Raw genomic sequence first — 976,512 nt, 5'->3', positions numbered from 1 at the left:
AGGCCATTGTTGCTATGGAAAAAGTGACAACTTCACCTTTAGATCAAGCAGACTTTGCAAAGAATGGTTAGCTTGTCTTCTTTTAGTTTGCTGTTTGAACAGAATAAACACGCAGGCGGTGATAAGGGCTTTCCAATGTGTCAGACCTGAGGGGAGAAGAGGTGGAGCTGGGCAGATAGCTCTCAGACAAGGGGCTGCTGGCAGCCAACACAACTTGTGTGATTTGCAGGGGAAGATAAAGAAATGAGGGAACATTCAGGGAGGTCTCAGCTCCCAGTGACTATTTACACTCAGACAATGTGCGTGCTGGACTATGGATACCACCTCTGTTTGTCATGATGGTGTCCAAAGGTCTTACGGCTCCTGGCTTCTTCTGTAGCTTCAGTGAGCTGGAATTAGAGAGACTGGAGAACGTAGGAATTGTGATGAAAGGCCTTATAGAATCATTAAGGTTGGAAAGATCAGCTAGTTCAGCCACCGACCTATGGCTGTGACCTCTCTAGCCCATGTCACACACTACCACATCTCCATAGTTCTTGAACACCCCCAGGACAGTGACTTGCACACCTCCCTGGGCAGCCTGTACCAGTGCATCACCTTATAGCACCTCTTAAAAAATACCATCCCATCAGTTAATACATTCTGTCACTTACAATTATTACATTTTTGCAAGGAGATAATTACAGGAGAATAGAATGTTGTGGAGCCACCTGTCCTTTGGGATCAGCTACAGCTAATTCACTCTGAATACCATAACCACCTCTCCCAAGTGCACTGTAGTTCTCGTAGCACACCTGGCTCTGCAGCCAGCCTGCCTTTCTCTGCTCTCATGTGTCAGTGGTTGATGCCCTGTTGGGGCAGCATTTGGACAATACTCTCAGAAACCTGGTTTGAATTTTGGGTGGTCCTGTGTGGAGCCAGGAGTTGAACTCTATGATCCTTGTGGGCTCCTTCCTATTTGGGATGTCCTGTGATTCTGCAGAGCTGTCCCTTCATTCTCCAAGCCCTGCACATGTCTCAGCAGGGATTCTGGGATGCCAGTGGAGTTTGCTTGGTTGCTTTTAATGGGCACCGGGACTGTTCCCTGCCACGTACAATTTATTCATGTTCCGGATCACAGAGCTTGAATGGGGTCTTTCATATTTCCAGTTCCTCATCCGCCGCCTCATTTGCAGGGTGATTCACAGGGTGAGAATCAGGTTGATCTGGGGTGAGAGACCCAGAATGTCCTGATCTAACCAGCACTAAAAGAAACCACAGAACTGCCACTGTCATAATGGGCACGTGCAGCGTTGGGTCCTGCTCCCATCACCCCACATTCTGTAATGTCACTTCCCATCACCCTGCTGCTGGCTGTGGGGCAGACTTCGTGCTGGCTGCACCACTACTCTTAAGGACAAAATCTGGGAGGGGAAACAGTCACTGGGTGAGCAATTAGTACTCTCAGAAGGCTGAAGAAGGCTCACAGGAGCCTCGTATTGGCTGCCTGCTTTGAGCAGATTCTGCTTTGGTCAGGGAGTGCAGGAGCTGGCTCTGTGCTCGCTACGCTGGCACCCTGCAGAGTAGATCCTAACACCACCCTGTCACCCTAATCCTGTCACCGTAACCCCAAACCCTGACCCTGTGTCGTGTCCAGTTACAGCCATCAGCAAGTGCCCAGAAAACACTGAGCAAGGATGAGTAACGTCTCCTTCTTATCTCGTTTTCTCTGCAGATACATACCTGTTGCACAGGATGAGCAACAATCCAAACTTGCCCCAAATGTTCACTCAGCCTCCAGCAACTGATACTTCAGACGCGTTTAATTTTTGGACTTAAATCTTTGAAATGGACACCACGTTCACCTGCACCGTGCCACTCCTCCTGCCCTGATTCCCACTAGATCGGATGGAGAGAAGAGCTCCGTGACCCCAGCTCAGCCCTGCAGCATCCCGCCTTTTCCTTGTTTGTTTTTCTCCCCTTTGGAGCTATTCTTTACCTCCCATATGCTGTAATAATTACAAGTGATAACTCAACAGCTGCTCTGCTATTCCAGGCTCTGCAGAGCCACGCGCCTCCGCCTTCCCTCCCTCCCACGGTGCCGGGTCAGCGTCTTGGCTCCAGCATTCAGGGATTCCTGTAATTTCTTCGACTCCGAAGAATCTGGGCCTGATTCCCCTCCATCGCCATCTGTCTCCCGCCCGCCCCGGCAGCGCCAAGGGGGCTGGGACTGCAGCATCCATCTGTTACCATGGAGAGGGACGAAGCGGGCAGGATGCAGCCCTGCAGTGCCTCCAGATGGGCACCTCTGAGTTAGAGCCCTGCAAGCTTCCTAGGGGACAAGGAGGTGTCCGGTGGTGGCACAAACCCTGAGCTGTCCAAACCTGAAGCAGCAGATGGGTGCCATGCTTGGCACCCTCCAGCCCTTTTGGTGCCTCAAGAATGCATGGCAGATGCCACCATCACAGCTGGGCTTTCTCCACCTCTCAGAGCCGGCACTGAGGGTGAATTCATGCAGCAGCACCAGTGCTAAAGGGGTTGCACTGGAAAAGCTCCTTGGTTTCAGCTTTTTCATAGCTGAGCAGAGCAGGGCTGGGAAGCATGTGTGCTGCTTGGTGGTGAGCACCACAGCTGCAAAGCAGGCTGGTGATTGTGTCTTGTGCTAGCCTGGGCTGAGCCTGGCAGGCTTTGCTAAGGAGATTGGCAGTAGTGAGCTCAGGATCCAGAGAGCACCAGCCCCTCCTGAAGCAACCATAGAAGGGATAGTGGGGTTGGAGGGAGTCCATTGTTGATGGTTGGAGGGGAAGAAGGTGCAAGGTCTTATGTTAGCCCACCTGAGGACACCCTGCACCAGCTCAGCCACTCAGGTGCATAAGGGTTCTTCACCATATGGTGTGCTTCCTCACAGCTCTGCTCACTTTCACAGGTCTCACACTTTGCTTTGACTCTCCATGAAGCCAGAGCTCTCCCAGCAGAGGTGTCACTGAGGCAGGGCAGACAGAGCACTTGCTGCCTTGCAAGCAGATGGGATGGCTCCTGGTCCCTTGCTGAGCTGAACCCCAGGTAACGTGCAGCAAAATTGCAGCGCTAGTCTGCAGCTGAGCTTTGTAGCAGGCTGACTGCAGTGAGCTGCTTGTTGGTTTCCTAGTTTCAATCTTTTTGATCGTGTGCCACAATTAATCTGATCCCTCAGAGGCGGGATAAGTAGGAGTCAGAAATGAAACTGTAATCGTCTGCGCCTTTGGCATGAAGGGAAGGAAGAATTTTGCAGTCTCATCTCCAGACTGGGTGCTCCAGGAAAAGCCTCCACGGATGTCAAAGGGCTGGAAGAATTACCCTGATGCTGACAACAGCAGAAACAAGGCTAAGGGACAAATGGAAGCAGTGGGACCTGGGCCACATCACGGTACCAGCAGCCAGTCCATCTGCTTCCTCGCCTAGGTGAAGGAGGTGAAGTTTTATGGGCCAGTAGGAGGAGGTGAGCAGAGGGGACATGGAGAGGAGTCATCTTGGGGGTTACACCTGAAAGTAAGCCTTCTGACTTGGTCCACTGTGATCAAAAGCACCTTTTCTATAGGATTTCTTTGCTCAACAGCTGTTCTCCATACTCTGTGCGTTCAACCTTCTCTTCCAGTAAAAGAGTCACGTCTCACCTTCAGTTCTTCTGAATTCTGTTCTGGGTGGTTTGGCAAATTATTTCCCCACTTTCTCAAGGATGTTTTGAATGGTAACCCTTTCTCAGGTTGGATATCAGGAAAAATTTCTTCTCCTTAAGAGTGGTGATGCACTGGCACAGGCTACCTGGGGAGGTGATGGTGTCAGTGCCTGGAGATGTTCAAGAACTGTGGAGATGTGGCACCGAGTGACGTAAACAGTGCAGCATCAGGTACAATAAAAGCAACCACGAGCCACACCAGTGTTCTCATTTGGAATACAATGCTCCCTTCCATTTAATTAAGGATTGTTCTTTTTTATGAATTATAAATTAACCTGAATTAAAGGAGCATTTATTCCTAATGAGAGTGCGTATGAGAAGATTTCATGTGGTTCCACTAATCTAATCTAAATTTTCCCTCTTAATTATTTTGGATTCATTTTTCAAGAGCACACACAGCGCTTTCATTAGTGCAAACATCAGCCAGGCGTGCAACAGGTGCTTTGAAAGGGAAATATTTTTATTCTACAGGATGCATGCTTGATATAAACACATCCTTTAGGCACCCTGTATGCGTTATTCTCTTCCTCATAGGAGAATAAGCTATGCCAATGCAAAGGGCACTGCTTTCATTTTCCAGGGGCGTTGTTCCACTTTAATTACTCTGACAGATTTAAATCAGTGTAATGCTGAGTGCTAACAAGGCTTGAGCTGCAAGGACGACCTTTCCTGGATCTCAGCTGTGACATGGGGTGCATCTCAGCTGGGCTTCAAGAGCATCATGGCTGTGAGATGCTGTTAAACCACAAGCAATTCCTGGGCAGAGGCTGTCCCAGCAGTGATGTGGGTTTATCCCACTTTCTGTGTGGGTTTGTGCATTGAGACAGGGCTCTCTAAAGCTATTGTCAGCTAGCAAGATGCAAGCCAGGGGTACTGGAGGTTTTTGGCTTTGAGTACCTGAAAAGATCTCCACATTAGGCTTGCTCTTGGCCAAGAGTAGGTGGTTCCCAACAGACACAAACTGCAGACTACACATGGGTTTAACAGCTCCGTGGCTCTAAGCAGAGACCTGCAACTCTTGTTGGAGTCTGAGGTCCCAAAAGGCCCAAAAAGCCCACACCTGGCTTGCTACCCCTCTGTTGAAATTACAGCATGATTTTTTTGGTGTAGATGAGTGGCTGAAGATGTGCATTGCAGGGAGAAATCCCTCGGTGTCTTGTTGTGTAGGACAGATCCTGGAGGACATAATGGGAATAGACTGGCATCCTAGCTGTGTACAGAGAAACTCCAGCACTGGGTCAGAGCATGGGGCTGGCCAACCAGTGTCCTGGAGAGCATTCAGAGAACAGCAGGTGCTTCCAAGGGCATGTTGCTTGGCAGCCCATAATTTCCCACACACTTGTCCATGGAACTTGCCTCCTCCGTACTTCACATTTCTTATCTCTCCCAGGAATGAGGTCCACCTGGGCAGAGTGTGCCCCAAGTGCCCCCACCACTCCTCACTAATACAAGCCTTTAGGAATACGGGATGCCTGCAGAGCACATCTACCTGACAGCTCCTTTACTTTGCTTTGATCCTGGGCAAAATGCTCTGACAAGATAACATAGAATAGCAAGCAAACAAATCTTGCTGAGATCAGCTCTCTCACAGCACAATGCATGGGATTAAGCGAGTGATGGGCTCAAACTTCTTTGAGGACATTCAGCCTGCTATAATAGCAAGGACTGATGGCACAGTTTGGGTCCTGAGATGAACTTTGCTGCAGGTAAGGCTGTAATGTGACTCTGCTTTGACAAGTAATTCTAAATTCAAAAGCCAATCATTTTGCAACAACTTTTCCTTCCTCTTGGCCCTGCCACAAATCTGCTCTCCCCACTCCATTCTCATCTTTCCTTTGGCAGCTAAACCTATTATCTTTATTGTTTCTGGGCTTGGCTTCTTCCTGTTAGATCTCCTAATTGGATTTTTGTTCTCCAATCACTTTAGTCTCTTCTGTGCTTCTATAAATCCCTTTAACCCTTCAGCATCCCTCTTGCCTTGTTAATCCATTGCCCCTGAATGCTTCCGTTTCACTCCCTCTAGGCAGCATCTCACATTCCCTACTGTAAATAACTGAGCTGATGTCTGACAACCCTTCAGCAAGCCCAAAGCCTATTCTGCTCCCCTCCAGGAGATGTGGGGCCACCTGATTTCCCTCTTCTTTCCTTCTCTAAACCTGACCAGGTCTGGACCAACATTTCCAGCAGAATGTACTGACTTGAGGTATCACAGATGAAGACATCCTGAAGTTGGAGGTTTTCTACCCAAAATCAAGCCTGGTGGTGGCAGAGGTGGTGGAACAGGATCTCTTCTTAGCAGGATGCTGAGGCATGAGCACAGAAGGAGAAAAAGATGGAGATCTGGTACCAAGGTCCCCACCATCCGGACTTTCAACCCAGGCCCAGGTATCTGAAGAATAAATATTATGAGAAAGAAAAGTATGTGGAAGAAGGGATTATACAGACCAGAGACCTAGGGTGGGAGGTAATGGCCTTACGTCGCACCAGGGGAGGTTCAGGTTGGATAGTAAGAAAAATTTATTCCCCAAAGGAGTGGTGATGCATTGAAACAAACGGCCTGGGGAGGTGGTGGAGTCACCTTCCCTGGAGGTGTTCAAGAAAAGGGTAGATGTGGCACTGTAAGGTATGCGGTCAGTGGACGTGGTGGGGGTTGGTTGAGGGGTGGACTTGCTGATCTTAGTGGTATTTTCCAGCCTTAATGGTTCTGTGATTTTATGATTGTTTTGGACAGGAGTGGATGATATGGGGAGTGTACAGAGATGGACATGAGTTTGTTGGAGGTGTTAAACATGACAGCAACAATTTCTGCCCTTGGACTCATGGCACATCAGGCCAGGGTGATTTTATTGCTGCTCCTTAGAAGCTGACTCAGAATAATGGATCTCCTAGGAAGGATTGAGCGAGTTCCTGCATTTTGTGGCTGATGTTACTACACAAGTTTGAATGGATGGAGCGGTTCTGAATTGCTCCACATAAACATGCATTAAATGAGGAATTGAATCAATACATGCTGGGCCTTTTTCCAAACCCAGAGGGAGACCAGGCCCTCCTGGAATGGCTGATTTATTTCTGACTCCCTGCTTTGGTAATGGCTGGCTGGGGACCTGGGGCTGCTCTCAAAGAAGAAACCAATTCAAGACAAATCACTCATCCAGACACAGCTCTGTCAGTGTGGGGGGTGTCGCATGGCTGAGGATGAGACATCAGCACTGACAAAAACAGGCAGAGTAGACCTGAAAAAGCAAGAAGGGATGAAAGCCAGCTGCTTCCCCCCATGCTCCTGTAGTGCCGTGGTTCTGCCCCATCGCTGACCCCAGCCCTGTAATTGGGATGATGCACCTAATGGAGGCCTGAATGATTTCTTTCTGGAAACAAAAAACACCCTGCAGCCTTTCATGAATGTCATGTCCCTTCTCCCACTCCATTCACTCGATGGAGAAATCTGTGTCCAAGATTCACAGTCAGGTCCTACCAGCAGCATTTGGGGCTCCTTTAAAACTGTTGTCAGTGGAGAGCAGAGGAGCACTGGAGCATCTGAGCAACATCTCATTAATTAGCTACGCTGGCACAGCTAATTAATGGAGTGAAATGAGTGTTTGGAGATGGTATAATGGAGGGGTGAGTCAGGCACAGCCCTACACATTGCTGATCCCATGGTTCCTCCCTCCACTGCACTCAGCCCATATCTCAGCTCCTCTCCTGGGAGCTGGAAAAGTTCCCCTGGCTTCTGTGGGAGAGGACATGTGAGCAGCACCTCATCTTGTGGCCATCCGTCTGATGCCAAGAGCTCAAGGCATCTGCTCCATCTCTGGTCCATGCCTTGATCATAGAACCGTTTGAGTTGGAAGCAACATTTAGAGGTCATCTAGTCCAAATCCCCTGGAATGAGCAGAGACACCTACCCTCAATCAGGTGCTAAGAGCCAAACCCAGCCTGACCCTGGGTGTCTCCAGGAACAGGACACCCACTGATAATGACACTGATTATTGTCACTCCCTTTGTGACAAGGATTTCTCACCCAGAGACCACAGATCAACGTCACAAACATCAAGCAGCCTCATGATGGGAAACAAAGTTAGTTCCGGTTAGTTCTGACCTTGGGCTGAAGAGATGACTTGGATGTGAAGAGATGACCTGGAGGTGTAGGATTATCATAGCAGCCCTCTGACCTGGTGATTCTTCCATAGGCTGAATGTTAGAGAGAGGGGAAGGGTCACGCCTGTTACACTGATCATTTTTTACTCTTTAAATGGGAATGTGTAGCACAGGTTGTCTATTAAAAAAGGAAACAAACATCAAAGTCCCACACTGTACAGTGTTGCTGAAGTTTATGGTTCCATAAGGCACTTTACAGCATTACAGGTTTTGCCTGTAAGACTCTGCTACAAGCAGGAATAAGCACAGCTCTCCACATCTCCCAGCACTGCTGGTGAACCAGCAAATGGCCTGAAGCTCTACCTCAGCAAGTCAGGACTTCACCTTTAAACAACTTGACCTTCCTCATGTCATATGGAATAAGCACTGCCTGCTGCTCACTAACAGCATGGGATTTCATTTGACTGGGATCGTGTTTTATAACAGCCCTGCTCAGTTTGCATATTTGCAGCAAGTAATCACTCCGGGGCTAATAGCGAATTCACTCCCAGGTGCTTAATGATGGTATTTACTGGTGACTGCAGAAAGTAGCTGTTTTAGGTCTGCAGTGATGATGTGGTGATTAGGGTGAGTTAATTGGACACAGGACAACTGGGTAATTGCTAGAGATGAGGCAGTGAACTCCCAGGTAATTGCACCTTCCCCAGAGGTGTGCTGCCATTAGCAGCGTTACAAAGGCAAAGCTGGGAGGTGATGACAGGGGAGTCATTGTTTCTACGTGGCAGTGCTGAATCAGGGCCAGGAAATTACCCCTTCTCCTTACTAAGAAAAATAATGCTTAATCTGTTTGTTTTCCTCTTGCTTTCTTACAGGAGAGATGCACTCGTGGTAAGAGCTGTGTGTCTGTCAGCCCGTGCCTTTTCTTCACAGTCTTCTTTTCCTTCTTTTCAAACTCTTAAAAAAGATATATTCTGCCCCAGGGCACTTACAAGCATCCTGAGAAGAGTTCCTGAGGGGAGGAAGGGGAAGCAGAGCCTGAGGTTGTACCCTCCAGGCAGCACGACTCAAGCTCTGCCGGACACTAGTGGGGCCCAGGGGAAGTGATTTGAGCTCATTCAGCAGAAGCTCCTACCTTCTTCAAGGGCACCAGCAGTACCCGTCCTGCTTCCTACAAGAGCAGACATCATTAATGAGGTAATTAAAAGCAGGCATTCATTTTCCTTTTAATGAATGTGGGATCTGAGGGAGTTTGTGTGGTCACTTATTGGAGCCCTGGTGGCCCTTCGGCAAGATTTGCAGGTGCCAGCCATCTCCACACGTGTTTGGGCTCTGTGGGACATTGCTCATTGAATAGACTTGGAGTTGGGAGGGAGGCTTCACCCAGCCCTGGTCCTCCTTGTTGGGGCTGGGAATGCCCTGCTTAAGTGGCTCATTATCCATCTGCTAGGGCCTTTTCGTTTGGCTTCGTTATTAAGAGACAAAGATGTGCAGTGTGTCCTTCTCTCCTTTTTAATGAGCTCTCCTCTCCCTGTTTAGTGAGAGAGAAAAACAGCAGCAAAAAATAGCACAGCAATCTTTAGCGCAAGGTTGTCCTGGCAATGGGGAGAACTTGTGGCCCAACGATGAGATAGGGCCTTTGGCAAGCTGGGAGTGCCAACCGTAGTGTTATACAAATTTTATGCAACAGATTTTACTGAGTTTAAATCAATACAAACAGAAGTGCTGGCACGGGTTGATGTGGCTCCATTAATAAGCCCAGAGCTGCTCCATGACAGTGTTTATATAGGTGGGATGAGCAGTTTAAGCTGTTTGAGCCCCCAGCCTGATCCATGTGCTCATCCCCATACCCTTCCTGTGTTGGCACAGGATGGCTCCCAGTTCATGGATGGACTCCTTCCTCTCTTCTATATGATGCTGTTAAGGTGAATGTGTGCTACTTTCTACATTAATGAAAAATAAAATGGTGTATGTATTTGCATGCTAATACTTCAGGCTGGTTAACTAGTGCCATGCTGCAGCAAGGTTCTTGAAATGACAGGGCAAAGCTCCTCTGTGCTATTTTCAAGCCTTGGAGGCAGCAAGTTGCAGGTCAGTGCCTGAGCACAGGTCTGAAAAGCTGGGCATCCAAAACTATTTAGCTTCTCTTCAACCCTTTCCATTCTCTTTACAGTACAGGGGTATAATACCTTTGTCATGTGAGGGAATGGGAGAAACTTGCAAAACACCTGCTGAAGTGCTTTGAAGATGAAAAGCCATGCGTGCAATGATAGTTTAGATTGTATGGGCAATCTAAACAGACTTGGCTATAAATCTTGTGTGCTAAATGAGGGACGAGGTGGTGGGTGGCACCCTCCCCTAATTACAAGGCTCATCGCCCACTCCTGTCCCAGCACAGCATCCTCTTGGCTGGAGAATGGCTGACACTGACACCTGGGCAGAGGACAAACTTGTTGTGCAAGTCAGCTGGAGAGTCAGGAAATATCCTCTGGGAGGAAGTGGGTGCCCACAGTGGGTCAGAAGTGATCCCCTCCATGCCACATGCTTTGTCCCCAGGCCTGGGTGATGCAGCACAGTGCTCAGGCCATGGGAGAGATTTGCAAAGGGAGAAGCCGGTAGGTAGATCCTCTTTAGATACACCTCTGTTTTGATACAGTTGTTCTCAACGATCACCAGCAGAGCTTTCTATGCATCCTGTCCCCAAGCTCCCATCCTAGCTCTGAACCCACCAGTCCTGCCATGTCTCCTCCCTATTCTTGTGTGGTGAGTTTCTCCAAGAGATTTCTTCATGAGCTTAGGGGTCCCATGCAACAGAATCATAGAATGATTCAGGTTGGAAGGAACCTTACAGCCCATCTAGTTCCGTGGGCAGAGCTGCCACACACCAGCTCAGGCTGCCCAGGGCCCCATCCAGCCTGGTCTTGAGCACCTTCAGGAATGGGGCACCCACAGCTCTGTGGGCATCTGTACCTCACCATTCTCTGAGCAAAGGATTTTCCCCTAACATCCAGCCAAGCTGGGAGGAAGTGGTGATCTGCCTGAGGGTAGAAAGGCCCTACAGAAGGATCCAGACAGGCTGCACTGATGCTCTCTGGTAATTGATTCTGGGGGGTAGAAGCTCTGGCATGTGCTACCTTGGTGGCCTCACTCCCACTTGTCAGCCAGGATGGACCTCTAAAAGCCATACCAAGAGGGAGGGAACCAACCATACCATTCAAAAGAAGCACAGCCCCAAAGAGCAGTGCAAGATTTAAGAAGTAAATAGCAGGTGCTCTGCTTTTGCAGTGTTTCTAGGTCACACTTCTGATGTGCCTTCACAACAGTGGGAGGTGAAACCTGCCGGTGCATATACGTGCCAGGAGAAGCGAGATGCCCATGGAGCTGTGCTTGTGGGGCGATTGGACTCTCCTGGGAACAGCCCTGCTTGGTGCCTTCAGCCTCTTGCTCAGTGCACATGGCCGTCTGTTCTCTGCTGCTCTGTTTTGCATGCACTTATGACCTTGTCCTAAATATAAGTTTTTGCACGCACAGCACACTCTGAAGAGCACCTGAAGTAGGTTTGCTTGGCCTGGCACCTGTTTTGGCACCGGCAAAACTTTTTTTCTATTGAAAATGTTATTTTTCCCACTGAGACTCAAAATACATTTCCAAGCTTCCAACACCCTTTTTTCCCCCAAAACAATCTTCAGTTTTCCCTTGCAGCCAGGATGCAGCATCAGCCTCTTGAAAACCCGGCCTCTTCAAGTTGTCTGGGGCTGCTTTGAATCACTAATTGCTTCTGAATACATAGGCCAAGCGTTTTATCACTTTAAACTCCCGTAGCAATGCAAATGTATACAGCTGAGAAGCCTCTTTCCATGCATGGTGGGGATTGGTATAGATAAGGATTAAAATGGAAACAAATTCAGCCCTGGGGGTCCTCTTTGTTCCTTCCTGCACTCGCTGGGGTTGCCAGGGCTACATTTGTTCCCTCATCTTTTTGGAGGGGCTCCAGAGCCCCTTGAATGCAAACGAAAGACCCAGAGTGGCTGCAGAGGGCTGGATTAGGCCCTAGGTACGGGCATATTTCATCACCCGTGGTGCTGGCTGAGAGTCCCTCATTGTGGGCAGCACACTCCCAGCTTCATCCTGGCTGAAGTTTGGGTTATTTTCAGCTTTCTCTGAATGCCAGCTATGTTTCCCAGGCGTCTGGCTGCCTGTGGGATAAGGGGAGGTGAGCAGGAGCCATCAGGGAGCTGCTGGGAGGTGCCAATGTCAAGGGGAGATGCTGCCACAGCATGTCCTGCTCACGTCCTTGAATGTGTCTTGGGGCTCGTGAGTTTATGGACACCTTGCAAAGTCTCATCTGCAATCACTTGCCACTTCTTTAGACAACCCCCAGCCTAAAGGTGAATCGGGGTGGAAAATCAAGGTGAGCACAGGCAGCCGAAAGCCTCCTTTTCTCTGAAGTTGCCTGTTGTTAGGTCTGCCTGCTGTACAGCCACGTGCCGGGGGTGGCTGTGCTCAAACACTGCCAAGAGCTCAGTATTAGGGAAGTGAAAGCCAACTTACTCACTTTCCAATAGAGGGGAAGATACATGCTGAATGTGCATCTGTTGGATGGTATTTCTATTTCAGGAATTCTGGTAACATACAAAATGGAAAAGTAACTTTGTTTGCTTGATTTATGTAGTTCACAGAAAACCTTGGGTTAAGAAGATAGGGGTGCTCTGTAGCCATCAAGTGCCATTTATTCTCAGCATAGTAGGTGATAAAATCTATTATATCCCTGGCTTTCCACATGAATTCCTGTTGACTGAGACACATTACCTGACCTACTCGAGTACTGTGGACATGGAGAGCCAATAAAGTATCCTGACAAATATCTTCATGTAAAATCAATAGCAAATAGAAATCAGTCCTGTGAGGGTGATAGCCATTTATCTTTAAAATTAAAAGAAAAACCACAAATTTTTGTCGGTGAATGGGGAAAAAATCTCTCTGCTCCTCTCTAACTACTAATGTATTAGGATTTCCGTATTTCCATTGCATATGAGGCAGCTAAAGGTAGTTATTATCTTCATTGCACTTACACAAGAGACAGACCTTCCAGTATAAACAAGCCACTGGCCAAAGGAGGTGAATGGAAACACTCTGCTTCCCACATCATGGATGGGAGAGTTAAAAACTCATTGCCCAGGACTGAATTAAAAGATGAGTCCAAACTCATGCATGATTGTCCTGTTGAACTGAAGTTTCTATGCATGCTCTGGTTGCTTGCAACAGTGTGGCATGGTGGCGATGGGTCAGTGACTGGGCTTGATGGTTTTAGAGGTCTTTTCCAACCTGAATGATTCTATGCTTCTACTCCCAGCATTGGAAGGACATGGAGGGGCTGTTGATGTGGATCTGGCTGTGGCTCTTTACAAGGATTTATGTCAGTACAAGCTGACAGGTGGCCACTGAAGTGCAGCAAATGGGCTGGGAAAAAGCAGGAAAAGGTGGCCAAAAGGGTGGAAGTCGTGCTCCTCCCCAGCTGCTCCTGCAGGCTTGGGTGCCCTCTCTGTGCAAACAGAGGCAGGGAAGCCAGAACAGGAAAAACCTGCTGGTGCAAGGCCGGGTTCACATTACCCAAGCTGTTCTAAATCAGGTCACATTCGCTTTGGTTTCAAAGCAGCTGGGCTGGGGAAGGCAGAGATGGCCAAACAACTTAAAGACAGCTTTCAGACCAAGTCTGACCTGGGCAGAAAGCATGGGAAAGCAGGCATACGTTCGAGTTCCTGCATGCCTCTATCTGCCTCCCTGCACCTTAACCTATTTCCAGTGCAAGGTCTGGTCGGTGATTTCAGCCTTTCTGAGCAAATGCTTTTTGTCTCACGTTATCCAGGGGCACACACACAGGTATTTATCCCAGCCCAGCTGTGAGGTGAGACTTACAAAGGTCAGGATAACCTCTGTACACTCACACTTCCTTAACTGAAAAAGGCATTCAAGAAGATGGTGGAGCCAGTTTGTGGTGTGCTTGCACCAGGCAGGAGGCCTGCTCCTGGGAATAGTTCAGTGCAAAGGAATGGCCTCTTGCCTGCCCTAGCTGCTGCATAGGGAAGCTGTGCAGGTAGGAGCTGCCCCTCTGCAGCAGCCGATAGCCGGCTGCAGCACGCTTCTCCTCACCAGAAGGTGGGCCAGATGGTTCATCCTCATCTGATTTATTTATGGGGTTATTATAGCCTTTCTGAAGGCAGCGCTCAGCCTTCCACTGGTCGAGGTCCTGCATCACAGAGAGACTGCGTGGTTGCTGCAGCAATGCTGTGCAGGCTCTGCTCTTGGGAAGAAGGAGGAAAAAAAAGATAACAGAGCTGGAGATCAGGTTGTCCAGGACTGATGGCTGTATCTGCTTGTGATGCAGTAATAACAATAATTTATCTTTTAATCACAATAATTCATCACAATTCCTTGCAGCTGCCTCATGAATCCTTGCTGCCTATCTCGCTCTTCTCATTCTGAGATCTGAAAGCACTTGATAAACATTAATTAATAATTCTTCCACACCCCTGCAAGCAAAGTAAACACTATGCCCATTTTGCAGCTAGGGAAGCTGAGCTCACGTAAGGAGATAATGACCAAGCAGGGACACAGCACAGTGGGTCAGGCCCTCGTCCGTGAACACTTGCAAACTGCGAGTGGTTTTCCAGCAGCAGGAAAAGAGCAGGGAGGGTGAGGGCTTACCCTGCGCTGGAGATGTCTGCACTTCAGTGGCCATTGCTACCTCTGGGCTTCCAGTCACTGGGGCAAGCACCTGACAGCGTGAAGCACCTGTCACTGTTCCCGGTGGGACTCTCCCTTTTTTAATGACTATGTTAATGACCCTAATCTGCTAGTGTGGATGTGGTTAATCCCACAGACAGGCAGGAGAAGTTCACAAACTGTTCCTGTTCTGCCTCCTCATGTGTCATTTTGCCTCCTATCCTAACCTAACTGTCCCCTGCCCAGCCCTGTGACCATCTGATTGCACTGTGCAAAGGACAGGCAGCAGGCTCCAGCCCTTTTGGCACAGCAGTACCCAAGACAGGGCAGTAACAAGCCAGGCCAGGGCCCACCAGCCCTTGGGGGAGTGACACAGGAGCTGCCATCCTGAAACAAGACACACACTTAGGGTGAAACCTCTGCTGTGTGGGAGGGGGGCCCAAAGCAGCCTGGTGGGAGTTTTTTTTTCCAGGAGCAGACTGTTGACTTTCAGAAGCCAAAGAGATCCCAGCATCAGAGCAGGAGGAGGGTTGCGTTTCATAGACGAGTCACGGTGTATTAAATGTAAATGAATCTGCGGCTTGATGGACAAATCAGATCAGCGCTGAGAAACCCAGCTCACGGCAGGGGATGGATTTGTAATGGGTAATAGTGCACCGGTGCACCAATGGGGATGAATGGCCAGAGAGGGAGGCAGCCAGGGCTGTGCTGCCTGCAGCACTGCAAGAAAGAGACATCGTGGGCTCTGAGAAGGGAGGTCAGGCTGGATAAACAGAGGCCCCGTCCCCATCAGAGAATCACTGAGGCATGAAGAAAAACTTTAACAGCTGCAATGCTGCTTTTGAACCTCCTAGTAAAAGGGGGGTCGGAAGGTCAAAACTTTCAATGCCTCTGGGAAGGAGGGAACGTTTCCCGGCAAGGCTTTGAAAGCCCCTCACTAAATTAGCATGACCACACTGCTAAATGCTTGGGAAACCCGGACTGCTCGGGTCGCAGGCTCCCCCAGAAGCGGGGAGGCAAAGAGCTGCTGCATTCCCATGCTCAATGACATAATTAATGGGGCTATTTCCTAGGCAAAGGCAGATATTGAGAATCTTATCCAGCACCTGGACGGGAAATGAAAGCCCATTGGATGCACTCTGTGCATCCTTTCTCCCCCACCTTACCTCCTGACAACACTGCCCTTTCTCCTTTCTGTTTCTACCTTCTGTTTTCTGTCTCTTCCTTTCTACTCACCATCTTCTTGGCCTTCTCCTCTGCTGTTCCCAGTGTCACGCAGCTCAGCTCACTGTTGAAGCAAGGAGCTCTGGTATGTGTGGACAGGGGTAAGAGATGCTGGCACAAGCCAGAGCACTGCTCACCCTCAGCTGTACATAGGGACCATAGCCCTCACCTGGATGGGAAATCAGGAGCTGCAGCCCACCAGCCTCACTTCTTTCTACTTTTATTGCTTCTTTTGTGAGAGCACTGATCCACATTCTGAGCTATTTGCCTCCACTTTGAATGTAGATTTCACCAGTAGATTTTCCAAGAGCTAGACAGCAGACAACGCGTGTTTCTGCTGGATGGTGCTAGGAGGGACCCTGAGATTTCTGGCTCTTATCCCACCGCCTCCTTTTTCCCAGCACTGCCTCTGCACTCAGCACCCATTCACCTGTGCTGTGAGTTTCCTGGGCGCAGCTTTTTGTCAGAACTTTGCACATCATCCCCTTCACCACTCCCACGGCTGCAGGTGCAGAAAGCAGATAGGCACATAGACACAGCAGCTGCTGTTATTGCTTTTGGAAAAGGGTTGTACATCTACGAGGCACAATCCAAGTATGTTAGAAAATCAGCATAGCCCTGCAGCCATCAGTGCTGCTGTTTGGAGCTGCAGTCCTGCAGGCTGCTGTTGAGCATCCCTTTTCCTATTGCAGTTGCAGAAGACAAGGGCTCAGCAGATTTCCAGAATGGCTGCAAAAGCAGAATGAGTACTTCATTGAATGAAGCAGGCTGGGAGATGTCTAACATTACAGAAGGCTTGTTCTTAAAGGAGAAAGGCCAGAATTCTGGAGGGAACCAGGTGCTGTCCTGGCAGTCCTGACCCAAGCCAAGCAGGGGCTAAAGTGGGAAGAGTGGGATCTGGTTCTTGGTGCACTGCAAAGCTCTGCAGCTCCAAGCCCTGTTTCAGCTCCACTGTGATGCTGCGGTATCTTTACTTTTCATTCCTCTTGTTGTCCTAGAAACAGAGCAAAAAATTCTCCCAGGCAGGCCCTTTTGTTACACTCAAGGCAGCATCTTGTCTCTCAGCAAGAAAAAATAAAAATGCACTATTACATAATAAAATCCTTGGGAGAAAAATAACAGCGGGTTCAAAGCCTTCTAAAGAAACCTGAGGAAACTTCACACACTCCAAACATTCCTGAAGTCCATCCTGTGCTCCATATCTGAAGGGGCCGGTGGGCAATTCACAGGGTGAGCAACACGGGGGGAAATGGGAAGTGGTCGGGGGGATTTGTGTTCAGTCCTGGCCCTGTAAATCCTGCTTTTCATTCATCCTTTACTCCTTAACGCAGGAAGCAGAAAAGGAGTTGTTTTTCTTTTGCACTGAGACATCACTGGGTTTTCAGTCAGGTCTTATGAGCTCAGAGCCTTTCAGGCTGGTAAGAATTCCACAAACATCTGCAGAAATTTCCATAGGAGGGCACATCCTGGCCCAAAGTAAAGTCAACCCCAAAGCACAAGGTACCTGAGCTGCATTTCCCAGGTGTGCCCTACCTGCCTTTAGGATAACCTGTCACACAATTACAGGCCATGCTTTATTTATGGCCACATCCATGGTCACTGTCCTCCCTTCGGTTTTAAGTTACAGCTTTCAAAGGGAGGGGGCTCTGCTGAAAGAGCAAGTCAGTGTACCGTATGGCACTGACACCCTGGGAAAGCTGTTCCCTTACATGGCTCTCCTGGAATCACTGGGATTTTAGGGGAGGCATATTATCTGAGAAGGAAGACCTCTTGCTGGAAAAATGCGCCCTTCTGCAGGCTGAGCCAGGTGCATCTGTATTTATGGGTTTGGTTTTGTGCAAGCATATTCTGTTTGTTAGGAAGCCTTCATGCAAGGAAACTTCAGTCTGCACTCCTGAGCACATCAGCCCTCCAGCATCATTTTCTTTGGGGAATCTCAGATAGAGTTACCACCTCTTCCACAGCAGGAAAGCTGTCAGAGAGACCAAAAGACTGCTCCATTACAATTCATCTGCTCGGGATGCTGAGATAGCTCTGCGCTTCTGAAGGCAGCGTGGCTGCTAGGCGTACAGTGAGCATGCAACTTTCCAAAACCCTAAGGTGCATCTATTCTACTTATCCTGCTGTGTGTCTCAGCAGCGTTTTGCAAGGCAGTGGCTTCTGGTGCCATAAAGACCCATGAGATTTGGGCTTCCAATGGGGTTAAGTAGCTCAGAGAAGCCATTTTCTCAGCTGTACAGAGAAATCTCACTGCAGGTCTCTAATCATACTTGCTCAGAGCAATGAAAGAGGTGAGTACAAATCCAATACTGTTATTTCTGGGTCCATCCCTGCTGATGGCCCCAATGCCACCAGTGTCTCAGCTTCAGAATAGAGCAGCACAGGGTTACTGTCAGGGGTTCTGGGTCTCTCTAATCCACAAGGAGCTGAAAGAACAGAGCAGCATGGAACTGAGCCTGGATGCCTTTATCTGTGCCCTCTGGATGCCTTGAGGAGCAGAGAGCAAATATGGATGGGGGATTTCAGTGTCATTTCAGCTTGGATGTGCAGTATGAGGTTTGTTTGTTTTTCACAGCCACAGCTTTAACTTCCCAGAGATTTTCAATCTCTTCGCAAGGTTGTGAAGGTAAAATGATTTCAAACTGTGAATCTTTATATTACAAGACAGGGAAAGGCAAGTGTATGGGAAATTGGTAATCACAGCCTGAACCTCTGATTAATCAGCTGAGGCAAGTGTTGGGTCAGATATGGGAGCACAGGTGAGAGTAATTTATCTGTGCTTTCAGCTTGACTCCACCTCCTCTAGACCTCATTTAAGGGCTGACCACCACTAAGGCAGCATCTCTTGGAGATTGTTCTCTGGTGAAGGTTGCTGCAGTATTTCTCTGTGAGGGCATCCATATTGGTGAGTTTTCCTTATAAATAACCTTTTGAATATGTTATTATCTGTGTTACCATCTTTGTATCCTTCCATCTTATAGCAACCATCCTAACTCATGGTAAAGGAACCTCTGCTCAGCTTGTGTCTGATAAGGATCTGGGAAGAGTATCCAAGCTAATAAGTAAGATATGTATCTCCTGAGAGTAGCTTTTGCTGCTTTCCTATATGAGTCCTTGCTCCTTCTGCACTGTGAGCTCTCCAGGGCATGGCCCCTGTTACAGAGTGCCAGCTGCATTATCTGATTGTAGGAGATAATAATTATGAGAAATATGTCAGAACAACAGAAAAGTTCATTTAAAAAAGAAGAAAAACAATTAAAGCTGCCGAGTGACAACCGCATACTTATGTATTGCATCACATACTAGCCCCAGCAGCTTCAGTGCAAACAGCTGAGTAGTTAAGGATGTCCTAAGCCTGGTGAGCTCCATGTGAGGTGTGGATTAGCTCAGCAAGTGTAGGGCACTGTGTTACCGCAGCAGGATGGGAGGTGATGGCCTTAAGCTGCACAAGGGGAGGTTCAGGTTGAATATCTTGAAAAATTTCTGCTGCGAAATAGGGGTGAGGCAGTGGCACAGGATGCCCAGGGAGATGGTGGAGTCACCATCCCTGGAGGTGTTGAAATGTGACACTGAGGGACACAGCTCAGTGGGCATGGTGGGGTTGGGCTGACAAACTAGATGACCTCAGTGGTCTTTTCCAACTCTAATGGTTCTGTGATGCTATGAAACAGATTCTTGCATGGCCCCGCAGGCCCTGAGAGGCAGTGGGAGGCCACCCAAAGGCACCCATCTGCATGCTGCAGGTCACCTCCCACCCCTTCTCCCCCAGCTGCCCGCAGCTCATGGTGAGGCAAGGTGCTTGCAGGTGAGTGGCCTCAGTGGGGCCCTGTGTGTTTCCAAAGCCTCCAGGGTGTCAGCAGGCACCTTGCTTTCCCCAAACCTGTCCAACCCGTCTCTCTCCCAGCATGCTTCCTCCTTAGTGTGTGCATAAAGCTCCTGAGCAGCCAAAATGCAGCAGCCTGTAGTGCTCTCAACCCAGCTCTTGCAGGCTCCCTCCTTGGGTCCCAACAGCGATGGCAGCCCCATGGAAGAACCTAATCCTCACAAGAGGGTTTAGTTGCCTTGATGAAGAGCTCCATAGGAACACAAGGAACATCTTCATTGTGAGGGTGACTGTGAGAGCCCTGGAACAGGCTGCCCATAGAGGTTGTGGGGTCTCCTACACCAGAGATATTCAACACCTGCTTGGATGCTTTCCTTTGCAGCCTGCTGTAGGGAAGCTGCTTTAGCGGGGCTCTGAACTGGGGGATGCACAGGGGTCCCTTCCAGCCAAGGTGTCCAATGCGATTTTATTGTGATTGAAAACACAGAGATAGGCAGATAGATAAGTAATTGATCCAGAATTGGAGACCCGGAGGCAGAAGGTGCGTGGGGGGAGAGGCGGGGCTCACCTGGGAGAAGGGCGGAGCCGGGGGGAGGGATCTCCCGAGAGGCGGGGCCGGGGCGCGGCGGGGCTGCGGCGGCTCTGCGCTGCGGAGCGGGGCCGCGGGAGGAGCGGTGGCAGGTGAGTGTGCGTTGGGGTCCGTTCCCTTCCATTGCGGCCGGTGGAGCTCACGGGGAGCCGCTGGCTGCCCCGTGGCACCGGGCAGTGGTGCGGCCCGTGTCCGCAGCCGGCCGAGCCCCGGGGAGGGCAGCGTGGGCCCTTCTGCTGCAGCTACGGCTGCAACTGCGCCGGGGCCGCCGGCAGCCCCGTGGGGTTTGCGGTACCGCGGGGATGGAGCTGGGAAACGGGGCCGTGCTGCCTCACCTCTGTCTCCCCGCTGCCTCCCCGGCCCAGCGGAGCAGGTGGTGCTGGCCGTGGTCTGCTCCGAAATAAGTTGGGAGCAGTTTCCAAAGCAACTGCAGCTATTTTGGTTGATTTTTCAGCTTGAAGGGGCTGGCTCGGGAAGGCTCTAATCCCATTATTTTGGGGCTGTGGAGTGAAATAAGCGCTCGGCGAGGTCAGCCTCGCGGCGCAGGGAGGCGGGGAGGCCGCGATCTGCTGCTGGGGCCGTGGAAACCGGCGTCTGGGAAAGAGCTGGGGACCTGTGCTCGTAGTGGCAGCGTGTGCTGAACAGCTGGAGCTTCGGGACGGGAGGGTCGGAGTGTGCTTGCTGTCCCCAGCCACCGTGCCACAAGCACAACACGCCAAAAGCCCGCTCCGAGGGGCAGCATTGCAGAGGAACGGCGTCGGGTAAAGCAGCCACTGTGGCTTCGAGGTCTCAGCTGTGCACGTTTGGGGTGTCAGTGCATCCACCGAGAGAAGCAGTGTGTGCGTCTCCCTCTCCTCTAAGGGAAGGAAAGGCAGAGATGGCTCCAGATCCCCCAGCAGGGCGTGGAGAGGGGTTACATTCCTCAGACACGGGGCTAGATAAGCGCTGGGCTCCTCGCTGCATACTTCTGATGCCTTCTGTGAACTCCAGTGGCACTCACAGGTTGTTTTGTAACTTTACTTGGAGCATGCTGCAAGCAGGCAGACCAGCTCTGCCCTGTCACAACGCTTTGCATTGATCACTAAAAGCCCCAAAGGGAGCTTGGGGATGGCACTGCTGGAACAGAACAGGTGCATCGTGATGGCATCATTTGTTGGGATTCCTCATGGATGGGACCCATGTTCAAATCACTGAGTGGCTTAGCAGAAGGGGTGCAAAGAGGAGGGAGGGAGCTTTGTCTGCTGTTCGCTCTGAGCCAGGTCAGGCTCCAGGAGATGCTTGGGCAGGCTCACTGGGCAGGCAGCCGGCCCTGCAAATGCAAAGCAGCGGTGTTAAAGGCATCCTCCAGCTCTCCTTCTTCAAACGTAGTGCTGCAGGATCATGCTCCTTGTATGACAAAAAAAAATGCAGTTTTTTATTTAGTTAGTTAGTTTTAATCTTGGGGAGAGGTTGTGTGCCTTTTATCAGGAGTGGCTGAGTGCAAAGCATCCCCAAGCACTTCTCACCCTGCTTATCTGGTTATGCTGAGGAGGGGGCTGCTGGCTTTTTCCAGTGCAGGAATTTCATCCCACTGGTGCTGACTGGAATGCCAAGAATCCCCCCCACCTCCCTGGCACCGTTATCTGCTGGGAGAGCCTCAGCATTGCGCCTGACCCCTTTGGTATATCTCCCTGCTGCTACCCTGTGCCCCTGAAATAGGTGACATGGTAAGTGAGAAGTTCCCACCAGCAGAAATCTGCTTAAAGCCTTTTTGCAACTTTCTCATTAAAAACATCCCAGAGGATGTTCAGAGCTGAGTCAGAGGAGCATCTTCCCCCCACAAAGTGAGGATGAAGGGCTGGGACAGAATGGGCTGTGCTCCAAAACCCACATCTCCTGGCCAGGGGGTTCGAATCCAATTTTCATCGTTATTTCTTCTCTTTGAGAAGTGTGTTACAGCTATGCTTGGTTGCTTTGGATACCTGCAAGCCCAAGTGAACGTGCTGGGGAATTTGCCAGCCTTGCCCGAGCCTTTTGGCAGCAGGTTGGGGCTAGTGAAAGCAGCTGGAGTGAATCATCTGAGTGTGCTTCTTTTGCTGCTCTTTGAGAGGTAACGTGACCAAAAGAGGTAGTGGTGTAATTACTGAAGATACCAGGGTTACTGCTTGCAGGAGTGTCTGTGCCAAAATGTTTTGGGGACTGGATGTAGAACATCCATGTAGAACATGCCTTCTACCCATTTAGTGGAGACTGGGGTTGTAGTTGCCTTCACTCTTATTGTGCTGCAGAGAGTTGCTGTAAGAACATCTGCCAGAGACCCCACTACCTCACTTCATCCAGGCTTTCATCCTGCCTCCCTGTCCTTTTCTTCCTCTGTGCTGTGGGAGGTGACCCATGTATCCTGCTGTCCCTATCCCCACCGTGCCCACCAGCCATGTCTCTCAGTGCCACATCTGCATGCAAGCTAAGCTAGAAGGAATCCCTCTTAAGGACAGGTTGTTCTGCATCTCAGTTTAAAGGTGTGAGGGACGCCTTCAGTATTAGCCCTTCGTGTGGTTTGTTGGTTTTTTGTTGTGTTTTTTTGTTTTTTTTTTAAGAGCATCTTTTTAAGGGATGTTCCTCTATCTGTTCTGACTTGTTTATGCCCTTGTAAACCTGTGCAGTCAAATTAAGTCATAAGTGTGTCTACATGCAGGGTTTTAAAGAAAGCCCCATTATTGTAGACGACAGCTAACAATTTCACGTCCTTCCATTTTTCGGGTGCCAAGCTCATGAGCTTCTAAAAGCAGCTGATTATCTTGCTTGTTGTTGGTTGGAGTCAGCACTTTCTTGAGGGCTGGGGTGCTTCCAGCTGCCTCAGGGTAGTCATCTAGAATAACTTGTTGCTTCAAAAAAAAAAGAAACCTCTTACCTGAAGACATGGGTGGGTCAGCCCTGAGCTGGAAATGCTGGAGCAGGCAAACGCTGCCTGAATTTGGGATGGTTTCCTCTGCTGCTTCTTAACCTGCACTGAAGCACAGAACCTGCCGGAGCTCTTGATGTTAAGAACCTCATCCCCAAACCTCCTTGTGGCCCTAAGGTGCCTCCTGTGCCTGGGAGGACTGAGGACAGGAAGGGCTCTGGGAGCAGTTCACAAGTTGGAGCGGGTCAGGTGTCTTTGGTGCCTTGGAGTGCATGATAGCACTTCAGGATCAGATTCCCCTATCGTGTACCTACGTGGCTGATGGGTGGAGGAAAGCCCTGGAAGAGCACTTATAGGGTCGCTGGTGGTTTAAAAGATGCCTGCCAGGAATTGCTTCCCCAGCAGGTGAGAGCATGTGTTGGGGAGCTCATTGCTGCTTCTGGATGCTTGCCCGAGGTTTCTGGTGGTGTGCAGGAGTTGGATGAACACCAGAGGTATTTCTAAATAGGAATAAAGACGAGGTGGTTTTGGAGGCTTTGTGGTTACTGTTTTTGCTTTATTGGTTGTTTTTTTGTTTGTTGTTTTTTTTTTTTTTCTCCAGATTCTGACAATGTTTGGAGATGGCAGCATTCTTTTCTGTGAAGAGTCTGATGTGTTTGTGGTGTGAAGGCTGGGATGGATGAGGAGGTGACCTTGTACCTCTCAGTACATTCCCAAGGGAATGGCTTGGAGCTGCATCGAGGGGCTGAGTGTTAGGACAAGGTTCTTCCCCAGAGGGTGGCAGACATGGATTGAAGCTGATAGAGTTCATGGAGCATCTGGACAGTGCTCTCAGACATAGGGTTGGGACTTTAGGTGGTCCTGGCTCCAGCCAGGGGTTGAACTCAATGACCCTGTGGACCCTTCCAGCTTGGGTTGTTCTGTGTTTCTGTGAGACCTGCAGAAAACCAGGCTCAGTTAGTTCCACCCAGCAGCAACGTTTTCTCCTGGAATACACAGTTCAGTCCTTGGTGTTTAGGTTTTTAATGACCTGAGAACATACAGAATTTAGGGTAAAACATTCAGAAGGTTCAGCTTTCAGCAGCAGCCTGAGTCTGTACTGCATGCAGTTTGAACATCCAAACACTTCTGAAAACCCAAGGTTTTTGTTGCAGTTTGCTGCTCAGGACATTGAAGTAGGCCCAGCAACCTTAATTCTCACTGCTTCCATTTGACTTTACAGCACCGTCTTGTTTAAAGAGACTGATTTGTACCTCCTGATGGTTGCCTCCATGCCCAGGCCCTTGCCAACATTTATTTTTGCAGAGCTGTTAACCAAAATATGAATGTGGTTTTGTGGATAGCCCCCTGCGTTTTTGTGCCAGATAAGGGATGGAGTTGCCTGTGAAGATGTGCCTCTATTTTAGTGCTCTGAACAGCTTGTTATCTCTGGGTGGGTTCAGGTTGGGACCGATGGCACCTCTGTCTAATTAATCACATGTTGAGGTGCTGTGAAAGCAGACTTCTAAAATACACAAGTGTCTTATCAAAGGTTTCAACCTGGATTAATTCTGGGCCTTTTGTTTGTTTGACACAGTGTCTGTGAGGGAGAGAGAAAGAAAGGAGTAATTTCAGCTCTCTACAAACGGTCATTAAAGGCCCTTTTTAATCCTACAAAGTTATAAATAAACATCTATGGCAGCGTGCACCTGCATATTCATTACAGCATCCTCGGTGCTCCCTCTGGGGGCCCTGCTGTGTGTCCTTGGCGAGCGGCTGTGCTCCAAAGAGGGAAGGAAACTGCAAGTTACTCTGGAAATGGAAAATAATCTGGAAGGTTATCTATGGTTTTTCATTTGGCAGCTTAATTGCCTTTTCCCCTGTAAAGAGAGTTGGAGTGACAAGAGGATCATTGCTGGCAGCTCTTCTGTTGTGAAGCAGGCTGGGGAGGAAGAAGAGAATAGAGCAATGTTTTGGGGTCATCTGGCTGCTTTGTGTGCCTGCTGGGCAATGTGACCAGCCTGAGCTTTCCTATAACTCTATGGAAATGAAATTCTCTGTTTTCTTTGAGGTGAGATGCAGAGAGCCGCAGGGCAGTCTGTGAATGCTGTCCTTGCAGCTGGTCTGGCTGCATCTCCTCATCTCTGCGCAGGACCATGGCCGTGTTTTAGAGAGAAACCAAAGCTGTAACCTCAGGAGTTTGGTGATGCTGCTCTCAAAATCTCAGGTTTCTCTGACAAAACAAGAAGTGCCCTTGATGGATGTCTCTGCCATGGCTGCCTCTCCCTAATGCTGTCCAGACATGCTGTCGGCGTGCTTGCTCGGTTATCTCCTTCCTCTCTTCACTTTGCACGTGCGGTCACTTCAAACAACACAGGACACCAGGTCACAGGATGGATGCACCACCCACACAGAGAAGTAATCCATTTTAGTGGAGTTAATACGGCAAAATGTTTGGAGCAGACAGTAGAACTGGTCTATTGCCTATCAGAGCTCTGCTGCCTAATAAGGCCTTTTAAATCATACAGCTATTTCTAGAAAGCAGCAGTAGTAGTCTAAGGGGAGCAGCAATAATATCCCCTTAAAAGTTTTTATAGGGTCTGATTCCCACAATCCCTATGTCAGCCCATGGCAAGGAGATAGTTGAGGTAATTCTGAGTGTTTCCAAGGCCAAAGCAGGCTCCTCTGTCTCCAGATTTGCTGCATTCCTCCTGCATCCCATGTCATGATAGATAGAAGCTGTTTTCTGTCTTGAAGAATGGCCTGCATGTAATAACAGGGGTTACATTGTGCTCCTCATCTCACCTGCTGTGGGAAGCAAGCATGATGGAGATGCTGAAGTGCCTGGCAGGTGCATGCTGCAGCTGTGTTGTCTGATAGCCTTCAGGGCCTGGTGTGTACCAGCTGTGCTGAGTGCTCACCAGAATCCTGCTCCTAAGGAAGAATGGAGGTCCATGCTGGATATTAGGAAGGATTTCTTCTCAAAAAGTGGTGGGCACTGGGACAGAGTACCTAGGAGTGTAATTGCCATCTCTGGAGGTGTTTAAGAAGAGGCTGGTGCGATACTTAGGGACATGGTTTAGTGGGCAATATTGGTGGGAGGTGGACAGTTGGATGGGCAGTACCTGCAGGATGAGCATTGCTCATGACAGCTGGAAAGCATGCACCAGATTTTTATATTAAAAGTCAAAGCCCTGGGGGGAGTTCAGCACTGAAAGTTGTTGAAGTCCAGTCATCCAGGCTGATCCAGGTCAGCCTGGATCCAAAAGGTTCCAGACTCATCCTGTGCTGGGAGGTGGATGCCTAAGTGCTTTCCCAGCCTCTCCTCTGAAGGGCTGAGCATCTTGGCAGGCTCATTGCACAACTGAAGATGAGTGTGGAAGTACAAGGTTTGACTTATAGATAAGAGCCTTTCCTCTCTCCTCTCATCTAGATGCTGCTGCTAATTTTTCTTCACTGCCTTAGGAAAAAAACTGCCATGGATTCACTCTTGTCTGCTTTCTCATAGTTGTTCTTCACTCATGTGTCTGAGGTTGATCATAATGATTACAGCAATAGCAGGTGCTGCTCATGTTTCCCTCGGAAACCTTAATCTTTATGGCTGACTTTAACAGCCAGCCTTGCTCTCCTCCCCTCTGAATAGCTACTGTTAGTGCTGTTTAGGAGAAATACGGTGCATTGAGGACAGTCCTTCTTCTAGGCTGCGTGCATGCACATACTCATCCATTGCGCATCCATCTGGCCAGCTTTCAGAGTTTGCAGCAGTTGCGTTGGGTTGTTTTTTTTTCCTCTGTTTGTCTTTTTAAGTTTTAATTTATGAGTTTCCTGTTGGTGCTATGGTCTGTGCTTTGCTCATCAGTAAGGTACTCTGGGGAGCTACGTGACATGTCTTCAGTCTTATCACTGCCCGTGATTATTGACATTGTGACACCGCTCTGCTGGCATCAGGGCAGGATGTGGTTAGCCATTAATTCATCTGCAACTCTAGGATGGGACACCGTGGGACCCAGCCCAGGTGCCCCTGTCACATCCTGCATCAGTGAACTCCATAAGAGGTAGCTGCTTGGATGCTGGTCTTGGCTTGTTTGTTTCTTTTTTTTTCCCCCCTATAAAATCCCAAGCTGCTCTTGAATGCTGTTTGCAAAGCATTTGAGTGGGTTTCGAAGCTCAAAGGCTACAAAGGTGGAGCTGGGATGGGGTGAGGCTCCTTCTGCAGTTTTGGGCACATTGCCAGCCTGCCAGGGCTTGAGCCTCCCTCACTCAAATCACTACCTGAGTATGTGACCCTGGGGACATTTCCCCATCATAAGCAGCCCTTGGGCTTGAGGGTATGCCCCAGTTTTGCTGGTGTGGGCTTGCATATCCCTGTAATTTGCTGGGGGAAAGTGGAGCAGAGCATCCCAGAGCTTCTGTTTTGTTCCTAATGGAAGGTTGCTTGCATGGGGCAGGCAGGATGTTGCTTGTGGCTTTCCGTAAGTGTGCCTTCTTTAAGATCCTAGTGCTGGCACAGGTCTGGTTTGGGGTTCCAGGGCACTTGTGTGGTACTCGGTCTGTGGCTTTGGTCTCAAATGATGTTTTAGCTCTTGAATGCTACAAGTGCCAGATGATTGGGTCTTCCTGGTTAGGGCTCTTCAAGCTTCTTTGCATGCAAAAAGCTCTGGAAATGTGACCATATCTTGTGCAGAAGCTGAGTGCTGGTTCCGTTTTTCACACAGAAAAAGCCACCTGCTATGGGAGCACAACAGAGCTGGGCAGTGTCTGGGGTTTTTCCTGGAGCAGTGTGGGTGCTTTGTGTAATGTGTTTCTCATAGCTTTGGCACACAGGGGACGATGTGGCTGCAGAATGACAAAGGAAGGACAGGATGGAAGTGGCTTTTGGGCTGCCATCATCAGTGACACAGCGAATGCTCTGGTAGGACCTGTTTGTCCCTCCTTGAGCTCCTATGACCTCCACCAGCAGCTCATGGAGTCACAGAGCTAGGGCAGGGCTTTGCTTCATGCTGTCTGTGGCAGTGGGAGCGTTACCAGGGTCCATTGCAGTACCTTTTCCTTCTATTTGTCCTTCTCCGGTGCTGCTCACTTCTACCTTTGTGCAGGTTGCCTTTGTTCAAAGAACTGCCCTGTTCCTGGGGCTCGCCCAGGCCAGACATTTTGTTCAGGGACCTGGCTGATGTTGTTCCCCCTGACCTGCTGACCAGACAAAGAACTGCATTTAGCACTGAACCATATCCGCCACTGTAACTGTCACTTGGACTGTGATAGACATAGCAAGGAAAGCCCAAGAAGAGCTGTGCCATTCCTGCAGTGCTGTATGAAGAGCTGATGATGCTCCTCAAAAAGGACCTGAGGCAGGAGAAAGCTGTCAGTGTCCTGAAGGGGAGCCCAGTTCACAACCCTTCCCTACCCTTTGAGTTTGGGCTGCAGGATGGGCACCATCGCAAGGCTTTGGTCCTCTGTCGACCTCCTGCTTTGGCTTGTGAGCCGCTGTGCTTTCCCTGGTGCCGGTCCTTTCTGCACTTTTGTAATAGGAGGCTTCAGTTCTGCAGGAGGGTTTTAGCAAGTGGTGGCAGTGCTCAAGCAGGCGTTTCTGTCCCAACAGCTCACAGCGGATTTGCACATGGACAAGTATGATCTCTTCAGTGTTCAGGAGCTGGGCTGGTACCTCGGGCAGGGAGGGACCTGGGAAGTGTTACATAGCTACTAGATGTGTCACTGCAGCAGCTGATCACAGTTGGTGAGTCACTGCCAGCACTCAGACATGCAGGATGGCAGCACGTGGCTGCTCCTGTCGCCACTTGCTGTTTACTTGTGTGGTTTTTTTCCTTCTTCTCCTGCTGCTTGAATAGTTTCCTGTGGTGTGGGATCACACACGTGGGTTGCTTCCTACGTGCCTGCCTTTCCCAGCTCTGCACGTTTCCTCCCATCTCAGTCTTCTGGGGCTGGGCTTTGTCCCCAGCCATGGTCACCCCAAAACCACCTGATCACAGCATGGTGTCCTGCCCTATCCGCAGCACAGTACCTGGGTCTCTGAAACGTCCTCTTTGGATTCCCAGTCGTCTGGAAGCTCCCAGCAGTGGTGCAGGATGGCAGCATTTCTGGCTTTTCCTTGTTTGTTTTTTTTTTTCCATTTTTCGTGGCCAGCCCCAGTTCCCTGTTCATCCCAGGGTGCTGAGGACATTCCTGCCTGTCTGCAGACCCTTTGTGGGGGGGGTTGCTTTGAAGCACAGCCTGTCCCCAGGAGCATCCCACCATCCATGCATCATGTGATGCTCAGCAAGTGAAATTGCCAACCAGGCAAAACCCTGCCAGCCTTGTGGGCAGGAGCTGGGCACAGGGCTGCTGTTGGGGTCAACAAGGGAAGAGAAACCCAGGAGGATTTCTTCCATGTTTATCAAGCACAGCAGCCTTAATTACAGGCTGAAAATTACTTGTGCGTGTTTGAATTTAGATCCAGAGGCACTCCTGTGGTGCAAGCACAGATTTCAAAGCCTGTCTGTGCACTTGCCCTGGCACAACTTGCTAGCAGGGCTTCTCCCTGCTGCCAGTGCTTCAGCTCTCCAGTCAGTAAAGCAAACAGAAAACCTGACCCCCAAACAGAAGCTCTGCTAGCAAACACGTTTGCTGCTGCTTTCAAAGGTGATGTTTTCCATGCTGTGTTTAGCACTGCCTGTGTGAGGTCCAGATCTTGATGGCACAGGTCAGCATGCCCTCAGATGCTCTTGTGCTGGATCTTCTCCTGGTCCTTCCCTTCTCACCAATGTGAGGAGCTGTGTCTGTCCCCAGGAACCTGGTAGAACGGTAGCAGCGCTTGTGAAATCTGCTCAATTCCACCTGCTGCTGAGATGTGTTCAGCTCACATCATAAAACACCTCGATTAGCAGGAGGACCAATTGCTTTCCCTTTTTAATTAAGGTAATCCAACTGGACAAGAGGGAATGGCCTTCAGTTGTGACAGGGGAGGTTCAGCTTGGATATTAGGAAGAATAACTGATATGGAAGAGTGGTGAGGCAGTTACACAGGCTGCTCAGGGAGGTAGATGAGTCACTGTCCCTAGAGGTGTTCAGAAGCTGTGGAGATGTGACACTGAGGAACATGGTCAGTGGGCATGGTGGGGGTGGAGTGGGTTTGGACTTGGTGATCTTGGAGGTCTTTTACCAACCTTAATGATTCTCCAATAATCTGAAGCTGGCTTCAAAGTCCAAGCTTTAAAAGCAGCCTCAATCCACGTGAGGGTGAAGCTTTGTTTAAATCTGGACTGAACATTTTCTGAGCTTGGTTTTTTCCAACTTAGATGCAGCAAAAAATAAAGCTGTAGGATCTCGGAGTGTTAATTTAATTATTTTCTTTTTTCATGTCAGCATTTGAAATTCCAACTCCCAGTTAGGAAATTTGTTGAAGAAGTTGTATGAATCATCCATACCATCAATTTAGGACCAAGCACATGGGAAGGGAGCAGAAAATTAGTCACTTTGTTAATCTGCTTCCAATAAAAGTTATTTAGAAATCCATGGAGGGGGGGTGGGGGGAGAGAATAAATAAAAAGGAGAGAAGCTTTTGGGAGTGCTATCACGCATCCATGGCACCACAGCCACCCGCTTGCTTCTCTGCGCTGTTTTGGAGCTCTTCTCTGCTCCTTGGTTTGTGGTCAAATGGGCTATCAGAAAAGGTGTTTCTCACCTACAAATATAGAGGGTGGGAAGCTGTCAGGCCAGACTGGGCCATGGAAGCTTTTATAGCAGCTGTGATAATGCTGCTCTGGAAGAGCAGATTATGTCAGGTGAGTCCTACCTCTATGAAAACAAACCCTTCTGCCTCTGGGTTCTTTCCAAGTCTGGAGAGAACATTCAGGAGGAGTAGAGATTGAGGGACTGGGCCAGGCTGCAGGACATTGGGAAGCTCATTAATAGGGCTTGGAGAAGCAGGGAAGGATGCGGAGCTAACAAAGGGTGAGTGTGGTCAGGGAGAGCTGAGGAACTGTTGTCCTGGATCCAAGGACAAGCTTTGCATTCTTTGTAGCTATAACCTGCTCTCTGTGTTACCACTGTGGGAAATCCAAAGGGTCGCTTTCCCACCACCACAGTCAGGTTGAAGCTGAAACTCCTCCGCAAGAGGCAGAAGGCTGCGTCATGCCGCTCCCTGCTTTTCGGTGCTGTGGGCCAAATGCTGGTAAATGATTGCTGGAGGCTCTTGACCGAGGCGGAGCCAGAGCTCCATTTGCACCCAAACAGGTGCCTCTGCCCCCACAGCACCCCCAGTTGTCCCACAACTGGACCCAGCACTGTTCGTCACCCCTCGCCTCACCAACTGCTGGTATTTTGTGTGGGGAAAGGTGAGTCTATTTCCTTTCACATGATTCAGTCCTCAGCTGGCTGGTTTTGCTTATTTATTTTCAAACTAGCCACTCCTGGCCTATGTTGGGGCTCTGCCACGGGATGGATTTTGCTGGGGAGAAGCCTAGCCATGGGCAGTTCAGTACTTGTGATCAGTGCGTGGCTTTCCAGGACATACCAGCACCCACACTGGTGTTGGTGTGCTGTCCCCCAGCACGGTGGTGACCTTGTGGTGGGTTTTAGGGTGGTGCCCAAGCTCAGTAGCATGGCTGAACTTTGTTCCGTGGCGGGAGTGGGTGCTGGGTTAGCTGGCTGCTCACTGCCAGCCAGGAGCACACAGCAGGTCAAAACCCTGCCTGAAACCAGGCTGGGCTCCACCTGGCAAACACTGTGCTGGGTAGACCTGCTGTGTGCAGGACCCAAAGTCCTTTTGTCACTGCCGGTTTCCCTGTTGGCACTGCCAAGTCAAACATAGGTGAGCTCAGCAGGAAGGTGTGCACGCCCAGGTGACAGTTACGTTCCCATGGGCATTCTGTGACTGCTGGCAATGCAAACGGGGCCAGCTCGTTCTGCAGCAAGTCCCAAAACACCATGAGTAAAATCTGAAAATTAGGGATTGATTACTCTGCCGTGGTTGGTGGGAAGATCTGTGTTGGATCAGCTAAGTGCTCCCTGGGGCATGGATTTGGCTTTTGGGCTTGTTCTTCAATAAGTTGTTCTGTCTTGGCACTGTCAGGTCTCCCATTAGAATAGCATTGTGAAACCATCTTTCTCCAGGCTTCTCCTGGCCTTTGTTGTGTGACAGCTATAATTTCTTGTTACTGAAGGTGGGAGCCTTTCAGCCCTTGCTTTGATTTCTCAAGTATGGGGGGAAAAAAAACACACCAAAAAAGAACAACAAGACCTGTTTTAACCCAAGTTAAAGCTTTCTCCCCTGCTCTGGTATCTGCTCCATCTCCAAACTGACAGCTGTCACAGTGTGTTCACAAACCTTGGGAATGGAAGGAGAGTGACTGATGAGTTGAGTTAGGTTTAAAAGCAGCTAGGGACCCCTTGGAAGGAGCACATGGAAATTACATGTACACCTTCCTCTGCCTAATGTCCTCAGGTCTGGCTCTTCAAGGGTTTACAAAAAAAGCCCCTTAGGGGGAAAAAGGTCATTGAATCATAGAATTACTCAGGTTGGAAAAGACCTTAAAGATCATCAAGTCCAACCGCAGCCTAACCATAGTACCCTAACTCTAACAACCCTCTGCTAAATGCTATCTCTGAGCACCACATCCAAACTTGGCCACCTTCCTGGGGAGCCTATTCCAGTGCTTAACAACCCTTTCTGTAAAGAAGTGTTTCCTAACATCCAACCTGAACTTACCTTGGTGTGACTTGAGGCCATTTCCCCTCGTCCTGTCATCTGTCACCAGTGAGAAGAGACTTGCCCTGCTCTTGGCTGTAAGCACCTTTCAGATACTGGAAGAGAGCAATAAGGTTTCCCCTCAGCCTTCTTTTCCCCAGACTAAACAGCCCCTTCTCCCTCAGCGTCTCTTCATAGGGCTGATTTTCCAAGCCCTTCACAAGCCTTGTTGCCCTTCTCTGGACCTGCTCCAGCACCTCCATGTCCTTTTTGTACTGAGGTACCCAAAACTGAGCACAGTACTCGAGATGAGGCCTCACCAATGCCAAGTACAGGGGCAGGATGACTTCCCTAGTCCTGCTCACCACACCATTCCTGATACAAGCCAGGATGCCATTGGCCTTCTTGGCCACCTGGTCATTTCAAGAGTGTTTAAAATGAGGGTAAACTTTGAGTTCTTTGAATTTGTTTGTTTGTTTATTTATTTATTTACAGAATCATTGAGGGTGGAAAAGACCTCTAAGATCATCTAGGCAACCCATCAATCCATAACTACCATGTCTGGCAAGTCATTCCTTAGGAGCTGCAGTTCTTCCACTGCTGGAAGTTGCAGGAGCTGTCTGTGCCTGTGATAACAGGTGTCAGCACCAGGTGGGTGCTGTGTCAAAAGAGGCGGCCAAGCTCACCATTTAGCAATGCTAAACACGGTCTTGCTGCTCTTAATTTGTGATCATCAATATAATGACATCCTAATGACATTACCAAAGGCTCATTTTCAGTAAAATAGCATTTCTCATGTGCTTCCTCATCCCAACCTGGCTTTGCACAGGGTTTTGCAAACCAAGAGGCTCACTCAGGAAAGACTCAATCCTGCTGGGCATGGAGCTTTGGGTAAGGTAGGTTGGAGGGTTGTTTTGCTTTCAGCAGGTGAACATCAGTATTGTTAACAATAACAACAAAACCCTATGTGTACAGGAGCATGAGCCCTTGTGTCTTCTCTCCTGCAGGGACCCCGTCCTGCAATGCCCCAGGGTGCCTGAGGCCCAGCAGTCACGGGGATGGAGCTGAAGGTCTGGGTGGATGGGATCCAGAGGGTAGTCTGCGGCGTCTCGGAACAAACCACCTGCCAGGAGGTGGTCATCGCCCTGGCACGGGCCATAGGTAAGCAGTAGGCTAATGCAGAGCCATCTCAGCTCCCAGGATCACACTAGACTCCTTGACCTCTGTCACTGCCATGGGTTTATGTCTCCCCACCCCACATCAGAGACTTGCCAAAACAAATAGCTTTACTTTAGATAGATGCAGGTAGTGTGTGGCCAGGGTGCCTGGTTGCTGGTGCTTGCTGCACTCTCACTGTGGTCAATCCTGCCTTCTAGTGGCTCAATTTTTAAGTGCTCTGATCCTAATAGCTTGCAGACTTTGAGCAGAGATGCTCTCCTTCAGATTTAAACCTATGAATCAAAGCCATTCCTCTTGTCCACCTTCATAAAAAACAGCACAGTGCTTTCTCCTCCACCTCCACTCTTGAGGTTGTGTTTTCTTCCAGAAGCAACAAGGCAACACTGGTTGATATCCTCAGCTATTTCTGTGCAGAAGTGCCACTGTGGAGGTACTGAACTTTGCAAACAGACATATCCATCCTGTGGACAGGGGTCGTGCAGATTGGAAAAGAGCACTAAGGTCACGTAGTCCATTTGCCCCTCAGTATTTTTCCTTAGTTTGGTGTCCAGCTTTTGCAGGTGGAGACATCTCTGTGTGCTTCCTGGGAAGAGGGATCACCTGGTGACAGGACTCAGCCCTGGGGAAGTGGGGATATCACCATGGGCTGTGGCTTTCCCTGAGTGCTGTGCTTGTTTTCCACCTGCAGGTCAGACAGGACGCTATGTCTTGGTGCAGAAGCTCCGGGAGAAGGAAAGGCAGCTCCTCCCACTCGAATGCCCCTTGGAGTCGCTGGCCAAGTGTGGGCAGTATGCCAATGATGTGCAGTTCATCTTGAGGCGGACGGGCCCCAGTGTAGCTGAGAGACCATCCTCAGAGGGTGCTCCCCAGGCTCCTGAGAGGACGTTCATCCGGGCCAGCCTGCCCATCAAGCCCCGGGCCCTGAGCACAGACATACCTCGGCCCCGGGAGCCGAGGAAATCAATGACCTTCAACTTGGGCCCTATGGGCTCTGTTGACCCATATGCAAAGAGCCGCTGGAGGCAGCATGCCTGCGAGGGGATGGTCTTGAAGGATGGTGGGCCCAACCAGCTCTCTAAGGAGGAGCTGTTTAAGACAGTGCTGCGGCAGCAGGAGCAGCTGCACTCCTTGGAGGCCCATGGGGACACACTGGAGACAGACCTGCGGCTCTGGGAGCATGGCTTGGCCTCCAGCCAGGAGGATGAGATCCTCTATTTGGAGCACCTGGTGCGGAGGAATGATACGGAGCTGGGCGAGGAGGAGTTTTGGCAGAGCGAGCTACGGCTGGAGAAGGAGTGTGAACGGGAGAGGCAGGAACGGGTGAGGAGCCTGCGGGCCAGCTTGGAAGAGTACACACATAGGATCTATGAGCTAAGTGCCCGCACTGAGGCCCTGCAGAAAGAGATCCAATGGGAAATGGCCGAGAGGGCCAAGAGGGGCAAGGAGGTCCCTGTGCCAAGCCACACGGACCTGGAGGACATGGCTGCCAAAATGAAAAGGGATCTGGAGGCCAAGGTCAAGCAGGGTACGCAGCTGGAGAGCAACCTGGCCAGTGTGGAGAAGGCCCTGGAAGAAGCTGAAAGGAGCCTGCAGGTAGGTACAGTCAGGCTGCCCTACCCTATTGGGTGATGGACTTCCAGGGGGAGGTGGAGAGGGTCTGTACCTAGGAGAAAACAGGCACGGGTCCATCATTTAGCTCTGGGTCCATCTTGGTACCTGTTTAATGACATTATGACCTTCACTCAAAAGGGAACTGGCAGGAGAGCTGCATCCTGCCTGATGAGCATGGGGTTGGCTGTGCAGCAGTCTCCTGGACACTGCTCCCAGGGTGCTTGTAACCTTCCACACACTGTGCAAGCTTGGGGTTGCTGTGTGGCTCCTGTTGTCTTGCAATAAGGAGCAAAGTGCTATGTATGAGGCAGGGCTAGAGCAAGCAGTCCTCAAGCATCTGCTGTATGAGATCGGTGCAGCAAGGCGAACAGCAGAGGTTGGTGGTTGGTCTCTTCACCAGTGGCATTGTCTCTGTGTTTTTGCCTGGAAAAAGGACCGGGATGTTGAGGCATGAGGATTTTGGTGATGCTCCAGGCTTAGCCCCCAGATTGGAGTGGCAGTGGCAGCAGTGTTGGGCTGAAGCCACGGAGATCTGTGGCTTACCCATCCCCAGCCCCACTGGGGCTCTGGTGCTCTGTTGACACCTGCCCTCTTCCCATCCCTTTCAGTGGAGCAAAACAGAAAGCTTCTCCTGTGGTGTTTCCTCAATGCCACAGTGCTTCAAACGACTCATTTTGGGGTGGCTTGTGCCTGCTATCTCCTGCCACCACTATGCTCACACCCTCTTGCAGAGATGTGGGCCTGTCCTCTAATTGCTTACCTTGTCCTTGTTGCCCAAGCATCCCCATGTGGGGTGCAACCCAGGGGTGCATCCCACACGATGTAGAATGATAGAATCACAGAATAATTTGAGTTGGAAGTGATCTTTAGAGATGATCTAGTGCAACTCGCCTGCAATGAACAGGGACACCTACACTAGATTAGGGGCTCAGAGCTCCATCCAGCCTGAACTTGAATATCTCCAGGGATGGGGTATCCACCACCTACCTCTCTGTGCAACCTGTACTGGGGCCTTATTGTAAAGAAATGTTTCCTTTATATCCAACCTAAATGTCCCCTCTTTTAATTTGAAACCATTTCCCCTTGTCCTATCACAACAGACCCTGCTGAAGAGTCTATCCCGAGGCATGGCAGGCTCCAGAGCTGTTTTGGGGGAGGTTGTTTGCAGCAGGTTGCTCAGCACTGTGTGGTTGTTGTTGGCTTGGCTGGCTAAGGTCCCTGTGGTCAGTGGCATGACCTGTGATGGCCTTATCCATGTGGGTTTCTCCATGTCATCCTCAGAACTGGGGAGCAAGACCGAGGTCTCAGGAAGAAGAGCAGAGCAGCATGGGGAGAGTGTGGCTTATCCTGTCCCTGTGTTTTGCAGGCCCAGAACCAAGAGCTGGAGGAGTTAAATAAGGAGCTGAGGCAGTGTAATTTGCAGCAGTTTATTCAGCAGACGGGAGCCACGGTGACTGTCGGGCAGGCCAGGTCTGAGGAGGACGCCCAGCCGGAGCTGAGCCCATGCGAGCTGCCAGCCTGCCGGCGAAACGGAGGTCAGCACGCCGCCTGGGCCACGGCCTGCCCTGTGCCCCCAAACCACTCCTTGTTGGCCTGGCTCCTTCCTCCTCCCTATCGGGGCTGCTTGCAGCAGGATTTGTGGCTGTGTGTGACATAGGCCTTGGGACAGGGCTGGTGACCCTTCTTCTGTAGGCTGGCTCAGGAGTGGGTGTGTAGGGATGGGGAAGAGAGCTCTCTGTGAGCAGAGGAAAAGGGGATCCAGTCTCTTCTCCCAGTGAAGGTGTGCACCCAGAGAGGACAGAGTCCTGGGTGCTCTGGCACGGCACCCTGCCTGAGCCAGGTGTTTTTCCTGTCCCATAGGGTTTTCTCCCACCGGTGCAGATTCGCCACCCAGTACCAGCACCAAGCAGCTCCTCAGCCATCCCCGGACCCTGCCAGAGCCCCTGGTGCCCAGCCTGAACCCCGAGGGTGCGTATGTCCCAGCAGGTCCTCATGCACCGGGGAGGGACTGCAGGGGGGGGAAAGGGTTTTGCTGTGCAAAATGGGGCCGCAGAGAGTGAGCGAGCGTGTGCTGGAAGTGGGAGGCCGGAGCTATTTATAGATGCCATTAGGAGAGCAGCGCTCATACCCTGCCATCCCCCGTGGCCTCCACTCCGCTGTGAGGGAGCGCTGGAGGGAGTGAGGCCATTGGTGTGGCATCCAAAGCAGTCTCCAGTGTTGTTTGGGGCCATCTGCAGCCCTTCGGCCTGTTTTCCTTTCAGCTGCTTTTAAGGCCGCTCACTGCCTCTATCTGTCCCCGTCTCATGGATCCTGTGAACACGATGTCTGTGTGTCTGTCTGCACCGCTCGAGTCCAGGGCTGGGTTTCGTGCTGCAGATGCATGGTGCTTGCCTACGTCACATCTTCTGTGCTGTTTTTCTCTTTGTGAATGCTCACCCGCTGCGATGGGGTCACTTAGTTTATTTTTGTCTGTCTTGCAGTCGTATCAACCAGGCAGAGCATCTGGAGGTAGAAGGGCCCAGCCAGTGGACGATTGGTTGCCTTGCAAGTGTAGCTGTATAAGTAAAACCATATTCTCTCTATATATATTACATTTTTTACTGCTTTATATCACGAATGGATACGGATGGCCAGACAGAGTATTTTTACAGACTGTAAGATAAAACAACAGCCGACCAAACAAAACAACCCTACTTACTCCCATGTGGATGAAATGAACTCTATTTTTTTAAAGTGCTTTCTATATTTAACACAAAGTGGCAGCACCCATGTGCCATGTGGCCTTCTGAGAAGACCTGCTGCATGTTCCGAGAGGTCCTCGCTCCCTTGGCTAGCAGAACAAAGCCGTGGTGGGATGGCTGGTGACATCTCCTGCTTTGGGCTGCTCACAAGGCTCACTCAGGTGAAGCAGGCTTCACAGGAAAACAGCGGGTTTTACAGCACCGTGCTGTGAAGAGGAGCTTGCGCTGGCAAGCGGGGATATGATGTCCTGTGCTAGTAGTGAGGGGAAGACTCGCTCGTCTTGCTCACCCACATCTGATGCTCTCAAGCCACACTGACAGCCAGGAAGTGTACCCCTGAGTGATCGAGTGCCAGTGACCGCCAGCACCCTGCCATCCTCCTTGCACAAGTGCAGTGTGGATCTTCCAGTCGGCAGTCCTGCCCTCCTTGGGCTTGACCCCAGCCAGCTGCTCCCGATGGGCTCTCCCAAAACCCCACAAACCCGTGTTGAGGCAGCAGAGGGATGCCCCAGGTACAGCTGTTCTGCCCATATGTCCGTCCTTGCCATACCCACAAGGGCAGTGTGCCTGCTCTGGAGTGGCTGTCTCAGGAGCATGGAGATGTGCCAGGACTATCAGATGAGTTGGTGGGTTTTAAAAACAGCCATGAGGCACACAGCCTTTTTATGCAACTTTCTGGCCCCCTTTTTTTATGATAAGACCTGCAGTAGAAACCCTGTTCCTATGGTGCTGAGAGGGAGAGAAACAATCACCTGTTCCCTGGGGGGAACAACCTGGAGGGGACAAGCAGGCTTCGAGGGAGCACAGCTGGAGACTGGTTTTTCTGAAGCCCACTTGGTGTTTAAACTTGATTTTAAATCAGCAACATGCCAGCAGGATGAGCCCTTCCCTGAGTGCCTGTGGCTGCAGCATGCAGGACAGAAACACTTTTGGTGACATTTCACTGAATGTTCTGTTTTATTTGTCTGTTTTGGGGGTTTTGGTTGTGTTTTTTTTGTTGTTTTGTTTTTGTTTTTTAACTTGATGGCCAGTAGTTCCTCTGTTTCTGTCCATCTGTCTCCACAGGTCATGTTGTATTTTAATTGTAGCTGGGGAGGGGGCAGTTTGTCCAGGAGGTCCCAGAGCCCTGGCCTCTTTGTTTTCTACATGTCTGCTCCGCTGTATGCAAAAAGAAAATGCGACTTGGATGCTGTGTTCTCTGTAAAACACACTTTCCATGTATGAATGTATCCTGCATACTACGGCATTGTCTGGTTTCAATTTTAAATAAATCTTTTGGAAAGGATTTGTGCAAAGCGAGCATGTGCATGCTGCTGTCTTGGGGCCATCCCTGCTCCAGGTATGTGCTGAGGTCTACGGGCACAGCAGGTGCTCTGTGTGTCCTGTGAAGGCCTCTTTGCTTTGTTCAGTGTCTCACAGGGATTTAAAGCTGTAAGTATTTCATAACCAGATGCTTCTTATGCACATGCTGCTCTTCTTTTTTTCTTTGTTTTTTTGGTTTGGTTTTTTTTTTCTTAACTTTTCTTCCTCCCCTCCCCCCCCTTATATTGCAAAGTGCTTTACAAACAGTGGATGAAGCTCATCTCCACTGAGAAGACAGCCGTCTCTGGGATGAAACATGGCAGCTTTTTAATAATGCACAGCAGCAGCACAGAGCATTTTAGGACAGGAAGAGAAGGAGATGGCACTTGGCTGCAGATATGAGCAGGTAAGGGGGGGGAAACCTCTGGTTCATTTCTCAGCCTCCCCATCCGTTTCAGCATCATGCCTGGCTGGGCATAAGCAGTAATGCCGGCTCTCTCCCCACCAGCATCTCCCTGAGGAAAGCCAGGAGCTGAGCAAAGACTGCTGCTCTCTGGACCTTTTGGATGCACTCGCTCACAGCCCATTCTGGAGGTGCACGGCCTGTTTTGGAGGTGCCCAGCATGTCCGTACCACCACAGTTGGTGTGAGACAGCAGTTGCTGGTGTCCTGTGGGATTTTCCCTGTCCCATGGCAAGGGGCAGTTGTGGGCAAATGAAATATTAACGCTGGAGAGAAAGCTGTTAAGGGCAATGCAGCAAGTGCCTGCTGCTGTCCAGCACTTTGGTTGAGTTATACTTAAGGATTAAGAGTTTGCTTCATTCGGAGACTGCTAGGAGCTGAGTCTCTGGTACTATTGAAGAACAGCAGGGAGATGTGATTTCAGACTTGTCTTCATGGAACCAAGATTTTTTTCTCTCTTCTTATTTTTTTTCTCTTCTTTTTTTTTTCCATGAATCTTTGGAGGTTGGAAATGTATGTTGGGAAAAAATGTATTTAACAATACGTTTGCTTCGTGCAACTGCATGAAGAAGTTTGTTCCCTGTGGTGTGAGAGCAGTGGTTGCTTGCTTCTTGAACTTTTTGCTCCTGTTTTCTGGACTCTTGCTTTTAAAATGAGACTCCGAGAAGAGAATCAGGATGTGCTGGAAGTTGTAAAGAGCATTTCAGTGTGACCTGGGGTAAAACTCGAAACCCTCGATTCAGTTAAACCGCTTGCTTTTGGCACAGCCAAGGGACTGTTCTCCCCACTGGGCAGCCAATGCTCAGGTCATTGGCCTCATGCTCTCCCTGAACTATCCCTTAGATTTTGAGATGTAAGCTGAAGTCCTCAACGCACCCTGAAGCACTGATATCTGTGAGTTTAACAAGTGGCGTCTTTCATTTTTGGGCCCCGTTTGTGGTTTTGCTTTGTGCCAAATAAAGAGAAAAGGTTCAGCGCCGAGGGCACTTCCCACAGCAAAGCGGGGAAAAGACAAAGCCACAGAACAATAATTCAATGGCAGTGGAATCTCTCATTTTCGTCCTGTGTTACCACTTAGCTGTGTTGGGGTTGGTGGTCTCTTATATTTCTAGAGAGCTGACTTTTCGTGGTTTTTGGGTATCCCTGGGGAGAGCACTGTGCCTGTGTGCTATCTCTTGCGTGCTAACACCCATGTGCTAACACCTGTGTTTCAGCCACCACTGAACACACAACCTCGGCCCCTAGAAATGTGCCATGTTGCAGATTTCTTCCTGTTTTTTCCCACAACCTATCACCCAACAGCCACAGAACAGCGAGATTTCACAAGGTAACAAATGGCTAATGGACGAGTTCCACCCTGGACCCCCCCACCTCCCGTCCCTGCTGCGTGGCTCAGCAGCATGACCTAAATTCATCCTGGCACGAGGGGCCCCACATGGCAGGGATGTGGTGATATGCCGTGGCATCTTCTTGGTCCTTGGTCTGGCTGTGGTTTGTCCCACCCTGATGCCACTGGCCTCCACTTAAGGCCGCACGTGTTATTTAACCGATGCCCGTTGCAGCGCTCTGCCTTTCTGCTTTTATCTGTTCTAAAGGCTGTGTCAATAATACATTTCTGCCATTGAATATTTTATTGATGATTTGACTTTTCACTGCTTGCAATTCCCATTTCAAGGCTGCATGATTGTTCCTAATTAAAATTTTATGCCCTGGGAGAAGCCTTCTTGCTACAGTGGAGATGATGCTGTCCTTTTCTAGGCCACTACAGAGCGGTAGGAAGGAATTACTCATTGTCATGAGATTAAAACAAAGCAAATAAATTATTTTTCTTTTAAAAAAATAATCTGAAAGCCCAGCATACGGCTCTTAGCGGAGAGCAAAGATGTGGCCAGCAGGCAAGGCAGCACTCCAGCACACAGTGGAGCTGGAGGATGCTGTGCCGGGGCCAGCAGGGAGCTGTGTCCCCACAGCCCTGGGGCACCATGCATGGCAGGACAGTGGGAAGGACTCCTTCCTTCCCCAGGTGGGATGGTCCTCCCTGCCAGCTCTTCAGCACCTAAAAATTGTGAGGCAGAGAGTGTTTGTGTAGTGCGCAGTGGCAGTGTCCTTCTTTTTGTGTTTGCTGAGAGATGCAAGGTACCTGCAGGCTCTGTCAGCACAAGGCACTGTGCGGGAGAGGAATTCAGCCACAGGCTGAATGTCAGTTGTGTCCTTGTGCTCCCGTGCCTCTTCTGAAGCTGCTCAGTTGAGGTGCTGGGCACCGTGTGTCTGGCAAACCTTGGTTATTTATTTTTTCTATTGCATGACAAAAGACACTCCCATCCACCTCAGGGTGTCTGCTTGCAACACCAGCCATCCTCCTCCTAGGCAGGGTTTGGGTTAGTAGCCACACTAGGGTGGCTTTTCAGGCACAGGGTTTGAATTCAGGGTGCCCAGGGGCATCCTTGAGGGTCCTCTCTGACTCAGGACATCTTGTGATTCTCAAGGGCACTGCCAGTGTGGGGACCTGAACCACCCCTACTAGCAATTGGTGCCTGTACGTGTTCCCCAGGGTTTGTTTTGAAATTCAGCTCGAATACTAGAAGTATTTGTGTTTCCTCCCAGCCCTTGGATTTGACAAGCAGCTTTCAAAGCATGCATTTTGGAACCAGTTACGTAAGGAAAGGTGTGAATGACTGGAGGATAAAACACACGTTAGTTTTGCTCTGACTGATGCACAGATGCTCTGCTTACTGCTTCTGGGTGCAGAGATCCTACAATACCAGTCTCCAGCAGCCAGAGAAGAATGCTTAGAGCTGGCACATGTGCACGTCCCTGTGTCTGTGTACTGAGTGGTGTCTGCTCTCACAATTTTCCTCTTTATGTCTCTAAGTGAAGACAGAGGACATTCTACCTTGTGCTGGAAAAAGAAGAAGAAGCACAAGAGGAGGTCGGGAGATGTTCTTGTTTATGGATGAGCTACTTTCTTTCCCAACGGAAGCTCCTGCCAGCAGATTTTTTTTTTTTAAGATGTCTTATATAAGTCTCTGCTTACATTTAACTGACTGACTTCCTCTTACTCTTAAACAATTTATGTACTCCTTCTCCTTCTGTTCCTGACAGGCCCACTTGCTCCTCGCTGAGACTTGCTTGCAGCTTTAGGATTTGCCACTGGCACGCTACTGACAGAACATGATATGCTCTTCCCAGTGCGGTGCACGACAGGTTCCACCTGCTCCCTCTGCAAAGCGTTAAAATAGAAGAATAATATCTCTGAGGTGCACAGAGAGTCAACACAGAGACCCACCTTTCAGCATCCCCCCCCTGTAAGGCACACCTCTGCCTCTCCCCAGAATCTTACAGCATCCATCCTCAGCGAGAGCATTAAAGCTTTGAGCTCCTGGATGCTCTTGTTACCAGGCTAAGTATCACCTTACAAATCTGGTTATCAGCTACTGAAAAAAACTGAATGCTTAATTGAAGGGGCGATCTTAGACCTAGTGTATTTTCTCATTATCCAGGAGCTCTCATTGGATCAGCCCCAGCTGCACAGGTTTTGTATTTAGAAAGGGCTTCTGTGCTAGGGCAGGCGGTGAAGGCATTGCTATGGGAGTGGTGGGGAGTTGGGCTCGAGGGACAGCCAGGTCCCCATGACAGACACCTCCCACTCTCTTTTTCAAGTCCACCTTCTCTTGCTCTAGAGGCAAAATGAGACATGGGAAGCACTCAGCATGCAGTACGCATCAGCCATGCCTGAGCAGGCACAGCTTCCTCTTTACCAAAGGCCACCTTAAGGACCTGCTTCACAATGTGCCAAGCCCCAGGTTAGAGTAATGAGCATCCAGACACTGGTTTTGCACCGTTTATTGAACACTTCAGGTGACAGCACAGTACTTTAGTTTTGAATCATGCCAAAAGAATGTTAAAAACAGGAATTCAGTGATACGTTTCCCCCACTTACTGGGAGGGAAGCACAAAAAAAAAGAAAGGAAACGCAAACAAACTTCATTCAATCCCTTGCCTTTGCTTACTGGAGCCGAACAGGATGGTCGGTGGAGGGAAGGTAGAGGGAAGTCACAAGTTTTCATACCGAGTGCTGCTTGATGGGAAGCAGGACCAACTTTATCAGAGTGACCGGCAGAGCCATTTCTGCCAGTGGGATCCCCAGCAGCTGGGCACCGAGCTACAGAACAAGTGTAAAAGCAGCTTTGGTAAATTCAGGCAGCTTTCTGGTGTGCAGGAGCAACCTTGACTCGCTTGCTCTGCACAAGGCATGCAAAGCATGCCTCCTTCCTGCATTTTCCTTCCTGATGAGCAGATAGCTCCTCCAGGACCTGGCAAGAGAAATGTCAGAGGAGTACAGGCAGGGGAAATGGGGGCAGGTAGCACTTCTGTGTGGGAGACTTGGGTCTGCAAGAAGGATGTTGTGCTGCCTTTCTGTACGGTTAAGCGCTTACTGACAGCACTGCTGCAACAGACCAGGGTTACATGCAAGCAACACAGCCACAACAGAGACTACCCAGGCCCTTCTGGAAAGCTCAGAGGGCACTGCCTGCTTGCAATTAGTTTAAGCGGGAGATGAAGCCATGCCATAACCTAACAGGACACTTTCCAACCACCCGGCTTCTTTATGGGTTCAAAATCGAAAGAGAACTTTGCTCGAGCAGCAATTTGCCTCGTCACTTCCTCCACTCCCAGCGACAGCTGTGCTGCCTGGTGAGCAGCCCCTGTGCTGTGCTCCTCAGCTGTGTGGCACCACGGTGACAGAGGGACAGGCAGCCCCGCGGGTGGGAGCAGGAAAGAGCGAGCAAAGGTGCGGGGTGCGATGGGAAGCAAACAGCAAAGAAGGAAAGCAAAGCTCGTTGCTGCTTCTCATTTAACAGATTACAGAGTCTCTCTTTAAAGGTGACTCATCCAGGGCAATACCAGGCATGGTTTCTTCTATTAACACACCCTTGGCAATAGCAGTTCAGTTAGTCACTCACTGGGTATCAAGACGTCACCAGCTGGGATAAAGCATCCCTTTAACTTGGTACGGTGTCCGTAAGCATTTACTGACTTCGGAAGCGGACTGGGCCAGAAAGAGGAGATCCATCCCTCCTTGGCCCGCTGCCGCCCACGCCATGCGGCTCTGCCCTACCAGCATCCCACCTCTCGCTCACGGGGCGATGGCAAGCCAGCAGACGGACAGACGGACGGACAGACGGACGGGTGGGAATTCCTCGGCGTGTCTCTGCACCTCGTGTCCCGCTCGGGGCGAGAGGCGTCATGCGGACGAGGCGACGTGAGGCGGCCGCACAGCGATGTCCGAGGAGCAGGTTAGCCGCTGTCACACGCACAGTGGAGTCGCCGAGAGCACAATGTGCGTTAGTCAGTGGCTCACCTGCTCCTGGAGGGTGACGGGGCGGCGGGGCCCACCTGCGGCACGGAGACACCGCTCAGCGCGGAGCGCGGGGCGAGACGCGACGCCGCCCGGGATCGGCGGCGGGTCACCCCCCCCGGGGTCGGCCCGCTTCTCGCGGGGGGCGGCTCTCCTCGCGCCCTCCCCACCGGCCCGGCCTCGTCCCGTCCCGTCGCTCACCTGCGCCCCGCGGCCGCGCAGCTCCACGCTCCCCACGGCCGCCGCCGCCGCCGCCAACTTCTCCTTCTGCCCCGGCCCGGCCCACGCCGCGCGCCGCGGCCCCTCACCCCGCCCCTCTCCGCGTCCGCCAATCGCCGCTCCGCCCGCCCGCCCGCCGGCCACGCCCCCAAACCGCACCGCCCAATGGCGAGTCAGGCCCCGCCCCCCGGAGCCGTCCCCCCCCGTCGCCCCCCTCTCGGCGGTGACAGCGGCGGGCGCGGCGCGTTCGCTTCTGCACGTCCGTGCTGCGGGGAGGAACCATTTGTACCTGTTGAACCGCCCGCCCCGCTCACCCCGCCCCGCCGGGCCCCGCTTCCCCTTTCCCTCCCCGCCTCGCCTCACGCCGGCCCCGCGAGCAGCCCCTCCTCAGCCCGCGGGGAGCCCCCTTCTCCCCCTCCCCGATCGCCCCCCCCCCCCCTCCCTGCCCCTCCGGCCCCCGCCCGGCCATGGTACGCTCCGCGGGGCCGGGCCATCAGGGCAGTGTCGGGGCGCACGTAGGCGGTGCGCGGGGGGGTGGGGGGGAACCGTTGGCCACGCGTTCTGCCCGCCCCCCCCCCCCCCCCCCCCCCCCTTTCTCCCCAAGGTAAAAGCTCTCAGTGCCATCCTGCACCCAACAACGCTTGAAGCTACTCCTGTGCCCACTGCACATCTTCACTCCAGGGTTCATCAGTCACTTGCAAGATGTAAAAGCAAAGCCTCACTCTCCGGTAGCTGCTGACAGAGGATCGCTGGCTGCAGTCCTGTACCCGGCCTCCCTGTGTTTTTTACTGGAGCATCACTAGTTACTCTGCTCTCCAGTCCATTGCTGGTGGGGGAGGACAAGGGGACAGCCCCTCTCCTGTGTGACAGCTTGCAGAATGACAGCCTCTGTTGTGCTGCGTGTGCGTTACGTGGGGGTTTTGTTTCCACCCAGCAGCTGGAGGGAATAAGTCACGTACTTGACGTCTCTCCGGAACAGGGCTTGCACCCAGGCACGAGCAGTGCTGCTCCCCAGGAGCGTTAGCAGCGATGCTCACACAGCTGTCTGCAGTCCAGCCCTGTGCACTGCTCAGACCTCCCAGTGCTGCATCAAATCACCCCGTGTGGAGCAAGGCCTGGAGCTGTGCCAGCGGCTGCAGCCGGCTTCAGCGTAGCCCTTTAGAAAGCAGGATGGGCACTGGCTGGAGTGCTGCCATGCTTTGTATATGTGTGACCCACGAGGCAGCCTGGACTCAGAGCACGATCTGCTGCTGACATCGCCCCCTGCGAGACTCCAGGCCCGAGGGCTCTCCAGAATTGGTGGCAGTGCTGCTTGCCCCAAGCCCAACTCCCCCCTCCTGCTTCAAACAACACCATTCAGCCGGTGGCTCAGTTCTTAATCTCTGGGATGAAATTTCCTGCTGACATCAATGGTGCTGCTGAGCAGGCTGCTGGAAGAGCCCCCACTTATCCTGTCTGGGAAGCTCTTCCCTTTGTTCACAGCCGGCTTCTAGCTCCAGCTAACGCACGGCAGCACCAAAAAGAGGATGCCAGCTGCACTGGGCTATATGCGCACTTATAATGGGGCAAAGTGTCCCTTCCTCCCCTGCTGCAGGGTGCCTGGGGGGGGGGGGGGTAGTGGAGAAATTGAGTCCTGAGCAAGCTGCGTTGGCACAAGTTTTGCTCTGGAAAACAAGGAAAATAAGGGAAAGGCCCTCATTTTCTGCCCCAACACCCCGTCTGCTCCCTGACAGTGCCCCAAGTGTTCTTGAAGCACGCACAGCCCTCGGTCCACACTCCCCGCAGACAGCTGAGACTGGAGCAAAGCACGGTGCCTGGTGGAACAGCGACTGCACGAAGGGAAACCCGTCCTGTACGTGCGTGCAATCACCCGGAGGAATGGGAACATTTGGGCTGGGATCAGCCAGTTACAAGAAGACAGAAAGGGGAAAAAAAAAAAAAAGCAAGCAGTCTTTAAAAGGTCTTTAACACGCCGTGTCCTCGCATGCCACGCAAGGCACGTGCCTGCCTTTAGGCTCGGCTCTGCCTCCTGCCCTCGGAGACACACGCGCTCCGCACCGCCCCCCGCAGCTCCGCATGGGCGCAGCCGCCGCCCCGCAGCGGTTCCTCCTCCCCCCGCCCCGCGCGTGGTTCGCCCCGCCGCCGCCTCCCTCGTTCCCCCCTCGGCGCCCCGCAGTGGTTCAGTCCCACGGCCGGCCCCGCTGGCGGCGTGACCCGGAGGTGCTACAGCGGCTCTTCCGGCGTACCGTCCGCTGCGCGGCCCGGCCTGGTGATGTGAGCGCGGCTCGGCGCCGGAGCCTTCTCCTTGCGTGAGTGCCGGGGCTGCGGCCCGTCAGCGGCGGGCGGCCGGGGCGGCAATCCCTGCGGGTCCGGGGTCGGCCGTGGGACGGGGGGCGGCCGTCGCGTTCGCCGGGAGCGCGGAATCGAGCCGAGCAGCCGCGGTGCGGCCCGGCCCGGCCCTCCTTTCTCAGCGGGCGTCGGCGCGTCGCTGGAGTGCCTATAGGCTGGGAAACTCGGAGCCGTGCGAACCGTGTCCTTTGGCGGCCGGTCGTCTAGCGGGAGCCGGGAGTCTCCGCTGTGACCTCCTGCAGGTGGGGTTGTGCCTCGGAGCCCGGCAGCTCTTTGTTAGGGCTGCACGAAAAGCTCGTAGGTACGCGTTGCTTTTCTTTCCCGTGCTCCCCAACGGCTGTGGAAGCTGTTGTTACGCTTCCTAGGAACGCTGTGAGAAACACCGGAGGAGAGCTCTTGTTGTAATAGATGTGCAGTACCAGGCAGGGTGGGTTCCCAGCTGGAAACGAAGCCGTTGAGCTCAGCGTTGGGACAGGAATGGCACTGAGCGTGCTGCTCCCGCTCTGAGCTCCTGCACACCCGATGTGCCAGAAGTGCCTCTGCAAAGACCGTGTGTTGCTTTGCTTGTGTTACAATAGAGCACCGCGGCAGTGAGCTGCAGGGCTTTGAGGGACAGTACTGCTGTGGGATGTGGGCTTTCTCCATCTGGAACAGGGCTGGCAAAGAGCTCCTCATTTCCCCACCTGTCCTGGGGTTGATTTGTTTTCTGTGCCTCATCCGTAGTGCTTTTGGGGGCTTAAACGACTCAAACCATTGCATGGGTAGTTCTGATAACAGGATTTAAGTGTTATTCTTTTTGCAACTTAAGCAGGGGGATGTCCCATCTAAATTTAGGTGTAGAGAGCTTTTCTAAAGCTCCACGTGCATGTTAGATTGGCTCCGTGCAACGGGAGAGTCCCTTAATGTGAATTATTCCCCACATAGTTCCTCTGGCTTCTACATTTAGAGTACCAGCTGCACCACGGACAGATGTTTTATATGTAACATAACATGTGAAATGGAAAGCCCTTAGCTTTAATTCCAAATACGCGATGGTCAGTTTGAGGAAGAAAAGGATGTTTGCCATCGTGAGGCTCCTGGTGGCTGGGAAAGTGCATTTATCACCCGGTTGGATTAATATCCCAATTTGTAGCCATGAATAAGGAAGGATCTCAGTTCAGTAAACATCTTGAAGTGCTTGTTGGGTAAATGTGCGTTCATGTCTATATGGGAAATTGGTCATCACAGCCTGAACCTCTGATTAATCAGCTGAGGCAAGTGTCGGGTCAGCTGTGGGAGCACAGGTGAGAGTAATGTAGCTGTGCTCCTGGAGGGTGTGGAGCTTGATTCCACCTCCTCTAAACCTCATTGAAGGGCTGACCACCACTAAGGCAGCATCTCTTGGAGATTGCTCCCTGATGGAGACTGCCTCAGCATTTCCCAGCGAAGGCATCCATATCGGTGAGTTTTCCTTATAAATAACCTTTTGAATATCTTATCATCATCTTTGTTACCATCTCTGTGTCATTCCACCTTAGAATGTCCATGTTTCAGTGTTTTATTAAGGTATTGCAAGGCTCTGTTAAACGGGTCTTTAAGAACAGGGAGTGCTAGGAGGGTGTATGGCATCTGCCTTTAGCAGCAGCTTTCCCTGGTGTGTAACCTGCAGTTTAAGGTCCGCATTTGCTGCTTGCAGCCTGCAGATGTGCGCACAGTGTCCCTGTCTATGGGACTGCAGTAAGCTTTACTGGAAGCAGTGATGCTGGGCATTTGTGGTACTGAAGCCTGGGACAAGAGATTTTCAGCTAGATTACCTCGTGCCTGATGTTCACAATCTGTGTGCTGGCAGCACATCCCACCTCACTCCTGTTTGCAAGGGAGCCTTCAGAAAGGAGATGCAGAAGAGAGGATCCATGCATGTGAGGAGCTCTACTGCCTCAGGGCTTTTGACAGAGTAAGGTGTGCTGAGGGCTTGGCCAGCCAGCAGCGGGGCTGAGCACGGGGTGGTGAGAGGTACACAGGGTGGTGAGGGCATCTGGTACTCCAAAGCTGGGGGCAGATGTTGTTGCTTCAGTTAAATGATTTTAGGGATAGCTGCTTGATTTGCTCAGTCTGTGTTACCCACTAGCATGGCATTTGGGAGGTTGTTACATAATGAACTTTCTATTTGAATTATTCATATGCACATGCTGCTGAAACATAAAATTCTTGGTGGAGACCGGTGGTTCTATTGGTTTTGTGTGTGTGTGTGTGTTACATCACGGAGGGACTGGGTTTTGATGAATCTGCAAGTTTTCAGCCAGCATAAATCATTCTGCAACACTTATGTTAACAGCCACAAATTTAGCTAGAAGTTCAGACGTCTCTTAAGCCAATAATTTCATTGAAGTTAGGATATATCCTGACCAAGAACCTGGTTGTCTTGAAGCTTGATCTTTTTAGTTCCCTGAGCATTAAAGACTCAATTGTAACTCAGTCTGGTTCAGTGAAGGCTGCGTTTCTGAAGGCTCTGGAAAGCAATTGTGCTACGTGGCTGAAAAAAGGGAGTAAAAGATTGAAGATCGGCATCAAGAGCACTTGAATAAAACATATCGTTTTGTTCCAAAAACAATTTCAGTATGCATGCTATGCAATGCAGAGTGGAGAGAGTGGGAGAAGAATAACCAACTGGATTCTTGTACAAATGGAGTGAAGTTTCAGCCTCTTTTTCTTATTATGATATGACAGCTAGCTTTGTAAGTGTCATTTAATTGCATTAATCCATGATTGGTTTATAGAACAAACAGTCCTTACGGTGATCTTCCTTAATGCTTTGTAGCATTGTATATTAAAAGCTGTGCTTTGATCATCATTATGAATTTGGATCATGAGGCGTCTCTCAGTATCTCTCAGCTTTATTGCTGGTCTCTCCTAATGCACAGCAACTGATTTGATTGCATTAATATGCACCCAGTGAAGTCTCCTCCTTCCTGTAGTTGCGTGCTCTGAGACTTTCTTACTCCTTGACAGAGCAGAGAAAAGGCCTCTTTAGAAGAACTAAAATGCATCATCTCTATTCTTGTTTGAGTGGAGCATTTTGGTTGGAAACACATCCCTGTGGTTATGTTAGGCCTCACTCAGAGGGCTAGTTAACCTCTGGTGCCTTTCAGTACTGCTCTTTACAAGTAGTACACAGGATGATTTTACTGTTTGTAGGCTTTCTTTTCCTACTTTCATTGGGTTATTCTATTTTCAGTCATCTTCAATCAATTTCACCTGAATTGAGTTGTACAGGGATCTGGCCTCGGCTAGCACTGAAACATTGCACTTACTGTAGGCACCTCTAATTTGAAACCGGGAGCTCTAATCAGTGGCTTTCTTCCTCCTACTCTGGGTAAGGACTGCCAAAAGCAGTCTTTGCTATAGCACCGTGTCCTTTTTACCGTTCACAGTTCTGCAAGCGCATTTGCAAGCTGCTCTTTGCTGCACTGTTGCTTGCTGTGCTTATTCAGTGGTGCATGGCCTCACTGACGTCTGCTTTCTTACAGGGAGTGGATCACCAATGTCCTGCCATGGATGATGATAGCCAGGATGAACTGATAAATAAGAACGCCGCACTCGGCAAGGGCAAAAGGCAGAGTCTAGCACTCCTCAGTGAAACAGGTAAGTGCAGCCTCTCTGTTCATGTGTTTCTAGTTCTAAGGCTGAGAACCCCTTTCTTAACCTTCAAAAAGAAGTAGAGGTGTATTTCCCAAGAAGTTTTGTTTTACTTTCTAAGTGCTGTGTCTCAGACTGCTATCATGCTTCCTTTGAGTTGCTCAGATCTGCTTGCTTTGACACTGCTGAGAAGGTCACTGAGGAAATCAGGGTTTTCATTTGTTTGTATAACATCCCAAGCAGGGATTCTGGCCTGTCCTTCACTGTTCTGCCCGTCCACTGGGTTCTCACATATCAAATAGGTACTTCCCCTTTTTTTTTCTCCTTTAGAAAGCAATGGTGGAAACAGTTGTGAGTCAGAAGGTGATACTGGAAGCGAGGAGGAAGATGATACTGAGGAAGAGGGAGGTGAGGAGGACAAGGAAGAAAGTGAAGATGAAGAATTAGAAGGTAGGTCTGTTAATGTGCATAACGATCTTTTTTTCTCAGTAATTGGAGGAAGAGTGGGGTGAAAGATTTTCTTCCTGTGACTGTGAAATCTAAATCTGCAGGAGTTGCTGTGTTAGGGTAGTGGCCAACGCCTCCAGTAATAAATAGGTGTTATTCCCCAATATCTAGGTTTCTAAAGTGTCTGTATGTTTGAGAACGACCCACTAGCCTATATGATGTAATTACAGCCAGTAGGATTGACTAACAGTGAGGGGTTCCCAGAGTGAGTCAAAAGATTTGAAGTTACAGCAACGGCTCTTACTATTTTTTCCACTCATCCAAAGTATGCTTGTTTCAGTTTGCTTTGGAGCTTTAAAATGAATATTGTGATAAGGAGTTTTGGAAATAAGTGATGATTGCTCTTAAGGCTTAGCAGGAGAGAAGAAGGTGACTTAATCTTAAGTAATATCCCCACTCACTTATTAGATTTATTAATTTGACTGAAAACCTAGTGTGTGGATGCACATGCTTCTGAAACTGCTTCACTCAAATTAGCACTTGGATAGATAGAAAATGTTTGTCATTGCATCTTGAAGCTGACTTGGGTACAGTTTTCTAAGTTACTGATTTAACAGATTAGTTATGAATCTTTTAGAATAATCTCTCCTGTTCTCAACCAGGAAAAATCCATAGAAAACACAAGGACCATATTTTTTGTTGTTTTTTCTTTTTTAAGCTTTTTTACGTAACTTCTTGTTCCTGAAAATGGCTACTTCTCAGGTTATAGGGAAAGACAGGTCTGTGTTTTGTACTAAAAATGAAAATACCTCTCAGTAATGTGTGAGCATGTAAAATGAATTCAACTCAAACTCGGGTTTATTTAAGTAGTCTCCAGCTAGAGATCCTAATTCCCTCAATGATTATTTATTTGTGAAATCTTTACCTGTCCCACAAGTAAGTATAAATTGCTGCTTCTTTTTCTCTGGAGTGTCTGTTAACCAGGAGAAAAGTTGGACACGTGATAATTGTGTTTTTAACTTCCATGCTATCCTGAAGATTCTCTTCTCTTGGTGTTGTGTTCATCTCTTGTTTTTCTGCTGTCTGTCCTTCTGACCTCTTTCAAGACACATAAGGGTTTAGGTTGGTTTGGAAAAAAAGAATAGAAAATAGCAAAAACCATTACCTTGAACTGGAGAGGCTGTACTTTGTCCTTGACTTATTTGGAATTCTCTAGAGTAATATTCCCCACACGTGCCCCCTGCCCTTGCTGAAGCCCCACAGTGTGTGAAAGCTGGGTTTTGTCTTGCTTTTTAAGACTGTGAAGATGATGAAGAGGAAGAGGAGGAAGAAGCTGAGGCTGCTGTGGAGGCAATGGCCAATCCTCTCAAATTAAAGCCACACATGAATGGAATTAACGTCTCCTCTGATGAGGATGGTGAAAACTGCCCTATTTGCCTCAACACATTTAGGGATCAGGCTGTTGGGACTCCTGAGAACTGCTCCCATTACTTCTGCTTGGACTGCATAGTGGAGTGGTCAAAGGTGAGCTGTTCTGTACTTGATTTCCTGTGTCTTTCTGACATGTTCTGATCTTTCTGGTTATATTTTCTGCTTCATTGAGAACAGATCATGTAAGATTTATATGTGCTTTCTTGAGCTTTTTCCACCTAGGAAACAACTGTTTTTCCATGGAGATTACTGCTTATTTGTAAGGATTCAGAGTTGTGAAGCTGGATATATTTCTTGCACCCATCCTGATACGTTCTGTTCTCTGAAAGCTGTGATACCACAAGAAAGTGCATTTCTAGGCATCTGAAATTCTTGGTCAAGGCACCAGTAGTATTTGCTTTCTGTTGTTGCAACAATGAACACTTAAAGGGAAGACATAAAGGATGGCTAAAAGAGCAGCTTGCTATGAATTCAGTCTTTTTCAGTCAAAGTTACATGTCACCTGTTGTAGTTTCTGTAATCAAAGTCCAATGATTTTCATAAATCAGACTTATTTAAATGGGTTTGCAAGTAAATTTGAGTTGCTCATTCTTCTGAAAGAAATAGTGTCCTAAAATGTGAGTCATGTTTCAAGGCTGTGTTTGGAAGAACTGCGATGTTCCTTTAGCAATTGAATGCTAATTGAATGACTTCAATATATATATATTATATATATAATATATATGTATAACTTCAATATATATATATATAATATAAGCTTTGCTGAAAGTTCATATTTTCTCTGTTACAACAGTTTGTTTGTAAACCAGGTAGGTTAGATTTAAGTGCTTAAAAGTGCTTACTGCATTCACTTAATGCTTATTACGTGAATAATTGAAAACTTGCTTTCTAGGAATTGATTTCAAGATTAGTTTATTAATTGTATGGTAATAATGTTTTTTGGTGTGTTTTTTCCTGTCTAGAATGCAAACTCTTGTCCAGTGGATCGAATCCTCTTTAAGTACATCAGCATTCGGGCGCATTTTGGTGGTAAAGTCTTAAAGAAGGTGAGCTTTCTATTATAGTAAACAAAAAAAGGGCATATTGCCACAAAACAGCTATTCAAAGACTTACCATTTCAGCATGTTGATCTGATAGTTGTCAGTTAGATGAGTTATTTCTTTCTTATTTTGAGATTGCCTTTTAAGGAGCTGTTAAAATTCTTTTTTTCCTGTTTAATCTCATTTCCTACATTATTATGTGTGGAAACATGGTATTGGCTTTGGAGGGAAAACAGGATTTTTTAGGTAACTACGTTTTTTGTATAACGGATGTTTTAAGGTGTTCTGAATTGATAAACCACTTTGCATAGGGAAGATGCCCAGCATAATGCAAGTACTGTTGTAATACAGCTAAGATCAGTGCAAGCTAAACATGATTGATCTGTTCTTTATGTCTTCCTACCAGCTCTATTGTGTAGCAGTTGGCTTTGTTAGGGGAGAGAGGAGCCTGCAGCCAAACTCTTAAAGGCACAGGTTGAGTCTGGTGATGGTCACTCACAAAAACAAAGAACTGAGGAGTTGTCATTGCCTTATTATTAATCAGTATCTGAAACATACTGGTGTTTAGAGGACATCTGTGAGTTTGTTCTGTTTTCATGTTATTTTTCATGTTTTAACAAAAGCACAAGTTGCCATTTATTTAAATCTCAGTAATTTAGGGGCAAAAAAGGTAACCTTGCTCTCATTTGTTTTCTCTTTATATTCTTTTGTTTGTTTGAGTACTTTTGATCTTATTCAACAATTTTGACTTCTTAAAATAATGTTGTGTGATTGTCAGTGTCTGACAACGGACAGTTGAAGAGATCTCTTCTACTATTTGATGTGTTCAGTGATCTTGATTGAAGGTTCAAGTCTGCAGCAGCCATTTTGATTAATTCAGTTGTGGGTTTTTTTTGCTGGTGCTACTGCTAATGTGGCAAACAGGTATTAAAAGTGGCATGTTCTGCATTTCATGCGAATTTCTTTTTTATTTAGATTCCCGTTGAGAACACAAAAACTCAGGGTAGTGAAGGAGAGGATGATCCAACCTTTTGTGAAGTATGTGGCAGGAGTGACCGAGAGGATCGCCTACTGCTGTGTGATGGCTGTGATGCTGGGTAAGATATACTGAAAGGAATACAGCGCCTGTGTGACTGCAGAAAGTACTGCAGGGCTAGCCAGTGTTTGGTCACTAGGCCCTATCTGCTCTTTGGATTGCCCCTTGCTGCTCTCCTCAGCCGTGTTCTGTGCCCAGACTTACATCTGTACGTTTATAGTACAGAAGTCCCCATGATGTGATGAATCCTTCTCCGTTCATCTAGTTGTGGAGGGAGTAGGTTGTCCTGCATGGATGATGTAGGTGTGGTCTCCTGTTTTGATGTCTGCGGTTGTTGATCTGGTCTGCCGACGTCATTTATGCCTCCTTGAGAGGTTACCTGACCAGTTCCTGTTGACTAAGCTGTAGTGCTGTGAGAGCTCAAGATAAGGAGCTTTCATTACATTTTCATTACGTTTTGAGGTCCTTTCTTTGTAGCCACAGCTATTAAATTATGTGTTTTTTTGCCATCTACCTAACAGAGGCTTGAACGTGATTTTGAGTCTATGATCTTCTGCTAGACTTTAAACTTGTTACACTGTTACCTGTTACAATCAGTCTTGCAGTATTGTCCCTTTGATGTCAGAAGTCAGTGGTTGAACGAGATACTTGCTTGAATGAATAGGTAAAAATAAGCTCTTAAAAATCTTTTTTTGCCAAGCTTACTAGATAACCTGTGGGAGGTAAATGAACAGCTGTATTCTCTCTGCGGGTTTTTTTGTGTTGCTACAGGATGTGATTAGAGCATCAGGTGAATTTCCCTTCCCTTTTCTTTGTCTTGTGGCCAAGAATTGCAGTGTGTTATCAGACAGTGGATTTTGGCATGGGATGTGAAGCAGAGAACTTCACTCTTCATACTTTGAGATTTGGCATCATACTAGTTCAGAAGTAATATGATGTTTTCCTGTTCTAGAAAAAATGCTTAGAAATGTTTCTGATTGAAGCTGAAGCTCTTAATTAAAAGCCTATGGTCTTGCAATGTTCCTTGGCTAGGGATCTTGGTCTAAGCACTTAGTTTTCATGGGAAGCATTTCATTTATTGGGTAATCTTTTCAGCAGCATAATTTGAACATGAGTTGCTTCAGATCTTCTGTGCTATTGACATGTGTTGCCTTGTGTGCTTTTTACTGCCTGAAAACAGAATTGAACACATTAAGGAATCAAAGCTGGTAATACTAAGTGGCTGTCCTGGACACCTTCCCTATAAGTGGTTGACAAGGCTAGTTGCTCAGCCTGTTGGGTAGGGAACGCTTCAAAATGCCTGAGGGAGCATCACGCTCTCTTATTTCCCTTTGAGACTTGTTGAGGACGAACACAATCCTCTGTAGGACAGTATTTCAGACTCCAGTGGCTAGCCTCCAGTCTGCAAGTGGCAGTATGGAGCCATGCAACTGAACTACTTTTTCATTTGGTTATGCAGAAACACTTATCTCTAGTTGTTTCCTTAATCAGCCAAGATGTATGTGGTATTGAATGCATTTTTTTAGCCTAAGGCATTGCAGATGACCTATGGCTGGTCATGCAAAGTATAATGTTCAAGAATGTCAGTGGTAATACCATACTGGTTCTCAGGAAAATAGATGCTGTTTCCAGATTGTCTGTCTTGTCACTGCTTCAATGACTTCTTTCCTTTCTCTTCACCGTGTCCAATTTTGCCTTTGATTGCATGTTTGTTGCAGCCTGTGTTCAAATGGCAGCTAATATTCTGCATGGTGAGGGAAAAACTTTTTTCTGAATGTTTTTGAGCCTGAAGTGCTGGGAATACCATCTAGAATTAAAGCCATCATGCAACTAGCGGGTAACATAGTTTCTCTGGAGATTGATAGAAGCAGATATGTAGACCACAGTATCAAGCTTGGGAAATTGTTTCTGTGCTTAAGATTGTTGCCTTGTCTGGGATGTGAATGGACATAAAAAGCTCTTGTCTGTTGGTAAGGAGCACGTTGTTTGATTTCTTTCATTCTTTATTTTCTTTTTCAAGGTATCATATGGAATGCCTTAATCCACCTCTGAGTGAAGTCCCTGTAGATGAATGGTTCTGTCCGGCCTGTGTTCCCATGGGTGTCAATGCTTCTGCAGGTAAAGATTTAGCTTTGTTCAGTGCAAGTAAATGTTTTCCTCCTGATTTAAATGCTGTGAGGCATGTGGCCTTTTGAAGTCACGTTTAACTCCTGGGTTGATGTAGTCAAAAGTAATTGTTATGCATTTTGTTCTTGAAACTGTTGATTGAATCATAGAATGGCCTGGGTTGAAAAGGACCGCAGTGCTCATCTAGTTTCAACCCCCCGTTACATGCAGGGCTGCCAACCATCAGACCAGGCTGCCCAGAGCTACATCCAGCCTGGCTTTGAATGCCTCCAGGGATTGAGAAGGGGCTCTTGTAACTGTAGATCAAAATCTTAAGAAACTCCACATATTGTATATTATAATCAGTCTTCAATCTTCCTGAGGCTAGTCCAGGGTTTCGATACAATTGTATTGCATTACACTGAAAGTAATTTATTAGCACCCTGACCTGAGATTGCTGAAGTAACAGTGTTTTCTGTCACCTAGAATATCTTGTTTCTTTGTAACGACTTGCAGCAGTGTTAGCGTTGTCTGTGTTCATTTCTCTTTGGAAGGATCACATGTATGTTTGAAGGCAATAGATTTAGTTCTGGACATGGTTTCACCTATAGGAAGAGAAGTAACCTGGTCATCTTTTCTTTCAAGATACAGACCATGTGAGTGAAGAAGAGGTTGCTGCACTTACGGCTGATGTTACTCCTACCACTAGCAGGCTACGTCCTCATGTCCGAACCCGAGCTATAGCCAGGACTCGGCAGAGTGAACGAGTTAGGGCAACAGTGAATAGAAACAGAATAACAACTGCACAGCAAATTCAGGTACTTAGAAGTATTTACTCATGAGTTTCTGGAATGATTTCATAGAAGAGCTGAAATAAACCCCACATTAAGTAGCTAATCTGTCTAAGTTTTGACTGTCCATAGCAAAATAGTTAGGAGGTGTGGAGTATTGGGAGGGGGTGGGTTTTTTATTTATTTGTTTCAGATTTGTCATCAAAATCATCACAATAGAAGGAGAGAAATTTTGTAGCAAAACACAAATTATTTGAATTGGAGCTCTAAACACAGTGTAAAGTAGGTGCCTTTAGGTTTTTATCATATCCATCCCATCACTGTAGCTGAGAGGAGCACATTTTAGGGATATGGTTAGCATGAGTATGGCCAGTGTAATGTAGCTATTCAGAAAAACCTGCTGGTAAACTCTGTCCAACCAAAGAAAATAACTGATGCTGTAGAATGCATACACTTCAGATGCATGTGAGTGTTTGACTGTTAGTCTGGAGAAGAAGAGGAATCTGAAATCTTGTAGGAACAGCCCTTGCTTACCACAAGGAAGTGGTGCTCTGAAGATGGACTCACACCTACCATTTCAGTGAGTTCTCTGAGGAGGGAATTTGAAATGCTGCTGCTAGCCATACTGCCTCTGAGTGCACTCACCAGAGTGTTAAAGAAAGGGGACTTTAAGACAGGGGACCCATACTGCATTGACTATCAGCATTTGCTCATCATGCTTTGTTGTGTGATGAACCAGAGGTCAGTTCAGTGGACTTGGAAGTTCTTCTGTGTGGCTGTATGCTCTTTACAAAGTTGGTGTTAGGATAGTAAAGACCTGTAGTGATGAAGGAGTCGGGAGGGCAAGGTCAGCTTCTCCTTCGTACAACAATCAGTCGGTGAGAAAGGTGACAGAAGTGCTTTACTGGCGGTTTAGTTTTTTGTGTTTCTCACTTGAATCTCAAATTGCTTTTGTAACCAACTTGCTTCTGATCTTAAGCTGTCTGTATCATGTAACTTCTAATCTCATACGCAGCACGTGCCGAGGTACCTCATGTCCTCTCTTCTGGATGAAACAATCGAGGCAGTTGTAGCAGGCCTAAACACAGCCATCTACCAGCGTCCTCTTACCCTGCGGGCTCCAGCAAGACAGAAGAGAAAAACAGGTGAGAGCATCAGGAGGTTTCTATGGCTTCCATCTGCAAGAATAAAATTTGAGGGGAAATAGAGCTTGAGTCATACAAAATACTTCAGAGCAGCTGTATGCTGTCACACCAGTGCACATATATACATGGCTTTCTATTTAAAAGTATCCTTTAAAATCTAATGATGTCAGTTCTTCTGTTTTATACTGTTGGATCACTTTGAGCTGCTTTGTATACTATGAGAATATGAGAAGGGGAGTACAGGGAAGAGTGCAGCCCCAGCACTTAGCCAGATACTTGGTTGTTTTGTGTCCCATCAGGTAGGAGGAGGAAAGCAACAGGCAGGAAAAGAACTCAGACAAAATCTTCTGCTGGGAAGAAAACGTCAGGGACACAGGTGAAGAGACGCAAGCGTATAATGAAGAAGAGAAGAGGGAAAAAGATAAGAGTAAGATCACGTGTGAGTCTCTGCCAGTCTCAGAATCTGCTGGCTTTCTGCCACTTGATTTATAAAAGTGTTATAATGTGCTATTAAGTGGAAAAATACCATCTTGTTATAGTAGTGAATAGATTTTTCTTTTTATTCTGGTGGAATTATCTGTAGAATGTGTACTTCGGAGAAGGGGTTTGACCTAGAGCTGAATGGCAACTTCGAAGCAGGCCTGCTGGATTTGCTGAGCAGCCCTGGTACCTGAACTGTAGGGATCACGCTGAAAGATATCCCACAGGCTTTGTGTTGTGCTCTTGCCGTAAAGCTCTGGTGTTTTATTAATATTTATGGAATCTTAGTTAAATTTGCTCCACCCACTCTTTTTAACAGGCTATGGATACTTGTCTATTTTGTTGCAAATCCAATTAATCAGATGCAAGGGTGCTCAAAGTCCCTTTCTGTTGTGGTTGGCATCTTGATAGAAACTACACTGAGTACTCTGCAACAACTTGACTTTTGTTTTTAGCCATCTTACTGGAATTTTACATCCTACATGCAGAGCTGACAGTTTTCAGCAACAGTCTTGTAGAAATTTCAGTTGTCTGGTCAGTGAAGTTAATATGTGCAGTCTGTGTATGAAGTGATATCTAGGCCATGATTAGAAGGTGCATACATTTTTTTGAAAGCAAATAGATGCTTTCAAATAGATTTCTACTGACAGTAGTAACCTGGTTACTGTACTGTTTCTGCTGACAGTAGTAACCTGGTCACTGTACTTTGGCTAAGTGAAGAATTTGTACCTGCCTCTAATGTACCAGTAACCTGTCTTTGCATCTGTGCAGGTAAAAAATGAGGTCACTGCTCGCTCCCGCATTGCAAGAACGCTTGGTCTTAGTAAACCTGTGCGTGGGGCCTCACTTCCTTCCATGTACAAAACAACAGAGCCCTCGCTTGGTTTGATGAGAGCAGATATTGGTGCAGCTTCTCTGTCTGTGTTTGGAGACCCATATGAGTTGGATCCTTATGAAGGGTAAGACATCATGAGTGTACAAATCTGTAATCCAGAGATAGTTATACAAGTCTTGAGTTGTTTGTACATATGCATGGATGTATTTGTATCTCCATGAATATTTGAAACCTGGGTTATTTTGAGACTTTAACAGTTGGAGTACTGGCTTATATTTCGGAAAAGAGCTTGTGGCTTTGTGCAAAGAGTGTAAATCTCACATCTGAAAATAGCTTTGGATACACAGTTTACAATAATGTAATGCTGTACTTGTTCTTCCCTCCTTGGCCAAATTGCTGAGCTCTTAAAGAATCAGCCTTCTTTAAACAGGTTTGCTGAAATGGTAAGCCTCATGAAAATCTTTCTTAAGATCTTCAGATTCCAGCCTTTGAGTAATATCATAGGAGTTAGGTGCTAATAATTCTTTGTTTATTCAAAGATAGCAGCATTTTTGTTATATAGTGGACAGTAATTCCATATAGAATTAGGTGGACCTGTGAATTTTTTTGATGCTTCTTCTTTCTGTTCTTTTCTCCAGATGCTTTAAATTCTGGAGAAATCTTACTATGCCATAGTTTGTATCAGACTTAAGTTCTGGTTTTGGATGTTATCTAATTTCCTACTGAGCAAACTTTCCTGACAGTCTTTTGGAAGAAAACTACATATCTAATACTTTAAAAACAAAAACCTACATTTGAATCTTTCTTGTGTTATGCAGTTCTGCTTAGCCACAGAAAATAGATATCTGGCATAAATTTTCATCTATCATAACAAAACAGCTAATACTCTCTAGCCATCTATGTTCTAATGGTGTTATCTAGTTCATCCATTTGGCAGTAATTTGGGGGTCTGTATGTTTGATCTACCCACAGTAATGAGGAGGTTCCAGCAAATCCAGATTCACCACTGAGTGCCAAAAGGAGAGTTCTCTCCCAGTCAGCACTGAGGTCTCACCGTCCTGTAGCTAGACCAGTTTCTGTCGGACTTCCCAGGTAAAATTCCATCAAGTGTTTCTTTTGTTTTGTTCTTATTAATTGTGCGTTGACCCTGTCAACAAATGATCACTCTGATCTAACATTTTTCTTACTATGTGTATTTTGGAAGCGTGTACACATGCACACAGGGATAACGGAATAACCACAGCATTTTACACAAGAATTACTGTTCATACGTTGAAGGCCCAACATGTATTTTTGTATAATAGCACTTACGGCTCTTAACTTTTCCACTGAAATTTCAAATTGATATTTTCACTCTGGTCTGTCTCTTATTTTGAAGTTTAGGTGTAAGATAATCCCTCCCTTATTTAAGAGGGCTGAGAAAATTAGTTGCATGTTTGCAGGAGAGAATAGGAGAGAATGAGGAATGTACTTACATCACCCATTTCCTATGCTGTTTGTTGGAACTCAGAAAAACTGGAAGAACCTGTTTGACCCTTCAATTTGACAGGTTCTATTAAATTGTTTCACTCTGCTTTGCTGTCTGACTGATGTTTTATTTCCTGTACATGTGTACGTGCATGCACACATGTGCACAAGTCTCCCACTACTAGACCCACTGAGGTTTCAAGACTGGGGCACAGAATGCAGTGTAAAAGGGTAGGGCAAAAGGAGCAGGAGCATGATGAGAAGAAAAGGGATGAGGAAAACATCTGGTACAGATATCAGCTGAGTCACAGAAAACTGCAAATATGAGGGAGTTGGAGATTAGGAGAAAAGGAAGCTCAACCTAAATGCTTAAATATTATAGGAGGTTTATGTGGCTGTTTTCTAACGCATCTGACTTAAGGCAAAGATCTGTTCCTTGGGATTAAGATAGTATATTTCTATGATAGCTTGAAGTACCTCTCTTTCCCATCTCTGTCCTGAAGAAAGCCTTTTGGGAAGCTTTGCGTGTCCTCTGAGATAGTTTAATTAGCACATTGTGTAGGAGGTAAAAATGTTTAGCTGAAATCCAGTTTTTGCAAAAGTTTGGTTTGCCTGAACTACAGTGAGTTTTGTTTTTGTCTTTTTTCTTCTTTTTAATCTTAAATAATAAACAGCAAAACCAAACATACAAGCAGACCACTATAAGCACTCAAACCTTTTAAGTCCTTAAAGACAGGCTTAAATAAGCTAAAATGAATCCAACAGAAATTAGTAAAATCGTGTTTCAAATCCAGAGGAGTTACAGTTAAAACTATTTTTGTAAGATGCTGTAGTGCACAACGATTAGTGTTATCCTGTGTGCAGGAGCAGTGCTGGTTGCCAGTGCAACTCTTTGCTATGCTCCTAGCCACTCTACCAGCAGGCACCTGTGTGTATTCTAACAACTGATGGTAGACATGAATTTAAGCTGCAAAAAGTTTTTTTTATGTAGTAGTGTAGGTTTGAGGAGTTTGAGAAGCCACTGGTCCTGTTTTGGTGGGAAGAGAGACAGCTGGGATGGAAGTATCTCTGTGAAGTGCTCTACAGTGGATTATGCTTCACAAATACATCTTAAATGCTCTAAAAGTTAGATCATGGTGCGTAACATGTAAAAAAAGCATTATCCTTAAATAAGATTAGAAGTATTTGCTTACCAGAGGTCTGTGCTACAATTACATGCTTCCTATCTGGTGGTATTCCTGTGGGGGTACTCCTCTTTGTCATAGAGATGGGAGCTGAATTACTCTAGTGAAGCCAAAGATAGAAGTGAACTTCTCTGGCTGACCTCTGTTTATGCCCTTGATTTTGGTTTCTTTTTAATGTAATGTGTGTGTATAGAACAAGTGCTGTAAGAGTAAAGGAAATGTAACCCCTCTGAAACATGCAGAAGCAGTGTGCCTGCCTTGAGTCCTGATCAAGAAGCAGAAGCTGCTCCTGTACCTGATCTGTTGGGTAGTATCCTGTCTGGACAGAGCATCCTCATGATGAGTAGTTCTGATGTGGTTATCAACAGAGATGGTTCTCTGACTGCAAAGAAAGCAGGTAAGGGTTTGACACTTGGTATGTAATTAACCTGTTAGTTTTATCCATGTCTGCTCTGATCTTGTTTCAGAAGTACACGCTCTGTAGTCTAATGCTTTATAATGAAAAGTAGAGGATTGGGGTAGAGTAGAGTGGTCTTAGTACCCTGATCTTCTGTCGTTGGTGATGCATTGCTGCCATGCCTGTGAACTGTCCTTCAGTTTGAAGAGCATGATGAGGGCATTGGCAAGAAGTTTATTTTCAGAAGTACAGAATACATGCCCTGCAGTTGTGTTTTTCATTGGCATGCTGTTCTTTAGAAATATTATTCAAACTGAATCTGAGAGCATTATTCTTAAAATTACTACTGATAAAATCCTCTTCTACAGTCGTTTTTATCAATCGTCAATTACAGGATGATAAACACAGATCTAGTGACATCTGCAGAACTGAATAATTTATTTCCTAAATAGTAAATGTTAACTCAAGTGATGCCATTGTCTGACATTAAACCTTGATCATCTGACCTAATCAGACTGCCTTCTTCCTATGTGATATGTCTACACACTGAAGTGGAACTTAGAATAATTAGCTCAATATTTATTTTCATGTCTGGGAAAAACTGTGAAATGTGTCCTGAAAAACTTAATTGTTTGCTTGTATGCCATAGTTCCGCTTCATAGAAAATCAATAAAAGACTCACGAGTGGATGATGGTTCAGGACGTAACCCCCAGCTGAGTACGGTGCACTCAGGGACCATGACAGGCAGCTCCATTACTGGACCTTCTGTTTCTTCGGGGCTGAATACACACAATAGACCCACCTCATCAAGCTTATTTTCATTACCTTCACCGAGCAGGACCGAGCCTGCAGCAAACCCTTCACAGACAACATCAGAAAAAGCAACTGTAAAATCGGAGTACTCGGTGACACCCAAGGCTGTTCAGACTCACAGTGTAGTTAGTCTGAACAGGCATGGCTCCAAGTCAGATGAAATGCCCAGATTTAATGGAAACTCGAAAAACTTTGCACGTACTGATTCATCTTCAAAGCCCCTGTGCTGTAACTTGAATTCCGGTTCAAAAACTGTAACTGTAAGGCAACCCTTGAAACCACCTCCCAGAAGAATTGACATATTTGAGCTTCCCAGGATACCAAAGATTAAAAAGGAAACCAGCAGCAAGCAGGTGGATTCAGAACCCACAGGAAGCCAAAGCTGTGACATTCCCAGCTCCTGTATAACCCAGCTGACTGGCAAAGAGAGCACTAATCAGCTGGGAAAGGGTAGCAAGATGGAAAGTCAGAAGTCAAATGCCAGGGAAACTCAGCAACAAACACATACAAGCGGGGTATCTTTTTCTACCAACGCAGGCATGTATAGCAGTTCTTCACTACTGGGCACTTCAAGAAGCAAAGGCTCAAGTTCTTTTGAGAGTTTTAAAATAAATATTCCTGGGAACACAGGACATCCCAGCAGACTGTCTAACCCAGGTTTCTGTAACACCTTCCGCCCTGTGGATGACAAGGTGCAACAGAAAGAGAGCCCTTCATCTCTTTTCTCAGTTAAGAAGAAACAAGTCAAAAGTGAAATATACGATCCCTTTGAGCCAACAGGATCAGACTCAAGTTCAGCAAACAGCAGTCCAGAAAGGCTTGGCTCGGGGATCCCATTAACAAATATTACCAGGACTATTTCCATTGAAAATCCAAAAGTTCAAACATTTCAAACTGTTCGTCGTTTCACCCCTTACACAGTAGAAAATATATTTGGATCCGGGGCTGAATCTGATGTACCATCTAGTAATACAGAGTCTCATGATGATGTGCCAGTAGAAAGTAGGATTGTAGAACAGATTTCTGATACAGAGGAACGAGACAATATGGATGAGGAAGACTTTCTAAGCAGTCCTTGCACTTCATCTGTTGTTAAGCAAGTTTCTAATGCAGAGCACTTAAAGGAGGAAGGTAGAGAGGGACCCAGTGTGTTCTTCAATGCTGAAGAATTAATTAGACCTAATATTAATGTGACACTAGACCCAGATAGTTCGTCAAAGAATGATGGGCAACAGAAAGTCCAGAAGACAGAGCAAACAGAGCGACGATCACGTTCCAGATCCTGTTCCAACTCCAGTTCCCGAAGCAGGAAGAAGGCTAAAAGGAAAAAGGCGCTTGTCAAAGAGCGGAAGAGATCCCGATCCAGGGACCAAAGCTCCAGATCTACCTCTTGGTCAGGTGGAGAAGAGAGCAGTAAAATACACACACTGAAATCCAAGAGCAAGAGGTCTTCTACTGACCGTTCCAGCAGTCATGAGCGGTCTAAAAAAAAGAAAACAAAGGATAAAAGTAAGGATAAGAAGGCAAAATCTTCTTGGTCCAGGGAGAGAAGGAAATCCAGGTCACGTTCAGGTAGTCCTGGAAGTACTTCTGAGTTTTATGAAAACAGAAAAAAGAAAAGACGGTCTCGATCAAGGTCAAGACGGAGGGGTCGTTCCCGATCAAATAGTATTGAGAGGACAAAGAGGCGGAAACACAGGAGGGACAAAAGCTACGAGAGGTATGATAAAGATAGTAGCTTGAGGTCAAGAGACAGAAAGAGATCCAGATCCAGGTCTCGGGAGAAGAGAAAGTGGAGGTCTCGATCTCGATCGCAGGAGCACAAAAGCAGCAAATCTAAAGAAAAAAGGCCACGATCGAGATCACGTTCTAAAGAAAGAAAACGTAAATCAAAGGAAACCTCGTTTCCTCCTCCAGCAGAAAAAGAGCAAAAGCCTTCAGCTGAAAATGTACCCAGCTGTCCAGAGCAATCCCGTTCCTTCAAACAAGAACCGAAGGATGAGCTGGTGCTAGAACAGCTTTCCATAACCATCCAACCAAATGTCAAACTTGAAGAAATGCAGACTGAGACCCCAGTTCAACAGAGGGAGGCCCAAGAAACTGCAAAGGCAGAGGTCGCCTGTGAGGAGATGGCAAGTGAAACTGCGTTCCCTGTGCCAGAGATCACAAATGTTTGTGTTCCTGTTGGTAATGTGGATTCTTTTGCTGAAACAGAACTGATGAATAGGAGTGATCCAGGACTGCTTGGTAGCTGTAGTAATACAAACCTTGAGATTACGGTTAAAATAGAAAATACTGCGTTGTGTCCACCTCTGATGGATCCGTCTCCAAAGAAAGAGGTGGTGATGCATGCTCAGACGGAGGGCGGTACCAGTTCAAAGCTCCTCAAACAGCAGATTGTGTGAGAGAACTTAAAGATGAGTGCCTTGTGTCAATTAGTATTTTTTTTTTTTATAAGACTATAATTAGAAGAAGCAGCCAGTAATTTCAGTCAGCCTGAACTGGAGGTGGTATCTCAGGGGTCCTGTGTTGAAATCTAAAGCACCTGTGAAGAGAGTTACCTGGAATCTTCAAGAAGAAGGAAGTGGTGTGTTGTCTGCTGAAAGAGCTCCAAGTAAGTCTCTTTGAGAAAGCAAACAGCAGTCGAAGCAGGCTGTGTAAGGCTTAGGGTGTGGGTGCCTGAACTGGGACGATCCTGTGGTTCTCAGTCCTGAAAGCCTTGGATTTTATACTTGTTAAAATCATCAAGTGAATCATGTTAATGAATCGGAGAGGACGTGCTGTCACTTCCAGAGCTCGTCTAGCCAGTGGCAGCCAGGTTGGCTTTGAAGCACGTATTACAACCTGATCTCTGAACTGATGGTCTGCATTCTATGCTTTTTGTAGTTAACTGGAATGTTTTCCCTTCAGAATTTGTTAAGACTTTTCAGAACAGAGCAGTGTTGCATGTCTCTAGCTCGCTCCTGTGAGCTGTGATAAGCCAAAGCTGCTAAGAACAGTCTGACTTGGCTGCGCATGCTGAGTGTATTGACAGAGCTGTGTGGTTCTCATGGAAACCCACTAAAAAGTAATTGCACAAGTGGATGATAAGTCCTCTATTATCAGAAGCTTTAAAATGTTAATGATTGCTAAACAAAGTCCTGTATGGACAGCCTTGTTGTTAGATCCTTCATTGGTTTTGGTGGGGTTTTGGGGTGTTTTTTCTTTAATGTACAATTGCTTTGAATCTTTGACCCACTAAGTGTATTTTATTCTCTCTTTATTTTTATTTTCCCCTTCTCTTGGGGATCCTAGGGATGCCGTTTTACAAACTTCAGCGAGCAAAAGAAGGGGCCTGGAAAGCAGAGGACTTGAACCAAACATTAAATCAGGTGCAGTTAAATGAGCCTCCTCCAACCAATTATATGATTCCTGAGCCTATGTTTCCTGATCTAGATTCCTCTCAGGTTGGTTTCTATTCTGACAGCCAAGTGTCATGGAAGGCATCCCACCTCATCTGTGCCCTCGTTGTGCAACACCCTCCACTCATGGCAGAGTTGGCCTTCCTCTGTGCATAGCGCATTTCATATAGCCCATATTCCTCAGCGGTCTTCTAATCGCTTTATCTTTTAGGTGGCTCTTACAGTTGAAGAAGCAAGTTTTTCTTTCATTCCGCACTATATGTGCAACTTGTGTTTTCAGCACTTACTTGATCAACAGTTACGTTGTTTGAGAAGCTGTCAGCATCTCACTGATAGTAATCAGGCTGTAGAAATGGCCTGTTGGCATTAGTCTGTGCCATCAGTCTTTGCCTTTACACTCTCCCTCTCCATCAGTGACATGCTGAGTGGGGCTGTTGCTAGTTCCTGGTGCACAGAGGGGTGGAGTGTGGCTTTCCTCATTTAAATTAATATTTTCCTGCCTATTTCAGTGGATAAAAGGTACTCTGAAAATCCTCATCTGATACTCCCTCTTGTGAGTACAGGTATTAATGAAATTCTCTCTGGTTCACAGGTGTACTGTCAAAATATACCTTTGACACCACCTCTGCCCTCAAGCCTTCCCCCCTACGCACCTGTCAGCCAACCCACGGTTCAGTTCATCATGCAGGGCAGTCTTCCTGCACTGGGCTGTGTGGCAGGCCAGAGCCTGACTCCAGAACCGGGCAGCCTGGCTACTGCGTCTGAACCAGGAATTCAAGCTGCTTCTGTTGGAAGTGAAGAAGAAAAAATCAAAGCACCGAAACCTGAAGTGGATAAAACAAAGAATGAGGAAGTGAGTGAATGCTATCAAGTAGCGAATGCATAACTAGAATTGCACATGCAACCTGCAGTCCTGTTATTTGAAGCATTAGCCATTATTTAGAAATTAGAAGCAGTGCAGTAATGAGCTGTTTATTTGAAGTTATGAAATAAGTCTTATAGAAGCTTGATTTTAAAGTATCTCATACATTCTCGTGGTGCTAAAACTTTCTTGTGAATGTTTGGAAGTCCCTCTGAGAAAACCAGAATGTCCAGGCCTTTCCAAACACCTGTTTGGTTGGGTTTTTTCCTTTTCTCCCTCAGTTTTGAAGTGAACATCAATATGGAGAGGTAGGGCTGTGTCCTGCTGCTGATCAGCACTAGAAATGCAGATAGTAAAATACCCTGCAGATTTTGCAAGTGCTAGTCCTTTGCTGCAGAGATTTGGATTTGCCATACAGACCATCTGCTCTAAGCTCTCAGTGGATGTTAACATAAAGACAGTTACTTTGCTAGGTGTTTTATTTTGTACTGTAAAGTTAAACTGGTGCAGAGGTGTATCCCACCGAACCTCCTTTTTAAGATGGTGGTTTGCAGTAAAGAAAGAGGCTGATTGTTACGTGGTTTTTTGAAAGGTGAAATGAGCATTTTCGTTGTTCGTGCGCTTCTGAGAAAAACTGATTCAGAAAACGTTTGCATGCTAACACAGGGTAACAAACATTTCTTTGCTGTGCAGTACATGAAGAAGCTTCACATGCAGGAACGGGCTGTAGAAGAAGTGAAACTTGCTATCAAACCCTTTTACCAGAAGAGGGAGATTACAAAGGAGGAATACAAGAACATTCTTCGAAAAGCCGTGCAGAAGGTAAGGTGACAACCAAGAGGAGGAGCTGTGCAGTTGATGAAGCAGGTGGCAGGACTATCAATTGCGCTTGCGAGCTTTAGTGATCGTGCTTATTTAATGCACGTGATTTAAAACAGCAGATCTTTGGACTCTGACGTGGTCTCTCCACAGTCTTGTGGTAACACATCTGTTGCTTTAAGAAAGGCTGAGCAGTGCCATTGAGAGTTATCAGGCTGTCCCTTTTGTAAGTTGTTTTCAGTGGTGTGGATCAGGTAGCTTAAGTGGCCTCAGCTGAAATGTTACATGACTCATGTCTTGAGTGGAAAAGGCTAAATCTCCTTTGTTAATAACTTCATCCAGGTTTGTCAAGCTGCTCCTCCTTAAAGTTAAGAAACAGTTTGTTGATTCCTTGGGCATCTGTGATGTCCCTGAACTTTAGAAGAGGGCTTTGCTATTTGGCTGGCGTTGACTTTTGCCTCAAAATGTAGTGCTGACCAGATTGTGGCTGAAAAAAATAGTATCTTTATCTCTAGAAAAACGCATGTTGTCTTGTGAAGGCAGTTAATGGTGAGGTAGTTAAACGATACCCTGGAGAACTCTATTCTCTATCTGCCCTGCCTTCCTGATACTGCTGGAAAATTCTGTTGTAAATCAAAATTCCTGAGATAATGACTGCGGTTGTGCGTGTCCTGCGTGAGCTGTATGAGACACAGGTCCAGTCTGCAGAAGAACTGAGCAAATCCGGTTGCTGGCAATTTCACTGAATGCTTCTCTAACAATGATTATGTATTTAGTTCTCTCGGAGAGAAAGGGAACAAGACACTACATGGCTCAGAACAGGTCCTTGAAAATGACACATTCTTTCAGTCTGAGCGTTGGTCCCTCTAAATTATGACACCCCCAAAAAAGGGGAAATTAACACTTATTTACTGTGTATTGTGTGGAATTTGCTGGACAATGACAATGCAGTTTGGTATGTTAAATAGAAACCGCAGGAAAGCTCTGCATCGGAAATGACTAATTCTACCTGCAGAGACGCTTCTGCATTCAGTTAGTGCTCAGTAGATAAGTGCTGGGGCAATTTCTGAGGTGCTTAAAGTAAACCATTGCCAGTGAGCACTGCTTCACTTATTGCAGTGGCAGAGGTGTGAAACAACAGCAAATATTATTTTTGCAGCTAAATATTATTTGTGCAGGAAGAGGCAAGCTGGGGTTACAGGGCAGCTCTGATTTTGAAGGCTTCTTACCTAGTCTTTGACCAAGCATAACGACTGTGCTGGTGTTCTCATACAGTTCTTGTGGGCACAGTGATACCTGTCTCTGTGGAAGTCATTAGCCTAGGCTGTTGTGCCAGCTTGTTCTGACACTTGGATAAATCTGTTTGGTAAGTTTCATTGTAATAGAGCAGAGGCAGATCGTGAATAGCAGCAGTTATCGTGGATAGGAGTTTGATATGAAGTGTTCGAGTGCATTTGGACCAAGATATATTGGATATTTTACAAATAACCATAGAGGATAGACCTACCTTGATGCTGGCTGAGAGCTTTATTCTCCTTGTTGAATTGTCTGCTTTACATGCCCAGATATGAGGCTCTGAAGCCTTTGCAGGAGTTGCTTCTTCTGGGAAGCTTAGGGTTTCCTGATCACTTGTTGTCTTCCTGAACTGCTGTGATACCTTTCACTGACTGAATGCCTTTTCTAATCCCTTGTAGATCTGCCACAGCAAAAGTGGAGAGATCAACCCTGTGAAGGTAGCTAACCTGGTGAAGGCATATGTGGAGAAATACAAACATATGAGGAAGCATAAGAAGCCCGATGTTGAAGATGTTCGTGAAATGGAAAACTGAGAGCGAACTTACAGCCAATGTGACTTGACCTGAACTCTTTTTGGCTGAGAACATTGTTCCAGAAGGAGAAACAGATCTGCAGGAACATCTCATCAAAAACCAACTGCAGAGAAGCAAGATGATAACGGGATTTATCTGCTGAACCTGCTTTTGAATTGTTTCCATACGGGGAATGAGCTTGGAGTTCTGTTTTGTTTTTTGATTACCTGTAGATGTAGAACTCAATAACAATCAAATGCCTCAGACCAGCAGAGTAATTCCAGGAGAAACAAAGAAGAGGTTTGCGTTTAGGACTCCCAGATTGCTACAGTTTTCAGTTACTTTGATCACATTTTTGGGGCCGTGCACCTGTCTTGCTAAAAGTTTGAAACTGGACACCACTTTTCATATACAGTATATTGAGAGCTATATACTGTTTCCCTTGTGTTTATTTATCGGAATATGGATTATCTGTAGGAATTTCTGATTTAATACTTGAAATGTGGTCATTTTTAGCCTGCTCGGTGGTGAGCGAAGCTTTACTCGCTCTGTCGTCTGGGGATTGCCGAAATGAGCTTACCTTTATAAATCGACTCCAGAAGCACTGCTTGAGATGTGGCGTTTATTGGCATTGTCGGAAGTATCTCGTTAGCGACAAGTTCAGTTTATGGGGAGGGAGATTGCGTTGCACTTGTGTAAATAATGCACTGACGGCTGGTTTTGTGTCTGCCTTTCAGGAGAAAACAAAAAAATGAAACAAAAAGCAAACGTTGTGAATTTTCAGTAACAGGCTCGAGGACGAAGATTGAACCGATGTACAAAGCGGAAATGTGACAGAATTTATAAAGTTATTTTGGAACGGTTTCAGTCCTATAGCAGGTGTCATTTGTTTGCCTCTTTCTGTGGCCATTCTGTATCTATGTGCACACGTGGGGAATGCTCTGTTACTGGAGGATTGGAGTTGGATACGTGATTGTTCCTCCTAGAAAGGAGGGCTGTTTTTCTTCTCAAGAAGCGGGGAGTCTTGCATGTGTAATGGCTTCATCTTGCTTTCTTTAAAAGCACCCCTTGTTCAGTTGCACTGCAGAGCGACCAATGCTTTAAGCGATCGTTTGAAATACTTAGAAATGTGTTCAGCACCTTTGAAGCTGACAGAAACACCTTTCTGCTCTTACCTGTGTTAGGAAGAGGGAAGGCGTTTAATGAGGAAGCTGAAGAACTGCCTGTTTCCTTCAATGGGAGCTGAATATAGCTGGTCTGTTGGAGCAGTTAGCAGTGAATCTGAGTGCACATGGAAGCTGCCTCCTTTGAGGGTAGTCCTGCTGCTCTTACAGAGAAAACAGTGAGGCTCTCTGGGATGATTCTTTCATCAATTTTTCATCCTGTATTTTTCCTGCCTAGCGTGGGGTTATCCCACAGAAAAATAGCAAGACCTCTCATCTGTTGGCAAAGAACAACTGGATGTTGTGTTGAGGGACACAGTTTAGTGGGAGCTATTGGTAATAGGTGAACGGTTGGACTGGATGATCTTTTAGGTCTTTTCCAACCTTGGTGATTCTATGATTCTGTTGCTGATATACCTGACGTTTCATTGAGCTCTGATTGTCTGACCTGTGTCATGGGCTTTCTGAGAAGTTTCTATCTGCATACTTGCATCCTATCATTTTGACTGTGGCTGGGTTTGGGCCTTTTGTTTTTTCCCCCCAACCTGGCCTAGCAAAACACCTCACTGCCACGATTCACCGTCCTAGGGATGTGCTGTTGATAAGATCAGAGCATTTTGGAGTTGGTTTTCCCTGCTCTGTTCCTCGGATGAAAGTATAAATGGAATATGAGCGAGGAATTGGTAAGTTCTGGGTTCCTTTGAAAACTGGAACAAATCCTTTTAGGCATACTATTCTTTTTAGTACCTCAAGAGAATACCTAGAAGAGAAGTCTTAGGTTGAAGCTTAACTTTTTGCTCCAATATATACCTAACTGGTAGGTATGGGATTGTAAATAGAAATGCTGCTTATAGAATTCTTGACAAAATAAAGCTCAGAAACCTTTGTGGCATTGTTGATACAGGAGGGGAGCGTGATCTACATTGCAAATACACTGAAGCTGGAAATGGAACACCTTTGGGTTGTCGCAGGAATGAGCCTGGAGTAAACCACGTACATGAAGAAGGGTAGCTAGTCTGAAAAATAAATGATTTAATGATAGAAACAACTCTGCTGCTGACCAGGAAGATGTTAGCAAACAGTCTGGGTTCTCCACAGACTGATTTTCTGCATTAAGTGTTTGGTTGATCCTAACGGTAAAGATTACAGAGGAGCACTCAAGCTGAAAAACCCATATTGCAAGCGCTTACCCCTTAAGTTACACAAGGAGGAAGGCTGGTTCTTTCATTCTACCTTCTGTTAAATATAAACTCATGAAATTGCCTCTCCCAGGGGCTGGCGTATGCTGAGAAACACACCTGAGAATGTCTTTTGCAACGTTACACTAATTGCTTTTCCAGTACGCTGGATGTTCTGTTGGCATTGTTTTTGTTTTCTGGTTGACTTCTTGGACTGGCTGCTTGCACCTACTTAGTGGAAGAAGTCGAGTTATTGACTGAATGCCAGAGTTGGGTAGTAATGTAACCTGTTACTGACCTTTCCCTGCTTGTCAACTGTAGTGACACCAATGGAGGTGTTACTTCTTCATCACATAGGTGCCCCCTAGGGTGGCTTTGGAGGAGATCTTGGTAGGAATAAGCTCTCTGGGTTTTTGTGTGGTACTGTTGGAACAATTAAGTTGCTGTGCAGTTTTGCTGTTTTTCTGTCTGATAAGTGTAGGAAAAGAGAATCCAAATAGCAGAGGGCCTGAGAAGAGCTCAGCTCCCAAGTCCTCCTAATTCCAGGCAGTTGGAAACAGGAGATGAGGACCCCTTCCTCTTGCTACTTGAGCATGGTGAACCAGGGCTTGGTTTCCTGCCAGGGGTGCTTGGGTTATTAGGAGCTGCCCTGGAGATGGATGGAGAAAGAGAGGGTGGGGTTCCCAGGCAGAGCACGGGGGGAGGCGGGGAGCCAGGCAAGAGGAGGAAATGAAAGGGGGAGGCTGAGCAAACGGAGGATCCAGCCGGTGCCACGCTACAGGGCCATGGCCCAGTCCAGAGCCTGTGAGTAGCTGCCCAGAGCTTTGTGCTGCTCACAGGGCCTGGGTCAGGTGGTGGGGATCCTTGGGCTTATCTTTTTGGAGGAAAGGGAGGAGAGGTTCTTGGGAGTGGGTCAGAGCTTATATTCCAGGCAGGCTGGGTCGCACCCTCCAGGTTTAGCTGCTGGTGATGAAAGCTGACGAGTCATTCCAGAGCAGGGCATCTTGCACAAGGGAGTTCTGTGCTTGGCATCATATAGCAAGGAAGTGAAACAAGGGAGAGGAGAGCGAGTTCAATTGCTTTTTATTCTGGTGTTGTGCCGTCCTCATCCCCTCACCCAAACTCTCTTCCCAGGTGCAAATCCTTTTACTCTAGGTAGCCCCCAGCTCCCTTCCCTGTTCCCTATTCTCTGAAAGACCCTCACTGTCCCTGCGTTATTCCCCAGCATCAGGCTGGTAGCAGCAGCAATTAGGGGAATTGCAGCACCCATCTGGAGGGTGAGGATGTGAGAGAGGAAGTGTCTGCGCTCACCAGCCCTGGCCTCAGCACATCACCCAGCTGCAGGCTGGACCTGGGGCTGAGCAGCAGCGCGAGGGCGAGTTATTTGGAAAGCAGCAATCCTCCACGTGGCAGCTCCATCCCGCTGGCCCACGGCTGAGATTAAGATAGATGAATCTGCTGCAGAAGTTCTCGTAGTGGGAGCAAAGCTGTTAGTGTGGCTCTTGCGTTTCCGGTCAAAGCCTGGTGGGCACTGCACCTTTTCTTCTACCACTGTGTGTGTTTTCAGGCCCAGACAAGATCCTCTTACTGCGGTCTTGCTGTGCAGACAGCTCTTGTCTTTTACTTCTGCTTTTCTGTCTCAGAGTTTTGCCAAGCTCAAGGTCTCGAGGGACTGGATGACCTGCAGCCATAGAAGTGAAAGTCTCTCTTCCAACCAGTCCTTACCCACCCTTCCTGTCCCACATGCCAGGTCTGGAGCAGGACTGTTTGCGGGAGGTGACGCTCTCCACCCAAAGGCTGCGGGTGCTGCCTCCAGCAGTCCTCAGTAACCCCGCTCTGGAAAGCCTTGACCTCGACAGGAACAAACTCAGGAGCATCACTGGCATTTCTAAACTTGGCAACCTGAAGAAGCTCATCGTATCCAAGAACGAGATTGTGGACTTTCCCAATGAAATCCAGAGCCTGATCTATTTAGAGAAGCTTGAACTGAATCAGAACCAAATCCGGGTCATCCCAGAGGGCATCTTCTGCCATCTCCCCAGGCTTAAACACTTGCGGCTGAACAACAACCGTCTTGGTGCTCTTCCCAGGGACCTGTCAGCTTGTGGAGGCAGCCTCCAGTACCTCAACATCTCCAACAACCTGTTCCGAACCTTCCCCCAGCCTGTCCTGCAGCTGACAAACCTCCAGGAGCTCCACGTGCAGAACAACGCCCTTCGCCAGCTCCCCAGGGAACTCTTCCAGGGGCAGGCACTGAAAATATTCAAGGCCAATGGGAACCCGCTCAGGGAGCCACCCAGCGAGGTCTGTGCTGGTGGCATCCAGCAGATCCTGAATTATTTCAACCAGCTTCAACAAAGTTCAGGGCAGGAAGACAAGAGGATCAAGACCATGTTCCTGGGGGCCTCTCTGGCTGGGAAATCTACCATCTGCAAAAGCCTGAAGCAGAGGCAAGCCAAACTGGTGCCCAAGGAAGAACGAACAGTTGGGATAGAGATCAGCAAGTTCCGGATCGAAGACTTCACCTTTCTCTTCTGGGATTTTGCTGGTCAACTGGAGTATTACATGACACACCACGTGTTCATCACACCACAGGCACTCGTCATCCTTGTCATCAACCTCCACATGTAAGAGCTGAATTCAGGGGAGAACGGGAGAAGGAAAACATATCTGAAGTGGGTAACCTTTCCCCTTTGTTTCCACTGTTGATGCCATTTCCACTGCACTTATCTAAGTGCTCTTAAAAGCTCTGACTGGCTCCCTGTCTCCTCCTTTTCGTAGGCACATTTTATTAAGCCACCTTACCAAATTCCTCCATTTTGAGTCATTAGATGTATCTTAACTTGTGACAAGCTAATCTATGTGGTTGTCAGCTTTGCTTTCTGCCTTGGCAATACCTCTACATGGCTTCTGGTGCACCCTGAAAGAGCATCAGGGTTGGGCGTTTTGGTACAGAGGAATCCTGCTCCCATCCACAACAGGGAAGGGCTCTGCTACAGCCCCCAGCTTTAAGTGGCTTAGGCTAAGGATGGGCAATTTAAGGATGGGCCTGGCTATGGTCTATGTCAACTTAGGACATCTGAGTTCTTTTCCAGCAGGTCCCTGGGGCAGTGCGTGGTTAGGCCTGCGCTTATGGAAAGCCATTAGATGTGAACCTGGGATTTTCTTTCTCTTCCTCTCCAGGTACCAAACTAATGATGATGCTTTCAAGGACCTCGTTGGTTTCTGGATTAACAACCTGTTCATGCGAGTCCCAAACTCTGTGGTGCTTCCTGTGGGAACCCACGTAGACTGCTGTCAGAAGCAAGAGGTGGAGGAGAAGAGGTCCAACATCATGGCTAAGATCACAGCCATGCTGGCAGAGAGGAAGAGCAACCTCACTCATTTCATCAACAATCTGGAGGACAGTGAGGAACCTGAGGTTTATGTGGACCAGTGGGAGAGGCTGAAGGAGATGGAGAGATGCACATTAACCGTAGGGCTGAGATTATTGTGGATTTACTGCAGCTGAAAGGGGAAGTAGGCAAGCTTGCAGGATTTGGGCTTGCTCACATGGGCAGGTTTAGTAGGGTATCTGATGAGGTGATACCTCATGGTTTGCCTTCACCTCACAGTGTGCTAATGGTGATGGTTACCCACTGCTGACAAATCAGGCACCTAGTTAACTGCAGCAGCTCCATGGCACTGGGATGGAGGTGGCAACATTGCACACTGCTGTAACAGCTGGCTGTGACCTGCTGGTTCCTTCCCACTGCTCTCTGATGGATATTTCTGCTAATGGCCTGGGGAAGAGCGTGAGGCAACCGCAAGTTACACAAAGACATATCCACTTCCTTTTTTTCAGCCTTGTCCCTCACTCCTTCAATAGGGAGAAACAGTAGAAAGAAATTTATTTTTCAGATTTCTTGGTGCAGGTGGATGTTTTTTTTTTGGGACCACTGCAAAACAGAAGCAGAGCTATAACCATGGCATCACAGAATGGACTGGGTAGCAGAAGATCTTAAAGACCACTTGGTTCTGACCCCCTGCCACAGGCAGGGCTGCCACCCATCAGCTCAGGCTGCCCAGGGGGCATCCGCAGCTGCTCCAGGCAGCCTGTGCCAGGGCCCCACTGCCCTCATGGTGAAGGTGATAGAGGTACCCTCTCCATGGAAGGGACACTGTGCCCCGCTGTCCTGTCCTTGTTGTAGAGTGGCAGGGGAGGCCAGGTTGGAAGGGGCTTCAGGTTGTGTCTGAAACCATACTCTTACTGAAGCTGAGCCAAATGATTGCTCAGCATGATGTCTATATACTGTAGCAGCCATCCAAAGATACTCAGTATCACTGGTCTAACAGTGCTAAAGCTGCTTGGCTTTCCTTAGCTGGGTATCCAGCATTCTGCTTAATACCTGATGGCATACACCTTGCTCCACCTCCTCAGTGGCTTCTGAAGCATGAGATTCCCCTGTCACCTCACTGGCCACCACCATGGTGGTCCCTGCTGCCTTTGTTTTTGGCAGACATGTGCTTTCTCTCTTTCAGATCTTAGACTTGGTTGCTGTCAACTGCACGGATCACCGTGATATCAAAAAGCTCGAAGCCACAATTCTGGAACATGTGAAGAACGAGGAGCTATTCCCTGAGGTTGTCCGTGTGCTGCCGCCCATCTACCAGGAGGTGGAAGCTGCCATTGTGGATATCACCCAGAGCGAGGAGATGGCAGACCATGGTGAGCTCTTCGTCAACCCTCACCTTACTGCCTTTCTGAGAGGGACAAGGCCCTCTGAGGTCCTTCTTTGTGTGGTGGTGGGATTGCTGCTGAAGGTCTTGAAGGAGCAGTTGTTGTCACTGCCTGGCTTTGTCTGAGGTAGAAAGGTTTGTGATGGGAGGGACCTCAAAGATCACCCTAGTTCCAACCCCCCGCCATAGGCAGAGACACTTCCAACAGGCCAGATCAACCTGGCCATGAACACTTCCGGGGATGGAACATCTGCAGCTGCTGTGGTCAGCCTGTTCCACTGCCCTGAATCCCCAAAGAAAGAAGGAATTCTTATTATCTGGTGTATTGCAAGCATCTGACTCAGAGGCCTGGATGAAAGCAAGGAAAAAGGGCAAGTTCTTCTTCACATGAAGGCTCTGCCAGCATCTGCCAGCCAGTAGATGGAGGAACTTTCAGCTGGCAGCGTAGTCTGTAATGTCATTCTTTCTCCCCTTTGCCCTGTATAAACTCTTTAAATTAATGGTATCTTGCAGGAGGGAGACAGACAGCTTTAATGTTTTTATTTGGCTTCCAAACCCATGTCTTGCAAATTTTATTTAATGCATATCTCTGATCTCAGCTGCCACCTAGGGACAGTGTGACATTGGGCCCTGCTGATGCTTGTTGGCCCTGTAAAGCAGCCTGTGACTGCTGGCTCGGCAGCTGCCCTCCAAGATAGATGTGCTGAGTACCTACATCTCCCACTAGGCATGATGAACCTCCAGTACCTGCTCAGTGAACTCTCCCAGCGAGAGCACCTGGCCAACCTGGACAGAGAGCTTCTCCAGGATATCTTGCGCTACCTCCACCGCATTGGTCTTCTCGTGTGGTACGAAGAAATCAAGCACCTGGAAAGCACTGTCTTTCTGCAGCCCACCTTCCTAATAACTACGTTCAAGGTGAGCGTGGGGAACAGGACTTTGCAGGGCCTGAGCTTTGCCATGATCCTCTCATCGCTGCCTCTCATTTCCCCTTCTTCCTGCCAAGCTCCTTGTGAGGGACCGCCTGGTCCAGCAGCTGGAGAGCATCTCTGCGGACACGCTGATTGCGGAACGTGCCACCATCAGGGACAGGTCCAACTGGGTGTGGGCTTTCAAGTCAAAGGCAATGCTGTGCCATCAGGCAGTGCGTGCTTTGGTGAAGTACCAGCTCTGTTCGGAAGGGATGCAGGACATCTTTGAGGAGATGATGGGGGACAAGACCCACAGGGGAAAAGGGAAGCTCTTCAGCCTCCTGGAGCACTTTGAGCTCTGCCTGGAGGTGAGGCAAGCCAAAGCACTCAATCCTCAGGCCAGTGAGTTTGTGCCCGGGAAGACATGGGAGACAACACAGGACAAAGGCGAGTCCTGGTACTTGTTCCCAACCTACCTAAACCAGACTGAAGAGGTCGCTGAAGTGTGGGGAGGAGATCACCGTGAGGACCTCCACATCCGTATCTACTTCTCACCTGAGATACCTGAGGGCTTCTTCCACAGGTGCGTAGTGTTGTCCAGCCCCCTGACGAGGCTGTTGGCAGACCACTGGCTGGGGCTGGTTGGGTACAGAGCAGGTATGACCTCTAGCAAGCCCTTAGCTGTTGAGAACATAACAGCTGAGGCATGAAGCCAGGACTTGGGAGACCAGGGTATGGTTTTAGCCCTGCCCTGGACTTGTGGAGTCCTGGATGAATCACTGTGATGTCCCTTGTCCAGATGCAAGCAAAAATAATGCTCCTTCTGCTTCACCTGCCATGGGGGTGGGGGGTGGGGTGGGGTGGGGGGTTTGGCAGTCCATAGAGCTAGTTTGTGCCTATCCAGGTGTTATAGAATGACAGAATGGATTGGGTAGGAGGGGACCTTAAAGCCCACCCAGTTCCAACCCCTTATCATGGGTAGTACTGCCACCCACCAGATCCAACCTGGCTCTGAATGCCTCCGTGTCTCACAGTCCCACCACAACAGAGTGTGGAGGAAGGCCTGTTTTCCTCTGGGACTGGACCACTTAACCACTGGGACCCTTCTGGTTTCTGGAAGGCCTCCTGTCATTGTAGGGTTCTTGACTTGTATCTGGGGTTTTATCAGACAACCAAACCTGGAAGCAGCTCTTGCCTTAACAGGCTGCTCCTGCTGCTTGAGCCATGCCCCTCATTCAGCTTCTAGCACTATTTTGACTGAAACTGGTTTCATATTTTTCAGGTCACCCCATTGCCACATTTTCTCCCACTGTGGGATATAAGCGGGGAGGAGGGTGGTTAAAGCCACAGGCAATCTCTTTGCAGGTTCCTTGTGAAAGCTTGCTCCTTCTACTCCACACATTGGGTGGCCAAGGCGACCTGTCTGCTTGTATGCAATGGCAAACCTCTACTGATTAAAGAGAACAACCAGCGGGCATACAGCTACCTGGAGATGAGGTGCAGGAAGCCAGCAGGAGCGAGAGGTGAGGAGCACCAAAGAATAGACAAAGGGCTGTCTAAGGGAAGTAACTCTCTCAGTACCTCTTCATGTTGCCCTTGAAGGCTGTCATGCTTTGGTTAAGACTACAAACTGTGCTGCTACGCCTGCTCTGGTGGTGGTTGGCCACAACGAGGCTGAAAGCAAGATGTGTGGGCTCTCAGGCCCCTGTATTGCTGCTGTGGGTAACACTGCCTCTCTCCTTTTGTCTGAAAGCATTCCAGTTTGCTTGGGACTTCCTCATGGCGGTTGTGTTTATCATCCAGAAGCTCTCTGAAGAGTGGCCAGGGCTGCACATGTGTGTGAAGACCCCTTGCCGCACGGCCGGCTGTCCCGCAGAGCTCATCTGGCCAGACATGGATGGCAAAACCCCCATGTATGTATGTGCTCGCTCAGCGCAGAGGGCTGGAGCCTGATGGGTGCTGCTGCAATGCCAACTGGGCCTTTTTCCTTCACAGGACAAAGGAAGATGTTAAGACCTGTGGAACATGTGGGCATCGGTTTGCTGCAGAGCTGCTCTTACCCAAAGGTGCGGCTGGTGGTGAAGCAGAGCTCTGGCAGGAGGGAGGCGTGTGATGGTGGTGTCCTGTCTCAGGCTACATGGGAAGGCAGAGCCCCAGAAGCAGGGAGTTAAATGGGCTGCAGAGAGATGAAGGGGCCTTTCTAGTGTCTCTAAGCGGTGAGGAGTTTGTGTCCGGTGGGAAATACTGGCTCCCCTTCTGGAAACAGGTACTCCAAGCAGTTCCTCTCCACAGGCCAAAATGGTTAACACTGGCTGTCCTGTCAGCAGCCGGGCTTTCTGCTTATTCTCAGGGGAAAACAGCTCAACTGCTGGGTATACTGGAGCAGAGTTGCTTAAGAGCTGACAGTCCCTTTCTTTGTCCACACAGTGCCCAGGCAGCCAGAAGCATCCCCAGCACAGCCCCCCATCCACTACTATGTGACCAGCTACGGTACCACCACCTTTGGGCCCAGCAGCATCCATGTCACCCGCCAGGTAGGCCGTCCCCTCCCCTTCCCTCTTCCCACACCTCCATGCCACCCTCCTCTGGCAGCCCCACGCTGCAGACCGTCACCTGGATGCTCTCTGTCATGTAAGCACTCTGTTTTTCCAGAACATCACCAGTGAGTGACTGCAGATCAGTGGGGAGGGAGGCTCACGTAGAAGACAGAAGAATTGTTTTAAGCTGAATTCAAGCCCTCTTCAGCACGCCAAGCTTACAAGTACTGCTTGCATCCTTACTGAAGGGCAATAAATCCATAAATCGACGTGCTGACTTGCGATGCATAAAGGATACATGAAGGGGGCTGTGCGACATGAGCGAGTGGGAAGCAGCTTTATATACACATACATTTAAACTTACAAAACTTCAGAGAAGTAAATCTGAAAAGAACCGCGATCCCCAAAAACTCCAGTCAGCTGTTGAAAAAGCCACACGCCAGCTCCACCTCCACAGGAACTGTGCTGGGGGCGAAAGAGGAAGGACCCCCACTGTACACCAAGCTGGTGCTGTGGGGTTGAAGCGCCATGTGGTCAGAGAAAAGGCTTTCCCAACCACCAAGCTTTTTGCAGCAGCTTTTGGAGGATGGGAGAGAACCTGGGCTGGTTGGCATGGCCCTGCTGCAGGTTGCTCCTGTGCTGTGTGTTGACCCTCAGCCAGCACTCATGGCCAGAGCAGGGTTGCAAGATGTGCCCAGGGAGTGGATGCAAACACTGTTCTTTTCTCCTCTGTAACAGCGAAACCTGCCCAGTCCTGGCCCAGTGGAGCCAGAAAGCTTGTTGCAGAACAGCAGAGGCCGTAGGAGGAACACGGGAGGAGTGTCAGAATGCCTGCAGGTGGTATTGCTCGATGAGCTCAAAGAGGTTGAAGGAGTCAGAGAGCTGCAGGCTGACATTGCCACTGTTGAGGGAGGAGGCTCCTTCCCGCTGCACCTGCTCGTACCAGAACTCGCAGAACTTGGGTACCAGCTGCAACAACACACAGGCACAGCTTTAGGTGGGATTTGGGGCAGTTGTCATGCTTCCCCATGCAGCCCTGTCCCTCCACGAGGAAATTAAGGGGGTGCACAGGACAATCCATCTCCCCCAGTCCTGAGAGTCCCAGTCCTCTCCCTCCGCCTCTGAGGCAACCTCAGGGCCACTCACCTTCACCAGGATGAGCTTGGACTCCTTGGGCTTCGTCCTGGAGAAGCACTGCCCAAAGCAGAGGAAGATGGTGAAGTCTGGGGAGCGCTCCCTGCGTCTGTCACGGAAGTCCCGGAGCTCTGCAAGGAGAGGCAGGGCTTAGGCTTTGAGGCAGGCCCCAGTGAGGGCGACAGGTACTTTGGTTGGGTGCTCCCCAGCACCTCAAACCCAAACCAGGGTGGGAAGGGGCCCTACGCACCTGTGCAAAAGACGTTGAAGTCGAAGATGGTGGTCTCTTGGTCCCGCTGGAGCAGGTTGAGAGGGGGTTCCCCACCCTCAAGCTGCTGCGACAAGGCCCAGAAGACCTTGCACTTCTTCAGACGAGTGGCCAGCAGCTGGCCGGCACGCAGCTCCAGCCGCAGCCCTGCCACCCCCAGCAAGTTTTCAGTGTAGTGCCTCTGCCTGGAGTCAACCAGACTAGCAGGGCTGGGGAACAGCACCAGCCGCTGCTCGGCCACGGCTGGGTCCAGGGGCTGGTAGGCCAGCACACACCGGCTGTCGCCCACCTGCTCCCGGTAGACCATCTTTCCTCGGTAGTAGATAGTGATGTCTAGCACGAGGGGCTGCTCTCCTGCAGGAAGCAGCTGTTAGTGGGGGTGACCCCCAAAACCCCTTGTCCCCACAGAGGGACCCTCACCTGTGTCATCTGCCGGTGGCGGAGGTGCAGGGTTGGCAGGCTGGAAAAGTAGCTCCTCACCAGGGGATGGTACCGGGATGGCACATTCCTCACTCACAGAGAAGCCTCCGGGCCCATCCTGCCTGCAGCCCCCACCTGGAAGGGGCTGCTCCTCCATCAGCAGAGGCTCTGGGGGGTTGCAGGTGCCCTGCTCCTCCAGGTGCCTCCAATTCTGGAATGGTGGCACAGGGAGGCAGACACCTGGGCCAGGAAGCAGCACAGCGTCCTTGGGCAAGGCATCCCCTACAGAGGTATTATAGGTGGTTGGGGGGGTTACCTCACTCTGCACGCACCAAAACAAGTGGGCCTGGTCTCACCTGTGTGTGCCCAGTGGGCTGGCTGGGAGCTGAGGGCAGAGATGTTGCAGTGCTGCAGTATGGACTGCAGTGTGTCCAAATCCACCTGCATCAGGGCTGGTGCAGCAGCACCTTCAGCATTGCCTGTGAGGCACAGCAGGGGGGTCACCAGACATCAGCAACCCCAAACCCAACCACCAGGGTGGCTCGGTCCTGGGACAAATCCACCACGATCCCACTGCCAGGCTGAGCCCTGAGGTGCCCCCACACACAAACAGGGGATTGGGGTCTACCTGTAGCAGTGTTGTCCGAGGCCAAATCATGGTTGTTGAGCAACAGCTGCAGAGAAAAGCAGGACAGGGCTGCAGCACTGGGGCTGTGGGTCCAGGCTAAGGATGAGGGCTGCAATGCTCCAGCAGCAGCACCACATCCCCTCCCCTTCTGCTACGCTCATCCCATTACCTGCGGCTGCAGCTGCTGCAGCGGGGTGCCCGCCACAGGGCCCCCAAAACCTCCATCATTGGGGATGGCTGGAAGAAGAGCAGGGTGAGCAGAGTGCCCCAAGCTCAGCTCCCATCTTGTTGCTTCCTCCAGGTCTGGGCTCACCTGAGGCTACTGCATAGACCTTGTGCGGGTCGTTGTTGCACTTGGAGCGGTCCTCCAGCAGCGTGAACATGTGGGTGCTTCTCAGAGCGCAGCGGAAGTTGGTCTTCCATTTGGCTGGATCCTCTGCGTTCCCCTCATACCTTCCGCTGGCCTCCGCCCAGGCCTGGTGGGCATGGAGAGGTGAGTACAGGGACCCCAGAAATGTGGGCCCTGATTATCCCATCTTATTCCTATGGAAGGCCTTGAGGTCATTGCTGGTCACCCCTTGTTCCACCCTCCCTTGAAAACTGTGGGATCACTGCTAGTCACCCCCCTGCAGAACTGCAGAGTGGCAGGATGGTTGAGGAGGCGGGTCCCTCTCGGTCCATCTGGCCCAGCCCTTGCACAAGCAGGAACATCCAGCATTGGGTGCTGACATTCTCACCTGCCTTGAAGACCACAGTCCTCCAGTCACACCTATCCTACTTCAAAGACCTTGCAGTCACCACCGGTGATCACCCCATTCCCATCCACCTCGATGACCACAGTTTTAGAACCACAGAACCATTAAAGGAAGGATCACTAAGATCACCACGTCCCACCACCAACCCATCCCCACTATGCCCACTGACCACATCCCTCACTGCCATATCCACGCAGTTCTTACACACCTCCAGGGCCAGCGACCTCACCACCAACCCGGGCAGCCTGTGCCAGCACCTCATCCAGCCATCTTGAACACCACAGACCTCTCATACCACCTCGAAGACCTCAGAGTCACCACTGCTGACCTCCTCATTCCCAACCACCTTGAAGACGTCGGGCTGCTGCTGTTTGACCCCCCCTAATCTCACCCACCCTGAAGAGCCCTGAATCACCACTGCCGTCCTTCGAGACAGACTGCCAGGCTGCTTCCGGTCTCTGACCTCAACACCCCCCACCCTGAAGACCACCCATCTCTAAGGTCCCCCACCTTGAAGATCTCCACGTCGCTGCTGGTGACATCCTTCCTGGCGTTGTGCTTCCAAGGGATGCGGAAGATACGTCGGTCCCGGTCGATCCAGCAGAGGCCGTGGTACAGCCCGCTGCTGACGGCGTTCAGCAGCCAAGGTCCGAAGCGCAGCCTCTGGGCGTCCCTGCGGGGCGACACGCTCAGCTCCCGGCTGGGCGGACACCCGGCGGGCACACGGCCCTACCGCTTACCCCTCGGTGTCCATGGCTCCGCGGCGACCGCAAGTCAGCGCGCACGGACGGGACGGGACGGGAAAGGAAGGGATCGGGGCGTGCCACCCCGGGGCCGGGCTCTTATAGAGCGGCGACGGCTTTCCTGGAAATCACGTGGGGAAACGAAACAGAAACCGCTGCTGCAGGAGGGAGCGGCGGGGAGGCTGCGGGTCCGCAGCTGCGGGGTGCGGGGACACCTCTTAGGCACTGCGCCTCTCGATCCGCCGCGACCCGCACGGGTCCGCCGTGGGCAGTGGGGATATAAGCGCTACGCAACCCGGAACGCTGCCAGCGGGGCTTTCCGCCTCGGTCCCGACGTGGAGCCTCGGGGCTGGAAAGTCCAGCAGGCTTTCAAAAGTTTTTAATATGATTGATTTTAACTCTTCTTCTTCCGTGCCTGGGAGCCACTTCTCTGCTTCTCTTTTGCGGAGAGCCAGGCCAGAGGGCAGCGCTGCTCCTGGGGTTCGTGCACAAAAAGAAATCACGCCTGGGGGCTGCTGTCAGCCTTGGGGGTGAGCACCTCCCTTCCTTCCCGCCCCCCCCTCCCAATCCTCTCCTTCCTTGCCACCCCATCCCCCTGTTGCATCATAGGAAATTCCCCCCATCACGCTCCAGCACATCCAACTACACCTGTTCAGGATTTCCCTATCGTTTAACTGCATTTTCCTATTTTGCTTGGTAGGAATTTCCCCGTGATGCTTTAGGACACTTCCTTACCACTTCCTGGTATGCTTTTCTCTTTTCCTCCAAGGAAGAAAGTGAAATACCATGGTTACAGAGGGGCATTAAGCACCCGGAGCCACTAGAGCCAAAGCCTGGGCAGGGGCCAAGGTGACACCACACAGGGCATAAGGGAGAAGAGCCCAGCGAAGGACCCAAGGCAGAAATCACGGGGTAGGACACGCCAGGTGCCAACTCCACACTCCAGTCATCATCCCCTGCTCCCACAATACATGGCACCTGCAGTAGGAAAGTAGACCCTGGCTGGGGCCAGCAGGGGTGTGTCTGTTTGCCTCTACTTCATAATGCTGGAATCCACACTTGGAGGTTTCTGCTCACTGGTGATGGATTGGAATTCCCCTCGTTGAAACTCATCTTTGTTTTGGTGGCAGCCTGCAGGGCCAGGTCATGGCCAACTCCTGACACCCTCCAGCCTCAGGTCCAGGCAGCTAAACCCAGCCCCAGTAAGGTCACATTGTCCAGAAGCACCTGGAGATAAGGAAAAGTGACCCCACACACACACCCCAAAGCCCACCCTCCCACTCCCACAGTTGGGTGCTCCCAACTCCACCTTCTCCAAAACACTGGGATGAGGAAATCAGGGAGGGAGGCTGCTCTTAACTCCTACAAACCAGCACCTGGACTTAGAAAACCATATATAGAAGCCTCCCCACAGTTCAGATTCGGGGTGTTTTGTTGAATTGAACGAGAGCAGCTGAAGGTTTCGAGAGGAAGAGGGAGCACCTTAGAAAAACCACACATCTTTCTCTTTTAATCCACTCAAGAGCAGCATCACAGCACTACACACATCACAGACATCTGCCGGACTCGGAGACCATCTCTGCACAGATCCCTTCCCAGATACAAGGAAAAAATCATTAAAAAAAAGAGAAGAAAAGGCAAATGATTGACAGAAGCAAGGTGACAAGGAACACAGCAGCCACACGACGACGTCTTCGAAGAGGAAAAGGACACATGGAGGAAGAAAGCCCTCAACATGCGGGTTTGGAGAACTGCCCTAACCCGAGAATGCTGAAACAGAGATGGTTTTCTTTCAAACATTAAAAACATGGAGATATATATATATATCTATTTAATTAACTTAAATATACAACCGAAACACAAACACCAAGCAAGCGCCTGGAGAAACAAACAGAAAGAAGGAATGGAAGGTGAATTTGACTCGTTTAATTTAAACATCGAGGTCGGGTGGATTGCACCACATGGAATAAATAATGGAGAAGATCACGGTGAGGTTGTTGATCTTGCACTTAAGAAAAGTTACCAAGGATTAACAGCACAGCCCAAGAGAGTACTTAATGAGAAGCCCTCTGACAAGTGGTTGCAGCTGGGCAGCATCCCTTTGGCAGAGCAGGTTGTGGAGCAGGGAAATGCTCCCACCACCCAACCACCACCGCTACCCCAAGGGCAAAAGTGATGAGGAGTTTCTGGGATTGCAGTCCTGCAGTCCCACCTGCACAATGGCTCCTTGCTCAAGGCTTGGAACCTCCTTGACAGCAGCTGGCTGCAGGCACGCCCAGTCAAAACAACAACACAAAACCAGACCTTGTGCTTTCACCTTGCAAGGTAAGAGCAAACACAGCAGGCTATGTAGCACAGCTGCTGTACCTTGGACCCTATGGAAACCGACCAGGCTCCTCCTTTCATGCCCTGGGGCCAAGCCAGGAAACAAAGAGCTGTGTACACAGCTAACCGTACACCCCCTGCAGGCATCACCTCGGGATGGGCAGGCTGAAGGAATGTAAGTGGTTTCTTTTTGTTTGGTTGCTTTTCCCTCCCCACAGTCCCTGCATTAAAAAATAAAATAAAATTAAGTTGATCCCAAGTTTCTTTCCTTCCCCTGCCTGCAGCCAAGCAGGGAAGGACCTTCGACATTCACCTGATCCCACAGACATGTTCCCTACAGAGCAGCCACTTTGCCTCTGCACCTCGCCCGGATGCTTCTGGATGCTCCTGTGATACTTCATTAGGAGGGAAGTCCCTTTGCTTTAGAACAAAAATAATTACCAAAAAAACAAACCAAAACAAAACAAAGCACTGATCCCCTTTCCCTTCCCCTGATCTCTATGAAATTCATCCCAGTCCAACTCATTTTTGTGCAAGGGAAAGAGGCAAAGGCTTCCAAGCCAAGGAACTTGGCAGACCCAGCGTCCCTTTCGCACCCCTCTGCAGGACACCTGCTGTCCTCCTGGGACCCGGAAGGGTGGCTCAGGGACACAGCTGTCCCTGCAGCCCCTCTGCAGGCAGCCAGGAGTCCTGGGAAGGGCAGAGGCGAGTGAAGGCTCAGGTTATTTTTTTCCCCTTCCCTCTACCTTCTTAATGCTGGGAGGAAACTCCTGGGTGCTCAGGCCCAGTCTGTGCTTACCAGTGTCCTTAAGAATTAGGATTAAAAAGAAAAAGGAAACAAAAAAAAAAAGGAAAAAAAAAAAAGATATGCATAATTGGGTATTGTCCGTGGAAGGAGAGGGAGGGAACAGGCTCCAGATCAAGACAGAAAAGAGATTCTCCCCTCCCTGTGTTTGCTCATCTGGAGACCAAGTCCCCCCATGTTCCCATGTGAACCCTCTGTGCTGTTGCTCTGACACCACTCGACATGGACGACGAACACAGGGATGAATCCAGCGTGGCAGAGGACGGGCGGGCACAGGCAGGCATGCCGGGGCTAGGCCCGGTGCTTGGGGAGTACGTCCAGGAGGAACTCCGCAATGCCAATGAAGTAGACGACTTGTGCGATGCCGAAGAGAGGAGCGATGACCAGGGCTCGGCAGTACGCCCCTTTCAGGAAGGCCATGGGTCCTTCCTTCTGCCAGATCTTCCTGGGAAAAGACAGCATAGGTTGGTCAATGTCCATCCCATCCCTCCACCGTGCCAGGAGAACCTGTGGCTATGCCCTAGCTTTCTGCCTTTCCCTAGTACTAAACCCAGGAGTCTTACTTGGTGCAGTCCAGGATTCCTGAGTACGTGTCTTCGTTGACTCCTCTCTGCAAGGACTGCAGCCGTGTTTTGATCACTGGGGAGAAAGAGGAAAGACAGCGGTGAGCAGAGGGCTGGCCTCCCCCCAGAGCCCCTGGCTGTGCAGCAGGCAAGAGCCAGAGCTGAGGCTGCCAAAACAAGCTGCTGGGGACTCACCATCACAAGGATTGACAGCCACTGCAGCTGTACTACCAGCCACACATCCAGAGAGAAAGGACACATAGAACGGGGCCTTGACATTGGGGTCCTTCTGGCCCAGCTTGTTCAGGTTTGCAAACAGCGGGAAGTAAACGATGGAGAATGGGACATCCCTGTGGATGAGGTAGGGGAAGAAAGAAAGAGGACAACGATGAGCAAAGGCATGGTGGGACACCAACAAGCTGAGTGTCAAAGGAAGGGCTGCACACACGGTGTGCTTGGCAGTGCAGCCACAAGTGCAGAGCAGACATCATCCCAACTCTGTGACTGCACAAAGACAAGAGCTGAAACTCCCGTGTCACTCTCTGGAGGCTCAGGCTGACAGTTCTGCTCTGTGTCCTACCTTAGCAGCGTGGCTCCCAGGCCCTTGTAAAGCCCCGCAATGCCTTTGCTGCGCAGCAGCTCCCTGGTTATCTGCGTTGCTGTGGTGCGCGCTTCCACCACCGGCTCTGCAGCCCCGGCTGCAGAGGAAGGGGAGAGCTGGGCCTGTGCTGCCATCAGCTTCTTCTGTGCCGCTGTGGAGAAGCAGAGAGAGTGTGAGACTGCAAGATGCTCAACAGCAGTCTCTTGCTGCTTGGTGCCGTGGGACAGGAGTTCTCAGTAGGGCAAGCCAGAGGTACAGCAATCATTAACTCTGAGCAGGTAGATCACATTTACACATGCAACATGGTTCCTTCCAGGAGCCTTTTCGAACTCTGATGCATTTCTGCTCTTTGGCTAGAAGAATGGGGAGCACACCAACCAGTAGGCAACGCTGTGGCTGCCACTGGCACACCACAGGTGCGTGCTGCACAGAGAACCAGCTGTTTGCAGAAGCACTACCTCTTCTGAGCCTTTCAACTACCAAATCCTTCCAACGCTTTAAAATACTGCACACAAAGAAGATAAGGTCTGCATTAAAAGCAGCAAACAGATGACAGGAAAAATAAATCCGTGATTATTCAGAAATGCCACATCAAAGGAGAGATTAGAGGACAAATTGGCCCATTTTCCAGGCAGTTTCAGAAGGTATCTAGCGGGCGTCACCAGGCATTCTCAGGAACAGGGCTGTATGCTGGGCTGACTTCTGAAAGAGGTTAATAGCGACAGCTCTTCCTTCAGATTCACTGAGCCACTTCTGGTCTCAGTTCTGACCAGGAAAGGATGTCTGGAAGCTGTTAGGGTGGTGCTAACGTGGGGACTGGGGAAGAGAGAAAGAACACCAGGAAACAAGGGGACAGAGGAAGTACCACAGCAAAAGCACTGCAGGATGATAACCCCTTCCTAACTGTAGAGAACTAGCAAGTTGTAATGCTCAACCCAGCCCTCTCTCCTATCCCTCTCCATCCATCAGCAGCATTTGCTGTTTCACCTGCCAAGCTCTGAGCAAAAACACTTTTTCTAAGCAATAGGGACTTTGCAAGGCCAGGTGAGCAAAGGCTGGGAGGAAATAAGTTGGGAAGAGGAGAAACTTCTGCTACCAACTGAGGTACCTCTGACTCAAGGAGGTGGGAAGAAGGAAAAGGGTTCTTATGGCTCATTCCCTCTCCCTGCCTGGTGCACAGGGAGATGCACACGTACCAATCCGTCCTGCATCCTGCAGCTGGATTTTGAGCATCTCCATGGGAGTGGTGACAATCACCTGGCAGGTACCTGCGCCGCAGCCTGCCAGCATCTCCCTCAGCAGCGTCAGCTTCTTCCTGCCCAAAGGAAGAGAGAGATGGTCAGAGGAGATGGCCAACATTCAGAAGAAGCCGCAGTCCCACCCAGCACCGTCCCAGACCCCTACACAGGAAGGCTGGCTGCTCGCTGTCATACCATGCAGTTCCAAAGGGTGACCCATGTCATACCACCAGGTGCCCCAACAGACACACTAACCCAATTCTGTTTCAGAGGTCCTACATGCCTCAATTCAGCAGTGGGCAAGAGGGGAACATATAGCTATATATGGACCAAGAGCCGCAGCAGTTTCCCTCCTGCCTGCTTAGTCTTTTAAACACTGACGACCTGATGGGGTGAATCCACAGGTGCTGAGGGAGCTGGCAGATGTGACTGCTGAACCTCTATGATCTTTGAGAGGTCTTGGAGAATGGGGGAGGTGCCTGAAGACTTGAGGATAGCCAGTGTCACTCGGTAGTGGTGGCGCAGAGTCTGGTTGAAGATCTGTAACTAGGACTAGGGGTCGGTGCTGGGTCCGGTCTTGTCCAACATCTTTATCAATGACCCATGCGACCAAGTGTAGGGAACCTGCTTTGGCAGGGGGGTTGGACTCAATGATCTCTGGAGGTCCCTTCCAACCCCTACGATTCTGTGGTTCCACAGTTCTGTGACATCCCCAGCAGAGATGAGGAGCAGGAGGAAACGGTTCTAGTTGCTGCTTTCAACTTCTCCCACAAAAACAACAATATGTAAAAAGTGAATGTGAGAGTCAAGAAGCAGCTCCCTTATGATTAGGAACTTCTTCAACTCATCAGCCTTTTCAAGCCTACTTCCTGAAGGCAGAAAAAGCAGCTTTTACACCCAGCTGACCCTGCTGAGAAACAAAGGGTGTATCAGACCCCCAGTGCTGCAGCTCTGTGCATTTTCTTCGCCAGGGGGCCTGGAGTCATTGAGGGCAGCTCTTGTCTTACAAAACACAGCTTCCTCCCTCCCAAAGCCACAAAACCACCCAGTTAAGGCTGAGAAGAGGAACTGATGCAGAAAGGCTCAATTTTCAACAACTGATGAGTTCTTGCCCTGTAAAAATCTCACACCCCGGTGGCACCAGAAATGATTGGGAAAAGAAAAGTAACGGTGCTTATGAGCTGATCCTTTCTCAGAAGGGGGGAGGGGGGGGAAAGTGGAAAAAAAAAAAAGCAGAGAGAGATCATACAGCCAAGGAGAAACAGCCCTTTTAAACACAAGGAGTACTTTCACCTCCCCACAGCCCTGCTCCTGCAGCAATAGGCAATTGTGGGGTCTGAGTGCAATGAACGGAGCATTAATTGCTGCTGGGAGCCACTGCAGCATGTGCTGAGCAGCAGGAAGTGCTGGGGATTTGCGCAGCCTCCCATTTGCTGGGCATCCCTCAGCTGGTCACGTCACTCTGCCCGCTCCCCACCTGCTCAGCTCTGCTCACTGGCCGCAGGGCACCCCGGGTCACGGTGGGACTGCCCTAATCCTGCTTGCCTGCCACGTCAGTGTGCCCATTTCTCCACCTCTCATCTTCTCCAGGCTGGGCATCAGAGCAAGGGATTAGAGGCACAAAGCCACAACAGAGATTACGATGGCTAAATATAGCGCTCTCCATTGGGACTGGAGGAAGAAACACTGCATAGTATTACATTTCCAATTCACCCTGTGGATGAAACGTGGGCAGAAGCATGGCTGCACAGCCCTTAGGCCAGCCGTGGGAGGACACAGACATGCACAGAAACCAGCTACAGTCCCCCCCACACCCTGGCAGAGCTTCTCCTGCCTCAGCAAGGGCCCTGTGGCAACCCTGAAGCACACACATGGCTTTTACCCAGGGAGATTGCTTTGATGCCCATTTCAAAAGCTCAGAAGGATGTCCTGTGTGTTCCTCTGTGGGCCGTTATCCCAGCACACACAAATCAGCCCGCCTTGATTGAGCTCCACTGAGCCCCATCAGCACAACCCCGTGAAAGCTTATGTGCATGGGTGTATTTTAGAGAGATGTTAAACAGGTACATCAAAAGCATGTTGAATGAGGGCTTTTGGTTTGCACCTCTTGGGAACCTGAGGGGAGCCCAGGAAATAAAAGCACACCAAGACAAGCGAATCTTTTGTCAGAAGGCTGAAAATTTACTGTGCAAAGGTCAAACTTCCATCACAAAACTTTGCTAGTCTGCACATAAAATGAGTTGGAAAAAGGATCATCTCTAGATGACAACAGGGGTTTCAACTTCAAGGCACCACAGGCCTTATCCTCAGTGGTCCGATCACTGCAACATCCCAACTAGCTTCAAAAGCCACAATCCCTACAAGGATTTGGTCCAACAAGCATTTAGTCTGAGGAAGAGGAGGCTGAGGGGAGACCTTATTGCTGTCTTCCAGTACCTGAAAGGTTCTTACAGTGAGAGTGGGGCAGGTCTCTTCTCACTACTGACTTGTGACAGGACGAGGGGAAATGGCCTCAAGTTGCGCCAGGGCAAGTTTAGGTTGGATATTAGAAAGAACTTCTTTACAGAAAGGGTGGTTAGGTACTGGAATGGGCTCCCCAAGGAGGTGGTTGAATCGCCATCCCTGGATGTGTTTAAGAGCCGCTTGGATGTGGTACTCAGGGATATGATTTAGCAGAGGTTTGTTGTTGTGGTATTGTTTTGTGGTTGTTTTTTAAGAGATAGGCTACTGGTTAGGCTGCGGTTGGACTTGATGATCTTCAAGGTCTTTTCCAACCTGAGTAATTCTATGATTCTATGATTCTATGATTCTATGAAGAACAATCTTTCATCACAGCAAGAATGTGTGAAATGCAAAAAATATCCCAAATTCTGCAACAATGGAAATCAGTCATTCCTTTTTTTTTCTTCCTTTCTTTTTTAGTAACTGATGTACAAATAATTAGTGACAAATCAATGATGTTAAAAGGGAGTAGGGAAGAAGTTTCACGTTCTGTATGGAGTTTCAAAGTAGGGCTGAAAAATAAAGCAAAGCAAAAAAGCAAGAACCTCAGATTCACAAAGGGCTTTTTTAGAGGCTCATATTTACAGCCGCTGAAAGCACTGGTAGACTGATGGCAAACTGAAAATCTTGGCTGTGTAGGAGATGCCAGTGCAAGGGGAAGGACCCAACCATTCCACAATAGATGTGACAAGATTCCTAAAGGCATGTATGGGAAATTGGTATTGACAGCCTGAACCTCTGATTAATCAGCTGAGGCAAGTGTTGGGTCAGCTGTGGGAGCACAGATGAGAGCAATTTAGCTGTGCTCCCAGAAGGGGTGGAACTTGATTCCACCTCCTCTACACCTCATTTAAGGGCTGACCACCACTAAGGCAGCATCTCTTGGAGATTGCTCCCTGATGGAGACTGCATCAGCATTTCCCAGTGAAGGCATCCATATCGGTGAGTTTTCCTTATAAATAACCTTTTGAATATTTGTCATCGTCTTTGTTACCATCTCTGTGTCATTCCACCTTAGAATGTCCATGTGGGGATGGGTTGTGGTTGGACTTGGTGATCTTGGTTGGAAATGACCTCCCTAATAATTCTATGATTGTATGCGTGCGTGCAAGGTGACACAGAAGCTCCGCAGCATGACTAATGGCAGTATCCCTCTTTCCTAAACCAAAAGCCTCTCTTCACAGTCTATGTGCATCTTGCAGCTTAAGGATCACCCAAGCCATACAACTGCTGCTTATCCAGGTGCTACAGAAGACATAGTCTAAGTATTTTAGGTCAGCCTGAAAGAGGAGAGGATGAAGGGAAGAGCCCATGCAGCGAGGCAATGGAGAAGCTCCAGTCTCCACATCCATGTGGGAGAGCAGGTAAAGTGCCATGCTTGTCTCTGCTATTTCTCTTCTCTAAGCAAAGCTAGGAAAGAAGGGGGGCGGAAGGGAAGAACATTTTCTGGCATCAGCAATGGAACAATTAGTGCAATCACACTGGTTGAAGTAGAAGCCTGAGCTGCTCAGTCAGTACATCACCAGCTTTTGTTCCAGAACAGCAAATAGAATGCAGGTAAAGATGATGGGAGTAGTACAAGAATAACAGGCTTTGAGGAGGAAGAACAGCAAGAAACTCATTCAGGGACACTGCAAAGTTCTTATGATTAAGAAATACCAATCAGCAATCTGGCACTAAATGCTCTGGAGATAAACATGAAGACACTTCACAGGGACCAGCTTTTAGGATGTGCTTATCACCCAAATTCAAGGAGGACAAAAAGAGTTATGGGCAACACTTGCACCTATAAAAGAGGCCTCACATACTGAGCACCTAAGAAGCATTCTACTTGAAATGCCTGCAGGTGTACTACCAAGTTACACTGCTTTCTTAGCTTTATGCCAGTGTGCTTCTTACCCAAGTGCTTCACTTAGCTCTAGAGACTCTTGCTCTCACATTCTTTTTTGGATGATATGGCTGCGTTTATTAAGGTCTGAGTTTATGGGTTTCTTAATCCATCCAACTTCAGAAATTCAGTTAAAATCTCATCAGTTCCCTGTAGTCTAAAGGGAAGAAATTTCCCCTCTCACATCCTGCTTTCCCAGAGTCACAGCAAGAACCTGCAAGAAGATGCTTCTGCAGATCCCCACTTCTGCTTGTTGGCCTGGAAACTGCAGAGACTCTAAAGCAAAATAATCACAGGACAATGCCACGATTTTAAGGGGGTTTCCAGTACTCACAGGCCTCCTTGTTCCTAAATGAGGATGCATGTGAAGACCAGCACAGTAAGTTTTGTTTCCTCTGGAAACAAGAAGTGTTATCAGCAGGCTGCTACACTGGTGTCAGTGTGAAAATAGAAACAGGAAAGGAAGCAGAAATGAAGCCCTCTATCCTGTGAGCACATTTCTCTTGTAACAAAAGGGAGTGGGAAAGTACTGTAGGAGGGGGAGCGCCCACCTGAGTTGGCCCCAGGGTGGAGAGACCTGCAGGAGCAATATTCTCCAGGCTCAGGGGAAGAAGAGCATCTATAGAGGCATGAAGTCCCACCTGAACTCCCACGGTCACCTCCTGAAGCATCCATGAGCACAGCCAGGAAGAAGAGGGGGGGATAAAAAGAGTCTAGCACAAACCTGCAGTGATACAGCCCCAGAATAGTCTTCAAGCAATTTGCAGCCAGGAGCTTCCTACATCATCTGTGTTGTTTTCCCATCTGGCTTTTTGGTAACAGGCTTTACGCCACATTCTTTTTTTGAGCAGTTTAAAAGCAGGTTCAACATCAAGTTTTTTAAAGACAAAAACAAACAAACAAAAAAAAACCACCACAAAAAAAAAAGCAGCTCACTAGAAGTTGCTGAGTATCTTGAAGCTATTTTGGGCTATTTGCCACATTTTTCTCCTGTCCATAAATGCTTCTTCGAAGCTCAAGTGGAAGACAGACTCAGCAATTTTTGTCAACAAATACTGATTAAAATATGCATGTTTTGTAAAATGAGGAACTGAGAAACAACACATTTCAAGCAAGATAAGTGCCAGAAGCTTAGCAATGAAGGCATTCAAAGTTAAATCGATCTAGAAGATTCCAGCCCTGTCTTCCATCAAAAATAGCCAGGGAGAAGGAGACAGAAGCATCTCAAGGGAGAAACCTGCAAACAGCTTGGCAAGTGGGACCAAGAGCAAGGCAGCTCCCTGGCACACACCCGGCTCCATCACCCAGTGAAATTTTGTCACGTGTGCTGCACGTGGGAAGAGATCCTGGGAACTGCCAGCAGGAAGGTGGCACACAGCCACCAGAGCACGGCTGAGCACAACCTCTCCAACAGGTTACTTTCACCATTCCCACGCCTGCAATTTCCTTGCAAGCAGAAGAAGGATCTCAAAATAAACACCAGAGCTGACCACATTTCATCCATTCAAGTCCCCCAAGGTGACTGACCTCAGCACCATGTGATGTCTAGTTCACTTGTCACCTACCCAAGGCTCAACCTTTCTTTTCCTCTAGAGGGGGAAAGAAAATGCTTTGTATTGAGACTCAACCTATTAAGTCTTCACTTCATAGATGGTGGCAAAAAGCTAAGCTACAGCAGTACATCAGGGCTCGCCATGCTGTCTGCCTGCACAGATGAGACCCACCACTTGGAAAAAGCAATGATGACATCATCAGCTCCCACCTTCTGTGCAGAGTACAGAGAGACACTATTTGAAGAGACAGACGATCACAAACAGCTGCGAGCCGGTGAGTCACACAGACGTACGTTAAGTGCTACTTAAAAAGATTCCAGAACAAAAAAACTAGGTGCAGGAAAGGCTCAGATCCACAACCTGTGTAAATCTGAAGATTCTACTGATATTGTTGAGCCACTGTGTTCCATTACAGCTGAGACTGGCACGGCATGTTACAGGAAGCTGTTAAACCAAGTCATTGTGGCAGAACTTTGTATTTGCAGCAAGGTGAACTGCCGGGGTAAGAGTTAAGAACTGGGATTTTATTGCAGGCAGGTTGCTTTCTAGCTACTGTCACTGAAAACAGTGTCCTTGCTGGACCCTTCACTGTCTGTCTCTGGAGAGATGTTTTGATCTTGAAGGGAGATACAAGTGTGCCCTGAATTGCAAGGGGAACATCCTGGTGAAAACAGCATTAAATATTCAAGTTCCAGCTCCATACAATTGCCATACCAGAGCTTTTTACTGGCATTGAGTCCATGTTAACCCACGCTCTCAAACTAAACAGATAATCTTCTTCATTTGGCATTCACATTGCCAGTGCCCTTTGTCAAACACAGGTTCATTCATCACCTCTTCTCAGCTCTCTGAATTTATTTTCAAGCTACAAAAGGACAAGAGAGTGCTAAGTTTGGGGTCTACCCAACTTGAGTCACCACCTCTTCAAGCTACAGTCACTGAAAAGCCAGAAAGAAGAGAGCAGCATCCAATGGGATGCTGAGGACAAGGGTCCTCCCAGCTGCTGTCTGAGCAGCCATCAGTGCTGCTGGGTTCCTCTCCAATACGCTGCTTGCAAAGTCTGGATCTGTTAACCTTGGTAAGAGCTAGGACTATTTTTAGAAGCCTGAATAAAAACCAGTCATCCAGTGAAGAGCTTTTCACTTCCAGTTTTAGACATTACTTCTTTAGCTCAAATGTAATCACTGGCTGAGCTGTTCAAGGTCAACTAATGTTTCAGTCATCGGATCACCACATTCCACCTTTACCCAGTCACCCCAGCAGCCTCAACCCAAGAACTAGTGTCTTTTAAGTTAAATGCTTAAGATCTGCATCCTCTACTCACCCATCTTTGGAGAGGTGATGCCGGAAGAAGTCATTGGCTGCCAGTTTGATAGCCTTTTCTGGTGTCACTAGAGTCAGGTTCACTGCAGCTCCTAGAAAGGAAGAGAGGAAAAACCCACTGGAGAATGAAAGCAGAAGCCGTGAACTGAATTATTTAGAAATGCATTGCAGCACAAAACCGAGGACAGAAGAGCTGGAGGTTGGCTCACAGCAATTGGTACCTCTGCAGGAACTCCAGCCAGCGCTGCACAAACTCCTGGGATTAGATGGTTGTTCTCGTACATCACCACTGGGTGTCACCCTCAGAGCAGTTGCTCAATGGGACAGTTGAGCCAGCTTTTTGTCCATTGCAAACCATGGCATGGCTACTCTGGCCTGCTTACCATGGTCCAGAGCTGTAAACAACCCTCGCTCCCACCAGCCATTGAACTTTCTTTTGTCAGGAGCAACAAGCAGCAAATCCCTGCATTGTGCCTGTCACAATGAGCAGCCTGCAGGGCCTTGGGACCAGCATTAGCACAACAGATGGCAGGCAGCTTACAAGCCACCCTGGGGCTAACAGGCTGAAGGGATGGCTGGTCCCATCTGAACCGTTGGGTTGGGCACTATGAGATCAGTGTTCCAGAATGTTCTCTTCACTTTCAATGTTACAGCTCAAAAAGTCCTTCAGTAGATGGCCATAAGATTTCCGAGCCTCTACATGGAGCTCCAAGCCTTCTGGGGGAGCTTAACCTGATACTTGCAAATAGTCTAAAAACATTTGCAAGACTAAATACACATCTGCCTTTGCCAGGGTACACTTTTGCATTTAGTCCTGCTGTGGAGATTAAAACAATTGTCCCAAAACTCAGGTTTTCAAAGAGAAGACGAGCCTGCGCTCACGCTAACCTTTGAAGATCTGGGGGCTTTGTTTTCAGGAGGGATGAACTCAAATCAACGCAAAGCATAAGGGCTCAACAGACCTAAGGTAAGTCAATTCAACTCTCTGTTCCTGAGGATGGGCTCGTACCTCCCTTCTTCCAAACATGATGGTGCACTGATGGACAGTTGGCTGAATATGAGCCAGCAGTGTGCCCAGGTGGCCAAGAAGGCCAATGGCATCCTGGCTTGTATCAGGAATGGTGTGGTGAGCAGGACTAGGGAAGTCATCCTGCCCCTGTACTTAGCATTGGTGAGGCCTCACATCGAGTACTGTGTTCAGTTTTGGGCACCTCAGTACAAAAAGGACATGGAGGTACTGGAGCAGGTCCAGAGAAGGGCAATGAGGCTTGTGAAGGGCTTGGAAAATCAGCCCTATGAGGGTAGGCTGAGGGGAGCTGGGGCTTTTTAGTTTGGAGAAAAGGAGGCTGAGGGGAAACTTTATTGCTCTCTTCCAGTATCTGAAGGGTGCTTACAGTGAAAGTGGAGCAAGTCTCTTCTCACTGGTGACAGGACCAGGGGAAATGGCCTCAAGTCACACCAAGGTAAGCTGAAGCACTTCTTTACAGAAAGGGTTGTTAAGCACTGGAATGGGCTCCCCAGGGAGGTTGTTGAGTCACCATCCCTGAGCCCTTTAGATGTGGTGCTCAGAGATAGGATTTAGCAGAGGTTTGTTAGAGTTAGGGTACTATGGTTAGGCTGCAGTTGGACTTGATGATCTTTAAGGTCTTTTCCTGAATAATTCTATGATTCTATGATTACAGAACTCATAAATCAGATGTGGAAAAACACAGGCTTGGGGGGATGTTCTGCAGATCAGGAAGTGGAGGGGAATCACAGCTGGGAGCAGGACATGAGAATCCTTGAATCTGCTTTCCCTCCTCAAGGATGCATCTCCATCACTCGAGAAGTCTCCATTGGAAATAGACAACCCTGGCAGGACAGCCTGACTCATTTTTCTCTGTCAGCAATACTGATGTTTTCTGAATCCACGCAGCCTGATTGTCAAGTGAAGTGGCTACTTGCAAAATGTTTCATCAAGTGCCAAGTTGAAGACAACCTCAGCCTTGCTCCTAACAGTAAGGAAGTAATTACCTGTAGAGTACTGAGACAGCATAAATCACATTTTCCTTGGGGGAAAATAAAACAAAACAAAAACAAGAAAAGAAGAATGTATTTGCTATTCTAATAGATGCACAAAGGGTCCCTCAAAAGAAAGAAATATAAACCCAAAACATCAACATTTAAGCGTTGGCATGTCCTGACATTCTCTGGGAACCATGGAGGCTTTCTCATCAATTTCTCCCCCTGCTACAAATAAAATGGAGGGAAATATAGCATGCAAAAGGTAAGGGAAAGTTAACCAGTCTGTTTTTTTTTTTTCCTACAACTTTGATATTTTCAGCAAAGCTGCTTAGCAGAGAATGGATAATCCCTGTCCTCAATAATCCATAACGGCTTCAAATCACCGGAGGAGGAGAAATGAGATACTTCAGCTGCTGGCTGGATGCTTTCCATGGTGTTTTCTACCTTGTTACAAAAACCTTACAGCTCTTCAGTTCTAGTTATGCCAATGACAGTATTTCCCTAATTAAAGCTAATCACGCCCTATAGGCAATGCTGCATGTACCTGAAGCAATGGTAGGCAACTAGAATGCAAAATAAATTGTAATCATTAAATTAAAAAAAAAAAAAAAAGTATTTGGAAATGTAGGAAGAACCACAAAGATTGAAATCAAGTTGTTAGAGGCAGAACCAGTTAGTTGTTTGCCAGCTGAAATTGTTAAGTGCCTTTTCTCATTGAGCCCTAGGTTTTGTTATTAAACACATTTTTCATAGAAGCTCTTCTATACCAGCAACAGCCTACATAACAGAAGACTGAGTCACTCTACTTCTGACCCCACTGCAGCATTAGCACTCTTGCTTATGAACCCTAAGTAACCAAGCTGATTTACAAAAAGGGAAGGAGGGCATATCCCACCTTGTTGGGTCATCTCATGGAAAAATAAACTGGTCTTTTCTCATGCAGAAAACGGAGACAGCTCCTCACCGAAGACATCAGAAACAAACCAGAGCTGAAGAAGCTGGGCAGCGAATAGGTAGAACCAGGGCAACATAAATGTAAGTATCCCAAACATTAATAGGGTACACTGAAGTCCGGAAGACTTGGCGTGGCCCTTGCAGTCTGGGGTAATTTTGGCAGGCAGCGTGTGAATGAGGGGTGACGTGGGAGGTATTATTAGCAGTGAACAGGGAAGGCTGACACACTACTGTAACACCGTGCTAAGAATATACTTCAAACAAGGTGCAGCTAAACTTCAAACATCATCAACAGCAAAGGGCATTTCTCCAGCCTGGTCCAGGCCTGTGGCTCTTGCCAGCTGGGTTAAATGTCTGCTCTACAAATAGCAGTGGGACTTTCCAGGACACGTGCTTGGATCTGTAGGTGACTTCTGGATGGCTTGTACCAGGGACTGGAGACAGTTTCTGCCCAGAGCCTCCTTACATTGGTGTCCAGAAGCCCAGGGCACTATGAATTATGAATTCACTTGCATGACATTACACCTGAAGGCAGCACACAGACATCCCTTAGCACAGGCAGGGAGACACAGCATCACCCAAATCTCAGGCACTGCTGCTACCTAGATATTACAAAGAAAGAACTTGAGAAAATCCTCTTATTTCTCAGCCAAACAAGGCCAAGAACACCTGTAGGTTTCAGGGAAGAATTTAAAAGAAATGTTGAGATTGTCACATGTACCAGGCTTTTCACTGTGGGCTACCCATACGGAACTGGCAGCGTGTCATGCGCTGCCCATAAGATCTAACAAGATGACTTGCAGAAAAGTAGCCTGCAGGCTCGAGCCTCTCTTCTGTATGCACCAGTGAGCTTTGGTTCACACATGAGAAAAGCCCGAAGTCACACAGTGGGAAAGGCTGGGACCAAGAGGACCCTTTCTGTCCTCTGACAGAGGACAAGCGTCCTGCAGGGATGATCGATGTGCTTGTGACCACCATGGGACACAGCAGCTGCCACTCTAGCCTCTTAACAAACAATCCCCCTAATTTCAGCTTAATATCTGAGAATAAGAGCTTGTGAGTCATTGAACAACCTCTGCTGAGGAATTGGGATAGATGGAAGGGGCAAGAACCTGCCCTACCATCTGATTTCCATCTCCCACTGGCTGCAACTCTGAGCCGTGTCTTTACCTTCTTCACAGAAAGGTCCCGGAAGATTGGAGGCTTGCTGATGTGTTTCCCATCTACAAGAAGGGCTGTAAGGAGGAACCAGGAACTACAGGCCTGTCAGCCTGACCTCGGTACCAGGGAAAGTTATGGAACAAATCATCATGGATGAGATCACACAGCATGTGTGTGGCGTCCAGGGGATCAGGCCCAGACAGTATGGGTTCATGAAAGGTAGGTCATGCTTGACCAACCTTATTTCCTTCTACAGCTGGGTGACCAGACTGGTAGAAGAGGGAAAGGCTGTTGATGTAGTCTACCTAGACTTCAGCAAAGCCTTTGACACATTCTCTCACAGTATTCTCCTGGGGAAGCCAGCTGCCTGTGGACTGGACAGATATACCCTCCTTTAGGTAAGGAGCTAGATGGAGAGCTGTGCCCAGTGGGTAGTGGTTAATGGAGTTAGACCCTCTGTCTTCTTTGAGATTTTTGCTTGGGAATGAAATGTGGCCTGGAGGTGTATATCCTTGCCCTTTCCAGGATTGGGGAGTCTCTCTCAAATGCCCTGACGACCCTACAATCTCCTGTGTAAGTTCCTAGGAAAAACTTCTTCCCTCTGCTCCCCAGGAAGCTGCCTGCCAATGGGTATTTATGGCCAAAGTTAAGGCAGGCTTCATTCCTGGCTAGGAACACAAGAGCAGCTCCTGGGAAAAGGCAAGGGGAACGCGTTGCTGCTAGCACTGAGCATGGAGCTTGCCAGGATTCCTCGGGGTTATTTGCTTTGTTGCCTGCTCCCAGAAGAGCTGCAATAAAGCAGCCAATCCATCCCCAGCATCCACCTCACTCCCCCAAAACGCCCACCAGCAAGTTGGGCAAGAGATGCTGCCTTGGCAGCCAGCTGTTGTTCCAACAGTGGATGGCCACAGCAACTGCGCTTCCTTAGGAACTATGGAGGGATTAGTAGGAGCTGCTGCCTCTGCCAACAGCGAGGAGCCAGCATCTCCAGTCTCTTGTTTGAGAAAGAAGCAAGGACTCATTTAAACAATGCTGTCCTTTAAGCAGGCTTTATCAAAGGATGAGCTTCACAAAGAACGCTATCTGAACATCTCAGAGAGAAAATCCGCACTTTCAGGCAATTGATTACCAGTATATAACATGAATCACGGTTCAGCATCAACTATGCCAGCTGGACCGTGTTGACAGCCAAGGCTATAATTCCATGTTTTCCTCTACTATGATTGAAATCAGAATTTGACATGCAATTCTCCCTCCAAAATGTTTAAAAACTTTCCAGAATTCTGTATTTAAACTAGAGAAAGTATCAACTGAAGTTGATACTAAAGTATCAACTCACTGCTACAATGGACAGCCCAAACCACAGAGCCAGGAGACTTCTAGCAGGTTAGCACACAGTGTCAGAACAGCTGGAGTTCCATCATGAACCATCCTGGCTTTTTTACAGCTCCAAACAGGCTTGATCACAAACAGGTAGGGGGCTCTGACATAAATTCAATTAGCAGCAACAAAATAAGACACTTTGAGGCCTTTGCAACTACCCCTCTGATGAAAGTTATGGTGCCCAAGGTGGGAAGCGCACACCTACTGTCCTGGGACAGCAGCTCCATGTAAACTGCAAGTAAAGGTGACCTTTAACACCAGAATAGCTGAGGAGTCAAGTCCCAGATGATGAATTGCTAAGCAGACACCTGGCATGAAGCAGTTGACTTTCACACACAGCTGCAGCTGTCAACATCTGTGGGTATTGTACTACAAGCCAGAGAATACAGGCTTCTCTTCCCACATATACACACCAATGCTTGCAGAGCAAAGCCATATAGAGCTGGAGGAGCCTGACTCAGCCCTTCTTACCTCTGTACATGCCAAAGTAGCCTTCCGAACGAATTGTTTTAATGAGGCAGTCAGACCTGCAAACAAAACAGAGATAAACCAAAATAGCTCAAAGGTGGGTGGGAGCAGAGGAAACAAAGCTAATCTCTTGGAGTGGTTTTCATTTACAACATCAGCAAAACCCTGAGCCGGGAGGGGAACCACGTCAGCCACTGAATGCGCCATTGTTCGGGCTGAGTCCGAGTTCAGCCCCTAATTCACAGGGGCTTTGAAACCCCAGGCTCGCCCCACACATGCTGTCTGCTTTCTAGAAACACAAAAGGGAAAAATGTCACTGCAAGGGCTGTTTATCCAGGGTCCCCTGTGGAGAATGCGCATGCAATGCTCCAACAATCAGCTCCCCATGCACATGCTTTTAAATCCAGCTCTGGAAAGGGAAGCAAGGAAGTGGGTCTAACCCGCCCAACTCTTGCCTTATTCCATGAAATCTGACACAAGGCACACAAACACGAGGTGACCTGAGCACTCAGTCATCTGTGGCCTCCCACTCAGCTCCCAGCGCTGACTTTTAACACTCTGCCTCCCCCAGCAGCAGCAGCAGAGCTTGGGCTCATGCCTGGGGAGGGAGCATTGGGTGCCACAGAGGTCAGCTCCTGAGGGAAAGCTGTCACCTCCTTTGTTTTTGCTGCATTTCCTTTAGATCTAAAAGCTCTGCAGAGTGCTGGAATTGCTTGGAGTCCTTTGAACACAAGCACGCACAGTCCAGGAAGCCTCGCAGCACAAAGCTCAGCTGCTGGCTGAAGGTTGCCCTGGAGTCTCTGGGAAGGGGCAGGTGCTCGCTGTGGCTGTACTGGAAGGGAGAAGTGTGCGTGCATGTGTACATCATTAAGGAGCAAAAGACACTTTAAAGTAGTTATAAGGGAAATGTAGCTGAAAATGGGAATATATTGCTGAGAGACTAGGCAACATAAGGAGGAAGTTTCACGTCTGCTCTGCAGTACTGCTGAGGTGGGAGAGAAGGAAATGCAGGATTCTCTTGAGGTCTTTTTGCCTACTTTGAACAAAGTGGTTTCTAGGGTAATACATTTGCAAAGAGCCCACCCGCAGTGCAGCCAGCCAGGGCAGTGAGCCTCTCTATTCTACTATGCCTCTGTGCCAGGACTCCCCCACCCCTTTGAACGCTGTCTTTCTCCATATCCTCATCATGCTCTTCCAGTGTGATGCTGGAAGCAAGGCACCTTCCCCAACCCATAAGTGCTGCTTTGAACAAGCCACTGCAGCAGGGAGTGGGAAGAGCTGCCTCCACACCACGCTCACACAGCTCTGCTGCATTACTGTGAGCCCTGCACCTCGCTCCCCACCCCTCGAGCTGTTGCAAAGGGCAATGGAGCCAAAGCCATGCCTGCCTCTCTTCCTCTGCCATGGAAAAGGGTGACAGGAGCCACAGCTAAAATTATACAGAACAACACATAGGGCACACAGTCAAAAGCCCAGCTCTCTCCATACTCCAGGCCTGCTCCAAAGCATCTTTGGCTCTCTCAAGGGAAGACTTATATATTTTTCCAGTCAAACCATCCTACACTCCCCTGACTCTAAAGGTCTCTTGAGCTGAGCAGATGCAAAACATACTGTCTTAAAATAAAAAAAAAGCTGAAGTTTTACATTAATTTCCTGGCTTCCTGGGGGCTCAGCAGACACCTCTGAAATCTGATAGCAAGCGGCACACGGTATTTCCTGAAAAACAAGCCCCTACAGCTGGGGAGCATAGATAAGACCTCCCAGTACCCACCTATCTTAAGGGTGATGTTGAGGACATGCTACATGCTTGGGAACAGCATCCTCTCAGTGCCATCCCTTTGCTTGTCAAGGCAGTACAGTGGACATCCTGATGTTATCTGGATGTGTTATCCTTGTTAGTTCCTTGTCCCTGCTGGCCTCTGGGCCCCCAGAAGACTCTTATCCCCGCTTGTTCAAGCTCACTTTTCACATGTCAGAGCAATATCTTCCACATTACTCATTCACATTCAGGCTTTGTCTTGAAAGGAGTCAGCTCAGATACACGAGGTAAATCCACTGTATTCCCTAACAGTGTCTCATCCCACAGCCAACTGTGGTTACACAGCAGATTTGCAGTTGGCTGCTGGGTCACAAAAGGAACGAGAGGCAAGGAGAGACACGAGGCTGCATCCTGACAGCACAGGGAGCAGAGAGCGCTGTAACTGTCAAGGGGAACACCAGTCTGGTGCTTGCTGCAAGGCAATGTCTACAACCAAATTCATGCATAATTACACATCAGCAGCTAGAGCAGGGAGGCACAGAGACTGAAAGCATAGGTGGGCTGGATACATTTGTGCCTTCCTTTCCTAAAGCCTGCAGCACAATTTTTTGGACAAAGGACTGATGGGAAACTCCAGCGTGTGTCAACCTGTGATGTTTCAGAAGGGCTGCATTGCAGCATTCAAGAGCAGGAATAGGTGACTGTGCCCTTTTTAAAGCACACAGCAAAGGAAGGGGTTGTTAATTCCAACATGACAGTGAGGGAAATGGAAGAGCCGGTGATTACCCAAGCGCTGGGTTGTGGCCTAGCAGAGAAACAAACCAGGCTCTCTATACTGAGCCCTCCCTGCCCTTTTGACCAGCGTTGATGAGCAGAGAACACACTGCTCCCAAGAAAGGGACACAAACAGATGCGCCTTCAGCACATCTCACCTGCTGGGCTCAGCAGCCAGAACAGAAGTTTTGCTTGTTTTAGCACAGCTTGCTCTGAGATTGTCCCCTGGCTTTCTTGGGGACAATCCAGTTCCTAGAAATGCTGAGCTCACCTGAAAGAGGTAACAATGTGGAAGGATGCCCCAATGAAAACCCAGCAGCAAGCTGCCCGTGCACACAGTACTCACATGCTGGTGTACATCCGCTGGCCATTCTGCTGGTTCTGCAGGCGAGTTTTTGCCAAGTCAATGGGAAATACACAGGTGACCCCAATCAGCCCAGCTATTCCTCCATTGATCAGCTTGGCAGGTAAACTGTAAGAAGACAAGAAGTAGACGTCTTAGTCCTGGGATAACTCCAGGGAAGGGAAAGAGGAAAGAATGTGCTCATCAGTGCAACTAGGCAATTAGCATGTCACTGTGTGATAAGGCTGTTTACCCCAAGCATGCAGAGAGCTCTGCCGCAAGGCAAAGCTCAGCCCATGCTGTACCTATGGGTAGGAGGGAAGGGCAGCACACAGCACTAGGACAAACTGCTGCTGGCAAGGACCTGCTTAGCATTGTGTGCTCCATGCAGACAGACTTTGGTCAGGGCCGGTTGGCATTCAAGGCAGCAGGTTTGCTGGCAAGTGGTTCCCAGTGCTGTAATCAGATACACACCCAATGAGAGGTTCGTGGCATGTCACCTGCTCCTGTTACATGGGACAGAGCATGGCAGAAGCGCGGCCAGCTACAGATCCACAAAGCCATTTCCAGACCCACTGCTGGGGGTGAAGACACGTGAGCCCAGCAGAACACTGGCAGCCACGTGGCTCAGTGGGCTGGCAGAGCAACACGCATCACAGAGACGTGAGCTCGTACTCCTTAGTGACACCAAAACCTGCTGGCTGAGCGTGCTTCAAAACTGTGGGGCTTTTTCCACTCACCCTTCTGTTCCCAGAGGGAATTCCTGGAATCTGGAAGCAGTACTGATTGAACACCAGAGCAGCTAAACACGAGTTCCCAGCAAATTCAATTACTCAAAATGCCCAGCACTTACATGCTCAATAAACCACTACACACTGAGACAAAGGAAGCCTGTTGGAGTCAGCTCTCTCCAATAAAGCACGGGACACGGCTCCCTGAACACAGAATGTGTTAGATATTAAAGTGATGACAGTCAGCAGCCGTGCATGAGCATACAGCTGAGCCAGACTGCAAGACCTTGAGGCTCTGCTGTCTCAGGGATCCTAGCATCACAGTCAGAGGAGGGAATAGCAGTGCTTGCGAACTCCTTCACTCATGTCTCAGGACAAAGGGAAGCTTCAGATGGTAAATACGCTTCATGGTGAGCTCCTCACCTAACCCACTGTTACACTGAATGCTGAGGGTAGAGCAAAATGTGTGTCAAGATGGAGGTTCCACTGTATTTCAAGGCTGGACCATACCAGCCTCCCCACATTCAGCTCTAAAGTCACTGCTGGCAGGCTGCAAATGCCAGCCATGCCTTGTGCAGCCTCAGCTCTGTCACCACTTCTCTAAGTGTCTCTGAGACACCCAGGGCAGGCAGACACTCACTTCTCACAAGCTGTTCCAACAGTGAAATCACCTCAGGGTTTACATCAGGTGGGGGCGAGGCAGGGGCACGTGGCACGCATCTTGCCCATGAATCACCAATTTCAGCATAGACCCCAGGGAACAGCCTGATGAGCCTGGGCAAGCCAAGAACTTGGAGCAGTGTGGGCTGCAGAGGACTTCTCTCCTTATCTGCAGGTGAAAAATCCTTGCTCAACACTCCCATTGCATCTGAACGCAGGTATTCAGGGAACACTGAGCACTGCAGAAGGAAACTAGTACAGGCAGTGCAGTGGTATCTGATGGAACATTCGGATAAAGTTACATGTGTACAATTGCAGAAATGCAGTGCCCTTGATCTCACCTTGCAGCAGACTGCTGCTGTGGATTTTAGTCTTTTGGTATCAGTCTCATTTTACTAAGGGTTGACAGACCTGAGTCACAAGGAAAGAGGTATACAGTGTATCCTTCAAACTTCAACAGATCTCCTTGCTTGGCTAGCGACCACTGCATTTTCATGGTTGCAGAGATGGGAAGAATGACCTAAGTAGGATATGGTGAAGGAATTGGGGCACAGGGAGGAACCTGAAAGCAAGGAACAGATGGAGCTGGGCACTGCACCTGAAGCAAAAGCTTTTTCTTTATGACTAAGTCACCCCATGTCTTAGCTCGGTACTTTCTGTTCTCTCACAGGATGAGAATGCACCGTGCTCTCTCCTATTCTGCACAGCACCTGCTGCTCACTGCCCACAGTACAGTGCTTAGTGAAATGGGGCCAATACAGACTGGCATACAAATAAAGCCACTTGCTTAGTTTTACACTAGAATGGGTAGAAAGACTCTCCAGTTCTACTAATGCTCTTCCCCAGACCTTTTAGCAGCTCCTGTTCACACTGCTAAGAGGGCTTAGAAAGGGCTGGAAGAGGTCTCAGGGAAACATCTTACCTTTCTTGAATGCCAGGCTTCAAAGGGCCACAGACATCTGCTCCCTACACTCTGCTAAGACAACCGGGGACACACACCCGCCAGGCTTCACAAAGGTGAATCTCAGCACGCCTTTCCTTAATGTAAGAGAAGAATGCCAAGTGCTCTCCAAATTAGGTAACTGACGACAGGCCAATCTGAGCACACAGACACTCTGCAATGCTGTCTTGTTATCAGTGCAGCTCAGGACTCTTTCACTTGCAGAAGAAAGGAGGGCAGGAAGATATCATGATCATGGCAAATGCTAAGGGGAAGCCCTCACTCCTGTGGCATTCAGACACTGCCAAATCCTGGTCTATGTTTCATTCACCTGCTGATCCAGGCTAATTGCTTACCTCCTGTCTTGAGCTGGCAACCTGGAAAGGCAAATGTCAGAAAAGGGCCGTGCAAATAAACAGAAACAGGAATCCCACAGCACATACAAGTCATTCATCTCAGGCAACATTACAAGCAGCAAAAAGTTAAACCTAGATGTAGCACTGGACAGACCCATTTGGCATAGATCTTAGGAAGCCAAGAGGACAATGGTGTCTTCTGAGAAAACACATCCCAAGCCATTTCCAGAGAGGACTCAAATTAGCCCCTGCATAAGCCAAGGCCAGCACTTTTCAGTTCCCACTGTGCACTTAAGAGTTACAAATTATTGTTGGCACTTCATGTTCCTGCAATCAGTCAAGCATTGAAGAGATACAGAAGAAGGGCACAGGTTTGCATCTGCACACTTTGTAATTACAAGCAACGGACTCCTGGTTGGCCAAGGAGCTGACTTTGTTCCCTTGCAGCTATCAAGCTGAAGTCAGCAGGTCAAGGTGACCTTTGAAAGAGGAAGCAAAAAGCAATGGACTCATGTAGGGTCAACAACAGAGGACAGACAGAAGAAGTGAGAAAAAATAACAAAGCAGAGACTGCGAGAACATGATAAAGACACAAAATGAGAAAAGGCTTAATAAAATAGGTAAGACAGGAGCAGCAAAAGAATCAAAGCTGTTTATGGCCAGAAGAAATGATCAGGTGATTTTCTCCAACCCGCCTTAGCACAGAAGGGATTGAGTTGGAAAGACTTAAGAGAAAGATTCAAAGCACAACTTAATGAATGTTTTTATTTATTTTTTTTAAGTTACCTGATCTGTTTATCAGCCATTTAATTCCAACTTGATCTTGTTAAGGAATGGATTTGATCCTTCAGACAGCTCCTTAACTACTTCTTCAGTCACTCCTTTTCCAGTTTAGCTTCTTCCTGGGAAAGGATAGAAAGACACCAAGGAGATAAAGTTAAGAACCGGACACTTGCACTCTTGCTGGGCAGGCTGCAGGGTGAGACAGGCAAAGGAAGAAGTTACTTAAGAGAGCACCCGGTCTCCTTTGATAGAGGAGGTTGAGCTGCTGACTGAGCTCCCAAGGGAGACTTATAAATATACATCTGCGTATATACAAATATAGATGCACAAATGGAAGGAAGAGCTGCCAGAGCTGTCATGCTCCAGTAGCACGTGAGCAACCTTGGGTACCGCTGTTCTGGATGCCAGTTCACGAGCTCTGCCAGGCACCCAGGATAGCGGTACCCAACACTGCCCTCCTAAACCACCATCAGCATCTCCAGACCCAGCCTCCCACAGGTCTGCACTCCAAGACAAACAAATGCTATTGCAAGATGCCATGCATCTCAGCATCACTCAGCCACTCTTCTCCCTTTCCCCTTCCAGTTGCTACCCGGGTGGCGAGACCAAAGCAGAGGCAATTTCCTTCTCCTTTGCATCAGGAATGGAAATTTGCCCCTTGATTGCAAATATGATTTCTAAGCTTCATAGGATTTCACTTTCAACACAACTCACATCCAAAAGAGTAGTTCGTTTTGGCTTTGTTTAATCTATTTCCCTATTGATTTATCCAGAACAAGACCAAAATATAAAAACAAAGTAGAGAGGCCGGCTACTGCTGACAGCCTGTTATCCCAGGATGGACAAGCCCTGTACAAGGAAAGCTCTCATGATAATACATACACCCTCAACAGGATATTTGTGTTCCTTGAAGCAGCAGCTCTGACAAAACACATACACTGCATGGTCCTGATGCCCCATTTCAAGCTCAGGCACACTTCCTGTGTTGCCCTTGCTGCAGGCTAGCCCCCTGCTGCACTGCTCCCCAGGAGTCCATGGTGCAAAGGGCACCCCAAGAGCAGACAGCAAGGCTGCTAATACATACCCCTGTGAGACTGATTGAGCTTCTTACCTGCTGTCTAATCCCTTCCTTCTGTGTAACCTCTTGGTGTCAGCCCTCTGTCTGCAAAGCGACTGCAAAGCCTCCACCTCCCGTCCCACCAGTGGGGCTCCTGCTGGGTTAAAAGCAACCCTCCTGGTTTCAGAACAGGACGAAGGTACTGCAGTCCCTGGTGAACAGAGATCCACACAGGCTGTACAGCCACCCAACGCCTCTACTGCATCCTCTGCCCTAACAAAAGCTACTCAACCAGCGGATGTGATCATTTAGCACTTGATAACTGTTTGTACAGCACCTGGCACAGCAGAGGCCCCAGTGCTCATGGCCAGGGGATTTTAATGCATTACGGGATTTTAATGCACTGAGGTGGAAAGCTTGTTTGAGCTCTGTTTGTTTAAACAGAGCTCCAGCAAACGACCATTTGCAAAACAAGCCCAGTATCACTGCAAAATCTACCTGAGCACTCCAGAATTCCCTGAGGCCTTTAAAAGGGGATGTGGGATGAAGCCCCCAGTGCCCCATTGAAGACTGCGGGGAGAGGCAAAGCCCAGTTCCTCCCATGGCAGGAAAACAACTGCCGCAGTTAGAAGCTGGAAAGAGAATGCTCAAAATCTTATAGAGTACTTTTAAAAGAAATCCAAAACAACATTATACTTGTGTACATTAGTAGTGGAGGTCTAAGCTTTACCGCTCCAGGAACGCAATGTTCTTTGGAACCAAATAATACAAACCAAAGCAGTGAAGCAAAGCTTCTCCAGCCAAGCAAGTGTATGGCTCCAGGGTCGGAGAGCAGGGGTTGTACCGACCACTGCCCTTACAGCAGGGCAGGGGAAGCCAGCACCCCAGGGTTGCTCTCATCTTGGAAGGTCTCAGCTGAGCTCAGTATCATGGCTGTGAGGACAATAGCACCTCCAGGTCTGGGAACCTCCATGAGTAACATGGGAAACTGGTGGCAATGGGGACACAGTCATGAGAGAGAGCCTTCAAGTGGAAGGGGGTTCCTAAATTGCACATGCCATAATTAAGAGAGTGAGAGCTGCACAGGCAATGAATTATGTGGCGTTAATTCCTTCTTGGAGTGCTGTTAACACAGCTAGGCATGGATTAATGCCCCATTACTCGCACACCAGGACATCCCTTCTGCATTTATTAAAATGATCGAGCAATTAGGTTTAGAGTGACACGCACACTGCAGCACAAGGAGGCACCTCTGTGCTCAGCACAGAAGCACCACAGCCCACACTGCCCCACATAGGCAGCCCAGGAGCCTCCCTCCATCCAGCTTCTCCCTTCTCCCATCTTCCAAAAGCCAGATCCAGAGTGATGGAGCAGCCAAGTTAGGGTGGTTCCCCACAAACTTAGCTTGGTATGCATCTGATCCTCATAGCTTCTGGCCCTGGAAAAATGATACCATTCTCCTCCCTTCTTTGCTACATACCCCACACTCACCTGTAAGCTTTCCTGTAATGTTTTCTCCAGGATAGCTAACTCCGAACACCTCAGACCTGCTGCACAGGGCTAGACTTCTAACCTTTGCTTCTCTCCTTATCATCCGAAGGAAAAGTGCTTACTCTGGAGAACACTGAATAATTATATAGTAATCGTAGGAATCCCAGGGCAACCTCAGGCACAAAGGGATGCCTGCAGCCCCACAGCGTGTACTATGTGCTGCAGCAAAGCAAGGCTGTGGGGCAGTGTGTTAGGCTCTCTGCTTTATCCCAAACCAGTGATGTGTGACCCAGGAGATCTTACCACTCTACACACTCCATCCTGCCCTGTTTTCCCTCTGCCAGGCTGAGAAGTGCTGATTTATCTGAGTACACACAGCCGCTGCCTTGACAGAAGACCTTTAGCCAACATTGCTGGCACTGTTGCCATAGGAAGAAACCCTGTCCTCTCCCCATGCCACACGTGTTCCCACCCCCACTTTCATGCCAGCACTAACATTTGTGTAGGATGGTCATGCGGGGATGACAGAACTCAAGGCCAGCACATGCTGGAGCTGTCACTGAAAGCAAACATTCAAACTGCAACCTTGACTTGAAAACAAACAGCAGAAGGGGAAAGCAGGACTCCCTTCCACACATTTCCATTTGTCTTGAGAGTAGACAGAGCTCCAGCCAGAAACCAAGAAACAGGCTCTGAGGGTAAGAGAAAGTCGTGCCAGCACCCACCATGTAGAGGATCAGGAAGTGTCCCCACTGTCTTGTGAGCCACCCATACTCCTCTGGCAGCACAGAGGAACAGAGCATCCCCTTAGTGTCGCAGTGCCAGCAGGCAAGCAAAAGCCCCAGCACTGCAGCTGCACACTGACACACTCACCCACCTTGCAGCCAGGAGGGAGCCCACAGCCAGCCTTGTGCGTCCACGCTGAGCCTTGGAAGCAGCCTGGGACAGGACCCTGCAGCTCAGGTGAAATCAGGCCAAAGTCCCCATGGGGAGGTGCCAGGCTGCCTGCCTGCCTCATTGGCCCCAGAACTCTACTGAGGACAGGCCTGGTGACATGGTGCCTGATGCATCGCAAGGTGGTAGGGACACTCACTCCTCCTCTACCACAGCACGAAGCTCCACCACCCATCAGAACACATTCCACAAGACAGCAGGGCCTGAAGAGAGCAGCAAAGCAATCACACAGTGCCAGGACATCTGCATTCAAGTCAGACAGACCTGAGGAGCAGGCCTGAGCCAACCTGGAACAAAAGCCAGATACGCCCTTTAGCTTTGCATGCCTTGGGAAACCGCCCCAGATCGAGAGACTGAAAGCTGACACTCAGCTTAGAGCAGGGCTTAATGCAATGCAGGGCTGAGCTGCAGCACTGCAGCACACCAAGAGGTCCCAGCACTGAGCTGGGACTCAGTATCGTAGAAGTTGTGCAAACCTTTAGACAAGGACAGTCACTGTCCTGGAGGCTTTGTGGCTGAACTGTAAGATGGGATGAACAAGGACACGGAGGAGCGGTGACTCAGCCAGTGCTCACACAGCAAGTCCTACTGTCCAAGGTATTGGAGCTGCCAAGCTGATGGAATGGCAGGGCAGGCTTCCGCAGGGCAAACGAGCTGGCAGCCATCTCACTGAGAATGGCAGGAGGGCAAGACATTAAAATGTGCTTATAAGGAAGTAACTAAGGCAAACATGGTGATATCTCTCCATGTCTTCTACAGAAACACGGACAAAGGCAGCCCAGACATGACCGTGCTGGTAAGTTCACAGCTTGGATGACACAAGTGACTTGCGGAATCAAACTCTATAATCCAGAGACTGGTTATAAGACAGGTATGTTTATTTCAGTATTGCACAGTGCCGGGTGCAAGGGGGATAGCTCCACCAAACTTGCACACTTGTAAAATTGTGACACAAATATAGGTAAAACTAATACATAGGCAATGATTTCCTGGAATTCGGATACACATTCAATAGTTCTTTAGCACTCCGATCCTTGTTTGTATGGGAAATTGGTAATGACAGCCTGAACCTCTGATTAATCAGCAGAGGCAAGTGTTGGGGCAGCTGTAGGAGCACAGGTGAGAGTAATTTAGCTGTGCTCCCAGCAGGGGTGGAGCTTGATTCCACCTCCTCTAGACCTCATTTAAGGGCTGACCACCACTAAGGCAGCATCTCTTGGAGATTGTTTCCTGGTGGAGATTGCCTCAGCATTTCCCAGTGAAGGCATCCATATCGGTGAGTTTTCCCTCATAAATAACCTTTTGAATATCTGTTACCATCTTTGTTACCATCTTTGTATGTTACCATCTCTGTATCATTCCACCTTACACTTGTTATTCTAACTCCTACATTCCTTTTCCAATCTACAAACTACCTTTAACTATCCCCCTTCATCCCCTCTTTATTCTAAATTCCAGCAGAGCCTCTGTCTCTTACTTCACCATTTACAAGTATCTGCTTATTGCCAGCAGTCCTCCTTCCAAATGCTGCTGAGAAATGATGTAGTCACACACTGAACTGGTGTGACTCAATTTTAAAACCATCTTTACTCTGGATCAGTTTTCCAGGCTCATTTTTATGGAATTACAGCTCCAGAGAGATGCAGCATTAGCTGGAGGAAGAGGACAAATCAGCTGAAGAATCAGACTGTGGAAGATTGGAGACACAGATGGGAAAACAAGTAAGGATTTGTATAAAATCTGTCTTTTTCTCTACTCTGCAGTGGCCTTGTCCTAAAGAAAAGGCAGAATGAAAGCCTGATGGTGACAGATAGACCAATCCTTCGATCTGGAAGGACTCGCTGCTAGCTGGGAAATGAAATGGTGTGAAGCCCTCACTTGGGTGCTCTGCCAAAGGTTTGAAAGAGTAGAAAAAAGGTTTCTCCCTTCCCTCCCCCCCTACTTTAGAATAACCACCATATGCAAAGCAGTAGCTACAAGCTACCAAGAAGCCCTGGGGAAAATGAGGGTTGGATCCATGCTTGTTTGATAGGAACAAGGCACGCAGGGCTGAGCTGAGGTCCATGAGTGTGAAAGAGCTCATTCATTCTCCATCAGCAACAAAGCCAGGGTCTTGGCTTGCAGCACATTTATCTCCTCTGAAGAACTAGGGCTTCAGCAGCCCTGCTGGGAAGAACAAGCATCATTTCCGGCCAAATCACGGCACCTAAACACCCACTGAGCTGTTCCTGTCTGATGCCTTGAAGTGAGTCCTCCTGGGGTGGTGCCAGCTCACTGTAGCCAGACCCAAGGTTTTTCCTTTACATGAAGGAAAACAGACAAATTCTTATTCTTTTGACAAAGAAAACTAAAACACAAATCCAAGTTTAAGTTTCCTCTATGCTGTGTAGGCATTGAACAGAGTGTGTACCAGAAGGAGGGAGCATTAATGCAAGCACACACATTTCTTCTCAATTTCATGGGGTCTCCTTACCCTCCTAGCAGTAACAGCATGATTACCTCAGCAATGCTGCTGCACTCACTCGTGGTGACAGGGAAAAGTTCAGGCCTTGACAGTCCAAGCTTACTGACCTGTGGCAAAGTGAAGCTCCAAATGAGGAAAGCAACAAGGGGGAGGAAGAGTAGGCAGGATACCCACACCTCTGCTCCAAGAGCTGCTGTCACATCGTGCTGATTCATTCTATTGGTGTTTCCTGACATACAGCATAGGAAATAGCGCTGGCTGTTTAGCAAACCTGCACCAAAACCTTCCCTCCAACTACCTCGCCTGCTGTTAATTCCCTTCACAGCTCTGCTCATTAATAAAAATACAATTCAATAAAAGAGAACCGCACGCACCAACATCTTGCCCAGATTCCCTCAATGCTGCCTGATCCTGAGTCACTGCCAGCGATTAACTGTTGCCATTCAGCGAGGAGGACACGGTTATTAAATTAATAGGGGCTGCTTAACCTGGCTACAAATATACATGAGTTCTTTGTGCCTTAGTGAGCTAATAAGGCATGTGCAAATTACATTAATTCAAACAAGCCCAGTGTGCCCTGAGGGCAAAGGGAGAGAAGGGTGCAGCAAACCCAAGCTCTTTCATAATAGCTGTGCAAGAGGGGAAGGTACTTGCCTTGACAAGGCTTTAGGAGGAGCAGCATCCAAGCACTGCAGCTCCTATCCCACGTTGCTAGTGAGCAAAAAGCCCTGTGTGCAAAGACAGAAACACGATCCTCTCTCCAAAGGGACACCTGGCTTGGCCCTCCCTACCTCCTTCACTGCAGTGCTGAGCACACGGTGAGCTGCAGGCTGCCAGCCACTGCTCTGGGACAGCCAGCTGTGGCAGGAAGAGAAACTGGGTTAGGCTCAGAAAGGCTCCTGCCCCCCAGTCCAGAGGAACCAGATCCTCACCTCTGCCATCACCAGAGAGGAGCCTTCCTCGGCACTCAGTGTCTGCCTGCCAGCACACCAGGCTGGGAGAGGAAGAGGAAGGGCAGAGGAAGTCGGTGTCATTTCTTTGCATCTCTAAGGACACGTGCTCACTGAGTCCTTTGCAACATGTGCTTGTGCTCCCGTGGACACTAGGGGACTCTGATGGAGCAAAAAGTCTTTCCCTCTGTTCTCACTTCCTCCCATACCACGTGCATCAGGCAGCACAAAGCACTGCCCCAGGAAGGCATGTGAATCCCAGTGTTTTACAGACATGATGCTTGTTGCTCTCCCCAAAACCAGCATCCCCCAGTAGGCACACGAAGAGATGCAGGGCTGCAGCATGGTGCGGTTCATCCTGTACAGAGGGACTAGTTCTGGCTTCATGTAGCCCTGACCCTGGGCTGACAGAGAAGACACAAATATTTTCACAAAGGAAACCATAATGAGGATTTTCATCCCATGGAAAGTGCATCTCTTTCAAGCCACGTCATTCCCTTTCCCAGCAGAGGCTGTGGTTACCCAGTGACTAGCTCTACATAAATGCAGGCCACTGCCAACAAGGAGGCAGCTTCTTTCCCAGCAGAGACCAGGCTTCAAGCTCAGCCTGGACTATTGCAGGTGTCTTTTGTACAAAAGATCAGGTATGGAGATGTATGGGAAATTGGTAATGACAGCCTGAACCTCTGATTAATCAGCTGAGGCAAGTGTCAGGTCAGCATGGGAGCACAGGTGAGAGTGAGCTGTGCTCCTGGAAGGGGTGGAGTTTGACTCCACCTCCTCTAAACCTCATTTAAGGGCTGACCACCACTAAGGCAGCAACTCTTGGAGATCATTCCTTGGTGGAGATTGTCTCAGCATTTCCCAGTGAAGGAATCCATATTGGTGAGTTTTTCCTTATAAATAACCTTTTGAATGTCTGTTACCATCTTTGTATCATTCCATCTTACAGGAGACTACACAGAATATCTTCCTAGCATCCCAAATGCTTTGCTACAGTGGGTAGAGATTTTTCTGAGGAAGGTATATCATCACCTCCCACTATCGAAGACAGAATGTGATTAATACTCCTAATGCACTGAAAGTGCCAGCTAAATGTCACGTTAAGCAACACTCCTTGCCTCCCAGACACAGGAACGGTGCTCCAGGATAGCTCTCAGAGGACACTGCTGCTGCCATCCCTTTGCTGGTGCTCCAGGATAGCTCTCAGAGGACACATGAATGTACCTGCTTTGCTCCTGCATCACAAAGCACATATTTCTTCTCCCATCTCAGCTGCTTGCTTATGCCAAAGCTCTTTGGAACATGACAAAATGGTTCCTTACTAACCACACGTCAGCAGTCCCACATGGGTCACGTTGCTCCTTAAAGAGGTTAGCAGCTCTGCAGGGGAAACTTAGACGTGTTCCGTGACAAGCAGGGAATTGCCAAGGGGACTGTGACCGCTGCCTGGCAGCTCTGTAGGCTGCAGCGTGATCCATCCGTCAGCTCCCTCCTCACCCAGAGAGCTGTGAATCAGCAGAGCCTTCAGCAGGCTGCATGCAGGCAGGAACTCCCAGCAGGGGGAAAATGCATTTAGGAGGCTACAAGCAAAGAACACACACAGTCCTGCTCATCTATATGGAACAGAAGGAGATGGGTAACATGAAAAAGGAAAACAAGGGAGAGGAAGAAAAGGAGAAATAAGATGAAACTTGGCAAGTTGTTCTCTAGATACTAACTCCTTACCTGGCTGCTCCACGTGCACAGTGCAGTGCTGCCAGATGTATATTCACGTATAACAGGCACACCTGGCATCCTCAGTGAAGGGATTCGTCTTGCATTGTTTAGGAATGAGATTTGTTCTCAGAGTGTCCAAAAAACCCACCCCAAGGCGCATGATGCACACAGCACTGCTTGCTCCAACCACCAACCAACACCACTTCACTGAAGAGCACGTGGCAGGAGCTGGCAAGAACGTCAGACATTCCAAACTGGTCTGCCAGAGAGCTGAGCAACGGGCATGCTGCTCTGGGAGAATACTGATGGTTCTGCAATGCATGAAGCAGATACACTGCTCCAATCCTAGGACAGAGGCTTCTTGACTGGGCTTCAATTCACAACCCCAAGTGGAGCCAGCTGGGACTGCCACCATGGGAAACTGCCCATCCCCTATGTCCCACGCTCACCAGGCACGCAGCATGCATCACCAGCACTACCCCAGCAGCACACAGGTGCCCTCCCTAGCATGGAGGGGCTGCAAATGGGGCTGGCACGCAGCATGGCGCCCATCGCACTTGGACATGTGCCCACACGGAGCTCAGCAGCAGCCTGGCATCTCTTCCTACCCCTTCTATAGCTAAACCCAGACCATCTGTTGAAGTATTTCTCCAGACCGTTCCTCTCTTGGGAAGGGCTGGGGGCTGAGTTTAGTTATTTATACTGCGTCTGGCATTTCTGCAGCGCTCCGCACTTCTGTGTCCAAGCAATCTCCTCTGGCAGTTCTGGAGAATCAGAGTGGGATATCACTCCATTTTCATTTTTAGTTTTCTTTAAAAAAAAAGCATTATCAAAAAGACAACAGCTGCCCACGCCGTGCACGCATTTAGCTGCTGCAAAAGCAAGTGGGACGCAGTTCAGGGAAAGAGGGTCAGGCGAACACAGCGTGTTTTATGTCCCTTAGAAGAATTACCACCCTTGCAAGATAGCCATCATAAACAACAGCTGTTCCCCAGGGATGAGATGAACCAACAAGTGTTCCTGTTGCCTCACAGCACAGAGAAGAGCTCAGCTTACCCAGAATGTGGATGAGGAAGCTGTCCCCAATCTTAGGAAGACAGAGCAGGAAACAATGCAAAGCTGTGCGTTCATCCTGCCTTGGGCACTACAAATAAGCCTACCTGGCAAAAGAAGGAAAACAAAGACAGCAGCACAATGGCTTCACCAAAGGGCCTTGCCAAAGGGGTCATGGCCAAGAGCATGGGCTGCAGACTGCTTTCATGTGTGGAGTAAGAGCAGGAAGGCTACGCATCCCAGTGATGAAATTGAGCACTGAGGAATTTGAGCCCTGTATACGTGATATGCACGTGGGAGATCTGCCCGTACTACTTGTAGCGCTCAGAACCCAGCCCTGAAGCAGTTGAGCACTTAATTTGAAGACGGCCGTTAATCATACCTCTGCTTCCAGGGCTGAGCAGCTGCAGCATGGCCAAGAGAAGGGCTGCTGGTAACCTGGGCACACTGCCTCGCTTCAGCACAGGCTTCTCAGAGTCCTCTGTGTCAGGATGACTTTCCCAATACACAACACACCACATCGGTGAAAGGAGGGAGCTCAGCAAGGGGAGGCCAACAAGGTGGAGCCACCCACCCACAGCAGCACCAGAGAAGTGAGAACAGGAACTGATTGTGGAAAGTTTAACAAAATAAACAGAAAACTGCATGCCTGCGAGTGGCTCACCATGGGCTGCGTTAAATCAAGGTAAGCAAAGAGCTCACAAATTAAATAAACAGCATCCCATCACGTTTCCTCTGACACCAAGAACAAGCATTCCTGCCTGGGTGCCTTTCCAAGCAAATAACCCCAGTGTGGGCAACAAATATGCCATACTTTTCTATTTGCAGATGTGTAAGAGGAAACTGCCATGTAGAAATCCAAACCACCCAGGGCGGCAGGGTCTTTGCAGGGGGTTTATTTGGGTGTATTTTACCCCTCATGGAAAAGCTTTTCTTAAGGGATCTGTAAAATTGGTCCTTTAACCAAGGATGTCAGGTCAGGTAGGTATTTCCCCCATCTCATACACTAACCTAAGTGCATCTGGAGAAGGAGAACAAATGACCCTAGCATGCTGCCAGTGACTCCTACCTCTGTGTAACTCAATACTGCATGCTATCCCTTCTTAAAATGGCAGTGGGACAATCTTCTAGGGCCCTGGCATCTTACTAAGACATTAACAAGATTGCCAGGTGTCAAACAAGGCCATGAATGTTCCCTCACAGCAGGGCCATGCTCCAAGTTATGATCCAACCATGCTCCATGTCCCAGCACAGCCATCCACCCCTGCCCGGAGTGCTGACCTCAGAATGCAGCACATCTCCTTGTGACCATCATGCCGCAAACAAACAAGCCCAGGAGCTCAGCACCAAAGAATCACAAAATCATTAAGGTTAGAAAAGACCGCTAGGATCATCTAGCCCAACCACCAACCCATCACCACCACACCCCAACAGTCTCCATGTTTTCTGAACACCTCCAGGGATGGTGACTTCACCTGCTTGGGCAGCCTGTGCCAGTGCATTGCTGCTCTTTCAGAGATGTTTCCTAATAGCCAACTTCACCTGGTACAACTTGGGGCCATTCCCTCTCATTCTATCACTGTTACCTAAGAGAAGAGGCCAAGACCCACCTCTCTGCAACCTTCTTTCAGGTCATTACAGAAAGGAAATGCTGCATCTGCATGAATGACGATATGGAGTACTGCACAGTTCAAAATTCTACAAGGAAGAAATTCAAAAGGGGTAAGCACTTCTGAAGTTATGGTGTTTGTTTACTGGTGAAGGGCTTAGAATAACTCAATTTGGGCCTTCTCTGTACCTTTGCTGACAACAGAAAGCAAAACAGCCTACGACTGAGAGCACAACTGCCAGCCAACCCCACACGATGCGCTGTTATCAGCCCAGCAGCACTCTGGTTTGATTGCCTTTTGCTTGCCACTGCCAAGAAGAGCACTTAGGAGGCGTAAACCAACAGCACGCAGAGGATCAGAATCACTGCGGCTTCCAACCCGGCAGTCACAGTGTGACAGGTCAGGTCCTCAAGGCAAAGCCAGCCTAGAAGTGCCAGCAAGCAGCTCAGTCTTTGCCAGAGTGCTGAGATTTCTGAGGAGTTAAAAGAAACTGAGATTTTAGGCCAAACGAGTAGAGCTGGCATCCTGCTCCGATGCTTGTTGGACTGACAGCGTGGCAGCAGGAAACACATGTCGAACCCCCCGCAGCAGAGAGGCCTGGGGCACTGGAAAATCCAATTCCCACGAGCCAAGCAGATCTGCAGGGTGCAGAGGATGAGAGGATGCTCGGGGTCTCCCCTTCCAGGGGTGACCTTGAGGAAACCCCAGAAGCTATCCACACTTGCACGCTCCCATCCGCGGTAATAACCTTGACCTACCTCCAAGAGCCGGCTTAGGAAGGAGCCCAGCGTCGCGCGGAGGCCGACCCGCCCGTCCCAGCCCGGCGACGAGACGGTAAGGCGCAGCGTACAGCCCGGGAGCGGCACGGGAACGGCTCCCCACGGAGCAGCGGCCGCCCCGCCGCGCTCCGGGCGCCGCACACGTGTCCCCGCGACGGGGAGGCGCGGGCGGAAAGAGCGCGGGGCGCGTCGCCGGCGCCCCCAGCGCCGCGGGGAGGCCGAGCCGGGAGGGGGGACCCGAAGCGATCCCCCCCTCCCCGAGTCGGGTTTCGCCCCACACGCGCTTCTGGCCCCACCTCCGGGCAGGAGTAGCGGGCTGGGGCAGCGCGGGAGGCGAGCCGCAGCCCCGGGCCCGCTGAAGACGAGCGGCGGACACCATGCGGGGAGGGCGGCGGTGGCGCTCGTCGGACGGGGGGATCGCACTTACCGTGCTGACAGCGGCGGACTCCCGCCGGGGCCCGAGGCCGGTGTGCAGCGGGGTACGGAGCTCCTCTCCCGCCGGCTCGGCTCGGTGCGGCTCGGAACGGCTCAGCTCTGCCCTCTCTGGTCGCGCTCAGCGCAGGAAGAGCGAAGCGGCCTCCCCGCCCGTCGCCACTGGGCCCTCCCCGCCCGCCGCCTCGACCGAGTCGCCATGACAACGAGGAGCGGGGCCGGGGCCTGCACTGCGCTCCCGGACTGCGAGGCCCTGGGGAGAGGAGCTCCGGGTGCTCAGATCTGCGGGAAAAACGCTGCACTCCCCTCCTCCCTCTTCCTTACATTCCCTGCAGCGTTTGACATAATAACGACCAGCCTGAGGATGCGAGAAAGCTGTGCATGGAGGTGCTGTGCAAGCCCGTGACATCAGGTCCTTGCTTCCAGGACATCACTGAGGGCTCTGGACCCGACAGTGTCCATAGGCTGAACCCATGCTCTGTAACACGAGCGGGATGTGCAAAGCCTCCTGGCAGTCTTCACCCTGATAATGGGTCTCCAACCCAGCCCTCCCATCAGCCAGCTCCCTGGTGAGCTCCCTTACAGCACAGGTAAAATTACAGAACAAACAAACGGGTTAAAAAAATAACACAAAACAACACCTCAAAATGTTATCGACAAAATGAAGACAAAGCTGGTTTTCATGAGTGGACCCTGACTGCAGCTGCCTGGCTTTACCATCTCCAGGCCACAGCAGCAGCTCCCCAAGCACCATCTCTGACAGAACAACGGTACTTTCTGTTGTTTTTGCCCAATTCTGTACTGAAACAGATGGATTCTGTTTTTCTCACTTCTGCTGCAGATTGAGAACAACACCCCTGATGAGCACGGAGGAGGCAGAAAGGACTGCGGCACCATCATGCAGACACACACGTGCAACGGGATGAGGAGCCCATACCTTGATCAGACCTCCTGATGTGGGTCTGCAGCTGGCCAGCTGAAAATAAGGAGTCTGTGAAGGACGAGCAAAGGGAACTGCTTTTTAAAACAGTTTAAAGGGTAGCAAAATAGAAGAAGAACACAGCTGGCTTTTAGCGTGGTGTCTGATAGCAAGATCTCTGTGCTAGACTGCTCTGTGCTATTCCAAGAATTTCAGCGAACACTCCCTGATTTATATCAAGGACCCAAAAGTGAGAATCAGGTTCTGGATTCCCTCAGAATCAGTTCCAGCCTCACACACGTACAGCCAGGGATGTGGACCAGCCGGTATGCAAGGAGCAAGGAGACTTGTATGCTTCAAGGTCAGGCTGGGTGTGATAGCAGTGGGTCTGTGGTCTTCGGGGGGATGGATAAATACTAGATGGGGCCCACAGACCTGATTCCTTTTACCAGAAGATCCACTGAGGCCATTTCAGCAAGCTTTGGAAACTAACAGACATGAGGTTGACAGCAGCAGCCAGTCAGACCTGTGTAGTTCTTGGAATAATGGTCATTGACATCACACTGCTGAGGAAAGGACAATAGAGCACAAGGCTAACAAGCACACCGTGTACACAGAAATGGCAATGAAATGGAGTTGGGATAAAATGCCCAGACATGTCTGAGGTGTGCACGTGCCTGAAAATGAGAGGAGCTTGTTATCAGTCAGACCTGTTACCTAAAGTGAGAAGAAGATGCCAACCAGAGGTCAGTAAAATATGAGATGCTAGTGCTAATGAGATGGATGTAGAAGTAAAAAGGGAGAAGCCTGCACTACTTTTGACCTGGAAATTCAGCAAAGAACATGGAGACAAAGCTCTCTCCAGAAAGCTGGTTCCTGATCATTCAGCAGCTATTCTGGAAGGAGACTCTGTGCTTTGTGGGATTTTTTTGGCTGAGCATCATGCCAGGACCAACATCCCCATGTGCGGACGTGCTGGGACAAAGGGACACAGCCACTAACAGTGCAACTAGAGGGGACTCATCTGATGGAAGGACATGGATTGGAAGCAATGCCAGCCACTGCAGATGAAGATTTTCTGCCTTCCTGGAAATCTCAGGTACAACCCTCCTTGTTCTTCTTTCCTTTCCCCTCTTGACTCCCCCTAGGTCTCATCAAACCTTTCAGCTCAGGAAGCACAGCTGCTACCAGTGTCCCCCACAAAGAGGCTGCAGAGCCAGGCAGAGAAGATCCAGGCATTTGCCACTGTAGGGACTTCTTTGGGTCCCCGCTCCACCAGCATGATTTGCAAAGGCATCAGTGGGTTTCATTTGGCTGTACACAGTGGGACTAAAGCTGAGCTGAACTCTTTGTGGGTAGAGGGGAACAATTATGCTATTTATCATAACTTGCTGTCCCCTAGATGGGCTGGCTGGGCAGTGCTGTCCCCTGGCAAGGAAGAGGTTAACATTGCCCTGCTTTAATCTGAGTTTCAATAGGACTGCAGAATCACCCACTTTTATTTTTGGTTCTGCTGCATAACAACAACTGCTCTTTGTAACCTGCACAGAGCAAAGGACCTGTTTCCTCTGGCAGCCTTTAAGAGAGGGGATTAAAAAAGAGCAGAGGAACAGAATTCACATTCAGCAAGTGCCAGGTTGTCAAGGTTTCCTGTGCTCTCAGACATGGTTTATTTCTCTTGCCACACACAAAATACATTTAATACTGTCCTGACCAAAGAGGAGCTTCAAAAGCAGCAGCGACCTGTGAGGTTTGATCTGACATCCTGTCCAGGCAGGACCCCTGCCGTGGCTCACACCCCTGCCCTTCTGTGCATGGCAGGGAGCAGAGCTCAGACCCTGCTACACAGAGATACTGCCTGCACAATGTGATTCCAACACCCAGAGAGGCTCAGCAAGTGTTTTGTGTTTCTCTGCTCCATGCTTTTCCCCATGCAGAACTGAAATCTCAAAATCCCACATCTCTTGACAGAGAAAACAGTGGGGAAAACATCAGCTTGGCTGACAAAGAGAATATGGGTTGTTTTTACACTGCCGAGGAAGTGCATCAAATTCAGTCTGCCTACAGGAGGAAGCTTTCCAGAGGTTTCATTTTTCAGCTTCCTTCCCCATTTGCATTGCTTTCTATTTCAGTAAGTTATGGAGTGCTGACAAAGTTTCCAGTGCATGATGAGTGTGGGTATTAAACAGAGGCTTAAAAAAGACAAACCTGATGAGCTCTGTTGCTGATATCTTGGCCTAGTGGCCATACCGGACAAGAGAATGGTTCTGGTAGACAATTTAACTGACAAAGATTGAAGAGTTGTTAACAGACTATTAGCACAAAGTCAACATCATTTCCAAGAAAAATCAATCTCAAATAAGCCCAGTCTTCATTGAGACTACAGGACTGATTGCCAAAGGTAAGGGCACAGAGGGGATATGGGAGGCATCCAGCATCCAATTGCTGAAAGTACAGCAAAAGAGCTTTAATTGATTCAAAGACTCATTAACTGATTCACAGATTCAAACCTGGCCATCACCCCCAAGGGTCCAAGACCACAGAAGCATGCAGGTGAGCCAACATAGATGGTCTGTCTACCCCCTCTGGCCATCAGTCCTGAGGGAGCTGTGTTTTTAGAAGCTACCTGATTCAAATGCTTAATAAACAACAGGAGGAAAGCCCTTGATGCTTGAGTCATACAAGCATTCTTCACTAGCTGGCCAGCAAGCCCTCCTGCCACTTTTTCTCAGTGAAAACAGTAAAATCAGGGCTCAGAATTGTTAGTCTCTGAGTAAATAAACAGATCAATAAATGCACGTTTCCATCGCTGCTCACTAAAAAGGGTTACAGGTGCAATTTGTAACATTTGTGACATTTAGAGACAGTAACGTCTTGCAACTCTGTTATGCAAAGGCCCAGGAAGAGCTACCCAGACACGTGCAGTCTCTCTCTGTGCCTGGCATAGTCCTGGCTTGCCTGACACTACAGACCCCACTCCCACACTTTTCTCCATTGGGTTTCCTGCAGCAGTGGTGCCTCGACACCTCCAGCCCAGCTCGGCAGCCAGCTCTGACTCCTACACTCAGCACTGAGAGCACAAAGGAAAGCAGCTTTCTGCACTGCATGCTTATCTCCCTCATAAAGAAGCAGGGCACTTTTGTTTATTGAGCGCCAATGAATGGCACAGTCTTGGCTGTGAGATCAACCTCCAGGTCCTGCTCTGGGCACGGCTGCTGACAGGGAGCTGGAGGCTGCATCCACTTATTGCCATGAGATGATAAGATGTTGGAGCTGTCTTCAGCTCTTTCAGGGCAATATTATTGAGGGACCCTGAGCTCTTACCTGAAAAAGCTGATGGTTCAACCTCTGCCTTCCAACCGCTGTCCTTGCACAGCAGTTTACACAGAATATCTTCTTTAAAGAGCACAATCTTATTTTTCTGCCTGAACTGTGACCAAATCAGACGTTGTAAGGGATTTTTCAGGGTGTTTTCTTGCTGCTCTCAGTGCAGCAGGATTAAAGCCTTGTCAAGATCTTCTGCCCAACAGTAGTTATGCTGAAAGACATGAAGGACATACTGGGCCCCAGAAGCCAGCAACCTGTGTGGGAAGTGGTGTTGGAAAGGACCAGCTCCAACCAGCAGCACATCACCTGCTCAATCTCATCTCTGTCCTCAGGTGAATTCAGAAAGCACAAAGATTTCCTTTTTCTCCATCTTGGAGGGAAGAAAACCCAAAGCATTTGTCCTTATTCTGGAAAGACATTGCTTTTTCCAGAGGGAATGTGAGTCTACAGAGGCTGTGCTGAAGAAGAAGCAAGAGGAAGATTCATACCTAAGCTCACATCCTCCTCCAGCTGTCTAGTTACCGAGTCCCTTGGCCAACTCTCCTGTCCTATTTCTCAATGCATTCTAAAGCTTCTCTTTATCAGCACAATAAAGCATAATGAGAGTCTGGGGTTACCCAGAGCACTTGTATCCTCATCCCATGCTTATGCCCAAATCTTGAAACTCTTATTGCTGCTTTGGAGCTAAGTCTGTCCTATGGGTGGACCTGCAGTATCCATCCTGGTACCTTTTTCTAACATCTGCTTTGTGGATTATGAAGTCATAGAGCTCAACCATTTCTCAAGCTATTTGTGTTTTCATTAAAAATAGCTATAAATACCAATGTTGTTTCTGACCCACGCAAGCACGGTCTCCCCACATCCACATGGCAGCAGGAGAAGGACTTGCAACACCACCTTGACTTTCTAGAGGAAACTATTAAATAGAGATGTCTTATCTGCTTCCTCTGCCTGCTTCAATTTTTCCACCTACTCCATTGTTGCCATCTTACTCATCTCCTGCCTGAGAAAGGCAGCTCGAGCCTTTCAGTCCCTCCACATGGGAACGCATTCGGCTCTGTGTATTCATTTGGCTTTTAACAGATCATTTTCCCACCAATTTATCCAATTACTTTCTGAACACAACATTTATATTTTGGCCTCGAACATTTCACAGCAATGAGTCAGCGTTAGAACGACGCACGGTGGGGGAAAAGTACCTTCTTTTGCTTTTTGCAGGTGCTGTTGGATCATTTCATTTGGTGCCACCTAGTTGAGAAACAGCGGATAGCAACCGCCTACACAACCTTCATTCCTTCCCAGGAGATGTAACAGTCTGCTGTGAACAGAATAAAAATTGCTCTATAATACTCTTTTTTGAGCATCCTTCCTGCGCCTTGTGCACTTTACAGTTCTGCTGTCTCCCAGCTGGAAAAGGCATTAGCTGCTCTGGTGTTCAGTGAACGAACTGTGCAGAAGGATCCCAGTCTCACTCTCCCAAAGCAACCATCAGTAAGGGTTAAACCTTCAGACCTAGGGCAAGGAAGGAAGACAGAGGCAACATTCTACATCTTCATGATGCCTACCTGACTTCTTCATTTCCAGAGCTGCTTCAAGGAAGCTGAGAACCGGAACAAGTATCAACCAGAAAGGAAACCAGATTCCTTTCCCTTTTGAAAGAAAGAGCAGAGTAACACTGACTAACATGGACACAAAACTGTAGGGTACCAATCAGCAGGACATTTTATCAAATGGTGGGAGCTGAAAGTGGAATCTGGGAAGCAAAAGAGGATATTCTTGTTTGTAATGAATTAAGAGTCCATAAATAACTAAATAAGAAGAGAAACAAACAAACAAACAAACCACAATAGGCATCAAAAGACAAAAGCCACTTCATTTAATTTTTTTGCTGCTTCAACCATGTACTGCAACTGTAACCAGCATTTCCCACACATAGCAACCAACTTCAGGCTTAAGAAGGAGTTACTGTGTCTCCAAGAGTCTACGGATACAGATAACACACCTGGAAAGAACAAGTTTCTTGTTGACTTTCATCCAGTGCAAATATTTGATGCCAAGTCAGCTGAAGAAAAGAGCAGTTGGGGGTTTGCTCTGATTTCCCAGCAGCTCCATATCCTTAGCTGAGTGCTTCGCTCAGTGCTGCTGCAAGGAGAAAACCAACCAGCAGCAAGGCCACCCAGCCCAGCAGCTGCTATGCAGCAGCAGACTGGAGATGATACATCTCTGAGGTAGTTACTTAATATCCATCTCATGTTACAAGCATAAGTTCGGATGATACTGCCTAGGCTTTGGCATATCTGTCTCCTGTCCTATCTCCTACATCTGCCCACTAACCCCCCCAGCAGCACTTGTGCTGCCTAGATCTGGTCCCCATGAGCTCCAGTCATACTTTCAGCCTTTCAAGCTTATACCCTAAACGTGTTTCCTGGTTAGCTCCTCTTTAGCACAACGAAGCTGACTACGATGACACCATTAAGTCAGCTGGAGTCTGTCCTGCAGCCAGGGGTACTCAGAGCTCCTCTCCTCACTTCCATGAAGCACTGCCCAGCACAGCAGTGTATTTATTTCTCATACTTCAAACGGAATAGCAGACCATGCAAGGACATGAAACAATTAAGTGCTTATTTTATTTCTAATGAGAGCAATATGCCCGAATGCATCTTCTCCAGAACTGGAGTTAGAAACAAATACCTTGCTGGTATACATCAGAATTCCAGGCAAGAATTTATGATGCGCTACCAGAGATTACATGCACCCTAAAGACAACTGCTGACATAAACCCAGCACAAAACCTGAGGGGAAGCATGGCCTAAGAGATCAGCTCTAAGTAACTCCCCAGGCCCAAGGCTACAGCTCAAGTCTAAAAGTCCTTGTCCAGTGCTATAGCATTCACTCCATGCCCTCCATGGTGTCAGATGATAGAATGCCTTAAGAAAAAGGAATAACTTTATGCCCCTCTTTCAATAGTATTGTTTGCACGTCTGAAGTACAGCATTCGATCACTGATGATTATTCACTGGGGGAAAAGGGGAAGAAAGCACCGTGACTTCTCAAACCTAAAGCTGCAGATTGACTTTGGATGTTATAAGCTGACATTTTTATACAAGCTTTCAGACTGAGAATATCCCTTTAAATACTGCTCGGAGGGTGGGATATGCTGAATTCAAACCTAATCTGACTGAGCTGAACATATGTAGATTACAGTAGACATCCAAACAGCCTGTGTGCAACATCCCACTGCCATTAGTGGGCCATTAGTTGAGGCATATTATGAGATGTGTAACAGGAAGAGAAGGGCACATCAGTAGTCAGTCACTGCACAGTTAAAAAGCAATAAATGCTTACAGCCATTTACAAGGTATTCAAATCACAAAACTGGGAGGTTTGCTCAGCACAGTTGATGCTGGTCCCACAACAGTGCTAATGTTACAGCTGGCCAGACCAGTTTTTAAAATGCAAATGGATATCATGCTTTTCACAAAGCTCTGCAAACTTCTCTACTAGTACACTGGCACATTTCACAAAGAGGATGTGAGGAATCTCTCTTGGAAACTGCAAGGGAAAATTTACTCTCAGGCAAGTTAAGGTCTCTTCAGGATTATGGATCTGCACATCTTTGTAAAACAAGACTGTAAGTCTGTCAAAGACACAAGTGCACGAGTGACATCTAACAAGCCTGGCAGGTGCTGGAGCAAAAATCCTTAGGTTAGAACTTGAGATTCCCCTATAATAAAAACCTGTTCCCTTCTGCCAGGTGCTATGTCATGGCTATGGCAGAGTCTTCAGTGCTGCTCTCCTGCTCCAAGCCCACACGGCGGATGGACTCTCTGTATTTCTGCCGTCCCAGCTCAATGATGGTTTCGATCTCATCAGCAATGTCCTGGCGGCCGCTCTCTTTCATGGCTGTGATCAGCTTGCTCACACACTCGGGATCCTCTGAGTTTTGCTGGGCCCATGAGAAAAGCATGTCCAGGATTTGCTTATCAAGGTCCTCTCTGAAAAAAAGGAAAAGCAGGGAAGCAGGGACATAACCAAGACACTCTCTCCTGACTGGCAACCCAAAGAGGCTTTACCTGAGTCCAAGCCAATGGCTGAAGCCCCACAATAAAGTAATCCAGACACAGGGTCCTCCGTGGACTGTCTTTTCCCCAGCCATCACACAGGAGTTGTAGCTCCTGCACTAAAATCTCTCCAGAATATTTCTCTAACAGAAATTCCAAATTAAAGCATTCTGATTTGGAATGTAATCCCCCCCATAGCAGGTCAGTCATAACATGCCACACTTCTACTTTCTTGACTTTTTGGCCAAGATCTTTTGAATTACCTGTTATTGTATCCTATGCGCTCTATCTGCCGATAGGTCAAGCCCAGGTTCAGGCCAATGGTCTGCCAGTCTGCTCCCACACGCCTGGCAATGCTCAGCAGGTTTGCCTGGGTCAGGTAGCCAGTCTCAGCATTGCCCAGGTTCAAGGGAAGGAAGGAGAAACCATTTGATGAACTGGAGGTCTCGCCCCAACGAGGTTTCAATCTCTGTGTCGTAAGAGAAGAGAGAAAGAGAACCTGCTAAAAAAATTATTGTCACAGAACACGGTGCTCATTCAGCCTCCACACTGAAATTTTCCGTCCTGTACTGGGATGGTGGAAGATTTTAACTTAGGGCTGAAGGGACAGCTGTAAGAAGCAATGAGCACTCACACTGGCAGTGACCTGCAGCGCTCAGTGCCATGGAAAAGTATCAGATCACAACGTTCGTACTCACAGCTCATACTGGCAAATTTCTTTCTTGCTTTACAGAGCATTTTTTAAAGAATCATTTAAGTTCTTTGACTAGACTCCCAACTCAGGTTGCATATGTCAGAAAAGGATCATTGCACATCATCCGAAGTGAAGCATTCAGACTACACAAGTATTTATTGCTTTCAGTTTCTTGAAAAATGGTTAAGCTTCATAAAATAAAGTGCCTTTCTTACCCTCTAGGAGCCAGTGGCTCACACCAGAACACTTAGGACCAGCCCTTGTAACTACCTCATCCTAAGCCATTCCTTTCCTCACCAGCATGAGCTGAGTGACTAAGAACTGCATAAACAAAACAGACACTTCCTCCTCCTCCACATTCTTCATACATTCAAAGGATCCACCCTCCCTGACCGTGCATCCTTCCAAGTGCCCTGACTGGCGAGATGGGCACGAGTTGAAGACTACTCCCAGTTACTCATATTTCTCCATTGAGAAGTGGTAATGGAGAGCAGAATAGCACTACCACAGCAAAGAAAAAGCACATGGGAGATTTCTCTGCACATCTGATAGAACTTTGATGTAAGAAGATTCAAGGAACCGTCTGGCTATGTTTCAGTGATCCACCACCACAACTCAACCCTTCATTTTACTTACAGAAAACTTCCTTTGCACGCAAAAATACCTGAAAAAGAAGACACTTTCTTTCATTTAGATGGGCAATGAATGATTTATTGCAATCAATCCTTGCATCCATTGTCATAATGGAAGACAAAACTGGCTGAGCAGGAAGGCCCCACTCTTTCCTCATATAGATTAGGAGACAAACTAACTCACAGGCAGTTTGATCGGCAGAGTAGCGAGCCAGAGGGAGTCTGGTCCTCTCCTCCTCCTGCTGGCGTCTTCAGGGATGCTCTCAGGAACTGCCCCTCGGTAGAAAGACACCTTTGCAAACAGAAAGCATGCAGTGAGACTCAGATTCAAGTGCAATGGGCAAATCTGTTTGCAGCATAATGTTTCTGCCTGAGAAAGAGTGAATTCTGTAGGTATGGCAAAGGGAGGATAGTTGGTCTAGATGATCTTGTAGGTCCTTTCCAACCTTGTGATTCCATGATTCTATGATAGGTGAGAAATTCATCTATCCTGAGTCCATAAACATGGCCTCACAATTAAGCGTGACTGGGAGGGGCACTGAAGTTTCTGCTATAAAGGCTGGGCTCTGCCAACACCCCAAGAGTTAATGGCAGGAATGTAAAATCAGTGAGCTATCCTGATGAGTGATCCTTCCAGGTATAGTCAATGAAGTGAATAGCCATAGGAAAGAGCAGAAGAGTTATGCCCAGAGCTCAGAGATCATCATGTGGAGCATCATAAAAGCGATGATGATGATGGTGAAGAAGAAGGAAACAAAATGTCAGTGTCAATTGTTGCTCACCTGGCCTTTTACAGCTTGGCCTTTTCTGTCTACAGGGGAAGTCACATAGATTTCCTTCATGTTCTTCAAGTGGGAGTAAAAAATAAATGAGAGACGTCCGTCCACGCAGTCAGGGCGATCTGTGTCAGAGAAGCAAACAACACTCAACCTGTGCAGAAAAGTGTGCACGTTTCCAAGCCTAAGCAACAACCCATCATCCACCAGCAGCTCTTTTGCTACCGTCCACTCCTACTGAGATCTGAAAGAATACTAATCCCTGTATCATTTCTGGGTGCAAACAGAAAACTGGCTGCGGAGAAAGCAGGTCCTGTGGGTGTAAGAGGAGAATGGCCACAAGGTGGAGACCAAGTTCAATAATGAAAGGCAAGGCTATGGAATGTTTGTGATGGGGTCCTCAGCTCGCAGCTGTATAAGACATCTAGTCACAGTGGGGCATGAAAAGGAGTCATTGTGAGTTTTGGTCTTGTTCCCTCTTTTCCTTCTCTCCTAATGGAGAGGAAGCAAGAGAGAGATATGCATTGCATTTGGTGATAGGAATTCTTTGATCTGGATTCATTTCAGAAATACCTTCTCAGAGAAGGCTTCTTTCTATATGTTCACCTAGAAACAAACAATATGAGTTAGATCACCATAGGCATTCCAGTGCACCATCTGAGATGCCAGGAAAAGGGCATTACTATCTGCAGAAACAGATCAGTCATAAAATTAAAGGGATATTGCCCTTTGAAGGCTACAGCAGTGTAAGAGGAATCATAAGCCTGTAAAAACTGCCTTTATGGGGAAAAATAGACTCCAGGCCTGGAGCTAGGAAAGTCAGAGAGGCAGGAACAGCAAGGAGCCCAGCACTACCATACCCATATCGATGCTGATGCCTCTCTCAAACGCTGCAAAGAACTGCTCTCCTTCAAACATTTCCACCATGTCAGATGGCTCAGGTCCTCGGTAGCGGTCCTGCAGCTTCTTCAGCACTGGGTCAACCTGGCAAAGATGACAACACAAGACTCCACCTTCGGTCTGAAGCAAATATCTGTCCCCAGACATGCGTCCCTATACCTACTATGTTCCCCTCGCTCACCTTCAATTTAGGAAAATGATTTTCCACAGAAAGGACGTAAACAAATGAACAAACCCCCACATCCTCTGTACCAGATACATTTAGTACAGAATAAAAAGGTATCATCAGCAACACCTCTGTCTTTTTTAGCAGGTCATAAGCCTTCAAAGAATGGGATTTACTTGCTACCATTCTCCTCTTGTAGTATGTCACTAAAAACATCTTCTCTGCAGAAAGCCACATGGTACAAGAGCATGTAGCTGAGGACATCAGAGAACTCATTTAGGTAGTGCAGCCTGGAACAACACTGCAACATCTGGGGTCTCAAGGCAGTGCAAGTGTGTCTATTTTTCTTTATATCTGTATCAGCAAACCACCTCTTTTACCCCGTGAACATCCCTGGCAACAAAGCAGACCCCCAACATCCTGATCTCACTGTGAGTGCCATTGCTGCCTTCTTGTGAAACAGAATTGTAGCCCAATATCCAAGATATCAGGAACCCTTACAGTTGTTTATGCCCACAGGTCTTCTCAGTACAGGAGAACAAATAAATTAAATGGAAGCAACTAAATCAGAGGATTATACAGAAGCCTGGAACATGCAGGCCAGGCCAGTGCTAGTTGTCTGATTAAATAACCCTCGCCTCACTGACCTGCACTGTCTGTTAAGGTATAAGTTCTCCAAAAACAGCTATGTGCAGAGAGATAATAGCATACCTTAGTCTTGACACTGGGGCGGAGAGCAGGACCATTTGGCACATTGTTGCCCTTACAAACTACAAAAAGAGGCCCAGGGAGCTTAGGAGAAAGGCAACTCAACTCATACTAGACCTTGTGCTTGGGGAGACACTGTAGCAGGACTTGCTCAGGATCTTTCTTCCTCTGTAGAGCAATGAAGTTCACCTGATACATACGTAACCGCTCATAAACTTTCTTGGCAATGCCTCCTATGTAGGTCTTGGTGGTGTACCACAGCCAGTACCTGTCAGACAAGGAATTAAGAAAAAGGATGGATCCTGCCTAGGAAGAGAAGTTGGTATCATATCCACGAGACTGTCAATAGTTTGGGTCTTCAGTGATCATTTCTTCACAGGAGAAAAAATCAAATCAGGATTTGAGAGAAGATGGGTTTCTCAAGCAATGCTTCAGCAGCTATCTTATCTGCTGATTCTGGCTGATGGAATGTAAGTACTCAGACTGAGGGGGAAGGAAGTATTTAAACTGAAGAAGACCAAGGGCAGCGAGGAAGAAATGGTGAACTTGGGAGATGAGAGGAATGTGGTCTGGAAACCTGTAGCTGAAGGATTACAGATTCAGAGTGGGAAGCACTAAATTGAGTGCATTTGCTCAAAAGACACTGTGCTTGCAAATCTGGACTTCTCTGCATTGCCAGACAAGAAGGACTGAAAGCATTCCAAGGGGAGCAGAAGCTTTTCTCCAGTGAAAATACACAACAGGCAAAGGGATTGGGATTATTATCAGCAGGTAAAAAATGATGGGTAGAGACAAAGTGCTGAGCTGGATCTGACTTGCAAAGGGAAAGAGAAATAGATAGAACTAGTGGCATAACTCCCTGGGGTTTGGGAAAAGCAAGACAGGGAAACACCCCATAATTTCCTCAGGATTAATCCTGCACTTACCAGGAGAAGTGGGTGACTTCAAATATTGCATAGAGATGAGTGAGTTCCAGCACCACTTGACCGGTGATGTCATCCCAAGTTTGGCCCTCCACATCCCCACGAAGAAGATGCAGCCTTGAACAATCCAACTTTAACCCTAAAGACAGCAATGATCAAAAGTTGTTGCATACAGCAGAATTCTTTAACGTGAGATGAATATATGTATATGCCTTGCTACCTTTATTCAGGGCTTTTCAAACCCAGCCACAGTTATGGGTGATTTACCTTATAAAAGTGCCTGGTTAAGTCTCAGGCTTTTCTCTACAGCATCAAGAAGTAAAACTCAGTTAAAGAGCAGTAATAAAAGGATAAGGCAATCTGAATGCCACAATATTCTCCAACAACAGAGACCCACTGGACGATTCTCATCATCAATGCTTAGGGCTATCAAGATTTATCTCTCTCTAAACTTGCGGACTGGAGGCTTTTCAATCCCAATGCACTTCTGACATACAAATACCAGGTAGTCAGGTGACAAAGGCCAAGTCAATACCCAAGAATCTTTTACTTCTTCACAAGAAATAAAAGATATGTGGCTCCGAGCTTGGTGTGCCTGGCAGGGGTTTGGGTTTTTTGACCTTGGCTCTTTGCACGAGACTGGATCGGTTGACAACTTATAGGAGTGGCTTCTCCCACCAGTCAAAAGGGGTCTTAATAAGAGAATTGGGTAGGTTCATCCAGAGGGCTTTAAACTAGGTACGAAGAGGGGTGGGGTTATAGTTGGGCCACCAAGATGGAGACTATACTCAGTGTCTCTGTGCTTGCAGGAGAGGGGTGTGCTTCTAAACACCTGAGGTCTTGGCCCTTGGTGAAGGAGGAGGGCGACTCGCCTTGCACCCTTGTAGGAAAAACACAAGGGCTGGTGTCAAGCTGGTGGTTGTGGAAATGCCTGATAGTGGTCACGAGGGTATTAGGGCTGCTGCTGATCGCAAGGAGGCCAAGCTCAGGTGCCTTTATGCTAATGCACGCAGCATGGGTAATAAACAAGAGGAGCTGGAGGCCATTGTGTGTTCAGAACGTTTTGATATAGTTGCCATCATGGAAACCTGGTGGAATGACTCCCACACCTGGAGTGCTGTGATTGAGGGCTACCAACTTTGCAAAAACATAGGCTAGGTATGAAAGGCGGTGATGTAGCTCTTGATGTTAAAAAAGACTGTGACTGCATGGAAATCGATAATGGTGATGATAGGGTTGAAAGCTTATGGATCAGAATAAAAATTAAGGCCAACAGTACTGATGTTATTGTGGGAGTTTGCTACAGGCCACCTACCCAGGATGATGAGGTGGACGGGATGCTTTATAAACAATTGGGGGAGGTCTCGAGGTCACTCCCCCTCGTTCTGGTGGGGGATTTCACCTTCCCAGACATCTGCTGGAATTACAATACAGCAGACAGGGAACGGTCTCGGAGGTTCCTAGAGTGTGTGGGAGATAACTTCCTGACACAGTTGGTGAAGGAGCTGATGAGGGGAAGCAAAACTCTGGACCTGCTGTTTGTTAACAGAGAAGGTCTGGTGAGGGATGTAAAGGTTGGAGGCCGTCTGGGACAAAGTGATCATGAAATGCTGGATTTCTCGATCCTTGTCGAACCGCAGAGGGGAGTCAGCAGAAATGCACCTTGGACTTCCAGAGGGCGGACTTAACCTCCTTAGGACCGTGATTGAGAGGGTCCCCTGGGGGGTATCTTTGGAGAGAGTGGGAGCCCAGGAAGGCTGGGAATACTTTAAGGAAACTGTCCTAAAGGCGCAGGAGCTGACTGTCCCAAAATCACAAAAGACGAGCTGACGGGCGAGGAGGCCAGGCTGGCTGAACAGAGATCTTTGGCTTGATCTCAAGAACAAAAAGAGAGTTCATGGTCTCTGGAAGAGTTGGTGAGCTACTTATGAGGATTACAGGTATGCAGTGAGGCTGTGCAGGGAGAAAATTAGAAAAGCCAAGGCACAGCTAGAACTGAGCTTGGCTGCTAAGGTTAAGGAGAATAGTAAATATTTTTATAAACACATCAACAACAAGAGGTTTTTAATGACCTGAGAGCATACAGAATTGTATAGGAAATTGGTAATCACAGCCTGAACCTCTGATTAATCAGCTGAGGCAAGTGTCCAGTCAGCTGTGGGAGCACAGGTGAGAGTAATTTAGCTGTGCTCCTGGAAGGGGTGGAGCTTGAATCCACCTACTTTGACCTCATTTAAGGGCTGACCACCACTAAGGTAACATCTCTTGGAGACTGCTTCCTGGTGAAGGTTGCTGCAGTATTTCTCTGTGGGGGCATCCATATTGGTGAGTTTTCCTTTTAAATAACCTTTTGAATACTTATCGTCATCTTTGTTACCATGTTTGTATCATTCCACCTTACATGCAAGCAAAGCTAAAAACTCTGTTATTAAAACTCTGTTATTAACAGTAGAGTCAAAGAAAATGCCCAGCTTGCTGCTTGCTGTTTTGCTCACAGCCTTTCTGCTTTCCAGTTTTGAGAATAAACTGACCTGTGACCCCAGGTGGGAGTGGGAGCTGAATTCTCACAGGCCTGAGGAAATCTACCAGGGAATCCTGGGAGAGGCAGAGCAGAGGACTGGCTTTGCATCCTGCATCACCTGTGAGTTCCACTATCTCTTCTGCAGAGACTGGCAGAACCTGAGCATAGAATGCAACACAGATAAAGGAGCAATCAGACACCCAAATCCTCTCATTTCCCACACAATACTCCCAAGCACTCAGCAGGCAAATACAGCTCTTGGCTCAGGGCACAGTGGGAAGTGGAAACGTAATGAACTTCATCTGAGTTTTGCTTTAATATTGGCATCAACTGGGCAAGTTGGGACAGGCCAATGCATTATAATAGCACTTAGCAGCATCCACCAACTATAAAGAACAACTAATTTTAGTGGGTCTGCTCTAGAGTTAGATGTGCTTAAGTAATCCCCACAAACCTCACTTGCTGAGCTGTTCTGACAGACTCAGTGTGTTTTGAAATGGAACAAGAAGAAAATGATGCTTCTCTTCATGGTATCTTCGTGCTGATCTGCAGGAGGGAGCAACACAAGAAAACCCACTTTCCCACAGGGGGCAGCTTGAAGAACAGCCCATTTTGCAGGCAGGAAAACTAAGGCAGAAAGTGCTAGGAGATGAGGCACCCGTGTCAGACACTACTTCCTGTAGGGCAGACATTTCACTTTGTGTTTTGCTTTCTGACACAGGTTAGCAGCTGCAAGAGGCTTTTTTAGGCATACGTACCTGCAGCTTAACACTGCGAGTCTCTTCAGTGACTCCAGGAGGGAAGGTCACTTTGATGTTTGGATCCACACTGGAAAAGAGCAATGTCCCCTCTGCTGGCACTTTGCATTCATTTTGCACAAGTCGAGACACAACAAGGAACCAGGAGAAGTGAAGAACACTACAGTGAGCCATGTGCTTCTGTAACAGAAGACAGGGAAGAAGAGAAAACATGGGCATGCCACGCAACACTATAATGGCAGGAAAAAGAAAAGCAATAATACCTAAACAGATAAGAGCACCAGGATGGAAAGAACATAAAGTCATCACCTCCAGCAGACACAGTTCCATGAGAAAGGAATCCTACAGCTGAAATCCACTCAATTTCATAGCAGCCAGTCAAAACTCAGCTAGTGAGATATTTCAAGTGGACTCTCCCATAGCTGGGCAAAAACAAAGAGAGTGGCAGGAAAGATATGTGTCACCGGTCACTCTAGCCTGCTTACCTTTGACTTTCTCTTCTTCTCCACTCGTGTTCTCAGGTCACTCCAGCTCTGCCCACTAAAGGTCCGAATGACCACCTCACGCTGGTGAAGAGTGTCTGGGGAGGTATATGGCATCCAGATCTCTACCTCCTGGCACAAAAGCAGTCCCGTAAGATACCAGCATAAAGCCTCAAATCAAGCCTAGCTCTGCTTAGTGGCATCCTGGGCAAACAAGAAGAGGAAGAGCATGGTCTGTATGCAGGAAGTAGGGCAGGAGATGGGAATCTGCTCTGTCATGCAGCCTCAGGGGAGGTGACAAGAGACATCTGATGTGCTGTATATTGTGACTGCAGGAAATGGCGAAGTAACCTTTCAGTGGGCAGAAATGGTAAAATAACCTTTCAGTGAGTTGCTGTCAGCCATGACCAGCATGAATGAAAATGACATGATCAGACTTTTGGGGAACCACGTGAACCACTTTCCCTGCAGATTAAGGGCAAATGCTAAAAATCATGGAGAAAGGGTTGTGAGCGAGGAAGGTTATAGCTCAGCTCAAGCAGAAGTACTTGGGATGAAAAAGGAGCCGGAACAGCACAGTACCAAGGAAGCTGGCTGTGTTCTTTGAGTCTTTGCAGTGCAACTTCTTTGACAGTAAGTCCTGCAGCTACTTGCAAATAGCAGTGAGGGGGTTAGCTCGCTCTAAAGTCCTAAGAGAATCTCCCAAAAAGACTCTGCTGAGCTACTGCATAGGCAGATTGTTCAGCAGCAGCCTGTGTCTGCCCTCACCTGCTGGAATTTGACCCCATGAGGCTGCAGCTCCAGGACTCTGCTCAGCAGGACATCATGGTGTCTCAGCTTCACCCACCAAGGGTCTGGTGCCAGGGTTCGGAAGTAGATCCTCACAGGGTCAGTGGCAGCCTCTGGTGGAAAGCAGAAACGGATGCCACAGGCCAGGACCACTTCACAACCTTCAGAGGTCACTGTGAAACTTCCAGAAGAAATACATGAATGTGTGATGCAGCGATGACTCCAACCCTTCAAAAAATCAGCAGAGAAATCTCCTACTTTGTGTATTTCCTTAGCCTGGGGAAAAGGAGGCTGAAGGGGGACCTTAATGGCCTCTTTCAGTACATGAAAGGTGCTTAAAGTGAGAGTGGGCCAAGTTTCTTTTCACTGGTGACAAGTGACAGGACGAGAGGAAATGGGCTCAAGTTGCGCCAGGGCAAGTTTAGGTTGCATATTAGGAAACACTTCTTTACAGAAAGGGTAGTTAAGTACTGGAATAGGCTCCCCAGGGTGGTGGTTGAATCGCCATCCCTGGATGTGTTTAAGAGCTGTTTGGATGCGCTGCTCAGGGATAGGATTTAGCAGAGGGTTGTTAGGTTTAGGGTACTATTGTTAGGCTGCAGTTGGACTTGATGATCTTCAAGGTATTTTCCAACCTGGGTGATTCTATGATTCTATGACTGGCCTAGTGAGGCAGTAAACTGCTTGTGCACATACAGAATGTCTGCCATGTACAATCTTGTCTGGGGCGTTGTTGTATCTACTGTAATTAAGTTCTTAGTAAAAAACCATACCTATCCTCTTGTGATGCAAGGAACAGTCTTCGTAGCTCTGTGGCACTGGATTCATCTGCAGCATCCAGGTTTCAGTAGGAAGAGGAGGCAGAGATTATTTAGATCAAGTTAGATTGCATTTACCTTCAAATTTTGGCTTAATCTTAATCTGACACAAGTTGCTAAAGGAACCCTGCCTGCACAGTAGTGGGCTTCATATCAAGCAGCAGCAGGAGGATAAGAAGAAGCAAAGGGGTCCCTGGGCACACTGGAAATGCTGATTCTCTCCCCCAGGTATAACTTAGGAGTTAGAAAATCTTCCACTTTAAGAGACCTGCAGCTCTCAGGGCCACAACTGATCACCTATGGCCACCTGTTGTGAATGTAAGCACTATTGTGGAACTCTGCGCAGATTCCTGCTCATACATCATCTTTGTGTCAGGGAAAGGGCTGCTGCCCTGCAGCCTGGGAAGAAGGGCAAAGCAGGAGACAATTGTACAGTTGAATCATCTCTGATTGTTCCTGTGCAACCATGGCCTGAAGGTCATGCACCAAGTCCAAGAACCAGTATTCTCCCTTAATGCACCCTTCTGACCTGTGTATGGGAAATTGGTAATCACAGCCTGAACCTCTGATTAATCAGCTGAGGTGGGTCAGCTGTGGGAGCACAGGTGAGAGTGATTTAGCTGTGCTCCTGGAATGGGTGGAGCTTGACTCCACGTTCTCTAGACCTCATTGAGGGGCTGACCACCACTAAGGCAGCATCTCTTGGAGATTGTTCCCTGGTGGAGATTGCCTCAGCATTTCCCAGCAGACTGAAGGCTTCCATGTAGGTGAGTTTTTCCTGTAAATAACCTTTTGGATATTTACTACCATCTTTATGTTATTGTGACCATACAGGTTTGTTTCATATAATCCAATTTTCAGTTTCATTGTAAAATCTTTCCAAAGAGCAGGACTAGCAAGCCAGTTTCTGGGACCACCAAGACCTTCAGAACGGGCTTAGGTTCATTAAAAAAACCAAAAACCTGCCTGAATCATTACATCTACTAATTACATCAGGCAAATAAACACTATTCTGATTGCCCCCTGCTTCTTTTCTTTAATCCAAATCCATTCATGCCATGCTGGGCTCAGCAAGAGACTAGCTGGGCAAAACCCACAGAAGCAGAAGCCTTGCAATTACCAGCCTGCAGGGACAGCTCAGTTTCTCCCAGTGGGTTGCCTCGGAGGTGCACAAATGGTGCAGTCTGTATCTCGGGGGGAACAGAACGGAGGAAGTTGTTTTGCAGATCAAGCCTGGACAAGTTGGGCAGGTTGGCGAGCGATGCAGGGACTGTCACCAGAAGATTGCTGTGAAGATGCAGCTGCCGCAGAGACTTCAAATTGGCTGCAGGTTAGAACAAGCAGTGACTCCCCATCCATGCTGTTAATTGTATTGCACGTCAGCTCTCTCCACACACACACACACACACACACACACACACACACACACACTTGATTTTTGGCACTAGATTTCCATTCCTCTCACACATACGTGTACAATAAGGCAAAGGCACAATAGCTCTACCTATCTTTAGTTCCCAAAATAAACAAGGCTGCTGAACTAGCAGAGAAGCAGTGTAGCCATCTCTGTTCTGTATTTTATAGTATCAGTGACAACCCCTGGGCAGTAAGAGAGGAGTCAAGAGCCAGTAAAGCTATGGGAATCTGGGCACTGGAATTAAGAACCTGGCCCACTGGATTGCTCCATGTATGGTAACTGAGTCATGGCCTGAACCACTGATGGAGCACCTGGGGAAAGGACCCAGTCAGCCCTGTGAGCACAGGTGATGGCAATTCAGCTGTGTGACTAAAAGGGGTGAAGCCTGGCTGCACTCCTCTTAGATCTCATTTAAGGGCTGACTACCACTCTGGAGTGATTTCTGATTGGAGATCTTTCCCTTATGGATTTTTCCCTACAAGCCTAGATCTTCAGAGGTGGGTGAGCACTCTTCCTTTGTAATGCCTTTCTATCACAGTAGTCCCTTTGATTATTACACCTCCTGTATCGCCATTCCACCATGCTGATCTTTCTGATTATTACACTCCATAACACAGAGCCTGATTTCAAGCTGGTTTGCTTCCTCTTAAGCCCCAGCTCTTATGTTCCAAGTCATGGATGCTCCCAAAAAACAGCCAGGCTAGACTCAACTATTTTAGGTTGCATGAAAACCTTAGGAGCCTTTTGATTCACAGAAGCATGCCCTACTAATGCCCACAGGGACTGACTCAACCAAGCATGTTTTTTTTTGGACATCCCTCCCATTTTGGCCTTAATGTAGCAGACACTTTGTCCTAGCAACTCTGGGAACAGAGGCAAAGGGCTCAGGGATCCTAGCCTGTATCAAAAACTGAGCAGACTCTTTCTTATCACCTAACAGGTACCTAAAGAATCTGGGATGCTTGATAGCTGATTCCCAGAGAGATCCAGTTCTGTGCAGCTGTGCAGATTTCCAACCTCTTCAGGGAGAAGTTCCAACACATTTTCAGAGAGATCCAGTTCCTCAAGTGCTGTCAGCTCCCCAATGCTCCGAGGTAAGTCCTTCAGCTGATTTTTCATAGCAGAGAAGAAGGTCAGCTTGCTCAGTGAGCCAAAGTTCTCAGGAAGTGTCACTAAGTTGTTGTGGCTCACCAAGAGCACGCGGAGGCTGGTGAGGCAAGGGATGCAGCTGGGCAAGGTGGAGAGGCTATTGAAGCTGAGATCTAAGTGAGTGAGACACCTCAGGGTCCCAAAATCTGTTGGCAAGCTTGTCAGGGAGCCATGCTGACATGAACCAAATTCATCTGTGACAAGGCCACCTAGGTACAAAAGGAAGTAGGGGAAGAAGTCAGTATAGTACTAGGATACCTCACCTGCCTTGTATAACACTCCTTTCTGAAGCTATAATGTGGAGACTCAGATGATGTTTAACTTCTGATCACAATGAGAGGCACTGACTACAAAGTTAAGTTTTCTGCACCTTGCTTCCCTTTCCTGATCTGTGAAAAGGGTAAAATCACAAAGAGTTGCTGGGAAGATATTAGAGATATTACAGTGAACTCCTAGAACCCTTTTACACGTGGGGGAGAGTTCAGAAAGAACCAGGCCACTCCACACACATACCATCACTCAGTGTAGTGGCCCACACACTTGCAAGCCTCTTAATGTTCTTCCCCTATGAATGGTGAATGGTTGAGCCTCGGAAAAAGAAGTCAAGCATACAAAAGCTTACAGAATTCTCCTTTGCCTCCTATTCTCCTTGTGAAGGCATATAGGAGAGGGCAACTGTTGTTACGCTACACAATGGCGAAGAATGTAAACAGTCTAAGAGAAACTTTGTACCTGGGGCATCACAAACTGTAGTCCAACTATTTTATTGCACTTCAGGACGTTCAGAGTACGTGTCCATCTGGCAAAACAAGTATCATAAAAGGCATTGCCATTAACCTCACCTTACCGCAGGAGAAAAGACAAATGAAATGATCTGTATGAGATTTTATAAGCCAGCTGGAGTAGGTATAGAAATGAATCTCAGGCGTGAGAGCCTTCAGCTGGAACCCTGAATTCTTTTCTCTCCTGTGATATTAAGATTTTACCTCCCAAAGATCAAATGACTGAATCTAACATAAAAATGGTATCGTTCATATTGGGATCCTCCTACAATTCAGAGATAAGGAAATCAAGAAATGTTATAATTCTGACATGTAACAGTTCAGAGTGACACACACCCCGAGTCATTCCTTTGATAAAATACTGAACAGCCGCTCCTGGTGTGTGCTGAACCCTGCCAGACCTGCGCTCATTAACACAATGCGAGGATTACATTAGGACTCAGAACAGACCACAACAAGGGCGGCTCATTATACTGACACAGATGAAAGAGGAGCTGAGCGTTTATCAAAAATCAAGCACCTTTCAATTTCCCTCTCCTTAAATAGCAGTGCAAAACAAAAAAAATGCTCTTCTTCTAGAGGATGGATAAAGAAAGTGTTGCAGCATCGACCTAACCAGGCTCCAAAAACTGGTCCCCTCGCAGCTATAGAGGCAAAGGAAGGATATAAATGTCTAGATGCTGATTCTTGTTGAAATCTGCACGCAGCTCTGAGCAAGGCTAAGAGCCGATGCCCTAGCATAGGGCAAAAGCGCTTTAAGGAAGCTTATTTTGCAGGTGATGGGGTCCAGGAACTCACCTTTGAGCACCAGGGACTTCAGGCGCTTCAGATGCGGAAGGATGCTCAGTGCGACGTCAAGCAAGTGATTGTTAGTGCTGAGCCGGAGGAACTCCACCTGCACCACGTCTGCCTGTTGCCTCTCGAACAGCTGGAGCAGCTGACAGCAGCCATCCGGATAAAGATCCAGAGTGAGCCTGTTGTCTGCCAAGCAGGAGTCCGTAAGTGAAGGAGCCCCCGGAGCCTCCTCCCCATCCTTGTCCCCGAGCTTCAGCAGTTCTGCCATCTTCTGCATCTTGTCCATAGGGACCAGACATGCTCTGACTTGCTAGGCGGGCAGGCACCGGCAGGCTGCTGGGATGGGGAAGAGGAGAAAGGATGGCTCTGAAAGAGAGCAGATGTGCACTGTGAAGGCCTCCTGCCCCAGCCCAGGGCGGCTGGAAACTGCTTAAAGCTGTAACAAGAAGGCAGGCAGGAGGCGTGTTGTCAAAAGCTTTGTGGGCAGTAGGGACAGAAATGCAGGGGCTCTGCAGGGGCTTCTCCTTCCTTCCTAAAGGAAAACATCTCAATTTTCCTAGCTGATATCTGCAAACTCAGGGAATGGAGAAAGTATCTGTTACTCCGGTTATCCATCATAATAAACAACGATAGGAACTTTAAAAGGTATAAATGTGCCTATGCTTTGTGCAGAATACAAAGTGCCTCGGTGAGAAGTTTTACATGCAAACACGGAAAGCGGGGCAGGGAATGCAGAGACAGGAGCAGCAGCTCTCCCAGGCCAGCACGCTGCTCACGGGCTGCCACCAACCCTCATCCAACCCAGTTGTGAAATGGGGTAAGAGTGGCTGGAAAACAGAGATGAAAACAGGCAAAGGGCAGTGGAGCAAATGCAGCGGGGATGGGGAAAGGGTATATATGGCAGGGCTACTGCACAGGGAACGGGGCTGCTGCCTTCACCAGCAAACGGGGCAGTAGTTCTCTGCGGTAGTTCTCTACCCCTGGCACCCCCAAATAGAGGGAGAAATGAGAAAAGCACGTGGCGTGCTAAAGAGGGTCTCACGCTTAAGGAGCAAAGGTACAAAACTCGAACTAGTTTATGAGTCCTCTGCCTTCTCGCTATCAGGAAGCCTTCATAACCCAACCCACCCTTCGGGCTTCCAAAAGCGGCCGCTGCCGCTTCCCGGTCACCGAGAGGCATCGCACGCGGCTTCGGGAAGGAGCAGAAACTCTCCGTAAGCCACAAGCGGCGGCTCAGTGATGCTGCAGGAAAGCAGTAGCAGTGCAGCCCTCGAGGCTCCCGGCCGCCCCGCCCCGCACAGCGCACCCGCCTCGCTCCGCACACACACACGCTGCGTCCCGCACCCGGCTGTGCAAAAGGAAACATCTGCTCCTACAGCCCCGAACGCGCACGCGCGGCCCCTCGCTGCACAGAGCAGCGGCTGCAAGCATCCGGCAGCTCCCCATTGGCCGCCCCCCCTCTCCCAATAGCAGCGCGCGTTGTTGAAAGGTGACGGGAAGAAGGCGTTGCCGAAGCCCCGCCCTTTCCTTTTCGCCGCCGGGCTGCCGTACTGACCGCACGTCCCGGGCCCGTCTCGCCCCGCCGCCTCGCCAAGTGAGCGCGGGGCGGCTGTGTGCGCCCTACCGACACCCCTAGTGCGGGAATGAGCGCTGCTGGGCTGACTGCAGCACTCAGCGGGGCTTGGGCGGGGCAGGGGGGGGGGTAATGGCGGCCATGTGCTCCGCCGGCCTGGGCCTTGTGAGGGCGGACGGGACGGGGCGGCAGCGCCAGGCGGGGCGCACGTCGCGGGCGAGGAGCGATTACAGAGCGGGAGGCGGCGGGCCCGGCGGGGTTACTGGGGTTAGCGGCCGCCGTGCTGGGCCTGCAATGGCGGGAGGCGGGAATGCGGCCTACTCCATCTACGGGTCTTATTTATTAAATAGAACAAGGGAAATTTATTAAATAGGACAAGGGGAAAAAGAAAACAAGGATTACGAATGTGTGGCATTAAAGATTTGGGCTTTGTTTTCCAGGATGCGTTACGTTGCAGCATACCTTCTCGCGGTCCTCGGCGGCAATGAGTCCCCTTCGTCAAAGGACTTGAAAAAGATCCTTGACAGCGTCGGCATCGAGACAGACGATGAACGCCTGAACAAGGTGGTGTTGCCCTCCGGTTTCAGGGCTTACCTCCCTCTTGGTGTTCAATGTTGGAGCTGTTCTCTTGTCTTCAGTGTTTATTTCCCTTGCTGTTGGTTTGCTGTTATTTCTCCCCGGTAACTTACATATACACGATTTCTAAAATGCTGCCGAGGCCATTAGATCTATTTGGTCCAGCATCTTTATAGAAGCCTGGCTTTACCTCTGCCAGTTGTTGCAGCCTTGTGACTTAAATCCAAAGAATTCAAGCTATAATGGGATGATATTTATAGATAATACTCCCTGGAAGTGAATTCTGTTCAGGTATAATCTGTAGTTTAGTTTGCACTCGAATGCTTAACTTTGGTTTTTGGTCAGTTGTAAGTAAGAGCAAACATTTCTGAAGATCTGATATCCAGCATTAAATTCTTACATAGTGGACTGTAAAGAAGCCTTTGGACCTTCAGTAGGAAACACGGGTAAATTAGAACGTGGCCAGCAAAGGCTATAGTTTAGAAATAATTGCTGAAATGGTTGTATTGAGAAGCAGGCTTTTGAAGAGAATCCTAATGAGATATTTCTTGTGAGACAGCAGACCTTCCTTTTGGGCTTTAAGATACATGGTCATGGGAGTAGGAGGGAAAGTCTTGCCATCTGCATCCATCCATGTATGCAGAGTGCTTCTGGAGAGGAGGAGAAAGCTCTAGACTGTTGCCATCAGCACAGTCCAGTAATGTATGGACCTGGCTGAGAGCATCCTTACGTAGTATGGGATCTTGACTTGAATTTATAGTGCTCCTGTTTAAACGTGAGGTCCTTCTGCCATGGCTTCCTTACGTTTCTTTAGCACCCTCATACTTGAGTTGTTTTCTCTGATCCTCCAGTATCCTGAAATCATGCTCAAGATGAATTCATCCTTTTCTGTTTGCACTGGCTGCGTTATTTGCCAACGTAAATCTAGCGGGCTCCCAAAAGCATCTTCTAGTTTTAGCAGGCACACGAGATTTCACAGGTGGTGCACAGTGAGCAAGCAGGAGGTGCATGCTGGTAGTATACCAAAAGTTGTTCAGTGACTGCAGTGTTCACCTTAGCAGGAGTTCACTATAACATCTGTGAGGTAATTCATTGTATTTATAAAACGCTTGCTTGCTTTGGCATTTTTGTTTCTGTGTGTTGCTGTCCTCACCCCTGCTGATAGTAGTAAAACTGAAGTTAGGACTCTCTGTTCCAGTGCAGGGGTGTAATCAGCTTGGCTGTAACATTTGGTAATGTTAGGAACGGGGCCCTGTTGTGGCTGTTGGTCTGATGCCCAGCACTTTAGAACCTCCCAGTGGGTATTGAGCAAGATATGCAAACAGTCCCACAGCGACTAACAGACCATTAGTGGGGTTTCCCAGTTGGCTCGGTGACATCTGTGTATTTTGCCTTTTGTAAAGTTCATGGATTCATTATGAATTTATTGGAATGGATTTCACGAAGAAGCTTTTGCAGAGGAGAAAAAAAAATCTATATGCAGTTCTTAATGCAGTGTCCTGTTCCTTTCACTGAGAAATAAGGAATGCTGGGACTGTGCGAGCAGCAGGATGGAGGCATTGCACACAGTAATGAGTCCTTGTTTAAAACGTGGCTTATACTCGTGTTGTTTTGAAGCTATTAACGTTGTAAATGTAATTTACGCAGGTTATTAGTGAGCTGAATGGAAAAAACATCGAGGACGTCATTGCTCAGGGTAAGTACAGTCTTGAGTGTCACAGATAATTGCCTCTGCTATTTTGGTAACTTCAACTTGAGAGTACAGCACTGCTGGCAACTTCCTGGTTATTCATCATTTTCCTCTTGCAGTTGAGGGCTTTCATGCTGTATTTCTGCTGAAATGCTTGAAATCCAGCAGGTCCATTCTAATTCCTAACAGGTTGGTGCCAGTACCTGTGGGGTTTCGCTTGTGGACCATATTATACTGGAAGACTTAAATGTGTATGAGCTTACTGGTAGTTTGCTCATGACATAGTTTTCTGGACATATTGAATGAAGAAAGAATTAACAGTTCTTTCTTTATTTTTCCATTTACTCATTTGTGCACACCTCTTATTTAAGATATTTACTTATTTGCTGTTAAGTGTAATTAAGTGTCAAGCCATTTAAAGGCACAGTTACACCCCCGGTGATAGATACAAGCGTCTCCAGCACTTATCTCCTGTGGGGCTCTTCACATCCGGTACTTCCATTTCTCAAGGAGAGAATTCTTAAGTGCTGAAGGATGTTTGAAATCTTGCACTCTTAACCTGCTGGCTCCTATCGAGTCTGGGACTCATCACGTTACTTGACTGGGTTATAGGGCTGAAACAACACAGAGCTGAGGTAGTGCAAAGATCTAGACGGGGTTATTTTCTAGTTTTGAAAGTACTTAGGCAAAAGGGAACTTTTAAGCACGTTTGTTCAATATTGCCAGGGCTTTGCCTGGTATTGCTGTTCTGTGAGGTAACTGGGCATTCTCTTGGTGTGGTCCAAAGGCTTAAGAGAGCAATTATGCATGCGCTTACAATGCGTTGTTTCTTTATGTAATACTTCTTCCTAAAACAAATTGTTTCTTAGAACATATTGCCATGCATATGGAACATGTTTGTTTACTTGGCTGGTTCATTAGAGCTTGAAGTAACAAGGAAATATTTGGAAACAGATTCCCAGAAACTGGAATATAAGCAAGCATACAGTGTACGTGACCTCTGGATGCCAAGGGAGCCTTGGTATGTGAAAGGTAGATGCCAGAGAGCTAACTAACTTTTCCAAAGGCGAGCATAAATCAGGAGTGAGTTTGCTAAAGGTTTCATAGGGTGTTGGAAAATGTGGTTAAGATACTGCACTCTTTGCCATAAATATCTTTGTTCTTTTCCTCCCCCACATGCACTCAGTTTTCTGTACCCTTGAAAAAAAAACAAGGCAAAACCACCCATCTTTTTTGGAGCTATCTTGAGATCATCCATTTCTGGGCTGTTCTGCTTTATTCAGAAAACATAATATGTGTGTATGTGTCAAATTGCATGTGTTTGCCAGTGTTTTTATGGCAGTTTTTGAACCAAACGGGAGGCTTTGTGTGCAGAAGAAATAAGTTTATTCATTTGCATCAGTGTTCTCAGGAGAAATTTTCAACGTTGGGTTTAAGATTTTTTTGTTGGCTGTTTTGTTATGAGGTTTCATACTTAGAGGTGCAGCTTCTTGTTCCTTGCAGTGGTGGTGAGGGAGTGACGGTTCAGTTTGTGTGACATGGAATCTGGTTTTTCTTGATTCCTGTTCCTCCCTGACTTTGCTGGCCATGTTGCAGTTGAATAAACTCTCTTGGTTCTTTCCCATTCAGGTAATGGAAAGCTTGCCAGCATGCCAGCTGGGGGAGCTGTGGCAGTCTCTACTGGAGGGGTCTCTGCAGCTCCTGCTGCAGGTGCTGCCCCTGCTGCCGGTGAGTGTGACTGGAGAGGCATTGTTACAGAGCAGCTCCATTTTCTCCTTAGAAATCTTCATGCTTAAGTCCCAGTTTCAAGGTCTTTCCGCTATAACAGTTCACTACATGGTTGAAAAATGTACTAAACTGTCACTTTTGCTGTGGGCAATGAGAGAGATTTGCTTTTTTTTGTCCACTATGAAGTTTGGTTTGGCTTGGAACTGAAAATCAGGTTTCACTGTTTAAAGGATGTCCCTTCAATAGTATCTGTGTCCCATCAGTGCTTATATAGACTACTGAAAGGGAACAAAAGGCCTCATTGAAGATCAACCGCGGAGGTCGAAACACTAATAATGTGGAAGCTGAGTACACTAACACATGTTTCCTGACAATCTGTGTGCAAAAAGATAAATACTAACCATTGGCTTGTCTTGTTTTCTTCAGCTGAGGAGAAGAAAGAAGAGAAGAAGGAAGAATCTGAAGAATCTGATGATGACATGGGATTTGGCCTATTTGATTAATTGTTTGCTATAAAGAAATTATTAAAGACGTTTGTTTAAATTTGTTTCTGAGTTTGTGGTCCTAATGGCGTAACCGCTGTTGAATTCTTAAGCTCTTTAAATAGCTCTGGCAAAGCTGGAACTTCAGCTCTGTGTGGAATAAAGAGGAGCCGTGGGACTTTGCTTTTGAAGATGTCATGAAAGGGCTAAGAGTTCGTAAAGCTGGATGCTTAGTTTTGAGGCTCCTGTTTATTAAATATTATAAATATCTTACCTGATATTAAGAGTCCTGTTCAGCAATAAGGAAGTTTATTTGGGGCATCTGTTTAATTGTTATAAAACACGTGAAACCATTTGAATTGAGAGCAAGCCTGAATTAGTCTAGAAGCATTACCATTTCAGAGCTAGTTATAATAATTAGTTCTCTATAAACATCTACAATCACTGGTTTCGTGGCTGCTTCACACTTCCAGGATCTAGGGGACATCACCAATCAGATGCTTGACTGCACTCAGATTTCATGTAGCATCCATAGGATTAACAGAGATCCTTTAACAAAAAGCACTTAGTGGAACCCTGAGATCAATGTAAAGATGCTCTTTTTGTACTCTTATATCTATTCTAGCAGTAGCTGAAATACCAGGATATTAACCTCCTTCATTAGAACAACAACAACAAAAAGCTTTCTGAGGAAAATAATATGTATTGGAAAACTGAATGTGCTTGGGAGAATGCATCGATGTGGGAGGAAAGCAAGTGTTGCTTTTGTATGTTAGGAAACAGTTCCAGCAGACAATTGCAAATGACTTTATAGAGGCTGTTACAAGTAGTGTGCAGGTAGCACGTGTGATGATCTCCCTGTGCCAAGTCTCCACAGGTTGTTTCAAGAGAGAGAGGGGTCCTGGAGCACTGCAATGTAATTCTTTGCCAATGTAAGTTGTAGGAAAAAAAAAAAGGCAAAGGCTGATAATGTTGGCTATGAGTCACTAGATAAAGCATGGCAAGTACTTCTGAGAGGACAGATGGATGAAATCCAAGTAGGAAAAATGATTTTATCTTGTACTGAGAGAAAACGCCCTTCCCAGAAGCCGGGGCAGAGGGCAGCTGAAAATTTGATCCTCAGATCACAGGTTGGCCATTATTCTAGTGGTTAACCCTTGGTGCCCTGCTATGAAGTCACAGGAGGCAGTGCCAACTGCTTCTTTCCTCCCTGATTTCCCTATTTCAGATTGCTCTGGAAAACAGTTGTTTCTCGAATGTGGTTTTATTGAGAACCTCCCCAGCCTGCACTATTGCTCTTCTTAGCTGCTACAAGAGCCAAATCAATGTTTTCAACTGTGCTTTCAAAGGTACTGAAGGGAATGGACAACTCTCTGCTTGGTGATGCTGCTGCTAACTGATCGTTACTAGATTGATGATAGGAGAGAGTGACTTAGTCATAGGCTTGACATTGAAACGCGCGAGCTTTCGTCACTGATAGATAAACGCTCCATCTCTAAACAGCTCTGACTGAAAACTAGTCCTTATGAACGGTACTGCTCAGTGCTGTCAAACCTTCGCTACTCGGAAAGCAGGCTGAAAAGCACTAATGCTGAGGGCGGCCTGGGCCTGCGGAGGGGCCGAGCTGAGGGGCGGCGACGTCGCCGCCCCTCAGCTCGGCCCCTCCGCAGGCCGGAGGCGGGGCGCTGTGCCGGGCCGCCCCATATAAGCGCGGCCGCGGAGTGGCTGCCGGTAGCTTCCTCTCCTCCGGTAGTCGCAGTTCCTCTCGTTCTCTCAGCCCGCCCGCTGACGGGCGGTGGGATGTGAGCGGGGCCTTTCGGCGTCCCCCGCTTCTACGTAGGCCATGTTCCCTTTGGACTCCGCTTGGAACATCTCGTTCGCCGGCTGCGGCTTCCTAGGGGTCTACCACATCGGCGTGGCCAGCTGCCTCCAGGAACATGCCCCTTTCCTCGTTGCCAACGCCCGGAAGGTGTACGGGGCCTCGGCCGGCGCCCTCACCGCCACTGCCCTCGTCAGCGGTGCCTGCCTCGGTAAGCGCCTGTGGTAGCGTTGGGGGGGGGGGGTAGGTGTAAAAGCTCAATAGGGTTTGCTGCACATGAGGCTTTTCCTGTTTATTTTGAGAATAGAAATCGCAGGAAAGCATCTTGAACGTGATGCGAGGGAAGCAGATGCGACTGTTTATTCTTATGCTTGTCGGTAGAGAAACAACTGAAACAAGTGTGAGCTAAGTGAAACCGGAGCTGTTGGCTGCTTGAAGTCATCTGTGATCTCTCCAGGGCACTCCCTGTTCTCTGGGGACAGATAGAGTTCTGAAATGTCACCTTCGTGCAACTAAAAGTCGTCAGTTTCTGCGTGGTGAGACTTGAACTTTTCCCCCTTAATGTGATGTTTACAGCTGCGACCAATGGAGTGTGGCTGTTGCTCCTGGAGCATACTGGGAGCTTGAAGCCCAGCCTGGGATTTCTAAGGCTGTTGTGCTGCGATGTCTGGCTTTCTCAGGGGGGAGGAAGTAGGTATCTTCTAATCCCATCTGTCGGGGTCCCGTTGCTGATAGCTGCTGGGATTTGGTTGTTCTGCTGGCTGCTGCTTGTGGTGCTGTGGTGACTGCACAGCTGGCTCCTGAGCTGGGAGGGCCTCTGTTAAACTGGCAGAGGTGTGGCACACACATGAGACAGGCTGAAGGCTCTACCCGAACCCTTTTGCTCAGCTGTCATTACAGGGCTGAGCAAGTCTCTTACCTTGTCTACCTTGTTTTTGCTATTTATATATCTAGAGCATCCACAACTTCCCAGAAGGCAACACCCAATTACTTGTCTCATTCCCTTTGAGGTGTAAGGATAGGCATGAGAACAGGGACTGAATAAGGGGCCGTTTTTAGGTCACGTTTGCTCCTCTCTCTGCAGATTTGTTGTTTGAAGCCGGCAAAGGCTTGCATCTTGGCTACTCAAGTTATGTCTCAAGTTTGAATGCTCTTGGCCATTTATATCTCTTTTTTCTTTTTTGCTCTGCTTGTGGCTGGCGTGTGTGTTACATAAAGAACCAGTGACTTCTGAAAGTAAAAGCAGATGATGGAATGCCCAGCTGGGGCCTGGTATTGCTGCACTTTGTCCCTTTTATAAGCCATTCTGACAGTACAGATTGCAAGCTGAGGTCCAGAGGTTGGGGTTGAGCTCATAGGGAAGAAGGGGGCAGAGGGGGAAAAGAAGGTGCAAAGTGTTCTAGGAGAGCAGTTTTTCCTCTGTTGGAGGGTCCTGAGTATGTGTTGTGCAACTGGCTTCTCCCTGAGAGAAACCACAGTAGCCTGTGGGCTTTTTAAAGCTCATGGCATAGCCTGCCTTGCGCTGTCTAATGTGCTGTCAGTTGAATTGGAGCACTAAGTAGCATCCCTGGATGGATGGCAAGCAGGAGTCTTGCTTATTTGGCTGCATGTAGATAAAGGTTAGTGCTTTGCTGTGTCTGTACTTGGTTGTGAACTTAATGCAAATAAATACTTTCAGAGGAAGAGTGGAAAAAAACTTTTCCTTTAGCATTTTTTTTTCAAGTTTCCATCAATTGAGACCCTGTCCAGAGAGAACAGAAACTGTCCTGGCCTTCAGGGTCTATGATCCCACTTTGTTTTTTAGCTGGCCTTTCTCTTCTGGTCTCTGTGCCAATCCAGCTTGCCTCTGAGCTGAGTCTGCCTTCTCCCTGAACTGGGAGCACTCCGCTGTCATTTGCATGTGGCAGTAAGGCTCTGCTGTGGGCAAACACTGAAGTGAATGCCCTTGCCAAATACTCTGCGACCTTGATCGCTCAGCATAGACTTTGAAGGCACATTTGAGCACAGCATGTAAAGGAATGTTGGACATGAGTATTAGCAAGGCAGAGGACCTTATTTTGAAATAAGAGTAGGAGATATTAATAGTCTGCTGTGACCTCACCTAGCTCATGTTAAGCACTTTACTATTAGTTGTGGGGGACTTGTAATTCTTCAGGGCTGTGCCCATGGCATTGATCTGTGTTTGAAGTGTTCTCTCTAGCTTTGACATTATTGTTTTCACTGGCAGGAAAATGCATTGTTTTCTCCACTAGAATAACCTGTGTGGATGTTGCAGTTTATTGGGCGGTCTCCCATGTTTGTAAGCATGTTTGTTTTACAGTCCAGAGGCTTTTCTGGGAAATGGGCTTCTGTCAGACCCGCTGCTTCTTCTGGGGCTGTCGGAACCCAACTTGCTAAGAAGTGCACCTCGATGTGCCACGCAAGGAAGAATCCCTTTCCTGTTGGCTTTGTGGTCTCCTTCTTATGTCTGTGTCATATCCTGCAACTTTTCACAAACTCTGTGCCTGGAGCTTATGTTGATGATAAAACTTGAAGTTGGGGGGCCTGGATGAGTAGAATTGGCTCATGAGATGCAACAGGACAGTACTTTTCCAGTCACTAGTAATGCTAAAATACAGTTAATATTAGGTTCCAAAATCTTTCTTGTGAGGGTAGGGAGATATATTTTTGTTAAGGGCCTGGAATGATCTCACTTCATTGAGCTGCGTAGGATTTGGTGTGCCTGCTTTGGAGGCATAATGCCTGGTATGAATTATGGGATGCAAACCTGTAATCACCGAAAAGCTGTTTTTGAGCTGATGCTTAGGCCCTGGACTGTGCTTGTGATGCTTGTGACTCATAGTTAACCAACAGCATCTCTACCAACAGCATCTCTACTGTGCAGCACGTGAGTGCTGTCCTGTACTGCTCTCTTCTGAGTTGGGGGGGGGGAGCTGCTGAATTGTGCCTCTGTTGTGGCAGAAGAGGTAGATTCTGCTGTCAGAGGCAAAGCTGTCAAGCCCCCATCTGTGGGAGTTAGTCGTGAAATGTGAATGAGCCATCAGTGCCAGCAAAAATAGTAAAGCAAGCCGAGGGGATGCTTTTGCTACAGAGAATGCAGAAAGGAGCGTGCATCTGCTAGATAGAGCAGCATTGTTTGAGATGCTCTTGAGTTTTGTTATGAAAAGTTTTTCCTGTTTGTTTGGGTTTTGTTTTGTTTTGTTTTTTCCCTTAGTATCTCAGTCAGGACTCTGTCCCAACCTTGTCCCATGGTGAAGTAACAGTTGTTTGATGGTCAGGCTTGCTTGTCACTTGTCATCATATGACCACCAGGAAGCTACGCTGCTGAACTGTAGGAACTTTTTCTATTGAGTAATGGAAGAAGGATGAGGAGGTTAACCCGTTCTGTTACCTTTCAGATTTGAATTGTGCTGCTATCAGTGAACACTGACAGCATCTTTCATTCTGAAATTAGTTCTTCTGCTTGCAAAGGCTTAAAGGCTGATCACAGGGGTTATTTTGTGTGTGTGGAATCTAACATCAAATCCCAGATTGAGGAAAATAAATCAGCTTAGTTTCTAATGAGTCCTCAGAGCAGTGCCAGTTCATGCTGGCCAGAGCGTGAATCATGAAGTTTATTTTGGGGGAAGTGTGTTTGATGCTTCTTAGTGTGGCTGTTGGATGGGATCTGGAGGTTCCCTAGGTACGTGAGGGAGACCTCCATAGCGTGTGGGAGTCAAAACCCAAGTCCCTTTCTGTATCTGTAGTGCTGCACGAACCTAGTGTTTTGTGCTGCTTTTGGTGCTTGCCTAGACCTGAAGTCTTGATGCTTTCTGATGCAAATAAGCGGCTTCTGTCTCCCACATCCTCTGAGGCTCTTTTCCAGTCTTTTGTCTATGCTGCACTTAAATTTGTTCTCGGAAGAAATAATCCTTTTCCTCCTGATACCTGCGTGTTCTTTGGGTGGACCTGTAGGTTTGGGAAGCCTTAGCACTTAAAGGATTTAGTACCACTTTCACACCGAAGGCTCTCGCAATGTCTCTGTACTTCTCCTGTGGATTATCTAGTTTGCAGTCCTGAGGCAGAGGTGGCAGCTGGTAGAAATGGATCAAGGATCACTTAGCATATGTTAATTATAAGACTTGTTCTTGATGGCTTATTTGAATGCTAGTGATTCAGGGCTGGGTCCGGTGAGAAAGTTATTTTGGCGTATAATTCAGCAGGGTGTGTGTGAATTCATCCTGTCCAATTTATGTCATGCGTGGAGAAAGTTAGAGCCCTCTTGCAGAGTACGGGGGAGTTGTATCACTTCACCTAGCCCAGTGGTGTTATACAGTGGGACTGGTTAAAAACTTATTGGTGTGTGTGAGCTTCAGGTGGATGTTGCTGTGTCTGTCTTGCTGCCTTCCTTGCTTCTGCACTCTGAGCCTTGCAGGAAGGTTTGTGCAGGGGCCCATCTCTCAGAAGGGTCAGTGCAACCCGCTGCAGGTGATTCCTATCCTGCTCACAACCCGAGTCATCTGGATGCTGTTGGGGGGGACTGCTTCTGACATCTGTGGAAGAAAGGTATGTAAATCCCCAGACGTTCTTGTCATGGAATGCAGACTGCCTTGTGATCTGCCTGACTGTTGCTTCCTCAGTAACCTTCATCAGAACGACATACCTTCTGAAGACTGCTTTGGAGCAAGGTCTCTTGTTGCCACTGTCTTGCTTGTAACCTGCTCCGCTCGTCACTACGGAGAAAAATTAGGGATGTAAAGTGACACCAAACGTGTCAGTGTGAGATGGAAGGGCAAAGCGGGCACGGTGAGCAGCCTGCATGGAGGTGTGTGGGGAGGTACTTGGCATGGGGTGGAGCAGTTGGCTTACGGTGCAAACATGTGGGAGCTGGTCACGCTGCAGGCTCAGAGCCAGGAGTGGACTTCAGAGCCATTTCTCTCATTTTCTGCCAGGGCTCAACGTGCTCTAGCAGCCACGCAAGTGTACAGTGAGAAAGGACAGGGAGAAGGGAGTAAGGCTGCCCTTTGAGTGGCAGAGCCTGCCCACAGGAGAGCACTCAGCAGGGCTTAGACTGAAAACCTCCAAAAGCTGTGTATAGGCCTGGATGGTGATCTGCATTGCTTTGGTGTTGGTGAACCAGCTCGTGCATGGTAATGTAAAGCATAGCTGGAGTGGAAGCTATTTCTTCAGGCTCTAGAAATAAAAACCCAAACTGTTCCTTCTGCTTTTGATCTTCATGGATCTGTGGTGCAGATATTTAGCAAGGCAAGTTGGCTGAACCTTGCTGGCATGAAGTAGCAGGAAAATCCAAGAAGTTTCTCTACTGTCATGTAGCACTGCTCTCTCCCCTTCCAGAGCATCTTATTTCTAGTGCCTCTTCCACTGTCAAGTGGAAATAGTATGCTAGATCCTGAGGTCTGTGTTGCTGATCTGCTGACAGACTCTGGAAAGTGAGTGTGGTGTATAATGTTGTGCTTGTGAGTGATACTTGCTCCTTCTGCAGTAATTCCTGTTCAGAATAACAACCACTAGAGGCTTTGTGGTAGTAGATTTCATGAGGATATCTAAAGCAAGATGTTCCACTTCTGCTTCTGTGCAGGGCAGAGGGTGGGTGCTGTGTGAGTATGAAATGGCCTGGGTTCGGGTCCATATTTTTTCCCCCCCTTCACATCCTCTCCTTCACTAGCTTTTTCTGGCTGAGTACTTTTCCGAAAGCAAGTAACCCAAAGCCCAGTGTTGCTCTGGCTCATAGCAAATAGAGGGAACCTCCTGTCACCACATGCAGATTAAGTTGTACTCGAACACTCGCAAGGACTGAAGTACGGAGAAGGACAGGACTTAGAGTTCAGCTTGCCTATGGTCCTGAGCAGCTTTTCTCTTTCATGTGCTCTTACACCCTTTATTTTCTTTCTAAAGCACTGATCAGAAATGCATTGTGAACCCTTGTATTAGAGAATTACAGTGGAATATAATAGGCTGGTGGTGCTCACTGTTGTGATTGTGCCACTCGATAATCCTGGCTGTCTGCCTGACCTGAGCTGCCTCTGGGCTTTCCTATTGATTGTTTCCCCATAGAAGCTCCAGTGTTTTTTGCTTCTCATTGCCAAGTCAAATGCTCCAGTCCTGTGTCTGCAGGAACCAAATGGACTTTGGTTTGCAGGATGTTTGCTAGTTGGTGAGACTTTGCTGTGTCAACATTAGTGTCAGCGCAGTGGGGCAACGCACATGCAAAGTTTCTTGTCATCTGCACCCCATATCCAGGGTGTGACAGTAGTGCTGGTTTATTTATCAGCTGGTGCACAAAAAAATAGCTGTTTCTTTTAAGGGAAGAAATGGACTCCTTCTGTTTGGGGCTTATTTTGATAAATACAGAACACCCCTCTGCTTTTTCCCCCTGAGTTTCACCTGAAGTGAACAGACATGTTGATGAGAGGCTTGTACATCTGAAGCAGCTGCAGTTGACCTGGATTTACGTAGCGATCCTGCTGCAGGCTATACCTCGGCACTGTTTGTAGGCTTAGCAATGCTTAGCTCTGAATATCTGGGCCAGAAACTGTGGGATAAGCCCTTCCTTCAGCATCTACCTCTGGCTGCAAGAGCTGGCTCTACTTGAAAAGCTGCCTTTGTGTCTCCGCTTGCCCTTTCTGTAAGGTGAGAATGTTCCTTCCGTAGTCTCAGAGGGATCCCTAGGAGTTACTCGAGTGTGGCATGAATCGGTGCCTCTTACTCTTGAGCAAAGGAAGGGAGACCATTATTTGTGGCCAGGTTTTCTAAGGAATTTCCCTTGCAAAAGAATTTACTTATTGGGGCTTTACCTACAAAACTCAACAGGGAGGGTTACCTGCCACTGGGAACAGCCAGTTGTGTGACTGGGTTTATCGCAGACTGGTTAAGGATGTGTTGTGGGGGCAGTTGTCTGCTGCCTCTGCCTTGTTAAAAACAAAATCTCCTTCTCAGGTCTCTTATCTGGATCTAATTCATCAGAGCTGCTTCTTATCTGATGGCAAAATAGAAGATAGAGAAATGAGTGAGAACCTTGAATATAAGTAACAAATATAACTAGGATCAACACAAATTAGGGAAGTCACAGGAGAACAGCTTGTGCTGGTACATGATGTTTCACAATATTATTATCAGCTTATTGGAAGATGTGCACAGATGTGACAAGAACTGCTGCCTTTAAAGGTTACGGTGCTAGCTGCCTTCTCCCAGCCTGAAGTATTTAATAAAGGACAGTTTTACTTTGTGTTAATGAGTGGGATAGATACAACTTCTGGCAAGTAAGGGATAGTTCCCACCACCACAAATGCTTTTAGGCATTTTTCTAGGATTTCAGCCTGAAATTGAGGATCTGTCTCCAGTTGTAGGATGCAAACCACCTGAAAATATCTTATAAGGGCAGACCGTAAGATAGCATTCTTATTTTCTGCTGGCATTAATTTATCTTTTTCATCCTCCCCTGACCCTCTTTGACATCTTCCATGTATTGCTGATGTGCAGAATGAGAACCTGACTACCCAAGTTGGCCTTCTTTCAGCCCATATGAAGGTCTGCCTGGTTCTTGTTTTCTTGGGGCAATGGGTGGAAACCAGTTTGCTTCAGCGTGAAGCATGAAGCTCAGCCACGCAGTGGGGATCTTTCACAAACTGAGATCACTGCCCACAAGAACTGGAGTTGTCCTTAGATCACCACCGTGTTGCTATTTGCTCTTCCTTTTGCTGAGCAAATGGGCATTCGGAGGAAACATCTGATAAAATTATCTCGGTTAATGATTTCCTAGTGGTCAGTTTGCAGACTTCTGCTTCAACATCCCTTGCTTACAGCTTAATGTCTTTAGGCTGGCCATTTGTGTTATAGTTGGGACTGTATCATCTCCTGGGAGAGGCCAGGCAGGAAAAGCACGTGTTGCTCACTTAGGATTCAGCAGAGGCAGGAGCTGCACAGACTGAGCTGGAGCAGCTCGGGGATTTGTACTCAGGATGAACATAGGGCAGTTCTCCTGAATTCTGTACTCATGGCTATAGGCTGGCTGTTAGCACTTCCAAGGATGAGTTGCTGGAACAGCTGAAGTAGTAGCAACAAACGTGCAACCAAACTAAATTAGCTTTGCAGGTGATAATGCTGGTAAATTCCTTCTGACTCTTGCTCCTAAACTCAGGGCCAAGCAAGGATCTGTCCGTGTGAACATCAAGAGCTCCAGTCGTGTGAAGTTGCTGCCCAAGTTGAGAGCAAAATGCCAAGGTGATGGTTTGAGGCTCTCCTACAAAACATCTGGGTCAAGCACCACACAAACCTCACTCTCAATGGATAGCTAAACATGGACTCTGTGCAACACCACCTTACAAGCAGCAATGAAGTGAGGTCCCTTGTTATGGTACAAGGCAGCTTGCTCTTGTCCTGGAAATCTTCTGGCCAAATTACCTTGGTCAGGGCATTGGGCTCTCCAGGTGCTGGAGAAGTACCATAAGCACCTGCACTTTCTACTAATTCCTTTCAGAACTTTAAGTGTCTGTCCACATTGGAGCCTCTGCTGAGAAATAGGACAGAGGAGAGAGGAGTGGTGCCTTGCTGATGTGTAGGAAGACATCTAAGTTCTTGTTGTTGCTGGATACAGCACAGGTTTAGCAAGAATCTTTTGGTGCTGCACAATTCCCTGCCTGCTCTGTAACTCCAAGCAAGGTATGGCATCTGCAGTGTGGGCTGTGACTTCCCTGTGTGTGCTCCCTAGAAGCAGGAATAGGGATGTGTTCCCTGTATCCTTGCTGCACCTGGCCACGCTGTCTTCTCCATCCCTATTTGAAAGACTTTCCGCTTGTATCCTGTTTACCACTGGTCTAGCCAGGGAGCAGGAATGTCCCTGGCACGGGGGCTGAACTTTGTACTGATGTGGAGCTCTTCCAGAAGGAGCTTCTCATCAGAATGCCCCTCTGCCTCTTCAGCCTGTTCTGTTCCTATTTTCGTTTCTTTCTTAAGCTCTTTTTTTTCCACATGAAATACTTCATGGGTCATCTGCCCTTTTGGTGACTGGAAAATAGATATCAGTGTGATCTGATGTCAGCAGGCAAGCGTCACTGTGCCCTTGGTGCTAAAGCTCTGCTGCTGAAGAGGTCAGAAGAGGCTCTTCTCTGCTCTCCTCCCATAGCAACTGACACCCCACACTGCATCCCACGGGAGGTGCCGCAGGGTGTTTATCTGTTGCAATAGCCTTCATCTCCATGTGTCCCACAGAGCTGAAGTAGCCTTTGCCTCAGATTTCATAGCTCCAGTTAGTGGTGTTTCCTGCAACATCGCCTTTATTTTGTGATTGCTCTTCAGCTCTTCTCTCCCTGTGGGGCGAGGTAGTAGCAGACTCTCCTTTGATTGGTGGTTTCTATATACAGTGATAAACAGTACATTCTGCTGAATGCTTCTGAGGTTAGAGAAGGGTGGAAGGTGAACAAGAAGGCAAGGTAGCAGAGGCTTTGAACCTGGGTCATTTTGGAGTTGTGTGTCTGGGAATGATAGCCAGTTCTTTGAGAGAACTACTCTTGCCAGGTCAATAAGCTAGTGTGAGACTCTTGAAAAATGAAATGTGAACTAGCAGCTGCCTATTAGTCTTTTTGCTTGGGTAGCTGTAACTTGCCCTTTCTAGCTACTGCAGCAGGGTTGCAGGCTGAGCCTACAGATGCTCTGGCCTTCCTCACCCAGCTGATGTTTAAGGACTCAGCTGTCTGATGCTTCCGTGCAGTATTCAGGTTTGTGGTTAGCCATGCACACTGGGATGGCAGTGCAGGAAGGGAGGAGTATGAGGGGGTGTGTCTTTTCTGCTGAAAAGATTCCTTGTATAGATTTTCTTAAAGAGGAATAATGGTTTAGTAAATCTGCATGAGGATAAATGTTGGGTAAATGGTTAAATGGGAGAAGGATGTTTTCCCTGCAATCAATACAAACTATTAGAGATTGTCAGTGTTCCTTTACAACATACCCCAAAAGGGGGAAAAAAAATCATTTAGGTTTTCCACATGGCCCTGTATCCTGAGTCACCAGATTCATCAAAACCTGTGAAAGACTTTTCTTTGGACTGGAATCGGCACTGGGCGGTAAGAGCAGTTAGTTTGTGGCTGACCCGTGCAGGGTTTCTTTCTCTGCTACCTCTCATTCAGCTGTTTTTCCCTCTGGCAGCCTATTTTAATCCCATCCCTACCACAAAAGGTGTTCCAGGAAAACCAGCTCAAATTCTGCTCACACTCTCACCTCTTCTTTCTCCTCCCATACTAGTTTCCAAGCGGGCTTGTCATCTGTTATAGATTTAGCTACATAAACCTGACCCCTTGGCTGAACCCTCAGCTGGCCTCATTTCCAGGAAAACTGGTGGTGCTGCAGATCACACTGTGCCTCTCTCAGCCTTCTGAGCTATTCTGCATTCAGTCATTCAGTTTTGCTGTTAGGGAGCTAACAAGTCCAACGGGATCACAACTGCCCGTAAGCTGAAATACCCGAGAAGCTGCTTGTTGCAACCTGTTTATATGCGTGTGTTAAAAACACCCAAAAGTACCCAAGAAATTAAAGAAATGAAATTGGTGACTGGTGGTTAATTCTTATTCTGTCCTGTTTTCCAAGTCCCTCCATCTCACTTGGCTGCGTGATGATGGTTGAGCAGGTATCTGCAACTGAAGTTGTTCTTCAGATATTGAGACAGGCTGTTTCCTGGCACGTTTAGGATTTCACAGTTTTCTTCAGCAACTTCCAGCTGAGACTTTTGCTCAGATATGAGTCGTAAGCTCCATTTTTATTGTGGTTGTTTTCAGTACCGCTGTCAAATCTATTCAGGTGAGATTCCAGGTCTGAAGACGTGTTTCTTTAAGCACCAGCTCCTGGGTGGCTCAGTGCAGCTGAGTTTCCTAGGCCAAGGTGCCAGACTGGAATTCTTTCATTCTTTTTGCCTCTGTTGCACATCCTCTCTTCACCCTGTCAGACGCGAAAGAGTGGTTGGGATCGAGTGCTAATGACATGGTGCTCATGAACCAGCCCCACAGAAACCAGTTTACTTTGTGTTGGGAAGGGACCTGAACCATGCAGCTACTATCTGGAACAGGCTGTGCTCAGTGGCTTACTGCTAATTGATAAGTAAGATCAGAATTAGGCTGCTAAACGTTACTTTAGGAAAGAGCAGAAGATTGGGATTATAGTGCTAAAAATTGCTTCAAAGAAGGGAACTTGGATTTTCTGTTAAGTTGCTACCTCACATTACCTAAATCCTGACCCCGGAGTTTCTGGTCATGGTCAAGGGTCTCGTTCAGAGCTTGCTTGAGCTACTGGTGTCGCTGGCTTTCCTACGCACAAAATCACGTTCCCAGGCTGTGTTTAGGGAGAACATATTGCTGGCACACGTGTATTGCAAAAGAATGGGATGTGTCAATATAGTGTTGACAGTGTTGTTTCCCTTATCTCTATTTATTAACCTGGGTCTAACTTGGTTATGGTTTCAGGGTTGGGGAGGGAAGACAGCAAAACAGAGAGGTCTCAAGCCAATAAAGTTGGCTTGAACTGATAGCAGCTTCCATCTTTGTCCAATAACCACATCTCTGATGGTAGAGAAGAGCTGTGAAATCATGGCTGTTTTCCTTCTGTTGCTGTGATTCTTCCCTTTGTACTCTTCTCATATAAATAATCACTATATCTCTGGGAGTGCAGTGATTTGCCTTGTACTCAGCGGAATGCTTTGTATCTCTTTGTGACTAGGAGATGCACGGGGAGGCGTCTGAGTGTGTGCAGAGGGCAGCATGCTGGGTGGGGACGGTTTGGCTTGGGTTGGTGGTTTTGTGTTGTCCTTTCCCTTCTTTCCTACTGCAGAGCTGTGATGCTTGTGCCAGATGGGGCTCCCAGTGACCATGAGATAATGGGTTTAGCAGCTGCCTTTGCTTCTCTGCAGATGAGCTGCTTTCTCTTCTGTAAACCCAGCTGGGTCACTGAGGGAAAGTGTAAAGCATGCATGCCTTTGTGAATCCTGCTTCCCCACAGGGCCTGTTTCTAGTGCTGTGAAGTAGGACACAGAAGAGACGGGGCTCCATATCCACTTCAGGTAGCTCTAAATAGCTGGTTGCCTAAAGAAGCATAGTGTACATTTTGCTTACCTGAAACAGCATTGCCAGCAGAGCTGTAATGATGGATCAATTGAAAAGAAGTGATATTCCAGTTTGCCTATAAGCAAAAATGCCAGTAGATCGTGTTTTTCATGTCAGGAAAAAAGGATGTTTTGGAGTGAATTCAACCGTAAGCAATAAGGAAGCCCCAAAATAACCTCATTTTCTGTGTTGGTCTGTTGCTTTTTTCACCATCCCTCACTGTTTGTTTAAATAGGACCTCCTGAAAAAACATGAGGCCTTATCCAGATGCGTGTCATCATCCTTGACTTGATAGAACGTATGTGAGGTGATGGTAGCTGTTTGCAGTGCAGATGTGTGAGTGCCAACACAGCTAGCTTCTGAGGCTCTGTAACTGTGCCTGTAGTAGCCACTTATCTTGAGCTATATTAGCAAGTAGGGAGAAACTTCAGAGCAAAGCTGTGAATGAAGGATTTCTATATCTTATTTTTTGAAAAAGGCTGATTTCTTGCTACCATTTCATGGTGCGTGTTTCTCATTACAGGTGAGGCTGGCGCCAGCATTATTCGAGTGTCTAAAGAAGCAAGAAAGAGGTTCCTGGGTCCGCTTCACCCCTCTTTCAACTTGGTGAAGATCATTCGGCTCTGCCTGTCCAAGACTGTGCCAGAGAATGGGCACGAGGTGGCAGCAGGACGTTTGGGTATTTCCCTCACACGAGTGTCTGATGGAGAAAATGTCATACTGTCAGACTTCCATTCCAAAGAGGAGCTGATCCAGGTGACTTGAGGCTTATTGTGGGGGGCTGGGCAAGAACTGCAGACTCTTTTGCTTCGTGTTTGTCTCCAAATGTCTTTTATAATGTAGTATAATTCTCAGAGTGCGCCCATGTGGTACTCTAATAATTCAGTAGGCTTTGATATCATTTTTATGTGCTGGATCTCTTTCTTCCTCAGGCCTGTGTCTGCAGCACCTTTATCCCTGTCTACTGCGGGCTGATACCTCCAACCTTGCGTGGAGTGGTAAGACTCTTAAAATATTTCTTCGTTAAATTACGTACTAATGAATAAGACAACAAATTCTGATACTCAGTTTGGGCAATCCAACTGCCTGTTACCTGGAAGCAATTATCCTGAAGAAGCACGAGGAATTCCCAAAGAAACAATGTTAGCAATGGATATGCCTTGTTTTCAGGTCCTGCAGTTGGCTAAATTGTCTGGCTGATGTAACTTAAGCGCTGGCTGATTTCGTAGGTTTAGTATATAGTTATCCAGGCTCCTTGGTGGAACTCTCCAGCACTGAGGCTCTAACCCACTGTTCATGTGGAAAGAACTTTGTTCCAAGGTAGAAAACTATGTGTTCTTTTCCTACAAGCCTGACCTCCTTTGAAGAATTTTAACAGCTAGTGCTGTTAGCAGGCCTCTTTTCCAAGGCATTCTTCATGTCCTTCTTCTGAGAATGTTTTATCGGCAAGTGCTCTTTTTAGTTTCCTATCCAAGAAAGCGTCCAAAGCAGTTTCTCCCCTTTGTATGTTCATGTTAGAAATGCAAATGCTTGAAAGCTGCACAGGGCTGGAGAATCTTTGTATATAGCAGCCATGCGTAAGGGTCTCAGCTGAGCTTGGACTTCCGTTGTGCTGTATGAGGTACTGCACATGAAATGGCTGCCTGTTTACAATCTAACCAGTTGAAAGGAAGAGTTGCCGTTCACATCTGCATGTCTTGCCTTCCCTCAAATGAGCTGATCAGGATGCCTTAGTGTGACAGGGCATCAAATCTGTTAAGCCTCCTACAAGTGAGGTCGGTTTCGTTCCTGCATAATATGCAACTAGACTGTTTTTGTATTGTGCAAGTATGTTAAGCAGAGCAATGATCTAGAAATGTTTGATGTCTAGCCCTTCAAAGAAGTGACAGATCGGGCTGGTTTGACATTTGCTCAACAGCTACAGTCTGGGTTTTTATCCCCCAACTGGTGGGAATGTAGCAGTGGCTCTTGCATAAGACCTCTTTGGTGTTAACTGGGGTGAACCTGGCTCAAGCAAAAATCACAGAATTCCAAAACAATGTACAGCAATCGGGTTATGAAATTAGCAGCTGCCCTGCTGTACCAGGGAGTCAATTCTCTTGTGAAGTTTCCACGTGGGGGAAAACAAGGGGCTGGGGGAGGGTGAGCATGGGTGTGGGATGAGATGAGGAAACTAATTTTTACCTCTTCCCCAGAAAGTAATGGCTCTTTCTGTCTCTGAAAGCCAGTATGGTGAGGTGAAAGGCTAAATCAGATTGGGTATGAACTTGGGAAAAGGCTTTGAAACGGGACTGCATGATTCCTAGCACAACTAATGACTGTATTTACCACAAAATAGAATGGCACACCAACTCAACTTACAGGTACCTGTTTTCAAGGCAGTATGCCTGTGAAAGTTACAGTGTCCTTATTCTTTATCCAAATTCTTTCTTTTCCCTCCTGTCTTTTCAGTGTTCGATTTTTGTAACTCTAGCTTTCTTATGGGGAGGGAGGGGGATGATGAAGGTAGGTGAGAGGGAAAGAGAAATGAGTTCTTAAGTACTGAGAAACTAAAGGGCCAGTTGCTGACCTGAAAACGTGCTCTCTAGCTGTGACCTTTCAGTGGCATGAGGGTGAGGTTAAAACCTTAAAAAGCGTAAAAGAGAGCTAGCTGTTAATCTGGCTGAGTGCAGATCCCAGGGATGCGGAGGACTCAGTAAGAGAGGGGAGCCGGGGACCTCAGGAATGATCTCAGCCTGTGTTCTGTCCCCAAGAGTTCTTGTATACACCTGCAGGTAGGCTGAGGCTGCAGCCTATGGCACTGATGCTGCTTTTGGCTTTGTAAAAGAGTGGTCAGCCTTGGATTGGCTGGAGGTTCAGGTAAATCCAAATAAGTACTGGCTGATTTGTGTAAGAAACACTTGCTTGCAGAATGGTGGACCAGAAGGTGGGGTCTTAATGTGTGTTCCTTGATTTCAAAGCAGGTGCTAGCTTTATTGTAGATGTCTTTCTAATAACATCTGTTAGCTTCTGCTGCCACCCTCTGGAAAACTTACGTTTCCGCATCCTTACCACAAGCTAGCCTTGTCTCAGCTAATTGGCAAAAACACTCGTCTCTTCTTCTTTAGGCAGAGTGAATGTTCGTGTTTCCAACAGGGTGCACGTGTCTTTGAGTTATATCTATCTCCTCCTTCTGCCCTCTTCACTCTCCACACCCAGGCAATGCAGGAGCCACTAACCATGTCTGTCTCGATACCATGTTTGGTGAACAGGGCCTGATGGATGAAATGCTCCGTGCTGTGAGTTAGCTGTGGTCTGTACGGACTACAACTGAAATTACAAGCTGCTTCTCTTGAACCCGTACACAGATGTAGCCCCAGAATTTGTTTTTGCCCTCCAGAAACCCCCTGCTCAGTCCGCTCTGATCCTGTTGCTTGGTTGGGAGCTGAGTTCCTCTAGCTGCATTTGCATGCTTGAAGTCCAGAAGCCTATGAATTGTTCTTCAGGCTCTTACAACTTGGAGAGATCTCAACACGTGCGCTCTCCAGAGAAAGTGGCAAGCACCCCTTAGGCAAAGCAGACAGTGTTTTCCTGTTTTCCCATACTGTTCCATGATTCTGTGGCTGTGCAGTGAAAGACTAATATCTGCGGTCAGCCTGCCTGAGAGGTGAGGCAAAGCAGGGTGTGGAATTAAAGCACCTCCTTTTCTGGTCAGCGTTTCCCTACTTTGGTGGGAATCAGCATCTGCCAGCTTTGCCTTTTGCCTGTTTTGCTGCCCACCCAGCAGAGGAATGGAAAGGTGTTACAGCTGCTGCTTCAGGGGCTTTGTAGCTCTAGTACATGCTGATTTACTTCTGAACTCACACCAAAAAAAGGTTTTTAGGCAGCAAACAGATCAACTCTCCTATAAAACTAATCATTTTTATCAGAGGTACACAAGAGTTCAAGTCTTGTTTCTGCAGGGATCTTAAGATTGCTGCTCTCTCAACTTGACCATTATCTCCATCTTCTGCATATTGCTTGCTCTGCCAGAGACCTCTGATAGGGATTCTCTTGCTCAGCTCCTTGTGCAATTATGATACATTAAAGAATACTTGAAGTACATATTGCTGGGTTTGTCCTTCCAACAAGGGGAATGCAGCTGTTTATAGTATGTATGTAGAGAATGTTCTCTGATAAGAACTCCTGTTAGGAGCAAAACTTAAGTCCCTTGTACTCTGTTATCACACCAAAGCTAGCAGGTTATAAATGTGTACCCGTGTGTTGGAACTGCTGCTTGATTAGCCTCCTAGCAACAAATCAACTGCTTTCCTTCTTAGTTAACAAACTGTGACGGTGGTGACCTGTGTTTGCGCTGTTTGTGTTGAGCACAAGTAAAAATGTCTCACTGTCACTGTGTGACAGCTTAGATCAGTTTGCGCTGCAGGTGGTTGTTGGTGTGTCATACTGTCAAACTGAACAGGACTCAAACCCTGTAGCAGATGTAACTCAGTAGTCACACAAGTGAGTTATGCTTTTGTCATTGAATGCTTGTGGTCAAAACACTCTTTCCTATGAGGAAAGGCACATAGCAAAAGGAGATGATAATCAGCACAGGTATGCTGTCACTACTTCCAGTTCTTCCAGCTCTAGTGGATGTTGTTCGTTCTCTCCCAAAGTTTTTGGTACAGATGTGAACAGGGACATGTGAAGCATTCTTTATTCTTGTAACTGATCATTTGCCTTTATTTCAGAGATATGTTGATGGAGGAATTTCTGACAACTTGCCACGATATGAGCTGAAGAACACAATCACGGTGTCTCCGTTCTCAGGGGAGAGTGATATCTGCCCACGAGACAGTTCCACAAACATGCATGAGCTGAGAGTCACCAATACAAGCATCCAATTCAACCTTCGCAACCTCTACCGCCTCTCGAAGGCCCTCTTTCCTCCGGAGCCACAGGTGAGATTCTTGGCAGTCTCAAAGCTTGGGGAAAAGGCTAGACATTAACTATTGCACATACTTCAGAAGAAGAAGGTTGCAGGCATTTAGTTTTCAGTTTCTTTTTTATCTATTTTTTCACCTTGACAGTTGGCAAACCTTGAATATCTGTGCTAAGCCATATAAGTGGCTGGTTTAAATTTTGCTACTGTAATGCGTGTGTTTGAGAAGATTCCCACATGACTGTCTATAAAGTGGCATTTGCCAGAAAGCCAGGCTCGCTTCTAAATAATCTATCAGCTCTCAGAACTAATGTGCTCGTGAGGGTTTTTTTTTTAAGGTCATGCTAGAAGTACCAACTGAAAGCCAGTGGCTGTCTCTCCTAAGAAGTGCAAGTAGAGCAGGTGACACTGTAAACAGTTTTACATGCTTCTGAGCAAATGCAGTGTTAAATCTGGCATTTGGGCACAATAAGCGTACATCTGCATCCTGAATCACTTTGTCTAAGTTTTCTTTGCTCCTTCTTCACTAGTCTTAGCTGGCTTTGTCTGTGAACACAGTGGCACTTCCTGGCATCTGCAGGGAAATATTCTGGGCTGCTTGTTGGAGTAACTTCCAGACAGCTGCCCTTAGCAGTGTCAGCTCTAGATGGAGAAATGAAGTAGCTGCAGCTCTAAGCTTGTATTTGTTAGTATTCCAACATGAATTATCAAGTGATTCTAATATCCAAAGCCTTCATGTTACGTCTCTTATTGCTGCTCAAAGCAGGACAATTCCTCTCAAGTCAGCATTGAGCTGAGTGCTTGTTCTGTTCAGCTGAACAGCCTCCAAATGGATTGCTTTTGCTTACTTCTGCCACAGGTGCTGCGGGATATGTGCAAGCAGGGCTATCGGGATGCACTGCACTTCCTGAAGAAGAATGGTAAGGCACTGAGTATTTGTGGGGTGTGCTGAATTGCCTCTCTGGTGCCAGGTTTCGTGATCTAGCCCTGAGGTTAGTTAGTGATGGGTGTAAAAGGTGGAAGGACAAAACTGGTCAAGGAGAGTGCTTCAGATATCTGATTAAGGAATTTCCACCAATAAGGATATTTTAGCTCTTTAGGAAGCAGAGATGGAGTAGATACCTTTTCATTGCAATATGGAAGGGCTGACTATTTTGAGGCAAGAGCAGTGGTGTTGGCACAACTGAGTGTTGAACTTATGTAGCGTGTGCTTAGTGTTATGTCAGCAGAGATTTACTGCCATTTGGAGTGTCAGCCGATAAGCCAGTGCCCTTCTACTTGCAGAGAGGGTAAGCCTAAGGGGGCAGAGCAGTGCAGAGCGTTGGCATGCCCTCAGCAGCCCCCGGGGCCTGGCAGTTTTATAGGCTTTGCCGGATCTGATGTTCCAGCCCTGGGCTTCCCTGCCTCCCTGAAATGCTGTTTCAGGCTGAGGACGTTTGATGCCACCTAGTGTCAGTTTAGCAGACCAAACACATTTGTTTGCTTTGTGGTCTCTACTAGACTGGGACAGTAGCAGTCATGCAGCTCCGTGGATTAAGCTGTGGGAGGGGAATGTGAATTGGTTGCTGGTGAAGTATATAGCAACAAAACCCTATGAAATGGCCCCCTGTAACGTGTGGAGGGGAAACCTAAGAATTTCTGAGGGGGAAAAATGATGATGATGTTAAAGCAGTCAGTTTTCTTACATACTGCAGTAAGCATTACCAGAAATAAGAGACAGGGTATTATGTCCATCTGTCTGGGAGGTGGGTGAAGAGTAATATTTTAAGTGCCAGGCAAGAAAGAGTAGCTAACTTGTATGATCTTTATCACTTCTCAGGTCTCCTTCACCTTTATCGCCCAAGTCCCGCTGGTCCTCTCCTTGCAATAGAAGCCCCTCCAGGTGAGAAGAAAGAGGAAGAAGAAGAAGCTGAGGACCAGATGGAGGAAAACACTGCCCTTGCTGTTGTTGAAGACCACATCTTTGAACACTTGCCTCCCAAACTGAACCAAGGTATGATCCAAAGGAAGAGAGCCCTGGCCATTTTTGTGTGCTGCCTGGTCTGTATCAGAGGACTGCTGGGATGTGGGTCTTGCTTGTTGGTAGCTGGGGACTGAACACCTGCTGGTGCTTAGATAAAATAAGGGCTTGGATATAAAGGTGTGGAGACTGAACTGGGGGGGGGTGCCTCATTTGACACTTCTACACTGTAAGGCAAGGATAGGATCTTGATGCCTGTAACCTTCAGGAGCTCGATGGAACTACAAGTTGCTGTTCCTCATCTGTGCTCAGAATTGCTACCCTGAGCTAGACTTCATTTAAAAAGTGGAAGGTGAGGAGGGGAGACTCCCAGGATGGGTAACTTAATAGATACTGCAGGGAAAAGGGTAGTCCTGCTCGAGAGTGATTCAGCCATGTTCTTTTCTGTCTTCAGCTCTTTTGGAGGCTTGTGCTGAAAGAAGAGGTCTCTTGACTGGTATTAGCAACACACTGCCTATACGCGTGGCCACTGCCATGATGGTCCCCTACCTGCTGCCTCTGGAGTCTGCTGTTTCCTTCACTGTCAGGTGTGCCTTCAGCTGTTTTCTCTGGTGCTTTTGTGCAGCCAAGTGTTTGGTGTAGCTGGTGGAACATGAATAGAGAGAAAGCAGGATCCTTTCTAATACCGTAGTGCCAGAGTTCTTGGGGAAAGAGTTCATGCCACTAAACAGCTAAGTGCAAAAATATTCCTACCTTCACGTGTAATTTAGCTGCAGCCAGTACTTCCAGCTTGAAGTAAGATTGCTACGTGCTGAAATGATAAAGTTCAGAGTCTGGAGAAAAGCTTCTGAATTAGAAGAGCTGATGAAAATGAGAATCTCATGAGATGTGACCTCTCTGGAGTGAGAGGAGAGTGTTCCTGTTGCTTCCAGCTCTACGCTTATGCAGCTGGAAAGGCAGGTCTGTCAAATGTGTTCTTAGTACAAGGTAGCCTGTAGAAGGCTTCTGGAAGGAGATGGTTTGTGATAGAAAGACTTAGATTTGGAAAGTATTTTGTTACTGAAAGCAAATGAAAATATGGAAGGCACAGATGCCAAGTGTAAAGAATAAGCTGCACTGCTCTCATCTTTCACAGCTTCTCCCACATTTATGAATGGCAGTGGAAATGACTCGTACAGTAACTGCCGCTAAAAACAATGAAACCATTCACGGGAGGCGAAACTGTTTCCTCCTGTCATTTGTGCAGTTCAACTAATGTTTGTCTCCTGTCTCTGTCCAGGTTGCTAGAATGGCTTCCAGATATCCCTGAAGATATTAGATGGATGAGGGAGCAGATAACTGAAATCTGCAACTACCTTGTGAAGAAAGCCAAGAAGAAACTGGGCAGTCATCTTTCAGCCAGGTATGGCTGTTTTCCTCCACAGCTCTGTCCTGTAGGGGATCACTCAATTTCCCTTTCTTCCTCTGACTTTTATGGAGTCTATTCCTTAACCATTTGACAGACTCAGAACGTGGTCGACTTCACTCTTCCCATTACAGGGCAGACCTTGTTATGAAGCTGTTATAACAATAGATGAGAAGATGTATATCTAATTATAATATCCTAACGTATTCTACTTCCCTTTTGTGGAAGATCGTTGTGGTGTTTGTCAGTCCAGGGTCCCCAAAACATCCTTTCTTAGGGGTACTTGAGCTAAAATGACCTTCTTTGTCTCAGGATCTAAGCTTGGTTTGGGGTGGGGAAGCACTTCAAAGGCCAGGAAATATCAGATTTTCCAAATGTGACAGAGTGCTTTGGATCTGTGTGTGCACCTTGGCTCCAGCTTTTCTGAGCCCAATTCCCTGCTCTAAGGCTGAGGCAAGTCTTGGATGAGAATAGGAAAATACTACAGTAGTAGGCAAAGGATCCTAGCATTAGAGAGTGATTCTTCCCACAAGAACTCATGATCTGAATAACTGGGAGATGAGAAGGACTATGGCTGTACAGGCAGTTAGAGGTGGAACGGAAAGAACCCTGTAGTTCTGGAGCTCTGGTCTAGTGACCTGCTTGAGTTGTCCCACGTACTAATTCTTTGCATGTCTGTCTTTCAGGCTTTACTATCACCTTGAGCTTGGAGGGCCCCAGAGCCTGCCAATTTCTCCAGCATCTCCTTGTGGTGAAGCAATACCTATGTGGATGAGAAGCAACCGTTCCCTGTCTGATGTCATGCTGAAGTGGGAGGAGTACCAGCGTCAGCTTGTGATGGGCTTACTCTGCATCAACGTGGACATGCAGGCATCCCTCTTCCCTTGGGAAGGATTTCAGATAAAACTTCCACCTTTGGACTGTGCAAAAGAGTGCCTGCCACTCTTCTGAGCCTACTGTGCTGGGGGATGGGGATGGGTGGGAAGGGGAACAGATACAGAGTGAGACCAGTCTCATCCCTTGGCAGCGGGCTGCCCTGTGCTCATGAATATGCTGCGAAGGGGACTTCCCAGAAGGGAGACTGGTGGAATTGTCTGTAGCCATTTATTGCCCACTGGGCTGGGTAAGTAGTCTGTGTTAAAGGCACGGAGGCTGATCCCTTGCTCTAAACTTGTGCTGAGGCTTGGCCGTGGCCCATAGCCATGCTGATGCTGACCCAACTGGGCTATCCCAAATAATGCACTTTGAATTGCCATTGGCTTTTCACCGCCAAATAATCAGGATGTAGATGACACTTTCAAGCTCACGTAGCTTTTAGCTTCCTTTGGCTCTTAGAGCATATTAATCTGTTTTTTCTCGAATCATCCGACATCTCTTAGGTCTTTGTGCCACTGAAAGATAAGCAGTTTCTTGCCAAACCCATGTTCCAAATCTCCTTTTGACTTTATTCTTTGATGCCAGACCATTGTCTTTGTCCCATAACTGCGTCCCCACTGAAAGCCAGAGGTGGCCCTGCTGCAGGCTGTACTGGGGCCACAGAAATGTAGAAAAGTAGTATATTTATCCTGGTTTATATTGTCGTGGACTCTCCCTGTGTAATTTCCATTCTGATAGAACTTTGGCAGCTTGAACGTAGAGTGTTAATTGTCACTGAGCTTATTTTAAAGCAGTCACTTAGGCTGAGTTGTTTCTTTTCTTTGTGGAGTTTGAAGCCTCATTCTTGTCATTGTGAATGGAATTAGTGTGGGGTCACACTGGAAAAGCTCAGCCCAACTACGTCAGGATCAGTTCAGCAGTTGATAGTTGGGAAGGAATGCGAAGCGCTTACAGGAAGGTGAGATGGTATGGGTCATGTTATCTTTGGGAGATTGGTGGTAGAGCGTCACAGCAAGTACTGGAACAGTGGCTGCCTTTGGCAGGGTTTGGGTTTGACTCCTTAGGGGACCATGCAATGGAAGGAAATTACAAGTGGGTGCCACGTAAGAGATCTCCTGTCAAGCTGGGACTTAGCTCTTTTGTTTGAGGATTTGGGATGAGAAAGATTCAGGTTTGCAGTTATATCAGCCTCACAGTTTGCCTCTTGTGTTGCGGCTCATTGGTACAGCCATGCAGTTGTCTATAGCAGGAGCATGAGAAACGGAAGTGAAATTGGGAGTGCTGGTGAATGTGCCAGCCTTCTTGGAACTGACTGTGCTTGTCTTGTCCCTTAAAAAGCTGGAGCAGGTCTGGGCTCTGCCTTATCAGTAGCAGTCTGCTTGTGACCTGCTGCCCAGAAACAAGCTCTCTGCTCTTCCCAAAATGAGATGTGGCTTCCTGTGGGGTTTGTGTGTACTTAAGTCTTTGCACTGTGACGCAAAGCCAGCTCCTGGCATCTCTTTCTGCAGCACATCTTGCTGTGCACCTCTCCTAGCACAAACAGTACGCAGCTGGCCACAGCAACCTTATGCCCTCTTTTCTGGGGAGCAACACAGGGTGTCTGAAGCTGATATGCAGCCTGTATGTGGAATAATAATGCTCTGATTTCTCCCTTCGGTTTAAAAAGTGAAAATATTGTCAGACATTTTAGTAGGTGCAGAAGGCAGTGACTCTAATTAGTCACATCTCCGCAGGCAGTGTGGGTGAGGTGGTGGGTGCTGTCTCCCACCAGCAGGACCGTGCATTGGACTTAGATTTGAGTACACGTTGCAGAGACTGGTAAGCACCAGAGCACTTCTTCACCAGTGGCTGTTGCAATCTGGGAGGCAAGAGAGTGGGCAGCTGTGATGCTGATGCTGTCTGTGAGATGCCAGTACAAATACTGGCTTGTGGCTGAGAATATCACCCCACTGTCCTTCCTGGATGTAGCTTACCTTGTGTAAAACAAGGGCCTGCATAGTTTATGAAGCAGGCCTGCACTTACAGTCAGATTTATTCTTAAGCTTCATGTAGTTAAGGCAACTAGGGTGTAGAGGAATCACTGTGGGGGGGCGGGGGGTAAGAAAAAAAGAACACAGAGGATTCTGAAACCAGATTGGGAATGTAGGATTATAAAGCATATTGGTCTTGTATTTTTATTCTTTCTGAAGCTTGTGGGACAAGCTGAATGCTGCAAGTGTAGTGAAGGTGAACCAGCAGCCAACTACTGTCAGTTCATGGGAGCAGGATATGCTTTTGAGATAAGGTGTTTGTGATTTGGTGTGAGCGCTTATTGTTCTCCACTGCTCTGGGTTACCTTCATAGTTTGCTGAATGTGCATCTGCTGTCCCTAATGTACAAGGAGCAATTAGTGAGAATGTGTAGCTGTTTAGTGGCATGAGATGAAAGCATTGCATCCAGAAGTCGTGCATCTGTGAAGGGTAAAGCCAGACCAGGAAACCCTGTGCTTAGAGGCTTGGCTCTGCCTATTTGTGTTAACATATGGGTGGAGGAAAATGATGCAACTATTTTTATTTTTTCCTTCTTCCTGGACTGGGAAAACCACTGACTGATTTATATAAACCACTCAACTGAACCCAATTCTTTTGGCAATAGGACATGCTAAGAAATTGCAGCTTGGCACCCTCAGCCCCTGCTTTTCTCTTGCATATCACACCCAGCTAGGCTGGTGCCGCTGTCTTCTAGTGCTCTGATCCAAAAGCTTTGCTGGTTCTGGTCCACACATTTCAACAGAGTAACTGCTGTGGCTGGTAAAAGGCCTGAATTCAATTCTGTTGCGCCTCATCTGCTTGTTAGTTCCTTTTTGAGATGTTAATATAATTAACTTTTATGCGCTGCTGACTTTAATAACCATAAATCAAAGCCTGGCTCTAAATGTGAAGGTCTGTCACTTCTGGGAGTACCACTCTCTTAGCCCTTTTTTTTGCTTGTATTCCCAAGCGGCTGTTGTGCAACAGCTTGTTGGCTTTATAGATTCAAGCTCAGGAAAAGGAAGTGCATATCTGTCAAAAATAAATCCCACACTCTACCCTCTGCTTCCTTAGGGAAAACATCATGATTTTCTCCAAGTTCTTGCTGCTCATTCATCACAGACTGCAGAGGATCAAGAAGATAGGGAGGATCTTTTTCTACATCAGCAATCTAGAAGGAAAGAATGCATGGCTGGGAAGCCTGGTGGTAGTGACCAGGGCCTGTGCTCTCCTTCCTGTAGGTGGTATTTGAGAAGTCAGGATCCTGGACCAAAAGTTCATCTTGCAGCCCACATCTGAAATCCTTATAATCTTCACTTGAACACTGCAAGAGTTTTAACCCTTGCAGCTGCTGTTGTTTCACTTATAGAGTCTGTGCATTCAGGAATCCATTTTATTTTTCTCCTTCCTGTGATACAGATACAACTTGCTGCTTTTTAACAAGGCTTACAATCAACTTCTCGTGCATCTAACAGGTCCCTAACCTGTACAACACGTGGTTCAATGTTGTGCACAGCAGTGTGCATCTATGGCGTGCTCTGTAAGCCCCCGTGATGTGGTGTGTTGGATTTGGTTTGCTGCCTGACCTGCAGTTAATAGTTCCACAAGTCGGCTTTTCAAGGGCTAGGAGGAAATGCTTCTGAAGACTGTCAGTAGGACCTAGGAAATGCTTTCTCACAACTTCCTGGGGGAAGCAGTGCTCAGATTAGAGAACAAGAGGGTGTTGACATCTGCCAGCACTGGGGTACCCCCAAGTTCTTAGATATTTACCGCTGTTCTTGTCCCTTTTTTAAACCTAATCTAGTAATCTGGTTTCCAAGCTTTCAGTCCTTATGCGAGAAGAGCTGTCACTTTTGCCAAAGTAGCTGTGGGAGAAACCCTGAAACTCCCTGCATGTGTTTGTGTCTGTTTTCCTTATGGGTCCATTTCTGCAAAGTGCATGGTAGGTGTGGGTGGCAGCGCTGCGTGTTGCCCAACTTTGAGGGCCTTGCCAGCAGTTCTTTCCTCTTCTCCAGCAGTTTTCTTCCCCTTAAAATGGTGAGAGAATGGACCACCTTGTCTGGTCACCACACCAGCCGGTTAGTTAGTGCCAAACACACCCTGTGCCTTCACAGCAGGTTCCAGCCTGCATCTAGTGGTGTCTGCCTTTCTGAGTGCACCACAACTTGTTTCCTCTCTTCTTCCTCCCTCTTCTTCTTCCCTCTTGCCCACCCATGGGACATTTCTCTGCTCCCAGCCTGCAGGACTGTCTGTAACTGCATCCATCCTGTTGTATGGCTGCACCTCAGCCCTCCTGCAAAGGGAGACTAGAAATGTAACTTGGACAGAAATACCTTTTTCTTATGAGGGTTTTCCGTTGCTCTGGGAAACAGCATCTAAAGCAGGCTTGAGCTAAATGCATCCTGGGGCTCTGCTGTTGTCACTGAGTTTGGGAAGCCCCTGGGGCACACCATGCGTATGGAAATCCTGTGGAAATCACTGATGTCAGAGCAGCAGCTTGACCAGCAATAGCACATACAAGTGATGTTATTCACATAGCAATGTATTCAAGTAGTGTTCACGGTAATTTTGAAGTTACAGTATTAAACTGATGCTTTTTTTTCCCTCCTGTTTCCCTTTTTCTAACGTTTTCTGGAGAGAAAAAGAAAACAAAAAGTATTTATTTTGGCAGAATTATATCTTCTAATAAAAACTTTCTCACTGTACTCACCTGCCTGTGCCACGTTGTTTGTTTTGCCCTTTAAAGGTACGTTAAGTATTTCTGACTGCACTGTATGATGTGGGTTTGCTGGGCCCTACTTTGCCCATCTCATTCAAACTGCTCTCAGGGTAAATGTGTGTCAGCATTTACTGAACCAGTGGACGTGGTGCTGTGGGTGCGGTGGGGAAGGGTTGGACTAGATGATCTGAGAGGTCATTTCTAACCTTAGTGGTTCTGTGATTGATCTCACAGGTGAAAGATAAGAGCCCATCTGTTTCTGCAGAGGTGCTGGTTTCCGAGAGGAGCTAAGCGGGCTGGGCGAGGGCAGGTGCGTGGCTCCTGTGGAAGGATGCGATGCCGTGCACATGCTCAAAAGGGAAAGTTTTCCTCCAGCCCTCGGCAGTCGCTTGAGGAACTGACCCGGGCCTGCCGCCTATTTCCTCATTCAGGAAACGGCTCATACTCAGCTGTTACGAGCAGCGGCCGTTGCGCTGCAGCTCAGCGCCGTTAATCCGTGAAGTTTCTGTCTCTGCCACGGATCAGTCTGGCTGTGTCTTCGCCGCCTGTAACTCCGTTCGGAGCCGGCCCCTCGCGGCAGCGGGCAGCGCAGCCCCCAGCCCCACCTGCCGCTGCCGGGGCCGGCAGCAGCTCCCCCAGCCCGGCGGGGCGCACGGCCGCGCTCATTTCCGGCTCGGGCCGCCTCCGGCGTCCCCGCGGCTCCGGCGTCCCCCGGGGGAGTGGCCGCAGGTGCCCGCTCTGTACGTCCTCGGCCGGGACAGGTAAGCGGGGCGGTGCGGGGGCTTCACGGGGCGGGCGGAGCCGGCGCCTACCCTAGAGCCTTCCCCGGTAGCTGCGGGGCCGGGGGGGGGACGTGTGGTGCCGGGGCGGCCGCCCCCCGCCCGCCATTTTGTGAGGCCGGAGTGGGCGCTGTCGGACGGGGTCCCTCAGCTGTAAGCTGCCTGTCCTGAGTTCCTTGTTCCTTGAGAACTCCTCGTGCGCCCTTTCTCTAGCCGTCAGCCAGCTGAAAGATGGGTACGGGCGCGCATTCCTTCAGAGCAGCTCTCTGCTGGGTGAGCTGCGGCTCTGGCGGTGTGTGAGGAGCGCTCCCCAAGCGGCCTCAGGTGCGTCCCTCCTTTCAGAGAGGGGCACGCAGCGCCAGGCTTCCCCTGCTCTGGGATTGCTCGGCATCCTCTGCGCCTTCTGGCCCAGATCCGGCTGTTTGGTGGTGCTGAGAGCCTCCGTGCCGCCTCTCCTTTCCATTGGGAGAGACGCTGAAAGTCCCTTAAGCCGGAGCCTTGCTGAGCCGCCGTGCCGTTCTCTTTAATGTCCCGTGAGAGTGGGATGCACTTCGGTGAACTCGTGTGCGGAACCTCGGATCCTTCCTGTAGGATTTCCTGCCGGGCACTTGACCCCCTTCAGCCGGAGACGTGGCTGCGTCGGGAATAGCCGGAGGAGACGGGTAAACAAAGTGCGTTTTCCCAGTTGGAAACTGACCCGCTGAATCCTTGGTTGTTCCGATGGAGCTGCTGGCTGTTATGTGTAACGGGAGCTGCTGGCTTCCAGCCTTGCTCTGCACAGGTTCAGGAGCAATTCCTGTCTTACTTTTCACTTCTAGAGCTGTCTGTTTCTGCGTCTCACATAAAGTTGTGAGCACATCTGTCTGCTGAGAGCTATGGAAACCCTCTGTTCTAGGTCTGACAGGGAATCAGCCCGGGCTATTCTTTCACCAGGCACTTTGATCTGGCAAATAAAAAGATTTCTTCCTCCCGACCCCACTTTGATGTGTGTTGTGGATTGAGGCTCTATCATCCACAAGGGACTGTCTTCAGCAGCGTGCAGGCAGTGCTGGCTCTGTTGTCATCCTATCTGCCTCGGGAGTGACCCAACGGGATGAGGTTCAGTAGGCAAGTAACATAAATCAAATGGACACAGCTCTCAGCACGCTGTTCTTCATGGTCAGAGAGCTTTGCAGATATTGATCCCCATGTGCAGCAAGCTAGGATGGGTTTCTATAATGCAGCTCACGTATTATTCACTGCCTAAATATTTTTGACTCGATATGGCTGCACTGGGGATGGAATCCTCCCACTTCTTTGCCTGCCCCTGATGTTAGAGGCAGTGAGGTTTCAGCTGTACTATTTCTGTTGTCTTCATGGAGCCGTGCAGTGCCTTTCCTGCTGTTGCCCATTGCCTTTGCTTGCTGTCTGCATAGGGGCTAAAGTTTTAAAACACTTGTTTTATTGCAGACATCTGAATTCGGAATGGCCCGTTTTGAAGCATCCAAGGAGCAGTACTGAAGCAATCAGTGAGGCTTTGTCCTTTGTGTTCCCTCTAAGGTAGTTCATGGCCCAGCAGCTCCATGGGGAGATGCTCAGTGTTGCTCTCATTGCTTCTCTCAATCATTTTTTTCCAGCACTTTCTCTTTTCCCCTTTCTGCATCATAAAACTTCAACTTCCTGACTGACTTTAGATGGGTTTCCCTGTGCGTGGCTCTAATTATGCTTTTGCTAAGCAAACCTGACCTCTGCAGCTGCATGGGGAGCGCTGAGGTTGGGTTACCAAATGTTCTGCTGCAGGATGCAGTGCAGTGTGCTCTGCTCGTGCCACATGCTTGTGTCTGCCAGCCTTCCACATTTCCATATCATCAGGCAGACATTTAAGGGAAAGAATCAACAATGGTGGCATTAAAAAAGAAGCCATCTGACCAGATATGTCATAATACTACGCGGTGTCTGTGACCCACACTGAGGATGTAGTAAAGCAATTAGGAGAAGTGTGTGAGGCTGTGTGCAGGGAGCTGCCAGGAGTGTAAGCTGCAGGGGTCAGTGCTGGTTGATTGCAACTGCGCTGTGCTGCCTTTGCTATCCTCTGTGCTTTCCTGAAAGGAGGAAAACAAAGCTGGCAGAAGGGAAGGGACCTGGGAAGGGACACTTGGCAAAGGCTGCCCAGGCAGGTGGTGGAGTCACTGTCCTGTGTTTGAGGTGTTTGAGACCCGTGGAGATGTGGCACCGAGGGACATGGTCGGTGGACATGGTAGAGTCGGGTTAGATGATCTTAGAAGTCTTTTCCAATCTTAATGGTTCTGTGGCCTTCAGCAGACCACCTTCAAGTCGCAGCAGTGCTTTCAGCTACCCACTGTCCCCTCCATAACATGAAGAAAACAGATCGAGCTCATCCTTTGCTGAGGACTGGAACTGTAGGCGACTATACTGGCACAGTGGCATTGGTAGATCTTTCCGTATGGTCTGACTTTTGGCTGACGTTGGCTGGGCTGAGCCTTACCTGCTGCAAGGGCTGTGTTCAGAGAAAGTGAGCAGTGTGCTGTGCTGGGAGGAGCTGGGGTGAGGGTATGGGATGTGTAAATATTGCTCAGAGCGACTTGCACTTAACCCAGGCATGTGGACCAAATGCAAATACCCATGCTGTTTTTCAGGTGGGTTGGCTGGCAGAGCTGTCTGTCCCTCTCCACTGTGAATCACCTGAAGCTGAGACTTGGCAGTGGGTGTTGGGCCAGCTGCCCTCCTGGGCAGCTGCTGAGCTTTGCCCAAGGAGGAAGGCAGGCGTCATCACTGAGATAAGACACAGCGTGACCGAGTCCTTGTTCCCCTTGGCAGGCACAGCTGAGTTTACAGCCTGGAGGAGCAACCAGACCTCACCTCTCCTCTGTGAGACACGGAGCCCTGACACTGGAGCCTCAGAGGGAAGAAGGTATGTGTGGTTGTGCCCAAAGGGATGGTGAGTGTGGAGGAGCGGCTACCTGGCTGCTCTGCAAGCAGAAGGCACGGAACTGGGAGCTCACATGTCTGTCTGCTGGGGTTGGAGGTGCTGCAGCTCCACGGGCCTGCAGAGCTCGGTGTCCTCTGAGCTGCCCCAAGGTCTGGCAGAGCTAAGGGCTTGTCCCTCTCTTCAGCTCCCCAGTCTTTGGAGGTCAAGGGGTCTGTTGTCTTGAGCTGTGCAATTCTGTCTGATATCATGGGAGCCTGGAAAGGAATTCAGATTTACTGGAGGAATAAAGAATGCAGATGTCCCTGCAGATACAAGTTTCTTCCATTTCACACTTTGCTTCTGTTCTCAAGAGCTCCCTTCCTTCCTCCTCATTCTCTCTACCTCTTACAGGAGCTGGCAAGGTTTCTGCCCTTTAGACATGAAACCTGAGGAGTAATCCTCTGTTCCGGTACAGATGCACAAAACCCTTTGGTTTAATGCTTTAACTATGGCACAAAACATCTTTTGCTTCCTATGCAAATCTGGCTGCTTGTTCTAAGCTGCTGCATGCAAAAGCACCACTTGTAGTTACTCATGCTGGGCGAATGCTGTGGGCTTTATGTAAAATATAACGATAGGATTTCAGAGGCTCGTCAGAGAGCACAGAAATACACAGATTTATGCTGGAGGGAGGTCAGCGTGGCAGTACATCGTTCATGATGATCCCATAGAGCTCTTAGCAGCTTGAGGTTGGGTATTGCTTTCCCCTTATGATGTGTGGCAGTCATTATGGGTCTGAATCCTCTTGATGGGTCCTTGGTATTCAAGAATAGCCTCCCAGGTAAGGAAGTGAACAAGCCTATCTTTCTGTACTTGCACAATCCTGCTCTCAGCAGTTTCCTGCGCTTCAAACACAGTTTTGAATGCAGACAACTAATCCAGTTGAGATGTACACACTGTTCTCTTCCCATGTCATCTGCACATAGCAAGAGAAACTCAATTCAGCAAACTTAGCTTCTGCAGCAGGGGAAGAGCTGCCCTGGCAGAACACAGCACTGGCTTAAAAGATTCACTGAATGATATTAGTATGGACAAAAAATGTGCAGTGTATATACCCAAATGAAAAACGTCTGTATGTGCATGCACAGCTCCTAGCAGTGGACTGATGCTCACTAGCTGTGGATGTGTAGGGATTTGCTGCTTGTCCTCTCCCTTCTCTCCTTGCCACGTCCCTGCTGCACCCAAGCACAGGATCAGGGCTGACTGTGGTTTGGTGACTCACCCCATTCTGGTGCCTGGGTCCCTCTCCTCTGTTCAGGTTGGGTACATGGCATTCAGTCTGTAATCATGCTTGAGAGCCCTCACTGCTTCCTGAAGTATTAGGGAGGCTGCAATCATGCTAAGATTGATTTAATCCAATTTGATCTGTAAATCCACTTTTCTGGACAATAAAAGGGTGGGGGGGTCGTAGTTGAATGTCTTTGCTAAATCAAAACTTCCTGTGAGAGGATGAAGGCTTTTTCTTTTCAGCAGTGTACTATTAAATACAGAGGATACACAGTATGGTTGGATTAACATTTCTATGGGAACCATAACTTTTTGCTTTCCTTGACCTTTACCCACATAGTGCTAACGATTCATTAATGTGGCTCCAAAACACCTTTTTTGTTTGTTCAATAAGCTTGTTGTTGTGGTCAGTACTTGGAGAAGCTTTATAAGGGCCTGCAGGAGGAGATGAGAGGCATGGCAGGCTGTGAGGCACAGAAGGGCAGCTCTTTTCCTTCTCTCTGCTTCTTAGCGGTATCCCAGCTAACACAAGGTGTGCAGGCTGGGACCACAGGTCAGTGTTAAACATCTCTGCAGCAACGATAAACAGATTGGTGAGTACGTTCCCCTGCTCAGAGGCAGGTAACACACTTGGTCTGATTTTTATTTGCCTTGGCTATGCAGCCAGTGCCTGCCCCAAAGGATGTGCGGTCATTCTTGCTGCCTTTCTCTAGTGGAAGAAAACTATATGAGGAATATCCCACCCTTACCTCTTACAGACCCTTCATGTTTTGCTGCCAGGAGCTGCTCCCTTTGCAGTTTATAGCCTGATGAAATCTCTGCTCCTCAGATGCCAGCTGGAGGATCCTGGTTTACCTCTCCTTTTTCCTATGCTTTTTTGCTCCTCTTTGTGAGACGAGCCATGCAGTAATAAGTCAGTGGCGTCAGGTTTGAGGTAGGGCTCACAGGGACACTTTCCAGACCTGTTCTTGTTGAAGTGGGGTGGGCAGCAAGCTGCGTGCCTGCCCCGGGAAGCTCCAGCTGTGCTGGTGTGACCCTACATTACTGCTGAGTGACTGTTGCTTCCTTCCCATTTCTTTCCCTCTTGCCTAAGGCAACTTAGGAACAAGCCCTTCCCCTTCACATCTGTGCACAAGGCAGGATTATGAGGAATTTGCCCAGGGAATTTAATGGCAGCGTTCCTTGTGCCTTTTCTGCACTGACTGCTGCTAGCCAGCCTGCATTGGAAAGGGGATGGGATGCACTGGGAGCACTGCAAACCACACCTCCTGCTGGGACCTGCTCAGATACTCTGTGAACAGTGGCAGTGTTCTTTCTTCCTTTGCTTTTTGGTGTGGAGTACTGCTGGTTCCAGGGAAGGGGAGCAAAACCATCCTGCTGGAGGTACGTGGGGACAGCCATGGAGAGAACATGTGGAACCGGGGAGGGGACGGAAAGTCTCTCTTGGATGAGGAATTGACTGAAGGAAAGATGAAGGAGCTCACAGCTGCTGTGTCTCGGCAGAGTTTCTGCCTAGGAACATTTTGTTCCGACTTCCTGGGGCAGAGGGAGAATGCAGGGATCAGCTTTGAGGAGCTGGAAATGCTTAATTAAAAGGTGGTGAATTCTTCAGGTTTGGTTACCCAAGGTCTTTGCAAGTGTTGAACTGAAAGTACGTGCTTTCCATTTTGATATAATTCTGCAGGTTGTTTAGCCTATGCTGGTGACCAGTTGGTTTTGGAGCTGTGGGTTTAGAATATCACTGCAGTGGCTGCATTGCTTTGCCAAGAGTAAGGAGAGAAAAAGTACTGCTTAGAGTATGCGGGGTTGGGATGTTTTCTGAGTACATCTGGTTAGATTGAATACTAAGGTCTTTTCTTCCTGCATACTTTGTGAAAACAGAATTTGTCTTTAAAAACATTTGGTAGGAAGTTGTATAGGAAATTGGTAATGACAGCCTGAACCTCTGATTAATCAGCTGAGGCAAGTGTCGTGTCAGCTTTGGGAGCACAGGTGAGTGTAATTTAGCTGTGCTCCCAGAAGGGGTGGAGCATGACTCCACCTCCTCTAGACCTCATTTAAGGGCTGACCACCACTAAGGCAGCATCTCTTGGAGATTGCACCCCGGTGGAGATTGCCTCAGCATTTCCCAGCGAAGGCATCCATATCGGTGAGTTTTCCCTTATAAGCTACCTTCAGGATATCTGTTACCATCTTTTTATTGCTCCACCTTACAGAAGTTTTCTACCACCTCACCTGTGCGCTTCTCTTACTCCCTATTTTCTGTAGCCCCTGCATCAGTGTTGTTGCTGTGGGCTTCTGAGCTGCTCACAGCCTTCAACAAAGAAGGGAAGATTTCCCCACAATAAGTTTGATTTCCCCAAGCAGTCAAAGCAGCTGAACAAAGGGAGCTGAGAGTAAGCACCTCTCAGACAGCATCAGCTTCTGAGTTTGCTTGATGTGCTGCTGTTACCTGGGAAGATCCCCACTGAGAGATAACCAAGCGTCGTTCAGAGGTACTGTGGCCATTTCTGTGAGGCAGAGAATGGGTTAATTGTCTTCCCATGATTGGCTTCACCCAGCTGCCTCAGCTGTGTTTGTTTGAATAGCATTTGCAGAAAGGTCAGACTGTCCGTGGGTCCCATACATTGCTCGTGGGTGAAACTGATGGAGCAGCAGCTGCAGAGAGGCTTCTCTGGGGAGTTGCTGTCTAGAGTCTCTCATTCCTGCTGAGTAATCTTGCTTTTTATGTGTTTTTCTTTTTTTAATCCCTTAAGTGCATCTTGAGGATTCACTGTAGTGAGGTGAAACTTCTCTCGCTGTCCTGTTGCCAGCTTGCAAGCCAGAAATGATCACAGTGCTGAGATCACTCTGTCCAGTTCTCAAGAGAGGTTGGAGATGAGGAAAAAACGCTTAACTTCATGTATCTCCCTGCAGCTGTAGCCCTCTGAATAAGTGCTCTTCAGGTGTCACAGATCTTGCTGGCTCAGGTGGAGGAGAAACAGCTCTCAGAGTTCCTCGGTATGCAATGTGAGGTGGTGCTATACCCAAGAGTAGAGTTCCTACTTCAGAAGGGGACTGGTGGTCTGGTGTTTCATCCGTGTGTGATTTGGGAGCTCTGGACCGCACAAGGCTGTCAAAAGTTCTTTGTATGCCATTAATTTCTGGATCAGGGATCTTAATGAATGAAGATGTAGCTCTTTCCTCACTTCTGTTCTTTGCACCAAGTGGCATGAATCTAGTGGGACTGCTCTGGCTTCTGGTTGCTATTGCAGGTACAACCTGCGCTGCACAAACATGCTTTGCTCAAGGGGCAGGTGAGGCAGCTCTGGGGCATTCACTGGTGATGTTCAGTTCAACAAGCAGAGGATCTGTTCTGGACTTATGTCATTTCCTGAAGAGATTATTTGCAGAGCTTTGAATGCCAGCTTAGGTCTGAAGCTTCTTCCTTGTGGGGCCTTGCTGGCTGCCAAGCAACCCTGGGAGTAGAGGAGGAGTCAAGGGGTCTGCTTTGATGGAGCTCTTCTTTCTTGGTTGTTAGCTCAATTCAGACTGTGCTAACTGCTGTACCCAGAGCAGTGCCTGCCTTCAATTTCGCAACACTGCTAGGAGTGCTCAGCTGGTGAATAGAGGCTGTATTATCTCTTGGCAATTAAAAAAATCCCATCTTTCTTAATTACAGTTCTTGAATGGATTGCCCCTGTCCTCTACAACCGCATACTTGTGGTAGAACATTAACAGCAGTGGCATCAGCAGGAAATGTGATACTGCTCAGAGCCTTTTCTACTTGACTAAGTGAATGATATTTACTTTCTCCTGGCTAATCATGTCCTTTGTGGATGTGCAGAATGATCTCCTATCTTTGGAAATACAATGAGTTCTTCTCAACGCCAAAGGGCATAATACTGTGGGGTTTTTCCATTCCTCTGCCTTTGTGGTATATGAGATAAATCCTAGTGTTGCACTGTTTGAGATGTTGCCTGTTTTGTTTTGTTTCATTAAAAAAAAAAGCCAGCAGAGTTTCAGGGAACTTGTTTGGCTTTTCCAATGTAGGAATTTGTAGCAATGAGTTGTTTCTAAACTGGCTGTTGCTATTTGTCATGTCTTACTGCAGGCTTGTACTTTATTTTCTGGAAAATCTGCTGCATTCTAGTTGCATTGACACATCGTAGACCATCAGATGTTTATGGAAAAAATGTGCTTTGGATGTTGTTTTTAATTGCTGGGAATTAACTCCTGGCCCAAATGTTGTTAGAGGAAAAACTGATGCTTTCTCTCCCGCTCCCCAAGACAAACAAGCCCACAAAGCCAAAACCCCAATTAGCAGGAGCGGTTCCAGAGCAAACACGCACCCTCCGTGTTTGCAGTGCCAACACTGTGACGCTGATAGTGTGACAGCTGTAAAGTGTCCTTGGCTTGTGCTAGCTGAGGACTGCTGTGTGGGTGCTACAGAGACAGAGCCTTTGTGGCACTTTCTGGGAGAAATAATATTGTTTTGGAGTGTCGAGGATACCTGTCTGTATAGCAGAGGGATTCTTCTGACAGTTCTTGGCTTGCCTTGGTGCTTTCCGTTGTCCTGTTGAATTTAAGCTCAGAAAGCAGTGCTGAGTGCAGCTTCAAGAAGTTCATTGGCACTTATGTTTGGAAATAGAGAACTGGTGCCAGGCTCTCTGTGCAGATAGGGGCATAGAGTCTTCATGCAGCGGGTTTCTTTGTGGCATGATTTTTTTGACAGAGTTGAGCAAGTTGGCATGGGAAGCCATAAGGAAGAATTTCTTTCTGATCTTCGAGTGAGGGAAATGGTGTATAGCAGCAGAGTATGTCCTTGAACACGCAACTAGAGCCCATTCCAGCAGTCCATGGTTCTGGGATATACCTCTTAATCTTGTTGGCATCTCCCATAATGAAGTCATCTGTCGATAGTTCAGTGTGGGTTAGCTCAAAGCTATCAAACTGGGCTAATCTCTCACTGAATAAACAACACAAAGGTTCCTGGATTCGTTCCTATTTCCTTAAAGGAGTACAATCAAGTGCAGGCAATTAAAAGAGAGAGAGAGAGTGTGTACCAGATATTACACCTGATTGCAGGCTCACAGCCCAGGGTGTGTATGAGTTCTCTTAACTTTTAAAGAAAAAAAAAAGACCTTATAAAACAATTGATGTTTTTCTAATTTTTCAATGTATTTCTTTTCCTGCCATTCCCTTTGGGAAGGGAGAACCCAACAACGACCCAAACAGATCTCAAACAATGGAAGCAAATTTCCTATGAGAAGGGAAAGATTAGAATTAATTTCATACAGAGTACGCTGGGAAGGAGCTTTTCTTCTTGCTTTCCTCCCAGCCTTCTCGGAGGCTGTGGCAGAGTTTTTTTACAACAATTTCCACCAAATGGGTGCCCGGTGTCTTGGAGCAACTCTTGGAAATTCAGCCTGCACAGAAGCATGTTTGACATGGAGATAGACGTGGTTCTCTGGCAAGGCTCATTTCTTCTCTACATTCACCTCATCAGAGAGGCTTGTCTGGCTGTAATGCAGTCCATATATGTGCTTCTTTTGTGTGTAATGAGGATACTTGTTGTAAGTATGTGTAAGTAATGATAGCCACTGTAAATATGTGAGATCACTGAATCTCACAGTGCTATAAAATCCGAGAGCCTACTCACCTATAGGGTGGTTTGTCCTACACAGCACTGCTTTTACAGTAATTATTGGCTTTCAAAAGAGCAGGAGAGAAGGGAAGGTGGAGTAAACAGAGCAACTGGCAGGTCTTTGATTTAAAGAGGTACAAGAGCCCATAAAGCTTTTGCTGCCTTTTTCTTTTAAATCCTACTCGTTATGCAGCTGCTCCTGTCTAATGCTTCCATTCCACGAGCAAGCAAACGTTTTGTGCTTCGGTATCTTTAGGACAAGAGGTAACGGCTTTAAGTTGCACCAGGAGAAGTTCAGATAGGACATTATTTCTTCTCTGAAAGAGTGGTAATGCATTGGCACAGGCTGCCCAGGGGGTGGTGGAGTCACTGTCCCTGAGATGATCAGGAACTGTGTGGATGTGGCACTGAGGAACATGATCAGTGGGCATGGGTCAGGGAGGGGTGGAGGGATTGGTGGTTGGGCTTGGTGATCTTAGATGTCTTTTCAACCTTGATGGCTCTATGATTCTGTGATCTGGGTGTGCTCCTGCTCTGCATCTGCTGTGGGCTGGAACAACAGGCTTCTGCTGCAGAAACACCTCACCAAGGTCTTTCTTCTCCTCTCTTTGTGTAACGACCTCTGGGACATGAGAGCAAGTCTGCCTCATCTGGTGTATGCATCAGAAGTGTGATCAGCGCACCTGAACACCCACCGAAGGACACCTCTGAATTCCTCAAGTGCTCAGCCCATGTTTGCTGCAGGGTGGTTTCTCTGGCTGGGACTGATCCTTCAAAGAAGCTTGGAGAGCAGGTAGCCCAGCCTGTGGCACCTTGCTGCCCCCTAAAAACATTTTTCAGGCATGTCTGTAGTTCCCTTCGGTGCTGCAGAACTGCTTCTCATGGGTGTGTGTCCTTCTCATCTGTTTCAACAACCAGCTTAACCGTTCAGCTTTTGTACCAGGGTGAGGTTTTTATGTTTCTAATAATGTTGTCTTAGGCAGAGATGTGCAGGATCTCCTCTGGGAAACTTCCACTGATGATCTGAATGCTTTGTTTTGTGGTGCAGCTTGGGCACCTACTACATGCCCATAAGGAATCTTCTTTATGTATCCCCGCTACCACAGCGTCACCAAATATGCTGTAGTACAGGAACACAAAAACCTGCTTTCCTTTACAGCTCTAAGCCTTGCACCGTAATCCTGGTAAGCCACTTAGCCAGTCGTCTTTAGCTTTCCCTTTGTTCACTGTAGGTTCCTTGTGCTGCATTCTGGCAGGACTGCTAGCAATGCTGTGCGTTCAGAGTCTGTACAGTGCCCTGCCTGTGATTGAGGTCATCTGAGGACCAGCTGTGCGGAGTTTGGCTGTGCTTCCCACTTTCCTTTCTTCAACAGGTTGATTAAAAACCCCCAAGTTGTCATGTGCACACGGTGCTCATGGTCATAGATAAGGGCTTGGTTGGTGGTGGTGTTTGAGTCACTTTTCTTTACCTATTTAGCTCTGCTGCTACAATAACAAGAATGCAGAGAGGAATAAATTGGAAACCATGACCTTGTAACACTATCTTGAAAACAGTGTTTCCACTTTCCAGGAAATGCAGCCTTGTGTTCATTCTTCTGTTGGCTGAAACTTGCAGACCCTTCACGTTCCATGTTCAGGTGTTCTTTTTCTTCAGCTATGAGGCTTTGAAACTGTTCTGACGCTTGAGTTCCACAAGTAATTATCAGTCTCCAGGAATAGAAGTTTAAAATAAAGTGCCAGCTGTTAGAAGAATTGGAATCAAATTGGATGTTTGACAATGCCAGCATGGGCAGGTGACATGCCTTTCCCAGGGCTGTACAGCACAGTGAGTCAGGGTTAAGACTCAGGTCTTGTGATTTCCCAGCAGAAGGTCTTGCCTGTCAGATCCAGCTGATTTTCTGGCACCGCTTTGCACAAGACAAACTGCAGTTTATGCCTAGAGTGGTTTAAAATATGCACATAAAACTGGTCTGAGTTACCTCTGTGTGGAAAGCACCTGGTGTTTGTTATCCTTACCAGCAGTCAAGTTCCTCCTGTGCTTTGTCCAAGATGACCTGTGTTTGCTTTGCAGACTCTGCACACCAGGAAGATTGTCTTGTAGGTGCAAGTGGATTTCTGCCTGCTGGGCCTCAGCACACACCATAATGGGAGGTAGCTGTTGTAATCCACAGATCCTAAGGACTGTCTTTTCTCTCTTGAGCTCTGTGTCAGGTTTTTTTGCACATTTGACATCTGCTCAAGTCTGGACTGTGCGGTACCAGGGCTGACTGTGAGGAAAAGGTGAGCTGTAGAATGTGGCGTGCTGAGGTGGTTGCCTGCAGTTTGAGCTTGTTGGTGTTTTCGGGTCTCAAACACTTCCATCTTTTGGTAGATCTCCCAGACCCTGGAAAAGAGTTGTTAGTCTGGGCTGGATGGGCTTTTTTGTGACCCAGTGCAGGTCTTGTGGTAATGGAAATTGATGGCCTGAAAGACAGACACTACCCTGATCCCAAGCTAAATGTGGAAATGCCTAACTGGTGTTGTCTTAATGGCTATCTCTCCCTGCCAGATGAGAGCCGGGGAAATGAACCCTGCCAGGTGAGAACTGGAGAGATTAGTTCTGACAGGTCTTTGTCACTGGGAGGTGACTTGATTACTTCTCCCTGTGGAACATGGCAGGTTTAGCTGGCCAAAATCATTAGGTGTCTGTACCTATCTGTCTCTTCTGTCTCCACTATTTATGGCAGACTAGTCTGGGGTTTGGGGCTGGTCCTTCTGTCCCTCAGCTGACTTTGCTGGCCTTGCGGTTGCACACCAGTACCTGGGTTTGCTACCCTGGTGACCTTCAACCTCTTTCAGTGGTACTCTGCATCTTGCTGATAGAGCTCCTCCCCAGTAGCTTACAGCAACTAACTGTAATGGGGGCAGGTTAGACTGAGATCTGCTTCATGCCTCTCATCTGCATTTCTAGTGTGCAGTGCCCTTACAAATGGGGATGGAGATGAACAACTGGAGACCCTAGGAGAGAAGCCCATCAGAGATCTGCCATGTGTTTGGCTTGCTGAGGCTGTCTCATATTTGCTACTTTGTTCCCCTACGAGTGACATCTCACCACTGGGAGCCACATCTGGATCTTTACTCCTGGGAGACATCAGCCCCTCTTAGACATCTAGAAGGAAGTTTTAGAGAATGTATCTTTTTGTGCTTTTTCACATTCAGTTCCTTATTTTTCTTTTTGTCCTCATTCTTGTCTTTGCTCTTGCTTTGAACATACTTGTGGAAGAAATGGATCTGTCAGAAGATTTCAGCAAGGTGGCCCGTGTAACAGCCAGTAAATACAGTTCGCTAGTGTGGCTATCTGACTCCTCACCATCATAACCTGTAAAATACATAAGGATATTTGGGTCTTTTTTTTCTTCTTCTTTCAGGTCTAACTTTACAACTTTTACTTGAATATGAGGAGGAAGCTGAGGTTCTTTCTGTTTCTTTCTGACTTCTAACGTGTACAGATTTGCCATCAGCAACAATTTGACTGCTCACCTAGCGAGTAGAATCAGGCTTTAGCCTCTACATTTTGCTCTGTTGGCCTAATAATACAAAGAAGCTTAAGTCAAAGGGCTTATTTGAAGAAAGAGTGAAAGTTCCCTACCCACCACCACATACTTCTCATGCTTTCTTTCCTCCTTCCCTTACAGTACTCCCCAAAGCATTGGCCCAGCTCTGCATCTGTTGCTTGCTAGGGGTGATTGCTTGACTAGAAACATAGAATAGCACCAACTTACAGGAAGTCTTCTGCAGAGTTTCAAACAGATATGTTTTCAAGTGGCACTAAATGGATGCCCTGCAAAATTACTGATTTGAAGGGGGAGTGAAGCATTCTGCTCGTTCTTTGAAGCAGAACAACCCTCTGGCTCACAGACCAGCGGTAATGAATGGAGTCACATAGCATGGCACATAATCACCTTCTCCTTTTGTATTAGTTTCATGCAGCTCTTGCATGTGACATTCGTCCAGGCCGTCATGTTCTTTATCATCTCAGTGTACTCAGAGTACAAACAGAATTAAGTTGCTTGTTATCATGGCATCTGTACGTGGCTTTTAATTTCTTGGTGACTTAAAAAAACAAAAAGATCCGAGCTGTCTTGGCTAGCTCTATGTTTAAATCTGCTCGCAGCCTGCTTGCACAGCTCACTTCTGCCCTGCAATGCGGAGCATGGATCTGCAGGAGGAAAAGCTCAAAGCAGTGCAGCAAGGCTTAGAACTGTGACGCTGGTGCTGACAAAAAGCTGTCTGGAGTGTGTTATGTGGGAGCAGTAATTTGGAAGGTGGGTTGGGGTAGGGATGTGCTGTACACATCTTTACTGCCCCAGAACTGAGCTTAGAGGGGCGCTTAAACCATTTGTCTTGGGTACTTGTAAATAATGGGAATTATTTTCTTTGGCATCTGAAATGTCTCTGTAATTGTGTGGTTTCCTTCCTACAAATGTGAGCATTTCAGATTAAAATTCTGTTTGGCAGCTTTTGAGTTCTCAGAATAGAGGTAAAAGGGGAAGGAGTGCCCAGCTTATTAATTTTTTCCCATCTTATATCTCAGTGTAGGAATGTTCTGACTTTTTTTTTTATGTATGCTGTAATAACATGAAAGAGGATGGAATTAGTATTTGGGGAGCGTTCACAAGGAAACATCAGAAATGGATGGTCAGCTGTGGGGTCTGGGTGGCAGAGGGCTGGGAGAGGCATTCCTGTTCCTCTTTTCCTCCATCTCATGCACAGATCCTCCTCACTGTCTTTGTCCTGCTCTGCAGCTGAGGTTCACATCTGGTTCTTTCAGACCAGTGTGGTGTATAACTAGATAATGTGTGGGTTAGAAGCAGTGAGTTGTGTTTGACTGGGATTTCTCTGTTTCCTGCCCCACAGCTCTTCCATTTTCCCCTGCCCTGGGGCAAAAGGCATTGAAAAGATGGAGAACCAGAGGAGCTCTCTCCTGGGATATGTCCACTGGGAAGCAGAAGAGGAGGGGGATGAGGAGGATGAAGTGGCTTCCAGTGCTTCTCCTTCCAGCCAAATGAGCGAACTGGAGGACGTGCGGGTGGAGATGCTCGAAAAGGCGAGGGAACTCTTCCAGCTCTGTGACAAGGATGAGAAGGGCTTTATCACCAAGTTGGACATGCAGGTGAGAGAGGAGCCGTGAAGTCATCAGTAGCGGAAGAGAGGAGAATGTGGCACGTCCCTTTGGCAAGGTGGATGCACACACATCTGTCTTGTTCAGATTTCAGGGAGCTGTGCTCTGGCCAAGCCAGTTGATCCAGGAGGGACCTCAGGCCCCTCGGGAGTTCCTGGGACAAGTGTGACTGCAGTTCCAAATTTTTAAGGAATGCATAAATAAATAAATAGATAAAGAGCAACAATTCATGCCAATGTTTAGCATGCAACAGATGGGAAATCTGGGGGAGAAAAATCTTTTATTTTAAAAACAAAATAGCACAACTATAAACAGCAACAAGAAGTCTGTCAGTCTTCACAGAAAGGCTGTGTGACTTCTTTTTGTCTTAGTCATAGCTGAGGTCTTGTCTCAAAAACATATGGTAGACCTGAACTATGGCTTTGCTCTGGCATTATGTGTGTTGGTTTTTTTTAGCTTTGTGTTTGTTAACAGGATCTCTTTCATTGTTTTTATTACGTGTGTAGTGTTTTTCTCCTTTCCCATCCTTTTCTACATCTATAGTTAATATTTGGTAGGTCTTGTTGAGTAAACAAATGCTGGCTTAGTTGCTGACTCACTTCATTTTTGGTTGTGTAATGCCTTATTTTGTATACCTATGTTAATAAATATTTGTTAAGCTTTATCTAAATCTGTGTTTTGAATGGACAGTGGTGGGTTTTTTCCTGTACTTCAAGTTATTTGGGAGCTTCGTTGGGGAAAACTTTCATACTAGGTGCTCTACACACGTAATGTAAAGGCATATCTCTGTTCCTTAACTGTGTAGTGAGAATAATGGTGCAGTCCCAGCAGGCAGACAGAAGCTCTCTCCAAATTCCTGGTTGGATCACTTGTTAACTGAAAACCTTATCGGTGGGCTCAGAGTGTACTGTCATACTGTCTCATCCTAACCAAGAGGCAGTGCTAAAAGGGCACATCGCCATAGGCCAGTTGAGGCAGTAGTCACAGGAAAGACTTTGAGCTATGTTTTCATTATGTTCATTCTTTTTTGTCTGCAGAGGCTTCAGAGTGAGCTCCCCCTAACCCTCGAGCAGCTGGAGACTGTTTTTGACAGCTTGGAGCAGAACAATAATGGATACCTGACACCTGTGGAGTTCAGCATGGGACTAGGTAAGGACTGCACAGAGGTAAAGGAAGGACAAAACCCATCTGTAGCATGATTTTTTTTAATGCTATTGAGAAAGCTGAAAGCTCAGTGTTTCTACTGAAGCTGTAGCAGTTATGTGGGGCATTGCCCTGTATTTATCACAGAATCACAGAATTGTAGGGGTTGGAAGGGACCTCTAGAGATCATCGAGTCCAACCCCCAAATGCAAATACCAAAATATTTACTTGGGTATCCCTGGAGAAATGTGTGTGCAGTACTGCTGACTCTGTCCTGAGGCATTGTGTCCCCTTATTCCAGTCTGTTGTCATCTTCCTGTCTGGTAGAGCTTGCCCCACAGCCTCTCTTACTGGAGATTGCACATACTACCTCTTCTTGTTAAGGTGTACAGGGGGAGACAAAGAAGAGGAACTGAAACTGGGAACTGTGCTGCTGTCAGCTCTGCTTCTTGAGAGGGCTTGTTGCATGGCCCCTGACAGGTTACAGGAGGCTTGTGCACAACTGACAAAAAGAGCAGCAATTTTAAACATTCATTTTAAAGCAATCTAAGATCCTTCTGGAGTGTCAAAACCATCTTTGCATCATTTTTTACCCCAATTTTCCAAGCTGTAGGAGGCAGATTCTAGGAGATAATGACTCTTTTTTTTAAAGTAGACATCCCAAGTGCCTCATCTAAGCCCATCTCCTTAATTAACTGCTCAAGGTTTTCAGCTGGAGCTGATCCTGCCTGTCCACACTGTAAGTTGTGTGCAGCATACATTTTAAGAGTGGAAATGAAGCTGTTGTTCTGCATCTGTGCGCATTACTTCCAGTATGGAAATAAATCAGTTGCATATCTCATGTTTTATGCTGGACTGTAGTGGGCTTGTGTGGCAGATTTCTTGCAGATGTCAGGGGTGCAGAGGGGTTGCAATCACCTGGGAGGAAGAGGAGCAGTGAGGCAAACTGCCCTGTGTTGGATACCAAGTGTGAAAGGATGACAGAAAGGAAAAAGGAGCTTGCATCAAAACCTTAGCATTTGTTACAGTTTTGTATGTAGTTAATGGAAAGGACTTGGTAAAGACATTTGGAGGCAAGGAATGGTAGAGCTGAGTGATGTGAGGTAAACAGATTTCAGATATTTTCCTCTTGGAGCAGCTCTGAACATTTTTGGCTGCTGGCCTTGTGGCAGGGATGTTTCTTCTAGGTTTCAGAGGTATGTGCATTTTGGAATGGAAAGGTAGCTGCTAGTGAAGGTCTGACCTCAGTGTACAGGATGGGGCCTGTGCTTTGGGCAGGATTCCTTGATTTGTTTCTTTTAAGAATTCGTTCCCAGCAGCACATTATCCGTCACATGCCTCGCGTAGCCTGAAATTCTCATGGCATTACTGTTACAGCATGAGACTTGTGTGTACGTGGGATGGGGCTGGAGGGCTGTTCAGAGGATGTTTGTTTTGTTCAGACCCTCCGCAATCCCAGTAAGAGGCAGTCTGTCCTGTAGGATGTAAATCAGAGCAGATGGAGCATAAAGGAAGGGAAGGGTAATGATCACTCTGACACTTTTTTAGTGAACTGAGAAACTGAGACATAGAGCTGTGCAGTGCCTGGCTGAGGGGTTTGTGGAATCATTGGCAACTGAATCCCCATAGCATTGCTCCACAGGAGTGAAATGACCAAATGCCACGTTTCATGTGCAGAGGATCCAAGGCTGGGAGTGGTATGTCATTTTAGCACAGATGTGAGAAGAGCCATTACAGCTTGTTGTCAGGCTGGAAGCCAGTTTCAGTCCCAGCATTGCAGGCTGGATGCTGACATCACTCAACACGTCAGAACTGAGGCTCTTTACTGACTAGGAGCTGTATTCTACAACTGTAGTGTGCAGGCAGCTTTTCACAGAGCTGCTTTGGGCTGCCATTTGAATAACAGCCTTTTAAGTGACATCCAGTTCAACTTTTTTCTTCTTCTCTTCCTCAGGAAAGTTAATAGGAATCGAGTTGTGTCAAGGGGCTGGAAGGACAGATCGCTCCAGTCACGAGGAGACCTTTGAGTCAGGTTGGTCAGATGACATGGACCCAGCAGATGAAGAAGAGAAACGATTCTGCTCCATGATGGAGCAGCTTGGAGCAGCCCAAGTGTTTGAAGAGTAAGTAGGGGCATCTCGTGGCCTTACCTCTACCCTGTTTTGATCTTGCAGTACCAAAACTTGAAAGTGCCAGCAAACATCAAGGAGGTGAACTGAACTGCTTGCTCCTGAAGTACTGTTTAGTTCTTGCTTTTTTGGGTTTGTTTTTTTTCTATGCTTGGTAACAAATGTGATGAAGTCTGGCTTGTCTCATCAGTTATAAGTTACCTTCAGCATAATGCTGTTCACAAATTGTTCCCCAAACTGTAAGTTCATACACAGCTGTAAGATGTAGCAATTGATACGGAAACTCGTCTGCATGCAGCAGATGAAAAGAAGCATGTGGGGGTTAGACAAGGTAAGGAGGATGTGTGTACTGTCTGTTCCAAAAGGGCCTGTGACCGTTCACATATGTTTGGAAAATCTTAACTCTAAGACTCTGCTTGAAAGATGTTTGCTCAGGGGATTGCATGGGACTGAGCTGATCTTGAAAACAGCAGGAAGCTGAAATGAGCAGGAGATGCTCACCAGAGCTTTGAAATTTGGTATCACTGCCCTCACATGTGGCCCCAGTAGGATCTACAGATGCGGTGTCATCCGGCAGCAAGGCTGTGAATTTTTTAGGGCCTCCCTAAGTGAAAGATTTTCCATGGTTGCTTCTTACTGATGCAAATGTGTTGGAGATGGGGTGGTCCAACAGCCTGTGTGGCTGTGGGGTTTTGGTGCTGGTGACGTTTGTGTTTTATTTCCAGACTTCATAGAACAGCAGCTGGTATCAGTTTGCTGCGAGCAGCCCTGGGGTGGGAAATGGTCAGGATTGGAGACAGAAGCTGAGAGCAAAGGACTTGGCTATTTGCGGAGCTGCATCTGTCATGAAACAGGCTGTGCTGTCTCACGTTCATTGTGATGCAAAGCACCTGCACACTTCTTTTAATGCTGAACAACTTTGGAAGAAAAAATTAACTCTGCAAATGGTGGAGTGACACTGTGAAAGCCATATGATTGTTTTGGCTAAGAGGCCTCTGCTATTTACAACAATTTGTGAAGCATCCGGTCTTTAAGTCTGTTAAGTCTTATTCTCATTTTGGCAGTTTTATACAATGAGTCCAGAGGCTGCTGTCATGCCTTTGTGCTAATGCAGCTGTTACTAAGAATTAACAGAAAACAGAAGCTAATAAGAAGTGGAGGAGGAATCTGATCTTTGCTGTTTTGCTACTGAATCTGATCTTCACTGTTACATTATCCATAATGTAGCACCATGAAAAAATTGCTCCTTCAGTTTGTGACTTAGTTTCCAAACTTGCTAGATGAACACACAGGGAATGGCAGTAGCATCCACTAGTGCAGCGACTGTGTGAGGGTGACATCTGTGTGATGTGTGCTGAAATCCCCGGGCTGTGAGAGTTTCCTGAATGTTCATCTCTTCCAATCTTAGTTTAGACACAAAATGCCTTTTTACTGAATACTTGGAAAATGATCATTCCAGATTTGTTTCCTAGGTGACTCTTTTTGTCTTTCAGATGATCTCCTCTGTTTTAACCTCGCAGTTTATTTTAACCTCTTTGCTGTATGGTGTAATGGAGGAGGTGACAGGACAAGGGCAGTCTGCCCTCCCCTGAGTGCATGCTGGAATTGGAGTAACAATCCAGAAGGTGACACAAACTCATGTGCTTTCTTTCTCTCCTGTCTGCTTGCTCCAGTCCTAGTGAGGTTCGGGATCTTTGGGTCCGGCTACGAAAGGAGCGTCCGGAGCTCCTAGCCAATTTTGAGGAGTTTCTGTTGCGTGTTTCATCGTACATCAGGGAGGTGAATCATGAAAAGGAGTCTATGGAGCAGGCATTGAAGCGGTAAGGAGAATGTCATCGTTATTTACTGTCTGGAAACAGCTGATATTTGGATGAAATTGCATGTGTTATATTCTGCCTCGAGTGCCAGGGGAGGCTGGGTTACAGGACACGGAGATTTTTCTGTAGATGACTGTTTATCTTGACCTGATTGCCAGAGGTTTGTTTTGCAGCAGCACACACCCATAACATTTGATATTGCGGGGGAAAAAAAACAACTGAAGTAACTTTTTGGCAATGCCACACAGCTCTTAGTAGGACTCTCCTTGCACCCTTCTCTCCTGTTTTCTTTCTGCATTCTCCTTCTCTCCTGTGATATGTATGCACCTTTCCTTTTGTAGGAAGGAGACGGACCATGATCGGGAAGTCAGGTGCCTTTATGAAGAAATGGAGCAACAGATCAAAGCAGAAAGGGAAAGGTTAATCTGCCAGGTACCTCATCTCTCTTGGCCCGAGTCAAACTTTCTGTGGTATAAAGCAGGGAGGGTGGCTCATCTGGTTAAGGAGTAGCTCTTAACTGTGCTGGGTGTTGTGTGCATAGCTGTGTATCTTAATCTTTGCAGGAAGCACTGAGACACAACAGGAGTAACCTGCTCCAAAAGGAACTGCACAGCAAAGAGCAAGAGCTGGAGAAAATCCTCTATCGGCAAAAGAAGGTAACAGAGCACAAAGCCTTTCTGAAGTGCACCCTCTTCTACTGTCTTTCTATAAAGACTTTTTCTGGCTGGGGGTGGTTTTCATCTGCTGACAGTATTAGCCAGCCTAATTTTGCCCATCTCTGAAGGTGGGTTAGTTTGTCTGCAATGGCAATGTCCTCCTGTGAACATTCTGGCCCTCATTTTCTCATCTGCTTTGCATTTCTCTTGTACAATAACTTAATTTGGCGAAGAAAATGAGGTAAAGATTTGGAAATTGTGAGTTTGGAGCCTTCTGCGGAGTGTAGGAAAGCTGTGTATAGATATGCAAGAGCCAAATAGTTTATTTTTTCTGGCTGCTCTAAAATAACCCAGAGGGAACAGTTCCCTGAAGCTTTGAGCTGTGTGTACTGCATACTTGCATTTCAGTACCTAACGACTAATTGATTGATCAATCAATGAAAAGATCAAAGCAGAAATTTTCCATTGGCTTGTCTGTCCCCAGCATGTACGTTTGTACACGGTGATCCATTTTGGATGTCTTTCCTTTCTGGAAAACTGAAATGTGACTGCTGCAGAAACAAGTCATGGGAGGTACCTGGAAGGTTCTGGTGGCTGAAGGTATCCAAGTTGAATAGCTAGCTGTGGTGAGGATGAAACAGAAGTGCTCTGAACTCAACAGCTCATTGTGTAGCAGCTGGAAAAGCCAATAAAACTTCGGATGCCATGAGGAATGGTAATGAGAATAAGGTAGAGAGTATCATTTTCCTGTTACTCGGAGCCTTGGTGTGCTGTTTTCTCAGTTGGTTTGCACAGTTATGGTCTCTTCTAACTCCAATATGAGAAATAAAGGTACAGATTGCTGAAATAACTAAGGAAGTGGAGCATTTGCTTTAGGAAGAGAAACTAGGAAAGCTTAAACCGAATTTTGGAGTGGAGGAGACTGAGGGAAATTATAACAGCGCTTTACAGATTTGGGATGGTTGTGGATAAGATCCACGTGTAACCGTTATTCCTCAAATCCTGCAACAACATGAAGGATACTCAACAAAGCAAGCAGAAGATTAATCTCAAAGATTGTACTTGTGTGGATTAGTGAGCTAGAAATTTTGCCACAGGAGGTTGTGAATCAGCACTTCCAAAACAGATTGGACATACTAATAGACAGCAGACTCATATGCATATTGAAAGGAGGAAAAAGTTAGGTATGTAGATTCTATCATCTCTAATCCAAGAACTACTGATGCTGGAGGTGTAGACCATAGTGGCTATCTAGGCATGCTCTTCCTAATTAGCATCTCTTCTTGCTGTGGGTCAGGGCAGTGTATGGGACTTCATGGACACTCATTCAGCTGAGCATTTCTGACGTCTCTGTCTCCTAAGGCTCATACCGAGTTACATGGGCAACCAGGTCCCTCTTGTGGTGGAACTCAGTATTGTGACTGCGCTTCTCTGCTGTATCATTGCAGTGTACAGACAACTTAAAACCAGAGTTCTCTGAGATTCTGAGAATTCTCAGGGAGGAGCACATGCTTTATTTAAATCCCATCTTCTGGCTTATTGAAAGACCCAGACGCTGTGGGCTGGTGTTACTGTTTCTTACTCTGAGCTTGACTGCTCAGCGTATGTGTTTGTGCTAAAATATTCCATGATGTCCAAAGGGTTGGAACCCTCGAGTCAAAGCTGAGCATGATGTGTGCTTGTAGTTGGTGTGGGAAGACATGTAGGGCAGGTATTTCAAGGAACGTGGGAAAGGTGAGCTCCGTTCATGACTTTTGTACATGCATGTTTGCAGAGAGCAGGGCAGGAAAGAGAAAAGCACTTCGCCTTGTGTCACAGTATGTTTCTTTTACTTTCCCTTTGAGAGTCTACTTGAAGGAGCAGAAAAGATGTGCTTAAAGCATACGTGGCTCTCATACCCACTGCCCCTTGGTGGAATCTCTTGTCCCTATGCCTTTACCTAACGTTCCCTCTTTGTGTTTAAGAAGTTGTCCCATGTGGTATTTAAAGGGCTAAACATGCTTGTATGTGCAGAACTTTTGAGAACAAATGGTCCATTCAGCTCAAGTGACTGGAAACTGAGTTCACATAGTGTGTACTGCCATTTCTTCATAGCACCAAATTCAGCAGAGGGCCTTGGGTTAGCAAATATGGTTGACTGGACACTGAAATATTAGTGATTCCCTACTCATCTGAGGCAAGTGAATTTGCTGTTGCATCTGTCTTTGTCTCTTTCCCAGCCTATGCCAGGCATTTGCAATTGATCACATTGCTAGCTGAGTACAGGGAGCAGACTTCAAACTTTTGAAGTTAGGCCTGTTGTTTGTGCTGGTGCCTTGTGGGGAGCTGTGCCCCAGTGGCATTTAAACAACCCCTCTAGCCCGAAGTTCTGTCTCCAACAAGAGTGAAGATAACCAGGTCACTTAATTTTCTGTATATGGGTAGTGTGACATACCCCAGCACCTTGATGCATCCCTTTTTCAGCTGCCATGGGCTCAGGTAGTCCCTAAACCTGAGGATGCATTTTAACATCTATGCTTACTAACTCCCAACAGACATGGTCAAACCCAAATTTTTTCCATTCTCATATGACTTTCATTTGCACTTTGATTTCTACGCTGCCTGAAGCACTTCCTCAGCCTGACTAACAGCACTGCTTGCTCCTTGGTGCTAGCACTGGTGAGAAATAATTGCTTCCAGTTTACCTTCTCGACACCTCTGGTGGTCTTGTAGCCCTAAGCTGTGTTTTCCTCCCTTCTTTCAGTCTGTTTTTATAGTCATGATTGTAGCTCAGAACCCTTTCTTTCTCTATTTAACTCCTCATCTCCTTTTGCAGCTGGAACGTCAGCTACAGTCTCTGAACTCAGAGCAGCTGGAGACCCGTGTACAGAATGAAAGGCTCCGGCACCTGAATGAAAACCTGCTGGAGGAGCTGGAGAAAAGCAAATGGGAGCTAGAAGCTGTCAAGGGACAACTGCAGAAGCTGCAGAAAGAGGCCCAGAATGAGCAAGAGCAGAAGGACAGGTGGGAATGGAGAGGGAAGCAGCTGTGTGGGCTGTCAGAGCAAGAACCCAGGCAGAGAAGGAAAGGTGTGCAAGTAGTTAAAGAATAAGATTCATAATTAGCAGCTGTGGTTTTCTCAGACAACTGCCTGTCTCCTCTTGAGGAAGAGAAGTAACATTGCAGTGGTGGTGTTGGTATATATGGTGTTGATATATGTGGTGCTATTGCTACCTCTCACTTGCCTGTAGTGGAAAATGAGTATGTTTGTTGATAGCTGGCTTTAAAATTACTGTAAAAATTGCAGTTGTTCCTCAGGCTAGAGAGTTCTTCTCCTCCTAATTTCTAGTTCATCTCTGCCTCTGTGAAGTTCCTACAAATTCTATGCTAATCATTCGTGTTCCTGTTCATGGGCTTTATCTCGTAATACATTGCTGCAACATGGGGATGTTTTGGTTCCAGATGATAGTGAGCATCCTTCGCATCTCTAACAGCTGGGGAAACTGACATGTGAAAGTGGAAAGTGGATTGTCTGCCCTCATGCTAGAGGAGAGCAGGAGAGCTGGAGTAAAACTTGGGTGTCCTGGAGTAAAACTAGTGCTCCTTCCTCTGAGTCCTCCTGGCATAGGGCAGACCTTCAGCTTTGTGAATATTGCGGGTGTTCCTGAGAAAGGGATTTTTGCATTTTGTCTCCCATTGATTTTATTTATTTATTTATTTTTAACTCTTCACTTAGGGATGTGTTCAGAGTCTCCAAAAACATGCAAAAAGAGAAACAAAGCCTCCTTCGGCAGCTGGAGCTCCTCAGGTAAGAACAGGACTGGGGCAGATGTCAGACCCTTGGGCACATAAGGGACAGAGTTGGACCAGATCCTGCTTCTTGTTGGAGGCCATCTGAATAGCTGGCATGGTCAATGGTCAGTTTGGGAGTAGAAGTGGAGAGTTGGCCTTTTTAGTGAAGCTCATTCCCAGCTTCATAGGCAGTGCTGAGGTCTCAGTGCTGCGGGAGTGCATTCAAGCAGCATTCACACACTGCTTATTTTTCTAGGCCCAGATAGAGTTGTGCTATTTGGCCAGCTCCAGCAGGGCGCAGACTCTGTGCTATTTTACTGAGTAATTCCTCTGGGAAGGAATTTAGTCTTCCCTGCTGCCTGTTAACTGGGATATGTGGAAATCCCAACATAGCCAACATTTCAGGATATCTTCATTTGTGCCCTTAGCTGCCTTTCCATCTAGCTTTCAAATGTTGGTTTTTATCCCATTTTCAATGAGGGCTTCGTTTTCTCTCTCGTGTGTCTTTCTTTGGAGCAGAGAGATGAACAAGAAGCTTCGAGACGAACGTGATACTTTTGAAGCCAAGAAGCCGGTTAGTCTAAGAAAGAAAATCCTAATTCCCAACCACCCTCCTTTCATCTGCTGCTGTTGCTGTCACCACTTGGGGGCCTCTCACATCCACGGGGGACAATGACGTGACCTCACAAGGCCTGGTGTAGTGCTTAAAACAGACTTTGTGGCACCCCTCTGCTTGTGCCAGAGACAAACTCTGCTGGTTGCTCTTGCCAGCTGCCTGGCTGTAACCCAAGGCATGTTAGTTTGGGACTGTAATGCAGCTGTGTGCAGAGCTGCAGCGGGTGCTGCCTACTGCATGTGCTGGGCTTGTGCTCTTTAGCCAGTATTGGGCACCTGCAAGGTGGGGAGTGAAGCTGCATGAGTCCTGGCAGCCGGCTGGTGAGGAAGGTGAACTCCCAGATGTGCTGCCAGCTGAGTCAGGGTGGCAGGGCATGGGAGAGTCTGAGAGTTTTTCAGACCCTTTGAGCTTGTAGAGGATGTTTTCAGAGATTCCTTGGGGGAAGCTCCCCATTACTGCAGGGAGAGCGCAGCAGTGAGTCATGGATCACAGGGCTAGGGGAAAGCAGTGGGCCCCTGTACATTAAGGGCTCTGGGAAATGTCCAGGACAGTCAGTACCATTTTGGGCCTTTCATAGCTTCCAAGGCAAGTACAAATGTGATTTTTTTTGTTGTTGTTGTTATTGTTTGTTCATGAAGAAGTCTTTTTGTTAACAAAAGTCACTGTTAAGGCTGCTCTGTACCTGCCTTGGACCCATCCCTGCTACCATGTGCCTTTCCTTGCTCTGCCACCATGCTCCCTTCACAGATCTGGAATTAGCTGTCCTGCAGTGATGAGACGCAGCAGAACTCTGGGACAGACCTTCAGGCTGGTCTGTAAGGGAATGCAAAGAGCAGTGCAGGGAAGGTGCCCAGAAAGGAGACAAAATACCCTACTGAGGAGAACCTACTGGGGAGAGGCTGGAATTCATCTTCAAGCAGAGAGGTGGCTGTAGGAAATAGCTTCTGTAACTGTTACGGATCAAAATGAGCTGTGTGTGCGTGTGCTTGTGTGGCTGTGTTTCTGAAAATGGAAGGATATATATTTCTTTCTTAGTACTGCTGTGTGTGTTTGTGCATGCATGTGTGCTAGAGCTTCCTCTTGGAAAACTATAAACACAGTCACTCTTTAACAGAGCCGAGTGCAAGCTAGCAAAGAAAATGGTGTATTCTCCTCCTTTTGTGTGCAGTGCCTCAGCATTTGGGTTCCTTTGGGTGGGTGGGTGTCCCATGGAGACCATGTTTCAGGTATGTGCCTCTGTGTGTGAAGTTTGTCTGCTGCTTCTCTCTTCTCCTTTTCCCTGTTAGAACCCACTCGTGGCTGCTCTGAAACGTGTCTGCTGCAGGTAGACTCAGGAGAGGGCCTTGCAGAAAGCTGTAGTATAGAGAAGCCACTTTCTCCTTTCTGTACTGGCAATAGGGATCAAGCAGCAGGTTAAACTCCCACTGCCACCTTTGCTGATCTGGCAGCATAATGCTGGGCAGATGAGGTCTGCGCTGGAATAAGTTTTTTTTCCTTTGCCAGCTAGGACCTCTTGTTTGCTGTTCTTGTTTCAGTCTTTAGGAAAGCTACTGTTGCAATGTACCTGCAGAAGAGCTGCTCTTCAGGCTGTAAGAGGGAGAGGAAATAGCAATCCTTCCTACAGCAGCAAAAAAGAGAGTCCAGCCTTCTGCTGTGTATCACCAGCGGGTAACACGATGTCTGGCAGACAGCATGAGTGCTTTCACAAGCTAAAAGGAAACCTAAGGCCTTAGTATCCTCTGTTAATGTTGGGAAGGGTTGTGTTATTTCTGTGAAATGAGGTTGTGACAAACAGTGATTCTTTCATAGCAAAGACTGAAATGATTGGAAGGAGGAGTTGGGCTGCACATGGCTGACAGCAAGCTGACTGCTGCTCCTTTGCACTTCTCAGTGCCCAGCTCAATGCCTTGCTCTTCATAAGAGCTTCTGCCTAGGTGGGCAGACCTGGCCTCGTGGCATGGGGCACACCTTTGCCCTGGTGGCTCGGTCATACATAGCAACATGTGGCTACTTCTGCCTGCATGCAAACTGCTTTTGGATGTTCCATTTTGCACCCGTTGGGCTATGGAGTTATCCTCATGTGCTGCAGTTTGATAGAGGTCTTGCCCTGGATGAGCATATCTCACATCTGCTCATCACAAAGAGTGTTTGGGAACGTTGATTATGCTGAACATACGTTTGTATTCCACCGGTAAACCAGAAGATGCTTGTATTTTCTGTCCCATTCAAAATGCTTGCATACATGCTGTTCTTGCTGTGGAATCCTTGTCATCACGTGTTGTACATCTGCAATGTTATGTCTGTCCCTGTATCATTGCTATGAAAAGTCAAACGTTCCATAAACCTGGCAGGCCAATAAAGCGTGGCAGAACCGATGGCAAAATGCCCCCGTTGTTTCTCCTTTATTCCCAGGTATGTACCCTGTAGGCTGCTTCCTCTTTCAGTAAGTGGTGCAGTAGCAGATTGCCTGGGAGTCCCTTTGTTCTGTAGGTGGCTCGAAGGTTGTGACTTTGCTGCAGATCCAGTGGGCTGTAATATGATTTCCTCGTTTCTGTGGCTCTAGAGTGCTTTTTGAGGGAACCTGCTGGTCTCAGCACAAACCCTGAAAGCTTCTTCTCCCATCTCTGCAGCAGAACCATTGGTTGGCTGGTCTATACGTAGCCTGACACTGATGTTGACCAAACTCTTACTTCGTGTTTTTTTGGAGGCATGAGCAATTAATCAGCTTGTATGTGACAGAGGGGACTAGGCTTTGGCATGGAGTTAGGAGGGTTGGTGGGTCAGCTGCCCCTCTGCCTCAGGCTTTTTTGTGTGGTCTCAGCAAATTGTTGGCTTTGGTGCTGAGAACACCAGGAAAGCTGCTGAATCTAGAGGTACAGTGTTGTGAGGGAGTTGCTCCTTATCCTTCTCTGGAAAGCTGGAGAGCGATGGCTGTAGGAAGGTAAGTAAGAGGAAGGTGTGTGGGAGGATATATGTGTAAAGCAGAGCCTGTACATTGCCCATTGCAGAACAGTCCCCTTTCTTCCCTTTGGCATATGTGCAGCTATGGGTGAGTACCAGGAGGGGAGAGATTCACTCTCTCACTTAACATTATCATAATAAAAAGATGGTGGGGAAAGACAATCAGCTGTGTATCACTGTAGCAAACAAGCCACAGAAATAAAAGCTTTGGCTGGCAGAGGAAGTCTACAGTTCAGGTCACCAACATTGTTGAATTGCTTTATTGCAAAGGGGAAAGCAGCGTCAGCAGTGCTTTCTTGTATCACGTGAATGAGCTGAAGAGCAAATCCTGCGCTTGCCTCTGTTTGAGCCTTGCCTGTGGGGCTCCAGCCCTGTGTCTCCATTGCAAGTTGAACTGGGGCTGGCCAGGTTCCTGGGCTGTAATGACATTCTTCAACCTTTCTCTTTTCAACTTCCAGGCACCTCAGAGCAAAAAGCCCCTCTTGAAGAAAGGGTCAGTGCTAGGCAGTTACCTGCTGGACGACAAACCAGTCAAACGGTTAGATGGGCATCTGTGTTGTGTCCGTGGTGTCATTCTGTGCCCGCTGGAACACTCTGTCAGTCAAACTGTGTCCCTTGTCTGGTTCCATGCCTAAGTGCTATCTGTCTGTCTGTGGGAACACGGGGGAGATGAAGTTAGACTGCTGGCATGAGGTGCTGTGGGCTTAGCTTGAAACTAAGGATGCTGCTGTGGGTGAGCTTTCCTGTGGTGCTGGCCCTCATCTAGGAGTGTTTGTTGGACAGTAGGCAAGTGGTCTGCCTCAGAGCCAGGCAGCTCTGTTAAAATGCTTGGATCATCTCCCAGGTGTGCTGTTCCTCCTCAGGCAGAAACTGTCTGTTGGTGCCTTGTGCCAGAGCTTGTGTCCCTGGGGCATGGGAGAGGGCAGGACTTGCACAAGGCTGGTGTTCTCTCCTGCAGCTGAAAGCCTCGAGGAGAAGGCCCAGCTCCAGGTGGGTCCGTCCTGCCCATCCGCCTCCATACCTCTGCAAATGCTCACCTGACACACCAGGCCTTCTGGCTAGGCAGGACAGACAACCTTATCTGTGTGGCCGATGCTTTTCTTTGCTGCTATATGCAGACAGTGCAGTGTTTTCAACAGCCACGTATGCATGCTTGCCTCAGCTCTGCTTGGCATTAAGCATCAGCCCTTATTGAACTATATGCCATACATGCCTGTATTGGCCAAAAGCCTAGTTCTTCAGAAAGACCAGCTACTGACCAGCTATTTCTTGCAAAGATGCTGCTAGTGGCTACTGGCACAAACCAAACAGAAAGGCTTAATAAGAAGAGAAGTCTGGCAGGAGAGTATTTGTTGGTTCTCTGTCTCAGTGCTGTCATACCACATTGCTTGAGACACGAATAAACTGCATCAGAGGTGAAATCACTTCAGAAAGTCTTGTGCTTGTATCCCTTTTTTCTCTTTTTTTCTTCTTCCTCGAAGAGGCTTTTGAGGCTCATCCCCTTATTGCTGCTAATTCTGCTGGCCCTGGGAGATGGGAACTGATCCCCAGAGCCTGAGCCCTGAGGATGCATCTGTCTGTGCTGCACAGGGAGAGGTCCCAGCTGCTCAGCTCTGACCTGGCATGTGGAGCAGAGGCAGGGAGGACGGCCAGGGATGTGAACACCATCTAACAGAAAAAAATGCAGGCTTGGTGAGGTGTAGCCACCAGAGAGTTGTTGCCTTGATTCCTGCACTAGTAGCAAAGGGGAAAAAACATTGCTTAGAGAGGTGGGATGTGCTGCTTCTGTGCAGACTGACTGCAGTAAGTCTTTGGTCTCTTCTTCCAAATGGGATCTGGCAGCCAGCAAAAGTATTGGAGGTCTCTGATGGATAAAACCTTTGAGTTGTGAGTCTTCTCACTCTCTTCTAGTTCTTTTACTGCACAAAGCCAAGGCAGACTGGAGACAATTCCTTGCTTCTTGGCCATGATTGCAGTAGTTTGAATTTGCTGTTCTAGCTGTCTTTTGAGGTCTGGTCCTCTGCTTACCATGTACCACTGCTGAGCTGTGTAAGGGCCTTGTTTGTGCGGTCAGCTCAAGCGCCCTGAGCCAATGTACTCGCTGCAGTTTGTACGCCTGTGGCAGGCGAGACCGTCAGCAGAGGGCAGTAACGTGCATGCTTGCTGCATGCAGCCTCGGATGGGTGAACAGACAGCCCTCACCTTCCTGCAGCCAAAACCTCTCTGACTAACCTACAAACCTTTGTTATCTGTTTTAGCATCGTACTTTTAAATCTGTTTTTTCCTGCTGCCACCTCTGTATACTCTGTATACTCTGTATACTCTGTATACTCTGTATACTCTGTATACTCTGTATACTCTGTATACTCTGTATACTCTGTATACTCTGTATACTCTGTATACTCTGTATACTCTGTATACTCTGTATACTCTGTATACTCTGTATACTCTGTATACTCTGTATACTCTGTATACTCTGTATACTCTGTATACTCTGTATACTCTGTATACTCTGTATACTCTGTATACTCTGTATACTCTGTATACTCTGTATACTCTGTATACTCTGTATACTCTGTATACTCTGTATACTCTGTATACTCTGTATACTCTGTATACTCTGTATACTCTGTATACTCTGTATACTCTGTATACTCTGTATACTCTGTCTCATTGATCCTGGGGGTACTGATTGATGCTCGAACATGAGCTGACAGTGTGCCCAGGTGGCCAATAAGGCCAATGGCATCCTGGCTTGCATCAGAAATAGTGTTGCCAGCAGGAGCAGAGAGGTAATTGTCCCCCTGTACTCAGCACTGGTGAGGCCTCACCTCCAGTACTGTGTCCAGTTTTGGGCCCCTCACTGCAAGAAAGACGTGGAGGCCCTGGAATGCATTCAGAGCAGGGCAACAAAGCTGGTGAGGGGCCTGGAGCACAGGCCTTATGAGGAGCGGCTGAGGGAGCTGGGATTGTTCAGCCTGTAGAAGAAGAGGCTCAGACCTTATAGCTCTCTATAACTTTCTGAAGGGGGGTTGTGGTGAGCTGGGGGTCGGCGTCTTCTCTCATGTCATTAGTGATAGGATGAGAGGGAATGGTTTCAAGTTACGGCAGGGGAGATTCAGGTTGGACATTAGGAAGTATTACTTCTCAGAAAGGGTGGCACTGGAATGGACTGCCCAGGGAGGTGGTGGAGTCACCGACCCTGGGTGTGTTCAAGGAAAGACCAGATGTTGTATTGAGGGACATGGTTTAGTGGGAGCTAGTAGTAATAGGTGAACGGTTGGACTGGATGATCTTTTAGGTCTTTTCCAACCTTGGATATGCTATGATTTTTCAGTACTGGGAAAAGCAGATTACAAAGAATCCTTGAAAAAATCCCAAATGTGGGAAATTTCTGTTTAAATGAAGGAAATTCATGTCAGCACGTGAGCACAGCGTAGCTCCAGGGAGCTCTTTTCTCTCAGGGGTGTTGCTGATGCCTTAGTCACAGGGAGCAAATGCATGAGGTAACATTCCTGCGAGTGTTGCGTATGCACTGACTGAATCGTGCTGGGTGTTTGGGAATTTGCAACCCCCTCCTCCTTCTCTTCTCCCGCTTCTGAACACCACTGTGGTGCCTGTGGGCTTCAATACAGACAACTGGCCTCTGCTGACCTTCCTGTCACCTTCCCAATGGATACGGCAATGGAAGAACCCAACAGGAAGAACTGCAAGTACTTCTCAGGCAATGGGATGTGGCTGAAGACAGGAGAAGGAGGCAGCATGAACTTTGGAGAGAAGAACAGAGACCAAGAGAAGTGGTCAGTGGGAGCAGATGCTGAGAGGCTGAAGGTGGCTTTGAAGAGTGACGCTGACTGTAGAAAAAATGCCGATGGGTTGGATGATGCTCCACTGTCTCCTAGAGGGCAGCCAGTTGGCACTGAAACCAGGGTGAGTCTGTTTACATAGTGCACAGCCTCAGACACCTGCTGGTGGGGGCTTTTCCCGTGTGACTGCAGCTCCATAGATTTGTAGTACATTTTGTGGGGTTTTTTTGTGATTTTAATACCCAAATCATACCACAGACTGTGGCTGGGCTTTTATAAACTGCAGCTCTTTCTTCCATTGTAGCTCCAGGTGCTGGAACCTGCCAGTTGTTCCCCAGATCGTATCTTCAAAGTTGTGTTTGTGGGGAACTCGGGTGTTGGTAAGAGTTCCTTCATCCATCGCTTCTGCTACGGCAGGTTCTTGGCTGATCTCAATGCGACTATCGGTAAGAAATTGGGATCCAGACTCATCTGACTGAGAGGGGTGAGGAACTTGGTCTGGAAGGGGTTGTTTTCATTTTCTTTTCTGACACATTAGCCCAGACACCTTCTAGCTCTTTACCTCCTCAACCTTCATTCAGGTTGTTATCCTTCCCCTCTGCTCAACCGTGGTGAGACTGCATTTGAAGTGCTGTGTCCAATTCTGGGCTCCCCAGTTCAAAAAAGGCAGGAATCCCCTAGGAGTCCAGTGGTGGATCACAAAGATGATAAAGGGCCTGGAGCATCTCCCTTATGAGGGAAGGCTGAGTAACCTCAGTCTGTTCAGCCTGAAGAAGACTGATGGGGGATCTGATAAATGTCTATAAATATCTAATGGGGGGTGGGAGACAAACAGATGAGTCCAGGCTCTTCTCAGTGGTGCGTAGCAATAGGACAAGGAGTAATGGCCTTAAATTTGAACATATGAAGTTTCGTACAAACATGCAGAAGAACATCTTTACAGTAAGGAGGAGGTGATGGAGCACTGGAACAGGTTGCCCAGAGAGGCTGTGGAGTCTCCTTCTCTGGAGATATTCAAGACCCGTCTGGATGCCTACCTGAATGATCTATTGTAGGGTATCTACTTTAACAGAAGGTTGGGCTTGATGATCTCTTGATGTCCCTTCTAATCCCTGCAGTTCTTTTACGGTGGTGCCTCTTCCAGCTTTGAGTCAATCTGGCAGTTCCCCTGCACTAGTGTTGATCTTTTTCTTGTTACCTCCCTGACAGGTATTGATTACCAGGTGAAGAGTCTGATGGTAGACAACACTCAAGTTGCTTTACAGCTATGGGATACAGCTGGACAGGAAAGGTAAACAATTATGTGAGCATTTCCTGCTGCTAGGCTCAGTGTAAAAAAGAGAAGGATGGGGCAAGGAGTGCCATGCCCCTGGATATATCTCTGCTCATAGACTTGTGGAAGTGATAATTCTTGGCAGAGAGACAATGTAGTTTTTGGTGATGGCTCCTCACTTGAAATCCTCTACTTCTAAAAACATGGGCCATCACAAGATGATGCCATCAGCACTGTTGGAGAAGATCAAAGAAACAGAGGACACACTTAACGTTCATCTGCAGTACTACTAGAAATGAAGGCCTACCACAACCTCATGTGATTTATGCTTTATTTAGAACGTACTTTGAAGCTTAGGTTCAGAGGTATTTTCAAGGAGGTCGTCAACCATAGAGGCTGGCAAAAATAAGTATAGGGTATTTAATGCTAAATATGGTGCAGGACCAAGCCTTGAGGAGGCAGCTGAAGTCATGGAAATATTAAAATCCTGAGTTGTGCCAAGAGAGTAGGGACACTGCCTGCCTCAGTCAGCTGGATCACACAGGCTTCTGGGAAATGCACAAAGTAGGGTTTTGTATTGCATGGCAAACCTTTCCAAACTCCAAGTTCATGCTGAAGAGATTGGGATTTGTGTTTCAAAAAACTACTCTGTTGTGTGTCTTTTTTTTAGTGCTGTAGCCCATCAGGAAGTTTTCATGACACTAAATGAGACGCTTCTTTGAGACCAGGTGGCATCAGAGGCCAAACTCACAGTATTCGTCTCTGCAGAAAGGAAGTTTGCCTCTGAAGTATTAGCAAGTCTTAGGTGTGTACTTGGAAGAAAGAACTTGGCTCGCAGCTAATACTGAGTAGGAAGAAACCAAAACTTTCCTTACTGCTAGAAAGAGATGAATTACTTCTAACTGGATGTGTACAAGTGGATATCCTATAACAGAGGAATTTTTTGTGCAGGGACAACCCCTTAGTGATTCCCCAGAGTCTGGTTCATGCTGTATTTGACATTCTTTTCTGGAGCATTTAGCATGTCCTGTATTTCCAGAGGTGTGTCTTGACTGCCAAAGACACAGTCTGTGCTTTCTCAGTTGGAATAGCTGCCAGAATGGCATGCTCTGGGTGTAGTGAGACAGTACAGCCTTCAGGCAATCAGCTGAGGAGTTCAGGAGGGTCACTACTAGCTTCAGGTTTTCTTGGCTCTTAATAAGAGTGCTTGTTAGCCTGCACGGGGTGGAAATTCACAGCTGTCTGGTGGGATTTTGGCACTGATGTTGCATTTATTTCCATCAGTTTGAAGGCAATATGACAACATGGCCTTATGACAAACTGCTTAGGGGTCTTAAGTGGTTATTTGTTTGTTTTAAATTGGGATTTATTCCCAAAATACAAGTCTGTGGTTCCAGCAGGAGCCCACAGGGCAGTGTAGGTGTCTGGTGGGTGTTTCACCTGGGAATCGTTTCTAACATCTGAATTTATGTATGACAGAATTGCTTTATAGATTTAAAATTGGGAGTGGACTGTATTGACGCTGAGATCTTAATTGCAGCCAAAACCTTTCAGACTAACCTACAAACCTTCGTTATCTATTTTAGCATGAGATCTTAATTGCAGTTTTAGCAGCACCAGGGCAGACATTATGCACCTAGTTTGTTCTGTGCTACAGCTTAATCTGCAGATTCTTCCAGACTGTAGAAACAAGTTCATGGTTTTTTGTTTGTTTGTTTTCCATCCATTTCCTTTCTTACAGGCAATTACCTTTTTCTACCTCACCTAAGCAGGCTATTCAGTGCTTCTTTCCTCCTGACTTAGAAAGGTCCTGCTTTCTAAGCGCCATGTGTCTGGAAACACTCTTTACTCATGGCTGCCTGGCCTGCTGCACAGATGGGCTCTGAAAAGCCCAAGGTTTTAACTGGATTGTCTATACGCCAGCTCCAAGGGATGCATCTCATGCACAGGGGCTGCCAGGCCTTGTAGGGAGCACTAGAAGTCAGATGATCATGTTCTGTTTTGTGTCATTACACCATCGTGGTTCTGAGAGTGCCTTTGGTTTTGCTGGGGCTCAGGTTCCGGAGTATCACCAAGCAGTATTTCCGGAAGGCAGATGGGATTCTGGTGATGTACGACATTACGGCCGAGTGCTCCTTCATGGCAGTGCGGAACTGGATGAGCAGCGTCCAGGTGAGAGCGGGGCTTCGGCTTTCTATTGCTGGCAGAGCTGCCCATGCCTTGCTCTGGTCTTGCTCTGATGTTCTGTCTGGGATCAATGTTCCTGGAGGCCTCAAGAGGTCACTGGGGAGATGGATGCACAAAGCAGATGTTAATACTGCCCGTGGTAGTGTGTATGGAACCAGGGGCTTGTTGACAGTGTGGTGGAAGCCCATTAAATGAGGAGAGATGGCAGAAAGTAGTGGAACCTGCCAAAACAGTGGTATGTGTGAGTAGCTGGTATGTGCCGGCAACATCACCAAACAGCAGCTGTCACACCTGTAGTTTAAATAGCATTGTATACAACTGGCTGAGAGTTGCAGGGAAAGTGTCAGGAGTGGTTTTGCTTTGAGATCATGTTGAGTGTCAGAAAACACATCTTAAATGGAAAGAATAAGCATAGTTCGGAGGTTTCTAGTGCTGTAAATTTCACAGGCCTGCTGGGCAAGGAAAAAAAAAGCTTATCTGTTTCTCTAGACTTCAAAAGATCAAAGGTTAAGATGTGTCAAAACTAGCCTCTGGAAATCAGGCTCCATTCCAGAGGGTTAAACTGAGCACACAGGAAAACAAAGCACCCAGAATGTGTAACTTTAATCATTTCTCATCTTTTCTTTCTTTCATCTTAGATTTTTTTTTTTCTCTTGCTTTGAAACCTTGGCTGTTCAGGTATTTTAAGTCCTCCAGAACAGTCAAATATGGAGATAACTTAAGCCTTATTCTGCAGCCTTACTGTGATGACACCCTAGTGGAACATAAGGGGAGTTTCAGCTAAGGTAATGGGCTCCAGGAGTTGCCTAGGAATATCAGGTGGTAGTGCAGAGACCCTGTGTCAGCACTGAAAACTGCTTCACCACTTATAGTGCCTTTCACAAAGTGATGATTGAGCTTAGGATAGTACATCAGATGAATAGAATCACATAGACACCAAAAAAGTTTTAACCGAAGAAGTCCTGCCTAGTCTTAAATGTAGTTTGCCCCATTAAGCTGTTGGACTTTTCTTTTGTCTTCTTATTTTCCAGAGAAGAACTTGTTCCGTGCCTTTCCTCTCTCAGCATCCTGGCTGTGCACACCAACCGTTTGAGATAGATTCCCATGGTTTAAGCTTCCTTGCACAAATCCCTGGGGCTGCTTGAGGAATGGCCCTTAAATGAGCTTAAAAAGCAGTTCCTTCATGGACCCTAATCCTGCTGCCACTGAAGTCAGTGGCAGTGCTCTTGTTTTGTATGATCTGGAGCAGGACCTGCTCCGAGAATTTCTGTCCCTCAGTGGAGTCTCTCGGGTGTTTTGCTCTGTTTCTTTTGCAGGAGGGCATTGAGGATGGAGCTGTGGTTTTTCTGCTTGGAAATAAAATGGATGCCTCAGGGAGAGAGACCCGGAGTGTACCCAAGGTGGAGGGAGAAAGGCTGGCAAAGGTGTGTCTCTGTGCTCTCCTGCTTCACTTGCTCTACAGCCTCCCTCCAGCTGAGAGCTGGACTGGTGGAGGGCTCTTCTTGAAGCCATTTCCCAGTATGGTGCTTTCTCTCTCAGCCCTCACTCTGATACAAGCATGTACCAATGTTCCTCTGGTACCTGCCCTGCTTTCCTCCCTTGCTGCCTCTGTTTGTGTGCCTGCTGCTACCTTTATCCTCTCATCCCTGAGGACCCTGTGGGAAGGGTTTCAGAAGTTTTCCCCATCTTTTGGACTTAGCAAGACAAAGGTAAGGTGGTCTGCTTATCCCAAAAGGATGGTGTTTCTTCCTAAATACCTCCCACTTGTTACCTTCTGGACATTCTGTCTGGGCCTTCAGTTGCTGAAAATGCATCTCATGTTCTGGTAAGGTGGGTACAGCAGTAGCAGCTACATTGCTGCCCACATATGCTGTCATTAGAGTTTCTGGTGGCAAGGTGGGTCAGTGCCTGGGGGTGTGGATAAATGCTGGGGGAAAGCTGGCAGCTGACATTGGTGCTTACTGTGTTCTTTGGCAGGAATACAAGGCTGTCTTCTATGAGTGCAGTGCTATGACTGGCTACAACATCATGGAGCCCATGCTGCACATGGCCAGGTCAGTGATGGGAACAGTCACTCTGGGGTATTTCCCCAGCTACAGTTCACTGGTGGGCTCCTAGGGGATGGATAAGAAGAAATGCTGTCAGAGGCTGACTTTCTGCTGTGTCAGTGAAAAGACCTGGAGCAATAGGTTCTTCCACACTGACTCCACAGCCCTGTCTTCTGTGGCTGGAGCATAGGCTGGACGTCATCACATGCAAGTCTTCCTCTGGCAGAGCTGGCTGCTGAAAGATCAAGAGTTTAACTTGAATATTTCATCACAAAACTTTGTGTGCTATCCCAGATTTGAAGCTGCCATTTTCTATTTGAAATCTACACGCTTCTCTAGGGAGCGGTTCATCCATGCAGAACGCGATGTTTTGGAAGTAATATTTTTATTGCTGAGGACAAGGAAGGATAAAACACATTATAAAGCAGAAGGAAGTTTGCATTAAGATTTTTAGTTTTTCAAAAGAACTTGTGTTTTTGTTTTGGTTTTTTTTTTTTAGTCTTTGAAATCTTATAAGAAAAATATCCTTTTTGTTTTCTTTTATCCCTCCCCCTCCTGCTGTATCACCTTTGTTAAGCTCACAGCAGGACTTAGCTGTTTATTAACTGTGGTGATTTAAGTAGATAAATCTTGTCTCCCATAGCACGTGCTTTCAGCTTGTTTTATTACCCTGCTGCTGCCAGGCATTGCTCAGAGAAGTGAAGTGAGCAGCCTGAGGTTCTACCATCAGTTCTGGAGCTTGGAAACAAGTCGCAGGCCACTTGTGTCCAGTCTGGTGTTCTGAGTACACCAGGCCGCCCCCTCTTGCCCATGTTCAGTTCCTTTCTGTTTCCTTGGAAATTCACACTCATTTTCTGTGTGTGGTTTATCTTGTTCAGCTGTCAGAGACAGCCTGATCACTTTTTATGATCCTAAACAGGCTGATGGGAGAGCGAAGGGCACAGTCAGGTGCCACTGCAGGAAGAGCTGAGTAGTTCGATTTAGTTCTTGATCTGTGCTGCTTGTTTCAGGTTGCTGACAGCACAAGAGGACAGGCAGAGGGAGAACGCCCTGCAGCTGGAAGATGTCAGGAGGAAAGGGTGCTGCACATAAGGAGCATCAGTATGTCGGCAAGAGCCAAGTGTCTGCATCGTTTCATGAAGCTGGGATTCCTTCTGAGCAAGTTGAATCTGATGGTATCTGATCTGCAGAGGTTCAGGGAAGCTGCAACTTTTCCCCATCTGGGAATTTCAAGGCACTAAATCAGGGCAGAATGTGCATATGATCTGAACTGTTCCCTTCCCTACCCGCATGTCCAGCCGTGGTCATTGGGGGCCTCTGATCTCTTGGGGGAATTCGGCAGCAGCATCTTTGTTTTTGAACAGCAAAGTCCAGCTGACAGCCTGCTGAGGTAGATAGAGAAGCCTTTGCCTGTGCTTGTAAGATCTGGATCAGGCTCTGTACTTGGTGGGAAATCTGGTTTGACTTGCCAACATTGTGGGTAACTGATTCCATGTGTGGATATAGCATGAACTGCTCAAACCATTCATCCCACTGGCTTTCTTCACCGTTACCCTAATGAACCTAGCTACTCTCCTTGTACTGTTCACAGAACACAGAGCAGTTGCCTTGGGACTCGCAGGCAACTGTTGTGCTGGCACGTATTGCTGTTCCATAACCTGTTGTGGGAGCTGTGCTGTATCTGTTGGGGCCATGTGTAGCCTGTTTCAAGGCTGAATGCTGCCTGTTTCCTCCCATTCTTTTATTCTTTCCTGAAGGTCTTCAGCAGTTAGGAGTGGATGTATCCGCAGTACTGAAATATGCACAGATCCCACCCTGCTGGCCTGACAGCAGTGCTTTGAAATGTACTTGGGCTGGAAGCATGAGGCGGCTGCCTCAGCTGCAGTGGGTACATAAATGCATAGGCCTGTATTTATCCACTCTTTCCTCTCATGGGATAAGGTGATTACTCTGGTTCCAAATATCTGTTTACTGCACAAATTTCTCTGGGAATATTCCATGCAGGAAAAGTGTTCTGAGTCACCTGCTGCATTACACAGTCTTTCCATGGTTCCTCCCAGTGCCATTCCCTTCTGGTAGGGAAGGGGAAGCTTCTCTCTGGAAGAGCCAGGTTCCTGACTGAAAGGAATAGCCAAAAGCGCTAAGTGTCTGCTTAGTACTTACTGCTGACTGTGATTCTTGCTGTTGTACAGCTGGTGGACTTAACTGCACAAACTGACCAGGAAGCAGTACGTTACAAGAGGTCTCTGAAGAAACTAGGGCTGCTGGTTTTGAGCTTAGGGGTAAGCATCAGCAGTGTGCTGCCACTGAAACTGCTAGTGTTTGCAAGGACTTTGGGAGCTGCAGCAGCAGATGAGTGCTGTATCTTATCTGCTAACATGGTTTGAATGTGCCGCTCCCTCACTGTGTAAAAAAACACATGGAAGATCAAGAAGTAAAATACACCTGGCACACGGGTACCATACGGTATGTGGTAATTACCTTCCTCCGCACTGTCATACTGCTACAGGAAGAACTACCACGTGTTTAGTTTTGTTTGTTTTTGCTTGATTGGTTGGGTTGGTTGGTTGGTTGATTGCTTGTTCTCAATGTACAGTCTTAAGGCTGTTTTCTTAGCGGGCGAGCAGTGTGCAGGCAATAAAGAAATACTGTCTTGCAAACAGTTGTGTTGAATTTTTTTTCAGGAGTTGCAAGAGATTCAGCCTCACTTGATGAAGTTGCCTGCTGCAGCATGTAGTGCTCAGGAAGGGTTGAGAAGTCTGTTCCTGGTGGTGGTATGTATAGGAGACTTCTAAGTAACAAGCAAGGAGAGAGTGAATGAGAAACCCTTGTTTCCAGAGGAGCAATTCATCTGCTGTTGTCTCTTTTCTCTTTAAAGCAGCTAGAATCTGGATGATCAGGGAAGGCAGAGCAGGGGGAACTAAGGACATGCTTCACCAGAGCCTTCAAACATGGCACACTCTCTCCCTGTATCTATGCTTACAGAACCAGACATATTTAATAACACTCATGTTCACCAGTTAGGAGTTTCATAGCTCTTAGTCCTCGTACTCTATATTTATTTCAGTATGTCACTGCCTTACAGAACTGTCTATCCATAGCTCTGGCCACAGAAATTATTACTCATTTCCTGTGCTGTAAACAGACAGCACCAGAAGTAGTGCTCTATGACTTTTTTTAGCAGGATCAGGGTGAACTTTTGCCTATGAAAAAGTGGCACAGATGTTACGCACTTGGACAGCAGTAAGCACTAGGCTGTTTTATACTGGATGGTGTTTTAGTGGTTTTCTGGACAGCATTTCCATTTCCTATTGGAAGACCCAGATACTTGCAACCAGCAGAAGAGTCCTTGACTCTGTGTATGCACTTTTCTCTTTAACAACGTAAGCATCGGTGTGATCTCGCTGCTATTTTCATGGAAAGAAGTAGTCCAAAACACAGCACCACACCAGCTACTCTGAAGACACTTAATGAGATTCCAGCCAAAACCAAGACATAGTGAGAATTTCTCCTGTTGCTGAATGGGGATCATCATGCAAGAAGCCACACTCTTCGAGTGACTGTTGGGAACTCCAATATAAACCAAAAGCAAATAACAGGGATATCCTGAGGTGGTGTGAGATAATGGATGAAAAACAGACTGCCTGAGGGTTTATTGCTGCACTGTATTGGCTGCAGTCTCCTAGTGGACAGCTGACTTATTGCAGGTAATAAAGAGACTATACTTCTTCACAACCTGGAAGCCTATCCTGGCACATGCAGCAGTGCAGCTGTGTATACAATTGGGCTAGGAGCAAAGAAGGAAAAAAAACAGCTGCTCTGACAAGCCCCCACAGTCCCACAAATCTCTTGCATGCAGGCAAGGGGACCCTGCTTTGCCTTGTGTTTCACTCATCTCTTTTATGTTAATATGCGAAGGATAAACATAACAGGATTAGCCTGACAGCACCTCTTTGGCAAGCCAAAATAGGGATGAAGAGAGAGCTTTAAGCCATGATGGTAAGTTTAAAGCTTTCCCACGGGACGAATGAAGGAATAGCAAAGGCCTTGGATGTTTGTTTCTACCTGTGACTATGATTGATAGGTGAGACATAGGCAGGAAAGCTCTGGGAATGATCAATAGGACTGCCAGGAAGCCCCTAGAAGAGGATAGATGAGAATCCTGAATCTTTGCTGTTTTAACGCTGTTGCTTCTACTTTAGCATGTTGGAGACATGACAGCATCTTCCACCCATCTCAAGTGCTGCCTTCATGGGGCTGGATGCTCAGTGGGGTTGACACAGAGTGCCTGGAAAGAAACTGGGTAATGCAGGACTTGCAAAATGCCCTCTTGCAAAGGCTCATCAACCATCAGTGATAAAGCATGTGCACCCAGCTTTTGGCTGTGGCTTTATGGGGTGCCTTTGCTCTTTCCAGGTAAGCTTGTTCCTGAGGTGCTGCACATAGGAATTTCACAACTGCATGGTGGCTCACTACTTGCCCTAGAGCCACTTTATTCCGGCAGCTTAAACTCCAAGAGATCCATCCACACACATTTAATCAGCCCCTTTGGGTCTCTCCTGGATTATTTTCTATTCTATTACCCTCTGCCGTTCATATATTTTCTCTCTTTTTACTACTTAATTACTTAGTCCGTATGTCAAACAAATACTTCATGTCTGGATATAGATGTATATTGAATACTTTATTTGTGAAAATCTCTTGGCTCCAGTAGATCCACAGTACTGCAGTTCAGCACTTCGGTAGCTCGTTGAGCTGCTGTCAGTCTGCTCGTTACTTATCTGCCTGTTAATGAGCCATGCTGAAATTTCACTTGGTGAAGCTACAATAATCTGGCTCCAGACTCCTCGGGCCCCCAAGGCATGCTTTAGACATCTCAAGCCAAGCAGTTTAATATGGCCTGATTCTGCGAACAGAAGATTAGCTGCGTGCTTCTTTTGAAGCGAACAGGCCACAGTAGAACTGGCCAGATAAAATTAGTTGTTTTTCGAGGTAGAGAGATATCTAATTCAATGTTTACAGAGGTCGCATTTGTGCAGTTCTGAGCAGAGGTGGCTCCTATGGGTGAGCACTGAAACAGCAAAGTACTGCAGTGCAAATCCCAGGGACTCCTGCATGTTCCTGAGGGACTGGGGGAAAAGGGGATGCTGTGGCATAGCTCACATTTCTCTGCAGGCTTCCCTTTTTCTTGCCCTGCCCAGCTCTGTGTGAAGCGGGCTGTTCTCTGCTGGTTTTTGGTCTGTTCTTTGAATGGGTCCCTTCCCTCTGACTCACTGCAAACTGGATGGTGGTGAAAAAAGTGGTTTCAGTTTACTAATTGCTTTACTCATTGGAAAGGATGAAGGAGGAGGCCCTGGGGAAGGCCTTATTTCTTTCTATAACAACCTGTAAGGAGGTCGTAATGTGCTGGGGGTTGACCTCTTCTCCTGGGTAACAGTGGTAGGATGACATGGAATGGCCTCAAGTTGTGCCAGGGGAGGTTCAGGTTGGATATTAGGAAAAACGTCTTAGAGAAAGTGGTGATGCAGTGAGACAGGCTGCCCAGGGAGGTGGTGCAGTCACTGTCCCTGGTGGTGTACAAGGAAAGGGTGGATGTGGCACATAGGGATGAGGTCAGTGGGGATGGTGGGGACGGACTGGGAGATGCACTTGGTCATCTTGGAGGTCTTTTCCAACAGAGATGATTCTATTTAGTGACTGGGTACATGGGTCCCTAGTTAAATCAGTGGAGGCCAACACCCAGTAGGCCATCAGCTGGCTTTTCCCTTACTCTCTGCTCAGCTCTCATCCTTCCCCAGCTGGCCCTTACAGCTGTAAGCTCGCTCAGTCTCTGAGCGGAGCAGGTGGGGGGTCTCTTCCTACAGACCCCAGCAGGGCCGCTAACTGCGGTATTTGGACTGCAGTTGAAATGAGGTAATGGAAGGATGAGGCAATGCACCAGTCGGGGCTTGATGTGCAGGATGTCTCCTGGAAAGATCTTTAAGCAGCAGCTCTGACGCCTCTAAAAAGGGAAAGGCTCTGGAAAAGAAGAGCTCGCGTTCTTCGCAACGTGTTGCCCGCGGCGATGGGAACGGCGGCTGAGGTAAAGGCGGCGGGAGCCAGAGGTCGCTGCTACAGGGCCCGCTTTCACTTGCACAGCTCGCCGACACCGCGGGCACTGCAGGTGGACGCAATTCGGAGTGCTTTGTCTTGCAGAAAAAAAGTGATTTATTTTATTCTATTTTTTTTTCAAAGCCGAAGGGGCACCAATATCCCATGCCAGCTGCCGGGCGGGCCGTACGTAAGGGCTCGCTGCCGAGGCACCGCCCGCTGGGCGTCCCCGGGCTGGGCCGTGCCGTGCGATCCGTGCCGCCCTCATCCCGTCCCTCCCCGCTTCCTGCTGTGCTCCTTTCCCTCCCTCTCTCTGCTGTCGGCAGGTCGGGGCGCGAGGCGGTGCGGAGCACGGCGGGCCGGCGCGCTGCCGCTGTGGGGTGAGACGGGGAGCCCCGAAATGGCGGACGGACGGACGGGGTGTGAGGGGAATGGTGGGAGCGGGGCTCCCCTGGGCCGTTAGCGCTGTGTGGGGCGGGATGGGGCGAGGGGGGCAGCGGCCGGGAGGCGGCGTGTGCGTGGTGGCCGTGGTGGCCGTGGTCTCCGAGGGCCGACTCTGGTCACGGGGCTGCTTCGCTTCCCTGTGGGCTTTGCAGAACTTCCCGCAGGCTTTTCCAGTTGGAAAGGTGATTTTTTTGTCCTGCCTTTAGTTAAACTTGTAGGGCTGCTACAGGCAGAGGATGGGGACAGCGGGGCCGACTAGGAGTGCGGGCAGTGTCCCGTTGCCTTCACGTGGGGAGCTGTATCAGTGCTGCTGAGGGGTTGCCGCTGTGCTGTGTGTCCCTCGCCATGAGGGGCTCTCCCGTAGTCTGTGCTGTGTTGCCTTACAAAGAATGCAAACTGCTGTACAAAGAATGCAAACTGCTGTATGCCTAACAGCAAACTAGAGTCTGATTCTTCTCGAGGACATCAGCGATCAACCTGTTGCAGTATCCTGCTGTATTGTGACGATTACTTAGCCCTAGAAGTTTCGGCTAGCCCATAGCATCCCTTAAAGCGCCCTTCCTTCATCTCCCTCTCTGCCTTTCTTGCTATCAGAGCTCAAGCGGTGTTTGCTAGAACAGGTTATTAAATGTCATCACCCACCAGAGCTGGTGACCGGGGCAGCCATTTTCTTGAACCAGTTTTGAAACAAATCCCTTTGTCAAAACACGTTTCTGTTGCCATGGGTGAGGCTGTTGCCCAGGCTCTTAAGGGATCTTTGGAGCTACAGATGCTGTCTGGGTGTTGCTGGAGCTGGAGACTCTCAGGCAGATGTCCTTCTCCATCCTGCTTGACTATTGCTGCCATCAAACGATGATTGCTTGAGATGAGAGCATAGCGTGGTTCTTTTGAGCTGTTACATGCTGAGGTGAAGAGGAAAGGAACTGTTTCAAATATCTCAGCAAGTTTGGTCTCAGTAAATCTGGCCATGGCCAAAATGAGTGATGGGTTGAGCAGGACTGCTTGTGCATGAGGGGTGACTGAGTTCACATCAAGTGAGTGCCTGGTAGTCTTTAGAATAAACTGGGGTCTGATTTCCTTGCATAACCCCAGGCTTTCGTGAGTAAAAGCTACCATTTTAAGGAAATCTCTTTGACACCTTTGTTTGATGTTGCGTGTTATTTGTGTGTGGGGAATGGCTCTTCACTAAGCTCTAGTTCATGGAAAACAGAAAGGAGCTGTCCTTCATGCTAAACATAGTTAAGAGCTGTGGCACCCTGCTGGAGGATGCCACAGGTAACAAAAATGTACATGAGCTCAAGGTAAACTAGAAAAGAGGGTGCAGAAATTTTTCTGAAGGAGTTTGTATGTAAGACAAGACCCGAATTCAAAAGCTGTTGGGAGCTTGGGAATACTTGGGGCAGCAGCACTTAGAGTTTACCGGAGGCATCCGATGGCAGGTCCCTGTCAAAGAGAGGTGTCCTGCATGGGTGGGTCTTTGCTCTGGTTCACTATAGCTGCTCCAAGATACTGGTATTTCAAGTCACATATCTTTGCTGAGAGCTTGGGTTGTGAGCGGGAGCAGCTGGCAGCCTTTGAGCTCCTCTGTGTAAGTACCCTGAGATTACATCCTTGCTCTATAGTGTCCTGATGTTCTCGTGTTCCTGTTATGGACATCTTTTTGTCCATATGCTATATTTCTGCAAAAAAACATCTTGTTCTGAAACTTCCATCAGCTACCCAATGCATGTAACTTCTGTTCAATAATAGCCTAATGTCTTGGTAGAGTCTTTCTGTAACAGGGGAGAATCACTGGTCTCAGCTGCCTGGTGAAAGCCCTGGCAGTCCCTGCTCTATGATGGCCTCAGTAAGCAATAAGATCATATATTTTCTGTTTGTTTGGAATAGTGTCCCATGTGTGACAGCTGTTCATGTTTCACTCTTGAGTCCAAAGTGGTTAGTCCCTCCTACTGTACGGTTTTTTGTGTGTGTGTGATTAACAGCCACCTTTTCCTTCTCTCAAGGCAGGTGTACTGTGGGAGGACTTGCTATTAGTGTCAAGAGCAGAGCGCTGAGCAGGAGGAGCTTTGATAGCCTGACTGGAACTGTGGCTCTCCTTCTCTTGAACCCATTACAGAAGCCATCTTCTGAGTTACCAAAGAGCACCACTCAAAAAAAGATTTTTCATAGATGCTTTGGCTTCCCAGCCTTGTGCAGAAGGAAAGCACCGTGCCAGTTTGAAAGCGAGCAGGAAACAGGCACAGCAATTTGGCCTAAGTCTGTGTTTGAGATAAACACGACCACATTTCCTGCCCTTCAGGGTTTTGCTCAATGATTTGTGCTGTCATTAGTGCTGTGTAGGATGAACAGCAGCAGCCCTTTGCAGCGTTGCTTTTCCTTTTGCTGCCAGGTAGTTCTACTAAAAGCAAAACACGTCTTGTTCTGTCAGACTGCAGCATGGCACGGGGGAGATGAACTGCCTCACTTCACTCCCATTGACTGCCAACCCCTTGCAGCCTGTGCAGCATCAGCAGCTTTGCTGATCAGTGTGAGATTTTATGGCTGCGACCCCTGCTAGCGCAGTGTGGCACACTGTCCTGCCGTGTACTGCCTTTGTTGTTCCTGCTTGTCTGCAGAATTGTTGTGTTCCTCTCTCTTTCCACGACCCCTTTTCTTCCTCCAAACAGCAGACGATGAATCCAGCCTTAAGCGAGTGCTGCCATACTGCTGCTGTGCTGGCTTACGCTTCATGTTGCTTCTTTGTGAGTACATTAAGGCATACATTGTCCAAGTCCTGGCTTTGCAAAGGACATTTCTGTTGTGGCCTCCTCAAATTTTTGCTATTGATTGTGAGAGATTCTTCAGCAAGGGGGTGGAAGAAAGCTCCTTGTATCCCTTTGTGAAGCAAAAATGCTAGGTGGGGGTGGCTGATGGCGTGGAATCTATCTGTTAAGAAGTTTCTAAGGAACTCTCTGTATTATTCACAGCTAGTCAAAGCTATAGTACAAATCTGTGGCTGTTTCCTTTGCACATATGCAGAACAAGGAACAATTCTCTTGCTTTTGAGGAAGGCCTGTGAGGGTTGTGAGCACTGTGTCCTGTAGTTGGTTGACCACTGGTAAATTCACTTCTGTGAAGCCTGGCTTCTGTTTCAAACCATCTTGTCTGGCATTTCCAGGTCTCTTATAACGCAATCATGCCGTTCCTGTGATTTTTTTCTTGTGCCTTCTTCCTAGGAATAAAGCTTTGAAAGATAAAATGTGGAAGTACCAAATGTGAAAAACAAAGGAAGGGGAGCTTTGCTGTTTCATGTTCCAGTCTACTGCTACTGTCCTTAGTGGCTTTGTCAATCTGGCTCTTTAAAGCTCATGAAAAGACCCTCCTGCACTCTCCAGCTGCATCTCTGCTCCTGGACTTGACACTGGGTATCTCCAGCTGCTTCCTGACGGCTTGTACCAACAGCTGAGGTCGTGGAAGGCTGCAAATGACAGCGCACCCCTACTTCCTTAGCTGTGAGGAGGGAAAGACTGGAAGAGAAGGGTTGCGGGATGCAGATGAGGTGATCTGTCATGTCTGTGGAGAGCACCTTGTACTGTCCCTCCTTAGGGCACAGAAGACATTTGCTGCCAGCTCTTGGCAGACATCAGCACTGTAATAGCAGCACTGATGAGCATCTCGGCAGTGCTCTGCTCCTTCCCGCCTGTCAGGCTCCTCTGCCTGTGATCTCAACAGCCTGGCAGCCGGGGGAATGTTTTCAATCAGTCCTATTAATCCCGAGTCCTGGCTGCTATACCGTCATAAAATTCTAGGCAGAATGAGCAGGAGGATAATTGCTGTTCTGCACTCCTGAGATTTCATGCCAAAATAAGAGAGGTGGGAGCTGCGTTTGTGTATGAGTGGCTCAGCCCATGTTTCTCGCACAAATTGCTCTTGCTAGTCAGCTGCTTGTGCTTCTTCCCTGCTAGCTGGGAAGGTAGAAAGGATGTAAACTTAAGTAGCTGGTGGCACATGTATGTGTGTATAGTGTGCATTTTTTGATGCCAGCAGTGCTGGATGGTAGTGTTGTTTATCTAGAGGGATGGGAAAGGACATCAGAAATTAATATTCTGCAGAGGTTAATGGAATGCTTAGCAGCTATATAACTTCACTTGGATATTTTGACCCACAGCAAAGTACAGACAACCAAATGCAGTTTTAATCGCCATGGTACGAATTGTAGGCTGCATCCGTGCAGGCTGCCACTGAGTTGCTTATCATACCTATTGCTGAGCGTGAGTGTAAAGGCGAGAGTGCATCCAAGTGAGGATGTGGGAAGCAGCGTGGTGAGAGGAAGCAAAACAAATCTCGGGTTAGGCTGGAAATGAGAAGTGTGGTGTTGTGAGGAGGGGTGTCGCTCAGAACCACAGGTTGTTCCTGCTAGTTCTCCTGACAAAGGCCCATTATTACTGAGCCAGAAATAGGTGACATCAAACGCTTGGCATTGGCTGTTGTTTCTTATCTATTGCTCGTACTGGGTCTTGAATGCAGGAGCAAAGTTCACTTTTGCAGCCCAGGGAAACAGAACAGAGCAGGGGGAGCTGGGGCAGCAGAAAGAGTTGCCAGGCTCTACCTGGATGTCTGTACTCAGATAGAGTTTATCCCTGTAGCTGCAGAGTGAAAGGTGCACGCTCCTAAGAAGCTGGTTGTGCTGAAGTATGCAACAGGTTTCCCATGTATGTTTGCTGTCAAAGGACTGGGACAGGCTGGAAAGAAGAAATACCTTCTGGAGATGCTGCAGGAAAAAGATCTGGATGAGCTGAGATTATATCCAATACTTCACCATAGAACACTTTATGTGGGAGGAGTAGACAGGAGAAACACCAAGAGGCCAATTACTATTTTGCACTCCAAGTACTGTGTGCCAGATGGAGTTGGGTTTTGGGGTCTGGTCTGTGTTTGGGTATGACCAGCTTGGTCCATGTTTCTAACCACAGTTCCTCTGGCTGGTCAGGTGGTTGTAGTTCTCCCATGCCAGCTGGAAGAGTGCAATGCAGATCTGTAGGTGTGTTGCAGGTAACAGTGCAGTCAGCTTGACGAAGTGTAGGTGGCTCCTTAGAAGGATGTAAGCATAAGAAGCCACTAGTGGAAGCAGATTGTTGGTCTTGTGGGCAGTCAGGAAGGTTAACAGCTTGGCAGCTGGTCAGATACAAACTATGGCTTACCAGCCTCATATACACAGAGGATTTTAGGCTTGTGCTGGCTCTGTTTATTTAGACTTTCAGCTCTGTACATCACCCAGCAAACTGGTCACTTGTGAACATAACTGGACTGCAAACAGTGGATTATTTGACTTTTCCATTGCTTAAATTCACTTCAACCAAGAGGTGTTTAGGGTGGGAATTTCTGAAGGGGGGTTTCTCTTGTGTTTGAGCCTTGATGGACCTGTTGTCTGCAGAGCAGAAGTAGCAGTGTCTGTGTGGTTGTTTTTGGAGTGCTCTGTTCCTCAGTGACCTCAACAGTTCAACATTAGAGAAAATAAGGGGGAAGCACAGATCCAGTCCATTTTGCACACTGTGGGAGCCAGCATGTGGATGCCATTCATGCTGGCATGTCTGGCATGCCAGCCCATGAGCGTGGAGGAGGCAGGCGTGAGTCACGGTTTATGAATGTCAGCATCTCTTCTTAGCCTTGGTGGAATCCAGAAGGGAGGAGTTCATGCCCCCATATCATCCCTCATGTTGCCCTGGAGACAGAGGTGATGTTTCTTTTTGCTTCCTGGTGGCTGTATGCTGCAGGCAGAGCTCCAAGGGTGACTGCAGGTGCAGTCCATCTGTTTCTTAAATAGAAACTCCGCACGTGTTTGGGGAAGTGTTGGGCTTTGTGCTTGTCAATGTAATTCGTTCAGCACAGCAGGGGAGGGTCTGGTGTAGTGTGGGAGCGCTGCTCACTGAGGAGCAAAGCAACCAGCCAGCAGAAAAATGTGTTTAGTTGCTCTTAGGTCTCCCCTCACTATATGGAGAGCAGAGCAGCCCTCTCACCCCTGTGAGACAAGAGGTCTGCAGGGCTGCTAACTGCTATGCCTCTGAGTTGTGAGTTGCTGCTTGAGAGGGGAACGTACAAGCATTATTGCTCAGCTCCTGTGCTGTGCTAGGGAATGAGCCTAACAAAGCCTGCTCTGTTCATTGCCTGTTTGCCGGGGCTTTCCTCTGGTGTATTCCCAGGCAGGAAAAAAAGGGAATTTAAGCCACTGTACTTACTAGAGGGGAAAAAATCAGCCATTGACCTCCCAGGCTGTTAGCCTTAGAGTCAGTCAGGGTATTGGGAAAATGTGGTCCTTGACTCACAGCTGTGCTGTAAGGGAAGGAAAAGCAGACAGCTGCAGGGGAACACTCTGCTTACTGCGGTGTCGAGATATTTGCCATCTTCCTATTGCAGAGGAAAATGCTCTGCTGCTTTTTACCAAATGCAAAGTATTAGTCCAAAGCCTGAGCATATGCCAGTGGCATTTGGAGAGGCTCCCAAGGGAACAAAGTATGTGGTTACTCCCATTTCTTGAAGTGTTTTTTTGAGTCTTCCTGGCATTGGAGAGTTAATCCAGTTTGTCCCAGACAGGTAGGATGGACTACCTTAAGCCTTTAAAATTATAACCTTTAAAATAGTGGTAAGTCAAATGAGATTATACGGTCCCTCTAGATGTGAAAATTGGCTCTGCAGGGAGGGGGAAAAAAAAGAGAGGATTAAGTATCAAACTCCTTTTAAGAGTTCCTGTGACAAGGCTTGCTCATACAGTGCTGGGATCACCTGGAGGTGTGTTGATGGAGTAATCCATGGCAGGGTTTTTCAGCTGCATCTGAAGCACAGCCGTGGTGTGCTGACACCTGTTAGAGGAACCCTCTTTGTTTTCTTACCTCTCTCTGCTCCAATCGAAGCAGACAATACTGACTGAGACCTGCCAAAGCCCAGCGAGTCTCTGTGCTGATTATAGCTCTGCTCCCTTTATAAAGCCACGTCCGTCCTTTGCCTGTAGTTTAAGTGAAGCAGCATGGAGTACCTTTGTGAGTACCCTGTGCTGCTGTGAGCAGCTCTGGCTGATGGCTGGAGGGGTTCCTTTACAGCCTGCTGGAGTGCGCTCTGGGTTTGGGCGCTGCTTTTTGCCTCTGCCTTCAGCCGTGGCAAAGGGCCAGAAAGTAATAGCCTTGAGGACAGCCCTCTCCTTCCAGTTATTTATTCACGTGCTGATGCCTCCCTGTCAAGTTTGCAGGCCGATCTAAAAACGGCAGCAGAAATGTTTCTGGTAGAGTCCTTGAAGTCTGCCCTAAGGGAGGAGGAGGGTGGTGGAAGGGAGAGAAACGTTGTATTTTGGGCTGGGGATTGTTTGATTTTTGCTGAAAGAATGATCCTTCCTCAGTGCAGCCTCATGCAGTGTGGATTGGGTGTTTCCAGTATTGCTTCTATGGCAACTGGAAAGAGACAGCTTCTATGGACTGGGCTCTCAGCTCCACAAAATGAAAAGTCACTTAATTTGCCCTTGGTTGTGCTTGATATTTGATCTGGCACTAGTGAAGTGTTTTTAGCTCCGAAAAGGAATAGAACTCCTGAAAGCATTTGCTCACTCCTAAGTGGACCACTTGGAGGTGCGGACCTTGGGGATGGTAATAAGGGCTGATGGTCAGGAGGGGCTTCTTGGCCATTCCTGTGGTGCTGCTTTTAGAGAGGTGGTGTGACAGCACTGTTGCCTGAGGAGGCTGTGCTGGGCAGGAGGGGAAGCTCCTGCAGCTAGTGCCAGCAGCTCTCTAGCTGTCATACTGAGGTGAAAGTTGCTGTAGGCAACATTCCCTTTTCCACCATTGCATGGGATACTGTTGAGTGCATCGCCCCATTCCTAGTTCTGCAGGTAGCTGATCTGTTGCTAATGCACCGAGAAGCTGTCACTTGTTGCTGGCACCAGTACTCAGCTAATCAGCATCGTGTCCAAAGCGATAAGACTGTTACCTTCGTTTCCATTGTCAAATCCTTTCTCGGCTGCTGTTAAAATACAGCCTTTGTTAAGCTTAGACTGAGGCTGGCTGCCTGGGTTAGGGCTGTGTTCTGACTTGGAGGACTTCGGCTTTGTCGTTTTCACCACAGAAAGTGCAAGCAGGATCAGCCTGGTTAAAGCAAAACAGGTGTTGCACAGCTATTAAACTTAGCCAGCCTTCTTTATGTTCTGCTCTGCTGTCTGCAGCCAGGTGCCTCACGTGCAGGCATGGAAGTGCTAACAGGGAGTTTGAAAAGTGGGCGTTCAGCAGCTTTGTATTCTGCAGAGCTCCTTGGAGGACAGAGCAGCTTGGCGGATGAAATCTTGAGATGTGAGAAGAATCTTTTCCTACTGCTCCTGTTGTATCGCGATACCCTTTTTCTTTGTTGGGTTGCTTTGAGGAGGTTAAGAGTCTTTCATGCTGTGAGACCGTTGGACTTTGTGTCATTGAGAAGCAAGGAACGGTGACATCAACCGCCCGTCCTCTCTTCTAAAAACTGCTGGTCATGTTTTTGCATTTGAAGTCTCAAGCATTCATTTGTGAGTTAATTCATTTATTGGCTTGGTCCTAGTACTGGCGTGGTGACAGGGAGGGGAGCCTTTGGTTTTGCTTTTGAGAGCTGAGCTGAAAATGACAGTGTAATTAATAGGAGGGGATCAGGAGGAAAGCTGATTCTGCACAAACTCTTCTGTTTAGAAACGTGGTTTAATGCTACTGGTAAATTCTCCAGCACAGACAAAGCCCTGCTTTTGAAAGCAGAACAAAACACAGTGCCAGGGAACAGAGATGGGAAAACAGAATTTATAACATCAGTGGTAGGCTGTAATGAGCGTGGTTTGTCATGTCTGTTGGTTAACTCTGACCTGTCTGAACTGTTGTTCCTTATCCCAGCAAACTCTCCTTGCTTCGAGCTTTCTGCAAGCACACCCCAGCTGCTGATTTCTGGCACTTCTAGTGCAGAAGAAAAAAGGCGGCTATTGTTCTGCCCCTCAGTTCAATGACTGGTGAAGTGGTTCCTGTGTGTAAATAGTGTAGAGTGCTAGGGCATCCTTCTGAATAAAGGAGGCCTTATTAGATACAAGATGATGTTGCTGGACACAGAAGGAGTTCCCATTAATCATGTGCTGGGCGCTGCTCTGTGGGCTGCCTTCCAGCTCCGCGTGTTTGGAGGGGTTGGTTTTTCTTTTCCCTCAGGTTATTGAGTGCTGGGAGCAGTGGCCTGGGGCTTTCCGAGCTGGGGATGTTTTGCCAAGGGCAGGAAAGCATTATCAAGCAATTCTTGTTTGTGTTGTAGCAGAACAATCCTGGAGCACAGTCACGCTCCTGGGCACGTTCGATTGCTCTTTCTCAATGTCTTCTCCTCCTCCTCTCCTTTTTAAAGTTTTTTTAATAGCTGTGAAATCATTTTAGCTGTAAGGTCCCTTTTATCTTTAACAGTCATGCAGCAAGCCTTCGTCTCTCCCAGATTTGACCAGCCCTCTTGTAAAACTCGTTAATACACAAGTATGCCTGTGGTGCTGAACATAAATATCCTTGCTAAGTTTGAGGTTGATCTCACTGCTATTTTTGTTTCGGCACCTCCCTTCCTTGTGCAGTACAGTCATGGAAGAAGTCAGAGGGACAGCTAAGTGATCTGAGAGACAGCTCGTACTGAAGAGCAGGTGTCTCCTCAGCTTTAGGCACGTAGTTCTTCATTGGATACCTAGATTCTATCGATATTAATAAGAGTTAAGGGTCTACGTCTCTTAAGGGTTTTGAGGCATTCAGAAAGGTGCTGTCACAGCAGAGAGGTAGGGCTGAGAAGGGTTTGCCAAAGGTCACCAGGAGACCTTATTCTTCCTTGAGGGTCAGTGGCTTTCTAGGTTGTTTCTGTCTCTGCCAGAAACACTCTGCAGAGGCCTGTTAGGAAGAAGTGTGGATGTTGTTTTGTGCCCCTCATTGCTCAGCAGTTCCAAGGCGCTAGGGGTGAGCAGCAATCTGCAATGAAGGAAAATGGTGCCCTGCTCTGAGGAGCATGTCATCATTGAGAAAGTGTGCAGAGTGTAAAGGGTGTTTCCAGGCTGTTCTCTAGGGAATCTCATTTGAGTTCCTCCTTAGGGAGGAGAGCCTTGGACTCGAGTCTCTTTTGCATGTCTCCCCTTTGCCAAGTATAAATGAAAATTCCTGAGAAGCTGCTGCTTTGCCTCACTGGATGCCTGGCTCCTGTTCTGCCTTATCCACTGCCCCTGAGGCACAAGTACGTTGACTTCCCAGCATGTTCCAGCATGCTGTAATGGAAAACAAAACATTCAGCTTTGCATCCTGGGTCAGTTTTTTCTTTGGAAAGGAGTGTGGGAGCAGCAAGCAGCAGATATAACAATGGTACTGCAGCAAGGCTGCTTCGGGATTGTGTCAGCCCAGCGTCAGGACCAAGGATGTATCAGAGCTATTGCTTGCTTTGCAGGTGACTGCGTTCTGCTTTCCCTCCTCTCCCCAGTTCCTCAAGAAGTTCTTGTCTGACTTTCATTTATGACTGTGGGATTTTGGCATACATCTGTATGGTTCCAGTGTTGGGATTTCTACTGTTTCTCTCAAGAGATTTTCCTGTGGTCTAGAGGCTACAGAGTAATGTGAATTAACAGGTTTCTGGTTCTTGGTAGAACGTTCCTGTTCAAAACAAATGGAAGCAGGGGTAAACCAAGCTGATGATAAGTGACTGTGTGCTGTCTGTACTATGCCAGAAGGAGGCCTGAAGGAACCTCTCATTGAAAATAATAGCAAGTTAAAATGGTTATGAATTGTGTTGAATTTGATCTGATAATAAGAAGTAACCTTTTTCTCTTCCCAGATGGTTTGCAAACACTTCATTATCCCTCCTTTAGCAAATCAGGGAATTTCAGTGCTTCCATTTCCCAGAGGGGCAATAGATACAAGGCTTTGAGCCTTAAGCTGTGAAGTAAGTTAGTGTCAGGGACTCCTAAACCCTGGAAGATGAGGATGGATGTGTGCAGTGAGCTCTGGCACTCTATGCCTCCCTCTTTCCAGGCAGTTTAGAAGTGCCTGCTCTTGTCTGGGTTAGGAACAATGGTCCAGTGATTGTTTCAAAGCTCTTAACACAGGGTACGGCGCCCCACTGTACAGATGGGTCTTCTTTAAGAGCTTGCTCATGGAGCTATTCCTGGACTGTTCGGACCAGAATGAGATGTCACTGTGGTTTGTTCACAGGCTTGACAGAAGCAGTAGCAGCATTTACAAGGTGTTGCAAATGTGAATATAAATGCATTCTGGCAGGTTCATGCCATTAGGAGGTCTTTACAGTGCAGTCTATCTCTTCCCCATTGTCCAGTGCATACTTTCCAATTTAATCAAATGCATTCATAATGTCTTCTGAAAGCAAGCACTCTCTACTAAGAAGATGGCTTAATGACAAAGCGTATTACCACACACTGATTCCCATAATAATCTTTAACATAATTCATGATTCTCTCTTTCCATCTTTTTCAGCTTTCTGCTTTTCCAAACCCAGCAGGGGACCGGGGCCAGCAAGAGGACCAGTTGGAAAAGCTTTTGAAGAGGGTTGAAGATCTGCAGTGATTCTGTGGAGTGCTTTGGCAGGGAAAGGTCAGTGTTGAGTCTATTGACCCATGTTGGCTGGCAGTTTGGGTAGATAATGAAACTTAGTAGTTTTGTAAATCAGAGCAATTCACTAAAAGCTTTAGGGCTCCTCTGCTGGGAATGTTTTTTCCTCTAAAAGCTTCTTGCTGCTTTCTGGGCTGTGCAAGAATTGCTGGTGAGTTGATAAACAGCCACAGGCCGTTTCTACAAATAATCTACTGAGGTACGTGGAGCAGCGGTGGTAATATCACTGTTTTTACAGAGGGGGAACTTGCAACACAGAGGTCACGTTTTCAACAGCTGGCTCTTAGTCTTGCTGGAGAATGAGGTTCTTCAGTCAATTCACTGAAGTGTCTGTCCCACAGCTGCATTGCACTTACCAAGGAAAGCGTGTTTGTTCAGTTCTCAAGAGTTGCCTTAAAGCTGCAGTTATCTGGTCCGGCTTTCCAGGCAACTGTACCTTGCCCCCCACTCCAGCAGCATGCCTGCAGGGTGCGTGAGGTGGCTGTATTAGCAGGAGGCTGATAATGTCGGACTTAGAGCCCTTTGGGAGCTGCACTTTGCTACAGACATAGGTACAGCAGGATTTCCTGCAGCACATCTGTCTTGCGTGCGTTGGCAGAGATGGGCTGCAGGGCTGCATTTTGCCATTGCTTACTGCAGGGCATTTAGGTATGGGAATGAGTGTGGTATAAGGTGTGGGATGTTCTGTTTTGCCCCAGCTCATAAAAATTATCTATGAAAGTGACAGCACTGACATTTAGGATACCAATTTTCTTGCCATCGGTCATTATTTTTAAGTTGTTTTCTTTTAAATGCTTTTAATGGCATGGGAGCTATTTCATTTGCTTTGGCATTGTTTCTTTACCATCCATCAGGTGCTGCTTTAGGGCGGGTTCTGCAGAAAAAGCCCGCAGAGCTGGATTTCTTTGCTGTTTTAATTAAGTACTGTTACTGTGCAAGTTGAGGCAAATGGACCTAGAGGAGTGTGCTATGACTAAATGAATGTCTAGCCAGCATGAGAATGTGTGTGTGTGCCTGCCACGTGCTTTCTGAGCTGCGGTGTAGGTGTGTGCCTGTGTGTCTGCCTTTGGTTCTGCCAATAAAAATACAGTGGTCTGTCTGATGTGCTACACCACTGAGATTTTGGGAACCTCAGTGTCAATGCAACAAAATGCTGCCTGTGTAGTGCTTCTGCTGCCCTGTGCTCAGCATGCAGAGCTGGGGCCAAAGTACTCAACTACATTATTTGTGAGTGTGGTAGGATCCTGCTCTTGATTTCTGGTAAATGTGGAAGTACTCTTTTCATTGCATGACTAAGCTTCATTGTCTACATTCCGTGATTACTTTTCAAATTTAGTTTAATGATGAAGCTACTCTCTATTGGGTTGGACCAAATGTACTTGGTTATGGAAATGTTTTTGGTCTTTCAGCCACTTTTTCAATTAGCAAAACATTTCCTGTTATTGAGCTCATGTCTTATTAATATGGTTTTATGCCTCTGTAAATACACCCTTGTGGCATGGCTTGCCATTTTCTGTTCACTGAAGAGCTCATTTATAATTATCTCAGTGATTCAGAACAGACCTTTGCCTCTATGTTTGGAAATAGAACTCGGCCCTGCATGTTAATTAACGTTGCTTGTTCTTGTCCAGTTTCAAGAGTGTTTCATATTGCTTCTCTGGGTCTGTTATCAGTACTGAAGCCATGAGACCCTGCCCACATCACAGAACTCTGCACAAGACCCTAAGTCCCCCATTGCTCACTATAGTGCTGTGGTACAGATCAGCACCTCTGTGCTTTTTGGGACCATGAAGCTTAGAGCCCAATGCCATCCTTAGCCTGAGCAGCAGAGCATGGCTTGCCCCAGCTGTAAGAGGAGCATGGCTTGCCCCAGCTGTAAGGGGAGCGTGGCATGCAGACAGCTCACTGTGGAGTCAATAAGCATGCTCCTACCTAGAAAGGATAGATCATACAGGAGACAGCCCTGATTGCTTTCTGATTCATGGCCTGCCATACCTGCCTGAATCACTGTGCTCTATAAACCTGCAGCTGTTCCCTGCCAGCTTACTGGAAGCAGATAGATCCCCTCCTCCCAGCAGCAAAGCTGAGCTCTGCGAAAGGCCCTGCTTGCAGTGCTCAGTGGAGCAGGACCTGCTTGTGGAGCCAAATTTCAGGCTCCCTGTCACCTGCCTGCAAATGCAGTTTGAGCTGTTGAGCAGCTGGTCTTTATGTTTCTGAGGTCTCAGATCAGAAGGAGGTACAGGTTGGTGAAACATAGAAATAACTGTGCTGGCTGTTTTTTTTGAAGGGAGTTTCTAGAATCCTCTGGAGCTGAGGGCCCAGCCCAAAGACAGCGAGCATCGTTACCATTCCCAAGCTATCAGATGTAAACTACCATCCTCTCAGCAGACTTGTGATGCACTTTCCTCTATATGTGTCCCTTATGTAAGCAGGAGTAGATCTAGTTACAAAGCCCAGCATGGCCTTCAGAGCCTTTTTCTAGGGAGCATCTGCCTGGGTCTGAGGTACCTGTTTTGGGCTGTACAGGTGTGTGTAGCAGTGGGAGCTTGCCTGATGGCTGCCATTCCTGTTCTGTGGCTAACTGAAGCCTCTAGGAGCTGTAAATCTGTCACCTTCCCTGAAGGCTGCATTCGTGAGGCAGCTTCTCATTGAGAATTACAAGTCTGTTCAGAGCAGAAGGTGCCACCAGCATCTATTCCTTCACCCCACCCCAGGCTTCTGTATTGCAGTGTGGTAATTAATCTGAGCATTGCTGGAATGTCTGATCTTTCCTAAGGATCACAAGGCAAGTCATCTTGATATATATGCCACCAGCTCAGAGCTGCTCTCTTCTCTAATGAAATACTATTCTGCTGCCAGCTGTTTTGTCAGATGTTATTCTAGAAGAAAATGTTTTCTTGTGAAAGAAGAGAGGGAACGGGCATGGTGGGACTGCTGGTTCTCGCCCTTATGCGCCCTACTAGCTTTATTAGTTCCTAAAGTGCAGACCCTCCTGAGGTTTTTGAGTGGGTTGCAGTGAAGCAAAGGGAAACAATTTCCTGCAAATAAAATACAGTAATGCTGCAGAATTGGCAGCTGCTGCAAGCATTGGCTCAGAAATAAACTAAGAGCAGATGTGAGAAATGTAACAAGGAAGAACATACTGACCTTGCTGGCTTCCTAGCCAGCTGAGGTACAGCCTGGCTGTGAGTACCCATTGCTTGCAGGTAAGAGATCTTTCCTGACGATTTATTTACTGGAAGGTGTCTTTCTTACCAAGGTAGCCCATGTTTAACACTTTGCATGGGGTTTGACCCACAGCAAACTCTGGCTGGTTATATTTCTGCAGCGTTTCCATGTTGTCAGACCATCCGAAGCCAGTGTTTGTGTTGCTTCCTTTTTAATAGCTGGGAGGCAGCTGTATGGTGAGAAGGGCTGTGAGAAATAAACAGAGTGAGGAAGAGAATTAATTATCTCAACATATTGCCGGGATTCAGAAAGAAGAGGCTGTTTGGGTGGATGACAAGTATGTTCCTAGTTACACTTGTAAAGATTAAAAATACACAGAACTTAGAGATCTATTTGAAGCAGTTTTAACAAGCGTTAGTGAGCAAAGAAAATTCTCTGGAGACAGATTATTGTGTAAATGCCAAAGCCAGAGTTTCTATCATCCCCTTCAGAAGTGACAGCTAGGTGCTGCAGTCGGCCACGTCATGGGATGTGCTGGGTAATGGGTCTGAGACTTCATTTATTTCAGTTTAAATAGGAGGAAGTGGACATAGAACTATATTGAAGTTCCCTTACAGTAATGTTGATTAGAGTAAGACCCAGCCACTGTTTCGGCTTGGTCACAATAAGCGCTGTGCTCATGCAGTGGTAGGTCTAGTCCCTCTACCACAAGTATTAATCTTAAGGAAAACGAGCCTCCAGAAGTGACAGCAGAATAAGGAGACAGAAGGAGGATGATGGCTGTACAGGAAGGCCACATGCTGGTACCATCTGCCTCTCTTTCACACCCTGTGAGGTCTTGTGCTGTGTAGGTCACTCGGGTGGGTACAAGGGCTCTTAATATATGTAAGCACTGTCTGGCATCCCTGAAGCCACTTTGAATGGCTCGCTCACTGCATGAACTGGAAGTGTGAGTTCTTTAGTTCTTTGCAGTAGGTGAGGAGCAGTGCTGCCCTTTGGGAAAAGGGGCATGCTGTCTGACTTTCAAACTTTTTTTTTCTTTCCCCAGGAATTTGCTAAGCCAGAAAGATGCGTGAATATACCGAGAAGAAAGAAACATGTGGGACTATCTGTCTCAAGTACCTGCTTTTTATCTTCAACTTTTTTTTCTGGGTAAGAAGCTTCAGCCTGCTTCAGAGGCACCTAGATGGCACTGTAGATTTGGTGATGGCACAGAAGCCTTGGCCTTAGTGAAGTCTTTAGCAAAAAGCTCTGACATCTGTGGAACCCAGAGTTGGTTCCATGGGGTGAAATCCCACTTCTTGGACTTGCCAGCCCAAGCTGCAAAAGTTGTAGTTTGACACTGGGGCCCCTGACTGATTATAGGTCTTATTTCTAAGAATAGAAAATAACTGGATACCTGGAAACATGGTTCTGCTTTCTCTTCACCTAGCTAGCGTATTCAGGGAGCCTGAGTCCTGGCTGTGGAGGAGGACAGCTGGAGCAAGGATAACAAATCACTCCTTGCAGCTTGGTCCACAGTATCATAGTATCATGGTCCACAGTAGCACTTAGTACTTAGTCCACATAGTACTGGTCCACAGTAGCACTTCTCTGAGTAGTCTTTCCACTAAAAATTTACAGATCCCAAAGGGTCAGTATCCAACATAGCTTGTACCTCCCCCTGCTTGGCATGCACGTTTGCCTCCTTAAAGCCCTACCAGAGCACTGCTCTCCATCCCAATGAGATCTCTGGGAGTCTTTCATTTGGTGTGGATTTCTTTAGTTCAGGTTGCAGTGCTGGGGCACCCTCTGATATTTCAGTCCAGTTGCTCTGGAGGTGAGAAGTTGACGTTTTGGATGCTCCTCATTTGCTTGCTTCTGTTTTTACCCAGCTGGCTGGTGGGGCTGTGATGGCAGTGGGTGCCTGGACGCTGGCTAAGAAGAGTGACTACATCAGCCTGCTCTCTTCTAGCACATATTCAGCGACTGCTTATATTCTGGTGGTGGCAGGGGTGGTTGTGATGGTTACCGGCATCCTTGGCTGCTGTGCCACCTTCAAGGAGCGTCGGAATTTGCTAAGAGTGGTAAGTTTTGCTTTTTTTCAGGGGGATGCTCCTTTTTTGTTTTCCTTCGAAGAATGCTGGGAGGGAGGGAAATGTCTGTTGTACACCAACTCTATTGATTTGTACTGGGGCAAATACCGTCAGGTTTTCCAGCTTTTAACAGCACTTTTGTCAGAGGTGACAGGGTCCCACTACCTTTCATTTCATCAATCCAAAGAATGCATTTACTGCTGCACACCTCAGAAGGACAAAACATGGCTGTAATGTCTGCACCGTGTGTAAGGATGTCTATTTGAAATTGTTCAAAATCAAATCGTGTGGCTTTTTTCTTCCTTCTTTCCTGCCTGTCCATCTTCTTTTTCTGGAAAATGGGGAGAGAAAATAAAATAGGAGAGACCTGTAAGAAAACTGTCCTTGAACAACACTGAGTTTGTACCAAATTAACGTGCTTTTCCACAGAATTATCAAAAATAAGAAAACATTGAATGGAAATTTTCCATAGTGGCAAACAAACAAAAAAGTTCTGAAATTAAAGCTGCAGAATTTTGCTAATTTGCTTTTTTTACATCCCTCCTTATGTTACTTGCTCATCTCCCTGCTTACCCACCTACGCCAAAGTGTGCACTAGCCCTAGGGTCTCTATTCTGCTTCCTGCCTTGCAGATCTCCTTTTCAGTTTGGAGTGTGGCAACATTCTTCAGCACTGAGCTGCAGTAGTGAGCACAGTGGCTGAAATAACAATCAGTGACTCTTTGCTTTCATGGTAACAAGAAATGAAGCTGCAATAACCCTTCACTAGCTCCTTCAACTTTGCAAGTCCTTATTCACGTGACAGTCCCTTTTACACAGGAGCAGAAAGAGAAGCCATGAGCAACGCTGACACTTGTACCATTGCTCTGAAGACCTCGTAATTCCTGTGAGAGGCAGAGTAGGGCTAGGAATGGAGAATGAGCCCTGGAGGAGAACACAGGATTTGCTAATACTTGTTGACTGGGTTCCTGGTCTGTAACTGTCCATTTTGGCTGCTCTCCACTTACTTTCCATGCCAGAGAGATCTCCCTTTGTCTTTTTGCCTCAGCCAGAAGCTACAGATGAAAATCCGGTGGGGTTTTCTTTGTTATTCTGCCACAGAAAACTAATAATTGTGTCTTGGGAACAAAAGGTCACGCTGTCCTTACACCATGCATCCTTTCAGAATGGCTGGTCGCGACAGACCTATTGTCTCTTCTTGCTTGTGCTCTGCTTTAGTTGCCAGTGAGTAATGTACACAAGAACCATGGCTGTGCTTGCCAGGGCCCAGTGAGCCTGCTTGGGGGCCTCTGCCAGCTCTGAGCTCAGACAGTGACTCTGACAGCTTCACACTCAGTGCCCCGGGGGCTGTGCCAGCCTGTTCCAGTTTCCCTTGGTACCAGAGGCCCGTGGCAATATGAGAGGACCTCTGATATTGTTAGAGACGTTCCTCTCCCTGATGCCTCCTTGGTGCTTTTAAAAATCAGTGGGCAACTTGGGCTGCTATTTGTAAAATGCATTTCTGGTGGTTCGTTTGTTGTTCTGTTGAAGTCTCAGGAACCTGTGATTTTGTTTGCTGCTTTTCTACTTAATTATGAGTTCTAAGGGCTCATTGTCGGTCCCTGGCAGCCGTGCTACTTCTTTGTCATTGCCCATTTACCATCCTTGTGAACCTCCTTAGCCCGGTGATTCATTGAGGTTTGGGCAGGAGACTGGGCGTTTCATCTGCTTCCTGAGCAGAGGTGGCTGTGTGTCTGCAGCCTGGTCAGTGTGATGCTGCAGAGCAGCCCTGCTGGTGGAGCTCAACCATCAGATGGCAGAGGCAGCGCTGTTCTTAAGACCTGCTCAAACTTCAGCTCAGATGCTGAAGCTGCTGCCCGTGTTCTCCAGGGAGCCATTTCAGCAGTATTTATTAGGCTAAACCTGTGATTAATGGATTAGGCTTGCTCTCTCTTTTCTGTGCGCTGTGCTTTGTCCCTGCCTGAGCAGTCAGTGTGTGATACAAAGCTGCCACTGGGGTGTTCTCTCTGTGTCAGGAAGGATCTAGTTAGGATTTATAAACTAGCACGGAACTTCTGCTGTCTCTCTTTCAGCTGAATTGCTGAGGAAATTGCCAACTGTTGCAGAGCACCAGGGACCAAGAACCTGCGTGTCCATCCTTACTCAGCTCCTATATTATACTTCAGTTGAGATACACTCTTTGAGATACAAAAGTGTGCTAACAGGAGTCTCAGGAAAGATCTTACCCAAGTTTTTTATCAAAGGGCTTTACTTCTTTAGATGGTGGAAAGATCTCTCTCCGGATAGTGATTTGTGTTGGAGATGGATTGAATCGTTCTTTTGGATTGTTAATAGGAAATGCTCAAATTTAATGCTTCACTCAGATACTTGAAACTGAATTGGAGAAATCTGGACCCTCTGTGTCTGAAGGACACACCGTGCAATTCTGACGCTCACTTGAGCCACAGCAGGAATAAATCTTGCTCAGTGGCCACCCAGATTCCCAGACTTGTCCCTTACAAGCCTTTGGGTGTTCTCACATTTCTTACTGGTTTCCCAGTAGAGTACTTTCCTGGGGGCGAGTAGAGCACATCCCTGCTGCTCAGTGCCAGAGCTGGCATGCTTCTCATACAAAGGTCTGTTCTGAAAGACCAGCAGCTCCTGGTGAAGAGCAAGGAAAGCAGTCCTGTGCTCTGTGTTTGTCTCCGGAGCAAAAGCTGCCATTCAACTGTGACAGCATGGTGTGGTGTAATAGATACTCAAAAAGGGACCCTGAGGGGGAGATGAAGCTAAGATAAAGGTAATGATACAGACTATCAACAGAGACAGGTTGGGTACTTGGGTGGCAGATGCTCTGACCTCACGAGGGTTAACAAGGACCTCATGACTCACATTCTCTAAGCTGGGTATGTGTTTGTTCATATCCACAGTAAGCCAGCATGCGCTGAGCTTTGGTGACACAACTCAGCTCCACCTGAATGCCACTGAAATGACGACACCAAGCAGGGAAGAATAAATAAAAGAATCTTTGCAGTCGTTGGGTGTTCCCAGCATCCTGCCACCTTCCTTCCCCTTCTTCAGCAGAGATGATGTCAGGGCAGTAGGGCATAACTAGGTCCCAACAAAAGAAAGCCAGCCTTTGTATCAGAGCACTCCAATCCTTTCTTGCCCCATTTCAACCTTTTGTGAGGGCTGGGACCAGCGTTTAGCTATCCCCTTCTCTGCTGGGTGACTCACTGCCGTGGTATGAATGGGTACCTTGTACAAGAGTATGCAGAGACTTTCGATGTGGAGCTGGAGAGAGAAAGCCTGAGATTGTGTGCTCAGATTAAAGCCTGGCCTGCAGATAAAACCCAGCTGGCCATCCTTTGCAGCTGGTGTATCCCAGAAGGGGTGAAAGAAGAAACCTGAGCTGCATTTGTGTCTGTGTTGTTTAATTCCTGTGAAGTAGCTCAGAAGTACCTGTGTCTACCAGCCAGGGAGGGTTGTGCAGTTTGTGCAGTGCAGAGAGTAACCCTTGTGTAACAGAAAACAATCTTGCTTGTGTGCAGGGCTTCGCTATCCTTCTGTGTGCTGGGTGGAGAGGTGGTTTCGTGGCTAGCTACTCCCTTGGGAATAGCCATGTTCTGAGCTTGAGTGAGACAGAGTGGGAGATGATGTGTTAGTTCTGTCCCAAGCAGGACAAGTGTTACAGGAACTTTGCATAAGGACATTGTTATAGGTGAAACTAGTGCCACTTTGGCTTCATCTATAAAAAGACGAAGTCAGTAGCAGTTGTAGAACAGCCTGGATCTGTAAAGGAACTGCCTTTTTCTTTTTATCTAAAATCTTATCACTTCAGTAGTGTGCTACAGATGGTGGTAGAACCCCATAGAAGTCCCTGGAAATGTAAATCCATGTCTTAAATTTATGTTCAGTTGATCACCTTTGTCCATGGTGAAATGGGCTCTTTGTTGGTTTATTGAATCATTGTTATAGCATACATTTCTCCTTAGTAACTTTGGGAAATGCCTTAAACAATATGAAAGCAAGCAAAAGTTTCAGAATTATTTTGTAATTATGTCAGAAGCAGATATGTTCTATGATACTAAATGTATTCATCAGGTTATCTGGCAACCACTCTCTTCTGTCTAGCGATCTTATCTTAGCTGCCTGCACTTTTCCATTCTCTATATTCCTCTGGCAGTTTGAGTTAAGCTCACACTTGCTTCTGCTTGTCTTCAGTTATCAAGCATGTTTGGTTTTGTTGTTGTTGTTGTTGTTTTGTTTCTGTTGTTTTGTTTTTGTTTTTTTGACCTGTGGGATTGTTCCCTTTCTATCCTATTGAGGTCCTAATCCCAGCTATTACCTTTGATATCTCCTGCAGAAAACCATCAGCAAAAACAGTGTCATGCATTTTACTTGCCAGTGGTAAGCCAGCTCCAAGATTCTGTTTTAACATCCTGTTTTTCCCATTATTTTACAGTATTTCATATTGTTGCTGTGCATCTTCCTCCTGGAGATCATTGCTGGAATCCTGGCCTATATCTACTACCAGCAGGTGAGTGGACAGGACAGCAGTCCTAGAGACTCAAACCAAGGAGAGAAAACAGCTGATTGTCATCCCATTTCTCTGGCCAAAATTGGGCTTGAAGGCTTGGGACCAAGTGTCTGATTGATATTCATCTTTCTACATGTCTATACTCACTTTCTACCCCATACAAAAAACCTTAGGTTATTCACTAACTAAGCATTAGTGGTTACACTTGGAGGCTGTTCAGCCTTGCTGCTCAGCTCCTTCTTCTTATGGTTCATGTTTGCAAGCTGCAGAGCCTTGTGGAAGACAACTGTTAAGGCTGCGTAGAACTCCTAATACCCTTCAAGTCACACTGCAAGCAACTGAGATGACATCAGTGCCACCTAGTATATTCAGGACATAGGAGTGATCCTGTTGCATCTAGCAAGGTAGCTACCACACTCCTGAACTTACAAAGCTGGTCCAGCTGTTAGGTCCTTTCAGGTCATGACGTTTTTGAGGTCTTTACTTAACCAGCGTAGCTGAGGGGGTAACAGCATTGACTCTCAACAGCTGCAGTTCTAAGATGGCACTTCTTGCAGTTGCAGAGAACAGAGGCTTAATAAATCATCGCTCTGTTTTCAAAGGATATTTAGCCACCAGAACACAAACAGCCTGGGAAATTGCTCTCAAGTCTGGAAATTGGTTGGAAAGGGTGAATTAGAATTGTTGTCAAGTGCCTGTCTGAAGAGCAGCTGGGTATCCCATTCCATCTTGTTGGCTTCACTGTTAGGATTCCTCGCCATTCCTTTCTATTTTGAGACTTTTGAGCTTTGCATTTCCAGGATGGGCACTGTCAGTTTGTGAGGAGTCAAGAGTGTTGTTAATTCATTTGCTTGGTAGGAACCGAGAGGGGTCAGTGGAATGAGTGCCTATATTTAACTGGGAAAGATCAGTCCCAGGAGCATGGCAGAAAGCCAGGGTCCATCTGTGCAAAATCACTTGGCTCATGTATGACAAAGGATGAAAAGGAGCTGATCCTTAGGTAGAGTAAGGGATGACACATTTGGAGCTGTACCTTCCAGTGTTTTAAACCACTCAAGGGCATTCTGATCAGTAGCTGCACTTTCCCCTTGCACTGTGGCTGACAAATGCCCCTTCTTTGCTGGTTGCAGGCTGCCTGCTGTGTTTGCCACTGTTCTTATTTCAGCCCTTGCTTTTTGTATCTAAGGCTTGTGTGTCTAAACTCCCTCTCTTTTGTTGTCTTTGTTCCATGCTGCAGTTCTTCCCTGTGAGCCTGCAGGTAACTGCTTTTCTCCCAAGTACTAATTCTGCTAATGGATTCTCCTCTTTGTTTGCCTCTGATGCCTTCCAGCTACTGAACCTTTTGCTTTCTCTTCATTACATTAAGTCCCTTGCACTTGTGCAGAGCTTCCCAACCCAGGATCTCAAAGCATTTTTCAAATATTTATGAAGGAAGCCTCTTATCAACTCTGTGAGGTAGGTATTGTCCCCACTTGACACACAGGATTGGGAAAAACAGTGTATCAAGAGGAAAATAAACTGCAGATTGTATTTTGTCCAGTGTAGCGTAACAAGATGTTTGACCTCTCAGTTACTTCTTACTGTGCAAAATAAAAGGTGTTTAGAGAAGCTATCTCTACAGCTATCTCTAGTGATGTGTAAGAGGAACTTAACTAGATTATGAAGAGCTTCCATAGAAGGAAATATGTGAGTGCAATCACCTGACCCTACCAGTGGTTGGTGATAGGAACATTTTCAGAAATGATGAACTTCCAAAATCAGACCATCTCTGTGGTTTTACAAATCTGTCACTGTTATCAAGAAATGCCATGGAGTAATCTTGCTTATCACACTCTTCATCCCCTCCTCTGGCATCCCTTTTGCTGTCATTTCAAGAGCGATTCAGACTACGTGACCTCGGTCCAGTGTGCTCAGGACTCTGATTTCTTCCTGCTCCTGGACAGACTGATGGTGTTTTTTCAGGGACAGAAGACTGCACATGGTCTCATGGCATATTCATATTCAAGCAGACACAGTTTGGTATTGTGTTTTAGATGCAAACATGTCTTGGCAATCTCTTACATGTGTGAGGTGAGGACCCATATGGTGATGTGTTGCAAAGACTGAAATTTGGCCCAGAATCACCTCATTCCAGTTACAAAAGTGGAAACATGGTCTTTAATCAGCTGGGAATAAGCTTGCCTGCTTCCTGGAAGCCTGTCCAGCCTTGGAAGATGACTTAAGGAAGCTGTAGCTTTCACTTTATGGCTTTCTTTTCTCTTGGAGCAATAGCAGTGAAATTTATGCAGGACCCTGGGTCGCCCTGAGGGGAGGTGAGTTTGCCTCATGATTTTATCCCACTTGTCTCTTCTATTCAGCTGAGCACGGAGCTGAAGGAAAATCTGAAGAACACCATGACTCAGAAGTACCGCAAAGAGGGAGAAGAGAGAGTGACCAGTGCAGTGGACAAATTGCAGCAGGAGGTGGGTGTTGCTGGAATTGCTCAGTACAAGAAGTGATGTGAGCTCTTGTCACCTGACATACAGATTGCTTCTCCTGAGTCAAAGCAGGTTGGGTGGTGTGCAGGGTCTTGGCTATGCTACCAGCAGAATGGCATGGGATAATCTCTGAATTGGATCCCCAATAGAATTGAGTAATCAACATCTAAATTGCTCCTGGAGAGAACTGAAGTGCCGAGTCACTCTGACAGCTGTTTCTACTTACCACATGAAAGCTTTGGAGAAATTGCTGACATTTTTCATTAAGCTTCTCAGTACCCTAGAGAACAAGATGTAATGAAAGATCCTGCTGCTGCGGCGAGCTGTGTCATGCTCTGGGGTGGTTCAGGTATGGCTTGTCATAGTTCTGACAGGCTTTTCCACAGAATGGACCTTTGTGCAAGGCATGGGTCCAGCAGTTTCAATGCATGCAGCCTGCTATGTGCATAATGCCCTGTTGCCAGGTGCGTATGCGATAGTAACTGGTAATTATACCTACCCTGTTAGTGCTCTCTGGTCAGGTGATTAAGAGCTGAGGCAGCTGCAGGTGCACTCTAGCTACAGTTCATCTCAGCGGTAACAAAAGTCAACTGCTGAAAGGTGGATGAAACTGATAATTAATTGCCAGCATTGAAACAAAGCTCACTAATAATTACAGTGGTAAAAAATCTAGGCTAGTGACATTGCTGGAGTCACTCGACAAAGGAGAGCAAAACCCAAAGCTTGATACAGGGAGGCTAAAGTGAGAAGGAAGCTGCAGTGCTTGCAGGCTCAGCTTTGCTATATGTATTTGCAGTTCAAATGCTGTGGGAGCAACAACTACACAGACTGGGCTGACAGTATGTGGATCAGATCTCCAGAGGCCAGTGGACGGAAAGTTCCTGACAGCTGCTGTAAGACAATAACTGACCTGTGTGGCCGAAGGGACCATCCTTCCAACATCTACAAGGAGGTAAAGAACAAAAGGGCTTCAGAGCCTCTTGTCACAAATTTCATCAAGGAGGTGGGTGGGAAATGAAGATTTGGGGTTGGCACTTTGTTTCTCTAGCTGAGTGTTGAGCCTTCCAGGCTACATTTAAGAAGATTCAGGGAAGAGGGGAAAAAAAAGAGGAGTCAGAGTGTCTGGGCTGCTATTACAGAAGCATGTATTCATGGCTACCGGAGTGATTCTATAGCCAATACCCAGTGAGTACGGTATGGGATTAATCCTCTGCGCAGGAGTGGCTGTGGATTAGGCAAGGAGAGTATTTCAAATCTGCCTCAGGACTGTTCTTGGCATTTGCAGGGAACTTGGTATGTAGAAAAGGATTGTAAAGGCAATAGTTCAGGAGCTAGGGAAAAAAGCAGAGATATGTTCTGCACCATTTTATTCCCTATAGCGAAAAATAGTAAGTTCTGTTTGTTATTGCAGAATATGCTGGTGATGAGGGAGTGGGAAACGTTGCTTCTGGCAGGAGTCTTGGGTTTGAGCCCTGCATTCTCAGCTTCCTGTTATTACACTTATTGAGGAGCAGATAGAGATACAGTCAAGGATCAGAACTGACAGATTTGACCTCCAGCATGAGGAAACAGGATATGGGGCTCCCTAGTAGACAAATTAGGCCAGTTCCAGAGAACTGCAGTTGGAGGCAAAAAGAATTTGGAGCTTAGCTGCTTATCTTACTTCCAGAAGAAGCAAATTGAATCCCAGAGTAGCTGAGTAAATAGGCAGGTAGCTCTTATTTATTCATCTTGTTGATTAAAACCGGTATAATTTCTTGTGTTTTTGTTTTCATACCCTTCAGTCCTATGACTTGGCTCACCATAAATCTTTCTGTGAGTTAGCATAGACTGTTTTCTCACCGGTGCAGCTTTTGCCTCGGCTGGCTGTACTGAGGCATGGGAGCAGCAGCTGGAGCCTTTCCCTTGTCTCTGCCCCACCAGGTGCAGAGATAAAGTCCAGTCTTTCTGCTCTACTAAAGCCACCCTTTTATTATTTCCATCTGCTTGGCTGGGTTTTGGTCTCCTGAAGGAAGACTTTCCCATAAGGTCTGTTATCTTCCAAGGGCTGTTGAGGCGTCTCTGAGTGTGGAAACCTGCAAGTGTGTGAGGGCAGAGCTGGCTCGCCCCAGCCTCACTCTGTGCTGTGTGAAACTGCCCAGCTGGGTTACTGAGGAAGGTCCTGTGGGCTGCCAAGTGCACGGCGTTAGCTCTGGAGTATAAAAAGCTGCCAAAGGCCGTGTGGATCTACATTTAGACACTGCTTCTCATGATACAACATCTAAGTCAGAGTTCAGAACAGACTTTAGTGGCTCTGGGGAAGAAGGACCTAGAAGAGGTCAGGTCAGGACACGGGAGCAATTGTTTCACACTGGGGCAGCTGGAGCTTACTCTCAAACCTAATTCAGGCGTGGGAAAAGTGCGGCCTTTGGCATCCCTCCCTGGAGAGGTGCATGCTCACTCATTCCCTCTGCCCGGGTACATGTAGGTGTCTGTGTTCACTGTAGACCCCTGGGGCTGTAGTGCCCTGGCACCCATGGGGCACTGTTGCAATGCAACAGAACCCCCTGATGTTACCTTGGAAAACCTGCCTCACTAGTTGAGACAGTTTAACTATTTAAAGAGAACTCGGTTCCAAAATAATCAGAGAATTCTCTTACTGTTTTATTTTTGCATTATGGCAACAAAAACACGGGCCTGAAACTAGGACGTTATGCTGCCAGCCAAGGGTGCAAGTGAAAGGCGGAGGCAGTCAGTGTCTGGCTTTCCAGGTCCACATTAAAAACCATAAATAACAGTGGGAGGAATTTGCTTTCACAGGGCTCCTCTCATGTTCGAGGTCTTGATGCAGCATTTCCTTGGCATTTTGGCCTGGCAAGAGCAAAGCCCCACTCCAGGCATGTTCTAAGCAATGAGGGAGCCCTCCTCCACATACCTCAGAGGAAAATCTGAGAGAAATCCTTCTCTGCAATGTGCCAAGTTCTTCTGTGCTTCTTCAGTCACCTTAGGTTTGTTCAGCAATTCCTGAGACATACAGAAACAGAATGGACTTTATGTAATCTATATAGCTTTCCCAGCAGTGTTGCAAGGAGAGGATGTTCACAGCCACTGCTTTTTATAGGGATGCTTTCAGGGGTTACAACTGCCGTCTTAAAGTGAGACATGAGAGGTTAAAATGAAGATGACTTTCCTTGTCTCCTCTCTCTCCCCTTGCAGAATGGTTGCATTACCAAGCTGGAGAACTTCATTCAAGAACATCTGAAAATCATTGGCATAGTTGGGATCAGCATTGCCTGTGTGCAGGTATTGTGTGGAACTGTGTGGAGTCTTGGGCTTGCTGGGTAGAATCTTATGAAACTCGAGTGCTAAGGAATGGAAAAATTGATATGTCATGCTTTTCCTTGCCTGGCATAAAAAAGTTGTCAGGAAAGGTACTTCAGTGACCTTGGGGTCCACTAACTCCAGAGCTAGTGCCTCTTCTGTCAGTTTGTAAGACTGCATTTCTGGTGGAAGAAAGACACTTTTCTGCTCAGACAGGTTTCTGCAGTGGGGGGTGTGAGAAATGAGGTGTGGCTATGGCTACTGGTTTGGCAGCCTGAGAGAGACCTCTGGTGGGGATGTGCCAGGATTGCCTGTGCTGCCAAAGAACCGGTTTGAAGGAGTTTCCCATCGTGGTTCATTAGCTCATTCTTCTTACATTCAGAGTTTCTGCCCTGGCTTTGTCATATTGAGGAACAGCAGTGTGGGTCAGCAAATGTTTAAGGAGAGTCTGAAGAATAAAGGGATAGGATGTGGATGTTCCTACATGGTTATAGGGGGAGAGGCAGCCAGAATAATCTTTACTTCCAGATGCAGGTATCTCTGCAAGTTGTTCATTTTCCCTTCTGTTCTGGCATACAGTCAAATTACATTCTAGAGAAGCTGATAGTGATTAATTATGAGGATTAGCACAGATTGTGTTCTCTTACACTCATTGCAAGCTGGAGTGCTGTATCTCCAGGCCAGAGTTGGTTGCCACTCCGATCTGGGTCCAGACTTCTAGTTTGCAGGCTGCTACCTCCACTGCATCCATTCTGTTTTTTTTTTTTCATGAATTTCTCTCTTCTCTTTCTGCCCTGTAGATCTTCGGGATGATTTTCACTTGTTGCTTGTACAGGAGTTTGAAGCAGGAGCCGTATTAATAGCTATGGGAACTCTTGTCAGCTCCCCCTCTGCCACTTCCCTTAGTGCCTGCCAACCTCACCACCCTCCACCACCACCACAGAAGTGTCTGCAACCTGAGGACTTCGCTCTAATTAAATGCCTTACCTGCCCCTTTTGGGGAAAGTCACCCTCCTCATGCACAAGGCAGCCAGGAATTCAGCAGGTCCTCTTCATTGTCAAGAAACAGAAGAGCTGTGAATCTTCTGCTAGAAGCTTTAGCAAAACAGTCCCTTGATGTAACTACAAAGCAAGATTTTATCTAGGGCCATTTCTCTTGGGACTCTTCCTGAGCCGACATGGAAGTATTGGGATGCTACACAGGAACCACGGTTTGCTTTCTGAGAAGTGGCTCAGCAGAGCTGGGCATTGACAGTGAGGACAGATGATGTTACTGCGCTGAGCTGGAGCCAGATCTCAATCTTTCAGACACAGAAGATTTGTCATTCTGCCCCCAGCCTGTGCCCTGATGTCCTGACACAGCTGTTCTCCACCTGAGAAGATGCCTGTCTGGTTGCGTGGGGCAGGAATTGCGCTCTGTGCTAATGAGGAACACGACTTGGTACAGTTGAAATCTTGTTGCGGCTCTAATGTTGTCGAGATCTGGGTGCCTTAGTATTTCTCTGCAATCCTTCCTCCTCTTCCTTGAAGCTTCCCTGCAACGCAGTGCCATTAGGAGCCACAAGAAGCCTTCTGCCGCCTAGCAATTCTGGAGCCAAAGACGTCGGACTGCTTTCTAATTCTTTTGGGTCTAGTCTGTTTTATTTAGTGGCTTCCAGTGTGAATGAGAAAGTTCAAAGAGTTGTTTCCTGCCTGTCCCCTGCTGTGGTTTGGCGAAGAGCTGGTCTGTTGGTGGAGCTGATGTATCATGCTACCCTTCGGCCTGTTTGGTTAGTGGAAACGCCTCATCCCATCTCTTATGTGTTGAGAGACACACTGGGCTTGATGCTCTAATTAAAACCTCCAGGCTTGTCTCTCTTGGGGTGGGAAATGAATATATACAAATGTTTTATCAGCCTCCAAAGAACTCATTAATCAGCTGAGGGTTTTCTGGCTTTAATGAGATCTGGAAGCCCACTTTCCAAACTATCCCAGCAGTAAACAGTAGAGTCATCTTCCCCCAGTTGCTCCAGTGTATTTGGTAAATTGGTAGTACTGGGTTTAACTGTCTGTTTAATTAAATAGATTTAATTAAATGTTATCTCTGCATTGGGATCCTGGTTACATACAGGGCATAAATGCAACTGCTGCCATGGAATTGGTGCCACTGTTATGCCAACGAGGTCTTAGCCTGGATTCATAGGACCTTGGGAGCCTCTTGTGTCCTGAGGGAATCGAATGTTTTCTTCCTAATAATCCTGGATAGGGTTCTCATCAAGAAGTCTGCTTGGTAGAGCAGAATTATCTTGTTTTTACTTTCCTGACATGCTTTGTGCACCCACGAAGCAGAAAGAGCTGTAGGGATTTGGGGTTTCTAAGCAGTGAAGATAATGCCCTTCTATAAGCCAAGTAATTTCCTCACTCTCTTGTCCTTTTGGTGGTACCTCGTCCCTTGGCAGCAAGCATCAGCAAAATCACCCAGAGCCCTGAAGGGTCTCACAGCACCGTGGGGGGTTTGGTTCACAGAGCAATCCTGGACTGGTCCCTCAGAGGGGGCTGAAGGGTGGCAAGTTCAAATTCGAAGCAGGTAAACCTGAAGCTCCCCCACCAACAGGAGCACTGTGAAATAATCCCTAACACTAATGCAGAAAGAGGTGGAGGAACTGAGGTGTATCCGTTGTCCTACAGCACTGGGAAAGAGGGAAGAGAAATCTAAATTACCGTGTCGCGATCTGCAGGAGAAATCTCTAAATTATTTCTTGTTTTATATTCAGGTTCTTGACAAGTACTGACTACTAACTGAGGAAAATACTGAGCACGTTGCTTGAAGCAGTATTTCTAGTTTCTTACACGTATCTTCTCAGTTGCCTTTGCCTGTTTCCTTGAAATGCATTGCGCAGGGCTGGGAGAGGCCAGGAGGAATGAGAGATGAACAGAGCTGGCTTGTGTCCATTGAGTTGTTGTATACTTTTTCTCTGTATAATAATATTCATTGCTTTTTTTTTTTTTTGTTTTTTTAACTCATTTTAAGTTGCTGGCCAATAGAAAAATAAAGCTCTGTACTTACTCTGTGCAGCAAAACCAAAGGGTAACGTGAACCATGTGTGTGTTATGTGGGTTCCTCAGCAGTGGAAGCAGCATCCTGCCCTGCAGGAAGAATGGGGCTGTGCCGTGTGTTTGTCCTATGCAGTGTGCTGTAGTCGGATCCTCCTTGCGTGACAGACATGCGAAGAAGGCAGCAGGCCTGACCTTTCTTATCCTTTCTGATATAAGGATGTGAAATACGTCTATATTCAGCCAGGTGGAGGTGCCTGCAACTGATGAGCATGGCCACTCGGTGGCTCTCCGGATTCATTGAGCTGTTAATTCAGCTCCTGCAATAAGGTGGCTCTAATTCCAGCTGCTTGAATTGAAGTCACTAAGCCTTGTGCCATCATGAGCATCTTGCCTTCATACTCCAGGCCTCAGCCTTTTCACTGCCTTCCCTGGCAGCCAAGCAAAGAACCACAGAATGTGCTCAGCCAGAAGCAGGAGCCGCTGAAAATAACACTAAAGGGTGAACATCGTGAGGAGCCTCAGGAGGGGCTGCAGCAGCATTCTGCAGAGAGCAGCACTCTCTCAGGAGGAGGCTGTGTGTCACAGACCTTGACCCCCTGTTCTCACATCTCATCCTATGCCCCTCTGTTTCACTAGGGAGTGCAGCGTGGATCGTGCCGCCCTGTCTCACTCCTCAAGGGAAAGGAACCCTCTTCTACACAACTGTTGCGGGATGACAACCGAGGAGGCTGTGCCGTGGTGTCTTTCACTGAGCAATTGCTTAAAAGCCATTTCTTGCTTTCTTTCCTGAATTGGCTTCTGCGGTGTCTGGGAGGGGATTGCAGTCACGACTGTGCATTGTCCCCACGGGCTGAGCAGCCGCAGGTCCTTGGGTGCTGCTTCCTCCTGGGACACCAGCACTGATTTCTTTCCCCCTGGACCTGGAGCTTTGGGCTGTGCAGCTGTGCTGTGTTCCCTTGGGGTGCTGTGGGGGCCGGTATGCTTTGCTGGGAATAAACTAGAAAACAGATTGAACACTAAGCAGCTTCTGTAAGAGCCCAGCCTGCAGCAGTCACCCTGTTTCTGCTCTGTTTCAGACAAGACGCTGACCCCAGGCCAGGTCATAGATGTGCCCTTTCTTCTCCCATTTAACTGGGAGGAATTTTTTTCTCAGAGTGTTCTTGGTGCCTGTTCTTTGCTGATTCTCAAGCCCGCCTTTGGCAGAGGTTGTAATTTCCTTGTTTCCCTGTGAGGCTGAGCAAGGCTGCAGTGGGGGAGAGAGAGGAGCACAGAGCGATGGTAATGTCCTCCATCACTAGATGTGACAAATGTGCTGCACTTGGGAAATTGCACGGGGGCACAGCCTCTCCTTTCCTGCTGTGAAGTCTCCCCAGAAGGACAGATGCTACTAAACCACGCCAGGAGACTGCCCATTTGCTCCCCTTATTCCGTGCTTTTTCTCCACTTAGTAGCTCTCACAGCGGAGCAAAATGATCCTAATGGGCATAGCCTTGCTTCAATTGCCCTTGATGCAAGATGGCCCTCATAGTTCTGAGTGCTCTTATGCCAATGTGTCTGTGCTTCTGCGCTTGCTGCTGTGTTACGAGTCCTGGTGCCTGCTCGCAAGCAGCCTCCTTCCCCCAGTTATGGGGCAACCAAAGACTCTACGGTGGGGGCAGCTGTGAGCTCATTGCTGGTGTTTCTGCATAGTGTCTGGACCTGCAGCCTCTCTAGACCCTCGCAGTGCATCTGTCCCCTTGTCTTAGGTATATCCATGTGTGCACACCCCTGGGAGAAGCTGATGGCTGTTGCTACCTGTCACCACACTGAGCAGAGACAAGCTGCCTCAAGCAGGGCCTAATGCTGGCACCCACATACCACATCAATAAAGCCGTTGCAGTGAAGGAAAGGAGGTCCCAGCAATCCCTATTGCCACCCAAGCAGCCCTTTCTGAAGGACAAGGTAAAGGAACGTCAGGATGAGAGCTTGAGCCTCTTGCTTTTTTACTGTGAGGGAAACTGAGGCAGTGTCTGAGCTCATGCAGCAGGCAGCACTTGGCAGTGCTCCACATTCCCAGCACATACTTCAGCCGTGATAAAGCAGCCTCTTTCCTCCGAGAGCTGCCTGGTTAATCCTTTTTTAACCTTCCCAAGCAAGCTTTATTGCCTGGTTGTTTTTCTCACATCACTTTATGTGCTTTGATTACTCACTGCCCATCTGGGGATGCAGTGCTCTACATTAAGAAACGATGACCAGCCACTGGGGCTAAGGGTTTGAGGCTGCCTCTGCTGGGGATGACACCTGAGGGGTGGGCAGGGGTTGGGTGCTCCATGGCCCTGCAGTGATTCTCCAAGGGCTCATGGGCTGCAGCAAACCCCAGGTAAGCCCCGGATGTCTGTGTTCCCTGTGCCCACTGCTGGCTCCTCTCCCCCACATCATCCTTCAGCTTGCTGAGTGCTGCCAGCCATTATTTGATATTTAACTAAATCAAATGCGGTCCCACTTAAACACCCAACTTTCTGAGATATCTCAGCCTAACTCTCATTTTGTCCTCCTTTGTGTTTTATGTCCTTCCAGGTCTGTCCCAATCCACAAACGTGATCAATATTTATCATTTATTTCCTTTTCCCTCCCTTACCTTCTCCCACTGCTCTCTTCCAGGACTTGAATGAAAGTTTTTAATAGCCTTCAATTCAGGGCTGACCTGCTGTTTCCTTTGCTGATGGGCTCATGAATGATTCAGCTGTTTGAGCCCTATCTGGCAGCTGTGACAGAATTGTTGTTAAAACCCCATTTCGAAGGTTTGGCCTGCTCTCCGTGTTAAACAATGCAGAGCCCTAAAAAACAGAATCATAAAGGAAGCTGTGCATGTATGAAATACAGTTTTCAACCAAAAAACCCCTCCCAAACACACAAATCAGCTGTATTTTACTGCTCACTTTCTGTAGTTAATGGCACCAAATCGGGCTGTTGAAATAACAGCCCCAACACGTGGGCTCTGTGCCCTGTTCTTCTTCCCCTTTGCACATGCAGAACTGATCATATTTTCTCTTCCTTGTCCCCCTTACACTGCAAACCTCTTTTTGCTGCCTACATGAGCTGTGTCACGCTGCACAGCCCTGGTTCAGCAATAGACATCTTGCTCCAAAGCAGATATTACCCCACAAAACCACTACGTTCCTAAATCCGTCAATGGGAAACTCAAATCCGTGCCTAGCTGCTGCCTCTGCTTTAGCATCAGCAATTTCTTCTAGTTTTGGTCCATTGCGTAAGCTGTAGCTTCACATAAACTCAATCTTCCTATTTCAGCTAAGGTTTCTGGAACACGGGCACAAATAAATTCAGCTCTCCACGCACCACTGGAGAAGCTGCTGTTGTTTCACTGCCTTAGGGTTCAGAGCCCTCCCTGGGTCCAAGAGCACCAATGAGCTCCTGGGAAATCACAGGAACAAGGAAAGAGATCTCAGGAGCTGGTCTGGGGGAAAAAGAGAGTTTAGGGTTTAGCTGGTCACCTTCCCAGGGAAGGGGGATAGCTCAGAACAGGGTCACTCTGCCAGCAGGACTCTGTTTTGCTCAGGAAAGGAGCCTGGAGGCAGCTAAGTGTGCAAGCCAGGAGCTCTGGGCTCTTCAGCTCACCCCAACTGACTGCAATTAAGGCAATTCTGCCTTTATTAAGGATAACTGAGCTAATGGCTTTTTCTAGCCTACATCCCTGCTCCTAAATAACCTTACGAGCCAAGTTCTGATCTCCTTTGTGAGATGCACAGGAGGCAAATGTTCACCTCTTGTTCCCTGCAGCTAATTGTTCCCACCCCCTGCCCAGGTGCAAGTAGCAGATATCCCTAATTGCTCTTAATGAAACCAGTTGGTGGGTGAGGGTTATTTGAAGGTCAGAGCAGGCCCTCAGGAGGGTCTGACATTCTGGGGATCCATGCTTGTGCTGTAGGGGGCACAGGATATGTGTGAAACAGGACAGGTTGAAGTGCTTCAGGGCCTATTTGGTGGTGACCTATAAGGATGAGTGAAGAGAAACGGGCCACTGCCTGCGCTTAGAGGAGCTGCAGCTTCCTAGCCTTGCTCTGTCTCATTGCACAGCTACAAAAGAGCAAATCTCTTTTTTTTTTTTTTTTCAAATGACATTTGGGCAAAAATATAGATGGGAAAATGGATTTAGAAAGGGTAAGTGGAAAAAGCAAGATATGCCCATTAATCAGATGCGAATGAGTGCGTTGTTCACTCCCAGCTCCTCGCTGGGCAGCATGAGAAACGGAGGAGTCCTTAACTTTAAGCATTGCTCTACAAAACATCAGAGTGTTATCAGTGTGATTCTCATCCTAAATCCAGAACATGGTTCACGCCAGCCGCTAAGAAGAAAATGAACCCTATTCCAGCCAAGACCAGGATACCTGACTGAGATGGAGCAGCAGGAAAGGCATCTACTAAAACCACCTCAGAGAGATGACTGAGCTACAGGTACCTCTAGGCACCCTGGGTGCTGTTCTTGGTCTGATGAGAGCTCATTTTGTTTCTCTTTCTGCTTCTTTTATTTCTTATGTGTGGATGGCAAAGAGGGCAGCTGTAAAGGGGCAACACAGAGACCTCCCCCACCCCATGTCCTCTCCTGTCAGGGCTGGGATGTGTTGGGAACCACCTCAAGCAACAACTCCACAGCTCCAGTACCCCAAGCTGCAGCAGCCCAAAATGGTAGGTGGGAGCAAGCAAGCAGAAACAGGTGGTGTTCAGGTGGTAGGAGAGCCAGCAGGGCCTGGATTTACCCATGGGGCTGGCAGTGCCCATCAGCAGGGCTGGCTGTGGAGCTGGGGACCTTGAGCTCAGCTGCTTCCTGAAGCAGCATTTCACGTTGCCTCTTCCTCAACCACTGACATGACTTTAATACAACTTTTTAAAGTATGCATTTGTATCTAGTAAGCCCTTGAGTACAGCAGAGTCCCTTTTATATTGAAATTCAGGCTTCTCAATAACATTTTATTATGAGGCTTGCTATTTTTGGAATTGCTGTTACTCTGTTATGAGCAAGGCACCTAACATCCTTCGATATGAAATCATTAAGGGCACAGCAGAGTTCATTACAGGGGCATTTCTCCGGATTAAGAACAAATCAATACCACATACTAATATCACAGCCTGGTTACCTGGCTTTGGTTGCAAACAGCACACCCTGAGAGGGAGATGCTCTTCTTTTGGCCTCTTGTGCTCTTCTTCCAATATCTTATTTACTGTTTTCCCCCAGGCTGTTGTGATGGATTTATGAGTAGACAAAATCCAAAGGTTGTTTTTCTTTAAGCTACCTGAATATTGTAGCTTTTAAAGTAGGGAAGCGAGAAATAACCAGCTTAAGTTTGCAATATTGCTGTACCCTTGCATGCAATATGACTTCCCCTTGGAAGCCAAGGCCTGCAGCTCTGTCTGAGTACGCTCAGCTTATTACGGTCAGGGTTTAGAATAAATTTCAGATGTTTCAAGTTGAGAAAACACGGAGGTGGTGTGCTGGGAGGGAGGAGGAGAGTTGTTTATAAGAACCTCCAATGGAGGGAAGAGCTCTGCTTGTGGAAATCTGCCTCAGCCGAGGCCTGGATGGAGGTGGCTGGAGGCACAGACTTCCAGGTGGAGGCTCCAGCTCTGCTCCCAACACCCCAAATCTGCCTCCCGGAGCTGGCTGGCCATTGCTCAGCCACTGGGAGCTGTGTGTTGGGATAATTCCAGCTGCGTTCAAAATGGGAACTTACTCCATGTCACAGCTCCCAGCTCCTGCTGCACGTGGCATTCGTTTTGTTCAGTAGCGGTGATGGAAGCTGGTAAGGCCAATGGCATTTGTTTCTGTTTACTTATTACAATTATCCATCAGTGGAATTTAATTATTACTTTCTTTTTTTTTTCTTTTTTGCCTCCTAAGAATGCTGTTCAGCGGAGGAAGGCAGCCACTTGTCTAGGCTGCATTCAACACTGAGTGGCTCCAAAAGCAGGAGGTCCTTCAAGCCACTTTTGTCAGTGAAATTAACAACAACAAACAAAAATCAAGCTAGTGAAGCGTAGAGCTGGAGGCCATCTCTGTAATGATCTGAAGCGCTCAACCCGTTAGAAGCTTAATGCTTTCATTTACAAGATTGTTCCTGGAGGAAGACCTCTTGGTCGAACTGCTATTGCTCCTTAAGAAAAAAGAAGTTTGTAATGGCTTTGACTGCACTGTTCATTACTAGGAAAGGCCTTCAGCTCAGCGCAGCGTTCATCTTCTTGCTTTTGTTTTTAAACTTCCAGCCCAGCCATGTTAGGTATTCCGTTGCTGTGTAGAAGTTTACAAATTCAATTACAGAAGCTCCGAACTTCCACTTTCTTTGTAAATGGGAAGCTTGAGGGCTGTGCTGTATCACAAACCACGGCTGTGTCGATAAACAGTTGGGCAGAGCCCTGTTGGCTGGTTTGTAGCAACCGATCAATACTTTCACGTGGTTGACACTGCTCTGTTTACCATTCATCCTGTTTTTCCACTAACTGGACTTTCTCTCCTTTTGCTCTCCCAGTACAGTTTAGGATGGAGCGTGCCTTCACACACAGCACCGTAGAGAAGGCTTAGTTTAAAAGGCCAAAAGCAGGTGTGAGGGAGGAAGAATCTGGAGGTAGCCTTGACTAAATAGCTGGAGATAGTTGGCCCTTTGGGGTTTAGCTGAGTTCTTGTACTTGCTGGATCACTGGGGATGTTGATACTGCTGGTGTCTGACCTGCCCACAGACAAGCAGAACCTTGAAAAAAATATATGTGTATTCCATCAGAATTTAAAGGCAAAACGTAATAGGAGTTCTTGTTAAGAGGGAGGCAAGAAGAAGCCAGGAATTTTGTGAGATTCAAGATTTTCCTGCTCATCTCTGCTGGTTTCTGAAGGGCAGAATGGGCATCATCTCAGAGGCAGGGAAACTGAGGTTTACATTAGTGGCAGGCTTGTGTCACAGTTGTTGTATGTATTCATTCTAAGGCCTGTCTCTAAATATGCACTGTAAGGACATGAGCAATGATGTTACACGTGGATGGGCAAAGGGGAGTCTGTCTTGCTTGATGCGATGAGCCCAGGAAGACAAGACAGTGGGATGGGATGGATCTGATGCACACCATGGAGAAGGGATTCCCATTGTCCCAAGGAAGATGTCGGTAAGAACAGTGACATTTCAGTTAATCTCCAAAGTAATTTGAAGCTTGTAGATAGCACTGTGGTCAACCAAGGGAAGCAGCAGCTTGAGAAAGGTCAGCAGCTGACTCTGAGCTGTACTGCTGCTTGACCTCAGTCCACAAAGATACCGATTTGTTCCATTCTAAAGCAGTTCATTGCTTTGAATGCACTAATTACTTGCGCTTTTAAAAAGAGGAGGTCTGATTTCTAGAGCGGGTATTGAGCATTTGTTCTTCCTATCTCTTGGATCAAACCTGTGTGGTGGGATGTGGGTTAATTGAAAATCATTAGTACTTGTGGAAAGTCTTGACCACAGCCTCTGGGGCTTGTTCTGAAGTATGTTGTTAACTGCTAGTTTCTTGCATCCCCCAAAGTATATGTGCTTTCAGCTCTTTGTCAGCTGCTCCACGCCTTTCTTTGATCGCTATTTGCTCAGCTCCTAAAGGCAGAAAATTACGAACCCTTTTTAATAAAACACTTGCTTCGTATTTGGGAGGGATAAATTAAATACTTTTCTGCATGAATTTTCTAACTTGGCTGTTAGAAGACATGATATTTGACACAGCCTGTGGAGAGCAGATACACTGGGAAGGAAACTGTGGGGAGTTTCAGGGGCTCTGTCTCCTTGTCTATATGTGACAAGGTGTAGGTCACCAAAACTTGTGACCAACAATGGCAGGAAGGTGTGGAGTACAAATAAGAATGAGGCTAAAAAAACTCGGCACTCTGCATGACTTGGCTCTACATCTCCTATATATTTCTACATGAGAGTGTTAGAGAGAAATAAATGAGGGTTTGCTACTCCCATGGAAATACCAGACTGTTTTCCAGCAGTAGCCCGAAGCACAGCCGATTGCCCTGCAGCTCTCCCCAGGTGGCCAGAGTTGCTGAAGCCAAGGATAACTTGTTAACTTCTTTATTTTTTTCTATAGTCTTACATACTTGAGGCACACAAGGCTGAGTTCTGCAGCACGGTCTGGCAGCTCTTTGGGTGTCCAAGTCTTGGGTACCTCCAACAGCTTTTCTTAGAAGAACATAATAAAACAAATTAATCCTGGACTCGAGGTGGTCTGAGGCACCGTATGCTATCAGGCCATTTGAAGTCCCACTGAAATTAATGAAAAGGCTCCCACAGGCTTCAATGGGCGACACATCAAACCACGTAGCACGGCAAAGCCAACATGCCTCTGGTCCCTGGTTTCCAAATCTCTCCATTGTGCTGTTCCTGTTGAAGAATTAAAAACGCCTTCTCGCTGGCGAGTGAAGCTGAATAAGAACTGGATCTGAAAACAAAACTGCTATGTAAACAACCAGGCTAACGTGCTGAAGTGGGAATTAAAGCTGTGCTCATCATCTGGGCAGTCAGAGCCAGGTGGGAACAACGTTATTTTGGAGATGTCTCATCAGAGCAGCGGCAGGAATAAGAAAATCTTGCTGTCTAACTAAAGCTCAAATTCTGCTCAGAGAAGGAGCTGAGTACGAGTGCCAGTTGCTTAGTAGGTTCAGTATCAAAGTTAGAAAATGCCTGGAATTGGGCTGCAGTTTTGGAGGCAAATAGACTGTGGTGGTTTCCTTCTCCCTTTTAGTGGTGATTGTTTTTTCTTGTATGGAACTATTTGCAGGAAAAGAGGCAGCTTGTGGTTTAGATCCTCGTAGTTTGTTACCAATAAAATGTAGACTTGCGGTTACATGGCACGTTAGGCATCTCTATGGAAACTTACAGCTTCAGGGTTGTGCATTGACTGTAATGATGATTTTCAGATCTTTTGGTTTTATTCATATAAAAGAAGCATACGTGAGAACTCAGGCTTCAGCATCCAGTTCAGGATCTGGGGAAAGGGCGTGAGAAGGACAAAACCCAGCGTACCTCTCTCAGCATGTTGCCCTGGGGTCAGGTCCTCACAGGGGCCCCCACTCTGGATTAGAAAGCTTGAGACTTGTTGCAGAGTACTGACGAACCCAAAGTTATCATCAAGTTTATTTATTTTAATGTACGTTTTATTTTTAACTGCTGTTCCTAGAAACACTAAGCTTTCCAAGCGCACAGATAACGTAGTGCTGAGGCTCTGGATAGAAATGAAGAGTTGGACTCTACAAGTGGGTTCCCCATATCATGTGCTTATCAGGCACTACTTTGGTTTTTATAGTATGGTGACATAGAAGTGCCTGAGCCCCTCCTGTGCCCCAAGAGGCAGACATCCAAGTTCTACTTCTGCTCCTGACCATCTCAATGACAAAACTGAGAACACCTTTAATACAGACACAATGAAGCTCAGCCACGTTGCAGAAATGGCTTTTTGGCCAATGCTGCGCTTAGAGAAGGGGTGATGCAGACAGGCTGTCGTTTGCTGCTCAGAGGAATACTAATGCTTGCTGTGACTTAGTCCTGCTTCTCGCTGCCGTTTGCTGTTCTTTGTGTAACAGCTGGTTAGTGCAGCAATAGCAGAGTGGGTGTTGTTGGCGCCCACAGCACCGCTTTCTCTGTCTGAGAAACTAATATGAGCAACCAAGCTGGCTTTTCTTGTTCCTTAGAAACTCTGAATGAAGCCTGCTTTGTTTTTGCAAATTGCTTCTTCGTTATAACATTGAAGAGACGTAGCTTTGCTTATCAAGTAACTTAACCTTGTGCTGGTATCTGCTTTGGGAAGGATCTTGTTATTCTGAAGCAGAAAACTAGATTAGAAAGTTGCTTTCAGAGTGAGAAACCAAGTTCTGTTGGCTCTCTAATCCCATCCTTTGGCTCTCGGTTGGAGGCAGCAGTCTGGGCTGCTGTGCTGTCTCAGTACCACTTGGTGGACAAATGCAGCTAAGCTGATCCTGGCATTTGGAGCTTTCCGTGAGCAAGTTTACACGTATCTCCACGTAATGCTCTGCTATAACATGGAAAGATCCAATAGGAGTTTAGCTGGAAAAGGTTATCTTATATTTCATAGCGTCCCTTTTTAAAGACAGCCGCAAAGAGTAGAGTTGTTGTTTTGAAGTGCGTTTTGCTGGGTAATACGACAGTCACACAGAACAAAAGCTATCCAGCAAACTGAAGCAAATACTAGGATTGCTTTATTCTCTTTGCATTATGCTGCTGTGTGTGGTTTTAGTGTCTTTGCAGAAGGACTGAATATGCACTTTAAGGCAAGCCAGGCTCACCTGTGTGTGTACACACCACTGAGAATAATGCATGCTCTGGGTGTCAGGCAGTTATGTGAGATGTGGTCCAGCCTTTGGCTGATAGTGCAATAAGAAGGTGAGAGCCCTCCATGAGTTGTGCACGCACAGCTGACTTCTCAGTTGTGACCCACCAGGGAGCGCAGGACCGTCTTAGTTTGGCCAGGCAGTCCCAGGCTGCACGTACATCCTATGTGAAGCCAATGAAATGAGTGACAAGTGGGAAGCTTGCACGCATACCAGCTACAGAGCAGTGCAGGTGTTTGGCAAGACTCAGATCCTGTTTGCAGTAACGTGCAGAAGTTCTCACACCCGTTGCCTTCAGTGGGAACACTTGGATGTATTTTAGCTAAGTGAGGAGCGCTGCTACACCTGATTTACTGTTTTTTTGTGATGGAATTGACTGTGTTTTGTTTGAGGCTATAGGCTGACATATGCTGAACTCTACCCAGCAACTACAGGAAGGCCACAGGCAGAGGCTTCCTCTAGTTCGACATTACATGTAGACAAACGATTCTATTTCATAAAACACATTTATTTTCGCTGGCAGAAGCATCTGAAAGCTCACAAAAAGAAAGCAACAACAACCTCTGTGCGTTGAATTAAAGAGAAGCATCTACATATGTGATCTCTAGCTGTGAATTGGATGTCATCACCCTGCCTTTATTTCCTTGGCACAAGCTGGTGGCTGGGACAACCAACCCTCATTTCTCCAGAGGCGCGTAATTCAAGAGCTTCTCAATCAGATCCACGTGGGCCAGCAGCATCCTGCGGCAGCAGTATCTCTTCAAACCAAGGGCATCCAGGGCATCTCTAGACGTGAATAACAACAACATTAGTAACAAAAAGACAAATACATGACTCAGAACCACTTGCAAGCGTTCCTAAGCAACACGCTGATTGCTTTGCTTTGAGCTCTCATAGAGACAACCCTCCGTCCGTATGGGGCACGGCACAACCCCACCCGCAGCAGAGGAAGGCGCAGAGCCGGCACGCACCCCTCCGTGTACTCCGCCTGCAGGAGGCCGAGGTAAGCTTCCCACTTGTTGCCGACGATCTTGCCGCACGTGAAGCAGCGCACCGGGATGATCATGGTCGGCCGGGCCCGTAACGCCGCTTCCTGCAGCAGCCGGCCCGAGCGGAGCCCCACGCACCGCCCGGACGCTCCCACCGTCCCGGGTTGGGAGGGGGGGGCGGGCAGGGCGAGCCGGGCGGGCTCCGCGGGGCGGGCGGAGAGGAGCGCGAGCGCTCCCCCGTCCCCGCGCAGGACGGCGGATGGTAGCGGCCGCCCTACGGCGCCTCGCGCGGCTCAAGAGTGTGCGCGAGCGGGGCGGGCTCGTGATCGCGTTTCGCGTGCGCGGCGCGTGGTGGCAGCCGGGGCCGGCGGAGCGGGCTGAGACGAGGAGGCGCCGTGCCCTCCCCTCCTTCCTTCCTTCTCTCACTTGTTGCTTTGCGACCGGACTTCTGCAGCGGCGACGGCGCTTCTTCTCGCGTCCTGCCTAAGGTACAGCTGCTGCTGCGCGGGGTGGGAGCGCAACTGGTGGCTGCAGCCCGGCGCCAGCCAGCGGGGGGGCGGCAGCGCTGCGGGACGGGGCAGCCCGCTCTCCTCCCTTTCCCTTCCCGGCGCGAGGCGCGGTCCGGCTCGCGGCTGAGTCTCGGCGGCGCCGCTGTGGGGCGGTTTGCTCCCCTCCGGTGGGGGAAGGAGCCGGGCAGGAGCTGCGGTCAGTAAGCTGCGCTCGGCGGCGATCTGCGCGGCGTTGCCCGCTCATTTGGAAGAAGCAGCGCTGCGGAGTGTCGCTTTGGTTAGTGGATTAGCGGTCCCGTGGCGGCGACGGGTCTGTTGGGAGTTGCTGAACTCCGGGGTTGGGGTTTTTTTTTTGGGGGGGGGCGCTGCCCGCTTTAGCGTCCCTCGGTCTCTCGGCGAGCCGCGCGCAGCGAAAGCAAACGGCGAGCGGTGTTGCGGGGCGCACGCCGTCCTTGAGGCTCAGCCCGCGGGCCCGAAGGGTGCAGGCGGCCGTGGCACGGCGAGCGGGGCTTTGCTGCTTTACTGTCGGCCCGCAGCCGGGGAAGTTGGGCTGCAGCGGGTGATGCGTCTTGAAACCGCGTGCGTTCCTCTCGTCCGAGCGTTGCGCGTGCCGGGCGGAGGGCTGCGAGCTGCGATGCTCGTAACTTGAGGGAGGCAGGCGCCTGTTCCGAACAGCCTGGGTTAAAGCGTCACCCGGTCCTTATTGCCCTCTTGCTCGCGGCGTTAGCAGTGTGCCAGGTGTCCTTGGACAGAGCGGGGATGCACCCGAAGTGCTGTGTTTGCCTGCCGGAGCATCTGCGAGTTGATAGGGCGCGCAGCACAGAGCCATTACCGTCTTAATGTGTCTTAATGCACAGCTTATGTTAACGCGCCTTTCGTGCCTGCGTTTCGAACCGCTGGATTGTTGACCCTCCGCGCAGACCGAACTTGAACCGTAGAGGAGCAAATAGTTTCGTTTTAACCAGCGAGGTTGTTTGAAGGCGGTTTTGCAAATGTTTGCTAATGAAAAGACAGCAATTCTTGCAGCCTCGGGAGTGATTCCACTCAGCTGCGTGCAGAGCAACGCGGCTTGGCTTGGAGGGTGGGGAAACCTCCTGCAGATCGTTACCGTGATTGTTGTTTCAGGCCAGTGGGAGCCAAACTCTCTTTTCTTTTTCTCCTTTGCTTTCTTTTCTTTTTTGGGGGGAAGTTGAGAATTCGGAGACGATGCTTTGATGTGTTTTCAGCACCGGGGCTCCAAAGCAATTTTCTTGTTGAACTGTGTCGTGCAGGGCGTTTGTATTTGGAGAGAGAAATTTGCTGATGGGAGGGAGAAAGGGAGGGGGTTATTGTTGATGTAGGCTGGATTCGTGCAGCTGCCTGGAGGAAGTGCTCTTGTTTAGCTCTTGAAAACGAAAGTGGGTTTTAACTTTCCCACCCAGTTCTCACATGCAACTTTGTATCTCTCTTGAAGGAAACTTTCCTCTGCTGTTTTCGCAGCGTTTGAATTTGCCTTTTCTGGACATCTTGCTTTGACTGGCGGTGATCTTTGTAATATGGTCTGCTCAGCCTGACCACTTGCCAAACCACACAAGTCTGTTGGGGGCAGGGGAGATGTGTGCATGCGGCTGTTAATACTCCCAGGCAGTGTTTTAGGGGCTGTAGTTCACCCTGGTTAGGGTGCCTGTTTCTGCTCCCTTATCAGGAGTGAGCTTCAATCATTGCTGTGCTACCTTCCAAGTCTTTTTTTGTTCAGGTGAGCTGGATACTGCTGCCAGCTGTTGCAATTTGGTACTTAGTCAAGTTAAGACTCTAAGCATCCTTACTGAAGAGGGATATAAACTGGAAGAATTGCAGGCTTATGTCTCCTTGGGCATCCTTCTGATGAAGGAAAGGAATTGCAGAAGCTGGTAATCCCTCACAGGTCTCTCTTACAGTGTTTTTAAGTTCTTATTCCACTCTTGATCTCCTGCTGCTTGGAGCAAGCAACAATCCTCAGAGCTCTGCTTCTTGGGGCTTTCAGTAGTCAGGGAACCCATAGGGGTGTTCCTCAACTGTAGCTGAAGAGGCTTGCCCACAACTGATTGAGTTGAAATGCTTGGAGAACTGTAGGCTGGTTTGAACAGCTTCTGCCCTGTGAGGCTTTGTTGTGGTGCGCTGCAAATACATCCTGCTTCTTAGTTAATGCAGTACAGACTTTCTTCCTGCGATGCAAAAACCTTTGAAAGCCACTAGTATTCAGTCCCACCATTGCTGTTGGGCTGAGGCTCAGTATTAACTTCCTTTTGTTTCTTTGGTGAACTTAAAGCTGTAAAACGCATCCGAGCACAATTGTTCCGCAGCACTCCTAGCAGCGAGTACTGAAACTCCAAGCTTGTGACTAAGCGCCGTATCCTTCTTCCTTTTCTCTCATCCGCAAAATGTGACAGGAAAATATTACTGCTTGTTTTAAAAGAAAAAAGCAAACAACAGAAAAAAAATCCCCATCAAAACAGCCAAGTGCCCCGAGTGACCGAACTCGTCTTAAAATACTCCTATGGTTCGAGTGACTTCCTGTTGCTCATGTTGGCAGGTTGTGCCTTTCCTGACCTTGTCGCTGTGGTTGGGGCTGTAGGCAGAAGTTGTGGGATCTCCACGTTTGTGTTGGTGTGCTGAGAAGCCGTTGGCTGGTAGCTGAGGTTGTTGTTGTGTTTTGTGGGTTGCCTTTGGTCAGGTTTAGGTGTGCGTGCTCTCTGGCCTGGACTCACTGCTTTTCACCCAGGATCCGCATACACCTAGATGATCCCCTTGAGTCTGTACAGGTCTGGTTTGCCAGATGCAGTTGTATTCAAGGACAAGGGATTGCTTAAATCGTAGACTTTGCAGAAGAAACTTTCATCCTTAGACTGCTGATCTTGCAGCTTTCTGGATATCTGTGGCTGATGTTTTCTTTGCAGGAGCATAAAGCTGTGTTTCCTGTCTCTTCCTGAGGTCCTTTAGAGAAAGAATGTTCAGTTTTCCCTCCGCCTCTGCCTGTCACCAGAATTGCATCTGTGACTGCAGAAGTTGTTGGTATCACATCCAGTGTCGTGCGGCTCAGATCTCAATGAGCTGAAGAGGAAGAGCTTGCCCGAATGACGAAGGTGGATGTTCTTTAGTCAGGAGCTGAAATGTGACGTGGAGAACTTAACAGATAAATTCTGAACAGCAGAGAGCCAAAAGGATAGTTAAAAAGCAAGGTGAAACTTGGCTTAGCTGGCGTTTTCTCAAGCACGTTCTCAGCTCCAAATCTATCACATCCAGATTTACTCTTGAGCTTTCTCTAGTCCTGGTTCACCACCCCGAGTTGTCATTCATCCTATTGCGCAAAGGAAAGTGGCTCCCTCTGGAGTTAGCTACTGTGGCTTTGAAAGGACTCCCCTTCTCTCCCGCTAAAGCTTCCAGCTCTAAGGAGCAAAGACAAATCAAGGCTCCAGCTTAGTTTTTCCTCTGGATTTTTGAGTGGGTGGCTCATTGTCCCACTGTGCCCTTTGTCCTTCTCCCACTGCCTTGATTGGATGTAGCTGTATAAGCGGTGGTGGGGAGGTGGAGAAGCAAAACAGGGGAGGCAGGGCTGATGGAAGGAAAAAAGCCTTTCAGGCTGTGGTGAGCTTTGCATCGTTTAGTTGCCCCGTATGGTGTTTAAAAGCTGCTCAGGGCCCTGGATTTACTGAAACAAATACAGAAGCTGCTAAGCAAGTGGGAATGAAGAGAAACATCACTAAGCTGGGGATGTGACTTTGGCTTCGCAGTAATACCAGACAAGCCTGATGCTGCTGATTTCATTAAAGGCAACATTCGGGGACTCAGAGAACGGTTTAATACTTACTATATATATATTTTTAAACATGCTGACCTTATCTGGTAAGCCTGTAATATTTGTTGCAATGAAGAGCAGCTGGTGCATAAATGCATATATAATATCAGTTGCCAACTCGGAAAGCTGTGCTGAGCCTGTGACTTGTTTGAAGTGGGGTTGCTATTAAAAGGCAGGTGGCAGGATGTTTATTTTACACCTTGTTAATTGCCTGTTTTTCCTGCTGTAATTGGCTTCCTAATGGGGGCAGAATGCACTCGGTTTTGCACACAAAGCTTCATTAGTGGCAACCGATGGAAGGATTTGGAAGGTGGGATTTGTATGAAACATATATATTGAGTAACAGATGTCTCTGCTAAATAAAGTGTATGAGGAAGTCCCATAGATGCATCCAAAAATGCAAATGCTTTTCTATAAACGATTTAAGGTGTCCTCGTGTTAAATATATGAAGCTCGCTGCCTGTTACTTGTGAAGGGGGTGGAGACTTGAGTGTGTTAGTTTTGTAACAGAGATTGTCCTGCTTTGCTGGACAGGAGTCAGGATGCTGGGATGGTGCCTCATGCCTGGGACTCTGACAGCATGCGTGGGTTTGTGGAGATATCTGTAACAACCTTCATAGCTCCTGCGAACCAAATGGGAGGATGTGGTGAGCTGTGGTTGTGCTTAGTAGCTCTCTGAGATTTCTGGAGCTTCCTTTTCTGCTTGTGTGTGTTAATGCTATCTCAGGTGTGTTGTTTGCACTGGGACCTTGGAGGCAGCAAGTAGCCATGAAGGAGATGCATGGCTGGAGCATCTGCGTGTCCGGAGTAATCCTGCTTGTGTCTGAAGGTGAGGGCTGAGGTGACCTGGCTGAGGATGAGAGCTCCACAAAGATGGTTCTTGTTTTAATGATGACTCTAAAACAAACAAACAAAACTAGGTTAAGGCTGGTTTTATCTGTCACGTTTGTTCTCGGCAGGGTCACATTGTGGCAAAAGTGTAACGCTTGCCAGGCTTGGATTGATATATTTTATAAGAAAATGCCTTTATTACGTGAATCTATCACAGCCTAATTGACTGCATCTTGTTGTGGAGAGGTAATATCCTGAGGCAGCATTCTAATCAGGAAGATCACAGGAGCTGCCCATCAGCTCTGCTCTTCCATGCAAGTGTCCTCAGATGACAAAATAATCCCCTTTCTTGGGATAATATTTTTCATTTCTGCAGAATCTTCCAGAGTAAAGGGTGGGCTGTGAAGCTGATGTGAGGCCAGAGCATGTCAAGCATTAATATTTAAAGGGAGAAGCTCTGGGGTATTGTTCTTGCCTGGGGAGAGCAATATGCATGTTCCTGATGAGCTCACGGGTGTCCTTTTCTTTGATGTACTTCCTTCCTGTCTTTGGCTGGGATGTCCTTTCTCCAGGTGTATAAGAACGTTCTTTCCCCATCAACACTTTATTTAAAGACTGCAGCAAACCAGTCCTCTTTTAGTAGTTACTCTGGCATCTGTGGCTCCCTGAACTCTAACGAAAAGGAATGGGGAAGTTTCTAATTTACTTTTGAAGTCTCATTTACTGAGGCTCCCATAAGTGATGATGGCTGTACTGGAACAAAGAATAGAAGAGCAGGCTCTGCTGAGGGCAATCTTTTGGGTATACATATGTTAGGATGTAATCTTGCTGCTTGGGTCTTCCCCTCCAGTGGTTTTCAAGCCAGTCTCTTATCTTGCAAGCCTGGTGGGAGCGGGAATAAAATGATGGCCATGAGTCAGAGCAAGGATCAGTCTTTCCAAGTACCTCGTCTTGCTGTGTTACTGCTGCACTCTTGCCTTCAGCTGATGTTTTATGGAAGTTTGTAGCTGTAGTCTTGTTTCAGAACCGAGTATGGAAGGCAACACAGTTCTGAGACTTGGCACTTCAGCCTGCTGTGTCTGGGTAAGTGCTGTGGTACTGTGTAGCAACTCCAAAACTACCTCTTCTATGAACTGCATTGTGGTGAAAGATAACCATCTCCAAAAGTTCCCATTGACAGAGCACAGGTCCTTTCAGCCTGCAGGGCTTCCAGTATGGGTGTGGAGGGGACGGTGGGGTCAGTGCAGAGAGCACAGGGTTAGCGCTCAGGTGAGTGTGCTGCTGCACACCTATCATTGCGCCGTCCGCAGGGAACGTTCTGCTGCTTTGTTTATTGAACCTCTGTTTTTAGGATTAAAAAGAGCCAACTGTTTCATAAAACATTAAAAAGCCCCGCTTTCGTCTCCCTCATCAGATTATCTGTGTCAGTTTGTGTGTCCTCAGGGTGGTGAAGCTGATCAGATTGGTGATTCTGGCAACTCAAGGATGCGTTCAAGTGACATGCTTCATCTCACAAGGGATGCCGAAGCTATCACGTTGCAGAACTGGGAACCGTAGGGGTCCTGCACTTTAACTGCGGATTCTCAAATGAAATCTTGCAGAAGCAATACAGTTTGCTGTTGTATGAGTGAATTCCTTTTTGTTAGGGTAATATTTTCTTTTGCGAGACATGTTAAGGTAATGTGGTGGTAGAAGCATGCACTGTGACTGCACTGCAGGAAGGAAAGAAATTACTGCGTGTTCTGTATGAAAGGCCAAAGACTGTTATGTTCTAGCTGGTAAAGGGGGAAAAGCCTTTGTGTTGCTGTAGAATTCTTTGTGAATATAGATTTTGCTTGCAGGTGGATTTTTTCATTCAAGAGCTAAGTGCGGCACTTTAATCATGATGTTGCATCATTGGAGAAGCAGAGTTGGGTAACAGAGGGTGTAGCTACTTTAGGACTAGAGGGGTTAAGGGGATCCTTCAGCTTGCTGCAGATGCCCTGAGGCCTGTGTGCTTCCCAGGCAGGGTGATGGAGCTGGGACTGAGCTGTGCAGAGGTAGCTTTCCATAGAGCTGCCTTGTCTCGTTCTGTCTTGCCTCTGTCTTGCATCTCTAGCTCTTCTCATCATGTGCGTAGTACTTGTGTATACTGCAACATTCCGGGGCAAATAGTCACACAACTCCAATATACATTAGATGCATGAACTGATTTCTGAATGTCTTGGTTGCCTCAAAGGTGTGTTGCCTCTTTAAAACTAGTGAGTAATAGCATGTGGTACATGTTGCTGTTGCATTCCCTTTGTGCACAGCTCAATTGCATAGGTGGACAACCAGGAGTCTGTTCTGATGGGCAGCAGTTCCTTTGTCTGATCTGATACGCTGCTGTGTTTTGTTGTGGTGTGAGAGAACAAGGAAGTAAAGCCGTCAGTCATATGACCTGATCACAAAGGGTTGTCTTTAGTGACTGATAAGTCTTCTCAGAACAGTAGGTTGTCTGAGCCATGTTCAGGGACTGATGGTTTTGGTGGGGTTTGTGTTCATCTTTGGCCTAAGTAAGGGAACGGTGAGGTCAAGGTTGCAGTTTTGTTTGCAGCTTGCCTTCAAATTGCTTCCTAATCTAAAATCGTACTTGTGTGCGTCCCTCTGTTCTCTCCAAATTGAATGGAAGCAAATCTATAAAGCTTTCTGGAGAGCAGTTTGCCCATCTCCTTTAGGATGCTCTTAGTATTTTGAGGACAGATGCTCCTTTGCCCTCTGCCCACCCAAATTATTTTGATTCCTTACATTTACTCTCTCCAAAGTAGATGTAAAAACGAGAACACAAAGACATCTTTTGCCCTTATGTGTTTCCCTGACCTGATGAGCATTAGGCTGAGTGAATGAATGTGTTCTCTTCCCTCGCTACCCAGCCTTGTCCTGCAGGCTGCTAATATGACCTTGTTGATCTGCTGCTCTTCTTCACTTCATTCACGATGTTGCTACCCTCAGAAAGGAGCAGAGAAGCTTAATATTAAGGTAACACTGCGTGTTGTGGAAAAAGAGCTTTTTTTTCTTTTATGTTTGTATTGAGAAAAACCTGACAATGAACTTGCATGATTCCACTTGGCTCTGTAATAACTGAATTGTGCAGTGGTTTGGTGTGGCTGAATGCTGGCTGTGTGCAGCGTTACACAAAGGATTGCACTTGCCTGCAGCTTAATCAGAGGTATATCTGAATGTATTTGCATTTGTGCAAAGAAGGTGGATTTTTCTGCTTCTCTGCTAAGCTACACATCCCCGGCGTGTGGGGTCAGTTTAAGAAGACTGAGCATCCCCACTTTAAAATGCACGTTGAACAAACATGCTTTTTCTTCTATCCTGTTCTGCTTTTGAATCTGTGGAACAAAATAGCGTGTGGGTGAAATTATGCCTCCCTCAAGCACATGTACAGCCACTTTGTGGAGGGAGGAAAGGCATGTGGAGCATGGAATAACTGTGGCTGCTCTGTGAAGGTATTTGCCTGCTTATGTAAAGCGGTGCCAGTTCAATGCTCTCTTTCAAGCATTCCTAGCTTCACTCACAGTGGTAGAGGGCTCAGGCTGAGCTGCAGTGGCTCTTCTTGTGCTGCTGCTGCTGTTTTAGGCATTCTGCCTTTGTCAGAGTGAATCAGGGCACCTGGAGGAAAGGCACTGCGAGATGACTGGGACTTCCTGCCTCTCCTCCTTTGGAGAAGGGGTCGTAGGTTGCCTTTATCCTAAAAGGCAGGAACTGCTGAGAAGATCTTGCTCTGCTGCAAGAGGTCAAAAACACAAAGATGCACGTGGTGCCAGCTCGAAAGTAGAGATGGAGATTTCTTCATCTGGATGCGGTGGTAGGCTCGTGAAGCGTTTGTTTTCTGAAAGCCTTTTGTGATCTCTTGCTGTTCTGCTGGGGTTTTGTTTGTTTGCTCTCTCTGTCAGTAAATGACCATTTTGCTTGGCAGTGCCCTGATGTTTAAGTTATGGTTAGAGCCAGTTTAGTGTGGACCTATTTAGCATTGTTTTTATTGCTTGCCTGCATTCTTGCTCTGCTGTGGGATTGTCATTACAGTGCCATTTGGGTGTCTGCTTTGTTGTGACTCCTAGGGCCTGAAAAGCTGTTTGGGGATTCCTCTGGGAGCCTAAGGGAGTTAACGGAGAGAGTTCAGCTTCTCCTAAGTTCCTGAGAAAGCTGCCATAAGCCTTGTGGCTGTTGGCTTATAGCCACGTGCTTTATTTGTGGGACACAAGATGAGCCATTGCTGGACAATAAAGGTTTTGGGTTCCTTTGTACTGTATTGTGAAAGGAGATCAGTTCTGGACCAAGACGGCATTGTTTTGGTCAGTGCAAGAACACACAGGATACTCTGTATCAGAGATTTACAGTTTAATAAGCCTTGTTATTCTGGCTTCCTTGTTTTGTTTTGTTTTTGTTTTTTTCCTTTCCCTAAGGCTTTTCCTCTGTGCAGGCAGTTTACCTGCTGGAGGCTCAGTTGCAGCAGTGTTTTATCCAAGGTTATGGTGCTTTTGTATCCTGTGTCTTTTGACAACTGGAAAGCTCCGGTTACCTCGCAAAGTGCTGGTTCTGATGGCAAGTGCTGTTGCAGAGGAGCCAGCTGTGCTTTGCTGCCATCTTAGCTTCTTGTCACAGTGAGAAAAATGGTTTCCTTGACCTCTTCTTATGGTACTGCTTTAGTGTATGTGTCTGTACAGCTCCATATGCACAGTGTTTGTGTTAACCCTGCCTTTGGCTGTGGGTGACTGGTTCTGTCGAGTAAGCTTTTATGTAAGTTATAACTGGTTCTGGCCCTGCATATTTGTCCTGTATCCTCAAGGCAGTTGCCAGTTTGCATCCCCTTGTCCGCCTCTGGTGAAAGGGAAGAAGTCAGAACTGGTATATTTGCCTCACAGAACGCTCTCAGATTTCCTTTATGCTGCAGGCTTGGGACTTAACTTAGTGACAGAGAACACTTGTTAGAACCAAATTTGGAATAACTAGTGATTAAGTCTTCATTTTTCATGGGAAGGAGGTTCTTTGCCCTAACAACTTTCATCCTGTGGCTGTCTGTCTTGCTGCAGTTGTTTTCTGTTCTTCATTTAGTGCAGTTTTCCCCGAGTTCTAACTAATTAGTAAAATGAGTGCATTAAAGAGTTGTCCAGAACGGTGCTGAAATGTCAAGAATGTGCCTTCAAAGTTATTTCAAAGACTTAAATTTAAAATGAAGGGTGTTGCTGCCTTGAAATTGTTTGATATGTCTCTCTGTTTGGGGCTTAAGCTGGGATGCAATCCAAACCAAACCATACAACATCCCTGGAGGGAAAAGTGCAATGCAAATTGGAGGTAGAAAAGTCAGTCTGAGCTTCGGTTTGGCTTTGTCTTTGCAGTCTTTGAATGTGTGCCAGCTATGGATGTACAGCAGTAAGACAAATATTTAGGTGCTGCTGTACAACCTATGGAAACTTCAGCGACGTGCAATACAGATTTCATACTGGGTCTGAAAAATTGTCTTTCCGTCGGAGCCCACATTACTTAATTTCAGCACAGTGTTCTGACAGTCCCAAAACATGTCTGTGTTTGCTTGCATGGAGCTTGCTTGGATGCAGGTCTTGCTTCTGTCAATTTCTTTTTCCTTGGCTGGCCTCCTATAGATTTAATAGTGAGTCCCAGAAAAATCCTTTCCAATGCGATACTATTGCAACTGATACAGCGGTGACTTTAGCAGTTACTGAAATAGTGTTTCTTTCTGTTTTATCCTGTAATTTTATTTTATTTCTTTATTTTAAGACTTGCGTGTATTTGCAGTATAGTAGGGCTAAGCATTTGAATGGGTATCACCAAACAAGTCAGGTTGTATGAGCTCGGGTTGGAAGAGCTGGAGATGGGGCTTGGGGAAAGGAAACACTTCTTAAAAGTGATGTCTTAAACTGTTGGAGTGTGATGTGGGGTACTTTTTTGTCTGCAGGGTCAGAGGGGGCTGCTTATATCTGAGGAGCTGGGGAGGGAATAAGTCAGAACATATAGAAGGAGCCAGGGTGGTATTCAGCAACTGTGCAGGTGAAAGCAAACCGTGGCTGTTAGTCCTTTCTAGATTTGCATCACCTCATCACCACCAACAGCTGCTCCTTACCATTCTGACCTTGACTTGTAATAGCTGTCTGTGAGTTGTAGTGCAAGGATCACTAGGTGAATCTGGTACTTCTTGTCCAGCGCTCAGCTTGTGCTGAGTGGCAGGGATTAGACTGAGTGCAACAAGGAGTTGATGGCAACAGGGCAGGAGAATCCTCTTGTACCTTGGTGTGGAAATACGAGGGAATGGGGGTTTGAAAATCACAAAGGATACCAAAACTGGGTTTTTGATACAGGACCACGCGGATGGTGGAAATTGAAGGCTGAAGTATTTAAATAGATGCTACAATTTATCTTCAGAAGCGGTGGGTGTCTTGAAATGCTTCCTTCTAAGAGAGAGTAGCATGTGTTATGGGCCATCAGCCGTTCCTGCAGTGTTGGATGCTGCCTCTAAGCAGGTCAGAGCCGTCTGCACAGGGAGGCTATGAAGCTGTCACTTGTACAACTTAAACACAGTAACTGGAAGAGGCTCTTCTCCAAACTGTGGACAGTATGGGTGTTTTTTTTTGTTTGTTTTTCTCACCACCTCCCTTTTCCTGTCCCCTTCACTCTCAATTACTCAAGAGCCATTTGCTGTTAGGCAGTCCTAACAGGCTTTGCTTAGGGAAGGTGCTGTTTTCTTTTGCAGTTCACAGCACAGGAGAAGAGGGATTGCACATATGGTATTTTATTTTTTTTCCAGACACTTTTTACATCCCTCCCATTTCAGATCTGTTTTCTTTTTCTAAAAGTATTGCAGAGCAAAAGATGAGGCTCTAATGATGCAGGAGGAAGGAGGGAGAAAGACCCCTTAATTTTTTTGCTGTTTTTACATTGCTGTTGAAGAACGTGGTGTGAGCGTCAGTGTCTGTGCACAGTGGCTCAGAGCGGGTGTCTCAACTTGATTCACGTGTAGACGTGACATGGAGAAGGCAAGGCTGAAGGAGAAAGGCAAATTTAAGGAAGCTGAGCATTGAGGGGCATTGAGCAGCTGGGAGGAGGGGCTGCACCTGACCTAGCTCTGATCCAAGCCAATTTATTTTAGGCTTTATTTTTTCTAATTCTGGTAGAAAAGCACAGGAATGGATGCAGAGTAGGAATTAAGTTGGACAGGTAGGATCCTGGATGCCACCTTCTGCTTGAGAGATGACCTCGGGCATTCCAAGCTCTCTCATTGCATGGTGGAGTTCTGTCAGCGGTCAGCTTTGCCTATTTACTGTTGTTTTTTCTTTCCCTGAGGTTTACACAGCTGCTTTGGTTGTACTTTTACACTCACTTCCTGTATGAGTTCAGTGTGTGCATTAGGCTAAGGGGACTGGGATGTGAAATGAACACATGCGGTTATACTGTTTCCTTTATCATCAGTATGCCATGATCTGCTTGTAGGCTTGGACACCCACTGGTTGTAAGAAAGCTCCACCTGTATTTAGAGCAAACTTTTTCTTTAAAATAGGGCTTATTTTACAGGATGTGAGAAGCAAAGCAGAAAGTGAGTTGCCTAGCAAGGCAGTGAAAAGAGCTGTGGCTTGAATCCAGGCCCTTTGATTCTTTTGCTGCATTGCATCCACTTGGCTAACCTGTCTCCTGTTCAGTACCTTTGTTTCCTCTGACTTGGTAGTTGGATGAACTCGAGAAAGTCAGTGTAGTGTTTATGGGTTACTGGTATTGCTGCATTTCTAAGCTTTGTGGCAGTGAATGGGCCTATCCTTAAGTCTCTCATAGGAGAATGGTCAACTATTTGTGAACTTGGGCTTTTGTTTTCGTGTTGGTTTCCTGATCTTTGTCCCAGTTACTGTATTTCAAAAGAGCAGAGTCTCCTTAAAATGGCAGTTCAATCTGAGATTAAGCAAAATTTTCTTTGCTGGAACTTGGCTGAAGGCTGCATTTATCTTTGTTTACAATCCATGCCACATGTACCAAGTTTGTTCTGCTGTTTTCCAGAAGGAGCCACAAAGAAGCTTTAAATCTGCATTTCTGTGTCCCTCTGGAGATTATTGTGCTTTCACCATTTTACTGTCATCTGGATTGAGCATTGCTATTCAGATTTAACAACAGCGCAGGCCAAGTAAGGGAGCATAATGTTGATCCTGCTTAGTTGGCCGTGTCTAATCCAGCTGTTCCTAATATACTTTGGATTGAATTCATGCCACTTAATTGAAAGGTCTAAAATAAGAGCTAGAGGGGTGTTTGTCTGATGGTGACTTGCATGTTTGTAGGTAGAGATGTTCTTCTCTTTCTGCTGACCATAGAGGAAGCTGAGTATTGTGATCTGTCTGTACTGGGTATTTTACATGAGTGCCTGAAGCTGAGTCAGGTGGAGTTAAGCCAAGTGTTGGAGAGTGCAAGCAAAGCATGGGAGATCCATTGTGTGTGCCACCTTTTGCAGCTTCGTTGCTACTTGGGTTAGATGAAATTCTGCTTACAATTTTGTGGGGCTGCTGAAGGCTTGTTTCCACTTGGATCTATTTTCTTGCTCTGCATATTTTTCTAGTAAAAAGTCTTCCTATACTGACAGTAATGTGAAGGGTGATGTCTCATTTCGATTCTGTAGATGCATCTTGGCTAGCTTTTGTAGATCGTGAAGTCTCCTTCAAGCCAGGAAGCCTCAATGCTGCTGCTGGCAATGCTTGCTCTTGTCTCACACTGCAGGTGATGGTTACCCAGACTCAGCCAGAGACATCAAATAAGGCAAAGCCTCGCCTTCAGGGACTTCATGAATGGTCAGAGCTTAGAGCTTAGGAAGAGCCGGAGGACATTGGTGATGTCTATGAGTACAAGATCAAGCTTGGTGCACTCCTTCAGACTTCTGTTTTCTCTGTCATGACACTTGTTTTTGATTCAGAGCTGGGTGTCTCAGTAGGCCTCCATTCCTACCCTTTGTCTGAGATCGAGATGAGTAGGCATCGTGTCGATCTGGGTTTGTTGTAAATAGATGAAATGAGGATGCTCTCCCTAACCTTCCCATCAATTATGTGGGCTTGTGATGTACAGTTCAACCACTGGGTGTCTCTGGGCTATGCAAAGCTCCAGGCAGGATCTAGTCCCTAGAAAGCTGTTGCTCTGGTTATGTTTGTTTGAGGCTGCAGTTTGTGGCTGCAGTTCAGTATTTGCTTTGAAGGACCTTTTGTTTCCTTATTGATTGACCACTTAAAATGTGACTTCCCCACCCTTGAAAATGGAGTGGAGTTGTCCTGTGCGTGGTAAGGTAGCACAGGGTTTTGGCTAGTCCTGCCTTGCCCTATTCAAATGGAAGCAAACACCCCAGCCTGCCTTCACTTCTCTGTTTCTGAGCAGCATACTTTTGTCATAGCACTAAGCTGTGCAGAAGGTCTGAGGAGGCGAATGTTAGCACAGCAGCCTTGCTACCTTTCTGTAACTGATTGGCTTTTTTCTTTTTCCTTTAGCAGTGACAAGCTTACTCTTGCGTTTAAGTTCAAGTAGATAATTAATCTGTCTGTCAACATGGCTTTGCTAGCCACGGTATTCTCTTCAATTCCGTGGAAAGAGTTACCTTTTCATTGTGACGCTGGAAGGGTAAAAGGCACGCTATTCTCTGCTTTAGAAATGCCACGATAGAAGGTAAAGCTTTCATTAAACGTTCCTGTCTGAATTCATATGCGTAAGTAGTTGAACTGCTGCTAATATCTTTTGAAAGAGAAGGAAAGAACACCCCTGTAATAGCCAGCACTCTGATTGGATGGTTAATCAGTAGTGTTTTCTGTATTGCATGGGGGGGTTGGGGGGGTTGAATCAATTCATTTATGCCAGGGGAAAAAAAACAAGCCTCACAACGAAACATGAATGTTTGTCTATTGCTGTGTGGTACTTCTCCCTTTCTTTCCTACCCCTTCATCTTGCAGTCAGGGTAGCTGACATCTCAGTGGTTTGCAGGTGATGCTATCCATGTTGTAGCTTTCCTAGTTATTGACTTGCCTGATGGAAGACTTGTGGTGGAATAGCTGGTGAAACAGCTCATTTGTTGCAGGAGCTCTTTCCTTCTGACCGTGCTTTGCCTGGGTACCTGGTTATTCCAACTGGTGTTTTGTTTTATGGTGCATGTATGGGAAATTGGTAATGACAGCCTGAACCTTTGATTAATCAGCTGAGGCAAGTGTCGGGGCAGCTGTGGAAGCACAGGTGAGAGTAATTTAGCTGTGCTCCTGGAAGGGGTGGAGCTCAACTCCATCTCCTCTAGACCCCATTTAAGGGCTGACCACCACTAAGGCAGCATCTCTTGGAGATTGCCTCAGCAGTTCCCAGCAGACCGAAGGCTTCCATATGGGTGAGTTTTTCCTGTAAATAACCTTTTGGGTATTTACAACTACCATCTTTCCATTCTTGTCACGTACAGGTGCATAAAGAGGTGAGATGGGATTTTGCTGATCTTGACCAGGGATCTGAGCCTGCCTCGTCTGTGGTAGTACTATTTTGTTTTGGTAGTGGTCAAAGTATTACTCAGTGCATTCCTGAGGGATGTCAGGACCTGAGATTAACTGGCTTCTGGCACTACTTGTACTAAGAGGAGCGAAGGTGGTTTCATTATATTCAAGACTGAATAACGATGGGGTTTATTTTGTGAGTTGGTTTGGTGGTAGGTAGCACTCAACTACTGCAGCTGGTGGGGAAAAACACTGCAAATAACTCAGAGTAATAACTTGCAGTACTGTATGCATACAGTTCCGTGGGAGCTGAGAATTATTTCTGTGTAGAGGTAAAGTAATTCCCCTTGGCTTCTTGGTGATGGGTGTGTAGAACTGACTGCAGGTCTAGGCTTGCAGTAACACAGACTGAGGCTTGGTTCATAAATTCAGCACTTTTCCGTGGCGTGTGGACAGGTGTCATGTTCATTGCTGCCAACGCCAGATATTCATTACATCCTCAGTTGCAGGTTGATTTGGAGCCATAGTGACTAGCTTGGATGAAATATCTGGCTCTGGGTACGTGGGAGGAATTCTTCTGTACTTAATCCAGACTATTCTGTTCTAAGACAGAGGTTCTTAGGTTGCAGAGGGAGACAAGGAGCTGGGAATTGTGACAGTGCTGTCACCTCTGTGCTGTAGAGTGAGAAGAGAATGCCTGGCTTAATGAGACAGAGAGCTCAGGAGTTCGGAAACGATGGGGGTTGAAACTGCTACTGTAACTACTGTACTGCATTTACAAAAGGACATTTTACAAAGCTGTTCCCCACTTTGAGTACTCAAGCGCTAATTTGAGTTACGAGACCTGATGCTGGTTTCCATTTATTCCTCCTCCATTTTCAGTCTGTAAAGGTTATGTCATTTCTTCGGAGACAGAAGCTTACGTTTTACTGGCACCAACCCATGTGGCTGTCTGCAGCTGTAATCAGGAAGGGAGGGTTGTGCTGCTAGATGATGTCACCAATGGGTTTCAAATCAAGGACTAGTTTGGCAGTTGGAAGATGCCATATAAATTTGTTTGTTTAGGTAGTTGAAAATACCACAGCGTGAAAAAGAATGCTTATGAAAACAGCAACAACGCTCCTTGCATCACCTGCCAAATCCGTGGTACCAGAAGAGGAGCTGAGCGAGATGGATCTGCTTGGTTGTAATACAGATTAGCAGCCTCTACCGAGAGGGAGGGAGAGAGGGGAATGGAGAAAGTTCATTTTCAAGATACTGAGAATACAGTTATTACTTATTCTGCTATAATCTATGTTCCTATTCAGCAAAGGGCTGAATAGGCATTTTCAAGTCAAGCGTTTAGAGGTACATTTCCAAAGGTCTTCTAGTCTCTAGAGGTACCAAAAGCAGCAGTTCAAAAGGCTTTTATGATGTATATTATAGATACCCTGTACCTACAGAATCCATGGAGAGTTTCCTCCTAGGTCCTTTCTATTCTTGTTCTTTGATCACCTTGACTCTGAGCCTTGCCTTGCATCTGTCTCACTTAGCAAGGCGGAGTAGCATGTGTCAAACAAAGTATTTTTCTGAGTTGAGTTCTTTATGATGGAAAAGATCAAGGGGGGAGAGAAAAGACTGTGGGAAGCAGTGACCAGAATATGGTTGTTATTTAAGCCCAAGTGACTGTGTAAGTACACAGATGAACAAGGATGCCAGCTGTGCCAGCAGCCTAGCCCACTGGAGTCTGATGGCAAGATTACCCTTGTGTTTAGCAGCTCAGAAGTTTGCTCTGAACTGGTAGAGTCAGACTCATGGGGCTGCTTCACTTTATGGAGATACTAAGCATGAAGTACACAGTAGAGATTTGAAGGTGCTAGTGATTAACTAAACGAGAACTTGAATGGCAAAATGATCCTTTTATGCTTCTTGGGCTTGGCAGAAGGAGAGGTGTTAGGGTGATGCTGCAGTATGTTTCAGAGCTGTGGGAGTTTGTGGCAGAGTGGAGCAGGTGTGAGCACTCCAGATCATGACTAAGTGATGCCTCGTCTGATGAAGAGGGCTGTTATATTCCTTTCCCTTCAATGTTTTCTTCCAAATCTAATTTGCCTCAATTATGTATTTTCTCTCTTATTTACAGTTACTGATAGCTTGCAGTTTCATGTCAGCCTGTTTCTGTTGCAGGCTGGAAGGTGAAGGAATTAATCTCTGCTGATTGGGGAGACCTTGTAGCATTAAGGTACTGCACAAGGAGATAACGGTCCTGACCTCAGGCACACGTACTCTGAATGGTGGAAGGTGGGCTGGATATGTTGCTAGCTATAACCCTGGGGCTGGGAGCAGCCTGTGTCTCCCAAGCACTTAGTTCAACCTCCCAGTTACTGGTGTATATCCAGGCTTGTTTAGCACTCAGTGCTGACCTGTTGATTTTTGATCTTCAGTACTATATATTTTCTTTTAAGCTAATGCTCTCTGGGAACATCTGTTGTGTCATGGTTATTCAGTATGCAAAGAAATGGAATGAAAAAATAGGGAGCAGGTTCCTTGCAGAAGCCAGGGTTCTGCTCTTAATACTTGTAGGTACTTCATGGGCTGATGGGAAGTCGGGATGAGAAAGGTTTCCAAAACTACTGGGCTGCAAGTATTTTTGGTGGTGGTGTTTTTTTTCTTTAAATGAAGCCCTTCAGTATTGAATTCTCATACAGAAGGGCTACTAATGGAGCTGAAGTCTATTTTTTGTTTTCTTATGCCACTTAATTAGTCGGGGGAAAAACATAAAGTAGTACAGTGAGGTTGACCTCATAATGGATTTTTCTTGCCTTTGGATTGGATAGGCTTTAGAAAGGTGACAGCCGTACATTTCTTCACCTGTGTTGGTTTACTCAACGCTTTTTCCAGTAGAAACACCTCACTGCTGCTTGGTTTCTGAACCAGATCAGCAGGTTTGGAAATAGATAGACCAGCTCTTTAAGGCCAGATACTCCTCTATTTTTCTTACGGCTGAGGTTTTCTTCTGCCTCTCAAAGGTGTATATGTGTGTAGGGGGAGATGGGAGAGAATTCATTTCTGCAAAGAAAAAAGAAAAACCTCCAAAGAAACCCAAACTCGCAACTATACTAGATGAAGCTTTTAATTCTAATACTGTACCCCACTGCTGTGTATATGTGCATGCAAATATTTTTCCTACTAACTTTTAATCTCTGGATAGTTAGGTTAGTGTATACGTGTTCTTTTTCTAGTCACCGTGCATACAGAGATTGCCGGCATTTGCCTTAAAGTTTTTTATTGCAGAGTTCTCTGTGCAGAGCCCAAGCAGTGTGTCTAGTCAGCAGGCAGGTTGTTATCTATTAGCACCGGCATCTTTGTGGTCATTAAGGCATTGCCCGATGCTGTGAGTAAAACACTGGACTGAGGACCAAAGATTTATCTTTATTAAGCCTGACTTGAAAGTAATGCACCTGCTTGCTTCTGATCTGATTTTTGTCTTGTTAATGTGCTTCACAAACAAGTGCTTGTATGTCATAACGATCTGAATTACTCAGATGCCAATGAGCTAGAGAACAATGAAAATATACAACTTGATGCAGCTTTCTTTGGGGTGCTTTCAAGCAAGCACTTAGGAAGAGATAACCAGCTTTTTGTGTTTTGGAGGTGATACTAATGGGAATTAGGACAAAATTTACTTGGTTTCAGATCACGTTATGTTGCTTTCTGTGGAACACCTTCTATCTTCCATCTGCACAGCTGTGGAGACCTGGCCTTTTGCAACAAATGCTGTGTGAATTAGATGATGTGTTTGTGTGTGTGTGCATTGATGCTGAAGAGTTCATCAGGAGTGCGTTTTGGAGACTAATTCTATTGATTGTCTAAGTGGTGCTCATCTGGTCTCTGTGTGTGTGAAGGACTCAACAAGGGGAAAGAAAGTGCTGTGAACAAGCAGCGTGCAGAGCAAGAGGGAATGCTTTCCACTCTTGCAAACTTAGAAAAAAGGCTTTGACCACAGTGAGATCAAGATCCTGGTAGGAGGGAGGGAACGGGGCAAGGTAGAAATATCCCAGACTTGAAACTAAGTAAAGCTTCCTGAAGCTAAGCAGGGTTTTTGTTATATATTGATAAGAAGCACCCAGCTAAAAGCTAAACTGGCAAAACCTTTAACCTACTGGAATGTCTTCCTCTCATTAACATCTTCATGCCCGCAATTAGTTCATCTTCTTGGGAACAATTTGTGCTCTACTTTGTCAGGAAAACCTGCGTGGGATTTGGGATGAAAGTAGTGCTTTCTAGGGTGCACGTGAAAAAGCCTACAGCTGTTACTTGGCGACTTATGTAGCGTAGGAAAGAAATCCTGCCTTATATGTTGGGTGTGTTGAATGATAGGTCAAAATATTTTTCTTGCGGTGTGATGTCAGTCAGTCGATGTGGCTGTTTAACAAGTGGATCACATAGTTATATTGTTTTTTTTTTATACGGTAGGCGTTAGTAGATCTCACCTGTGAGTCAGTCTGCTAATGTATGCAGGTCTGTCCTGATTCATGCATTGGAAGGGAATGATGTATATTCTTTTTTCTACCAGGAATTTGCATTTCTTATAAACTACAATAGGGGATAGCAGCACTTCTGAAGAAAGGCAATCTATTTGTATTAAAAGAAATGTGAATTGGATGTCTTGTACGAAACTTTTGAAATGTGCTGTACAGAACATGTGTCATTCTTTGTCCTCACTTCAGTATGAATCAGCATAGAAATCCTGCTTCTAAGCATATGCCTGTATTACTGCTATCTGCCTCTCTGTTCAGGAGTTCAGACTGCAGTAAGGGGCCAGCTCACCTCCTTTGCCCTTGAGAGGAGATGCATAGTGAAGAAATGGCAAGAAAAGCCACCTTCATTCTTGTGTCTGAATATTCTTTCATCACGTGCTGTTGTTCTTAAAAGTCTGTTCTATGTAATCACTGAAAGTCTTGCTAGAGTTTAGTTTTCACCATTTGGAATACTGAGAAATAACTGAGCAGGCCTGTCTCCCTGACTTGCAAAGAGCTGCTGTTCTCTCAGTGCAGATCTCTTGCTTGCAGGTGAGGAAAACTTGAATGTCTTCCCAACACAGCTTTCACTGTCCATATGTCTATCATATGTGATGTCTTGGATGAAACCTGTGTTTCCTTCATGCAGTCCTGTAGCTCTTTTCTTTTTGGTTTCAGGCTTGCATTGACGATATTATGATTACATCTTTAAGCTGGAAGTTGCCTTAGGGAAATACCTGTAAACCAGTCCACTGATAAAACAGTAGGTTTTACAGCCTGCTGGGGCTTCAGGGCATTTTATTTTGTTTGTGGGCTTAATGTCTATTTGCAATCATTTTTGATTCTGGGGATAGCAGTAATACTACCATGCCTCTTTTGATCGTAACGCGTCTAGCAAAGTAAGAAATAAAACTCTGCCTGGGCAACTGCGTGTGGTGAGGTTCCTGAGCATCAAACTTGTGCTTGTTGCGTTCACTTGGGCCTTGAGATGACGTCAAGAAGATGCTTCATAAAGCTGAAAAATACAGTACTGCTGAGTTGGGACATGAAGGATCTTGTGGAGGTAATGAAGGACTGTTGGATGATTTAACTGCCCTTTGGCAAAAGAGCAATTCTCTGTGCTCAAAGACTACCAGAAGATTAAGTTTTCACTACCACTGGATTTTAAGGAGACAGGCAAGGTATCCCTTTAAAAAAGTTCAGCAACGTGAAGGAAAAAACAACCTGCCCTTTCCTAATCTGCTTGGAGGGTGATCGTTTCATATCTTACATTTAAAAAGCGACCAAGAATTATTGAAGGACACGATCTCCAATCTGTAGATGTTCTTATTAAGTAGAATTTTCACGTCGTTTGTTTTCTTTCTAGTTGCCTCCTTTTGGTATGGACAGAGAGAGAATAAACTGGCAGCTGTAGGAACTTGGACAGAAGTGGCGTTTCAAGTAAATTTTGCCCACGAGAATGGCTAACAGCTCTGTTCTGCTTTGCTAGGAGATAATGGGACTGTCACAATGTTAGCATCTACTGCCATTTGTTTTCATTGTTTAATGTGCATGGTCACTGAAGCTCATAATTAGAAAATAAGTTCCTTTTAGGAAATATGCCTTATGAAGCAGAGCTCAGAATTAGTATTCATTATGAATGCCACTGTGTATGCGACTTAAACAAGTATGAGCACCTAACCATTGTTTGCTTTCTTTTCTTTGCAATTATTGTATTATTCCCCTTGTGGCCCTTTAAAATGTTGGCCTGGTTTTGACTTCTGTAGATAATTGTCTAATATAATACATTGGGAAGGGAAGCTAACCACAGAGTTAATTTTGTTCTCTGAAGTGTTCAGCTTCTTAGGCTGATCTATCTTTAAAGGCTTGGTTTCTTGCTGTAATGACTAAACCATTGGGGATTATTGCATACACAGAAATGAAAACATTAACTTGTTTATTCTTTCTGATTAATCTCCTGTGTAAAGATGGATTTCAGAATATGGGGTTTTAGTGGCTTTCTTCCATCCACTTCTGTATAGCATGTAGTAGCACTAATTTGTGCTTTGGTCAACAATTCTGTAGGCTAGAACCATTAGGTAGTGTGGTCTGTGTGCCTCTCTGTCATCTTGCTAGTTTTGCATGTGTGGACTTCAACTCTGCTGGGAATTCTCTTGGCACTAACATTCAGATGTACTGGCTTTCTTGCAGCTTGGCACTTTTGATGAGACCCAAAGGTATCCCATGGGGAAACACTGACAGAGAAGAACTTTGTGATGCCTATAGCAGGGCTGTTAGTAGCCCAGTTCCTCTCATTTCCATTTAATGGCACAGTACCAGGCTTGTTCTAAGCCTTTGCTTGTTGATTAATTTGTTCTTTTCTGTTCTTGAATTGGAAACTAATTGAATGCTTGTGAAGGATGCCAGATTAAACTCTGTTTTTGCCTAGAGTGCCAGTGAAAATGCATTTCCCTCCTGTGCTTCCTTAGGAAACTATGCTTGAAAAAACAAAAAACAGCCTTATGTGATGTTATGTGTGAGGCTGACAGGCACATGCAGATAGTTGCCCTGTATTGATAATGCTTGGCTCTGTTGGCCGATTTTAATCCCACCTTTCCATCCAGAAACCATTCTTGTGTTCTTTAGCTTTGAAAATCAGTGACCTCCCAGCACAGAGTGGGCTGACTATATTGCACTGCTGTGAGTGTCCCTGTCTGCTCTGGAGGCATTCAAAATAATGGCTCTACTTCAGACAAATGAGCAGCACGTTCTGCGAATGGTGCTGCATGTGGTATGATACCCCCCTCCCATCCCTTCCTCCACTTCTCAGAATACAGTCTTAGCTATAGAGGAGAGACCTGAGACTGCAATTACTTGGAGCTCTCGAACAACGTGTTTGTCAGCTTTTTTTTCTTTTCCCCATTCTGTGCCAAAGATGATTAGTTCAAAACAGTGGTCTGGCATGTAAGGGGGGAACCAGCATTTTCTTGTTCCAAACTCACGTCTTGATCAGTCTGCCTGCCTTAGACAATGAAGGAAGCTATTTTGGTTAGCGACAGTGGCTACATTTTACTATCTAGAGTGAATAAACTCTTCTCCCTTGAGATAAGAGAATGTTTGCTCATCATCAGGACATGCACAAACGATATTGCCCCTCCCTTCCCACCCCACAGATGACATCCCCTACAGATGACCTCACATCCCCCAGAGACGGCATCCCCCACAGATGACATCCCAGCCCCCACAGACAACATCCCATCTCCCTCAGATGACATCCTCTCCCCTCAATTGCATCACTGGCTGTTGTTCTCTGTGCCTCCTTAGGGGGACAGGAAGATGGTTTTGCTTTCGGAATCTGGCTGAATTAGAGATATATTGTACTCCATTAAATATGAAGCAGATTTTCTTGTGACATCCCATTTCTTGTGTCAGTGTGTGGTGGATGGGGAGCTTCAGGGAGCAGGAGCAAGCTGCAGCAAAGGAAAAACGGCCTCAGCTTCACAGTACAGTGCTGGTACCTGGAACCTGTGAAGGCCATGTCTGAATGAGATGTACATCTCTCATGAGCTGGTAAAATGGCTCTGGGCTCCAGCACTAGCAGCAGTGATCAACTTCTAGTCTGTAGAGCTGACTACAGGGAACACTGAATGAGGGTGAGGTAGTGGCAGCGAAACATGTAATATTTTTTGTTCCCCCTCCTCCTTTTCTCTTTCCTCATCTCTCAAAGAGGCTGCTACTTCAGAGGTTGTTCCCAGCCCTGCAGGGTAAGTGGAATGAAACGGAGCAGTAGAAGTGAGCAGGAGGTTCTATGGGAGGTACTGGCAGCCCGAGTCAAACACAGCAAGCAGCAGTGATGCAGGAACAAACCTTTTGTCTTACCAGGCATTTATCTTGAGATCTTTTAAGTCGCAGTGCTTACAGCTTGTTCCTAATTAATCTGATCTTCAATCAGAAAATACATGATTGTTGGTTTTTTCCTATCAGAAGAAAGAATGAATCCGGAAAAATTTCTTTGAGCAGTGTTTCTTTCAGTGACTAAACGTGGGCTTACAAACGCATTTAATAACGTTTCCTTGTAGATCTTGATGTCGCTGTGTGGAGTAAGTCTGTAGTTAATAAAAAGAAAATTCCATATCCTTCTGTTTTAAGAGAGCAAGTCCCAGTGAAATGAATAGGGCTGCTATGGTGTAGCTAGAGAGAGCACAGTTGGATGTTCGGTCTGCTTCGGGCAGATGTGACTGAATTGAGGACAAAGCAGCAGCAGAATGGCTGGTTCTGTCACACATGTGGTGCTGTCCATTTCTTGATTATTCCATGAGTCAAGTGGGGTGTTTTGTGTGTCCTCTGACTGTTCCTTTTCAAAGACAACTGGGCTGATGTCAGTTCTTCCTGGCTGTGTTAAAAGCCTGGAGGAAGAAGAATCTGGTGGTGGTTCTATTAAAAGTTGAACCTGTTAAAAGGTAGAACTGACCTCAGAGGTCAAGCACATGTTCTCCATGGTCATCCCTGATACAACAGAGATAGTAATGGAATGGTAAGGGTATTTCAGTTGAGTAGTAAAGGTATGAAGCAGGAGCTGATGAGCTCAAAGTGTTTTGATCCAGCAGAGCCCTTCACTGAAAATATGAATGTTCTTAAATTTTGTTGTATTCAGATAATACCCTCTAAATAACCTAATAGATAGAATAAAGAAACCTTAGGGAAAGTATCAGGAATCAGCAGAAATCATATGCAGATTTTTTTTATTTTTATTTTTTTTCGAATAATCTTTGTCTCTGAGGTTAAAATAACAAGAACCAGATGTAAAATTGCAGATATGTTCAGGACTTTGAAGTCGCTTTGTGAGTTACGATGTTGTGGCTTGGAGAGAGAGGCAAGGAGAAAGAGCCCTACCTTCTGCCAAATGGGCACGAATGTGAAGTTCTCTTGTTTCTCACTTCTCAGAAATGGAGTAAAAAAAAAAAACCTGTTGCTTGCATAAGTAGCTCTGGCTCATCTATCTGAATTTGCTTTCCAACAGGAAGAGCAGTATTCAGACTAAACTTCATTAGATACTGTACGCTTTTGTTCTGCATGTAATTGAAGTTTTATGAACATTAAGTAGAACTTACACAAATAGTAAGAAACTTATTGCCAGCAGAAGCGTTAAATAAAAGCTGCATAATCTTATATTATGCGTTGTTCTAGTAATTCCTCCTTGTGTCTTGCTGAAGTCTGAGTTTGCAGATGATGACGCTGTAATAAATTAGTGGGTTGGAAAGGAGGGACACTAATGAAGTTTGTCTTAATAGGAGGCTGTGAAAGTTCCTCTGCTAGGACTGGTTTTCTGAATTTTTAAAGGCTCCTCCGTGAGAGGGAATGGTAAACATTTCTTGCACAAAGAGACCTTTTTGCATTAAGCATCTGATCCCTGCCATACTGTGTATGTTGCAGCAAACTGGAGGTCAAAAAGGTGCTGAAACAGAAGTTCTGTTTTTTCAGATTGACTCCTTTTCATGGAGATCTTAGTTCTGACTGCAGCAAGTCTTGCGTGAAATGCAGTTGGTAGCATGTGGAAATGAGAAATACGGGAAATAAATCTTTGGTCTGTGTGTGGCAGTAAACACCACAGTGATGTGGTACAACAGAAGGCACCGTCTCATTGCTCACAGCCTCATGATTACTGCTTTGTTTTCAGGTTGAAGTAGGAGAGATGTATTTCATTCCCCTACTTCTGGGTTGGGCAGTGTTGTTGGAAGCATGATGATGTATCATCCTGTGGCAGCCTTGACTGGCCAATTAAGAAAAATCATTAGTGGGAGAGCCACCACTGAGAAAAACTTTGCCCTTGAAAAAAGGAATTTGATGACATGTCCATGAGCACGGGATGCATTTGCTTTCAGGAGTGCTAGAGTCACAAGTTTGGCTTGGGATGGAGGGCATGTGGTTTTTTTCTGGCCATGTCTGTGATTTCACCGTGGTTCTGCTTTATGTCTGTAGCTGAGTGAAACTGGGTACCTGTAGTAGAATTTTAACTGGAAACATGGCTTTCCTCAAGGGATTTTTGTTCTAATTGTAATGGCTTTGAGTTACTGTGATGCCACTCAGACTGTAAAGTAGTCAAAATCCAAGAAGAATCTTTTCCTGTGCATAATTATATGCCCGTCCTTTTCATTATCCTGCTTCTCTTGTCATACTCTGCAGTGCTAGAGGAAAGTTCTTAACCAAGTCTTGGAGATGCTTGTTCTAGTAAAGACTACTGTGGTAAGATCACTTGCAATATGCTGTACACCGTGGACTTGTTTTCTTACCCATGAGGTTGGATGGTTATTTATACTGGACCCCTACAGTGTAAAACATCTGCTGCCCACCAGAACTTGTTCAGTACCTTCGGACTTTATAGCTTGCGAGCTGATCTCTGGATGTCCAGGTTTTCTACCTTCCTTTGCTGGTGGTGCCTGTAGCATTCACAGTTTCTCAATCCATCAGTACAGTAGAGAACTTTAGGGGTTGGAAGGGATCCCTGGAGATCATCTGGTCCAACATCCCTCTAAAGTATGTTCACTACAGCAGGTTGCACAGGAAACAGTCTGGATGGGTCTTGAACGTTTTCAGAGGAGACTCCACAATCTCTCTGGGCGGCCTGTTCCAGTGTTCTGTCACTCTCACCATTAAGCTGTTCTTCATTATGTATACATGGACCTTTCTGTGGTGTGGTTTTTGCCCCTTACTCCTCATCCTGTTGCTGCACGCCACTGAAAAGAGCCCAGCCCCATCCAGTTATCTGTTGAACTTCAGATGCACTTTAGAAACAGCGATGAACACAGATGGCAGATGTGCTTCTGTGGACACTTATATGTAAGAAATCAAATCTCTAGATTTTAATTGCTAATTTCTTTTGGAAAGAACAGTTAGTCTCTGACCTACATATGGGACTCAAGTGTGACTTTCTGATTCTTAGATTGTAAAAAAAAAAAACAATCTAGTACTAAGACCACAGGGATGCTGTCTCTGCTCTACCTTTTTTCTTTTCTTCCCCTTCACTGTTCTCTTTTCTGTTATTAGTGTGGACTTCTTCACAGAGAAGGAGGCTACATCCACGAGCGAAGAGTTAAGAGTGGTTTTTATCAGTTGCTGTTTATATGCTCATGGAGGAATTATTGGAAAGATCCCTTTGAACAAAACTGATTCATTTTGTTTTTTCTCATGGCCTCTCTGGAGAAATCTTTTTTAATCTTATTCTTAATACAGAAAAAAATCTGGTCTGTCAATAAAGGATCCCAGTATTGAGACTTGTAGATTTTGACTTGCCCAGAATACAGAAACAAAACCCCACACGAAGGAACTTCATCCTTAAACGTTTCTGGAAACCATTATTTTCCATGCACAAGTTCTGTGTTGAAAAATTCCCTGTTCCTGGAATTGTGTAATCTGCTTTTGCTCTTTTCTAAGACATAAGTCTTTTCTGCCTTTCATGTACATAACATTTTAAGAAACCTTAACTGTATTACATAGTAGAGATATTGCCTCAATAGCAACGTCATTATGAAAATGCTATTTAATTCAGACTTTAACAAATATTCTAGGCTGGCTTGCTTCAGGATCCGGATGTAAGGATAAAGATCTATAGAGCTGAGGAAGCCACGCTAAAGTGAAGAGTATTGCCAAGGGGATGCAAAAGAATTGTTCTAGATCAAGGAAGCAGATGTGAAAATTTAGTTTACAAAGCGTAGGAGGCAGCTAGTTTCTTATATCAAAAGTGGCTCCCCTTGTTTGAGGACCCCAAATGCTTTACAAGCATCGGTGAATAATTAATTTGTATAGTCATGGTGTGCTTCAGAACTTGTAGGTGCCACACAAAAACCTCAGCAGAGTTATTCATTTGGCTTTTGGCCCTAAAGAATGCTGTATCAAAAGGATAAATCAATAACTTGCAGAATACGCCAGTTTTAATGGAAGGGAGAGGATGATATTGTCTTCTCTGGTCTCTGAAATGAGCTTTTGCTACACGTGATGTGCTCGAGCACCCTTTGCATTCAAGGCACTCGCTTTTAGCTTTTAAAGGAAGCTGTTTGCACCTGTTTAAAACTCCTACCCTCTCAAAACAATTCATACTGCAGTGCACATGATTCTCCCTGAGGGAAGAGAGAGAATAAACTGAACGTCAGATATTAGCTGCAGCGCTTAGTGCACTGCTGGGAGGCACTTGGATACGACAGCTATTCAGGCAGTGTTGGGAGCAATGCAGCACAAAAGAGAAAGTGTCCGTGCCAGCAGATTACGTGTTTGATGTTCTGTACAGTATTTCTCTAGAGCACAGCTATGTTTAAGCACCTAAGTCAGAAGTATTTTTGTTCCACAGCCCCCAGCTACTGGGTGCAGCTGCAGCACCTCACAGCTCTAGCAAATGGAAGTAGCTCTTCTTCAGGCCAAGGCAAGTGATCTTTGCCAGCAAAGATTTTCTTGATGTAGGTCAGGTGGGCTAGCAAGATCCTATGATCTCTGTAATACATAATGATCAAAGAAAACATAAATCCATGGACCAAATGTCATTTTGTGATTTATTTTCACTGGCAGTTTTTTTTCCAAGACTTTATTTGGGGCTAGAGAAGATACTTGCCACTGATTTTCCTTGGGGCATTAGCTCTGATTCTTTGCAGCTATCTGGGAAGTGTCAGGCCTGAAGCAAACAGAAGGTGCTGGCAGTGCTGTATATACAATTCACCAGGTCATGGTAGGCAGAGGATATTGATGGTATACTCATATACCAAGCATGGATCTTTGGAAGAGAGGCTATCTCCATAGTGCCCACCGAGTGGACAACATCAATGGCTGGAGCTTCTGCTGGAAATTGCTGCCAGTGGAAGGGAGTACAATGATACTGCAAAGCGTGCTGGTGTCAGTAGGTAACTTATGCACCAGGTTTCTGATCACTATTTTCACATAACGTTCTTTTGGATGCCAACAAAGGTGTTAGGACAGTGGTTTTCAATGTATTTTTTTCTTTGTTAATGGAGCCGTGCTTTTCAATCTGACCTATGGATTTTTTAATTTAATTTTAGTTTTTAAGATCTTTTTCTGAACGGTTTCCTAATAAAGAACCTTTACATTCTCAGCAGTGGAATTTCTGAGCTTTAGAAGCACTGCTTTAATTTAAGAAAAGTGACGTTAATGCTGTGTCTGCATGGATGCTACGTGGTGCGCCTTGGATGTGATTCTACACTGATTTCTTCTCAAAGATAGTCTTCTCTTTGTATGAGATACACTAAGACTTTTAGTTCTTTTTTTGAGACTTCTGAAGTCATTACTGTGGTAAACCATAACAATGTCTTTAAGCCAACAAATAGCAGAGGTATTTTTCCTCAGATGAATTCCACCCTCTGCCTTTATTTTGCCGTTCTCTGTGCAGAAACAAGGCAACAGTATAATTCTTACCCAATTTCTGCTTCATTTGACCCCTCTCTATGGAAACTCTTCTTCAAGGGTCATAGTCATGCATTTGAATTGAGGCACCGTGTGATCCCTTCTGCTGTGCTGGAGGGGCAACATAAAAATGACAGAAACGATGAGACAAAATGCAGTGTGAATAAGATCCAGTAGCCTATTTTTGAAAAGCTTTGTTGAAGGCATCGCATAAAAGTGACAGAATATAGTTTTATGGTTTAAAAAATGAAGGGAGAATTACGTAGGCAATCCTTTCAGCCTAGTAAAAATACCATAGTGTACAGGAATGGAAGTGCTATGGCTTCCTGTGATCTGAATTGGCATCTAACCTTAGTCAGTAGGTGAAAAAACGCTTGAGAATGTTGCTAATAGTAATTGCTTTTTAATCACTTAACAGCAAATATGTATTTTAAAAACATTCGTTAAGTGAATTAGACAAATAAGGCAGTTGAAATGATAAATAAAATCTCTACAGATAAAGGAAATTCCATGTCCTGCAGTGCATTTATAGTTGGTAGAGGCCTTTATTTTAACGTTTTGGCTTTCTGGAAACTGCACTTTTGAGAGGGAAGGTCTGGTTAGGAAAAAAATACCTCTGTTTAGAAAGGAGGGGAACTTCTGAGTGGGAGATTCATCCCGCCTATTCCAGATAAGATCAATCTTTGACTTCCCTCAAGATGGAAAAAACGTGAGTTATTCTTTCCTTCCTTTTACTGCACTGGGAGCCAGGATGTCCCTTTGAAGTTCTGCCCCTGACACTACAACAGGTTTTGTTCTGTTTTTGAGAACTATTTTCTTTCTTCTCCCCCCAACTTTTCTTTTTCCTTGGATGTGTTTTAAATTATAAAACTAATAAATAAATAAAAGGAAAACTCAATTTTGTGATGTTCCACACTGTGCAGCAGACTCAGTGTTTGAGTGAGCCGGCTTGTCTGTCTGTCAGACCACTGTGAAATGAAGATGGTTATCTCCAAATGGCTTCTGAAGGTAAATGCCGTCAAGGTTTTGAGTGTTTGTAGTGAGTGCTGACAGGAGGATGGAGAAAGGAAAGATGTTGGATATGCCTGCATAACTAGACTGTCCCATGAGAAATTGCAGCCGGTTCTGCTTTCTCATCTGCTCTTCTGTTTCAGCATCTTACCTGGAAAATTCTGAAGGCATTTTGCTGAGAAATTATAACTTAGATAGAGGTGAGTTTGTTAGTTTTACCCTTTGTTTCGGATTTTCAAAGAGCATCACAGCACTGTAGGCTTCTAAGTTGACAGAAGAAAGATCAGTAGGAGGATGAGTTTCTCAGGGCAAATTTCCTCACCCAACACCAAGGCAGCAAAGATATGTTTCTGTTCACAGGAACAGAAGAAAAAAACTGGTCACTTATCAGTCAGTCTTTGTAAATGGCTGTCCAGAATAGTCACTTGCTCATTCACATTGCTGCAGACGTAATTTTGCTTCAGCAATGGATGTGGAGTTGTGCTGAACTTGTGCTTGGTATGAACTCTTTTTATTGCAAGGGAGCAATTATTAATGTGCTTTCCTTTTTTAGCCCATTATAATTCCTTCACTTTGATTAATCTCATCGTGGAGCTCTTTACTCTTTTAGCTCGTGTAAGGTGCAAGTCTGATCATAACAAGTGTTTCTGTTATTTCCCTCACAGCTGATGGAGGAAGCAAAAGGGTTATTGATTTTATATAAAAATGAGTTTAATGAGACTTAGAAGTAAGACTTGATTCAAGGCTTATTGGAATCAGTGCTGATCAGTCATTGCATTACAGTGGATTTCAGGCTTTGGTATTTGACATACTGCCACACTGCTACGGGGCTCAGCTGTCTATGTAGTAGGAGTTTTGCAGATCTTCATCCATTGTTTGAAAGCTGCGACCTGTTGCGTTGTGAGGGCAGGGAATGGGAAGCAAGCTAACCAGGTACTTAACGCTGCTACTTTTATTTCTGCTGTCTTATCTTTTTGAGCATTTTGACCTTGAATATGTGGCCATGTCTAACAGAACATGCAAGTACAGATAACGCAGTAGATGTTTAAAAGCATTATAGAATTTATCATAGATAATAGGGCTAAATCTGTGATGAGCTGCACTTTGATAGGTGCTAAGAACTTCCTTTTTAATTGTAGTATGAAGAGTAGAGGACTGGGAAGAAGGAAAAATATGAAACAAACATAAGCACAAGCTAGTGATTCAGAGGTTGAACTGTATCAACAATTGGGCAAATCCTGTTCTGTTTTCCTTGTACGGGTGTGCATATGTTGATGCTCTGCCTATGAGATGCAGCCTTATCCTTCAGGAAAAAAGTATTTCTGTGACACAGAGCAGAAAGACAGCACTGTTGTAAACCAGTTCTCAGCGTTCATCCCTGAAAGATCAGACCATCCTCTTTGCTGTTTCCACAAATTACTGCTGTTGCTCAAGCTTCATTCCACGCCCCCCTCTCTTTTCCCCTCCAAATGCATAGTTCCCCCTAGTAGAGAAGTGAACAGTGCATTGCTCTCACCTCCTCAGCCCTCAGGAGTTTAAGTACAGAAGCAGGCCTTTTATTTACCTCGTTCCTGAAAACGCCATCTCTTAAGTTCCTTCGCCATACGTGGTTAGGTGATGCATTTTCAGCTGAAGCAAATTGCTGTGGCAGTCCACTGAAATTAAGAATAAATGTATTAAATAGATAAAAGAGGCAATTAATAGAAATGGGGATAAGATTGTTTTCCGTGCGTTTGATTTTGAAGAAATGCAGTTACTTCTAAGGTCTCTGTAAAAACGCATTTAAGCTTTCCAGAATCTAGAAACTCTAAAGAAAACAGCAAAATGGAACATCTGTTTTTGGAGTTAACTCTGGTCTGTCAAGCCTGTAGGATGAAGACATTTTTTAATAATAATAACAATAATGAGATATTGCTTCTCTGTTATGTTTGCTGTCAGCAGTGGAACTACAAAAGAAAGGAGCAGAGCTCATATATCTTGTGAGCTAAATGGAAGTAGGAAATGTATATTTGCTGTTACAAAAGTTACCTATGACCTTCCCTTAAGAGGCAGGTGTTTGTTCTCTCATATACATCATTCAGTTTAGCAGTAATGAACATTTAGGGTGATAGCTTTAAACCTCAGTACAAAATTAGTACTTTATCCTTGATTCCACCTTATTTGTTTCTGCTGCTCTGCAAGTCCCTCTGGGCTCGTTTTCCTGTTAGCACTGCACGTACCACTTGACATCAATGGACAACGTGCTTAATTCTGTGCTTGTGCTGCTGCTCTGTGGTGATGGAATATATGTGTATAAATATATATAGGCTGTCCTTCCTGCTACATGTCTAGACAAAAAAAACCCACAAAACAACCACATTTGTATGGGAACTGTTGGGTTGTTCTGAACCAGTGATTGAGCACCTGGTGAAGGGGTGTGCCAGTCCTGGGAGCACAGGTGTGAGCAATTCACCAGTGCTACCAGGAGGGGTGGGCTTTGGGTCCCCTTCTCCCTAACTGCATTTAAGGGCTGGCAACTGAAAGGGAAGTATCTGTACTTGGAGGCTGCCTCTTTTTGAAGTTTTAGTGAGAACTAAACCTCAGAAAGGGTAAGCTATTTCTTCATTACTGATCTATGGTTGCTTCCTTTCTTGGGGGATCTGAAACTGTTTAAAGGCTATTATATTAACTGTCTCCCATCCATACGTTGTTGCTGATACACATTCATCTTGGCATGGTGGCGCTTTATTTGGGCACAGCAATATTTCTTGTCTCCTTTGGAGGCCTTTTTACCTGCAATGACTCCTGAAGGCAGGAGGCACAAACCAACTTGCTGTTGCCTGTCCTGTAGGAAGGAAGGAGGGCAGGTGGAGTTTTCTTAGCAGCCCCTGTGTTACCAACCTCTTGGTAGCTTTTTGCAGGCAGCTTCATGTTTGGGCTGTTCTCTGCTCCCTTGAATGAAGGCAGCTGAACTTAATGTCCCATTCACCTATGTGAGATTGCGGAAGGCTTCTTGTGATGGTGGTGAGATTATGCACAACAGCATGGCTCACAGAGCAGTGTCTGTGATCTGGGAAGCATAAAGTATTGTATCTAAGAGGTCTCCCCACGGTTTAAGATATAGACTGATAGGATTACAAAGTATTTACAGTGCCTGTGCTGTCTAGTAGGTGGGTATGTTCTGAACGTGGGAGTCCATCCATATCTTCCTAAGTGCCACTGTGAAGCGCTTGCACTGCCTGTTGTGAGCGCACACATCTGTGTATGCTTTGCTGTGTATTGTCTCCCCTGGTGCTGTGTGGGTGGCAAGTAAGTCTTTGAAGAAAAAGACTTTTTGAAATGGCACAGATGCAGCTGTGTTTTTCCAGGACTTGCACTTTTAGCATCTGTGGTGTTAATAGTAACCTCCAAATCCTCATTTCTTTTATGAATTTATGTAGTAGAATCTGTGCTTAGGTGGCGAGATGCCTCCTACTCTTTATGCTTTTGGCATCTTTTTACCTAGTCAATGGGAGTCGAGAGAATCTGACATCTGGAGACATTTGGGAGGTGACAGCACAGAAGAACGGCAAGCCTTCCTAATGAATTAGTGCTCTCTGTGCTGTCAGAATTGGTGCACAAGACAGTGTTGTTGCTGTAGTTTCTTTTTGCCTAGTTTACTGAATGCTTTTGCCTATACAAATTTCTGAGTACTACTATTTTTCTCTCAGGCTCCTGTGAGCTGTGGCAAGTCTGAGGCCAAGGAGAAGCAGTGGCGTAGAAGTGAGAACATCAGATTCCTGCTTGTCTGACTGAGCATAAGGTAGGAGCTGCTTTTGGTAGGGCTTTTTTTTTCTATGTTTATTTTTTTGCTTACTCTCAAATAACGTTAATGGTCTGACTCACACTTCTTTATAAGAACAGTATTATGTTTTCAAAGACTTGGTGCCCCCTCAGGTTGGGGGATGGAAGGGTGGAGCACAGCCCTGCTGAAAATGACTTGGGAGTGTTGGAGGATGGCAAGGTGGACGTGAGTCAGCAGTGTGCCCTTGCAGCCCAATAAGCCAGTGGTATCCTGGGCTGCATCAAAAGGAGCATGGCCATCAGGGTGAGGGAGGTGATCCCACCCCTCTACTCTGAGCTGATGAGACCTCACCTGGAGTACAGCATCTGGATATGGAGTCCTCAGTACAGGAGAGACTTGGACCTATTGGAGCGTGTCCAGAGAAGGGCCACAGAAATAAACCAAGTTATGGAATGCTTTTCCTGCAAGGACAGGCTGAGAGAGCTGGGGCTGTCTTACCTTGAAAATGAGCATCCCAGTGATGAGGCTGAGCATGTAATCTTATCCTTCTGTTTCTTCTGGCTACAAGTGTAGAATTGTTTATGCCAAACAGCAAAATTTCTCTAGGAGCAACTGTGAGGCTTTCTTCAATCTAAACTGTGTCTCCTAAATTGCAGGTCCATATCCTTGCTCCAAATTGACACAGCGGAGGTTTGTCTTAGATGTTCCTTATTCTGATCACCCAGTGATGGGACACAAGTGTCCTAATGCACTTGAGTAGTATAAGTGACTGAACAAAAGAAGTCACTAAACATTCTGTGATGACAGTTTCCTTCTGTTCCCTAAGTGAAAACTCGTGCATTCTTGCTCTGACCTTCTCCTAATTCCCTCACCCTGACTGCTTACTTACTGATTTCAACTAAAAGTGATACAGGGAGGCAGGAATTGAGGGATAAGGGATTCCTAAGCATTCTGTGAAACAGGTTTACTTAAGCTGGAGAGTTACGTTTAGCTTTTCTACTATGAGAAAAGCTACAGCATGGACTCAGCACTTACTTTACTGCAGCAAATCTACGCTGGAGAGAAGCGTTATGAGTGTTCTGGCTGTGGGGAAGCATCAAGTAAAGCTCATAATTTGAGATGCCTGTGAATCGAACTGTGAGGCACAGTGGGGATAGAAGTAATCTATTGCCCAGGGCCTGTTTTGTTTTTTTTCCCAAACCAACAGAGGCTAGCAAACTTAACACAAATCAGTAGCTTTTGGAGTACTCAGTGGCCTTCTTTAAGGTGATTTACAAATCTTATTTCAGTGAAAATGTTTGCCTGAAGCTTAATAAATGTATTGTCCTTGTCTGGTGATACCCACCAAGAAGGCAAGCACGAGAGGAATTAATAGGTGTAACAAGGATGATTATTTTTACCTTCTGATGAGGATCCTCTGAGAGCTCGCTCTTTATTCAGGAGAGAAGTCTAAGGTTTCTTTTCTATGCAAGAGACTGACAAATGTGCTCTGGGGTGTGAAAGGTAATGCAAGTGTACACTTAGGGATATATGTATTGTATTTTGTTAATGATGTGTACATGTGTGAAAGTACTAGGGGAGATTTTCTTCCAGGGAAGCACGACTACATTTTATTACTTTAAAGCAAAGCAAACAATCAAAAATCTCTACAAACTTATGAAATATGACTTCATGTAATGAATGAATCCAGCATCTAATTAAAGGAGACCGTATTTTCACAATTGTAAATTGGGGGAAATACTACTGCTTTCAGCCATCAGTGCCTGAGGATGGAGTAATGTGGCTTGGGAAGCCATTCTGACTTGTAGCCAAAGACGTGGAGGTGGGCGGGTGCTTTCTGAGCATTGTCACTTTTTTTCCCCTGCCTGATCACCTAGCAGGGTGAATGATCTTCCACTCGTTACAAGGTATTTGCAGACACTTGCATGTTTACCTGTGGGAGGTATGCAGATAATTATTTGTTCAATTTTCTATTTCAGGAAGTTGCCATAGGTTAAAAATAAACAAACAAACAAAAAAACTGATGGATCACACTAGGCTGAAAAGAACTATGTTGCATTTGAATGAGGGCAGGTCCTAGTGAGCAAATCGTGGAAGTGATTGTTGTCTCCTGTTGAGAGCAAAAGCAGACGTTGGTGCCTTGGCTACATATAGCTCAATGAATTGCAGTGAATTCCTTCGTCATGCTGAGGCATGCAATTAACAATATAGAGCTGGTGGGAGGATAGAAGTGTTTGCAGCGACATGGGAGCTGAAAGACTTCCCCCGCCATCGTTTTGGTTTAGATCGGCAGCTTTCCAATGAAGTCAACCCACCAATAATTCAAATAATAGAGTCCGTTCTACACAGGATCTATAAACAGAGGGTGATATGCTTCCTGGAGGCTTTCTTTTCAGAAATAAAGGTTTTCTTAATTGCTTTAATTGATCTGGACAATAAATATCTGATTCTATTAGTACATCTGTTGCTAATGAAATCTGTGGTAGGGAATCTTTAGTCTATTTTTAATGGTGCTGCTGTAACAATAATGTAAATGCTCTGAACCCTATGTACAGTGCATATACCCTGATGGGCTTTTTTGTGTCTGCTTATTAGATGGAAACAGCTGGGTGGCAGAGAACACAATTTGTAACTGGGGTTTCCCTATGTGGGAAAAGGACGTGGCTGTTCACCCTCGCTCCCTAAAGTTTGTTGTGAAAACACACCAGGTTGCATGATATTTGTAAGACATTCCCCTCTTCAGAATACTGTTGTCCTCCTGATCAGCTGGCCATTTTTGCCATTCTGTACAGGCTGACCTGGAATTGTGGGTTGGAAAAGACACCCTGAAGCAAGTGACTTGCTTGCTCTCTTATTTGTAGATTCTGGTCAATGTTTGCTCAAAGGAGGAAGCTTTAAAATATTGTCTCTTAAAGAACGATGAATTTTCTGTTATGTGAGGTGTCCTTTGCTCTGGGGCTGTTCAACTGTCTCTCATTAGCACAATCCTCACAGAGGCATAAAGTCATGAAGTTGAAAAGTCATGTTTGTAGGGCCTCTTGTCTTGAGGTCTCCCTGTGTCATTCTCCGGATGTAGTGAGAGCTAATGCTCGGAATGTAAGATTTCTCATGTACTTTACTTGGTATTTTATTGCATGCTTGCAGCAAACACCCAAACATGTAATAATTGAAATTACTTCGCCCTTTGACAGGATTACAGTTGTTTTATTATTAAACGATTTCTTTTGCCAGTTTGGTGTTAACGCGCGTCATCATAAAGGCCTAAGCTAGAAGGCTGTTATTGCCATCTGAAGGCCTGTGTATGCTGTCCAGTTGTTATACACAGGTTTTGGAGCTCCTACCTGCAATTTAAGCAATCCTCTAGAAATTGAGAAGTAGAGCATGTACAGTGCAGCTCAATTTGTCTTGCAGTGAGGCTTATCTGATAATCATGTCCTCAAAGTGCTTTTATTTAAAAAAAAAAAAAAGACAAAAAAAAAAAAAAAGCTGGCTGTTATTAAAGGATTTTTATTAAAAGTCCTTCCTTTGGAGAGTTTAAATAAAGGCAGTATTTAATTTTAATTAAGAATTAACCTTCAACAGTCTTTCTTTCTCCTTAAAAAGGTGACCTTTATAAAATGCCAATTACTTACTCAGGAGCCTGCATATGTGTCTACACATGATACATATCTATATGTAGATCTACATAGATTCCTATTATAGATAGATGTGCATTTACATATGACAGTAAAGAAATGCACTTTAAGACGTGTTACTGGTATTTAAAATTCCTTTAATTTGAGCTGTGACGTATAGACATGGATGGAAAACCTGTAGCTGGGGTAGGCCTTCAACATTCCACGTATTATTTAGTTAACTGGAGCCCCATCAGAAAATGGGGCTTAAGCTGGGGCAATATAAGGGCTGTAATCTAGAAATCGGGTTGTATATATCTGAGTTATAGCTGTGCTTAAAGGCATTGATAGTGCTGGCATGTACCAGACTCTAGATAAGAATATAGTAGGGGAGGCTTTCTGACTCCAAAAGCATTTAAAGTCACTAGGCTGAAAAATGTTGGGAAGACTGTGCTGAGAGGGGAAAAATTGACTGTCCAGATCACGTTGTGTGATTGCGTTTCTTCTAAACCCCTGCTAAGCATGCACTGCCATAGACCGCCCTGTCTTTTCTTGTTCTTGGATCAATCACTCATTCCCGTACACATTTTTTTCTACCCCAGCTAGGCAGTCTACACAGGGAGACATCTGAAAAACCTTCCTTAACTGAGTGTGAGTAAACACAACTTTTTGATAATATGTCTAGTATTCCGATTAAGGTCCACAGATTGAATTTGCTTTTAATATACTCTCCTGGTTGGATTTCAAATACATTTAAGTTTCTAAAGAACTGAACAGATGCTTAGTAAGATTTTTCAAAGGCTTTTAACTTGCTTAGGTGCTTTTGAAAATCCCTGTAGGTGTCCTTGTGCCCACAGTCTCAGTAAATTTGCAACTCCATAGAACTTGTTGTTCAGCATTCCAGACATGAAGAAGGTCTGGAGTTTCTGTCTTCTGTTCACAGTCCTGCAGATGTATTTACTGCAGCTGGGAATACTTAGAATGCTGACTGCAACTGTGCAGATGTGAAATGGGTCAGTTTTAAATCTGACCCTCGATAATGCAGGTGTATGATATTATAGAAACATAGAGTGGCATGGGTTGAAAAGGACCACAATGATTATCCAGTTTCAACCCCCTCGCTATGTGCAGCGTCACCAACCACCAGACCCGTCTGCCCAGAGCCACATCCAGCCTGGCCTTGAATGCCTCCAGGGATGGGGCATCCACAACCTCTTTGGGCAACCTGTTTCAATGTGTCACCACCCTCTGTGTGAAAAACTTCCTCCTAATATCTAAACCAAACCTCCCCAGTCTCACTTTAAGATCGTTTCCCCCTTGTCCTATTGCTCACTATCTCCCCGCATAAACAGTTGCTCCCCATTCTGTTTGTATGTTCCTTTCACGTATTGGAAAGCCACAATGAGGTTTCCTCCAGAGTATGAGGATGGTGCCATGTAGTATCACAGAGGAATTTTTAGCTAACATACCTAATTTAATAAGGTGAGATATCTCCACTTGTAATCTTAGTGTGTGTGTGTTTTTTTTTTTTAAGTTTTATTTTTTAAGTGGAATTACTAAAGACTGCAGTGTCAAATGAAAGCAGCGTGGATAAATCTCCTTGAGAATGCTAATCTGCCAATTAAGTTTCACTTGAAAAACCTGTTAGTCTGTTACTTTTTCCACTTCTTTCTTTTTCTTTTTGCATTCTGCAGGGCTGTCTTTACGTAACAAAGAAAAATAGCCATTAGCCCGATGCAGTAGAATGTTGTAAGTGATGAAATGATTGCTGGGAAGTAATTGTCACTGAAACTTGTACTGCGCGTTACTAATTTTGTTCCTGATGTTTGCTCCATCATGTCTTTTGGGCACTCCTTATAGAAAGCAAAATTATCCAGAGCCAGCTAACATTAAGAAGTAATGCCTTCTTTGTCTACAATGTGCCATAGATAATTGAAGAGAGGGACTTTTGGAGGCTGAATTTAGTGATGCTTTAGCTTACTGTATTTTTAAAGTTTTCTCTTTTTTATTCTATGATAATGCAGTTTATCTCTTTCTTCACTTCCATTATTGTCTAATGGTTCTTTAGTATCCTATGCCATCTCTTTTCTATTAGTCTGTGACAGGATATTTTGACAGCTTTGGGAGAAAATGATGAAACATTGCATTTTTCATTGACTAGTCCCTCTAATGAGCTTTTTGTTAGGCCATGGAAGGCAGCCTGTGGTGAGACTGCTTGGTCCTAAATGGTTGTGCAAGGTGGGACTGAAACTTGGTACTGAAAAGGCTGTAGCTTGCCTTGTGCCTAGGATTAACTTGTTTTAATGTTGGGTTTTAAATTTGGCTGTGATGTAAATGCAAACAGCAGTGTGTATCCTTTGTGTAGTTGCAGTTGTATCAGTGAGAATAGCCATTTGCAGGGTTGAGACTTGGAGCTCTGCTTATGACTTGCTCTGTAAACTAGCATGAGGGATGCTTGCTCAGTCAGTTTTCTTTCTTGACCTGCTCCCTAAAATATTTAATGCATTTTGGAAATGGGATCCTCTGTTTCTCTTATGCCACTTATCTTGTTTATGGCAAGGCTTTAAATGTTGCTCTATAATGTATTTGTAGTACATACAAGTTCTATGTGTGGCCTGTAAGCCAGCAAGGAGCGTGGGTTGCTGCATATCTTACTACAACATAAGCCAAAATGTTTATGCTGACATCTATTTAGCTGTCTCTATAGCTCTCTTGTTTTTCTGTTTTTTGCTCGATTATATCGCAGAACACTGTGGAGCATGTGGTGCTCATTATGTATTTCTCAATAGGTCAGCAGCAGTCCCAACCTAGTGGAGATTTGTGGTAACATACAGAAGTTGCCAAATTGTTAGCATCCATCAAACTGAACTGTTTGCAGGATGGGAGGCCATTTGCTATTATTGCCCATTATTATCAAGACTGGGGACTGGGGGACTTAGCTTGTTTTCCATGATTTTGAGATGTTGAATTTTTCTTTGTCTCTCACTGTCCAGGCTGGGAATGCTGTGGAATTTTAGTGGCAACAGGGAAATCAGAGGAAAGCAGATTTGATTTGTGTCCAGTTATGCAACCATGGAATGACTGCATTATTGTGTTTTTAGCAAAAAAAAATAATATACAAACATTCAAACATTGGCTGTACTTTGCTGTAACACATAATGTGTGTCTGCTTTGTGAAGCAGGGGGTAATGATTGAATCCAGAGCAGCACATCCACAATGGTGGCTGTCATCTGTGCTGGAAAGGAGACTATTTCAACAGTCCCTTTAAATTTAGCTAACTGAGGGAGAAAAACATACGATTCTGTTGTTGGCTGCTATAGCTGGAGATTTGAATAGAGCCTGCGATGACACCCATACAGTAACATACGTTCAAATGAAACTAAAAAGCGGTGCTCCTTCACCCTCCCTATCATCAACACACAAAAACTTTTATGTTTTAATTGCAGATTACAAAGGGGTGTTAGGAGGAAGGCTGGTTTTTGTCAGTGTGTGTCCTGCATGTTAAGTAATGGTACTTTTAAATAGAGCCCTTGATTGTTTTGGTCACTGGGAGCTTGATTTACAAAACAAATATTTTGACAGTAAAAGATGCAGCTATGTACAGATATAAAGGATAGACAGGTCCTATGGACTTTTAGGCTTTTAGAGCAAGTAGTTTCCTTGAGTTTTCCACCTTGTTTGCAATTATAGTTCAGGGAAGAGAAATCAACTGTCCTATTTCAACTCATGGTTGTATTTCAACTGAAATATTGACATTTGGGGGAAAGTGTAAATAAGAGATTCTCTCTTTAGTATTTACTGAAGCAGTGCTTGACACTGTGCTATATTCATAAAGCTTGAGTTAACCTCAGAAGCAACAGCCCTATTGTGTGGACAACTTGCAAAAAGAACCTTCTGCTACTAAAATTTTGGGAGGGCGTTGTGCTCAGGAATATTTAAGAAGTTATTTGAATGTCCAAAGTATAAGATGGGAAAACCAGACTGTAACTTAATACTTATTCTTAAAACAAGCTTAGTTTTAAAGAGGGTATTTTTACAGGGGATTAAGTCCTTAAAGCAGTGCGAAGCTTTGCTTTAAGAAAACAAACTACTCTGTGTTCCGTGGTGTAATGAGGACCTTGTCTGTGCCTTGGTACAAGCTTGGTGGAGAAGGAATAACAGATGCCTCTGTCATGACTTCAGTCCTACAAGATCTATGAAGTCAACATTAAAAGCCAGTGCATCAGTGCCTGTCACTAGTGCACTGTTCTGCTCTTGCATGGCCATGCTGGGAAGATGAATTAGCTGAGTGTGAGGAAACGGCTTTCTAGTACCTTCTCCTGCAGTCAGCAGAGTTAAGTGAGATGACAGCACTTAACTCTTCTTGCTGATTAAGATTTTGAGGTACCTAGATCTTGAAACACTCTGCACCCAAATAGGTTTGGGAGAAGCTGATTTGTGTTTTCAGGCTTTGTTAAGGTATACAGGGGGAAGTGAAAGCTACGCTGAGGTCACACCAGAGAGAAACTTTTTCTTGTAAGGTACGTGGAGCTTTTCATGTGCAATGGCTTTAGTAGGAGGCAGGATGCAATAGCATCTTGTACTGCTCCAGTTCTGTAGGTCTCTTCTGCATCTTATATCTGCACAGCATTCCTAGGTTGAGGTAAAACAGCTTTTTCATGTTGCTCGCATTTTATCCATTGAGTTTTGTTACATCTGAAGTGTAAGATTTAGGGTAGGAGAAATCGGTAATGTTTCAAGATTATAATTATCGATTTTTATGTTTAACACTGAGTCGCAAAGGGAAATTCTTTAGCTGAATTAATGATCAATGACACTACTAATGCTAAATGAGTCCATCAAGATCATGTTCTCACCATAAATGCCAGAGGAATGAATCATGATTAGGCTATTGTTTTACAGTTGCTACTTTGTCGAATAGCTATTGATAAAAGAAGTGCTGATATGACTGCTGGTTAAAAAGCTTGACTCATTTAAATTTTCATTAAACTGTTAAAAAATTATTGACAAATTCCTTAAGACAGAATTTGAAAGAACTTGTGTGTTGGTTATTGAAGCCTCAAGTGGTAGCAACAACACAGCCTAACACCGGCTTTGAATCTGAATCAATGCCTTGCTTAGATCATAATGTCTTTACTGTCCTCACTAAATACTTCTATAATGTGATGTTTGCATGCTTGGATTGTGACCTCTGAACAGAAGAGATCATGATCATTTTTCATGTGTAAGTTGTAGGTGTGTGTGATCTTAGGCATATGAGACTTACTTGAAATTTCGCTTGTGCTCTCTAGGGCTTGCTGTGTGGTACTTGATAATACTTTTGGATTGTAGCTCCAGAGATTGTTTGTAAAGTATCTGCAATACTTTTGCTATGTGTGTCTGGAATACTGTGGTAGGAATGGTCCCAACATCCTCTTGCCTGTGACTGTTTTTTCTTTCAGTTTTCCTTGCACCAGACTTTTTTTCTTTCCCCAGGGTTACCCACCTCACTGCTAGTTCTGAATGCTAGCTTCAAAATGAAAGAGGAAACAGAGCAGGTAGATGGAGGACAGCAGGAACCAGATTGCCTTTTTCAGCAGCATCTTATGTATCTAAGATGAAAGTGCCTGTTGAACTGCCTTGTCTTGATCTCTCCTGGCTGTCTGTGAATGCTCTCCTTAGTTGTACCTAAGCGCAATTGAACTTGTTGCGCTGTGTGGTTCTGACTGGCAGTTTTGATGATCCAGTCTGTTCACACAAGTTAGCATTACCAAGAAGCTATGTAAATTGATGAACCATGAGACAGTACGAATATATTCATATATTGTTTAAAGTATTGTGGATTGGTGACCGGTCTTTGTTAGAAGCTGGACTCTTTGGAGCATGTTGCTCTCCAAATAAAGAACAGAGGTGTCTCTTTAGCCAGAGAATGTCTTCAATAACTGGAATTCCAGAGTTTTGCCTCTCTTGAGGTGAGTGTTTTGTTGAGGTCATCTTTGGTATTCCAAGGAGAGCTAGTCATGCTCTGAAAAATGGAGCCTGCAAAAGGCTTGGAAAATGTGCTATGATGCACAGAGTGAGCAGAGGTAACAGCTTTATAGATACTGTCACGGAAGCAGACCAGCTCCTAAGAAGGCCAGGGTTCTTTGCTGGCTTCTGTTTTGTTTGGCATTAAAGGAAGGGTGTTACTTTTCATGCATGTTCTTGTAACCCGTGGACTCAACAGAAAAATGTCACTTGGTGACTATGTTTTATAACATGTGTCTGATGCTGTCTGCGGAGCTGGCAGATAAGTTCATATTGCAAGGGGAATCTGAGGAGCAGCCTACACAACTGAAATGTATTCAGGAGGATCATAGCTATTAAACAGCTTGAAAAGACCAGGTAGAATCTCTAGAGGATTAAATGGCAGTTTTGACCTTATGGAAACTTTACTTCTTGGTCTCACAAAGGAAGTTTTAGCTGAAGTGTGAGATAAATCTTTAATAGAATTACTTTCAGGCTCACAAAATGTACTTTGCAGCGAGATCTACAAAAGTCGTGTGCTCCTTAAAAAGTAAGCAGGAGCCAGAGGTCTTCTCTTCCCTGATGGCTTCTTCATTTTGTGGAATCAATCTCTACTCATCCACACTGTTTAACGTTCACTTGCCTGGTCATGGCTGTATCTGGCTCAGTCAGTGTGGAATGACTACTTTGATTAAGGAATGCCAGTTTCTTAGCTGAAGGGGGAAGTACAGCTGTTTGTTGTTGTATACGAGTATTTTTATTTAAACATACTGATGCTTTCATGAGAGGACTGTTCTTCTAACTCATTGCAGCCCTTTTTGTTTCATTCCTGTGGGTCTTCATACAAGGAGGAGAGACTCTATGTGCTGGTCACCTGTGCTGAGGGGCACTTAGTTGGGAGTAGCTAACAGGCTGAGGGAAAGGGTGTGTTTGTTCTGAAAATATTCTTGTTACTCAGTAAAGAGGCCAAAACCACCCTTGTTTGTGTATTAATCCCTTGATAAACGCTGCTGACCAATTTAACTACCGCTCCATTCAGCAAGTGAGAGGTGGGAGGAGATCAAGTTTGCATTTAATGCTCCCTCTCTCTGTACTCTGGCTTTTAACCTGGAATTGTTGACATGAGGGCAGACCCACAGGATGGAAGCTGCCTGCAGTTAGTGACTTGGTGTGTGTGCACTGCTGCTCCAACAAAAGCTCTTAATAAAAACGAAACAACAACAAAACTCTAAAGGAGTTAGAGCAGAGTGAGCATGAACCACTGCACTGATCATAAAAAGCTGCTTTTGTGCTTTGGGAATATACACCAAGAAGAGTTGTCCTGAGATGGTTAAGATCAGCCTCTTGCTGCATGCCGTGAACTTCCTGACTAAGTGGTGGTGTGCAGCCCTATGTGTTCAGGTCTCTATTGTTATTCCTTAAAAAGCTATCAGCTTTGGATTGCCTTCAGGTAGAATAAATGCATGACAATCTCAGTTTATTTTGCAGTATTCCTCCTGCTTTGCTTCCATATGTATTGTTTCATTTGTTACCTGTTGTTTTTTTTTCTCCTCCTTCACTGGACCTTTAGATTGTTAGTTTATTTTATCTTAGAGGAATTTAGGAGAAATGGATCTGCAGGAATTATCTTCACAAATCCTCTTTATTACAGGTGCCTAAGGTGTCATGTATTGATGTGCAGTTCAAATCCATTAATTCACAAGGCAGAAGGTTGAGCAAACGAGGCTGGAGCTCCACTGGGATGTCTCTGAGTGGGAATTTCTTACAGTACTGCAGAGAACTGTTACCACCAGTATGCGCTGGGTGCACGTCATCTCTTGCAGATTGAGCAATAAGCATTTACGTGGGTGACATTTGCTTGCGCATTCAAGTTGTGAAGTCCAGGAGAACACGAATGTTTTCTTTCAGGTAGGGGGAGAATGAGCAAGAGGGGGAAAAAAAAAACCTATGTCTACAGCCCAAGTCCTTCCTGGCTATTTTTTTTTGCATAGTAAGGAAGACTGGTACTCTGCTCTTAAGAGGGGAAAATAGTCTTGGAGCAGTAGTAACAAAAGATGCACAAACCCAGTTCTTTAGCTTTAGACATCTTATGTGATTATGAGCAAGACTTTTAGCCAACAATTTATTTTCTATTTTCTCCCAAGCTTTCCTGAATTAGTTGTAATGTCTTTGAGGCGGGGATGGTGTGCTTTGCATTAATGGTTGCAAGTATGCAGGAAGGGAAGGGGGGGGGCTATGCTGTCCTGCCCTTTCTGTTCTCTTGTGCAGCTGACTGTGTTGCAGTATGTACAACAAGGGCATGGAAGAGACTTGAAAGTATGGGGATCTGGAGTGGCATTTCAGGGGTATTAATTTTGGAGAAATAAAAGGGTATTTTTAAATATGTAAAATTTCAGGTATGTTCAGAGGAGGAACATAACTTTTTTTTTAGGTTACTCAGTGAATTTCAGGCTGTGCCTTTACTCATCTGTCTTCAGAGACAGCATTATAAAAGCAGAAAGGAAAGCTCGTTGGTTCATGGAGAATGTCAGACTTTGGGAATGATGAGAGAAGGAAAGTGTTTCTGAATTTACTTTGACTGAAAGCTGTATGTGTGAATTGGTGTTAGCAAAGCCTTTAGGTTGTGTGTGGCTGCTTTGTAAGCGCTGGCAAGTAACACCATTATGGGCACTTAGGGGTGGCTGAACTATGAATACAGGATACTGATCTACGTATTATTATTATTATTTTTTTTTCTTAGAAAAAGATACCCCCTATGCCAGCTGCATTTAAAGCTATAAAGAAAAGTTTTGAAAAGCTTGACACAGCAGCTGTCATAATTTACTGTAGTGTCCTGCTGTTTAGGGTGGCTAATGAATGTGTTACTTTCCTTGGATATCTTAAGCCAGATCATTAGTCATTATAAATGGGCCTAGCTTTGTGGAACTGGAGGGAAGTCCATGCATTTCAATCCTACTTGAGAGCCTGTATCTTAGTGGGCATAGCAGGGCTGCGCAGGGCTGTGGGGATTCTCAAGGCCCCTGGTTGCTTTGTTGGTAGTCTGAATTGGGAAGGTGAATCTCCAGAGCAGAGTGCTTTCTTTGATGGAAGGAGAATGACTTCCACTTTGAGTCTCTCTTCCCTTGCTTCTGCTCCTTAATTTTACTAGTATTTGCATTTTCCTCCGAGCATGCAGCGCAGGGAGGGCACAGCTATGTATATATTCAGGTCTTGAAAAATATATTACCAGTTCCTTGTATCAGAAACTGAAATGTAATTGCAGGTTTCTTAATCATATTTGCAGGGAAGTAGAGGAAACTGGGAATAGGTAGAGGTTGATGAAAGTAACTTACATTGACAGACTAAGATATAGAAAAGAACTTATGTGGAACCACTGACTGGATTCATGTTGACTGGAGATGAAATTGCATGCCTGGTTTAGTGCTGGGAATATTATGGCATGGCATGGAACAGAGATGAGAAACAACTTGTATTTCCAAGTTTGGATTTGTTTCTTAAGCAACTTTTAACAACTTATACTTCACAGCCTGTTCATAATGAGGAACTGCTTTCTTTCAACCAGACTTTGCTCAGCTTCCCATGGCTGACTTTCGGCTCTTGTTCTCAACCTGCTGTGAGGTATTGTCCCCCTGCCTCATCTCCCGCAGGCTGTATAATGTTAAAGCAGACCAGAAGCAAGAGGATGTTATCTTCATAGCAGGAGTTTGCTTATATCTTAAGTGATACAAAGTTTTGACACAGCCGCAGCATATTTCTGAGTTATAATCTCACCACAGGTAGCAACAGCAGCATTTCTCATAGCTGAAGATTAAATGTGTGCTTTGGCTGACCGTCTGCACAGGGCAGGGACCAACTCATTCAGGGGCTTCAGACAGCCCCTGTACATTGGTGGTGCTTACAGTATTCTGTGAACAGGCCTTTTCATAATGATCCCGCTTGGATTCTGGGTGAGGGGGAAGAAAATAGTGCTTTATTCTGCTTTAACTGCTAGCAGCAACAAAAGCCTGTTTTTTCATCTATGCTTGTGTCAAGAAAACAATGTGTATTATATGACGCATGAAATGTCTTACTTGAGGTATTCACTGTTGTCCTCTGTGGTTTGTGTGTTTGGCACTTGTTTTTGATTCAGTGGGGAGTGTGCTGAGTGAGGTGACTTTGTGTAGCTTCTGTACAGCACCTCATAAAACTCTTAAAAATGTTTGAGGTCTGTTGTTTTCATTAGAGCAATACATGTTAGTTATAATGGATGGGCACAAGCAAGAGTATGGCGCCAATTGGACAAAATGATTATGAATGTGTGTATGGATCTCTTACTAGAGAGCTGTCGTAGTCCGTGTTGGAATAATATGAAGTCAGAAGAGTGAAAGCAATTGGCAGAAACTGCTGGAGAAATTAAGGAAGGACTTTGATTATTATCTATTTGTGGGCCTGGTATGATTCTAATGAGGACATGTTGGTTAGCTGTAGGGCTGTTAAAATACCAGTGGTCAATAAGTAGTTGTTATCCCTGTAGGTTAATCTTCTCTTGTAGCATTTAGTCTACTTGACCAAGTCATGTGTAATTGTGGCAAAACCCAAGACAGAAGGAAAACTGAAATGAAATACTTTGTGTGGATTTTCTTTTTCTTTTTCTTTTCTTTTCTTTTCTTTTCTTTTCTTTTCTTTTCTTTTCTTTTCTTTTCTTTTCTTTTCTTTTCTTTTCTTTTCTTTTCTTTTCTTTTCTTTTCTTTTCTTTTCTTTTCTTTTCTTTTCTTTTCTTTTCTTTTCTTTTCTTTTCTTTTCTTTTCTTTTCTTTTCTTTTCTTTTCTTTTCTTTTCTTTTCTTTTCTTTTCTTTTCTTTTCCACTCAATTCTTGAATCTTTGAGATGGACACTATCTTGTCACTGTGTCGTCTCTGTTTTGCTCTTTACATATACATATTTCTGTTTTCCCCTGTCTTCCAAGTATAAGCAGTAATTACTTGTATGATGTCCTGCCTGGTATGGCACAAGCAAAACCAGATTTTTCCATAGTTGGATATAATAAACAATAGAAATAATCTCGGGCAGTATCTAGCAAAGGGCAGATTTTGGTCCCTAGATGGAGCAGATTATGTGAACTACAGTCTCCATTGTATGTAAGTTCTGTGGTGTGGAGAAGTAAGAACTCGGTTTTGTTGATACTGACTTCACTGTGTGACAGAAATCAGGAGGGGATGGTAAAGAACTGTGTCTGTTTTCAGGTTGATTTAGCTAATATAGTGCAGTGAGATGTTACTATAGCTGACCTGGCACAAAACTTTCAAAAATCATTAAGATGATGCTGATTTCTAAGCCATTTAGAGTCTCTTAACTGAGTATAAAAGACTAGTTGACTTGCAGAGTTTTAAGTCACTCTTTGTTTCTACAGTAGTACTTAAAAACAAACATAACAGTCTTGATTCTTCAAGATATGCATTTGGTTTTCCAGGGCTCAGTGGTGCTAGCAATCACATTTAAAGCAGTTCATCCTCCAGATGGTAGATTGTTGAGGCAGCAGTGACACTGCAGCACAGTGTATAACTTTAGCATCTTTATTATAGCTACCTAGCATCCAGCTACTGGCTTAGATGCTTTCTAAGCTTTGCGAACAAATATGGTTTGGAAACTGATCATGCCTGAAAGGTGAGTTTGACTTCTGCATAGACCTCAAATAAACTTTCATTGTATTGAGTCTCTTGTCTTGTCAGTGGGACTGTGTGCTTAAGAGTGTTGCCTAAGGTGACTAAAGTTTTGCGGGTCTTCAGAAGGGTAGGGAGGAGAAGGGTGGAGAAAGTAAAGTATATGTCTAATAGGATTTTGCTAGAACCAAGTTGGGTATGAATGCTCATCCTCCAGAAAGAGACTCAGGCCTGAGGGGAGTCCAGGGGATTCCAGCAGTAAGGCTGTCAGAAAACAGCTTCATGAGGAACATGTTGAGATGAAGAGCTCTGGATGGTGTGAGTGCTGCTGTCCTATCTAGATGGAGTTCTGCTCTGCTTTGCCTGCTGACACATTCATGTTCAGTACTGACTCAACTTGCCAAATATCAGCGCTGCACTGAGTTTTGATGCTGGTCCAGCAAGAGCATGTTACTTTGATGTGCTCATAGCTGTTGCTATGCTGTCCTGCCAGCACAGGGGTGTGTGGCCAGATCTACTTTCTCTGTGCCCAGGTGGAGGATCAGAGCAAAGGGAATTGCTATAGTATGAAATGGAAAACTTTGATTTGGTTTGTGTGGTTTGGATGATTGGTTTTGGAGAGCAAAAGATATCTAGACTTGCCTCCAAACTGGGGATGTTTTGTTGCAGCTCTGTGAAGCTACCACAAAGGGCAAAGGTAGGATGGGTGTTTTTTCTTCCCTGGAAATACCATGGTAAAAATTCCGTGTTGTAGTTCACTGCTGTTGAGATTTTAGTGGGAGCAAAATATGTCTTAGTTTTGTTGCTGTGGATACGTGAAGATATCCGTCACTCTCAGTCACTAGCTTTTTTTATTCTTTTAAGTACAAAAAGAGGAGGAAGGGAAAGAAAAAGAAATACTTTGCAGGAATCCAAGCAATAAGCAACTTACAGTGCAGTGTCCTTAAGTGTTTCACTTGATTGATTGGGTTAGGGAATTAAATGACATAAACTGCTGTTGTTGCCATTAAAATTTCCTTTACCTACGTTGGCTTCTTTTTCTGTCCTCTTTCCTGGGTGCTGCTGAAGATTTGGTCAGGGTGTGATTGTGGGATGGCATTTACTTGACTGCTGCTCCCCACTGAGCTGGGGGTGTGCAGCAGCATTGTCAGAGCATTGTTCAGCTCTGCAGCAGACTGCTTGGAAAGGTCACTTCTGGTTTCCTATATGATGTGTTGTGGTTTATCCCAGGGTAGCTTGATATGTTGGTGAGACTCAGTGTTATGCTACAATACTAACTGGGCTGCTGAGAGGGCATGATGTAACCCAGGACCCTTAGCCAACAGGCTATCAGTTTGCTCTGACAGTGCTGTGTTAGCTTTGTGCAGAGCATTCCTGTACCTTATTTGCCTGGGCAGCAGGAAGCATCCTGCTGTTGCTGGTATTCCTTCCTCCAAGTGTCCTGGGTTGATAATCTCCGTGGTGTGAGGTGGATGGCAAGGACAAGTGTGTGGAATACTGCGATACCAGAAGAGAGGTGTCAGCTCTCTAGGAACTGGAATGCCTCCTTTGGAAAAGTACCTATGATATCCATTTAATGACAAGTGAGAGACAGTTGGCTCTGTCTAGTGTATTTTAGAAGCTAAACACCTGTTGTGTTTTTAAAAACATCCTGTGTTTCTGAAGCCCTGGAACAGTTTTAAGATGACAGAGCATGCATTGAAACGGATGCATTGAAACAGTGCTACGTCTCTGTTTGTGTGTGAGTATATAAGAAATTAAATACATTATCTGAAAAGAAACCTACTTAGTGGTGAATTTGAAATAACAGCAAGTCAAATTAAGACTTAAATTTTCTCTGTTTAGTTGCAATTGAATTAAAAATTATGAACCAGTATAGGTTTGGCTAGGGCTTTAAAGGGAAAATAAGTGCTTGAACTACAGGAAATCAATTGCTTAATAGTCTGGAAAAAGAGTTGACCACAATATCAGGACAACTGGTAAAAGCAACAGCCTATTTTGCAGGTGTAGGGGCTATACTTGTCATTCATGTTTTTCAGCAGTTTCAGTTGTGCCATGAGTAATTTCTTACATTGCGAGATAGATTGGGAGTTGAAAATGCTGTATAGCTTGGGCCACAGGGGGACTGAAGAAAAATAAAGTCAAGGAGTGTGAGTTGCTGTGCCGGAATGAGAGAGTCAGCCACTAGTCCTTGCTTTCTTTCATTATAGAGGGTACTATTTAAATACAGTTGCATGAGTAAAATCTGTTTGGATCAGCTTTCTTCTCCTACTGAGCTGTCAAGGCTGGGGTAGTTCAGGCAATAAAGTTGGTTAAAATGATATTTTTTTAGCAAATTTTTTGCTAGATTTCAATTTTCTTCCAAGAGCAGCTTGGAATAAAGTGAAAGCTTTAAAATCAACCAAACCACCAATATTCCAATTGTATTAAAAACAAAAACCAAGTTTTAAATTGCTGATCTTAGCCAAGGTTTTGTATTTTGGGCTTTTAATATACTTGGGTATATTTAGTATCACCAAAGCTATTTATTATTGGTATATGTTATAATAGTGCCTGTATTATGAATGAACAGTCAGCACAGGAGAGCTGTTGCTCACGTGGGTCATAGTGTGCCCTGTGGTGGCTGAGGCAGGCTGGCTCTGTGTCACAAGCAGCCCTTTTGTTTTGGTGCTGTTCCCTCTGGGTGCTCACAGCTCTGTAGCCGCACTTGTGCAAGCCTAGGGAGGAGAGAATAATAGCCATGTCTGGGAACCTCAATCAGTGATCTAGCACAACATGCTGGATTTCACATGATTTTGCATTCGTTAACAATTTGTGGTCCCAGAACAACTTATTTAATTATAACAGCACAGTTAGCTTCAAGTTTCTTGAAGTTCCACTCAATACAAAGATATATCTTTAAGCTCTATGCTTGGGAAGTCTCTCCAGGAGAAGGAGCTTTCTCAGGGGTCAGACTGAGACAGGGTAACAGGAGACAAGGATCACTGATCTTGCAGCTTTCAGTGCTAGGCACTGAGCACAGATGCCTTTGCTAACACAAACACAGAATGACAGTACTTAACAAAACCTTTTCAAATGAATATTCCAGGCCATGTAATTCTATCTGGGAATGCTGCTAAAAGATTAAATGTGTGACACATGGTTATGCTGCTTAATAGACTGTTGGAAAGCGTCCACCTAGTGTACAGTAAGGCATACTGTGGAGTAGAAAGGTTAAAATATCTTGTAGTTGGCCAGCCATTTATCTGTACTGCGTCAGCTGCTTCCGAATAAACAGGAACTCGTCTGTTTACTAGTTTCTGTAACTGTGGTTGGGTAAAGCAAAGGTGAAAGAAGAATAGCCCCTGGGGCTTTTATCTTGGACAGTGAAGAAATTTCTTTAGTTGTACATAGATCTTGAAAGAGTACAGGATCACTTCAGTTCATCAGTAATACTTGCAGCTCTCTGCTGTCTCTGGGCATAGGGGACGTAGCTATGAGCTGGAGCTTTATCGAATTTAGTGTTTACTCAAGTAAACTGAGATGCAAGTATACTATAGGCAGGTATTATGGACCTTGTAAAGAGCAACTCTGAAGAATAAAATCAATCCAGGGCCCATAGTAATGAGAGAAGCAGATGTAGGAATACAATTGTCAAGGTTAATGCTGATGTAAAGAGCTTCCTTAGAAGCTTCCAGACTTTCCTTACCTTCCTGTGGCTGACTTTTGGCTCTTGTTCTCAACCTGCTGTGAGGCTGAAGTGAGTATAGGTATTTAATATTTTTAATATGCGGTTCCAAATTTTTATGTATGTACATGTAATATATAATCTCTCTATACATTAAAGCAAAGTAAACAAATACCCAACTGATAGGGGTTTTTAGGAGGGCTGATGTTGAAACTTGAGCAGATATCGGTGCTTATCTATTAGCTTTGCTGGTTTTTGTGTACATGGTGGTGGGCTTGAGTTTGGGGGAAAGATGCAAACTGCAATCTTTTGTGAGGCTGAGGAGTTGCCTTGCTTCGAGCAAAAGGAATTGAAGGAGGAGATTCCAAACAGAATGACACCAAGGTGCCAGGTGAAGTTTTTGTTTAAGAAAATGTGTGAGTTAAAAAAGCAAATATTCACAGTAGGTGGTAGTGAAGAGGTGAAACTTGCCAACGTTTATTTCTGGTACTTTTCTCTTAAACAAAAAAGCAATTGGTGTTTGTATATGCTTTAAAAGATATTTCTCATAGCCTCTTGTGTGTAGTGGGACTTCACGGAATAACTGCTTGTCTGTTTGTGTTATGAGGACTGCTGATGCAAGTATACAGGCTGTGTCCTAGTATAGCTGCCATAGTTGAAAGGGCAGACACTGGAAACTGCCTCTTAATACTGGTTGAAGTTGCTGCTTTCATCTGTGTGGCACGAGATGTTTGTGCGTGTTCCATTCAGGACATGGAAGCTGGGTTGATTTGTCTGTATATGTCCTGTGTGCCTTTGTGACAGAAATCAGGAATTTCCTTTCCTTGCTCTTCCTGGCAATACCTAGCTATGGTCATCTATTGGGGGGGGAGGGGAAAGTCAGTATGTAATGCCCCCCTGGGAAGTGCCATGTAGCAAAGCTTTTACTCCTTTCTAGGGCCATCAATGCTGTCTGCATTGTTAATGGTTCTGTTTCTTGCAACTGCTGCTCCAGAGGGAGCAGCTGGATGACTGCCAGGTTATGGGTTTTCCCTTGAGATGTAGAGAGAGAGTGAAAGTGGTGGCATGGTAGAATTTGCTGATTAGGGTCAGAAAAATGCAAAGTGAAGTAATGTTAACGTGTTGTGCTACTTAGCTTCTCCAAACTGCCAGGTTCACTCCTTGCCTTTGAACCAATAAGTAGCAGTAAACTCTGGTCAGCAGTAGAGAATCAACCAGAAGATGTTCTGCATCTGCACATCAGCTGAGAAACTGAGTTTCTAGAAATGCAATCATCAGGAAACAGCCCTTGTTGAGTCATAACAGTCAGCTGGACTTCTGTGTGTCTGATGGTAATGCAAAGTAATGCCCAGGGAAAAGCACAAAAACGTAGGGATGTTTCAAAGTAAGAAAACTGGAGAGCAGGAGGGCTCTTGCCTAGCTCGGGGTGTCCCAGGTCCCAGAAAGCTGAGCTGCCTGTAGCAGGTCTTTAATCAGACAGTTTGAATTTGAAGCATTAGGACTTGATTCAGCCTCTCCTGCAAAGCTGTAATTTCCTCACTTAAGAACCTGTGAATTGAGCCTGAAGAAATCTCCTAAACACTTGGGAGTTGTCAAGGTTTTCCCTTTAGATGGACTGCAGGTTGCATGGTGCACATCAGACAGCCAGGAAGCATTTAACAAAGGCCGGGACAGAGAGATTAAACACCTGCCTCTGGTTTCTGGGGCAGGATGTCTGGTGTAGCTGACTTACTAGGGGAACAGTGTTGTACTAATTGGAGTTATACTGCAGCTGACATTCCTGTTATTATTCATGTAATGCTTTGAGGCCCTGTTGTGCAATGCCTAATAAATAAACATCTTGTAAAAGATGATCCCTGGATTATCCCTGGAGCCAAAATAAATAAATAAAGAAGAAATTGACCTGAGAATGAAAGTGGAGATAAGGCTGACAAAATGTCTTGCCTGGAAGCACATATATACAGTGGTTTGCTGGCTGAGAGGGAAATGAAACCCTGGTGCCTTGGTCTCTGCTTGTGGTACTGAGGCCTCTGCTGAAACTGCAGCCACCTGGGCTCATGCCTTGGGTAGATCAAGGGCTGTGTATGCAGTAATGGGTGCATTCACAGGAATGGTGAAGGTGTGGTGGTACTGGGTTTTATGTGACCGCATGGGCTTATTGTGTTGTGTCCATGCTATTGCACCTTCTCTGTCTTAACTCTGCAGCTGGTCGCAGACTGTGTTGAAAACATATATGACTGTAATAGAGGTACAGCTTCTGAGACATGCTGTATTTACTCCTGCATTCCTATAGAATGAAAAGATATGGACAAGATGTGATCTTGTACACCTCTGCTTGTGATTTTATCGTAGCATGTACGCTACGTTATATTCTAATGAATAGTCACACTGGGCCAGATCAGTAGTCTGTCTAGCTTGTTTTCTCATTCATAGTAGCTAGGCATGCTTGTTGAATCAGTCAACACCAGCCCACTGTAGTAATGGAGAAAGAGAGATTCGTTGGTAACCTTCAGCTTCTAACTTGCTCTTGCTTGATGATTGGATTTGTTTCTCTAGGAAGAATCTTTGCTGTTGTGAGTCACTCTGGCTTATAAGGATTTAGCTTTCAGCTGTCTTTTACCTTATAAGGTGATGCTGCTTCTGGTATTTGTCAAGTTTAAAAAAATATTTGTAATCTAAAAATTGTCAGGCAGCTTTTCCTCAAGAAACACTTGATCTCCACTTCCTTCATTCCTTATGGGTTGTTTTTCTCTTTTTCTTTGGAGGGAGAAGGGAGGGGAGATTGGAGAGGGAAAACAAAACAACAAAAACTCAAACCAAAATAAGGCAACATCCAGGGAATGCATTACTGATGTTCCTTTGGGGATTGCTTGATTTATGTGGCAGTGAAATGTCAGACAGCAATGTTCCTGCACATGCCAGAGATATAGCTTGCTTTCTGTTACGCTGCATTTCTAGACCGACAGGAAGATAGTGGCATTCGGCACCTGAGGTAGTGAGATCTAAGATTCCCTGTTACATTTTGTTTCACAAGTCACACTAGTGAACCAGCCACAGTTGGTCTATAGACCAAATGTCTTTCAAATGGGTGGGGAGGGAAGGGGGAAGTAATTTCAGTCTTTGTTGTCAGGAGGGATGTCAGTGTGTTTATAGGAGATGCGTTTTTACCTTGGGTAGGTTTCAGGGGTGCTAACTGCATTGTGCTTAGCTAAAAAATCTCTACAGTTCCAAACGTAACATTTAATATACATCAAAATTCCTGTGGCACAAAGCAATAGTGCAGTTCATCATCAGCTGTAACTGATAAAGCTGCAGTGGATGAGAAAAGACTTGGTTTTAAGGAATCTGTGTATGCTACAGACTTTACTACCTATTTTCAGAGGTGGCACTGAACCATTGATGTTGTGTTTGAAAATTGCTAAGTATTTGAGTATAGCTATAACCTCGTGTGGCGTTGGTGTTCTTCCTTGTGCAGCATAATCTTGTGGAATTTTACTGTTCCCATTTGGAAGATGCCTTTTATTTGTGGCCATTTGCAGCATAAGCCACCCCCATCAATTAGGGCAAATGCTTTGTCAGAGTTTCAGACTTTGAAGAAATCTCCAGTAAGTCAATCAGTATTGGATGGCTTGAGTTTCACTTTATTGATAAACTTGATTGAGGCTAAAGAGCATGTGAGGAAGTACACAGGGAAGGGCATTGTGAAGTAGGCAGCTGTAATCCTGGATTGAAAAGTGCTCCTGACTTGACTTCTCATTACTGCATGCCTGTTTTACTCATAAATGTGGTGTTTTGTTTCTTGCAGAGGCATCGTTGAAGGGGTGGCCATTATTGCCGTGGGAGATCGAACGCTACTTCCAATTGCACTGTGTGTACCATCTGTAAAACCACCAGTCACGGTGAGTTTCTCCTATATGCTGTATTTTCCCCAGTGAAGGTTTATGAACTGTAATCTGTGAAAATAATCTTATTCTCTACGATTTGTTCACTGTCTTTACTACCACAAAAAATAAACTGATTTACCAGTTCCGAGCCAAATGGATATATAACACTTGTCCTCCTCAGACTGGATTCTCAGTACTGAAAACTCACCTTCTGTGGCTACCTGCATACCTTGCAGTGTGGCTTGGGGTATGAGGATAACAGATGACCAGGTACTCTGGTTGTTCTGGTTATTCATCCACTGACCAAGATGAGGATTGGATAAAATATTCTGTTTCTGAGAACAGCTTCTGAAGGAAAAACTTCTTTAAATGAGAGAAATTGTTGCTTAGCCAAAGGACATTGAACTATTCTGCTAGTTCCAAGTGCCAGAAGCAAACGCGTCATATGCTGATAATCATTGGCAGTGACGTGAGAAAGGAGAGGGTGCTGGGGTGTTCTTGAATTTGTTGTTAGGTGCACTCTTGAAGTGAGAAGCTGGATTCTTTTCCAGGGCTTTAAGAGAGTTGGATGATTCAGTGCTATCTGGATACCAAATATAAAAAATAATGGAGTAAAATGTTTTGACTTTCACCTAAACAAAACACCGCTAAGGAAATGCTTCCTTACTCCTACCAGCGAACTCTGAATGTCTGCATAACTTGTCTGTGATTCTTTTGTCAATAATTCCCTTCTGTCAATAGCTCAGTAGAGCAGACTTGGGTTATTTCTTTTGATATTTTGTGCTGCTTAAAGTGACATAACGATTGTTCACAAAGCCATCTCTGGTTTTGTACTTTGTGTGGGGAATCTATCTGCACACATAGAAGAGCAAGAGTAAATCTAGGCCTGTGCAAATGTTTGTTTTGGGGAAGATGTGAGGACTCAATGAACAAAAAGGGAAAAAAAGGAAGTGCTTGAGGGAGCTTAGGATGCTTGTGCAGTTAAATACTGCTGAGTGTTGAGGTGGCACAGATTGGGTAAAAGGGAAGTAATTGTGCTCAGGGAACTGACTTTCCTGAGAAATAATGACAGCAGCAGGAGGAAACAACGTTTTAAAAGGACAGGCCCCATGATCTCAGAAAGGATGTAGGAAAGAGAATTGAACACAATGTGTATTACTCTGTAAATACTGTTGGTGCATAGATTGTGAGATACAGAAACTGGAGAAATGCGATTTCTAGTGAGTTTTTGTTCCTTTGGAAGGACGGAGCCAGTTTGTAGCATATATAGCGAAGAATAATTATCAGAAATTGAATATTGAGTGTAAGTAATTGTTTTAATCAAAAGTATTTGGAAATTAAGCAGAGTCAAAGGAAATGCAGCTGCTCAACTGGAAGACTGCTTCTAGTGCTGCAAATGTTCTCTAAGATGCATATTTAATGTATTAGGAATATTGATCAAGGCCATGGTGTACCTTGATTAGTGTTATTTTTCCTGATCGTTGTGGTCAAAAGTCAGCTCTTCAAGTTCTACTTATTCTGTGAACAAGAGTAATAGATTTAGTTCTGGTGTGATACGGAACTCTGGTATTGTATGAGGTGGTTAGCTTGGCTCCTTCTTCCAATTTAACACAGTGCAGAATTAAGTGCTTTAATTGCAAGAAATTGAAAGGCTGTGGAGAGCTCAATTTCTGTATTCTCCATTGAGGTTGTCTAGTAAATCTGCAAATGAACTTTACCTCTGCTAAAAGGAGCAGGATCTTGTCACTGAGGCTGCATATGATTGTTTCCTTTTTTCTTTTATTTTCTTTTTCCCTTTTCATAATGAAGGAAGAGGACTGTGTGTAAATGGGAAGTGAAGGGAAGGTTACGTACTGTGACAGTGATGCAGAGGTGTCATTATGGCATCCTGACATCCACTGGCCACCTCTGAGTGTTAAGTGTGTCTCGCCTCCCCCTATGAGGATACTCACTTTGACCTGGGACACCAGAGGATGCAAACAGCTCTCAGGGTCGTGCTTATGTGGCGATGTTGGAATGCTTTGCCTTGTGTCGTCATGTCTGCTTGTCTCAACTGGTCTGGCTGTGTTGTGTTAGCTTCACATTGGGTTTGGGGGAAAGGCTTTCACCTTGGCTTTCCAAATGTCGCCACTCTTTTCAAAGATGGATTATTTCATAGCTGCACAGCCTACCTCAAAATAGATGCTATCCCTGATGTGTCAATGAGTAGGATCTTGATAGGATTGACGGCTATAAAACATTCCCTCTGAACTCTGAGATGAAAGCAAGCCATTTCTTTTCTCCTTCCAATGATGTTTGGTTTCTTGGTGTTTTTTTCTTTTAGTTTTATGCAACTCATATCAGATACAATAGCAGTATCTATGGCAGCATGCTGTAATGCTTCATGCTATGGGAAGCTGGGAATAGGGAATTGAAAGGCAACTCTGCCAAGAGGTTTCAGTCTGAGATGGTACTCAGGACTCTTACGGCGTTATCTGAATCTTCCCGGTGATAAAGTGTAAGAAGGAACAGGGTGTAAAATCAAGTCAGAGCTTACATGTTGAGGTTGCAAAGATGCTCCTTGGGGCTTGATTTGCTTACTTGCTAATGATGTGGTATACAGGACAGAATAAAGAAATCTTCTTAGCTCTGTGCTGTAGAGATGCACACCAGCCATGCTTTGGCTCCCAGCCCAGGGTGAAAAGGATGGCTGGTCATATGCTTTTCAAGTGTTGACAGTTATTACTGTAGGGGAGAGATGTGAGTTGGGTCTAAGGCAGGGATAACAGTGTGAGTGCTTTTAAATGGGAAGGCGGATTTTGGAAGATAATGTAATTTCTGTTCCACAATGAAAGGAAACACCAGGAATTTTTTATTATATGTGTGGTTCATCCAGTCTCAAAAGCTGTTTTTCTTCATTCCAGAGCCAGCCACCCTAGAAAATGCAAGGAAGTGGGCTGTTCTGCAGAAATAACTCTGTTATAGATCCTTGTGAAGGTGTCTGGAAGAACTGAACAGGAAAGTAGCGTAGGAACTTGGAGGGTAGATTAGTTGGATTCCTGTTTCAGGCTGTTTATTCATAGCTTTAACTAGCTAAAGAGAATTATTTTTAGCGCGCCTTTTCCCCCTTCCTTATTAACCCAAAGAAATGTCTTTCTCAGAGGAGAGGGTGGAGTTGGGAGGAAGGAAGGGTGGAATTGCAGTGGCTTCATTAAATCAGTTTCTAGATCATCAGCACACAATTCCATTTTTGCAGTGCAGTCTGAGTAAGCAAGAATCACTTTAAGTTTTCCAGAGAGGGAATCTTTGTGTGCAGAAGAGGGGGGGGAGAGCAAGGGCCTCTGAGACAGCAAGGCAGTTATGGAATGCTTATGACTTCTGCTGAGTTTTATTCTTCAATGTGTGTTGTTTTTGTTTTGTTTCTGGTTACCTCTATTAGGGCTTAGTTTCTGTCTAAGGAAAGGTGTGGCTTGGTGATAGTTCACTCTTATAGCTCCTAGTGTTGCAAGATGCAGGCTGTTTTAAATGTTGCTAAAGTACTAATGGTAGATCTTCTCTCTGAGATCCCAGTGCATATTTGGTGAGGAATAAGACTAAGAGTAGGAGGTGAGCGCCAGAAGTAAGTCATTTGAATGGGGCACAACAGGGAGGGGATTCAAGCTCTCCCATGTCTCAGTGTGTGTATTTTGATAGTTTCATTGTAAGTAGTTTCTGGTCTAGAGAAAGAGGAGTTAGCACCTTGATTACTAGTATATGACTGTAGCGTTCACTTATAATATTTTTATTCACTTTCATGTGGACTGTGAGGGGTTGCTGAATCTGAGGCCTGTAGATCTGATCTGTGTGTGGGGGGGGGTTGGGAAGTGCAAATCCATTGAGATTGACTGACCACCTTGCAACCAGCGCTGTCTGGTCAGTGCAATGCACTACTGCTTGATTTACTCAAATCTTCTGGGATTTGAGGCTGGTTCTTCAGTACTTATTGAAGGCTTCCCCTTCCTCTACTAATGAGAGCTGAATGATTGTTGCTACAGAATATCTGTGAAGTAAGAATGGGGAGCTGCTCATGTTGTCCCATGTGAGTGTACAGGCTACTCAGCACCGCATCCTAAGTCATTTCTTCTTGATATGTATTGACTCTGTTGCACATTCTCCTGCCTTGCTGGAGAACAGGTGAAGAACAGAGGTTGTTTGTGTTTGTTAAAAAATGCAAACCCCAAATCTCCTGTAGAAGTAAAAAAGGGGTAAATCCTTTCATGTCTAACCCCTCTCTCCCGTATCAGAGGGCTCCTAGTTTTCCTCTTTGTACTGTTACTGGACCCTGTGTATGAGCTTAGAGCAGGAAAAGACAGCCTGACTGACATCTCAGTCCCAAGGGAGGCTCCCTGCTGCTGAAGATGAACACGAGGCAGGAATCCTTTCATCAGACTCTCAGATTCTGTCTTACCTGCTTTCTTCTAGTGTTCCACTTCTCCCGCTGGGAGGCTGCTGCAGAGAACAACTGCTCCGTACTTGGATTTTTCTGATCTCTAGCACAGAACTGTTCATGGTTATCTTATGTCACTGCTGCACCAGGGATATATTTATGGGTTATAAAGCTCTTTGTTTCTTGTTTCTTTCCTTCTCCCTTCCCTCCTCCCCTCACCCCCCAATTTTCACTAAACCTGTCCCTTGTCAGGCTGTGTACTACCAATTTAAACAAGCCAAGCTCTTATGAGATAGGCTTCTTCTATTAGCAGTGCTTCTGTACACATTCTCATTTCAGTTAATCATCTCTGACTTATAGTGTGGCAAGTACTGCTCGCAGTGAGTGTGTGGGAAAGCTCTGCTTTCAGTACCACTAATTTCAGCATCTGAATGTGAACTGTGTTTTCAGCTAGATCACATATTTGCAAGGGATCTTCTAGTCTTGCTTTGAAGATGTCAGTAATGGGACTCTTTCCACTTTAGGGGAGTTTTGTCAATGGTTACTTTGATGTTTAAGTAGATACCTTAATTTGAATAGGCTACTTCTTGCCACTGCATTTTGAAACGCCTTTCTTTCTTAGTTTACTTGAGTCTTCTATTGTTCAGAAATCCAATTTTCTTGAAAGTGCTCTTTTACTTGTAGGCTCTGTAAAGCAATCAGCAAATTAAATGGATCTAAATTTCAGAATCCGAGCACTCCCATTTCAAGAAAAGGTGCCTTTTAAGGTATCTTTCAGTATCCAGAAATGGCTCACTATCATCTTCCATATCAGGAAGACACTGGGCACTGCACCAGCAAGAGTGTATGCAAAGAATGAAAATAAAGTCTATTATTTATGGCCTCTCTGAGCTTCCCTGGCTTGTGTGAGGAAAGTGAAACTACTTGGAAATACTTTGCCTCCCCCTGGATTTCTGACTTCTTTGAAGGTTGTCTTGATCTTTGTGAATAATCTTTGGCTTATATGTTTGATTTCATGCCAGCAAACTAAATCTTTCTATAATGCGCATTCCTTCAGGGTTTGTATATCATGAAGATTTGAGGGATTTCTCCCACTGTTCTGTGTAGTGCTGTTCCCCTTCATCTGGCATGAAAGAACAGCAGGATATGGTTGTGAGCAAGGCACAGTCTGCCATGTCCGTAGTCAGGGTTTGTTACCTGGCTGTGCTGCAGGCTCTCTGCCTGTCTGACAGCAAACTGCACAATTGCTTCCTGTATCTGCCTTTAAACTAGGGGCAATGATACTTTTCTTGGACCTGCTGAGAGATTGCTTTCCTAAATGCTCATGGTGGCACATTCTCTGACTGCTTAGCTGTTGGAGTTATGGTGATGGTAGTGCAAAGTGTCCAGTGTGGATCAGCTGTTTGCCCCTGAAGCCTACCTGAAACTGGTTGTGAGATTGTACCCGGAGAATGGTGGTCAGTGGCTCAGTGTCTGAATGGAGACTGTCACCTAGTAGTGTTCCCCAGAGGTTAGGTCTGGGACCAGAGCTCTTTAACATCTTCATTGGTGGCATCAACAGTGAGAACATGTACACCCTCAGTAAGATGACAGCAAGCTAAGGGATGGGATGCTTTTCAGAGACACCTAGATGGATGTGAGCAGTGGGCCCAGGTGAACCTGTAAGGTCTACAAGCTGGGGGATGTACAGATGGAGCACAACCCTGCTGGAAAGAGCCTGGGGGTAACGGTGGTTGGCAAGCTGCATGTGAGCCAGCACTGTGCCCTTGCAGCCTAGAAAGCCAGCTGTATCCTGGGCTGCATCAAAAGAAACATGGCCAGCAGGGCAAGGGAGGTGATCCTGCCTCTCTACTTTGCTGGTGAGACCTCACCTGGAGTACTGTGTCCAGATGTTGGGTCCTCAGTGCAGGAGAGGCATAGATCTGTTGGAGCGTGTCCAGAGAAGGGCCAAAAAATGATCCAAGGGGTCATTCAAGGTCAGGCTGGATGGGCTCTGAGCACCTGATCTAGTGTAGGTTTCCTTGTTCATTGCAGGGGAGTTGACCTAGATGGCCTTTAAAGATTCCTTGCTACTCAAGCAATTCTGTGTTTCTGTATAAACTGAGCTTGAAGTTCTTACAATTGAGAGTTTCTTAGGGTACTAGTCATCAATTTGTCTTAAAATTAAGTAGATGTCTTATGTCTTTTTATTATATATTTTTAATGGGTATAAGCTACCTTCAGGGTTTTAATGAAAGTCCCGGCATGAAAAAATGAATTAATTTTTCCTTCTTATTCTTTCAGGGTATTGGTCCTCATCTAAATGACTTTGGCAAATTACTTTCAAGCATTTAACCTCCATGATCATAATTTCATTTATAATAATTAAATTCTTACACAATTACAAGCTTTTGCCTCTAGAAAATGCCTGTGTGCTTGTCTTGCTAGATTGCTCTAGTAGCCTACACATGCAGTTTATCAGATAAGTATGCTAAGAGAGCACCCCATCTTTAAATTTATTCATCTTCTCTAAGATGGCAGTCATCCTTGTGCTCTGGGCATCCTTAGTCATAAACTCAGCCATTAAAATAACTTGCCGTAAATCCTATTGTCCTTGAATAATTTTTCACGTGTACAATTATAGTCCCTTCTAGCTCCTTTCTTCGTGCTTTTAGGGACAGAAAAAAAATGTTCTGCTGCTTCTAAATGTGTTCTTTTTCTGCTATATCAAATGTAATGTTAAAGTTCGTTGTGCAGTTCTCTTCTAGCTATTTGCTGTAGTTCGTTAAAAGTGCAGTTACATAATTTATATGAATTGAGAGGGAAGAAGCTGATGTCTGTACCAGCTTATATTTTTTAATCCTCTGTGGAAGCTTGGAAGAATTCAGGGAAAGCAATAGGCATTTGAAATTGAAGTTTAGATTGGAGCGTTTCTCATGTACTCGATATGTTTCTGGAGTCTTGACTTTCATTGGTAGGAGCAGTCTCTCAGTTTTAATAATCAACTGCTTCTTAGTTGTGAAGAAATGTCCTTATAGCTATTCGTTTTTGACAAGGGTGGTGGTCAGTGTCTGGATTACTTTGGGTTGAGAGATTAGCATAACCTCCTCTATATTTAATTATGAATATGTGTCAGGAAACAGCCTCCTGTTTACAATTTAGTCTGAATAAGACTGATTTGTTTGCACCACAGAAATATTCACGAGCTTTAAATAGCAAACAACTCGTGATATGTAAGCACTGTACAACTTCAGAACATGAAGATGGTCCCTAATTTCAGCCCAGAGAGGAATAAATGCTGCATTAACAAGTACTCCTGCTTCCATAGACATGTCATGCTAGCTATGCCCAGCCCTTCCAGAGGAAGGGAATACAAAGCCTATGGTATAGGCTGGTGATACAGTTGGTCTCTATGTAAAGGAGGTATCTAATGCTTCTGAGATGCTAGCATGCACACAGGAGGCTTCTTGTCCTGGGTAGCATAAGGAAGAGGTAGTAACCAGTAATGGGCTGTTTGTATCCTGGTGAAGGTGACCCAGTCCTGGTTGTGCTTTTTCCAGAGAACCCCTTGGAAATGAACAGAGGGACTGTGGGCTGTGTGGATTGCTTTTGCTACCTGCTTCTCATCAAAAGTGCCATGTTGCCTGAGAAGAGAGTAGCTGTGGCCCTGCTCAATGAGAACTGTATGAGCTCTTCTGCTGGGGCATAGGTTTGGACACTTTCAGTCTACATCATTAAGTTATACTTTAGGACTCCCTTGCTTTGTTCACTTATTTTAAGAAAGGTTAACAGAATCTGGGGCTTATCTTCCCCTTTGCACCTGGAAGCTGCATTTGAGCCAAGGATTAAGGGCTGAGGGACAGTCCTGCTGACATGAACTTAAGGGAGAATTTTGAAGGAGCAAAACTCTTGTCTTGAGAATTTTCCTCTGATGGCTCTTTTCATGCTCTTGGACATCACTGAAGTGCTGCTTGTATTAATCTGCAGACTCAGGAATGTAGAGTAGCTCTCATTTGCATTTTGTGTGTATTTGAAAGGCAATCTCTGCGACTGTGAAGACTGCATCTTGATTCATTTTAATTGGTAACATAGATTGTACAGAAACTCAGGACTTTGCATTCTCTAGGGTAAAATTTCCAGTCAGCACAGAAAGTGGATTCGTTTTTGCAAACCCCATGTCTGTACTTGAATCTCAAGTTAGGTGCTGCAATCAGTTTGACACTCAGTGAAATGAATCCACCATTAGCTTTAAATATCTAGAGACTTGCTGTCCATGTTTGACTGAGTTATATGGGCTCATCTTCCAGTCAGTAAAGAGAAATAGATGTTTTGGGATTCAGTTCATCTGACCCCTTTTTAGACAACTGCTTTAGAATGAGATGTGTTCTACCCTGAAAGTGCTTATTTCTATGTCATCTGTAGTGGTGGTTCAGGCAACTAGCATAGAAGTTAATTAGTCAACATTGGCTCAAATGGACCCCTAATGAAATGCATACACTTCTAAATTTAACATATTAGGTGTATTTGGTAAAGCATTGTTCCTAACCAGCAGACACGTCCTTGTACCCAGGAAACAGATTGTGTGCTGTAACTTCTTCTGTTTTAACTCTCCATCTTTCTATTTAGTGACTGAAAACGTTTCCATTGCGACAGGAGCATTGCCTTTAGAAAGCTCATTTATCTACACAAATCCTTTCTGTGGTATTTTTCCACTAGCGTTGGCCTTTTGCTTATCTATCTTAGAACTGGATTAACTTCAGAAAGGCAAAAGTGCTTCGTATAGAACTCCAAGGCACATTTATTTCTTTGACCAGCGAATCAGTATCATAGTTCCCCGGGGACTGGGAAAGAGGTATATTATGCTGGAGTTGTACTTCTATTTTCCTCAATGCTGAATTTCCAAGGAAAGGTATAAATCTCCTTTTGTGATGGAGAAGAATCTATATGTAACAGTTTTCAGTAGCCTTATTCTCTTTGTGTTGATGCTTTGTCTGTCTTTTCTGCCTTCCTCCCTTTCCTCAGGTGCTACAGTATATTAGCATCCTTTGAGGTAAGTACAACTTCTCTGTCACTGTATGGAACACATTTGTATTCAGGGATTTTTTCCTGTGTCAAAGCCAGTATTTCCTTGCTTTGTACCACTAACCTTCTTGGAACCCTTCAGCTAATATTCTTCTTGTCCTCTGTTTTTTTATTGACTGTGGTGCTTTGAATTTTGCTTCTCTCCCTAGTAATGTTTTCGTTTTTATTCATGACTAATACATCCATTTCAGGAAGCAGCAAAACCCTTTCACTATGAAAAGCGAGGCTGGTTGTAGGGGCTTGATGAAAGCGACAGTAGGAGGCACATACTCTTGTGTCACGTTTGTTTTATAGATGAGGATTAGTGTGCAGCACAGAGGCATGCATTTTGGCTTTGCAGTATCCTTCTGTCTGTGTTCAGGTGGTTTCTTCTACAGTTTGAGAGGCTGTGCTGAGGCTAGCCGGAGACACTTCAGTTGAACAAAAAAGGCAATGAACTGTGGTCCAGTTCTCCCCCCTGGTGCTGGTTCAGTGGGGATCCCAGATGCTTTGTTGCTTCTGTGCTTCTTTTTTTTCCCCCTCCCACCATTCCTGTATGCTTGCTTTGCAAGCTCTGTCAAGAAGAAGCTTCATGCCTTCAGTGCCAGTACAAGAGATGGTGCATGAAGACTGATTTCGTTTTGTTTTCTTCTCCTTCTGTTCCATTTTGGAGTTATTTTGAGGAGGTGCTGGAGTTCTAGTAGCTGAATATAGTTTTCCTGATACTTTTTTCACCTTTCCTTCCCCTGGTTGCCTTGGGCATATAATCTTGTCACAGTCTTGCCATATGTTTGTTTTAGAAGACTGGAAAATTACATGACATGTTGTGGAAGGAGGAAGGACTCACCTGCATTGCAGTATCAACCACTGCATTCAAATAACATTTACTTTACAGTGGTCCCTATTTTGGTGACCTTCTCTTTAATTTATACATAATCCAAGCTTTTGTTCTGTACCTCCCCGTTGGCATTCTCCCAGCTTTACAAGGATGCAGTCCAGTCAAAACTGGAAACATTTGCCTTTCATGGCTATTGAGCGCTCAGAGTTTTGATACCATGCTTTTAAAGTGCTGGAAACATGAATGACAAATCTGGCTGTGGAGCAAATGAAGAAAAACATTCAACACTGAGATCTTTCAGAATGAAGTAGAATTCTGAAAGGTTGGTAGAGAGCAGTAGGAGAGAGTTGGTGGTGGGAAAATTTAGCAAGTTAATATTTTTGGAGATGTTTTAATTGGATAGGCTGGGAGAGTGTGAACATGATGCTGGAAACAAGTCATGGAGTCCTGGGAAGAGGGAGGGAAAGTAATTGTAAACATGACCAGCAAAATAATATACTTCATGAGCAAATTCTATTTAAATGTAAATTACCCAAAGTGATTTTTTTTTTTTTTTTAGTGGAATTTTTAGTAGCACCGTGTGGAAAGACAGAAGTATTTTTCCTCATGTTTAAATATGTGATTCAGACAGCTGTAGAGAGCTACCGCCATCCCCCTTCTCTCTACCTCCTCTCACTTAACTTCTTTCCTTTAAACTCCTTAGAGCCATTCCCTGCAGCGATGCTTCCAGGTAGTGACAGCTAGGATGTTCATTTGAGTCACCAGAGCGCTGTCAGGACCAATTAGCATCCTAATGACTGGCATGTACCGTCTTGATAACATTCAGTCTGTGCTTTATACCAGGGGACCTTGCCTCTCAAGAACCCATCTTGTCTCATCTGGTCCATACCAGTTGCATAAAGTTGTTTTTTTTTTTTTCTTTCAAAAAAAAAAAAGGAAAAGAGAGAAGAAAATTTCCATTTCATCTTGTCTTCTGAGTCCCGGGGACTTTGACACAGAACAAATATACAGTCCTTTCCTTTAGCTGGAAATGACAAATTTTGGCTATGGGAGAGTTGAATCAAACAGCTCTTTTTACAGCTGCAGAGGAATCGAGGATGAAGCCTCAGTTCAGGTTAGGCAAGGCAGTATTTGCTCTTTAGAGCTGTGTGGAATAAGGTCAAAGAAAGATGCAGCCACATAATCTCTAAACTTTAAATGCCTGGTCAGTACTGGTGCTGGCTAGGCTGGTACTCTCCTGAAATCACTGCTACCTGTTGTTTGGCTGTCTGCTGCCAAATCTGCTTCATAGTGGGTTAGCATCTGCAGTTAAAACTGTGGTTTGTCATTCAGTCCAAACAGGGCTGAATGCTGTGCTGAGACCTTTCCTGCAGCATAGACTGAGGCACACAGGTGAGAAGATTTCAAGGAGGTTTCACAGCTGCAAGGTTGGAGTGGCCTAAGTGTAAGCCTGTCATTCAGGCAACCTTTACAAGCATGGAGATTCTTTGTGCTGTGCTTTGCTGGTCTGGAGGGGGAGCATTGCTTTGGCAATAGCAGAGTTAAATGCTGACATACAAAATCACTCGGTTTTTGTGCTGTTTTGTCATTTAGTGACAACTCTTTTTTTTTTTTTTCCAGAGTAACTCATGACTTCTAGTCTTAAAAGTCAGTTTGTTGTTGTTATTGTTGCCTAACCCTGCCTCTTGTCTGCAGCTCTCCAAGGGTTTTAATGAAGTGCTGTGATGCCACGGCCAGCTGGCTGGCACACTGTTAGAGCTGGCTCAGCCACAGTAGGTCAGCTGGAGGGAGGGGTCAACAGTTTAATGGTCCTTAGGAGAAGCCAAATAGCCTGTGATGCTGTCAGGAGAAAGAAAGAAGAAAAGGTGTCTCAGAGCAGTGTGTGCAGTGGCTGGACTATGTCTGCAGCAGGCAGAATTTGTTTGCCTTTCACTAGCAGTGTAGCTTTTAACATGGTAGATGTGAAAGATACTGGTAAGATATTGAGCACAAAAGGTTCTGTTCCTCATTAGAGACAGCAAATCCCAAATGTGAGCCTTAGAGAGTGAATGAGCAGTAATTGTTGTTAGTAAGGTCATTAGGATTTCTGGAGAAACACACAAATAACTCTTCCACCTCCTGGCCCAGCCTATGAGGCTGAAGTACAGCATGTTATCGTATCCACATGGTGCGTATGTTATTTTGAAGTTGCTGTGAGAGTTTTTGTGTTCTCCTGATTTCTTTGTATGGTGTTTGCATTTTCTGTAAGAATGCTGTTGTATCAATATGGCTGCTATTTAAATTATGGCCATAGATGTGATCTGCGACATCAGAACTTGATACTAAAAAGGATGCAGGTAAAGGGCGGATGGAACACTGATGTACCTTCAAGTATTTGCGTGTACATCTTTATTTCTTTTGGATGTGTCACTTGGACACCTAATCCTGTGTCCTGAAGCCCACTTTGGGAAGTGTCACTTAGAATGCCATGGGAGCTGTTACAGCCTAGTTTGCATATACTGAGACTGTTTTTTTTCCCCCCAGAGTAGTCTGCTTGTATACCTAGTTCTGTCTTAGAACTGTTGTACATCCCTGATGTAGAACAGCAAGGAAAGTAGTTAATTCTGTGGCTGGCTTAACAAGTGCATAGTGCCCTGCAGGTTTCCAGTGTATAAGCTGTCAGGCTAGGCTTTAGGAGCTCTGCTGCAGATACTGGCCACTCTGCCTGTGTCACCTAGGAACCAGTGATTTGGTTCATTTGTCAGTGCCACAGAGCCATTGTGGAACCTGAACCAGTCCTCTTGTGGTGATGGTTTTCCAACCTTTAGAGCAGTCTGGTTTGTGCAGCATTGAAGCCTGAGTCTGAGTGTTGGGGCTGAGGCTTGAGGCTGATCTCTGGCTGCTCTGGAAAACGTAAATGTAGTTCATGTGACTGGATGTTATCTATTGTAGCTGAGTCTGCAAAAATCACTTGGATCTGTAACTACCGCTGATCTCAAGAGGATTAAGAACCTACATGGCTTTGTATATCAAAGCTTTCTACTTCAGTTCTTCGTTTGCAAAATCAATGAAGTACTACTTCTTCTTTTCACGTCCCAGACTGCCTGTGTAAAGATGCCTAGAATTTATCTTTCTCAAGATTTGTTTTTAAAACAATGGGGACGTGCTCTCAATTATCTCTGTTGTCATCACAGGGTAATTATTGCACTGTGTCAGAAGACGAGTCTGCTATTCAAAGGTTTCTGAACAAACACATAGCAAAAATCCAAGTCTGTATCTCAAAGTAAAATGTGGTCAAATCGATACTCTGAACTCTCTGGTTTTCTGTTGTATATGGCAGTTCTTACAGATTAATGTAAATGCATAAGCCCTGCTGGAGAAAACTAACCTCAGGATTTCATGATTGCACTTCAAATGGCTGTGTGAAGGTTTGTATTTTTGGAACACATTTGTTCTTGGTGCAGCTCAGATCTTAGTTCAGTGGTGAATTACTTTAAATTTGAAAATGAACTCTCTGTCCTGGTGTCAGAATGCATTATAACCTTAATGGTAACTTATAAGAGAAAACAAGTATTTTGACTTGCACTTTCTTTGTTGTCATATAATGTGCAGGGAGAACAGATTATTCTTGAAAGAGTCAAGGCTGGCTGTAGAGCTTGTACGACAATGGCTCTTTCTAGTGTTTCCAAATATCACAATTGTGCAATTCTGGGGAAGTTGTTTAAGCTTGTTTCTAAATCCAAGTCTTTTCATGTCCACCTCTATTAAGCTTTCTGGAAGAAATCTGTTTCAGTGATTTGGTTTCCTTACCTTTTCCAACTGATCTGTAGGAGCTTGAAATATCTATTTCCCAGATACTCGAGGAGTTGGTTTTGCCTGTTATAAAAGATGGCTGGAAGGAGGCAAATGGAATGTATAGAGTTGAGCTTATTTTTTTCTGAATACTTGAAAGTTGATCTTACCCTGCCCTTCACAAAACTTATTCAGTTTCTGAGACTAATTTGTTGTGGTTCATACTCTTAGCTTTTTACCTAGTGGCTAATATAATCCTGTCCCAGCATCACTATGGTAAATTAAACTTATGAGCTATGTGATCCACTGTAATAGATGACCTCTGTCCTGAAGCAAAATATCCATTCTAACATATATGCTTTTTGAGGTACAGAGAGCAGGATGATTCCAATCCACCTGCCTGCTCCCAACCTCCATGCATATTGCTCTTTTCACTCATTCTTCCTGTGTACTTGGAATGTTTGAGGGATTTCTGTGAATTTGTGTGGGGTTTGTGTTTATTGGAATCAGTGTCATGCCATCAATCACCTTGATAATGAGTAAGCAATTACTAACTTATGCTTAGCTCTTTCAGTGAGGCTTTTGAGAAGCTTGGGTCTTTCGAACATGCAAGGCTTGTTTGAGTTCCAGTGGTGCACATCATTCCTGATATGGCATCAGTGCAGGGTTTGTAGGCAAAGCCTTTTGGTGGAGTGAAACATGTTTTGTATTACTTCAGCCTCATACATGTCATGAGCAGAGCTGTGGTAACGCACATCTTAGCTTTAAGGTAGGTAGTTACGTAAATCTGCTGTTGTAACAGTGTTGGAGGATATGTGAAAAGCTCCTGTCAGGTGCTGTGACTCAACTAGTATGTGGTAACCAGCTGGTTTGCTGTCATTTGGTGGTGTGTTATGGTCTCAGATCCATATGGCTTTTCATATCTGCATTGTGTTGCAAGCTCTGGCACTACTCTGGTGGTTCTGCTGTAGTTTTGCGTGAGGTGTGAAATGGAGCATTGCATTCAGTGTTTATTCATGGAATACGGAAAAAGCACCAATGACTAAAACTTGTTTTGTATTAACGTTCTGTTCTGAGTGTCTTAGTTGACTGCTGATTTATCATGAATCAATGCAACAGAGCCTATGGCCTGTAAGGAGAAGACTTCTAAGCTTGGTGCTGCGAGCAGTGTGTAGACTGAAGGTCTCTGCCATGATTCTGGAATAGACTTGGTAGAAAGACTGCCATGTAACCTGTTATCTGCTGTCCTCTGAATGCGTATTTGCTGAGATAATGGAGTCATTTTGCTAGTAGATAGCAGGAAAGTTGTTGTTTTTCCTTTTTCTAATCTCATTTTGCTTCACGAGCTGCATTGGACTGGTTAGTAGTTCTTAAGCTTAACTATGCAACCAAAAGGGTTATTGGTAACAGCTGGGGAGGAAACATGGGGAAGCAGCAACCAGAACATGAGCTTTGAGATCCAGACCCAACCTACCTAGATTAGGTGGGTTTCTTTTCTGCATCCAGGAGGAACAACGAAGAATATGCATGCTGTCTCTGTCTGCCTGAAAGGCAGCTGTGCCATTCTAGTCAGTTGTGGTTGGCTGGCTGCAAGCTCAGATGTAACTTTAAAATGCAGTCCTCCTAGGTTTTCTAAAGTTAAGACTCCAAGGCTTGGTTCTGCAACAGCGATCTGCAAAATTTCTAGCTGTGCAGTTGATTCTAGTTTGTGTGGCCCCTGAGACAGTTCATTGTCTGTCAGAGCTGCTTGCTTTCTCCCTGTTTCAAGAATGTGGTTACAAATACTGTATTTCTTGCTTATTGCTTTGAACATCTTTTCTTCCACCTGCCAGGGCTTCCTTTATTTATTTATTTATTTTACCATCCAAGTGCAAAGCACTTGTTGTCATTCTCAGAGCTTTTATATCCTATCACAGCCCTGCAGTGCTCAGCCATCACTCCCGTCACCTGCTCTGTCAGTCTTGAGTGCTAATTTGTCATGCTTTTTCACAAAGCCTCCTTCATGTTTTCTCCCATGCCACCTCTGCACCCAAGAGGTGTCCCTGTTAAAGGTCAGTGAAGGTGATAACTTATGTTCTCTTAGAAACCTTCCCTTACTACCCTCTTCACTGTCAGCAGCAAGCAAGGAGATGATGAGGCAACTGCAGCATAGGGAATACCTAAAAGTTAAGCTTCATATATTGCCCTGGAAGCAGGTACCCTCAGCAGCTTCTCCCTTCAGTTACGGTAGGTATCAGTGTTCCCTGTTCTTTGGTCACATGGGGAGAAGAATGTGGAAGGCAAGGCTGGCTCTGCTCATCTCTTCTCAAAAACCCAGCCCTCAGCAGTCAGTGGAGGCTGCTCTGTGGAAGAAACTTTGAGCTGACAAGTAATGGCATCATGACTGTCCCCTCCATGTGCTTTCCTCATAGCTGTCTGAATCTGTTCCTTTCTTCAGGACTTAGGTGACAGTATGTGTGCAGGGAAGTGTGCTATGTCTGTATAATAATGTGCCCACTAGATCTGGTACGGTGCTTAGCAAAACATGCAGGAACTTCAAGGTGCTGCTGTGGTTTCATGTTCAATAATTCCTTTGGTACTTCTACTACGGGTCACCACATGCTTGATTCAGCTCTTTCTTCATCTCTTGCCTCTGTTCCTTAAGCAATAATAGTGCTAGCTGTGGTTTTGGTGCTAATAGCTATGAAGGTCTCCCTAAATGAGAATCCTTTTTCTCTCCTTCCCTATGGCAGGCAACTTTAGACTCGTTTTTATCTCGTTGTTTTATATGTCACAGTTGTTTGTGTACTTTAAAGCCTCTAAAGAGGAATTATTGAATAAACACCCTAATGTTGGACTCTTGTGTTTCTCATGGCTGGCTTCACACAATTTTGCTTCTAATCTTTGTTTAAAGGACATGGTATATTGCATTTCCCTAGAAGAGCCAGAATCTGCTTCTAATGCTTTTTGTTTAGCTGACCATAGCCCTGTTCTAACATGGGGGATTACTTGCTTTTAGTGTGGCAAGAAGATGTATCCAGCTCTGCTATTGATAGATGAACACCAGAACTAGGGGACTGACTGAGAATCTGTGTGGAACTGTGAATCTCTACATTGATTTTTTTTTCAATACATTTTGACTCTGCCTCTAATTGCCTATCATTCTCAGTGAGTATGTGCTGTTCTGTTTACCTAACTTGATGAGATAAGGATTGTTCTGTTCCTTGGTGAGATGTATTCCCAAGCATCTTTTTTTCACCTGTACAATGATTACTTCATTTTAGCAACCTGATGTTAATAAGAGCTGCAGCATTAACTGTGTTTTCGAGGCAAGACCAGCACCACTGAGAAAAGTGAAATACAGACCCTTTGTACGGGAGACTCCTGTGTTCATCTTGGCTGAGGTTTAAAAATGGATAACAGTGGCTGCCAGCAATCTAGGATGACTGCTCAAAAAGTAATGCCCCCTATTATGTTGGTCCACGATGTCAGAGGTTGATGTTGATGGCATGGCAGTAGAGGTTGAGACCAAATAGTGGATGTTGGCCCAGTGAGGTGGTGGGTGGTGTGATTCAGCTGTGGCAAAAGCAATGCAAAAGATAAGCCATATTCCAGACAGTTATGCAGATTTTGACAAGCATGGCATGCAGCTCTTGCTCATCACTGACCAAAATGCTGGTGACTATATTAAACGATAGCATTTTGTAGTTGAAAGCTTGCTCTACTGAATAGTGTATTGTACTCCTTGTACCTGTTGTACTTTCCATGTAAATAAATAAGAGGCATTAGTTTCAGAGCAACCTGTCTACATCCCAATTCCCACAGTATCACTGTAATGAAGGCACAACCATGACAAGTCACTTCATCTTTTACTTACCTTGCCTGTTATGCTTCATTCTTGTCAACTCCTACCTACCCTCATGGTTTTCTTCTCTTTGTTCATCGCTTTACCTTATGTCCTGTTAATACTTCTGTAATGTCTTGATGTGTTTTTTTTTTTCCCCTCCATTCTCCTGGTTTTTATGCCAAGCTGTTTGAACGTTGCTGTCTGAATTACTCCTTGATATTTAGTGACTTATTTTCCTCCTGTGTGGTATTATATAGGCAGCTGTCCCTGCGCTGCTGGGCTGAGTAGGTACTTTGGCTGTGCATCCAGATGAAGATCATCAGCTCAGTTTTCCCTGACAGCCCAAATGAAGGTTACTGGAGCCAGTATTTGTGGCAGGGCAGTTCACAGCTTTACTCCCAATTCAGACACTTTAGGGTGGCTTTAGGAAGAGAAGGAAGAGATTACAGCCTAATAAGCCTGAGTAACCCAAAGTAAAGGATGCAGAACCAACATTCAGTGACATGCTTTGTGGCCTTGTTGCAAGGTCTTTGCTCCTATTTTAAACACAGAACACTCGTGTAACCATTTACTTCAGGTTAGCATTCAGGTTGCCAACTGAAAGCAGCTAACTGATGTAGTAACTTGGGCTCTCTGACTGCTTGCTGGATCTCTGAAGAACCACAGCAAACAAAACCAGCTTTGTGGAGTACTCCCCGATGTTGGGAGGGAAGTACCCATGAGTGGTCATTTGGCCTTCCAGAAATCTACCTTTGATTCCTCTGTACCTGCACAACTCTGCATTGATATCTGACTACCCCACATCGTAGACATAGCTGTAGTAATGCCTGATTCTGGCTATCACTACTGAGACTCCATTTCTGGAGGAATTAGCTCCAGGAATGGCTGCACGTGTATATGCCTGCATACCCATTTTCTGTGTTAGCGTCTCAGAGGGCAGTGCTGCATTGTTTACTGCTTGGGTTCAAATCTGGAAAATATTTCTGGGCCTCTTAGGGAACAGCACGTAAATCTTTATTATTTCTTAGAGAAGTTTTACATCCTGCAGAATCTGAATCTCATCTGTAGCCCACGTTAATTTGTTGCATTTGTGTATTGAGCAGGCTACATTCAGTGAGTCAATTTGAATACAGAGGGGGTTTAAAAACATGAAGCATTCTGGGGAGAGATAAAACTGTTTTCTTCAGCATTTCATATCTTATTGCCATGAAAATTGAAACTGTAAGTATCAATAAATTAATTGACATTTGCTAGTCTCATTGTAACATTGCAGCCAATCCACAAATGATGAGTCATAACTGCAAAAGCAAGAGATTCCTTAAAATTAAGGGGTTGTTTCACAGTGCTGAGTTTTATTTTTGTCTTCTCCTTTTAGAATACTTAAGGTTAGAATTCCTAAGCTTTCTTCTGCAGTCAGGAGTAGCAGAAACTGTTTTCTTTTTTAAAGGACAAGATAGTTATTCTCAAGATAGTTATCCTCAAGAAAAAGAGATTTATAGGAACAGTAAAAGTTGACAGATCTACAACTTTCTCTGTATCCTTTCAGCTGTGATTTAAATTCCTTAAAGAAACAGCTCCCTGTGGCTTGCAAATGGGTAATGTTAATTCAAGGTTGTCATGCAGATCTGAGTCTGGCATTTTCTTCCATCTTTTCTTCCCCCTGCCCCATTACCCTTATATCAAACCTGGAAGTGATTGTAACACCGTTAGCCCCAGGTGTCTCAGTGGCCGTACAGCAGGACCACAGCACTTCTGACATGAAGCTCGAGTGAGATAAATTCCAACAACTACCTCATCCTGCAGTTTCTTGTGAGAGTGCTAGTATTGTACTACAGCCTGTTGCTACTGAAGTGTAATGGTGCTACTAAATTTGGAAATGGTAGCTCAGTGTTCAGAGGTAATTGAAGGTGAAATGAGGAAAAAAAAATGTTCTGTGCATGAATTCATGAATTTCCAGGCTCACCACCCTGGAAAGGAAGTAAATGAGAGGTCATGAGAGAAGGCTAATAAAAACATAGAGAGGAGGGAGAGGATGAAATAAGGAATGATTGTTCTCTCGTAAATCAGGCATTAGAGCCAAATGATGAAGTAATATTAGGTTGTGGGATTTTTGTAAATTAAAACCTATTTTTCTGTAATGCAGAATGGAAGTGTAGAACTCATTGCTACGGCATGTTATTGGGGCTGAAATTATACATAGGCTTAAAAAATAATAATAATATTAATGAATGAGTGTTAAGTGGATTATTAAACATGATAGTTCAATTCCAGCCTCCAACTGAGGAACTGGAATGTTTCAATGGAAGGAATGCACCAGGAAGCAGTCATGACGCCTTCTCCTGGTTTCTGATTCTTTCCATTGTCCCTTCTACCAGTTCGTTATTTGGGAGTGAAGGGAGCAGATAAAAAGGAGGGGGAATGACTGTTTACGTGGGTTGATAGGGATAGGACACCAGGGGGAATGGTTTTAAACTAAAATGGGAGATTTAGGTTATATATTAGGAGGAGTTTTTTTCACACAGAGGGTGGTGATGCACTGGAACAGGTTGCCCAAGGAGGTATTGGATGCCCCATCCCTGGAGGCATTCAAGGCCAGGCTGGATGTGGCTCTGGGCAGCCTGGTCTGGTGGCTGGCACCCCTGCACACAGTAGGGGCTTGGAACTAAATGATCTTTGAGGACCTTTTCAAACCAGGTCATTCTATAATTCCATGTGTGGGTGATAGACTAATTGGACCTGTGTGTTCCCATTACCTTGCTGAGTGGGTTGTGGTGTTGGCTTGTGTGAGTGTGTATATTTGAACAACTTCAACAGGTTGATAAGAAGGCTCAGAGTCAAATGAACTCATTCCCAACATCATCGCATGTACTCATATTTTTCGGAAGGATTTTCTGTGCCATTAGGTTTCATCTGTTTTATTTCAGTGGAATAGGATCTTTGTGCGGATTACATGGCACAAGTCTGCTAAGATGCACTTATAAAAATCTCCACTAGTTGTCACTCGATCCTTATTTTAAACCTGACTTCAAGCCCATTTCAAGCTCTTCTTAGCTTGTGTGTAAAATGATTCCTAGGCCCCAAACACCAAGCAACTGTGACAGATGTTGCCATTGGGTCTTTCTGAAACACACTGATCGGAAGCATTTTATATCTGTGAGATGGCAGCCTCTGAGAGTCTTGTTCTGTGAGTTTTGTGCAGTTACTTTAGCAGCATCTTGTCCAAGAGCTGAACCTGTTGTGGAGTTTGATGCGTCAGCTGCTGTATGCACAGAGCAACCGCTGTCCTCCCTGGAAAGGTGGGAGAATCTCAATGAGCACGTTGCCTCCTAGGGAAGGAGAAGCTATAGGAACATGAGAAGGCTGTGGCAGTGCCTCAGTCATCTTGATTTTGGATGTTGGTAAAGGTTTGCTTGAGTAGAAGGTAGCAGGACTGATGACAGTGTGTCATCAATGATGATGAAGAAGGACTACTATAGAGATGCGATGTGCCTTGGTCCCAGGATTATTTCCTTCCTTTGGTTTCTTCCAGTTAAAATTACAGATGCTTTTTCACTGTGCATGTGTTTTGCAGGTGCATCTTTTGCCTAGTTTTATTTCTTCGGTGCTTACAGTCAAAGGTTCACTGAGCTTAACGGATTTCGTAAACTGGATAAGCATCTTATTTTTCCATCTTTAACTCTGCCTGTTGCAGGTTCAAACTGAGAGCACACATCCTTCGTTATTTGTGTTGGATGTGGTATTTTACTGAACAAATCGCGTTCTGTACAATTTGGTGCTTGATGCTGTGAAGATAGGGAGGAAGACATGATGTTTCCTTAGAATAGTTTGCAGCCTGAGTGAATCACAGGAAAATGCAAATGTCTCAATTTAGGCTTTTAATTTCTTGTTATTTTAACAAGGCTCTCTTGTCCTTTGTTTTCATGGCTGGCAAACCTGTGCTGCCACTTCTGTTTATCAGACTTGCTTGATTTGCCCCACTCCACAAAGTGATGCAGGCATTAGTCCAGTTGATAATAGCTGGGGTTGATGCAGATCATTCCTTTTGGGAAAGCTGTGTGTTCAGACAGGAGTAGTTCACTGTAGAAAGAGATGAACAAGAGTTGCCTGACTGGCAAGCTCATAAGGAGAATGCGTTCCTGTTTCTGTGTGCATTGGCTTCAGTAAACTTGTTATTTGAGGTAATAATCAATGATGTAGTTCAGTGAACAAGAGCAACTAGGCCTTTATCTACCCTCCTCCCACAGGCTCACTTTGCTCGTAAATACCGTTACATGTTCTACCAGGTACATTATGGAGCAAGGATGGCATACGGTGTTAAAGCAGCCTACCCTGTGTGGGAGGTTGTTCTTACAAATCAATTACTGTTTTTAATCTCACAGTGCTTAAGTAGTATGAGCATCTGTAGGGGGGAAAAAAAAGAAAAGCAGAACTGTTTTTCAGGATTTAATTAAAAATTATTTTCATTAAAAAAATCCCTCTTTTTAAACAAAATGAAACTGAATTGATTTGTTTTTCAATGACTTGTTCATTGTAAGAATGTTTTCTGACTCGATTCTTGCTATGAAACTTTTATAGAAAGTAATGTTCAATCCCCTCCTCCTGCAATAGAGGGAAGAAAATTAGCTCAAACTGAATTGCTCTCAAAAATGTGTCTCCTTCAATGTTAGAGAGTGTTTCTTTCCTTCTCCATCCATGTTTCCTTTTGAAATAATTATGTGCAGTTTTGGAAATGATTTGAGTCTGGAGCATCAGGATGAGTGTCAAGGGAACAAGGTATTATTTCTAAACCAATGGGCAGGATGCTTGTGTTTGAAACTTAGTATTTATTGTTTCATTTATGTACTGAGATCAAGTGGGATAGGGATTTTTATTTGCCTGAGAAACGTGTGCCTTTTTATCTCTGTTGTATCAGTCTGTGTTTTGCTTGCTTTGTAGAAACCTTTAACTGATTGTCTGTTTTTTAATTCTTCCATTTTCTAAATGCCAAAGTAAACCATGAAGATTTGGAATTACCTTCCTCCATTTTTAAATGTGTGAGAAAACAATCAGAAACTTATCATTGCTCTTAATTGCCTTTTAATTATTTTACACTAATTAAATCTCACAATTGCTTGTTAAGGTGTTGTGCAGGAAGTGCATTAATAATCCCTCACAAGCAGCATCTGCAAAAGCTCTTGGTAGCTGTTGCCTTAGCAAGGAGGATTTTCACTGATGTAAGTAAACAGTAAATGATGAGGTTTGCTGCTCTGTTGTCACCTGAGCCAGCCTCGGAGGATCTGAGGTGTGAAAGAAAAAGCCAGATTTGTACAACACCAAGGAAACAAGCTCCTAAGGCTGGAGCAGCCCATTCTGGAGATGGTTTCACTCATAAAGTCACCGTTTTTACTGTTTATTCTGCGCAGTTCAGAATCCTTATTAGCCAAAAAAATGACTTCCTTGATCCAAGCCACTTTGTAATAAAATCAGGGACTTCCCAGGCAGTAGTGACTCCTTAAGTGCTTACATCATATCTCCTGTGGTGGCAAAAAGTCTGAGGCAGGGATCAATGAGGTATAATGCATGAAGCACCTTACACGAGCCTGCTTATGTGCTCGCGAGAGAAGGATGCTGCTGCCAAGAGCAGTGCTTGAGGATCTGAGCTGATGCATGGTGTGACACAGTTGTAGTTTGACCTTGAGGGGATCCTTCAGCTCAGTCACTGGCCCTTCATTTTAACAGTTGCACAAAAGCTTGTTCTACTGCAACCAGACTTTGAGTCTGAATTAAAAACCTCTGTGTCCCTGTAATGCAAATAGCAAATTGTGGTAAACCAACTTTGGCTGTGAGGTGAATTAACAACTCCTCGAACTTCTTCAGCTTTATAGTATACCAGGTTGCACCCATACAGAGATAATGTTGAAGTAACTTGGTAGCAAAATCAAAGAAACTGCAATACCAGAGAGGGAGGCTTTATCTCTTTGTCCAGTATGCTTGACAATTCATTAGTTTGATATGGCATCTCGGCAGAGTTAGTCAAATGAAAGCACATCTTGGCATACTGAAGTTACGCTCTCAGTAGAATGAGCTTATATCTCCTTGACTGATTGATGATTTTTTTTTGCAAAGGTTAATGTTAACTATAACACCATGTCAAGTAGCTTAGCTCAAGGCATTGCTATGAGCATGAAAGAATTTGGTCAAGTACCTCATGGTGTTCAATTTCATATAAGGTCAATCTCTTCTCCCTTAAATGGAGAAACAGAAATGTTGTGCTGTCTTTGCATGCATGTCTCCAAGAAAATAAATAGTGTAGCACACTCCAGGGCTGGAGTTGTATACAACACTGTCACAACCTTAGTTGACGTTTTAGGTATTCGACTGTGAATAAATGAGAGTCTGCCTATCAGTTCATGAGGGAATCTAGAAATGAGGAACTGCAGTAATTAAAATCTTTCTGGTGTGAAATTCTTCTGAAAACACTTAGCATCTGCCATCCAGCAATTTCAAAGTACTTAACAAGCTTTCAGCTTTCTTACAGGGAGGTATCATCAATGTTTCTCACTTTAAAGAAACTGGAATGATGTATGTGCTGACTTTGTCCAGCCATTTGCAATGAACTACAGTGGGGTTTTCGGAGGATTTAAAAACTAATGTCAGAGGTCTTTCCATACATGCTAGAGTGGTTACCAGAAATGGCCAAGCAGTCTTAGCTACTGTAGGCTGAACACGAGTTTTAGGAACTTGTCAGTCAGGGAGTGATCAACTGGCTTGTTCTGGAAGGGCGAGAAAGCATTCTGCTGCTGTTATAACTACAACTTTACTTTGTCCTCGCACAGATTTCTTTCATAAAGAGCAGAACTGATACAAGTTGAATCTGAAGGAAAAGCATTTCCTCAATCAAAAATAAGGGCTCTTTCAAGAATACAGTCTAGAGTCTTACTTAGCTTGTAAATCCTATCAGTGTGCTGTATGAAATGGCTTGTTACAGAAGCATGATACTTGAAAGCTGTCAGATCAGTAATAAAGTGTAGCTTGATCAAGATCTGAATTGAAATGAATAATTGCTGCACATAGTGAAAGTATTTCAAGCAGAGTATGAAGCACTCTTACCTTGTAAGTGTAATTGCATTTCACATAGAACCCTCGAAGTATAGCCAGCACCTACCTTTAAGCTTAGTTGGGTTGCCAGGGGGAGGCATTAGAAAGGGGCTTGGGGATTGTATTGCACAAGCCTACGTATTGATGGAGACTCTGAAAGACTATCGGCAAACCATGATGAGATTGAAAACATAAATAAGTGATGAAAAGTGCAATAATAGCATTTATTGAGATCTCTGCTTCCATGCATTCTGGCCTGATGATGATGATTACTATTACGTTTGGACTTATATTTGGAGATTTCAGCGTGGCTGAGTTTTGAGATTTGTATTGTCTTTGAAGTGCTCAGTGTGGCAGTCAGAAGGCGTAGCAGTAATTCATCAGGTGTAGTGAGGACAAATACATTTTTGACAGATGCAATTAAGCTGTGTGTCTTAGCAACATTTTTCTTAGCCACAGGTCAATGTTCTCTCCATTTATTCAGGACTTTCTCTTAAGTGATAAATGATGCAAGACAGCTGTTTTAAAAACAAGACTCACTTTAGAGTCAGAGGTGAGAAAATGCTTTGTGTGTAATGGAAAGGCCAATATCAGTGCTTCCACAGAGAGAGCTTTAGAAAGCTTTGTAGCTTTTACTGAGTGGGAGAACTTTTTGTCTCGGAAAACAACAGGTAGATAGCATTGCTATTTCTAGTGTGAACACAAAATATTGTTGCTACTCAGTGTCCTGCTAGTATTCATACAGGTGCAGGAATCTGAGTGCACCATATCACACATGGGCATGGAGTCAATGCCATATAGCTTCTAGCCTCGCTGCTTCTAGTTGAAGCAATATCTTTTATTCTGGTATATGACAAGATTATGCACTGTTCTGCTCCCAGCCTTGAGTGTCTTGTGTTTGTGCCTGCTTTCTGATTGTTTGGTGATCCATTGCTCTTATGGTAGAGTATCTTGCGGCTGAACTTCCCAATGGGCTGCCCTGACAGCCCCAGCCCAATTTGTCCTTTTATAGTTCTTTGCATACTAAGCTATTTCTCAAGTCAATTATTATTTCCTCTTTTGAGGACCTTGAACTTGAAAAAGATGGTAGATTGTCTTGGGCTTATTATCTTGAAGCACTGGACTGGAAGTTTATTAAGGGATGGTTCACAAGAGAATCTAGTGCACATGGTAGCGTTTCTGAGATTATAGAGAACTGCTTCTTGGGTGAGGGGAAAGAAAAAGTTCATTCTTTTTCCCTCATCCTCTCAAGAGAGGATGAAGTACAGCATGGGATACAACTGTTTTAAGAACCCTTATCAGGAGATTTTATTTCCTGATGAGGAGGAGGAGAGATCTCTTCATGCTTTTTATGTACTCTGCTTGCTGAGAGCTGTATAAAAGATGACTTGATATCTCATGAAGACTTTCAAGCAGTCTTCTGCACTCTTTAGTAACATGCACCATAGGGCATGCGGAAGATGGCAAGGAGTAGAAGAATGGCTGTCTTCTCTAAGCCTTTGGGTCTCAGTAGATGCATTTGGTAGTTGACAATTGATGGACTGTCTCTAGTAATTATATTTGCAGCCATTTAAGCGCAGAAAATGTGATTTGGTGTTGATGACTGGTGCTATTTAAAGTAACTGCTTAAAACGTGAAGCCTGTGGGAACTGTGTTGATTAAGAGAGAAAAATGCCAGATGTTTCAGGTACAGTAGATGTCAAGAAGGGATTAATTAATAGTTTATATAAATATGTATTTTCTATGACTAAAGCTCATGCACTGAGGAGGAAGCGATTAGTTTCTTTTGCTAGGGGTAGTGGGGAAAAGTTGTTAGGAAGCGATTAATGAGGTTACACTATACTGAGTTTATGAATCACATGCACAGTGAATTCCAGCTTTGAAGGTCTCATGTTAGATACTCCCACCGTTCCTTTCCTATTCTGTTACTTATCTAAGAATACATGTGTAGGTTGTGCAGCCTCATAGGTGTGAATTTGTAAAACAAGATACTACTAAAGCATCCACCACTCAGACATCTATACATTTCAAGGGTATTTACTTTGGATGGTTCTAGCCTGTCCTATGGACGCCTTGCCTGTTATCAGATGAGCATATCCTTCTGTAATTTAAAATAAAAAGCATTCACATGCTCTCAGTCCAGTTCCATAGTGTGAACCAAAGCAAGCTAAGATGGGGGTGGACACTTTAACAATGTACTCCTGATCCTAACTAAAATACTCATAAGGTGTTTGAGAATGTAAGTCTGCAGCATTTTCTGTTTTTAAAGCTCTCTGGAGCTAAGCAGTCCCTTCCTTCCTTCCTCCACTTAGCAAGCGAGGAACTGGTTCAGGAGAGGCTAAGCGCCTTGAGCACAGTTGCAGGAGTGCTTGATTAGGATGCTGACGGCGCTCAACTCTCTGCCAATGTGATATGCTATCTTGCATGTTCTCCTGAGATTGCTTGTCAATCGGTGTGGATGCAATTCACATCTGAATGGGGACAGCAACTGCGTAGGTATGGTGTTTTCACACAAGCAGCTTGTGATGATACTCATGTTTTTCTCTACAGGTGTTTTGTAATGTGTGTCTGGACAAAGCACAGCTCCTGAGATGTTCGTTGCTAGTTACAGTTCTATTTACTCAAGAACTGATGCAAAAGTTATCTCTGAGACAGACTGACTGAAACATCAATCAAAATGATTGGTTTTTTTCCTAATTTTTTCTTCTTGAATGCAAACATTCTCATTTCACAGTTGCCTGCTTTGTATATTCTGTTACTCTGTTAAACGTGGCATCTTCCTTTGGGGCTTTCGTGGGCTGTTCAACTTTGAGAAATGATATGATATGCTCTGCCTTCTGAGCCTGGGCGCCACACTTAGGCATGAAGTGTCTTTGTAGTGTAAGCTGTGAGTTCAGTCTAGGCTGGATTTCATCATTACTGTAATGCTTAACAAGATTAACCCAATGAAGTTGATGTATTTCAAAATGTTGAGTTTGATGCCGGCCCTGTTGGTGTTACTGACTAAACTGCAGTAAATTTTGTCCAGATGATTTTATTTGAACAGTTGAAGATTTTTATTCTCTACTGAGCCAAAGCCTTTTGTTTTTGAGGCATCTGATGAGACAGTTGTAAGTTGGCTTGTTTAGTGTTTGTTTTAAATGCCAGCTTGTTACTTCTGTTGGGTATTGTCTCTTTTTTATTTTTATTTTTAGGGTTTTGTTCCTTTCCTTTAGAGCCCAAATGCAGCTTGTCTATTTTGGGAGGAGACAAATGAAATCTCTTTTAAAGTTATTTGACATGTGCCATCCCCTAACAAAACCCACCAGTCTCATTCAATTCCTCAGCATTGTGGCAGCGTTAAGAGTTTGAAGCCTCCTTTAAGAAGCCCTCCTACGCAATGGCAGTCTTCACCTCTACTAGTCTGTTTCATATATATGCATAACGTGTATACACGTTTATGTTTTTATAAGAGCATGTATGCACTCCTTTTTATTTTTTTTTTCCTGGGTGTTATTTTTGTATTTTCTGGGAGCTCTATGCAAAAAGCTCCCTTTCACAAGTTAACTGTTTCAATGCCTGTAGAAGCTAAGTGATAGAACGAGTCTACTGTTTCTTATAATTCCTGTTGTTTCTGAACTTGAAGTCATCTTAGCCTCGTGGTGCCAGCTAAGGCTCTCTGAAAGAAAGAATGCATTCTTTTATCCTGCAGTTCATTTTTCCTATGGATTTTACTGACAAAAAGGAGCCATATTCCTTTTTGACTCCTAGGATTTTCATTGACATCAAGAGAAGCACAAAAGTAACTCCTGATGTCATGAAGTTTGAATCACAAGTTCTGCACACAAAGATAAGCTGGCACTGCTAAAGGTACTGGTGGATTTGGGATATTGGTGTGGCTGTGTTTTTACTGATGGGGATGAATGTGGCCTGCAAAAGTTGTTTGTATCCTAAGACTCTCTAGGAGCTGTAGATCATCATAGATTTCTGGACATGGGGGTCTCTTAGGTGAGCATGCCTGCTCCCCCACTCCTGCATGGCACAGCTAGTCTTAGGTGATTGTGGAAGTTTAGCTGGCTACCATCTTAATGTAAAAGAGAGGATTTGTGACCTTGATAGTTCTTACATATTTTCAAGGAAAAATGCTATGTATATATTTATGTGCTCTGTGCTGAAAATGGTGTTGCATTGTGTGATAAGTAGATACTAGAGAGTTGTTGCCCGTTGATCGTGTCAAATTACCCATGTTGAGTAAAATTTCATACTTGCTGTCTTTTAACTCTGCGAAGAACTTGCTTATAATAAATGACTTCATTCTGTTGCAGAGACTCATTTTGAAAAGTTCTGCTAGAAGTGCATTGCAAAATAGCATTCAGAGAGTTCAATATAGTTCCTTGATCTTACTATCAGGGGTGCGCTGTTATCTGGGAACAGTTATAAGATGCCTGATTAAAATAACATCGTTCTTATCTCCCATCCTCCCCCCATTCTGCAAAAGCCAGTTTCTTCTTGAAAAGTGCCAATGCATTTCATAAGCACATGCAGTCTTAATGGGAATGCAAGTGAAGCTGTTCTAATGCAGCACTTATGATTAAGCGTAAGATGTTTGGGCAGACACCTGGACTGTACAAATAAGCTGTAAGCTGTAATTCTGTGGCTACAAAGCACTGAAAGCTGGTGATTTTGCTGCCACTTTGAATGAAGGTGCTTTTCTATCACGTTTGCCGTGACACAGCTTGATGGCCTCATTGCTGGTTGCCGGGATCACGTTGCATTGTGTTTCTTACTGCAAGTGATGTTGAAGAATTTGCCCTTTAGATGGGTATGCAGAGAGGGGAATATACTCACTTCAGAAACAGGGCTCTCGTGGTCAGGTCAAAGTGGTAACCAGACCCTGCTGAAGGTCTTAAGCCAAGGGCTGAGCTTAAGGTTGCCTGTCCTTTGCATGGTGTTCCTGTTTGTTCTGAAGCAGGCATTTCCCTGATGTGTTGTTTCAGTGGTTGTTTGCTCTCTCCTTTACTTCAGAAGGTACTCAGCCAGATGGGCTGTTTGATTTTTCTGGATGTTTCACTCTTTTATGTTTGGTGAAGTCAATATGTCAATTTTTCATCTGTAAAGCGGAGTTAAAACTTTTCTGTTTAATACTGTGCTGTGAGGATAAATTAAGAGGTTCATTTCTTTTTTGCTGTGTCAGAAAGAGAGTTAATATAGTTTGAAGATGAAAATACATATTTCAAATCTGGTCTTTCCTTCCTCCCTATCTCCCAGTGACACACACATACTTTGTCTCTGGAGTTTTGACTCATACTTGTCCAACTATGATTTAAGTAATGGCACATTTTAAATGTATTTTATTCCTTTTGGATTGCACAGGATAATGCCCTGTACACATAGGTATGTTTATTCCACCTTTCTTTGACTTTGCTTTATAGCTGTAAGGAGGGAGGTTGTTCTTCAAGGACAGCTTTTTTCATACTACTACTTAATTATCAGGAGAGAGCATTAAGTATGTAGTTGGATGACCTGAGATCAGGAGTCAGGCTGCAGTTGCCAAAGGGGTAAAATATCTTGTGGTTAAGATCGAAGGCTGCAGTTCTTGCATTCAGTCCCTTTCTTTGCACATCCTTCAGTATCCCAGTGTCATTAAGTGAGGGAGCTTAAATTTCCCTGTCTTAGCTAAGTGTTGTAAGAGTAAATTAATTGGTATAGATGAGTCACTCAGATGCTCTGGGACTATGGGTTATTTAAAAACCTAAATTTATCACTGAGGCCAGACTTTTCTGAAGGGCTCAGCTTGGGTTTTTAGCTCATGTCGATAGTTTTCTTACCACTGCCATTTAGGATTTGTGTCTCAGGCATGCCTAGAAGCCCTCATAAGCATCAATAATGTATTACACAAAGGCTTGTTATCCAGGAGAAGTCCTTACTCTGAATAACTTGCAGTTAAGTCAGGGGCAATACATGGAGGGAACACAGCATTAGAGTATGTAATGCATAGAGCTACCCAGCTGCCTCAAGGTTACTTTTTGGCCTAGAAGCTGATAACATCTCTGATGCTGAGAGGATGGGAAGAGACTTTATTAAGGGAAGTATTCACGTACATGGGCACTGCCAGGGGAGAGGACCAAACTGGGAAGAAGCTGAAAAACTTTACAAATGACTGTGGACTGATTTTGGTGTTGTAGAGCTGGGAGTTCAGAGGGAAAGTGTGGTGGTAAGGATCCTTTATGTTAAAACAGGTATCTGAGAGCCAGTGGAGAGAAGTGTTCGAGTTGTTCTGATTGTGGCTTTAAGTCAGGAGGAATCTCTGTGGCAGCTTTTTAAACAAAGGTGAGTAGTGTACAAGGTGGTATTTATCAAGAGAAGAGAGGAAGAAGCCAAAGTAGCAGATTTCCTAGTGAGATCATTGCCATATTAGTGTGCAGAGACCAGTCTGTCCATGTGCTGCAAGGTGTATTTCCACCCCAAATTGAATTATTTCAGCTGTCAGCAAGTAGTTGATAATATAGTGATTTGTGCTTGGGAGATTCACTGTTCTTATTAGTGTTGTATTGCAGCCACTGCTGAGGCTAGACAGAACCACTCATCTTCACCTCAAGGTCCCGTGTGGACTCACTTAACTTGCCAATGAGTGGGCAATTAAGAAGAGAGAGACCTTGTCAGTTCCAGGCATTAATATAAATCTTGGTGCTTGTAATACATTTACATGGCTCCCCCAGGCCTTTCCAGGCTTATAGTCGGCTCTCTCGTTCACAGGTCTTCTGGGATATTGACTGTTCACTTCTGCTTTGTAATCCTCCAAATCAGAACTGAGCCCAGGAGGTAACCAGCAACTTGTTTCTCTGGCAGGCACTTAGTACACATAGATGTTTTTTCACTTTGGGGCACTTAAGCATTGCCTCATGTAGTGTTAAACACGCTCTGGGGAAGCTGAGAGTAGGCAGCAGATTTTCACTCTCAAATCTCTCTTGTTCAAATGTCTTTTAGCTTAAAAATGGCTTTGAGCTGTTGTTTCCCAATGGCTGGTATGAGGTTTTTGTGAATGGATTTGATCTTTTCTTCATTCAGTAAGAGCAAGTGTCTGCATCTTCTGGCTCCAAATGAATTAACAGTACATTTCTTGCAAGCATTCCAAAAAGAATCTCTTCTCAATTTCTTTACCTTAATCTCGTGGAGATGTGTTAAAGATATTACTGGTATTGTTGTCCTGAAATCAACATGATCCACTTGCTTGGCTGGCTTCTGCTATGCTTAAGCCTTTGCTGATGAGCTCCTGAAAGATTTGTGAGATTAATGGAGTACAGGTTGTGACTTAGCCTGGAGGAAACTCTTAAGGAGCAAAAGGCAAGCTACAGATGCAGACATGCTGAAGTAGAATAGTGAAGAGGTGTCAGACTTGGATCCATTTGTTTTCCTGGACATCCAGTGGTTTTCTTTATTCAGGCTAGGAAGCTACTGCCTCTGTACACTTTATATATATTTCTTTATGTAAAACCGCGTAGTATCTGGGATGGTTGCATGACTGGAAACTGGTATTTTTTTATTTTCCCCTGAACCCTAGAAAATACTTTTTGCTCTCAAAATGAGGCTTTCAACTCTATTCTACAATTAAGTAAATGATTGAGCTTAATTTTATAACCTATCTGCACTGGGAGGTGAGGACTGAGCCTTCACTTCTGTTTTTTTCAAGTAGAGGAATTTAACTGACTCCACTTGTACTGGAACTCCTTTCCTTCTTTGCTTCCCTCCATAGAAAGCTCCATGGTGGTGCCCACCTGATGGCTGTTATTGGGCACTTGTATTTCTGGAGTAATGTGTTGTGAAATCCAAGTGAGCTTAAGAGGTAAGGTCAGCAGAATCAAATACTGTCAGAGGCTGTTACCTCTGTAGCTATATAAAGGGCATTCAGGCTGTCAGTGTTTGTTTTGAGAGCAGGAGACACGGATGCTGTGACAGAGCTTTGTTAAGGTGACTCTATGATACAAAATGACTGGCATGTGTTTTCTCACTTGGACTGATGAATGCTGGTGCAGAGATAGACGCTGCCCACTCTGTATGCACATTGATCTTCTGTGTTCAGATGTGATCTGAGAACCAACTTGTGGCAAGCTGCTGCCAGTTACAGACCAGCCAATAACGATAGGAGATGGATGATGTCAGCTATGTTTGAGTGGCTGTATTTTTTCAGACATAGCTTTCAACACTAAGTGGCTGGGCATCTTGTTTGGGCAGCTGGCATAGCTCTTCCTTATCAATTTGAGCTCAATTTTGTTGTTGTGCAAATGAAAACTGTTCTACGTGAAGATGAGTTGTACGTGCAACTGCAAGGCAGAATTTCATTCAGACATGCTAAATCTGAGTGGCAACAGTTGGTGACATATTCAAATGGCCCCAGATGCTTTGTTTTATTACACAAACCACTGTGAGCTTGCTATGCTCTTTGCCATCTTTTCCTTCCCTCCTTTTCCTTCTGTTCATTCCAGGTGGATGCTTATACATGTACTGCACAATCTGTTAGAGCTTTGGGGGTAACAAAGAGAAACTGCGGTGTTAATTCAAGGCACAACATAGAATGTTGGAAACGGTCCCAATTGAAAGATTTGTGTGTGTGTGTGTTTATGTGTATGAATATAGCCTGTCTGGTTGATATTTGTTTTTTTAATTCAATTTGGATGAGGAACACAAAACATCTTCTGTTTCTGCCGCTGCAGAGACAATATTTAGAGCTGAAACTCTTACAGAGACAATGTCTCACTAGCTTATGTTCCTGAGTGTTGCTGAACTGCTGATTACAACCTTTCAAGTTTTTGTGGTAACAGCCACAGTAATGCTTTGCCTTCCTTTACTTAGGCTGTTTATGCTGGAGGTCAGGTATAATTGTGTCAGCAGTCAGAAATACTCTGCAAAAAATAATTAAGCCTTCACGCTCTCCTTGCTCTCATTGTATTTTGTCATTTTCTAAAAGCAGTTTTATTACTTATATGCTGGATTATTAGGCTTACAGCTCCTTTTCAGTCTGTCTTTTTTCCCCGAATAAGCCTGAATCCCAGACAAACAATTTTGCAAAGCAGAACAGACACTACAGCATGAGACCAGAGGGAAGGTTCCTGCCTGCTGGTCCACAGCTCCTCACTCCCCTCGTGGATGATCTCTCTGAATAGTGGCAGTGAACCTGCAGATGTGCTTCTGTAAGTGGTTGTTCCTTAGGGCAAGATGCTTGTATTTTGTCTATTGCAGAATTGCTTGTTCTAAGCCCCCCAGGATTCATCTCTTTCCTCCCCCCTGGCCTGTACTGATGAGTCTGAGTTTCTATGATGAGCTGTCCCATTCATGGCCATAGGGATTCTTGGCATTAAGCAGCCATGTGAATGTGAGGCTTTGCTGTAAGCTGTATAGAATATGCATCCAGCCTGCCTACCCGATTGACTTGAAATTCCATGTAGCTTCATCTGTTAACTGCTCTACTAGATTGCCTAGAAGCTGATGCTGGCTGCTGTTACCTTCAGCTGAGTAGCTGCTTGTCCTCTAGTGGAGGTTCAGATAGTAACTTCATTTAAGATATTGTGTCTCCAGCATGTAGAACTCGAGCTGGTGCTTCTGTGAGCATTGAACGTCCCTGCAGATCAGACTGTACATCTCAGATAATACACTGAGCGGTGCTTGGCTGTTTTCAGCCCCAGGATTGCCTGTTATGTTCTTGCCATGCTATGTTCCATTCATATCAGGACCTCATTGTTATCCCACAGGTGAAGCTGACTCATACAAGTCTCAGTCTCTGTCATTAAATTGCCAATGGCCAGCTGCAGTCCAGCTCTTGGTGGACTGAGTGAGGCTGGCCCAAGAGAAGGACAGTCCAATGTATTACAAAGAGTCAAATCACAGGCTTAGTGTGAAAAAGTAAATTCTGACATTTCTCTGCTATTATGTAAATTTGTAAATCAGTGCTATTTTGAGGTTCTTTGTCAGCAGGTTGCATGCTAATTTGTTGATAGCTAAGGAGCAATAAGACTTGGACTCACCCTAATTAGGAGATGAATATTCACTGGAGTTCAGGATTTATCTATGTACTTGTTTTTGCAAGAGTGACCTCTTGTTCAAAGCCTGTTCTTTTCCAGTGTGATCCCATAGCTACTGTCAGGCCTCCTTCTCATAGCCCTACTTTCCCTGTCCCCTTGATCACTTAGCAGCTTTTGTGTGCCTTCAACCTACAGTTTCTCTCCTGACCCCACCAAATACCATATTTACTTATTTAGCTTCCTCGCCTTTGCCCAGCTAGTTGCAGTTTCCTATTTCTCCATTGTTCTTGTATCTTAGTTTGCTTTTCCTTCCATTTTCTCTGCCCTGCACAAGCTCTGAAAAATGCTCGCATTGTCCTTTACCCGCCTGCCCCTCACAACGGCTGGTGCTCAGCTCCTTCCCTTGATTCTTGAGCTGCTTTCTCTGCCTTAGTGCAGGTGAGAATTGCTTGAAGTGCTCCCATGTGCTTCCCTCAACCCTGTAGTGTTGAGGCTTCACTCCGGTGCACCCTGGAGATGCTGCTGCAGAGTGTCCAGTCCAGTTCCCCAGCCTGGGGTGAGCTTGCTGCACCTACATCTCTATTTGTAGGAGCGTGAGGTATTCTAAAGTCCTTGCTGAGTCTGTGCAGATTGCTGCATTTCAGTTGCAGGTGTGAAGCTGCATCGTAGCTGCTGTTTTATTCCAGAATGTGTGAATTAATCATGCTTGAGTGAATTCTGGCTACATTGCGATTAAAAAAATAGATTAATAAAACAAAGTATAACAAACACATTCTGAAATGTTATAGGTGAGATATCCTAACCCCTTCTGGGGTCATGTTTGGGTTTATTAGCACATGGTCTTGTTAACACACTGAAGTTCTTTCCCTCCCTTGGCTATTTGGGGATGGGAGGGCCTGAGAGAGTAAAGTGATGCTCAAAATCATTTCTTCATCTTTTTGTTAAGATGGTGGCATGATGGCCATGAAGGTCATGCAAGGCTGAGTGAGTAGTAAAACTATGCTAAAAGAAGCAGAAAGATCAGAAACCAACTGTGCTCCCCCGCCCCCAGAAAAGGATTTTTTTATCTGATGGCAATAGAGAAGGAGGGTCCTGTGCCCCCTCATTAGCCCAATGGCAGATACAAAGAAAAAAGCAACTCTGGAGATACCAGGCTGGGATTTGCTAATGGCTAATTTAGAGCAGGTATAGAAGCTGCTGTTGGTCCTGTCAGTTTGAGTAAGTGGAGGATATTGCTTGTATGCTTTGTTCTGGAGTGAAGCATGAATCATTCAGGAGAAATCTGCTGTTGAAGGGAGGCTGCAAACAACCAGCATCCTATGCTAGCGATTGCATGCTGCAGTCAGGGCTGCTGCCCAGGAAGCTCTCATGGAAGAGTATTGAGCCTTGACAGATGTGGTAGGATTTAAAAGACCTCCTCAGATGAAGCCTGTTTCATGTTATAATCTAAGTTACTCTTCCCACTGTTTTCTCAGCTTAGTGAATCAACACTGACCCTTGGTGGTTAGAATGACTCAGTGCCTGCTGGTCATGGCCTTTCCTTTTTTCAACCTGTGTATCTGCTGCGAACCCAAACAATGCAGGTGTTGGCTAAAGCATTGGGTATCTTATTTTATAGCTGATCAGGCTGATGTTTTAAGATGAAAATGTCCCCTAGCCAGTCCAGTTTGCATGGAACCTTGATTTTCAAGTGGCAGGCTTAAGTGGAGCTCTTAAATCTCACCCTTGGATGTACCAGGCACTGCTGTCAAGGCACAAAACAAAGGTTCCCAGTGAGCTGGCTGGCATCTGATTTCTGGCTCATTTTCTGGCCAAGTGGTGTCTTTTTTCTCCTGCTCCTCTTTGCATCTTTGCTTCCAGTTGCTCAGCGTAATGTCTAACATATGATCTGGCATCACTAGAATCTGTGTTTAAACGATGGCAGTACTGCCATAAAACACAGTGCAGATGAAGGTATGGTCTTGCAAGAAAATTATGTGAACAGGGAGAAATATTGAATAACAGGAACAAGTTGAAAATTGAAATAAAATGTTTCATTGATATACATTAGACATCTGTGTGTTGCTGGGGATTATACTTAATATATACCTAAAAAGCACAGATGCATTGAATGGATGTAGTGGTGACTTCTGGGTCCCAAATTCAGGCATCAAAAGGAGCTACAAAGGGGATTTGAAGTTTCTTGAATGCATTGCAAGAAAATAATTTGCTGCTTTGTTTGAAAGTACTGTTTTAGTATATAATCTCACATGTTTACATTGCCCAGGAGCTGGACAGGAAAACTCTTAAAGACCTTCAGACCCTTCACCTTTAGTTAGTAATGCTTAGAGCTTGCATACATACATGCATGTGTTCTCATTTTTGATACAGAAACTATGGGGGCTCTTGAATAATTGCATTTTCCCATGTTTTTCTCAGGTGCTACTACTAACTGATTTTGGATGTAATAAAACCTAGGAGGTCATGGAATTGGCCTGCATAGGTCATGTGTGTTTGCTGTGGATCCAGTGCAGGGGTCTGCAGAGACCTGCTAGAATTCCTGTATTCTGTTCTGAATTGTGACTTCCACTTGGATCATTTGGAGTTTTGGTTTTGTTTGCATGAATTATGCTGCTGTATGGTAGGGAGTTACTTAGCTTTCAAATCTATCCCCCATCTTAGAAATAATGTTTAAAACCATTACTGAAATTAGAGAATGGGTGTGAGAAGAATGCTTTCACTTGAAATTAATATGTTTTTAATCCTAAAAGCCCTATAATGGTGTAAGAATAGTTGTACAGGTGTACTACTTAGGATTTGAACGGAGTGAAAAGTGAATAGGACAGTGCATATGCAGACTGTAGAATGAATCTTTCATGTTCACATAATGCCTATTGTGTAAGGCAAAAGGTGATCGAGTCTTTTCCTATTTAATCAAGAGATCATGGAACACGTCAGCCAGAGGTGACTTATCCCTTGGAGACATGTGGTCCATCCCCACCACAATTTATAACCCCTAAGCAAAATCTCTGTGCCTTACGTCCTTGCTGTGCTGAGGACAAATGACACATGCCAGCACTGCTCTGAGCACCCCAACATGTGAACAGAAACGGTGCACCTGAACAGTAGCTCTTAGTGGCAATTCCTACCACCTAAACAAGATTTGAGCTCCAGACTGTTCTGACATTGATTAAAAAAAAAACAAACAAACCAAACATAAATGTTCTTTTGTGATGGAATGATCTGAAACTCAGGAATCACAAACCTTAGTTCAGGAGCTCAGGTCAAATATGAGCCAGTGATGTGACATCTAACAAATGGGATGTTTTAGCTGTGTTGTGTGCTGGAAATCACCCTTTGAATCTTAGTTTTCAAAGAAACAGAAGTGATGAGATACCATAGCCTTGAGAGCCATGTCACTTTGAGTAAAACTCACCATTTGGCTTCATGCAGACAAATTGAAATGTGGGTTTTCATGAAATTGGTAGGGTGCCCTTGTATGCTTCTTCTTCTTGAGGAAGTTCCTACAGTGTCTCATCGTCTTCAAAAAGGACGTGTCTGGAAGAAATGTCGATTTAACAGAAGCCCCCCGTCCAGGACGCAGCTTTTGTTTATTAGGAAGCGCTGATGTATGAAATAACAGTGCTATAATCATCTGTAAATGAACCACAAACCAGGAGTACATCCACGAGCGTTCTATAATGAGGTTCTCTAAAGTTCTCTAAAGTTGCAGTTGGTTGGAATAAATCAATAGCCCACGGAGTGCAGTTTTATTTTAGCCCTAAATGTGCGATAGGCAGTTTTAAGTGGCTCAGTGTTAGAGAGCACAGTATGAAGGACTTTAAAACTTCCTGACTTCAGCCATTTTCTATGCCTTGAGTTGTGTGCTAACTAAAACTAAGTAGTAATAAATTTTGTGAAAATATAGTAGGTCTTTCATCTTTATCTTCTGTGACTTATTCAAAGGAGAAAAATCATTACGGCTTCTTGTTCCAAGGAGCATTGTTCAGTGTACCAATGTTTAATGACTCCTCAGTTAAAATACCGTTCCCAGCTCATCACTTTTGAGCCATTTGTTGTTTGTCCAAGGTGTTTAAGCAGAAAAAGGGAAGAACAAGAGAAAGCAGAGGAAGCTCTAAAGCGTATGTTGATGTTTCAGCAAAAAGATTGAACAGTAGAGGAAGTACCAGTTTTGTTGTTTAGACATCTGCAAAGCAGTAGTTGTATCATCAAGATTATAGAAGCAAAGAACATCACAGACACTCTCTTGGACAGTGTTCTAGTATAGAGGTGCAGGGTCTACTGTGTAGGTGGTGGTGGGCTGCTACTCATTTAAACAAGTGAATTCCCTATATGGCATAGATTTGGTACTACTGGATCATAGCTGGGAGAATGCAAGTCAGAGCAGGGTTGCTAAAGAAAAATAAATCAGTTTATGACAGAGGAATTTATGGTCCATCGCAGAAAACAGAATGGGAGCTGTGATTTATATGTTTATTTGCTTTAATAAATATGAAAAAGTAAGGCACAATATTATTCATAGGAGCCCTGATGGTGAGTGATGATAGTGCAGTCTGTGCCTGTCTGCCCAGTAGATGAGTCTTTCCTGGGAAGAAACTCTTGGGCAACAGGCAAAACATTTTAAACGTACAGGTTTTTTGGTATTGTGTGTGGGAAACAGAGTTTATCTGATAGTACGCTTTGTCAGGAAGCATAAGTATGTGTGAGCGGGACATACATCACCTATTTCTCCATAAGACTTGTCATCCTATTTTTTTTATTTTTATTTTTGCTTTGTTGTTGACTTAAGCCAGTGCTGTGTTCCATTCTGTGCCAGTTCTGTCATTCTGAAGACAGAGCCTCACTCACCTCAACATTTAAGCATTGATAGGAAATCCTTTTTAAGATTATATGCCTTTTTTCTTTCTGTCTTCAGGCAGATTCTCAGAGGTTGCCTTTGGATTTTTTTTGGGTTGCATTCAGTAACGTTTCAGGGTGATGAGCCTTGGAAATCCCCTATGAGCTTCTGTAGTTTTTTGAGAGCTGCTTCTCATATTTCTAGTCTTGGAGTGTCCTTAGCAGATACATTAATCAAGGTAACACATGTTGAGACTTCTCAATCCTCCAGTTGCTTCTGTGGTGCTGGGGTGGCCCCTCAGCAGGATACGCCTCATGTGTTCTACCTGTGTTACCTTTTGGCATTCATTGTCTTTGTGTCTGGCATCATTTACTACCATATTGTCTCCTGGGCTTGGAAGAAACTGCTTTACCATCCCTCTGGCATAAAGTAGGACACGTAGCAGAGTTGGTTTTACTGCTGATATGTCATTTTATCATTAACTATGCAATCGAATACGAGAAGAGTGAATATTCTTCCCAGTTTTTGATTTGCAACCATTCTTGAAGGCTTACACCTTGTATGATACATTTCATGTGCATCTATTATAAAAGTAGTGAAGACTTATCCACCTCTTTCTTCTGTGCCCAAACTCAGGCTGACTACTCTTTCCTGCAGCACTTATTTCCCAGGGAATGGTTTCTGTTATTTAACATGGTATCACAGAATTGTAGGGGCTGGAATAGACCTGTAGAGGTCATCAATAATTGTGCATACTGCACATGGAAAATATGGAGATGAGTTCAGAGTTCTGAAAGGCCAAAAGAAGCTAATAGTTTCTTATGGCACAGAGCAAATGTCTGAAATGCCTACAAGGGCCTCTTAAGTTGGGCACTAAAAGTCACCACAAATCTTACTTCATCTTATTTCATGAAATCTCATCTTAAACACGTTAGAGCACACATTAGAGCATGCTTTAAACTCGACCTATTCAAGATGTCCCTGAGCAGCTCCAGGAAGGAGAGCAAACAGTGAACCTGAGGATAGGCAAGTCAGGGACTGTGCTTCACATATGGTGTTTTATGGAGAAATGCTTCCCCACTTGCTATATTAAAGCTTTATAACGGTGTAGTGGGCTCAGCCAGCTCCTACCTTCTGTATTAATTGAAGAGGCAGCTTCTGAATTGCATTACCTTTTGCAATAACATTTGTAAAGTACTTAAATGACACATCTACAATTGCTCTCTTCTTTAAATTTAAATCTTTCTCATTCAGATAGTCACAGCTCAAAAGTCTTGCTTAAGGCAATAGCATGCCATAAAAACCTAATACAAGATAAACGGGCCCTTCCAGCTGCTGAGCGATGAGAACTGGATCTATTTGAATAGTTAACAGCTGAGGTTTTTTATTGCCTTTAGCCACCTCTTTATAGATCTTACATTCTATTTTTATTTATTTTTTTAATGTTGGTCCTAATTGTTATTATTGTAGTTCCAAAATTTAACCAATGCTTATGTAAGATGAAGGTAGATGAGGCTGTTAAGGATTTCATTGTTTCACCTACATAGGCACTTACGTAGCTTAGATTTGGCAGTTGATGCCAGTTAGTCTAACCATGCTCCTCAGGATAAGAGATGTGAGTAGCATAAGGGTAAGTCTTGTAAGCGTTACCTCTGTTTATAGCAAGTGTAATCTTGGGGATGAATGGCAGTAGGTTGCCTCATTTCATGTAGCTCTTCAAATCCTCTAAGATGGGAAGGTGAAGGAAGTCAGTGTTGGGAGGAGCCACCTAATCAGTGCTTCCCAAGCAGTGGAGAGCTCTGTGAATACTTGATCTCTTTCTCTCCATTAAATCTCATTTAATGCCAATCTTATGGGGGAAATATTTTTTGAACTTAACGTGAGTGACTCCTTTCTGGTTTTGTAAAAACTCTAAAGGCTTTAAATAGTTATCACTGGGGGAAAATGTGACCTGTAATTTGTAAGCTGAACGATTGTGTTTTCCCAGACTTTGTGTTCATAAAATAATTGGTTACAAAACCAACGTGATACCCCAGGCAGATCTTTTTCATGCACTTTTGTTCTATAAATAAATGGCTTTTCACATTTTAGAGCACACGTGGGTGCCTCTCATGCAGCAGACAGAGGAAGTAACGTAGCAGATGCATGGCATTGCTACTCATTGGCTCAGTGGAAGGTATCTCTCCTGTGCGGCATAAATAAGGAGATTTTTAGGAGCAAAAGTACAGTGCTACACTTTTCATTTCCCCATTCATCTTTGGTATGTTGTACCCCCCTTGGGGGGGGGGGGGGGGGGTAATATTTTGATGGGTGAATGAAATACCATTAACTTTACCATTATCATCAATCATCATGACAAAGGAGGACAAGGGTAGGCTTTGGACTAGTTCTTGCTACTTGTTTACTCACTGAAACCTTTGCAAAATATGTGTAAAACTCTGTTTCATTAAGGCTGTGATTCTGTGATATAGGCTTTTTTACAGCTATACCTGTTGTGGATATTCTGACCACTCAATTGTACCCCTAAGGCATTGCAGTATCTCTATCCATTGCTCTGGTGCAATTGCAGCCTCTCTGGTCAGGGAGCTGGTCTGGCTCACCTTTTTAAGGAAAAGAAACCACCACCACCAACAGAAAACACATTTTTGGGTGGTTATTGGAGTAGGGGGGGGAGCTTTTCTGAAGCTGTCTCCATTCCCTGGTCTGCTCACCATCTGACTTTGTGAAGGGCTGAGCTGGCACTGAGAGGAGTGAGCTGTGCTGGGGGACAGGCATGGCTGTTGTGGGGTGAGGGAAGAAGAAGAAAGGTCTCATGCCTTTCTTAATACAGATGAAAATGTAAAAATGAAAAGGCATAAGAGTAAGAAATAGTAGTGAGTTGTACTGGGAACCTGAAGCCTAATTTGCTAAGCTGTGCAAGTGTTGGTAATGCCTCAGAGTCAAAGACATAAAATAGCCAGGATCCTTTGGAAGCGTTTTCAGTAACTTATTTTTTATTTTCTTTTTTCTTTTTTTCCCTTTGTTGAGACTTCTTTGAGATAAATTCCTCAGGAGAAGCAGGGTGTGTTTCACAGCAGCAGAGCCTGGTGTAAGGATGTGGAGCAGGGCTGCTAGGGGATTGTGATGCTCCTGACTTCCTCTGGGTCTGCTGTGCAGATGGGCAATGTGGCCGCACCAACCAACTTCTATCAAGTATCTGTTTCAACAGCAGCCATATGATGACATACAGCAAAGCATTCTTCAAATATATTTTCTCTACATTTTGTTCTCGGAAGGTCACTGAGGACGTGTCAGATCTCGGCTATCTTTTTGAAAGGAACTGCTGTACCTGGAAAGAGGGATGCCCTGTCTCTTAGCCTGTGTTTTGTATTTTTTCCTGTGAATCATCATCCTGACTCTTTTTTTGGTGTAGCTTACGTCTCTGAATCTGAGGCAAATGGTACTTGACTGATCTGCTCATTAGAGGCAGGTCTCTTGATTGCTCCACTGGTGAATGTGGCATGATGATAGTCTTCATTCTGGCAGAAGATCAGAATGTTGTGCATGCTCACGTTTCCTCTTGGGTAGTGTTGCTTTGTGCTTGTTTATGCTGTCAATGTGTGTCCATGAAGCAGAGGTACCTTAAAAAAAAAAAAAAAAAAATCACTCCCCTTTTAATATATAAGGAGTTTAGATCAGTGTTTGGCAACTAATTTCATGGAATTGTAGTCATTTATGTTGGAAGATCAAGTCCAGCCAGGTCCAGGAGGCCCTAGACTTTGCTTGGTGAAGCAATAATATTTACTTAGCTGTATGCTTAGTTTATGTTGCTTATGAGGCTGATGCTTGCACTAGAAAAGCAACCAAGGAAAGAAATAATTCTGTGGCAGACTCAGAGGACTTTCCTTGGGAGCAAGTAATCCCTGTCCAAAGGGATTTTTGGCTAATTATTTCACGTGCTAAAGAGATCCACACTGACTACTTTCTATGGGAGGAAAAAGGTATTTAAATTGAGTTTTTGTCTCCTTTCAGTTTAATACATTGTTTCCTTTCAGTTTAATACATTGTTTGAATGTTTTCACACTGTTCAGTCCAACTCTTCTACTGACCTTTTTGTTACTGAACACGTGTTACAGTAATATTTGGAGATGACCAAACCCTGTCTTTGTGCTGCAGAGTAATAGCGTGTAGGAGTTTTCACTCTTTCCTTTTCATATGCGATTAGTAAGCGTTCTTTGTAACTGGGGATAAGTCAAGCAGGAGAGTTGAGGAGGAAGATGCTTGGTAGAAAAACACAAAAACAACAGCTGGATCTGCTTTGAGAAAGGAGTTGAACTAGTTTAGGCCCAGAAGTTCCTTCAAACCGAAGTTTATTTCACACATCTGAGCCTGAAAGAAACCACACTACCTTGGAAATATCACCTCCCTTTACTATCAAGGGAGAAGGGCTCCTTCATTCAAACCTGGATGCATTTAATGTTCTGCATCTCCGTTCCCCATACTAGTGGCATAGGACATCTGAGGAAGGGAAAGAGCTAGAAAGGAGGCCTCAACCTTCTTCTCCTCCTTGGCAGCCTCTGGGAGGACCCTGCAGCCTGTTCGGTGCAAGTCAGGTAGCAAGCTGATCCCATGTTCTCAGCATGTGGTACAACAGCATTTTGCTGTTGTGAATCATTATAGTCAGAGCTGCAATATCCTGCTTCCTTTTTGTACTGTACAGTTCAGTACACAGCAGAAAAGAGCTTCTCAGTGAAGATCTGGAAGAAAAACATTGACCTTGCTACATGGGCAATGATCACACGTGCCCCTTAGCCTGAGTATTTCCTTGATCCTTTCTGCTTATGCAGAAGGAGAAAGCTTGACAGTGGTTAGCCTTGCATTGAGATTCTGAACCAGACTCACAGTGCAAATGATGAGATGATCGCATCTCAGGCTGTGCTGGCAATGATGAATTAAAGCCCTTGAGAGACAGGAGTGAGCAGGTACAAGTGACCTTAACTGACACAGAAGTGAAGCTTTATTTACATCAGAGGTATAGGGGGTTTAGCTCATCATGTGGGTGAAACTAGACATTAGCCTAGGTAAAGTTTACCAAAAGAAGCCTGGCAAGCTTTTATTTTATCTGGTAACCAAAATGCTAACAAACATTTAGCATGTTTTACTCTAAAGTGTTTTGTTTGTTTGTTTTTTATTAGCTGTTTTCTCTTCAAACACTCTTTCCCAGAGATAGTCTTTGCTTGGTGCTTCATTGGGTTTTGTGCTTTTTCTATGTTCTTTCCACCTTTCTACTTTTCAGTGTCTATTTGCGCAGATTGTGATAGGACAAGGAGGAATGGCTTTAAACTAAAAGGGGAGATTTAGGTTAGATGCTAGAAATTCTTTACTTAGAATGTGATGAGGCACTGGAACATTATGCTTGGAGAAGGTGTGGGTGCCCCATCCCTGGAGGTGATCAAGGCCAGGTTGGAAGATGGGGCCATATTCTAATGGGTGCCAACTCTGCCCATGGAAGAAGGGGTTGGAACTTGGATGATCTTTAAGGTCTCTTCTAATCCAAGCCATTCTATGATTCTTTTTGTCCTGAAGCCTTTAGGCCCTGCTTCTGGACTGGGTTAACAGGCTTGTCCGTCAACACTGAACACGGCTTGTTCACAGAGCTATACTCCCTGTAGCTATTGGACACTGGTACTTCTTTCCTTTGGTACCAGTGGCACAAGCAGTAATTTTGTGTTTCCCTGATTGATTGGCTTGCTGGAATAGCAGGTCACTGTGAAATTCTTTACTATTGTCAAAAAAAAAAGGCTGTACCTAGATAGAAGGAGAAAAAGCAGAGAATTCCAATTACCTGAGAATAAGAGTGCATTTGAAGCTGAAAATGTGAAGGACAGAATTGTCCTTTGCTCAATGAGTGATTCTTCTTCAGCACATGGTCCCGTGCAAGAAAATAAAGGCACTGTTTTCCAGCACTCTGCATCTGAAGACATCAAAGAGTGCTGGGAGTTAAATCTGATGTTTCTGTGATGGATGTGAGATCAGCTCTGTTTTGCAAATGCACCTGAACTTCTCAGCTTCTACTTAGAATTATGAAGTCACTGACAGAGATAGAAATGTAACAGGAGCCCTGACTCTTAGTCAAGCTTGTAGAAAGAAATTAGCTGCAATGAAGCTATTAAGCTGGGCTCAGACTTTATGTAGTTGAACTAATAACTGTTGTTTTTTTTTCTGAAGCATTGAGCAGCCACCATCTCCCATAGGAATTTGCTGAAGTGTTGGGAGCTCAGAGGTTCTGCAGATCAGACTCATGAAAAGCAAAGAATGTTGTACAATTGTTTACATTAGACCTATTGATCCCTCTTAAATGAAAAGTTGTGTTATGCAGTGTGACACAAGAAAAAAATAGCATCAAGGTTATTGGCAAGCTTTTTGAGGTCATTTGGAGTGCACAGAGCAGCACAGAATCAAAATTGGACGGGCTGGAAAAGGAATAATGAAATACAAGGACAGACAATAGGGAAGAGGAATGAGAAATACTGTAGGGTAATAGCAAAGAGGACAAGGCTGGTCTCAGTGCAGAAGATAGTTGGGAAAAGTATGTGCCTGATAGCAGGAACTACATGACTGACTTAGCAGAATGGAGCATTTGGGGCAAGCAGCACAGCCCCAAGGATGTATTTAGGACCTTGCATCCTTATGTCTTCTCTCCCACGTAAGTGCCAACCTTGTGTCCTGCCTGTGTGCTGTGCTCTGATTTTGGCTGAGTCTTCCATGTGCTGCTGTAGTACTAAGCAGAACAGTGACTTCCCCAGTCATAGTGTATACAGGGGAAACAAGTATTAGGTGGTGTATGGGAACTGATAGGTTGTGGCCTGAACCAGTGATTGAGCACCTGGTGAAGGAGAGTGTGCCAGCCCTGGGAGCACAGGTGTGAGCAATTCACCAGTGTAACTGGAAGGTGTGGACCCTGGGACCCCTTCTCTCTAACCTCATTTAAGGGCTGGCAACTGAAGGGGAAGCATCTTTACTTGGAGGCTGACTATTTTGGAGTGTTTGCTGAGTCATTGGAAATGAGTGATTCATACTTTACTGTGGCTGCTTCCTTTCTTGGGTGATCTGAAACTGATTTAAAGCAGCTATTTCTGCTGTCCCTTGTCTTTATGGGTGGTTACAGACTCTGCTTTGTTGTGCCCTGGGATAAGTAGCATAAATGTCCTTGGGAAAGATAGCGAGCTAAATCTTTTTGCATAGACTAAACGGGAACTTAATGACTGTGTGTGAGAGAGAGAATGGTTGAATGTGTACGTAGGATGTGGGAGAACAGAAATGATGGCAAGGGCAGACTCGTGGTCTCTGCTGGGAATCCTGGATAAACCTCCTTTGAGGACTTCTAGTGGAAAACACTCATCATCATCATCTTCTCATTGGAAATCTATTGCTTGAATGGAAGTTCTGTATTTCTGCTTCACTTGTGAATAGGAAAGATGATCTGTTTCAGTAGAGCTTTATTACCAGGAACTTCCTTTGTGGAGGTTACTTAACTGAGAAAGCAGCCTGAAGAACAGTTTCAGTGCTTGTGAAGTGAGAACTCTGGTCTAGCATTACGTTGTCTCAGGCTTTCCTGTATGTCCTTCTCCAGGCATAACATGAGGGAAGTGCTACTACCTAGTGTGATGGGAATGGGATTTTAAAAGTATTAAAATTGGTGAAGCAAACAAAGAATCTGAGTTAATAGACATGTCTGCCCATTCTGAGACTGCTATATTTCTCTTCTAAAATAGGTAGGAAGGCTTTTGTAAACCAGGCCCCTGTGACCTATGGAAAACCCCTACAAGAAAATAGAAGGCTACTGAGCTGCCTTCCAGCACTCATTTCTAGCATTGAAAAACCCTGGTGGGTTTCTGGTGTCATGGTTTCTTTTCTTGGCTCTTCAAGTGTCTGGTGTAGTCCTGGCTGCTTGGCCCCATCTCAGAAAGCAGTTGGCAGCATCAGTCATAACTTACAAGAGAGCAGTAGAGTCAGCTTTCTTCTCGTTTTTGCTTGTTGCTGCTAGCAGCCTGTCACTGAGGCTGAAGATGTTTTGAATGGACATGCACAGTTCTATGTTTATGCACGGTCAGTACTGAGAGTGGATCCCTAAACACTGGGATTCAGTTCTGGGTGATTCTGGCAAGTCCATAGTGAAATACATGCATGACTAACCCAGGAGTGGGGGAACAGGCACTTATGTAGATTCATCACTTTGTGTTGGGAATACTCTTGTCTTACTTGCATTGAGTCTGATGAGCTCTGTGATCCGCTTGGATATTACAGATCTGACAAGAATTGTAAGCTAGCATTTTAAGGTAATGAAAGGAAGATCTGCCCTCCTGTAATTTGTTCAGGAGGTAAATTAGCTTCCAGCTGACTGCTTTGCAAAGCTCTGCTAAGTAGTTGATTTTTCATAAAAATAAACAGATGTAATTTTTGTAAGTTTTGCTTCTTCTGGAGCAGAACATCAGTCTAAACAGGGATGTCCCTGGGGAATGAACCTAGGAAGTCTGGATCAAAAGGAACAAATCTGCATTTCTCTTGCTAAATGATTATGCATGTATTAGCTGGAAGCTTTCAAGTGTTCAGCCTACCATCTAGAGAAGAAAAAGGAACCATGATATGTCAGTTCATCTGTCCTGAGCTGTATCACAGTCTTTCAAATGCTCACCGGCCTATAGGCCACCACCTTGAGCTAGAGCTGATGCTGATTGGAACTCTTGGAGCTGAAAGTCAAGAATTACTTCTGTCCACTCTGAAGCATTGCTGGTATGGTGTTGGCTTGTTCCTTAGCCTTGATGTGTGCTTTGGCTGCATGCAGTAGGTGTGGGGCAGCAGTGTTGGACCTACAGGGGGACAGTAGAATCTTTATTACCCCTTGAAACAATGGAGGATGCACTTGAGAACTGCAGAGCTTTCTGTGGGGATTAGAAATGCTCAGTGTCTTTTAATATTGTTTGTGGAAGTATGCTCCCCTCAGAATGCCTGGTGGTCAGTTAAATGACTGGTGAAAGCTTTCAGTAAGCACTGAAGAGGGGAGTGCACGTTCCTTTTGCAAGTGAAAGCTGAGTCTGTCGTATTGTTTTTTTTTCCTATGGAAGAATTGAAGAACATAACCCGGACTGCACAGTGACAGAGTGCATCCCTGTCCATTGCTGCTGCCTGCTCTTCAGTGTTCTCAGTTCCTGCAGTGTCCTCAGGAGCTTGGCAGCCTTTGTAGGGAAGAGATCAGACAGCTAATGGAGATATGGCACAAGCAGAGTGTCTCACAGCTACAACATCAAGGCACATATATATAGGAAATTAGGATTTCCCATTGTTGTGGCTAGAAGTTCAGGCTCTGCTGTGGATCAGTCATGCCACCTCAGGCACTGCATCCCCCTGGATGTTTCTTTTCTCTTTTGTTCCTATCTTACTGCCAGGAGGAGACTGTGTGGTGCCCTTTGTTTGTATAGCATCTGACTATACAAGAGCTTGAGTCTCCTGACATATCTATCATACTAATAATGATAGGAAGGAAGGAGGGCATCCGTCAGAAACTTCTCCATACCTTTTAGTTATTGGTACATTTTCTTTCTTTTTTTTCTTGCTTGAAGGGGAATGATAAGTCCGTTATCTTTTATTCCTTCTAAAAGTGATGAGTCTTGACAGGTCTGGAAATGTGTTTCCTACAGTTACTCTGAGCACACGAGGGTTGTGGTGGCTCATTTATACACCCACATAGCACAACCCAGACATTTCATTAGCTTGGCATATATCTTTTGTTTGCAGTGACAGACACGTGAAAATACAACAGAAACATGGCTTGAGGAGAGAGGAGGGGTGGGAAGAGGATGCATTGCTGCCTGAAAATTGCTGTCTCAATGTGTTACTCTGTGCATATGCTGGGTAATTAGAAAAAAAAACAAAACAAAAAACAGTCTTTTTATACTTTATTAGTAGTGTGTTCTATGTATGAGAGCTGATGTGGGCTCAGGTAAACAGTCTGTGGCCCATATGGCTGCTTGTGCCACTCAAACAAGGTTGTTCTGTGATCTTTGCTGGCAGAGGAAGGGAGAAGGGCATGTAATGGTTTTATAGTTGGTTGGAGCTGATTGGGTACCCTGGAGATAGGAGCATAAGGGAGATATGTGGCCAACCCTCTCCCCTTTTCCAGCCTTATCTCTGATGACTTTGCTCCTGGATGTCTCCTCTAGCAGGAGCTGATGTATGCCGGACCCTTTGAGGTGAATGACAGCAGCAGAGTGATAGTCAGGTGCGAAGGTTGTGGTGACAGTGCTGCTGTCTGGCTCATGTGCCCATAGCAAGGGTTGTCTTTGGCTGGGCACATTCAGGCTGTGAGAACTGAAAACGAGGTTGAGGCTGTGAGATGAGCACAAGGCTAATTTTAAATCCCAGCTATGATGTTGCTCTTGCACTGCATAGCTCCAGCCATCCCACTCTCTGTCATCTTGTCGCTGACTCATCTTTCCCATTCAGAGTTATCCCCACTATTTCTCTGTGCAGTTTTGTCCCTAAGCCTGCTTGTGCACTTGCAGCCAGTGTCCTGGTAGTGTATATCCTTATCAGATCTGTCCCTCTCATTCAGCCAGCTACAGAGCCTGGCAGATCTAGGCCTACTGCCAATGCTTTTGCACTGCTCTGGTCTCTCAAGCAAAAAGTTGCTTTTTGCTGTAGGTATCAGATGCTGACAGATGTTTTGATTTCTGGTTTTGTCCCTGCCCGGCTGTCCTGGAGACAGAAAAGGCACATTGAAACCAGTGCAGATGGGAGAAAAGTCTGGTGGTATCTACCAAAGGTCAAATGGGAACTGTAGAAGGAATATATTAGTGTCGTCCTTTTACCATCCCCTTCTTCATCTTGAATTTGAGCTGCTAGAGGGAAGAGCAGCTCTTGGTATGTGAATCAGGTCTTTGTAATATAATCTAGCTTTGTTCCAGCTTAGTTCTCTCTCTGGAAGGCTACATCAGTGCTCCCGTTCTCTATGCCTGTGTTTAAATAATAATCTAGCAAGCTTCTCCAAGGAGCTTCAGTGTTTGCACTTCTCATTGCTCAGGGAATGATTGTCTACATGGCTGTCACCAGAGCTTGATTTCCAGTGCTGAGTGCAGAACCTCTGTGGTTTAAGCTAAAAGGGATGTTTTGGAGATATTTCTTTGATGGGGGGAAAATAACAACACCACCTGAATATCCACAAACTGCAAGAGCTGGAATGACTCTGTGTCTTCTGTGAGCCTGAGGGGAACCCAAGACATGTTCTGAAGAGCAGGACTTTAGGGTTGTTCTGGCTTAATTTCCTCAACTTGTGCTGCTTCACAGTTTGAGGGCAGGTTGGAACCTAAGCCCTTTGCTTTGCTGAATAGAGATGCTGGGATTCTTCTTCTGGGGTCATCAATAGGATCTGCTACAGAAAGCCACTGTTGTGGCTGACACACACTGACTGTAAAATAAACTTGATGCTTATTACTCTCCTTTTTTTTCCCCCTAGGCTTGCACCAAGGCAAGAAAATTAATAGTAGTATTCTGTGTGCAGTGCTACAGATTATTTATGATGCTAATGCCTATTTAAAACCATTAGTTAATTGAACTTTGAGGAATTATAGGCCTGATCTGCCAAATTCATGCAGTGTTATAGCTTTTATTTCATGTTTAAATTCTGGTCTCTGGTTGTGTTTAGTGACTGAGCAGCGGCTCAGGGCTTTTTTTATTTTTAATTTATTTATTTTATTTGTCAGTAAATTCCCAGCCTTATGCTGAGTAAAGGAAAAATGAGCAAGATTTTTAAAACACCTCTTGGTTGCATCCTCCTCATCTTGCACACTGAAGGCATCGGCTGGTTCACTGAATTGTTATCATTGCTGCTTGGAGAGCGTGCTTTCAGCAGGTGTCTAAAGCGGTGCTAAATTGTAGCAGGTCCTTTGCTCTTTGGTGCTGTTTCTTCTTTAAAGTGCTAGACAAATGGTGCTTAAACCTTTTGAATCAAGCGGTGGTTTTCAGAGGGGCTTAAATGATTTAAGAGCCTGGTTCCCCTTGGCTTAGTCAAACTTGGTGCTCTTTAATCTTTTTAGGCATTTAAAAAGACGTACTTTCTTCCCCAAGGGTTTGCTGAATCTGTCTCTTCCAAGTACTTACAGGGCTGCTTCATCTACAGTGTCAGTATGTTGTCACAGCAGCATACTGTTGGAGAGGAGGTCGATGTCTCCATTTTATGGCTGGGGGACTAAGGCAGGAGGGGACTGAGTGACTTCCCCTAGGCAGACAGGGTCCTGAAAGCACAGGAACCCAAGTCCTGCACTAATTGCTGTGCAGGAGGCTGCTCTGCTCTCTTATGGGCTCATGCATAATGTGCTCTGATGTGCTTTGTTCAGCTGGGGCCTTGGGCTTTTCCTGGCCTGGTCTGGTTGGTCACGTATACAGGTGGTATAGAACTGCTTGGGTGCTGCTGCTTTGGGATCCAGCAGTGGCTTAGAATTGCTGGGAGCAGCTGGAGTCTTGCTTTTTGGAGAGAAGTGGGGTTTCTGTGGAGAATGTCCTTTCTGGGCAGCCTATGGTCTGTGCTATGAAGAGTGCCTATCTCCAGCTGTTACAGCTGTGCTGGGAGCTGTCATCCCCTGGGAAGAAGGACCAGGTGGAGCTCAGGAATATGTTTTCAAATGAGATCTTAATTAAGAGTGATTAGAATACAATAGTGATTCTGTGAGTTAATTATTTCTGGGCAGTTTTTAACGATGCATCTTGACTTTTGTATACCTCTTATTATTTGCTTTGAGGTTGCTGCTGCAGTTTCTTTTTCTTTGTGTTGACTGCTGCTTGGTTAGCCACAGTGTTCTGTGTTGGCTTGACAATATTGTGTGTCCCAGGGCCTGTGTGCTGCAGTTATCTGGTCTGAGCCAATTGAGCAGCTGTAGTCCTCTGGCAGGCTGTTTTCCTGAATTGAAAAATGTGGTTTTGATTTATTTTTGTTTGTTTTATATCCTGTTTGGCAGTCAATGCTTTATACTTACTGTGTTCTGATTATTGACCATGACAAACTAGCTTGACGTTTAAAAGCTTGAAAAGGGGCTAATGAAAACAGTTCAGCAGTTTTGCGATCTCTTAAAATGTCTTTTGATGATCTTTTTAATGTAGGTTTTATCTAAGATTATTACATTTTCTCTCAGAAAACACAGACAAGGCAACTGGGCTGTGTGCTGAGAGTATTTGGTGACGTAACCTGTGTGCGATGGAGGTGGTCTAAGAAGGGAACAGGAAATGGGAATCAGGAGCCTAAGCCTTGTGATTGTTGCCTGAGATCCAGCTAGTTAAAGTAGAGCCACTTATGACTTCATGTAAACTCAAAGGATCCTTTTCCTCACTGACATACCCAGTCCATGAATTTCCATCTAGCACATTCGAGGTGTGGGCTGCTGTAGCAACTGTGACTGCTGATAAGATCACTAAGGACAAGATGGAAAGCAATAAGTGGATGTAATAGGTGAGAATGGGAAAAGAGAAACAATATGAAAATTAAACAGGCTGCGAGTGCAGGGTTATGGCTGAAACTGTTGATTCTGACTTGACTAGAAATGGTGTTCCTTCTCTGTGAAGTCTTGGCTCGAACTGTGCCACATGAATAGCACCCTCTGCTATTAGCTGCGATCCCAGTGGAGCATCTCTATGAATTTTAAGGCGTTCAGTCATTACTTTGTCTGAAGATTCATCAGTTTTATGTGTGATGTGGAAATGCCAACCTCTGTGCTTGTCTTCAGCTTTTCTGTTAGTACTGTAAAGCGAAAGCAAAAATGACATCAAGCTTTTCTTATTATTCTTAAACATAAAAAAAACCTGAAAATTGTTTATGTGAAGAACATTTTCAGAAAATTTGGGTTCAGTTTTTGTCATTGCTACTGGAAGTCTTCAGTCACTTGAAAATATGTGAGTATTTCTAGTTTTTTCTATTTTTTCCAAGGTGTCAGGTAAAACAATGTAAGAGACAGAAAACAATCCCTGTTGAGTACGTGTGTTCAGATCTGGAGACGTGGGCTTTCTGGCATGGAAGTATGTCACAGACTTTATGTATATATATAAAATGGTGAGGTGGAAGGCTGAGTGCAGCAAATTTCAGATGAATGCATCTCTCCTTTCACATTTGCATCAATGTTGACCAAAATCAGAGCCTGCCCAGAGGCTCTCAGCTGGTGTTAGGGATTTAGTCCCTCTGTAGAAGAAGTGAGGAAAATTTACTGTTTATATCTGCACTGAACTTTTTGCAGGTTTCCAAAGTCTCAGCAATGGTGATTGGAGGAAACATACTAGGTGTGCAAGAAAGGAGTTTCACTTTGGGTGAGATGTGTTAGGTTCACTTAGCTAGGCTGGTTTGGACACCTAAACTCATCACTGTACAACACCGTCAGGCTTTTTCTTTATGGTATTCTCCCATGAGCTTGCAACTGATGTAGTACTTGTGAAGGTCTTATGCTGGATGCAAGCAAAAGGCTCAGTATTCTGCACTTCTGATTTGGAGGTGGGGAATCAGCTTCAGTGCAGTCTTCCTGATTACAGCTTTCTCACAGCTAGATATCCCAATAAGATGCCATCAGTGGTTATGAAGGGAGGGCAGAGACTGTCATAAGCTGCCTGGAGATGGGTGTTGAGCTCCATCATCAGATTCTTCACAGAAGTAATTAAATTCTTGAGAGATCAAACAAGTTTATCTTGAATTTAATTTCTCAGTTGACTTTTACCTTGTATTTGCAAAAGGGGGAAGGTCAGAAAGGTATTTGTGAGTGCACATAAAAATGCATTCACCTTCATAGATGTCCCTGTGTGCTGAGTTACTTTGTTATTCTTTCATCTGTAAAATAAGCAAATCACCTGCCTTGTTTATGATCTTGAGTTTTTCCTGTCCTGCATTTGCATACTTTTTCACTGTATGTATATACACATGTGTATATTGTGTGTATATATATTCCCCTTGATGAACATCAAGGACTCTTGCAGTATTCTATAAATACAGTTTTCATGATTGATTTGTGAGAGTTAGCAATGCAGTTACTTGATTATATCAATCATGGTCTCTCTACTTCTTATCAAGCCTTCAGTCTGTGACCCTGTTGTTGGGAGTAAGTAACCATGAATGTAATCCACATCCAAATAGAGCATTGATTTCTTTCATTCTCCTGGTGATTTATATTGCTTTTACAAATATACACTCAATTAGCACAGTTTACTAGTTCTAAAAATTGCTTATTTAGCCGACTGAATTGTTAATAATGCCTACAGTGTGACAATATGCTAGGAGTTGGGTGACCTTTGATATTGCTTGTAGAATATAAATCAGAGCTGTTGTAGGCTGTTCCTCATTTTCTGTCTGTCTTCATAATAGTACACTGATTTATTCTGGTAGGGATTTGCTTCTCTTAAAAGAAGTAGACTGTAGTTATCATATAATAGATAAAAGCAAGCTTAATAGGTGTCCAAGACGGAACTGTTATGATGGCCTAAGCTTCTGTTTAACTTGAGCTGAAGACCATTGTTCAGCAGTTCGTGTGTTCAGCCCTTAATTTTGATTAAGGAGTTGAAGTGACAGAGAAAGTACCATGCACTTCATTAGTTTGTGGCAGTGGTTAATTGCTCTTTTGTATTAAATTACTCATCTTTTCTTCAGGTTGTATTTTGCCCTGCTGTAACTTAAACAGATTTCAGTGTATTCTTTCTGCTATGACAACAGCTTCTATTGCTAGGAAACATCTGCATATATCAGGTGGTCATTGCTGATAAGTCAGACAGTTTAAAACTTCTGATAATAAGGTTTGTGCACAGGAGAACATGTTCTAAGTAAGGTGCCAGCAGATCTGATGCACCTCAGCTTTTTTACTTTGGATGTTGTTGTATACGTTGTCTTTCACATGCAATGACATACCTTTATAGTTTCCTTTCAGCAGACTTCAATGCTACTCATCCTATTGGGATGGTTGATTGACTACAAGAGCTGGGAGGGCTTGATTGTCTTGAAACCTTCTTTACATCCAAACATTACAAATCTGCTTTTTCTTGTAAGACAAAAATAAAAACGGAATGAAATTACATGTATGGAAGTGGACAGTTGATATGAAAAGGGAAGTAAATTTTTTTTTTTGATTCTGCTTCCTCATTTTCTATGCTGTAGTTACCTTTGTTCCTTAAGGATATACATAACGAGCTGACAGACATTGAGTGTAGCCTTGCTGTGTTTACAGGAATAAAATATTTTGCCTTTTGACATTTGGTAGGTATTGCCTTTCCTGGAGACCAGGCAAATGGTGTAAGTGTCCTTGACTTGTTCTCTGTTAGTAGCCAATGCTATGTGACCTCACCGAGTTAATAGTCTATTCCAGAAGGAATATCAAGGCCTCTTGTTTTAACATCTTTACTTTTCTGTTCTAACAAAAATGAAACAAGTGGAGATGTTCATATTTTATTGTAGAACTACTTCAAAAGAGGTCAAGAATGGAGAGGGCTTCAATACTGTGTGCCTGGGGAGCAGAAATTGCTGTGGTGAGCCTTTTGGCTCTGCTGCAAGATGAGCAGAGCTGAGGGCACACTTAGAACATGGCGCAGGGAGTGGAATAGAAGGTCCCTCTGTTGTAGCTGAACATGGGAGCTTACAAGTGAGTTTGGATGAACTATCAAGTCTTGGCTAACTCTGGTGTAAGGTGGAGCAGCAATAGGGCAAATACTTCTGCACCTTGTGCAAGCTGTCCAGCTCTCCTAATGGCTAGCTGTGATCTCCCTAACAGTGACTCTCTGACTCAGACTTCTGAATAGATGCTGAATTTGAATACTTCAGGCTTGAATCAGTGATGCATTATATCAGGTTGTTCTTTAATTGTTAGGGTTTTAAATGAATTGCTGAACTCTGACCACTTTAAGCCAGTAGACCATTGGAAGTGTCCCATGTGTATGAAAATTTGCTTGCCAAATGTTCAGAGCTTGCAAAAGCACCTGCAATGTATTGTATTAGTATTCATTCTATGAACACTGGGAATAAGAAAAGAGCAATCAAAGGTTGGAGCTGATTAAACTGCTATGTTCTTTCTCTCTTTTTAATTGCCAGGGGTTTCTCAGCAAACTCATTTCCTGGGGCTAGTGTTTTCCAAACCAAAGTTCATGCTGTCAACAAAGTGAAAGGATCCTATCAAAGGATGCAGTGTCTACTTGACTGTACTTAGCGTGGGAGCAGGAAGGGCAGGAAACCACATTTAATATTATTGGGTGTACCCATACTCTTGTGGAGTGGCTGTTGTCCTTTATAATGCTGCAGAAACGATGCATTATAAAAAATGTTGTGGTCATTTGGGTACCTGTGGCTCCTTAACACTTTTGAAATATAGGCAGAAGCAGCTATATGTGTTGTTGAAATTAACTGAAATTGAAATAATACATTGCAAAACAAATTCGGAAAGGAAACTTAAGTTTGTTGAAGTGGAATTCATCCTGTCTGCTCCTAGCTGTTAAGCATCTAGTTGAGGAAGTGCTCCAGCCCAGCTATTTTGGATGCATGCTTTTGGGTGGGTAGGTCATGCCCAGGTGATGCCTGTTTCCATTGGCTTCACAGAGAACTGGTTTTGATGCTGTGCCTGAGTTCAGCCCTGAGGCAGCCCTACTGTTCAGGAGAGCTTATAGCCTCGTGGTGTCATTTAAGACAGAGTTTGTGTGCTCAGTTGATACAATTTGCTCTTGGGCACCTCCTTCTCTTCCCCCTGAGCAAGTATGTTTTCCTGGAATGGGGCCTCCGGCTCTTGCCAGATGTCCCCCTCTGGCTCCAGCTGCGGCCACTAGGATGTCACTACCCTTCATTATTTCTTAGGGCTGCTGATGAACCCACATGGATCTGACAGTAGAGCAGTCTGTGGGAAGCCAAGTCGATCAGTTAAGTGTAAACAATTTGCAGCTTCTGCTCTGATTTGTTCTGATGGATTTTACCCAAACATGACCCAGCAGCATTTGGCAGAAAGACTTCTACCAGCAGAAAGACAGCAGCAATCACAGGGCAGTAACTTCAGTGGTACTACAGCCTGTAAGAGGAACATCTTTCTGTGGTACAAAGAGAAGAGACGGGGTGTCTCAGCCAGGTTTCTATCCATTGGACAGATGTGATAAGTACCAAGGGGGGTTTTCAGCAGCTCTGTACTGAGAAGGATGGGCTCCCTGAGATGTAGTGAGCACATGTAGATAACTAAAGCTGGTTGTAGCAGAGGATTTGTGAGAACAAACGACCAAGTTTAGTGTGGATGTTAGCAGATGATTTCTATGCCTGTATGTATTCCTACAGAGTTGTTTTGTTTTCTCATTCTTTATTGTCACAGATATGATGAGACTATAAATGCTCTAATCTCGCTCCTTCTTAATTCACGTTTCGGAATCTTCCTTGCTCCATTAAATACCACGTTTAACTTTATTTCAAAGTGTTTTAGTCATAGCACATTGGGGACAGGAATGGTATGCTTGGTTCTGCTGAGTGGGATGTAGTATTAGATTGACAGTCCCTGTCAGTGTGTAATTGCAGAGTAATGGGATGTAGTATGTCATTATGGCAGCTTAACAGCACAAGTTTTGCAACTGTGCACAAGTCCAGTCTTCCATTTCCTGTTTATTCTCATCTATATTGCACTAGTTTCTCCCTGATCTCCTGTGGCAGAGAATCAGGAGCACGTAAAAAAAATATAAATATATATGTATATGTATGTATATCTATATAGATAGATATGTGTGTGTATATATCTATATATATCTATATATATGCATATATAAATATATGTCAAAAAGTTTCTGGCCAAAAGAATAAAAAGCAGCCAGAACCAACACATGTATAATTTAAACGCTATGGGAATATGGGAAAGAACTGATAGAAAATTGGAATCCAACAGTAGACTATAAGGAATGAGGTGTGTATGAAAAGCTTTATGTTGTGGAATGAGCAACTTTCTCCTGCATATCTGCAAGGAGATGCAATAGTATTATGTCTACCCAGAGTTAATTAGAGTTGCTGAGCTTTACTAACCACATCACGAAGCCAAGACAGGGATCATATTCATGGATTGGAAAATGAGGGCATTCTGTGAATGGATTATTGCTGAGTAGCGAGTCTGTCGGCCAGTAGTTTAATACTTCATATCCTGCATCAGATACTTTATGCTGAGCTGGCTGACTTGAAGGTGTTCTCACTGAGGACCACCCTGAGACTTTTATCCACCTAAAAAGTACTTTACACCAGAAGCAGCTCTCTTTATATCAGCAGAATTAAATAATGCTGTTTGGGAATAGAGAAGATTGTAATTTGGCTCTAAGTCAGAAGCAGAGTAAGGGACCAGACAGATGCTAGAAACAGCTCCATCACTTAGAGATGTAACAGAGCCCATTCAATGTTTCTTTCCTTGCAAGAGAGCCTGTCAGTGTTGCTGTGCTGAATGCTGATCCAGGTACCTTACTAGGTACTTACTAGCTCTTCCTGTGCTCTGCTGCACGTCACTCAAATGCATCTGTGTACTTTAGTACCTGTGCCATAGGTTGCATCTCTATCAATATAGTGTTTTAATATAGATTTAATCACACTTGAAGCATTAAGAAGGTTGTCGTGTAGACTGATATAGTGTGTTTTTTTTGTTTTCTTTTTTCCTCTAATGGGGTTGGGAGAAGACTTTATTCTTGTATAGAACTGTGCAAAGGAGGTACAGATATCCCCATCTGGCTTGAGTCACATGAAGGTGACACCAGCTTTCCCAGCGTGAAAGAAAATGACAAGCACAAAACTGCTTTCTTTGTGGCAGAATTATGAACAACAGCTGTAGCACCAAAGGAAGGACCCTGAGGAGATGAGAGCCCGCAACTGGAGTTTCAGACACGTGGGACAGATTCTCTGGGGCATTTGTCCTCATGCTGTTAAAGTTTGGCTTTTACCACATTTGCTTGTGATGTACTGTTCGCTTCTGTTTCCTTCTTCCTACCTTAGGTATCTAGTTTGTTCTCTACCATTGTAAAAGTGGATGCTGGTGGAACTTAGCAAGTTCTTTTCTTAGAGCCGACCCACTCCGTTGTTCATGCTGCTGCCTCAAAGCTGTAGGGATGCTTTTAGGCTGAAGCAGCATGTCTCTCCAGTCAAATATAGTATGACTCTGATTGTGCTTCTATGTGAGAACACTAGGGATTTGTAAAGAGGTCTCCCATGCACAGAACAATGTAAGGAACTGTGGCCAACTAGAGCAGTTGCACAGGGAGAGCATAATTGGAGCTGCTATTGCTTTGTATTGCCTGGAAGTAGTGAGAATGCAACGAAGGCAGCAGAAAACAGTACAGAGGCTCTTCTGTCCTTGTCTGCCTACATATCTGAATCTCACCTGGGGAGGGGGTTGTGAGCAAGCTAACAGGGCTAAATGGCATGCTGTCCATCCAGGAGGAGGGGAAGGGTACAGACTGTGACTCCTCCAGGATCTGGGTGTATTCCTCTGGCCCAGCTGTGCTAGGAAGTAGGGAACTAGCTCAGGCCAACAATTGAACTGGTTTATATCAACACCAATGATGAATTTTGTTTTTTTTTTTTTTTCCTTAAGACAAATAAGCAATTAGTGATGGCATCCTGAGAGGGTTTGAGTGAGAAGATGGGAGGTGTGAAACTTCTAAAGAGATGAGGAAACATGAGAAGGATGTCAGCAATGGCCTCATTCATATCTGTCTGCCCTTTGCTCGGGGCTTGTCAGACAGCAATGGGTGAATTAAATATTTGTGTGTTTACAGTTCGCAGAAGAAAAGTGAGTTCTTATAAATAACAAACACGTGGATAGTACTGCAGACTCATCTGCCTCCTTCAAAAGAGTGGCAAGATCCTAATAATGCTTTTGTTTTAAAAGGGCTGAGACACTAATTCACCCTTAGAATTGAGCTAAGTATTTATCATTAGTACCATACTGCCAGATTTAGTAGTGTGAAAATAATGCAAACAGTCATCTGTAATGCAAATGTTGATGTCTGATTAATAGAGAAAATAACAGGAGCAATTAATCCACGGGGGAATAGATCATTATAAATGTAAATTAGATCATCAAAGGATAAACCACACAGAAATAAAACTACCCTAAAACATGATTAATTATTGAAATTCCAGTTAAAAAAAAAAAAAAAAAAAAGGCTTCTTTAACAATAGAGTCTTTAGAATGTGTGTCATGTGATTCATCAAAATTCTGGACAAGGTTATTTTATAATCCTAAAATTGATTAGCTTCATTATAAATATAATAGGACGTTTATTCCACCCATGATAGTGTTCTCTCTTAGGGATGGAGTGCAGCCATAGCACTGAGCTGACTCAGTTCTGATTTATGCACATGCATTTTTTTTTTCTATGGTATACAGATGCTTGGGTAAGTCCTGAGATGTATCTGCATACATTTTTCAGGAAGCAAGATAGATTTCACATTAATACATATGACCTTAATCAATCCAAGACTGAATGTTGGAGGTCTTGCTGGTCAGGGCATAAAGTTGTGTCAAAAATGAGTTTCTCTTCTTGCCTCTCAGGAAAAAAAAAGAATATTCAGGTGACCTTGGGCAGATCATTTCATCATTCTGTGCTTTATTCTTCGTCTTGGTTTAGGATGCTTCAGTTTCAGTGATGTATAACATGGTATTATTTGAAAGATACTTTTTGTAAGAAGTGCTAGGAACCTACCCCTGTAAATTCCTGGTCATTTTCTAAAAGCTTGAGTAGAAAAGCTTCCCCCACCCCCCCCAACAAAATGGGGCTTACTGGTCACCAACTACTGTTAAATACTTGAGTGAGTTCGTATTTTAAAGGTAAATGAGAAACGCAGTATTTTCACACTGTGAAATAAGCTTTATTAAAGGCTTAATTCATAATTTGCATCTTCCTGAGGTTTAGTTTTGCATCTCACAAATATTAGAGACCTGCCTAGAACTTTGACATTTATTTTCTCCTTTCTATCAAAATCAGTTTTGGTGTGCTTCAGTAATTTCAATGCATTTCATATGGTATCATGCTGTCATGCATAACCCTGTGCAGAACAGGCTTTATACAAAACCATTTGCAATTGATATACAATTGCTCAAGTCGGAAAAGATCTGAAAGATCAAGTCCAACCTCAACCTAACTATGCTACACTAAATATATTTAACACATTGTACAGTTGATAGGTAAACAGAAGTTAAACAGATGTTTCATATGAAAGAGTATCATGATAGAAAGATAATCTGTGATAGATGGAAAATGCTCACTGATGTTGAAGGTTCACAGTAAACTCTACACAGGAAAGATCTCCAGAGGAACAGATCCTGCCTTAGTGGAAATCAGCCCTTAAATGAGATCTGGAAGATGTGGAGCCAAGCTCCACCTGTTCTGGTAGCACAGCTGAATTATCTTCACTTGTGCTCCTGCATCTAACTCATCACTTGCCTCAGGTGGTTAATCAAAGGTTCAGGCTGTGATTAACAGTTTCCCATACACACAAATATATATTTAGGGTATATTATATTATGATATTATGCTTCACTCCTTGTATAATAAGTAGTTGGGTTGTCACCTCCCTTGAACTTTTTCATGTTGCTTGACACCTTGAGTTTTATTTCTGCTCTGTTAGAGACTTTTCCCTGTTTTGAATGGGGTTTAGCCTTGATGGCAAAGTTGAAATAAGTGTAAAAGATGGGCTTTCTGAAATCCACACAGGTGTTAGCAAGCTCTGAGTGACATCTGGTTCCATACAGGGATGAGTCTCTCAGCCATGGCTTGAAGTAGCTTTGCAGAATGTTTGCCTTCACCATGAGCCACATTGCGGTAGTTTTTCTTCTTCCAGAATATTAGTTCTACCTTGGCAGGCTTACCTTTTGCCAGTAGCACAAGAGTGCTGGTGCGTGTGGTGCAAAATGCTGTGACTGAGAACTCAGTTTTATGGTGGTAAATGTTTCTGTTTCTTCGCGGCGTCAAATGGCCTTGAGACATTACTTATAGTAATTGTATTAGGCACCTCTGTGCATCTGAAACTTCACCAGCTGGGTTTAAACACTGTAAAGTATATACAGAAAACTCAGGAAATTAGAAACAAATGCCTGCCAGGGAACACTTTTGCAGCCTTATGCTGTCATTATCTCTTAATAACTAGTCTTTCTGGCCTCCTTCCTATGTACGGCACTACTGTATGGGGGGGAAAGAAGAATTGGTTTTAACTAACCTTCTGTCATGTGCATGTGAGCTGTTGGTGGTACAAGTCTCTCACTTACGTTACTATAAACTTTCAAGTTTATACAGCAGCTTTTTCAGTCTTTAATGGAGAGTGTTCCAATTGGTCATCTTCAGCCTGAGGGAAGGATAAGTGCAGTGCCTATCCTAAGGACCTGGTACCATAAACAGAAAAGCTAGGATGTGCATTTTTTTCTTCTGAGTTCTCTTCAGGCTGTAAACAGAGCCCCGAAGAGAGAAAGGCAGTGGAGAAGAAATGAATCTTGGTAAATGGTATTAAAAACTAGCAGGGAGGGAGATATATGAATGCAGGAAACATAGGGCTGTTAAGTGAGGGAGCAGGCTGTGAACCCAATTTATGCCAGTGGCATGAGGAATGAAATGAGAAAGGTGGCACTCAGTAGATTCCCTTGGCTCCTCATAAATTTGAAAGTGGCTGCCTTTCCTTTTTTAGTAGCTTGTAAAATGCAACCCTGGGACTGTTAGAAGATGCACTGGTGAAGGTGATAGAAATGAGAGAAAATATTTCCTCACCCTGGCCTTCATTTCCCAGATCTGTAATAATTTGTCAGTCAATTAACCAGAGGTCACATATACCTGTAGTCCTTTAAAGAATTACACTTGCATAGAGTGTGTTGTTCAACTTGTTTGCACTTTCAGAAACACACTTGGTGTGATGATATTCTGGATGTCAAAGACAGGAATTTTAATTTTTCAGCATCCTTGCTGCTCTGTGCAGATCAGCACTTCTTTGTTGTATATCCCTGTACATTTAATAGGAGCATTAAGCAGTTAAGAGGAGAAAAGGCAGCTGTTTTGTGTTCTGGTTGTGGATTAGTTGGCTTAAGTCTGGTGGGCTAGTGACTGGTGGCTCTGATCTGATGTACTTCATCAGGATCCTATTCTTTTCCCCCTACTACCTAGTGCTTCCTCTGTCTAGGGACTCCAGTGATGTTGTGATTCAATCAGACCATGGACCGCTGGGGCCTGAAACACCATTATCTTTGGAACCAGCACATGTGTGATGAGTGCTGGCCCTGTGCTCCCAGAGGGTGAGCACGAAGTACTAATGAGATGCTACCAGTGAGATGTGAGGAGCTGCTTTGCGAAGTGAACTGTATGAATTGCGTTTTAAGCTTTGGCAGTCTTTCCCTGCTGCATCCCTCTGTGCTGACATGCAGCCCTCTAAAAGCTGAGGCCTGAGCAAATTTGTCATTGATTTTTCAGGTCACCCAGGAGGGCTGTTGCAGCTGTGTGGTGTTGTGTGCTGTAATTCATCCCTGTTAGGGGGGGGGTGATGAGAGGACCGTCATCGCATGAGGATTTGTTCCAGTTGTACACAAGTGAAGTTTGTGTCTTTTTTGATCTATTTATAAATTCTTTATTGTTCCCAGGGTATGAGAAGACTAACTTATTGGCCTTTCTGTGGGGGTGATCTCCACATGGCCAATGCCTCATTTGAAATAGGTTGTTCTATTTATTTATTTATTGCAAATTCTTCATGATTAAGAGTGGCTATTCTGTTGCCTGACAATCTGAGCACCAGCAAGATCAGGTCTCAACTTTTCTTAGTAATCTGTTCCTCAAGCAAGGTAGCTCTTTTTTAAAAGGGGGCTTTTAAAAGATGTCTGATTTATACAAAGCTCTCAGACACAGGGAGGAGGGTAGGAGAAATCCGGTTGAGGACTGTAGTTGGACTGCATTTCAAATTTGAATGAGACACTTGGATTAAGAGCGATGCTATGGAGTTTTTGGCATGAATCTGAGGTGCCTTGTAGTCATGACTTGGGTTAAGATAGGCTTTCTTCCTTCTGGATTGTATGTCATTTATTTGTGTATGCGTAAGAATAAGTCTGTGCATGGGTGAAGGTAGCCAACCCCCGTGGAGGTGGGCCCAGTTCTTAGGCCATAATTGTGATAATCCTGGTAATAATGTTGGTGGGAGAGATGTGAATTATCTTACTGTTTTATCAAATAAACTATTTAAATGTTGGCAAAGCTATTTCAAAACTCGTGGCAATCTGATCAGCCTCACTTCACTCGCGCCACAGCTTTCTGAAAATGAAACCTTTTCACTGTCTAGTGAAACTGTCTGGCTGAACTTTTAATGGTTTTGTGATGAGGTGCTGTGCTATTCAGCAGGTAATTGGCCTGTGTATAACCCAAAGTGTTCCTATTAGAGTATGTAGGTGAATGACAGTTGGTACTAATTAGATAATGGCTTCAATTTACCTAGATAATAGGGAAAGGTAAATTAGTGGTCTAACCTGTGGGTTAGAACTGTGTCTAGAACTTTTGGAGATTTATTTTATGACAAAGAAGAAGGTGTTGGGAAATATTGCTACAGAGCATCTCCAGTGAAAGAAATCATCTTGTGGTATGCTTGGCTTCTTCTTAAATTGTCAATGAAAGTCCTTTATACTTGTTTAGGGTTGATTAGAGTTGGAACTGGGTGGGAGTAGTTGGTTGTTTTCACAGCAATTCAGTCTCAAGCTGTGGTTGCATTGTTCCAGAGCTGAACTTGAGCATGGGCAGCTGGGCCCCCAGGAGAGAGAGAGAGATGTTGCAGAGCCTCTGGTGAGCCCAGGTTAAACTCAAACATATCCAAGACTTTTATGCACAGAGAGTTGCAACCTGTTCATCTGATATTGCTAATTGCAGGAAGCCCAGGGTGCTTTCTGGTACTGGGATAATCAAATTTGAGACTTGGCTTGTTTTCCTCACAAACTACAGCTTGAACCTGTGATTATCTACTCCAATCTCAGTCATCAGGGTGTCTTGGCTTTTCTTCCATTTTCTGTCCCCCTTTTTTCTCTTCCCCTCCCCTCTTGAAATTCAAGCTTGTGGCTATGAAACTTGATGTGAACAACAAAACTTTTTCGCTTTTATTTACCCACAAATCATCACACGAAATGGAGGCTCTGATAAACTAATGTAGGTTTTTAGCCATGTAGCATCATGCTATAAATGACATAAGTTGTGCTTTCCACAATTTTCTTTCTTTATTCTCACCTATTATCTGTTCCTGCTCACTGAGGTCTGATGCCAGGCACTGGAGTGGGATTCACCTGCCTTGTCTTGTTATTTTAATGTCTTCTAAGCATCAGCTAAGATTATAAAACCTCAAGTGTTCCTTAGATAAATCACTTGCTCCATGTAAGCAAAAGATTGATGTGTCTTGACATTTTATAATCTTTCTGTTTTCACTCATTGAAGCTTAAAATGTATTGCAAAAGACCTCTGTCATTTTTCTGATGACTGCTGGGTCACTGCAGAAAGGAGTAATATCCTCACCTCCTTGCAGTCTTGTTTCTGTGACCTTCAGGAGCCTGATATGAGGTTTTGTTTTCCTCAGGACTGCTCTGGCTTCTGGACAGTTTAAACATATCTGTTACTAAATTATATCTGATGAAGAAGTAAGAAAAGGTGGAATGTGGTTTTATTCTCTGGAATTCCTCATCTGTGTGAGTTGCTTGGTGGGAGCTGGGTGAATTCTTATCAATCAGGACTGTCCTGTTCTCTGTGATGCTACATCTCTGAGCTGCTGGTTTATTATTTGTGTAATGAATCCACTAGCCTCAGCTTTAATCTTACTTAGCTGTGAACAACCTCTATACAGTTTTGATACAAGTCATTCCTATGTGAAGCCAATGCGCAGTACAAGGGAGAATGTGTAGGTGGTCATGTTAGATTTGGGAGCCTACAAAGCTTGTTGTTCTTGTCTTTTCTTATGAAATAGTAGACCGTGGCATCCCGGTACCATCAGGAGTTGATGTATTTCTGCTGAGGGAGAGAAGGAAAACTCAGTTCCTTTCTCTTTCTACTCCGGTGTTCTGAGAGATGCAGAGAAATGTGATCCCTGCAGATAGCCAGGAAAGGACATATGGTGAAAGTGAAAGTCAACTACGGGATCCTGTGCCTGAAGGAATTCCAGATTCAACTAACTTTTCATGCTTCAGGCTTTAAGATGTCTTAAGGTAGTAGTGCTGTATATGTTGCTGCTTTCAGGCAGAAGACCGCACCATGCCCAAAGAATACTTAGCAGCAGGAATGTCAGTGGGTAGTCAGGTTCTTGAATCAAAATGTGTTTTTTGGTGGTCTCTTTTCTTCCACAGAAACATCAAAATTGATGATTCTTTATTGATGGTAGAAGTATTTTGTCAATAGATCTCCCCTTGAAATGAAAACAATCCAATTAATAGCACTGAAAGGAAATCTTTCACAGACTGGAAGATGTACCCAGTTTAAATCCATGTGAGAAATAGAGCCTTCAGTGTGCCAATACTCTTTTTTCTTTTCTTTTTTTTTCTGAATACACTGTTTTATGACAAGCTCTTCCCTTGGTAGGGAGTCTCACGTGTCGGGGAAGGCTGGAGGGTAATGACTATCTGACTGCTGTTTTAGAAGTGCCTGTGTGTGTTAAGGCTGCGGACATGCTACCTAATCCCTGTTTCAAACCACGCTCCTGGGTGGGAGCTGCCTTCAGGATGAAGCTGCTTGTTCATGCTTCTCTCCAGGAGCTGCTCCAGTTGCAAAGGCAAGGGCTGTGGCTTGTGTTGCTCCTGGTCAGGTACTTCCTAATCCAGGTTTGGAGCATACACCACTCCTTTTCTGGTTGGTTTCATTTTTGCCTAGTTGTCCCTATCAGCTAGGGCAGGCTTGCTCTTACTTCTAGGTTCAGCTAAGGCTTAGCCTTTGGGAGCAGGGCAAAGCGACTTTGTGCCAGGAGTATCTTTCCTCCTGGGGGACATTCAGTTCACTGTTAGTTGCATTTAGGGCATAGTGGAAATGTCATTTGTATCATTGTGTTTAAACTTAAACTTGTGTTAAAAACTTCCAAATCATTTAGCCAAACATTTTCAGCATTATTTTCCTTTTAGGAGGATAAGTAGAATTTAAACACTGAGCAAAGGTACACTAATGTTTTTTTGACTTTATATTCTTAATTGTTTTGCTTTTGCTGGTAAAGCTGAATACGTAATCGTAAGTTCAGGGGCTTACTTATTGTTGAAGAGAACTTCTATAGCAGAAATTAGAGAAGTCACTGTGTAATTGATGTCAAGTAAGCCTGAAGTAGTGTGGACTTTTACCTTATTATCTATGATAATGCGAGCTACTCTCAGTGAATGGTCAACAGCCATAGCAGCAGGCTAGCAGATCAAGTAGTTGTAACAAAATGTAGTTGATGATAGTAAAGAGATCCTTCATTTAACGTTCAAGGGCTAAAAATCCCAAAAGTTTAAATAACTTTATGGTTACTATTTAGATGCTGAAAGTATAGTTTAAAAAATGTTCAGCAAAATAGACGCTGACGTCCCCTATTAGTCTGGTGATCTGGCAGATGTGGAAAAATAAGTTCATAAAACAAATGATTAAAACCATGTAAAGGTGAAGAAGCCATTTTAATGATGTGGACTTACAGTTATGATTCATTAGGTGGGCAGCAGAGCTTCTCCTTGGCTTCAGGCAGAAGTCCAGAATTTATTCTGAGCTATCAGCCCAGTCAGTTGTATCTCTGTATGTAGATTGCTGTACTAAAACACAAAAGGGATTTACAACAGAGGAATTACAATTGTGTTGGTCTCTAAGAATGGGCCAAGGAAATTTTGTAGAGAGATATATATTCTGCCAGATCAAGTGATAAACAGGCCATAAAATTACTTCTCTTGGAACAGAAACTAAGCAGGAACTTTGGGTAAGTATGTTGTAGAAAAAGTTATTCCAAGTTTAGTGTTACTCAATGTTTTTTCCCAGTGATGTTCTTTATTTGGCTGTAGAATTTACCCAGTGTGCTCTCCTGTTTGTGCTTCACTCCTACAAAATCTTCTGTTGAGAGCAGCTGGGGAATCAGACTTCAGACACATTTTCCAGTTGTGAATATTCTACTCCTTTACAGTGGATGCATCTTAGATTGAAGTGGCTGTTGAAGGAACGCAGAGTTTGAATCTTGCATGGCACCTTAAGCTCTGAGCTTGATGCAGTAGTACTGTCTTTTAAATAACAGAAGTGCCCAAAAGTGGGTAAAGACCCATCAGCGCAATCAATGGTTTGTAGTCCTTTCCTTTTATAGGATGGCTTCTTGTCTGAAAGCTATTATAATACTGTACTTGAATTGTGTAATCTATGCAGTAGATATTCTTTCCTTCTCAGTGCTCATCCATAACTAACAATGTGCTTAAATAGGAAGGAATGGCCCTGTTTCTTCTGTCTGTCTAACTTAATTAATCCATCTCATTTTTTCAGTAATTAAAACATACAGATCTTTTTTTTTCTTACCCCTGAAGTAGAAGATAGGAGTGCTGAGCATCTGTGTTTGTTCTTGTAGAATCTGTTGGGTTGAATAAAACACCCTCTGGTACCATCCTCTTCAGCTGAAACAGGTGTTTGAAGTTCACCCTTTTCAATGACTTTGAAATGAAGGCAAGGAAAACCTGCAGAGAAAATGAGTGTCAAAGACCTTGTAGGCCTTCTGCTGAAGTTAAATCACTCTCTGATCTCACTCTTTTTAGTCAGTTATTAGGTCTTTTAGCATCTTGTCATTTGAGGATTAGTCTGAACCTCTTAATCATCCCATTCTGATGGTTCCTATCACCCAGTGGTTTAATCCCAGCTTAAATAACAGCTGGCATCATTGCATTGGTATCAAACCTCCTGTTATTCCATTTGTAACATTCTTCACTTAAGTTTTCCCTTCAAAGCATTCCATCCAGTCTGCAACTTGGGTGATGGGAGCTGAGGAGCCTGCTCAAACCTGAGGCAAGCAACAGCACTTGAAGAAGATCTCTTGTTCTCAGATTTTCTGGGTTCATGGAGTAAGGGAAAGCATCACCAGGCTGCCTCTTTGCTAAAACCTGCTGGTATTCACAGACTTCTCACATCAGAATGGGACCTAACATCTGCACCTGCTGAATATCTCAAGGGTTTTGAGAAGACTCCTTTTGGTGTTTGGAAGTGTCATGTGTTTGCACATGAGTAGCAACTGAGGATGTGATTTTTATCACGATGAAGTGAAGAAGCTAAATCTCATTACAGAGTATCGTGTGTGCAGTGATTTGACCTGGGAGGCAGGTTTTGTTTTTTTACACCATTGGGACTGAAACACTGGGTAAATCATTCATCATATGTATGTTTGAGTACCGTATTTATGAGCTACACCTGCACTGATGGCTCATTTTGCATTGGCTGCTTAAAGAAGTATTTCTAGTCTCCGGCTTTTCTGCAGTTAGTTTGGCATGGAGTCTTGATGTCAGGTATTGTCTCACCCTACGGTGCTACATGCAGTCATCTGTCTTCTGTACAGCGTGCTCCCACTAATGAAAATGTTTTGATTTTAGGAAGCTGATCTTTTTTTCATTGGATTAACTTGTCTGTGTTACTTTCTTGTACTTTCAGTTCTTCAGATTTCCCCCCACCCCCCCCTAAAACTGGATTACATATTCTGGACGTGTAGAATTCACGTACTTGTCTTTTTCCAGTCTCAGATCCATAAAGTGCTTATATCTGATCCAGTGTTTAATGTGATTCAGATTATGCAGAGAAGTAATAAGGTCTGCTTTAATTAAGTGCTTGAACGTGTTTCTGAGTGGAGATGTTCTGTGTGGGATGTTCAGAAGTGCCTGTGGTTGAAAGAAGCTCAAGCCCCATTGAAAGTGAAGAGCTTTCTCCCACTGGCATGAGAACATGATGCTCTGCTGCCATTGCTGTCAGCAGTTGTAGACACTTTACCTGAGTGAAACTAAGGGTTTCATTCACCATCATGTTAGTCATGCTAATGAAATCTTAGCCCTTGCTGGGATTTTTATTTTTTATTTTTTTACTATTAGGTTTAAATTCAGGGACTTAAGCCAGCTAGTGAGGGGCTGTTTTGGGCTGGGCCTCTTTCATCCTTCCCAAGAGACATGGTTGGAGGAAGCTGTTTTCCTTGCGCTTTGCAAAGAGACTTGTGTGGCTTCTGACACACAGACTCCTGTTTTGCAGATCCCTTCTTTGCCAGCTGCACAGAAGCCACTCAGTCAACAGGGATCCTTCTGGGCACTCTGAACTCCCGTTCCCGCATCAGGTATGTAGATGGCTGCTATTGATTTATTGATCTGTAATAAAGTTCTGAGCAGTTAATTGCATTTCAATTTCAGGCCTTCAGCACAAGATTTCTTAAAGAGTGGAAAAGACTCGGGCAGTCTATATATAAGTAATGGATTGGGCTGGTTGCAGGGCACTTGCTTACTGCAGTACAAGATGAATGATGTGTGTACTATGTTTTCTATTTTCCTTTGGGGTGGGATGGACTGCAAATGTGTTGTGCTGAGTCTTTTGGGTGTGGGGAGCAGTGAACACTATGTAGTGCTAGAAGCACAGAGGAAAAAAAGGTGCTACAGCCTTATAGCACCATCCTTGTAAACGTATTGTTGATCACCCAGCAACAAATGACTGGGTGACAACTGCATCTTTTTAGGGTAATCTCACAGATTATCAGACCCTGAAATGGGTATACGCTGGATTTTGACACTCAAAAGCAATCTCTACAGCACTGTGTGCATTATCTAGGAATTGTAGGCACATATTTAAGTCAGCACAGGTCCATGGACTTGTGCTGCTTCGTGCTCACTGAGAAGCAGACCAAGGCCTGTGGTGTGACATGGAACTGGAGCCCTGCAATGATGTTAACAAGGCTATCTTTTGACTCAGGTATTCTCATACTGGTATCTGTCAGGAGTGTTTGTGTTACTTGATTTTCATTGACCAGACTATTTGAGCTCTCACTTCCTGGTTCTTTGAGATAAAAGGTAGTTTCTTTGCTTCTATTTATCTATGATTTCAGTATTAGTTTTAACTGGAATTAAGGTTCTTAAGCCCCCTGTTACATAGTTACTCTATGGCAATTGTATCAACTCTTTCTTCATGCATTGTGTTGTCCCTGAAGTCCCTCCATGGCTGCAGTTGTCATAGTACCTCAGGAGGGCTATTTTGTTCGTATAGGCTGCACAGTTAGACTAGGCAGGTTGATTCTGTGCAGTGGCCATGGGATTGATTTGTTTTCTGAATTACTGCGTCAGTACTTGAGAAACTTCTCTTTCCCTTCCCAAAATGAATTATAGATCTAAGTCAGAGGGGTGCAGCAAACAGAAAGCAGGCTTTCAGTGGCTGAACTGACCCAAGCCTCTGCATTGCCACTGACAATTCTGCTGTTTTTAAATGATTGCATGTTTAAGTCATGCAAAGCTTTCAGTAGGCAAGGACTGGAAAAGAGTAGGAGGCTTCTTTGTTTGCTTTGTTACTAAAATCATTTACGGTCACTGTATAATTTGGAGGATAGAGCTTTTAGGAACTTAAGGCTATGTTCACTGCTTTGTCCTTAGCACTGTACACAGCACTGCTCTGTAATACCATGGGAAAAGAAAATTTGTTTCTCTGCAAAAAGTTTTTATATTGAGTCTTCACAGGCTGCAGACAAACACTTCTGCAGTCTTCTAGGGAATCAGAAGGTGCTGTTGGCACCTGTTTGGGCTGACAGTGAATGTAATTGACTGTGGATATAGCATTTGTAGTTTGAATCACATGAAAGAAGTGTGAGCTTCCAAAGTAACATGCAACTATTGAAATCATGCAGTCTGCATTTGGCCAAGATGCCATTCTGACCAGGAGAGCCCACATGGAAGTACAGGAAATTGGCATGCCAACATCTTTCCATCCCTCTCTGCCAGTGAGGCAAATGTCTGCCCATGTCTGTGCAATATTTGCTCACAGGCAAGGAGCATAAAGGAGCACAGATGACAAGCTGTCAGGTTGTGGACAATCTGATGGATCTAAAATAAACCTTTGACCATCAGAAAACATTTTGTCCACGTGCCTGATGTTAGGAATGAAGTCACTGTGGAGGGGAGTAATGCTTTGTTCTCCCTGCTGGCTTTTGGTTTTTGTCAGCTTTTCTTTCTTCATGGCTCACTGCTGACAGGGAGACTGGTTTGCCATGTTAAATACCTTGGGACTGACAGGATGGAGAAAGTTTGCAGGCTCTTTTGACAGCTGTAATCAATAAGAAGTGAAAATCTCACTTGAGAAGCCCTTTTCCAGCTATAAATGGCAACAGAAGTCATGAAGATGAAATCTTGATTTTAGACTATAATGTGAAAACAGGATCAGAAATCTGAGCCCAAGGAAAAGATTTGCAAACCAAGAGCTTCTCTGTGCTCATCTGTGTGCACCTCAGTCAAGGAATGAACCACACTTGATGGAATGGTCTGTCAGACAGTCCTCAAAGATCCTGTGGATGGTTCATAAATGGGAGTTCTGCTTAGCACATCCGTATGTTCTCAAGGCAGAAGCAGAGCTTGCCACAAGAGCTTTCATTACCTTATTGCAGTCTTCTCTGAAAGTCTCAATTACCTTCTAAGAGGTGCAGAATGTCTCCAGCTTTTGTGAGGGTCACTGGGAAATGAGGAGCCATCTAGGCAAAGGACAGGATCAGAATTAATTTCTGAACCAAACTGGCCTATTTTAATAGCAAATCTTTTCCTTGGAGGAAAAAAGTTATTATTTTCCAAATAGATTTAATTGCCAGCAGGCGTGCGTTGGAAATGGGAATAACAATGTTTAATTATGATTAAGGATAGGCAGAAATTTACAGAGCACCTGCTTAATCAAAAATAGGGGCTGAGCAGTGCAGTATTTCCACGCTGTATTATTGGTGACAATGCCAAGTCATTCAGAAAACGCAATAGGAGAAGTTTAGCCTGAGATATGCTCTTGTTTTGTGATGTTGAGTAACTATTTATAGGCTTTTACTGTCATCTTTGCTTTGCAGAATGCAGTTCAGGGGAACAAATACGGCTGTAGTCTGTTTTGCTGAGCTCATACCCTAGCTGCTAATATGGTCAGTGTGGAAATTTATTCCCTTTATGTTACGGGGATTTGTTATTAATAAAAATACAGAGCTTTTGCAAAGGGCTTTGTACTGATAGACCTCAGTGATTTGTGGAGTGCAATTAACCTTGCACTGCAGAAAGGAAGAGCTGTATAACAGAAGCACGTTTGCCCCCATGATGACTTGGCAGACTGGAGGAGAGAGGATCGCAACCCTGGAGCCTTGGTGCAGGGCTCCCTCTGTCTGACCGTGCAGCCTCTGCTACTGCCGGTTAATAGAACTGTCAGTAGTAGCACTTCTCCTGAGGATGTGTGGAAGGTTTTCATTTCCCCAGATATTAATCAGGTACCTTTTTGTCAGCACTAAATTCACTTTAAAGAAGAGATACAAAAATAGAGCATCTTTTTGTATTAGTTATCATACATCCTCTGGCAGCATCTTTGCCAAATGCATAAAGGAATGCAATTAATGGCTGCCCAAGAGATTTATTCTATTATCCTGACTAGCTTATTTCTAAAGTAGCTTGACATTTTATTTGTCTGACTTATCTGTTGTTGTAGGGAGATTTTGTTTTATTACCCTTGAGAAGACTGAAATGTTAAACAGGAAACACGGGAGCTCCTTTCATAACTCTGTGTTTTTCCCCTGTAAAATGTGAACTCAGGCTGGAGTGTCAGATCTGCAGTAAAGGAGAAATCTGGGATCGTGGCTGGGACAAAATGGTGCTCAGGAGGTTTAGATTTGATTACGGACAATATCCCAGAGTCTCCATGCTAAGCTGCTTATACATCAATCCTGTTTTAAGCCCTGCACACCTCTCAGACCTGAAATTCAAGCTGAGCTTTGTTTTTCTCTGGCCCTGCCAACATCTCAGCTTCTGCAGCCTCTGAATGGGCAGCACCGCTGAGAAGGAGCACCGTAGAAATGAAGTTTGGTTCTGCTCCCAGAGCAGATTTAGGACATTGTAGGACAGATGTAATTTAATGTACCCACTGGTGTTGCTGCTGTGTATATAGTGTTGGTAAAGGGAAATGCAGTGGCATCCCAAAAAAGCTCAGCTTTTTGAGAAAAGTGATAGGACTGTAACAAAAGATAATGGTACTGTTGCTTATTTTAATTACAGTAAGTAGGCCACACGCATGCTTAAAGCCTTGGAAGGCAGAGGAAAGTTTAGGAATAATAATAATAATAAAGCCTGGAATAAGTGCACAATGGGGGAATCTCTGTTTCCGGATCAGTCCCTGTGTTACTACAGCTCTTTGGTGTGGCTGCTTACTGTCTGAGGGATATTGTATTTGTGTCTGTTTTTTAGTCCCGCATGATGTTAGTATTTCTTTTCTGGGTCAACTGATTCTGTGTTTGTCGCAGTCAAAGCTATCTTGTAACAACGGTGCTAAAAAGGTAGAGTCCGGCTTCTGAAAAGCAGTGGTGACAAGATTGGCTTATAGTGGATGAAAGGACTGACAGCAGAGAACTTCTATTTCATTTATTCAGAATGATTCTGAATATTAGCGTGCTGACGCTGAATGTTGGCTTTCTGATTTAGGATGTGGATTTTTATTGTCTTGAAAAACAAGGCAGAATTGATCAACTCGGTTCATAAAGTGATTTTTAGGGTTTTCTTTATTTCTTAATTAGTTTCCTAAATGAGTGGCCACGTCCTCTGGGTTCTTAGGATGCTGCACGTCCCTGGGGTGCTGAAAAAGTCTGATGTTTGATGTCACCTCAAGAATAACAGAACTCCAGATGAGTCACTCTTAGCTGCCCAAATGGTAAAGCAGATCTCTGAAGACTTGATACAAGAGTCAAGAGCTGAGTGGAGCATTCTGAAAGGACTTGTGTCTGAGTAGGCTTTGCCTTACTTCACTGGTGGTAGATAAAAGCTGGCTTTTAAACTCCTTGGAGACTCTCATGAGCTATGTCTATGGAAGTGATGCTAATGGATGTAATACATCTGGAAAATGCTACTGTTTCTGGGATGATAGGTTTTCAGGCCTGGTCTGTGTCACAAAAAGCAGTTAAGTGGGACTGCAGTATGCAGGGGCAAAAATCTCTTGCCTTTGCTTTTTATACATTTTCTGTTGTTGCTGAACTTGATGGACAGCTTTTGGATCGCACAACTCTACATTAAATGGACATCTTATCATGAGAACTTCTTTCTTTAAGCAAAGGGGCTGTGAGAGGCTGCTCTGAATGATCAGGTGTTTGCCAACTGGAGCTCTGCCAGAATAAGTTGAAGCTTTTGAAGTGTTGGAAAAGATGAGGAAAGAAGAACTCTGTGCTGTAGGCAGCGAAGTTTGCATGAAGGACCCCAGGAACAAGTCATACAATATGTTTAGCAGATCAAATAATCCTTCTCTCTGCTATTTTGCCCAGCCTGCACCCCCCTCTTTAAAAGTGAACACATTTTATTGGCAGTTTTAACTTCTCAGCAGTGTTCAGAGTAGTAGAGTTTTGTAATGTGAGATGGTGTTTTACTTCTGGAACTCTTTTTTCTCCTCTCAGTTTAGCTAGGACATTGCTAGAGGAATTGGAGAGGAGGGAGTGAGATGACAAGGAGGCAGCACCTCAGTTTTCTCTCTACTGCTGAGTTTAGACTCGCACTGTGAGATGGGAGCCTGACTTAGGTCCTTACCTGCAGTCTTTTTACTCGTATACTCTGGCAGAGTCAACGTGATCTCTGAGCCTGTTTCCTTTAACCCAGTTTATATTATTGGCTTGCCAGGCCAGAATAAAAAATCTATTAATAATATTGTGCACCGTGCTCAATCAGAGATACGTATTTATCTTCTCCTTGACTTTGGTGAACAACACCAAGTTGCAGCTGTGCTTGCCAGCTCCTTTCCTAGAGAAAAGATTTCTGTGTGATAAGTTAATCCTAAAATCAGCCTACCTGTGGATTTTTTCCCTGGTTCAGCTACTCTAGGTTAATTATACTGATATAAAGTCCCATGAGGATGTGTTTGGGAATAAAAGGAAAAGCTGAATTCAAGTAACCACTTGGAAATAGCCACTGATTCATTTCTAAGCATACTTGGACCTACAGTGTTTACATCTGGTATTTCTTCTGTAGCTCACAGCTTGCTTACAGTAGCTCAGAGATAATTGCTGACAAGCCAGGTTCAAAATTGCATGCTTTCGTTTTATTTAAACAACAGAAGCAAACAGTTTTCTCACCTCTTCATCTAAAACTGTGCACCTCGGACTGAAATGCTGTACTGCGTATCTGTGTGCTTGCTCCACAAAACTGCCACCCTTTGGTCCATCTCTTTGTAACAGGACAGTTTAAATGTGGAAACATCTCCTGTCTGACAAAGATGCTTGGTTCAGAAAAATGGGAGGTGGTGGTCAGTATGTCACATGAGGAAAGATTTGAGGGGCTGAGATGTGTCAAATGGAAGAGACTCAAGAAAGACAGTGGAATGATATTGAGGGAAAAAGTCCATTTTACTAATGTTTTATTAATGTCTCTAAGGGAGTGTAAACAGGAGACAGTGTAGAGGGAAGCTGCAGGGACCTGGTGAAATAGGAATGAGCTGCTGATGCACAGAGGTTACTCAGTGACTTGGGATGGGCCAGGCTCCCTGCTCGCCAGAGCTGGAGCTCTGCTAACTTTAGCTGTCACGCTGTCCCCGTTCGCTTCAGCAGAGAGCTCAGCCTTCATTGCTCAGACGTTGCTGTCTGCTGTGGCCACCCACTGGCCTGTGAATTATTTGTGCCTGTCCAGAAGCACTAACTGTTGAGCACGTCGGCTCTGCTGTCTCTCTAGGATTGATGCTGTAGCTCAGCTGAGGTGAAACAGTAGAGGCTCAGCCCAAAGCAGCTCCCACAGCTCTCTCCAAGGTCAGTGAAGGAACAGGGCAGCCCTCAGCTGCATTGTAGCTAAGGCTATGGACAGAATAGCAATATCTTAAACTGAAAAAATAAATTCTTTGCCTTTCTGGTAGCAGCATTCATCTAAATGTCTTACGCTTTCATGGCTGTCTCAGTGAAACATCATAGAAATCTGGTGAGATAACACATCTATTTCCAATTAATAGGCTGACGGGGGAAGAAATCAAAGGGAAATGTCCACTAAATATATAAGAGCTGGGAATAGCTTTCAGATTGCCTGAGCACACGGCTCCAGGCACTGGGAAGTGCATTTCTGCATCCAGAAAGTCTTCTATCTGCACAGGGCTGATAAACAGCCTTGTGTTCATTGTGTGTTTGACCACCACTTCTTACGCTCTTGATATTCTGCTGTCTTTTTCTTCATTATCTGGAGTTCTGGAGAACTGACTTTGTGTGAAGTTGTTTTTTTGGCTTCTTGTGTGCAAATGCCTATAGTTAGATTGCAGGGGATCTGATTTGACACCAGCTGGAATATCAAGGTGGTCCTGATTGCTTTGAAAGGTTGCCCTAGTCCATGATCATTTGCTTGGATTGGAGACAGTTAAAACTGATAGCCTTCACACACACGAGGGTTCACCATCACCTTTCATTTATGCTAAGGGGGAAATACGATACACATACTAGAGTAGAACATTGACCAAAATAACTGCAGTGCTTTACACTGAGTGAGCAACTGATGAACATGGTGGTCTATTCAGGTGTCACTGTCTCTCTGCAGTCACCTCTTGGACCCAAATGACAAATAAATTCGTGAAATCAAAAAGTTGCTGTAAGCCATGATCAACAGGGAGCCAGATTCAAAAACCAGTGGAAGTTCTCACTGCTTCATTAAATCTTCCTTTATTTATGTTTGCATTACTTTTGCTGCATGATTTCACAGCTCTTAATTTAGAGTGTGGCAATGCAAATAACTGATTCAGCTTAAGTCAGGCAGCAGTGAACTCTGCTGTGAGGAGAGCAGACGTGCACAAGGGGAGGGAGGGGTGGCTCTCTTAAATCAGATGTGCTGTTGGTAAAAAATAATTATGTGGAACTACAGCCTTAATTGTGATGCAGTTTTAGACCAGCTCCTGATGTGAAGCTAAACTTGAATTTATTTGTTCCCCGGCTCTTCATGCTGAGTATCATAATCACTAACACTTATCTCATCTTAAAACAATCTCAAGAGTTATCAGTATGAGAGTAGTGAAGGTAGACCAAGAGCAAGTGTTGTGCTCCATATTGTGAGTTCCCAAGCCAGTTATCTCCTGCTAAGAAAGTTAGCATCATGGAAGTCCTTTTCTGTAGTGCAAATGCATATTGCGTTTCTATTTAATTTCCCAGTGGGGTCTAATTTTTCTGTAGTATTTGTAAAGGTCTGTTTATAGTCTCAGTCTCAACATCACTTCTCATTTCTTTTTGATTCAGATTTAATTTGGGATGAAATCTCTGCAATTCTTTGTGAAATCAGCAGACTTTATATCACCTAAATAGTGCTTCTAGTGTGTCTGAGCCATAGGTTTTCTGGTTTTGGTTTTTAATTTTGTTGAATTCGATTACAGAAACTTACTGAAATACTGAAGGGAGCTTTGGGTAACGGCAGTGTTATGTTTTATTTCTTTCATTTTCAGTTTCTTTTTACATTTAATAACGTGCAAATGAAGGGTGCTTCATCTGAGATGAAGAGTTGTCCTGGTTTTCTGTGTCGAGTCAGCCCTTAGTTAAGATTTCTGGACATGTGTGTGACAAAGATTTAGATCTCCTTTGCCATTCTGAATTTCTTTTAAGTTTCTTTTTGACTTCAGCAGGTACTAAATCTAATAAGGGCAGGCATGTCGCTATAAAATTGAAGCAGAGACAGGAAATAAGCATTTGTCATGGATGAATTTCAACAAGCTTGATTTCATATCGCTTTTTGAAATGCAGCCTAGTATGATAAATGACAGCAGATGAAATTCTGTTTAACAGTTGCTGACCTCTCTTTTTTTTGTAGTATTCCAGCAGAAGACATAATATTTAAACCTAAATACAGAAAGTAAGCTGCAGGCATGTTATGAAGTTAACTGTGTGTATAGCGTTCTCCAAAGCAATTTGAATAACGAGGTCCAGATAAGCACAAGTGTTTTTGCTAACATAAAGTTCTGTAATGAATGTGGAGGGGTAGCAAAAAAGATTCCTATGTGACAGATATTCGCCATGACACTTGATGCATATCTGGGACAACTGTGGGGGTTGCATTATCTTAAAGTCCTAAAAGACTTTAACATATTAGTTGGCCATCAATTCTCTGACCTCTCTCTTCCCAGACACGTAATAATGTTTCTCTCCTTACCATAGAGGGTAATCTTTATAATTTTAGCAGGTTTTAGTGCCTACGAGCAAAGCTGAAGGAGAGAAATAGCTCTTCTCTTAGAAGAGAGAAAAGGATAGCTGGATCATTTATCAAGGAGTGTTTCTTGTAGGCTGTCTATATACCAAGCCCAACATGGTTCATGAAAGTGGAGAGTTCCACTGCTAGGAAGATCTTCCCAGTCAAGAGGGAGCTTCCTTGAACTCTGTGGGTAAAAGCCAGAGGACATAGCATGTATGGGAGAGTATAGGTTCTCATCTCATCTAGTGCATGCAGACAGTGGAATCTGAAATGGTAATGTATATGGAGCTGCTGCTCCTATCTGAGCCACCTCCACTGATTTTTCCTTGAGGCACATTTTCATGTGCATGCTAGCAGAAATATTTCTTGTAGTCCAGAGAATAAACCTTTTGAAAATGTATTTATCAAGACTGTTCATTCCGCACAGGGAAAAATCCATATACTCTTTGTTCTGTAGGAAGTCTGTGATAAAGCAAATCTTAAAGATATTTGATAAGTTTGATATTGTATCTGGAAAAAAAGGCAGCATGCTTTATTGGCAGTCAAGCAAGTATTGTGCAAAAGAGTTTTCCTTATTTATTACCTGCTGTTGCTCTGCAGTGCCTGTATCCCAGTTGAAGACAGTGTCATCACTTTCTTTTGCCATACAGAGTATGTTATTACTTTTTTTCCCCTCGTACTCTTGTGTCTCCAAGGAGGAAGAGCAAAGGCCAACTTTGGCATGTGATTTCTTTGCAAATGTTGGTCTCCTGTCCAGAAATGGATTCTTTTTGCAAAAGCCCTGAGTGTGGAGGAAGTACAATTCTGGATAGCACTTACCAGCTGGTTAATCTTTTCTCTTGGAAAAAGCAAGCTGCAGAATCACTTGGTTTGTGATTCTTGTATTAATTCCTTCCTCTTGCTTGGAGTGAGATTTAGATCCCTCCAAGTGTGCATCTTCTATTCATCCCTGTCCACCTACGGTTGCTGGTGTGATGAGGCATTTGGGTATAGTTGGCCTTGCTGAAGGAGGAAATGAAGCTTCCCACACGTGTTGTCAGTCTCTCATGTACTCCACAGAAGATAACTGCTCACTTGACTTACTGTTCCTTGCTCTCCAGACAATTTTAAATCCTTGTGGCTTCATTTCTGGGTTTCAGTAAAGCTGTATATGCTGTTTTTGTATCTTGAGCTGGTGTTTCAGATTGTACATCCTGAACAGTACAAAAAAAATAAGCACTTTGTGAACTTGTTTGTAGGCTTGGGTGCTGTAGCAAGCCAGATTGAGTACTGTGTCAATTTTTTGGAAGATTTAAAGGGCAGATTCCTATTTACTTCCTTTTCATTAAAAAAAACGAACAAACAACAAAAAACAAAAAACATTGTCTTGAAAATACAAGATTTCTTATTGCTGTTAAGGGAAAGTTGTACTTTTCCAAGTGATTGCTATCCTGAAGAAATATTGGTGGGATGGAGGCAGATTTGGGGTGGTATGTGGTTTCTTTTAGTTTTGCTTTTTAACTTGTATCTTCCACTGCTGACTGGTTAAAAAGTCCTTTTGTCATAACAATTATTGGCAGGCCCCAGCTCTTGCATTGCCTCGAATTGTTGTGCTTTGTACTTTGGGTAATGCAGGAGCTGCTGTGTAAATCCTTGGCCTGGCAACAAAAATGCCATGAGCTGTCTCACTGATGGGTCTTTGTTATGCTGTATTTACTTTTCTGATTCCATTTAAGATTTGCTAACATGCCCTCTGCAGGATGTCTGTAGATGTATGGTTACATATGTATTTGAACTGTGTGTATGTATACATACTCAGTGATTTCACATTACGAGTAACTAACACCTGTAGGTGTGGGCTACCAGTGTAATCTTTCAATTGCATAAATTCTCAAGGTGCCTTAAATAATTGAAAGAATGAATGAACGGAAATGGTGTGACTCACAAGGCATACCATCTAGACAGTGTTCATAAGTGAACTGATTGACTTGACAAGATCAATTTTGAGAGCAATTTTTTTCAGGGCCCTGAAAGATAAGTGAGAAATCCTACCCAGGAAACAAAAGGGACTCAATTTGCCTACTGACAGGCATGTGGCATTAACTCCAAACAAACGAACACCAGATTTTCTGATGCTAGATGCTTCAGTGTAGCCCAAGAATCAGATGCATGAGTTTGAATGGTGCAGAGGAGTGGCTTTTTGTGGTAAGGTGGTTTTTATCTCTTAAAGTAATGCCATCTATAAAGTTGACCCTAAAGGGAGGCCTTGCAGCCTTGATGTTGAAATAAGTATCTTAAAAGGCATGGAGGGTAATGAGTTTTAACTGACAGCATTCCTCTTTTCTCTGGTAAATCTCCTAGATTTCATAACATGTATCAGTTAAATGATGATCCTATTTAAGAGTTTGCAATTTCACTTGGAAAAAAAAGTGGGTGTTGAGAAATATGTAATGTATGGAGATGTAGTACTCTCTCTTGTCATCTTCGTACTGTGCTTAGTATTAGAATAAAAAATCCACATGTTTGGAATGGTTAAAGCAGAACAAACACTTCAAGAGCTTCTTGGATAAGATGATGTATTATACACCCCAACTTGAAAGTTGGCTCTGTACAATTCTCACTATTTAGTGGATTTTGAAGAAAGTTCCAGGCAGTTACTTTGCCAAGGAGCCAGACCATGGCAGCTGCAGGGAATGATGTGCTGCAGTCTAGAAGAACTGCAGAGTGGCCCTCTGGATGTCTTCTTGCCTGTTCTGCCCAACAGACATGTGGCACCATGGCACTACTTGCAGACTCCACGTGAGCTGATTGTGAGACTAAAATCTGGGCAGGAGCTGGGTGAACGGTCACAATCCGTCTTAAAAAATGAATAAGTAAATCATTCAAACGTGCTAACTTTGCCAGTCAACATTCCCTGAAGTGTTCTGCATCGCAGAAGTGACTTCTGCAAAGAAATTAAAGATTTCCCTTCAAAAAGCCAGACTAGCCACTATGCAGCTGTGCTGACAACAGTGACTCTGAGCTACCCATGTTTATTGGAGGTTTTGTTCTAGGTGATATCTGTGCGTGTAAGTAGGAAGCAATTAAATGCAATGTGGGCAGTTCCGTTCTGAATTCCATTAATGCTCTGAAAATGACATTTTACAAGATTAGATTTTAATTAAAAAAATAAAACTAAAGCAGTCAAATACAAAGGGAAAGAAATGGAAAGAAAATGGCATTCAGTGGAGGTTCAGATTTTGTTTTGATTTTGATAAAGTCTTCTGTTTTCAGCAGGAAAATCCTCCTACTTTCTATGGGGCAAGCTGTTTTCCTGTCCTGTCTAGCAAATTGGAAGTATGAATGCAGCATTATTTTGTGTGCAGGTGACACCGAAAGAGTGGAACAGGACTTAAACCATGGGTACAAAAAACTCTTAATAAAGTAGTTATAGGTAAAAGTAAGGCTCCAGTTTTGTATGCTGCCACATTAATCTTCCATCTGTGGAGATTATACTGGAAGAAATGTAATGTCAGGATTGGATTATATCCGATGGGGTTTGGTTTACTGTTTAGCAGGCAGTGCACCCTCTTAAGCATGGTAGCTTGTTCCTTGATGTGTGTAAAGGAGGTGCAAAGCGAGTTTCTTGTTTGTTTGCTAACAGTACAGTAGGAGGGGAACAGGTGAAGGAAGAGCTATTAATTTGTGGTACACAAAAGTATTCTTGAAAGAGGGTTGTGGGGATTTAGAAAGTGAGGATGCTTTCTTTTTTCCTGCTGCTTTCCTAAGAGAGCTGGTGTATGTTTACAAGGCGTGGTACAGCCACAGCTCAGTAGAAAATTCACTCTAACAGTGAGAAAATATTGGCTTAAAATATTTGGTGTTTCAGTTTCTCTGAAGATGGGTTTGTGTAGAAGTTTTGTGATCAATGGCTGTACTGAAGCCTGGTGTTGTGGATTCCCACTAGTAGTTTTTCATGTGCATGTTGAAGAATCATTCCCGTTGCACAGGGACTGAAATTTAGGGATGTTGCTGGGATAATGGCCTATGCTGGTAGGCAGAGTGGAGCTGAAGGAAGTGGCTGAGTAAACAGATGTTTCTTTTGCAAACCCCGTCTTTTCTCGTAACATAAGCACTAAAGACAGTTTGGACACTGGAATGCTAATGAGATAAGAAACACTTCATTTTCTTCGATTAAACACGTATGGTTCAATATGAAGCACATTTCACTGTGCTGTGGAGTCTATATGTATCTGTCAATTTTTCACCCTTTGATCCTGTGGGCAATGAAGACAACTATAGCTCCCAACTGTGCTAGGCTGTATTATGCCGGGGACTATATAGGCATGCAGTTATGGAAGAGCCTTTATTCAGAGGTCTCGCTCTGAGCACATTAAGGCATTCACAAAATGAGTAAATGCAATTGATATCTAATGCTTTGATCTCCTGGATGCCTCTGTCATTTCGAACGAGGATCTTGTGTTCATGGATCAGTGGGGTGGAATTCATCTGAGCTGTCTGCCTAGCCTCTGCCAAAGGAAGTAAGCATCTTTAGGATGTTATCTCTCTCTTCTTACACAGTATCAAGAACAGATTGGATTGATCGTCTGAGAAGTGCTTATTTCTCAGTGCTCGCAGAAGGGAAGGATATAGGATGGAAAAGGCTTAGACTGGACATTGGATGTTGGATGACAGAAGTTTCATCCTGTCTGTTTTTAAAAATGCTTTCAAGATGGTTGAAAATAGAAAAAAGAAAACAAAAGCACCAAGAAGTGAGGTAGTGTGCACAGTCAATAGATGAGCAGTGGATTGAGAGAATCCTGTTTAGCACTTTAATCCTTGAAACATGCTTTTAGTCTGGAGTCACCCAAATCCCTTACAGCAGCTGGGCAATTCAAGCAACCAAACACATGTGAAGGCTAGGCCAGAGAAAGCAATAAATGAATTGCTCATACCCGAGGTCAAGGTTTTTAGGAGGAAAGTATCTTGTGAGCCGTTTTACTCCCATGTTGTTCAGGAAATGTTCGAGAAAACCCTGCACTCTCCTCTCTCTGCCTCTTGCAACATTTGCTTTCATATCCACTTTCTAGAGTGATAGTTCATTTTTTTGCTCTTCTGTATGTCTTAGCATTGGCTAGAAATCCAGTGATTTAGTGCAGTGACAAAGGGAAAGGAACATCTGTACAAAGATCTCCCAAAACTAGACTGAATTCTAAAAAATCCTCCATACCTCACAAAGCCCATCTTACTGATGCATGGAGGAGTCTGACATATAGATGGTGTCAGCTGGGGACTCGGAGAGTCACTGCACCTTTATCTTTCTTGTGCTTCTGTTCTCCAACAAAAGCAATCCTTAACTTGTCATTAGCTTTGCTTACCAGTTTATTTTAAAGAAAAAAGACAAACCAAAAGAGGTCTAAAAGTGAGGGTAAAAAATAAGGGTTTTTGAGATTATTCAGACTGCTTTTTTTCTGGTTAGTGGTACTGTGAAAATATGAGAAAAAATAATTAGCCCAGTGACATTGAGGGAGGAGATGCATTTGTATGATATGGCTCAGGATCAGCTTTTTGCTTATGGACTGAATAATCTCCTCTTTTATTAAATGAATATGGATAGTGTACGACAACTATGACATTGTTTTTTGAAATATAGCCCTTAGACAACACTGGGAAGGGAGAAAAAAAATCCTGCTTGATTTATGGGGAAAAAGCCTTAAGCTGTAGGTGACATTAACAATGAAAATGTCAGGTTCTGTAGTGTGTAATACATGACTGTGCTGTGATTTCACTGTATTTAATGCTGTGGGACAATAACCAGGACTTCTGCACTTCTGATTACTCATTTTGAATGCAGCTTTTTCTAAAGAGAGTGACAGTTTGATATTCCTAGGGAACAAAGTGCAGATATCTTAACTGCAGTGAACTTCAGCCTTCCTCTACACAAGTCAGTAGGATTTACTCATCTCCTGTGGAAGAAAGATAAAACATTAATAATAAGAGTGAACTTATGGGATAGAACTTATTTTATTGGCATCGGCTTAGCTACCAAGTATCCATTCCTGTTTGCAAAGAATATATTTCATTTTAATTCCAAATTCGTTTGTGCCCTTCACAAATATTTTGTCCTTTCACTTCAGCTTCTCATGTCTACATATTTTATATTTATATATATATATATATATATAAACCATGTATGTATAAAGCATATATATTTATATATATAAAGTGTGTAGGTTCAGGCTCAATGGTAACAGCAAGAATACTTTAAACTGAAGAAGAAAGGCTTTATCACTTGTCATTGAGTTTTTTGCATTGCATTTTTTGACTTTTCAGCCCTTCTTACCTGATGGCAGAGAGGAGTGCTGCTGAATATCATTGTTCTTGTTCTCCAACAACTGATGAATAAACCAAAAATTGTTTCCCCTGGAAGGAAATCTCTTTGGTCTTCAGCGAGGGTTGAGTTGATTGATTCAGATTGAATAGTTATAGGGCCTCACATTAGGTTAATGAAAGATATTGGAAGTGGTTTAAGATGTCAGTGGTTTTATTACTAGAATTACAGAGCTGAATGTTCAACAGCAGGACAAGATCATCTCAGTTGTGCATTCTGCTTCTGCATCCGCTCAATGTGATGAAGTACAGGAACAGGAAAAGCTGCAAATGGATGTGCCAGAATTTCTGAGAGACAGTGCAGACCCAGGCAGGTGACAAAAGCAAGACCAAAAAGTAGTGGCTAGAATGACATTTTGGAGTCGCTTCTGACTCTCAGCAGTTGACTTCACTGAGGCTGAGCCCATGTAATGGATGCCAAGTAACATCAAGCTGACTGCTTTACTAACTGGCCTTGCTGCTTTAATTTTTAGCTTTCCCCAGTGTCCTACATGGCTACATAACTGTAGCATGAAGTCTGGTTCATTTGGCTTAATACTTTTGGATAAGGTAGTGCACAGAGTTTGCCATTAAATCTGTTTTTATTCCTGCTTTTTATTTTGGTATTAAAACATTGCTTCAGTTCTCCTTGTTTGTTAAACCCCGTTGTGATAGAGGAGCTGAGTTCTAATGAGCAACTTGGCTGATATACTCATGGGCACTTTTTATAGGGGAAATTTTTCAGTTGGAAATAAAAATTCAGTCTCAGGCTGCCGAGAGCCTGTCATTATTCAGATTGTTTAAAGATAATAAAAATTGATAGGTTGTTTTTGTTTGTTTGTTTTTAAGCTATTATTACTGGTTAAAAGTTGTGAATGAGTTATGTGAATTAGAAGTCTCAGTGCTGGGTTTCCAGGGTCACTTTGGGTGAGCTTCATGGCAACACTGCTGTATGGAGAGCTTCAAAAAAGCATATTATGGAATTAACAAATTTTCATGTAATTGAGGGCTTCAGAGGTAAGATTTAAAATAAATAGAAATGTATCTTTTCCAGTACTTCACCTGGATCTTTTTGAAGAGGCACTATTTTTCTTAGCGAAAGGAAATACCATTTTAGTTATTTTGAGCCCTTTAAACTGTATGCAACTGTACGTGACAAACTGAGTGATATATTACTACTGCAGTTGTTTATGAAACCTATACATTTTTACGTTACTTCGGAAAAGGAATAATGAAGTTGTACCCAGATAAAATAATTTGCAGCATGTTTGAGACAAAGAGAAAAACTGCCTTTGACGTAATGAGAATTAGTGGTAGGATCTGTGAAGCTGGGTGTAGTTGAGACTTCTATATTTCCTTGCCTAAAACAAATGTTTGGATGTCTTGGCTGATCTGAGGAAATGAAATGCTTTTTGCATTTCAACTCAAACCATGTGGCACAACTTCCAAATAGAGAATAGAATAATATAAATGAAAGACGGCAAAAATAAAGTGAAAAAGTGAAAAGCACTGATACAGAAATAAGATATTTTGTAGTTTCACTGTAGCATCCAGCAATGAACATCAATCAGTTTGAACCAGGATCATAATAGAAAAACAAACCATCGAATCATAGTAAAGTAAGTAGGGAAGTAAAGCAAGAGCTGCAATGCTCAGAATAAGGAGAAGAGGAAAGAGCAAGCAGGTTTATGGGGACATTTTAAATACATTTATGTGTGTTTCCTTGCTTTTTTACTACAAGAAAAGGAAATCCAGTTCATTAAATCTATATTGTCCAATGTAGTCCAGTTGCACAGTACATGGTGGGAATGTGTGGCAGGCTGACCCTGGCCAGCAGCTCAGCACCCACTATCTGCTTGCTGCCCTTGCTGTGGTGCAGAGATTGGAAGAAGCAACACTTGTGGGTTCTCAGAGGAAGATAGTTTAAAAAGTGAAGCAAAGCTGCATGTGCAAGTGAGGTAAAATAAGGAATTTATTCACTTCTTCTCACCAATAGGCAGATTTCTTAGCTGCCATCTCAGGTGTGAGGACTTCAGAGTAATGAAGCAGTTACTTGGGAAAATAAATGCCATAACCAATAACGATGCTACTTCTTTTCTCTGAAGTTTTATTGCTGAGCACAATGTCATAGTAGGAATTGTTAGAAAGAAAGGATAGGAAGCTGACATCTTTGAATCCTGCGTACATAATTTTCCTTACCTACAGACAAACTTTCAGCTCTGTTTCACAGTATCAGGGGCATTGTGAGACATCTGGAAGTGTAATGTCTGGACTAGTATCTAAAATCCTCAGCTAGATACCTTAAGTAGGATCCACTCATACATATAAATGACTAGTGGTAGTTTTGTGTGTTCCTGCTTTAAGCTTCCATATAAATGGTGATGACGTTACTCAGTGTTACTCTGAAGTCTGGAATAGTCCATAGAGTTCAGTGGCTTGAGGCACATATTTTCTTACAAGATTGCTAGTGATTTTATTTTTCTGATGAACTCCAAGAGCTTCCAATTAAAGAGATTTAAGTACAGAATTGCTTATTATTTTCTTATTAATTATGCAGAAGATACAAACTCCTTGCTTGGGCTGCTCCAGGGCCCAAATTCCATCATTAATGAATCTGTGCCAAGTCTGTGGTTTCTTGACACCGTCCAGCACTGCAAAAGAGGCAGCCTGAACCAGAACCCTTGCTGAAAAGTCTCAGTGGTAGCATGCAGTTCCAGCCTATTTCTGCCTGGCTTTATTTTGATGTGGTTTGGTTAGTGCCTGCTGGTTGTGCAGTGCACAGGTAGTGGTTATTCACACCTAGAAGAAGGTGCTGCTGATGACAGCTGCTGCTGGTGGTTTCTGCTGCGTCTAATTATTCAGAATATCTCCAAGGTTTCAGTCAGTCATTCTGTCAGGCTTGAGGTTTCACCGCTGAGTAAATGGACTGAGTACTGGAGTAAATCCATCAAAACACATAATTCTCTGCTCACAACTGAAGATGCTTTGTCTTTGTTGCTGGAGAGGTTTGATTTTTGGTTGCTCCAGAAAGCTTTGGGGTTTTGTGAGAAATTGGTTTCTAATATTTATACTGCTGGCGTGAGATTGCATATTCATCCCTTTACCTATCAGCAGAGGCCATCTAACTGTTTTGTTTGTTTTTTTTTAAAGAGATTCTGACTTCCAGAAGATCATTGCTTGTTAAAATAGAACTGGACGCTGTTTGCAAGGTGCTTTTAGCTCTAATGCGTTGGGCTGTAGCTGTGTTCAAAGCGCGGGAGTTAGGGCTTTTGATCCACATTGGTAATATCCGTGAGGAAGCTCTACGAGTTGCACATCAATGTTGCATTTCAATGAGTCATTTGCTGATTTTCCCAATACTACTAAAAAGCTCAATCAGAACTTTGTTTGCTTGTTTGTTTGTTTGTTTTTTAATGTTTGTTTGTTTTATTTTTCCTCCAGTAATTACACAGTTCTTTTTGTGTAAATAAATACATATTTTTAACTTGAGCTGCCATCTATGCCCACATTTAGGTTATTTCTTTCTGAAAATACTTGTTTCAGAGTGTGATAGAAGTACATAATAAATAACTATTATTCTTAACTGGTACAGAATCTCTTTTAAAATACCAACATTATGAATCTCTTGAGAGCTGAATTTTTGCACCATATCCTTATTAATGTTTTCTCCCTGCTCGCAGCCTCAAAGGAGAAGATCTGTTTAAAGTTGCTATTTTGGTATATGATTTTATATTTTCCTTTGCCTGAGGGAACTGATGTTCCTTTGAATCCCAAACAGGATATTTATCTATGATTTTGAAGAAGCATGATAGCTCTGGCTATGCAAACACAATTCCAGTTGCTTCTGAATGGCCTACCAACGTGTCAGAGTTAGGTAAATAAACTAACTACATGAATTGCTCTTATGTCCCTTGAGTGCTTCCGCTTTGGGTTTTACTGTAATGTTAATGTATTGTAATCCACTATTATCTGCAAAATTAAAATTTTCTTCCTTTGCGTGCATCTGCCACTGTTAATTCAGAAACTCTAATAAATGCATTAAAATGGGGAAGTAATAAGCAAAAGAGGGATCCCTCTGGGAATGTTTAATTTTGCTTTTACTCATGGCTCTTCATACTGGGTTGTATGAAAATACTGTAAATATGCATGCAGCTAAAGTGAGGCTACAAAGAAAAGTTGTAAAACCTGTTTGTAGCTGTTACACTTCTGTTTATTATAGCAATAGAAGGAATGAGACCAGATAAATACTGTAATGAGCTGCAAGCAGTTTTCCAACTTACATATAGGACTGGGTCTCATGAAGGGGCTCTGAGCAGTGTCACGCTGTGGAAGTGGAAGCTAGGCACACTAGCTCAGTCGATTTTGACAGGGAGAATGATAAGCTGACAGAAGGCTGAGACTTGTTGAGGAAAGAAGGGAAGGCTCAGTGAGACTACAGTGTCTGACACAATAGGAGAAAGAAGTAACTGCGTGAGCAGATGAAGCTTTACTTTTTTTAATGAAGACAGTAAGCTTGTTGTGAATAGTTGCTTTATCTAGTGGCAAAATATCTGGAGTTTTGGAGCTGGCCTGTACTAGGGGTGTGCATTTCTCCTGCTGATTTTAAGTACCAAAAGCCTTTAGTTGCTGATAGATATGTATATGTGGTTTTTCTGTTGTCTAACTTCAAAGGAGTAGAATGACAGGTGACAAGGGAAGTTACTGGGATAAGTTGGAGGAAGATTAACAGAGATCCAAGCAGAGTCAAAGGAAAAAAATAAATCAGGATGGGAACAAGGCAGTGGAGAAGAAGGAAGAGGAACAGGTACATTGAGAAGCATTGCATTCCAAAGCTTTCTTCGAGGCTGAGTTCAAGCAGAAACAGAGGCTGAACTGCTTGAAGTGGAGGAAATGTCTGCCAAGGAAGCAGCTGCAGGAATCCTGGCAGGCAGAAGTGCCAGTGTGCAAAGGATGTAGGGCAGGTAGGAAGTGGGCCTTTCCCCTTGTGTAGGATGTGACAAACATCCTGTTTTTTTCATTGTGATAATCTTCTGCCATTATGCTGGTCACTTTCATTAGTCATGCTGTGCTTTCCGGTGTTGACCCCTGGGACGTGTTTCAAAAATGTCCTCCTGTTAGATGCCTGGAGAGCACTGGGTTTGGGAGCAAAGAACAACAATGCTGTTTTTGTTATCTGCAGTGACAAGAGATCTCAGCAAGAGAGGCAGTTGTGGAGCATGACTTTCAGTAGCCACAATAAAAAGAAATACATGCAGAAATGGAAGTGAAGGTTATAAGAGGAATAAACTTCATTGTACATGACCTGGAGTGAGTTAGTCCCTGTTGGGCCGTTTGTCTAAGGATTTCTGCCTTCAGCAGCAGCAGAACTGGAGTCTATAGCTGCTGGAATGCTTAAAATCCAGGAATAGGCACATCAGGTGCAGCAATGTAGTTTTTATGCAGACATAAAGGAATTGCAATGAAATAAATAAGGTTTTCTGTAACATCACAAGGCTTAAAAATGTGTATGGCCCACACGGCCTTACAAATCCCTCTCAATTTTCTAAAAGGCAGCAGTATTGGACTCTGTAGAATAAATGGAGCTAATAACTTCTGGAATATGGTTTTGCGTGAGAAGCTGAAAGATAGGGCTTGTTCCCTTGAGTCAATTGTAACTCCTTTCTAATGTCTTAAAATGTTAATAAATAGAGCTGTGGAATTTCATGGGCTTCTGTAAAGCTTTGTGAATTGCTGCAATGAAAGACTGTCCTCTATAAAGTACACAGTGTTATTCCTAGAATCCTGTGGGGTAGAGCGCACTCCTTTTGTGTGTATTGAACTCGAGGGCTGAATAGTAACTATCGAAGTTCTGAATATTTACAATGAGTTGTGGGAGAAGAATAGTGGAATAGATAAGTTTTCCATTAGTGTAGGTTAAGAAACAGAGGTGCATTTAGTGAATGTGTATTTTTCAGTCTTTGATAATAAAGAAAAATGCTATTAAAGTAGAACAAAGCAACTTTACTAATGTTAAATAGAGCTTTACTATAGGAGTAAGATAAATATCAGAAAATAACTGCGGAGCCTTTCAGAAAAAGCCTTGCTGTAGAAACACACATTGGCTCACATGTCCTACATTCATTAAGAATACCAAATGCTGGTAATATGCCATCAGCAATCTCTGCTTCCTAAACTCTCATTAATAGATGCTCATCTAGATTTACTTGCAATATGGTTTCACTTCCAGAAACCTCAGTTTTCTGCTCCTCTGAAGAGTATACTAGCTATGTTTCTGGTTTTAGAGCAGTACTTCCTCAATCTGTAGATTCTGTGCCTCCCCCTCTTCATTATAAGTACCATACAAAATGTTTCCCACACGTTGCAATGACTAGGCTGGTTTACATGCAGGCAGAATATTTGAGCAGATAAAATGGAGCTCTAATTTTTTAAAAACAACTGCAAAAATTACAGCACGGTGGTCCGTTTTTGTTGTCTCCCAGTGATTTCTTGTTTTAACCAGGAAGAAATAAATATATTCTCTCTTTTATTACATCAGCCAAGCTTGGTACTAATATAATTCCAGTGAAATCGGTGGCAATGCAGTGCTGTAAAATAGGTAAAACGCAGTGGAAACAAATGCAGTGGTCTTGGTGACCAATCCAAAGAGCTAAACTTTTAGTGTCAGCAGTAAGTAAGCTATTTTTGTTCCATCACTGACAACATTTTGTACTTAAAAATTTAATGTGTTGTTTCTTTTCATACCCTTGGCGTTGCAGAGATCTAATGCTGTGTCTGATATGGAGTGTAGCCACCTCTTTATCTTCATTATATATACACTATCGCTAGTGCCATATTGTAAGCATAATGTTGAGAATAAGCATTAAATCATGTCATCCCTCTTCCAAATAGTCTTAGGAGAAGCCAAAAGATGATGTCATGTCTGAGTAGACCACCTCTAATCCTCAATATATATTTTGTGTCATGATTTACCTATGTTTCTGTAACACTGTGAAGGATTATAGTCTACCATGAAGCTGGTTTTCTCTCCTGGGCTATCATTTTTTTCAATTTCAGCAGTAAAAATAAGGTTGTTTTTTAAAGGAAAAATTATGCATTCTTTAATTTAGTCTGTGTATCTGTAGTAATACGAAACTCTAGACTTATGTAAATATGTATGCATGCGTGGTTTAGCTTTCATCAGGTGGGTATTTTATATAAGTCTCCCAGGGACATCCCCTATCCTAGGGGAAAAAAATAAAAATAAAATAAAATGGAAAAAAGGAGAGATTATGTCCAAGGTTGAGGACTACCAATAATCAACTGTCCTTTGCAGGTGTGCATCTTGCCTCCTGTGTTTTAACTGTGTATATCTGAGAAATAGTTAGGAAAGAAGATAATGGGAAGGAGGGATTTGAGGAGAAAATAAAGGTATCTGCTTTAGCCATTATGACTTTGTGGTAATTGCAGAATGCACACATAAGTGAGCAGTTTCAGCTAATCAGCACATGTGTTTCTGATCCATTTTGTTTTCTCATAGTGAATGCACTATTAGACTGCTCTGAAGTTGTCAGAAGTGAAGAGAATAGCAGGCGCTTGGTGCCTATATGCAGCTCTTTGAACGTGCAGCAACTGTGTTCACTGTGGGTTGAGCGTTCTCAGAGCCTGTTGGCATAAATGGGACTTGTTCCTATGCTCAGAGTGCAGTGTGTCCTACTGTCTCTGGATAGTAATAGACACGCTTATCTTGCATTTCCATATGGCTGCATGGAACAAAAGCCATTGTACAAACTAACACACACCATTCCTCCCTGGATGTCTTCTCTTGCTTCTCTCTTCCCAAGATCTAATTTGCAGTGAGACAACTGAAGGCTGACAAAAGAGATTTGTTACTTTCTGATGGCTTAAGGGGTGACAAGCGGAGACTTCTTGATATGGTGTTGTTGTACGGGCCTTGTCATCTCCAGCTGTAGCCTGTGAGGTAAATGAAGTTGTGCATCATACTGACAACTAGCTTTTAGCATGGTGTTGGGTGGGCGGAAGTGTCTCTGTAGATGTTACTATGGGAAAGAGCCATTGTGATTGCCACAAGATATTGTAAATGGGCAGAATGTGCCAGTGGCTATCCACTTCTTGTTTTCTGTGTGGTTTGTTGGTGTTTCGATGTTTTGTTTGTTTGTTTTTGCTTTTTTCCCTTTACTGCATCCTTGACAGAAGGTCAAGCTGCTGTTGCTTTCCTTTTTTTCATTGTGGGGCAGCCCTGGTGTTTGTACTGGCCTTTTTTGTTCATACTCTGGTGTTTTTCAAAACCTTCTTGTTTGTACACTACTTCTTGTGACCTTGTAATGTGAAATTCACTTTTAAGTAACACCTTTCTCTTGGTCCTCACCCTCATTTGCCCGTTTTTGGAAATGCCCATTTTCAGTTAACAATGTAAGTGATATGAAAGACTTAAGAAAGGGACCCGAGGAAAGAGCAAAAGGAGGGAGCAGGTATTTTTCTGTCTCTTCCACCACTGAGAAAGGATGGAAAAAAAGGGATGGAAAGGTAGAACTGTAGTTGCATTCCCATCCTTTTTCTTTGTTATGCAGCATGTAACCTTAGGTACTGTTTGCTTTTCTCCTGCTATGAGTGCTGACAGCTTTGGCTGTGGCTAGAAGTGTTTCCCTCCACCCTGGCGTAGGGGTAGGAACGCTTTTAGCTTGTAATGCTGTTGCTAGCAGATGCTGTGTGTTGGGCAAGTGGTAGCTACCCTTGCCAGTCCTGATCTTCTTGCAACTCTAGAGTAAAGGTATCATCAGTGTGCTTTTCAGATGTCTGTCTCACCGTCCTCTCATCAGTTGCACGTCATACTTGTGATTTAAGAACTGTGGCTGTAATGTATGGTCTCATATTATAGAAATATGTTCCTCCTCCGTCTTTAATTCTTGTAGAATGTACCTTGGAAGAAAGGTCCATGACTTCCTCCTACGGAAGATTTAATACAGATTTGGTGAGGATATGAACATGATCACTGAAAACACTAAACCTTGCAGCTATCCATCCCATTTGTAAAGCACAACATAAAGTAAATAGGATTATATTGATCCTACAGATTAGTTTGGAAGCAGCGAAGAGGAGTATTTAATTGATTCACCCAAAGTTAGAGGAGCGGCTGTTGTCAGATTTGAATCATAATCATCCAAATGTTAGAGTGGTGCTTTAACTACTACAGTAGAGTGCAGCTCTGTCGAAAGAGAAGCCTGCAGTCATAGTAAAGTGACATCAGTCACAGTTGCTGCTTTGAGGAAATGACTGGCTGAAAAAAGGAGTGCTAGCCAAATGTTTCTCTTTCTTGTGTTTGTGTGAGAGAAGCTATGCATGCTCTAATTTGGTAAAAATTAAGTTTCATTTCTTAATTAGAAATTGCTGCTATCTAAAAATTTTGCTACACTCCCCCATTTCTCCCAGCAGCCTGGGTTTTGCAGCACAGCTAAGTAGGATGGCTTTAAATGTCAAAATACGCTTTTCATTACTGTGTGTATATATATATCAACACGTTATCACGTAAAATAAAACCCTGTTGAGTGACAGATTACGTTTCTTTAATTGCCATCACTTTTCAGATGAATTTGTGGCTGTCAAGAGAAATTTGCACTTCTAGAAATGTTGGGAACCTGAATCATCTTGACTGAAAAGAAGGTCAGGCTTTGCTCTGCATGCCTCTTGCTGGAGGTGGCTGAGCTGATTTGAATATACTTGGTTTTAAGTGCTCTCTTGTGCTTTGTTAATAATATACCGAACAGTAAGTCATACAGATGTCTGACCATCTTCCTCAGCTTTATCAGCAACTTAAATTGTGGAATTTAAGGTGTGGTGATTTTCTGAAGAACACTGGTTTTAGTGTCCAGTTCTGGGCTCTTCGTTTCAAGAAGGATAGGGAACTTCTGGAAGGAGTCCAGCAGATGGCTATTAAGATGATTAGAGGCTGCCTGGGGCATCTCCTGTATGAGGAAATACTGAGAGAACTCAGACTGTTGAGGCTGGAGAAGACAAGACTGGGGAAAGGGGAATCTTATTAATGCTCATAAATATCCCATGGGCAGGAGTCAAGTAGATGATGCCAGGTTCTTGTTAGCAGTGCCCTGTGACAGGACAAGGGGCAGTGGGTAGGAACTGGAACACAGGAAGTTCCCTTCTGAACTTGAGAGAGAAATAATTTACTGTGAAAGTGACAGAGAAGTTCAGAATAAAAAGAATATTCTCTGCTTAAGCCCAACCTTCATAGTGCCAGTATAGTTACTAGAATCTGTAATTCATATGGGCAAATAAACATTTTCAGGTATAAAAGTTTGCAACCAGTATGGTAGTATGTCTTTCTTGTTTATGTATGAGAATGTATAAACCATTTAAAAAATCAGTGTCTCTTCAAAATGTAACATGCTTACATTTGTTCTAGCCAAAACTGACAGGTGGATTCCATTTCAGTCTTTACTGTATGTGTTCATGCCTGTGTGGGCGTTAGTTCCATCATTGTGTTTATCCTCTTAAAATATGAATGTTCCGATAGAAAAGTAGAGTATTTAGAGGTTGATGGGGGCAGAGGGCTGAGTACTGACAGCAGTAGGATAGTTTGTCATAGAGGATGTAGATGATGTGGCTTGACAGCACTTGCCCTGGGTATACTTGGCCAACTTTTGAGGGGAAATAGGTGTTATTTATATCCAAACAGGGATGTTCAACATCAAATCTCTTAGTGATATTGGCATGCAAAATAGCTACAGTGAGTAATTAAAAAAAAGGTTTTTTTAGTAGTAATTTTTTTTTTTAGTAATTAAAAAAAAGGTCAGCTGTATATTTGACCTGTCCATTTGGATAAAGCAGGTATTAAGCAGAGGAGTATGTAGTCTCCTAATTAGAACAACTTGAAAATAACAGCAAAAACTCTTTGTTGTACTTTACTGCGCATTGGACAGCAGTATGACAGCTGTGTCTGACTGAAAGGTTATGCTTTCCAAGGTTAAAATATCCTTTACCAAAGGCAGACAAGCAGGGAAGGTCTGTGTTGCTGTTGCTGCCAGCTGTGGTGCTCCTAGACTTTCTTGCTCCTTGTGCCTGGCCACTCAGGCACCAACCTGCCCTTGAGCAGCCTCTGGCCTGCTCTTAGAACCAAGTGAGTCCAATGATGGCTGTGGGTTGGCAGAGCTGAGCGGAGGTTGTTGAGGTGAGATGGGCAGTATGCTCACAGGCTTGTTTTGATCGGATGACTGAAAGCGGCTGTTGCAGAGGAGCAGCCTGACCCTGTGGGGCAGGTGGTGCTGAGGCTGGGGAACCAGGAGCCTTGGGAGAAGGGGGGAGCAGGCAGCCCCCAAATGGGTAAGGATCCAGGTTGAGGCAAAGCCCTGAGCTGGGCATGTGGTGGTCCTTTGAGCTTTGCAGGGTACGGGGGAGTTCAAGTTTCCCATCTGCCAAGGCAGAGATGGGTCTCCAGCACCTCAAGGAGAATGGGATATAGCTTTATACTCTCAGAGCCTGCTGATGGCCCTCCTGTTTGGGCCCTGATGTGTCCTGGGGTGCTCCTGTTTTCTGACCTCAGGTGCACCCCTGCTGTCACAAGGCCCTGAGAGACACAGACCCCATTTCATGGCCCTGTGCCTCCAGTCTGCTCCCACAACTCTCCACAGTGTTCCTATCGCCCTTCTGTGGGGAAACCTGGTCCCAGTAGAGCCAACCTGCCTCTTGTATTTGATTCTAGTTTCCAGTAACTGTGTTTTCTCAAAAAGAAGGAAGCTTTCCTAACTGTATTCTTCCTGTACATGTAAGTGTGCCGTGCAAAATGGCGATGGGGCCTGAAAACCTTTGAGTGGAAAGAGAAGCACTTAAATGCAGTTTCCTTTCATTGCGGTGTTCCTTAGTATGTTTGGGACTTGTGCTTTTATTTAGAAAAGTTATTTCATATGTGGGGAAAAATGTGCTTATTATTATTGTTATTTTTTTAAAGCAAACTGTAATATCTTTTCGTATTTTTTGAGCTGAGATTTCCATGGTTCAGTGCATGAAGTGTGAAGGATTTGTGCCAAAGAGACTTTAAAGTCAGAGATGTAGCCTATTTAAGTATACCTCTAAAATAAAAGCAATTTGTAGAAGGCAGTGGCTTTTGGGTGTCTCGCACCCTCTGTCATAAGCATGGAGGTATTGGCTCCCCACCCCATCATGAGATTTGTGTTCTGTGTGTGTGGCTGTAGGACACAGCAAAAGAAATACAGAGCTGGAAATGAAATATTTGATATGCAAATTCAGACTAGGGATTGGTTCCAAACAGTCATATTTTATCCAAGTATTTTTCACATCAGCGCTGTCATTCAGGTGAACAAATCTTAAACAGATATTCAGATGTCTGACATTCTCTTATCTGGCTTATTTATTTATTTATTGTGGTGTCTTTAAGTTGTTTAATTTTCCATCTTTTTCTCTTTTTACAGAGGCTTCAATAGAGTATATTGGAAGGCAGGCAGCAGAAGCAGAGGTGAGTATCCTCCATTCCCCTTGGTAATGTATTCTTTTCTACTTGTGTCTTGGTTTGGACATTTTGTTGAGCTCATTATTGCCTGTTTGAGATAACGCAGTTATCAGAACCATCTCTGTTGTGGTGTACCAGTGTGATGGAAGGGTATCTCCTTGAAAACATTTACAAAGGCAGTCCAGCATCTGAAAATAGATGCTTCCCGTTTAGTAACAGCTGCAAGTTACACTAAATCTTCCATTTTACCAAAGCGTATCTGCCTAAGCTAGGAATCTGTAAATATTTCAAATAAATATATAGGGTAGGCTCGAGCATTCACAAACTGTAGTTTTCAGAAGGGAGAGAAACAAACATGGATTGGACCTAGTGGGATAACCGTTGTCGTCTGGCTGATAATGTCTCTGTACAATGAAGTTTGTGTATTCTGGCTTAATACTGTTGAGTCATCATCTAAAATTGATGGTATTCATGTGATTTGTGGTATTGTGATGTGTATATGCGAGACAGGGTAAAGATATGCATGCACATCAAAGTTGCTACTGGGAGGCACTGAAGGATATCAGAAGGGAAACTAGTGAATAAATAGGAGCAAACCAAAACCAAGGTGACTTTATCTTGTGCCTTAACCATAAGTAAAACTGCAGGGGCACCATTGTCACCTTAAGTCTGAATCAAAATGAATACAGTCATACAGGACCCGTTTATGTCAATGAAGTTTCTTAGATTGAGAGTGGGCTTTGTTGTGTTTTGTTTATTTCTTCAAACCTTTATATACATTCCATTTCTACTGCCATAAAAACTAAGAGTGGTCTTTATTATTATTATTATTATTATTATTTTAGTCCTGTGAACTAGTACAAATCATACTAAGAAAAGTTAATGTGATTGTTATAGGCTGCTTCAGTATTATGAATATTATCTGGTTTAGTTGTGCCAAGGTGGTTGTGCTTACTTAGTGATAGCAGCAAGCCATTTCTGAAGTTGAACATTATGCTCAACTTTATGCACTGAGTAGTTTGAATGATTTCAGAAATTACTCATATAACAAAATCTTAGCTTCCGCATCCCTCAGACTTCAGTGGAGCTAGAAACCACACCAGGGCTATAAAACATTTTCAAACTGGAGTAGAGCTGATAGAATCCCTAGGGCTATGACGGAGAAAGAAATTGAACTTCTGATAACGAAGAAGAATTGAGAGAGAGAGTTGTGGTTACGCTGTGGATAACATAGCAATGAAATATAACTTGTTATAGATGGGAAAGAGAGAAGAGAATGAAGGGAGGCTAACATAGAAAGAAATAATATTTCCAAAGAGATGGTGTAGGGAAATGGCCTTTGAAGTGGCATTTTGGATAAATAGCTGTGAAACCAGATTGCATTTGTCAAGAGAGTTTTATCTCTGTAGATGATACAGTGTTACAACTGGCCCATAAACAGTGCTGTGTGGAAAGTGTCTGCTGAGCTGAGATACAGTGTAGATACATGATGTAAGAGTAGAGAGCAAGCTCCAAGATGCAAACGACATTCAAGTTAGGGGCTGGTACAGCAGGAGGATGCAGTTATTGTTTCCGAATAGTTAAGAAAGAAGATAATGGACTGGAGAGACTTGAGAAGAAAATGAAGATACCTGCTTTAGCCATGAAGAGTTTGTGGTAATTGCAAAACACATGCATAAAGGAATAAAACAAACAAACTGATCCCAATCTGAACAAGAAGTGTGGTATTTTGTGTCATGAGAAGAGCTGATGTTTATTTGCAACTTAGAGGAAATGTGGAAGGGAAAGGAACAAAAAGAAGAGCCCAGCAGGACTAGAGAAGAAAGCTGAAAGGCATGGAGCTTGAAGAGAGTTCAGCAGAGGGCACACTGAGGGAGCACTCAGAGCACTGGAAGGATTCAGGAAAGGGCACCTCAGAAGGCATGAGGAGAAGGACATCATTAGCAGGAGCATGGCAGGGCAAAATGTGCAAATGTGCAAAATGTGCCAGTGGTTCATCTAGTTTGCATTTTCTTATTTTTATTTTTGTTCTGTTTATTGCAGTTTTCTCTTTACTGCATTGTTGTAATGTGAAATACTCCACTAAGTAACAGCTTTGTATTGGTTTTCACTCTCACATTCCCATAGCTGGAGATCAAAGTGGTATAAAAAACATTAGGAAGGGACATAAGGAAAGAACAAAAGGAAGGAGCAGATATTTATCTGTCTCTTTCACCTCTTAGAAAGAACAGAAGGAAGGGACGGAAAGGTAGATCTGTAGTTGCATTCCCATCCTTTTAACTCTGTTAAGCGCCATGCAAGCTTGGGGACTGTTTGCACTTCGTCCAGTAGCTAAGCTGCTCCAGGAGAGGATGAGTGCTGACAGCTTTGGCTGCAGCTAGCAGTGTTTCCCTCCTTCATGGCATAGGGATAGGAGTGGTCCAAAGTTTGTCATGTTCTGTAGGTGCTGCATGTTGGGCAGATGATAACTTTCAGATGTCCATCTCACTGTCCTCTAATCAGTTGCATGTCATGTGATTTAAGGATTGTGATTGTAATGTATGGTCTCATATTACAGAAATGCGTTCTTCCTTCATCTTTAATTCTTGTAGAATGTACCTTGGAAGAAAGGTCCACGACTTCCTCCTACGGAAGATTTAATACAGATTTGGTGAGGATATGAACATGAACACTGATATTGCTAAAGCTTGCAGCTATCCATTTCTGATGATCACCTTAGCAGGTGACAGGAATAAGTATCAGTAGAAATCTACAAAAGCATGGGCAGCTTCAAGAGTGTTGATTACTCTTTGTGCTCAGTGAAATTAGATTCCACAGAACAATATGCTCTGCAAGATTATTTTGGGTATCCCTGCTATGCAGCCCTGTTTGTAAAGTACGACAGATAGTAAATAGGGTAATATTGAACCTACAGACTAGTTGGGAAACAGAGAAGAGGACCAGTTAAATGATTGACCTGATGTTAGAGGAGTGGTTGATATCAGAGCCAGGATTTGAATCATAATCATCCATATGTCAGCCTGGTGCTTTTGTCACTAGAGTAGAATGTAGCTCTGGAGAAGAGAAGCCTGCAGTCAGAGTGAAGTGGCATCAGTCACAGATGCTTCTTTGGGGATGTGACTGGCTGGAAAAAGGAGTGCTAGACAAACGTTTCTTTTTCTTGTGTTTGTGTGAGAAGCTATGTTTGCACTGTTTTGGTAAAAATTCAGTTTCTTGGAGAATTTTCTATCTTTCCTGGATTCTTTTACCTGCTTAGGTAATCTGTAGCCTTGGAAGAAAATATGTCTTGTGAAGGTCAGATGTGGAATTGCACTTTTCCAGATGCAGATAGATGCCCTCTATACATTCACAGCAGCAGACAGGCAAACCATGTCTCAACACTATTCTCTAGCCTAAAATGAAGGAGTGACTGGGTCTGATTAAAATGCAGCCAGAGCCTCTAGTACTCTGGTATAGCAGTGCAGGCCTTGACAAAAATAGCTGTTAAATGGGGAGTAAAAAGCTTTCCATTTTTGCCAGAGTTGTAATGAACATGGTGAAGCTGTCATAAATATGATGTTCTTAGCTAAAATGATTATGGCTTAACAATTTTCCAATGCATTGCATTGGGTTATTTCCAGCACATTGAGATCTTAGTTCTTTAAAGGTTTAATAGGAAATTTTGACAGTGCGTCGTTATCTGTGTTGGAGAAAAAGGTAGGTAGTGTTTATGAAATCCTGTTGCATTCTTTATCCACCTTCTTGATGTGGCTTGTATGTTCATTTGTTGTCATTTTTACAGGTATCTAGCTCTCCCAAGTAGCACTTTATCCAGTGTTTGGCTGTGAATTTCCAAGTTCAGTTGCTAGTGTGATGCAAACTAAGGATACCCATAACTTTCAAGTACAAATGCTGAATCATTAGCAGGGATATGTCAGTGGTATTCTGCAGATCAGGCTGGTGCTTCGCCTGTCCATGGTGCTTGAGCAGCACAATGGTGCATCATTGATGCAAATTACTGCTTTCAGGAAAGAAACAGTGTTTACATGAAGCTGAACCTGCGTGAGTTCATGCTGAACTGCGAAGCATTACTAGAAGCTACATTTGATGGATTTTTGTAAGACACTGGGGGACTCAGGGAAAGTTTAAATACCAGCCTCTGAAAGAATGGTAGAACAGTAGTATTTGAGAGAACTCATGGAAGTATTTTATTCCAAATGACAAAATGGCTGGTACTTTTCATTTCTGATCCACATAGTGGATAAGTGCATTCACCTTCACGTAGCTCTGATTTTCTTCATTCCTTTGAAAACTGTGGTTTTTATCTTTATTTTTTTAAGAGAAGATATGACTGCACAAGCGGAAGGAAATGGTCATATATTTTTGTTATTGCTTTTAGTCTTTGGCTTTTTTCCGAGTGTATAAGTAAGTTAGGTGCATAATGCCTTTAGAATCCTTATGTTACTGATAGTGCTTATTACTAACACCTTAGTGATTGTGTTTTGGTAGATTTGGTGGTCTAAAGAAGTATGTGAGGAAAGATTTTATGGGAGGGGTATTGTGTTCTAGTAGATCTGTTCCTAGAGGAAACAGATAAGCTTGTAGAATGAGCTGAACTTGAGGAAAATGATGATGATGGAGAGCAGCTGTGATAGTCAGTTTGTATCCTAAGAACACTTTGATGGAGGTGGCTAACACTTGGAAGAAAGTGAAGAAAAATGCATACAAACGTATATGTCAGAAGAAATTGCATTTAATCCTCTCTTTTTTGCTAATTGCTGTAGTGTATGTCTAAAGCATGCTGTAATACCTTGTGGTGTGTGCAGCAGTGCACAGTGTGTGCTTTGTTCCATGCCTGCTTCCTATTGGCTACCCCTTACCAGGGACCTGGTGCCAGCAGGTAGCAGCTGCTCATTTGATCACCCGAACTTGCTGCTGCTGCTGAGTATGTTTTGAATCCCACCTTCGGGTGATCAGACCTGCAAAGTCCAGCTCAATGCCAGATGTGTCACTCAGATTTCTTTCTTAGTAGTAACTGTTCCACAACATACTGCTGAGAAACTGCTGGGATCCAACTTGTTCCCCTTGCAGAGACTCCAGTTCTGGATTTGATCTGTCAGATAGAAGATGCCCCACTATGATTAGCCAAGGCTCGGCTGCCGCCACTGATCACAGCTTCATTTATTGATTGCCATGTCTAAGCTGTACATATCACATACAGCTTTCCCAGATAAGAGCATCTCTCACCACTTAACTGTTCTTGTACCATTCAATTAGAGCTGAAGAGGTTAGCTGTCCTGTTTTAGGAGCGTAGCTGGAAAGTTACAAGAAGTGCCAACTAACATAGTTATGGCTGTCCTCTGTCTTCTAGCCTACTCTGATAAATCCTGGGCTAATTGTGTGCTAGTATACTTAGCTGTGCACAGTGGATGTGGTTTGGACCCTCAGATGTATGCCAGCCCTGGGTAAATTGGGTAAATGCAAAACATTCAACTGGATATACCTGGAGAACAGCTGATGTATGGGAAAACTGTGCTTTGTGGCTGATTCTCACAAATACCAAAATGTATATTTTCACCCCCTCCTTCTTCACTTGAGAATGTTTTAGTTTGGGCATTGCTACCTGCAAAAGTAAGCTTTATGATAAGGAAGGCCTCTGCTGCAAGTCATAGAAGCTAAGTAGCATTTCTTCTCTGATTTCTTCAAAATCTACTTGGAAAGAGATCTGTTTGTTGTTGTTCAGTTCTACAGGTGTGATTCCATTTAAAAAGAAGTAAAAATGATGCACATTTATGTTACTGTCCTTCTATTGCAATTGTTTGATCCTCCATTTCTTCTCATTTTATATTCTAAAGAACTGGACAAGGAGCAGTCACGTGAATGTAGTAATGCAGGAGATATATACCTGTTTTTTTCCCCACGAGGTACTATGGCATTCATTGCTTGTGTGTGTATATTTATAGAGACTGCTCACATTCTAGTTGTTGATATGGAATAGTGAAATAAAGTGAGGAGGTGAGTGAAGAAATGAGGAGGGAAAAACAGGCTGTGGTCCAAGAAAGAATTTAGGGAAGGTATCTGTGGGAATTTCTGAAAGAAACTTCTGCTTTGAAACATTTTGCAGCATCTAACAAGAGATATTTTTCTAAGAAACAGGCCAAAAATGGAAGGTAACCACATGAGGAGTTCAGTGCAAGTGGTGCAGTGTGAGCTTTCCCTTGTTGTCAGACTGGTTTTGTATCAGTGCATGTGAAGTCAGTTCTTGGCCTCAGCCACCTCTCACCCCTGTGAAGCGGATGAGACTCCTCAGGGTGTTGGGTGTGACACTGCAGTGACATGAACTGTACATAAAGCCTGCAGCTAGCAACTTGCCTGTGTTGTGTTTGGAAACTTGGCTATTGGTAGCTGTACAGTTGTTTCTCTCTTTCATGGATGTGCATTTTGGATGGACAGCGATGACAACTGTTTATGACTGCTAGCACTTGAGGCTGCTGAAGAAGAAATAACTGTGTGTTTGTGAGTGTCTTTTCATGCTTGGGCACTCTGCATGCAAGTACAAAAGGATTAGCAGAAAGTTAGCTGGGGGTTGAAGCAGGAAATTCTCCCTTTTTGGAATCTCCTTATGGGTGAGACTTGACATCTCTGTGTAGTCTCCCTTGAGTGGTGCAAGAAAGTGGTACCTGTTACATCAGCACTCAGGTTATTCCCTTTGCTTTCTGCTTGAGCAGGATTGACAACCTGCCTGTACTTGTTAAAGAGTAAAAGAAAGAACTCTGACTTTCTGCTTTGTAGCTGCTAGTTTTGATAATTTGACGTTCTCCCTGAATGCTGACACTAAAATTGATAAGGAGTTTTCAAGTTCCTTTTTCTGCTGATCTTCAGGTGCATGGACAGTTTATCATCAGTGATCATTAGTTCCTTTATAGCTTTTTTTCCTATAAGCATATAGGCTCTTCAAGATAAAGTGATTCATGATTTGGGATTGTGCTTAAAAAAGTCTGAAAACTAACTCTAGTGAGGAAAGTAGTTACTATTTTCTAAATGGGGAAAAAAAGTAGGTTGGTACAAATTGAAACTGTTATTTTTCCATTTCATTCTTTTCTTCCCCCCTCATACATTAAAGCCTCTCTGGTAATTGGTCTGGTGGCTACTGTGCTATGCTTTGTAATTTAGTTTTTCGATACCTAAAAGCCATGGGTTCATGCTAGGCTTTGTGTTTTTGTCGTTTTCCTTTTTGACTACTGATCCCAGACCACTTTCATAAGGGATGAAAACAAGAACAGAGGGGAAAAGATTGGCTTTTATAAGAAAAGATGTAAATAACTTTGGAACTCCGAATTTAGAAAGAAATCACTAAATTCTGAGGCCTTCACACAAGACCTCTTATTGCTAATCCCAGTTTGAGCAGTCCTTCAGCATCTCTAAATGAATCAGCGAGTGCACCTGTGGAAGATTGTGAATGACTTCCTTTCTAGTGTTGGCATTCTAGTGTCTTATTCTAGTGTCTCTGAGAGAGCATGGCTTAAAACCCAGGGAAGTGATCTTGGTTCTTCAGCTTCTGGTTTTCACAAAGTTTGAAACTTGCTGCATAGGAAACTGTTGATCACAGATGAACCTCTGATTAACCACCTGAGGCAAGTGATGAGTCAGTTGTGGGAGCATAGGTGAAGGTAATTCCGCTGTGCTACCAGAAGGGGTGAAGTTTGGCTCCACCTCTCCCAGATCTCAGTTAAGGGCTGACCACCACTAAAGCGGGATCTCTTCCTCTGGTGATTGCTCCTGTGTGGAGTTTTCTGCAAACCTTCAACATCGGTGAGCATTTTCCCTTTATTTTTCTATCACGATAATCTTTTGTATGAAACATCTGGCTTAACCTCTGTTTACCTGTCAGCTGTACACTTGCTAAATGAGATATTGAAGGCAGAAATTATCAGGCAGCCTCAGATTTGTATTATAGAAAAGAAAAACCACCCACGCTGAATTCTATTGGTAGTATGCAGTGAGAATGGTAAATATTCTGTTGGGAAGGAAAGGGCTTTGTCCCTTACCCTTTCTTTTCCTTCAGAGATTCAATGATTTCAGGCGCAGTTTGTACATACTTAATGTGTAGGCTACAGGTATGTTTTAAATCTCAGGTGAAAAGTGAAGATGCTTTTGTTAACTAGACTTATTCTCTTAACTTCTTGTTGCTGACTGGGTTTCTAATGCCTCACTGAAAATATAACGAAGTTTGAAAGAGTCATCTCATTGCAGAAATAGTGGAAGGCTGTTGGCTGGGAAGAACCCTCATGGAGGCAGGAATTCGCAGTAACAGCATTTTTTTCTGCTTTATTTCCCACAGCACTAAGCTGAAGCAGCTCAGTCTTCTGGACCTTACAATATTTGTGTTGTTGCTTTGTTTGTTTAATGCCTTTTCTGAGCTTCGTATTACTGATGTCAGAGCTGGCTGTCTTTAGATGTTTTGTGTTCTTCTGAACACTTCAATTGTAGCTTTCTCATTCCCCAACAAGCCCCCTTCACTGCTGAATTCCTTGTGCTTAAAAGCTGAATGTGGGAGGGACATCATTAGCAGGAACATGGCCAGAGCTACTGGAGGGCTTAACTTAAGGAGTCATAAAGTCAATGGCAAAAGTGGTTTCCATTTTCAGAGAGCATAAACAAGTTATTTCTAGGTGGGATTTGTTGGAAAAAAGAAGACAACAAAACACATGAATTGTAATGAACTCAGAATGTCCTATGTGTTTTTGCACACATTTTTTTAAGGTGCGAGTACGTGTCTTTGTATTGTAAGTGACAGAGAGGAAGAGGAAGTCATTTGCTGGGGAGGTTTGAGATCATCATGATGTTCAGAGTTGGGTTTTGGAGGAGGCCCTTCTCGCGCAGTTGTTAGTGAATGATCCCTTGAGTGGTAGAATTAATTACTGAGTGGCAAACTAGATTTTCACATAGGCTACTGATTTAACACTGTAGTCTGTGGTCTATGGTCTGTCTCTGAGGAGAACCTGTCCCTGTGAGTTCAGTAATTTTTTGTGATCTGTTTGAGGGAATGTACCTGTAACTGTGGGTGCATGTTGCAAGCTTTTATTCTGGCATTTAGAAACCTTTGATAACCATGTATGTGAGATCATGGGGGCTGAAGCTGTGTCTTCCTGATGTCATCCATTCAGATATTGCATAGGGCAGGCAGAGCTATTGTAAATGCTACATGAAGCTCTTAACCACGTGGAAATTATTCCATCCCTACCTTGTATCTTGTTTGTGTTTGTGCCTTATATGAGAATGCCTGCTTTGCATGCGGGGAGAGAGCACTGGTACTTCACAGCCACTTTCCTACTCTCTTTGCTGTGTCGCTGGATATGTTAGATTGGTTCTTTTGCTGCCTTTCTTGTATTAAAATAATGGTTTTCAGAGATTTAACCAAAAATTTCATCATCTCGGTATAATTGGCTTGTTGTGTTCAGGGGGAGCAACTGAGGTGTTGCATTAGCAGTGATCCACATGGGAACTTGTTGAATGGTGGTGTGAGTGGTTTCAGCTAATCAGCATACGTGTTTCTGTTCCATTTTGTTTTCTCATAGTGAATGCAATATTAGACTGCTCTGAAGTTGTCAGAAGTAAAGAGAATAGCAGGCGCTTGTTGCCTATATGCAGCTCTTTGAACATGCAGCAACTGTGTTCACTGTGGGTTGAGCATTCTTGGAGCCTGTTGGCATAAATGGGTCTTGTTCCTATGCTCAGAGTGCAGTGTGTCCTACTGTCTCTGGATAGTAATAGACACGCTTATCTTGCATTTCCATATGGCTGCGTGGAACAAAAGCCATTGTACAAACTAATGCACACCATTCCTCCCTGGATGTCTTCTCTTCTCCCTGAGATCTAATTTGCAGTGAGACAACCGAAGGCTGACAAAAGAGATTTGTTACTTTCTGATGGCTTAAGGGGTGACAAGCGGAGACTTCTTGATATGGTGTTGTTATACGGGCCTTGTCATCTCCAGCTGCAGCTTGTGAGGTAAAAGTCACCTTTCCCTACAGAAAATGCCGTGTGGTTTCTATAGGGTGGAATCTCTGCTCATGGGTTAGACTGTGGATTCTGATTTGTGAAAATGTCAGACAGCTCTGAATTCTGAGGAGCTGTGATAAGTACTGATATCAGCAAAGGAAGCAACCTGAAGACTTATGGGCTCTACGCTTGTGTTTGCTGCTCCACTGCTTGTGTGGGGTGACTGTCAATGGGGCACCATGAAACATAAAAGCTTCGGAGGTTGAAAAGCATGTCAGGAAATATCCCCTTCTGTCTTCTCGGCTTTCCTGGATTCCTTTACCTGCTTGGATAATCTGTAGCCTTGTGTCTTGTAAAGGCCACATGTAGAATTGCATTTTTTCATTTGCAGATGGATGCTCTATACATTCACAGCAGGAGACAGGGAAACCAATACATCTCCAATGCTCTTCTCTAACCTACTGTAGGTTACTTTGCAGCTGTTATTTGAAGGAGTTGTTTAGGGATTTTTTGCACTATAATACTTTAGGAGACAGGTTATAGCATTTGCTGCTTAATTTCCTCTTTCTGAAGTTGCCAGTCTCACCTTTTGCACACTATTTCTTCTGTCACCGTGAAAGCTGGCTGTGAGTGGGACTCCTTTTTAATGTAAGATGTGTTGCTGTGGAGTTGCTAATTCTTACAGAAGCCTCCAGATGCTTCCATAGGTTAAGGACTACTAATAGTGGACTGTCCTTTCAAGATGTCTATCTTGACTCATGTGTTTTAACTGCATATTTGTGTAACATCTGCTGTTATTTTTCTTTGTTAGAAGCTGGATGTGAAAAAGCTAGATCAGTGAATCTGCTATTTTGTTTGGCAGTTGGACCCATTAAGTATGACCACTTGCTTCTAGACTGTTCTCTGCCAAGGTGCTTTCATATTGCGTTGATTATTGTTGACTGCAAAAATCTGATTAGTTCTTTTATGGGAAAATCCAATCACATTTTTTTGTTGTTGTTGTTGTCTTACTGTAGAGGTGTAAATAGCAAGGTGACTTTTTTTTTTCTCCTGAGGCACACTAGTATGGTTGTTTAGGTTCAAGGCTTGCAATTATAAAGGTTTCTAGTGGTCAAGATACTTATATAGTCTCAAAAGGCAATTTCAGTGTCTAGCTCTGATTTGATGCTGATTGTTGAAGTCTGTTTCATATTTTTGAATGTGTTCTATATAAAAAGCTGTTGTTTGACTTGCAGATTTTGGGGAATTGTTTTGGCTTTGTGATTTTCATTAGAATGGAAGATTATACTTGGAGTGCTTTCACTTGCATCTGTAGTCTGTCAGCTCACTGAAGAAGTTATGGCATTTTTGTTAAACGCGGACTGAGTTTGGTGTACAAGATGAGCTGTAGAGATAGTCATTGCTCTGAGCTAATCTTATCTTGTGAAGCGGAGCATTTCCCAAGGAATTTCTAATTTTGACAACTGGGATCAAATGTCTGACTTCTGAGGGCTGACAATAATGCCAGGGGCTGAGCTGCTTTGTCTTGTTGATAGCAACTGCGCAGTTTAAAAACCAGACCGAATGCCAGGGAACCGTGCATCTTAGCTGGTTAGGTTCAGGGTGTGTGCTAAGGGTAAGGCATTAGCTTTAGAAGTCTTTATGGGATGGAAATGCTGCGGCTGCTCAGGGGTAAAAATAGTTCTGGGTTTTCAATGGCTGCATTCCACGGCTGGAACTTGAAATCATGAATCAGGGTTCAGCGCTCGCTGTGTGTGAGAGCGCCCATGAGAGCTGTGCGGCCGGACGCCGGAGGGGAGCGGTTCGCTGCCATGAACCCCAGCCCTGCTCCACTCATACTCTGGGAGGGACCCGTGTTGCTGGTGCACTCTCATCAAGGTATCGTATGTTGTTTTTATTTCTGGTAGTTGCTTAAATGTAAATAATTAAAGATCTGCTGAACTGTGCAAAATCTCACTAAACCAATAACAACTTGAAAAAAAAACATCTCTTTTCTGTGAAGCTTCACTTCCATGGACTTGTAGCTTCACACGTCACAAGCTTCCAGAGACCTGGGCTGGTGTGTTTTGCTTGGTGGGGTTTGCTGTTCATTCCCACCTGAACACTGTTTTGTATGACTGTTCATCCTTGATTTTTGGAGTGGAGATTTTCTCTTTTTTTTGCTTCATTCCAGAACTTTTCTAGCCAAGAAATTCCCTTGGGAATTTAAATGTGTAAATATTACTCTTTCACAGCCTTCCTGTAGTTGTACATTTAAAAAACAGTATTTAAAACATGGATACTTAAAGCTCTCTGTAAAGCTTCAAACTGTGTCAGTGCTGTGATATGTATGGGATCTGTGTGGGTTTAATCCCTTTCTGACAGAATTCAGGTGATTATTCTCAGCAGTACTAAAAACACTCCCAACTTCATGAAGGAGAGATTGTTGTACTTACAGTCAGGACTTGTTCAAAGCTTTTGCGACTGACTTTACTTTTAAATGTGTTGTTTTGTTGGTCTCTTGACTTTTCAAACATATAACCTTCAGGCCATTGCTAGCAGGACTTGGTGAAACTGTTGTTGATGCAGTTTTTGATGCCCTGTGAGTTGAATAACTGTACGATCCTCATTCTGGAGTGAGCTGCTAAATCTTTTGTTGGTAGGAGATACCAGTGTCAGCTGCGAGTGCAGATTCTGTTGTTAGTGCCCAGGGCACAAGCATGTGGCTCCACACCCAGTAACCTCTCAGCCAGGCACGTCATTGAAGTGAAGCTGCAAGTCTGTCTGACCCTCTCAGTGCCTCTGTGCCAACCTGCTCTGTGCTATTCCTGTGTGCCTGACGCTGCTGTGGGCACCTGAGTTTTGCTCTGCTGGCACTTGGCACATAATGCAGGCACCTAGAGATGTGGTCTCCCCAGATAATGCAAGCTGGCTGGACTTGCATTAGAAGGGCCTGCTGACTGAGCATGGCACCACGTACCACTGCTGTAGCTTTAGCAAACTAAGTGCCAGAGCTATCTCTGCCTGATTTTATCTTCTATCATGCTGGCACAGCTTGCTTTGCTGAATGTTGCTGATATCAAGTAGAGGATACTGTTTTGTCATGCAGCTCCTATGTTATGAGGCTGATCTGTAACAGAAAGTGAATTTGGGAAATATCACGTCGAAAACCAACTTCATAAAAGTGAGTGTCTTGCTCTAAGATGCAGGGTAAGGCTGAAGAAATCAATGTAGTTCCATACTATAAGCTGTGTTAGTGAGGTGTTAGATACAGGATGAGTAGCAAACATCAGGATCTGCCAAATCTATATGGTTTTATTTTTATTTGAGATGTCTTAGTGGGTGAGGTGCTGGGCTTGGGCACATAAGGTCCTGGCTTATATTTCGGCCTTACAGACAGAAGTTGTCCATCTAATATTTTAACCTTTCAGCTCCAATCTGTATCATGAGGATGATTTTACAGCAGAGATGTTGTGTGAATAAAATCTGATTGTCATTAATGTACATGCTAATTCCAGAGCAGCCAAATTAACTGCTGGTTCATTGCTCCTGGGAGGTGTTTTCTGCCTCTAAAGTGGGAGTTTTGTGTTCTTCTCGCCAAAGCAATTTTACATGGTGTGAACATGGACTGCAGACAGTTTAAAGGATGTTCCCAGAGTTGTTTAAAGTCCAAAGACAGGAATAGATGCAGTAATCCTGCCTCCTCATGTCCTGTGTGCTGCTCTCACTGTATGTTCCCTTTTGGGACCTTCAGTAAGAGTTAGAAATATGTTGCAGGACATTAGGTTAGTCATCCGCATGGCACAAAAATAGTTGAATGGGTATTTTAAAGAGGTGACATGGCAAAACCCGTGGTGTAATTTTACTAGTGGCAGCGCTGCCTAAAATAACAAGAACATGAGAAAGTCCTTTCCAAATGCAGCACTTTAAATAATGCCATTTTTACCTACAGCAGAAAAGCAATGAGAGATGTCTAAAACATTCAGTCAATGCTTCCAGATATGATGTGCTCTTTGTGTTAGGAATTAAAACACCGTGAGCTATCTGCCAGGGCTGTCAGCAAAGGTGAGTGACTGAAGATTCGGATGTTTGCCCAAGCTGTCCGGATTTAATTATCCCGTGAAACCTCATTAGAGATGAGCTGCACCTGTGATACCGAGAGGGAAGGATTATGAAGGTAGTTCAGACTCTGATTCATAACTTAATTTTCAAAATACTCTCTCAGAATCTGGAAGCTTTTCTTTCCTCACATAGCACAATATGCGTATTGTGCAGTCCCAATCTGATTTTAAGAGGAGGTGGGAAATAAAAATGCATTTGATGGCTAAAAGGCTCTTGACAAATTGGGGATAAAATATGAAAAGTAATGATAAATGCAATATGTCTCAATGGAGAAATAATCGACTGCATAAGTATAAGCAGACCCGCAGGAGATCTGGGGGTTATGATGCATCACAGCATAAATTTAAGTCAGTGCTAAGTGTTGTTTCAAGAGGCAGGACCACCCTGCAGTGCCCCAGCATTTTGGCCACCAGACCTGTGCAGTGTTCCTTGTCTGATGCTCAGTACAACCTCAGCATGGATATTGTTTACGTTTTGGGAGCTGTAGCTGACAGCTGTGGATCAACCGGACCAAGTGAGATGCTAATGGTCAGGGTCTAAATAATATCTACAATATCTGCATGAACTGCAGTTCTTTGGTAAAGACATTTAATGATGCCTCACAAACCTGTAAGTGGCTGCCGGAAAGAAGAAGGAAAGAGCACTTTGTGGGCATAGAGTAAGAGAAAAAACTTGTCACAGAATAGAATATTCAAGTTTGTTAGTGAGAAAACGTTCGTGGGCTAGTGAAGCACTAAGATACTGTAAATGGTAACCTCCAGCCTGGGCAGTCATCGAGAACAGATGAAGTGAATGTCTGTGTGGCCTGGCATAGTTACAACCTGTTTGACCCTCCTCTGGGCGATCTTTTCAAGTCTTTCTGGGTTCTGCAATTCTGTAATTCTTTAATTCTGCGTGATTATGGGTTTTGAGTTGGAAACTAATGTCCCTAATCCTCTGTAAAAGGCACAGTGCTCAGCGCCCTCCAGATGACCTGATCTTGCAGTTAGGGCTGATGCTATTATCAGTAATAGTAGCCTGGCAGAGGGAAGAGGTTGGGTGAATAAGTAGTCTTTTGACAGTGGTAAACAACCTGGAGGCATGAGTGAGGAAAGGCTGCTTATTCTCAGTTGCTTGTGGTGCGTGAGCTGTAGGACAACTTGATATTTCAGGTGGTAATTGCAAAATGGAAAGTACTTTTTCACACCATGTTTTGTTAACCCAAGTAACTTACTGCAGTGGGACATGTTGCCTGCTGAAGGCAATTAGGCGATATTAGGCCAGCAGATCTGTTAGAAGTGGTTAAGCATAAGTACATACTACTTCCAGCTCAGCAGTTTCCTGGGCCACGTGTTGTTAGAGCCTGGACCATGGAATATACTGCTATGTTTGTGCCCTGTGCATTAGTGTTGGCACTTGAATGATGGCTGCCACAGTCCAAAGGGAAAGCATGTCCAAAATTAGGAGAGTGTTCTCTTTCTCCAGTCCCAAGGCATAGCCTTGTGGACTTCCACGTGCCTGACAATCAGCACATTTAAAATAGCCTTTTGCCTCTCCGGATCTGAGAAGCACCCTGACCAGGACTTCTTGTTCCCATCTGAGAAGCATTCTGTCAGCATTCCCACTTTAATCCGAGAGGTGCAGCAGAACAGCTGGGGCCGAGTGGGAAGAGGCAGCAAAAATTCAGCTCCAGGCCTCAGGCATTCTCATGTCTTTGCTGGGAATTTCAGGGCATGTGCTGCCCACATTATTTCCAACCAGAACTGTGGTGTGAAGTATCAAGTCTTTGCAGTTGAGGATAACATAGGAATCTCCATCATGGGAAATATACCGTCCATATGCATTTCATTTCTGAGTATGAAGCTTGGCATAGTTTATAGGAGGAATTGCAAATAGCTGGGTAGCATGTGAGCAAGGTCAGGTAAAAACTGCATTAGTGCTACATGTCATTTTTTTTTTTCCCTCTCACAAAATTGCCTCGTCTTTAGCAGGATGATATTATGAATGGTCCTAAAATAGTTTCTGCAGCTGACATGCTGCCATCCTATTAGGATTATGTCTTACGAGTGCATAACTCTGTGGGATTGATATGCAAGGAGGTGGTATGCAAGCAGTGGACTCTTGATGCCTTTTTGCCCATAAGCTTTCCTCTGCTAACACTAAACCCACTGTGTTGACAAGAGCAAGCTGCACATTTTACCTGTGAGGCAAAGAACTCCAAGTGTTGACAGAAAAGAACTGAATACAATAGCAGGAGCTATCTGGCAAGAGAATGAGGGGCTGGAAGAGGCCATAGCATGAGCTAAGCACTGCTGGTTGTGTTCGGCTTGTTACAGGATGGAGTCTGATAGACCAATCTGCTGGAACACATTGTTAGAGGGAATATTCCTGGCAGGTGGTATGCAGACAGATACAAAATAGAAACTGGACAGAATTATGTGCACGTGACAAGTCCTTCTACCAACAAAATGCAAGGTGAGAGGGAACAGTGTCTTGTAGCTCCATAGAACAGGGCTTTTATCAGTGAGCATAAAAACTGCTTAGATTGGGAAAGATACTGTGCTACCTATTTTATTTATTTATTAATTGGCAGCTAGAAATACATTTAAAAGTGTGGAGCAAAGCTATACAAGGCAAGAGTCCTTTGTGGGTTGGTCGCATTGTGGTGTGGATGTGCAGCAATGGTTAGAAATTATCATTTTGGAAACTGCCATTAAATACAAGTTGAAGAACAGTTTATTTGTGAAACACTCCTCAGAACTTTGTTAATGTATTTCTAGGTATTCTCTTAAGGTTCTCTGCCCTGTTTCTCTAACATCAAACTTTTTAGGACAAAGCAAAAGCAACCCATAATCTAAAGGCCCAGAACAGATTCCCCAAGTTAAAGTTGATAAAAGAAAACATTGCTTTAACATTCCTTTTACACATTTCACTGCAGATGATTCGCAGTTAATTTATAAGTACTCTGAATTAAAAAGTGGTTGAAAGCATTAAAAACATTTTCAAAAGGGGAAGTACTTCATAGGCATGACAAAAGGATATGAGACCAGGCCAGTGCTTTGACTCAGCGAATCCTTTGCTCCCTGCTGGCCAGCTCAGAAGCCTCTCATTTAATTTATCTCATATTTAAAAAATACATTTAAAACCCTGTTTAATATAGATGGATGTCCCTTATGTAAGTCAAATCCTGCTGTGTGTCCTACAGAGGTGGTTGAAGAGTGAGTTCCTTGTTTGCATTCAGGTGGAATGACTGCAGCCAGGACAGTTGCACAAGAGGAATTTCATCCCTTGAAGAACTTAGGGCAGCCTGCAGATTAAGTTTTACTGTCTGAATTAGTACCTGTAATGGGATTTTACCATGGGCTTGGCTCAGCCCACCTGGCCCTCACATTCTGTCCTACAGCCAACCTGCTTCCCCCACCTCTGTCTGCCCTTAGCAGCCAGTAGAGCCTTTTTGCTCTGTCTAAGCCAGAATGATGCAGTCTTACTGGATGCACCTGATGCCAGAAAGTCCCCAGCTTTGTTTTGACAGCAGCTTTGTGCAGTTGCTTTGTGCATTCTGAACAGCCAAAGCAATCAGATGAGGAGCTGAAGAACTGTTGCTCTCGTGTTCCCACCTTAAAGAAAATTCACCCTGAAAGTTGCTATAAATAAACAAATAAAGCATCTTTATTCAGTGCTTTTAACTCCCTTGATAGTTCTGGAGGAAATGACAAATGTGCCCTCAGGGTTTGCTATATACAATGGGTATAGCATATAGCTTATAATGAATATTCTAGTGGTGATTCTGTTGTGGTTATTTCTGAAGTCTCAACCTGAATGGGAAGTATTTCTGCAGGTTGATGTGCATGAATTCCTTCTGAACTTCTCATCTGTTTTACTGAAATAGAAAATTTCCCTTAAGAATCGTTTGCCTTCCTGAGACTCAACTAATCTATGAATGTTCATGTGTTTCCATCTTAAGGGGTTGGTAGCCACAGAGCACAGATCAGTTGTAATAGGATTCAGTTATTTCTGTGAAATACATATCAGTGGCTTTTTGTTTGTTTGTCTTTTTTTTTTTCCCTTGAGCTTTATTCAATGATGTTTTGAATGTAGCAAATTTCTGCTCGGAATGAAAAGCTGCTTCTCTGAGTGGTACATAAGGATATTTTTGCTTACGTTGTCTGTCCGAATTCTAGTATTTCTGCAAGGTTAATTTGGAGTTATTTGTGTCCCCAAGCCATTTTATTGATTCTGTCACCAAAGCAAAATTCATTGATCAGATGAGAGGAAAAAAAATATATATTGATACAGTGACATATCTGCAGTGATATCACCTGCTTTATGGAGAAATGCCTTTTAATTCCTCTTGCATATCTGTATCCTTAGCAGCAGATGCCACTGCCAGACAATTCATCAAAGTTACCAGTTGCTGAGATCTGTTAAAGCCTTTCTTTTCTCTTGCTGTGGGAAGTGGTGTGAAGAGCTGTGCCCACTGTGCAAGGGGGAGGAGGCTGTGCTGACAAACATGCTGCCCATGTGGACTCCCCAGCTCATCTGTGTTGAAGACGAAAGGTAAAAGCTGGGAACCTGTTTACTCCCTGGCTTGTGAGGAGAATGTGGGACACCTTGTCTCAGCAGGAGATGGGAGCACAAGTTCAACATGAAGTGGGCCATCTGGTTACCTGCGTTAGCATGCACTTACAGAAAGTGGGAAGGGAATTTTCCAGTAGAAATGCTGCCTGCTTAGTCATGCTGTCATTCTTCCCATGGCGGGCAATTTATAAAGCAGTGCATGCTGGTTCACAGGTTGTACTGAGCAACTGTACTGGTCTACCCCACTAAAGATGGGGACAGGCTTTGCTATCCACAGCTGCTGATGGCTACCAAGTGGCGAGCAGCAGAGCTTTCCTGGCTTTTGTCTGGCTTTTTCCTGGTATGTCTGGCTTTTTGACCAGTAGAAATCATGATTTGATGTGTATGTGGCTGCATCAAAAGTAGCCAGGTTTGGGAGGAAGGAGCCTGGAGATCAAGTGATCCAGTGATCAAACCTCAGGAGCCTATAGGCTAGTCCCGAGAACTTGAAGAGCTAAGAAAGCCTGTTCTGTGGTTGAAAGTGTTAACACTAGTTAGGCTACAAGAGAGAAATGGTGCAAAGCAGATAGAGGCAGAATTAACATCAAGAAGTTACTGGCGATTGATAATTTTGTGATCAGAACAGGAACAGAAATGAATGTGTGAGTATGAATGGAGATGTGCCTGCATGTGGACAGCCCTCTTATATGCAGTGCTACAAACCAGGAGAGATCTTAAGGCAGAGTGAAGCAAGGTTTGGAGCTGGAGGGCTGATTACTCCCTCTCACATGCAGCCTCACATGTAGGATGAATCTGTGTCACAGGAAGGACAGTCAAGCTTCCTATTCCTTATATCAACACTTACATGTTCAGTGGTGAAACAATTGGAGAAGCAGAGTGTGTGCTAAGGATACTTAATGGCAGAACAACAATGTGGGGCAGTTTGGAGAATGCCAAGCAGGGTCCAACTTCAGAGGATTGTAGGACAAAAGTACCCAAGAAATGGGTGAGCTCTCGCAAGCTTTTTGTGGTTAAAAAAAATAAAAAGAATTTCAGGATCCAGAGCACTGGCATGCATTTAGCAATACAAATAAAAGCGTAGGGCCTGCGTGATCATATTAGTAACGATCATATTAGTAAAACTACACATCAGTTACATTAACTTTCATAGAATATAGGTGAACATCATCACCTTGTGATTCTGCCATCCTCTCTGTGATAGGCTGTAGCTGAAATAGGAATCAGTTTAGTCTCAGGGCACGAGATTTAAATCCTATAAGCCATCCTTATTGCTGTTCTTAGCCAAACCTTTTTTAAAACAAACCTACTGTGATGTCAGTTCACTGTTCTTTTTGTTGTCCCTTGTGTAGCCTTGACTGGTCCCATTTGAAACTGGGAAGTTTGGGTAAGATGTACAGAAATTGTTTTATAGATTTTTACATGCCCTGAAGTGAAAGGACCCTCAGCACGGAACTTTGATTCGATATTTTCAAAAAGTGGGATTTTCACTTTCAAAGCCAACTTCTGACTTTGTTTGAAGCGTAGCATCCCCTGTGAAATAAACTCTTATTTCTTCCTCTGTTTGAACTTTTAAGCAGTTTGAGGTGGTTTGATGCTTATGTAAGTGATAATAGCCTCGGTTTATATTTATTTATTAATTTTTTTTTTAAATGAAGCAAGTTCAGTTTCCTGAAGTGGATGGTAGCTTAAATTTTGGACCCAGGAGTCAATCCCTGATTGGTATTTTCAATAAAGGACACAAGTGACCGAAGCTCCTTTGTTTGACAGAGGAGTGATAAGTCTCTAAGCACTGTTTCCTGAAAGTGGAGGATTATTTATTAGAGCTGCTCAGAGATTCAACCGTGTTGAGTAGCATCTGTCTGTGTTTGTCTTCCCCCAACCGTACTGATAACTAGACTGAACTCAGAAAGAATCAATGTCATATGGTCTTTTTACAGTACCAAATGTTAGAGGTTTCCAATCAAGGCGAGCTTGCAGTGTTTGTGGTGATAAGCTCATCCACAAGGTAGGATGGATTTTATCCATCCACTGGTAGTGTGTGATCTTTAGAGAAGTTTGTCTTTTCATGTCTTTGTTTCCAGCAGTGTTTTAGTCTTTGCTTTACGTTGCCAGCTATACTGAGTAGGAATGTTTGAGATTATTTATGTCTCACAAATGAAGATTTTAAATGAGTTTCAGTTTTTTTCCTACATTACATGTGAATAGTGACAGAGCTTAAGGAACTTTAGTTTCTTTCTAAATGGAGTTATATTGCCAAATCAAAAAGCAGAAACAATTTGAAATGTGGGAAGCAGAGTACAGTTTTGAGATTGAAATGCAGTTTTCTGGTAGAATTTAAATAAACGACTCAACCAACAGCAAAGTCCTGTAATCTACTTCACAGATGTTTGGCAGGATACAGAATGGTGGGTTTGCAGTCTCTGCTTATCACAGAGCCAGGACTGTATGCATCACTGCCACATGCTTCTCTTTTCCCTTCATCCCAGGGAAACTAATCTTGTCAAGAAAGGGAAAGTGGGAGGAGGGAATGTATCATTCCATCACAAGCTGGGTACAGTTCCTCTGCTTGATGTTTATTAGTGGATGTTGGGCTGCAAAGATGCCTTGTATTCTGCAGACAGACTATTGCAGATAGAGACATGTCAGCACTAGAATCTTCTAATAAGATGGAAAATGTCCCTAAGATGCTTATAACTACCAGGAAGTTTGGAAGCATTTTCCTTTTTTCCTGTGTAAAGAAAAGCCATGTTTATTTTCAACCATGGGAGCGTTAATGCAGTTTGTTAGTTGTTATGCCATAGTATATCCTGATAACCTCCTTGGAATAATTGTTCTGTCCTTATTACCTGAGTGTAAGAGGAGGGAATTGACAGGATATGTTAAGAACCTGCTGATTCTCATGGAGAGATGTTTCCCACTCAGGATAAACTGCAAGGATTTTGTGACCGAAGCCGATTTCAGAAATGAGTGCTGTGAATATGGGGCGGACAAGCAGAAGAGCTTTGACTTACACAGGAAACTAAATGGGCTCATTTGCTATGGCGTTAAGGGATGAGCATCACAGAACTGAGTGTGTAGGGAAATCAGTGTAGCAGAATTTAGTGAAAACCCTTATAGAAGGGGAAACCAGCACTTATTCACAAAATCCTTAGGTAGGTTTTGTCTGCTGACACATTTTATCATAATTTCGTTTATCTGTATGCTTGCACCGACTTGTCTGTAAGCACCAGGAGGTAGGTGTAAGTTGAGATGGCCTGGTCGGGGTCATGTGCATATGACAGAGGACAAGGGATACCAGATGTCAAGTTTCTTCCTGATGTGACAAGCTAGTTTTTGGGTGGATCCTTTCTGTCCTTTAGAATTTAGCAGTAGCTGGAGGGTAGTCTGTTGCAGCAGAGCCAGACTAAGTGCAACTTCCAGAAATCTTAGGATCAGTGGTTGCTGTTTTCCTGGTTGGCTAAGGAGGGCAATGGGATGGTGGATATGACACTGCTACAACCTTAGTGCTACCTTCTTTAGCAATAGAGACCCTTCTTTCAGCCCCTTGTTCTTCTAATTCCTCAGGTATTGCATCTGTGGATTTCAGGAGTATACCAACTCATCTAAAAGTGGTGGGGAGATCTTAAGTTGTGGTTTGGAATAGGTAGAATAATCTTGTTTCCTTATTGTTGGTCTAGTAGTGATAGTTCTTTATGAGCACAGAGAAACATGTTGGGTTTTGCATGAAACTGAAAATATGGTTTTGTGGCTGTTTCCACATGGCACCTGTTTTCAGGTCTTTATCAAGTGAGACCAGCTTTGCTTCTTCATTCTTGGCAGAAAAATTTAGACCTCCAAAAAGTGAATTTGTTTGTGGTAAAAGATCTGGATAACAGCGATGGCAGAAGAGAGCAGTTTGAGTGCAGGACAGCAGTGCCAAGAAGAGCTGCTTATGGAGCTCGAGGGGATGATTGTGATTCCTGGAATCAGTTGAGTGTGATTTGCTTATGCGTATGGAAAAAAAACACTGATCTTGGGCATCTGGGAATGTTTCTGCACTACCCCCCTCCTCCTCCCCAATTTAGAGTATATGGTAGTGCATTAGAGTTATTAACACTAAGTTTATCTGTGCTGTGTGGATAGTAGTCTGCTGTGGAAAGTCCCTGATGATTGTGTTGCATTGGTACTTCATCTTCTGCACAGCATATGTGAGATTCATGCGTCGGTGATTTTTGTCACAGGAGTGCTTGGTTATTGAGGCTGTCAAATGGATCTACCTGCAGTGATTTGAATGCTTGATTAAAACTTGATTTGATTCCTCTTTCTAAGCTGAATGTTCAGTGAAGAGTCCAAAAGACCCCCAGTGAACTGAGACAAGGGGAGGTGGGAAGGCAGAAGTGGGGAACGAGGGTAAGGGAAAAGACAGCTGTTATAATGTTCTGCAACCACTTAAAACTACGATTTAAATTCAGTATCATTACTGAGCTAAAAACTCATCTTTTTCACAGTTCTCAACTTACAGTACGTGCTTTGGCTGGCTATGAAGAAGCCTTTTGAAGACTTGACAAAAGGGAGGATGTAGCAATTTGTTTGTGCATGGGAGAACCAGCGGTGATGAGGCTTTGTAACACAGCTTGGTGGAGAGGGTTAAATAAATATCTGAGAAACCAGAACAGAATGCTCTGCTTGGCTACTGGATTTGGAGTAGCACCTGTATGATTCCCTTTTCTCTACAAGCTGCAGGAGATAGAGATTCTGGAAGAAAGGAGTGAGAAAGAAACAAAAAATACTGTGAGAGTCCTGCTTTTTAAACCAATGTCCTTGAAGAGAGAACTCAGTCTGGAATGAAATACAGCTGGTACTCAGTGGGCAGCTGTCTAGGAAACAGCAAGTTTCTGAAGTACTGAGGAATGGTTTGGGCCCTTGCCCATGGTGGGACAGGTGTGAGGACTCTAAGCCCTAGTAAGTCATTCTGACATCAGCATGGAAGATCCCAAAGTTCACAGAGCAGATTTTCCTCACTGTTTCTTGTATGCTTGCAACTTTCTGACTTTTTCCCCCAGTGCCATCCCTTCCAGATGTTTTACTGGGACTGAAGCTGCAAAGCCAAAAGAAAACACTGCTGAAAGACCGCACAGCTCTATTTATGCAAACAACTTCTGTGATGTGGTGGAGAGCGAGAGAATCTTGTGGCACTGTAGCTTAACAGCCAAGGCATGGCACTGACAGCTCTTTAAGGGGTCCTGGGAAACAGTCCTGGAGCTGATTGTGCTAGATGAGATCTCATTTGACACATACCCTCTTTCCACAAACTAGGAATTTCAGTAGAACCAGGCAGCTCTGTTTTCCTTCGGGCCTCAGCACCAGGCTGTATTGACAAAGCCAGGAGGATGTTTGGAGTGGTGGGGTGAGGAGAGCATCTCATCAGACCACCTGGCATCCTGTGTCCTGGAGCTGCCAGCACTGGGAGTGCATTGCTGATGGCGGGGGTGAGCCAAAAGTCTCCTTTCTTAACTCCTGCTGTTCCCTTCCTGCATCCCACTCTGTGTCCATTGTGTAGTGAAGTCAGCAGATGGGCTGTCCCCAAGATGACACATGCTTACCTGCAGGGAAGAGAAGTTCTTGTACCAAGACCCTGGTGAAACACTTGCTGCTGGCAGGCAGGCAGCTCTGTCGCTTGGCAGCAGACCACGGAGGGAAGATTACTTTGTCCCTGTTCTTACCCTGTTTGCCAGGTTCCCTTCTGATTACCAGGCTGGTAATGCATGGAGGAGATAACCCCGGTTCAGCGAGCAGCAGTTCAGTCTGTCATCAGACAGAAAATACTTGGACAGAATGAACAGAGGCATGTGCTAAGCTGGTTTGATACCAGGTTTGTAGGTGTGTGTTGTGGTTTAATCCAGCAGGTGGCTGAGCACCACACAGTTGTTCCCCCAAGCCTTTCCCAGGGGAATGGGGGAGAGAATCGGGGGTGAAAAGGGGAGGAGACAAACACCAAAGTATTACTTGTGGATTGAGATAGAACTACTTACTAAGGGAAAAGGATACTAATTATGACTATATATGTATATATGAATGCATGTAACAAGTGATGCATAAGCAATTGCTCACTAAGCCCTGACCAATGCCTAGCTAGCTCCCCAGTGAGCAGAAGAGACTGAAATGAATTTCTACCCACATCGAAACTCCATCCACATGACTCCGTTATGGTACAGAATGTCCTTTTGGCCAGTTTAAATCAGCTGTTTTGGTTCTGTTCCCTCCCAGCTCTCTAGGCCCTTCAATGAGAATGGTCTCAGCTCTCTACAACCCTGCTTAGCAGCAACTATAAACATCAGTGTGTTATCAACATTGTTTTTCTCTGAAAACCAAAACATGGCATCATAGCAAGCACCCTGAAGAAAATAATTCCATCCCAGCTGAAAACAAGACAGTGTGTAGTTCTTTGGTCCAGAAGTTTTGTTCCATTTTGTTCCTCTTTCTTAGGTGAGAAATCTTCCAGTAGAACCTCACTCTGTCCTTTTCAGATCTGTACATACTCTTCTGCTCTTTCTCTTCAAATTAAGCTATTGCCTCTTGTCTCTCCCCAGCAGGCTTCTCTGCAGCAGTGCCTTTGTCCTCTTCCCTCCAACAGCAGCCATTGGCTTTGCAAACAGCCCAGGACACAGCCCATGTGCTCCTGTTCCCTGGGGCTTGTGGAGCTTTGTGGATGCTTCAGATCTCCCTGCAGTTCGACTCTGAGCTTGCCAAAATGGAATACATCTATCACTTCTTCAAAGGGATATTGCTTCCTTCAATTTGTGCACTTTCTCTGCTGGAAGAAAACAGGATATACCCTTCCTATTTTGATCTGTCTTCTCAGTCTTCCCACCTTCCTAGCTATTGCTAATGGCTTTGGCAGTGTATGAGTCCTGCTCCCAGAGGGAGTAATGGGATGGGACGTGATCCACGTTGTGAATGAACACCTTGTGTTCACAGGGTCTCATCTAAATAGCCTTCAATGCTGGTTCCTGTCATGTTGCTCAATGTGCAGGGAAGTGTATTACAGTGACTCACACATGTATTAAGGTTTCAGTACAGCAGAGAACCAAGATGCCTGTGAACTTCACTGAGCAGTTAAGTGCAGAAGAAAACGAGTGCTTTTGTTCATTGGCTGTTTTAAATGAGTTTCTGGAAACAATTTTCTTCAGCATTTGGCTTAAAGATACCAGTGAGCTGGTTTGGTGTTGGGAAGGTCACTGGACAAGGAGGAATGCAAAGTAATTCTTGTGGCTCCTGGGGTGTGACAGACAGCAGCAGGCTCCCCAAGGAAAGAGCTTTACAGCATCCCAGCTGCTGGCTGCATCTCTCCAACGCCTGAACCTGGGCGGAGATCTGTGTGCTCCAAAGTCCTGCTGACACTGAGCTCTAGGAAGGCATCATGTTCACAGATGCTTATTTATATGCACATACCAGGCATATAGAGCAGATGAAATTGCTAATTGAGTGTGGTTGTATCAAAGCAGATCTTGCTTCTGTGCTTCTTACTGCTTTGGCAGCCTGGTGGTGGATTTTTGTTGTCACTGCTGAGTTTTTCTGTTACCGTTCGTTGCTGAATAATTGCAGTTTCCATGTGTCTGTTGCAGCAGAACTTTCACATTGACAAGGTTTGGGATTTATTTATTTTTTACTCAAAAATGTCACATAGAAGGCAGCAACCCCAGGACAGAGCAGAGTCCTATGCGGTTGAAATTGTCCTTGTTATCATAATCGGTTTTGGACAGTAATTTTGGTGCAAAAACAAGTACAGAAAACCACCTGGATTCCTTTCTTAAAGTACTGTCTCTATTTGGAATGCTTTTGTATGTGAGCAACTGCTAGTAGCTGTGCTGGCATCTGTAGTATGCTGTTCTGCACCACTGCAGCAGACAACGAGGCAATTTAAATGCTGTCCTTTGGTCAATGCCTGTTAAAACCACACCAGACCATTGGAATTAGCTTAGAAAAATTGGGCATTTTCACCTTTGTCAAAAAAAAGTCAGATTCTCTGAAGTCCCTTGTCTGCTCTCCCATGCAGGTACTGCTTACTTGCTGTCTCTATTCAGCTGATCAAGGATGACAACATCCTATTGTTTTGACAATGACCTTAATGTATTTGTGCAGCTCTGGAGAAAGGCAGTGCGGCTGCAGATGGGAATGCATGGGCTTAAGCAGCTTATAATGAAATACAGAGTCTGTTACTTCAGCTGCTTTGAGGCCACTGCAAATCAGTCGTTGGATTTGATGTTTCTTTGGGGATGTGAAATGAATTGAGTGGCTTCTGGATGGTGGTTGCAATGAGTCAGGCGTTCGCTTCATGAAGTGTCCCAGTATAATCAGAGCTTCTGGGAGGCAGACTTAGAAGGTATGCCAATGGCTGTATCACACCAGATGCAGCTCAGTTCACTAACAGGGATTACAATAGGCTGAATTGGAGGTGATTTATCAGATGCATTGTTGAGTAGGAGCTGCTGGTTCTAATGGGGGGGTCATAAATGCAGATGATGGTAGGACCCTGCATGAATTGCCCTGCAGAGCTGAGGGAGGTAGCAGTTATCTCCTGGTAGCTGTGGTCCCTCGTTGTGCTGGTAGAGTAGGGAACTGCCTTGGTATGCAGTTGGCATTGTGTGCTGCAAGATATCCAAGTCTGGGCTAGTGGTTGGGTGCCTTCTGTAGCAGTAGATTCAAAGAAGGCACTTTAAAGAGCAGATGCAAGCTACTTAAGAGAAGGCAAGCTGTTTTTTGGTACGCTGAAGAAACTTGATTTGTCCCTCCCAAGGAATAAGAGAATATAACCTTGGTCCAGAGAAACATAGCCCTCTTGGATGCACTGGTGTGGGGAGATGCTGTCAAACCCTGCCTTGTGCCACCCAGTCAGGAAAGTCTGCCATGTGGCTGAGATTGGATCTGGGCATACCTCTTGTGTTACATGGATGCTTAGGTCAGTTGCGGCTTTCACACGTCGCCGGTGGCATTATACTTTGGAATGTGCTTTTGTGAGATCTTGGGCTTCCTCTTGGCTTCTTAGATGGAAGCAGCTGTGCATGAAGTATTAACACCAGCAAACTCTTGTCACGGACAGCAGGTGCACAGCGTATTTCCCTTGCCTGGTAAATTTGTGTCTTAATGGTGAAAGTTGGAAATAGCACCACGTTCCTTCCCTTTGAACTTGTTGGGCTTGACTTCCCCGGATTCTCAACTAATATGGAGCTTGACATCTATTTCTAGAAGTCACAATTTCCCTTAATTTACATTGTTTAATCAGTGATGATGCAGTGGATGCATATTCTGTAGTGAAATGATCTTTATTGCAATCACTTCTGTGAGGGCAAGCATTAGCTTTCAAGGCAATTAAAAGATGAGCTCACCAGTATGTAGAATTGCCTCTTGCTTATTATTACAGTGACAGTGTTAGCACAGGCTATTTTCTGTTATCCCCTGCTGCCATCAAGGCATTTCCTGCTAGTAATTCCTGCTAGTCCCCAGCAACCTAGCCCCATAAATTCCCTTTCTCCTTCTGCTGATGGGAGTCTAAGCCAAATCAATAGGGATATTCAAGTCTGGCCTATGAATAAATGAGAGTTGAGTGTGCCATGGAAGGAAGCAGTTATTGTATTAGAGGAAAAATACTAAAAGATAATCTGCTGGTTATCTAGTATGAAGATTTTTCAGTGTCACTCCAGCAGTAGAGGAAAGAGCCCAGTCATATGAGCATAGCATCAGTATGCATTGGATGAAATATAAGTGCAGCTGCAGCAAATGGAAAAGGTATGCTGTATATGAGCTGTCTTCATTCTGTGTTCCTGCTTGATCCAGACTAATGGCAAAGTGATGAGCAGTAAAGTGTATGTTGATCAAACAAATAAGAAACTGCTGAGTGAGATACAGGGCACTGCCTCTGTTCCTGCCTTTTTCACTGCTCATCTGGGTGGCCTTTCCTTATTTGTGCTTCAGTGTTTTTATATGTCAGATGTCCATAACCATAATGACCTTTCTTAAAAGCTCCCAGTGAGGGGTGTTCATAGGATCCTGACACAATGTTTTGTTTTTTTTTACATTCTTCACCACAAGTCAGGAGTGAGAGAGAAGAAAGTATAATTGCTACCAGAAAGGTGAGCATCAGGGGTGTTAAATGCCCTCTGAAGTATTTTAGAGCTGCCTCTCTGTGCTTTTACAAGGTCTCGAGGTCAGACAAGATACCAATTTGTACTGTTCTGCTGTGCTGTTTCCCCAGAAGATCTCAGTGCTCTGTAAACAGCTGTCATCGTGATTTTAGGCCCTGGCCGCTCACATCTGTTAGCCTTTTGAATCTCTCATTCTCACCAAATGGAAGAGCTGAGTTTGTGATGAAGCATTCTCTCTTTTTCAGTTCTCATGGTCACTGTGTCTGGTGTTGTACACGTACTTTGTGAGTAGGAATGGGTGAAAAATCCCGTGATATTTTTATGTTTTTAAACTCTACTACTCTGTCTGATCTATGGTGGCACTGCTTCTCTGCAATTTATAGGTTGTACTTTTGCAGAGCTATCAGCGCACAATACTTCTAACTTTGTCAGTTTGTACTTTATATACATCTCAGGTCAACTAAAGTGCATCCATTTATAGTGATTGATACTCCTTTGGGCCTGGTCCCTCATTCTACAATCTGGGTGTGAAGGTTTTCCGCCATATATCTTCGTTCTTAAACATGACTGTGTAAATAGTCTGTGCCTGTGTGGCCGTATTTAAACTCTCTAAGTCCCTTCTGTGACAAGCGACTTACAATTTGTAGCCATGTGTTTGTGAGTTTTTGTAAAGTTTCTGTGTACGTTTTCCACCCGGTGTTTATTTCTGCTGAAGTTTCTCATGCTGTCTGTTAAATGACTTAACTCTCAGTAATAATAAATTCCTCATTTAATACTTGAAATGCATTCCCGGATACAGTAGGTCCATCCTCCATCTCTCAGACAGCCTGTTGTTTTTTTTTTTCACGTTCTCCTTCCAAAACGCTGGTGCTTGTAGTGCTTCACCTCCTTCTTTGCTCCCAATATACAGCTGGATTCAGTTCATGTTGCTGCCTTACACAGCCCTAACTTTTCCATAGATCATGGGATCAGTAAAGAATTTGGGCCAAAAGTGGCTCCTGTAGGTCACAAATATTGCTCCAAGCAGGGCCAACTTTGAAGTTATGTAGGGTTGCTCACTTAGGGACCCTTTAAGTCTTAAATACTTCCTTCATCCCCACAGAAGGAGCTTCCCCTTATCCTTGGTCCCTGTCCTAATGTTTGATTGCAGTGACTTCCCCCTTCCTAGTGAGAATTTCTCTTGTTGCCAACTTGTGGTCCTTGCCTTAAATGCTACCATGGAGCTGTGTGATGGGTCTGGCTCAATCTTCTCTATGCCTTGCCCTTATGTGGCTGAAGACAGTACTACAATCCCTTACTGCTGGGCAAGCTTAATTCTCAGCCTCTCATTTATCATGTGTCAGCTTCTTATTCTAACTGGTTCCCCTGCCTCCTGGTCTTACACCAGTGTAATTAACATCTTATTTGTACTTTTTTTTCCCTTGGAATTTGATTTGTATCTTCATTTTTAACCCAAAGCTTGGTAAATATTTGTAAATGCTTGTTATCCATTTATTTTAGTCTTTATCTTCCAGGTGCTATTAATCATTCGGCAAAGCTCAGGATCAGGAAATATCGAAGTGATGCTTCTCATTTGGAGCCCAATGTGAGGCAACCTTAGGAGGCTTGCTTTTCAGAACATGGTAAAATGCCCTGTGGATATAGCACTGAATCTTACTGTCCGGTCTTATTGCTTATTTTCCCTTTTTATCTCTGCAGAAGAAAAGGAACTAGGGCAATGTAGTGTATTTTGGTATAGTGTGTGGTTTATTTCTTTCTGTGTTTGTTTCTTAAATTCTAATCTGTTGTTTCTGTCCAAGTTTATTGAAATTTCCTTCTTGAAAAGAAGGAAAAAACCCAGCTGGAGCTTTGGGACTCCCACAGTGTATTTATGGGATCTGTGGAGTAAAATACTCTTCCTTGCAAATTGAGACTATTTCCTTTGAAATTCCTTGAAAAACCTCAACAGGAGAATGCTCTAGTACTGCTTTTGAACCAGCTTTTGGATGAGAAGGCTTTAAGGAAGCATTTTCTGAATGATTTGGACTGAACTCATCTTCTTGGTACTCCAGTTCTCAGTTCAGCTTCTTGACTCTCTCCTGTGCTGCTGTTGATGTAAAGTTTGGAAACCCCCATGTGCTACCGTGCTGTAGTGAAGGCTTGCCAACACAGCAGTTTTGTCCCAGGGTGGTACAGAGTATTTATCAGACTTAGAGGTATCGTTATCCTGCTTTTTATCCACTGAATGGACTGTGGTTTGTAAATGTCAAAATGAACTGTCGTTCTTATTCTTCCTCTCCTGCTATATCCTCTTCTCCAACTTGTTCATGTCAGAATCCAAATGTTTTTCTAGCATTCTAATGCTAAAGGTATATCCTATTTGACCAAAATGGGAAAGTGAAGTTGTTTTTCCCTCTAAAAGTGACCCTTTTATATTTGCAGACCAGACATAATTTTGGTCCTACCCCGTCCAAAAAGCACTTAAATGAAGACATGGTAGGGAGTATTATCTGAAAAGAATTTTTATCTGAAAGAATGGTGAGGTCTTGGAACAGGCTGCTCAGGGAGGTGGTTGAGTCACTGTCCCTGGAGATGCTGAAGAAGCATTTAGCTGTGGTACTACAGGACATGGGATAACGGGGAGGGTTGGAAAAAAGCCTGACCAACATTTCTTCTAGTCTCAAGGAGGTGTATCTCAAGCAAGGCATTGTCCTGAAGTCCTGTAGTGTTTCAGTGAAGGGAGAACCCAGGGTCAGCATGAGGGCTCTGTACTGCAGTGTAGCTGCTTTATTCTTTGTCCCTAAACCAGACTACTACCATGTCTGTGTTCTTCAGTTCTTCATATCACAGGATTCAGTGTTCAGGCAGGGGTGTTTCATTACATGGGTCCCTCCCTGTGGCCAATGTGAGAGGGAGGAAGGCACGTTCTCTTTTCCCAACAGCACTTGTTAACAAACATGTCTGAAATACTTCCATCCACTGTAGTGCTTCAGAGAAAATATGCAGACATAATCATCTCTTTCAGACAGTTGAGGATCACTCTGATACATATTTCCTATCTGTATTATTAATTGTTGGTCTTCTCTGATACTGCAGCTTAGTTGTTAAAGGGGATGAAACTTAACCTGAAAATACCATCAGACACAATGTCCTCATGTAACTGAAAAGCAAGGAGGAGTAATTTATAGCCAGAATATAAAGGACCTGTCATCTGGCTTTCTTACTCTGTAAGTTGGTAATGACTTTTTCAAATTCCACATGGATGGGTAAGGAGAGATGTTGGAAATAAGTTGGTGGTTGCACCGTGCTTGGAAATCCACCAAACAACTCATGAAATGCTGCATCCTACAGCGGGATGGCAGATGGCTTCCAGTGGCTCTGCTATTAAATGTGAAGATGAGCAGAACTTCGTAGCAGCTTCTAGAGCAGCAGCTGATCAAAATTAATGCAGGTGAGGATCCATGGAAGCTAGTGGATATGAAAGCTTTTTCCAGGTGTGCTTTCCAGATAAAAGACAACCTACCAATAGTGTTAAGAGGGAGACTGCAGCCCTTGGGTTTCTGTTATGTTTGGCTAAAACAAACATGGACATTAGAGCAAAGCTGGAAGAGGGGATGTTATTACCAGTGTAAAACCAGGATGTCTTCTAATGACAAACCTTCTGTCAGTTTTCTGAAGGATTATGTTGTAATAGGGTGAAATGCTTAGTAATGCTAATGGATGCCAGCAGAGGGCATTTGGAAACTTGGCTTTTCTGCTCATTGATTCTGCTCATTTAGCTTCCCATCAATGGGAGCTCGTGTTCAGCTCCTGCGTGAGGCTGCTGTCCTGCAGGACTTGGTGGACTCTGTTTTTTGTTTTGATTTTTTTTTTTTTTTACTTCTGCTTTGTTATAATTAATTTCCAGAATGTCATCAATAGGATACATATTTCACAGTACTAAGCAGGTTATCAGCAGTATTGAGCCAGAGAGTTCTGACTTCTATCAGAAGGGAGTATTTGGGTGTGAGGTAGGTAAAGGCCAGGAGGAAGAAAGTGACAAAATGGTTTATTTTCTGTTTTTACAGTGCTTGCAATCTGAAGCAGAAACAGGCTGATTTGTGATATGAATTGTCGTATTTAGAAGTTAATTACAGCTGTTGTTTGCTCCCAAGATACTTAGCGTGGTGCAGTACAGAACTGGTCTCTCCTGTTAAAGCATGCACACCATGGAGCAACTGTGCAAAGGCAGTGGAGAATGAGTGCATTTAATAATAACACTTTTCTGTTCTTGTGCTTTGAATCAAGTGATTGCAATCCATCAACATCTTTCTTCAGGAGGATTTCAACAGACTGTTAAAAAGGCAGTCTCAAGAACGGTTTGACTGATTCTGCCCCAGTTTTATAGAGTGGGGTCTAAAGAGATGGAAACAGATCAATTTAGATATAAAATCTAAACAACCACAGGAAAGTTTCACTGTGTTTTGCATAAAGTCATTAGTAAAACACATCAGAAGCAGCAATGTGATTCAGATCTCTGAACTGGGCATGCTCTGTTTTATTCCAGTCAGAAATTAACCTTCATTAGCGATCCTGGCAAGCTAGACTTGCTGCCAAAATGCAGGGTGTCCTTGTGAAACCAGCTGCCTTCCATCTCTTACTTTAGCAGTAAGATGCGAGGCTCCAAACTGTCAGGTTGTTCTGAGCTTTTCTGTCTCCTCTGAAAGGCAGTGGTGAGATTTAGGGAAATATTTTCTTCAAGCTGTGTGGCGATGCATTAAGTGGGCCTGTTCATGGTTCTTTTGTTAGCTATCATGCAAGGTGATGTATTACAGGTTTGAATTTTGATGTGAATGGTGGCTTCCTTACTGTACTTAGCAAATCCATTTAGGGAATGGTTCCTTTAAATCTCATTTGTACTAAGATATGATATATGCTGTCAAATATGATTTATTAAGTATGTGTTGATAAAGTAGATGGAGCAAGATCTTACTGGGAGCAAAAAAAAAAAATATTGATGTGTAACATGAGTGTCAGTAGCAAAGATAGATGGAAAAAAAGAGAAGTTGATATATATTTCACGTGTATTTTACTTGCTGTAACATCTGTTAACTAAACACACCTGACATGTCCTTGTATTTTGTTGTATCCCTGTGGCAGAGCTTCTCTTTGGCCTTTTGCAAATGCTAGCTTGTTAGTGAATGTTAGGTTGTACTGCAGTGCCTGCACACGTAACAGCATTCATTGACTTGCCTGAAATAACTTGCAGAGCCACTAAACTTCATTATTAACATTTGGGTGGTTGGTTTCAGAGGTGTTGGCCTGTACCATTTCAGCCTAGATCAGTCAGCTATAACAAGCGAGCTCTTCCATTGTGGAGGCTTGTCATCGTCCTGGAAAACAACTTATTCCCTTCCCACACATGCTTGAGTGAGTTGAGAGAGAGGCTGTTGGGAAAGGGAAGGGAGAGCAGGGCTTGGGGGTGGGCTCTGCTGTGAAAGGAGCATAGAAGAGCAAAGAATTTACTCTGACCTTTGGCTAATGGCTCCAGTGCTGAACTTTTGCATCAGCATTAAGGGAATGCAGTGGTTACCACTATGGAAAAGCTGTGTGTTTAGGAAGTGTAGAAATCCAACAAAATTATTTGCTTTTACTTGCATGGCTAGTGACTGCTTTTGGGATGTGAGGTGCAGTTTCTTTAAGCAAAGCTAAAATATTCCTTATATGTTGATACTGTACCTCTCCTTCTCACTATCATCATCTCTCACTTATACTGCATCAGTGAACTATTTTAGGACAGTGCTGGGAATACTAGAAATGTGGCAGCCCTCCATTTCCATTTGCGGGCCTGTCTCAGAGGAATCAAATCAATACACAGGTTGTAATACACATTGTTCTGGTTGAGGTGAGTTTTCATCCAGCCAGTGAAATGATCGAGCACAGCGCAAATAACATTGGAATGACTAGCCATGTGTAATTGCTTTTGGAGTTAAAGCAAAAGACACTTTAGTGAAGACTTGTTGTTATAGTGGTAATTAGCATGAAGGTTGACCTCTTGTTCAGAAGAGCTCCTTCCTGGTACCCACTGATATTAAAAAGCATCTAAGAATGTTTTATGTATCCATGAGTTCATGTTATTTCACTCTGTGCTCAGATGTCAGGTTTGAGTTCTCCTCATTATCATTATGCTCTTATTACTGCAGCACATCCACCTCCAGTAGCATTGCACTGATCCCAGGAAATCTCTAGGAGCTGTGAGCTCTGCATTAGTATGCAGTGGGAGTTGGTCTGAGATGAAAGGTCTGGAGAAACCACATAGGAGCACAGGGACCAAATTGGATCTACCTGTGCTGAAGGTCTTGAGCAAGGGTGGAATTAGGAGTGCAAATACTGAATTCAGTCTACTAGCTTAGCTAATTTTTGGGTGGACAAAGTTGTAGTCCTTCCTGTTGTTTCATCTGCAGGGTTAAAGATTCCCATCTTTCCCTTCCTTTATTAGCAAAAGACCTATTGGTCTCATTTGGCACATCAAGAGGCACATCGGTTTTCTCTAACTATGCAGGTTGAGCATAGAAGGGCAGTAAAGTAGCTGCAGATGTCTGCTATTTAACTATTTTGCACCTATGTGGAGATGGCTTGAAATTGTACTGCAAATTATAAGGTTTCTCAGAAATTTGCCTCTTTGGGCTCATCAGAGTTTGACTTCACTGACTTCAGTGGGTACAAGATTAACCCTGACAGGGATAACAAAAAGGAACATTTGAATTTGGGACTAAACACTCACTGAGCCGGCAAATCCCAGTGAAAGCTGAAATTTTCTCAGGGCTGTGGCTGTATGGGTCCCCAGCTCAGAGAGCTGTGATGCCTCCTCATCTCTTCTCCTCTGCTTTGGGAGAGAAGCAGCTTCCATGCAGAATTACACTGTCCTGGGCAGCCTTCATACTCCTTGCCAAAACACTTCAAACCCTGTGTAACAGGGCTTAAAGGGTGATGATGAACAACATGATACAGTATTCTCAGAAGCAATGGGAGGCTGCACAAAATGTGCGCTCAGCGGCAGTGTCCTGCCACCCCTTTGCCTGGAAGGGAAAAATAAATCTAAAATTCTGGCTTCTGGAATGCTGGCTTGGGTACAGACTGGCAGGTAGCAAATAATATTGTGAAGTGACCTCTGGCACTGACAGGCTGCTCGGCTGAAGAAAGAAGGGAGCCAGTGGTGTGGAGAAGTGGAGGAGCAAGGGGCAGGCTGTGTCGTGCCACTTGCAGCTCCTCTGTGCATGCTGAGCCCCAGTGGCAGCTGGCTGTCCAGCGTGTCTGGTGACAGCTTGGAAGAGGGGGATCTCATCCTTGCCAAAGCCCTGTACACTGCACAAGTTGAGCCATGGCACGCTACCAATTCAGAAAAGTACAGCCCCTACTCAAAGGAAGGGAGAAATGCAAGCAAATCTCCATGCAGCTCAGAAATGCTGCTGCAGATCTTTTCCATGGCACCAGGACAGAGAAAGGCAGCATGCTCTAAGGGGAAAGTATCTCGACAGTTAGTTTGGCTGAGATGCAGCCCCTGCAATTTTAAGGTGATCAACAAGGTTCTCACTTGATGTAAAGCCTGTACAGTGCTTTCAGTTGTCTTGCAGAGGTCAAGAGTCTTGCTTAGCAACCTGAATTGTGGCCAAGGATCATGAACCTCTGAGGGGTTCATTTAAAAGTTGACTGTTCATTAGCACATGGCACTAAAGCAGTTCTGGTGCTGGGGAGCACAGCTTCAGTGCACACCTCTAGGCAGGGGTTTGGTCTCTAGTTCTAAAGAAGGGTGGGCTGACAGGTCTTGGGTCAGCTCTGATTAACTCCAGCCTAAGAGTGATACGTGCTTGTTAATGTATGCATTGATCCTAAGTGTATGTACTGGAAATATTTGCAGAAGCTTCTTGAAACCTCCTAAAGGCCCAGAGAATCATCCAGTCAAGGAAAAGAAAATGCCAACTAATACAGGTAAATGACATCCGATGAAAGTAACAAATTGCAAAGCAAGTGCAGCAGTGTTGTGACTGAAATATGTTTTCAAGTCTTGTGAAGAGACAGATTTTCCCACGTGCAGCAGGGAAGTGGGCACCCAGCTTCCACTGAAACCAGTCTTCCCTATTTAATACATTCCCTGATCCTCTTTCATAAAAACTGCCACACTGATAAAACCCGATGATCTCAGAGATCTGTGAACAGGAGTGCAAGACTTTTCATCATAATTGCATATGAAATAATTGGCTACATTAAAAGTCTGCCTTGTAAACATGAGGTTACCATTTATTCATTGTCTGATGAATTTTATTTGTTCTGTGATGCCAGAAGCTGTTGCTATGAATGCTACAAAATGCTGATTTCCTTGCTGTCAAGTCACTCACTGGGTGTTTACTATCCTGAAATCTGTGCGTTTTCATCTCTTCTGTTTGTCTAGAAGGGAGATAAGCAGAAAGCGGAAGAAGCGGGAGTGTTGTTTTGCTTCCAAAAGCAGGTGAGGGCTGAAAGAGTGAAACAACACTTTCCATCAGCTGCCAAGAGGGAAATCTGCACAAACATTTCTGTGCAGGAAAAAAACATTTGGCAGAGCTTGGTGGCAAGGGGGAAGAGCAGCACAACCCTGAGGGTTTCTTGCAGTAAGCACGTGGGGGATTTTGGAGGCTGTGCAGTTTGGTGCCCACCCAGTATCAAGGGCACTGGGCCTTCTGTCACACCATGCGTGGATGGGCTGGATTTGCAGGCTGATCCATGATCTCTGGTGAAGTGTGATAGAAATCCGAGTGTGATAAAAATGGCCTGTTCCAGCCCTAGCAAGAGCAGATGTTGATACTGGCTTCCTTTACTGCTTCAAGAGGGCCCAGTGCAGTCAGAAAAGGGCCCAGATTCTCTTATTTTCCAGCTTTCCTGGAAGGGTGGTTGTGGAATATAAGTCCTTATCCTCTGGGATCTTTTCCTTGCAGCTGTGATCCTGAAGCCTGCAGTGCTGTCCTGGTGATGATACGCCTCTCTGACAGCTTTGCTTGTTATGACAGCAGCACTTCATGTTCAAGAGTTTCTTCCTTGAACAACGTGTTTTTAAAATCCTACCATCAAGCAGTCTAGTTAGCTAATTGTCAGAGCTTGTCATGCCAAGCAATTAATTTCTGGACAGCATTCAGATACCTCTTCAAAGACTATGGAAGTTAATGCGTGGAACTGCATCTCTTCTGCACTGTTGCCTGAAGAATTGACCCAGATCTTACCTGTTCAAACATGGCAGCAGCCATCAGCACTGTAGGTTTGGTGGAGATTTGGAGCTAAGGACCTCAGTAACCTGGTCTCACAGAAAAATCTTGCCTAGCCCTGCTGATAGTGCAGGGATTTACTCACAGCTGGCTGGGGACAGCCATGGTCATTCTTTCAGTCTCTTCATCCTGGTTTTATAAGCTTGCTTATTGTATACTAACACCTCTGTCCTGGGGGCACAGAGATGTTACAAGCAGTGGTTTTGAAACCTACCCCTGTGATGTTCTGATTAACAGGATCACAGATTTGCAGGAGCTGTAAGGTACCTCAAGAGATGAAGTCTAACCCCTGCTAAAGCAGTTCCTCACAGTAGGTTGTATGGGTAGATGTCCAGGCAGGTCTTGAATATCTCCATAGAAGGAGACTCCACAACCTCTCTGGGCAACCTGTTCCAGTACTCTATCACCCTTACTGTAAAGATGTTCTTCTGCATATTTGTATGAAACTTCATATATTCAAGTTACTCCTATTGTCCTATTGCTGCTCACCACTGAGAAGAGCCTGGCCTCATCCATTTGCCTCTTGCCCCCCCTTAGATATTTATAAGCATTCAATTCTATTCTCCATCAGTCTTCTTTTCCCCAGGCTGAACAGACCCAGGTTACTGAGTCTTCTCTCATATGGAGGTGCTTCGGGCCCTAGGATTACCTGTAACAACTCACTGTAGGCAGAGTAAAGCACAGCTGTCATTGGAGTTGAAAATGAGCTTAAATTATGGCAAAGTTCTGGAATTCTGTTCCTTTGAGCTGCTTCCAGCCTTAGAGGAGATAGTCCTAGAGATACAGCAAAATCTGCATCCACTTTTGTGGTACTTGAAGAGTAGGGAAGCAGGGATCCAGGACTGAAAAGCTTGTCAGGTAAATTAGATACACTGTTATCAGAGTCTGTATGTGGGTGAACAAAGACTAAAGCACACCAGAATTGAACAAGTCAAGCAGCGTAGTGGCTTCTGAACCCAGACTTCTCTGTTTGTTATGCACATCTCTTACTAAATGCTTCCTCCTGTGTCTGTCTGTGGTTGTGTGTCTTTCCCTGCAATGCATTCTAAAATTTGGGAGCCCTAGGTGAGATGGCTGCTGTTAACTCTTCTCATCACTTCTGATGATGAGAGCTGCTCGTCTTTGAATGTGTTACCCTCCACTAAAGGAGGCAGCCTCCTTTCTCCTGATTACTCTCTAGCAAGTTCTGATGGACCTCAGTTCAGATGTGCCACGTTTCAGATTTAAGAGAGTACCTAGAAGTGCAGTACATTTTCATAGGTGATGAGCTTAAAAAAAAATAAAGAAGAGATGAAAACAGGCTTTGTCCTGAAAAGTGCAGAGTGTTTTGATGGGAGGAATACAGTCTATGCAAAGAACTAGGGATACACAGATTTCAGTCTATGCAATATAATCACGGGTGGAATCCTGCTGTATTTCTGCAGCAGCTCCCACATGTGTAAGGTTCCTGGTTTACTGGCGGCATCTTGTTCTAATTCCCAGTGCGAGATACGTTTCCCCTTTCCTCACCACTCAATGGCTCCAGCCCTGTGTGGCTCCCTTCCCAGCCAGCTTTCTGTGCTATTTGCACAACATCACTTCTCAGGAGGTTAGGATTATGGCATCGTGTATTATTTTATCTGGCTTCTTAGTAAAGAGCCTCAGCACTATGCTGACTTGGATGTAAAATAGCACACGGGTTCCACACGCTGATTTAACAGGTAAGGCCAGGCAGTTTTGAAATAATCTCTTTGTCGGGGTTGGTAAATCCTGCCCGGTGTTTTGGCAGAAACAGGAGAAAGCTTGCAAGTTGTTATTTACCTGATGGGAAAGTAGCCATCAGGGAGTGCGGCCAGGTTGAGTTCCAAGCAGTTATCTTGAGAACCACTGGGACTCCAGGAGGGAGAGAGGATACTTTTGAAGCGAGGTGTGTTTATAAGACTCAATGAGCTTCAGAGACCAGACTGTCCCAAGGGCTGGTGAAGCAGGAACCTCTGGTGTAATTCCCCCGATCTGCACATTTTGTTTTGTGGATTTTGTGATTTTCAGTTTAGGATTAAAAAGCATAAAGACCTTTTAAGTATGGATTTCATTCTGCTGATAGTCATTGTCCACAGATGTGGAGCCAGGCAGTGTGTGGCAGACCCTTCATCAAGTAATTAACTCAAGTTGTCAAGCTGCAATCAGTGCACTGCTCTTGCACTAAAATAATAATGATAAACTCCTCTCATCTGAAGCTGTCAGCTTCCAGCTGCATGAGACATGGGTTTGCAGTGGGGGAAAATCAGTTTTGCACCATCGTCTCGTCAAAGCTGACTTTGGCTTGGTTCCCTTCTTTGCAGAGTTTGTGATTGTAGGAGCAGTGAAGGCTGGGAACGGACCTGCCAGTGCTTAGCATGGGGCTAACAGCTGCCATCACACTGGTTCCCATCAGGGAGCAGCTATCATTCTTTGTGGAAATGCTCCCAATCTCTTCTCAGCTGTCTTCGTAGTGATCTGATGCAGAAATCATTTTCTTTAAATGTAAATCCACCTTCACAAAAATCCTCATAAATATAATGCAGCAAACAAACTGCTTAGAGGTCAGACCGCTGAAGAGATTGACCTTGCATTTTTAGCAGGTTAACATATGCTAGGGCTTAGATTGAGCAGGATTAAATTTTGCACAGGTCCTGTGCCAGATGTTTCCTACAGGGCAGGAATACCTGAGATCCTGATGAAAACTGGTATGTTGGCTTTAAATCCAGAATCTCAGCCTGTGAGTAGAACAGGTGAGGACTTTGAAGCCTAACTTTGTAGGAACCTTTTCATTGAGAGAACCTGAATTCTAACTTTTAATATCTTTCATTCTTTATCTTTAAAGGACTCAGATATATCCTTAGTTCTGTTCAAGCAAAGCACTGTCATTAAATGTAAATACCACTGAGTGCTGTAAAAAAATAGGGATGAGTTTAGTGATGTTTTGGACAGCTCAACTTTACTGTGTTAGAGCCTCTGTGTTATCTTTGGTGAATGAATTTAAGTTCATTTATGAAAAAGGTATCACACCTCTGGTGCCATAAAGTGCAGGTGCCTTTTCTCTCTCTGTTGGCTGTGCCATTCCAGAGGGAAATGGCTTACTTACAGATTTTGACAGTGAAATATAAAGAGCCAGATTGTGGTGATGTGAACAAGCAAATACAGATATATGGTCTCTAGTGCAGATGATTCTTTCTTTTAAGAGAGCATTTTTATTCAATGTGTTATCACTATCATGCTCACTAATATATCTTCTAGGAGTAAATCCTTGGCTGTGGTTTTAAATTGTTTACCTGTGTGTGTTATCTGTTAAAAAAAAACATACTTGAGGGTATGTCTGAAGTTATAAGTATATGTTGAGGAGTGTTATGAATGCTGAGAATGGCAAAGCAGAAAGGCAAAGCTTGAGCTCCTGCCCATAAATTTTTTTTTCTGATAGCAGAAGCTCCTCTCTTTTTGCTTGAATGGATGCAGAGATGTCAATGATAAGAGATCTACTGCTGTTTGCTGTTAGCATGTGGAATGATAAAAGCCCCACAATTCTTTACAACATCAAGGAGAAGGGATAATGGTTGGTAATATATAGATATGTCTGGTTTCATTTTCTTCATGCATGTCCATTCCATTTTAATATTAAACATTTCATCATCGTATCGTAGAATTATAGAATGGTCTGGGATGAAAAGGACCACAATGCTTATCTGGTTCCAACCCCCCTGCTATGTGCAGGATCACCAACCACCAGATCAGGCTGCCCAGAGCCACATCCAGCTTGGCCTTGAATGCCTCCAGGGATGGAGCATCCACAACCTCCTTGGGCAACCTGTTCCAGTGTGTCATCTTCTGTGTGAAAAACTTCCTCCTAATATCTAACCTAAACCTCCCCTGTCTCAGATTAACACCATTCTCCCTTGTCCTATCATTATCCACCCTTGTAAACAGTCATACCCCTCCTGTTTATATGGTCCTTTCAAATATCAGAAGGTCATCTAGTGTTTTTGTGTATTATGCCTTTTCAAACACACTTATTTGCTGCAGTCTCTTTAATATTTCAGTTTAAATTTTAAGCTGTCTGGCACAGCTTATGTTGTAACAAATGACTTCTGAGTTGGTGTGACAGTGCTTGCATGTCATAAAATATAAGATCCTTTTGCTAATTCCTAGAAGTTATTGGTTTTTTTTTCAAGATACAAAGGAAAGCTGTTCCTCCCCTGGGAATCTTATTTTTAGAATCAGAAGTTTATTTATCTTTAAGGTTAGATTTTGGACTTTGGAGCTTAAGGAACCCAGAAGGAAGCAGAGGTCTTTTGAATCTGAGGAGTAAGATGGCAGCAAGACCCAGCAATGCCAACAGCAGATATGATGTTTCTATCTGCCCTTTGGTCTTAGTGAACTTACTCAGATCTTCTGACTGCTGCAGGCAGGGGAGCTCCTTGCCCCATTTCCAGCCAGCTGAACAAACTTATCTTGTTTTGGTGAAGGCCCCTGCCTGCCAGATTTGCTGGTAGATCTGAAAAGCACCAGCCTCAAAGACATGTGCTCAAGGAGCAGTTCTTCCTGTTATAGCAGCTGTGTGCAGAGTCCAGCTCCATCTGCAGCCTTTTAGATGTTTCTCAGGCATATGTGCAGTCCTGCTCACAAAAGCATTAAGCGTGTGCTTACTATTTAAGTACATGTATATCTCAAGACAATGAAAATTGTACTTGAGTACCTTGTGGAAATGGGCTCTCCGTGACCTGATTCTCCAACATGCTGAGCACTTGGAGCCCTGTGAGATCAGTGAATGTTGCTGGGGCTACGTTGCCTTGGGAAGACAGCTGAAATTACTTAGAGCAACTTATCTTTGTGTTTGCATCCCTAGCCATGCTTTAAGGGTGCATGGCAAGAACACAATCCATTTTGAATTTACAGGGAGAACTCCAGAAAGATGTTAAAAAGCAAACACTTGGTAGGGAACATTGATGAATCTTTGATTTTTATTATTATTATTATTTTTTTAAGTCAGTGTTTTGTCTGCTTCTGCTTTAAAATACCTTCTTTTGGAAGCTATCAGAGCTGTGTGCAGTTGAAAGATTTTTGTGCCTGATTGATTGCTTTATACTTGACAGAAAGATCCTGAGTGCCACGCATGTGTTTGAAGCAGTGTTTCTTTGAACGTCAGCTGATCTCTCAGGTTAGAGAATGTAACCTGATTTTAAGAAAAGTAGCACATAAATTGCATTTGTGCTGCTAAGACCTGCTGACGCTGCAAAGATGGGTCCTGACAGAGGTTTTCTTTAGGCCACAACTCATCTGGTACAGGGTGTCAGGCAATATATATTTCTGTTCCTTTGTTTTTTATTATCGAGGGCTTTGGCAGAAGCTCCTGCTTCTCAAGTTCAGTGGCGAGCACTGCTTGTCTTTCATCTGGAGCAGTGATCCTCCCTATCCAGGACTTAGAAGTAAGCAGACTTTGCTGGGGCAACAGCGAATCTTCTTAATTAAAAGCTCGGTGATTGAAAAAAGGAAACCATTAGCAAAGAATATGGTGTCAAAAGCACAGAAAGCACAAATGGGAAAGGAGTTCTGTGGTACGCAGGGTACAGGGGCCCAAGCCCAAGTCAGTTTTTGACAGACAGTTTTTGTTGTTGTTATTAATTTTGACTTGACAATGGCTCACCTACATGCATGGACACTCTCATTACTGTTTGAACGTGCAGATGCTCAAATATGGGTGAAGAATGCCTTTAGTGTGAGTCGTGCATGTGGCAATACCATTACGTCTGAATGCACAGCAGAGGTGATGAAAGTTATTATGCAGATGAGAGCATGTTAAAGGCAGTGAGGTTTCTGCACAAGTAACTTGTGCACAGGTTTAAATAAAGGACATTGCAAATCATACCCCAAATATTTTCTCTGTATCTGATTATGTTATTTCCATAGCAACTAATTGTGCCATAAACCAAAGATCGTGACTTCAGGTGGCATGTGAGCAGAAGGAGATGAGCTATTAAGTTTGGAAGATCCTTTTTAATTCATGCAAATTTCCTTATTTCTAAAGAAAGAAAAAAAAAAATGGGGGGAAAAAAAACCACAACAACTTGCAAAACCCAAACAACCTTAAGTCTGCTACGTAAGTGAAATTGCTTCTGAAGGAAATGCTTGTCAGAGTTTTGTTGGAGGCATTAGTAAATCTGTCAAGAATTTGCAGGTGCAGCTGTGAATATCTAAAGTTCTTTAGGCTGTGTTAGCTGAAGAAGTCTGGCCTTCTCCTGCACAAAATCCCAGGGTGACTGAGGTGGGCAGGCCCTCTGGGTTGCTCTGGCACAGATCTGGCTGCCCAGGCATACATCCAGATGGCATCTGGAGATCTCCAAGGAGGAGAGCCCACAGCTTCTCTGGGAAATCTGTGCTGGCACTCGGCACCCACACAGCATAGAAGTGCTGCCTGATGGTCAGAGGGAACCTCTTGTGTGTCACTTTGTGCCTACTGCCTCTTGTCTTAGCACTGAGTACCACTGAACAGAGCCTGCTATGTCCCTTTTGCGCTCTCCCTTCAGATATTGAGGGATGTAGATGAGATTCTCTCTCAGCTCTATGTTCATGCAAAAGGATTATAGGAAAGCAAACAAATGAAGGGCTCCATCAGGAGTGTGTAATTCCCTTCATCAACACCACCAGCCTGGCCCTGAACTTTGGTTCACCCTCAGGTCAGAAGAGGAACTGTTCCCATTAGTCTTTGGAAGATGTAGGTTTTTTATAGAGCCTCTGTTGCTGAATTGAGCCTAACCAAGCAGTAGCTGCTGGAGTGTTAAGAGTATGTTGGGAAGGAGCCAAAAAGAGAAGGGATTGTTCACTGGGCATGTTGCTGTAGAGGACAGGCAGCTGCAAATGGTTTCAATTAGTGCTTTTCCATGGTGATCTCTTTATGTACAAGAAAACAAGAATTCACCATTTGGAGTGGATTACTAAAGAGGCCACACTTTTGATTGTGATGCTGTAACCTCAGCACTTTCCCCTTTTGTAACAACGTTTAATCTTAGGCGTTTTGTTGATTGAAACTATTGGGAGTGAGCATAACCTCTCATGCATGCTTTGCAGCCCCTCTTTGCTGCAGAGCTGTGCTGGCTGCCAGGCACATACCTTGTATTAACATGGTCTATTTTAGTAGTTGTTCCTAGCAGAATTTATTTGATTTTATGGCTCTCTTCTTTACAGCTTGTATGGGATGCTCAGGAGAGCAGGCTGCTGAGTGGGCTGTCTCACTGCTGTCTCACTGCAGGGCTGGAGTAGGTACAGAGTTTTGAAGACAGTGACAGGAAGCATTAGGGAAAGCAAGTGCAACTGTTAAGGACTAATGAGGAGGTGGCCGAGTGGCTGCAGTAGTGCCACCTGAAGGGGACAGAGTTTGTATGTGTGACAGTGAGAGTGAGATTGTGGAGCAGAAAGGGAAAGCAGCGTTCAGTGGGTAAAATAAAAGCCTGATTCAAAGTGGTATGAAAATAGGTGGTGGTTTGGGGTCCATGAACACAGCGTACCACTGGGTAAGAGGAGGGGAAGCTTTTGAAGTGTAACAGAGAAAGAAGCTGAGCTGTTACAGCACACATGGTAGTGTGCCACCAAAATCGATGCACATTAAGCTTTGCTGGTGAGACTGCGCAGTGCTTTGCTTCTTGTGTTGAAGAATCAATATGAATTGGCCCCAGGATGGGAATACACATATGCAACCAGTGAAAGGGTAAGTGGATGGAAAACAGAGGTGAACAGAAGTCACAAGGCCCAGGCTGGGATTTTAGGCTCAAGCTACTGAAAGGTAATGTGTGCCTGCAAAGGCTTAACCCTTGGTGCCAGCGTGTCCCTGCCCCTTTTAACATGCTGATATTAGAGTGAGCAAGAAGAACAGCAACAACTTCAGGGCTGAATTCTACTCTTAAGTGTCCTTAAAGTTGTCATTTCAGTGCAGTGTGCCCAGTGTTGGTGGTGGAAGGAAGCAGGGGGAAATGTGCCCATTATGGCCATGCAGGAGCCCTGCCTACTGCAGGTGTTTTTCTGCATCCATTTGAAGAGCTCCACTTGGTTTAGAAGCAGTATTTGGAAACCCCTTGTCTCACCCCACATTCTGGCATTACAGGGTATTCCACTTATGGTAAGAACTGGATTTTCTTGGGAATTGCAGTTTTCCTTCTATATTGCTAAATGGAGTGATTTCTACCTTTGCTCTTACACAGGTGGCCTTGAAAGCCAGCTGCTTGTGAACTCTTAGATACTAAGTTGACAGTAAATATGCCAAGTTGGAGTCTTCTATTACATTCTTGCAGTAACGCGGGCACCCTTGTTAAACAGTGATTATGTGGTCTGCCTTTATTCCAATATAATCTGCATAGAGTTGTGTCCAAATTTCACCATCTAATAGGCAAGTTTGTGCATATGGTGATAGGAGACAGAGGAAAAAAAGTTGAATCCTTTTTGGTGTTGCATTGCCAGACCGGTCCGGGGCTGCAAGGAGAGGAAGGCTGGTGGCAGACGTGTTTGCAATTGGAAGCACAAGGTGTGCATTGGAAGCTTGGCGTGAGAACAGCTGCTTGCTCAGGGCCGGCTTTGTGCCCCACGGCTGGACGGCTCCTAGCGGGGGGCACCTTCTTGCTTTCAGGACAGGGAGGCAGGAAAAGAGAGAACATCTCCATCGTGGCTCTGAAATCGCTGTGCGCAGGGCTACGGAATTGAAAGGCAGGCGCGTTAGGAGTCAGCCTGAGTTGCTGGAACAGATGGCCCGGGAGGCATCAGCCTGAGCACTGCGCTCAGTCCCGAAGCTCTCACGAGGTACGCGCCGTGTCTTTACAGCTGGTGGAGGAGATGAAAGGAAATCATTAGGCTCCGGCTTTGCCGGGTGGCTTGCAAGGGTGAAGAGCTCGGGCTACGAGCAAACCCAGCTCATTTCACTTTTGCTAATTTGTTCTTTAATTAATCGCTTGTCTGTGCCGATTTGTGCTGAGGCTGGCACGATGCTTCGTTGCAAGAGCTCGGCTCCCACCGTAATTACTTCTCTGCCCTTTAAAGCCGTGGCACGGTCGGACCCCCAGCCCGGCCGGGACTGCACGGGGCCGCGGGTGGGACTGGAGCCGCCCGGGCCGGGCGAGGAGGGGCCGCGGCCGGAGCTCCGCTCCCAGCAGCGGGAGGAGCAGCGTTGCGGGGCGGAGCTCCGGGCTCCGCGCTCCGCACTGCTTCGCTCCGTGCCCAGGGGCTCCGGGGGCCGCGGAGGCAGCGCGGGGCCGCGGGAGCTGTGTCCGCTGGTCTTTGGGATAAGCGCCGGCCCCGTGCGCTGTCTGCTCTGCGTGCGGCATGTGGAGCTGGGGGGTTGTTTGGCATTTGCGATCCGAGCGAGATCACGCTTCCTTTTTTTAAAATTCCTTGCTTTGGGTACAGTATATATCTCTGTCTTTTCTTTTTCTCTGGTAGCGGGGGGGGGCCGGGGGGACCCGCTGTGACGCCGGAGGGAATGGTTACTTGTGCCGAAGTCTTTCTCACGCGGAAGCACGCTGCTCCCTAACTCCTGGCTAAGCAGCCTCCAGTTCTCCAACTTTGCTGCCATAAAGCCCGTGCAACTCCTTGACAGGATGGCAGACAAAAGAACAGCTGGTGCAAAGCAGTAGGGGATTGCTGGCAAGGAGGAGGAAAGGAAACCGCAAAGCTTTTTACCCGCGCCCCCGACACCTGACGGTTGTCAGAGCAGCAGCTGTGACGGGACGAGCCGGAGCCACCATGCGCAGGTCCAGCACTGATGAGTCCACCTACCACCGGAGCCCATCCCTGGACAGCAAGGATTACAGTTTCCCAAATGGCGCTTTCCGTCGTTACAGCAGCATGTATGGCGGCCAGTTTGGGGCGGCCAGCAACTCTTTTTTTGGATTCCACACCAACCCGGGCCCTAAGGCCACCAAGGCTAAGTACACGTCCCCCAAGGGAAACAAGTACGTTGTCTTTTACCTGGATCTCTCATTTATTTTTCTCCTAGAACTGAAGAGGTGCAGCATGGCTCACAACTGCCTGCAGTGTATCAAGTACCTAATGTTTGTCTTCAATCTTCTCTTCTGGGTGAGTACATGTTTGAAACTGCAAGACGGTTGTATTTCTGTCTATTTATGAAGATAGAAAGTAAACTTGTTTTTATGCTCAAAAGTTTGAACTTGAAAGTTGAGCAAGATGGTTCCCGGGGTAGCCTTTCTTTGGTCTCCTTAATTGGTGTGAGTGACCTACTTGAGGGTGTTTTCTTCACCCTTTCATTTCATGCTCTTCAGCTTTTTTGGCCCGAGCTTTTGTTCTTGGATGTACTTGCCTCAAAAGCCACGCATGGTCTCAGAGAAGTCACTGAGGCCATTCATGACTGTAAAGTTGAGCACTTGCTGATATCCACCACTGTAGCATGGATGGAATGCTTGGTTCATCTCAGTGCTATTGCCTGTATCTGAAATCTCCATGTGTCCTGTCCAGCAACGGGTCCTGGTGCTGCCACGTGGCTCTGAGAAGTGGAATAAAACCTCACTTCTGGGGCTGCAGCTCTTAGCCAGGAGCTCATCAACTCAGTGTGAGGTGTGCGTGTGTCAGCAGGGTACCGTGATGGAACATACAAGCGTGCAGCAATACGTCACCATCGTGACAAATGAGGTGGCTGTCAGTAGCAGGGTGGTCAGGCGCTTCACTGCCACAAACGAGAGCACAGGCTGCAGAAGGAGACTGCAGGAGCTCGGTGAGGGGTGCAGCTCATATATGCTGTTTGTCATGTAAGAATAGGGTGTAGAGTCATTGTTCAAAGAGGGAAGAGAGTTCTAGCACAAAAAAACACCCATCCAGATTTGGGAGTCCTCTGTGAGGTCCCTGGGAGGTGCCTTAGAATGTCTCACCCCTCCAGAGAGGTTCATTAATATGCTGAGGGAGATGGGGGTGTTGCAAAGTGACGGCCCCTGTCCTGGCACTTCAGAGGGGGGAGTCTTTGCAGATGGATGTCACTACGTCATGGCTACAGATGCTCTGTGCTCTCAGAAATTGTCAGAGGGTTGTGGAGGGCTGCATGAGATCGAATAAGCGGTTCTCTAGTGTGCAGTGCTGTACAGCTGTTTAAAAGCAGGCATGCTGCAGTGCTGTTGCATCAGGAAACACAAGGCGTGGGCAACTTCTGCTGGCCCGAGTCATACCAAGGAGCTCAGTGTGATAAAGTGACACAAGTCTGCTGAATTGGCACAGTAGTAACTAACCAGAGTTGTGTGGTATAAGGAGGTTGCTGTCTTTAATCCTTTGTATGCTGGTAGGAGGCATGTTGATGAAGCTGTTGTCTGTCTTTCTGGCTGCTTCTGGTTTCTAAAAATCATCTAATACTTATCCTACCTTACTACAGAGCCTTCTGAAAAAGGCAAAGAAAACCCCACCTGGTTTTCATGCTCTTTGAAGCCTTGTCCCCAGTCAGGATTATAGCAGTCAGCTAGCTCAAGTGTGTGCTGGAGAAATGCACTTGGATGCAGGCGTGAATTTCTCTTTTATGAACTGTGCATGGCACAGCCACAAAGGATGTTCATTGCATTCTGATTTCTTTTGCAATATTTGTCTTTCACTGATGCATACGTGTGTGATGTGAAAAGGTGCTGCTGTGAGTAATGTGTGCGTATTTACAGAAGAAAGATCACACATGGTAGTGTGTCTCTGGCATTCTGTTCAGTAGGGGAGCCTTAATCTTTTAAGAGAGAAGGAAAGGTTTTTACCTTCCCCTGGAACTATCAAAGCTATTCTCAAATGCCTGAAGGGAGAGAAAAGACAGAAGTCCCAAAAAGAGAGGATGGACCACGTGTGATCTGGCTTTTCTCTGAACCAAAGTGTACAAGCAGGGAAACGAGTGGGTGGTGTCAAATACTGCAGCACGATCTGTGGTTTGCTTCCCTCTCACATGCTACCTGCACAGCAGGAGTGATTGATGATGATCATGTCCAAATGAGGTTTGCACAGCATGTAGTTATAATAGATGCAGCTTTTTACTTTCTCATACTGGAGAGAGCAACTGAGAAGAGATTATTTTTAAAAGTATTAGTTTAAGCTGACTTGTCTTTTGTAAAAGAAGAGAAGAAGTCTATTTTTAATGATCAAAAGTCTTGGAACGATTACTGGTTGATGAGGCTGTTGTTGTTTTTCAAGTTGGTGTCAGTTATCTGTCAGCTTTTACTTTCTATGCAATTAAGGGGGAAGCAGCTCTGCCAGAACACCGGATTGTTCTTTGCTTACACGCTCTCCTAAGTTTTGCTGTTTTATCCTGCTTCCCCCTCTACCCTTCTCTAGGTAACTGGGTAGTGACAATCAATGGCGAGTAGGAAGAGAAATTACTTCTTTCATGCTCCAAATAAAAGTTGTGGTTATTTCCACATATAAAGCACGGTCGTTATATTAAATGAATTAAATGCCTTTTATAGATTGCTCTTGATTTTTATTCTGTTCTGGCAAAATGCTTTGATTTTCTTCACAAAGCATACTTCTATTTTCTCCCTCCTGTCCCATCCATGAACTCCAGCCCATTTTGTGCATCTTCAATGAGGCATTCAAGGACAGGCTGGATGTGACTCTGGGCAGCCTAGTCTGGTGTTTGGTGACCCTACACATAGCAGGGGGGTTGAAACTTGGTGATTGTTGTGGTCCTTTTCAACCCAGGCCGTTCTATGATTCCCCAGCACTACCAACTATCTTTCCTGCAGTGGGGCAGCAGAATAGACCTCAGTCCTGTGCAACTCCAGCAGGACTGACTCTGTGTTTCTGAGATGATCCTTCATTATAAGCCTGGTCTATATGAAACAAAATCTCAGAGCCCTTGATTTTTAATGTTCCTGGCAAGCTGTATTGGATTAGGTGCTGCGCTCACGTTGTAAAACTTTTACAAGCTGTCATATAACTGGGAAAATAGAGCAAATTTCTTCTCCCCTTTCTGGCTGTTGAAGGCAACACAGAGCTCTTTCATGACTGTCAGAGGCTGAGGTGCCTTCTCTGTGTTGGTGCTGAATCTAAGAATAGCTCTATACTCTGTGAAAAGTCCTGCAGAAATTAGGGGCAATGCATTTGTGGCTATTAGTATTAAGGTACTGGGACGTGGACAAGACGTTATTAGCCAACGGCACTGCCACTATGATGGGAATTGCCATTCAGAGGCTGTTTCCTGGAGTCCTGCCAGATGCAGAGCTGCCATCCTGGTATCACCGCTCTGCTGTGCAAGCTCTGAGGATGACTTTTGTCACCTGATACATAAGAGTTGCTCAATTCATTCCTTGCTATAAGCTTCCATTTTCTTTTGTCGAATTGCTAAAACCGCTGGGACTGAAGGCAGCACCAGATGATCAAAGCAGGATGCTTTTATTTCATAATGAAATATTTGTATTTCACTGTGAAATACTTGGGGAAGAACACTCCACACCCCCCCCCCCCCACACACACCCCCCCATTCTGTTCTCCAAACATCCAGAGCGTCTTTATGGCAGTCAGTAAAGCAAACTGTACTTTTATTGTGCTTCTAATCTGAGGTTCTTCTTGCCTTCTCTCTTTTTAGAATAAAAACAAACACAACTATTTTTGGTAAAAAGAGGTAAGCTATATCCTAAGGGCTGTGAGAGTGCTATAGAAAGACAAATGCCATCTCCTTAATCCCTCTTGGTTTATGCCAGCATTCCGTCTTTCTTTGACTTGTAACTCCCAAGCTGCCAAGACTCAGAAAGGCAATGCACAGAACTGCACTGATTGATGTTTCCAATGGTGCTTACTCTCCTTAGAAATCCTGTGCTAGATGAGACCAGTTAAATTGGTAGCAATTTGTCCATCAAAGAATTGAATGCCTATGTCTGACTCTTCAGATAATACTCTAGGCTAATAGAGAAATTCAGTAAAGCACAAGATTTTTCAAAGCTCTGTTGGAGAAGATTGCCATATACAGAGGAGACAGCAGCAAAATGAAAGGAGGCAAAGAAGTTCGAAATTTATTGCTCCTCATTTCCGTGCATGTCTCCTTTCCATTGTTAAAATGTATTAAGAGTTGTATGCACTATAAAAAAGTCCAAGTCTTCAAAATGGTGAGCAAAGAGATCTGCCCATTCCAGCAGGTGGGGTCTCTAGGCAGCAAGGAAGTGTGCACATGTGGCTTGAAGTCCTTTAGGGTATGCAGACCACTGAGCACAGAGCAGCTGAAGCTCCGCTTTCTGTAAAGATACGAGACAAAGCACTACTTGCTACTTTGTTTTACCGCTCAGTCCCTAGCAGATTCTCAATTGATCCAGTCTTGAGATGCTGCAGATCCAAAGTGGTTGGAAACAGAGCGAAGGAAGTGGTAGAAGGCACGTGGGAATGCTATGGACTGCTATTTGTGCAGGAAACAAACCCCAAGAGCCTATTTAATCTGGCTCCAGCAATGAGCTGCCAAGGTTCTTGCTCTGGCTTTGCTACTGTTGATGGTATGTGGACCATGGTTTAGAAGTTTTTGCACTGACGTGTGCTGCTGGCCTGGTGCACTACTGCTATTGCCTGCAGTCAAGTTTTATTACTTGGATGCCATGGGAAAGGAGGAAAAGAAGTGAGAAGTCCCTCATTAGTAACATTGTTTCCCGACCTTATACTAAGTATTCATGGGTATCTCATGTAAGAACTGTGTGTATGCTGATGATAATCTGGTGGGCTGTAACAGCAGAACAGTATGCAGGGCAGCACGTACTTCTAGCAGCAGGAGGAAGGAATGTGGTCTGAAAAAAGCCCATGGAGCACTGGCTGGTCCATGAGCACCCCTGACCAGGTGTGGCTGTTGGTTTGAGGCAGAGTGGTGTTTTGGCTTTTGTGTATCTTGTTGTGACAGTCTGTGACAAATAAAAATGTAATTGAACAGCAGTGCAGGCTTTACTCCTATGCAGTGAATATGTGGGAGGTTTACCCCAGAATGCCTTTTTCTCTACCTACCTCTCAGGAGCTGATTCTCCTTTGTTATTTTCCTCCTCCAGGAGCTGCTCAGTCTCTGACTGACATCTTATCTCTGCCTCTGACTTTGTGAAGGCTCTCCAAGGATGTATTTTAAGGAGCATTGCTTTTAAAGATAGGAAACTCATTTGATATGGGAATTACAGACTTCAAAAAATGGCAGTGCCATGAGAAGCAGAACTGTTGAGAACTGATACAAGTGAGAGAGAGATGATTGTATTAGCTGGTGTCTGATTTATATGAACAGCAATTAGAGCTTTTTCCATAGCAGCGCTATTCATACTGTCTCTTTCCTGGGTAGATTCTGATGTCTAATAAGGGTTGGGGATCATGCTGGAGCTTTATCTCCCAGTGAAGGCATTGCTCAGGGCTACATTTGCTGCCTAAATGCATATCTTCTCATAAACTTTGGGAAGTTAATGACTTTGAAAGAGTGCATATCTGTCAAATCAGGCTGGCAATGACAAATGGACTTGCTAGTTATTTCTGAGATGCGCAGCCAACAGTTCAATTTCATAATCTTCATTCCCCTAAGAAACCAGGTTAGGAAGGCTCTTAACAGAGTAGGAAAAAAAAAAAAGCCTTAAAGTTGGCTGTATGTTGCATACCACCTTCAAACTGCCCACCGTGGGCCAGCTTCTGCTTCTGTTGCTCATGAGTAAGAGGAGCTTCAGCTTTGCTAACATGCTGATGTGGTTTTTGGCTATGGGTATTGTAAGGACTAAGCACCTAGCCTTGTAAGTTTTGCCGTCCAGTCTATCCACCATATCTAATTCAGTACAGAGCCGCAGAAACCCAGCAGTGGATAAAGCCCCAGGATTTGACATATTATAGTTGTAGAGAAACTGGCCTTTTAAAGCAATGAGCGAAAGGGCTGCAAATGTTATTCCCTCCTCTGGACAGTGACTAATGTGAAATCTGTTCCAGCCAATTCTCTGAGCTATACAAAGTAAAGCAAAAGGCAGATGAGATCATTACCATCGTTCTCAGTTTGTTTCCAGACACTACTGTTTCAAACACATTTAATTAATTATGATTTAATGATTTAATTAACATGCTAACTATCTATTAATACTGCTATACAATTTATTTATTTAGAATCCAGCTTCTGGATAAGATAGCAATTCCACAGAAGTCATTGTATGAATAATATAAAATATATGTTTAAGATATGTAAAGACACTTCTCTGGGCTCTTAATAGTACAAAGAGAGCACCGCTGGGTCAGAATGAAATGGGGAGTTCGATGGAATGAAATCTGCATACTCATGAAGATTGGAGTTGGTAAATTGTGTTTCTTAGTACTGTCCTGTAATTGTTTCTCCAGGAAATGTTTAACTGTCACAGGATGCAACAGAAGCAAATGAAATTGAAATTGCAGTCAGTAATTAGACTGTCATACTCTAACGCATCTTAAATCGGTCTTCAGTAGAAAAACTAACACCCTCCAGAAAACCCTCCCAACCTGCTTCAAGTGTAAATGCATGCAGAGGCTTATAATTTAGCATGATACGACTGAGACTTGCTCTAAAGATGCTGTACGTTTTCATTGGTAGTTTAGGTGAGGCTGAAGGTTGATGTCCAAGGACAAAGGACCAGAATGACCTTGTCTTGTAAGTTTTTATACAGAGGCTTTCAAGACTCTCTTTCTGCTTGCTTTTCCAGGCTGCTGCTATAGCCCTCCTTGATCTTTCCTTAACCGTGGTACCTTTGTTTCGTCCCAGTTGCTCTCAGAATAGTGCAGCAGCAGCCACTGTCGTGTCCCCTTATTCTTGGAGTCCCTCTGAGCCACACACATTAGGGTGCCTTGAGTCCAGACCAGAAAAATCCTGATGGCTAAAGCTCCCCATTTCCCTCCAGCTGTATTTTGTAAATTTCTTTGGAACTTTCTGCACTGATTCTGTTAAATGCTACATGAGGACCATGAGAAAACAAAGCAGTGATTCACTAGTGCTGATTTTGTTTATCACACACATTCAGTGTGTATGCTGCTAGTTTCATGTTCTTCCTCCTATAACACCTCATACTTTAATAGGATTTAATTTGGAAAGAAGCAAAGCTCTGCTGTGGGGTCAGGAAAACCAAGCAGCCACCTGTCTTAAATGCAGATGGCAGTTTGTGCTTTATTTATTTATTTTTTTTGCATGAAGTTTACTTTCTTTTCCTTCCATGGCTTTTCTTTGTTGCACTTGCCAACTTTAGTGATCAAACAGCTGGCACGAGGCGCAATACTCAGAATTAAAGAACTTAAGTCTCTTATTTAAAACAGGCTTAGCACTTAGGGGCAAAAATCGCATTGCCTTAATGAATGGCTGCATGGCAGGCCTACAGTGGGATTACAAAGCAGTCGCGTGAACTGCAGTTCCACCTGCAAAGCTGTGCTTGTGCCAAGAAAGCCCGATGTGTTCAGAGGGCTTCTGTTGGCTGCAATGACAAAATATGATTCCGCTGGTATTATTTCCTCCCCTGCTGGAGGTGTAACGTGCTGGCAATTTCCTCCTAGCCCCCAAGGCTTAAGAAAAGCAACTCTGCTCTGCGATCAGACAGCGCCAGATCCAAAGAAGCAGAATGGAGTCAGGCAAAGCAAAAGAACAAGGTTTGTTTCCTCACATTCCCTTTGGAGGACGATAACTCCTCCTGCCCTAGAGACGAGGAAAAGGTAGAGATTCCTCATTGGGCTTCTGAACTGCCAGAAAACATCTGAGGTGGATGTTTGATCAGTCTGGAAAGTAAAACCGTATTGGAAAGATTTCCAGGCTGAGTGCTACACAAAAACAACTTGCTTTTTTGGCTGATGGCAGCTGAAGTGCCAAACGTCCCACTTGGATTGCTTCACTAAATTTAAAAAAATGAACACATTCCACTCTGGTATATGAATACAGATATATTTTTTTCATAGCATATAAAATATCGCTAGTAAAAAGGGATTTTATTCATTTAATTTATTAGTTTAATATAGTTATTTCCATTCCCTACATTTTTTTTTAAGATGAGTAGGGATCAATTCTCTTATATATAGAACTAAACATGGGCCAGAGGATTGCATTCAGTCATTTCTGCAATGCATGGCGTGGGCTTTTCCAAGTATGCGACTAAACTGTACAGTGCCCAACAAGAACTGCAGGAGAGCTCCTTTCTCTAACTGTGGGTTGTTTTGGCCTTGCTGTCTGCACAATATTTCACCACTGGCTGTTGTGAAGGCATGTACTCAGTGAGATGGATTTATAGCTGTGGTATAAGACAGAGCTGCAAATAATCATGGAACCATTTCAGCATCCAAAAGAAATGTTTGTTGTCTTCCAATAGCCTTTTTAAGAAAAAAATCCTTGTGGGAATTAAGCTTTTAGATGTGCTGATTCGTGGCCATTTTCATACACTACCTTTTTCTGAAGTCCCTGACTGACTGAAAACTGACCTTAAGTTACATTCCATGCACCACATTGCACCTGTCAGGTTTGTAAAATTATGGGCTGCCTTCGTGTTGGCCAATAGAAAATTTGTACTCCTGTTTTGCAAGCAGCATTTATCCTGGGTTGCGGCACAAATTGTTTACTTACATGTCTGGATAAATCTTTTCACTAATCCATTTGTGGCAGCACGGAGGGGAGCAGAGATGACATGTTTGATTCCATTTTCTTCAATGGAACAATTGGAACCGTGGACATGAATTGAGTTCCACTGCCACTTGCAATCTGTTACAAGCTCCCATCCTTGAAGGCCGGAGTTTTTAACACATCTGCCATCTGCTCGGTCCTTGTATTCATGCAACACGCTTGCCTGTTTTAGAATGACTGTGCAAACTTAAATATAAAACCCAGAAACTGTCTGCATGCAAGTGATGCCACTCCCGAAGGATGTGCTGAGGCATCTTTGGTCATGAAAAATCAGATGTTGTTTTAGTGTTTGTTTATCCGTGACCCCCATTCACAGGACCTTTTCACTCTTGTAATGCACTGAGTGCTTTTCTGATGCGAACGTCAGGCAGGCAGTAAGAGCGTGGTGCAAACAAGGGGTCAAACTCAAGGGTTTGTTGGCTGGTCTTTCAGTGCAAAGAAAAGCAGGAACAATTTGTGTGAGTGTGAGTCCATTCATTGTGGCTGCATGTATTAGAATCAGCATGAGCTCATTTTAGGTTTGCTGTTCCACATCTTGTTATTTCATGTCAGTGATGGGATGTAGTTTGTACCGTGGAGAACGCGCTCGTTGTGTCTTGCAGTCTTTGGTGTTCTTGTCATCCGCTGCTGGTGACAGAAGTGATAAGGGATGCACATTTACATCTTGGTTGGTGTGCGGCAGCATGGAGTGCTCAGCAATGCTCTGTAGTAAGGCTGCTGCCTTCCTGGTGCTCCTTCCTTCTGAAAGCCAAAGTGGGACGTATACGTTACCACTCTGGTTCTGGTAGCTGCCTTCCTCTGAGAGTCTGCTTGCTCTACCAAAGCTTGCAATGACCTTTTATTTAGTCTGGAGTGTGGAAATGCTTCATGCTTTGTCACTGTAGCTGAAATCTCACTCTGCAGCATAATGTGTATCCTATTCAATCCCTGCTTAGTATTTTTAGCACAAGCTGCTTACAATTACATGTCACCTTCCTGGTAATAACAGGGTGGATTTCCCTGTGTGCCTGTTAGAAGTGCTCCCTTTTGCGACTTCATTCCTTTAAGTAACTAGATAATTCTCGTGTGAAGTTATGAAACCAGCAGAAGACCCTTCATTTTAAATCTCACTGCCGCCAACTGGAAGAGTGTATGTATATAGATATGTTGTCCTTTGTAGTGGGCACTTGTGCCCAATTTTTTAGGGACTCCAAAACAGAACTTGGTTGGAAATCTGAAATTCTCTGGCACGTTCCCCTTAAAATTGCATGTACTTAGTCTTGATGCTCTGCTTCTACATTTGTGCTGCTTCTTCTCATGAGGATTTTACAACTTCTGTAATCATTCTGCTGATGAGATTTCAGCCAGCCCCTGATGCTCCAGAGTCCCATCTGATCCCACACATACCTGCTCCTGCACTGCTTCCCTTTGCTTAGTTAATCCCTATTGCAGCATCTAGCTTTGTCCTAACTGGCAATGCTCTGTTAATTTTGTCACTCCAGCCACGTGCTGAGGATTTTTATTTTTTATCCCATTTGTAAAAGCAGAAGTGCTCTGAGGCCATAGGATGGCTGTGGGCTGGGGACTGTGCTGTCTTGGCACACACTTTGCTGGCTGTTTGTATAATAGGAGCTGTTGGGTTGCTCAGCAAGTTAGAGGCATCAGCTCCCATTACGCTCTGTAAAACAGCCATTTTTTTCCTCATCACAGATATCATTAACTAGTATGTATCACTTCAGTCACTCGATAGAGGTGTCAAATCTTCAGCTGAATTACCAAACAGGTCCATTTTCTGTAAACAGCAGCCCAGTTTAACCCCTTTTTTTCCTGGCTGCACAGCAGGTTGCTCACATACACAGTACTGCAAGCATGAGTAGTTTCATTTTGGTTTTTCTGCATCTATGCCCTGCCTTGCTCTGTGCCCAAATTAAGCTCCCACCATATTGCCAAATGCTTTGTCCATTACTTCCACATGCTGCTCATAAAGTGGGGAAGCTGCAGAGGCACAGCTGGTTTCTGAATAGCTGTGGCACGTTAATTAGATGCAAACCTTTAAACCTCAGCTCTCCATGGGCTCTGCTGCAGAGCTTTTGTGGCTGCTGCTAGAGAAGGCAGGGCGGGTGATGGCAGAGGGCTCGGGTGGTGTTAAAGCTTGTCTCTGTGTGCTGCCTTGGGCTGTCTGGCCTGCAGGTCCCAAGCCATGTGCTCAGGGGCCATAGTTTCTCTTGCAGAGGCTGCTGTGGGGCAGCAGGGATGCTTCTTGTTCTGCTCTTTGTATAGAAGCAGTCAGTGCTCCTATGCATGAGCCCATGAAGTTGGCAAGGAATGATTGAAGCTGTTAGGGAACAGGGGAGGGGCTGGTAAGATGAGTTGTATGACAGCTGATTTGGAGTGTTCCTCAGTTTAACTCCTTGACCAGCAGCATTTCAGTAAACAGGGCTGTGAGTTCCAGTCTGTTCTTCTGCCGTGCCCTGCATCAGCATCATCTTTTCCTCATTCTCCCCACAGACATCCAGCTGAGAGGCACTTTGCCATCACATGTTTTGTTGACTCCTGTGCCATTAAAAAGAAAGAGTAAGGCACAAATCTGGATGTGTCCTCATGTCAGCCATTTGGTGGTATTAGCAGATAAGGCATTCTCAGAGCTCTTCAATATGATGGGGTTGGTGGGAGCCTCACTCGTTTTAGCGCTGGTGTTATCACTGGTATTTGCATCCAGAGATGTATGTGCAGGTATTGTGGTATGAGGCATTTTCCAGCATACAAGGAAGCAGTATACAGAAGGTAAAGCTGGGCTATATAAAAGGCACAACAAGAAACATCTACAAAGTTATTGAAAGCTTGCCTGCATGTTCTGGGATGTTCAGAGCCTTCTAAAAGGTTTTTAGGAACTTTTTTGTGACAAGTTCTGCTGCTCCTGACTTCATCCTGTGGAGGAAATATATATATTTAATAAAATTGTAGAGCTTTATAGGATAGGAAGCAGTTTTTTGTTGCCATTTCAGGAAAGAGAAGGTGCTCACACCAGGTGTACTTCTGTGCAGCATGCAGAATCATTTGTTGTATCCAAACAGTTTCAACGCTGCATGCGTGTTTGTACGAGTGAGATAACTGAGCTTTTGTGAGTGGGTGTTCAATTTTGGCTAACAAGAGCCTACTTCACTTAAAATTTGCAGTAACAAGTGACAGCTGTGGGACTTCCAGATATATCAAGTTTGGAAGCTATGCTATAATGATTGTACCAGAACAGTAGATGTATATGGGCTTATTTTGTTCCATGGGGAAAGATGTGCATCAAGTTACATGAATATTAAGGGATATTAAGAGGAAATCAAATCAATTTCCACAAAATAAATTGTGTAAAATAAGAGATGGGAGTTTTGTGACGCTGTTGCTGAGACACTGTGTATATAAAAACAGATACACAAGGAAAAAATTACTTTGCCACAGTCACAGAATAGAATGATAGAATGATAGAATGTCTCAGTGGATTTTTTTTTGTAGCAGGTTACCTGTTGGGGAAGGAATCCTCAGACTGGGCTGTTTACTTATTGTGGAAGTATATCTCAAAATCTTTTTGATAAAAATAAATGATTCTCTCTAACATTCGTTGCTGGGGATAAAATAAAATAAAATGGAAATCAACAATTTCTCTGCATCATTCAATTGAAAACAGTACCCCAGACAGAGAAATAAATGTTTTTGTGCTCAGAAAACCACTTGAGTACTAAAGCAATATCATCAAAGGAAGTACTTTTTTTCCCCCCTATAGATTTGCTTGAAAATGAATGCGGAGAGCTATGCCAAGGGCTCTGCGTCTGCTGGTGCTGCAGGACCTGATGCTCTGCTCCCTTGCTGGTGAAGCATTTTGTCTGTCTGATGGCTTAGCTGCCTCTGAGCAGGTGCGAAGCTGTAAAATGGGGCTAAAACACACATGCTGTAACAGGAGGCTTGTGTAGAAACGTGGTAGTATTTTTAAGGAATATCTTTACTCGTAGAATTTTTTTAGTTTACCTTTCGTCTGAGAATTAGAAACCGGGATTGAAATGAAAAGAGGGTAAAATATGTAATTATCCATCAGACTGACAGTTTTAACCTTTTGGAAAACAATGTCTCTTTACGGACTGAATTATCTAATAGCAGCCATTCCAGGCTGTTAAGTACTTAACAGGTGTGCCAGAAGTGCCAAAATGCTGTCAAGTTCTTTAGGTCTCTGTCAATTGCTTTAGGTCTCTTCGACCTAGAGAGTATAGTTATATACCTAACATAGGGGGAAGAAAAAAGAGAGGGGATTAAGGGTCTATTTGAAGAGCCTGGGCGTTTTAGTGCAATATGAACCTTCGTATGTGTTGGCTATATGTTAGTATGTAGTATATATGGTCGGGAGGGACTCAAGTCACCTGTACTGGATGGTGTTGGGATAGTGGTAATTCTGAACTCGTGGTGTTCAGAAGGACCCAGCTGGTTCCTAAATGTCCACATCCCAACAAATTTCCATTACAGCTGAACATCTTTTAGTTATTTTGAAGCTTTATTCCAAGTCTGTTTCTTCAGTTCAAACTTCAGGTGTTTATCTGCAGAAGATAGGAAGAGCTTTGCCCTTGAAAAACACATTTGTGAGGTGGATCCAGGAAAGTGAGTGCACACCTCTCACCCTTCAGACTCAGTTGATTCTCCTGGTAAATGTCAGGACTGAACCATGTCATGTGTGGTGTCATATAATCCAAGATTTATGTGCTGGGCAGATGACTGACATACTTTTCAGTAGTCTTAGCTGCTCTTCTCCTAGGTGTCTGATCAAATTCCTTTTTCTAAGTGAGCCAAGTTCTGACATTAGCAAAGCAAAATAGAGGGCTTTTGTAACAGTAATAACCTTTTAACAGATTACATTCATTGTTGGGTTCCCACCTCTGTGACTGCTGCTGTACCTCTTAATGGGAGTTTATTGGGAAGACTGGGAAATAGGCTTAGCTTGCAAAGCAACTGCAGTACATTTTGGCTTCTTTATCTTGAATAATCTGAGGGTATTTCTTACTTATAATCTGAGGAAAAAAGCAAATCTACTACTGTACAAAATGACCTGAAGAGGAGAAATACCTGTTCTCCATCTGTGTGTGTTTCTGGGTCTGCAGGCATCCATGTATCCCCCCAACAAACCCCTGCTTTGGGGCTTGGCTTTTCTTGGGATGTGTTTTCCTCTTCCTGCCTGTTTTGTCAACTTGCTTAGTCTCTGAAGTCACCTGTGCTGTTGCAGGCAGGGTAGGCTCACTCTTCAGATGAGTGTTGCAGGTCTGTAGGTAGGTGTTGCAGGTCTGACAGCACGTCAAGGATTTTTCTCTATTATTATCTTTTATACTTCCCTGTGTCTTCAGAAGTCACACCTAGGGCCATTGAACTGAGGGCCTTTGTATCTCCAGATGGGTTTTATCACCAAGGACGTGCTGCTAATGAGCTGTCTCTTAGGTCTGCCACTGCCCACTTGTTTGTCTGTGTAATTGGTAGGCATACTCTTCTGGGACACCCTATTCAGACTTGCTGTCTGCTTCTTTTGAAAATGATATTAATTAAGCAGAAAGTTGTATTATTGGCTTGAACTTTATGGCTGCCCCTGACACTCCAGAGAGTTTGTGCAGTGATCTAGATACTGTTTATACGTGGTGGTCCTTTTTTTTAATTACCTTTGATGCTAAGTTTTGAGCAGTTTCCTCTGATCTGCTATCTATAAACTTGACAGAAGGATCATACAACTGGGAGAGTTTAGTGTTGGTATGAGGCAGTGCTGAGTATGCTATTAAAAATGTTTACTCATGAGTAGTTTGACCAAATTCATAAAAAAGAAGGCAGCTTTACAGAAACAGTGAGTGTCAAAATGGAACATTTATTTGGAAAACTTCCCCTGTTGCTCTGCTTGGAATTGAGAGTTTCAGAGGAAGAGTGTGCCACACAGGGCCAGTGCTGTTGTGCTTAGTACTTGTCTTTAGCAACTACTTGATTCTCATTTTTTTGGCAGCATTTATCATAGAATCATAGAACGGCCTGGGTTGAAAAGGACCACAGTGCTTATCTGGTTCCAACCCTCCTGCTATGTGCAGGGTCACCAACCACCAGGCCAGGCTTCCCAGAGCGACATCCAGCCTGGCCTTGAATGCCTCCAGGGATGGGGCATCCATTTAGCATTATTGGACTGCAAGATGCTCAGTTTTTCCTGTAAGCTGAAGAGGCTGGTGATGTGCCTGGGGCTGCTCCTATGAGAATTTGTATAAATATTAGAAACTTAGGGTCACTTGGTTGCGAAAGCCATCAGTCTTGTCTTCAAGGGTTAAACAAATGTGCCAGTTCCTCTGCAGCTCTCCTCCTTAGCAATGTCTGATCTGTGTTATAAACCAAACTCTGCTCTATTAATTGCATGGATTATGCAACTGTTGATCACTGAGAAATTGTCACTAGCTGGGGTTGCTGGAGTTCGGTCCGTTTTCCAGCACTCTTTGCTAGAAGTTTTGGACAGCACAGAGATCTCATGTGTACATAGATCTGTTTTGAGGCAGTGAGGGGAGGGCAAGAGTGCTGGGGACCTGTGTGAGAATCTGCTCAGATCCTTCATGAACGGAAAGTGTTGTTTTCATGTGTATGCCTTACATAGCACCCTTCTTACTAATCATTTCCAAACATTTCATCGTCTGTACTTATCACAGCACTTGGCTGCACAGTGATTTTCCTCACAGCAGATCTCTGAGCAGAACAAGTGCTGCTGCTGCAGTCTGCTCAGATGCCTGCTTGCTTCTCCGAATCACCTTGCCTCCTTCTCTTCTCCCTGTTCCCAGCATTTTCCTGGTTGATTCAACTTCTTATCTTCTTTGGGAAAAAGGTGCTAGGAAAGGTTTGCAACTGCCTCCACCTTTGCAGAAGTGGCCGCCCATCTGAATGTTGCTCTTTTCTTCATCTACAGAAGTTGTTTTAAACATTTCCTTTAGGTGGTTTTATTGCAACCAATTGTTATGATTTTCGTCGTGTGATTGTTCAGAATGCACAATAGCTGCATCTCCAGCCTTTTTCCATTCATTTATTTGGCATTTGTTTTTCATCACACCAACTTTGCTGTGCTTGATCAGACAAGCAACTTGGCAAATCCAAAGCCAGTGCCAGAGGCTTCAGAAGAAGGCGCAGAGGTGGGCAGTCATCCCAGATATGGTTATCTTATCTGAGGATATTCAAACTATATACCAGGAATGATGTGTTGTATGCACTGAAACCAGTGTGAGAAGCTCTGCAGATTCAAATAAGATCAGGCATTTGTTAATAGTTTTCCTTTTTTATTTTTTCATGTACAGTTCTGGATATTAAAATCATAACTTTTCATAATAATGTAGGACAGACAGTCCTATGCTTGAAGACTGTATAACTCTATAGTTTAGAAGATACAGTTCCCTCTGTTCAGTCAATAATGTTATCTTGTTATGTTACAGAGATCTTTCTGTTAGAGCAACCTTCCCAGTGGTTATGACCTATTCTGTCCTTCCCAAATAGCATTGCATTGATTTTTGTCACTCTGCCATGCTCAGGAAGTGCCTCTTTTGTCAAAGCCCTCTTTTACTGCCAGGTATTCAGACTCATCTGTTTTAGCACTTCAGTTTCTCATATTGGTATACAGGACCATACTGCTTCTATTTCTGAACTTATGCCTTTTTGGCATTTCTTCCCCCCCCCCCCCTTATTTATTTATTTATTTATTTATTTTTTTCCTCAGTTCAAGACCTCCAGCATCCTGAAAGCATCATAAATGTGTCTTTTTGCTCTAATTTTTCTTGTACTTCAGCTGTGGGTAATTCTGTCCTTGTCTGCAGTTATGTCTTGATTATTGGCTCTGAATTTTACAAATTGTGTTTTCTTTGACATTGTGCAGTAGGGAATGCTTTGGCAAACAGAACCCTCTACCCATAAACCGTTCAAATATGTGGCCAGCTTGGCCCTCAGAAGTGAGCCCTTGGCCATGGCAGGAAGACTTTTATTGACCTCTTTTCTGGCATACAAAGCAGCTGGTTGTCTGGCACAAACATCCTTTGGTTGGTATCATCAGTTACTGTGTTCCTCACCTTCAGTGTGTTCAGGCCTAATTTATCATGAAGCCCACATGTCTGGGAACCTGAGTCGGGTACCTGCCCACAGCAGGTCTGAAAAGCGTGTTCTTGGTCATCACTCCAGCTTTTCTAATGGGACTCACCACTGAGATGTTGTAGTTCCTTTTGTGTGAGAGCATTAGACTGTATGGGCATTTGCCCATGCTTTATTCTGTCGGACTTGAGCTATCATCAGATGTGGTTTTACTGAACTTGTTCAGTCAGAGTGAAAGATGCTAGGTATTAAAATGTGTTTCAGCAGTGGTTTTGTTTGACAGTGCAAAAACCAAAGACAGTTCTTTACGCTTGCCGCCTTCTTTCCCAAATCCGTGCCTTTGTGAAATATCACTGATGGACGTCTATTCAGGGAGCAGCAATTAGGCACATTTATTTGGTAAGGCAATGAGTTCCTGATTGAACAAAATGCTGAATGTCTGCGAAGCTCCAGGTCATGCAAGGACTCCCAGCTCTTAAGAAACACTGATGTTGTCTTCAGCTGTTCACTATATCTGTGTTCCCATGTTGGTGAAGACTGTGTCGCTCAGCAAACTAAAATACTGTAGTCTTATAATAGAACATAGTTGAAAGGGAAAAAAAATATTTATATATAGCTCCCAAATGAAGGAATCACATTGCCAGAAACTGTTTCCCCCCCCCAACTTAATGAATCTCTCCAATAAATAGACCTTTCTTGCAATCATGCCTCAGTTGCATTCCTAGACTATCATGGCCGTGTACCCCTTTATTATAGTAAGGTAATACTCCAACTCTCCACAGGCAGATAAATGAATGCAAAAGTATCCCTGTGACATATATGACCTAAAGTGAAGCCCCCGGGGGTCTCATCCAGGTTTGCTATAAGCACGTTTGGCAGTGGCCTGGAGAACATCCTCCTCCCTTCATTTTCCCAAGATTGCTGCCTGAAGGATGACAGAAGTAAAAATAAAGTTGCAGATGTTTTCTGCATTAAGTAAAGAGCTTTCTCCATGAATTTATAACTTCTATAGCTGTTTATGATTCAATGATGACTTCTGTTTGTATTTTGTAATTAGTGGACAGAACAGATGGCACACCTCTTTTTAAAGTGATGTGTACAGTAACCCACAGTGCGTGGAGCTTGCTGTCTTGCTTACCAGATCTGGAAGAAAACTTGCACTTGTTTTTCTCAGTCTTGCTGTGCCGGAGATTTACAAGGGAAATGTGGGCAGAAACTTTCACCAAATCTCACTTAACAGCGGAAGCACTTCTGCTGATACTTGGGTTAACAAACTAAATCTAGTTTGAAGTAGCTGGGGGAGGGCATCAGGAAACATCAAATACCACAAGCAGCAACGTTCGTCTAGGGACTGTCAAGTGACCAATTCAGCAGCAGAGGGACCAGTTAGAAAGGGAAGCTTTGGCCAAAACATAAAACTAGTTTAGAGCATTCCAGAGATTCCTAAGCAAGTCCCTTAGTAAAAGGGACACATCTTGATCCTTGATGAGTTTCAGCAGGAGGTGCGTCTTCACCACCACTTCAGTGTCCTCCTGTCCCTTTCAAGGACATGTGTAATTTTTCATTGCTTTTATGTTGCTGAATTGCTTTGTTCCCTGAAATAGGTGCAGGCAGGACTCCATTACAGCTTAAGGTAAGATGACATGGATGAAGCATTCGCTTCAGCAAATGTCTGCTAATGAAATATTTGCTTTTACTGTAACAGTTGTTTTCAGTCTTCCTACAGAAAAAACGTAACAGAACTGATGTGGTATCAGATGCAGCGGTATCCCTCCTTTGCTTTTTATAAGTGGTGCCAAGTGGGCTTTCATTGCAGAGATGCAGACACGTTCCCTTTTGGTGTAAGCAAGAGGAAAAAAAGTGTGAGGTATCAGTGGAAAATATGTCTGAAGTGGAGTTCCTTGGAGTCCTTTCCTTTATAATCTGTTTAGAAAAGTGTTTATATGACTTTGGCTCTGGGTCTAGACAAGCGTAGCACCTGGCAGGCAGGTAGGATTTATTACCAGAGGTGCATCTGGAGTTTACCTATGGGATAAAATAGAGGACAGTTTGAAGCCTTGTTTTTTCTTCCTTTTCAAAGGCTACTTGTTTTTCTGTTGCCCTCGCATTAATCTGGCTGTTTCACCATCCACCATCTATTCCCCTGCCTGTATTCTGTATCTTTCAAGCAGCAGTTGTAGTCTGTAAAGTTTGTGTTAGTATCACTGTGAGAATTCAGAATGACCCAGTGCTGTTCTGTAGTCTTTTTCTTTCCATTCCTCTGCTTCTGCTTCATTAAATTCCCTTTTGTTTTCTTTCCTTTGGTCAATCTTTTTCTTGTATTCATTCCTCTGTTTTTTGGTAAGCATGCAAATACTGGCCTTACAGAGGGAGTTGGACCAGATGCTAATGTCTGTCATTATATTCACTGGGAACCATCCCATGGAATCCACCATTAAAGTTCTGGATCACAGTTCTTTTGTGTGGACATTCCCACATTTTCCCTTTCATGTCACTGTGTTCTCATTAAAAGATGAATAGCCCCAAACCTGGAATTCCTCGTGCTTCCTTGATGGCATTTTGAATTAACAACCATAATGTTGGTTCTCTGCATCTGCCTGTACTTGTCAGCATTCTTTATATCGCTCTGGTTAAAATTTAGACCTCTGATGCATGGTCAGATTATCATGTCAGCTTATTGCTGAGGATAATATGGTCTTATAACATGTTTGTACTAACTCCATTTAGCTTCACCCATAATGAAAAATTCATATTTCTTGCCGTGACTGTTGCTGAAAGCACACAGCAGCATCGCAGCAGATGAACCAACAAACAACAGTGTTGTTGTGGAGAGAGACCTTAGTTTAAAGGTACTGGGTTAGGGATTCTAAAAAACAGGTTCAGGCTTTCACTGACTAGATTGGACTGCTAGGGATAGCTCATGTTTTTCTTACCTTCATTGAATACTGTTGTGTTCAGTTTACAGTCCTATTGATTTCTGTAGTTTTATTTCTAGTAGGAATTACTAACCCATGTGACAAGACATCAGAATTTGATCTGACAGATGACAGCAATAGAGACTTTCCCCCCAGCCTCTCCTTTCAGTTGAAGACTAATGGTGCTTAACTCTGGAAGTAAAATGTTATTTGCTGTGTATGATTGCAGTTTTGCCAGACTCCTCACTCAAACTGCTTGATCTTGTTACTTTCTAGCCCCAAAGCACTTAATGTACATTCTTAGTGAAAAATCAGCCTCAGATTATACTTAGCCTTGGGCTAAAAGCTGCAAGAAATTCATAAAGCTAAGCAGATGTGGTTGGGAGGCCAGGTGACGTGCCCCATGATCCCATCCCTTAGAGAGCTTTAGTTGAAGTGTCCCGGCCGTATAATCGTGTTCACAAATGGCCCTGCAGCTTCCAAGCAAATAGACTTTTTTTTCCCCAGCAGCATTGTACTTTTTATCCTCTTCCATTCTTTCTTTCTTTTTTTTTCTAGGGCAGGAAGGGGAAAAGGTTGTAGCAGCATTTCAGGCTGCTGTTCCTGTGGCTCTAAGAACTGTGTTTTGTCAACTGCTCTCTGAGTTCCAGTCTTTTTACATACCGAATTCTCGGGTTATGAGGTGCTGAGGGTAGAGAAGAGTGTTTCAATGATTAATATCACTGCTGGGCATCAGGATGTCAGATGGCTGCTGCAAATGAGATTACAAAAAGTGGAGACTGAGGCCGGTTTTCTGCTGGGTGCCCAAGGGAAGAAAGCCAGGTTTTTAAAGGTATTGAGAAACCAAAATATAAAGCAGATATCTCCGTGTCGGCATGCAGCTTTAGGTGCTTAATGATTTCAGATACACAAACCGGCTGCCTATCTCTCTTTTCTTAATATTCAGTAGTGATTACAGAGCTAAGTAATACCTTTTGATTTTAATGAAACCCGTTCCATTCTTATGGTGAGAAATCAGCAGGAAAAATATCCCTGTTATTGTAAAAATAGGCAAAACTGCTCAGGTGCAGATGGAGGAGCCCGTGAGGAGCGTGAGGAGCCCGATCTCTGGCCATATGCATGGCTGTAGTGGTCATGAAGGCCACAGTAGTCTGCTGAGTTACTCGCAGAGGCTCTGGTGCACAGTGTGAGTGGAATGGTGAGGCTCACCTTGATACCTCGCAGGAACACACCACCCGTGTCTTCAGGGTTTATCTGGGAGAGCACAGATTGCAAGAGACGGAAACGGAACAACACCCTTTTTGCATTATAAAGTTGTTAAAGAGGTTGGAAGTGACTTTTATTGATGTCTTCTATTTTCAGCAAGTTATCAGAACCAATTTATTCTTCTTGGTAGGATATTGTACAGGAAGGCAGAGGAGTGGCAGCCTAAGGATATGCAAAGCATCCTACTGAGGATGTTTCCCTGATATCCCAAACGTCATTTATTTGACCATATGTGTAGTTTACAGTTCTCTTCTTTTCCTTCTTTTTCTTAAAGCTGTACTAATAAATACTGCTACTGGTCAGGGTGCTGGTAGAATCAAAGGTATTGTAGGCTACGAGGGTGTGATTACAATCACAGCCTGTCCCCAGGAAGCTGACCTAGCTTCCACGGCAGGAAATCTTCTATAAAGGTGACAGATTGTTAAATTGCAGGCATTTGTGTAGGAGTGTGATGCCCTTCAATTAGCTGATTAACCACTGAACACCTATACTTAATTAACCACTGAATGTCTGGTATCTTCCTGCCAGTTGGAAACTATTTGTGGATCTGTGAAAGAAAAACTGCCTGCGCTGCAGTTCTGGATAGACCTGGCAGGTGTGGGGCTGCTCTGCTCCCTAGACTCTGCCTTGTTACATTCATTAAGCTCTATACAGACCTTAAGTGCTGACAGGAGTGCTAGGTGCTTGATCCTGCTCTGTGTTTCCTCTGTAGAAGTCATTTTCTAAGCTCTGGTGCTTGGCAGTACCACTGACCTAACCTAAAATGGGTTAGGCAAAGGTAAAAGCATCAAGAGATGCTTGATCCGGCAGCTCCTTGGTCTTTATTGCTCCCTGCTGATCATGGAGACCAAGTTCATATGCAGGTTAAAGATAAAGCTTAAAGATTTCTCTGTGAATCCAGCCACTGCACAGAACTGATGATTGCACTCACCTCACCTGGGCACTGGCATCCTTCAGGCCTGGCAGAGTTCCTCCTCTTGTACCACCCTGCCTCTCATTTTGCAAAGCTCTTCACTGCTGTGATAAATACTGCTGCCCATGTGTTTTCAGTGTCTCCCTGTCCATCTAATAGGCAATTGCTTCGTGCTGACAACTGGAAAGCTGCCTTCAAGCAATTTGTGCTGCAGCATGGCAGCCCTCGTCAGGAGGAGGCAGTAGGGAATGCTGATGAGAAGAACAAGTGGTATGGAAAAGTGGGTTATGTCCATGTAGCTAGAAGAGAAGGGGTTTGGAAAAGGATGTTAAAGTGAAAATATGTGTTTGGTTTTTTTTGCTATTAAGTAGGCAAGGCTGCTAAACAATTCAAATTAAATTCTAGATGCTCTTTCTTAACACTGCTGGCTCTGTGTTACATCCCATGTGTGCTTGGAGGGAGCAGGCCTACTGGTTCCTGGCATTGCACACAAGTTCTAGTTCTAAGTGCTTGTCCTGTCCCTTCTGACCTGTAAAATTGAACCTGGGTTTGCTCACTGAAATAAGTGCTCCAGGTGCTGTCAGCTGCTGTAATGCTACTTTTTTTTAGCTCACGCAATAATATCGCTTTGTTCCTCCAAACTGACCTTGTCGTGTTCAACAGTGTTGGATTTTCTTTTCCTGATTCTCTTTCGCTCTCCTCCCTAAGCCCTTACCTCTCCATTTACTGTGCTGTAAATCTTTTTATTGTTCCCTTAGGTTGTCATTGACTCTCTAGTAGCAAAGTGTTTTACAACACTTGCAATGAAGATATTGGGTAAAAATTAGTTGTATTCTCTGCTACAGTCTAGCATTTTGTTTCCAGCCTTCCCCCTTCCTTCACTTCCTAACCTGTTCAGTTGTGCAAAAGAAACAGCAGTATGAGTGCATATTAGCCACTCCAGATCTTGTGGTCTCCAGCAAACTATTTCTTGTTCTGTGCAGTGTGAATTGATTTTGTTCTCTCTTCTCATCTGCTAGACTTTTTCTTGATTCAAGGACCAACCTAAGCTCTAACTTTTTCTATACTCTGCACACTCTCATTCCACTTCTCAGATTAGATCTGGTTGGGGGGTTGTTCCACAGCGACAGCACTGTAATTTCATCACCCTTTTTTTTGTTTCCCCCAAGATACAATGTAATTTTCTGTGAGGTCTCCACAAGGGGTTGTTGTGCTGTGTGGCAGTAACTCATCTGGAAATAAGAATACCAAAGGACATCTTTAATTCATAGTAATGCATTCATGACATATCAAGAATTTCTCTAAAATCTCATCAACACTATCTTAGCTTTTGATTTGTCCTTGCTGGTTAGAGAGATTGGCATGTAAATATTTTCTAGTCTCTTGAAAGCCCTTTCCTCCATGGTATTACTGAAGAATCTGCTTTGTATTACCTTGCAGCATCTGCAAGCTGTTTGGACTGTGATGCCAGGTTGCATAGGCTTTTCGAAGTCTTTATGGCCGAGTTAACTGCTGAGGGCCTTGTCCTTTACCTGGAGTGGAGAGACTGGCATAACTGTGTTTTATTTCATGCCCTGCACAACTCCCTGGGCAGCTCTACCCATAGCATTAGGATCCCAAGCACAAGTGCGTTCCTCTGCCTTTGGTCAGGCCTGGATTTCAGGTGGTGAAACCAACAGATATGGTGCGGGACATTATAAGAATATTTTCCCATTTTCTAATTGTGTAAAAGCCTTTGTTGGAAATATTTGTTTGCATAATACGGTGGGATTTTATTCTTGGTGAGTCCTGAAGAACTTCTGCGATGGTCACGATTGTTAAGAGTGAGATCTGAAAGCTAAGCCTCATCAGAAGCCAGTAAAGCAATTGGAGGGAGGATGACCTGATAAGCTTTAAAGCAGAGCCCTTCTCCAAGCCTGTGTATCTACTGAATAAGAAGGGGTAAGCATTTACAGATGATTTTTGTTTGTTTCTCTCTGCTTTTTATCTCACTTCTCTCATTTCTTTTCTTCCTTTTCACTTTGGGTACCATTTCCAAGCCAGCTGTCCCAGCTGTCTGTTTTCTCATTGCCACCTCATTTATAGCATTTACAAACCCTACACAAACTTGCAGGAGATGTTTTGCTTTTCTTTTTTTTTTCCCCTCGAAACTCCTCAAGTAAAAGTGGGGTCAACCACTGTATTCTCCTTCCTTTATGTGGCCCTTCCAAAGTGCAGTTAATACTTCAAAGGATTTTTCACTTCATTTAATTGATGCTTCTTATTTGCTACTTCTTGAATAGGGTCATTGCAGTTTTGATCCCACGAATCTGTAAACCTTACTGTCTGCTTCCACAGTTGCATAGAACCCAGAGCTATTGGGCTGGTTGTGGAGCACCTTCTCTCTGCCAGCAGGAGGGAAGGATTCAGATTCCTTGTACTGGAATGTTGGGAAAGTTATTTGGGACCTAGTGTTGATCCACTGATTTCAAGGATCTTCTTTCAAATGCTTCAGTGGATGCACAGTCACACATAAGTGTGTACCTGGGGGTCTTTGCCAATTCTTGAAGATCTTACATTCTCATTTTAAGCAAGGTAGATTACATTTTAATACCAGGTCCAGGAGTAGGCTTATGTGGTGGAGATGCACGTTTTGATGATTCCAGTGGGATGATGTTTTTATCCATTCTGACAATTTTTCTTACAAAATGGTATTTATAAGGACTTTGTAATCAGCATAGAGTGAATAGGTCGTTAGCAATTTGGAAGGCATGGGGAAGACACAGTTGCTCTGAGAGCTATACCTGGCTGTACGCTAAAGCACACTGTGAGCAAAGGGTAGTTTGCATGCATGGAACGGGTAGAGATGCTTTAAAGATATGCATGGAGCAAGCCAAGTGGATTTGCTTGTCAAGAGTTCAGTCCTGTTCTTTTCAGTGAGACTCGTGCGGTAAATTCTCTCCATGTAAAGTGGAGATTTTGGTGCTCTCATGGTGTGCAAGGTGTTTCCATAGGTGTGTGGCTGCATGCAGCAGGAGGCAGGGCAGGAGCTGCAGACAGGGAGAGACAGTTTTCATGTGAAGGATGTGGGCCTCATCTGGCTGCTCTGGGACAAGAAATGATGTTGCTTTCAGAGACTCGTTGGTGGAATCTAATTAAACCACTGCTTTAAAAGGACTAAAAATCTTCCCTTAAGTGGATTTGTTTGCTGGCAATTTGGTATGAAATCAGAGGACTGGGAACAGATGATTGGGTTTTTTTCTTTTTTTTCCTTGTTTTTTTCCAGTTTAGTTTTAAAAGATTAGGAACTGCAAAATACATAATACAGACTTCTGGCATCATTAGCAATTCCTTTTGCTTTATTTTCCCTGTCACTCTGTAATGAGTAATGAACTAAGCTGGTATTAAAGGAAGCTTAACAAGCTATTGCTTTTTAAATTGCAAGTCTCACAATATGTCTCACTCACTATTAATTTTAAATAACTCCCATTTTTGTTGCTGCTTTTCTGTTCCTTGTGAATTTTGCATAATATTTGCATTCACACATCTTCAGTCCTCTCCACAAAGATGCAGTGATTGGGCTCTCTCTGTTAGAGCTTCCAGCACCCGAGAGCAAAGGGTATTCGTAGGCAATGAAAAGTCAGAAGAAGTACGATCAAAGCCAGAGTGTACATGAGAGGCAAGATGGTCTCTGAATTTCACTGCTGCATTGAAGTTGCTGGAATTCCTGGAAGGCACTCAAAATTTCAAGTCTATTAACAGCATTTGTAATTGAGCTACTGAAGTCAGTAGCGATTGTGAGCCTGAGGTTTATCTTACTTGAAAGCTGTCCCTGGCCACTTGGCTGCAGGGAGGCTGCAGCTTGTATTGTTGGTCCCATTCAGCTGGTATTTTTGATCCATCTAGTTCAAAAAGACGTTTATTGATGGAAACATGCTGATTGTTGAGGTCAAATGGCATTTTGATACAGGAGTATCAGAGGATATATAGTAAGTGTGGAAGAAAATGATGAATGCAATTCCAAGTACTTCTGTTTTCCATTTCAGAAAAATTTAATAACAGATGACATCTAGCAAAGGTGAGAGATTACTTTGACACTGATAAAGGAAAATACCTTGGAATTAACCTACTTGAGCTTGTTGTCTTAAGGTATCAGTGAAGATAGAAGAACCATTTCTGAATGCAAAATACATGACTCTGCGTTCCTCCTCTTTCTCAAGAGACATTGGCACTGAGGATACGTAGCTTCTTTAGTCTCTTAATTCCTGAACTGCGCACAACAGAGATAGAAACTTGTGTGTGTTAAGAGTTAAAGCACTTACAGGCTTGGAAGGAGTTTTCTAAGTGCAAATTATTGTTTCACTGTGCACTCTGGAACTGACTTCCCCGCTCTGAAGCATCTGCCGCTGTCAGAGATAAGTTGTAAGAACAGGTGAAATGCTGGCCTAATTTAAAATTTCCCTATCTAAACAGATTGTGATGCTGTATTTACTTAAGGAATATGTAGCAAAACCTGTAGCTTTTGTTACCATGGGCCATACTGCTGGCAGGGTGTGTTTGAAACTGTGAAAACCAGGAAGAAAAGCCTATTAAAGGCTGTGAAATATGATGGCGGCATTTAAGGATCAGACAGTGCCTGTGCATTGCAGTCTGGAGCAAGTTCCTGGAGTAGTATTGCTGAATGCTACCTCTGTCCTCTGCTGCAGCTACACCCATGGAGGGATTTGTTGCTGTTCTGGGTGGAAGTTCTGAGCTGGTACAGCCATTTCGGACTGAAATATTGGGCTCTTGCCTCCTGAGAAACAGGCTCTGTAAAACCATCTCTGTTCAGGCCCAAATAAATGGATGATTTCAAATCCCTCTTTGCACTTCAGATTGTAAAACGCCAAATTTCAGGGCATAAATTGTGAAGTATAGCACCTTGCTCTGTGCCTGACCCCAGAAATACAGGCTGGCTTGTAGATTAAGGTATTATTTACTGTAGGCATGAGGATTGGAATTTAGCCATTTCTTGAGTAAAAGAGAGTACTTTATGCCAAGTGAAGGTATTAGATGAGTGATGCCATCTCATTCTTGATAGGAGCAAAAGAGTAATCCCATCTAAATATGGTTCTACATGATAGAGCTTAACAATTTCAGAGAGGAGTCATTACGGACAATCAAGTAAATAGAAGTTATTTAGAAAGAAAAAAGCCCACAAGCTTGAGTAGTTATTTACCCTATGGCTTAGCGCATGTAGGAAGAGGAGTGGTTATCCTGTCAGGCATCCTATGTACCTGTCAGAGTGTTTTCTGTTTCACACTATACATATTTATACAATCAGATTGAAGACTTCAATGCAAAGGAGCTATTGCTGGCTGTGATATGTAGGTGTTCGATGAAGATGGGAATATCTTTGGCAATAGAAAAGCGATTTCTTTAAAATAGGTGAGGCACAAATTTGTTTTGTCCTCATGCTTTTATGGATACATGAAGAAAGAGGGCTAGGAAGGGGAGATGGAGAGTTACCTGAGCTCTTCTTGGGTGAATTCCTTGCTCTGTTCAGCCCGATCTCTCAGGCTAACCGAGCTTTTTAGCTCAGCACCCAGCAGCCAAAATGGCTGTGGAGGGTTTGCCTATCCATAGCATCAGCTCAAGAACAGATACGTGGACTGCAGTCTTGCTTGAAGTCTCCAGTTCTTTCAAACTGCGCCTTTCCAGAAGGGCAGGGCTGCAGAAAGTGTTTCCCCTATTCGTAGATATTTCATCTTGGGGTTTGGTTGTCACTTTTTGTGGAGTTATGCACGATGTGTGCTTGAGTTTGGAGCTGGCTCTGTTCATGGAGCGGTTTGGGGTTGGGTTGGGTTAGGGTTGGGACTTCAGCACACTGCTGCATCATTGAGGTGCCTCAGCCAGATGCAGGCACTGATGTGGAAGGTGCAGTGCAAGCACTCAGGAAGGGAATTTCTGCTCAGAAAAACGCAAAATGGGCAAGAAAAATCAGAAGGAGGATTTGTTCACTGAGAACTGAGCTCTGCAAGGCCCGACTATCAAGCGGGGAGCAGTTTTAGTAAAGATTTGAGTTCAGTGAAAAGTCAAGTGCTTGTTTTATGTTTGCTGTTGGATGTGGGCAAAGTAACATAACCGCAGCTGAACCTCTGATGCCAGGGATCGAAGCACCATCAGCGATCCCAGCAGCTCTGAGGAGTGCTTGGCCTGGCACTTCTTGCATCGTTTTTATGCGTTTCCTTAGGTCAGTTGGCAGGCTGAAATGACTCACAGTGCTCTGAAGAACCAGGAACAGCAGGAGAGCTGTGGGGCTGTGCTGAGGGCTGTCAGCATGGTGTATTTGCAGCTTTGCCAATCACCTCTCCATCTCCTGCGTGGGTACGGCCACTTTGTTTGCCCTCCAGCTTAGCAGAGCACTTACATTTGCTCCCATAGAGAAAAATGCTTACACAAATGAGAAAATGGAAAAAGCATCTATTTATCCCTAACAAAATCCAGGAGGAAGGTTTGCAAGTGATGACAACTTAGCTTTGAAGTTTCTGTGATGTTACCAAAGGCATGGGGTCAGAACAGCCGTAGAGGTGCTGGGTCCACACTGGCCTCTGCCCAGGCTTTGTCTCCACTCTGCTTCTAATCCCTGCCAAAGTTTTCAGTGTTTCTCCATCTGCCATGGTTTCCTGTTATTGCAGAGCTGTGTTGATATTTGTGTTTTATTGACTTTCTGTCCAGTCCAATGTTCAGATATCGGTGCAGTTTCTTTTCATTGCTGCTATCTCTGAAGAGTTACACGCTGTATTTCAAAGGTAGTTAAAGCCAGGGAATGTATATTTTGAAGTGTGGTTTTGGTTAGGGAAGTGACTAAGTGAAAATAACTCCATCCTTATTGCAGAATGGTTCCCCAGTGTATTTTCGAGACATTTGATTATTTTGACAAATACAAGCCTTTATGCTTCCTCTCCCTGCAGACCTTGTAAAACTATGGAAGAGTGGCCTGCCTCTTTTTCTGCCTTGAGCATCTGCTGCTTTAACTCATTGGCACAGTCCTGAATATGCTATTCTCAGTCTTTATTACCTAAGCCTGCTGTTAGAGACAGGAGAAACATAGCATGATTTTTCCAATCTCAGAATGAGATTTCTGAACTGTCAAGAGGAAAAAAGCCCAAGACTGAGTTGTAAACTGACTTATAAGTGAATTAATGCTGGCTTTCTGCTCTCCCTTCTGTATAAACTGATTGCTTCACTGATGGGCTGGTGGGTGCCTAGAGGGTTCAGCATCAGCTCATGTAAGAAGGTAAGGGCAAGAGTTGTATCTCATTAAGGCAGAGTGGAGCATAAAACATACAGCTCCATCTGTGGTCTCCTCATCCTCTCATAGAGGCTGGCATGTCAGCACCTATGCACTCTCAGGAGTGCCCATGCCCAGCAGTTATAGTAAACAGAGCAGGAGACTACACTGCTCTTTTTTCACTCCTTCCACACTCTGACCAGGCATGCTGAGGCTTAGCTCCTGCCTTGCTCATTAGAGACAGAGCTGAAATGTAAAATCTCTATTTCAGTCCAGATTTTAAGCCCCAGGAAATGGAGACTCTCTCAATTTAAGGATTTTGTTTCAGGTCCTTGTGCAGCCACGGAAAGCTGTAACATCAGCTGGGTCTTCAACTTGGTGTGACCCTTCTGCTCCATCAGTAAAGAGGGAGGCAGCTCTATCCTGTTGGCAGTGACCTGGGATCCCAAGCTGCCTGAAACACATAATAAGCACTCATTTAGTGCATCTCTGGTAACAGAAGTTTTGTGCCTCTTTCTACTGATTTAGCAAGCTGTTACTGAAAATGTAGCATAGGGCTGGGGGATGGGCAGGGTTGTGAATCCACCATGGATCCAGCCAACTCAACACTGCAAGTGCAAATTAGGGCAAGATGCTGCAAAGTGGGTACAGAGAGGAGCTGTTGGTTTTATTTTTACCCACCGCATTATCCGCAGACTTTGAACTCTGAAGCTGGTTGGCAACTCGTTCATCAGCCTTTGGAGATCTGCAGGAAGGATCTATGCCTCTTGCACCCTCTGAGCTCCCTCTTAAGAAGCATTTGCTGCAATTGGTTGGGGTTGGGTTTTTGTTCTCATAAACAGACTCAGTATAGATTAAATGGGTTTTCATTTACATATTTTCCCTGTATTTTATTTATTTATTTATTTTTTTCAGAAGGTATGAGGAAAGGGAGTTGTTCTATTTAAGACAGAAACTTGAAAGATTTGTTGAGGTTCTGTTAGTGCTCTGCTGTGCTAAGATACAAGCTGGTAGTGAAAGCTCTTATATACTTGCTGTGTTCCTTGTATACGTAGACACTATTCTCTTGACACTCATGAATTTAAGTAGTTGTGAACATAAATCTCCTTCAGAGGATTAAAGAAACACATGTTCCATCAAGCTGAGATGCACTCTCATCGTTTAATAGATAGTTAGTCCCTCTGGGGCTCTGACTGTGCCGTGGTGTGGGGATTTGGAAGTATTTTCTGTAAGGAGTTTCCAGGTCGCAGCATTAGGATGACGCTTGTTCCTCTGTAGTCCTAAGTGCTACCTCAAGGAAAGGTCCTGGCTGCTTTAAGCTGGAATCAGAGAACAAACTTACCAGAGGGGAAAGACCCGAGTAATCAGCCTCTGGTTTGAGTGCTTGTTCTGCAGATGGTTCTGCCTGGTGTCTGCAGAGTGTCTTTTGGTTGTTAGGAAGTGTCGGATCTTCAGAGAAATTAAACCCTTGTTATTTTGTTGCCTGTGCTCAAAAGCTGTTTTGTGATGGAAAGAAGCTTTCAATTGTCATGATAGCATTGCAGATGAGTTAATTGGGAAATTAACCTGCATTTAATGACAGTTGTGTGCACTTCCCCTGCTATGGGCTTTGTCAAACAAGTGACTCCAATATAAAGTGTTAAAGAAATAACAGACCTTCCCGGAGCATACTTAGGATCTTCTTAAAACAGAGAAGATTTTGAGGCTGTGTGTTTTAATTTTTAAATATATTTTTCTATGGTTATTGTTCTGTTTCAAGGTATTTCCATTGCATCCATTGTATGGTGATTTTCACAGTAAGCAGAGCCCCTAGTGCAGAGTGCAGCAGAGAAAGAATTGTAGTTCTAAAGGAACCTTCTGGCTTCCATTAGGCTTTTCTAATGAAGATGCAGTGGGAAGAGTTTCACTCTTCCTATTCTGTAAACATTTAAAAGCAAGAAGAGAGAAAGAGCTAATCGAAGAAAAGGGAAATGACATTCAAGTTTTGATTCTGACACTGGTACAGCTGTTATATTTTTACTGGTATATACATTGAGAGTCCTTGATTGAGTACTTTCTGTTATGAGGTGAAAGTTAATTTAGCAGCAAAACAAAAAGAACCTGAGATAAGTTTGATGCTGAATAACATAGGAGGGGTTTGAGAGGTTCTGCAAATCTCAGTCACAGGTGAAGACCATCTCAGGCCAGGCTTTCTACACCATTAATAGAGAGGCAGTTCCTAACTCCAAAGAGTCTGCAGTCAGACAACTGACAAAAAGGACAAACAGATGGGAAGTAGTGCAAAGAAACAGCAAGACAATTAAGAATAGCATAATAAGCAATGCAGTGGTGTTATTGTAATGCTCAGTAAATGTACCCAAGTAAGAAAACGATGGGTGCTGAATCATATTTTCTGCTTGAAGGTGATTGAGTTGCTTCTTTCTGTTCTCTGCTATCTGCGTGCAGGAGTGTTTGGGTTTGTTTTCAGAACCTCTTGCTCTTTTGTTGTGTGAACCCCGGTGCTTGTGTGTGATTCCTTCAAGCTGTCAGATATCCAGTTTGATGGAAGCTGTATCCAGAGCCGCGGATGCTCACATCTCATGAAAACCAGCTCCGAGAATGACTTCAGACTTTCTTTTGAGGTTCATATCTTTAATCTCTGCATATTTTGCTGATTTACAAGCCAATATTAGTGAACGCAGAGTCTCTTACCACTGGGAGAGGAAGGAAATACCTGAAGTGATCCAGAGATAAATTCTATACATGCCCTTTTTTCTTGGTCACCTTTTGGTGGTGTGGTCTATGAGGAGCAGTGTTCTACTCAGGAAGCAGCAGGTCCAAGGGTGGAAAGAAGTCCTGTGAATGAGGCCAGGCATGTGAGTGACTGCAATCAAAGTGTGCTCTTTGCTCCACAAACAGTAGAACAGATGGCACTGGAGTTTATAAAATCAGGTAGTAAACTCTGATGGAGAGAAGTACCTTAAACGTGTGGATCAGTCCCAACTTGGAAAGCCCCTGTTTGACTACATGAATAATCAGTGCAGGATCAGCTGAGGGTCTGTCAGCATTTCTTATGGGGAGCATAAAGTACATACTTACAGCAGATGAAGAGCACACATTTTCTGGGAGAGGATGAAAATGCACTAAGATTCCCCTTATTCATTATGGCTGTGGCATGAGTTCTATTATGTCTATAGGTTTTGCTGCATCCCTGGCAGGGCATGATCTCAGAAATCTCAGGGTCCTATGTCCAGACTTTACACTGACCTTCCATCCTTTGAAGCACTATAGATTAGAGTCTCTGAAGAGCTGCTGTGCAGTTTCCTTGGCTATGCAAAATGTGCAGCTTGTAGCTGTGCACTGGAAGAGCACTTTTTGAAAGGGGGAAGACTGTTACCCTCTCCATGGTTGTATTTTTATACATCTTACTAATGAGTCCCAACTCGTGCAGTTATTATAACAGAGACCCGCACAGTTGGAACCTCTTGTCAGCTGCTAAGCTTCTGTTCTTCACAAAAGGAACATTTTCTAAAGTTCAGCAAAGTCTTAGGAACAACAGGGGTTCTCTAATGAGGCTCCATTGTCTCCAAGGTGTGAGTGATTTTCTCTCCTCTAGCAGGAGGCTGTCTTAGCTCCTTGTAGCTGAGTGCCTCCTTTCCAGCTCCCTGCAGACCGGAGAGGAGGGAGTGCTACAGGAGAGTCACAGCACAGAGGCTTCATAGCACTTCTGCAAAAACCACATCTGAAGCATACTATGGATTTTCTTTCTCAGTGCCTCATGAGCATCCGTCTTATCTGGTTCTCTTTTAGTACCCAGCTTAGGCAAGATTGTGTATGTAATAGATGGATTCATGAGACATCACCTGTGATTTGAGTTTTAGGATGCAGGAATGCCTGGCTGCTCCCTCAGAGATGGGGGCCCATTGGCCACATGCAGTGACATAGCCAGGGGGCAGAGGGGTGGCAGCAGCATCAACTGGGACTCCAGATTGTTAAGACACAACTGATTGTTAAGACAGGGCTGGGACTGGGACATGCCCATTCCCACAGCAGTTGAAACAGGGCCCCCAGGGAGATTGGTAGGTTACATGGAAGTGTGTGCTGCCTGATTATGGATCTCCAGTAGTTTTTTGCTGCTTTAAATGCTGGTGGGTATTTTGGCTGGATCTGAAGGCTCATGGCTTTAGTTTTATTTTGTTTAATTTTATTTTTTTTTTATAGCCTTTCAATATTCCTGACCTGTTCAATCTCTAAGAAAGGGAAAACATGCTTTCCAGATAAGTGGTGTGTGGCAGAGATAAATCAGCTATAAATTGCTTGATTTCCTCCTAGAGCAGCTGCTTTTACATAATTTTTTCTTGGCATCTTGGAGAGGCCTGATGAGGTATGGACTGCACTGTTTCTGCAGCACAGGAGCATACAGCTCTTTTTCAAGAGCAAAGTGCCAACCTGAATTTTGTTATGCATTGCATAGGAACTACCTGCAGTGGTTTTACAAGCCTGAGGTGGAGGGAAGCAAACTGCAGGCAGATGGATGACCTTGAGTGAGTCAGTCAATAGTAGTTTCCTTTTGCCTGTACTACCTACAAGCTTGTGGCTGGACTACAGTCAGTGCTCTTCATTCCTAAAAATGTTACCCTTTCAGAGGTCTCCAAGGAATCTCATTTCCCTTCAGTATTTCTTGGGAACAATACAAGGGACAGTGAGAAAATAGAGTGGTTTAGGAAAAGTGGTTTGGTAGCCTATTGCCTGCAAACCTCTGGTCTTTAGTGCTTTTGCTGAATATGCTCTCAGGTTCACAAAGGCAAATCACTTTCATTTTTTGGATGCAGAGACTTGTCAGCTAGAAATGTGACCTGAACCAATAGTTCATTTCACACTGTAGGTACTGCTCAGCAGTTGGTACGCTTACCCTGTGAGCCTGGTGACTGCAGCTGAAAATGAAGTAAAAGCCTCCATCTGCCAGGAATTTGAGAAAGCAGAAGGAATGTAAGGTGGGACCATCTAATGTGGAGAAAAGAACTAGGGGAGAAACATGGGTGGATCTGAAAAGTGATTTCTTGTGCTCTACAGACCTTTTTTATTAAGAAAGTACGCTGTGAAGTCTACCTTGTGTTAGCTCTAAGCTCACAAGAAATAATGTTAGGCAATGTAGTCATGTTGCATTTGCAGACTGGGTTGCATTAGCCATAAGAATCTCTATTTTAAGTCTAAGTAGCTATTTATTGGGAATAAAGAGCTAAAAACTCTTCCATTTCATAGCTACAATATCAAATAAAAAGTACGTTAAAGAGACATGATCTTAAGAACTGTACTTACACCATCTCTATTCCTTCAGGACCTTGACATCATTCTGGTCTAAGTGATTCTGCTGAGGTCCACTGCTTTTATCATGAGTTAGTGCTTCTAAATGATTAACTATTGCATGTCTGCAGGCCTTCAAGTGCCAGATTCAGGATTGAAGGTAAACTCTGCATCTTTGCAGACTGTTGAAGGAATAGCAGGGCTGTGAACCAGAGGACTTGGCCTTGTCTTGTGCTGTTGTATTAGCTGAGGGGAAAATCCCAAGGGAGTATTTTTTCATTTATGTAGTCGCTAAGGCAGTGAAAGTTCTTGGGATATGCCTGGATATCCAAAAATGGCAAGGGTTAGACAGTAATGTTCTTTCAGTTTCAGAAGCATAAGGTTGTGATAGAACGGCACAGAACAGGGTTTGAGTGGTTTCAGAAGGAGGTGTTACTCGATTTTGCTAAGTGCAAGACATCCTGTACTTGTGGGAAGCTACAGAGATACAGAGTCTAATTGGCTCTGCTTTCTGGAAAAGGAAAAGTAGAAATACAGTGTCATTTAGGAGAAGTTCCTTAATGCTTCAGAGGCATCCCAAACCACATTTTAGATACCCGCTGCTGTGTGTGGCTTTTCCTGCTTTATAGTGCGTGTCATTTGAATTTGATGCTGAATCTTTGGCTGGATGTATGGGAATGTTTTTCTGCCTTTTACACAGTGGCAGTAACACTGTCCCTAGGGAAAATAACTCTCCCTTCGAACATTTGCTACTGAAAAGGGTGCTTGAGGCACTTTACACTTCATATTTGGGAAGGCAGTTGTGTTGCTGGTGTTCTGCTGTTTTCTTTGCAGTTTGGAACCATTTTTTGGAAGAAAGAGAAAAAGCTATAGCTGTGACCAATTCTCATTGCAAAGTCTGAGATAAGAACTGTATGCTTCTGTGGATGTGTACCTAAGGATGAGATTCTTCTCAGAGGCTTCCTGTGAACTTAAAGATGGTCCAAGGGAGAGCCGTTAACAAGAAATACCAAATTCTGTTCTTGCAGAGTAGCTGTGCAGGCTGGGGACTAAGAGATTGAGCAGCAACCCTCTTCAAGGGCACTGCATGTAACGGGGGGTGTCAAGCTGAGTATAAAACAGTGATGTGCTCCTATTGTGAATGAGGAGTTTATCTATGAAGTAGAGCAGCATCACAGGAGCTACTGCTCATCTCATTCTAGTAGCAAGGAGCTGCTGAGGCTGGTCATTGACTCTGTTCTGTAATGGGACCAAGGCACGTATTTCCCTCTTGGTGTTTTCCCCCAGTTTATTTGATGTAAGCCAATATTGTTGCTGTCTCTGGATGTGAGACATTATTAAAAAGCACTCAGCTAAAAATACGCAATGGTGAACCAGGGTTTACTCCCTCGGTTCCTCTGACAGCATCCCCTGCTTCTGCCTCATACCATCAACTGCCTATTTTCTTTTAATTAAATCTTATTTTATTTTATTTTATTTTTTATTTTTTTCCCCTATGCATTTCATTTCCACACCAGAGGGTTGAGTTTCTTCTGGGAATTGCTAGCTGGTACTCAGCAATTTCTGGTGGCCACCATCAACTGCAGTTGGTATGATTCACCGTCTAAAGTTTTCTGGAATTTTTAGTGCTTCTTGAAATTTCCATGAGACTGTCAAGTCCAAGGATAGAGTTAACAGAACCCTTTGCCTTCCCGTAGTACAGTGGTGCTGAAGTATTTAATGGTGCTTGTGACCAGCAATTTCAGCTGAAGCGAAATGTGTAATTGTCAGTTGGTTAGACTACTAATGTACTGTAAGAAAAAATGTATCTTTAACAAAAATAAATAGTGCCATATTCTCAGCTTGGTTAAGCTACCATTGCTCAGCTTATTTCAGTGAGGTAATGATGGTAAAAATCCCATCTTCCTATTTGGTCTTTTAATTCTGTATTGCATTTTGGATGGCACTGGAGAAAACAACTAGGACCAAAAAAAGAAAGATCAGAGAGGTAAATGTTACAATATATCAGCATTGTACAGGAACATTTGACTTCCTACATTGTTCTCAGTCAGTTACATTAGAAATTGTTGAAAGAAAGGTAGGCAAGGGCTGATATATGGACGTTTGGTATGGCTTAACATCTGTTGTCTTCCATACAGTTTTCCTATTTTCTTAATAAATTATAAATGTATCTGGAGAACTGCAATGTGGTAGCTCCAGTACTTATCAAGCAGAAGAGATAAGGCAGACAGGAGCTTTGCAGTCCCCTGAATAGCAGCGAAGCTGGAAAGATGAAGAAGAATGAGAACAAAACTTGTCATGGAAGAACTCAAGTCAGTATGTCAGATAAAATTAATTTCCTATTACATTTGAGAGACATAAGGAATTTGGAAAGTGGTAAATAGAATGTATCAGACTCTGCGTGCCTGTAGTGTTGATATGGCAATAGAAAACACAGGAGGGAGGTCTGGCTGGTTTTGCTGAGTTGTGTACTGTAACAGAAAGGGAACTTCTCCTTTAACTGCCTTTCAGATATCTCCCATTTATCCATCAAATCTGATTCTGAGCCCTTTGATAGCACTGGGAATTCAGATAGCATACATGAAATCATAGGAGCAACGTGGTGGGTAAGAAAAAACTCTTGGTGATAATTATGAGCTGCATGGCTTAATAATCTGGCAGAATGTACTGGAGGAAAAGTATGACAAATGAAGGGTAAAACTAGAGAGGAAGGAAAGGAAATGTTCCTTGGTAGATGGATGAGCTTTAGAAAGGACAAATTATTAAGGGAAAAATCTCCATCTGTGGAAGCTGGCTTTGCTGTGCCGTCACTGTAACACAGGTCTGAGTGAGTAGAAGTTAAAGTGTTCTGAACAATTCTGCAGTGGCTGAGAAGTCACTTGGGGTGAATTAAAAAGCTTGCGCAGTCAGTTCAACAAGAAAGTTCAAAATGACAGCGGTAGTCAGAAGAATAAACAAATCCAAGATGTGTACCTCGCTGCCTACTTGTGAGAATTAGTTCTGAGTGGAGGCTTTGTTTCTGACTTTGACTTGAGGGCACTGGGTCTTGCCTTTCCACGAAGAAGCAAAAATAATTGCAGATCATTTTCTACTCAGGAGCGCAGTGACCTACCTTCTATAGATCTTGCAACTTAAAATAACTCCCAGCTCATTACATGCATTTTAGTGCAGTCTAGATCTGAGAATACTCCTTGGTCTTGAAAAGTCCCAAGAGGTGGTTGCTGCTACATTAAAAATGTCACACTAGCACTTACATTTATGCTAAGCTATGATGAATTTTCTTGCACCAGGGAAACATCTAGGAGGCTTAACTCTACCAAAAGCATAAATACTTTTTAATAAAAAAAAGAAGATATGGTACTGCTTTGTTTCACATTAACTCTCCCTTTCATTCTGTAGTTAATGTTGTTCAGGATGAATGTGGAAAGAGCTAGCAGAATTTGCCACTTATGTTTTATGGTCTCTGCATTCACATTTGCAGTATTCAGCCTGAGGGTTGTTTTGTACGCATACAAGATTCAGATTCCTACAGTTTTTGCTTTGTCAGATAAAGTGTATGTAAGAAGGTTGAAGCTTAGAGTCATAATTCATGCCCTGTGTAGAGAATGTCATCAAATATTGGACTTCATTCTGCCTATGAGATCTTAGAATTTTTGATGTTTGAATTTGTCCATCCAATTGTTAAGAATGTTTTTGTTTTGTCCAGTACCACAGGATTTCAGTCTGTTCAGTTCTGGGTCTAAGTGAATGTGGGTCATTGAATGCTTACAGCAGAATCCCATTTAAAGAACGGAGGCAACCTTAGGGCCTTCACCTATGCAGCGACAGCTGTATTCACGACTGAGTTAATTGCATTGTTAGTCTGAAGATGATTGAGGAAGAAGAGCTCTCAGCTGCCTTGGGCTGCCAAAAAGTGATAGGAGGTAGCTGGAGACTCAGAATAATTTCTATGGGGAATGTTCTCTGGTGGTTATTTAGGCCAACTGAAAGCAGGTCTTGCTATATCAGGTTATTCAACATCAGGTCATTCATTTGTTTGTCTGGTCAGATTTTAAGTATCCTGCTGCAAACAAGTAGTAACAGGATGTCTGTGAGGCAGTGGGGAAATGTCATAATATTCGCAGTATCTTCACTAACTCTTTGCTACCAAATGTTCTTTTTTTTTTTTTTTTTTTTTTTCTTCTGTCATCATTTAATTAGATGAAGAAGTCAAGAATTGAGTGATCTTTACAGATAGTACATTCTTTTCCCATTCTTCCACAAAATCACACATGTAGTTAGAAGAGGGGGAGAAAGCTCTCAATTTATATGGGCAAATAAAGTCAGCAGAATCAGAATGTTTTCTTCTTCACTCTAGAAGAACCTTCCCTATCACGGTGGGCAAATCATTTAACTTTGATATCTTAGTGCTTTTATTATTATTATTATTTTAAAATATTTATTATTATTATTTTTTAATGCATACCATGCTCCTTTAGTTCCTCTGAGGTAATGGCTTCATTTCTATCAAGGTAAGAAATGAGCAGTGGATCATCTGATCTGTACTCCTGTGTATGCCTTCTTGAAGAATTTCACAAAGGCTTTCTGGCTTTGAGTTTGTGTTTCTGTAAATTACCTATGAAGTGCTGTAGGCAAAATGGTGAGAGGCCTTCTAGGAGTCTCCCATCCTCAGTTCCTCAGCCACCCACAGGAAAAGGGGATGCCTGATAGACACATTTGTGTCCATCCACAGATGATGAACCATATCAATACCAGGTAAATTTAGTGGCCAGGTTTCATGCTGACTGATGGGAGAACAATGAATGATGTGAATGGAGAAATAAAACGTCTATAATACCAATAACAAAACAAACATGCAATTTTTATTTATTTATTTTCCACTATTATTATTGATTTTTATTGGAAAGAAATTCTATTGGGAAATTTTTCTGTTTCTAGTATTTCCCTACTGCCCCTACCTTTCCCCAAGACAATTCTTCTTCTGAGATTTGCGCTGAGAACTAAATTTTGCTTTCTTCTCTCACATGCATGCAGGAGAAGAGCTATTTTTATTGCTATAGCTGATGATGTCTGCTCATCAGTAAGATGTGAAAGACCTTGCATGTTTGGTGTGCTGTTTTTATTTCCCCTGGTGCCTTTTGTCTGCCAGTGTCAGACTTTCACATACAGAGCGAGCTGATGAAAGAGAGGCTGCTTGGTAGGCTTGCTACATGGAGTGGGACAGAATTCTGCAGGTTAAAAACCAACTGTCCAGCAACCCAGCGACCTGAAACTATATTGTTTCCCATTCTGGAATCCCTTCCTAGCTGACAAGGGTATTTGCTGGAGGAGATGGCATAGCTGGTAAAACCAGATGTGCTTTCCAGCTCACAAGTTTTTGAAGCTGTATTTCTGCTATAGCACATAGCTAGGCAGAAGTTGTATTACCATACCTTTGGGGCGGGATTGCTTCTGGCATTGGAATCTGACATGCTGAGTACTTAGAAGTTCTCTTTTTACCCTTTTTATTTCTGCAAGACTAATGTAGCAAAATGACACCATTGTCCTCATGTAATTTTCTTGTGATGCTTAACCATATTTACTATCGTTCTAAAAACCCAGTTGTTCCGTTCACATTAATACTTTAGGATATTATTTTCTATTTTTTTTTTACGAGCATACTTTAGTTTCTCCAGAGGAATAGGAGTCAGTCAAATGCCACACCTTCCAGAGACATTCAAATGTTCCTGAAGAATCAGACTTCTATATTTATCCTGCATTTTAATCCAGCTTTAGTGTTTTATGCGTTTGATTCTTGATTTGTGTACACATGAGATCAGGAACAATAAACCAAATCAAATTTTATTCCTTTTTTTTGTTTGTTTAAAAGTTTAAAACAGACAGTTTTAAATACAGTTTTTATACAGTTTTTATACAGTGAACTTTACTCAACCTCAGCCAGCTATCGATCAGGAGAAGCCATGAGGGGCAGTGGAGCTGCCCAGGGATCATTTTGGGCATAGTGGAAAGTTGTCAGATCACTGTTGTTATTTCTTTGGATCAACTACTTGATAACATGAAGTATGATTGGACTGTGATGTTCTTTCTTAACCCTTAGAAAAAAAGATACCTGTCCTTTTGGAAGAATTGCAATCTGCTCTTTCAAATGAGAGAAGCTGAAATAAATGAGAGGAGGATGTGCCAGTTTTGCTGTGTGCCAGTTTTGCTGTGTTGTATTTTGTGATGCAGTAGCATCTCAAGGCTAAAATAATCTCCGTATTCAGAGTTTGGGGATCAGTTTCTTCTTCAGCTATAACCTTTCTCAGCCACAGTGGTGGTTAAAGGTGGAAGACTGAGTTAAGAGAAGCCTTTACCTGACAAAAAAATTAAAGCATGTATGTTTTAAGTAGAGGACAGCATTGCAGCTGGGTCTGAAGTCAAGCCATGAGGTGCTTTGTTGGATGTGCTTCTTACCTGGCTTTATCTTTCTCTAACCAGCTTGGATACAATAGTAATCTTGTTATTGGCCTGTTTCTTTCCTTCTACCGCGTCATCTCTAGCATAGACTAAACTTGTCTCAGAGCTGTGTTTGAACTTCACTACAATGGTTAGGATCCCAGAAAGTCATTACAACAAATTAATCTTCTGGATTACCCACATGCCTTGTTGCTTTTGTCCTGCCTTGACTAACAAGTTTTGACAAGTAAATTATCAGGTCAATAGCCCTTGTAAGATGAGGCTGATTGAGAAAGCTGGAAGCAGCTTCAAAGCGCAAATGGTTTATTGTCACAAGAAGCATAGCAGATCTTCAGGGATGTTGAACCCAATTATCCATATCCTCCTTGGATAATGCCAAGCTGTTTCAAGCTAATTACCCAGAGTTTAGACCAATCTGGATATGAATTTCATCCAGTTCTAATGAACTTTTATTCTTTGGGTTTTCTCATCTCAACTGCAGCGAATTTCACTTTTGAGTTAGTGTTGTTTTTGTTTTAATTACATTGCAGTAGACTAATTGGATGGCTCGGGACTAGGTGCTTAATAACTTGATATTGCATATTATTAGAGCTGTCATTTAATATTAGAGTCTGAAGGAAAGTTATTGCTACCTACATAGGTTTTGGAGCTAACTCTTCCAGGAGAAGCAACTTGGATTATTCCACCTCTTGGTTCATTCTTTCATTTAGTGACTGATGGAGCTCTTAGTAAGGTCTATAAAAAGATTCTCATTGATTTGAACAAAGCTTTTATAAAGCCACTGATTTAGATCTCAATTTAGGAAAGTACTTTAGCACGTGTTTAAATAAGTTGCCCTGTCAACAGAGCTTAAACACATGTTCAGAAGCATACTGAAGTATGAATCAAGACTTAGAAAAAAGTAACTTATTCAGAAATGTTTATCTTTCATTTCACTAGGAAAAAAAAAACCAAAACAAACCTAAATGATTTTAAGGAAAAACTAACCTTGTGTTTACCTTATTCTTTTAATTTTGACCTAACAGTCATAACTGATGTATCATTCATGTTCTTGCTTTGACTAATTAGGGAGAAACTGTAGAAGCTTATTTCTAGTTTGCTGTCTCATTCACTAAACCTTTGAATATTTCAAGTGTGCCTCTGTTTGCCTTTCCATTTTCTGCTTCAGCTCAATGACGTTTGATTTACCTAAGCTGAATTGGAAGCACTGCTATTTAATTTACAGGAGTAGCAGTTTTTACCCGCTACCTTCAGGGAGCTGGTATGTGTTACATCGTTTGCTATGAGATCAGCATTCTGTCTTTAGGGTACTTGGCCCTCCACTGAAGCACTCACACTTGTTTTCAGCAAAACACTGGCAAAAAAAAAAAAGAAGAGCTTTTCTGTAAGAAGGGAAGTCAGTGGGAGACTGTTTACCTCCACTAAATTTAACATAGGAAAGTGTTCTCAGTTATGGTATTGTCTTTACAGAATGAGACTGTATTCAGTGCCTAATTTCTGCACCTCTCAGCTTGTTTCATGTTTTCTCCTGGTGCTCCCATGTTTACTGCCTCTGGTAAGGTATGTAAGTGCATAACTAGCTGTTCCATTTGCTACTCAGCATCTCTGTAGATAGTGCAGATGGGCCCAGAGAGGGAAGCACTGGAAAAAAACCTAATAGTTGAATGTCAGTTCATGCTCATCTTTGTTTCCTTCAACCTTTGGTGAGACTTACATGACTTATATGGAAGATGTTATATTAAAACTCATTTATTTAAGTTTTGGAATCACTGTCTGCATTGGTAATAGTCACTAAGATGTTGCTGGAGGAAATACTTTTTGTTTTAGAAGTGTGCTGCTGCTTTGTTTTCCTCATTTTTCTTAGTCTGAGGTGATAAAATCCAGCGGGTCAGTTGTAATTTTTACCCAACTAGATTGGCAAGGCACAGTTTATTTCAAGTTCTGGAGACAGGCTATGTGTTGTTTTTGTTATTTTTCTTTTTAAACTTTTATTTCCTATGGAGGAAAGAATATTAATCATTTTATTCATATGGACTTCAATAGCCTTTTTCTCAAGTTCCAGCCTACAGCTTACAATCTGTAATGCATGAGACCTGGAGATAAGGCAAGTGCAATCTTAGGTCCCTCTATACTCTTATTTTCACATTTCAGTAAGGCTGCTCAAAAGCTTACTGTATAGTTCCTTTAATTTATGAGGGTTAACAAAGACAGGTCTTGTGCGGGGATTCAAACATTCTGGTCTCTACCTGGAAAACTATGATATTTTAAACACAGATCTGAGCACTATTTTCCCCCCATCTTCATTCTTAAATCTTCAAATTTGTATTTTTCAGTTATTCATTGAAACCATGATTGCTACTGATTTTATTGTTAGCTGAGACTCTACTGTTATCTCTGGCTCCAGGAATTGGAACCATAATGAAAACACTAAACAGAACAAAGCTTGAGATAAGCGTGGTGGATATTAATAATGTTGATGAGCTGCAAGTGCTTGGGTTATAAGTTATTACAAACATGATGGCAGTTCGTGTTACACAGATAGTGCTGTGCAGCTCTGTGTCATCTGTGGATCCCTCTTCATGTCAGTGATTTTCTTATAACTAGCCAAGTTGCTGTTACATTGCTTTCTGTTAGCAGTGTCATATGTAACTAGGAGAAAATCTGGGCATGTATTTCCAAACCTACTTGAAATTGTTGTTGTGTGGAAGCAATAACCTAATTGAGACTGTGAAAAAGAGTCTTGAATAACGTTAATCCATTGAAATTACTTCCTCTCCATGTTCAGATGCTGTTAAAATAAGAAATAATACCACGTGGTCATCCAGAGCTGTGACTGGATAGCAGAAATGTTCTTTTAAAAATAAAGGAAAAAAGAAAAAGGAAATCCACACAGGCCTAAACAAACTAGTTCAAATGAGATGAAGTGCTGTGCTGTAGTGTTATTTCAAATAGGAGGAAGTGTGAAAGACTGAAGTGTAATGATACATTAACAGAATGGTTTCTGTTAGAGATTCTTGGCAAGCGATAACATGAAGAGGATTCAGATAGGACAAAAGGACAAGAAGGAATGGCCTTAAGTTGCACCAGGGGAGATTCAGGTTGGACCTTTGGAAATACTTCCCTTGAGAGAGCGGTCAGGCAGTGGAATGGGCTGCCCAGGGAGGTGGTGGAGTCACCGACCCTGGAGCTGTTCAAGAAACGTTTAGATGATATGCTGAGGGACGTGGTTTTGTGGGAAATGATGGTGATAGGTTAAAGGTTGGACTGGATGAACATAGAGGTCTTTTCCAACATCGGTGATTTTATGATAAATCTGTTTTAAATAGTAATCAATAGATTGCTGTGCAGGGTGTAGCACAAATTTACTGTTTGGATCACACAGGGTGATTCTGCAGTATGTACTGATTACCCTCTAGAAGGCTTTCTGCAAGGTTAAGGCACAAGGGGATGTGTGTTGTGGTCACAGCCAACATGGAGCTGGAAGTATGGATGTTCTTTAAAAAGAGTTTTCTTGTAAGCATCCCCTCAACAGTAGCTAACATCGAGCAGTGATTGCTTTTTCAGCTGACCCTAGTTGCTTAACATGTATCCTAGTTCCTTTAAAGTAGAAGCATTGAAGACAGAATTTTGAAGCAGCTGAGATCTGTGACTGGTATAGAAATGATCCTGTGCCAAGCAGCTTGCCAGCCTGCACCTGTACACCAGGTGGGTTTCCAGGAAGGCCAAGAGGCAATGCCCATGCTCTTTAGCCTGGGTTAGACCTCAGTTCAGTGATCAGCAGAAATGTGAAGTGAGCACATTTCACCATGTTTTGTTTCTGTAGATGAGGTCTTTTCATGCAGGGGGGAGGGACTGTAATCCAATAGAGCGTTTGCTTGGAATTCATATATATCAGCTATATGGCCGCTCTGTAAGGATGAAGGAGGAATTAGATAGACGATAACTAATTAGAGTGATGGATGAAATTCTATATCCAACAAAACACAGGAAATCCATAACAGTCAAATATTGAGTCCTAGTTTTAATTTTCTAAGTCCCCAGGCCAATTCTCTAACCAGAAAATATTGTTAATGTCATAGCAGCTAGTTTTATACCAGGTAGACCGTATTAGAAATAATTCTCGTGTACTGCATGATGGCACGAGGGAGAGTGAAGCCCCTAACACTTCTTTTTTTTTAATGCATCTTTCAAAACATAATGGCAGCAGTAGTTTTCCCAGCAAGTATGAATTCACTGCTGTTACCTTACATTTCTTTCAACTGTTATTACTGCTGAATTGGAAGAGGGGATCAAACCTTTCCTCTGCCTTTTTTTCTTTTTACAGTACAAAGCAATTGTAGCTATAAACACATGCCCTTGTACAAACAATAGAGACAAAAAACAATGTTTTAAAAAGCCAGTAAGAAGCTGGGCTGGAAGTTTTGTATTTGTAAGAAAGCAGTTATCATAAATTAAGTCAGGTTTATTTATGAGACTTATTAATGTGAAATGTAGAATCCATGTTCTGGAGTTTTCACAGATGGCTGCTCTCTTAAGGGACAGAGTAATTGTGATCATAAATATTGTGCGTAATCGTGGTGAGTGGAGGGGCATGTTGGAGGGAAAGGGCTCTGGAAACATTTGGAGGTTTCCACAGGGGTTGACTGGCTGAAAAACAGATTAACCTGAACAGAAGCACAAATACAAAAAATCTGCATGGCCAGCAGCTGACTATTGTAGACTTCTTGTTATTAAGCGCTTGGGAGAGCAAAAAAAGTGGAAGTTAAGTTCTTCCTTTTAAAAATGGCCCCATGTGGTACCCTGTCCAAAGACCCTCTCCTGTGGCTCCAAGCTGGCAAACCCAGGCCTCTCATCACCTCACATTGTCAGAAGCAACCAATGGCCCTTCTGGTGTCCCCAGCCTGCTGGATGTGGTGGGATGGGCTGAGGGCCCTGCCTGGCTCTGGGCATGCTGTGAGACCACTACAAGCTGACTTCATTGGGCTCAGCAAACATCACACTCGAGAAACAGGTGGAGTAAAGCAATTTCCTGCAGCAATGCCACTGTCTTCATGAGGAGGCTGAGATTTTTCTTAGTCTCTTGGTGAAGTAGCTCTGGTATGCCAGGACCATGGTGATGTGATTGTGCCATGTGCTGTACCCTTATATAAGTGCTGCTTTAGGATGGACACTTAGTTGGCAGTAGGTAAATACTCCCCACAGTGTGACTTATTTCCAGCAAGTTCCTTAAAAATTAGTAAATGACCTTCAGGGTATAACAGAGCCTTTCTGGCTTTAGAGTGAGGATTGAGCTTGAACCAGTAACCTGGAGGTGAGCAGCTCCTGTTTCCATCAACATGATTCATCCCTTTTCTCCAGGCTTTTCAAAAAGGTGAATAAGGAGCAAGAGCTGCCATCGGCTCTCACTGATTGGCAGTATACAGTTTCACTTAGTATCTCTTCAGTCCTCTCATGGCTGATGTGGTACCATTTTGGACTGGATGGGTTTTTGCAAAAGGTAAACGTGATCAGCACAGCATGGCTACATTAAAAATGTGAGTAAATGGAGTAGGGACACAGTACTCTGTCTTGTGATGCTTTCTGAGCACGGCTTGTCAGCAGAAATGTGTGATGAGGAACCTGTCACACAGCCATTAAAATCCTGAAAGAGAAACTTCCTTCAGCCAGAAGAAATTTTTTCCTCGAGCTGCTGAGTGTGTGACAAGCTATTAGTAGCAGTGTCCTCCTGATGATGCAAACCTGTGTAAAAGTGCAAGCCTTAGCACAATAAATACTTCAGGGCATAAACTGATGAACAGCTAGGATTAAGCTGAACTTTCCAACGCAGGTTTGTGCTGCACAGGACTGTTTGACACAGACAATAGTGGCTGACTCAGCGTGCTTGCACTAGCGTGGGATGGGAAAGCCATAAGGATGGCTGAAGCTTGTACAGCTAACAGATGGGGAAAGAAAGGTGGGTTGGTGGCTGTGATGATGATGATGTGGTGATTGTATTGGCTTTTTGTGCTGTTAGTTTCTGTAGTAGGGGAATTATTGGAAAGAGGATGAGTAAAGGATACAAGGCATGATTCATTAGCATGGTTTTGTCAGATACTTAAAATGATACATATAGGAAATCCTGTCCAACTTATGAATATGCCTCCTGAATTATATGAGTATCATAACCATGCAAAACTGATTGGGCCTTGAGTGCCCTGCAGTGGTGATTGTGGAATGGGCTATGATGTCAATAGTCATCTTTTATCCTGTTCACATCCCCTTTCAGTACCTGCCAACTGGCAGTTTATAACGTCACATCACCTCCAAACCGCACTGGATAACAGTTCAGAGAGAGGCACAACTTCTCAAGGATAGAAAGCTTTAAAAACATGGGGCTGAATACCACACCACTTAAACTTGTTGGAGGTTTTCCCTGCCATAGGAAAGTCGTGATTTTTGTATTTATATAATCAGTGTGGTATCAGGCTTATCACCATTAAGTAATGCTAGAGGTGCTTAACTAGGTGTTTTAGAGGGTGATCATGAACAGTGGAGGCTAGCAGAAGCTCACTGCTTTCCGTGTGAGTGTCAGTACTTGTTAATATGGATCAGCGTTGATATAACTTGTTCATGTGCCTTGCTTTTCTGTAGATGACCTGTTGATCTCTTTCCATGCTCAGTGCCTGCCTATGTATCTGTACTCATTTGATGAGCATCTGAACAGTGGCTTTCCAGACTTCACTGTAGGCAACCACTTGCTGAAAACTGAGCCTTTTTTTTTTTTTTTTTTTTTTTTTTAATGGAAAACAAAACAAAACTGAGCAAAAGGATAACTGGCTTTGCTTACATGTGATTTCAGGGTTGCCTTTGAAACTGAAGAAGAAAATTAACTGGGATTAGTGTTAAAGTTTCCAACACAGTTGGAATGCCTGTGTTTGAACATTGGATTTGTTAGAAGTAAGAGACATTTTAACATAGTAGGAATGTCAAAAAGCTCCATTTGACTTTTCTTTAATTAGAATGAGATATCTTAACACTTTCCATGTTGGAAGTGCTAAATTTTTATTGATTGGCTCTGCAGTATTTGATTCTGAGCCTGTTTAGTAGCCTATTTAGTACTTAAGCTATATTCAAGATGGGGATTGCTGTTAAGACGTGATTTGTTTTCCATTTTCCCTTCTGGGTTGGCCTGCTTTTCTGAACTGCATCTCCAGGGATTATTTGGAATTATGCAGCTTCCATAATATATCGTACAGCTCTCTCAGAGGAAGATCTGCATCGCATTATAGGAAATATAATCTTTTGGGCCATCTAGTTTGTGTTAGAAAATGTGGCCCCATACCTCGATTTACATAAATCAACATGCTGGTAGGGAAATGCAGTTTGATTATTTCTTTAATCCAACTTCAAGGAAACATTTTGGGACAGTTCACACTAAAAAAAAACCAACAAAACAAGAACAAACTCCCCTGCAGCAAGAAACTCTGTAATGAGATACTTTAGTTACATTTTTCTTAAGTGGTGATAGTAATTCCCTTTAGCATTTTTCAGCATAGTCAGTTTTCAGCTAATGCTGTTTATGTGGAATTGTGTGTTTGCTTAGCAAGCTCTAGTCTTCCTACAGTTTACGTTTCTACATATTTTATTCAGTGACTGGGGTCTTCCCCCTGCGGATGGCCGTACAATATACCAATCAGACCTTGCCAGATTCTGCTGTAGAGCTGCTCTGAATGTTCTCCTGTTTCCCACAGCTGTCAGAGATTTATGGATCACTAAAATCCACTAAAGGTTTGTTTCACTGCTGTCAAAGAAAGAAAGAAGAAATCTAAAACCTGGCTGAGCAGAGTGCTAGGAAAGCAAGGGTCATTTCAAGCCTACATCCCTGCACGGTAGTGGGAGTTTAAGGTATTTAGTGTTCAGTCATTACTGGTTAGGGAGAAAACAGCTACCATCTGGTTAGGCTTCTGTTCCTATTAGTTCATATTGCCCTGTTAAGCAGCCCAGTTTAGGTATTAGTGTAGTCAGTGCTTTAAATGTTTCAGGTGAAACACTGGGGTGTTACTTTGAAATCGTTCTAATTCTTTTGGAGATGCTGCCATTGTGTGCTCTCTTTGAACAAGACAATGGCCATCACACGTATGGGACAGCAGAAAAAAAAACCCACACAAGTGCCACAAGTAATTGGGATGAGATTTCCCTTAACTAACCACTGTCCGGTACTGCATGTTTAAGGTTGTCTATGAGTGTTGTGCTGATGCTGGTTTTCAGCTGAGATTAAAAGAGAGTTTTAATTTGAAAAGAGATGTGGTTGTCACTGCCTGTGTTGGCAGAGGATTTCCTCCTTTTCTAGTTTTCTCTCTTCTGAAAGCAGAAATCTGAGGAATTGTAAAGATTTCTTTCTATCAGCATTATGTCAGAAGAACGCTTATACTTCATGCATAGTTATTTCCTTTTGAAGGTTGTCCAAGGTCACTGCTGTCACCAGGCAGACGAAAGCTTTCCTTCTCTATGTTTTGGGATGGGTGAGTGATGTTTTCAAGCTTCCTTATGTGGGAAATGTAAGAGGAAACAGTGCTCTCTTAATGCGAATGTTGCCATATTGGATTAGCTCATTACCTCCTGGGGTGTACCAAGACACCGGTGTAACACCTATGGAGCCATATCAAGGTGACCCTCAGCTCTGTTCAGTAATTTATCTAATCAGTGGTGCAGTAATTTACTTAAGGTTGAAAAGGCAGAGGAGTTACTTTCTGACCTTTGTATCTGTCAGTTCGCACTCCAAAGTGTGATTTTTACTGCCCACTTTTTGTGAGGTTGCATAATGATAACACTGCCTCCTTCTTACAATTCATTACCTGCACCTGTCTTTAATGAATTCTAGCAATTATGTATTCCATGAACTCCCTCTCTGTTGCCTTAAGAAGTCTGCCTTTGTATCGATTTTTAATTCACTGCCCTTTAGCTTTATTGATGAACCTAAATATTTTGATATATAGAAACACAGATTGTACTGCCCAAGTATAGATGAACCTTAGAGCCGAGCCTGAGAGCATTCTTGTGCCAAATTTATTCAGACACAATAAACAAGTGTAACTCACACTGACTACAAAGGCTGGGCTTCTCAATTGCACTAAAATATCTTAATGCATAAAAATGCGTTGTCTTGAAAAAACAGTTCTGTTTCTCTAGTTCTTCACCACAGAACTCACAAAATAATTGTTTTCCAGACCTTGTTAAGATTCAGTGTGCCACCAGTTGTACAAGTGTCATTAATCAGAAAGCTGGTGTATCTACCTGGACAAATTTTCTATACTTTATTAAATGAAGTGCAATTCAAGAAGGGAATAAAAGTTTGCTGTAATGATGAAACATATATTAGGAATGCAGAGATGAAAGTGGTATTTTGTGCTTCGTGGCCTCCTTTGCATTTTACACATGCCTAATTCTATAGTCTAGGCACATCTCAAATACCATCTCGTAGATGTTCCTGGAATGCATCCATCTGAAGCCCAGCAGCACCTGCTGCTGGCTATGCCACTGCTGTTGTCCTAGGGCTCAGCACAGATACCCAGGAGATACAGTGTCCCCTTTTGCCTGTCAGGCAGTGGGATATGCCATGTGAGCACCAGCTATACTTGAGAAAATGTATTCCTCACAGCGTAAAGTGTTAATCCTGGGTGTTTATCTACTTCTATCCCACCAAGAACAAAAGCCTTGTGAGAAGACAAAATTCTGTTGCATTGCTATGATGCATAGTTGCCCAAAAGTATATTGTATTACATTAAGATGAGGAATGTCTTCAGTAAGAGAGCGCCTGTTACAAAGTGCACTGCTATCTCCTGCCTGTACTTACACTACTGACTCAGTAATAGGAGGGGTTTTGGTCTTTAATTTTTGAGAGGGTGCAGATGGCTGCTGTAATCACAAAGATGCTTACATGGGCAATGGTGCCACAGTGCTATTTCTGAGCATCTCAGAGACCACAGGCAGTCTGGCATTGAAGTAGTGTGGTATGTCCTTTAAGACTTTCATTTTCCCTTCAGACATGCTTCCACTGTCCCATTGTGGCTGGCCCCAGTGGTTTTTGCTGTGATCAGCATTAGCACCTCATTTCCTCCTGCCCTCTCAACCTGCCCTTAAAGTCCCATAAAATCTATCTCATCTCTGGTGCTCAGCAAGCATTTCTGGATGCACTGAAGAACTGTTTTGCGAGAAGAGCAAATCTCAAGCACAGGTTCAAGCCAATTAAGGGACAGTATTAGCTCAATACAAACCCTGTGAAAATGGGTTCCATCTCTCCCTCCATCCTCTTCCCCTTTTGTCTCCTGCATCCCATCCTTCCCATTTCTCTCTCTTATTGCTCATGCACTGAAGCTGAGCAGCTCTTTTCTCATCTGCATTGATTTGATTTGTCTTGTGACAGCAATGGGGACCGATGTCCTTAGCAGTGGGATAGCTGTTAGTTGGCTGTGGCTGTCACTGCTGTCATAAGGAGGAACTGCTTGGGCTATTGCAAGGGCTGAACATATGTTCCTATTAGATTTTATGTACTGTCTCTCACAAATGATTGTGAATTAAAGGATTCCTGCCTGTGTATGTAGATAGTGGTTAGGATAATGATGAAAGCAGTATTTGCAGCACTGCAGAAGGCTGTAGTTATTTTCTCTTTGAGCTGAACTTGCACTGACTGGCTTACTAACTGTATTTGCCTCTTAAGAGGTTTCTCTGTTGTGCAGTCAGCAGGTGGCTGAATCTTTGCTGCAGAAGTTTCTGGTTCTCTTCCTGCATGTCTGTCTCACCATATTCCCTTCCTGCTGTTCTAAATCCTCTGTATTATTACTGTAATTACTTATTTTTATAGTTTTAGGGGCTGGAGATCTGCAGCGATAGTGTCACATCAGGCTGTGAATGGTGAGCAAACATGAGTTTGTAAAATAAAAGTATGTTTCTACCAAAGGAAGATAATGATCAGATATTAATAGTGGTCTCAGTTTGTCTCTGCATCATTTTACAAGTGTTTGTTAAAGTTTTGATAGCAACTAAAATTCCCATCCGTTGTTTCATCTTGTTGTGCCAGGTGCTATTGGTAGCATTAACTTTCTGCTGAGATGGAAGATGCAGATGGGCAGGTGATGGGACAGGATTGGAAGCAAGGAAGTGGGAATGGTCATGGAGCTTAAACCTTGCTATTTTAATAGTGTGCTTTCTAGAGATGAGGGGGGAGGCAGCAGGTGAGCAAATAACATGGGAGCACTGGGAATAGAAGGAATTGGAAAGGCTGACATGAAGATTAAATTGGACAAGAAAATGATGTCTAGACATTTACTTGCAGTAGTTGACTTAACTAGTGTTCAGAGTAGTGATAGACAGCTCATGCCCTGCTCAGCACCTGTTCTTGGCTAATTCTGCAGAAAGCTCATCTGCTTTGGAGAGTCCACTGTTCCATCACTCTTAGGGGGCAAGAAAGGCTGAAGACTGAGACTCAGGAGAGAAGGTTGCTGTCACAGACATCTCCCTTTACTGAAATCTAACATGAGGGGAAAAAAGGTTTTCCTTGCTCCATCTTCTATACTCACACATTTAGCTCTTCAAGTCTTTAGCTCTTCAGAAGCAAACTGGTTTGTCAGCCATTTTGTTTGTCTGTTTTAGCTAGCAGATCTATATTTTGCCTTTCCAGTTGCAGATGAACTCTATATATGAAGTGGTGGGTCTGCTTTGAAGCTTTGATCGACTGAGTTGCTATGTATAGGCATTTTCTGATTTTAAGTTAAGGAAAGGGATAGAGGAGTTCTGTGATTCCAAATTATATTTGAAAATGTTAAAATGTTGCTTGAAGGAGGACAAGTGAGACTTACTTCCTTCAGTATTCTAGGTGACGCTGGCAAGGGGCCTCCAAAAACCAATTTAGAATAGTAACTCAAAGTAAATTTGCTGTTGTCTGCTGTAATGGATGTCTGGGAAAGAGTAAAGCTTTTCTATGGTCAAGATACAGAGCTTAGTGTAAGGGTGAAAAAAATTCCACCATTCAGTTATCAGTGTATCTTAGTTATCTTGCATGTGAAAGGAAAAGTGGTTTTCTCCTATATTATGGTTTTAAATCCAGCTTTGTCACTAGTCTCAAGGAAGCATGTGTGTTCCTGAAGAACATCAGTAGCATTCAGACTCTTAATTCCCTTCAGTCACTTTGAAAATCTCAGTTGAATACAAAGGCATTTTGCCAAGCCTTTTACATCTTGCTTTGAAAAGTGCTTCCACAGCCAATAACTTTTTGGTTGGGGATTTTATTCCTGGGGATTCAGATAATTGTGCATTGTGTGAGCTATGCATGCTCTAAAAACTCAATTTCAGAATTGGTGTGGCTTCTATAGAGTAGCAGGTTAGGTGTGCATCTCTCCTATGCATGACCTTTTAAAAAGCAACCAAGCGTCCAGCCCACTGTTAGTGCCTCACATCAATTATGAAGACTGTTTTTTTTCACTTTTTTTCTTTTTTTTTTTTTTTTAATGCTGAAAGCCTGTTTGTATTCTGTATCCCTAACCAAACCTACAGAAAGAGATACAACTTAAGCAACTTACTTTGCAGAGTAAAGCACGAGCAATTTCCTAGACTAATGATACATACGAGCTTTTGTTCTGGTTTGGAAATACCGCAACAATCATTTCATAGAATCATAGAATTACCCAGGTTGGAAAAGATCTTGAAGATCATCAAGTCCAACCGCAGCCAACTATAGTACCCTAACTCTAAAAACCCTCTGCTAAATCATATCCCTGAGCACCACATCTAAACGGCTCTTATTTGACCTCTTTTTACAATTATCTCTGTAGTGACAAATGAAGCCAAGCCAGAAAAATGTTTGTGGGGTTTGTGAGTGTGCCAGAGACTCCCAGTGAGCTTCCTGTTTCTGCCTGAGATAGCTGACAGGTCCCATTGAGCTGTGCGTATTTCTGCTCTGTGGTTATCTTTCGTATTATGATTTCTTTTAAGATGATAATTGTCTTAGCTATTTAAAAAAACGAAGTTGAGATGTTGTTTGAATTTATCTTCATTAATTAGGTCTGCAACAAAGTAGTACCCGGAAGAGAGCTGTTTTATCTGTTACTAAGCTTGCGTTTGAGCATGCTGTTTAGTGCCAGCAAATTCATTCTGCAGTTAATTGAAAAGAAACACTGTGAAAATATTATTTTAATTAATGAGAAACTGAAAATGAATACAAATGAAAAGTACTCCAGGATGTTCCAATAGAATGAGGTCTTACCCTGTAGAGTTTTTCAAGGACTTCTCGTGAGCAGTTTGGAATCGTAGCTGGTGGGCGGGCTGACACACTGTGCAGGACTGTATGCATCATGCTGTGTACTTCTGCTGCTCTCTTTGTTTTATGGCTGCACAGGTCCTGAATTGAAGGAGGCTGCTCAAAAAGGAAACAGTTTGATTTCACTGTACTGGAGATCATGAAGACAAAAACGCTCTGTTTGTTGGAGTGAACTTTTGTATAGTAGTTTTGTATCTCAGCTAGAGAATAAGTTCAGGAAACTGCGCATCAGGCTGGGGAAACAGGGTTTCAGGATCTGTCTGCATTTTCTGCCAGAAATTCTGAGTTTCTTGCTTGCATTTGCTTCAGGAATACCTCTGATTGTTTCTGACATTCACGCACACTCACACAGAACCCATTTCTTCTTTTCAGCATCTGTACTCTAAGTCATTCAGTGAATGGGGTTTCCATACTTGGGGCAGATCAAGAATAAAGATGCTAGGATATCATTTTGAGAGCCCTGTTGCAAGTGATATAGTTGTCTTTGAAATGGTAGAGTACCTTCCAGCGTGGAAGTCATAGAGGCCTTAGGCTGTGCCAGATTTTTCCATTCTACTAAAAGAAAAACTGCAAAGGAAAGCAGTATATCAACAGTCCTCAAAAAAGGTTTAATACCAAGCAACTGTGTATCCTTTGAAACCATCCCTGGTTGGTTAAGGTTTGTAGGGGTGGATCTTTTTTTTTTCTTTTTCTCTCTCTTTTTCTTTTTTTTTTTGTCATTCATTTTAATGACAAAATGTCCTTTCAGTAAAGTAAGAAGAACTAAGTGCCTCCACTTGGAAAATCAATAGCAAATCTCAAATCCCATCAGCAAACACACAAGAGGCTGCCGTTTCTCAAATCCCTTTTATTTTCACCTTTAATGAGGTAGAAAGTCATTCAATTGATATATTGTGTCCTGGCCTTTTCCCAGTAATTGACCTAGACTGCTGGGCCTTGCCTTAATAAATCTGTTGTTTGAAGGGAGGGAGGGAAAAGGAGAGGACCCATGAGCTGGGTTCAGACTAGTTGTATAGCTCTAGATTCCTTCATTAGTAATTTCAAGTGTCCTTCTTGGCTGAACAAGTTTGCTGTCATGGCATGAAACTGACCAAAGTAGAGCTAATTTGACATCTAGAATGTGGTTTTGCTTTTACTGAAATTGCTGTGTATGCAGGGCAACATTTAGGGTCTCTGATACTGCAGTGAAGACCCTTGTCCTTTTGTGATGACAGCTATCTATGGCTTACAGAATCATAGTTCGTGTTTGAAAGGACCTTGGAGATGATTATGTTCCAGCCTCCCTGCCATGGACAAGGAAACCTCCCTGTAGACCGAGTTGCTCTGAGCTCCATCTAACCTGGTCTTGAACACCTCCAGGAAGGGGGGTGGGGAGTACCCACAACCTCTCTGAGTAACCTGTTCCAGTGCCTCACCACCCTCGTGGTAAAGAATTTCTTCCTCATATCTTGTCTAGATCTCTTTAAACTTGGTTCATACTTGGGGCAAGGAAAATTCAAAAGGCTTTTCCCATACTTAAAGGTATCCACGTTTCAGGGTAAAGGTCTGTTTGTAGGAAAAGAGGGTTTTGCCATACGTTTTCATTCAGCTGTCTGACTGCATTGCCATTACTGCCTTCCTCCTACCTTTGAGCTCGGGTCTTTCTGTGTGGTTCCAGTTGTATGACTGCAAGGTTTCTGGATCAAATCAAAAGTGATTTGCTTATTATGGTTAACCTTGTTTGACAATGTTAAGCATGAGAACCAAAAAAGAGATGTTTCTACTGTTCTTCACCAGTAGGTAATGCTACTTTCCAGAAATGTTGCTGTCAACTACAAGAGCCTTTCCATAGGAAATGAAGTGTTGTAAAACTAGAGTCTTTAGTGTAAACTTTTGGATGGTAAGTCCATATGAAAGCCAAGCTAGATGTGTTTATATACCAGTGCAGAGACCAGAAGAGCATAGCGTGATTTCACTAGGTATGTTTTTTCAAAAACATATTTATAAGCAAATCACTTAAATAATTTAGATTGCTTTGAATGTTATACGTTCTGTTTTGAAGATCTTTTGTAAGCCATGCTTGTTTGAATACAAAATACAAGAGTAGCATTTAATCCAACTTTTCTGCTTTAAAATAAGCAACACCTGCATTGTAAAATATTTGTGTAGGTACAATTAAGTGCTGAATTGCCATTGTACTTGCAAGTGTTCATATACACAGGTGGAACTAGAAAGATATTTAATGCTGCTAGGAGCTGCTGCAGTATTGGAAGTATATTAGAGGGGATTTTCACTTTCAAGTGTCTCTAGATGTCAGTGAATTGATCCTATCATTCTTAAAAAAAACAATGCATAAAAGGCAATTTTAGAACATACCATTGTTTCACACCTCCTGCTCTGAAAGCTTTCAGCAGCTAGATATTTCATGTTTGTTCTGGGTGTAAAAACCTTAAATGACTGAGTACCTGTGACCAGAGCACTTGAGGAATTGGGTGCCAGACACCAGCAGATGAGCTGGAGGTAAGTCGAAAAGAGAGCTGTTTTTCTCATTCTGTGAATACTTGAGCAAGAACACTCCTCCTGAGTCCCATGGGTTGGTCTGACCACTGGGTTATGCTTCCATTGTTTATTTGGCTCATTTTCTGCCATTCGGATTTGAATGATGCAGATTTTTTGTCTATCTATTCCCTGTCTCAGAATAAAGGCAAACAGGAGGCTTTCATTGCCATCATAAAACCGTACGTAAATACCTACAGTCTGTGTGCATTTGTATGCCAAAAAAATCCCCAAAAGAATCTTAGTAGAACTGAAGTGCCTCTAAAATAAGGAAATAGTACAATTCAAGGAACCAACGTAGCACTAATTTAGTTTCTCTGAAATGCCTAATGGCGAGAATTTAATAATTACATTAGAAATATGCTAATTTTCCAGTAATAATGGCAGTCCCATCGTATATCATATATCAGAAAAATGATGCTTTATGTTCCCCTATCAGGCTTCTGCCACTCTTGCTGGTGGAAAACTAAAGCAACAGTAGGATGAGGTGTTAATGCACACAGAAATAAGACATGCATTTTCATGTGATAGATACACAGATACATAGATACTTGCTCACGGGAGAGGTATTCGTGAATTGTTGAGGCTCATATTTTAGATTTGTTCCAGGCTTTAGAGATAGAGGTGTTGCTTTCTTTTGTTTGTGGGAGAGAAAGTGGGTTTTTTTTTTTTTTGGTTTCTTTGTTTCGTGGGTAAAAATGCTTCTTCTACCTCATCTTCATAGATTTAAACGCTTCTCTGCTTTTCAGCACCAATCCTCTTGTGCCAATGCTCATACCTTTCATACCGCTGTTGTTGGTTTTGTTTTCCTCCATCCTGTCAGAGTTTGGGAAGAAACAAGAAACTGTGTATGTGTGTTTGGTGCTGAAGCCAGGTGGGGAATCTGCATTTGTACAGAAAACCCTGGTGTAGGTCTCTGGCTGCAGGCTGCTCACTCCAAGCACCCTATTTAAACATCTTTGCTAAGGAGAACTTAGCTGTAGTTTATTTTCAAGGCTTACGAGTTATTCTTGGAAAGCAATTTCTCTGCCACATCACAGTTCCTTACTGTAGGTCTTCTTAAAGAAAGAAGATTTTTCTTTCAATTTTAAAGGGGAGCAAAGGGGTGTGTTTTTCTGTGACTTTCTTCTGGGAAATGTCTGAGCTGGTGAGACTGAAACAGTGCAGCCAGAGGTGTGCTTCTGCTACGTCAAAGTCTCTGGGATTTGAATGATTTCTGCTTTGGTGCTAGAAATAGACTTATCCTATGCATGCTTGCCTTTTAAAAAAGCTCTCAGCATCAAGTCCTCAGAACGTGCTGCTGACATTACCTGCCAGAAAGCAACTCGACAGGGTAAACAGTTTAATAAGGGAAATTCTGCTTAGTTAAAGTTGTTATTCGTGCTGTTGTACGCCTTTCTAAATATGTAAGGCTAAATATCACATTGCCCTTTTACAGAAAACCATAATTTTGGCCTTTCTCTGTTCCCCGAGCCATTTGTTGTTTGCCTGGCAGACAGGTCTTGCAGAGGGCATAAGCAGTCAGTCTGGGTTTAAAAAGTAACTTCCTGACCAGAGTGCGTTATTCACAGTGAAATCAACAGATGTCCTTAGATAATAAACCTTCGAGTCAGAGAAAGGGCACTCCTAATTATTTGGAAGCAATTTAATGTTCCTGTCACTCTTACCTGTGTTTGTTCTTCCTTCTTGCAGCACTGCACTGCATTTACTTTGTGCGTAGTCATTTCTGTTTCTTTTCTGCCTGAATTCTTCAGCTTCACCATTTCCTTAGAGTCTGAAAATTCTTTTGTCTTACAGAGTGAAAATGCCTGTTGTTAACTTAGAATTTTTTAGGGTTTTTTGAAGTCATTTCAGTACTGATTCTCCTTGGGGAACTACAGAATTTACTTTTTATTTTTCATTTAAAAATACTCCAAGGTGTTCATTTGAAAGGAACTACTGGACTGTAAATGAGGAGTTGTGCTTGTGGGAGTATTGAAAAAGAAGAAAGTTTTAGTGATGAGTATATTCTAGGAATACAAGTCCATATTCTCTCCCGTCTTTCCAGCAGAGTCTTGTGTATCTCCCTATGTCTCATTTTTACTTGTGTAACATCAAAGCAGGCTTTCTTCTTCTCATCTCTGATTGGTTGCATTCTGGGGAATGTATAAAAAAATAAAATAACAATATGGATGTCACCTGCCATTCTTTATCAGTTCAGTGAAACAAGTGGTAATGCCAATAAATCTGGTTGACAAGGAACTGCACTCAATTAGCAGGGTAAAATATATTTGGCTGTTCTAGTTACAGATCTCTCCTCAGCTTGACCGGTTTAGTGATAACCTACTTAGGAGAGAGACTGTACAAAGTTATAATAATACTTAATTTGTTCCATAAGTGCATTTTGAAATTTATTACCCTGAAGTTTCAAGCAAAATCATATTTAATTGTATTTCACAGACACTATTGCATTTATGGAAGGACAAGACTGAGGCAGCTGTAGTGGCCTTAGTTTACTTCACTAAGTGTTTTTCCAGATCTGCCTTCCTGAGGTTTTCCTATATGTAAGGCCTCCATTCTGTTCCGTGGTGGTACAGAAATGTACAGTGATGTACAACTGTGCATAGTGCTGTCAACGAGAAGCTCAGTGCTCTGAATTGTGCAGTAGATTAATGAGTCAGAAGTAGGCTATTAAGTTATGCTATGAAGAACAATCCTGATTGAGGTACTGGAACATGTTGGTAGTTTCTAGATGATGTTTAATCCCGCGTTCTGTTTCACTGGTGTAGTGATGTCATTTTCAACATATCTGAAGTAAAAGGAACTCTTGACTTCTTCAGAGGTTTCTAAAAAGGAAAAATGTCTTTGTGATTTTTCTGAATCCAGTCTGATCAGGTTAAGTGGCACCCTTGAGTGGAAGGCCAGATCCAGTCTGTGCTTGCCTTTGCCATGCTCAAAACCCACTGTACTTTGTGATTTTGGTGGCCTGAAAATTTTGTGGTGATGTTTCTGAATTTATTTAAAAGTGAACTGTTGGTGTTTTAGAGAATCAGGAAAAGGGTACGGTATGGGAGTGAATGCATATAGATATCGTAGAGTTCATTCTACCTGTTTCTATCTGTCTGCTGGTCAAACTGATGTTGTGAGAAACAGTATGTTTTTGTGTTTGTTTAAAATTAATCTGAATGAAGGCTTCATAAAATAAGGAAATGCATTGGTAGATAATTAGTTCCTGGAGCTCAAGAAATGTGGTGGTTTTTTTAGCACGTGCCACCTGCTGATCTTCAGGTCTATTCCATCTAACAACAGGAGACGTATTAATAGCCATTATCAGATTAATGCAGATTCAAAGTTCATCTTAGCAGCATTATTTTAACTTGAGAATTAGTCTGTGCTTTTGTTACTTTCTAGTCAAGCTTTCTTTTTCTCTACCAGCTACAAACTGAAGTTTCTAAGTGTCCATGGGCACCCAGTAAGTTGAAAAAAAAACTGCTGGTTATTTGATAAGTAATGGCACAGAGACCATTTTGTTGCAGTGAAGATGGTTTCATGTTTGAACTCTTACAAAGAGTAAGAAGAAGAAGGCCTGGGGGTGGATGAAGCTTGTCAGGCCCATGCTCCCACCTCTGTCCTGTGGCATGCATCACAGGGAAAACAGAGCAAGAGTGATTCTAGTTGACAGTAAGAGCAAGGAGATCATTTGTTAGTTACCATTGCAGGGAATGCAGGCTCAATGCGGGGAAAATTAGCTTTAATTTATTGCCAATTAAAATAATTTGCGTTGTGAGAAGTGAAAAGATGAGTGCTAAAACAACGCTGTGGAGACCTGCGATGTTCTTCTACAGTGCTTTTCCTAACAGGCAATCTCTAACATCTGTGAGGCTCCATAAAGGCCATTTTTAGTTAGTCATGGTTGTAATGCAGCATTGTGTGCCTAGCACAGGATTCCTCATAGTGGTTAAAAGAATGCTTTAGACAATAGGACAAGAAACTTCTGCTCCCAAATCTACCCACCTCTTGTAATGGAGTAGAGGAACGAGCGGGCTGATGGATGTTACTCCACTGCAGTAAAGAGGCAGTGCACAGTCTTCCCCAGAGTACTGCATCCTTTCTTGACACACCTAGGGAAGTGCATTTCTCTATCCTTGTAGGGCCTCCAACCTGATATATGCAACCAAATAAAGTGGAAGAAAATTGTTTCTGCCCTAGAGCATAGTAACCTCACTGTATGTCGTTTCTTCTTTCTTTCATCTGCCAGGATGCTTTTTCATGTTTGCCCTCACCCTGCCTCCTTGGCAAGAAGTATACCATTAGTTTGGAATCACTGTAACCTTGTGTGACTGACAAGGACAGAACTGTTTAATGTTGTCTCCACTTAGGGAAGCTCCAGTCTGACACTTGCTGAAAGCATAGCTCATAGGGAAGAAAATCAGGATGCTTCTATGGTGAGGAAATCGTGCTTTAATGGGGCTGCATCAGCACTTCTAGTGCATTAATATTTTTATTGGACTGTATACTGAAGTACTGGGAAGTGAGTGCATTAGTGTGGATCAGCATTTCTGAGCTATGGTCATGTTTTATAGAGGTTATCAACAAGACGCTGCATTTGAAAGCTCTGATGATCTGGATCAGCAATTCAGTGCATTAGAGAGTCATGCAAATGCCTTGGCCCTAGGATCCAGGAAGAATAGGGATGTGTTGTTGCGCGTGGCTAATTCAAGTATTATTATTACTAGCCTCTGGCTTAAAGCTGAAGTTCAGAACTCAATGGATATTGATTATCTGATGAAAATTTTCTTTTTCTTAAATTTGTTTTTTAATGAAAACAGGGGAACAAATGTCAGTGAGTAATTATTTTTGCCTTTGAAATTTAATTAAGCAAACAGGGACTCCTTTGGAGAAAGGTAAAGCATATATTCAAATAGCAGCAGTAAAAATCCATTCAGTTTTTATTGACTGTATGTGGCACAGTATCAATGGGAAGCAGAACTAAAAAATTCAAGAAGGATGTTTCCATTATAGTGAAGCAGCTTTGTAGACCTGATTTAGCCTCTGGGCTTCCATGTCTTGTCCCTGTTCCTCCTTCTGATTGCCCATCTCAAAGCCTGTCAGGGACCATCAAGCAGCCCTTTTCTTCAAGGCACTTGCTTTCTTGTATGCCTCAACTCCTCCTGACCTGACAAGTGTTCCATATATCCCTGTGGAGCAAGCCTAGGGGTGAAGGAGGTACCTGGAACTTCAGAAAGATATTGGTCAGAATGCCAGTTTTGTTGTCATTCCTTATGTAGTATAGAAACATTGGAGCTATGAGAAAAGGCATAAATGGAGATTAGGGGAAGTTGGGCACTGGTTTAGGAAGGAAGAGAAAGGGATAAAGCAGCACAGGTAAAGCGAGTGGAAGATACTTCAAGTGAAGTGGAGCATGTAATTGTTAAGGTCTAAGATGAAGAACAAGTGAAGCAGGTCTAGGTTCTCACCTCTCTTGTTTTGAAGGAAAGATGCGTAAAGAAGCAAAATCTCAGAAAATAACAGTATAGGGAAGGAAACAGAGCTAAATGCTATCTAGAAAGGTCACAGAGAGTCTGGAAAAAAATATAAGGGTGTTGTATTGTCATAATTTTTTCCCATTTCAGAGATTAGGGTGAAAGAGTCTGAGAGAAACTGAAGTTGTTTCTGATGTCCTCTGTAAGTAGTACAGTGCATTGATCCAACTGTAGGGATCTAGGGATGAACAGTACTGAATTCTGTTCTCAGGTATGAACGTAAAGGTCCCAGTAACGGGGATATTCTTGTTCATATCCAAGCATTGTTTACAGATTTTATAGAAGTACAGTGTTTTTATTTTCTCCTTTTGCTAAAGGCTCTGATGTATTTGGTCCCAGTGAGTATCACACTGACAGAATGCAATGTGCAAAAGAACAAAGTCCACTGAGGGTTAGTGCTAAAGATCCTTCATTGTTTGCTTATTTATCCAAAGAAGAGAGACCACACTTTGCAATTTCAGTACAGTTTTTCAACACTGGAAAGAAACAAAACAAAACAAACCCTTCTGTTTTTAATTTTATTTCTTCTTTTCCAGTCAACTTTAAGGTAATTCAGCATCCTGTGAATTCTTCAGAATATCCATAGAATTCTACCTGCATCCCATTTCAGCTTGTATTGAAGTCAGTAGAGCCACAGAACTTCAATATGAGTTTTAATTTAAACATGTTCTCAGTGTTTGCATTGGTTCCCAAATATCTTCTTTAACAGCTACCTACTATGTTATGCCCATCTTTGCTTTTGAAACCCAGGCAAAACCGAAGTATGTTGGCTTGCAGTTTGTCCATATTCCCATCCTGTGGACAGGTGAAAAAGCTTTAATTCTTTTAAAACTTGAAGTTCTTTTGATGCTGATGAAATGACATAAAAAATAATAATAATAATAATTAACAATTAAAAAGGGGGGGGGCAGGCGGGCAGCAGGGGAAGGCAGAAATCAGGCAGAGACTGCATCTTGCAGTGAATATGTTAATCCTGATAATTGCACTGATTCTACTAGATATAGATTAACTTCATGGGACATCTAAAGAGCTTTCTAAGAGTGCACAATTACTAGCATGGAGTTTGGAAAGAGCTCTCTCAAATTCCCATTGGAGAGCAGAGAAATTTAGATGTGTTGCTTCTTTATGGAAAATCAAGAGCTGATCTGTCAGCCTTGGCTCTGAGCAGCTGTCATCTGTTTGTGCTTTTTCTATCAGCAGTCAGGGTAAGCAGCAGCTGTGGCAGTAGCAACAGCAACACTGTCACTCAGTCTTTTTCTTTCTCTTGAGCCCCTTTTGCTGTGCTTTTGGGATATCGTGTTCCAAGATATATATTGGCTATTCATAGAAAGATTACACCGTTGTTGGCATGCTATTCAAAAAGGTAGAGTGATCCGATGCACTTGCCTTCATGTCTCTATCAGCATGTTGCCTGCCTCTATGTTGCCAAGCCATGAAGAAAACAAGGAGTGCTTTTCTCTGGTTCTCCTTTGCAGCCCTGTGGAAGTGACTTGCTGTGATACTTATCATTTCAGTGTGCTGGCAAATTGCTTCTGCAGACTCAAAAACTCTCTGTAACCCCCCTCCCTCTACTGGGCTACTTTTGTTGGGCATCTCTGACTGCATGCAGAGAGACTGCAAGTAGGATATAGGCTATTGAAGAGTACACAGTGATTATTTATTGACTAAAGCATACAGTAGAGAGCCAAAACAAAAGTGCTAGGAGTCTAGCAGAGCATTAATATGTTCTCTAGTGCTGGTATGGTGACCCAGTGTGTGGTGAGTTCATAACCAGTTAGCCAGGTGGGAAAGGGCTTGCTTTCTCTTCTTCCACAGCTAAGCTGATCCTTGATAGTTCTTGCTCTTTGATTCTCTTATTTTATTCTTGGGGTTTTTTAACTGCCTCATGGCAGTATTTTTTTCCAGTCACTGACTAGTACTGACTCCCCTGTTTCATTTCTTTCTGTCTTGCTTGGCTTTAACTTACGGGCTGTCTCATAACTCAATAGCTATTTTTTACAAGAAAGCTGAGCCAGTGTCTCATGGCTGTTCTGCACCATGCTGAGTGTTGGGTATTGGACAACCAAACTCCAGGGAATGTGGTTGATCTTCGGGAAAGGGCTGATAATCATCTGTGATGGTGTTTCTCTCCTTTGGAGGAGGAAGAGACAAGTGGCCTAGAGCGAGTTCTCTCCGTAACTTAATATTTTGCTAGAAGAGAGATAAAACTACTTTCTGCCAGTTAATTCTGGGAAACTGAAGGTTTCTGGAAGTGGTGAGTATTACAGATTTTCTTTTTTCCTATTCATTCTGAGAACAGAGTTATGGGTGAACTGACCTAATGCCCTTGTGACAGACTGCCAAACACAGCTTCTCATCTTCAGTTTCACTAACCAAACCTTCTGACTGCCTCTTCCTCTTCTTATCTCTTAACAGTGGAATATTTAAAATGCCCTTTCTTCTGTTTTGCTGGGGTTTCTGTTTGTTTGTTCCCACCTCCCCGCCGATGCATTTGGCAGTATTCTGGGAACTTGAGTTTTCTTTTGCTCATTGAGATGTTCTCCTGGTAAGTGTGTCCTTGTCCTTATTCTAAGTGAACAGCATCAAACTTGTCTGGTGTATGTAGAACTGGACTGAGTCTCCACTATGGGAAGCTTGGCAAAGATCACTGACGGATATGAAAAGGGATATTTTAAAGTGTGTTAAGAGCAGTGGGATTGGAGAGAACCTTTGAGCATCTCAGATAACAAGAATCCATTGAAAGTGCTCAAAGACATGAAAAGGTACTTAGGGTTCTGTGCTTGCAGGAGAGAGGCTGTCCCAGGTGAAAAGCCCAAGTGAAGACCTCCAAATACAGAAATCAGAATCAAACCTGGCTTTTATTTCTCAGGTTTTGCTTCTCAAATCTGCTGTTGCACTTGATAAATGAGAAGATGTCCTTTGTGGCTGGAGATGACCCTGATGACTTAAGCTCTTTAGCTCTTTCTTTGTCATCACCCAGACCTTACATTTTTCTTCCCAGGTTTATTTTGCATTGAAGCAGGATTTGCATCTTTTGAGTCAGGGTTCCCTGAAAAGCTCTTCGTGTTTTCTCTTTGGTCTTTATGCTGTGGTAGTGATAAGTGCAGCCTGCTTCCATGCCCTGGAAATATGAGCTGTGCAAAGGCCATTCTCTGGGGATTCTGCAAGTCAGATTGCACCTGAGTCTGCTGCACATCCTGGGAGAAATGCTGCCAGTTTGTCACAAGGGAAATGATGACACAGAAATAATCTCTTGATAAGAATATCAGGACAGATTGGCAGCTCCACAAAGCAGCAAGACAGATCCTGAATGGAAAAAGGAATTTAAACAATTAATTTGTACCGCCTGGCTTTGGCTGCACTTAGTCTCTCTGTGATAGCTCTATGCCTATCCTTTGTCTTGGCTTTTATGCTGTAGCCAAGAACCTGAAGTTGATGTATGTACATGTAGACACAGAGAGATACACAAACATGAGATAATTAATGTGGGATGATTGGAAAAGAGCACACTGGAGTTGGTCCTGGTGGACATACTTCTGCATAGGTTTGAAGAAGATATTCAATAAACTTCAGAGGAGGCTCTTTCACTAGACGATATCAGGAACTAAGAAAGATCAAACTTTAGCATTTAGATGCTTAAAGCCAGGCAGAGTGAACAACCCTGTGGGCTGACAAAAAAGGTCAGTGTGAGTGTCTGTAGGCTGTGAGCATAACTTGGTTGGCAGTCTGCAGAAATAGAGGCGCTTTCCAGACCTGTGTAATTGGTACATCAGAGCCGAGTAGCAGCTCTTCGCTTTTCCTACATACTTGGTTAATACAGAGGGCAGATAAAATACCCAAAGGAGCTGGATAAATTGAATTGTGAAACTGAGGTTCTTCTGAGACCAGTTTGTAGTCTGTATTTTGTTTTGTCTGTACAGTAAATTGAGTGTTATATATGTGCTTAAGACACTGAAGGAAGAAGAGACAGTATTATGGTAAATAATTTTGTACTCGGATGCTCAATCAGGGATCTGTATATTATGCCCAAAGACCGGGTTGTCTGAAGTCTGCTTTTCTCGGGAAATTAAACTATGCTACAGAAGAGCAGCAGAGATGAGAAACACATTAATTGAAATATGTCCAGACGATTCTATCAGGCAAGCTACGCACCATGCTATGGAGATAGGGGGAAAAAAAATAATGAAATCTCCCAAGGCCCTCAGAAAATTCTTTTTCAACTTCAGATCAAATGATCTGCATGCTCTTGAGCATCCAAGTAACACTCAGCAGCCATCTCTGAAGAAAGACTCTTTCAAATAGCACAGCAGTAGCTCTCCATTCAGTGCCTCAGCTCTGTCTGCAGCCGCTGTGATGCCTTGGGGCAGGAAGAAATACTCGGACAAGGGAAAGATACAGCGTGCCTCAACAAGCATGCAGCAGTAGGAAAGTTCTTCCTGATTCCAACTACTAAGCACCCAAGGCTGTGTAGTGATATTCGACTTTGCCTGTGGTGTAATGCAGAACTGCAGGATGAAAATGGGAGTACTCCACACCCTTTTGGAAGAGAGCAAATAGATGTCCAAGTTGGAAGGGTTCTCTAGCAACTTTTAGTTTGATTTCCCTCTCTCCTGTTCCAACCATATAGGCCATTAAATTTCTTGTAGAAGCAGCATTCCGATGTACATTTAAACATCTCCAGGCCCAAAGCAAGCTGGTCACATTTCCCAGTAATAATTTTTAATACTTAACTATACTTTTACTGAGAAATCTTACCCTTTTTCGAGGTTTCATAATGTTCACATTGCCTCTAGTTTTATTGTTCATTGTCCTAAACATGTCAAAAGCTTCTTAGTTCTTTCATTATCAGGGTTTGTTTTTCTGTTCCTAAAACACTGTCGTGATCTTCCTTGGCACGTACTTGTCAAACAGAACTGAGCACCCAGTCTAATGACGATCTTTCCAATCACATAATGGCTTGGGTTGGAAGGGACCTTAAAGTCTACCCAGTTCCAACTCCCTGCTGTGGGCTAGGCTGCCACCCACCAGATCAAGCTGCTCAGGGTCCCACCCAATGCTGTATGCAGAGAGCTGGGAACTGCTTCTCTATGTTGTAACCCTTGTTAGGGCTGAGGCTGCCCCTTTTGCACATCTACTGTTCTCAGAGGTTGTTGTCTAATAGTACTCCATTAAACCACCGAATCCTGAGTATATTTATAACTTAATCAAAAACAGGTGAAATGGGGAGAATGGTTGGGTTGTAAAGTCATATCCATTTGCAAATCAAATATTTGAAGACCTAGATGATAGGAAAGCTAATCAGTGCTCAAACTGACTTACCAAAAACCGCGGGCATTGTATAAGCAATGATAACATGTGATTGGAACCAGTGATATGAAGCACAGATATAGGTTGCCAGATTTAATAAAAATACTGAGCAAAAAAAATTCCTTGCTAAGATATTTTTTAAAATTTCCTCATTATGTGATGCTGGGACAGAATGGCCACAGGTCTAGAGTAAAGCAGGGTGTGATTAAACTAGTTCGTACTTGTATGGGAACTGCTGAGTTACAGCCTGAGCCACTGATTGAACACCTGGGGAAAGGACCTGGTCAGCCCTGGGAGCACAGGTGAAGGCATTTCAGCTGTGTTAACTCTCCTAGACCTCATTTAAGGGCTGACTGCCACGCTGGAAGGATCTCTGGTTGGACATCCCTCCTTTGTGGAGTTTTCCCTGGGAGTCTAGATCTTTGGAGATGGGTGAGCACTTTTCCTTTATAACATCTTTCTATTTGCAGTAGTCCCTTTGTCATTTCACCTTCTGTATCACTGTTCCACTACACTGATCTTCCTGATTTTTTCAGTATTCATCTATGAATTTTTAAATAGGGAAGAAGAGGCGTGATATAGTTATTGCTAAGCCCACGCCTGCTCCTGTCATTACCATAACATCCAGGCTTTCTTTATTTCTGAAAGGTTGTAAGAAAGTGTAAAGCATTTGTAAAAACAGTGAGGGTGGTATTCATTGCCTAGAGAAATATTTGTTTGTTTTTCAGAAGTGGCACTAACAACTTAATAGATGAAGCTCTTCTGTGTTGTAGACATGAGAATTCTAGCTGGTTGCTCTTGCAGTCTCATTTCAACTCTGGGTGCTTATGTACTTTGATACAGACTTTACTTACCGTTTTGTTTCACAGAGTGCCTTTCTCATGTGGGAAACGGGAAAACTAGAAAGGAATGAGTCTGATCTCCATCGAGCCCTTATTTTGTTTGGAAATTCTACAGTAAATGAGGCCAGGGATTACTGACAGGCAGCGGGTAAGGCTGTGCAATGCCAAACTATCCAGAGCCACAGTTTGCACGTTCCTAATGATGTGGGTATATGGTGAGGTGTTTGTTAGACCATATTTGCATAAAAGCTAAGGATTCCCAGATGCATGTGTGACTAGTTGGATCTGTGCTCTGTGTGTATGGGGTGTTTTACAAGTGATAAATACTTCAGAGAATCACACGCTGGGTTTTCAAGTTTGTTGATTAAAGGTGGAATTTTAGCTATTTTGGCTTTGCTTTCATGTCTGCCAAAGAAAAATCATAAATGCCAAACGTAGGAATATTGAGGCAAAATGTGAAACTTTTTGGTGCTTGTTAATGCAACAAAGAAAGGCCTGGAAGGGTGATGCCATCACTGTCTGTCTTCATGGGTATACAGAAGCAAAATGTAGTGTAACGCCTTGAATGCGTAGGTTGAGAAGAAATGTGACTACGGAGTCACTGTAGGAGCCATGATTCCCCTAGAAGCAGTTTTTGGTAATGTGCCCCAATGTGTGTGCACTGGAGAGAGACCTAAAATGCAACAGGCAACCTGTTATTATCTTGCTTTGCAATTGCTGCTTTCATATGCTGGAGGATTTTCTTTCTTCCTTTTTTAATTTAATAGGAGTATGTCACTGAACTTCTGGCTACTTGTTTGAAAGGAAATAAAGATATTGGTGCCATTAGTGCATCAGGCAGGCCAGGTGCAGCTGTACAAGTTGGTAATATTTCTTAGTAATCTAATCGAGTCGTTCAGGGAGATTACTGTGTACAGTGTCATTCAGTATAGCTGCTGATGCCTTATGGTATTAATATGGCGATTTACATCAGTAAGCAGATAGATTTGATGTTATTAATAGCATAATCAGCATCTAGGATTTTTTGTCAATGTTGTAGTACTTTTCACATTAGCACATCACTTGTAGGCAGTGGATGACAGGTGTTAAGTCAATAAACTACCTGATTACAGATAATTGTAATTTAATCAGCCACATTTAGATTGGTGAATGGGGCCTTTTCTTTTTCTAGTGCTTACTGTAATGTTATAGATACAGAAAGGAGCATCAGAAAAGATGCCTTAGAGTCTTCTAATCAAGCTCCAGCGTTCTGGCAGATCTGTTCAATGCATCTTCCAAGCTAATATCTGATTGTACCCGTTCTTGAATATTTTCAGTAATGGTTTCTGCCCGACTTCCTTGAAGATACTATTTGCTTACCAGCGATTCTTTTCCTGAACTTAGGCTGCCAGCTTACCTACCAACTTCTGAGACTCAGTAATTCCCTTCTTTCATTTATACATTTATGTTATTGCCTTGAAGATATTTATAGAATGCGGTGCTGTTCCTCTTGAGTCATCTCTCTTCTAAACTATTAGTTCCTCTAGCTTTCCTTATGTATGACCCATTTGCCTAATTTTCTGGGTCACTGATGGAGAAGAGGAGCTTACTGTCATACTTAAATGGAGTATGGGTCAAAGGAGAAGTGACTGCAACTGAAGACTAACCTTGAAACATATCAGAATTCTTTCAAGTGTGAGATACCAGAGTTACCTGTTCAACTCCCTTTCCCCTCCCAGTTTCTGCTGAGACTGGTGTAAATTTAACTGTACTAGCTTTTGGTCACATTCTTGATACTCAGTTTATCAGAGATGTTAAATTTTAGAGGAACCTCAGTCCATTTCAGTTCATCTGCATTGAAATTGTGAACTTGGCTGAAATGTGCTAATAAGCATTAAGCTCAGGCCTTTGATTCAAAAAAGTTTTGATGTTGAATACATGTCTGATGTGCTAGGGCTGCTTTTACATTACAGAAATGATGTAGTATATTTGGTAGGTACCTGAACAGTTTTCTTACTAGGTAGCCTGGGTACCTGCTGCAGTCTGGCTGTGAGACAGCGTGCATCTCAGCATGGCTGCGTTGTATTAGAGCGAGGATATGCTACATATACATATATGCATTTGTTTGTATATATACAAATACTGTGCTGTAGCTAACTTGGTGTGCTTAGGGCAGAATGTCTTGCTGAAAATAAATGCAAATTAATTACCTATAGAAATGAAATGTACAGAGAGAGGCCGAGGGCTGTTGGCCTTTAAAAATAGATATTAAGGACAGGTATTTTCATGTTTCAGATGTATTAATTTACTCTGGCATGCCTTCATAGTGTCTTCATTCTATGCATTTGCTATCTTCCAAACAAGATCAGAGCAAATCTATCAGCCTTCAGTTAAATAAATATTTCATTTCAGAAGAATAGGGCAAACAGTGCATTAGGCATGTCATTCAGTCTGAATCTGATTGCTCTGACCTACTTGTTTGCACACAGTCCTACTTATTGAGCATCCTAAATTACAAATATGCTTTACTTTGGAAGGCACTTCAGCAGCAGTATCATGTCAAGTACAATAAAATAATATGATAGCTCATAAGAGATGATACTGTCTTTGGGGGAATTGTGAAGCAATGTCTGCTGTAACACTGATATATGTCACACACTGCTTTTTCTTCCTTTAGTTCTAATCTGCTTTTCTAACAGTCTGCTGGAAGACCAAGTGATCACACACCAGCCAAACAATAAGTCACAACCTCTATTTACTGGTGACTCTGTCAAAATGACAGCCTCCGCTCGTGCAGCTGTACCTTGGCTGCTTCTCCAAGCGGTATTTCCATCATAGTTACAGTGAAACATGAAGTAACTTTTTCAGCCATTACTGTGTAAAACATTCCATGCGTGGTAAAAGTGCTCTCTCCGTTGTGCAGTAATTGACATTGGGTATCTCAGAGTATTGTAATCCTGGTGCTTATAGTATCCCTCAGGCAGAAACAGCCATTGCTGTCAAAACCGCTCTGAATCTACCAAATGTGCATAGAAAACAATGTGGCTGGTAGCTGCCCTAATAAATGTTGTGGTGATTGTCTATGTGGACAAGCTTGTGCTTTAAGTCTGATGTCCTGCAGAATTTGGAGTTATCCTGTATGATAGTTTCCATATTGACTTAATAATTGGTGTTTATTAATCTCTAGTGGAAGAGAGAAGAGAAAAAAAAAAAGCAGTCTTGTGAGTGCAGTATCAGCATCCAGACACTGTTTTGATTCATTGTGGTGAGCTTTTGAGATAATTAGTAGGGAATATGGAGAAGTGCTTAAAGAAGCAGTGGCGTAATGGGAGAAACTTTCAATTCATTAATCAGCATACGAGCATCTCCCCTTACAGACAGGTAAGAAACTAAACTATGGAGCCATGAAAATCAATCCACATCATGAGAACGCTTTCATAAATAAGAGTTGCAAAGAGCAGCAGCTTCAGGCCTTCCTCACAAGTCTTGTAACTGAGCTTGCTTTAACTGGAGCATTGATCTTCATTTCTTTAGGGATGAATTGTGACAGCCTAAACGTGTTTGCGAGCATGAATGCTATTACTCTTACTGGTGTGTACTTAAGTATAACGGAAGATAAAAGCAAGAGGTATGTCAGTATCAAATGCTTAGCACGTCCTCAGGTTTTATCTGCTGTGTAGTAACTTATTTTGCATGCTTATGTCTAGATTATGAGTGCAACCTCATAGTGATTCTGCCATAGGTTCAGAGCGTTGAGTGGGAAGACTCCACAGAAACACACACAATCAACTCAAACAAAAAAGTGTAGAGCTTCCCCCACTCTCAGAACAAGAGCAACAGTAATAAAGCATAGGCTGCTCCTGTAGGTGCTATTCATAGAAGAACATCACAACTCTTCACACTTTGTTATTTTCTGTGTATGGAAACACATCTATTTTAATTTAGATTCTCTCCTCCTCTTTCCATCACAGAAAAACCATGTATTTGAGAGCCTATTCTTTTTACTTACTTATTAAAATATATTAGCAAACGTTAACTGTGTTATAAACAAACACATTTCAGTCTGTCCTCTCCTGATAAGGATTAACACAGGCCAGGCATTCTTTCTCTGTTCATAGCTGCCTGAGAAAGCAGTCTTTATGGCAAATCTGTAAGCTAGTGATTGTGGCTGCCATGTGCTGTGGCTGCTGCTGAATTGTCTGGGAGTCTTGCCTGCAGAGCTACAGCAGGGAGGGGAGTCCTCTTTCAGATTTTCATGTCCAAGGCAGATGTATCAGCAGCCTGAGCCAACAGGAGAATTATCAAACAAATTAATCCAAGAAGAGCCCAGTTATCTGGCAGCACAGATCCAGGAACCTGGAGGTATAATGGTGATTGTAGAAACATTAATGGATGGCTTCCCTCTGAATGAGCTGAATCTGTTGAATGTCCTTCAAGTGCTGCACGTTGCAATGATTATTGTGATCAGTCATTGATCTTGTCAGCATTGCAAACAAGTGATTTTGTGGATGCAGTGCAACAAGGAATGACAAGGCTGCTGGAGAGTACCTGCGTATAGGGAAGTGTCTGAGCATCTCAGGAAGCTCTACTTGTTGGTTATACTGTGACTGAAAGACTTAAACACATACTAGACCTGAATGTCAGTCACCCAGTGCAGTATTTCACTTCTGTATCATGCAGCATCATGAAGCACCAGCAGAGAGGTGAAGCAGGAATGTAGAGCTACCAAGGGTATTCTCCAGTGATGCAGGAAACTGGGATGGTGATCCAGTGTTGTAGGTCAGGTAACAGATTGCTCACCCCAGGGAAGCAGAGCTTCCATTACTGTTGTTGGCATTCTGGAAAACAGTCCTGCTCAGAAAGATGGGAGGGATTAAATAGCTCAATAATGTTAGCATGCACAGTTCTTTCTGCAGATGAGTGCTGCTGTGTACTCAGAGCTGATTTCCTGGAATTCTCATTCACATATTAAGTGTGGGAAACAAAACTGCACTGGGAGATGGTCGTGGATCTTTACATACAAGTCATAACTTCTAGGAATGTACTCAGTACAGTCATTTGGGTTTGTTGTTTTTTTCTAGGTGTCTTTATGGTACATTTCAGTATTTGAAGTCTTCAGTAGGTTCTTCAAGTCTAATGTTCTAGAGATGCATCACTGAAAGTGCACAGGTGGTTAAAAAGAAAAGTAGTCAGTTGCAATTGCAAGTTGCAGCGAGAAGATACATCATGTTCTGATATATACTCAGCAGAGAAGGACCTTTTAGGATGAAAGTACATCAGAGATAATTGAACTGTACAGTACAGACTGAAGCAAAAAATACATATTATTTGGCTGTTTTATGCTTTCAAGAAGCATGTGGTAATGGGATGGTTCAGGAGGAGAGTGTTGAAATCAGCACCAAGCTTTTAGAGACTGGTTCACCTCATTAGACCATGGATTTCTCTTGGTGCAACAGAGAGCTCATTGTCTTTAGCATCCTTGGGGAAGCTGCTAAGGGCCAGTCCAAGGGGCAGGGCCAGGCAAAACAGCCCCAAAACCCCATGCATGGGCTGAGAGATAAAGAAGGAGTGCAGAGGCTGCTCACAAGCTGCTACAAACACAGTACTTCCCTACTAGCTGTGGCAGCAGCTCACAGCAGAAGGCATGAGTTGAGGGAACAAAGTCTCTTTGCTGAGCAGATGGAAATGTTTGGCCACTTGGTGGATTCTTGTTACCGTCTGGACTGGAATTGCCTTTGCTTTTGTACCATCCAGCATTAATATTTCCCGAAGTTGCCCTCTACAGCATATTAACAACATGAACATATCATAGTGAATGGCTTTATACATAATACAACACGGTCATTAGCCAGCTGTGCACATAAAGCACCAGGCTGAGACAACAGGATGCAAACCAGTATCCACTGTTTCGGGCTCTCCTTGTAGGCAAGCGGAGCTCCCTGGCCCGCATATTGCAAGGGGCAGTGCTTTGTGTCAACAGTACTGTCCATCCCTAATGTGGGTTGTGCCATGTCAAAATGCCTCTAAGCCACAGGTTGGCTCAGTGAGGACATGCTGACTGCACAGCAGGCAATAGTCCCATGTGCTAATCACAGATTTGTTGGCTGTGGTCATCTGTAAACCTTCCTAGCTTACTGACAGTCAGAGCTGGGCAGCTTTATGTCTTGTTATTTGCCATACTTGTAAATGCTCATCCTGGTCTAATGTCTATATCTACCTATTCATCATATTGCTTTATCTCTATAAAAGTAGAGGAAGAGGAAATATCTGATGATATAGTATGGAAAGATTTTATTAGCTACAGTTATATTGGCAAAATTTGTACATCCATGCCAAGTTGTATATGTCATTTCTAGGATGAGTCTATAAAACTTTTATGATATACCACGTAGACTGCCATGTATTCAGAACATTCCTCAGGAGCCCCATTTCTGGTTTAGCATTGCCTCTTTAACAGTGGAAGCATAGGAAATGGATCCAGTGCTGGTCCTGAGAGCTGCTTCTATGGGCTCTCCTGCAGAGCTGGTGCACTCTCTTCATCCTTAAGGCAACTCAGACATTTGACTTTGGTCCCAGTGGCTGAATGGCTGAATACCAATCACAAGCATCCAGAGGCACTTTCATTTTAGTTCTTGCTCTTAGCCAGAATGAATGTGGGCCAACTCATAGATGTCAATCCAGTAAGAGAAAAATAATTAAAGGCTTGCTGATATTTTATAGGAGGCTTTAATGATGTTTTGTTGGAGCACAGTGCAATATAACGTTCAGATGTCCAGGAGAATGATTATTTTTTCATACTGGAATATACTTTTTGGATTGCTTTTAAATATGAAAGATGCCTCATCCAGTATTTTGCAATGTGTTGAACCAAAATTTGTTTTTTCTATTTTTGGTTGTTATATTGGTTGAATAGTATTTGCTTCTCTTTTGTATGAGCACTCACTTATATTCTGATCCTGTGAATGTTTAACATGCTGATAATACCAGTGATAGAAATGCTTTGTTTTAATGTCTGTTTTTCATCTTTGTACTACAGGCAGCTTAACAAAGAAGGTCACTATCATCATTGTCATTTATGTACAACAGCACAAAAATAATCGAGAAATGTCATAGTCACTCATTTACAATGTATGTGGCAAGCGCTAAAATGAATCCTGTAATTCCAGCATCCCAGACCTGTCTCCTTGCCTCATAATGTTTGTGCAAAGTCTCAGAGATGTAGGGTTTGGACAAGCTTGATTGCATGCTAAACCAGGGATTTTTGTGTTGCACACTTTAATTTATGTTGCACAGAGGAGCATAGGATGGATCACTTTTAGAGATGCTGCTAAATCTGCCAGACATTTCAATTTGTGCATGACTACAAAATGTCAATCCTTTGATTCTGTATTTACGATATAAGGAGTATTAAGCAGTTGGTAGCACTATTATTTTTATAGCAACTGTTTACTATGTTTTATATCCAGGGCTCCATCGGATTGAGTTGGGGTGTGATTCAGAATCCATCCAGTAGTACCCCCGAGGGAGCTAATGATGGGTCTGCTTCTATTTTTTTCTGGTTGGGAATAAGCAGTCACTGGCAAAGCAAAATGCAGCCCAGGTGAAACATCACAGTGCTGGGAGAGGAGCTGTGTGGGAAGGCAGGCTGATGTGAAGGGGAGGTAGGGTGAAGTGGCAGTCAGGAGCAGGCCTTAGCTGCTTGCCCTGTGGGTTTTCTGAACTGAAAAGCACACACAGGCATTGGTGTGGGTTCCCCATTCTCTTTCATACCTACATGCCTTGAAGGTCTCAGAAGTATGCAGTAAAGACTTAACATATCTCAAGTAAAGGTGAGATTGAACACTGGAGAGGTGACTGGCTGGTTTCTGAAGGAGGCTGTAACTAGACAGGTAAAAAGCAAACAAATGTGTCATTTCATAATTGTTTTGGCAGTGTTTTGGCTTGGCGAGTTATTGCTTACAGAGTTGTAGAGATTTGAGATTTTTGGAAAGCTCAGTGTAAAATCAAGCAGACAAACATCCTTAAAGGAGCAAAAGCATTTCTTGATAAATACCTGGAGGCGGTAAGGCCTGACCTTAACTACTGTATCATTCTCACTCTACAGTAGCAGATCTTGTGGGATGCAAATTAGAGAACAGTTGATGTTAGATTCAGGTTTCTGGAGCATTGAATCCTGGACTTTGGTTCAGACTGAAGCAAAGTTTCATAACTTTCTGACACAGACCTGAAAACTTGCTTTCACACCCAAGAGCAGAGGAATTAAGCTGGATTAAGCATTTAAGTTTATCTCAATTAAAAAACACCTCTTTTTGTCATGGGTGGGAGGAAAAACCTTGGAACTATGGTTCCGTACTATGGGCTCTGAGATAGCAACACTGAATGAGATCATTGTGAAGGGAATAAGAAAACAAAACGGGAGCTGGCTTGTAGAGAGATTGTGCAACCAACAGCAAGCTGCCAATTGATGGTTTTAATGCTGCCCTTGTTTCCCTCTGCAGGGTTTCAAGGACACCCATCAGAAAAGCTTGCTGGGAAGCAGTCTTTTAAAAAAGGGAGATTCTTTGTTGGCAGTTTCTGTTTGCTGGAGCTGTGCTTTGAGATGAGGCAGTATTCCTTTAACAGAAGCAAAAATGCAGATTTAATAATAAGCAGCATTTCTGTGTAGTTTGTTCCTGTTAAAGCCACTTTTTCTAAAGCTCTCCCACCTGGTGTTATCTCATACTAGGCTCAGGGTATGCCTAGTAGCTCTGTAGGAGCCTCAAATTAAGTTTACTGTACTCACTGTATTTTGACATCCATTCTCTTTTCCCTGTAATGGATTCAGATATCAGTGGGCAGCTGTACAATGTGGAAGCTGTTGCACTTTCACATTGTAATGACAACAGAGGAAAAAACAATCAGGATGGGTGAAAAATATTTTTATTTAAAAGATAGTGAATACATTCCCCTTTATCGGTGGTAACAGGCATTGCTTGGAAAGGAGGTTTCCAAATTGAATGTTACGTTCTCAAAAGACATGAATATGACCAAGCTGTATGAAAGTGCTCTTGCATTTTCATCCTGTAATGCCTCTTTTCTTCCACAAACTGATTGACTACGTTCATATGTACAAAAACCCCCTCAAAAACAGGAGTCACCAAATTAAACAAGTTCTTGTGGCAGAACTATTTATTTGCACAGCATTTGTTTCTGCTGTCATAAAGCTGACCTCATTCACTGAGGCCATACTTCAGCCAAGGCAAGGGTTATTCTCAAAACACCAAGTCTTGAAACGAACTTGGCTTCCCTCAGTTCTGCTGCTTTCAGGTATTTTTTTCTGATGCACACACCTCTGCATTAGTCAGTGAGCACTTAAATAGAGCAGAAGTAATGCGGTGCTTTACTGTGGCAACTTTACATATAAATAACTCACCACTGGAGAGGTTGTTATTTGACATTATACATTCAGTTGTATGATAAGTATATGCTCTTGGAGACCTTTTCACAGCAGTCCTGATGGGAAAGAGAAGAAAGGGGGTTTTTATTTTTCAGTTTTGTTTTTCCTGCAGCTATAGAATTTGCACTGTAGGACAGAGCAGTTTTTCAGATGCCGAGGCTGCATTATTCTCAGCGTGATTGCAACTGTGGGGGGGAGGGAATTGCATATTCTGGGACATTATACTATAAAACACTTGGCTTGTGTTGTGATGAGTGCAGTCTTTTCTCCTGATCTCATCATATTTTCCTTGCCAGCAAAACAAGAGGATATAAAACACTCTTTTAAATTTTTCTTTAATTAGCCCTGCCTAGTCCTTTTCTATCACATTTCATGAAAAATCATCTTGTAAACTCACTGCAAAGTGTGGGCAATGGCTTGCTAAATACTAACTGGTTAATTGTGGATGAGCGAGAGTCAGGATTTGGTTTCCAGAGGACGCTGACATGCTGTCTTACACAGCTGTAGACTCCCTGTCCTAATGCCAGAGAAGGAAAGAAGACATCTTTCAGAGTACCAGGACAGCCAGCTGCTTCATCTGCAAATTTGAGGACTTTGCTATTCAGACCTATTCTGTGCCCTATCACAGCACTCTCCTTTTCCTGTGTCACCAGACTTGATTTTGGTTGGATATACTTTGGCATGCAGTAGCTTTCTCCATTCTACCACTCTACTGGTCAGCATAACCAGACTTCCCCTAGTACCTCATTCTGCCTTTCAGAGCTCAAGAACTGCTGCTGCAATATCCTTTCATAATCTTTGATATCCTCCTGTCACACTCTGCTGTACTAAAAGTATGGCCTGGGGTTTTGCAAACTATGCTTGCTGAGCAACCACAAGCAGAGATTATGGGGTGCCATGTGGCTGTGACAGCAGCAGTGGCTGCAAATAGCTTTTGACTCGATGTCAGGCCATGTACAGACACAGATGGCTAGTTATTCAGGCAGTATCCCAGCTTCTCAGGAGAAAAGAACAGCCCACCCCATTCTTGTTTGCATATCATAGTTTGGGAACTTCTCACATAGCCACAAACACAATCAACTCCTAACAGATCCTAGAGACTTGGATTGGCAGTGGGTGGAATTAGCAGATTTGAATTTGTGTCAGGATATCTTTACTTGGAAAGTCAGTGGTAATGGTCTGTTGCATTTTATTGAACTTTTTTCCTTGCTGCCACAATATTGTATTTTTGAAAGTATCCAGCAGAGAGGTGTTTTATCTCTCCACCTTGTCTCTCAGCTCCAGTTCTGTGTGTGCAATTGTGCACTGCTCATTCATTAACTTATTACCAGATCCTTGCAGACCCAGAGTCGACAGCAACAAGAATGGAAAACAAAGCAGGCAGGCAAGTTTCAAATACTGTTTTGGAAGAGGAGTAAAAAAGTGAAGCACACTTCTTTTTGTTTTCCTCCTCCTCCCTTGCAGTACTTTACAAAAACTTAAATTACTCCCCGAACTTTGCTGCCAAAATCAATAATGTAGTAGAGATGTGTACCGGGCCCAGTATGTCACATTGAAAGAGATGGGGTTATTAGCAAAATAAATTAGTTTTGAAGTTTCTGGTCATTGGAGCCATTGCTATTGTAGCGGGGCTGAAAAATCAGAAGTAACATCCTTTTAAATAATTCAAAATCATCTTGGAGATTTTTCTTTAAAAATATCCTGTGCCTGAGATGAGGTTCTTTAGCATTGTGCTTGGTGGAAGATTGAATTGAGATGCACAGTGCTGGATTCTTATTTCTTTTTATTGCTTTAAGGGCAGACTTTAATCTCTTTTATCCAGACCATTTCTAGTTCGCTCAGGAGTGTGCTTGGCTGACCCCTGGCCGCCCCTTCTTTTGAAGCAGCACTTATCAAATCAAGTCTGTTTCTATTAGAGGCAGAATGTTTGTACAGAGACCCTTGTCATTAATGTTCCTGTTCATATGGAGCTTGCTTATTAATTTTGACTGAATGAGCAAACTCTCATTTTTTAAAATTACTATCATTAGTCTTTTTCTTTGTTCTTTTCCTAGTGGGAACAAGAAGGGCATTATTTTCTGTGCTTGTACAAGAAAAGGATTGTGTAGATGCAGGGAGAACTGCTTTCAGACTGTTTTTAACTTGACCTGTTGGTGAAGCGAGTGCACTTTCATTTTTCCACATACTTCTGAAAACTTCAAAAAAAACCACATAGCTCCTTTTCCTCAATGCTGAATAATATTCATAATATCCTCACTGTTAATATCCATCTCAAAAGCAGATAAGACCTCAAAGAGCAGTTCATGCCAACTGACTCTAAACCTCATTATTGCAGGACTGAGAAGGATAGAAAAAAAAAAAGACTGAGAGCAAAAAGAAGTAGCTGACTGTCTGAAGTCTCCTTGCTGGTAGCAGTCTTTCTCAATTTAATATACTGCTTAAGTGTTGTTGTTTTTTTATAACCTTTTTTTATTAACAAATGTTTGTGAATAAGTTAAAAATGGGCTGACGGTAAACAATACTAATTGAAATGTAATTGCTTTGCGTAGCTCAAGTTGTAATTTAACCCGTGCAGTGTAGTAATAGCTGCTGCTGTCAGGCTGAGAATTCTGTCCATAAAAAAGGCTTCTTCCTCTGGAGCAAAGCAGAGGAAATAAATTTCAGGGCAGTGTTGACATCTGCAGCTCTCAGCCGCAGATTTGACAAAATAAGTCTTGCTAGGAGTCAGGGAAACTCTTTGCAGAGTGTTCTTTGGATGTGGTTGGCAAATGGGGAGGTAACATTAGAGTGGTGCTGCTTGACAGGTCGCTTCATAGAAGGGAATAACAGCTCTGTGCTCTGCTTGGCTCTAGGAGAGGGCATAAGGATTTTCACAGTGTGTGTGCTGTTGTGTTAATAGCATGAGCATTATTCCATTGAATAATGTTTAATGTTGCAAGCAGCAGCATATGCTCTCATTGCAGCATGCAGGCAAATGTTTGCATGTGAGAGTACTAGTTTTGAAGAGGAATTGCCTAGGAAGCCCAAGGTTGTTTTTGAGGTTTACTGGGACATATGGAATCCATTACAAGCTTCACTGAATTTATATGTGGGAGAAAAGTTTTTTTGTGTTATATGTGCTGACCTACTCAGAGCCTTATGCCCCAGTCCACTACTGAGAAAGTACTGTACCAAACGTCACCTATTCAGGCATTATGCTTTCCTTGTATCACTGAGCCCACTGGAGTGTCAGACAGTTCTCCTTCCCCCCCCACCTCTGGCACTGCAGAGTTAAGGTACTGCCACGATTTAAGCATCCTCACCTATTTCTCTTAGCGCTTCTGTTCCGACTCCTGCTTTCCTGCTTCAAAGGTGCCAAGTGGATGGAAAGCCCAACCAAGCTGCAGCAACAGCAGCATTTGTGCAGAAAAGCCTTCTCTTTTCTCACTGCAGATATTAGTTACAAGTTTCTGTGTCGGTTTCCAGCAGCACAATCCATCATGGCCATAAATTGCAGAACTCTTAGACCAGAGGGGAAGGTCATGGCGGTGGGGTCCAAGCAACGCTCGCTGGGGATTGAAGCTGTCTGAAGCCACATCGAATCATTAAAAATGAAGGCATCAGATGACAGCAAATTCAGATCCCACGGGTCACATTTATTTGGATTTTCACTGTATTTCTATTTGCAGGAAAAAAATACAACAAACCACCCCGAATGCTGTCTGCTGCACAGCAGAGTTTTGACAGTTGTTGGGAAGGACAGTCAGTCAAGGGTTTCCAGTTATTTCGCAGAATAACAGCTTGTAGACAGACAGACAGACTGTGTGTTTGGCCTCTACTGTATTTTGGTTGTGATCTTCTGCCTGAGATGGGTGGGTCAGGGACAGCCCTACGGCATGGAAGGAACTTGCCCCTTCCCTGGGACAGTGGTGTTGAAGGGGAAGGGGCTGTCAGAGAGCCACTGCTTGACAGCAGCTGCTTGGAGGACAGAGAAAAGTCCTTAAGGACGAGACACTGTTTTCTACAGAAAGGGCCTGATGGCAGGAGTGAAGCTTGGGAGCAGGGACCTACTCGCAGAAGATCAGATGAAGGAAAAATTGGTTTTCACCAATTTCAATTTCTCTCTCCAATGGGGTTCTTTGAGTTTTCTCTTTAATTAAAAAGCTAAATACTCTATTTTATATTCTAGCACAGACTGCCTTTTTAATTTAAGAGCCCTTTGGTCTTTCCTGTGGAACTTGTGGCTTTGAATCCTTTTGCACATTAAATGTAAGTTAATAATTATCTCTGTCCTTGCCTTCTGCCAGATGGCGATACTAAAGGGCAAGGTAATGGGGTAAGATCCTTACACTGACAAGAGCAAAATGTCCTTGACCCTGTGCTCCATAGCTCCTCCAAGCATGTGGACTGCAACTCAAAACATGAAAATGGGCAAGGTTGCTCATTTTCTGTGCAAGAGTGCACAGAGATAAGAAAAAGCAGAACCTTAGGGGACAGGATCCAGGTTGTGTTGTATACCCAGTGACCATGCTAAGCCCTAGCAGCAGCCATGCTACTGAAAGTGGTGTGCTCAGCCTTTCCCAGCTGCAGGCCTTGCAGATAGTGTCTGCTCGGCAGAGCTCTCCAAGTGCCTTCCCACTGCCCTTGTGGGAACACAGCTACCCCACACTCAATGCCAGATAGGCGTGGAAATGTATGTGGTATCAGTATATGTACCAGTATCAGTACATGTATATAATGATGCTAAATCCATACAATTAGTTTCTGCAATTCTTCAGAAGTGTTAACAGACTTTTTAAAAAGGGCAAGATTGCTGCTACCAAAGAGCTGTACTTTGCTTTTCTGTTTTCCTTCACAGCTTTACAGGGTGCTTCCATCTCCTTTGAGTTTCTCTAGGTCTCAAAGAAGTGTCAGTGTTTGCAGTAGGTCCCTAGAATCATGGAGGGGAGCTCAGGTTGTGAAGTTGTGCTGTTTTAATTTGAGGAGGCAGAAAGCCAAGGCAGGTGGACAGTTGAAGTACCAACAAAATAATAAACTAAATGCAGTTTCTGTGTCCAAGCCTCCTCAGCTTTCAGTCAGTTCCCACTGGGACACTCTGTTCCAGTGCCCTTGTTCCATTTGACTTTCTTGCAGGAGAATTGGAGAGTATCCAATTTTAAAAATTACCTTCGCTTTAATTTATTCTGCTTTGATGTTCATAGCACCATATATCTAATGGTCCCCATATCTTTTCCGTAGTCTCCGAGGCTATAATTTACCTGCCCAATTTCTCAAAGGCAGATACCACTTACTTTAAAAATTATGTATAATTTTAATATCCCTGTGTTTATATAATATATGAAGTTTGTGGGGTGAGGGAGGAAGGGAGAGGATTTATGTTTCATGATCGCTTCCAGTCATTTTAAAGACAAATGATTTTTGGTTTTATAGAGACATTTAGCAGGAATCTGCACAGGTCCAGCATATTTAAGGTGACTTCCACGTGGCAAAAAAATGAGCAAGCTGTTCTCCTTTAGGGCTTAGTGCTTTCCTCACAGACCTGGGTGTGATCCAGCTAAATGTATTCTTTTTCTCTGAACAGGTTGGCTTTTTTTAAAGAACAGCACTGACGATAGGGGAGATGAGGAAAAAAAGACATGTGAATTAGGAAGCACTGGGTTTTAAATGCCAAGGTTTAGAAACGGAGAGCTTGATTCCACATTCCTGTGGGACATCTTTATGTAAGCCTGGAAATGCAAAAGGAGAACAGTGAAACAAAGCAGTAGCACCTGGTAAGGCCCCTTTTCAGAACAGGTTAAATTTGAACAAAGATCAGATCCAGGGCCTTGTTTCCCACGTGATTGTTGGGTTGCAGGAATGAGAGCTGTATCTCATGAGAAGAGAATCACGGTGAGAATTAAATCCTGAAAGCTGGCCATGTGAAGCACAGGCTGGCTCAGAAAAGCCAATGTGAGTGAGATGCCCCATGGTGCATGCAGCTGGGGAAGCAAGCTGCCATCCAAGGCGAGTGCCGATTCCGGACCCTGTGGCTGCCCACAGCTCCCTGCTGCTGACCAGGCACAGCAGGATCTCCATTTCCTGATATCACTGCTGCGTGCTCACTGCTATCTTCGCATTACAAAGATCATATATGGTGGAAGAGGAGATGAGCCAATTCTCTGCAAAGCACGTTAATACATCTTCTCTCACACATCTACTCGCTGCAGAGATACCCATCACCTTTTGTTTTCACATATGCTCAGGTGGAGATAAATGCTCACGTGGCTCATGGTGGGATAACTTTCTTAAAGCCTGCTGGGAGAAAAGAGAGCTATAGAGATCTGACTTTATGAATTCTGATTGGAATACAGCAGCAGCAAGTATAATTTAGCAGCTATTAACAGTAGAAACATAATGTCAGACTAATGTTTCTGTTTTGGTCTATGCCTGAAGCAACTGGTCGGGCTTATGAAAGAGATAACTTTTCTTACTGCCCAAAATTAACTGTTTTAGGAGAAAGAGGAAAAACAAAGATGCTATTCGTGTCATGACTGTGCCACCCCACAAGATCATCCTGGGCAATGTGGATCAATGTCTTGGGTCTTCCTAGCAAGCTGTCTGATCCTTTTTCTTCCTCTTTTTCCTTTTTCTTCCGTAGTTGACAAAGTAGATTGGCTCTAGCTCACCCCTCCTGGCATGCCATATGTGCTGTGCAGTGCCCTTCTTTGCTAGATTGTTCCTGCCTTTGTGGAGGTGGGAATTTATTCCTGGAATCACTCCAGCGTCCAGCTCACTTTCATTGTCTTTATTAGGATGGACTGCAGCCATCATTGGTGAGAGTAGCAGTTGGTAGGAAGCAGGAGATAACTGCCTGAAATGAACTCTGCCTCCGTGGGGCACAAACTCACTTGGTGGCATCACAGCTCTCTCATTCCGGCTTAAATCACCTTCCTCCTTCTGGGCAGTAGCTGTTCTTAAATATGTTCAGGAGACCATATGCTCAGCCTGCTCCCCTGCCACAGAATCAAAGAATGGCTTAGGTTGGGGAAGGGACAGTCGAGATCATCTAGTTCCAGCTCCTCTGCCATAAGCAGGGCTGTCCCTTTCAGCCTGGCCTTGAATGCCTCCAGGGATGGGGCATCCACAGCTCCCCTGGGCAGCCTGTACCAGTGTATCACCACCCCTTGAGTAAAAGATTTCTTCATAACATCTAACCCAGATCTCCCTTCTTGTAGTTTAAAGCCATTTCCCCTTGTTCTGTCACTATCAGACCATGTAAAAAAATTGGTCCCCCTCCTGCTTGTAAGTTCTGAGCTCCAAGCCAGTCCCAGGCTTCAACGCTCTGCCCATAACGCAATATATGTTCACTCATGCAGACCTTCTTGGATGGTATCCCCGCCCTATTGGTGCAGGATGGCTGGTGCAAAAGAAGAAATCAACTTTCCTGCTTGCTCACTAACTGAGCACAGCCCCCTAGGCCCAAAGAGGCATTTGCTTCCTGTCTGACCATTCCTGCATCCAGCACAGCTGGGCCCACATTGCTGCAACAGATGCAATGGTCTGATCTTTTGTCAGCCTAAACAATGTTATTCTGTTTTGTATGTTTGTTTGGAGATGGGTTATGACTGTGAAAGTACAGCAAAAGCTTCTGAACACTCTCCATTCTGTGTAAGACTAACCAACTCCAAGTGGCTTTTTTTGAGCTGAGTTTGAGCAGCCCTCTGGAGTATCAGAAATGGTTCAGGCTGAGCCTGGCTAACTCCCCCAGCTGCAGGCAGTTAACTGATGAGAACTAGAGGTTGCCAACTACCAAGGGGAGGTGAGCATCAGAAGAAAGCTGGAGGTGCAGGCTTTGGAGCTGTAGCTTGAGGGTGGAAAAGGTAAGAAAGGAAATAATGGCTACAAAAATATTTTGTGAGATTTATGGGGGATGGTTGGAGGCATTGATGTTTTGGGTACAGTTGTGCCGAAGGCTGGGAGACACTTGGCTTTCTGTTGCCTGCAGAGGGGAGAAGCAGCCTTGGAGTCAAAGGAGCATCAGAAAGGGGAAAAACCCAGCAGTGGTTTAGATGGTGTGGGATTTTACATTTGGAAAAGTACGAGACTGCTGCAGCCAGGCAGAAAGGTCATGTCAGCCTTATGTGATGCTTAGATGTCTCTAAAACTGAGGCACGAAGGGTTGGAATGCTTATGGGGGAATAGTAGGAAATATTTCCACTGGATACCTTTGACTTCTGTAAAGCTGGTGGTGATAGCCAGTGCTGTAGCAGTGCGTACGAGGCTTATGTATTGTGTTGTTGAAGGTTAGTTTTGCTATACTATACTTTGTAGCTGCGCATTTTGAGGGGAGATATATTGTAACAGATTTAGTTACAGGAGGCACAGTGAGCGTTTTGTGTCTTCTGTCTTGTAGTGAGACTCATGTTCATGGAATCATTAAGGTTGGAGAAGATCTCTAAGATCACCTAGTCCAACCATCTACCTACCACCAATATTTCCCTGCTAACTGGCATCCCATAGTACCACATCTAAATGCTTCTTGAGCACTGATGCTCTTGAGATCTCTTGTTAAGTGTAGTCTTCTGAGTTTCCTTCTTGGTAGCAGGGTGCTGTAAGCAAAGATTGCAGGGCTGGGACATGTGCTGCCTCCCACTCTGCCTTGCCCGGGGCAGCTGTGTCCCCTTGCAGCTTATTAAATCTGCAGCACAGCTGGAGCTTCTCTGCCTCTCAGCTCTCTACTCGAGATAGCTTGGCTCTTAGGCTCCTCTTTGCTTTCTCCCAGACAAATTTCTTCTGTTGGTGCAAAGGAGAAAAGCAGGAAGCTCTTGCATTCGACCCACTTCTGGGTATAGGAGTAAATTGTAACTATGGTCTGGACCCCATGCTTTAGGCTGAGAGCAAAGCCTTACAAACCTGCAAACTTGAGCCTGCTGCAGGCTTCCTTTTGCCCTGCAAAAGGGAAGTAATCATACATCTTTTTGCCACCTCAGTGAGCAGGGAGCTTTATTAGAAAATGCTTTCTTGTGTCTGTGTCCTGCTTGGTTTGTTTAGCTCTGATTAGTTAGTAATTGTTTCATTACTGTAGAAATAGATGTCAAGTTATTTCTTATGTTGGTGTCTTTTTTTTCCTCCTTCCCCTATTGTTTTGTGAACATTTCTTGTAGTTATTTGCTGCAGGGAAAAAGTGGAAAAGGCTGTGTAACAGAAGGCAGAAACTGAGAAATTGCCTTTGCTTTGGAGAGCTCTGCTTGTTGCCTTCAGCTGGCAGCAGCGAGTCCATCAATATTACATTCAGGTGTGAGCCTGAACGACCCTCATCAGCCTCCTTTCTTAATGACCCCAAATGGTCAGCTGTTACTGAGAGGGGACAGAGCATTTAGAGCTTCTGGAGGATGGTGTGGCAGAGAGGAAGAGGCTCTTGCAGTTGAAAGGGGTAAGAAGAATGTGTGTGGTTGCCATGGGTTGGCTGTATGTGTTCCTAAAAAATAACCTAGGACTCTTCTAGAGGCTGGGATCGTCAAAAGCTCCTGGGAGTTCTTATGTGCACAGCACTGCCATACACTAACAGTGTGAAAATACTAGTCCATTGGACAGAGGATGTTGTTAAATCCTGCTCTATCCTTTGCCCTGTGTGTCTGGATGGGAGAGGGTTTCAGGCCTAGTGCTTTTAAATCTGTTAAAAAGAATCTGTGATGAGTGCAAGGCATTGCGGCCACAGCTGCATTCCTGATGGCAGAGTTGAGTCTTGCATCCTTGTGACCTTCTGTGGCTGTGTGTCGGGCTGGGCTCTTCTCAGCTGGGAACGCTGCTGATGCTTCGGTTTTTATGGTAACTAATGAAGGCAATAGACCCTGTAAATTCAGGCTTCCTCTTGCCACACCAAGAAGGGGATGGACAGATGCTTTTTACCGGAGTTAACTTTAATGCAGAGAAAGGAGCTGCAGAAGAGATCTTTGCATGTTATGAACTTGATGAATTATGCACGAAGCACAGCAGTCTGGTATCAGCATTGCCAGTTATATGAGGGGGAGAGGCTGATAGCAACAATTTACTTCACAGGCTTGCCATGACACAGAGAAGCAGCAGTGCAGGCTGCGAGGCTGAGGAAAGGAGTGCAGTTCCTCCTTTGGGCCCCTGGGGTTGAGATATGTCATCTGGCAGCAGGGGATACAGGGCTTGCCTCGAGCTAAGTGTGGAGATGGGCAGAGAAGGTGGGAGGAGATGTCAGCCCTGTGAGCTGCTTGGCAGAGTTGCGCTGACTCCGTTGGGCTGACAGCACCTGGTGTGTGCACATTAAAATCTGCCATGTAATGGGATGGGAAGGCTGACACCAGTGTATCGTGTCAGGCACTGTCCTGCAAAGCAAAGGTGGTTTAGAAAGAGGAAGCAGCGGTCGAAGGAGAAAATCTCATTGAGGGTAAAGGTTGACCACAGAAAAATCAAACTGCGGCTCCTTAATATGAGGTCTGTCCCTGTGTGTGACCGCTAGCTGGCAGAGTTCCTGCCTGTCAGATGTAGGGGACTGGCTCCAGTGGCTTGCCAGGAAATGCAGTGCCCACAAGTTCTCTGTGCCTTCATAAATCATCTACAAAAAGAAATCAGATTCTGTTCTTGCTGCTGGGGGTGCTACCATCCATTTATCAGACAGCTGTTTATTTGTAGGGGTGACGGTAGGAACCTGGTTAGCTTGTAGTTGTGCTTCTCTTTCAACAAGATCTGCTTTTCCCATTGCTTTCTTTAAGTTTCTAGGTTCTGGTCACTCAATAAAAGGTTCAAAATCATAGGTGATGGAAGTGGGCTGCATTGCTATGAAGCATCTGCATATCAAGATAATATACATCTGTCTTAAAGCATTAGTTATTCTCACTTTTGAAAAGCACTGTAGAAGTGAGGAAGTCATATGTTGCCACTCCATGGTGGTGTTTTCATGTTCAGTTTGCAGATGGAGAGTCTGAGCTTCAAAGAAATGCAGTCCAGCATTTTCAAAAGCCTGTTGTACTAAGAAACAAATATTTCCTTGGCCTAAAGGATTCAACACAAACATTGCATGTTGCTACAATTTCTCATTCTGTACTGCTCTACTGTATGTAGGTTGTTAAGAGGGTGGCTGTGATTGGCTGGGCCCTCTCTTCCCAGTCTGTCTCAGAATCCTGGATGTGATGAGGCTGTGTATTTGAGTCTTAAATCTTACTAACCTCAGCCACAAGCAGCACAAATGGATCTTGTTTTACTTCAGGCTCGCAGAGGATGCTCAGAAGCAGAAGCGGGGAGGAAGCCTGGTGCTCTTAGAGAAAGGTCTTTGTCCTTGTCTGGATTGCAGCAGATTTCATGCTGTGAATTCATGTGAAGCTTTCCTTGAGGTTAAAAATGTTGGTTTGGTTACTGCAAAATGGTTAAAGAACACAGATCAAATTAGAATTCTCTAGCCAGTGAACTGGCAAAGCCTTGATTCTGGCTATAAGATATCCCTGGTACACATGCGACACAGCAGTGATACACTGCTGTGATTTTAATCAGGATTCACCAATTTGTTCTATTTTCTGTTTACTGGTGTGGAAAAATTAAACCACTCCTCTAAACAACTGTGAGCAGTAAAATACATATTGTGCTTTGTTTCCATTTTTTGCAGAACTACTTTATAATACAATTAAGTATATGCCCAGGGAGGTATGGGATTGAATTACTGGATATCTGCCTTCCAGCACTCTCACTTTCCCTTAGATACCCCATACATAAATTATAGGAGTCCTTTGGGAACCAGGCATTTGTATGTGTGTTAGCAAAAATATCTGAAGCTGCACACAAACATCCTCATTTCCAGAGATGTTTTGTTGGTAACTTCTTACTAATCCAAGTGCTATGAATATGGGCTTTAGATCTCTGCTCAAGCAAGTGTTTATGAAAATCTGTTCCGCGTGTGAGTATAAGAGACATCTGGGGAAGATGTGAATCACATACTCTGGCTGAGCTTAAATAAAAAGGAAGAGGGGAAAAATAAGTCTATTAGCTGAAATGAAGGCTTTGGTAGTCCTTATTCAGGCAAGGTGTTTGTAATCTGCAAATAACCTTCTTTCTTTGCTTATGTTTTTTTGTTTTTGTTGTTTTCTTTTAATTTTTCAGTACTTTATGGAAGATGAGATAGATCTCATGTTTCTTCAAAGATGCCTAGGCAGAACCCACTTCTTGCTGGGAAAGAAATTGAGGCCAACATAACATGTACTTTGTGTCAGCTTGGTTAAGCCTTCTATTGTTATTAAGGTAGTCACAGTAAAGCATAAGTAAATTTTTCATAGTGTTCATCTTCTGAGTTATCCTGGATTTTAAGATAATCTAGAACTAAATAAGCTGTTTAAGTGAAAGTAAGTGTGTGCATAAGAATGTTTGTACTGAGTTAAACAGAACAACTCTGACCAGCTTGACTTTTGAATTTGCATCATTAACTTGTATATGGGAGCAATACAGAAAGGTATGACAAAAGTTGTGGAGACTCCATAACTAGGATTAGTTTGACTGATGTTGATGTTCTACCTTACAGAGACTTGATTTAGGATCTGATTCAAACCAGGTACTTCAAATTCCTTCAGAAAGAGCAAGATAACAGTGGCTGCACTCCCAAATTGCTACAAGGAATATGTTCTTAAAGGTGCCTATAGAAATTTCTTTTCCTCTGATGGAAGAGAGATGGAACAGATTCTTCAGGTTCATTTTGTGCTGCTGACTAGAGGGCTATTCATCATTGATGCTTACCACCTTTTAAGGATCTTGACTCCACTCTGAAACATAAAACATCCTTACTCTGTATATTTAGCATATGCTCCAGTTGCCTGAGAAGGGTTTATTTCTTCATCAGCTTGACTGATGGTTCAGTCTCAATTTTTGTTCACATCTTGGGCAGGATTTCCCTTCTGGCACTGGACCAAGCCAGGTTCCATGCTCTCAGTCTTTGCTTATACACAGAGGTGAGCTTGTGATTGCTGAGATTATGCATAGATATTTACCTAAGGATAATAACATGTGCTGTCTGTAACCTCTTTCTCCCCCTGGCTTTTCTTTGAATATCAAGAGGAGAGAAATGATATGACTAAAGAGGTTTCCTTTGTGTCCCCCTCAATCTTTCAGGGAGAGGGGAAAAACAACAACAACAACAACAACAACAACAACAAAAAAAAAACAACAAAAAAAAAACAACCATGGAGAACCATGCTGTGTTCTCCAGCTAAAAAACCCATTCAGACAAAAGTCCTAAATCCATATTAATCACCACCACCTTTAATTTTTCAATCATTGCTTGATTAAATTGCTGCCTAGATCCATCCTTTCTGTGATGGGAGCTGGTGAGTTCTCTGCAGCAAACTCAAACAGAGAAGTAATAAAGTGCTTTCTGTCATAGGCACTCCCCAAAGCACCAAACACAACACAAGTTATTAAAAAAATATCAAAGAGTGAGCTGCTATAAACTGTGCAGAGAGGAAAATCTTGATTGTCCAGGGAAGTGGAAGAAGATTTTAATTTCATATCTGCAATTACAAAGGCAAATACATCTGTATAGAGGGTATTCCAAAGTAAAAAAGAAATGAGCAACATCCAACAGTTAAGACTGTGTCAAGAGCTAGGTTTTAAATGATTTTACTGCTGTCAAAGGACATATATCTGTAATTTTCTTTCAGTATGATAGTCAGCATAAAGCACGTCTATTTGTTAATACACTTGCACTGATCCATGACCACTCACTTTTAAACCTTCCCTCCAGGAATACAGACATTCCAACAGCAGAAGTGCCCTGATTTCCTTTGAAGGTGGAGTTCTACTTAAGCAGACTTAGACTGATGTGCAACTCTCTTCTGATGCTCCGTAATGGTCAGGAAATTTGGATGTGCTGTCAAAAGACTCATCACTGGACCTGTGGCTTTGTGCCACCCATGGTCGAGTGGTTGAGATGCTGTTCCCATGCTGAGCCCTTGCTTGAGCTCCCAACCAACAACTGGCATTGCAGTTGCTGGTTATCTTCTTTGAAATGTAGTCTGGATCTCTTGCAATTACACAAGTCTACAAGAAGATACTTACATCTTGTCTCTACCAGATTTGTAGATATTTGTTGATACAAGCGTATGTCAGACAACCTTGCTCTTGCTAGGACGTGTCACAATGCATGTTGCTGTGTTCTGACACAAAGAACACAACTTTTTTTTTTCTCTCCCCCTAATGTGGTTAAAACATGAGTCGATAAAGAGCCAACATAAGCTAAATCATTATAAGTCAATTTTAAACCAGTTCAGGAATTTCCACACTATGGTTTGTGTGGACAACTATTTAGTGAAATCAATTGGAAAATCAATGCTCGGCCTCATGTTTGTCAGTTTAACTAGCTTCCTTCTTATTCAGCTCCCAGCCAGCCATAGCTGGCAAAAAACTCCAACATAACATTATCTTAGGCTTGCAGTCTTCATTGGCAAAATAATTAAGAAGTTGTACTTCCTCTATAAGGTTTGTATTGTGTAGAACTTTATCCATGTATGCAAATGAGTGATGGAAACCACCTGTTTAATGCTAAACAAGCCTGTGGCTACAGCTCTCTGAGAGCAGAACATCCTCACTGATGAGATACTGGAGTAGGAACTGAGCGGAGTGCTCGTTTCTACCACTCCATCTCTCTGTCCTTTTATTCCCCCAAATAGCTGCAGTAATACAAGTCTTGCACACAGTCTGTGAGGCCTTTTTTCATTCATTTGTCTTGGGAAGCTTTTTAAGAGTCAGAGATTATAAAGGCAATAAAAATGCACTGATTACAGCCACTGGCTGCTTGGAGGAGAGCTGGCATCTCAGTAGCACTCTGCTATCATGCCTGCTTATTTCAGCATGTTCCAATGGAAACCTGGAGCTGGTGTTGCAGAGATGAGGCTGGACTATCAAAGAAATCTCTCATCATGCAAAGCTTCATCTAATTATTTAGCAAGTACCTTGGAAACTTCACAGTTAAGGGTGGATTCTTTTGGTTAATAAGGATGTGATTTCTTTGGGGGATATGTTTCTTTCCTTCATTTTCTTGTGCTTATAGAGGAATGCTGCTAATGCAGTGGGTTTGGTACAGTGCTGACTTAGTGACTGCAGAAGCTCTTCTATGAGAGCTAAAAACTTGAAATGGGGTTGCAGCAATAAAATTCCTGCTTTCTGTAGCTTTCCTGTTGAAAGGTTCAGGAGTGAGGTATGTTTCTGTACTGCTACCATATGTGTATATATGCTGACCTGCCTTTGGTTTCTGCCATTGTCCGTGGTGCAGGAGCAGGGAGCTGTGTGGGTGCTTGCTACATTCAACTGTACAGCAGGTTACCACTGAACCAAGGGCTTCTCTGGATTATACACGTTATCCTGCTGCTTTGCAGCAAAATGCAATTGTCCCACAGTGAGCAATAACATTTCAAAAGCATTTCATAAACATTCTCTTAAAACAAACAAACAAAAAAACCCATCACAACACAACAGCGGTGTTTCATTTTTCATAAAACAACACTGAGGTCTCTTTGTAGACCATGGTAGAGAAATTACTGGAGCAGTGGGTCTGAGTTTCTATCCTCCCCTGCTTTCTTTCCATTTAGCATCTGGGCTGCCTTGTCTGCTCTAGCACTATTGTTTGCAAATCTGTAGTGCTCATTTACACTCACAAACCCTTACTGTGACAGGCTGTGCCATTAGCTGCTTGCTTGAGAGAAGGAGCCAAAAGCCGAATATTTCCATCAGGCGATAGTTTGGTTGTTGAAAATGTCAGCCAGTATATCTGTGTGCTTACCTCTGGCTTTCAGAAAGCACAATCATAATTTTTAATTTCTGCAGGTCCCTGAGGGAATCCTACTAGAAAAAGCTGATAAGGGAAATCACTTCTAATTCCGCAGTATGTTCCATCCCTTCACTTATCCAAGTATTATTGTATTGTACCAGCAGGCTCAATGACACCTTACTGCTCCCTTGTCTTTTCATGCTCTGTAGTTGTTTTAGCCATTTCATTAGCATAACACAACCACGGTTGTTATTTGGCTGTCATGTCTTGGGATGCTGAGGCCTTGAGGCGGGTGTGGGGTTAACTTTTGCATCCATTGTAATTATGTCAGGTAATGGAAATTATTGCAAGACTTCAAGTGTGAGCTTTCAGAACAGGCAGGCACCTGTAGCCAGCATTTTTTTAACCTCTTGAGGCTGTCATGCCCAAGCAATCATGCATCTTCTAGCCAAATGGCAGATGTTTGCTTCATCAGTGGATCATTACTGTAGCAGGGAGATGGCATTATAACACATGATTTCTTTACTGTATGATCTGAGTGACTTCTAATGTAGTTGGGTGAATGAAAAATTGAAAAGGATCTTTACTATCGATAAAGTCATTTGCTTTCAGTTATAAGTTTATAGGTATAGCATAGATCAAGAAGGTGCAGGACATACAGAGATGTGGACGTGCTGATTCTTCCGGCTTTGTCAGGTTTGCCTCTTTGCTTTCCTAACTTTGCTCTTCAGCAGTTTCCTTCTGGAAAAATTTAGAAACTGCTGTTAGCAGAGAAACTTGCAAAGCAGTAGAAGAAGGATCTGTGGGTCTTTATCTCAAGTACTCTTGCCCATCAAGTGCCAAAGCAGCAAGTTACACAGCATGGCCAGACTTTAAGCAGGACATCTCTGCTGTGTTCTGTTGAGCTGTGTGGATGTCTGCAAATGGGCTTTGGGGCATATTGAGGGGGATCTGCACAGAAGTGCTTTATCACAACAGAGCGTTACCCAGCCACAGCAATCTGATTGCTCTGAGTTCTCTGGAGTGACCATTTTGGTGATAACATTCCTTTCTGTCATTTGTGATCACCTTTCACATTTGCTTGAGAACCTTTTGGCTTTTCAGTGTTTGATTACAAATGCCAGAGTTATTTAGGAGAACATACGCTGTCAGTTTTGATTTGCTTCCTTTGTAATTTTAACAGACAGTGTTCTGTGTACGTGTGACACAGATTACATGGTGAAGACTATGGTGCGTAGTGGGGCAAAGCGATTGTAAGAGTAATAATGTCAAGTGAACATCTATCATGTTGGGCTGTTGAAATTTATTGAGAAGGCAATCCTTGTAGAGGGTGTAGACAAGTTATGGGAGTTGCTGATGTCAAGAATGAGAAACAATGAATGTGATTTTATATATAATGCAAGGTTTGGGATTATTATTTTTTTTAATTGCTTTGAAACTGGAGGAGGAGCTGAGCAATGTAGTAAAGGAAGATGCAAGAAAGATAAAAGAATCAGGATACAGAATGGCTAAGGGGTGACAGAGGTAATTGCAGAAAATAGGGAAACAGCCATAGGGATGATGGGGGGAAAGCTCATTTTGACCATGTTATTTGAACAGCTGGGGACTGCTCACTTAGGTGGACAAGGGGGAGAGCAGGGGCCTGGAATAGGAAACCAGTAGTGAAGGAGTGCTGATAAAAACAACAGTGCCAGATGTAAATTTGGTGAACATCGCAGAGCTGTACATTATGTATCTGCAGAGGCTGCATGCAGGGGATTTTGCAGCTCAGGGGCAATGTTGGCCGCCTTCAGAAACAACGGGGCTGCGAAACTTCTGTGCAGAGAAAAGCTGCAGCTCAGCTCCAGTGTGGCCAAATTTTGTTGTTATGTCTTTACGTACTACACTCCGTGCTGCCAATTGTGGGGTTTTTGTTTTTAATGCCATTGTTGTGGCAACAGAATGAAGGAATGAAGAGGTCTTCTGCCCTTCTTTACGTTTTCCAGAAGGGAAGTAAAGTAATATTAGAAACAGAGTGAACAAGACATGAAAACATGGGATAGGAATAAAATACACAATTGTTCTCTCTCCCTCAACAAAACAAGATGAACGGAAGGTGAGCAGATTCTGTTGTGTAGAAGCCCAGCAGTCTTCTGGAACTGTGTGCTTTTATGGGGACGTGTTACAGTGACATATGGTAACTGCTTGCATCAGCGTCCTTCCAGGGAAAGCACTTACATCAGTAAACAGTCCTAACACTCTTAAACATGGCATATTTATGTGCAGGTTGTTTTTGTGTTCAGAACTGACAGGAGTCTCTATGGCACTTGGGAGTACACATCATAAAAAACTCAATAGGCTCTTCCTTGCTCAGTTATCTGGAGATATTTCTGCATTTTAAAAATAGCCCTACCACCTGCAAGTGGATACAGTGCTAAGAGGAGAAGAAAAGACCTTCAAGCAGTTCAGAATGGTTGAGGAATTTGTCTTCAGCGTCAGCCTTTTGTTTTGCAAAAGATCGCTTTGTAAGTACTGTGTAGCTATAGAGCCCCATAAAACATTGGTAAGGTGAATTGGCTGGTAACCTCCCACCAGAAGTCAGGGGAGGTTTGAGTATGGCTGTGCAAGAGAGACCTGACTGTGGCAGTGTTGCCTTTTCCTTCTGTTCTTTCTTTCTTATTCACTTTTAGGTATATTTGGGGGAAAAGCACCCAAAAGATTTGTTCTTACCAGCTCTCCCTAGCCTGCCCAAATATGCGGTTCGTGTGCTTGTCAGTTTTTTACACCCGATTTGAAACAGCAAGAGAGGATACGCTGGGAAAAGAGAGAGAGCTGCCTCTTTCTTTTCTTCTTTACAAATGCTTGAGGTAATCCAAGCAGGAGTCTTTCAGGAGGCAAAACTTTATCAATAGAGCCAGCCGGCATTATAGATGGAGCCTGGTTTGGTTTGATATTCTTCACGAACAAACTCAGAAAGTGGAATTTAAAAATAAAGAAAAAAAAGAGAGAGATTCAATTATTTTACCTTCATTACACTTCATGCTGCTGCTTCTCCCCCGGAGAGTACTGGAGAGGCTCTCTTACTGCTTCAGATTCTTCTCATTTACAGAATGCGATTGTATGAGTTGACCAAATTTTCCAAACCACTGATCTCACTGCACATGCTCTGCTGACTTGTTTCTGGTTTATCTTTAGGAAGTTAGCAAGTTGCATAGAATTGACAACAGTTCTTTTAATTGAAGACAGTTAAGGGGCCTGTGTGTTGCTTTCCTACATCACTGCTTGCTATGTTGCCTGCAATTCTGGTGGAGGGAAAGGTATGTCACATCAGGAAAAGTCTGTGCATGTTTGCATAGCTTCCTTGAATTGCATACACCGCTACATGTGATTTGCACTTCAGGGACAGACTTAAACTACTTCTTTCTCACCTGGTGTGCCTTGCTGTAGGTTTACCCCATTACAGCACAGACAGCAGAAAGCATAGGTAGCAGGGGGGACCTGGGGGAGGAGGGCATGAGTAACACACAGGGAAGCCTGAGTGGAATGCAGCTGTGAATAATGCTCTTCTAAAATTGCCTCTGGCTTCAGCAAGGTAGATGACATATCTGGTGCAGTGTGTTGCGCTTCAGTGGTTTGTCCCCCTTGCTGTGCCCATCCGGCATCGTATAGAAATTTCCTCCGTGGAATGAAACTTGTTGAAGTGCTTTACATAGGCCAGATGAGGCTGGAATTGCTGCAGACTTCCTCTGTCTGTTGCCTGGCTGATGTTTTTCCCCCAGTCAATGCCAGAAGGACTTTGGCTGCCCTTGCGTCAATCTGTTTGCTGTGGGACAGGTGGTGGTAGGCCATTCTGGCACCCAAGAATGAGCCAGTGCCATCAGTAACAGACTGTAGTGAGCATTTGCAGAGGTAAAATGTAATGACTGGGGCTTAGCACTGCACAGGATGCGGTGGAACGCTCTTGTAATGTCTCCAAAGCAGCTCAGGGATAATAACCATATAATAACCAAGAGGCAGTGAGCAGTCTCTGATCAGTGCTTCAGCCACAGGGCCAGGCAGCCTCCTGCTTCCCTGTGGCCATCAGTTTGGAGAAGGTACCAGCTGAGTTCTGCACAAGGTCTTTGACACCTGCTTAACCCCACGTTGAAATTCTTCTGCCTGAGCCTGTGTGCAGAGCTGTGGTGTACATGCTATGAGGCACCTTGAGAAAAGTTGACTCTTTTTCCTTGTGGAGCTTTGGAGAGTCCATTCTGCTAAGGACAGAAGTGGGTGCAAAAAGAGAGGAGCACAGTTTCTCACTTAGTGATGCTGAATGTTTCTCCTGCCTGTACAAATATTGCTACTATTTAATTCAGCAGTTTGAGTTGGCAACAGCAATAAAGTCAGCAAGCAGATGCTGTGCAGAGAGAAATTATTTTTCTGCCTTTGGTTTTCTTGCCCTATAGCAAAGTTTCATTGTGAGTCAATTGTGTCTGTAATAAGCTTGGCTTTCTAAGAGCTGCTGTTGGGTAGGAGGTAGGGGAAGTTTCACCGTAAGCCTCTTGTCCCCTTTGTCAGTGTTAATTTCCCATTTCTGGCTGGCTGTAAGAGAACGGTACGCTTGTTTTGCCAATTTGAGAGTGAGGGAAGGTGAAAGTTTTACTTGTTGAAAGCCTTGAAGTACATTCAGTATGCTAAGTGCCAAGTGCTATTGTGTCACTGGCATCATGGGGGTTTGAGGACATTCCCAGTTACATGCAGCCCTTGCAGACTCTCTGCACGCTTTGTCCTGGATTGCATTGATTTAAACAGGAAGGCCTTGATGTTTGAATGTATTTAGAGTAAAACAAAGCTGTAGGATTCCTTCCTAAGCCAGGGTTTTTTCTACTTCATGCTGAAAAATGTTGTACCACCTGCAAGACTCTCCTGAACTTGTCTATTGAGTGAAAGTAAACGTGACAGAATCAGCCTGATCCCAAATGAGAACCTCTTTTAATGGGATTGAGTGTTGCCTGGGGAGGTCACTCCTGAAGAAGGAGGTTGCACTGCAGGGCAAACCATTGCCTCTTTCTCTCTAAAATCTCTTCTGCTCTGCCTATTCTAATGTGTGAGATGGTGCGGGCATGTTGAATGTACAGAATTCTGTGTACAAAGCTGTCAAGGTAGGCCTGACTGTGCTTTTAGTGGGCTTGTGAGAGAAGGATGATGTTTTACATAGAAAGCCTGAAGAGAGCTGACTTCAATACCACGTTGAGCTCTCTGGAAATGGTGTCATGCTTTGATCACTCGGAGGTCCTGACAGGAGTATTTATTTAAGAAGCTAGTATTTCAGAACCTAGATTTAGCTATTGCACCATCCACAGCTATTAAAGATTACAACTTAGGATAATTATTCTTTTAAGAACTAGTTTTTGTCAGAGCGGAGTAATGTGCAGCCCTGGCAGCACCGAATGTCTTGGTGGTGCTTTAGCGCTTCCTTGTAATCAGTCACTCTAATGCTGCGCAACTGAGCAAATCCCGTGGCCATTTCATCCTGATAAAATGGAAGAGATAGATGAGCTTTTCCCTGCCCCTGGAAAGCTGACAACAAATCTCAGATTCACCGGACCAAGGAAGAAGCAATTACCCAGACAGCAGCTTGCCAACAGCTACATTCTCCCTTAAAATAAAAGAGCATGGTGACATTGTATTTTCATCATCTTTCCCTGTGCTGCTGCAGTGAAGGGAAGGCTTTCTCTGGAGCTTTTCTCTAACTTTTTTCTGTTTCCAAATCTGTATTTTCTTTGTTTGCTTATTATCTCCTGCCTGAACACAGTTTTTCTATACAATTTTGAACTAGAAAGACAGACGTTCTGTTAAATTGCAGACTTCTTCGAGAAAATCTATATGCCTCTGCAGTGGTGTTTACAGCTTTGTTTCTTGCGCCGTCATGGGTCGAGGTCCAGCATGGAACAGCTGTGCAGGGTGTAGGTGGTGCTGGTGGCATCTGAGTGAGCTTTTTAGGAATGGACAGAGGGGTACTGGCTGAAAAAATGAGACCACACATCCCATATATTGTCTGGCTCAAAGTAACACACCTGACCCTGAGAGAGAGCAGCAGCACATCAGCTACTCTGTAGGGAGAACGCTTCTCTCCTAGTTGTGGCGTGGCTGAGGTAGATAGGAAGAATACTGGCAGGTCTGTTTTTTGGAGGCTGTGCGAAAAATTTGAAGCGTGACTTCCAGATAGTATATCATTGAATCCATAGCATCAGATAGCTTGGACAGCAGAAGCCTGCTGAGTGCAAGTGGGAAATGTTTTCTAGCATTGGGTTTCTTTATGTAGTCTGGCAGTTTTCTGTCCCTTGAGGGGAAGATACCTTTCTGCCCGTTTTCTCTACCAAGTGCGTGCAAATGCTTTCTTTGAGCTTCATTCTCTCTCCATAAGGAAATCAGTCATTGAGCAGGAAGAGGTTTTGGTTCAGTGAACGCAGAAGGTCTTCAGTGTAGGGATGAATGCGGGCTTCCTGGAAAGTAGCAAAAATTGCTGAGGTTGCATATCTCAGGATGGAAGGACAAGGATGGCAAGGGAATATTCATACAGATCACTGTATATGAAGGGAACTAAACAGAGTAGGCTATTTACTCAAATGACTTTTATTTATATTTCTCTCCTCTATCTTTCCAGTTTTATTTGAAGACTCTCATCCATCCTACTTATTTTCCTTGTCTTGCAATATTTCAGACATATTTACATGCCTGTCCTTTTACTCTTGTGAGCAAGCATTGCAGTGGCCACAGATGCTCTTAGAGGAATGTGGGAAAGAGAGGAACTGGACTGAAGATTAAATACTTATTTTGTTGTTTTCCTGGGAAAAGTCCACTGCAGTAGCATGGTTTTTGAGACATGCCACGTGACAGGAAAGATCTCATCATTCTAGATTCAGCAGCAAGCATTGCTGTCATTTGATAAACAAAGCTTACCTGCCATTGGTGGAGTGAGAGAACCTGCTGGACTGAAATGCCTGAAAAAATACTGAAGTGATGCCACTTATGTATTCACTGTGTTGTTTGAAGGCGAGCTGTTAAAGCAAAGCTCCAACGAGAGCTTTCTGTCCCTTTGGCTGTGTTTTGCCTGTTAAACGATTATCAGAATTGGTATGGAGACTGCTGAAATCATCTTGAGACATTCTCTCATTACTCAGCTGCTCGTTTGCAATTTGAAATCAGTCATTTAGCTTTAAGTGGCTAAGGGTCATTAATTATGAGCAGGTTCTTTACAGTACAGCTGCAGACTGTAAGTGTCATGATGATGAGGTATTTAAAAAGATTTTTCCCTTGATTCACAAATACACTTTTTAGCCTCAACTTGAAATAAGAGTCTTGTTGACCCCTTCTTCCTTACTATCCGTAGACTCTGAAGTTCTAGTTAACCCAAGAATAGTTTGGCATCCAAGGTATCCTCTTCTTGTTTGAATAAAGTTATGCTTTTCAATGTTTGACTGCCTTTTCTTATCCCACATCTCTCTCTAATCTTATTCTCTTGCCAGTCCCCTCCCAGAAACTGCAGTGAAGCAGGTTTATTCCCTTGCCTATTAAATCAGCATTAAATTTCTGCCATTTCTGTTTTGGGGGGCATCCTAGAGTTAGCACGCAGCCTGGTGTCATAAGGCCCTTCTCTAGTTTTCCTCTCTTCTGAAGGCTGTAGCATTTATATTTGGAAGCTTTTTATTTTTCCACCTGTGGCATTTGAATCGCAGTACACCCTGTGGACATTTCAGCTTTGTCAGCTTGACTGTTATTAAGCTGTAATCATTTATCATCACTGGCAATGATTTTATGACTGTATTTTTTTTAGAAGGAATCGCTGAACATTTATTGGTAAACTGCTGTGAGCACACGAAAACTTAAGATACATAATTTATAAAGCTGTATTTATGTAGCAGTGCTTTATGATGGAAGGCTGTGTTGAGAAAGAGTTTGAGGTGGTGGTTTATTTTTAGATGAGACGGAAGTCTTTGTTTCCATCCCATTTCAGGCCCCAGCACAGAGTGACTGAGAATCTCCAGAAACCCAAAAGCTTTTTTCCCCTCTAATGGCAAGAGAGAGTAAGTAAATAAAATTGACACACATAAAACTGCAATAAACTACAACTGTTTCATGAATTTATAACGTGAGGGGGCAAAGTAATAAGCTATAAATTCGTGTCAGTCATCCTCCCTTATTAAGAGCTGCCAAGCAACACGTGTGACAGGCAGTGCAAGAACGTGTACAGCTGAATGCTTTCCACTTGCTGAACTGGGAGGATTTGATTCCTCGTGCTCTGTGTGTATTTGCACATACATGGGGCTTTAATAGTTACACGATAGCGTGGTCTTAACATAAGGTAGGGGAAAAAAAAAAAAGCAATATGTAATTTTAATTAATAAGGGTAGATGAGTTAATTACCAGATCACCTCAGGGAGGATCATGAAATTTCATGGTCTGCCATTTGCAGTGAGAATTACCTTAGATCTGCCTTTTAGGAGACTGGGCAGCATAGTAATTTTCTGTTGGTCACCCCTGTGATCCCTGCACTGATCAGAGGTGGGGCTGCCCTGGGCTGCAATGACCTTTACAGGTGTCTGGTCCTTCTGGGCTGCGGCTGTGGTCAGGGGAATTCCAATCAGTGCTGCTAACGGTGCTGGTAAAGGTGGGCTTAGACTAAGCTACACTGATCTTTAGATCCTACTATTAGCTTTGACATCTAAAGTGACATCAGTCGCATGCCACCTTAAATGTCCAAAAGTTAGTTGCACAGATCTGAAGTGAGAAGAAATATTTGCAGCCTTTCTGTGTTGAATCCTGTAGCATGTGACAAATGGAGATGAGATTTATTCCAGAAATCTTCAGCAGTTGAGATGCTGACAGCAGTATTTGTAAGACTAGAAGGGCACTGTTACGCAGCCTGTGGTGCAGACTTGTTATTTAGACAGTGCCAGTGAGAATGGTCTATACTCATTTTTACTTCATAATCTTTGTGCTCACTTTGGTGGATTGCCCAAAACAGATAAAGCCAAATAAAATATGAAGGCAAGGGATGCTATGGGCTCTTCTATCTATATGGTGCAGTGACATTGCTGGTCAGAGATGTGTTTATTCCAAAGCAGCTGAAATGCTTCCATAGCAGATAGCTGGTTGGCAATAAGAAAAGACTGTAGCGTTTCCTTTGGGGATAACTAGTGCAGAAAAAAAAGATTATTTGAGGTGGCATTCATTCCTGATGGCTTGCTGCCCGTGCTTGGAAGTGGCTTGGGATACGGCAATTGTATATGAATAGCACCAGTAAGAGTGCAGAAAAGTCTCAAATGTGCTATTGCATAGCAAAGCCTAATATAAATAAACAATCATTAAAAATTACTAACATAAAACAAGGGAATAATCTTTGCTTTCTCTTGTACTCCCACCCAATTAGAATAGTTGTCTTGACAAGGCATTTGGACTGTTGGAGTGAGAGATGCTATTCTGGGCATAACGCTGGTTTTGTTACAAGAGACTGCTTACACGGCATTGTTAGGCAATTGCAATGCTAGTTAATGCTTTGTTTGCCTGTGCAAATATTATTAACAATCCATTTAAAGGAATCCATAAAAGATTTGGAACTTTTTTTCCTTGGTTTTCTGGTGGTGTTCAGTGAAAGCAGATGAGCTTCGTGAAGTGAGGCTGCTTATCATTTGGGTGTGATTGTTGCTCACAACTCTGTTATTGATTAGGGCATCGATCCTAAAAGTGGCAGAAACTCTTCCTAAGGCCATATGAACTATTTATTGATGGAACTATTTCAGAAAGTCTTTTAATGAAAAGCTTGTGGTGGTGCATGAATTTCATCATTCTCCCTGTCTCAGTGAATAGCTAAACCTCAGTAAAGGAAGGTCTTAGTGGGTCATAATGCATTTCAGATTTCATTAGTGGTGCTACTGCTTGTATGCTTGGCTGTCCTATGTGGAACTATATTTATATCTTGGGTACCCTGGTTGGGGTGGTTTTGTTTGTTTAATACAGAAAAGAATATTGAGACTGTTTGCATTCATTTCACCTGTGAGCTATTAGAACAGTCAAGAGTTTAAGTTCCATCCTGGAGAGTAATGGGGTTTTCATAGTAAAATGTGGCAATGGGGAAGCCACAGGGAAACAAAAGGAGAAGAAAGAATTGCATCAGAGTCATCTGAACCAGACCTTAATTGCACAATTTGCTTTTGTACGTGAGGCATTAATACCTTCAGCTAGTATTCCAGATGTTACATAGTTTATTTTATTCCCAATACTAACTCCCCCTTTGTGTTGCTTTCATTGATAGATGCTGTAGAGTGTTGTTATTCAGCACTGTAGAAGTATCGTTAGCTCTATTGTTAGCATGAATATGAAGGAGCCTGTTAATAAATATCAGTGACCATTTTTTTCATGCCTTATTCAGATAGGAGAGTCACGCTGGAGTCTGTCACAGAGATTCCTAGCTATTATGAGCTGGGGTATTGTGTGAAAGTCCTACTGCTTCCTGAAACCTTCCTGTGCCTGCTGGAGATGACTCATTTTACAGAACCATTAAGGTTGGAAATACCTCTAAGTTTATCTAGTCCAGCTGCCACCATGTCCCTCATTGCCACACCTCCATAGTTCTTGAACACCTCCAGGGACTGTGACTCCACCACCTCCTTGGGCAGCCTGCTCCAGAACCTCACCTCTCTTTTTTCTCAGAAATTTTTCCAAACGTTCCAGCTGAGAAGGCCTTGGGCCACTCAAGGAGTGAACTGCCAATATGAGGGACAGTCTGCAGTCCAGCATATTTGTCTTTGAAAGGACTAGGACTTGTTTGAGGCAGGGCAGGTTGCAGGCGCATCTGTGATGGGACCAAGGGAACAGAGTGCAGTGCTACTGGCATTCCCACTAACCTGCACCTCTGGCCCTCTGCCTGTCATCTGACAGGCTTCAGAGCATTATTTGGCCTTGACCCTAAATATCCTTGTATCTGTGTCATTCTAGTGCCACCAGCTGCTGAGCAAATGAGTGAACATCAGAAGGACAAATGGCAGGGGAGAGTGTAGAATAGTTGTATTCTTCAGGGGAGGATGACCTACTTGATTGCTTAGACCAAGAAAACCAATTTCTCTTTGAAAAGGTCTCCATCAGGAAAATTAGCCATTATCACAGTGAAATTACATCAGCATGATTTGAGACCTGTGGAAAGGATGCTCTTAAAACCAGCCTTGAGCTGTAAAGAGCCAAACACATGAGTAAAATCAGCATCCCCAAGCCTCCTCCCATTTCAGGATGAAAAAACAGGGCTTGTTTTCCTGATCGGCCTCAACTTTCAGAAAGAAGATTAGCTTCTGCCAGTGTGCATCATGGGAGAGCCTTTTTTCAGAGTATTTTTAATCAGATATAGGCTTATATAGTTGAGTCTCTTTACCTCTTGGAAGCTTTTGTGAGGAAGGATATCAGCTTTAGCTTTCCCACAGTATCAGCAATTTACTCTTTTAGATACACAACTAATTTTACATTCCAACTATAGCATGCATCTATATGCACTATAGGGGTTTCTATAGTAACCAGCCCTGTGCTATCTGCATACCTCTATGGATGGATTAGACATCCAACATAAAAATATTTTTACTAGCATTCTGCTTCAGTCTGTGCCTGTTAGCACATTTGAGAAACAACTTGAGCAATATGAAAAACTCTTTGGGCACTGTATTATGAAATCTGTTTACTTATGTTTGGTTTTGTATGACCCTGTCATCTTATTATTTCAGTATATCTCAGTCTAAACCTTTTCAGAGTCTATAAGAGAGAATGATACTGCAGGACACCAAATAATCTGTATTATTTCTTGTGCAAGAAATTTGTGGTAAACCAAGGAACTGAACTGTGGCTCTTGGAGTCATTATTTGGTGCTCATTATCCTTAGTTTCTCTTGGCATCTCACCAGATGGTTTGGGTAAAATTCTCTGTAGATAATCTCCTTTCCAGAAATCTCAGTTTCTACATTATATAAAAGATCAGATTTCACCATTTGCTTTGTTTTCAGTATTTACCAGCATGTATGTGTCAACAAGTGACAAAAATTGCATCTAGAGCTCCAGATCTGGTTGCTTCCCAGTTTATGCTCTGAAGACACTAAAAATTATTATTTTACAGAGGGCATAGAACTGAGATTGCAGAGCGCATCCAGTTTTCTTCCATTTCTGCTTCTTTTTAGAAGCTTTAACTTCATTTTATTCATTCTGATTGCAGACCCGATGTGTATATTCCTCTTTAGGACTGTATCGATTTCACTGCAGTCATCCCAGGTGAATTCAGAAATGACGTTTGAAGAGCAGATGAAAAAGCTTTAACACTTTTGCTTTGGCAGAGGTTAAAACTCTAACCTGGAAAGAGACGCTGACTGATTAAAGTCAGTGGCAGTTAAGCACATTCTTAAAAGCTTTGCTTGATAAGCATGCCATTGAGCATATTGAAGTGTTTTGGTGAATTTTGAACCTGTTAAAGGAAAATACAGTTTTTATATTGGGTGTGTTAACTCATAACTGTTGTAGTTCTGTTCTTTTGTAACAGTAGTTGATAGATAACTACGATTTAGAGGAGCAAGTGCTTAGGAGAATACAGCTCATAAAGCAGCAGGGATTAACTGAAAGGCTTTTTATTCACTTTTCCATTAGCAGGATGTCAGTATGATATTCTGTCTTTTGACGTCTTCAGTTGGCCCTGAATTTACTTTAGTTGTATGGGGCTGCAATTTAGTGGTGGAACTCAACTGGGAAAGGATAATGAATTTCTTAGGGCTTAAGCTCATGAGGCTCTTTCCTCTGCAGGATAACTGAAAAAACAACTTTTTATGTTTTCATTATTGACACTATGAAAACAAATGCTTTTCTTATGATATTTATTTTCCCATAAGCTCCAAAGTCTGCAGCGTTTTTAGGCTTGATAAAAACACTCTTGCTATTTGTTAGGCTCACACGCTGGATGGAATATCCTAAAACAAATCTAATTTATAACGTGAGCTCCTGAAGTGCGCATCTTCAAACCTGTGACAGTGGCGAGAGAAAGCAGTGAGAGTATGAACCCTAGGACAAAGCGCAACATCAGGTTTGAAATCATTCTGAGCTCTACACACTGTGTTGTACCACTGACTAGACGGCCTCTTATAATGGAGAGGCAGACAGCACGAGAATCAACTTGAAAGAAAAGGCCTCATGCAACAGTGAGGCTGAGCCCTTGGCTGCTGCTGATCAGGGTAATGAGTGATCTGCCATGCTGGCTGGCACTAGTGAAGAGGGAGAGTTATGCAGCTCTTAGAAGATTCTGGCCACTGGGCACATAAATAATGACCTATATTGCAAGATGACATTTTTTATATCTGAACCTTAAAATCTCTTTCCTAAGCAAAATGCAGAAATGGAGTGGCTAACAACTAGTTTCAGAGAGCTTTTAATTTTTAATTGCTCTGCACTGCTTATCTGCAAAGACGAAGCGACTGACATTTGAAATACTTTGTGCTTCACTCAGATGCACTCTTCTGAAACATCTTCAAAGTCATAGAGATATTAGAGAAGAGTTCAAGAGTGGGCTAAAATGACACCAGAACAAAATGAAATTTTGGCTGAAGTTAATATGCTACACTGAGGAGATGTTCTTATCAAGGAAGTGTTGAGACTGAGAGTAGAGCAGCATCCATTTGTGATGTGTAACTTCTGTGGAATAGTGTCTGTCTGTTAGGTAGATCTGGCGCTTATCCGAGCTGAGACCAGACGTGTCTGTCTGAGAAGCAATGTGGCTGAGACCCCATCTGAATTAGACAAGGAAATTATTTCCAGAGTTCTTCTCCTCTATAGAAGGGATTTGTGGACTGCAGGCTTCTTGTTGTGTGGTTTTTTGTTTTGTTTTGTTTTGTTTTTTTTTTCCTTTTGTACAAACCTCACGACATGGCCTCCTGCTGAAATCCCAAGCTGCAGTAGACTTTTTAGGTCTATCCTAATACTGAATTGTCTAGTGACCTTTCTACCCTTATGCTGAAAAGACCTCCTTAGGAGACACTCTGATAGTCAGGATGCAGAGGCATGTGTGTGGTGCACAAGGTGGAAGGTGTTTGCATTCACCCAAGTTTTAGTGGGCTGCTTAATCTCTGGAAATCAGGGAGACTTCTCACAAGAATCTAGTGGCTCTGTAAGCCCAGGTCTCATTGATTGCTTGACACAGATTATGAGGCATCTGAAGTGCGCTGGAGCGATGACAGCTGAGAATTTGCTGGTGGCTGTCCAAATTCCATAAACACTGCTGACAACCTGGGCCGTGATGCAAGAGTAGAAGGCAGTGATAAGAGGACAAGGGAATGCATGTGTGTGAAGCTCAAAAGCAGAGGTATCTTTACTCAGGTTTAAAATGCAGTGAAAGAACTTGATCCTGTTTTTTTATTTATCTTTTTAATGTACAATAGTGTAAGTACTGTGTTGTTTGTAGTATAGCTACTGATTGCACCAACGCTGGAACTTATAGGGTAATCCTACAGCTCAGACCCATGACTATAATCCCTATGCCCTCTGGAAGAGAAATACAGCCTCTACAGTGGATCTGAGGGAGAGAAAGAGATATTTGACCTCATAGCTCATTTAATTGCATGTCAGATCTCCTCGTTTTTGGTTTGAATAAGCTATGCACTTACTGATTTAAAATAAATAATAGTATGCAAGAGTATGACATGGGTAAGGAGAAATGGGGAATTAACTCTTTCATTGGTGTCTCTCTCTGTAAGTCCTTCTCTGAAAATAAGCTGATGCCGAGCAAGCAAAAAAAACCCTTCAAGTTTAAATTCTAAGTGAGCACTAAAACTAGAGGGAGGAAAAGAGTGTGAGGTAAGGAGAACTTACAAGTGCCCGTAATACTGACCAGTTTTCATCTAGCCAAGTACCCAGCTTTGGGTCATGGCTATTTGGGTGTGCTGAGAGAGAATATAAGGATACTTTTGTCAGCTGCTTTAATTTACAATTTTAAGTTCTTCATCTGCAAGTTTTGCCTTCAAGATGTCATTTTCAATAAGATCAGTGCACTTTGCCTTCCTTGGATTTGTATAATCTCTTTTTGAACCTGCTTATAGTTTTATATCCTCAAAACTGTGGCAGCAAATTCCAAAATACAGCTTAGTGTTTTCTTAAAAAGTACTTTAATTGGTTTTGAACCTGTGGACAAAATGAAGTCTGCCTGTTTTAATCTCAAGAAAAATAAATAATCTTTCTCTATTCTCCTTTCCCATCTGTTACTGGCTTTTAGGGATTGCTTCTATTCCAGTCTCTTCGCTCCCAGGAATGTTGTCCCCACTAACTGATGATTTTTTGCTGATTCTTTTTTAAATCATTGCTAAAATGGTGTAGCTCAGATCACGGCCATCCTAGATGAGGCTCACCCTTATTGTTTGGCTCTGCAATTCAGAGCTCAAGAGCCTAATTATAATAAAGGCAGAAAGTGCTTCAATTCCTCATTTAGTATTCCACTTAACTTTTCAAAATCCAAGGCACAAAGGGATGAACTTTTACAATAACCTTACCTCTTATATTAGTTAAATTTTAGACCTCTGACTAGTAAGAGAATTGCAGTGTGTGCTACGCTGTACTGATGCTGCTGGTGAATATCAGATAAGCTCTGCTAAAGAGTCCATCCCAGTGGATGGGACACTGGCTGCAATTTCAGTACATGGTGTAGTGACGTGGATACGTGTCCAGAGGGTTATTTGATAGACTGGAGGCTGCACCATGCTGGATGGAAGGTCTTTGCTAGAAGTGGCCAGTGGGCTGGTTTCCAGATCCTCCAACATGTCAGGCAGCTGCTACAGCAAGAAGTTGTCTGTGCACTTATAGAGAAAGCTGCAGTCCCTGCAGTAGCACGTAAGCTTCTGCTTTGTGCATGTAGAATCCTGGATTCATTGCATCCTGTCAATGTACTTACATATTACATTTCCACCTGACATATGTATCTAGCTAAAAGAAACAGTTATTTAAGTACGCCTTACATTACAAGAGCATTTGCTGGGTAATGTTCACATCACGGCTATTAATACTTTGATGTTGAGTTTTTCATTGTAAGCTTTTACTCCATAGCTAAAGGAGGGGAAAGAACATTCGCATAAGAATAGCTGCATAGCAAGTGGCATTGAGAAAGCCATTTTAGTTTAAATTTGTGGAGTCTGGGAGAGAAAAATCTTTCTAAGTGAATTATTATAACTGTAAAACAACTAGTCGTGATTCCACTTGAATCCTGTTATCAGTGTATTTTTTAATATAAGAGGAATAGTTTTTATCTGAAAGGGAAGTATGATGGGTAGATCCTAATCAGTCACAGTATGAGAAGCCTTGATTAGATGCATTTTCTACGTAATAAAAACCAATATAAAAAACACTTAAGGACACCAACACCATTATCATGAACAATGAGGCAATTTCTCCTGCTGTATTTTAAGTGTGTATCTGTAACTTCAGAATTATTTTCTCTAACAGCATGCATATATCTGGAGTTGTTAGGGATTACTTTGTTTACAATAGTGTAAGATCAATTTTAAGTGTAGCACTGAAGCCTGAATAATTTATTTTGTAGCCCATTAAAACAATTTGGAGGATCTAATTTTGCAGGCAGCTTTTCTGCCAAGAGAGTGAACTCACACATGTCTGTGTCTCCCAGGGAGAAAGAGATGGACTGAATCTCTGCTCTTAGAATGAGCCACTGGCTTTACTGCTTGTCTCTGCTATTTAAATGCCCGTGAGCAATTTGTCTTAAGCAAAATGAAACACTCCTTCCAAGGTCCAGGGCATGCTACTGGTTATGTTTCTATACTTGGTACTTAAGAATTGAGGCACTGGCACATTGGTTGGCCTCTTCCAGATTTCCACCACAGTCTGTCCTGGTACACAAGCATAATTCACATTTCAATTCAATCTCAAGTCTTAGAGCTATGAAACTATCCCAGTTTGGGCTAAAAGATGCTGCGTTCTGTTTCATTCAGAGTTGCTTCGCTCACGAGAGTAGAATATCATGAACAATTAGGCAAATAATGTGTTAAACATTTCACAAAGGATTAAAACATGTTGTCAGTAGCCTGACATCTTTTTTTTTTTTTTTTTTTTTTTCTTCTTTTTGAATTAGCCTTGCAGTCTTCATGTGTTGCCAGTGCAGAGTTGTATACAGTTGCCAGCTTCAAGCTGTAGTCTTATCGCTAATCTTTTTGTTTCAACATTTAGTGTCTGTTCTAAATGTGACAGCTTTGCTATTTGCAAGGAAGACACCAAATACTCAGGAGTAGCCCTGGTAATGGTTTTGGTTTTGCTTGATTTTATATCTCAGCAAACCCTGAAGGCTGTCAAGACTTGTCATCTCATCACTCTTCTTCCGCCTGTTTGATATCAGCAAGGATTGGGAGATGGAGGAAGAAAAAGTGGAGGGAAAGGAACTTAAGTAACTAAGCAAAATTATCCATAGCTTAATAGTTTCTTAGAGACAAAGATGAAGAAAACAAATCAGGCAGCAAAGAATCAATTATGACAGTTCTCTTCTGTTTGATATACCTTGCATAAATAAACATAATCTCTCTGATCCCTGGAATTGGAACTGGGAGTTAAGCTTCTGTTCAGTTCAGAACAAGAAAAGCAGAAGAGGAAGGGAGCCATTTGGAACCAGGAAATATTCTGCTCTCACTGGAAAGGTTCCTGTGGATTTTTTGGTGGATCTTGGGTTCCCTTATTTGTTTCTTTAACCAGATGCTTGAGTGTTACTGTATTCTTTGATACTATTCTAGACTGTGAATTTCAGTGCTCTGATTCTTCTGGTTTTAGCTAGGGCCTCTGCCCAGTAGATATTATTTTACTGTCTTTCAGTGCTTTAGTCCCTTTTTAGAGCATTTATACCTTCTTTTTTCCATTCTTTCTTTGGCCTAGGGTGATAACTTTTGTTTACATGACCTCAGGTACACCAAACAATTTTCTATGGGTTATCTTCCTTTAGTATTTTTCCTACTCCTATCCCCTGGTTAGTCATTTTAGACCACTGTAAATATCACGATACATAAGTGGGCAGGAAAGGTACTTCAGTGTCTGTGGTCATTGCAGGTACTGTCCCTCCTTGGTGCTTACAGAGGGCACATTGCAACAGCTTGAATGTGGTCATATGGGATGCACGTATATGAAAAGACAACTTAAGGAGATGATGTGAGTCCACGAGTCTTGGTCTGCCTTCTCTCAGTGGAGACATGCAGGTTGATGCAGCTGAGGTACATTGCAATGAGATACAGTTTTGCTTCTTAGGTTTGAACAAAATCAGTCTTGTTTGCAACTAGAGTATGAGCCACCATTCTTGTCTCCTCTGGAGGGGGAATTCAGGATCACGCAGAGGCAAACTTAGCAATTAGCACTAAGAAATTGCTTTGGCTTTTGGGTTTCTCTTCTTTGTTTTATTTCTGAGGCTTAGCTCTGCCCCAGGATTAGCTCTGTCTTTTTCCTCTTTTGGTTCAGGAGTTGCCTTATGTTCATCTACTTTATGCAGACATTTAATTGATAGGCTTCTATGTGTGGCTTACTACTCTATGAGTGCAATTTTTTTTCCTAACCTTTAATTGATTTGGATAATAAAGTGCAATTATAGAACTCAATAAAAATTGGTTATTTTAAAGGGAGAGTAGGAAAGAAAGAAATGTAAGTGATGCGCTGCTGTGTGACCGTATAATAATGCAAAATCCCCTTTGGTTTAATTCTATTTAATTGCCCAGCTTTACTCAGTTTGTTACAATTGTGCAGTCTTTATCTCAATTATAGGCAGCAGGCTTATAATTGTTTGCATTTTTAAAAGTTCCTTGTACATATAATAATTGTAAATTTGATGTTTTTGTGGTGGTGACTCTGCCTTTGGTGCCGTGCTCCCTTCTCCTTGCTCATATGCCAGAAGAGGCTGTACTACTGCTCCCCTTTCAGATTTTTCCTAAACCGGTGAAGTCCTCATCTCATCTGAAATTGGGGTCATTTTTTGAGTATATTATCTTACTGCTAAGTTTCCTCTTTATAAAATGTTTTCCTTTCTCCTTTGTCTACTTTGGACTGAAAGTGCTGTAACTAAAGATCGTTCTTAGGCATGGCTGCTGGGTTTACTCCGGTGGAGCTGCTGCTGTATTGATCTGCTGCTGTATTGATATGGATTAATATCTGGGGTTACTTTGATACAATAACTGAGCTTCTTTTTCTCTTTATTTTTCCAGCTGGGAGGCTGTGGAATCCTTGGAGTGGGCATCTGGTTGGCAGTTACTCAAGGGAACTTTGCCACCCTCTCTTCATCTTTCCCATCACTGTCAGCTGCCAACCTGCTGATTGTCACAGGAACTTTTGTCATGATCATTGGCTTCGTGGGCTGCATAGGTGCCATCAAAGAAAACAAGTGCCTCCTGCTGAGTGTAAGTATTAAGCTGCTTTGCTGTTGTAGTGCTTGCTCTTTTAAGGTGCTGGTGCTATTCCGATGCATGTTACGGTATCCTGTATTTCAACAGAGGTTGTCCATTTGATGTGTAACAGATGTGAATATTATTGGAGTCAGACTTTGGTAGTTCTGAAGAGTTGCTACGTCATTTGTGACTATGCTTTTAGCCTATCTTTGGAGGGCGAGACCTGCAAGCAGGGAAAGGTTAGTGGTTATGTGAGTTTCCTTGAACTCTAAAGAGAGGAGGGAGAGATTTGTGAAGACGTCTTTGCAGTACACCCTTGAATTGTTGTTTACTTAGCTTTGGTAGTTATATCTTCTTAACATCTGCTCTAGTGGGACTGCTGGTGTGAAGTCCTGAGCAGAATTTTAATAGTAGGAAGGTAACGCTGTGAAAAGAAAAGCTGGTTTTTGGTTTAAATTGGAAATGAAGTCCTTTAGACTTGGCCGTGTTTATTTTGCTGATCATTAACTCTCCAAAGATTAAGATGTCAGGAAGTAAAGGTGCCAACATAAGGATATTGCTGTGAAATCAAAGATTAATAAGGTACCAGCTGTCCATAATTTAACAGAAGCTCAAGCCATACAGCTAATGCATTTTATCAAATGTTATTTGATGCCATTCAAAGCTGGGCTGACTTTACAGTAGAGAGGGCTTGTTGTAATTGGTGTTAGTGTGTATTTTTGGTCCTGCTGAACTGAAGACTGAGATGGCCTTGCTGCTCAAGTCTTGCACTTCACAATGAGGCCCATCAAATCTTGGAGTGAAGTAAAGCTGGAGTTTCATTTACTGAGCTGGTGATCCCATTGTAACTTTTGTGGCATAGGCAAAGTCTCCCAGGATCCATTGTCCTTGCTGCAACTAGAGTGAATCTACTTAGTCAACTAGATTTGCATCCTTTTGGAGAGATGCAGATGTTAGGACATCTTGCTCCTCCTAACACATGCAGCAAAATACTCTGGGTCTAATATCCTTCAGTGCCCAGTTGTACTTAATTGTACTTGGTGGATCAAGTTAGATAATAGAATAGAATCAGTTTGTTTTAGAAACTCTTTGCGTGGGAGAGCTGGGAAGCTTGAGTTAATTTGGTTCCATCACTTAACCCTGTTTCTCTGTCTGGCTATTCAGTGTGACCTCTATTTTACTTTGCTTCACTTTGAAAGTGTGTTCCCTTAGATCTGATGTATAGCTGCTATATAGAACGACAAAATTACTTGGGTTGGAGGTGACCTGACAGTTCACTTAGTTCCAGCCCCCCTGCCATGGTCACAATTGCCTTTCACTAGATTGGGTTGCTCAGAGCCCCAGCCAACCTGGCTGTGAATGCTTCCAGGGACAAAGCATACACTACTTATCTGGGAAACCAGTTCCATTGCCTCGCCACCCTCTGAGTGAACAGTTTCTCCCTTACACCTAATCTGAATGGTACCCTCTTCAGATTAAAGCCATTATCCATAGTCCTATCACAACACATCCTGATAAAAGTCCCTTCCCATTTTTCCTGTAGGTCCCTGTTAGGTGCTGAAAAGCTGCTGTAAGGTTTCCCTGGAATATTCTCTTCTCCAGGCTGAACAATGCCAGCTCTCTCAGCCTATCTTCATAGGAGAGGTACTCTAGCCCTGTGAACATTTTAGTCACCTCCCCTGGACCCACTTCAGCAGGTCTATGTCCTTCTTATGTGCAGGTCCCAGAGCTGAACTCCAGGTGTGGTCTCAGAATGGTGAGAATTCTGAATAAGTTTATCTGTAGAGAGTTGAAATAGAGTTTCATTAGACAGTATTGAATCTACACTTTGTTTAGTACAGTGCTATATACATTGGCATTTTCTTATTCACACAATACACCAGAGAGACTTTTAAGTTCTTGTGAGTTCCTCTCTTGAGCCTGTCTTCAGTGTGCTTGGGAGGAATATGGACAGTAGTGGGAGCTTCAGTTTATAGGAGCAAAGCTTTGTTATGTAAGGTTGTCCTTCCCTTGAGCTGCTGGTTCTACTTGACTTCTTTTGGGCAGTTCTCAGTTTTCTAGGTCATGAAGATAGCAATGTAAATGCTTGAATGAAGGAACTTGCTGCGTATCAGACAAATACTGTTCTGTGTGTGTGTGTGGTTGTCACATCCACTCATCCTTTCCTAATTTCCTGGGTATTCTACACCCAGCTTTCTTCCAAGATGAATAGAATCTGTTAAAAAAAAATAAATCTATTGGTTGTTGTTAAGTGTCTCTGAGAGGGCCCTTTACTCTTTGTTTTTTTTTTTAAGAGGGCAGTTTAATTGTAGTTGGGATATGATAGGACTTACTGTCTACATTACAAAGGGAAAGCCACTAAGCCTCAGCAACCTTGTGTGTAGTGACTCTGGTTTAACAGCATAGATCAAGTCCTTTAGTATATCCCAGGCCACTACTTACAAGGTGTGCAGGCAGTTTAAACAGATCCATGGTGGGCTTATAAAAAGCAAAAAAGGTTGTTTAAGTATCAATATGCAAGCAAGAAGTAAAAGGTAGGAAGTTGTACTTGTCTCTTTCATTACTCTATATGCAATAGTATGATGAAGTTCATCCATGCTGGAGGTGTTCCCCAGGATGCTGTCATGCTGGAATGTCATATATTCTTGTTATCACCTATGTATGTGAGATAAAACATTGCTCCACTGTGCAGAGATTTCTGTGCATCTCTGAAGGAGCAGCAGGTTTTACTGCCTTCCCTTTGTCCTCTACTGGTGAGTGTGAGAGAAAGACAGGGATATTCGCAATGGATGTAGACATAAATAGAGATTATGTGAATGTCATCTGATCCTCCGTATGCTCTGTCCGTCCTGCCTGTCACCTCCTGCTCTGAAATCGTGCCCTCGAGATCTTGAAGACTCTTATGACATTACAAGCATATTAACTATACGGACACACCTGATTTAGCCAAGTATAATTTGGACCTCCACCTGCTGTTGTCTTCTGTAGCACACCCTATCCTAGTGACAGAATTGGAAAGGCAATTCTCCCATGCAATGTAAGCATCTCTTGTTTAGCTTTCTAAAAGCAGAAGAAAGAGCAAGAAGATGCTGAAGTTGCAGGTTTCTGCTGGTGTTGGAATAGGTGATTTGAAGAAGTAGGTGGAAGTATAGCCAGAGGAATGGAGTGACATGAGTGTATTAAAATGGCCTGAGGGTGAAACAGGGGAAGAAAACAACCAGCACAACTCACCTGCATTGGAGCAGCAGAAGCTTTTTCAGTGTTGAATATAACTGGATTTGTGAGTGTATGATATTGCCTTATGAACAGTGCTGCTGGTTGATGATGTGATAAGGTGTTAGATTTACTTAAGGAGCCTACTTGGGTGAAGAAATGAGCAGTTTCAAAGAGATGTTTCAATTTGTCTGTATTTCATACAGGAAGTTACAGAGCAGATGAGGCTCTAATCCTCTACCTTTGTGTTCTCTAACATTCCTATTAGGTTGTCATTGCAAACCTTTAAGACCTTTGGTGTGAAGCTGCTGTGATGTTAAGTATAAATGATAATAATTGCGTACCTCTGGAACTGCCAATGATTTTGAAAGGAAAGAGAACCAAAGAAGTGTTTTGAGTAGCAGAGGACAAGCAGAGAAAGGAAGTCAGAAACAGCAGTAGAATTTAATTTGTAAATGAGATAGCTGGGTGTAATGAACTTCAGGAATGAACTGCATTAACCCTGTGAATAAAAGTGTTTAGATAACCTAAAACTTCACAGTTTTACTGACTTGAAAAGACTAATCTAGTGTCCACTAAGTAAAGAGCTGGCAGATGTCTTTATTCAGTGGCATTGCATAGCTGGGACAATGCCTCCTTAATCTTTTAAGAAACAGCCCCATTCCTGTCTTTCTGCATTCAGAGGAATGGAATAATAGGAAAATCTAAAATGGAGCATGAAAGAAAAATGAGAAGGAAACCTCAACCATCCTACGCATTCCGGATAAAAAAAAAAATGCAGATGAGATGAATTGCACAGCTGTCATTCTAAGATCGCACTAAACAAAGAATAGGTATTTACAATCATTTTATTTGCTCCAGCTACAGCGCGAAGGAAGATAAACTTTTCCATCATTAAATTTCCCTAGGGAAATCAGAGCAACTAGCACTTCTTGAAATAAGTGTACAACCTGGCATATATAATCTTGCTTCTGAAAGCAGATGCGGGTTGATGAAGGAAGCAGAACAATGCTTTCTTGCTTCAGTACGATTCCTTTGACTTTTCTGCTCTTCTGGTTGCTCAATATCATATAACAGCAGTGCCTGTGCTAAAAAATCTTCTGTAATTAGAAAACAGCAACTTTATTCTGATGGGTTTGGTCACTGTCCTGAATAGAAGCCAGCTAATAAGCTAAGAGTCTGACTGAGCAAGAAAGATCATTGACTTCATGGATCTTTTTCATAAGTATCTGATCACTCCCTACAGTGCATCTAGCTGTGCTGCAAATCTCTATAGGATATTCTGAAAAAAAAAAGTGGGGAATTTGCTGTTATTTTCCTCCTCCATTGCAAACGTCTTATAGTTCCAGCGTGTGTCAGAGCCATTAGCCTTATCTTTCATCTTTGAGAATTTTGACAAAAACTTGCACTGTGTGTGCTTGAACGTCATTGTAATGTATATGCTTTTCAGCTGAGGTCAAGTCCTTGCAGAAGATAGGACACCAGCTCACTCTGCCACTCTAGCGCAATTGGTTATGAAGATTTGATCCTAGAACTGACATCCCCTTTAGGCAGTCAATGTATATAAATGTGCCTGTGCTGTTTCTCTGTGCTAGAGAAGTTTATGCCTGATTAAGTACTGTTTTTGCTTTCATGCTCACTTGTTGACTCCACTGATCTCTAAGTATCTGTGTAAAGATTGTCTGTTAGGTTAATTGCTTGAGATCTGTATTTGAGGACCTAAATTGCCAAAGTTCTGTCTTGCATACATGTTTCGTTCTCCCTTTCGTGTGGAATCTACATCAGTGGGCAAACAGGAAAGGTCACTGCGTAGCCCAGGTTAAAATAAAACCCAACTCCAGATGTTAAATCATGATGGATCACACTATTCATTATCTGTATTACAGTACTGCCTGCAGGCAGCCTAGGAGATCAGGCAGTTGTGTGTGCATTCTGTATAAACTCCTGGTAACAAGCAGTCCCTGCCTAGTAGAGCTTACCATCTAAATAGGTAAGACAAATGGACAGTGTTATTACCCTCATTAGACAGATGGGGAGCTGCAGCACAGTGAAACTGAGCATCTTGCATAGATTGCAATGGGAGACTGGGGTACAGATACGAAGCAAACGCAGATTGTCTAAATCACAACTCAGTGCCTGTGTCTTCTTTCCCTTATGTCAGTGGAACGTGTCCAGCTGTCCTGTGTTCTACAATGACCTTTAACAAGTATTTAATCCATGTTTCCATAACAGTAATAACAACTTCAATTTTTTTCCTCACATGAATTATGCCTAAATAATAAGTAAATGTTCCAAAGCAAAGTTATCTCTCAATTTTTGTCCTTCTAGAAGTGTCCAGTTGGTACATTTAACTGGTTTCAAAGTCAATTACCCTAATTGCAGCAGTATTTTCAGTTTAGTGGGAAACAGGAGATTCAGAGAAGCTGCCAGAAAGGGCAGGTGAATGTTGTGTAATGCAGAATGTTTGAGAACTGGAACTTGCTTTTGGGCCAGGAAATTGTGTCTGTTTGGTTGTGGCAGCTCATGCATATAGATATGTTTGAAGATTCTTGTTCTAAGTAACAACCCGTGTTGTGGAAGGTGGTATGATTCATACGCAGTTTCATCCTGTCACTTTGTGCCACTGTTTTCTTATTGTTTTTCACCCCGGGATTTGGTACAAGGAACATGTTCTACTCCCAGTTGGCGTGAGCAAAGTGGCCAATACACCAGTATGCCAAAAGAGGTAGAGGATGGGTCTGCTTGTGTAGATATTATGGTCTAAAAAGTCTTTTAGTGTATGTAGGTGATCCTTTACCACACAGTATAGGAGTATATTACAATGGGGAAGGGGCTTGAAGTGGGCAAAATGCTGACTTGCTCTTTGATGGCCCAGAGTAGTCAGCATTCTTGTGAAGTGCCAACAATGGGCATGTATCAAATCAAGGATCAGATAAGTAAGAAAAATGGCTTAGATGTGCCCTGTTTCCCCTTATTCCTGATTAAGCTTGTTTTTGTTTTGTTTGGGGTTTCGTTTCCACTAGAAAAACTGAAAGAATGATTAGTGGCAAGGGGAAAGAAAATAATCATTAACAGACAGTTCTGTATGTTCAGCTCTATTTAAGTGAGGGCTTTGTGTTAGTAAGTGAGGAGTTCATCACAGTTGCTAGTGTGAATAAGATCAGAATTATACCTTTGTTTTAGGTGAGCCTGGCTGTGGAAAATGCTGATAGTATATATCTGAATGACTACCCAGACATCAAAAGCCTTTTATTTCTGGAATAGTCCTAGAGGAAAATGAGTGCCCATGATGTTTTGCACTGTGCTGTTAGGAGTTTTCTGAAGTTCAGCCAGCTCATCTGTAAGTGAAATAGCAATAAAGAAAATGAGGAAAAAGTTAATGAGTGAGAAGGAAAGACAACTAAAACCCCTACTGTCTTCAGTAGTATTACTGGATCCAATCAGCAAGCTGACAGCTGAAACTCTGTTGGTGATAGGGAATTTATTTCAGAACAACTAAATGGGAAAGAAATAGCCCATGAATGACTTAATCTCAGTAATTTTATGCTGTAGAACAAACAGTAGATTCTCACTCTAGCTAGAACATCAGCTTGTGTTATTTTAGTGATCTGAGCAGGAAAATCAGGAGAATTGTGGCTGCAGACACTGCAGCTCATGGTGCAGAGATCAGAAAAGCAGAAGGACATACAGCTATGTGCCTGCGAGCATTATATGTTGCGTGTTACACTTCTCTGGTAGTGCTGTATTGCATGTGAAAATGCTTCTTGCTGCCTCTTTAAACACTGTAAGTATTGGAGAACTAAACTTCCACAGTCTGGTTGCCTCTTCTTTATTGTTATTAAGCATTTAGGTTGGTGAGGCACTGGAACGAATTACCCAGAGAAGCTGTGGCTGCCCTGCTTCTGGAGGTGTTCAAGGCCATGATGGACAGGGCCCTGGGCAGCCCGACTGACTGAGTGACAGCCCTGCCCACAGCAGGCAGGTTGGAACTAGTTAATAATTAAGGTCCCTTCCAACCCAAGCCATTCTATGATTCTTTAATAAGTTTTTAATGGCTTCTGCTTGGCTGATACTGAAACTTAGGTTTGAATGACTCCTTCTCTTCCTTTTCCTTTCTTCATTTCAGGTAGTAGCTAGTAAAAATACCTGGGGACAGAGAACAGAAAGAACAAAGATGGTTTCCTTACCTTTTTCTTTTAGATTTCAGCCCAAGCTCAATATATAGGAAAAGCTTACATCATAAGGTCACGCTTGTAAAATGTAGAATGATATGTACCACTGGCACACAGTATGTTTCACATCCTTTGGTTATCCTCTGTGGTGATGAGATGCTGTTTTATGGCAGACAAACAGAGTAATGGGCAGGAGTCAACAGAGCTGTGCTGGTTTGTAACAGGTGAAGGTTCAAGCTGTTTGTCTAAATGGCTATCAGTGTTTCAGAGTAGGCTGATTGACCTAGTGATATTAACAACATTAGCCTCTAGAACAGTCTGCGTGGGCTCAGGATCCCCCATCACTTTGAAAGCCCACTCAGCCTTTCTTTTTAGTCCAAGCATTGAAGCAACTCTTATGTGCTAGAGTTTAATGACAATAAACCTGGATCAGAGCCTTTTTGGTATGGGACCTTGACAGCAAGCCTCGTTTTGTCCTGCTGCTGTCTGTAGGGACTTGAGACAGCCCACAGCTACATTAGTGCGCACCAGATTGCCAGGACACTTATGTAACCCAGCAAACTTCACAGAGGAAGAGCAGAGCATGAGACTATATTGTGCTTGTCTCTCTGGAAAGTACTTTTGAGTAAACTTGTTTTCTACCAGGGCTTGCATCTTCAGGCAGACAAAGTAGTGCACTAATTGTCTGACTTATAAAATGGAGTTCTGCTGATTTCTGTAGGATTTTGTGCTGACCTGGGGTCACCTGTAAGATCTGTTATACAACAAGACTCTCCCATTTCAGAAGCAAAAGATAGATGAGCTGTATGCTCCTTGGTAGCTCAGACATTTGTTTCACTTCTGAGCATGAAGTGTGATGTTATTTTTTTCCCTAACAGTGCAGTCATCTCCTCAGATGAAGCCATAGGTTTAACGAAGCAACATGTGGGCTTACATTCCCAATCATTCGTTTGCTATTTTAGCCATTTTAACGCTGCTTTCTGAAGAGCAACACTGACTTTTCTCTTTATGGACTTGAATTACATTAAATTCAGAAACACTTAACTCTGGAGGTAGAGAAATGGAAGCTAATTTGCACAACTCATTGATGCCTACTCAAGAACAGCTTATTTGATGATAGAGACATGTTAGTTCTACTCCATACATCCTCCTCCTGGTGAACCAAGTAAACCAAGAAACCAAGCTGATTTGCTGTTGTGAGACTGACCTATACACATCTGAAGCAGCAGTGTAGCACATGTAGTATATGTAGAACAGTTGGGAATTGCAGACTGGGTGGAAAACCAATGGTATATCTTAAATACAAACAAAATGCTCTGACTTGTCTTTTTTTTTTTTCCTCGCCTCAGCCATGTGCATCCCAACATTTCCTTCACTTGCGGTACTGTTTTGAATCTTAGAAATAAGAGACATCTTGTTCTTATAGTCAGCAGGTGTGGTCCCATTGCAAGGTTAGCTCAAGGTTTCCAAATGCATAAAGGGAAACATGCAGAATTTCAGTTTTGTTGTTTTTTTTTTCCCCTTCAGGTTGTGCCAAGTCCCAGAGCAGCCCACTCGTGTCACATACCCTGATCATCCTGAGGGCACCTCTATCAATGTGCCCAGCAGCTGAGGATGGCTGGATGTTCAGTGAATATGGATGTGAATCCAGCCCTGCCAATTTGTTTGCTCCTTAGGCAGAGCAATGAGGAACAGTCACTGCTGCTCTCCTCCTTTTAGGGGCACTGAGCTGGCCAATTGCCTCTCACGCTGCAACTCCAGCTGACAAGAAATATCCTGGGGAAGGTAGATTCAGGCAGAAGCTACATTTAATAAGTGCAGAGGTGATATCAAGACTGAGTAAAAGGTGTAAATTTAGACGCTAATTCACTTTACATGTCTTTGCCATGGGGGAAGAACGCTGGATTAATCCCAAGACAGAGTCTTTTAGTTGTGTTTTCCATTAGCTGTGTCAGTTGGACTCAAGAAATTGCTGTGCTGTTAATGAAGTAGCACAAGATCTTGAGAGAGCCAGTCTGAACTTACAGTTTTTCTTAAGTTGTGTCTTACTTTACAGGTAGGTCGAGTTTCCATCTTGACTAGGATTAAGATAAAACACCAGATCACATAATGCCTTTGCGTTACTTCTGCAGGAGAGTTGAAGCAACCCTTGAAGAGAGTCAGAGGCCCACAAGATGCTTATTTATGTTAAGAAATAATTTGTGGTTGTGTTAAGTGTGCTTGTACCCACCTCCTCTTGTGATGTGCCAATGATACCTAGCTAATATTTGATGACAGTTCTTCAATTTAGAATCAGTTTTTGGAAAAGATGGGAAAGGACTAGAAATAGTAATAGTATGAGAGAGCAGAATCTCTCAGCTCTCATGAGTGCAGTAAGACTGGCTGATTCCAACTGAAAGCAGTAATGAGACTAAAATGAAATGATGATAATCTGCATTAACACTGCATATGTTGTATATCTTCCCATAAATAGTTACTCTAGACTTCTTTGAGACTTATTCATCAGCAGGAATATCTGCATATTCATAAAAATTATAGTCCGAACATAAACAGAGCTGTTTTATATATCCACCAGGCATAGCATGCAAAACTTTGTTGCAATCAAGATGAATTAACTGTTAAGGCTTTTAGAAAATAATAGCTGATGAGCCAAATTTAAATACGAGCCATTTTCATAATGGAATTTCTGTTCACAAGTCTGCTCTTGCACATTACTGCTTTTTTACAGTTTATGATCAAACTTAGCATTTTTTTATACTGGAAAAAAATGAAATGATCAGGGCTAAAGAGATTTACTTCTAAGGAAGTATTAAAAGCCAAATATGCACAGCATGGCTAAGAGAGGGCTTGGATAGGATGTATGAAATATTCAAGGAGTGTGAATACTATTGGCAGAAGGAAAGTAGTCATGGCAGTACAAGAGGTTGTAAGTGGGAACAATGCTATGGAACTAACAAATGGAGAATTTAAACTGAACTTCAGCAAAACCTCTGGTACTGAGATGTGAACTCTGCTGTGGTGGAAACAGGTGGATGCAAGTTGCCCTTTCTCTTTGTTGTGAAGTTCATGTGGTGGAGCAGTACAGTGGGATTTTGTTCACTGTAATGCCAGTTGATGTTACTCTCTCGGCTCCGTCCTATCATACCTTATTCCTTGCCCTGACTTTTTTTCATACAAGTATTCCAGGCTGCAGAAGTCATTTCTAAGATGACAGTACAATTGTCACTTTTAGTTCTGTTCTCACCTCTCTTCTGTTTCCCATGGGAGAAGACGGGAAATCAGAAGGCTTTGTCAGTGCCAACTGTAGAGGTGCATCAGCTTCCCTTGGCCTCACAGATCTTGTTTCAGTTACAGAGAATATAATCTATGATAAGAGAAAAAATACAGAACATATTAAATTCAAGGTAAATTTTTCATTTTCAGGTAGGTTGGTAAATTGTGGCTGCTATAAAATCCATGAAGTTCATTTGGCTTTAATGGATCTCTGAATTTGTAGATAAAGGTTTGATTCATGTTTGTTTATTCAAAAAAGCTATTTACACCTTCAGCATTGAAAATAAAATGATATCCCTGCAGAGAAGGTTATGTGCAGAACACGATGTAATTTTTGATAGTACTTCTGTTTGTATCAAAACATAATCCAAAAATCAATTGAGGAAAGAAGGAAAACAGCCTTTCTTTTTGGCTGATAGCCTCAGCCTACAGCGCAGTAATATGATCTGATAATCTTCCTTTTAACTCAGAAATAAAGGGTCTCCTCCTTTTGATCAGGACGGTACAGATCTTTCAAATGGGGAGAGAGCCTGTGCTCTCTCTCAACAACAGCTGTTGTTGTTGAAATTAAGATAAAAAGATAAATGTAACAATTGGGTGGCCATGGGCTCTTTCAAGCCTCAGAGGTCATTGTCGACCTGTGTGCTTCTGTGATTTTAGGAGGCTGTCTTCTAGTTACTCGAACTGTGCTGGTCTCTCATACCAAACTTAGATCTGTGCATATTAGGACTAGGCAAACAAAATCTTTCCCAGGCCATCAATTCAGAGCTGTCTTGAAAGACCAGCAACTTGGGCCCAATATGAATGCACTGTGATTTCTTCTACCTGAGATGCTTCTTAATTAGGAAGTCAAATGTAATACCAAAATTAAAGCTGATCGAATGAGAAGTTAGTAATCAAGCCTAATTAAGTAGCAAATGGCTTGCCTGTGACTGCATCGAACTTGCAGCTGCTGTAATAATAGAAAAATTGCCTGTAAATATATATATATATATATATGTATGTATGTATATAAACTCTTTTTCCTCTTCATTCTGAGAGCTGCTTCAGGACATCACAAAGCTTGATGGAGATTAACAGCATTGGCAGTGCATAATGGAACACAGCATAAGCTGACTGCTGAAGCATTTGTCCAGTTTCTTAGGCTGTGCTGATTTACAGGCTGTTTGGCCTAAACAAATTATTTGCTAAGCCATGAATCTTAAAACTGTTTTGGAACATGTCACTATTCCAAAGAGACTACTAGCTTTTTGGTTTTCTTAACATGAGGGCTGTTTTGAAAGTAATGCCTCAATTTGATTATGTTAGACCACGATGTCAGAGGCAAATGTTGGTAGTACGTCAGTAGAGGTTGAACCTTCCCACTGATATTCCATTACATTTTGCTGCTCTGTGACAGATGGCAATAGAGGGGCAGTCTGACAGAATGGCATCTGACATGGATGTGCAAATGAAGTAAAGGTGGGCAACTGAATTCCTCCATATGGAAAAAAAAAAAAATGCATCATTAACCCTTGCTGGATGATTATGGAGACCAAACAGTGGGTGTGAGCACAGTGAGGACAGTCACCTCCACTGGTGCAGATTTTTATGAGCACAGCATGTAGGATCTTCTGCAGCATGCAGGTTCATCGCTGGTGAAGAGACATAGGTAATGGTGGTGGTGATGCTGGAAAATAGTGTTTTGTAGCTGAGAATTTGCTCTATCAAATAGTGTTACTGTGCTCTTTATATCTGTTCTGGTTTCCACAGAAATAAATAGGTGGCATTACTTTTGGAGTGATGTATGTACTTACCTGTTGTTTGTCAAAAAGGATCCGATTGATACTTTGCAAGAAACTTCTGTCTCTTAATATTTAGCTAAGTGGGAAGAGGGTCTGGTACCCTCACATCTTACTGTCTCCTTGTCTGACAAAGACTTCCATCACATGAAAGGCATTACTTCTGGGGTCAGGCTAAACGGAACATTTTTTATTTCATCATCAGTTGTAATGTTTTTCTCTCCTTGCTAAATGCTTGAGGAGATTAACAAGGTAATGGTAGATGGTTTTCCTCGTAGTTGGTTATTTTTTCTTTTGGGAGACTGTGAGATCAGTTATCTGTGCATAGAGGAGGACAATCTGAGCAGCACGATAGAACTATTAAGATTTGTGAAGGAGAGGCGGTGGGGAAACAAGACCCAATCCTGTGCATTACTGTATGATGCTGTCATTGTGTAGAGGGGCAAGTGTTTGTAACATTCAGGAAATGAGAGCATCTTTCTTGTTGGGAAGAAAACATAATTAATAGTTGCCCTGTTGTGATAGGACAAGGGGAAATGGCTTCAAACTGAAAGAGAGGAGGTTTAGATTGGACATAAGGAAGAAGGTGTTTTGGTTTTTTGTTTTGTTTTGTTTTGTTTTTTTGCTTATTATAATAAGGGTGATGAGGCATTGTAGTAGATTGCCCAGAGATGTGGTGAAAGACCCATCCCAGGAGACATTTAAGGTCAAGCTGACTGGGCCTCTGAGCAATCTGGTTTAGCTGTAGGTGTCTTTGTTCATCACAGGGAAGCTGGGCTAGGTGGTGTGTTTAAGGGTCCCTTCCAACTCAAATGATTATATTCATGTAAGGAGGATCAAGAATTGGTGCTGGATGAAGGGGTTAGAGACTAATGGGTCAAAAGCCTACTGCAGCTCCATTGGGGATTGATGTACAAAGTGGGGTCTCCTCTAATACATTTCTCTCTCTCTAGTATCAGGAGGGCAGTTCTCAGAAAGCAGAAGGCTTTCCAGCGATTGCATTTCTACCTTTTAAATGGGGACCAGTGAGAAGGTGATGAGCTTTATAGACTATGGAGGTCAGGGCTAATAAACTACCCTTGGTTTTCTTAGGGCTTAGAAGTCAGCGGTGGTAGGTAGACAGAAAGGCATCACCTTACCTCCCTTCTTAGCAAAATTCTTCTGGAGTTATTCAAGGTGTAATTTACACAACACTGTACAGTAGGTACCCACTAGGTTGGTTCCCACCATTTGACATGTAGTGTGGTAAAGCATCTCTGTACAAGGTCAGATTAATCTTTTTGTGGAGTTTTACATGAATGCTTTGCTTTGGGACTGTTGTTTCTCCAAGCATACATCTTTATGTCAGCAGCCTGCAGTGCCAGTGGGCCACAGAAAATTTCATTTTTATTCCTCTCTGTATTTGTCACCACAGTGAGAGGCCTTATTCAAAAACGAGCTGAGTTTCCCATAGAATTGGTGGGGATACAGCATTTGGATACAATTGGTGGGGGTACAGCACTGGAGTGCTGTAAGCCTCCGATGATTTTATGTTTTTCCCTTTAAAATTCGAATGGGATGTGCCAAGCCACCTCTGGCCCCGGATTGGACATCCATCCTTTTGGGATGATGCTGAGACTTGGAACTGAACGTGAACTTCTGTGGGAAGGTGCACTGGGAATAGAAGGGCAGGTTGTGCGTGCGGCCATCTGTGTACTTTAGTCCAGTGGATCAGAAGATGTGATGTAGCACGCAGGCTGTGCTTTGCAGCCAGGTCCATCTGAAGCTCCGATAGCGTTATTTTTATTTATTTATTTATTTTTACTTTCTGACTTGTTGGTCTGGGTTCAGGTAGGGTTCTTCATTGGAGGGAAATGATAAATGTGCTGACATGTAAGTGCTGCAGTTTTTAGCGGATGATGAATTTTAAGCTTCCGCCTTGAGGCTGACCTCACTTAATTTACCTTTGCAATAAAAGATACAGTGAATGTCCCTACTGTCTGCACACCATGGGATTGCTAATGCATGTTATCTGTTATATAACTGCATTCTTTTTGTCAATGAATGTGAATAATAAGAAAGATAAAACTAGAGGTTTTATTTAAAAGTAGGAGTATTTTTCTGTGGAGGGAAAACATAATCCTGCTTATCAAGGTTTTGACTTTCTGAACAGTGTTAATTTTAGTTCACTGTATGAATTCCAAAACCTGCAGTGCATGAAACAGAAATCCTGCAATAGTAGCTTTGTTGCCCAGTCTGCTGGGGAGATGCAATGAGCTGTGGGTAGGAGAGGAAATCTCTGGAGGAGCCTCTGAGCCTTTGGATAGACTTGGACATCGCACATAACCATCACTAGGATGTGTTCTATTCATTCAACAATTCATCTGTTCAGATGATTGTTCTGATTTCTAAAATTTTGAGCCCTGCCTGTTAACATCAGAATGTATTACATTTAGGGATAGGCAGGGGGGCAGCAGTGGCTTGTCTCCTCTCCTTTGCATCTGTCCTGCATGGCAGGTGTCAGCTGGCTACATCACAGCTGTCTTGCTTTTCTTGGTGAACCTCCTGGCTTCAGCACTTGCATCCCCTTAGGTGTACCCTGCTCACCAGCCCTCATACTTCCCTCCAGGTGGCTTTCCATCTTTTCTCTTGCCAGCTCGCAACTCTTGAGTGGATTCCTGTCTGTATCCACTGTTCCAGGTTCCTGTGAGGTGAGGTGGGGGGATGTTGACTCTGAGTGGACAGCAGAAAGGCATGGTGGGTCTCTATGGTGTCCTCAGAGGGGAAAGCTGCTTTTTTGGAGTGTTTTGGGAGTCCTGTGAACTGTGTGGTTGTCCACAAGCAGCAGGAAGTATTTAAGTAGGCCTTCTGCAGTTGCAAGCTTTTAAGGTTTTAGCGGCTAGCTGAGCCTTCTCATTTGTACTGGATGTGTGAAGTGCGGGTTTTTAAAGGTTAATGACTGGCCTACGAAAATCCACTTGCAGTTGGGTAAGACAAAAGGCACTTGCTTGAAATGGAGCTGTGCCTTGTTGCAGGTCCCTGATCCTCATGCTGGAGCAGGAAAGAATTTTAAGCCAACAGAAATTTGACCTCAGTAGCGTTCATTGCCCTGCCTTGGTCTTAAAAGTAATTGGAGTGGGTTTTTTTAAAAAAAAGTTCTTTCAGAAGCTTTTATCCTTTAGACTGAAACAATCTCAGAATATATAAACCTAGACAATCCAAGTTTGACCAAATTATAAGCTGATGAAACTGGGGTCCTGTGGTAGGAAATGCTGGTCGTAAGTGATGTTGATAATTGGTGCAAGTCCTTCCTTTTGCTTCAGAAACTGCCTGGTGTGATCCACACTAAGCCAGTGAATTGGACAGGGAGGCAGTATTTACATGTATGGTTTGGAAGATGTACACGTTATGGATGTGCAGTAAAGCACCCCACAGCTAAATAAATCAGGCATCTTTGCAAAGAGGGAATTTACTTGCCTTATTTCAGTTAATTCTGTCCGACAGGCTAAAACATTTGAAGTAAAAAATAACAAGCAAGCTGCACTGAGACTGGTTTGCAAAGCTATATGGGAGGCCAGTGCTGGAAGGTAATGATATGGAAATCAACTCCGATCACTGAGAGGGCAGTAATGGGATCCTGTATTAGGGTCAGGCAGGTGTGAAGATGCTCGTGATGAAGATTTGAAAATAAACTTTCATTTAACACTCTTGGGGCAAAATGCCATCCATTCTGTAGGTAGTCTAATTGTACTAGTGGAAAATGGTATTTTCCCCTTCTTGACCTTTTGTCCTCCATTCAATCACAGAAATCCATAGGTTCAAAGGTTTGGTTTTGACTTGCCAGGCAGAGAAGAAGCTCTGATAAGGTTTTGTAGCTATTAAACTTTCATAGATTTGTAGCCTTGTGGTTGAAGCCAGACAGTAACTTTTTTTTTTTGCTCTTGGGAATGGGGTTTCAATGAAGTCAGAGTTGCTCAGTATTAGAATTCTAGCCTTGCAAGCTGTTAAGCATATGGAATTTGTGTTGAAGGGCCATTACCTGAGCCTAGAAAGTTTCCTATTGCTTTCTTACCTATCTTTGCAAAACTTTCATTTTCAGCTTAGGAGGGGTTTGTTCTGGTTTGTGCCACTGCTGTTTTGCTGCTGCTGTAGACCCCATGCAGCTTCTTAGCAAAAGAACAGGAGTATATATTTTTTCGGAGCTGTTGTGCATTGCCTGGAGTTTGTCCTGCTAAAGTGTCTCAGAGCTGAGGGCTTCCCAAAATCCTGGTGTGAAAGATTTCTTTTATCTACTCCTTTGAGCTTTGGGCAACTGGGTTTTACACAGTTCCTTATATAGTGAGAAGAAAAAGATATCGACCAACGTTATTTTGGTGTCTGAAGAACAAATCAACTCTTCTCAATTGAAACTCATGGGTAGTCTGTGTAATTACCTGGAATTGCTTTTAAAGCTAAATGGATATGCAAGTTTTTGGGTGTGCTGCTTGCTCATCCTGCAGTTCCCCTTGAAAAGAACTGTGACTTCATGGTTTATGGACCAAGCTACCTTCTCTAGCAATGGGAAGTCTAAACTGTGATTTTTAGTGAAATCTTGTTAATTGAAAAGATCTCATAGCAAAAATAAATAAATAAAGCGTAGCCTAGGAAGTGCTGTCAAATAGAGCCCGCTGGGGGAGACAGGTCTGTGTGGGATTGTATGCTCTTCTGCTGAAATCAGTGACAGAAATGAGCCATACATACATGGTCAGAGGTGCATTTCTAACTAGTTGTTTACCTGCTTTTGTGGTTATTGCATGTCGCGTGCCCTCTGCTCTGCCGTAAGCAGCTTTGCATCCTGCTGTCTGACTCCCACTCCCCTTTCTGCATGATCTGCTGAATGTACTTACTGTGCATCCAGAAAAAGCTGAGATAGATGTTGATTGTTTTTGCTTTTTTTTTTTTTTTTTTTTTTTTTTTTCCCCTTCTTCTCTTGACAGTTTTTTATCATGCTGTTAATTATATTTCTGTTGGAGCTCACTGTTGTGATTCTGTTCTTCGTCTACACAGACAAGGTAAGTCAGATTCTTCATTTTTTCTTTCCCCTTCAGCACATTTTTATGCCCCTTTTCCCTATAAATAAATCATGAAGCACTTGGCTTGGTATGCACATCATGCTTCTGTCTTCCTTGAGACACCTCTCTCAGAATGCATAAATAGCCTTACAGGACTGGGCTCTCTTGCTTGCTCATGTATACAACTCAAGGTCACAGACATTGCCAAGTGCCTCTGCCATTTAAAAAGAAAAAGAAAGAAAGAAAAAGCAGCAAACACACAACAAAGCCAATGAGGCTTACTAGGAGCGTGTGGGCAGAGCCATCAGACAGAATTCTTAAAAAAGAAAACAAACAACCACTACAAACCTAAAATGTTTGCAATTTAAGAGCCAAATGAATGCTGTATCAAAGGAAGCCTCATTGGCTGAAGTACACAATGCATTACCTTTTCAAGTTGCTCCTTGCAAGACGTGTAGTGAGGAGCCTGCAAGTGGCTAAAATGTAGTAACTCAGCTTTTGTTTGCAATTTCAGATTTGACTTACGTTTAACTTTTGTTCCCGTGCTTGTTATTTCTGTGCAAGGGCGAGATAACCTATCCATATCTCCATATCCTCTCTGAATGAACCCCAAATCAAGTGAAAGTGTGCAATTATGCATAACCTGCCTATTCAATCAAAATTATGTAGCAAAGTCTCTTAGAACTGATGGTTACTAAGGGAAAACTATAGGGTGGGTGACAGAAATTTGCCATGAATAGTCATTGGATACATGGCCAAAAATCAGGGTGTTTTCTTTTTCTCTTTTTTTAATGAAAAAACATTTGCGTGTCTTACATACCATGTAAATAAATGCAGTCAAGATTAATAGCAGATCTAGATTTAGTAGATCTGGTGTGTTTAAAGATAATGTGTACAGGGAGTGGATAATATAGCAATATTACTGTCAAGAAAGGCTCCAAATAATTCAGTTAATGATTGCTGAATGATTGTCAGGGGCACTTCTGAAGGACTGAAAAGGACTAGGTTGTTGGATGGCATGCTGTAGCTGGGACTTGGAATTAACTTGCAAGGTAATTAAAAAGGAAAGGGCAATTTAAATTCCTTGTATGCGTTATTGGATTCTGAATTACTTGTAACCTCTTGGGAGAAAGATCTACACGTCATAGATGACAACTTAATAAAGGCATCTACTTAGTATGCAATAGGCCTCCAAAAACCAAATACAACAGTTGGTAAAGGAATCAGAAAATATTATCATGTCATTGTTAAAATTTAAGGACTCACCTCACTGTTAATTTGGGATTCAGTTTTGGTTACTTCGTTTCAGCAAAGGAAAACAAATGATTAGAAGCAATGGGCAGGTGGGAGAAGAATAGTCATGGAGGGATTACTGGGAATCTCCTGATTCAGTATGGTAAAGATATTTTCTTAAGAGATCCTAAGAGGAAAAAGTGATAGCATTTTCTTACATGTTGATATATCACAGGCCTGTATTGAACTTGAAAATACAGAATCATAAAGAAGTATGTTTAAAGACGAGTGTTTCTGATACTCTGCATCACCACATCATAAAATTCCCTGTTGTTGGCAGTTACTAAGGCTGATGGGTATAGGGTTGATTAAGGTAAAGTCATTTAAAGAAAATATTCATAACGCAATCAGTGCTGTTACATTGACAAGTTTCTTACAGAGAGTGTTGGTCCTCATCTTTCAGAGGTAAAAATAATGGAAGTGTGAGAAAGGATTCACTCTTAGCTTTTCAGACCTGTTGGTTTGTAGCATCCCTATCAGTGTTCTTAGTAAGCATGTCAAGAAATTAAACCATTTCCCAGGTCACCAACTGTAGGTTGATGCAGGAGGTGCAGTACAGATTTCTTCAAGTTCTCTAATATGAACACCAAGTTCAGGTTTACTGGGTTAAGAAATTGCTTCAGTCTGTGTCTTGCAGATGATCAAATGGGGAGCCTTTAAATACATGATTCTGAGTGGTTTGTGTCTGTGTTACACTTGCAGTCCTTCCTACTAAAAAGAAAAAAGAAGAGAAGCCTACAACTAGTATTTTCTTACAGCACGCTTTCAGTTGTGTGCCAGCTATGCTAATGTGAAGAACAGCATTGCCATGTGCACTCATACGAATAGTGTAGCGAACCCAGATAGGCGTGCCATAGTTACTGAATTAACATGGTTCCTTGGAAGATCAGTGGAGGATGAATTTATGCTAACAACCACACATCAGGAAAAACTGATGTCAAGTTTGCATACAGAAGCAGAATGTGACTGCAGGTTAAGTCTTTGAGGCCTCCTCGATCATATATGTATCTTTATGTGATTTTATGTATATATATTTATGTATGCATGTGAATAGCATTTTTTTTTTTCAATTACTTGGAAGCCTTCTGTTAACTAGGAGTGTATGTGCATGTAAAATTCTTCCTAGGGTCAGATCGTGTCCAGTTATTATTTTCTGTTTCCAGGCTTAGAGAAGGTTGGTTAATGGATTTCCTGGAAGTTTTTGTTTACTTCTACTTTGTTAAGTGGATGCTTCACTTATTTTACAGAGTTTAGTCAGCCTTCCTTGCTTTCTGTGAGGCAGGGCAGTGTTAATTCCTTAACTCTGGTGGAGAAGCAGAGCTGAGAGGGCTGCCCAAGCTTGCAAGCAGCTGGGGCTGATTTCAAATGTAAATCTCTTGCTGTCCTGGCAGAAGGAAGCTAAGAGACTGAGCTGTGCCAGCAGTGTGACTGGCATTGTAGCTACCTTAAAAATACTTTGCCAGTGCCCTTTTTGTTCCTTCTGCTGCAAAATGGTCACAGTGGCAAGCCAGTGCCAGTACTGAGATATCTGCCATGGAGAAAGTACACATCCAAGCAATGCATCTGTATCCTCTGCTGTGACTACTGATGTAGTGGTGTGTTCGCTATTAAAAAGCATCAAAACAAAAGTTCTTTACAGCTTTTGGCATAGTATTTTTATTCTTTAATTGTGGGAGAGAATACAGCTGTGGAGATGGACAGAACTGGCTGCTGGGACCTGGGGCAGCCTGGACTGGCCTCTCGTTCTCAGTGACTTGGCAGCTGCCTCTCAGAGCTTTTAAGCTGCAGACTTGCTCCCATGCCCCACAATGTCATTTCCCTTTTTGTGATGGAGAAATGTTTGTCTTGATCTCATGAAATAAATACTGCCTTGGACTTCACAGCTCTTTCTCTAAGCTGTCTATATGGCATGATGTTATAAAGAGAGAAAGGCTTAGAGAAATAGCTTAATGGAGGATGTAAAAGAGAGAAACTCCTTGCTTCTTGGGGCTGCACTGTGGGACTCCTTGGCAGAGGCACTGAGCTCAAGCCTGGTTAATGCTTCTCTTTTCCATCCTACCTGGTTATGCTGGTTATAAATCCTTTGAGTTCTGAAAAAGCAAAACGTTGACTGTATGGGAACATCATAGGAACTGCACTTCTGTTTTGCCTTGGCTCTTCCCAAAGCAGCAGTGATAGGTTCAGTAGCTGTCTTCAGTTTAGTGTGGGGCACCCCAGGGACTTTGAAGCTCCTGTTGGTGTTCGTGCATGTCCACATGCAAGCTTTCGAAGTGTAATATTCAGGTTTTTTAATGGCAGAAATATCAGCCTGAGATATATGGGTCTGGAAAGGAGTTTTGTAGTTACTGTTGTCAATCTTAAAGCACTATTTTTAAAGGCTAAATATATGCGCCCTCATTTGAGGTGCTCCTGTGATATTACCAGAGTCATGTGAATGGCTACCTATCCATAGCTTGAATTTCCTCTTTGATATATATTATTTTGATTTCATTAACACAGAGAAGCATTTTATGTTTTGTACATTTAATAATTAATTGTTTCTGTGTGAGGGTCTTTCTGTATTTATAAATGATCCATGGAGTTCTGTAAGGGGTAACTTTAATTACATAGTGATAAAGAGAAAGCAGCTGTGCCCTGTCCTGACAGAGGCTGGATATTACTTGTATTTCTCAACACCAAATTGGACCCCACTAGAATTTAAACTATGGTAATTAAATACCTGGTCTTGTATCGATTCTAAGCTGTATACTGCATCTGTGTTTAGCGACTGTCTTTGTTTTTACTGTGATGGTACTCCTGGAGGTTCAGAAAAAAAAACAAGTCCATATTTACTTTTGTTGCAGCCATAGTAGATGAACTTTTTTCAGTACTTTTGTTTGTTCAGATGTCTGCATTGTTTCAGATTTATGGGCAGAGCTATGATGCTGCAAGTTAATGCCCATGAGTGGAAGAAGAACATTTGTTTTCTGTGTCACAGTGAATCATAATGAGTACATCTTTTAGTTTTTACTGCTATCTTACTGAAATGTGATTGATGTGTAGATTATTTTGTTTCTTGCTTTGTTTCTCAAAACATTTTACTAATGATTGTAACTCCTTATAGATGTTTTGCCTGGTCCCATACAGATTACAAGCAGCAGATTGTAGTGGAATGTAGTGGGTATGATTACAAGTATAGCTCAGCCTTCACTACCTCCTTTACGTTTGCCTTCACATTCCTAACCAGCCTAGCAGGGCTGTCAGGCAAACACATAAAAGAGGTAGATCTGATTGCAGATGGAGTACTGGAGGGTAAAGTGAAGGCCCAGATCACCCCAACCGTGTGTGCAGCTTCCAAATGGTCTTAGTTAATGGAAGAAAACAGACTTCAGGAAGTGCTGCAAAACTGGTGGGGTGGTCACTCTGCACTGCTTGTCAGTCAGACTATACTGCCATTCCAACCAAGGTTTCTTCATTGTTTAATTAGCCTGTGCCATTGCACTGACATGTTTTAGAACTTCTTACATCACTCAAAACTTTCAACACTAAGGAATACTGGCTCGCTGTATCCTCCTGCCACAGTGAACAGAACTGTTCTTCTGCCAGGCAAGGATGGGAAAATTGCAGAAGAATATCAGTGTGGGCAGTACCTGGCTTTGTCAGTGTGCAGGAGGGTCTCAAAGTAACGAGGCTGTTTTTAACTCTGTGGTATTTCTGCCAGGATGCGCTGCATTAACATAACATGCTTTAGGGCATACAAGTTCTGATTTTGAGTAGGAATAACCACATGCATTGGTACAGATTAGGGGCTGACTTGCTAGAAGAGAACTTTGCAGGGAAGGGCCTGATGGACGACAGGCTGGCCATGAGCCAGCAGTGTGCCCTTGTAGCCAAAAAGGCCAATGGTGTCCTGGGATGCATTAAAAACAGTGTGGCCAGCAGGCTGATGGAGGTGATCCTCTCCCTCTACTCTGCCCTGGTGAGGCCACGTCTGGAGTTCTGTGTCCAGTTCTGGAGTGTCCAGTTCTGGGCTCCCCAGTTCAAGAAAGACAAGAAACTTCTGGAGAGAAATAGCTGAGAGAACCGGGGTGGTTTTCAGCCTGGAGAAGAGAAGACTGAGAGGGGATCTCATCAGTGCTTGTAAGTATCTGAAGGGCACAAGTCTATTGTTTGGGGCCATGCTCTTTTCAGTGGTGTCCTGCAACAGGACAAGGAGAAATGGGCACAATCTGGAATACAGAAAGTTGAATCTGGATGTGAGAAAGAAGTTCTTTACTGTGAGGTTGAATGGAGCACTGGAATAGGCTGCCCTAGAGGCTTGTGGAGTTTCCTTCGCTGGAGGTATTCAAAACTTTCCTGGATGCTATCCTGTGGAACCTGCTGTAAGGAACCTGCTTAATGGCGGGGGGTTGGACTGGGTGTTGTACAGAGGTCCCTTCCAACTGTGATCTATGTATACAAGAGATTTTGAGCAGCTGGTGCATTAGCACTTTATTTTTCAGTTAGAGCTCAATTTGTTTTGTATTTAAAAGAGCTCTTTGCACACTGATCAGTTTCTGGCTTGTAGCATCGCTCTGGCAATGTTCTGAAGTTAGTTTTGCATAAGTGCTGACAGAGATAAAATCCACTCCTCTGTCAAGCAGGAATAACATTGCAGGTTGATGTGGAGGAATCTTTCGGTTGTCTCCTGTACGATGATGCACTGCAGTAATTGCTTTGTGAGGGTCATGGGTTAGCCCTGGTCAAGTATTTTATTTCTCTAATGCAAAATGATAATATATCAAATAAGAAAAGACAGAAGTTTCTCTGTGGCTTATTTTACTTGGTAATAAGCTTAATTTTAACTAGTTTATTAGCATTTCAGTGCTGGTGTCACACAATAGGGAGTTGCAGAAATTTCATCAAAAGAATTTAATTATAACCAATTCGTTTTGGCTTCTTTTCAGCAATGCATTCAGGCACGGGTTTAAATCTGTCTCTATTCAGCAGATGACTTAAGTGTGTGCTTAAATCCACATGACTGATTTAATCATATATTGAAGTCTTGTCAAAGTTGATATGCGCCTTTTGTGTTCGTACCTTTTAAAAGGTTCCTTTGCTAAGGAAATGCTAATAATAATGAAAAATTCCAAAGATTGTAAAGATGTATTGTGGTCTTTCGCTTCATAGGGGATTTCAAGGAAAATAATGAATGTTTGCTTTAAAGCATTAATGGTTATCTTTTTCTATTTGTTCTCGAACAGCTTTCCTTTTAGTATCTTGATCTCTAGCACATCACTTTAACCTTGTTTTAGGCAGGAGCAAGTGAAGAGAAATTTGTTTCTTTGTCAGAAAAAAAACCCATATATACCACTGGAAATTCCACAGCTTTACTAATTCATTTGTCAAAAAAATAAAATTCATTGAAAGTGGACCTGCAAACTGCTATTAGCAGGGTTGTTGAAGGATAGCGAAGTATTGACAAAAAGAATTAAGTGCATGCTACAAAATAGGTGTTATTTAGGAACGATAACAGCAGATAAAATGCATTAAGGCTCCCCACTGGGAACTCTTGATCAGTGGTTGATCAGAGCCTAATTGATTCCTTGAGTAAAGTGCTAGCAAGGGAATGGGCGCCAGGAAAGAAAAATCAAACTTTCCTAAATTAAGCTTTGTGCCTAACAGAAATACCCTACATAAAGATTAGATAATGCAGTAGCCTGTCAGCTCTTTGTGCCACATGTATTCCTACTGTAGTCTTCAGAAATGAAGAATGTAGGTATCTCTTCCTAGTCAGAATGGATTTTTGTTCGTATTGCAGTGAGTATAATATTGCTCATATTGCACTACTGCACACTTTGGAATAGTGCTTTGTCTCAGGAGAAATCCAGTCCTGAACTCCAGCCTGACTGGCTGGGACATTAATTCCCAGAGCTGTATAGATGAATCTGCTGCCATCATGCCTGGCTTAAAGCCAGATAGATCTATCTTTTGTTTCCTGGCATCCCTAAATTCATTTGATAAATATATGGCAATGCATCAGTTAGCATAGAACTGAAGGTGATGTTTCTGGGCTTCCTTCCCACTGGTTTGTAATCCCTAATCGGAGATTAGTTTGTGATGCCAGGAGCACATCAGAGAATATATCTTTGTTGTGGGAGCACTTTTACAAGTATTTGTTTCCAGTGCTCACATCTTATACTTTAGTCCTCATAGCAGATGAATTATGAGTGATGCAGATCTTCAGCCGGCATCTGCCTTGGAAGACCTAGCAACATATTTAATAATCAGCATTACTGTATGCACAGCTGCATACTTTTTGTCCAGGCATCTTAAAATGTGTTACTAATAATTAGTAAGTAGTTTGCCTCCTCTTCTACTGACTGGCAGAAGTGATGCTGAAAACTGAATCCTTAAGATGAAGCGTCTTGTGAGAAGTGCTAAATACAGTCATACCTGAATATGTGTAAGAGGACCTTGCTGTTCTGGAGACTCAGTCTTTACTTAACTCTGCTGTGGTCAAAGAAGTAATTGTGACATGTAGAAATGGCCAAGAGAACTCCAGTGAATGGCACTGGTATACCTGCCACAACTGATCAGCACTGGCTTTAGTGGCATTTGAATCCCATCCCTGCATCTTTTCTAAATGCTGATAAGTGTTTCCTAGCATTTTAAGTGAAAAGAAAAAAAGAAAGAAAGAATAGCAAAAAGAGAAAAGAGTGGTTTAGAAAACTGATAAATTATTAACATGCAGCTTTAGACATTTAAATACAGGCAACATCAAGTGCAAATGAATGACTGAGATGGTATATTGAAATAGACAATGCATTTTTTTATTCATTCTATGAACGTTTTTTATGTGTCACTGTGTATTTCAGACAACATTAGAAAATGACAGTAAACTAAATGTTTAACATTTTTACATGTACAGAAAGAGAAGTGAAGGTGGCTTTTTGTGTCACCAGATATATGCTGGCCAGGAGCATGCAGCTCTCATCTAAGATTTGTCAGCTGCAATTGAAAAACAATGTTGAAGATAGACTGCTTTATTCATATGACTTGGAGCTGAAGTTCTTTCAAATCCTTCCTTTTAACTCAGCGATGGGATACACAGGATGGCTCCCAGCTGAAATGAGAAAAGACAGATCTGTTGATGAGCAGCTCTTAGTCGCTGCTTTTTCAGGGACCTCTGTGGTCGGGCTGTAGCTAAAGTGTATTGACGTGGGGCTGCAGATCACATTCAGGTCTTTTAAATTATTTAAACTCTGTGAGGTATATGAAGCAACCATGTTACAGCATAGCTCCCCTTAATCCACCCCTCCTTACAGCATAGCTCCCGTTATCCGCCCCTCAACTGGAGCATCATTGCACTGCAAGTTGGTGTTGTCTTGTTGGCTGATAATTGAGGATTGAATATGTGAAGATGGAGGAATGAGGCTCAGCCGGTAGTGCTTGTAATTTTGAAATAAATCCTGAAATTTACAAAACCAACGTAGTCAGTGGTGCATGAGAATTCCTGCCAATAAAACAGCAACTGAGGATATTTGTAGTCATCTTCGATATGGACTAATTATCTTCAATCATTTGAGATGTCTAAATCTTTTTTACAAGTGAGCACCAAAACTTGTGATACTTGGCAAAAGGAAAAGGTTGAGATAGAAGAGAGAGAGCAAAGGGATATATCTTAACGGGAAGCAGAGAGAGAACTTTGCTGAACAGTTTCTGAATGCTCACATTTCCTTGAGTTCTGATAATCTGGATGATGGCAGTATAATACAATTTCTTTACAGTTTTCTGGCATTAGCAGTGAATGAAGCGTATGCAAGGATTGTTTTAACCTTCTCCCAATTTTAATCCACTTTATTTTACTGCAGTTATTTCATGTGCTGTCTTTTGTCCCTTTAAATTGCAGGGAAGGCATCCTTGAGAATGGAGTATCCTTGTGTAGGTTCAGTTCTTTCTTGTTGAAACTCATTCATTCTTGTGTACTCTTCCTTCTGCTAATAGCTGTCTTTGATATAATTTAGAAATTAGGGTGTTGTTTTTTTTTTTTCCTGTGTAAGACTGAATTATGACACAAAAATATGGTTTTGATTTGCTTGCTCTTGCCATTTTGCACATTACTGCTGCAAGCAAACGATTCTGTTGCTCTGCCAGACATTTGTGCCAGCTATCACCTTGCTGCTCTGAACCACAGGAAAGCAGAACAATACCTGTCATCATCTTCTGCCGCGCTAATGCTTCCTCTGTTGACAAAGCCCTAACCTCAGCATTTAGGAAACCTTTTCAGAGTTCAGCTTGAAGGACGTGTTAAAGTGCAAACTGGATTGCGTGTTATAAGTCAGGAAATTATGTAGAAGTAACAAAAGGGAAAAGATGCTAAGATCATTTGAAGATACTTAGGAAAACAACTGAAAAGTCTTTCTCTAGAGAATAACAGCAGTGCGAAGTCATGAAGCATGAGAGGAAAAGATTTTGATTCAAAACCATATGTTTGTTAGATTCATCATATAAGACATTCAGTTATTCTTTTGAAAATCCAGGACCAAAAGAGTTGCAGCAAGACTCGAATTAATCAAAATGATTGAAGTAATATTTAAAAGCTAGGAAGAGAATCAGCATTTCTTTCTGTACAATACAGGTGCACGAGAAAACATCCCATAGATTTCTTTCAGGTCCACCTTTTCCTTGATGAATAGAGAATGCATTGTAGTTGGCAGAAGAGCGGCTGAATAGGTTCAAACAAAGAAAAGCAGTGGTTTTCTCAAGGTCAGGTAGCTTGGGGAGAAAAATAAATTGATTTCCTTTTGGGGACTGTGAAGAAAGGAGGAGCATGTGTTGCAAACCTTGAAGTGCGTTGAGATCAGACTGGTATTTAAGTAAATGTCAGTGGAGTGCCCTTGCTGCTACCAGCTCCACTCGTGGCCATTCAGAGGCCAGATGTGACTTCCCATGGCAGGGTTATTCTCAGTAGAAACCTGAATTGTGCTCTCTTTGACACTGATTTGTATACAAATGACAGAGGCAGCTCTTCCATGACAACTGCTGTTACCACAGAAGAGCACAGAAGCCACGAGGACTGCTTTTCTGATTGTCCATCATATGTTTTCTTTCTCTGGGCTGTATTCACATCAGTGTCAGTTTTCATGCTCAAGTGTCAGTAAGGGACAATCAGATAAGTAAGATTAACTGTGGAATGGCTCTCTGTTGTATGTCACAATTCTGCTGCACCCATTTTAAGCCATGTGAGGGTTTCATACGCAATACAGTATCAGGTGGTAGCACAGAATGAGAACACAAGTTGCCACTTTCTACATGGTGAAGTCTTGGCCCCAGTGAAGTCACTGGGAGCTGTGCAGTTGTTTACTGTGGAATCAAGCTGGTATTCTTAATTCTAGAATTTTTGGCATCTTTCCCAGTTGGAGACTGTGCATCACAGTACAATGCTGTGGCAAGTTCTGCATGTGATAGTAGGAGAGTGTTATTCTCTAGCATGATTTTGTCTTAATCTCACAGAGCATTATTTGGGGGGTGCTACTGCCTACTGAGGATTTGGTTGAACTTTGGCTGCAGAAAAAAAACGAGCGCTTAAAGAGAAATGAAATTAATGAAATCTAACTAACTGTGGATATTTGTTATAATATCTGCTGTGAAAATTTGGCTTCTCCATCTGCATTCTCAATGACTGTCCAGCTTTCCCTTGCTATGCTATGGACCCACAGAACTGTTTGGGTTGGAAAGAACCTCTTGAGATCACGTAGTCAAACAGCCTGCTCAAGCAAGGTGATGAGGGCCTAGGATGGTCTGCTTGAAGTTTATTTCTTTGGTCACATAGTAATTATTATTCTCTTTCTTGTCAAAGACTCTGTCTTATTCAGCTTAACATCATGAATCCTCAGTTTAAGTAGATTGGACTTAACAGGACTGGGTTTCTGATCCCTGAAAGCTTTGCAGTGCTCTGGTGACTCTAACCTTCCAAGTAAGGAAGACACTGAGATGTCCCTGTGTCATTTTTGTTTCCTCCACTTTCTGCCCTTGACACAGTTATGCAGTGGGAATTCTGGGTTGCATGCAGACAACTTGTGTTCTGATTGAACAGTTAAGTGGAGTTAAGGAGGCAAGAACGTGACATTGTTAGAGAAGTGGTCCTTGTGTGTTGTCTAACTGCTCTTTTAAGTGGTTGTGAGGGAGTCTGATGAAGAGAAGAAAAAATGTTGCTAAAGGAGTATGAGGTTGAGCAGGGGGTTAACTACATCTTGAATAACATAAATGTGTTTTTAAGCCTACAGTGGTTGAGTGTCTCTTCCTTCTTGACCCGCTTTGAAAGAAATTTAAAAGGCTTGAATTATAACACTTCATAAAAATTAGACCTGCCAGGATGTGAAGTGGGGTGCCCAGAATCCTCTGTCACATCTGCATATCATAACTGAGGTAAAGTGATGCAGAACAGCAGCACTTCTCTGCACTGCCTACCACACCAACACACCTCACAGGGAAGAATTCCTTGGATAAGAATGATAAGCTTTCTGAGGCTTTACCTCACCTGAAGGATCTTCCTTTTTGTTCCTTATCAAGGAAGAGTTTCCTTTTCTGAGCTCTGTAGTTGGCAGCTCCAGGCAGCGGAGTTAAGTGGGGGAAAGCAGGAGTTTCATGGCACTGCTTTTTTCTCAGGGAGTGTGGGCTGCCTGCCCTTCACCTTCCCACATCACACCTGGGTTGAATACAGGAGCTGATGCTGAAAGAAATGAGTGAAAATCTCTCTCTGCTTTCTCAGAGCAGAGTATCAATACAGTTGGTCCATAAACTGGGGACATAGCTTCCAGGTTTCATTTTATTGCTAAACATTACACATGCTGTGGCAGAAGGAGCTGCTTGGGATTCCCCTGGAAGCATTTGTTCTCATGCTGTCCCTCTCTCTTAAGGAATGTGGTCTGACGCACAAGTAATTTAATGTGATTAAATGCTAGCCCCTTGTGTAGGTTTTGATGAGGGAGTTTCTTTACTTATTCTTCATTAGTCCTGAGTGGGCTCACTCATGAATCCTGTAACCTTGGCAGCAAGAGAACCTCCCTTTGCTTTGCTGTCTGCAAGGAAATGAATTGCACATGCATAGAAATTCATGAGTGCTGAATACTGCAATTAATTTTGTTAAAGTCCCTTTATATATTTAATTAGGGAAGGGGAAGGAAGGAGAAGCTTATCACCACTTATGAGTCTGAAGACACAAATCTTACGCAGCTTTCACTTGGAGAAAAAAAATGATTCTGTAAGGTATCCCAAATCCCTTTGTTGATTTTATGCATTGTACGGGTGAGAAATGATGAAGGCAATAATGTAAAGCAGTGTTAACTGCGCAATCTGCATGTTAAATTGATCAGCACAGAGCAAACACATTAATAGCTTTTTATTACTAATCTGAAAACTTTATAATGATATCTATGGGAAAAGAGCTGAAATGTGAATGGCAGATGACTGTAAGTCTCAGGTAGGATGTGGAGGCCTAAACGTTGTCTGAAAACACCTTTTTAAAAGTGGTCCAGCCTTCGAACCTTGTCCATTTTTCCTATTTAACATTTCATTTACACATACTAATTTGGCAATTACATTGCAGATGTAGAGTAAAGCTGGATGTATTGGATGTTCAAATCTTCTCTTTTTATGACCAAAACAGGTGTGTGTAAATGTTTCATCAGCACAGCCATTAAGCTCCCAGTGGTAAATTTAGCCACAAGCCTTTGAGAGGTGCTTACTTTGCATTTAATTTAGATCTAAAAAAAGAAGTAGCAGAGCTATTTAAAATGCATTACATTCAGCTTATTTAATATTCTTGTTCTCATACATTCTTATTCATTATGCATATATAAAAAATAAATGAGTAAGTTATAGAAATACAGACACATCTCAGTGATGGTGGGGATGGTTCTAAAAATGGTAAGACTTAGAAACCAGCCAGTCATTTTGAGAACTTTGTTTGGCTGAACATAGAAACAACCTCCCTGCAGTTGGTGACTCTGTGCAGAGCCTGTCCCAGTCAGAGCAGCCCCTTTATTGTCTGTTTATATTGCACCAAACAGTCGTCGTTTCCACGCTGCCACATCAAGTACTAGAGCTGTGGGGAGATGTGGTTCTTTTTCATCTCTCTTTCTCTTATCTTTTCCTCATGGCCAGTAACAGTCAACTTGCAAATTGCAGCGTGCTCACACTTGATTGCAGTGGAGGCTTCTTTGTGCTTGCAACTTTACTGCGTTAACTCTTTCTGCCACACAGCATTACCCTACCCCAGGTAAGAAGGTGCAGGAACTTAAGTTCATCTAGACTCACCTCTTTGTGATATCACTGCTTTGCACATCAGCAGGAATAGTGTTTTCTTTTTATCCACAAGTCTCTTACTGTGCAAAGTGTCATTTTTATTGCATCTGTTCAAAATGGGTGGCCAGAAATTATACTTTCTGGACTAAGGGAGTGATGAAATGGTAAATAAGGTATGGTAAATAAAATGGCTTGCTGGAATTAAAATGAAATATATTGTTTGCCAACAAGTTAAGCTGAAGGGAATTGGCAACTATGCATGAGGGGGGCATTATATACAGGCCAACATGTCTCTGAGAAACGTCCTTAAATGCCATTTATTTGGAAACTAACTGCCAATACAGTTTGGAATATCTGTGGAGTAAGTCCATAAGCATCAATCAAAATAGTATCTTCTCTCCCTGTTCTAACATGTCTGCAGCCAGAATCATAGGATGCAGCATGGTCAGGGATTAAATTCACACAAACATCTGTGTGTCTCCGTTGCATATTACTTGCTTCGGCATGTTTTTATTTATTCCCTTCTTTCTCAGAGGACAGAGTTTTGCTGTGCTTCATACTTGCAGTATCTCTGTAAATAATAAGACAACTTATTACTTCTGCCCCTTCCTGAGTTTAGCTTGTATCTTCTTGCCCAAGTTGTAAAGAAAATTTTTACAGTTTTGGAAGCTCTTCTTTAATTACCCATTGAAAAAAATACTTTTTTTCCCCCATCCAATATTTTTTCCACCAAAAATAGTCCTTTGTGGAGGAAGGGAGAACATTTTTTCCACCCTCGTCCCTTCCTATCTTGTTTCATCATGAGTCATAGTCCATTAAAAGTCCTAATGTTTCTATCAATAAATGATGGATTTGCCAATGGTGATTTAAGTTTAAAATTACTTGTGAAAACTTAATGAAGCCTGCAAATCGTGAATTAGATTTCAAAGAAATCATCTCTGACAGCTAAAAACTACAGGGCCTGTGTAATTTCAAAGGTAACATATTTCCCTCTGTAGATTATGTATCAGGTCAAAACAAAGCTGGTTCTCTGGGAATTACTTTTCCTGAAGCAAATCCCAGTTTGTCTCCGCAGCAGTAACTTTCTTATAATGGTGTATTCTGGGATGGGTGGCATACTGCAACAGGAGAGAATTCAGCTTTGCTGTAGCTGTTGTGGGGGCTGGCTTGCTTCAACCTGTGTTTCCCATTGGTTTGAATGGCTTAGGACTCCTGTGGTTTCTAATCCTTCTTCCAGGTCTCCTGCCCTCATTACTAGACTGCTCAGGCAGGCTTGTCTGTGATGGGAAGAAGTGATACCCTGAGGCTCTCTGCCATTGTCTTACAGCACGGGGTTATATTTTTACAATCCAAAGTGTTCTTTGTAGGTTTAAGTCATCCCTGTTGACAACTGCTCTGCCTGTGCAGCAGGGGATGCCTGGTGCTGGTTTGCAGTTTGATGAGGAAGAGAATCCCATTCCTCAGAAGCGCACGTGGGGAATTTGCTGTTGCTTGGGGCATATTCATTTACATAATTAGATTTGTGAAAGATAATGAGAAGTTTCCTGTCCTAAATTCTGAACATCTAATGCAATATGGAGCAGGTTATAAATCTGTCTAAAACAACTGAGGGAAGAACCGTGCTTACCCCGCATCCCTGTCTTTCTTTTCCCAAGGGGATAAGAGTAGTCAAAGGCCATGGCATTTAACTCCTTCCTACAAAAAGCCTGGGAAATGTTTGTAATGTTTTAATACTTGTGCCTACAGGCTACATTTATATTTGTTGACTTTCTCTGACCTTTGTGGCAATGGAGTCAGCATGTTGCTGAATGCTGTCAGTGTCTGGTTTGGTCAATGGGAGCTGAAGTTTTACAGGCTTAAACTTAAGTTTTCTCACAATAATGTTGTGCATTCTTCAGGTGTAATTTTCATGGAAATTGCCCTTCTAATGTTGATCTTCTCCATCAAACTTGGGGCATCTTTTCAAATGCCAACACTTACATTGGTTGTTTCAGAAACTGTGTTTATTAAACCCTCACGTGGTTTTGGTAAGATGGTCGGCCACCAAGTATCCAGCTCTGTAAGTTTTTCTACTATTTTCTCCTAGTCTCAAGAATTTTTCCCTTGTGTCTGCACGAGCTGTTTTAGCAGGAGGAACTTCAGTACTGCCTGATCATTTGTGTTGTCTGCAAAATGTTGTAGCAAGATCCGAGTGCGGCAGGTTTAGTAACAGAAACTCAATTCAGTCCTTCTAGTTAAGGATGCCAGAGCTTATTTACTCCCTGTATGCTGAGTGTCATTTTTCATCTGTGAAGCTGTTTTATGCACAGCCTACATGTCTGTTGCTTTGGATTTGCGTGGTTTCAACTAAATTTCCAGGATTAGCTTGTCTATGGCATACTTATCTGCATACCAACAAATTGTAACCGTGACCAGCAAATTCATTTCATGTGATGTTCAGCAGTCTTCCTAGCAGCCTCCAGCCTTGTGACCCTTGGCAGAATGGTTCCCTTGTCTGGATCTGGCTGCAAGTTTGGTCCTTACAAAGCCATTGTTATCGCCCACTGACAGCTATGCATGGGGATGTAGCCACTGCAGTTTCTGAACATTGGAAATCCAGTCCCTGACTTGAGGTTTGACATAACGTTACTGTGGTCATTGTCATTTTAGTCGTACTAATCTTAACCTTGGTGCTAATGAGCTCAGAAGCTCTGGTATCAGCAGTGAGCACTGTCAACTCTCCTCTTCACTGGAGTGTGTTGCAATTGCCTATATGCATATATGCCTCAAAGCCTTTCTTCCTTCAAATACAATTTGACACCTGTGCTACTGATTCCCCAGATTCTTACTCAGTGATTTCCAAGTGTTCTCTTGTCACAGGTGTTATGAACCGTGCTCTTTTGACATAAAGTAGCTTTTAAGAATTGTGGGTTTTTTTTCTTCTTTTGCCATTGTGATCAGGTCTAGTGATGCTGAGTTTCAGCATTGTTGGTTCTCATCATGACCTCCAAACTATTGAAGCTCTCAGTCTGATGCTCAGAAGAGCATTTCCTGCATGCATACTCCAAAGCTAAGCGAGATTGGCTGAGAATTTTATCTAGAATTACATAGTCAGTATGTTTTCTCTGCTGATTTAGAAGGGTGTGTGGAGCCACTGGCTTTTCTTCCTGCTGGTGGTTGTTGCTGATTGTAAGTGCCTTTTGATGCTCATGTGAAGACGCTGTTTATACAGTCCTGGTTATTTTGCTAGATTCTGAACTGGTTTAGATAGTCTAAGTAGCTACAGCATCTGCTAAATAGTCACGTCAGCAGCCTGTGGAGCTACACTACTTTTCCTGAGTTGAGAAATTGCCTGCGTTCAGCATGCAAGATTGTGCACAGTAACATGGAAGGTGAAGCATAATGACAAGGGCAGCAATTTCTTTGGAGCTGATTTTGTTTTGTTTTATACTTTTTGGCTTTTAATATTTTAGAAATGTCAAATCAAATCATGAGGCCTCAACACTTTGTAATCAAACCTTTTTTAATAAATCTGGAGTATTGTATTCACCTCCCATCAAACAACCATGTGTCTTCTAAAAGCATCCCAAGAGCTGGCAGTACAGATAGAAGTACCAGGTTGCTCCTTTGGGCTGGTGAATCTCATCTGCAGACTAATCCCAACCTATTTCTTTAATGCTGCTCAGTGAATCCCTTTGTGGTACGGCTTTTTGTTTGTTTTGGAGTGTTTTGGTTGTTGTTGTTGGCTTTTTTGTGTGGTTTTTTGTTGTTGTTGTTGTTTTTTTGCATACAAATTGCTCAAAAACTCATCCACTCTGACTCTTTGCTGTTTAACATTTAGGTTGTGCAATTTGTCATACTGGCCGAATAGGGTACTTTTTCTTTTTTCCTGTCACAGAATGAAGAAAATGTAGTAAAGAAAGTGATCGATGGTGAATAATGAATAAACAGCAGAACAAGTCTTGAGCTCATTTTCATTCTTGCTAAAGCTACATTCCCCAACATTTATAAATAGTGCTGTGAATTTCCCACAGTGTTTTAATGCCCTCCAAAACAATTCACAATGTGCACTTCGACATGGATGCATTTTGTTTTCACAACAGCAACACCTGGAGGCCTCCACTGTTGCTCTTAGGACTGTAGGAACAGGTAAAGAAAACTGTCATCCCTGCCCCAAACATCTTTGAATTCCCTGAGACATTTATTGCTATTGATCCAAGTCTGTCTGTATTAAGTTCTGAAATCAGTATGACAGCATGTCACAGTCTCATCTGACTGAATGAGAGCATTTCGGGTCACAAATGTCAGGTAGTCTTCCTGCAGCTGATCACAGGGCAGTGTTTTCTGAAATTGCTACTGTTTAGATGATGGAAGTTTTTCAGATAAAATCGAATGGGATTCTGAACAGGAGAGCTGTGCATCAGATGCTTTTCTAGGAGAAAGTGACTGCAGACTTCAGCACCACTGGTGAGTTTGGTAGGCATCGCAGTTCTGTGGCAGTGAGGGGCCCTCACTGCTGTGCTTTGTGCTCAGCACAGCCTGCTCTGTGCAGTCTGGGATTTAAGACAGATGCCCAGGCGGTGGTTGTTAGAGGGGGGTATGATAGAGCTGGGCCTGCTGATGACCCAAGGCAGGATCTGGTGGACAAGTGAGGGACAGAGGGCAAAGCAATGTTACTTCTAATGAAACTGAAGCAGCCGAAATGACTGAAGTCTTTGGACTGACAAAATATTCACGTGGCACTGAGGGATGTGGTCAGTGGGTATGGTGAGGGTGGGCTGATAGCTGGTCTTAGTGATCTTTTCCAACCTTAGTGATTCTGTGATTCTATGAGTTTGGACCATGTTGTAGCACAATTTATGCCCCAAAAATCACCAGTGGCCATTTTAAGGAAGCGGTGCCTGAGTCTCCAAGATGAGATGTGCTAAAATAGACTGACTTGTTAGATTTCAGTTTTTGTATCAGGATGGACTTGAAGTGAAGTTCAAGTTGCAAGGCAAAGGTGACATAATCTGGTATGAATAACAGACTCCCTATCCTTGGAAAACACCATAACCTCTGGAAGGGCTGAGGGATTTAATTTAAGATCGAATGAAACTGTTAAGGTCATCTGTGATTCATAGCATTTCAAGCAGTATTGTCACCATCAAACTAATTACATCTGAGTTATAACTTTGCAAAACCGTTGAGTCTTGATTTAAAGACAACTTCAACCGCACCTCACTCCTCAATAAATTGTTCCATAGATAGGTTTTTTTTCCCAACTAAAATCATGCCTTCTTTCTGTCTTGTATTTGTCTAGATTAAACTTCTAACCATTAACTCTCATAAAGTCTTTTTCTGGTAGATTAAATTGCTGTGCACTGCTGAGAATTGCTTCTCCATATAGATACCGGAAGACTGCAATTAGACTGCTTTTTAACCCTGCCACTTTGCCTAGTTTATCCGAAAGCCACTTGAAACAAAGCACGAGTCTCAGTGATGGGGTTATTCTTATAGATCTTCTGTGAGATCTTTTCACATTTTCAGCTGATCTCTCAAAATATGGATATCAGTTCTGCAATGTAGCAATGCTGACTCAATTCAGCCTTTATGCAGCTTATTTTAAATATACCCTCGGTCCTTTTGCAGATTTCCTGCTTTCCAGAGTGCAACTTTACGGACTTGTAGCGTGACTGCTATTCTTTGTTCCTAAATGTCTGTTCTTCCCTTTGGGATGGATAAGCCACAGGGCTCCGTAACCGAACAGTCCAAGTGATCTCAGCAGGTTATTTAATGCTTGTCACATTTTGTGTTATCTACCAAATTCCATTAGCAGTGATTTTTTTTTTTTTTTCTTGCCTAGCAATGAGAAAAATATCAAATAACTTTGGGTGAAGAATCCACTGGATGAATCTCCTATTTTTATTAATGTTCCTTAGCTGCAAATTTACTTCAGAAATACACTGAATGTCACTGCAGTGATTTTCCTTTCACTTATACCTCAATAAACCTTGAAGCTGTTAGTAAATCTCAGTGAAATTTGAGCTATTTAGAGGTATCGAGGGGAAGTAAGATGGATAGGTGGAGAGATGCCCTCTGGAAAAAGAGGTCTCGGTGTTAGCTCAGCTCGCATTGTTTGATGCCAGAGAATGCAAGGGGGAAGAAGAGGAGAAGGCAGTTTACAGCTTCACAAAGAGACAGGGGATCAATGCTTTTCTTTTGAAATGAGTTAATCTCTTAATTAGGAAAGAGAGGGGCTTCTTTTGATTTTTAAGATGAAAAGTTAGAAGTATGAGCTTCTAGCAGCTGAGGCAGCTGAGAATCATCTGAAGTGTTCATGAGATCATTGTCATATGTGGCAGATTTAACCTTTCTCTTTAGCCTACAGTCCTCTTAGGGAGAGCTCATCCCTTCGCCAGGCTGCTTTTGACTAAACCAGATCCTAATTGACAGTGGCTCAATCTGCCTGGATTACTTCAGGACCTCAATGCCCTTTTAGAAGCAGCGCTTGTGTATGGAAGAAACTTGTTTCAGGTCTCCAGTTCAAACATTGCCTTTTGGAAACAGATCAGCTTCTGGAAGATTTGTATGTTGGGTGAAGTCAGGTGCATGAATGCAGAAGTGGCTGGTGTTAACCACAACCAAATGAAATGAAATGGGGGGGGGGGGGGGGGGGGGGGGAAAGAATGCACAATGTTTTGTTCATGTCTGCCAGAAAGCTTTTACGGCTGGAGGGACTGTTGGAAGAGAAAACAGGAGATGAATTAGCATAGCAAGTTGGCAATGGGATAAAACTGATACCATGGACTCATGCTCAGCAGGGGGGCTGTACTGTAAATGGGTGATGGTAGGCTTCAGATATCTGCACGTTTTTATCAGCAGTACTGGGTGCTATGGATATGCTTGTGGCAAGCTGATGTTCCTCTAGCCTGATCTCAGAGGTGAATCAAAGGTGTTCTGAGATTACCCAGAATAACCTTTACAGATGTGTCATTGACCACTAGGCGACTGGCAGTCAATTAATCCAGGGTGAAACTATCCAGTGGAGATATGCCCTTTAAGGATCCTGATTAAGATGCAGCTTGTGCTTGGAACTGATTAAAAGTGATTGCCATCTGATGGGGATGGTGGTGTGGCCGGTGGTGATTTGATTGAGTTTGGATTATTGTAGACAGTTCTCTGTAAGATGTGACCTTGTTCTGATGTTGAGAGGCAGCCAGCCTGAGAGGGACCAACTGCAAGTTTTCTTCCCTTTTCCTAAACAGTGACTCCTTTGGATTTAGAATGGGGCAATTTAATACACTAGGCATCATTTTTGATGCCATATTTTTTATATTAAGGTATAGGATTTCAGGCTGTAAAGTCAGGTTTGGTGTGGTTTTGTGGGCACTAAAATTCAGTAATCAAAGGAGAAGAGTGCAGCATTTTTTCCTCTACCTTTGCAGTAAAGTTGTTGATTGTTGCAGGAGGTTCGTGGCACTGAACTGTGCCTCGTTCCTTTTCCCCTGCCCAGTCTGAGTGGACCCAGCAACTCCATGGGTTCCGCAGACACTGTGAAATTGAACTCCAGCCTGTTGCTGTAATTACCAGCAAAGTTGATGATTTTCTATTATCTCATGGCTGTAGCCAGTTGTTCACTGGTCTCTGAGTATTTTGTATTCATCTCAGTCACAACACGGACACCTCCTTTCATTGGTGAAGCCTGCTTACCCACAGTCCATGGTGTGGTAAGTGATCTCCAAGTGCTTACTCATGTGGCTTGTATAGGGTTAGGCAAGAGCAACTCAGACCACAGTCTCTGTCATGTCTTTTGCTGCTCACATGAACAGTGTGTTCCTTCTTCAAGATATCCAGTTTCTCCTTTTACCCAACCTGATTTAATTTAGCAGGATTTCTGCTGTTCATTTAGTGAATGCTGGTTCTAATTGGAATCAAAACTGTGCATAATTCTGTTGTTCCACATGAAGAAATTGCAGTTTTCCAGTACCCGGCTTGTATGAAGGTTCTGTCACTTTACCTCTTTATAAACATGTGGGGAAACAACTACATTCCCTTCTTCGTCCCACCTGTGTGACTTCCCATTAGAAATGCAGCTTTTTGTGACATTATCAGTAGCGCAGTGGATGCTGGAATCTTACATTTTGTCACCTAAGTGTGACTGGCAGTTTGTTTATTTGCTTGTTTTCTACTATTATGGAAAGCAATCTCAATTTAGTTTATTCATTTCAGTCACTGAGTCCCAAATCATTCCCTTCACGAGAAAATCTGTTTTCTGTGAAGTACGGTGAAGAGCTGCAATTGTTTCTTTCATTAAAACGAAGGAGGCATTTAATAGCAGTTATTCACCTCTGTTGTTTTTGTCATCTAGGAGCCTTCCAAGACACTTTGTTTACCACTATCTCTGCTGAAAAGCTACCTAATGATTAAAAACAGTAATTCCAGTTGCTTGTGAAGGTCAGAACTCACACAGAATGATGTCATGATGTCAGAAATGCTGTTTTGGGGAGAGAATGGTTTACAAACTTGCATGTACCCTGACAGAAACATGTTTTTGAGCCACTGGAGACACTGTGTGACTGATACCAAGCAGAAGCATGAGCAACTCCATTGATTTTAGCAGAGCCAGGCAGAATTCTGCTAGCTGAGGAGCTGGTATTCCTTTGATTCTTGTAAGTGCCCGTCTGTGTGACTGGAAGAAAATAATGCATTTTCAAGGAAGAAAATATAGATATGGAGATAATTACCTTTTCTAGTGTTTAGTCAGGAGCAAATTGAGATCTTATTCCATTTTCTTCAAAACAAAGCCAGGCAGCGGCTCAAATGGTCTTACTGAGTTTCTGCAGAGTATCCACATGTTCCTGCAAAGCCCTCAGCCTCCCTTCCCCAGAGCTGGGATTTCTGCTGCCCTCGTTCCAGGGCTGCATCATGCTGCTCCTGCACTGGGAATGAGCAGAGATCATCCCATGGTAGGCATAAAGCTTGCAGCCATGAGCGTGCCCTCGCCTGTCGTTCCGTTCCCTCCAAGGACGATGGTAATTCTCCTCACAGCATTACTTATTTAAAATGAGTTCATTTCAGAGAAAGCATATCTTAAGAATAATAAAGCAGGCTGTGTGCGTATCTCGCTTTCCCCTAAGGATTAACGGTCCCTGGATCTAGGAAGACACAGTTTCTTCAGTTCTGCTCCCCAGCACTTTTCTGCTAGCCTGCCTTTCCAGACAACTTTCTCCAGGCAATGTAACAGATTTTAACCCTTCAGTGTGCTTCATCCTGCATGCATTTTGTTTGTTTTTAATGTGTCTTCTAGTAATAGTGCAGAGGACGGTGGTTTATCAGCAGATGTGTTTTCCCCTGTTTCTAGTGAAACTGCGACCATTTCTTACCCCACTCTCCCCAATACAGAGTACTCCAGCTACTGCTAGTTGCTGGTAGAGCTCGTCATCTCTTACCACAGTGGGAGTGTAGGGTGAGGTTTGCCTTTGCCAACACTCCTCCCCTGGTATTTCAGTAGTTTACTTTGAAAGCTCTCTCATTCGCCTTTAAACCGAGTAAATAATTGAAGCTGAGGTTGATCCCGTGGGAGGCTGCCACAAATGGCACAGTGGGCAAATGGCCAAATCCTTCATCTGTGTCAGTAACCTCCTGCCTTTCCCTTTCCCAGCTCACCGCTTCTGAGAAGAAGCCCAAGTCCAATGTCACTGTTCCGCCTAATAGATAATGGCACGGTGGTCATTAGTTCCTGCCAGGGAGGAGGCTGTCTCCTTGCTTTGATTTGCCTCTGCACATCCTGAAGCCTTTGTGGCAGCTAATTGAATCTCAAGCTCTATTGACATCTGCATCCCTAGGTAGTTGGCGGGTTTCTCGGGGCTTTTTTTTTTTTGGACCGCAAAGGTGGAGATAACAGGTTGTTAGCTCTTGAAGCACAAATGCAAGTCACCTTTCAAGTGTCTTGGCAAACAAAGGCTCAACAGCATGTATCATGTTAATTAGCATCCTTCCCAATTTACTTATCTGAGGTTATACTGATGGTTGTTGAGGACAAACGAAAGTGATTATCTTCTTTTTTTTGAAAAAAGGCAAAGAGGCTGAATACAAATATCCTGGAATTATTCTCAATATAAGCACAGGTTTTGAAATAACGGTCATTTCCCTATTCTGCTGTTGTAGGTTCTGTGTATGTGGGATTTCGATGCAAGAACGTAGCACAAAGGAGTGAGTCTCTGCAGCCTGGCACAGGTGTAGGCCTATTGCCACTGTAGATCAAGGCGAGATTGCCATTTAGTGGGACACACGGGATAGGTATTACTCTTGGGAAAAGGCAGTTTGGGTGAGCAGGAAGGGTGGCACAGAAAGGAGAACTTTGAGGAGAGGTTGGGAGATCTGTGGCACTTGGCTGATGTGCCAAGACCAAGAGAAGTGTCTGAGAGCAGCGGTTGGAGGATTACATGGATGGAGAAAGGGGACAGATGTCTTGTGTCCCTTGGGGCAAAGTAGGTGGAGAAAGTCTACCACAAAGGGAGTTTCATTCTGGAAAAGGAATGACAGCACTTGCTAATGATGGCACCCAACTTTGGTGGTGTTGCTGCTGTTGAGGATGTTAGCATCATTTTCCCCAGCAATCTTAATAACCTGAAAAAGAATTTATTTAAATGTAAACAAAAAGTTCCTTATAAGGAATCAGTGTAAAATATGTCCCTAGTGCTGTATTAATAATTCTGTATTTCACAGAAGAGCATGCTCTGTAGTTTTCAGCTACTTGAAATTCCTCTGACGTGCTGGTGGATTTTGTCACTCAAAATGCATAATGTTCAAGAAGAATTGACTTAATATCTTAGTAATTAATTTTCTCTGTTAGCCTTTTGCAAAAGTAATTGATTTGTTTTACCTGCCTCGTTTTACCTAACTCTGCCTCTGTGCTCACTGCAGCATGCAGACTGTTTCGAAACAAGAAGCAGCAACCAAGAATTCATGTTTAAACATTTTATTCCTAGGCTTACTGAAAAGAAATCAAGGTTGTTTTTCTGTTGGTTTGGGATTTTTGTTTGTTTGTTTTTAAGGAGATTGAGGACAATCTCACTGGGGAGCGCCCATGCATTGGGTGCCATGGAAGACAGAGCTGGCTGTACACATCCTCTTAAATAAGTATCAAATGTGCTATTGGATTAATTCTGTAGAATTCTCTATCAAGCAAAGAACATGCATAGCTACATCTGCATCTTAATATTTTGAGCCCTTATCTCTGAGCTAGTTACTGTGTACTTTATTTAAACAAGCTTGGGGACCTGATGCACAAGTTAATCAGCTGTTGCTGAGCATAAGAACAGATTAGATTGCAATGACCTCCTTGGCTAAAGAAAAGAATACTTTCCTCTGGCTCCAGCCATGATCGGGAGCTAAACAATTGCTTTCTATGGAGCAGTGAGAAAATGGCTCTCTCCCCTTGGACTGTAAAGGAATCATTTGAACAAAATTCTATGAAAATGCGGTGTAGTTTGGTGGAAACTTTTGAATTGTTTTTGCACAAAAAGTTTTGAGATGCAAAGCCTAATGACTTGCCAGACTTGTGATCTCTCTAAAAGAAAGGAGCAGTAAAGCCACTGTTGGGATCCATTGGTGTTAGGATAGAATGAATGGTACAGGGATGTTTCAGGGGTTTCCTTCTTGCAGCCTCAGCTGATTGCTTCTGTGCTTCTGAGCCTACAGCCAAAAGACTGGTGAACTTTCCTGGGACCAAACCACGGTCCAGGGAAAAACTGATTTGAAAACTGAGGTTCTTTGGCTTTCTTACCAGCACTTTTTTATAATGAAAATGATTGCAACTTTTTAGCTCTTGTTGGAGCATGTGGTTGGACTCATAGTTTCACCAGTTTCCACTCCACGCCAGTACAAGGTGTAAATGCTCCTTCTTTTGTGTCAGCGTCAGGAGGGTCACTGTCCTCCCCAGTGGTAATTCTACTACTTAGCTCTGTTTTTGTACGAGGCTTCACATCCCAGGTTGGTTTTGGCATTCAAATATGGCTTTAAAGCCATGGAAAGCCATTAAGCTTCACAGCAAATGTGTAGGATCCCTAAAAAAAAAGAAGTTTGATTCCTGATGGAGGCTTTTGAAGTCAAATTAGGAAATGAGAATTCATTAAGCCAGTGGCTTGCTGTGTTTCAGGAAGCAATTACAAGAACTGTTAAGTTGTGGAGGTGCCTCACATGTGGGAAGGAAGTGAGGAAGAGGGAATCTCTGAGAGCTGACTGCAGCATCCTGGAGATGCTGTGTAGGACCAGTGACACTGATAAGAAATGTCTGTGTTATACCTTGACCACCAGACATCAACAGAATTCATACACTGCTCCCTCCTTACCTCAGTAGTCTTCACAGTAAATTCTTATGATGATTTCAGTTTATAGGCAGATGGTGTAAGGAGGCATTCAGTGCTGAAGAAAACATGTATTGCTCTGAGCTTCTTGCTGTTGTAGACAGGCTTGAGGACATCTCATTTAAAACAAGCCTTGCCTGTTGGTACAATCAATCTCATCTCTTCTTAGCAGGCAAGAGGGCTCCTACAAATGACCTTATAGATTAGGTGCTTTCTGTTTACATTCGATTTCCTACTCTCTGCTATTTGTAGAGAATGATTATCGGGGCATTAAATTTAAAGTTTTGCCCAATGGGAAACTATTGGACATTTTGTCATTTCCTTGTGGCTTCTCCTACCCCGGTGGAGAGGCAGAGAGGCAAGGGAAGCAATCACCAGAAAGGTCAGGAATATTTACTTACCTATATTGAAACGCTGCTGAGTGGCTTTGGCCAGTCTGGGGGCTGGCTGGGTGGAATGTTTTGTTCATGATGTGGCAGGGAAGCAGTGAGGCTTGAAATTAAAAGCCTCTATTTACCTGTGCGTTTGCAGGCTGGGGTTGCTGCTGGCATCCTCTGTTTGGCCTTTGCCTAAAGGCTGTGCCAGAATACAAGTGACATGCTGGCAGCAAGTTGAAAATGAGATAATACCGAAGGCTCCTTTTGGCCTTTCTTCTGGAGAGGAGTGCACAACCCCCCCCACTCGGTTCAGTGTGCTGGGGCAGCAGAAAGGCTTTGGCTCTTTAGTATTGCCATGGCTTCAGCTTAATAGAAGACATGTATCACTCTAATTGTAAATATTGGTAAGACCTGTGTTCTGCACAGGTACAACTTCCTTCTGTGCCCAAGAAGTTTTGCTCTAAAGCACTTCCTCCTTATCAGCAACAAAATTAGAGGACCAGGCTTCTTTGGGAGCAGTATTTGCCTTCCGTGTCATGCTTTAACAGTAAGTAGATAAACTCCAAAGCCTTTTATTTAGGCAGAGTGAGAGAAATTGCTACAGCTTAAGTAGCTATCTCAAGGGAATACAGATTAAGAGGAAACCACTTCTAAATGTGGCCTGAACTTATACACAGGTTTATGAAAGGTGTTTACGGGACATTCTGCCACTGTTTTGTTGTTGATGAGGCTGGGGCAGATCCCTGCCCATCACTCACACTACATCAGCTGCTTCCAGCCACTTTCCTGAGCCCTGAGCAGTAACTGCTGCAGTTACTCTCCTGTCCTGTCACAGCTCTTCTCTCCCATTCAGATATTGACTGACCCCATTGCATGGAACTCTACATGTCACTTGTCTACCTTAGAGCAGCATGTGATTCTTCAGAAAGTCTTTTTAATAGTGTAATGAGACATTTAAGAGCCAAAATAAGGACTGATGGAAGTCAGTGGGAAAATAATTGGGCTCATCTCAGCAACCTTAGGTTAAGTACTAGTCATATATGTGCCCCACTGGCATGGGTTCTGTTGCACTGCTTTGTAGTGAGTGAATTTCCACATTAAGCGGCAGGACATGGTAAATTTCTGTTAGCAGAACCAACGCTGAAATCTGATGGTGCTGATAAACAGGAATACAACTCCTATGTGTCTGCAGCCAGAAGTTGTAGGAATTGGTATGAAAGTGATGCCAGGTGGAAGCTCGCTCCTTTCTCATCATTTGCCTGATGAATCCCAAGGAGAAAATGGATTTTTGTCTGCTTCAGTTCCAGATTCGTACAAGGTTCTTGCTGTCTAACCTCTCCGCAGAAATCTCTGGTATTCTACATGACTAAAAATAGACAACTCATTTAGGGTAACAGTCTGCCTGCTGGGAGTTTTTTATTATGCTTCATTGTTCTCCTCTGGAAGAGTTGTACTCTGTGAAAGACGTGGCTTGTGTATGGGAGAACGCAGCAGAATCCAGTCGCAGAATATTTAACAGAGTAACTACAGTCCCTGTTTTGCAAGAGCTGTTTTGCTGGGCTAAGGGCTGGTAGCACAGAGACAAACAAGAGAAGCTGACAGATTGGGGAGTGCTGGGTGGGTTCGTTTGCCAGCAGACTTGATGAATCACTCTGCTGCAGCTTCTCATTTTTCAGATAGCTCACTTTCTGAAAAACTCAAATGGAAGGCAGAAGAGGCAGCTGGGGGTGTTTTGTCAGGTGTTTTTTTTTCATTTAAATCAAGTATACGGTTAGATCAGTGTAAAGATATATTTGAAAGTTCCTGCTATTAAAATATTTGGTGGAGCAAACAAAGTCTAGGCTAACAGGAAATGTAATTATCTGGAGGAGTATTTGTCAGCCATGTTGTAGAAGTAGGTGTTGAGTTTTGCTTAACCCTCTCTGGTCAAAACCAGTAGGACTCGTGTCTGGGACTTCAAGCAGCATTTTAATTAGGTAAGAAAAAACATCCATCTTATAACTTCATAGGCAGGTTATTCAAGAAAAGGCTAATGTGCTTTTAATAGGAGAAGCACGTGTGAACATTGTGTGAGATGTAACTTGAATAAAAGTAGGGGTCCTGTTTAATATGTTTGCTCTTAGAAGTCCAAATCTGCTGGTATAAAGACTGGCCAGTTGATGTATATGCATTAAGAGAAAAGGGCTTTGTGTAGCTGGCTGGAAGCAGAGGAGGCATAAATGGTGTGGTATTTCATGCTGATACCCCTGCTGGAAACACAAATGATAAGGGACTAAAGGCTGAGACCCAATTCCCTTCCTTCTGATGCTTAAGAGCTCAGCCCCTGTTGTGCTGCACAAAGTTATGGCCAGGGCTCTGTGCTCTCACATCCATTTTCTGACTGTATCAAATTTGTTGCATCTTCAGATCAGTTCTGGCAGTTTTTTATTGTCTTGTAGAAACATCAGCATCTGTAAAAGCTTTTGCAGGTCAAAACTTTTACCTTTTAACTTTTTCTGGATCCTCACTGTAGTCAGAGAGGTGCAGAATTCATCCCTGCAAGCTGACCATGCTGATAGCTGGAAGAGTTATGGCACGGCCTCATTGGCTTGGCAGGGTGGAAGGCTTCAGGTGATGCTGAACAACCTTCTGACCCTAGCATAAGCAAACAGGAGAGTGGGAATGCTTTGAGGAGCAGCTCTTTGAGAAAGGTTTTTAATCAGCTGCTGTTCAGAGAATGTGCTCTGTGGTGCATTCAGAGAAGGTTGGTTAGAAGACCAGTTAGAAACAATTGTCAAGAACTGTGTAAAACGATACATTTATAGTCACTCAGACACAAAGCTATGTATATTTATGTGTGTATATATACATTAAACTGCAAGACTTTCGGAGAGCTCCCCATGTCAGTGGACATGGAATAAGAAAGGGAAGAGATCTGGAGGGTGCTGTTTCACAATATCTGTATGCCTGTCTCCTTTGAAGCTGCAACCAGTTGAGGACTGCCTGGAGCTGAGGGAGGAAATGAGACACACGTGTAGTGTGGGATTATAAAACACTCGTATCCTCTTCTAAACAAGATTCAAACAAGCACTTATTTCTAAACTGACAAATAATAATAGTGGGCCATACAGTGCTCACAAATTGCTGCTGAGGGACTTGATGCTGTTGCTTTGAAATACCAGCAAGGGAACTGGTCTTGAAATACATGTTTTCTTGAGTAGCGTTCTGCTCAGTTTCTGAAATATGGAAAGCTGTTACTAGTTATGCAAGAATTTTATACTGTGAGCGCTCTTTGTGCCAGGAAAAGTGGTTAGTTTTATGAGGAAGAGAGGGTTTTCTTTGTCTCTGCAGGTTGCTGATTAGTGAGTCTTCTGGAGGTAGAAAGGAAGAGCAGGAATGCATGTAGAGGCAATCTGCTGAGAGCATGCTAAAGCACACGCAACTAACAAAACATTGCTTTTGATCCTGAAGTACTTTACAGATGCTGATTGTAAGTTATTAAACATTATTGATCTCAAACAGGGCATGAAGATTGCCTTAATGATGGCAGCCTGTGAGCCCAGGTAAAAGGATAACCATGCTGAGGCACCGCATTGGTTTGCCAAGCAAAATTTGAGCATAGAAATGCAAGCTGCATGTATTGCATCCTTCTGGTAACATGCCACTTAGATTTCAGACGAACATCACTATTTCATTTGACCTCTTCCCCCTTCTTCCAGATTAGTGGTGATGGGAAGAGTGGGCTGATGTGCAGCTCCCTGACTTTGCAGGGCAGATCTTGTTAAGTGTGATAAATTAATATTCCAAGTAGACCTTTCTTTTTTGTCTTCAAGGCACTAAATCTAATAGCCAGATATCTGCCCTCAGCCATGCTGTTCCTCTTCACCTGTCTCTTTCTGAATTAGTTTTTCAACAATCAGTTTATCTCAGTACCTCTGTAGGACACTAACTACATTTCCAAGCTTCTCTCGAACCATCCTAACTGATGGTTCTGCTTGAGACCAGGTCCAGTCAAGGCACAGGGATGTACACTGAGGGTATATGAAGAGCTGAAACTCAGTTCAGTCTCATTCTTAAATGAAGACTTGGAATCTCAGGCGCATATAAGCTTATCATTTATTGCCTGTAATTTTCTCAACTAACCTCAAGCTTAATGATAGCTCTCAGCTTTAGTTTTCTCTTCTAATTGACATTCCAGTGACTGTGTATAACCTCTGCATAATATCAGAAGCAGCTTACACAGTGAATTGAGTTGTAGCACAGCACCTAATGTACAAGATGGTCATCCATGAGACTATCAGGGTATTGAGAATAAGAGGTAGCTTTTTCGTGTACTGTCCTAAAGCTGTATTTTATTGGTGGCTCATCTTGGTTGCAGTTAACTTGTAGGAACAGAGTGAAAGAACTGGAGACACCAAGCAGAACCTGTGCACATAGAAGCAGAGATTTTTTGGATGTGATGACCTTTTGAGGCCACAGTTTGTTGTAGGGTCATGTTGTTGAGTAACTTTACATTTACCCTCTCAGTTGAGTAATATTACGTTTACCCCCATAATAATAAAAAGGGTTCAGAATTCCTGTTCTGTGCTGTGGGAACTGCTTTGCATCCACTTCTTTTTCCTGGAGCAAACAAAACAAATTCTGACCAAAGAACATCAATGGAAAATCTTAGTGTGTTATAGAAGAAAAATAGCTTTATGCCCTCTGTTAACTCCAAGCTAGCATTGGTTTCATTTTAGATGCCCTCAACTGAAGCAGCTGATGTCTGAGGGGCATTCAGTAAGGAATCCCTTATGTGTCTGTTTTCTGATATGAAAGAGGAGTGTGCATTAACTTACATTGCCCCCATGAAGCAAACAGTCCATTTATTTTATTATTTTCACTGTTGCAGCAAAAAGATCTGAGTGGCACCGTATTAGTCAGTTGAATTTACAGCGGACTGATAGAGAAGGAACAGGTCTGCCTCTCATTCCTGCCGTACCTCTGCTGTCCATCAGACCAGCAGCACTGGGAAGCACCCAATGGAGTGGGGAAGGGGAATGTATGAGCGTATATGAGTAGCGCTACTCAATGCTTTTCATTTCCAGCGGAAACATCAGGTTAAACTGTGAATATCCATTTATTATTTACTTCCTCTCTATTGCAACTTGGTGATTAAATGAGAAGGGAAAAGGTGTTCTGGAGGTCTGCAGTAGAAAGCGTGAGCATTAACTTTGAATAGGTGTTCCTCATGTTCCCTACAAAACTCAGATACCTGTAATAGATACGAGTTATACAGGAGAAAGGCCAGCTAACTTTTTGTTTGCTTCAGTATCTGGCTGTGTTCTGATATCTCCATCCCTGCACTTTGATTTTGAAATGTTGTACTCAGCAAATGTTGAGTTTTTGTGTCTTTTGTTGTTTCAGATTGACAAGTATGCTCAGCGGGATCTGAAGAAAGGGCTTCATTTGTATGGGACAGATGGAAATATCGGCCTAACTAATGCGTGGAGCATCATTCAAACAGATGTAAGTCTGATTTATTTATTTATTTTCCCTTCCTCTTTACCCTCTGGGTTCTGAAACAGCATATTCTGAGTTTGAACCTAATTAAACCCCTAGATCCCACACCAACCTCTTTCTCCTATCCAGTGAGCACATTAGGAACTAAAATGCTCTCTGTTGCAAATGTTGATTTTGTTTATTTCTCATTTGTCAGGATAGCTTATTTCTGTTAAATATTTATAATGTGTTGACACCTAAATACCACTTTGATTGCTGTGCGGAGAGTAGAGTGGAGGGTCAAACAGGAACTCTTCTCATTAAAGTCAAAGTGATAACTGATATTGGAGTGAGCAGTGATAGCATGATAACAAACACCTTGAATGCAATACATTTCTGCCTTGTCTCCTTTTATAGCTATTGCAGAAAATGGAAACTGTCCATAGTGTTTGCAACCTCCTCCTACAGTCAGTGCATTTTTTTCCCCGCAGAGTTCAGTCACTCTCCATCACAGATGGGCTGGGAACACTTTTTGCTGTGTTACCACTGCTGTCACATCCTTCCAATTCTCTGACAACACTCTGCCAGTGTTTGTCTCACAAGGCAAAGCTCAACTCCATAGCTGCCTTTTTCCTTTTGCCCTTGTCCAGCTTGCTGAGGAAATGCCATCACTTACAGTCCAGGTTTATTAGCTCTGTCCTTCTCTTTTCATATTTGATGCAGTTATTGCTTGTGGGTATGATCTTTCTGATCTGAGCAATCCTCCTTGAATGAAGAACGTGCTTCAACTTTTCTTCAGCTTTAGGAAGAAGCACTTGTGCTGCCTTTGTTTCTCTCTGAAAATCTCATGTAGCTTTCTCAGAGCTTCTCCTTCCAGCGGTGCTAGCACAGTACAGACACTCAGGGTTCAGTTTTGCCTCTGATGTCTTAAACAACCTCTGCCCATCCTTCCAAGGTGATATGAATTACTTAAGGTGATAGATGGGAATCTATCTGCACATCTTTCAGTCTGATGGTGCTGAAGTTTCACAGGTGCTCTTCTGTCCAATATCAGATAACAGGAGTCTGCAGTCAGCCAAGGAAGGGTTTGGGAGGTTGAATGTTCAGGGTCACTACCAGAAGGAAGGCATTGGTTTGTTCATGTGTGCATCTTTGGGATCTCTGGGGCTGAGTGTCCCGGCTGCATTGAGTGCAGCAGAGAGGCTATGTATGAAATTCTTAAAACAGCTCATGTCCAGCAAGCCAGCTTACCCATCCTGCATCCTAGCAATGGTATGTGGACGGTTCCTTTGTTAAGGGGACTCAGCATTTCACGAAACTTGATTTTTCTTTTCCAATACTATGACTGGATAGGAGAAGGTCTACTCTGCTGCTAAAAGAAATATGTTTTAAAGGGCCAGGCCAACTGTATGAAGTGCAGAGGAAATGTTTAATGTAATTACTTGTTTCAAACAAGATACAGCAGCTCTACTCCTAACTTTATTATGTAGTAAAATTTACTAAGATATTTGAAGGAAATATTAGTACAGTAAATTTGAAGTAAATATTAATACATCAACAGGTGTTAATAGTTTGTGTATAATGCGGGGGGGAAAGTAATTATATGGAGGATTTAAGGGACATAAAACCCATGCTCCTGCTTCCTTTCTGTCAGATAAGTGTATCAGTATATATGGGCGTGCCTAGTTCTCCTACCCAAGTTCTGTTCAAGATGTTCACAAACTGAACAGGAATTCAGCAAAGTTGCACCAGAATAATCAGAACTTCAGACATTCACTTTGTGGCGAGAAATTCAAAAAGCTTTCTTTAACCAGCAAAAGGTGAAGTAGAGATGTGCTTGCAGTCCTTACAGAGAGCAGGAAGGGAAATGGTTATTGAAAGCAGAAGATGCTGCTATTGATCTGAGAGCTAAAACAGTACAATAGAAATAATTGATGGTAAGATGTCATTGTGCAGCAGGATGCTGGATCCTCCTCTGAGCTGTGTACTGGGTCTTTTTCTAAAAGAAATGGTCTTGTTGAGTGACAAGGCTGGGCTTGATAGTCTGTGTTGTATGTATTGCTACAGATGATGCTAGATCATTCTAATGGTTCCTTTGGCCTTGAAAGCTATTAGTGTGTAAAAGCTGGTCTTCTGAGTTTCAGATGTCAGCTAGTTTTTGGGAGCCCAGAAGGTAACAGGGAAGTGCCGTCAGTAGCTGTGGTACATCACTCTTTCCTAACATGGCAACTTTGAAATTCCCATGCACTGTCTTGATGTAGTGTTGAAGTCAGCATGCTCCCAGCACTGGGGGCTGAGGACAAAAGCAAAATGATCCCAGAGATCTGCATTTACTGCTTTGCGTGGTAGTTATTCACGTGCATCTTTCTAAAGTATTTTGGAATAGACTATTCCAGTGGTGCAGTGAAGGCAATCCCAGCATGGTTAATTATGTAAAGCACTTTACACTTGAATAGCACTATGTAAATGCCAAGTATTATTTTTTGTGTTCAGTAGTAATCGGTACCTCTTACACTGCTAATCAGTAGAGTGTAATCACTGATAGGAGGATTAGGAGCATACAGGGGACTTCAGGAAGGGAAGGTCCCAGCCCAGAAGTGCAGTTTTCATTCTGGCTCCTGAAAGACAGCTCTCCAAAACCCCACACTAGAACTAATTGTGTTGCCATGCAGGGGAATGTCTCAGCACAGATTCTTTTCATGGACCCAGTAGACATCAGTCACAGGTTGAGCTATGGGCTGTGTGTGTGTATGTGGACAGCATCACATGCAGGAGTGTCAGGAAAAAAAGTTAAATAAAACATGACAGTAGCAGAACCCCGTGCTCCTCCTTTGCCCTCTCCTCCACACTAACACTCCTTTCTTTGCAAAGTTATAGTTTGGAGTTTGAGCAGAAGGACAGCACTGTGGTGAAAGCACTCAGCCACAGCGAGCCTTAACTTCTTCAAGCATCCACCTGGTAGCTTAAAGACCATTCCCTCCTGCGTATGGCACCTTCCCCATAGAGAAGGGGAACCAAGTGGAGCAGGTGGCATTTGGTTTTTGTGGGAATGGCTGATCACAGCTCGAGAGTATGGCTGTCTGGTGCAAACACAGGCACTTGTGAACAGTGATTCTTGTCGTTCTTCCGAGTTCTGGATACCTGTTGTTTCCCCACTTTTGGAGGCCTTCCTTCATTGAAGCCTTTGTGCTTTAAGGAACTGTTTTCCCTTTTTAACTGAATGATGCAGATCTTAAGGAACTGGGAAAAAAGAAAGTGAGGTCCCACAGACTCCAGTGCAAGGAGGACTACTGGTTTGGCTCTGTTCTGAGTACCAGTGAAGGAGTGGGACTCCCCTGCACACATGCAGTGCATGTTAGAGCTCTAGTTTCATTCTGTAGTGCTGTTCAGCCTTTTGGTCAGGGAGCTGTTTCAAATTGGAACACCGTATTGATTTCTTTTTAATACCTCCAGCTTGCCAAACTCACTGCCTTTCTCAGTGGAATTTCAAGCCGTAAAAGAATCTGATGAATGAGCAGGTGACTTCTGCACATCGTGACTGAAGGCCACAAAAGCATGTGGGTTTTTTTTAAACCATAACTAAGATTTAGATAGTTTAGGATGTAACTTACGCTGACCTGCATTATGTTCCTCACTAGCCAGGACTAGGTGAAGTTCCAGGTGGAGATCATTAGGAAATGAGAAACCGACATTAATTTTTAAAGTGTTGTTTCATCCCAACAATTTTGTGATCAATATTGGAACGGTTCTCCTTTTAACTAACCAGGCAGTAATTTGAGGAGCGTGTAGGAAAAGCATTAGCTTCACCAAAGTGAGCAAATACAGCTCACTCTTATTGCTGTGTGATGCCTTTCATGTCTGCTTAGGCCACTGTAACTGAGAGCAAAATCTCCCTCCACCCTGTGAGATCAAAACATACTGTGGCATAACAGCTGAAGTAATCCCAGAAATCCATTAAACATTATATGATTTCAAACTGTAATTATCTTTCTCATTACTTTCTACAGTGATGGAGGGAAAGGGCACTCTACCCTGTCCCTCCTGCTCTGTCACGTTCACAAAACCAATTAGTAATTGCTAAAACCAGACCGAGGCAGGGGCTGGGTGTCTGCACGGTCAAGTTTATTCATTCATTTTAAAAACCCTGTCCCAACCTGTCTGCTCTTCTGAGATATTGGTAGGAAAAAAAAAGAGAAAGAAAGAAAAAAAAAGAAAGAAAAAAGGTCTATTTAGTATTGCATAGAATCATAGAATGGCTTGGGTCGGAAGGGACCTCAGGAATCATCAAGCTCCAAGCCCCTGCCATAGGTAGGGGCCAGTACAGTAAAATCCATACAGTAATCTGTTTATTTATATTTCCGCTGCAGTGAGATAGAAATGTTGTGTTTGACATTCATTCCTGGCCCTAGGAATCCCAAGCAGTTATTGCTGATTAACTCAAAAATAAAGCTATCTGCACACAGCACTGCATGCCATAAGAGCAGCTCAGAGACCGGAGTGCCACTGGATGCAGTTTGGCTGGGAAAAACACTGCAGCAGCAAATTGGGCTGAGCAGCTCCGTGTGTCCTGAGTGCTTGGGAACCAGCGAGCCACTTCAGAGCCCCCCTGAATCAATACAAGAGAGTGATCAATGCTTCTTTAAAAGGGAGGGAAAAAAGAACTGGTTTGATATCTCAAGAGAAAGAACCTCCCACGTGAAACATGTGAAACAAACAGCAGTGTTTCATCAGTATTCCTGGAAACGTTCAGCAGTAGGAGGCTGGAGACACAGAGGCATTTGACAAAGCTCTTTGCGCGTTTCAGAGTGTGTAGTGTGCATGTGTCCTACTTGACTGTCATCTTGTGCTGTAAGTACCTGCATTTGTTCATGCAGGTGTGCACCATTACATCTAATTAGGCATGCTCTATCACAGCTACAAGCCTTAGCATCAAGTGATCTGAGGTGCCCGAGTTGAGGCGTCCTGAAGTTACTGCTGTTTTCAAGACAGTATCTGACATTTGCTGAAAATTGCCCCTTGTTGAAGTGTCTCTGTCTAGATTCACCAATAGAAGCACAAATGGTTTGCAAGTGTCTTTTAGGCTTTGATCTGGAAATGAACTGGTGACCCACTCAAGCCCACTGCGGCTTGTTTCCTTGTTCTTGCCTCTTGATTGACCTACTGCCATGGGTCAGTGCCTCTGCTCCTTGCAGATACTGTTCACCTGACCTGGTCTTTACTGCATAGTGCTTGCTTGCCTGTATGTTTTCCAGTGTCTTTGGTGTTAGTCCTCTGCTTTAGGATTCTGTGTGAGCCACTGCTTAATTCCATCGCTCATCCTTTCTTTGTTTTCCAAGGGCACGGCATCTCCTTTCACATGTTATCATTATTTCTTCCAGTCCCACAACCCTTGTGCAACTTCATTTTGTTTCTCACCCTTCATCTCTTCTTAGCCCTTTCTCCTCTTGCTGGGACTGTCTTATCTGTCAGCAGAGACAGCTAAATAGCAGTATTTAATCCTCTGCTTTTATATACTACACGGAGGACCTGCACTGGCATGGAATGGGTGACTAAGACTAGACCAGATTTCTCTCTGCCCCTCTTATTTCAACCTTTTGGCTTACTGGAGAGTTTGATGCTGTTAGGAATCCCAGTCCTAGACCTTGCCGCAGTCTGCTTTGCAAGCCCCATAGAAACAGTTGTTTTCAACTCCTTCAGCTCAGCTGCAAGACTATAAAACCTACACTTCATTACCTTAACCTGTCAGACTTTGACACCTTCATCCATGCCAAGTTATGTGGAGGAGTTCAGTTCCGATCCGTGCAAATTCGTGTCACTTGTGTTTGTCCAGAACGTCACTCAGATGCCTCAGACCTTTCTGTGTCACTCTCTGCATCACGTATGAGCCACATTTTCAAGGCTTGCTTGAAAGACAAACTGTCTGTCACTTCCATCTCTCCGAGGAGCTGATTGATAGCAAATGATGACAGCCTGTGAGACCTTCTTGTAAGATTTCCAGATAAACCCTCACTCTTCAAACATGTGGCTTGTGTTCCACACTGCTCCTATCTGCTTTTGGGACTTCTTGCTCGTGAATTGCTGCCTTGCAAACTTTTTCTTTTCCCTTTTGAGTCATGTAGAAAATGCAGCTTGCGAATGTTTCATTTCAGGGTGCACAAGCTCAGGATCGACTGCTGCCACGGACCGGATCAGAATTCTGAGCAGAATCGTAGGGAAGGGCTACTTTGGGAGCAAAGTCTGAATTTTGTTTCTTTGGCTGCAAAAACAACCAGCACTGTGAGCACTGAGACAGCTGTATTGCAGGCCTCGTTCTGTAAGCAAGGCAGCGTGTGACACCTCTGCCCTCTATTGGTCTTGAATGGCAGCTCTGGTTCGCGTGCAGCGACCGATCCATGCAGCCTTCCTTGCTCACAAACCCCATTATTTTGGAAGGAAAACTCTCTGTGGGACCATGTAGATACCGGGGTCTGAATTAGGTCCCTAAGTCCTGGTGATGCAGAAGTTGGCGTGGTGATGATTTATTAGAAACATGAGGCGCATGTTGTGTCTGGAAGTGAAAAATAGTGGATGGGCTCATATACCATCAGGTTTTAAAAGAAGACCTTGGCAAGTTGATTCAGGGCCAAATAGGTTGCTGGTATAGCCTTGGAAAAGTGTGAAGTACTGCCCATAAGCAACAGCTCTGCAGCCCCATGCCTGTAAAGCCATGCAGGCTGCCTTGTTTCACTCATTAAAGCAAGTGCTGAAGTGCCTCAGTACCTACAAGTTCCTACATCTGAGTTAGCACAGGAGTGGCAGATGGTGTATACATCTACATGCTAATGATCCCCTCTTGTTTTTATCACAGGCACATCACAGTTCCCGCAGGGGAAGATGGTCACAGAGCCATTCCCTGTGCTGTTACGTACATTTCCTACACTTGCATCCCACCACGCAAATGTAACAAACCTGGCGATTTAGCACTGATGTGGTCATTGTGCACTGCATCACTCCGTGAACTCCTGAAGTCCCATTACTGAGCAATACCAAATAGTGACATTAAGGAGCTGCAACCAGAGAGAAGAGTTGGAAACAAATCTTGTACTGAGCCACAAAGTCTTTCAGAGATGATCAGCAGAGAGAAGTTTGCCTCATTAACTTTAAATCAAGATTTTAGAAGTAGTATGCAGTACAGATCACACTGCCTTTACCTCCGGATGCTGTATCTGTGTCCTAAATATTTTCCTGCTCCAGCTCCTGCAGCATCCAGCCACTGCAAGTAGGACCTTTGCTTCTTGTCTCCCCATTAGCTATGCTGGTCTCTGTAGGTAAAGCTGAGAAAACACTACATTTCTTTAAAATTTCAAGCCCTTGCTTGGCATAATCAAGTAATTCAGTGCACTGAATGAGGTCCAGTTTGTATCCAACAAGAGGCATCGAAGACTTTTCCATTGCCTCAGAACAAGCAGACACCAATGACAGATCATCCTTTACAGTATTGCCTTGGTTCTTTTTCCAGTTCAGATGCTGTGGAGTCTCCAACTACACCGACTGGTTTGAGGTGTACAACACAACCCGGGTGCCAGACTCCTGCTGCCTGGAATTCAGTGAGAACTGTGGGCTCCATTCCCCAGGGACCTGGTGGAAAGCGGTGAGTGGATCCCCAGGAGCTCAGAAGCATCCGTGCAAAGGGCAGGCAGGCAGGCAGCCGACTGCAGAGTAATGCAGGTGATAAGGCAGCGATGTAACCTTGATCTTGGTGGGAAGGCTTGTGTTGAGCCATGACTTTTCACCTCCGATGAAGCCATCCATTTAAATACTTTTAGGGGGAGCGGAAGGCTTTCTTAGCTGTTGTTTCATGTTGCAGATGAATATTTTCACTGATTGGGAGCACAGCCTAGCTAGACTAAGCTGAAAAATGAAAGGACTGTCTTTGCTCCTGTCCACCTGCTGGATTAAGTTGAAGGCAAATGGTTGCCCACACACCTAGTGCAAGCTGTGAGCAGCACTGCCATAGCAGTAGCTTTGTGTGGCCTAAGCAGTCATGAGGCAAGGTGAGCAGGTGAGCCTGGGGGTGTGGGGAAGGGCCAGTTGATGCAGTGGAATTGAAATGGAGATTTGCTAGCTCCAGTGGTTTGCAAAGAAAGTACAAAGCATCTTGGCTGTTTTTCAGTGGGATTTCGTGCATGTGGATTGACAGTGGTAGAGGTTGAGCTGCGACCAAACGTGGCTCCAAGTCAAATTCTCAATTTAAGGACTTAAAAGTTCTTACTGCATTTTATTCAGGGTACCAAGGCGATGAGTGCAGGTTATCCAGGCTGTAACCACAAATTGGGTAGGCTTTAGTCCTTGATGCATGCCATGAAATCCACTGAGGACAGAACACTCTTGCCCAGGTACATTTACAGGACATGGGGCACAACTTCTGGTTGTCTTACAGAGGAAGAGCATGGTATTTAAAGAAGGGTATCACTTAGGCCAATTCCCATCCCACCAGACCAGGCCACAAACGTGAGTTTGGAGCTGTTACAGAATTCAAAGCAGAAATAAAACAACAGAGGAACACTCATAATGCAATTTAAAGTGATGGAAAATGAAAGAAGTCAGCCCATGTGCAACAGGAGAAGCTATTGAACAGCTCTCACTTTATTTAGGTATAATATAATGTTTATTGCACACATATATACAGATACATATAGAATGTAAATATGTGTGCATGTACACATGTGTTTTTATTATATATGTTACATGGTAAACTTTTCCTGAAACATGGAGGAAAATAAATGAAAGGCTCATTGCAAAACTGCTTTTAGTTGGATTTTAGAAGGCAAAGGTGCCCCAAATCCAGTGCTTGCTTATTTTTAATTACTGGCCCAGTCTGTCTGGAACAGTGCTTGTGCAGTGGTTCGGAGGTAGCATTACAGTCATTGCTCCATGCTCAAGCTTTAAACCAGAACTGCACTGCATTTGCTCCAATACTGCCATGAGGAAGCAGGGTACCCAGCAGCTTTGTGTGATCTGGCTTTTTCCCGTCTGTATATTCCCAGGGGAGTACAGCAGTGTGTTTATGGCTAATAACATATTCTCTTTTATTCCAGCCTTGCTACGAAACAGTGAAAATATGGCTCCAGGAAAACTTACTAGCAGTGGGGATCTTTGGATTGTGCACAGTACTGGTGCAGGTACACTTCAATAGTGATTTTCAAATCCTAAGTACTCTGAACCAAATAACAAGCAGACAGTGTCCAGTACTAACTTAATAACTCCAAGTCTTGCACACTAGGCTGAAACTCTAAGAGACTTAACTCTTATGTTTTCTTTCTGTTAGAATACGAGATACAGGATTGGGAATACTGCCCGCATTTTCTGTGCTACAAAGCACCGTTAATGAGCAGTCACTTTATCAAGTGGTTTATCTAAGGCACACACTTGATTTCATGAAGAGGTGGTCCACGACATCCTAAGACAGAATCCTAATCATGGTGGAGTGTGTTGTCTTTTAGAGCACCGGTGTTTGTCCAGCCATTTTCCAAAGAGCGCAGTCAGCTTAGCCTAAATAGCCAATGTTAAAATAGCCTAAAGGTAGCTTAAGTCTTCAAGCCCATTCAGAGTCTCACGGTAAGTTCTAGGTTTAGATGTTACTACCATAATCCCACCTTCCCAATAAACCATACTCCTTTTCAGTTAATTTCAGTGACAGTAGGCAAGACTGGCACAGAGTTGTAAGATTTTTACTTGCAGTTACTTCTGGCCTAACTTTGGTCACAGAAGGGTCAGTCATCAGTGCAGAATTTCTCCCTCTTAAAGATATGGGTCTTTAATCCAGCAGTGGTGATTCTGGCTGCTGTGCAGCCATGCTGGTCCAGTCCATAGCCTGAAGAAGCATATGTGAAGGCACTAGAGCTCTGGCACTTAGAGCTGTTAGTCAGCCCCATATAGCATAAGGTCCCATTCCTGAACACCACACCGAAGACAGAGTTTAGTTTCCAGTTGCACCTCTCTCTCACACTCAACATATAAGCAGAAAGGATGGCATCGCTTAAGCTAATGCCATGTACCTCCAAATTAACTCCTTGTTTTAAATTCTGCACGGTGTACTAAAAGAGCAGCAAGATAGAAACTGGCATCAGAATTCACCTTGTGCTCTTCCTGATGTTGGATTAAGCAGAACTAACATGTATCTCTCTTTCTCATAAGTCATGGCTGCAACTTATCAGTGCAAATGCCTGACTCCTTGAGGGTCCAAATTCGGTAGAGTTTTGTTCTGTTTTCCGGCCTTTTAAGCAGATATGCTAAAGAAACAGGTAAGTGCATGCAGCAAGGTCATATGGCAGAGAGACAGTGTAAGAACATTGTGGTTAATGTGTCACCTCACTTTAAAAACATGGCTTCTAAGCATCTACCCAGAACTCAGTGAATCTTTACAAGATGCATGAAAAACTCAGCAGGCCATGGAGGTTTCCTTGCTACTGACCTTGATTATATTGAAGGTGTTTAAGAACAAATACCAGCTTCCTGACCGACAGGAGTGACTGATTTTCAATGGGAGAAAACATTTCAGACAATTTAAAAATGCTAATTAATACTGCCAGCAAGTGCTGTGAAATACCGAGAAAATACCTCAGTACAGAAAAGCTTTCATCAAAGTCTGTCCTGAGCTGCTCTGTGTGATTGAATGTAATTGATGATGAAAGACTCAATCTGCTGTCACCTAACATGAACCAGGCTCCCTCTGTTGTTGCTGTGATGTGGTTGATATCGCCCTAAGTACGTGACAGCTTTTGTTTTTCATGTTAATGATATTATAGTTAGAATCCCACCACGACACAACTTGAAGGACACACAGCAGATGTGGTAGGAGAATGTCCTTCAGTCACGCACGCTGGAAATTGTATAACACGCTCAGCCACTCAGGTTTTATTGCACAGCTGTCTCTGGAAGTGTTCCTTAACTGGGAAATGGAAGGCAGTGTTCTGGGGGCTGCTTCCAAGATGCATGTGCTTATAGTAAAGCAGCTAATCAGTGCCTCACTTACTTCATATTCATGGACATTGAAGAAGATAAACAGCTACGTAACCTCTTCTTGTTGTTTATTCATGAAGTAGCATAGGCAAAATTCGTGTCCTTTCAGGAATATCCATTGATGGAATGTACCACTTAAGGAAAGCGTAGCATTCAAGTGGTCAAATTAATTAGGTGCTTAAAATAGAATTCACACCAACAAATTCTACCAGGCAAACCTCCGTCTCAGTGAAAATTTGTACAGCAGTGTTTGTTGCAAAAGAACGGCAGTAACCAATTAGTGTAAGTAAGTACTGTAAATAGAAGGAAAACAGGATTGTGTTTCTCATCCCCTTTTCTGAGTAATTACTGTACCACAGGCAATGTGGCAGGTCAGTATCAGGCTGGGAAAAGCAGCCACCTCTGCCTGCTGCTTCTCTTGAACAGCCTGAGCAGAAGGAAAGACGCATACATTGTTGATGAGCCGATGATGATGATGATTAATGCAGGGACAGTCTCTGGTGATTCCCCCAAAGGGATCTTTGTACACACACGCTTGGAAAAGTAAAGTGGAGTAAAGTAAACCACAGCGTCCTTTGGGTCAGAGATGAAACTGCTTGTCTTTCAAAACAACAGCTACAGAGATAACCACAGCCCCACAGCTGAGCAGGTTGCTACTATAAAGCATTTCTGAGCAAGAGACATTCAAACATTTCTTTTCAATGTAGCTCTCCCCAGTATCTGGTCACTGCTTTCCATGGAGAAATCAGCTCTCCTGTGCCCTCATTGTTCATTCTGTAAAACAGCAATACAGATAAGGATAAAAAGCAGACAGAAACTAGGAACATGAGCTGGCAGGAAAAGCAGTGTGTGATGTCTTTCTGTGCGTGAACAAAACCAGTGTAAGCATGCTTCTCCCTCTTTTGTTTCCTTTGGTTTCAATACATTTTCTCTTTTACTTACTGAAAAAATGATTATTATTTCTTTTTCTCTTAGATTCTTGGACTCACCTTTGCAATGACCATGTATTGTCAGGTAGTCAAGGCAGACACCTACTGTGCATAGATGCCATTCCCGGTCTTTTTGCTTCTCCTCCAAAGGACACAGGAGAAAACTCCTTCATGCTCATTCTTCTGACCTTTTTTTTCCCCCCTTTGTATTATAAACTGTGTATATTGCTATCTTTCTGGAGATTTTGTGAATCACCCCATTTTATTGAAGGAGGAAGAAAAGGAAGAATCAGTACTTGAACTGGCACAGGTAAGAAGCAGCCTTGTCTTTGAACAGAAGAAAACCTGCAAGCAGCAAGGATTCCTTTCCCGTGGCCTACGGCAAGGCAAAGGGAGGCTGCTGATGAGGGGCTCATCTGCAAACCAGCGTTAGGAAAAGACTGCACTGACACAACCTCTGTGAAACCTGCCAGGTCGCCTTCCAGCATTTCACAGTCTGGAAGAGAAGGTGTAGAAAATGTTCTTCAGCACGGAAAGAAGGTACAGAGTAGCTCGCGCTGAATGCAGGTGTAATTTTACTACAGTTTGCACACAGCTAAAATGTCAAGAGCAAGCAGCCTTTGCTCCAAGTCTCTCGAGATGATTTTGTAGCCAGGAGAGGATCATCTGCAGAAATATGTTCTTTTAAAGGAGTGTTTTTAATTTCATGTGCTGCGAAGTCGGGCTTTTAATCTGAATCTGTACGGTGAGATCTGGCTGTTAAGAGAAAACAATATTGAAGAGTTATTAATTGCCAGTGGCATATAGGTGATAGTTGACTGTATATGTAATATGTGGTAGATTCATATACACACGCTGTTCTGAAAGGAGGTGAGAATAACCAGCATCTAATCTCAGAAAGTGGGAATCTTTCTATCCCATTTCACATTCCAACCCAAATAACCGGGAAGGATTTCTTGTAGGAGGCACTATCGCTTATACCTTTGGGAAACAAGTAATTACTTTCGGCTGTATCTTCATTTCAGTAAACAACTTGTGAGTGGGCTCCTCAGTCATTCTACTATGATTTTATTCTTTATCATCTCTGTTTCAAGTTAGCCTGCCAAAAAATATCACTCATTTCCATGCTTGAAGATTTGTACTATGCTGTCAGCTGTTCCTTCCCTGAATGTCACCATTTCATTAATTTACTCTGCAAAAATCATCATCTGCAGGTATGATAGAGTTCTCCTTGCTAAGAATCTTTGCACATTGCTCATTTTTCCAAGAGTTATTGTGACTTGGGGTGTTTTTATGCTTAGCAGTTTCTTTTTTTTTTCAGCTGTGTGCTTGCAACAGCCAAGGCACATCAGTCTTTGTTAGAACTGAAATCATCACACATTTGTGCTTTTCATACCCATCTTCCTCCTCCTGGCTTCAAAGGCTGTTGGCTACAAAACACCCACATTTTCTGGAATTTGCAGAAATCTAAGTCATTGCTTTCCTTTTGCCAAGAAACAGCCACTGGTTGTCCCATTCCCCACTCTGCTTAGGTAACGGAAGTAATTTATATGGGACCCTCGCAGAATCTGAAGAGCTAAATGCTTCCTGTTATTCAAACCATTCCCTGTCAGCTTCAGGTAATGCTGAAGCATCATAAGGGAAGAAGATATTAGGCAATAGGCTATCCCAGCAAGCCATCTGGTCTGCTCCTCCCAGGCAGCCTTTTGAGGACTTCTCGGCTACAGATGAGCCAACCACAGTGCCGTGTTCTCACAGAAAGCACAGTGCATCTGTTCTTACTGGGCCAGACTAGAAGCGTACCTCAAGCTCAGGTACACAAGTTAACCTGTACCTTCAGTGCTTGTCACAGCAGGTCTCAGTCACAAGTGACATTTTGCTTACCTTGATTCAAGGCAATTTCCAGCAATAAAGCTGGCCTTGCCAAACTGTGGTATTGAACACCTCCTTAAGACCAGCAGTAACCCTTCTCTGGACCTGCACCACTGATGAGTCTGACTCTCACTTATGCCCCCTTTTTATGCATCAGCCCCTTCAGCACAGGATATTTTGCTGTGCAAAATAAAGTGAAAGTAATGCGCTACTTGTGTATATGTTATGTGGCTTCCTAATCACATGCTATCAGAGCAGCCTCACCGCTAGTAAAGGCTTTTATTACCATGCCAGCAAGCCACAAATGTTAACAGAGCACAACCTGTGACTGAAGCTAAACAGTGAGTATCCCAGTGAGTACACAGACAATCTGTGCCTTGAGCAAGACTTACTTGTGGAGTTGTAATCACAACGGGCTTGATGCTCTCTGCTTCTTGAGCCCAGGCTGGCCTGTCAACAGTTGCACTCTTGGAGCAATGGCAGAAGTTGTCTCCTTTCCTTTCTCTCTCCATTTGTTGTAACTGCAGAGAAACAATTGTAGCCTAGATGTACCATGTGTGAGTTTTCCCCGTGATTCTTAGTTTGTACTCACTGTTTGTTTCTGCTGACAGCTCTCAGTTTCCAACACTGAAAAGCAGAATAACGAAATGATGAACGCATTAATAAAACAAGGATTTTTTTTTTTTAAGAAAGATAAAAGTAGACAAGTCTATCTGTAGTGATCCCAGCCATTAAAAATTAACAGATTGTCAGCAGGCCCGATGGCTCAGCTGATAAGAGCAAACCGTTGTGCAACAGAGCTTCTGCAGAGGGCAGCGCTCATCGGCTTGCCTGATGGTGGTGCAGGGAGAAGAGAGTACAGGCCTCATGCTGCGAGCCTCCCAATAATGCCTGCCGAACTCTTAGAGCAGACTGCTAGGCAGACTGTCAGCTACACCTACAGAAATAAAAACACAAAGTGAGAAACAGAGAAGACACATTGCATTTTCTGCTTCCCTCTAATCGTGTGGCACACTTTAGGCATCCTTACAACAAGACAAACTGCCTCGGTTTTCAGAGACGTGTACCTACAGACAGTATGAACGGCATTCACTTTGTAAATCCCATTGCAACAGCAGCACCTACTGAAAAACAAAACCAAAACTCACTGCCAGCAGAGGTGCAACTTATCACTAGTTTGAACTGGACTGTTTTCTATATTTGATGTTATTAACTCTCTTCATGCAGGCCTAGCAGATGTTATGGTGCTTAAAGCATTACCAGCACAATCCAATTTCAAACTTCTGAACATACTGACTATAACAAGCCTCAGCTTTATCAGATTTCTTTTCAAGAGCTTTACATCCTTTTCTTCCTGATGAGGTCAGACTGTTTTGTGATGTGTAACAGCAGCTGTTTTGATTTTTCATTTTTCCTAAAAAGCAAAACCAGATTGTTCCATATTATGTATAAAAGTTGACATTGAACTGGTTGATTATAATTACCTTGTAGTACATAATGCCTGTTTAAACGAGTGCTCATAGTGCATTTATGCAGAGTAACACAGAAGTCATTCCAGTTGCTTCCTTTTGTGTTTTTGTCACTTTCATAGTAAGGTCTTTTATATTACTTGCACTTGTTTTTAACTGTGAAGGAGGACTCGAGACATTTAAAGACAGAACCAAGGGCAACAAAGAGCACAAGGCAGAGAACTCCTCATTTAAACTCCTTGCTCTTTCTGCTTAATAACAAGATGTAAAGCATAGGGTGCACAGCTGGACCTACTGAATACAGCAAGACCAGGATTTAGCTTTTAGAGTCAGTCCAAAATACTTCTGGCTTTTCATCTTCATAATTATAAGAAATTATATATATATATATATTTAAAAAAAACGTTTTTTATTTTCCTGCACAGCAACTGTCAGCAGCAGCCAAATCATATTGCTTGTACCACAGAATTATTTAGCTCTAACATATTATAATGCACAATCACTGACGCTCACTCCAGTTTGCATTCTATGAGTATTCCTTTACTCCTCCCCCTCAAATCACATCAACTCGTACAGGTTTATGCTTCCATTTAATAATTACCATTTGAATGCAGCACTGTATGTATGATTTGTAAAACAAAGAGAGGAAAAAACTGCACCGGAGTTGTACAAATAACATTTTCCAGCATCAGCAGTCTGGCTGCAGTGTGAATCCACCCAGCCCCCTCACTGCTCACAAGCTGATCTCCATTTACCCATTAGAGTCCTTCCTGCATGTAGCTTCAGCCTGTTTCTTCCCCCATTCATAGGCAGGACAGGAGGTTGTCAGCACGGAAGAAGTTAATGCCCTTCACTTACCACTGGGCTTCATCGCTGTGCTCGATAGAAATGTGGCACCGAAGGTAAGCAGGAAAAAAAAAAAGAAAGAAAAGCATTGATTGTGGCATTTATTTTAAAACCCAACTTGTTATTAACTTTGTCCACAAGGATTTGTGCTACGTGCGAATGATCTTCATAGCTACTTAGGAAATTCACAGTAAGAAAACAAGTCAGGACTCGCTATGGGAAATTGTGTTTGGATTCCATTGTGAATTCTTAGATTGTCACCCGTATCCTACCACAGTGGGCAGATCTCAGCTCCTTGGGTTTTGTCACTGCAACTATTATACATTATATACAATTATACATTTTTGTGCATTCATATACAGAACAAAATTGAAAATATACATTTTATTTTTAAAAAAAAACAAACAAAACTATTAAATATTCTTTAAACTTTACAACAGAACGTCTTCTGTATTCTTTTTAAGGAACTGGGCTGCCAGCTCTACGAGTACCTGCATACCCAATGATGTGCCAGCACGTGCACTGTACCTGATTTAAAAGAAAAGCAGCATAATTCTTTTTGTCATTTCTCATTACCCATCTTTGATTGGATCTCTCCTTCGTTATTGATTTTTTCCTTATTTACGCAGCCTACCCATTGCCAGGTAAATTTACGCTCCCTTCTGTTTCCTCTTAAGGACAGCCTGAAATTATGCGGTAGTCAATGCAGGTAACGCTTCAGAAAATATTGGGGGGTGGGTTTAATAATGTAACAAAAAGCTGTACACCCAAAGCCAGTTGTTATGTGTAGAGCTCATCCGTCACTGATGATTCTGAAAGCGAATACCTTCTCTTTTGCTGAGGTAGTTGATCACATTCAGAAATGACGTAGGAAAACAGAGGAAATTAACACCAGACGGTGTTAAAATGGAACATCAGGGACTCCTGCTCCTGATCTCCTGTGTCAGATCAAAAGGAGTTCTGCTTAGCCAAGTACCTTGTCTGACACTGCCTTTTCGATTTATTGCACCCTTCAGACACATTCACAGGTGAGCTTGCCTCTAAATTCAGTACCTTCTGAGCAACAAGGACAGACTAATGAAAGGGTAGATAGACACGGTGTGAAAATGGAGAACCAGAGAGCTTAGGGATTGTTGCAGGGAACCTCACAAAGTTGGCAGACATTTCTTCTGCCCCCAGGTCAGTGGCAGGCCTGCATTCCTTGACTTCCTTCATCCTGTTAAGTGCACCACTAGATGGTCTCACTGACCACATCTGTAGTCCCTCTCTGAACTCTTGAGAAGATTTCCACTTCAGCCTTATATTGTAATGATGAATTTCACTATTTCATCTTGCTATATATGTTAAAAGCAAACAAACAAACAAAAAAAAACCCTGTCATCTATATATTTCAAATGCATTGCCTTTCAATTTCATGTAGTCACCACTGGGTCTACACTTCAGAAATGCTGACGTATAATTTCAGTAGTGTTATGGAAATCTATGGACAAAGAGCAGCTCTATCACCTTTATAGCCTAATTTGTTTCCCCACTAAGGCTGCAACCTGGGAAATATAGATTACTATTGATTTTCAGGATGCCATTGCTTCAAAACTCAAAGTCCAGTGTACTTTCCCCAGCAGCCATCCTACTTCAGCTGTCTTTGCTTCCTGAACTACGCAGCAGCACAGACAGGTGTTTCTGTTTCAATTGGCAACAAGCTGACATTTCAGCTGACATCCTGCTTATTTCTCTCAGATGTACTTCGCACAACCCAGGAATGTCAGGTTTTGCTGATTGTGCTCCCTGTGTAGATGGAGTGCTTTCTGTCCACGTGGCACTGAGGCTACAAAAGGAAACATGCTAAAGGTAGCAAATATAACAAAAGCTTTCGAAGTGCCTGACGGGCAGCCTATAAAGACTTAATCCCAACTTTTGGCTTGAGACATCTAAAGTACAAAATACAGAGCCCTGCATGTGTCTTACTTTCTGGCATGTTAAAAAAGACAAGGAATCTATCAGTAGTAACTTACCCAGCAACTGCAATTTGAAAGGCTGTTCCCCAACAATGAATCCATAAGTGACTTTACCCAAGGCCTTGCTTTTTTTCCAAATAAAACTATTTCCTATAGAAACAGGTATGTTGTTCTGTTGACTAGAAATGGTGATTTTTGTTAACTTGGCCAAACCCCTTAGTTTACATTCCCTCAAATAGCCAGAAAGCATTCATTACACCAATGCAAGTGGGAGAGCAATGTGGGGTTCTTGAAAACTTGCCTCACAGAGAATGTTTCTTTAGCAAAGAAATGTCCATTCCACTGAAAATGTTTCTACTGAAGTTGTTCGTGCAGAACATTTCGTTATGACAGAGCTGCTTAATGCCAGCTTCCCTGTACCAGTGCTTAAAGGAAGAATTTGAAAGCATGGGGTCCCTTATGCAGCATAAACTTTCACTGCGTTTCCACAGGACTATTACAGGATGTGGTTTAAATCACAGACAACAGAAGAAAATATACAGTTGTATAAATCTACATGATACAACGTAAATTTGTACAAGAGACGGAATATAAAGCAATTATTAACATGTATTGTCTATGTATTTCTTTTTGTCATACTGGTAGTGAGAAAAGTTTTAGGGGTAGAGTATTCATCCTGAAGATAAATTACTACAGACATAAAGGGATTTCAGGAACTGGCTTGTTAAAGTCTATTCAGATGCACCTCACCTCCCTCCTCCACAGAGGCCTTTCCTCAGCATCATTGATGGACATGATTAGACAATTCTGATAGCACTCGAGATACTGAGATCAGCCTCAGCTCAGAAACATTCCCTTTGCTGTTTTGAAAAGCTCACCTGCAACCACACAGTACTGAGGGGATGAGCAGTGTAGTCATCCCCATGTTTTTCCTTATAGCAAAGCTAACTGTGCCAGGTAACTTCTACCCCAAAAAATGCACCAAACAAAAAACCCTGCACTGATATCCCACTGAGCTTTCATTTCTGAAGGAACTGAACTCTTCCCTCCTGCCAAGGAACTTCATGTTATTTGCAGACTCAGTTAAGACAAAGCATTTGCAAGTTCTTTAGGAAGAGAGTGTTTCAGTGTGGAGCTGGTTCTGGTCCCCTCTTTCTCTCAGTGTACCTATACCAGATTGCTTATGACAGCTCAGGTCACCATGTTGCTTTATAATCCTCAGGACATCACACAGCCCTCCTCCCTCCCAGTCAATTGCTACTGGTTTGCAACTGCAGGAACTCTACCTGAAAGTGACACTGGCATTAGATGAGTAAGGAGGCTGCGTGGGACTACAAGCAGGGAAGGGCTGTTGGGTAAATTCTTCACACTATGAGCTCAGCTGCAGGAACTTGACAATATGTTAGAAAGAGAAACAGGAATGTTTCCTCCCCCCCCCTCCAGAAGTCAGAAGTACTTTGGCTGATCTGGTGAGCAGCTAAGTTGTGTTACTTGGCCTTTCAAGAACAGAGATGCCCCTAAACCTCGTAGCTGAAAGTAGTCCTACGTTACCTGTGTGCAACTGAAGGCACTTGGGATTTACAAATGCAAGTACCAGAGTGCATAAATTGAATTAATGTGTCATTTAATTACCCACTCGCTTTCCCTAAACTAAATAACTTACCAGCTTGGAAGTACAACTTGTTGTCATGGAGCCTGCTTGATATTTGGTGCTAATAAAAATTAAAAGTTTTAAATTTCTGTCCTGTGAAGTCCGTGCATTCAAGTTCTTCCCTATTAATCACCTTCTTACATCCAGCTGTGCACCACAGATGGCTTAATGTGACGCGGTACATTCTTCACTATCAAAACAGTCTTTGAAATGAGACCTCACATGTTTAAAAGAATTGTTATCACGTGGAAAACTGGCGTAATTATAACCTTAGTGGAGATCACCCATGCTGATGGAATCAAGAGTTAATGTCCATTCAAGCAATACACATATGTACCTTTTTCTCAGAATCAGAATATTCCAGTGCAAGCAATCTTTATTTTTAAAGGATGATGCAGGACTCCAATTTATCCAGATGTTTATGTTTGCACCAAGAAAGGCAAGGAAGAAAAGGGACGCTAAGAATGACAGATATTTAATAACAAACAAACACAAAAACCACAGATGCAAAATATGGGGGAAATTCAGGACAACACAGCTCCGATGATGCAAGCTTAGTTTGTCTTCATTTTCATCCAGTGACCTCTCAGTGAAAATTAGCGATTCCCTGAGAGTTTTGTAGCATGAAGTGGCAAATTAAATTGAAATAGAGATAATCCCCAGAAATGTGTACACAAGTAAAGCAAATCTAAGTCCAGATGCATTTCAGACTGGCAGGTTCTTGTATAAATAAGAAAAATCTCATTCAGTGAAGGTGTTCTCAAGCCTTTCGATTTCCTGAAGACATCCCCAAAGAAATCACGTCGTGTCTACACTATCATCTGCAGTGGGACCACTCAGATCTCTATCAGGGAATGAATTAATATTGAAATGCATTACGTGAACCAGAAGCACCACTGAACTTCCCAGACAGGGGTTAAAAAAAAGGCAGTTGTGTGAGGCAGCCGTTTTCTAATCTCATCTACTGACGGCACACAGCTCAACGTAGTTTTTAGTTCAGTATTTCCATATAGCTACATTTGCTTGTGTGAAAGCTTAAACAACATCTTGGTTCATGTGAGAAAGTTGCAGAGCAACTCTTTTTTTTTCTTTCCAGTTTGGGTCAAATTGTTCCAGTGGAAACAATGTAATAAACGAAAACCCTGAAGGAATGACATTCTGCATATACAGATACATAAACACGGCATTTAAGCCCCAGGAATGAAAGCAGATTTGTCGGCAGGAAAGGTTGTGCTGCAGTTTCATTTATGTCTTCAATACAATTTCTGAAGCAGAGAATGTGATGATTCCCCAGGGAAATTGCACAACCACAATGCCTAAGCATATTTAAAGATTATCATTCAGGGCTTTAAAATCCAACTCTGTTTCCATTAATCCACTGAGCTGCCGGCCCAATCTCACATTGGCAGGCTTGCTCACTCCTTAACAATAGAAAGCTTATTAAATATTAAGGTCTTAATCTTAAGTACTTCTGCATGTCTGAGAATAGTGCACAGGAAATAAACATTTATTTCAACACTAACAAAATATATATAAGGGGTGGTATTAGATGAAGGTGGGTGTCCCCACACTAGCAGGAGAACTGTGCAATAAATCTAGTTGCTTTACAGCAGCCAGCCTGTCCCCACAGCCACGTTCTCCCCTCCTTGTCTAGACACTGGGTTCACTGCCTTACCTCGAAGGACATACTTCTCTCCTGCCTTGAAATGCCAGCACAGCACCAAGAATGAGGTTTGTGGAAGGATTCAAAGCATTCTTCCCACCCTCAGGACAGTTTCAGATAGCAAACAGTGGTCAGACAGGCAATACGCCCACAGGGTCACAATGTGGATATTGCCAGAAAAGAAAGATAGAGGAGCTTAGAGTCTGTGTGTATGCATGCAAACTCAGGTCAGTCAAGTCCAAAATACTGCATTTAGTGCTGAGTCATTGGAGGAACACAGTTCCCGTTTTCTAGGAAGAAATTCTGCAGCTCTTGCATTACAGTGAGGAGGCAATGAGAGTTAGAAAACACACAGGGCTTCAAAACCCTTGGCAGCGATAATACAGTATGCAGACATACAATGTAAGTCATTCTTTACTGCAAGTCAATCCCTTTATTAACAAGGGATTACAATCACAGCATTTGGTATCATTTACCCACATACAATTCATGTATTAACTCCTATATATACAAAACTCAATTCCACAATCAGCTCCTACAGAGCACTTTGTCAAGGCTTCTACATATAAGACTGTCAATACGTCAGATTTAAATATCCCAAGGTGTCCTGGATGACTGCAGGGCGCAGCCATTCGCAAGAGCCCAGAGGAATGTGGTTTCTTCATTTACCCAGAACTCAGCAATCTTTGCCCTTCTGCCAGCAGCCTGTACAGCCACGCAGAATGCAGGGAAAGGTAAGGTCTGGGAAGCCACCAGTGTGAAACCAAGACAATATTCTGATTCTTTTGTAAGACTGAAAGGCCGCTCCTTTAAACAATTGCAGATCTGGTAATGAAATGATTCCCCCAGTAATCCTATCAGTCCTTTGTATGTGCACTAGCTCAGCTTGTTTACGCTTTACTTGGTTATCTGTTTTATAATAAGATGCCTTTAGCAGTACTCGCTGTAGGTGCTTACAAATACTCCTTTATGTGGAAAATTAAGAAACCCAAACAATGGAATCATTTTAATGGACTTAAGGTACACAATCGTTTGAAAGAAAATAAGGTATTACTTACAGAAGCACAGGAGGTAATTATTCAGATAATGTGCAGAACAATCTATGGGACGTTAAATAAAAATAAGCATTTCAGCTCCCTTCTAAATACATTCTTTATAATCTCCTAATAGGTAAGACAAATTTGCCTTTGCCATAAATTCTACGCACCCTAATACAAAGCTTGGCAGATTTATCATAATTTAATTTCCTTCCTTATCCTTCTTCATTCTTAAAGTTTAATTTAACATTGGCAGAAATGAGCTCAAATTAAGCGGTGAGCAACCATGATTATGCATGGATGTTTGCCAAGCCTCTGCACCAAATACTCCTGGAAATAAAAGGGATTCCTTCTCCAAAGCATTACTGCTCCTCAGACCAACATTTGCCTTTTCAGATAGTCCATAAGTATATGGTACACAACCCATGACAGGGATTGCAAACACGATGTACTCTAAGGTGTACTCTAACCAACACTGTAAGGTCGTTTATCTATGTGCAAATAATGAGCCTCATCTCCACATTCCTAAATAATTTCTGATGCCCATTTTCAATAGCAGTGGAAAAGGACACGGCACAAATAACTTCAGAACTGAGCCAGACATCCCTCCTCAGGGCGACACACATTGGAGCTCACAAAATGCTGCCTCGCAGCTGAACATCAGGAATTTGGCAGTCTGACAGAAAAGTTTTACAGCGAAAGAACAGCGTGGGATGGAGAGATGCCCTTAAGGAAACTGAGAGCTTTACAGGTGCCTCTCACTTCCAGTTCAGCTCTTCCAATCCAATACAACTCCATCAAAAATGCAAAAATGATTCCGTGTACAGTGAGTCACGCTGCTGCCCTGCTTCACTCATGCTTGCTGTCACTGTGGGTAACATCTCCCTACTGTTGTGATGAAACCACCCAAATGTAAGTGCCTGACACCTGCACTGTCAAACTCTTCTCACAAAGCAAAGATTTTATTATTTTTGGGTTTAGTTCTGAAATAAGAAGTAAAACTCTTTCAAATGTGACTGTTTACTTCCCTGTAGCAGAAATGGTAAGTCACAGCCTGAAGCAGTGATTGAGCACCTGGTGGGAAGGCAGGAGTTCAGGTATATGCAGTACACCTGAGTGACGAGTCACCTGAGTCAGGACCCACCCCTTCCCAGACTTCATTCAAGGGCTGGCAGTAGAGGCAGGGGGATTTTGCTGAAGATTCCTGTATGCTGGAGGCCTTCTAAAGGTAAGCAGCTTCTTTTCTTTACTTCTGCACTCATGGCTGCTGTGTTTAGGCTTATCTTCACTTGCTGTAGTCTGGTACTTTTATTTCTTTGCTGTAATTGCCGTGTTTGCCATTGCAGAATGGCCCCAAATGAGTGATTTGATGCTACTAGTGGAAGTGACTTAAAAAGTGGGAAAAAAGGATGTTACCAAGAAAGCAGCAGGATCCATGAAAACTAGCTGAGCTACACAACTGCACAGTATAGCGGTGTGCTCAGAAATGCTCTCCTTTTCATCACACAGAACCACTTGCTGTTTTGTCCTTCCAAACAATGCTTATATATTTGGTACAGGAAGGGTAGAAGACACTGTTATTACTACTTTTGATTTCTCCCATTCCCTCTTTTTCAACACAACTGCAGGAGATGGAGATGGATCATGTTTTCATTTGCGATTCATTAAAAGAATGGCAATCAGACTGCAGCTGCACTGCTAAGACTCTGTTTTAGTCTTGAGCAACAATAAAAATTCAAGAACACAAATGGGCTCCAGGTACACAAGTCACTGGGAAAGTTGGATGTGGAGTCTTTAAGCAGTGACAGTGCCTGAACTGCAGCAATACCCAAACACCAGGAATATCTATGCCTTCACCTACACACAAAAGGGCTTGGGACAGAAAGATAAGCAGTGGTTTGGCTTGGACACCACACACACACACACTCTGACCTTGTAGTGACTTTCAAAGACAGAAGTACATCCTCTGGAGCATGTTCTTAAGTGAGGTTAACAGCACAAGGTCAGCCATGCAAAAAGAACCAAGCATGACCTTCTCACTTATTTTTTAATCTGAGTAAAATGCAGGCAATGACCAGGGCACTGGAAGAAGTGTTCAAATGCTGGGCTGTAGGGAAGATGCCTCACAGGAAAAAGTCTCACTAATGGCATGAGGACAGAACTCTATTACCCTCCTTTTAAAGTGCGTAAGTGACTACACAGCTAGGAAATATGTAGTTCTTTGAAAAATATGGCTGCTATCTTCAGCTTCTGGATTTACTGCAGCTTTTAATTCTTCCTCCTGATGGTGCAGATCAGTATTTCTGTTTATTCTTTCTAGATTTTCTTGTTCCCATATTTACAAGTAAAGCTCTTTTCAGATCTATTCTTCCTTAACCTGTGGTGTAGAGGAGAGGAACAGCAGCATATTCAACTTGACTTCTGTGCACTCATGCATGCACACACAGTGATTTGTTGTCAACAGAACATGAAGCTCTTCTTGAAGTATTGACAGTGCCTATTAGGAAGGGACCCTGCTTTGCTCTGGTTTCTGATGACTCCATAGTAAGGGCCAGTCAGCAGGTAATGGGATAGAGAGATGGCAGCCTTGGCTCTGTCTGACCTTGTGACAGACTTGCAATGTGACAGTGAGAAAGTTATTTTCCATTTATTTTCCTTCCATCCTGTTGAAAGCTGTGCTCTCTTTGGAACACCATCCTCTTCCAGCAATTTGTGGATCTCCTCTTTTCTGCTCTGGGAACCTTACATGTGCTTTCAAAGCAGTTGTTATTCCCAGCAACCTAAAGTTCCTCAGTTCCTTGACAGAGTAAGGGCAGGAGAGGGAGGTGGTTTCTCATCTACTTGATAAATGAGTTTAATACTGCACATGCTTGAAATTCAGTTTATACACCAATATGCATCTCTCAGAAGGCAATGAGTATTTCAATATTCATGTTGTGATCCACAAAATTGACTCAGTAACTTAATTCTCTGCCAAAAAGCACCGGGTGAAGCCATCAGAAGAGTAGCCTTAGTTTTGGCAAAGAATACAGCTTTGATTCTGCCAAAATATTTCATATCCCTTAGTTCCTAGAAAGATGAGGCACAGGGAAGACCTTGAGAATGCAGAGGTTTGGCTTTGTTTTGTTAAGTGTAGCTCTTTGCTGCTCCTACACGAGTGAGGAAAGAGAAAGCACTTCTGAAAGTGGTGGCTTCCCTCCATTCCCTGTCTCATTTGTCTCAAACAGCCATGAGAGCTGTGCTGCCCTTTCCTGTCCTGTTCACCACTGTAAGAGATGCAGACAAATTCAACAGCAAGTGCTGACTGGAGAAGATGAAGAATTAAGTGAAACCTGAACCTTGCTCATGTTAAATATTTGAGCACTCTGCATCAGAGCAAACATGCAAGTCCTTATTCTCCCGGTGAAGATTAATATTCTCCATCACTTTATTTATATAATTATCTCTTATCAAAACAAGAGATAAATCTTCTCACGTAAAAATCAAAACTCTTGAAGCTTACTTTTTTTTTTTGCTGCTTTAACAGGAACACCAGATATTTCTCCCCATCATATCTTCATTATTTAAGTCCAATATCTCTGGGCTTCCAAGTACTTAATTTAAGAAGTATTTGCTTCTAAGGAGGAACAGATGTAATTTTTTCAACCCCCTTTACCAAAATGTCTCAGTATACCACAAGTGCTTTCTGTTCTTTTTGAAGCACAGAGATGAAAGTCTATTGCCCAGTACCGTGGTCCTTACAGCAGTGCCACCACAGCACTCACCCATTTCAGCTCTTTGCTCAGCTTGTTCCCCTTGTCAGAAGGGAAAAAATAGATGCCCTACAGAACCCCCCTTTGTTGTCATCTCACACAAGCAGTGAGGTGTAGATTTCAAGAGAAACCTACCTTCATCATGGGTAACTGGTAGTACACAGCTTTTTTGCATTCTGTGATACCTAAAAAAAGCCCCACAAGTTGACACTGTGACACAGAGAGAAATTAAGCGATCACAAGATAAATCCTTTAGAAGCAAGTCTTCATTCATTCTGGACTTCAAGCAAACACTGCCTGGTACTCACTTTATTTTCTGATGACTTCATGCTAAAGAGCTATGCTTACTTTGTTTCTTTTTAACTGTTATTTTTAAAGGAACAAATATGTTTTATCTTTAGAGACAAAAAGGCAAAATCCTTGGCCTCATACCATGAATTCCTTACTTCTGTACTTCTCCTCTGGTATTTATTTTTCATGATATAGCAGGGTTAATTCGATCTTTCTGACACAGATGTATTCATTCCACCTGTAAGGATGCTAAAGACAGTTATTCCTAGCACAGCTGTACTCAAACAGGACAGTTGAACTTCAGAGAGAATCATCATGAGATTGAAAAAAAATGTAGTTAGAAGAGTGTCAAATTATGTATATCTTTTCTAGAGAGGAAACAAAAACGAAATATTTTCTTCTTCCCCAAACCTTTTACTTTTAAAACCACTACCTACCAGCTAGTAAGTAGCTGGCAATGCATGCCATTTCAGATCCCAAACTCTTCCATTTGTAACTGATCATCTTTTTTTCTGAGATGTTCTGGTTGACTAATGCCACTGAAAGTAGAAAAACAGCATAATAGAACTTAATTCTCGTGCAGATACCATTGCCAAAAGTGACTTTTAAATTGCTTTTGAATGAACCAGAAAGCTCAAGTTAATTGAACATGAGGATTCACGTAGCAAATTATCTCAGTGCTAATGGTATGGAAGAAAGAAGCCTGATTAGTAAACCCTGCTGGATGCTGCAATGTGAGAAGTCGAGAGATGCCAGAACTGAATCAGTGAGGTGAAGATCAATAGTTCTTTAATCAATGGTGGATTACAGTGGGATTTATTCCGCTGAAACTAGCAGGGGCAGATAAATCCCCCACTGAGATTAATTAATGGGAAGGGTGGATGCAAAGAGAAGGAGTGCAGTTATATTTGTGACAACTGTAAGTGGCAAGAAGAACGTCAGTGAGAGTACAGAGCTATTGCCTGGATCTCTGCTGGGGGCCAGCAGCACCCTCATCAAATTCCCACCATCTCCCCTTTCTTCCTTACAACAAACTACCTCAAAGCCTGTGTATTTCTACAAGCAGGAAACTTACAAACTAAAAAGCAGGGACAATCCTGGGGGGAACGGGGCTGTTTTAAGCTAGTTAATAGCTTTTGAGTTAATTTCTATAGAAAGTGTTTTATGGAGTCAAAAGCACCAATGTGTACAGGTAAATAATGACAGCTTTATTCAGAAAGATAGTGACCGTATTCACAGCACCTACTTAAATAAGGGCACTATCAGTGCTGCTGTAGTGTTTTCTCGGGGTTATCAGCATAATCCATCATAACATGTATACTTTTCATTTCCATTGTAGCCTTTTGTGCTAAACTCTACAGTTCCCACAAACTGATTGCTAGTGCATCATGCACTGGTGCTAAGTACTGCAAACTGAGACATTAAGCAGGCTAAGTAGAAGAGAGAAATAACAGAGCACCATCTCCTGCTTACAAAAATGATTTAGGAACAAGTCATGAATCAGAATTACTGTGATTTAGATCTACTTAAGGAATGTAGTAAAATGTATAAAACAAACAGAGATAACAGCATAGTGTGTTAGTATTCAATCCTTTATCAGGCCGAGGGAAAGGTATCTAATTGCTGCCTTCCCACCCACCCCCTTCATTTGATGTTGACTTACCTTATTAAGAAACAGCAGGTCGCAAAGAGTGCAGCAGATGTTAAATTTGCCGGACACAATCTGATTAATTTATTTGTTCAGTGAAATGATTAGCAGCAACGGTTTGAGAGGTCTCCACCTTAAGCCTCGATCAGATGGTATCAGTTTGTCTGCTTCAATTCTTGTAGGAAAAAAAATCTAGAAAATATTTTCAGTTGTAGTTTCATCCCAGTTGTGCAGGTCGCTCTGTTTCTAAGCGCTGTGAATTCTGAACTTTATCAGAAACCAGAAATCACATCTATGTGGCAAATCAAACAGTTATTTATTGGGAAAAATGCAAGTTTAATACAGGTATGAAATAAATTACAAAAAATGTTTTCAAAATCACCTCTCCAGGATGCTCTAATTGAAGGTGGAGTCTCAGTGAAGCAAAAGTCTTTCCCACATCATCTCTTACTTTAAAGCAGGTCATAAAAATAATCCAGGCCTTGTCCCAGTTCCCAGATGGATATACCAGTGTCCAATTCTTTTGCAAGCTCCAAGCGCAACTGGATGGACTAAGACAAGGGCACATAAAGCAATTAGCTTTTAGTCAGAGGCATCAGACACTTCTTGCTGCCATCTCTCTCTGCCATTAACGGACTTTAAAAATAACCATCCTTGAACTTCTGAAAAGCCCAAAGTCTGTATTTCAAATTTTATCTGGCTTAGCGAGCACTCATTCAGTAAGAGACAGTTCATTACATTGGTTAATTCAATGACCTAATGCACGATAACCAGCTAAATAGACAAAATGCCACTGAAATAAATCTGATTTATGAACTATGCAAAGAACTGTTCTAATTTAAGCTATCATTTCCCAACGTACAGAAACTCTAACTCTTCCCAGAAATTTCCCAAGGGTAATATAAAACTTTATCACTGAAGACAATTAGAACGACCATCAAGATCTTGTACCTACTCTTGCTTTCTCCCAGGACGGAGTCATAATTTTTGTTATCAGAATTCTATTTTTAAGAGGATCTGGAAGGTGATTTTTAAACAAATCCTTATACGCTACACTACTGCCACTGATGTAGATTTGGTTTAGACATTGGTTTACAAGAGAAGTAACGTTACAATTTGTGTTCCATATTTCTCTCAGTTCAAACTATAGAAACAATTATTTTTCTTTGAGTCTTTTACTTTCAGGTTTTCTTCCTTTGAAGGGCAGCACTGTTTGAACAGCTCACACCACAGGGATGTCTTTAAAACTCACTTCCATAGGAAACAGAACAAAATGTCAAGGTGTCATTAATATATCTACCAGGCCTGGACTTCATGCCTGCCTTTAGCTAACCACAAACAGTCAATTTGAGCAGCTTAACCTACCTGTGATTATGATGTTAAAAAGGAAAACAAACACACTTGTGAGTGGGGAAATAAACCAAAATTCAGTGTTCCATTGACCATTTTGATCACCATAATGTGAACAACTCTTTGATTCACCTCAGCATACAGTCTCTACATATTTCATTACAATCTTGAAACCTACAGAATTGCATGTTCTAGTCCAGGCTGGACTCTAGAAGGGTGAAATGCTAACACAAGCGCAGAGAGAATGTAATGTGATAACATGCAGCACAATCTTTCTTTTTTCTGATGGATTTGCAGTGAAATTTCAAGGCCGATACTAGCAAGAATGTAGTTAGACATAGCAATTCATATCCCATATGTGCTAGCACTTCCACCTGCATTAGATTAATGAAGGGAAATACAGTTGTACTAACAGAGCATAATACAATATTCTCATTCAGAAAAATTGACGTTGGGAAAATTTCACAATAATACAATCAAACTGAATGTCTCTATTCTCTCTAAATACAATGTATTTCTTCTACAGAAGCCAGCAGAGGCCTAAGACGCTGCCTTTAGTTTAACTGGAGAAAATCTAAAAATAGCTCACTAGGAATTAAGGCAAGTAACCATTTATCATGTATTCTGGTATGCTGCAGACTATTTTGTGGGTAGAAACTTCATGTCCAGCCAAAGGCCAGAAAAAGTCACACCTACCTTCAGTGTTGGATAGAAGACGGCGTGCTTTCCTCCTTTATTTCTAAAAAATAAAGGAAAATAAGAAAATTGTCACAATTGCTTTAATAAACTCTCATACAACTTTCAGCTGAAAAAACAGATTTATTCCTTCCAATAAGGAGGAAACAAAGACAGTGCTTAAGGAAACTGCTGACTTTATTGTGAAAAATATATTGCTTTTAAAAGTAAGATATGCTAGTATGTTCAGTACCTGGGAATTAATACTCCCATACCAAAGATAGAGACCACCTGCAATTTAGTGCTTTGTTTAAGATGTTTTACCCAGTGGCCATTTCATTCTGGTGCCGAGAGAATGACTCTTTTTCTAATTAGACACTTTTGCCATCAGCTTCCATTCAGCCCACACTCCAAGTGGACACTGGCTGGTAAAATCACTCGCCTTAAGCAAATGTTTACCTACCTGTACAGTGCACTTATAGTTACAGAAATCTATTGTCTCTTTGTAGTAGTCAGTCTCTGCCCACTACTGTACTTTGCTTGAAGACTCATAATATGGTTTCTTAGCTATTGCAGACATGCAAGATTTCCAGGTGAGGTGCTTTACTATTGCTGCATATTCAGGCCTTCCTGCTATTCCTATCCAAAATAACTGAACCTTCACAAAGCAAGGTGGTCACTGAAAAAGAGCTCCCTTAAATAAGCCGCCACTGCAGACGTGCTGTGATGCACAACTGCCTGCCAGGCCCAGCATAGCTGAAATTTAGAGTGATCTGATCCACTTTGTTTTACGCATCGAAAACTCTTTCAGAAAGCCTACAAACAACATCATCTCCAAAGACTGCCTTTTGAAGGCAAACGAGGTATTGCTACTGCCATGCATTCTCTTTTCCATGTCCTGTATGGAAGAAGACATTTAGGAAATCCTTCAGGAATGAATCCCAGATATACGCCATTCAAACAGAGCCCTCGGATTTACTCTTGAGAGCAAGCTGTCATCACGTGGCCATTGTGCCTCCAACTGGATTTTGCATTAGAGGTTAGTAAAACTAAGCATCTGGTTTATTTATCTTTAGTTAACATCAAAAATCTCTTAACTGTTTTACACAAAGCAACTGTGGAACAGGATACTGAAGAATTAAAAAGGAAAGAACACAGATTTCAGTCCTCTCAGGAAAATAGAGAAAATAAATTGAAACACTGCTGACCAGCAGGTAAATATATATTTTTCTGATAAGAAATGCATGTAGCTGAGGAGTTTACAAGGAAGGATAAAATCACAGGTTGAAAGAATCCTAGAAAATGAATTATAAATCTATAGGTAGGACAGGGCTTTTGTTGTTGTTTCCTTCTTGGGTTTAAAAATATTTCAATAGGAAAGGTATTTTTAAAAATGTGCCTACACTGCTGCTTTTTTCTTTAAAGCATCCTAAAATGCATTCCACTCGTTTTCAGTGGTGTGCTCTCTTCATGTTGTCAGTGCATTAGGTAGCAAACAAGATAAAGTTTTGGAGCAAAACTAAGATCATGTTTGTAGAATTTTACCGTATTTTTTATGTTTGTGTAGAATGTATGGCAAATTATTACTGAAGCTTAATAAGATTTTGCTGTTTATTTGTCTGTTTGGAATGGATTTTTACTAGCATGATGAATTCTCATCATTTAATGACAAAAAAAAAATATATATAGTTATTAATCTTTCTCTTCACACTCTTGAGAAAACATGCCCAGTCCTTTCAACAACTTCTGTTACACACCTGATGCTCCATAATATTCTCTCTGATCCATTTCACATAGTGCAGGTCTGTTGCTGGCCAATCTAGTCAGTAGGACTTGTAAAGGCTCTCAGATCCCAGAGACTTTTTGGATGATTCAATTTGGCTGATCATTGGTAATCACCCGACAGCTCACAGTACTCATTTTAGATGCACAGTGTAAATGACACTCAGCAGATAATTTTGATGGATAACTTCTGAAGATATGACTCACCAGACCTCTCTTCTGAAGATTGTTTTAGCTTGTATTATTTCATTAATCCTCCCCTGGTTTAATTTTCTTGCCTGAGTGAGGCATTCTTATACTCCAGTTCGGTGTTGACATACAGATCACAAACATCAGAATTTCCATTTACTGATTTTAGTTGCATACTACAGCTAACTGGTAATTCATTGTGTACTGGGCCATGTCTTAGAATATTTGTAGAACAGTTAGTGAATAATTGTAACTCACTTTTTATATTCAAAGTAGTGCTCAGCAATTTGCTCATCCCAGACAATCTTTGGTTTGTGCTCCTTCAAGGTTTCAATGTACCTACAAATTAAAAACATGGATATGGAATTAACTTCTTTTCTAACAAGCAGTTATAAATTAAATAGCAGGCAATCTTGAAAACACAGCTTTGCCATGCTTAGATGTTGAACACTGTATCAAAATGTTCTTGATTACAAATGATTTTCTCAGCCACATTTCCAGTTTGTCATGTTCATGTATTTAAGGTTCTTTACTTAAGCAGAGGAATTAACATTCATTAGTTAAGAAGATCTACAAAGACACAGGAAGACTATGCTTCAATATTTCTATAGCCTAATTCTTACGTGCCAAAGCACAGGAACTGAAGTCAGTCCTAGAGGCTAATTAAGACGCTTCTTAATTTTAGCTCACTATTATGTGAAAAAAGCTCTCCTATAAAAGGATTTAATGTTCTAAGAATGAAATAAAAAATGTAAAGCTTGTTTAAAAGGAAAACATACTACAATGAAACCTTTAGAAAAATTATCTACACCACTCTTTTCTTGCCATTATTTTCTTGCAATGGACATTTTGAATGGGAGATGGTCTACCTCATTTCTAAGTGACTCAAACCAAAGACAGAAAATTCCTTGTACACGAAGGCTGTGCAAGGAAACAGTGTGGAATAGTTAGGACGGTCTAAGCTGGTGTGTCTGCATCTCGAATTGCACAACTGAAACAATGCTGCCTGCTGCCTCCTGGAAGTCCACCAAGAGATGGCAAGCTGCTGCCAAGGACAGAGAACACACCAGAATCACAGTCATGAGAGGAGTCTCTATCACATGTTCTTCCATGACTTCTGCATCTTTGGCCTGCAAGAAGGCTGAATTTAACTCTGCTGATGGACCACATATTAGGGGGTTTATCTGGCCATGGTCCACTGGTTTCTGTCTTTCCATGGGGACTGTATCAGCAATTCGAATCTCAGCTCCTGTCAGCAGTACTCCATCTCTCTCAGGACTATAAAAATCAATCACAAGCAAACATGGTGGCTATAAGTAGCAATAGATTATTTTTCTATTAGTAGATATTATAGAAAATCTGCTAAAACTGTATCTTTCGTAATACATCTAATTTCTTCAATAACATCTCTACTCATTACACGATTTGTTCGGAGAAACATGTTTTCAAGTTTGATTTGAAATTTCTACCTCCTAAATATAAGTTTTCATAAATAATTTTCATCAGATACCACCCTGATCTTGTCATTGCTGAAACTCCATTTCACTGTATAGGAAAGAGAGGGGCAGAGGGAGAATTTGTAATTCTGTTTGAAAAAGTTTCACTCTCTCCTTCCCTCCTAATCTAAATTACAACATTCAGCATTGCAGGGAATATTTCTTTTGTTGAGGTTTGCTCATTCGTACATTAGTAAATTGCCACCTACTGCTACAAGTATTAGAAAGTATTTTCATTTCATATTTAGGCCAACCCAGATGTGCTACTTTAGCATCCACATAAGCAAAAAAACAACCAAAAAAGGCAGCCGCAACACACACATGCCCAGTGTGTGTGCCCACATACCTTTTCAAATAATTCTAATTAAACCTTAGAACCTTCCCTACCCTTTTTATTAGACACAAAATGTTAAGTTGTCAAATATGTAAAGAGATCTAGTGTTGTATATTGAACATTTAAAGATAGCTTTTTAACACATTCCTGAATGGTGACTTCAATAATGATGGGAAATGCTGAATGTAGGACCAAGGTGTTACAGCCAAGAGTTACCACCCAAGGCAGCCCAGCTCAGTTTTCTTCCTGAACATGCATCCTTTGATGGGAAATTCTCACTTCTGTTGCTAAATAAACCCCCATGATTATAGAATGTCCAACATACATTTGAGCAAGCTTCAGAATCAGAAATGTAACTTGCAGCAGTCATTACAGCCTACTACATATAAGGTATGTTATTATTTTACAGCTGTTCAGGCATGCATCTTATTTAATGAGAACCTGCCCTGACTGTGCACAGGGAATTTATTTCCCTTTCTCCTGCCTCTGGGCACTTATCACATGGTATGTAAGAGCAAAAATGAATGAATTCATCTTAAAATCACATGTAAAATGATGATTCTCCAAAGCTTAATTTCAGGAAAAAAGAAATATTAGGCAAAAAATTGTCACTGCTTTCCATTAATCTTGGGGGTGCTACTTGACATGCATTAAGTTGTTATTAACGTCTGTATTAAGGACAACAAAAATGCACAGTACAATGTTAAAAACAGTGAGCTCTCATTCACTTTGAATTCTACTGCATTCAGACAACTCCCACATATTCCACTCTTCTCTGCCCTATCTGTGCATTGCACAGTAGTGCTACACCAGCACATACTGCCTCTTAGCTGAGGCAGTACTTGACTCAACATACACGTGTAGTTATTTATAAAGCAAACACAAGTAATGCAATTTTCCGTCACACTGAGCCAGACAAGCATGGGATACAAGAGTTCCAGATTCATTTCCAGGTTCTGAAGGAGGAAAAGTGATGGGCAGTGAACTCATCACAAACAGCTTTCTCTGTGCTCTCTACCATACATCACTCTTTGCCTTTATGCTCATATTTATAGCTTTCCTTTTCTTTCTTCTCTTTCTAATTTCTCCCTGACTATTTCTACTCCCACTGTCCCAGCTCTCATCTGCTTTTATGTATTCCTGTCCAGACTAATTTAGACTAATTTATTTTGTTCCTTGTCTATCAGCTCTTAACTTATTAGACATCTTCTTTCATTAACCAGCTTCAGCAGCTAAGCTATGGTAAAGACAGAAAGCTTGGCTTCACTGTCTTGCACTACATTGTTTCCCACAATGTTGTGACCATTTGCAAAGACAGAGGGAGTGTGCACTTAAAGGACTTAAAGGTCCTTTCCTACCTTAAATGATTCCACGACTCAATGAAGGCTTTTTGTTAGTGTTGGATTTTCAACTACCATAGCACTTTCACATTGTAGCTGCTCAGTCTTTATTTATAGCTTTCCTTTTGGTGTGAGAAAATGTCAAGGAAGAACATTATCTGGAGACATTTTAAGACTTCACATCTGAGTAAAGCCAGCACTGGTAGCGAGAGAAACAACTCTTTAAAAAGGTGCTTTTTTGCGGGTAGTGAGAGAACTAGAGAGATAGGGAATAGGCCAAGAGAAATTATTCAAAACCGATGATGGGCTGTCATAGTTCTGAATATGTCAAAAATAATTTTGTATTCAAATATTCCATTTTAGAGCTGCAGCAGAAAATACTGTAGCTTCCGTCTGAGACTCAAGCTTCCTTTTTGGCCTTCCTGCTTTCTTTTTTAAAGAACCATTCTAAAGAATATCTGCAGAAATGCTGAATATATGAGAAGCCAGAGAATACCTTCAGTGGTAATAAATGAAAACATAAAAGGGAAGAGAATGTGAAAAAAGGACTATATAGATATTTTGCATTCTCATTCCATTGACACCTAAGATTGCAGCTTGCAAATGGTAGAGAAGTCTTGAAGTTTATTAATCTTTGGATATAAGCCTTTATAATAGCTTTGTGAGCATGCATAAATTCATGAAAAGACTAGCTGCGAAGTCAGAAATTGCATAGCAGTATATGTACATATAAATACATAATAATAAACAGTGTGAGGATCCAAACACAAACACTGCTGAGTGGTAAGTGTCAGTGACAGACTGAACAAGAAGGCAAGATTCCACCAGACAGGACCCATAGGGATCCTAAGCATCCTTTTAGCCATTTCCTCTCAGCATTCAACACTCAGTAACAAAATACTTACAATGTGCAAGCATAAACTACCGATTTCAACTATATACATTTCTTAGGCACTAAACAATCTGAACTTCACTTAATAGAAATTCCAGAAGCTCTTTTGATAGCAAATAAGATATCCAAGAAAAAGATAGCTGGTACATCTCGGAGATGTAGTACTTGTACATCTTAGAGAATGTACATACTTGTACATACTTGGAGAATCAAAATAGCATGCTAGCAAACATAAAATCAGATTTTGCTTTGAGGATTCACGCATTTGAGTGGGGTGGAGAGCACATCTAGAAGCCTTAATTTATTCTGTCTGCAGGGTACGGTACTTAAAAATATTTCTGTTAATATTTTTAGACCTTTTCATGTAAACCAAAACCAAATGCAGTATTTGTGAAGTCTTGAGTAAATCCAAGTGGCCGTCCAGAAAGGAGGAAAGCTACATCTATGTAACAATCTATAAACAAGCACCAGTTTTCTTCATTAATCCCTTCTTTGCTGATTTCAAAAAGTGCAGAAAGGCAGCCAAGTGTTGCTATTTTTTAGAGCTCTGGAGACATAGAAGAAGGTTGATCATCTTCTTCTTCTCATCTCAGGGGAACAATTACCATTAAATCAGAGTTTTAATGATAGCTGTAGTGTCTTACTATATGTATAGAAGGAAGCTCAAACACAGCATTTCCACATATGTGGGTATGTTAATAGTGCCCCTTATTCTCATTTAACTATACAGTGGTTTGATGAAGAACAAGGCCTGTCTGAGAGCTTATTCAGTACTGAAGCAGGTAAATTACCCAGGGGAACTGAAAGTACAGCTGAAAGTACTCTAATGGATGCTATCTCTTCTAACTGTAACCAAAATGGTTCTCATTTATAAAAAGGAAAACAAAGCTACACCTATATCTGGATGAAAGAATAGTATTAATAACCACAGGTGAAGCAGAAAGAGATGTGCATGTTTATGTGTTTGAGGTTTTGACTCAAACTGACAAATACAGGAAGAACACTTGAAAATCTCAAAGAAAACAAGAGATTTATTTCTGAACCATTAAATATTTCCGAGTCATTTTTTTCCACATGCATCGAGTTTGCATATATTTTCTATCAGAAATCTTTGTTGTTTTGGCCACATCTAAAGTCTAAAGTGTCTAAAGCTAAAGTATCACACATTTCCCTTCGCAATTTTTCAGTTAGCCACAGATTCTTCTTTCTGATTTATCCAACCTAACACATGACAGACTACTGATTATAGCACTGTTTGGTTATGGCAGCCCTTGCTGTCTTGAAAGAATGAGATCCTTTCCTTTAAAACTCAGTTTTGTTGTCTGGATATCTCTTTTGCCTCTAGCCAAAGGGTAACTTTCTGTTTAGGAAGCAGTTAACAGTAGAGTCGCTAACTACACTAGGACAAAGAACAGGATTCAGGCAACCTCACAGAAGTAAAAACGCAGATGAGAACTGAATGTAATTAGGCACGTAGTTACAGAACAGCCCTATTTCATCCTGTTTTAAGAAGTTTTGTTTGACTTCCAGCTAGAGGATTTATTTGCTTTTATCAACTCAGTACACAACTCGAAGTCCTCAATATATACATAGCTTCATTTAGTTTGACTGCATTTTCACACTATAGCAGAAATGCTAAGTCACAGCCTGAAGCAATAATGCAGCACCTGGTGGGAAGGCAGGGGCAACCCAGAAGAGCTCAGCTGCATGAAGCTGATTGACCAGGAGGGGTGAAGCCAGGATCCACCCCTTCCCAGACCTAATTTAAGGTTTGGCAGTAGAGATCAAGGGATCTTGCTAGAGTTCCCTGTGTACCTGTGGTTTTCTGAAGGTAAACAACTACTTTTCTTTATTTCTGTATTTTTAGCTGTTCATTGTGCAAGTTCTCACTTGCTGCAATGTAGGACTTGGCTACTCTGCTGTCACTGCTGCGCTTTCCATCATCTTACACACACATTTTTATAAATGTGAATATACAATAAACCTGCAATATTGTCTTTGTTATTTTTCCCTAAATTATTATCAATTAGGCCTACATCTGGGCAAGGTAACAAATCTACCCCAAAGGTACCCCAAATATAGGTAACAGGTCATCTCAAGGTTAACAAAGTTCCATTTCTGACTTATTTCTGTTATAGACTACACCAGGAAAACCCCTCTCACTTCTGAGCCAGGATCTTTTCTCCTCCTGGCAGTTTTAAGCTGAAATTAAGGGGGAAAGAGGGGAAAAAAGCAGATGTGTAAATAGTCTAACTTATATCATTTAATAACTTAAAGTTCCTCCCCTCTCTCATAATTAAAGATGATTTAATTAGCTATTATAATTTCCTCTGCTGTACACTGGGGGTGACTTTAGAAGCCTGGTTTAAAGCAGATGTTAAGAGTATTTTGTGGATGTAAGATGGATCACGTTGTGACAGCAAACTGGTTTTCCTCCGAACTCTTATCACCTGCAGCCAGTAATGCATACCAAGAAACCACAGATAATATTAGAACTAAAATAAGACAAACAAGTGACAATTACCTCTGAAAATAAAGAAGGAAAACGCTTTTTCCTCAACTGTTCAGAAACATCACATTGCGGAGATGTTCTTGCCCATATAACCACTAATAAAACTATTCTTTACACAAAACACGATTAGAGCGTGTTCTTTCAGTCCCCAAGTTCTGTATCATCTAATTCCTGCAATGTAACTTGTTTACACTACATAGCAAAGTGGCAGCTCAAAAGGTTTATATTATTTGCACAATACGATTATTCTTATTAGGGCCGATCAAAAGCCAAGTGCAGTTTTGTGAGATATTTAATATCCTTATGCATGCATGTGCATGCAAGTTGTTCTGAACATTGTGAACTAAGGATTTGGGGATATGTGTTTTCACTAGAAATTGTATGTATTTCCAATTACATGATTTAGTGGAAAATACTGGTGATAGATGGCTGGTTGAGCTGGTTGGTCTTTTCCTGCTTTGGTGATTCTATGAATCTAAAGACAAGGAAAAGTAAATAGAAGACAAATTAAATTGGATAATATATAAAATCTGCCATAAAAAATATACATAATGTTCAAGTTAGATAACAAATATCTAATACGTGAAAGAGAAAATGCTGAGTGAAAGAAATGTTCTTACAGACTCCTGAAATCCTTAAAAGTGCTTCCAGGCTAAATGAGAGTTGAAGATGCTGAGAAGCCATTCTGTTTATTTATTTTTTCTTCTTAAGAGCTAAACCTCCACACCAACATTACAGCCGCTTAATGTCTATTCTTCATAGAAGAAACATAGGTTCTAACAAATTCTTCTAAGCTGATGTATCATTGTGTAGTAGTAGAATATTAGTCCTCACTAGGTGGGATAATATAAAAGTGTAAACTCCAGTTCATCCAATAGTCTGGCTTACTGCAGAGGCTTAAGCAATGCGTGGTCTTTCTGGTTAAAAACTACTTCTCAGTATAGCAAAAATTAATGCTTGTTTATCCCTATAGGATTTTTTCAAGGATCAGCAGGCTAATCCTAAAAATAAATCTTTGAACATAAAACTGCCAGTTTAAGGGTACAGTATTTGAAATGCTTAAGTATAAGCACTTCCAAACACAGTACTCTAAATACAGAAGAATGCTCCATTCTTCCAGGTAATACATAATGAAAAAGTGAGGCTGTATATCTCTGGACGGGCGGCTGAACAAAATTCAGATATACCAATACATCTACTGTTCAGCTTCAGCTGTAAATAAGAAAACCTACAACTATGCAAGTTCTGTAGTATGCCAGGTTGTTTTTATGTTGGCTTTTAAAAATTTATTTAAAGGAACCACAAATTTTGAAGGATTTCTAGACTACCCACTTTATCATTGCTAGCAAAAATGCATAGTTAATAGTGGTGACTATGTTGAAAAAATAGTGTTTTGTAGCTGAGAATTGCTCTATCAAATCATGTTGCTGTGTCCTTTGCATCTGTTTTAGTTTACGTAGGAATAAACAAGAGGCATTACTTCTGGAGTGACCTATGTAGAACTACTGCAAAACTTCTGGTCTCTATTGAAAAGATAACACAATTACAAGCCCATGCAAATAATGGCTAATCTTTCCAGAGTAATGCAAATCTCCTCAGGTCAGTTCATTTTAAACAGGCCTTAGCACAATCTGGATGGCATACAGTTCTTCCATTCTTGGCAGATACCTTGAATTGAAGATGGGCTATAAAGTAATAAACTATATTTTATCCAATCAGAGTGGAGATTTATGCCTTCTTTAAAAGAAACTATCTTCATCATAGCAGTCAAGGAAATGCTTAAGCACATGTATTTTAAATTTCTTAATAGTTAAACTATTACTAATACTGTGCTACTGCTGAAAGAAAACCCAACACTTTGCACCATGAAAAAGCGGCAGAACATCTTCCATATCTTTGCTGTATCTCAGTCAAATATTGTGTTTATTTTATTGTTGACTTAAGTTCTGCTGGACAAATCTATCTGTGCTTGCTGATTAGATTTGTTAAGAGTAATTTTTTAAAGCAAAAAACAATATGTATATATTCAAAATGATTTCAAAAAGAATTGTTGCTTAAATCAAATGGCAATGCTTGGAGCAGAAATCAAGGGGTAAAATGATGGCCATACTATTTTCCTCTGAGTTAACAGAAAACCTTTTCCTTATATCCAACCTAAAGAGGGGACTTAAAGTTTGAAACCATTTCCCTTTGTCCTGTTGCCACACGCAATGCTGAAGAGTCTGTTCCCTTCTCTCTTGTAGAATCTTCGAATCACCAAGGTTAGAAAAGACCTCTAAGGTCACCCTGTTCAACTGCCCACCTATCACCAATATTTCTCACTAAAATTAGCTCCTCATTAGACACTGATTAGATATCAGGTCACCTGAGAACCTTTTCCAGGCTGAACAGCCCCACTCTATACAACTAAGAACTTTTGTTTTCTGAGTAAATTGCTGGTTTAGAGGAATGGTATAAAGCAGAAATATATTCGTGGCATGTGTGGGATCTGTGTACATCCTAAAATTTTATTAGTACCTGGGGAAGTTAGAAAAGTATATCTTTTTGCCGTATTTGAATGATAGAAGTTCACACTGCAAATATTTGAGCAGATCTAGACAGTAATTGTTCACAATTTATCTAAGTATGCTGCCAACAGTAAAACAATAGGGCATTTTTGTAACTAAAGTGTCTCCATATACATTACACTGCAATAAGGTCTTCAAAGTATTATGACTTTGCATTCCCTATACAAATAATCCAACAAGTTAAGTAATCACCAATACAGCTGTCCAGTTAATGGAAGAAGGAAGTCATTAAAGCATCTCTTAACCATAAACCTAAAAAAGTTAAGCATTAACAAGGCCATGCTATGTTTACATGATATGCATAACGCAAAAGGTCAAACTAGAAAGAAAAAAACAAAGGAAAATTAAAGAACAAAGACAACTGCAAGGCATTGATTAATAAAAGCAGAGTGGAAGAAGGTCTGATATAATGTGGAAATAAGGAATAAGGCTTTTTGTTTGCTTTCTAAAAGCCACAATTTAGAAAAAGATCATCGGATATAAAAAGGTCATCGCTTTTCCTTTTTTGCTTCAGCTTTCATTGGTGAGCATCATTTTTTTTCCAAAGGCATAAGAAGAGCATTTGATTATTTCAATTAAAAAAAAAAAGAATTCCACTGAATTTAGTCTGATAAGATACTAAATAGGTTCACTGCCACAAATAAGTCAACTTTTGTATCTTATGTCAGGCATGAGGGGAGAAGTAGAGCTTTCCTTTTCAATGCAGAGAGCCATTTCAAAATGGTATGGCTGAGACATCACCTGGGAATAGCTCCATTTGTCCCACATACATAATTATCACAAGCTCCTGCTACATTCGTATGCACAGAGATGAGGTATGAATGACCTTGTTAAGTAAAGAAATAAAAAAAGAAGGATGCTATAAGATGAAGAGAAACAGATGGTACTGTCAGCTGTAGAACTGCAGAGCCCTATGTTACACAGACATGAACAAGATGGAGAACAGTGCTTTGTTTAGACTGAAATATCCCAGCTGTAGCCACTGGAGGACTTACTGACCTATGTTTGGGATTGCCAAGGCTTTTGCTGGTAATTATTTAATTTGTGCTTGCTTTTATGTAAGATGAGAGGCTGTAATATGTTTCAGTTACTGCAGTAAACCAGAGAACTGCTTTATACACATTATAGTCTATGAAGCAGCTATTGGACCCCTTCAGAACTTTTATTTCAGTATCTTCACTCAGGATGGCACAGTTTTCTCCTTAAATCTAGAATTATTACTGCCAGATGACAGATTCTGTATTCAACATCAACAATGCTTGGTGAATCAAATTGAGGATTCCTGGAGTGATACAAAAGATACCTCCTCAGAGCGTAAAAAAACAGTTTCTTATTATTTTCAGGAAGGTCTAATTGGTCTCCATTGGTGATTGATTTTTTTGATCAGTTTTCTGATTGACTCTGTCACTTGCTGACTTGAAATCCCAAATGTTACTTTGTGAGTAATACAAGGGAGAATTGCCTTAAACTAAGACAGGGGATGGGGGAGGTTTAGGTTAGATATTAGGAAGGAGTTTTTCACACAGAGGGTGGTGACGCATTGGAACAGGTTGCCCAAGGTGGTTGTGGATGCCCCATCCCTGGAGACATTCAAGGCCAGGCTGGATGTGGCTCTGGGCAGCCTGGTCTGGTGGTTGGCAACCCTGCACATAGCAGGGGGGTAGAAACTAAATGATCGTTGTGGTCCTTTTCAGCCCAAGCCATTCTATGATTCTCTTTTTCCCTCCAAAGTTCTCCACCTGTGGACAATGATGATTGTTGTTTTTGATCAAATGCTCAAAGCATTTCCATACAGAGAACAAAGCTAGGAAGAAGGAAGAACTCTAAGGGCATCATACGTTTTACAGCTTTCATAAGTTCACAAGAAGAGACAAAGAAAGAAAGAAAGAAAGAAAGAAGAGAGGTGTGAGGAGAAGATAAGCAACAGCAGCTCTAATGTGCTGGAAACTGATTCTAGGAAATGAAGAGGTAGTTACGTTATTACATCTATTAATTCACATGCACAACATACATTCTAATTACAAGTGGTTTCTGAACCTTTCTGGCCCTGTAGCCACTGCAAGAACCTCTTTAATTACTTGCCTCTTTTGCGACAAAATACAATTAAGCAGTACTAATTATCTGACACAAGATATTTTGAACATGGGAGAGGCTAACCAGTTGCTATACCAACATAATTTAATGAATTTGACTGGCAGGTATTACAGATTCAGAACTGTAATTGCTCCTCCCATGTCATAACAGTTTTGAACTGCATTTGCACTTCCATATCTATAAACTTGGTTGCAACTTGCTATTTTGTACCTACAAAATAAGAACATACTGAACACAAGTGCTCTCAAAGAATTCATAAAGCCATCAGATTGTCAAAGCATTTCACACTTCAGAATGATGCATAAACATCTAGCAATTAAGACTGAGGTGGGAAGACTAGTGATTAAAATGAAGAATCTATTTGGAAACAAGCTCTTCCTCTGAAAGAGTGATGTCTGGGATGAGGTTATAAATTAAACTAGACAAAAGCAACACCAAGCCAGCCAGTAATAGCGGGGATTTTGTACAATAAAACAGTGGCTTCTCCCTAGCAGCAGTTAGACATGCCACAGTGCATAAATATTTCTTCAGAAATACTGTAGCAACTTTTGTAGAAGTCTAGAAATAAATAAGGCAGGTACCAGGAAATTCTAATAACTTTTCAAGTGTTTTCTGTGCATAATTCTAAAATGATCCTCACTAAGTCCAAAAGGATGCCATGTTAAAAAGGGAAATGAGAAGCTACTATGTGTCTTGCCTTTTTAAAAGTATTTTCAAAAGACAGTAAAATACTATGGTTTTTAGTTTGATTTTCACAGATACTAAGAAAATGATGCATTCATTAATAAAATATGTAAAGCCAGCTGTTCCAGATGAGAACTGGTAGACTGTAGGATGCTATGACTGACTGGGCTCCAACTTATCCCCACAAATGCTTATGTATGGAAATATGTAAGGAGGATAAAACAAAGGTATCACCTCCATTGGTGTAAATTTCCACAAACATGGCAAATAGGCAAAAATGTGTAGCTAATTGTGGTGACCATGTTGAAAAATAGTGCTTTGTAACTGAGAATGTGCTTTATTGAACAGTGTATTATGTCCTTTGTATCTGTTGTAGTTTCCATGGAAATAAATAGGAGGCATAACATTCAGAACAATGTACGTAACTCTTCTGCATTAGCCAGCACTGAAAAATGAAACTGGAGCTTTACATCTGTTTCTGAAAATGGCTGAGATGATAATATTCATAAACACAAGCAAAAACTAAACAATTTACCTCCAGCATCTCTGGAACTTGACTAATTGACTGCTTAACCTTCACTGCTTTGGAAGTGCATTTAATGAAACTGTGCAATCACTGTATGCAAACCGTACTAACTTCCATAATTTCTATACTCTACACCATTACAAAGACTAATGAACCTTGCTGTTTAGATTTATCATGCAAGCTAACTTGCTTAGAAAGTTACTCAGTCCTTAGGAATTTACCTTCCCATAAAAAAATAGAAGAATTTTTCACTAGTGAAAAAAACACTATAAAATAAAATACAGCTTCAGTTGTGTCCAAAATAACTTTGTGTGTTCTGAGACTGCTCTCCTATGTGAATTAAAGTAGAGAAATAGGTTATGATATAGAAGACTGTAAAAAGCTCACTCCAGAAGCAAGGTAAAATTCATTATAATTTCTGCTTCCCACTAAGCCAATGACTGTTTGGTTTTGATTGTTTGGTTTGGTTTTTATAGTCTGTATGTAGTGTATCTTCACCCCTTAGTGCATTTTTCAAAGTCCACTGTGAACAGTCCTACTGTATGTCAATAGTCAAATCAAACTGAGGTAACACAATTACATGAAATTATTAGCCAATGAACAAGTTTTATCCCAGGAGATGAGTCTCTAAAATAAGAGTTGGTTACGCTATTGGTAAATAGTGTAAGAAACTGGATAGCTCCAAAACACAGCCAAAAAGTCGGATTTATCTGCATTATAAGGAAATGAGAAAAAAAGTTCACTTCTGGAAGCATGATACACAAAATGACAGTGATACAGTCGTACATCTAAAGAACTTGGCTTTTACACTCCAGTGTGTTCTACATTAATTCACAGGGACACTCCACAAAAAATGGCAAAAAGTGTGTGGGACCTAAGGGTAATGCTTGACAGTACTTGATGATTGTAAGGTTTTTAGTTTATTTTGATTAACAACAAATAATTAAGAGTTAACTGTGATGTTAGCATTCAAGAGGAAGCCAGCAATTGTTGATCCAGCCTTTCCCAGCTGAATCTGTATGGTAAGGGGCTTGGTTTAGCACACTTCCACAGCACACAGAAGGAAATCTGATCTTCAGCAGGCCTATCCAACGATGCAAAACAGAAATGGACAGCAAGACTCCTGTTATAGAACCAAGTGGCCCCAGAGACATTCATTATGCACTGAATGTCAAACCGGGCTTTAATTCTCTAACAGAACATTAAATACATCAAAGAAAATGCTGATGAGTGACATTCTGGCACTGGCTATTCTGGTGATGCATTTGAGCGAAGAGAATTAAGTAATTTGTGGAACACTCCCAAGCTGAGCTAGGTCAAATGCAGAAGAGGACCTTGCAAAAATAAATATGTGGTCTGTTAAAACTGATATGTCAGACCAAACAATGGTTGAATTTAAATATGATTTCAAGGGAAATAAGAGGCTACTTGGGAGGGCACACTGCTTCCCAGCAGCTACATTGTGTTTAACACTCATTCTGCATTCGCCAAGATAAATACAGATTTTTTTTTAAATTCTCATTGTCAAAATACAAAAATAAAATACTAGTTACAGGAGTACATACACAAAGACTAATTGAAAGCTTCCATCTCTAATTGTCACATGGCACAGCAGAACAACATGTAGATGCTGGGTCTGGTCCCCTATCACTCCAAGCACTGCCTTGCAGGTGATAAGGCCTAAAGTCTCTAAAGCTTTCACAGGTTTCATTCCTATCAAGGCTTTTAATTTTAGAAGACTTCTGAAAGAAACAAGTGTCCAAACGCCTTGGGTCATCTGGACTGCAGACTCCAGAGCAGATATTTAAATACCATGGTGAACAGAAGGCCTTAAGCATTGCAAACCTATCAGATTTTGTTTCAGAGGTTGGCACTTAAATATACCTACAAACTTTAAAAGTATTGAAATGACCAATCAAGGTAATCATAAATTTTGTACTACCCACAAAGTGAATATACTTTATGTTTCTTCTAATATAAAATAAATGCATATTTTATTGTAAAACAACATGGACTGCTGGTGGCAGTAAGTGCTGGGTTTATGCATTATTCACTGATGAAAAAAAAATGTAGCAATTCTAAGGTTGCATGACAGTATACAGGGCTGTAGCAGAAATGTTAAGTCATAGCCTGAACCAGTGATTGAGCACCTGGTGGGAAGGCAGGGCCAACCTCAGGGAGCTCAGCTGCATGCAATATACCTGAGTGACTGGAACGGATGGAGCCAGGATCCACCCCAGAACTCATTTAAGGGTTGGTAGGGTAGGTGAAGGTATCTTTCTGGAGATCCTTACAAGTCTTCTGTGGGTAAGCAGAGTCTTTCTATTGTTTCTGTGTCCATAGCTGCTACATTTGAGCATATTCTTACTTGATGCAACCTGGGACTTTGCTTCTCTGCTGTAATTGTTGTGCTTTCCATTGCATTACAGTGTCACAAGGTCCTTTTGCAATGCTATGCCTGAGGTTGAGTGAAGGTGCGTGAATGCTAGAACTGCTCTGTCACCTCCTTTTGCTGACGCTGGGACATAGGATCTACCTGTATGCAGTCCAAGTACTTCCAGAGTTACACAGTGAGGTCAACAGAAAGAGCATGGCACAGCTATGACAGAGATGAGCAGCATCTCAATAAGCATCTTAGTCTGTTCCCAATGCTGGAAGGAGTGGCATAAGCACTTAGAGAGATCTGAGCATTCCCTGCTTCAGCACTCAAGCTGGAGATATGGTATCGCTAGCAACAAACAGCAGTGTGCAGGGCTGCCAGCCTACAGTTTTCTGGTATTCAGACTGTCAACAAGAAAAAGGGGAGTAGAGTGTGGTTTGCAGGTTTATTTGTAAGCAAGTGAAATGACAGAATTAGAAAGCAGCAACTGCTGTAGTGAGACTGAAGGCATAGGAATACATCACTGCCTGAGAGCACTGAAGAGGCAGACTGCAAGTAATACTAGAAGCACTGGTATATTATAGAAAGAGCTCTTTTACAGCTCTTTTGTGGACTTTTGTGCTAATCCCATATTTCTGACATCACATAAGCATGGTTTTTGCCAAGTCCCAAACCTCTCAAGACAGATAAAAAGATACCTGTAGGAATCCAAAGCTCTGCACCAAGGCTGCTTCGTTGTGTTAGTGAGTGTAAGGACTTTTTATTTGGCAATAGTAATTGGATGGTTTTGTGTCATAAAGAGGTGTGTCAAAGCTCTTCAGAAAGATCTGTGTTGTGACCTATGGTATTCAATCTATAGATACAAATAATCCAAAAAGGAGCAATTGGAAAGGGTGCTAAAATTTGCTGATTATACAAAAAATATTGATGCGAGTTGTACAACTTTACAACAATTAATTATGAGGCAATAAATAGACAAATGAAATCTGATGCCAATAAACACACAAAAATAATAAGAAAAGTGAAGTGTTGGTTCTGAATAAGCAGTCATCAATCAGAAAGATGACCTTGGTGTTTCTATAAACAGTTCTCTGCCAGCATCAGCTACACTCAGAAGTTCTCTAGAAGTCAAACAGGATGTTAGAAATTAATAGCAAAGGAACAGAGAAACATGAGCTGAAGTGATAAACTGTTACACTCACTTCATAAAGTACTCTGAATGCATTTCCCAGTTGTGACGCCTGAAAGTCTATGATATATGGAATACATTTTAACAACTTACGCAGCTAAGAGTCACGTTTATACAGAATCTGACCAATCTCTAGCTAATGTCATTGACTGCTACCTACCCCTTTGAACGCAGAAATAAAGAACAAACTAGAAATCGTTTGTCTTGCTTTGCCCGTACATAGTGCAATCAGGTGAACATAAAAACTTATCTCTGTTGGAGCACTGATTTCAATTTTGTTTTCCCACAGGGCACGTAGGTGCCACTGCAGTAGATGAGAGATGTCTGGGAAATGAAAAACTCTGGAACACCGTTCCATTAGTCATGGTTTAATCTCAATTTATATGGGAAAATGCACTAATACAAGCAGTCAGTCATCAGAAAATTTAGGGGAATTGTGGGGAGGAAATAGAAAAGAGGAGATGCTGATTTGGCGCACAAACCTTCCCAAGGGACACACTAAAAACTCTGAAGTAATTCTAAAATAAGCATGTTAACTTTACTGTAAGTAGGAAAGCATTAGAAACAGAAGCAAGTTCTTAATTTTAAATACTGTGGATCTGGCATTTTAACGCTATAATTTGCCAACTTGATTGAACAGCACGCTTGAAGGATCAGGAGTTTTGAAATTGAGTACAACATTCACTTCTTAGAAATACAGACCATCAAAATACGTGTAGAAACACTTTAAAATGGCACTGAGAATGGATGTGACATTTATGAATGAGTTTCCATAATTAATGCATTAACTTGTCATTAAACAATTAAACATGAGCTTTTTTTGTTTTTTGTTTTGTTTTCTCCCCGATACTTGGAAACTAATATCACTAATAAAATAAAAGGTATTTTTGACTGGTCAAGATTTGTAAGTCGCTCTGAAATTAAAGCCTCCTATTTATTTCTGTGGGAGCTAAGACAGCTACAAAGAGAACAATAACACTATTTGATAGAACAAATTCTCATTTACACGAGACTACTTTTCAGTGTAGTCACCATCATTAAGTATGCTCTCATGCCAGCAAGGAACAAGAGCCTGCATGCTGCACACACAAAACTGCAACACTGGAGGCTGACCTACTGTTGCCAGAGCCACTGCTGAAATGCACCACCCATTGCTTCACTATGCTGACGTACACTGGTCTCCATAAACATTCAGCAAATGCTGATGAATATCAGTGGGTGCTCCTCTGCTGCCATCTGTCATGTCACAACAAAATGTAATGGAATACTGGCAGCAAGGTTCAATCTCTACTGCTGTACCACCTACATCTGCCTCTAACATTGTGGGCCAAAATAATAAAACTAGAGGCATTACTTTCAGAGAAAGCATTGTATTTTAGCATGTGAGCTGCTGGTAGAGACAAACTGTATTTTCCAATCTTTTGCACTACTGAGTTTCCAAACAGACTTGTGACTCCAAAGAAAGGGCCACGCTTATTGCCAGTGAAATCTTGGTTAATGCACAGATTTGTTAAAATGATTTTAACTTACCACCTTTACTGAAAGAAACAATTATTACAGAATTATTTCTGAACTGGTGTGATAAAGAAGCAGTAAACACTTTTTGCAATAGAACTCCAAACCTCATTTGAAGAATGAATGAGATTCTTCAAATAACATAAAGCCAGGAGTACAATGGCACCACGGTTAAATGCTATGAGTGTAATTTCAGTGAGATATATTGCAGGAATTTCATAATTTCAAGATCATCTGCATAAGTGGCAATAGTGACAACACTTAAAATGATGCCGTGAAAACCGAGGATTCAAAGAAGTGCAGCTGATCAAAACTCTGGAAACTTGAGAGAGAGACTGCAAGGTAGGAACTGTTTACTTTTGAAATGAAAAATAACTAAAATGATCCAAGTAATACAAGCGCCACATGAGTATTTCTCATCACTGTGCAGTTTTGGACTGCAACGCAGGATAGTCCTGTAACTGTACAACGCCATCAAGTTTCAGTTTACTGTAACTGCTAATTCAAGCAACATTTCTGAATGATACATAAAGTAAAATGTTAAACATACATTAATTTATCTAAAAATTAAATACAAAACTATGATTTAAAAAATAGATGTATAAAAATACCTTTGTGAAGAAGAGCAAGCTAGTACATCAAATACTTAAATAATGAAAGTAAGTAGCTTGCCATGATCTAACACCACCCCAGTTCTGCAACAGGAAAACACGTTCATAGGACTGTCACTGTTTGCACTGACACTACTCAATTACAACTAGTAAAGCATGCAAATAGACAAAGCAATCTGTACTAGGCTTATGTCAACATAAAGCTTTTGCTACTTAGGAGAATGATTTTCATCACTTCTTCTTAGTAATTAAGGTAAATGCTAGCAAAACTTTGAAAGCATTTTACATCTTAAGCCTCACCTAGAGCAACAACTTTTATACCAGTTCTCTAACTTAAGCGACCTTCAAGTTGTACGTAGAATAGGAAAAAATTAAACTCAAATTTATGCCTTCTCTGGAGAACTGACCTTTCAGATTTCAGTGCAATTTGTCTTCTCAATACAGAGGTGTAAATAACACCCAGCATTTTTTAGCCGCTTGTCATTCTGTGCTAGTGAAAACAGTAATAAAGTAGCAAACTATGTAAGCATTTAAAAAAAAAAAAAAAGAAGATTTTCAATGTAATGTATCAGGATTTACAAATCCAAGTAAAACCCAGAAGGTAGACATTCTAGTGCTCCTCATGCTTCCTTTATGCTTTTGTGAGCACATCTTTAAGCCATTTAATATCAGTTTAAGAACTATGAAGCATAAAATCTGTCTCCTCATAATGAAGTACAATATTTATAGATTTAAACAGAAATCTATTCCAGAATCTTCGCATTGACGATCTTCATGTTGTGAAAGTAATAAAGAGACTTGTCTTCATTTGCTTTCACACCCACAGCTCTGTAAACACCATATTGCTTTCACTTGCATTAACAAGCCTCTGTGTTGCCATTCTGCCCTTCTGTGTTTCAACCAGAAGTAACAACACAAACTTTTCCAAACATTTCTGTGTTATTTCTGCTCTAGAGGTCATGAAACACCCTTCCTTTCTCCCCTCTCCCCCCCCCAGTATATCTTTCAAGTTACATTTGTTCAAGATGCATTTTCATCAGCTACCCCTGACAAGTGAGAGGACACCCCTAAGCTATGATTTTTGCTTAAAGCTATGAAAATGTCACATTTCTTCTGGCCTCAGAGTATACACCCTTTACAGAACTCCATGATAACTGCAGCTAGATTCCAGATCAGGTACAATAAGGAAGCATGTGCTGACCATCTATTAGGGGAACCTTGGAGAAGAGCTTGCTCAGGGACAGCATGCACTACTGCTGACTTTGCAGCATCTATGCTAGTTGCAAGGAACTGCTCATTCCTGGAGAACAAGGTAGGATCAGCCTCCAAGAAACCTATCAGGGAGGCAAAGGGAACTGCAGCACTGTAATCAGATAAGACCCAGCAAAGGTAAGAGCACAAGGACAGTAACCTTCAAATCCAGCAACCTGTACATACAATGACTGTATGAGAAATTGACAGCCTGAACCTCTGATTAATCAGCTGAGGCAAGTGTTGGGTCAGCTATGGGAGCACAGGTGAGAGTAACTTAGCTGTGCTCCCAGAAGGGGTGGAGCTTGATTCCACCTCCTCTACACCTCATTTAAGGGCTGACCACCACTAAGGCAGCATCTCTTGGAGATTGTTTCCTGGTGGAGATTGCCTCAGCATTTCCTAGCAAAGGCATCCATATTGGTGAGCTGTCCTTTTAAATAACCTTTTGAATATCTGTTATCCTCTTTGTATCATTCCACCTTACAGTGACAAAAGAGAGAGGTGCTTATTTTGTCACTTTCTCTGATTGTCAATGTTTTTTTTCCCCCACTCGACACCTGTAGAGATTTTCCGAGCAAAGTACCAACTGCAGAAACACGACTTTTCTGTGAAATCCCTGACCGAATCTCACCACAAGCATTAATTATGCTAATTAGAACTGCTGCCAGTGGAGAATAGACATCACATGCAACTTATCTCAAAGCATCAGGTGAGATCCTCATTCAGTTTCACAGGAATGGGCAACTACACATGAATTTTTCCATCTATGCTCCCTAGCCATTCGCTCCAGTATTTCTCAGAACACATGCACCAGATAAAAGATTTGGTTGTGAGAAAGTCTGCGCGCTTAACTGCACAGCAGACGGAATCACAGTTACTGCCAAGTGTAATTTTCCATGCTTTACTACTTTAACTTAGATTATGTGTATTCATAGTGATTTCAAAACCTGCTGAAGTCAGCTGAGACCCATATATTGGTTCTGTTCAACCTTCAGGTAAGTCCTAAGTTGGTATTCACTCCAACTCTTTTCTTCATAGAATGTCTTTTGCTTATTATTTATTAATAACTTTGATTAAATTGGAGCCAATATACCAATGGTAATTTTCCAGCAAATAGCAGCTGAAGTGAAGTATTTGCTGGGGCAGTGGTGATGGTTACAGGTATGGTTCTTTGCTTGTGGCAGTGCATATCCACCAGCGGAGGAGTCCTTTGTGTATACAGTGAGGCTTTATGCTGGGAGTAGCTGTGACAGCTATGCCTACTAATACTTTTAGTGCCACCTCCAAATATTTGCAGACAGGTATAAATATTTATGAGATGTTCATGCAAATATTTGTGAAACTGCTCTGAGGTCACAATTTATTTCAAGTATGGAAAATTCCCTTCAATAACCATTTTGATTGAAAAAAATAGCAGTTAAGCATTCAGATTAAAATGTAGTATCGACTAAGTAACAACAGAAGTTACCTAAACCCCATGTTTTTGAACTGTGTTTTGCTTCAAGATGATTTTTGTTTGATACAGATCTATAAAAAACACCTCACCATCCTCCAAACCTGTCTGTTTTTCTGTATCAGCTTTTCTGTCATCCTGCGGTGACTCCATGGATAGAAGTATCATTCTCAGCTTAATGACATGGAAAACTAAAAACGATATCCCCAAACACTGCTTTTCAGAAAGACTGCTTTATCAAGTGAAATAAATTATAAATATTCCCTAAACTATTGGAATTTATTCGGAACGATATCTCCACTTTTACATTTGGCATACAGTCCACTTGCTCTTTCCATCTCCAAACAACAATGTTAGTTAGAATTAATAAGTACTGGTTATGATCCAGCCTATTAACGGAGCAAGATCGATCCATGGGGTGTTTTATAGCTTGTTAAAATTTTATTAGCTAACACAGATCATCAGTAAAAACTGTTTAATTGGCTAATTGCTACAGCTGTTTCTGTCAGCAGTGCTTGTGGTTCTTACACAATAATGTCTAGTCCTGAAAAGCCTGACATTCATCTTTACAGGAGACTCTCTTACTACAGTTTGATATTATGTGAAAACACGGAAGTTTCTTCTCTCTTAACACCTGTTATGAAAAACACCAGCTTAGGTTAAAGCTTTGCACAGAACAGTCTTTTTTAAAATCTTAGAAAATTAAAAAGATTCAGAGTCTTTCATTGTCTTGGTTTGATAAGCAGTGACCTTGGTTTGATAAGCACTGCTACACTGGGCTGAGTAGGGATTACTACAGCATCTCATAGTCTTTGTTCAAGCTGTATAGCAGCTGCTTCACAATCTCAACCCAGCTAAGCAAGTATTTGCACTAGAAAACATTTAGTAAGCAGTATTTGGCCAGCTGGAGTTAGAAGAATGATGATATTCCACAATTATTATTAGCAGCACGTAGTTTTATTTGAATTCTATTTCAAGAGATAAAATTAGGTTTAATGTGCAGAAAGTTTTCATTTTCTACATAAACAACTTGCTCTGTCTGCTTGTAACATGAAGAGTGTGTTTAAAAACATCAAGACTATATTTCTGTCCACTGAAACAGCTCATAATTGCTATATAAGAAATGTAGAATTCCATGCTGTACTGCAGATGTCTGTGTAAGGTTTATCAACTTTTCTTTTAAAATTTCTTTTTTTTACTATTCTAGCAGATTATTTAGGGTGTGTTTTAAAACAGTTTACCCCTTATTTAATACTGTGAGGCATTCCTGACACTGAAATTCTAAAACCCATCTTGTACTTGGAATATGACTTTTTAGTTTGCCTTTTAGTACTACCTTGAGGCAATGCACAAATACTCCACTCTGAAATCCAGCAAAACTTTCTTTGCTTGTTGAACAGCAGCAGTAGTTATGCAACAGAGAGCATCATCCCAGCAGAATGTTAAATCTGCTTGCTAATTATACCTTAAGTGTTGATCAATGCTGGAGCTGAATTAATGCATTACAAATACATGACATGTGTCTTAAGCTACAAATAAGTGTACAGTCTTCTGAATAATGAAGTGAAAATTAAATTTAACCACAGTTAAATTTATAGATTTAGATAATTTAGTTAAATTTATGGGAAATTATATATTAAAATAATAGCTTATGCTACTAAAGCCTGAATGCTTGTAAAGCTTGCATGAGCTTATCAAGTCATAAAAAACTAGGGTAAATGCAATTTACATTACTCTTTCAGAGTCTTGCACGTATTATTGTAGCTCAACTCTCCTAATATGTAAGTATCTGATTTTTAACTGTGATCCAATATTTCCTACCCTTGAAAAGGTCATCTTTCAGTGTATTTATAGAGCAGGCCAAGAAAAAAGAAGGAAAAAAAATATGTAACAATTAGCATACAATTAGCATTACAACTATAATTCATAGACCAACAAAATAAAAAATACTCAATTCCTAATGCTCATCTGCCTTTTCTACTCCAGACCCACTTCTACTCTCACTTGTTTTCTGGTTGTTTCCATGAAATATGAAGATCCTTTCAAATGCTAATTATTCATAAAGTATTGAAGTGGAAAGAGGATACTTCTCACTTCATAAGATTTTGAGAGAATTCACATTTCTGAGCTTGACATAAACAGAAACTGTTGAGGTTCCTATGAATTGCGATGGTGGCTGGATGTAATTCATACCATGCATGTTACCAATGGCACATACCACTCTAACAGCTTTTGGGGTATCCTGGCCAATCAACCTCATCTGTTCTTTTCAAGCAAAATAACTGAGAATAGACACTGTATGAGAGAATTTAAACCAGTAATCAAATAATAAGTTAAAACATATCCTGATACACGTAATATATATATATATATATATATATAAAAAAGAGACAACTTACAAACTTACACTGTAGGTTTTTGGTTTTGGTTTTTTTTTTTTTTCCTGAGACAGAGAGCCAAGAGGATGTGAATGTTACATGTCACAGTATGGATAATCTCAGAGCAAAGGGATGCAGCTGCTGACAGCATTGGCTATACTGCAGTCTATCACCCGCCCTTTTGGGGGCAAAAACCCTGAATGCTTTGCAGTTTCCAACATCTCCTACCAGGGAATGGAAACCTATAAACAAGGACCCTGACAGACGGCATCTGGAGACAGAACAGCCAGCCTTATGGTATGTGTCAGAATCATGATTTTTATCAAGCTCTGACTTTTAAGACAAAATTCTTAAGAGCAGAGAAAATTTTCTTCTTAAGTAGTAGTCAACAAGTTTCAGGAAAGAGCATACTGAATCTTTTCTAATACCATCTGTTATTACCAGATGAACATGCAAGTACTGTGTTTATGCTGGCAATCGTGAGTATGTTTGTTCAGTTGTATCTTGATAAACACCACAAATTGGTTAGCAGACAGAAAATCTGCAGAGTAAGGAAGGAGTAAACCCTTATTAGAGGCCACTTTCTGTACAACTGCATGATTTAAAAGGGGTATTTAAGACAGAGAAATAGAAGACCAAAGAAGGATTGGAAACTGGAGCTAGTATGTAGAAAAAAATGCAACAAAATGCATCAATGTGTCCTTGTGATTCAGTGGAAAACATATCTCCTCTAAACCAACATTCAACTGTTTCATATCAAAGATAGTTGCTCATCTGATCTTTCAGCAAGAATTATATCAGTTACAAGTTAACACAGAGCATCCCTTCATGATGACCAACTGGAACTTGTAAATTCTGTCTCAAATTTAAAGAATACAACACACTTAATACAAAAACTAACACTGTAGTGCAGTTCAATATGGCTACAGAAGAGGAAGAATCCATGTTTTTTGGAATTAGTTTGTAGCTATTAAATCTTGAAATAAGAAAGTCATGTTTATTGTTTTTATTAGATAAGGAAGCATAGCTTAAATGACCTCAAAGTTTATTTCTACTATGCCTTGCTGCTGAAATGGGAACTGCTTTGCAAATACTTGGTCCTTTACGACTCCAGCTACCTCAGTTTGTAAAAACTAGGTATGATATTTGGGTGCTGAATACTAATTAATTATAAAAGATGACAGTGATTTTTCTCACACTGCCATACCTTGCCATCAATATAAAATGGCTAATTTCACCATGGTATCAACCTCCAAATTAGCCAGAATTTTATCACATGTCCTCAGGATAGAATGAACGCAATTCATTTAATCATCCTGATTTAAAGAAAAGATGAATGTTCATGATCTGATTATAAAACCAACAGACCTCATGAGAGTCAACAAGTTTAAATCAGTATTTTCAGACTGTGGCGCTGCAACATTTCATTAGAATGCAAAACCACATGCTTGCATCCTTGCACTTAGCCAAAAAGAAACATTCAAGATGGCAGTTTTCAGTTCATCATTCCAAGATGCTTAGTACAGTGGGTAAGAAATGAAATCACATTATAGCGGTCATTATCCATGCCCCAAATGTTTTTATTTGTCATATACCAGCATTACTGAAATCCCTTTCAGTCTTAGAAAGCCTTGATGTCCTACATAGTTCTTTTCAGTACCATCACCATTAAATGACCACAGCGCAACTGTACTGCCATCAGCTTTGCAATGTAAATGTGTGTGCTGGAACATTACAGTCTTCACATCTAAATAAACATTACAGGGATTGAAGTTTTTTGTTGCCTTTTTGAAGTGAGGGAGGGATGGGGAACCCAACAACCTAACTTCATGCTCAGATGTCAAGTTCTTAGCTGGTACATGAATTCCACAAATTAAGGGAATTTGGGTTGGTTACAATTCCCTGTGCAAGCATATAATTAATAAAATGGGAATAAACCTTGCTATACAATTTGTGCCAGCACTTGCTCTAATTTCCCAGACAGCTACAGCCTCATTACCTCCAGATTTGTGCATCTCATTATGATGCTGACACTCACACTTGTGTGATTAGCACCAAAATTACAGATTCATCCTGATTTAGTGTGGCCTTCATTGCTGTTAATTAGGCAGCGAAATGTGGAAACTGTTACGGCATTTTAATTACCTGAATGATGCAATGAGATTTTGTATGGGTTTTTTTGTTGTTGTTGTTGGTTTTGTTGTTTTTTTTTAAAGGACTTTTTTTTTTTCCCCATGAAGCAGTTTCTGGTTCTCATGAAAACAGCTGACTGTGTAAAATTCAATGCCTTGTTTTGTTGCTAGTTGAGAAGATTCATCCTGTCTGTATTTGCTATGTATAGTCTTGTTTGAGAAATGAAGGAATGACAGATAAAAAATGCCCTTTTGTTAAAGGGCATCACAATATGCAGAAAGAAAATCATGAATAGAATAAACACAAATTAATTGGTTAATGCTAAGTAAAACTTTTTATATTATTTTTGTCAGGATCCTTCAAAAATCTGGAGGAACAGCCACCAGTAAGAACAACAAACGTACAGTAGCATAGCCTCAAGGGAAGGCAGCATCAAAGCCTCAAGAGAAAAAGAAACGTAGCATTTGGTTGTATTTGGGCTGAAGTAATTTTGTATGTGTCATGCTTTGAGCATATGAGCCACACGTTCTTGTGTGTTGACACTATAGCTGCCCTGTGACACCTTGCTGGAGGAATGCTGGTAGGACAAGGCTGCCCTTATGATGAAGGACTGAGCTAGCAAATTGTCCCTCAGCAACAGCATACTTCAGGCGCTTGGCTCACAGGTAGGTACTGACAAGTAAATGCAGAATTGTATGGGTTTGAATATTGAGCTGCACCATGCCTCTTGCAATTGTATTTCTGTATGTACATGAAGTATGGCAAGCTTCTTCTTTACAAGCACTGGTAAGAACACAGAGACTGACAAGGCTGCAGACAGCTGCTGACAATACAAGTGTGGAATTTGCAGAGAAGCACTGTACTTCTGACACACTTCTTGTTACAGACTCACATTTGCAGAACATTATTCTCACTATGCCCATTTAATCACATTTGATAGGCTGCTGCCCATTTAAATCATTCTTCAGCAGCATATCCTACATAAATGTTATTTTATTTGACCATAAATAACATTTTCATTTCGGCAATAATAACTAAGATCTTTTATGCCTCTCTGCTCCTGCCATCCTCTACTGGACAGAATTTTGTGCTTTTTTTTCTATTACAAGATCCAAAAAGCCCGATGGTATTATGCTTATTTGCAAAAAGAAAACTGAGCTGGTGCCATAGTTTTTCATCAGACAAGTGATTTCAAATAGATTTTAAAAGGGAAAGCATCAAGAAATTTGAAAGGGAAAGTTCTCAAAGAAATGTTCAAGTTAATAAATTTTATCCATTAATATCCATAAAGTAGTGGCATTCATCCTTGTTCATAACATTTAGATATAAATGGCATACTGCTGCTCTGAAAACTTCTCTGATCTCTATGCATGTGCAACCTTAATTTATGGAACGTTACTTTTTTTTTTTTTTTAATAGTATTTTTTTAAATATTGTCAAAACTCATTCAAAACGTTATTCTATTTATATCTAGTGAAACTGCATTTGAAACAGTAGTTTCCTATGTTCCAATTTGTGTCCATTGTTCCTTGTCCTGGGTACCACTGAAAAGAGCCAGGCCCTGCTTTTAATATCTGAATCCCGTTTGATTCCCATCCTTTAGATACTTATAAACATGGATAAGATCCCCTCTCAGCCTTTTCTTCTCCAGGCCAAACAGTCCCAGGTCTCTCAGCCTTTCCTCATAAGGGAGATGCTCCAGGCCCCAGATATCTTTGTCACCCTCCACTGGACTCTCTCCAGCAGTTTCCTGACTTTCTTGAACTGAGGAGACCTGAACTGGACACAGTACTCCAGATGTGGCCTTACCAGGGCAGAGTAGAGGGGAAGGATCACCTCCCTTGACCTGCTGGCCATGCTTTAATTCACTCCATAACACCAATGGCCTTCTAGACCATAAGGGCACACTGCTGGCTCATGGACAACCAGGACACCTAGGTCCTTCTCTGCAGTCCTTCCTTGTTTATAAGACAAGGTCCAGCAGTACACCTCTCTTCACTTGCATCAGAAAGTTATCTTCAACTGTGTGCCTGGCAGTGCTGTTTTTCCAGCAAATACCAGGGTGATTAAGTCCCCCATGAGAACCAGTACCTGTGATTGCGATGCTACTTTCAGCTGCCCAACCAGAAGGCCCATAGTAAGCACCCTCAACCCACATTAGCCAGTCCCTTATCTCACCCATCATCTCTCTATTCATTCTTCATTCATCCCTAGGTGGAGCTTCATTCATTCCCACTGTTCCCTCACACAAAGAGGAACTCCACTGCCTCATATTGCTGGCCTGTCTTTCCTAAAAAGTTCATAGCTATCCATGACAGCATTACATCCATGTGAGCTGTTCCATCATGCCTCCATGACTGCAAGGAGATCATGATACTGTGACCACATACAGATTTCTGGTTCTTCTGTTTATTCCCCATGCTGCATACATTAGCATACAGGCACTTCAGAGGAGAAAAGGAAGTGGAAGAATTGCTATAATAGATCTAGTAACTTCTAACCCATAAAACTCCAGCATGTCTTTAACCAGGTATTTATTTCAGAAAGCAAGGAAAACTGTTTTGGAGAGACTTCATCCACGATTTCTTTCATGTAGATATGACTGATGTTTTTCCAGCAAAGAAGTCAGTTGTTTTCCCTGAATGTTAATTAGGTTACTATTTAGATTACTAATTTCTTAAATATTTGTTTTTAAATTCTCATAAAAACTAATATTTTTTTCTCTTACTTTCAAACCAGTACAGTTCCCACTGTATTTCTGGAGTCATAACACATCACCTTTTCCTTCCATTGCAAGGTGCCCATTCAGACACTCTGCTATAAAGCAGAAATACCACTATATTCAGACTTAGATTCTGCTTGACTGGGGGCAAAATATGAATATCTGAAATGATTATCTGATTCCCCTCCTTCTGGCTTCCCTGTACTTTTGTTATCACAGTCACGTCCCTGAAAATAATTTTGGCAAGGGCACCACAAAGATGATATTATTGAATTGAGCATCTGCCCGAGGAAGTAAATATGGAAAGAAAAAGAAAAAAAAAAAAAAAAAAGCAACAAAAACCCAAGACTGATAGGTTTAATATACAGAAATAAGCATGAGTTAATCCAGCAATTTTTCAATCTAAAGCCAGCTCCCCCAGAAGCATTTTACAAGAATAAGTACCATCATTTTTCAAATAGGAGAGTTGCAAATATTAAGCAATCTGCCAAAGGCTACAAAAGTCAATAAGAGAATCATGAGCAGAGTCCAGTTCCTTGCTGAATTCATTAACCTGCTAATCAAAGTCTGTTAAGAAATAAGGGCAAGCAACTCATATTCCTAATATAAGCAAGGAAATAATGTTGATGGAATAATACAAATAAATGCACACTCTGTGACACTACTGCAGCATTTTAAGCCTCTTGAAAAAGCAGAGAAAAATCTATGCAAATGGGGACGTCTTACTCTTATTTTCTTCTTAAAGATACCACATAACTGCCTGTTCCAGTTAAGCGCTGAAGTTCAGCCTCTCTATGCACCATCTTCTAAACCTCAGAGTACACAGGATTTGTCTATCTATTCTTAGTAAACAGCATCCTTTTCCTCATAACCCTTAAGCATTACTGTACTTGACAGCCAAACTTTCTTTTTTTGACCATCCAAAATACACACAACTAGCTCAAAATCTCTAGCTGGACACCCAATTTTATTTTACAAGTCTCAGGGAAGAGCTGGTGTTGGCCCTGTTAGGCCAGTGGGGCGTCCCTGTTTAGTGCACACATTCCCAGTGAAACTGACAAAACTTTCTATGAATAAGATGATCTTTTTGTTGCATACAGTTGAATGCAGCCAAACGATACAAAGCAATGTGAGATTCACAAACATGAAGTCAGGTACACTGTAATGTCCACCCTGTAGCAGAAATGCTAAGTCACAGCCTGAACCAGTGATTGAGCACCTGATGGGAAACCAGGGCCACCCTAGGGAAGCTCAGGTGTTTATGATGCACCTGAGTGAATGGAAGGGGGTGGAGTCAGGATCCACTCCATCCCAGACCTCATTTAAAGGTTGGCAGGGGAAAATAAGGGGTTTCCTGTTGGGAGTCTTTGCCTATCTGAAGTCTTCTGAAGGTAAGCAGCTTTTTTTCTCGGTTTCTATGTCTACAGATGATGCGTTTTGTAAATCTGGTGTCACTGTTATGATTTCCATTGCATTATGCACCCTGACTAGCTTTAACAAACTAGCTCAGAGTAATTAAGACTACTAAACTGTAACCTGTGTTCTAAGTAACATATATTTTACACATAACTTTGTGTAGCTTTTTTCAACAGCTTCTGAAGCTAACAGCAATTTAGTTTTTTCTGCTTCCTTAGCTCCACTGTATCCCTTCTTCCTTCAAAAGGCCATCTAAATTCTGTCTTATACTAAATTCTACAAGATATTTCTCTCAATAGCTTTGTAAACTAATAGCTTACATTTCCATAATCTCACAGCTTACGCTTTCATAATCTAACACAGACTGTTCTATAAGCATATTTCCCATAGAACAATACATAATGCATGTGATGGGACACTTCACTGAGTATTTTTAAGTAGTGCAGGAAGGGGGCACTTCAGTGAGTTCTAGAATAAGCACTCTAAGATAGAACAGCTTAAAGAATTGCTCTACTACCTGGCAAATCAATATAAAGATATATTCAGCACATAAAATATCCCAGTCATACCTGATGGGCATTTGTTATTACAGCATTCAACTTACCTCTTTTACAAGTTCTGTGTTCACACAGAATTTGCAATGTTTCAGGTACAAAGCATAAGCTAAGTTCTCATCTCACAAACACATAATAAACAATTCAAGAATATATTTTGCTAAGGAGAGCAGTCATTCTATGAAGCCATTTTTCATTAAGCAAGCTGAATAAAAAACTAAAACTCTTCCACCGGTACATACATAAAGTATTCCTTTATCCTGAGCTCATGTTTTTCACTTTACTAGATACAAATTTTTCTTCTTCATATTCTTTGGTTGTTGGTACTCACTAATTATGACGTTATTTTGTACAGAGGAGAATGGGTAAGAAATGTAAAGGAAGCCTTCATGACAGAAAAACTCAAATCTGATGACAAAACTGTTTCCATCTTTTGCTCATGAGGCTGCAAACAATAGAATGTTAACTTGAGCTGAAAAAAAAGCCCTGCAGGTGGCTCAAGCAGAATCACACTACTCAACACATGTAAAAATAATGGGAAACCACATGTACCAATCTGTACTCAGACTGCACCTGTACACTGAAACAGGTCAAACCAAGCAATTACAGAGCAATATCCTTTTATCAATGGTTGCAAGTAATAGTGCTTGCCTCTGACCCTTCCTCAAAGCCCCTCAACATCATGGTACAGTGCCACCAGTGAAATGCTTTCATGAATGGTTAATAGAATAAATATCCCATAAGCCAGCATCCCCATACTCAGCTTTTATTTCCTCAGAGAGGAAGGATGTCTAAAAACCTTTTTCAGTTTCTAGACATGCATGCACTGCCACTTGTTTCCAATCCCAAGATGACTTCAAAGTCTTTTACTGTATCTACAGAATTTGCAAGTAAATACATTTAAAGCCTGTAATTTAGAAGGAAAACATTCAGGGGCAGAAAAGATGGAAACATTGATGAAATGTGAAGTTAAGCATCAGTGCGTTGCTCAGAAGTTGCTAAGGCAGCTAAGAGGGCATACAGGATACTGGCAGGCCTCAGAAACTACAAGAATCTAGTACACAGATTCCTTGTAGGTAGTACGCATCACCCTCTGTAATTGTCTCCAGAGTCTCTTTATGAACACATTAAGATATAGAGATTGACTTACAAAAAAAGCCTGTGTAACTGTTTATAGTACTTAGAAAGTATCTCAGACACATCAACAATAAAAGTCATAATGTCAATATGTGCAAAGCTTAGGCACTTTCATGGCCATCAATGCTATTCAAGATGTATTCACATGTAGGAATTTGCTGTCTTTTGTAAACTGCAAATCACATCGTAAGACAAGTTAACTATAATTTTATTGAAGTTAAAATATTTTGCATTTAAATGTATCATGTGGATCATGAGACAGAGGCATGAGTCATTTATGCCTGTTTCTCCTAGTATTGGCTCTCTGGCACTGCTCAAGGACCATGTGCTTAACATCAGTTAAGAAACATTGACCCACCTTTCCCTGGACATTACTTTGAGAGTGGTGTCACATTGAAATAACACATAAAATGCAATGTGTACTTTCTAATAACAGTCACTGCTAAAGAATGCTTATTAGCCCATGTAATTATCTGCAAGTTTCTCTACAGCAATTCACCACATAAGGCCCACTGACAGAGGGGAAACGGTCAATCTGATCACTTAGGTCTTTATGAATTTCAAAGATGAACAAATCCCAGTAAGAAAATGCCCTGAAGTATATATTTGCAATTTCTCTGCTGTTAGAGGCTATTAAAAGTTATTCATATGCCACAGCTAGAATGAGACATAAATAGAAAGCTTACATAATCATCTATCACGAAGAATGAATACTTAATGTAAAAATAATTGAAAATGAGCTTGCAAGCGGCCACTGGAAGGCTAGAGTTGCCTTAGCTCTAAAAATACATAATAATGGATTTGTTGGTTAGTGGCTCTAAAGGACATACAGCTAATCTGCATTAATTTATAAACCCTGCATGTGACTTTGTTGGAAATAGCATAACTGCATTCCAAGATCAACTTGGCTTAATAACAGAGCTGTTGGGAAGCAGAACAGAACTATTAGATCAGCAACAATTGTCAGGTTATGATTCAATCACCCATTAAACATCACTGATGGAAATAGAGGTCTTAAAGCTGAAGTTACAAGGGTTGTTTTGCTAGAAGTTGGAACACAAATATCTAAAGGACAATAAACAGGTAGGAAGTAATTTTCTGCTTTCAACTAGGCAAGAAGCATTGCAGGGGCCTGCCAAATAATCACTTTTTGCTGTTTGTACACAAGTAGATCACCTAGTCCTCACTTTAAAAATGAGTTCCCCTGCAGGTGAAAGAAAAGAGATTAAGTGCCACTCAGTAAGACTGGAAAAGGAAACAGAAAAGCAGCTAATATATAAGTCCTGACTAAGACTCTAAAGGAAGTGCTTATTGTTTAAGGTAATATGTAAGGTATCCTTATCTTTTCTCTTTGGAAATCTTTTTTTTCCTAGTATTAAGAGTGCCTATGTTCAGTACAACATATGGATTCACTAGCACAGATTAGTTCCACAATAAATTAAAATGTTCTGTGCAACTTGAATAAACATTATCTGTTACTATTGATATGCTTCCAGGGTTGTCTAATATCTGTAATGGTATAAAAGAGTATGTGTTCAAGAAGAACGTTAGTCTGACAACTGTTTAAATTAAACAAACACACAAAAAGTCTTAACAGGTTTTAGAGATTCTCTTCTGTCACAAACCTTTCAAAATAGATGAGGAGTCATAATGGCCACTCGCACATGTATAAAGCAGATGTGGCTCTCAAGGAAATAAATAACTGCAGATACAGTCTATGAGAAGCAACCTATACTTTAAGCAAATTATACTGCTCATTGGATCACTATCAGGTTAAAAGAACCTTCATAGCTGCACCAAAGTGCTACTTAAAGGATGATTTTCCAGAAAGAAAAAGAAAATGACGGGGCCTTGTGACATTCAGGAGCCACAGCAAAATTAATCAGCATGTATTGCCATCAGTACTATATCTGAGAGTTCCAGCTATCTGGAGGTGAAAGAATATAAAATTAAAGCTGAACTGTGAATCAGGGTAGGTCAGGAAAGAGCTCCTTTCATTTTCAGCTCATCTTTTTGCATAATATACCATGTGTAATAGAGGCCTTACCTACTGAAGTTGAACCGGAAAAACACTTGGTGTAGAGTGAATTAAGGAAGACATTTGCTGCATCTTTTTAAGTGTACTACTAGTATACACTACCCTTCATGGGAATACTTGTTGCAATTTAAAAACTAAGTTATATGTTAACACTGGTGCATTGGTTTATTTCATACGGAAAAGGGGGGGTTAGGAGGAAGCAAAACTCAAAAACCCAGCAGGGAAGTCCATAGACTTCTAAAGTGTCTTTATTGAAACTATGTTGTGGAGCAAGTGTTCACAGTTAAAGAAAAAGACTTTTGAGACTTAAGGCCCTTAAAACTGTATTAAGGAGGTCTGTGAAAACTGTATTATTAAGGAGCTTTGTAATACATTGTTCTGAAATGCAGCACAAATGAATACATTCATAATAATTTATGTAATTAAGTCAATGCTTTCAAAAGCCCACTGTCAACAAGATACTAAGAAACATGCTGAGTGAAAAGCAGCTTTGCTATTCAGGGAGCTCCTGGTAAGTGACATTTCCTACTAAGTTAAAATATGAACTGAAGTTTCTATTTGTACATAAAGTTAAACATTAATTAATATAGAGAGAACAAATGATTTTTATATTAATGTCACCATTTTTAAGCGATATGATAAACTAGCTCTGGCATTTAGTGCCAGGAATAGCAAAAATATTTTCAATTAATTCATACCACAATCCTTCAGACTGTTCCACTTCAACATACAAAGGCACAGGTGCTTTCAGATCATGCAAGTTAGGAGCTCCACATACAGAAATCATACCAGTAGTTAAGTATCACCAGCACAAAGAACAGCTGCTTTACAGTTCAGCACACTAGGAAAGTGTTTCTAGGCTTTTTACAAACAATATCAGTGAAGTTATACTAAAAAACAAAACAACAAAAACTGAGAAAATGATTTCTCTAGGCTGTGCACAGTGAACAGATGTCTCTACATCCCAGGCAACTGAGATGTAGTTTCACACATTGCACTAGTTGAGGCTGAGTCAAATTCCTGTTGTAGAGATCAGTCTAAAGGTGTAAACTAAATTTCAGCCCTCCATTTCTTTGGAAGAAAGCTTCTATAATATTTTTGTGATAACCCTAAACATGGCTCCAACTCTAATATCTTCCTCTGGAGAATGAAAACTTAGATTATGTTGACAGCAAACCCCTAAACTTGACCTGACAACAGGTAACTGGAACACATATTCTTGTAATATCTCTGCTGAGTTTGATTCTGGACTACATGGGCAACGTTTCCCTACTAATGTTGTTTTCACAGCAACTGTGAAACAGGGGGTCATGTCTGCTGGTGCAGCTGTGTTACAGATAACCATGTAGATTTTCACTAGTGCAGCATGCAGACTCTTCTCTATTGCTGGTGAAAATGCAGAGCTAATGGTGGTCACTATGTTGGAAAATGGTGTTTTGTAGCTGAAGATTTGCTCTGTCAAACAGTGTTATTGCACCATTTCTATCTGTTCTGTGGAAGTAAATAGGAAGCATTACTTTCTGAGCAGTGTACATATTTTTGGATTCCTTCTGTTAATTTAAGAGCTCACAAAGCAATTAACTCTGCTCATATCAGCAGCAAACTCAGAATCAAAGCTGGAATAACAAAGTACATTTAGATCCAAAACTCATGAACTGGATAAGGAAATTAAATTTCCATTTAGTGATCTAAATTGATTATGCATAGCAGCAGATTTGGCAACACAACCAAGTTTGCAGACTAAAGGATGTGTGTACTAATGAATGTGACATGGACATTAATACCTCAATCTAGCAAAATGCTATCAGGTCACTAATGACTTTACATACATTTCTTTTAAGGCATTTCCCTCCTAATAACATTGTTCAGCAAATAGTGCTTTGAAATAGTAGCCAAATGACTTAATAATTGTGGCTGATAATCACAGTTCTGAATAACAGAAGTATAACTTCTTTGAAAATATTGTTTTCTATTTCCAGCAATGATGTTAAGTGATTTAAAAGCATCATTTTGTGCTTCCTGTAGTATCCATGCAAAATGGGAAACTGTGTTTTATTTCACAGTAGCAGATGAATAAAAACAAAAATGTATTGCTAATATAGGGTCATTTGCTACCTGCTTTATGGATCTTAACTGGTATTCTCATTAAGCTTGAGTGAAAGCTATTTAATATGACTGATACACAATGAATTTCATCTTACTCAAATTATTTTGCAGTACATACTTTCATTAGAGGAGAAATCTCCTAGGGTCATAGGCAATAGGGATATTTCATTTCCCTTCATACTCTGAATTCTACCTGGAATTAAAAGTAGTGATTTTGTATCTCAATATATTTGAATCTTCTCAAGCAGGATTTAATATTCTCCTGTAAACAGAAAAGTCTATGTTAATGTATACTGGCACAGAACTCTTGCTAGCGTTATTAAATGGATATATAAAATATAATAAAATAATCACTGTATTCACATGTAGAAAATGTAATACTGGAATAAGCAGTACTTCTGTCCAATAAGTGCTTGTATTTTCCACTGTTATGAAAGTCATTCCTTGTTAAATATAGTCCTGGGTTAGTAACATTTATGCTACTTCTGAAGGAAGAAAAGCACCTAAGAAGTTACTGTATCAATTAAATAGAACCAAGCCAAATGAGGAATATACTAATAACTTCTGGAATAAGAAAAGTTAATTCTTTTGCATTAACTGGTCTTCTGGGGTTTCTAATAGACTGAATCTAGCATACTATGGGATTTTAACATTGACATGTTTCTAATGAGAGGTTAATGAATCTAATCTCTTATACTATGGTGAAACACAAGATTGGGATTCAGGGAGCCAGGTCTGATAGTCTTTGGCTGTGTTCCAGTTGAGTTCACTTATTTATGAAGAAGTTTCCATCAGATGTTTCATTTCTTATCGAAACGTGAAGTGACTTGGGAGAGAACAGTCCCAGTAGTATAGGAGAGATTGTCAGCAGCCCAAGGAAAAGGCCAATTTAAAATTAAAATTCATTAACCTTAGCATCTGTCAAACAGAGTTTGGAAAGGGATAAAAATAAATAGGTGAGGAATATAGTACACAAACAGAGCTGCCATTCTTTACCTGCTTCCCAGAAAGCTACTAAACCAAAAGCCTTCATTCTCTGAGTATTATCTATCTGCATTTGGTAACAAGAAATAACGAAATCTGCTGAGTTTTATACTTCAGTGACATCTCCCTGACCTACTTAGTATTTGAAAAGGACGGAAATACCCTTCAGTCTTCCTCTTCCTATTTATTTATTTATTTAGTACCTGAAGCCTCTACTTTTTCTAAATCCTTTCCCTAAGGAACTTAAATCCAGTAACAACTTGTAGTCATGTAAAGTGGAGAACTTGTAGGAAAAATTATGAGAAATAGTTGAAAGATTGCTTGGTAAATCTACTATGCAGGACAAAATCTCTGCAGGTGAGACAGCTTATTCTTCACTTGTGCTGTGCATTCTATAATTGTTCTGTGCTTATGAAGTCCATGTCTGTGTTTATTATACACCACTGCAATTCAAATAATGTATAGTAGAACCCTAGCAAATCAAAATAATATTTTCCTTTATTCAGAAATCAACTTTTCTTTCCTAAAAACGACTTTGGGATTTAAAGACGAAAGACTAATGAAGGGGGGGAAAAAAAGGCATTTATTTTTCCACGCAACAAGCACTAAGACCATTACTATCAATGCAAGACAAAAAAACAAAACAAACAGGAAAAAACATGCAATTGTTTATCTAATAATCAATAGATTTTAGAGAACTACCTAATATTACATCTATGTCTATCACACATATATGTACCGTGCAGTATCCTGAGTTGGAAAGGACACACAAAAACCATTGAGTCCAACCCCTGGCTCCCTAAAGGAACGCAAAGGAAGTTTCTGAGGTTACCTGAAATGTGATTACAGACATTCAGACAGGCTTGATTATTTGGGTTTTATTTTTGTCACTTTAAATATTGTTAAGAAAATAAGTGTACCTAACTAGTTTCTAGTACAACATTGCTTACTCTGTAACTTCAGAGCAAATACTTTTATCACCTTTTAGAGGTTTGGACCAGTGTAAAGCTATTAAGTGTTAATTAAGCCAAATTTATGTACAGTCAATCAGAAAGTGTCCCACCAGCCAGGCCTAGAAATCTACCTAGTATTCATACCCCATTGCAATGTTTTGGGCAAAACCACATCCAAAGATTCACAACATGTGAGGTACACAGATAATGTGACCTAACCCAACTAAATATACAGTTTGCAGCAGTTTCCAAATTTGGTTTAAATTAGTCCATATGTCCAAAAAGCGCTGCAGAGAAAAACTACATAGACAAGATAGCCAGCAGAGACAACATGAGTTATAAACATCATTTCCTTAAGAAATCAAGAAAAATAGAAATAATCAGGATCACTCAAGATATGAAATGTATCAATTGAAAAGCAATGATGCACTTGAGTGCACACATATAAGAAGAACCATACACAACACCTCTAAGCAAATACAACTCCAAGCAGTTCTCAAAATGATATTACTGCTCATTGCTAATTCAAAAATCAATTTTTAGCATCTCAGTCTATTTCAGCACTGTCCTCAAATCAGACATTTTTTTTTGCAGTTTAATGAATACTTGGAATTTATTTTCATACATCTTATACTGCCCAGCAATTCCAATCACAGTTCTGCAATTTAACAGTGCCATAACTTGGGTAAATAAGTACATTTTATACCAGTTATTCAGCCACTTTTACTGCTTTTCAAATGTTGCCACATTTCTACTTTCCGACAGTAAATTATCAGCTTTTCACTCTCTTGCCTCTCTGCTTAGCCTTTTTTTTAAAGCTTATTCTTGCCTGGAACAACAGTATTTTTTGAATTCAGTCAGGTTGCAGTGACCCAAAGTCCAATAATATTTTGCAAGTAGCCTAACTCTCTTACAATTTTAACTCCTCTGTAGGAATTAGAGTGTATGATATTTCATTGCTTCATTTGCTTTACATAGAAGATACTGAAATAAGTGTTAAGCTCCAAAGCCAGCTTCCCATCAGCACCGCATGGATGAAAAGAATCTAAAGTTTCAAAGGAGAAACAATTAACATGCATGAGCAATGACAGCCAGCTTAAGTTATGCACATTGCTGAGAAAGGAATTTTTGTGAACTTGGAGAAAGTGGACCAAAAAAAAAGAAAAAAGCAGCTAAAAGATCACATCATTTCCTACCCAAGTACAAGATTACTGAGAAGTCTTTCAAGCAAATTGTTTCCTCTGTTGCCATAGACTCCCTGCTGCTTTAATCTATCAACTAAGGCACCTGAAGATTTTAAGCTTATGTTCCTAACACACTTCTTTCTTTTTATATATATCTTTCCTTCAGTACTAACATAATGTTACTTATTTTGGAGGTCGTTACTGTATGCAGTAAAACAGACAATCAATCTTATTACGCAGCTCAATAATGACTGTTCACAACAGACTAATAGCAAGTGGTTTCCTTGCAAACTATCAGTGTTTGCTATTAACTTTAGGCAAACTCGTGTTTCAATACCAGACCCTCAATTTAAAAATCAAAACAAAGCCCAAATACATTAAACAAATAAACAAGCAAAAGAATTTTTCAATTTTTCTTAATGCAGTTGCTAAATAAATGCTGCCAGTCAGCTACAGAGCTCCAGGCCTATCTTGTGCTTAATATTACCTTTATGGATTTACTCAAGGATGACTCTGGGGTTATGGAGCAAGAAGAAAACACTTCATTTTTGTAGAGGTTTTCAGATCTGATTGAAATTTATTGATGGGGTTCTCTGTAAGCTTGACGCTTTACTGCGAGCCGTGCAGGGCTTTTTTGTTCTGTCTGGGGATAAATCTAAGCTAAATACAATATTTCTCAAGCACCTTAGTTTCTCCTGACCTAAATTCTAATTGATTTTCTTAAGATAAAGCTGTTTTTTGGTTCAGATCTTTCATCAGCTTTCTTTCATGACTGGATCTGTGCAGATGTATTAAAAAAAAAACAACAACTAAAATATACCTGAGAACAATCCTTTCTAAATCAGAAGTATCATGCATACTGCTCTACCTGGACACACTCTTAAAAGGAAGCACTCCTGCATTTATTAATTCATAGTTCTAAAAATCTTCTAATTGGTATCTTTGATATCCATTTTGTAAATACAGATGTTTACAATACTAGTTTCTAGTCAAAAGTAATAGCAATTATGAGCGATAATCAATTTACCATTCATCTTTAACTATTTTACCTAGTCTCATGTGCTCTAATTTTTATTTCCAAGAAACTGATGAGTGAGAGAATGAGGACAGAAACAAAACCAGGGTAAAATCAACACTTGAGAATGCCTGGACTTAATGTCAACAAAATACAATTAAAAAATCAGAGCAATCCCAGAAATCTTCCTAGTAGAAGAAACTAGATTTTAAATTGGTAACTAAGCAGCTGTCAAGGGGATATGGGGCACCCTCATCATATTCTTAACATTTATTTGTTAACTGCAGAGAACAGGCCCCCAGGATGCTTTTACTACATAATGTACTCATTCACTGGGTAATGTGGGCTCAGGAATGGCAGTTTGCAATGATGATACATATCACTTTAATAGGTTAGGTGATCAAAGGTCTTGCTGAGGATTCTTGTCCCATTGACTTCTCTCCATACTCATAATTTGTAATTCAATATGCTAAAACTCCATAGATTGTTTTTGCCAATGCAATCACAACTTCTCACTCGTATTGTCCACATTAGAATAAATTCCACTTTATACAGAGTTTTCTCAAACTGTCTAGTGCTTTATTACTATAAAATGAGGAATACAACAGAATAAATATGCCTAAATTCATTAAAACTAATTCAAAGCTGTGAAAGAATATGGAAAGTGGCAGCTTCATTGACTTTTTTCTTTTTCAGGTTTATAACTCCAACTGATCAGCATATTAAGCATCTTAACCCACAACTCAGTTGGAATCAGCATAGGAAAATAAATCACTAGAACTCGAAGTCAGCATTTACTTGGACTACTGATGGCTCAAGTAAGTTTTGCTTTTACTCAAACATGGAAAAAAAATCGTGTAAAACAGTAACCTCTCTAAATTTTGGTAAGTACAAGAAAACACTAATTATAAGATGATCTCATCTGGGTTGAAACACTGTAGTAGATAATTCACTCCTGTATTGAAAATTGCAAGCATCACCTTCAAGTATTTGAGGGTGGCAGGTGTACCCTCCAGTCTTTGACTCCATGTTACCCCTCTTGCCTGATTGATGTTCTCAGATACAAATGGGGCATGCACATACCTGCTCTAAGCCTGGCAATATAGGTACTTTGAACTGCATGTTAAAAAAAGATTCTGGAGAAATCTTCTTACTGCTCTCCAACCACAGGGACAGGTAAATTACAAAAGAAGCTGAAGTTATTTGTAGAATTTGTGATACGTGGAGAGATGTTAAGGTTTTCAAATACAGTTTCCTTCTGAAATTGGTAGCAAGAGCCTAGATTAAATTTAAATATGGAAATGACTGCACTAAATGGTAAGAAAGAAGCAACTACTCAGGAGATACAGACACATTTAAGGCATAATCTTTTAGATTTCATTCAGCTTTCTTACACATTTGTAATCATCTTGGTAATAGTGCTTATCTTTCTAAAAAGAAATGAAGCATCTGAGCCTACCCTGACTTCCACCTTAGACGTGAACAATACTGTGTTCCATCAGTGCTTTGAAATACAACACTCATACTTTTAGCACACAAAATCCAAAACTGATTTAGCTAAAATTTGTTATTCAGCATTTCCTAAAACAATCACAAAATAATTCAGTGGTGGGGAAAAAAGAAAATCACCTTCTACTTCTCTGTACTAATAACACAGAAATGTCTCAAGAAAATGTGAAGAAAATATTCATTGCACCTTTTACAGCTTCTGAATGCTATCAGTAGAAACCTCATTCAATCACCTGCTGTATAACTCAAGTGTAAACAAGCTGCTCACACAAATCAAAAGCTGTTAATGTTGTGGAACACACTTGCACTTCTATTATTTCAAAGGCTCTGGAGCTACATGCTTCATTATTATTTTCTGTAAGTATTACTTCAAGCCTATTCAGAACCTTGCATATTTCACAGGCTGACTCTTGACTCATTTACAGAGTCCTTCCATCAGGAACTGGATCATAGAATCATATCATAGAATCATATCACAGAATCATGTCATAGAATGGCCTGGGTTGAAAAGAACCACAATAATCATCTAGTTTCAGCCCCCCTGCTATGTGCAGGGTTGCCAACCACTGTTCCCTATCCGCACACAACTTTGTCTTCCTCTGCACTCTTTGTACATCATACTACTCCCTTTCATGGTGTTTCTTATGGATGTTCTTTTTGTGCCTCTACTTCTAGTATTCAGAAAAGGAAGATGGCCAATTGTGTCCTACAAGCACTTATGTTCCACTACCCTTTAAAATGAGGGTATTTTCTGATAACAGCATCTCACAAAGGAAGAAAACACAGTCACCAATGCTTCTCTCTCCTGACAGTAAGTAATCTAGTTCCTACTGGTGAGATTTGCAGCCACAGCACAAAAAGAAGAGCCAAAAGTTGCTGAGTATGAGATGCAAATGTGGTTTGGGGCATGGCTTACAGTATTCATATACAAAATCTATAATGATTCCAGCCAATAATAAAACTATTTTCCTAGTATCTGAAGACTGACCAGAGTCTGGGTCAAGTCTAGAGTCCATGAACAACAGAAAGCTGTCCTGAAGGATAAAGATCACACAGTTTGGCCTTAGTTCTGACTACTTTCTCAGCAATCATGACAATTTAATTTATTTGAACAGATTAATATTAAAATTTAGAAATGAGGACTGCAAAATCCTCAATGCAAAACAAATGCAAAAGCTACAAGCTGCTTTCATTCAAGGCTTAGATGAAAAGTGTGCCTATTCAAAAAAAGCAAAAAACAGAAAATAAAAACCCCCAAACCAGATATCAAACAATACCCCTCCTTAAACTAAATACAGATGATTTCATTGCTGTCAGTTTTCTAGTAAAGAGAATACACAATCAGAGCCTGGCTCTATTCAAGCTATTCAGGTAGTTACATAAACAAGACCTTTCTTACACTGTCTGCATTCAGAAACGTGTATTTCATTACTTCATTTCATTTACTTAAGTATACCCAATTTTTTTAATGGTCAGACGTGAACAACAAAACACTGTTCCACCTAACCATAACCAATGGGGAAAACAACATAGGTATAAATAAAATAAAGTCCAAAAAAAAAAAACAAAACCAAAAACCTCAATGCATTTTTCTCAGGAAAAGGTCAGAAATGTTCCCAATACAAAAATAAGACAGAGAGATCTAACTATCAACAGCCAGCACCCCAGGCCATATACCCCAGTCTGTGGAGGCTAGGTCTCAAGGTGACCAACAAGCCTCATCCAAGTTGGCCTGAAAAGAGAAGGACTTTGCAGTCCTGCAGGTTTGGATTCTGAAGATATAGAAATTTACTCTGTATACTGTATTTAGTCAGCTCTGCAACTTCCTCTAGCGTAAACTGTACAAAGATACTAATCATCTACAGGAGGTCCTTTTCACCATCCCAACCAATCTGCAATGGTATTGAATATAGGAAGAGTCTAATGGGGACCTTCAATATGAGACAAAAACTAATAATTATCCTTCCATCATTGAGCATGATAGAGGATAGGGCAATTGGGAGTTAAGGGACTAATAGCAGAGCAATCTGGATGCACAGATGGTGCTACTTGTTCTATGTTGTCTGTTAATCTCCATATATTTAGAGAGATTCAGTCAGTGATGGAAGTGTTTTTAGGTTCATCACTAGTGATCTCACAAGCCCAAATAAAGCTTCCAAAGCAATGAGCTTTTTTCACTTTACTGTACATTGGGCGCATACACCCACATGCAGATCTGTACATGCAAGTCAAATTTAACTTGTAGTAAAGGCTTCTGGTTCCTATTTGTTTGCTTTAGACCACAGAAGTATTTTTCCCAATTCCATCCTGCTATCTTTTAATGGTTCAAATACGAGAGAGTAAAGAAATAATTATATCATTTTAATTTTGTCAACATTTGAGTATCTAAATATTGCCTGTAGCAAGCAAATTTACCACTAAATAAAGAATCCTCAGAGAAAGAGAGGAGCACATTTCACAGCAATGTGCTCAGCATTTAAATTGTACATTATAACTGATGTTTTGTTTTTTAAACAGAAACATATTCAACCATAACCGATGTGCTATAACACAATGGGACCTCAGATCTAATGACTTGTCTAATAAATACAAGCCACCTTTCCAACATCTCTGAACAAACAAGGAATGTGTTTTTATTAAAAACAATTGTAAAAACTTGGTATTTAAGGCAACTGGAGCAGAAATGCTAAGTCAAGACCTGACCAGTGATTGTGCACCTGATGGGAAGGCAGGGCCAACCCAGGGGAGCACAGCTGTCTGAAATGCACCTGGAGTGACTGGAAGAGGTGGAGCCAAGATTCCCCTCATCCCAGACCTCATTTAAGAGTTGGCAGTGGAGACAGGTGATTTCTTTGAGGATTCCTGCCTATCTGAGGCTTTCTGAAGGTAAGTAGCTTCATTTATTTCTATGTCCACGGCTGTTGCATTTGAGCAAGTTCTTACCTGCTGCAGCCTAGGGCCTTGCTACTCTGCTGTTATTGTTGTTCTCTCCATTGCATTGCAGTTATGTTTACTATTTGGACAAGCTGACATACAGTAATTTCACTTCATAAAATGTTCTAATTTATCTGGGCTAACTCACCTTCCCTTCTTCAGGGGAGGAAGAGACAGACATGCCATGGAAGCCACAGTGTCACAGTGGAAATTTAATAGACTAAATCTCTTGAAACACTGTCCCCAGTGCTGCAATTTAGGGAGGAGCTTAACAGTATCTCTAATGATGTGGATAAGTGTATAACAGATCAAGAGGATGTTCAGACCCACAGTTCCCACTGGAACATCAGTTTATTTGAAATATTAGTAACTGCCTGAAGTTACATAAACTATGAGTAAAACAGATTAAATCAGGAGACAAAATCCTGATGTGAGGAGGTAGTACAAGTCCCGAGGGAATTACAGCAGGAAGTCAAATGGTGTAAAAGCCTTGGAAAGTTTCAAGAGTGACAGCCTCCCTTAAACTTGTGTTTTGGTACCTTCTATGAGAAATTCATGAGTCACAGTTGACCCAAATCTTCTTAAATTGTTACTAAGAAATTGCTGCTAATAATAATAATAAATAAATAATAATGATTTTTTAAAAAAGCAGTAATTCGGGGTAAAAAGCTCATCACTAACTGTTTAGAAGTACTTTTTATTACCTGCTATTTAGAGAATGGAATGTAGCCAATAAATTCTCAGTAGAGCTCAACATCCTCACATAACAAGTCATCTTATTTTTCCATCTCTAAATAGCACAATGCGTTGTCAAATTAGTTTCTCCCTTGCTTCAACTGGCAATTTATTATATCAATCTTCTTAAGTATTTAAAAATTAACATAAAAATCCCTTTTCAGATTCCTTTAAATAAAAGCTAAGCACAGACAGCATTGTCTCACAACAATGGAGTTATTCACATATCTACTTTCAACAGCTACATTTGGAACAAAAGCAGCCTGAATGCAAAATATATTCTTAAGTTATCTACAGCCAGGTAGAACGGAGATGTATCTTCCCTCTTGTGGCACCGTATAAAAAAGGACATTGTGTTTTTAATAGATAAAAACTTTGCAGGGATGTGCTCAATAACTAAGGTTGATTTATTAAACATAAGAGATAGCATTGTCATCTGATAGCCTTGGATTTACATGGCTTCTAAATCACAGCTACCTTATCAGCTCCTGTTTTGTCCAGGTCATAAAGGGTATGTATTTTAGATAGCATGGAATGGATAACACCACTGCCTAATTGTCTAACCTCTTATAAGAAAACAGTGGATATTATTGCAATTGAAATGTAATATCCCAATGATTAAGACAGATTCTGAAGAACAGATAGCTAAAGGGGGAAAAGTTAAAGGAAAGTAAAAGTTTGTGAGATTGAGGGGCTTGCTGACTTAACACAGGTATCAAAAAACTCCTGTTTAAAGATTCTACAGGAAAGCTGAACAATTCCAGCTTTGGGAGAGAGTGAAGAATTACTTATCCAAGATGTATGCTTTTGAGCTAAGGAAGAAATATTGTCAGGTTGCAGTATCAATAGAGGACAGACTGGAACAAACCGATCATTAGACTAGCAAGTCAGCCACATCAGCTGCTTAGGTTCTGACAGGATTTTACTGTGGTGGTAAGTTCTAATGTATCTTAGCAGTTCAGACACCTGATTCTTGATAGCCAGAGGGCAGTAAACATTGCCAGAAGCACTAGAGGTGATATGGGGAATCACAAACATACAACCTTTGTTCCAGTTTATCGTTTTATACGAACTACATCAGAACTAAATATACATGGGAATGTAGCTTCCCTGCAGCCAAACTGCAGTAGTACTTGTTAGATTAAAGCATAAAAATGTGCTACAATCTCCAAGACAAACTTCGTTGTATTAACAAACAGCACTTGTGAATGAGCTGCAAGTCAAAGATCAACACATTGTTATGGCAAAAATAAGCAGTAGTTTCTACTGTAACAACTCGCAAAGAAAAGCTACATTGTGCTGTCAAAAAAAAATAATAATTGTTTTCTTGTCATTTACTTCTGATTTTTATACATACACAGACACATAACACAAGCATATTGCTTTCAATACTGTATATGCAGAAAAAGGATATTATATGGGAAGGCTGTATTTTCAGCAAAATAACCAAGTAGTTCTACTTTTTAAGATGAATTCTGCAATAAAAAACACAGCTATAGAAATAGAAGTTCTATTGAAAATTATTATATGTACCTAGCAGTTTAAAAATATTTGGTGAATTAAATCTACCTGCAGTCAGAGCCTCCTTCCGTGATTTAATTACTTTCCATATGGAAGAAAAACAGAAACAATGCGACCAACAAAGGTTTCTGCACTCTGTCTTTCTTCATGTAATTCTATGTATAAGCTAAAATAATAATTCTAAGCATTGGCCCGTTCAAGATCTGTATGTGCAATAAATTTCACATGCAAAAACCTAAGGAAACGTCTACAGTGACAAAGTTGATACTTCCATTCAGCACTTAGCTGAAGAGTTGTTTTATTTGTACTGTTATTAATAGTGCTTTATCTTAACATCATATCCCTACAACATAGGAAGGGTGATTTAAGGAAGCACAGGCTCTAGCCTTCACACTTTCTACAGGTCATGTCTAATGCTTCATTTAGTCAGCACCAAAGTAGAAGCTCAAATTCACTAAGGCATGAAGGTAAGAAAGATAAATAATGAAGTCCCCTGCTTCTACACTGAAAGTCTATATATATATATATGTATATATATATATATTATTTTTTTTTTAAATATTGTATGAAGCAGATACAGAATGAGAAAATAGGATCATGCCTCAACTGTGTGTTATTCAGAGACAGGAAAAAAAAACAACAAAACCAAAACTTAGATGAAATATTCTTAATGGAATAAGGAGGAAGCTTTTTTGTTTGTTTTTTGAAGGGAGGATGAGGGTCACTGATAAGTACTGATAGCTTTCCAAGACTCACAGACACTAGAAACTGAGACTTCCTTACAACCATCCTTTACCAATTAAGAGGCAGAAATTTTATTTCCCAGCAATAACCCCTTTTTCCTCTGCTTTAATTCAGAAGCTTGATCTACTTTGAAACTGTTTTCATTAAACCTGTTTTATTTAATTACATAACATGTAATTTAAAGACTAATACACAAGGGTGCATGCCGAAAATGTATTTCTGGAAATACAAACGTAACAACTGACAAGTATTGAATGGGTAGGGCAGTATAGTGAAAACTAATTGATTTCATGTAGAAATTCAAACTGATTTTTGAACTTAAGAGACTTTGTCCAAAACACTGCTTGTAGTGAATGTACATAAAGGGTCAGTCAATAAGGAACACATTAACAGGACTGCTCTTCGCATAAAACTGTTTCATACCATGTATCAGTCATAGATGACTATTAGCCAGGGGACTTTTATTGTCATTAATTAAAAACCAATACAAAATAATTCTATAATACAGTCCAGAGTAGTTGATGAAACCACAACAGCGTGTAATTTGTTTTCAAAAGAAAACTTCATTGCAAAAGCTGTGGTTCAGTAAACACCAAGAACCTATTTTGCTAGATAATGCAACATTTCTGCCTTGCAAAAGAACAGCAGAGCTACGTTAATTGTGCTGAGCTTACACAGTTATGATTGCAAATCAACGAAGCTTTGAATATTTAGTATTTCTGTCTAACCACTACAACTAACTACAAAGAAGCCATTCTAAAATGTTTTCTGTATACTTTCCACTGCAGACAATGGCTTTTGTCCCCTCACGCAGTAGTCATTTTCTATTACCCAGAAATGCAGACAATTCCACAAAGTAAATAGTTGTGTCTCCAAGATTATGGCAGAGTAAATGGCCACGATAAAGCATGAGGACATTAGAGCCAAATTAAATGGCAACAAAAATGTTTGTGTAACCAAAGGCATAAACATAAAAATGTCTTTACCTTATACAGTCTGTCCCTTAATATTTCAGTGCCAGACTTTTTTTTTTTTTAACTATACAGAACTATATAGGTGTAAAGTACTTAGTAATCCATGAGCAAAAATAAGAATAGTCACCTCATGTGTTTCAAGGCTTGGTTTTATTTTAGAAATTAATATCAAATTTCTGAATAAGTCTCATTTATTTATTTTCCCTGCCAAATTCATATTGGTTTTATTGCTTTGTCTTCTGGCTTCATGCACTGTACCCTTATTGTGTTTCTATGAAGCTGCTTACTCTATTTGGCTACTACCTAAAACTAAAACAACCATTATCTTTGGAGAATCAATATAAAATTTCAGTCTGTCTTTCAAACACATCCCTTTATCCTCTTATGGATTTTTGTCTCCAGGTGGGCTTACTCCAGCTTTCTCTACTCAAAAGAAATTTGGTGGCCTGTTGCTGTTTGACACTAGTATCGAATTTGAAAGTAATAGGTAACAACTTCAGGAACTGAGAGGAAAAGAATCTGTAGGTCAACTAAATGAAACCTAAAGTGAAATAAAGCATAAAAAAGAAAATATAGCAAAACGCTAATAGAAAGATGACAAACCAGATCTATAACACAGGTAGAGGAAAATGACACAACCATTTTTCCTATTGGTATTTTAACAGAATACCAGTTCCATCTATCTATACTTCTGTACAGCAAAAAACTCATCTTAATCTGTAATCAGCGAACCACTTCTTCATACATAGAAATGGCAATGCCATAGAAATTGCATAGATAAAGCTATGTTATCAACACATACATACTTTTAAACATAAATGATCGCAAATTTCCAAGTTTGTGAGAATATCATACATAAGTACTACTGAGAAAAGTCTTACCTGGTACCAAGGATTGGTTCCCCCATGGCTCCCAAAGCAGAATAGTCCATTCCATAGAAATTTAGCCCTAGAAGTATTTTATTTCTCCATTTTGAATCAGGATCCAGTACTTGAATACAGGCTCGTACCCAGGGCAGTGGGGAATTTGGACCAGGTCTGTTGAGTTAGTTTAAAAAAAAAATTAAAAAAAAAAAAAGTCATAAATTATGGTGAAGTTTCACCATGCAGGAAAGATGGTAGCACACAGTATAGTGTATTTCTAAATGCATCCAGGGTTCTACATAGGTTTGACAAGTCTGTATGAAAATCCTTAGCATCTCATCTTCATAGAGATTAGATTTACAAAGAGGAAAACTACAGTGGCTATCTCTGTGCTGCATATTTCAGCAGAAGAGGGTAACATAACTGTTTTAATTTCAAATATGTTTCTTTTCCCTAGGGTGCTAGGCTTGATGATCTAGAAAAAGGTCTGGGGAAAGCAAAAAGAAAGAGATAAGTAAGCTTAATAGAAAAGAATTTAGCCTCTTCTGAAATAAACCTGTCTAAATACTACAGGTGGTAGAGGTTTTAGTGATGTAATAGATGCATTTTTCTATCTGCCAGCTTACCACAAATGTTAACCATAGACAGTCATAAATAGAATCACCCTGGAAGTCAAAGTGCATGTCTTTATTTGCAGTTTGGGCATGAAACGAACCACGCTTCTGGAGAATGATGTTAAAAGCCTGAGTTTAAGGACCTGGACCTTTTGACTTGACTGCTGTTCCACTTCCAAAGACATAAAAATCGTAAGTTCCTGAAAATTAATATTCACGTAAAAGAGCAGAGTTTTGTGTTGCTTTTCAGTTAGATCGACTGGTTCATTGAGCTGCTGCACAACAGCTGTAGAAGTACAAAGGAGGGACTAGTGGAAGAATGTAAAAACATGTTTAACTGTGATCACATCAGCAGTGCTGTCAAAACACATTCTGCTGCCTCATGAGGAAGCAGACAAGTGAGCTGTCAATTGAGCTTTAAAGCTATTCTTTCCATAATGCAATGTACTGGATTATTCGGTACCATTGTGCAAAGCTGTGTCAAATAACTAGAAGTGAAAAATTCACCTGGAAACAAGTGTTAACAGTACCAGTGAAAGAATAATTAGTTAGCTCAGGTGCAAAGCCTTCTAAATAGTGTGTGCCAAATCTTCACTGCAGCTAAACCCAAAGCTGGTTCAAAAATTGACTGTTCTAATTACTAATCCAAAGCTTCTGATACAGTTAATACACATGATCCGCTCTGTGAAAATTTAAAAAATGACAAACCTTGCATTGTAGATTTCATAAGGGCATAAATAGGAATCAGTTACTTCAGCGTTTTGTTCTTCTAGTGTTAGAGTCCTACCGTTGTGGTGTTGAGTAGTCATATGTCATGAGACTGAAGCTGTCTACTGCTGATGCCAACTGATCAAATTCTTTCTTTGTGAACATTCCTGGCTGGTTAGTCCTTTTAAAACAAAATAAAAAAAAAAACAAATAATTAAAAAAAGACAACCCACACACCAGAAAGAGAAATTATTTTCACAGCCTGGCTGACATCCCTGCCCACAGCGTGTGAGTTACAACTAGATGACCTTTATGATCCCTTCAAATCACAACCATTCTGCAATTCTATGAAATTGAATGAACCCATTCTGCCCTCAGTTTGAGGAAATTCCACTCTGTGACCTTCATCACACAAAAGTTTAGCTATGCCTTCAGTATACCATTGTATGAACTCTTAACCCTCTCTGCCTATTTATTTTAATTAGAAACAAACCAAGAACTTTGTTCATCATTTACAAAATCTAGTCTCTTGAGGTAAAAGGTTGTCTTTTTGACATTTTTGGATTTGTAGAAACACTTGACTTGCTTTAACCATTCAATCTAACTAATTACTGCACATAAGTTCTGAGTACATTTCAAGAATTCAAAACATAAAACTAGCAGTGAACAAAAGGAAGCACATGGCAAAAATGCAAGGAGATCATTGCCCTCAGCCAGAGGGCTCTGAGGCACAGGTAGAGAAGTTACGTGTTATCCTAAATAGCCTGGGAAAGCAGGGTTTGTAGGGGAATGCTACAAAGAAAAAATAGTTTAACAGCTAAAGACTCTTCTACAGGAATGCATGAGATAACACTTGAGAATAGAAGGGAAGGTACTGAAGACGTCACAACTTCCCAGTGACATAACTTTACCTAGAAATTAGGAGATGATCCCTATCTAGACAAAATACAGACTAAAACCGCTCATGGTCCAACTCAACTGTAAAATCCAAACAGATGCTCAGTAACAGATGCAAGTAATAAAATAGAAAAAAAAAATCACTTGTTTTGACCCTTATCACTTTTGGATCAGTGTCTAAATTCTTCATCCGATATTATGTGCTAAATGGATCACCAGAGCATAACCACATTCATTTATCAATTTAAAAGGACACTTTAGGAAAGTAGTTACCAGAGTACCGGTTATAAAGTAGGGCAGAATAAATCATTTAACATATGTCATATTATAGGTGAGTAAAGCATGAATGATATTTGCATGCCAGGTCAATGAATGAGACCAAATACACACTGGAATATGTAGTTCTAATTAGTACAAAGTATAGCAGTGTTCTAGCAGGCTCAGGTTTTAAGAACCAGTGATATACTTGTCACCTTAAATAGAAATTCCTACCCTTTCTTTCTGAGGTATTAACAAATGAAAATAAATGTTCACTTCTGGATCCCATTGGTGGACCCTAATTTTTTCGATAGTGATCTGCTTGCAATTTGCTGCAACTGCAAGCTACAGCTGTTTTCCAAAGTAAAGAAAATGAAGGACATTTTTGAAATAATGTCATGGTAACCTGGATGCCTGCAGGCGAAGCAATTCCCCAGTGCAAACCCCAACAAAAAACACTTTCAGTAAATTGATTTTGATTACTCATGACAGGAAAAGCATAAAAAGTAATTATAATGTGCATTAGATATTATAGTGAGTTAGATTCCATTATAGATTAAGCTTGGTAGTATTTTAATGAAACTTGGGTGTAGAGGGCAAGTAATGTATCCACTTTTCATATGTATTGTCAAGGAACGTGGGGGAAAAAAAGAGGTTAAAATGGATATAGTCATTGTTTTCTGCAAAGCAAGTTTGTAACCAAACTATTTAAACTACGAAGGAAACCCCTTTGGGGGGGAAAAAAAAAAAGGGCATAAATTTCCAACTTAGAATAAATCTGGCAGGAAGGAAGATGTTTTGCCCTTTCATGGATGCTGTTTAAAAAAGTACCTAAGAATAAAAATAACTATTTTTGTACAGCTATTATTCTTCTGATTTAAGGTTTTCCAAACACTAAATTAATCCGTAACTTGAAGGCAGATAAGTTCTCCTGGGTGCGTCATTGAGAAAACCAGCACAAAGAAAGTCACGAGACAGCACAGAAAATACAGTGGTAGTTCATGAGAGAAAAAGTTTTTAATGTAACTCAAATGTCTTTCATTCTATTAAGCTCTAAATACCATTTCCAAAATTCTCAGCAAAGTGGCAGAGTCCATCAGCACTTCCTTACAGTATATAAGATACATACTAAGGATACCTGGTTATTGGCAGATGACTAAAACCTTGGTGATTTTTTTCTGCTTATTATCCATGCAACACAAATGCAAAGGGACAGAAGGCACATACATGAGCACAACTGGCAAGAAAAGCAGATGATTTACTGTATTGCAAAGTCTCTTTGCTTGGAAGTAACCCTGACCTCTGAAGTACTTCATTTTCTTTATCTTTGAGTTCACATGCAGATTGCACTGGATAAGACAGCGAATGTACATGATAAGATAGTGAAGTTGTGCACTAAATAGAAATCTGCTGCATGGGAAAAAAAACCTGGTCCTGCTGGTCTACAAATATACTGTAATTATGTAATGCATATTATAAATATGAAACAATCTGGATTCAAGAAGTAAATTTAAAGCAGAAAGGGATATTCCTTATAATACCTTATACTAAACCCTTCTTATTGCTATTGTAAGATAGTGTTTTTCTGCCTCAATATCTTAGGCAAATTACATTTGCTTTCCTTAACATTCTTCTCAGACACACTAGTGTTCTTACTTGATTCTTACATCAATTGTTCAACACAGTTAACTAGGAAACTCAATAACTGCTGACAATAAAACCCCAACTACTCAGTGTTTAAAGAGACAGAAGCGTTTTTAAGAGGTGACACAGTCCAGTTCTTGTTTGGACTACAACAGCTACCCAAGATATATTAATAGCTTTGCTTTAAGGCAGGTCAGTTTCATTGAGAGGTGATAGAGCTTCCACTGTGTGCTCCAAAGAGGTTAACTTCCTAGGCCAAGATACTGATTTTTCTTTTCAAACTTTGTTTCTATAACCATTCTTCCCATTTTTAGCCAAGCCACTTTTCACTTGACTAAGAAGTTGTGGCATATTCACACTAATGGCCAGCTGAACTCCACCACAATCACCCTCTTATTCCCCACTCCTCAAAATAAGACAAGGAGAAAATATGATCAGGGAGGCAGGGGGGAAGACTCACAAGTTGGGATAGGGACTACTTAATTAAAGAGGAGAAAAGATAAATAAAATAAATAAATAAATAACAAGCAAAGGCCATGTGGAATTAAAGAGAGAGAAAACAATTATTCTCTACTCACTAGCAAGCAATGTTCAGCCTTGATATGCATAGTGATCATCATAGTGAGGACAGTCATTTGCAGAACAAGAAAATCCCCTTTTCTTTCTACTTTCCCAGGTTTTATTTGCTAATGTGATGTTTTATGGCATGGAATTAGACTCCTGGTCAGACTGGGTCAGCTGCCCCAGCTATGTCTCCTCCCTACCTCTTGCCCATTCCCAGACTCCCAGCTCTTGCAGGTTTGGAGAGAATCTCAGTGCTGTGCCAGCACTGCTCAGCACGAGACAAAACTTCAGTGGGACAGACAGACACTGTTCTAGCCACAAATACAGAGCACAGCATTATATGGAGTGTTGTGGGGAAACCAAACTCCAACCAAGACAGACCCAGTACAAAACCTCTTTTAAGATTCTCTGTTTTCATTTGTTGGCTTCTGACACAAATTCCTGTTAGACAATACAGAAAGAGAGAAACAACAATTCCCCTGAGATTGCAGCTCTTATTTGCATATATTCCCTTCAGTTTGTTAGCATCTCCTGATGGCTCACTGTTTTATGCATATAAAAAAATGATGATAGCACAGTACATAATTGCAGATGCTCAGATGAAATCTCATTTTTCTAGCCATTTCTCTATACACAGCTTTGAATTTCACTGTCCCTTTTGATTACGCTGTTCTTTCAAACCTAAGTGCACGGTAGCTTGTATCATAGCTTAAGAATCTCTATGACCTGCACCTTGCAAATAGCATATGGTCATTTGTATTGAAAATCCCATTAGCATTTTACTGATAAGTATTTCTATAGGGTTTTGACTTTGTCATCTTTCATATTGAGAGACTGGAAAAAAATACTTCAACCATGCAAGCCATTTCATTTACTTTCAAATGAATCTACGTTCTCAATTACTTCTTGTCTCACTGTGATTACTCTCAAAATGAAAAAAGATAAGAAAAAAAGGTCTTGTAACAGAATGCTATTCCCTGCAAGTTTGAACTGCATTCTTGTTTGGTTACTTCACCTTCTCCCACTCTTATAAGGGAGAGCTTTTCTTTATCTTCATGTCTCTGAATAGTCCTTCATAATGGAAAGCTGATTGATTTTTCTGTTTCCTCTATACATTTATTTCAGAAGTCATCTGCTCAGTAATGACTTAATTCTCTTGTTGTGTGCAGTTCTGTTTTCTCTGTAAACCAGCTGTTTGCAGATCTTCCCTTCTCTGCTCTTTCATCACCACAGATCTTATTAGTTTTCATAGCTCCTCACAGTTAGCTGCACTGAAGTATAATGCTATTGCATTTTATGAACAGACCACTGAATTCAGTTAATGCATGATCACTGAATACAAATGCACTGGTTCTTTCTGCATCCAGCCTGTTCTACAGTAAACACGAGAAAGAGCTAAATCTCTACTCTGTGGAGCATGCACTTCTAGGCATTAATAATGAAGCAGTTAAATGAATAAACAAATTAAAATCCTTAACTATTTTTTTTTCTCAGTAAAAATCCTCTTGGCAGTTCTCTTACTACTCTGCATCATTTTAGCTCCACCAAAATCTTAGAAGGATGACAGCTCACTGAAGTAATTCTCCACCATCAAAACTTTAAAAAAAGAAAAGAAAAAAATTCTACATAGATCCTGGTTTCTATGGACATTTTGCAACTAGATTATCTGATGTCTTATGCATGTTCCACTACAATGCCCTCTCACTGCTTGGTCTTGAGGAAATAGATGCCAATTCCATGAAGAGGCAGGGATGTGACTATAAAATTCTATCCCTATGTTCACTTTGTATGAAACTGGTCAAATACTAAATAAGCTTCTGCAGAGGGATGAAGAACAGAACAGATAAAGCTTAGAGACACCTTGTTTTCTGTGAAATCAGGATAAAAATAGAACTAATCTGTGCTTGCCATAGTATTGGATGAAGCAGGCAAGTCAACAATGGGACCTTCATAGGATACTCCTGTTCAGAGGCTTGAACAGTAATTATAGATTTAATCCTTGCTGTCAGAAAAGAACGTGACCATACTGAACGATTATCCAAAAAGACAGATTCTCAGACAGATGAAAACAGATTGAATACATAGTATGGTCTGAATTCCATGCAGCTGATAGGGGGCTTTAAAATGCACAGCATGATCTGACCTCTCTCCATCAGTGAGCACATCCTTGCAGGCAATGTATCGAGGCTGTTATACAGATGCACTTTACTTGGTAAGCATTTCAGAAAATGCACTTGATTAGTATTCAAATACATGCATTTGTATCACTGCATTCTTTTTCTATAGTTCCCTTCTGAGAACAAAAAGTTGCAAGAGCTGAAGAAATCTAAACAATAATACACCCCAAATCTCAATTATTCTTTATTTGCAGGCTTGAATCTCTCCTCACCTTTTTTTGTTCTCATGGACAATCATGTTGTTTTGGATACATATCTGGGGGGAAGAGAGAAAGTTTAAAATGGATCTAACATCTGTAAGGTAATATTTGCAAGCTCCTCTATAGAAAACCACTAAGAAGGAACACTACTAGCCAACATCTAGTGCTTTTCATTTAATTTAATATATGCATTATGATTATTGTATATATATCTTGAGAACCTTTTGGTTTATGAATTCTCTTCCTCTGGATTTAAAATGCTCAACAGCTACTACAGGAAAATGGAGCGTTTCACTGCCTGCAGTACAGATCTAAACACAGAATTTATACTGACCAGCTTTTAGGGTCTAATTTATTGACAACATATGGCTTTGTAAACTGGGAATATATTTTTATTAACTGTGCAAACAGTTACAGTTAGTTTGGTAAATACAAACAAACAGGATTGCCAAACAAGCCGATAAAAAGCAAAAGCGTGAGCATTGGTTTTGTTTTTCATTTATGTTTATATTTTCTGGTTCAATTTCATGGAGATCAGTCATTTTACATGATCAGTTTTCAGTCACAAGAGACAAGTGAAAGAATTTGCTTTTTTAAATGAAAACTTATCATTTGTTATCACAAGTTTACCATTCTGGGACAGCATCATGTAAGCACCATGTGCATTTTAAAACAAAATTACTGTTGCTTTTAGCCTTCTTATTTCATGGATGCCATTACTGGCCCTACAGCTAACATGGTTAAACAGTTAGTTGGAGTCATGATGAGTACCAACATCACTGAAGGGATCAACATTTTGAGAAAGAGGATCCTGCATCTCTTAAAGTGACATTAATGAGATAACTTGGAGTTAAGATCAGAAAATGTGTGATCCTCATACTGTTTTGCATAATTCTGCATTTCTTCTTTGATTTCTATGCATTTGTAATATTTTGAGCCAATATCCCAATGACAAGCTATGTGATATCTCTGTCTTGCTGGTACCTCTTGCTACTGGAATCCAAACTCTTCTTGCAGTTAATGTGTGTAGCTTTGCCCATTCATCTACTGAATTCACATTCCAGATTATAGTTTAGCAGATGTACAGTGTATTTGAGAACGCAACTCATGTTTGCACATAGCAATGAAGGAATGTGAAAAACCAGCTAAAACCAAAGACCAAACATTTAAACAGCGTTTAAACAACTCATACAAACACTAGAACATTTTATGGTAAATGTCAAAGGGCCCGTGCTGAAATTTTCAGACCAGGTTTTTGAAAAATATGAATGAATGGCTCACAATTCAGGCCAGAGGTTGTCCCTGCAGTAGTGCATCAGCTTATTGATGCACAGAACAAACAAGCAAGCTATTGTCTTTCGAATACAGATCATCAGCTGTCAGACTTCCCTGTTCAGCGTAAGGGTTGATTATCTCTGACAACAATCTATGCTTGGAACAGGACAACAAATGACTATAAATTACAAAACAAGCAGACTTGAGGCAGACATTAGGGAGAATTTTCTAATGGTGTAGGTAGTCTGGGAGCATTATGCTAACACTTCTGCACTGGTAGATTTTAAAAACTCATTCAATTAAATTCCTACCAGAAGTGACTTATAGTTTATTTTGCCTTAGAATAATGCACCTTCCAACACCATTAACTACTATCCATGCACACTAAATTCATACAAAAAAATCTCCAGCCCTTCTGATGTGCTGCCTTCAGCTGCTGTACTAATTTCACAACAGGAATTATAAAATTGAGATGCCTTCAGAAAGCGTAAGGACTCTGTCAGTTGCTCACCAGAAAAACCATAAATTGAACAACAAAAACGAATACATCCTAACAACACAAGCATGACTTTTCCTAATTTTATTAGTATTCCCAACTTTTTATTCTATTTTTCTCAATGGCAAGAATGTCTCTACTAAACTCTCAAATTAGATCAGGATGGGCAACTAAAATCATAAAGAAATCTAGACAATTTGACAAGCAAGAAAACTGTTAACTGAGTGCCAGAGATTCACAATACAAAAGAGCTGGGAGTGGTCACTTCACAAAATAAAGAGAGCTCCACATCACTGGGGAACTGACGGACAAATAAAAACTTGCTGTGTTTTGGTCAGGAAACAAAATAGGATTTGCGAACCAAATGGAATTTTTGCAGAACACTGAGGGCTGGCACTCTTCCTCAATATGCATATCCCATCCCAGCTGTTGCCTTTGCAATACTTGCTCTCCAAATAGAGACAAACACGGGATCTGTTCTTGTCATGGAATAGCCCACTCAGTTTTCATGAAGCCAAACTAATTACCTGTGGCCCATCTGGTTTAAACCAGCCACAGAGCTCAAGGAGGAAAAATGTGCCAACAACTACTGGTCCTGAAAAGACAGCACAAAATCCCATCAGACACCCAGGGATAAATGAGCCTGAAAACTGCTGTCCCTTCTTTCCACTGACAGATCCTTTCAGCTAGGGCTGAGGCATGCTGGCAGGTCAGTCTGCACTGCCTACACTGTATTTTTCAGGTGACTTAAGAATTTGCATCTGGAATTTGTTATAAAATAAATCCATCCATTTGACAAAATTAGTTACATCTGAATATCAAAGAAGTAGTTTATTTCAGTGCTTGTCACTGTATTTACTGTTTATATTAAAGCTATGTTATCTGTTCACCTTTACTATCATCCGTGTCACATTGCTTCAGCCTCTATAGAGGAGTCGTTTATGCACAAAAATGAACATTCACTGTGTCGCCATTTGGTTCTCCTAATTCCTAAACTACTCTAGTAAGGTAAGTGCCAGGGCTGAATGCCCAGGCAAGGCATGCTCCAGTAGCAGAACATCATGCAAAACGAGCTCGTACCCTAGAGCATATGAACCTAATTTAAAAATTCTAACACACCAAATGTATGCTTAATTTCTCCTTGCAAAAACTAAAATGCTCATCTCAACCACTTCGTTTTTCTTTTTCCTTTTTTTTTTTTTTCTTTTCTTTTGGAAAGTTTTCCAACATCGCTTTGAAATTTATGCAGTCATCGCTGGATGGCAGCTGGCTCAGAACTGGAAGCTATGAACACCAGGCAAGGTAAAGAATATATTCTTTTATACCCACCTCTCTTTGACCATCATTAGCTGACCTATGGATTATTGTAATGACTCTCTCCAGTAAGAATTCAAAAGCTGATTGTCTCAACGCATGAGAGTACTGTCAGGCCTCAGTTGCATTAATTTTATATAGTGAGGGGCAGTCTTTAAAAAGCCACTTACTTCTATGAGTTGATGCGTTCCTCTCAAGTCCTTTCTACATCTATAAAAAATGCATCAAAACTTTCATAGCTGTAGTCACAGCCATGCTGTACAGGAGCTGACAGCCCAACAAACAGTGCAAAAACAGAGAAGTTGTCAGCAAGGAAAACACAGATGTCCCTTACAGCCATTAATAAACATCCAGATTTACTGCAGCTAACAGATCCTAGTCTATTAAGAGATGTAACTGGCAGATCTTCAATTAAAGCCTCTGCACAGTAAAGAAACAAAACCCATGAGCCCAATGCCATGATATAAAGTATGACTCAGAAGTATTACTATCATTAGAAGGGATTATCAAACTTTTCCCAATAACAGTTACTCAGAAGTATTCAGCATTCATTTCCTATCTAGTTTTCAGCTCTCCTCAATATAAACTCATATTTCAAGCTGTATCTTGTCATCCAAGACACACATACCTTAAAAGTTCTCTAATATGCAATAAAAACTATCACACCAGTCATAGTGGTCTAGACAGCCCACTTAAGAATCATTTCTATGCCTTCTACACTGCTGAATTTTATGAACAAACCCGATTTCAAAATCTCCATACATAACTGAACCCTCCATATTCCCGACAGTGCTGTTTTCAAGATACTCACAGGAAGATTAAGAACTACAGGAAAGATGGAAGGCAGGGTGTTTATTATCTACTAGACATAACAAATAGGAGACTGTGCTTAGCTACAGAATAGTTTTCAGATTTTGCTTTTTGCATCTCATTTTTTTGTACATTACTTGCCCAAATAAAGAGATGGTCTTCCAGCACCAAATTCCTTTAATAGCAAAACAAGCATGGAAGAGCATCATTGGTGTATATAGTAGTATATCATAAGTAACTATAAAAACAATTGTTATATCTTATATGGCTTCATGTGTTAAATTGGAAGGAAAAGCAAGAAAGAAAAGATGTAAAAAGACCAGAAAAGCACAGCAAGAGTATAATTGATTCCAATAAGATTACATTATTATGTATTATTATGGCCAGGTTTGCCACAGACATTTTAGTATGTCACAATGTTAATCGTAGGTAGTGGTGAAAGCAGAATCCTATTTAATAAACTCTACTTCCCAAAATTGTGGGTTTTTTTTTCCTACAGTATGCTGTTATTTTACATAGCCAGCTTATTTAAAACTTCATCTGAAACAAGCAAGGGATTTTCTGCTGTTTTGATTCCTGATATTGTTTACTTGTCAAAATTTAAAGGATCTCCATCCTGCCCACAAGTTAAGGCAAGGCATTCACGTGAATCTCCAGCAGCTTCTAAACATGACAGATATTTGGTAAGAAAACACACATTATTTAAAAGATTACCTATTTCCTATAACACACATGCAAAACACTGGTTGATTATGGCATCTACTGAGCTGGGCAACTGCAGTGCCAATAAGCAATTTTCCATCATATACTCCTCCTGTTTTCCAAGAAAGTATTCATGCATAAATTTGTAGCAAAGGAGAAAGGGAGTGTGGCGGCAGAAAGTAAAATAAAGGAACAAGTTCTCTGTCCTGCTGCCAATCATAGCCAAGATGAAGGACAACAAAAATAAGCAGATTCCCCCTGCTAACTGAAAAGCTCTGAACAGCAGAAATGAAGATTGAATAGATTCTGCTAATTTTCATTTCACGAAGTGTTGAAGCTATTTAAGACAGTCACCTCTACAATGTTGTTTTGCAGACAGAATAAATTGAATAGCTAAAATCTGAATTTTAGAGAAGTGGAAGTTTAGAGGTGGAAAATACTGACACTGTTCTTAAAGGAGCTTTAACTAACAGGGAGAGAGATTGTAGACTCTTCTACTCTTACATATTCAAATATGGACATGTAAAGTTAGGGATGCTTGCTGAATTTTGAATGAGGAGCACATATTATGTTCAAATATTTGAAGACAGAAGAGTGGTTCAGGTTCCTGCAGCTTTCAAATGAAAGCAGCTGCACTACTGTTGTGCATCTCAGGAAGCCAATAAAGACAAATGGTTTGATATGGACTGTTTGCCAAGACTGCAGCAGTATTAATACATTCTTTTCCAAGTCTAGAATCTAAAAAAAAAAAAAAAAAAAAAAAAAAAAAAAAGCATCTTTAATTCCAGATTCAACTGCACATTTTTTACTTAGAATTAATAAGATATAAGCAAGACTGTTGCAAGGTAAAGAAGTATTTTGCAAACAATTTAGAACAGCTATTAAAATAGAATTCTAGAACAGAAAATGGAAGAATCTGAATATCAGAACTTCTGTTTTGCAGGATATTTTGGCACAAATTGGAAATCCTTGTTTTCAGCCACCTCTGCTTCCAGCTGCTTAAATGATTTTCATCAATTTGGTTGTCTGGATTTCTGCTAGAGTTCTGAGAACAAATGTTTGCTGTTTTAGCAGTTACTTCTTGTACATATCTGAAGAGATTGCACTAAGTTTAGCATAACAGAGGTTGTAATTGTTTGAACTTCAGCAACAATATTTAAAAAGTAGTTTTCATCAAGATGCTAATAGTTGTCCCTCCCCAAAATTCACTGTAGACAGCTTAGACAGAGAACAATTCACACCATTATACAATGGTGGATGTTGATACACAAAACTTACAGGTCTAAGAGACAGCTGAATGCCACAACAAACAAAAACATGAAGAAATATCCACTTATTCTGACCAGTCAGAAGTGTGGTCTAAAGGAAGAAAACTGCTACATAAACATGTATATATGAACAGCAGAGAAGACGAATGAAACTTCCCAGCTTCTCTGGAAAGGTTCTCTTTTCACTTCCTGCTCCAACAGAAGAACCATTTTTTAATCTGGATAATGTTTTCCTTCCTGAGGAAAGGTCCAGTTTACTCTAAACTTTGCAACCCTCGTGCAATTCTGGAAGGATTTCAAACAAGTTTCTTTAGAAAAAAAGACTAAGTACTAAAAAGAGACTAAATAATTACTATCTTGGAATAATTCTGCATAAACAGAATGAAATGTAATAGGAACCTGCAATAACTGCCTTCTCCCCAACACCCTAAGAATGAAGAATACTGTTTCAAAGCCACCAGAGACAGCTGTTCTATGACAAAGAAACAGGAATTTAGAATCAATCCTGCCAAAATTTCTTCAATCACTACAAACAAACAAACAAACAAGAAACAAACAAAGCTAAACCAGCCCAGAACCATTCCTGCTGACCATTTTTGGGAACGTCAACAGATCTTGTTCCTGTAAAAACGAGTACACTGTGACAAAGATTATCAAAATAATGCTCTGTGCCATTTGAATGTAAAATACATTATCTTTGATGCCTTAAATCAAAAGCACTTCAAATTAGAAAGGATTAAAGTTGCTGAATCACAGTGAAGCACTGTCAAGGTTTATAATCTCTCTAGTTTAAGTACAGCTATGAAGTAATGTCTTTTGAGATACTTTCAGTTTTTCTAAAAGTCCCTCATCTCATAATGCATATATAAAACAAAAATATCCTCAGCAAGCAACCTCTTGTTCCTTTTAAAAAATGTAGTGTGAAGAACACTTAGCCTTGGCATAATCCACATCAGTTATCAAATTTTAAAACTTCAGACTGTTTGCAATGTAAAAAGCGCTTTGATTTTCAACTCTTTTTCATTAAAACAGATCGACCACAGCAAGACGCAGCAGTTAAAAATTATGGTTGGGACATAGCTGAGAACTGAATACAAGCAGAAACACACAGAGCTTCTGTGTTTCACATATGAACGTGGCAAATTGCTCAAAGCAGGAAGGAAACAGCCACATTATCTGCTAGAGACTGTTCTATCATATGCATTTTGTGTCAATTTTAGATAAGTAATGAAATTCATATCAGGCTCTAAATTTAACAGCATGACTATCTCCAGTGTTTTTGACATTGTTTTGGAACTGCTTTGTCTGGTATTTTGATCCAGGTTAAAGATTTTAACTGAGGATAAAAACATGTCTACAAAGTCTTAATCTAAGAACGGAATGCCAAAGCCTTCAGCTCCCTTCATTCCTTTGCTGTTATCTGCCCCACCTACCTTTTTTAATCATAACTAAAAGAAAAACTTCAGATTTCTGGCTTGCCTCAAACTTTAGTAGGAAGGCTTAACAATGAAAGTTTCCAGAAAGAACCTACTAACAAAGACTAAGGTTAGCTTGAGTCTCAGGTGCACGGCCTGCGCAAGGAGCAACCCACAGCTCAAGGGAAACAAGTGAAACAAGGGAAAGGTGTACTTGTGAATGCTTCCTTTGTTCCTGGGACAGAGGAATGAGGTTACAGGGTGTACTCTTTCCTTCTTCTCTCAGTGGCCCAGCTCTTCTTCTTTATACTCTTCTGCAAAACAGGCACTTAGGGGCCTGACTACTGTAGGGTACTGTGTCACCCAAATAAATTAATAAAGGTGTTGCTCTTCCTTTCCTCCTTGCAGTCCTCCAAGCTCTCCTCAAAGGGGATATTTTTTCTTTCTTTCCTCTAATCACTCCCATTTTTATAAGTTTTCCTATAAACATAGTACCCCAAATGGTTTTCCATGAGATTTCCCAGCACTGGGAAGGGTAATATTTAACTCTTGTCACCCTGACACCTCCTTAACAGTCATCTCAATATGAAAAGTAATTATCCCATATACCACATTCTGAAGGGACATACTGCTCAATCACCTCTGATTTGTACTGGCAAGCATGTTATTAAGATACAGGTAAGAACAGAGTCTATTTTGTATGCCATTATTTAATATTATCAAGCTGGACTTGATAGAAATACTGACTCATAAAGCCACCTTGTGTTACTTCAGGCTTCTTGAACAACTGAATCATCTGTTCTAACATTGTATTCCACGTACTCTAAGCAGGACTGATACATTTGAAACTCCAAGCACAAACAAAAGTGACAATCACTAGTTTAACACACTGTAACACTACCTATGAACTCTTAACAGTAATAAGTGACCAGCACAAAGCCACATGATGAAACAAGTTCTTACTGTCTTAAACATGATCTTGCTTTATAAAGAAAAATAAAGTTGTCAGTGATATGTCAAACAAATCAAAGTTTCTTGCATTTACTTCAGATTTTACTCTGCACTTCGAGATTCTATACAGCTTCAAGAGAAGGAATGATCTGCTAGTCAAGGAATAGCCTATGCATTGCAACCTGAAGACAGGACTTGTAAAAGGATATCCATCACATAGGACATAAACTGCTTATCCTAAGCATCTATATGCAAGAAAAGAACATGGTGTTGTATTATGAAGTTTGTCATGCAGCCAATATTATTTTTATTGGTACTTTGTTCACAGGCTTCTACTTCATCAGACAATAAAACTCTGAGCAAAGTCAACAATCTGTAGATACAGAGTTATTTCACACAGTTTTCAGCAGGAATAACAGCTTTTATTGACTTAACATCCACAAAGCTGATCCTTAACACTGTTATGCTGTGTCTTATGTCTGTAATAAACCATACATGCTAGAATTGTGCTGGTTACATCTACTTTCAGAATCCCTGTGAGGACAACATCCTATGTGAGGATCTTCAGACCTTTTGCCTGCCTTCACTCAGTGCAGCAACAAAAAAGGAGTGTTACTGAAGGGGTTACTGAACCTGAACAGTGTATGTAAACATCCAGTCAGGTTAAATTCAGCTAATTGCAAAAGGCAAAGGTTGTTATTCAAAATCAAAGTCTCTCTCTCTCTCTCTCTTTTTTTTTTTTTTCCTGTGAAAAAGCATCCCTAAAGTATTATAAAATATAAAGTACAGAGAAGCAAAGAAAATAACTCAATCTCTTTCATTTACAGTCTTAAGAAGACAGGTGCAGCCAAATATCAAGTCTCATTCATATTTTCCTTGTAATGACACATGTAACTCCAGCTGATACCTATATTTATGTGCCTTTTTAAAACGCTGGTCCCTACCTGAAACAAAACAACAAAAGAACAATACCACAGAAACAATCTACCCCCCAAAAAAAGAAAAATAAAGGCAGAAAAAGGAAACATTAGTACCACTAGCAAACCAGAAACTAGACTAAAACACAAGAAGCAGCTTCTTCCTGCCCAGCTACAATATTTGAAGAGGCTTGCAACATTGTTTTCACTCAGAGGGTGTTGACACACTGGAACAGGTTGCCTACGGAGGTTATGGATGCCTCATCCCTGGAGGCATTCAAGGCCAGGCTGGATGTGGCTCTGGGCAGCCTGGTCTGGTGGTTGGCAACCCTGTACACAGCAAGGTGGTGGAAACTAGATGAGCATTGTGGCCCTTTTCAACCCAGGCCATTCTATGATTCTGTGATTAGTAATAAGAGCCTATATAATATCATGTTTAGAATTTTTAAAGCCAAGAATTTTACTAAGGCCAGGATCAGTTAGCACAATTAGAGTTACCCTTCATGACCAATTATTCAGTCAAGGGTAAAACATATCTGCCCACACCTTGCTGTTTTAAATACAGTGCTCATATAGTTTCTACGTGCATCCACATCCAAGTGTGCTAAAAGCAGTAACACTCTCTAAAGTTTTGAGACAATCTGTTGAAAGACATGCTGGAAGTCTTCAGCAAACCATCTGCACAAGCAACAATTTATATAACACAACAGCCCTGGCACCTTTTATCAGAGGCACACAACAAGACTCTCATCCCAAGGGTAGCTGCAGCATAATATCCACACAGACACGCTGTCCATCACAGCTTTGGCTTCCACTTTCTCTTTTGCAAAAATGATGCACTTTCTGGACATCCAATGGATGGAAACATGAACCACCTGATTGTGTTTGCTGCTGAGGTAGCTCTGTGTGTGTTCTCTGTGACACCAAAGCTCGCTGGATTTCTGCCTCCCCATCAGCCTCTACACACATTCTCACTTCACCATTTACACTAGCTTAACTTTCTCTGGACAATGCTGTAAACAGATGCATTTTAAAATGCTCTAAAGAGACAGATAAAATGTCTGCTCTTCTTCCCCCTCATGTGTAAGATTTCCTTTAGCTCAAAACAGTTCAAAAGCAAACCAAAAGTTGAAGGCTTTATAGGATACTTTGTTATGCAAGCAAGCTTCAGCCAATTTAAGTTGCTTGCAAAAACTGAATCCAAAAAATTAAACAGATGACCCAATATGTTTCCTTCCTGCAACATACAAGTGATCTCATACACAATGATGTATTTTCCAGACAGCTTTTCCTGAAGAAAACCACTATTTTTAGCTCTTAAAAGTGTCTCTTTTCAGATAGTGTTTGCTGCAAGACTGCTTTGATCTTAATGCATATCAAAGGAGTATAAATTACAAATTCCTAAATAAACTGCTTACATTTAACTATGCACTCTCTTTAAATTTTAATCAGGGTAGAACACAAAAGAAATAGTGTTTCAGCTCCTAGGATCCCGGCTGGGTTGGCTATTCCACGTCTCCTTTATCAGCCCTTTGCCAGCTGCTCAATTCTGAGATATTATTTGATTCTCGATGGTACTTATTTCTATGCCTTTTGCTGTCTTTTTGGTTAACAGTCTACAGTGATTCCAACAAATAAAGGATATAGATGTATTAAAGGATGCTTCAACCCTGTGTAAGTATTAAAATTCAAATCAAGACACAAAATATAAGATATTCAATACACAATGGGAAGCACATTTCAGTAGAAGCCTTCTTATCCTGTGAATCAGGATTTCCAAGCACAGCTACTGTCTAAATAGTAAAGTAAGGCAGAAAAAAAATATCAAGGTCCTTCTTACATTTATCTTTAGATGTGACATATTTATAAGGTTTAATGCAACCATGGATTGTGTGTATTTCAGGACATTGCCATAACTGATGGATGTACTTTTGACTTCCTGTCTACCTAAGAAGCTGAAGTGTTTCTTCTAGTTAACACAATACAAGGACAGGAATGGAAGACAAGGGTAGATGTCCTATATAACAATATTAATCTAGCAGAATGTGACTAGTTTATTCTCTCTTCAGCTGTCTGTGGAGACAGGACAAGGGGAAACAACCATAAACTGGAACATAGGAAGTTCTGTGTGAGTATGCAAAGGAACTTCTTCGTGGTAAAGGTAACAGAGCGCTGGCACAGGCTGCACAGAGAGGTTGTGGATTCTCCTTCTCTGGAGGTACCCAAGACCCACCTGAACACCTTCCTGTGCAAACTTCTGTAGGGGGCCTGCTTTGCAGGGGAGCTGGACTTGATCTCTGGAGATCTTCCAGCTCCTACAATGATGTGATTCTTATGCATAAAGGTTTATGTATCCCAGAAACACTGGGAATACATAAAGAAACAAATATATTTATTCAGAGAAATGAGAACTTTCAATCCTCTCATATAATCCATGATTGTTATTTTTCAGTGCAGGGAAACAGAAATACTTTACTACCCCTTTACAGAACAAAGCCATCTAGGAGCAGGAGTGTAATATATGTTTCAGGTCAAAAACTGCACCTTTGATAGACAGCTCTTCCCATCTCTAACAGGGCAGCCCTGAATCCCAATTCACAAAGGTTTTGGAACTGTGAACCCTCTACCCTGTCAATATTCAGCACAGCTGCAGGAGTGGCAATAGCAACAGGAGGTCCAAGCCTCAGAGCAATGTTAGACTGCTAAGTAGCATGGAAGGATACTGTTACTGACAGAAATGCTTGGCCAAAACAAAATATGAATGCAGAGAGCTTACACCACTCCCATTTTATGATCAACAAAAGTTAGACTGTGACTGTGTTTAAATAGAACACTCATGTCATTCTGGGTATGAGACTGAATCTGGTAATAGTAATAGGTGTCACAATGAGCACTAGTTATTTCTCATTATTTTTTATTTAACCAAGGCAGGAGAATCTCCAAATATTTCTGTTACCACCCTTGAACATTCATGTGACACTGAGGTGTACCACCTGTAGCAAAAATGCTATGTCATGGATTGAAGCAGTGATTGAACACCTGATGGGAAGGCAGGGCCAACCTATGGGAGCTCAGCTGTATGCAATGCACCTGAGTGACTGGGAGGAGTGGAGCCAGGATCCACCCCTGTCCAGAACTCATTTTAGGTCTGGCAGTGGTGGCAAGGAGTGTTTTGATGGAGATCCCTGCCTACCTGATATCTTCTGAAGGTAAGCAGCTTCTTTCCTTTGTTTCTAGTATCTATGGTTGTTGCATTTGAACAAGCCCTTACTTGCTGAGGTAGTGTAGGGTTGCTGCTCTGTTACAGTGCTTTCTGCTGTGTTATACCACCCCACAGTGTTCCAGAAGAGTGGTTTGCCAACACTGCAAAGGTTCCCATATTCAGGGCTTATTTTTTCAGAATTTGGTTTTCGAGTCTGCATTTCTAAAGAAGCACTGAAGTTGTTACTGTGGTGTAATGATTCACTACAAAGCATATCACTTCGGTTTTACTGAGACCTGTGCATTGTTTCATAGGGTAATAACCAAAATTGTTATTCAGTTACTAGAAACTTCTCCATACAAAATTTTTTTCACAGCAAAACTATGGATTATGATGCAACATGAATGACCTATCAACCTTTTTCTTTAGAGAGAAAGCCTACCTTCCTGAGGGTCACATTTTCCTAGTCACACAAGTGGCTCTCAAAAGCCACACAAAAACAACTAAGATAGTAAGGAACAACACAGTTGCCTGGTAGCTTTTATTAATTGCAATATGTAATGCCTCATCCTGATCAAAAACTCCCTTTTCTAATATCCTCAATATCTTATGCAAATGCTACTATTTCTACCATTTCCTCATCCTACTGTGCTGTCTAGAAGAGGTTCCAGATATACATTATGCAACAAAGAAAAAGGATACCACATGCAGGACTGTAGTCCTGTGAAAACTGGTCTAGCAATAATATGGCTTTAGAATTTTTCTTGGCCTGAACTGAATCTAGTGTACAACAAGATTTCATGTATTACCATGTACCAAACAGCCTAGGGATTATAGGGTGCATATTCTGGAGCAGAGAAGCTGAAGAAAATACAGAGCACACAAAGGAGTAGTGAACAAGCCATATCAAGTCCAGGGCAGGAGGAGGTAGCAAAATACAGTGTATGGGATCTGGTGCTTCTCACAGACTTGAATCTACTCTCTTAATGCCATAGTGTATGAATGTGTATGTATGTGCCATAGTGTATGAAATGAAGTATTGTTCTAAAGACTGTCTCATGCAATATAATACAAACAGCAGTACTGAGGTAGTAACAGAGAGGACCTTGACTGACTGTTTTACCAGTTCACATGGAGTTAAGCTTGTCTGCTTTTGCTCCAGTCTTAACAGTTCACTTATTCCTCTTTGCCCTTGAAAAACTGGTAGGCAGCAGTGTGTGGAAGCAAAGAGATTTTACATTAAAAAAATCAGCTACTTTATTTGAAAGGCACAAAATATTTGTACATACAATACACAACACAATAGTGAAAAATAATACAATTAAAAAATCCTCAAATTCATACTTTGAGACAACCAACTCAATTAACTGCAATCAGATTTCATCTAGCTACTAAAGAATGAAATAATAGGTGGATATCACATTTTAGTTTACTTTCCTGTGTGGGTAGGAAACACATATCCTATACGCAGGAATTTGTTTAGAGGTGGTAAGACAAACTGATCTCAGAACAATGTTGTACCTTTAGTCACTGACTATACACTGTCTAATGCTTTTCAGCAGGCAGAATTTAAGCTCTGCACAGATCCTGGTGGGCAGAAATGCTTAGTTTGCCCTTAGTGCTAGAGGACCTCCCCACAGAACTCAATAAAACACCTCTTGAGATCACTGCAGAGAAAAGGCCAGCTGCAGAATACCCAAGGCATTTACAAGCTTGTTCAGGCATTCCATTTTCTCAGCCATTTTGGCAACCTGGAAGTAAATGCTCTGAAAGATTAAGACACTCTACAAGAAGTTTAGATGCTTGTCCAACACCCCTCCCCTTCCTCCCCCCTCAAAACTGTGCTGCCATAAAGCAGTATGACTGTAAGGCTGTTCATGAAATCACATGGTTTACAACATCAGAAGTCAGACATTACAATATTTTACTTTTGTGGTCTCATAACTCACCTAAAATTGCCTAACAATGGCTCTCCATTTAAGGCTAGCTTATATTACTGGATTTTCATGTGCAGGTACAAGGCTGCTGGTAGGAGAAAAATCTCTTATTGCTGTCTATGCAAATATTATTGATCTTTCCCAGTTACCATTATCAGCAATAATTGCATGAACACAAGGAGATAGTGTTCCAGCAGGTAAAATTCAGAGACAGAAAACAACAGTGACATAGAATCGATGTATGTCTTATCTGATGTCTATTCTACAGTTAGCAGAACCCCTTGCAGCACACTGAACTACTTTCTGAAGGCTGTTCCACGTATGTAAGATTCTACAACAGGTTATACTTTGTCACTGAAGTATATAACAAAACTCACCTTCAACAATGAAAAAGCCAGCCTTAAGAAACTAATAGGGATTTGGTGCTTCTTATTCAGAGTTGAGGGGACAACATACGCTTAATTTCTACGCTTGGCTGATCCATGCTATGACAGAGACTCTTACAGGGACCAATATATTTGAGCAACAAGAAAAGGCAGACTGGAGTACAGTACCCATATTATTACAGTTATCTATGAGATGATGCGTTCCTTGCAATATGTCTTATAATGCTTCTGTATACCATAAACACTTCTATATAGTAGGGCAACATAAAATCATGCTCACAATGCGAGGGTGCCATGCATTCTTTTTAATAAGAAAAGGTATCCAAATGTGAACAAATGTTACCTAGTAGTTCTCATAGCAGGCAAACGTCCTGCTGAAGAATCTTTATAACATGAGCATAGCCTGCACTTCAATTTGAAACTATAGCGCTGTGGTTTAGTCACTCTGCTGACATCATGAGTCACCTTCCACCTACACAGCCTCAGTTCCACCTGCTTAGTCTTACACAGATATAATCACTGAATTAATATGTGAAACCTGGAAGGGTGAGATGTACATCTCCTAAAATACAGAAATGTGCATTTCCAATGGCTTCCCAGAAATTGTACTACTAGGGGAAAAAAAACAAACACAAAACACAGCCTTACCGTATGTCTCTGGAAGACAATGCAGTATCTTTTCTTAAAAGTGTAGAAATATAAGGAGGATCTAAATTCTTTTCACTTGCATTGAAATTATATTCTCATTTTCCAGATGTTTTGGTTTTGTTGTTCCTGTTTTTTGCTTTTATTTTCCTGCCAACAAATCTAAACTTAAAATGTAAATATCTCTGCTATAACCACTGAAAGCTATGAACTGAGTACTGTTAATGCACTAGAAGACCCATATCCACTGGCACACTTAATGGATACAAATCATTGCACAAATAAACACAATAATTAGTAAGAAGATAACATTTAGAATTGCTAAATTCATTTTTTGTATGTGTGAACTCCTAAGTCAAACCAAATAATTTTAGAAAAGACACAACTCTATAATATAAAGAAGAGCTCTGCCTTACTTGCTTAAAGACAAGTATTATCTATCATAGATGAAATTGTGCCCAGAGGCTCAGAAAGCCTTTTTTATAAGCTACTTTTATGAAAATTTTTTTCACTTCTTGGCAACAAGACATTAAACTCCACAACTGCTTTGTTCTTGTTTTCTTGCAAGTTCTCACCAGACATTATGGGTTAACACCATAATAGGAAGCCCCCTTGCAAGTTACTCTGATTTCAAATGTTACAACCTATTTATGCTCACATAGGACTAAGACTATTCAGTGCAACACGAATCAAGAGATCAAACTCAAACAGTTTCTTACTCAAGTAGCACAGCTACAAATAGAGCTTTCAATTTACTGTGTATCAAATAACAAAGTATTTCTTGTCTGAAATTTGCCGTAGAGGCAGGAATACTCACCCTGCTGCAACTGCTGGAGGTATAACAAGTATGAGTTTTAGTTGTGCCTCATGAAGAGCTTCAGAAAGGTGAATGAGCAAGTGTATCAACTCCCTGAAATACAAACATACTATCATAAGGACAGACAGAAAACTAGTGTTACTGGATGACAAAAGCAAACTAACAAGTAACAGCAGATATTATTGAAAAGATGCAGCAGGTGAGAGGTCCAAACACAGTTTCTAGTGGATGATTCTAGCATTAAAAACAAAAAAAGCACAACAAACTTAGGCAGACTAATCAAAGATTTACCTCCTTATGAGACTAAAAACACTGAATCATTGGAGATAGTTTTATTGTAACCAGTGACCACCATAGGGATAGAATGTTTGATTTTGATCCAATTATTCATTGTCAGCATGTAAAAAAAAATATGTTATCAGAGCAGGCTACTCCTTAGAGTCTTAATCAGAGAAAAGGATGAATGAGTGGAAGAATCAAACGCTGCTCTGAAATAAGCAATTGTTGAATAGGTTCAAGTTAACATCATGCTATGACAGAAAAATCTGAGAATTCATAAAGAGGTTTTCCCAACAAGATGTGCAGACTTCAAGGTGTACTTAGGAGGCCTGTTTTTAGAAACATTTCTGTTTTGGTTTCAAGTGTTTTCTTAATATGTTTGCTTCCCAACACTTTACTATTTAACTTCAAAATGAATGCCTGGAAGTGCCATATCTGGAAGTATCATCTCCTGTATACATTACTGAAAGATTTTTCTCAAAAGCTGATTTCCACATCCTAATTTCAATAGGAAAATAAGCTCCAGAATTTTCTTAGCGTAATGTATTTTGGGCTCTCTTTCTTTCAAAAGATGGCGTTAATAGCAAAACCTTCAAAAGAGTCTAGAAATACAGGGAAATTTAACAGTTACTTATATCTGATAAGTCCAATGATACATTCAATTCACGCCATAAATAAGGCCATCCTGAGTGCCTTCAAGTCATTCGATTCCTCAGAATATCAACTTCTACAGTTACCTGCCAGCAGAGATCTAAAAATGCAGACAGAAGGACTTCAGCAGTGAATTCTAGATCTGTTCAAAGCTATGCATAAACTTGAATTGAGAAAAAAGCAACTTCACAATCCATTCCAGCAGACAGTAAGTGTTAGAGTAGGTCATACACAGGAGATCATCTAAGCTGTTTTCTCTGCTTATCAAACTGAATTAGACCAGAACTTTCAAAACCTACTTCCAGTACTGCAGTGCCCCATCAAGGCAGTACCATCCTGGAGATATTGTTCTAAAATGACTGATCTTCCATTTAATCATCTATCAAGGTGAAGATGCCTGACTTGCACAATTTAGATACTATCCAAAAGTAATTAAGAAGTTTTATTTCCACTGAAACAGTTTAATGTCAGATGAAATTCTAAGGGTGCTACAAAAACCATTCCTCTTAGATCCTGACAACAAAAAGTTTTATCACTTTCCCAATACAGTTAGTATTTTGTGGTTACAATCTTGAATGTTGGCTGTGCCAAACAACTCTCATGCAGTAGAGACACACAAGGTTATGGGAACTGGCATTTAGTCCACCTGCAGCATGTACTTCTCCTATATTTCTACTGAGAAATAACAGGTTTCTGTTCTACTCTTTACCATACACATTCCACATTAAGAGTGTAGCTATTCAGACAAACCAATTAAGCAGAGAAGGATCCTTTTCCAGAGAAAGCATTCAAAAAATTACAACAGGTATGCTAAACAGAAACTTTTTGACTCCCACCATATGCATCATAACTCCCATATGACATAGCCCTACCAAAAAACTATAATCAGTATTAAAACTAGTTAAGCCCCTTTTCCTACAGATTTTTGTCTCATGGCTAAGTTGCCTTTTAACTAATTATACTTGAAGTAGTATGAATGTACCCTCCATTAGATGTCAGAAACTACTTATAAACTTGATTGAAATCAGTTCCTCTGGCACTGAGATTATCCTGTGCTCTTCATCAGCAGGATCTCTCTTCTCTGTTTGAATGCCTTTGTTAACTTGTATGACCTCTGAACTGCACAAAATAATTTCATACTAAATTGGAAAAGCCTACAGCGTAGGCAACACTTTCGTATAGCAGTCCTGCAACTGTAAATGAAGGACAGAGATTTGTGGCCTGATATAGGACCAATAGAAAGACTGAATTGCTGTCTTTATTTTGTAGTAAGCACAAAGCACACTCTAACTGAAAAACAAACCCAATCCAAATAGCTTCCGTGTTCTCTTCCCCTAACAAATCTAAACAATATAGAGTTGACCAGGTCAGGAAGCAAAAGCGTAGCAGGGTAACTGGCAGATTATTACTCAAGAAACCTAGGTGAACATCTGCTCGCTAACCTGTCAAGCCCAGTCTCAGCCCTGAGATTTTTACTGCAGATCAGACAGGATTAATGGTTACAGCTGAAGACTTCACTTTGGCTAACTTCTATTTGTCAGGCAAGATAGACTGTATAGACCAAATGTGCACTCTTGCCTCCTCCCCCAGGCAGCAATAACAGAATGCTCATTGATTTTGTGCTGCGAATTATAACTTCACTGTGCCCCAGCAGCGCTTTCCAGTGTGCTAACACTATCTTTTCCCATCTTGTCACTGGTAAATTGGAAAGGACAATTGACATTTTAAAAATTCTAATGAGGTATAAATAATTAGGAATAGAATCAAGTCTTTCTGAAAAGCCCACATTAAATATTTACCAGAGACTTCACCCTTGTCAAGTTTTACTTCATAGTAGTAACTAAGATATTGGCAGCTTTTTAGTCCATTTTGAGCCAATTAAGGTCTACTTCAATCCAGGCCTTCTATTATCACTACTTTTTGTAAAATTGGTTTGTTTGCTTTTGTTGGAGGTGTTTTTATTTATGTTCTTAATTTCAAAGTATTTTGTCCCCTACAAAGAATGCAAATTTCCCTCACCCAAGGTTTGAGTTATTTTTTCAGAACTCACTTTTCCAACACTGTCAGTCTATTGTGTTTGGGACGTCTTATAAGAGTTTACTTCAGTAGATAAAAGTGGGCTGTCAGGCTGTCTGAAAGGCCTTGCAGAAGATACTGCTACGTTCTTCTCTTCAGTTACGTGACCCTTCAGAACTCTGCAACTTTCCAACTTCTGCCACCTTCTTTTATAAGTTAATAGTCAGTGCTCCCTGAAATTTATGCCTTGTCAGGAAAATTGGACAGAATAAAGCTGTCTACTTCAAGAAGAAATTGCTCTTTTCTGCCATTTCATTGCTTAGTTAATACCAGAAAACTGGAGTGAATTATGGCAAATCTTTGATTAATAGATTAATTTTTTAGGGACTAACATGAAGGATAGAAGTGCCAGAAGAGGCTTTTGCTCCTATACTCCTACCAACATTAATAAGATGTCTGAAGGTCATCTTCCGCATGAAGCTAAGTGCCTGCAGAATGTAGTGGGTAGAAAAAAAAAATGTGTTTTTTAGGTTGATCCTGTGTGATGGCAGTGCCATCTGTCAGCTAATGCCAGACAAAGCAGAATAACATGTACACCTTCATGTATGCTACCAGATTCTGGTGAAAAAGGCATGAATGTGCCCATAGTATGACTGAGGTGTCTGGGAAAAAAGAATAAAAATAAATCCATACATATTATTAGCAAAAGAGATGTTGCCCTATCTGGCCCTTATCATTAAAACTGAGAAAGCAGAAGTTCTCTTGTTCAGTTCAAAATCTCCACTCCAATTTCTAACCTGAAATGCCACAGTTTAAATAACTTGGAATATTCTGTTGTACATTCAGTCTTAGGTTTTAGATTTAAAATTTAGATTTTAGTCTAAGGTTTTAGATTTTAAAAATAAAATTAAAAAAAAAAACAACCTATTTAAGAAGCAAGTTTGAACTGTGAAGGGACAGTAAAATATATTAGAACAGAGGTATTATTTGCATAGAACACCTCAGCTAATTTAAGTTTCTGTTTAGAAACTAATTTCCTACACGTTAGAATCAAAGACATGAGGCTGAGTACTTTTTCACTGCAACGATTGTCAGCATGAGAGAAAAAAGCATCAGTTAGATTCAGCCTCTTATCACAAATTTGTCTTTACTTCTATCGGTAATTAGGAGCTTCTATTCTCATAAACCACAGAGGTAGGTACAGAGGGCACTTCAAAGCATCTGTACTGGACATTTACATGAGCCTGAACTGATCAATGTCAGGCTCCTGCAGCTGAGGTCCACACCTACTCAAGTTCTTCGGATAGAATAGGTGGTATTTCAGCACCTGAATACAAGAATCTAATGCCATTTTATACACCCAGGGGTAAACAAAGCATGTGAGCAGAATTGTTGGGTAAGTCTCAAGGCATTCAGGGCCCTCATACCCTAAGCATACAGCCATAATTTAAGTTGATTACATTCTTTAACATAAAGTCAGGCAGCCACATTTAGGCACATAGTTCTCATTCACAGAGCTTACGCTGTAAGGTAACAAACGTTATGTAAAAGAAAACAGCATGAAGGACTGGTATAATTTAAGACTTCACTTCTGCTGAGCATTATTGAGCAGGAAGAGAAGCAATCCTAACCCTTTACAACATTAACTTTTTACTCTTGAAAACAAACAAGGATTAGGTTAGCTCTGCTTAAGAATATGTAAACAGAAGATAGACAGTGAGCCTCAGACCACACTATTTCACTGCTTCTGGAATACCAGATAGGATAAACAGGAAACTGAAAGCTCTTTTGATGCAACAACTTATTCCTTGCAGGAGGAATTTTCATTTGTTTCTGATGTTGAAGTGTGAACGAAAAAAAGCAACAGCTTTCTAGAAATATGCAAAGAGCTGAAAGGAAAGTATATAAATCTGCCTGTTCTTAACAGTTCTCAGCGATTACAGATTCTCAAAGATGTCCGTGAGAGACCTTGCAGGTTACAGAAACCTTGTGCAGTGCTAGCACTGTTACTTAGTTATATAGAGATGCAGTGGGTAGAATAAATGTAATAAGGATATTATCAGGCTTCTTGAGTCCCACTAAAGTTCAGGTTCAGCTATCAAAAGGAGAAAAATTAAAAAGAAATAAAATAGTATCTCATAGAAACACTGATCTGAATTAGGGAAGTCTACACTATGTACCTAACAGTTAATATCAATACCTCATATGGAACACACAATTGCTGTTCTATCAAGGCTTTACATGTCTGAAGGTTAAAGCGTCATCTATATTGATACACTACTGTCAATTGTCCCCAGCTCTTCTACTGTTAAGGATATGCTTTACCACTGATGTTCATTACTTTGGAAAAACAGACACAGATCATGTACGAATCATGTTGCAATACTGCCACTCTGTGGGCTGAAGAGGTCGTAGCTCTACCCTTTTCCTAGCAGGGATGTGCAAAGCGAAGGATGAGTAGTCCATGCTTACCGATTTATTGGGACTAATTCTACTCTGCTATTCAAAGGGAAATTAACAGACTTCAAAGTAAAAGCACTCAAGGTGCAGTAAAAAGGCAGGCTTGCCAAGATGCAAGTTCTGCCCCTTAACATCTGTTCAAAACACCTGCTGGCTCAAAAAATAAGCAAAAGAGAAATTTCCTCTGATGCTGGACTTCCAAACAATCAAATTACAGAACAATTAAGTAACAAACTGACTAATTTATCAAAGTGAAAACACTGATTATTTAAAAGCATCAGGAAACAAATTTTTAATATAACGATGTGCTTTAACAGATAACTGTTATTCCATGTGCAAGTGTAGCTTCACTTCAACACTCAGCTTTGATTAGTTTTACTCCGAATGCTCAACCCAGAGTCAAATAAAAATACACTGTATACTTATTTGCCATTTGCAATACAGTACTTGCTGTTATCTTGGCTTTCAGTGAGCCTTCAAATTACAGTAATGCAGTCTGACTTAAATGTAAGTTAACCTATAGGAAAACATCGGTTTTAGTAAATAACAGTAGATAAACTGACCTCTCTACCCAACTTCTGGCTTGCAGTTACTATTTAATCAAACCATTTTGTTGACTGCCTTAATAAGAGACAGCAATAGATCTAGAGCTCCATACAGAGATCAGTCATCAAGAACAACCCAACAAATTACCTAATTGTAAGCAAGAGCATCTCATTTAAGGTTCGTGCATTCCACTGTAAATGGTGGAGCCTCTTACAAGGCTACAAAGATTCAGCAGTTTCGTTCCTTTGTTCGTAGAGTATTGATTTTATAGGGGAATAATAGGAGTCCCTTAACAGCACACACTGTTCAGGAAATAACTACACCATACCATCAGCCAGTATCCTTTGCCCTAAACAGAATAACCTGGAGGATCCTTTCAGAAAGGTAAAAGTCTGTCATAACCAAGTCTGTATTCTGTAGAAATATCTTCTAAGTTATTCTCCCCAAGACGTTTTAAGCAATACAGAGATGAAAAGAGGACCATGTTTTAGGGAACAGATGCCTGAATTTCCTGAGGCAAATAATCCAAAATGTTCAGAATGCTGCACTGAATCAGTCATTTCCTCACATGTTCTGCCTTTTTGTCCTGAAGTTCAGAATTTGCTTTGCCTATACTCTGCCTAAAGCATTGAGGTAGCCAAGGGGTTTATGCTCAAGGAAAATAGATTAGAACATATCAGGAAACAGCTTAATACAGGTAAAGTCTTTAGTTTTTACAAATGCAATAAGTTCAGTCTGTGAAACTTCATAGTAGAGTTACCAAAATGTAGATCAGCTACTCTGGAGTTCTAAAAATGATGTGCTTGCAAAAACTGGAAGCCAGTTTCTCTGTAGGTTTGCTTCAGGTTGCAGATTTTCATTCTAATTTCAGCACATAGAAAGGATCTTAATATAATGTCTGGGAAGATTTCCTAATTAACTCAAAGTCAGTGCTATTTATCCAGTAACACATACCAATCAGCATTACAATAACGGCTAATGCCAGCACCTGAGTACACACAGAGTTGAGGTACTCTCTTCAACCTTGTTCAACAGCAACATCTTGCATGGCTAAAATTTAAAAGGGTAATGTGGTCTGCTAATTCTACTACGAAAATTAATACATAACCTTTGAATTTGTGTAGGACAGTTTTAAGACAAGTGAAACAATCTTCAGTTGACCTAGACTTGGGTGTACTTCATTATAGAAAATGACAAATTAAGTCAACGTGGACTAATTAAACTTTAAAAAGATACTGTAAGAGTCAATTTTTAGTAAGTGTATCCTAAAAACGTGTACTTACTTTTGCTTTTGATTTCCCAGCTGACTCCAAACTTCAACCACAAAGCCATCAAAATTTTCATTCTGTAAGAAGGAATTGACAACAATATAAACTTCATCACCGTGCTTATTCATTATGCTTGCAGAGATAATACAATATTGAAGCACACAATTACTTTAGCTGTTCTAGCAGTATTACAGATTGAGCACGCTTCATATTCTTACAGCAGTTTCATCTCAAATGCATCATTTCATGAAGAAGTCAAAGTGAAGCACAAATTATTTAACTAACATGCAAAAGTTGAAAATCTCTATTAGTTATGCATGACTGACTCCTACTCTCACAGGATAAACTAGTATCAGATTGGGAAAAATGCAGCCATTAACAAAAAATGGTTGTTAAGCAAATCATTTGAAACACATTTACATGTATATTGGGGGAAAAAGTCACAGGCTATTGACTCTAAAAATGTAAATACTAAACTGGAAAAGTCATTATTCCAAACATCTCCAAAATAATCTTTCTTATGAAAGCTTGTTTACTGTGATCAAGGATATCACTGGACATGAGCATCCTTTCCTTAAGAGGTTAATTGTTACAGAAGAGCTAAAATTGATGTGGTAGCTACAAATTTTAAGAAAGCATTCAGTTCTCTTCTTCATCCATCTTCCTCCAGAGTGCAGATTTATTTACATCCTACTGCAAGGGAGAGTATTCTTATTCTGACAGTAATTAGGTAGGTTTTCACAAAACAGCCACTAATTTGGATGTCTCTAGGGTACAGTCTGTCCAGTCCTAGAAGCATTGTTCCAAAGCATTAAGCCGTTCCTTAAAGGAAACCCTTTTTTTTTTTCCTCATGCTGGCATCTTAACTGTTTTATCAGACCTGAACAAAATTATGCAGTAAATGATATCTGGATATCTGGCAAGCTATTCTTGATATTAAAAGTGACTCTTTATGTCTAGTCCATTGAAGCCTGAACATATTTTGTGTCATACAGAAAACAGCCCTCATTGTACCCAAGACTGTTTTGCAGCCCCTCAAAAAAAAAAAAAAAAAAAAAAAAAAGTTACTAGCTGTTTTGCTATTTATTTATTTTTTTTAAAGAAATCACTCTGCTCACTAGGAGACCTCCATGAGAAGGTTATTAAGTATCTATTACTGCTTTGATGTTAATCTGCACATCAGCTGGCTGGAATGGGTTTTATCAATTAGAATTTACAGCAGGCAGAAGTGTGCAACTGCCAATGATAACAGGTTTAGGATAATAAGACCTATGTAGTCTCACTTGAGGCTTTCTGTTAACTGTACTTAAGTACTGCTACATTTTATATATACAGGAATTGGACACACTCTAGAATATACAAATATATCTAGAATATACCTCATTCATACTTCAAACAGAATTTTATAGGATGAAAACTGGAAATGAGAAAATATATTTTATAAAAGGAACCAGAAATCACCTCACACTGTGTCAAAAGCATTGTTGAAGTCTTTTTACCTTGGCTAGCAGAACCATACTCTGGGAAAGCTCTTCTATCTCATCTTCACTGCCAAAAACACTCTCAAAGTCATGGTAGGTCCAGCCATCAAACAAAATTCTAGGCACTACCAAGCAAATTACAAAGATGTAAAAGATTATTATCTACATTGTAATATTTATGCAAAAACAAAATAGAAGTATAATTCTACAGAAAACACCAGCAGATAAATCACCAAACAACATATCTCATATGTGTTGTTTTTTTTTTACTCTAATTTTATCAGCACAGAAAAGTTGTCACCATAGAACACTCTTTGCTTTATGGTAACTCAAACATTAATTAATAGCAAATTGATACCAGTTTTAAGAAAAGCTGCATTTAATTGACAACTGAAGTTCTACTTAGGAAGGTCTTAAAACACCAAAATGAAACTGCAATCCATCTGTAAGTTGTGCCTCTCTTCTATCACAAGAAAAGGAAGGTAGAAAAGTTCACCTCCAACTCTAATGTAGTTGCATAATAGACGCAGCCTCATATTCAGTCTTTTGCTCCTTTCAAGAGCCTACCACAAATCTTAATTTTGGAAAAATAACAGGTGCTTGAGGGTACTTCTCACCCCCCTTTCTCCCCTCTACCAGCAATACATTTAAGGCACTAAATATTTCAAATAGATCAATGAGCATTCAATTTGTCTACCTGTTTCACATTTCATACCACCTTGTGAAGCAAGAAGAGTTTTACTAGTTTCACAGCCTTGACTTATTCTTGTTACAGACAAAAGTAAGGCGTTTAGCACAGTGTTATCACTGTAGTAATATTTGCCATTTTCTCTGCAGGCACACTGTTGCACACCTCTTGAGATCTCTGCTTCAAGGGCAGAAGCAAGCAGTGCAGGAAAACGCTAAGGACTGACTCAGATTTGGATTCCTTTCCCCCCTTATAAAAAGAGTGGAATTCCTGAGCAACAAGTTTGAAGATTATTCCCCAGGTAAGCACATCATATTAAATGCAGAGTACCCTTCCAAAGAGGGCCCAGTGGCCATGGGTTTACTAAGAGACAAGACACCACAGGAAAACATTAGGGCACCAACAGAATCTACACTTCAGTTGCTTACTTGTCTATAGTTAGCTGCTTTTCATTTTCTTTTTGGACACCTCTTTTCACAGGGCTATGTTAAACTCCCTGCTCTCCAATACACATGGAAAACAGTTGTCTTTTGCTCTGCTAGCAGTAAAAGAAAATTGACAGAAACAACACATAAAACATAGGCTCACCTATTTTGATGTTTTTGGAGTTTTTTCTGACGTTCTTCATCCAGCCTGTCAAACAGTACCAAGAAAACAGCTCTTAAAACATAAAAATATTGACAAGGACAACATATTTTGAAGCATTCTTCAACTAATGTAGCAAAGTTTAATTAAATCAGCTTTTCTATTACAGACTACTAGTTCATTAGCAATGCAGAGGAAACAGGCTCTCATGCACAAAAATCAAAGCTATTTGTCTCCACCATAGCATAACTAACATTTACAACTATCTTGTAAGAGTACTTTCCCAGCCCCTTCCTTCTTGCTGCTTACAGTTCTGTTTCATCATGGTAAACATCTCACTACTTACTGAGAACAGCAGTTGTGTATCATAGAATCAGATTGTTTTTCATTTCTTTTTTAAGTTAGCTGGGTTTTTTAATCTGGCTGTTTTTTAAAATTCAGATGGTATTTCTTAGTGTCTCATCTACTCCCTCTGGGTAGTTACTGCATTAGGATTAATGTTAGTAGGCACTAACATGGTAAAAACAATCTTTGGAGCTCTTTAAAATGGTATTTTACAGGCATGTTTCAATAGAGTTCAAAACTAAACTGATTATTTAGTAAGAGCATACTATGTGAATTCTGTATCTGCTGCAAGTTCTGTGACAGTGGAAAAAAATTCTCTTCAGATTAAATACAATTTTCATCCCAGAACAAACTCACTCACCAGGGTTTTCAGTTTATTTGTATGGGCTTTTTTGCAAGGGCAGAAGGAATAAAAACAGATAAATAACTGAACAGTGCAAGCACAAAGGACTATTTCTGTCTGTAGAGATTCTTTGTCTCTTCCTTTTTTAAAGGGGGCTTTGTAGATAGGCTGCTCTCTTTCTATTCATCTGCATATTACTATCTGCACAGTTACAACATGGAAGCAAATGAGAAAAGTTCATTGTGTAAAAAACTTACTAAAACTAGTGAAAATGAGAGGCAGCATGAAAAACATGGGTGTATAGTTACCCATCAGTTTGCAACAAGAACAGTGATCCTATTTGTAATCCATATTCAAATAAAAAGGAAATCAAACCTTTATCTATATCGTGGAGCCCAGTGAACTGGAATCTCTCCTTCCCTCTCCTTCTCACTTGTAACCAGACTGGTGAGATTAGTGTGAATTTATTTCCAAATATTTTAGCAATGTCGTAGCCATGGCTGTTCCACTTGTAAAAGAAAGGAGATTTAAAAAAAAAAAGTGAGAGATGACAAGCAAGACATACGAACCACTTTCTTTTTGATCTGTGAGAGCTCTTTACCACAAATGTAACCACTTGCTAGATCTCTGTTAGCTTAAGAAAACCTTCTGCAGCTTTATTTTTGTTTAAATAAGAAAGCACTTATAACACTCTCATAGCTACATGAATGTCAACCTTCAGTTTATGTAAATTCATCTAAACTGGAGTAATTAGCATTTAGCTTTAGCAGAGATTTGAATGTACAAGGTCTGCATGTATGTTCAACAGAACTTGAGAAAGCTAGAAGTTCATAGGGAACCTATTTCTGTTCTGAGCAGTGCAAAAACAAAACAAGAAGCATTCTCTAAACAAAAGTAACATTCATTATTCATGAGGATGCTTTGAACAGTTAAGACTGGATAGCAAGATATCAGTTTGACAGCAGCATAAAATTTTTACTGTTTACTTAGAAGGTTCAAGTTGGTAGCTGCATAATACAAAGTTACTTAGTAGTATTCCTTATCTGAATTTAGTGCGACTTTACATGGCTCATTCAAAAACAACAACAACAAAAAAATACAACTGTTTTACTGGTGAGAAAAACAGAATGACCTAGATATCTTACAAGAGATGAGTGGGAGAACAAGAGTTTGAGACCACTTGAATCTAAAGGCAGCTCTTGAATATCTGACTGCAGACTGGAAGTTCCGAATACTATAAAAACACTTTTATAGCAGGGATGCAAGAGCCCAAATTAGTACAGTCCATTGCACATTCATTCAAAGCACCGATTCTATTTGATTTATTAACTCACAGGAGTAATATATCCCAGAACATCTCCTGAGAAGTGTCTTTCTTTCATCTTCTTGGAGCAGTAGCTTCTGTGTTCCAGTATAATATCCTTTGCCTTTGGATCTGTAACTACCAGTCCTCGGTCCTGCACATTTTTATCAGAATGCAGTGTCTGGGGGAAGACAACAGTTTTTATAAGCAGCTATTTTCAAAAGCAACAGGCCTCATAGAGAAAACAACATTAAACTCTGAATGCTCTTTTAAAATCATGTGAAATAGTTTGATTTTAAAAGAAAATAAAAAAAGAGCTGGGAAACAATTTGTCACCGTCAGTAATCTTACTTTGATTGCAAGCTCGAAAGAGCTGTGTTCTGAAAGAGCTGTGTTCTGAAAAGAACACAGCTGTCCTACTGGCATTGTTGAGAACATCTCTCCCACCTGTAAATAACGCACTGCTCTTGGCCAACACTACTGCTCCCTCGACTCCCAACACAGGGATGGAGGCATGCCTCCTTTACATGAATAGTAGGGGACAAAAAGTTCTTCCTTCTACAGCAATCTTATGCAGCCTCCATTGGAGCTGAAAGCTCCACAAGTCTATGTTGTATTGGTTAAAGGAGTGAAGCATTTCTGACACTCAGAAAAGATAAATGAAAGGACAATTTCACATAGTACCATTTCAGAATAAGCTTCCACAGAAATGTACAGTTGATTCCAACACTTTTTTAAATTTTTTTGAAAGAATGACAATAGCCTTACCATCCCTCAAAGTTGAGTTCTATCACTGTACATGTTAAATAAGATGAGCATTTTGATTATTTAGCTTACCTTTTCTTCCAGTTTTTTTGTAGCAGCTTTCTTAGCGTCTGTTTTTGACAAGGTACCTTCGGCTAGCCAGCAAATCACGGTTAAAGAAAGTGAAATACAGAGAAACCTCATAGTGTTTCTCCCAGTGTCAAGTTTTTCTTGTCCCAGAAATAGAAGGGTTCAAATCTCTGCAAACAGAAGAGCATAACTGTTTAAAAGAAATTCAGTTTTCTTGTCTAAGAATCATCAATTCTTTGTCTCATATTCTGCCCTATAGACTAATACTTATTAATGCAGCTATGTTTAATAACGCCTTAGGCTGGGCAGCAATATACCAGAGTACTTTAAGAGATTCTTAGATGTATCCCAGGGAAAGCTGGTGGGATGCTTACAGCTTTTCTTTTAAAGAATTCCTAAAGAAATACAGGGCTTCACAGCTGAAACTGTGATAAATGCCTGCTGCCCAGAATAGCACAGCCTTGCATTTTCCGCAGCACATAAGAGACACCACTGATTGTGCCTGATTCAGTCAACAAGACACTGGTTAAATAAGGAACAGAAAAAAATATAGCCATGTGATTATAGCTATATGCATTTGTTACAATAAGTAAGAACTTGAATGACTTTGGCAAGTTGGTGATACACAGAGAACTGGAAAAGCTGATAGTTTGTTCCAGCTGCAAATACAATTATTGAGAATTAATAGAGAAGAGTTCAATTCAGTGCTATTTGTCTGTCATAACTTTGTTCTGTCAGGAGAAGGATTTTACAAATATATGTATATGTATTTAGTGCATAACAAATCAGTTGCTCTAGACATATATCTGGCTTCTTCTCACAATACTGAGATCCTAATGGAGAAAGAAAAACATTAGCTTTCCCATAACTGTCTGAAGTTCTTTTTCTGAAGAACTAACTTTTCTGCCACTCACTCTGAAGACTTACTAAATCATTTCTTCAAGCTATATTTACAATACTTGTTCTGTTGGTTGCTGCATGAGGTCAATCCTAGTAATGCTGAGATGAGATTAACAACGTGTATTTGGACGAGGTTGGTTTAGCAGTGAGTTTCTGAAAAAGAGATTTTGCAGGATCTGGGCATCCTGCACTAAGACAGGCAAGAATGTGACTAGCCAACAGGAAAGGAGAGTGATTGGCAGAAAAAGTGCTTGAAAAAAGTATAATGTCACTAGTACCAAAGAACAGACAGCATCAAAGCCCTTGTGTAAAAAATCACTTGAAGACTTTATTCAAATCTTAAAAACAATGCAAAAATAAAATTAGCTGGTCTTGTAATATCTCTTGGATCCAGGGGGCAAGGCAAAAGCTGAATTAGTATACCACTTAAAATTTCACTACTATTAGTAGCTAAGGTATTACTCTTCTTTGCCTTCAAGGTCACTAGTACTGTTGTTTTCAACATCCAAAAGATTAGACAAAGGAAGCTGCTCTTGATAGCATCTACTCTGTTCCATCAAGCAGGATCTATAAACTATTACAGATGGGAACAGTTGGGAGCCTGAACAGTCGATACAAAACCTTAACAATTTGGACAGGATATCAATTCTTCCAGAAGCTGGTATATATTGATTTGGAGGTGTTTGATTTCACTTTCAGAAACAATTAGCAACAGTATTCACATTCCTAGAAAGAAGTTAGTGTTTAACAGCTGAAGCACTCATGTTTAAAAAGCCACCAATGAACTCTGATTAGAAACTGAAATGTGTTCATTTCCTTGATCATATCTATCTGGCAATTACTGTAAGCCAACATCCATTTCTGGATCTATAGAAAGTGCAGAGCCTGTAGCAGCATTTTCTGATAGTGACATTCTAATATTGACTCTTAGTAGGAACCTTATTTTATTAACTTCATCTTCAGCAGTGCAGTGGAATTCCCAGATCACAGCCTGAACCAGTGGTTGAGCAGCAGATTAGATGATGTGGCTAAGCCAGAAAGTTCATTTATGGGTTGGCAGCTAAGTGAGTAGCATCTCTGGATAGAGACTGCACTCCTTTCAAGCTGTTACTGATAATTGGAAGGGGTGAGTCAATTTTCCCTCTTTATTACCTGCTATTGTTCCATAGTACCTGTATCCCATCTGAAGGCACCATCACCACTTTCTTTTGCCATACAAACAGTATCAGCAAAAATTAAGTATACAGCATCATTTTAGTACCTAAAGATGAATAAATCAAGCTTTCAGTGCTCTATATGGAAACTATAAGCACAAATTTTGCAAGCTTTTCAAAACCAGATGCCAATCAAGTCTTTCCTTTAGTAAGACTCCCTTCAACAATTTATTATCCTCATACTAACTAAACCAAAATTTTTTTTTTCTTATCTGTTGTATTGCAACATACAAGGAAAATTGAGGTTTAAGGTTTGAGATTTGTTTTTTTTACTGGTCTGAGGCCTTGGTATCTCCCAAAGCCGGGTGACAGCCCCTGCCTAATGTGAGCCTCCACAAGGTAACACAGACAGATATTTTAAATGCTGTTTTATTTACAACAAACAGAGGAGCTGGCATAGACTTACATTGTCCAAAAGAAGCTGTCAAAAAGCATAATCTTGGAGGTTAGCACAGCAACTATTAAGAAACTATCCTGGACCATGTAATCTAGCTGTGGATGTCCAAGTTAGTTGTGGGGGAGCCAGACGAGATGACCTTTATAACTAGACTAGATGACCCTTCCAAATCTAAGGATTCAGTGAAATCAGAGTGAATGCTTATATGACACTCCTGAAAGAGGAAGCTGGGTTCTAACTGCTACTGGAGTAAATGCTCTGGTAACACAACTGGTTTAGTAAAGCAAGCCCAAGCTACAAACTGTTGAGCTGTGTGGCTGGGGTGGGGGAAGAAACAGTGAACCAAAACCAACAGAAGCTAAATTCAGGAGTGAAAAGAAGAAAATAAGCCTGTTTCTCAGTTGTGTTAAAAAGCGTTCTCCTACTGTAAGCTACTCTATTTTAACAGTTAAAGTTGATTCCTGTACTCTGGCGATACCAAAGCTTTCTCTTTTAGGTCAGAGCCCCACGTGCAGCCCACCATAAACCTGCGGGCTCAGTCCGAGCGTGCCCCGCGGCCTACCTATCCCGGGCCAGCCTCTGCCTAGCCGCCAGGGTGCTTCTGCCATCCATATCACCGCATCCCAGCTACGGGGCAGGCCGACATACCCTAAACGGACAGGACACTGCACCACCGCCCGCCTTCTTCCCTCCCCGGAGAGCTGCCGCCTCCAGGCAGCGCCGCACCACCTACCGCCCGCCGCCGCCTCGGAAGTGGAGGCGGGCGGTGCCGCCCCTGCGCCTGATGGGAGGCGCTGAGACGGCGGCGGCTGGGAACGGGTTTCGCCGTCATGGCGGTCGCTCGGTCTTTAGCTGAGCGATCTGCGCCTCCTCATCGCACTGCCGGGTGGAGGTTGTCCGCGCCTGAAGGAAACTAGCTTTAGTTACGCTCTTGCTGGGCTGCAGATAAAAGCGGTGGTATAGGTGAGGTCTGAGGGAACCTTTGAGTGCAGAGAGAGCCAGCGAGTCTCTGGTGTTGGAAAAGGAGATGTCAAACCGCGGATGGGTGCTAACAGGCCTTAAAATAACAGGTTGTGTTTTAAATTGAGCCTTCTACTTTCTGCTTTGACTTTTTACCCCGTGTTTGCACGTGCAGCGTGACTATGCTGCTAATATTTTCACTGCAGTGGGAATTTTGATGTAGCCCTATTATTTCATGGGCTGTTTATAGGGAGTAAGGACCAAATGTTAAGGCATGGTAAAAACAGTCATGCTGGAAACCCTAGCACGTTTAGGCACACCCTTCCCAGCAAAAGCCTTTCTAAACCGTCTTTTTTTTTCCAGTTAGAACTTGGTGCCGCTTCCCAGAAGCAGAACTGAAAGATTTCCTCATCTACCCTTTGCTTTCTTTCCCTCTTGTGTAATTTAAGATCTTCATAAACATTATTCAGCACTGGATTGAAAAACAGAAGTGTTTTTCCTCTGAGCTCAAGCCAGTGAGCCAGATGCAGTGCTGAGTCTGTGCGCCCTTCCCCTGTGCCCTGAATCACACAGATAAGGGAGGACTTCAGAAGGGAAATCAATGTTCACTTGTGTACTTGGGTACTGAATTCTCTATTGTTTTGTAAAATGCTGTTCATCTCTCCTAAGCAGTAATTGTTTCCAGGATACATTTCTCAATAGCAGGAAAGACAGAGATAAAGCAGGGGTATGAAGAATTAGGTTTGTTTCCAGCTACTCTGTAATGAAATCTGTCTTTTCCTGTATTGCATTCCTAATAGGCTATGCTGTTGACTCTCTTGTACCCTTAATGGGACTGAACCAAAGGTTTGTGGCAGGTAGCTGGCACTGTGCATGCTGCCCCTGAGGGAACCTGCAGCTGCCTGTAAGGGAATCACAGGTCTTCTTAACTTATACATATAAGGGTACACTGCCAAGTACTGGGGAGTCCCGTTGAAAGGCTGATTAAGCTGCTAAGTAAATCCAAATGATAAGGGGATCTTTGTTTAAATTCTCTGTTTTTCTGTACACTACTGTTCCTTTAACAGAGCACTGTCAGACCCCTGGAGGAGAACAGGAACATGCTCCTTACCTGGGGAGTAACTGCTTACTCAGTGAAAAAAGGTTTGGAAACAAAAATGGTTTCTCAGCAAGAAATTAAGCCCATACCTTCATTTGATATCCTGGGGCTTAAGAGAAAGATGACTAAGACAAACAGGTTGGGAAAAAGACTTCCTATGAGCTAGAAGTAGTAACAGAATTTATTGCAATGCAGGAAGTCACCCAGATGGTTGTCAGCACTCTGCCAGCATGCAGAGGGCAAGGTCAGCTTACCTGGAGACTCTTTATTCACCCTTATTTTAGCTTGTCCAAGGTCTTTGAGCTTAACTATTCTGTTTTACTCTTCTGTATATACATAGTAGAGTGTACAACTCTTTCAGTCATTGAGTTGCCCACTGTATAGAAGAGATTTAAGCAAATCCATACCTGAAAATTTAGGTAGATTTCATGATAGTGGTGTTATCCTAGCTTTGTGCTTCTTAATCTTAAAAGCGAAGTATCTGATATTCTGACATGGCAGAAGGCGTTACTGATAAACCTATACCCTCCATCAATAGATAATGAACTTTAGATGTCAGGTAGATTAACAAGATCGAGTATACTTGTATAGGAGCCACAAATTCTGTTTCCTCTTTAGATGTTTTTCTTTCCAGTATGGTTAGAATGACCATGAGGGGGAGAAGAAAGCAGTAACTGATGAAGTGAGGGGCAAACCTGTCAAAAATAAAAGAGGGAAAATAAGAATTTTTTTCTTCTGTGTAGAAATTCATTACAGAGGTACAAAGAGCTGGCAACACAGCTCTGTATCACAGTGTGTGACTTCATATCCTAAGCACAATGCTGTCCAAATTATTCTGGAGTATGATTTTGGCAGACACTCATATAAGGCTGAAGAGTAGCTGTAGGTGGCAGAATAGCTGTGGCAGTACTAAACACAGCATGGACAGTAAATCCTGCTGGCTGTTGGATGATTTCTGGTGTTGAAATTCCTCATAATTATATGTAATCACACTCAAAAATCAGTCACATTTTGGCTGTAGGAACCAAACAGGAATTGAAACTGCACAGCACTTAAAGCTCCAGAATAAGTTAAACTCTGTCTGTAAATTGCCACTCAGCTTTAAGGCAGAGATGAAATGCAGTGGCAGCTGTACTTCCCACAAACAGACACCGGCTGAAAACAGACAAGTTACTAATATTAGTTTTATAAAGATCAGACTAATTTTTTTTAAAGTCCTTATACCAAATTGTGTTGGAATTCTGAAGAAGATTAAAGCAACTTATGGATGGCACAAGGAAGAGATAAACATCATGTATTAGTTGGGCAAACAATTGTGCTGCAAAACATTTTGCAGAATAGGAATTGTCTTTGAGAGTATTGCCACCTTAATGCTGATTTTACAATAATTGGAAATCTCTTTAAAAATCACGGTGTCTTGAGATGTATGAAACAGATGAAATCTGGTTTGTCACAGGCTGGTATTCTGTAGACATTAAACTCAAAGTGGAAGGTTTTCCTGGTATATCAACCAGTGTGTTTTGTAACACGTTATATCTAGTATGAACTCTGTACTCTCCAATAATGCTTGGGTTCACGTTACAGAATTTCTTTCTGTCAGGATACATCTAGAGATCATTACAGGCGCTCTTTCCTTTAGCTGGCTATTTTTTCACCTAAAATGAGTATCTTCTCCCTAGCCTCTATAGTTGGCTAGTGAGTTCTTGAATAAGAGGAAGTAGAGGCATGCTTGCCAACACATTCACTGTAGTTGTAGTGTTTGTTGAGGCAGAAAGAAGACAGGGTGTAAGAAAATGCATGGTAGATACTCAAGTCAGTGAAAGGAGGTGAATGTAAAATGACTACGTAATGTTTAGTGTGCACTGAGTAAGTTAGAATTGAAATGATTGAATACTGAAAAGCCCCAAAGGAGTTCTCTATTTGCATATTTGCTTTTCGAGCACAGTTACAACTGATACTACTGTAACTATTCAGCTAGCAGTATTTAAGCTCCCTCTTTAAAGGTAGTTTTAAGCATGACTGTACAACTTGGAGCTGCAGTGACAGGAATGCAGCCACACAGGACTGATGCACTCAGCCTTTTGGTGTCACTCTCTGACAATTCTCTTCATGTAAGCCTCCATATGCAGGGAATCTGTATCAAGACTGATTGTGCACGAGAAAATGGATACAATGATGACTAGAAGATATTGCAATCTTCTCCTTCAAATCGATACACAATGATAAAGCACTGGTGTAAAAATGTATCCTGAAGGCACACGGAGAAGACCATTGAGAGATGGCCTATGCCATATATACAGCCATTACCAGAAAATATTATGTGGGTCTTGCTGTATGAGGTTAAAGTGTATCATTATTTGGAGGCACTGAAGCTTTACAAGTTTAAGATGCAAGCTTTAAGAACAGAACATAAAACCACAGGAACAAACTACCCAGGGAAACAATGAAACTGGTGGTGGCAGATCAGGATTTTATGCCTTTCTAGAAGACAGTTGCAGCTAAAATCTAATTACTGGTCTCAATTCAGGCAAAAATAAATAAATAAAAGCAAAAGGGAAAGAAAAGGAAAAGATGAATGTGTAGATGAAAATTATCAGCTTGAAAGATGCAAGAAAACATTTGAGTGATCTCTAGTATTTCTTAATGCTTATAGAAGTCATTATAACACATTAAGTATGCTGAACCTTTCAGCACGCTGTTGTTTAGGCAGACTAGGTCAGTTTTGATGCTCTTTGAATCTATTTCCAGCTGATGAGATTAAATGCTTCATGCAGTCCAAACTTTCTGGCGTGGGACTGTGTTGCTCTGCTTGGTTATGATGATCTTCAGCAGAAACACGTCTTGCACGCCTGCATGCCCTGGTAGCCAGAAGAGTAATGAGGAGCCACATGTAATTCAGGTCAAATGTATTGCTCTCACCAGGGGTGCATGGGACATAGGATGGCTCTGCATATGCTTTTGGGACTTGTGAAGGTGCAAAGCAAGTGTGCAGGACTTGTGAAGGAGATCTCATTGCTGCTTTGGGGACCTATTTTGAGCTGGAGGACCAAGGCATGGCCTCTTTCAGCCTGCTCCGTGGAAACCATGATTCTCTGTATCCTACTGGAAGGTCTGTACCCCTTCTCATTTCACAAAGAGAAGTCAAGATCAGTAGACTGCCTGAAGCTTACACATGGCATAAAAAGCTGAAATTGTCATCCCCCCTTCCTTAGAGGTCACGTTTTCTGAGGCACCTCTCACAAAACGCAGCGCTTCTCCTTCAAATATCCTTAGAATTCTCAGTCGGGATGTCACGGGGAGACAGGGATTAGGCCCGCTGAAGGGCCTCCTGTCGGGGCCTATTTGCCCTGATGGCCGTGGAGGAGCGTTAAGACCGGGCCTCTGCGGAGACAGCCGAGGAGCTGCGGGAGAGGGCAGGGCCGCTGCGGCGCTGCCTCCGCACGGCAGGGGGCGCCACAGCCACGCCTGCGGCCGCCCGCGGGGGCGCGGGAGCCACCCCTGCGCATGCGCGCTGCAGAGGCGGCGGCTGCAGCGGCCTGAGAAGCCCCGCGGGGTGAGCGGGCGGCGGCGGTGGTAGTTGCGGTGGTTCGGCGTGTCGCTGGGCGGCCCTGATCGCGCGCCACGATGCCGGCGGTGTCGAAGGGCGATGGGATGCGAGGCCTGGCCGTCTTCATCTCCGATATCCGGAACTGTGAGTGGCGACTGGGGCGCGGCGGGGCCTGGGCTGAACGGGGCCGGGCCGGCGGCGGCGGCTGGGGGCTGTTGTGCTTCGGGCCGGGGCGTTCGTTCCTCATCCGACTCCCCGGTCACCTCCCCGGTGCTCTTCCCTTCCTCCTCCGTCGTGGCGAGCCGCTCTCAGTGCTCCTCATGAAATGGCGACGCGCCCCGGGGGGCGGCGGGAGATGCGGGGGGGGGGAATGCCGAGACAGGAGGCTTTCCGATGCGGGAGTGGGGGTTATTTGCGTGTGTCTGGTGTCGGTTCGGTGCTTCCTTCTCCCCCACGGTCCCGTTTGTTGGGGGAAAGCGGGGGAGGGGGTTCGATGCCCGTCGTTGAGAGTGAGGCCGGGGTGGGTGGGCTTGTGGCGTGCCACGGGGAGCATCGCGGGTCTCCCAGAGCTGCCAGTGGCTGCCGATGCTCAGCGGCACCGCAGGAAAGCAGCAGGCCTCTGCAGGGCCGCGGCGAGCGGGGCCTTCGCTGGCTGTGTTTACGCTTGGTTTAAGCCGCCTTTAAAATGCTGGTTTGACGGAAGACAGCTCTTGGGATTTGCTCAGTAAAAAGAAAAACGGATAAAGAGGGCTGCCGGTAAGTGCCCCCTAAGGGATGGGGATGCAGCGTCCTTGTATAGGGCCCTCTATAGGGAAAGGAGGAGGCTGCTGCTTGGAGGGGGTTGTGGAGGCTAGGGGGTACTTGGCACCCTCCCCTGCCGTGGGAATGGCAGGTGAGAGTAGGTTAATATTAATCAGAGCTAGAGATCTAAGTGTGCAATGTGGCAAGAATTGCCTGGGGAAGGGCTAAGGTCGCTGTGGTTGGTGTGATGAAACGGCTATATATTTTGTCCACCGGTGTGTCTCTAAGCGGCTATTCTAAAAGGATTGGCACCAAGGTCTCCTCTCTGAAGGATGGAAGTGGATTTGGAGACTGTTCAGAGTGTAATTTATGGTGCTTTGACTGGGCTTGTATTGGGATAACCAATCTGGCTTGGAGAAGGCTCCTGCTTCAGAGGGCTTTGTGTTGATGACTTTGGAATTATTCCAGGAGTAACAGAAAAGGCTGCAGAGCAAATTCAACCAATGACATGACACCTCTTAGATGTGCAGTTTTATTCAACTAAATTCAGGTGATTTGGACTTACAGGTCATGTAAACAGGAACTTTGTATGTAAATTCAAGGCCCTGCATCTTCTTAACAGCAGAGGTTTTCTGAACATTGTTTTTCTGAACTGAGTTGCAAATCCTTGGGTACCTCCTGTAAGCCACCTTCTGCACATACAGAACATGTTCATCAGTTCAAGACAACTTCAGTGCTCTTGAGCTTTTTCTGGTTGACCCAGATGTTTCCTGGAGATCTGCAAGTATACTACTATGGTATGCCTGCTGCATTTGTAACAGTTTCACCTTGTCATCCAATTTATGACTGTCATCCTTGTAACTGTTGTTTTAGGATGACTTCTTTCATCTCTTTAGCTAGAAGCACTATGATTTCTGTTCTTCAAGTATCTCTTAAATCTTGCTCTTGCTTAACACGTTTCTCGTCTCTTATATTTCCTTCTATTGAATTTCTCTGAAAACAAGAAAACAGTCAAGCTCTGGCCTACCTAGCCTATGTTTAAGGATGTGGAATAACAAGATTGGAGGTAGAAGGATAGAACAAATTAACTGCTGATTTCCCCATAGACTTTCCATTTTGTAAGCAGCGCAGGAATGGATGGAACAACCGTCTCTGTTTGATTTGAGTAACAAACCATTCAAGCTAGCAGTGTCTACAAGAGTAGCAAAGATGTAACTGCTTTGTGAAACATATAAGGTGTTAACCCTTTATTCCTTTAAACATACAAAGATGGTTCTGGATAGTTTAGTCTCTGTCAAGGCTGCTATTTGTAGGCTGTAATTACCTCTGTGTCTTTCTCATTTTCATAATGAAGAAGGTAATGGATCTTCTAAATAGTTGTGAAAGGGCTGATTATTTCCCACCAGTAGGTGATATGCGGTAGCTGTCCAATGGCATCTGAATCTTTACTGTTTAGTGAGATTTAAGTGTTGCTGGTTAACCATGGGCTGTTGTATCTAAGATTCCCAAATATACTTAAGAGCACTCTCTAGAAACTTTGTGCTTTACAAGCACTGGTACTGGCTTGAGTTCCACCTTTCCCATTTCAGAGCAGATATTTGTCAAGAACAAAAAGAAACAGCTATTCAGTAAAACAAGATCATTTGACATGTGAAATAAGAAAATGTTCCTGTTCTGGATGGGAGGGAAGCTGGACACCAAGTGCAGCTGACACTTGTACTGATGTGAAAAATACCTGCTGGCAGTCTCAATTCTCGTCTTACTTTTGGCTTTGTTTGACTCATTTCTCTCTTCTGTAATACTGCCATATATGACCGAAGTTTTAATTTCTCTACAGCCCCTTCAGATTATAATGTAAGACTCTTTCAGAAAGACTTCACACAGATTAGAGAATTTGCATCATAGTTGTTGCTGAATATTGAAAATGTAGATATATGTAAACTGTACTTAGGTGGATGCAGAGCATGTTTCCAAGGCAGTAACATAAAACTTTCAAGAGATACTTAAATACATTTAGAGCTTTTCTTTTTAGAAATGCTTCGTCATGCATCAACTTTTATTTCTTGAGCATTTGTACCTACGGTATCTGTGGCTCTAAACTTCTATTTCTTAGGTGTTTGTACCTACAGTATCTGTGGCTCTAAACAACGTATCATTCTGTTGCAAGTATATTAAATTACTGATCTGGGAGTAATGCCTGTCTTGTCTATCCGTTTTTACAAGTCCATTGCAGTGCTTCAAAAATGATCTTTGACAGCAGTTTTTGGTTCTTACAACTAATAGCTGAATGCAAGTGAGTAACAGCTGATGCTGCCTGTCTGTATTTAACAATTAAACATTGTCGGTCCCATGTCAGCTACGCATGTTTTTGGCACCTGAGATATCTGCTTATCTGATAAACTTCTTGATCTCTGTGTTAAATGCTTGTATGACAGATGTAACTTTGAATATAAGAATGACTTTCTACGTGATTTTTTCAAGGGTCTGCTTACATTGGGCTGGTTTCTCAAGTCTGCAGAGTTACTTTTTGTGTGTGTGTGTGTTGACTTTTTCAAAATGATACTTGTGCAAGATATATGAAAAAAAAACAAACAACATTTCAGGTGAATTTTTAACACCTAAGTGTAGGAAAATCAATTCTGTTTGCTTTCCAGGGTGGGTTTTTTTAGTTGTTTGTTTGTTCGTTTGTTTTTCAGGGCACCTTCTTGTTTTAGGCAGTTTACCTATAGAGATCTTGGTGGATAAAATTGACCTTTTAAGAAAAGTGAAAATAGCCTGACAACTTACTGGTAGATACATATAGATATATAGGCTTTTCTAGAAGCTTAATCAGGTGGACTGCTTTGTAACATATAGGGAATAGATACAGTAAAAAGGCTTTTTGTGCTTGTCTTGTAGGCAGCCAAAAAAAAGAAGACAAGAAAACTAAGTCTGAGTGCTCAACTAAAGCACTTAGTTAAGATAGTGCAGGTAGTTAGCTCTTATTTAATGAGTTTTGCTGAGAAAGTAGCAAGTCATGGCTGTACTGTAAAACAGATTGTGATGGTAGTGGAGCTCAAGAGCTCTGAAATGTGGTTCAGTGGAGTGCCATCCAGACTTAAAAGTTCCAGTTTGGTGAAGCTCTCATTGCTGCCATGATGAATTGCCTTATGAGCTAAAGCCCATATAGGATCTCTTTGTGTTATGGATACTATTCCTTTTCCTTTGGGCTGTATTTATTTTTTTCCTTAGATAAAACCTAGCAGATATATTGAAGTTCTGTCTCCTCACATAGAAGTTATTTCATTAATTCTAATTCTTACTGGATGATAAGAGGGAGAAAAAAAGTAGGTGAAGATGATAATTAGTAGATGAGAGCTAGGATCTTTCATGTGAAACACCCAACTTCTCCATTAGAGTCACTGGAATAGTATGGTATCTGCTGAATTTGAAATCATTTGGATAAGGGCTGCCCATCAGGACTAGTAAGAGGAAGTTTAAGACTACTGCAGAGAATACTGCATTGTTTGCATCACTAAATGAGTACATATAGGCTTATTTTGCTAAGGTTGTTGAATAGTCCATTTTAGATGTGATGGTTAAACTGGGTGACTTTGTATAAGCCTCACACTGTTCTTCTGTTATTTGAATGTGAACTAAGGTGGGAAAGAGTCCACAGTGTAATCCCTCGGTGCAAATAATGCCTTATCCTGCTGAAGGGGAGTGTAAGTCTAGTGTGTAAAAATGCTGTTGAAGAAAATGTTTTCTTAAGTACTGATCAGGCAAAGAAGGAGGAAGAACTGCTTTCCATAACAGCCTTTTATTGTACTTCTGTTTTTGCATATCATCTTAGTTTGAAGCTTTCTTTTGATAGGAGTCAGTGTCTTCTTGCCAACTAAACTGCCAAATGAATGTTGCAGTTGTCATAATGTCACTAAGATACAAGCTTCCAGGAAGTTTTCACTTCATATGGGGGAATGCTGGATGAAAGCCTTAATGCTTGACCCTACTACAGGGTGGTTTTCTAAACGTGTGATGCCTGTTTAGACAAAAGAAAAAAGAAAAAAAAGCATCTATGTTGAACACTTAAGATGATTAAACTCATACTGAATTACAGCAACTAGAGCATCTGAATTGTAATGGGATTTGGAAGCTGCTGTTTGCTCTCTTGTACCCTCTTCCCTTTCCTTACAAGGACAAGGAGTTAATAGATTACTGGATTACAGTAAAGCCTGTGACTTCCTGCTGTTTCATGAGAAGTGTTGTTATAGTGACAAAGCAGCAATGTTGGAGGAAAAAGTTATGTGCATATTAGTCCTCTTAAAGTGCAACATATTAGAAACGTGCACTACCGTGTTTTAAATGTGATCAGTGACACTGATCTCTTTGACTGTTGCAATATATATCTAATCACATCAGGATGTCCCAAAGCACAATGGTTTTCATCAGTCTCTGTGCCACTGCAGACTTGTTTTTCTGGAGAGAAGGAAAGGAGAGGAGACAGACACTTTTTCTTCTGATTGAATGTATCATATAGAAGGTCAGCATCTATTCACATTTTTCTTCATATCAGGCTTTTATCACTAAATCATTGAACTAAAAGCTTCTTGTTCTGTAGCCTCAGTCAATTTTAGACAAAGAACTGAAGCCATACTAACATCTTGCAAAGGTACAGTATTTTTCAGTAGTGTCTTTCTTCAGGTATAGTCCAGTGGACCTGTAATTTGCAGCTCTGTCAAAGAACTTCTGCTAGTTTAGCCCAGTGGAGGAACTTATACAGGCTAGCTCACCTAAAGCCAGGTGTACAGCAAACAGCCCGCTCCACTGCCCAGCTGTGTAACCTACCTCCTTTCAGCCTTCTCATCTGCTGTGCTAAATAACCAGCTTTCTCAGAGATTACAGAGAGGTGGAGGATGGAGTTGGTGTTTTACCTCACAATTCTAATTAATTATCTGCATGGGAAATGACTAATCTATATTGTAGAGCCGTAACGTGACTGTCCTGCTGGCAGGTGAAAGTAATAAAGTAATATTCTATATATAATAAAAGTAATAATGTTCTATAATGTATAAGCAAGTACTGTAGAAACTCTTTCACAACTGCAAGAATATGTGTGCTCATTAGTGTTACGTGATTTTCTTTTGTGTGTTTGCATGATTTTTGCTGTAGAGGTGCTAGCATTTTTTTTTTATTTGGATCCCTCTCTTTTAATCGATATCTTTCTCTGTCCCCTAACTGAGCAGAGTTTTAGAATGCTATGCAGTCTTAACATCATGCTGGTAACCATTTTTAGCAGTAGAAAAGGCAAGTGGATAATCTGATTGCTTTAAGCTGTCTGAAGTGTGCTTGAACGATGAACGTAGTGTACTTGCTCTCTGCTTGGTCATGTCTTCTGCTCTCTTCTGGTGGCATTGTCACCTATGGTAAAGCAGATTGAACTTACAACTTGGACACTAAATAAACCAAGCTTACTTTCAGCTGTGTTGGCTTCCTAATTCTCCTGACCTGCAGCAGTACAAGGCAGTAGCCAAGATGTGTGTACTGGGGGAGAGCGGTGCCAAGGAACAGTCCGGGGTTGCTGTCTTTCAGGAAGAATAGCCTTGAACTGAACTGATGGTGAAACTACATCAACGTATTTTGCTGAGAAGAAGCTGTGGTTGGGCTGTGGAGTCCCTACCAACTAACTCACCAGTCAGCTTAAATGTTTGGAATGGGGAGGCTAGTGAAAACCTAAGGTAACAAACAAGTTCTGAAGTTTACAAAACAGTGACAAGTTTCTAACTCCATTAAGCAAGCTAGCTGACAACTCTGAAAGAACTTTAAAATGGAGAAGTTGATTTGGGTAAGAAATCTCATGTTCTTCCTAAACAGATCTTCCTGGTCGCTAGAGTTTGGAGTGGGAGAAGCTGCTGCTTTTAGCCTTGGTGGCATTTGTAGTACTGCTTTCCCAGACAGAACAACACTTGTTGTGTCTTCAGATCCTGTTCGATAACTTAATGTGCACAGAGACACGTGCTGTTGGACAAATGGTAAGGCCACAAATAGAAACTAGCATTACTTCTTGTCTTTAAGAAGCAGGACAAAATGCTGGCATGCTCTTTCTTATGCTAATAGTCTCCTACCCAGCATGCTTTATAGCTCTTCACACTAATAATGGCACATATATAATCACTGGATAGTCAGATGGCTGGAGGGCAATTAAGGCTACAAGGTAACACTGTGTAACAGTTCTAACCTGTGCGCTAATTCTAAATAAATGAATTGGTGGGTGAACTTAATGATGCTGGCTGCTGGCCATAAACAACACAGAGCCAGGTGAGTTCTGGAAATATTTCAACTTTTTTGAGGTAAATCTTTTGCTGTAAATGTTGTCGATACACCTGTCCTTTCATGAAATCTTGCCTGAAGAAATCTACTCTGTTCTATGTTTGTGTAGACTTGTACGGAGCAAGTGTTTCTCTGCTCCTTTGGGAAATAAACCTGTGGACTTGGTCAGAAATATACTAAACCCTCCGTGTTTGTTTATCTGAAAGTTAAGAGCTTGTTACAGTTCTGTCCAATTGGGAGGGATGCATTTTGTGCATCAGACTTGTCTTAGGCATTTTAAAGTTAGTGCAGTAACAAGTTAATCCTGCTGGAGCAGATCGCCATTTAAATGAGCCACAAGTAGCCCTCTAATTCTAGCCTTGAAGTACTTGCTTAGTTTTGCAGTCCTGCCATATTAGTATTATAGATTGTCTGGATCACTCAGGTGAATGAACACAACAATCCCTTTCCTGTAAATTTTCTGATTTTTTTAGTTCTGTAGATTTTAATGCAAAGTCCCAAGCTTAGACACATTGATATTACTCAATCCATACTGAAGCTTTGACTATTGCCTGGATTACCAAGAGGTTAAAGGTAGTAACCTATTCCCCAAAGAGCTGGATGAACTTTTGATGTTCAGTAATCTATCTTTGTCAAACAAGATAGTAATTAAAGATAAGAGTAGAACATGGACTAAATTTACCTTGCCTAATGAAAGCAGTATGCAGTACAGCGGAGCCTGAAGCATGGTGGTCTGCCAGATGGGAAGTAACTGCTTGCAGAGTGCCTTGGACCATATTGTGGCTAGACATCTACTTAGGTACTCATCTTGGAGAAGACTGACAGCAGTCTTAAACTGTGGCTGTAAGTATGTGTCTTCCACAAAGCAGCTGGCCAAAACGTACTGATTTTGTCACCTCTTTTAATCACTTGCTATGAATATTTAACCACAGGCACACTAAGCTGGAAAAAGTCAGGAAGAATGAAAGTGAGAAGGATATGGCCTGGACATAATCTTGTGTCCTACCTGTCCTGCCCATCAGTATGTAAGTTTATGAAGTCCCTCTGAATTGAATGGCTTGGCTACAACATGTCATATTGGAATACAGCTCTGATAATTTCTTGAATCTGCCTGACAGCCTGGGAATGAGACAGATGGAATGTCTGCCTTTGAAATGAAGTGTAAGCCTGTAGTTGTACAGAATAGTTCTCTTTCAGCTGTCATCAGCAGTGGGCTTATCTTCATTCTGGACCATCCTTGAGGATGCTTATGTATTTCTAGCGATCACATAATCAAATATGTAGAAATTCTTCAGTGAGTGTTACTGTAGCGGAGTAATGAGGAAAACTTGCTAGTTAAACATATTTTCTTTAGCACTAGCAAGGAAGATCTGGCTTCCTTTTTAGTGGGAAGGAAGATCTATCTAAAACTGATACTTAGTCTTCTATTATTTTTTATTTCTCTCCTCCATGTAACAAAGAAAGACCGTCTTCCACCGTGAGATTTTACTGTGTTTTGTAATCTTTTCATGTGAACAGTAAGCTGAGTTTGGGTAAGGTTACTGTGTGATGTAACTGTTGGAGGCTTCAGGAAATTTTACGTTTTTAAAGATATTTCAGCTTAGTTTTGACTACATGCTGGTGCTGAGAGATCTTTGCCTCGCCTTGGGAATGGACAATAGTGAAATTCATTCATTGGCTTCAAAATTTAAGCAATTTTACTTGAACTTGAACAATGCAAAAGGAAATTTGAGGGACAAAAGCATATCTTTTGATCTTGTTTATCTAGCAGCAATGTTGATGTTAATAGCCCTGCAGGTGATGTTATGGATAGCTGTTAAAGCAGTAGCTTTAAAAGAAAAAGCAGTTCTGTGTCTTCTTGCCACGCTCCATAATGGCTCATTCTGGACAAGCCTGCAACAGCCAGCTAAATGAAACTCCTAGGATGTTGAGTAATTTCTTTATTATTTCCAGATGCTTTATGGATGAAATCTGTGTAATAAGGAGACAATTTAGGACTTAATCATCCAACTTTAGTTTCCAATATGTGGAGCTAAGTTTTTATCACCAGCTGGTTGCTATGGTAGCCATGTTTTGTCAAGCTCTCGATGAGATTATGTAGTGCATTCAAAATAGAACAGCCTGCAGGAATTACTAAAAACAGGCTTGTTTTATGTTCATGTACTGTGCAGATTTATGACTTTTAGAGAAACTAAAAATTCAGGCTGAATTTGCTGTTTATGATGGCAGTGCACGGTTCCAGCTGCGTGCTCAGGGGGTAGGACTTTGTTTATTCTTTTGCTGAGGCTGCAGTCCATTTCTATCCAAGGATGCTGACTTCACAGATTCCTGAAGTATTTTAGCCTTGCTTCCTCTAATGCTCTGTTACTTTCTTAGGATGTAAAGAACTCAATTTATAGCGGTAACCAATAATGCATGAGTATGATGGTTAGAGAACTCTTGGTGCTTCAAAAAGAAAGAACTTTAATTCACTTCAGTTTAAGAAAAGCTGAATGAGACGTACCTACTTGTCATGGTTCTTCCATCCAGCTCCATTTCAAACTTCAGTGATTTTTGCTGCGCTTCCTTAGCTTAGAGAAACAGCTCTATATCTGACAGGAAATATTTTGATGCACCTTGCTTGCAGACATAGCCTAAAGATCCAGAGCAAGAATGTAGCTTCCAAACTTAAGTAAGTATCCAACACAAGCCAGTGATGTTCGAGACTGAAGTAGCGTTCTCTGAGTTTATCCAGATGATGTACACATTGTCCAGCCTCACTGGTAACACTTTAAAATGATATGCCCTTTTCACTTGGCAGAGGAGAAAATAGATCAGTAGCTCTAGAGATTAAAACTTTATCCTCTGATTTTTGTTACACCGGAGCAAATGAATTGCTGGAAATAAAGCGGTAAGTCTTTTCAGGTCTGAAATAGAATACTGATGGAAGATAGTGAAGGAAACTTGGAAAGTTTTAAACTCTTAAAATTTACATGAACACTTGCATCCGTTTGACATATATTTCAAAAGACTGACTTCTGTCTAGTATTGAACTCCTAAAGCTGCCAACAATGCTTGGTGTGAACACCAGCATTTCTCCTGCATGTGAACAGGACAAATAATCTCCTCCAATTAAGACCTCAAAAATTTGTGGCAGAAGACACTTCAGGCTTTAGGTTCTATCAGTTGTTATGTATTTATAGAGGGAATAGTGCTGCTGCTTTAAAACCTGCTTCTTACAGGTCGGCCACGTTGAATTTGAAGACAAGTTTGTGTGCTGCATGAAATGCTGGTGAAAATGGATTAAACTTTGTGATCCAGACAGATGCGTTCCAGGGAGTGAGGAAAGTGAAGGAAGGGAACTGTGATCTCTAGCCTTGTCAGTCCAGAAATGAATTCAAGTTTCTAGGCCAAATGAAAATCAGGGCATATCTCCAGCTTTATCTGAAAAACAAGATGCATTTAGATAACGAGTATGGTTTATGATGCAGAACAGGTATTGTGAATCCTTGAGCTCTGAAAAGCTTTACCATGTTAATAACAATAGATGGACGAGTATGTACAAGTAAGTAGTTTTTCAGGGTTGGGTGTAGGGGAAGATGGTTTTCTTTTAGTTGTGATGCCTCAGTGATTTGAGTCTATAAAACAACATCAGAGAGTGAAAATGTTAAGCCCGTCCGTAAGCATTTTTGTTAAAATGACAAAGCAAACTGATGTAGTTGCTTTGAGTTTAGGCCTAACTTGTTTCTGTTTGTATGGTGCACTGGTGTGTCTGCATATCTGTACTCTTGTGGCCGTTATTGTAGCATATTAGTATAAACCAGTTTTCTGCATACTATGCAAAATGCAAAAGTTGTTTTTTGTTTAGAACTGTGGAATTTTAGTGGTTGTGGGCTTTTTTGTTGCAATTGTTTGTTATTTCTTTTTATTATTATTATTATTATTTTTGTCTAAATCAAGAACTAACAAACTGGAATAATTTATATTTGGTCTGGGATTCCCTCTTTGCTATTATTAACCTGTCCTGAGTCGCTTGTTTCCTCAAGTTACTTGATCAGTGTTCATCTGGCCCACTGCCACATCATCTTTGGAATGGTGAAGGAGTGAGAAGCAGTTATTGGGTGCACAGGTGGTCTGGGCATGCAAATGTAGTACAGTGCTTAAATGACATGAGTTATGCTTAGGTGGAAGAAAGGGATGAGATTGGAGATACCATAGTGTGCCGGTCCTGCTCTTCAAGCCTTGTAACCACATACCTTCCCTACACTGACCAGAGTGGTGTGGGGGAAAGGGATGTGTGAAACTAGAGCATCTGATCGCTACCACAGATAAGGTTGGATCACTTCTGCACAGAGACAGGGAACTTTTATTCACAGCCTTGTGGCTGAATACCTGCGACAGATAGTAAAGGAAGCTGCCTTTTCCTGCTGCAACTTGAGATGTTTTGGGAACTGCTGAAAAGTCTTGATTGCATGTGGCTCTGGATTTGCAACTCAACTAGATGGGCAGTTCTGCATTCCTAGAATGGGACTCATTTCCTTCTACCAAACTTCAGCCAATAGAATCCGATGCCTGAGCTGGATGATTTATTCTGCCATGCTCACTCATACAGGAGATAACTGACTCAGACTGTTGTAGAATCTCAATCACCAAAAACCAACATGGCAACAAACAATAAACACCTTTTGTATGGACAGTGCAATTATTACTTGAATAAGATTGCACTGTTAAAACTGTAACTGCAGCTTATTTTTGGTCTATCTAAATTGGATTAATGCTGCTCTGGGAGGGAAAGTAGGAATTCCTCCACATGTTTGTATGTTCATGCAAAGTGATGGAGTGGAAAGAAATTTGAGGTCAGCACATCTGTTTGAAACACTGTATCCTGATGTCTGTTCTTTTGATTTCAGGCAAAAGCAAAGAAGCGGAGATAAAGAGAATAAATAAAGAACTGGCAAATATCCGGTCAAAATTTAAAGGTAAGCGAACTGACCATTCTGAACTGTACTGTTCATTACATTTTCATGTGAGGTTTTTTGTTGTTTTTTCTTCTTTTATACGTTCGGATCTTTTTTTTTTTGTGTCAACTGCAGACATAAGCAAAATTCTGGAGTGGGCTGTTAAAATAATTGCTGAAAGTGTTCTCTTAAGTACAGAACTTCCTGACTGTGGTGTGACTCAGCCATAACAGAAGAAAATGAGCTACTGTTCACAGACTTTCTAATGCTTTGCCACCCAGCCATGTGACTGCTCAGCCTGTTTTCTTGCAGAAGGCTGGGAGATATTTTAAAAAAAAAAAGCATGGGTGGGTGTAATTTTTTTTCAGTGAAGCAGAACATATTTAAGCATCCCTCCCACCCCCATCTGTTTAGGAAAGTAATGTACTAAACTCTCTTCTAGAAAAGTTAAGATAAAAATGTGTAGTTGATGAGGCCATATTGACCATTCCCGTAAATAACAGTATCAAAGGTTATTCATATGAAACCAAGTTGTATGCAGTAATTAGTTCTATCCTCATCCTGTCCTGAGAGATGGCAGTTCACTTCTTAACCAACGCTGTAACTGTATTTGAGTGGTTAAGTTTGTATGTGGCTTCAAATCTTAAAGATTCTGAGGGACAGTTGAAATCCTTCTGAACGAAATTTCAGCAGAAAGGGCTGTGGTAAACATTCTGTTTGAAGAGATATAGGGCTGTGTGCACCTAGATAAGGCGTTGCTGCTTTGAAATTGTTTGTATGGCTTGAGAACTTGCTGGTTTTGGATGATACCTTTTTACCTTCCTAGTCCATCCTGACCTAGTTTAGCATTTCCATTTCGAATAGTTATTGCATTAGCAAAGTCTGAAATTACTTTTCAGAATTACATAGTGATCTGCTGATAGTCTTTTAAATGGTGCATCTCTTAAGGGTGTATGGCAAAGTGAACTTAGTGGAAGGATAAAATAACAATATATTTGTGTGATTGACTTATTAAACATGTACACTAACTTCTTGAACTGTTTATAGCTAAACTGAGTCACTTTATCTGCATGCCACGCTAACTGTGTCTAGTATAGATCTTGCTTGAGGATTAAACCGCTTGGTTAAAATGGTACAATTATGCTTACTTTGACTGGGTAATTAGATCATCCTTGTTGATCATACAGTTGGAACTAACAAAGCCAAATGTGCTTGCTGCTCAGGGTGAACGAACACAGTGACTGCTGGAATCACTGGAGAGTGGACACAAGTTTTGTTCTTGGATTGGATAATGGAAAACTGAGCTCTAGAACTGAGCAAAACCTCGTATTTATGCCAAAAATCAGACCGCCATCAGTGCCAGATGGGAGCTTTGCTGTGAGAAGGAAGTGAGAAATAATTTGATGGCATAGGGAGATGAATAAATGTAAACTTCCTTTTTTTCTGTTTTCCCTAGGGAAGTCACTAAAGTACCTCACTTATCCTATGATAGAGACTGCTAAATTGGATGAGTTGGCCCAAGGGAATGGTGTGGAGCTGCATCAGGGGAGGGTCAGGTTGGGTGTCAGGAAAAGGTTCTTTACTGAGTGAGTGGTTGGACATAGAATAGGCTACCCAGGGCAGTGATCATAGCCCCAAGCTGACAGAGTTCAAGGAGCATTTGGACAACACTCTTCATACCTATGTAGGGTTTGAATATTGGATGGTCCTCTGTAGAGCCAGGAGTTGGACTCAATGATCCTCGTGTGTCCTTTTTAACTCAGGAGATTCTGTGATTCTGTGGTGTCTGCTTTGTGGCATGTAGAACGGGAGAAGTCATCTGGTTAGTGAATTCTGGGAAAAGAAAGATGAAATTCTTGTCAGCCTGATTCTCCAGTCTTTCAAGCTCCCTCTGGATGGCAGCACAACCCCTTTGGTGCCATTCCTTCCAGCTTTGTACCCTCTGCAAACTTGGTGAGGGAGCATTTTGCCCCATCACGCAGAGCACTAATGAAGATGTTAAATGGGACTGAACCTACTATTGACCCTTGTGGCCACTGCTAGCTCCTGGCCTCCAATTAGACTTTGTGCCACTGATCATCACCCTTGCACTGAGTCTGAAAACATCAGAACACATCAAAAAAAAAGAAAAAAAGAAAAAAAAAAAAAAAGAAAAAAAAAAAGCACCAATTAATTATTGAGGCTCCATCTCTTTTCTGCTATTGGATTATATTTACTCTTTGGTCTTCTTGAAACATAAGCACCTCACAGCTAAACATGCTGTCATAAATGCAATAAGGAATAACTGAAAAGTTTGTGATAGCTAAAGCTGTTTAAGGTGTGGGTTGCAGGGATCTTGTCCAATTCTTACTGTTTGACTGTGGCCAAGTTCTGTTAAACAATCTCTTCAGGCAACAGTTAGCATCTCACTTTCTGCTTGCTAGCCCAACTCCTTAACCTTGTACCTGACTTGAAAAGCTCTCATCATATGTTCTGCTCTGTAGTCAATGTGGGGCAGGGGAGAAATGATCATAGAAACTTCCAGCTATGTAGAACCATGAGTCAGGTGATGATCAAAGAGTCAAGGTATTGCAGGTAAAGCAGTGTAATAACTTCAGTCAGCATGTGTTATCTGTAATGTTCCTTAAGCACAGGGTAATATTTCTGAGTAATTATCAGTATGCATTCAAGGGAGTAACTTGAATGAAATTTGACTTAGCTTCCCCATTCAATGATCTTCATGTATACAATACTTTGTGGACTTAATGTGTCATCAAATGGAAGGCTATAACTTGACATTCTCTGAAAACAAGACAAAAATGTCAAAATTTGGGTGGGTCTGAGTTTGGACAGGGCCTGAGGAGGTGATAGCTGCGTATCTTTCTGCTGCAGAAGTTCTGTGTGGGCTTTAGTGCAACATAGTTTTCCTTTGCAGATATCCACATAAAAAGAAACTGAACTTCATAATATATATTTTTTTCTTAGTTCAATTGAGATAATTCAATTCAACCCAATTTTTTTTTTATCTAGCACTGACTTTTTTTTTAATGTTTGTTAAGTAAAACAAATGTGTAATGGAGTCCCTTAAGATGGGATCTCTCAGTTATGGTGTACATGGGGGTCCTGTGATAATTACGTGGCTGAAGATGCAGCTGTTAGGCCGGCCATGTCCCTGTGACTAGGGGAAGGTCTGGCTATAAGAAGCAAGACTGGTAGTTGTGACAAGAATGCCCTTGCTTGGGCCAACATAAGAGGTTGCTATCATTCCCTTCCTCTAGACTTCTATGCACTGCATGTTCTGTTGCAGTGTCTAGCCCCCCATCTCATGTAGCTAGCAAGATATTGTGAGAAGCTACTTCTTTGACAGACAAGGAGTATTATTAAGTCTGTTGCCCATATTGTTTGGGTTAAGCTATTATTTAAAATGACCTTGTATTTAACGGACTTGAATAAGGTTGTATATGTCAGGAAAAGATGTGTTTTTCTTGAATTGGTGCAGTGTATGTCTTGGTGCTGGCTTTGGTGCTACTTGCTCAGAAGGAATCCAGAATCTCTGTACTTAAAGTAGATGTCTCTTGTTTCAGCATGAGAAAGCTGAGTCGTTAAGGTCAGTGTGTCCTTGACAGTTGCTTCAAATGCTTCTGCGTTAACTGAGATAAAATACGTAGTATAGTATCAAGAAACTACAGCAGTGTAATTAAGCAGAAGTTGTAGGAGTTGTGTGAAGCAGAGAAAAAATATTCTGTTTGTTTTGTATTCAGATTATAAGTTGACATTGTTCCCAGGCTTGAGCCAAACTGAAGCCTGACTCTTAGAATGTTAATTTGTTTGTAAAGGAGATCTGCTTTCTTGAGCAAAAAATACCCAGTTTATTGACTTGTTGCTTAATTTTGATCTCTCAAAGAAATAATTGCGTAATAGCAAAACTGTCCAAATTTGGTTTTTGGCCTTTAGGCTATGAGCACATCATATGCACAAACAGGTCACTGTGTAAAGTTACATAGCTCAAGTAATGTAGAGAGAAAGTGTGCTAAAAGCAAGGGAATGCTTAAGGATGTTATCCATTCTGTTTTATGTAAGCTACAACTGAAGTTCAGGAGGCTAACCCGTTTCTAGACTTGGAGGTAATGATCAGCTGTGAGGTTGCTTGTGGGACTTGATGGAGCTTCCCTGCTCTGTCCCCCAGTAGATATCCTACAGGGCTGAACTGCTTTGCAGACCTCTCATGCTGGTGGCAGGCTCTGTAGCTGCCTAGCAGGGTGTGTAAAAATTGAAAAGCAGATGCTGTGTTTTGACTCATGGTCCAAATTGTGGACAAGAGGGCGCTGCCTCAGTGCCAAAAGGCCTTGTAATGCATTTGTGCCTTATTTCTGTCATTTCGGATGGCTGCCTGTAAGAGATCTAGCAAACTAAACTGTTCAGAAAAAACAAGTAGTCTTTGAAATACCCCACTGTGCTCAAAACCTGCTGACGTGTTCTGGATCCTTCCTGTTTCTGCTGACTTGATTTGTAGTACTTACAAATAAATGTACATGGAAGCATTTAAAAATGGGCTGAGTTGAAAGAAACGATTGTGTATTGCAATAAAGATAACAGAGCATGCAGAACTTCCTTCTGCTTTTGTTTTTAGGATGTTTGCTTGGGTCTGGGAGGGGCTGTACTATTTTAGCACGTACTTAAGCAGTGATTTGTTAGTAGTGTTTAAAATAGTCTTTGAACTCAGTAAATGCTACTTGTCTGGGAGATAATTGAATAGTTAACATTTTGGTAAGAATTTGAAGTGAAGTTTTCTTCAAAACACTATGAAGATTAGATAAGCGTAGCGAGACCTTTGCAGCATTGTTATTTTTTTCCTTTTTAAAATGCACTGCTAATCAAATGGTATTTAAAACAAGGTGAGGAGAGTAAAAAAAGGAGTGGAAATAACATGCTATTATTGCTGGGGACTAAAAGCTTTAGAAGGGTGATCTAGTGGTGATTGCTTGGCTTAATTTTAAGGTTTTCTGTTAATCAGAATCTTCAGTTTGCCTGTGCTGTGTGACAGAAGCTGTTGAAAACAGGCAGTAAGTATTTTTTTTCTTAAGGAGAAGTGTTTCAGGAACTGTTACAGTGGTGTTTCTCCTTAGAAAGAAGCTGCTTTTGCCCTGGTAGTAGGGTGGTAGTGTTTTGAGGCCTGATTGCATGGCATAGTTTCCATTGAAGATGCTTCACATACCTGCTGCAAGGTCATTGCTAGTCTGAGCTCTGATTGTATTGTTCAAGTCATGACGAATATTTTGTTGTGAAAACCAATGAATGTCTGAGTGTACGCACTTGTATCTGCTTTGCTCTGTACTCCCTTTTTGATCTCATAAACTCAGAAGTCGTTTGGGAAGATGAGAAGAGTGAGGTTTGTACCTATGACTTCTATGCATTCTCGTACTTACAGCTGGACAGTCTTGCAGACTCAGGTTTCTTTCACTTATGGTGTTGTGACGCCTTTTATTGTATCTGGATCTCTGAGAGAAGCAATCGTGATACCGATGCTTTTAATTGCTGTAGTAAGTCTTCAGTTATGTAGATGTCAGCCACTAGAGGAGCACAGACTCATATGAGTTCAGGGTATTTAGTATTCCCTCCTTTGAACCGTAATAGTATCTGACAATTGGATGCAACATCAACTGTTCTTTTAATAATTTGCCTGGAAACCTTTGACTTGTTGCTGGTTGGCAGCTTTTCTCTGATTAACACAAAAATAGTTTCATGGTAAAGCTGCTTCTTGTTCATAAGAGATACACTGCTGTTAAAAAGGCAGATGACCCAAATCCTGTGAGATGGAATGGTGTCTAAAGACAACAATGTAAGGGATATCACTATCTGTATTACAGCTCTAATCGTGCTTACATTTGTTTTCTCTTCTAAAATACAACTAAATACAAAAAAGCTGTGAGTTTCTCTTAAGGAGAAAAATATCAGCTTGGAGCCTAGAGAGTCAAAACAGAAAGCAGCCCCCCAAAACATGGTTGTAGTTGCAGACTTACATCACAGTTGCATAACCTTGTCTTGTCTGCTTCAGTGTGCCAGTGTGATTTTCCTTGATTCAGTAACTTGAAGCACTGATGTTAAGCATCCATTCCATCACAGACTGCAAGGTCATTGTATAGCCATTTTAGGTGAGTGTGAAATCCATGGGGGCTAGAAGTGCTTGCCATAGGAAATCTAGGCTGGCCCTGCACCAGTAGATGAGAAGGAAGAACGTAAAACTTCTATAGTATTAAGACTTTTAAGATATTTTTGAATTCTGTGTTTATCTGCTTGCTACATAAATCTCAAGCAATTTTTTTTAATATATTTTTTTCTTTTTTTTTTTTGAGAGTGGAGCTTTTTTGGTAAGGGCAACAACTTGAGTGTATCTTTTTTTAAACTTCTTGTTATGCAGTGCTGTTCTGACTGAACCTGCCCTTCATGAAGGAACGCACATTGATCTGACAGGAGTTATTCTGGGCCCAGAATGCGGAGGCTAAGGAGCTTATGTAGCCTTTTAGACAGCAGCATCTATCAAAATTTTGCTAACCTGACTAAACTTTAGCACTGCAGCTTGTATAGCTTAGTGTATGCTCCTTGACTGCTTGATTTAGGACAGCAAATAGCACTTTTTAATATGTATCTTCTTTTGGGAAAGCAATAGACTGTCTGATTAGCTGTGGGTTTCTGTGCTCTTTCATATAACTGAATATGGAATAAAATGCTTTAAAAGACCATTGCTAACAAGCTTCTAGAATTCAGAGGTACTGCAATGTCATTCCACATAGAATCGTTCAGATTGGAAAGATGACTAACATAATCTGGTCCAACCATCAAATAAAGGCGAAACCTATTTAGGATGTATTTTGTTTCTAAAAATGAAGCACTTGTGAGTGATTTCGTTTTATAAACACTCTTACTAAGAAGACTTTCCAGTGACATAGCAGGAGAATTCAGAGACTAGCTGATAGCATTATTTCATGGCTGTACTTTAAGATATAGGCGATGGCAAATGGAATTAACAGTGAAGTCTTCAGAGTTGATTTTTTCCTTTACGTGAATTTCAGGTTCAGTGAATATTCAGATCTTATATGGAAATGCTTTTATTCAGTGACTGCTCAATTTTTTCATAGTTTCTGCATTTTTCTTCAATTAGGAAGAGATACGGGCTGCCTGTGTTCTGTGACTGTTCTGTAGCTCTCTTTTCATTTCTTTTTGAAGTCCAAGTGATGTGTTTTACTTGAATTTTCTGGTGTATTGATGATAGTTGGTGATAACTTTCATGTTTTTAGCACAAAATGATGTAAAGATTTTTAGTCACGTTTAGATCAGAGTTAAGTGAATCTTACACATTTTATTCACTGCAGAGTGAATAAAAGCTCAAATAAATTAATTACTTACCTTTCAAGTGAAACCATAAAAATATTTGGTGCTTTATATCTACCCTATACTTGCATGTGAGACAGTACTTCTGATATTATAAAACTCAGCAGCCTGGTAAGTTTTCATTTATTGTTACCAAATGCCAGAGCTAATGGTACAAAAACTGCAGTCACCTGAGTAATAACCAAATGCTCAAAGTTTTTCTATTTGATATGGTAATACATGGTAAATCAAATGTCAGCCTTCATTACTAGATACAGCTATGTCTTGTTACTATATTTAAGTGTATTATTAAGGATAGTACTTAAATGATACTTGTGTGGAACCCTCTCCCTGGGCAGGAAGAAAAGCAGATATAGAAACAATATAGGCCTAATTGCTTTTCATTTCCCTACTTTCCAGGTGACAAGGCTCTGGATGGTTACAGTAAGAAAAAATATGTCTGCAAGCTGCTTTTCATTTTTCTCCTGGGGCATGACATTGACTTTGGTCATATGGAGGCTGTAAACCTGCTCAGTTCCAATAGATACACAGAAAAACAAATTGTGAGTAAGAACATTTCTACAAAAGATAAAGTGTTGTGTCTGATATTCTCCCTCAGCTGCATAATCTGTAAGGATTTTCCCCTTCCCTCAAATGAAAGTCCCATTTGGGATTTAGCAGTGATTCTACAATGTAAATACTTTTGTGCACCGAAGATCTTATGTCTTATACTAGTAAGTGACCTGAGAGGTGTTGCAGTAGTGCTTAAGAATATCCCACAAATTGTAACAGCTAAAATGTGTACTCTGTGCAAGAACGCTGGTTTTTGTTTGGTCACTGCCTTGAGTCTTGCATTTCAATAGACAGAGACTTCTGAGAAATGTTAGCTCCTGCTAACAAACTATAATGCAAGCATGAGTTTCACTTTAAGTGCTGTGTAGTGGTTAGCCATGAAACTGAATAGGTGAGTAACCTAATTTTTGTAATCTCTTTGAATTTTCTTAGATAATGCCATATTTATCAAGTACATATTAAGTCCTCTAGTGCCTAAGCAATAAACCAGGTTATTCTTTTGCTTCCCATTCAAATATTATCCCTCTCACTCAGAATGGTCTTCTGATTACATGCTGAAGCAGACTGATCTGCAGACCTTGAGCATTCTGTATTTCCCCAAAAACCAATAAATAAGGGAAACGTCAAACTAGTTCACCTGCGCTTCATCCTTCTAGCTTTCACTCTAGTGTCTAATTATGTTTCTGCCCACGCATTTGATACTGGAGACACCATGTGCCTCGAAATATTGCTTGTGGCATTAGCAGAAAATGTACTGTGCCAGACAAAATAAACGCTCCTTTTCCTTTTTTTTGGAACGCAGGGCTATCTCTTCATCTCCGTCCTGGTGAACTCTAACAGTGAGCTGATTCGTCTAATAAACAATGCCATCAAGAATGATCTGGCCAGCCGCAACCCCACCTTCATGGGTCTGGCTCTGCACTGCATTGCCAACGTGGGTAGCCGCGAGATGGCGGAAGCGTTTGCTGGAGAAATTCCAAAAATACTTGTAGCTGGGTAGGTATGACACACCTCCTTCAGATGCAACACTGATAAAACTTTTCAGTGACTCAGTTCGACAGGAGCAGCTGAATCCATGCTTTGAGCTGCACAGCCCTGTGCTTGCAGTATAAATGGTAAAGGTCTCCCACAGCTGCAAACGTGCTGGTAAAACCAAAGGTGGAGTTGCTTGTGTGAGAGTATAGCTACTACGTGAGAAATTAAGACTGTCAACATCTTGAATAGATCCTTATAGCTTTGTGTACTCATCAAGTTTTTGTTCTATATAAATGCATGCCAGTGAACACTGAAATGTCTGTTTTACTTCCCTCACCTCTTTTGATGAAAAGAAATAAGATAAGTAGGGACTTAAACTACAAATTTGCTTTACAAAAGCTTTTTTTATTAATCCTCATTTCATAAGGAATGTGCTGGTATTCTGTAGAGTTAGTGTTCTTGCCTCTTCTGATGGCCTTGTGAACAGCAGTTCCTGTAACCAACAAGCAGCCATAGCCACTCTAAATTTCATTTCTTATTTCTAGGAAAACTGACCAGACCTGGTTATTGTTTAAACTGTAGCTAACTAAATTTATTAGAAAGCTTGAGATTGCTAGACTTCCTTTTTTATTTCTTTTGGAAACTTAATGTGCGATGTCTACGCTGTTGACAAGAAGGATGCAGTAAGTGATGTCTAGTTGTGGCAAAACTCATGTGAAACACTTTAGAACTCTCAAGTTTGTTTCATAATATCACATTTGAACAATATTAATGTTCTGCAGAGCTAAAATTTATTATGGGCCAGGAAGAGAAGAATAAGCGGCCAGCACCTGCTGCTTACTACAAGCCTAGTCTCGTTGATAAAATGGGGAGAAATCTGTCTTGGAATTCCACCTTCCTCAGACTTGAAATTTCCTGTTATGCATGCCTACAGAAAATGCATTCATCGGTCATAAACAGAGCAGAGCACTTTCAGCTGAGGCTTATTTGAACACTGAGCTTTTTGTGTCCTAAGTCTTCAAGGCTTTGAAGGATGTATGGGATGGCCTCATGGAATACTGGCAACTTCTTAAATAATGAGACTGAAGTTCTGTTGGGGTGTGGATGTTTCTGAACATTTAACCAAGACTGCACAGTGTAAAAAGCCTCTTAAAACTTTCATTTTTTACCTGTTGTGACACATGCAACCTACTTGAAAACAAAAAAACACCAATTCACTATTCTGTGAGAGGAAGCTCACTGAACTAGAATAGTACTATGCACTAAAACGGTCAGTTCCCCTGCCAGCATTGTGGATGCCAAGGTGGATAGACTTGTGGGTTGTGTGTTTGGTGACAGCCAGTCAATTTGCATGCTGCCTGTTGGTAATGATTCATCTTCAATATGCAGTACCTGTCAGGAGATCCAACTATGTTCACATGTGTACCTGAACCGTTTGATTTGAGTGTGTTTGGCAGAAGCTTCTGTTCATGACATTTAGTGAGATCGTGACTCAGTGAGGAATTCTGATGATGGACCTTCAGCTCTGGTGAAAAATTGTGAGATGTCTCGTTAAGTAACAGAATCATTATAGGAGCTGCTAGATATATATAATGGATGAGCATTTGCCTAGTTAAACTTACTGGATGAATTTCAGAACAAATACTGTTGTGAGGAAGTTATCTAGCCAACTTCTGTTGAAAATATGCTATCTCATAGAGACTGCAGAGCCTGTATGAAGACTAGCATAATGCTAGCCTGTAGGGATTGCTGTGACTTTACTGTGGGTTTAAAATATAGCGGTTCTGTCTTACAGAGATACTATGGATAGTGTGAAGCAGAGTGCTGCCTTATGCTTGCTGCGTTTGTATAGAACTTCTCCTGACCTTGTCCCCATGGGAGACTGGACGTCCAGAGTGGTACATCTCCTCAATGACCAGCACTTGGTAAATCAGCTTAGTTATTCTTCTTCGGCCTATGCTGTGTATGAATTTATTTCTCTAGAGTTTTTTCACCAAGTGGGTTGCTGTTTTTTTAAGACAAGGGTGATGGAATAAGAAGTTCTTTCACAAATTGCTGTATGTTTTATTTTTTATTAAAACTGCACTTGCCTTAATTGTTCTTGGCATGTAAGAGGAATGGTATGCACAAGTTCTTTGCTCTGACTGTAAATTTTAAGCCTTATGATCCTGAGTCAGATGTGAAGTTGTAATACTGATTTTCTTAGGATTAAACAGACACTAAAAATGTGAAGCCTGATGTAAGAGTGCCTGGACTTCATTGTCCTGTGCTATCCACATTGTCATTCTTATCCTGCTGGTTCATAAAGAAAAACCTGTTGTTCTAGACGACAGTCTATTTTTTTTCTGTCAGATTACTTTAGGAAAAAAAGTCTGTTTGGGTCTTTGCTTTGATTGTAATGGAACACTTTTGTCTTCAGTGATATAAAATGCTTGTTTTATATGAAGGCCGCTCTTCACATTCAGTTGCCAGAATGCTTTTCTAGGTCATCTGTTGAATTCTGTTTGTTTGTTTGTTTTTTTTTACTCATGTTCAAGAAGATAATTTGTATCCAGGCTTTATTTCAGTTTAGCTCTCTGAATACATTTTATACGAACTATTTGAACATGAGACAAAGCTCATAAAGAAACTACGTGAAATGCTCTGCAGGCATGACAGTATCATGTTGAAAATCCTGTCCAATTTTAAAGACGTGTAATTTGTTGCGATGTTTTTTAAATAAATGGCTTTTTAATATGGGTCTTTGTCATAGGGATTAACTCAGTTTTCTTTTACATTAAAGATTACTGCCAGTGAAAGGTGGTGTTAGCAAGCAGCATCCTAAATTGTTATTAAGGTGAATGTGCAATTTTGTTTTTCTTTCTAGGGTGTGGTTACTGCAGCTACAAGTCTGATCACAACTTTGGCACAGAAGAACCCGGAAGAGTTCAAAACTTCAGTCTCTTTGGCAGTGTCAAGATTAAGCAGAGTGAGTCTGATAACTCTGATAATAATTTACAGTTGCCTAATTTATTCTGCTTTCTAGGTCAGATTAACATACTGTTGCTTATTTATTCATCTTTCTTGGTCAGATTTATTTAGTATACCATTAAAACCAAGGTTTATCCAGTTTTGGTTTGTACAGCTACTTCAGGCAATGTTGTAACATTTCCTGCTTAGATGGACAGAAAGCTTAACTTCCCATATGTTTTGTGGTTTTCTTTTTTTTTTTGTTTAATCCTTGCTACACTGCAGATGTCTGTAGCAGAACGTTCTCTCTCTCTCTCTCTCAGCTACATGTATTCTCAAGGATCCCCAGGATGGAGCTGAATTTTTTATTCCATCTTTTTTCCGTTGCTGAAACAGCAGGGAATGCTTGAATAAAAGATTCTACAAATTTCTTCATGGAACTCTCAAAAATTATAGCCTATGCTTCTATGCCTCATTTAGGCTTCTTACAGGATGAGTTGTCTTTCTGTTCCTGCTTTTGTGCTGCTACTAGATTAGTATCTGTAAGGACTAGGTGTGGGAGGTAGGGGATTAAGCAGGGCAAGGAGTTCAGGGAGAGGAGCAGAGACATTTCTGTGTGGATGCAGTTTCCAAGTTAGCATCTTCATGCTGGAAAACATACGTTACTGTTTTGTTTCACTGCAGTCTCTTAGAAAGCTTGCAAGGCATGTGAGGACATTACTTCCCAGCTGTGCGTGGAGCTTCAATTTATATGTGATTTTAGATGCAAAATAAATTATTTGCTGTTCAGAGAGATGTAATTTCTCCTCAAATCTGAAGATTTTGCCTTATACTTAAAAGCAAAGGAAGTGCATAGCTTTTGTGCAATGGAGCAGTAGGAGTCCGAATTTCTGCAAACAAGGCTAAAGTGAGACTTGTGTTAACCCCCGAGTCAAAAGGGAAAAAAAAATCCACAAAGATGGGTACTCCCTCTGAAATCTAATCTGATTCTTGTCACACTCTCTATCCATAAAAGCCCTTTCAGTGAAAGCCATCTGTTCTTTGCTGCTGAGCATGAATAGTAGTGAAGGTTAATAGTTCAGTTTGCAGGAGCATCTTCTATTTGAATTCTGAGTTCGCCTACCAGTGATCAGTCAATTATAACACTAGAATCAGCCAATAGGAAGCCTAAATATATGAAATGTTGAACCAAGGAAAGTCAAGCTTCTAGCTAAACATCTTGATGCTATGGGATGATCATTTTCATTCTTAAGACAAGCCAGTATGCTTTCAGGAAGGAACTCAATGGAATATACTGTATTAGCAACCTGAATTTCTTGTATTAGGGATCCTGATGTTGTACTTGGTAGTATGACAATTTTAAGCTGCTAATCATTTTCAATGATATAATTTTGTAAGCCTCTGCCAAAAGTGACCTGTGGTGTTCTTTAGCTGCTTATCTTGATTGCAAATCACTTAAGTAGCTGAAGTGATGTCTGCTTATTTTACAGATTGTAACTTCTGCATCAACAGATCTTCAGGACTACACGTACTATTTCGTTCCTGCTCCTTGGCTATCTGTGAAACTGCTGAGGCTCTTACAGTGCTATCCACCTCCAGGTAATGCACAAAGCACAACTGTGGCCATAGCTGATGCAGTTTGTTACATTCAAAGAGCTGCTGCTCTGTAGTGTGGCCATTAACTCAGTGCAAGCAGTGTGCCTTAAGACAAGGATACTGAAGCCTATACTTCTGAGTTTTTCAGATTGCCCTAAGCTACGTGTTTTATTGAGCTATGTTGTCTTTAGTTGTGAAGTATCAAGCCAGTGTGCAACGAGCAGTAGCCATTTTAAACACACTTTAATGTTATCAAGGATATTAAAGCCTTGAAATATATGACAGTGCCAATGATGTTTGGCTTTTCCTCCTGCTCAATAGATATTGCTCGGAATCTTTTATGTCCATACACTTTAGTTGAGGGGGGAGTGGGTGAACTGTTTAATGTGTCAGAATACTTCAGTTTAATCCCTGGATTTAGCAAGGCAGAAGGCCTTAGGTAGAGGTTAGGGCATTGAGCAAAATGAAGTTGTCCAACAACTTGTTCTTCTCCAGAAGACCCTGCGGTACGTGGTCGTCTCACAGAATGCCTAGAAACTATTCTTAACAAAGCACAGGAGCCACCAAAGTCAAAGAAAGTACAACACTCAAATGCGAAGAATGCTGTGCTATTTGAGGCGATAAGTTTAATTATACATCACGACAGGTGAGCTGTGAACGCAGTTTTATTGCAGTATGACTTTTCTCAAAGAAAAATTGTGGCTTTTGAACTCTGAACAAATTTTTACTAGATGGGGAAAAGCAGAATAAGAAGATGCTTGCTAGGTTGGAGTGCAACCACTGCAATTAGTTTGGAAGTTAATGAACTGTGTTGCTGACAGAATAGTTTACTATGGCTTTTCTTGCTTTTTTAGGGGCAAGTGTTTTGTGTTGAGCTCACCACTTTAATCCATTAGATATGATTTGTTCTCAGTTACTTGAATTTTCATTTCACTGGCAGGACATTCTAGCAGACACCTTTCGAGGCACTTTAAGAATTTTGCACTGCAGAAATAGTATTCTGTATTTGATGTTCTCAATTCTGTTGCTTTTAACCCTTTCACTTTCTCTCCTGTTCTGTGCAGTGAGCCAAATCTACTAGTCCGTGCCTGTAACCAGCTAGGTCAGTTCTTGCAGCACCGAGAAACTAATTTGCGTTACCTAGCACTGGAAAGCATGTGCACGCTTGCCAGCTCTGAATTCTCACATGAGGCTGTGAAAACACACATAGAAACTGTTATCAATGCACTAAAGGTAAATATTAAGTGTATGGTCTGTTTTCAGTCTCTTCTCCCACCCCTCGTGTCCATTTCTTCACTGCTTTTTCCCCTCCTCACCCCCAAAGCCCCTCATCCCTGGTTAGACTAGTATTACTTGGGTATCAGAAGAGTTATTTTCCTTTATCATGCTGTGCTGGCAATAACAGAGGTCAGCTTCAGTTTGTTTTTTCAGCTTACTAGTGAATCTGATACTTGTAGCTGTGGCCTCTGTAACAGTATCCTCCTCAATCTGTAGAGTGAAGCTGAAACTTGAAATTCGAAATGGGGAATGCTGAGAAGACTTTGTCCTGTTACTGTCTTGCTCGTATCACGTATTTTACCTTCACTGCAGTAGCTGATGGAGAGCAGTGAAGTAGATCAGCTTCTACTGGAGCGTGTGCCATTTTCCAAAGGTCAAGAAAACAGAAAGATGAATTTTCAGGTCGTGTTTATGTGAGAAAGCAGATGTCAAAAGGAAGTCTAATTTGCATGTACCTTTACTTTCACAGTTTGGTGTGCACACATATTGTTTTCTTCCAAGCTCATACTGTAGCACATTAATACATCTGTCTATCCATAAGATATAGGTTTGTTTTAGCTGAGCTTCTGTGTATTTGAGGCAGGTTGGACATTAAAATTGCAAGGTGTTAACTGCCCATTGGCAGTGACCATTTGGCAGTTTCAGCCATCTGTGGCCATTGGTACTAATTATCTAGGACAGAGAAGACTGCAAACACATTGTCAGAAGAGGTTCATTGTGCATATGAAAAATGTTGAAAATTTGACCATGAGTTATAATGTCTGTTTTCTTCATTAAGTTGCATTTTTTTCCAAACAAAGGTGAAATTATTTTGACCTTTTCCTGTGTGTCCTTTTGCAGACTGAAAGAGATGTGAGCGTACGGCAAAGAGCTGTAGATCTCCTGTATGCAATGTGTGACCGCAGCAACGCCCAGCAGATTGTGGCTGAAATGCTGAATTATTTGGAGACTGCTGATTATTCCATTAGAGAAGAAATTGTGAGATATTTTTAGTCCCTCAATTTTTCATGTCTGACTTTGGGATCGTTTATTGATTGGGATGCTATCTGTGGTTGAAATTCTTTGGTTGTGGTTTTAGAAACAAACTGGAAGGATGTTAGTCTAATAGCAAAGAATGGTCTTCGTTTAGGTTAAATGAATGGAGGAGGGGAGAGAAAAGCACTTGAAAATAAGGAATCTTAAAACCTAATCTTAGTTTCAGGGCACTGCATGTAGTAAGTGAAGTGTTGATGTTTGAGCAGATACAGTCTCTAGATCTGAGAGTTATGTCCTTCTCAAGCCAACTGATGAGTAGCTTAAAAAACTACAGTGATGTCTACTTACCTGTGGGTGGAACTTCATACTGTGCGTGCTGTAAGAACACTGTTTCAGTCTAAAGATTCACCGGAACAATGGCTTATGATCAGCTAAAGGGTGGTGTGATGTCTGTTCCCTTCCTCCTGGTGGGGTAAAAACTGCAAAAGGTGTTATATCCAATTAGTAGCATTTATGAAATGATAGCCAAAATCGATGCTTGTGGTAATTATTTTGTTTAGATAAGCACTAAATTTTCTTGAAATTATCATTTTTAAACTTTTTTTCAGTAAGTTTTGAGTTTTTAATGAGTGCTGTCTCTGTGATGGCTTAATTGGTGATTTTATAGCAAAGCATTCAAAACATACAGCCACAGATGCAACATATTCAAATGCATTGCTAGGAAAGTATTTACATACCAGGCAGCTGTGTGTTCTGGCACAAAATCTGTGTTCATCTTTTGGCTTTGCCATGGGAGCGTGTGGGCTGAAACTGGATCTGAGGCTTCTGTGCTATTGTACGATATCATTGTATATAAAGTATGTAAGTATATGTGTACAAGTATATAAAGTAAATCCTGATATACAGGTTATAGCAGAACCTAGTCAACCTTTTTGATTCTTTTGCACGTTCAGGTTCTGAAAGTTGCAATTCTAGCAGAGAAATATGCAGTGGATTATACCTGGTATGTGGACACAATCTTGAATCTGATTCGTATTGCTGGTGACTACGTCAGTGAAGAAGTGTGGTACCGAGTTATTCAGATTGTTATCAACAGGGATGATGTTCAAGGGTACGCAGCAAAGACTGTTTTTGAGGTGAGAATAATCGGATGGATTAATAAGGAAATTATGTTACCTGGAAACTTAGTAAAAATAGAAGTCTTTTACAGTGGTTTTTTTCCCCTGAGTTTTCTGGCTGCTGGAATTCAAACTGAGTAATAATTTGGTAATCCTCCTGGAAGTATACAACCATTACCAGCTAATGTACAGGAGTAGTCTGGGGAACTAAACAAGAGAAAGACAGGGAAAAAAAAATGGGAAAAGGGAAAAAATATATGTATTTTTTAATACAATACAGATCTTACTGTGTTCCTACAGGCCCTTCAAGCTCCAGCATGCCACGAGAATCTCGTAAAAGTTGGTGGCTACATCTTGGGAGAGTTTGGCAATCTGATAGCAGGGGATCCAAGATCAAGGTAAAACACCTTTTAATTTCATTGAAATAATTATAAAAAAAAATAAAGATTTATCTATTTATTTATCCTAAAAGTCAGTTAAGAAATGATTCAGCTCTTGATAGTAATGCCATTGTGGTTATCATGTCAACAGAATCTGAACTAATTGTTTTTCTTCCCCTCTTTCAAGCCCCCTCATCCAGTTCAACTTGCTACATTCCAAGTTTCATCTGTGTAGTGTTCCTACCCGAGCTCTGCTTCTGTCCACCTACATCAAGTTTGTGAACCTGTTTCCAGAAATCAAAACTACAATTCAAGATGTGTTGCGCAGTGACAGTCAGCTAAAGAATGCTGATGTTGAGCTGCAGCAGAGAGCTGTTGAGTATTTGAGGCTCAGTACTATTGCCAGTACTGATATATTGGTAGGTATAGAACCCTTTTTATTATGCAGAACAATTTAGCCATTTCTTCTCTCAATAAGTAAACTTGAATAAATCTTAGCTGGTTGCTCCGAAATCGTAATGCAGAATTAAAGATCTGTAACATAGATGCTGGTTCCTCTTAGTGTACATAATTCAGCTCTTTAACCTAAAACTAAAATCAAAGACGTTACATCTTTGGTAAGGTAAATGACTGCTTGTATCTCAATGGAAATATTCTAGGTTTTCAGGGATTTAGTAAGCATTTCAAAGATATATGTTTTGGATCAGGTCCTCAGACTCTCAAACTGTCTGATTTCTTCCACTTGTATTCCTCCACACAACAGTCCAGTTGTCTTCATGTCCTTTAGCTTTGCGATTATTGACAAATTAATGTCATCCCTGAGCATGAGTGAGGGAAAGTAGCGTGTCCTAAATAACACTTGTCAAAGGCAATGTGTAAATTGAAACCAAATAGAAAAGGAAGTCCTCACTTAATCCTTACAGATTTTTTTTGATGCCGGTGTTAAACAGTTGCAAACTATTTCAGAAGATCTGTGAAATCTACTTGTTTACTGGTGGGCACGAAACTTTTGTCTCTAGAAATTCCAGGTGCTTCAACCTGATGCTCTCAGATCTGGCCAGAGCATGGTGCTCTCAGCCTAGACAGCTAATAGACATCTTCCTTGGGTAATCTCTGCTTTCAGGTCTTGGTGGTCTTCATTTATTTATTTTTAGATGTACTTTATCAAGCAGGTAATACACTCCTGTTCTTCTAAGCAACAGCTTTGGGAGGACTTCAGAAAGCTTTGTATAGTTTCTTTTAAAGGCAAGTCTTATCTACCACTGTGTACCAGACTGTGTACTAGACTACATACATAACTATTTTCTGTGTAGGTGATTATTTCTTTTTTGCCTTGATGTCTCTTCAAAGACTGGGTTGTTGATTTGGCTTATTCTGTAAATATAATTAGTATACTTTTCTTTTTTTTTTTTTTTTTTTTTTCCCTGCCATAAGGCTACAGTGCTGGAGGAAATGCCTCCCTTTCCAGAGAGGGAATCTTCTATTTTGGCTAAACTCAAGAAGAAGAAAGGTCCAGGCACAGTTACTGATCTGGAAGAGATCAAAAAGGAGAGGAGCTCTGATATGAATGGAAGTGCTGAACCTGCATCTGTCAATGCCAGTGCTGTTGTGAGTTTCAAATCTGTTCTTACTTCACTAACTCAGAGGGTGTGCAGGTGAGGAAAGACTGGTTTCCTTGGCTTTTTAGGGCCTTAAACCTTCTTGTCTCAAATTTCAGACTACGAATGTTTGCTATACAGTAGTGTCCCTTCTTTGTTGTTATTTTGACTACATTGCCGTAGTCTTAGAAATGAAAATTTCCTTGCTGATGGAGCTGTAGGGAAGGTGAGGTGTTTGAAATTGAAGTTATTCCTTTTAAAGTAACTTCAGTAAAGTTAGCTGTTCTTCTACATTGTCTAACATGCCTGCTTCTGCATCTTGTGGGTCACTGTTGTTTTTACTAGTAGAGGACAGTACTTGACTGGGATGTCCTTAAATCAATAATTGCTCTTTATTTGATGGTCCTATTTCTGTTCAGTTATGGTACACGAGTCTTCATTTTTTTTTCTGTGCTGAACCACCTCATTTTAATGTCAATTAAGGTTGTTCGTGATGATTCCCATGACATAATATTGTTGCTGTTCTAGTTTACAGGTTATGCTTATAAGTACAGTTGAGATGCAGTAGCATTTTAGCATGCTCCCTGCCTTGCAGCTTACTCCTTTAACTCTTACAATATGTATGTGTATACATTCCAGATGAGTAATGTTTGAATGAACAGGTATATCTTTAGGTGCCAAGCATTCTTTATGTGCCAAATTGGCTGATGTATCTGGTATTTTAAATTGTATTCTGCCTTATGAGCTTCACTTTGAATTGCAGCAGTGTAAGAAATTCTGCTAAGTTACCTTCATCACCATTTTGGATGTCACCTTAGCTTGGATGCCTGAAAATGAACTGAAAATGAGTTCATCTCATTGCTTTAAGCAGATCTTGCTGATCGATTTCTGAAGAAATTTGGCCAGGGATTTTTCTGTTATCCTGCATTGAAGTCAGCCTTTGGTGTATAAGAAAAGGTTGAGTTGTATTGTATTTGAATTAGGTCTAAAATTTTGTACTTGTCTCATTTTCTCTTGCATCCTCAGAATATCTGGCATAATGCAGGGCGCTAATATCTAATGCATGAACACTTTTTTTAACAATCAGTCTCTGCTTTGCTCTTGCACATGACTTGTGCATGTATAAGACCTTTGTTTTATTAACAGTGCATGATCCTGCCTCCCAGTCACTGGGTTTGTTCTACTTGAGCAAATTTATATATGTTAAGATCTGATCTCTACGTATCTTGTCTTCCCTAGTCTACTCCTTCTCCATCTGCGGATCTGCTGGGTCTGGGTGCAGCCCCTCTCACCAATTCAGCTCCCCCACCTTCCTCTAGTGGTAGCCTGCTGGTGGATGTATTTTCAGATTCAGCTTCTGCTGTTGCACCTCTTGCTCCTGGTTCTGATGACAACTTTGCAAGGTAATTAAGTCATCCTCTAAGGCATCTGGTAAAGCATTTGTCTACTAAAGCAGGATTAGACAAAAGAATACAAACACTAAATAACTTCTGGTTTTGTTCCAGTTTATTGGATGCATTCCTGTTAGTAGTTGTGCATCAAGGGAGGTATTCTTGAACTTTGCGCTGGATATGCTATCTTTATCCAATACCTCTGCTCATGGGAGACTGAGTCTGTGGTTATCTACCTGAGAACGTTAGCCACATAGTCTTGTTTTTAGCTTTCATGCTGGTTTTGCTTCTTTGTTAAACTAAGCTGCCTGTGCATCTTAACAGAATATCTTGAATTTGGGCCATATCTGGCCTGATGTGTATCAGTTTAGGTTTGTCATGTTTCCATAAAGTATCCTTGCATCTACATACTTATGGCAAACTGATACTGGAATAATGAGTCGGTGTATATCTGGAGGTACTGGTTCTCAGAATTTCAAGATATACTTAAATTGTTGTGTCACTGTCTGACAAATAGGTGTGAAAAAAGAAAAACAAAATAAGCTCCTATTTGTTGAGGGGATTTGAAACAAGTGTCTTCCTAACTACGCTGCCAACCGTAGCGTCAGGTAGAATGTATTGTTAAGCCCTTTACAATTAATAGGCACTGTGCCTATCCTCAAATGTTATTTGGCTAAAGCATTGAAGATAAATACTATAAGATCACAGTATACCTTTAAAATCTCTCATTCTTTGCCCAGAGAACAGGTTACTGTTGTCATGGACCACATTTTTAACAATGTGATGACAGATTTGCAATATATTTTAATATGAAATATATAAATATTGAAACTAATCTGCCTGGAGCATTGAGAATTTCTTCAGAATTTTATATGAGACAGTACACTGTTGCAGGTTTTCAGTGAATAAGGCTTGATCCTGTATTTCCCTTGGAAGGCAGTAAGTGATGGTCAGTAATGCTACATGAGATTTGAAGAAGCAACACCGGCTTGTTAGAGCCTCTTCTAAAATGTTGGTTTGTTTTTTTTACATAAGAGTAGTAGCTTCATAAACAAAAGTTTCCTGAAAAGTTTTCTCTTTCTACTGAGGAAAGCATAGCATTGCCCAGCCCCTCGATCTGTCTGTCTGTAGGTGATGAAATACTTCTCTCATGCTATTGAGAAGTTGCCTTTCATAGTTTCTTGCCACTTTTTAATGCTGTTGTCACTTTTGCTTCTAATCTGTTACTTGAGTAAGCCATTCTGTGTGCCCACATATTCTTGCCTACATTTAAAATACTTGTGAGCATTGTAACCGATATGCTTGTAATTGATCATGCGGTTGTAGTTAGGTATACCACTAATGTTGGTGAGGTCTCTGCTTCAAAGCACACACTCACAGTAGCCAATGTACATCTACATTTATGGTGTTGAACTAAATCTTTTCTACAGTCACAATTAACCACGTAAAAGGATTTTGTTAAGAGGTATAAACTTGACCTCCTGAGCACCTTCAGCCATCTCCTGTCTTCAGGAGGAATTGCTGGTTCCTACCGGTCAGGGAGGGGTGGGCTGGGGGAGAGAAGAGGGAGGGGGGAATCATTTAATGCCTAAAACCTTTTTAGGTGTAATGAGCTAGGGCAGCTAATTAATTTCTCCTGCATTAAACTCAGCAGTGCCATTTTTGAGGAAGGAGGTAAAAGAAGTAACTAAGCACTCAGCTGTCTTTACTAACTCCTGCTGTCTCTGTCGCTACCACCTTTCTTCCTTTGTGCTGCCTGAACTAGCCCTGACCTGGCTTCATCTGAGGTAGTTTCTGAGGAACCAGCTGATACTGTGCATGATGCTGATGAGCTTTTTCACAAGTAAGCAATACTAAAACCTTGCAAGGCTGGGCAACTTCAAGAATATAGTTACAAAGCAAAACTGTAGTGTACATTGAGTTAATACCAGCAGAAGTAGACAAGCATACTGTCAAAGTTGTGACTAGAAAACGTCTGTAGATGCTGTGTATATTACAACGTGCTTATGAGTGAATATACAGCTTAGAGCTGGCTTTTGTGAATCAGTACTGTCACCTGCTGCTCTAAAATAAGACAATGCCAGTTGTGTATTGAGCTTTGCAACTATTCACAAAATAAAAAAGGAAAAAAAGGGTAAACTGTTAAAAGTTCTCGTATTTGGAAGTACGTTTGATGCCTTGTATGACAAAGGCTACTGTTTGCTGACCACCTCTTCCACTTTAAGTGAAGGGTGACAGACAGAAGGACTGAAAACACTGCAGAATGTGCTTCTCTCAAAATGACTGGAAAAAAAAAAAAATACAACTCCCAAGTCAACATATACGTGATACAGAACTGATAAAAACAAGGAAACTCTTTTTTTCTTTCAGGTTGAAACAGTCAAAGCTACCAACTTTTGAATTCTGCACCAGCCTAATGAATTTCAGAAGTTGTCAAGAATATGAATAAGAAAAATCCTAGTCTGTTGCCTGGTCCTTTATTGTGTGTGCGTGCGTGTGTGTGTGTGTGTAGCATATTGTGGCTTTCTATGTAGTTTCTCAGGCATCTTATCAAGTAGAAATGCCAGTTATTTTAGTGTTCTACAAGTGATGATTTTGATTGCAAAATGCATTTGTTTTTTTTTTAACTGCAGTTTTCTGCAAAGCCCTCTCTTGCAGACTGATGCTCTCTAGGTTAACAACAGTCTTCATCCTCTGTTTAAACCCTGAATTTTGTGGTTCTAAGATTGTTTAATGTATCTTAATTTAAAACACATTTACTCTCTCTTCCTTTAGGTTTGTGTGTAAAAATAATGGAGTCCTCTTTGAAAATCAGTTGCTACAAATTGGATTGAAGTCTGAATTTCGACAGAACCTGGGTAAGTTTTCAGGCGAAGTGGCTGTCTGAATTACTTAAGCCCAAAGCCAGCGCCATGTTGGGGTTAGGGCTTACTGTTAGGGAAGGAACGTTATTTCAGGCCTAACCTGTCCAGAAATTCTTGCTGTCTGTCTGTCTGTAATATCTGCGTGGGTCATTGTTTTCTTAAGCTTCTCAGTTGTTTTGGTAGCGGAGTTAAAGTGGGAGCCTAAGAGGTACTGAGTTCCAGTTCTTGCTGCCTGTTTTCAAGGCTGATACAGCCAGAGTTAAAAGGGACCGTTCTCCTGATTTTTATTTTTTTTTTTCCTTTTACTTATTGCTTGTTTTCTGGTAGAGCTTATTGTAGTAGTGTGACGCATGGTGTATTTCAGACATAGGTCTATCATAATACCAATACCTTGATGTACAGGATACTGAAAGCATCTAGTAAAGAGCTAGGAAAAGGGCACTGGCCTGGCTTTTTGACATAGTGTATGGGAAATTGGTAATCACATCCTGAACCTCTGATTAATCAGCTGAGGCAAGTGTTGGGTCGGCTGTGAGAGCACAGGTGAGAGTAATTTAGCTGTGCTCCCAGAGGACGTGGAGCTGGACTCTACCTCCTCTAGACCTCATTTAAGGGCTGACCCCCACTGAGGCAGCATCTCTTGGAGATCGCTCCCTGGTAGAGATTGTCCCAGCTTTCCCCAGCGAAGGCATCCATACTGGTGAGTTTTCCTTTACAAATAACCTTTTGAATTATCTTTGCTACCATCTTCATATTATTCAACCTTACGCATAGGAAATAGCATTGTCCAGTAACTGGAAGATTCCTCTGATTATTGAAGTGCTTACGTGATAGCTACTGTTGTTTTATTCTGTGACTATCTTTGCAATATAAACCACGTAGATTATGTTGCATTTTAAACATTTCTGTTCTTTTGTTCCTAGGACGTATGTTCATTTTCTATGGTAATAAGACATCTACGCAGTTCTTGAATTTTACTCCAACAGTAATCTGCTCAGATGACCTTCAACCAAATATCCTTATAGGCAGTCCTGGTTGCCCATTCTTTAGGTTTTATGCTGCATGTAAGGGTAATAAAGCTGCTGGATCAAGGCTTCTGATCCTTGAACGTGAAGGAATAGGAACTTGCTGATGATCGTCTGAAGTTTTTATCAGAATCTAGAGCAGAGGTGGAAGACACTCTAAAACTCTGGTTATGGAGGTGTTTTTTCTGTGGAAATGAAGGGATGTTATTCTGAGTATATTATTCTGAGTAAGCATGTAATGTAGCTCTTGCTTTCTCTGCTGTCATGAACTTGCTGAGGTATAAATGTGGTGTCCTGCATTATCAGATGCCTCCTGACAAGCTGTAAGTAGAAGAGTGCATGTGCTCAAAGATGACGGCACTTGAAACCAAGCTTTTAATTTACAGTTTCTCCTTGATGCTTTGTATTGTAAACTGAAGATTTCTGGAAGAGTGTGTAACTATTTGTGTTTGACTCAGCATCACTGCAATATTCATATCAGAATAGCATAGTTTGGTGGCTTATGTTGTAGACTGTGTGCCTTCAAACCTGAGAGCATCTTTCTTAAGGAATTTTCCTGTAACTGTGGGAATTACAGGAGTTGTTGCTTATACATGTGTCAACATGAGAAGAATATTTTTAGCTTGACAAGAATTAGACTTTGAATTTTCAGAAGCAGAGAATAAAACAGTAGTGACAATATGAATTCTTGCTGCAGCTTACCCATAACTTTTTAATAAATAGCAAGTGTTGTCACTTTGTTGATTGGCTTCCTTAGCTACTTTTCATGCCTGAATCTTCAGACAAAACCTGTTGACCCCACAGTGGACGGTGGTGCTCAGGTTCAGCAGGTTGTGAACATTGAATGTGTGTCAGACTTCATGGAAGCTCCCATTCTGAACATCCAATTCAGGTAAAGCCGCAATAGTTCAGTGCTATTGATTTAACAAAATAAAGCATGTTTTGGTTGCCACAGCTAAGTGATACATAGAACATAAACACACTAAGTCCTGAGCCATCTTGGGCAGATTATTTACCTGATCATTGGATACAACAAAACTTGAAGCTACTGGAGGAGGGAAGGAATGCATTTGGAACAGGCTGATTAAAAAAAACCCAAAACACTGATGTCTACAATGCTTCTGTTTCTGCTATGCACATAAGCCAGCTGTCATCTTTTCTCCCAAAATCTTAATGGGGAATATATGTTGAAACTTCTTCCTTCTGGAAACTAAGAACATCTGTGCAAAAAAAACCAAACAAACTTAGATAAGAAATGCATGTAGCCAAAACCAGAACCTTGTTATGTCAACTCAGTGCCAGCCTGTGGGAGAGACTTGTGTTTACAGTCCTGGTTTCTGGCCCGCATTTTGTTGTTCAAGTCTAAACTGTTTGATACTGGTGCATGTATCTAGAAGGGTAACAAACTATGTTGAAGCAGGTTCTTACTAGAAATTCTGCCAACTTGCTTTCATTTGCTGTCTAACAGAGCAAATAAAACCATACATCACTGGATGCTACATCTGTTTACATCTGTAACTTAGAAATAAGTTACATCTGTAGCTGATGGATTTTAATGATCAGACAGTTGCATCTTGAAGTTCCTCCTTGATTGCTTGGTTAATTTAGGATGACAAACTGCTGGCACTTTGTATTACACACATCATGTTCTGTCTACTCTGTATGCAGGTACGGTGGAACATTCCAGAATCTTTCAGTCAAATTACCCATCACTCTGAATAAGTTTTTCCAGCCAACAGAAATGTCTTCTCAAGACTTTTTCCAGCGTTGGAAGCAACTGAGCAAGTAAGACCTTCTCTGTATTTACTCTTGGGGCTTTTGTGGTAGACCAAGGAGAGTAAAAGGGTGTACTGTGAATCTTGTGAGCTATATGAGTTGCTGCTCAGTAATACTGTACGTACTACATGTTAAGAAATAAATCATCTTGCGATGTCTTTCAGCCCTAAACAAGAAGTACAGAACATCTTTAAAGCAAAGCACCCAATGGATGCAGAGATCACAAAAGCAAAGGTTGGTGGTAGTATAGTATCTTGTAGTGATATAAAGAAGCATTGTTCGCTTTAGCTTATAGGGCAGTTGGGTTATCCTGTCCATGTGCAACTGACCCTTGGCAGGGCTGGGCTGAATGAGCTGCTTCTTGGTGTGGATTGAATTAAGTGTAGTCTTCAGCAGCAGCTGGAAACTTGAAGCTGTGTATGAAAAGCATAAATTTAATGCTTAAAATTGAATTGGAAAAAACTTCAGACCTTGATTTATACTAGGGTCACTAGTTAGAGCATAAAACAGCATAGCGCTGTGGCTTTCTATAGAGCTATCTGTCTGCCTTAGGCAAAGCAGAAATGATTCTAGTGACAGCAGAAATAGTTTTATGAGAAAGAGGAGAGGTTTAACTTGAAACTTATTAGTTTCTCAGTAATTTTCCTGAAGAACTCTTCTCAGGTGCAGCTCAACATCAAGCATAACTCTGTCACTTTAAGGATTTCTGTAGTACTGACACTAGCACTGAATAACTCTTTAATTTTTTCACTCAAAACAAATTAGTCCCTTGCTTGTGTCTGTGCTCGGGTAAACTTCGGTATTTTTGTCTTTACTGCTCACACATGTAAATCTTCTGGGTCTCTTTCATAGATAATTGGCTTTGGATCGGCCCTACTTGAGGAAGTGGATCCCAATCCTGCTAACTTTGTTGGTGCTGGTATCATACATACAAAGACTACTCAAATTGGATGCTTGCTGCGCCTTGAACCCAACCTCCAGGCACAGGTATCGTTTTGTATCTACAGTATAAAAACAAGTTCTTATCTGCACTAAATTGAAAAAACAAGCCTATATCTGAAACCCCTTAAGGTATTTATAGAAAATGTCTCTTACAATTGCTAATTGTAATTGCAGTCAACAAGATTGCAACAAGAAATGATATTGCAGCAGCTAGTCCTGGTGTCACTTGGTAAACTGCTGCTTCATAAGAGTTCTCTTCCACATGCATACCTCTGTATTGTTCCAGGCTGGCTGTGGATTATCTTCTCTGGAAGGCTGAAAATGTTTAGTGTTACTCTTTTATGCACCTTGGACAAGGTTAAATGTGACTTCCTTTGTCATTTAAGAAGAATAAAAGAATGGTGTGACTTAAAAAAAAACCCCATCATATACAAATGAATACAAAACTGTTCAGAGGAAAAGCTATCTGTAAAAGTATTTTGATAGAGGTTTTATCAAATTTAAATGAGGGCTAAAAGTAAATTTTGGGCATTAGCCTCCTGTTATCCAAACAGGCAATGGGTGGAGTCTTTAGACTTTCCCACAACACTTACTCCTTTAAGAGGAAAAACGAAATCTTTGACATCACGTTGTCATTAAAGCTTAGAAACATTAGAACAATGGCAACTTTCCCATTGAGGGCTTTAAAGAGCTGAATTGTGAGGTGGCTGCCTGCTTCTGAATCTTTTAACATGAGGTCTTACCAAATCTAACAAAACAAGTAAATAGTAACTGGTTAACTTTCATTAATCGTCAGGATATTAATTTAATACCAAACTGTGTTTAAATACATACATATATACATATATATATATTTGTGTTCTTTTTCAGATGTATAGACTCACACTACGAACAAGTAAAGAAGCTGTATCTCAGAGGTTATGTGAATTGCTGTCAGAACAGTTTTAATACTAACCATGACAGTTTTTTGTTTTTCCATTTATATCATTGTCATCATACTGCAAATAAATGTCTTGTACATCACTGTCTGAGTACTGCAATGTTAACCAATACCAGCTCCCTGCCTTAATAAGACTTGCCCCTTGTTTGGAATTGTGAGTGTGAAACATACAGTACAGGGAAGTGACTTTTTACATTAAAATGGCTTTTAGTATGTTACACAAAGCGTGGGAAGGCTGTCTTTGTGTTTCTTTTATTGCAAAGGTCCCACTTTTAAACTTGTTAAAGGGAAACTGACTTTGATGTAGTAAGCTCAGGTTTCAACTGGCAATGGCTAGTAACATTCTGCCTTAGTGCCTTTAACAGGTACTCTCTCTGCTCTGAGCTGAATTAAAAATGTGTTGATGCTCAGTAGGGTCGATTCAGACATTGATATATCATCAGTGTGAAGTTAAACATTGCTTCAAGTGTTGTACTGTATGGGAAGGGCAGATTCCAAGGTGTGTTTGAACCTGATTTACACGAATGCTTATGTTGGTTGTCCCCAGTTTTTGTTCTATTTGAGAAATGCCACAGTCATAAAATATTAATCTTCTAATTCTTTACATCTTAACTGTTTTGGGTTTTTTTGATCTTTGGAAAGTGGGTTGAGCACAAAAGCTATTCTTAATCCTTCTGCTTATCTCAAATAATGGGGTGAGCTTCTCTGGTAGGTAGTGAATGAGTACGTTTGTTAAGTCAACTGTTCTGTTTGTTTTCTTCCACTATACTTTAGATTTAGCAAGTAGCAGTCCTGACACAGCTAACTGCAGAGATTATGCTTTCTCATTAGTGTTATATTGTATAAAAGGAAAAGAGGGAAGAGTGGGCACTTGAAGGCTATGGCATGCACTTTGTAGACAAATATTTAATTTTAAACTATTTTCCTCCAGTGTACAATGCTAGAACTTGAAAGGCTGAATAACTGGTATCTGTACAGTTTCCGGTCTGTCTGTTATTGGTGGTAAAAATATCCAACACGGTGTGGAAGACTTGTGTTGAGATTGGGGGTAGAAAGGCTGAGTGTGTTCAGCTTATACAGGGGCTTTTGCAACCAAAGCCATTACAGCTTGTTCCACATGAGCAAACTCCCTGCGCAACGAAGTGGGCACTAAAGGCTGTTAAAACAAAGCAGGAGAGGTAAGGGTTAGGAACTGTGGGCAGTTATCAGTGAGCAGTACTGCAGGTCAGGATGAACCAAGAGGGCAGGCTGCTGCTGATGTGAGGAGTGAACCTCAGATCGATATTCTCTTACTTGGAGGAAGCTTAGGACTGTTGTTTCACAATTCATACAGCCAGATATACTGTTGAAAGAAAGGCTTTGGGTAATAGGGATGGTGATGAAAATGAGAACACTGCTTTGCACACAGGAGGGAAAAGGATTCTACTTGAGTGACTGTGGTTTGCTTTCTATCAGTGCTTAGAGTTAAAAGATGGGACTAGGCAATGAGTTTGGTTTGGTTGAAGGCTTACGATTGAGTACCAGAGAACTGAGGAGCAGTGGCTTGAGTGTGGGGAGTGCGACTGTGATGTTTTGTGGGGCTTTTTTTTCCCAGAAGTGCTCAGTAAATATGGAATTTATTGGCTGTGAAGTTGTCTATAGACCTTGTCTTTCTGGAAAAGTTCTCTTGAACAGTTGACCCTTTTGTGGCCTCTTGAGCATCTAATGAATGAAGGCTCTCCAATCACAGATGTTACCTTTTGAAAAATCTTCATAAGCATTTCCTGCAGTCGAGTTGGTAATTGGCCAAGTGCTACCAAACTACCTTGTATTTTGCCCTTTGGAGGCTGTGTGATCTTTATTAATCCTGTTGTCTTTACCATGTTGTTGGCTACTGTGTTAAAAATCCGTTGTGCTGAACTAAGGGAGTCTTAGCAGAGACAGGGAGGAGCTTCTTTCATTTTTTTCCCCCGATTCCTATTGTACATCTGTTTCTCTGGATATGTTCTGTGCCCTTGTTAAAGGACATGTCAAGACACGCTGTACTATACTAGTTCACTTAGCTTTGGTTCCAGCTGTGCTAAAAATGTGCATTAAAAATATGGGTAGGAGGGGGGAAAGGGAAAGCGTCTTTTCAGTGGTGACTGTATTAAGCTTATGATTGTTCACGTTTTGTATTAGATGTCAGCTCAGTGAAGCCATGAGCAGAACAGTGAACAAATTAAGGGTAAATACTTGATTTTTTTTTCTTTTGTTTTTTTTGTTTTATGTTTTTTTTTTTTCTCGTGAATGATGGTTAACTTACCAAAGTGATGTATCCTTTCAAGCAGACAAAGTAATTTCTGCAGTAAACAGTGTTATTGTTTTCAAGTACAGTATTTTCAGGCATTGACGTGTGAAAATAACTGAATAGCAAAACAGGTAGCATTTGTTCATTCTTGACCTACACTCCAGTATGTAACATTTATGGTGATTGTCTTATTTGTATAAAACAAAGTTCTGTCAAATTAAGTGGAGAATTTTCATATAGAAGACTATATATTAGACTATATTCATCAGAAGAACATATTAAGATTAAATAAATGATTAGAACGGTATCAGACTGTCCTTTTTTGTCTGGTGGGGGGGGGGGGGGGAAATGTGAAGGAAAATTGCCCAGCATGGCTGTTTTATTCCGAATGTAATGTTTTGGAACAGCAACTGATATGGGATGGTAAATTCTTTCCTACAAACCTCTGGAGGATTGTTTTGGTTCAGTCTCACCTGGTCTGTGGATCTGAGTTTGGGTTTTCCGTGCGGTATCTTTTTGTTGGGGCTTTTTATTTGCATTTGTTTGTTTTGTTTCTTTGCTTTTGGTCATGTTATAAACATTCTACTGTGAAAACTTGACGTCAAATCTTTCTTCCTAAGCATTTGTATATTTGACAGTGGCTGAGCATATAAGCAATAACAGTACATGTAAAAGCAAGTTGGTGCAACTCATCACAGTACTTTAACATAACTTGAAATAACTGTTTTCTGGATTTCAGCTGTTTCAAGACAGTGGCTCTGTCCTTGTTTCCCTTCATTGCAAGGTATAAGTAGCAACTTAGATGGTGTCTCATACATTGCTTTCCCTGTTACTGTGCCTGAACAAGGGGGTAAGTAGGAGGCTACCAAAAAACACATCTGTTGTTACACCCGGGCAGGATTTGGAAGAAGTTACTTGGCTGTAAAAGAAGAAAGTGCCTGAACTGATAAATACTCCACTCAACCTTTGTGTATGTTTGTATTTTGCTTCAGGCTCTTAGTAGTTGTCTAAAACTCACTTAAAATTCTATACAACTCGTTCTCATCTGAATTGCAAAGAGTAGTAAAAAAAATTATCTACTAGCAGCAAGTGGAAATTGCTTGGGTGAGCTGCCTTTTTCCTGTTAGATTTATTGTGTGGTAACTGTTTTGATGCTTCACAATGTAGCAGACAATTACCCTGCAAATTTCTCCCTTGTCCAAAAGCCACTGCATATCTGCGTTAGTGACATTCTGAGAAATGCCCCATGCACAGAGGTACCTCCTCCCATGGAGGCTGTGGCTCAGGTAGCACCTTGCAGTCTGACAGCAGCTGCCACCAGAAGATGAGCACAAGCACTGCACCTGCTTTCAGAGGAAAGGTGATGGCTTGCCTTGGTTGTCTTTTCTCCTGGTTTGTGCATTAATGGGCTAATCCACAGGTCCTAGTTCAAGTGTAGCAAACCTAACAACCTAATTGCAGTTAAAATAATTGTTCAAACAGTGAGAAATGATTTAACAAATCCAGTTCCTTCTACTTTATTTGAAAGTCAATTTTTTGTTATTGCACAGGCCAGCGTTCAGCCTCTAGTTAAGTATTGCCCTGAGCAAGGCTTAGATGATCTGACAGTCTTTGCTCCTAAACCATGCCCGCTCTTTCTCCCCTCCCACCCCCTCCCACCCCCCCCAAGATTAGGAATAATTTACCATTCAGTTAATTCAATTAATGCTCCAGGTAGCTGTTCAGGAAGTACCCTGCAAGGCTAACATTGATTATACAATCAGTACAGAAGGAACTCCCAGCAATGAGCAGCTGCCGTGGAACTATTCGGTTGTAATTAATTGTTAATGTTTAACAAAATTAAAATAAGAAGTGAAAAAAACCAAAACCTGTATCTGAAGCTTTCTGAAGGTCTGGCTATTGTATGCAGCTGTCAAAGTTGCAAATGCAGCCCTCAAACACAATTATTTCCTTAGTGAGCCTTTTGCTGGGGTTATCTGGGTCTTCGCATGGTAGTTGGAATTCCTCCTTGTGGAGCTGAAATGGTCTACAACAGCTGCATGCTGCGTTGACCACCATATTCTCAACATTCAACCTGTTTGGAAGAGAGGGAGAATCAGGTAGGACTTGCATACAGCCTTTTAGGTTTTGTTCAGGAATGGATTTTGGAACAGTCTTGTGCAAGGAATGCAGAAGCAGCTCATCCTCCTCCTGGTGCTGTTGACACTGATGTGCTCATCACATCATACATCATCACATGCAAGATGTGTAATAGGTGAAACAAGAAAATCCCTTTGGGCTTGCATGGAAAAGGTATTAAGGTAAGAATATCTGTGATTGGAAGAAAAGTTGGTATTTGTTTTTGTTATCTATTTTTTGTTACCTTAAACAATAGCAATTAAAAAACCCAGCCCAAACCTTGCAGTATTGCCATTCTATGTTTAGGGTTGAAGTGAGAAGATGTTCCCTGTTTGCACTCTAGATCTCTGTGCACCGTTGCTCTGTACGGGTGTTCTTTCTAGTTAGCTGGCTTGCACCCCAGCAAGATATTGCTGGGCATACATAGATCACACGCATCTTTTTCTCACTGAATTGTAAGGGGCATGGTAGCTGACAAATATCACTGCTCACAGGTGCTAAAGAAGAAACAGCGATAGTGTGCTTATATTATAGAAACTCTCCTGTATCCTTACTTGGTTGAAGATGGACACAATCCTTCACATCGGCTCAAAGTGACGTTTGCGGAACAGCCTTTGTAAGTTACGCGTTCTTCATATTCCACTTTTTTACAAAGCTCTGTCAAACATTGAAAAAGGACAGCAAACATTTATATTAATGACAGAGTGCAAATTAAGGCTGAAAAACCTCTATTCCACCGATGAAACCACAGAGACATAAATGAAACGATGAGCTTGCTAATTTGCATGGAAAAACTCCCGGTTCACAAATTAGATAACAGATGCAATGGGCTTGAAAAATTCTTGATTTGGTTCTTTTTAAGATTGTCTTTCTTTACAGACGTAATAATATCAGCTAAACTTCTGAAACTTAAAGATTTCATTTCTGAATTGAATGCATAACACCACTTGGAAAGTAATACATACTGATCTACTTTTTTTCTGGTCGTCCTCAGACTTGAAGCAAGGCACACTAAGCGTTATGTGAACCAAAAGCAATTTTATGATGAAGCATTTTATGCACCTCACGCTGCTCCTGCACGGTTCTTGTCAGGCTTTTTGCTTGAAGAAGGGTTATAGATGAAACGAGCTTTGGTGAAGGTAATGCTCAGTTAATAATGAGGTAGGAACCGGAGATGTTGAAAATAAGGCAATCACACACACTAATGTAATGACCTGCATGTCATAAACGAAGAGCTAACAAAAAGGAGAATGGACATTGAAAGTGGTATGAGACAGTAGAAAAGGAACCGTGAGAGTAAAGGAGGCAGCATGGTATGACTGGAATATACTTTCCAGGTAGGTTTTCCTTTGTGTGCGAAACTAACCCAAAAGAGAATGCAGGAATTGGCTGAAATTGAAAAGTTCTTTGCTTCCTGGGTTCTTAAACAGCAGTTAAGACATAAAAACATTTATAACTGCCCCCTCTTCCTCCCTCCCCATGTAAACATCAGTGCACTGCAGGAAGCCTGCTGTAATAAAAACAAAGACTTCAAGGCAACTTCTCTATATTAGTACGGAATGCTCCAAATCAAAAGATACAGTCAACGTATGCAACCAAATTAGCAAAGAATATATAATATCTCAGGAAAAATTCAAACACGAGGCAAAAAATATTACTAAACTCTAAAATATGGTACAGCAAATGGCAAGGAAATAGTTTACCTTGTGGTACTGTTGATGGCCTAACAGGAGACAAGGAAGTTGAAAGCCCAGAAGTAACAGAAAGAGATGATGTGGTGTGCGTGGTGGTTAATGTCGTTGTTCGAATAGATGTCTGTTCAGTGGATGGGATCTCTGTGGATGCAGTAGTAGTGATACTGGGAGCAAACTTAATTGTGGTAGGTAATAGACTTGGGATCACAACTGGAGGCGATTTGGCAGAGACAGCAGTAGGGAATGCTACTGAAAATGTTTCACCAGGGGGAGTAAAAGAAAACGTGGTGTTGTGTGTGGAGGACGAATACGTAGCACTCTCAGAAGAGAGAAATGTGGAAGGAGAGAGGGTTGTAAGTGTAGGCTCTGGTGTGGATGATAGGGACGAAGTATGGAAGAGTGTGGATGGGGCAGCAGATGGCAGCCTGGTGCTGAGAGTGCTGCTGGGGGCAGGGACTGTTGTTGTCAGTGGGACTTCTGGGATGCTGGTGGGGCTGGCCTCTCTGGAGATGGAGGTCTGGGAGATGCTGCTGGTAGCAGGCATAGCAGTGGTCCTCTCTGTGATAATAGATGGCATAATGTGTGGTACAGTTGTCTCCTTGTGAGTGGAGGTTGCTGGAAAGAAAGCATAGATTGCTTGAAGGAAAACATGGGAAGGGAAATGATGTTGACTGTACACAGAGAGAAGCCCCAGGCTGTGCATGTGGGGTGGTAGGATCATGCCACACTCTTAATTCATACTGTTCAAAAGGCAGGAATTGGCCGCTGGCTCCTTTCCCACTTCTTACCTTTCCCTCCATAGAAAGGTAAGAACAATGCCTCAGGGCTGCCCTCCAGCACCAGAAGAAGAAGAGGTAGAAGGCTACCTTCCTCTGGAAAAGGGAACTCTGCACGTGTCTGTTTCCATTCAAGACACTGGCACAGGGCACTGTCTGCCTGCTCCAACACAGGCAGGGTGTTCTCTCATATATAATGTACTCCAAGGAAGAGGAAAAGTTCCTCCCCAACCAGAATCACAGCACAGACCCAGAAACTCACCACAGAGCCCAGGAGTGACAGGATTAAAATCAGTGGGCAAAGGAGGGGGACAACAAAGTGGTGAGTGCTGAATGGTAGGAATGAAGGGTGAGACCTGGGAGATGCAAACACACCAGCTTGAAGAGCAGGAGGAATACGTACCAGGAAGAGATGTGCTCAGTACTGTTGAGGATGCAGTTGAGAAGGGAGAAGATGCAGATGATGGCAGCAGGCTGGTTTTGGCTGTGGATAGTGTGGAGGATGTGGGTGTAGGTGACTGTGTTGGAGCAGTGGTGGTTAGAGTAGACAGCTTGGGCCTTAGGGTTGTAGGTGTGGACTTTGGTGTGGAAGATGGGAGCAATGTGGAGAAGAGCGTGGATGGAGCAGCAGATGGCAGCTTTGTGCTGAGACTGCTGGGGGCAGGGGATGTTGTTGTCAGTGGGACTTCTGGGCTGCTGGTGGAGCTGGCCTCACTGGAGATGGAGGTCTTAGAGGTGCTGGTGGCAGACACGGTGGGAGTAGTCTTCTCCGTGATGATTGATGGCATAATGTGTGGCACAGTTGTCATTTTGTGTGTGGAGGCTGCAGGAGGAAAGCACAGCTCAATTGAGTGGCAGGGCAAGAAAAAAATGGCAAAGGAGATGGGCTGTTTTCATGGAGAAATCTTTTGGCATGCAGGTGGGCAGTAATGTATGGAGCACGCCTCAGTGCTGTACAGCATGCCTCAGAAACAAGTAAAGCACTGCTGTACTACCAGCACTGATGATCACAAAGCAGAGCATCAGGCTAGTTGCTCCTAGGAGGAAAGTAAGTTCCATCCCAACTAAAACCAGGGCATAGTCCCAGTACCTCAACATAAGTCCCAGGAATGACAATGACAAGAACAGAGGGTAGGGAGGGTGATAAGAGCAGGGAGGGTGAACACTACTTGGTTTGTGCTGCGAGGTAGGAAAGAGAGGAGAGAACTGGGAAGAGCAGGCAGAACAGTAGGAAGGACTAAGTGCAGACTTACAGGGTTGCAATGTGCTTGGTACTGTCGAAGACACAGTTGAGAAGGGAAAAGATGCAGATGACGGCTGCGGGCTGGTTTTGGCTGTGGAGATTGTCAAGAAGACAGATGAAGGTGACTCTGTTGGAGCACTGGTTGCTGGGGAAGAAGGCTTGGGCTGTAGGGTCGTAGACATGGGCTTTGGTGTGGAGGTTAGAAGTGAGGTAGAGTGTGTGGACGGAGCAGCAGATGTCAGCCTGGTGCTGAGAGTGCTGCTGAGGGCAGGGGATGTTGTCACTGAGAATCCTGGGCTGCTGGTGAGGCTGACCTCACTGGAGGTGGAGGTCTTGGAGGTGCTCATGGAAGACATAGTGGGGGTGGTCATCTCTGTGATGATATATGACACCATGTGAGGCACAGTTGTCATTTTGTGGGTGGAAGTTGCTGGAAAGAAAGCAGATGTCAGCTGAAGGTTGAGGGGTAACAAGTAAAGGGGAAGGAGGCTGGCTGTTCCCAGACAGAAGCCCTGAGCTATAGGGATAGGGGGCAATAAGGTAGGACTGTGCCATATAGACTAGTTGGGCAAAAGGCAGGAATGTGGCAATTGTTTCTGCCCTTTCCCTCCAGATCCTGTACCACCCCCGCAGGAAGGTGGGGTAAGAACAGTCCCTCAGGGCTGCCCTCCAGCTTACTGTTCCTCTCCCTGGAAGAGGAAACACTCTTTATGTGCCATGTCTATTCAAGACACTGGCACAGGGCACTGTATGCCTGCTCCAACACAGGCAGGGCGTTCTCTCATACATAATGCACTCCAAGGAAGAGGAAAAGTTCCTCCCCAACCAGAGCCACAGCACAGACCCAGCAATTCACCATAGATCTCAGGAGTGACAGGATTAAAATCAGTGGGCAAAGGAGGGGGACAATAAAGTGGTGAGTGTTGAATGGTAGGATGAAGGGAGATGCAAACACACCAGCTTGAAGAGCAGGAGGAATACGTACCAGGAAGAGATGTGCTCAGTACTGTTGAGGATACAGTTGAGAAGGGAGAAGATGCAGATGATGGCAGCAGGCTGGTTTTGGCTGTGGAGAGTGTGGAGGATGTGGGTGTAGGTGACTCTGTTGGAGCACTGGTTGTCAGGGAAGAAGAGGGCTTGAGCCTCAATGTTGTAGGTGTGAGCTTTGGAGTAGAGGGCAAGGTGGATAAGAGTGTGGATGGAGCAGGAGTTGGCAGCCTGGTGCTGAGAGTGCTACTGAGGGCAGGGGATGTTGTTGTCAGTGGGATTCCTGGGCTGCTGGTGGGGCTGGCTTCACTGGAGATGGAGGTCTTAAAGGTAGTGACATAAGACGTGGTGAGGGTGGTCTTCTCTGTGGCAACGTATGGCACCATGTGCAGCAGAGTTGTCATTCTGTGTGTGCTTGCTAGAAAGAATGCAGAGGAATCAGTTGAAGGATAAGCAGTGAAGGAAAAGCAGGATGGCTGTTTCCAGGCAGAAATTTCAGGTCAGGCAAATGGGCAATAAGGGTAAGCCTGTGCTGCTCTGACTTCTGTTGGTCGAGAGGCAGGAATTTGCCAGTAGCTCCTGCCCTTTCTCTCTCCATATCCTGCTCCTCCCCAGAAGAGCAGAAAAACGTTGTTCCAGGTAGAAGCCCTCTAGCACCTCAGCACCCTCTGCTTTTCCCCATAAGTGGAGCCTTTCTGCACATCCCTTTATCTAGCCGAGACACTGGTAGATCATCCTGTCTTCCTGTTTTGTGGTGCACAGGACAAACTACAAGTGTGAGACCTGTGTCCCAGCACAGTAACTCCAATACCCGAAGGGCAGAGGATGCTGAGAGGGCCAAAGAGAATGGCAGCTCATGTTGACTCTGGATGGAAGTGGAATAACCGAATAGAAAAATGTACAATAGAAACTAATGTCCAAGTGATGCAAAGACAATTGTTCATCACCTCTTAGTAAGCACACTGAGGTTATACCAGCCTTTGAGGAATGGCTCTTTTGAAACATCTCAACCCTGATCTTATTGCTGACTATAAATTTGTATGACACAGAATATCTCATTGGACAGCTGGCATCAGCTGTGAAAGCTGTGTAACTCTCACCATCTTGCACACTCCTTAACCAGAGAGATACTGGAGAGAAACAGTCTTGTTCATGATGTGCCAGCACACTTCATAAAGATCAAATGCATAATTGTGATATCAGTGCTGTTTGGTCAAAAAGCTAAAGCAAAGCACCAGTTGGGCATCAAGGAAGAAGAGCTCAATCCAAGGAGTATGGGAAGAATCAAGACAGTCCTTGGGACTTCAACACATATCCCATGAGTGACAATGAAAACAGCAGGTAAGAAGGGTGACAATCAAAGATGTTGACAACTGTGTGGTTTATGATGTGAGGTAGGAATGTAGAGTGGGAAGAGCAGGCAGAGCAGTGGGATGGGCAGAAGGGAGACTTACTGGGATATGATGTGCTCATTGCTGTTGAGGACACAGTTGAGAAGGAAGATGGAGACAATGACGGCAGGCTGGTTTTGGCTGTGGAGTGTGTGGAGGATGCAGGTGACTCTGTTGGAGCACTGGTTGTCATGGAGGAGGGCTCAGGTGTCAGGGTGGTAGGCCTGAGCTTCGGTGTGGAGGAGAGTGTGGATGGAGCAGCAGATGGCAGCCTTGTGCTGAGAGCGCTGCTGGTGCCAGGGGATGTCGTTTTCAGTGGAACTTCTGGGCTGCTGGTGGGGCTGGCCACGCTGGACACAGAGGTTGTGGAGGTGCTGGTGGCAGACACAGTGGGAGTCGTTTTTGCTGTGGTGACTGGTGGCACAGCTGTCATTTTCTGGGTGGAGGCTGCAGGAAGAAAGCATAGGTCAGTTGAAGGGTAACAATGGAAAGGAAGCAATACTAGCTGGCACATGAGCAAGAAGGCGGAACCATGCTGCACTGACTCACTGGGCAAGAAGCAGGAAAGGGCCAGTGGCTTCTGCCCTTTTCTTCCCCATCCTCTTATCCAGGAAGGTGCAGCAAGGACAGCACTATAAGGGTGCCCTCTGGCACCTCACTACCCTCTGTATCACACTGGGAGAGGAGCCTCTCTGCATGTGCCTGCCTCAGCCAAAACACAGGCAGAGGGCACTGCCTACATACCCTAATTGGCTGCTAAGAGTTCTCTCAGCCATTTAATCCATCATATCCCAAAGCACAGCAAACAACCCCCTACAAACCCTACAAAAATGTAACCACCACTGCAGATGAGAAATGAAGGGTGAAAATGGGGAAGAGAAGGCAGAATGACAATGAGAGGGGCAGGAGGGAGACTTACTGGGATACGATGTTCTCACTGCTTTGGAGGACACAGATGAGAAGGTGGAAGATGCTGATAACAGCAGTGGACTGGTTTTGACTGTGGAGAGTGTGGAGGAAGCAGGTGTAGGGAACTCCGTTTGAACACTAGTCAGTGGGGAAGAGGGCTTGAGGCTTAGTGTTGTAGGTGTGGACTTCATTCTGGAGGTTGGAGGAGAGGAAGTGACTGTGGATGGGGCAGAAGATGGCAGCTTGGTGCTGAGAGCACTGCTGGGGGCAGGGAATGTTGTTGTCAATGGGACTTCCGGGCTGCTGGTGGAGCTGGCCTCACTGGAGATGGAGGTCTGGGAGATGCTGGTGGTAGCAGGCATGGAAGTGGTCCTCTCTGTGATAATATATGACACCATGTGCAGCACAGTGGTTGTTTCATGGATGAAGGTTGATGGAAAGAAAGTATTGGTTGGTTAAAGAATTATAGGGGAAAAGAAAGGATGTAGGTTATTTCCAGACAGAAGCCCTGGACTATACAGAAGGGCAGTGAAGTAGGATCTTGCTACACTGACACTCGCTGCGCAAGAGGCAGGAATTGGCCACAGGTTTCTATCCCTTTCCCCCCACCAGTAGGGTGAAATAAGAGCAGTGCCTCAGGGCTGCCCTCCAGCACCTCAGCTTACTCTTCCTCTCCCTGGAAGAGGAAACACTCTGTATGTGCCATGTCTATTCAAGACACCGGCACAGGGCACTGTCTGCCTGCTCCAACAAAGGCAGGGCGTTCTCTCATATATAATGTACTCCAAGGAAGAAGAAAAATTCTTCCCCAACCAGAATCACAGCACAGACCCAGCAACTCACCACAGAGCCCAGGAGTGACAGGACTAAAATCAGTAGGCAAAGGAGGGGGACAAGAAAGTGGTGAGTGCTGAATGGTAGGATGAAGGGTGAGACCTGGGAGATGCAAACACACCAGCTTGAAGAGCAGGAGGAATACGTACCAGGAAGAGATGTGCTCAGTACTGTTGAGGATGCAGTTGAGAAGGGAGAAGATGCAGATGATGGCAGCAGGCTGGTTTTGGCTGTGGAGAGTGTGGAGGATGTGGGTGTAGGTGACTGTGTTGGAGCGCTGGTGGTTAGAGTAGACAGCTTGGGCCTCAGTGTTGTAGGTGTGGACTTTGGCATGGAGGTTGAGGGCGAGGTGGAGAGTGTGGATGGAGCAGCAGATGGTAAGCTAGTGCTGAGGGTGATTCTGGTGGCAGGGGATGTTGTTGTCAGTGGAACTTCTGGGCTGCTGATGGAGCTGGCCTCACTGGAGATGGAGGTCTTAGAGGTGCTGGTGGCAGACACGGTGGGAGTAGTCTTCTCCGTGATGATTGATGGCATAATGTGTGGCACGGTTGTCATTTTGTGTGTGGAGGCTGCAGGAGGAAAGCACAGCTCAATTGAGAGTGGCAGGGCAAGAAAAAAATGGCAAAGGAGATGGGCTGTCCCTATAGAAAAGCCTTAAGGCATGTATGTGCGCAGTGAAATAAGACCATGCCACAACAGTTTTCACTGAGCAGGAGTCAAGGAAGGGCCAGTGGCTTCTGCCCTTTTCTTCCCCATCCTTCTCCTGTCTAGACAGTTGTGGCAAAGACAACACTTTAAGGGTGCCCTCTGGCACCTCACTACCCTCTGTATCTCACTGGAAGAGGAGCCTCTCTGCATGTGCCTGTCTCAGCCAAGACAGAGGTAGAGGGCACTGCCTACGTGCATCAAGCTGGGTATGGCACACTCCAAAGGAGAAACCAGTACTCAAGCTGAATTCCCCAAAATCCCTGATGACAGAATGCTGAGAGGGCCTTAGTGAAGGGCAGCATCTGGTCACTTTACCCTTGTTAGTAGCTAAGTCTTCACTCAGCTACTCACTCCATCCAAACAAGCACAAACACCACAAATACCACAAGCAAAAATGTCACCATCAGTGGGCAAGGGAGAGTGACAACAAATTGCTGTACGCTGTAGGCCAGAAATGAATGGCAAATAGGGGGGCTGGCTTTGCTTGAGATGGAGGTGCTGGTGGTAGACATAGTTGGTGTGGCTTTTCTGTTATGATGTAAGGCACCACCTGCACAACAGTTGTCTTTTTGTGGGTGGAGGTGGCTGGAAAGCAAGCACGGGTCATTTGCATGTTGAAGAGTAATAAGTGAAGGGAAGTGAGGCAAGCTTTTCCCAGACTGAATCCCAGGCTATGCGTGTGGGGAGGTAACAATCTTGCTGCGCTGACCCCTGCTGAGCAAGAGATAGGAATTAGCTAATGGCTCCTGCCCTTTCACCCCCAGGAAGGTGGGGTAAGAACAGTGCCTCAGGGCTGCCTTCTATCATCTCAGCACCCTCTGCCACTCCCTGGAAGAGGAAACTCTCTGCTTGTGTCTGTCTATTCAAGGTGCTGGCACAGGACACTGTCTGCCTGCTCCAACATAGGCAGGGCATTCTCTGATAGCAGCCATGCCAAAAACAGTGAGCACAGAAAAAGTGAAAGCCACCTGAAGCGTGGCAACCTTGGGCTGCACGCTCTGCATCAGAAATGAAAGGGAAGTACTGGGAAGGCAATGAGAAGGAGTAGAATTGGGAAGGACTAGGGGGAGACTTACCAGGATGTGATGTGCTCAGTGCTGTCAAGGATACAGTTGAGTAAGGGGAAGATGCTGTTGGTGGCATCAGGGTGATTTTGGCTGTGGAGAGTGGGGAGGATGCAGGTATCAGCAACTCTGTTGAAGCACTGGTTGTTGGGGAAGAAGCACTTAGTGTTGTAGGTATTGTTTTTGGCATGGAGATCGGAGGCAAGGTGGAAAAGAGTGTAGATGGGACAGGAGTTGGTAGGCTGGTGCTGCTGGGTGCAGGAGATGTTGTCAGTGGGATTTCTGGGCTGGTAGTGGGGCTGGCTTCACTGGAGACAGAGGTCTTGGAGGTAGTGGTGATAGACATGACAGGGGTAGTCTTCTCTGTGGTGAGAGGTGGCACAGTTGTCTTGGAGGCTGCCATTGGAAATCAGAAGTTGGTTGGTCTTGTTACCATACATGTTAAAGGCAAGTCATCAGTTTGTTTCTGACTGGTCATCTTGGAATTTTTGAGAGAGGAAGAGGTATCTCTGCTTACACTACCAGTAAGCTAGTTGAGTATGGGCCATGTCTGTTTCACTGAAAACAGAAAGGGTTACTGATGGAACAGACATTAATGACTCTTATCTCTCTCCTGACCAGAGCACTCACCTGCTACTACTTTACTAGTTGTAGTATTTACTCTGGTTGGCTCCCTTGCTACAAAGAAAGTGATGAGAGAAAACAGCGGTAGAGTCTTGGAAAGAATCCTATGCAAAGCATGTTGTGGCATCTTCTGAAAGGAGGCTGGTCAATACCATGAGGACCTGCGCATGCGGAGCCCTATAGGTCTAAGTGGGGGAAATGTGCTCCAGAGTTTGATTGTGCATCTTCTTTCCCACCCCTACATTGGTGAAAATTTTGCACCCAGGCTCTGCTTCTGGTTTCTTTGTCTGCATAACAAGAAAAAAGCATCTGTTGGCCCTTGTTTGCCATGGATGTCTCAGGACTCAGGCATCCTTCATATGGAGAGCATACTTGTATTCTCTCTCTCACCAAAAACTATCCTAGAGTTGTAATTTTCCACTCTCACTGTCTCTTATTACCCCCCACAGCACCTTACAGCACCGCTACAAGGCCTGTGTGTGTTAACTGGGCTCCAACTGCTAGCTGTTGGGCAGAAACTCAGACAAGTTTTCAGGGTGATAAAGCCCTGTGCCCCAGTCAAACACCTGAAGCAGGGAGAAGGGAGTTAGGGGCTATGTGACTGCCTGAGTTTGAATCTCATGACAAGAGCAATAGGAACAGAAAATGAACATCAAAAGTGAAATCTGTGAAACATGGCACTTAGAAGAGAAGGGTGGGAGCTTGAAGGAGCAGAGAGCAGCATGGATCAGGGCAAAAGGGAGCCTTACCTGGATGTGATGGTCTCAGCCGTGTTGAGGATGGAGATGAGGGGGAAGAAACAGATATGGCTGAGGTGGCAGGTAAAGAGCTGGGGCTCAGAGATAATCTTGTCAGTGGAACTTCTGGACTGCTGGCCTCTGTGGAGACAGAGGTCTTGGAGATGCTGATGGCCAGAGTCGCAGGGGTGGTCTTCTGCGTGATGAGATGTGGCATGGTTGGTCTTTTGTGGGTTACAGCTACTGGGAGGAAGGCACAAATCAATTGAAGGTGGTAGGACAAGAAAGAAAGGTGGAGGGAATACAAAGATCCTAGGTAGAAGATGTAGGCTGGGGATGGAGCAGAAAAGGCAGGCCTGGATTTCACTCAGTTTTACTGAGCAGAGGGGAAGAACAGATCAGTGGCTTCTGCCCTCACTTTCCCCCTTCTGCTTCTCCCCAAAAATATGGGGTAAGAGCTGGACCAATTCAGCACCCTATGCCTCTTACTGGACATTCTGAGGGAAGCAGAAGAGGCTCTCCAGTTTTGTGCATCTCCCTTAAAGGCACTCCAAGCTGGGCATGGGCATCCCAAGAAAAAGCTAGGTAAGTGAAACAGAGTCACAGGCCAATTACAGATCTCAGATCACTCTTAGTCACCTACTGAGACTTGGTGGTGCAGAGTGGTTGCTTGATTTCCCTCACTCTCTCTGATGTAAGGAAAAATGGATATTCAGTAATGCTCAGTGGCTGGGAAGGTGCCTAATTAAAGTGGGTTGTGATGCTTTCTCAAACTAAGCTGATATTGCTGGCAGGAGTCCTGGATGTATGCACCCCAACAGTATGGGTGAAAAGATGTGTGGACTGGGAGATAGCTGTAGTTAGAAGGCACCTGCACACTGCCTTATCCCTGTGTGCTGTCCCAGCCTCTGGTGTCAGTTGCTAATCTAGGTATACAGCCATAGAAGAAGCTGTTACAGTTGACATACAGAGTATTTGACATCCCAAAGTGTCATTTCATTCATGATAGGCAGGACTTATGTTTTTTGGAGAAGTTGTCCAAGAAGAATGTGCATCTGTATGTTTGCGGGTCTTTGAAAACTCAATTCAAAGCACAGAGAGATTTTGCCTTCTACTTCCTCAGAGGAAGTGAATCGGTAGAGAAAGGCCTCTGAGAGAAATGTTAGTTTTAAGATCTTATTCAGATATCCAGTGCTTACTGCATTGGCGGGACACTGCAGTTTTCATTTTTATTACAATTCTTCAGTCATCATTTTCCTTTCTCACTAATATGCAATTTTAAGACATCTAGTAAGAATGCTTATTTTTGTTGGTTTATTTTTTTATGCTTACCTACAGTTGTTGGTTCAGGCTTGCTGAAAGTTGCAATCTGGGATGTAGTATAAGGTACTGAGATGGTTGTCGTTTCTTTTTTGACAGTAGTCTCTAAGAGTGGTGTGGTGAAGCTTATTTTTTCCATCTCTGTTGAAGCAATGGTTGCTGAGGCAGTAGGTGTAGATTTTGGCTCAGTGAAGGTGGTTCTTTTCACTGAGGTGGTTATGGAAGGTGTAGTTACAGTTGAGGTCATGCTTGGCATAGTAAAAATTGATGTTGTACGTTCTTTTGGAGTAAAGGCAAGGAATATCATGTGAGTAATTAATTTTTGTAATAATTAAAATAGACAAAACATGAAAAAGCAACCCATGTTCACAAGACCTAGTTTTTGCCCTGGATCTTTTTAATGTTTTGCGTGTCATTGTTTGTATTTATGTTCTCATTATCTAGACTGCACCTTTTCCTACCTGTATTTGTTCTCTCATACCTCATATCTTTCTTTGTTCTCATTTTGTATATCTTTTTTTTTCTATTATTTCTTATGATTTCCTATAACCATTCTTCATACAATGTTTCCAGAAGTTAGCTTTGTTGTCACTTATTAGCAAAAGCCTCTATGGGCTTCACCCAAATCACAATTTCATTGGTTAACCTTATATTCTGAATTAGCCTTCCATAAGCTGTATTACAAAGCTAAATAACATCATACTGTAGGACCTTCCTTGTCCCAGTTTTTGTCCTGCGAAGTGGGATCTCTTTTTACCTCTGCTTTTTTTGATAGCTTGGGCCCAGGATGGCTTTTTGTTGGAGTGCATGTTGGTGGAATGCTGCATGCCATTATGAGTATCCACAAATAAAATCAGAAAGTGCTGGAGAAGCCATCCTGCTGAAAGCAGGATCCTAGAATAGTAGTCACTGCACTGATACCTCTGACATATCTACCTTCTAATTTGCAGTCTTTTGCTTGGATGTTGAGGCAGCTTGCAGTGCCTTCCTAGTGGAATGATAGCTTAACTATATATAGAATGTGTTTGATGTATTTTGTTTTAGACAGTAATACAATAACTTACCAGTTGTTGACTTTATTGTGACAAGAGGTGATGATGATGAAGTTCTTGGGACTGTGATTTTTGAGGTTACAGTTGGATTTGTGGTCTCAGTTGGTACAATAGGTGCAGAAGAAGCACTTGGAGATGTTGGCTGGGAAGCTGTGGGTAATGTGACTGCAGTAGAAATTCTTGTTGCTTTAGGCTGCATTGCTGTTACTAAAAGGAAAAAAGTCAAAATCAGGATAAGAAATAGTTATTCATAATCTATTAAAATATTCCTATATAAATTGAAACTTATTTTTAGAATGCAAACTACTACCAATAGTAACAATTGCAAATAACTCCTGCCTCAATTTCAAATGAAATACTTAAGAGAATTCCTTGATCTATCCCTTTACTGTTATTTGCAGTGAATATGTTGAATAGGAATTCTTGCAGAAGCTCTATTCAGAAAACCACCACTGTACCTTTTCCCCAATAACTCTCATTTTCGTGAATGAAAGTAACGTAATTTCTAACAAATATCAGCAAATACAGGTTCCTTTCCTGGATCAGGCTACTGGGGCTTGATGTACTTGGTCATGCACTTTCAAAACTACCTTCCTAAACTTTTAAGTGTTATAAAGCCAATCACCATTCAAATCTGCAGTGTAAATTTTGTGTGATTTTGTGTATCAGGGAGAAGAAAGAACTCCATAGTCACCAACAAAGAAATTTAATTACTAACACCTGGAAGTGCCTCAGTGTACACAAATACTTCTGGGAATTTTTTTGTGATAATTATGATACTGACTTTTTGTTATTGCATCTCACGCATTCAGAACTGTTGGTGCCATTATATCAAGCAAAAAGAGGATGTTTCTTATCTCAGAAACACATATTAGGGCATACATCAGTGTGTAAGTATTTGTTCAATCTACTGCTTAAACTAACCTGTTGAAGGTGAAGAAATTTCAGGTGTAGTACTAATGGTTTCATCTCCTGTGACATAAAAGTAGAACAGGTCAGATTTTCAGTCGGAAGCACATTAAGAATATTCCAAATAAGACAAATTTCAGATCGGAAGAGCAATTAAGTCTTTTCAAAGGATTGCGCTAATTAGCGTGATCCTGAAAATGCTTGTTACTACATATTTCAGTGGTAAGCTTCAAAAGAAAGTACTTAAAAAATAATGAAGATATTAATATACAATTGTCTTTCTTATGAACTTTATGCTTAAGGGCACTTCACTTTCCAGGAATAATGTAAATGTTAGGGTTTTTTTTGTGTATATAAGGTCACCAGCTGATATTCTGGTTTTGCAAGTAAGAATTCTGTTAAATGAAATAAACAACTGTAATTGAGGGGTTTTGGTTTTTTTTTGTTTTGTTTTTTCTTCAATTCTACATCTTCATGGAAGTCCAAATTGTGCAGCTGGAGTCTGACTACAGCATTATTTACTATGAAAGCCTTTTAGAGTAAGATACCATACGGTAATAAATCTTAAAATAATCTTTAAAACCCACAGAACTTAAAGAGAATTGCTAAGTTAAGTCTACTAGTTTTACATACTAGCAGTACAACAATAAGATTATCTTCAAGAAAAGTTAAACAGTGATGAACACTCATCATTAACTGAGAAGTAACTAGGGAAAATATCTTCTTTGTCAACACTCAAAGGTTTTAGCTACTGTAAAGATCAAAGGTTTTAGCTACTGTAAAGAAAGAGGATGAGCATACAGGGTTCTACTTACCACATGGCATGCACTTTTCTTTCTCATAGTCGAAATATTCATCACGAGAGCAGTTGTAACAGCCTGAAGAAAAGGAAAGATAAATTTGTTTTACATTTCCCAGAGAACAGTGTTTAGCCTGTGCTATGTATAATCTAAAACCTTAAATTTCTCTTATTAAGAAATTGTATTGATTGTAACTTCATACATTCAGGTAAGCATCTCCAATGTAATCCTCAGAAGGAACTGTGCATGTAGTAAATTTGGGGGGGGGGGGGGGTTTCCAATTATATTTGTTTGTCTAATGGGAACAATACTGTTCTCTCCACACCTTTTCTTACCTAAGTAGAGGTAATTTTAATTCAGCACTGGTCAGAGGATTTATCTTCCTGATAACCTGAATTCAATATAAAGCCAGGTGTAGTACAGGTACTGAACCGATTATGCATTTAAAGCATAATCTTTACCTTAAAGAGGTAAGGTAAAGAAAGCAAAGCCTTTAAAGGTAACATCAGTGAAAACACTACTAGCTGTTCTATGGCTGATGGAGAGAAAAAAAACGCCGTGGTAAATAATTATATTACTACTTTGTGGTTTGAAATAATATAGCTTATTACCTTCAATATTCACGTATTTGTAGTATTGATTTGGACAATTACAAGGCCTGTAATGCCAGGTGCAGCTGATACTGGAGGCATAGGAATAAGCATCCCCACTTCCTGTTTTTCTGTGAGAATTGTAATACTCACAATAGACAGCTGGAAATGGCAAAAACAGGAGAAAGGTCAGAATTTTGCAGAGAGAGAACATTGTTTTCAGAGGACTAAAGGGAAGACAAAATTTATCAGCAACTTGACTGAAAAAAAAAAAACAACCGTCACTGGAATTTTCAGTATCTTACAAAAATCTACATTTGCTTTAGTGATGTAAATCGGTTTCTTTTTTTGTGAATTAACTGTGCAGGAATTTCCATAATTTTAATGCATAATAGAGTAAGTACTGAAAAGAAGCCATCAAAGATGATAACTTCAGCATTGATTTATAACACCCTCATTCTCTCTTCTCATCTATGTATGGTGTCTGGGACACACTGATATTTTCCTGTTTCGCAGTGTTCTAGCCAACACAGCTGTCTTTATTCCCTTGACATTCACATAGAAGATTCAATTCATCACAGACAAAAACAATAGTTTTTTACAATTTCTTGTTTTTTTCTGCTTACAAACTGACTGTTCATCATACATTAACAGCAGAAAAAATAGAACGCCTTCTGTTGTTACTTCATTTTTTCCTCTCATCATTCTGTGGTACAAACAGACATAATATTGTTTGTTTAGCACAGAGGAAAAGTATGGAGTTCAAAACTCAGGTGACTGAAGTCACCTATTTGTCCATAAAGAAAATAGAATGTAGAATGTGCATATGTAAGCAATTTCTTGTGTTGCTATATTAATGTACTGCCATTAACAATGATTGTCTTTTAAACTGCTTTAAAGAAATCTTAAAGAAACATACGGCAAAACTCAGGAGTTCTCCAGTCAATGCAGATACCCTTATCTAGACATGCCATTGCATATACTGCAATGGCATCACACATGCATTCACAGTCGCCTCCAATGTCACAACCACATGAGTCTCGGACACAGGCCTCATAATAGGGCATACGATTCACCTGTATTGGAAAATCAAGTAATGAATTTTCTTGTATTCTTTACTGCCTGTTTTTTCATAGGTCCCTGTTAGTGCATGAGGAAGTCAAGAGAATTCATTCCATTGAAGTGAGAGAAACTACTATTTCCACTGACCACTTGTCAAAACAACCCCACTTCAAAGAACTAGAACTCTCCTTAACAAGAACATAGATATTTTCCTACTAACAACAGAAGCTGATGAGATTTTCTCAGGTATGTCTGTCTAAGTATATATTGAGCATATATTTAATCAGTTAAAAAAGAAAACAACAACAAAAAAAGAAGTCCACAAAAATCCACATCCTTCAGGTAGAAGTACCTAAAGTTCACCAGCTGTACAACTTCCATGGCTATGCATGACCATTGCAGTATTAACCATGTTTATCACTTGTGGTCATTTCTTGAAAATGCAGATTTTTCCTTCAGAAAACATGGTTCTGATAAATCTCATGATATATAAGTCACAGTGCATAGCTTATGAGGTTTGATACATGACTTAAGAAAGCAGCCTCTGGGAACTGGGGTTGTTTGGTCTAGAGAAAAGGAGGCTGAGGGGAGAAATCATTACTCTCTACAACTACACAGGAGGAAGTTGCGATGAGGAGGGTATCAGTTTTTCTTCTTCAAGTTAAAAGTGCGAGGAAATGGTCTCAGGTTGAGTGTGTTGTGGATTAGTTTGGATATCATAAAAACTTCTTCATGGAGAGGGTAGTCAAACATTGGAATGGGCTGCCCAGGGAAGTAGTAAGGTAAGAGAAAATCAAGTGCTGGAGTGTGAGTGTTTTGTGAAAATGCAGATTATACCTATAAGTATGTCATGGTTTTGTAATGTTGCTGTCAATATTCCACATCATATTGACAGCAACATTACAAAACCATGACATAGTAAAGAGAAGGTCATATTAATTCTTACCTTATTGTGACAGGCAGAAAAGACTTGACTGTTGATGATGGAACATGTCTTTTCTGCCCAAGCTTTACGATAAGGGTTCTTGCTACAGGGGTCCACTACAAAGTATACATCCCCACAGAGAGGATTCTCTTTCCAAGAATTCACAAATTCCAGTTCATTTGATGCCACATACTTGCTTCGGGTTTCAAAATCATCTTTCATATTGCCATTATAGTTTCCACACAAACCACAGATAGTTTCCTGGATAAAATGAAAGCATTGTCAGTTGATTACAACTACTTGCATTCCCTTTTGATTACTGGCATTTTTTTCCTGCTTTAGTAGTGACTGCGATCTACAAATACTCTCTCATATGCTCTTTGCAAATTCTGCATGAGGTCCCGTTCATCAGTGGATGTGTTTCTCCTCTCAAAAGTAAGTTGTCATAATTTAGAGGCCAAATTGAACCACGACACACTGTTGTTGCATAAAATACAAAATCTTAGCTCAAAAAATTTCTGTCATGCAAAAAAAAAAATCACATAAATGTTGGTGAACGTGCAGGCAAAAGGTCAATGTGCTAGGACAAACAGCCACACACCAATATGGTTAAATATAACTGCCCCAAAAGGCATACTTTTATAGCAGACGGACTAGGGCGTTCAAAAATCACACACACTAATTGGAGAAAAGCTACTGCAATAACAGCCCTAAACCCCCCCCTTCAGAGCTGCAAGCCATTCATTCTTTTCCTAGAAGTGTCCTTGTTTCTCATGCTGTTTATCCTGCTCTGCAGCTGCTGCTCTGTGAAGTCCTTATCTTGATCCATGGCTGCTGCTCTGTAAAAATTCTTCTTGTATTACTACAGTCTGTATATGTATGATCACAATTCAAAAAATTCAGCACAAGCAAAGCCTTACATAATTTTTCTTGTGGTGTGTCTCCCATACATAAAAATCAGCCTTTAGTGAAAATATATGTTGTTTCAGAGATAATGATAAATAGAAAATGAATTGCTAGTAACCTTTGCCATCACACACAGCTAATTTTAAGCTGTGTCGTTGTCATTAAGCTAGCAGGTCAATGTGAATTAAGTATTGTTTTCTGAAGAAGTTATTCTGCAATACCTGTGTTTCCCTGGAGATCTTAATGAAGAAGTTCATGTGCTTATTCCATATAAGAGTCATGTTATATTTTCCTGGGATAATGATATCAAACATCAGGTGGAGGGCATTCTTTCTCACATTATACCTCACTTGAAGATTTTTCCCAGAAACAGAGAAGGTTTCATCTCGCAGTATAATAGTCAAGTTCTGGAAGAAAAGTTGTGTATAAGTTATAAATTGTCTAGTTTTGGTATTTTTCTTTTGACTTTCCATGAATCATTGTTGCAGATGATACTGCACTGCTATAGACTATCTCGTCATTTTTTGCATTTGCCAGAAACTTTGGAATAACTTACTGTCAGCAGCAATGAAGATCTTAAAAGGTAAGAGAGTTTCCTTGGGTTGTTGTCCTATCTTAAAATGATTGGGTTTTATTTCCTTTGGATTTTTATTTTTTTTTTATTTATATGCAAATCTTCATAGGAAATATTTAAAAATATGTTGTTTTAGTCTCACTGTTAGGTATACTAGAACTCTGATCATATTTTATGCATATATTACAGCCAGCCGGCCATCTGCAGCAAGCAGAGTAGAGGGAGTCTCTCTTCATGTATTCATGGAAAAGAGTTGCAGAGAAAGACAGTGTATCACTTGGGCTCTTCTATTCTCTTCTACTCTCATGTTTTTATTATGTTATGATGGGGGTTATGTCTTAGTGTTTCAGTGTCTAGAGAATCAGTAGAAAGGTTTGTATGGAGTATGCTCTTAGGAAATTAGATCATAAGTGCACCGATGAGCTATAACTGCCAATATACAGTAATATTGCAAATGCGTTACTGCTTGCAGTGACTGTTCATTGGGGTAAAACCTCAGCTGTCCATAAACTTCTCTCTGATTACAATGAAAGATTCTAAGGTGTGAAGATAATACTGTGCATTAGTGTTCAAGTAGAGCTGAGAACTTTGAAGCTTAACTAATTTTGGAAGCTGTCAGACAGCAGTGGAAATAAGGATAACTGCTCACTGCTGCAATTTCACAGATGTATGTCACGTAGTAGGATAGTAGAAATCCAGATATATTTTGAATTGGCAAGTACTACCCAGGCTAAGAGAAATTTGGTGTAATTTTGTAGATCGTCCATGATAAGAATTCCTCACTTTTACTCTGCTGCTTTCTTGACTGTTTGGGAGAAAAAATAACTGTCTTTTGACAGAGTGGGTAAAGTTAAAAATTTAATGACTTCATACAGGCAAGAGGCTGGGGGACTAAAACACTGACACCGTTACCTACTAAAACTGAAGCTCTAGGCTAAGTACATAATTTCACCTGCAAGACACAGCTAAAGTATCAGAAATAAAAACAAATACGTCCTTAAATGGCTACTCAGTTGAGTAATAGTAAAATGAAGATCTTACCCCAAGGTAAATGCTGATGGATCTAGAGCACGTAACCCCTGATTTCCCACAAATGACGTTCTCAGTAACGATTTTAAATGATGAAAGAGGCCTATTAACATTGCAGCCATCCTAAAAAAATAAAAACACGTGCAGAAAGATGTAATAGACTCTCTTCTGTTCCTTGTAGAACCCACATATCTGTAGCCAGATGGAAAAAAGCTACTACTGAATCACAGTTATTTCATTGTTTTGAGAGGTAGTAGTGACAAACTGACATCACTTCACTGAAAGACACAGTTGACTGGTACAGAAAATGTACCAATCAATGACTTTAAATGTTATTTAATTTAAAATTAGTTGCACATGCATTAAAAATTTCATTTTGAGAACTAAATGCTTTTTAGTTTAGAATTGTAAATATGTGGAGAATAAGCACACTTTCTGTATTTAATAAGATTCAAAGTGCTCTACTGGATATAGATGCATTCCAGGATATTTTCATCAGCCATTTAAAACAAGGTATTTCTTGATACTGAGACGCAGCCAAAAGCATCAGTAAGATGCAGATTACCATAGCTAATATGTATTCACAGTTGCCATCAAACACAAAACGCTGTCCATCAAAAGTGGTGATATGGCCTTCTCCATAAAGATTACATGTTGAGGAACATCTTGATTTCTGAACACATTTCCATTTGCCTTTTCTACAAGTGCTGAGAGTGAAAAGAGAAACCATAATTAGATTCCAAAGAAATACCACCTTATTTCTTTTTACATGCATACATTTTTATAGATATATCACTCATTTAATAGCCTGGTGTAGACTGTGGCCAAGTCACATTTAATATAAGAACCATAAATAAAAGCTACAGATTACTAAGAAAATTAATTAATGATGAAGAAGATATGTTAAGACTCTTCCTTTCTTTTCCTTTGAAAAAAGAATATAAGCTCTTTTATTTCAGTTGCTGATGGGAACAGACATCTCAGTTATGTATGCTTTGGGTGCTGGTGACTTTAATGCTACATTAAAAAACAGAAATTGAACAAAGTATTCTGAGAATGCAGCTAAAGAGATGCAAGTAATCTTTCTGGGAGGCTGTTTTTATCTACAGAAAGGAAGGATGACTGCCCTCATCTTTATTTAGGTGGAGCTGATAATTCTTGACCTGATGCAGTTTAAAGTCCCTAATGGATGCCCTTATTCCCTGAATGTAGAGGTGGCAAAAATATCCCTTAAACTCAAATGACTGACTAGTAGATCAGGACTCTTTTGCTTGTACTTATTTATTGTCAGAATCATGTATACAAACATACTAGCAAAAATTTAGCTTCTCTTTACCACCTCTATGCTTCGTCACTGTATTCCTTCTGTTCAACTTTCAGCTTTTGCCACTTCCTACTTCCCCATCAAATAAGTGCTTTTGTTATATAGCTGCATAGATGAGTGAAAATGAGGTTCAGCAGTGAAAAATGGTTTGACTCTTACCAGATTTCACATTCGGTTTGGATCTGTTCACCTTTTCCATATGAAAGGCCTCCATATTCACAAGGACACTCCTCAGCTGGTACACACCTGCCATCAAGATTTTCATATAGCCCATCAGCACAGACACAGCCTGATTCACATTTAGTAGGAATCTGGTGAAGACCAACAGATTAACAAAATGAAAAGGGACATAAGATGCATTTTATCTTGTGCGGTGAATCTATATTCAGTTCTATCTTTTGATTTCAATGTTATGATTTTCCGTATGCTAATATACTAATCAATTTAACTGCTTTCACTGAAGTTACAAGATACACCTATTGTGTGAGAAACTAAACATACTCGAAGACTCTGAGAAATATCTATTATTGCTAACAATTTTCAGACACACAGAGCACAGTCTAAGCTTCTTTACTATCAGTGTAACCTATGACATTACAGTTCTTTCAATCAGTTTCTTTAATATAAAAGGAAACAAAAACTCCATAAAGATAGATTCACCTAGCTTATGTCTCCTGCACTCCACAATCATCAACAGCAGATACTTTAGAATGAATGGAACAGAAAGCATATATTACGTTTTCTATGAGTTTCTAGTGACATGCAATTTATCGAGTACTTGACCCAGAGGTGATAGTCCTATATTTTAGAATCTTATGGATTTCTAAGTTTGTAATCCATTTAATACAATTCCTTTATTCACTTTCTGAATGTGTGTACTTTTTTATATTGTCCACCCTGTAGAAAAAAGACTGGTGATCAATCATATCGTGTTAGAAGAAATATCTCCTCTCATTTCACTAGAAGAAACTGAATTCTGCCTAAGACTCTCAAGTTCTTCCTCTCGTAGAGGATTAATATCACAGGACTGTGAAACTTACACATTCAATTCCAGTAGCCAGCATCTGACAAGTAGGGGCACATGTAGCTCCATACTTGTTTTCCAAGCTGTCAGAACATGATATATATTTCTTTGGAGCTTTGCAGCTTTCTATGAGAAAGGAACAAAAACAAACACGAGAGATTCTGAAGTAACAATTTTATAGAGGAAAAGAATGTATTCCAAAGTAAGCCATATCAGACTCATACCTGCAGGATTTTGAAGTTTGCCAGTGCAACTTAGTCTCCCATTAACACAATAGCTGGAGGAAAAAAAAAGAAAAGAAAAAAAAAAACAACAGGAATTTTGATGCAATTCTCATCTAAGAAATAGATTTAGATTTTCAGCAAAATTACTTCCTGTTTTTCATCATTGGAAGTGCTTCATTTGTGTTACTTGCTTCAAAGTGGAATGTGACTCAATTTAACTCTCTTTACTATTGGTAGTATACAGAAATATTTGTTTTGAAAGTGAAGGTTAAGTGATCTTTGTGCTTGTATACAACTGTACAGACAAGGTTAGCAAAATCTCCTACTACCTTCAGCTAGGAATAATAAGATTTTACATATTATTTTCTATTTTTTTTCTTAAAGTTTTCAAACTTAAGGTTAGTCAGATGTTTTCTGTTTAAGAATTTTTGTACTTTAGGAAGTGGCAGAAAGATCTTAAACATTCATATGCTAATAAAAGTAATGGAAACTGTACTGGTTTTTGCAGGGATGGAGCTAATTTTTTTTCATAGCAGTTATACAGTGAAATATTTTGGATTTGTGATCAAAATTGCATTGATAAACAAATGTTTTAGCTATTGTTGAATAATCTCAAAGCTGCCTTTTCTTGTCATGCTGTCCCACCAGCAAGTAGGCTGGAGATGCATAAGAAGTTGGAAGGAGACACAGCTGGGGTATCTGACCCCAAAAGAGCATCCCACACCACATGACATTGTGCTCAACAAAAAATCTGGGAGAAAAAGGAAAAAGGTAAACAAGTTACATCACTCATCTTCTCAAGTAATCAGAGAAAGCCCCACTATGGCTAAATATCTGTCTGCTGAGAAGCAGTAAATTTTGCTTTTGCCTACCACTTTGCTTATTAACTAAGTTTATTCTTACATAATAAAAACAAAGAAAGCTATTAAACTGTCTTTATACTGACACATCAATTTTCTTGCTTTTGCCCTTCTGTCTTCCTCATCCTGCTAAGGAAGAATGAGTGGCTGTGTGATGCTCATCTTCCTACTGTGGTTAGCCCACAACAGAGACACTTCAAGACACTTCTTCATTTCATATTTGTTCATCTCTAAATCCGATACACTTACCAGGTTATCCCACCAGTCATTGTTGACTGATCAGGTAAGATGAACTTCCTATCTTCTAAATAGCAGGGACAATGAGATTTATGGACACATTCATTCTTGTGGTTCAGATATGTCCCTCTAGGACAATGGCAGCCTTCAATTGGGATGTCAGTTGGATGACATTCCAGGGTTGGGTTGGAGAGTGACAAGCAGGTCCTTTCACATGCCTGAGTGTTATAACTGAATGTTTGATTGCCAGTACAAGTAATAGCTGTAAAACAAGAGAAGAGTGTATGGTGAACTCCATTTCCTTGTCTTTTTCCCTGTGAAGAATAACTGCGCTCACAGTAATGTGCTACATTTATTCTGTCATTTTTTATTTATTTTTTTTTTCCTGAGGATGTGGAGCTGTAGTAAACAATATTTCAGAGCAGATCTTAATATGGCTGCTTAGAAGTTTTTGAAGGTTATGTATCATCTTATTGCTTCTTTATATATGTTGGAATGAAATAATGCAGGGGGAAACTTTGCAGAAATATTTTTACACAATTCTGAAAGCCATCAGTTCATGTGAATGTGGCTTTTATGCCTTCTAGTATCTTCTAGGTCTTCTTGAGTAATAAGTAGTTATCTTCTAATGGCTAATGTATTTTAAAATATTGTCTCATTCTCAGTTTTTTCACAAGTCAAGCAAATGTGGGCACATCCTAGTGGATCTGTATGTGTGCAATAACCTGATGGCAGAAATGCATTGGTTGAGTTACTTACTGCAATTGTCCATACTGTTTCTCCAGTTCTCAAGGATTAAACCCATTGAACTGCATGTTCGTGCATATGATCCCAGAGCAGAGCAAATGTAAGGAAAGGTCTCTTCATAATTACAGGCTTGGTAGACGCACCTCTGAAATCCAACACAAGGAAACTGTTCTGTTACTGCGAGAAGGCATTTGAAGTACTACATGTGCTAACAGTACTGAGGTAAGTCAAGCAAAATATGTAGTTTTGCATAACTAAAACAGATCAAAATGATCAGATTAATTGTCTGATAGAAATGAGTAAAATATGCTTAGTACGTAAATGATTTAGTTTATTCAATTTTTCACTTTTATACTGTTTCATGGAGACTGGCAAATATGATGAATCTAATTCTGCAGCAGGGAAAACCAATACTTTCATAGTTAAAATTTCTGAAAAGGAAAATAAGCAAAAATATTTTCTCATTCTTAGAATTATAAAAAAATCTGAATTGGATGGGATCCATAGGGATCATGGAATCTGAGTGTCTGAGTGTATGGTTCTTGGAATTCTAGAGACAGGAATGGTAGCATAGGTCCAAAAAGACATCCATTATAGTGGAGATTTATTTAAAAAGAACATGCTTGCTTCTTAGCTTCTATGCATTGCTGATCCAGATGAGTGGCATACTGTATATGAGATCAGTATGGTCCATCTTTGTACTTGCTCTGTATTCCATCTATCTTAATTTCCTACCTTGTAGAAAGGAGTGGGGTTCACTACAGCATGGCATTTCTCAAACACTGTACCCTTCTTCGTTAGAATGGAGCAATGAGTCTCTGCAGATATTTCTAAGTAAAACAAAGTCATGGACATAAAATACCAGCACATGTTAGGAGGAGGAGAGATTTTGCCCTGCCAATTATGGAATTAGAGGCTTGGAAGAGATCTCAGAGGCTTGTCTAGTTTATAACCCTGCCAAAGAAACACCAGAAATGCTTATGTTAACATTGACTAATGCCTGACTATTGCTGCAGACCTTGAACAATAGAGATTTCCTAACATTCCGAGCAGCCTGTTCAAATGCTTCATTGTTATAAAATTGTTTAGGTTGGAGAAATCCTTCAAGATCATAAAGTTAAGTCATCAAATCATTATAAGCAGTATTGTGCCCATAATTACAAAATGTATCTAATAGAAAAATTGAATGTACTGCAGATTGTATTTTATCCTTTCAGACAGTGGTGTGGTGGGCTCTGTTATTTCCATTTTAGCAGATCTGGGGACTACTAAACCTCCATTCATTTTTCTTCCAGTTAAATTCTCCCTTTTGGTGTGTTTGTCCCACTTCACAATTGGTCACGACTTATAGACCACAGGATATTCTTTTCAGCCTTCTCTGAACTCTCTCCCTATAGCTGGTACTGCTTTTCTCAGACTGTAATTTTGTTTGCTAACAGCAAAATTAGACACACCACTCCAGCTGAGATGTTGGCAATGATGGACTGAGTAAAAGGACAACTTAATATGTCTTGCAAGGCAATACTGTAGTTCAAATAGGTCATTTAGGCACCTTTTAATACCAGTAGCTGTAGGGACCTGGATTTCAGTTACAACACTGCTGACATTCTAAGATGTCCACAGAAATTACAGTTTCAACATACTGTAATTCAAAATCAACAAAAGTTCTCATTCATCATCTCAATCCCAGACCTCTAGCATGGGATCCAGTACATTTTCACTAGATGTGTATTCTAGAAATTAGAAATATCTTCTTGGTGACTGAATTTGTGATTTTCAATCATCTCAGTCTGTGGTTCTCCCAAATACTCTTTGGACTTATAAAAGTGTCAAATGAAGCTAGCTGCAGAGATCAGTTACAGCAAGATCATCTACTTACTGTTCAGCTGACTCAAAGCACAAGGGTCAGTCTCTCTCTCCATAGCAGGAAGGCAATTTCCTGCCCTCCAGGAATCTACAAATAGGGAAGCTGTTCCTTCAGTGATATCCATGCTAGTCATGAAGTCATCTGTAGTGTCTCCATTGTAATTACCACACAAACCTAATAATATCAGAAATAAGAGTGACAGCAGTGGAAAAAAAAATGTACACAATGGTCTATGTTTCATTCTTTTACAGTAGTGAGAAAATTGTGTTAAAAGTTCCAGATGGAGTGTCAGTGAAGGTTAATAGGTGACATAGCCAGAGAATCTTAATTATGTGTGCAGTCACTGAGTTTCTCTCTGCCTTCTGAGGTTAAGATTTATCTCCTTTTGTTCAATGACATCCATTTACACAATATTTTTCATCCTACTTTGGAAGAAAAATGAGTTTTCAGTGGTTTTGTTAGATAAAAGAGAAAGGACCTAAAGTACTTTTGCAGTTGCATCTTCTGTATATAACTCTGTAATGATCAAGAACATACATTTGGACATTTCTAATGAAAGAAGTGTCTTTCTCATCTCTAATTCCCGATAAATAACTAGAATACAGGATATGCTTTTGCATCTAAAGTTGCTGCACAATAACAATAGACACCTCCATCTGGTACTTAGAAGCGGAGAAGTTTCTGTATTCATGGATGACTCATTGTGTGTACAGTGAAGGTACTTTGTATCCAAAAGTCTCCATGTGCCCCAAGATGTAATGACCACACAGGATAATTCCTTGGCCCTTCACTGTGTAATATAACACGCAGTGAAAACTGCATATGAAAAACTGATCTTAAAGTCATAGAATGGTTTGGATTGGGAGGAGTCTTTAAAGATCATCTAGCTCCAATTGCCTTACATGGGCTGGGATATCTTTCTCTAGATAAAGTTACTCAAAGTCACATCCAACCTGAGCTGAAACGCTTTCAAGGAGGAGGTATCCACAGTTTCTCTGAGAAACCTGCCTCAGTTTCTAACTATCCTCAGAGCAAAGAATTCTTTCAAATTCCTAATTTAAATCTAATCTTTTAGTTTAAAACCATTACCCCTTGTCCTATGACTACACACTCTGACAATGAGTTTCATATTTTTATAGGTCTCCTTTATGTACAGGAAGGCTGCAATAACATCTCTCCACATCCTTCTCTTTCTAGGCTAAACAATCTCAATTCTATTAGCCTCTCTTCATAGGAAAGGTGCTCCAGCCCTCATTTTAGTGGCCTTCCTCTGAACTTGCTCTAATAGGTCTGCATCTCCTTTTTGCTGAGGATCCCAGAGCTGAATGTAGTATTTCAGGCAGGGTCTCCAGAGCAAGGAGAACTGGGGAGAATCACCTCCTCTCCTGGAGGTGACCTGCTAGCTCTGCTCTTTTGATGCAGCTCAGGATTCAATTGGCTTTCTGGACTGCAAGCACACACTGTTGGCTCATGTTGAGCTTTTCATCCAGCAGTACTACCAAATCTTTCTCTGCAGGGCTGCTCTCAATTCGTTCATCATTCAGTGATGATGTTTGAGATTGCCTTAACCCTGATGCAGGACCTTGCATTTGGCTTTGTTCAACTTCATGAGATTCACATGTGCTCAATTCTAAACAACTGTACTGTATTTCACATGAAAAAATGCCATCAAATTCCATTGATGATTTTTAATGTTATTACAGAAAAGAAATTCTAATCTGTTTTCCAAAGCAGCTACTTTTGTTGGTTTTTCTTTGGTGAATCAGGAAGCAAAAAAGTTTATTCTTCGCAGGATAAGTGCTAAGCTTTCAAAATTACACTCTCCAAATTGTCTCTTTTCATTGGAACTAGATTTCTTACCTAGGGTTCTGCCTTGGAACTGTGAACTGACTTTAACATAGGCCTGGAACACAGGTGATGTTTGAACAATGAGTTCCAGTCCAAACTCTGTATGCATTTGAATGAACATTGAGGATTGCTTGAAAATAGTGATGTCTCCTAAAAGAAGAAGAAGATTTAAAAACAGAGATATTCAAGCAGAGGAATACTGTTTAAGTAGTAATTTTAATGTATATATAAATGTTCAAGCATTCTGTCTGCACATCTTTTCCTTCTACATCCAACTTTCCACACAGGGACAGATGCACTGAAAAATATGATAATTTTCTTATAGAAGTTGATTGTTACTAGCAATAGCAAGATTAAAGATGTTGGGCTGCGTGATGTAAAACAGGTATTTAACATAATTCAGGTTGTACATATATTCTCCTTTCTTTACCTGATTTGTAAGGTAGCCGTTTAAGCTCATCATCATCAGTAAGGAGTTCATTCTGAGAAATCACAATTTTGTCCTGTATGAAAAAGACACAGAATCCAAACATTTGTACTGGTCGTACATATATCTTCTTAAATTTAAGCAACAATATTCTCAGTGACCTATATAACAGGAAAATACCAATTCAAGCTTTTTCTTACATTCCATACTGTCTTTAGTTTTCCCTTCAAAAATACTGTTGTCCTCTGCACAGCACTCCTAATTTCATAAGTTGATATGACAACAAAGATTTCTACTGTGTGTAGTATAGTATCTGTTCTCCATGATTTTTCCTCTCAGACTTAAAATATTTGTTTTGCTAGCCTGATTAATGAAAAGCTGGATAGAACCTGTGTATGGATTGCTTACCTTTGTAGACAGGTAAATTATAGCATTAAGCGATGTCTCAGAATGAGAATAACCAGACTTTTCATAAATAGCCATTAGGGTTCCATTGTGTGGCAGGCTAGAACTCTAGAGGAAAATAATGCAAAGGTATGTCTGTTAGATTAAAAATTATTTGTGAAGTAAGTGTTAATCATTGGAAGACCTCAGCTTGTGTTCTAAGGGGAAACTGAAGACAGATATATATCCATCTGATTTTGTGTGATTCTAGATTTCAGGAAATTACCTTCATAAGAATGTATGTGCAAACTCCATGAAACCTGTATGATCTAGAATCAAATGTGGTAACAAAGGAGCCTCCTTCCAATGAGCATCTTCCAGGGCAGGGCAACTCTTTGCAGTTCCATTGACCCATTGTACACTTACTGAAGAAAACAAGAAATTCTATGTAAGATTATTCTCATTCTAAGTGATTGTTTATCAGCAAAGATGATTTGATCCTCCCATCTGGAAGTTTTTCCACAGCTGATCGACTTTGTAAATTGGTTAGTATACATGATGTAGCATATATAACATTTACTTTTATTTCTACTGTTCTGAAAGTTCTTCATCTTCATTCTAAAATGTCAGCTACTTATTAGTGGTGGAAAATATCACTTGTGTCACTTTTTGCCTCGTAATTCCATGATTTGACTTTGTGTGTTTGTGCATGAGCTTGAAGTTGTTCCTCTTGAAGTCGCTGAACTCTTCTATGGATTGTCATAATCTCTACTCAACACGTTATCCACAAACTGTGAGTTCATTGTTTCAATTTTGAGGACTGTTTATGTTATTTGTTGTATATTTTATTTATGAAAATGATTATAGCAAGAGAATTAATGCCATAAATTTTGCTGCATTTAAAATAATTTCAAAATTTAAAAAATATTGCCTTACGTAGTTAGTTTCTGTTACAGAATTCAAATATGATTTTCAGGAATGATTTGGTAACTCAGTCTGCTGAGACTGCCAGAAAGAAATTGTAACTATTTTTTTTTTTTGTGCTAATTTTACCTCAATTTTACCAGAAAAGGTTAAAAAAAGCAAACAAAAAACCACCACAGTTATTGCTTTGTATGATCTGAAAGAGCATTTGTATTTCTACTTGACATGAATCAAGAAATAAGACATGCATGTGTGAATTTAATTAAAAATATATAGTTTTTTAGAACTCAAAGAATGAGATGATATGACACATTTTGAGTTGCCCTCAGGACAGTTAGGCTGAATTATCAACTTACTTGATAAGTATGCTCTCCATCCTCTAAATGCTACTCACCAAGTTCTACACGCTGCTTTCATTGTATCACCAGGAGCATATGTTTCCCCATTCAGTGTACATGGGCACTGTTCAAGGTGAACACATGTGCGATTATTTGAGATGTCATCAAGAACAGTTCCTGCCAGAGAAGACAAAAATCAGAAGTACATTTTTAGTATATTTACTTAGCACTAATAAATTACATGCCTTCCAAAACCAGATGTCACCAAGAAAGGTTCCTGCCAAAGATAAAAATGATGGATGAGAATGGTTTTTTCATTACAGTTTTTCTAAGCATGTTAGTTTGAATACTTTAAAGGAATTTACAGAATTCTTCTAATATTGCAGAACTTCTCAGAGGTATGCTGCCTTTTGCTGGTGCTCTGAAAGGATAGATGCCTGTTTAGAAAAGGAAAAGAATTAAATCTTACCCTACTTAAATTATAGTACAGAAATATAAGAAAGCAGCTTATAATTATCCCATCACACGCTATAGTACTGTGAAGAAAATGCTTTCTCAACTACCTTTTAGCAAATAGTAACTGAGGGTCTTTAATGATAGTGACTATTTAAAACTGGTTATATTTTGTTACGTGAGAAATGACAGTTCTAGCTGCATGATGCCCTCAAATGCACCTCTGTTTCATTGTGTAAGAATACTACTCCATGTGACTAGATCTACACCAAAAGTATTTCTATGGATTATATGAAGAAAACAGAGATGAATGATACCTTCTGGACAAAAGCAACCATAGGTACAGTGACTGGAACAGCTGTACTCAGGGTTGGAGCAGGTTTTAATACATGGAGAACCACATTCCTCGTAGATTTGATTAGCAGAACATTTGCCCACAGCTGCAACAACCAGAAGTGCAAAGTGTTAAGGTTTTCAAAGTGTAAACAAAAGAATCTCTTACCTAAAACAGGGGATGGAGAGGATGTGAAAACTAGGATTAATAGTCTCTTACCATGCCTCAGTACTCAGTATAAAAATGTTATGATTTGGAGAAGAGCAGGGTATTGTTTCACTGTGATTATTAAGAATTAATATACGGTTCTCTGAATGTATATTGTGCCTTACTAATATTTATAAATTCCTCGGGGCATTTTGTAGACACTGATTCTTCTGAAAAATTAAAATCAATTGAAAACCATCCAAAACTAAAATGGGTTAACATAAAAAGGGACTAAAAAAGGGACTTCACTACTTTTATGCTAATATCTAATTGGTAGCCAATCTCAAAATTTTTTTCAAGTTAGTTTATCTTTTCTATGAGTAAAAAGAAGTATGTTCTCATCAAAGCATTTTATTTTTATCAGTTTACTACCCATGGTCAGGATTAAATGCAATCCATATTAATAAAACATCTGAACTTACAGCAGAAGTTTTCAGTCCTCCAGTTGAACACCACTTGATGGGACATAGCACATTGCCTCGAATACTCTGACAGTGTAGAGCAAGTACAGTTCTTTTGTCCTGGCTCACTGCAGTCCTGCATGTCAAGCTGACAACGAGTGACAAACCCATCCTTTGGAACACTGCAGGTTGGTGACACCAGGTTAAGGAGCTGAGAGCAGATCACAGCCTAAATAAAAAAAGGAAACAAATGATTCTAGTAGTATATTCCCCATCTGAAAACCAGAAAAGGAAATCTCTGCTATGTATGATTTTCTTGCTGGCTTTTTCTTTTCCCTAGTTTAGTAACAGGTATGGAATTATTTCCACGTCTTCATAAACTGAACAGTAGCCATTGTTTTGGTGCCATCAATCTCCCTATGAACAGCTGAGAACATCACAGAGAGAGAGTATGTTGTCTCAAGGTGATTCATTAGTGATAGAGATGTGTTCCTGGACAAATACAGCTATGTGGAGATATCAACATGCATTCCCCTTTGTGCATGCTTTTGATATTTAATTTTGCCTAATGAAGTATAACATAGCAAAGAGAAAGTAAAAAGCTTAAACCTTCCATCCGACAGAAATTCTCTACCAGATTAAAAAAATAATTATATACATATACATTTATATATATATATGTTTGTGGCTTTTTTTAATGTGAATACAAGTAATATTTACAAGTTTTCTTTTCACAATCTTATCTTCCTCACAGAACCCTCAGAAATGCCTCTTCACTGTGGAAATTATGATTTGAGGTTCCCTGGTGAAACAAGAAGATCATTCTAAGAATGATTTAATTCCTACATCTGCAGATTCTAAGAAATAGAAGCTCTTTAGTTATTTGCTGCTACCAAGTGCCTGCCTTTGGTCAACCATATAAATATGGATAGATCATGTTTCAGGTATGTTTATTTTCTTTCTGTGTAGGACTAGAAGTGATAGCAACAGATAGTGGTTGACTCTATTGTCAATGCTGTTATCTGGCAATATATTGAAAGTTTTTCTGAACGTCTTCAGGTTTGTACAGCTTACAATTTTTGTTGTTAGTTGTTTCACACTAAGCTCATTAAAGCTCCATGAATTTCCTGTGATGACCTGTATCAATTTTCAGAAGGTTGTGAGATAACTACTGGTAGATTTATATGAATGATACAAATCCTGATTCAAAATGTATTTTGAATTTGTATTTTTCAAAATGTATTTTCTATAGAATCATAGAATCACAAGGTTGGAAAGGACCTATAAGATCATCTAGTCCAAACATCCTCCCTTTACCATACCTTCAGAAAACCACTAAACCATATCTCCTAGCTCCCTATCCAGACTCTTCTTGAACACTGCCAGTGATGGAGACTCCACCCCCACCCTGGGCAGGCTATTCCAGTGCCTGACCACTCTCTGAGAGAAAAAGTTCCTTCTTATGTCTAGTCTAAACCTCATCTGATACAACTTGTGGCCATTTTCTTGGGTCCTGTTTGTTGCCTGGCAGAAAAGGCCAAGCCTCTCCTCATCACAACCTCCCTTCAGGAAGTTGTAGAGTGCAATGAGGTCTCCCCTGAGCCTCCTCTTCTGCAGGCTAAACAATCCCAGCAATTTTGTTGCAAAGAAATCTACTTTCTTATTATCATGCTATACAACTTTTAAAATTAACTATTTTCTTGAAAGTGGAAATTTATGAAACCATGGCCTTTCTGTTGGTGGTTTCTACTTTGTCTATCCCTATTAAAAATCTCACTGCAGAAAATCCAAGATCTTTCTTACATATTTTTTGTGAGGAATGGCAGGAATTGTTATCTCCTCAGACAGGCAGATCTCTGATGGATCATCCATTTTTTGCAATGCAGCGAACTTGTATGTATCCAGTAATTTACCTGTAAATTGAAGGGTTGTAATTTGTCAGGAAAAATCCCACAGATTCATTTAATTGTTGCTGTGATGTAGTAAAATTCAAATTCTGCTCTTTGACTATAAAAGTTGCTATTAAGATTATTTTCCTGATAACAATTAGTTATTTTGTACTCTGCCTGTAATCTATTCAGTAAAACTTAGCTTTACAACAGTGATTTTCTCTTGATTATCAGATTAGCAGTGTGCTTCTGAAGGAAATTTTCCTATCCTTGCTACCTAGAGCAATTTGATTTGCATTGAGGACTGGCCCTGGTCTACAGGATTGCTATCAGGTAAAAAAACACTAGAGGATGTGCTCTTGGTCCATGGGCAATGAGCTCCAGCTGCTCATGAATACCAGTCCAACAGACCAGGTTAGAGTGAGTATGAAGGGCACTCCCTCAATCACAGACAGGCCTGATGTCAAATCCTAAGCTCCAATGAGTTCTTTCCAAAGTTTCATCCTTATTGGACAAACTACTTATTAGTATTCTTGTCCAGTATGTTCTTTTTATTACAGTCTTGTTCTTGTTTCTGTCTAATATAGTCATTTCACTCATCGTGTCTTGCAATGAATCTTGATGGGTATGAAAGTCAGGTGAGAAAGCATGATTCTTACTGCTTGTTTCTAAAATCCTATCACTTGTTTGAGTTGAGAACCTCTAACATTGCCACAGCAAATAATTGTGCATAGCATAATTGTATGACAGACAGGTTTGTTGGTGATGTATAGGAGTGCTCTACGCAACTGATTGAGCAGTCACAGAAAGTAAAGAATTAAAAGATTGATTTGACTTAGTTTGATTTGATCTCCTTTCATGTGATCTGCCATTAGATCTTACCTTCACTCACAAAGTCATTTAGTTCATAGCCATCATAATTTCCACACATTCCACAGGTCTTCCCCATGTACTTTTTTTCAGTCAAAACCTGAAATCAAAGGAAACATACAAATGAATCACTCTAATTAAAATGATCTATGCAGTACTAATTTCTCAAACAAATTCAGTTCAAGAATCCAGTTAAAGGAGATACTTCTCACTAATATCATTGACTTGACTGGATGAAGAGTTCTGAAATCAGTAACCTCCTTTCCTTATCAGCATGTAGTAAATGTTGTGACTTTTTATTTATTCAATGAAAAGCAAGATTCTAAGAGATCTGCAGTTAACTGAGTGAGGCTATTACTGTAAGGAGCTCGATAAAAATGCAAAAGATGCTGTTTCCTTTTGTAACTTTGTTGACAAAGCATGTATTTCAGGATTGTTCTCTTAAGAAATCGAATGTTACGAGAAGAAAATATACTTTCAGAGAAAGGTTATTCATTTATTGCTTTAGATAGTGAGGCAGTAATATTGCTCATGAATACAATCAACAAATTATTATGAAAATCTTAAATCAAAGAAAATATTTGGACTGTATGTAAAATATAGCATGTGCTGGAATATAGTGTATTTTGCTCCCAGAATAGCCTCAGGTTAGCACAGAATCCATGAAAACTTCCATAGATCTCAACATCAGTTGCTTCAGATAACCAGTGCTGGAATTTAAAGAAATATGTAGGTATAAAAAGATAGAAGGTTAACAGATGAAACAGGAAATAAAACAAATACCCAAACAGTAAGCACATCCAAAAAGCACCAATTCTGTATAAAAACTGTCAGTCCAGTAAGTCAGTGAGAATTTTATTTTTTGCTTCATGAGAACATTTTACTAACCATGAGGTAGTCCTCATTGTTCCACATGACAACTAGTTCCATCTCCATCAGCTTGGCAACAAGGCGGACACTACGCCCATAAGGTGCTATCTGAATTCCATTGCTGGCATAAGGGAGCTTGATGACACTGTAATGTGGGAGAAGACAAACTGAGCTTCTCATATCACTGTGATGCGGGTACTCGCTGTCTTTTTTTATACATAATACACATTGCAATCTTAGTAGTTGTAGCAGCACAAAATAGATCTTTTTCTTCTTTGTAACTGTAATATTTTGAGATGCATTAACATTTCTAACAATTGGAAATCAATATCAGCTGCTTCATAGAAATACCACCATGTATTATATTATTGATTCTATTTGTGTAGGAATCTGTATCTTCATTTGGTTTGTTTTTATTAGGGCATAGATTTACATTTAAAAACAATGCACATTCTACAAAAGTAGAAGTAATGTTGGTTATCCTGAGGAAATTCTACAGACTCCATAGCCTGTCAACTGCTGAGAACAAAAACTGACAAGTCAAAGAAGCTCACAGTGTGAATACTGTAGGAAGTTTTCAGCCTTGAAGCTGAATTTTAACACTGTAAAACAACAACATTAAGGAACTAAGGTAATTTTCTAAGTGCTTGGTTAACATGTAATAAATCACAGAAATGTTGTTAAGGTGGGACCTTGTATGGTTAACCAGACCAAGCTTCCACCTGAAGCAGGACGATCAGCAACACCAAGACCAGATCAATCTTGGCTTTTGGAGAATGACTGAGATAGAACGGATAGGAAACTTTGGTTTCAAATCTGCAGTAAAAAAAGTTGTCTGCTGGAAATGATAATCCTTGGATAACACAAGCCCCTCCAGTGTTTCTCAGTTGTTGAATACTTCAGAGTTTCTCTTATACACTAGTTGTGTTACCTTTAGTAGAGAGGGCTCAGAGTTACCAAGTCTCAAACCAAATAGGCTCTAAGCATAACACAGGAACTGAAAATTTACAATACCTTCAAAAGCTTATAATCTTCTTTAGCAGTACTTGTAGAGGAGACTTAAACTATTGATCTCTAAGGTCCCTTCCAACTTGCACGATACTATGATATGATGATATGATATGATATTGTAAGCATATCAGTATCACTTAGGAGACTGTAGCTTCAGTGTGAGAACTGTTTGGGTTGGAGATGTTTAGTTTATCCCTTTGCCTATACAAATGTACCCTAAGATTGATTCAAAAGCTGCAAATGAAATACTTTGGATTCTAGAGAGTGTGAATGCTTGATAAGAAAACATAGGAGTAGTCTGTTTAAATGTGTTAACTTCTACAGTTCATTAATTCACTTTTGACACAAAGTAGGCTACTTTATTGAAACTGTTTCTTGCTTTAACATATTTTTTTTCTTTTCATCTCAGAATCTTACCCGACACTCCTGACAGAAATGCTGTCTTTCTCAACAGTGATGACAGAAGGACCCAGTTCAATAATGATCCTTGCAATTTTTTTGTCCAGCCCACGGCGGAACTGAATGTTGAAGTCTGGACTGGATTCATCACATACAGTTGCAAAGATATAGTTGCAAGTCCCAGTGAAGTCATACTGGTATTTATCAAAAGTTGAAAAATGTCCTCCACCCCAGGTAGAACAGGAATCCTTGCTCAAAACTGTAAATGAGGAAAATATATTTAGGCCTGCTTGCAGTGTGTTTGATATTCTCACTGCTATTTCAAACACAGATTAAAGAAAAATCTGATAAGGTTCTAATTAATTAATCATGTGACCAACATTCTAGAGAAGATTTTGTAGCCTTAAAATTTTACTTCTACTCAGGAATTCAAGCAACAGTTGGAGTAAGAACAAGACTCTTTTTATTTACTGTAAGCAAGAGAGCTTCTTTTCTTCCTTTTAACTTTGGGAAACACCCCTGCATCTCACCCCTGCATCTCCTTGGGTAATTTTCATGTTAACTACCTTTTCCCAATCTACTCTATCTGTTTGTAAAGGAAACAACTTGCTACTGTAGAGATACCTTAGCATCCCAGACACAACATTTAGAGGGCTAGCTGTGCTTATCTAATTATCAAGAATTCACTGCACAGTCAGATCATTAGATATCCAAAGACAGTCTTCAAACTCCACTTCTAAGTCCCCGCTCTTTTAGTTCTCTGTTTGTGTGACAAAGTTCAAGCCAATGCTGTAAATGTAGGGAATGTTTTAATCACTTATTATTTTTAACAATCGCTTTTTGACTGAAAGGACAGAGAGTAGGAGGTTTAAATGAATCATAAAAGAAGAGATACAACTCCAGCATTTGATGTTACAGACATTTCTATACCTACTTAGAGCATTTGAACAGTCCCTCTGAAGCTGATAAAACTACTGAAGTAAGTAAAGTCGACATTTTAAAAAATCTATTTCCAGACTTACTTGCTTGTCATTGTTCAGGTTTTTGTTTGTTTGTTTGTTTTTTTAATGTAGTTCTATGAAGCTCGGTTATTTAGACTGTATCTTAGAAGCAGAAACCATCAGGTAAGGTTAGCAATGTCTACCTGCAATTTGTATTCATTGTTCTAAAGCTGAAACATATTTTTACTCTTTAAGAGCGATGTAATGTTTGGAGGATACTGTTGTTTTTATTCAGGTCATGTAGAAAAAACTGTTTTCCAATGAGCTGTTACCTGTTGACACAAAGTACTCCTCTTCCATACTTCTGGGCTGTCCAGAACGTCTAACTGGAAAATAGGAATCGGCTAATTGTTATCGTGGATCCTTCATGTCCAAATCTAGCTGGTTCAGTGTTGTGCATAACATGTATGACCAGAAAACCCCAGCTTTTTCAGAGCATGCCAGGGAATTATTATGGTCAGAGTGCAATAGGTGTCCATTTCTATAAATACAGAGTGCCTTCGGAACATAGTTTATTTTTTTTTTTTATTTAAATCTTATTTTAAAAAAATAAAATAAGTGGGAGTATGAATAATTCAGGATAACTTAAAATCCGATGATGGATATTTGTCTTTTGAGTACAGTTCTTAATTAAGTGATGTCTATGGGCTTTCTTTTAATTGCTGTGTATCTATGCCCTATACTTCCTCTTGTTTTAAGAGCTGACAGAACACAGAGATGAGTTACTGAATCCTTCTCATGGGCTGCATTTAACTACTTTTCTCTTTAACATAAACTAATAAAGCTTTTCATGTAGCCTTTCCATGCTTAAGCTAAAGAGAATATGCATAACATAAGCCATTCTTTGTTACTTCTGTCTACATAAATGCCTATCATAATAACATTTGCACTTTAAATAACATTTTTGTTACCATTTTAGTTAAGAATTATAAATTATGATATTAATTATAAACAAACATTTAAATTATGTTGACTGTTCTAGTAGTACATCTGATAGCTAACCTTTTTAGTAATCTGGAGTGACAACATGCTAATTTTATTGCACCGTTAGTAGGTGTATTTTATCATCTTTTGCATTTCTTACACTCAGAAGGACTAGCACAAATTAGCAGTAAGTAGGCAGCTGGAGTCAACTTTGATTACAGAATAGGATGCATGCACACAAACTTTCTTAGCAATTGAGGGGGAACTTCGGGGAAATTAGCAGGACCTGTGATAACAATAGCTACAGTTGGATGCTGAAAGGGAAGATACATCCACACCCTGTCTTCCTTGCTTGGATGTAAGAGTGAGGAAGAACTACTCCGAATTCTGTTCCCACACTGTATTTATTTACAGGGGAAATCTGTAATCTTTAAAATGATCTCATAGACTGAAATCCATATGTAGAATCAGCTGTCCCCCACTTCCTGGATTTTGGAAATGATTCAAAAGAATCAGTTTCCTAAATTCTTAGATAATATTGCCAGACAGTGATCTGCAGGAAGGAAAACCAAATGGATCACAAAAAGAAATTTCTAAATTTGGATCCCATCAGTTGAAAGCTACTGTAACTTCTCATAACTCTTCTGTCCCTTGGCATCAAAAACATACAGTGGTAGACAAAAGCATTTTCCAGTTAGTGTTAAACTTACCATAGCCAAACAAAACACAATACCACCTTCTTATAGGCAAAACTCTTCATTTATAACTTCTAAAATTATTCCTTTAAAATCAGTTCTCTTTGAGGCAAGAACTTATTTTTATCACATGTTTTGTACAAAGTCTTCTGCAATATTGAACTGATGCTGAATAGAGCTGTTACTCAGAGCTGCAGCATGAACATTAAATAACATGTCAGATACTTACTTCTTTGCAAGGTTTCTTTCTGTTTTTGGAGAAAAAAATGGGACCAATAATTTCCCTCAAAAGCTGTAGAAGGAAAAAAGACAATATAGTTAAATTCTTCCATAGGCAAATTATTTTTATTATCTTTATTTTGATTTATTTTTAAATCTTGTGCAAACCAAAGTGCAATCCACATATATGAATTGTGTGCTGATAATTACAGTGGAAAACCAACTACTTCTGCTTGTAATAGAAAACTCTTCTGCAAATGATAAAATGTTACCAAAGACTGCCAGAAATCCTATGTAATACAGGACTTCCTGTACTTAAGCCTCAAATCCTTCCTTGTTAAAAACATATGGGATAAATCTTATTGCATGTTTCTGAATTCTTAGTCCATCAAGTGAGCAGACACAGTAGAGGGAACAGCCAAAACTGGTAAATTATGGGCAAAGTAATATCCCATGTGTTCTTTATAAGCATCATGCTCTTTGTAGCAGAAAAGTAAGAAATCCCCAGACCTAGCTGCTGCTTTCACTGCTCTCATTCAAGCAGAAGGTTGAAAGCTGCTACCTGCTCCCTTAAACACAACTCTTCACAGTCTGTCTAGAAATGAAAAGCCAAGGAACATTCTACAGGGCTCTGTCGAATGTGAGGTAGTGTTTAGCAGGTGGTTTACAGCAGGCTGCTTTTTCTTTTCTCACATGTTCCTAGTGAGCCATGCATCACAGTAAGAACTTATAAAAGAGTGACAGAATGAGTCTGCATGGCTATTGAACAGGTACTATTTACACCTAGAGTTACTGCTATGTTTTTTGAACACCTTGATTTTTATATTTCCACTTGTTTTATTATTGCTCTACTATTTTTTTAATAATATATACTCATTGGTTTAATAGTTCTATAGTGTTTTAATCTCAAACTACAAATGCTACAGTCAAGGGATTTAAGAGTGTGTCAAATCTGGGGATATTTGATTTTTAGGAACTGAAAATATGTCTGAAGCATTACTTTAAGTGAGAGTTAGCCAGAAATCAAGAAGTCCAACACTGGTAAATATTTTAGATCAGACAGTTTACAAAGCTTATTTCTTATCTATTCTTAAAGTTTGTAAGTCAAAGCATGTGATACAGTTATGAGATGTTACAAATGCTCCAGGATAGGTATTTATGTTAAAAAAGAAGGTGATAATTATCCTGGATCACATGGAGGTGTGCACAGGTTATACTGAAAATACCTAAGGCTGTGACACCACTTGAATATTTTGCTCAAAGAATGGGTACCTATTTGCTGACTAATGGGAAACTATTTGCTGACTATCTGCCAATCAGTCTGTATTCCATCAAATGATGCTATTAAAATAATTACATTACAGTAATTATTCTAAGCACTTATTTTCTCACATTTAACTCTTAGGAAATTAGTAAAATGATTGTAGCAATTTTATGAACTACTTCCAGTTTGCAATAGGCTCCTGCCTGTTTGCCAGTTTTGGTACATACAGATCAACCTATTATGATTCAGATTTTACTCCAAAAATTGTCAGATTTCAAAGCTTACTTAACAGAATGAAATCTCTTTTTTTTCCATGGTGTCAAACATAGCGTTACATTAAACAAGCTAAATATGTTGATACATCCCAAAATAAAGAGGGCTCTGCTATTCTACATTCTAACCTTAGATTTTTTTTTTTTTTTAAATTCAACAGAAGTTCCATCATAGAAAACTCAATCCTCTAGAGATGAGACTATCTATATTTGCCCATGTAATAAAGAAAGCTTGTGGCTGAGTGGGGGTCAACAGTAATTATCCAGTTGATTGTTAAGATTAATGTTTATAGAGACAGATCTACTCAACAAATACACAAAATCATGAATAGTAAAAATGTACAGGCACTTGCACTTCGGGTCAGAACCTAGGGTTAAGGTGCTTGATGTGATCTTGGTTACAATGGTGTTAATACAGTGAACAGAGTTAAACTTGATTTATAACAATATAACTGAGATTAGAAATTGGCATTAAGAGTCTACAAAAGAGTTGAATAACTTCTTTTTTTTTTTTTCCTCCCAGTGCTGCAGTTTAGGTCAGTGATTTAAGAGTAATATGTGCCCTCAAGCAATTAGAACTATATGGTCTGTTAAATGTAGTAAATACAATACAGAAGAAATAAATTTAACTTGTTCCAACAAAAGTAAGTGAAGTATGACTTATAGCAGCTTGCAGCGTGTTCTTAAAATTAGAACTGCAACAACTGGTAATTACTGAGAACTTACAGAAGAGGTTAAAAAAAAAAAAAAAAAAAAGACATTATCTTGGGCAATAGCAAACTATGGATGATAAAGTATCATTGTACATTGAAAATACTACATGAAGAGGAAGGCAGTGTAGCTATAAACTCATTAACTTGCCTGTCAAGTCTTAGTAAAATCTACAGTCAGTCATCTGATATTCAAATGGGTTAGAAGAAAACTGAGCACTTTATAAGACTAAAGAATTATACTGACTAATATATGCAGGAATACGTAGAGTCATGTAAAAATCTAATAGAATGAGATAATATTCATGCACTCCAACTCAGCTTTAAAATATATATATATGTGTGTGTGTGTGTGTGTGTGTATACGTATATATGTAATCACACTGCACACACCGAAAGCTTATTTGCAGTTTGTTTAGCAAAGGGAAAAGATTTTGAAATTTTTATACAATCTCTTCTTCAGAACTTCCACAATGATTTCTGTAGGACACAACGTCAAGAACATCTGAAAGATAAAGGCACTCTGAAGCTTGGAAAGAGAACCTAAGTCTATCGTAAGTATTTCCTCTATTTAGAGTATTATAATATCTGTGTTTCATACTTGTTTTAGGTAACTATCCAACAGAACAATCAGTAATTGTACAAAAAATGAAAAGCTAGGAAATACAATCTATTTCAGTTATGTGTTTTTAAAGTATACAGTTGTATTTAGATGTCACCACGTGACAGGAAAAAGAAAATGTTTAATATCTGATGGTCATGGGAAAGAAGAGTAAAACTCGTACTGTTTTTTGTTGTAACTTTATAGCAGAGTTTCCTACATTGTCACAATGCACATCTCCCTTCAAATCATACATAGAGAGGAAAGTGGATGTTTTAGACTTACCAGCACATTGCAGACAACTGTAGAAGATGAGCAGCAGTGCTGTCAGAAACATGATGCATGCCCTAAACTCAGAGAATTTTCCAGTACCCTCTTCTGCTGCAAATGGTCAGTGCTGCTGCTATTGCCACTTTCTAGGTTTACCTCTTCAAGCCTGGATGCTTTATATACAGAATTCCAATGCCCTTCCTCATTCCCATGGCTTTCAGAAATTGTAGCAGCAAAGTACCCGCCAAACAGGATCTCCTCTTCATCAAGTTCAGCACACCTAAATGCCTTTTAGAAAGAAAAGAAAAAAGAAAACACAAACCTTCTCCAGTGTGTTATCGTTCCTACAAGGCTTTTATAGTAATTTCCCCTTGTAATAGCTCAATCACATTTAACTTCATTTACTGAACAAATTTGATGTTATACCCAAAAGCAATTGAGATCAATAATATGCAAATTCTACCTGATAAGGAAAAGAACAATACTGGACCAACATATAGTGGAAGAAAGAAATGCAGGAGGTTTGGAAATGCCGGGAAGACTGCCTGGATATAAGATGGCATGAATAAATATTAATATAGACCTTAGATTTTATTAATTAGTTCACCTTTTATTAACCTTTATTCACTCTTCTTACTGATTCTGTTCATCTTTGCATTGTATGACTTTTCATGTAGAATGATAAACTTTACCTCAGTAAAATGGGCTGCCCTTGGTAGAACCACAGCAACTTCTTTCTTGAGTTTATAGAAGATGTAAAGAGGCTCTTGAGTACCCCCTTACCACTGCCAAGGGCGGAAGGCAAACTATGTCATCGTCTCCACCAAAAACCCAGAAGAATAGCATCTTCCCACATCAGAACTGAAAGACTGGAGAGACAGGATATGCTCAATTATCACTACCAACCCTGAGCTGATAGAATACAGACAGAACTTTACTTGCTTGATCATTTTTCAGAAATCACTGAAGTTTCCCAATAAAATACAGAAGGGATGGATTATCCTCTCCATATGAATCTCTTCAGCCTTTCCTGTGTCACCCATGCAATACTGTAAGTAACTCATTACATTTCTGGTTTCAATTGTCCTGTTCACTGATATTTTGCTTAAAAAGTGGTTTGTCATCATGTCCTCAGATTTACCCCTCCTGGGCAATGGGAAGATGTGCAGGAAAGACAGCAAAAATCCTTTAACCTAATTTCAGACCTGACTCGATTTTTACTAAAATGAAAATATTAAGGTTTAATTCAAATGAAGGTTGGCCTTCATTTTCCTCCCCCTCTCATCTTCCTTTTTGACCACATTTCTTCCAATTGAAGGGTAAAATATATGGTTGTTTATCAACAACCAAACTCCACAATTTCTGTTGAAAACTTTTTGCATCTGCCTTATGACAAAACAAAGTAAATGAATAACATTAAGATAAACTATTTACAGTGGGGGGAAAAAGTCTGTTCAGTCAAGACGTGGTGTTTAAGAGAATTTCCTACCAAGCGCTTGGCCACATGTATACACTAATCAGTCATAGCACATCCCATGATTCAGCTGGGCTGTGAGCTTCTGATCATAAAAACTACAGTTAGAATAACTGAACTTTCAAAGTTAACTGTAGTAATGAGAGAATTACCTTTGTCTCCAATATTGAAATCTTGTATCTGTGTTCTAGGGAGCTCTCTCCTGGGATGTGGGAGGTTATAAGAAGCGCCTAAAAGTATATTCAACCAGACAAGTCAAAACTACGATCCAAGAATAAAGCATTTGCTGCAGGACTGTGGGAGGTGAGTAAATGCTCAGTAATCGCATACAGGTGTAGGTACAAAAAAAGAGTTATTTTAGAGGCATTTATCCAATCTTGCGTTTTTGGTGTTCTTGATTTTTTTATTTTCTAATGAGACAATGACATCCTTAATTAATGTTAATTTTGTTTCCGTGTCATCATTATAATCAATTCAGAAATCTCATAACTACGTAACTCTCAGTAATCAGTGTCGTACAGGTGAGCAGAGATTGTACTGGCCATATATATATTGCTCAGTAAACATTTCTCAGTAGTTAGCTACAGTTTACTTTCCAGCATGATGTGTAATTCTGAATGAATTTGAAATTCCAAAATAATTTATGTTAAGCCAGAAATTATACGTGCTGAAGGCCGGAACAATTGACATAAGTAATAGACCATTTTGCAAAGTGCAATTTATGTAGGTTCGCCTGCTTTTAGGATACTCTGATGCTTTTAAGATCCCCAAGAAAACACTCCACCTTCAGTAAAATACTCATTTGTGCACCAATTTAGCTACCTTAAATATGTCTGGATAAACAAAAAAACATCATTTGGATTCTCCTATGTCCTGTTCAAGTGATTTCCAGCTTTGGTAGCTTGTGTTTCTTGGTATGTACAGATATCGGCTACAGCTTGAAAGCAACCTGACACAGAAACTCATCTGTTATTTGCATTTTTCTTTGAGTTGAAATATTTTATTCAAAATTTAAATCATTTGGATATTTACTGATGCTATTAAGAACATGACGCCTTTGAAATCATATACATTTTAACTGCTATATTATCCTAGAAGACTGACCTTCAAATAAATATTGTAGAGTATCGGTGCTAGTAAGAATATTGATGATATTTAGAATATTAAAAATTGATGACAACATCACCATAACACCATTAAAGATTCATTTAACATTTTCATAACACCATTAAATATATTGGGCAATCAGTTTCAGAATAAGGTAAAATAAAGCTTTTGAGTACAGCAAGGTTATCTTTATTCTATATGACTGAGACATTCACTATGACTAGAATGGCAAAAAGAAGTTTTGTCGTTCCAAGGGAAAAAATAGTCAGTGTTTTGTATCATGTATTATGCTATGGAGAGTCATAAACCATTCCTGGTGTACAGATGGAATGTGGAATTGATGGAAATGGTTAAATTTTTTTAAATAGACTGTCAAGTGAACCCTATGTTTCGTATTATCACAAGTATATGCATATTTGAATGTACCTGGTCAGAATAAATATGTTTGAAATATTTCAGAGGAGGAACTGAATAAATAGGATTGCTGCATGAAACGGATTTTAGGCCAGCTCTGCTGATCAAGACAGAAACAATGAAAACCCATTGGGAAAACAGACATTTAGATGATTGCATCTTGCAAATTATTAATATACATACAAATTTTGTCCTGGACATGGGCAACCAAAAAAAGAACTGAATACCCTTTTATCTGTGTTATGGCAGGGAAAAGTGTGATATTACTGACTTCTCAACCACTTTGAAAAGAGTTAGAGAAAAATATTCCTAGGCTGTAAAATGTGTAATCACACATAATTATAAGACTGGTCTTGGAATTAAAAAAAACAAACAAAGAAATTTTAAAGGTAGCTTAATAGAAAAATTACAGACAACATGGCAAACAGTGAATATTAGGTATTTAGATAAGATTCTTTGAACAAAGGACAGAAAATTCTGTATTGTGAACACATGACAGGAAGGAAAAGAGAAATGCAATGACTAGATCAGGTTGTCAATCAAGAATGAAATGACTAAGTATTATGTGCTCTGTCTCTTTTGTCTGCCTGTTTTTCCTTACTATTTTGCACAAAATTGAGTCATATACACTGCTGCTTCTGTAGGCTAAGCTTACTACACATTTCAGAAGCTCCTGTGTACTTGTCCGAGAATCTGGCAGGCAATCAAGTAGGCAGATGCTACATAGGCAGCTAACTGCACTTGCTGCCAAGACTCTTTCCCAAGAAACTGACATTAAAATAGATAAATATTCTGAGAATGTTCAAAAAGTGGTTAAAAAAAAAATCTTTTTAACTGAGAAATAGTGACAAAAACTTATAACTAGCTATGTCCTTATCATCAGCTTATGCTGCACCTTCAGAATCACGTAATATTTATGATGATTCCATGTACTTTTCTGCTTACATCTCTTTATGGTCTTCAGACACTTCAACTCTCCCTCCGAGCAGTATCTAAAAGAAGCCCAGTATGATTCACCTTCTGCTTTTAGTACAAACCACACTTTCTGCTATCCTTCTGGTCACCAAAATCAAGATAACTCTTTTCCTTGGTATCTAGACTGTGTTCTGTAATTCTGGAATTTATCAGATTGTCTTCAAAAGAGATGAGATGCCTCACCTACAAGCAGAAAACAACCCCAGTGAGTGGATTGTTAGAGCCGACAATTACCTGGTTTCTTCTTTACTGTCTTCAGGTATTTGACTACAGATATTTAGATTTTATATTCATATAGCAATGCAAATTACTTTCTGTTACAGTATACTGAGACATAGTGGCTATGGGCATTGTACAAGATTTTATTTCTTGCTTCACTGTGCATATAGATCAAATATGAATACAAACTAAAAAATACAGAGCGCATGTAGGAAAAACAAACTAAACTCTCAGAGAGTGCTCTTTCACCATTCCAAAAGTGCTTTTGTACTTTAATAACTGTAAAGTCAAGTCTTTCCCATATACTTGTTTAGAAAAAACAAAACAAAAAACCCACTAGGAAATCATTTAAAACATATGCTTCTAGAAGTGGTAAAGACTTAATTAACTTGCACTTAACTTTTTATTATAATCGTTTTAGGACAATGGCCTGAGACCTCCCCGTGTTGGCTTTATGCCTCTGGCATTCACTTTGATGAATATCTCCAATACTATAGCTGTGGGGACCTCAGCTGGTGTCATTCACTCTTTGTACACTGCCAGCAAGAGAGGCTGAGAAAGCCTGCCACTCCCAAAGTTCTCTGAAGCATATCCACAGCCCTGATTACAAACCTGGGCAAAACGTTTAAAGTGTTTCTGGAGTAAAACTCTCTGTGTGCATGTGTGCGCATGCAACACAAGAAAACAACAGAGCAAGGCCTGCCACAGTGAGTTTTCATGTACTCTTATCCTGTGCATAGGGATAGATAGAAATCGAATTCCATCTTCTCTTATTGCCCACACAGCTTCTTTACTTCTGAATTTTGTGTTGCTGACTCTGTACTTGAACTAGTTTGAACTCTGACCACTGAAGCAGTGTGGGTTGAAGAGTTTGTTCTTTAACACCTCATTATGAATTTGCGTCAGTTTAATGCTGAGAGAAAGACAAAGAATGAATAATACAACTGTGGAAAGTTGTATGATTCAATCCAATGCTATAATTGTGAAGAAAATCTCTGCAGAGTACCTTAAATCCCAGCCTGTCCTCTAGTGATTAACTAGTCTATGGGCGAGGACATTGGTTCTCTCATTTCATTTTCATTTACTTCCAGTTGTGAAAATGAAGGCAGTCCTTGTTATTTCTTGACCATTCATAAGATCTCACATCAAAGTCTACAGATTTATTACAGTTTACAAGAGACTTAGTGTGCGCCTGCTTTTCTCAAAGAGAAATTGCTGACATTAATTACATTTTTTTTCCTCTGGATTATACTAGTACAGAGGCCAACATTTTTGGTAAATGTTTTTTCCACTTTCAGGCTCCAGCAACTACTCTGTATTCCTTTTCTAAAGGAAACTGAGACATCATCATGAATTACACGTTAGCAAGTCTGGGCAATGTGAATTTTGACTCCATACAACAACAGAGCTAAAGAACAGAAAGGATTTAACATGACGGCAACTATAGTGAAGATGTCTGTAGATTAGCTATAACTCAGTTAATTATGTCACACGAACCAGAAGCAGCTCAAATTTTCCTACTTACTAGATTCGTAACTGCCATGCAGCTGCATTTATAATTAATGTTTAAACTGGATTTAGGAAAAATAAATTTATTTGCCACTTGTTACATCACAGTATTTAATAATTAGATTTTATTACCAGATATAGAATGGAAAGTAAATATAATGCGAACCAGGAATCCATGGAGCACAAGCCTTGACGTCTCCTAGTAAGGAAGTAAAATAAAACTTGTATTTACACAAATATTAAGAGCTGGGAACAGCAAGTCAGTGGCAATCACATATTTACATGTTTGCATTGTCCTTTAATGTGTGTGCATTTTAGAACAGATAGTCTCCAACTGATGTTAATATATCTGATAATATCTTCAAGCGTATACTTTTGTTTACCTGTTACTTGATACAGTTTGACCTGTTTTGTTTTTCACGCATTTTGATTGATCTGTGGGGAAAAAAGGAATTCAGTTTGTCAAAGCTCTTTGAATAGTGAAATCATATTAGAATAGATTTGAATTATTTATTCATGACTTCTAATTCTGAAAATAGGAAACTTCTATTCAGTTCTAAAGAAATGAAATTAGGGAGATAATGAGATAAAGCTGAAGATGTGAAGTGGGAAGGGGGTTAATGAAGGTTGCTTCCATAAATAGTTTGAAGAACAAAGACCTATACTGCAATTGTTCTATGGCCAGAGAGCACTCATTACTTATGAAGAAAAGTAGAGAGATGCATGCATAGAAACACAGACTCACTTGTAGCAGGAATGAAGAGCTTGCACCCTTTTTATCTCTCCTTTTGCAAAGTACAAACATATAAGCTGGCACTTGCATCCCAATTAATTATAGCTGCATAGGCCCTCAGACCAGAGAGCAATGTTGTATCTCCTGCGAGCTGATCATTTAATGCCTTAAGACTTCACTGCATGGACAGGCTACTGGCAGACATTTTATACTTACCATCAGCATTATGACTTTCACAAAGATTTGTCAAGTTTTGTTCTCAGTTTTCACCCTAAGACATGCTATAGATTCATATTTGAATGCACTGTGTATAATGATATAACCTATATGCTATTATCAGTTGTGGTTACAGTAACGACAGTTTTTCTCGTGAGAAGGAAAAAAACAAAACCCTATCATCTGAAAACTCTCTGTAACCACGTGCACATTATTTTCTAATATTACGAGATTCCTAAAAAAATCAAACACAATGAAGTATGGTGAATCAGCTGGAAAGTGAAAAGTAATAATAAGTTGCCTCAGTCTGGCATTTTTAGTTTTTAGTTCATTAGCTGAGTAAAATGCATTACTGAACTGCTGCATCATGCCATGTAGTTTTATCTCTAATTCCTCAAACTGAGATTTAATCCCCTTCAGATCATGGGTGTCTTGCATGTGCACATACAGGGTAAGTAGGAAGGAAATGTATTTCAAGGAGCTCAGGTAAGATCCAGACTTAATTACAGTCCTTATATATCTAAGACTAAGTCTACTCCATTACACTCTTTGTGAACAAATGGCTGAAAGTACCTACAACTGATTTGCAATTATTTTATCAGTTTATTTATTCCAGACTTGCTTTCCTTTCAGGTCCATGTTCATTTAGCATCTTTAACTTCTCACTGTTTTCATTGTAAGAGCAAGGAGAGGGAGGAATAACAAAAATATATGTGTATTTTACATAATTAAAATACAGTACAAACAAAATATCTGCCAAATATATTTTCTTATGTTCCATATGCTGCTGCTTCCTAAGAAGTCCAATCGTTTATTGCTAAATGCATCTAAGATTTTATCTGCTTAAGGCTTTTTCCAGACAATCTAAACCACTTAGAATATTTTAACAAAGCTTAACATATTTTCACCTGCTAAAACTTACTGTACGTATAAAGAAATATATGCATGCCTGTGTGTATCCCCAAATACATACTGCTCTTTTAGTCTTCTCTGGCCAGTCCAGACTACTGTAGTCAGATCTGATGACAGCTCTATATAGAAATGAAAGCCTTTAAAAATCCAAGTGCTTAATATGGCATAAAGCAAGGGAATAAAATTCAGTGCCAAATTTTGGTTCCATTTTGTAGTTGTAGTATGATGGCAATAATTCCATTTCATTCAATGTCACAGATGTTCCCGGGCCTGTGACTGTTGAGCAGGTTACAGTGCATGTAACTTTGTTTCTCAAGAAACCAACAGTAGAATACTGGCTTGATAAGAACATGTGGTATATAAGAACTTGAAATTGCCCATAGGAACTCTGGCTAGTTGAACTGCTTCCATATTTACATACTTTAATTAAACAAAACTAGTATTCCCATGTGTATTGGCATATTAGAGCCTGGGATAAAACTCCTTTAAAAATATTGTTTTGTAAGACTGTAAAGCAGTGGAAAAATGATTTCTGAATTGTTTCTACACTGTTACTTTAAAAAAAAAAAGGGGGAGTAAGTGGAACTTCAGCTTTACTTTTGTCATCTTTATCTATCTTACACATATTTCCAGGTAGAACCCAGTTTATTTGATCTTACACACCATGTTTACACATACTCCCACTAATTTCTACAAGCCCTCACTGTGTGCAGGGTGGAGTGGGGCCTTTGTGAACATGTAGATTCCAAGGGACATCATGTATTCCTCACTTCCTCTAAGAAAGCTTATGTTTCTGGTTACTTTGCAGTTTAGAAGCCTCTGAATTTTCAGTAAGCAAGCACTGTGATATTAGATGTTTTATACAGAGTCAAAAAATGACATAAGGACTTACCTGATGTGTTGTTTTTTTTTCTCCTGCAAGAATCACAAATACACATGCAAGGGACCTTAATTCTCGGAGTATCCTTTCTGTATTGTTAGGCTTCATTCAGGGAGCTGTATTTTGTGCACATCCTTGCTATGAGGACTAAGATTTAGTTTCAGCCAGTATAACCCACTTCTACAAATCACACTACTGCTTGCCTATCTTCTGCTATGTCCCTTTCGTAATCTTTTTTTGAATTTCTTCCAGGAACACATCAAGAAACAAAACTACACACGTGCCAAGCTAGTCACTCCTATTCTTTCACCAAGACAAGAAACAGGTATGCTTTACAGTTCTTTTTTCGAGAACTACTATTTTATAAAGACCTGGTTGCAGCCAAAATCAATAAGTGGACCAACACTGTTGCACATTAGAAGTGCAACTAAAGCCAGGCCACTTATTGGGAAGGAACCACTGCCTTTGTAGCACAGCAGCAAGGGCAGGGTGGAGCCGAGACAGGTTGCTGAATTAGGCCAAGGGTTATTCTATACTCTCCTTATGAAGAAGGCAATAAAGCGGCAGGGAGTTGGCTGGTGGGCAGATGCTGCTTGGTGGTTGCTGAGTGTCAGCTGGTGAGATTGTATTGCTGGCAGGTTGTGGTGTTGTTACTGTGCATTGGTTAGTTGGTGGGTGACAAGGAAGATCAATGCACTGCAGTTGCATATATTATTATTATGCATTTTTGTTTTCATTTTCCTCTTTCATTTTAGTGAATAGTTTCTATTTCAACCTACTAGTTCTTTTCCTCATCCTATTTGGGGGAGTAGTGAACAAACATCTATGTAGTACTGAGTTGCCTGTTGGCAACATCATTATCAGGATGTTTGCAACATCATTAAATGTAATGGAAGTATTGAGGTCAAGGCCTTGTGCGTGATGTTTGACAAGCAGGAAGCATTCTGGCAGTTCTTCTTGCCACCATATTACATTGTCTTTACATTGTCTCCTGGGTAAGCTTGGTCCTCCTATATGCTTATTGAAAAGAACACCAGAATTAGTCAGAAGAACATTACTAATAAATACAGCCTTTTTCTGGAGCTTTCAACTGTCTCTTAGGAATAATGAACTCAGACAAGAGTCTGCTGAAGATAAGGGCTGGAACATGGAACAGGATTTGAAATTGTATGAGTAGGCAGCACGGATAACAAAGGATATGTATGATGCACTAGATTGCTGAGGAGACTTTATGTTAGTTCAGAGCAAACAAGATAAACAGACTTGGTCATCTTCATGACAATATATGCCCAAGGCATTTGTTATTTGTATGACCTTCCCTAAGTCAAATAAGGAAACCACTGGAGTGCTTGAAGACATGCTGCATGAAGGTTCTTTCCAATTTCCTGTATAAAAACAGTAGAACACTTACGTTATTGCTTTCTGTACTGAAAAAGATCATATTGTGTATGGTTCTCAAGATTTGGCATTTCAATATGGTCTACTTCCTAGGTCAAATTGGAGAGCCCAATACAAAGTAATAAAGTGGCCATGACTACAATTCTTGTTGGCAAGGATACAAATGAAAAGGTATCTCAGTAATGAGATAAATGTAATTCATCACATTAGAATATCCTTGAATGCTTGAGTATTTGAAGTATTTATTTCAGTGTTCTCCAATGTATGTGAGAATAGCAACATAGAAATAGAAGTTAACTCTGGGTTTTGGATTAAGTCAGTAAGATGCAATCCTGTTCTTTCCATGTTTCAATTCTACATATGGATTTAGATAGGTCAGGTTATTTGTTCTATCAAAAAAAAAAAAAATAAAAATCACTCCTGGTTACTGGCAAGGAGGGAAGCAAGAGAAATTCACATTAAATTATGTACTGTTATGTGTCAGCATCTAAAATATCCACTTATTCAAGAATAGTGCTTTATTTGTCTTCCATGGATATAAGATGTGAAAAATCTTTAAGGAAAGTCTTTCTAGATCTGACAACCATGATGATCTGCATAAAGACCAGGAATTTACCTTGAGGTGGCTAAAGACTGATGCAGAGTAGAATGCCTTGGTGAACTGAGAATCCTTTATCTTACATCCTATTAAAAAAAAAAAAGAAAAAATAAAAAAAATAAAAAAATAAAAAATAATAATAAAAAAAAGCTATTCTATCCAATTATAGCAATACATAAAAGGAATGATAGCACAATGATTTTAAGAAATTACCAAGGCTATATTAACAAAGGAATTTGGAAGCACTTGTGAGTCATGACCTCAACAAATAACTGTTGCTTTTGCCAGGATCAAGTGCCCAGGATATGCCCACAGCTTACTATTAGTATTGCAGTCAAAATCTTAGCATTGAGCTAAAGTATTTTTTGTGTTCCTCAACTGAGGAAAATTGATTAGTTTTCTACTTAAATTACAAAAAACTGCTCTAGTATTTCACTGTCTATTCAACGCCAGAGTTCTAATGATACCAGTGCAAAAACAAGCAGAAACATTCAAAGATATCAGGAATTTTCTGAGTTGTGATTCTGTTCTTTCCAATATGATGAGCTAAGTTTTTAGTGATCATCTGTGTCACTTTGACATGTGTATCTCTGTCCTCAGGCTTACCTTGCTAGACCTGGTGCACTTAAAGCTAAGAACACTGATGCTGACTGAACAGGAATATTAAAAGTGAAAATACCTTAATCATAGCTCTAGTAGCTTGTTTGAAATTGTGTGGAATGAAACACATTGCCACAGAGCATATCTCTGTCTTCCCCAGGACTAAGTCAACTCTTTGGTTGTGTCATCATGCTTTAGAACATTAGACTAAACAGAGATAACTCATTACGTGCTTATTTAAACACTAAAAATATGTATATAAAAAATTGATCCTGAATGTGATGTACTGACTGCTCAAGTCTGAGTTCCAGCAATAAGAAGGCTCCAACATGTACAAAGGGGATGAACTCAAACCATTTTAATCCATAAATTCATACTGAAATCACTTTATCCTAGTCTGTGCTGAAAGCAGTTAGCTAATCATTTTAGTTATGTTGAAAGCAGCACAGCCAGCCAGTGGTTGCAAATGGAAATTGTTAGCCAGAAGTTCTGTCTGCTAAGCACACAGGAAGTGACAACAAAATTGTTTCTCAAGACATCTTGTGTGAATCACTTATTTTTTCATTATTTCCCTGGAAAATGATAGGAAGTGGTGTGATCTAAAACCGCTACTGCTTCTAAACTATTCAAATGCCTCTTTCAGGGATGGAAAAATGAATTCGAAAAACTAAAACAACTTCCTGATAGTGCTGCAATCTTAGTTTACATAACTCAGATTTTAGCATCATTTAAAACATCTGCTGTATCATTCCCCATCCTCCAGCAGCTAGTGATGAGCAGGGCGGCACTGTTTGGTAAGAGGAGTGTTTTTACCTCAGGGCTTTGGGATGTAACTAGCAGCAGCTGTGGCTGAGCTGTCAGCATTGCTGTCTGGGGAGCAGAGGCATGCAGTGCCTTACAGTCACTGCCTCGCTAAAACTGAGTTATTCTGAAAAAGGAAACAAAAACGTGACCAACAGAATTGCCATTTAAAATTGAGGGCTCTGAGTGCTTTTCATTAAAAAAAAAAAAAATAATAATAATAATAATAATAAAAAAAAAGGGGGGGGGGGAGGGAAGAGGACTTCAACACGTGTTTTTCCACCCACAACACAGCCTTTTCCCTCAGGGCAAGTTTCTCCTCTAGCAAACCTTCCTGGCTCCTGCCTTGCTCGAGGTAGCTCTCTCTGTGCTCCCAGCAGCTCTTATCTCAGAGGCTCAAGACGTTTTGTCAGCTTCTCATTCTTCCCAAGAGCAACTCTTAGTTGTACACTAGGGGGCTTCCTGGCAGAAGTTCAGCTAACTGGGCATTGCGAGTGCACACCTGGTCTCCTGAGGCCCTGCACGTGTTCAGTCGCTCTCAGGGAAAGCCCGACCTCCCCTGAGCAGCGGATGCTGCAGCCTTAAGGCAGGAAATGCTCTCTCCCTTTCTCCCGCCCAGACTCTATAGAATACAAGCTAAATTGCAGAAAAGTGCACGAGATATGTGCTTTTCTGCTCTGTACATTGAAAAATGGGTTGGGGTCGATGGACTGACGTGGCTTGCCAGACATTGTGTGACTTGCTTTTTTTGTGGAAACATCAGAGGGATTGTCATCGGTGTGTTTCATGGAGAAATATACTGAGTATAGTATTAAAATCTACCTTCCCACCATGGGAGGATTGATGTTTCCTCTGAAGGTGAAAAGCTGCCTGAATATGCATTTGTTTCCACAGTCACCAGTGGGCAAGGAAGGCTATCCCATCAGCTGGCAGAGGCAGCTGTGCTCTGCTTCCTCTCTTCAAAGGCATGTTCTCCAGATGCCCCCACAGCCAGTGACCACCATGTTGTTTCCGATACCTCTGGTCAGCCTGAGCTCCCTGAAACCATCTTAGGGTAAGCAATTGTAGCATTCTGCATTGGGGCTATGTGTGTCCACATGCAGAGAAGCAAGAATGTCAGGTAAGCGTTGGGCAGTACCGTAGTCTGTTCTGGCATATGTGATGCTGGCATATGTGAGCTGAATGTTCCAGGCCTGTGATTATTTTATGTGTCTGTTGTATGCATTGCCACTGCCCGTTTCAGTTCTGTTTGTTCTGCTCTACAAGTGTGATGACAATCTGAATTTAACAACAAATTTTACTGCAGTGGTTTTATAATTGGTTGTGAATGTTGAGGTATCTCAAAACCCCCACCAAACTAACTTGGTAAACACTATGTTTACCAACAAGTTCTGTCATCTAGCAAAGGTTTTGTGGTATTATAGAGCTGTCTGTAACCTGAAGGACACTGCATTCTTGTTGTGAACAAAACCCTCATCTAGTCTTGGTTCTTCAGTTTGTTTTGAGCCTAAAGCTTCTTCATATTTCAATACAGTTTATCAAACTGAATTCTATTACATGATGGCTATATATATGTTTTTTGTTGTTTGGTTTTTTTTTCCCCTCTGGCTCACTCAACCACTGGTTATCATTTCCCTTAAATTCTTTGCTGTAATTTAATCGAAATTAAATATGCTCTTCTTTAAAAATTGACTTATCTGTGAGATGTCAAAAAAGTCTTGTTTGTAACTTAAATCAAGCATGTTAAGGTGTTGTGTTCTCTTGAGATCTAGGTAAAAATTAGAAAATGGAGTAATGTGCATTTTTGAAAAATACGTTTTGTTTTGTAGACCAGTCTACAGGGTAAACATTTTCTTTCCATGGAATTCAGGATTCTAAATATGTTTATAATCTCCTGCGTCACCTTTTTATCAAGGAATCCAACATAATTGTAAATGTTTACTCTTAGGTAAGTTTCCAGGACATCAGTTCCGCAGTCAATACATAGTATGTTGACACACTGCTGGCACTCAGTGAGTCAACATTTAGTATTTGCATTCAGTGATGATATTAATCATGCAAGATTGTAATGTCTCTTCAAGTTCCATTCAGTTTTCTAATGCCACTGGTCTAACAACCAAGTGTATCTATTCTTGTATCTGTTCTTGTATCTATTATGTGTCCAGAGAATTTTATTACATCTCTGAAAGTATTTTTAGAAAGAGTAAATTGGAGCCACTGAAGCAGAGCAGACATGGAGAGAGCATCTGCTTGGCTTTTTTTAGCATTACTTCTTTGGGGAAGCTGCTTGAACTGATTATGGTAATATGGCTTTAAGAGTAAAGGTGATGTCTGAGATAAGAACTGTTTAAAAGAAGGTGTTTTTTTTGTTTGTTTGTTTTAAATGTTCAGTTTTTTTTAATGTTCAGTAAAAATGGCTTTTTTACTTTAGTAAACATAACAAAAGTAGTTACTTAAAGAGAGTCATTACCATTGTCTAGTAACCACTGATTGTTCAAATAGTTTCAAATAATTACTTTATATTTTTCCTTTATTTATTTGTTTGTTTGTGATCTTTCTGCCATCTGAGGCCACAACTTCTGGCCAAGATCCCATTCCAGGAATACTCCTTCAGCTTTCTCCTCTCCTCATCCTTTTTCTGTGCCAAGGTTTCCCTTATGCTGGACCATATGAAAATACTAGATGTACTGCTACCTCCTGCTGCCCAAATGCTTAGTGCAGATAAAATGCGGAAGAAAGGAATGCAGTCACTTGGTAGCTACTGATTAGAAAAAGGCTGATGCTTCTAGGCCAAGGCTGACAAAGTTTCAAGGCAATCAGAGATGGTAGGAAGCATTCTGCAGGAGGTCCAGTACTAGAGATGTTCTACAGAGCTTGTTCTAGATTCCTAGCTCTAAAATCGTGGCATTCAGAGACTATTTCCATTTTAATGCATGTGTTTTTCCTGCAAGGGCTGAAGTGCTATGACTTAATAGTAATTTGCAGTATTTGTTTTGAGGTTGCACAAGGTAGGTTGTTACTCAGTCTCTGTATTTTTCCTTATATTTTGCTGTTAACATCCACTGCCACCTACCTGCCCCTTAATACTTCCTAAGCAGCCCTCGAATAACACTGTTCTGCCAGTCATGAAGAAACTTACTTGAAACTTACTAGATTTCTTGTAAATCTAGAGCATAATTTCAGAGCATAATAGAGGAAAAGCAAGCACTGGAACTGCATCTGGTTTGTTGTACTGATGACATACCTTCAGGACCCTTTGTTTCTCAGAGTACTAATAACAGCCATTTGCCAACATGAACTGGCTACTTTCTTTGCACAAATCTGTAGAATAGAAACCTAGATATGGTCTTAATGTTTTATTCACCTTAAAAATCTATTCCCCTGAATGAGTGGCTGCTTCATCAGCATCAAAAGGAGACTGATTATAAAGCTATCTTCTTCCAGTGCCCTGCTTCTGTGCTGTTCTGCTGTTCTGTCCATGTATTTTATGTCTTGTCTCTGCTGTGTGGGCCTTTGCGTGGCACCATAGATCTGCAGTCTGAGAGAAATTTAAGCTCATAGAAAATAGTTCCTGCATCTTCATGTGTGTGATAATAACTTTGAGGAAGTACTGACCATTTTGAAAACAAAAGGAGGATGGGCAGGTATACTGAATAATAATATTTACAAATGGTAACCTGCTATCATGTTTCTTTGGGATCTGTTTATAGCAAAAAGTGCCATCATTAGAATACTTCACAATCTCTGAACTTGTATAAATGTGAAGGCCAGGATGGAAAGAGTTAAATTTGATGGGTACTGCTCCCTCTGAAAAATATGTAATACTGTACTTTTGCTTCCTCTTTGTCAAAAGAAAACCCTGAAATTGCAGGAACAGGTGATCTTACCTGTCAAAGAAGGAGTTAATCTGGAAAAAATATGTATCATTAAACACAGTAAATGCTTACAGTGCAGGAGCAGGAATAAGATATTTTTACAGTTCTGGTCTGTTGAATGCAAGATAAATAGGCAACTAAATTACACTTAGTGTCACTTCAGATACACATTAACTCGTGGTTGGGGGCTCTTCACTTCTGCATGAAAGGCTTGGATAGAACTGCTTGCTGAGAAGCCTAGGAGAGGAGTGTCACTGTGCCACAGGAAGTCATGGGAAGATGGTATCTTCAGCAACTCGGAATCGAAGAATGGAAAGATATAGATAACCTCCTCCTAATCATTTTTCTTTTTCTGTGAAGAGAAGTCATAATGATTTGATAAATTGCTTCTTACAGCCAGTATAATAGCAAAATTTTCACTAGTTTGGCTATCTGTAAAAGTTTTTCAGTTTCTCTCACTGTGGAACCGGAAATCCGTTTTATAGTACAGAAAGTCCGTGTGTTTTGGCAGGTCTGCACTTTAAACTTGATTGCCCACCCAGAACTCCCTATTGAAATCCTCAGGGAGACTTGGCTGCTTCTGCATGCACTCTACTGTCCATTAATTGATTAATATTGCTTCATTTATAAAGTTCTGCAGCAGAAGTGACATTTGTATGGTTGCATTCGGATGGTGTTTGAAATATTGCTGAGTACAGAATGGCTGTCACATTTGACAGCACAGTTACAGCACTACCCATATTTTATATGCAATTGTGAAAACTGATTTGGGAATTTCTGAGTTGGAAAGCCAAAAATTATTTTTCTTCAATCTATGTGCAAATTAATTATTGAGAGGAATAAAAAATGGTTCTCACTTCTGTCTTTGAAAGCAACATATATTAGACAAGCTGTACTGCTTCGTGGGAGTTGCTCCCTGGATTTACACAGGCTTAGCACAGCTACATTTATCTAGTTGTGAGTGTATATTTATGCGAATAAATTGCAGTTGGTGATGCAAGAACTGCAGAAACATGACTGGTATGTTTCTGATGAATAGTAAGCGACAGGCTGCTGTGTACATCACTGGCTGCTGAAGAGCAGGTGTGCCTAATGATAGGAGCTTGGATTGTTTGGAATTCCTGCTTGTACTTGAATGAGGAAGTTATCTGTAGAAATCTCATCACCTAATCATTATCTTCAGTGTATTTACCTTATACTCTGGATTGATCCGTAATTAATCAGGTCAAAGAAGGAAACAGCTGGAGATTTTTTTTTTTTTCTTTCATTTTACCCTAGTTGTTTTGAGAAAAGTGAATACCAAATTTCTATGAAAGTTGGACCTAGAGGTTCAAGAGAAGAACACAGCTCTGTACAACTCATGCTGTAGGGATTGTCTTGGTCAGAGACGCTTGGTCTTCCTTCCTGTGGGAGCACCATAGTTGTTGCAGAGCTGTACCTCCAAATGTAAGAGCCATGGGAGGAGTTCAGCAGACTACAGAATCAGGAAGGATGAGAAGGAGATCAACTGGATCTTCTCTGTGACCCAGAAGCGTCAAGAGCCTGGCCTTTCAGCTGTAGTCAGGGAATAGGACAGCATATGTCTATGCATTTGGAAGGTGAAAATTCCAGTTGGACCAAAGGCTGGAAGCTGGTGACTTCTCACATCAGGAAGAAGGCTCCTAGATTGCTAGAAGCAAGTGCTGAGTGGGCATAGTTAGAAACTCCTTGTTGCAGGAGTCAAAGGAGAAAGGATCAGTCAACCTGATTTATTTTGCTTCTTGCATTTGAGATGTTGTCGATAAACTTCCAAGGTTTGTCTCACTCTCTGACTGCTGTGTACCACTGCTCTTCCACATAGGTGCCATGCTGACAGGGATGACCTAGGAAATATCAGTTAGAACTAAATATCTGTGGAACAGGAACCAAGGGCATGCAAACAAGCTGATATTGTCCATTGTCCTGCTGTGGAGAGAAAGGAAGGATCTGAGGAGGACTAGATGGGTCCTAACAGTTGTGCTGTGGATGTTCTCTTTTCTCTTGAATGGTTAGTCAGCCCAAGGAAAGGATGGTAGCTTTCCTATTTATTGACATTATATCAACTAGTGAATTAAAATAGTATGTTTCTTGTAGGATGACTCTTAAACCTGTTTGGGATGTTATGGGAAACTGGTCATTCAAATAAAGAGGCAGCTGTAGACTAGGAATTCCAATACAATTTCTGCTTGTAGGGAGGTGTTATTTTGCAGGAAAGAAGTGTAATACTGTAATAGAATAGAGATATTAATTTGTTTGATATGGAGTCAGAGAGTGCCCTGAAAAGCTGTTGTCAGACCGTCTTTGTCATATAGGAAGAAAAACCGCAGACGGGTGATATTATTTAAGCAAAGCATATTCATGAACTAAGTTTCTTGTCTGTTTCTTCAGTGCCTGAAAAGTTTGTTCTGAAGTAACAAGCAGATACTTAGAGAACTCAGCTAAAGCCTGCTTTTGTGCTACTGTAGTAATTGTTAAGAGCTAAGGAGTACTTTGGAAAGAATACCCAAATGACCATTTTTTCCTTGTTACCTTTCAAACACTGGACAACGGTGCTGTCACAGTGAAATTTTAAGGTACTTGGCTGAAAGAAAATAGTAGTGTAGTGGTATTGAGACAGAGTGGGACACATTCTAGACCATTGGATAATTCTGAGTAATGGCAAGCTGTGTACCTACCTATACTATGTTGTGTACATCACTGTATGGTGGTAAGTAGTTTCTGTGTTGTTTTTTTCTTTCACAGTTTGAGCAAGGCTTTCATGATCTTTAACTAGCTTCCAGAAACCCGCTCTTAAACTTTTAATATTAATCAGGTCTTGTGTAGCTTTCTATTTGTTCATAAATTAAAGCTTTTGTTGCAAGGTGTAGGCTGCATAAAGAGTGTCAGCTAGAAACGTGGCTTGGGTTTTAATAAAATATGCTTTTAATTTGTGGGTGAGTCATTCCTTTCTGTCATTTTAGGAGCTTAAAAGCAACAGTAGCTATCTGGAGTTGAAATTGAGACAGGGTTTTAACTTTTTCCCCATGTATTCTATTCCTTTCACAGTGAGCAAACAGTCTGTGATGTTGGAGTCCAATGGGATAAGATTCTTCATTTTTCCCCTTAGCCATCATTGCCCTCTAGGCTGCAAAGTATGATTTGATGTGGAGAAAGGGGAGAAAAAAGTAAGTAAAAGACTGTACATGTTTTCACAGGGATTAAATTTTATGAGTGAACTCTTGCTGTGTGTAGAGTCTGAGTGCTCTATATGACAGGCTTTTGTGGAAAATAGGAACTGCTTCTCCCTCATCTAGAGATGCAGCAGATCCACGAATACCCCCCTCATTTATCAAAGCTTGAAATGCAGGTAAAGACATTTACAAGAAACTCCCAAGCAGTGGCCAGAGAGCAGTCCTACTGCACCTAAGAGAGACAGGTCTCAGATGTGCATTTTTTTCTCAATGTATAATTGGTTCTTGGAATAAGAGCGCAGATATTTGTCTGAATCAAGCAAGTCATTCTGCGTGCTTCCTTAGCTCATGAGGGGGAAAAAGAAGAGTTTGCAGCACCTGCAAGATGTAAACTTCTGTCAAGAAGAACTGACTCACTATCTATAAACTAGAAACCATTTCATTTTTTTATTTCTATTAAAACAGATCAGAATTTTAATTGTAGGTTATTTTTCTAAGTAATAATACTATTCTGATATTCTTAACTGTTCATGGTCTAATAAGGCCAGTAATAATCATCAATATAGCATTTTCTATGCAGTGGCTGTTTGGAAATAATAAAAAGAATGCAGGAAGAGATGGAAAGAATCTTTTTAATGCAGTTCTTATAACAACTCGAAATAGACAAGTGAAATTGCTGTTCATGATGTTAAGCAATGCCAGGCAGTCTGTTCTGAGACACAAAATAACTTCATTTTTTAAACTGATGGGAACGTTTGGCATTTGCAGTTGCCAGACTATACGTATATTGTCATCAGATAAATTCTCATCCTTGAATATTTTCTGCCTACTGAATAACTTGTGACTGAAAGTAAATCTGAAGATCACCAGTTTTCTCAAGTGAGTTAGAAATATGATCCTGGTGCTTCTGGGACATCTGGAAGGTGAAAAGAGTTCTGTACTGTATCATGCTCACATTACAGTTCAGAAATTTCAAACTATAAAAGCAGGAGTAATTCTGAAGAGTTATACTGGAAACCGTACCTGTATTCATGCATTTGGAGGCAGCTTAGAACAAAATTTAAGTCCTAGTTTGTAGTGCATTTCACATAGCACCAAACCAGAGAAGGTAATCAGCAAGGGAGCATGAATGTATTCTTGTTATTTCAGTCTTCTGCAAAACAAGAAGTACTAAACATGAACAGATCTCACTGCTTAAATCTCGAATCCCATATATTGAAAGAGGAGTTTACCTATAACTTATTAACTTGTTCTGTTTTAATTAGTTCCTGTGCAATGTCTTTGACTTCTAAGATGGCAAGGCAAGCAACACATTCAGCAGTATGCTGCAAAGTTGTCTTTGTGTCATTGCCTTTCCATGGTCCTTTGAGAGCAGCTGTGTTGCTTTCTCTGACAACTCACAACCAGAGCTAGTTCTGCATGCTCGTACTGCTTGTAATTTTCTCTTATTTTTTAATTACGGTCTCATTGCGTGATATTAGATCTCCTACCATTCTGGAATTGCAACTGTGTTGCTGCATCAGGCAAGTCATGATTCCAGAATGTAAAATCCATACTAATTTCCTTCTGTGAGTAGCAGTTCTTTCTTATTTTGGAGCAAAGTCAGTCTCACTTTTAACAAACATAGAAAGATTGCAGGGAATTTTCGCAACCAGCATTTGTTTTGACAGTATGATGGGACCCTTTTTCTTTCAGAGCCATGATGTAGTTTCCTGGGAAACAGTTACCCTATATGTATCTGCCTACTATGTCGGGCAGAAGTAGAAGCTTAAAACTTTCCAGTCATCATTCCCTTGTGTATCCGGGGCAAAAATATATTTGATTAATTTAAATGCTGTAATTCTCAAGAAAACACTACGTGTTAGGTCATGAACATGATCTCAGTGTACACTAATTAGTTGCTTTGCGGCAGTGCATCTGGGTGACAAGTCATTGCACAGGGGAAGCATCTGCAAAGCTTAAATCTGGAAACTTGGAAAGGCCGTATTTGAAAGTCATCCTGTTACTCATATTTCAAGGAAGTCTATGTAAACCGGCTTTTCCTAATGGTAGTATTCTGGAATAGCTTCCTGAGACAAGCTGTTTTCTAGTGACTGCAGCAGTCACCCAGCAGTTCTGTGACTGTGGAACTGTGAACAATGCCAGGAGAGAAAGTTGGTTAATAAGTTACAGTGCCCTTGGCTTAGGTTATTGTGAGTGACCTGGATCGTGGTGTATGCTGTACAATGTAGTAGTTCGTAGTGTCTTGTTTTGAGTGCCTACTTTGAAGTACATTGGATATAAGCAGTCAAATGCCAATGGGAAACCAGAAGCCCACGTATATTACTGCAGAAAAGTAAATAGCAAACTTTCAGAGGTCACAGGCTGTTTTATTGCCTGTTTTTTTCTCCAGGGTTCTGGAATTTGATCAGTACAATTGGCTGACAGAGGAGCTAATTAGAGGTCACAGAGAGCATGAGACTGGAAACTATCATCCGCCTAAGGGAACAAACTTGAGTCTGTGTTCTTCAGTCTTGCACAAGAATACGGGGAGCAGATGATGATGAAAACAGGCTGATACTGCTACTTTCAGATTTCCTACCCTTTCACCCTTCCCTTGGTCAATGAATTCCTACCAGTGAAAGGTCAGTTTCCTGTGCAATGTCCCTATTTTTTCAGCCCCACCGTAAGCTGGCAGTGAATTTTGACAGGATACGGTTGCTTAATGTTTATTCAAATAGTTTTATCTTTGGAACACCATATAAAGGCTGTCTGCTGCTTACACTTTCCCACGGTGCAAGGGAGGAGAGTGGTGGCAGTTTCACTGCTTATGTCAAGAAATGACGATCTGAGTTCTCTCTTCAGCTGTAATGCCTACAGGCTGTGGAACTGGTTGACATTACTGCTGGAGAGAGAGCTTCCTACAATCTTGTTTCTGAAAATGGTACCTATAGGGAAGGAATTTACCTTTTCAATAGGAAAGCACTTAAAATGTTCTATTCAAGCTCCTCCTCTCCCTACTAATCAGTTATATCTCCATATTTCTGATACAACTAATGCTCTGCTGAAGCTAGGGCTTCAGTCTACAGTGACCCTTTTGGTTTTTTTCCCAGACAAACTTTTATTTATTTATTTATCATTGGTTATCGCGTGTACTCTCTTGGTTCATGAGATGTGAACTGCTTGTGAGGTAGCTGCTAGATGTGCTGGAGCACACCAGATGAGGGATGTGGATTAGTCAGCATGATGTTGATGGTTAGACAATATTATTTCCAGACTTTATGATTCTATGGAGATGCTTGACCTGGGTTCTGTGAGACTGGATACCATACTGGGAAAAACATCATTCTTCTAAATTTTATGGCTTAGAAATAAGGATGTAATTTCAGATGCAGAGTGTATTTCCCCACATCAGTTCATCTTTAGAAATCACATTCCCGGTCTGAGTTAATGGAAGGTGAAGTAAAGAATGTTAGCTTAAGTGACAATATAAATTGCAGAATTTAATGTGCAGGTTATAATGTCATATAAATTACTCTGTGTTACCTGCAGCCCCGCTAAGTCAATTTATCCTGTCGCATGGCATCTGTTCTTTGGTGGCAGGCAGGGGACAGGTGGAAGAGCACAACGGATGAGCGGCAGCTGAAAAGCTGCCTATGGAGTGAACACAGTCACAGTGAGAAGCTGGAAGCAGCTTCTGCAGTGAGCCCAGTGTCATAGTGAATCAGTGAACTGCACAGAGCTAATCATAGCCACTGTGCTTATGAATTACACTTGAAAATCCCTGAGGCACTGCTAGTTCTTATTCAGCAGAGCTGAGGGTCCCAGCTCTTACCTCTGCCTGCACAGTGGGTCCAGTGAGTTTGCAGCTTGCAGACGGAAGCCAGGATAGGGTGTTTGCATGAGAATTTGCTGGTTTGTGAGCAGGGAGGCTGTGTGGGTTTTGAGAAATGTTCTTTTAAGTAGCTCAGCTCTGGAGCCAGGAAGTCTGGGTAGGAGCTGCGGAATAAACCTGTTCTGGTATGAGGAGACAAGTGGAGCTGATTGGTTACTCAAGCTCCTTTAGCCTGGAATAATCTTTAGACATCCCAAATAGCTTTTTTTTTTTTTTTTTCTCTATAGTGAACTGGTGTCTCAATGTGGTGAAAAATAGGCCTGACAGAGTTCTGCCTTCTGAGGCATTACATTCTTCTGTCAACTAATGCTGCAGATGATATTTTCATGTTACTGTCAAAACTATCTTGTATTGTTGCTCCTCAGATTTACATAGCTTTTGTACTTCATACCTGATATGGTGGGTAAATATTCTTTCCGGAATGAAGGAGTTATTCCTAGAATTAAATACACATTTTTATTTTTAACTTTCCTTTTTTTCTTTCTCAACGTTTGCTGTAATATTTCTAAGCAAAAGTAATGGCTGCACATAGTTCTACTGAAGGAGTTACTGATATCTGGGGAAAAAAAGATAATATATAATTGGATTTATTGAAAATCTCTGCAGGAATATGTGTATAAATACACATATTTGCCTGTAAAGCAAGAAAGTCACCTGGAAACTAGCTAGAAAATAATTGTATCAGCTTGATTTATTGGTTCCACATAATGTTGAAGTATAATAAGCAAAAAGTTTCATTTCATCTGTGTGCGTCCAGCTTTGGAAATCCATTTCCTCAGATGTATGCCTTCAGACTGATTCTTTATTGTATGATCTCCCTCCCTAGAGATCTTTAAAAGCCACCTGGATGTGGCTCTGGGCAACTGGCTCTGAGTGGCTCTGCTTGAGCAAGGGCCCTGCCAATATCGACCATTCTGTGATTTCAGTTTCAAAATTAATTCAGTGTTGTAAAATGGCATGTTCTCTGGTGGTTTGTATCATATCAAATTTAGATGCAAGTATTAATATAAAATATTTTGCTTGAAAATGTGGGTTGAAAGCATGGTTCTGCCACATTCTTTTTGGTTCAGTTTGGTTTGCTAGTTCACTTTCATGCTCTTTCAGGAGATTTGGCAGCTCTTGGTCTTCACAGCTCTTGGCCGCTGGATTATTTGAATGTGAATTCAATTGAATGGATCTAGAACAGCATTGTCCAGTGGTCATTTTAAGATCGTTTTGTGTATTTTTATAGTTCCAGTAATTTCTCCGATTGAGCTGTGACATAGGAAACCTAAACTTGTTAAATTTGAGTTCATACAAGGTGTGCTGGTCTTCATCAGATTATGGATATGAAGGGCACTAAGATAAGGCAATGTGTGTTTGGTGTATAAGCAGTGCTGTGGAACACACTTTGCTGGAACACAGCGAGGTTACCTCCCTGTCAATACAGCAGTAATTCTTAATGTTTGGCTTGGTCTCCCTCTGTCATCATTTCCAGGTACTGAGATGCAGGATAAAACATCTAAAATTCTAAGGGCCTTGGAAAAACAAGCCCACTGGTGTCAGCGAATGTGACAGCTCTTGAAACTAAACAATGCAGACAAAGACACTGGATTGTAAAATCAGGATGCAAAGTGTACAGGGCTGTGAACAAAACCAGGGCACTTTAAGGAGTGCTAACTTGCAGATAGCTTGGCTTTTTTCTCACCATTGGTTGCAAGAGTAATTTAGGAGTATTGCCTCTCCTAAACCAAGTGTTATTTCTTCCTTTTTCACTCTTTTTCATTATGGACTGAATAGAGTGGTTGTACAGAACATCTCTAAAGTTTGCTTTGTAGTAAAGCAAACAGGAGATAGCAGACCAATGATTTTGCAGTGCTGCAGAAGTATGGATTTATGTGCAATGTCAACAGTATATCGTTTAATAATTATAATACAGTATACTTAATGTACTGTATAATCAATGTATTAATATTATGTTACATGGTATTGCAGTATATTATTTAATTGTAATGTACAGGACAACACCTAGAACATGTTAAAGAAACTCTAGCTACCAGCTTAGAGAAAGCTGTGATATAGGTCCTGAGAGGCTGTATTGAGAAAGTTATGTCATTTTCACATACAAAAAATGTTAACTACATTTTTTTCCCCCCTCTGTTTTGTATTAGGAATGTATGAAGGTTTAGAATTACGTGTGGTACTGTCTCTGTAAATTCCCTTTGTGCCCCACCATCACAGCCAATTCAGTATTTTTTTTTGGCCTCCTGAAGTGCTCAGATTGTGTATAGTGTTGTTTGCCTACTGCTGTCCAATAGAATACAAAAATAACTCCAAAGGCAAAGGCCTCTATTTTAAGAAAATAAATAAATAAATAAAAATGCAAGAATACGCATATATGTATATAGTGGCCAAATGATTTTTTTTTTTTTAATTACAGGTTTGTTTTTTTTTTCTTGAACCCCCTTTTCCTATAAAGAAGTAATGATGCAGGCATTATTTCTTTTCTTAAAAAGAAATAATGAAAATATCACTGTCTCTCTCATACTTATGTAGTTTGATGCTGAATCTGGCAAGCTAATCCCTTGAGTTTCCCTTAACCTAGCTTGGACAAACTGTTCACATTCCTTTTCTCGGTGTGAGAGAAATTTCTCTTGAGACGGACTTCATTCTAGTTTGAAGAGGCTATCAGATTTTGAATCCTTTTAACAGTGACTCTGGATTACACTCTCATCTTCTTTGTAAGTTTAGATCCCATTTTAAAATCCTATTTTTCTTCTTTCCCCAAATACTGTCAGCTCAGTACAATTGGTGGAATTGCAGGAAAAAAGTGAAAAACCTCTGCATGCGTTAGCATACTGCATCACATGAGGGTCATCTGCAATTCTAACACTTGATCAGCTGAAGATGGAATAAGTTGGAAGGAAAATTTGTAAGAAAAAGCAATGTACTAAACAACCTTTTCTTTTGCTTTGAAATAGATGTTATTATAGTCTCATTTGGCTTTTGTGCATGCTGCTTCCTGAACACTATGTAAATGATATTGTTCCTCCTCTTCAGAAAACTGTTGATCATGAGGAGACAGATAAAGAAAAGTTCTCATTTTGATCTTGCTTGCTTTTGCAGATTTTATGTAGGCCTTGGGATGCTGGCTGTTGAAAGCTCAGGCCCTTATAGGACTATGGGAATGCTTTTCCGTGAGTAACCACAGAGGGGCACTGAAGGGCATGTCATGTTAAGAACAGCATTTCTGATGGTGTTGACCGTCTTTGCTAACTACAGGATAAAGCGAGGTGCTTTGGTTGGAAATGGAATGTAGAAATTTTCTCCTCAGGGTTTACAAATGGTGTGTTTCAAGCTAAAATTACCAAGAAGTGCCTTTTTGTTGTTGTTGGGTAACAGGTAGTGTGGAGTTGAGGAAGCAGTTGTTTTTCTTAAGAATGAAATAATCATATTTTACATTCTTCTAATGAACAGAGAAATGTTTGGATGCACATATACTGGGAAGAAAGTATTAAATTTCCTATAGAAGAAAAGACTTGGTGAGAAGCAATGCTGAAACTGAAAGCTAATCCTCCTGATGCATTCCACACCCCAGTGGGATTGAAAATGAGTCAGACTTGCCTTTGCGTCTCTCTCCACTCCGTTTTCTAATAGCAGGATGAAAAAGGGCACTCCCACCATTTGTTACACAGGCCCAGGAGGAAGGTGGATGTTCTTTGGGGTTGGAGGGTAACAGGAGCTTGCATCACAGTTTAAGCAGGAAATTAAAGCATGTATGATTAACTTGAGGGGGATGAGTGAGAGGAGTTAGGTGAACAAGAAAAAGACAAATTAGAATTTGCGTGTTAAGAATGAGGGCACAAACAGGAAACTGGATGACCTGAATGCTAGGACAGACTTTTCTGTTACTTCCTGTAACATGCTTTTATGCTAAAAGCTCTTATATGCAAGTCCAAATCACCATTTTTTTATTTTTTTTTTTTATTTTTTTTTCCTCCACGCTCTTCATGGAGTGTCAGTTGTTCTGTAGCTGTGCTAAGTTTGAGTACTGGGGACTTGGGAAAAAATAAAGGTAGACCAAAGCAGTTAATAAAACTCTATCCATGATCTTTCCATGGTTTGGCACAGTATGTTTTCAATGTGTTAGACTGACAATACAATGCACTCTGTGAACTATTACTGCAATTGAAATCCTAGCATAGACAATGCTCTTTTATTTTCTCATGATTACTTTATGGTTATTCTTATTTTCTATTTTCTCACCTTCTCAGCTGGCATTGCAGGTGTTTTGGATAAGTACAGAACTGTTCAGTTTGTTTTCTCATTCAAACAAAGTTAAGTTTTTGACACTGACTGTGAATTTTATGAAGGCTCTGTGATGTTAATGTGAAGTCTAATGGAGTTTACTTTTCTTTGTGAGTGGAAAGGATCTTTCCAGTTTTTGACCATGGTAATACTTACTTATTGGGGTAGCAATAATACCAGAGAGGTTAAATACAAGCTAAGTGGGTGGACTCCCAGTATTAATATTTTAAGATAGACTCTTGTGGGAAACAACTAAAATGTCTGAATATGAATGAGTGGCAGCTAAATCTTATTGTCCTGTATTTTTTCCTATGTTTCAAGTCACCGTTTGCAAAGCTAGGTTATGTGCTTATGATTGGATATCATCTCTGTTTTGTTCTTGAAAGACGGGCTTCTTTGATTATGCTGTCAACATTTCACATGCTGCTAGAATTAATTTATTATGGTTAGACAGACCATCTATTGAGCTAGGACATGTGTACTATTCCTTGTGTTTTTTTTTAAGAAATGAATCCATAACTGATATGAGTGGAACTTGTATTTGTGTGGACTGCTCACCTACATTAGAGGACACTGTACCTTGGTAAATGTATCCTTAGTATCATGCGCTTTGCTAAAACAAAGTGTAAAGTGCAACATTTCAGACAGTTATTTCTTGACTGAATAACAAATAGACTGATTTTCTTCATTGGAAATGCTGAAGTTGTTTGAATACACTGAAGAACTTACACAGCAAATTGCAACCCAATGGTCATAGAATCATAGAATGACTTAGGTTGGAGGGGACCTTAGAGATCATTTAGGTTGAACTCCTCTGCTGTGGGCCGGGTTGCTAACCACTACATCAGGCTGCCCAGGATCTGATTCAGACTGCCCTTGAATGCTTCCAGAGATAGAGCATCCACAGCTTCTCTGGTCAGCCTGTGCCGGGACCTCACCGCCTTCTGAGTAAAAAATTTCTTCTTAATGTCTAACCTAAATCTCCCCTCTTTTCACTTAAAGTCGTTTCCCCTTGTTCTGTCACTATCATGTAAAACAGATCATGTAAAAAAATCTGTCCCCCTCCTTCTTGTAAGCTTCTTTCCAGTACTGGAAGGCTGTAGTGAGGTTTCCCTGGAGCCTTCTCCAAGCTGAACAAGTGAGGCTCCCTTGACCTTTCTTTGTAGGGAAGGTACTCCAGCCCTTTGATCATCTTTGTGTCTCTCCTCTGGACCCTCTCCAACAGCTCAGCTTCTCTCCTTTACTGATGGCACCAGGAATGATACTCTGCTGAGGTTTGTAGTGACACTGAATGAAATGGCACTAGAATGCTGAAGGTGATATCTTAAATAGCACAGAGGCCTCTAAAAGATAAATGTCCAACAAGTCCTGCCTAAAATGCTGTGTTGTGCCTGAGGTGTTCAGCAGAACATACTACATACCTAAAGATGTGTTAATATACATGCTTAATCATTGGAGAATTCGCTTTAAGCTGCCTACGTGTTCTGTCTCCTTTCTCTGTACTATTAATCCAGGAACTAAGTGACCTCACATTTAAACTTCCTGAAGAGACTGGAATGTGTGGCATGCTCTGAATACACCTAACTTATCCTTTCTGTGCAGGCAGACTCAGGCCACCACAGGCTCTGAAAATATTGAGCTAAAGTGTTAGGTTTACTGCAGCCTCAGAAGACTTAAAAATAAATGTTGAGGAAAGTAAACTGAATAATATTGCTCTCTTCACATTTTCAAGTTCTCTTTTAAGCCTTGTTTTCTATTCACATTTTAATAGTTACTTCAGTATGATTATAACAAAATACACTGTGCAACAAAATATGTATGACACATTAACCTTAAGCCACAGTAAAAACTCATTGGTCTGCTCTATTATATACAAATGTGGCTTAATAATGTTTGATATCATGTTTTAAAACTGTCTTATGGTACAAGCAGAAGCAAAGTTTTGGAGGAACTGGTTAGTAGAATCCTGTATTCACGTAGATATGAGAAGGGCATTGTTTGCAGAACCGGAACTGCCTTTCCTTGTACCAGGAACTTGCCATAAATCCCATCGCAAGCATGGAGATGATGGGTGCAAACTCCACATGTAGGCAGTTATAATCTTTTTTTTTTTTTTACATTGGCTGTGGCAAGCAGCTGTTGGTAGTTCTTCTGTTCCTCCCAGAACATTTATTACTTGTTCCCTTAAGATGCTGGGTTTGGCAGCTACTTCAATAAGTGTTGTTTTTACTCCATGGCAAAAAGAGTTTTCATTTTCATTATCTCAGTGTTACTACACCAATCCAAGAATTTAAAATTGCTTCTTCAGAACTGTCAGTTTCTTTTCAGTGCTTTTCTTCAGAGCTTGAGTTTTTCTGCAATAAGTGATCTAGTTTCTTTTCCTTTCTCTGCAAAGAGAGTTCACTTAGTATTAATGGCCGTATCTTCTGCTTGATAATCCAATTAACGAAAAAATAATCATGTTTTGTGCATTAAATTGTGTGCATGGGTATTGCAGCAAATGAAAAACTGTTTACCAGTTGAGTACTATTATAATGCAGCATATTAAAGTCCAGATCTGGAAGACAGAAATTCTTTGGTGAAAACAGAACTGTGGTGTCTGGTAAGGTAACTGTGTGTAAGCAACAAACTGTGTTTGTTGAACTTGAAAACTGTTCTCTGTGCACAAAGTTTGTAATTTTCTTGTATTCGCTCTTCTGAAAACGTGTGCACTGAAATGTGTAATGCATTTTTGAAATTGAAAAACAATGTCAGTATTTAAGGAATGGAATAAGTTGTTACAAGTGAGCGCTTAAGAAACTTAAAATAACCTCAGAGCTGATAGAATACAGTCAGCACCAGTTTGTGCTTCTTCTCTCTTTTTAAGTGTCATTCTTCTGGTGTGCATCAACCACTGGCAGTAATGAAAAATATCTGCATTATTGTTACATTTGATTGTGATTTGCGTCACATGAATGTAAGAGCTAGAAAGAAAACAGCACATTCCTTTGCAGAGTACTAAGGCCATAATAACTTAACCTTAGCACCATTATGTAAGTTGGTTTAGAATTTCTCACCAAGATAGAAAAAGGCTCTAAATCTCATTGACAATTATTAAGAAGATTAATGGTCTACAGTGACAGTACCGTGCTAACCGTGAGACCTAATTCATATTCATTTCTTTGCTTCTTACATGCAGCCTTTGTAAGTATCCATGTTCTAACCTTTTCTCTAATCATGCTTACCTTTATGTGCAATCATTAGAAAAACTGCTGTTCCTGCTAAGATTTCTTTTAGAACTGTGTGTGCGTGCACTTTTAAGTGCATTCGAGTTAATGTTCTTTTGCCTTGTCTTTAAGTTGTCATATAAAAGGAGAAGGTTAAGCTGTAAAGGTGCACCGTATTTCTTATCTCTCCATCTCTAGTTCCTGCTCAACTCTAGCTTTAAGAAATTGAAATCAGTATAATGTACTAGAAAGTGTGTGGTATGAATGGCTCCCAATTCAAAGGGTCTAAGTATGCATGCATATAAATGTATATATAATTATTGCAGATTTTTTCAAATAATTGCCATTTTTGAGTAGTTCAGTCATCATTTCCTTCTTTTTGCTGGAGAATGTTAAATTGTTTCTGACAATTCAGTGCAATGAAATTATCAACGATACATGCTAGCTTTGGTGCTATCAGATTATAAATGCTTGTTTCACTATAAAGAAGGCCATATGTTTAAGAAGAATGTAGTGACTGAGTATACTAGCACAGTTAAGGGAAAAGTGGAGGTAAAGAAATTTTAACACTTATTCACACTTGCTCAAAGCCTGTAGGTGCTAAGAAGTGGAATATAAATTATTTCAGTAATTCAGAAAGAATAGGAGCAAACCATACAGAGGTAGCTCTTGGAATTTGCATGATTGGAGTAATTTACAGATAGGTTTAAGGAAATAAAAAATATTCTTTAGAAAGCAGTCGTGTCACTAAAGGCCATAAGCAATAAAAAGTGTGTGTCTTCGCATTCAAATGAATTAGATAATATCTTTCAATCACATTTGAGATTTCTTGACAGGAAAAAAAATCAATGTGCATATGATTGATAATATACAGTTTTATATTCACTTTTAAAATGACTTTTATTAGGTTTTTTTTTTTCAATAGCTTGAAATAACTTTTATGACGTAAGGAGGAACAAGCACTAACATCTATAAAAACTGTTGTGTACACAGGCAGCTTAGTTTGTGAGAAGGACACATATACTAAGTAGATAAGTGGAGGTGAAAAGGTAAGTCTTGTCTAAGAAATGAATTTTGCAAAAGAAAGGTGCCAAAGTACCCACTGATTTCATAAAATCTCACTATAAAGGAAGAGACGGGTAAACCATCTTCAGTTTGAGAGGACTGGTTGGTGGATTCATAAACATGTACTTATTATGGGGCAAAGAGAGGATTTTATTTCAAAAGTCCAGCCTTGGCAGAAAGTGCTAAATATTGGTGCATCTTTTCCTTCCTAATGCACTTTTCTGATAACCCCTAAGAGGGTTCAGCCCTTTTTCTGCACTGAGAGATGTCTAAAAATGAGTGGAAATCACAGTACTAGAGGTGGCATAGAATCTGATCCTCCTGCTTTAAGGAATGTGCTATTACATGTTAGGGCTAATGCACTTTGGATTATATATGCAACATAGGAAGAGGCAGAATGGAGGAGGGGCTCAGAACAGAGAAAGTGGGTAAAACAGAGATAATGTGTCTGCTTAAGTTGTGCACATGCACTACAGTTCAAACAACAGTTTGAAGCAGTTCAAAAGAACTGGTACTGCTTTTTTGCTTTATCTCACCCTTCCCACCCCAAGATAGCGACAAATGAACTCTTGGTAACACACTCCTGCAGCACTCCTCCACAGCTACCATAAAACAGGACCAAAAATGATTTTTGAATATACTTTATGTACAGAGTTCACCTTACTCAGTGAATCCTCAAGGCAACCCTTTTCTATCCTATTCACAATTAACAATTTCTGCTTTTGTGGAGCATAGAAAAAAGATGTTAATTGTTACTCATGCATAGTTTTCTTATATCCTGCACATGATTTCCAAATGCTTCTGCATAACCACTACTTCACATGACAGTGCTATATTTTTTCTGTGATTTTTGTTGGAAAATCTTGTCAAACTGTGTCACTATGCTGCAAACATTGATGATGTATTCTGACTTGCTAAAGAAAGGACATGACAAAAGGAATATCTACCAAAATTTCCTTTGTTATATGAGGAACAGCTGTCCTAGTATGTTACCTTATTAAGGTGTCTGCATACCTCACCACATTTAGTTGAAAGGCTTTGGGAATTGCATCACTTGAAGTGATAGCGACAGAGTGTTTAAAGAGTGTAAAGTTTCTTGGATTTTTGAAGGTCGTGATTCTTATATGTACAGGCAGCAGAGAATTGCTCCTGAATTTTCTTTCAGAAATTATGCTGTCTAGGTGTAATGGTCACTGGTTCTTAAAGCCTTCAAATGTATCATGATGTGGAATCGCTTAGGTCCAATGAACTTTACTATTTTACTTCAGTTGAGATATTGCCCCCACACCTCTGTCAATGAGGAGTTATGTTTGATTCCTGCAGGTCAGAAAATCGCAGAAACCTTTTGCCTGACCTGGGCTTTGTTTTCAGCACCACGGCCAGGGCCCAATGAAGGAACTGCAGGACGAACCCAAGAAGAATGTAGAAGTAGAGATAAAAGGAAATATTTTTGCCATCCATATATTACTGTCTGTGCTTCCTTTCTCACAGGAAATGGTTGATTTCAGCTTTCATAAATGTTATGAAAGGACATCTTTGCCTTTTAATGATATAACCCATGCTCACTGTCAGTTAGTATGCAGCAGATGCAGTTAGCAATGAAAAAAAAAAAAAAAAAAAAAAAAAAAAAGGTGTAGAAGAAAAGTGGCTGTAGCTATTCAGTCCATGAAATGCATCTGAAGCCATTCAACATTCTTATCACTAGAATGTTACAGGAAAACTTTCTGAGAGTTCAGGGAATGCATCCCATTCTGAGCCTTATTTTCCTTCTCTTTTCTACTTCTAAAACACGCTTTCTGGGATGGAGTGACTATAATAGAAGGAAAACATTTATTATTTCAGCTGTTACAGTTTGGACTAAACACACTTCAATGTGTTTGTTCTCAACCATTTCATAAAGTAGCAGTTTTCCTGCTTCTGATATAATTGAACAGTATGTTACTGTATTCCAGTGACCTAAGATACTGATGGCTTCTCAAAGCCTTTGTAAACTTGCCTCATTATGTCAAAATTCATACCTCTTGTTACCGTTTGTATCTGGTTTTTTTGTTTGTTTGTAAGGTGTTATTTAGTTTCAACTACAGCATTGTTTGTCTATGCTGGCTTTTGTTCTCTCTTCTAACCCATTTAGGCCTATTTTGATTCATGATAGCCATCTATTCTGAGCCTCTAATACAGTGTCATCAAACAGTGGTCAGGTGACTTATTTTATTGAATTCCCTTGTTCCCTTGGTCATTTCCCACTTTAAAAGCTAGATATTAATCCAGTACTAATGGCTTTGTTACTCCTATGGGTTTTGAATGATGTACATTAAAACATTATTACATTATCTTTTACCTCCACTCCTACCTATAGTTCTCAAATCTCCACATAGAGTTCACTAACATTAAAAACACAGCTTTCAGTATATTTGATAATCAAATTCCCAATGCTATAGCTCTGCCAATACATGCCATATTGAAAATCTTGCTCCTAGGTAAAAGCTTCTATGTGTAAAAACAAACAAACAAACACAACCAAAATTTACACTCAAAAAACCCCACCTTCCGGAATATAGCGAAAAATTAGAAGAATAATATTTAAAAGGTGCCATGTAGTAAAATCTGTGCATCTTCTCAGCAAACAAATTTGATATTCAGGGGAAAAAAAACAAATGTTGATGATATGAATAAAAATGACTCCTTGGCTCAAAAGTACTGCTGTTCTAGTAGCTGAACAAATGACATCCCATTAAGATGGGCCATAAACCTGTAATCAAAGAGATTACTTTGTCAACATCCTGAAGTAGTTATGCAGAATATACATAGAGGTGTAGGCTTTTAGGTGCTCTAGTTCAAACTATCTTTTTGTATTCTATGTTTCTGTGAAATGTTACAGAGAAGTTATGCAAACTAAATAGTGGTAAAACTGGTAGGTCAAACTGGAAATATGTCTGCAGCTAGCAATGCTCAGGTTTATTTGAATGTTTTCACCAGTGTTTCCCTAGAGTCAAGAGAGAAGTTCTGGGGAATTGCACGTTGAGTACCACGTGTTTCATGGTTTTGTGGTATTATGCAGTACTGATCAGACTAGTTTTTTTCCTATTTTCTCTATCTTGTTGTTGTTATTTCATTTTTGTAATTTAAAAAAAAAAAAAAAAAAAAAAAAAAAAGGCAAATATTTTTAGTGCCATTTGTATTTCAAGCAGATCCAGATATGAATTACTTATAAGATGAATGATGGTGATGAAGAATTTGTGGGAATATTTTTTCTTACAGTGACAATACTTAGGCATATTGTGACGTATCTGTCTCATATTAAATACAAATACCTGTTTACAGATTGTATAGAAAGTTAGAAACTTCATTTTCACTATCCTTATTTCTGTTTTGTTCTCTTCCAGCTAATCAAATAAGAATGCTTTTTCCTAAGACTCACGTAGACTGTGCATACACCTAACTTGCTTACAGTCAGTGACTCAGTAGTATACACTAATCTTCTGTTCACATCGAACTGCTTTTATAGTTTTTAGATTTACTTTGCGAAATGGGAGTTACCAGATTGTATGATAGTTTCTCAGGATTCACACAAAGAGGATACACCTTCTTAGTCAATTAGATAGCTTACTAGGAAAGTAAATGCCAGAAGTTAAGCATCTATTACTCCCATGTTAATTCCGGTGCACTTTGTGTACCAGCATATTTTAACACAATTTATGTAACAGGATTTAAGATAAAATAGAAGATTATATAAATAGTATTTAACTTTGTATAACTAATTTCTCCTAGTTCAAAATTATTGCCTGCGCCATTCATGCAAAGCTTGGGGTGAGGTGATGAAAATGAAATTTGGAAGAATAAAGAAGTGAGAATGGAGTTTTTCTATGACGTATCTGGGTTCCCAAAAATTTCTTCTGGGGTGTTGTTGAGAAGGGACATTTACTCCCAAATGCATGAAACACTACAAGATTCTTTTTATTTCTCTCTCTCTTTATATATAATATATATATGTATATACACACACATATATAAATATATATATACACATATATATAAACATATATATATTATTTTTTTTCTTATGATGGTAGAAGTATGATTTACATGATGTTTTATCAAAATAGTTTTCTTCAGGAACTTCCATCTTAGTTTTTTAATTTCCGTGGAATCATAAGTTACCTGCCTCAAGGCCTGAACATTTTTTTTCCTTCTTTTAAGCAACTTTCAACTGAGGGATGAAGTACAGAAGAATGTTCTGCTGAAGGGTAAATGTCTAACTCATTCTTAGGAAAAAGATCCATTTTGAAAACTGTTGTTCTCTGAACTGGTAAGGAAGTGTTTATCTGGGCAAATTTTGGGAGCAGTGATCTCTATGGGAAGTGACCAAGGCTGTCCCAAAGAACACGGGACAGTTTCCAGCCATATTCACAGTGGACCCACCACAGGCCACAGCTAAGACCAACACCAAAGTTGATGTTGCCTTGGTGAAAATATATTTAAGAAAGATTAAAATGCTGAGAGAGTGTGAGAGTCTCAGTATGCGAGAGAGAGGAATGAGGAAAAAATGTGCGAGAAAAAATCTTGAAGACCCTGCAGTCAGAGAAGAAGGGAAGATGAACTGTGGAAAAAACTATGGTGGAACAGCCTATGGAGAAGACCACCCTGGGGTAGATATCCACACTGTAACCTGTGGGGAGTCCCATGCCTGAGCAGGAGGATATGTCCCCAAGGAAGCTTCAGCCTGTGGAAAGTAACCAGTGTGGTTACTTTCTTGACAAGAAAGGAGACCATGCTGGTGCAGGTGTCTGGCAGGAGCTTCAGCCTGTGATCAGTCTGGAGCACTTGGCAAACAAATGCAGTCTGTAGGAAGGACCTGTACTGAAGCAAGGGAAAACTGTGAGGAGGAAGGACTGTCAGAGAGGATCTGGCTGTCCCATTCTTCATTCCACCTATGACACTCTTGGTTAGGGAGAAAGTAGAAAATCAGGAGTGAAGGAGTAAAGTTGAGTTTTGAAAGAAAGTGGCCTGTGTGGGATATTGTCCTTTCTTTTCGTCTTAGTTTCTTACCATCCTGCTCTTATTAATTTCCGTCAAGTCTGTTTTGCCCTTGACACAGAAACTGATAAGTGATCTCCCTGTCTTTATTTGAAACTCATAAACTTTTTGATCCTATTTCCTCCCCCTGCCTGTCTGAAAAGAGGGACTGAGAATGCTGCTGAGTGAGTGTCACCAAGAGTACCCCACCACAGCAGGAGAAGTAAGGAAGCTTTTTGTCTGATTGTGTGTTTACCTGACTAGAGCAATGCTTTATTGTTGTAATGTTGCTGAAGTGCTGTTCATAACTGGATGCTCTGGTCTGGTCTGTCTTGGAAAAGTACAGAGAAGATAGATAATACCTATTCTCTCTTGGACCTGCTTCTGGTTTAGTGTGTTTATTAAGATATTTGCTTGTAGCAAACATCCTTACAGAGTATTATGAAATACTGTTTTGCTATAATGATTCTAACATATAGTTCTAACATATAGAAGCATTACCAAATATATATATATATATATGTATATATATATATATAAATAAAATTTTAATGATAAAAGAAAAAGATAATTTTACTTTTTTGTATCTGCATATGCTTCTACTCATCTCCCAACACGTCAGCTGTCTGTTGTGATGTATTCAACTTCATCTTATTGTTCAGGTCAAGAGACAAATTTAACTTTAAAAAAAAAAATCTTTCTCTTTGCATGAACTCAGAACAGTTTTTGTGAATGATCTTAAACAATTTGAGCTTATATCCATACCAAAGTTGCTATTCCCAGGATGTGACCTCTGTTATATACTAAATGTTTGGGTTAACTGGGACAAAATATCTGCTTGTGGGTACATCCTTCTAATTTCTGCCATCCTGTCTCCTGCTTTCTTTATCCTTAGAATGATGAAACTCTTAAGAATTCCATGCAAAGTTGAAGAGTTCCAAAAATAGAAGGGAGCACTAGACAACAGGAATTCAGGTATATTTGCAGTAGATGTGAATATGAGGCCACAGGACAGATTCAGGTACGTTGCTCTTCTTTGAACAAGTAATTGGTGAACTGTAGAATGAAAAGAAGCTGTTTTGAAGAAACACAGCCATTTTTTGGAAGACATGAAGCACCTATTGTAGAATTACAGAATGACTTAGGTTAGAAAAGATCTCTGGAGGTCAACTGGTCCAACTCTTCTGTGCCCAGGCCCATATCCAGATGTTTTGTGAAACTCTCCAGGGCGAAGACTCCACATTTTTTCTGGGCAACCTGTGCTAGTCACCTACACAATAAAGAAGTGTTATGTGCATGGGGAAGTTTATGTGAAGGTATTAGTTATGGTCCACAAGAAGTGTTATGTTCACAGAGTCACTGTCAAGTAATATGGTACTCCAGGGAACAGTTCTGGGCTTCAATTTCTTGATTTCTTGAAATTAAAATAATCTTTTTCTTTCCTTATGTTTTTATCCAGGCCCTCTGGCCTTTCCAAAATTTGGATGTAGGTACTCCTAATAGGTTGTAATACATCAATGGATGGCGTGAAATGTCAGTCTCACTGCTGGCTTTTTATATTGCAGATGATTGACTTTGGAGAATTGTCATTAAACAAACAAACAAACAAAAAACTAAAAGGAAGAAACATTAAGGAATGCTCAGAAGTATTTATTTTGTTTCCTTTCTCTCTTTGTTCTTGATATTTTTATTTTATCCAATTCAAATTTTGCAAATGCAATGAAAATAAATACAAAAGGTGGAAGATATTATGGAAGTATTTGAAGGAGAATATTTCTTATGCCATCCAACATTTCATCCCTCATTTGCTGTGAGGGAAATTGCAGCTTTCAGTGTTCTTCAATGTCTACTTGTATATTCACCATGTTTCCATGTTACATTACTCTCTATTTACAGTATTGCCTTTCTGATGATTCAAAAGTTAATGATAAAATAACTTTGTTAAATAAAAAATATGCATGGCAGCTGGAAGACTTGGATATGAATCAGATGCATTCTTGCATTTGACGTAGTTTTTTCTCCTGACACGCAACATTAGGCACTATAAATTATGTAACTGCTTGTTTACATAATAGAAGTTGCTGAAGTTTACCCTAACTGTGGCAAGTGTAGCGTGTGGTAGTGGGAGGAGGAAGCCTAAATATTTTTAGCTGAAATATTCATGCAGGTGAAGTCAAGTTTCCACAGCAGTAGTCCTCTGAAACCATCACCATGGTTGTACTGCGGTTCAAAACACTGCTTACCTAGGCTGTTTAATATGAAATTTTAAATGGATGAAATTCAATGAAGGCTGTAGAAGTGTTGGTTATGTTCCATTAGGTAAGCCATTCACTAAGAATTTAGGAAAATGGGAAAGGTTTGCTCTATCTGCAAAGTAATTAGGCAGGACATTTTGTGAACTACGAGAGTATGCCATAAGTAGTAGGCACTCAAGCTATTTTTTTGGAGGGTCTTTCAAGAATTCAAGTTCTGAAAGCTAAAATATAATTCATAGTAAATGTTACCTTTTAAGCTCTATCCACAAACCACTGAAAAGAGAAAGGGAGAAGCAAAGGGTTTTGCTCTCTGGTTTTATTTGTGGCAGCAAGGAAAGGTAGATTCCCCATTCTGCCTGAAAATGGAAAGTAAAAGCAAATTTACTTCGATTCCACTATCAAATGTCTTTGGGAATTTTGAGACCAGGAGAGAGATAGTAGAAACCATTAGCGATGGACAGTTAAAGCAAGCAAGTTCACTTTGTTTCTTTTTCAAATTCTTGATGCTAAACTCCATCCAGAGAACACAGGTTTAGGTTTACATGCTTTGCACAGAACATTTCCCAGCTTCTTTATGAGCTGTGTTTCCTGGGGGGGGGGGGGGGGGAAGTTTCTTAAGAGAATGGTAGAAGAAAAATGCATATTTTTCCAGCAATTTTCCTTTCAGTGTTTCCTAGACGGAAAATAAGAAGTCTGGAAAATTGCACTCAGAGGAGGCAAAATTTGCCAATGAGAAAGGAATGAGGAGTGAAATATGTTTTATGCCATTTCTGTTTCATCCCTTTGTGGCACTTTCCAGTTCCTTGTAGTAAATCCCACAGGTGCACAAGTCAATGAGAACTATGCTAATCCTTATAAAAATGCTCAGATATTTTCCATATGTACTACAATAGAAGCTGTCCTGCTAAGACTTCCCAGACAAACCTCTTTCTAGAAAGGTAGTGTTAGCAGGGAAGATTGCTAGCTGAGATTATTGCTTACAACATCTGTTCCTAATCCCCAGTAATTGTGTCTCATGTTTATCTCAATTTGTACTTGGTTGAAAAAGAAAAGAAAGTTCTGCAGTCTTGGTCTCTAAAATAGAAGATGATTTACTGACTAAAAGAAGGAAGCTTTACAAGTGGAAAATGGTTGTGATTTCTATGCAAAACCATTTAAAGAAGGTCACATTAAAAAATTAGACTCTGCACTGGCAGATACCTTACATAAATGTATATGTCTGAATATGAAGGAATGGCAAGAGCTGAAAGACTTGCTCAAGATCACAGTGGTAGCACTGAGATTGGTCCAGTCAGACAAGATAGAATAAAATTAAAATTATTGATTGTATGGTATGATGTCCCAGAAGGAGGATGAAGTCAGTCAGAATTATGTGGGCTTTAGTAACATCTTTGTTATTATTTTGACATTATTATTATTATTTTATATATTATATATTATTTTTATATATTATTTTAATGATAATAATATATTATTATTATTATTATTTTCCATCAAGGGGTACTGTAGACATCTCTTTCTCTTTAACTCATAATCTGCTTGTATTTTGCCAGAGCTGTTTTAGGATGGCTGCCTGCCAGGGAGTTTGGAGCTTGAGATACATGAAGTGTAGTGCATGTTATGCAGTTGTATAGGCTGAGAAAGCTGGGGTTGCTTCGTTTGGAGGCGGTTCAGGAGGATCTCACTAATATCCATAAATACCTGAAAGAAGGATGCAAAGGGAATGGAATCAGGCTCTGCTCAGTGGTGCCACTACCAGGACAAGAGGCAGTGGGCCCAAACTGGCACTCTTCTGACCATCAGGAAGCACTTATGTGCTGTGCAGGTACTGGGGTTTTGCTACAGGCTGCCCGGAGGCTGCATGGCCTGCTCCTTAGAGAACATCAAACCATCTGGACATACTCCTGGACACCCTCCTCTGGGTGGTCCTGATTCTGCAGGAGTTGGACCAGGTGGACCAACCCTGCTAACTTCAGCCAACCTCTGATCCTTTAATTTCTGAAGGATTTGTAACTGTGGTCATTCTGGCATTGCCATGACAAAACTGAAATGAGACTTCTTCTTGGTGTGTTAACAGGTACAAGAAGATGTAAAAATTCAGGGGAAGAGATTTGTTCTTCCTAGAACAATAAGCCTAGTTAGGTCTTTGCTTAATTTTTTTTTCACACAAAGTACCTTGAAGTTTCCATATAGGTAATTCTCTTATGCCACTGCATTAGAGAATCAAATCAAAATGAACCACAATCTTCTGGGTACTCTTCTTAACAAAAAAATATACTGCAAAATAAATTTTGGCTCTAGTTAATATAAGCATTAAGATAGCAGATGGGATTAGCTGGATTGGAAGTCTTGTCACAAAAGTTTAAGTGGCTCTTGATACATTCATGCAACTGTTACTCAAAAGATAGATTTTTTTTTTATTTTTTTTTTTCATTAGTCCTTCTGCATCCACTGATGTAAGAACCACAATTACTGTGCAGTACTCAGTGTTCTTAACAAACTTTGACTTTTGGTGTTGGTTTGGCAGCAGAGTATCCCCATAAGCTTTAAGCAAAGGTGCTAACAGTAAAGCAGAGTCATCTTCGTTCCAAAATGGTTTGATTATTTTAGATTGTCACGCAATTCACAGTGAAATATGGATGCATATCCATTCTCTGTAAGATTATTCTGGATTAAAATAAGCAAAGCCACAAGCTGTAAGGTTGAGCATGACACAAAGCAAGCTATGATCGTATACCTCATCTACTGATTGTTTCTGACAGGCATATAAAGCAGCTGTTAGGTAGGAGCATTGCCTTTCTGTCAATAAGGAAACAAAAGTTATAGTTCAGGACGCTTTCCAATGCTAGCAAGAGTATGAATACTTATGAATAGTGATGATAAGGAGCTGTGCTCGCTTCTCAGATAATCACAGCTATGTTGACCTGAGTATGTTTCTGCAAGAATGCACTCTGTGCTCAAAAACATGCTTAATTCTCTTATTCTCCAAGTTGGGGTGTCATAGTGAGCTAAGCTTCCTATATATCAGGATTGTCAGTGAGAATTTATTAATGCTTAAAAGACTTCTGAAGGGAAGTGATGCTGTTCTATCTGTATAGCCCAAGGTAGGATCATGCTCACGCTAGAGCTCTGACAGAGAAAATCAGGCACTAATATCTAGTAGTGGTTGGCTAAGAGCAGCTCTTCAAAGGGTTAAAACTGTCCATAACACCTACTAAAAAAGTGCATCTTGAATTGTGCTTAAGAATAAAACACCAGCATATCAAACAGAGGGGTGATATGTTTTTATGGGAAAGATGATTACCTTTCACAGTCCTAGGAAATGAATGAGGTTTGTTTCAAATGAGGAAGTTTTTTGGTAGTGAAACCTGAAGAAGTAATAGGAAGTTTTTAGTTTGTACTTATGAGTATGTCCAATTTAATGGAAAAAAGGGTCAGATCTGCTGTGTATGTGGAACAGCTGCTATTAAAATTTCTGAAGACTGTGTATGAATTCAGTCATGGAGACCTATTTTTTTTTCTGGGACAGTAGGAATTCCAGGCAAGACATTATCTAGAAATAACATAGGAAGGGAGAGAAAAGCTGGGAATAAAATCTTTCAGATATCTCATAAGAATTTTTACAAAACATTTCTGAACAGAGAGTTTTGGTGGTATAAAAGAAAGAAAATTCTGAGCTAGGATGCCTCTGATGTGTCATCAGAAGTAAGACCTGATAAAGTAACCATCAAGGAGACCTCTGTCTCTGTAGGCAATTTTATTTCATTTTTTCTTTGAATTCTAAATGGCTATGAGTGTATTTATTTTTATTTTCCATGAAGTAAAATTCATTATATATTCTACTAGTGATAGACTCTCACAGGAGAGAAGGGGAAATACTGAAGTGCAGTTAGGACTGTCAAGTGAAAGATACCCAATGTGTGCAAATCTTCATCCTTTAACAGGAAAAGCAGAAAGCCCAAGAGCTTTTGAGATATACTGAGAGAAAACAGGAGGGTGAGTCTAGGCTGTGTGATAAAAATATCAAGTAAAAAGAAAACAACAGCTGAAAACTGTGCTTTCATGACAAGAGTGTTTATAGTTGACTTGAGAAACCAAGATGGCTAAGTGAAGACTTCCCTTGTGTTTTACAAAATATAGAAGATCTGTTTACTTGTAATTTGAGCAATGAAAGTAAGGAACACTCAGAACAATTAAGAGGATTAGAGATATCATGACACTGCAACGAGAAACTTTTGGTGAGAAAATAGAGCCTGGCCTGGGTGCTTTATGATGTAAACTGTTAGTGCTATAAAGCAACCGCATTAATAAAGATCTGTTGAAATAGTTATACTGTACCTCAAAGGGCCTTCTGAAAAGAGTTGTAGAAGCATCTCTGAGGATTTTTTCAGAGCCAAATACAGTGCATATGAAATCTTCTATTTCTGAAGCAGGATTCTAAACTAGTACCTGGTTCTATTTTCCAGTTTCTTCTTCTGCATCTTTCTCTGCATAAAGCAAAGCTGAGACTGTAGCTTTTCGTGTGACCTAGTGGGGAGCAGTGGACTGGAAATTTATCATTCATTTTGAAGGTAAGCAAGAATGAATAGTCTGGAAATAAACCTGAATTCTTATTTGGTGTGAACAGCAATGTTTTCTTGTTTTGTTTTGTTTTGTTTTTTAGATAGGGGAATGGGGAATGTTTGGTTTTCCTATTGCTTAACATGTTGTGAGATCCTGTACAACACTTGGTGATGTTTTGCATCACAGCAGTGTTTGATAGAACATCTCTTGTACTGTGAATTCCTTGAACTTTTCTTGACACCTCAGCTCACTTACATTTTGGGCACAGTATGGGCTTTATGTTGTTTGAAAAGCTTCCTAGATCTTTATAAATGGAGTCCAACAACTGTCTACAAAATAATTTTACCTCACAGCTTTTAATTTACAAGGGTTACTGTTGTCTGCAAGAAGCTTCACAAGAGTCATTTAATACTTACAGAAGTTATTCAGTCTGATGGTGAGAGATGAAAGTCTTCTGCCTTTGAAGCCATTGTTTGAGGGTATTCAAGGGATTTCCTTTTTCAGTCACCCCAGAATTCAATCTGTTATAGGAATTACTGAAGGTTAAGCTTGGCATGTGCATTAGAAGGATTTAAAAACATAGCATCCTGTAGGAGAAAGAAACAGAGCAATAAAAAATTGCATGATCATTGAATCAATATTATACCATTTCCTCTATATTAAATTCCTTCATTTATTCTGAAAAATACCTATCTGTTTGCTTCTTATCTTCTGTAAATAGCACACCTACTTTTTTTACCCCTCCTCTTTCCTCCTCCCTTTGTATTTCCTCCCCTGTGATAGAATCAATTGCATCAGTGGATATTATATAAAGAAACGTTTTTGGTGGCACTCACAGTTCACCCACCTTAGCCACCATGGGGCTAAGAGCTGCCAGCCTTTTTATGCTCTGGCTGGCTCTTTCCAATACGAGTGAAATAAGAAAAGGTAAGCTCTAGCAATGGTATGGTGGCGGATCACCTCCTGGAAATGAGAGGGGGGAGAATTAAAATATCACTGCAGAGATAGATGTATTTAAATATTACAATTAAATATTACAATGTAATTTAAAAATTACAATTACTCTTGATTTTCTCTAACTTTCAAATACCAAGGCTGCATGGCTTAGCCAACACCGGTAGATACCACTCTCTTTGGAGTGATTGGGATCTAAAGCACTAATCTCTAGTTTGAAGTACCTGAAAACTATTTTCATTGTTACTTTTCATTCCATGTGTTAAGAGCTTCCTAGGTATTGTAGCTGCTGGGCAGGAGGAAATTCTAGAATTTGGTTGGTTAATTGTTACAGCAGTGAAGAAAGCAGATGATTATGTGTTACTTGGTTATTTTGGAACAACATAAATGCTTTCTTCAGAATTCAGTGTACTAGCATTGGACAAAGCTCATTTTGTCACTCAGGGTATGAATAATCCTTTGCTAAAAGCTCTAATTTACTCTGTATGTTATCAACTTCGAAGTATTGAAATGGAACCTCAAACTAGGAACAGTTTTTATAGGAATAGGTTATTTTGGACAGAGATGGGGCTTGGGATATTGATCTTTGTTTGCTGTGTCTTGAATTTAATGATAGAAAGAAAGAATTGGGTTGCACTGATCGTAGTTGTGACCTCTGAGAAGAATCTCTCTGTAGCCTTCCTTTTGGAGAGGGAAGCAAGTAAGTTTTGGTAGTGCCAGTGGGCTGGATGCATCTGTTATTGCTAACCATCAAAGTGCAATAACTTTGACATTCTCATGATAGTTGTGCTTTCTCAAATTAAACATTGCTAGAAAGCCCAGTGGAGATGAGTGGTAAGTGTGCTTGTTACCTTAGCAAGCTTTCCAAGTATGCTTTGCTTTTATTCTCAGCCCTAATATGCATCATCTTGATATTTACCAGGGGTGGGGAGGGAACGAATTTCAGAGCATCAGCTTAATCTTTTGCTATTTTTTGTTCTCTACCACCACAACTATTCTCTGTCCTGTATCCTACAGGGGCCTGTGGTAATAGAAATCTTCTTTGCCCTCTGTAGGAGTTATGCAACTTTCTTGGACTCACACTGCTGTTTTTTTTTTTCTAGTGCATGTTACATCAGAGAAGAAAATAACTCTTAGGAATATTTAACACCGCTAAACTATTACTGTGTTTCACAATAAATTCCCGTGTTTGACAAAGCAAACCAGCACACCAACTTGTTAGTGGTCATGGGGTAAATTTACCAGTCTCATGCAGGAAAGTTCCTTCATCTCAATGAGGACAACGGGGTATACTCAGGTCCCAGCAGTATTTGTTAATGCCTTCTTTTCCTTTTAGAAGGAAAGACAGCATTTCTTCTGCTTAGTATGCAGGTACTTGACTACTTGACTAGACTTGAGATCTGTGGAGTCACCGTGGGTGTAATTGCAAATGGCTTCTCCTGCATACTGCTACACTTAACACTTCTTGACTCTAGCTCATTTATTTCACTTTCCTGACTGTTTCTTTTTCATAACTTAACAGGAAGGACAAGAAACCATGGCCATTATGTCTGCAGCACCTGGGGGAACAACCATTTCAAAACTTTTGATGGAGATATCTATCAATTTCCTGGCATGTGCGAGTACAATTTTGTTTCTGACTGCAAAGACTCTTATAGGGAGTTCTCTGTCCACATTCAACGTGCTCTGAACAGAAACAACCACCCTGAGATCCAGTATATCCTGATAACAGTCACGGATTTCACGGTGTACCTCAAGCCCAAACTGGCTGTTGTGGATGGGCGGATGTAAGTACATTTAGCATGATGGTGCTGGGAAGATAAAAACAGGATTGATTCTTTACACAGCTATCTGTATACCATATAGAGTAGCGTCTAAAAGCATTTCTACTAAAAAAGAAACAAACACACAAACAAAAAAACCCTCAGAAATCCTGCATAAAAATGGCTTTAGGAAAGGGCTTTACTGCTAATAGTCATTTCTACACTGACATAAGGGATGATTTAAATACAAGACAAGAAAAACCTTTAGTGAATTTTCTTTTTCTAATTGTGCAGGAAACAAAATGCAGCTCATGAGCCGGATCTTTCATTGTTGTGAAATGATGTAGCTTCATTAGTTATGTGGTATCACCTTGTGTTTGTGCAAGCAGATGGTCTGTCTAGCAGATCCTCAGAAGTAAAAATTGTGTTTCTATGCAATCTTCTCTTATTTTCCTGGAAGTAGACACTTATTTTTTTTCTGATATTCGTAAGAATTTCCTTAAAGTCCAGTAACCATTCCTCTTGCAATTATGGTAGATAGAGTGTAGATTAAAAAAGGCATATATATGTGGCAATATGTGTCATGAAAAAGCTTTTCCAGTAATATGGTCACACAGGAAATTAGTCTGACACCATTATTAATGTCAAGTTGCTTTAACCTAACCTTTCAGTGTGTGTATACATATATATGTATACATAGATTGAAAGAAATGAAGCAACTCATAGGTTAAAACGTAGTTCTGCAGAACAAAGTGAAAAAAATGGACGTTAGTATGTCTTAGAGTAATTAAAAAGAAAAATCTGTTTTCAGTGTAGGATCAGATTTTGACTTAACCTTAGATTTTGATCTGAAGTGTGAAATACACTACAATGAAAAACTGCTCAAAATTAGACAATAACATTCAGTTTTCCAGGGTTCATACACATAAGAAAGTGACATGAAGTTATAAAGAATGAATTCTTGTCCCAAATTAAAGAAGCCCCTCATCGTGTACTCAGATCGTAAAAACTCCATGAAAAATGTTTAGAAATCCTTTCTTGAATCAGACCTCTTTTTATCTTAAGCACTCTGCATAAAACAGTAGATCCTTTGTGAACAGAAGCTTGTAGAACAGGTTTTTGCTGCGTTCAGGATTTAATTTTTGTAGAACTTAATTTCCAAATCGCTCTTTAAATGGCACATGATCCATTGCTATGTATAATATTTCACACCACTGAAGTGGAATCTATAAAGCAGATAAATTTATGTATTTGGCTTTTGGTACCTGATGCACTGGTCAATGAAATGTCCTAGTATTAGAATAAGGAGTGGTATCCCACTCTGCAATGCCTGAGGTGAAAAGTTGCCTGGTGTTTTATAATCCCTCTCTAAAACCATGATTTATTAAGGCCTCATTGTGAAGGATGGACAATGCAGCCAAGAGTAGAAATAATAGCTTCTGAGTTCCTGCCTAGTATTTATATGCCTAAATCATTTGGCAATGTGAAAAATACCTGAGGTAAATAGATGGAACCATCCCAGTTATAGGTAATAAGGAGCTAAAATTCTCCCAGTCACAATGTTAGTTATACAGGGATGTGCACAGATATATGAGTCAGGGTAGACAATAACTGTACTGGCAAATTGGTAGAAAATGTACTGATTATCTTGTTTGGATTCTAGTGTACACTATTTTTGTTTGAACAGACTCCAGCCCTTTAGATTTTATAGGTTAAGGCTGCTTGCCACAATGCCTTTATTGCTGAATGAATTTCAGTGATGTGACTTGTGACATAGTGTACTGTAAAACAGATTTACAAATATATGAGAGTTGTCTCATGAATCTATTCTTTATCAAGCAAAATCTTCTATTTCAGCCTCCTGCAAAATATCTTCTGTCATGTTAGCATGCTGTACTGTCACTATTGATAAGTTTGGTCCTGCCAACTGAAAACTACTGGGCTAACTACTGAAACAAACTACTGAATTCCTCTTAACCTGCTCTCTTCTGTTCACATTTTTCTACCACTTTTGTTAGCCTGTGCTTTTTTGCTTTTTGAATTCTCTCTTGAAGAGGAACATTCTTTTTAAAGGAACATTCTTTCTCTCTGGAATGATTGCTGGAGTTTTTAATATAGAAAACTTTGATTTAGGCTTTGATATTTCTTTGATAAAAGTAAATGATTAATGAGCATTTGAATATCCTCTATTAATGCCAAATGGATGGATTTTGCTTTAATTAAGTTAAAGAGATACGTCTCTTTTTCTTCTTTTCTTAAAAAAAAAAACAAAAACAAAAACAAACAAACAAACAAAACCCTCTGATGCTGCTTTATGATTTAAAGATAGTAAGTTATCTTGCCAAAGATCAGAGAATGAGGATTGTATGTTACAGTAAAACAATGCATCCTGTGCAGATAGGGTCAGGATGGAAGGATTTAGTTGGAAGGGACCCACAGACATAGTTTTGTATAACAGCCTGACTACTTCAGGGATAATCAAAAGTTAAAGTATATTATTAACGGTGTTGTCCTCATGCCTCTTGAACAGTGACAGGCATAGGACCTATAATTGAGATCAAGGCTGTTTTCTCCACTCATCTGGGTATTTGGCATATAACAGACATTCATGTTGCAGTTTATATTTCTGTATTAATGCAAAGTCTGATTTTCTTCCTAGTGTCAAGACACCTTACTACAGCTCTGGTTTGCTCATTGAGAGCAATGACGTTTATACCAAGGTTTATGCCAAACTAGGCCTAATTCTGATATGGAATCAGGAAGATGCACTGATGGTATGTAAAATCAATTTATTTTTAATTAGCGTTGCCTGGGTTTAGCAGATGACTGTAGGCTGAATAGAATTTCGTGGACTGAACTGAGCTAGACTGCTAGACTTACTCATCCAGCTGGTACTTACTGTATATAATTTTAGAAAGGTAGATTTCCTTTCTCTGCAATGTGACAGAGTTAGTAATATGGGGTGCAGATGACCTTACTACTCAAAAGAAAGGGAGAAGCGGATTTCTGAAAACCAGCTTTCGCAACACCTTCACAATCTGATCTTCTTTTTCCTTCACGTCCTTTAGAAGACTGCCATCATCTGCTTGCCTAATTTCAAGCATGGCTTAAATTTTATCCCAGTAGTTAAGAAAAAAGGAGAGAAAAGTACTGAAATGTACAGAATGTTTTCCTTTTAGTCTCTATCACCATGGTGTTTATAGTCATTATTAAAATAGAGGACCTTCAGACCCATCTTTTTTTGTTGTTGTTGTTTTTGGTTTTTTTTTTTAAACTTTTTTGTGTTGCTTTTTTGCATCCAATTATTTGTTTCTTAACTGTTACAAATTAATTTGCAGCGAAGAAGCAACTTCTCGGAATGTTTTGGATTTGCTATCAGTTCTGTCATTTAGCAACTTCCCTTTCAGTTAAATGTATTTACATTGGAAGGTCTTCATGCTCCAGATAATTATTTTCTGTTTTTTTTTTGTTGTTTTTTTTTTTCTTTCCATTACCTAGGTGGAGCTGGACAGCAAGTTTGGTAACCAGACATGTGGGCTTTGTGGGGATTACAATGGAATTCCAATCTACAATGAGTTTATTAGTGGAGGTGAGTCATATATGCTATGTACGTGTCTACTGTATGCTTTGTGGCAGTTATCACAAAATATAGGCTCATAAGCGTTGTGTGTAGGAGCATCACAGGGGGGCACGTTTTACCTCAGATATTGCTGTGTTTGTCCCAGAGTGAACATTATGAGCCAGTGCTGCATTCTTGATCTAAGATTCTTTCATTTCAGGTGCATCATCCTCTTCTCTACTAGCCTTCTTTTATTGTTATGATGTTTAGATTGTTAAGTACACTTAAAACAGACATCACTCAGAATAGAGATGCACTTCTGACTGACAGAGATTATATCATAGTCGCTGTTTTCCTTCATCAGTAGAATCTCAGGAATCAGATGTTCCTTGCTGTCAATGTTTTGTTCTTATTAAGTCCTCCTGTTATTTTTTTCTCACAGTTGCAAGCTACAACTCAATTACTTATGGGAATTTACAGAAGATCAGCAAACCCAATGATGAATGTGAAGACCCTGATGAAACTCAGGCTCTCCCAAGCTGTAGTGAGCATGTGAGTAAGCCTAACTGTGAACTTCACTGTCCTGGATGCATGGAGACATCCTTGCACTGTGAGATGTTAGTGTGTGAAGAGACAGGAAGACTTTATCCATTCCAGGGCAAATGGTTTCTTCTTCCTTTCTTGTGCAAATCTCTTCAGGAGATACAGTTTTTATTACCAGAAAAGGAAGTGTCTAGAAACTCACATGCTTGCAAGTCTCTTAAAATACTTCTACTCTTCCTCCCCAGCGTGATGAATGTGAGAAGTTGCTGACCTCCTCTGCATTTGCTGATTGTCACTCACGCCTTAATCTGGAAATGTACATCCAAGCCTGCATGCAGGACAAGTGTGCATGTAAAGGAAATGAGGACTCCTTCTGCCTCTGCAGCACCATCTCTGAGTATTCTCGACAGTGTTCACATGCAGGTGGCCGACCGGGTGAATGGAGGACAGAGAACTTTTGCTGTAAGCAGCTATATACATTTTACAAAGAAACAAATATTTCATGGGTGTAGCACTGTGAAACATCTGAATAAATTCTTTGTTTGTGAAGTTATAGGCATATGCCATAAATTACGTACCAGTAGTGCAATACACAATGTACCGTGTTCTTTCCATTTTCTTCTGTTACCTTTGTCATTAAGAAATCTTTTTCAGCTAGTAGAAATCATGTTCCTATTAAAAAGCTTGATATTTGATGCTGTAAGATAAATCATAAGCAAAAGGAAAAAAACCTAAACAGCAGGAAAAACAATTCAGAAATAGTCAAATATTAAGAATATTTTGCAAAATGGAGCCTGACCTGGGAAACCACTTATTTGAAGTGAGTGGGTTGTATGATCTGTGGTTTCTGAGAAATGATGGACTTAACATTCAAATAATGTGATATCTTCCTCATTTTTTTCAGACAAGACATGTCCTGGCAACATGGTCTATAGAGAAAGCAGCTCACCCTGCATGGATACTTGCTCACACTTGGAAGTCAGCAGCCTTTGTGAGGAACATTACATGGATGGTTGTTTCTGCCCTGAAGGCAAGTGTATTCTAGTTCTTGTATGTATATATGTCTGTTTTATTTTCACTTGTCTTTAAATGAAAAAAACAAACAAACCAAGAACAAAACAAGGAGCACCAGCAAAGGTGGTCATAATTAAAATATTAGATGAAGTCAAATTATATCTTAAAAATTATTACTGCTACTAATTATTTTGAGTGAAATTGAGAGTTATTGTCTATCTTAGAAAAAAATTACAGTAGTAGCCTACATTGTATGCAAGAAGGTCTGAAAATTTGAACATGAAAGTTTTTAAGATTGTTGTTACATGCTTTTTCATTTGTGTAACTGACTTAAAGTATTTTCCATGTGTCTTATGTTACAAAAAGGTCAAAATGCTTTTCTTCTGTTTTAGTCACCTCAGCCTCTGTTTTCTGTGTCAGGCTGAGTGTCCCTAATCTCAGTGTTTCTCCTTTCTGGAAACTACTGATTTCAGAAGGAGCTGTAACAGTTTGCTGTTTTGCTTCACAGGAACTGTGTATGATGATATCACTGAAAAAGGCTGCATACCTGTTAGTCAGTGCTACTGCAGACTCCATGGAAAGGGGTATTCACCCGGAGAAACCATTACCAATGAGTGTGAAGAATGGTAAGGATCACAGTCATCCACCTTTCTTCAGTTGCATATGGGCCAATCCTTTTCAATCTTTCACTTACTTGTATATGGCTTCCTGAAAACATTCTGAACTTATGTTTATTGTACATGTCTGTACAGACTTTCTGAAAGGTTTTCTTTTATCTATGGCATGTGATAAGGGAAATCTTTAGGGAGTGGTCAAATTTTTAAAATTTAAAATACCTGGGTAGAGCTTGCTCTTTGCTAGCTATGCAGATGCTTTCAGTGCTCTCATTTTCTATAATAAATACATGTATTTCTGGATTTATTGTTTGTTTATAGCACCTGTAATTCAGGCAGATGGACATGCAAAGATTTACCCTGTCCAGGCACATGTTCCTTGGAAGGAGGTTCTCATATTACAACCTTTGATGGGAAGAAATACACCTTCCATGGAAACTGCTACTATGTGTTGGCCAAGGTACCCTCTACTGTAGAGCTTCTCTCTCACACATTAAATGTACCTACGTACTCATTTGTAATAGGTGTGAATTGTTGCTTTATTGCACTTCTATGGGATGAGGGAAGCAGAAATGTTAAGAGCCTCACTGGAAAATTCAGGATGGGCCATTATTGCCCCATGGGCAGACTTGGGCACTTACTGCAATGGTTGTCTTAGTCACTTAGCAGGCTACATATACTGTCATTTCACAGTGGAGTCTTTCATATATATCAAGAAGCATGCTGACTGCATGGAAAGGTAGACAGCAAAAATTCCTATGACTTTAGTCTTAATTTTTGAAATCTTGTGATTTTTGATTTTTGATTGGACTAATGGACATTTATTTCCCCCGTGATTGTAGAGTGCTGTGAATAATACTCATGCCCTCCTGGCAGAGCTGGCTCCTTGTGGCTCTACAGATGGACAGACCTGTTTGAAGACTGTTGTGCTGTTAGTAGATGACAAAAAGAATGTAAGTGTTGTTTGGGTTCTGATGGGTGTTTTAAAAATTAGCATACATCTGAGACTGTTCTGGAATCATCCAAAGATGGTGGATAACAGATCTCAGAAGGGCAGATAAAAAACTAAAGCTTCTACCTCAAGAATTCCAAATAGGTCTCAGCTGAGCAAATGCTGAAATTCAAATAAACTAATATTTCCCTTTTTCTGCTCCCTATGAAGTCTCACCATCTTCCAGGCTGGTGAGAAAAAAGAGTACCACCCTTCCTCCCCTCATAGTATTTTATTTTTCTTCCGATTGATTTCATAGATCTAGTTGAGTATTTTTCAGAAGACATCCAAACTTCGAATGTTTTTACAATCCAACCTTCTTGACTATTTGTATTTAATTAACTGATAATGTAAATGAAAGTGATGGGAAATTTTCAGTGCTGTTCTGCGTTTCTGATTCATATTTATGCAAAGTCATCTTATTTACTTAAGTATCATGTTTGGTTATGGGGATACCTATACTATGTTTGTACATAATTTTACATTTGTAAACATGGTTTTTCTCCTGTTTCAGCTCTTCTATGGCCTTGTCAGCAAAATTAAAAATTCAGACCAAGTCAGAAAAGCATTTTTTCATTCCTCTGTGTACAAACTAGTATTTTATGAGGGAGCTTAACCAACTACTTTCTTACTATGTTAGAGTCATGCTAAACCATTACATTTACCATTGCTTCTATAGGAAACCAGAACTATCTATAGACCCTGAAGTCCCAATATTTTCTTCTACTTACATAACCAAAGTGTTTAATAAATAAAAATTCATTTTATTACTTGCCAAATATTGATGTAGACGGATGTAATTAAACACTGAACAGGAAGACTAAGCCTTACTTCTGTCATACAGGCCCACTGCCACATTCAATTTTGAGACAAATACTTCCTTTCATAGATATTAAGTTTTAGCCACATTCTAAATGTGCGAAATGTTCTCTCTCCACTCTTCAAAAGTTATTTTTCTATCAATTTTTTGTTCTTCTTAATAGCTGGAACCTCATCAGTCCTGTTTTCTTTTATACAGGTGGTGGTTTTCAGATCAGATGGCAGTGTGTCACTGAATGAGATGTCAGTGAATGTGCCTCATGTGTCAGGTAAGGACCGCAGCCTTACATATTGTCATGAAGCTGATTCTCCAGAGGAGGTTGTAATTTTTCAGAGCCAAAAGTTGGAGACAGACCTATGGTATTTGTTCAGATGTTGAAACAAGAATTAAGTGTATTTGAAATGATTCTGAAGTAAATGTGGCTTGATAGCTTCCACTGACAATTTAGAGAAATTAAACTATTCTAGGCAATAAAAACAGGCCATCTAGTACATTGGGCATCTAATAATAGATTTGCTATAGGAAATTGTCAGTAATTAGGAAACCCAATTCCTCTATTGTACTGATCTTAAATATGTCAGTTCCAGCGATTGTTCTGTTGTGGCTATTCATGTAAAATAAAAGAAAATCCACAGCATCCTGTTGTTTTTTATTACTTTATAACCAGCTGAGGCACATTTGCATTTGATTCAGCATCTTCTTATTCCCTTTCTCAGAGGTGTTTATGCTGAGTCACAGTCTGTCATTGCAACTTGTTCTGAGGCAGTGATATTAATTTATAGACCATCATCCTTTTTCCATATGAAAGCACTCCTTCATTTAGCAGTATAAAAAAGGCAGCGTGTGATCTAAATCAAATGATTTTTTGTAATCTTTAGGCTAATAAGATAATAAAAATTGTTTCTTTCAGCAGCCTATGCATGTGTTTACAGCATGGTTCATATTTTGTTTTTCAGCTAGCTTCTCAGTTTTCAAGCCATCTTCTTACTACCTCATTGTACATACCTCTTTCGGGCTTCAGCTGCAGATTCAGTTATCTCCAGTCATGCAATTGTTTGTGACAGCGGATCAGTCAGTCCAGGACCTTCAAGGCAAGTGTCCACTGAAACAGAAAGCAAAGCCATGCATGCACAGCTGACAAGTCATATATTCTTCATATAGGTGATAATTAATAGACTTAGATAGACTTATATAATGGTTTGAGTTTGAAAGGACCTTGAAGTTCATCTAGTTTCACCCTCCTGTAATGGCAGGGACACCTTCCTCTAGATCTCATTGCCCAGAGCCTTGGCTAACCTGGTCTTGACCACTTCTAGGGATGGGAAAGTCAGAACTCTTCTGAGCAACCTACTTCAATGCCTCACCACTCTTATGGTGAGGAATTTCCTTCTAATATCAGATTATGGGGATGATCTCCTGAGGCAAAGATACAGTCATGAATGCTATCCATCTTCAATATTTTAGATTTAAAATAGGTCTCCTAAACCTTCAATACCTACAGTAAGCATCAGTGTTGAGGTTGAAGAATCAGCTGTATTAGCTTCTGTCTCCAGTGTTCATATTCAGTTATCTCTTTCTCTTGCAGAACAAGAATAAATAATAGGGAAAATATTTACTTTTTCAATAGGTCTTTGTGGAAATTTTAATGGAATGGAAGGTGATGACTTTAAAACAACCAATGGGTTGGTGGAAGCCACAGGATCTGCCTTTGCTAACACATGGAAAGCTCAGTCCACCTGTGCAGACCAAGCAGAAAAGCTGGAAGACCCCTGCAGTCTCAGCATTGAAAGTGGTAAGCATGCTAATTAGACAGATCTTGGCTCCTGCCAGGAAGAGCTGCTGTATGTTACTGCAACTGGCATAGAAGAGTCACACTGTGGCACTGATGTGCATTAGAGGACTGTCAAACTAATAATTCAATTATTTAACTATGTATATATATACCAGCACTGATTTCACATCAAATTGGAGTGAAGGTTTAAGTTGTGATTGGAGTAGAATCCTGAGCTAGAAGACAGGGAAACAGGATAATTATTATTTTTTCTTTTTACCTGAAACGGCAGGTTGTTCATTGTAGTATTATTTCTTCATATGTTTAAATTGGCAATAATGGCCCCCAAATGAAGAGAGCTGCTACAGTTCTATTTGCAGCAGTAAGATACAGTTTTGAATTTTTGATTATGTCTACTGCTTGATATCTGAATCACAGAGTGGAAGTACATGCACAGTGACTGCATGTAGTTCCTCCACTCCCCAGAGTTCACAGTTCTCTCATTTGTATTGTTACATTGCATTTATTGATGTAACAATATAACTAGACATGGCCTAAGGAAGATAAGCTAATGTAATCAATATAATTATGTAATAAAATATTTTTTTTCCCCCCAGCAAATTATGCTGAGCATTGGTGTTCATTGCTGAAAAACTCAGAGGGACCATTTGCAAGATGTCATTCAGTCATTGATCCTACAGAATACTATAAGGTATTGTAATCTTGCACTCTTCTTAGAACTGCTTTGTTTCAGATGGATGATGTAGACATTTATCATTGCTCAAATACTGGAGGCATTACTGACCATTACTGTGACCATAAAAACTGGTGAAGTTTTTGTTAGTCAAGCAACATAGCGTACATGGAAAGAAGATTTAACAGATGGAGGTATACACAGAAATGTAAGTGATGCTTACCTGAGCAAAAAAGAAGATTCCCATCTTTGCAATGTTCTTAGAACCCAATCTGAGCCAAGTTTTTTGAAGATCTTCATAGATCTGGTTAGCAATTTGCCATTATAATATTTTTAATTTTTGTGGATCTCTGCCTTTCTAAGTTGTAATGGAGAAAGGGATATATCAAAATCCTTCATAAAAGTGTTGCCTGGCTCCATTATAAAAGTGCCTGGCTTTTTATTCTGAAAGAAATGAAGCAGCACTTTCAGGCTCTGGGCTTTATCCATTCCTTCCATAGTTCCCTGATCACAGGAATTAATAAAAATGACGCCAGAAAAAGAGCACAGGATATTTTATAGCAACCAATTTGGAACAGCCAGTTATTCTCTTGTGATCTTTTTGACCCTTTCATTCCTTTTTCAGAGGTGTAAATATGACACCTGCCTCTGCAAGGACAATGAGGAGTGCTTGTGTGCTGCCCTGTCCTCTTACTCAAGAGCATGTGCTTTCAAAGGGATCATACTGGGTGGCTGGAGGCAAAGTGTCTGCTGTAAGTAATGAAACTGTGATCCCTATGAAATGAATTAGCCACCAGAAATGAACAGGATTTCTTTGCATTTGGTTCTTAGTGATCTTGATGTTAAAGGATCTGGAGTATCTTAGAAACATCCACTGGAAATAAATTAGGCAATGCTTGTAATGTTTACTAATTCATGGTATGTCCTATAGCTTTTATTTGTTTGTGACATGTATTTCAAACTTAGAAAGCAATATTTTTCACTTTCACATTCTTTCCCTACTTTCAATAATGCTATTTTGATTTTTGACTAAATGACTCCATCCACAGTAATGGATTGTCAGTTTTACATTTTGCTTGCATATCATTGTCTTTGCTATTGGTGGGAATAGGAGTTTGTCTTAATGTGTTTTGTCTCTGGTTGTCAATATGTGAAATAAATGGGTATAAATGTAGCAACTGTTGGTAGCAATTGAAAAATCTTCAACTGATAAACTAAATCAAAGTAGTACTACTTACGAGTTATGGAAATTTGTACTTCAGTAAAATCAAAAGGAATACTTTTACCTTACCTGCTGCACAGTCAAAGAAGCCAAAATAGAAACATTGAGGCTTCCTCGCACTTCTTGTATACGAGTTTGCTTTTTTTCCTCTTCCAGCTGGTGAAGTGTCTGCCTGCCCAGGAAATCAAGTCTTTCGCTACAATCTTACAATGTGCCAGCAAACCTGTCGTTCCATTGCTGATGGTGAAAAGTACTGCTTGCAAGGCTTTGCTCCAGTGGATGGCTGTGGCTGCCCAGATAATACATACTTGGATAATCAGGATACATGTGTGCCCATCTCCAAATGCCCATGCTATTACAAGGGGTCGAATCTGGAACCTGGGGAATATGTTACAAAAGATGGAGAACGTTGGTATGTTTTATTGCATCTTCCTGTTTGTTGGGATAAAAGCCCTTTTTAAACTGCTTTTTAAGTGTAAGCCATTTGGCTGCTACAAGTGTTCATTAAAGCATCATTAATGTGATTCATGCTACCTTCATATTGAGCAAAACATCATCTTCCTGTTGCAATGTTATTTATTACTAAGTGAGAAGTACAGCTTTGTTTTGAATTGTTATTACTGGCTTTCACAGGTAAATGTGAACCTGAAGCAGTACTGTCAATAGGTCTTTTTTGAGCAAAGGGAAATAGGAATATAAAAGGCTAGCTTTTGTGTTTTATTATTTACCTTTCTGTCAGAGAGCAATTGCTTGTTTTCCACTGGAGGAAGGTCCCCTCAGTAGGTATTTACTGTATCATTTGAGTGCAGCTTTTATAAGCCCAGTATTTTCAGTCTTGATGAACCTTCTGACAACTGTTTACTGAATGAATCATAAGTGCAAAATGTTAAATACTTCCTTCTCTCTCCCAAGGAGGGTAAGAAAAGATACAAGGCAACAGATACATAGCGTATGAATTAAACAGGCAGGAAAATTTATTGTGTTAGCTAAATTAAGGCCGTGGTTTAAATTATTATCTGTTTACTGAGTCATTGCAAAGCACTGATTAATAGAATAGTGTTCATTCCTTAAAACACCACCTTTATGCATTATGAATAGAATCTTTCCATACCTTTTCTCCAAGTGAGAATTCATGAGGGCACTTCAATAGAGCACACCTTGAAATATCATCAGTTATGCAGGATGCCTAATCCCTAGACTGAAATTGAAGACACCAAGTTTACATTTTTAATTACTGTCTTACTTCACTTCTTTCCTAGTGTTTGCCGAAATGCAAAGGTCCAATGTACTTCAGTGACCATGAGAATGAAAAGTAAGTGACATTCTGTAAAATAAAAAGAAAAAAAGAAAGAAAACCAAACAACCCAATCCCCTCAAACCCCAGACTGCACTTTCTTCTTGAGTTATCCATTTATTTGTTTTGCTTGTTTTTTTTGTTTGTTTGTTTTTCTCCTCTTTCTCTGAAACAGCTCTGCATTTTCACTTTGTTGTGTCTTCATAAGGATAGACATTACTTAGAGTTTATGTCTCCGTAACAACTATCCTACACATTTGTTTTGGCTTCTCTTGATTCACCTAAATCAACAATACACCTTTCAGGTATAACAGTATGTCCTTCAAACAAAACCTACTTGGATTGCAATGCATCCCCAGACTGGACTTCACGGACACCTGTACAACTTCGCTGTGGTACTTCTCAAACTGATCTCGTATGTACTCAGTTATTCTCCATGCCACATCTTCATTATTCTATATTTGATTAATGACACGGTGCAACACAGCAATTGTAACAATTCTCAATTTCCTTTCTTTTCATCTCCTTTTTTCCCCCCCAGTAACTTCAATCTGCTATCAGTATCATTGCAATTCCACTCCTGTTTACCTTCCTTTTTGTTTTTATCATGTTTATGTGGGAGTTAAGTAGAGATGTATCACCAACTAATATATGATTCAATTTTACAAAAAACAAAACAAAACCACCACCACCAACAACAAAAATCCAAACCAAAATACCTTAAGAGCCTAGAAAGAAAAATCTTATAGAACAATTTGTCATGGGACCATTTGATTATAAATATTTTTTGTACCAAAATGTAGTGAAGAACTGAAAGAAAAATTTAGTGCTTTTTCCTAAAGTAACAATTTATCTTTATATTCCTTAGTATCAAGGTGAGTGTGTCTCAGGCTGCGTGTGTCCTGAAGGTCTGTTTGATGATGGTAGAGGGGGCTGTGTTGAGGAAGAGGACTGCCCGTGTATTCATAACAGCGACTGGTATAACCATGGACAAAGCATAACAGTGGACTGCAACACCTGGTATGTTGGTTTTCTGTATTCTTTCCTGCAACATATTTAGTTTAGTAAATTAATAGTCATGCGGTGGCTATGGTGGCTGCAAGTATGAAGTCTTTATTTTCAGACTTTTTTTTGTTGCTGTTGTTTGAGGAAATACAGATTGTGCTGAAAATATTAGGGTAACTAGCAACTTCTGCTTCTCTTATTAGGAAAGCATATTCATTTTTTAGACATAATCACTAACCAATCTAAAACATATCCGAGCCAGAGCTGAAAGTTGTGTTATAAATTTCATGTAGGGTAAACTATTGCATATCACATACCAGGTATGTTTTGCAGTTTTCTAAGCAACATGCTGTTGGTGAGATCTGAAAGGTCAACTCTCACTCTCTTCTAGTACCTGCCGGAAAGGTATCTGGAGCTGCACTAAAAACGTGTGCTATGGGACTTGCATGATATATGGAAGTGGCCATTATATCACCTTTGATGGAAAATTCTATGACTTTGATGGAAGTTGTGAATATGTGGCTACTCAGGTAATGCTCGTCAGGACTGAAGTGGAATCTTAGAGTGCTTTCTGATTGCCTAGAAGATCTATTTTTCTTTCCAATTTTGCTATTCCTTATTGGCTGTTATCACCGTTCCTGAGATGATTGCAGATTATGTCAAGATAAAGTCTGTATATTTAGCATAGTTGAGTTGTGACTCTTTTTACAATATTAAAAAATTGCATACAATAGGGCTAGTTTATGCTGGGAGTTAACAGTTTATCATCATAATAGGAAATAAGTAAAAATTCTGAGTTTACAGAACAAAAATTTGAGGATATGTTCCTCATTTGATTTGTTGTACTGCTTGTTTCCCGGGTTTTGTCATACATGAGACTTAGCGTGCTAAATACATGTAGAGATATACGTGTATCTTTTTGGACATCTGTAAAAACATATGAAGTAGTAAAAATTTATCTCCTGTGGATATTTCTATGTTTGTAATTGTTAATTAAATTGAAGTGGAGTTTAAATATTTTACTCAAATTTTTATGCTCATTTGTTCGTTTATCCACAGGATTATTGTGGTGACAAAAATTCTGGAGGCTCATTCAGTATCATCACAGAGAATGTCCCTTGTGGAACTACAGGAGTCACCTGCTCAAAGGCCATTAAAATATTTATAGGGGTGAGTAATGAGTATTCAATGAGTATATATTCAAGTATTTCTTAGAAAACAGTACTCCAAAGGTACAGAGATACAAAGCCAGATCCCTAATGACAGCTATAATAGGTAAAGGATAAAGACCCTATCAAGCTAATGTGTAAAGCTGTAGATTCTCAGTTACTGAAGTCTGTTCAAGTTGTCTCAAACAAAGGTGCAACATCATTTTCTGTCATCCTGGAAAAAGTCATCCAACAGACTTTGAGCTCTTAGTTCAGTCTGAGTTGTACTCTTATGGGTATTTAATTATTTATTTCATCATAGAAGTTAGTGTTATTCTTTTTCTCATCTTTTTACCATTTAGAAAACTGAGCTGAAGCTGGAGAACAAGGATTATAAAGAAATTCAGCGAGATGTTGGTGATAATGTGCATTACCAGAACAGGACAGTAGGTCTCTACCTCGTTATTGAAGCTAGCAATGGTGTGATGCTTATCTGGGATAAGAAGACCACTGTTTTCATCAAACTGACTCCTGACTATAAAGTAAGTTAGAATCTCTCATTCTTTTTCTGCAGCAGAGGCGTGAGATAAGGAAACATAGTTAATCTCCTTGTCTGACTATGTTTAATCCAACATCTCTGCACAGTGATGATTAACTGATGTTCCTAATGCATCTTGCTGGGGTTCCACTAGAGTTTCTTGTACGACTGAAGATGAATAGCATATGATTGCATTGAAGCTAAGTGTCTAAGACACTCTGAGTTTGTGAATAATAAGAGCCAGGCATCCAGAGTAATTTGTGGGGTTCTGAATTGACTATGTATGCACTAAGAAACCTGCATAGAATCTGAGCTCTGAGTTAAAACCAGATTTCCCATTCAGTGTCTGGAGATGGGTCAGATTTCTGAAAATGAGCATACTGAATTATGGAGTAATGTGTTCATTGCACTAAAGCAGGATGTTCAGAGTTTCATAGCAGGATCATACTATTCCTTCATAAAGTTGGTGTGCCTTAATTAGCACTACCAAAAATTCACTACTTTGAATAGGTCACTGAATTCTTTCTTACAAGAAAAATTAGTGCCTCTTTTTTTGTTTCATTGATAAAGAAATGATGTCAGTTACATAATGAAATTCTCTCAGGTTCATGTTAGTAGTATCCATGTTATATCTGAGAATAATGAAAAATGGATAATAAATTCATTCTTCTAGGCTGAAAGAAGCTCAGTCACTCTTCAGTCTTATAAGTGGAGTGAAGAGACAGATATACAGTAGGTACAATTGGTTTCAAAGAAAGGGAAACATGGTAGCTAAGTAGTTTGCTGAGTACACAGTCAAATGAAAGTTTAATTTCTGTATAAATGGTTTGCAAGTAAAGATGAAAATGTATCACTTACAGGGAGAGTCTGTTGTCCTTTTTAATGTGATTTTTTTTTTTTTTTCCAATTTTATGAGAGCCTGTTTCGCATGTCCATTATATATTTAATAGCCATGGATACTGTCATTTCCTTTTGCAGGGGAGAGTGTGTGGTCTGTGTGGCAACTTTGATGACAAGGCCAGCAATGACTTTACAAGCAGGAGTGGGCTGCAAGAATCAAGTGCTTTGACATTTGGGAATTCCTGGAAACAGTCATCTGTGTGCCCTGATGTGACAGAAGAGATCAAGCCCTGTGATCTGAAACCACATCGCAAGTCCTGGGCAGAGAAAGAATGCAGCCTTATCCTGAGTGAAATATTTAAAATTTGTCATTCCAAGGTTTGTAAGGTGGAATGATACAAAGATGATAACAAAGATGATGACAAATATTCAAAAGGCTACTTATAAAAGGAAAACTCACCGATATGGACACCTTTGCTGGGAAATGCTGAGGCAATCTCCACCAGGGTGCAGTCTCCAAGAAATGCTGCCTTAGTGGTGGTCAGCCCTTAAATGAGGTCTAGAGGAGGTGGAGTCAATCTCCACTCCTTTGGGGGCACAGCTAAATTACTCTCACCTGTGCTCCTACAGCTGACCCAACACTTGCCTCAGCTGAGGTTCAGGCTTTGATTACTAATTTCCCATACAAAGGTTTGTAGATGGCAGTAAGTGATGGGATAGCACAGTGCATTTCTGTTACTGCAGGAATAACAAGGTACCTGAAATGAATGAAGAAATTGTTAAATAGACCCATTTTCAGTGAAGTCTTCAGTATAGCTAGGAGTGTCAGCACATTTCAGCTAGCCTTTGTCAGAGTAGTTTGAGTATCTGTTACAACTTGTCAGTAGCGGTGGCAGCCTCAACTGTAAGTGCTCATTTTTATCACCACTTTTTTGTTGCTGCTACTGTGTAGATTAGCTTCATAAATCTAGCTTGAATCTGCACTTGTACCATCTCTTGTAGAGAAAACGTTACAGCTATAAATTCTGAGAGGCCTTGCAATCATCAGACCCATCTTTGGGCAGAACCACATACTGTACTCAAAATTTGGCTGCTGAAGAGACCACTGTTCCTGTTAATGTTCAAACTTCAGAAGTGATTTACTTGGAAATCACTGACTGTGCAGTTTAAACAAGCTTCAATACTAGTGTTATGCTGTAAATTGTCTGTCATAGCACGTCTTTATTTCTTGTCTCTTTCCAGAAGTATACCAATATTAACAACAATTTGTTTTTATTTTATGGTGGAAAAGTCACAATTAACTTGTGTTTCCATATTGATTTCTTCAGGAGCTAAAATCCAATCCAAATTTCTCCTTCTCTGGTCCCAAGCAAAAATGTTGCAATGTTTCCTAATGTGTGACTGGATGAACTCCAAAAACTGGCAAGCACAAAATTATTTGCTTTGTATTTGCTATGAAGTGCAACCTTTCTGAGACTGGTGGCTAGCAAAGCTTGCCGGACGACAAAGTCTTGACTTGCATTCATCCAGCTTGATATTGAGAGCAGTAGAATGGAACTCTGCTAGAAGATGTGGGCATTTAAAGAAGACTTATTTTTAATCTTAACATTTTATGAAGGTGTTATATTACCTCATACTAAATACATGAAGCAATTTCTAGCCTATACTGGTCAGTAGTTCTTGGAAACATTCTCATTCCTGTCCAGCTCAGTTCTCATTGTCTCAAGAGACACCTCAGGCTTATTAGTTTGGAGATGAACTGTGGCATCATTTATTTTTCCTATAGGTAAACCCATCTCCTTTCTATGATGCTTGCGTTCACGATGCCTGCTCTTGTGACAGTGGTGGAGACTGTGATTGCTTCTGTTCTGCTGTTGCTGCATATGCACAAGAATGTACCAAGGCTCAGGCTTGTGTTTTCTGGAGAAGTCCTGATATATGCCGTGAGTAACAGCTGAACACAAACAGATCTTTCTGTCTGCTGTCAGGGACCCTAGTAAAGAAATTATGAATACTGAAAGGCTGTGCTTGCTGTGCAATGTTACTAATTTTCACAGAATTTCAGGGGACAGCCAGAACTAGCACATTTTTAATAGCAATCATGTTTTATTTTTGAGGGGTGATGGTGGTGATAGGAGTTTTAAGGCGAGGTGTTAAGTGGTCCTTTTCTTTTGCTTAATAACTGGTGAACTGCAGCTCCTGTTGTCTTCCTTCTGTTTTCACAAATGATTCAGAATTGGCTGTATTAGCAATGTTCATTAATAGCGTTCATCAAAAATCATAAAATAATGTAAGACAATATTTAAATTATATTTTTCATCTCACCCCCCCAAAACAAAATGTTCAAAACCAAATTCTGAGATTCTAAATGCCAGAAATGGCGATTTAATTGTAAAAATTTATTCTGGTTCAGAATTAAGACTAGTTTAAGTTTTCAAGTGTAAGAAGTTGGCGATACAGAAAATTTTCTTCCTCTATCCATAGTATCCATAATATGTCCGATGCTTGTTCTTGCCCTGCTGGAGGTGACTCAGCCTATGTCATACAGCAAAGCAGAGCTACTTTGAATATGTATACTGCAAGAGATTTTATGAATTTGCTAAGTAGATAGGGGAGAAAAGCTCACAGAAATGCACCCTTCATTTGAAATATAAATAAACACCAATTCTTGCTTTTTTTGTGTATGTGGCTTTAATCAAATATTTTCCTCCTTCAGCTTAGGTGTTTAATATCAAAATCCCAGATTTTGATACCAGATCTTGACGTAGTCTATGTATATGTGTAACAGAAGGAAGTCCAAGTGCTGTACCTCACAATAATCTTGCAGTCTTGACTTGTGGATTAATTTAGCTTTTATGCTTAAACAGCTGGGCTGAGCTTCAATGCAACAACTGTATTTTTAATCAGCTTTCCTTTTTTCTCGCCAGCAATATTTTGTGACTACTATAACCCTCGTAATGAGTGTGAATGGCACTACGAGCCTTGTGGCAGCAATGTCATGACTTGCAGAATGATTTATAATGTCAGCACCAACTTCTCAGTTCCATACCTGGAAGGTAATAAATTCCTTGCTGTTTCAGTCTTTTATTTCATAAAACTTTGTCAAAATGTCTTTAACAACAGTGGATTAGTCATTTAGTTTGGCAAGATATTCTTTATTCTGTTTCCTTGAATTTGTGTTTCCAGTCATAAATACATTTAAAAGCAGGAACGAAAGTGTATTTGTGTGATAAATGCAATGAGGACTGACAGATAATTTACACTTTGCAGATGGAGTTCATTTCATCAGTTGAGGGTATGGAAAAATGCAGATAATTTTTCTGTTTGTGATAGAGGTACCTGGTCTGCTGATGACACATAAATACGTACTAGCATCCCAACAAATGTTGTGATATCTTGTTCATTATTGAGTGCATTTCCATATTTTTCACAAAGGGATTCTTGATATAGCAATCACATTTTAATATCTGTAGAAAAATCAGTATGTTTGTGTTCTGATTTCACCTGGCAGGTAGCTCAGCACTACAGTTTTCATTCACTGCACTCTGGAAGAGAGAACTGGTGGGGGGGGAAAGTGGAACTTCTAGGTTGAGATTAAAACCTTTTACTAAGACTGAAAATGAGAAGAGAAATAATAGTGGTGATAATATATATGTGTGTGTGTGTGTGTGTGTGTATTTACAAAGTAAGTGATTCATAGTGCAGTTTTTTTACCACCCACTGACCCATACCCAGCCAGTCCTTGAGCAGTGGCAGCCCTGGCCAAATCCCCTCATTTGTGTAGCTTCATATGTGCTCATATGGTATGGAATATCTTTTGGTCAGTCCTAGTGTTCTTCCATCTGTCCTAGTGCTCTTCCCTCCCAGATTCTTGTGCATCTCTGCCAGTTCACTCTTCAGGACAGTTGAAGAAGCTTCAGCATCCTTAGCTGTCTACAGCACTGCTGAGCAACAACTAAAACACCAGTGTATTATCAACGTTGTTTTTCTCCTAAAGGCAAAAATAGCATCATATCATATACTGTGAAGTAAATCTACTCTGTCCCAGCTGTAACCAGGGCATTTCTACAGGGCTAACTGTCCAAGGACTGATTTCAATTGGGAATTTGTAATCTTTTTAACTATGCCTGATCCACTGAGAATCATTTACTTTCAGAAGATAACCTACTTTTCTTCATACTTTTCTTCACTCTGTATTCTGTGCTACTTGCCATTAACAGGTTGCTACCCCAGATGCCCTCATGAAAAACCAGTTTATAATGAAGAGACAAAAGAATGTGTGGCTGCAGATGAATGTTGGTGTTACCACAATGGTAAACCTGTTATCATTGGTGGAGAAATACCCACAGAAGAGAACTGTACAAAATGGTATGTAAAAATGCAAAAACATTTGAAGTAATTTATGTAATCTGGGCCCCTCAATTACTTTATTGAGCCTCAAGCATGTTTTTTAGTAAGTAGAGATGCAACTTATACAATCTATACAAATTTTATAGAATAGAATATGTTCTTCATTATATATACAAATTGGAGGAACAATGACATATTCTAGGTGAGACAGTCTCAAGAAATGCTACTTCCACTACATACAGGTTCAAACTTTTCATCTGTAGTTTTCCAGACTTAAAGTAATCCGTATTTCAAGATGATTGCATCTTTCTGATAGGTCTGTTAGTAGAATCGTTAATTATACTCTTGAAAGTGTCATAAGTGATACAATGACAGCAAGCCTAGTTGTGTCTCTGGATCAATCTTTTGATTCTTGTGGCTTTTTGGGAAGAGATGGGCTTTTCTGCCTTGTATTCTCATTTAGGATAAAGATTTTGAAGTCACAGTGGACTGAAATAATCTGTACTATCCCTGAAGGAGGTAACTGAGTCCTAGTTGTTCATTCCCAGAACCTTACTAATGATGGAATTGACATTTATGAATCCACATCATTATCAAAGACAAAAATAAATTCATAAATAAAACACAATTACTCACAAGAGCAGCTGTTATTACTGTGGTATTGCAACTTGCAGTACAAAACAGCTCATGATAGTTTAAGATGTTGCACTTAAGGAATACAAATGATGACTTAGTTTGAATGAAGTAAATGAAGTAATAAAGGGTAATATTAGAAGATGTTACAATCAGAAACATATCCAGTAGTATGAATGAAGATCAAGGGATAAAATATTACATCTCTCTGCTCTTGGCTCTGCTAGTGATAAAACATCTGCAACGTTTTAACTTTTGACATTTTTTCTTTTAGTGTCTGCCGCCCCTCAGGATCTATTGAGTGTACACCAATTCCAGGTAAACAATGTTTTTAGGGTTTTGTTTCATTTTGTTTTGTTTTTAAATTAAAAAAAGTGGAGAAGGGGTGGATTGTGGAGAAACTAAGGAACCACTGCATCTATCCTCTACAAAGGCTTTCTAGCCAAAGAAATTTTGACAGTGATTTTGTTGAACCCTGATGCTAGTACCTGTTCAATCTTTTAATCATACCCTGTATTCTTTCTTCCTACGTCTCATATCCAAACTTGTGGGTTTCATTGCAAGAGTTTACGAGATAAATTAATGCGACACTAGATCTAAGCTCCAAGTATAGATACATTTAAATACTTGTATCCTTGGCAAATCTGCGAGTCTTTTTTTTTTTTTTTTTTTTTTTTTTCCTTTGTCTTTTGTTTTGCTTTTGTTTTCTTCTAATAGTCCTAGTAGAGAGAGAACAACATGCATGCTGTACTCTTTCTTGCAGGATGTCCTTGTGTTATCAATGGAACAAGTTATGAAGTGGGAGAAACTGTTGCAACAATAAAGGATGGGGACATATGCACAACATATGTTTGTGGAGAAAATGGATCTGTAGTTTCTGGAATTAGTTATCCTTGTCCATTAACTACTTCACCATCCACCATTACAACCCCTCCTGGTACAAGTACTCTTACCACTATAGGTAAGTTTTCAAGAGAAATACGCTTTAAAAATAACTTTATTTGAGTAAAATACTTTAATGATTGAACATACAAGTATGCAGACTTATCATAGTTGACAAAGCTTGAGTGACACTTGCAAACAATTTTGTTGCCTTGCACTGAGGGAGATTTTAGTGCTTTGAGTTTATTTATACCGCATGGAAGGAATCATGACTATAAATGTATAGGATTCTGTCTTAGCAGTCACAGCAAAAGTTATAATTAGAATATTTCAAACTAATATTGTATGTTTTTCTAAAACTTGCAGATCATGGAGTAATTTTTTTTTCTTTTCTCTTTCAGTTACCACAAGTCCTCCAGTAACTACAAGTAAGTTTTAAATATAAAAACTGATTACCATAAAATGTCAAACAATGAGTAAATTGAAGGTGGCCGCTACTGAAAAGCACTTTCAAAACAATTAAAAAAAAAATAAATTTAAAAATCTGGAATTGCAGAAATGTGAGAAGTATAAAAAGGCTTCGGATTGGTGATTCTGTTTTGAGATAAAGCTTCTTGTTGAAGAACCTGGTCATATTTAACCAATTTTAGAATTCTTTTCTCTTGCCAAAAAAAAAAAAAAAAAAAAAAAAAAAGGCAAATTGCAGTGCATTATTTTACTCATTAATGGAGCTGAATACAAAATTAACCCTCTCAAAATATCTTCTGTGAGCTCTGACACTGAACGTATATCTTTTCTTGCAGCTCCGTGCCTTCAATTAATCTGTGATTGGTCTGAGTGGTTTGATGTTAGTAACCCTGAAGAAGATGGTGGTGACTATGAAACCTACGATGCAATAAGAATTGAACATGGAAACAAAATATGTACAGCTCCTGAAAACATTGAATGCAGGGCTAAAGATAGTCCTGATAAAACCTTAGAGGAACTTGGCCAAAAGGTGGAGTGTAATGTTACATATGGACTCATTTGTAAAAACGAGGAGCAAGATGCAAGTATCTGGCATCTTTGCTATAATTATGAAATCAGGGTAAACTGTTGTGAATGGCATGAAGGTCCTTGTGGTACTGCAAGTACACCGAGCTCAACACCAACTGCATCTTCAGTCACCACCGGAACAACTGTGCCCACTACTACAACCCAGCAGTCAACAACAATTACCACCATACCAACACCCACTACAACCACCACAAGCCAGCCCACATCTTCGGTAACCACACCGGTAACTTCAGCTTCCACAGGTATTTAGCAGACCCTTTTTCTCTTTTCTTACCTTGCTGTAAGATACGTAACGGACTGTCAGCTATTTAAAGCAGATATTGAGCAAATGCTTTACTGATTTTGAGCTCTGTCCCTTTCCTGGAAAGAACATTCTCAGAAAGATATGTGTGAAATTAGAGTGGGCCTTGATTTGGTTTATCATCATTTTAGGCACTGTCTGGCAGACCTGTGCAGAATTTCTTCATCCCACTTTCTCTCTAACAGTACTGATACTTGTCTGTGGCTGTAGATCTAGGAAGAAAGGATTCCCTTGGCAGCCTTTGTGGAATGGTTTCACCCTGCAAAAAGCCACTTGCTGTGAAGCTGTTCCTCAGGCTGCCATTGCACTACAGAGAGGTGACATAAACTTTAGATAAAAACATATCCTGATGCATATTTCATTACTCAACCACAGCTTCCCCTCTCAGTTCTTACTCTGAGAGATAGCAAGGTGTTATGAGTGATAGAGCTGAGATGGGAAGAACCACAGGATTTTTTTTCTTCATCTTTTCCACTGGTGGGGGATTTTTTATTTAGTGAGAAGCCCAACAAAGCAATGTAACAAACCTCTTTAGTAGAAAAGGGGGTGTCTTAACAATGTCTGTGTCCAGATTTGGCCATAGTCTGCTTTCTGGAACCTGGAAGGAAAGGCCTTTGCTACAGAAAAACTGGGCTCAGCCAGCTGTAAATTTGTGGCAGTTAACTCCTAACTTCTGTCAGTGCCTTTTGTATCCCACTCATACATATGCTTGCATCTTTACGTGTTATTTCTGTCCCTGTTGTTCATAATTATCCCTCTTGCTGATGTCCCTTTCAGTGTCAACTGCTCCCACACCAACTCCATCACAGTCTCCAACCAGTACTGCCACCACAACACCCTTCAGCAGCAGTACCCAAGGAACTACTCCGACTGTTCCTGGCGTATCCCCATCCACTCCGACAGTTACAACCACAGTCCTGCCAACAGTAGTAACTCAAACCCACACTCCTCCACCTACACAACCAGGTAGTTAATTGCTCTGTATTGTCATGTATTGCCTTGGTATGGGAGAAATTGTCTGTTGGCACCTAATGTATGTCTTCACCGCAGTACTCCAAAGAAAACAGTTTATGAAGATTTAAAAAAAACACACAAAAAAAAAAAAAAAAAAAAAAAAAAAAAACAACAAAAAGTCTTCAGAGCTATAGGTTACTAAGCTCTAAATTTAGGAGAGAGAGTGCTCAACATGTTTCTGGAAGTCAATTCCTACTCCTTGGTTACCCTGAACACAAGGATATTTTTCATGGTGCTTCTGCCTACCTTAGGCCAATACAGTGCTGGTGGAAAATCTTACTTTTTTGCTTTTTGGGCTTTGTCCTTCAGCTGGAGAGAAAGAATGTACATAGAAGTATATATGGTGTGACATGGCTTGTTTTTTGTGGCAATGTAATTTCATTTCAGGTGCTCTTAGGTCATGTCTTTATTCTGTTCATTCTCTTGCAATGACTTGTGCTGTTTTACAACTCATCTGCTCTCCAAGGGCTGATTTTACCCTGGCAGGGTCTGGGGAAAAATTTCAGCCAATGGCTTACCTCTTGCTATGGAGTGAGACTCTGGGCAGCAAGGTTCTGCTAGAGTTACTCTTCAGCTTTCCCCACAGTGCTGGGAAGCAGCCCAAGATTTTGGTGGCAGTATGCATCCAGTGCCTGCTTGCTCTGTGATTATGATTCTTTTCTGAGTTTGGATTTGCCCAGGTGAAAGTTGTGAGAGTCCTCACTTGATTCTACTCTACCTTATATGTTGCTCTTACGTAAGTTTTTTGCACATAAGAAGCCCCAGACAGAAATAGCCATGTTTATAGGGGGAGACACACATAGCTGAATAGTATCTGAGACCTGATATTGTCCTGGTGTGCTCCACAGGGCAAAGAAAGGGAGGCCTGACCACACTAATGAGCTTTGTTGTGGCCAGGGTTGACTGACTAGTGTAGGTGAGTAGCAGAGTACAAGGTGAACCTTTGTGTGCAGAGGAGACCTAGTAAATCACCACTAACAGTTCTGGAACTAACACTGACTGTCTTTGTCTCAATTTTTCATGAATGTTACTCTTTTTGATATCCTCCAGGGAAAAACTGTGAATGCATCTGGACAAACTGGATTGATTTGAGTCAACCAGATAGATCTGATGTGAACAGTGGAGACTATGAAACCATTGACAAAATAAACGAGTCCTACTTGGTTTGCATGAAAGCTGAGAATATTTCATGCAGAGCGAAGGATTACCCTAACATTCCTCTTGAAGAATTAGGGCAGAAGGTTGAATGCAACATTAACACAGGGCTTATCTGTAACAATAAGGATCAAGAAAACAACAGCGATGTTAAATACTGCCATAACTATGAGATCAATATCTGCTGCACACCAAACATAACGGAGTGTTTACCAAGTACGGAACATACCACAACAGTCAGCACACCAGTGTCACACTCAGTCACTACAACCATAGTTTTCACTTCAACTGTGTCAAGCACGACTGCCCCGCCAACTACAACTGCGTCTTCCCCCACTTCCACCTCTGGCACGACGCTCTCCAGCACCGGCAGCAGCACCCTGAGCACCACGCCTGTTACGAGCACACCCACATCTGGCTCGACTTCGGTCAGCACACCCACACCCACGCCAACACCCACCACATCGTTACCACCTGAAAGCACGACAACGGAAGGTAATTGTCTGTCCACGCTGTCTCGTGTTCCACTGTGGAGGGAGAGGTAATGTGCCATGAGCAGCTGATCTTAGGCTTTGTGTATGGGCTGAGGTCTGGCAGTAATTGCTAAATTTTCTTAATGGAGCATGAGCTTGAAGCTAGTCCTGCAGCTAGCTCTTTTGAGGCAAGGAGAGTGCATTTGTTTTGGAAGGACATTCTGTTGCTCTGACATTACATGTCTGACAAGAAATCTCATCTTCTAAGGAACCCCGGTTGATTTAGGCCGGCTGTGATCTGACAGGGATTCTTGCTTTTGCTGCTGTGGGAACTCATTCTTCAGATAGATGTAATATTCTCCGTCAGAGGCATCAAATGCAAAGGCAGGAGGCTTGTTTCTGTTGCACTTTTATTTCAGGTGCTGTAGGGTTCTGGCTTTTCATGCTTTCTGCCCTTTATTTTCCAGAGTTAGTTGTGAGAAGGACAGAACTTGAGTTTGATTTTAATTATATGGCAAGGAATATTTTGGGAGCATGTTTTTCAAGAGTTGAGAGAGATATAGAGCAGAATTTGCTTAGTAGAAGTGAGGACAAATAACTTGGAAGGAAAGTAGTTGTAGAGGGAACTGGCCCCATCATTTCCTACCCAGTGAAATGCTGTCACTTGGTGAATATTGCGTGACTAGAACAGAATAAGATTCATAGGGCTGATGGTTGAACTAATTGCGTACATCTGCATTAAGGGCTACTGAATTTTTCCCATCTGTGCATCATTGTCACACTGCATGTGGTGGTTATGAATAACATTGATCACTGAAAATTTTGCAACTGTCTGCCATGAAAGTTGCAGGCAACTTTTGTGTGTGGTCCCTCCGTTATCCATGACATTGTAATAAGAATATACCCTCTTTTATTTTTCAAAATTTCCGAGACTTGTTTTTTGTGTTTCATGAACTCAGTAGAATAGTAAGGAACTGAGGAGGAGATACAATTGGTTTTCTTGCAATAATGGAACCCTGTGTTTTTTCTCAGGACCCACTTCCCAGAGCACCACAAGTACAAGTACGTCAAGTAGCAGTGCCCCGCCAACTACAACTGGGTCTACCCCCACTTCCACCTCTGGCACGACTCTCTCCAGCAGCACAAGCCGCAGCACCGTGAGCACCACGCCTGTTACTAGCACCACCATGTCCAGCTCGACTTCAGTCAGCACACCCACACCCACGCCAACACCCACCACCTCCCTAACACCTCCACCCACAACAACAGAAGGTAATGTCTGGTCCTGCTGTTATGTGTTTTCTTGTAGACTTTCCCTGCTGGATATTTTTTTTAATGAACGTGTGCCTCATGCTAGTTCTCATGCTTCCTTTTTTTGCAGTGAGAAGAATGCATTTGTCTGGAGCAGAAACTCCCTTTTTACCTTACTCTGCAGGGCTCTGTAGAAAACACTTTATTCTGTATCCTCCTAAAACCTGCTCTGATTAGAGGGGAAGTCTTTCTTTTGCTGCTCGTCCTCTTGGGCGATGGCTTTTCTGACCACATTCTGCTACAAGTCAATTATGCTTTCTGACACTGGCATGACACATTTCATCTGGGAAAGACATATTTTCCCAGAAGGGTTCCACGGGATAGTCTTAAGGTGGAAGCTCGGCACTTAGTGCCATCAGCGACTACGTAATCTTCCCATCTGATATCACCTCCTCCATGCGATTCTCTACTTCCTAATTATTTACATTTACTGATGTCCTTCTACAGTAAACTGCATATTCCCCCCGGAGGACTGCATCTGGACTGACTGGATCGATGTGAGTTACCCAGAGTATGGCCCAGAGAATGGTGATGATGAGACCTTTGAAACTATTCAGAATAAGATCCCGTCATGGAACTGTACGAAGGTTGAGAATGTTTCCTGCAGAGCGGAGAAATTCCCAAACACTCCTATAGAAGATTTAGGGCAAAAAGTGGAATGTGATGTAAACACAGGACTCATCTGTAAAAATAAGGATCAAACCACAGGGGGTGTGATACCAATGCCAATTTGCCTGAATTATCAGATCAAAGTCTGCTGTGCTCCCCCATTAAGTCCAGACTGCACAACAGCTATCACAACTACAACCACAGGAGAAACTAGCACGACAGTGTCCCTCTCGCCAACAACAAGTACACCATACAGTCCGAGTGTGTCCAGCACGACTGCCCCGCCAACTACAACTGCGTCTTCCCCCACTTCCACCTCTGGCACGATGCTCTCCAGCACCGGCAGCAGCACCGTGAGCACCACGCCTGTTACGAGCACGCCCACATCCAGCTCGACTTCGGTCAGCACACCCACACCCACGCCAACACCCACCACCTCCCTACCACCTGAAAGCACGACAACGGAAGGTAATTGTCTGTCCACGCTGTCTCGTGTTCGGTTGCGGACGGAGAGGTGAAGGCCCGTGATCTCCTGATCTTAGGCTTTGTGTATGGGCTGTGGGCTGGGGCTGATTGCTGAATGTTCCTTAATGTAGCAGGCGCCTAAATGCAGTCCTCAATTTCTGTGTTTGGAGGCGTGGAGAGTGCGTTTGTCCCGGGCAGAGGGTCCCTTCTTCCCTGGCACCGCATGTGCTAGGGGAAGGTTTTTTCACCATTGGGCATCTGGTTGTCCTATGGTGCCAGGGGTCAGACGGGAAGTTTTCCTTTAGCTGATGTTTTATCTTCTCCTCAGCCTGGAGAGGAGCTTCCTGAACGTGGTATCTTGTGTAAGGATAGCTGGCTTATATTCTGGGGACTATGGTTTTTGTTCCTTTTAAGTCTTGACTCCTCACTCCTCAGTATTTCTGTGCTCTCTTTGTCAGCTTTATTGCAATGCTGTTATGGTAATGTCAGTGCTTCTCTGTCTGTCTGCCATGTTTACCTTCACGTCACCCCGAAGGAGTGTCAGCAGTTTTTATTCTGCTTTTATTTTTTATTTTCAATTTCTTTTTAAGGCAGCGCTCCTTGTATCAGGTAGCAGTTCTAACGTGGCAGTTGGGAAGAGTTTTGAAGGAGCCTGCCTTTTGGTCTTTGGTGAGGGCAGCTGAGCAGGTGGTACTGGAATTGCAGATTAATGGCATGGCGAGGAAAAGTGTGATAGAATGGTTTTCAGGACCTGAGAGGTGCATAGCTTATGTATTGCTTGCTTGTGCTAGGGCCGCTTAACTTGGAAGGCAAGTAGTTCTGGTGCTAACTGGTTTCCTGCACAGGGAACGGTGGTGTCTCCACGGAATTCAATGTGATAGAAACATCTGGCTTAATGGCTGCTGAGTTCTTTTTTTCTGTGGAAACACTTTAGAGAGGAGGCAGTGGTTTGAGGCAGCATTGGTCATAGGTGTAATGTTTAGATGTGTCTCCCATGGAGGTTGGAGGAAATCTTGGTGTATAATTCCGGAATGATGAAAACAATGCTAATGAAAAGTTCTGTTTTCCAACACTCTGAATTTGCTGAGTTTCTGCTTGTGGAGTTTGACGAACGCAACAGGGTAGCACGGAATTGAAGAGGAAATGCAGTTTGCCTGCTTGCAATGATGAAACCCTGTGTTTTCCCAGGTTCCACTTCGCAAAGCACCACGAGTACAACAGGGTCGAGTACAAGTGTGTCCAGCACGACTGCCCCGCCAACTACAACTGCGTCTTCCCCCACTTCCACCTCTGGCACGACGCTCTCCAGCACCGGCAGCAGCACCGTGAGCACCACGCCTGTTACGAGCACGCCCACATCCAGCTCGACTTCGGTCAGCACACCCACACCCACGCCAACACCCACCACCTCCCTACCACCTGAAAGCACGACAACGGAAGGTAATTGTCTGTCCATGCTGTCTCGTGTTCGGTTGCGGACGGAGAGGTGAAGGCCCGTGATCTCCTGATCTTAGGCTTTGTGTATGGACTGTGGGCTGGGGCTGATTGCTGAATGTTCCTTAATGGAGCAGGCGCCTAAATGCAGTCCTCAATTGCTGTGTTTGGAGGCGTGGAGAGTGCGTTTGTTCCGGGCAGAAGGTCCCTTCTTCCCTGGCACCGCATGTGCTAGGGGAAGGTTTTTTCACCGTTGGGCATCTGGTTGTCCTATGGTGCCAGGGGTCAGACGGGAAGTTTTCCTTTAGCTGATGTTTTATCTTATCCTCAGCCTGGAGAGGAGCTTCCTGAACATGGTATCTTGTGTAAGGATAGCTGGCTTATATTCTGGGGACTATGGTTTTTGTTCCTTTTACGTCTTGACTCCTCACTCCTCAGCATTTCTGTGCTCTCTTTGTCAGCTTTAGTGCAGTGCTGTTATGGTAATGTCAGTGCTTCTCTGTCTGTCTGCCATGTTTACCTTCACGTCACCCCGAAGGAGTGTCAGCAGTTTTTATTCTGCTTTCATTTTTTATTTTATATTTCTTTTTAAGGCAGCGCTCCTTGTATCAGGTAGCAGTTCTAACATGGCAGTTGGGAAGAGTTTTGAAGGAGCCTGCCTTTTGGTCTTTGGTGAGGGCAGCTGAGCAGGTGGGAAATGGAATTGCAGATTAATGGCATGGCGAGGAAAAGTGTGATAGAATGGTTTTCAGGACCTGAGAGGTGCATAGCTTATGTATTGCTTGCTTGTGCTAGGGCCGCTTAACTTGGAAGGCAAGTAGTTCTGGTGCTAACTGGTTTCCTGCACAGGGAACGGTGGTGTCTCCACGGAATTCAATGTGACAGAAACATCTGGCTTAATGGCTGCTGAGTTCTTTTTTTCTGTGGAAACACTTTAGAGAGGAGGCAGTGGTTTGAGGCAGCATTGGTCATAGGTGTAATGTTTAGATGTGTCTCCCATGGAGGTTGTAGGAAATCTTGGTGTATAATTCCGGAATGATGAAAACAATGCTAATGAAAAGTTCTGTTTTCCAACACTCTGAATTTGCTGAGTTTCTGCTTGTGGAGTTTGACGAACGCAACGGGGTAGCACGGAGTTGAAGAGGAAATGCAGTTTGCCTGCTTGCAATGATGAAACCCTGTGTTTTCCCAGGTTCCACTTCGCACAGCACCACGAGTACAACAGGGTCGAGTACAAGTGTGTCCAGCACGACTGCCCCGCCAACTACAACTGCGTCTTCCCCCACTTCCACCTCTGGCACGACGCTCTCCAGCACCGGCAGCAGCACCGTGAGCACCACGCCTGTTACGAGCACGCCCACATCCAGCTCGACTTCGGTCAGCACACCCACACCCACGCCAACACCCACCACCTCCCTACCACCTGAAAGCACGACAACGGAAGGTAATTGTCTGTCCACGCTGTCTCGTGTTCGGTTGCGGACGGAGAGGTGAAGGCCCGTGATCTTCTGATCTTAGGCTTTGTGTATGGGCTGTGGGCTGGGGCTGATTGCTGAATGTTCCTTAATGGAGCAGGCGCCTAAATGCAGTCCTCAGTTTCTGTGTTTGGAGGTGTGGAGAGTGCGTTTGTTCCGGGCAGAAGGTCCCTTCTTCCCTGGCACCGCATGTGCTAGGGGAAGGTTTTTTCACCGTTGGGCATCTGGTTGTCCTATGGTGCCAGGGGTCAGACGGGAAGTTTTCCTTTTGCTGATGTTTTATCTTATCCTCAGCCTGGAGAGGAGCTTCCTGAACGTGGTATCTTGTGTAAGGATAGCTGGCTTATATTCTGGGGACTATGGTTTTTGTTCCTTTTAAGTCTTGACTCCTCACTCCTCAGCATTTCTGTGCTCTCTTTGTCAGCTTTAGTGCAGTGCTGTTATGGTAATGTCAGTGCTTCTCTGTCTGTCTGCCATGTTTACCTTCACGTCACCCCGAAGGAGTGTCAGCAGTTTTTATTCTGCTTTTATTTTCTATTTTATATTTCTTTTTAAGGCAGCGCTCCTTGTATCAGGTAGCAGTTCTAACGTGGCAGTTGGGAAGAGTTTTGAAGGAGCCTGCCTTTTGGTCTTTGGTGAGGGCAGCTGAGCAGGTGGGAAATGGAATTGCAGATTAATGGCACGGCGAGGAAAAGTGTGATAGAATGGTTTTCAGGACCTGAGAGGTGCATAGCTTATGTATTGCTTGCTTGTGCTAGGGCCGCTTAACTTGGAAGGCAAGTAGTTCTGGTGCTAACTGGTTTCCTGCACAGGGAACGGTGGTGTCTCCACGGAATTCAATGTGACAGAAACATCTGGCTTAATGGCTGCTGAGTTCTTTTTTTCTGTGGAAACACTTTAGAGAGGAGGCAGTGGTTTGAGGCAGCATTGGTCATAGGTGTAATGTTTAGATGTGTCTCCCATGGAGGTTGTAGGAAATCTTGGTGTATAATTCCGGAATGATGAAAACAATGCTAATGAAAAGTTCTGTTTTCCAACACTCTGAATTTGCTGAGTTTCTGCTTGTGGAGTTTGACGAACGCAACGGGGTAGCACGGAGTTGAAGAGGAAATGCAGTTTGCCTGCTTGCAATGATGAAACCCTGTGTTTTCCCAGGTTCCACTTCGCACAGCACCACGAGTACAACAGGGTCGAGTACAAGTGTGTCCAGCACGACTGCCCCGCCAACTACAACTGCGTCTTCCCCCACTTCCACCTCTGGCACGACGCTCTCCAGCACCGGCAGCAGCACCGTGAGCACCACGCCTGTTACGAGCACGCCCACATCCAGCTCGACTTCGGTCAGCACACCCACACCCACGCCAACACCCACCACCTCCCTACCACCTGAAAGCACGACAACGGAAGGTAATTGTCTGTCCACGCTGTCTCGTGTTCGGTTGCGGACGGAGAGGTGAAGGCCCGTGATCTTCTGATCTTAGGCTTTGTGTATGGGCTGTGGGCTGGGGCTGATTGCTGAATGTTCCTTAATGGAGCAGGCGCCTAAATGCAGTCCTCAGTTTCTGTGTTTGGAGGTGTGGAGAGTGCGTTTGTTCCGGGCAGAAGGTCCCTTCTTCCCTGGCACCGCATGTGCTAGGGGAAGGTTTTTTCACCGTTGGGCATCTGGTTGTCCTATGGTGCCAGGGGTCAGACGGGAAGTTTTCCTTTTGCTGATGTTTTATCTTATCCTCAGCCTGGAGAGGAGCTTCCTGAACGTGGTATCTTGTGTAAGGATAGCTGGCTTATATTCTGGGGACTATGGTTTTTGTTCCTTTTACGTCTTGACTCCTCACTCCTCAGTATTTCTGTGCTCTCTTTGTCAGCTTTAGTGCAATGCTGTTATGGTAATGTCAGTGCTTCTCTGTCTGTCTGCCATGTTTACCTTCATGTCACCCCGAAGGAGTGTCAGCAGTTTTTATTCTGCTTTTATTTTTTATTTTCTATTTCTTTTTAAGGCAGCGCTCCTTGTATCAGGTAGCAGTTCTAACATGGCAGTTGGGAAGAGTTTTGAAGGAGCCTGCCTTTTGGTCTTTGGTGAGGGCAGCTGAGCAGGTGGGAAATGGAATTGCAGATTAATGGCACGGCGAGGAAAAGTGTGATAGAATGGTTTTCAGGACCTGAGAGGTGCATAGCTTATGTATTGCTTGCTTGTGCTAGGGCCGCTTAACTTGGAAGGCAAGTAGTTCTGGTGCTAACTGGTTTCCTGCACAGGGAACGGTGGTGTCTCCACGGAATTCAATGTGACAGAAACATCTGGCTTAATGGCTGCTGAGTTCTTTTTTTCTGTGGAAACACTTTAGAGAGGAGGCAGTGGTTTGAGGCAGCATTGGTCATAGGTGTAATGTTTAGATGTGTCTCCCATGGAGGTTGTAGGAAATCTTGGTGTATAATTCCGGAATGATGAAAACAATGCTAATGAAAAGTTCTGTTTTCCAACACTCTGAATTTGCTGAGTTTCTGCTTGTGGAGTTTGACGAACGCAACGGGGTAGCACGGAGTTGAAGAGGAAATGCAGTTTGCCTGCTTGCAATGATGAAACCCTGTGTTTTCCCAGGTTCCACTTCGCACAGCACCACGAGTACAACAGGGTCGAGTACAAGTGTGTCCAGCACGACTGCCCCGCCAACTACAACTGCGTCTTCCCCCACTTCCACCTCTGGCACGACGCTCTCCAGCACCGGCAGCAGCACCGTGAGCACCACGCCTGTTACGAGCACGCCCACATCCAGCTCAACTTCGGTCAGCACACCCACACCCACGCCAACACCCACTACCTCCCTACCACCTGAAAGCACGACAACGGAAGGTAATTGTCTGTCCATGCTTTCTTGTGTTCCACTGTGGAGGGAGTGGTAACATGCCATGAGCAGCTGATCTTAGGCTTTGTGTATGGGCTGAGGTCTGGCAGTAATTGCTAAATTTTCTTAATGGAGCATGAGCTTGAAGCTAGTCCTGCAGCTAGCTCTTTTGAGGCAAGGAGAGTGCATTTGTTTTGGAAGGACATTCTGTTGCTCTGACATTACATGTCTGACAAGAAATCTCATCTTCTAAGGAACCCCGGTTGATTTAGGCCGGCTGTGATCTGACAGGGATTCTTGCTTTTGCTGCTGTGGGAACTCATTCTTCAGATAGATGTAATATTCTCCGTCAGAGGCATCAAATGCAAAGGCAGGAGGCTTGTTTCTGTTGCACTTTTATTTCAGGTGCTGTAGGGTTCTGGCTTTTCATGCTTTCTGCCCTTTATTTTCCAGAGTTAGTTGTGAGAAGGACAGAACTTGAGTTTGATTTTAATTATATGGCAAGGAATATTTTGGGAGCATGTTTTTCAAGAGTTGAGAGAGATATAGAGCAGAATTTGCTTAGTAGAAGTGAGGACAAATAACTTGGAAGGAAAGTAGTTGTAGAGGGAACTGGCCCCATCATTTCCTACCCAGTGAAATGCTGTCACTTGGTGAATATTGCGTGACTAGAACAGAATAAGATTCATAGGGCTGATGGTTGAACTAATTGCGTACATCTGCATTAAGGGCTACTGAATTTTTCCCATCTGTGCATCATTGTCACACTGCATGTGGTGGTTATGAATAACATTGATCACTGAAAATTTTGCAACTGTCTGCCATGAAAGTTGCAGGCAACTTTTGTGTGTGGTCCCTCCGTTATCCATGACATTGTAATAAGAATATACCCTCTTTTATTTTTCAAAATTTCCGAGACTTGTTTTTTGTGTTTCATGAACTCAGTAGAATAGTAAGGAACTGAGGAGGAGATACAATTGGTTTTCTTGCAATAATGGAACCCTGTGTTTTTTCTCAGGACCCACTTCCCAGAGCACCACAAGTACAAGTACGTCAAGTAGCAGTGCCCCGCCAACTACAACTGGGTCTACCCCCACTTCCACCTCTGGCACGACTCTCTCCAGCAGCACAAGCCGCAGCACCGTGAGCACCACGCCTGTTACTAGCACCACCATGTCCAGCTCGACTTCAGTCAGCACACCCACACCCACGCCAACACCCACCACCTCCCTAACACCTCCACCCACAACAACAGAAGGTAATGTCTGGTCCTGCTGTTATGTGTTTTCTTGTAGACTTTCCCTGCTGGATATTTTTTTTAATGAACGTGTGCCTCATGCTAGTTCTCATGCTTCCTTTTTTTGCAGTGAGAAGAATGCATTTGTCTGGAGCAGAAACTCCCTTTTTACCTTACTCTGCAGGGCTCTGTAGAAAACACTTTATTCTGTATCCTCCTAAAACCTGCTCTGATTAGAGGGGAAGTCTTTCTTTTGCTGCTCGTCCTCTTGGGCGATGGCTTTTCTGACCACATTCTGCTACAAGTCAATTATGCTTTCTGACACTGGCATGACACATTTCATCTGGGAAAGACATATTTTCCCAGAAGGGTTCCACGGGATAGTCTTAAGGTGGAAGCTCGGCACTTAGTGCCATCAGCGACTACGTAATCTTCCCATCTGATATCACCTCCTCCATGCGATTCTCTACTTCCTAATTATTTACATTTACTGATGTCCTTCTACAGTAAACTGCATATTCCCCCCGGAGGACTGCATCTGGACTGACTGGATCGATGTGAGTTACCCAGAGTATGGCCCAGAGAATGGTGATGATGAGACCTTTGAAACTATTCAGAATAAGATCCCGTCATGGAACTGTACGAAGGTTGAGAATGTTTCCTGCAGAGCGGAGAAATTCCCAAACACTCCTATAGAAGATTTAGGGCAAAAAGTGGAATGTGATGTAAACACAGGACTCATCTGTAAAAATAAGGATCAAACCACAGGGGGTGTGATACCAATGCCAATTTGCCTGAATTATCAGATCAAAGTCTGCTGTGCTCCCCCATTAAGTCCAGACTGCACAACAGCTATCACAACTACAACCACAGGAGAAACTAGCACGACAGTGTCCCTCTCGCCAACAACAAGTACACCATACAGTCCGAGTGTGTCCAGCACGACTGCCCCGCCAACTACAACTGCGTCTTCCCCCACTTCCACCTCTGGCACGACGCTCTCCAGCACCGGCAGCAGCACCGTGAGCACCACGCCTGTTACGAGCACGCCCACATCCAGCTCGACTTCGGTCAGCACACCCACACCCACGCCAACACCCACCACCTCCCTACCACCTGAAAGCACGACAACGGAAGGTAATTGTCTGTCCACGCTGTCTCGTGTTCGGTTGCGGACGGAGAGGTGAAGGCCCGTGATCTCCTGATCTTAGGCTTTGTGTATGGGCTGTGGGCTGGGGCTGATTGCTGAATGTTCCTTAATGTAGCAGGCGCCTAAATGCAGTCCTCAATTTCTGTGTTTGGAGGCGTGGAGAGTGCGTTTGTCCCGGGCAGAGGGTCCCTTCTTCCCTGGCACCGCATGTGCTAGGGGAAGGTTTTTTCACCATTGGGCATCTGGTTGTCCTATGGTGCCAGGGGTCAGACGGGAAGTTTTCCTTTAGCTGATGTTTTATCTTCTCCTCAGCCTGGAGAGGAGCTTCCTGAACGTGGTATCTTGTGTAAGGATAGCTGGCTTATATTCTGGGGACTATGGTTTTTGTTCCTTTTAAGTCTTGACTCCTCACTCCTCAGTATTTCTGTGCTCTCTTTGTCAGCTTTATTGCAATGCTGTTATGGTAATGTCAGTGCTTCTCTGTCTGTCTGCCATGTTTACCTTCACGTCACCCCGAAGGAGTGTCAGCAGTTTTTATTCTGCTTTTATTTTTTATTTTCAATTTCTTTTTAAGGCAGCGCTCCTTGTATCAGGTAGCAGTTCTAACGTGGCAGTTGGGAAGAGTTTTGAAGGAGCCTGCCTTTTGGTCTTTGGTGAGGGCAGCTGAGCAGGTGGTACTGGAATTGCAGATTAATGGCATGGCGAGGAAAAGTGTGATAGAATGGTTTTCAGGACCTGAGAGGTGCATAGCTTATGTATTGCTTGCTTGTGCTAGGGCCGCTTAACTTGGAAGGCAAGTAGTTCTGGTGCTAACTGGTTTCCTGCACAGGGAACGGTGGTGTCTCCACGGAATTCAATGTGTTAGGAACATCTGGCTTCAGGGCTGCTGTGTTCTTTTTTTTTGCTGTGGAAACGCTTTAGAGAGGAGGCAGTGGTTTGATGTAGCATTGGTCATAGGTGTAATGTTTGGATGTGTCTCCCATGGAGGTTGTAGGAAATCTTGGTGTATAATTCCGGAATGATGAAAACAACGCTAATGAAAAGTTCTGTTTTCCGACACTCTGAATTTGCTGAGTTTCTGCTTGTGGAGTTTGACGAACGCAACGGGGTAGCACGGAGTTGAAGAGGAAATGCAGTTTGCCTGCTTGCAATGATGAAACCCTGTGTTTTCCCAGGTTCCACTTCGCACAGCACCACGAGTACAACAGGGTCCAGTACGAGTGTGTCCAGCACGACTGCCCCGCCAACTACAACTGCGTCTTCCCCGACTTCCACCTCTGGCACGACGCTCTCCAGCACCGGCAGCAGCACCCTGAGCACCACGCCTGTTACGAGCACGCCCACACCCGGCTCGACTTCGGTCAGCACACCCACACCCACGCCAACACCCACCACCTCCCTACCACCTGAAAGCACGACAACGGAAGGTAATTGTCTGTCCACGCTGTCTCGTGTTCGGTTGCAGACGGAGAGGTGAAGGCCCGTGATCTCCTGATCTTAGGCTTTGTGTATGGGCTGTGGTCTGGGGCTGATTGCTGAATGTTCCTTAATGGAGCAGGCGCCTAAATGCAGTCCTCAATTGCTGTGTTTGGAGGCGAGGAGAGTGCGTTTGTCCCGGGCAGAAGGTCCCTTCTTCCCTGGCACTGCATGTGCTAGGGGAAGGTTTTTTCACCGTTGGGCTTCTGGTTGTCCTGTGGTGCCAGGGGTCAGACGGGAAGTTTTTCTTTAGCTTATGTTTTATCTTCTCCTCAGCCTGGAGAGGGGCTTCCTGAACGTGGTATCTTGTGTAAGGATAGCTGGCTTATATTCTGGGGACTATGGTTTTTGTTCTTTTTAAGTCTTGACTCCTCACTCCTCAGTATTTCTGTTCTCTTTTTGTCAGCTTTAGTGCAATGCTGTTATGGTAATGTCAGTGCTTCTCTGTCTGTCTGCCATGTTTGCCTTCACATCACCCAAAAGGAGTGTCAGCAGTTTTTATTCTGCTTTCATTTTTTATTTTCTATTTATTTTTAAGGCAACGCTCCTTGTATCAGGTAGCAGTTCTAACGTGGCAGTTGGGAAGAGTTTTGAAGGAGCCTGCCTTTTGGTCTTTGGTGAGGGCTGCTGATCAGGTGGGAAATGGAATTGCAGATTAATGGCATGGCGAGGAAAAGTGTGATAGAATAATTTTCAGGACTTGAGAGGTGCATAGCTTATGTATTGCTTGCTTGTGCTAGGGCCGCTTAACTTGGAAGGCAAGTAGTTCTGGTGCTAACTGGTTTCCTGCACAGGGAACGGTGGTGTCTCCACGGAATTCAATGTGACAGAAACATCTGGCTTAATGGCTGCTGAGTTCTTTTTGTCTGTGGAAACGCTTTAGAGAGGAGGCAGTGGTTTGATGTAGCATTGGTCATAGGTGTAATGTTTGGATGTGTCTCCCATGGAGGTTGTAGGAAATCTTGGTGTATAATTCCGGAATGATGAAAACAACGCTAATGAAAAGTTCTGTTTTCCAACACTCTGAATTTGCTGAGTTTCTGCTTGTGGAGTTTGACGAACTCAACGGGGTAGCACGGAGTTGAAGAGGAAATGCAGTTTGCCTGCTTGCAATGATGAAACCCTGTGTTTTCCCAGGTTCCACTTCGCACAGCACCACGAGTACAACAGGGTCCAGTACAAGTGTGTCCAGCACGACTGCCCCGCCAACTACAACTGCGTCTTCCCCCACTTCCACCTCTGGCACGACGCTCTCCACCACCAGCAGCAGCACCCTGAGCACCACGCCTGTTACGAGCACGCCCACACCCGGCTCGACTTCGGTCAGCACACCCACACCCACGCCAACACCCACCACCTCCCTACCACCTGAAAGCACGACAACGGAAGGTAATTGTCTGTCCACGCTGTCTCGTGTTCGGTTGCAGACGGAGAGGTGAAGGCCCGTGATCTCCTGATCTTAGGCTTTGTGTATGGGCTGTGGTCTGGGGCTGATTGCTGAATGTTCCTTAATGGAGCAGGCGCCTAAATGCAGTCCTCAATTGCTGTGTTTGGAGGCGAGGAGAGTGCGTTTGTCCCGGGCAGAAGGTCCCTTCTTCCCTGGCACCGCATCTGTTGTGGGAAGGTTTTTTCACCGTTGGGCTTCTGGTTGTCCTGTGGTGCCAGGGGTCAGACGGGAAGTTTTTCTTTAGCTTATGTTTTATCTTCTCCTCAGCCTGGAGAGGGGCTTCCTGAACATGGTATCTTGTGTAAGGATAGCTGGCTTATATTCTGGGGACTATGGTTTTTGTTCTTTTTAAGTCTTGACTCCTCACTCCTCAGTATTTCTGTTCTCTTTTTGTCAGCTTTAGTGCAATGATGTTATGGTAATGTCAGTGCTTCTCTGTCTGTCTGCCATGTTTGCCTTCACATCACCCAAAAGAAGTGTCAGCAGTTTTTATTCTGCTCTCATTTTTTATTTTCTATTTCTTTTTAAGGCAGCGCTCCTTGTATCAGGTAGCAGTTCTAACGTGGCAGTTGGGAAGAGTTTTGAAGGAGCCTGCCTTTTGGTCTTTGGTGAGGGCAGCTGAGCAGGTGGGAAATGGAATTGCAGATTAATGGCCTGGCGAGGAAAAGTGTGATAGAATAATTTTCAGGACTTGAGAGGTGCATAGCTTATCTATTGCTTGCTTGTGCTAGGGCCGCTTAACTTGGAAGGCAAGTAGTTCTGGTGCTAACTGGTTTCCTGCACAGGGAACGGTGGTGTCTCCACGGAATTCAATGTGACAGAAACAACTGGCTTAATGGCTGCTGAGTTCTTTTTTTTTGCTGTGGAAACGCTTTAGAGAGGAGGCAGTGGTTTGATGTAGCATTGGTCATAGGTGTAATGTTTGGATGTGTCTCCCATGGAGGTTGTAGGAAATCTTGGTGTATAATTCCGGAATGATGAAAACAACGCTAATGAAAAGTTCTGTTTTCCAACACTCTGAATTTGCTAAGTTTCTGCTTGTGGAGTATGACGAACTCAACGGGGTAGCACGGAGTTGAAGAGGAAATGCAGTTTGCCTGCTTGCAATGATGAAACCCTGTGTTTTCCCAGGTTCCACTTCGCACAGCACCACGAGTACAACAGGGTCCAGTACAAGTGTGTCCAGCACGACTGCCCCGCCAACTACAACTGCGTCTTCCCCCACTTCCACCTCTGGCACGACGCTCTCCACCACCAGCAGCAGCACCCTGAGCACCACACCTGTTACGAGCACGCCCACACCCGGCTCGACTTCGGTCAGCACACCCACACCCACGCCAACACCCACCACCTCCCTACCACCTGAAAGCACGACAACGGAAGGTAATTGTCTGTCCACGCTGTCTCGTGTTCGGTTGCGGACGGAGAGGTGAAGGCCCGTGATCTCCTGATCTTAGGCTTTGTGTATGGGCTGTCGTCTGGGGCTGATTGCTGAATGTTCCTTAATGGAGCAGGCGCCTAAATGCAGTCCTCAATTGCTGTGTTTGGAGGCGTGGAGAGTGCGTTTCTCCTGGGCAGAGGGTCCCTTCTTCCCTGGCACCGCATGTGCTAGGGGAAGGTTTTTTCACCGTTGGGCTTCTGGTTGTCCTGTGGTGCCAGGGGTCAGACGGGAAGTTTTCCTTTAGCTGATGTTTTATCTTCTCCTCAGCCTGGAGAGGAGCTTCCTGAACATGGTATCTTGTGTAAGGATAGCTGGCTTATATTCTGGGGACTATGGTTTTTGTTCTTTTTAAGTCTTGACTCCTCACTCCTCAGTATTTCTGTTCTCTTTTTGTCAGCGTTAGTGCAATGATGTTATGGTAATGTCAGTGCTTCTCTGTCTGTCTGCCATGTTTGCCTTCACATCACCCAAAAGAAGTGTCAGCAGTTTTTATTCTGCTTTCATTTTTTATTTTCTATTTCTTTTTAAGGCAGCGCTCCTTGTATCAGGTAGCAGTTCTAACGTGGCAGTTGGGAAGAGTTTTGAAGGAGCCTGCCTTTTGGTCTTTGGTGAGGGCTGCTGATCAGGTGGGAAATGGAATTGCAGATTAATGGCATGGCGAGGAAAAGTGTGATAGAATAATTTTCAGGACTTGAGAGGTGCATAGCTTATCTATTGCTTGCTTGTGCTAGGGCCGCTTAACTTGGAAGGCAAGTAGTTCTGGTGCTAACTGGTTTCCTGCACAGGGAATGGTGGTGTCTCCACGGAATTCAATGTGACAGAAACAACTGGCTTAATGGCTGCTGAGTTCTTTTTTTTTGCTGTGGAAACGCTTTAGAGAGGAGGCAGTGGTTTGATGTAGCATTGGTCATAGGTGTAATGTTTGGATGTGTCTCCCATGGAGGTTGTAGGAAATCTTGGTGTATAATTCCGGAATGATGAAAACAACGCTAATGAAAAGTTCTGTTTTCCAACACTCTGAATTTGCTGAGTTTCTGCTTGTGGAGTATGACGAACTCAACGGGGTAGCACGGAGTTGAAGAGGAAATGCAGTTTGCCTGCTTGCAATGATGAAACCCTGTGTTTTCCCAGGTTCCACTTCGCACAGCACCACGAGTACAACAGGGTCCAGTACAAGTGTGTCCAGCACGACTGCCCCGCCAACTACAACTGCGTCTTCCCCCACTTCCACCTCTGGCACGACGCTCTCCAGCACCAGCAGCAGCACCCTGAGCACCACGCCTGTTACGAGCACGCCCACACCCGGCTCGACTTCGGTCAGCACACCCACACCCACGCCAACACCCACCACCTCCCTACCACCTGAAAGCACGACAACGGAAGGTAATTGTCTGTCCACGCTGTCTCGTGTTCGGTTGCGGACGGAGAGGTGAAGGCCCGTGATCTCCTGATCTTAGGCTTTGTGTATGGGCTGTGGGCTGGGGCTGATTGCTGAATGTTCCTTAATGGAGCAGGCGCCTAAATGCAGTCCTCAATTTCTGTGCTTGGAGGCGAGGAGAGTGCATTTGTCCCGGGCAGAAGGTCCCTTCTTCCCTGGCACCGCATCTGTTGTGGGAAGGTTTTTTCACCGTTGGGCTTCTGGTTGTCCTGTGGTGCCAGCGGTCAGACGGGAAGTTTTCCTTTAGCTGATGTTTTATCTTCTCCTCAGCCTGGAGAGGAGCTTCCTGAACGTGGTATCTTGTGTAAGGATAGCTGGCTTATATTCTGGGGACTATGGTTTTTGTTCCTTTTAAGTCTTGACTCCTCACTCCTCAGTATTTCTGTGCTCTCTTTGTCAGCTTTAGTGCAATGCTGTTATGGTAATGTCAGTGCTTCTCTGTCTGTGTGCCATGTTTACCTTCACGTCACCCCGAAGGAGGGTCAGCAGTTTTTATTCTGCTCTCATTTTTTATTTTCTATTTCTTTTTAAGGCAGCGCTCCTTGTATCAGGTAGCAGTTCTAACGTGGCAGTTGGGAAGAGTTTTGAAGGAGCCTGCCTTTTGGTCTTTGGTGAGGGCAGCTGAGCAGGTGGGAAATGGAATTGCAGATTAATGGCATGGCGAGGAAAAGTGTGATAGAATGGTTTTCAGGACCTGAGATGTGCATAGCTTATGTATTGCTTGCTTGTGCTTGGGCCGCTTAACGTGGAATTCAAGTAGTTCTGGTGCTAACTGGTTTCCTGCACAGGGAACGGTGGTGTCTCCACGGAATTCAATGTGACAGAAACATCTGGCTTAATGGCTGCTGAGTTCTTTTTTTTTGCTGTGGAAACGCTTTAGGGAGGAGGCAGTGGTTTAATGCAGCATTGGTCATAGGTGTAATGTTTAGATGTGTCTCCCATGGAGGTTGTAGGAAATCTTGGTGTATAATTCCGGAATGATGAAAACAATGCTAATGAAAAGTTCTGTTTTCCAACACTCTGAATTTGCTGAGTTTCTGCTTGTGGAGTTTGACGAACGCAACGGGGTAGCACGGAGTTGAAGAGGAAATGCAGTTTGCCTGCTTGCAATGATGAAACCCTGTGTTTTCCCAGGTTCCACTTCGCACAGCACCACGAGTACAACAGGGTCCAGTACGAGTGTGTCCAGCACGACTGCCCCGCCAACTACAACTGCGTCTTCCCCCACTTCCACCTCTGGCACGACGCTCTCCACCACCGGCAGCAGCACCCTGAGCACCACGCCTGTTACGAGCACGCCCACACCCGGCTCGACTTCGGTCAGCACACCCACACCCACGCCAACACCCACCACCTCCCTACCACCTGAAAGCACGACAACGGAAGGTAATTGTCTGTCCACGCTGTCTCGTGTTCGGTTGCAGACGGAGAGGTGAAGGCCCGTGATCTCCTGATCTTAGGCTTTGTGTATGGGCTGTGGTCTGGGGCTGATTGCTGAATGTTCCTTAATGGAGCAGGCGCCTAAATGCAGTCCTCAATTGCTGTGTTTGGAGGCGTGGAGAGTGCGTTTCTCCTGGGCAGAGGGTCCCTTCTTCCCTGGCACCGCATGTGCTAGGGGAAGGTTTTTTCACCGTTGGGCTTCTGGTTGTCCTGTGGTGCCAGGGGTCAGACGGGAAGTTTTCCTTTAGCTGATGTTTTATCTTCTCCTCAGCCTGGAGAGGGGCTTCCTGAACATGGTATCTTGTGTAAGGATAGCTGGCTTATATTCTGGGGACTATGGTTTTTGTTCTTTTTAAGTCTTGACTCCTCACTCCTCAGTATTTCTGTTCTCTTTTTGTCAGCTTTAGTGCAATGATGTTATGGTAATGTCAGTGCTTCTCTGTCTGTCTGCCATGTTTGCCTTCACATCACCCAAAAGAAGTGTCAGCAGTTTTTATTCTGCTCTCATTTTTTATTTTCTATTTCTTTTTAAGGCAGCGCTCCTTGTATCAGGTAGCAGTTTTAACGTGGCAGTTGGGAAGAGTTTTGAAGGAGCCTGCCTTTTGGTCTTTGGTGAGGGCTGCTGATCAGGTGGGAAATGGAATTGCAGATTAATGGCATGGCGAGGAAAAGTGTGATAGAATAATTTTCAGGACTTGAGAGGTGCATAGCTTATCTATTGCTTGCTTGTGCTAGGGCCGCTTAACTTGGAAGGCAAGTAGTTCTGGTGCTAACTGGTTTCCTGCACAGGGAACGGTGGTGTCTCCACGGAATTCAATGTGACAGAAACAACTGGCTTAATGGCTGCTGAGTTCTTTTTTTTTGCTGTGGAAACACTTTAGAGAGGAGGCAGTGGTTTGATGTAGCATTGGTCATAGGTGTAATGTTTGGATGTGTCTCCCATGGAGGTTGTAGGAAATCTTGGTGTATAATTCCGGAATGATGAAAACAACGCTAATGAAAAGTTCTGTTTTCCAACACTCTGAATTTGCTGAGTTTCTGCTTGTGGAGTATGACGAACTCAACGGGGTAGCACGGAGTTGAAGAGGAAATGCAGTTTGCCTGCTTGCAATGATGAAACCCTGTGTTTTCCCAGGTTCCACTTCGCACAGCACCACGAGTACAACAGGGTCGAGTACAAGTGTGTCCAGCACGACTGCCCCGCCAACTACAACTGCGTCTTCCCCCACTTCCACCTCTGGCACGACGCTCTCCACCACCAGCAGCAGCACCCTGAGCACCACGCCTGTTACGAGCACGCCCACACCCGGCTCGACTTCGGTCAGCACACCCACACCCACGCCAACACCCACCACCTCCCTACCACCTGAAAGCACGACAACGGAAGGTAATTGTCTGTCCACGCTGTCTCGTGTTCGGTTGCAGACGGAGAGGTGAAGGCCCGTGATCTCCTGATCTTAGGCTTTGTGTATGGGCTGTGGGCTGGGGCTGATTGCTGAATGTTCCTTAATGGAGCAGGCGCCTAAATGCAGTCCTCAATTTCTGTGTTTGGAGGCGAGGAGAGTGCATTTGTCCCGGGCAGAAGGTCCCTTCTTCCCTGGCACCGCATCTGTTGTGGGAAGGTTTTTTCACCGTTGGGCTTCTGGTTGTCCTGTGGTGCCAGCGGTCAGACGGGAAGTTTTCCTTTAGCTGATGTTTTATCTTCTCCTCAGCCTGGAGAGGAACTTCCTGAACGTGGTATCTTGTGTAAGGATAGCTGGCTTATATTCTGGGGACTATGGTTTTTGTTCCTTTTAAGTCTTGACTCCTCACTCCTCAGTATTTCTGTGCTCTCTTTGTCAGCTTTAGTGCAATGCTGTTATGGTAATGTCAGTGCTTCTCTGTCTGTGTGCCATGTTTACCTTCACGTCACCCCGAAGGAGTGTCAGCAGTTTTTATTCTGCTCTCATTTTTTATTTTCTATTTCTTTTTAAGGCAGCGCTCCTTGTATCAGGTAGCAGTTCTAACGTGGCAGTTGGGAAGAGTTTTGAAGGAGCCTGCCTTTTGGTCTTTGGTGAGGGCAGCTGAGCAGGTGGGAAATGGAATTGCAGATTAATGGCATGGCGAGGAAAAGTGTGATAGAATGGTTTTCAGGACCTGAGATGTGCATAGCTTATGTATTGCTTGCTTGTGCTAGGGCCGCTTAACGTGGAATTCAAGTAGTTCTGGTGCTAACTGGTTTCCTGCACAGGGAACGGTGGTGTCTCCACGGAATTCAATGTGACAGAAACAACTGGCTTAATGGCTGCTGAGTTCTTTTTTTTTGCTGTGGAAACGCTTTAGGGAGGAGGCAGTGGTTTAATGCAGCATTGGTCATAGGTGTAATGTTTAGATGTGTCTCCCATGGAGGTTGTAGGAAATCTTGGTGTATAATTCCGGAATGATGAAAACAATGCTAATGAAAAGTTCTGTTTTCCAACACTCTGAATTTGCTGAGTTTCTGCTTGTGGAGTTTGACGAACGCAACGGGGTAGCACGGAGTTGAAGAGGAAATGCAGTTTGCCTGCTTGCAATGATGAAACCCTGTGTTTTCCCAGGTTCCACTTCGCACAGCACCACGAGTACAACAGGGTCCAGTACGAGTGTGTCCAGCACGACTGCCCCGCCAACTACAACTGCGTCTTCCCCCACTTCCACCTCTGGCACGACGCTCTCCACCACCGGCAGCAGCACCCTGAGCACCACGCCTGTTACGAGCACGCCCACACCCGGCTCGACTTCGGTCAGCACACCCACACCCACGCCAACACCCACCACCTCCCTACCACCTGAAAGCACGACAACGGAAGGTAATTGTCTGTCCACGCTGTCTCGTGTTCGGTTGCGGACGGAGAGGTGAAGGCCCGTGATCTCCTGATCTTAGGCTTTGTGTATGGGCTGTGGGCTGGGGCTGATTGCTGAATGTTCCTTAATGGAGCAGGCGCCTAAATGCAGTCCTCAATTGCTGTGTTTGGAGGCGTGGAGAGTGCGTTTGTCCCGGGCAGAGGGTCCCTTCTTCCCTGGCACCGCATGTGCTAGGGGAAGGTTTTTTCACCGTTGGGCTTCTGGTTGTCCTGTGGTGCCAGGGGTCAGACGGGAAGTTTTCCTTTAGCTGATGTTTTATCTTCTCCTCAGCCTGGAGAGGAGCTTCCTGAACGTGGTATCTTGTGTAAGGATAGCTGGCTTATATTCTGGGGACTATGGATTTTGTTCCTTTTAAGTCTTGACTCCTCACTCCTCAGTATTTCTGTGCTCACTTTGTCAGCTTTAGTGCAATGCTGTTATGGTAATGTCAGTGCTTCTCTGTCTGTCTGCCATGTTTACCTTCACGTCACCCCGAAGGAGGGTCTGCAGTTTTTATTCTGCTTTTATTTTTTATTTTCTATTTCTTTTTAAGGCAGCGCTCCTTGTATCAGGTAGCAGTTCTAACGTGGCAGTTGGAAGAGTTTTGAAGGAGCCTGCCTTTTGGTCTTTGATGTGGGCAGCTGAGCAGGTGGGAAATGGAATTGCAGATTAATGGCATGGAGAGGAAAAGTGTGAGAGAATGGTTTTCAGGACCTGAGAGGTGCATAGCTTATGTATTGCTTGCTTGTGCTAGGGCCGCTTAACGTGGAATTCAAGTAGTTCTGGTGCTAACTGGTTTCCTGCACAGGGAACGGTGTTGTCTCCACGGAATTCAATGTGTTAGGAACATCTGGCTTCAGGGCTGCTGTGTTCTTTTTGTCTGTGGATACACTTTAGAGAGGAGGCAGTGGTTTGATGCAGCATTGGTCATAGGTGTAATGTTTAGATGTGTCTCCCATGGAGGCTTGTAGGAAATCTTGGTGTATAATTCCGGAATGATGAAAACAACGCTAATGAAAAGTTCTGTTTTCCAACACTCTGAATTTGCTGAGTTTCTGCTTGTGGAGTTTGACGAACGCAACGGGGTAGCACGGAGTTGAAGAGGAAATGCAGTTTGCCTGCTTGCAATGATGAAACCCTGTGTTTTCCCAGGTTCCACTTTGCACAGCACCACGAGTACAACAGGGTCCAGTACAAGTGTGTCCAGCACGACTGCCCCGCCAACTACAACTGCGTCTTCCCCCACTTCCACCTCTGGCACGACACTCTCCACCAGCAGCAGCAGCACCCTGAGCACCACGCCTGTTACGAGCACGCCCACACCCGGCTCGACTTCGGTCAGCACACCCACACCCACGCCAACACCCACCACCTCCCTACCACCTGAAAGCACGACAACGGAAGGTAATTGTCTGTCCACGCTGTCTCGTGTTCGGTTGCGGACGGAGAGGTGAAGGCCCGTGATCTCCTGATCTTAGGCTTTGTGTATGGGCTGTGGGCTGGGGCTGATTGCTGAATGTTCCTTAATGGAGCAGGCGCCTAAATGCAGTCCTCAATTGCTGTGTTTGGAGGCGTGGAGAGTGCGTTTGTCCCGGGCAGAAGGTCCCTTCTTCCCTGGCACCGCATCTGTTGTGGGAAGGTTTTTTCACCGTTGGGCTTCTGGTTGTCCTGTGGTGCCAGTGGTCAGACGGGAAGATTTCCTTTAGCTTATGTTTTATCTTCTCCTCAGCCTGGAGAGGAGCTTCCTGAACGTGGTATCTTGTGTAAGGATAGCTGGCTTATATTCTGGGGACTATGGATTTTGTTCCTTTTAAGTCTTGACTCCTCACTCCTCAGTATTTCTGTGCTCACTTTGTCAGCTTTAGTGCAATGCTGTTATGGTAATGTCAGTGCTTCTCTGTCTGTCTGCCATGTTTACCTTCACGTCACCCCGAAGGAGGGTCTGCAGTTTTTATTCTGCTTTTATTTTTTATTTTCTATTTCTTTTTAAGGCAGCGCTCCTTGTATCAGGTAGCAGTTCTAACGTGGCAGGTGGAAGAGTTTTGAAGGAGCCTGCCTTTTGGTCTTTGATGTGGGCAGCTGAGCAGGTGGGAAATGGAATTGCAGATTAATGGCATGGCGAGGAAAAGTGTGATAGAATAATTTTCAGGACTTGAGAGGTGCATAGCTTATCTATTGCTTGCTTGTGCTAGGGCCGCTTAACGTGGAATTCAAGTAGTTCTGGTGCTAACTGGTTTCCTGCACAGGGAACGGTGGTGTCTCCACGGAATTCAGTGTGACAGAAACATCTGGCTTAATGGCTGCTGAGTTCTTTTTTTTTGCTGTGGAAACACTTTAGAGAGGAGGCAGTGGTTTAATGCAGCATTGGTCATAGGTGTAATGTTTAGATGTGTCTCCCATGGAGGTTGTAGGAAATCTTGGTGTATAATTCCGGAATGATGAAAACAATGCTAATGAAAAGTTCTGTTTTCCAACACTCTGAATTTGCTGAGTTTCTGCTTGTGGAGTTTGACGAACGCAACGGGGTAGCACGGAGTTGAAGAGGAAATGCAGTTTGCCTGCTTGCAATGATGAAACCCTGTGTTTTCCCAGGTTCCACTTCGCACAGCACCACGAGTACAACAGGGTCCAGTACGAGTGTGTCCAGCACGACTGCCCCGTCAACTACAACTGCGTCTTCCCCCACTTCCACCTCTGGCACGACGCTCTCCACCACCAGCAGCAGCACCCTGAGCACCACGCCTGTTACGAGCACGCCCACACCCGGCTCGACTTCGGTCAGCACACCCACACCCACGCCAACACCCACCACCTCCCTACCACCTGAAAGCACGACAACGGAAGGTAATTGTCTGTCCACGCTGTCTCGTGTTCGGTTGCAGACGGAGAGGTGAAGGCCCGTGATCTCCTGATCTTAGGCTTTGTGTATGGGCTGTGGGCTGGGGCTGATTGCTGAATGTTCCTTAATGGAGCAGGCGCCTAAATGCAGTCCTCAATTGCTGTGTTTGGAGGCGTGGAGAGTGCGTTTGTCCCGGGCAGAGGGTCCCTTCTTCCCTGGCACCGCATGTGCTAGGGGAAGGTTTTTTCACCGTTGGGCTTCTGGTTGTCCTGTGGTGCCAGGGGTCAGACGGGAAGTTTTCCTTTAGCTGATGTTTTATCTTCTCCTCAGCCTGGAGAGGAGCTTCCTGAACGTGGTATCTTGTGTAAGGATAGCTGGCTTATATTCTGGGGACTATGGTTTTTGTTCCTTTTAAGTCTTGACTCCTTACTCCTCAGTATTTCTGTTCTCTCTTTGTCAGCTTTAGTGCAATGCTGTTATGGTAATGTCAGTGCTTCTCTGTCTGTGTGCCATGTTTACCTTCACATCACCCCGAAGGAGTGTCAGCAGTTTTTATTCTGCTCTCATTTTTTATTTTCAATTTCTTTTTAAGGCAGCGCTCCTTGTATCAGGTAGCAGTTCTAACGTGGCAGTTGGGAAGAGTTTTGAAGGAGCCTGCCTTTTGGTCTTTGGTGAGGGCAGCTGAGCAGGTGGGAAATGGAATTGCAGATTAATGGCATGGCGAGGAAAAGTGTGATAGAATGGTTTTCAGGACCTGAGAGGTGCATAGCTTATGTATTGCTTGCTTGTGCTAGGGCCGCTTAACTTGGAATTCAAGTAGTTCTGGTGCTAACTTGTTTCCTGCACAGGGAACGGTGGTGTCTCCACGGAATTCAATGTGACAGAAACATCTGGCTTAATGTCTGCTGTGTTCTTTTTGTCTGTGGAAACACTTTAGAGAGGAGGCAGTGGTTTGATGTAGCATTGGTCATAGGTGTAATGTTTAGATGTGTCTCCCATGGAGGTTGTAGGAAATCTTGGTGTATAATTCCGGAATGATGAAAACAGTGCTAATGAAAAGTTCTGTTTTCCAACACTCTGAATTTGCTGAGTTTCTGCTTGTGGAGTTTGACGAACGCAACGGGGTAGCACGGAGTTGAAGAGGAAATGCAGTTTGCCTGCTTGCAATGATGAAACCCTGTGTTTTCCCAGGTTCCACTTCGCACAGCACCACGAGTACAACAGGGTCCAGTACAAGTGTGTCCAGCACGACTGCCCCGCCAACTACAACTGCGTCTTCCCCCACTTCCACCTCTGGCACGACGCTCTCCAGCACCAGCAGCAGCACCCTGAGCACCACGCCTGTTACGAGCACGCCCACACCCGGCTCGACTTCGGTCAGCACACCCACACCCACGCCAACACCCACCACCTCCCTACCACCTGAAAGCACGACAACGGAAGGTAATTGTCTGTCCACGCTGTCTCGTGTTTGGTTGCGGACGGAGAGGTGAAGGCCTGTGATCTCCTGATCTTAGGCTTTGTGTAAAGAGAGACTATGAAGAGAGTGTGAGTGTCGTTTTGAAGACCTGAGTGATTTTTTGAGCAGAGCTTACCCTTTGATCTTCTGAGTGCCAGGCTGTGCATTTTGTTTGATTGACGGTATTTTTGTTGAGTACAGGGCCTGTGATTTCTGTACTTTCTGCCTGTTACACTCCACCTCCAAAACTCTTAATTGTTCTGTACAAGCTACCTCTTTTTTTTTTTTAGTCATGTTGTTTCATGTTTCCTTTCAGGGTTGGTGTCGTTTTCCATTATTCCACCTTTTCTTTGTTTTTTTTGTACGACATGAGAGCAGGTACTAACTGTTACACTGTTTGTTTTCTCAGGACCTACTTCGTACAGCACTACCATTTTTACTGGTTCTTTTAGTACTGAAGGTACAACCGCTGTTTCTGAGAGCTCTTCTACTGTTTCAGTTTCTACACCCGTTAACACACAAACTACGGGAGCATCATCTCCATCGCCAACTCCATCTGGCAGCATGTCGCCACCTCCAGTTTCAACAGTGCCATCAACAGTCACGACATCTGGAACAACTCCTACAAAACCTTTTACCACCACTTCAGGAACAACCTCTAGTTCTTCTAGTACTGTCACTGCGACCACCATTACCACCTCAGAAATTGTTTCCTCTGGTTCAGCTAGTACTTCTTGGACAACTCCTACATCAAGTACAGTCACTGTTTCAGGAAGCTCTACGTACAGCACAGTGACTACTCTCAGTACTTTAAGTTCAACTGCCAGTTCTAGCTCTAATTGTACAATTTCACCTAATGAAACTTACGCGGTTAGTGAATTTAATTTTGTTTATTTTTATAATTGGAAGGAGTATATTATTCTTAATCTGTATTAATCTGGATAGAAATTAATTAATGTGTTTGTTTCTCTTATCTTGGGTATCAGCTAGACTTCAGGTGAATTCTTATTTTATATTGTTTATGATGGTTGTCCCTAGTCTGCTCATAAAGTTGGGCCCAGGGAGAGGTACTGAGGGTACAGCGATGGTTACCAGTAGGATGAGGCACAGCATGGTGCCTCATGGGAGGACTGCCGAGGGTGGTTTTGAAGTGGGACCACTGAGACCCTCCCAGGAGCCAAGATGAAGGATGGGAAAACACAACTGTGACTATGGGGCTGCAGTGAGCACTGGCAGCCTGGGGAAAAAAAGAAATGCAGCCAGAGAGGTGATGCAGATAACACAGGTCACAGTAACACAAGAAAACTAATTGGTTGAAATCAGATGGAGCTCTAGTTACCACCAAATAAAATTTTAGAAAAATTGGAGTCACTAGAGATAGGAATTGGGCATTGGGATTGCTAGAAGCAAAACTGCACATTATTGTGGCTGCATTGAAGACCAGCGGAGTCAACCACTAGCCGTTAGGGAATGCATGAGTACTGGTTTTAATTCTTCAATAATAGTTTTTAAAAAATGTTTCTTCAAGGTGTTAGATTACAGCTCAACCCTTTTCTTTCTCGTCAAAAGATTTTCTGAGGAGGAAACCGAGGACTGAGAGGCAGCAAACCCTTCTTGCTTTTTTCTACTTTTGAATAGTTCTGGCGTGTGATGAGAAGTTTGTTGTATTTACGGTACAGCCCAAGAAAACTGAGGGCTGAATTAAGACTATCTTGGTTGTAGACTGATCTCAAGAGCTAACTTTGGAACAGATCACCACATTTAAAGAATTTTTTACTCCAGTCCTAAGGGTTTTGGAAAGTTCTAGTTTTGCAGGGATAAAAATTATGAGTAGCTGAGAAACACAAGCAAGAAAGAACAAATGCCTACCTTCACAATGCATGCATATAGTGATCTCATACAGTGCACCACAAGTAGCTGTTTTTCACTGTAGATTCTGCAGACATCTGTGGAACATAATTAATCATATCCTCTCTTTCCCTGTAGATCTAGAGGGGAGTGTAGGTGATGAAATTAGATATCTAACTTTTAGAGAAACTTGAAAAAAGCATTTCCCATTTTTGTTGACTGGCTTAGTTGTTGCAATTATTGTTTACTGGCTTATTTGCCAGTTTCATTCATTGCAGTTTTTGTTTACTGGCTTAGTTGTTGCAATTATGCTTTTCACTCAGCACCTTTGAACAAATCTAGCTTTCAGGCCTTAATGGTGCTGAATGCGATTCTTTCTCCCCAGGCTTCTGCTGTGAAGAAAATTCCCAATAAATACAGGGCACTTCAAAACTTTGTAGAAGGTATTCAGGCATAAATGTTAGTAGTCTGACTCAATTTTTAAAACTTCTTTCCAAATACAGCCAGGTGAGTCATGGTGGCTCTGTAACTGCACCCAGGCTATATGTGTAGAAAACAATACCGTTGTGATCGTTCCAGTAATCTGTGAGCCACCTCCTAAACCCACCTGTTCCAACGGGCTCTCTCCTGTGCAAGTCATGGATGACGATCAATGCTGTTGGCACTGGGAATGTGATTGTAAGTATAATATTCTGTGTAATATTTTATTTCCTGTGGGAACGGTACAACTGTAAAGAGCAACACTTTTTACTGCGGACAAATATTGTACAAGATGTGCTCTGAGACTTCCAGTGTTGGTCTGTGTAGAGTGCTTCATTGGTTCTTTTTCTCTGACTGGGGGATTTTACTGTGATTTCCATCATTTCTGCGTAACTGTTTTGCTAATAGAACAAATTGTTCTCCTAAGATAGGTTTTAAATGTCTAGATGCAGACGTCTATAGACTACAAACCTGCGTATAAGTTAGTTGTGTAGGCAGTCTGTGAAGGTACTTCTAGGGCACTACTAGTCCCATTCTCTGTTGTCATTAAGAGACAAGTTAGATAAGCAGTGCCTTGTAAATCCCCGTATTTTTTTCTATGTTCGGTAAGTTCTAGAAAAGTGCTCGTGCATTGACAGATATACTTTAAATATTTAAATTCTTAGAGTAGATGAATCCCACACCTACAGACTGTATTTGCGGTCCAATCGGGTTCTGGATGTTACCATAAGTAGCTAACCTGGCTTTATGTTTTTGCAGGTTACTGCACTGGCTGGGGAGACCCACATTATATGACTTTTGATGGACTATACTACAGCTATCAAGGGAACTGCACATACGTTCTTGTGGAAGAGATTGAAAAAACAGTTGACAACTTTGGTGTTTATATTGATAACTACCACTGTGACGTACGGGATGTCGTTTCCTGTCCACGAGCACTCATTGTGAGATACGAGACTCAGGAAGTGCGCATTGTAACAGTGAAACCAAATACCGTGGAAGTAGAGGTACTGGAGAAAGTTGCCTTTGAATTCTTGATAGAAATATTAATACATGATCAACTTCATAATTGTAGTCACAGCACTTGGAGAAAATGGAAAATTGATTGCATACTTCAGATTTTAAACCACTTTGGATTATTTACTTTTACTGCACTAAAGGGATGCTTTTCTGAATCCGAATACTGGGAAAAGTTTCAGTAATTCCTTCCCTTTCTTATTACAGATTTTTGCAGTGAGTTCTCTCTCACAAATGAATGAGCATGGATGAATTGCTAAGAGTTAAGGTTATAAAATAAATTAATTTACAATTTATATTTGTATTAGAAAGGAAAATATTAGATTTTGATTGGGAAGATACAGCGTAAACTAGACATTGCAATTAAAGAACTGGACTTAAGCATTTTGAAAAACAACTGTTACTAGCTTTGATTAGTGTCACCTCTTAAATTTTTCAGAGAAGGGACTCTTACGTGTTTTACTATAAATATCATTCACAGCTTTGGGTATTCAAACTTGAGTGCAAAGTGTTTGTTTTTAGACTTGATTTATCCAGTTTTCATTGAACATTACTGTGTAGGAATAGTACAAATATGGTTGATGTAAATGCATCATATAAGAAGTTTAATATTATTCTGGACTGCATTAGGCAGTACTTAATGCTGTAGTCACTCTAGTAAATTTGTACGGTGTTAAAACTCCCAAATACATTCTAATTTATTAATGGCTGACAGGACCTTCTGGCTTGGGGAAGGCAAGTTTTGTTTATCACATTATCACATTAGGAAAAACAGGAACATTTCTTATAAACTGAAGTCTTTTCAATTTTATTCCTGATGCAAATTACGGACAGTTGATTGTTTTTTAAAGTCAGATTACACATATGTCTCTTTTTTGTTCTCTTTTATTTACCAGGTGACTGTAAACAAACAGGCTGTGGCTTTGCCTTATAAGAAATTTGGCTTAAAGATCTATGAGTCAGGCATAAATCGTGTAGTAGAAATTCCTGAACTTAAAATGAACGTGACCTTCAACGGCTTGTCATTTTCTATCAGAATGCCCTACAGCTTGTTCGGAAACAACACTCAAGGACAGTGTGGTAAGGCTTATTCTTATGTATTTTTGTGCTTTCAGAAAACTCCGAACAAATCATAGCCCCGACACATAGATGAATGGCATTTGATAACGAATCTGTGAGCAAATTCTTTTTTCCTCTTACCCATTTTAGGCATTTGTAATAACAACACGGCAGATGACTGCAGGTTGCCAAACGGAAATATTGCAGAAAACTGTGAAACCATGGCAGATCATTGGCAAGTTGTCGATCCCTCCAAACCACAGTGTTCTCCAGGCCTAGTTCCTACAAAAGCACCTAGCGTAACAACAGGGCAGCCTTGCAAAGAATCTTCCATTTGTGAGCTCCTTTGGGGAAGGTAAGCTTGCATTCCTCTGGTGTTTATAAGGAATATTGGTGCGGAGAATATTTTAAAGGAGAATATTTTAAAAAACACCAGAAGGTTACAATCTAGTCAAACGCTCTTCATGGAAGTCTGTCAGTAATAATCCTTTTTCAAATTTCCTGAAGTGTCACTTTTGCCACAATATAACATGCTTGGCACATTGGAAAAATTACATATATTTCACTAACTAACTAACAATGATCTATGTTTCTGTTTTTAGTGTGTTTGAGAAGTGTCATGAAGTTGTTAAGCCTGATAAGTACTACGCAGCTTGCGTTTTTGATAGCTGTGCACTTCCCGACTTCGACCTGGAATGCTCAAGTCTGCAGATCTATGCAGCTGTCTGTGCCGATCAAAATGTCTGCATTGACTGGAGACGTCATACCAATGGTGTTTGCTGTAAGTGTCTGGCCATTATAGTGAACTGTTAGGGAGTATAATATTGAACTTATATTCCAGCTGTTCCAGTTTAAACCACAGGAAGCCGGTGCTAGCAGCAGCAGTAGATGCTGAAGCTTCCAAGGTGCCTGTAGGGCATAGGAGGAGCTTTCCAAGCCACCGAGCTCCTCAGTCTGTGCCTGCGGAGGGGATGGCTGGCACACCTCAAGGCAGGGACTTCGGTATCAAAGTCATTCCCATTGTGATAGAAGAGCAGGCTTGAGACCATCTGATGAACCTGAACATACATAAGTCCAAGAGGCCTGACAAAATGTATCCCAAAGGGAACCGACTGATGTAGCTGCTAAACCACACTCCCTCAGATTTGAAAAGTCATGGTAGTTAGGAAAAGGACCAATGCTAATCAGTGGTATAGATAGTGGGATTGATTGCACCCTCAGTAAGTTTGCATATAATACCAAAGTGAGCGGTACAGCCGATGTGCCAGAGGGAAGGGATGCCATCCTAACTTGGACCCTAACTTGCTTGAGCTGTAGGCCCATGAAATTCATTGAGGCCAAGTCTGAACAAAATCCCCAGCATCAGCACAGGTGATGGAGTGCTATACCCGGAGTACCGCATCCAGTCCTGGAGTGCCTTTTATGTGAAAGACGTGAGCATGGTAGAGTGCATCCCGAGGAAGGCTGCAAAAACGATCGGAGGGTTAGAGCACTTCTTTTGTGTGGAGGGTCTGAGAGAACTGGGGTTGTTCGGCCAGGAGAAGAAGGCAGTGGGGAGATCTTATTGCAGCATTTTAATAGAGTGAATAAGAAAGATGGGGAAAGGCTTTTAACCAAGGCCTGTAGTAACAGGACAAGGGACAATAATTTTGAACTGAAAGAGGGTATCTGTAGAGTGTATATAATGAAGAAATGTTCAGTGATTAGTGTGGCAATATAGTGGATCAGGCTACCCAGAAAAGTAGTGGTTGCACTATTGTTGAAAGTGTTCGAAGCTGGGTATAACAGGACGACTCGATCTAGTGAAAAATGTGCCTGCCCGTGTCAGGGAATTGGACTACATAATCTTAAAGGGTCCCTTCTACTCAAACCATTCTATGCTAATGTCCTAGTGATAGGATATATTTCTTTCTGAGCTATGAAGACATCAATAGATCACACCAATAAATAGCTTCTTCAAGTTACTTTCAGGTGTGTTTTTAACAATAGCAGTAGTAAGTGAGTCCGCAAAAATATACATCTATTTACAGTATCAGAAAGACCTGTATTAGATATGTCTCTCTTTTTCACACAGTCAGCTATGTATTTTGCAGGTATTGGCAGAGGACTGATTTATTTAGTGTAATCAAAAGAGAATGGAAGGGTAGGAATACATTCCCCTTTAAGAAACTGTACAAAAAAGACATAAATTATGAAAAAATTGTAATTGAGATATAGTTTCCTGGCTTTATTTCCTTAAGTGTAAACAGTGGTGTTATGTGGCAAAATTGCACGAGTCTGATATCTACTTAGCCTCTTTGCTTCTCAAGATTGTCGAGCACGCGTAAGAAAATGAGTATGTAATGTTTAATTTCTTGCCATAAGGTCAAGAGAACTTTGTATGATGCTCTTAGTGAGCAATTCTTCTTTTTCGTTCTCCCATTCCAGCTTATGAATGTCCCAAACATAAAGAATATAGAGCATGTGGTCCTACTCAAGAGATGACCTGCAAGTCAAGGTAAAGAATTCCTCCGCTGTTAGTTACATCTCATACAACTGTTCAGCAATATCTGAAGCGTATGTGGCTGAGAGAAATCAACCAACCTCCCGTCACTTATTTGTTAGCACTATTCTCTTGATTATAAATATAGATGCCTGCACTTGTTATGTTGTTCAACTAAACCAAATGCAATCACTGACAACTTCTGAATCTCAGAAGTACAAATGATTTGCACCTGTATTTTCAGTGAATGGTTCTTCTTCTGCGTGCCTGTGATATTAAAGGTTTTCCTCTGAACATTTTATTTCATGCAGTCCATATAATGAAACTTCAGTTAAACAAGTGGAAGGCTGTTTCTGTCCTAACGGTACAATGCTGTTTGACTCTGGTGTGGACGTGTGTGTAAATACCTGCGGTGAGTTTTGTTACTTCAGTTGGGTACTTACTTGTTTCCTCTCTGTTTTGTTCTGATGCGTACAACATTGATCTGACCGTATGCGGTATTCATACAACATGTAGTGAAGATGTCCACTGTTACATGAGTAGTAATGGAAATGTATTTTTATATTTTCACAGGCTGTGTTGGATTGGATATGGTTCCAAGAGAGGTACGCTGCTGTTTGCTTTTGTATTCTAAGGCAAGGTTGGGTATGGGGAGAAGAAAGTAGTCCTAATTATGCAATCACTCACTTTATTTTCTTTAATGACAGTTCGGAGAAAAGTTTACGGCAGACTGTCAGGACTGTGTTTGCCTGGAAGGTGGAAGTGGCATCGTATGTGAACCTCACAAATGTCCCAAACAAAATAAGAAGACTTGTTCCGGGAAAGGCTTCTACGAAGTCACTGAAGTCAACTCCGAAGATCCCTGCTGCCCCATTATCACTTGCAGTGAGTTAATGCTTTTGTTTCTTGTCTTTATCTATTCTTTAGGAACAGAAAGGAAAATAATTAGTTAAGCATCAGAGACATGTAGTAGGGAGCCAAGAAATGTTGTGTTAAATCTGTGTGTCCAGTGTTAAATAAAATGTATTTTCATATTGCTGTGACACAACACAATTTGTATTCCAGGATTCAACATAACTGCACCTACAGTTCTTGAGTCTAGAATCAATTTTTTAATATTTTTTATTTTTTCAAATACCAATATCACCTGGATAGCACAGTTCTCTGTGGCCGTGTGATTTTCATTTTGCAACAGTTGCCTACGACGTTGGAGACAAAGGGAGAATAGTGTAACATTTACACATGATTTCATAGCAAAGAATTGTGATACTTTTCTTACGCTTGGTTATTAGGTGCTAGAAGAAATAAATGAGTGCTGTTCCCCATCCAGTGCCCGGTGCCTGGATTCACTAGGAAATATGCATCCTCCATGTGCAATTTGTTTCTTTGGGAAGGGTCTGGAATATTTCCTAGCAAGGAAATATTGCTTAAATGGGGACTCTGAGAAATACTTCTTCCTTTTCCTTTCCTTCCTGTAATTTAATGTGCTTTACTTTCGGTTTTTTGTTGTTGTTTTTTTTTTTTGTCCAGAATGCAACACAAGTTTGTGCACAACTAAACCCCCCAAGTGTACGCTGGGATTTGAAGTTCATTCTTATATTCCCAGTGATGAGTGCTGCCCTGTGTACCAGTGTGGTAAGTCCTGTGGAAATATATTTAAATGACTAACTTTATATATTATGTAATTTAGTATTAGATTTAATGAGACTGCACGCAGTACCCTAATGAAAGAAGTCAGATTCCATGAATTGGTTACCGTTAAGTTTGGTTACTACAATTATAGTACTACAACTGTGAAATTAGAGTTCACGTAGCTCAAGTGCTTTTTTTGTGCACGTAGGTGCCTGTAGAAACAGCTACAGAATTAACTGAGATCTTGGTCTCAGCTTGACTGAGCAAAATGTCCTTGCTGATGTATCTAGAAGACAGGTTGTTGATAATTGATACAGACAACTTCTTGTAGCTGTTACGTGGACATTCTTGGTTAGGAACTGGACTACCTATATCGGGTTAAATCTTCCTCCCTTGCTGCACATTCAGTATTTGTTCTTGCACTTTACGTACAACACATCCGATACCAGAAATGTGGAATAACAAAAGCATTTGAACATGAGCATTGCAATTGGCTGTTGAAGAAATGAGCGTGACTAGAGCGAAGACTTTTTTTTCAGTGGTGTAACTGCCTAACTCCTTTCTCGTTAACAGTTCCCAAGAAGGTCTGCGTACATCACAGTGCTGAGTTCTTGGTAAGTTAATATTTCAACAGTCTTCTACAAATGCTTAAAAGGCCATTCGGCATACTTAAACAGAAGTGCTATGAGGAGGTTTATCCAGTAGAAGCAATATTTTAGAAATCTTCAATTTTTTTTCCAGGGATTTATCAGCTCAACACTGTTTAAATATTTTCTCACAGGTTTATGTGAGTAGAGAGTTTTTAAATGTCAGTACCAGAGGGCGATTTGGCTTTAGAGTGAAGCATTTATGCATTTTAGAAAGTCAGTCAAAGCTTACCATCAGCTCTTCATTTCAATTTTAGTGCTTTCAGAAATGAAAAGATTTGTAAAGAAGGATCATTCTGAGCAGACTTAGATCCCTAGTAATTTCTTTAGGGTCTAGTAAAAATTTTCTCACGTATGTTGATATGACTCCTTTGCTTTTAATATTCGAATTTATCTTTGCTATCTAGGAGTTCAATAAAGACACGTGAAGTTTAATTCAGTATTATTTGTTTTCATAAATAGCTAGACAAATATGTATTTCCAGCGATGTTCATGGTGGATTCCTATTCCATTGTTTGGTTGTGAGGTTTTTGGGGAATTAAAAAATGTCTGTCGCATGTTGTATCTCATTAACATGGGAACCTTTGTTTCTTTAAATTTATAGCCTAATTCCTCAGTCTTCATTGATAAGTGTCAAAATTGCTTCTGCACTAATGAAGTTAACGCCAGCACTCAACTGAATGTCATCTCCTGTGAACGTATTCCATGCGACACATATTGTGAACCAGTAAGTGACTCATGTTAAATAACAAAACTGCCAAACAAATGTAATACCCGTGTCCATAAAAGATGCTATGGTGAATGAGTTACATATGTTATATTTGGGAGGCAGAAAGTGAGAATCCAGCTACAGCGTGAACACTGACTGTCCTCGAGCCATCTATTTTGTGTAGTTTGATAGTATAACAGGCAGTTCACCTTGGGAGGAATAGCTAAGAAATGTCTGTAGTAATGCATTTAATGGAATTATAGTTAGTTTTTCAGCTTGCTTACCATAGTCTTTAGTTTATTCCATCTGTAGCCTGCTTTTTTTTTTTTTTTTTAATTTTATTTTTATTTTTTTTTTAACTTCTTTTTGGAGTAGTATAGCCCAGAAAAGCACCATTCTGGAGTATGCTTTGAAGCATAATCAATTAATGCGTTAGTGTTTTCACTTATTTTTCCACAATGCGTCTATCAGTGCTGTCATTTTTATCTAATTTTAATATCTAGGGATATGAACGGCAACACGTAGAGGGTGAATGTTGTGGAAAATGTGTGCAGACTAAGTGTATTATTCATACATCCCACGGTTCCAGTCTCATTTTGAATGTAAGTATGCTCCACATGTTACCTCTCTACTAAACTGTGCATCTGAAATGTCAGCAACATTCCTGAAGCAAAGACAATCTACGTTATTTTAGCCTGAGGGAAGTATTAATGAAAACAAATTTTCTGCTAGGCTTTCTCTGGAATGATAAGCTAGTGATATCACGGAAAAGTTTTTGTGTCGTTTATTTAGTTATTTATGTATTGATGATTAGAAACTTGAAATTTTCTCTGTTATTTAGTTTTTGTGTACTGAAGAATGTTAGAAACACCTGAACGTGAAACAATGTTACTGCCGCCATTTAGCTTTCCCTAGGCATAATCCCTGGGCTTCGATGATGACTTCGTTTGTATTGTTAATGTGCTTTAAGCTCCGAGTGCATTCTTTTTCAAAGGAAATCCCACAAGATTCTCTCCGCTTGTGCCGTACAGCAATGTACACAAAATTCTGTATTCAAAATTGCTTTTCACCTAAAATAATTGACTGTGAAACAATATGAAAGTCATTTTCAGAGGAGAGGAACATTTATCTGAGCTCCCTTCACCTGTTCCTAAAACATTTTGTATTTCACTTGCAGCCTGGAGAGTTCATAAACGATCCTTACAACAACTGCACCATTTATAGTTGTACACGTCTCAAGAACCAGCTTATCTCTTCCACATCTGAAATTACATGTCCTGCATTCAATGAGGACACCTGCAAACCTGTAAGTAGAGATGGAAAACATACCCTCTAGGTAATGCATAAATTGCTTCAGTTTAGTTCAGTCACCTAATAGAACAACATCTCATTGACTCCGATGATTGTCTCCAAAGTTTCTCTGTCCCACCGGTGTGGATTTCTGCTTCACCTATGTGCAGACTTACAGAGTGTATTAAATAAGATATCTGACAGAGAGTTTATGATTCTTCTGTCAACTCTCTCAGTCGCCAAAGAACCATTCAGAATTCAGATGACAGTACTCGCTGATTACTTTGTGAGAGGTCACGCCTAAAAAATAACCACGCTTTTTTGAACGCTACAGAAATACAAGCTGACCGGTCAGTAGGCAGTAGCACCACGTACCATACAAATAGAGAAGTCTCTAAGAAAATATTTTTTGGGTTTTTTTTTGTTTTTTTTTTTTTTTGGAGCGATGGTTTGATGGTTACTGTAGACTTCCTTCATAACTTCATCTGTACTTCCACAGTCCCCAGTAAAAACTGATAGATTTCAAGTCTGCTATAGACCACGATGTTTCTTTATTCTGATAAGTGCTAGAGTTTTAGCTAGTAATTTCTAGCCACTGAAAATTTGGTCTCCTCTATTATTGACCTACAAATGTCTTTAACATGGGAAAAGAAAATAATGCTATTTTTCCTGTCTTTTTTTTTGTTCTTTTAGGGAACTGTTACATTCTTACCTAATGGATGTTGCAAAACTTGTAAGTATGTCTCCATGCCTGAAATAACGGTACAGAAAATGCATTTGCTTCTTAAATCAGCCCATTTTATCATGCAGAGGCTGATGAGTTTGTATTTGAATAGTTGCACCCGTGCTTATTTTTGTTACTCTAAGCATTCAGTGCCTAATCTGTCTGGGAGGGTTTAAACTGAAGCAGAAAGACCTCTCAAGACAGTTCTTTCAGTGCACCGGCAAAGCCAAGCGTACTGAACTTCAGGGACAAAATGGAGCTATTTCACTGAAGGTATTTTCTGATCTTTCCCTTCAGGTGTACCTCTGGATAGCCCCACGCCGTGCTCAGTCCGTGAGAGAAAAGACTTTATTGTCTATAAGAACTGCCGTTCTCTGGAGAGAGTTGTCCTGACCGAATGTGAAGGAACGTGTGGAACTTTCTCACTGTAAGTAAACTGACCAGATGCTGAGATTAGAATTCTGCCACTGACCTTGTTTATGTAAAAGGAACAAAACACTGATGGACAACAGAGTAGCAGAAGACTTAAAACTACCAGCTCCCAAATTCACGGGCACAAAATCATTAAATCTCTGACTCAGAAATTGATTCAATTTAACACAAAGCAGAAAAGGGCACTGGATTGCATTGGAATTAATACAGCTATGGCACGTTCTACCTGTGTTAAGAGATGACTCGTCTTTCATTTGTGTCATACTGTCTTGGGTAGAAGTCCCTGCTAGAGAATATGAATTATTTCCTGTTACATGAATGAGACCAGAGAGCAACCAGTCTTGATGTTCATAAGCTGACAAGCTGCCTCTCAAGAGTTAGCATATAAACTTATACACTGACATTTAAAATGAAGTAGACATGAATCTTTTAAAGGACGTTTTAAACATGCATAATTTTTATACGGTAAAGAAGTGAGAAAACAAATGCCTTAGGAGTAGTGTAGGTAGAGTGATTTCACTGAGTTACACCCTGAAAATCTACAAGAAAGTAGCTAGTGTAACACATGATATCAAGCTATTAAAGCACATTAGAATAATATAATTCTAAATCTCCAATTTGTCACTTGCTGCCTGTTGCTGCATATACCACTGGACACCTTACATGAAAGAAAACTGGCCTTTACTCTGAGATCGAACCCCAGTTAACCGGAGGGGTTTATTAGCATTTTCAAATACCTCATAGTCTTAGAGTCCTGCAGGAGCTGCCTCTGCATGCAAGCATAAGAAAAAGATGGCTCTCAATGCAGTTTATGGGCTGATACTGACAGTTTCTGCATGTCATTTAGGAAGGCGATGGACACAATGCTTCAAAAAAAGTCCCTATTGTGAGACATTGACAGAGGGAGCTGCTGGTTCTTCTTTCTGTTAACGCTGCTTGTTTTGGAATACACTCTTGGATTCATCTGATATGACTGTAGCTCTTGTAGCCAATTGGTTTGATGTTATTATGGGTGTCATTGTAGCCGCAAGGCTCTGCAGTTTTCTTTCTCAGCTCAGGGCTGCATCTGCCCTTAGTTGTTTGATCCAGCATGTTTAACACCTATCTGTGCTGGGATGATGAGAGGAATATAAGAAAACTGAACTCCTAGAACTCACTGCATTTCTTTAGTAGGACCTAGACTTAATATTTTTTACAAGAAAATCCCACCCCGATGCGACAAATTTTAAATGCATCATGTTATAACTACTGCCCTGTCAGATGCATTTGGGACTATTCATTAGCCCCAGATATGGCTCTTGCATACAGAACCAAACTTCTCGCAGAAGTTCCGTACCTGTCTTCACTCTCTCCTTTGTATTCTGACTCCTAGCGCAAAATGATGTTGCCTTTCTCCATCCTAACAGGTACTCTGTTGAGGCCAGTTCTATGGAGCACAGTTGTTCCTGCTGCAAGGAAGTAGAAACTAGCATGAAGGAAGTGGAACTGAGATGTCCCTCTGGGAACTCAATTACACATAAGTATGTCTATGTGGAAAGCTGCGGCTGTCAGGACACTCAGTGCAAACTCCCAGAATCTAGTGAGTCTGAGAGCACAGAAGAAAATGATGAGAGCACTCAAAATCATAGGAGAAGAGCCATCAGCTTAACATCAAAATGAAGCAGAGAAAAGCTAAAGGCATTCAAGTGAAGGATCTACGCACCACTCTGATCTTCCTCGATGGCTCTCAAACTTAGCTTTGCCCCACTACTGTATCCTGTATGTTCTCTAATTGTTTTTAACAATGCTCTATTTATTTGTGTACAAACGTACAGTGTACTTTCTTCCAAGTTGCATACACCTCTGGATCATTTTATAATCAACTTATTTTCTCTGAATGATTAAAAGCACATTAAAAAAAAAAAAAAAAAGCGTGGATTTTGTGCTTATTGATATACATTCTAGATGAGATGGAGTTTTAATAGGGAAGGAAAGTGTTTCTTTTTCAAGTCAGAGGAAGTTTGTTGATATATTTCCCAAACTTTTGCAATATCAATTCGAAGCTTGCTAAAAACTGAAATGTAGAAGATCTTGCCTGGAGAATACCATCTCGGTGGGCCAAAAGTTGATTATGCCCGCTGAATTTGAAGAAAAAGAATGCATCGTAAAGTGGTTCAAGTGAGTCTGAGAAACTTTTACTCAAGTTTGGCACCAGGTCTCATTTTAACAGTGTTAGAACAGTCTCAGTTCATCACAGTTTTCACAAAGATAGATAGATAGGCTTTTGTTCTGGGGCTTTTATCAGTTTACTTTCTCCATTTGTCTCTTTGTTTTCTAGCAACTTCTATGCTGACAATACTTTTCCTTGAGTTTTTTTTATGTTGTTTTTTTTTTGTCTGTTTGTTTGTTTTTGTTTTTGTTTTTTTTTTTAAATCTGATGATGTCTGGCTGTCTTTGAGATCTTCATTTTTGCAGCTCAATTTGGCTGGAGTCAGCCAATAGCTCCCAGAGACAAGCAGATTCATGGCTTGTCTTGTTTCCTATGAAAAAGATAAACTGTACCATTTTGATGCCACTTCAGGGTTTTCTTTCTGTCCCTCCTAGTAATGGGCAAACTCTGTCTAGTTACAGGAGTTAGAAGATCCTATTTAAACAGTATCCCTGCAGATTTTGGCTTTGCCACTGCAGGGCAGTGTAAGGCTAAGAATGTAAAATGACTTCAGCAGCAGTAAAAAGCCTGCTGCCTACAACAGGGAGTTTGTATTTTATCAGGTGCAGAGGTTTACTTCTGAAAACTGCAGATGCTGATATTTCCCCACTGGACTTGTACGCTTTTAGTAAGCATTACTAAATAATAAAATCTTCTGGTAGGAATTTGTACATATGCACAACATGGTGTTCTTTACAGCACTCAGGAATACAGAAGCTCCTTTGGTTTTGCTGTGCTACCTATAAGTAGTTTCCCAAGAGCAGGCACTGTCAGAGAATTACTTACGAGTGCTTTGCAGTTCCATGTCAAACTGTACATGTCAAACCTCCTTTCCACAATCTGTCACCTCAGAACTTTGCAGTTAAGTTCACACCTGTGTCGAACTGGATGAGAAAATCAAATCTGGAACAGTTAAAACATTTTCTAGCAGAGAATTCCACAAGTAGTCCCTTAGAGGGAGAGGAAGGCAAGAAGCATTAATTCTGCAAAGCTTCAAAGAGATTACTAGTGGCAATGAGCAGTGATTTTGGCCCTTCCCACAGCCCCCTTGAAAGCAAGCGGAGACTTTCCCTTCCTGACCCACGGAGTATTTAACCTCTTAAGCAAGAACTGTTGCATCTGCAGGATACAATCTCGGACTTATTTGGAAAACCCAGGAGACTAACTGAAGAAACACCTCACAAAAATTTATTAGCCCCTTAAGGGGCTGCAGAGAAAGTCCCAAGATCCCAAATGAGACATAAAAGGCTACTGATTTCACAAAAAACGTCAGTGCTAGAAGAGGATGAGCTGTCCTCCAAGAATTTCTCTGTTTTCCAGGAAGTTTTAGCCCTCTAGAGTTTAGCAAAAAGGAGCAGCAGCAAAAAACTCCAGCAGCGTTCGTCTGGGTGGCAGACTGGCTGAAACACCGGCACGTCTTCAAACTTGAGAGCTGTATTCCTCTCCTCCTATACTTTCTGTATAGTTTTCCATTTCAGTTGATGGCAAAGAGCTTCTGTGAGGTTTGTTTCTTATTTTTATAATCTTACAACTGTATTGTTGCCTTCCTAAGTCACAGAATCAGCCATACGATCATAGAATGGTCTGGGTTAGAAGGAACTTGGAGGATCATCGAGTTTAAACCCCTCTGCCACAGGCAGGCTTAGGGAAGGAAGGGCAGATAGCGGCAGGCTGGAATATCCCAAGAACAGATTAGTGCTATAATTTATCCACGGCAAGATCATTGCCTTGCTCTCTAGAGGTTGTGTTTTTGAGTCCATGCCTCAGATGTAGGCTCGGAAATTTTGTAACATCTGTAAGTAATGAAGATACAGCTGTTTAGCACATACAGCAGAGTCAGCAATAGTTTTATAAGGTAACTTTTGTAGGTTGCCAGTCACAGTACCCATTATACAAAAAGAGATTTGATCCCTTTAAATGATTTTTTAAACTTACACCTGATTTTAAAGTTTACTACCTCCTTTACTACCTGATGTCGTCAGAGGTAACGTAGCATTTCCGTCAGAAGGATGCTCTGCTCACTTAATATATGAAAAATGAATGTTAAGTTATAATAATAAAGCAATAGAAAAAATGTTAAAGATTGAATCTGAAGTTAGCCATTGCTATATAGATCCCTTTTTTTTGTATCACAACATTTGATCATGAATTGTCCGCCCTACTTTAAATATTTCTACAGATTCCTGAAGGCGGCTTGAAGAACCGCGTATCCCAAATATCTCAACCTAAAAGCCAGTGTCTCCGATAGCTACAAGATAACTTTAGACTTCAAGTTATAAAGCGCAAAAGGGAATGAGAAACGGGGGATCTGGCAGGTGACTACGCCTAAGCCGGGTAACAGTCTAATGCCAGGAAATGAAGCACTGGAAATCACTACCGATGGCAACCGGAGTTTCTCACCGTGTCGTCGAACGTGTGAGAGATAGCACAGGTCGGCAAAGAGACAAGGGGCTATCGCATCTGGGCTGGACGTCCGCGCTCTGCTCACCACTGTCCAGTAGCTCACCGCTGTGCCGTGCAGCGCTCATACGCCACTCTGGTGACCTTCCAGCGAAGAGCAAACTATATATTTCATGTGTTAATGATGTTGCCTACAGAATTTACAGATATTTATATCATGAAATAATGTGGTGTATATATATATATATATAAAGACAGGTTTTAATTTTAACTGTAATGTATTTTGTTTTTATATTGTACCCACAACTTCAACTACTGAGGTGTAACGAGCTCATCAGCGTTGCCCCATCTCGTCTTCCTTGCCATTGGATCCTTTACACTGAATTCTTATCCTTATTTTGTTGTTGTTGTTGTTGTTTTATTGTTGGTTTGTCGTTATTCTGTTATTTTTGTAATGTAGTTTCTGTGTGTGTGTAAATTTTATATTTAGTGAAGTAAAGTTTGTTTTTGTGTAAACATTTAAATTTGAAAAGGAATAAAATAAAAGCTAATTTTGTTTCTCAAGTTCTCTCTGCTAAAACATGCAGTAGAAAGAAATTTGTATTGTTAAATAAATCAGTTAATTGTTCAATGTGAACGCGCGTGTCTGTTGTCACGGGGAGGGGAGAAAGCCCTACCGAAAACGTGTCTGAAATCGCAGTTGCTGAGAGCATCTGGCGTTTGCCAACCGTTTCCCGGCTGTGTCAGGATGCAGTTTGGGTACTACCGAATCAGCACTAGTCCTGTTTTACAGTTTTATTTTTCAGTTCCATCTTTTCATCACCTGTCACGTACCTTATGAGGCTGCGTGTTTGGGACAAGGTGAATTTAGATGACATTGTGAAAACGGGGCCAAACTCATTCGTTACGGCTGACGCGGGCCGAGAGCGGCCAGGAAAGCCGTCAGCAGCCCGGGGAGGGGGGCGAGTCGGGGCGGGGGGGAGAACCGGGGTTGGGGTCGGGCCGGGGGGGGGAGCGAGCCGGGGGGGGTCGGGCCGAGCTGGGCCGGAGGGAGAGCGTCGGGCGGCGGCGCTGAGCCGCGGGGGGCCGGGAGCCCCTCTAGGAATCAGCGCAGCCCCGGCTAGGGCTGAGGGAGCGGCCGCAGCCGCCGGGCCGCTTCCGCACCGCGCTCGGCCGGCCTTGCCCTGCCCCACGAGCGGGGCCCGTGTGCTCCCGTGTTCCTTTTGCACCCCGTTGCTAGAAGTGAGAAACAGCGACAGCTCGTCGGAAACAACTTGCGACGGGTTATCGGAACCGGCCCCGCGCTGTGCCGTCTCACCCGAGTTCACGAAACGCGGGTCGCTCAAGCCGAGCGGGGCGCGGAACCCGTACGAAGCGCCCGCTTCGTCCACCTCCGCCGAGCACCCCCGTTCGTTCAGGCCTTTCGTTTAGAGCTGTGACGGAGCGCTCTGACGGCGCCGCTTCGTAAAAAGCGGCTGTTAAAAGAAATGAAATATGCAAGCGAGAGACCTTCAGCTCGCTTTCCAAGTGACGCCTCTGCAGATGGATGGATTTCATCCAGATGGAGTGAAATATCATGTTTAGCTTCTATTTTCTTCTTTGGAATAAATATTAGGGGCCTGGCATTAGAAAGCTCTTCTTCCTCTTCTTATAAAATATATGAACTCAGAAGTCACACTGAAAGTAGCGTAGCAGACGGCCGGTTTTATCTAAGCGACAGGTAGTTCGGCACTGGCTTCGCTTTCCCTTGTGCGCGTTCCGTTCCGCCCTAAGGCCTGGGTAGCAATGCCCGTCGCATCGATTAAAATATGCAACCATTTCTAAAGTAGCGACAGCTCACACTAATAATTGTAGGCTGTGCGCTACAACCGTCTTCATCTCTCCGCTTCTCCCGGAGAGCCCCGCAACGGATCTCTCACCTCACTCTGCACGTTCAGATCTCCCTTCTCTTCCGTTTGATGCTGCCGATGGCCGTGTAAAATATACGTGTAACAGCGTGCAATAAAAACATTCACACTTCTACCATCGTAAGACATGAAAATGAGCGGAGTCCAACTTTCAGGAGTTTCAATTAAGCATTAAACTGCCACAAAAAGTGCATTTGATTACAGCAGTCTTTACAGAGTACCCGTGTCCTTTACTGGAGATAAGTGAAGTCTCACCCAAATCATTCCAGCTGATGTTCGCGACACACGAGCGCAGTCCCAAGCGACACCGCACGGAACCGCTCGCAAAGCCACGCTTCACATTTTACCGGTCGGGAATTTTCTGTAGCGCATCGCAAACCCACCTGGGAATCCGTCACATCCCCGCTGCCATGTTTTCACTGCTGCCTTCAATCACATGTTCTGGGTCAGGTCCAAAGTATTCACAGGTTCAACACATCTTTTTTTAGTTTCTTTTCTTTTTTATTTATTTATTTATTTATTATTTTTATTTATTATTTAGTTATATTTATATTTAGATTTATTATATTTTTATTCTTTATTATTATTTTTATTATTGTTGTTTATATATTCTTTATTATAATTTATTATTATTGTTGTTATTATTATTATTATTATTTATGAAGGGGGTAAGGAAGAGGGAGTAGAGATAGTACAGAGCAGAGGCCGCTGGAAAGCGTTAAGGCCGGGGACGTTCTTCAGAAGGGTGTCGTGAGACCTAAAGCGATCCGTTTGAACGAGCCACAGTGATTTCACTTATTAATGAGTCTCAGAATGAAGTGGGGACAAGCGGACTACAAACTTGAATTGACAATGCGGTTCAGATCTTTAGTTCAGATCGGAAGTCCGCGTGTCGAGCTGTCAAACCCCCGCCCGGCTCTAACGAGGTAACGACTCCCAGGTGCCGCGGGGGCGGCGCAGCCGCGACTGGTTCGCAGCCGGGGGCGGGTCCTCCCGCTACGCCTCTTAAGCTCCTCCGGAGGCCGTAGGGAGCTATCAGACGGATCCGGGATTCCATAGAAGATGGTAGTCGGCGTGGGCTCCGCTTCTCCGTCAGGTTTGGGGGCTGCGAAGCATGGCGAGGGGCTGCTTTTTTACGGGAATGTGCGATTGGTTTTTTTGTAACGTTCTCTCTGTGTTCTGCTGTTTTGTTTCAGGTTGCGGTGGGACGTCTCCCGGTGAAGGTAAGCTCGAAACGGTGAGTCGTCCGGGTATTAATGGGACCGTGGAGGCGGCGAGAGCCGAGGGGCCGGTCGGGGCCGTCGCCACGCACGGACTGCTGAAACAAGTTTTCTCCTATTGCAGGCCGAAGGGGTTCCGTCGGCTGTTCTCGACCGTCACACCTTCCTCTCTTTGTTTTCATCAGGGTGCGTTCTCAAGAATAAGAAAAAGAGCAACTACGGCAGTAGACGGGCGTCACCTCAAAGAGGAAAAAGGAGGTGAAAGCCAGTTCAGGATCCCCTTTGTGGGGGGAAGTTGACGGCTAACCGGAGCTTGCACGATCGCTAACAGCAAAACAGAGGCTAGGGAACGTGCGGGTGTGTCGTTATCAGGACTGTCACCTGCGGAGGTGAAGAAGCCGTTCTAAGGTTCAGCAGCGGCTGCCGAGACGGTACCTCGGGTTCGTCAGTAGCGAGAGTCCCGGAGGAAGGACGATTTCCTCTGAGATGCGGAGGAGCCGGTTAAAGATCCCGTAGGTAAAAGGCTGGTGAATCCTAGAGGTGCCGAGGTGGGAAGAGATGTCCAAGACCGTCGTTTCCAGCGGCAGCTTAAGCAGAGGCGTCTACAAGGCTCAGCTGAACAGAAGGCTCCTCAAGACATCCCAGGACGCGGAGGCGACTTTCTCCCGGGGAGCCTATTTCAGCGTTTAACTCCCCTTTGGGTCAAGAAGCGTTTCCTAAGGTCCAGGCTAAAGGTATCGAGTGGCAACCGTGGGCTTTTTTTGTCCTTCTGTCAGCAGGGAGAAGAGAGTATTGCGGTCGTCAGGATAAGCATCTTGGAGATGTGGTAAGAGAGCCCTAAGGTATCCCCTGAGCATTCTTTCCCTAGAGCTTACTGGGCTCTGCCTATGTCCGCCGAGGAAGCGGGCAGAAGCGAGCCCTCGAGAGGTCGGTACGGCGTTTTTTGTGCCGTTTGTTACAGGCAAGGCGGACGAGGAAGGACGGAGAGCCCAAAGGAGCGCAGCCTTCAGCGCGGGAGGGAAGAAAAGCCGGCGTCCCGTCCCCGGGTGTCACGGTGTGGTGAGTAATGGGCTGTTTGGAGAGTTTGAGTCCTCTTTGCTGGGGTTGTTTAAGGCTTGTCTTTATTGTTTTTTGGCAGGGTGAGCAGCGCAGCAGAGCATTTGGATGGAGGGCGGGTGAGCCCCGCGAGCCGGCTGTCGCAGCGGTTCCTCAGAAGCAGTTCGAGGAGCAGAGGTGGCATTGGATCGGAGCAGCTGCACGGAGCGAGGTGAGTGTGTCCTTGTTTGTTTAGTGTGTTGCTTTTTGGTGTTGGGGACTTTTTGTCGGGTGATGTTGTGTTTAGAGCACTGTCGGTTAGTTAGTGGGTGCTTTTTTGTGGTTTTTTGTCTTGGTGTTTTTGTGGGTTTTTTTGTCTTGGTTTTTTGTGTTTTTGGTGTTTTCACTTGGTGTTTTTTGTGGTTTTTTGTCTTGGTTTTTTGTGATTTTTTGGTGTTTTTACTTGGTGTTTTTTGTGGGTTTTTTTGTCTTGGTTTTTTGTGATTTTTTTGGTGTTTTCACTTGGTGTTTTTTGTGGTTTTTTGTCTTGGTGTTTTTGTGTTTTTGGTGTTTTCACTTGGTGTTTTTTGTGGGTTTTTTTGTCTTGGTTTTTTGTGATTTTTTTGGTGTTTTCACTTGGTGTTTTTTGTGGGTTTTTTTGTCTTGGTTTTTTGTGATTTTTTTGGTGTTTTCACTTGGTGTTTTTTGTGGTTTTTTGTCTTGGTGTTTTTGTGTTTTTGGTGTTTTCACTTGGTGTTTTTTGTGGGTTTTTTTGTCTTGGTTTTTTGTGATTTTTTGGTGTTTTCACTTGGTGTTTTTTGTGGGTTTTTTTGTCTTGGTTTTTTGTGATTTTTTTTGGTGTTTTCACTTGGTGTTTTTTGTGGGTTTTTTTGTCTTGGTTTTTTGTGATTTTTTTGGTGTTTTCACTTGGTGTTTTTTGTGGTTTTTTGTCTTGGTGTTTTTTGTGGGTTTTTTTGTCTTGGTTTTTTGTGATTTTTTTGGTGTTTTCACTTGGTGTTTTTTGTGGGTTTTTTTGTCTTGGTGTTTTTGTGATTTTTGGTGTTTTCACTTGGTGTTTTTTGTGGGTTTTTTGTCTTGGTTTTTTGTGTGTTGGTTTGACTTTGAGGGGGGAGAACACAGCTCACACTGGGTGACTGCTCTGGTCACTTAGTGTGGGCTGTGTTCTCCCCCCTTGGAATAATGCTGGAGAGCCGGTTTTGCACTATCTTTAAAAAGATATAATTTTTTTTTTTGGGCGGGACGGTGGGTGAAACATAGTGGCAGATAGTTTTTTTTCCGTGGCCCCCCGCCCCCTCGGGGGCCGCCCCCGCCCCCTCGGGGCCCCTCCCCTCCCCTGTGCCCCTCCCCTGTGCCCCCTTGGGGGCCCCTCCCCTGTGCCCTCTTGGTCCCTCCCCTGCCCCTTGGAGCCCCTGCCCCCTTGGGGGCCACCCCTGCCCCTTGGAGCCCCTCCCCTGCCCCCTTGGGGGCCACCCCTGCCCCTTGGAGCCCCTCCCCTGCCCCCTTGGGGGCTGCCCCCTGAGTCCCCACTTGGGCCCTGCCCCTCGGGGTCCTTCCCTTGTCCCCTTGGGGCCACCCTCTGAGTGGGGTGTGTGGGGAAGAGCCCCTCCATGGTGAAGGGGTCTCTTCCTTGGGAGCTGGGGTGGTGTGGTGGTGTTCTTTGTCTTCAAGGAAGGAGCTCGAGTGAGGAGGAGCTGCATTCCATCCTGTGGAAGGAGAAGACTTGGTTTATCTCAAGCCTTGGAAAAGAACTTTTTGAAACAACTCTTGCTCTGCGCCTAAGGGAATCTATGTGGATTTCTTTGTTACAAAGGTTTGGGCTACTGGCTGGAGATGAAATACTGAGATGTGAGCTACAGGCATAAGTCCTATATCTGCTATGGATGGTTTACTGTATTGATGGTCTAGGTAGGCTAAGTGGGTACTGAGGAGGGAAGCTGCGGCTCTGTTCTCTGTAAAGTTATTTCTATTACCTCTTAGTGAGGGGAAAAATTATAAGCTAAAGGGGAAATAAATGGAAATGCTTGTGAAAGCTGTTGTGAGAGTTCTCTGAGGCCAATTATTTATATCAATAACTATTATTTATCAATTATATTACATACTAAGTAAAATATACTATGTATTATATTATAATACTATATACATTGATATATAATATAATATACAATTGTATACTTAAAATGTAGAAAACTATTTCCCTGTGGGTAGAGTTTTATTCTTGTTTGTAAGAATGTCACGGATTGCCAGATGGGGGACTTAAAAATATCTGAATTTAAATAGTTATAAGCTAGCTCTCCCTTAATAGTGTGTCTCCTGCTTCATCTTGCTCAAGTAGAACTGTGAAGGAGAACTTCAGGGTAGATCTCTGTTCTTTCTCATTTCAATTTTTACCTCTGAAATACTGATAACTAAACTAACTTCTGTAGTGTGGGAAGTGGGTGATAATTCCCCTTTGCAGAATTAATGCTGTGTGAAGGCTTTGCGGCAAGGTTGTTTCTGCTGTGAGTGCCTCTGTTCTGTGTTGAGTGTGGGATCTGAAATGCCTAAGAGTATCTGCGCTGTACTAGAAATACTAGCCTTAGCTAACTTGGTTTTGCAGTGAAGTGTATACCTGTCTGTCTGTGACTTAAAACAACAACAAATTCTTGCTTACCTCAATAAAATGGATGTGCCGTTTACTTCTGTGCTTTGCCTTCGTTTGTTTGCTGCTGAAGTCTTTTATCTTGGAATGTGAAGAACAAAAAAGATCCCTTGAGCGATTGGCTATTTGGCACTGCATGCTCTGTAAAAGAAAAAGTGAGACTTATATCAATAACAAACATTTTTACAAGTTACCTATGGCAGAGGTAACAAGTATCAGACTTGTTTTGCTCAGTAATTGAAGTGGCCAAGTGTGTTGCTCTGTATGGTTTTCTGAGCTCGTTGGTGGTAACTGCCTTTTTCTTAAATAAGCAAATTAAAAAAAAATAAAATAAAATAGCCTTTCCATTTTTAATGAGTTCACTGCAAACAAACTCTGGTTTCTCACTAGGTAAACTCAGCTAGTGCTTCCCTGTACCGCCCTCTGAGTCCAACATGTAATGTAAGTTAGTTCCTGTAAATCTTTGTCCTGAGCTGAGAATCAGCTTTAACGCTAACTAACTGTACAAATACATCGTGCTCTGCATTGTGTATTTTAACAAAAGTTAGCACTGGGGTTCTGCCATACATGAATATGTTATATACAAGCATATATATCTTTATGTGAGAGTCTGCAATTATTAATTGGTTTCATTTGCAATCAGACAATCTATGTCTGCTGCCACTAAAGTAAAATGGGCTGGTAATTCGGGAGAGAAAATGCAGGTTAAGGTAGATATGATGCTGCTTCCCTAATGACTCCACTGCTACAGACTTTCAAAGAGTTAACAGTGTTGCTCTCTGTGGAAATCAGAATGGGGGAGGTGGGTTATTTTACATAGGCTTGTCTAAATTGTATATTAGTGACAGAAAGTTTATGGATAAACAAATCCACTACTTTACTTTGTTTTTGATTATGGATTCACAAAGCCAACCTGGTCGGAAGGGACGCGTGATTCCTAGCTCTGCGTGAGTTGGTCCTGACCTCAACTGTTCTGGATGAGAGCGGCATCCGCCTGCTTTGTGAACCGTGTCAGCTCTGGGCTGTGATCGCTGCCTCGGGGAAGCCTGTTCCGATACCTCAACCCTCTTTAGAAGAAGGTTTTTCTTCATCTCCAACCTGTACTGGCTACTGTCTTGACCCTCTGCAGAGCCTTTCTACCCCTGAGGAATCTGCGGCTCCTCCTAATTCAGCATAATTGGCAAACATACTGAATACGTACACCTTTGACTCCTGTATTAATTACAGAAATGCCTAAGGGAACTACTCCTGCAAAGAAGCCCCCGGAGTCTGACCGGTGCCTGTCCCCCAGTGTCTTGCATTCTGATTTCATTCTAGTAAATGCTTGAAGCCTCTTTTGTATGGCTTTAAATCATTGCTTAGCCATTTGTTTGTCTGTTCCTACACATTAGTTTATTGACTCAGTGTATTAGACAGTTGAAATTAATGGATGTATTGCTCTACTAGTGGAATGGAATAAAATCTGATTAATTATCCAGAATTTTGACATTTTTACTATCTCTGTCATTTCACAGATAACATTGTCTGCATACTAACATTATTAGTGTGTAGCATGCCATTCGTATCAAGAATGGCTGAGCAAAAAGTATGGATTGAAGCTATAAAGCTTAAAACAGCCAAAAACAGAAAAACCAAATGATTACCACCTTCCACCCCCATAATGAATGTCATAATGTATTCATATGAGAGATTCCAGTGTTTATACCAATCCTTACGCTGCTTTTCTTTACAAACACAAGTACAAACTCTACCTAACCTCACTTTAAGCAGAGGGGCAGACTGTGAAATTATATCCTTCTGTCAGCAAAGACAAAAAGGGACTGACTTTCTCTCTCTCTCTCTCTCTTATTTATTTTAGTGATAAATCAGAAACAAAATCTCTAATCCTTAGAACATATTAGCTTGGTGAGAACAAATGGCATTAGACTGCGAGCAGCTTTCAAAACCAAATCTTCGTCCTATAATAATATACCATACCAATCATTCACTTGGCAGCAAGCAAGGAAAATTTAACCTATTCAACTTTCTATGATCACGTGTGGTAATTACATCCACAGTAATCTCCCTTCCACATCAATTTGGGTTCCTGAGCTGAAAAGTCTTTCCACCCAAACCAACAAAATTAATGTCAAACTAATTAAAAACTTAATCTTTTTTTTTTTTTAATTGGAAAAAAAAAAATTAAAACCCAAAACATTACAAGGACAAAAGCAGGTCTTAAACTTCTTTACCTGATTTAGGTTTTCCCAGCAGTTTGTGGGTTCTTAAGGACTTGATGTGCACAAAAACAGCAGCAGAAGGAGAAAAAGGAAGGCAAGGGCAATGTTTCAGAATTCATCTTTGTTACTGCACTGGTCTGCTGCAGAAAAGATGTCGCGAGACAAAGAATGCCCATCTGTCTCCAAAGATGATATAGGCTCACAGAAAAACTCTGCAAAGGAGGATCTCCTCCCTCACTGGCAGTCAGCCTTTAAAAGAAATTTAAGAGAGCTGGAGCCTCCCCGCAGTTGAATCCTCTTCACCCGAGCTCCCTAGCCTGACCCGGTCTTTTCTTTCGGGTGCTTGTTATGTGGTTTGGGCTCTGACTCTGCAGTTCCCTTACACTCATGCAAATCTTACTGCTCACAGTATAAGCTGTTTAGACTGAGACACCCTGTCCTTGAGACATCAGAACTGCTTCCCCGAGGGAAGCTGAATTGCTTATCCTTCTTGTACAGTGGAATAATGCTAGAATAGTAATGTACAGTTGGAAATAGTACAAGAATGGTGGTAAATAGATAGCCAGACATTATCTATAGAAAAAAACTCACCAATTCAGAGGCCTTCGGGCTAGAGGGAAAATGTTGAAGCTTATCACACACCACTAAGGAGCGCTCTCCAAAAGACATGCTGCCTCAGTGGTGGTCAGCCCTCAAATGATTCTAGGAGAGGTGCAGTGGAGCTGAATCGTCTCCACCTGTGCTCCCACAACTGACCTAACACTTGCCTCAGGTGGTTAATCAGAGGTTCGGGCTGTGATTAACAGATTCCTATACACTTCTCAATAAGTTTCCCCAGAAATGAGATCCCACACACTCGGCTAGCCTAGCAAAAGCACACGAGAATGAGTCAAACAAAGTCTTATGAAGAAAACCTCTTTTGTCACTTGGTACCGCTGGGGAAGGCAGCTGTGGAGACTGTTGCTGTCACGCTGTTTTTCTAGCTCTGTTCTTAACTGTAGCCCCATAAAGTAAGATCATCAAACAGAAGAGCTCATGCCTGGAGTTGTGGTCTGACTCAATAAACCCTCTTCTCAATTACTTACATTAAGATAGGAGACCACATCTGAGCTTTTGCTGAGAAAAACCAGGGAAGAATTTACTCTGTTCTCAGACAAGACAATCATCTACATCTTTAAATAAAATTAATTGCTGTAGCCTCTGGGACTAACTGGTTTCCAACCCATCTGATTTTCAGCTGTTAATTTGCAATGGCAGTACTGAAACTCAGACTACTTTACTAAATCTTTTAAAAAATAAAAATAGAAATGCAGGAAAATACCCATTTATGCAGCCAAACCCATTAATGCCACAATGCATTCTGGGCTAGGAGGAGCCTTATCTTAATTAATCCTACCCAAGATTGACATTGTTAAGAAGGCCCACCTGCAGAAACAGACAAGAAGATCACAAGAAAAAAAAACACATCTATATACATATTCTCAACTGCTGAGTTATAAAAGAACATAAAAGGAGCTCCTTAAGGATGCCTTTCTAAGAGCGTAAGAGTTCTCCTGGCCCCAGCAGGGTCCCCCCAAAATCCAAGCTCAGAAAGTGGGTTTTGAAGGGGAAACTGCTCAGCAGACACTGAGCAGACAACTGTATGTCCAGGTGGGGGGGGGGAGGTGACAGTGATGCACTGTTTTCCCCAGTGGCCTGTCTTAGAATCTGTGCTCTTCAACATCATATCAAATGATACGAATAGCGGGATTGAGCACCCCCTACACACATTCCCCGATGACACCGAGCAGAGCGCTGCGGTTCATACAATAGAAGAGAGGGATACCCTCCAAAGGTATTTAGACACACCTCAAAAGTGAGCCCTTGTGAACCTAGTGAGGTTCAACACAGCCAAGCATCACGCTTGGTCGGGGCCTTCCTAGGTACAACCACAGACCAGGAAAAAAGACACACTGAGATCAGCCCTGCAGGGAAGCATGCGAGGGCTCTGGAGGAATAGAACTTTAATGTGAGCCAACAGTATGTGCTTACTTAGAACCCAGAAGGCCAATGGTAATAAATAATGGTAAGAAATAAAGCGGAGCTGCCACAGTAGGTCTGGAGAAAGGCCGTGAAAATGAGCAAAGGGCTGCAGCACCTCTTTTATCAGGAAAAGCTGAGGGAACTGGGTTTATTTATTTCAGAGGAAAAAAGGCCTCATTGCAGACTCCTTGCACTTGCAGTGAGATTATAAACAGGAGAGGGACTTGCCTTTTATGTGGTCTGTGTTTGTAATGCCACAACATGATACAAAGCACAACAATAAGAGCAGCACAACAAAGTCCTGGGCTGCAGCAAATCAGTGTGAGCCCAAACACAGGAGCAGCCAGAGATGCAGAAACCAAGAAAAGAAGCTGCTTACCTTCACAAAACCTCTACTGGGCCACAAACTCTCACCACCACTGCCAGACCTTAAATGAGATCTGGGAGGGGGTTGGATCCTGGCTCCACCCCTTCCAGTCAATCATCTGTATTGCGTGCACCTGAGCTCCCCTGGGTTAGCCCTGCCTTCCCACCAGGTGCTCAATCACAGCTTCCAGATGTGATTTGACATTTCCTCTACAGTCTCATAGTGACAAGATGAAGTGGAATAGCTTTAAACAACAAGAGAAGAGATTTAGGTTATATGTTAAGAGACACAAATTTTTCAGTAGGGCGGTGAGGAACCGGCACGGGATGCCCGGAGAAGTCCTGTGTGGACAAAAGTAAATCAAATTGCCTTGAAAACAGAAATATTTGAAAACAGAAAACATTTATGTCACATGTGAACATGTGAGAAAATATCTCAACACTGTTTAAAAAAAAAAAAAACAAAAAACAAAAAACAACAACAACAACAACAACAACAAACCACAACAAAACAATCCACTTATCCCATAACTCTAACTTATAGCAGAAGTAAAAATCTGTTCCTTTTTATTTTGAGTGATATTAAAGACAAGTTTCCTGTGCTCTCACCCAGAGCTATCAAATTTAGCTCTATTAGCGTGTGCCTTTGTCTCCAGTGATGCATGGTCATGTTTTATAACTTCTCATTAGTGATATAAAAGCAAAGTATCCTTTCTGGGATGCAGGGTCATCCCTTTGCCTGGGATTCCTTTCCAGGTTCTGTCTTTGCAAATTAAGAAAGGCTAATTTATAAGCTAATAACATCATAACCGAGCAGTACTAATACACTAAAAGAGCATAGACTCTAGCACTGATTACATCAAATCCTGTTTAACGCACAATTGATCAATTACTACAATAGAAGCACACAACAACCTGGAGAATGCCTAACATTCTAATTCTCAAGACTGCATTGGTAACACAGAAAATCACACACTATGTCAAACTATTACTAATATTATCTATAACACAGCAAGTTACAAAGCAATACCACTAAATACACTAAGAAAGGGGCACACAGTTCCAGTTACTATAAAGGCTGGATGCTATTTTCTGCCATAAGATGAAGCTAAATATATCATACTGGAACCCATGTAGGGCCAGTCCCTGTGGAAATATGAGCATATCCACGACCCCAAGTTGTCTGGGACAGTCCCCTGCCGCTAAGTCCTGTGGCCATATTCCAAACATGAACCACAGGCTGTTCCTTGAGCGCTGGGGAGGCCCCAAAATGACAAACCACACGAGCTGTGTCTGTATGATCACTATCCAAAACATTCAGCACAAGCAAAGCCTTGCCTAATTTTTCCTGTGGTGTGTCTCCCATATCCCACCTTTTTGATTAATGATAAGAATGGATTTCAATGCTTGATCAATGTGCTCAATGAGAGCTTGTCCAGTGGAAGACGGAGCAATGCCCGTAGTATGTCGAACCCCCCGTTCTTGGAGGAAAGCTCGAGCGGCCGGTCCGTCCTTGTCTTTAGCGAAGTTCCGTGCAGGCTGCAGAGGCGCAGCGACAGGCGATGTAGACGCGGCGGAGAGAGGCGGCGTCGGGGCGAACGACGTGGGCGGGGTGGGAGGCGGCAGCGGCACCGAGGGGCAGCGTCGGGGCCGGAGCGGCAGCGCAGGGGGCGGCTGACGTCGGGGCCGGAGCGAAGGGCGGGGGCGCGCGGGGGGGCGCAACTTCCCTTCTCGTCAGCGTGGTGGGGTTCGGCGCCGCGGATCGAATCCCGGCAGGGCCCGTTTTCGGCACCGAGGGTGGGAGGGAGAGCAATAGGGTACAGTCAGAATCCCCTCCTTGACAAATTTAACCTCAGACAAACAGCCACACACCAATATGGTTACATAGAGCTGCGTCCATTTATTGCCCGAAAAGCCATACTTTGATAGCAGACAGACGAGGACGTCCGAAAATCACACGCGCTAATTGGAGGAAAGCTACTGCAATAACAACCCTAAACCCCCCTTCAAACCCGCGAGCCATTCATTCTTTTCCTAGAGGTATCCTTGGTTCGCATGCCGTTTATCCTGCTCCGCAGCTGCTGCTCTGTGAAGTCCTTTTCTTGATCCATGGCTGCCGCTCTGTAAAATCCTTCTTGTATTACAACAGCTGGCAATACATTAAGGTACTATCCCTAAGGAAATGAGAAGGAATAAGGTACATTTGTTAATATATATATATATATATATATATAAAGTGAAGAATCAAAACTCCAAATTTAAAATTTCCTTGTAACACAACTTATAGTCATTTTGTAATATATGTATATATGTACACAGGAAGAAACACGAATACAGACTTGCAATATATTAATTATCTGGTATGATAGCAAAGGCCAGCAACTCGTCTTACCATTTTGCTCAAAACCACATAAAAGGGACCAGCAAGATCCCATTTGTGACCGATATCACGGGCACAGAATTCCTCGCTGTGGAACACCTATCATAACATTTTGAAAGGACTCCGATGCCTTTTTAGGCCACGGCTTTTGCCAACCATGTGAATTCAAAAGCCTTTTTTCAGATATAGAAGATGCTCGTGGCACCTCTTGTACCTCTTTGTGCAAATTAAGTTGTCTATCTATAAACTTGACATTCAAAATAATCAAAGCCAAGTACATGGGATTTCAAGGAAGAAAGGCTATTTTCAAACATATGAGAGAGACAATTTTTTTTTCCTCTGAGCTGTGGCCAGACAACCTCTATTACATCACTCAAATGATTGTGAAACTTGTGCATCCCTTACGAAACAGCATCTTAAAATTGCTAGAATGATCAAAACCCAGCAGCAGTAATGCTGACAAACACACACCTTCATCTCAACCCCCTGGCACTTAAAACACACACCTATTATCATTCATACAGTCTATTCTCTTCTGAATCTTAAAACTTCATTCTTCTCTTATTTTCCTCTTTTTAGCAAAGTTCAGTGTTCATAGAGGCACTGCAAAGGTCAGTTGCTTTGGTTTTGTGTTTTTTTGTTTGTTTTTTTGCTTGTTTTATGCTGTTTTGTTTTTGCTTTTTGGTTTGGTGACAGTCATCTATTTTACTGCTTACTTAGTACCACACAATTTAAAAGAACTGTCAAACAAATGCTCTCCTGTGGCACAGGAGAAATTTTGCCATTTGTACTCTTCTGAAAACACAGATTGTGGATGTTTCTGAAGAACAGCTTCGTTAGTGTCATAGGTTACCCTAAAATCTACTGGCACCCATGACAGGGGTATAGACGGCCTGCAGGGCCGCTATCCCAAAAGGAAAAGAAAACAGGGAAAAAGAAAATAAATACAGCGGCAACGATCTAAGGAGGCACACTATTTTACTAAATACTATATCGGAATACAGAATAACACAATATAATACAATATAATTGGAATTAAGGCTAACGAATCAAGTAAAATGAGAGAGAGTGAGTCCCGAAACCGAGAGGCCTACTGTAACTCTAGGCGAAACGGCTGGAACGCTTCCACACACTCCCCCATGGCTGGCAGGAACCGAGAGAGCGAGTCCAGCACTGAAGTGAGATTATATAGTCCTGGTCATATGACTGACCGTGGTGCTCCCTGGGACATTCAGTCTCCTTTTGTGAGCAGCAGATTCATCAAAATTATCTATGCTTAACATGATGTTATGATGTGGAATACTGATAGCAAAATTACAGAATTGTAAAACCATGACAGTTAGTCCCTAAAAAATATCGCATTTCACAAAATCCAGCCCTTTGTGAACATTGTTACTGGCATTTAAGCACACAAGAAAACAAAACAAACAAAAAAACAATGCATAAAATAGGATGTGAATGTGAAAAAAGGGTGACCTATGGTGCTGGAAATCGCTGGAGGCTTCCCCAGCTCTGCATAGATATGTTACAAAGTGCTTCACTCGAGACATTTTTATTCTGTCGTCTTTATTTATTTATTCTTAAAGGCAAATTTAGATGTACTGTAAACATACATATAACAATAAGGCCAAGTGGTAAGCAGTTGAACCGGGCTACATATGATTTTTCAAAATGAAGGCTAATTACAAACACAGAGTTTGGTGTTTTATGAAATAGGCTGAATCATGTTCTACTGTTTTGTCAGCCTACAGCAGAGAGTTACTTCTCCAGTGAAAACACGATTTTCAGGGTCTTACTCTCACAACAGCATCAAAAAAATGAAGGAATGCAATTTTATTGTGGGTCACCAAATATATGGTCTTTACTTGCTAACTATTTTCTTTGATTTTCCTCATGCTCATGACATGCGGAATCCAACTCTATAGCCCGATAGGATATAAAGCAGGTATGTTTAATAAAGAGTAGTATACGCAGCCCTGGCGTAAGGGGTTAACACTCCAAACTTGTGCACAGTAAGGAAAAAGCGTGTTACAGATATAGGCCAAACTATTGATTATGTATTAGTCTCCCCCCAAGTTGTGTCTGTCACCTTGCTCTCTTCTCTTCTAAATCATTAATTGGACTCTTGTCGTCTTCAGAATATTTTACAGGCTTTGACTTGGGTTCAGAGATTTTAAGTTAACCGTCTGGAACTGAAGCCTTCTTCAACTGCCTGTTCTGCCACCTGATCTATTATCTTATTTTCTGTTTGCTGTACTCTGTTACTTTCTGATGTCCTTTACAACATGTAATAGCCATCGGTAGATTTACATCGTGATGTTTTCCTTGCGTGTGAGAAATCCTTGCTCTTTCCAGATGGTACTATGAGCGTGTGGTACCCCAAATACATATTTAGCATCTGTCCATATCATTAAGGCTCTTGTTAAGGCAGTTACTTCAGCCTTTTGAGGGGAAGCTGCCACAGCTGATGGTTGTGCTCCGATTACCTGGTCAGTAGCAGTTACCGTATATCCTGCCTTACAGCCTCCTCGTCTCACAAAACTGCAGCTGTCGGTAAACCGGGCGTCTTCTGCATCTTCTAAGGGATCGTCCTTCAGGTCCGACCGACCGGCTGGAATGCGCAGCTTCAGTTGTTTCAAAGCAGTTGTGTAAAAACAGTTCTCCGGGAGTTCTGCTAAGGAAAGATACCGGGTAGACAGTGTTAGTTACAATTATTACTGCATCACTCTGCTCTACCAAGATGGCCTGCTATTTCGGGGATCTTTGGGGTGAGAGCCAATGTCCCCCTATTGCCTCCAATACAGGAAAGGCTGTATGAGATATTAAAACTGTTATCCTTTGGCTTCAGATAAAAGCACATCAATACATGCAGTTGTGTAACATTTCCTAGATATTTTTTAAACAATGTGACTTGTTTTCTTATAAGCTTTTATTTTCAAATGACAGTGTTTTCCTGAAGATGCACCCTTAGCGGGCACTGAAATGTAACAAGAACACATATTTCACAGTGTTAACTGTTGCTTCCCTAATAGAAATAGATCTTTCTAGGACAGTTCGCTGTTTCCTTGAATTTACCATCCTGTGGCCATTTTCCCACTATGAGTCAAGATTTCATGTAATATTGGGCCTAATGTCTAGTTAATTGTAATTCTGGTTTGAAATACATTCAACGGCTTTTTTTTTTTTTTTCTTTTTCCAGTATTGTTGTTGTAACATTTGCATATTTTCATTCTTTCTCCTCTATATCTTAGATACAGAAATGCTACATTTACATAGCAGGCTTTATTTATATCAAAGAGCATATAGATGCTTAAGAGCATATAGATATGGTCTAACAAATACCTGATACAATTAGTTTTAATGTGGTTATTTCTAAAGCTATAGGGACTCGTTTCTTTGGAAATAAGTGGAGGCACAGATGATCACAGAGACTATAATGCGTGTAATTCTGGTTTCCCTAAAATTCTCATTTGTGCTTTTAACTTGTACCAAAGCTTAATCCTTCTTTGGTCAGTTGGGCTTCATTCATTATTTATTCAGCATTCATATCTTCTTTCTTCCACTTATTCAATATTCGTTCAAAACTCATCAGATATTCATGACTCCCCCCACTCATTCAGTATAAAATACTCATTCAATATTCATGACTTTCCCCACCCACTCGTTAAATATTCATTCAATTCTCATTCAAGATTCATGGATTTTTCCCCACTCATTCAATATTCATGACGTTTCCCACCCACTCATTAAATATTCGTCCTGTTCTCATTCAATATTCATGACGTTTCCCACCCACTCATTAAATATTCGTCCTGTTCTCATTCAATATTCATGACTTTTCCCACCCACTCATTAAATATTCGTCCTGTTCTCATTGAATATTCATGGCGTTTCCCACCCACTCATTGAATATTCATTCAATACTCATTCAATATTCAAGAACTTTCCCACCCACTCATTAAATATTCATTCAGTACTCATTCAATATTCATGGCTTTTCCCACCCACTCATTAAATATTCATCCAGTACTCATTCAATATTCATGAATTTTCCCACCCACTCATTAAATATTCGTCCTGTTCTCATTCAATATTCATGACGTTTCCCACCCACTCATTAAATATTCATCCAGAACTCATTCAATATTCATGAATTTTCCCACCCACTCATTAAATATTCATTCAGTACTCATTCAATATTCATGACGATTCCCACCCACTCATTGAATATTCATTCAGTACTCATTCAATATTCATGGTTTTTCCCACTCACTCAATACATATTCACCGAGTACTCATTCAATATTCATGACTCTTCCCACCCACTCATTAAATATTCATCCAGTACTCATTCAAAATTCATGACGTTTCCCACCCACTCATTGAATATTCATGAAATACTCATTCAATATTCATGGCTTTTTTTCCTCCACTCTTTCAATATTCATTCAATACTCATTCTATATTCATGTTTTTTTTCCCCCCACTCATTCAATATTAATTCAGTTCATTCATTCACAGCGTTATAGCCACGTTCTTTAAAGTTCGGAAGATACTGCCCCAAGTTAACGTTGACCAAGAATTGCCTGATATCAGTGCCACCGCCTGTGGCAGACATGATGGCAGCTTACAAAAAAAGACGCTACTTATTATTTAGAATTGAACTACTTCTGTGCTGTATCATTAACTCCACTGAAGGATAAAACCTCTTCCGGTATGATTTCTCTAATGCATTTGAATAACTAAATCATTATTCAGACTTTCAAAGAGATACAACAAAAAATCAAAAAACAATCTTCACATTTACCCCATGTATGTGTGTGGCATGATAGGAGGGAAAAGTTGAACAAATCAATTTTTTTTTTTTTTTTCTGAAATGTATATAAAAATATAGATTGTATATATTTGTGTGTGTGTATATGTGTATCAGAGCATTATTCTTATGTAAGTTTTGTTATTTATAACACCTCTCTACATTCAGTGCTAGCATTTCAAACTAAGTATTTCAAAATTGATGTTGAAATTGGTTATCTCAGCAGT

The 976,512-nt window shown here is 42.5% G+C and overlaps 16 protein-coding genes, 4 long non-coding RNA genes and 1 other non-coding gene across 56 annotated transcripts; 15 read left to right on the top strand and 6 right to left on the bottom strand.

The window, feature by feature from the left end:
• The first annotated feature begins 18,571 nt into the window (after positions 1-18,571).
• RASSF7 (Ras association domain family member 7) lies at positions 18,572-41,906 on the top strand. 6 transcript variants are annotated; one of them, XR_011903677.1, is made up of 8 exons: positions 20,151-20,237; positions 33,695-33,848; positions 34,555-35,459; positions 36,844-37,012; positions 37,338-37,445; positions 37,958-39,150; positions 39,774-39,926; positions 40,029-41,906. XR_011903677.1 is itself a non-coding variant. In XM_072337533.1 (8 exons), the coding sequence occupies exons 3-7, from the start codon at positions 33,746-33,748 to the stop codon at positions 39,920-39,922; spliced, it is 1,434 nt and encodes a 477-aa protein (XP_072193634.1). In that variant the 5' UTR covers positions 20,172-20,237; positions 33,183-33,338; positions 33,695-33,745; the 3' UTR covers positions 39,923-39,926; positions 40,029-41,883. The 6 variants fall into 6 exon arrangements, 4 of the variants coding, with proteins under 4 accessions (XP_072193635.1, XP_072193632.1, XP_072193636.1 ...); XM_072337533.1 differs by lacking the exon at positions 37,958-39,150 and adding an exon at positions 33,183-33,338 and having other exon boundaries at positions 20,172-20,237; positions 40,029-41,883; XM_072337534.1 differs by lacking the exons at positions 20,151-20,237; positions 37,958-39,150 and adding an exon at positions 18,572-18,638 and having other exon boundaries at positions 40,029-41,883.
• Positions 41,907-47,729: 5,823 nt separating this feature from the next.
• PHRF1 (PHD and ring finger domains 1) lies at positions 47,730-72,461 on the top strand. The gene is given in 22 exon segments (XM_072337055.1): positions 47,730-47,869; positions 51,416-51,530; positions 51,855-51,974; positions 53,269-53,495; positions 54,365-54,448; positions 55,418-55,539; positions 57,499-57,596; positions 58,230-58,402; positions 59,391-59,520; positions 59,820-59,959; positions 60,772-60,959; positions 61,808-61,927; positions 63,729-63,883; positions 64,533-67,060; positions 67,062-67,090; positions 67,092-67,135; positions 67,170-67,216; positions 67,218-67,311; positions 67,992-68,143; positions 68,691-68,951; positions 69,654-69,782; positions 71,474-72,461. Coding segments are annotated over 21 exon segments (5,067 nt in total). The 5' UTR covers positions 47,730-47,869; positions 51,416-51,439; the 3' UTR covers positions 71,609-72,461.
• An 820-nt stretch (positions 72,462-73,281) lies between these two features.
• On the top strand, positions 73,282-82,362 carry LOC140252412 (malignant fibrous histiocytoma-amplified sequence 1 homolog). 4 transcript variants are annotated; one of them, XM_072337049.1, is made up of 11 exons: positions 73,282-73,433; positions 75,679-76,555; positions 77,112-77,403; positions 78,450-78,636; positions 79,375-79,565; positions 79,654-80,141; positions 80,924-81,081; positions 81,312-81,471; positions 81,554-81,624; positions 81,986-82,092; positions 82,211-82,362. In XM_072337049.1, the coding sequence occupies exons 1-11, from the start codon at positions 73,412-73,414 to the stop codon at positions 82,226-82,228; spliced, it is 2,571 nt and encodes an 856-aa protein (XP_072193150.1). In that variant the 5' UTR covers positions 73,282-73,411; the 3' UTR covers positions 82,229-82,362. The 4 variants fall into 4 exon arrangements, with proteins under 4 accessions (XP_072193150.1, XP_072193153.1, XP_072193152.1 ...); XM_072337052.1 differs by having other exon boundaries at positions 73,373-73,433; positions 75,572-76,555; XM_072337051.1 differs by lacking the exon at positions 73,282-73,433 and adding an exon at positions 74,660-74,732 and having other exon boundaries at positions 75,572-76,555.
• A 56-nt stretch (positions 82,363-82,418) lies between these two features.
• On the bottom strand, positions 82,419-86,323 carry IRF7 (interferon regulatory factor 7). 2 transcript variants are annotated; one of them, XM_072337054.1, is made up of 11 exons: positions 86,259-86,323; positions 86,041-86,164; positions 85,811-85,973; positions 84,859-85,021; positions 84,715-84,782; positions 84,546-84,591; positions 84,274-84,396; positions 83,918-84,199; positions 83,480-83,851; positions 83,242-83,360; positions 82,419-83,064 (listed from the first exon to the last, which is right to left on the bottom strand). In XM_072337054.1, exons 2-11 carry the CDS (start codon positions 86,052-86,054, stop codon positions 82,918-82,920), a joined length of 1,497 nt encoding a protein of 498 aa, XP_072193155.1. In that variant the 5' UTR covers positions 86,055-86,164; positions 86,259-86,323; the 3' UTR covers positions 82,419-82,917. The 2 variants fall into 2 exon arrangements, with proteins under 2 accessions (XP_072193155.1, XP_072193154.1); XM_072337053.1 differs by lacking the exons at positions 84,546-84,591; positions 84,715-84,782; positions 86,259-86,323 and having other exon boundaries at positions 86,041-86,147.
• Positions 86,324-87,947: 1,624 nt separating this feature from the next.
• On the bottom strand, positions 87,948-123,858 carry SLC25A22 (solute carrier family 25 member 22). 3 transcript variants are annotated; one of them, XM_072338286.1, is made up of 10 exons: positions 123,662-123,858; positions 111,161-111,276; positions 107,691-107,816; positions 104,815-104,870; positions 98,843-98,933; positions 91,534-91,652; positions 90,317-90,488; positions 89,932-90,086; positions 89,737-89,812; positions 87,948-89,618 (listed from the first exon to the last, which is right to left on the bottom strand). In XM_072338286.1, the coding sequence occupies exons 2-10, from the start codon at positions 111,178-111,180 to the stop codon at positions 89,465-89,467; spliced, it is 969 nt and encodes a 322-aa protein (XP_072194387.1). In that variant the 5' UTR covers positions 111,181-111,276; positions 123,662-123,858; the 3' UTR covers positions 87,948-89,464. The 3 variants fall into 3 exon arrangements, with proteins under 3 accessions (XP_072194387.1, XP_072194389.1, XP_072194388.1); XM_072338288.1 differs by lacking the exon at positions 123,662-123,858 and adding an exon at positions 123,214-123,386; XM_072338287.1 differs by lacking the exon at positions 123,662-123,858 and adding an exon at positions 119,802-120,139.
• LOC140252988 (uncharacterized) lies at positions 118,911-141,243 on the top strand. 2 transcript variants are annotated; one of them, XR_011903758.1, is made up of 8 exons: positions 118,911-118,958; positions 122,477-122,567; positions 122,659-123,289; positions 124,508-125,684; positions 128,052-128,244; positions 129,131-130,140; positions 139,286-139,413; positions 140,573-141,243. It is a non-coding gene; the product is annotated as an uncharacterized lncRNA (long non-coding RNA). The 2 variants fall into 2 exon arrangements; XR_011903757.1 differs by lacking the exons at positions 139,286-139,413; positions 140,573-141,243 and having other exon boundaries at positions 129,131-130,469.
• Positions 130,481-146,569, bottom strand: PIDD1 (p53-induced death domain protein 1). The gene is made up of 15 exons (XM_072338285.1): positions 146,287-146,569; positions 144,502-144,915; positions 143,261-143,464; positions 142,096-142,150; positions 141,302-141,503; positions 140,537-140,665; positions 140,052-140,231; positions 139,304-139,451; positions 136,776-136,911; positions 135,967-136,117; positions 134,936-135,059; positions 134,082-134,200; positions 133,484-133,591; positions 132,237-132,442; positions 130,481-131,907 (listed from the first exon to the last, which is right to left on the bottom strand). Exons 1-15 carry the CDS (start codon positions 146,567-146,569, stop codon positions 131,670-131,672), a joined length of 2,697 nt encoding a protein of 898 aa, XP_072194386.1. The 3' UTR covers positions 130,481-131,669.
• Positions 146,570-147,752: 1,183 nt separating this feature from the next.
• RPLP2 (ribosomal protein lateral stalk subunit P2) lies at positions 147,753-152,397 on the top strand. The gene is made up of 5 exons (XM_072337936.1): positions 147,753-147,877; positions 148,297-148,420; positions 150,080-150,128; positions 151,752-151,850; positions 152,277-152,397. The coding sequence occupies exons 2-5, from the start codon at positions 148,298-148,300 to the stop codon at positions 152,351-152,353; spliced, it is 348 nt and encodes a 115-aa protein (XP_072194037.1). The 5' UTR covers positions 147,753-147,877; position 148,297; the 3' UTR covers positions 152,354-152,397.
• Positions 150,289-150,421, top strand: LOC140253660 (small nucleolar RNA SNORA52). The gene has a single exon (XR_011903936.1). It is a non-coding gene; the product is annotated as a small nucleolar RNA SNORA52 (small nucleolar RNA).
• Positions 152,398-154,049: 1,652 nt separating the features above from the next.
• PNPLA2 (patatin like domain 2, triacylglycerol lipase) lies at positions 154,050-180,092 on the top strand. Its single transcript, XM_072338290.1, has 9 exons — positions 154,050-154,362; positions 166,758-166,990; positions 167,167-167,232; positions 170,947-171,156; positions 171,997-172,057; positions 172,957-173,130; positions 173,552-173,684; positions 174,377-174,499; positions 175,189-180,092. The coding sequence occupies exons 1-9, from the start codon at positions 154,176-154,178 to the stop codon at positions 175,451-175,453; spliced, it is 1,452 nt and encodes a 483-aa protein (XP_072194391.1). The 5' UTR covers positions 154,050-154,175; the 3' UTR covers positions 175,454-180,092.
• Positions 180,093-181,458: 1,366 nt separating this feature from the next.
• On the top strand, positions 181,459-220,703 carry CRACR2B (calcium release activated channel regulator 2B). Its single transcript, XM_072337848.1, has 19 exons — positions 181,459-181,556; positions 183,703-183,796; positions 195,603-195,858; positions 196,905-197,016; positions 198,965-199,133; positions 200,813-200,959; positions 201,298-201,388; positions 201,520-201,612; positions 204,428-204,615; positions 205,328-205,399; positions 205,903-205,957; positions 209,419-209,498; positions 212,596-212,890; positions 213,071-213,212; positions 213,976-214,057; positions 216,097-216,211; positions 217,543-217,650; positions 218,204-218,280; positions 219,285-220,703. The coding sequence occupies exons 3-19, from the start codon at positions 195,646-195,648 to the stop codon at positions 219,364-219,366; spliced, it is 2,121 nt and encodes a 706-aa protein (XP_072193949.1). The 5' UTR covers positions 181,459-181,556; positions 183,703-183,796; positions 195,603-195,645; the 3' UTR covers positions 219,367-220,703.
• A 3,486-nt stretch (positions 220,704-224,189) lies between these two features.
• Positions 224,190-255,017, top strand: CD151 (CD151 molecule (Raph blood group)). 2 transcript variants are annotated; one of them, XM_072338345.1, is made up of 9 exons: positions 224,190-224,356; positions 236,268-236,384; positions 240,619-240,722; positions 241,445-241,636; positions 246,089-246,163; positions 248,521-248,625; positions 249,437-249,592; positions 251,836-251,922; positions 252,741-255,017. In XM_072338345.1, the coding sequence occupies exons 3-9, from the start codon at positions 240,639-240,641 to the stop codon at positions 252,798-252,800; spliced, it is 759 nt and encodes a 252-aa protein (XP_072194446.1). In that variant the 5' UTR covers positions 224,190-224,356; positions 236,268-236,384; positions 240,619-240,638; the 3' UTR covers positions 252,801-255,017. The 2 variants fall into 2 exon arrangements, with proteins under 2 accessions (XP_072194446.1, XP_072194445.1); XM_072338344.1 differs by lacking the exon at positions 224,190-224,356 and adding an exon at positions 224,607-224,744.
• Positions 255,018-265,811: 10,794 nt separating this feature from the next.
• POLR2L (RNA polymerase II, I and III subunit L) lies at positions 265,812-266,483 on the bottom strand. The gene is made up of 2 exons (XM_072339198.1): positions 266,296-266,483; positions 265,812-266,110 (listed from the first exon to the last, which is right to left on the bottom strand). Exons 1-2 carry the CDS (start codon positions 266,388-266,390, stop codon positions 266,002-266,004), a joined length of 204 nt encoding a protein of 67 aa, XP_072195299.1. The 5' UTR covers positions 266,391-266,483; the 3' UTR covers positions 265,812-266,001.
• Positions 266,484-266,604: 121 nt separating this feature from the next.
• TSPAN4 (tetraspanin 4) lies at positions 266,605-645,218 on the top strand. Of its 13 annotated transcripts, XM_072339192.1 has the most exons (13): positions 266,605-266,801; positions 300,508-300,599; positions 323,292-323,385; positions 332,777-332,804; positions 394,342-394,423; positions 422,234-422,277; positions 470,274-470,353; positions 582,870-583,061; positions 600,444-600,518; positions 632,170-632,271; positions 639,743-639,874; positions 641,322-641,405; positions 644,221-645,218. In XM_072339192.1, the coding sequence occupies exons 7-13, from the start codon at positions 470,291-470,293 to the stop codon at positions 644,287-644,289; spliced, it is 717 nt and encodes a 238-aa protein (XP_072195293.1). In that variant the 5' UTR covers positions 266,605-266,801; positions 300,508-300,599; positions 323,292-323,385; positions 332,777-332,804; positions 394,342-394,423; positions 422,234-422,277; positions 470,274-470,290; the 3' UTR covers positions 644,290-645,218. The 13 variants fall into 13 exon arrangements, with proteins under 13 accessions (XP_072195293.1, XP_072195287.1, XP_072195289.1 ...); XM_072339186.1 differs by lacking the exon at positions 332,777-332,804; XM_072339187.1 differs by lacking the exons at positions 266,605-266,801; positions 332,777-332,804 and adding an exon at positions 266,871-267,099.
• A 3,033-nt stretch (positions 645,219-648,251) lies between these two features.
• CHID1 (chitinase domain containing 1) lies at positions 648,252-752,369 on the bottom strand. Of its 6 annotated transcripts, XM_072339181.1 has the most exons (16): positions 752,257-752,364; positions 751,150-751,258; positions 749,101-749,267; positions 748,295-748,444; positions 747,336-747,468; positions 746,276-746,320; positions 745,018-745,124; positions 743,534-743,595; positions 736,299-736,391; positions 714,503-714,604; positions 713,120-713,275; positions 664,613-664,693; positions 662,405-662,447; positions 660,374-660,909; positions 659,148-659,249; positions 648,252-648,388 (listed from the first exon to the last, which is right to left on the bottom strand). In XM_072339181.1, exons 3-14 carry the CDS (start codon positions 749,209-749,211, stop codon positions 660,811-660,813), a joined length of 1,182 nt encoding a protein of 393 aa, XP_072195282.1. In that variant the 5' UTR covers positions 749,212-749,267; positions 751,150-751,258; positions 752,257-752,364; the 3' UTR covers positions 648,252-648,388; positions 659,148-659,249; positions 660,374-660,810. The 6 variants fall into 6 exon arrangements, with proteins under 6 accessions (XP_072195282.1, XP_072195279.1, XP_072195278.1 ...); XM_072339178.1 differs by lacking the exon at positions 751,150-751,258 and having other exon boundaries at positions 752,342-752,369; XM_072339177.1 differs by lacking the exon at positions 751,150-751,258 and having other exon boundaries at positions 752,257-752,349.
• LOC140253536 (uncharacterized) lies at positions 684,122-690,169 on the top strand. Of its 2 annotated transcripts, XR_011903878.1 has the most exons (4): positions 684,122-684,168; positions 684,312-684,457; positions 687,654-687,876; positions 690,066-690,169. It is a non-coding gene; the product is annotated as an uncharacterized lncRNA (long non-coding RNA). The 2 variants fall into 2 exon arrangements; XR_011903877.1 differs by lacking the exon at positions 684,122-684,168 and having other exon boundaries at positions 684,268-684,457.
• On the top strand, positions 708,112-723,237 carry LOC140253537 (uncharacterized). Its single transcript, XR_011903879.1, has 3 exons — positions 708,112-708,216; positions 713,799-713,907; positions 723,154-723,237. It is a non-coding gene; the product is annotated as an uncharacterized lncRNA (long non-coding RNA).
• On the top strand, positions 732,448-752,241 carry LOC140253534 (uncharacterized). Its single transcript, XR_011903876.1, has 3 exons — positions 732,448-732,520; positions 745,837-745,988; positions 752,105-752,241. It is a non-coding gene; the product is annotated as an uncharacterized lncRNA (long non-coding RNA).
• Positions 752,370-757,161: 4,792 nt separating the features above from the next.
• On the top strand, positions 757,162-799,501 carry AP2A2 (adaptor related protein complex 2 subunit alpha 2). Of its 5 annotated transcripts, XM_072337300.1 has the most exons (24): positions 757,215-757,358; positions 763,806-763,963; positions 769,151-769,219; positions 776,966-777,108; positions 777,921-778,114; positions 779,889-780,018; positions 780,960-781,061; positions 782,533-782,641; positions 783,134-783,284; positions 783,703-783,871; positions 784,757-784,894; positions 785,845-786,027; positions 786,310-786,407; positions 786,577-786,808; positions 787,824-787,997; positions 789,227-789,390; positions 791,144-791,221; positions 792,154-792,236; positions 793,166-793,255; positions 794,036-794,159; positions 794,936-795,052; positions 795,208-795,277; positions 795,896-796,030; positions 796,856-799,501. In XM_072337300.1, exons 4-24 carry the CDS (start codon positions 777,058-777,060, stop codon positions 796,931-796,933), a joined length of 2,670 nt encoding a protein of 889 aa, XP_072193401.1. In that variant the 5' UTR covers positions 757,215-757,358; positions 763,806-763,963; positions 769,151-769,219; positions 776,966-777,057; the 3' UTR covers positions 796,934-799,501. The 5 variants fall into 5 exon arrangements, with proteins under 5 accessions (XP_072193398.1, XP_072193397.1, XP_072193400.1 ...); XM_072337297.1 differs by lacking the exon at positions 763,806-763,963 and having other exon boundaries at positions 757,162-757,358; positions 783,137-783,284; XM_072337296.1 differs by lacking the exon at positions 763,806-763,963 and having other exon boundaries at positions 757,162-757,358.
• Positions 799,502-810,717: 11,216 nt separating this feature from the next.
• MUC6 (mucin 6, oligomeric mucus/gel-forming) lies at positions 810,718-839,385 on the bottom strand. Its single transcript, XM_072338844.1, has 31 exons — positions 839,358-839,385; positions 838,103-838,343; positions 836,693-836,819; positions 835,817-835,904; positions 834,849-834,958; positions 833,067-833,274; positions 832,421-832,543; positions 831,707-831,827; positions 830,675-830,813; positions 830,413-830,517; positions 830,008-830,080; positions 829,590-829,727; positions 827,742-827,903; positions 826,598-826,692; positions 825,875-826,007; positions 825,128-825,377; positions 824,019-824,071; positions 823,811-823,920; positions 822,930-823,081; positions 822,012-822,153; positions 821,459-821,569; positions 820,065-820,250; positions 818,959-819,198; positions 817,870-818,026; positions 816,972-817,112; positions 816,376-816,438; positions 814,664-814,852; positions 813,612-813,878; positions 812,292-812,519; positions 810,965-811,314; positions 810,718-810,852 (listed from the first exon to the last, which is right to left on the bottom strand). Exons 1-31 carry the CDS (start codon positions 839,383-839,385, stop codon positions 810,718-810,720), a joined length of 4,665 nt encoding a protein of 1,554 aa, XP_072194945.1.
• Positions 839,386-888,059: 48,674 nt separating this feature from the next.
• MUC2 (mucin 2, oligomeric mucus/gel-forming) lies at positions 888,060-954,761 on the top strand. Its single transcript, XM_072338843.1, has 65 exons — positions 888,060-888,129; positions 889,679-889,943; positions 892,579-892,693; positions 893,418-893,508; positions 893,921-894,030; positions 894,267-894,483; positions 894,926-895,051; positions 895,544-895,661; positions 895,971-896,109; positions 896,492-896,602; positions 897,659-897,728; positions 898,417-898,551; positions 899,088-899,252; positions 899,849-899,943; positions 900,551-900,677; positions 901,304-901,559; positions 902,407-902,459; positions 902,747-902,856; positions 903,310-903,461; positions 903,838-903,976; positions 904,506-904,616; positions 904,957-905,136; positions 906,111-906,350; positions 907,759-907,915; positions 908,900-909,028; positions 910,193-910,340; positions 911,230-911,273; positions 911,719-911,916; positions 912,239-912,265; positions 912,641-913,135; positions 913,972-914,160; positions 915,259-915,858; positions 916,869-917,108; positions 917,595-918,224; positions 919,410-919,661; positions 920,848-921,099; positions 922,286-922,537; positions 923,724-923,975; positions 924,986-925,225; positions 925,712-926,341; positions 931,850-932,147; positions 933,291-933,475; positions 934,732-934,983; positions 936,173-936,424; positions 937,611-937,862; positions 939,051-939,302; positions 940,489-940,740; positions 941,166-941,626; positions 943,108-943,282; positions 943,844-944,091; positions 944,998-945,181; positions 945,311-945,515; positions 945,763-945,947; positions 947,588-947,657; positions 947,954-948,054; positions 948,216-948,247; positions 948,350-948,527; positions 949,173-949,277; positions 949,848-949,888; positions 950,526-950,648; positions 951,134-951,232; positions 951,808-951,936; positions 952,614-952,653; positions 952,942-953,071; positions 954,483-954,761. Exons 1-65 carry the CDS (start codon positions 888,060-888,062, stop codon positions 954,733-954,735), a joined length of 12,432 nt encoding a protein of 4,143 aa, XP_072194944.1. The 3' UTR covers positions 954,736-954,761.
• Positions 954,762-976,512: the final 21,751 nt, after the last annotated feature.

The sequence above is a fragment of the Excalfactoria chinensis genome, chromosome 5 (genome assembly GCF_039878825.1).
Source record: "Excalfactoria chinensis isolate bCotChi1 chromosome 5, bCotChi1.hap2, whole genome shotgun sequence".
Lineage (NCBI taxonomy): Eukaryota > Metazoa > Chordata > Aves > Galliformes > Phasianidae > Excalfactoria > Excalfactoria chinensis.
Note: the sequence above shows the minus strand (reverse complement) of the source record. Positions and strands in the feature narration are given on the sequence as shown.

What these genes read in the sequence shown, in the direction of transcription:
- PIDD1 (XM_072338285.1), bottom strand. Translation starts at nt 146,569, where the DNA reads ATGGACAAGATGCAGAAGATGGCAGAACTGCTGAAGCTCGGGGACAAG. An exon ending in CTCGCAGTGTTAAGCTGCAG is followed by an intron (nt 139,452 to 140,051) that starts GTACGTATGCCT and finishes TTCTATGCTCAG; the next exon opens with GTTCTGCCAGTCTCTGCAGA. An exon ending in AGTGTCTCCCCAAGCACAAG is followed by an intron (nt 135,060 to 135,966) that starts GTCTAGTATGAG and finishes CATCTTTGCCAG; the next exon opens with GTTGACCCAGTGCTGAAGAA.
- RASSF7 (XM_072337534.1), top strand. Translation starts at nt 33,746, where the DNA reads ATGGAGCTGAAGGTCTGGGTGGATGGGATCCAGAGGGTAGTCTGCGGC. An exon ending in AGCCTGCCGGCGAAACGGAG is followed by an intron (nt 37,013 to 37,337) that starts GTCAGCACGCCG and finishes CCTGTCCCATAG; the next exon opens with GGTTTTCTCCCACCGGTGCA. An exon ending in GCCCAGCCTGAACCCCGAGG is followed by an intron (nt 37,446 to 39,773) that starts GTGCGTATGTCC and finishes TATATTGCAAAG; the next exon opens with TGCTTTACAAACAGTGGATG.
- POLR2L (XM_072339198.1), bottom strand. Translation starts at nt 266,390, where the DNA reads ATGATCATCCCGGTGCGCTGCTTCACGTGCGGCAAGATCGTCGGCAAC. An exon ending in CAGGCGGAGTACACGGAGGG is followed by an intron (nt 266,111 to 266,295) that starts GTGCGTGCCGGC and finishes ATTCACGTCTAG; the next exon opens with AGATGCCCTGGATGCCCTTG.
- LOC140252412 (XM_072337049.1), top strand. Translation starts at nt 73,412, where the DNA reads ATGGAATATGAGCGAGGAATTG. An exon ending in CTTGTCATCAACCTCCACAT is followed by an intron (nt 76,556 to 77,111) that starts GTAAGAGCTGAA and finishes CTTCCTCTCCAG; the next exon opens with GTACCAAACTAATGATGATG. An exon ending in TCCTAATAACTACGTTCAAG is followed by an intron (nt 79,566 to 79,653) that starts GTGAGCGTGGGG and finishes CTTCCTGCCAAG; the next exon opens with CTCCTTGTGAGGGACCGCCT.
- MUC6 (XM_072338844.1), bottom strand. Translation starts at nt 839,385, where the DNA reads ATGGAAGAGGAGTACTTTGTGTCAACAG. An exon ending in TAATTTACCTGTCTACAAAG is followed by an intron (nt 830,081 to 830,412) that starts GTAAGCAATCCA and finishes TTTTTCATACAG; the next exon opens with GACAAAATTGTGATTTCTCA. An exon ending in CAAACCGAATGTGAAATCTG is followed by an intron (nt 822,154 to 822,929) that starts GTAAGAGTCAAA and finishes TTTCACTCTCAG; the next exon opens with CACTTGTAGAAAAGGCAAAT.
- CRACR2B (XM_072337848.1), top strand. Translation starts at nt 195,646, where the DNA reads ATGGAGAACCAGAGGAGCTCTCTCCTGGGATATGTCCACTGGGAAGCA. An exon ending in GCAGCCCAAGTGTTTGAAGA is followed by an intron (nt 199,134 to 200,812) that starts GTAAGTAGGGGC and finishes TGCTTGCTCCAG; the next exon opens with TCCTAGTGAGGTTCGGGATC. An exon ending in CGGCAGCTGGAGCTCCTCAG is followed by an intron (nt 205,400 to 205,902) that starts GTAAGAACAGGA and finishes TCTTTGGAGCAG; the next exon opens with AGAGATGAACAAGAAGCTTC.
- SLC25A22 (XM_072338286.1), bottom strand. Translation starts at nt 111,180, where the DNA reads ATGGCTGATAAACAGATCAG. An exon ending in ATGGCTGATAAACAGATCAG is followed by an intron (nt 107,817 to 111,160) that starts GTAACTTAAAAA and finishes GTCTTCTTACAG; the next exon opens with TTTACCTGCCAAGCTGATCA. An exon ending in CTGGGAGCCACGCTGCTAAG is followed by an intron (nt 90,087 to 90,316) that starts GTAGGACACAGA and finishes CCTCATCCACAG; the next exon opens with GGATGTCCCATTCTCCATCG.
- AP2A2 (XM_072337296.1), top strand. Translation starts at nt 757,292, where the DNA reads ATGCCGGCGGTGTCGAAGGGCGATGGGATGCGAGGCCTGGCCGTCTTC. An exon ending in GATACACAGAAAAACAAATT is followed by an intron (nt 777,109 to 777,920) that starts GTGAGTAAGAAC and finishes TTTGGAACGCAG; the next exon opens with GGCTATCTCTTCATCTCCGT. An exon ending in CCAAAAATACTTGTAGCTGG is followed by an intron (nt 778,115 to 779,888) that starts GTAGGTATGACA and finishes TCTGTCTTACAG; the next exon opens with AGATACTATGGATAGTGTGA.
- MUC2 (XM_072338843.1), top strand. Translation starts at nt 888,060, where the DNA reads ATGGGGCTAAGAGCTGCCAGCCTTTTTATGCTCTGGCTGGCTCTTTCC. An exon ending in TACGAGTGAAATAAGAAAAG is followed by an intron (nt 888,130 to 889,678) that starts GTAAGCTCTAGC and finishes ATAACTTAACAG; the next exon opens with GAAGGACAAGAAACCATGGC. An exon ending in AGTGACCATGAGAATGAAAA is followed by an intron (nt 902,460 to 902,746) that starts GTAAGTGACATT and finishes TACACCTTTCAG; the next exon opens with GTATAACAGTATGTCCTTCA.
- TSPAN4 (XM_072339184.1), top strand. Translation starts at nt 470,021, where the DNA reads ATGCGCAGGTCCAGCACTGATGAGTCCACCTACCACCGGAGCCCATCC. An exon ending in TCTTCAATCTTCTCTTCTGG is followed by an intron (nt 470,354 to 582,869) that starts GTGAGTACATGT and finishes TTATTTTTCCAG; the next exon opens with CTGGGAGGCTGTGGAATCCT. An exon ending in TGTGCACAGTACTGGTGCAG is followed by an intron (nt 641,406 to 644,220) that starts GTACACTTCAAT and finishes TTTTTCTCTTAG; the next exon opens with ATTCTTGGACTCACCTTTGC.
- CD151 (XM_072338345.1), top strand. Translation starts at nt 240,639, where the DNA reads ATGCGTGAATATACCGAGAAGAAAGAAACATGTGGGACTATCTGTCTC. An exon ending in CCTATATCTACTACCAGCAG is followed by an intron (nt 246,164 to 248,520) that starts GTGAGTGGACAG and finishes TCTTCTATTCAG; the next exon opens with CTGAGCACGGAGCTGAAGGA. An exon ending in TCAGCATTGCCTGTGTGCAG is followed by an intron (nt 251,923 to 252,740) that starts GTATTGTGTGGA and finishes TCTGCCCTGTAG; the next exon opens with ATCTTCGGGATGATTTTCAC.
- PNPLA2 (XM_072338290.1), top strand. Translation starts at nt 154,176, where the DNA reads ATGTTCCCTTTGGACTCCGCTTGGAACATCTCGTTCGCCGGCTGCGGC. An exon ending in CCAAAGAGGAGCTGATCCAG is followed by an intron (nt 166,991 to 167,166) that starts GTGACTTGAGGC and finishes TTTCTTCCTCAG; the next exon opens with GCCTGTGTCTGCAGCACCTT. An exon ending in TCTTTCCTCCGGAGCCACAG is followed by an intron (nt 171,157 to 171,996) that starts GTGAGATTCTTG and finishes CTTCTGCCACAG; the next exon opens with GTGCTGCGGGATATGTGCAA.
- CHID1 (XM_072339178.1), bottom strand. Translation starts at nt 749,211, where the DNA reads ATGAGGTTTCTCTGTATTTCACTTTCTTTAACCGTGATTTGCTGGCTA. An exon ending in CAAAAAAACTGGAAGAAAAG is followed by an intron (nt 748,445 to 749,100) that starts GTAAGCTAAATA and finishes GTCTTCCCCCAG; the next exon opens with ACACTGCATTCTGATAAAAA. An exon ending in GCTCCACGATATAGATAAAG is followed by an intron (nt 746,321 to 747,335) that starts GTTTGATTTCCT and finishes ACTGTTTGACAG; the next exon opens with GCTGGATGAAGAACGTCAGA.
- RPLP2 (XM_072337936.1), top strand. Translation starts at nt 148,298, where the DNA reads ATGCGTTACGTTGCAGCATACCTTCTCGCGGTCCTCGGCGGCAATGAG. An exon ending in ACGATGAACGCCTGAACAAG is followed by an intron (nt 148,421 to 150,079) that starts GTGGTGTTGCCC and finishes TAATTTACGCAG; the next exon opens with GTTATTAGTGAGCTGAATGG. An exon ending in AGGTGCTGCCCCTGCTGCCG is followed by an intron (nt 151,851 to 152,276) that starts GTGAGTGTGACT and finishes TGTTTTCTTCAG; the next exon opens with CTGAGGAGAAGAAAGAAGAG.
- IRF7 (XM_072337054.1), bottom strand. An exon ending in GGTCTATGCAGTAGCCTCAG is followed by an intron (nt 84,783 to 84,858) that starts GTGAGCCCAGAC and finishes CTCTTCTTCCAG; the next exon opens with CCATCCCCAATGATGGAGGT. An exon ending in TGCAGCAGCTGCAGCCGCAG is followed by an intron (nt 84,592 to 84,714) that starts GTAATGGGATGA and finishes TTTTCTCTGCAG; the next exon opens with CTGTTGCTCAACAACCATGA.